This window comes from Haematobia irritans, chromosome 4, assembly GCF_050003625.1.
Source record: "Haematobia irritans isolate KBUSLIRL chromosome 4, ASM5000362v1, whole genome shotgun sequence".
Classification (NCBI taxonomy): domain Eukaryota; kingdom Metazoa; phylum Arthropoda; class Insecta; order Diptera; family Muscidae; genus Haematobia; species Haematobia irritans.
The window spans coordinates 2172818-3326250 of NC_134400.1; the positions used below are offsets into that span (position 1 = coordinate 2172818).

Consider the following 1153433-nt stretch of genomic DNA (forward strand, 5'->3'; position numbering starts at 1 on the left):
GACACCAGAGATCATTTAAAGATTGTTAAAATTAAACAAATGACTTTAACACAAACAAAAAATCAAGAAATAAATTAAAATATTTTCTTTAAAACCAGAGACAAGGATGTCCTGTAACGACAACAATAAAATCCTAACTTTAAAGGAGCTTTTTTGGGAATATAACAAGAAAGTAAAGAGAAGATTTTACATTAAATTCAATATTACTTTTTAAATTTGAAGTAAAGTTTATTTATTGAAAATTTTCGCTTTTTATAAATTCCTCATAATGGATTTCCGAAAATAGCCTATTTTAATCTTATCTGCAGTCCAGAACACGTTTTCAGTTTTTGTCATCACAAATGAAAACTAGGCTATTCGTTTTTTAATAGCATTGTACCTACTCTGAACAAAAATATAGATGTCAACACAAAATTTTCTTGTCCTTAAAATAGGAAAGTGATTTTTGTGTAGCAAAAAAGACGCATTTCTCTGATACAACGATTTTTTAAATCCAATATACGTATGATTGAAGGCGTTTTGCCTTTCTTTAAATTTTCGTCTCGTTTCCGCTAAATAGCTGATCAAAAAACCAGTATAATCGATTGAAAGAAGAAGAAACATGCGATTAGCGTGAAATAAATTTCATTAAAAATACTATTATGTTGTTTTCGGTTAAAATGGACGATGAGAAATTGATTATTATTCGTGAAATTCATTTTAAGTGTACAAAATCAACCGTTTTTCTGCCTGTTCTTGATAGTTTGTTGGTACATTTCTTTTAATTAGGCTAATAGCCAAAAAATCGTACGTTGCCGTTTTGTTACGGCTACGTTACATGTTTAGATGCATAACCAGTCCTTTAGTCTTCAGTAAACACAGAAAGAGAGAACGATAGCGTTTCTGGGGGATATACTAACTAAAGAGAACTTCCCATTGGATTGAACACTCTTTAAACAAAATCCAAGTTCAGTGAAAGAGAGGGAGAGAGTTTCTGAGATGATATATGAACCAAAAGAGCTTCCCGTTAGCCTGATCTCTCTTTAATATTTCGTTTTAGGATTTCCATAATGATTTACTTCGAATTTGAAGATGAACATAAAGAAAGTGAGAACAGAAAAAGAGTAGACAAATATTCTTTAGCTTATCTGCTAAGCATTGCGATAAAGAACCTCCTTTTTATAGAGGTGTGAACCCATTTAGAAAAAGCTTTGAATACAACAACTTAAAATTGAAAATCTCAGAAAATAATGACCAACATCACACTTATTCATAATGAAAGATTTATAATTGAAGTAATTTTCATACGAAAACAAAAATCAACAATATCCATGAAATGTCCTCTTTTGTTTGTTTTTCTATTACTACCTTATCCTTAACAAATTTCCATTGTTTTTCTCCATGATAATAGTGTAGGTATCATTTATCAGCTCATTTTATTTTCAGCGTGACCGGATGACACCGGTCGTGATGACGATGGTGTTGGCGATGGTGATGTTTGGATAAACCTACTCATCTGTATACCGTGACAATTTGCATCCGGCTGGCCCTGATGACACAGCCATTCACATCGGCACAAATAGCACAAATCGAGAATTGTTGCCTCTAGTGTTTGTCTAGGGTCATGAGAGCACAAAATGCCAAAAAGAAAACTACAATGGCAGATTGCACACCTTAGATTACTGTTCATGGCATATTGTTAGGATTGAGGCAAAAGGGATTGTGGGGGAGGGCAATTGTATAAATTAAGGACCTTATGGCATATATAACCAACAACAAATCTAAACAACTTTAAGTAAATAAATTAACTATTACATAGAAATAAAATGTATACAAAATTTTCTATACAAATAAAATGTTGACAAAATTTTCTATAGAAATAGAATTTTCAGAAAATTTTCTATAAAAATAAAAATGTGGCAAAACATTTCTTCCGAGGAAATATTTTTTAAAATAACCACAGCAGATTTATCAACCAGTGCGAAATAAAATTTTTCTATTTGGTACTTTTTTTAGTAAAATTGCCCTAAAATTTTTGTAGATTATTTGTCTATGAATCATTGACGAGGGCATAATTTTTTACACATATTAGTTTTGTCTAATACTTCTAGGAACAAATCATAACTCATAGGGAGTTATTATTTGCCTTAGGGCAAATAAGCTAGAATTTACACCATCAATTTTTTACGAATTTTGGGATAGCCGACATCACTGGCCCTCAGGCAACATATTTTCTTGTGCTATTCAATTGTTTTTAAAGTGTCCTCAATACGGATCATGGTTATAATCAAACGAAGAGTCATCAACAACTCTATCATTTTTCTAAGCATAAGAAACTACATCAACAAACATTTTTAGCACGTACACAAATATCAATAATTATCTTATAAAGGGGGTATAAGAGCGTATATGTGTGTAGCCTTCTCTTAATGCTCACAAAAAGCCTTTTCAATGAAGGAGAGTAGAGAAACGAGGGCATGACCATAATATTGCCAAACATATTGAATTGAAATCCTTGCTATCGTGGTTACATTTTAACAGAATTTTTCACCATTATGGTGGCTTATTTGATGTCACTTCGTCTGCCATCTCTCTCTCATTTTATCTCCTATCACCTTAACTAAATTTAGCAAATTTTGTCTTCCATATTTTCACACAATTTCGCCACATTGCCAATATTTCAGCTCCTTTGCGGATTTGCACATGTAATGAACCTTGGCATGCACAACATCTAGAACTTCTTCGTTCATGCAAACAAGTGACAAGTTGAATATGCATTCAACAGAATGTCACCTAGGCTTGGATGTAAATAAAAGAAAATTTGGCAATGAACTTGATATTTACTACTTCGATAAATGTTTATTGGTCTTCAAAAATTTTTGGTGAATTTTTCTTAAAAATCCTAATGGCTTACGAAACTAAGGGTGAGAAAGGATTTCGTTAAACTTAACTTAAATACAAAAAAAAAAATACTGTTTCAAATAACAATCAACGATTAGTGGGGAGCCCAAAATCAAAGGTTAAGGAAATCAAATTTTCCCTCATTACCAATTATGGACATAGTTCACTAAAAGTGAATCATCAACACTAGTGGGTACGATTTCCACAGACTGAACTATTGGCTGCAAATGCAGATCACTATCGACATCGGCATAGACACCCTCTTCAACGACCTCAGTATCGGAATCGACTAGAACATAATCGGCTTCAGTCTCCGCCAGGACCACTGTTCTCAAATTGGAATTTTTCTCCTCTCTGGGCTCCTCTTCTGCAACAAGCATTACAACCATTTCGGGGGTTTCCACAGGAGTTTCTGGCTGTTTTTCTTTCTTCTCATAGAGTGTGTCGTTTATGGGGAACAGTTTGGTGGTGGGAACAGATTCCATGGACATTGAACTGTCCTTCTCTTCCATGGACATTGAACTGTCCTTCTCTTTTGTATCTGATTCAATTGCAATGGTTGTGGCTTCTTCGGTGTGATCATCTGTTGTCGTGGTGGTGGTTTCCATTACAATATCTGTGGCATTTTCTGACGAGTTCATAACATCATCGGTCTCTTCAAAATTCTCTTCGGGAATTTTAGTCTTATCCTCTAGCTTAGGGGTACTCAATAATAAAAGTTTACCAAATTTTTGTTCCGATACACTTGGAGCCTGGGCTGCCTTAATATCTGTAGGAGTTGGATCCAAAAGGGTTTGATCTATAACCAATATAGAAGCCTCTTCATCTCGGCTTAAGGCTCCCTTGGGTTCTGGATCATCTGTGGTGGGTGTCTCCTCTGTAAGAGCCTCCATGGTTGTTACATCCATTTCTTCTGTGGTCATTTCCAATGTCGACGAGGTCTCCATTGCTTCTTCTGCTTCTGTTGCATTTCGTATGGCTGCAGAGTGGGCAAGGGGAGCCATTAGTAGACCCAGGATTAGAATGACAACATGGTGTCTTCCTAGCATTGTTGATAGTTTTGTTGAGTTGTGGGAAATATAAAGATTCTATTGAAACTGGTCTCCAATTGGCAACTCACTTGTTTTATATACTCAAGCGTTTTACGAAAGTGAGCGTTTAGCTGTGCCGACTTAGAACATTCTATACAGATTGATGGGAATCACCTATTCAATCAATGGCTTCTTGCCAATTGTATGGACGACGACCTTGTCCAGTATCCAAAACTGGCTTTGTTTGATTTTATGCGGAAGCCGGAAATGTAAGTGCGGAGAGCGTACACATGTGAGGGTGGTTGACTCATTTTATGCTTTTATTTATTATTAATTTAATTTAATAAAATATGGTCATCAACCAAGTGGACAACAAAATCCCACCAGAACTCAGAAAAGTTCATTACACGTCTTCAATAAACATGACTCCAAATGGGCACGTTTGTCTTGACAAGTTTGCGAACCATAGATCGAAGACTCTCTACGCGTGTGCCTTTTTCATTTTCTCTCTCCCTCTCTCACACTCACTCTCTCTGCTAGCTCGATATGTTAGCCCACCTATGGTTGTAGCACGTATGCATTGTGTTTCGGTCAGCCATGAATGTAGTGGAAACGACCAACAGTCATTTGGAATGCCAGGCACGTGGACTCATGTTGCCAACTGACAATTTAATATTTTGGAGTATTTAATTTCTGCTGCCATGTCATGAGATTTATTCATCCCTCTGTTTTCACTCTCTAACTGGACAAACCAGGAAACTAGTGTTTGCTATCATAGCCATTGGACCAAAAGGGGATTCCCTTAGATTTTCCTGTTTACTTTGTATCTGGCTAACCCAATGATCTGGAGATGTCGCAGGGCGGAGAAAAAAGTTGCAGGTCTGTTGACGATGCCAAAGTGTTTTAGGGTACACATTTCCATTTAATTTGCGATTTACGTGTAGCAACTTCTTGATGGGCAAACCACAGGTACAAACAGCTCTTCCTGTGGGATATAGAGAAGCGAGCAACTGGAATCCGGTTGGTGTTTAGTTAGCGAAGCAGTTATCTTTGTTGGGTGAATATTTCTATTTAGCAAAAAAACATGAAACCGTAACAGCCCCGACGCTTGATGGCAGAAGGATTGAGATGTTGCCATTACAGTATCACTAGTTCCATGACCGTTACCAATCATAGGGTTCAAGCTATTGGCATTTCTCCATATATAGACAAACACACAGTTCGAGCATAATTCGTGATACACACTTGCAGATTCGCATGCTGCACTTGACTGTGCTGTTGCACTGACACAATCTTCTCATTGAGAATTCACATTAATGCCAGTTCACCAATTTGCTTTTATGCTACATTGGTCTTGTTTGATCTATGATGGAGGTATACACTTCACTTGCATTGTCCCTGTTCTCAGTTCTTCTCTTCACACATACACTGAGAAAACCACAAGATTTCCAATACATTGCTGTTGTTTGATATACGTTACTTAAGGCAATGATAAGATCAGAGAACAAGAGAAACAGAGAGAGAGAGAGAGAGAGTGAGAGATAAAGTTCAAATTGTTTACTTACAACACAAAACAGAAAATTGTGTTTGAAATTTCAAGCCTACAGAAGACTTGCTTTCTTGTTGTATGTTACAGCAGTTTGCCATTCTCTGATCCATTTCATTCTCTGAATGTATGGTTGGTACTTTGTACCTCATCCTCTTACCTTTATAACTACATTGAAGTTTAGAGTTGTCTATGCATTCATGCGTTAAACTTGCACCATGACTTTAATGTGTTTGTTGCTTACGTCCTTATTGAATATTCAAGAGTTGGTCTTTACTCTTTACCACCCTCTCTCTATCACACTGTTGTGGAGGGAAGAGAAGTTCATATGTATGTGCATGGTAGCTGTGGATGCTTGTTAGTTTGTGTGTTTATGTTTACGTATGATTTGCCAAACCATCGTATGTAAGTGAGCTGCAGTAATTCGTTTGGGTAGTCAATCTTCCAGAGGAGCAGGGGACATTAGTTTCGATTTTTCATTTAAATTAGAATACTTTTTGGCATGACTTATTTTGCACAAAAAAAGAAACAAAAACAAAACCACCAGCACACGGCAAATGAGAAAAATACGAAGTTAAACGCCAGCCCCATCTGAGTCCGTTGCCATGCTACACTGTGATGTAATGGAGTGTAACATCGTTGGTCGTCGTCATCCTCATCATTGAGTTTTCAAAAAGATTAATGAAATTTCAGTTGTGGTTGCCGGAGCTCGTGGACTGGATGATGGAAATTGTTTACATGGCACAAACATCTTTATGTTCTATGTGGTTTAGACATCGTTGTTACACATGGGTGATGTGTGTTACTCGATAGAAGTGTATGAAAAACGGATTGTACTCAAATTTAAGACAATCAGTTGGAAAGTAGGATAGTGCATATGATTTTATTTATACAAATGGGGCGATCTATATATAAGGGATATACCCAAATCATCTATGGGATTGATATTTTGCATTTTATGGAATATTAAAAATTCCTATTTTGTAAAGAGAAAACCAATTTGATATTTTTACTGAATATCAAATGTTTAATACCGCACAGAAAATAAAAGTATAACGAACATTTTTCCAATTTTCCAAATTTTAATTGTTTTTTTTTTAAATATTCAATTAAAATTGTAATTGATTCAATAATGTTTTTTAATTGAAACAAAAATCAATCACAAAAATCAATTAATTTTTTAATTGGATCAATTTTGTTTAATTGGATCCATTAATTTTTTAATTGGCTTTGGTGTTTTATACTATCATTTCTGTGATTGAATACATTTCAATTGAAAATTAATTTCAATTAATAAAATTTCGTGATTGAAGACAAAAAATATTTTTTTGTGTGCGCAGTTATAGGCGGATTTATTTACGAAAATGAATATTAATTAAAAATATATACTTTTTTTTATTTCTAAAACCAATCGAATAATTCGCCTTTGCGAATAGCTTTCATTACATCCCTAGTAAACATTGCACACATCCACACACACACATACTTCTATGAGTATTTATTATGTGTATATTAGAAAGTACATATATATTGATAATCCCGCTGATGAGCAAGAGCTATGATAATCTCCATACCACAATTTCTAGTCAAGTGGTTTGCTAAACGTAATTTAGAGAATTTTTGGTGGTAAAGTGAGCAAAATTAACCACATACAAGTGCATGCTGCTTGTGTATGTGTGGGTGTTTGTTAAAGTAAAGTTGGTTAGTCGGACACTTCACACATGCAACCAATTATGTGAGCATTAAACTATGCCACACACATTCAAAGAGACTTGAATTCATGTGAAATGAAAAAGTTCGGAAGTGTTTGTGTATCGAAAAGTTTTTTGCATTTATGGGAATTAACCATGTGTATCAATGAAATAAATCAACTGTACGAAAAAGTATACAAAGAAAGAGAGGTGATTTTTTTTAAGCCATTAGAAGCTAAACGGCATTATCAGAATATAAAGATAATTGAAAATCAATAATAATTCCAATATGACTTACTCTTGCTCAAATTTAATCTACTAATCCATTTGCCATTATATTTACGGATTTTTATATTGAGTAGATATTGACAAAAAATTATTAAAGATGATAAAAAAAATTAATTTAATTACAATATATATGGATTAAACCATATTTAAGTAACATTTTAAGCAAATCCAATTATACACATTAATTAAATCATATAATAATTTTATAATTATAACAATTTGTTTTTAATCATCCTTTTCGCGAATAATTTAATTTCAATTAAATTTGTGTAATTAAAAATATATGTAATAATTTCCTGATTGAAATTAAAAAAAAATCTACATATTATTAAAATTTCTATACGAACTAATTGGATTGAAGAAGACTGAGAAAATGTTATTATTAAATTATTGAAAAGAGAATGTCGGATACCAATTCACACAATGCTTATGTTTCATTGACGGCAAACTCGAATTTTTATAGCCGGGAGGAGATGATTCATTTTAGTTGTTATATGATAACTTCTTATGGAATTTACATACGAGAATTCCTCCCAAAGTGAACTATTTTTCACCACCACTGTGCATCATCTTCTTCTATAACTACAATCCCTTAATCAAAAATTTTTGATTTCGGTTTTTTATTACACTAATGCAACAAAAAATCGAAATCTGTTTTTACAGACATTGCTGAATTCACCTGATTGGTGAACGATTACAAAAAATCATTTTTGTGGGTAATTGTATTGCTTATTAAACGACCAGCATGCCTTTAATGCAAATCGATGACAACTTACTGCTTTGATAACTTCAGTTTAAATAAAATGCATTTAATTTTGATTTTCCATTAAATTGTCTTTTTGTTTTTTTTATTATTCCAGTTTCATTTCTTTTGTTTTCTATTGATTTTGTTGTTGTTTTTTTTTTAAGTTATAGTTATTATTGCACAATATTTCTTTGCAAATGAAAAGAAAAAGAATAATGGATTACTCTTATGTATGATAGCTCGACATTCTCAATATGCAACCAACAACTACAGTAGAGAGCAAATGTGTGACAATTCATAGAAACTTACTTGATCTCCACCCTAGGGATGGTAGTATTTGAAAGGGTCTACTTAAGTCTAAATATATATCGTATATATATTTTAAGAGAAAAATAAATGTTTTTTATTATGTATATACTATATTCGTGTTAAAACTGAAAACTCTATTCGATCCTTATACGACAAAAAAGATAATGTGATCTACAATTATACATATGTGGGTTCAGAATTGTTCATTTCACTTTCATTTAGATGGGGATTTACTTAGTTCATAGTCCATAAAAGTACATAGTGAGTTTGTATAATGTATGATTTCTAAGTAATATATTTATATGTATATATATATGTAATTGTATATAAAATTTTGAAATAGGTTTTTTGCTTTCATTTCGTAGAATAAAAAAGTGTTGGGAGTTTTGGTTTTTTTTTCGATTTAGTTTTATAGAATATGTAAAGTACTTAGAATAATGTCATGAATATGTATATGTTTTTACCATATATTAGATTGGTTGTTTTTCTTTTTTTATTTTATTTATATTTATAAGAATATGTATATATAAAGTTATTGTATTGTATATGTATGGTTTGTAGATATGACAAAATTTTTATAGATAAGGACTAGGAGAAAGGTGAAAAGTAGGGGTTTTCTTTTTGTCTTTTCCAATATTTAAACTTTTGACTTTGGCAAAAGTTGATTTTGATTTTGTTTTTCCAAAATTTTTAAACGTCTTGTGAACTATAGACACAGCCTAAAACCATGCCAACTACTCCTACGATAATGGTCTCAGCAGTAAGATGTTAAAATCAAGTGAACCAACTAAGAAAAAATTTAGGTACTTCTTTTTGAATTTTTTAAATATGAATTCTATCCCTCCCATTTGAAGTCCAATTATTTAGACTTTGATTTATATCCACCACTATGAGATCAGTCTTCACAGTAGATCAACCACAGAGTTTTCAGTATAAATATCAAATCACCCACTGAGATCCTTGTAGGAATAGGATTTCTTTTTTTTCAAATTGTAAACGGTTTTTTTCCGAAAAAAATAAAAAATTCTAAAACTATTTTCAGGTTTTCTAAAAAATTAATTTCTACTTGTATCTTGAGCACAGAAATATGTGAACATACACTGAAAAAAATATTTACGTGATATTAAAGATTCCGCAAACTAAATATAAGGATGCGAAATTTAGAAAATATTAAGGACAAATTTCTTTAAAATAATGAAATTTTAATTAAAATAAAGTTTATAATCTTTGCTTCAAAATTTTTTTAAATTAAATTTAGGACACAAATTTTGCAAATTTTCGTCCCTCCGTTAAAGTCGCATGCCTTTGAACTAAGGCTAATTTTCCTTAAAGTAAAGAAACATATTTTTGATTTAAAGAAATTGGCCTTAAATTAACTGAAATATTGAACCTTTAGATTTAAGAGAAAAACGCTTCAAATATAGGTTAAGACTTATTTTGACGATTTTGCGTCTTTGGTTTAAAGCGTTTGTGGAATTTAGATTTTTTTTTTAATATGAAGTATTCATTATAATTTCGATTTTTAAACTGGAATTTGTTTGTATGTGAGTACCTTTATTAATAAACCTCGAAAATAGAATGAAAATTTGATAAATGAGATCTGTATCCTAATTTTAATTTTATTGGCCCTAAATTTAAAGCCGGATATGTTGCTCCAAATTTCTTTATTTTAAAGAAGCCGCATCTTTGGCTCGGAATCAATATCAAAATCCTTAAGGGAAGGTCGAAATCTTTGGATCCAAGTAAACTCTTTTTTGAGTGTAAAGAAATATGTAGGCTATTAGAATATGAATCGCTTAAACTTAGATACGCGGACTGAGGACGCTCCTTCAAGGGCCTACGTATAGATACACACAGTAGGCTATAATCGGATGTATAAGCCGATTGGTATAAAAAAAATACCGCTACTCATCTTAGGGCATGTGACTGTGATTTCAAGACGACTTTTTAATTGGGAAATAATAAAAAAATATTTACATTTGACTCTATCGACGAATACACGCATAACATATATTTATATACACGCAGAGAAGGAATATGATAACGCCAAACATATTAAAATATGTAACATGCTTGCCGCAAACATATTATTTTCTCGGTAATTATTATCTGATTTCTGATAGAATATTATGTTTGCGGAGAAAATAAAATTTGAGACCAAAATGTTCCATGGTCCCCATCCAAAAGTAATATTACGCTCTAGGAACATATTTGGGGTGATCATATTCCTTCTCTGGGTGTAGTGTAAATTAAAAGTGATTTTTAACTTCCTTATTTCATACCAAATTTCCTAAAAAATATGGGATTCATACTGAGGCTCTATCTTACCAACAACAAATGAGATGAACATTTGGGCGACCAGCCAAAGTTAGATGGTGCTGATGTCGAATAAGGACCACTTGGTTTTGGTAAATTTTGCAAAATATTAAAATAAATTTAGAAATAAAATTTTGACAAAATTTTCTGTAGAAATAAAATTTTGACAAAATTTTCTATAGAAATACAATTTTGACACAGTTTTCTATAGAAATGAAATTTTGACAACATTTTCTATAGAAATAAAATTTTTCAAAAATTTTTTATGGAAATAAAGTTTTGAGAAAATTTTGACAAAATTTTCTATAGAAATAAAAGTTTAACAGAATTTTCTTAAGAAATAAAATTTTGACAAAATTTTCTATAGAAATAAATTTTTGACAAAATTTTCTATAGAAATAAAATTTTGATAAATTTTTTATAGAAATAAAATTTTAACAGAATTTTCTTAAGAAATAAAATTTTGACAAAATTTTCTATAGAAGTAAATTTTTGACAAAATTTTCTATAATAGAAATAGAAATAAAATTTTGATAAATTTTTCTATAGAAATAATATATTGACAAAATTTTCTATAGAAATAAAAATTTTTACAAAATTTTCTATAGAAATAAAATTTGAACAAAATTTTTTTATAGAAATAAATTTTTGACAAATTTTTCTCGTGGCAACAGTGATAAGGACCAACATGCTATCAAAACCAAATTAATTCAATTAAATTTTACTCTAAACATGAAAACGACAAAATCCATCACTGTTAATAATTTAAAGAAAATATTTGATTCAAATATTTGAACCAATAAATTGTTGTTATACCTATACTTGCAATGCCCCTATTATAAACAAAGAAATCCATTTGTTCATCATTAAAAGCATTTGCAGTGATTAGGTGTTCACTTTCATCATATAGTACATGCTAATAGTCCTGTAATGGACAATGGCCAGCTAATGTTACACAAACATCTAACACACTACCGACAATATCACACCACACAAAGGCTTGAAAAAAAAACTGATTGGAAAAAAATTAATTAAATATTATGCAAATATTTTGCATAGATATTAATTAAATTGACTTTGGCAATGTGTGTCTAAATGTATGAAACTGTATTGGTAATATATGTCTCCTCAATATACACACATATTGATAAATATGTGACAAGTATAAAACGAGAGTGGGAGAGATAGAAAGAGAGCGAGAGATAAGGTGTATCAGAAGAGTTTTAGTATTTGAAATTTCAAATTTCATTCTAACGATATGTCCGTAATTTTAATATAAATATTTGTATTTTGATAGAAGTGGGAAGTGTTGTTATTTTTTTTTTTTTTATTAATTTTCACGATTACATATCTTGAATTTTTTTGATATATGTTTAAAGGAAGCTCCATTAATTGTTTTAGTGTATGGTTTCTTTTCTTTTTTTTTGAAAAATATTACATTGAATTTCTACTTAATTAATTTTTGTTGTTTTTGTTTATTAACGATTTTTTTGTTCTTCTTTCAAAATTTCATTATATTTAATTATTATTGTTTAAGTATGAAATTACAAAATTTTTTTTGTTTTCTCATATTTTTCTATCGGAATTTATTATTTATTTTAATATTTTTTGGTTTTATTCAATATTACCTTTAACGAATATTCTGTTTATGTGAATTGTCTTTTTAGGATTATTAAGCAATATTGTGAACCTTGGCTGAGAGGCAATTGTGTAGAACAAATACCACAGGTTTAGGACAGCATTCCATATCCAATTCCTAAAAGAGATCCAAAATATTATGGTATGATAATTATAATTTATTTTTATATAATTGATAGTAATAATAAATTATAGTGATATTATAAAACTATATTTATCTCCCCATAATATATTAAATTAAAAAGCTTATGATTAGAAGCTATATCAAAATATTTACAATATTCCATACGTGTATTACAGAGTCTAAAAATATGCAAATAGAAAATTTCATACATTTCGTACTAGAAATCGTCGTCCTTGAATGACAAGAACTAACACCTGAAAACGGGTCTATATAAAGGCCAACTCAAACTAAGAAACTATATATTAATACCTTTTTCATGCAAAATTATTTGTCACATTTATACTTACAATTTCACCATCTTCACCAAAATCCAAGAATAACATGCGATTGCCATCATCGGCCGAACCACGCAATTTGTCAAAAGGAAATTGCCACAATTGAGTTTTCGTCTGAGCTGGAGCCGCATAGCCACATTCGAAGAGGCAAAATCCACGATTTAAATGCACAACCAATTGACACTGCCTGCCTTGGTACAAGCAACGAAATGAGAATTCACGCTGATAGTTAACCGCATTATGTGAGCCTTGAACTAAGGCTCTGGCCCAGGCGGCCATATCACGATGTGTCTCCGAACGTAACCAATAGACCAGAACGCCACGGGTTGTACCGCATCTAATGCAGAATACCGTTGATTGTTGTCCCTTTAGAATGTAAAGCACAAAAGATTATAAGTTAAAGTATAAATCCCATAAGGGCATCAAGATGCCATAGAGAGTATAAGTCTATAGGCTTTAGATATAGCTCATTATGGCTTACTTACATTCAAGGATGAATTATTGCCAGCTCCTGCTAATCTGGTTGTGGCCAAAGCAAAACTTTCCAAAGGCCTTCCCCACGCCTCCACAGACCATGGTGCACTTTCATATATCCTGCAGAATGGAATAGAAGAATAAAACCCAAGAGGAAATCATTATTATTATATCCTTCTGTTTCGTCAATTTAAGTTTACATATAAATAATTTTAAAAAAATAGAAAAACCTAGAAATGATATCTTTCAATCCCCAGGCTTTTATTTGATTTTTTTCCCATTTGCAGAAAAATGAATTTAGCCAATGTAACACATTTTGTAAAACCCAAATATTTAACACCCTATGGTTATTGTTCTTTCCGCCGACATTCTTGTTTTGCCTTAGCTCTTTCAGTTGCAACGACACGACTCTTGTAATGCTCAAAATGCACAAAAGATGAAATAACCATCCATTGTCTACACAATTTCATTAAAAGTATATCCCTTTTTCATTGCTGACTATGACGACCATAATGATTGTGCTGCTGATAGTGCGATGATGGAAGTACTAAAGTTTATGGTGGTACTGACTACAATAAAATTCGCTGACTATCAAAGCTTTCTAACCTCTTGCTTCTCTTTGTGTTTGATACCATGGTCCTTTGACGCCATGTTATCATTGTCATTCGGGTTGTTATTGTCAACTTGCTAGAGTGTATGTATTTGCGAAGTTTCTTTCTTTCATTCTTTTGTGTTTGCCACACTACCTACTTATTAACAATAAATCTTTGTTTTTGTAGCGGGTGAGTTTGGAGGCTAGTTTTGCAAAGCATGCTTCTCCTCCTTCAGGCGGTTTTATATGTTTGCCTTTATCTCTATTTCTCTTCGCTTTATGCAGACCTCATCAATCAATGACAAATTAGCTCCTTATTTCCCCAAACGGAAAACAAAAGATTTATACGATATGTTTTTCCATGTATGTGTGTGAATATATATCCCATTTCACTACCATTGCCACTATGGCTTAAACATACAGTATTTTTTTGCTGTTTTTTTTTTTGTCAGTAACCTACAAACAAAAAAATGAAATAGCAAATGACGAGGATTATTTGTGTTTCCTGTGTGGTTGATTCACTCATTCATTCATTACTTTTTTTATCTTGTTGTTTTTGTTTGTTCTGTTTTGCATAAAGCATATTTCTTTCATTTGCCGATTGCTTGATAGCGCAATACCAACACACACACGCTCACACAATAACGACAGCGTTGATGATGATTTTACTGTACTCTCTTCGTTTTTCTTTGTTTCTCCGCTCTCACCCAAACTCATCAATTTTTACTCTCATCCCCCTAGGAAAAGGGAGGGGAGATGGGGGAAATATGAAATACAAACGAATTTATTTCTCATATCCCTGTGGCCTGAATTTTTATCCTTGTTGCATTTTCATGGTATTCAGCAAAAATTTCAACGGGAAATGCAGTAGTGATGACATAGGTGAATGAATGGCAATGTGTGAGAGTGTGTGTGAGTAGGAGAATTTCGATGAGATACAATGAGTAAGTGATCTCTTTTATATATTTTGAATATGCTACACTACGTTGTGGTAGAATAAACTTTTGTTTTTGTATTGAATTTAAGAAGGATATTGGACAGTAAAATGCAGTTTGTGGAAGTCCATTTTTAGAGGGGTGTCATGGGGAAAAGCCCCAATCTAATTGAGTAAAATTTTGTTTTAGGTTTATTGTATGGTATTATGTGGTCGCCTTATATGACTTCTGACCTTTGGGCTTATTTCGTTGCTCACTCATAATGAGAATTGAATGAATTGGGCCTTGTAAACCTGTGTGTGCATAAGTCTATTTGCATTGGAGTTTTTGTTTGTTCTACTTGGTGTGGTTTTTAAGTGATTCGCGTTTTTAAGTATGTATGTGTATGGGTGAGGGTAAAGCGACATGAGGTTTTTTGACGATAGCTTAAGGGTGTTCCGTATGTTGGGGTATTTCCATCAACAAGAGGTTTCACAGGCGTGTTTTTTTTATTGAAATGTATACGCAATCAACTTGTCACACTCCCCACACTAAATGCGGCCAGTAAAATATCAACAGCAAGGGCAATTTAAATTGGCAAGTAACAATTTCCTGCAATTTTCCTTTTCAACAAGAATTTTATTTCTGAGAATTCATCTCCAAGTGTTCCAACCCGAGGAAACCATTGTGAAAACATTTGTTTGAGCTTTATGCGAAGGTGCTTTGCAAAAAAAAAAAACAAACAAACAAACAAACCAACCAACTACAAAAAATTGGTTTATATGTAAAAAAGTGCAGTAAAAAAGCAACGAAGTAACGCAAAATATATGAATTCAAATCCTTTTGCACCATGTTGGCGTATTATTGTTCCATAACTCATACGCAAGCATGTTCTACTTCCACTTGCGTATACGAGGAATTATGAGTTGACTTACAAAACAAAAATTCTAGAAAATCTTCCACTGGAATGAAAAAGAACTCATCAAAGCGTAAATATTAATACAGAATTACTTTTAGCTTCTTGATATTTGTTTTTGTATTAATTTTTTGCCCAAGATTTGGGTTTCATATGATGTGAGATGAAAGAAAACCACCATAAATCGTATTATAAAATATCTGTCTTCCCACAAATAATATCGATTGGATTATAAGAAGGAAGATTTATTTGGGATTTACCTTTTTATGCATTACACTCGAAAAAAAAACGACAAAATAAATCACACATAAAATCAAATGTATTATTAATTAAAATAAAAGATTCTCATTAATAAAAAATATATTTAAAAAATTATGCATAAGGACAAATAAATAAAATTAAAAGATAAATTTCAAGAACTAAAATGGGATAACGGCTCCTATTTTATACCTTAAAGTATAAGAGATACAGAATTAAGGCCGAATGGTTAACTCAGGAAATCGGTTTGTACAGCCTCATTTAGGGCTGTATAATTACTACACTCCGGCTTGAAAATCTTTGAGTTAGTGCCCAATTTTCTGTAGTTATTTATATTCATAATTTATTATGGTTATAAATAAATAAATTGCTGCACTCAAAAAAGGGGGAACACTAAAGCCCATATAACTTTATTTCAGTTCATTTATATTATTATGATTTCATTAAATTTCGAAAATATGAGAAAGTTTTCTTCCCTTTAATAATTTTTTGTTTACCTTGGTTTAATATACTAAACAAGAAATGAACTATAAAATATTACTAAATTTGAATTGTCCACAAAATAATGGACAATTTCTTAAAACCTTTAATTTGCTACATCATATTGAAAAGTTTAAAGGTATACCAAATTATCTGGAAATCGATATGTATCACAATTTCCTAAAATATTTAAATTGTACCAAAATGCGTCGATCCTATGCTTAATATGGTGTTAATGATATTTGTGGAATATCTAACTCCAATTTTTGCTTTCATACTATGAAATTTTCTTTAACAAGTGAACAAAAAAATAATTATGTCTAAAAAAATTTTCTTGAATTTGTTGAAATATATTTACTTATTTTGGTAATTTATTTTAGTTAGGAATTTTAGGGTTCATTTTTTAATATCAATGCTGAAATACTCGAGTTATTTAAACGGTTGTCATAATTCTACCAAAAAATGGTAGATTTTTTTACTATTTGGTAGAATGATAGAATTCTTGATGTTTTGGATGATTTTGCAACTAAAAAATTTTGACAATATTTTCTATAGAAATAAAATTTTGACAAAATTTCTAAAGAAATAAAATTTTGACAAAATTTTGTATAGAAATAAAGTTTTTTGTATAGAAATAAAGTTTTTTTTTAAATTGTGGATAACATTTCCTATAGAAATAAAATTTTGAGAAAATTGTATATAGAAATAAGATTTTGAGAAAATTGTCTGAAGAAATAAAATATTTCTATTGTAATTAAATTTTTTATAAAATTTTCTATTATAATTAAATTTTCGATAAACTTTTCTATAGAAATAAAATTATGCAAAATAAGTTATTTTTGTTTGGTAGTACACTGAAAAAAAAGCATACCCGGTTCCAAAGATTTTGACTTTACTTTAAAAAATTTGGTATTGATTCCGAGCCAAAGAAGCGGAGAATACAAGTAAGGATACCTTTAAGACACAATTCTCTTTTAAAATCGGGTTTTGTGTACTTGCTTCCAGGAAGCAAATTTTAATTTTTCACTTTTTCAGCTTTTTTTCTTCATATGCTATCAAAGTCCTTTAAAAACAAGTTAACGACGGCTTTATTTTCCAAATTAAGACTCGACTTCTAGTAGAAATTGTGCTGCGTTTCAAGTAAAAAACGTCTTTAAAATAAAGTGTTGAAAAACATGTCCTATATTTGAACGATTTTTTGCTTTGTAGTCAAGATACAAAAAGATAACAAATTTAAAGACAATTATTAAAGTCAAATTGACCTTAGCCCAAACATTTTTTCTTTCATGTTATGATATCCATTTTTAAATCAAATCACTTAATTATAAGGACAATACGACTTCATTGAAAAGTTTATCGACCATTGGTCAAGGAAAAAAACTTTATACTAGAGAAATGCGTCTTCTATGCTAAGCAAAATTCTTTGACCTCACGACAATATTTTTTTCAGTGTAACCTTGGTTGTTCACCATGTCACGTATAGCAAAGAAGGAACACCCAAATCTGATGTATTTCCCCTATCTCTAAGTTATAAATCGTATGCACTATGTTATAATGTCCTATGTATAACGCAATCTAAGTACATAGTAAATACGCAATAAAACAAAAACTGAATTTCCATGATCATTCTCACAAGGTTTCTTATGTTATGAAAATGTTCCACGGTAATAAAATAAACTCTTCAACCGCTAAAACCACATTTCAATCAAATCGAACGGGCCATAAAAAAAACGGCAAACCAACAACATTGAAATTACGTTCGCCACTTTTTATGTAGCGAAATAAATTGAATTTTTACCCACCAAATGCAGTCCTCCCATTTTGGATCAAACAAAACTTGTTACTTGACAGAGACAGAGAGTGTATTTATTTATTACCTACATGGTCTTGGCAAAAGGATTCTGCCAGTGTTAACGTAGGACATTTGACATATTGTCTGTTACATACTAAAGATTTCTGAATCAAAAAGAAGGAGAAAGAGAGAAAGCAAACACAAAACTGACGAGAAAAGCGCAACAAAATCTCACAACAATCTCTAATAAAATACATATCCATGCCAGCTTACCATGTATACATGGACTATAGCAAAAAAAAAAAAAAAAAAAAAAACATGCCAAAATATAAACCCATACAAATATATGCTGAATGAATCCAACACCTATATACATACATAAGAGTTTACATATATATGTATGTGTATATGTGTTAGTATTTAGATATTATCTTCCGGCTAACTACAAGTAACATACTAAACATTTGTATACTCTCTTCTCTTAGCTAGTATACCACAGGTATGAGTATGCCATCCATATGTAAGTGTGTCTCTCTGTTTGACTCTCTGAAAGAGTAGAAAAAATCCAATAAACAGACCTCTAACCACAATAAAACATAGTTTTCACATGTTATCTGTTATCTGAGATTTGTCAACAACAGGAATTTCATTTGCCAACCTATTGTTGAGGTTAAACAACTTTACCAACAAGTGAAGCTGAAGACACGAAGATTCGTTTGCCACCTGGCGCTTCCATTGGCATGGGGGTGTTAATGTTGGTATACAAATGCCTCCCAAATAGCCCATTGTGCTAGTTGAGTTGTTTTTGTGACATATTTTTTGTTCTGATACCATGACATTTTCCATAGATAATGATTTAGTTGTAGTTTTGTGAAAAAAAAAGTTGGGAAGGCAACAAAAAACATACTAGACTTTCTTAAAGTGCACAATAATGGTATACAAATTCTAATTTCGAAATCACCTGGAGGTATTTTTCCATAGAAATGAACTAACCATGTGAAAGTAGATTCTAATACTATATAAATCCTTTTATTGTTTGCGATAATCTTTTGGAAAATAGCTTTGAGAATCACAGCTGTAGCCATAGTGATGAGCAAAAATATTTCTTTTGATATACTCTTTCTCAAAGAATTTCCAAGGATATTTGCAATAATAGAAATGGAATGATAAGCATATGCTTCTGTGTTTTCGATGGGAAGGAGGTGGTATTATTTTATGCATATATCTAATAAAAGGTGAGCCGTTTATAATAAACGATTCTCGCATATTTAAACAGAAAAGAGTTAACTATTTTATAGCAAGAATGAACTAAGTCGTGCGAAAATTGAACTATATTGTACTGCACATTTTGAGATTTTCACAAAGCGTTATTAATTACAACACACAAAATTACCCCCTCTCAAATAAGAAAAAATGAACTAAAAGTAAAGAAAAAATCATTGGCGCCAAATCATGACCGTTTCAACCATACTGTAGTTCATTCTTACTATTTTTGAGATTCATATGAAAATCTTCATTTGCTTTAGTTCATATTTTACTTACACACAAAAAAAAGTTTACTTTTATCCAAAGATTTTGACCTTTCTTTAAGGTTTTTGGTATTGATTCCGAGCCAAAAATGCGGGTTCTTTAAAATAAGGAAATTTTTTGCGGCCTATCTGGCTTTAAATCTAGGATCTATAAAATTTAAATTAGGATACAGATCTCATTTATCGAATTTTCATTCTATTTTTCCGGTATATTAATAAAGCTATTCACGTACAAACAAATGCCAGTTTAAAAATCCAAATTATGACGGATATTTCGAAGTAAAAAATATTTTGTTAATTCCAAAAAAAAACTTTAAACCAAAGATGCTAAATCCTCATAATAAGACTTAGTCTATATTTGAAGCGTTTTTATCTTAAATCTAAAGATTAAATATTTCAGTTAATTTAAGGACGATTTCTATAAATCAAAACTGTGTTTCTTTACTTTAAGGAAAATTAGCCTTAGTTCAAAGACATGCGACTTTAACGGAGGAACGCAAATTTACAAAATTTGTGTCCTAAATTTTATGGAAAACAATTTTGAAGCAAAGATTATAAACCTTATTTTAATTAAAATTTCATTATTTTAAAGAAATTTGTCCTTAATAGTGTGTAAATTGCGCATCCTAAAATTGAGGTTGCGTAATCTTTAATGTCACGTAAATATTTTTTTCAGTGTATGTATACGATCATTGAACTTTATACATACGTTTAGTTCATAAAATGTTTGAGACATACTTAAAAAAAGGAACATTTCATTGGTCTGGGGAAAATTTCCATAAACAATAAAATTTAACTACAAACAAATAATTATTTTGCATTAAAAATTAGTTAAATTTAGCGTTACTTTAACTATGATTTTTTTTCCGTGTACTACCTAATATAAAGAAATTATAGGGTATATCATGCTTGGATTCCATTACGAATAACTTTTTTTCTGAATGCTATGGAACAAAATGCTTTTGTTAGCTTGTAAACAATAAACAATAAAATGAACTGTCACTGGAATACATTAGTGAACGGTCAGACCAGCGGTTTGGAAATGTTATCATTTCCAAGTTGGATACAGAGAAGGAATATGATAACATCCTAGTGCAAAGAACATTTTTGAGGCAAAAATATTCCATGTTCCCCATCCAAAAATAACATTTTGTTGTAGAAGGTGATCACATTCCCAACTTTATGTGTGGTTCCAATTCATAACAGCCACCCTGCATACTCGTTTTGGATAACCATAATTGCAGCAATATAATTGGGGTTCTTACACGCTCTCTTGTACTTTCGGATTTCCATTCTAGTGAGATTATATCTGTTTCTACATAAAGCGCCATATAAGAAACTATATGGGGACGCTTTTAAATACCCAGAAATTATATGGAAAAATTCCTCCCTGATCACGATTGCCACAGTTGGTAGAATTCTACTAAAATGGTAGATTTTTTACTGTTTGGTAGATTGGTATATTTTGCAAAATATTCCTCTCTCTCTCTTTAATTGTCTATAGAAACAAAATTTTGAAAAAAAATTTATAGAAAAATATTTCGACAAAATTTTGTATAGAAATAAAAATTTTACAAAATATTCTATGTTATAGAAATAAAATTTTGACAATTTTTTTTTATAGAATTAAAAGTTTTACAAAATTTTTTATAGAAAAATTTTTGACAAAATATTCTACAGACATAAAATTTTGACAAAAATTCTATAGAAATAAAATTTTCACAAAATTTTTTATAGAAATAAAATTTTTGGCAAACATTTTCTATAAAAAAAATGTTGAAAATTTTTCTATAGAAATAAAATTTTGCACACATTTTCTATAAATAAGATATAAAATATTTCTTTCAAATAAAAAACATTTTTGTTATACTAACAACAAAAATTTCAACAACTTCAAAATAATATTTTTTAATTTGGTTCATTTTTAATAAACTTTTCTTCAAAATTTTATATATTGTTTTAGGCACGAGTGGCAACCGTGTGCCTGACCCCTTCTTGAAGAAATTGTAATAAGACTCAAATCGGGCTGCCTAACCTAATCTTTCACAATGGACTGAATAGCCTAAGTGAGTCTGAAACAAATCGGCCTGCCACTTTAACCTAAGACTCCAAAAAGTTGACTTCTCAATTTTAATGAAAAAGTGGACATTCGACTTTTTACAAATTTCACAAAGTCCTTTTTTGACTCTTGCGATAGTTGAAAAATCAATTTTTGATGTGTCACAATTTTCGACTTTTTGGTGATTCAATTCAAATTCGACTTTTTTAATTTATAGTTGTTAAATTTCTATTAGTGGATTTAGATTACATTACATTAAATAGGCGATTAATCGACTATCAAAAATCCATTTTTTAATTTGTTTTCATATTCAAAAAGTTCAAAAGTTTGTTAATCGATTTTAAACATTGCAAAAAGTGGACTACGTGGGTGTATTTAGCCAAAATCCATTCCCTAAAATCATCCAGATGACACTCGTCCGAATATTTTAAAATCCAACTTCATTTTCACAAATTATCAATCACAGTGGCCAGATACTTGTCACTTAATGAAACTCTAAACAAGCGATGGCGAATGCATCGAAACAAACAGAAACAGAAAATAATGACATCAAGTATGAGAACTTACCTTAACTCACGTTCCGTAACAGCCACAAATATGGGTTGCCATTTATCATTTTCATCAGAGCTCTCGGAACTAGAACGACCACTTGGCTGCAAAGGAAACATAAAGTGTATATGTACATCAAAGGGAATATCAAGAAACTAGAGAGAAAGCATTAGACAAAAGGCAAGGAGTTAAAGAGCCTCCTCTGGTATGATACAGCTCTATACCAAACGAACTAGAAAACATCGATCAAGTGGGCAAGGCTGAGCATGTACATATATACACACATTTTTTTCATCCGTCCGTCGGTTTATTGGGAATAAACCGGATAAATAGATAGACGGTATATTATAACTCTACATAAGAGTTCGATGCGATTCACTTTGTATTAAAAAATATAAATAACAAAAAGTAATAGCATCGGTACACCCAAAGAAAAAATACTTTCCTCTGGAAAGAAATTACCCTTTTCAAAAGAAAACATTACTTGTCTGAAAATTCGTTCCTCAGAAAAAAACTCTTCTTTCAGTGTATGGCATGTAACCTAAATCATAAATTTCAAATTTCGAAAATCGACTATTTATCTCATGCCAAATCATTGAAATGTTTGAGAACGAATTATAAAATCTTTCATTTACGAGCTATGAATTTAATAACCCACTTTTTTCCAATCCCAAACGTCGATTAGTAAATTTTGTCATAAAACATCAATTTGAACTATGCTTTTTGTTTTCCATGTTATATTATGGAAAGTCTATTTGTGTTTGATAAAATAAAAAAATCGAGTGGGATTTACAAAGGAGGAGTCTATCTTCTGAAAACAAACTTACCACATCGCCACCACTGCCAGCACTTGTAGTGGTACCTGTCATGGCATTGTTACCACCTACTATTCCACCACCACCACTTGTGGCACTGCCCGCTCCACTGCTGCCACTTAAACGTCTACTTAGCCAGCCAATATGTTTCAGTTCACCAATGACATTCATTACTGCTCGATTGGCCTCCACTAAAGCACGTTGGGTTGAGCCACTCATGGCACTGTGCAGGGCATTAAACCATACTAGAGCCTCAGCTGAGTCGATGGCGCGCAATATGCACGAATGTACACCATCCGGTGAGTGTAGTTCCAAGCAGCGATTTTCTGTAAGAAAGGAAAAAAACGAAACCATTACCTCCATCAATGTCAGAACATTTTCAAAGCATCTCAGAGAGTCAAGGAAGCCATCATCCATTTGCAATTTCGAATGAAATTATTTTGGATTAAACATTTCGAATGACACATGCTGGAAACACTCCAACCAACCAAACAAGCCAGTCAGTCAGTCATCCAGCCAGTCATCTTTCCTCGTCCAAAAACACTTTAATTCTCCTTATAGAGCCATTTTAGTCCAAATTATTTTTTAATCATACTCGTCATCGTCGTTGTCATGACCGCCTTTGCTGTCTTGGTGATTTTGCAAACACCATGGCAGCACCATCAAACATCTAAACATGACTTGGAGTAGCAACAACAACATCTCATTAAAATTTTAAGTTGTGATAAAGTAAAGCAGTTCCTCTACCCGACTGGCGATGGTGATGTTGAGCTGTTGCTCTGTTGCTTGGGTACTTTACATAAAATAAGCCCCAGATGTTTTTCCCAAGTGGCGATGTATTTTTCAGCCAAATTACAAGCAATCTTGTACGATTGAATCACAAAAAAAATTAAGAAGGACGAAAAAACTTTCCATCTCTCTTGCCACTTGCCTTTTTTGCGAGAATGTAAGTGTGTGTGTGTGGAGATGGCGACAATGTTGCTGCTCTTGTTGTTGTTGTTTGTCATAGTCGCCCATATCTCAACACACAACATCCACATTTTCAAATTCGTACCATAAAATCTAAGATTAATTTGGCTAACAACTTTCTTTACTCTTGGAAATGGCGAAATACAAGTGTTTTTGATGTTTGTCCCAAACTACAAGAATCTACTATCGGGAAAAAATCTCCCTTGCATATTTGTTTTTCTTTAGGCCAAGTCAAGTTTGGATGTATCGGTTTAAATATAGCCTCAATATAAACCGATCTCATTAAATATTTTTACTACGAAGGACTCTTAATTTGGAGTTTGATGTTTTAAGACCCAAGGAGAGGTTTATCAAATTATTACACAATCAAATATTACAATCGTGTGTGTGTGTGGGATCATAGGATAAAACTTGGTGAACATATCAAATCCCATTCCTGTACTTTGCATCCACTACAGACTAAAAGGGAAAATGTATAGACATTGAGAATTAATTAAGAATTTTTTTGTTATTTCCAAAACACACACTGTCTACCTAATACACTAACGTAGGCAAATACACCTATACAAAAAAAAATAAGTATTAAACGGAGTAAACTTTGTGAAGCTAGAACCATTGCAATTAAGCCATCAACTATGCAAAATATTCTAGTCTGACCTATGTGAGAGTAGAGAATGGAATAAAGAGAGCAACCAGTACAAGAGAGCTACAATGAATCGCATTGTACCATCATCACTGCCCCACATAACATAAATATGCATATATCTTCACACCTGTGCTCACATGGGTGGGTGGTGAGTAAACATATGATGAGTTTGATGTGAGTGTATGTGAGTGTGGTGGGTGTGGGTATATTTATACGGGTATTTGTTTGTTTATGGTATTGAAAGGCGCAATAACGCTAGGATATGAGTAAATGAGATTGTTGTACTCATTATTGTCATTTGACTTTAATCAGACCGAAATTGGTGGAAAATTTTAGTTCAACATCCATATCATTTAATAAAAATACTCGTATTTGTTCAAATTTTATGTTGTTATCTACAAAATTATAGTCTACATTTTATTTAAAAATTTCGTTTTGTCTCTCAAACTTCAATATTCTATGACAAATGCAATTTTTCGAAACCTAAAAAGCTTTGATATATTTATTTTTGTTTTCCTTGGCACTAGAGATGCTCATGGCTGCCTTCATGTGACTTCACCCTCTGCAACTGATAATGACTATTTCAAACTTTCACAACTTAAATTAAGTTATCGTTTCTACTCGTATTTCTCTGTTGTTGCAATATAAAGAGCAACATCGTGTTCAACTTCATTCAAATTTAATATATAAAATTTGCATTGCTTCTCCTTTTTGTATGTGTGTATGTGTGTACACATGTGACAGTGTATTTTAGTTTAGAATTTGAGGCAAAGTTGCTATAGTTTGGGAAATCATATTGAATATCGGTATTAAAACTTAACTGAAATTTACCAATACTAGCAAAACAAAATTTCCATACCATTTAAAAGGCGAATTATGCTTCATACCAAATCAATGACAAGATTATAAAAAGCGATTAAAACTTTTCCATTCTATTCATTCGTTTTATTCTAACAGATTGTTTTTGTAGTTTTTATCTACCATTTGCAAACTTTCCCTTTCCATGTTGAGTTTTCTTTACACACTGGTACACTAAAAAGATAGTTTGGAGATCTTTTCGAAAAAATGTCCCCACTTCACTTTTTCATTGGAGAGAGCAAATTTTTGAAATGTTACCAACATCGGCAAATTTTTTTTTTGTCCTTTTAAGGGGCAGAAAAGAATTTAAAAATGCAAAAGAAAACTGAATTTAATATGAAATCTAAAAGAATATACGATTTTTGTGCTCATTTTGGCAATTCCCAACACTCTTGTTGTTGCTAAAAATACCCTTAAACTGTCTTGTTACAATTTCCACAAAAGAATGTGATGATCCCGCAAATTATAATATTCTTTTTAGAATGGAACTCTATTTTGAAAGGAAAACAAAAAACATTAGTAATTGAACTGTAGGACGAAGATTCAATGTTGGAATAGAAAAACGAAATTTTATTACATACTAACCTGGATCGATGTATTTTAAATTTCTTGCCAAATGCGTTAGCTGCAGTGGTATATAACGAGTATCAGCTCTTGGTGTGGTTTTTGGTGCAGGTGGTGAAGCCGGTACGCCCGGTCCAAGAGGACACAAAAAGGCTCGTTGTAATTCCCAACCAACTTCTGAGATAATGCTGGCCTTTCGAAAGTACGGTGTGACTTCTCTGAGAAATTTAACTAAAAAGAGACAAGAAAAAACAAAGACAAATACATTAATAATAAACAAATCACATAAAATTGTTTACAAGAGGTTGATAACTTTTTTTTGATTACTGCAACAATTGTTTATCGACTATAGAAAATATTCAAATGTTTACCACATAGAAAAAATATTCACCAAATTATTTCCAATTAAAATTTTAATTAAATAATCTAAAATATTCAATTTTATTTTTATTTAAAAAAATTGAATTGATTCAAAAATTTTTTTAATTAAAACAAAAATCAATCACAAAAATGAATAGTATCAATTATTCTTTTAATTAGATCAATTAAATTTTTAATTGACTTCGGTGATTGATACCATCATTTCTATTATTGAAGACATTTAATTGGATCAATTAATTCGGTGATTGAATCCAAAAATTATTTTTTTTTTGTACGTTAAACATTTTAAATATTAAATAATAAATATAAATAAATATTTTTTGTGTCGACAAACAAAAGCAACAACAAAGCAAATTGAAAAAAATTTAACAATTTATAGCGATTAGATTTATACACGCAAACAAATAATTCTTTCCTTCCAAACGAAATTTTAGACAAACAAAGTTCGTTTCTCATTTGCTTTTCGCTGTAAGGAAGTGTATTTGGGAGAAAAGTATATACTTTTTGCGATAAACGTTTATTCTTTTCCAGGATATAAAAACAATTTCATAAGGACAAACTCAAAAAAAATTGTATTTCCCTCTAATTGCATTTTCCCTCACATCTTTCTCACATCCACGATGTTTTTAGTAATTTTCCTGTAATACCAACAATGTAGAAGAAATTATACGATTTTATAAATTTTTAAAATTTTTTTACCTTTCGCCTGGACGGAGAATCGAACCGCGGACCATGCACTTTGTAAGCCAACACACTAACCACTGAGCTATGTACCTGTTATGGTCATCAATAGATAAATATCCATATAAGTTATATTTATATAGCATAACTGCGGCGCCCACGAACCGAATAAACAAAGTTTATTTAACAGAAACAAACATTTAGTTTGGCACCGTGGTGCAGTGGTTGCTACGTCCGACTTGCATGCCAAGGGTCGTGGGTTCGATCCCTGCTTCGACTAAAGTTTTTTTTGTTTTTTTTTTTTTACATATATTCCAGATATGTTCGGAAGATTCCGAAAAAATGTTCAACATTACATTGTAGTATATTAAATTTTGAACTGTAAAATGTGTCTTATTAAAGACCTAAAGTCAGAAAAGAACAGTGTTTGATATAAACGAAATGGACTGTGTTGTTGTTTCAAAAATAACTTTTTTTATTGAAAAAATAAAAATTTTGTAACAAACGATTTTTTTTGGTGATAAAAGTTTAAAATTTTCGAAGCAATTCAAAAAACTCTAACAAAAGAAAAACGTTTTCGGTACACGTTTTCCAAACGTTTTTTTTTTCTTTGCGTGTATTTACATTAATATAGGTTGTCATGCCTTTAGGACTAAAAATTTTTTTCATTTACAAATAATTTCCTTTGTAATTGTTTGATTAGGATTTAAAATGTAATTTGGGATTAAAGAAAAAACAAGTAAGCACACATCAGTTGGATAATCCGGGGAAAATAATTTATTTGTATAATACAAAATTTGTAATATGGTCAATTTAATTTTATTAAATTTAAAAAAAAATAATAATTTACTTATTATCATTACAATTTTAATACGAGCTTCTTGAACATGAAAGATTGAGGAATTGATTGATTATGAAGCTATTGAAAATTTAATTATTTATTTTTTAGGAATTTTTACTATGGCGTTTCTTTTCCCAGTAAAGAAATTATTTTTTGTATGTTAAGACTTGTATCTGGCATTTTATTTCCTCTGACCAAAAAAAATTCTCATCTTCATTGTCCAAAAAAAAAAACAGATAACTAATTGTAATAGTATGGAATAGCATTATTTAATTGCAATAAAACAATTAATTCAATTAATTAATTTTTTAATAAAAAATGTTCAAAGTTTTATATCTATCTTCGCCCAGCAAAAATGCGTCGCCAAAAAATAGTGAAAATTTTCTTTTTGGATCTGGAAGTGGTGCAAAATTGGCGCCGAAGCGATGAATTTAACATGGGCTTGTTACAGGACGGATGCTCACCATTTAACAGCCATTGCACTGAATTCCCATCACTTCTTAAGGTGTGATTCGAATTCAGTGTTTTGGATGTGAATTAAAAAAATATTTTGCCAAATAAATAATTTTTATGAATTATAACGCTTGTGTGAAACGTTTGACCTTAAATACTATTTTCAAAAATTCGCAATTTTTTTAGATTGGATTTTGCATTTTTTCGTTAAAATTTTAATAATTTGAACTTCATATAGCCTTAGGGAAATTTTAAAATATTTTACTCTTATTTTTTTACTCAATTTTTTTTTATTTAAAAATATGAACATTTCTTAAACAACTGAAGGAATTTTTTTTAACAAATTTTCTTCAATTTGACAAAAATTTTTAACTTGTTTGTATCATGTTGCATGTTGCAATAAAACGTTTTTGTTAGAATTCTCTAAAATGGACCTACATTTTCTTTCATGGTGGCTTCACTTTTTTTCTAAATGTAGAGTTTTCAATTAATCGACATTTTCCCTTGTATAAATGTCACATATCCCCAGGACAAGTCACATGCTTATATCAATTTTTTTACTCCCACTCTCTCTCTCTCTCTCTCTGTACGATTTTCTTCGCAATAAAGTCTCAAAAAAAAAGAACTTCCTGTAATAGTTTTATTGACCATATAAGCAAATGTTTATAACAGTTTCCAGTTATGCCCCTATAACAATGCAGTGGACTATCAATAATTCTTGGCCAATTAAGTTTTGAGACATTTTTTCTACTACCCCTTGATATGGTCTTGGCTCAGACCGCATTCATATATTCTGGGAAAAAACTGGATCGTTACAATTTCCTAAAAACGTATGCATTTATGTTCCCCCATATGGGAAGAACAATTTAAAAGAATTCCACCAACACAATGATGGTCAATGAAATGAGCCGGAGGGGGAGAGCGAGAGGCACAGCAGACAATAATAATGCCAAGGGAATAGTGCCCCAGGGGCACATGAAGAGCCTTCGCAAGTGAAATTGAAACTTTAAACCTCAAATGGCAACAAGGATGAGAACCAGAGACGACGAAAACAACACTAAGCTACAACAACAACCACTACAACAAGGACACTGATAATGGTGACAATCAAGACAAGAATGCAGGCAGGAGCACCAATAAAATTCACATACACAGCACCAGAGCACTAGGGCTGCTACACACTGCAAGCAACAACGTTGGCAACAAGGATAGCGACAACGACAATAATGTCAACGACAATGTTAACGTGTAAATTCATTATGTCTTCCGTTTGACTTCCCTTAGCAATATTAGCAACTGAACAATAGACGAAAGGCGGCAGCTGTAACAGAAAGCGCCATGCGTCATGGCGACTTAGTCTCAGTGTTTGTATGCGTGTAGGCGACTTAGTGAGGACGAATCCTAGTAATGGCAGTCAAAGGACATGAAACCTAAGTCGAAGGAAAAATACTAAACAAACATGGATATATTCTAGCAAACCGAAGCCCATATACCCTTTAACGGTATGGAATCATGAGACGGTTCTGTAAGAAAACTTGTGAAATCTCTTAGAAAAGCTTTGAAATCTTAAGAAATATCACCAGCATTACTGAAAGGAAATAAACCACAGCTGAAAAACGTTTTGGGTATTCGTCCGTAACTGGGATTTTTGGCCCTTTAGGATCATTGACTCTTTGTATTCAAAACGGATGTATTGGCCAATGCAACACGGTGAACCTTTATGGGTCTATGCAACAGTTCCAAAACGAAAAAAAAAAAATAAAATTGGGGCATAAGTTCCCCAAGTTGTACTGCAAGAAATAAAATTGTGAAAATTTTCAGTACCTCCACAAACGATCCCAAATAACTTATCATCAATTTTCGAGGTATCTACAGCCAAAAAAATAAATTCGTTAGCTCCTTTGCGCCTTCAAAAACATACACGCTTCACACTTTAACATATATATTTTGGCAAATCAATATTCCGTTTCCTATTTCAAACGATACAACAATTGTATTATACCTTCACCTTCCCTCATTGTATGGTGGTGGTTGTGGTGGTGGTGGTTATAAAAATTGTCAACCTTGCATTGTAGCATAAAATTTAACTTTTCCGTTCTATTTTAGGTTCTTTGAAAAAAACACAACCAACTGCAGCATACTCATACAGACATTAGGCACTTGCTCGCACGTATCTGCCAGAGCGGAAGAAAACTGTTCTGCACGCCCCTTCCCACCCTATACTCTTAAGGATAGATTGCACTGAGGATGACAACGATGAGAAACTTCACACACACACACAGACAACTAAACACTAAAATGAAACACGCGCGTCAAAGCCATGCGAAATGTGTAAATGTGCCCCTATATATATGCTACGATAGCTGTAAGCCCAAAAATATACTATACGGGTATGGGATGCAAGTGATGCAAAGCAAGCACATTCATGAAAACACACAATTACGCTCCATCTCACTATATTATCAATGAATTGCAGTCGTACACCATATATACTCATATTGAGTTGAAAACCAGCAACACTTAGAGTATATACAGTATCGCGTTTGGTCATGAGAATGCTTGATTAAAATTTGGAGAAAATTTTACAAAAAAAAACTACTAAACAAAAAAAAACTTATTTTGTCAGAATTTTATTTCTATACAAAATTTTGTCAGATTTTTATTTCTATAGAATATTTTGTCAAAATTTTATTGCTATAGGAAAATTTGTCAAAGTTTTATTTCTATAGAACATTTTCACAAAATTTTATTTCTATAGAAAATTTTCTCAAAATTTTATTTTTATAGAGAATTTTGTCAACATTTTATTTCTATAAAAATTTTGTCAAGATTTTATTTCTATAGAAAATTTTGTGGAAATTTCATTTCTAAAGAAAATTTTTGTCAACATTTTATTTCTATAGAAAATTTTGTCAAAATTTTATTTCTATGACAATTTTTGTAAAAATTTTATTTCTATAGAAAATTTTTCAAAATTTTATTTCTATAGAAAATTTTGTCAAAATTTTATTTTTATAGAAATTGTTGTCAAAACTTTATTTCTGTAGAAAATTTTTTCAAAATTTTATTTCTATAGACAATATTTTCAAAATTTTTTTGATAAATTTTATTTTCATAGAAAATTTTGTCAAAATTTTATTTCTATAGAAAATTTTGTCAACATTTTATTGCTATAGAAAATTTTGTCCAAATTTTATTTCTATAAAAAATTTTGGGAAATTTTTGTTTTAATAGAAAATTTTGGCAAAATTTTATTTCTAAAGAAAATTTTGTAAAAAAATTTATTTCTATAGAAAATTTTGTCAAAATTTTATTTTTATAGAAAATTTTGGCAAAATTTTATTTCTAAAGAAAATTTTATTTCTATAAAAAATCTGTGAAATACCTCTTATTTTGGTAGAATTCTACCAGCTTTGGCCACCGTGATACCAACTGATTCTAGTTCCTCAGGAATATGTAAGGTAAGGTTCCTAGCCTTGCTAATTCATTCGCTTCGCAATTTCCTGATATGTTCCTGTGGCAAGTCATCCATATTAGGTGAATATTATACTGCTGAACCACCCCGTTGAGACATTTACGACAGTCTATGGTCCAAGTCCAAGAACGGTATTGGTACTTCTATATCCTATTATAAATAGACTTCTTAGATTCTATTTATGTTCCATGAACGTTAACCATGTATTGTGAAAATTTCAAAAAGTTCAGTAAAATTTAGTTTCAATGAAACTAGAGGCAGTTCATTTTTTTACTTTTTTCTGTGTACTGTATTTCAAAGGAAGTTAGTTAGTTAGCAGAATCACTGTTATTGTCATTGGCGGCGAATGGTGTTGTGGTGATGGTATCGCTACTGTTACTGTTGCTTGTATTGCTGCCTTTCTAAACGGAAGTACGAAAGCAAATTAGTTCCGCCAAACTACAGAACACACGATATCATAATCAGGCAACACACACAGAGATACTCTCTGACACTCACACACACAGGCAGAGTGCTAACCTTTGAAAAACTACAATTTGCCAAGTTTAAATAATTGTCATAATAATATGAAAATATGAGCATTTGCCAAAGATTTTCGGATGTCAGCATTCTTGTCGTTTTTCATGGTTGGGTTGGTTCCCAGAAAATTTTGCGTTATTAAAATATCTGAAAAGAAATATCCGTTCAATGGCACTTGTGTACTGTAGCGAAGCAGCAAAACCCAGACCTCCATTAAGGACGGACATCTCTATATTTCATTTTCCATGTTAGAGTTTTTACCTAACAAATATTTCCTATTTTTCCGCTACCAAGTACACGGTACTCTTATGTTTATGACGAAGTCGATTTTTTGTTACCTCAATGTAGAAGGAGGTCCTTTCCTCGGTATCTTGGCAACTGCAATTACGGAGGCATTTGCATTTTCAGCTCCAAAAAAAATGGCATTCGACAATGGAACCACAACCAGTATCGATGTTGAATGGTGGAGAAGAGTGTCGTCACAAAAAACAGCATCTAACGGAATATATAAATTTGGTGGTAAAATACGAGCGAGTAGAATTTTTTGCTTTTGTATCCTCTACTAAACGATGGAGAGGTTATACTACGTTTGGCATTCTATTTGTGGCATACAAAAAGGGACCCGCACTTGATGAACCTACCAATGCCAAAATTTGTCTCGTCTAATTTTTAAAAATAGCATAAAATTTAAAGCAGTTTCCTAAATATTTCGAGGATTCTCTTTAAACAGTATGAGTCAGAACAAAATCTAGAACTCGGGAGGAAATCCTGAAGTTAGTTATTTAGCAGATGAAAGTTCAAAAAAGCTCTGGGATCGGTGCGTTTGCAAGAATTATCTCCGGGAATGTGTATATGAAAAGCCAAATTGGAGCAGTTTTTAAAGATCCCAAGGACTCCCAGTACAAGACCTAACGAGGAAATCTTGAAGGAAGCAAGTTAGCAGAGCAAAGGTCAAAAGAGCTGTGGGATCGCGACGTCTTCAAGAATTATCTGAAAGCCAAATGGTTTTTGAAATATCACATTCTTAAACTTTGGAGCAGTTTCTTAAAGATGCCAAGAACTCATAGTATAAGACCTAGCGAAAAAATCCTGAAGGAAGCTATTTATCAGAGCAAAGTTCAAACGAGCTCCAAGGATGGGAACGACTAAAAAGGGGACAGTGTTATTCCCAAGCTGACATTTAAAACAGAAAACCTTCTACAAGGCTAGTGCCACTTCTCTCATCTTCAAATAATAGATGTAGGGTTTGTGTAGGATATCATTTAGTCTGTTTGGCTATCCATTACTAGGTGGCTGTAAACCCAAAGATATAGCAGTTATCTACTATTACAGATTTAAGAGTTGTAAGGTAAACAGCAACGTAAATAGTTTCCAAAACAAACGCACGCATTTATTGCAAAATATTTGAATCCTTTAGTGGGATACCATAGCCATGTCATAGCCAATACCATCATCCCAGCCTTATCCACCATTATCCCATTTCCATTTTGGAGTTCCGCTGTTTGTTAGTGGCTGGTTTGTTGATGTTTTTCTACTTTGTTTTTGTTTGCTGGTTTTAACGACACACAACCTTTCAGATATTTAGAAGATATGGCAGAAAAAGTTTTTAAATTAAAATACCGCACAATAAAGGCACAGACGAAAAAAGAGAGCAATTATCTGCGGCTTTAAATTTCTAGTGTTGTGGGGAAACGATGTTAATTATCAGCTCAGGCATTCTTTTTTACACTGCGACAAATGGGGTATGGAAAGGAGAAGAGTGTCAAAGGTCCTGCAATTGGATACAATGTTAATAGATTTCCTCACTGTGTGCCATCCTTAACGGTATGGGTTGGATGTAAAGCGAGTAACTCTTGGATTTGTGGTATCCACTTTCCTGCATTTTATTTTTCCTTCGTTCTTTCTTAATTTACTGAATTTGAACTTATTTTTCTGGGGAGATTTTAATCAGTGGTTGATGGTACATTATTAAAATTGAAGATACCCAAGCAAGTAAATAAAATTTTTTAAGGATTTACAAAAAATATCGGATTCGCTGCAAGAGATTTATAGAGATAGATACTTTCCCTTATCCCAGCATGGGTGATCGTATTTAGGATTAAGGAGTATTTGTTTTGATTTTTTGATAACGCAAAACAGCAAATATTGTAATTTAATCTTTAACTTTTTTATAGGACTATGTTTCTTCAGTATTCTTAGTTTTTTTTTTAATACGCACTCTAGTTTTGTTTCCTCTACTCACTAGGCCCTATGAAAGAGATTCTTTTGTCTAAGGTCTCATTTCACTTATTTTAAAATCATTGACATATATCTGAGGCTTCATTTATGAAATTCCCATTTTAAATATGAATATTTCAAAACTCATTTCTAATTAAAGTCTATACCGTTCAGGCCATTCGCACTGCTCATTGTGGTCAATTCAAATGGATTTTAAAACTTCGAACAGTATTTGGCACCTCTTGCCACAAAACCAAACCATTGGTGGTCAATGTATTCAATATGCACACAGCTATGAATCCAATGATTTGCCACATTTCTATGGTTGTTTGTATTTGTTTGCATTGAGATATTTGTACAACTATATATGTAGAGAGTGTGTTTGTGTCTGCATTGGTGCATTATCCACAACCATGGCAATAGAAAAGCAAATTTCCCAAAGAGCATAACCATTAGTTCTTTCAAATCAATTTGTTGTTGTTTTTGTTTTTTGTTACATTTCATTTAAAGCCACAAACCATAAAGAAGATCTGAATATATTAAAGAGCCTTAGTGAGAGGGAGAGAGAGACAGTGATAGAGAGATCAAAAGAGCTAACGAATAAAGTAAAGAGTTTGGCAAATCAATTGTATGGCTGTAATGAGTCAGTGTGCCAGTGTAAACAAGCCATTATCAACGGTACATTGCTAATCAGCATCAATAATAGACTCAGTGTAATAATTGAAGTAGATCTCACTGTCATTGTTGCTGTCATCATTATTTCATAAATATGTCATTCAAACTAACAAATAAAGGGTGATTTGTTAAGAGCTTGATAACTTTTTTTTTTAAAAAAACGCATAAAATTTGCAAAATCTCATCGGTTCTTTATTTGAAACGTTAGATTGGTCCATGACATTTACTTTTTGAAGATAATTTCATTTAAATGTTGACCGCGGCTGCGTCTTAGGTGGTCCATTCGGAAAGTCCAATTTTGGGCAACTTTTTCGAGCATTTCGGCCGGAATAGCCGGAATTTCTTCGGAAATGTCTTCCAAAGCTGGAATAGTTGCTGGCTTATTTCTGTAGACTTTAGACTTGACGTAGCCCCACAAAAAATAGTCTAAAGGCGTCAAATCGCATGATCTTGGTGGCCAACTTACCGGTCCATTTCTTGAGATGAATTGTTCTCCGAAGTTTTCCCTCAAAATGGCCATAGAATCGCGAGCTGTGTGGCATGTAGCGCCATCTTGTTGAAACCACATGTCAACCAAGTTCAGTTCTTCCATTTTTGGCAACAAAAAGTTTGTTAGCATCGAACGATAGCGATCGCCATTCACCGTAACGTTGCGTCCAACAGCATCTTTGAAAAAATACGGTCCAATGATTCCACCAGCGTACAAACCACACCAAACAGTGCATTTTTCGGGATGCATGGGCAGTTCTTGAACGGCTTCTGGTTGCTCTTCACTCCAAATGCGGCAATTTTGCTTATTTACGTAGCCATTCAACCAGAAATGAGCCTCATCGCTGAACAAAATTTGTCGATAAAAAAGCGGATTTTCTGCCAACTTTTCTAGGGCCCATTCACTGAATATTCGACGTTGTGGCTCGTTAGTAAGTCTATTCATGATGAAATGTCAAAGCATACTGAGCATCTTTCTCTTTGACACCATGTCTGAAATCCCACGTGATCTGTCAAATACTAATGCATGCAAATCCTAACCTCAAAAGAATCACCCTTTATTTATGATTATATTATTAATGTACAGTGGAGGACAAAATTATTCACAAAGAGTGGTAAATTTCATGTGAAACAAAAACAAAAATTGATATAAAACTTTTTTCTATTTATTGGTACCAAAATGTGAACAAAAATAAATCATACGCAGCATGTGCGGAATTAGGAGCAGAGTCGATTCACAATATAGAAGCTAACACTTATGTCCCCAGTGGATTCACAATTTGGAGTATTATAAACAGTTTTGAAGGCAAATTTATGATGCTATATTTGAATTTGGTGTGCGTCAGATTAATGGGGTTCGCAATAATAATGGTAGGTTACTTGATTTCGTATTTTGCAACTCTTTTGATGTGAGTGTGTCAAAACAGATTTTACAAATACACTGAAAAAACAGTGAAAGGAAATTTTAGTTAATTTTAGAAAACTTTAACTAAACTGTATTAGAAGTGCAGATGTCGCGCTTGTTCTTGAATCTGCTGAAAAATAAGCGACATACAAATCCTCCCAACCATACAGAACCTCTAGTGGAGAATAGCTGGAAAACCAAATCTGCATTCAATGCAGTAAATGTTAATTTAAAAACTTCGTCTGTTTGAAATTGCATTCCTCAGAAAAATCTTTTTCGACATCAATTTCTCTCTAATACATCGCCCGATTTTCACAAATAGGATATCCAACTTCTTCTCTTCATATACCCAGGAAAAGGTAAACCCACCATGTAGGTTTATAATAGAAAATTTTAACTAAAATATTTTAGAAATTGCAACATGATATAATAATTATTGTAAAATTGTAGAAAATTTATTAAAAATAATATTTTTTCTGTTGTTTAATAAAATTTCATATTTTGGAAGAACCAAAATGGAATACAAATTGTTAAAATGTCTTTAGCGCTATATGAAGTTTTAGACAGGCACAATTTAAGTAAATGTTACTCATTTAATAAACTTATGAATTCAATTTCAGCAATCTTCACCCATTTTTTGGAAAATATGAACTATTTTCAAAAAAAATTGTGTATTTAATTTGTATACAACTTTTTTGCTCATTTTTAGTTCACGTCATTAAAGTAAGTAAAAAGTAATAAAAATAAGAAAAATTTTGCTCACATTTGGCAAATTAAAATAAAATCAAATAACTTTTATGAACTAAAATGAAGTTAAATCAGCTATAAAAAATTGTTGTATTTTCTGGGAGTGTATTTTTTGGAAAATGATCAGATTTCACATTTCCCTTCTATTTTGCTCATGAGAACGATGTGCTCCTATGTTAGAATATCGTAGTCACCCTATTTTGCCTTGTAAAGCAATAATATTTTTGTAACATCTATGATTGAGGATTTAAAAATCCAAAAAACACATATGTATGTTGGTTACAAAAACATTAATCTTTCCCCCACTCCTCTTGAAGTTCCCATCAGTCCAAAATTATTAGAAAACATTGTTTAATAGTCATTATGATAAAACAACATCTCAAATTTGGTGGAAACATTTTTTGAGAAACTTGTTTATGGTGTTCGAGTTCATATTCATTGGGGCTAGCCTTACTTACTGGCAATCGCCTTTGCCAAACAAACTAAGTTTCAATCCTATCGGCCCCCCTCCTCCTTAAAAAAACTGGAAAAAATGATAAATAAACATTTTTGTTTTTACTGAGGCCTTCACTCTAATGCTAAGTCAACAAAAGCCCTTTTTCATAGACATAGTTCCCCACTACACCACATCAGTATCCTGCAACAAATCAAAAAAAGAAAAAAAAACTAAAATGCTTATGGAAGTAGAATTCAACAATGAACGAAAAGCCCACTAAAGAATGTCCAGAACAGAAACATCAACAACACTAGCAATAACAACTACAACAACAACAATAATAAAAATAATAATAACTTGTGTATATTTTGCATTTAACTGCAAATAAACTTGTCGAGAAGTTCGACCATGTTCCATGCAACGCATAAACAACCCTACCCCAAAAAGTCTGAAAGAAGAAAGGCCAAGGCACTGGGGACTTCTAGAGGTCGTTTGGCATAACAACACAAAGCCAAGGGAATGCAAAAGTCTCTAGTCGAGATGTGGTAGATGGCTTATGGAGAATGTGGGACATTTTGTAAGCATCAAATTTAAATAACAACAAACCTAAGAAATCAACAGAAACTTCTCTTGAGAATACATCGAGGTTATATGACAGGTCTGAGAGGTCAAAATGGAAGCTGAATAACGTAGGTAAAATAGATATATATGTGTGTGTGAAATGTGGGTTATATCTCAATTGTTAGCAGCCAGTGTACAAATAAAATTTAAAGCAAGCACAGAATTTAAGTATGCAAAAGCCGAATAAATGGACTCAAATGGGCTGATATATTCTCATCTCATATGGGTGATAACTGAAATAACGATTGTCTCCAATTTGTGTTAATTGCTCTCAAAGAAGATTCTGAAGATTTCGAATAAAATAATCCGTAATTAGTATATTATTCTCGAAAGCAGGAGAGAGATATAGAGAGGCCTATTTCGTAATGGCTACCCCACCAAGGCCTTCTGCTGTTCGGGCATAACCCATTTAATGTATATATGTATGACTGAGAAATCATACACTGACCCATTCCAAGAGAATTTCAACTTGTGTTAATGCAGAATGTTTTTTCCCAAACCAAAATCTTAGCTAAATATTTAAATGAAGTTGAAAACATGAAAACAAAAGGGAAAACAAACAGTCTTCCACCACTTAGCCAGTCAACCACATAGTCCACATGCTGAGTCTGCCAAAAATTTTCCATAAACCAACATGACAAATTCGTCTCCGCCCTTGGACTGCAACATGCATTTCATAACCTGCATTTCAACCTTTCATACACTCTTTTCCTCCAAACAATGTAGGTTTGCAATTGGATACCCTGGAAATAGGTGACTAGACATAGTTGCAGTGTTAACATTCCGTGCAGTTTTAAGTAGTACAGCATCCTCAGGAATCCTATTTAGAACTGTCTGTTATGTTATATGGGGTCTAGAAGGTGAAGATCAACCCTTCCCGTGTAGAGGTTGTCTATCCACAATATGGAAATTTGGATAGTAACTGCGATAACAACATAGGAGATACTGTCTTGACAGCATGTAATTGTGTCTACGCATAGGGATGATCTTGGTCCCCACATAAAGATGATCCAGATGTGTAATGCGGAGACATCCTGTCACATTTCAGTATGTTATTCCACTGCGTATCACTTGTCGGAGGTCTCCATACTGGCGCTGCATAGCTAACCACTGTCCGGCGAATTGCCTTATATGTAGTCAACAAAGTTTCTTTGTGCGGAAAGTTACTTAAGGACCTTGTTTCTACCGCGGAGTTTATCACAAATTGCAGTGACATGGACAAACGACTTGAAAAGGCTATTGAATGAAACCCTGAGTTCATTCTAAGGGCGTTCAGACAGTTCTGTATGTTATTTCACTGCGTGTCACTGGTCGGAGGTGTCCGCACTACCGGCCAATTCAACAAGGATTCTTTCTCCTTGTTTCTACCACGGAGTTTATTACAAATTGCAGTGACTTGGACAGGCGACTTGAAAAGGCTATTGAATGGAACTCCGAGAATTTGGGGGTAGTTTGTAGTCGAAATTATCTCACCGTCGACTCTTATATTCAACATCCTGCGTACTTCTGTTGTCCATGTAGTGAATAGTGTGGCCGAGAATTTGGTGGCGGATATTCTCAAATTTCTAGCAATGGAAGGTCAGTAAGGTGGAAGCATGTGTCAGTAAAAATGGGCTGGATACCACGATTGTATAGTTGTCCGTATATTCAACGTCCGTCAGGAATAGACGATATGTAGAGTTTGAACTATGTCGGAGATATCGCCCCACCTTGGGTAACTCCCTGATTAACTCTACGGGGTCTCGACTTTCTATACCAAAATTCCACATACGATTCGCGCCCGCACAAATAATTAAGTACCCACAGTTTTTGATAAAGTATCATTGCGTTTGTTGAATTGGAAAACTGATTATTGATGAAACATTCATAAATATGACATAGTTTTTTCTTTTAGTGTAGGGAGCAAATGTAAAGCAAAGAGAAAGTTCCGTATTCCAAATTTGTCCGCCATTCATTTGATTAACTTAGCGTTCAATTTTGTCGACTCCAGCCTCATTGTACCTTTCTCTACATTTATTGTTGCTTCTTCAACGACTCTAGGGCCTTTGGTTTGCAATGATGAGGATGTTGGCATCGCTTCTTACACCGTTCTTATGCTGGCGTTTTGGACAAGATGCGTAACAAACACAAAATAGAGTGTCGTTTTCTGTTCATTCACGGCCCTTGTGAATTATACACCCCTCTCGCATACTTTACTATGGCTTTTGGTGTTTGGTTTCGCCTTCCGCAGAGTTGGTTCTGCAGCTTTTTTATTTATTTTTTAAGTCGAAGCTCTAAATGTAAAGATAAACGTTAGCTGGTGGAAAACTTTGGTTTGGCTAATGGACTTTTGAACGTTTTATGGTTTAACTAAAATCTCCTCTAAGTTGGAATTATGTACACACTCGCATACACACACTTACCTACACACTACCAGAGAGAGATGCTGAAATCCCTCTCCACATAACCCCGCAGTTGTAAGAGAGCAAAAAACCAACTCTAGGGGTGGCATACGTTTGTCGTCAGTATAAAGCTGAACCATCCCATCAACACCAACAAAGCTTGCAAATATAAAGAAGATGCAGGAAGCCAACAAGCCATTCTCTGTCATTGTACTCTTCAGTTAAAAATCTCAGTTGGTCTGTGTCTACTATGCGTGGGTGGAGATGAGCCAGTAAAATGTCAAATACTGTGGAAACAAATGTCAACAACATACTTAAAAAGTTTTCATGAATGGCTACATTCATTATACGTACTCACCCGACTCATCTCTGCCACCCATGCTTGTAGTCATTCGCTCTCCCGCTCACCCACATACATTGCTCACAATGTTCCTATGAACACACACACACACAGCTAGCCAAAGATAAATCTATATGTTCGTAATGCATCCATTCTGCTACGCACTTAAAAAAGTTGTTGCAGATATCCAGACAGGATAAAGAAAGTTCAGAGCTACGATGGAGCAACTCCCACAATTTTTACAAAATTTATAGCAATCAAATGGTCAACTGAGGGAGTGGGTTTGGGAATAATACAACAGCAACAACAATAAATGACACACACACACAGAGCCATACCACTCCCCCCAGAGTATCTAGATGGGGAAAACACCGTAAGTAGGAGTACAATAAATTATTGTACATAAAAGAAATTCATTGGAGGAGGTAGAGAAAAGAGAAAAGTTTGCATTTTGAACTTTGGCCATAGATGATGGTTGCCAAAGTGTTGTTGCCACATTCTTTTGATCAGTAATTCATCTTTATTCATCTTTACTTGCAGACGTAGATAATTTTCCCCACTTCCGTTTCCTCTCTATTCACAGCAATTAAGTGTGTCCTGTTTTTATGTTTTTGCAAGGCAAGTAAATTCGATCGACTGCAATGGAAAGTGTGACGTACACTGAGAAAAGTACTGCTTTAGTTGTGAAGATTTTGTAGTCTTAGTATTTTATATTTGGATTTTTTTATACAAATATATTTTATTTAAAAATATTTTTAGAATACATATTTTTTTCTAAATTTACTGAATATATCTTAGAGATTATTGCCTTTCCTTTCGGATGTTTTCAAAGTAAAGCAATTTTTCATGAATAACAATATCGTTAAAAAGATTATGTTTACTCAACTAACTGATGTTATAATTAATTGAATTTAATATAAAAAAAGTCTTTAGAAATGGATAAGTTTGTTCTTGTTTCTATTTATTTATTATTGTTGTTATTTTTATTGCAGGAAATTTAAACTGGCTGGTGTTTGCATAAATTAAAAAGTCTTCAGAAATGGGTGAGTAGTTTTTATTTTATTATATTTTATTTTGTTTTGTTTTACCTTCTTTTGTGAAAAGGCGCGAAATTTTATACCAATGAATATCGTTTGACATTTTTCGTTGAATGTTTTTTAATGAATATAAAAAAAATATTAGTTCAAAATTATATTTTTTTCTAATCGCATATATTATATTTTCACATGATTAAATTACATTATTATATTTTTTTAAATTATTATATTTTTTTTTTAATTTTACCTTTTGCCCGGATGAAGAATCGAACCATGGACTATATGCACTGAAAGAAGAGTTTTCTTTTCAGAGGAACGAAATTTTAGACAAACAAAGTTTTCTTTTGAAGCTAATAAATTTTCTTTAAAAATAAATTTGCTCTTAAAGAAAATAGTTTACATTAAAGGTGAATTTCATTTGTCTATAATTTCGTTCTGGAGGAAAGTATTTTTGCTTTATGTGAATACAGAACATACAGCTCATATACACATCAACCCAATTGTAAACGTCGGATTCTCTCTTTCTTACATAAAATATAAATTTCGGTTAGAACAAAAAAAAATGTTTGATTAGAAAAAAAGAACAAATTTAATTTTTCAATGTATTTCAAAATTTGTTCGTACAATTTCGTGGGGGTTTATGTTTATGTTTCCGATTCCGGAATCCATTTTATGTTTGCCAAGAAAACAATATTTTTTCGGCAAAAATGTTCCATTATTCCTCTTCCACAAATAACCTTTTGCTGTGGGAGGTGATCACATTCCTTCGCTTTGCGGAATGTTTAGTGGGAGCACCTCTAGCTTTGACACCCATCTATTGCTGCTCTTAATCGTATTTTTGACGAGAGACCACCATTCTTTTTGAAACCTTTTCTTGTTTCCGACACCTTATTGCTATTCCATGATGTCTTTTAATTTTAATTACCATTTTTTCATTGTTGATTTAATGTGCAGGTTGGTGGTTGGCTGTAGACAGATAATGACTCTCAGTTCTTTTTTTTTTTTGCACATATCTGTCTTTCACCCAGTGAGCCTAAGCAAAGGAGACTTAGTTGTACTTCAATTGAGTTCCTTTGTGCCTTCTGTTATTTAATTTTAGATTTCTTTGCTTTCGTTTTATTTTGAAATGGTTCGTTTGTTGACTGGTTTTGTTATCGGTAATGCTGTTGTTACTTTTTATATGGTTGTTGCTATTGCTGGTATCTTACTTGCCGACTTTATATCACTCGCTCGCTCCTTGGTTTTGTTCATTTGTTATTGTACCTTTAATTGTATTTTTGCTAAGGGTGTTTAATTTAATTCTACCTTGTATCACAGGGACACAGAAACAAATACACCCTCTCCCCTTCCACATTCACACACATACACACCCACACAAAACCTATACTCCCTCACAAGTTTTGGAACAACAGGCCATACATAATGATAAGAGTAGAAAGCGCCAAACTTGGTGTGACATGTAAACGAGTTTTAAGTACATTAAGGACATTAAACGAATTTATTGCCTACTACGCTTCATGGCCTCCATTTTTCCAGTAGAAGACAAAAAACACCAAACAAACACAAAGGACTTAATGATAAAAACCCCCTCAAAGGAATTCAATAGAATTTATTTCTACCTTAGCATAATAACCCGGTTTTGTTTTCATGTTTTGACTTTTGTTGTTCTTTGCATAAATCCCCAATGTATTCGAATTCCATGCTGGGCTTGCTGTCTTGTGTTCTGGCTTTTGTTGTGTTACCAACTAAAGCGTTCATGGAGTCAGTTTATTTTCATTTCTTTGGAAATCTAATATTCCCAATTAGACCATTTTTTCATATCAATTTTCATGGCCTACACATTTTGAGGGGCTTCTATGTGATAGAGTAATTGATTTGCGAAAATACCATAAATATTACTTCGTTTCTTATATCCTCGTAGAAGCCCTAGGATTTTCACATTAAGCTTTTCATGTTTTTGCATTGGAATTTTTAAATGGCAAAGAAAAAACTCAAAGTTAAGGACTTCAAGGCCAAAGTATTTGAAATGATGGCGACCACAATGAGAAACTAAATAATATCATAAATTTTTGGGTATTATTATACGCTTCACCAGCGTATAGTAAATATGGTCCTCCTCATAGCTGGTCCTCCAGAGTTAGGGTTTAAATCACGTTATCTTTCAAACGAGAGAAAAAGTCCGGACCCTAAATTTTACACCCAGAGAAGAAATATAACCACCTCAACCATGTTTCAAGAGCAAACTGTTTTTTTTTGGACGGGGAACATGTTTGCGACAACTCTGTTATTATTTTTTTTTAATTATATATCTGATTTCGGCAATCATATTTGCCAAGAAAACAATTTTTTTGCGACAAACATGTTCCATGGTCACCGCCCAAAAATAATATTTTGATCTTGAAACATGATTGGGGTGACTACATTCCTTCTCCTCATATATAGAAACCGTTTAGACATTCGATTTGCATTCGATTCGCTATAAAAAAAAAACGTTTGAGCCCTTTACAATGCTCTGAGGTAGTGGTAGAAAATCTTACTCTACAAAAATTCAAATTTTGAAATAATTTCTCTTACATAGTTCAATTTTTATTTCATTAAAAATAACAAACAAATGAATGTCTCATTTATCAAATGAAACACCATAGAAAACAATTCCAACTTGTCTAGTAGTAGGTAATTACAGGGTAATCAGACGTCCATTGACGCGTTGACTTCTTTTCGAGGGCTTAGAAGAGGAGACCAAACGGCCAAAGTAATAATCGTTTTGGCTGGGCAAAAGAACAAGGCGTCCGTTTTTGAGTTTTGTCAAACGGCTAAGAATTTCAATTTGCTGTTCAACCTCAGCTAATTCAGATTGAAGTTCATTATCTGCTTCACTCTCAGGAGCTCCATAAATTTCGGCAGGCTCTTGGATGGTAGTTTCCCCTTCTCCTACCAATTCCAAGGTTGTCTCAGCTGAGCCTTCTTGCGTCTCTTCTACTTGGGAATCGATATCGATGGCTTTCACTACTACTTCCTCTTGCTCAATACTTTCAACATCAGTTTTCGGCTCATTTGCTGGAGCTCCATAGATTGTCTCTGGAATTTCATTGACGGTAGTTTCTAAGACTTCTGCTTCACTTTCTGAGGTTTCTGGGGTTTGTTCAGCGGCAGGAATATCAGCAATAAACTCACTATCAGCATCATCCACAATAACAAAGGGAGCAGAGAAATCTTGGCTTTCTTCTTCGCTGGGAGGTTGAAAGTCTACAGCAGGTGCTGGCACTACTTCCGCTTCGAATTCCTCTTCGCTAAGCTTAGGTGAAAAATCCGGAGCTCCATATGTATCGGCTGGTGTGTAATCTTCTATTTCCGGCTTTTGGGTAGTTGTGGGAACAATTTCATCGAAATCCTCTAAAGTTGAGCTGGTGGTAGTTGACAATGTTTCAAAAGCTTCCGTTGTAGTATCGATTGCAGATTCAGTAACTGCCTTGGGCTTGGGTAAATCGAAGGGGATCCTTGGACGAAAACCAGCTTCAGGATAACCAGTTTTTGTTTCCACCAATGTCGAAGGGGTGGTGAATTCTATTTGGCGTGCTGATTTTCTACCATTTGACCTTTTCAAAGGAGTGGCTGAAGAGCTGCCAATGGCCAATGTCACTATAAGTGCTAGTTTTAATCCTCTTAATGTAATCATTGCAAATAGTGGTGGTTTCTCACAATCTAAAGCAACTATTGCTACTAATGATGATGAACTGGTTAACCTAAGCTTTTATACATAAAACAGAGTTTGGATGCGTATGATACAAGGTACGAGGTCTGAGCTCATAAAATATTTTGCCAAAAATTCGTATTCTCAAGTCCAATCAAATAGCACAGCACCATGGGTTAGCTGTATAAAATTGAATAACCTATAAATGATCAAGAATTCAATTCTTGTTGGAATCAAGGCAATCTCAACAAACAAAAAAACACTGAAATACTCTCCAGTAGAGCCATCAAAATGACATCGAAAAAATTGACAACAGCAACAATGAACAAAAAATCGATAAGGCGTTAAACGCATAATTGCTTTAGTCTCCGCCACAGACTTGGCTCCCTATTTCACTCCTTCTCTTCCACCCATTACTACCCTACCTCACTTGTTTGCTCTACCCATAGAGCATATATTCATTCATATGCTCTGTCAATATGATCTACCAAATGCTACCCCAATCGATGACTAAAGAGGCAGAGAATCGGTAAAAAATTAAAACAATTTAAAATATCACCAACCATCCACCCACCATTGATAAATAAAATAATATATGTATGTACATTAGGTTGGGCCGAATGTTTGTTTGGTTACATCAAAAAGGCGCGACAATATTTATCGAAGATGCCCTACAATGATGAATAGGAGCCCAAATGAAATAGTCTTGGCATATATGTCTATTTCCAAAAGCAAACCGGCCTATCAACAGAGGTCCATTTGCATTGTTATCAATAAGATGTAAACACACACACAAATTATACATTTGACCTTTGTAAGGATCAAATGTATATATCTCTCTCTCCCTTACAATACTTGTCTCCTCTTCGTTCTCAGTCATTACATCTCTCAACACTTACATTGCGAATCAATAGCCATCTTATCACAATTCTATCAATAGCAATATTTCAGTTTAGCCTAATACATGGAGTCCAAGAATGCCCTAGAAATATAAAAACATAGCGACAAACATATTTATGTGTTTCATTGTTGGGGTTCAATGTTAATTTGTAATAAATGATAATCATTCGTATGACCAACAACATCATGATGTCTCATACGATCTCAGCATATATAGCAGGCATTGATTGCAACAATTGAATATCTCAATAAAATAAACAATTCAGAGCAAAAAATCAAAATAAAATTAACTCTTCAACAAAGAGAATACAAATTGAAACCTCAGAGGCTACTAGACATCATTTTTTTGTGTATTCGTGTGAGACACCATTATATGCTGAAAGAGTCACACACAGCAATAGTGAGTGAGGCTGAAAGAGTGACATACAGTAATAATGAGTATCTACTGAACACCAAATATATTGTGATATAAAGATCATAATCTCTTTATATCATATTGAGATTAGTATCACTTAACTAAAAGCATTATTGGGCCACATGTATTTGTAAGAGAGATTTGGTAATCGTGGAGAGTCTGTGAAAAAATGCTATTAATATGAAAGTGAGAAAGAGAAGAAGGAACGTCTTTAAACATGTATGTAATACCCTAACCTATCCTTGCGAGTAAGTGGAGTTTGGCTCACTTAAATCTGATGCTATTAATTAAATATTTTTGGATAAGATATCAGGAAGATAAGACAATCTAGCGATATTCGTGATGTTGTCGTTGTAGTAAGACATTATTATAAATTATTAATTTTTTTTAAGATGGGCATGGTAGAGGTGTGCGCGTGACACGAAATTGTCGTGACACGCGTGATTCTCGCGTGAATCATGTAAGTCGTGAACAAAATTTGAAGGAACTCTCGTGAATTTGCGTGAATGGGACTAAAATGAATATGTCGTGCGTGAGCGTGCGTGAGAAATAAAATCGGTTCGTGAGTGTGCGTGAATAAAATTTCTGCAAAATCACGCTCACGAAAAAAATCAATATTTAATTCATACTCGTATGTAAATTTAAATTAATTTAGCTCTCGAACTATATTCTATCTTTGAATTTTGTTACCTTTGCTGATTTCCGTTTGGAAAATGTCGTGAGTCTCGTGAATTTGTCGTGAATCACGTGAATTGTCGTGAATCGTGCGTGAGTGTGAGTCTTTAAAAGTAGTTCGTGCGTGAGTACTGGTTTTCATTTCGTGATTGTGCGTGAGTGGGATTGGCTACTACACGTATCGTCCGTGAGCGTGCGGGAATAAACATTTTGCTTCGTGAATGTGCGTGAGTGTGAGTGAAATTTCAGTCACGCGCACACCTCTAGGGCATGGGCTTCAAAGAGCAAAATATATGGGCTTCGGTCTTATCCAACGTTAATCTTGAAATGTAATTTAGGTATAAATTAATATATTTAGCCTTAGTTTTGATTATATAATGGCGAAATAATATATGTAAGTATATCATTTTTAAAATCTACGATTTCCCAGCAAAACTGCTTGCCAACAACAGATTTATCATTTCTAGAGATATACCATTTTGGCAGTAATTGAGCTCATACCATACCATACGTGCAAAGGTATGTCATTGTTGTTACTCCATGTGGCTACGTGCATTCATATGTTTGTCATCGCCTTTGATATATATTCACTTGTTTTTCGTATGAATTGATTTCGTTTCGTTTTCGTTTTGCTTGATTTCACAGTTGTAGCTTCAGCTGTTGCAGTATTCTATGCCACTCACGTACTTAAATTTATTGTATCGTTTTATTTTGACTCGTCACCCGACATCGTTCATGTTCAGCACTATATAGCTAAGAGCTTTACTCTGATGAGTTGTGTTGTATGCTATTTGACTGCGCTCCTTCTCTCTCTCTCACACAATAGTTCAGTATGTTTTATTCTGTATTTTTGTATCCTTATAGCGATGTATGCAAGTACAAAAGTGTGTATGATGTCCTTTAACTTGGGGCCCAATACTAGGCCCATTAATTATACACTCAACAAAGGTAAAGGGCCTAATTAGCGGTTTATTGTTTTCTTTACCAAGATTCATACATCCTTCTATTACGACATCACTGTAAGGATTAACAAGTAGTTAAGATTGCATGAAAATGTCAGGCCTTTTTAGCTTCATTTTACCACTGGGAATGCATCCGGAGTTTTCTGCACTTTTTTTGATGCGATTCCGAAGATGACAGTGTCTGTGTGGATATTATTTTCGATGGAATCATATTTTGGTGTTTTTAATGCAATGCACGAACACAAACAAAGGTTAAACTAAGCTATAAACTCTATGCTTATGTCTCATTCACTTACTTACAAGAGAGTAAACACCCTGAACGAAACATAATTCGGAATTTATAATGCATTTTTGACAGCAGTCAATGTCCTTATAGCCACTTAATTCTATTTTCTTCAAATAAACGAATAATTCCCCAAAAAAATGTATATCAGTAGAAAAACATACTAGTACCAAAAATAAATGTAAAAATTTATATAAATAAACTAAATAAAAAATTAGTTTGTTTACATAATAACTCTCGATGAATGAGGCGAACTATTCACACAAAGAAAATTTTGATGAATTTGAGCCAACGACATGTTTTCCTTGATACAACAAAATATTTTCATAAAGACAATGAAAGTATTCGTTAACAATGAGTTTCTTGTTGAAAGAAAATTAATTAAAATAATGAAAAAAATCGTTATATTTACGAATTTGTTTCGTTGCCTCTATTTTATTGACTCATTACGTGAATATAACGACACGTTTTCTACCAGTGTTTATAATTCTGTAGATGAAATTTGTTTAATCATATCGGTCCTGTCCTATCCGTTCTCCCCTTTTTTTTGTTCCCTCCACCATAGGATGGGGTATATTAACTTTGTCATTCCCTTTGTAACACATCGAAATATTGCTCTAAGACACCATAAAGTATATACACAGTCTCACATAAGTTTACATACCCTTGAGGTTTTTACCTTATAACTAAACATGTTTCTTGTTGTTGTTTATAATCCAGACTAAAAACATCTTCTTGAAAATGGACAAATACTTTGTTTTTCAAATTAATTTACAAAATCTAAAGCATATATATGCATATTTTATTATATTTTAATAATTAAAGAAAATACAATTTCTTAAACCGTATGTAAACTTGTGTAAGACTGTGTATATTCTGGGTCGTGGTGCAATTCCGAGTCGATCTAAAGATGTCCGTCAGTCCATCCGTCCGTCCGTCTGTTGAAATCACGCTAACTTCCGAACGAAACATGCTATCGACTTGAAACTTGGCACAAGTAGTTGTTATTGATGTAGGTCGGATGGTATTGCCAATGGGCCATATCGGACCACTTTTACGTATAGCCCCCATATAAACCGACGCTCAGATTTGGCTTGCGGAGCCTCTAAGAGAAGCAAATTTCCTTCGATCCGGCTGAAATTTGGTACATGGTGTTAACAACTACGCAAAAATTGGTCCACATTGGTCCATAATTATTTATAGCCCCCATATAAACCGATCCCCCGATTTGGCCTGCGGAGCCTCTAAGAGAAGCAAATTTCATCCGATCTGGCTGAAATTTGGTACATGGTGTTAGTATATGGTCTCTAACAGCCATGCAAAAATTGGTCCACATCGGTCCATAATTATATATAGCCCCCATATAAACCGATCGCCAGATTTGACCTCCGGAGCCTAATGGATGAGCAAAATAAATCCGATTCGGTTGAAATTTGGTACGTGGTGTAAGTATATGGTCTCTAACAACCGTCAGGAATTGGTCCATAATTAAATGTAGCCCTCATATAAACCGATCCCCAGATTTGACCTCCGGAGCCCCTTGAAAGAGCAAAATTCACCCGATCCGGTTGAAATTTTGTACGTGGTGTTAGTATATGGTATCTAACAACCATGCAAAAATTGGTCCATATCGGTCCACAATTATATGTAGCCCCCATTTAAACCGATCCCCAGATGTGACCTCCGGAGCTCTTGGAGGAGCAAAATTCATCCGATCCGGTTGTAATTTAGTACGTGGTGAAATTTGGTTCATTGCGCTAGTATATGGCCGCGAACAACCATGCCAAAATTGGTCCATATCGGTCTTCAGTTATATATAGCCGATCCCCAAAAATAATCTACCAAAATTTTATTTCTATAGAAAGTTATGTCAAAATTGTATTACTACAGAAAATTTTGTCAAAATTTTATTACTATAGAAAATTTTGTGAAAATGTTATTAATATACAAAATTTTGTCAACATTTTATTTCTATAGAAAATTTTGTGAAAATGTCATTACTATGTTATACAAAATTTTGTCAACATTTTATTTCTATAGAAAATTTTGTCAAAATTTTATTTCTATAGAAAATTTTGTGAAAATGTTATTGCTATAGAAAGTTTTGTCAAAATGTTATTTCTATAGAAAATTTTGTGAAAATGTTATTAATATACAAAATTTTGTCAACATTTTATTTCTATAGAAAATTTTGTGAAAATGTTATTACTTTACAACATTTTGTCAACATTTTATTTCTATAGAAAATTTTGTCAAAATGTTATTTCTATAGAAAATTTTGTCAAACGGAATTATATACGTATTTAATAGGCCTTTTTTATTTTCGTTTAATATATACCCCGTATGGTCTAACATAACTTACAATTGAAAAGATGGTGTTAAGAAGTTTTAAGATACCTTGCCATCGTCAAGTGTTACCGCAATCCATGGTGGAGGGTACATAAGATTCGGCCTGGTCGAACTTACAACCAAACGTATATACTTGTTTGGTTGTAATTAAGTGTACATAAAAATAAATTAAAATAAATTAAGTGTAAACTTTTTTAGTTAAACTGAATTAAATATTTTATATCTGGAACATTTTATCAAATGATTGCAAATGTGATGTACTTAAATACAGGTAATAATTTATTAGTTTTCTCTGAATATTTCGTGGTGCTGTCATCTGGCCCGCAATTGAGACACAATTTTCCTATGAACAATAAATTAAATATAAAAGTAATAATTTTTTTCATTCTCCAATAGGAAAATATTAAAAAAATTTACTAATTTATTTGTGGAAAATATCAGCAAATGGTTGAAAATGTGATGTACAAAAATTCAGCTAATAATTTATTATAAATGGCCATCATAATTTATTTTTCTTTGGATAGTTTCTGGTGTTGCCATCTGGCCGTATTTTATTTTATTCATTTGTATCTTTGAGGCCTGCAATGATGAATTATATCATATTTTTTTTCTTATATGCAATATTCTTTATACAACAAAATGGCAAATAATGTGCCATATGTGACCCTGCCTCCGCACATATATACATGCCCTATACAATGGATGTACGCTTAAACTGCGTACATAAACTACATTAAACCATTCAGCACGCACTCTCCCTCTCTTTCTCTCTCGCACACAATCACATTCACTCTCACCAATTGCTTTGTATCACTTATCTATGATGCACTGGCACTTACTCAAATCTCTCTCACACAATCAGCGCCACAATACAGCATGACATGGAAGAAAGTGATTATGAATAATGTTCCAGGGGAATATGTCAAAAACTTGTTTAAATTAATGGACTTAACAGCAAATGCCAGCAATGATTTTTTATCGCTGCAGCTTTAAGTGCCACAATGTTTGATATTTTCCAGAAGGCATAGATTAATTGTTGCCACAGGACAAAATATGGTATAAACCATATCGATGAGCTATATAATGATGGTCAAACAAATACGTAAACTATACACGCAAAAAAGAGGTTTAACTACTCCAAAAGTGGAATCTGGAGCATTTCCCATTTTATTTCAAACGTTTTCTCTTTAACTGGAATAAAAGCTGAGTTCTTGATAACAGTTGGCTTGTTTGTATTCAACGAGTTTGATTTGAATTTGGAGAAGAAACAAAATCACACTATTTTGGTATAAAATTTAGTTTTGCCCTCAAAATAATCCAATTTCAAAAGACAATTTATATATTTTATAGTCCATGAAAATTATTTGATTGCAATTAAATTTTCCTCAATGTGAGAATTTGTTTTTTAATTTATGGTACAATTGTTTGGCTTAATAGGATTAATTTTCTCTTTAATTTTAATTCTTAAAGTCACCTGAACTATCATTCCCATTATTCTCTCTCACTTACCTTCCAAATCCACAACACGGCCGGCTCGTTTCAAGGCTCTGACAGCTTCATCGTGTGTTGCTTCGCGTAATTCCTCACCATTCACCGAAAGTATTGCATCGCCCACATATAGGCCTTTTGCTTGATCTGCAGCCATGCCGCGAAATATTTTCGATATAAGAATTGGCATACGATTTTCACGGCCACCTTTGATGGATATACCAAGACCATTATTTTCAGACTTTATAATGCGTACCTAAGAGACATTGAGAGACGAGTTCATTAACTAAAGGAAAAAACTATACTCGAAGGAAAAGGCAAACTTAAAAAATCTAAATCGTATTTCTCTATTGATTCAAAATCGACCTTTAGATTTTTTTCAATAAAAATCATTTAACACACTATTTTATTTTAGAAAATTATAAAATCATTGAGTCTAAAAGGCAACTTAAATTGTTTATTTTCTTTTTTTAAAAATAAAATGTACCAAAATTTCAAACTTACATGTCTCTTTTGATTTGCCACATGATCAGGTACATCGCACATATCCATGCCACTGTCCAAAGTATTATTGTTCAGCATGTGATCACCATTGTCTGTTGTATCTAATTCGTTGCTGGGTGCTGTTGTTGTAGATGTAGTTGTGGCACCTCCTCCTCCACTGCCAATACCAACACCACCACCACCCATGCCTTGCATGGAAGCCGATGTGGGTATTGAACCATTGTGGCCACTGTGATTGCTCCTATAAGATAATAAAAAAAATATTTTTATTTAAACGATGTGCTTACAAATTTTTTTCACTTTTTATTCTCCTTACCCCAATGTTCCATTTAGTGTTGTTGATTGATCGCCACCATTGCCGGAATTCTCACAGGTTTCATCCAAACTTATAGCTAAATAGTCGGTTTCCAATGTCACCAGTACCCTATACCAGGCACCACGCACACGTGTCTCCAGTGTGCCACAACGCATTCCCGATGGTGATTGCGTTGGTAGGGGCTGAACCGGCTGATTGTTCAGCGTCCTACCCAAATTCGATGATTCCACCATAGTGATGTCCAGTTTGTCTAGCTTCTATCGTCTACTCAATCAAATGTATTACTCACACAGAAGATGGAATTGGACAAGACATTTTCAATACATGTGTTGATTCCTACTTGGGTTGCCATAAGTATTAGTAATTTTTCTTTTATCACTGTAAAAGGAAGAGAGAGAAAATATTAGTTCATATTGATCCAATAAAAAAGTTTTGTTCAAGTCCAACAAACATTCATTTGACATCATAAATTATATGAAAGGAGACCTTCTTCCAATTCTAAAAGAAAATTCGGCTGGATGTATTGAGACCCTAAATGTTCCTCTCCGCACAGATCATCTATGTAAAATTTAAGGTCTATGGCACTTACTGACATGTGAGAAGCTCTCGTTAGTCACTCATTTAATGTTGAGAATTAAATACTAAATACATTTTCGTTTGCATTTAAATTTACTTAAAGCTTTTTTTTTAATTTACATGAATTTTCTTGCAATTTAATTTCGATTGTGTTGAAGAATTACCTGTCCAAGGGTTTTCTTTTCAGCATTCTGTGATGAAGTATTTTTTGTCTACGGAATTTATTGCTTGATTATTTCCTACTCTCTCAGTTTTTGTTTTAGATTACCTCTTGAATATTCTTTTCTCTCTCTCTCTCCCTCTCTCACACCGGCGTAACGACAGGCCCAGGACAAAAACCTAAGAGACAATAGATTTCATTTTTCTGAAAATGTTTAAGAGTTAGCAATTCTATTTATTGTATTTAAAGTCCCGCAGGGGAGTCTGCATGGAAGTAATGGAACAATAACAATTGCAAGCCCCACTCTCTACATTTTAGACTTTTTGTTTCTAGCTTCACACCTCCCTAATAGGGATGTCTGGTTCGTTCGGTCATCAGTGTTTGTAGTTTTTGGGGAGGATGTTAACTTCTAATAGCTTCTAAGTGTGTGTGTGTGTGTCTGCATTAAACGAAAGCTGAAGGTAAACAATAAATATGCACACATAGTTACACACACACATATCTAACCACCAGTAAATTCACAAGCCCACTCACACTCATATGGCTATACATTCGCTACAAGGAGGATACCTACTCAACTCTAAACGACACAACGGCATTGATGGTTGTGCCAGCATGAATGTGCCTTTTCATCCACATGGCAGACACTTTGCTTTTTGTAAAAAAAAGAGAAAATAATTGTTACCCGCGGTGCTAAATTATGTTTGTATATGGGCATGGATATATGTGAGTTCAACAATATATGCATACAAAACAGGGTTGCCAAATTAAACGTAAAAATCAACCTTCATACATTGTTAAAATGATGCTCGATGGAAAGGTTTATTTTTTTGGATTTACCTTAGCAAACATTCACAACAAAACAATTGCACATATCAACATAATCTGTGCAATGGAGACAATGTGTTCAATTGATTTTTGTAAAATTGGGAACACTACAACCAAAGAAAATTTCTTTACTCCGAAATTTTAGACAAAAGAATTTATCTTTATGAGTAAATAAACCCGAACTTGTGGCCAACGATTCAACAATTGTCTCTATTTTTTTATTTTCCTTTAAAGCATATTTTTTAGAGTCAATAGAAAACTTTATCTAAAATTTCGTTTGTGCAGAAAAGAAAACTCTTCTTACAGCACAGCTGATACCCAATAACTAATGCCAATAATTTTAATATACATAACCACTCAGGTTTTTTTCATAACTTATTCTAAAAAATTGTTAAAACAAAAATCGTTTTGTTTACAAAAAAATATGTTGGGATCTTCTGAACAAAAAAAATATATGGCTAACTGGTGCTCTTTCCAAGCCCTGCACATATTGATTTAATCTAAACAAAAAATTAGAGTCGGATGGTAACCCTTAAGAAGTGTTTCTTCCTGAATGAAAGGATGTACACGTGAGAGTTAGAGTATGTGAACGTACAATCACACTCCATGATTGGGAAAGACTAGATGTGTGATACGCTAACCATTGCATTACTTACGATACACATATATAAATTGCGTCTCCTAAATAATGTCTCTGTTGCAAAAGGGCTCCTTCCACACAATCATTCTTCTGTAACTCTCAAGACAATCCCTAAGAAAAAATACGTTTACCATTGACGATATATTCGTGTTCTGGAGAAACATCTATAGTAAGTAACAACAATTCCGGTATACGAGTGCCACTTGAAAATTATTTACGCCTATATTGTGTAACGAATATGAACGAAAACTATTCTCAAACATTTTTAACTGCCGCTGGTTAACTCTTCCTTCTTAGTTGAATAACAATGTACCTCCATATTGTAGGCAAATCTCGGTCATATATATAGAGGTCCTTGCGAATACGTTTGTCATAACAGACCTGATAAAATTGCCCAGACAATTCATGGCCAACCGGAATGCATCCTCCAATACAGTTGATTATCTTGGAAACGGCCAATAACTCTGACATATAAGGAATACAAATTTTCATTGTCAAAAGAAATAAGCGTTCAATCTTCCATGCCAAAAAGAAGGTTGAGAAAATAGAGAAATCACAAATTAAAAGTTTCACACTGAACTATTGTTTTTGTTAATGAATAGAATGTATTTCCCCGAAACGAAGTTCCTGTGTTGCTTATAAATAATCTTCTTGGAGCCTAGGTCTTTATGTGATTACTTGTTCCTCAAAAATATATTGTAGGTCTATATGTAAATGAATTTTATCGAAAAAAGATATGTTTGTTTAGTTAAAACTTTTGCAATAAACCTCGTTCTAGACTAAGCTGTAGTGCAGTGTCACTTTTTTGTTTATTTTTTTTTTGTGATACCTTCGTTTCTAAACACTCTTTTAATAATGGCTTAGGCTTTTTGTTCAGTTCTCCTTTTTTGAGTGTCACTTGACGTACATCTTAAGGAGAATACCCGGCAAACATTTCTCATGACTACCACTAGATTCACATATAGTGCGGCACATTTAAGTTTTGAATGTTTTGCTTAGTTTTTTTTATTAAAAAACTCGTATATATCAAATTTGGTGAATATCGGAAAAATATTGGTACCTGCAATTTGCGAAGTAGATAATCGGATTAGATCGATGGAAGAAGTAATTCGTTCTACTCGACAGCATAGAAGAGCAGTGTTTAAAAAAGTTCCATGTCCATCCATAATCTGATGATTTACTGAACTGATTTACTTTGCGAAAAAATGCATCACTAAAAGTGATTTCAAATCGTAAAATATCCAAGCTAAAGGCCGATGTTGAATTCTTCAATCGAGAGCATAAATGGAAGCAACGAACTCTGCTAGAACGAACTTTAACATACGTGATATTAAAGACTACACACCCTAAACTTTTGGATGCGCACTTTACAAAATATTAAGTACAAATTTCTTTAAAATAATGAAATTTTAATTGAAATAAAGTTTAAAATCTTTACTTCAATTTTTTTATTAAATTTAGGACGTATGTCTTTGAACTAAGATAAATTTTACTTAAGTTAAACAAACACATTTTAAAGAAATCATCCTTAAATTAACCCTTTCACTACCGATGTTCACTTAGAAGGACATTCGAAAAAGACACCAAATTCTATTTTCCCACTTAGTTTGGATTTATTTCTCGATGTTATTTTAAAGTAGAGGCTTTAGTCTAAATAAGCTATAAATATTTTCCATATTGGTGAGGTCAAACATACATTTTTATAAACTTCTTTAGCAAAAAAACGAAAAATATGAAATTTTGAGAACATTTTTCTACTGTATGTTTCTAGTAAATGGATATTCATACAAAAACTATAGCTGATACTTTTTCGGGTTCTTTTTTGTATTTTTTCTCACATTTTGAAGAATATTATAGGCCAAATAGCGCTTCTTTGGTCACAATTCAAGAATCAAGTTTTCAGAACAAGCTCATATAGCTCTTGAAGTAATTGAGGTAGGTTTTCAAAATGGTAATTTTTGTTCTACATGCTGTTAGTAGAAAAATTAAAATTAGTAACATTAGGTTTATTTCGGCAGTGAGAGGGTTAACTAAAATATTTAATCTTTAGATTTAGAATAAAAATGCTTCAAATATAGGCAAAGACTTATTTTAACGTTTTAGCATCTTTGGTCTAAAGTTATTTTGATATAAGGAAAACATTTTTTACTTTGAACTATCCGTTATAATTTGAATTTTTAAACTGGCATTTGTTTGTTCGTGAATAGCTTTATTGATATACCGTGGATAGAAAATAAATATTCGATAAATGAGATCTTTATCCAAATTCTAATTTTATTGATCCTAGATTTAAAGCCAGATAAGTCACTAAAAAGTGTCTTATTGCTCGAAATCAAAATCCTTAAAAGAAGGACAAAATCCCTCGATCAAGTCAGTGCGAGATTACTACTCTTTATCCAAAGTCATTAACTCAGTAATCCCTGAATAGAGACAGAATCGAAGAATGTATCACTTCCACTCCAGAAAGCAGACACAAGTCGATAAAACATGCTAAAGGTGAAATTACATTCCCGGCATTAATTTTTGTTTTGATGTTACTTTCAAAGAAAAAAAAATCAACACTTCAATCACCGCATGGATTTACGATTTGTATGGAATTCCACCTTAATCCTTATGTATTAACTTGTCACACATCAGTGATAATATATGCTGGGTAGTATAGAAATTCTGTAATTTTATGAATATTAATGTTGGCGCTGTTTTTGTTGTTGTTGTTGTTTTTGTAGTCGTAGTAGTATAGGTATTTTAAAATGAAATGTTCTCTTGATGGTTGATGCTATTAGTGTCGTTGTTTGATATAGAAGTCCATGTACTGTACTTGAGACTGTACTGACATAATTGCAAGAGCGCATACAAAGTCATCTTGGCTTCGAGGTATACCTCATTCGTCAGCATCAATCCACATTCGCATCGTCACCATTATCCTCGCCATTGTCGTTGTTCTCATCACCATCATCTCACTGTTCCTCATTATTATAGGCATTAATGTCAGTACACATTCCCTCTCTTTCTCGATGCCATCTACCATTCATCTATTCATTCACCCAAAAACCACTCATTCACAAGCACACACATACAACACACACACACACACCAGTCATTCAACGCCTCTCTTGAAATATTCGTTTCTGTTTCGTCTGCTATTTGGTCTTTTCCGTCACAACAATCGCGTAAAATATTTATCAAGAAACGGAAGTGAAAGAGAAAAACACCAACAATCAGTCAAACGGACGCTTCAAATGTCCTTTGTTGTGATTTTCTCTTCTTTTTCCATTTCATTTTTGTTGTTGCAGTCCTTTGCTGTTTGAACGATAAAGCACACGATGCATAAACCAACAGCTTACCATTCAAATGACAATCATCCCAGATCAGGCCAAAGTTCGAGCACAATGGGACGTATGAATGATTGCAATGCAATGCAAGGAGCTGATTCATACGCAACCGCGCACATTTTCACGAAATTGCAACCAACGATAAAAGGAGATGAAATGAACTCGAGGCCCATTTTATTGGGCTATTCCATGAGAAAATGAGAGGAATCGGCACAATGTTTGTCATTTGAGCAAATCTTGGAAATACTAAGATAATACCTACTGCCAATATTTTTGGGCTCTACATTCATGTAATATTCTTCAAAGGGTTTAATGAATTGTAAAATAAATTCCCTGCTTCTGTGGAGAAATTAGAAATGTATCCTGCTGATAAAGGGCTAGTGGCTGTTGCATTGATAATGTTTCCCAAGTTCCTTTCAATAACATGGACATAAGTAGAAGAGAGTAAGCTTACTAAAGTGATGATTGGTGCAATTTGTAAAGCCCAGTTGGCTTTCATGAGATAATAATAAATTGGAAGGTTATTCAGTGGCACGAAGTGGTGTCTAGGGTCAGCTTTCAACAGACCATGAAAAGTTACTTGAATATATGATAAACTGTTGTAGGAATCCAAAAAAAGTCATACATCTTGCTAAAGTTATTAGAAAAAAACTGGTTTGCTACTCAACTTACATAAGAATTCACAACAAGGAAAATTAATATTTTAATGAATCATAATGCCAGATTTCCAAAAGAAGAATGCCTTCCCACGACAAGATATTCCATAAATCACACAAAAAGCTTTACCAGCAAAGAAATTTCATGATCCACATACTTTTGTAAAAGTTAATGCTACCATAACCAAATATACAAATAAATCTGTAAACATTCAGATATACTTTTGTATTTAAGTGTGTGTGTGTGTATGTGTCCTGGGATTCGCATATGGGGACCATCAACATCTCTCTCTGCCGGCAAAATATATCATATTCAAGAATACTTTAAGTTACCCTAATCCCAGTAATCCTATAGCCCCCTCACCCACGCCATATGTGCATATGTGAAGCCTAAAGGCCAAAACAAAAACGGCGAACTTAATACTAACCCTCCTCTGCCTTTCCTCAAAGCTCTTATGGTATAGCACCTTCTCTCGACCACCAAATAAAATAACAATAATAATAAGGAAAATACAAACATTTTCACTCAGCAATTTTGGTGGCGGAAAGGGAAATAATCACATACATGCTCACACAAACACACGCTCACACATATCTACTCTCAGAGTATGGGCTAAGTACATAATCATAAAAACAAACGGACAATGGTAACGGCAGCAAACAAAAATAGAAATTAGAAAACTAACCAAACAAAAACAAAAAGAAGAAGAAGAAGCATTTGGGAGAAAAATAACTGCAAATGATGCGGTCGGATGGTCGTTTCCATTCACTGCGAATATTTCCTGAAAGGCATAGCGCTAAGAGACTGAGACTGAGAGAGAGATACAGACGAGTAAGGGAAGAGGCGTTAGCAGAGAAAAGACGTGAGTGTGTAATTTATAACCACGAATATGAATTCTTTCTATTGTTTTTCTCATTGTTTTTGTTGTTACTGCTGCTATCCTTGTTGGTGTTGTTGCAGTTGTTATTGTGGCATAAAAACTTGAAGTGCAATTTATAATACCAGGGATTAGTAGAGGAATTAGTATTTTATGTCAGAATGTTAGTATGAGAGTTTGAAACGATGGTCGTTGTGTGAGTCTATGTTATGCTGGGAAGTGTAGATAGTGCAGATAGAGAGGTCTTGAACCAATATGGTTCACTCATACGACCCATATAGATGTCTGTGTGTGTAGTAGTACTAAACACAATGGGGACTGCAAACGTCAACTGTATGCCGCATATATAGGGTGAGTGCAGCAAATGTGGTATACCTATTTGATTTTCGATAACCAAATTTTTTGTGTTTCTCCGACGAGGCTAAGATTTTATCACATTCATTTTACTAATGTTAGCCATCCACGCAACTATGAGCGAAAAATAAGAAACCCATAATATCGGATATATTTGCGAATTTATTAAAAAACACAGTAAGCACGAATTCATAAAATGTGCAGGTAATGTGGTACACCATAATGTATATTTTTTTGTAAAAATAAAAAATGCAATATGTGTATCGAAATTGCATACATGTCATGCTTATTTAGTACTCGTCAGTTATTTACATTCGAAAATTAATAAACTGAAAATATACTTTCACACAAAACGAAATGATTAAGGACCACAAAAAAAAAAACATTCGAGCACGGGTAAATGTGAATTCTTTTAACTGGCACAAAGAAAGAGTTGCAAAAATCAAACTGATCTTTGATTGATTCATTCTCTGACAGCCACGATCTATTCAGTTTGGTTTAGTTATTCGTATGTTGTTAGATAGAGAAAAAAGCTAATATACCACATTACCAGTCGGTACCACATTTGCAGCACTCACCCTATTTATTTGAATTTTATTGAGCCTATATCAAGGAATGGATCTGTGTACATTTTTTGGTAAAGCTCAATGTATGCCAATTTTCTCTTCAAAAATCGTGTTTAAGGCCACCATTTTCAAGAGGCGACAATCAGAGTCAATTTTTTTGTACTGGAAAAGTCACATTTGAATTGTCAACTAGCGAAATTTTTAGGCATTTCTCTAATTAACCCTTTCACTACCGAAATAAAAACCTTAATCTTACTTTTTTTTGACTTGTACTAACAGCATGTAGAAAAAAATTTTAGAATTTTGAGAATCTATCTCAATTAGTTCAAGAGATATATGAATTTGTTCTGAAAATTTTATTCTTCAATTGTCAGCAAATGACCTTACGAAAATAAGCGATTTTGATATATAATATGCCAAAGTGTGAGAAAGTGAGAAAATACAAAAATGAATCCGAAAAAATATCAATATAGTTTTTGTATGAATTTTAATTTACTAGAGACATACTTGGTGTCAAAATTTCGTATTTTTCGTTTATTGTTAAAGAAGTTTATAAAAATGCATTTGCATGAAATAAATCGAAACTAGTTCGGGAGCTAGAGTTTTCTCATATTACATAATTTGAGCTCGTAACGAAAAATATTCATCTCAACTCCTGGATCTACATTCAAAAAATTTTTTTTCATCTTAAACATACTGCTTTTTATCATTGAATTTCTCGAAATCTATTTATACATCTGTAGATGTCATCATAATTTAAAATCAAAATCTCCCCAATGTGTTCAACGCCTTTTTGCTATTGGAGTTTTTACGAATATACGAGCTGGTCTATAATACCCATAGCATAAGCAGGAATAATGCTGATGCAGCAGCTTAAATATATTACACAAAAGAATATAAAATCCCATTCCTACCCTATATTTTTAACGCCTCTTTACGCATAGATACTCCAGTGTAAAGTATTAATCCCCATCCCCTCTTTGGCCATCCAAAGAAGGGATTATGGTAAGCAACATCTACAGTAACGTCAACAATAATAACAAGAATCTAAATTAATATTAGCACATGGTAAGAGGTTTGAAAAATGTGTCATCATTCCGACTGGCTATTACATCGCATATCCAACGCAAAAAATATCATAATAATCTAAACTATTATTATTATTATTAGTAAGACGTTAAGTTAAATATATTTTTTAATTTATTGTTATGGAAAATTTATATTTATATTTTATTTATATTTTATATTTATTGTGAAAATAACCAAGCCTTTAGGCCAATATAAAATGGTTATAAAAAAGACTACAAAAGTAACTTTAAATATCTAAAAATTTGACCAAAAATAACAAAATAAAAATTGGAATAAAAACTAACAGTAATAAATTATAAAAGATAAGAACAAAGAATAAAAAAATGAAATAAAAAACTATTTTAGTGATTTAGAAAGCAAAGTGAGAAAAACTACTAAACAATGGGTAACAAAGAACTTATTACTACTAAAATATCATTACTACAAAATGTGATTTTTTTTTTGCAATTTACGTATTTATTTTTTATTATAAATATTTAGTTCTAATAATTAAGCTCTAATAATATTTAGCTCTAATAAAACCTTACTTTATTTATTTATTATTATTCTATTTTTTTTATAATATATTTTTATACCCTTCACCACTACTGTGGTACAGGGTATAATAAGTTTGTGCATTTGTATGTAACGCCAAGAAGGAGTAATCATAGACCAACCTTTTAGTATACGGATCGGCTTAGAATTAAATTCTGAGTCGATTTAGCGATGTCCGTCTGTCTGTCTGTCCGTCTGTCTGTCCGTCTGTCTGTCTGTCTGTCTGTCTGTCTGTTGATGTATTTTTGTGTGCAAAGTACAGCTCGCAGTTTTAGTCCGATTGTCCTAAAATTTGGTATAGGGTCCTGTTTCGGCTCAAAGACGATCCCTATTGATTTTGGAAAAAATCGGTTCAGATTTAGATATAGCTGCCATATATATTTTTCGCCGATCTGGTCATAATTGGCGTGTATATCAACCGATCTTCCTCAAATTCCGTACATCCGAATATTTTATGGATCTCGAAAAACTTGCAAAATACCAGCCAAATCGGTTCAGATTTAGATATAGCTCTCATATATAGCTTTCGCCCGATTTACACTCATTTGCCCAAAGAGGCCAATTTTTAACGCCGATTTGGTTGAAATTTTGCACTGGGAGTAGAATTAGCATTGTAACTATGCGTGCCAAATTTGGTTGAAATCGGTTCAGATTTGGATATATCTCCCATATATAGCTTTCGCCCGATTTACACTCATATGACCACAGAGGCCAATTTTTAACTCCGATTTAGTTGAAACTTTGCACAGGGAGTAGAATTAGCATTGTAGCTATGCGTGCCAAATTTGTTTGAAATCGGTTCAGATTTGGATATATCTCCCATATATAGCTTTCGCCCGATTTACACTCATATGACCACAGAGGCCAATTTTTTGCTCCGATTTAGTTGAAATTTTGCACAGGGAGTAGAATTAGCATTGTAGCTATGCGTGCCAAATTTGGTTGAAATCGGTTCAGATTTAGATATATCTCCCATATATAGCTTTCGCCCGATTTACACTCATATGACCACAGAGGCCAATTCTTAACTCCGATTTAGTTGAAATATTGCACAGGGAGTAGGATTAGCATTGTAACTATGCGTGCCAAATTTGGTTGAAATCGGTTCAGATTTAGATATAGCTCCCATATATTTGTTTTTCTGATTTCGACAAAAATGGTCAAAATACCAACAATTTCCTTGTAAAATCGCCACTGCCTAGTCGCAAAGTTGTAAAAATGACTCTAATTTTCCTAAACTTCTAATACATATATATCGAGCGATAAATCATAAATAAACTTTTGCAAAGTTTCCTTAAAATTGCTTCAGATTTAAATGTTTCCCATATTTATACCCTTCACCACTACTGTGGTACAGGGTATAATAAGTTTGTGCATTTGTATGTAACGCCAAGAAGGAGTAATCATAGACCAACCTTTTAGTATACGGATCGGCTTAGAATTAAATTCTGAGTCGATTTAGCGATGTCCGTCTGTCTGTCTGTCCGTCTGTCTGTCCGTCTGTCTGTCTGTCTGTCTGTCTGTCTGTTGATGTATTTTTGTGTGCAAAGTACAGCTCGCAGTTTTAGTCCGATTGTCCTAAAATTTGGTATAGGGTCCTGTTTCGGCTCAAAGACGATCCCTATTGATTTTGGAAAAAATCGGTTCAGATTTAGATATAGCTGCCATATATATTTTTCGCCGATCTGGTCATAATTGGCGTGTATATCAACCGATCTTCCTCAAATTCCGTACATCCGAATATTTTATGGATCTCGAAAAACTTGCAAAATACCAGCCAAATCGGTTCAGATTTAGATATAGCTCTCATATATAGCTTTCGCCCGATTTACACTCATTTGCCCAAAGAGGCCAATTTTTAACGCCGATTTGGTTGAAATTTTGCACTGGGAGTAGAATTAGCATTGTAACTATGCGTGCCAAATTTGGTTGAAATCGGTTCAGATTTGGATATATCTCCCATATATAGCTTTCGCCCGATTTACACTCATATGACCACAGAGGCCAATTTTTAACTCCGATTTAGTTGAAACTTTGCACAGGGAGTAGAATTAGCATTGTAGCTATGCGTGCCAAATTTGTTTGAAATCGGTTCAGATTTGGATATATCTCCCATATATAGCTTTCGCCCGATTTACACTCATATGACCACAGAGGCCAATTTTTTGCTCCGATTTAGTTGAAATTTTGCACAGGGAGTAGAATTAGCATTGTAGCTATGCGTGCCAAATTTGGTTGAAATCGGTTCAGATTTAGATATATCTCCCATATATAGCTTTCGCCCGATTTACACTCATATGACCACAGAGGCCAATTCTTAACTCCGATTTAGTTGAAATATTGCACAGGGAGTAGGATTAGCATTGTAACTATGCGTGCCAAATTTGGTTGAAATCGGTTCAGATTTAGATATAGCTCCCATATATTTGTTTTTCTGATTTCGACAAAAATGGTCAAAATACCAACAATTTCCTTGTAAAATCGCCACTGCCTAGTCGCAAAGTTGTAAAAATGACTCTAATTTTCCTAAACTTCTAATACATATATATCGAGCGATAAATCATAAATAAACTTTTGCAAAGTTTCCTTAAAATTGCTTCAGATTTAAATGTTTCCCATATTTATACCCTTCACCACTACTGTGGTACAGGGTATAATAAGTTTGTGCATTTGTATGTAACGCCAAGAAGGAGTAATCATAGACCAACCTTTTAGTATACGGATCGGCTTAGAATTAAATTCTGAGTCGATTTAGCGATGTCCGTCTGTCTGTCTGTCCGTCTGTCTGTCCGTCTGTCTGTCTGTCTGTCTGTCTGTCTGTTGATGTATTTTTGTGTGCAAAGTACAGCTCGCAGTTTTAGTCCGATTGTCCTAAAATTTGGTATAGGGTCCTGTTTCGGCTCAAAGACGATCCCTATTGATTTTGGAAAAAATCGGTTCAGATTTAGATATAGCTGCCATATATATTTTTCGCCGATCTGGTCATAATTGGCGTGTATATCAACCGATCTTCCTCAAATTCCGTACATCCGAATATTTTATGGATCTCGAAAAACTTGCAAAATACCAGCCAAATCGGTTCAGATTTAGATATAGCTCTCATATATAGCTTTCGCCCGATTTACACTCATTTGCCCAAAGAGGCCAATTTTTAACGCCGATTTGGTTGAAATTTTGCACTGGGAGTAGAATTAGCATTGTAACTATGCGTGCCAAATTTGGTTGAAATCGGTTCAGATTTGGATATATCTCCCATATATAGCTTTCGCCCGATTTACACTCATATGACCACAGAGGCCAATTTTTAACTCCGATTTAGTTGAAACTTTGCACAGGGAGTAGAATTAGCATTGTAGCTATGCGTGCCAAATTTGTTTGAAATCGGTTCAGATTTGGATATATCTCCCATATATAGCTTTCGCCCGATTTACACTCATATGACCACAGAGGCCAATTTTTTGCTCCGATTTAGTTGAAATTTTGCACAGGGAGTAGAATTAGCATTGTAGCTATGCGTGCCAAATTTGGTTGAAATCGGTTCAGATTTAGATATATCTCCCATATATAGCTTTCGCCCGATTTACACTCATATGACCACAGAGGCCAATTCTTAACTCCGATTTAGTTGAAATATTGCACAGGGAGTAGGATTAGCATTGTAACTATGCGTGCCAAATTTGGTTGAAATCGGTTCAGATTTAGATATAGCTCCCATATATTTGTTTTTCTGATTTCGACAAAAATGGTCAAAATACCAACAATTTCCTTGTAAAATCGCCACTGCCTAGTCGCAAAGTTGTAAAAATGACTCTAATTTTCCTAAACTTCTAATACATATATATCGAGCGATAAATCATAAATAAACTTTTGCAAAGTTTCCTTAAAATTGCTTCAGATTTAAATGTTTCCCATATTTATACCCTTCACCACTACTGTGGTACAGGGTATAATAAGTTTGTGCATTTGTATGTAACGCCAAGAAGGAGTAATCATAGACCAACCTTTTAGTATACGGATCGGCTTAGAATTAAATTCTGAGTCGATTTAGCGATGTCCGTCTGTCTGTCTGTCCGTCTGTCTGTCCGTCTGTCTGTCTGTCTGTCTGTCTGTCTGTTGATGTATTTTTGTGTGCAAAGTACAGCTCGCAGTTTTAGTCCGATTGTCCTAAAATTTGGTATAGGGTCCTGTTTCGGCTCAAAGACGATCCCTATTGATTTTGGAAAAAATCGGTTCAGATTTAGATATAGCTGCCATATATATTTTTCGCCGATCTGGTCATAATTGGCGTGTATATCAACCGATCTTCCTCAAATTCCGTACATCCGAATATTTTATGGATCTCGAAAAACTTGCAAAATACCAGCCAAATCGGTTCAGATTTAGATATAGCTCTCATATATAGCTTTCGCCCGATTTACACTCATTTGCCCAAAGAGGCCAATTTTTAACGCCGATTTGGTTGAAATTTTGCACTGGGAGTAGAATTAGCATTGTAACTATGCGTGCCAAATTTGGTTGAAATCGGTTCAGATTTGGATATATCTCCCATATATAGCTTTCGCCCGATTTACACTCATATGACCACAGAGGCCAATTTTTAACTCCGATTTAGTTGAAACTTTGCACAGGGAGTAGAATTAGCATTGTAGCTATGCGTGCCAAATTTGTTTGAAATCGGTTCAGATTTGGATATATCTCCCATATATAGCTTTCGCCCGATTTACACTCATATGACCACAGAGGCCAATTTTTTGCTCCGATTTAGTTGAAATTTTGCACAGGGAGTAGAATTAGCATTGTAGCTATGCGTGCCAAATTTGGTTGAAATCGGTTCAGATTTAGATATATCTCCCATATATAGCTTTCGCCCGATTTACACTCATATGACCACAGAGGCCAATTCTTAACTCCGATTTAGTTGAAATATTGCACAGGGAGTAGGATTAGCATTGTAACTATGCGTGCCAAATTTGGTTGAAATCGGTTCAGATTTAGATATAGCTCCCATATATTTGTTTTTCTGATTTCGACAAAAATGGTCAAAATACCAACAATTTCCTTGTAAAATCGCCACTGCCTAGTCGCAAAGTTGTAAAAATGACTCTAATTTTCCTAAACTTCTAATACATATATATCGAGCGATAAATCATAAATAAACTTTTGCAAAGTTTCCTTAAAATTGCTTCAGATTTAAATGTTTCCCATATTTATACCCTTCACCACTACTGTGGTACAGGGTATAATAAGTTTGTGCATTTGTATGTAACGCCAAGAAGGAGTAATCATAGACCAACCTTTTAGTATACGGATCGGCTTAGAATTAAATTCTGAGTCGATTTAGCGATGTCCGTCTGTCTGTCTGTCCGTCTGTCTGTCCGTCTGTCTGTCTGTCTGTCTGTCTGTCTGTTGATGTATTTTTGTGTGCAAAGTACAGCTCGCAGTTTTAGTCCGATTGTCCTAAAATTTGGTATAGGGTCCTGTTTCGGCTCAAAGACGATCCCTATTGATTTTGGAAAAAATCGGTTCAGATTTAGATATAGCTGCCATATATATTTTTCGCCGATCTGGTCATAATTGGCGTGTATATCAACCGATCTTCCTCAAATTCCGTACATCCGAATATTTTATGGATCTCGAAAAACTTGCAAAATACCAGCCAAATCGGTTCAGATTTAGATATAGCTCTCATATATAGCTTTCGCCCGATTTACACTCATTTGCCCAAAGAGGCCAATTTTTAACGCCGATTTGGTTGAAATTTTGCACTGGGAGTAGAATTAGCATTGTAACTATGCGTGCCAAATTTGGTTGAAATCGGTTCAGATTTGGATATATCTCCCATATATAGCTTTCGCCCGATTTACACTCATATGACCACAGAGGCCAATTTTTAACTCCGATTTAGTTGAAACTTTGCACAGGGAGTAGAATTAGCATTGTAGCTATGCGTGCCAAATTTGTTTGAAATCGGTTCAGATTTGGATATATCTCCCATATATAGCTTTCGCCCGATTTACACTCATATGACCACAGAGGCCAATTTTTTGCTCCGATTTAGTTGAAATTTTGCACAGGGAGTAGAATTAGCATTGTAGCTATGCGTGCCAAATTTGGTTGAAATCGGTTCAGATTTAGATATATCTCCCATATATAGCTTTCGCCCGATTTACACTCATATGACCACAGAGGCCAATTCTTAACTCCGATTTAGTTGAAATATTGCACAGGGAGTAGGATTAGCATTGTAACTATGCGTGCCAAATTTGGTTGAAATCGGTTCAGATTTAGATATAGCTCCCATATATTTGTTTTTCTGATTTCGACAAAAATGGTCAAAATACCAACAATTTCCTTGTAAAATCGCCACTGCCTAGTCGCAAAGTTGTAAAAATGACTCTAATTTTCCTAAACTTCTAATACATATATATCGAGCGATAAATCATAAATAAACTTTTGCAAAGTTTCCTTAAAATTGCTTCAGATTTAAATGTTTCCCATATTTTTTTACTAACATTGTGTTCCACCCTAGTGCATTAGCCGACTTAAATTTTGAGTCTATAGATTTTGTAGAAGTCTATCAAATTCTTCCAGATCGAGTGATATTTAAATGCACGTATTTGGGACAAACCTTTATATATAGCCCCCAACACATTTGACGGATGTGATATGGTATCGAAAATTTAGATCTACAAAGTGGTGCAGGGTATAATATAGTCGGCCCCGCCCGACTTTAGACTTTCCTTACTGGTTTTTTTATAAAATTGGTGTATGCGAATATAGTTAGTGCTTTTTTTCTATTCTTATGCCCTCACTTTTTGTTATTAAACAGCCTTAAGAAATGGATTGGAAAACATTAAAAATTAAAAAATAAATAAATAAATAAATAAAAAAAAATAAAAATAAAAACAAAAACAACAAAAACCAGTAAGGAAAGTCTAAAGTCGGGCGGGGCCGACTATATTATACCCTGCACCACTTTGTAGATCTAAATTTTCGATACCATATCACATCCGTCAAATGTGTTGGGGGCTATATATAAAGGTTTGTCCCAAATACATGCATTTAAATATCACTCGATCTGGAAGAATTTGATAGACTTCTACAAAATCTATAGACTCAAAATTTAAGTCGGCTAATGCACTAGGGTGGAACACAATGTTAGTAAAAAACCAGTAAGGAAAGTCTAAAGTCGGGCGGGGCCGACTATATTATACCCTGCACCACTTTGTAGATCTAAATTTTCGATACCATATCACATCCGTCAAATGTGTTGGGGGCTATATATAAAGGTTTGTCCCAAATACGTGCATTTAAATATCACTCGATCTGGAAGAATTTGATAGACTTCTACAAAATCTATAGACTCAAAATTTAAGTCGGCTAATGCACTAGGGTGGAACACAATGTTAGTAAAAAACCAGTAAGGAAAGTCTAAAGTCGGGCGGGGCCGACTATATTATACCCTGCACCACTTTGTAGATCTAAATTTTCGATACCATATCACATCCGTCAAATGTGTTGGGGGCTATATATAAAGGTTTGTCCCAAATACATGCATTTAAATATCACTCGATCTGGAAGAATTTGATAGACTTCTACAAAATCTATAGACTCAAAATTTAAGTCGGCTAATGCACTAGGGTGGAACACAATGTTAGTAAAAAACCAGTAAGGAAAGTCTAAAGTCGGGCGGGGCCGACTATATTATACCCTGCACCACTTTGTAGATCTAAATTTTCGATACCATATCACATCCGTCAAATGTGTTGGGGGCTATATATAAAGGTTTGTCCCAAATACGTGCATTTAAATATCACTCGATCTGGAAGAATTTGATAGACTTCTACAAAATCTATAGACTCAAAATTTAAGTCGGCTAATGCACTAGGGTGGAACACAATGTTAGTAAAAAACCAGTAAGGAAAGTCTAAAGTCGGGCGGGGCCGACTATATTATACCCTGCACCACTTTGTAGATCTAAATTTTCGATACCATATCACATCCGTCAAATGTGTTGGGGGCTATATATAAAGGTTTGTCCCAAATACGTGCATTTAAATATCACTCGATCTGGAAGAATTTGATAGACTTCTACAAAATCTATAGACTCAAAATTTAAGTCGGCTAATGCACTAGGGTGGAACACAATGTTAGTAAAAAACCAGTAAGGAAAGTCTAAAGTCGGGCGGGGCCGACTATATTATACCCTGCACCACTTTGTAGATCTAAATTTTCGATACCATATCACATCCGTCAAATGTGTTGGGGGCTATATATAAAGGTTTGTCCCAAATACGTGCATTTAAATATCACTCGATCTGGAAGAATTTGATAGACTTCTACAAAATCTATAGACTCAAAATTTAAGTCGGCTAATGCACTAGGGTGGAACACAATGTTAGTAAAAAAATATGGGAAACATTTAAATCTGAAGCAATTTTAAGGAAACTTTGCAAAAGTTTATTTATGATTTATCGCTCGATATATATGTATTAGAAGTTTAGGAAAATTAGAGTCATTTTTACAACTTTGCGACTAGGCAGTGGCGATTTTACAAGGAAATTGTTGGTATTTTGACCATTTTTGTCGAAATCAGAAAAACAAATATATGGGAGCTATATCTAAATCTGAACCGATTTCAACCAAATTTGGCACGCATAGTTACAATGCTAATCCTACTCCCTGTGCAATATTTCAACTAAATCGGAGTTAAGAATTGGCCTCTGTGGTCATATGAGTGTAAATCGGGCGAAAGCTATATATGGGAGATATATCTAAATCTGAACCGATTTCAACCAAATTTGGCACGCATAGCTACAATGCTAATTCTACTCCCTGTGCAAAATTTCAACTAAATCGGAGCAAAAAATTGGCCTCTGTGGTCATATGAGTGTAAATCGGGCGAAAGCTATATATGGGAGATATATCCAAATCTGAACCGATTTCAAACAAATTTGGCACGCATAGCTACAATGCTAATTCTACTCCCTGTGCAAAGTTTCAACTAAATCGGAGTTAAAAATTGGCCTCTGTGGTCATATGAGTGTAAATCGGGCGAAAGCTATATATGGGAGATATATCCAAATCTGAACCGATTTCAACCAAATTTGGCACGCATAGTTACAATGCTAATTCTACTCCCAGTGCAAAATTTCAACCAAATCGGCGTTAAAAATTGGCCTCTTTGGGCAAATGAGTGTAAATCGGGCGAAAGCTATATATGAGAGCTATATCTAAATCTGAACCGATTTGGCTGGTATTTTGCAAGTTTTTCGAGATCCATAAAATATTCGGATGTACGGAATTTGAGGAAGATCGGTTGATATACACGCCAATTATGACCAGATCGGCGAAAAATATATATGGCAGCTATATCTAAATCTGAACCGATTTTTTCCAAAATCAATAGGGATCGTCTTTGAGCCGAAACAGGACCCTATACCAAATTTTAGGACAATCGGACTAAAACTGCGAGCTGTACTTTGCACACAAAAATACATCAACAGACAGACAGACAGACAGACAGACAGACGGACAGACAGACGGACAGACAGACAGACGGACATCGCTAAATCGACTCAGAATTTAATTCTAAGCCGATCCGTATACTAAAAGGTTGGTCTATGATTACTCCTTCTTGGCGTTACATACAAATGCACAAACTTATTATACCCTGTACCACAGTAGTGGTGAAGGGTATAAATATGGGAAACATTTAAATCTGAAGCAATTTTAAGGAAACTTTGCAAAAGTTTATTTATGATTTATCGCTCGATATATATGTATTAGAAGTTTAGGAAAATTAGAGTCATTTTTACAACTTTGCGACTAGGCAGTGGCGATTTTACAAGGAAATTGTTGGTATTTTGACCATTTTTGTCGAAATCAGAAAAACAAATATATGGGAGCTATATCTAAATCTGAACCGATTTCAACCAAATTTGGCACGCATAGTTACAATGCTAATCCTACTCCCTGTGCAATATTTCAACTAAATCGGAGTTAAGAATTGGCCTCTGTGGTCATATGAGTGTAAATCGGGCGAAAGCTATATATGGGAGATATATCTAAATCTGAACCGATTTCAACCAAATTTGGCACGCATAGCTACAATGCTAATTCTACTCCCTGTGCAAAATTTCAACTAAATCGGAGCAAAAAATTGGCCTCTGTGGTCATATGAGTGTAAATCGGGCGAAAGCTATATATGGGAGATATATCCAAATCTGAACCGATTTCAAACAAATTTGGCACGCATAGCTACAATGCTAATTCTACTCCCTGTGCAAAGTTTCAACTAAATCGGAGTTAAAAATTGGCCTCTGTGGTCATATGAGTGTAAATCGGGCGAAAGCTATATATGGGAGATATATCCAAATCTGAACCGATTTCAACCAAATTTGGCACGCATAGTTACAATGCTAATTCTACTCCCAGTGCAAAATTTCAACCAAATCGGCGTTAAAAATTGGCCTCTTTGGGCAAATGAGTGTAAATCGGGCGAAAGCTATATATGAGAGCTATATCTAAATCTGAACCGATTTGGCTGGTATTTTGCAAGTTTTTCGAGATCCATAAAATATTCGGATGTACGGAATTTGAGGAAGATCGGTTGATATACACGCCAATTATGACCAGATCGGCGAAAAATATATATGGCAGCTATATCTAAATCTGAACCGATTTTTTCCAAAATCAATAGGGATCGTCTTTGAGCCGAAACAGGACCCTATACCAAATTTTAGGACAATCGGACTAAAACTGCGAGCTGTACTTTGCACACAAAAATACATCAACAGACAGACAGACAGACAGACAGACAGACGGACAGACAGACGGACAGACAGACAGACGGACATCGCTAAATCGACTCAGAATTTAATTCTAAGCCGATCCGTATACTAAAAGGTTGGTCTATGATTACTCCTTCTTGGCGTTACATACAAATGCACAAACTTATTATACCCTGTACCACAGTAGTGGTGAAGGGTATAAATATGGGAAACATTTAAATCTGAAGCAATTTTAAGGAAACTTTGCAAAAGTTTATTTATGATTTATCGCTCGATATATATGTATTAGAAGTTTAGGAAAATTAGAGTCATTTTTACAACTTTGCGACTAGGCAGTGGCGATTTTACAAGGAAATTGTTGGTATTTTGACCATTTTTGTCGAAATCAGAAAAACAAATATATGGGAGCTATATCTAAATCTGAACCGATTTCAACCAAATTTGGCACGCATAGTTACAATGCTAATCCTACTCCCTGTGCAATATTTCAACTAAATCGGAGTTAAGAATTGGCCTCTGTGGTCATATGAGTGTAAATCGGGCGAAAGCTATATATGGGAGATATATCTAAATCTGAACCGATTTCAACCAAATTTGGCACGCATAGCTACAATGCTAATTCTACTCCCTGTGCAAAATTTCAACTAAATCGGAGCAAAAAATTGGCCTCTGTGGTCATATGAGTGTAAATCGGGCGAAAGCTATATATGGGAGATATATCCAAATCTGAACCGATTTCAAACAAATTTGGCACGCATAGCTACAATGCTAATTCTACTCCCTGTGCAAAGTTTCAACTAAATCGGAGTTAAAAATTGGCCTCTGTGGTCATATGAGTGTAAATCGGGCGAAAGCTATATATGGGAGATATATCCAAATCTGAACCGATTTCAACCAAATTTGGCACGCATAGTTACAATGCTAATTCTACTCCCAGTGCAAAATTTCAACCAAATCGGCGTTAAAAATTGGCCTCTTTGGGCAAATGAGTGTAAATCGGGCGAAAGCTATATATGAGAGCTATATCTAAATCTGAACCGATTTGGCTGGTATTTTGCAAGTTTTTCGAGATCCATAAAATATTCGGATGTACGGAATTTGAGGAAGATCGGTTGATATACACGCCAATTATGACCAGATCGGCGAAAAATATATATGGCAGCTATATCTAAATCTGAACCGATTTTTTCCAAAATCAATAGGGATCGTCTTTGAGCCGAAACAGGACCCTATACCAAATTTTAGGACAATCGGACTAAAACTGCGAGCTGTACTTTGCACACAAAAATACATCAACAGACAGACAGACAGACAGACAGACAGACGGACAGACAGACGGACAGACAGACAGACGGACATCGCTAAATCGACTCAGAATTTAATTCTAAGCCGATCCGTATACTAAAAGGTTGGTCTATGATTACTCCTTCTTGGCGTTACATACAAATGCACAAACTTATTATACCCTGTACCACAGTAGTGGTGAAGGGTATAAATATGGGAAACATTTAAATCTGAAGCAATTTTAAGGAAACTTTGCAAAAGTTTATTTATGATTTATCGCTCGATATATATGTATTAGAAGTTTAGGAAAATTAGAGTCATTTTTACAACTTTGCGACTAGGCAGTGGCGATTTTACAAGGAAATTGTTGGTATTTTGACCATTTTTGTCGAAATCAGAAAAACAAATATATGGGAGCTATATCTAAATCTGAACCGATTTCAACCAAATTTGGCACGCATAGTTACAATGCTAATCCTACTCCCTGTGCAATATTTCAACTAAATCGGAGTTAAGAATTGGCCTCTGTGGTCATATGAGTGTAAATCGGGCGAAAGCTATATATGGGAGATATATCTAAATCTGAACCGATTTCAACCAAATTTGGCACGCATAGCTACAATGCTAATTCTACTCCCTGTGCAAAATTTCAACTAAATCGGAGCAAAAAATTGGCCTCTGTGGTCATATGAGTGTAAATCGGGCGAAAGCTATATATGGGAGATATATCCAAATCTGAACCGATTTCAAACAAATTTGGCACGCATAGCTACAATGCTAATTCTACTCCCTGTGCAAAGTTTCAACTAAATCGGAGTTAAAAATTGGCCTCTGTGGTCATATGAGTGTAAATCGGGCGAAAGCTATATATGGGAGATATATCCAAATCTGAACCGATTTCAACCAAATTTGGCACGCATAGTTACAATGCTAATTCTACTCCCAGTGCAAAATTTCAACCAAATCGGCGTTAAAAATTGGCCTCTTTGGGCAAATGAGTGTAAATCGGGCGAAAGCTATATATGAGAGCTATATCTAAATCTGAACCGATTTGGCTGGTATTTTGCAAGTTTTTCGAGATCCATAAAATATTCGGATGTACGGAATTTGAGGAAGATCGGTTGATATACACGCCAATTATGACCAGATCGGCGAAAAATATATATGGCAGCTATATCTAAATCTGAACCGATTTTTTCCAAAATCAATAGGGATCGTCTTTGAGCCGAAACAGGACCCTATACCAAATTTTAGGACAATCGGACTAAAACTGCGAGCTGTACTTTGCACACAAAAATACATCAACAGACAGACAGACAGACAGACAGACAGACGGACAGACAGACGGACAGACAGACAGACGGACATCGCTAAATCGACTCAGAATTTAATTCTAAGCCGATCCGTATACTAAAAGGTTGGTCTATGATTACTCCTTCTTGGCGTTACATACAAATGCACAAACTTATTATACCCTGTACCACAGTAGTGGTGAAGGGTATAAATATGGGAAACATTTAAATCTGAAGCAATTTTAAGGAAACTTTGCAAAAGTTTATTTATGATTTATCGCTCGATATATATGTATTAGAAGTTTAGGAAAATTAGAGTCATTTTTACAACTTTGCGACTAGGCAGTGGCGATTTTACAAGGAAATTGTTGGTATTTTGACCATTTTTGTCGAAATCAGAAAAACAAATATATGGGAGCTATATCTAAATCTGAACCGATTTCAACCAAATTTGGCACGCATAGTTACAATGCTAATCCTACTCCCTGTGCAATATTTCAACTAAATCGGAGTTAAGAATTGGCCTCTGTGGTCATATGAGTGTAAATCGGGCGAAAGCTATATATGGGAGATATATCTAAATCTGAACCGATTTCAACCAAATTTGGCACGCATAGCTACAATGCTAATTCTACTCCCTGTGCAAAATTTCAACTAAATCGGAGCAAAAAATTGGCCTCTGTGGTCATATGAGTGTAAATCGGGCGAAAGCTATATATGGGAGATATATCCAAATCTGAACCGATTTCAAACAAATTTGGCACGCATAGCTACAATGCTAATTCTACTCCCTGTGCAAAGTTTCAACTAAATCGGAGTTAAAAATTGGCCTCTGTGGTCATATGAGTGTAAATCGGGCGAAAGCTATATATGGGAGATATATCCAAATCTGAACCGATTTCAACCAAATTTGGCACGCATAGTTACAATGCTAATTCTACTCCCAGTGCAAAATTTCAACCAAATCGGCGTTAAAAATTGGCCTCTTTGGGCAAATGAGTGTAAATCGGGCGAAAGCTATATATGAGAGCTATATCTAAATCTGAACCGATTTGGCTGGTATTTTGCAAGTTTTTCGAGATCCATAAAATATTCGGATGTACGGAATTTGAGGAAGATCGGTTGATATACACGCCAATTATGACCAGATCGGCGAAAAATATATATGGCAGCTATATCTAAATCTGAACCGATTTTTTCCAAAATCAATAGGGATCGTCTTTGAGCCGAAACAGGACCCTATACCAAATTTTAGGACAATCGGACTAAAACTGCGAGCTGTACTTTGCACACAAAAATACATCAACAGACAGACAGACAGACAGACAGACAGACAGACGGACAGACAGACGGACAGACAGACAGACGGACATCGCTAAATCGACTCAGAATTTAATTCTAAGCCGATCCGTATACTAAAAGGTTGGTCTATGATTACTCCTTCTTGGCGTTACATACAAATGCACAAACTTATTATACCCTGTACCACAGTAGTGGTGAAGGGTATAAATATGGGAAACATTTAAATCTGAAGCAATTTTAAGGAAACTTTGCAAAAGTTTATTTATGATTTATCGCTCGATATATATGTATTAGAAGTTTAGGAAAATTAGAGTCATTTTTACAACTTTGCGACTAGGCAGTGGCGATTTTACAAGGAAATTGTTGGTATTTTGACCATTTTTGTCGAAATCAGAAAAACAAATATATGGGAGCTATATCTAAATCTGAACCGATTTCAACCAAATTTGGCACGCATAGTTACAATGCTAATCCTACTCCCTGTGCAATATTTCAACTAAATCGGAGTTAAGAATTGGCCTCTGTGGTCATATGAGTGTAAATCGGGCGAAAGCTATATATGGGAGATATATCTAAATCTGAACCGATTTCAACCAAATTTGGCACGCATAGCTACAATGCTAATTCTACTCCCTGTGCAAAATTTCAACTAAATCGGAGCAAAAAATTGGCCTCTGTGGTCATATGAGTGTAAATCGGGCGAAAGCTATATATGGGAGATATATCCAAATCTGAACCGATTTCAAACAAATTTGGCACGCATAGCTACAATGCTAATTCTACTCCCTGTGCAAAGTTTCAACTAAATCGGAGTTAAAAATTGGCCTCTGTGGTCATATGAGTGTAAATCGGGCGAAAGCTATATATGGGAGATATATCCAAATCTGAACCGATTTCAACCAAATTTGGCACGCATAGTTACAATGCTAATTCTACTCCCAGTGCAAAATTTCAACCAAATCGGCGTTAAAAATTGGCCTCTTTGGGCAAATGAGTGTAAATCGGGCGAAAGCTATATATGAGAGCTATATCTAAATCTGAACCGATTTGGCTGGTATTTTGCAAGTTTTTCGAGATCCATAAAATATTCGGATGTACGGAATTTGAGGAAGATCGGTTGATATACACGCCAATTATGACCAGATCGGCGAAAAATATATATGGCAGCTATATCTAAATCTGAACCGATTTTTTCCAAAATCAATAGGGATCGTCTTTGAGCCGAAACAGGACCCTATACCAAATTTTAGGACAATCGGACTAAAACTGCGAGCTGTACTTTGCACACAAAAATACATCAACAGACAGACAGACAGACAGACAGACAGACGGACAGACAGACGGACAGACAGACAGACGGACATCGCTAAATCGACTCAGAATTTAATTCTAAGCCGATCCGTATACTAAAAGGTTGGTCTATGATTACTCCTTCTTGGCGTTACATACAAATGCACAAACTTATTATACCCTGTACCACAGTAGTGGTGAAGGGTATAAATATGGGAAACATTTAAATCTGAAGCAATTTTAAGGAAACTTTGCAAAAGTTTATTTATGATTTATCGCTCGATATATATGTATTAGAAGTTTAGGAAAATTAGAGTCATTTTTACAACTTTGCGACTAGGCAGTGGCGATTTTACAAGGAAATTGTTGGTATTTTGACCATTTTTGTCGAAATCAGAAAAACAAATATATGGGAGCTATATCTAAATCTGAACCGATTTCAACCAAATTTGGCACGCATAGTTACAATGCTAATCCTACTCCCTGTGCAATATTTCAACTAAATCGGAGTTAAGAATTGGCCTCTGTGGTCATATGAGTGTAAATCGGGCGAAAGCTATATATGGGAGATATATCTAAATCTGAACCGATTTCAACCAAATTTGGCACGCATAGCTACAATGCTAATTCTACTCCCTGTGCAAAATTTCAACTAAATCGGAGCAAAAAATTGGCCTCTGTGGTCATATGAGTGTAAATCGGGCGAAAGCTATATATGGGAGATATATCCAAATCTGAACCGATTTCAAACAAATTTGGCACGCATAGCTACAATGCTAATTCTACTCCCTGTGCAAAGTTTCAACTAAATCGGAGTTAAAAATTGGCCTCTGTGGTCATATGAGTGTAAATCGGGCGAAAGCTATATATGGGAGATATATCCAAATCTGAACCGATTTCAACCAAATTTGGCACGCATAGTTACAATGCTAATTCTACTCCCAGTGCAAAATTTCAACCAAATCGGCGTTAAAAATTGGCCTCTTTGGGCAAATGAGTGTAAATCGGGCGAAAGCTATATATGAGAGCTATATCTAAATCTGAACCGATTTGGCTGGTATTTTGCAAGTTTTTCGAGATCCATAAAATATTCGGATGTACGGAATTTGAGGAAGATCGGTTGATATACACGCCAATTATGACCAGATCGGCGAAAAATATATATGGCAGCTATATCTAAATCTGAACCGATTTTTTCCAAAATCAATAGGGATCGTCTTTGAGCCGAAACAGGACCCTATACCAAATTTTAGGACAATCGGACTAAAACTGCGAGCTGTACTTTGCACACAAAAATACATCAACAGACAGACAGACAGACAGACAGACAGACGGACAGACAGACGGACAGACAGACAGACGGACATCGCTAAATCGACTCAGAATTTAATTCTAAGCCGATCCGTATACTAAAAGGTTGGTCTATGATTACTCCTTCTTGGCGTTACATACAAATGCACAAACTTATTATACCCTGTACCACAGTAGTGGTGAAGGGTATAAATATGGGAAACATTTAAATCTGAAGCAATTTTAAGGAAACTTTGCAAAAGTTTATTTATGATTTATCGCTCGATATATATGTATTAGAAGTTTAGGAAAATTAGAGTCATTTTTACAACTTTGCGACTAGGCAGTGGCGATTTTACAAGGAAATTGTTGGTATTTTGACCATTTTTGTCGAAATCAGAAAAACAAATATATGGGAGCTATATCTAAATCTGAACCGATTTCAACCAAATTTGGCACGCATAGTTACAATGCTAATCCTACTCCCTGTGCAATATTTCAACTAAATCGGAGTTAAGAATTGGCCTCTGTGGTCATATGAGTGTAAATCGGGCGAAAGCTATATATGGGAGATATATCTAAATCTGAACCGATTTCAACCAAATTTGGCACGCATAGCTACAATGCTAATTCTACTCCCTGTGCAAAATTTCAACTAAATCGGAGCAAAAAATTGGCCTCTGTGGTCATATGAGTGTAAATCGGGCGAAAGCTATATATGGGAGATATATCCAAATCTGAACCGATTTCAAACAAATTTGGCACGCATAGCTACAATGCTAATTCTACTCCCTGTGCAAAGTTTCAACTAAATCGGAGTTAAAAATTGGCCTCTGTGGTCATATGAGTGTAAATCGGGCGAAAGCTATATATGGGAGATATATCCAAATCTGAACCGATTTCAACCAAATTTGGCACGCATAGTTACAATGCTAATTCTACTCCCAGTGCAAAATTTCAACCAAATCGGCGTTAAAAATTGGCCTCTTTGGGCAAATGAGTGTAAATCGGGCGAAAGCTATATATGAGAGCTATATCTAAATCTGAACCGATTTGGCTGGTATTTTGCAAGTTTTTCGAGATCCATAAAATATTCGGATGTACGGAATTTGAGGAAGATCGGTTGATATACACGCCAATTATGACCAGATCGGCGAAAAATATATATGGCAGCTATATCTAAATCTGAACCGATTTTTTCCAAAATCAATAGGGATCGTCTTTGAGCCGAAACAGGACCCTATACCAAATTTTAGGACAATCGGACTAAAACTGCGAGCTGTACTTTGCACACAAAAATACATCAACAGACAGACAGACAGACAGACAGACGGACAGACAGACGGACAGACAGACAGACGGACATCGCTAAATCGACTCAGAATTTAATTCTAAGCCGATCCGTATACTAAAAGGTTGGTCTATGATTACTCCTTCTTGGCGTTACATACAAATGCACAAACTTATTATACCCTGTACCACAGTAGTGGTGAAGGGTATAAAAATTGTGAGCGAATAGAGAAAAGAAGAGAGAATTTTTTTAAGTAATACTATAAGTTACTCAACTTCTATTGAGTAAAAATAGGCATAAATTAAGGTCATGTCTATGACTGAAAAAAATTCAAAAGTATATGACAATGAGAAATTCCTTAACGAAACAGGCAACCTGTTGTATATATGTTGTATAAATTTTCTATATTTACCCATTCTCACTCAAGTAAATAGGATTAAAAATTTATTTATTTCTATTTATTGATATGGTACTAAAAGTAAACTAAAATATATGTAGAAAATCAATTACACTCTAATGGTGGGTATTAACACTTTGACTACCAATGTCCACTTAGGGGGACATTCGAAAACAACACCTAACTCTAAAACCCTAGTTAGTTCCGATTTATTTCTCGATGCTATTTCAAAGTAGAGGCTTTAATCTAAATATGCTATAAATATTTTTCATATTGGTAAGAATTAAAATGCATTTTATAACCTTCTTTAACAATAAACGAAAAAATTCAAAATTTTGAGGCAATTTTTCCAGTGTATGTCTGTAGTAAGTGGACGTTCAGACAATGATTAAAGCTGATATGTTTTTGGATTCTTTTTTGTTGTTTGTGTTTTTACACATTGATAGATATTATAGCGCTTATTTTCGTAAGGCCATTTGGTCACAATTCAACAATCAAGTTTTCAGAACAAACTCATATAGCTCTAGGTCCTTAAAATTACAATTTTTCCTACATACTTGTACCAATAAGTAAAAGAAGAAGAATAATAAAAGTTTTTAACATTAAGTTTATTTCGGTTGTGAAAGGGTTAAGTTCGTGTTTAACTGCAAAAATCGAAAATAAAACTGTAAACGCGGAATAAAATTATAACTACTCGTAGGCGAAGGTTTTTAACTCTTATACGCATTTACGCACTCCCAAATGTGAACATCAAACGTAACATACGACTCAATGAATAGTCGTCAGGAGATTTTTTTGTGTGTCACGACTCTTTAAATATTTTTCTTTTCTTGAGTGAGCGTGAGTAAACAATTACTCATGTGCACACCTCAAAGTTTACCACCTGTGAGCCAGAAATAACCTAACCTACACACCAAGGTTAAGTTAGGTGGCAGCCCCATGTATCAGGCTCACTTAGACTATACAGTCCATTGTGACATCACAGTGGTGAACTTCTCTCTTTTCACTGGTTGCTGCCCGATTCCATGTTAAGTTCAATGACAAGGGACCTCCTTTTTATAGCCGAGGCCGAACGGCGTTCCACATTGCAGTGAAACCACTTAGAGAAGCACACCAAAAAAAAACTCCGATTAATCACAAAATTAATTGATCTAATTAATGTCTTCAATCACAAAAATGATAGTATTGTAGCTACTTCATATAAAAAATATTTTAAATACTATGTTTGGAAAAACAAGCCAAGAGAATTATTTTGCAATTTATGAATGATTGAGAAAAAATAAAAAAAAACATTTTGTTACAATTAAACGGAAGTTTTGTTAAAGAATCCTAATATTATCAATCATAGTTTTAATTGGGCATAAAAAATATTTGATTAAAATATTAATTGATTTCAATTTCAATTAATTTTTTTTTATTGATTAAATGAAACATTTTATTGATGTTGACTGCAAAACTTAATTATTTTTTTTTTAATAAAAAACGTAATTATTTTCAATTAATTTCTTAACCTACTTTTTATTTTTAGTTTGATTCTTTGAAAAAAACATTTTAACTAAATATCAAAAAAATGCTTCAGTTTTTTTTCAACTTCAATCAAATTTTTAATTGGATATATTTTGGTGACATTTGGGAGCCACCGTGGTGCAATGGTTAGCATGGCCGCCTTGCATACACAAGGTCGTGGGTTCGATTCCTGCTTCGACCGAACACCAAAAAGTTTTTCAGCGGTGGATTATCCCACCTCAGTAATGCTGGTGACATTTCTGAGGGTTTCAAAGCTTCTCTAAGTGGTTTCACTGCAATGTGGAACGCTGTTCGGACTCGGCTATAAAAAGGAGGTCCCTTGTCAGTGATAATAACATCGAATCGGGCAGCACTCAGTGATAAGAGAGAAGTTCACCAATGTCGTATCACAATGGACTGAATAGTCTAAGTGAGCATGATACTTCGGGCTGCCACCTAACCTAACCTTGGTGACATTTTTTCTGTGTAAACTATCATTGAGTTGGTTGATATCGATCAATTTATTTATATAACCTCTATATCCTTAGACATATCTACTATCATTGAGTTGGTTGATATCGATCAATTTATTTATATAACCTCTATATCCTTAGACATATCTTCCGATTTTTCTTCTTGGAGAAATGTACAACCCCTACTTTTATGCGATTTGTTTTGAAATTTGCAGTGTGCTTTTCTGTACTGAAGATTCTTATACAGACCGATCCGATTATAAAAGCCAAAATTTTGGGATGTAGTGAAAGAGGAAGATCAAATAAATTTTTCACCTCTAGCCGAAATTTCCGCTACCCATAAGAAATGCATTGCTATATATTTGCTAACGAAAATTCCATGAAGCGTTATTATCAATTGTTACATTCTGCTCCATAGGAAATACATTGCAAAACTGTGTTATTGGCGAAAGAATCTCCCGTTAGAAGTGCATACCGGCTTAACGCCAAACCGCCAGCGATGCGAGGGGATATCTCTACTACGTGCTACACTGCTCACATCTTACTGACCCTATGACTACTCCGTTTTTACTATATACCCTACGGGAAATGGATTAATCCCAAAACAGGCACAGGACTAAGTCTAGTCCTCATCAAAATTTAAGAAAGTGACCGGTCACTTTAACATGGATGCTTCATTGACGGGGTCATTATACCCTAAACCACATAGTGGTCAGGGTATAATAAGAAATATTGATTTTAGACCCCATAAAATATATACCGATCGACTCAGAATCACCTCCTGAGTCGATCAAGCGCTTGGTGTCCTTCCGTCCGTCCGTCTGTCCATGTATTTGTTGTTCACAGGATTCCGGTCGCAATTATTAACAGATTTTGATGAAATTTTGTACAGGGAGTTTTTTGGGAACAAGGACGAACGCTATTGAATTTGGAAGAAATCGGATCAAATTTAGATATAGCTCCCATATATATGTATCGCCCGATTTCGACAAATGGGGTCACGTTGCGTTTGTTTTAAAGCGGATCGTCACCAAATTTGGCAAAAAGTAATCTTTTTCATCGTTCTTCAAGTCTGCAAAATTTCATCTAAATCGGTTCAGATTTAGATATAGCTCCCATATATATGTATCGCCTGATTTTCCCAAATTTGGCCATAAAAACCTTATTTATTAAGCGATCTTTCTCAAACTTGGCTCACTCTAATCTTTTATGGTACTGACAATATGTGCCAAAAATAATCGAAATCGGTTCAGATTTAGATATAGCTCCCATATATATGTATCGCCCGATTTTGAACATTTTGCCCCTAATAACCTTATTTTTGACCATAGGGGCCTCATTTATTAACTGATCGTACTCAAATTTTACACAAAGTGACCTTCTGTGGTATCAATCATACCTGCAAAATATTATACAAATTGGTTCAGATTTAGATATAGGTCCCATATATATGCATCGCTCGATTTTGTAATATTTGGCCATAATACTCTTATTTATTAAGCTATGTTATTCAAATTTCAAATTTTGATGTACTAGCTGATCGTATTTAGACTTACATGTAGCTCTTACATAAATCTATTGCCCTATTTGCAGAATTTGGATTTATTACCCACAACTAATTGACCGATTTCCTCTTTTTTAATAATGGACTCAGTATTAGTGGCATACTAACTCTTTTGGTGCAAAATAAACTATAGCTCCTAATATTAGACATTTCTGCTCAGATCGTGACAAGACACCCATAAACATGTACCCCCCTTTATGTTCTCAAAAACCTAAATCATTAAAACCGACAAATGCTTATATTTACTAATTCAGTAGGGGTGGTTTAGGGTATGATATAGTCGCCCCCCCCCCCCCGGCTTTCTACTTTACTCACTTGTTTTAAAGTGCAAATGACTGGGACTCATTAAAAAAGTACAAGTCCTGGAATAGTTCAGTAGGACCAGTCCTTAGACATATCCCCATAAACCACTCTTGGACAACCACTTAACAACCTGATTCAGGGTATTTTTGTGTAATTCCAAGAGAGTATATAAAAATTTAATAATTCAGATGAACTGGATCCCCTAGAGTAGTATATGGTTATATCTTAAGCTTTGTAAGCAAGCCGGCCATGTCATAATCAAAATCTATCGATCCTGATGTTCATGCATATGCTGTAAAAATCGCCAAACACAAATTTCCAACTATGCAGACAATGTAGAATATTATGATGATGGCGTGTCTATAATTCGGATAACGGAATGCGAAAATCTCCCAGAACTACGAACAATTTACTTTATCAAAATGAAAAATCCCATACGAGTACTACATACAAAGTCAAGGAGAACACCTCAAATCTCCCTCACTTTTTGAACTACCACCATCACCGGCACCACCATAATAATAACAATAGTAGCAGCAAAAGACTATTCTGGGATGAAAGCCGAAATGAAATGTACCGCCATGAAATTTTGTAGTGTATAATAATGCATACTTTCACGCTAAATTACGCATACCCTAAAGCTTGCGGACACAAACACACGAACACACACACATACGCTCCCACACAAAATATCTTGAATGAAAAGCTCATAAAGAATAATTCTCAACTCTTGCCAGCTCTCGCCCATCACAAAACAAAAAAAAAAAGAGAATGACACCCACTCTTCGAAGAGTCGCAAACAGTAAATGTTTAAAGAGAGCCCGTCCTAGCAGAGGGTGGTTAATGGGATACTACCATTAAGGGTTGCTGATAGAGGTCGGTTTTTAGTGTTCTTATAGAAGAATTTAAAGGAAAATATTAATGCATTTTTTTCCCAAGGATAGATTTACCTTTTTCCACATAGCTATGGAAATAATGTTCACACCAATTCTGGATTTCAGATAAGGTCTCCTTTGCAATTATCCATTGGACAATGGTATTTTTTTTTATGATATCCTTTTCTGCTTGACAAACACACAAATTAAATATCTTCACGGTGAGAGATGTCACAAAATGCCAGACGGCGAAAATGTACCAGGATAGCTATTCTAACAAACTTTTATGGTGATTATTGTGGCAATTTTTTGTTTTTACTTCTATTGGGAATTTGAACAATTTATTTTTACATTTTAAACACTTTCTATACCAACATTTCTAAATACTCATTTACACTTTTTCTTATACACTTTCTTTGCTTTATGATTTATTGAATTTTTTATTATTTACTTAATATTTCCATTCACAATAAATCAAAAATTGCCATTAAATGATATGCGTTCGATGCCACTGTTACTTCAACCGTACCGTTCTAAGCGAAATGAGAATCATAACTGAAGAGTTGTTTGCTTCGACATATCCTTAAAGGTTAACCTCTTATGGGACTACTGGTTATTTGTCTCTCTTTAAGTTATTGTGAATTTAGCTCTTAGTGGTTGTTGTTTACTGCTTAGAAAAGCAACCCTGCAGTTGTTGATAGTACTGTATAGTCGATAAGAGAGTTAGCTGAATGAATTGTAGGGAAGAAGAAGATTAAGTTAACATATACGAATAAAATTAAAATCACTCATTATACAGTGTGACCGACACGAACTTTTACCAATTCAAACGATAACTATTTTTTTATTGAAAATATTTGCTATTGATACATATGACAAAAAATAGAATCCAAATTCTACAATCCATTCACCTTTTGCCTTGACTGTTGATTTAAGTCTGCTGGTATATGGGCGACGGTTGCTACAGTTGGTATAATTCTACCAAAAATTGTAGATTCATAAATTTTCTATAGAAATAAAATTCTGACAAAATTTCCCACAGAAATAAAATTCTGACAAAATTTTCTATAGAAATAAAATTTTGACAAAATTTTCTATAAAAATAAAATTTTGACAAAATTTTCTATAGAAATAAAATTTTGACAAAATTTTCTATAGAAATAAAATTTTGACAAAATTTTCTATAGAAATAAAATTTTGACAAAATTTTCTATAGAAATAAAATGTTGACAAAATTTTCTATAGGAATAAAATTTTGACTAAATTTTTTATAGAAATAAAATTTTAACAAAATTTTCTATAGAAATAAAATTTTTGACAAAATTTTCTATAAAAATAAAATTTTAATAAAACTTTCTATTAAAATAAAATTTTGACAACATTTTCTAGGGAGATAAAATTTTGACAAAAATTTCTAGGAAAATAAAATTTTAACAAAATTTTCTATAGAAATAAAATTTTGAAAAAATATTCTATAGAAATAAAATTTTGACAAAACTTTCTATAGAAATAAAATTATGACAAAATTTTCAAAAAAAATACAATTTTGATAACATTTTTTATGGAAATAAAATTTTGCAAAATAAGATTTGTCTCTCCCAATTATGGTAGATTATTCCTGGCTCGGTCGACATAGTATTCAGATTTAAAAACTCAGAGATCTTTCGGAATAGAGGACTACTTTTCGCACATTCTCATTTACTTTTTTCTGAGGAACGAAATTTTAGACATGTGAAGTTTTCTTTTGGGACTAAATTCAAATAAATAATATTAGACATAATCGTTGGGCAGCTTATCATAAATTCGGGTTTATTGACTCTTCATGAAAATACTTTGTAGGAAAGGGGAGTCTAGTGTGTCTAAATTTTCGTTCCGGAGTAAAGAATGTTTTTTTTTTTCTTTAGAACTCTTCGATTCAAAGAATTTTCGATGCATTTAAATGAATCTGAGTTTGGAATGACATCTAAATAAATTTGTGGTATACGTTGTGATTTGGAAAGTTTGGAGTGAAAGAAATTCGTGTATCACAAAATCTTTGTATATACCGGCTCTCATGTTTTGGAGATAAGCGTGATCTGTGATCAAATATAAAATATCGATTTAATGTTATGGTTTCTTGCCCACAACACTGTGCTTCCTTCGCTTGCACTAGTCGCTTTTCTATTTGAGATCAGTTTCAGTGGCGTTTCTTTTTTATTTAAAAAAAAATTGATAAACACTAAGAACGCTTAGATAGAGGGGTATGGATTGAATAACGGCAAGACTTCCTCTATGACAATTCTTGAACAACACAAGGCGATAACCCCGTAAGGGCTGCAACAGCCATTTCTTGAACGTATGAGATAATCATTTGAGTAGTCGCAGTGGCAGAATGCAGCGCTGAATGGGAAATGATGAAGAATATTGAAGATTAGCTTTGCTAATCGCCGGAACTATGTCAACGAATTCAGTTTAATTTGTTTCACCGAGTGGCAGCAACATGCATCGGAAAAGTGGGAAAACTAGATTATTACTCCAATGTCTAGTGCTTGTTGGCATTTTGCTCCAATTGACTTGGGCTCAACACAATGAAGACTTTGAAGATTATGAGGAAAGTGATCGTTTCGACAACCATCATCCTTTAGACCCGCATGCTTATCGTCCAGCATCGAGTGTCCCAGATCGTTATGGTGACATGAATGGACTGAATACACATCCTTCAGCGGATAGAAGGCCATATGAATATCCAGAACCCCGTATTATTGCTCCACCTATTCCCGAAGCAGAGAAGGAAAATTCCCATTCAAGAGAAGAGAACATGGATGCAACACCTTATGGATCTCACGTTAATATGCCTCATGTTTCTAGAGAAGAATATCCAGATCCTCGATTTATTATCCCCCATTCTTCACATTTGGGAGAAGATACTTCAGTGCCTCAAACTTTTACTCCACATGTTTCGAGGGAATATCCTGAACCAAGAGTCATAACACCAAATATGGTAAATACTCCCGACCATAGAGAAATAGCGCCCCATGACCCAAGGGCAGAGGGTAGAAGTATGTATGGAAGGGAAGAAAATCCTGAACATCGTTCTGAGACACATCATATGCCAACTTATTCAAGAGAAGATTCGAGAACAAATAATAGAGATGGAGATTATCACGATCCACGAACAATGGTAAACCAAGCGCCAACATATACCAGAGGGGAGTCTGCTCCAACCTATACAAGAGAGGAAACAGTCCAGCCTACTTACACAAGAGAGGAATCCGTAGCGCCAATGCCTTATGTTCCTGGCTACACGAGAAGAGATGGAAAACCCGTTGATCCTCGCACCATTACCCCACCGCCACCAAGGAGTTACCCGGAATCACAACAAAGGCCGCCTACCGATGTGCATTCTAATAGCTTATCAAGAGATCGCACTAAAACTGCATTACCCACCGGCAATCGTGAAACACACATGCTAAAAGTTCCAAACTTGGGATCCGTGCGTGGTTATACAGAATTTAAAATAATAAAAAATAGGCCCATCAGTGCTTACCTAGGTCTAAAGTATGGCTCAGTTAAACCTGGTATTGGAAGGTTCCAGGTATGTAAGATCTTGAAAGATAAATAGGCATGTGATTGCAAATATCTTTTCTCTTCCAGTCTGCTTCTCTTGTGGAAAATAATCCCTATGCCAATATTGATGCAACACAAGAACCTTCCAATTGCCCCCAGTTCCCCGATTTAGCTCTTGTTACAGAACGTGAGGCTCGTGGTGAAAATGTAGATGACTGCTTGACCTTGAATATCTATGCACCGGCCGTAAGTTGGAATATGGCTTGTCTTAAACCCAAAGCCCTTTTATATTTTACGAAAACTTTTCAGAAAACTGGATCATATCCGGTTATGGTCTTCATCCATGGTGAAATGCTCTTTGATGGCAGTGCTGAAGAGGGCCAACCCGATTACTTTTTGGAACATGATGTTGTCTTGGTTACCATTAATTACCGCTTGGCTCCATTCGGCTTCTTGTCCACTCAGACCGATGATATGCCCGGCAATGTGGCCCTATCGGACATCCAATTAGCCTTGGAATGGGTGCAGCAATACATACGCTACTTCAATGGTAACTCCGAACAAGTGACCCTTTTCGGCCAGGCGGGTGGAGCCACAATGGTTCACGCTCTAAGCTTAAGCGGGAAAGTAAGAGATGCTGCATTGAACTTATTGAAGAGAAATCATTGTCCCTATTCCCTTTCTAGGCCGAAGGACTTTTCCACAAATTGATATTGCAATCTGGCACTGCCCTAAATCCATATTTCCTGGATGAACAGCCCTTGGGCACTGTACAGAGTTTCTCCCATTTCGCTCGCTGTCCTCCCAGTCGTAACATTGATGGTATCGTTAGCTGTTTCGACAGAATGAAAACCTCAGATCTTTTGAATTATTTCAAGAGATACTTTGTAAGTTTAAATGTTCAATCCAGCAGTAAGCTTAAGTTAAATTTGGACCCATTTTAGGAAAGCAATGAACTCCGGGGTCTAGCATTTATCAGTGGATTCAAATTGATTGTAGGCGATAGGCTGGGCTATTTGCCTCAACACCCTGCTTCTATGATAGCCAATAATACAAAACCAACCGTGGTGGGAGTGGCCAAGGATGCAGGAGCTTTCATAATGACCCGTTTCTATGACCAATTAGTTGAGTTACGAACCCGTAACATCTCCGATTACATTAATGTTGTGTTGAAGCACACCTCCCAGCCACGCCATTATCAATTGTGGAAGAGCTGGGCTTTGACTCACATCTTCACCGCCGAAGATGTACGCAGTCCCACCATTCAAGGTTTGGTGCAGAAACTTTTGGAGGTAAGTTCTTAAGCTAAAGTTGGAAGTTTGGAACTTTCATAGCTATTTCTCACTTGCAGTTGGTCAACTTGATTTTGTATCGGGCTCCAGTTATAGACAGTATACGGTATACTTCGAAGAACACATCCACCTATCTGTACTGTTTCGACTATCGCGGTGAATATCATCGCTTTGGGCATTTGCGCAATCCCTTACCATTCGAAATCGATGCCACTCTGAGTGATGACAATATCTATCTGTTTCCCTATCCTGAGGAGGTTAGCCATCTTAATCCCATGGACAAATCTGTGGCCAACTCCATGGTTCGCATGTGGGTTAGCTTTGCTCAATATGGTATGCCGGTATATAGTCAAACTGTTTGGCCCAATGTTAGTACAGAGTATGGACCCTTCTTGCGTTTCACCAATACCAGAGCTGGTAATTTGGAATTGGATTATCACTTTGGCGATGGTATACCAGTGCCAAATCTTTATCCGGAATATTTCACGACCACCACCACTTCGACAACAACAACTACAACCACCACCACAACAACAACACCCAGTCCTTATCCACCACATCTCCAACCTCAAAATCCATACATACGACCTCAATATGTACTACCCCCACAGTATCCCAACTATCAACAATACCCAAATCGCTATTATCCCAATAGATATCCGAGTGCAAGTGAAACGAATCCTCTACAGCCGGGACAAATGAATAGAGATCCACGCTATTCAAGTTATTCCCAACGCCATCAACGTCAGCCGATGCAGTCATCGGGATTGTAGGTCATAAAACCATTTAATGTCTGATAATCTAGATTTCTATATTACGAAGAAAAGAAAAAAAAATATTTCATCTTCCGAATAAATATTTGTATGTGTGAATATGATCTCTTATCAGTAAATATGTAGTTGTTGGAGTAGTAGTGTACTCACTGATAATGAGAATGAGAGTGAGAGTGTTTTAATTGTTTCCTTATCCCTATAATGCACAACAAAAATGATTTATTTATAAAACAAGAACTAAGTTTAAACTGTAAAGCGAGAATGAACAGCATGAACTGAATTTTCTTGTTTTGTGAACTCCTGTGATAAGCTCAAAATGATTTTATCAGCAGTGCATAAAGGCATTAGAGGGTTAAGTTTGTGTGGTTCTCTGAAGGGTCATGAATCTGAAAACATTAAAAACTGGCTAATGCACATTTGACCTAAAGCAAGCATGAATTTCTATATATCTGTTAAAATATTTTGTCAAAATTTTATTTCTATAGAAAATTTTGTCAATTTTTTTTTTGTCTATAGAAAATTTTGTAACTTTTTTTTTTCTATAGAAAATTTTGTCAAAATTATATTTCTATAGAAAATTTTGTCAAAATTTTATTTCTATAGAAAATTGTGTCAAAATTTAATTTCTATAGAAAATGTTATAAAAATTTTATTTCTATACAAAATATTGTCAAAATTTTATATTTCTATAGAAAAGTGTATATTTCTATAGAAAATTTTGTCAAAATTTTATATTTCTTTAGAAACTTTTGTCAAAAATTTAAATATTTATAGAAAATTTTTGTTAAAATTGTATTTTCACATAAAATTTTGTCAATTTTTTTTTTCTATAGAAAATTTTGTCACAATTGTATTTCTATACAAAATTTTGTCAAAATTTTATTTCTTTAGAAATTTTGGTCACCATTTTATTTCTATAACAAATGTTGTTAAAATTTCATTTCAAAAGAAAATTTTGCCAAAAATGTATTTCTATGGAAAATTTTGTCAAAATTGTATTTCTGTAGAAAATTTTTTTAACGTTTTATATTTCTACAGGAAATTGTGTCAAAATTTTATTTCTATAGAAAATTTTGTCAAAATTTTATTTCTATAGAAAATATTGCCAAAATTTTATATTTCAATAGAAAATTTTGTCAAAATTTTATTTCAATAGAAAATTTTGTCTAAATTTTATTTCTATAGTATGTTTTATTATATTATTTATATTTCAATTTAAATAATTTATTTATATTTCAGTAAATTTAAGTTTTAAATTTTTGGCCCATAACAACTTCGTCCCTTACTCTCTTTCTCTGTCTCCCTCTCTTGAAATGTTATTCCCCGAATAAACAAACATTTTTATTTCCTCTGAGGACTTTCTACAGTCTATATATTATTTTATTTCGATTCGGACGTCTTCTTATCATGCTATTCTTATTTATTGGTTTGCCAAATTGAATGGGTCTTGAATTTTTGGTATTTGTCGATGACAATTTCTGACGATTTATGGTAAATCTTCTTCGAGGATTTAATTTCACTAATTTTCGATTATGTTTCTTTGTATGATTCCTTCGCAAATAGTAGACCTCTCTTATTAGACTGTATCCTTGCTCTTCATCCAAGATGGTAGCCGAAAATTCTTTAAAATAATTTCCAGCTATCGTTAAAGTTTCATCCAGTTTGGCATATGGACCATAGAGTGTTGTCATAGGTGGCCAATAACCACTACGATGACTACCAAAGGGGTGGCCATTAATGACAAATGAAGTCCATAGATCAACCATTCGTTTGGCCATAGCTTCATCAGGGGGACTGAGTTTTTTCACATGGTCGGGATAGGGAAACAAGTACAGAGCTTCATCTGTTAAGGATACTCCAGCCTTGAAAGGACTCTGCATATTATGTTCTTCATCCATATCACGATAGCGATTGAATTCCCCAGCATAATCAAAGGAATAGAGGAAAGTATTTTCCGGAACATGTTTATTATTCATATTCAAAGCCAATAGAACTGGTAACTTATGGATGAGAGTACCAGCAACCTGTGAAGATCGAGAAATTAATGTCGATTGTTTTTCTAAGAATCCCACTATAAATGACGATGATGATGATACTTACATCTATTAGACGCGGGATAAGTGAGGCAAACGTTCCATTTTCCATTAATCTTCTATTGAAGAAATCATGGGTAATAAAACTTGTCAAGAGCATAGTTTTATCTGTACCCACAGCTTGGCGTATCACATGATCTATGTAATCGAAACTATTATAGGTGTCATCCGGTATTTTACCCTCGAAATCATTTTCGACAATTTCTGAAAAATACAAAAAAAAGAAGAAGACTAGAGAAATTGAAAACCCAAATTGCCATAAATTCTAAAATATTCCATATTCCCTTTGAAAAATAACATTATGCTCTAAAAATATGTCTGAAGTGATCATATTTGTTCACTGAGTGTAGTTAGTAAACTTGGAATGCCACAATAACTGATCCGTGGAAATAACCATGGATCCTTAATTAGATCCTTAGGTTGGGTTAGGTTAGGTATAGTGGCCGATATTTCAGGCTTATTTAGACTATTCAGTCCATTGTGATACCACACTGGTGAACTTCACTCTTATAACTGAGTGCTGTCCGATTCTATGTTAAGGGACCTCCTTTTTATAGCCGAGTCTGAACTGCGTTCCACATTCCAGTGAAACTTCATAGAGAAACACTCAGAAATGTCACCAGCATTACTGAGATGGGATAATTCACCGCTGGAAAACTTTTTGGTGTTTGGTCGAAACTGCATCCGACCCCACGATCCTTACCGTTTATAGTTTTAGATCCTGCATTTTTTGGACATCCACCCATAGCCGGATATGAATAATTGGTTTTCAGCATTAAATCATAAGGATGTTCGGGCAACACTCCACTTGGTCCACCTATGGTAAATTGGATGCCTCCGGTATAACCCACCCCCAAATCGGATTTCTCAATCTAATTAAAAATTTACAGAAAATTATTGTTAGAGAAATATTGCAGGAATTCCCTCCAAAATCTTACTCCATGGTCCATAAAAGCGTCCAGCAAGTCCAAAGGTGCCATATCCATGAGACATCTGTTTAAATCTCCCACTGTGGTTAGATTACAATCACCTTTCTCAGCTATTTCCTGGGCAAATCTTCGGGGATTTTCCTCTAGGAATATGGGCATTAAAGCTGATCCCGAATGATAGATGACTTGGTGAAATAGGCCCTTCTCCACCTGAAAGGGAACAAAAACTTGGGTATTATATTTTACTATTGATACTAATAATGGAATATCGTACCTTCGGTGATAGTGTTAGAAGATGGGCTATGGCAGCACCTCCCACCTGACCGGCTACTGTTACTTTATTCGGATCCCCTCCGAAATACTTGATAAAGTATTTGATGTACTGTAAGGCCAAGAAGATATCCAAGACACCAGCATTGCCAGGTATCTCATCTGTCTTTGTTGACAAGAAACCAAAGGGGCCCAAACGATACTGCGGCACTACTAATACAATATCCTTTTCCAAAAGGTAATCGGGTGGAGCTTCCGAATTACTTCCTTCGAAAAAGTATTCTCCATGTATGTAAACCATTACAGGATAACTACCATTTAGGCTTGGTGTGGTTATAGTCATGGTTAGACAATCTTCGATATCCATAAACTCATCCAACTTTTGCAAAGACTCCAAGGCCACAATGGAGGGACAACCTATTTTTGCTGCTGTAGCATCCATGGTATCTTCCCAGGGTTCCACGGGACGAGGGGCCTGAGAAGAGATTCAACACAGAGTTGATCAAAATGCCCATGAAAACAATTGTCCATAAATATTACCTTAAATCTATGTACTCCCGATGGGGATTCTCCATATTTGACATCCACAAACTGTAACACCTCTCTCTGACTCCAAGCGGTTTCCAAAATTTTACCCTGAATTGTACCAAGATTGGGCAACTCAACAATGGTATCTTTTTCCTCATCATAGGCTGTGGTGAGAGAGAGACCCACTGCCAACAGCACAACCACAATGAAAGTGTAGACCATTCTCCTTTCGTTTATCACCTCAAGCTTCTTCTTTTCTTCGGATAATGCATGCAATCACCGCTTCGACCGTTTTAATTCGAATTCTTTCTAAGACTGATTTCACTCACGGCTGGAGAACTCCATTTTACCATATTTGATGATGTTTCATAAAAAAACCAAACCAATGCAAATTTCACCATCGAATCCATAGCACCAGCACCATAGATAGCGTTTCGCAAAATGTGCGAGCGATGGAAATTAAGAAATTTTGGCGAACTGAAAAGTGAAAGAATGCGTTAAGAGCATATAAACCAAAATATTTGTAAATTTGGTAGCTATTAAACAAACGGCCAGCTAGTATGGCCCAAACATAAACACATTTCTTCATAAAAAAAAAACCAAAAATAAAACAGAAACGATGAGACAAACGCTTACAAATTTTCTAGCATCTAGCATCATTAGCATATCGGAGTCGATTGGCGTAGCGCATTCATTAGACGCGCACGGCTAATAGAATCGCTTTGTCTTTTTGAGTTATGAGCACCATCATCACTCTGATTACGATGACGATGAATATAAACCAAGCGAAATGGATCATCAGTTTGAGTGATGATAGAGCGAGTTGGGTTGACGTGTGTCTTTCCCATGTCAATGTGGTCCTCAGCTTAGGAGATTAATTTCAGTTTCATTTCACAAAACCCCCCAGAACGTATTTGGCCTTTTCGCCAAATCTAATTGAGGCTCCATTAAGTGAAAGCTTTAATTATTCCATCTTAGTTTCTTTTGAGTGTTCAAGATTTCGTGAAAGGGTAAATAAAGTCAGTAAAACGTCAGTGTTACTCGGAAATACTATCGCAATATTCCTCCTCGGGCTTTAACTATTAGAGGTTTTTCTTTCTTTGAATGCCGCTAATATTGATGGATTATGCATGTTGATTGACCTATGCCACTTGAATCGAGATACCGATTAAATCATTATTTATATGAAACCCACAAAGTTCATTAAACTTCACACTGGGAATCAAAAACAATTAAGAGTGAAGTTAGGGTCAAGAAGACCAAAGAGCATATGCCCTCTTGACCATGGATGTACAAAGTGGCTAACACATATTGCAGTCAAATTCAAGTTGCTATCATTTCTAAACCGTTTGTCTGACAGCTAACAGATTTGACAGTTCAGTGACAGTTCATCTTATTGTTTACAAACTTACAAAAGCATTTTGATCTATTGCATTCCGAAATAAAGTTATTCGTAATGGAATTGCTTTATTTTTAATTGGAAAACCACAAGTGGTTATCGTTAGAGACCGTAAGCACTTTAGTGTGAAAAAATTTTTGTTACTCGTATCATCGCGTCCAAAAAGTGGGCGGAAAAGGCGTTAAAAGCACCTAGAAATGATTCGGAAGGTGAAGGTCTGTTTTGATTGATATTTACTTGCTCGTGAGCTAAACATATCTCGAGAGCGGATACAACACATATTGAAAAATGAGCTTGGACTAATGCCATTGAAGTTCCAAAAAGTGCAAGAGCTCAACGAAACACAAAAAAAAAACAAGATAGACTGAAAAGAGGAGTTGCTACGCTTGCACGCAAGTGACCAGTTACCGAGTTAGGGTTTCTCCGATGAGAAACCATTCCAATTTGAGCAGTTTATGAACTAACCAAATGATCGGGCTTATTTGCCAAAAAGATCAACTGAAAATTTACACCTTCGATTAAACAGAACTTAAGCGTCGCCGATGGCAATGGTGTGTTCCGCCGTACCAGCGACCGTTGACGAATATTATCGGGCAAATGTCCTAAAGACAGTATTGAAGCTCTGGACAGACAAACATTTCGGAAACAGGACTCAGCACTCGTCAAGCAAGAGGAGGTTCCTGGCATTATTTCTACCCCATAATGGCCACCAAAATTTCTGGATCTCAATCATGGTTGCCACAGTTGGGAGAATTCTACCAAAAATGGTAGATTTTTTACTGTTTGGTAGTTTGGAATCCTTGATGTTTTGGTAGATTTTTTATTCATCGCCAACTAAGAGGTACCTCACACAATTTCTATATAAATAAAATTCTTATAACATTTTTTATATAGAAATAAAATTTTGGCAAAAATTTCTAAATGAATACAATTTTTTGACAAAAGTTTCCATAGAAATCAAAATTTTGACAAAAGTTTCCATAGAAATCAAAATTTGGACAAAATTTTGACAAAATTTTCTATAGAAATTAACATTTTGCCAAAATTGTCCATTCACATAATATTTTGACAAAATTTCTAAATAAATAAAATTTTTACGAAATTTTTATAGAAACAAAATTTTGACAAAGTTTTCTATAGAAATCAAAATTTTGAAAAATTTGCTATAAAAATCGACATTTTTCTGTACAAACAGAATTTTGACAAAATGTCTATAGAAATAAAATGTTAACACCATTTTCTATAGAAAACGAAATTTTTACAAAATTTGCTATAGAAAAAAAAAATTTTGCCAAAAGTTTTTAAAATGACTACACAAATGATTCCAAACTTTAAGAGTAGCTTGTTTTTAGAGTCTGATCAAAAACTAGTTAGTATCACACAGATTACCTGATCACAGGAACATTTTCTGGCTGACATATTGGAAATAAAACAGTTCTTTATAATCACCACAAACATCTTGACGAGATGGCTGAACAGTTCGAAAATTCACCTAATACAGATAATTGGTTGTAAGGACATATCAGGGCTCATAAAAACTTACTCTAGATTTATTAATGTTCTCAAAATGTTAGTAATCACCTCTAATATCTGTAACAATTAGAATAAGGGTATGGTCACACTAGACAAATATTTGACCAAAATGGGACTCAAACTTTTCTACAGGACGAAATATTTGTATATGGTTTTTGGAAAATACTCCTATCATGATGTTTGACTGTGGCGATGAATTCCTTTTCATTTTTGTCAAATATTTGACCAGTGTGACCGTACCGTAAATTAACCTAAGAACGGTAGTTAATGTCCGTTTAGCAGAAGCAAATGAAATTTCTGGGGGCTTGAGAGATTCCCTAACTAGCCTAAGTGTAAATTTTCTTGACATACATAAAAGAAACACATTCATCACTCATCAACGACCATATTTTTTTTCAGTGTGTTCATCTTCTCAAGATGGAAAGAATACATCTAATACATACTCTTCTATACGTGTAGACAAAAAGCCCACAAAAAAAATTTATTTTCATTGGCCCCATAAGAGGTTAACTAGCAAGCCATTTGATATTGATCTACATATGTCCCATATTTATGCTCATAATTGTGTGTGTGTGTGTGTGTGTGCTTTTTTATTAGATGCTACATCAGGTCATTGATACAATTTTTTGAGAACGATTTAATGTCATGGATTAGTCACTTCTAACTTAAATTCGCATTTCTCCGCATATAAATACACTGCTAAAAATGGTAATGAAATCTCAATGCCTTTGATTTATAAAAATGTGTGATGAGTGAGAGCGATTAATTTACGTGGAGAGGATACTTTCTTTAATTATGCACGTTTGTTTTTTGTTTGGTTTTTTATCCTAATCAGAATAGATATTCAAAATAGTCAATTTATGTTGAATGTTTAACCCTCTAAATAACCCAAAGAAATTTATTAGACTGTGTCTACGAAAAAAAGAAAAAGCAGAAAGCCTGATAAAAAAGGAAAACAAAAACGGTGACTTTTTGCTGAAATAGGAAACATTATATGCTATTTTTCAAACTCGATTATTCTTACACAGACACAGCAGTAGGTCTGCTGAAAAGGGGAAGTAGTTACTCTTGCAGTCATTTTTCAAACTCGATTATCCTTAATATAATATTTATCAAATTAAGGCATAAGACATCACACTGAAAAAACAGTGAACCCACCAGGAATAAAAATGTTGGTTAATTTTGAAAAATTTAGCTTCTTTTTATAAATTTTTAACTAAACAGTATTATAAACGCTGACATCACGCTGATATTACAAAAATAAGTAAATATTGTTCGATAAACTCAAGAAAATTAATTAGACATAATTAATGTTTTTCACTTGTTAAGAGAAATTTTGTAGTTTGAAGAAAAAAATTGGAGTTCAAAGTTGCAAGAATGTGCCATATGAAGTTCAAGATGGGCGCATTTACAAATTTAAAGAAATAATGAACTATTTTGTGAGATGTACGAATTTAGTAAAATTTTATGCTTTATGTTTTTTAGTTCATTTAACTAAAGTATGCAATAAATTATTAATAATTCAATGAATGAAATGAAATAAAGTTAAATTGAATTTAGTGAAATAGAAGGTTCGCTTTTTTTGAATGTACACTGAAAAAACAGGAAGAAAAATTTCGGTTAATTTTAGAAAATTTTAACTAAACAGTATAACAAACGCTGACATCACGAAGATGTCATAAAAATAAGTAAATATTTTTCGACAAATTCAAGAATGTTTTTTAGACATAATTAAGTTTTTTCATTTGTTAAAGAAAATTTTGTAGTTTGAAAGAAAAAATTGGAGTTCAAAATTGCAAGAATGTCTTTAGTGACATACGAAATTCATGATGAACGCATTTGTAGTAAAATTTACAAATTTAAAGAAATATTAGGGTTAGGTTAGGTGGCAGCCCGATGTATCAGGCTCACTTAGACTATTCAGTCCATTGTGGTACCACATGGGTGAACTTCTCTCTTATCACTGAGTGCTGCCCGATTCCATATTAAGCTCAATGACAAGGGACCTCCTTTTTATAGCCGAGTCCGAACGGCGTTCCACATTGGTGTTAAACCACTTAGAGAAGCTTTGAAACCCTCAGAAATGTCACCAGCATTACTGAGGTGGGATAATCCACCGCTGAAAAACTTTTTGGTGTTCGGTCGAAGCAGGAATCGAACCCACGACCTAGTGTATGCAAGGCGGACATGCTAACCATTGCACCGCGGTGGCTCCCAGAAATATTGAACTATTTTGTTAATTTAATTTAATTAATTTAGTTAACCTTTATACTTCATTTGTGTATATTTTTCCCTCGGTTTTAGTTAATTTAACTAACATACACAAAAAATTATTAGAGTAGAGGAAACTTTCTCCAAATATAATCACTCCATGAACTAAAATAAAGTTAATTTGACTTTAGTGAAATAGAGAGCTCACTTTTTTTGAATGTAGCTGATCATATTTAGAAGTTTTTAAGGGTACCATTTTAGAACCCAAACATTTTTACATATTGTTGCACTCAAAAAAGGGGGCTCTAATGCCAACTTAACTTTATTTTGGTTCATGAAAATTTGTTGATTTTAGTTAAATTTTGCCCAATGTGAGCAAATGTTTCTTATTTGAATAATTTTTTGCTAACTTTAATGACGTGAACTAAAAATACGAAAAAAAGTTGTATACAAATATAGTATACAATTTTACTAAAAAATAAAATATTTCATATTTTCCCAAAATGGAAGAAATTTGCATAAATTGAAGTCATAAGTCTCTCAAATGAGTACATTTTACTAAATTTGTACCTGTCTTCAACTTCGTATGGCGCTAAAGGTAATTTCGAACAATTTTCAAATCCAATTTTTTCCTCCAGCATATGAAATTTTCTTAAACAACTGAAAAAAAATATTACTTTTAATAAATTTTCACCAATTTGACAAAAAGTATAAACTTATATGTAACATGTTGCAATTAGAAAAATATTTTAATTAAAATTGTCTAAGTTAAATTGTAAATGAAAGCTTTGTTGGCCTGATATTTCAAAGTTTTTTTTGTTTTTTGCTTTGCCTGTATTTAATTTTGTTTAAATTAATTTAATTCAATGTATTCTTATACTTCCGATTAGCATATATGTATATAGAAAATTTTGTTATCCATAAGAAATGCATTGATACTCTTGCTGGTGAGATTTTCGTTACACTGATGCTAAAATTAACATATATTTATTGCAAAAAAAAATATTTCTTTTAGTTTATTTTTAAAATTTTCTAAGAAAATTTCCCCAGCCTAACGATTTTTTTTATTCCAAGTATATATCCAAAATGTTATGAACTAAATGCCATAAAAATTTCAATGACACACACTGAAAGAAGAGTTTTCTTTTCTGAGGAACGAAGTTTTAGCCAAAGGAAAGTTTTCTTTTGGCGCTAAAATTTTCTAAAAAGTTAGAGACAATAATTGACTCGCATTTGGGTTTTGTTTTGTCTAAAGAAAATATTTTATAAGAAAGAGAAATTTCGTTTGTCTAAAATTTCGTTCCTGAGGAAATTATTTTTGGTTTGGTATAAAAAGACCAAAGAATGAACTACAGCATCGTTAAAATGGTAATGACTTGGCTCCTAAAATTTTTTCTTTATTTTTAGTTAATTTTTGCTTTTCGAGAAGGATGCATTTCGTAACTGGTAATTAAAAATCCCAAAATATCAGAAAATTTTCGTTAATTTAATTATTCTCAAAATTTGTAATAGAATTTAGTAACATTTTCGGACGAGATAGTTAATTTTTCCCATAACATAGTTTCTTTTTTTCTGTGTAGGACGATTTGAAAATTTGTATTAAGGAGAGTGGTATTTTGTTTTCGAAAACCTCCAATATTCGAAAAAAAAACATATAATTTTTCAATTTATTTTTATTTTTTTTTTATTTTGTGTTTTATGGAAAGTCATTCTCCTATATTTCTATATCCATGGCTGTTCTACAAGAAAATTATATTTCTTTAAAATTTATTTCTATGGGCGATTAGCACAATATTTCCACCACGGGCTTCTCCCTGTCCATCTTCATCATTCTCATCTTCGTTCTCTTCGTCCATGCCATCATTTTCCTCTGCGTCAAGCTCTTTCATTATTTCAAAGTAATCGTCCATAACCAAATTATAGCCCATCTTGGCTTCCTTAACGGCTGCAGTAAACTCATCTATGTAATTCTCACCTATAGACACAGTCTTTCCGATTTTCAAGTAGGGACCCGAATCACCGGTCATTGCAGGCCATTCAGGTATACCGTGAGCCGAGGGCTTACCAGTGGCCGCAAACGAAGTCCAAAGTTTGACCATGCGCGAGGCAACTCTTAGATCACGATTTGTATTGACCATAGCATCACGGGGCCAGGGGAACAAATAGAGCATTTCATCGGTAAGGGAAACACCCATTTCAAATGGCAAATCGAGTTGATCCTCTAGCGTACCGTAGCGATTAAATTCACCCTCATAGTCAAAGGAATACAAGTAGGTACTATTACGCATTTTGCCAGCATTTCCTTGCATGGCTAAGAGGACAGGATTTTTAAACGCAATGGTGCTGCATAACTGTGAAAGGAAAAGAATATTAGACAACATTGGACAACAAGGACAACTACAAATGCTTACATCAATCAATCCGGGAATTAAACAACGGAAACTACCATTTCTCATTTGTTTGTCAGTGAAAACTTCCTCTTGGGCATATTTCATCCAGGCTCCACTACGATCAGGTCCATTGGTTTCCAGAATAATCTGATTAACATAGTCTGTGGTATTCCAAGTATCATCCAATATGGTTTCGTTGAGGCTATCAATGAAAATGTCTACACACAAGAGATCAGTTATGATGTTCAAAGGGGTGAAAGGGAGAGAGCATTGGCCTACGTACCTTTCAAAATCAAAGTTCCAGCATTTTTGGTAGTTCCACCCATGGTAGGATAGGCTTTGAAGTTACCAGATGTCAAAAGTTTTGCTGGAAACTGAGGTAAAATACCCGAAGGTCCTCCCACAACAAATTGTGCAGCTCCAGTAGATCCTACACCTTGACCAGCTTTCGATGCGCCATGCTTGACGAAAGCCTCCAATAGCTCAGTTGTATTCAATTTACGCAAGCATTTGTTGAGTGATTCAACCTTGTTGACATTTTTACAACCGGCCAATTTACCAATATCCTTGGCGGCTGGTAGAGGATTATCCGTAACGAATGCAGGCGATAGGGCCGAACCAGATTGGTAAATAACACGATGGAATAGACCATCAGGGACCTATTTGTAAGGCGGGTAAATTTATTCGATTACATTTCCATCTCCTTTGATATGTGCACTTACCGCAGGACTCATAGTCAAAACATTGACCAGAGCAGATCCACCCGACTGACCAAACAATGTCACTTTATTGGGATCACCACCAAAGGAGGCAATATTATTTTGAATCCATTTTAGGGCAAGGATGACATCACTGACACCAGCATTACCGGGAATATCTTCGGTCATCGTTGATAGGAAACCAAAAGGACCCAAACGATAACGAACCAAAACCAAAACGATATCCTCTTCCAAAAGATAGCCAGGAGGAGAATCCAAAATATTGCCATCATATAAATTATCACCATGAATGTACACCATAACAGGGGAGCTGGAGGTAAACTGCCAAAGACGGATATAAATTTGATTCTCATGGAACGGATCTTCGTACTTACCGATTTGGTATTGATGGTAACACTTAAACAATCTTCTGGTTCAATATTTCGATTCTTCATGGAATCATAATCCTTATCATCCTGTATGGATGGACAACCTCCAAAGGGCCGTTCCGACTTCATTGTACCAGTCCAAGGAGCAACCGGTGAGGCTGGCTTAAATCTCAACGCTCCACTAGAACCCTGGGCATAGGGTATATCAAAGAATTGTATGATATTTTGGCCAGTCCATTCCGATTTGACCATACGCCCTCTGACAGCTCCCAATCCAGGAATGGTGTGATTCACCAAAGTCTTCTTATTCTGCCGGTTGCCCTGTTGCTGTTTGTTCATTTTATTGTTCATTTTATTTCTGTTTTTATTTGCCATCGGCTTGCCCATAGCGGGTTTCCTTTGCTTCAACTGTTGGCGGTTTCCTCCATTGCCATTTTTTCTTTTATTTGGTTTTTCCTGCTGTTGAGCATCGATCACAACGGCTGCGATCACAAGGATCAATAGAACCAAATAGACTAGACGCATACTTATTACTCCCAGTTTTGTGGGCCACGTCGTTCAAGATGAGTATCAGCAACGACTGCTTAAACATGAGTTTCGAACCCACCATGAAACCTCGGAAAATCACCAAAAAATCCAATGATCCCATCAATATCAATGCTTAACTTATTATCTATGCTTGATTCTTGTCGCCCCTAGGTGGTTGGGCAACTTCTATCGAAATTAGGCCATGCCAGCAAGCCAAGATGATGATTCTTGAAAAAAAATAATTCAAAGAAAGAACTATGAAAGAAGACGATCATACATAATAATAATGCCAAGGGGCATTTCTCCTACCAACAAAAGTTTCCAACAAAAAAACCAGCAAGAAAGCACCACCTCTACTTAATCCAGCCATGGTGAAATGATTGGCAAAATACAAAATCTCTAGGAAATTAGCAATTTTAATTAATAATTTTTGTTTCCAAGACTCCACCGGTGTCGTTGGTGGTCAACAGCGATAGAACTGAATACAAATGCTGGTCTAATTACAAAAGGGGTTAAATGTCATAGACAAAAACCGGTCGGTGAACGGCCACTCACCCCCCATTCTATTTTGTTTTCAATATCAGTCAAGCATCGGTTATGGATTATAGAATAAATTCGATTTCTAAACTGCACACACTGTGAACACAAACATAAATCAAACATTAGCTCACTAAGATATTTTGTGTGTGTCTTTTTTTTTTTAATAGAAATAACTTAAGGGCAAAAAGATTTACACAATATTTTTATAGTCTCTTCAAATTCACAGTCAAATTCCCACAATTCTTTGGTACATAAAATAAAAAATTATGAAAATACAACAAAAAGTAAAAAAATCATTTTGATTGATGCATCAGATGGATTGTTTCAATATGTAAAATTAACAAAATATTGTCAAAATTTTATTTCTATAGAAAATGGTGTAAAAAATGTATTTCGATAGAAAATTTTGTCAAAATGTTATTTTCATAGAAAATTTTGGCAAATTTTTTTTTATAGAAAATTTTGTCAAAATTTTATTTTTATAGAAAATTTTGTCAAAATTTTATTTCTATAGAAAATTTTTTCAAAATTTTATTTCTATAGAAAATTTTGACAAAATTTTATTTCTATGGAAAAATTTTGTCAAAATGTTATTTCCATAGAAAATTTGGCGAAAATTTTATTTCTATAGAAAATGGTGTAAAAAATGTATTTCAATAAAAAATTTTGTCAAAATGTTATTTCCATAGAAAATGTTGGCAAAATTTTATTTCTATAGAAAATTTTGTCAAAATTGTATTTCTATAGAAAATTTTGTCAAAATTTGATTTCTATAGAAAATCTTGTCATTTTTATTCTATAGAAAATGTTGTCAAAATTTTTTCTATAGAAAATTTTGTCAAAATTTTATTTCTATAGAAAATTCTGTCAAAATTTTGTTTCTATAAAAAATCTTGTCAAAATTATATTTCCATAGAACATTTTGTCGCAATTATATTTCTATGGAAAACTTTGTCAAAATTTTGTTTCTATAGAAAATTTTATAACAATTTTATTTCTATACAAAAAATTTTGTAACAATTTTATTTCTATAGAAAATTGTGTCAATTGTGACGGTGGCAAAGGAAAAGAGATATGTTTGTACGAATTTATTTCGGCATAAGCCGACTATAATGTAAAACCTTTTTTCGGAAGGTTCAAGCGTGGTTCATTGTTGGGTTTAATGAACTGCCTGAATTTATTCTGATAATTGGTTGATAGTTTTGCTGCAAGTAGAGGATGCTGATGAGGAATGTGGTAATTCCGAAACGTGCGTCCATCCAACCATCTTGCAGTCTATAGGGCTTTGCCCAAATAAATTTGACAAACATTATTTTCCTCTGTTGGTTAAGCTACACTTGTAGTTTAGTCAATGCATGGTTTTAAGCTGAAATCAAAAAAACAACAACAATGATTAAAATTTTATTTCTATAGAAAATGATGTCAATATTTTATTTAAATAGAAAATTTTATCAAAATTTTATTTCTATAGAAAATTTTTCCAAAATTTTATTTCTATAGAAAATTTTTTCAAAATTGTATTTCTGTAGAAATTTTGCGAAAATTTTATTTCTATAGAAAATTTTCTCAAAATTTTATTTCTACAGAAAATTTTGCAAAAATTTTATTTCTATAGAAACATTTATCAAAACTTTATTTCTATATTTTATTTCTATAAAATTTGTTTTTCTGTAGGAAAGTTTGTCAAAATTTTATTTCTATAGAAAATTTTGTCAAAATTTTATTTCTATCGAAATTTTTTTCAAAATTTAGATTTAGAAAAATAGAAAGTTTTTTCAAAATTTTATTTCTATAGAAAATTTTGTCAAAATCTTATTTCTATACACAGTTTTGTCAAAATGTTATTTCTATAGAAAATTTTGTAAAAATTTTATTTCGAAAGACCATAAATTAGTCCTTCTCTGTTGCTGGATACACCCCTCTGCCTCTAGCCATTTAGAAACTTTTAAGAATATATGACTGTTTTTTATTACTTGAAAATACTTTGGGTAGCATTTCGGTAGATCATGAAGTAGTCCTTTTATGTAGCTAAGAGTCCTTCTCTGTAGCTGGTTACAGCCCTTTGCCCCCACCGGATCATGGAGTGTACGCTCCCCCTACGTTAGGGGGACGAAGCACTCACGACCGGAAGGGGAGGGAAAGTGGGCTTTTGAACCTATTTAGATGCATGTATATTTAATTTTGAATTTCAACTGTGAAAAACCATGTATCATCAAAAAATTTTGGCTTCGTTTTTTTCAAATTCTGAAAGTTATAATCTCCATTTGAAAGTAGTTTGATAATGGAACATCAAACTGAATTGAATCATTCTAAATTACTTGCATATAAATAGGGCCTAACTCATCCTAACGTAAATTTTATCATTATAAAGTATTTGGGTTAGTAGAGGTGTGCGCGTGACTGAAATTTCACTCACGCACATTCACGAAGCAAAATGTTTATTCACGCACGCTCACGCACGAACTACTTTTAAGGACTCACGCACGATTCGCGACAAATTCACGAGCCTCACGTAATTTTCCAAACGGAAATCAAAAATAGAATATAGTTCGAGAGCTAAATTAATTTCATGTTACAAACTTGTTTTTATTGTATTCGACCTTTATTTTATTTGTCCAATTAATGAATTATTAATAAAAACGAGCTCGATGTCTGTGTTTTAAATGTATTTTTATTCAATATTTCGTCTTTTCATTGAAAGACTTCATCGTGAAAATTTTTGAAAACGACAAAAAAAATACAGAACCTAACGACACAGAGTCTGTTGTCATACTCATCTGTTGTCATACAGTTAACATACGAGTATGAATTAAATCTTGATTTTTTCGTGAGTGTGACTTTGCAGAAATTTTATTCACGAACCGATTTTATTTCTCACGCACGATATATTTATTTTAGTCCCATTCACGACATTCACGAGACTTGCTTTGGATTTTGTTCACGACTTACGTGTGAATCACGCGTGTCACGAGAATTTCGTGTCATGCGCACACCTCTAGTAGGTAGGTTAGGTATTTTTATTTGCCCCAAAAAATCATAATTTTATCCAAAAACTAGGAATGTACCCCACTGTGTATTTCTTTACTAAAATAGCAAACTTTTGTATTCGAAATAGCAGTAATAGTTTTCCTGTCTTAGGAAACGAAACAGTTTTTCCGTTTTCAGCAGACAAAAACAATTTTTTTTTGTTGTTCCTATTGACTTTTGTCTTCAGTGTATGATATATAACTTCCGTGCATACAGTAGAATTAACACATTCATTTGGCTCTTGAAGCTCCCATATTAGATGTCGTCAGAAGCGATTTTTTGTTTAGTTCGGTAAAGAAGAAAAATCCACTACAACAGCAGAAAGTCTTCTGCTGTTGTAGTGGAGCAGTCACTGCCTCCTGAGAAAGGGAAAACAGCCTGCTATTTTGAGGCAACCAACAATTTAAACTTGGGACTATCGTAACACCGTGTCGTAATATCTCAAGCCAATAATAAAAAAAAAACTCCTATGGTTTTTCTTTGTTTTAATTGTGTAATAGTCGGATGATTTTATTGGAATTTTAAATGCATCTGTGTACATAGACCAAATGTATATAAAAATTAATCCATTTCAATTTAGTTCCAAACAAGAATTGGAAATAAGAGATTTCTGTGTAATTTTATACTAAATGAAACTCACAGGAAAGAAAAATAAAGTGCAAACAATTTCATAAGTAAATTAATATCCTTCAAAGATACATTTGTTTTTTCTTTTCATATATATATAGTAAAAGTGTTTTAATTTGGGAGAAGTTTATTTGTTGTTGTTCTGTTTATTTCTTGCTTAGTTGAGAAAGTAATTTATTTCCATTGTATTTATTATGTATGACATTTGAAAATGAAAAAGAGACAATTAGATAGTTTGGTTTGGAATAAGATATCTAGGTGATGACCGCATGTATGTAAGAGGGGGGGAAAAAGGGGGCGGGGCGATAATTACTAGAAGGATGGGTAAAGGAGGCAGGGCGATAGTTGGACAATCCACAGTATGGAAAGATAATATGTTATGATCAGCTTTTTATTAAAAAGCCATACGTTTTTTTCTTTTATATATTTTGCTCTAAACAAACTGTCTGTATGTGTGTGCTTGTTGTTGTTGTCTTATAAATTCTATACATCCTATAGTCGACGACATCTGATCACATCCTATTCCACATCCATCGTTGAATCTTCGGGCACACTATTAGTGTGCGCTGTTTTATCACCGTCGGCTTTTTTATCAGCATTTTCCCCATTGTGTTGGTCAGCTCCGGCTGCATTGTCCTTGGGTGGCGCAGGTTTGGTAGCTGGCTTAGGCTTGGGGCGATTGATGACTGAATTTACGCAGGCATTGAGAGTCTGGACTTCGTGACGAATATCCGCCACCTTAACAGGACTGTCCATTGTTCTTGGCGACTCGGCAAATTTGGCCATGTGCTGGTCTAACCACTTCTGAGACTTTTCGGCATGTTCGGCAATGTTAATGAATTCAGTTTCAGTCAAATGATCATATTTGGGAGAACCTTTTTTGAATTCGTTTACAGCCAAATGGGCATTATTGATGGCGTATTTGAGTTCGGAAAATACACCAGGGCAGAGTTCATAGTCATTTGCACGATCCTTAATGGGATTCGTCTGATTGTGTAAGGCCTTTAGTCGGTTTACATAAGTATCACGATCACAATCTTCACCATCTTCGTATAACCAGTTTTCCAATTCATTGAGCTGGGCACAAATGGCATCGCGCTCAGCATCAACAACATAACGTTCCAATGGTCCTCCCTGCAAGAATGAAAAGTAGTTAGACCAAAATGTTGCCAGGGATACAAGGAGACTCTAGCAATTACCTGTAGTTTATTGCGCATGTCATATACAAACTCTTCCAAAGCATTCTTGGCATCAATGCGTTCGGTTTCCTTGGCATCATTGGCCACCATCTTAGCCTCTTGTTGAACTAAATTGTTTAAGTCAATGGACGAATGGCCATGTGTTTCGCAGTCCATTGGCAATTCGATAAGTTTTGAGTTCTTCTTCTTTTTCTCGGCTCCCTGAAAGGAAACAATTACATCAATGAGATCATACAGGCGTCCAGAACAAAAAGTAGAAAGAGGAAATTTGAAAGTAAGGTGGTGTTAGGTATATTATAGCTCTGAACCAACAACAGAAGCCTATAGAAACCCTGAGTATTATTATGGTTGTGGGAAGCAAAATATACGGGCTAGTGGTGACCGACCCATTAAAAGGAACTTAACAAAAAGGTAAGTGCACCATATATCAATCAAATGCAAATGGGAAGTGGGCTCTTGTCCAGTAAAGGAAAGTAAGTAAAATTTATAAAGTGTTCGATAGGCGTTTGTGTGTGTGTACGTGTTCGTGTAGGTGTTACACTAAACCATGACAAGGAGAGAGTACTCAAGGGTAGGCTTGTGAGCTGTTTCCTTCTTTAGTCATCGATAAAGAAGTAGCCATTCATTATTTTGATGGTTTTTGTTTTGTTTAAATATTTACAAGTATGTTACATGAACAAATTTCCAATTTCGTCTTTTTTGTTTGGAGGTAGTTAGGTGTGTGGTGTTTTAAAAGAAAATTATTAATTTATTATAGTATAGTAATGCGTTAACGTATGTCAAAAAAACAACGTACCGGAGTAAACCAGCCCTTGACCCGTTGAGCCCACCCTTGTCCTCCAGGTGATGAGGCAGTATTTGTACTATCATCGTCCTCATTATCATTACAAGCCTACGCGATAGTTTGTGTGGTTATGGACCATTATCATCATCGTCAATCAATGATGACAACATAAGTGGTGGTAAGAACGAAACCAAGAAGACAACAAAAACACAAAATTCAATTTTTCAGAATTTTTCACATCTACTTGTTCTGCTATCATAGACGTTATATATGTAAAGGCAATAAAATTCTATTCAATGCATGAAGGTGCAATTTGTGGAAGAAGGTATAGATGCTCAACTTAATATAAATAAGCAAATGATCGTTGACAAAGGATAATAAAGAACGAAAATTCGCATAAATCCGAGATGATAACTGATTTGTGTTAGTAAAAAAGGAGAAGTAGTAGCAATAAAAAGAATTCCTTAAAGGGACTCACTACAATGGGGTTAGGAGAAATGTGAATTCTATCATCGATGATCAAAACAACATGACTACAACAAAAACAAAAAAACAAGGACTTGTGACGAGACGCAACATACTTCGTAATGACTGTGTCTAGGACAATGGGACAACTCACCTCTTGCTGTACATCCATGGGTTCTCCATTATTTTGCTGCTGTTCTCCACCAGCTGGTTGATCGGCATTAGGCTGTTCTGCTGGTTGGGGAGTTACGGGCTCTTCCACCTCTTTCTTGTCCACCAACGAAGCACTCGAGATCAAAACAATACCATGATGATTAATTCTAACTTTCACCTTAACTTCAGAATAATCCCCCTTTTCATTGGGCTTAACATCCTTGATGGTCCAGCGACCAATTATGGGATCGGGATAGGGAATTGGTTGAGCATACTGAACGGTCATTGTGAATGGTTCTTTGCGGTTCAGTGTCAACAGACGACTAAATGGGGCTGCATGGAAAACGGGGAATACCTCAATACCACCGCCAGCCGCAGAACCTTCTCCTTCCCATGTAACCTTAACAGCATAGTTTTGAATGTCTGTTACGCCAAATTCTCGCACACGTACTGCAGGCGACATAATGGCGCATTGCAATGCTGCTCCTCGAGACACTGCCTCGTCCTGATTCAAGGTGGTACTGGCTGGCTTGCCAAATACGTTTTCAATCAACTGTTTAATAGCTGGAATACGTGTACTACCACCCACAACTTCTACCGAGTGGATATCCTCCATTGTCAACTTTGATTCGGCTAACAATCTTTTGAAAGTCATCTCCACACGCTGGAATAGTGGGGCACATAGTTCTTCCATTTGCGCCCGTTGCATACTGGATGACACATCAATGTCATCCATGAAGCATTCAATTCCCAATGGCAATTTCGTACTGTTTGCCGACATCTGTTTCTTCAATTTCTCAATTTCAGTTACAAGACGCAACCAGGAACGAGCATTAGTCTTGGCATTAATCTTGTAACGATCCATAAACTCTTTTGCAAAGTGTTCAGCCAAGGCGTTGTCAACGTCACGTCCTCCAATTTGATCCCAGGCACTGGCCAACATCTTTAGTTTGCCCTTTGTGAAAGCACACGCACTGACCTGCAGTGATGCATGACCGCAATCGACAAAGATGACATTGCGAGGTTTGTCCTCAGGCAAGTCCTGCTTGTAGAAGCCATACGACAATGCCGTTGCCGTAGTCTCGTTCATCAAACGCAAAACATTTAGGCCAGCGATATGGGCAGCATCGAGTAAAGCCTTACGTTCAGCGTTTGTGAAGTATACAGGGCAAGTGATAACGCAGTCGTTTACCTAAAACCAAATACATAATTACCTATTGCTCACACTGTCGATAAATGTGTATTTCTTTTTGAAAACCTACCTGAGCTCCCAATGCATTTGTGGAAGTTTCCTTCAACTTGGTGAATAACATGGCGGTCAACTGTTCTGGTGTGAAGCTTTGTTCTTGATCCAAATAGTTAACTTGATAGCCGATGCTGCCGTCTGGCAAGCTTTTGACCTTCGTTGGAATGCTGTTAAGTTCACGTTGTACATGTGGGTCGTTATATTTGCGACCCAGTAAATGTTTAAAGCCACTAACTGTGTTTTTCATATTTGTGACCTGTTGGTTTTTGGCGGCAACGCCAATAATACGTTTCTTTCCATCGAAAGCTACACATGATCTGCAATAATAGAAAAATACAAAAATGATAAGATGAAAGAGTGGTCAATGGACAATCCATAAAGACAACAAAATGACGTCATTGCAAATTTAGTAAGTAACTGACTCATTTACCCCAAAATACTAATCGGAAATTCTTTCTCAAACAAACATTCTGATTTGAAGCTTTGCTACGATAAAGAGAAAAATACAACTGGCATATTTTTAAACTTGGCCTTAGCTATATTTTGCTTCTTTACTTCACAATAATTTCCTCACCAAATTACCGGTTGATGATTAGACCTCTTGCACGAAATGTATATGTGGCTAGCTGTACGAATGTGTCTGACTGTTGGGAATACTAACATTGGTTAAATGACGCAGCTTGGCCTTACAAACGAAAACACAAACCACCCACACAATTTGGAAAATGTTCGAAATAAACAATGATTGATATTAATAGATTGGCATAAATATTGAAATGAAACATCTTGAATTGTTTTTTGGAAGTGTTTTGATAGTTTGGTTCGTTTGTATTGTTGACTGCATATGGGGCAGGATAAGTCGGCACATTTTTGGAAAATTGTGAGATTTGATTGTTACGAATTAAGGTGGATGATAAAGACATTTGAAACAATATATAATAAAATAATAGAGAAAAATCCTATGAGAAATAAGAGATTTGAATAATGTCTAATACTCAAATTGAATAGAATGCAACCACAGGTGTAAAAGAAATTAACCAGATTGACCTTACGAAATTCGGATTATTATATTGTATTGGTCACTGAAAAATATCTGCCGATGGTGTTTGTTGTATCAACCATATGAGCCAGTCCACACACATGCAATCACTTGCGTTGAATATTTGCCAATATTCAGATATTTGTCGTATATGCCGATCTACTATTGTTTTTTTACCATTCACCATTTTAGGTTTAGTATAAAATAGAACAGGACGACTTTTAATATTTGCAGTCTGTAATTCTGTCTGCACACTTATACCAAAAATCAAATTATAATTTGCATTAATTGTTCGACCGTAGAAAATTCTCTGCAAATTACTATCTTAGCTACTGTAGATCATAATTCATGCTCACATATTGGTGTAAATATACATAGAATAAAGGATACTGAAGATGGTTCTAATTGGATTATTTTTTGAAATCTTTGGTACAATACTTACGAGTTTAATCCCACTCAAATCTCTTTTAAATCATGTACACCAAACTTAATTGGCATAAAATGATCGGTTTTCGAGTGGAAAAATCATTTTATTTTCCATTTTTTATAACTACAAATATAAATGAAAACGACTATATACTCCTGCCATATCTTGGCAAATATTGGATGAAAAACGACCGCAAGCATCAATGGGAAAAATTATGTGCTTTTTAATTTAGGCCTTATCCTGTACTAGTTGGTCAAAATTGCCCAAACCAATTTTATGAGTATATTTTTCGTATGATCATTATTTCGAATTGAAACTTCTTAACTTTATTTTTTTTTATAAGAATTTTATTCTAAAAAAACTAGTTGAGTTTAAAGCTCTGTTTGGCTGAGCATTCTCTAAGTGCCAAAACAATATTAAAAATACATATATATGAATAAATTTATATTGGGCAAATTTGACCCACTAATACAATATGCGGTATTTTTTTAAGTACATGATAAGGGTTAGATTATATTTGAGGTGAGTACTATGTTCGATTTGCGCGCTAAAAACAAATTAGTTTTCACGTTTACTTTTTCGAATAAATGAATTTAGAAATGCGATATGTTTCCTAATTAATGCTCTGAATAATTAATAAGCATGACTTAACAAGATTTAATATAATCGTCTTCATATTACATATTTATGCACCTCTAATTTAATGTTTTGGTGGAAAATAGAAAATGTTAGGGATATAAGAAATGAAGATCCCTGGGATAAAAAAAAAGGAACCGGCCCGATGTTTGAATGTTGCCTATGACCTGATGTAGATGTGCTTATCTCTTTTTTATATAAATAAAACCCTATGACATCATTATAACCAAAAATGAAAATGCATTCATTTTATAATGCACCTCTGAACGATATATTGCTGCCCATAAATGGGCTTCATTCAAACCAACATACCGACACACTTTTTGCACTTTAGTTGTAATGTGACAAAACCAAATGTTCCTCCTCGTTGTTTCGGTATGTGGCTGCAGCAACAACAAAACATAAATGGATACATACAAGCACACGAACCAATCAAGTCTCACACGATATTGGAAACTCTGAGCCGGCTAATTTGAAGTCAACAATTGCAGCTCGCACACCATTCCGCTCCATGAAGTCTTAGTGAGTGAAAAACATATGATCAAATGTCTACATTTGGGGTGGTGGTGGTGGTGTTATCCCATTTAGAAAACAGCTGAAGGACGGCAAACCGAACAAAAAAATCAATAATTTCCAGAACAATGGGTAACGAGGGTATTTTCTGGAATTTTCCTAACAACAATAAAGCCCATAGAACACAGAAAACGCCCCTCTTTTCTTCTGATAAATGGGTGAATGCAATGTTTACAATTTTGCAAGTGTCCCATAATAACACATTTTCCAAAATTTCATTAAATGTACGTACGAAAACGAATCTAGAGATTTTCACGGACACTCTCCAAACACAATACACAGAGAGAATGCTATTGAAAGAGAGCCAGAGATAGGGAGCAAAAACAACAACAAAAATGTAAAACAAAACTAACCTCACTTTTTTTCAAACTTGTAATGCTTAATCACCTTTTTAGCTTGCAATGGACGTTCGAAATTGTTTTCAGTTCAAGCATGGGAAGGGGGGAAAGAATAGAATATTGCATGGTACTTACGGTGTCGCTCTCAAACTGTAGTCATTGGCCAGAGTCTCAATACCACCAGCCTTGGCGGCGGCAATGTAGCAAGACTCACTTCCAAAATCAATACCAATCACAGACATTTTTCTTCCTTTCTTTTACTGATTCTAGTTTTTTTTTTTTGCAAGAAAAAAACTTTGATTCCTCAATGGAGTTTCGTTTTTCTTCTATTAGCCTCAAAATTCACAACTTCCAGAAATTCTGTAAAGGCAAAGAAATACAGTGATACACACAATGAATAGATCGTTTCACACAAAACACGTCAGTTTAAGCCAAAATTAAATAACAAATCCAGAAGTTTCTTTATTTCATAAAAACGGAAAAAATTAGCACTTATTAAGGCCACATTTTCAATGATATGGCGACACATGCAAGTTTTTATACAAAGTCCAGCCGTCCTTATTTTAATTTCTTTCAATCAAGCACAAATATGCAATTTTTTTTATATGTGTACATACGTTGGGAAAATGCACAAGAATTTTTCTCCTGTTTTCTAAAATATTTCTCCTCTTTGCACGTTTTTCAACAACGATATCTTTACTAGGCTTTTTGGATTCTATTATTTAATTTATATTTTTATTAGTTGACGAAATTTTAATATACGTCAGGTTACCTTTCGGAAATTTCTTTCGAGTGTTTCTCAACGCGTTTCTTTTTCAATTGTGGTACCAAAATTTGATGGATTCGTTATTCTCTCTCTCATGAATCTTCTAGAAATTTTTGACAATAGCATTGTCACAATGACATATGTCATAAGCACTGTGCAATCGACCTAAACAAAATGTGGTTTTCGCCATTCAACCACCACGGATTCTGTAAACACATACATAGCGTCTGGTGAAATTGGAATGAGTATTATGCGCTTAATGCGCTTTACAGATTATCAGTTATTCCGGACGACAGTGCTCGTGTCGAACATATCCCATATATTGTGCACATTATAAGTTAAGTCCGAAGGCATAATCGATACTGATGCATGTTTATGGGATCGATAACACATTTACCGATTATTTAGTCGTCGCCGACAAGTCGTATCGATCCGACACACTGTACGATTCTTAATGCGCTTTACAGGCTATCAGTTATTCCGGACGACAGTGCTCGTGTCGAACATATCCCATATATTGTGCACATTATAAGTTAAGTCCGAAGGCATAATCGATACTGCTGCATGTTTATGGGATCGATAACACATTTACCGATTATTTAGTCATTGCCGACAAGTCGTATCGATCCGACACACTGTAAGATTCTTTACAAACACCGACATTCCGTCCGGAATAACTGATAGTCTGTAAAGCGCATAACAAACACCGACATTCCGTCCGGAATAACCGATATTCTGTAAAGCGCATTACACATTATCAGTTATTCCGGACGGAATGTCGATGTTTGTAAAGAATCTCACAGTGTTGCGGATCTACACGACTTGTCGGCGATGACTAAATAATCGGTAAATGTGTTATCGATCCCATAATGCGCTTTGCAGACTATCAGTTATTCCGGACGATAGTGCTCGTGTCGAACATATCCCATATATTGTGCACATTATACGTTAAGTCCGAAGGCATAATCGATACTGCTGCATGTTTATGGGATCGATAACACGTTTGCCGATTATTTAGTCATCGCCGACAAGTCGTATCAATCCGACAAATTGTAAGATTCTTTACAAACACCGACATTCCGTCCGGAATAACTGATAGTCTGTAAAACGCATAAAAGCGAATTACATATATTCCGCTTACATGGCAACACTGCACGAGGCTTAAATTGTCTTTGGTATTTTCAACCAAATGCTAACATTTCATTGTGAGTGCGAACTCTAAGGAAGAGATTGAAGTGGAAATTGTTAACTGACTGAAGTAAAACACGTAAAGGCCACAATTATGTTCCGAATGCCACCACAAATTGACCCTGCCGAAGAGAAGAGACGTGTCCAGGCTGATGTCCGCAATAATTTTATTATGTTTACAGTGATATGTGCTGCTATTAGATTGGGTAATGTTACTCATGGCGTTGAATTTGACACAACACGAATTTATTATGTATTCATTTTCCACAGCTCCTTATTGTATTGGGAAGGTGTTGGCCAACCAATCCTAGCATTTAGAGAAACTCCCTTTGTCGTTTTTTACAAAAGCGGCATCGCTTTTACATCCTTGAGACAGAAAGAAATTCACTAGTGAAGTTCGAAGATCGTTCCAGTGTAATGAGTTAGAAAATTGAGAATTGTTGCGTAAATCACTTCCTATATCAATAAAGGCCGTTAAGTTTTAATCACATCTAAATTGTATAGTGAGTAATGTTTTAATGTTCCATTCATTTTCAGTGGTAGAGGTTACGAACGTGACCGCTAGTTAAATTTCACTCATGTGTGCAGTCCTTTCACGCACGAGTGTCATTATTGCAAAAAACAATCACCCATGTTCCGATATTCGGAATCGCAAATCGCAAGAATTTATTTTTCTTGTAACGAAAAACGAGATATTCTCGGACTCCAATACAATTTTAGTTAGAACTTCTCATTAAAGATAATTTTGTTACCAAGATTTAAGTTTCTATGTTGCAAGGTTAAGAAATTATGGCCAAACTAAAATTTGCGATGTGCGATTCCGATTTTCGGAACATGGGGGATATATTACTGCTGAATTGAGTTTTAAATGTTTGGCGATCATGTAGCCATAATATCGTAATATATTCTCATCATTATTTTTGTTGATCTGACAGGATTCACAATCCTTCAATCGAATTGCGTAATATAAGCATACGGACGGATTAATCAGCTTGTAATAGAATTGTGCTATTATGAATAGAATTAGACAAATATTTTGTATATTTGTATAAACTTGTGTATGGTCATACGTTCCTCCTAGGAATGAATATATGTTCAGTATATATTATACATACATATTTTAATAAATCTTCCATACCAAGCTATCCCTAGGCTTCATAAAGTTCTGAATGGCGTAATTTCAAACAGATTTCTTTGAAATTAGTCACATATATGGTCGACTTTGGGTTCATAATCTAATATAGCCCAATCTCTTGATTAGTGGTCTTACGTGACTAGATTACAATTTTTATAAGATGTCCTCCAAATTTGGCCTCTCATTCAACTCAAACAACAATGACAGGTGATACTTCCACGATATCAAGAGACCTCCCGATTTGGTTTCATAGCCGTTTAGCGATATTCTCCACCTCAAATAAAAATGTTCTACGTAGAACCGTAATAGCAAAAAATTTATCAATTTTTGGTAGGTGAAAGTGTTTTGGTCCCGCGGGCAAACCAAACAAAATTTACAACCGATTTTACCAAATTTTGTATAATGCATAACAATGTCAAAACTTCACACGAGTGACTAATATTAATTTAGTAGATGGGAAATCCTTCGCATATATTAAGTCAGAAAAGAGTTTCGGGGACCAGATTTAAATTGTTCCTTATTTTAAGGATCCTTGTCTCAAAATACGTCCCATATAAAAGCCCCCCAAAAAAATTGAAAAACAAAAATTTGGTTTGGTTACGTGTATATTTCTTCCATCATCTAAACATTTTGTTATTTTTTTGTTTTTGTTTTCGTTGGTTTACAAAACTTAATGGCTTTCTTAAACTTAACCTGAAATAATATTAAAGGTACATACATTGCAAATAAACTATATCATAAAATTATGTTAGAGGTAAATTGATATACATACATATATAGAGATATAGATATTTAAGACAATAATTGGCAATTGTAAAAATATACAAAATAGGACAATTTCGATAATATCGAAATTATTTTATCGACATGTCTCTATCTTATCTTAAATTATAATAATGGGTTTTTTATAAGGCATCTTGAGCTTAGCTTTATCTACCTTTGGCTTCTGAGCTTTCATCTAGTTCAATTCAATATAAATTCTCCTGGTTTTTCCTGGCTATATACAATGATATAAAAGTACTGAATAAATATAAAGTAAAGATTTGGTAAAACAGGACAAGACTAAATTGAAGACAGGGAGTATAGAACGTGTCCAGATGTTTCGTTATCCTCGCTGTATCCAACTCATTCAATGTCTATGCACATTTCACCAGAGGTCGTCTGGGAAGTTGGCATCACAAGAGATGTCGATGAATTAGTTTGTGCGTGTGTGGGTGAATATAGGCTGGAATTGCGATCAGGCTGATCCACTTCGGGATCGCTTAAAATGCAAGACTCTTCTCCAGATTCAATGGCAAGAGTAGTATTAGTCATCGTACTGGGCAGTATTGTGTTATCCTGTTCAACATTGTAGAAACTGTATGGAGTCGAGGCAGGTAATAAAGCTTTCGTGGTCTCGTTTTCGTTTGAACCTGATTGCTGGTCAATGAAAAAATCTGGAAATTTTTGTAAAGATAAATTTCATTATTAATATGCCATATACATGCGGAAAAAATTTAAGACACGATAATTAGGATTTGGAATGACATATCTTCTACGAAAGGATGATTAGTCTACATTGCTACAGAGATACCATTGTCAAAATATAGAACAAGTTACAAATGAGTTCTTTGTTTACACTATGTCATATTAAATACAATGTTAGAATAGGATAGACAATTGACAAAGAGGGATTTTGGGCGAAGCAACTGTTACAAGCGATTATTTTAAATGTCTTCAGGTCCAGAATCGAACCACAGCCACAAAGGCTAAGTGTTTCGCTTCGCTTCTTATAAAATTCCTCCTGTTTTTTAGAACATGCACAATTTTGTTTTTTAATTTAACCAAAACCAAATTATTATTTTTACCTTTTTCATTTCTAATTAAACCAATTAATGAGAACATTTTCAATCAGCATTCGAATATATACATAAATGTTTTGGTCTAGGTGTCGCGATGTTTTTTTTTTTAATTGTCTAAGGTGTATATGGGGAAAATGTTTAATAATAGTATGTATTTGTATAGAGTAGGTAAGTAAGTGTGCAAGTTTTTTGTCTTAGAAAAGATCTTTGCGATTATCCGGTGCTGTGGGTATTATTTGTACTGTAATTGAAAATAAATGGGGTTTGATTTATTTTTTTTTTTTTTTGGTAAAATCCAAAAGGTTAGACTGTATGTGGTGCTATGATATTTATACGATATAAGATTTGTTAGAACTATATTGTCTTATTGTCTATTGGCCACTGATAGTTACCTGATTCAACACCATTCCATTCGGAAACCACCGTATTGTGATGATGTTGGTGGGGATTTGGATGATCTTCAACAGAGCCTTCATATTGTTTCATATCAGCTAATTCAACATTTTCAGTCATATCAAAAATTTCCGTAACTTTAACTTTATTTGTGTTATCGTCGGTGTAATAATAGGCATATAATGCATCATTGTTGTGGGTAGTAACCTTCAAAACATGCTCATAATGATCAACATCATCTTGCCAAGTTGAGGAACCACTAAAAAAATTTAAACACATTTATGTGAGAGTTTTTTGGAGAAAGAAAAAACGCCTACACTAACTTACCATTCGTCAACAAGAATTGAAACCCGGGGACCATATAATCTCTTTGAGTGTAATAAACCAGTGGCATCGAAATGGGGAGGATCACAGATCTATGAAAGGATAATAAATAAGTGATTATGCGATTTTCACATTTGCAATATATTTTTATAATTTGAAAAATAAATTCCGAATTGGTTTATATGTTTGATTTGTTTCCTGGACTAAAATGTCAAAGAATTTAGATTAAAAAAGTTTTTCTGAAGTCGGTAACGCCGTCTGACCGAATTTTAATATTGTTATTTGCTTTTATATAAAACTTTTATTAGAATTATATTGTGAATTATCTCTAAGAGATTTGCATAGAAGTTTTTGTTAAGAAAAAAATTGTTTTAATGTTTAAATATATGACAAAATTATGAGACATTCCGGTAAATATTAAAATTTTTTATTAAAGATAATTTCTTTATAAACAATTTCTTTATAAAAAAAGTGGCCAAAAAAATCATCATTATTAATAATTTCTTTGGTTTCTTAATCATTACTTACCGTAATTTTACTTAACAAACGCACATGCAAAGCATTATTCAATTGATTTATGAAATCGTCAACAACCAGGCGCATTTGTTTCGTTAGCTTTGGAGTCAGAGAGCTAAGTCTGTAAAAAAAATTTGATCAATATTTAGATGAAGCGGGAATTATTAAGATAAAATAAAAATATCTATTGCTTTCTTGGCTAAACATTTGCAAATGCGAATTTTGTAACCCATAGAAAAAAACAAAAAACAAACAAAACTAACAGTATCTCATTTCATATTTCAATTTCCAATTTATTTGATTTTTATTTGTGTAAATAATATATAATATAATTTTGTTTTAAATAATACTAATTCAGCTTAAATTGATAATCCAGCTTAGTAATGAGATCAAGCTCATTTTCAATATAAATTTATATATTATACATGTGTTTATGAGTTTCTTTACAACTACAGTTCTTACAAATTCCTAAATAAAATCTAACTAAAAATTTAATTCAGTTCTAGTTTTGTGTGAGTGTGAGTTGGGATGTTAAGCTTCGCTTACGTAATTGAAGGCAAGCTTATGCACTTGCAAATGTTTTTCCAAACGGCATTGGGAGAGTTTTATAAGTTCTACAAAAAAGAAGAGATATATATTCGCAATCAGGAACAATAAAACATTAACAGATTAAAAGCCGATATCTATGTATATCATTTTCAAATACAGAAAAACCAGAAACTAGGTACAAGAAATTTGAAAAAAAGGAAAATTTAAATAAATCTTTTAATGCAAACAAATTCAAACTTTATTTTTTTTTGGAAAAAAAGTAAAAATAATGCCTTCAACTGAAACTGAAAAAGGCCTAGTTCTGAGTAAACTACTACCCCTCCTTAAAAATGTTTTTTTAATCAAAAACTTACTTGTTAACAGTTGCAAAGAGAAAATCTATTGGAACAGTGGCAGGTAAGGACAATAATTTAATACCACGATGCTTAAACAGCCAATTTGCCAATCCTTTATTTGCCTGTTCTATATAATCCTGGATGACATCTAAAACCGTTTGGGGCATATTTGAGGACAAAGCATCCTAAAATAGAATTTAGAGAACGACATTAAAAAATATTGCCTTCATTGCATTTAAAAAAATGCATACCTTTCTATGCTTTTTACATTCTCGACACTCGGGATCGAATTCCTGCGGTTGTGTTGCAGCCTCCGATACCACAAACGTTGATTGTACAGCAACACAGCGGCGACAGTTAATCAAATTGTTACGATGCAAAAATTGTAAAGCATCATCGAATCCTTGCTGACAAAATTTCGATAAAAACTCCGGCCTGGGAGGGAATAGAATTCTCACAAATCTATTGATATTTTGTCGTGATATCTCTATGCTAGTGTTGGCCCAATTCAAATGGAATAGTTGTGAACTTTGATCACGTGGGCAAATATCACTTTCCCCACAAAATGGCGAAACGGTTATGGTATTCTCATCCAGTATTGGTAAATTATCCGAAAAAGCACCATCCATATAACGTACACCACGGAAACGAGGTGGTAATATTCCAGAAAATCCTGGTATGAAACAGGCACACAGTAATGCCTGCAAAACTTCATCTCTGGAATCGAATTCTGACACAATCACATTTTTGCCATCGTACACTCTTGTCATGGAAATGTGCAAGCGACCACTGACCCGTTTGTGGGCATCCTCGGGCAAATGCTTTTGAAGGCCCTCGAATAGGCATGTTTGTATATTAAACGATGGACTGAAGGGACCCAGGGAATGGCGGCGAGCTTCATTTACAACACGAAAGAAATCGGAAGTCATGCTACCTGTAAAAGAAAAACAAGAAAGTGGAAGTTATTACTATGTATGTGTGTATATATTGTCGTAAACAATCCGATTATGATGATTTCCTATGAAATCGAAATACAAATTTCTCTACTGTTATCATCATCAACACATTGAAATGACGTCAATTCTTGATCGTCAAACATATTCTCTCGCAACTCTTTGACCTATGAAAATTATTGTATATTTATTAATCTAATCTAAGGGGAAGCATAAGGGGAATATAAATTTGCGTGCAACTTTTGTTTTATATTTTTTACGCATTAAATAAAACGGAATTCCTGGATATAAATTAGAGGTGTGCACGTGAGTAATATTGTATTGACGCACACTCACGCCGCTGAAATCTTATTCACTCACACTCAAGAACGATATTTTTTGGTAGGACTCACGCTCACGAAAAGAAAATTTTTACTCACGCACACTCACGTATGAAAATCTTTTAAATGTCGTGACTCACGAAAAACCTCGTGACTCACGTATAATTTTATGAGTAATTTACCTATAGAACCTGACTGAAAACATAAGCATGATTAAAATCGAGAGCGTTATAAAACTCTTAACACGCTCACGCCGTAGACTCACGCGTGATCCACGAAAATTTTCGTGAGTCACGACAATTTCGTGTCACGTGCACACCTCTAATATAAATACAGCCCAATAACTAAAAACAAAATTTAGAATTGGATACATTCAGAGATATGAAAAATGAAACTATTAAATCAGACGAGGCATGATCAGAGATATCTTCCTATCCGATGAGGATGGTCGATGGGTGTTTGTGGGCTAAGTACTTATCGATACCAAAAGCCCAAATGTAGACGTCAATCTGATGCCATTCCTGGGATGAGATTCATTGAATAGAACACAGTCTGTTTTGTAGGTCTATTTATTTTATTTTAAAGCCTATTAAAAAAACAAGGAAATGAATTTTTAGAGGAAATACTAACTGTTCAAATCGCTGATCTTATCACAACAATTGAGATTTGCTTATCTCTTACTATCTTGGGGGGCTCTCTACATAGAACTTTAGGGCCTTGAGATCTAAATCAGGTCCAAGTAAATAAATGTTTCAAATAAAGAAGGACAGTCAATGGCTGATAAAAGCATAGAAAGGTATTAATTATTCCACCGATTAGAACATTTGATAATAAATGACGATGAATTATAAAATATACAAAAGATAATTGTACTCGTACTATAGTTTCCAGTTATTCGAAGATTAATCTTTTCTACAACCATACTCCCCCCGCTCGAAAAAACAAAGGGGTCCCATCGACCCTATTACGCAGTGTATTTCAGCACTATGGGAACTGTGATTTGTTTACGCTATGGAATTAATGCATTTGTAAATTTGTTCGTAGACCAAACAAATGATATTGTAAACAAAACTGGTGTTGTTGGCAGTGTGACGAGTGAGTCAACAATAATAGAAGCACATTCCAAAGTTTCTAGTTTCCCGTGGACGAGAGGGAAAACAACAACAAAACAAACCACTTGACACTATTTTTATGATTTGCCTCGAAGAAACACACCCATTCCCTTAGGGTTCGGTTTTGTTTTCTTCTAATTTCTGACTAGGAGAGATTTTTAGTTACAGCATACAACCGACCTTCAACTTTATTGCTACCAAAAATAGCCTATACTATTTTTTGTTAAATATTTAAATACATATTTCGTAATATATTTTTTTTTAAACATGAAAAACAAAAACAGATACCAAAGTGGAAACATGTAGGCACATGGAAAACTTATGTTGAGTGGTTACGACATGATCTTTAGTACAAATACATATGGCATACGCCAACGAGTATCATCGACGAGCCTCCATAAAAATAGAGGCCAATACTATTATCACCCCACTTCCTTTTAGCCATATACATTGTAAAATCCACAGCAGTAGTCAGCTTGTGGTTGAGATATCTATACTTACATACACATGTGTGTACATGGAAAAAATGTACATGCTAGATATTGAAGACCGCAAGAAACTACAGATAACATATCGCCATATTGCCAGTGAAGGCCCAATGGCATCAGGTGATCTTGAATTTATGGAAGTATAATTATCATGGATTTCTTTACAAATGAATCAAAAGAATTCAAACAAAAAAAAAATGTCACGTGTTTTGGAAAATCACACGAAACCAAGTTCAAGGAAATTTCACAAAATATTTTCAAACCACATAACCGCAGACGAATGATGTTTTCAGAATGTAAAAGGGTGTAGCATTACAACACAAAACAGTTATGATGTTATAGTCACGAGTATCTACTATATTTCAAGTGAATATATATATACATATATAACGAAATAGTTAAAGCTGTTATATGAAACCTAACAATAAATGGAGCAAAAACTTGCCAACGGAGACCGAAAATGTTTGCATGAAATTTGAAATAAGGGCAGAAGGATTAGAGTACTACTTGTTCAAGTTATCTTATTTCCTAATCATTTTGAGTTGAATATATGACAATCAAGGGGAAATTTTCATTTTTAAATTAATTTTTGAAGGGTATTAAAACAAAACAAAACAGTGATAATAAGGAATGACACAAAAAAGAGCTCTTATTTTCTTTTGTATCTATCAGGGAGCATTCCATTTTGTATTTAATGCCTCATTCACATTACGCTTACAAAATCCACTTTAAATAGAATTCAGCAGTCATTTGCCTTTTAAAAAAGGAATTTCAAATTCACTTTTAGTAGCTTTCGAGCCTAATGTTAATGGGCTATACATTTGACTTTAAAGTGAACTCTATATATTTGGGTTTCTCTCAAATTAAATGAAGAATTATGGGTTAACAACTAATTTGAAGATTGTTGATTTATGACTTTTGACCACACCGTTGTATATGGAACCCAAATTCATTTCTTTGGCATTAAAATATAACAGATAATTGTCTTAGCAGACAGGTTTTCAGAATTTCCTTCTTTCATGCATAGGAAAAAAATATATCGAAGATAGAAACAATACCTACATATAATTCAAGGGCGCACTCATTCATGCAAGGTGTGAAAAACATCCCTAACAAAGGCTATCAATGCCAGGTAAATTTAATGCACAGAAAAAGAAAGAATTATTTTTCCAGGAAAAGGGCTCGCCCAAATGCCAATCTCTTAATTTGACAACAACAACAAAATATCTCACAACTCGAGCGAGAATTATTTGTATAAAACGCTCATACATCCATCCATTGAATAGTTACATAGTTACAACATTCGATCGTATGGATTGTATCATAGACTTTCTGGAATGTTCCGACATTTGTACATAATTGTAAATGTAGGTCGTTACACAGAGGCAACATAAAACAGCTCTCACGCACGGTCAACAACCTTCACCAACAAAACGCCTTTGAGTATCGTTGTTTCTTATTCCGTATGAATGTAAGATTTTATACTAGAGCTATGGATAAAAATCTCTCACTCTCTCTGGGAGAGACACACCCCCTTTATCCATAATAAACAAAATACTGGTTTAATGGTTGGCCATTAAGTTAAAGCAACATTACACGTAGTACCTCATAGCTTTACACGATGTGTTTTCTTTACACACAAAAAAAGGCCTGTGTCACTTTCCACAAAAAAAAACTCTTGTACATAACATTCACCAAGTGTATATGACATCAAGCGGACCGGCCATATTTTTCTTGTTTACCATTTGCCATTGCAACAAACACTCTCACTGTCACCCCAGTGACTGGTGCGGGGCGGAAGACATAAAATCGTATGATTTTGTGTCTCTACTCCCAAAAGAAAGGAGTTTGTATCTCGGTTACAACAAAACCAACCATATTGCAGCATAGCACATGATAACGACAAATGGTCGTCGTTGTTCGCTGACACTGTTTCCACTATTTGTGCGGTTGCAATAGATCCCAAGAATGAGAACTATAGTTTTCATATGTTATCAATTGCTATGAAGCCAAAGAACAGGATTTCTTTCCGGATATTTGGAAGGGTGCACAGTTTACATTATTATAGCCAAATAAAAACAAAAAAACTGCATGAATTTAGGACATGTGTTTGGCTATAACAAAAGAAAAAAAAATAAATTCCAACCCCCTCTCTTCGCTTGTTTTTGTTTATGTTACGATGAAAGGGAAAGAGAAAGTTGAACAGTTTCTAGAGAATTTGTTTGTTTATTGTGGGGTTGCAGACTATGTAAATACCAATGAAAGCCGTTACTTTTACGAATATTTTTGTCTGGATATTATTTCAAATGAAGCAGGTGTTTGACATCATGGATCCCAAAAGATAAGTGAGAATTGGGGTTAGGAAATATGGGCTTCACAAAAACGTAAACCTAGAACTATGCATTTTCGAATATATCGGTGCATTTTTTCCCAATTTAGTTTCCATATGCTCTGGTCAATATGAGTACACGCTACAAAGGCGAAATCCGTCCTTGTATGTTTGATCACAAGAACACAATAATACGAGTTGTTTTATAAAAATTCTACTACTTACAGGATACTAAATGAACTAATAGATAGGCTAGATATAGTGGCAAACCCGCTCTTTTAGGTCCATTTGGACTCTTCACACCATGATTGCTGCCTGATTCTACGTTTAGTTTAGTAACAAGGACTTATTCATCCGAACGACGTATCACATTAAGGTGGAACCACTTAGAGAAGCTTTAAAACCTACATTGCAGTAAAACCATTTAGAGCTTAGAAATACTCAGGAATTTCACAAGCATTACTGGGAGGAGATCGAAAGTGGGATTGAACAGACCAATGACCATTTATTGACACATTTCATTACAAATTTGTTAAGGCCACATTATTATTTTATTTTATCCATTGATAATTACGTTGAAATAACGTTGATGAGAAACTCGATAGTCTATGCAAGTTTCCAGTCCCAACTTTGGTATTATCTCTTCCTCCTAATAAACGGAATGGTTACTGCAGAAAATTGGACTGTCGCAAAGATAATGCATATCTCGCTGTATGATAGGACCTATATAATTGCTAGCCAAATCCTTTTGAAAATAAAAGAATTTTTTCAAAAAAAAAAATTTTATCTAAAATTTTTTAAGAAAGGTAATATTGGAAAGTCAATTCTCAAAGTGTCCAACTATTTGACCCTTGGAGAGAAAATTCCATAAACTATACAAAGATCCCTTGTAAAACTTCTCCATAAATGAGTTGTTCTCGGTTGAGATGAAACTAAAATAGATTTAACATTCACTGATGTAAGATAATCTAAAAACAAATTGCTAATGTAAGGCAAAAAAAAAATGTCAGCTAAAACAATCGCAATACACACATGCACAACGAAAGTAAAATGATAACACGTACCCTAGGGTCTAGACATTCAATAGAAGGTGGCTTTGGCCACAAAAAAACGCAAGTTTGTGTAAATCAAATTGCTATTTTATGAAGACTGCTCTTATCACAACGAGGAAATGTTTAATAAAAGTCAAAATTGACGTCAGTCCCGTCCTGGTTACAGACCATCATCACTATTTTTTTTTTGTAAATATTATTTTATTAAAGATATTTCTTTTAGCATTTTATATTTTATTCGTTTTTATATATTTTTTAAGGTAATTATGACAAGGCTGATGTAACTAATAAAGCATGAGCTTGACACATATGAATTGTTTATGAACCATCTCACCCATACACTTGGGTTCTCAGTTATATCTGTGGTGAAATGGAAAACTATTCGAGGGCTGTGTGAAAATGTTTAATTTTCAATGAATAAAATTATAACAGTATGCAAAGACAGTGATACAAAAAATATTAAATATTAAAATATTAAAAATATAAAATAAAAATATTAAAAAATATTACCCAGGGTGGCTTCCATATAAATATGTATAGGTTTTGTGGTTTCGAATCATTTAATTTAAATGGCATTGCAAAATTGGCTTGTATTGCTCAAATAAATGAAAAATAAAATTTGCATTTTTATTTAGTTTTCAAAATAAAAATATTAACATTTCTTTTGTGATATTTGCGGTCCAAAATATGATTTATTTTTTATATACAACAATTCTAGATTTTTTTGCTTCCATTATATTAGGGAAATTGAAAGTTTTTTCATGGGGTATTTGACATATCAAATTCTATTCGGGTTTCAATTCATATTGAAATCAATCTTTCTAACCATTGCTATGAATTTATATAGCCATTGGATATAGGTAACATAACGAAATTTCCCATTCTAAGAATTATAAAACTTTTCCCCTTTTTTTTAATTCTTACCTCGAATGGCAAATAAGGAATTCATAATTTGCACATTTGCATGTGGTCGTGGTTTACTTTAATTGAAAATGATTAGAAATGAAAAAAATAAATAAATAATATGCGTATGCGTAAAAAGCTGCCGTTTTTTTTTTCTATTGTACAACAGCATGTGTGGCGGTCTTTTGTTATCAACATTAACCTACTAATACCACTAGCAAAGTTAGCAGCTATCAACTTGAACAGCAGATGTTAGAATATGAACTCATTCTTTTAACCATTATAGAAAACAATCAACAATGACTTAATTGTAAGTACTCATCTTGCAATGAAACATGAATAATTCAATCAATTAAGGATTTCAATGATTGGGATCCAGCATACATACACCTCACTCATACTCTTTTGTCGTAATGTATGGGTACGACGTATGCCTTATCATTGCCTACAAACACACATGGATTGATCTGGGCACCAATATGGACTTTAAGACTACACCTGCATAGGGGCAATGGCAAACCCCCCTAACGGGCAAAATATATATAGGCCTCCCTTGTTGATACACGTAACGGAACGGGTACAAAATACTTATTTGTTTTAAACAATATAAAATTATCAGTTGTACAATCGTTAAATGGCCTATGGAGCGAAGGAGAATGCCCTTATCAGAGTTTTTCTTTGTATGAAAAGAAATTTCACAAGGGGTGATCTAGTTTTGGTTTTTTTTTTTTGTATTGTAAAAGTATTGCAAAAATATGGGAAATGTTGGGCTCAGTACTGTGATAATTTCTGTATTAGCTAAATCTATAAATGGGAAACCAAAAAGTTTTTGGTATAAATTTCATTAGGCCTTAAGATAACATTCATTGTTAACAGGTGTCATTATTTCTATGAGTCCAACAAAATGGGATGACTCATTGCACTTTGGACTTCTACTGCAATTATTGCTTTATCAAAACACACCAAATCATGGTATAAATGAATGATATTATCATTTTTTCAAAAGCTCGCCGAGAGGCCAATGTTTACTGCATTGATAAAGAATACACATAGCGGCGCATTGTTGCGATCTGAAACGTGACCATGTTACGTACTAAGGAAGTAAGACATAACTCGCTCTGAATAGAGGCGGCCAGCAAACGTGTGTGAAAAGCATGGACTGGATACAATTGCTGGCATCATACGATATTTGTTTGCAAAGAATTAAAATGCAAAGAAAAAAGAAAAACAAAAATTTTTATATATAACGATTATGACTACGAAGATGAATGTGGGCAAAGTAAGATGCTAGGAAAGCAAGAACAACTAGAGAATTTGAAATTATTGGGACATCTAGAAGGAAAACCTGTAAAACATGATTAAACTGGGGCGAAGAAATTTAAATATATTTTTTGTAACCCTTTTTATGATTATTTGGCATTTGACAAAATAAACAGATGGAAAAATTACACCAAACACTATTTTTCATAGAGATTTCAATGATATTCGAGGGCGCATGTTATTTCTGTAACTTGTCTATAATGATGGACACTGGTGATCACATATCAACACAATACATCACTAGAAAAGTTCAATAAATTGCGTATCGTACGAGAAATCAGAAAATATTAAAGAAGTAACTATTTTTAAAATCAAGCTAGTACATTTACATCAGCCACTTTATCAATGTGTTATAAGGACTTGGACATACAATTTAATTCACATACTACGTTTACTCGTCGAACATTCGAACGGAATGGATGTATTAATCAATCAACAAAGACGTTGGCAAAAAAAAAGAAAAAATAATAAAAATAGTAAAATAAATGCATTTATAAGAATATTTTCTTTGCATGGGGTTAAAGGAGAATACATTTATATTATGTAAAAATAATTTCAAATCGAATGATAGTGTCTCACAATAAATTAAAAAAAAACAAACACTAATAATGGGTATTAAAATAGTCAAGTTACAACAAATCCAGTTTTCCAATAGCCGCAAAGAGAAGCGTTTTAATAAACATGCAGGAAATTGTTTATTTTGTAGTGAAAACAAGCTACGGAAATTCTCAGGGGCCTTCCTAGGAAGTTCAGTGTGTATTAAAGTTGAAAAGTCAAAGTAAATAATACATGATAAATTGTGAAAATCTAAAACATGATTTAAGATTATTTATTTATTTATTTATTTATTTTATTTTCATTATGTAATTTGAAGCCACATAGCGGCCAATTTATTACATTGTCTACATTTAAGGTTTCGATACTTTTAACAAGTAATTGGAAAAAATTGGCAAATGCATATCCTCAGCGATCATTCTATTTTAGTGTTATGGGGCCTTTTTCCAATAGCAAAGTCCAAACAGAAGAAGAGAAGTATGACAATGTCCAATAAACTCTACTGATTTCTTGACGTTTTCGGAGTCAGATAGGGAACCAATTAACTTTTAACATATTTTTTATTGATTGATGTGTAATCAGGCACACTTATAGCAAAACGAATATGTTTTATATATATACAAAAGATGAGGAAAAGTGTAAATGTAAATGACCCATACAATAAATGTAACAAAATATATAATTGTTATTTATATATTTAAATTTTTCTAGTAGTAATGGTATTGTATTGTAATTGTAACTAGTAAGTAATGCGGGATTGCCATCAGAAAGCCTAGATCGGGATATACGCATTAGACAATGTCAACTTTTATGCAAAAAACAAAACAGAGTTTTTGTTTTTATGAGGAAACCAAAACTTGCATTGATTTGCGGATTGAGTCAAAATACGTCCCGGTATCCTTATGTGGCCAGAAAGATGGGAAAAGATAGTGGCAAGCAATGAACAACACTTCGATTGATATGTCTGTAACATTTTTTTTTTTGAAAATAAATTTTCAAACATTTGAAAAAAATACCGGATTTTTAATTTACGCCCTCAATATCATATTTTTAGGTGATTAACATTGCTTTGAAATGTATCAATGAAAATTGAGGTTAAATTCTTACTTACAAAAAATGGTTTTAGCATATACAAAAAAAAAACATTAATAATAATAATAATAAGAAAGCTAAAATTCAATAGAAAATTGTTTCCGCCTCGATTCCGAGCATACTCTTTTTAAAAAGTTCCACTGCTTTATAATAATACTACCCGACAACAAATAACATACTAGTAATTTATTGTATATATGGTTTGTTCTTATGCCGACTATTTAATTATCTAATGTGTAAGTATAAGTAAGAGTCAAAGTCTATAATTTCTAACTAAATGACAACAATGACCAGGTCATTTTGGTCTTTTCGTTTTCTTGTTTTGAAAATATTATTTTCTCTGAGCCCACATTCCACCTTAATTAACTATGGACGAAGTTATGTCGGTTATACATACCGTTGCCGTTTTTTATTCATTAAGACAATAAAACAAGCTAGTAAGGCCAATGGTAGCATATAGCCACTAAATTGTATTTTTTGAAAAATCCAACACAAATCTACAAATCTGGATCATATACTCGTATATCGACACAGCCTATTTTTCTTTTTTTTTTAAAGAAAAAGTGGAACATAGAAATACTTTTTCATTTAAGAAAAATTGACACATATAAAAAATAAGAATTACTTTAAACAAGATTTAGGTCTCGCTTACAACGAAGTCTTCACTTAGAGAGTTAGGTTAGGTTAGGTGGCCGCCCGATGTATCAGGCTCACTTAGACTATTGTGATACCACATTGGTGAACTTCTCTCTTATCACTGAGTGCTGCCCGATTCCATATTAAGCTCAATGACAAGGGACCTCCTTTTATAGCCGAGTCCGAACGGCGTTCCACCTTGCAGTGAAACCACTTAGAGAAGCTTTGAAACCCTCAGAAACGTCACCAGCATTACTGAGGTGGGATAATCCACCGCTGGAAAACTTTTTTGGTGTTCGGTCGAAGCAGGAATCGAACCCACGACCTTGTGTAAGCAAGACGGGCATGCTAACCATTGCACCACGCTGGCTCCCCTTAGAGAGTTCTATAGCGTATTAAAATAATAGAAATTTGTCTGTTAGCACTGTGGCAAAATTACCATCTTCAGAAAATAGTACAAAAGTGTGTTTGTGCCAAATTCAAAAATTTATGTTGTGAGTAAACGTTAAGCTAAATTACATTCCCAGTTACATGTCCATATATTCTTATATTTTACACAATATATACATATTTATATACTATATACAAATGATTTCATAATTTCTATATATAGAATTCTAATGTTTCGCATTTGTTTTTATAACGTTATGTGGTCTACGATAAGCATTTGGCGGATTTCATTTTAATATCTACAGCTCATGACCTACAATCATGCGTTTGTTTTTTAGTTGGGAACTATAGTGAATGTGTACATTGAGAATGTATTGGTTGTGGAGGCATATATTGACTTTGATGATACATTCCGTAAAGCCCTCATAGCAATGCCTAACATTATTTATGACAAAAAGAAAGAAGCCAAGAGGGGCAAAAATGCTTTGGAGAAACTACTGCGTATTAAGATATCTAACACACACACACAGATTGTTGGGCGGTTGATCTTGCTCATTTTATGTGGTTGGGTTGATGTGACGACAAGCCCCCAATATTTTTGAGGCCTATGGACAAATCACTTGATATGTTTTTTTTTTGTCTTGTTTAGCTTTTCGTACTGCGTTGTGAATATTGTTTTAAACATAATGAGTCTATTGCTATTCCAATGGCTACTCAAGTTTCATTTTTTTTTAATTATCAAAATATTTTGAATAACAAAAAATGAAAGTCTTTAGTAGATATTTATATAAAAAGGATAGAGAATATCTAGGAAAAAGAAATATAATAATAATTGTTAGGTCCTCCTTTGTAGCTCCTAGAAATGCCAAACTCTAAACATACAATCTATAGTTATTCTTGAGCAAGGTAAAATTCGGAGAAATTGTTGATTTGAGTTCTTGTCATAATTTTGGTAGGCATTTCAACTTTAAAGATTAGTTATATGCATCCAAGTTTTATTATACAGCCGAAATTCTCTATAATGAATCTTTAAGGCACTAGAAAATTACTTCGTAAAGCTGAGTACTATGTTCAGTTTTCAAGCTGAAAACCAGCTTGTTTTCACGGTTACTTTTTTTAATTAATTAATATAGAAATATAAAATGATTATCAATCAATTCATTGGATCTTTTCCATCCATTATTTGATAAGACTTGATAAAAATATAATAGTCTTCATAAATATTTTTGTACTTTTAATTTAGTGTTTTGGTGAAAAAACCGAACATAGTACTCACCTTTATGCAGAAATTATATCAGTATACAAAAATATAAAAGAGAATAGAAATGTGTTTCTGAAATTTGTTCATTATAGAGACGCTTCATTGTATAGAAGTTCACGGTAGAAGTCTCCATATAAACCAAGATTTTAAATGGAATGTTTCTGGAGACTCTTCGAAAACTCTTTTACCTTAACGTGCCATAATATGAATGTGAGAAGAAAAATGGAGAATAGGCTAGCAAGTGTACGTCCTAGCTAACTGTAGAAAGGATATAAGCTCTTTTCTTTGAAAATAATAGCCATCTGATATTGGTAAAAATATGTGTAAATTGCGATAGCTTCCAATACAAAATTCCACAGTTCTGCTTACTAGATCGGTGAACTAGGCAACGGTAACAAATAAGAAATATACTTTTGTCGAGAGTGGTTATGCTAAACTAGAATTTGCTGGTGTTTTTCTTAGAGTTTCCTGATCTAAATTCAGATTCATTACGAATTTTAATTGCTTGTGGAAATAAGATAAAGCTTTATTTTATTTTTTTTTTCGAAATGCTTCACACTAGGCAAATATCTAGGCAAAAATGAGTATCAAACATTTTTCCAGGAGCGTTATTGAAATATCTGGATATCGTTTTTGGAAACACTCCGATCGTGATGTTATATCTCCGATATGAGCTAAAGATTTTTGACTATGGTGACGAATTAGTTTTTTTTTTATTTCTGTCAAATATTTGCCCAGTGCGACCGACCGTGTCCTTAGATTATGATAAGTTAGTAGGTAGCCTATTCACATATAGACTTGGTGAACTGCAATATGGTAGAATCATGACATCATTGTATCTCTTAGTCTCTTGTATATCGAAACGATTTGTAATGGTTTAATTTATCATTTAATTCGATTCAAAATATGTATGTATCCACCAGAGGGTAGAGGGTCATAAGGGGTATGTGATATTTAAAATGGTCAAAAAACCAAACATTCTAGCATACTTATGGAAAAACTTACCTAAGGGCAAATCGCACAGTAGACAACAGGCCGCCAAAGCTCCAGCAGAGGCACCCCCGATCTTTTCCAAAAGCAAATGAGGAGCATACTTTTTAAAACAAACAGCCACGCCAACATGATAAATGCCCAAGAAACCACAACCGGCAAATGACAGATTCATAATATAGGTCCGAAGACAGTAGGAAATCCCAAATCACAATCAGTAAAACACCCTTTCAAGAGATAATGGCACTGCACACAGATGAACAGACGATGATGATGACGATGAACCAAGCAACAATTCGCAACAAATTAATTAATTATAACGCAATTGTTGTTTATAAATCTGTTTGCTTTTTTTGTTTTATTCGTTATTTTTTTTTATAAAACAAATGAATCAAAACAACAAGCTGAGCCACTCTTCACATGAAAGTCGTCTCGTCTGTTTGCTGACGAAAATTAACTTTGTTGCTAGTGTTGTTTTTGCTCAGTTTGCTTAGTTTGTTTTCGCGGAAAATCGAACAAAATCGAAGAAAGCAATGGATGTTTGCTTTCCTTTTTGTTTTTGTTTTTGTTTTTGTCTTCGTTTCTCAATTGGTCACTTTTATTTCTTTTTGGATTGAAGTAACTTGTTTTCTATATTACTGAACTTTTGCAAAGTTGCGTCAAAAGTATTTACTATTTTTTAGCATTTGTTTCTATACTCTGCATAAAAAAATTTAATTTCAGTTTTTTTTTGTACACTGTTTAACACAACACAATTTACAATTTTATTTTTCCGCTCTGAACATGGAGTGTTCGTCTCGTTCAATTGAATTTAGTTTAATGAATTGTTGCTGCTATCCAGCTGTATTTATAGAGTTGTTTCTCTCAAGATTCCATTGAAATAGCAAACACAATGTCATCGCCAGAGAGTGACTAGCACCCGCCGAATGTTCTCTATCTCTAATAGACTTTTCTGGATATTAAATGCAAACTATTATTTAAATGGGGTTCACAATGCTATATCCAGAGAGTTGTTTTTGTAATATTTATGCACATTACTGTGTAATTCAGTTATAAGAATCAATCATTTAAATAATAACAAATCTATTTTGTATTATTGCATCGCCGCTCATCGCTTTGAGCATTGAATGTGTTTTGCTCCCTAAATTTTTCTCTCATTTCTGCATCATATGTGCGACGCACATCGTAGATAATGCGAATAAGATAGTGATTTATTCTCATTTGTTGATACAGCAAATATCGAGCCAATAGATGGCGCTGAAATAAATCCCATAACAAGGGACTATCTGATAATGATCATTGTAATCTCTATTTTCCCTTTATTTTTGCTATGTTTTTGTCGTTTTGTATGGGTATGCAACCAGAGATAGATATGATCTCATATTCGGGAATATTCTTTCTTTGTGAATTAAAATTATAATACAATTGTCCTGTGATAATATTTGATTTTATTGTTTGTTAAACATTTACAAATTTCAATATCATTTCCATACAATATATTTGGTTTTTGTTTTGTTGTTGTTGGTTTCTTCGTAATAATAACGTTAAATATTTTCTACATTAGTTTTTACGTAAAAATCTATTCAATACTTTGCATGACAAGAAGCCTAAATGCTAAAATGCATTCGCAGTTCTACATTAATGCTGGATTCTTGGAAAAAAATATGCATCCCAATTTAAATTTAAAAAAATGGCGGTCGAGTATTTGACGGCTGGTGGTAATGATATTGAGTTTGCGTCTGACTCATTTGGGCTGGGGGTATATGATGGCTCGGTACTAAATGTCAATTATTGTTTTTACCCCTTTTTTGTGGTGGTATATACCTGTAAATAGTTAAAAAACAATTAAAAATATGCTTTCATAAAAATGCTACTGCAGTGTGATATACATTTTACGTTCGCTTCGATAACGTTGGCTTCCGCCACCACTATTTCCTTGAAATGTATGTGGCATTTGTTGCATTGGGGGATGGGATTGCACAGCCTGATAGGCATTTATGGGATTATGTTGGGCATCCGGAATGGGCAAACAATCGGTCCTAACCACTTCTTCATAGTTCCCATATTCCACAAATAGCACCACACATGTGTTCTCAGACACGGCAGTAATTTTTGCATTGTAGTACTGCAAATTTAAATGAAATGGCAAAATAAAAATTATTTAATAGAAATATAGTGATGAAAAACTTACGTTGCCATCCTCCCAATACTTTGCAATACACATATCCCCTATCTTCCAAGGCCAACTTCCGCCAGTTGGAACCATTCCATATTGTGGTATTTGAGCTTGTTGCGGTGGAGGAGCTACAAACATATTAGGATTCTGGGCCAAATAGGCTACAGCCGGAGGCTGTGTTGGTTGAGGAGAGTTAATCATTTGAGGCTGGTTATGTTGCTGTTGTTGTGGAGGAACAGGTTGTTGTTGCAATTGAGTTGGCTGTTGTAATAAGCCTTGACTTTTCAACAAATTCATTGCATACTCATTAGCTTCTTTCGTTTGGAAACCCATTATCTTACTAGGGTCATAAGAAAATCCATTAGGCAATTGCGCTACATAGGTAGGTCCTTGTTGTTGTTGCTGCTGTGTGGGATTTGTGGTAGTCACTTTGTTGCTTGTAAAGTTTTGAGAACCAATAAATTGACTACGTTGACCTGGATTACTGCTCGAGTTTCCTTGAGATGTACTTGCAGAGTTTGTTTGATGCTTTCCACGGTTGTTCGAGTTGTTGTATGTAGGCTCCTTCTTGTTTTGAATGCTCAGTTTCGAGGTGCTTTCCGCCAATTTATCTATGGCAGAAGCATCCACACTATTAGACGTTGCTGATGATGCTTGATTCGGTTGTTGGTAGCTCTGGCCATTTTTATTTTCATTGGTGGCCCGAACATTGGTGGCTTCGCGTGGTTGTTGAGTTTTGGTCTCATTTGATTTATATTCCTGACTTCGCCTATTACTCTGGAAATTTCCACCAGAGACTCCGACAGATTGTCGTGTTTGTTGTTCTCGTTCTTTACGAGGCGGTCTTTCATTCCTATCATTTCTTCTATTTGTACCATGTGTTGTAGCGTTATTGTTATTATTGCTCGTAGTCGATGGTGGCTCAACTCCATTTTTAGAGGTCTGATTTGGTGGTTTATCATTACTTTGAGTATTTCGAGTACGTTCACCGCCACCTCCTAATCTTTGCCCTTGTTTAGCAACAGGATTTGTTTTACGCTCTTCCTTTTGATTATAGTTTGAACGCGATTGCGATGTGGGCTGTGATGGTTTCTCATCAGGACGGGCCCTGTTAGCCGCAAAACTAGATGACATGTTATTTTCAAACTTATTTGCCGTGTATGAATTTTGTTTGGGATTGACATTGTTGTTAGTAGTGTTGGTATTTCTACTGGTTTCTTTTGTCGCCCTTGTATTTTGTGAATTATTAGTAGCCACTTTAGGCGGAGACTCGGTTGTATTCGACGTGGAAACTGTCTGTGAAAGCAATTAACGGATTAATGAATATTTCTGAGTACTTATAAATTATCCTTACCACTGGCAATTTATCGGTCAAGAAGTCAAATAATGAAACATTCGTTTGTGGTTTTGAGGCTGCAGCTTCTTCCTTTATCGAAGCTCCGCCTCTACCTCGTTGACTGGGTCCAGTTGCCACCGCCGCCTTGGCTGTTGTCTCTGTGGCTCCTTTATTATTTCGCCTCTTGAGGTTGTATAGTGCTCTTTCGAGATTGTTATTAGTAGTTTTCAATGCATATTTCGCTTCGTCTTCGGAATATCCTTTTTCTAGAATTTTTTTAACATTATGGTCCAGTATATTGTGTTGTCCACCACCGAATACTTTCTTTTGCCCAGCTTTAGCTGCCTCCGCAATAGCTTGTGTTCGCGATGCATTGAACTCGTCGTTTTCCTTGCCAGTTTTGTCCTTTTCGGTGGCTGCTTGTAAACTTTTAAAGTTTCGGTCTTGTGGCAAAGCTTCTTTGTGGGCGTCTAAACGTTTTCCAAAAGCTATCCATGGCGGAGGACCACCGGATCCAGACATTCTACGATTACTGTGGGCATACTTTTGCATTTGTCGCGCCAACTCCCATTTCTCTACCATATGTTCCACGTTACCGCCAAGTATTTGCACCTCGGTCTCCTTCAAAATTAATAAGCCTTGCATAATTTGCACCTTATCGGCTTTTAGAAATATTTTTGTTCCTGGTGGTATTTTCAAACTAAGATTTGGAATGCGTTCCATTTCTAGGGCTAAAATAGAATTTACACCGTCCGTCAGCTCCAACTGTAGAAACCTCGGAGCTACAGTAGACTCTTCATTGGCTTTGGGCGCCGATATATTACGTATTTTTTGTATTTGCAATACAATACGCCCATTTATGTGACCATTACTTTCAGGTTTTGCCGGCAAGGCTCCTCCTCCAATTTCCTTCATGTCCCACTACAAAAGATAATAGTTACTGGTATTGATTTTATCACATATGCATAGTGTTTTCGTTCTTACGTCCATGGCAGCCTTAATAATTTTCTGCACATCTTCACTTTGCAGCTCTTCGCATCTCAATAATTTCAGACCTTTCTCTGTCAAGTGCCTATAATGTGTTTATGATTTTATAATGAAATTTGGGTTTTCGAATCTCTATACATACCAGCCTTGATTTTTTAGATTCTGTAAAATTGCCATATTTCAGGTAAATCCTTTTTTCAATTTGGATACCAAGTGGAATTATTTGTTATGTTGTGTGAGTACGAGATGACACCCCCTGCGATTGACTATGTGAACATAACCAATTGGTACGATTAGGGATGACAGTGTTTTATCGTCGATAAATACATTTGCTAGTGAAATAGACTTTAGGTCTGTTCGCGTATATTTTACATCAGCATTCCCAATAAACACAAACGTTTGAAAAATGCTAAATTTGAACAACTTTTCAAACATTTTTCAAAGGATTGGTGTAATATGCAAGTTGAGAAATTGTTGAGAAAATCGCGTTCTCAACAAAACACAGACATTTCCCTCAACAGTAAAATTCAACACCTTAAGGTGGGTACTATGTTCGGGTTTCGAGTTGAAAATCACTTTATTTTCGCGATTACTTTTCCTGAAATAATCAAAATTATAAATTAAAACCAAAACATTCCTGTAAAGTCTTGCCGAAATCTAGGGGAACAAGAAACTGCGCATCAATTGAAGTAATTTATCTGCTTCATATTGAACTGTTTTAATAAAGTAACCGCGAAAATTTCAACTCGAAAAGAGAACATAGTACTTACCTTTAGCAATAATTTCTCAAGTGTTATCCTCAAATTGAAATTCATCGCTACTCAATAATTTCTCAAATTTCGATGCGAGACTAACTAAAAATTAACATCGTTGCAAATAATTTTCAACCAAAATTTGTATGAATGATATCCCCACTTCAAATTGAAAGTCAAAACTCAAAATTCTATGAATTTTGTATAATTTATTAATTTTCGTCAAAAAAATTTATAATAATACACACAACACTGATAGAAAAATAATAATCTTACTAAACATATCAACAAATAAGAACAAAACAACAAAACCCGCCCTCGTTGCAGTCGGATCTACGGCCCGGGCGGACACAGGGGTTTCAACCCTGTCCAAGGACTGCAAACCCCCATTTGGAGTATACTTATTTCCCGAAAAACTCGAAAATACCAACTCAAAAGGGCTACAACAACAACAAAGCAACAAAACTTTAAATATCTTAAACATTATTTGAAACACTTCCTTCCTGTTGGTGTCATTCCTTCCTGTTGGTGTCATAAAACAGCACTACAATTTATTAATATGCGGGCAATTTGAAATTAGAACGTGCTGGACCGCGTGTTAGAATAGATTTCCAGCAGAAGGAATTCACAAAATATCCATTTTAAACTGATAATTGGATGTAAATTAAACTGACGATGTGATGCACATTTTCATCCAGAAGTTGTTGATTTGAACAATTTGTTGTGTTTAACAATTTTAATTGGTTGCACTTTGAAATGTTTCTGGAAACGTTTTCTTGTCGATAAGCCACTCATTTTTCATCTTCAAAGAGATTTAAATTTAGTGACTTCTCTAAAGTGTTGATATAATTTTTCATATAGACTTACCAATTATTATGAACTATTTGAAGCAGTTCCAGTCAATTGTCCAACTTTTTATCGGTCAGCATTTTAATGGTTTCAAGGACGTAGAATACATAATTTTAGTTTTCTGCAAAGACATATACATTTAGTGACTTCCTTAAAGTTTTATTTCATTTTTTTTATTTTCACTTACCTATTATTATAAACTATTTGGAGTAAATTCAGTTATTTGTCTAAAATTTCCAAATTTTTTTATTTCTTCCAATTGACCAGGAACTTCGTTGCACAAATAAGTATTGAAAACCACATGGTTTTTTCGTTTTTTAGGGTAGTGTTTTGTCAAAGTTTTCTCATATTATTTTCAACACTCTTTAAAAGTTTTCATCAACATTTTGGCAAAGTGGAAGTAATTCGCAAAAAAATTGAAGATCAGCTGTTTTAAGTCAAATTGGATTTATATTAAAAATTATATTTACCCTCAAGGCCGGTATGCACCTCTAGCGAAATTTTCGGTAGCAAAAATTTATTTAAGTCTACAACAAAAAAACAGGGCTATGTACACACATTTTAAACCAGCTAATCGCTTTTAAAAATTGTTAATATATGTTCCAAATATTCCTTAAATAAATTGTTTATTATTTACAGACCTTTTAAAACTTTTACGCACACAATGATTGTAATAAATTAAACGTTTACTGCCAAAATATGCTTTTGACAACCCTGTTATTTTCATTAGAGGTGCGTACCAGCTTACGAAATTGAACGCTACCGAAAATTTCGTTAGCATAAATAGCAATGCATTTCTTATGGGAATGCAATTTTTCGCTAGAGGTGCATACCGGCCTTCAAACTGAAAAGTTGTGGCATTTGAAAAACGATTATCCTGTTTTTATTGGGTTGTTAGGAAAACGAAAATAGCTGTATTGGATTTTTTTGGATTGGACTGGATTTGTTTTTTTTTTTTTTTTTAATTTGAGAATTAATAAACCAATACATTGAATATTTTTCATCCATAATTTGACAAGACTTTATAAAATTCATATGTTTTCTTTTTTTCTTTCTTTCTTTGTTGCAATATAAAGCCTTCAAGGCCAACATTATAACAAATAGTATACAAGTAATTTATAATTCAATTATTTTCTTTAGCAATGTACAACTAACACGGCTCCCCAGCAATAAATTTGAAGCACAAAAAAATTAAATGTTTACAAATATTTAAATATTTTTGCACTTTTAATTTAGAGTTTTGGTGAAAAAACTGAACATACTCAACATAATTATAAAAAAGATAAAATTTGTGATTCTAATTGGAGTATCTGTTCTTCCCGTCCCTGCCAGCATTGTTCCATTTCATCCTCATCGCTACCACAGACTCGTAAGTGACACAACAGCAATCGCCAACTGTGATGGGGGAAGCGTATGAAAAGGTATGAAATGTACATGAAAGTATTTTGCCATCACTATTGTTACAAGAGCCATTTTATATTTTGTGAAATACCAAGCGCAACTCGATTCTTATAATTTATTTAAATAAAATTGATAATGAAGTGCTGAAAACATAGTTATTTCGCTTAAAATTGCAAAAGGTATATTGGTAAACAATTTTAGATATTTTTCCAGACACGCTGCCTCCATCGACAATAAACAAACGGCTGATAGACGCTGCAACATGTAACTTGCTACGTGTAAATCAAAATCATTCTTTTATGAATGAAAAAAGTTATGTTAAATGTGCTGAGATAAACGGAAAAATTTTATATTTATAAGAATTTATAAATGTTTAATCAAATTAAAAAACATCTACACAATCGTGTTTTACTTGACCACAATACTTTTTCTGATAGTTTGAAGGGGCTCTTATTGGCTTCGTTCTAAATTGAAGGCACCTAATAATTGCACTGATGAGAAACTTTTTTGTAGTAACTTGGCGTGGTACAACTTCTCAATAGTGATGTCGCTTTTCCGATTAGTTTTTGATGCCGTATGCGATTGTTTTCGACTTGGTGGGGATTCTCAGTAGTGCCGTCAAATTCAAAAAATGTTGGCAGGGGTATGGATAAGTTATTTATATACAAAACTGATATCAAAAAAGCTGAACGTCCTTCATATCATATGTGTTATCCAATTCTATGTTTATGCGCTTTACAGACTATCAGTTATTCCGGACGGAATGTCGGTGTTTGTAAAGAATCTTACAGTGTGTCGGAGCGATACGACTTGTCGGCGATGACTAAATAATCGGTAAATGTGTTATCGATCCCATAAACATGCAGCAGTATCGATTATGCCTTCGGACTTAACTTATAATGTGCACAATATATGGGATATGTTCGACACGAGCACTGTCGTCCGGAATAACTGATAGTCTGTTAAGGTGAGTATTAAGTTCGAGTTTGGCGGCTAAAATCGCCATTTTTTCACGATTACTTTTCATTAATAATACTTTTTAAGGAATATAAACTTTGTGAAAACTTGCTTTAGGCTATTCCCCATCAAGTTATAATAAAATCTGCAACAAATATGTTTAATTTTATGCCTTTTTTTACTGATTTAGTTTTCACTTCAGTGAAAAAACACGAACTTAATACCCACCTGAAAGCGCATTACCTCCAAAAATCGTCCATATCTAAGTCCACCTTTGTTGTATGTGAAACGTTTTAATATTCCCGTTAATCGAAAAAAAGAATCAAAAACAAAAAGGAAACAAGCCTATTGCAGTCATGTAATAATATACTTGTAGTAACAGCACTATGCTATAATGTACCAGTGATGGTAATAAATGACGGCGGTTAATACTATCCTGGTGTAGAAAAAAAGCCGGGTAAAGTGATTGGCAAACAGCAAAATCATAACAATTCAGTTCAATGTAGTCGTTCAAATTGGTCGCTTGTGTTTTTTTTTGCATCCAAGCGGGAAGATCACGGTAATTCTGTCGGAATTAAATAACGGTAAATGTGCATGGCGGGATGGCGGTTGTTTGTTGACAAAAAAGAAAAAGGAAAAACATCACGTAGTTGTATCTGTAATGGAATTTTAATAGAAAAATGTTTCAATGCTGTTTTTCGTTTAAATTTAACGTGAAATAATTCCTGACAAGTGTGTGCAAATGTTAAATATCTAATATCAACGAAAAGAAAGATCCAAGCCAATCATATGTTTGCGTAAGCATACAAGTGTAAATGTGCGCGTAATTTTTTTATGAATTTTATGCATTGTGAGTTTTTGGTGTTTTACTCTGGTGTTATTGTTTATTGTTTGTTTTCACTTGTTGCATTTAACAACATTTACATACGGACACACATGTTGAACATATCCCTGCAAACATTTTCCATGGCAGATGGAAGTATATGAAGTTAACAGGGTGCCTACTTTACTATACAACCCTCGGTGAGTCGAATCAATAGCTAAAAAGATAAAAAGATAATTAAACTCAAATTGGTGGAGCTCAACAAGGACTGAATACGGATGCTCCCAGTATGTTGCATATTATTTGAGTGATAACAAGTAGATTGCTGCTTAATGTATATTTTTGCGATTGTTTTAATTTGTTGCGGTTATACAGCTCGCTAAGGATAGCTAACAGGTGTTTGTTTTGGTGATGATTGCTTATTTTTGTTTAAAACTTTGGCGAAAAACAAAAATCAATATTTTTTGAAAATGTCATAAACACTCACACAGTGACACAGTGACATGAATATCTGTGACGTATAAAAGAATTGTCGTGAGTTACTTCTCCCTCCTTTTTAAAAGCAATTGTGAAAAATGGTTATTTTCAGGAACAAATCTACTTTAGCAAAAGTTATTAAAAATAAACAATATACAGATTTTAAAGAGAAAATAGTAAGTAAAAGTTTTATCGGAAGAGCGCAGTTTTCGAGATATCGATACTTGAAAATTGACGCATAGGTGGCCGGCCTTAGGCCGGGGTTTGAGACCTTCTTCTATGAACAAGTCCAAAGTGGGCTAACGCAAACCCAGGACCACTCCGGGTCCATGTTATTCTAAATATATTACTTTTAGGATGATTGTGTGCGATGGATACTAAATCCAAAAAATTTAGGGGCCCGTAACTCCGAAAATAGCTCTTTCCGACAAAAAGTGATACCACTTTTACATTTTGTGTTTAGAATCGAAAAGTCTACAAAAATTGGACAAATCGGACCACTTGTACTAAAGTAAATTTAAACCCTTCTTAATGATGATAATTACAAAATTGCTTACAGTTGGTGAGATTGTGAGCGGGATATATGGAATACAATTTTGGTATTAAGTTCGCATTATCGCGCTAAAATAGTAATTTTCACTGTTACCTTTCTTCAATTGAAGAAAATAAACGTTTTCAATTGTAGCTTTGGTAGCTTCCATATACACTGTAAAACATATGGTTCATAATTTCTAATAAAGTTTTAACAGCAGTTTAGTTCATCGTAAGATTTGTTTTAAATATAAAAATTTATTAGTAGTTTAGGGCAGATTTCAGATTTTCTTCATATTATACTGGGAGCCATCGTGGTGCAATGGTTAGCATGCCCGCCAAAAAGTTTTTCAGCGGTGGATTATCCCACCTCAGTAATGCTGGTGACATTTCTGAGTGTTTCAAAGTTTCTCTAAGTGGTTTCACTGCAATGTGGAACGACGTTCGGACTCGGTTATAAGAAGGACGTCCTTTGTCATTGAGCTTAATTAACATGGAATCGGGCAGCACTCAGTGATAAGAGAGAAGTTCACCACTGTGGTATCACAATGGATTGAATAGTCTAAGTGAGCCTGATACAACGGGCTGCCACCTAACCTAACCTAACCTAACCTACATTGTACTTGTACAGTGTGTTATATTTTATTTATTTGAAATTAATTTTATTTAATTGCCAATTGTTCGAACTGTGTTGCCGTGTGATTAGCCTGTCTCATGTCGAACTACGCATATGAATAATTCAGCGATATTTCAATTCTATTAACTCCATGATAATTTATTTGTTCAATGGATTTCAATTAAAAAAATAAAGTCTCATACCAAATCAATGTTGAAAATTCCCATAAAAATCACACTCATAATTAAAACATATTCGACAAAACCAAGAGCCAATCGTATAATGTTGCTGGCTGGCGGAGTTGATATCAAAATAGAAAAGAGAAAAATCAAAACTGAGGCAAATAAAAATGGCCTAAATTCATTCAAACATTCGATCGATTTAGAAAAGAAACTAACGCAGAAATTTACATCGACAAACACATAAATATGAATAAACACAGACGCACACACAGTTCTACATACACAAATGGGTGTATGGTGTATTTGGATCAATTCCCGAGCAAGTGCAAAATTTTTAAGTAAACTGACAAAAACGACTCAATGAAATTGATGTCGGAAAATGCGTTACGCATTTTTGAATTTATGTACGAAAACCGACTAAAAAAAGAAAAGAAAATCATTTAGAAGTGGTGTAAAAATAAAATATGTTTTAAATGATGTCTTATTCTGTTGATAATAAAAATATTCTGAGTAATATAATTAAGGGAATATGCGCCACTATATTTGTGTGTGTGTGTTTTTCGTAATTCGTTTTATATTTTTCTCCTTGCTTCAAAGACACACGATATTAATGAAGAGTTGCAAATTTCATAGATAAGTTCCTAAAGTAAAAAAATATTGTTGTCTTTGTTTTAAAGAAAACTGTCCTTTATATAGCGTGGCCAAAAATGTAAATTGTATATTCATTCATTTTAAGTAAATATTTTTGTCAGTGTCTTCGATGTATTTCAAGCCTTTGCTTTAAAGACACTTTTTATTTAAAAAATGGAGTAATTTATACATTAACCCCCATTTTCATGAAGCTCCGTTAGTGCTCCGTTAACTAACGAACTTTTAAACCGTATTATCGACATAGCTGTCATCTTGCCTATGTATTCCATATGCTAGTTAGGAACTTAACTGAAGAAAATTTTTCATTTAACGTTAACCGGAGAGAAGATATTTGCAATTTACTTTCTGTTAAGTGGCAGTCAAAGCCTAACGGAGCTACATGAAAATGGCCGTAAGTCGAATTTGAATTTTAAAGTTGTGGTTAACACGTTTACATACGGATTTGTATCCCAGTATCAAGTACGCAAAATCTAAATCACAATCAATAATTATAATAAGGACACTATCTTTTGGGGTTTTTTTGCAGTGGGTTTTCTGGTTTTTGTTTTTGCAGTGTCAGCTTTGTTCAATTTCAATGAAATTAACTTTTTGTACACTGAAAAAAAAAACTCCTGTTCTTGGCCCACAAAAATTAAAGACAAAAAAATATAGAATATGAAAGTAAAGCCTACCTTGGATTCTTGCCATTTTGAATTGAGTCCCTAAATTTTTTATTCGAATTTGATTTTGTTTGAATAAAACGTGATAATTTTACTAATGTGAATTAGCTTTGTCTGTTTCTTTGGAATGCGCATGGGTACGTGGTCTTTGTTTAACAAAGAACATTAGCAAATAGTGATGGAGTAATGTAAAAAATAAACGAATATAAAAAATTATAGAAAAAACCAAGCACTTTAGTTTCAGACCAAGAATATTAAAATGTTACAAATTGGTTTTAAATTACTCCATACTCAAACTAATCCTATATAGATTGCACTATGGAAAGGAATTTTTGAAGGTAAATTTTATCCTATTGATTTTAGTTTCATTCACTGTAATGGTTCAAATCCAAGATGCAGTGTATATAAGATGTGCCTTATAGAGTAAACCAACTATCCAAACAATTAGCACTAACCTGTAGAGTCAATAGTCCATTTTTTCTCGGTGGGTCATATATATATTGCTAATTTTATTATATACGAAGAAGATTGATATTATATTTGTCACAGACAATAAATTTTGCCCATATTGTTGTTTGCCCATGTAAGCGTGAGGTTCACCTGAATGATTGTATGCATATGGGATTTTAGTTTCATTTCATACAGTTAAGATTGTCTTTTATTATCTTATCAACCTAGTTTTTCGTGACTGTAAGACAACATATTTTTTTCGGTTAATTGTATTTTGTTTTTTTTTTTCGGCTAAAAGAAGTCATTGAATTTGGACTAGAAAAGATAACAGCTGCTTATTATGAACAATAATGAACAAATTTAAATATTCAGACTTTCCCAGCACATTTCGTAGATTGAATATTGCTGGTTTACACACAAAAAAGATTTTGCAAAGATTTTTTGTTTACACACAAAAAAGATTTTCTTCACAAATTTTCTATAGAAATAAACTTTTGACACAATTTTCTATAGAAATAAAATTTCTATAAAAATAAAATTTTGAGAACATTTTCTATAGAAATAAAATTTTGACAAAATAGAAATAAAATTTTGACAAAATTTTCTATAGAAATAAAATTTTGACAAAATTTTCTATAGAAATAAAATTTTGACAAAATTTTCTATAGAAATAAAATTTTGACAAAATTTTCTATAGAAATAAAATTTTGACAAAATTTTCTATTGGAATAAAATTTTGACAAAATATGTCTATAGAAATAACATTTTGGTTTGGTAGTTTTTTGATAAAATTTTCTCCAATTTTGGATGATTTTTCTTGCATCTAGTGGTACCCGTGTAAACCTGTTTATATAAAATTTCTTTTTTTATTACCATCTACATTTTTGTCTTGACAATAGTGTTTTTTTTTTGCGGTGCAAAAGAACTTTTTATCATTTCAATCATCGTTAGTTGCAATCATCGTTACGGCTAGGGTCAAACTATCTTGTCTCTTTGTCCCATATCAAAACTAATGAGAATATGTATGTCAAAATATTTAAATGGTTTTCTTTATGCATATCAAAACGATGGTTATCATTAGTTTCATATGTGAATTTGTGTTGCAAGAAAAACAAAGCCAAAGCGTGCCAAGTCATCGGCCAAAAATGGTGAATGCCAGACAAGTTAACATGACAATCAACCGACTGCAGACCACCGATCCGACACCTGAAAGCTGGTCAATTCACAGTGATATTCGCAAATAATTTCAGGCATTGGGAGGATTTGTGGATAATTTATGTAAATGAAATAAAAGATGAGCAGTTAAGATACCAAAAATGTCAATAATGATCATTAAAATGCAACTCACGCACACACATACATTCTCAAGTACATGGATTCATTAAAGTGATAAAGGGATTACCTCGTCGCGTTTAAAAAACGCTTAAATGCAACACACCCACATACAAAGCTTGTCCCATCATCAAAAACAAACGAAACATTATCAATTTTAAATAATTATAATTTATTTGTTTATTATATACCCTACACCATTGGGTATAGGCTATACTAACTTTGTCTTGCCGTACGTAAAGCACAAAGGAAAAAAATGTTTCGTAATTAATAAGTATCTGTTAACTTTAATTTTATCTTAAATTTTCTTGTAATTAATATTTTTTAATGTATTTTTTACTAAAAATATAACAATACAAAATGGTTAAAATTCCAGAGATTTTATGCAAATTTTCCTTAACTGAAGGCATCTCACAATTGTGTAAATTAAAAAAAAAAAACATTATTGATATTAAGTTTTTTGAACTTGCTAGAAATTACATATTAAGTTCCAATGTAGAAGGTCAGTAAGAACTTAAAGAGGAGGAGGGTATGGATGATTCGGCCTGGATTACAATGCAGTAGTATTTACTTGATTTTATTTTTTTCTCCTCCATATATATTTTTTGAATTTTTGGGGTTATTTATGTTAAACTTTTTCCGTTGTTTTGTTGGTCTTATTTTTTTTTCAACATTTTGACATGCATATGAGTTGAGTATGGGAATGAGAATGCATGAAATGCGGTGCTTGAGACAGACAGACATAAGGGAATTATTAACGTGGCTGCTGTCTTCATTGTGAAAATGGAATTGCGTAAGATTTGCAATTTAGCATTGTTTGTTGTTGTTGTTTTTTTGTTCTGAACTTAATTAATATGCAAAGTATGCACCGTAGTCTATTGGTGTGTGGAGACCGTTTGACCCTACAAACATTTTCCGTTGCAACCGTTGAGAAGATTTAATTAATTTTACGAGAATAATTTAATTAACCTTAGAAGAATATACATTTGAATAAACTTTTTGCTGAAGGGAAATTTATTATTTGTCCCGCCTTTATCTCCATCGAAGATACATCTATTGGCAAAAAATGGAAAGTCGTTTTGAGAGCACATTGAAAACCACCGGAACTCTATTATTTGATATTTCAGGAAGTTCACTTAGAAGAATTTTAAGGAAAATGAATTTTGACATGCAATTTAATGAAAAGAGAATTCATAATCTGTGTTTTAATATTATTTCTTTGTAATTTGCGACTTTCCGTTAAAGTCGCACAATTTAGAATTTAAGCAAAGTTCCCTTAAATTAAAGAAACATATTTTTGATTTAAAGAAATAATCATTAAATTGATTGACATACTCAGTATTTAAATTAAAGATAAAAAAACTTCAAATATAGGTTAAGACTTATTTTTTTTTAACTAAAAATCAGTTTTTATTTTGAAGTATATGTTATAATTTAAACTTGTAGACTGGCATTTTTTATATGTGAGTAGCTTTCCCAGCAAACAAAGTGTGTCCAAAACAGCAATAAAAATTTTCTTTTTGGATCCGGAAGTGGTGCAAAATTGACTCAGAAGCAATGCATTCTATACGAAAAAAAAACATGCCCAGTTCCAAAGATTTTGTCTTTACTTTAAAAATTTTGGTATTGATTCCGAGCCAAAGAAGGTATTGATTCCGTGCCAAAGAAGCTTTTTCAGCTTTTCTTCTTCATATGCTATCAAAGTCGTTTAAAAACGAGTTAGCGACAACTTTATTTTCCAAATTAAGACTCGACTTCTAGTAGAAATTATGCTATGTTTCAAGTAAAAAACGTCTTTAAAATAAAGTGTTGAAAAACATGTCATATATTTGAACGATTTTTTGCTTTGTAGTCAAGATGCAAAAAGACAACAAATGTAAAGACAGTTTCGTTAAATTTAAAGAATTTTTCTGAATTATTAAAGTCAAGTTGACCTTAGCTTAAACATTTTTTCTTTCATGTTATGATACCCATTTTTAAGTGAAATCACTTAATTATAAGGACAATACGACTTCATTGAAAAGTTTATCGAGTTTTGGACAAGGAAAAAGACTTTATATTAGAGAAAGGAGTCTTCTATGCTAAGCAAAATTTGCATTCATATTTTAAAGACATAAAAACTTTGACCTCACGATAATATTTTTTTTCAGTGTACATGGGATTGTAATAGGACGGAAGTAATCTTTTTTAGCATCTACTGTATTAATTTCCCATTAGTCCTTGAGGTGTGATGCTATTTAATTTTAAAAAGAAAAAACTTAAAAAATAAAAATTTTCTTAAGATTTTCGACTTTCATATCTACGTATCTTTTGAACAAAATTTTCTTTCTATAGAAAATTTTGTCAAAATTTTATTTCTATGGAAAATTTTGTCAAAATTTTATTTTTATAGAATATTTTGTCAAAATTTTATTTCTATAGAAAATTTTGTCAAAATTTTATTTCTATACAAAATTTTGTCAAAATTTTATTTCTATAGAAATTTTTGTCAAAATGTTATTTCTATAGAAAATTTTGTCAAAATGTTATTTCTATAGAAAATTTTGTCAAAATGTCATTTCTATAGAAAATTTTTATCAATATTTTATTTCTATAGAAAATTTTATCAATATTTTATTTCTATTGAAAATTTTGTCAAAATTTTATTTCTATAGAAAATTTTGTCAAGATCTTATTTCTATAGAAAATTTTGTCAAAATTTTATTTCTATAGAAAATTTTGTCAAAATCTTATTTCTATAGAAAATTGTGTCAAAATTTTATTTCTGTAGAAAATTTTGTCAAAATTTTATTTCTATAGAAGTTTTTATGAAATTTTACTTTTATAAAAAATTTTGTCAAAATTTTATTTCTATAGCAAATTTTGTGAAAATTTTATTACTCTTTTAGTTACAATTATCTAACACTCAAAAAAGAATTTACTTGGATCCAAAGATTTTGACCTTCCCTTAAGGATTTTGGTATTGATTCCGAGCCAAAGATGCGGCTTCTTTAAAATAAAGAAATTTTGTTGAGGATACAGATCTCATTTATCAAATTTTCATTCTCTTTTCGAGGTTTATTAATAAAGGTACTCACGTACAAACTAATGCCAGTTTAAAAATCCAAATAATAACGGATACTTCAAAGTAAAAAATGTTTTCTTAATTCCAAAAAACTTTAAACCAAAGACACTAAATCTCCCTAAACTAAATCACACAGACACTCAAAATAAGTCTTAGCCTATATTTTAAGTGTTTTTATCTTAAATTTAAAGTTTCAATATTTCAGTTAATTTAAGGACAATTTCTTTAAATCAAAAATGTGTTTCTTTACTTTAAGAAAAATTTGCCTTAGTTCAAATACTTTAACGATGGGATGCAAATTTTCAAAATTTTTGTCCTAAATTTAATAAAAAATTTTTTGAAGCAAATATTATTAACTTTATTTTAATTAAAATTTCATTATTTTAATGAAATTTGTCCTTAATTTTTTGTAAATCCCGCATCCTAAAATTTAGGTTGCTTAATCTTTAATATCACGTATATATTTTTTTCAGTGAATATAAACCTACATTTCTTTCATGGTGGGTTCACTTTTTTCTGGGTGCATTAAAAGAAATGAGTGATTTAAAAGAATGATAATAGAAAATGTTTATTGGGATATACGTATAAGAAACGTCGCACCGTCTTTTGACTTTAGCGACATTGATGACGATGACTAAATTTTCCATAGTATCATAATTCTGGTATACGTATTGCATATTGCCTTTGTTTTGTTGAGTAAGGCAATGGGGCCACGATTGTGTGTCACTTAAAAAGGTAAAGGCTCGCATACATGGCTCAAATATAAGTAAATGCTTTGTAGGTCAGTAGTGAGGTTTGATGTTCGAAAAGTTATTGTCTGTAAAGTGTCGGCCAGAACTTATGAAGGTATCATAACAGAGACCGACAAATAGATAATAGGAAATTTAACAAAATAACTAATTTATGTTCAACACTGGAGGTGTGGTTTTCCATTGTGGCAGTGTGATGACTGGTATCAAAGCTTAATGCGAATTGGTGTTTCATCACAAATTGAGCCAATATATTTTCCCGGAACGAGAGGACCTTTTTCCTGATTTTGTTTTTCATATTAGGCCCAACGAATTGTTCTTTTTTTGTACATTATTTTCATTTCGTATAGTCCCCATATAATTCATACCCTTTTTCATTTGATTTTTTTAACATTTGAACAGTCGGTAATTGCTTATTATTGAAACTCAGCCATTGGCTGATGTGTCACAATGGTAATTCGCAAAGACAGTCTAAAGTTGATGTTGTTATCTTTTCATGGTAATCATTAGCGGCCTTAAATTATGTATATATGTCACTTTCAGGCTCATGTATTAATGAATATGTGACATTAATAGAAATACCTCGCCCATACGCCCCCATTTCATTTTATATTCCTAAAATAAATTCTGCGGGTTAAATACAACGAAAGCAGATGACTATGAATGCCAACACCGCCTCAAGTGTTGACATTTCAGAGAAATTAAAATTAAGCAGAGATATGGCAGTTAGATGGTTCACCTAGCGATTGGGCTTGGTTGGATGGATGGTGAATGTCAGCCAGGAATATCACAACTGATATTGAGATAAACAAACAAAAGTCGTTGAAAGTCATTTATCAGGGCATCAGCTCAACACCCAAGTCGAGATAATTCCCTGAATTCATTGGAGCACTTTGTCTTGCTTACTAGGTAGGTAGGTGACAGGCTGATATTCACTTGGCCCACGGTATGTAAACTTTTACGTTTTTGCATAAAATTAAATAATTTGTGTCACCAACAAATTGCCAGACACCCATAACAAACAACACTCTTTAGACTGAGGGATTCTCAAAACACTAGAACCGCACAATATATCCCAGGTTTCTCATGTTTACGCACTATATTATTTTGAAATTTCAGCTTTATGGACCAATTATTCTTGACTTTTTTAAAATATATTTGGCTTTTTAAGAGTTAATTCCAAGTTAACTCAGTGGGGTAGCAGTGGAGTTTAGCTGAGATTTTTGCCATTTTGGGCTTAATGTAAGTTTGCAACAATTGTTGAGTAAGTTCGAAAATTTTCTCATCCCCTATGCAGGAAACGCACAACAAAAAAAGTTTTGGCCAAACTCATTGCTTCAACAAAGGAAATTGCTTTCTGCCTCTATGAGTGCGTGTTTTCAAGTACTTTTTCTGTGGCAAGCAGACGAGCGAGCAGTTTATTGATATTGGCCCCTAACACTGAAGAAAAACAAACTACTTGTACTAAAATAAAGTTTGCTTGGATTCAAAGATTTTGACCTTCACTTACGGATTTTGGTATTGATTCCTAGCCAAAGATGTGACATTTTTTTTTTTTAATGACATTTTTAGGGACCTATCTGGCTTTAAACCTAGGATCAATAAAATTAAAATTAGGATAGAGATTTTATTTATTGAATTTTCATCCTACTTTCGGGGTATAAAGCTATTCATGTACAAGCAAATGCCAGTTAAAAAAAGGTTTCCATAATTCTAAAAAAAAATTAAACCAAAGATGTTAAATCCTCAAGAAAAGTCTTAGCCTATATTTGAAGCATTATTATCTTAAATCTAAAGATTCAATATTTCAGCGAATTTAAGGACAATTTCTTTAAATAAAAAATGTTTTTCTTTACTTTAAGGAAAATTTGCCTTAGCTCAAAGACATACAATTTTAAAGGAGGGATGCAATTTTCCAAAATTTGTGTCCCAAATTTAATAAGAAAAATTTTTGAAGCAAAAATTATCAACTTTACTTTAATTAAAATTTTATTAGTTTAAAGAAATTTGTCCTCAAGTATTAGTAAAGTGTGCGTCCTAAAATTTATTTATTGAAGGATTGTCATATGTCATTACTTAAAGAAAGGCAAGACTACACTGGAAATATATTGTAGTGAGGCCAAAGATTTCATGTCCTTAAAATACGTATACGAATTTTGCTTAGTATAAAATAATATAGATATGAAGTTTTGCTTCCTTGACCAAAAGTCGATAAACTCTCAATGAAGACATTTTTGTCCTTACGCGCAAACAAAATTGAACTCTATTTCACTAAAGCCAATTTAACTATATTTTAGTTCATGAAATTATTATGTTTGGAGAAAGTTTCCTTTACTCCAATAATTTTTTGCATACGTTAGTTAAATGAACTAAAAACCCGGAAAAAATATACACAAATTAAGCATAAAGATTTACTAAATTCGTATTTCTCACAACATAGTTCATTATTTCTTTAAGTTTGTATAAAAGAGTCCATCATGAACTTCGTATGTCACTAAAGACATTCTTGCAATTTTTAACTACAACTTTTTCCTTCAAACTACAAAATTCTCTTTAACAAGTGAAAAAAATTAATTATGTCTAATAAATTTTATTGAAATTGTAATACTGTTTAGTTAAAATTTTCTAAAAATATTCAAAAATTTCTAAAATTAATCAAAAGTTTTCTTCCTGGTGGGTTTACTGTTTTTTCAGTGTATACTTAAGAGAATCGACTTGGGTATGGTATGGGTATCTTTACATGAAAAAAATTTTGTACGTTTAAATGAGTGAGAAATATCTCCCTCTAAGACGAATGTCCGATATTCAAAGAGAATTTTCTGTAAAACCATTTCTGTAATGTTAGGAAAGATGTCAATATTCCAACAATTAATAGATATCAACAGCAACAACACTTTTGTTCAGTGTATAATTTGAGACCAATAGAGCGGTGATTTATGGTAATGATATCAAAGTGGTTTAAAAGGTTTTGGATACAAAGTTAATACCAAAGAAAGAATAAATTGTTTTTGAAGTATTTAAGTTTGAATATTATTAATATTTTTGGATACCAAAACATCTCGAATTTTTGTCATTACATTAAGGATAAATAAATTGGGCATAATTTTGAAAAAAAAAAACAAAGAAACGAAAGAAATATTTCTTAACTATGTGTCCTGTAGTCTTTATCAGAAATATAGAAGATCTACATTGCATGTAGTTTTGTCCAATGATTTAATTCAGTTGCATTTCCAGTTAAATTTTCATATCTCTTTAAAAATCTTTGTGCATTTACCAACAATCCTTTATGAACTTTAATTGATATAATTTAAAACTCTTCCCATAGCTTTTCTATTCGCTATCTCGGAAAAGTCTTTGGGTAACCTGAAACCTCAAAGCATATTTAGTAGTGCAGTGTTAAAAAGGAAGTGGCAGTGTACTGTCAAATGAACATAGTTCCTGTTTCCTATGCGACAAGGCGAAAAGGTTCTAAGGCGATACCGAAACAGGGTTGCCAATTTGGGGATTTTTTGAGGGGCTCGTTAACAAAAATTCAATAATCAATAACAGTGATAACAATAAGATGGAAAATAAATACAGTATTAACTATCACTGCTATACACTAAAAAAAAAAAAAATTAGTCACACAAAATTCTCATTCAAACTCTCCATTCATTTCAATTCAACTTCATTTCCCCAAAACGTCGTTAATACCAGGAAACTGCATGCCCTGTTGTACTTTTTAACTGCATATTGAACTTATGTGTAAGGTCATTGCATTTTTTACCCACCTTTAGTTCATAAAATATTTGAGACATACTTAAAGAAATTAAGATTTCATTAAGCTGTGGAAAAATTCGTCAAACAATGAAATTTAACTACCAACAGATAATTTTTGCGTTAGTTTAACCACGGATTTTTTTCTGTGTACAAATGAACAAATGTGCACTGGTATAGGACCAAATATTGGCTCTACACCCAAATAAAAAATATTTTCTCCTGGCAGGAATTTTTAGACAATTTTTGTCTTGATAAGCAATACCAATTTTAACTCCTGCTACCTATTTAATTCAAAGTCGAACTTTTTTATTCTGCCGAATTGGAAACCCTGCAACGCATATTTACAAACAAGGAGATTTCACCTCATTCTCCTCATTCATAGTTCTCATTCTCAACCAAGAACATAATTAGATAGCTTGAAAGGCGAGAATGACATTTAAATCAAATTAACAGCTACATTTAAGACAAACGAATTGCTCTGACTTGCCACGACTTTTAAATAAAAAGCCGCAATAAAAACCACTCCAAACTACCAGCCTAATGTGTCATTGGAGCCCAATAACCAATGACAATTGTAGTGGTGATGGCATTTAAATGTGTGTCCTATATAAGGTTAACAAGGATAAAATCACTTCAAACTTAGCAAATGCAAACAATTGCTTGCTATTAAAGAGGAGAAGATGGCTATCACCTACTAAGAGAGAGAGAGAGAGAGAGTAAGGCAAACATAATGGGCCACAAGACGACATAAGGCAAACGTAACAAAGAAGAAAATAGTATCTATTTCAATTGCAACTTGAAACATTGAACTGTAGAAAATGGAATTATTTTCCAATGCACTGGAAAAAAATTAGTAACATTGAATGTTTGTCACTAAATTGACAGTCAGGCACAAAATTAGGAATTCAAAGCCATGACATCGTCATTTGAACTTTGTTTAGCCTAAAAGAAACCACTTTAAGGACAAATGAAAACTTTTTGCGACAAACGCGTGTAGATATTTTGTTGTTTTTTTTTTGCATAAAGTAGTGTTGTTTTTACAGTGTACTCGGTTCGCCTCGACACAATAACTTACGACTCCATGACATTAGCAAGGAGTAGAAATAGTTTTTATCTTTCTCACGATGCCACAACAAAATAATGTGGTTATACAGTGATGGGTGACATTGGAGGATATTATCTTTGAAGACAGTCTTAATGCTCTTAAGCATGGAAAAGAAGGCATTTCACTTCTACGATTGTCTGTGACGGTGCTTCGATTAATCTAAAATTAAATCTATGGATCAATTTTGTAAAACCCTAGAACCAATTTTGTGGGTAGACGTGATGAACAGACACTGAATGATTAGAATAAAATGAAAAGAGGATTGGAGGGATTCACGGCTTCATATCGACAGACAGGCACCATAGCCATTGATATGATTGTTCTCAGATCATGAACAATTGTTCCCATTTTCCCAATAATGGGTGTATTCTAATGCCATTAGATAAACTACTTTAGTTCTTTGTTTAATTTGCTGAAGGAATTTGTTAGTAGATGCATTAGAAACATCTACTAAAACAACAGAAAGCCTACGGGAAACGCAAAAGCTGTTGTTGTTTCGCTAAAATAGCTAAATTCGTCTAGTAATATTTAGGGGCTATTGTAAACAATATAATCCAATTTTCTTAAAAATTTTAATAAAAAAAAATGCTGATATATTAAATTCGATATATGGTGTATGGCTGGAAAAAGTATACAATTAACTCTACCGATCTCTTGAACATTTTTTGGTAACAATTAAACTAAACAATAAATTTTCGATAGAGCATAAGTTACAAAAATGTAACGGAAGTCACTGGCTATTTTTCTGCAGACTTTTTCTTTTGTATGAGTTTAGGTACAAAAGTATTTAAAAAAATATAATGTTTTTTGAAATTTATTTTCTAATAAGACATTGTTTTTTACTCATTAACATTAAGAAGTATTATAAGTTGTAACGAACCAATTGCTCGTACATAATCTTCTTATGTTGAACTTATTTAATTGCCATTTTTTCCCTCCGTACCACTGTACCCACTTGGTTGCTGTGCGCCACAGTACCCATGGTAACTGTGGTCATTTTCTTGCGTGTGGTACAAGTGGTACCAAAGGGAAACCTACTTTCATCACCCAACGTTTTAGAGATTACACGTTGGGTAATTCTCATTGGGTTGGTGTCTCGGCCGACTTAAGAGTGTGGGTTTGTCGGGACAATGACATCCGCTTACGCAATTCGTTCGCATCAATCAGGTTCTAGTATAGCCGAATCCTTTTCCCTGTCCCTCTTTTCGTTACAGAAACTAACACGAGCTCCATCGGCCGTCCCCATCGTCATCCTCATATACGAGCATCATCGGTCCGACTCAATCATCATCTCTGTGCACGAACACGAACACCATCGTCATCATCGGCCCGATACAATCGCCACTTCCACACACGAACACCATCGGCCCGACACCAGCAACATCTACGTTTACGGTCATCATCGGCCCGACTCAATCGTCACCTCCGCACACGAACACCGTCGGCCCGATACCACCGTCATCACTGCATACGAAACCCCGTCATCGTCATCTCCGTGCACGAGCACCATGTCTGTTATCATTTGATATGAAGGGTCCTGTTCATAAAAAATTTAAAGTATTAATAAATTCGTCTATGTTGGGAAGTCATTAAAGTATATTTAATTTTGTTTGTGAAATGACCAAATCTAAGAAAGCCATAAACACGCATATTCTTGTCAATCGACATGATGGGTTTTATCAGCATCTTATTTTCCTCTTAAACATCGACCAATAATGATATCAATAAACGTTTATTTTGTTGTTTTTCTAAAAGAACCAGCCAAAACAAAAAGGAATGTCTTTGGGTTCTATAAAATTTTTACACATTCTGCTGAATACGTGCCTCGCATAGAAACCGAGAAGAAAACATCGCCAAAAAAAAAAAACAGTAAAGAAAATCTCTGCCTTTGGGAAAAAGGGTGATTGCCCTTAAATCGATTACAAATCGTAGCAAAGGAAGCCAATGTATTAATTTTTTAAGCAAAATCCATACATAGAAAAAAATTACTTAATGAAATAAGAGACATTTTTAGTAAATTATGAATATGCAATAATTTCTATAAAATATACACTGAAAATAAAGTTTATTCGAATCCAAATTCAATTAACATTTGAATTCAAAAAAATAATAATGGTGATATTTATTTCTATGTGTGGGATGTATTAATTTCCCTTAAAAATCAAAATAAAATTTACTAACACAACTTTAATCCATCCATATTCGCCCTTAATTCTCTCTATACCTTTTATTCTCTATAATGAAAGGATTTTATCATCACATTAAGGAGAGTACAATAAAATTATAATGGCTCCATAAATTGTTGAAGTTGAGCTATGTTGACCAATCTCTGGACTCCATTTATTACAGAAATTCTCTTTGGCTAATGAAATTAATCCAAAGGGAAAGAATGACGCTCAACTATTTTTCCATTTTCATTTGATCAGTTGTGATTTTTTTTTTTGCTTTTGTTAGGTTATCATCGAGTAATGACTATGATAACCAGAGAAGCACAGTAAAACAATCTCTGCAACATTCTCTGCGGTTGTGGTTTTTTCTATGCGTGTGTATGTATGCCAAATAGTAAATATGTGTTGAAGTGTTATTATTGTTGTTTTTGTTGAAAGTTCGAAGATAGTTTTCATTTGCCTGTTGGTCTGATTGACAGTGGGTTATATACAGTGGGGGGATTTTAGGGCATCAAAGGAGTTTTTGGGTTTTTTAAACACCTTGGCGGGCCTTTTAATATTGAACATTGGTGACTCTTATTTTTTGCGTTTTTGGTGCTTTATATATTTTTTTCATTTTAAACAATTTTGTTGTCCTCAGGCATGATTCACTAAACGTTTCTCGTTTTAATTAACCCCGCCTAAAGGCAATGATTAGCATGCTCTCCATATACATATGTAGCCATGGATCCAATCCCTACACCTGTAAATCATTCATTAAAAATACCGATAGGATTATCTAAGGTCATGTGCAGCCAACACTTGTGGTCTGCAAACCATCAGTACAAGGTGAGAACAAAAATATTTTTCTATCTTCCTCAGGCCCTATTGAGAGAAGGAACGAAGGCATTAAACCAGCCTGGATTCAGTTGGAAAAACTAACTATCCCATGTACCATCGCTGGGTATGTGGGATGGTGGCATGTTGCAAAATAAAGTTTTTCCTCGTTAAACGTTTAAATTGTTTTTAATTAAAGTTTTTTTTCGAAAGCCAATTACAGTCAATTTATTGAATGCCACCGAATGTGTTGGAAAAACCAGTTGAAGTATTTTTGATTCACATTTTTGTGGGTTTTTCTACTGGGAACATTGATTAGCTACATAAAATCGAATTTTTAAGAGTAATTAATTTTCATTATTCTGCGAAATTTGTTCGGATTTCACAATAGAGATACCCATGAGGGAAACTCCATGAACACACCCAGAGAAGAGAATATGATCACCTCAAACATGTTTTAAGAGCAAAATGTTATTTTTGGGTGGTAACCATGTAACATGGTTTTCGCAACCTTGTTATTTTCTCGGAAATCATGTATCTGATTTCGGCAAGTAGGTTATATTTGACGAGAAAATAACATTTTATTTACAAACATGTTACATGGTCACCATACAAAAATAACATTTTGCTCTTGAAACATGTTTGAGGTGATCATATTGCTTCTCTGCGTGCAATTAAGAACATTTTTGAAGAACAATATATTAAGGTAAAAGTCTAATGTATAAACACTTTTACTTGAATATATTGTTCCCCAAAATTTACATGGAATTGTCCTCATTTGTATCCCTATTGAGAAATCCGAAAGAAATTCGCAGAAAAATGAAAAGTAATTACTCTTCAAAATAAATAATAAATTCATAAAATAATAGAAATATGGAACTGATATTTGGCTATAAAACAGTTAAACTTTAAAAATGGACTATATATCAATCCATTCATATACAAGCAGTGAAGGATAATATTCTTTCTCTGAGTAAATTTTTTAAAATTAAATTTAATCACATTATTAAATATTTATCAGTAATCTCCATCATTTCGATTTTTCCGACTGATGCGTGCTTGCTTTATTTACCAATATCCTTAAGTTTTCACAATCGCACGGGCCATTGTAAAAATTGCATACAAAAATAATTAATTTGCATTTTAATTTCTAATGGGAAAACCACTATAAAGGCTACGGGTAAATGATTTATTTTACAAATTTTTTATTGTTATCACCTGATTAGCCTTTGAAATATTGAAATTGAAAAGGTCAAAATAATTATGAAACTTTAGACAATAGACAATTGCATTTTACTTAATTGCCTTAGTAGTTGGCGTTAAACAAAATATTTTATTTTTGTTTCCGAAGATCTTTTATGGCTCTCCATTGATCTAGAATGGAAACCAGTTCTGGATGAAAAAACTAAACAGAAATATGTTCATTCAAATTTCGAAACTACTTCACAATTGTAATTGATCGGCTGCTGGCTTGGATGTCAAATTGTTGCTTTGCTGTATTGTGTTGTAGTTGTTGACTTGGTAATCGTAAATCAATTTTAATTACCTGTAAATTGCATGGTTGGATAATTTGTCAGATTTAATTACTGACCGTTTATATGATAAGCTACAACGAAAAAATTCAAACTTTAACACCAAATTAAAATTTTAATTTAAGGCTTTTCAACTAAGTATAAAATTTATATACCTACACCCAGAGAAGGAATATGATCACGTCCTGGAGTAAAATTTTATTTTTGGCAAAAATATTCTGAATTTGTAACAAGCATAGTATGGAATTCCTTATTTTTTTAATTTTAAATAATTTTTGGTTAAGTTAGTTCATTTCCTCAGAAAAGAAACCTTCTCTTTCGGTGTACTTAATTCAAAATATTTGCAATTGCAGCACATTTTTCTTTGTATGCAGTAATAGCTTTACTGAAAATTTTGGAGTTAGTTTCTATCTTGAAGTATTGAGAGATGTGTGGGCTGATTTGTTGGCATTTTGAAAATATCTCACTTATTTAAACCAATACGAAGTTATTTTGTTATTCTGGTGTTGATGGGCAAGTGCTATGAGCATGGGATATGATTGAGTACCATTTCGTCGTCCATATACCATTGATAGACGATTATGGTCCATGTGCAGGATATTATGGTTTTAATGTTTTCCACCAACTACACTGTTATGAGAGTGTATTTATGTGAGTTTTTTTGTTTCGTTTACTTCATGAAACTGTATTAATTTCCTGTTCGCATTGATTTCCAAAAGCAAAACTAATGGGCTGACTTGCTTTGCAGAATCTCTCACATCCGTTATGAAATATTAACGATGTTTGGGATAAAAGAAGAAAAAAATAAGGATTGAAATTTGATGTGACTTTGTGTGCTTGGCATAAATAATTGATGAACGATATATGAAAAAGAGTGTAGAGAAAAAAGTCTCCAAATCAATCGGCAAATTTATTGGAAAAGTGAATGATGAAAAATCTGGGCAAACTGTTTGAATAACATTTCTCAAAGATATCACCCTCAATTTGGCCTTTTATTGGAAGTATTGGAACGAAATTTTAGACAAATGCATTTCATTTTATGTTAAAAGGCCATTAAAATATTAGAGACAATCAGTGCTATGCTTGTTTTATAAATTCCGGTTTATTTGCCTCAAAAAATGCGCCACACATGTTACATGTTCTCCGCGAAAAAGTAACATTAAGCTCTTGAAACACGATTGAGATGATCATATTCCTTTCCCTGGGCAGTGTTGCCAGTATTAGGGATTTTCCCCAAATTGATGATATTTTTTTTATTTTTTGGACGGGGATGAAATTTTTGAGTTGGGACTTAAGGATTTTGTGGAGAATTTTCCTAAATTTGAATATTTACATTCATAAATATATGGTGCCCGATCCCATTTTCATTTCTCGAGCATTTGAAAGAACGATAACCGCCCGCCTCTTGATCTTATTGCAGCCCGTAAACTGATGTGACAAACATTTTACAAAATGCATGTGGAGTTTGCTGTAAATAAACGTAAAACAATTAACTTTGTAGGGATGAATCTTTTTTATAGTTGTTATAATATTTGGCTTATTACTCCATCCTTTTTATACCCACCACCATAGGATGGGGGGTATATTAACTTTGTCATTCCGTTTGTAACACATCGAAATATTGCTCTAAGACCCCATAAAGTATATATATTCTGGGTCGTGGTGAAATTCTGAGTCGATCTGTCCGTCCGTCCGTCTGTTGAAATCACGCTAACTTCCGAACGAAACGAGCTATCGACTTGAAACTTGGCACAAGTGGTTGTTATTGATGTAGGTCGGATGGTATTGCAAATGGGCCATATCGGTCCACTTTTATGTATAGCCCCCATATAAACGGACCCGAAAATTTGGCTTGCGAGGCCTCTAAGAGAAGCAAATTTCATCCGATCCGGCTGAAATTTGGTACATGGTGTTAGTATATGGTATCTAACAACCATGCAAAAATTGGTCCACATCGGTTCATAATTATATATAGCCCCCATATAAACCGATCCCCCGATTTGGCTTGCGAGGCCTCTAATAGAAGCAAATTTCATCCGATCCGGCTGAAATTTGGTACATGGTGTTAGTATATAGTCTCTAATAACCATGCAAAAATTGGTCGACATCGGTCCATAATTATATATAGCCCCCATATAAACCGATCCCCCGATTTGGCTTGCGAGGCCTCTAAGAGAAGCAAATTTCATCTGATACGGCTGAAATTTGGTACATGGTGTTAGTATATGGTCTCTAACAACCATGCAAAAATTGGTCCACATCGGTCCATAATTATATATAGCCCCCATATAAACCGATCCCCCGATTTGGCTTGCGAGGCCTCTAAGAGAAGCAAATTTCATCCGATCCGGCTGAAATTTGGTACGTGATGTTAGTATATGGTCTCTAACAACCATGCAAAAATTGGTCCACATCGGTTCATAATTATATATAGCCCCCATATAAACCGATCACCAGATTTGACCTTCGGAACCTCTTGGAAGACCAAAATTCATCTGACTCAGTTTAAATTTGGTACGTGGTGTTAATATATGGCCTCAAACTCCCATGCAAAAATTTGTCGATATCGGTCCATAATTATATATAGGCCCCATAAAACCGATCCCCACATTTGACCTCCAGAGCCCCTTGGAAGAGCAAAATTCTTCCCATTCGGTTGGAATTTGGTACGTGATGTTAGTATATGGTATCTAACAACCATGCAGGAATTGGTTCCTATCAGTCCATAATTATATATAGCTTCCATATAAACCGATCCCCAGATTTGACTTCCGGTGCCTTTTGGAGAAGCAAAATTCATCCGATCTGCTTGAAGTTTGGTACGTGGTGGTAGTATATGATATTTAACAACCATGCCAAAAGTGGTCCATATCAGTCCATAATCGTACATAGCCCCATATAAACCGATCCCGAGATTTGGTTTTGGAACCTCTTGGAGGAGCAAATTTCATCCGAGTGAGTTGAAATTTGGTACATTGTGCTAGTATATGGTCGTTAACAACCATGCCTAACTAGGTCCATATCAGTCTATAGTTATATATGGCCCTCAGATAAATCGATCCCCAATCACACAAAAATTGGTCCATATCAAGTTCATAATTGTATATAGCCCCCATATAAACGAACCCCATATTTCAATTCTGGCTCTCTACGTACAAAAAGTCCATATCGATTCGTAATTATTTGTAGACTTAACTATACATAACTTTTTTGTCTAATATATACCATGTATGGACTAAATCACAGTTTAGAAAACGATGTTAAGAAGTTTTAAGATACCACAACCCAAGTAATTCGATTGTGGATGACAGTCTTTCGTAGAAGTTTCTACGCAATCCATGGTGGTGGGTACATAAGATTCGGCCTGGCCGAACTTGCGGCCGTATATACTTGTTAATATTCTAATATTTTCCTTTATTTTAAGAGAAAACGTTATCCTTTAATAAAAACACATGCTTCTGTCTTCTCTGTGTGTGTTATACAGATGAATAAATTGCTATATACATTCAGATTGTTTTCAAACTGCTTTCTATTATTCATTATAAATTTCTAAGAAACGGAAAAATCTCATCCATTTACAAAGGCCATATTGATTTTCTTTACCTATGTTAGAGAAATATTTCAATTTGTAAAATCATCATATGATAGATTGCAGGCTTTACTTATTTTTCCAGGACCCTTTTGTAAGAATATTCAATATTTCAAATATTTCACACATACACGTTGAATACAAATAAGATCCTTCATTAATTTTTTTCCTGAGAAACGCAGAGTTATGCCTTTCTCTCTTGTTGAAATGAAGAATTATTTGTAAATATTAATGCCCATATTCAAACAAAACAGAAAACATAGTTTCTTGTAATTTTTTTCATGACTAATGAGGGTAAATTTTTATGTACGTTCCCAAAGACAAGATATTATTGATTTTTTTCTTCTTAATTTTTTATATCTATTCTAAGTTAGTATTTGCATTGAAATGCTTGCAAATTATTAGCTTCATTGAAAATTTGCATATTTACCACCATCGAGTTGGTATGAAAATAGTTTTTCTTGTTGGTTTTTAGCATTCTTGGTCTCTACCTTAAACTAAATGGCATTATGATGGTATCGAGTAATATGGACATTCGCCTATATTTTTTATGCTGTACACTGAGCTTATTTCAAAATTTCATGTAATAGTTTTGTCAATAAATTCTTACTATTTTGCTATTAAGGATTGTATTGTGAGAATCAAAACGTCATTTTTGCGACTTTTTTTTTCAAAAATTTGGGCAAGTCGATGGACTTTTTAAAAACTTGACAAATTCGAATTTCGACGTTTGTGGTTATTTCACAGTCCAATTTTTAAGGTTGTAACTTTCGACTTCTTGGTAGATTTTCAGTGTGAAAAGAGTTACATCATTTTCGCTTTTCGATTCAAATTCGACTTATGGTCATTATAAAAACTCATTTATCCAATTTCGAGCAACATCAAAATTCGATTTAGCTCCGATTTAAATTTTCAAAAACTTCCAAGGTCGATTACAAAGTTACAAATAGGCGTCTTCGACTTTTTTTGTGACAAAAAGTCAATTAGTCGAAAAATCGATTTTGGGCTTTAGTATCCCTACACTGAAAAAAATATATACGTGATATTAAAGATTAAGAAACCTAAATTTTAGGATGCGCAATTTACAAAATATTAAGGACAAGTTTCTATAAAATAATGAAATTTTAATTTAAAAAAAAAGTTTATAATCATTGCTGCAAAAATTGTTTTAAATAAATTTAGGAAATAAAATTTGAAAATTTTCGTCCCTCCGTTAAAGACGTATGTCTTTAAACTAAGGCAAAATTTCCTTAAAGTAAAGAAACACATTTTTAATTCAAATAAATCGTCCTTAAATTAAGATAAAAACGCTTCAAATATAGGCTAAGACTTATTTTGAGGATTTAGCATATTTGGTTAAGAAAACATTTTTACTCGTTTTGTTTTTTATTGTTGGCTTCTCTTCAGTCGTTATTGTTGTTTTTGATCTCAGCTTAAAGCCATGCATTGACTAAACTACAAGTGTAGCTTAACCAACAGAGGAAAAGTATGCTTGTCAAATTTATTTGGGCAAAGCCCTATTGACTGCAAGATGGTTGGATGTACAGCTGTTTCGGAATTACCACATTCCTCATCAGCATCCTCTACTTGCAGCAAAACTATCAACCAATTATCTTTGAAGTATCCGTTATAATTTGGATTTTTAAAATTACATTTGTTTGTCCATGAATAGCTTTATTAATATACCGCGAAAGGAGAATGGAAAGTCAATAAATTCAATAAAGATCTGCATCCTAATTTAAATTTATTGATACTAGATTTAAAGCCAGATAGGTCCCTAAAAAATGTCTTAATTTGGTTCGGAATCAATATCACAATCCTTAAAGGAAGGTCAATATCTTAGGATCCAAGTAAACTTTCTTTAAACTTTCTTTCGAGATTTCGTTTGATTTGAATAGATTTGCAATGGGGAAATAGATTTTAATGATTTTGTTATAATATAAAATCTAAAATATTGAAAATTTCCATTTTAGATTAGTAATTCACTGTAGGGCATTTATAAACACATTCGCTCGATTATTTCAAGAATGCCACACTTAACGCTATAGGGTGAGTATAAATCCACTGGAAGCTTCTTTATCAGGATATAAGCTATTGGTCTATTTGAAGGATAAAGTTGCAGATACACAGATACAATTACAGAATAGAAACGTAAATAATTCCAACAACACCACCATCTACTAAGTATATGTTTTTTTGTTGTTGTTGTTTTTGCCTACCTCCTTTCAAAACGTTTTACTCTATGTCTTTTCCAAATGGATGTAAATCTGTAGATAATAGTTTTGTGTGAGGGTATCTCATGGTACGTGGTCGTTTTAAACATTTCAGAAATATTTTCTTTGGCATGTTTTCATACCATTTAAATATTGTGGCAAATTGATTCCATTTTCCCCATAGACGAACAGTGCAAAAGTGAAAGAGAAAATATAAAAAGTTTTAAGAAAAATACATACGAACACTCCCCCTTAGTTCTATCAGAAATGTCACAAGTAGCAGAAGTCATAAAATGCAAACATGTCGTAATGGCTTTGGGGTTAAAGTCATAAAAAATCGAGTATTTGTTAAATCGCGTTTTGTATAATGGATTTTTACTGGTGTCTGTCACTCAAATTTGAAGATCATAAAAATATTGGAATATAAAATAAAAACTCATCAAAAATCTTAAATTGAGAATATTCTCTAAAAATCAAATGCAGAGTCCCCTATTAGACGCTACTATATTAGAATACGATCTAAATAAAGGGTAAACAGACAGACATAGCCAGGACAAATTTAATTTTGTCTCTCCTCAAAAACATTGTCATTTTTTGCCTTTGCCTAATGTGGCTTTAATGTTACGATGTGTATAATGATTTTTCTTATTTCTTTGTATGCTTGTCCATCCATTAAATGTCTTGTCTTAAATGCTGCTTTAAAATCTAAGCATTTTTTAAGCGTCCCATGTGACATTAATGTTGTCATAACCACAAAAATTCAAAGACCATAAGCACATAATAAGGAAAAGATTTTCCCAACCACCAACATCTTTTACATATAGCAGATGTCAATGTTTTCTTCTAAACCAGGCCTCTGTTATGTGATAAGAGTTAAATTGTCATTTGCCTACACTGAGGCATGAATTTTACTACTTCATTATAAGGCAACGTAATATTTATTGTAAAGAATAAAACAAAAAAATAAAGAATTTTGAATATATGCATTGGCAAATTTGTTTTTGAAAAATTTAATTAAATAAAAAAAACTCAATCTAAGGTGATAAAATGTTGCTTAAAGTTATGCATATTTTTTTTTGAACGAGTTTTGTCGTAAAAATGCTTGGCGAAATTTATTTTCATATTACATCACTAAATAAATAATATGGTTGCGATAAACATGTTACATGTACCCCATCCAAAAATAACAATTTGCCCTTGAAACATATTTGAGGTGATCATATTCCTTCTCTGAATGTCTGTCAAAAAATTGTTAAATTTAATTTTGTCCAAATAAGAGAACTTTATTCATCAATGTAACTTTTATGGCAAAAAATTCTTGGAGCACTGAAAAAACAGCGAATCCACCAGGAAGAAAACATTTAGTTTTTTTTAGAAATTTTTTTCATTTAGTCACAAAAATAAGTAAGCATTTTTCGACAAATTCAAGAAAATTTATTAGACATAATTAATTTCTTTCACTTGTTAAAGAAAATTTTGTAGTTTGGAAGAAAAAATTGGAGTTAAAAATTGCAAGAATGTTAATTTAACTAACGTTTTTTTGTTAATTTAACTAACGTACGCAAAAAATTATTAGAGTAAAGGAAACTTTCTCCATATATAATAATTCCATGAATTAAAATAAAGTTAAATAGGCTTTAGTGAAATAGAGAGTTCACTTTTTTGAGCGCGTTCTTGGTTTTATGCTCTTTTTATTGTTGAAGTTTAGCTTTTGGTTTATATGGGAATAATTATTACACGTTTAGAGCCAGCAAAAGAGAGAATATATTTGATAGCTCTCAAATAGAGTAATTGCGAGTTTTTGCTAGAGATTTCCATCAAAATTTAGAAATAAAAAATTACCAAAAATCTACCAAATTAAAAAAAATATTTTGAAGTTGTTGATAAAATGTTTGTGGTTAGTATATAAAAAAACGTTTTATTCGAAAGAAATGTTTTATATTGAATTGATAAATTATTTCTACAGAAAAAGTTGTCAACATTTTATTTCCTCAGAAAAAGTTGTCAAAATTTTATTTCTATAGAAAATTTTGTAAAAATTTTAGTTCTATAGAAAATTTTGTCAAAAATATTATTTCTGTAAAAACTTTCTCAATACTTTATATCTGCAGAAAATTTTTGCACACTTTTATTTCTATAGAATTTTTTTTTATTTCTAAGAAAATTTCGTCAAAATTTATTTCTATAGAAAATTTCGTCAATATTTTATTTATATAGAAGATTTTGTTAAAATTTTATTTCTATAGAAAATTGTACCTCTTAATTGGAGAGTCAATCAGTAAGTGTTTTATGGTCAAATTTTGGAAAAACGGGCAACACATTCTTAAATATTAAAATTTTTTATTTTTAAACAAAAATCTTACTGAATTAGTAACTATATATTAAAAAATTAACTTTTAGTTTATTTTGGGAATTGCATGGCATAGCAGTGCTTAACTTTTTATACCCACCACCATAGAATGGTGACCGGGGTATAATAAGTTTGTCATTCCGTTTGTAACACATCGAAATATTGATTTCCGACTATATAAAATATATATATTCTTGATCAGGGAGAAATTCTAAGACGATATAACGATGTCCGTCTGTTGTAATCACGCTACAGTCTTCAATAATGAAGCAATCGTGCTGAAATTTTGCACAAACTCGTCTTTTGACTGCAGGCAGGTCAAGTTCGAAGATGGGCTATATCGGTCCAGGTTTTGATATAGTCCCCGTATAAACCGACCTCCCAATTTGGGGTCTTGGGCTTAAAGAAATCGTAGTTTTTATCCAATTTGCCTGAAATTTGAAATCTAGAGGTATTTTATGACCATAAAGAGGTGTGCCAAAAATGGTGAGTATCGGTCCATGTTTTGGTATAGCCCCCATATAGACCGATCTCCCGATTTTACTTCTTGGGCTTATAGAAACCGCAGTTTTTATTTAATTTACCTGAAATTGGAAATCTAGAGGAATTGTAGGACAACAAATACGTGTGCCAAAAATTGTGAGTATCGGTCCATATTTTGGTATAGCCCCCCCATATAGACCGATCTCCCGATTTTACTTCTTGGGCTTATGGAATCCGCAGTTTTTATCCAATTTACCTGAAATTGGAAATCGAGAGGTACTTTAGAACCGTAAAGAGGTGTGCCAAAAATGGTGAGCATCGGTCCATGTTTTGGTATGGTCCCCATATAAACCGACCTCTCGATTTGGGATCTTGGGCTTATAGAAACCGTAGTTTTTATCCAATTTGTCTGAAATTGGATATCTGGAGGTATTTTCGGACCTTAGAGAGGTGTGCCGAAAATGGTGAATATCGGTCCATATTTAGGTACGGCCCCCATATAGACCGATTTTACTTCTTGGGCTTCTAGAATCCGAAGTTTTTATCCTATTTGCCTGAAATTGGAAATCTAGAGGTATTTTCGGGCCATCAAGTGGTGTGCCGAAAACGGTGAGTATCGGTCCATATTTTAGTATAGCCCCCATAAGAACGATCTCCCGATTTAACTCCTTGGGTTTCTAGAAACCGTAGTTTTTATCTGATTTGCCTGACATTGTAAATATTCTGGTATTTTAGGCTCACAAAAACGTGTATCGGATTAAGTTTTTATCGGTCCGTTTGTTAATGTCTCCATATAGGCCGACTTCACTTCTTGAGGGCGTAGAAGGCGCACTGATCATGAAAATTGCTTAAAACTCAATGTAAAATTTCCAGATTTTACTTCTACAGATTTAAGATTTCAAATCAAGACGTTATTTTATAATTTTCTTGCACACTTACAAGAGATGTTAATGATTCCTCTAAAACTCAAACAAAAATTGTTCTTATAAATCCAGAATCTGATATAGTCCTCATAGGTGAAATCTTTAAATTTATCTTCGGGAAGTGTCCTCAAGTCCTCAAGCCCTCCTGAAATTTCAAAGGAAACCCTAATATTTGGTTCATGGCGGTGGGCATTTAAGATTCGGTCCGGCCGAACTTACTGCTGTATATACTTGTTTATGTTATTTTTATACAAAACTGAATTCATTATGCCTTTGTTGTTGAAATGCATAGTTAATTTTCTGTTCTTTATATGAAATAAATAATTTTGTTTTTAACCAAAAAATTAGTTTGGTTTGAATATTATTTACACTGAAAAAAATATTGACCTAATATGGAAGATTATGCAACTTAAATTTTAGGACTCGAAATTTACGCAATGCTGAGGACAAAATTCTTTAAAATAATGACATTTTAATTAAAAGAAAGTTTATAATCCTTGCTTCGAAAACTTTTTTCATTAAATTTAGGACACAAATTTTGAAATTTTGCGTCCCTCTGTTGAAGTTGAAGATCTTTGAAGTAAGGCAAATGTTCCTTAAAATAAAGAAAAACATTTTTAATTTAAAGAAATCGTCTCTAACTCAACTGACATATTGAATTTTTAAATTTAAGATGAAAATGCTTTAAATATAGGCTAAGCATTATTTTAAGAATTTGCATCTTTTGTTTAAAGTTTTTTTTTTAGCATTAAGAAAACAGTTTTTACTTAAGTACTTGGCATAATTTGGATTTCGAAACTGGAATTTTGTTTGTACATGAATTCCTTTATTACTATATCGCAAGCAGAGAATAAAAATTCGATGAATGAGATCTGTATCCAATTTTAATTTTATCGATCCTAGATATAAAGCCAGGGAGGTCCCTAAAAAATGTCTTTATTTTAAAGAAGCCGCATCTTTGGCTCGGAATCAATACCAAAATCCTTAAAGGAAGGCCAAAATCTTTGGATCCAAGTAAACTTGTTTTGAGTGTATTGCAGATTTTTTAACGATTTTTAAAATGGAATGACGATTTTTTCGGAAAAATCGCAGTATAGACCTATAGTACCAATTTCAAACATAATAACAAAGCATACACACTCAGGAAATTTGGAAATCCCCAATTTTCGCAAGAAGTAGTTCATTTTTCCTATAACAGTTTTTTCTGTGTGTATAATATTATTGTTTATATTCCAATCTGTCAACCAGTTACGCAGTCTTCTCTTGTATTTCTTGAGATTTATTTAAGCAAGCCTATCTGCTTAAGTAAACAGTGAACTTCAGTAGCTTTTTGCTCAAAATTCAAATATACGAAGCAAATAAATGCAAAAACATGTTCAAAGGATTAAGGATATTGTATAGATAAAGTCAACAAAACTTGTTTCACATTGAGGCAGAATTTCATAAAGTTAAAAGACATTGCACCATTTAACCACATATGTTAATAATTTATTGTCAATACCAATTACATTACCAACCCTTATTTGGACCAATAAACTTAAAACATCACCAACAGACATATTACCCACAATTGTCCTACATTGGTGATGTCGTTTTAGTTTCTTTATTTTTAGTTCATTTCATTCTAGTGGATAATGTTTCAATTGATTATTTCAAATAGAAATTTTACTCGCACGTTAAGTGGGGAAGTTGAGGAGGGGATGACTATTTCGTCACTCCCATACATGAATCTATAGAATTTCTTTTAAACAAACATTCGTTCACATATATGTTGTATAAGTATCCTTTAAAAAAGGGGGAAAATAAATGAAATATGTACTGCTGATTGTGAAAATTTAAGGCGAACATCTTTAAGGATGTGAATATCTGCATGTCACTTTTACTTGTTATGCTTAAATAAGAGAATAAAATGAATTACATGAATTTGGGGTCAATGGTAATTTTTTAAAACATGCAATTAAACATTTTAACAGTTTGAAAAAGTGGGAAAGTCAAGTTTTTCAAAAGTTGAAAAGGCGATTGGATTGATTATTTGATTTGATTCCCATTTCCTATTGTTTAAGTCAATGTCCGTTTATGAAAACATAAATGTGAATAATGAAGATGTGTTCACGATTCTATATACGAGTATGTATCAATACAGTTATCTGTTACTACACCGAAAAAAAGTAAACTGTTTTATAGGAAGAATAAACTAACTCGTACGAAAATTGAACTAAATTTTGCTACACATTTTGAGATTTCCCCAGAGCGTTGTTAAAACCAGGAAAATTTAATGCCCTGTTGTACTTTTTAACTACAGTTCACGAAATTACACCCTCTAATAGAAGAAAATATTAACTAAAAGTTAAGAAGAAAATCATTGGCGCCAAATCATGACCATTTTAACCATACAGTAGTTCATTTTTACTATTTTTGGGAATCGTACGAAAATTTTCATTTGCTTTAGTGTTCATATTGAACTTATGTGTACGGCCATCGAACTTTATACTCACGTTTAGTTCATAAAATATTTGAGACATACTTAAAAAACGAAAATTTCATTGGAAATTGGTGGAAATTTTCACAAAAAGTAATAAAATTTAACTACTAACAAATAATTTTTTTACAATAAAAATAAGTTAAATTTAGCGGAAATTCTTTTCTGTGTATAGAAAAATCTCAATGATTTGTATTCAAACGAAACCTTTTAGCTCTAAATAAATTTAACCAAATAACTTTTATTTGTGATTAAAGTATCATATATTTGAACAGAGGACAGAACTCTTTTTCTACTACCAACTCAAGTCAATGTCAACTAATCACTGAATACTTCGACCTCTGTATCTAAGTGAACAATCTACACTGAAAAAAAAGCATACTCGGTTTCAAAGATTTTGTCTTTACTTTAAAAAATTTGGTATTGATTCCGAGCCAAAGAAGCGGAGAATACAAGTAAGGATACTTTTAAGACACAATTCTCTTTTAAAGTTAGGTTTTGTGTACTTGCTTCTAGGAAGCAAATTTTAATTTTTCGCTTTCTCAGCTTTTTTTCTTCATATGCTATCAAAGTCCTTTAAAAAGGAGTTAACGGCAACTTTATTTTCCAAATTAGGACTCGACTTCCATTAGAAATTACGTTATGTTTGAAGTAAAAAACTTCTTTAAAATAAAGTTTTGAAAAACATGTCCTATATTTGAACGATTTTTTGCTTTGTAGTCAAGATGCAAAAAGACAACAAATTTAAAGACAATTTCATTAAATTTAAAGAATTTTTCTGAATTATTAAAGTCAAGTTGACCTTAGCCTATAAATTTTTTCTTTCATGTTAAGATACCCATTTTTAAGTCAAATCACTTAATTATAAGGACAATACGACTTCATTGAAAAGTTTATCGACTTTTGGACAAGGAAAATAACTTTATTTTAGAAAAATGCGTCTTCTATGCCAAGCAAAATTTGTATTCGTATTTTAAAGACATGAAATCTTTGACCTCACGACAATATTTTTTTCAGTGTATAATAATTTACATTTACTCCCATATTGTATACACAATTTATGGAGAGCTTTATGATTGTTGCACAAAAAAAAAACAAAATTCACTATAATACTTTTCTCGTGAATGGCATAAAATAGTTAAGCTTCAACACTTGATTGCTTCCTATTGATCAACAACAGCACTCTCTACGTAAATACGTGAATACGGCAATATGACAACGTCATTCAATGCAGCAAATAAAAAAAACATGGAATGTCATAGCGTCAGGATTATTAATATCAAAAAAAAAAATAAATAAATAAAAACTACAATAAATCTTTTAGTACAACAAATAAAATCCTTAGAAATACAAACATAGCTCTTCACTATTTCCTGCCTCAGCAACACACACACCCATATGCATGTACATTCACTTCGTATTACACTCTTTGTGTGTGAGTAAATAACTCAGAGAACTCATATTGAAGTTATCAGAAAATCTAGGAGAGAAGATGAATGAGTTTCTAAAAAACTTTTACGCCAGAATTGATACTTTTTTTGCTTGTGTACTTTTTGATACAGTTCAGTACATTTTTTTAAATTGAAAATAAATCGAAAGTACTATATAAAGCACTTGCACTTTTTTTTAATGCCAATAAAGTTTTTGCTTAATTTTTAATTTAAAAAATATGTATTGTATAATAAAATTTAAATATATATTAAGTCAGTAATGTATACAAAACTATTTACTGAACAATAACTAATCACTCTGTTCAAATTGATTTGTTAATATTGTATATTCCAAAATGAAGAAGGAAATGACGGTATACTAAGCAAAAAAAAATAAGACAAAGGACAATGCTCTCAAGAACCTACGATAAATAAAATATTTATGTTGTCATGTGGTGCACATTTTCTAATTTAATTTAATTTAATTTTCTGTTTGATTTATTGTTTTTATCTCAGTAATATTATGCTATGATGCAAACTTGTTATACAATTTATGTGCTGTTGATGTGATCCTCTTATAAGGACGTTTTGACTCCAAAAGATTTTAGTTAATTCAAGGTGACATTATCAGTCTTTTATTTAAATTCTCCAAAAAGTCGTCCAAATAAAAGTATAGTATTAGCTGCGCATTAGACTGTGTAGGGTGGCTATCATACTAGAGATACACTAACAGCAACCATTTGAAGCTACCGTTGCTGAACTTCTCTTCTACCAATGATTCTTTGCACACCCTTTGAATTAAGAGCGCCACTGAGCGACAAAATATGAAAATACTCAGATATTTCATTAGCATTCCTGAGAGGAAATAAACTCTCACTGAAAATGGCGGCTATGCTATCCATTACAACATATTGACTCCGATAAATCATCGATAGATTAGATTTTTTCTACTCTCTTTTTAACTTAAATTAATACCAACGTATACCAACGTAGTTCCTTGTACACAAGTTCTTGTTTCTTTTCGAGTTTACACAAAGGGCCAAAGTGGTATCTTTCCATCCCTAATATATAGTCAATATTGACATTTTATGGTTAATAATGCAGTGCTTTTGACACGCAAAAGGAAATGCTGGTATAGTACATCCTTGCATATAAGCTTGTAGAGAGATAGGCACAATTTATGTACTAACAAGTGAGCATCAAAAAAATAGATTTTAAACAAATAAATAGGATATTTTATTATTGAAAGTCACTTAAAAAACGGGCATAAATTTATGGCTCTATTGAAAGTCGCAAAAATGGTCATGGTATCCTGTTTCCTAGTTGTATTCCACATGCCAATGATAAAGTTATCAGTGTCGACAACGACTAAAAACCTAAATGCAATGCAGCATAAAATTTTTAAAATTGTCCTTGCCACACATACATACGCACAAGGACTCTCTTGTGACTTTAGGAAGACCCATTTTTACGAGTTGTTGGCAAAGGCCATCGAAAGGAATTCCCTTAAATAAATTTATGAAAAAATTGTTATGACATATTTTCCGTTCCATGGACAGGGCGTTATGATGCAGTAAATTCCCATGGATGTCAAGCATATAAAGGGTGATTTGTTAAGAGCTTGATAACTTTAAAAAAAAAAAAACGCATAAAATTTGCAAAATCTCATCGGTTCTTTATTTGAAACGTTAGATTGGTCCATGACATTTACTTTTTGAAGATAATTTCATTTAAATGTTGACCGCGGCTGCGTCTTAGGTGGTCCATTCGGAAAGTCCAATTTTGGGCAACTTTTTCGAGCATTTCGGCCGGAATAGCCCGAATTTCTTCGGAAATGTTGTCTTCCAAAGCTGGAATAGTTGCTGGCTTATTTCTGTAGACTTTAGACTTGACGTAGCCCCACAAAAAATAGTCTAAAGGCGTCAAATCGCATGATCTTGGTGGCCAACTTACCGGTCCATTTCTTGAGATGAATTGTTCTCCGAAGTTTTCCCTCAAAATGGCCATAGAATCGCGAGCTGTGTGGCATGTAGCGCCATCTTGTTGAAACCACATGTCAACCAAGTTCAGTTCTTCCATTTTTGGCAACAAAAAGTTTGTTAGCATCGAACGATAGCGATCGCCATTCACCGTAACGTTGCGTCCAACAGCATCTTTGAAAAAATACGGTCCAATGATTCCACCAGCGTACAAACCACACCAAACAGTGCATTTTTCGGGATGCATGGGCAGTTCTTGAACGGCTTCTGGTTGCTCTTCACTCCAAATGCGGCAATTTTGCTTATTTACGTAGCCATTCAACCAGAAATGAGCCTCATCGCTGAACAAAATTTGTCGATAAACACATTTCGAACCGAACACTGATTTTGGTAATAAAATTCAATGATTTGCAAGCGTTGCTCGTTAGTAAGTCTATTCATGATGAAATGTCAAAGTATACTGAGCATCTTTCTCTTTGACACCATGTCTGAAATCCCACGTGATCTGTCAAATACTAATGCATGAAAATCCTAACCTCAAAAGAATCACCCTTTATATTTTATGTTTGCATCGCCCGTGTGCTTGTATCCGTGTCATTGATACATTTTGATGTTATTCCCATGGGAGATATTATGTTGCTGCAAGAATGTTGTCGTTATCAAAAACTAAAAAGTTTTGGTTTGAGCTGAATGAAAAAAAACTACTCCTTTTTGTAATAAACACTTTATTGCTTGTCAGTGATGTATAACGATCACGGTTGCCACTCAACCCAAAAATAATCTACTTTAGAGACAATTTTACCAAAAACTACAAAAAAATTGTATCTATAGAAAATGTTGTCAAAATTTTATTTCTATAGAAAATTTTGTCAAAATTTTATTTCTATGCACAATTTTGTCAAAATTTTATTTCTATAGAAAATTTTATCAAAATTTTGTTTCAATAGAAAATTTTCTCAAAATTTTATTTCTATGGAAAAATTTGTCTAAATTTTGTTTCTATAGAAAATTTTGTTAAAATTCTATTTCTATAGAACATTTGTCAAAATTTTATTTCTATAGAAATTTTTGTTAAAAATTTATTTGTATAGAAAATATTATCAAAATTTTATTTTTATAGAAAATTTGTGAAGTACCTCTTAGTTGGACAGGAATATTTTGCAAAATTCTTCCAAAACATCAGGAATGCTACCAATGTTTTATACAGTAAAATACCTACCATTTTTGGTAGAATTCTACCAACTGTGGCAACCGAGATTATGATTGGAACAAGTGATGTAGAATCTGACATAGCAATGGTGAAGTGATTTTATTTTTGTTCCAACATTTATTCAATTTGAAAATCATATGTAACATTAAGTATGTCTCGGCGTTTTTCAATCAATATTGAGGCTAGATGGAAAGAGTTGTGAAATTGTAACTGTCCACTGTGATACACAAGACGTGAATTTCTCTTATCAATTAATGCTGCCCGATTCTATGTTTAGCTCAATGACAAGAGACCTCCTTTTTATTGTAATATTACTATGACTTTTAAACATTTAAACAAAACTTAAAAAATCTAAAAAATTATAAATTTGAAGTAATGACATAAGAATTATGTTATCGTAACGTTTTGTATGAATTACGAATATTTTCATTATATTTATGAAACTCTGCGAGAAATTTGTTTTTACAGATATTGCGAATATATTATATATTTGTTTAGTACTATTAATAAGCACCATATAGCATATTATATTTAAAATTTTACTCGTGAGAGTTTTTTTTGTGTGCCGCCTTTGCATTATACTCTCGTATCTCTAAACTATTTGCTGCACTATGGCTCTCTGGTCAAATATCTACGATATATTCGTTACGAACATGAAAATATGTTAGTCATATTGAAATTCTTGACGTCTATTGTTTAAATTGACCATAAATCTTTTTTGCTTTCATTACGCTGTTGAAATGTTTAATTTGTCCCTAACAATAACTCCCGTTATAAGCAACCGATAAAAAAAGGCTCGTGCGGTGGCGATAAAACCAACACCTGTCTTTCAGAGTCAGCAGCAGCATGTGTGCGTATAGAGTATATAGATGGTTAACAGAATGAGTAGTAGTTGTTGTTGATATTTAATTTTTTGCTTTAGTTTTTGTTGTTGCTATTCGTGAGTGTCGAATTGTAGCCGAGATTCACTAAAGCTTTGTGTTGTTGAAATGTTGGTGGGGATGGGGGCATGATGTCTTGTGTTTTTCCACGATTCTCTAGTGTGGGGGTGGTTTTGCATTTAAGTTATTTTTCAAGTCGGTATTTATGTTCACTTGAAGAGCATATTATTTGAATGTGTGTGGTATGTAAGGGTTGAGTGTGCTTGAGAGTATGTCCGAAAATGTGATTTAATCTGCACTACATGCTAGTGTTATACTACTCTTTACTGGGCATACTTCAACAATCATGTAGTTTTTGCTTGTTACTGAACCATGTTCGTTTCTTAGTACATACTTGTGTGGGTGGTTTGTTGTTCGTATTGTGCTACCTCAACAGCAGGATGCTAATGTATGTAGCATGTTCTTGACTTTAAGGACATGTGTATACACTGTTCAGGTTCGCACCATAGATTGTAACTGTAATTGCTTGTTTGTGGTTTTATGTGTGTGCGTTTGTAGAGAGCCAAGTTTGTGCTTCTGAATTAAATAAATATGCTTTTGTCAAATGCAGTAGTTGTTAACTCTTTTGCTTGAATAAACTTAAACCGAGGTCTTTGCTAATCTGGGCTGCGAAGAACTTAACCTATAAAACGGTTAATAATTGAAGTGGTCTAAATTTATTTTAATGTGATGACTAACAATGCCAGCAAGTTACTTTAAATAATGAAATTCAGTAGTTCAAAAATCTTCACAAACTCCAAGATAGGAGTGAAAAATTGGGCCCTCAATTTGTCAAATCTGCTTCTAAATTCGAGCCCAAGAAAATATTTTGTAATTACAATGATTTTTTTTTTCATAAATGAAGAAGGTGAGCTCTCTGAAACACCTCGGTCTAGTTGAAATTACAATTTCCCTTCACTCACATCGACAATTTTCATTGTCTTTTTACCTATCCGTTTTTCTTTGCGTATGGATCATAATCTGATGCATAATCTACATGAACAAAATTTTCAATCTTATACGGTCTATACGTATGATTCAGTTTGGTACAACTTTGTTTATTAACATATTCACATGTCATTTAAAGAATACTCGTAATATCAACCTAACTATAGATAAATGTGATTGCATTTGTTTTTCTAATGATGTCTGGCATAGACTGCATATGATTTTCAGATAACTTGCCACAAGCATCCTTAATCCTTATACAAAATGGATTTCTGTGTCGAGTAGATTTAGAAGAGGTTTTGGTATTTAGGATAGCGAAAAAAGAGGAAAGCAAGCAGCAACGTTTAGAAAGACAGAAAATTTATTCAAGTTACTATGTCTTGGGATTTTATATAGAGATTTGAAAATACATTTGGTTGAGTAGTTAGAAAATTTGCAACACTAGCAGCAGTTGTTCAAAAAGTTTACTATTTTTTATGAAAAATGAACTAACCCATAGTAAGAATGACCATGATTTGGCGCCAAAGATTTTTTTCATCTAGATAAGTTCATGATTCTCTTATAAATTAGTTCATGTATTACATCGTATTTTAGTTCATTATTACTATGCTGTGGGAAGAATATAGTTAAACTCATTCAAAATATTCCTGCTATCCGGAAAAATTAACAATTTTTTGGGAAACCTGTATTAAGAAATTGGTTTGAAATAAACTGTTTGTCGGTATAATTTTCAAAAAAGTAGAGAAATTGAGGAATCAAAGGTACAACAAGCCTGTATACAACTAAGAAATTTTTCGTACAAAACAAGTAAATTTTCTATAACCACCAGTATTTTATTTCAAAAAATTATTATTATATTACACAAAACTATGGCTTATGATATACAATAAAGGAAATATTTTTATTCGTACGTTGGATGCAATTACTTGTCGGTAGTTAGTAATTGTTTCTTCAAAAGAGTAATATTCTATGTTATTAGGACTAAATTAATTAATTTAAATGTCCATGTTTTCTATCTATATGAAAGATATATGTGGCATAAGTTGCTATATTCAATTGAATTGTCCAATTTCATCGATTTTGGCTAACTTTTGTTGGGCGGATTTGGCTTAGAGGCATCTGAAGTTATACAAAATATAAGAAAAATATTATTAATTAATTAATTCTATCGTTCATATTGATCTTTAACTTACGGTTTTCAAGAGTATTTCCTAGAGCCAATAAGGATATCAGCTTAATTAGTATTAAACAGTAAGAATATTCAAAAAATTACCATTACGAGACCTGTCTACCTGCAAGTGAAAAAAATAATTTTTAATAAATTGAAATTTTGGTTTTTTGTTAAAAACGGACAAAATACCGTTTACAGAAAAACTTACCACATTGAAAAATCCATCCAGTAGGTACATTATTGGAATCATATCCATGGACAAATGGGACGTTATTGAAATTATTCTCAGAATATAATTGAAATAAAAAATATTATAAAATTAGACATAATTTCCACTTGTCAGTATAGCATTTAGTATTTAAGGTGGATATTAAGTTCGAGTTTAGCGGCTAAAATTGCAATTTTCATGATAAGTTTTCTTTAATAATCCATTATAAAAAATAATCTTTATAAAAAACTTGATTTGGGCTATTCTCCATCAAGTTATATTTAAATTTGTATCGAAGACGTATAATTTTATACTTTGTGTTGAAGCGAGTTCAACAAGCTACTATTGGTGAACTTCCCTAATGACGTTTATGATTGGTGCTCACGAAGAGCAAACACAGATTCGATCCAAATCTCTTAATTTCTTCTCTTAAGTTATGTTATTATTTTGTTTTACACCAATTTCATCTTATTAATTTGTACATTTTACATGAAGTATGATTTTGTAATTATTTATCTTTGCATTCATTTTCATCCTTCCATTATATAGTAACCGTTTCATTTCTAACGGATTTAAATATTGAATTTTGTCAGTGAAATGGTTAGTTAAGTTTGAGCAGTTGAAGTAAACGGGTCAAGTTGACTCTTCAATAAATTTAACTCAACAATAAGGTGGTGTCTTTTTTATTTCGTAAGGCACTAGGCTTCGCGCTCCATTTTGAAAGACACTTGGAGTTCTTAGCCCCACGAGAGCTTCAACCAGAAGCACGAGTCAGCATTGCTGTGTTCGAGGCTCTTCAACCCCCACCAATTGCACTATCGAAACAAACGCTTTAGTGCAATTTAACATGGTCCATTCGAACCTCCTAATTTGGTGTTAGGAGAAGGTAGAAAGAACCAGCGGCAACGGTCGCTCATCATCCGCAACGGCGGTACTGTCTATTTACGACGTAACGACACAAGGTCACATATATCCCAGCGGGTTTTCACAGCTAGAGGAAGCTCGGGTGAAAATTGCGGCAGCCATCAATTTTTGGAGAAGCCATAATTTTGTGGACACGGAAACGATACGTTGAAAATAAGTGAACAACAAGGCTGCCACAAAGGAGGACGGCTCCAACAAATTGGAAAAGCAACTCAGCACATATGTAAGGAATAGATTGGGTATGTACAAGTGTATTATTTGATGTATGTGCGAGTGGTTAGAAATGTTAACAAAAATTAAATGAAAATCAGTGTACATGTAATATCCTCGTGGTAACAAACCAGTTATTTCTTTAAAATTAGAATAAAATTTCTGTTTCCAAAATTTTTTTTAAAACAACAAATCTTATGCTCTTATCAATATTTTTTGCTTAATGGAACTTTGTTGAGGCGGGAGGTAAAATATATAACTATATTAAAAAAAAAAGACATTGAACGACCCCTACGCAAATGTAAGCATAAAGTCATGAAATAAAAGCTACGAAATTTCATGCAGTCATTATTCTTACAATACATATTGTAGAAAATTCTATACTCAAGAATAATATTTCTCTTGAAGAGAATATCAATACTCTTGGACTCCAAAAAAATCCCCATGTAAAACAAAAAAAAAGATCAATGTTGGCAGCATCGATCCTCAATTACAATGCAAATAATAAAACAAAAGCAAAAACAATAATAGCGTAACATAACTTTACCATTGTAAAAGTAAAGACAAGAACTGATATTCATTGGAACTCACCACGATATGATCACTAAAAACTTACAAACACAAAAATTGAGAGAGAAATAACGGTTAAAGTCTCATTGTGAGTATAAGTACACGAATAACAAACATAAGAGAGTAGTAAGAACGTTAATCGAAAAAGAACACTGTAAAGTTGTATGATTGCCATACCGATGGTTTTACAAATAGTTGCATTTAACATAGTAAAACTATTCACTATACCCAATGATTACAAAATCCGTCTCTGACTTTGTGGAAAATGGCAACAGCGCAAATTGTTAGCCACAACAGAATGTAAAAATGTGAGCTGAAGTAAAAATCATAAAATCAAATCATAAAAATATGAAATGAAAATATTTTAATATATTGAAGTATAAAAGCAAAATATTATGTTTGAACGAATAAAGATTTTGCGAAACATAGAATACGTCGGATAATTGAAGAGTGCAAAGAAAAATATGCAGGCAGTACACTTTACATTATCCTCGCGGTAACCAATAAATCGGAACAAACTAAAAATATTGTGTAACTTCACTTTATATAAATATTAAATAAAAGTTATCGAATTTGCAAGAAAATGTCGTCGCCAAAGAGAAAATTTGTATTCGATTATAAACAAATTCTTGCATTTTGCACTCAAATCAATTATCTTCTTGTGGATTGTGTTACTGTGACAAAACTCGTAGCGTGGAATTTGGAGCTTGAGCGATGGTGGAACCAACTACTAAAAAGCTACGAGGATTACATGGTTAATAACGAGTCCGAGATTAACTTTTGCGGACACGATTCTGAAAATTTTGAAAAGGCATGTAACGTTTATCAAATTTGCAAATCTGATTTAATTTCCAAGCTGCGAGCTGTTAACTGCAATTTGGATAAAACAACACTCATTTCGCCTATTTTACAGTATCCATCCTCTACTTTAAATGACAAATATTTCGATCGAAAACTATTTACAATAAAAACGACGACTACTCGCAAAACGTACGAGCATATTGAAATAGCTGAATACAATCTTCGCGGTATGAAGCCTACCCATGTCAGTAACACAATTCTTTGCAGCCCACTTGGTACATCACAGATTTCATCAAAAATAGGAGAAACAGAACACATAGAAATCATTTCGCAAGACTCATTGGCATCCAACGAAGACCGAAATTATTCACAAGGGACCATAAGGTCCATCCAGTATGGGCAAGATTATCCGATATTTCTGCAGAAGTTTGAAAAGGACACAAACAAAATAAATAAACAGAACAAGTCTAAGGTATTTGAGAAACAACATGGCATTTCTATATTTACTACGAAATTTCTCAAAGTAAATCATAACGAAAAAATATAGCATCAAATAAAAATAATTTGCCGAAATAAAATCCAAATGTTCATGATCCAGAACGAATACGCATTACTCCTCGAGGGAGCATTGGCCACAAAGTTTATAGTTGACACTTATGATATACCCAAGCTAAAGTTTATAAAAGACTACAAATTCAAATACAAAGGGCAGACCAACAACAGTTCGCAACTACGGGTAGCAACCAGCGCTTCAATTAAATCATTCGCCATCCATCATTTAATCTCTTGTACTTGCATCTATCTTTTCTTTATTTTCAGTACACGATGACAAGTTCCAGTGAGAGTAACTCAACATCAATCCAGAGAGAGGGTTAAACAATCCAGCAATAACTCAAGAACATTTCAATGAATTTCTACAACAACAATGCAGCGATTCATCATCTAGGCTGAGGCGGGAGTATGTTGAAGCGAGTTCAACAAGCTACTATTGGTGAACTTCCCTAATGACGTTTATGATTGGTGCTCACGAAGAGCAAACACAGATTCGATCCAAATCTCTTAATTTCTTCTCTTAAGTTATGTTATTATTTTGTTTTACACCAATTTCATCTTATTAATTTGTACATTTTACATGAAGTATGATTTTGTAATTATTTATCTTTGCATTCATTTTCATCCTTCCATTATATAGTAACCGTTTCATTTCTAACGGATTTAAATATTGAATTTTGTCAGTGAAATGGTTAGTTAAGTTTGAGCAGTTGAAGTAAACGGGTCAAGTTGACTCTTCAATAAATTTAACTCAACAATAAGGTGGTGTCTTTTTTATTTCGTAAGGCACTAGGCTTCGCGCTCCATTTTGAAAGACACTTGGAGTTCTTAGCCCCACGAGAGCTTCAACCAGAAGCACGAGTCAGCATTGCTGTGTTCGAGGCTCTTCAACCCCCACCAATTGCACTATCGAAACAAACGCTTTAGTGCAATTTAACACTTTGCTTAGTGATTTATTTTTAATTTTAGCGGCTAAACTCGAACTTAGTACTCACCTGTAGGAATTGCTGTAACATAAAAAATATAGATTCAAAAAAATGGTTGCTTCTCAACCTGTGATCCAGATGTAGAATAAATATAAATCATCCTATTACCACTCATGTTGTATATTTTAATGTAAATCAATTTAAAATCAGCACTAATTTTAAACTAACATATTAACAGAAATATACAGAAATATACTTTTATCATTCACTTCTCAGTTTCTAAAATGTTTCGAAATAAATGTATTTTCATTAATAAACACCAATACCGCACGTACAATTTTGCAAAATTAAATCCACGTGTGCTCTTCATAAATGCATCAACATAACTGAATGCAACAATAAAACTGAAAGACACAAATAGTCATAAGGGATACATACCTGCCGTAAAGAAAAACAACTCCTCACACACACGTTCCCTTTCTGATCTTGCTATTGCAAAAAAACAACTCTCACCACAAAAGATACCAACAACACACAAGGAACATTCCATTGTCTCTAGAATCAAAACAACCAACAACAGCATAAATGACGCAATAACAAACACAAACAATCATACGAGATATACACAAAATGTCTCTAAAAACTCCCTCGCATGATGCACTCACATTTTCCAGTAGCACGTTTATTGATTAGTAGGAATTCTATATATAAGTTAAGGTAAAATATATACCAAATCTATGAGGAATCTATAAAAATTATATACACCTGTCAAGGATTATATTAACTAATTTTTATTCTATTTTAACTAAAATTTTCAATGTGAGTAAAAACACTCCAACATATAATAAAAAGGGAAATAATCTGTAGGTAGTCATCGTACGAATCGGTAATGTCGTTAAGTTAATTTTTACTACAAAAATTTTTTTCCATACAAAATTTTGTCTTAGTAAATTGTCCACATTTCGTAGTAAGATTTTTATATTGCCCATGTATTTTTATAATAGAATCAACGATGCATTAACTACTGTGTTGGAAATTTATTTAAGGAAAAATCCTTCCCATTTCGTAGTTAGTGAACTAAAAAACATTTACTGAATTTTTATAAGTTTTGCTTTAGCTAAGTTAATTTTCGTTGTGGTTACGAAAAATGAACTATATTACAGTAAATTTGTTGAACTATGTGGAAGTCAAAATGGTCCTTAAATTTACAAGACACTTTTTTTCTGTGTGAAATTATACATTTTTCCTGGAAAATTGGTTCAAATAGTAACAAGTATTTGCTAGTGTCACCATTTGTGATACTTCATTGCTTTATTGTGATTTCAGTGAACAAATTAATCACAATAAACATCAACCTGGCAACACTGGCAAGATTTTCAGGATATGCCATACAAATGTTGCATTCAGTATTTAATTTAATTCTAGTGTTTCCTAAACACAGGGTGGAGTGCACTTTTGTATATTTGACTTCCGGTTGTATATGGCTGTAATGGAAAAAATATTTAAATATTATTTATAGCTTTAAACCAATGCTTATATTGTTTTTTTTTTAGTGTAAAAGATCTTTGAAAGTGCATATGACATACATATTAATAAGGCTTTTCTCCATTTCTTTTTGACTTTTTGCAGAAGAGGAAATAAATCTGAAGACATTGGATGCAAGTCAAGTCAAGCAAGGAAACAACTGTAACAAGCGAACAACCTTAAGCTAACCATAAATCTTTGGGGACATTTGAAAGTATCCAAGAGCAGACAGAATACAAAACATATAAAATTAAATGCTATTTTAAAACTAATGAACCACAAAAGTATTTTACAAGAAACTAGAGGACACGAGAGCAAACATTAGAAGATTTATAGTAAGAATAAAGGATAAAGTAACTACCAGCCACTCCCTAAGAGGGGGTGGAAAGCACACTCTTTAGAAGCAAAATTGTATGCTCTGAAGAAATTTAACAGTAAGAAAGTATTTTCAAAAATAAATTTCTATACGAACTATGAAGCGCAAAAAAATGCAAGGAAACAAAGACACTGGTGATACAGATTTTATGGAACGCTAGAAGATACAGCTACAATATCTCAAAGATGGATAGATGTCAGTGAGGTTCACCATTACCATCGCCATTGTCTGGTGGATATTTTAAGAGAATCAAAAGGATACTGCAAATCTCCAACACAAACAACACTACATTACTCCTTAATTGGAACTTCCCATTGGGTAGTTCCCTCCGGACGGGAGTTAATTGAAAAACAAAACCTAATTCAAGAAGTACTCATGGTTTGCTAGTGGTCTTATTAGAGGATATTTTATTCTTTGTCCACTGTATTCGCAAATATTTGGACATCCCCAGCCCTCCTCCTCCTGCATATACATCGTTGGAGCAGACATTCTAGTCCAATTTCTGCTACACGTAATGAAGACATTTTTACGCTCTTTAGCGTCATTATATCCGTCGTCCTCCTCGTCGTTGCCATCGTTGTCACTTCCATCTTTGTCATCGACAATACCATATGCTGCTAATAGAATTTTTGCCATTGTTGCAATTTTAATATTCTACTCTGTTGCCTGCCTACATCAATTGGTGGAGGCTGAAACATTTACTTTGGGCTACTTAACGGGTTCTCAGCGAACACCGGGTAATTTGGATTATCAGAGGCCAGGTAAGCATGCCATTTACCTATGTCAACTTATACTAAGAATTTGTAATTTATTCTGCTTGCAGGAATAACCATTTCGGGAGCCATAAGTTTGGCTGTAAAAGAAGTTAATGAGGGAGAACTTAATACCTTAGGTCATTCATTGGATTTTATTGTGGCCGAGACATATGGCGATGAGGTTAATAGTATTCGCCAAACGGCAGCTTTATGGACCAAACATATAGTTGGCTACATTGGACCCCAAGAGACTTGTGTCCATGAGGGTCGTATGGCGGCCGCTTTTAATTTGCCAATGATATCTTATGTAAGTTGACATTTATGATAGTTTGTTGTGGTTTTATTGTTTATTACAGACTATAATGGTAATGATAGATTAGTAATATTATTACTACAATAAAGCCAATTAAACATTTTCGATGTATAATATAATTTTTTACCAATTGTTATGATTGCATTATTGAAATTTTATTCGTAATATTAACGAATTTGAACTTCATTGAAATTGATCCCAATTCCCGTTGAAAGTTAATAATGAAATGTTACAGTGATCAGTGTTGCCAGTAGTTTGCTGGCTCCTGTCCCAAAATTAGGACGATTTCATCTTAAAACAGCCCCAATTTAAATGAATATTCCTCAAAAAAGTTCCCAATACATTGTTGACAAGTTTTTATGACAAAAACAAAGAAGTAGGCTCTGCGGTAACAAATCAGCAAAAATTTAAAATTTATTGTCATAAGATCTAGATTTCGAAAGACAATACCGGTGATAGTCTTCCAGATGTTCGAGAAATGAATATGGGAGCTCGGTAACCATGTATTTATAAATGAAAATTTTCTTCTAAATACTCAATAATAAAATTCACCATCATATTTATCTATCTTTATGAAATCATCATCTGTATTTTTTTTCCAAATCAGTGATGAACACTGATGAGAGGACAAAATGTAGGCCCGAGTGTTCAAGAAATGATTCCAAAATTGTAGAAAAATGTCTCATCCAAGTTGAGTAAAATTATCAATTAGCGCTTGTGCCCCCAAAATAAAATCATGCATCCATTTCTAGTCCAAATGCTTCATATGTAAGCTTATTTATTATATTGAACCGATTTAAAGAAATCCCCAAATTTATGGAGATTCCCCGCCAAATCCTCAAGTCCCCAACTCAAATTTTTATTCCCCATTCACGAAAAAATGTCCCCACTTTGGGGGGATTTTCCCCGAACAGAACCACCTGAGGTTTGACTTCCCTTGTTTAATTTGGACTAAAATAAATTTGATTTAGATCTTATACTTTATATATATGTATAGCGTAACCCGGCCCGCTTCGCTGCTCCTTCCGAATCATATTTGTAGAAACATTTTGCGTTAACTTAGTCAATCATATCCTTCGTGCTGAAAACAAATTCGAAAAGATTTAAATTCTTTCAAACAAATCGGACTACTTGCTTTTTCGTTTATAGGTACAAATACGGCGGATATGAATATGTAAAACGGTTCGTCTTAAAAAATATCGGGGAGAGGGTGTACCCTTTCCTCCAAATTTATGTACCGAGTACCCATTTACGGACAACCCTCTACTTTCAATTTAAGAAAAAAAACGGACAAAAGGGAACCCACCTTCGCTCCACTCCGACCTGATATCGGACTATCACGTACCCTATATTAATTTCACAACTACTCAATGGTCCCTATAAATTCTATCGAAGTAAATCGACAAAGTTTATTTCAATTTTCCCCTTCCCCAACCAGATATCGGAAAATCATATACTAATTTAAAAATCATGTATAAATTTATTCACCTCCTCCCACGTTCCCTGTAAATTTTAAGTAGATCGGAGATGTTTAAATTTTGCTCTATTATTTTAAAGGGACGTCACTTTCCCCGATACAATATCGACAAACACCGTAGTGAATAGCACCCCTAAACTTCCCTGAAAATTCTTGAAACTTTCCTTCAAGTGTGCGGCAAGGAAGTTTGCCTCTTCGTTCATAACCTTCCCCCACTGCCTTTGTAAATTTCAAAATTTTAAGATTTTTAAGATTTTTTAAGATTTTAAAATTTTTTAAAGATTTTTTTTCAGTTTTAGAGGAGGACCTCCTCCCCGACCAAATATCGAAAAGTGATGTAGCGTATCTTTTGTAAACGTCCCAGAAAATGTCAAGCAAATTATAAGTCTAAAGGGGCGGCCTCTCCTCCGTCCAAATATCACAAAATCAGGTATCAACTATTAATATCGTAACCTCTCCCCAGTCCTCTGTAAATTTCAAGTAACTCGGTAAAGTTTAATTGTTTCTCTGTATGTACTTAAGAGAAGCGGATGTCTCCCTATGCCCTTTTATTTTTATTAAAAAATCAGGAACCTGATATAAATGGCGCCCCTCCCCGACCAAATATCGAAAAATAATGTAGCAGATTTTTGTCTAGATGCCAACCCCAACATACTATGAAAATTTCAAGCAAATCGCATAATTTTGTTCCAAGTTTCAAAAAGTAGGGAAAGGGGGGGGGACCTCCCCCGACCACATATGAAATCATCAGGTACCCCATATTAATTCCATAACCTCACCGCATGTTCTCTGTAAATCTCAGATAATTTGGAGAATTTTAGTTTTTTCACTGTACTTTAAAAAAAGTCGAACAAAGGGGTGGTCCCCCTCCGCCACCAAATATCGAAATAAAAATTAGCGGATCTTTGTCTAGATGCCAATCCCAACCTTCAATGAAAATTTCAAGCAAATCGGTCAACTTTGGTCCAATTTTCAAAAAGTCCGCCAAAGGGGAGGTCCCCCTCCGCGACCAGCTGTCAAAAAATGAGGTACCCTATTTTCACCACATGAACGCCCCCTACGATCTCTGAAAGTTTCAAGTAAATCGGATCAGCCGTTTCGGAGCCAACTCGGTACATTCAAACAAACAATCAAACAAACAAACAAACAAATAAACAAACATAGATTGAATTTTATATATATATAGATTTATATTCTTTCAGTGTATACCAAATATTGTTTTGATTCACAATGATATTTTTTCTTTGGTTTCCTTCCAATTAAATATTTTCAGTATTGCACCCATCGTGACACCTCTAACAAACAGGATTTTCCCACATTTGCTCGCACGCGACCACCGGATACACAGATTTCCAAGTCTGTAGTATCTCTGCTGATGGCTTTCAACTGGACACAGGTAAAATGAAAATGAATTAAATGCCATTGCTTATTGCCATTAGCCCTTAATCGTTCCACCAGTCAGCCATAGGGCAATCGAAACAATTCCGGCAAATATAGCCACTACGTGACTTTATTTGTTTTGTTGCCACTGGCACTTAACACTCACCATTTATAGTCGCCAAACGTTACACGATGAAGGAAAAAATCATCCAAGAACATTTACTGTTATTGATGTGCATTTGGAGTAGGGGCAGTAGGATTAATCCTGGTGTGTGTTTGTGTGCTCCTCATGTACTATACAACAAATTTACCACTTTATTCAGTTTAACATTAACTTTAAGCTTTCTGATGCCCCTCTATTTATCTACCTCTATGGCCTTTTGTGATTTGTTGTATCTGTAGGTTACTTTCCTCTATCTTGACCATCCGGATAGTTTATACCAACCTGTGGCGGATACCATATTGAGCATTTTAAAGAGTGCTGCCATTACTGTACGTGACATCAAGACCTGGAATACCATCTATCATCATGGGTTTATGGCAAATCCTTTCGTGGATTTAGTGGAGAGGACCTTTAAAAATACTCGCAGTAAGTATGAACTCAGGTCTCAGGTACTCCTAGTGGAAATTGATTTACAATTAGCCTTTTCCCATTACCAACAGATTTAGCGAGTGAAAAAGTTCATGTTTCCCTTTTGTCTTTAGTTTTTTGAAAAGAGAAGAGCCCTATTTCCTCAGTGGCAAGGATCATATCATTATTAGGCCATCTGCCGTTAAGCCTTCTTAGTGTATTGGGGGGTTGATGTTGGCCTTTAAAGTGGTCCCTTATAAGAAAGTTCAAATGTAAAAAAGGACATTTGGTGATGGTCGATGTCATAAATCTGCAAGGAGATTTTCTTTTGTTGACAATGAAGAAACTACCCTTAAAGTGTATCATTTTTTCGTTGGGGTGAGTTGTACAGACCTCCTCATTTGATTCCTTAGGGGGTATGTTTTCCTCTTCACATTTGAAGTATACACAACAAACACCAATTGAGATGAATGCATCATCAACACATGAAGGAATTTCCTACAATAAGACATGGACTACAACTTTATGTCTTTGTCAGAAATTCACCAAATGTTTCTATTACTATAGGTACTAAGTTGCAAATGTGAATAATTTTGTTGTTATGGACGAGAAGGATGACGAAGTGGTGGGGCTCAAACACAATGGCCCACACACATGCGACGGACGTTGTCGTCCGAAATTTGTTAAGTACACTCAAAAAAAATGTTTACTTGAATTCTATGATTTTGAACTTTTCTTAAAGATTTTGGTATTGATTCCGAGTCAAAGCTGAGGCTTCTTTAAAATAACGACATTATTTAGCGACCTATCTGACTTTAAATCTAGGATAAAATTAGGATACAGATCTCATTTATTGAATTTCCATTATCGTTTTGCGATATATTCATAAAGCTATTCATGTACAAACATATGACAATTTAAAAATCCAAATTATAACGGATACTTTAAGTAAAAAATGTTTTCTTAATTGCAAAACAATTTTAAACCAAAGATGCTAAATCCCTAAAATAAGTCTTAGGCTATATTAAAAGTATTTTTATCTTAAATCTAAAAATTCAGTATTTCAGTTAATTTAAGGACGATTTCTTTAAATCAAAAATAGGTTTCTTTACTGTAAGGAAAACTTTCCTTAGTTCAAAGACATACGACTTTAACGGAGTGACGCAGATTTCCAAAATTAGTATTCTAAATTTAATAAAAAATTGAAGCAATGATTTTAAACTTTATTTTAATTAAAATGTCATTATTATAAAGGAATTTGTCCTTAACATTTTGTAAAATGCGTATCCTAAAATTTAGTTTAGGTAATTAATATCACATAAATACTTTTTTCAGTATGGGTTCAGTTGCTACACAACTGCACATACCTAGCACGTTTCTGGTAAATTTGTTGACTTTTTTGCTTGGCTCGTGACACTGTGCGACAATTTTACCTTGGCCTGGGACTGGGATGATGTTGTTTTAATGAAGTTATTATCAGTCAATGCTTTTCATGTCCATTTTATGATATTTACACTTAATTACTTATTTAAGGATCATTGCCCTTGCCACTGGTCAGATTGCTCCAAGCATTCCTTTGTCCAAAAATAAAATTTTGAATGTATTTCTTGCTGTTTTTTTGTTTGTTCTCTTCCATTTTTATGTCTTTTCTTCTGTGTTTTTCTTTGATTAGTTTATCTGATATTGGGTCATTATTATGAACATGTGGGCCTTATGGTTGCCCTCTATAACAAAGGCCTATTGGATGAGGGTGACTACTTTGTTGTGGGTGTTGATATCGAGCAATATGATCCCTCACAACCGGACAAATATTTACGCGGTTTGCTGTTGGAGAAAAGCGATACACGGGCCCAATTGGCTTTCCAATCATATTTGGGCATATATCCAACGGCATCCATAAAATTTCCCGAGTTTGCAAAGGAGGTAAGTGTGAAAACTGCTTGTCGAAGTAATCAAAGCTAAACAAAACAGATCCGTTACGCTTTAATGGCTTGTTAAACAGAATCCAGAGGCATTGAGATGAAATGGGATGGGATGTTGGTGTTAGTTTTTGCTTTCATTATGGGCAATTTTTCGATTGAAATAATTTCGCATTAATTTTTCATGAAATCTATGAGGGAATAATGGCCTTCATAATGTGTTTGATTTGTTTTTTTTTTGGCTTGTGATGCCTTAAGATTATGGCATCTGACCAAGTTAATGGTCAAAACCTGCATGTGAGTGTATTATTTAAGCCGCGGGAATGGTTGGCAAATATTTGCCATGGTTTGGTTAATTGTGCGTTTGGACCACCAAGAGATTGACAAATGTTCTACAAAATAAATGGACATAACAACTTTTATGATAGCTTCCTATAGGGTGAGTGAAATGGTTTTGTAGCATTCGAAAAAAAAATTCCAGAAAATCTGGAACAACGGACACTCAAAGGAAATTTCATACAAATCTTCCAATTCTCTTGGTACTCAAGCTAAAATAATCTACCAAAATTTTGGGAAAATTTTCCCAAATAAAAATCTTATTTTGTCAAAATTTTATTTCTATAGAAAATTTTGTCAAAATTTTATTTCTATAGAAAATTTTGTCAAAATTTTAATTCTATAGGAAATTTTGTCAACATTTTATTTCTATAGAAAATGTTGTCACAATTTTATTTTGTCAAAATTTTATTTATAGAGAAAATTTTGTTAAACTTTTTATTTATATTTTTTATTTAAAATTTTATTTCTTAAAAATTTTGTCAATCTTTTTATTTGTATAGAAAATTTTTTCAAAATTTTACTTCTATAGAAAATTTTGTCAAAATTTTATTTCTATAGAAATTTTGTAAAAATTTTATTTCTATAGAAAATTTTGTCAACATTTCTTCTCGTTTCATTTGGGTCGAACTTTGTCATGAACAAATTTTAATTTTTGGGGTCACTTATGGTCACTATTCATGTCACTCACATTTCTCGCTTTATGCATCCATGTTTTGAAGCGATTTCATTCGAAATATTTAGGCTAATTAATAATAGATTAACACATTTTTTTTTTGGTTGGAAAAGGGTATATTTTTCTTCTTTTGTGGTAGTTGTTTAATGTAACGCCCTGGTATTCTGTGTTTGTTTTGGGGGCCGATACCAATATAAAAGCCATTAATCATTATTTAAAAGCAATTTCTGATAGCTTCCTTTTTTCTTTCCCTTCAATGTATTAGGTTAATAAATACATGGAACTGCCACCATTCAACTTTCCCAATCCCTTGGGTTTATTTGGAGGCACCAAACAGGTTAGTACCAATGACACCACCACTAACAACAGCATTCAGCAGCTGAAGAAGGATGAAAGAAAACCAACAACAAAAGCCATACTACATCCTTAGTCAGTCATCGTCATCTTTATCATGGGCATCTTTTTTTTTGGCAGAACATAAAAACTGAAACAATACTAACCATGGAAGCATGGTTTGAGAATTGAAGAATGGATGTTTCTAATTTAAATAGAACGCTCCATAAACCTAATTTTAATAGCTTTATAAAGTAATATCATGTAGTCGATATCCTGGCATCCTTATTCGGTCTCTAGCTTATGCTGTAGATATTGATATCGACCTTTAAGAGTATGCGTGTTTGTGTGCATGTGTATTTTAAGGCATTTCATAGATTTACACTTCCCTGTCTATCATGACATTGACATTCCTTTCATTTTGAACGATTTCAGTGTTTTTTATTATTTTGATGTTTTATGCTTGTATCCTTATTTGTCTGCCTATTTTACAGATAAGTGCTGAGGCAGCATATCTCTACGATGCCGTTCACTTGTATGCAAAAGCCCTGATTAAAGTTCTACGCCGCGGTGGTAGGCCACGCAATGGTACAGCCATAATTGAAGCTATTAAAGGATCGAAATATCGCAGTGCTATGGGGTGAGTTAGAGCTGGGAAGGGAAACAGAAATAACAAAAAAAAGGGAACAGCCGAAAGAACAGCTGGCCAAATCTCGACTATGCCTCATCATGGATTGCATAGAAAAAATTCTACCAAAGAAAATAAATAACAATGACATAAAGTTGTGGTTAGGCAAGGGTCATAGATTAATATCATGGGAGCCACCGTGGTGCAATGGTTAGCATGACCGCCTTGCTTACACAAGGTCGTGGGTTCGATTCCTGCTTCTACCGAACACCAAAAAGTTTTTCAGCGGTGGATTATCCCACCTCAGTAATGCTGGTGACATTTCTGAGGGTTTCAAAGCTTCTCTAAGTGGTTCCACTGCAATGTGGAACGCCGTTCGGACTCGGCTATAAAAAGAAGGTCCCTTGTCATTGAGCTTAACATGGAATCGGGCAGCACTCAGTGATAAGAGAGAAGTTCACCAATGTGGTATCACAATGGACTGAATAGTCTAAGTGAGCTAACCTAGTATAAAATTAGGAATATAATTCCATTCAATTTCCTTACACATAACATATATGGCCCCAATAATACGGATAGAAATTAGGTCGGCTGGAGTCTACTATTGACCATAAGGCCAAAGAAAATTCTTTCGGTGAGGGAAGTAGCACATTTCAAAACTATAAACTTGAGCTAAATCGCATCACCGCCACAGTTGCCATTCGAATCCAAAATAATGTAACAAAATTTAAAGAAAAATTTACCAAACAAAAAATCTTATTTTGTCAAAAGTTTATTTCTATGGAAAATAGATATTATTTCTATAGAAAATTTTGTCAACATTTTATTTCTATAGAAAATTTTCTCAAAATTTATTTCTATAGAAAATGTTCTCAAAATTTTATTTCTATAGAAAATTTTCTCAAAATTTATTTCTATAGAAAATTTTGTCAAAATTTTATTTATTTAGAAAATTTTGTCAAAATTTTATTTCTATAGAAAATTTTCTCAAAAGTTTATTTCTATAGAAAATTTTGTCAACATTTTATTTCTATAGAAAATGTTCTCCAAATTTATTTCTATAGAAAAATTTGTCAAAATTTTATTTCTATAGAAAATTTTCTCAAAATTTATTTCTATAGAAAATTTTGTCAAAATTTTATTTATATAGAAAATTTTGTCAAAATTTTATTTCTATAGAAAATTTTCTCAAAAGTTTATTTATATAGAAAATTTTGTCAATAGATATTCGCCCTTATTCCTGAAGTCGCCCTCGCTCTCGCCGTCGCTTTTTGTCGTCTGTCGCTTTTAAGTCGTCTCGTCATTCATTTGGTATTCCTGCGAAGTGGCGACGGCGACGACGACGATTACTTTTTGTACCAATTACAATACTCGGAAATAAAAGGCCGATATCACTAGAAAACAATCAGCTGATGTGCAAAAAAAGAATTTTAATTTTTTCGGTTTAAAATATTTTTATTCTGACGAAATTCTAAGTCGGAAAATCAAGAAAAAATATTTAATTTGACCCGGAAAAATGTGGATATATATTCGAGGACAGTTAAAGCTTCCAAAACTACAAAAATGGCGACGACGCTGAGATCAATGGCACAAGGATCATCGTGAAAGAAAACAATCAGCTGATGTGCAAAACTGAATTTTAATTATTGCGTTTAATGCTGTGTGTAATCCAATGTTGACTTGGAAAATCAAAATAAATGATAAATTTGACTCGGAAAATGATTTAGATATCTACATTAGGACAATAACAACATCCGGCATATACAATTGGAACGACGTTGACATTATGTGTCCAAGGATCATTCAAAGTTCGACACAATTGTTACCTAATTTTGGTGCTAAAATAAATGGAATCGAAAATCAACACGTTTACTTTAATTTTACAGGGTTCTTTTCTATGATTTGAATGTGATGACCATAACTGCTATATGTATTGATTTTTTCGCCATTTTTTTGTAATTGTTGAAGATTAGTCACTTTACCTCTTACCTCTTACCAATTTCCATTTTTACATTTATTTTTCAATTGTTCGATTAATAAAGTCTAAAAAACTTCTTCAAAAATTAAACACTAAACTCGTCGCTGGTAAATTTAAAGGCGACAAAAAGCGACGATGTTGGCGACAAAAAGCGACACCAGGAATACCGATTTTCTTCGATAGCAGAATATATCGACGAACGGAATACCAATTAGTGGCGACTGACGAAAAGCGACGGCGAGGGCGACTTTTGGAATAAGGGTGATTATTTCTATAAAAATTTTGTCAACATTTTATTTATATAGAAAATTTTCTCCAAATTTATTTCTATAGAAAATTTTGTCAAAATTTTATTTCTATAGAAAATTTTCTCAAAATTTATTTCTATAGAAAATGTTGTCATAATTTTATTTCTATAGAAAATTTTGTCAACATTTTATTTCTATAGAAAATTTTCTCAAAATTTATTTCTACAGAAAATGTTGTCAAAATTTTATTTCAATAAAAAATGTCAAAAATTTTTTTTTTTTGTTTTGTTATTGTAGTTTTTTTTTCTTTAATCATTGTTGTTGTTTTTGATTTCAACTTAAAACCATGCAATGACTAAACTACAAGTGTAGCTTAACCAACAGAGGAAAAGTATGCTTGTCAAACATGCATACTTTTCCTCTGTTGATTAAGCTACACTTGTAGTTTAGTCAATGCATGGTTTTAAGCTGAAATCTAAAACAACAACAATGATTAAAGAAGAAAAAACAACAATAACAAAACAAGACAAATGAAGATAGAGGAAGCACGCTCAAAAACAAACCCAGCCAACTACATTCAAATCGATGATTTGAGTTTGGCAAAGGAAAAAAGATATGCTTGCAAATTTGTTTAGGCAGTAGCCGACTATCAAACCTTTTTTCAGAAGGTTCAAGTGTAGTTCACTTTGGGTTGAGTGAATTACCCGAATTTATTCTGATAATTGGTTGATAGTTTTGCTGCAAGTAGAGAATGCTGATGAGGAATGTGGTAATTCCGAAACAGGGGCCAAATCACCGCATTCGTCATCGAGTTCTGTTTCGTATAGAGAAACATTTCGATCGCATTAAATTTTTGGATCACCGCATTCGATCGTAATTTATTTTGTCTACTACTTTTTTTTACATTGCTGTAAACATATGGTAATAAGAAATTGGAAGATAGAAGAATTTCAAAATAATTTTTTGTTATCAAATTATGTTATTTCTGAGATATTTATATTGTTTTTGTGTTTTTTTTTGTCCTCGTCTTCGGATTCAGAGGATGAGTACAAAGTGGCATTAATAAGGAAAAATATTCGTGACAAAAGCAGTCCTTTAGCATTGCCTGAAGTAGAGTAAGTGATTCTATTTTGAAGTGAGTGCTTTTAACCAATTGTGTTTTTAACATCCATAGATTTAAAAGACGTTTTCATCTGTCAAAAGAAACTTTTAAATATGTTCTTGAAAAAATAAGTTTTTTTTTTGAAGCGGCTACTGAGCATTCCTTTCTTTGATCCATTTCCCTAAATGCAAGTAATATTATATTTTCTTAAATGTATTTTGCCAAAATAGAATGATAATTAAATTTCCACCACCTTTTTTCTTTTCGTTTACCATTATTCTGCTCAAAAATCACTACATACTTCGTTTTCGATAGCATGCTACCTATCGTGTTCAACTTCGAGTAGAAACAATTCGATAACGACTGCGGTGATCCGCGTAAACTACACTACGATGACGAATTACTCGATTTCGACTGCGGTGATTTGGCCCCAGCTGTACATCAACCATCTTGCAGTCTATAGGACTTTGCCCAAATAAATTTGACAAACATTCTTTTCCTCTGTTGGTTAAGCTACACTTGTAGTTTAGTCAATGTATGGTTTTAAGTTGAAATAAAAAACAACAACAAAATTTTATTTCTATAGAAAATTTTGTCAAAATTTTATTTCTATACAAAATTTTGTCAAAATTTTATTTCTATAGAAAATTTTGTCAAATATTATTCAATTTTCCTGCAATAAACTAATAATATCTTTCTGATAAAAAAATGCACTAAAATGCATAACTTTATCAAATTTTGAATAATTTTCTTGATATTTTTATCAAAATTTAACAAAATTTTCTGTGTACGTGATGTCTCCGTATGGATCGATCTCCTTATTTTATTCACCCAAAATGTTGGAAATTTGGGGACTCTTCTATGTCATCCATGATCGGGGGTTTTTTTAGGTCTCCTTTTGGCCAACTCTTTGGTATGTACTACGTTGTAATTCAAATGTTTTTCTTAATAATTCTACAGATATCATGTCTACATTGATGAAAATGGAGATGCTGCCGGTAATTATACAGTATTAGCGAGAGGTCTCGCGTGTAATCTAAAAAATAAAACAGTTCCTGGTCTGCTGCCTGTGGGTACTTTCAGTCAGACACAAAGTGATAAATTGCCTGTAAGTAGACATGAAAAATTTAAAAAGAAAATTTTCGTAAAATGTCTATATTTACGTTCATTCTCACAACAAGTGACGCGATGTTAATAATAGGAATAAATCGAAAATGTAAATATTTTCTATCCCATTTGATATAAACAGCAATGCTTATTTTGGTCTCAATTAAAAAAATAATTTAATTGAAACTGTATCAATCATGCAAATGATCATATCAATCATTCACTGTGGTTCAACAAATAATAATACAATTAAATAACTATTTAATTCATTTAATCGGCAATTGAACTTGAAGAGTTGTTTAATTGAATCAATTAAATTAAATAAGTAAATGTATAATAGGTCTTTTTGGCTTCCTTTATAATGATGACTGAATAAAAAAATATATAAAATAATATAAAATAATTTAATTAATTGATAAATTAGCTATTAATTGGAATAATAAATTTTATTGATTATTAAAGATGTTCATAGAAAATATTTCACCACTGTTGTTATATTTTTTTGTAAATAAAAATTGTAAATCATAGGACCTCTTCATATAAACACATTGAAAAATTCTTAATCTCATTTTTGCTGTAAAGAAACTGCTTAATATCCTTCTTTGTATTTTATTTTCTCTTTTTCAATATTTTTTCCAATACGTTTTTGTCTGTTTTTGTTATTTGAATCTGTATTGAAACACCTTTTTATGTCCCCATTTAACACTTGTTGCTATAAAAATAAATAAACACAAAAAAAAATAATACCAAACCAAAACAAAAAAAAGAGCTATAGGCAGGTGAGCTTATCATTCATAAATATTTATTGTCTGTTTAAGTTAAGCAACAACTTTAGTTCACACTTGGTTAAACCTCATAATGATAATCGCTCCTTTGTTGTCTTTTGTGACAGGATCTCAATTTATACGGCAAAATAGAGTGGGTGGGCGCTGGACGTCCTGCTGCTGAACCCAAATGTGGCTTTGCAGATGAAAAATGCATAAGTAAGTAGTGTATCCAAAGGCAGAATTGTATTAATGGGCTTGGTGTCTTGGTTGTCGTCTCACAAATTTCCTCTCCAGGTTACACCGGTGAGATTTCAGCTGGTATTGCTGGTGGTGCTTTACTCTTATTGGGTATAATCTCTTTGGTTCTCTATCGTAATTGGCGCTATGAACAGGAACTGGATAGTCTATTGTGGAAAATTGATTTTCGTGAAGTACAGATGCATGAAAATGAAAAGGAATCTAATGCACAAAAACAGACAAGGGTAAGCCATCAGACTTTTTTCTTTTCAGAAAAACGAAATTTTAGACAAACGTAGTATTATTTTTATAAGAAAAAATATTTTAATAAAAATAAAAAAAAAATTAGAAATAACCGTTTCATTCATTTAAGTTTGTTTGTTCTTAGGGAAAATATTTTTAAACAAAGCGAAATTCGTTTGTCTAAATTTCATTGCGGAGGAAAGTATTTTTTCTTTGGATGTATGAAAATGTTGTCAAAATTTTATTTCTATAGAAAAAATTTGTCAAAATTTTATTTCTATAGAAAATTTTAGCAAAATTTTATTTCTATAGAAAATTTTATCAAAATGTTATTTCTATAAAAAATTTTCTCAAAATTTTATTTCTATAGAAAATTTTGTCAAAATTTTATTTCTATAAAAAATTTTCTCAAAATTTTATTTCTATGGAACATTTTATTTCAATGGAAAATTTTGTCACAATTTTATTTCAATGGAAAATTTTGTCAAAATTTTATTTCAATGGAAAATTTTGCCAAAATTTTATGTTTATAGGAAATTTTCTCAAAATTTTATTCTATGGAACACTTTATTTCAATGGAAAATTTTGTCAAAATTTTATTTCAATGGACAATTTTGTCAAAATTTTATTTCTATAGAAAATTTGTCAAAATTTTATTTCTATAGAAATTTTTCTTAAAATTTTATTTGTATAAAAAATTTTGTCAGAATTTTTCTATAGAAAATTTTGTCAACATTTTATTTCTATAGAAAATTTTGTCAAAATTTTATTTCTATTGAAAATGGTATCAAAATTTTATTTCTATAGAAAATTTTGTCAAAATTTTATTTCTATAGAAAATTTTATCAAAATTTTATTTATAGAAAATTTTATCAAAATTTTATTTCTATAGAAAATTTTATCAAAATTTTATTTATAGAAAATTTTATCAAAATTTTATTTCTATAGAAAATTTTGTCAGAATTTTAGTTCTATAGAAAATTTTATAAAAGTTTTATTTCTATAGAAAATTTTGTCAAAATTTTATTTTTGTAGACAATTTTGTCGAATTTTTATTTTTATAGAATATTTTGTCAAAATTTTATTTCATTTTTTTTCACAATTTAATTGACTCTGAAAATTTTTTCAGAATTATTAAAGCCAAGTTGATCTTAGTCCAACAACATTTTCTTTCTCTAATGGCAAAACGTCTTCAATGAAAAGTTGATCAACTTTTGATCAAGTAAAAAATCTTTGAATCGGAGAAATGTCATTGTTATTTTAAATATATAGAATCGTTGTACTTAAAACAATAGTTTTCCAGTGTATCAAAAAGTAAAAATATATTTTTTTTTCAGTCAACCCATCCTCTGATACGAACTAGCCAAGTTAGCTTGAGTTCAAATCCTGATGCAGATTTCCGCTACACGACTATTTTTACACCCATTGGTTTATATAAAGGTCAATTGTATGCCATTAAAAAGGTACGCAAGAAATGCGTGGACATCTCACGAGAAATGAAAAAGGAATTGAAATTGGTAAAGAGTCACCATTCATGGCCAAAATTCTCATTAAATTTGAATTTGATGATTTTTTTCTTATATAGCTCCGTGATGCTCGTCATGATAATATTTGTGCTTTCATTGGAGCCTGTACCGACCCTCCTAATATTTGTATAATTACGGAATATTGTACGCGAGGAAGTTTAAAGGTATGTATCTATAGGTTTGAATGCTGAAATCCTCTTCAGGCATGCTTTGAATTCTTTATGCTGTTTCTCCCCTAACAAAGGACATTTTGGAAAATGAGGACGTCAAGCTGGACAACATGTTTATCGCCTCAATGGTAGCCGATATTATACGTGTAAGTCATTACAATGCTTTGATGCTTATCTATTCAGAAAACTAGCATTGGCTGATTGGTTCCCATTTTTTCTCTTTGTTTCTTTTCTAATATCCACTCCTCTTTTCATCACATTAGGGTGTCATTTATTTACATGAATCACCCATACGTTTCCATGGGTCTTTGTGCACTTCAAATTTGTTGATTGACTCACGCTGGGTGGTTAAATTGAGTGACTTTGGTTTGTTTGCTTTCAAGCAAGGTATTGAGGATAGCTCCACAGACAATGTGACAATGGCGGCCAAATGTACAAGTAAGTTGTGAAAAAAAAAATTTAAAAAAAATAACTGTTATCGCAGTCGGTAGGATTCGAACCTACGCTCCCAGAGGGAATCTGATTTCTAGTCAGACGCCTTAACCGCTCGGCCACGACTGCTTGTATAATTCTCGGACACAGATAATAACAGAAACCATAAGACTATAAATAAATAAACACTTATATTAAATATTTTCATAAATGTAAAGTTGTTGTAAAATTCTATTTTTAAAAGATAAAAAAATACATTGATACTAATTTTAATAATCTTATCTGTTTGATTGAGTTTATTACCTCAGAGATGATAAACATATTTGCTTGGTACAATACGACTTGAAAAAAGTGCCAAGATGCCTCTCATAGTATGAAAGTGCCAACACTGTTATTCTCTTTTAAAAAAAAATTATTCTTTCTCGGCCGTTTATAGTTTTCTCTCCACATATTCTCTTCATATTAAAGGGATGGTAAATATATAAAGAGTATGGTACGAATATGGTACTATGAAAATATAGCCGGGCTAATAGAAAATATGAAGAATATTTAATCTGGGTGCCATGATAGGTGACAATCATAGCTTCAACAAACATGTTCATGCATTTCCGCTGGGTTTAACTATCAGTTACCATGAAGTATATTGAAGATATATTCGTTGCAGCACTTATGTTCCTGAATAGGTGGGGTGAGTTACTTACAAATATTGTATGTGGTTTAGCTAACCTAAGGCCTAACTGAGCATCATGAAATTAATATATATCGATGTAGAAAATTTTACTTAATTAAGATTGGGATTTTATAATTTTGATATTAATACAAATTTCAAAATTTTAGAATTCCAAACAAGTAAAAATTAAACAAAATCTATTTTCCCTAATGTTCCTATTTATTAGTCGATCTTATTATAAATGTAGGTCAATAAAATAATCTTCTCTTACATTTTTTCGAACCAACTATCAATTTTATACTATTATTGTAGAGCAGTATTTTTGTTGGCTCTTCTCCCCGAATTAGGAAGCTTTCGTACCCAAAACCCCAATTTAAATCAAAATTCCTCACAAAAAATTTCCATTACATTTTTGACAAGTTTTTATGAAAAAAATAAAGAAATGGGCTCTGCGGCAGAAAATCGGTAATAATTTAAAAATTGAAAAAAATATAAAATTTATACTCATATCGGCTTAAGAGCTGCAATAAGATCAAGATTTCGAAACTCAATACCTGGAAACAGGTGATTGTCTTCCGAATATTCGAAAAATGAGACTTCGGTCACCATATATTTATGGACGAAAATTAATTTCTAAATACTCAAGTAATAAAATTGGGTGGTAGATAAATATGATGGCGAACCATCTTCGTCATTTCTATATTTATGGGATATATTGTCCAAATCAAAGATAAACACTGATGGAAGGGCAACATTTAGGCCCGAGTCCTCACGAAATGACTTCCCAATTGCAGAAAATTGTAGCTGAGCAAAATTATAAATTAGTGCTTGGATCCCCAAAATAAAATTCTGTATCCGTTTCTAGTCCAAATGCTTCATTTGCACCCTTTTGCAACACTGGTAGACAATACAATCGCATGAAAGAAATCATTTCGTACACATAAATGTACCCAAAAAGTACTCGCTAATTTTGTCCAACACTGTTTCTCTATTTATATATTTCTCTCTCTCAATAATAGTCGTTTTTCTCTTAAAAATAATAGCTAATGAATCTCTTAAATGTGAAATGAATAATGCGAAAAAATGGCTCTCTTAAATATCAAGTATCCATAACCTCATAGCATAAATATACCCCAATACAAACGCAAGCAGTCGTGGCCGAGCGGTTAAGGCGTCTGACTAGAAATCAGATTCCCTCTGGGAGCGTAGGTTCGAATCCTACCGACTGCGGAGGATTTTTCTTTTTTATTTTTTTTTAATATTCGTTTTTTTACTATTCACAGAACTTTTATATCGTGCACCCGAGCTATTGCGACAAGGCCCAGCCTCCTTGGTGTTGGGTTCACAAAAAGGTGATTCATATTCATTTGGCATTGTCCTATATGAAATTCACACACGCCATGGACCCTTTGGTGAAACCGGATTAACTCCTATGCAGTGTTTACAAAAGGTTTTACAAGTTCAAGATAACTTATATCCCTATAGGCCTTCATTGCAGCCTTTGGAAACATCTTTTGATTGTGTTCGAGAAATTCTCACAGAATGTTGGGCCGAAAGACCCGATGATCGTCCAGACTTCAAGACAATACGAGCCAAATTAAGACCCCTACGTAAGGGTATGAAGCCAAACATATTTGACAACATGATGGCCATGATGGAGAAGTATGCCAACAATTTAGAGGCTTTGGTTGATGAACGTACCGATCAATTGCAAGAGGAAAAAAAGAAGACTGATGCTTTGCTCCTGGAAATGTTGCCACGTCCAGTAGCAGAGCAATTGAAAAAAGGCCACAAGGTAGATCCCGAGAGTTATGAACAAGTTTCCATATATTTTAGTGATATAGTCGGTTTCACCTCCATGTCCGCCGAGAGTACACCGCTACAAGTGGTGGATTTCCTGAATGACCTCTACACATGTTTTGATTCAATCATAGGCCATTATGATGTCTACAAGGTGGAAACAATAGGCGATGCTTATATGGTGGTACGTATTGCTTACTAAAGTCTTTTCGCAAATATTTCAGTTCTCCTTTACTCTTTGTAGGTATCTGGTTTACCCATACGTAATGGTGATTTGCATGCGGCTGAAATTGCGTCCATGTCATTGCATTTGCTTAATGCAGTTTCCGAATTCAAGATTCGTCATCGCCCCTACAATAAGTTACTCTTACGTATAGGTATTCACACGGGCCCCGTATGTGCTGGTGTGGTGGGCCTTAAAATGCCACGTTATTGCCTCTTTGGTGACACGGTGAATACGGCATCACGCATGGAATCCTCTGGCGTACCTTTGAAAATTCATTGCAGTTGGCAGTGTAAAGAGCTGCTCGAAAAACTGGGTGGCTATCACTATCAGGAACGTGGTATGGTCAATATGAAGGGCAAAGGTGAACAACGTACCTATTGGCTGTTGGGTGAGGATGAAGAGGCCAAACAAAGGCGTACCTATGAACGTTCACAAAGACGCGGATCAAGGGCTTTGAACAAATATATACAGGGCACAATAAAACAACAACAGCAGCAGCAAATGAATCACTTGTCGGTGGCCAGTGATTTGGGTATACGTTCATCGTTGAAGAACAAAAATTTACCTCGCAATTCCTTAACACGCTCGTCGAGTTTGGAATCGCCAAAGAAATTGAGATTTGCCACCGGTCCTTTATTGGAACATCATCGTTATCATAGGTGAGTGAGAGAATGGGAGCATAGAAGTGTATCTTAGGTTCCAAACGACCAATTGTTTTCGTTTTGATGCCAATGTGAACTTAGGTCCAGGATAGATTTTTGTACTAGTTATTTTTTCTTTTAGTTCCATTAAGCATATACAGTGAAACTTCTTAAACTTGAATACACTGAAAACCGGACGCCTCTCAAAGGTGGCCAATTGTCGTGAGATGTTTTTGCTATAATAATACATTAGAATTAATCTCTCATAATTGGAACCTCCCAAATATAGAAATAAAATTTTCACAAAATTTTCTATAGATATAAAATTTTGACAAAATTTTCTATAGATATAAAATTTTGACAAAATTTTCTATAGAAATAAAATTTTGCTAAAATCATCTATAGAAATAAAATTTTGACAACATTTCTATAGAAATAAAATTTTGACAAAATTTTCTATAGAAATAAAATTTTGACAAAATCATCTATAGAAATAAAATTTTGACAAAATATTCTTTGGAAATAAAATTTACAGAAAATCTTCTATAGAAATAAAATTTTGCTAAAATCTTCTATAGAAATACAATTTTGACAAACCTTTCTATACAAATAAAATGTTGACAAAACTTTTCTATAGAAATAAAATTTTGACAAAATTTTCTATAGAAATAAAATTTTGACAACATTTTCTAAAGAAATAAAATTTTGACAAAATTTTCTATAGAAATAAAATTTTGACAAAATTTTCTATAGAAATAAAATGTTGACAAAATTTTATATAGAAATAAAATGCTGACAAAATTTTCTATGAAAATAAAATTTACAGAAAATTTTCTATAGAAATAAAATTTTGATAAAATCTTCTATAGAAATAAAATTTTGACAAACTTTTCTATACAAATAAAATTTTGACAAAATTTTCTATATAAATAAAATTTACCGAAAATTTTGTATAGAAATAAAATTTTGATAAAATCTTCTATAGAAATAACATTTTCTATAGAAATAAAGTTTTGACAAAATTTTCTATAGAAATAAAATTTTGACAAAATTTTATATAGAAATAAAATTTTGACAAAATTTTCTATAGAAATAAAATGTTCACAAAATTTTCTATAGAAATAAAATGTTGACAAAATTTTATATAGAAATAAAATGCTGACAAAATTTTCTATGGAAATAAAATTTTGACAAAATTTTATATAGAAATAAAATCTTGGCAAAATTTTCTATGGAAATAAAATTTTGACAAAAAATTATATTAACTCAATATCTTCGAAAATTTTTATGTTCGTGTAAGGTCATGCTATCAAAATCCATTGTGAGTAAGTTCTCCCTTTTGGGAGCAAGCTAAAATCGTTAAAACATTTAAATTTTAAAAATTAAGGAATAATTATACACCCAAAAATAGTCACTAATGGAATGGATCATGATATATAATATAATAATATTCTTTCAAAAAAAGCATACTAATCACAAAACCACATTTGTTCAAAAATTTCAAAATAAGAAATAGTTTTAAATTTGGTAGATTTTTGGTAAAATTATCCTCAAATATTGCTGGCGGCAAGCGTGTCTGAGATCCAACAATTGTTAGTTAATTTATGTGAAATTTGAAATATTTGCATTCTATTGTAGTGTTAAAATGATGGTAGAGATTTTGATATAGTTCCCATATAGACCCTATATTGTGTGTTAATAAAAAATAACACAATAAATTATCATTGCTTATTTTCCATTCTAGCGATGAAGCCCTTTTAGAAGTGATTACCGACTCTTACACTGGCCTACGTCGATCTTCGGGAGCCTCTTGTCATTCACGCTACGAAGAATCTACGTTATCTTGCCAAAGCTGTGATGATTTAACCAATCTCCAACGCCAAAGACGTCCTTCCTCCTATCCCACAGCCAATACGCCGCTCTTGCTGAATCACAAGGAAACTTAAAAAAAAAAAAAAAAAAAACAAAAACGAAATGAAATGAAATGAAATCCAAAATCGAATTCGTAATCATAAATGTCAAATGTTACTAAACGAATACAATAATTTTCTTATATCAGAAATAGTTTTCAACTCCTTTCTTGAGGAGATGCCAAAACCAAATGACAACAGTAGTTTAAGAAAACAGTAACAGAAAAAAACAACGTAACTACATTTTTGCTTAGTGGAAATTCCGAAATTATAAATGTGTTCATATATTAGAAAAATATATTTTTTATGTAGTTAAAAGGATGTGTATGTAAAAGTTTATTCCAAAAAAAGTATACACAAATATTAAATATGTTGGTGTTGATCATAAACAAAGATGATTAGGAATATTTTCGTTAGAATGGCTAATACAAATAGTATTAGGCCCAGTCCCAATATTTTGCCCTACACCACAATTGTGTGTGTAATGCTTGCATATAATCAAAAACAGATTATTTTAAAAGAAATTTTTTATTAATTTTTTTTTGGCAAATGCTGAAAATCTAAGTGTCTCTAGTCTATTTATTTTATTTAATAATCCAATCTAGATGTTTTGTAAATTTTTAAATATTTTTAAGAATTTGAAATTAATATGTACTTAATTTATATGGATGTGTGAGTGTATTATTATATATTTAAAAATTTAAACAAAACAAAACAAAGAAAATGGAAAGCAAATTTTCTTAAAGCTTTCAATGAAATTGTGGTATTTTAAAGGTTCTTATGTTCTTCAAAAGAAAACTATCCATGCTCTAGGAGTAGGAAAGTTCATTAAAATTTATTTAATTGTATTAATGTTGTTAAATAAATATACCGCCCCCAATCCCATAATATGCATTATAATTATATAACCAATTCAATTCGTGATATACTTACTTAATAGGTAGGCCAAAATTTTATGTATATCCTTCTATGAGGAAATTTTAAATGTAAAATCCTTGTATTGTTTTTTATTATTGTTATATATTTGTTTTTATTTAAGCAGTTGTTTTTTGTTTTGTTTTGGTTCTCTTTTTTATCGATGATATACATAAGTATAGTTTCTCTTTCGAATTATTGTTTGTTCAAAACTTCTTTATCAATTGTCCAAGTAAAACTTAACAATTCGTTTAACAAACTTTCATTATATGTATAATAGATATATATAAAAAATCATTAAAATAAATGTTGTTTTAACAATTTGCCTGTTTTCAAATATGCCATTATTCAATTTCAAGAATAGGGTTTATATTTATTTATAAATATATTTTTATTTAACATACCTTCTACGAGAATTTTTTTATTTAGTGAGTGCTTTGATTTGTTTTGCCAGCCTTGTGGTAATTTGAAGGTTCAGGCGTATTTTTGTTTTATGTTTCTCGTTTTTTTTTTTTTTTGAATTTGAATTTGTATGGTGGTGTAGGTTTGGACTTCTTGGATTTTGCCAGGATTTTAGTATAGTATTATGAAGCCGCACTAAAAATCATTAAATTTGGGCAGATATGTAAGAAGACAGCATGCGAGTGATATCTTCCAATAGGAAATAAAGAACTTATATATCGCTCTGACTTAACCTCATTAATAATTTAGAGAGCGGATAAGAAAAGTTTAAAAATTTTCAAAAAAAAAAAATCAAAATAAAATCCAGATATTTAAAATTGGGAGATCTGTATCGATTCAGCCTCCACCTTCAGGTAAATATCGGATAAAAATGTGGGTTTCCAAATGCTCAACAAATAACATAAAAAAATATTGGCGGTGGCTTCCGATTGACGTTTGAGTCTAATCGTCTTAGGCCAATTATCCCTTAAAATATCAAACAAAAGCATACCCTTTACTTTCTTTAAGAATTACGGGCATTTCCTTATGAACCATGCATAACGCCATAAAACTGGGTATTCAGGGGTCCATGTGATATATAAATGTTAGGACAATTGTGTGTGTGTATGTTTTCTTTATAAAAATCGAAATGAAAAAAACAATGCATTTGAACATTATTTTTTTTTTTATTGTAATAATCAATTAATATTTTTTTTAATTCTTTTACAATATTTTCTGTTTTATAAAGCTTTAATGTATGCAGAATTTTAGTTTTTTTTCTCTACTTTTAACAATTTGTAACAACTTGCTGGTATAAAAAATTAATAGTTTTGCATTTTTTCTTCTTATTTTGGTATAAAAAGTCTAAATTTAATTTTAACAAACAATTCAATTTCATTTTTCATTTCTAATTATACAATTATATATATATATAAATATATTATGGTTTGTATATATATAGTATATGTAACGTCACTAATATCAAGCTATATGAATAGAACAAAATGTGTAAATAATTCTAAATATTTTCCAAATGGTGAGACTGTAGTAAACCCACACTCAAAAATTTTTGTTAAGTTTGTATAAATAGAAATTAATTTAGGAAATATACCAAGGACATAAAGATGGGGATAATATTGGGTTTGTTTAATCTGATATTTTAAAATAATATCCCAACAATTTGTAATAATGTAATTCATTTTTCAATCTGAATAATGTAATTCATTTTTCAATCATTAGTTTAAATGATGTATTCTTTGTTCCTATTCCTATTGAATAGTTAGTAAAAAAATAAAATAATAGCCGTTATAGTTTCTCTTAGGAAGTTCAAAGGAAGATGTCAGTAATAATAGAAACACAAATTTTTTATTTCAGATTTTTTGTGTCTGCTGAAAATTTGTCTCGTTTGCAGAAAACAAAGTACTGCTACTTTGACTGCAAAGGTGGGTATTAAGTTCAAGTTTAGCCGCTAAACTCGTCATTTTTTCATGATTACTTTTCTTTAATAATCCATTCTAAGGAATACAAACTTTGCGAAAATTTGCTTTGGGCTTTTCCCCATCAAGTTATAAAAAAATTTGCAACAAATATGTATAATTTTATGCCTTTTTCTTACTGATTTAGTTTTCACTTTAGCGATTTTAGCGGCTAAACTCGAACTTAGTACCCACCTTAATAGGCAAACTATTGATTCAAATGGAAATTCACTCATCAATTCAAATATTAAACAAACAATTTTTTTGATTTTTTTTAACAAACACCATTTCAACTAAATTTTCTTATGGTGCAAAAATTAGGTATTAAATTTTTTACAGAATTTTTTTAATGTCTAGCATTTGTTATCGCTCGCTCTTATTTCAACTTCGCAGAAGCTATAAAAATACACTTGTAAGTAATATAAAAATGCAATTTCGGCTGTCATAGGGTTAATTGAAATAAATAAATAAATAACAGAGTGTTTTTGAATCATCTCTCTGTTTCATTTTCAATGTTCTCCACATTTTACAATTACGGGTTTCTCTCTCATTACAGTTACATATCATGATGCGAGCTTCAGTTATTTGAATATAAGTGGTTATTTATTATAAAGGTTTTGTGCTAGGTATAATGTTGCTATTAAAATATTTCTAAGATTTTATTTTTGGTGAACAGGTAACATGAAGATACGTTCTGTTTCATTCTTTCCATTAAACTGGTTAAAGGTACCAACGGTGAGTTTGCTGTAATTAAAAATTGTCTAGAAATATTCGTACATACATTCTTTCATATGATTTACATGTTCTCTTACACATATAAACATGTGCCGCAATGTTTATCTATACATAAATATCTATTAACAAAATCATATTCTATAGATGGGAGAGATGAGGTCTTTCAAATCACTTTTTTTTATAGTTCTCTTGTCATACAAACACACAGGGAGTAGTTGGGGGGGGAAGCAAATTTCTCTCTCCATTTGTTGTACAACCAATGATGCAAACTCCCGAACGACCGAAAGCACCAAAAATATATTACAATTACTAACACTCAAATGCACTACATACGTTTTTGTCAATCGAAATAATCTCTGCTCAAATTGAAAAAAACAGCAAAAGCACTAAAAGGAAACGAAAAGCACCAAATTGGTACTTTTTTGAAAATACACTAAAGAGGCACCATTGATTACGAGTTTTTACAAATAAATCTCCATATTTTATGCTCTCGTGTTGGAAAAAGAGAGCATCTCAATAATTCAGGAGAGGAAATTCCCGTTTCCATGTTTTTGGAGTAGAGATCTATATCCGCTCAGTCTCCTTACTTACTTAAAAAGTATTTTTGCATGGTATCCACCACCAACATTGCTTAAGCTTGTTAGTTTTGATTTTACTCTGGCCTCGTTCGGTTTATTTTTAATATCGCGCGGAAGTTGAGCCTTGATCATATCATGTGTGTGAATGTGTTTAGTGTTTTATTCAATTTTGTGTTCCGTTTCGCGGTATTTATTAACAAACAAAAGTGAATTCGTTGGAATATACTAAGAAAAACGGCGAGTTTAAGGTAAGTTATAAGCGAATGCATATATGTTATGTTACATTTACATTGATTGATTGCAACGAACATATAGATTTAGTAAATTATAAAACAAAACGTTTTGGAATTATAAAAATGTTATTACATTATACGACAATTTACTATTAATGGTTTTCCTGGCCATAATTTATTTTATTTATTTCCTAAATATTAATAGGACAAATATATCCATTCCAATTCATTGTCTGCTTTAGCTTCGCATAGCTTAAGCTTCAATTTATTTGCACACGTTTGCAACTTTCTGTTTACATTATATACAAAAATGTTTCCGCTCTCTTTTTCCAAGAAAATGGCAGACAAAAATCCCGCCAAAATCATTACTGTTCTGCTAGCAGTTAGCTTTATAAAATTAAATTCTCAATTGTCGCAACATTTCATACTCTTAACCTCGCTCAGCCAACAACCACCCTTTACAAAACGTTGTTGTTGTTGTTTGTAAAATCTGTTTTTGCATGAAATTCTCTTAGAATGTGAGTATAAAGAGAGTTTCTCCAAATTAGGAGTACAAATATCCATTTCTATCAAAATAGAAGAATTTTTTTTGTAGAGTTCATTGTACGGAATGCTCTTGTGTTCTCATTTCTTTACCCAAGAGAATTTCGAGAGTACAAGTTTCCGTTTCCATTTGGTGCTAAAAGCACCAAATTGGCATCACTGGCTACAACTATTAGTTGGCAGTTGTAGTTATTTGTAGTTCAATTGATCTATACTCGAATGATACTGGTTGGAGAAACAAATTTCAAGATTACAACTCCCATTTCCGACCAATCTTTTCTCTGTGTGTGTGTATGTACATATTTCCATTTTGTATATTTGTATAAATAAATTTAGACTATGTTATGTTGTAGGTAAATAATAAATATCTAGGAATTTACAATTTTAGCTTAAAAGTTGAGATTATCCACTCTATGGATCATTTGTTGTTTGTATTATAAACTAAATACAATATGCATGTAGGTATGTATGTACGTATGTATATAGCTTATAGTTAAAATAGGTAGAAAAAGGATTTAATGTTAAAGATTTTGTTTGGTTTGTTGACAATTGTTCCAGATTGTTCTTATTAAATTCATTACAGACGAAGTTTCAATACTACACAGGAAACGATATAGTTTGTAATTTATAGGAAATTTACGACAGCACTTTATTTGGAGTTAGGTAATTTTTGTAAGAAGGTGGATAGTCGCAGTCTTATGGCAGGTGAAGTCGATATCGGCCTAAGCTAACTCACCAAAGTCGACTAATCGATCATTTTAAAGTTAGAAATATCTGTCAAAAACAGTTTATGAATGTTAATAAAATAGGTACAAAAAATTTTCTATAGAAATATAAAATTTATCAAATTTTCTAAAGAAATAAAATTTTGAAAACATTTTCTATAGAAATAAAATGTTAACAAAATTTTCTGTAGAAATAAAATTTAGACAAAATTTTCTATAGAAATAAAATTTTGACAAAATTTTCTATTGAAATAAAATTGACATTTTTTATAAAAAAAATTAACAAAATATTCTATAGAAATAAAATTTTGACAAAATTTTCTGTAAAATAAAATTTTCTTCTCCAATTAGGTTTTTTTTTAATAATTTCACTGCATTTTAAAATTTCCTATAAAATATCAAAATATATAATTTTCTTGTGTGTAATAAAATAAATTTATGTATATGTGGTCTTTTACTATTTTAATTCTTTTTACATAAATGGATCTAGAATATAGTTTTAGTTTGTGTTATAAATTTTACATTAAAGAGTAAATACAAATGGAATTTAATTGTCAGATTTTTGTTTTTTGTTCATTTGGAAAATTGTTGTTGTTTTTTTAAGTTTAGTATAATGAGATTTTAGAAATCTTATATAATTGCTTATCAAATGCCAATGATGCTTGGAAAGATTTATGATTGGTAAGCTAATGAAGAAAAATATCTTCTTAGGATTAGCCTTGCTTAGCTTTTAAGCTTCTAACAAAACTTTGCAGAAAGAGCTTATCCAAATAATGGTGTATATAGGTAGTGTAGTTATTTGATTTTATATTTGTTGTTTTACAAGAAGCCTTCAATCAAAAGACAGTCATTCCTTCTACTCCAGACGTTCACTATTCATAAATTTCGCTGTATGGTGGGTGACAAGCGATTTCATCTTGTTTTCTTCACTAGACTTGCAGATCTGAAAAGAAAATCGAAGTTTTCGTTAAGCCGTTGTAAATGTATGTAATGTACAAAACAATAATAATACAGGAAGTGTTTAATTGGCCAGAAAAAAACCGTCCTTAAGAGACTAAATCTGGTATCTGCATTCAAGGAACAAACTCAGGATAATCAGGTCAAATAAAAATATTTGTATAGATTCATTTTCTCCCCCGCTGGTAGTCATTGATCTAAATTATTTACTTGGGTATCCAGATTTCGGTTATGACCGCCATGACCATCGGTTCCCTTGCACACCTCAAATATCAATACATTTCGAATTTCAAGCAGATCAGAATAAAAAGCATTTTCTAAACCCATAAGAAGTCGATTCAAGCCACCTGAGACCTTCACTTAGGCCTTAGTTAATTCATGCAATCATCGCTCAAAAAACTTACCTTCGTACACCATGTCTGGGACTTACTGGTGGTGTTCTTGCCGGTGAGGGTGGTGCTGAGGAGCCTGACGAGGCCAGTGAGAGGGTAGAATTGCGCGGTGCAGTGCATCCTAAATAAATAGCAGATCCTTTATCAGTGTCGCGCAAATCGACACGTGAGCCATGGACGGACGATGGCACGGAACCTGACGACGACAAAGACTTTTCTATAAGAGAATAGACCCAAACCTTGCAGTGTTAAGTCTCTACGCACCTGTGTACGAATGTAAACCAGCAGGACTACTGCGAGGGCGCACCGCCAAGCCACTCACCGTACTGGCACTGCGTTGTAAATTTGCTGTGCCACCAGCAGAAGCAGCAGTAGCTGCGGTACTACCACTTGCACCCGCATTTAATCTTTGCGTCTTGGGTGAATTTTCGGTTTTTCCATTGCCCGTCAAACGACTACCAGCACTACTGACACGCGGTGACCGTGTCGAGTTTCTCGAGGGTGACCGTTGCAGTTGTCGCTGCTGTTGTTGACGTTCTGCTGCTTCTTTTTTACTGGCCTCTATGGCTGCAGCATATTCAGCAGCCTCCGAGGTGGTAGGACTAAGGTGGGCCTCTTCGTCTTCAGGTATTCGATCGCCGCCCAATGAACGACGCGTAGCACTCATGCCGCCTTGACCTGAGTGCTTAGGAGAATTTGGACACGATTGAGCGGTGGTAACGCCTCCCGTCGATGCTTGTGGCCGTAGGCGTGATCGTGTTGAGGCAGATGAAGGTCGTCGGCGGAAAAGACCTTTGGTGGGGTCCATGTTGCAAACACCTGTTTCAAAAAATACACACAAAGAAAACAGAGAAAATGGAAACACACATGCAAAACTTCATCTTCATCAGGAATTCAAAATCGAGTGCAGAATGAATGATGAACGATCTGGCTCTGTAAATTATTTCAAGTAAACAAAAAGGTTTTTATTAAAGGTTTATAAAGTGTTTATACAATAATGACTGTAAGTGATTCTCAAATATTCTCTAATCAGATTCTGTTCCTGGTGATGATTCCATGGGCTTATAGAGTATAACATTTTCCATTATAACTTCACCATGATCATCTTCCATTTTCAGAGTCGTTGCCTCAAAGCCTATGAATGACAATGATTTCTTGGAATTTCTGGGGGTTTTCCATTGTTCGGTAGCAAAAGATAAAGTGTAACTAACGTTTTTGCCACTTGTGCTGTGGGCGGAGTGCTTAGTGTTATCATGGGATGATTGTGCCCCTTGTTCCTTAACATCTAATACCAACGCACCTGTGGGACATTTTTCACCACGCACACAATTCCCCTCACATATATCACGATTTTGCAAGAGCTCCTCATAGTTGTCCAGGGCAGCCATACATTTCATACGATCCAGTTTCTCCAAAGCCAACGATGGATAACGTTCCCTTAGACGTCGTCTCTCCTCACTCAAGCGGTACATTTCGAACTCTTGCAGCTGCGTTTGAAATCCCACATTGGGATTGGCCACTGCTCGACCAGCACGCACCACCTTCAAAGCATCCTTCCAAGAGAGATTTGTGGCAGTCATTATATAGGCTACGGCAACCGTGACTGAACGTGACATTCCAGCCAAACAATGGATGAGGACATTGCCCTCTCTCAAACGGGCAGCATGAATGAAATCATTGCAGACGGTAAAATATTGTGATAGATTTTGATCTGGTGTATCAGCAGCCATAACGCATAGATAGTGTTTATCCTGGGCAATATATAAAAATAGAGAGATGTTAAACTGATAGACTTTCGGGATCTGTCTGTCTCAACTTACCGGCAGTAATCGACGCGGACTATCATGTATGGCAACTATGTGGGTAATTTTGAATTTGTCCAATTGTTGGGTATCTTTGGAGTCTCGATAATTGCCTACGTAAAGACCAGGCAATACCTACAAAGAGACGTTATATGAAAAATTAAAGGAAAAATTAAATAAAAAAGAAAAATTTCTTTCAAAATCCTGTATGCCGTGTATCGACTAAATTCTTGAGAGTAAAATGAACCCTTAATTAAATTCCCCGTAAAATAAAATCCTGTCTTATACGAGACAATTTGACATTGTGGCTTTTACGATCAATCCTTATTTTCACTCAGACCAGTTATAGGAAGAAATGATGTACATTCGAAGTATGGAAATTTAGATTTTCAAGGGATTGTATTCTTTCTCCGCCTGATTCATACTTAAGACTATGGTAATATCCACTTGCTGGGGTTAAAACATGTATAGCACTCGTCCCAAAAACAATCAACCAAAATTTTAAGAAAAATTTACCAAAACATCTACAAAATTTAAAAAATCTTTTTTGAACGTTTGGTAAAATTTTTGTCAAAATTTTATTTCTACAGAAATTTTTTGAAAAATTTGATTTTTATAGAAAATTTTTGAAAAAAATTTTTATATAGAAAATTTTTGCAATCTTTTATTCCTATAGAAAGTTTTTGTAAGATTTTATTTGTAAGGATTTGTAAAAAAATCTACCATTTTTGTGGCAACCATGATAGCTAGGCGTGTTCAGATTTGATTATGGCATTTTATTTTCAATGACTAAATTTTCCAAAAATCTAATAGTTATTATTTGATTTTTTCTCGACATTTTTAGCTACAATAAAAAAAAATATGTTAGAACAACACCTTTGTTCTACTCGACCCACCCTATTGCCTACATATGTTCTATTTACTTTGGTATTGTGGGGGAAACTTACCTTGTTCATACCATTTCCCATCTTGTTGTATCATTAAAATTTTAACTTGGCAATCTTAGAGCACAATCTGAAAGAGATGAACGAAAATAAAAGTTAGGCATGGAAAATAGTATAAGAGTATTGAAGAAAAAACTAACTCCAAAAAGTAGATAAAGCTTTTGGAATATATTAGAATCCCTAAAGTATGCTTCAGTTTTTTTAATAGGATTTTCGTAGTAAAGTAAGAATATAAGAAAAGATACAAGAATGAAATTGAATTAAAAGTTTTTCCCGCAAGCAACAAAGTTTTATTTAATTTTGTGTTATGTCAAAATGAAGCCTGGATTAGAGGGCTTCCATTTGTTGAGTTAAAATTTTGTGAAGTTACGAGGTAAACCTAAAACCATCCAACATAGAATTTAGATGGTATAATAATTAAAAAAAAAATTTTTAAGCGTTCAAAGCTTTTTAATTTTTTTTTAATGAAATTTTATTTGTCGAAATCTTACATTTTTGGTACTTGGTTATATATCAAATTTACTTGTTCCTGAATTGTTATACATTCATCAAAAAATAATCAGTATCAGAAAACTGTATATCTCTACCGCAAACCATCGATGGCAGTGAAAGTCAAAGGTCATCAAGTTAGCATCTCATTTTGTTGTCGATGTCATCAGTGTCGTCATAATCTTTCGTACAGATTAAAATACGAAGAAAGAATTTTGTTTTGTTGCCCCCAGACAAACTCTGCTCTTCTGAACTCATCACATATAGTAAACGAACAAACGCTCGATATTATATAGAGCTTAGCATATTAGGGATACAAAATTCGAAGATTGAATAATCGAATTTTTGCAAAAAGAGTCGAAAACTCAAATTCGACGTTTTGTAATATTCAAAATCGACCAACTCGATTTTTGGATTTTTTTGAAAATCAGGTAATATTGTCCTTTTTGCCAAAAAAGGAAAACTCAAAGCAGTCATTTTGTAAACTTCATACTAATCGACTTTTGTTTTTTTTTTTAATCGTGTCATATCGACCTATCGAATTTTGTGCTGACCAAAATAGACCATTCGAACTTTAACGAAAAGTTGAATTTGAATTGAATGAGGAATAAGATATAAAACACTTGATGCTGAAAAATGCTCATCCAAAAATCGAAGGTGGTGACGTCAAAAATCTACTTTTCAGTTATCGCAAAAATTATTTTATTTAATTTTTTAAAAAGACTAGAAGTCTACTATTCCAAACGACTTTTTCAAAATTGCTGAAAATACATCCAAAAATTTTAAATTATCACATATCAGTTATTTTTAAAATTTAAGTTATTTTTAAAATTTTAAAGTTATTTTTTATTTTTTAAAAATCTAAAATTTAACCAAAAGACTTTTTCAAAGTAAAAAAATCGAATATTCAACCTTTTAATTTTCATTACAATCTCTATAGATTACTTTTGGGGGTCTTTTGGTGTTATTACTGTGTCATTTGTTGGCTTGAAAATAATTTTTGTTAAGTTTTTAAAAAAGACGAGGCATCGAATAATCGACTGTTCCAAATATCGAATGTCGTCCTTTTTAAATTTTGAAAAATCGAAAACTAAACCTATTGATTCTCATTGCAATCTCTATAGTATACTTTTGGGAGGACATTTGGTCATATTACTATGCCATTTGTTGGCTTGGAAAATGCATATTTGTTGTTGTTATTGTTGATGGTATCTGGTGCATTCACTAAGATGTGTGTTGTTATTATTATACTTTTGCATGCATCAGACCATTGTTATATATAAATGTTGACAGCAACAGTTTGCTGTTGACTCAACTACTCAGGGGCTTGTTAGATTTTTATATTGCCTAGTATTAGGCTTATTTGACATTGAAACCTTTCTCTTTCTCTGCAAAAAAAAACACGAAATGGGAAATATTTCAAGCCAATGTTTGAACAGATGTTTTTTTTTTTGTATGCCTTTTATTTTATATTTTCTGCATTTATTGCATATAAGACAGGGCCGTTTAGGCAGCTACCATGGCCTCAAAAATACATATAACAATTTTTTCTTTCAACAGAAGTTTGGAATATGGGAAAATCTTAAATATTCAAGTAATAAAAGAAAATCTATGAAAATAGGAGCATCATCAATGTGATATGCAGTTATCATATAGATAACAGAAGAATCGAAAATTAGGAAGAAAGTCATGAAATGGGGTTTGTCCAAACACTCCTACCATTTATAAGCCTGGTGTAAATCCCTTTTGAAATCTTTTGAATTTCTGGAGTATATAAAAACCCCCACTCGAATTCAAATCAATCCGAGCTTTTTTAGATTTGAAAGTTCGGTTTCATTGAATTTCAAAAATGAATATTTTTTTTAAATTTATAGCTTGACATTCATTCATTAAAATTTTAAAATGGTTTTATTTTTTTGTCTTCTTTCGACTCTTATTGATCGGCAAAATATGAAATGACTTTCCATTCGATATAGAAGAAATGCATTTTTTCCTTTTTTCCGAACGATGGCTTTCGTATGAGATAGGAAAACATTGGATTAGTTAATTCTGAACTTAGAACCTTTATCTCCTTTGAATTGCATCTTAAGCTGAGAACTATGTTCAGTTTTCAAGCTGAAAACCAGGTTGTTTTCACGGTTACCTTTTTAATTAATTGATTTAGAAATATAAAATTATTTACAATAAATTTCTTGGATCTTTTCCATCCACTATTTGGCAAGACTTGATCAAAATATAATCATCTTCATAAATATATTTGTACTTTTAATTTAGTGTTTTGGTGAAAAACCCGAACATAGTACTCACCCTTAATTGTATTTTTTTAATCGTGTATTCAATAAAATATTACTGTAATCTCAAATTTTGCGCCTGCCTTTAATATTGGGCCTTTGGACGTTATCTTCATTTTCCCGACAACTATTTGCTTTAGTATTTTCATTTTTTGCTTACCAAAAACTCATTTGTTAATGTCTTGACAATTATTTAAGATAATTGTAAATAAAAAAAATATTTCCCCCGAGGTATATCACGATGCCATAACAAAGCTTTGCATTCTGTTCTGAACTCGGAACTTGAATGTTTGGTTGTAGGTAATTGAAAAGGCTACAACAACTTTTGGTTGTTTCTTTTGGCGACACAAGTACCTTGTGAATTTAAAATTTCCATTTTTATGGCTGCATTCTTTTTGGGGGATTGCTGTACTGTTGCTGCAAGCAATGTCAGTTCACAACAAAAATCCACTAAGAAGCCTACCTCAAATCTCTCAAGTTGAACTTGTAGTTGGAATGAATGAGCTCCATGTATCTGCCGGGCAAAAACTAAAACCCTCGAACACACACACTCTGACAAAAATTGTGGTGGCAAAACCCACCTGACCACAACGTTCGTTATCGTATTCGATATAGAAATATTCTCGGTTTTTTTCTCGAAGAAAACTATCGAAAACGATATCGAGAATGCTTCGAAAAAAATTTCGAAAAACGTTCATCTGTCGTGCTGTTACTGCCAGCAAACTCTTCGTTTTCGAAGGCTTGCTAGTGATTCGTTAAAGAAGGTTTCGCGATATCTATAATTGATCGTTAACGAATCTATTTCGAATTCGTTTTCGTATTCGATATCATTCCGCTTTCGAAGGTTTTCTATACTGTTTTATTCCCATTTTGTTCCCATTATAAGTTGTGTAGTAAAAGAAAATTTTCAAGTTTGTTTTTATTTTATTACAACACAATATAGATAACTATAATACAAAATAATATAGATATTAGTGTTGCGAACAAAATATTTATATTTAGGAATATATATTTGAAGTGAATTAAGGCACTGCATTGACTTCTTTGCGCGGAATTTCTTATTAAGCCGGTCGTGGCTATTATTGAAAACGACTATAATGAGTAACATTTTCCTGGATACATCTGCAAATTAAACAAGAAAGAAAATTGGTAATTTTCTAAAAGATATATAAATAAATTACTTACCTTTTTAGATTCGCTAAGACACTTCACCCACACTTAACAATTTCTTAAACTGAAATGACTTTTTAATCTCTGTCTTTCTAAAAACCAAACATGGCGGAACACCAACAAATAAGCCGAAAAATATTCGTTATTACTTCGAAAAAAACAACGTTCGAAATTTGTCTATTATCGAACTTTTCTCGAATAATTCCGCGTTAATTTATTTCGAAAAATGTTCGCTTTAGCGAACCTTCGCCATTTCTCGGCACTTTGGTCGGGTGGGAAGAATCTCTCTATGACCAAGAGTTTATTTAATGATATGTTGTAAAATTTGTTTGCTTTAGCTTCCATGCTATTGAAGTTGTGTTAGTATTACTCGTTGCTGCTTGAAAACCCTTCGAGGGTAGTCTACTCTCTTGCTACATATAGGTGTGAGAGTGTACGAGATAGACTATTATTGAGTATGAGACTGTATCTAAGATGTTTTGGTGTCTTTGTTTTTGCCTTATCCATCAACATGACCGTGATTTTATTTGTTTGTGTACAATGTCAACACAATACCTACTAAAGGAAACTCCATTCAGGGTTGAGCACAAATAATGTGAACCTCCTGAAGGTCATTCTAATCATTTTAGGTGTGCTACGAATTCGAGTTGCATACTTTTAGGCTTGATTAAGAGAAATTGATTTTAACAAAGTATGTGGTGGAGCAAAGAGGTTGTATGTGTGTGAGAAGGAGAGAGAACATTTTGTATTGCTTTGACAATGATGTCTAAACGTTATATTTTAAAATAAATTTTGTTTTAGTGGTCTATGGAAGTAACCAAAAAACTGGTTCCCATATTCAAAATACAGTGAACCCACCAGGAAGGAAAATTTTGGTTAACTTTAGAAATTTTTAACAAAATTGTATTATAAACGCAGATGTCATGCCGATTTCACAAAAAATAGCAAGTATTTGTCGACAAATTCAAGAAAATGTAGAAATGTATAAATAATTATTTTTTTACTTTAAAGGAAATTTCGAAGTTTGAAAGAAAAAATTGGAGTTCAAAATTGCAAAATTGTCTTTAGTACCTTACAAAGTTCATGATGGGCGAATTTTTAGTAAAATTTACAAATTTTAAGAAATTCTGAACTATTTTGTGGGAGGCACGAACTTAGAAAATCTTTATGCTTCATTTGTGTATAGTTTTTCCCCATTTTTTAGTTCATTTAACTAACGTACTAACGTAACGAAAAAATAATAATAATAATGATCGGTTAGGTTAGTTTAGGTGACAGACCGATGTATCAGGCTCACTTAGACTATTCAGTTCATTGTGATACCACATTGGTGAACTTCTCTGATGATAATAATAATAATTTTCTTTATTTATTAAAAAAAATTAAATTGTGATATTGAATGTGGGAGGTACTAAAAGCAAAGGCTTTCTACCTAAATATTAAAAGTAATTAATTAATTCAAGAAAATTTTCTCAAAACATAATAATTCCATGAACTAAAGCCAATTTAGTGCCATATAGTTCTCATGTCTTTTTTTGAGTGCAAATGAAATTTTAGACAATAGAAATTACCTTGTGTTCTTTAAGAGCAAATAATCCATAATTTATTCGCTTATTTTCTCTTAAGATCAAAATTTTGGTAGACAAATTTTATATATCTGTACTTTAAATATTACTTAAGAAAATAAAGTAATTAATTAATTCAAGAAAATTTTCTCAAAACATAATAATTCCATGAACTAAAGCCAATTTAGTGTCATATAGTTCTCATATTTTTTTTTTTTTTTTTTTTTTGGAGTGCAAATGAAATTTTAGACAATAGAAATTACCTTGTGTTCTTTAAGAGCAAATAATCCATAATTTATTCGCTTATATTCTCTTAAGATCAAAATTTTGGTAGACAAATTTTATATATCTGTACTTTAAGTATTACTTAAGAAAATATATATCTATATATATAGTATTTGTATATATCAATTGGCAATCAATGACCTCATTCGTTGCCGGAATATTTCTGATGAAAATGTTTTGAGTTCAGCTTCAAATCCCCCATTGCTAAGAATTTCATGTGTTTAACAAATTCATTGAATCGTGAAGCTAAAAATGTCCTAAATGACGTGAAGCTTTTAGATCTTAATAAATATACATAAATTTGCCTTTCAATAAACGTATTTTTGGATATAGATTCTGGCGTTTCATTCACAAAATACACATAGACTTGCACATGCCCGGAAAAGTAAATAAAACATGACGAAGGCTTATATTGTCTTCTTATCTCACACTTGTCGGAATAGGGTTATACTCGAATCATTTGACAAATTCAAGAAAACAAATAAAGTCCCTTTAGGCACTTGTCAAAAAAAAAAATCCCTAATCATCCATCTAGGGTTTTGAATGTCAGTTTTTTTCACAAATTGTTTCTCTTACTCTTGTGATTTTCTTTTCCCATTTTATTCACATATCATTAAAATGTACTATAATTTTTCACAGTTCAATGGGCAATTGATATTTCCATAAAGAATGCTTAAATTTAAAAATTTAATTATTTATACATATACTAATTATATACTAATTATACTAATCCTTATAATCAAGAATCTTAAATCGAAATCATTCTTTATTGAATTTAAAGTGGATATTTAAGATTAATTGTATTTTAAAACAATTTAGACCAAGGTCAATTTTGGTTTATCATCGTTATTGGATGGGCTTATCTATTTCATCTACATTGTAATGCATTAAACATTTTATTTCCACAACACTGAATTTGTTAAAGGAACTTCTGGTCCATTTTTATAATGATAACTTCATTAGTGTTCATTGTCATTGCGCGTATGAGTGATAGTATATGAATAAACATCAAAACGTATGCGCCTCGACTAACTGAAATCTATGAGACAATTAAATAAAGTATACGCACGTAAGGACAATGATGTTGTTGGCTCCGTTCACATAGCCGCTAATTTTTGATAATAAATGAAGGGAGATCAAATTTGACATTTGAGAAATAGAGAGTTCCAAGTTTTTGCTGGAATTTGTCCCCCTGTAAAAACTTGCAAGAGGTGGCACATAATTATCATAATTATAATTATGACTAATTATCATTTTAGTCATAAAAAAAATCCTGTAATATATTTCACAATGTCAATTAGAAGTGTAGTGAAAAATATGAATGTGTTTATTGTTCTTATGGATTCCAATCGGAGTTTTCAACAGCAAGCATAAGGTTTGGAATTTTTGATGGGGACGACCCTACACCCTGGTATGTGGTATAAAAAGATCATTCGCTTGAAATATTTACAATGTAGTTGTATGCATTGATATCGAAAAAGCTTTTCGTGACATTAGATTCTTAGACCAGCTTCAAGTGATCGCCTCTATAAAGGGATCCAGGGACACGGTGATGACAGAAATATGCTACTTCGTCAGAAAGACAAATATATCACAATGTGTTAAATCAAGTTCTCTGGGCAAGATCAAACCCGGCTTTGAAAGACGGAAATCTAAACATAAAGTTTAAAATCAAAAAGAGTCTGATAGGATTTACAGATGCTGTGTAATAGGGAGAGGAGTGTAAGGTCCGAAATTGAATCAGAATTGCGGTTGTCACAGCTTGAAAAATTCTACGTAAAATGGTATTTTTTACTTTTTGGTAGATTAATGTAAGAGATAAAATTGGAAATAAAAGTTTGGAAACATTTTCTATGGAAATAACATTTTGGAAAAATTTTCTATAGAAATAAAATTTTGGAAAATTTTTCTATAGAAATAAAATTTTGACAAAATATTCTATAGAATTAAATTTTGAAAAAAAATTCTTTAGAAATAAAATTTTGACAAAATTTTCTATAGAAATTAAATTTTGACACAAATTTCTATAAAAATAAAATTTAGACAAATTTTTCTACAGAAATAAAATTTGATAAAAATTTTCTATAGAAATAAAATGTTGGCAAAATTTTCAATAGAAATAAAATGTTGGCAAAAGTTTCTATAGAAATAAAATTTTGACAAAAATTTCTATAAAAATAAAATTTTGACAAAATTTTCTATAGAAATCCAATTTTGGCAAAAATGTTGACAAACTTTTCTATAGAAATAAAAATTTGACAAAATTTTCTATAGAAATAAAATTTTGACAACATTTTCTATAGAAAAAAAATAACAACATTTTCTATAGAAATAAAATTTGTTATTTTTATTTTTGGACAAAATTTTCCATAGAAATAAAATTTTGAAGGAAAAAATTACTTTTACGAATGAATATAGTTATATTTGCTAAACAACAAAATAAATCGTTCTAAAATAGCTCTGAAGCAAAACTCTACGAAATTATGTTACGATTTCTTTAAAACCCTATTTTACTGTTTACATTTTAACGATTCACTTTGTTGTCTATTCATCGTCTATTCATTATTTAATTGTACAACAAAGAAAATGCAACCGCTAAAGAAACGGATCGTGATGGTGGTTATGGTGCGGGTAGGCCACACATAACGACAGTCGCCAATTATCAACAGACTAATGCCTACAACGGATGATAGAACACGTTTCCTGTCGTTTAATGATTATATCCTTGAATGTAGGAACTAATTGTATGAATGTTGTAAATTTGAACACACACACAACACACATACATAAATATGTACAATACACACGCAACACATCACGTTCACAGCATCGCTTATTGAAGACACAATGGACCAGCCTACTTTCTTATGGTTGTAAACCATAAATGTGTTTTACCGGTGAAAACATTCATTTAGCTTCAGTTCGAAGACAACGAAGACATTGATGCTGCCACTACTGATACTAGAGATGTTCAAGTAAACCTCTTTAGCCCACCAAACCCAAATTAACCTCCTAACATTACACTACCCAACTCAAGCAATGTCATACAACAACCCATCCACCCACCCACTTTTTCGAGACAAGTTAAGGTAACTGGGAGAGTGAAAATGTAGGTGCTGGTTGCTGGAAAGTGGTGGAGGTGGATATCATGTTTAAATGTGGTTAGTAATTTATTAATAGCAACCCTAACAAGCATAATGTCAATCACCAGAGAACTTATGACACTTCAATGGTCCTATGATGGCATTGTTTAGTGGCCGCCTGCCTATTCAATTAGAAACCTCACACCCAACAAATAGCAATATTACTACAGTTTAATAGGCACTGTAAGAGGCAGAGAGAGAAAGAGAGAGAGAGGGAGAGAGATAGTAAGAGTAATTGTCTATCTATTGAATGGTACACATCAATTAATGAGGGTGAATTTATATGAAATTATTAAGAATAGAAGTTTGTAGTGTGATAAACGATTGCATATAATTGAACATCTAGCAAACGCAGTGTCATTGGTTAAATCTCTTTGAAAATAACTAGAGAGATTATTTGTTATCCCATCCATTTCTAAGCTAAGTTTCTGCTTACATGTGCTCGTTTTTTTATATAAATTATCGTTTTTATATCGTTTTTTATATAAACTACTGCAATAAAAAGTAAAAAATATATAAAAATAAAGGTCGCATTTTCCACATTTTCCAAATTGGGAAAAGTAGAATTTTAAAGCCTGAATCAAATTTCATGCAGATTGCATAAAAAATTGAGAGATATATCCTAGAAACATAAATATACAGTTGTCTTTGGGTTAATTTTATGTTGTTGTTATTTATTTTATTTTATTATTGGCATATTTTTCTGATTTGAAGACAAGAGCCATAGTACTTATTATACCCTAAACCACATAGTGGTCACTTCTATTATTTCAATTTCTTAGAGAAATCAGAAACTCCTCTATACCATTTAGAGGAGAAACAATTTAAATTTGCTCTTGGTTTTATCCTCACCCTGGAACATTGAAATATAACTCACATTTAACTACGCAAACTGGACCATGAAGAACTAGAATTTTTCCATATGAGATTTGGCAGTAATGAGACAATTCCTCCACTACAATGTGTAGTCTTTAATGGGTAAAACTATTGACACGTATGACATAATCCATAGAAGAAGTATGTAAAATTATGTATTTGAAGCAGTGTGACTAACTCGTATGAATTTATATCAGCGTGATAATATGATAGCTTGATGTTGTTTCAAAGTAGAATATCTAGAAATTTTAAAATTGTTAAAGTTGTAAATTTTACGATAGAGTAAAGGAGCAATATTTACTTTATTAGTTCACTTTTTTGGTAATTGGTACTATATTATTGGGTCGCAACCACGGTTGCCACTCCATTCAAAAATATTCTACCAAAATTTGAAGAAAATTTTACCAAAAAAACTACCAAATCTACCAAATAAGAAATCTTATTTTGTAGTTTTTGATTTCTACAGAAAATTTTGTCAAAATATTATTCCTATAGAAAATTTTACCAACATTTTTTTTCTATAGAAAATTTAGTCAAAATTATATTTCTAAAGAAAATTTTGTCAAAATTGTATTTCTATAGAAAATTTTGCCAAACTCTTATTTCTATAGAAAATTTTGTCAAAATTTTATTTCTATAGAAAAATTTGTCAAAATTTTTTCTTCAGAAAATTTTGTCAAAATGTTATTCCTATAGAATATTTGTGAAGTACCTCTTAGGTGGAGAGGAATATTTTTCAAAATATACGAAAACATCAAGAATTCTACCAAACAGTAAAAAATCTACCATTTTTGGTACATTTCTACCAACGTTGACAGTTGCGAACTAGCCCGTGATTACTCCCCAGTTATATATCAAAAAGCGTGGTCTAAAAGTAAATAAACAACACCAATGAAATCAATCTAAAAATCAATAATCAAATATGAGAAATTTAAAATTTTCTTATGTTTTGTATAATATTTAAGATTATTTCCCAGTATAATAGGGGATAGATAGTGACACTCAAAAACGTTTTAAAACTTCCACATTACTTATCAGGGCTCTTCAACAGAGAAATCTTAAATGTTTTATCGAAAACAAATAAGCACCTTATGTTTCATTTTATATTTTTTTTTTTGTAATTTCACAATATTGCTCTTTTTGGCTATTTCCACTCAAAGAGTTGGCAGCACTGATGCCCCTGCGATTTAATGGTCTCATTGTTTTCCTTGATAACTAAAAATAACATTTTATTCTCTATCAACAAAGCAACATACTTGCCAAGATTGCTATACAGCATTGGATTATTGATGGAAAAAAGGGATGGCTGATGGGTCCTGCCTGTGCGCAAATGGGTGAGTGTGTGTGTGTGTGTCTGTATGTATGCAACTCCTGTGTTACGTTTATCCCATTGTCAATTTAAATTTTTAATGCCAGCAATGTCATTTCACATTATCGACATGTTCTCTCATCTCAAGCCCAATAAGGAGAAATCATCTCTATTCTTTTACTACTGTATCAGCACTTGTCCTTTCTTCGCATACGGATATGCACTAAACAGAACCACAATCTTATCTTTACGGATATTTGTATGGATGTGTGTGTGTATGAGAGCGTAAGTGTTTGTACAAATAGTGAAAGAAGATGTGGATAATAGTGCGGATGGAAAATTGTTGGTGCTGTGTGTACAAATGTATGTACACATATCATAATATATATACATACATATATCGTATGTATATCTATACAATACAATGTTTACTCATATATGGGTGACTACATTAGAAATTTTCGCATCCTATAATTTCAAATTTCAAGGTTATCAAACGATTTCTAAGACTGCAGAAGAGATGAGAATATGACTTTTTTCGTATGAAATAATGTTCAAAATTTTCAATTAACATTTTTAATGCTTTTAGTTTAACCTAAAATTCCCGAGTTTCTCTAAAGAAATGCAACCCCATCAATACCAATAATGAAACTCATGGTTTCGAACTGGTTTTATGGCGGTAACTCTGCTGTACATCTATATTGAGAGTTGTGATTTTGGGTAGGGTGATTTTTGGGTAGCACACATGCATATACAACAAAAGTAATCACTAAATGTTTGCCATGAAGCAGTCGTGGCCGAGCGGTTAAGGCGTCTGACTAGAAATCAGATTCCCTCTGGGAGCGTAGGTTCGAATCCTACCGACTGCGTACACATAATTTTATGTCATTTTGCACATTCATTCTCATAACTATGTATGTAAGCATTACTTATGTATCAAGTAAATATCGACTTTATAAGAATGAACAGGTAGCTCTCAATTTAGGGCACAAAATTAAGAACTGATTTCTTAAAAAAAATTGAGTACAATTTTATACTTTGTTTAAGCGGATCTATTTCTTAAATTTATGGAAAGTATATTTGTCTTATTTTTTAAACTAATTTCTTTCATTTCAAATAAAAGACATTTATAACTTTACAAGGATTTATTTCGAGGGTGTTGCATTTTGATTTAAGTTGTTTTGTTTTGTTTTTTTTTTTATGAAATTTCTGTTAGAATCTAGATTTTAAGCTGAAAAGTATTCGATTGTAATTGGTTCAATTTTTAATCGATTTTAATAAAACCTTGTCTTAAATATGGGTTCCTAACAACCCAGTAAAAAATGTTGTTCTAAAGGCACAACTCTAAAAGCACTTCCAAAAATGTCCTTCCGAAGATGTTCTTTATCCTAACTACACAGGAAGTTCTTTTAATTATTTTTTTTATTACTCGCAGGGGAAAAATGCTAAATCCATACAAGAAACATTGCGAATTTTGGCAAATCTTTGAGGTCAAACGTTTCACACCAACGTTAGAACGTATTAAAAATCATAAAAAATTATAAAAATTCTTTATTTGACAAAATATCACAAGCCCATGTAAAATCAATCGCTTCTGCGCCAATTTTGCACCACTTCCGGATCCAAAAAGAACATTTTCAATACTTTTTTTTTTTACTGGGAAGATCATAAGAAATTGAAGGAGTCGCAGTTTTGGCGAATGATCAATGAAATCCTCAAATCATTGAACCGAGCTCAATATTTTTAGCTTACATTGCTATGCTAAACTCTATTTTAACAAATTTTTACCCAAGGCCATTTGGTCCGTCCATAGTTACTCATTGTGTATATTTGGAAATTGTTTTGAAATAACGAAATATACCAGCATGCTGTTTACAAGCAGTCGTGGCCGAGCGGTTAAGGCGTCTGACTAGAAATCAGATTCCCTCTGGGAGCGTAGGTTCGAATCCTACCGACTGCGAAAAGAACCCTATTTTAAAGATATAATAATGTGACAATACAACAAAAGAAATATTCAATTGTTTAAAACATAAGGCAGGCTAATTAATTATTTGTGTGGGTCAAACTCAAGCAATCCATTATGTCGAAAAGATATTGCCGCCATCATATATGAACTTGTTCACATTATGAAAAAAATACTATATAACATTAAAATTATAAAACTATAAATATAGGCAGATAAGATATTACATAAGATAGTGGTGCGAAAAAATATAGATAAATAAACGAAAAAGACATGACAATGATATGACCTGACCGTATACAAAACTGACCTTATGCAAAATTAGTTTCTTCACTTTTTATGAATATATTATAAATTTTGGTTACTGTCCACATTACTGCAAATGGTATGAACCGCAAGCAGTCGTGGCCGAGCGGTTAAGGCGTCTGACTAGAAATCAGATTCCCTCTGGGAGCGTAGGTTCGAATCCTACCGACTGCGTTTTTTCGTTTATTTAATGGTTACGATTTTTTTTATCGTTTTTTAGCAATTAATTAATAATAAAGATTAGTTTTTTACTATTTTTATTTAGCTTTGAGCCATTGTTCTATAATTTATTTTTAATGTGGCTAGCTGAAATTTTTATATTATTTCCTGTGAAAATAATAAAATTCAAATTAAGAGGATACAATTTTCTATAAGAGAAAAAATTTAAAAATATGCACCGATGACTTGAACGAACGTCCTTATGGCGTTATAAAAATAAAGGACATTCTAGTGTTAGAATGCTATTTATGCCTTGATGGCCAAATTACGTTTGATGCATTCTTGGTTAAAGTTAAGTTAAATTATTTAAATTAATAAACTGAATTGTACTGAAAATTAAATATTTTTTTTAACTTTTCCTTTTTCTGAAGCAATGAAACGCATGATAAAATCAAGTCTACACGCTCTATAAGCAGTCGTGGCCGAGCGGTTAAGGCGTCTGACTAGAAATCAGATTCCCTCTGGGAGCGTAGGTTCGAATCCTACCGACTGCGAGAAAATGCGCTATTTTAAAAAGTGAATAAAAAGTAAAATTTAATGGACAAAATCAATTTGGTTTGGCCTGAAATTATTGAAATTTCGTAAATTGTACAAAAAAACTTAAAAAATACCATTAATCTGCTTACTTATGCCAAATAAGATAATGCATAACTTAATCTCGTAAAAAATGATAGTAAAACTGAAATAATAACAATGATCATCAAATAAATCAGTTCGGACAATGATATTTATATGTATAAATATTTACTTCTTTTGGCAAATATTTAATAAATTATGGATTCAGCTCAGGTTGATGCATATGGTTTGCATAAGAAGCAGTCGTGGCCGAGCGGTTAAGGCGTCTGACTAGAAATCAGATTCCCTCTGGGAGCGTAGGTTCGAATCCTACCGACTGCGAGAAAACTCATTATTTTAAAAAGTGAATAAAAAGTTAAATTTGATTAAAAAAAAAAAACAATTTAGTTGCTTGGTTGGAATTGCGACCTGAAATTATTGGAACTTCGCAAACTCTACAAAAAAAACTTAAAAAATGTCACTAATCAGCTTACTAAGGCCAATCTCGTAATCTCGTAAAAAATGATAGTAAAAATAAAATAATAACAATGATCATCAAATAAATCAGTTCGGACAATGATATTTATATGTATAAATATTTATTTATATTTCCTTATTTTGGTAAATATTTAATCAATTGTGGTTACAGCTCAGGTTGATGCATATGGCTTGCATAAGAAGCAGTCGTGGCCGAGCGGTTAAGGCGTCTGACTAGAAATCAGATTCCCTCTGGGAGCGTAGGTTCGAATCCTACCGACTGCGAAGAGATATATTTTCAATTTCTACTTCAACATTAAGAAAATGGAAAATTATTACTGATGAAAGTATATAGTAAATACCATCAATGAGTTTTATCTTTCAGAGTTGGCATCCACTGAAAGTAAAGGTAATGACCAGAGGCCATCCAATCGTTTGTGTTGTAAAAGCTATCAATGTTAGACATACAAAATGGGCATATAAAATAGAAATTAAAATTGCTTAAGTTTTTTTTTATAAATATAAATTTATTAAGATATTATTTATTATTTATATTATATAAAAAGAGATTTTATTTTCAAACTTTTTAATTTTTTTTTAATATTTCATGAACATCGTATGAAGCAGTCGTGGCCGAGCGGTTAAGGCGTCTGACTAGAAATCAGATTCCCTCTGGGAGCGTAGGTTCGAATCCTACCGACTGCGAAGATATATATTTTTTGATTAAAAATACGGTATCATTTTATTCATTAGAAATCTTTAATGAAAACGAGTTTAACTACATATGGTACACTGACTGAAAAAGTTTCGTTATATGGCAGCAGTAAGTCAACGAAACAAATTCGTTAATACAACGAAATTTTGTCGCAATGGAATTTTTCGTACTATTTTATTTATTTATTTATTTAACTTTATTAACAAATAATATGAAATTATTAGTTAATTAATGTTAGCTATAGCTACATAGGCCTTAAGCTTAGCATATAGTTAGGTACATAGTTGGTAACTTACTAAGTACTAATAACGAAACTTTTCCTTGTATTGTAATGAAAATGTTTCGCTATATCAATGAAAATTTTTCCTTGGCTCAATATTAATGAAATTTTCTTTGTGTTTGGTTTTAGTAGTTCACGTATTTTTTAGATTTTTGATGTTTAAGATTTGTAAATACAGAATATGAAGGTAATGACCGGAGCCCAACTGAGTTGGTTTCATTTTTTTTATTCATAAAGCAGTCGTGGCCGAGCGGTTAAGGCGTCTGACTAGAAATCAGATTCCCTCTGGGAGCGTAGGTTCGAATCCTACCGACTGCGAAAAGATTTTTTTTTATTTATTTTTAATAAATCAATCAAAATCGGATATAACCGACAATACAATGATATAGGTAAGGATGGCCAAAATATTTGGGATCTTTTAATTATGGTAATTTATAAATTCGTCACATGTCAAAGAATAAAGGTGTATTATTCTTCAAACCAATACATTACAAATAATTGGTATCCACTGAATTGAATAAGAGACTAGAGACTTATTTATATGGTATTTAAGAAAAAATAGTCAAGGCAAAATAAAAATTCCAAATATTTTTTTAAACTGTGCACTGGTGTCCACATATCTTTCTTTTTTATTGCTAAAAACAATTTAAGAAGATTTAGTGTTTTCCTGTATTCATGAAAGGAATCCTGGGGCATATTTCTTAGCCTTTGTGTTTAGAACCAAATTCATGGTGAGTGCTTGGCCACATGCGTCCCATGTCACTTTTAAGCCTACGGCCTCCATCTATTGTTATGTTCTCTCAATAGTGCAACTGCTACTTCAAATATAAAAATAAACAAGAAAATCTAAAAAAGAAACATTTTACCACCTAAAGGATTTCATTCCATACATTTAGACATTTTGCAGGACTTTTTGAATGAGAAACAAATAAACAAAAAATCTTAAATGTGCAAAATAGAAAACAATAGAAAGGAAAAATCACTAGACCCCCAATTCAATCTCTAAAGAATCGGCTGTGCTGGATGTGAGACAATCTACTGCTGCCATTCTTCTGGGAGGCCTTTTTGAAGGACAGCTGAAAGAGAACTTCCGAATAGATGCAGAGCAGCAACAAGAACTACAATATCTAGCTTACACATTGTTGCCTATGTTGTTGTAGTTATTATTATCCTCGTTGTCCTTTTTATGTTCTCAGGCAGACATGTTGGCAGACACGGACGTCGTCGACATCTTAAGTGAGCGTATGAATGCCATGCAATGAATATGCGGGCAAGTGGAAGTGCTCGACGCTTGTCTACCCAATCTGACAACTGGATACGTGAAATATTAAAAGCAGTGCCAAAAACAAACCAAAAAAAAAAAAAACGCCACAAACGAAAGCCCACAAAAGACAAAAAATGCCGACCATAAACAAAACGAAAATAATTTTCCGGGTAAGTAAAACAAAGATGAGGAAGGCAGATGCAGCAAGCAGTGCCTATAGCACCACCTAAAGAGTTCCTTTTATTGTTCATTTTTATGGCGGGCATTCCAAAGACTCAAAGGACATTAAATTCAAACAAATGGCTGTTGTCATTCGATGACGTTATTCAAATGGTATGAACAAATGATTGAAGACGATTTCAATCAAAATTCATTGCATGACTAAACAGGATATGGGAAAAATTAAAAATAAACGGGTCGCTTTTTTTTCTTCATACTTTGGGCTGGCTCTTTGTCAAAACATTTCAATTTTCGCGAAATGGAAATTTGGCAAACACCGCAGACAGTTCATTGGCGGTTAAAAATGAAAGGGAAAGCATAGATGAAAATGCGATAACGAGAGCTCTATCGTTTAAACTATTAACTTAGAGGTGGAATAAATTACACGAATTAAAAAAAAAAACAAGTTCATTTGGACATTTTATATTTTGAAACTTTTTATAAATATGTTATTTGGCAATACTATTAGCTCTATTCCAGTAGGTTAAATTATTCTTTATTTTGTATTTTGTATACAGGGAGATCGAAAGAGAATTTATAAGCCAAATATTAGCGAATAAAAGACAGAGAAAGAGAAAAATAAGAGATATTGATCGAATCACACTATTGTTTGGTGAAGATAAGTTGTTTGCTTTATTGCAGTTATTTAATTTTGGATTTTGTTTATTAGCAAGTCCCAAAATAAAATGTATCTGCGTCTTAATAAAATTTTATATAGATATTAATTTCATCTATCAAGAGAGCAGCAAACATCCAATGTCTTTCTTACTTTTATACAAAAAAATAATGGCACTAAGCTCTATCTTTTACAATAGATTTGGGTCCCAAGGAACTGCAGAAGATCCTTAATAATCTAAACAGCAATTTCAAGCCCTATGTTCCTATTCGTTCTGACGGCCATTGGTAGAACCACTCGGAATTTTCAAGAACATTTACATTCTCCATGGAATCTCAGAACCTTATTTATTTGTGTGTTCACACAATGGTGTAGACTATAAAAAAGCGATATGCGACTAGAGTCTCTTTCACGCAGTCGGTAGGATTCGAACCTACGCTCCCAGAGGGAATCTGATTTCTAGTCAGACGCCTTAACCGCTCGGCCACGACTGCTCCAGGTTTTCTACATGGGATAGTAACTGGACAAAAAATCCATTGAGATAAAAATAAAAACAAAAAAATCTATTTTTAAAGAGCGGTATTTCCGTATCCTTTCCAATAACAACAAAAACCTATAGCCACTACAGGGCATGTGTGGAGAATTTTGTGTTTATGGGGGGAGAGAGAGAGAGAGAGAGGAGAGCAACAAAAGATCTATTCATTAAAAATGCCATTAAAATACTTTTGAGAATTTTCTATTCGCGTATGTGTGGGTGTGTTGGGGGTCGTGTAAGTGGACTGACTACAAACGAGACGATAGCTAGTTAGCAGTGTCTATTCGGTTGTATGCTGCTTTGCATTACCAACCCATCGTCCCAGTTACAGCAACCACAAAGGCTAATTGTTGAGAGTTCATTAAAGATTTATTAAAATGTTGCTGTTGTTGCTGTTCATTCTATTGTTATTATTGTTACTTTTCTTGTTCTAGTTGTTGTGAAGTTATTTCCGCTTTAAGACAGATTAACATTAAACTGAATATTAACATCACACAAAAAAGGAAAGCAACAATATACGTTTTAATGGGTAATATTGGATTTACTGGCAATTGTCCTCAACATCCACACATACACACACACAAATACAAGCGTTCTTGTGGCTAATGTGTATGTTTTTTGATTTTCGATTAAAAAAAACAAAGCTTAATATTTTCCATTCCAAGCACGCAAAGTTCTATACGTAGTACTGGGAAATTGAGTACTTTTTTGTACTGAATTCCTATTTGTTCAACTAAACACACATGACAATGTTTTCAATGGACAATGTTCAGTGGATATTTTACAAACCAGAGTGGTCTTACTATGTGTACACAATGACAATGTAGATGGAGAAAATCTAAGCATTTCGATATTACTTTTAATTTAATTTTAATTTACATTATTCGATAGCCATTTTATGTTGTTTGGCCAACATTTTTATAAACTTTATAGTTTAATCGTATAATGTATATAAAGAACAAAATTGTATATATGTATAAAATGGCTCCAAAATAGCTACTATTATACCAGGGTTTACCTCACGGATCCCACCCATTAAAATTAAGTCTGAAAGTTCTTTCTGGACCTACTTTAGGTATGGCCCAAAAACTACCCTATCCATAGATTTGATTTTTGGAGCATCCTGGAAGAGCAAATTTCATAAGATTCGGCCCTAGCGCGTTTTTTCCGCCAAAGCCAAATGTGATGTTCGGCTGGAGTCGAAACCGAATATTTTTCTAAAATTTGTAATTGAAGAAAATTGGATAGTTCTACTTCAATATTATTATCGTTTATTAGAGATACTGGGACAATTCCATATGAAACAAATTATTAAAAAACCTTCGGCTTCGTTTAACCGGTCTCTTAAAACCGAAGGTCGATTCCTGGCCGATTATTGATTTTTGGCCGAAGCCGATTCTTCGATCGAGCTCTATCTTGACACTCATCTTTGAAATTTGCGTTTGTACGTAAATAGCTTCGTTAATAAATGAAATATAATAAAATTGCGATAAATGAGATCTTTGGATTTTTTTATTTTTATTTATTTATATATATTTTTCTGAGTCTAATAGAGGTGTGCACGTGATACGAAATTGTCGTGACTCACGCGCAAGTCGTGAGTCACGCTAATCGTAACGGCGTGAGTGTTCGTGAGCGTGATTAACCAAACAAATGTCGTGCGTGAGCGTGAGTCACGAAAATAATATCTTCGTAAGTGTGCGTGAGTAACGAATTTATGAAAAACACGCTCACAAAAATAATCCCGCTTACGAACATAAAATGCTTACGAGTTCAATTCATATATAATTTTAGTGACATCCTAAGTGTTAAAAGTTTTATAACGCTCTCAATTTTAATCATACTCATATTTTTAGTCAGGTTCTATAGGTAATTTACTCATAAAATTATTCGTGAGTCACGATATTTTTCGTGAGTCACGACATTTAAAAGATTTTCGTGCGTGAGTACAAATTTTCTTTTCGTGAGCGTGAGTCCTACCAAAAAATATCGTGCGTGAATAAGATTTCTCCCTCGTGAGTGTGCGTGAGCGTGAGTAAAATATTACTCAAATCAAAACACCTTGAAAACTAAACAAACCATTCAAATATTTGATCGTCAGTGCCAGATTTTCAAAACTCGGCCCTAATATCAATAAAAATATTGTAGTAAGTATAAAGATTTCTTGTCCTTAAAATACTAATGTGAGTTTTGCTATTTAAACCCGGGTTTTAATTTCGATGATCTTTTAAAGCTTGATTGTACTGCTAACACTTATTCACAAGTAGGAGACCTTATTTTTATTTTAATGATGTTTTTGCCCATAATTTGTACAAAAAGTCGAGTTTACTTTTATTAAGATTTGTATTAAGATTGTCTAGTAAGAAGTACGCTGAACTTAAATTTAAGAGTGAAAGTCTTAAATGTAATCATGGTGTAATTCTCCGCTTCTCTGGCTTGAAATCGACACCAAAATCTTTAGTGTAAAGACCGATCAAATTGTTTTTAGTGTGGCTTTGATAGAATTTACAACAAACTGAATAGAAAAAATTTTTTAAATATATTTTTTATAACTTTTGCATGTAGAGATGACAAACAATAAACGGTATTGTTTTCTTCTCTTTGGGTGAATCGCCCGCATAAACTATCTCTTAATTGCCCTACTTCAAACAACTTTTTTATAACAATAGAAAACTTACTTTGTTGGCAATTTCAGTTTAGATCATTACATTATTCTTATATGTACATATCTCCTTGCTATTGCTGTTAAATCTCTCATTTGTATTTATGAGAAACAACCTCCTTTAATATTCATTGCCATATAACAAATAACAAACGTTCCCCATCCACATTTGAGATAAAATAAAAACCCTTCTTCGGCAAAAATTAACTGTCATTTTAGGTAGATAATTTTGCCTTAAAATATTTAGTTTTAATTATATTTACTAACCCACACAATAATGGCAGGATGATAATCATGTAAATCTCGACACCTTGCAAGGAAATTTACACAACACAAAAATCTCATATATTCTCGTAATAAGGTGCGGCACATACAAGCAAATTAATTATTCAGGGGCTTGGATAGCCAGCCCATCATAAAGATGACAATTGGAAGAAGGAGTACAAGGGAGTCTGTAGTAGAGACCTTTTTTGTTGTACAGTGGAGAAGCCACAAATATTGTGATTTCAAAGTTTGCGTAGTCGTTCTAGAGATGGAAAAGTGAGCGACATTCAATTCACGTCGACATCGATCTGCGGTCTGAAGATAAATTTATCCTATATATCCCTTTTTGGAATCCAAAAGGACCTTCTGCAGTATGAAAATTCAGAATCGACATCTCTATATCAGTGAGATATTGAGTAGCCAGTTTAAGCGAGTGAGATTTTCATCCTAAAAAATTAATTGGATCAGTAAATTTCCTGATTAAATACAAACATATTTTTTTTCTGTGTCCTCTCACACACAATGAATTTTAACCTATTTTTTGAGTCACGAAATTTTCATGTCACAGACAACCTCTCCTAACTCTTTTTGTCACACACTCACGAAAAACTGTCTCATCAGCTAAATATTCGAAGGGTAAAACTTGTCAGCGGATCGGGACGTGTGGTCCTAAAAGGACGAAGGCTGGTAAATAAAATTACCGAAATATTGCCAAATATGAGAGGGTCATCTTGGTGTTATTAAACAAATTTGGGCTAATTAAAATCTGTTTGTTTGAAGTTGGGTTCTGTAAAAAAATATTAGCCTGTAGTTTTAAATTCTGCTAAACAGATATATGTGGACCCACAGAGGGTGGAGTGCAGGAGTTTTTTTGCATTTTGTAGTGTTTGCAAACACATTCAATTATGTGCAAAATCTCTCTACCCCGTCATCTCCTTGCAACTGTAAGTCGTCCATTTATTCTGATATGGACAAAGGTCATGACGATGACGATGGCAGCTGTCAGTTGGTGTAAATTGTCACTTGCGGCAAAAATGAGCCAGCCAAATGGCATTCAGCCCAAAAATGTTCACTGAAACACATGCTCCCTAAGACCATGTCTATGGGACCACCAGACAAACACGTTAAACATGGCCAACTGCATATTAATTTTAAAGGTCTTCCTCTATTGTTATTTTTTTTCCAATAATTTGGTCAGATCCTTTTGAATTTAATGCAATGCAAAGCCATGGTGTTGCAGTGAGCACAGTGGGCTAGAATCGAAATCCATAAGCCAAATATTAATAAGCCCTGTTGGCAAAGATTTTTGAATTGGAATCAAGGTTGCCACTCGAGCCAAAATTAATATACCAAAATTTGAAGAAAATTTTACCACAAAACTACCCTTATACTATTTGTCAAAATTTTATTTCTATAGAATTTTTGTCAAAATTTTAATTTCTATAGAAAAATTAGTCAAAATTTTATTTCTATAGAATTTTTTTTCTATAGAAAATTTTGTCAAAATTTTATTTCCATAGAAAAGTCAAAATTTTATTTCTATATAAAATTCTGCCAAAATTTTATTTTTATAAAAAAATTTTTCAACATTTTATTTCTATAAAAATTTTGTCAAAATTTTCTTTCCATAGAAAATTTTGTCAACATTTTATTTCTACAGAAAAGGTTGTCAAAATTTTATTCCTCTAAAAAATGTTGTCAAAATTTTATTTCTATCGAAAATTTTCTCAAAATTTTCCTTCTATAGAAAATTTTCTCAAAATTTTCTTTCTATAGAAAAATTTGTCGAACTTTTTATTTCTATAGAAAATTTTGCCAAATTTTAATTTCTATATAGAAAATGTTGTCAAAATTTTATTTCTATAGAAAATTTGGTCCAAATTTTATTTCTAACGAAAATTTGGCAAAATTTTATTTCTATGGAACATTTTGTCAAAATTTTATTTTTATGGAAAATTTTGCAAAATTTTAATTCTGTATTTGACAAAACTTTATTTTTGTAGAAAATTTTGTCACAATTTTATTTTTATAGAAAATTTGGGAAAATTTTAATTCTATAGAAAAAAATTTTGTAAAAATTTTATTTCTATAGAAAATTTTGTAAAAATTTTATTTCAATAGACAATTTTGTAAAAATTTTATTTCAATAGAAAATTTTGTCAAAATTTTATTTCTATAGAAAATTTTGTAAATGTTTTTCCTATAGAAAATTTGTGAAATACCTCTTAGTTGGAGAGGAATATTTTGCAAAGTCTACCAAAACATCAAGAATTCTACCAATGTACGAAACAGTAAAAAGTCTACCATTTTGGTAGAATTCTACCAATAGTGGCAACCGTGATTAGAATGCCACTTTGTAAAGGCTAAGCCTGATATGATGATGTGTTACCTACACTCAAAAAAAGTTTACTTGGATCCAAAGATTTTGACCTTTCTTTAAGGATTTTGGTATTGATTCCGAGCCAAAGATGCGGCTTCTTTAAAATACATTTTTTACGGACCTCCCTGGCTTTAAATCTAGGATCGATAAAATTGAAATTGGATACAGATCTCATTCATCGAATTTTTATTCTCTGTTTGCGATATATTAATAAAGGTATTCATGTACAAACAAATTTCAGTTTCAAAATCCAAATTATTCCAAGTACTTCAAAGTACAAACGGTTTTCTTAATGCTAAAAAAAACTTAAAATAAGTCTTAGCCTATATTTGAAGCATTTTTATCTTACATTTAAAAATTCAATATGTCAGATGAGTTAAAGACGATTTCTTTAAATTAAAAATGTTTTTCTTTATTTTAAGGAACATTTGCCTTACTTCAAAGATCTACAACTTCAACATAGGAACGCAAAATTTTTATATTTGTGTCCTAAATTTAATGAAAAAAAAATTGAAGCAAGGATTATAAACTTTATTTTAATTAAAATGTCATTATTTTAAAGAATTTTGTCCTTAGCATTGCGTAAATTTCGAGACCTAAAATTTAAGTTGCATAATATTCCATATTAGGTCAATATTATTTTTAAGTGTATAGATAGGCAAATTTATAATTAATTCCCTTAGACAATTGCTAACTTAAATTCCATTATTTTTTAATTAATCTAAGTAGGGGCAAAATAAGTGTCATATCAATAAATGGTGGCACATTTTTTGTAAAAATAAGAATTAAAGAATTGTGGAATAACTCAACAGTAATTTTATCTCCTTATCATTAGAAATCATTGGTTTATCTACTATAAAAAATAGTTTCTTTGCTTTCTTTCAGGTGATATACGTATTCGCATGAAAATATTATGATATCGCAAGGAAAACATGATCGCAAATATATTGGATTGGATATCTAAAATCGTTTTTATATTTAAAACACCAAAAATATTACAATATAAAATGAATTAATAAAAAAGTGGCACAACGTGACAAAACGGTGGTATAAAAATGTAAAAGTGGAACAAAAATGTAAAAGTAAGTAGCACAACAAAAAACATTGCAAAATGTGAACGCTTCAAGATCGCATAACGATAACTTTGGTGGTATGGATTCACCTATGCAAAATCACTGTGCTCTGGCTGCTGTAGTTATTTTCTTACGACCCTATAGGGAAATTAAAATGGTCGAGGGCAAAGCATCTTTCGGTTGGAGTTGAATTAAAATTTATGAATAACAAAGTGCTACCATCCAACACTTTTGCATTCATTTAAAATTATAATTAAATGAGAGGGAATAACACACAGCGTGGCAGAAAAAATAAATATTTGATTTTATGTTGGGTTGATTGGCTGTCTTACCAACCGCTGCAGTAACTAAAAGTAGACAATTGCAAAAAGTTCCCTTAACTCCTCACTTGCTTATGAGGAAAACTAAAAAACGTATAGAAATTATTTTAATGGAAATTAGTTTTCCTTTCTATTGAAATTCCAATAGCAGAAAAGGACTTGCAAATTAATTACCAATATTTCTATCATTTGTTCAATGGCATTTAAGTTTGTTGACCAGTACTTTGAATGAGCCAAGTTAATTTGTCTAATAAATAGGCTCTCATGAAATGTTTTGTCTTTTTCAAGGACTAAATAGTTAATCAACTATGCATACTCTAATGGATCCCAATCCTTAAGGGATTTGCAAAATTGCTATATTTGCTATTGAAATTCATTCACAATGCCGGATAAAGGTCGCTTCGACTTATGACAAATGATTGATTGAGTAAAACGGAGTACTTCAGTTGCAAAATTGAATAATGCATGAAGAACAAGTAAAAAGGGATATTCTATGGGCTTTTTAAAAATTGTTAGATTGATTGTAAAATTAATCATCAGTGGATAATAGCCTACACAGAATAAAATATCACCAATTTATATTAAAAACTTAATGAAATTTCAAAAAAATCTCAATATTCAATTCCATTTTTTCAAAATTTTGTCAAAATGTTATTTCTATAGAAAAGTTTATCAAAATTTTATTTCTATAGAATATTTTGTCAAGTATTTATTTCTATAGAAAATTTTAAATTAAAAGGAGAGTAGTATTTTGAAAAACTTCAAGAATTCTACCAAACAGTAAAAAATCTACCATTTTTGGTAGAATTTTACCAACTGTGGCAACCTATAGGAAAAAGTAATTGTCATCTGGTGACTTCTTATTAAATGGTTCTGTAATATCCTCGATTTAAGTATAGGATGGTTTGGCCTACTATGGATTATACGTAGTACTTAATTCTTGGAGTTGTAATGGCTTTGATGGATTTGTCATGCACAAATTTCTGTGAATCATTTATTAAGTATAAAAAAACAAATGGAGAATTAGTTATTTCTCAACAAAACTATATATGAAACGATAATGACAAACCCATATTTCTAACCTTATTTCCTAAACGAAATTATGTTGGAGTACGAGGCATTCTGTAAGGTGACATAAAGAGGCAATTATACAAAACTGTTCCATATCGGGGCAGCCTTTCTACTCAAAGAAATTAACATCTAATTTTTTTGAATTAACTCAAATATTTGGTGAATTCCAAGGAAATTACCCTCAATATTTTTCCACGTAAAAAGCCGTGCCATAGAAAATTGCATTTTAATAATCCCCTAAATTAAGCGAAAGTATTTTCTTTATAAAAACACACGTAACTTGTTGTGTATTCTGGTTTCTTTAGTCTTAGCCCGGTGGCTTTTCATGGTTCGTGTGCCCATAATGAAAGACTAAGTAAATAATACATTGAATTGGACGTGAAGAAAAAAAGCACACAAAAAAGAAGCAAAGCAATGGTCCTAGCCGCATTAAAATCATATTAGAAGCTATAATTGCAAACCCAACGAAAATTTGCCAAAAATGGTATACAATTCACGGTATTCGAATATCAATTTGAACTTTCAAAGAGTGTCTACAATTTTTACAAATAATTACCTGTGGGGATCCTTTATCGTAGTGACATATTATTTGTTTTATTAGTTCTGCTAGTAATTCGTTATTTAATAAAAAAATTACATTTATCTATTATCAATGCGATCAAATCTTAATTGATACCAATTCCATATTCAAGAATATTGCATGTCATTATAGCAGGTCACTAAACCAGCGATGGCGGTTTGTCAGGGTCATAAAGTTACAAAAGAAAATCATTTAAAATTTATCGAAAAGGCTGCTTAGTTTTATTTACCTTTGGTTGGGCCACCGTGACGTATGAGTGTTTATGCTCGGGGGCATTTTTTTGCAATAGGGTATTATCATTGCTACCTTTTCATTTTTTACAGATACGTTTTTTAATCTCCACCATTCGATGGGGCTAGAAATAAAATTTTGTAAACATTTTTTAAGAAATAAAACTTTGACAAAATTTTCTCTAGGATAAAATTTTGACAAAATGTTCTATAGAAATAAAATTTTGACAAAATTTACTATAGAAATAAAATTTTGACAAAATTTTCTATAGAAATAAAATTTTGACAAAATTTACTATAGAAATAAAATTTTGACAAAATTTTCTATAGAAATAAAATTTTGACAAATTTTTATATAGAAATAAAATTTTGACAAAATTTACTATGGAAATAATATTTTGACAAAATTCTTTATTGAAATACAATTTTGGCAAAATATTCTATAGAAATAAAATTTGGCAAAATTTCCTCTAGAAATAAAATTTTGACAAAATTTTCTATTGAAATAAAATTTTTATAAAATTTCCTATAGAAATAAAATTTTGATAAAATTTTCTATAGAAATAAAATTTTGATAAAATTTTCTATAGAAATAAAATTTTAAAAAAATGTTCTTTAGAAATAAAATTTTGACAAATTTTTCTATAGAAATAAAATTTTGACAAAACTTACTATAGAAATAAAATTTTGACAAAATTTGATGAATAAAATTTGGCAAAATTTCCTCTAGAAATAAAATTTGGCAAAATTTCCTCTAGAAATAAAATTTTGACAAAATTTTCTATTGAAATAAAATTTTTATAAAATTTCCTATAGAAATAAAATTTTTATAAAATTTTCTATAGAAATAAAATTTTGATAAAATTTTCTATAGAAATAAAATTTTGACAAAATTTTCTATTTTTTGACAATTTTTTTTTTAAATTCAATATTAAATCAACATTTTAAAAATTTTTATTTTTCGTTTTAGGTCATACTATCAAAGACCATTATGGGTAAGTTCTCCTTTTTTGTATAAGTAGCAATTTTCCTTGTTAGTGTAAGCTACAAATATTTTAAACTTCGGCACATTTTTAATTCAAGGAATATTTCTACACCCACACAACAAGTTTTTGCTATTAGTACTGATCATAAAATAATAAATCATTTCTTTCGAAGAAACCATAGTTTTCATAATAACCACAAAACTTTAATCAACAGTTGAAAATATTTTTTTTTATTTTGTAGCTTTTTTTAGTAAAATTTGCTTCAAATTTTGGAAGATCGATTTTTTGGCCACACTGAAAAAAATATTGTCATGAGGTCAATGATTTGATGTCTTTAAAATGCGAATGCAAATTTTGCATAGCATAGAAAACGCATTTCTCGAAAATAAAAGTTTTTTCCTCGTCCAAAAGTCGAAAAACTTTTCAATGAAGTCGTATTGTCCTTATAATTAAGTGAATTGACTTAAGAATGGGTATCATAACATGAAAGAAAAAATGTTTGGGCTAAGGTAAACTTGACTTTAATAATAATAAAATTCTTTAAATTTAACGAAATTGTCTTTAAATTTGTTGTCTTTTTGCATCTTGACTGCAAAGCAAAAAATCGTTCAAATATAGGACATGTTTTTCAACACTTTATTTTAAAGACGTGTTTTACTTGAAGCATAGCATAATTTCTACTAGAAGTCGAGTCTTAATTTGGAAAATAAAATTGTCGTTAACTCGTTTTTAAAGGACTTTGACAGCATATGAAGCAAAAAAGCTGAAAAGCGAAAAATTAAAATTTGTTTCCTAGAAGCAAGTACACAAAACCCAAATTTAAAAAGAATTGTGTCTTTAAAGTATCCTTATTTGTATTCTACGCTTCTTTGGCTCGGAATCAATACCAACATTTTTAACTTAAAGACAAAATCTTTGGAACAGGGCATGCTTTTTTTCAGTGCAGATTGACTCTCGGACAAATTTAATTTCGAAAAGGTTTCACATGGTTTTAAAAAAGGTTTCATTTGAAATGAAAATGTTTTATAAAGGCAAAAAGAGTAGCTCCCTCAAAAATGCAATATATCCAAAAATGATTAATGTAGCTCGTACTATATTACGGATGGTTTATTGCATCACAGGAGCCACCATGATACAAATAATAAGAATTCTCAATTATTTTCCATAAATCGCATTTAATTTGTACCATCAACAAGTACAAAAATCATTGATAAAAGTGAGTGCAATTGCAATTAAAAATTTACTATAAAATACAAATAATATTTTTATCGTTGTATGTTTACCAAGAACACCGGTGGGATAATTTCTCACACTTGATTCATTTGATGGCGTTGATGCTATTCGCTCGTTTCTATTTGATAGGGTACAAAGGCTATGCTTATTGCCCTAGTTTTCCCATTATAATTTTCCATGAATTGAAACCTTTCTTTTTTACTCGGAGCCATGGAAAACTAGCAGGTTCTGGAAAGGTGTTCTCACATTGTGTTTATTCACATGCAAACATCACAATTAATTATTGTGCTTACAATTTTTGTAGAATTTGTCTAATGACAATATTTGAAAAAGGGTGATGTGTAAATATTGATTCAATGAAATTTTAGGCATGTATTCAATATCCTTAAACAATAACGGGAATACAAGATGTCAATCAAATACATGTGTCGATTTGGAAAATTAAATGGACTGTTGTAGATTATATGCGTATATAGAATTTGATTAGAAAATAGAATATTTGATGAGCTGTATTTGCTCGCAAGTATAACTCAGTGTCGATAAGATAATGGAAATTGTTCCACATAATCCACAGTGGTTCAAATCAAAAAAGAATATACCAATTTTGTTCGATGGGAAAATGTATCTGCCAAAAATATTATTCCTAGACGCCAATACTTTTTGGGTATATAAAACTTTAAAATTTAAAATTTTATTTCAAAATTGTATATCTATTAAATATGTTATCAAAATTTTATTTCTATAGAAAATTTTGTCAAATATTATTTCTATAGAATAGAAAATTTTGTCAAAATTGTATTTCTATGGAATATTTTGTCAAATTTTTTTTATAGAACATTTTGTATTTATATGAAAATTTTTGTCAAAATTTTTTTCTATAGAAAATTTGTGAAGAGGAATAGTTTGCAAAATATACCAAAACATCAAGAATTGTACCAACCTACCAAACAGTAAAAAAATTTGCTGTTTTACTGGTAGAATTCTACCAAAAGTGGCAACCGTGGTCTTAACCTGCAATCGCCTACTGTGATAAAGAGCCGATATCTGTATTCCCCTAAAAGTAAACGTAATGGGAAAAATGCACCGACGGAGTGATATGGCTCGATAGATTTCAATATTGCTCACTACCATGAATAGGAATAAATTATGAGGTCTTAGATCCACATACCATTCATCTGAAGGTATGAAAATTCTTATTTGCATCTTAGGTTCCGAAATCTTCGAGTTTTCATTCACAATATCACTGTAATTTAAGTTCACAATCAAATGAATTTAGTTCATTGCATATGTTTATATATTTGCCCTATATACCACTAAAACGTATCCTGTGAAACTTCTATGTCTAGACCCACACCCACACCCACTCTGGAATACAGCGCATAATTAACTGGTCGCATTTTCGTGTGCATGTCAAACGACATAGAATAAAAAACAACAACAAACTAACAAAAACAAAACACATATAAAAAAAAAACATATATTAACTTGGGTTTTTAATCCGGCATATTAAGGTGGGTCATCTTAGGAACACTTGTATCAAAACCAATGATTACTCGAATTGTTCAATGCTCATAAAAGCAAACATTTGTGTTGTAGTGAAAAATAAAAACAATATTCAAAAGTCCAAAAACAACAACAATATTCCCAAAAATAAGAAAAATGTTCTGAGCCATTTACATAAAAAATTTATAATGTTGCACACCAACTTAAGATACGCAATTATTTTTTGTTAAGTTTTTTACTCACAATGTTATACAGTATTATATATGCAATGGAAAATGGATTTTCAAAATCTGTGCTCCCAGAGTAGGAATATAATCACCTCAAACATGTTTCAAGGGCAAAATATTATTTTCGGACGGGGAACATGTTTGTCGCAAAAATATTTGGGGTGATCATATTCATGCTTATCTAGAGTATGTAATTGTCGCGAAAACCATGTATTTTGACTTTGTAAAAATAATTTTCGAGCGGAGAAAAATATATGTTGGCAATAAGCATTTAAATGGTTCGCAGATGCCGTAAACATGTTCTATTATTTAAATGGTAGAATTTGAGACCATTACATGGTTGGGAAAATCATCATGTACCTGACCTTTCAATTTTTTGACTTTTTTGCAGGGAAAAAATTATTTTTATAGGTTACGTATTGACATGTCTAGAACCATTACATGGCCATAAAGACCGTGTACATTTTTTCGTGACCATTTTTTAAACTTTTTTTGCAGCGAAAAGAATTTTATAAAAACATTGAGCAGGCACACACGATTTTCATTTTGCGCGTCAGTCGTGTGTTGATTGTTTCTTGGAATGGACGGAGAATACGGAATTACTGTGTTTTGTGTTAATTTATTTATTCAGAAGTGCCACATGGTTTTATGTACACGCAGAGAAGGAATATGATCATCTCAACCATGTTTCGAGGGCAAAATGTTATTTTTGGATGGTGACCATGGAACATTTTTGTCGCAAAAATGTTGTTCTCTCGGCAAACATATACATGATTGCCGAAGCTAGACATAATAACATGGTTGCCGCAAACATGTTACATGTTCTCCGTCCAAAATTTTTTTGTTCTGCATTTTGTTATATGATATCATTTATTTTTATTTGCAGTTACATGATGTCTGCGTTTGTACATTTGAAGAGCACGAAGTAAATATGGAATGATTACTTATTGTTGAAATTGAACCAAAATAGAATGTGTACAAATATGTGATGTTTTCTAGCACGATATTCTAAATATAAATCAACAATTAATTAGTTTATAAACAAATAAATAAAGTAAATTTTTTGTTTTCTTCTCTCAAGTGGCGTCATTTTTCGAGCACGAAAAAGTTTTTTCATAAAGATTAAAACATTTTAGATTGTGACCATGTCCTTTTAACAGAAAGAAAAACATTTTTGACGAATACCATAACATTTTAGATCGTGACCATTGTCTTTTGATTCAAACAACATTCTTTTTGTCAATATAATAACATTTTAGATGAGGAAAATTTTATTTTTCTTAGAACCATATTCACTGAGCCAACATGGTTGCAGGTGAAAATGTTACACGGCCGCCGCAAAAATAGCTCCTATCATATTATTTTGCTCTTCGAATATGATTGTGGCAATCATGTTTCTTCTCTGCGTGTCCCAATTCATCTGAAAATGCCAAAAGCAGACTAAAACAAGTAAGGAAAGTCTAAAGTCGGGCGGGGCCGACTATATTATACCCTGCACCACTTTGTAGATCTAAATTTTCGATACCATATCACATCCGTCAAAAACATACATTAAAATATCACTCGATCTGGACAGAATTTGATAGACTTCTACAAAATCTATAGAGTCAAAATTTAAGTCGGCTAATGCACTAGGGTGGAACACAATGTTAGTAAAAAAATATGGGAAACATTTAAATCTGAAGCAATTTTAAGGAAACTTCGCAGAAGTTTATTTATGATTTATCGCTCGATATATATGTATTAGAAGTTTAGGAAAATTTGATTCATTTTTACAACTTTTCGACTAAGCAGTGGCGATTTTACAAGGAAAATTACCATTTTTGTCGAAATCGGAAAAACATATATATGGGAGCTATATCTAAATCTGAACCGATTTCAACCAAATTTGGCACGCATAGCTACAATGCTACTACTCCCTGTGCAAAATTTCAACTAAATCGGAGTTAAAAATTGGCCTCTGTGATCATATGAGTGTAAATCGGGCGAAAGCTATATATGGGAGATATATCTAAATCTGAACCGATTTCAACCAAATTTGGCACGCATAGCTACAATGCTAATTCTACTCTCTGTGCAAATATTCAACTAAATCGGAGCAAAAAATTGGCCTCTGTGGTCATATTTGTGTAAATCGGCCTAAAGCTATATATGGGAGCTATATATAAATCTGAAGCGATTTCAACCAAATTTGGCACGCATAGCTACAATGCTAATTCTATCCCTGTGCAAAATTTCAATTAAATCGGAGTAAAAGATTGGCCACTGTGGTCATATGAGTGCAAATCGGGCGAAGGATATATATGGGAGCTATATCTAAATCTGAACCGATTTCAATAAAATTTGGCACACTTCACTACACTACTAATTGTACTCCTAGTGCACGATTTCAACCAAATTTGGGTAAAACTCTGGCTTCTGGGACCGTATTAGTCCATATCGGGCGAAAGATATATGTGGGAGCTATATCTAAATCTGAACCGATTTCAATAAAATTTGGCACACTTGACTATAGTACTAATTGTTCTTCTTGTGCAAAATTTTAAGCAAATTAGAGTAAAACTCTGGCTTCTGGGGCAATATAAGTCCATATCGGGCGAAATATATATATGGGAGCTATATCTAAATCTGAACCGATTTCTTCCAAAATCAAAAGGTATCTATTCTGAGCCAAAACACATACTTGTGCCAAATTTGAAGTCGATTGGACTAAAACTGCGACCTAAACTTTTATTACAAAAATGTGTTCACGGACAGACGGACATTGCTATATCGACTCAGGAGCCCACCCTGAGCATTTTTGCCAAAGACACCATGTGTCTATCTCGTCTCCTTCTGGGTGTTGCAAACATATGCACTAACTTATAATACCCTGTTCCACAGTGTGGCGCAGGGTATAAAAAGCTTTGCAATACCCCCATCTATGAAACATTTTTGTGCCTGCCATACAAAAAAGTATGTAGCATGAGAATTTTACTTTATAACCCAAACAAAAAACCCTAGCTTGAATATATTGGACAAACACTTTTAGAGTGAAAATGGAGCGGAAATTTCTGTAAAGAAAACACGTGAAGTTGACGAGCCCTTTCACTTTTGTTACGGTTTTGTCGTAGCCACAACCTTTGGAATGGTTATATGCTACATGGCTGTGCACTGAAAAAAAAGCATACCCGGTTCCAAAGATTTTGTCTTTACTTTAAAAAATTTGTTATTGATTGCGAGCCAAAGAAGCGGAGAATACAAGTAAGGATACTTTAAGACACAATTCTCTTTTAAAATCGGGTTTTGTGTACTTGCTTCTAGGAAGCAAATTTTAATTTTTCGCTTTTTCAGCTTTTTTTCAAAGTCCTTTAAAAACAAGTTAACGACGACTTTATTTTCCAAATTAAGACTCGGCTTCTAGTAGAAATTATGCTTTGTTTCAAGTAAAAAACGTCTTTAAAATAAAGTGTTGAAAAACATGTCCTATATTTGAACGATTTTTTGCTTTGTAGTCAAGAGGCAAAAAGACAACACATTTAAAGACAATTTCATTAAATTTAAAGATTTTTTCTAAATTATTAAAGTCAAGTTGATCTTAGCCCAAATATTTTTTCTTTCATGTTATGATATCCATTTATAAATCAAATCGCTTAATTATAAGGACAATACGACTTCAGTGAAAAGTTTATCGACCTTTGGTCAAGGAAAAAACTTTATACTAGAGAAATGCGTCTTCTATGCTAAGCAAAATTTGCATTCGTATTTTAAAGACATGAAATCTTTGACCTCACGACAATATTTTTTTCAGTGTGGAGTAGAAAGGGGTATTATAGTATTTTTAACAGCCAGAGTAAAAATTAGGACAATTGAAAAATCATAAAAAAGTGATCAGTTACAATTTTACGGTTTCAAAAAGCGTATATTACATGGGGTTTAAAAGGCATCCCTTGTCCATATATTCAAGAATTTTTATCAGATTTATGCAGAAGTAGTTATGGTTTCAATAATGTATGGGTTCATATCTGATTATGACTCAACATATAGCAAATACATGTAAATAAAATCCATTAAAAAATAACGTCTAGATGCCCTACACTTGATAGCCAATTTCTCTGGACCATTCATATGCACACACGAACGGACAGGCAGACATGGCTACAACGCTTCAATTGCTTCGAGGGATACAATTAACATTTATACAAAATATCATATGACTCCTAAAATGTTATGGATTTGTTTTTCTTTCTCGAGCAATCAAAATAAATATGACAATAAAACAATGTGCTGGCAATAATCATACTACGATTCTCGACATCTTCATCGACAGCAGCAGCAGCGGCAGCATTAAATTTCATTCCCTTTTGATGCGGAATTTCACCTTGAATGGGGTTTACTAACTTTAGAGTATATTTTCCAGGGACAGAAATGTAACGAAGCAAATGCATGCTTTCACTGAATGTATTCTCCATTCCAGCAATTGTCGATGTCGAAGCAAGCGGGGGCGAAGTAAACTTTGCGTGCATCGTTTTACATTTAGGGTGACCAAGGGATGGGTGGGCGTTAAACCACAGGGATATATAATGTGCAACTAGAAAATAATAATAAAAAAAGACAAACTAACTTGATACATACCCAAAAAATGTTTAACCCAATCTAGGAATATGTATGAAACTTCTTGGTAAAGTAAGCTATGACCAGACGTTCGCTCCCTCCCAATTCCTGTAAATTGCAAGGCATCAAGGAGACAGTCCGCCACACAAAACAGCCGTTATCAGCTTCGTTTATTTTTTACGCTTCAAACTCACGCACTTTACATGGGACCAAGCGATTAATACTAGAATTTAAAGCAAAGATACACCGACGCTCACATACACACTCTCGCACTTACACTCTAGCGCTCATGTAGACGAAAATGTTATATCACAGCTTGCTTGCTCGCTCAAACGCTCTATATACACACACAGACAAAACACATGCAATGGTCCTTTTTTGCGGAATTCTTTTCGTCGCTATTTGATTTTTTTTTATTTCATATATTTTTTTTATAGCTCGGTTGATATTTTTGTGGGAGAAGAAAAATGATTGGAGAATCTTGGCTTCAGTTGATTTAGATTTGTTTTCTTGCGCTCGTTTGCTTGTTGTTGTGGTTGTTTTGAAGTTAAAATTAGAAATAAGGAAATTATGAGAAACCGCTACAAATTTAAATACACTAACACTCTGCTTTGTAGACTTGTATCACATTTTTACAGCAAGCCGAGCCATTAAGGACTAAACTTAAGTTGAGAAGAGTCCAGCAAAGAGGCTAGAGTAAGGTTGAAAAACAAATAATGTTTATCTCTTCAGTTGTTTCACTCAGTGTCATGGCAACACTTGAGAACACAAAAATAAAAACTCAAGCACTCTCTCTTTCTCTAAGTCACCCACATGGTTACCAAATGTGGTAATAGAGAGGATAGAGAAAGCATTTGTTTCTTGTTGACTTCTTGCAAAAAAACACTCATTGGCTTGAACCGCTTGTCTCACAATACACAAAAGCTTTTTGCAAATTAAGCTTATCACACAAACCAAATGACAAACGAGGGTAAGCAAAAAGCTGGTGTTTTTCTAAACCATGAATGGATGAATGAATGAATTATCATTATTTTATGGCATGGAATAAACAAAACATTCGTCTTCTATTCGCGTGACTTTAAATCTTGTAGATGAAGGGAATTTACTACGAGAAATTCCCATTCTCTTTAGGGTGAACGAGAGCATCGAGGATTGGTAAATTTTGTGAGTAATACTTAAAGTGCTAGTTCCTTTAGACTTTAAACTTCTCTAGCAAAACAAACAATGTGTAAGTTTCATAGATGTTCAGACTCTAGTTTTTCGTAAATTTTTCATAGTTACTTGCAAACAATAGTAAATTCCCTTAGAATAAAGAATTTTGTATTTTTGTGCTTTTGGACGTACATACATATATTTGTGTGCAATTTATTTATACATCTTCTGATGCACATAATAAATGTTAAAATGTTGATTAATTTGGAAATTATGAAGTCGAAAATGAGAGAGAATGTAAACTTGTTATAATTTTCTTCTTTTATTGCGAATCTAAATAATCGTAGCTTCTATTTTCGTCCGCTCTTTAGAATTTCCAGTGTTAGTTAGTGAATTAGGGGCTTTGATCTCCCTGTTAATAATTCTATCATAGAGTTATGTGAACATTTACTTCACTTATCCTTTATTTTTTAGGACATTTAAAAAGATATTTGGTTCTTTACTGAAAATTCTTTTCTCAATTGTGGCATATTTGAATATCTGGTTGACATGTTTGAAATTTTATGAAATTAAATTTCTATGCGACTGTCGTGATATTGATTATTTTGCAGTAGATTTGTATGCAAATTGTTAAAAACTGTTAGTTTAACCTCGACCCTGGCATTCCTAAGCAGTCATATTCAACTTTGGTATATTTTATAATAAAATACAAACAAAACCTTAAACATTAATAAACTGATTTTTCTCTGGCTTTCAAAGGTCCCACCACGATTTGTCATTTGGCGCAAAAGGAGAACAATGACTTGGCCAAATAGATTCTTTATTACCCAAACGTGAAATTTTGTATTTCATTAGGCCATAAATTGTCATTCAAAAATAAAAGATGACAGGAAACTAAAGACCCTTAATGGGGTGATGTAAAAAACACATACCCCCTTATACAAAAAAGTCAACTTTTACCATAGAAATTCCTTCAATAAACTGACAATAAATTGTTTTGCATATGCCCAATAACGTTTAGGATTAAGACCTCAAAAAAGGTATTTCTTTATTTGAAAATGGGAACCACCTAATAATTTAGATTTATTCCATTGTTAATATAACTCCTTTAAGGGACATATTGAGACTGCATATAAAAATGCCATGCTAATGTTGCAACGACAGGATGATTAATTACCAAAGATAAATAAGTAATGGTTTCAAGCTCAGCGGACAAAAATCGCAACCAAAATAATAAATGTATTAAGAGATTTGGAATGCATTACCAGGATTTGAGTTTCACTCAAAAATTCCTAAACGCTCAAAAACTCAATTAACTCTCTTGTACTCAGCAGATATGGAGAAGAGAACAAATGACACAGAAAGCTTTGTATGAATCAGGGTAGCAAAAATAATTGGACTATTGTTCCAACTAAAGCTCGATACGAAGAAAAGTCAATGAAACGTTATATGGCCGGTACTTTGTTCGATTTTCGAGTTGAAAACCTTTTTTTTACATAATTCAAATTTTTTTTGACAAAATCTAGATGGAGGGAACCGTACCCATATTTATAAATTTTAATATTAATTATTTTAATAAATTTACCGCGAAAATGTCAACCTCCCTAGAGACGTAATCAAGAAAATTTACCACTGTGGTATCATGGACTTAACAGTCTAAGTGAGCCTGAAATATCGGGCTGCCCCTATACCTAACCTAACATAAACTGAATTTCCACATGCGAATCGCAACGAAATCGATTTATTATTGAAATAACTTTATTTTTTATTTTATTTTAATCAAGTTGTTCTTACTGTTTTGTAATAATTTACCATTTATCAAATTCATTTAATTTTGTTACTTAGATCGAAGTTAATTTTTAGTTTTATTAAAAGTGTTTTTAATACTCCAAACCTTGTCACCATCCGGAAAATTGTAGACAAATCCAGAGAAGGAATATGGTCACAGGTTTGATGTGATCATATTCCCTTTTGCTTTTTTGCTGCCGAAATTTTTCCTTTACAAAAATTTTAATTTTCTACATCTCAAACCCTGCCATTGAGCTTTTTCCTCTATGTTCTGTAGCTTTCACTCCAAGTTCCTGATAATAACAAAATTTTCCTCCAGATGATTGAGTATTCACTTATATAACAGCTAACGTCAATGATATTTTGCTGAATCCAAAGCCTATCGAAAAACAAACGTTCCAATAGAACGCTGTTTTGCCACCACTCAGTAAGCCATTCCTTTCCAGAACACATGGAACTTAAAGTTTTGTTTTTAGTTTTCTTCCCTAAACAATTCAAAAAGCTCTCGACCATAATGCACGATGTTAATTGTGAGTCGAATCATAATATACATTTTTGGCGGAGTTTTGATGAATTCAACCGAAGTCGGCATAATCCCACTGGAGTGGGTTCTCTGCTAATCTAAGCAAGAACATGCACTGAAAAAAAAGCATACTCGGTTCCAAAGATTTTGTCTTTATTTTAAAAAATTTGGTATTGATTCCGAGCCAAAGAAGCGGAGAATACAAGTAAGGATACTTTTAAGACACAATTCTCTTTTAAATTTAGGTTTTGTGTACTTGCTTCTAGGAAGCAAATTTTAATTTTTCGTTTTCTCAGCTTTTTTTCTTCATATGCTATCAAAGTCCTTTAAAAACGAGTTAACGGCAACTTTATTTTCCAAATTAGGACTCGACTTCCAGTAGAAATTATACTATGTTTGAAGTAAAAAACTTCTTTAAAATAAAGTTTTGAAAAACATGTCCTATATTTGAACGATTTTTTGCTTTGTAGTCAAGATGCAAAGAGACAACAAATTTAAAGACAATTTCATTAAATTTAAAGAATTTTTCTGAATTATTAAAGTCAAGTTGACCTTAGCCTATAAATTTTTTCTTTCATGTTAAGATACCCATTTTTAAGTCAAATCACTCAATTATAAGGACAATACGACTTCATTGAAAAGTTTATCGACTTTTGGACAAGGAAAATAACTTTAATTTAGAGAAATGCGTCTTCTATGCTAAGCAAAATTTGTATTCGTATTTTAAAGACATGAAATCTTTGACCTCACGACAATATTTCTTCAGTGTGCTTAGTCTGTTTCCCAGTGAAATAAAAGCAGTAGCCAAAGGCCAATGAAGTGTTCGCAAACAGGAAAATACATTCCAGGTTGAACTGAAATGAAACTGGGCAAGTGTTAAATAGATAGATACTTGTTTGATTGATGTCAGTAGACATGGCATTAAATCAAAGCCAACAGCGTCACCGTAATATAGAAAGTGCAAAACAAATCCCAACACCAACTGAATTGCTTACTAGGCAAAGCGTGCTTGTTGAAATTAACATAAGTGCTTCTGGTTTGCAATCACGGTTGTCACAGTTGGTTGAATTCTTCCAAAAAATTGTAGTTTTTTTACTGGTATAGAAATAAAATTTTGACAAAATTTTCTATAGAAATAATATTTTAACAAAATTTTCTATAGAAATAAAATGTTGACGAAATTTTCTATAGAAATAAAATTTTGACAAAATTTTCTATAGAAATAATATTTTGACAAAATTTCCCATAGAAATAAAATGTTGACGAAATTTTCTATAGAAATAAAATTTTGACAAAATTTTTTATAGAAATAAAATTTTAACAAAATTTTCTGTAGAAATACAATTTTGAAAAAAAAAAACTTCTATAAAAAATTTGACAAAATTTTATAAAAAATAAAATTCCAAATTTTGGTATATTTTTTTTTTCGAATGGCAACCGTGTTTTTAATAGAACAAAACAACCAATTTATGCATATCCATATCCTTTGACTCGTTTCATGAGGTGGCTTGAGGAATTTGTGTACAACATAAAAAATATAACTAAAATCACAGATTTTGATATTCGTTGGAAGACTCGTCAACTGCACTCAAAAAAAGTTTACTTGGATCCAAAGATTTTGACCTTCCGTTAAAGATTTTGGTATTGATTCCGAGCCAAAGATGCGGTTTCTTAAAAAAAAGAATTTTTTTGCGATCTATCTGGCTTTAAATCTAGGATCTATAAAATTAAAATTAGGATACCGATCTCAATTATCGAATTTTCATTCTATTTTTCCGATATAATATTAATAATGCTATTCACGTATAAACAAACGCCAGCTTAAACATCCAAATTATGACGGATACTTCGAAGTAAAAAATATTTTCTTAATTCCAAAAAAACTCTAAATCCTCAAAATAATTCTTAGCCTATATTTGAAGCGTTTTTATCTTAATTCTAAAGACTCAATATTTCAGTTAATTTAAGGACGATTTCTTTTAATCAAAAATCTTTACTTTAAGGAAAATTTGCCTTAGTTTAAAGATATGCAACTTTAACGAAGGGACCCAAATTTTCAAAATGTGTGTCCTAAATTTAATGAAAAAAAAATTTTTTTGAAGCAAATATTATAAACTTTCTTTTAATTAAAGTTTCATTATTTTAAAGAAACTTGTCCTTAATAGTGTGTAACTTGCGCATCCTAAAATTGAGGTTGCGTAATCTTCAATATCACGTAAATATTTTTTTCAGTGTGGCATTTTACAGAAACAAAAAACTCTGCAATAGGGCTAACAATATTTATGATGATAAGTGGTGTACAACATTGTTCGGAGGTCCATCATCAATGAGATGAAGATGAAATCAAGCTGAAGCCATTGATATAAGACTAGTTCTTTTGCTATTGATAGCCAACAATAACGGTCACTAAATGGCTATTGAATGTTAAATGAGTGAGTCACCGCAATGTGCTAAAAATTCATGCATGACTGTATTTTCATAATCACAGAGCCGTTGGCGTGCGTTCGCTTAAAAATATATAAAAAAAAATTGACTCTAAAAGATATTGACTAACTTAAACCTGGCCAGATTTTACCATTTAAGGATATAACAACCAGTAAACCAACTGTTGAGTGTGTGAGACTTTATTTCTTTGTGTGACTGTGTCTACCAGCAGCATCAGTCCATTTTGGTCGTAAACACATCTTAAAGCACGTCATTAAGCAGCTGGTATCTATCTACCTACTGTTACCTCTCTGGTTGGAGATGTCATGACTTGGTTGATATTTCTCGATTTATTTATATTTTTCTTGGTATCATTCTACACCCTCCAGCAGAGAAAAAGGGCTATTCAAACTTTGTTATGTCGTTTGCAATTTATTAGAAAAAAAACGAACTTATTTACACGACTTCTTTTTTGAATCAATGAATATAGGGACGTTGAATGATACGTAATAAATTCTCTGGATATTTTCGAACCATGATTTGATAAGAATTTATAAATATATAATTGTCATCATATATATTATTACCCTTTTAATTCAAAGCTTTGATTGAAAACACGAACATAATACGCACCTTAATGTGAAACGTCGTTCAGACTCCATTATGGTGTTCGTTAAATATACTCCACGTAGATAATATGGATCATATTTACTCTTCATATAGAAATTCAGCTCAAATGGGCCAAATACCTATCATTCTCTAGGTTTGTGTAGAGGCTATAATATAGTCGACCCAAACCGATTTTACCATTTTCCCACTTGTTATTGTATTGTGTTTATTTTTTTAATAAGAATCATTTCTATATATTTACCTGTTGATTCTCAAGAATATAAATTTATTTCATGTGTTTAATTTATGGAAAATACTTCATTGTTTTGCATTTGTTGTGCATCACATCAGCTTACCATGTATGTATATATGGTCAAATTGTGGATGACTTTCAAGAAAAAATAATTTAGACCTTGACACGAAAATGTGGGGGCGGTGGGATTCTTGGACAGATAAACATTTTGATAGGCATTTGTGTTAAATGTTGGAATTAACAAAATAATAAAAATTATAATCGTTCAAAAACATAATATATGTACATATATGTAACATTTCAAAAAAATAGAAAACAAATTGAAAACTGTATATAGTGAACAACAAATAGATGAATAGACTAACGGACGGACAGACTAAATAACAGACAGTTTGATTAACAGTTGCAACGAAATACAATCAAAAACTGATTCTGAGCATAGTGCGAGGACAATTCTTCTTGCGGGCACATTTTTAATCATATCAAACCTTTTGTACCCACATAAAGGTTAATCGTACCAGAAGATTTTGGTCTTTTTATGTTCATATTTTATAGCATTCGCTTATAAAATGCCAATAAATCGTTCTGGTTTAACAGCTATTGCAGATTGTGTCAATAAGCATTTAGATTTTGGCTATCATGTAAATGTTTAAGGCGACCATAGGATTTTTCTGTTTGTTCTTAATGAACATTATATGATTACTGCAACTATTTAAACAAATATGTTATGTATTTATTTTTTCCCGTAACACATCTAATTTCCTTCCTATGACTATTTAATAATCAATATTGTTTCCCATGGAATTAGTTTCCACTGATTTTTTTTATGGATTTTCTAAATGACTGAGTCATCGAGTTATATCCATTCATGTTTTAATCGTCCCCTACCTCTGAGTTTCGAAAATGTGTAAGTCCATAACTAAAATTGACACGATACAACAATGTGTTCCCTATATGGTCACTTTGTAATTATTTCAAACATTGCCTTTTTCGTAGGTAAGTGAGTGAGAGTGCTAAGCCAAAGATTATGAGGGAGACACGAGAGCAGTAGTGAGAGAACATTTGCCAAGTGAGTAAAGGCATGGGCATGGGCAAAAACAAAAACTAATAACCGGCTATTTGTTTTATTAAATACATGTCAAGTTAGTGTGGGAGGAGGATTGAATACATCCTAATACAATACGCCGTGATATTCTGTTGCAAAAATAATTAATATCAGTTGGCACACTTACACATACCAACACACATAGATGACTAACTAAAATAGTAGAGTCCCCTGTTGAGCATGGGGAGAGAATGAGAAAGTAGCAGAGTCTCCAAATGGAGTCCCAAACAAACACATAAATAGGTGTGACCTAAGTAAAGGTGAATTAAAGTCATTGCATTTAAATAAGGAAATATCTGTGTGTATACCTAGCTTATAATAAGCAGACAGATATAACTATATGCATGTGTAGAAGAAGATTTGTATGCAAACTCTTAATTAAATGCATACTAAAGTGGGTCGAGAAAAATTATATGAGAAAAAAAATTATAAAATAAAAAAACGCTGCCTTAGCATACTAAACATTGGTTGCTATTTATGAGTTTTGTTAAAATTTTGACTTGTGGAAGATGGCAAAATAAAAATAACACTTCAGCTACCCCCAAAAAAGAAATTTTTTTAGTTCATGGAAATTAATTAATTTTAGTCCAATTTTGCCAAATGTGAGACAATTTTTCTTATTTTAATTATCCTTTGCTTACTTTAATGACGTGAACTAAAGATGTTAAAAACAAGTTTTATACAAATGAAGTACACAATTTTAGTAAATATGAAAATAGTTCATATTTCATGAAATGGGTGAAGTTTGCTGAAACAGAGTTCATAAGTTTCTCAAATGAGTATTTTTTTCTGTCTTGAACTTCATATAGTCCTAAAGACATAATATGTTTTAATTCCAATTTTTTCTTCCAAAATATGAAATTTTTTAAGACCAAAAAAATATATATTATTTTTAATAAATTTTTCTTAAATTTGAAAAAAAAAATCATTAACTTATTTGAAACATATTGCAATTACTAAAATATTTTAGTTAAAATTTTCTAGTATAAACCAACATCTTCTGTTATGGTGGGTTCTCCTTTTTCTGGGTGTATATGTCGCTTCCAAATTAAAGCTTGAGAAATCAAATCTGCCTATCGGCGTATGAGTATCCTATATTTGATTACAAATCTACTTAATTAAGAAATAAAACTTGAAGTTCGTGATGTAGCATCCTATTAATAATTTTTAATGGAACGACTATTCAAGTTTCATTTTTGGTCATACGATTACGGATAAATTAATTCTAAAAAAAATGTATTTTTTTATTTTTAGCTTTCTTTAAAGTAGAATTTCTTTGAAAAGAATTTGACTTTTTTTTAAATAAAATCATTCTTGATTTAAATTACTAAAAAAGTTATTTTATTTCTACACGAGTTCGAGTTTAGAAGATTAGTAACGCGACTAGGCAAATTTGTTTTAGTAAAAAACTTTGTTTCAAAGAAGAAAAATTGCTTTTTTTACGTGTATACATTAAGTAATAATGCCTTGTATCACAATATCAGTACAGATTATAAATATAACAATGTCTAATTAATACCACAGACACGTACTTCTTGAATTTGTTTTGGCATTAGAAAGTGAGTTAAACAAAATCAATACTCATGCCTTCGGTCATTATTGTGTAAATAATCGAATGTTAATTTTATGTAAACTTCCGCATGGTAGGAAAAAAAAAACATTGTACATGTGTAACCATACTTACACTAAAGCATGCTACTAGCTAGGCCCCCAATGCACTCTTGCGGAAGTCTGTGGTCATTGGGGAATCACATATATAGGATCCCATCAGGCAATGAACCCAACCATAATGTTAAATCGTATAGAGATACAGCATAAATATAAAAAACCCTATATGCAGAATTCAAATTATAAATCTACACTTAGAATATATGTCTTTCATACAAATTAAATAGTGTAAAATAATCAATTTATTAGATTGTTCCTTTTTAAAAGATCTTTTATCTTTGACATATATCTATGTACACCGAGATTATCCACATATTTTTGTGTGTTTGCTTTTAGTTTTTTTGTTTCATTTCTTCAAATATGTTCTGGTTTTTAAACGTTAGAAAATACAATAATTTTACGATTTTGATTTTGTTTTATATTTCACATTTGTCGTTTGGCCATCTTTCTTCACTTCACCACAATTCCCACGTTAAGTATCTATTTTTAAACTCTGATGTATATGTTTACAGAGAAACTGAGACAGAGAAAAATCATCAAGTGGCTCTCGTCAGTTAGGGGCCAAGAGCAGACACTTTTGATTTTTATTCTCATATTTTGTTTTACTGTACTCTTACTCTCTGATCAATTAAGAAAGAGCATAAAACCAAACTGTTTGGTAGGGGGTGAGGAAACGGAAAATGTGACACAGTATAATCGTCTTTATATATCAATCGTTCATTTGCTCGCTCAAACGTTGGGAGCAGCTGATGATAGCGATCATTCAATCAAACAAAAAGATTTTAAAAACGGCAAAAACGACGTCTCATAATCAATGAAGCGTCAAATTTAAGGAGGTGAGTGTGCATCTTTTGTGAAGCCATGTTTGAGAACAGTGGGCAATGTTAATAAATGATGACATTGATAAGAACAACTTGCAAACTAAAATCAGTCTGGAAGACCTATTTAATTATAACCTCGTTGGCATTTTCTCGAATTTATATATAATAATTTAAATTATTTTTAATCGAAATTGAATTTAATTTAATTCAAATTTCATACAGTTATATTTAAAACAAAATGGATTTGAAATCCCTTATTTATAAGGCAAATCTAGTTAAAGTGGATTTTGGAAGTGTAATGTGAATAAGGTATAACTTGAAATTAATATTGTATAATATAATTGCCTTTGTTTTAATTTATCTTAATTTTTAGCTTAATTATTTTATTATTTTTTGAAAATAGTAAATTTCGCTTTAGAGAAAATTTTAGTTTGTTGGTACACTCAGTGTAGACTTCACCAATCCAAAATGGCCGAAAAACATCAATCCTGTATGAGCTTTTACAAAATCAGCAAATATATATTTTCAGCAACAACAACTATTAATCCTAAGTATATTTTGTCTATGAAAATACCACATTTCCATTACAGTGATGTCAAAAATTCTTGTTTTCAACCCAATTCATTTGTGATTAATTGGTAAAAAATATTATTATATTATTTTTATATCCCATTTCCCATTTGTCCCCTGCCAGTCCACTGTATAGGTATTTCACAGTAGATAAATACGCGTGCCCTTCTAATACTTTCACAGATGTATGTACATATATATTTTCTTTGGATATTTTGGTGTGGGTGTGCGTGTGTTCTACATATGGTATTGGAGGCGCTTGTAATTCAGAATTTTCTCGTCGACGCTCGATGTTTCATACAAGGAATATACGTCAGAGTATAAAACACACATGAACGCACAGAAGCGCGGGGGTTGATTGCTTGAGATGCTCCAATGAAAATCAATCTCTCTCTTTAACAATCACTCAAGTGCCACCATTTAAGAAAAGGGTCCAACAAAGAGATTGAATGAAACAACTGATGTTAACAGGGTTGCCACTATTTTTAAAATAAATTTATCGTAAAGTTAAAACATCCCGAAATCCACGAAATTTTGCAATTGCAAGAATCGTTGGATTCATATGATCGTAACGATTATTCAATCAAGCAACAACCGTAATGATTGAAGCGTTAAGTTTATACAAGTGAGTATTTATTCATACGAACTCGGCTATAAGAAGTAGATCCCCTTTCACTAACCTAAAAAAGAATTGGGCAGCACTCATTGAAAAGAAAGAAGTTCACCACCTGTGGTTTCACAATGGACTGAAAAAATCTATGTAAATCTTAAAAAATCAGGCTGCCACTATACCTAACATAGGATTTGCAAAACATATATTAAAACATTCCAGAAAATCATATTTTAAAGAATACATATACCCGCTCATTATGACTATTAAATTAGAAAAATCATTTTGCTGGAGTAATTTAAATGGTATAATTTTTTCTAACTAAAAATTAATTCATCCTACAATCGCTAATATAGCTCACCAAAGACGACTGTGTAATTATTGAAATGGCATCACTGGTTGCCATATGTTAGTGACGACCCCCCATTAACAAATGGTGAGAGAGAGCAAGAAGCTAAAAGAGAAAATAGCTCAACACACATATGCTATATATTTTTTGGGGGCTCCTTAGTAAGCAATAGTAGCCATACCATAGAGTTAATCATTCAGTTTTACTAGTAACGTTGTAGCGAGTGGAGGTGATTTTTGAGAAGAGGAAATAAAACCTAATTTTGTTTTGTTATAAACGCGACGTGATACGGAATCCCAGAAGAAATATAGAAACAAGCAAAAACGAATTTTTATAAAAATAACAAATGTTTTGTTTTTTCTTATGGTTAGATGTTGGTATTGAGTATTAACAAAATACAAAAGCAAAAAACACTGGCTATATTTATTAACAATATAGGCCACACAGAATAAAGATAGACGACGGAATATAAGATCAAAACTTGAATTAAAGTGTAAAGTGTGTTAATGAAAGTGCATAAATATCAATAAATCGCTAATAACTTGCAGAGTATCGATTTGATTGAATGTGTATGTGAATAGTGAGTGACGTCATTACAAGCAACAATAAAAGCAAAAGCATATAGGCAGTGGATGTAGAAAAGCAGCATTTAGCACATCCAAAGGCAATAAGAAACAAGTTTGATTTTCAAAACAGCATTAAAATTATAATTTGGCATTTGAGATAAGAGGCCATAACGATAAAGATCTCCAATTTGAACAAACAAATTTAATAATAAAAAAAACGAAAAAGAAAATTAAGATAGTTATAAAAACTGCACAGCAACTGAGTGTTAATGCTTTTTTAAAAGATATTGTGCCACACCACGAATTACGAATTTCTGCAACGTCACACAATTGTCAAGGTGAAATCAATGCAAGCTCATTAACGGCAACACCATTAAAGACATCAACCTTCATCCATCTTCTCTCCTACGCAAAAAACAGTGGACAACGTATAAGTTGTATATCATTTTCGGATTTTTATCTTTCATCGTCCAGTGTACACACGTTCGCTTTAATTTTCGTAAAATAAACCAAAACGAAATTTTGTAGTCTCAAAAGGAAAAAAAACAAATATTTTTTAAGAAAAAATTGTTTTAATTTTAAACGGAGAAAATCGCAAACAAGACGGCTCATACACAAACACACACACACACATATACGTCCATACATAACTCGAAGAATCGTTCGCATTCGGTACTAAACCAATTTACGATTATACAATACTCTCGTATCCATTAAATCTATCATTCTTTCTCCCGCTCTCATTGTTGGCAAAAGAAATTTCTTTAAGAGACTCGGATACACCAGAGAATTTGGTCAAACGGTCAAGCGAATCTTTTTGTTCCTAGAATTTTCCACCGACATTTCAATAAGGCAAACATTAAGAAAGCGGAAGGCAGGCAGTCAGGCGCTAAACAACAATCACACATATTTGCCGAGTAAAACGAGCAAAACAAACGGTCAATAAGACGAATACAAACGGCCAACAGTGTTACCCCTTTGTTGCTGGCAATAAAATACGAAGAGGAAACGACATACATTGAAATAGGGATACAAGAGGCGAAACAATAACCAACACTCTCATAAATTCAAGAAAATTCTAACGGTCAACGGAAGGAATTTTAAATAGAAAAAATACAATAAAAACAATTGAAATAAACGATTTAATTCAAGGATTATACAACCATCTTTATTAGATCCTCTTTAAATAATAGACTGGCTCCGGGACTTAACCTACCCAGAATTACAAAGCAAAACAAAATCATCCATTGCAAATTAAAGTGATTCAGAAGAAAAACAAACATTGGAGACTAATTAACAACAGCCATGAAACCTACTGTGATAGCCAATGCTAATGCATCAGCATCTACCGGTGCGGGACCCAATAATGCCCCCAATGGCGGTATTACCATACCAATTAACCATGATTATCACAACCCCCAGCCAACACAGTCACAACATCCCCAATATCATCAAACACAGGGCCAGCAGCATTATGTAGGTGGAGATCCACACTCCACTGCATATGGGTCACCGGGAAATCAGGCTAGAGTTCAACAACAACAACATTATGCCCAGCCACAGCAGCCACATCCCCAACAACAGCAAATTCCAGCACACTTTCAGGTTAGTAGCTCAACAACAACAGCAAAGTATATTGCTAAGTGAAATGCTAATTATAAATGGCCGGAACGCTTCCCTACCCCCCGCCACCAGAGAGTGTAAATGGCCACCTTGTTCTTCTCGAACCTATGATGCAATAAAACAATGCTTTCTCAAGGTCATTGTTACCATGTAAAGTAACTAAAAACAATTCCAAAATACGTGAGAGAGAAAAAGTTTTCCGAGACTAGTTTTTGTATTTTTTTTTGTATTTCGTTGTTTTTATTTGCTTTTGTTAAATGCTATGATGCGTGAAGGTCGTTCGTTGGACGTTTTACAAAAAATAAACAAACCAATGGGAAGCAACACACATAGCATACAGCAAAAGCAAACACTATGTTAAAAGCATTTGACTCGCGACATCAGTCAGGAGGCATCTATCCAATGGATCCACTCAGCCATATGATCATTACACATGAAGGAAACACATATTTCTCCCCAGTCTTCTGAGAGAGTAACGTAGAGATGAGCACGTGACGAGTGAAATTGTCGTGACCCATAGACGAGTTGTGTAGTTGTCACGAGAGAATAGTATGCAAGAGAGAAAGTTTGATTTCGTATAGGGAGACGATTTGCAAATCCCTTAGAAAAGTTTGATTCAGTAACGACACCATGTCACTCCATCTTGCTGAAGGGTCAGTGCGCAACCTATTTCTTGAGTACTCTGTCTATTATAGGCTATCTGCTTTCACTTCTCATTATTGTGTAATCTCCAATCTCCAAAGATAATATAAACAAACAAAAACGATTTCGCAATGAATGTGTTGTTTGATTTAATCTCCTATCCAAACAATATTTGAAATTGCATTCCAAAGCAAATATAAATATACAAACCTCCTCCGTATTATTAATTTAAATACTTGAAATATACGTGTCCACTGTATCGATAATTTCTTGGAAAAAAACATGAGCAAACAAATAATATTTTTCCGCCCACATTTTTTTAAATATATTTTTTTATTTACTTCAATTTGGCGTAGTAAGCACCTACGAAATTAATATACAAATGAAGAACAAAGCCTATATGAAAATTCTTACGAGGCGTAAAAGTATTTCAAAGCTAACATGGATCAGGGTATGGTCACACTAGACAAATATTTGACCAAAATGAGTGTCAAACTTCTTTCCAGGACCATTTTTGAAATTACTGGATATCGTTTTTGGAAAATACTTCTATCGTTGTGTTATATACCCAATATGTCCTGGAAATGGGGTTTAGTTGGACTGTGAAGGCGAATTCATTTTTGATTACAGTGTGACCATACCGTTAGTCGAATAGACTGGGCGAATAAGTGAATTTAAAGTGAATTGTATCGAATTAAATTTAATGGAAATTAAAATTAATGGCAAATAAAATCATTTTCTTTACCCTAATAATTTTGTGCGTACGTTAGTTAAATGAATTGAAAAAAAAACGGGAAAAATTATACACACATGAAGCATAAAAATGTACTAAATTCGTACTTCTCCCAAAATAGTTCATTATTTATTTAAATTTTGCTACAAATGCGCCCATCTTGAACTTCCTATGGCACTAAAGATATTATTGCAATTTCTTTTTCAATACTTATTTTTGTGAAATTGACGTGATATCAGCGTTTTAGTACTGTTTAGTTAAAATTTTCTTAAAATAATCTAAATTTTTCTAAAATTAACCAAAATTTTTCACTTGGTGGGTTCACTATTTTTCAGTACATTTCTTCACAATTAAAGACAAAATTAATAGAAATTTGTTAATTAAAAATTAAAATCATTAAAAAAATTTCCAATAATTTTTTAAATGACTTTTTCCTCCGAGTTTGATTAAAAAGTTAATTGAATCATTTAAATTTTTTAATTAAAAAAGTTTTCAGCTTCAATCAACTTTTTAACTGGAAATATTTTGGTGATATTTTTCTGTGTAATTTAAAAAAAAATATAACAAATATTTGCTACACACATAAAAATTTCACAAAAATTTTTCCAATTAAAATTTTAATTGAGTTTTAAAAAATATTCAATTAAAAATATAATTGATTCAACAAAAAACCAAAAATCAATCACAAAAATAATAGTATCAATTAATTTTTTAATTGATACTATCATTTCTGTGATTGAAGACATTTCAATTAAAAATTAATTGGATCAATTAATTTCGAGATTGAATCAGAAAAAACATTTTTTTGTGTGTAGTGTTATTATTTATGCCACTATGCTGAAACAACGCTCAAACAATATTATTTACTTCGCATGTTAACTCAAAAAAAAAAAAATATCTTTAACTACTGAATTTTCTCCAACCATTTTTCCCCAACTTCTTCTTGGTGTAAAGTGAATTATGTCACCTCATTCATTTACTTTTGTATTAGATCATTAATTATTTAACGTTCTACAGTATTTGCTTTGTTGAGTTTTCTTTATCGCTGTCTTATAAATCCCTATATATATTTTTCTTTATATCAATAAAATTATCGTTATACCATAGCAATTCTTTTTTGTATGAACGATAAGATTCTAAACAGTATATGATAGAAAAAGTGATAAAGAATCGAGTAGTTTTTTTGTTTTCAAGATTAGATAGACATTATAAAGTTACAGGTATTTTGCTAGAAATTAAAATATGTTATGTATTCATATTTCACAAACATAGCTTAAGAAACAATTGATAATAACCTTATCAAAGAGTGTGGTTAGATTAAACCACTAAAAAACAAGTATTGACTAGAAAAAGAATTTCCAGCATCGATTCGGCATCATTTCTACGGATTTGATGCTGCTTCATTCCCCGAAAAAAAAAGAGTTTTCTTTTCTGAGGAATGAAGTTTCAGACAACGGAGGTTTTATTTTGGAATTAATAAATTTAAACTTTCAAAAAAACTTAAAAGGATGAGAGATTTCAGTCGTTGCCATAAAATCCGATTTATTTGATCTTAAAGAAAATTCATAATAACAAAGGGAAACTATTTGTCTTAAATTTCGTTCCAGAGGAAAGTATTTTTTCGTACCTTTCGAAACCTATTTTTCACGCACAAAGTCTTTGCATTTTTATTTGATTTTTAAATTTATTATGCCATTATCAAAAAAGGTTTTCTATGTGAATTAAAAATTCATGACTTGGAAAGACTTTCCAATGTTGTTTGCTGGGTATTTCTATATCATTTATAATAGAGCTAGTATCTACATTAAACGTTTGGTTCCACATTGTGGGTGTTTGACCGTCCCAAAAAAAAGTTTGTGCCACTATTTTTACTACACTCAAAAAAAAGTGAACTCTCTATTTCACTAAAGGCAATTTAACTTTATTTTAGTTCATAGAAATATTATGTTTGGAGAAAGTTTTCTTTACTCTAATACATTTTTGTGTACGTTAGTTAAATTAACTAAACCCGAGGACAAAAATGTACTCAAATGAAGCATAAAGATTAACTAAATTTGTGTCTTCCACAAAATAGTTCAGAATTTCTTTAAATTTGTACATTTTACCAAAAATGCGTCCATCGTGAACTTCGTATGTCACTAAAGACATTCTTGCAATTTTGAACTCCAAGTTTTTTCTTCAAACTACAAAATTTTCTTTAACAAGTGAAAAAACTTAGTTATGTCTAATAAATTTTCTTGTATTTGTCGAAAAATATTTACTTATTTTTATGACATCGGCGTGATGCCAACGTTTGTAATACTGTTATTTAAAATTTTCTACAAATATTCAAAATTTTCTAAAATTAACCGAAAGTTTTCTTCCTGGTGGGTTCACTGTTTTTTCAGTGTATACACTAAACTACTTAACTAATATAATTTTGGTTCGCGTGCTCTAATTTTTTCTTAATAACGGCATTAGATACGGGGACATTCATTCATTCAAAACTCATTGATTTTTATATCAAATGCTATTCGTATTTTTAGCCCAGGTGCACTGAAAAAAATATTGTCGTGAGACCAAAGAATTCATGTCTTTAAAATACGAATGCAAATTTTTCTTAGAATAGAAGACGCATTTCTCTAATATAAAGCTTTTTTCCTTGTCCAAAAGTCGATAAACTTTTCAATGAAGTCGTATTGTCCTTATAATTAAGTGATTTGACTTAAAAATGGGTATCATAACATGAAAGAAAAAATGTTTGGGCTAAGGTCAATTTGACTTTAATAATTCAGAAAAATTCTTTAAAATTAATGAAATTGTCTTTAAATTTGTTGTCTTTTTGCATCTTGACTACAAAGCAAAAAAATCGTTCAAAAATAGGACATGTTTTCCAACACTTTATTTTAAAGACGTTTTTACTTGAAACATAGCATAACTTCTACTGGAAGTCGAGGCTAAATGTAGAAAATAAAGTTGTCAATAACTCGTTTTTAAAGGACTTTGGTATTATATGAAAAAAAAGCTGAAAGACGAAAAATTAAAATTTGCTTCCTAGAAGTAAGTATACAAAACCCAAATTTAAAAGAGAATTGTGTCTTTATCCTTACTTGAATTCTCCGCTTCTTTGGCTCGGAATCAATACCAAAATTGTTAAAGTAGAGGCAAAATCTTTGGAACCTTTGAAAGCCGAATTTATGGCAAACATTTGTCTCTAAACCTATTTTAATTGTTTTTTTTTTTTTTTTTTGAGTCAAAAGAAATCTTTGATTGTTTCAAAGTTCTTTGCTCGGAAAAAAATCTTTGAATGGAGATTTTGTTAAAAATATATTATTAGCCCGGGTCATATAAGAATTATCTCAAGATGTCAAGATTGTATTTCTAAACTAAATTTTGTCAAAATTGTATTTCTATAGAAAAATTTGTCAAAATGTTATTTCTATAGAAAATTTTTGCAAAATTGTATTTCTATAGAAATTTTTATGCAAAATTTTATTTCTATGGAAATTTTTTGCAAAATTTTATTTCAATAGAAAATTTTATTTCTATATAAATTTTTTTGCAAAATTTTATTTCAATAAAAAATTTTGTCAAAATATTATTTCTATAGAAATTTGTCTTTCTATAGAAAATTTTTGTCAAAATGTTTTTTCTATAGGAAAATAAAAATATAAAAAAAAAATGTAAAAAATTACCTTGCCATAAATATTCAATAAAATATATAAATTTCTCTAGCCTAACAACAATAAAATATGCATGTTTTGTTGAATCTAATTACGCATGCTTCTTATGGACGTTGTAAAAACACAAAGATAGTGATTTCCGAAACCTTTGATACCCGCTCTCTTGCTCTTTTGTCGTGGCCTTCTCTTTTGGTTAATGTAGTATTTAAACGTCACACTATTTAGATGACGAATAATTTTGTTTATGCCTATTATTCATCCATCTAAAGTACACCAGAAAAGCATTCGGAATGGTGGGTTTACTTTGAAACGTTCTTGTCAATTTTTTGTGTTTGGGTAGACGTCGTCATTCTTGCCGATTTTGTGTTAGTACGTGGATGGTAGGATAGCTAAAAATTTTTGTTAATATTCTACGAGCAAAAATGAGAAATAATCAGTAACGAAATTCAAACAGACCTGACGTACATACACTGAGGGTGTAAATAGTGAAAAATAAAAACATATCATGGACACAAAAATTCAAAATTATTTGCTTATGTTATTCAATATAAAATTGAAAGTTGTAGATAGCATCTGGTATGGGAAGTGTTGTCTGCGTTTAGTTTACCATATGTTTTACACTCAAAAAAAAGTGAACTCTCTATTTCACTAAAGCCAATTTAACTTTATTTTAGTTCATAGAAATATTATGTTTGGAGAAAGTTTTCTTTACTCTAATACTTTTTTGTGTACGTTAGTTAAATTAACTAAACCCGAGGAAAAAATATACTCAAATGAAGCATAAAGATTAACTAAATTCGTGTCTTCCACAAAATAGTTCAGAATTTCTTTAAATTTGTACATTTTACCAAAAATGCGTCCATCGTGAACTTCGTATGTCACTAAAGACATTCTTGCAATTTTGAACTCCAAGTTTTTTCTTCAAACTACAAAATTTTCTTTAACAAGTGAAAAAACTTAGTTATGTCTAATAAATTTTCTTGTATTTGTAGAAAAATATTTACTTATTTTTATGACATCGGCGTGATGCCAATGTTTGTAATACTGTTTAGTTAAAATTTTCTACAAATATTCAATATGTTCTAAAATTAACCGAAAGTTTTCTTCCTGGTGGGTTCACTGTTTTTTCAGTATTTTTCGGTTATAGTATTTTCTCACAGCTTAATTATCCAGTTCTGAAACAAACCAATTGTTATAGATTTTGAACATTTTAACAAAATAAAATTTTTGGTTTTTTGGGCAACACTGTTCAAGTGTCACTAATCAACTACTCTCTCGTTTAATGAATTCGGTGATAAAAGCCAAACGTATAAATGGGCGTTCAATTATTAAGTGTAAATAAACAATTAGCATAAAGAATCATGTCATCTCACTATATGACAACGCGTCACAACAATTTAGGCGATATATCTCAATGCGTAACCCATGAATACGTGTGTAGGTACATTTTGTTTACTGCATATCGACGAATTATTTGGTACATTATCATAAACAATTTAATCAGGAAATCTGCCCACATTCCAAACAAACAAAAAAGTAGGTTCATTTGTTTAAACCAAAGTACACTACAGAAAATATAACATAGATCCGAAAATATGATCTTAAGGCCATGACCCGTTATTTTACATAAAGTAGGAACTCATCTTTATTTATATTATTTTTTTTTTACCTATTATGCAGTTGAAGTGACACAGGCCCGCCCGCCAACAGCATTTATTGATGCATACCATTTTGCCAAATTTGTAAATGAATCATTTTTCATTTTCACGTCAAAAAAGTTAATCAGCGAGCGGATAAAGGAATTTTCTTTGTCTGACGCCAGATGAAATATAAAATTAATTTTATAGATACGAATATGGATATAGTATGCATATGAGGATGGTCGACTATATATACAAATATAAATTCGTTCTTGTGAAATAAATTGGTACGATATATGTGGAAATATTAAAGGTGGAAATATACAAATAATATGCCAGAAGTCGTTGTCTGTGATCAATTTGTCGTATAATGTCTCATATGAATACGTGGACTCCATTCATTACATACATAGGTCGGTTTATTTAATTTATATTCCAAAATTTCGATTAATCCGTCCATCATGCCAAAAAAGTGAGAAAGAACCTAATCATCTTCAATCAAATTGTTTTAAATTTAAAGAAAAAACAAAACACATTTTCAAGGTGATTTTCATAAAAGATCTCTGCTTTTACATAGACTTTCTTCCATACAAAGAAAAATAAAAATGTTTCTATTAAAAAAATATATGCAATTAAATAAATCAAAACAAATGTGTTCAATTAAACATAAAATTGAACAGAAACTATGAATACAACAGAAAGGTCAACGAATTATATGTGTCACATATTCAAATAAAAAATTTAATTGTTTCAATTATTTTATTTGTTATCAATTAAGATTTTAAATTAAATCCTCGAGTAAAAATTGATAGATCTAATTTGATACGATTAGATATGAGTAGATCCGAAAATTGTAATATCTAATCATATCTAATTACTATGAAATTAGATCTGACCAGATCTCAATATTGACCTTAATCTTATGTCTTAGATATAACTATATCTATCCCCATATATAATTTGATCTGATGTTGGGCCTCGTCAAATATGGAATTATATGTAATTAAATCTAGTTCTGTCTCATCATATCTAGGTAAATTCGTTTAGATATAAAGGGGCTAATTTTGAGATCTAATCATATCTAATTAGGTCCCCCAATTTTTACACGGGTCAATTATTTTTTTAATTGTCGTTGTTAATTGATACGATCATTTTTCAGAAAGAAGCAGAAGCAGTTTCAATTACAAATCAATTACGCTGGTGATTGAAATAAAAATTTTGTTTTCTTTTTTTGTTAAATATCATATACTACCACAACGTACCAAATATCAACCAGATCGGATGAATTTTGCTTCTCCAAAAGGCACCGGAGGTCAAATCTGGCGATCGGTTTATATGGGAGCTATAGGAACCAATTCCTGCATGGTTGTTGGATACCATATTCTAACATCACGTACCAAATTTCAACCGAATGGGAAGAATTTTGCTCTTCCAAGGTGCTCCGGAGGTCAAATCTGGGGATCGGTTTATATGGGGCCTATATATAATTATGGACCAATATCGACCAATTTTTGCATGGGTGTTTGAGGCCATATATTAACATCACGTACCAAATTTCAACTGAATCAGATGAATTTTGGTCTTCCAAGAGGCTCCGAAGGTCAAATCTGGTGATCGGTTTATATGGGGGCTATATATAATTATGGACCGATATGGACCAATTTTTGCATGGTCATTAGAGACCATATACTAACATCATGCACCAAATTTCAGCCGGATCGGATGAAATTTGTTTCTCTTAGAGGCTCTGCAAGCCAAATCGGGGGATCGGTTTATATGGGGGCTATATATAATTATGGACCGATGTGGACCAATTTTTGCATGGTTGTTAGAGACCATATACTATCACCATGTACCAAATTTCAGCCGGATCGGATGAAATTTTCTTCTCTTAGAGGCTCCGCAAGCCAAATCGGGAGATCGGTTTATATGGGGGCTATATATAATTATGGACCGATGTGAACCAATTTTTGCATGTTTGTTAGAGATCATATACTAACACCATGTACCAAATTTCAGCCGGATCGGATGAAATTTGCTTCTCTTAGAGGCCTCGCAAGCCAAATTTGGGGGTCCGTTTATATGGGGGCTATAAGTTAGCGTGATTTCAACAGACGGACGGACATGCCCAGATCGACTCAGAATTTCACCACGACCCAGAATATATATATACTTTATGGGCTCTTAGTTCAATATTTCGATGTGTTACAAACGGAATGACAAAGTTAATATACCCCCCATCCTATGGTGGAGGGTATAAAAATGCAAGAACATACATACGAGTATGAATGTTACATTTTAATTATTTTGCAAAATACACCCAGAAAAAAGTGAACCCACCATGAAAGAAAATATAGGTTTATATTAGAAAATTTTAACTAAAATATTTTAGTAAATTAAAAACCATACAAATAAGTTAATAGTTTTTCATCAAATTACAGAATATTTATTAAAAATACTAATTTTTTTCTGTTGTTTAATAAATTTCCTTATTTTGAAAGAAAAAATTGAAATTAAATTTTTTTAAAATTTGTTTAGCTCTATATGAAGTTCAGGATAGACACAGTTTAAGAAAAATTTACTCATATGAGAACCTTATGAACTCACTTTAAGCAATTTTTAGGAAAATATTAACTATTTTAATATTTAGTAAAATTGTGTACTTCATTTGTATAAACATTTTTTCTCATTTTTAGTTAACGTCATAAGAAACACATAAGAAAAAATTTCTCACGTATGGCAAAATTGAACGAAAATCAAACAAATTTTCATGAACTAAAATAGAGATAGATATAAAACTCGATATCAAATGTTCTCTCTGTAAGATCCAGGCCGAATAAACTTAGGTTTAATTGCTTTAGATGTACTCTTGGATTCAAAGTAAAATTGTCATTAGGGTTTCGCATTTTCTTTATTTTATTGGCATACAACCAATGTTAGCCATAATTTGGTTTATATTTTATTTGTGTGTTACAATTCCTAGAAGAACTTTTATTACTGTAAATTACGTCCCTATTCAGCTTTATTTGTTTTTGAACAATAGCCGTTTACCACAGCCAGATTGATTGGTTTGTGGCAATTTCATAGTTAAATACGCACGTCTCAACGTTTACAAGATATGATCCCAACATCCGTCACCACAAAAAATCAATAAACAATTTCCTAGAATGTTACACACACAAGAAAGAGGAAAAAATCAGCCAACCCAATATGGATGAACAATAAACCACAGCCTACACTAAAATTAAAAATCATTATAATGTTACACGTAGGTATATAAAATGGTATAAATTATTTAATGAAGTTTTTTACACATTTATATTTTTACGAGGGCTATACTAAAATTTGGTGATTTAGTCAAGAAATAAACAAAATTTTCTTTTTTTCTCGATTTAATCCAAGAAACACCTCGATTTCGTGGGTTTGTAGATAATTAGGGTACACAGAAAAAATTTCACGAAAATTTTTCCAATTAGTCTTAATTGAGTTTTAAAAAATATTTAATTAAATATGTAATTGATTCATCAAATTTTTAATTAAAACAAAAATCAATCACAAAAATTAATAGTATCAAATAATTTTTTAATGGGATCTATAAATTTTTTAATTGACTTTGATGCTATCATTTCTGTGATTGAAGACATTTCAATTAATTGGATCAATTAATTTCGTGATTGAATCAGAAAAAAATGTTTGTGTGTAGGTACTACGTTATTGTTTCGCAGTGTAAATTAGCATGTTCAGAAAAGGTTGTATGCAAAAATTTTTTATTTATATTCGGGAATAATTTCCATGAAGTAAAAAAGTTAAATTGACATTTTTGAAATTTCAACCTGGCAATACTATTGAGATATTCTGGATAGTTTAATTTATACATTTTTAAATTATTTGTTTTTTTAATTCAATTTCATATTGACGTCGTTGATTGGGTGCACTGGTATCGTTTAGTTTTATCACAAAATGCATTTGTAGTGCATTTTATTTTTTCATTTATTTCGTGGCGATCGAACACAGTGATTGTTTTTACTTAACCCGCAACGTATGGGGACGACGACGCAGACGACCTGTATTGTTTGAGTGGCTTTTAAATGGTTGTGTTGTTGCGGCTTTTGTTTTTGCTTTAATTTTTTCACTTTAAAACTTTTTTGTTTTTCGTTTAGTTTTTGTTAGTGGCGATTATGAAGTGAATCATTGCTAAAAATATTTGGATTCGTTGGCTGGCTGAGTGACTGGCTGGCTAGCTGGCTGGCTGGCTGGCTGATTGACTGAGTTTCTGCATGTGGGCCGCAGCACTTGTTTCCCCCCTATTTAGAGATTTTTCAAATGATCAATTCAAAGAGAGTACAAGAGTTGCTCTCTCTCTCCCCATCTCTCTCTCTCTCTATTTCTCTACTACACTTGAATCTCTAAATAAAAGCGTCTAATGTAATTAACTTAGTAGAAACTCTTGTATGAAATAGAACAATGTCATTGTATCCATTTCATGTTTGTATATAAATTTCCGATAATTACACTATTATACAATATTGTTTAAATTAGGAGATGATATAATTTTGCATTCTTTGCTCGCTCATTATTAGAACTGGAAATGCCTAGTGTGTGCATTCGATGTTTTTTTTTTTCTCAAATGAAAAGAATTTAATATCAAAGTAATATGCCGCATTTGCACACCCAAAAAAATTTACACCCAATAAAAACGTGAACCCACCATAAAAGAAAATTTTGGAAAATTTTAAGTGCAAAAGTTTTCATATTGCAAATAAGTTAATACTTTTTGTCAAATTCAAGAACATTTATTAAAAGTAATAAAAAAGTTTCTGTTGTTTAAGAAAATTTCATATATGTTATTGAAAGAAAAAATTGGATTTCAAAATTTTCTTAAATGTCTTTAGCGCTGTACGAAGTTCAAGACATGTACAATTTTAGTAAAATCTAGTAATTTGAGGGACTTATGAATTCAATTTAGGCAAACTACTCCCATTTTAGGAAAATATGAACTATTTTATTTTTTAGTAAAATTCAAATCTTCTTCTTATGTTTAGTTCACATCATTAAAGTTAGCAAAAAAGTATTCAAATAAGGAGCATTTGCTCACATTTAAATAAAATTTACTAATCTTCATGGACTAAAATAAAGTTCAGTTGTCATTAGCGCCCCATGTTTTGAGTGTTCAATTCAGAAATTTTTAACTAAACTATGTTTACATTGTTCTTGCATAGCAAATATATTACCGCAGGATAAAAATAATGCTGCTTCATTTTGTGGAATTTTATTCCACCCCCAATCAATATTCCAGTTCCGCCATTTTAGCATATGCTACCTAGAATTTTTCCTTCATTTTCTAACGATAACCATTTTCAATATTTTTCTCCACAGCAGGACTTTGATTTCGATCCCGATATGGGAATGGACATGTTCCCACGCAGCCGTATAGGACGCATGGCTCATGATCCATTTGCCGACCCGTTTGGCGCCTCACGTAAGCGTAGTAGTTTACATGATCCCCAATTTCATTCTGATGTTTTTTCTCGTTATTTTGATGATGATCCAGACTTTGGCTTTCCCCAATTCAACTCGTTGGGTCGCCGGCGAGTGAATAATCCCCATCAAGACGATGACTTCTTCAATCGTTTGCCCACCGAATTTCGCCAATATATACCAGAGGGCTTTGGTCATCGTCGTGGACCAGCCACTGGCGCTGCAATGCCTGGTACACCGGGCTCACCCAGTATGCATCCGCAGCAACAACAACAACAGCCACCACCACAACAGATGCCAGCTCATTACTATCAGACAATGCCGCCGCAATCGCCTTCGAAAAATGTTTGCGATGCAGCCATACAAACAGAGGATCCAAATTCTGGACGTTCTGAAGTGGATCATGCTGTAAATGTTGACAATCTAAATCAACATGGTTTACGCAATACCATGGATATGGGAGTTAAGTCGGCAACTGAAAATGATTCGGCCGGCATGAGATCACATTCGGCACCACCCAATGAGCCTCTACAACAAAAGCATGTCTATCAACAGCAGCAACAAATTCCCGTTAATGGACAACGTCAGACACCCCCTGTACAGGCTCAGACTCAGCAGAGTGGACGTCCCCAGTTCGGAACACAAACACATCCGCAACAGAAACAACAGACACCACCACCACAGACACCTGGAGGTTCCTACATACGTACCATACCCATATTTGTGGAGGGACGATCAGAGCCCATAATCAACAATAAAGAAATACCCAATCAACATGCAGCTCCATCGGCCACAGCTAGAGCTTATACTCCGCCAAAACAACAGCAATATCCACAGTCACCTTTCCAATTTCCACAACCTCAACAACAGCAGCAGCAACAACACCGTCCAACACCACTGAATACTCAAACCCAACAGCAACCACAGCCACAGCAACAAACACAGGCCAGTGGTTTACCACCTCAAACTCCCCATACAGTGGACTCCATCAATAAAATCCAAGATATTCAACGTGATGTCCTAGAACTTATGTCCTGCGTGGAGAAATTCACTGGCACTCGCTCTGACAAGGAATATGCCTATTTGGACGAGATGCTGACCCGAAATCTTTTGAAGTTGGACAACATTGATACCAATGGCAAGGAGAGTATACGCTTGGCACGCAAAGAAGCCATTAAATGTATACAAGCATCCATAAATGTCTTGGAGGCCAAGGCCGAAGAAAATACCAGGGCAGCTGAAGGTAATGGCGTAACATCAGCTTCCACAGAAAACCCCCAGAAAAGTTCTTCAGGTGCAAAAGTAACCAAAGATTCTTCCCAAACCAAAGTACAAAAATCGGAAGAACCTCTAGATGCCAATAAAGAGAATCCTCAGAAAAGCTCTTCAGATGCAAAAGTAACCAAAGATTCTTCACAAACCAAGATGGAACAGCCTGAAGAACCTGTAGATGCCAATAAAATCCAAGAGCCCATACCACTGCCACCGCCCGAGGGTATGGTTGCGGAAAGTAAAAATGAAACATCAGCAACAAAAGGAGAAACCGCCGAAAACTCTGCTGTTTCCTCAGAGGCAAAGTCTGATGCTGAAAATCCCATCGTTCCCGCTGAAACTAAATGATGACCCGAGAGAAAGTACCAGAAAACCATAACCAGCAGTAGCTCCTATCGGAAAGCAACTTATAAAACTACAATTTCTAAGCAATCTCACAGACACCCTGAAAACCTTAAAGCCTTGAGTGATCCCAAAGCCTTGGACTTTAGGCCAAACGCTTAACGAAACTGTGGCTTCCACCCAGATAAGAAAACATCTACAGTGGATTTTGGTTGATTTCCCCAGTGGAAGCATGTTGGCGCTTTCGGATCTTAAATCTAAATCTATGTTCTTAACCAAAAGAAAAAAACAACCCCACTATTACTTATGTATTTGTAAAGCTATGTATACAAAAAATCTGACTTAAGTGTTTAATAATATGAACTCACCTCACTTAGCTCTCGCTCTAATAAAATCTCCCCTTGCATCTACTTGTATCAGTAATATGTAGTCTTACTCAGAGGATGAAGCCGGCCTCTTAGTTGTGGAGGTGAAATATGGCAATTTTTATCACCACCAATCAAGCGATTAGTCGTTCAAAAAAACTTACAATCTGATTTGCCTATTATTAGGAAAATCTGATTATAATCTGATTTGCCTATTATTAGGTAAAGATTTATCCTAGAGCGGCGAACTAAATTTTCAGTGGCTTGCTCTGACTTGTGCTTGATTAATTCAGAATATAACAAAAATTTCATATATGTACATATAAATTACAACGATTTGTTTGGCGATTTTTATATAATAATATTTTATTAATAATAGCCCATCTATGAAGAATGAAAGAAATTAAAGTGCTTTACTTAAAATAGAAAAAACAAATTAGAACAATACAAGTGCCTCTTAATACTTATGATCTACATCAATATTTCTTGTTTATTTTGTATTTAGACAGATTTGGTAGTTATAAGGCTTTATACGTATGAAAATAATGCAATTGTTGCTTTGTGCCACTTCCCAAGGCTCTGATATTATACATCATCCCTCCAAGTCCATCAAGAAAAATTTTGTTTTTTTTTGTTACGATTTAAATAGATTTACAGAATAAGTTATTTGTAGCTCTGATCTAATCTTAAGGAAATATTGAAGAGTGTATCCATGCAATATTTTTTTCTTTTTGTTCTTTTGACCACTTTAAATTTTATTACTATTTCAATTATATTGTTGATTTTATTATTTAATGCCATTTTTATATTTATTTTATTTGTATATTTAAAACAATTGATACATAGATTCTATCGATTACTCATGGATACACGCAAGTGTGCTTGCAAGTATTTTCTTCTCGTTTTTTTATTTTATTTAAATTTATGTATGGCTTTCTAACTTGATTCGAAGTGATTCGATTGTCACAAGTGTTTTATTGCATCTGATGGCGACTATAAACGATATTATTTATAGAATAAAACAAATAACAAAACACGAGAAAAAATCATTAGATAAACTTATTTATAAACAAATTTAGATTTAAACATAAATTCAAAAAAAGAAACACTAAAAATAATTATTGACGGAAACACTTTGAGGATCATTACTATTTGTTAAATAAATAAAAAAATAAAAAAAAAAACAAATCGTTTTTCTATAGCTTCTGCATACTTGTATGACTTTTCGTTTCAATATGCATCTCTAGCAGAAATTTCAGTGCGTGCCAGGTTTTTCATTTATTTCTTGTGGGTGCAAATTCTAAACAATTGATAATAACGTTGTTGGGCTATATCGGTCCAAATTCTTATTTATATCGGTCCAAATTCTTATTTACCCAGCACAGAAGCCGCAATAAATATCTGATCTGATTGAAATTGGAAGTTTTGAGGAGGTGTGTAAAATTTAGTTCATATCGTTCCATGGTTTGGAACGATATGAACCCGGACGAAAACATCATGTTTTCGTCCGGGTACCACCCTGCTACGGTTAGCATGCACGGTTGCCACTTAACCCAAAAAAAAATCTATCAAAATTTTGAGATAATTTTACCAAAAAACTACCAAACAAAAAATATTATTTTGAAAATTTCTCAAGATTTTATTTCTATAAAAAATTTTTGGCAAAACTTTATTTCTAAATTTTAATTCTATAGAAAATTTTCCTACAAATGTATTTGTTTAGAAAATTTTGTAAAAATTTTATTTCTATAGAAAATTTTCTCAAGATTTTATTTCCATAAAAATTTTTGCCAAAATTTTATCTCTATAGAAAATTTTCCTAAAAATGTATTTCTTTAGAAAATTTTGTCAAAATTTTATTTCTATAGAAAATTTTCTCAAAATTTTTTTCTATAGAAAATTTTATCAAAATTTTATTTCTATAGAAAATTTTGTCAAAATTTTATTTCTATAGAAAATTTTCTCAAAATTTTTTTCTATAGAAAATTTTATCAAAATTTTTTTCTATAGAAAATTTTCTCAAAAAGTTAGGTTAGGTATAAGGCAGCCCGATATTTCAGGCTCACTTAGAATAGCCAGTCCATTGTGATACCACAGTGGTGAACTTCTCTCCTATCACTGAGTGCTGCCCGAGTCAATGTTAAGCTCAATGATAAAGGACCTCCTATTTATAGCCGAGTCCGAACGCGTTCCACATTGCAGTGAAACCACATAGAGAAGCTTTAAAACACTCTGAAATGTCACCATCCTTACTGAAAGGGGATAATCCACCGCTGAAAAAATTGTTTGGTGTTTGGTCTAAACTGGGTTTGAACCCACGACATGTGTATGTAAATTGGGCACTATTGCACCACGGTGACTCCCATAAAATGAACAGAAAATTTTACCAGTTAACTTCGTCAAACAGTTAAAAGATCTCTTCCACTTCTTGTATACATTGAATATCTCCTTTATTGTTTTAAATATTATTATTTTCGCTATCTTCAGCAGGTGTAGCTCCAAAGAATTTCTCATACTCCTCTTGGCGTTTACGGGCTCTAGCCTCTCTTTCGGCTTGACGTTTTTTCGAAAATCTTTCGTGTATACGTTTCATCTCTTGTACCTCCTTCATTTCCTCCTTGTCCTCGTCCTAATGAAAAAACAAAAATACAAAAAAATGTAACAATGGGTGGTTCAATGATATTGTACGATATAATTTTAAATTCGATCAAGGGGTGCTAGCAGGTGAGTACAGACCCTAAGGGTAGCAGAAATTTCATTAAGACTCACTCACATTAAAATCGTGCATTATGCACGCAGGGAAGGAATATGATCAACCCAAACATGTTTCAAGAGCAAAATGTTATTTTGGACGGTGAACATGCAATATGTTTGTCGCAACCATAATACAAAATGTTCCATGTTCACCGTCCAAAAATAATATTTTGCTATTGAAACATGTTTGGGGTGATCAAATTCCTACTCTGCTTATGGTTGGACAACCGTTTGGGAATCCCCTCATACTTACACTCATATTAAGACGCAATACCAAAGCTCTTCGGCCATCCGACATAGGCTGCGAATATTGCATAAAATTTTTCAATCGCTCAGCCGGCGCAACACTACGTTCCACAACCAACACAATGCGGGCCCACTGTCTCTGCCATTCATTACGAATTTCGGCAATTTTCTGATACGTATTACCCATCATGGCAATCAACATGTTAACTAGTAGAACACTTACAATTACCATAAATAGGAAGAAGAGAATTTTCGCCTCATATTCGTGTTGCGTTGAAATCATGGCTCCGTAATAATCACCAAAATTTGTGAGAGACATTAGAAACATAGCGACCACAGATTCCATGGGTGATGGCATTGGATTTGTGCCGATGTCATCGATTTCTTCTGGTGTAGCATCAAATGTCAAGAAGATAATATAATAGGCTTGTGAAAATCCCATTACAAAGACCAAATAAATGGAAACGAATCGTATCAAATCACCCATTACCATACGGTATATCATCACAACGAAGGGTCCAACGGTTTTGAAACCTCTGAAATACACAGGGGACAACGAAAACGAATGAGATACATAATATCCGTGACAATAAATAAAAATTTTACCAAAAACACTACCAAACACAAAATCTTATTTGCTAAAATTTTATTTCTATAGATTTTTTTTCAAAATTTTATTTCAACAGAAAATTTTGTCAAAATTTTATTTCTGTAGAAAATTTTGTCGAAATTTTATTTCTGTAGAAAATTTTGTCGAAATTTTATTTCTTTAGAAAATTTTGTCAAAATTTTATTTCTAAAATTTGGTCAAAATTTCATTTTTATAGAAAATGTTATCAAAATTTTATTTTTATAGAAAATTTTATCAGAACTTTACTTCTATACACCCAAAGAAATTTGTTAGTAGGGACAGCAGAAAAGCCTGCTAAAACAGCAGAAAGTCTGCTGAAAAAGGGACAGCAGTCACTGTTTGCTGAAATAGCAAATATTTCCTGCTATTTTTAAGCTCGATTACACTAAAACATGTTTTATTTTGGCTAAAACAAATAAAAATTTCAACTTAGGAGCTATCCTAACATAATTAAAACAATATTTTATGAATATCTATAGTATTTGACCAAAAATCTGAATATTTATCGAATTGAGGCTAACAGCAAACAAAATGTTTGCTGATCGTATTTAGGAGCTTGTAAGTATATTACTGGGCAAAAATATACCAAAAACTACTTTTGGTTCTTAAATATGCTTTGGGGAAAATTTTATAATATAAACATTTTATAAATTGTTGTTCATTAGGCCCTGAAGTACAAAAATATAACAGCAAACATCGACTGCTGTTTTTAGCAGACTTTTTTCTATGAGTGTAGAATTCTACCAATCTACCAAACAGTAAAAAATCAATATTTGTATACTCACCTACAAAAGAAGAGGAAATACGGAGCAGTGGTCAACATTATCATTACAGCAACATGATCATCCAATTCAGTGAGACAGGATAGTCTAAGCCAAGGTATGGTCATCATAAGGCAACAGGAAAACAAGAACATAACTCTGGAGGGTGCTGTCATCTAAAGAAAAAATAATTTGAGGAATAGGTAAATCACATAAAGTTAAAAGAAACAAATTTAAAGTAGTAAAATATCTAATCACTCGCGCAGAAAATTAAGTAAAGATATTCAAATAGACAAATGAAGCATAAAGATTAGTAGAATTCTTGATGTTTTGGTAGGCTTTACAAAATATTCCTCTCCAACTAAAAGGTACTACACAAATTTTCTATGAAAATAAAATTTTGCCAAAATTTTCTATAGAAATAAAATTTTTTCAAAATTTTCGATATAAATAAAATTTTAACAAAATTTATTATAGAAATTAAATTTCGACAAAATTTATTATAGAAATAAAATTTTGACAAAATTGTCTATAGAAATAAAATAAAGATAATTTTGATCTATAGAAATAAAATTTTGACAAAATTTATTATAGAAATAAAATTTTACCAAAATTTATTATAGAAAAAAAAATTTTGACAATATTTTCTATAGAAATAAAATTTTGACAAAATTTTCTATAGAAATAAAATTTTGACTACATTTTCTATAGACATAAAATTTTGACAAAATTTTCCGTAGAAATAAAATTTTGACAAAATTTTCTGTACAAAATAAAATTTTGACAAATTTTCTACAGAAATAAAATTTGGACAAAATTTGCTATAGAAATAAAATTTTGACAAAATTTATTATAGAAATAAAATTTTGACATTTTCTATATAAAAAAATTTTTGACAAAATTTTCTATAGTAATAACATTTTGACTACAGTTTCTATAGAAATAAAATTTTGACAAAATTTTCTGTAGAAATAAAATTATGACAAAATTTTCTATAGAAATAAAATTTTGAAAAAATTTTTCATAGAAATAAAATTTGACAAAATTTTCTATAGAAACACACTAAAGACACTTTATGAGAATTTGGTTCGACCTCATATTGAATATTTGTGTTATATTTGGGATCCATTTTATAACGAAGGCATAAACAGAATAGAAAAGGTTCAAAAACGTTTTACAAGATTTGCTTTAAGAATGCTTTATACATGGGAATGCTTTATACATGCCATCATATATAGAACGATGTAGAATTCTTGGCATTCAGCAACTTCATTTTTGGAGAAAGCTCCAAGGTATTGTTTTTATAAAAGATCTTATGGATACGAATATAGATTGCCCAGAATTATTGTCTTTCTTCCCATTCAACGTTCCTAATCGATTTTTAAGGGAATATCATTTATTTAATATTCCTTTTCATAGAACAAACTACGGGATAAATGAACCCTTAACACGATGCCTCAATTTATTTAATTCCATTGCAAACCGAATAGAATATCACACAGAACGACACATTTTCAAGAGAATGCTTAGAATTTTGTTTGATAATGATAACGTAAATTTTGTATAATTTGTTTGCAATGTTTAAATCATATTTCAACATTATTATGAAAATTTAATGTAATCTGTAAGAGCATAGCTCGGTAGATGTAAATAAATAAATTGGCACAAAAATAAAATTTTGAGAAAATTTCTATAGAAATATAATGTTGCCAAATTTTTTTTTATAGAAACACAATTTTGACAAAATTTTCTATATAAATAAAATTTGCTCTATACTAGCTCTATTGTCTGCTATAAACGGAGATATCAAAGCATGGACATTTTCGTCATTTTTCGCATAGACTTACTAGATTTTCCACAAACATTTTATAGCCTAAAAACCTAGCTTCTCGCAAAGCTGCCAACAGATACAAAATAGCACCAAAAAATATAACAATCTCAGCAATTATCCGGATCTGAAAAATAAATTAAAATTAACCCCGCTTCTACTACATATCAAAGCTAATACTTTGGCTAAATTCGATTCCATATTCATTAAAGGACATTCTTCATACGTGGACCACCAAGAAGGTATATTTTCTGCATCACTCTCATCATCGATATATTCACTAAAATTTAGCCAAAATGTTTCTGAAAAATAAATGTTAACATTTAACTAAAAACGATTTTGATGTATGTACGTAGTATTCCATACTTACTATATGGCAATGGATGTATATTCGTTAGGCCCTTTGGGATGGTGGCAAATGCACCACGACTATATGACGATATATTTGGTCTGCTTGTAACCTTTTCATCTACATCAGACTCCTCTTCTTCAGTCTCTTTGGGACCTGGTCGCGATATAAAACTTACCAAAGAGAATAGGAAATAGAAGGAAAACATATAGAACTGTTTGTAGAAGCGAGACTTGACAAAGGTGTCCCATTTGGTTTTCAACAGATCTATAACCACACCATCTAACAATTCCAAATGTTCGAGTTTGTCCTAAAAAGAGAAACAGAATATCACAAATCTTTTCTTGGAAAGCATATCTCGGTAAGGACCTCTAAGGAAATTTTCGTTACCTGTAATATGGGGAAATTTCTGCTAGAGCTGTTTACCCCCCCACAATCCAACTTACCCCAAATACCACAAAATTCAAAACTGAATCCTTGTTAATATTTCCGGTTTTCACATCAATCGAATCGATTTTGGATAAAGGATATGCCGCACATGTTATACTGCCCAACTGCCAATAGATTTCCCTTTCTATGCTCAATATATGAAAGAACATTTCCACTCGTGCCAATTTGGCCGCCAATGTTAAGGGTGTTAAATTTTGGACATTTCTCAGATGTATATTGGTGCCCACCTCATAGGCCACATCGAACATATCGATTTTCTCATATATAACCAGCATATGTAGAACTGTATTGCCATTGGTATCCTGAGAATCAGGGTCAGCTCCACGGGCCAAGACCAAACGAAAACATTCCTCTTGAGATAAACAAGCCGCAAACGAAAGCGGATATTCACCCCAATAAACATAGCCATCATAATTGGTCATGGGATGAACACCGACATATTCATGTTCGGGAGAATCATAACGTGAAGGTTTTTGATCTTCGGCAGACATGAAGGCTCCGCAGCATCTAAGAAACGAGAATATTAATGTACACAGAGAAAAAAAAACTATTTGTTTTTTGGTATGGTTAATGCGATTGTTAAATGTTCACCCTAAAATCTGGACTTAATTAGAAAGGTCTTATCATTAATCTCAGCCTTTATGCTATGTTCCCACAGACTCGTTTTCCTCATTCGTTTTTCCAAAACATTTCACCGTTCACACCGAGTTGAGATGTTTTAGTTTGACAGTTACCATGGAAACTAGAAATTCACATTTACTCGAAATTAACATATATGCAACGTATGTTCAAATAATTACCGCGAGCGTAAAGGGAAACATTTTTAAAGTTACTTGCACATGTCCATGTTGAAGAACCTTTGTTTATTCCTTTTTTCTATGAAACTTATTTCAATATTTCGAATAGTCTCAAAATTTTGTATTTGAAGTTTATAAAAATGTATTTTAGTCTTCACCAATATGGGAAATATTTGGAGCTTATTTAGATAAAAGCCTCTACCTTAAAATAGCTTCGCGAAATAAATCGAAATTAACTGGGGAAATAGAGTATGTTGTCATTTTCGAATGTCCTCCAAAGTGGACATCGGCAGTCAAAGGGTTAAGGATATTAGAGCGTCGAAATATACAAAAAATAGTTTTGGTTCTTGAAAATACTTTGAATAACATTTAAAAATACAAATATATAAGGAGAAACCGACTACTGTTTTTAACAGACATTTTTCTGTGAGTGTACATTCTACATTCAAAGAAAATTGTTAGTAATGACAGCAAAAATGTCAAATATATAATAGACCACGACTACTGTTTTAGCAGACATTTTTCCATGAGTGTAACCATAATTTACACTCAAGTAAACTTGTTTGTAATAAAAACAAAAACGTCTGCTGAAGCAGAAATCCTATAAATATATAATAACAGACACTGATTGCTGATTTTATCAGAAATTGCGCACATCCTGCCGAAAAAGATTTTTTATCACATGATAGAAATCAAATTAATTGCTGATTTTTTTATTTCTAAAAGTCTAACATATTGGAAAATCTTTTGTGATTTCAAAATCTGAAATTGTTGCTGTGTTATCACCACGGTTGCCACAGTTGGTAGAATTCTACCAAAAATGGTAAATTTTTTACTGTTTGGTAGATTGGTAGAATTCTCGATGTTTTGGTAGATTTTGCAAAATATTCCTCTCCAACTAAGTGGCATTTCACAAATTTTTAATAGCAACAAAATTTTGACAAAATTTTCTATAGAAATAAAATTTGAACAAAATTTTCTATAGAAATAAAATTTTGACAAAATTTTCTATAGAAATAAAATTTTGACAAAATTTTCTATAAAAATAAAATTTTGACAAAATTTTCTAGAGAAATAAAATTTTGACAAACTTTGCTATAGAAATAAAATTTTGACAAACTTTGCTATAGAAATAAAATGTTGATAAAATTTTCTATAGACATAAAATGTTGACAAACTTTGCTATAGAAATAAAATTTTGATAAAATTTTCTATAGAAATGAAATTTTTGACCACATTTTCTATAGATGATTTTTTTGTTTGGTAGTTTTTGGTAGAATTTTCTCCAAGTTTTGGTAGATTACTTTTAGCTCGAGTGGCAACCGTGGTTAGCACACACTTTAAAAGCTTTTGATTAAAACCCTGCTCCAACGATTAATAAATATTACCTCTCCTGTACATCAGCATTGGCATCCAGGAGATATTTAACCATGGCTGGATCTTCATTCACAATGGCAATGTGAAGAACAGATTCTCCATAATATTCATCGCTCAAATATATATCCATAATGAGTTTGGGATAAAATTTTAAAAGACGCTTAGCCAAATCGGCATGGAGTGATGAAGCGTTGAGTAAACACAAATGCAGAATTGTTTCTCCAACAGCACCTCTTTCCTAGAGATTTTAAAAAATTAAAAAAAAAAAATTAATGCTACTTAAGGGTTGACATTCATGTTCACCAGTACTTACATTTAAATTCCAACAAACGAACCTATAAGCACTTGGATTGGAAATATACTCCGCCTCCGATACCTCAGAACAATAGTCATGTATATTGAATTCCTCATCAGGGTTTTCCAATGCTCGTATCTCTGGCAATTGTTTTGTGCGAGAGCGCTCTTTGTTGCGTAACAGCACCATTTTCGATATAGGAAAATATCGTCCTTCACCTTTATTATAGAGAAATGGTTCCACTTTCGTTTTAATAGCATGGTCGATTTCCGCAAACTGTTTTGTTTGGCAAGCTCTCTTCATCATATCCACCAGAAGGCCACCACCCTTTAGATTAACAAATTTATACAATGCCTGAGTGGAAACTCCAGCCTGTTTCTTAACACCACTGGTTACATTACTTTCCGTATTTCCCATGGCCGATATCTGATTTCGTGTATCCTATATTCTTAACAACCACAATCGGAACGAATTCCAGAATTATCCAATCCACTTCTTGATGCTATAACATTTCCAAAACAAATCACTAATACTTTTTCTTCATCCGCTGTTTCGTTATTTTACTCTTCTAGTAACTCGAATCGATTAAACAGTCCTACTGGCATCCATGGATTTGCTCGATAGCTTTTTGTTATGGCAATGCCATGAATTGAACTTGACCTGCTTGTTTGGCGTTTCTAGGGAAATCCATTTTGGCGGAATTTTTGAATATTCAAAATTAAGCATTTGTTGTTGACCTGGAAACCTGTTGGCAGAAATTTACATAGGAAAATAAACAAAGTGTTATTAGCCCCAAATTGTTTATCAACAATTCCACACATTCATTCAACCCTCAAACCAACTGTTGCTGGCAATAAATAGTTCAAGGAGTTGTTTACTCTGGTTGGTATTTGATTTGGAGAAAGAGAAAGACAATTTCAATTGCTTTTTCATTATTCCTGTATACATTTTTTTCACATTTTTATTCCTATAGATATTTTTTTCAAAATTTTATTTCTGTACAAAATTTCCACAAAATTTTATTTCTATAGAAAATTTTGTCGTAATTTTATTTCTACAGTAAATTTTGCCGAAATTTTATTTCTATAGAAAATTTCGACAAAATTTTATTTCTATAGGCAATTTTGTCAAAAATTTATATTGTAGAAAATTTTTTTTTCAAAACTTTATTTCTATGGAAAATTTCGACAAAATATTATTTCTATGGAAAATTTTATCAAAATTTTATTTCTATAGAAAATTTTGTCCAAATTTTATTTCTACAGAAAATTATGTCAAAATTTTATTTCTATAGAAAATTTTGTCGATATTTTATTTCTATAGAAAATTTTGTCACAATTTTATTTCTATAGAAAATTTCGACAAAATTTTATTTCTATAGAAAATTTTGTCAAAATTTTATTTCTATAGAAAATTTTGTCAAAATTTTATTTCTATAGGAAATTTTGTCAAAATTTTATTTCTATAGGAAATTTTGTCAAAATTTTATTTCTATAGAAAATTTTGTCAAAATTTTATTTCTATAGGAAATTTTGTCAAAATTTTATTTCTATAGGAAATTTTGTCAAAATTTTATTTCTTGTTGTTGTTTTTTGAGTTTGAGTGAGAATGTTTGTCAAATTTATCTCTCTCTTTTCCTATGCCACTGTCAAATCATCGACTTGACTTGCAGTTGGCTGGGTTTATTTTGAGCGTGCTTCCTCTTTTTTTCATTCGTTTTGTTTTGTTATTGTTGGTTTTGTTCTTTAAGCATTGTTGTTGTTTTTTGATTTCAGCTTAAAACCATGCATTGACTAAACTACAAGTTTAGCTTAACCATAAAAAAATTTGTCAAAATTTTATTTCTATAGGAAATTTTGTCAAAATTTTATTTCTATAGAAAATTTTGTCAAAATTTTATTCCTATAGAAAATTTTGTCAAAATTTTATTTCTATAGAAAATTTCGACAAAATTTTGTTCCTATAGAAAATTTCGACAAAATTTTATTTCTATAGAAAATTTCGACAAAATTTCATTTCTATAGAAAATTTTGTCAAAATTTTATTTCTATAGAAAATTTTGTCAAAATTTTATTTCTATAGAAAATTTTGTCAAAATTTTATTTATATAGGAAATTTTGTCAAAATTTTATTTCTATAGAAAATTTTGTCAAAATTTTATTTCTATAGGAAATTTTGCCAAAAATTTATATTGTAAAAATTTTTTTCAAAACTTTATTTCTATGGAAAATTTCGACAAAATATTATTTCTATAGAAAATTTTGATAGAAAATTTGTCAAAATTTTATTTCTATAGAAAATTTTGTCAAAATTTTATTTCTATAGAAAATTTTGTCAAAATTTTATTTCTATAGAAAAGCTTGTCAGAATTTTATTTCTATAGAAAAGCTTGTCAAAATTGTATTTCTATAGAAAATTTTGTCAAAATTTTATTTCTATAGAAAATTTTGCCAACATTTTATTTCTATAGAAAATTTTGCCAACATTTTATTTCTATAGAAAATTTTTGTCAAAATTTTAGCAACTGTTACCACAGACGTGGCTCCGAATATAGAAAGCAAAAGAAATGTTTGCTGATTAATAAACAAACCACCTGTTTTTTCTGTTTATATATAATGCTGTTTTATTGAAGAAAAATTGCACATTAAATGTTTGTGCCATTGTGTACAGTTGTTATCTTGACTGTAATTATGTGAACTTAACATTATTATTATTATTGATTAATTGATGCAAAAACGACATTTTTAATATGTGAGTTTGTAAGTCAGTAATGTAATATAAAAGGGAAATGGAAGGAAGGAGTTTTGTTATATGTATAAATATATAATAAACATTTTTCCCATAATACTTGAATTAATTGAATGTATGCATGTATATATACTATTTCCAAAAGAAAACCATCATAATAATATGTGGAAATTTGTCTGCTTCGCTAAAAAATTATATATCGTATAATGTGATGTGTGTATATATATATTTATATATGGGTGTAATATATTAAAAAAAAGAAAAACAAAAATAAATGCTTATATAAAATAAAGTAACGCTTAGCGTTCTTTTACATAATGCTTTTAATAGAATCAAGTTAACAAACTAAAAGGAAGTCAACAGGACGCAATGATTGGTAATAAGTAAGGACGTCACAAAAATCTTTCAACGAATAAGATAAGAAAACTTTAACAAACTATTTGTGATATGATTTCCATAATAAAAACAACGAATTAATGACGTAAAACGTAAAACAATTACTAGCAAGACTTGATTTGGCACCGAATGATGAAGAATATTGTTGTTTAAGCTGCAAATGGAAATGGGTCCACAAGTCCTCCTCTGATGATAACAATAATTTTTGTTATTTCTGTGCAAATTTAAATGTCCACTGGATTTACTACATTAAGCTTTCGCTTTGAATACTTTTTGAATACTTTCGAGTTATAACCAAGAAAAGGTGATTGCTAGTTATTGCTTGCCTATTAACATGATGAGTGATCTCAATAATTTTGAATTGGAATTATGATTTTTTGTATATATGTATATAAAGTAGTGTATATAAAGATATATATATATATATGTTAATCGTTTCCCGGATTTGTTCATCATATCTTTGTGTTTTTTTTTTCTTCTTCCTCATCTTTGCAATATAAAAATCGAATATATTCCCTTATGCTTAGTCTATAATTTCGACATAGTTTGCCGGAAAAAGTCCATAAGTGCCGTCAGGTCCTAGACCTTGCCACCAACCCTCATCGATTTGATCAATGTGTGTAATGACATCGCCTGGATCAAATGTGATCTCCGTTTCATCAGCTGAAAAGGTCAAAAAGTTAGCAAATCAAAAAAGCTAGTGAAAAAATAAGAACCTTACCAGCTTGATAGTCGTAAAGGGCCCGAGCTCTCAAACCCAAATCGCCCAAAGTATCTTGACAAATAAAATCATCCTCGTTAACCAAATCATTAACTACAAAGAAGAAAAATTAAATATTCATTAAGTACGATAGGTCTAAAATTTAAGGTAATCGTCTATAGTACGAAATATCAAAAAGTTTTTCAGTGATGGATTATCTGCTCTCATGATTTTTCTGAGTGTTCGAAAGTCTCTTCTCTAAGTGATTTTGTCGCAATATGAATCTTCGTTCGGATTCGTCTACAAAAGAGTTCACTGAGCTAAACATAAAACCGGGCAGAACATATTGTGATATCACTGTGGGCTGAATAATCAAAGTGAGCCTAAAATAATCGACTGTCATCTAAAGTAACATTCGTTTCATTACATACCCTGACAATATTTGCATTACATTGAGCTATACTAGGGTCAATATCCATTTCAATGTTTTCAAAAACCTTATAATATTATGGAATAATCTCGTAAAAGTTGAAAATAGAGGTTTTTCCCTTTTTAAAGTCTACTTTCAATTATAGACTAATAAGGGAATTATACCTAAATTTTCTACGAAAGCCTTTTAATATACATATTAGCTAATTGTAGCAAAATTCTATAAGTTCTTCATTCGTCAAATGTATTTTAACTAAATTCCATTGTCCATTTTAAATCAATTTGCCCCAAAATTATTTTACTCACTTTCGTTTCTCTCAATAAAGCCATTTTTATTCGAAACTGGAGCTTGGGACTGTGATTGTTGTGTAGTAACAGAAACTTTAGTGCGTACAACTTCTTCCTCGTCGTCTTGATAGAGGGCTGTGTCCGTATTGTTGGATGAGGATGTGTCATCAGGCGATTGAAGCGAATTGGATTTGCTGTGTGGTGATCTCTTAATTGTGGAATATTGTTCTGTGTCGGGTTCTAGGGGATAATCATCTATATTTAGGTTATCCTCGTCATTGTTGGCTATTGCAGTCATTTCAGGTTTCACTGGTTCCAAAGACACCTTTTCCACTGTTTCGGTTTTAATCACTGGAATCTCAATAACACCTGGAGTTTTCGCCACAGCCGGAGTATCCTTAAATTCTGGCTGTTGCTTAGGTAATGTAATTTTTCCTGGCAATGGTTGTTGGTTGGAAAATGTTTCAGTTTGTGGTTGTGGTTGATTAAAGGCATTAATACGTTGAGCTATTGAATTGCGAGCCGGTTTCGCTGGTGGTGCTGTGCTAAGTCTTGAAAACAAACAAAAAAATAAAAAGATTATTCACTTTGTGCATACGAAACTTGCGATATTTAGGACTTTAATGTCTAAGGGCCGTTATCTTAATATCTGCTTAAGGCTTCTTGAATATGGTATTGTTAGATTAATTTACAAAATTTTCTCAATTGCTATAGTAAAACTACGATAACAAGACTATAACATATAAGTAATGCCATATAAAGAATTTTCAAACGAAGATTCAGGAAACTCCAAATTGTAATACTCACTTGCTTTGTAATTGACCTTCACTTGTGTGTTTAGTAAAAATGGCTTTGGCTGCTCCAACTCTAGAACCGATTAATGCCTTTGCCTCTTGACTACGTTCTTGTCTCATGCGTTCCGCCTCTGTTAATGCTGAACTACTGGGTATTGTTTTTTCAGGACTTAAAGGTTGTGGTGAACTATAATGGAATTGCAGAAAAAATTAATATAAAACCCACTATGAGACTCCTCAAAACATACGTTTTAATGGGTACATGGGCCGGTTGCAATTTATTGTTCATTTGCAGTTTTTTCTCTCTTTCCAAATATTCTTTTTCTTCGCGAGATCTTTGCTCTTTCTCCAATTTGGCCTGTTCCAATTTCCTTTGCTCCTTTTCAGCTAAAAGACGCGTTTTTTCTTCTTCCTCCTCTTTTTTCCAGAAACAACCGATAACCGATGGATTCAATTCTTTCGTGGGAATCACCCTGGTATAGTTGGTACCGATTGGAGTTTTTTGTTCCTCTTGAACAATGCGTGGCTCTTTAAAGCTATAGGCGGAACTAACCGTACTCATTTTCTTTAATAAGCGATCGATATCAATGTCATCTTCATTTCGTGCATTTATTGTTAAATGGGCACCTGAGAGTATCTTCTCGACGTCACGTATATGATTAGCACATGTGCCTTTACGCAATACTGGTGCTCCTTCGCCCTAAAAAACATAAAGAAGGATCGTTAATTCAGGGTTAAAGTAAACATATAAACATAATATGAGCCCCAGCGAAACATAAAGTGTTCACAGCATTTCTTAATGTTTTCAATATATGTTTCACTTTTGTATCGAAACTTATGGGGCATTATTGATTTGCGCAACGTGAAAGTAGGAGAAAAAACAAGCCGTGTAGCTTGGTGTTTGCTTAAGTCGGAAGGAGACTTTGAGGACGTATTACTAGTAAGACTAATGGAAGTATCACTTGATACTTTCTTTTCAAATAAAATAAAGCACGAAACAAAATGTTTGGGCAGTAGAAATGGATCAAAGTGGTACTAATACCAGAATCTCGTTAGAATAATATAAAGTTCCACTTCTATAAACAAATCTCTAAAGCCTTATAAAAAATAAGCAAAAAAATCAAGAGCGACAACACTAATCTTACCATTGTTTCGGTTTTTTTTCGTATCAGTTATATTAAGCCTATTTATCATTACTCACCTGCCAATTTATCAAAAGGAACTTTTTCAATCCCGTTTTTGGATCTTCAATACGGACGAACGCATACATTATCTTTCCACTGTTCAAGTCGTCACTTAGCTCTGCTATTCCTCCATCACCAGTACTTACTACTTTTAAGTCATTACTTTGTCCCTCATAGCCAAATAAGGCCCTGCAATAAAACAACAAGAATCTTTTATCAAAATGCACATAAATTTGAAGTCACCAACCATACCAGTCTGTCGTGCTGTTGTCATCCAGCACATCTTTCCATGCTTTCACTATATGCGGCCTATGTTTATCAAAGTTTATGGCCATAATGTTTTTTTTTTACAAAGTTTCCTTCAGTTATTGTCTTTGTGAATGGGATACACAACCCACTTTCGCAAGTTTTTCGTTTTTTTTCCAAAACTTTTATCTTTTGGTAAATGGTCGTCTAGCTCTAATGTCACCCTCTCTAATTTGAGACCTAAGGCGTCTGTATTTGACAGCGAGCAATCTTAGAGATTCTTCAGCCTGAGCAATACAATACATGATACAAATATGCAATGTGAACAAAGAGAAACTAGTTTTAACGCCGTACAGACTATAATTTTATCCGGACGAAATGTCCGTGTTTGTAATGCGCTTTACAGACTATCAGTTATTCCGGACAACAGTGCTCGTGTCGAACATATCCCATATATTGTGCACATTATAAGTTAAGTCCGAAGGCATAATCGATACTGCTGCATGTTTATGGGATCGATAACACATTTACCGATTATTTAGTCATCGCCGACAATGCGCTTTACAGATTCTGTTATTCCGAACGGAATGTTGGTGTTTGTAAAGAATCTTTCAGTGTGTCGGATCGATACGACTTGTCGGCGATGACTAAATAGTCGGTAAATGTGTTATCGATCCCATGTCGTTTCTCCCATTATTATTGATGTCTTCGAACGTAACTTATGGGATAATATATCGACACCGTGTCGACATATTTGGGTTGGTCCAGCTGTTAATCGCGCTGCCTGTGACATAACATTGAGTATTATCCGCCCTCGAAAAAATGAATAAACTTTTTCGAAGAAGTGAAAATAAAATCACTTGCCAAAATAGGGCTGAGCACCATTCAGATTATAAGTTTATCCGGACGAGAGTGCTGGTGTCGGACATATCCCAGATATTGGCCATAATATAAGTTATGTTCGAAGACATTTTCGATACCGTTGCTTGTTAATGGGATCGATAACACATTTATCGATATTTTACTTATTTCAACACAAAAATTGATGTCATCCTCTACAACCTAACCAAACCTTCGATAATTCTTAGCGTTCGGTCACATTGTAAAATTCTTTATTAACAACTTAAAGCGGCGTTCAAAACAAGCGCTTTTGTGTGTTTAAAAAGTTGTTTCCTTTGAAACAACAAATTAAATGTAAAGAATTGATAACAACATCTTCATAAATGATCGTGAATCAAAAATAGCCATGTATTTCATATATATGACTCAAATTGCCCGAGAGGTGCAATTTCTGCATATTGCAAAATGCCACATCATAAAGTGTGTAGTACCCATGTAGTTTAACGCGTTTCTAATTATCTGATTTGTATGAATTTATCTCCCATTCGTAAGTCAGCTGGTTTTCTTAGCACTGTCTATTTCACATTTGACAATTCAATCCTCTCGCTGTACAACAATAAATCTCAAACGTCATAAAATTCCTCGCATTCCAATCGCGCGATGAAGTTTTTGTGAAAGAATTTGTAGAAATTATTTATTTTATTTAATTTGCTCATGAAATTATTACACCCTGTGAGTGCGTGCGTGTATGTATGGACATCGTTTGGGAAAATGTTTGAATAGCTGGTGCCTCCTAATCGGAAAAAGGTACATATGAATTGATTTCGCAGCCAAAAAAAAGAAAGATTCATACCGTATGTGTGTGAGTGTGACAATTGAACTGGATTGTTTAAATAAAATATATATATATATATATGTATATATGTGGTCATAAAAGTACAATTTTCAATTTTGTTTCCTGTGAAGATTATTCGAGATTTCGTAACATATTCAAGACGACCAACGGCGATTTGTAATAGAAACCATTTAGCAAGAAAGAAAAAAAACAATCAAAATGTTTCTTTAATTGTTGCTACCGGTAGCTCTGTCGTATCTTTTGACTGTGTGCTCTACTATTTTTGTTGTTGATATTGAAAGCAGGCACTACTTTAGTTGTTAAGTACTGGCTTCTATTGCAATTTCTCTTTTATTTTACCAAGCACTCTGTACACTCTTTTTCTTAGTTGTATCGAAACCTGTCCAAGTTTGGTACTTCTCCACTATTAACTTCGTTTTGTATCCATCCATCGATTTGGTCAGCATGGCAGTTTACATACTGCACACCACACCAGCACGCCACCATCACATCATGACATCCCACAGAAATCGCCAAACGTTTTAAACAGCTGCCTGACTTGTTGTTTCGTGAGTCTATTCGTTCCCTTACTCTTTAACAACACACTCCTTTGCCCATAGGAGGGAATGACGATGGCTTCGATCTGAAAATAAAACACCACCATAATCAATGTTCGCCTTTTTAACCACACATAAATCCCACCTTCGTCTCACCATCGTCCATCATCAATGCAACAAACAACAACAAGTTATTTTGCCATATGGGGCTCTATATATAACCGCTGTAGTCTTCAGGGTATATCTGCAGACTCCTTTGGTTCTCTCCTACTGACTTCTAAAAAAGCAAACCCAACTTCATCGGTTTTTGCGCTGGTCTGACATTTCCTTGAGTTTACGTTTGTATACCCTGTACCATAGAAAAGGTGATATGTCGATCATTCGATACGTTTGTAACATATATAAATATTTTTGTGAAACTTTTAAAGTAAAAAAAGGTTTTTTTTTCGATGATAATGGAGGTATTTTGGTTGGACCTAACATTTATTTAATATTTAAATTTAAAGCAAATTTCGAATAGCGAATAGGTCTGTCACTGGTTTCGATTTCTTCACACCTTTTTTGGGCTTATGAGCATAATATATGCCATATATATAGGTCCTCACTTAGGAGGCTCGCTTTCCTTGAAATTTTCTTCATAGATTTTATTTTTCACATACACAAAAAATATGTAATAATTATCTGTTATAGTTTCCGTATGTAATATGATACTGTTACCCAAATCATCTCCAAATTTTACATCGTAACTTCCCTATGGCATGAAATTTTATACAATCCACTTTCCTCGTAATCTGTGGAATCTGTTTATTTGGGTCCTCTAAAGTGGTTCACAACATATGCACGAAATATAATAAACATCGGGGACAAATCGGATAATACACCTTTGTAGATAGCCTATTATAGGCCACCAGATTCTAGACTTCTACCCAGAAAAAAATTCACGAAAAATTTTCCATTTAAAGTTTTAATTGAGTTATAAAAAATATTCAACAATTTTTTTAATAGATCAATTAATTGGATCAATTAATTTCGGTTTTGAATCAGAAAAAAATTTTGTGAGTATAGATCAATTCAATTTACAGTCTGAAACTTTTTAAAAAGAGGTGATGCGAAGTCATAGTTGCATTACAACAGTATTTGGCTCTCATTACTCTATAAATAATTCAGAGGGTACCTATAAATGTCGATCTCGCCGAACTTTTGCACATATTTCCTTGTATTTTGGGTAATGTGTATGTTCTGTTTTTGCTTCCACATCTTTTCGTATGCTGTTGGATTGTTTTACTTTTGGTGCTTTCTTCAAAGAGTGCTGTTGCAAAGTCATCGTTGAGCCGCGTTTCTTGTTCTTGCTGCTGAAATGTTTGCCGGTTTGTGGCATTTTTTTAAGTTTCTCCTTCGTTTATTACGTTCGTCTGTTTTCTTATAGTATTTCGTCGTTTTTTTTGTGCTCTGTTGCATCCCAGCACCATTGAACGACCAAATAACACTACCCATCCAGCATAAGAAGGAACTCTACTCTAACTACCAACAGTGATCGCTAAATTTAATTCGCTTTCATGTAAAACTATTATTAAAGTTTCCTTTAGACAATGCAAAAAATCCTGATGGTAATAGTGGAATTTATTGTATATTTCTTTCATCTCTTGTAGGCCGTTGTCCATTTTAAAATCGTACCGCTGTTCATTTGGATGATTATTTTTATCGCTGCATCTCTGCTGTGGATGAATAATTGTGAAGTAACATCAAATATTCGCTCCTCGGCTGTCTGTTAATGCTTTTGCTGGCCTTTACTGGTGAAATAACAGAGTCACTCATGCAACTCTCAACGACTTCAGTGTTTTATCGTGGTTAGTTTGAAATATATCGTGCGGATTAACATTTTTTTTGTTATTATAACTTTACAAAAAAAAAAATCAACTCTAATCAGAAATCAAAGTTGATTTTTGGTGTAATTCCATTTTTGTGTGTTAATGTGGCTGGTTCATCTCCTCCCACACTATCAGTGTCTCGGTGAAAGCAAAAAATAAAAATAAAAAAAAACACCAAAAGAAATATACACATATATACACAAATACTACTTGGTGAAAAAAAAAGATTTAATAAAACGGGAAAACAACAACTGCTCAGAAATTGGCAGACATTTAGACGACGGTTTAAGGCAACAAAAGTGTATCCAACGATACTCGTTTATCGTTTCATATGAGTGCGCGTTGTTCTTCATCGTCATCACAATCATCTAAATCGCCCTCCATCCCAACAAATGAGGGAAACAAGCAAAAGGAGCCAAAGACTTGTTTATACTAAAAGAAAACAATAAAATTTTATAAAAGAATTAACCAAAAGAAAAATTTCATATTGAATTCAAGCAATTAAGTTTTTATATAAGACAAAGAAATTACAGAGCAAGTAACACAACGAACAAACACTTCTTAATACCTCATCATAGAAATGGAATCTGCTTTGGATGTTTTATCACGTGCTGCTACCATGGTACAACAGGATAATGGTAAATATGATCATACATTTTAAATAATACTTAACGTAGGTATATTGTATTGCATCCTAAAAGTATGCAACATAATTTTATTTTGCAAGTAAACCCTCATTCTTGTAGTTGCAATAACACTAACATTTTGTTACAATGGTCTATATATACAATAAAATTTATATCTAACAATTTTTAGTTATTTATATATTTACAATCATAATGAATTATGAAAATATACAGGAAATATAGGTGCTAACAACATACGTTTTCGAACCGCTAATACATTTTAATCCAAAATTATTTTATTTTTTTATTTATATAATATAAATAAAAATAAACTTTTATTTTATATGTATAGGAAAATTTGTAAGCGTATTACGTAAAAATTAATCCATTTTAATAATTTAAAGAAGGGTATAGTCAAACTAAGCAAATATTTGACCAAAATGAGTGTCAAACATTTTTCCGGGAAATACCTGGATACAGTTTTTGGAACTCGCTCCTACCATGACGATATATATCCAATATGAGCTAAATTTGTTTGCTGGCTTCGATGAGGTGATGATTTTTTTTTTATTTTTGTCAAATATTTGCCTAGTTTGACCGAACCGAAAATAAATAAATTAATCATATGAACGATTAAAAAAAATCGAATTTCCCATCCATACGTTTGAATTTTGAGGGAAACTAATATTTTAATAACATCGCTTTATCGTTCATAAATCCCTGATATTAAAAGCATAGGTTGTAAGTCATAAGTTGGGGGGTTCATTGGGAAGATTGGGAAATTGCCGTCTACATAAAATTCACTCATGTGTGAATCTTCGACTCTTCGGTGTCTGACCCTAAAAGAACTTCAGATTCTGAATCGGATCTAAAATGATCTGTCAAGATCCTAAAGATCAAACATCGAGTGACATTCCATATAAATAAATCTTTTGATATGTCATGTCCCATTTTACTTGGGAATTACAATCTGAAGTTACTTTTAAATCCCAAAAAGAATGAACTGTAGAGGGTCAATAGATATGTAAATTTTAATAGTCCCGTATAACAAACTATTGAAATACATCGGCAACTTCCAGTGCATCTTTCTAGAACATTGGATGCTATTTGGCATTAAGAAATGCCAATGGGATGATCGTTGGCTTAATATAAAAAAGGCTTAATATAAAAAAGGAAAAAAAAATTTGATATTTTTTTCCAGAAGAAACCAAAAAATGGATTTGAAAATTATGCCTTTTTTATATTAAATCATTGAGACATTATTATTCAAATTTGTTGATGAATTTATCGTAGTATCTACAAATTTTTAATATTTTGCTCCAAAGAACTTTTTGAAAAGCATACATTACAAAGAGCAATTTATTTTAAAATTGTTCGCATAATTTGCTTCTGTTGTTATACTCTTATCGGTCCGTTTATAATTCATACTCGTGGTGTCATTTTATTAAAAAAACAGCAACATATCCGAAACATGGACATTAATTATTTAGCATGGAACACATCTCTTAAGTGTTACCTTAATATCTCCCATTCGACCTATAGTTCAAAGAACCCTTTATATCTGTCCATTGTTCTAGACCATGTCAAGCTCATCATGACACAATGTATTTACGGCCATTTCCATTTAATTACCCCAACATTTACAAAACAATGGCTCCAGAAATTGAAATAATAATGTTTTTAACATTAGTCACAGTAGTTGTTGTATATGAATCCATAGTTTCTTGATAACATATGGCCATCATAAACTACATGAGATCTAGAAGAAGAAAAACACTCATCATGTATGCTTTGAAAATTCCAAAGAAAAGACATTTGATACTTTTGATATTTGACTGGTAGCCCCACTATGTTATTATCGTGTGTTTTTTTTTTGCTTTTGGAGAACGCAAGAAGATACTTGTAAAAGATGTCATGCAAAATACTTGACATTCTTTTAACAAGAATTTTGTGCATATTGTCCGTTTTGTTAAATGTCAGAAAAGGTGATTTTTTGTATTTGACACTCACAGCGAATAGGGCAAGGCGAACGGTCACTAGAAGAACTAATGAAAAATCTTTAAAATTTATTTTTCTTTGAAATAATAATCCAAATAAAAACAAACTAAATTCTCAGTATAATCACTCATGGGGTAGTTGAATAATGTGGCTATAAAGAGAAAAACACAACACCCAAAGAAATTTGTAAGTAGACATAGCAGACATATCTACGAAAAAGAAAAAATAAAGATGTCTATATAGAGGCTATCGTAACGCAATAAAAAAATGTCTGAATTCTTCTCCAGATGGTTGTATTTAAAAGCTTTTTTTGAATACTATAGGACCGGATTATACAAAAACTATTTTTGTTTCTTGTCTTTTAATTGTTCGCTAGACCATCAGTTCCTGAAATTTTATTAAAAATTAACTACTATTTTTTGTATTTTGTAGACCTTTTTCTATAAGTGTACAACTTTCATGTAATTTAATCTATTTGTAATTATGACTTAATTGTGCATAGACTTTTGTTTTTCTAATTAAAATTTAAATATAGTTTTAAGGAATATTCCTTTAAAGATGCATTTGAATCAACTAATTTTTAATTGAATTTTTTATTTAAAACAAAAATCAATCACAAAAAATAATTACATGACCTAATTTTTAATAGACGTTGGTATTTTGATACTACCATTTCTGCGATGCAAGAAGTTTACACAAAAACTAATTTCCAGATTAACGAAACAATTTTTTTTTCTGTGTATACGTATCATCGGAAGAGGTGTTTATTTTTTTCAGAAAAACTCATCTATTATTTGAATGTGCAATATATGTTTTTGGGTTAACCACATCTTGTTATGTTATTTGGGGAATTTATTTTTGTTTTGTTTTTATAAAGAATTTTTATTTTATACAACACACATATATCTCGTTAATCGCTAAGTATTTTTGGGATTGAATTTATGGGGCGCATTGTTTGAAATAAAATTAATTTCCTCTCAATAGCCATTCATAATGGTGAAATTGTTTTCAAAAGAATATTTTATACATTAAATGACAGTTGGCTATTAACCCTCTAAGACTTAACTGGACTTCTGGGGAAGGTTGCCACAGTTGGTAGAATTCTACCAAAAATGGTATATTGGTAGAATTCCTGATGTTATGGCAGATTTTGCAGAATATTCCTCTCCAACTAAGAGTTTCTTCACAATTTTTTTATAAAAATAATTTTCAATAGAAATAAAATTTTGACAAAATTTTCTATAGAAACAAAATTTTCTATAGAAATAAAATTTTGAGAAAATTTTCTATATAAATAAAATTTTGACAAAATTTTCTATAGAAATAAAATTTTGAAAAAATTTTCTATAGAAATAAAATTTCCTATAGAAATAAAATATTGACAAAATTTCCTATAGAAATAAAATATTGACAAAATTTCCTTTAGAAATAAAATTTTGACAAAATTTTCTATAGAAATAAAATGTTTGACAAAATTTTCTATAGAAATAAAATGTTTGACAAAATTTTCTATAGAAATCAAATTTTGACAAAATTTTCTATAGAAATAAAATGTAGAGAAAATTTTCTATAGAAATAAAATTTTGCCAAAATTTTCCAAAGAAATAACATTTTGAAAAATTTTTTTATAGAAGTAAAATTTTGAAAACAATTTCTATAGAAATGTTGACAACATTTTGACAAAAATTTCCAAAGAAATAAAATTTTCTATAGAAATAACATTTTGACAAAATTTTCTATAGAAATAAAATTTTGAAAAAATTTTCTATAGAAATAAAAAAAATAAAATAAATAAATAAAATTTTGACAAAAGTTTCTATGGAAATAAAATTGTGACAAAAGTTTCTATGGAAATAAAATTTTGACAAAAGTTTCTATGGAAATAAAATTTTTACAAAATTTTCTATAGAAATAAAATTTAAAGAAAATTTTCTATAGAAATAAAATTTTGACAACATTTTCCAAAGAAATAACATTTTGACAAAATTTTCTATAGAATTAAAATTTTGACAAAATTTTTTATACGAAATAAAGTTTTGAAAAAATTTACTATAGAAATAAAATTAAAAAAAAAAGTTCTAAAGAAATAAAATTTTGACAAAATTTTCTATTGAAATAAAGTGTTGACAAAATTTTTTTAAAAAATTTCGGAATTTTTCATATCCGCCTTAGTTCTCTTTATTGTGCTTCAAAATATTAAAAAAAAAAGAAACCAAATTTTTTTTGGTTTTAGGATAAATGTGTAGTCGCCTCAGACCCACTTTGGACTTTCGTTTATTCCTGAAATTTCATTTCGTTTAATTTCCTCTCTGAATATGTGAATATAAATCGCAAAAATGTCACTGTGGGAAGTTCATAAGTATTTATGAAGGAGTGTTGTGTGTATAGGATTAATGATTCATTTACATTCCAATCGGTTAAATCGCTCCAAGCATTTGTTTTGTTGTCTTATTTTTTTATGAATTTGCACAAGTATATATTTACATCAGTTGTTGACACAACATGACATTCCAAGCTCCTAATGGGAATGTATCTGAATAAAGTGGTATTACATGGTTGCCAACACAGGGTCATAAATATTTTCGATTTTAGTAGGCCCACATTCCTAAATGAAACTTAAGTGGCATCACTCCATTTTACATCACCTCCACAGGGATCGTTATCATTGTCAGTTATGGAATGTGAATAATTTGATTTTATTATTACATGTCTTTCTCGGCAATGGGGACACAGAGCTGTTGTACATTGGAAAGGCCAAAAGAAATGCAGCAAATTTCCGCCAACGCACAACATTCCCCACTAAGTTTTGTATTTTGATGTCCTCCACCGTATGAAGGGGTGGAGCGGGATAATATAACAAAATTTGTCATCATACAACTCTTGGAAGCATTAAGCTGTAATCGTATTAGGCATTTACCTAAACCATAATGAGATTTTAAGAGCTTTTGAAGATTTTTCCTTGTCTTCCATGCTTTAGCTTTAAAAAAGCGAACTTCATTTGTTTCACAAAATATTGCAGAATAATTTCAAAATGATCTATGCCTCCAATTATTTAATGCTCCTGTCTCATTCAGCACTTGTGAAAATACCGTGACAATTACGTGAAGAATATCCATTAATTGTCTGAGGCTAAATATTGAAATTGAAGAAAGGCACATAGAAAAATTATCACACAAAACATGAATATTTTGCCATATGTGTAAAGTCAATTTTGTCTTTTCTTCGAATAAAATTAATTGAAAAGAATACTGCATTGGGTGATATTTGCGTTTTGGTTTTATAAATATTTGCACATATTCCAAAATGTTTGCCCGCCTTTATTTCTTAAGAATGTAATTCAATAATTCCACACGACCTCCGTAATCCATAGCCATACATGCGAAATAGAAGCAATGGTCTAATGCCATATCAATACAATACTAGCCAATTTTTCAATTCAACATTGTACGTGTTCTACCAAATTATCGGGATCAAAGAAAAAATTTCTACCATGTTTGTATGCTGTGTCCCACACTAAAGGTCCCACTCTTGATTGTGGATAAGTCTGACATTGTTGAAAAATTAGGTGCCTTATTGTTTGTGTTTTGGGATTAATCGACTAAATTTTGGAGTTGAAATTGTGACATCTAAGAACTAATTGAATAATAAAGGACTTTGATAGTACATGATAAAAAAAAAAAACAGAAAAAGGAAAAAATTGAAATTTGCTTCCGAGTATAAAGATGCAAAACTGAATTTTAAAAATTAATTCAGTCTTAAATGCATACTTGGTGTATTATCCTTATCGGCAGCTTTGGCAAGGAAACAATACAAATATTATTAGTGTAGAAACAACAACTTTGGAAATGGGCAAGTTCTTTTTTCAGAATAATATCAATTGAATTCCCGATCGAAATTCTCCCGTGGACAGACACTGAATGAAATATTAAAACCCTTTAAATAGAAGCTAACTGGTTCGATTTTTTTTTTCAGTGTCAGAGGGCCAACATCGTATGAGGTAATATTAGATTTCACCCATTTTTCTATTGACTTTGGGATGTGCTTCTAACTGAAATTACAATAGAATTTGCCAAAGTACCCCGCTATATGACCCCATTGTTTGTGTGTGTTTTAGTTTTTTTTCTGGACTCAATGATTTTGCATTGCCATCTACTACTACGTGGATTTATTTCAATTTGCAAAATGAGTATGCATATGATGCTGACATAATTGAATGCCATAAAGCAAAACAAAAAAAAAAATAGAGTAATGAAATCCTATGATTTTTTTATTTTTAATTCCAGTTGCATTTTTTGTTTCATCAGAGAATTGCATCAAAAATAAATAGAAGGGCTTTTAAATGTTATGTAAATTATTTTTTACCCTTCACCAACAGTATACCTCCATTTTCCCATAAAATATATGTATAGTCTTGATCGTTATAAAATTCTGAGTCGATTTGACCTAATTCGACTTCTGCAATACTCCACATATTAGAATAAAAAATGTGTTGATATAAATATATTTTAATTTAAGAATTTTTCATTGAAATTTGTGTCTTTATATTTAAACAAAATGCCTTTGAAATAAGGAACATTTTTTTAATGCAGAGAAAAATATTCTTGATTAAAAAGATATAAAGGCCGAAACACAATGAAAGAAATCAGACACATGCTTTAGCTTTTTGCTTTGCTTTATAGCGGCTTTATTTTTTCCAACACACATAGAAAAGCGCAATGCTCGCTTCATAAATATAAACAAATTTGTATTTTCAATTACAAACCTGGAAGCTACAAATGTTTTTAATGTCAAAAACAAAACAGCCTACCAAAGCCCAAAAAGTTAAAATATTTTAATCTTTTTTTTGAAGCTTCGGCGCCAAGCTTATATTTATTGTGTGCAGGCTCATATAATTACGTGTGCTTCAACTTTTTTCAAAGCAAAGGATATAGCGAAGAACTAAGCGGCGTGTTTATTGTGTGTCGGCCTTAAATTCTTTAATTTAAAGTAATTTCCCAGCAAAAAAATTTGGAAGTTCTTCCAAAGGCACAACTTTAAAAGCAGTTCCAGAAGATGCACTCCCTATGATGTTCTTTATTTAAACTACCCAGGACGTTATTTTAATTAAATTTTTTATAACTTGGTTTTTTCATACTTTTAATGGGTAATTTTAACTTTTTTTGTTTAAAGTATGTTAAAAACAGAGTATGAATTCATAAAATGGTACAAATTACTTAAATTTTGTCGAAAAAAATGCTAAATCCAATCTGAAAAAATTGTGAATTTTTAAAAATATTTGAGGTCAAACGTTTCCGAGAAGCGTTAGAATCCATTAAAAATTAAAATTAAAAATTAATAAAAATATTACAGAATTTTTTTATTTACATCCAAAACATTGAATTCGGAGCACACCTAAGAAGTGATGCAAATTCAGTGCAACGGCTGTTGAAATGGAGGACTTCCGTCCTATGACAAGCCCATGTTAAATTCATCGCTTCTGCGTCAATTTTGCACCACTTCTGGATCCAAAAAGAACATTTTCATTACTTTTTTGGCGAGGTTTTTTTTGCTGGGTTGTCATTAATATTGTGTAAATTGCGTGTCCTAAATTAATTTTTCATATTAGGTCAATATTTTTTTCAATGTAGCTACGGAATTTAATGTAGCCTCAACATATGTCAATTTCTATACTTAATTGGGCCAAAGAAAATCATTGATAAGACCTAAGTTATCACAATGGGCTGTGGATATTCTAGGTGAGTCTGAATTAATAAGTTGCCAATACACCAACATAACACAATTGATTGATCCAATTATTTTTTTAATTGAAATGTCTTCAATCATAGAAATGATAGTATCAGTTAAAAAATTAATTGATCCAATTAAAAAAATAATTGATACTATTAATTTTTGTGATTGATTTCTGTTTCAATTAAAAATTGTTGAATCAATTAAATTTTTAATTGAATATTTTTTAAATCTCAATTAATTGGAAAATTTTTCATGAAATATTTTTCTGTGAATAAAGCTTTGTTTGTCTAATACTCAGGGTTGCCAGTATTTTTCTGGCTCTTTTCCCCAAATCAAAACGTCTTTGTCCCCAAAAATCCCCAATTTAAATTAAAATTCCTCACCAAAATGCCCAATACATTTTTGACAAGTTATTGTGAAAAGTAAAGAATATTAGTAAAAACAAAAAATGTAACATTTTTGTCATACCAGAAGAGCGATGATCGCCTTCCAAATTGAAAATGCGTGTTCGGTCACCGTGTATATATGAACGAAAATGTTCTCCTAAATACTCGAGCAAAAAATTCTTCATTCTGATAAAAATGATGAGGGACCCGAGTCCCTACGAAATGATTTCACAATTTTAGAAAATTGACTTAGTCATGCTGAGCAAAATTATAAATTAGTGTTTGAGCGCCCAAAATAAAACCCTGTGTCAATTTCTAGATCCAGCAAAAAACGCGTCTCCAAAAATGTAATGAGAATGTTTATTTTGGATCAAGTTCAATTAGTATAAAATTCAGGAAAAATATTCAGTTAGGCTTTCGCTTTTCCAAATCCGAATTGCCGGGCCTCACGCTTGACACCTGCCATCAGATTTTGTACAGCCACCTTGTCTACCTTCTTCGCCGCAGAAAGCCAGTTTGCCTTGAACTGCTGCTCGTCCTTAGCAGTTTTTTTGGTCTTTAGGTTCCGCTTTACAATAGCCCAGTATTTCTCAATTGGGCGGAGCTCTGGCGTGTTGGGAGGGTTCTTGTCCTTGGGAACCACCTGCACGTTGTTGGCGGCGTACCACTCCATGGCCTTTTTACCGTAATGGCAAGATGCCAAATCCGGCTAAAACAGTACGGAACAACCGTGTTTCTTCAGAAAAGGCAGCAGACGTTTATTCAAACACTCTTTCACGAACATTTCTTGGTTGACAGTCCCGGAAGCTATGAAAATGCTGCTTTTCAAGCCACAGGTACAGATGGCTTGCCAAACCAGATATTTCTTTGCGAACTTTGACAGTTGTATGTGCTTGAAAATATCTGCTACCTTTCCCCTTGCTTTTGCCGTATAAAACTCCTGTCCCGGAAGCTGCTTGTAGTCGGCGTTGACGTATGTTTCGTCGTCCATTACCACGCAGTCAAACTTCGTCAGCATCGTCGTGTACAGCCTCCGGGATCGCGCTTTGGCCGTCGTATTTTGTTTATCATCGCGATTTGGAGTCACTACCTTCTTGTAAGTCGATAGTCCGGCTCGTTTTTTGGCTCGATGCACGGTTGTAGACGATACACCCAGCTTATTTGCGGCATCTCGGAGAGAGAGGTTAGGGTTTAGCTTGAAACTACCGGCAACTCTCTTTGTCGTCTCAGCGGCTTCCGGTTTTCGATCCAGACTTCCTGGCTGTCGACAAACGTTCCCCGAACACTTTAATTACATTTGTAACGGTTGATTTGGCAACTTTTAGCGATTTTGCCAGCTTTGCGTGCGAGTAGCTCGGATTTTCGCGATGCGCGAGCAAAATTTTGATACGCTGCTCTTCTTGCTTGGACGGCATTTTGACAACTAAAGAGTGAATTCCAAAATCAAAATAGGAGCAACATTCTACACACACACACCTTCAAAATGAGGGGTGTTCAGGTTTTTTAAATGCAAAATTGAAAGAAATACGTCAAGTTTGTATTGACCAAATTTTGACCGTATCACCTTTACTCTATTTTTAACCTATTTGAAACAAAAAAAAGTTAAAATTACATATTAAAAATGTGAAAAAACATGTTATAAAAAAAATGAACGAAAAGAAATTCCTGTGTAGTTAAAATAAGGAACATCATTGGGAGTACATCTTCTGGAAGTGCTTTTAAAGTTGTGCCTTTGGAAGAACTTCCAAATTTTTTTGCTGGGAGACTAAATGTTCCATTTCCACCCTAATATCTACCATGGAATACAGAGAAGTAAAATTTTCTTTTTTTAAATTTTAACGATTCGCTGTGCTTCTTTTTTAATAAAAAGAATTTCAAGAAACCTGATTTATTATACTAAACCGATTTCGAAAAAATCCCCAAATTTATGAATATCCTCCACCAAATCCCCCAGTTCCCAACTCAAAAATTTCGTCCCCATTCACGAAAAAAATATCCCCAATTGGGTGAAAAATCCCCAATTGGGTGAAAAATCCCCAATTGGGTGAAAAATCCCCAATATTGGCAATACTTCTAATACTCACTTTAAAAAATTGCAATTTCTTTGGGTGTAATTTTTTGTTAACCCATCCCCCCCTCCCCCCACCAAAGAATTTCAAATATTTGTTTTTAAGTTTAATTTAAAAATTTCTTCGGAATTTGCTTTTACCCAAAATATTTTTCACGTTATGCCAAGAGAAAAAAATAGTTTACATTTTTCTTAATTTGTGATGTGTTGATGGCAGTGGTATGGATGGCATGGCGGCGCTACTTTATGTTGTTTTGGGCCTCACATACACAAGCAATCGAGCAAAAAAAAGTAGATTGAATTTTTTAAACTAAAAAATACAAAAATGAAATTGGCAATTTGGGTAGAAGGGGGAAAAAAACACAACAACATACCTATCTAATGATTAAAACGTATATCTCATGGGGAATTTTGAAAATATTTTCCATTTTTTTTTTAAATTTTACTTTAATCGCAATATTTCATTTTGACAAATTTAAAAATTCGATTATATACGCTTGTATGCAGGTGATAATTTTTGGTTTTTATACTGGCAGACAGACAAAACACTAATGGGTGAGTTGTTAGTGATTGCTTGGGATTGGCCACGATATGCTATCGTTGTCCATGCTGTTTTGCTTAATACGAAAATTTTCGCATGGCAGTCGTGGCCGAGCGGTTAAGGCGTCTGACTAGAAATCAGATTCCCTCTGGGAGCGTAGGTTCGAATCCTACCGACTGCGAGATATATATATTTTTTTTAATTTTATATGTTCCTCTTGAAAATATATATTTAACAAATATTTCTTGTTAAAGTTTTTTTTATGAAATTAAGAAAGAAGAGTGTGCTATAGTTTTAAACTTGAACTTGAATAGCTTGGTGAATAGATCTCAACACGAATATTGGATAAATGAATGGAAATTTGCAAATTTTGAAACTGTCGAACAGTGGACTCTTCTAAATTATGAAAATTTTACGTAGCCGACAAATCTCCTTTTGAGAAAGTCATTTTTTTCAAATTCGAAAATTTGACCTCTGCAAACATCGAAAAATTTTAGTTTTCTAAATTTTAATTACGATACTTAATCAATGACAGCGAAGTTTTTATCCTATATTTCAGAAAATGAAAACAAGTTTGTTTCGTGATCATAACATTCCCTCTTATTTGTAGTGAGTGTTATGGTCCCAAGCCGAATATGTTACATGCTCATCTCATATTCACAACAAACATGAATTTTCATTACGTGCAACAACAACAACAATACTATCAAGATATACCAAAACCATTGTCCCAAATTAATGACTATTTAATGTCATAACATTTTAACAATTTTTATTTTTATTTTTTTTTTGTTCTTCTTCTTCTGACAATTCAAAAAGTACCTTATCATGATAATTTGGGGGTAAGCAAAAACTCGTTAAAATTTTGTATATCTTATAAGTGAGCGGAAGTGGAACACATTTATAATAGTGCAAAGGGAGATGTAAAACAAAAAAAAAACGAAGTATTTTAGAGTGGTTTTGAATGGACTGGAGTCGAATCGGCGAGGTATTATTGGACTAGCAAACGAGCCACAACTTCTACCTATTCAAAGCAAATGGAAGAAAAAAAAAAAGAACTCCATGCAGACAGGCAACCAGGCCCATTTGGTTATTTATATTGCTGAATCTTATGCTGCGTAACGTTATAAAGTGGTAGCCCGAAACTTTTTTTGTTTGTTTCTGTTGTTTGTTACTCTTATGTCTATCCGTCTGTCTGTCGACTGCCCAACACCCTGGTAGTCACCACTTAAGAGAGTATTCTTCCACCGCATGCATGTGTAACATTTTTTTCTTTTTTTTTTTTTTAAGGTAATTCCATTAACAAATAATGGAGAAACAAGTTTTATGTATAATTTTTCACTGATAATTAAGGCAAAATCCCCAAAAGAAATCGTTCAAGAGTTTTACGTTCCGTCTACAACATTGTCGTCATCTCACCATCTCGCATCGTCATTGCCCTCGTCATCATCATGATTATGGTGTTTTCGTATAAATGTAAGACCAGTAGCCAAATATCAGCTTTAAGAAATCCAAAACAAAGAAAAAAAAATAGGTGCTCCACCACCAACCGAAAAGGGGGGAGAAATGGATGTGTTTTCAAGAAAAAAAGTTTCTGTTTTTTTTCCTTAACTCCATGCTCCACGTATGGAACTCTTGTCTCGCTTCAACTATCTCTCGGATTGTATAGAAGCAATAATTTTAATTGAAAAGGGGGTGTAACTTTTCATTTTGTGGATTTTTAAAAATTTTTAATCCTCTATTATAACATGGAATGTATACCAACTTTGTCATTCAATTTGTAACGTTGGAAAATTGGAGCCAGATACACATTACCCCATTTTTGTCTAAACTTTATTTCTATAGGAAATTTTGTCAAAATTTTATTTCTATAGAAAATTTATTTTATTTCTATTCTATTTTATTTCTATAGAAAATTTTGTCAAAATTTTATTTCTATAGCAAATCTTGTCAAAATTTTATTTCTATAGAAAAAAAAACTCTGCGTATAGAATAATCAACCCATAAACTGTGTAACATTGATCAGTTGTCCTCATGAAACCATAAGTATTAAAGTCTTGAGCTACTGATCCATTTTGCAGGGTACCCAAGATTCTATCCGATCGAACCTCCAGTCTTATTTAGAGAGCAATCCATGCATTACACGCGTGTATTTCGATGTTTTCGTGTATGACTGTTAATATCTAAATTTTTTCTTATCAATGTTATAGTCATAACATATTTTTTGTTGGTATTGTATACCTCAATAAAGCTCTTTTTTAAGGGGATTATATCTTAGATTGAAAAATGTTCGGATTAATCTTTATTTCCAAGGTATTTCCTAATGAATGTACCAGGCACTCAAAAAAAATTTCGGCCCTCCCGAAGCAACGAACATTGTTTGGAGTTATTGATAATTTTTTTTTTGAGATAGAAGTTTTCAAAGAAAAGAAAAAACAAACATCTGTACACACAAAAAAATAAAATATGAATTTGTACATAAATTTGTACATTTTTATAAATTTATGGACTTCTTCATAAAAAATGTGTACACTTACATAATATATTGTTTTCATAAATACTTGTTATGAAATTATGAATCTTTTAATAATATATAGAGACGGTTTCATAAATGAAATGAATTAATGAAATTTTACTTAATATATCAAAAAATACTGGTTTTCTCTTAGCGTGAGAGAGCCACAACTTAAAGTTACTCTCATATGTGTACAACACAAGCATATAATACGAGACAAAAAAAAAACGAAACATAACATTTTGAAGGCAACACGTGAGTTTGATGTGTTTGAGTTTTTCAGTACAGTTAGAGTCGCCGTCGCGATTTGAAGATTTTTTATTGATGTAAAAAAAATTTACGAAACAACAATATTAACTGGAAGCGTTGGTGCTCATGTTTATTAATAATATAAAATATTATAAAATTATGTTCTTTGCTGGCTTGACTTTAATGTGGGTTTTAATAAATGGGTTCATACATTTTGACCAATTATGCAGGCATTAGGAAATGCCTGCAGGGGAAATTTTTAAAACAAAAGTTACATATAATGCATGAACATTGTTTGGAGTTATTGATAATTTTTTTGAGATAGAAGTTTTCAAAGAAAAGAAACAACAAACATTTGTACACACAAAACAATAAAATATGAATTTGTACATTAATTTGTACATTTTTATAAATTTATGGACTTCTTCATAAAAAATGTGTACACTTACATAATATATTGTTTTCATAAATACTTGTTATGAAATTATGAATCTTTTAATAATATATAGAGACGGTTTCATAAATGAAATGAATTAATGAAATTTTACTTAATATATCAAAAAATACTGGTTTTCTCTTAGCGTGAGAGAGCCACAACTTAAAGTTACTCTCATATGTATACAATACAAGCATATAATACGAGACAAAAAAAAAAACGAAACATAACATTTTGAAGGCAACACGTGAGTTTGATGTGTTTGAGTTTTTCAGTACAGTTAGAGTCGCCGTCGCGATTTGAAGATTTTTTATTGCTGTAAAAAAAATTTACGAAACAACAATATTAACTGGAAGCGTTGATGCTCATGTTTATTAATAATATAAAATATTATAAAATTATGTTCTTTGCTGGCTGGACTTTAATGCGGGTTTTAATAAATTGGTTCATACATTTTGACCAATTATGCAGGCATTAGGAATCAGGGGAAATTTTTAAAACAAAAGTTACATATAATGCATGACGTTTTTTGTATATATTATGTAAAGGTACATATTTTTCAATGACAAAAATATGTACACTTCATTTGTAATATTAAAAATTCCATTCATATTATGTACACATTCATAGTCAATGAAAACCTGTTTTTTTTTTATTTTATGAATTGTTTTCATATAATTTATGAATCTCGTGTTTGGAAAATTTTTGTGAAATAAATGTATTATTTTTTTGGTGTATCAAAAGAACAACATTTGCGACACTCGTTTTCCAAAAGTTTTATTATTATTTTTATTGTTATGAAAGATTTAAGTACAAATTCCCATGGAAATATTTTTCTGTTGTATCAAAAAAACAAATCATTTCGTTACTGCGGAACGAAATTTGGACAGACGAAATTTTCCTTTCTTCTATTCTTCTATAGCATTTTCTTTTAGACCAAGTAAACCAGTGTTTATGACAAGCGATTCACATTTTTTTTCCAATCTGTTTTATTATTTACATTTAAAGAAAAATTTTTAGCGTCAATCGAAAACTTTGCTTGTCTAGAATTTCGTTCCTCAGGAAAGAAAACTCTTCTTTCAGTGCTTCTGGTGGTGAGGTTCCAGAAATAAATTGTTTAGTCAATTTTGATCAATTGTGGATAATATCAGAATAGGACTAATTTATTTTGATCTAAGTACGTGTACTTGATTTTCTCCAAGATTATAATAAAATCTATGACAACCACAGAAAAAATACTTTCCTTACGAACGAAATTTCAGACAAACGAAATTCTCCTTTCTTATAAAGTATTTTGTCTTAGACCAAATAAAACCCAAATTTAAGATATGCGATTCAACGATTGTCTCTACTACTTTTTATTTTATTTTTTTTAAGCCAAAAAAACTTTGATTGTCTAAAAATTCGTTCCTCAGAAAAGAAAAGTCATCTTTCAGTGTAGAATTTTAAGTTTTCATAAATTCTACTTTTCAGTTTTTTGTGTTTTTTATAAATGCCCTAATGTATTTATAGGGGAAATAACGAACATCTACTTTTTCTCTAGTCTTAATTTCTAAAGAAATCGTACTCTTTTCACAATACTAAAATACTTGTATAGGCTCCTAATGTAATGAGCACTAAATGATTTTACTGAATATTTTCAATAATGTTTGTACATGACTAAGTGGTCGTCGTTTCAATTGAATTGCTTCAATACTTGGCACTTTGGTCCAAAAATGCTGATTGTTGTTTAAGCTATGTTTTAGGGCAATTCGTTTTAGCACAAATGCTTGGGATTTATTATGTGGAAAAAATGCAACATTTACGTTTAGTTTCTCTCTCTGTTCGTTTATATATACATTTCTTTCGTTTTTTATATAATAATAGAAAAACGTGACATATCTCCGTAATGACAAACAAAACTCAAATTTGTCACTTGGCATACATGCGAGTGATTCCTCGCCGCCCACTGTGTGTGTTTCAATTGAAGGCACAAGCATTTCCCCATAAGCGTAGGAAGGCCTCTGGGGAGGGGGCTTAGACCCCCCCCAGAAAAATTTTAGCCCCCCCCAGAATTTGAAACTCTATTTATGATTTTCCATTTTTCAATAAATGTCAATAGTTTTTTTAATTTTTATAAAAATTAAACAAGTATATACAATCGCAAAAAGTTCCGCTAAAGACTTTCATGAACAATCGAATTACTTGGGTTGTTGTAGCAGTTGCCGATGACAATGTTTGAAGTCAGATATTTATGAAATAAAGCTGTGGTTGAACTTATGATTGATTTAGTTTAGTCAATTTAATTAAAAAAATAGTAATTGATATTAAAACTATTCTTTCATAAATTAATATCTTAATAATGCTGCGAAAAAGCGTTGCCAAAAAGTAGTGAAAATGTTCTTTTTGGGTCTAGAAGTGGTGCAAAATTGGCGGAGAAGCAATGAATGTAATATGAGCTTGTCATAGGACAAATGTCCACCGTTTCAACAGCCGTTGCAATGAATTTGCATCACTTCTTAAGGTGAGATCCGAATTCAGTGTTTTGAATGTGAATTAAAAATTTTTGTGATATTTTCCCAAATAAATAATTTTTATATTGTTTTTATGATTTTTAATGCATTCTGACGCTTGTTTGAAACGTGTTTCCTCGAATAATATCCAAAATTATCGATTTTTCTATAATGGATTTAGCAGTTTTGTGCCAAATTTGAATAATTTGTACCAATTTATTTATTCTTACCCTTTTTTAAACTATTTGGAAAAAAAAAGAAAACAAAAAATTACACATTAAAATATGAAAAAAATGAAGTAAAAAAACTTCCTGTGTAGTTAAAATAATTGAGGACATTTTTGGAAGTACTTTTAAAGTTGTGCCTCTAGAACAACTCACAATTTTTTTGCTGGGAAAAGTGTGGAACTACTTTTAGTTGCTTTATTATAAATTAATTGTCGAGTTATTTTGATGTCTAATTTTTTATTCAATTTTATGAAATAAAACATTAATTGAACCTATAAGTTCAGTCTATAAATTTTTAGCTAGGGGGGGCTATAGCCCCCCCTAGGAAAATTGTCTAGCTACGCTAATGCATTTCCCCCTGCCCACACTTTACACTCTAAGCGGGGATCTCCTGTTGTTCGTTAAATAAATAAATAATTGTTCATATTAAATTGTTATTGAAATCGTGTGTATTGCCTTGGAATTTAAAGTATTTTTTCGCTTGCTTTTATTTTGATTTTTGATTTGTCAACAACGTTTAAAAAAATTGCTGTCAGAGTATTTCTAAGTCCGTCCACTTGTGTATTTGTTTTTTGTTTTTCGACGTTTTTTATGCAATCCATTTCTGGGAATATTAAATTTATTTATATATTTTTTACATTCATTGATTTTCTTTTAATTTAGCAAATTTATTGTCGACAAAACAAAAAACGACAACATGCGACGACGGACGTGCTTGTTTTTATTTAAAAAAGCCAAAAAAGAGAATATCTAAAAAAATTAGTATTTCTGGTCTGTGCTTGGTGACGACCCTGTCATGGTTTTGGTTTCGCCTTAAAAGCGTGGGATAAAAATTTTGGCCAAATGATTTTGAAAATATATTTTCTAAGCTTTATTTGCTAACATTATGCATGAATATGTTTGTGCGTTTTTTTGTGTTTCTAACATTACTCGCATGCCGCATTAGGAGATGAGTGTTTTTTTATTTAAGCCCACAAAACCAAATTTAGTATTTCGTCTGTGGTGTGGGTTTTTGTTTCTTTGGCTGTTAGCATTAGCTAATTATGAATTTAGGAAGTGATGCGTGCCCCGATGAGATATTCTCACGGTTCGACTTGTAAATTAGAGTTATGTAGTACTACCTTATCTTTCCTACACAGATTTTCTCATTTACATATATTCACATTCTTCTTATTGTTGTTCTTGTTATTTTGTTTTCTTTTCAGGTATGTATCTCGAATTAGTGGATTTAAACATTAGTAAATTGTATCTGCATATATGGTAAGTTGTTTATTAATCCCCCTCTTCCTCTAATTTATGGATGGTTAGTGGCGAAAGAAAGGTTAGAGCATAAATTAATCATCACATACGTTGAAGATCTAATCTTAATTATTGATATATCGCTACCTCCGCATCAATTATGTTCCACAAGGGAGGACATGAAATCCATAAATTAAATCTAAGTAAATTGGTAGTATTGAAAATGTCTTTTGTGTCAGGTTACAAAGTAACCGAGTGTTACATTAACCAGAAAGTTGGAATTTATGCATAATTTTGATTAAAAGTGTCAGGAAAGATACTGCTCGGAGCCAAAAGAGCCTTCGTTTCCAAGCAAGGAAAATTGCAACAAAGCACATTTTTGCTTAAATAAAAAAATTGGAATAAAAAAATACTCGGAACAAAAAATTTCGATCAGAGGCTGGAGTCAGATGCAGTGAAGATATGACAAAAATTATACATGTTCTGCTAATATTACCTAAAGGTCTATACAATCACCAATGTAAACTAAAATTAAATAACTTTGCTTTATGATTGCATGACATTTGTTTGTACATAAATACCTTCTTACAATATTTATTAAAATATTTTGAAATTATGCAATTGCTATCTTAGATGGATGAAAAATTCAGTACGTTGGTAACTTTTTCACTACTTTTTAACATGCCAAAGTACCGCAGTACACCCACGAGCTAAATAAAAACTACTTTTTCTAATACTACATTAAAACCGAAAACAATTTTATTTAGATTCTTGTTCAGTCATATTTTTTCTGCGAGCTCTATTCAAAAAAAGGAATGTTTGAAACTTTTTTGAATTAATTTTTCACCTTTTACCGTAGTGGGTCACCTCCGCAGTTTGCTAAAGAGTGGTATTCCGGAGTCTAAAATTGTCAAGGAAGTGATTTTAAGCGGGTCACATACGCGCACGCATAGAAGAAACAAGATTGTCACAATCATATTCGAAGAGCAAAATAATATGATAGGAGCTATTTTTGCGGCGACCATTTAACATGTTCACCTGCAACCATTTTGGTTCAGTGAACATAGTTCTAAGAAATATAAAATTTTCTTCATCTAAAATGTTATTATATCGATAAAGAAATTTTATTTGAATCAAAAGACAATGGTCACGATCTAAACTGTTATGGTATTCGTCAAAAATGGTTTTCTTCCAGTTAAAAGAACATGGTCACCACCTAAAATGTTTTGATCTTTATGAAAAAACTTTTTTCGTCGTCGAAAAAAGGACGCCACTTGAGAAAAGAAAACACAACATTAACTTTCTTTATTGGTTTTTATTTATTTATAAATGAAATCATTCTTTATTTGTATTTATAATGTCGTGCAAGCAAATATCACATATTTTTACACAATCTATTTTGATTCAATTTCAACAATAAGTAATCATTCCATATTTACTTCGTACCCATCAAATGTACCAATGCATACATCATGTAATTGCAAAAAAACATACCGTATATCAGAATGCAGGACAAAAAACAGGTTCATTTTTTCAATTACACTTTCCTTTTTTGTGTTGGCATAAAACCACGTGCCACTTCTGAATAAATAAATTAACACAAAACCAAGTAATTCCGTATTCTCCGTCCATTCCGAGAAACAATCAACACACGACTGACGCGCAAGATGAAAATCGTGTATACCTGCTCAATGTTTTTATAAAATTCTTTTCGCTGCAAAAAAATTAAAAAATTAAATGGCCACGAAAACGATGTACATGGTCTTTATGGCCATGTCTATACGTAAAGTAAAAAAATAAAGTAAAAAAATTGAATGGCCAGGTACATGATTTTCCCGAACATGTAATGGTCTCAGAATCGATCATTTAAATAATAGAACATGTTTGCGGCATTTGAGAACCATTTAAATGCTTATTGCCAAATATATTTTTCTCCGCTCGAAAATTATTTTTACAAAGACAAAATACATGGTTTTCGCTAAATAAAAATAAAAAAACAATTACAGTATTCTCATTAGTTGGTTGAAAATGCCCTCGATTTGCTGCTATGCGTGGCATTATTTTCACAATAATTCTCCAAACCTTTTCAAATTGCTGCCTTTATTACAACAGAGTCTAAAATGACCATCTTCATTCCAATTTATCGTAGCAACTATTCATATAATGAACCAATTGTGCGTGCTTTAAAGGAATTTAATCGGATCTCAAATTTTAGGTTGGATTTGTCTTGTACATTATTTGTTTTTTGTAAATCATTAGATATTATATATTTTTAGTTATAAGCTTAGTCTGTAAGGATTGTAATGCAAATCCAAAGACTGAAATAAATAAATAAATAATATTCCGGACAAAAAAGGTATATTCATACAAATAAAGTACATAATTTTACTAAACTCATAGTTCCTATTTTCTAAACGGAGTAAATTTTAATTAAATTGTGTTCATAATTTTCACAGCTTGTAGTATCACTAAGTAACCTTAAATTAGTGGAGTGCCATTGTACCTAAACCTAAAACATAAATGTCTAAAACGAGTAAATTCTACTTAAAAAATATTTGTCTTGAGCTTCGTATAGCGCTAAAGACATTTTAACAATTTTTAACACCAAATTTTTCCTTCTTAATATGAAAGTTTCTTTAACAACAGAAAAATAAATTATTACTTATATTAATTAATGAATTTTCTTCAATTTCACAAAAAAGCTTATTTCAATATATATTTCTTATATTTTAACTTTTTTTGAAAGTGACATTTCGAAATAAATTCAAAGCCCTTAAAATTAAATTATTTTATATATTCCCCACGGTATTAAAAAAATAACATTTTGTATACAATGTTATGAAATCCGGGGAATTCTCGTACATGATTCCTGGGAAAGCTGGTAAAATCCCGGTAATCGCCCGAAACTCGGAATCCCGAAAAAGCTAGTTTCTACATTCAAGCTATGCATCTTTGTGGTGACCTAAATTTCCAAAAAGCTTTTATATTTTATAAGTTTGTTTTTCATGTTTTTGTATTTCTTTCTTTAAAGAAAAAATATAAAAACTTTCTTCCGATAGGGTAATCAACATCATTTACAACGCGTGTTTTCCATTTAAAAAATATTATTGCCTCAGATATTGGTATACATTAAGATATTATCATTTTTCAAAATGGATTTGGAATAAATCAACGATTATTGTCATAAAACTTTGTTTCAATATAATTTCCTCGCCATACACGTGTATGTGTGTTTGTGTGCGTCACCTATGACTAATGGTTTGACACAATCCGGGAGGGGGAAAAGTCATTAAAAATTTGCTTTTTGATACGCAAAGCATCAAATCGTTTGCATCGCTCTTTAGCGATGGGGGAAAAATAATTAATGATTTATACTCAAAATAAATTTAACAAAATTTTACTACTACCAATCAAAGTTCAAAATATTTAATTTGAAATGTAAATTGGTAAAGTTTATAGATAATCTGACAAAAACGATTTTTTTGTTTTGTATTTGCCAAATTTATGGTATTCAGAGTTACCAAATATTTTATATGTTGATCCAAAAATGGATGTGTGAATATAGTGATAGGCAGGTGAACGTCTAGAATAATGAAAAATTACGTTCTATGCTACAACCTTCACAAAAAAAATGTTATCATACACGCAAAAAAATGTAAACACTCAAGAGCACTACACCCAGAATGGGAATATGATCATGTCATAAAGCAAAATTTTATTATACCCTGCGCCACACTGTGGAACAGGGTATTATAAGTTAGTGCATATGTTTGCAACGCCCAGAAGGAGACGAGATGGACATATGATGTCTTTGGCCATATTGTTCAGGGTCGGCCCCTGAGTCGATCTAACCATGTCCGTCCGTCCGTCTGTCTGTGAACACATTTTTGTTATCAAAGTCTAGGTCGCAATTTAAGTCAAATCGACTTCAAATTTGGCACATGTATGTGTTTTGGGTCAGAATAGAACCCTATTGATTTTGGAAGAAATCGGTTCAGATTTAGATATAGCTCCCATATATATGTTTTCTTCTGATTTCGGCAACATTGGCCAAAATACCCATATTTTCCTTGTAAAAACGTCACTGATAAGTCGAAAACTTGTAAAAATGACTCAAATTTTCCTATACTTCTAATACATATCCATATATTTTAAGTCTACAGAAAGAAGTCTAACAAATTTTGTCCAGATCGAGTCAGATTTAAATATACGTATATGGGAATATAAACTTTATATGTTATATAGCACCCAACACATTTGATGGATTTGTTATGGTATCGAAAATGTGGAATTTTGAATAAAACACAAACTATTTAGGAAATTATTGTAATTTAATTTTATTATGATATATTGGTATTACTCAATTATGTATGGAACAAAATATCGGCCAAATGGGCGCCACGACCTCCGATGGTCCAAATTTTCGATGACGCTGAGGCATAATGGAGGTTCTATGCCGTTAATGTGCCGAATTATCTCATCCTTTAGCTCTTGAATTGTTGCTGGCTTATCGACGTATACCTTTTCTTTCAAATAACCCCAAAGAAAAAAGTCCAACGGTGTCAAATCACATGATCTTGGCGGCCAATTGACATCGCCATTACTTGAGATAACACGGCCATTGAATTTGTTGTGCAAAAGAGCCATTGTTTCGTTAGCTGTGTGGCAAGTGACACCGTCCTGCTGAAACCACATATCGTCCACATCCATATCTTCCAATTCGTGCCATAAAAAGTTCGTTATCATCTCACGATAGCGAACACCATTCACAGTAACTACCTGACCGGCCTCATTTTGGAAAAAAATACGGCCCGATGATGCCGCCAGCCCATAAACCGCACCAAACAGTCACTCTTTGTGGGTGCATTGGTTTTTCGACAATCACTCTTGGATTCTCATTCGCTCAAATGCGGCAATTCTGTTTATTGACGAATCCACTGAGGTGAAAATGTGCCTCATCACTGAAGATGATTTTCTTCGAAAATTGTTCATCCACTGTTGCCATTTCTTAGAACCATTCTGCCCATTCACGACGTTTGGAATGGTCAAGAGGCTTTAGTTCTTGAGCCAATTGCACCTTGTAAGCGTGTAAATGCAAGTCTTTATGCGTAATGTTCATCAACGACGAGCGTGAGAGGTGCAATTGTTGGGCACGACGACGAGTTGAGGTGGACGGCTCTTCAGCCACACTATCGCGAGCAGCAGCAATATTTTCTGCAGTACGCGCTGTACGAGCATGCACTGGTGTTCTCACATCTTCTACAGACCCGATTTGCTCGAATTTTTCCACGATTTTTGCGATTATACGCACATTTGGACGATCAAATTGACCAAAAAAATAACGAAGTGCACGATATGCATTTTGATTTGAACGCCCATTTTCATAATAAGTCTGGATAACTTTAACACGTTGTTGGATTGTGTATCTCTCCATGGTTCAAATTGAGTAAGTCTGAAATAGAGAAATGTCAAATAAAATTCGGAGTGGTGCAGGGTATACTATAGTCGGCAACCATGTTATTTTCTCGAAAATTATGTATCTGATTTCCACAACCATTCTATATTTGGCGAGAAAACAACTTTTTTGCCCCATCCAAAAATAACATTTTGCTTTTGGAGATGATCATATTACTTCTCTGCGTGTATAAGTCAACGAAAATTTACTTGACTTCCATAACTTTTTGTTTCGTTTGTTAAATGAACTACAAGGAGAACAAAATGTGTTCACAAATGAAGCATAAAAGTTTACTAAGTTTGTACTTCCCAAAAAATTAAGATAAAATTTTTCCGAGTGTTGATTATAAAAATATTTTGTAATGATGACCAATCAAGTAACCACATATATTCATGCAAGACAGCGTGAAGGAATAAGTGGAAGTGGTGTAAGCAAATCAAAATGCGTGTACGCTCGTACACAAATACGATCATCAGTCAGAGTCCGTTCATCTATACACAAACGCTTGTACGCCGCTTTACACATTGGGGTCAAACGATTATGAGCTGGCAGCTAATGTCTTTCCTATATGTCGAACTTTATTGAGTCATTTATCATTTTCTCGGCTAAAACTGAAATTTTCCATACGAACTGCTTTAGGCTGGCATCAATCCATCCATCGAGATCACCTTCTAAGCCATTACCATCATCATACCACCAAGTAAATATCAGAAGCTCTGGCAATAATAGCAACAACCCCATCCACCGATTGGGTATCAATCAACATAATTAGTTTTTCTACTGCTCTTTTTTTTCGGAGGGGTTGCAGGGAGGAAGGAGGGGGATTATTTTAGAGGCACCAAACACCAGCAGCAAAATAATACGACCAGGTAAAACATTGCTGTAAGCGCACAGTGGGGGGATTTCTGCAATTTTGACAAGAATATAATAAATATTTAAACTATACACTATTTTAAAAGATGGTTATACTTTGAAAATATATATACTTAATATTGTATTTTAAAAATTATGTGTCTTGAAGTATAGGATCCTTAATCATTATTAATAACATAAATTGTTTACTGCTACTTAGGACGTTTTTTGTTTCAATCATAAACTTATTTAAGCCAATTATTTTTTATTGACATTTCCTCAATCACAGAATTTTAATTTATATCGAACATAATTTGTTCATTAGATATAATTTCTAAAGAAGATAAAATGTCTTTTGTGGAATTATAAAAGTTAGCAAAATGCCATGAAATGTCGAAAATAAGAAGAAATGTTCCATTTCTATTCGAGGTACCTATTTTTTTTAATACAGAGTTCCCTTTCCATTTCACTGGGCATACAACATTTTCAAATTATTTATTTAAAAAATTGTAATCTAATTATTAAATAAAAAAAGAGAAATCCCCACACTGTGCATTGTTTGATATACAAACGAAACTGATGATTTGCAATTATCTTTATAGTCGTAAAGTATTGCTTAATGATTGGGGTTTAATACAACCCCTCTACACTGCTCTCCAACTCGAATCTCATTATATCTAATTTTGATCATTAGCTTACTATTATATTTTGTACATTTATTTATTGATTTGATTTCTAAAAGCGAAATACACATTTAACAAGAATTATGAATAATAGAAATCAATAAATGAACTAAAATTGAGATGAATGTTGAATATATTCGAAAACTCTCCCAAACCTCCAAAGTGTTTTATTTTACATATTTAATACCTTGCTCTAAAAATTTGACAAACGCTTTTTTTGAGCGTATATATTTTTTATTTATATATGTATTCCAAAAAAGGACTTAACCCTTTACCCATTGCTTCCATTTAAATGTAACAAAACCAATGTGTTGCTTTAAAAAAACTTAAGTACCCACATTGAAAGTAAAGGCAGTAAACATAGCAATTGCCATCATTCAAAAGCAACATTTGAACATTCAAACCGTGACATCGACAAGAACCTCTCGTATTTTTGCCATTCACGTTTTCTAGCTTTTTTGATTCCATCCTAAGCCAGGTTTATTGCCTAAGCTCTAGCTTCTCTTTGGAGGCTCATGTTGAAGTGAAGGCCCTCTCTTCATGATGATGTTTGGTTAAAGATGCGTGAGTATGTGGTGAATGTTTGTAAAGACAGAGTAAAAAAACGGTATATCCTCATGTAGGCCTTTAATGAACCGTGAAAAACTCTCTCATCTATGGTAGGAGGAGGTGACAAAATAAAAAAAAAATCATCAGAGAAATGCGTCTCCTTGCATTCATATGTTAAGGAAAAGAAATCTTTGTTATCACAATATTTCATTAACTGTAAATAAATAGTGAAACACTCTTTAGTTTATGGATGTTTATGGCATCCGACTTTCACATATAGTTGCAAATTTATGTATTAAATTAAAAAATACATAGTTATGTTATTTAACCCTTATCCTATACTTAAAAAAATACCGCATATTGTATTAGTGGGTAAAATTTGCCCAATACAAATTTATTCATATAGTATATGTATTTTAAACATTGTTTTGGAACTTTTTTATAGGGCTCAGCCAAACAGAGCTGTAAACTTAACTAGTTCTTTAGAATAAAATTCTTATAAAAAATTGGTTTGGGCAATTTTGACCCACTAGTACAGGATAAGGGTTTAAAAAAAATTTTTAACATTTCTTTAAATTTTAATATTTTTTTTGTTTGAGTTTTTATTGTTACAGTTGTTCTTTTGTTGGTTAAGCTACTCTTATAGCTTCTACGAGTACAAAACTGAATCAAAAGAACATCCTGGGTAGTTAAAATAAAGAACTTCTTTGGGAGGACATTTTTGGAAGTGCTTTTAAAGTTGTGCCTGTTGAACAACTTCAAATTTTTTTTGCTGGGTTATTAATTAATAAAAATACATAGCAGAATAATTTGTGTCCTTTATTTTAGAGTACATATTTGTTTATTTTAATGTAACATAGAACAAGATTGAAGACTTGACTTTTAAACCACTTTTGAAATTAAATTTGTGACAAAGTATAAATTTTATATTTCGAACTATTCTAAATGGAAAAAAGGCCCTCCAATGGGCTCATACATGTTACTCTTTATTTATGTTTTCTTGCATGCATACATACTATGCATGATTGTGATTGTATTTTAAGCTTTCTGTTTTGTTTTCACTGTCCGCAGTCCCTTCATGTCGGATGGGCACATCGGTACCGAATTAGACTCAAAAGTACTATTTGTAGTACGAATGTTACTTGATTAGACAAGCCCTTTTGAAAAAAAAACGGCTATCAAGCTTTTCATTTCTTTATACTCGGTTCAAATTGCGTTAAATTTTGGGCCAAGTTAAAAGGCAATTTATTCCTTCGAAAGTATTATTGTGGGAATTTGCGCTGTTATTTCGTTATAAAAATAAAATCCCAATCATAAATATGAAACAAAGCCCCAAATCATCCAAAATATTTTGTTTTTGCTCTCTATGTAAACATTAGGGACCTTATTTCATATCATATTTGGGGATTTATTTAATTGGGGCGTTATTTCATATAACCAAATCAATTTAAGTAGCACCGTGGTACACGCAAAAAAATAATTCTTTCCTCCCAAACGAAATTTTAGACAATGTTCGTTTCTCATTTGCTTTTCGCTGTAAGGAAGTGTATTTGGAAGAAAAGTATATACTTTTTGTGATAAACGTTTATTCTTTTCCAGGATGTAAAAACAATTTCATAAAGACAAACTCAAAAAAAACATTGTTTTCTTGCTAATTGCATTTTCCCTCACATCTTTCTCACATCCACGAGGTTTTTTAGTTCTTAACACCTTTTCCTGTAATACCAACAATGTAGAAGAAATTATACGATTTTATAAATTTTTAAAATTTTTTTACCTTTCGCCTGGACGGAGAATCGAACCGCGGACCATGCACATTGTAAGCCAACACACTAACCACTGAGCTATGTACCTGTTATGGTCATCAATAAATAAATATCCCTATATGTTATATTTATATAGCATAGCTTGCGGCGCCCACGAACCGAGTAAACAAAGTTTATTTAACAGAAACAAACAGTTAGTTTGGCACCGTGGAGCAGTGGTTGCTACGTCCGACTTGCATGCCGAGGGTCGTGGGTTCGATCCCTGCTTCGACCAAAGTTTTTTGTTGTTTTTTTTTTACATATATTCCAGATATGTTCAGAATGTTCAACATAACATTGTAGTATATTAAATTTTGAACTGTAAAATGTGTCTTATTAAAGACCTAAAGTCAGAAAAGAACGAAATGAAATGGACTGTGTTGTTGCTTCAAAAATAACTTTTTTTATTGAAAAAATAAAAATTTTGTAATAAACGAATTTTTTTGATTATAAAAGTTTAGAATTTTCGAAGCAATTCAAAAAAACTCTAACAAACGAAAAACGTTTTCGGTACACGTTTTCCAAACGTTTTTTTTTTCTTTGCGTGTACTTGCGTGCAAGATGTATCAACTTTATCATCTCTGGTTGTTGTACTCTTAATTTGCTTGTTGTCTTTGTTAGATTTAGAATGTTTTCAATGTGCCGTAGTATTTCAGAGATGCAAAAAGGCCAACTTTATCATCTCTGGTTGGTTGTTATGGTCTAACCTCTTTTGTTGTTGTTACATTTAGAATGGCAATGGTTTTAAGGTTTGATGATGATTTTTTTGTTTGATTTTGCCATTGCTCTTGATGCTGTGTCATGTTGTTATTGTTGGTGTTATTCTTTTCATATTTCAAGCCAGGTTTATTTGTATAGACCAATTTAGACTCTTTCTCAACCAAGTTGTTAGACAACTTTTCTTTTGGAAAATTGTCTTGTTTCGAATCAAAATACCATTAGGTTTCCTTTTGCCACACGATGTATGTTAATTAATGGTGAATTACACAAGTACTAATATTTGTTTTTATTCCTGCCCAGAGATTCAAAAGCGATTTTTTAATAGTAGTAGAAACTGTAATTATGGGAGATATCTTGGATTAGTGGTTAGTGTCATGTAATCAGAATCAGAAAGTCGTTTTAGGCATTTTAGGGGTTTCGACTTTTTGATGAGTTACCTGAACTATAAGGATTATTTGCTAGTCGGAAGCTTTTTCAGGACGAGACAGTTTGTGTAACAGGGCTGTCTATACGCACTGAAGAAATATGACCATCTCCAAAATGTTTCAAGAGCAAAATGTTATTTTTGGCCGGCAAACATGCAACATGTTTGTTTCAAAAAGTTATGCTTGCCGAAATCAGATACATGATTTCCGTGAAAATAACATGGTTGTGACAAACATGTTACATGGTCACGATCCAGAAAACACATTTTGCTCTTGAATCATGTTTAATGTGATCATATTACTTCTCTAGGTGTAAACATACTCTCTATCCCTCTCTCTTCTAGCTACCAGTCAATCATTATTAGTTAACCCTGTTTTTTACGCGAATAATTGTTTCTCCAAATATAATAATATAATGTCAAAGTAAAGAATCTATACACCCAAAGAACAAATATTTTCCTCCTAGACGAAATTTTAGACAATCGAAATTTCCCTTTGTTATAAAGTATTTTCTTTAAGAAGAAATAAACCCCCATTTATGTCAAGCGATGAAACCACTATCATTTTTATTTGGTTTTAAAGAAAACATTTTTGCGTGCAAAGAAAAATTTGCTTGTCTAAAATTTCGTTCCTCGGAAACGAAAACTCTTCTTTCAGTGTATGATCATATAATTCTCTTAAAATTCATTAAATAATTGCTGAGCTTCTTCTATAAGTGCCATATTTCCACAAATTGTAACTACTCTCTGCCAATCCCTCTTGATTTAATAATTATAATAAGTTTTTTTTTCCTTTTGCCAAAAGAAAATTATGGCTGTTGAACTTTTAAAGAAAGCAAACAAAAGTAAAAAGAGGAAAGATAAAAACTCATAAATAGACCGAATTAGCAAAATAATAAAAAAATCAAGCTGTGATTCAAATGCTCGTTAAACGAAAACCAGCATTAGCATTATGTTGATAGTATATATATGTATATATTGTTAAAGTCATGTATGTGTGTGTATATGCGAGTGTAATATATTAAACACACGAAATGGCTGGAAACCGCAGAGAATTGCAAAATAACATTCATTTTAAAAATAGCAAAAGAAAATTATAACAATAAAACGTAACAAACGAGCGAGCGACTAAACATACACTTATTTACCCACATACACACACCAATTCGACACGAATGCATATACATTAACAATAAGAAATATTAATAATAATAATAAATCCAAGCCCAAATCCACTCCCGAAACAACAACAACAAAAAACAAAAATGGAAGATATAAAACGGAAACAGCGTTTAGCACAAACAATGAGAGTCTCAAAGAGTAAACAGAGATTTAATTATTCGTAGAGAATCATAATGAAAGAGAGGGAGAGGCTTAACGATGTTTTTAATTTTATTTGGCGTTTATCAAAAAAAAGTACACAACTATAAATGAAATAGAGTTTGTGTAGAACAAATTCAAAAATGAAATTACAATCATAGTTAATTGCAAATAACTATACTAGTTCTCCCGTTTTCTTTTAATTCAGTTGTCGAATATGTTTTTTTTGTAGACTCTTTTTTGTATTGAACAGTGTTGCCATAACAAATTTTGTTCATTAGTGCAATGTTTTCTTTTCGAGATTTATTGCAATAAAGACAATTAACAAGTAAAAAAGAATCATGCAAATTAAAATTAAGCTATCATATATGGAATTTTTATTATCTTATTGCGATACATTTATAAATTTCTTCATGTACAATCAAATGCCAGTTTAAAAATCCAAATTATAACAGATACTTCAACTTAAACAATGTTTTATTAATTCCAAAAAACTTTAAACCAAAAATACAAAATCCTCTAAATTAGCCTATATTTGAAGTGTTGTTATCTTAAATCTTAAGATTCAATATTTCAGTTAATTTAATGACGATTTTTATAAATCAGAAATGTTTTTCTTTACGTTAAGGAAATTTTGCCTTAGTTCAAAGACATGCCACTTTAATGGAGGGACGCTAATTTCCAAAATTTGTGTCATAAAATTAAAAAAAAAAATTTTTTTGAAGCAAAGATTATAAACTTTCTTTTAATTAAAATTTCATTACTTTAAAGAAATTTGTCCTTAAAATGTGTGTTAGGTTGCGTAGTCTATAACACCACGTAAATATTTTTTCATTGCAGAAGAGAAACATATTTCAAGAGCAAATTTGTATTTTTAGTTGGGGAACATGTAATATTTTTGGTGCAACCATGTTACTTTCTCGGAAATTATATATCTGATATGGGCAAGTATTTTATGTTTGGCTTCAAAATGTGGATGTGCACGCAGAGAAGGAATATGATCACCTCAAACATGTTTCAAGAGCCAAAATGTTATTTTTTTATGGTGACCATGTAACATGTTTGTCAATAAAATGTTATTTTCTCGTCAAATATAACCTGCTTGCCGAAATCATACACGATTTCCGAGAAAATAACATGGTTGCAAAAACCATGTTACATGGTTAACAACCAAAAAATAACATGTTGCTCTTAAAACATGTTTGAGGTGATCATATTCCTTCTCTGGGTGTGGGACATGGAAATTTTTTGAGGCAAAAAGATTACATGTTCCACATCCAAAAATAACATTTTGTTCTTGAAACATTTACGAGGTGATCATATCCCTTCTCTGCTTTAAAAGAAAGCAAATTTTTATGTGAAAGTGATTTCGAGTCATTTGCGTGGTTCTTTCCAATATATTCTAAAAAAGCAATAAAGAAAATTTTAGGCAAACAATAATTGCGAAAAATCAGTTTCTTTTAAATTTTATCCCACAGAGATTTGGCTGGAATAAAAATACACAAACAGAACGACGACCCATTGCTTATTTTTCTATATACGATGAAATCAATATCATCCAAAACTATCAATCTGCCCAACTAAAAATTGTTACAAATTTTTTTCCCCAATTTCGTACTATAAATTTTATAACGGCAACACTAATATTGACCCAGAGAACTAAGAAGTGTATCTTAGGCTTTTACTCTCCCTCTCCCATTTGAAACGATTTCTTAGAAAACTCTTGTTGGGGCCCTCTTTTTACACAATAAAGTAAGCTTCATTCAACAGTTTGTGTTGTTAGCTGTTACCTAAAGCACGACTTAACGGCATTTCAAACCGCATTTAACGTAGAGAACCTGAAGGAAAAAAAGTCATGTTCTCTAGAAGTCTAAAAATACTAGTAAATAAATCCGTATAGAAAAAAGGTTCTGGATTAAAGGAACTTTGGACTTGGGCATTAAGTCTCAATATATTTTTTAGCTTACGTTAACATATTAAAGTGTTTGCGTGTGTGTGCGCTTTTATTTTATATAAAAAAACCTATTTGTTTTTGAGTCCACACCGCCTTGATATGCCTCGTTGGAGAAAGGAAAACAAAGTAAAATCAACAATTGTAATTGAAAACCGTCGCCCAAGTTTATTAAAACTTCAATGAATAACAATTGAATGCAAATTTATACGAATCTAAAATATCAGTATAAACATTATAGTGTATATCAATGGTGGACACACAAAATAGCAAAAGAAAATGCATGAGATAAACCAATGATACAAAATATTGTCGAGTATCTGTGCGCGCGTACATTTGTATCTTATTGTAATCATTCGCGAGAGTGTTTGTTTTTGCATAAAAAAGATACAATAAAAAAATAACATCGGACAATTTAACGAATTTCAAACTAAAAAAATAGAAGAAACAAAACTAATAAATTTTAAATTGCTCTGTTTTTTATTTTTTGTTCGATGGTGGTTTCTTTCGCCAAATTTACCATCTTGGTTTAGGGCGCCTATTGTGTGTCACCGCGTGTGTATGTGTGTGTGTGAATTCGGCTTGCAAAAAAGATCGTTAGAGGAAAGCCCCTCCTCGCTCCCTGCCTAACTCCCACTTAAACATTTGCTAAGTCAGCGACGTCAAACAAAACCGCAACGATCTTTCACTCTTCGTGCAAATAACATAGTCGTCGTCGTCGTCATCATCATAATCGCGCCATCTCACACCATCAACATTGCCAAGCGCAATAACAATAGATCGCAAAGCCGCTTATTGAATGCCACCAACGCCGCCGCAGCTGCCCTATTCCCAGCTCCAAACCTAGCCGCTTTAAAGTTTTTAATGTTTATTTTGTGTATTTGTTTGTGAGTTTGTCTTTATGAAGCAAATTAATATTCAAATCGAGTTCTTGATTATTGCTGGCTGTCTGTTAATATTGTGTTTTTTGCCAAGTTTTCTATAAATGTGAGTGTGAATGTATGGGTAGTCGTCAGTCAGTCAATCTTCAAAGAAAACAAACAAGAATAAAAAACACAATTCAAAGAAAATCTTTGAAAAAAATACAAACTGTTTTGCTTTTGGCATATACATAATTTCAAAGAATCAAAAACAAAAACACTCAAAGAAATGTGGTGTTAAAAAGATTTTAAACTGAAAAATAGAACCACAAAAGCGAAAAGCTGAGAAAAAACTAACAAAATTGGATAAGACAATTTAAACATCAGACCAAACTTCACCCGGTCTTTGTGTAGAATAGAAGTTAACACGACAATAGCTGGCATCATGGATTATCTTTATATTGTGAATGCTTTTAAACAACAGCAACAACAATTTCTGCTGCATCAACATCAATTACAGCAACAATTACAAAATCAAGGCTCAACCTCATCCGGCAATCCTTTGTCATTGCAACAGCAACACGATAATACAAATATGGCCAACAGTTTGATATGGCAACCTTGGCGTGATTTGCAACAGGCAGCAGCTGTACATCATCATTTATACAGGCAACAGCAGCAGCAGCAACAACAACAAAAAGGTAGATAGAATAAATAAAAAAATGTGTATTTCAAAAAAAAATATTATTTTATTAATATATAAATTAGCAAAAAATATTATATTAAAGTGTTTCGTATTTGAATAATTTTGGTATTCGACAATCGTTGAAAAATGTTAATCATTTTATCTGGAAAATAAACTACTTCATTTCCCTATCGAGATTTCCCAAAAAGATAATCTAAAACAAAGAAATATTATCGGGTTTAATCATTTTATTTTCTATGAAATTTCTCTTCTCATAGCAGAATCAATCAACGATGAAACAAAACTTGATCACTATGAACGAGGGAAAATGGGATGATACCATCCATCTGTTTATGCAAGGTACCTTGATTTTTAATAGAGGCCAACACAATTTGAAATTTGGCTGATTGTCGATATTTTGAAATTATTTGAAGAAATTTACGACAAAATTCTTTTATGATTTCATCTTCAAATAAGATCTTGCTTGGTTACAAAAAGAGTCCCTTAAAAATTCTCAAAAAGTAGTCACGGAAAATTCTCCCACTTTGATTGTCTTATTAGTTGCATGTTATCAAAAATGTAAAAGCTAATGTTTTTTTATATAGATATTGTGACGTCAATTCTTTGAAAAAAATACAACTATGTGTTGGACTATGTCACCCCTTGTTTGTCTATTTATTTCTCACATTAAAAATTCTTACATGATTATTTTCAATTCATTCAAAAAATTTGTTTGTTTGGAATTTTTTAATGGAATTTGATGAGGCTATTTATCGTCCACACGTCTTCGACCTCCATACTCTCTTGAATTTCTTTATGGGGCAGTAGATGGACGTTAATGAACGAGTTCAAACTCATATCCAGCCATTAGTAAGCACTTTGAATGGTCACAAATAAAAAATATGAATACATTCGCATTTGATTCTTTTCTCGGGCATTTGGTCGGTGGATTGATCGAGAGGCGTTTTGAGTCACTCAAAAAATATTTAATGTGTAAATATTTTGTTTGTATTATTTGTTTTTTTTTTCCTTGTATAATATTATAAAGTAACGAATAACGATAACATCAAATCCATAGTGAAGGAATGTAAAGAATTTTTTAATTTGCATAACATATCTAAGGGCATAGAGTTTACTTTAGTAGCTCGTTTTCTTGCTTGAAGAATTTATATTCGAATATATGTATATACACTCAAAAAAAATCGCTTCTATAACATATGTCCCAAATATTACTAATCTACGAATTTTATATTTTTCCCTTAAAAATATTGTGTAAACAAATTTTAGCCCGACCACAATTTTTTTACAGCGGAAGATTTTCGTATGTTCTCATTATGCAGTGTTTTTATCAGTGTAGAGAAAGGCACAACAATGTTGTTTCACCGTTGTATAGAATTCCTATTTGATATACAAATGGATTAATGGTTTATGCAAAAAATTGTGTTCTAAAAATCTAAAAATAAAAACAATAGCTTGAATATTCTAAAGATTTAGAGTGAACCTCTGCTGCTTGTATCTTTCAAGAAGCGGAGAAACCAAAAACATATGCATTTAGCGTCAATTGGGATGGATGGTATAAATATTGACTTGAAGTTGGTTGAAGAATTTTGAATAAATTCCTATTATCTAATATATGGTATATTATATAATACTTAAAATTAAAAACATCCATTTTCAATGCAAATTAAACGTTTTTTAAATAAAATAATAATTGTAACTTGCATGAAAATGTCACTATCAAACGTATGTGCAGTACTATTCGAGGCACAATTGTGGAATGAATGTTACATTAAATATTAATTATGCCAATTAGCATTTTTATTAAATAAAAAAATCTAATCAAAAATATAATTGACAATTTTTCATGGAAATAATAATTTATACTCAAACTAAACCAGTTAAAAAATTAATTGAGTTTTGCAAACAAAATCAATTAAATGTTTAACTGAATCAATTCAAAAACAAGTAAGGAAAGTCTAAAATCGGGCGGGGCCGACTATATTATACCCTGCACCACTTTGTGGATCTAAATTTTCGATACCATATCACATCCGTCAAATGTGTTGGGGCTATATATAAAGGTTTGTCCCAAATACATACATTTAAATATCACTCGATCTGGACAGAATTTGATAGACTTCTACAAAATCTATACACTCAAAAAAAAGTGAACTCTCTATTTCACTAAAGCCAATTTAACTTTATATTAGTTCATAGAATCATTATGTTTGGAAAAAGTTTACTTTACTCAAATAATTTTTTGCGTACGTTAGTTAAATGAACTAAAAAACAGGAAAAACTTATACAAAAATAAAGCATAAAGGTTTCCTAATTTCGTATTTCTCACAAAATAGTTCATTATTTCTTTAAATTTGTAAATTTTACCAAAAATGTGTCCATCATGAACTTCGTATGGCACTAAAGACATTTTTGCAATTTTGAACTCCAAGATTTCTCTTAAAACTACAAAATTTTCTTTAACAAGTGCAAAAACTTAGTTATGTCTAATAAATTTTCTTGAATTTGTCGAAAAATATTTACTTATTTTTACCATATCGGAGTGATGCCAGTGCTTGTAATACTGTTTAGTTAAAATTTTCTAAAAAAAATCAAAATTTTCTAAAATTAATCGAAAGTTATCTTTCCTGGTGGGTTCACTGTTTTTTCAGTGTAGACTCAAACCTAGACTTTGATTACAAAAATGTGTTCACGGACATGGCTATATCGACTCAGGAGCCCACCCTGAGCATTTTTGCCATTTACACCGTGTGTCTCCTTCTGCACCCAGAAAAAAGTGACCCCTTCTTTAAGTTAAAATGAACTCATTGTGAAGAAAGTTGAACTTCGTATAGCGCCAAAGACATTTTTATTTGTTTGAACGATGTGATTTTCGTAGAAATTAGGTATAATGCATTCCATATATTAGTTAACATTTTCCTATATTTATGTACCACAATACTACAGAATGAAAAAAATTAACTGATTTGAATTCATATATGGAATGATTTTATTGAAATTTTTTCATTCATTTGGACAAATCTTACATATTTGGGGTAAAACTTTTACTTCATAATTAGAACTGCTTACCTTCGTTTTTAAATACAATTTTATTTATTTCTATAAGCAATTTTATCTTCAATAAAAGACATGTTTTATTAATATATTGAATATATTTATTAAGAATCAACAGCATCGAATCTCTTTGAAATATTAGTTTATTATTCCACTATTTCCAATTTCCGTGTGATATTATCAACTGTAAAACGCACTTTTTCTTCTTCTTGTACTTTTCACTTTTAATAAGTTGCTGCCTAACGATTTTGTCCTCCTTTTACAATTTCAATACCTACAAATATAAAAAATCATAAAACATTTTTGTTGACAAGGTTAGCGTCACTGAATATTACCTGATAATTGAAGATTCCAAAATGAAGACAAATGAAAGGGTTGTTATTCTGCTGGTGTTTTCTTTCTTTATACACTATCACGAACATTGATAGATTTATTTAAAAAAACGAAAATTTTTCTCACTAATTTAAAATAACAAATATTTTATATATTTTATTTGTTATTTATTATATTATTTTACCATATTATTTTTTAACAATCTCTCCGTATACCAAAACAACGCGATTCCAACTAAAAAAACAACCGACGCGCAAATATATCGATTACACCCACGCGCAAACACATCGATTACGTTGACAGGTATCGATTACAGGTAGACAATAGAAATTTAGGAAAATTTCCTATATTCTAACAAGTGTGTTTCCTTAAGTTTTGAAAGGATTGCATACTTCTTAGTACGAATGAACTAAAATATTTTTCTATGCCAAGTGTTGTTTGTATGTATGAAAAACTTTCTATTATAAAGGAAGTCGCAATTATCATTTTATAAGAAATTTTACTAATTTTGAGGAAACTTGGTTTTAGTTCGGTTTTTGTTTATTTTTACGAATGCTTTGTTATCGGTGAATAAAATTTTCTTTTTCAGTAGTAAATTCTTATACCCAGCGAAGAAAATAGTATGAGTAAAATTCCATGCCTTATTCTGGTTAATGAACTATTCCTAACTGCTTACAGTTTAGGATTTTTTTACTGAAACGAGTAAATTTTATTATTTTTCACAAAAATTTACCTTAATGGAAATAAAATGGATAAACTATATTGATGAAAATTTTTTCCTTTAGTTTCGAAGGCACTTTTTTCTGGGTGTGGGTGTTACAAACATATGCACTAACTTATAATACCCTGTTCCACAGTGTGGCGCAGGGTATAATTAAGTAGGAGGCGTCGAAAAAATCGCTTACATTTCTAATCAAGTATAATTTTTATGTTTAATTAATTCTGTAATTGATACTATCATTCAATCACGAAGATTGAATTAATTTCAATTAACAAATGAATTGGATCAATTAATATTGTGATAATAAACAGAAAAAATGATCATCTGTGGATACACAATGCCAAAATACAAATAATATACACCCTATGAATTTATAGTACGTTTGTACGTACGTATTCTACCAAAAATGGATTTTTTGGTAGATTGGTAGAATTCTTGATGTTTTGGTAGTTTTTGCAGAATATTCCTCCTCAACTAAGAGATACATAACAAATTGCCTCTAGAAATAAAATGTTGATAAAATTTTCTATAGAAATAAAATTTTGACAAAATTTTCAATAGAAATAAAATTTTGACAAAATTTTCAATAGAAATAAAATTTTGACAAAATTTTCTATAGAAATAAAATGTTGGCAAAATTTTCTATAAAAATAAAATTTTGACAAAATTTTCCATAGAAATAAAATTGTGACAAAATTTTCTATAGAAATAAAATTTTGACAAAATTTTCTATAGGAATAAAATTTTGACAAAATTTTCTATAGAAATAAAATTTTGAAAAAATTTTCTATAGAAATAAAATTTAAGCAAATTTTTGAATAAAAATAAAATTTTGTATAAAGTTAACATCTTTAAACATTTTTGTTTTAGCCCATATTATCAAAGTTTCCAGTTTTCTACAACAACTTGATCAAACACCGCAAAATAATAATTTTTTATTTGTTAGTTTTTTGGTAAAATTTTCTTAAAATTTTTGTAGATTATTTTTGGCTCGAGTGGCAACCGTGCTTGATTGATAGTCACGAACTCCCCCTCTCCATTCCCTGGTGTTACATTCAATCTTATACAAAATTCCTATATGCTAATTAGATATTTAAAAAAATTAGATATTTGCTACCCACATCCTATTCCATCCATGTCACAATTTTCCTAACGTCAAGGGGAAATTTCACAAAATTGTATGTTTTTATAAAAAAAAAAACAGATTTGTTAATTACAATATTTTTAACTAATTACTAAGAAAACATAATCGCCCACAATAAAACAACGAACTTTAAGCACGAAGCAAGGAAACCAACGCTTTTTTAAAATGGCTTAAATTGGCATTTGGGAAAAGACACGCGCGCACGCGTACAATCTTGTTTCTTGTCTCGCCATCGTAGCCTGTCCAATGATGATACATACATTGGAATTCATTTGAATTGTAGCCTCATCCAATATGAGAAGAAAAAAAACATTTGTGCGTAGGTTTTGTCTTCTTTTATTCATTCATATATTTTGACTTCGCTGTAAAAAGCAAAAAGCCCATTAAAAACGACAAAACAAAAACAAAATTAAACGCGCACGACATTAATACTTGTTGTTTTTTCATGTGGCATTTTTCATATTTTGTAAAAAATTAAAATTGTGTTATTTGTCTGCATATTTTAAGAGATATTAGATCAACATATTAATGACCGTCGAATTTTAAGAATTGTTTTTTTTTTTTTATAACCACAGCAGCATGACATAAAATAATGCGAAGGCGTCATATATTTATGATGGGAAGCGTGACTAAAATTTTTCACTATGTGCCAAACATGGCCATTTGGATTTTCTGAACTTTATATTTTTATAATAAAAAAATAATTTTGTAAGAAATTCATTTACACCAATTAAAAATATTGTGAAATTCTCCCATATTTAATCGAGCCAAGATTGAACAACAAGAAAACCTAACATAGGTGATATTAAAATAATCTTTGATAATTTTGAAACAGTTTTAATTATAATTTTATTATTCAAAACATTTTGTGCGTGTGATTTAGAAACTCAATGTGGCTTCTCTTTCCCACCTAAATTGAACTTTGCTTGACGAAAGTCCTTGTCGTTTTTTAGTTATTTTTTATCGTCTTTTATAATAATGATCTTAATATAATCCAATTACTCCTAACTTACCAAGTCACATGGAAATTTCAATTTTATTAAACTTATAGAAAGAACAAAAACAAAACAAACAAACAGAACACCAAAGCAAAAATATAAATAAGAAACAAAAACAACAAGAACTAAAATTCAGTTTTTCAGTTTTTTGTATGTTCGATTTTACTGATTTTTTTTTATTTTTGGAAAAAAGTCAAACCAAAACTATGACAGGCTGACGGACTGGCAAATTAACGACAGGCAGACATATAATTCGACAACAGACAGACAGATAGTCAGAATTCCATGGTCAATTTGAATGTTGGTTTTTGCTGGTAATGAATCATTAATAATCGATGGATATACAAAACGACAACAGCAACAACAATAATGTTACAAATTATGACAACAACAAAGTTGAGTTCATAAAACACAAAAATAAGGAGATAAACTTATATGAAAAAAATATATATTTGCCTTCTATAATGTTAATAATCAACATAACAGCCATAAAGTTATTCTGCTGTGACTAATGTTCTATGTCCTAGGATAATCTTTTTTCTTTTGACTAAAGTCTGCCAATAGTGGCTATAATCACAATAGACGAAACGTGCTATATGAAAGGGTTCCAATCGCCCAATGAATAAATGGTCAAACGGTAATTGGACAATTGTCACGATCTCAAGTTTTATAAAAAAAAAAACGAAAAATCAACAAAAGTGGATCATATTAATCATAATGGGTGGGGGGAGGAGGCGTCAAGTGTCTATAAAAATAAATCTAATCAACAAAAGTCATATATGGAGAACTAGCTATCTCATTGTGGGAATACACCAGAATAGCCTTCTAAGCGATTAGAATGAAAGTTATACAGCTGCAGGTGGGGTTTTCACTCATTCAGCAAAAATGAGGATCGCCCTGACAACACAAAGTGTTCTTGCTTGTGACCGCTTAAAAAGTCACGTAAATAGCACGCCTTCAAACGATGTTCTATGTGCTGATAATCTTCTCTTGTACGCCTGATTGTCTAGCTAGTTTTTCATATCATTTACAGCTCATTTCACTTGAAATGGACACAAAATCCAAAGTTCAGAAATACGAGAGAGGTAAACAAAGAGATGTTAAGAAGTACATCTCAATGTCAACAAAATAATTGTGATAAAAAAAAACTTAAAAGTGTTTGATATTAACACAAAAAATAAACTGAAGACATAATGGTAATGATAGCAATGATTTAAAAAAATTATATGTATATATATCTAAAGTTAAATTGATATTGTGGATATACTTCGAACAGCTTATAAGGAATTAATGTCTTTTTTTAAAAACTCGTTGAAGAGCAAATGGCAGTGACCTTCAGAATTTTCTCAAGGTTTCTAATTTCATTAGAATAAGAGGATTAAACTTGAATCAAAGACTTGAATATGCATTTTAGATCTATAATTTTTCTTTCATTGGAAACTTAGCACATACCTACATCCACCGAAAGTTATATATGAAATGTAACTCTAAATTTAAACTAATATTGGTATTACATGGAAAATTGGAAGGAATCCACAGAGCATAATTTCTGCCAAATGTGGAGAATATGGGTTGATGAATGAGCACCAAATTTAAAGTAGGATTTAATCTTCAGTTGGCACACAAGCCGAATTTAATTTCATAACTAAAAAATTCCCAAAAAAATGTTAAAACACTATTTGTTGGTATTTTATTAAATAAACTGTGGGCCCAAAATATCCCACCTACAGTATAGGGAACTGATTTCAAAAGGTACTGAGAAAAGAGCCTGTAAAACGCACAGAGTTGGAAACACAATTGTTTCTAAAGATCACAGTGCGTGGAAATTAATCAAGTTTTTTGTTGAGAAGTCTCGAGCCTAAGACTATACGCATCGTAATATTCATCCATAAAATTTTTACCAAAGAACCCACTGTTACTCCCAGAAAAAAGACAACGAAATTTTGTATAATCGATTTAACTATTATTTTATTTTATAAAAATTAGTTTATTTTAGTTCAATTCTGCCAAATGTGAGAAAAGTTTTCTTATTTTAATTATTTTTTACTTACTTTAATGACGTCAACAAAAATGTGTAAATTTTACTTATATTGTGTGTTAACCATTTTTTTCTTCCACAATATAAAATTGTATAAAATAACAGAAAAAAATGTATTTTTAATAAATTTTCCAATTTCAATTTGACAAAAATTATTAACTAAATTGTATCATGTTTCAATTACTAAAATATTTTATTAGCCGATAGCTTCAGTAGGTAGTGCTAAACTCTTTTTTCTTTCATTATTGTAATTTTTAATTATAATAAATATGCAAATAAATAAAATATCTTAGTTAAAATTTTTTAATATAAACCTACATTTTCTTTCATGGAGAGTTCACTTTTTTTTTGGTGTAGAGACTGGATTTTTGCAAAAATATGTGAAGCCAGCTTCTCTAATCATTTTTTTTTGGAAAGATCTCGTAAAATAAGTAGCGTTTTACTAAGAAGCACCAAACTGTAATAAATACCGAGCTCAGTTTTCAAACCATAAAATTTATAATGCAAAAATATCACACAGACTGATTTTTTCTGGATCTCGGCTTCTCTAATCAGAAAATAATTTATTTGGGAAAAATCCTGTGAACCATAAGAGTTTTACTCACTGTACTAACTCACTCACTAACTCACTGTACTAAGAATAATTGAAACAAAACATAGACACAAATAAATTTTAGAAATTTTTAACTATACTACAAATAGGATTTTTTTCCCCGGGAACGGGATCCCGGGAAATTGCTATTTTTTCGCACCCGCTTTCCCAGGAATGAAGTGCGGGAATTCCCGGGAAATTTTCTTTACAATATTTTATGTATAATAGAGGGTTTTATATGCCAAAAGACAGTTGGAATCTAGTTAAAGTGGATTTTTGGAAGTGTAATGTGAATAACTATGGTACCAAGTCGTAGTAGGTGTACATACATAGTCTCCACTAGTCTCCACTTCTAATCCAGATTCCAACGGGCTCCCAATTGTTAAAATGAAGTTTGCACTTCCTAATTTATGATTGTCATATTTCTGTAACCCGACATTCCGATAAACTGGTAGACCGAGTAAACCCACGTTGGTAATTGCAAAATTTCATAATTATTGTAAGGATGTTTTTTTGTGAAATAAGAAAATTCAAACCGTTTTTATGATAGTTACTTTAATTTCAAATTTATACCTTATACACATTAGGCTTGAAATCTATTAAAATTGGGGTTTAAAGCCCTTATTTATAGGGCATACGACAATTGAAATCTAGTTACAGTGGATTTCGGAAGTGTAATGTGAAAGTCATATTACATGGTAGTGTTTCCCTTTTGGGAATATTGACTGAACATGTGCATTTAGTGACGCCGTTTAACGATGTTGAAATCGAAATAGGTTTCTTTCATTTCCAAACAGTTTTTTAGTGTTACAAAAAATCCCACTATATTAATAGTGTTCTTCCGAAAACTATACCGAAAGAGACTGCCTTAACCATTGTCAAAATGTTTTGTATTACAAAATATTTCGTATTTTAGTATGACTTATGGCTGATGTAAGAGAACAACATAATATATATTGTTAGTTGTCCAGAGAGCGCTTCATAACCGTAGCTTTAGGCGATTTCTAATTTATTCAAATGTCCACATCAAAGAAGGTTTCCCTTTGACCGGGATCACGGGAAATCCGAAAAAAATCCCGCTTTCCCGGAAATGCAATAAGTCAGGGAAAAAGAAAACCCAACTACAAACGCCCATATGATAAACGTTTGTAAATTTGATTATTTTTTTTTTCTATAGTATAAGGTAACTTCGTATTAATAGAAAACATTGTTGTGATTATGGAAGCTATACCATACGAGCCTTAGATTTGACACAGTGGGACCCGTTGTAAAAATTTGTTGAAAAATTATTTTCAAATTTGCGCTTTTCAAAAACCCTTTTCTAATGAAGCTGAGATTTTGGATAATAAGCCAATAACTACAAATTCGAAATTAAATTCCTAAATTTTAATTTTTAAAAATTAAATAAGATTCTGGTTTGTGTCTCAGCTTTTTTTTTTCATGTAAATAGAAATTTAAATTTGTCCAATTTTATCTAATTTTTGTTCGTGGACAAAATTATATTCGTAATTTAAAGTAGCATGTCTGGGAGATGATATAATTTCAACTCAGTTTAATCATATTGCAAAGTATCTTATATGCAATAATCTAACCATTCTTAACCATCTAACAATTGTTATTGATAACCAACTTTGTTTTTCATGTAAAGTTTGCCAGAAATTATTCCATGTCAGTTGTTTCGGTAGTTTTATATTTTTTTTGGTTAGTTCATTTCAATTTATAGCTAGAGGTCTGTCTGATATACCAGTTAGCTTCGTCAGCGTTGGCTTAACTCTGGCTAAAAGATGTTTAAGCAGTTAGGTAAGCAAACAGTCAGTCAGTCATTAGCAAATTGCAAAAACAAAAAATCAAGAGTAGCGACGGCAACAGCCCCTCCACCACTCCAAATCACACACGCCGAGACAAGTGCTACTAACTGATGACTCATAAGCTTTAAACGCCTTTTATGGCTGGCGTCTCAATATTGTTTTCCATCACTACACATTTTTTTGTTTGCTATAGCTCTTCGCTTTCAAGATAATACTAATATCAGGTATTCGAGCTCGAGACCAAAAGTAAGCTGTGCCAACATTTTGCACGTTGTTATAATGAGCAATGTTGCCAGAGTCTTTATTGAAAAAAAAACTGTAAAATTAGTAAATCGATATATAACAATTACAGAGTCTACAAAACAATTGAAAAATAGTCAGACACAGAATTAGTTAGACCTAACCTAGGGAATACGTTTTTAATTATGGCAGTATTTTACAGAGTGAAGCAAGGTGCAGTTGGAACAACCACCAACGAGGCAAAATGTACCATAAATAAGGAGACAACTTTAGTAGGAAAAGAAAACTTCATTGACCTGAAATATCGTATTCAAGAAAATAATGGTATTGTATTGTAGGTTAGGTTAGGTTAGGTTAGGTGGCAGCCCGATGTAACATATCAGACTCACTTAGACTATTCAGTCCATTGTGATACCACATTAGTGAACTTCTCTCTTAGCTTAGCTCAATCACAAGGGACCTACATTTAATAGCCGAGTCCGAACGGTGTTCCACATTGCGGCGAAACCACATAGGGGAGCTTTGAAACACTCAGAAATGTCCCTAGCATTACTGAAAGTGGAGAATGCACCGCTGAAACATTGTTTGATGTTCGGTCGAAGCAGGGATTAAACCCATGATTCTTCGTATGCTAGGCGGGCATTCTAACCACGGCATTATATGCCTTAGCTCGGAGACTTCTCAATTCAGCTGTCATGTGCTGTAGTATTCATTGCGATAAAAGTAGAACCGTTGTCCTCTTATCAATGAGATAAATATGTCCTTGGGACTCATGGCTTAGTTTTCTTAAATAAAAAGTACTAAAATTAAAAAAAATAATAAAAATCAATTGTTAAAAATACTCTTTTAAATACACATATGGCAACCCTAGACAGTAGGCGCTAAAGACTCCAATTGTTGTTAGATGATAGCTAGTTGGTTGGCTTTTGGCCATATATCTATCGTGCACGATGGTGCCCGCGCGGGGCTCAATTCAGTATGGAATTGTTGGCAAAACATTGTGACTAATGTTGTCTTGCATGGATTTTAATAGTTTTTCAAACACGATTAAGTTTTTCAAATTTTCATGTTAATCTAAGTTTTCAGACTCGCTTGCTAAAATACATTTGGTGTTTATAGTTGTTGGTGTTTTTTTTATTATGCGCGCTTAAATTATGAACCTTCAGATTTGTAATGAATATTTGTTGTTTTTTCCTTATTTTAATGTTTTTTTTTTATTTATTTACTTGTGCTTATTATGGATTTTCTACGCAATCATGCATGAGTATTAAGTATAAATTCGATGTGAAAAATCTAGAAAAACGTACTATGTAAATGTAAAAAAAAAATATTCATGGAAAATTAAGCTAAAGTAGGGGTAAATTGCAGAAGATACCTTACACTGAAAGAAGAGTTGTTTTCTGAGGAACGAAATTTTAGACAAAGAAAATTCAGTTCATTACACTGAAAAAAAAAATATTGTGATGTCAAAGATTTTATGCCTTTAAAATAAAGTCGATCAACTTTTCAATGAAGCCGTATTGTCCTTATATTAAGTGATTAGACTTAAAAATGTGTATCATAACATGAAAGAACAAATGTTTGGTCTAAGGTCAACTTGACTTTAATAATTCAGAAAAATTCTTTAAATTTAATGAAATTGTCTTTAAATTTGTTGTCTTTTTGCATCTTGACTATAAAGCAAAAAATCTTTCAAATATAGGACATGTTTTTCAACACTTTATTTTAAAGACGTTTTTTACTTGAAACATTGCATAATTTCTACTGGAAGTCGAGTCTTAATTTGGAAAATAAAGTTGTCGTTAACTCGCTTTTAAAGGACTTTGATAACATATGAAGAAAAAAAGCGAAAAATTAAAATTTGCTTCCTAGAAGCAAGTGCACAAAACCCAAACTTAAAAGAGAATTGTGTCTTTAAATTATCCTTATTTGTATTCTCCGCTTCTTTAGCTCGGAATCAATACCAACATTTTTAGAGTAAAGACAAAATCTTTGGAACCGGGCCTGCTTTGTTTTCAGTGTAAAAGCAAATAAAATAGATTAAACACAATCGTTGCATCGCATAAATTCGAATTTATTTCCTCTTAAAGAAAATGTTTTATTACAAAGGAGAATTATGTTTGTCTAAAACTTCGTTCCGGAGGAAAGTATTTTTTCTTTACTATAAAAATAAAAATGAATTATTCCTTGGGACTGTTAGTTTCGACCTAAAACAAAAACACCAAAAAATTTAATTTAAAAAAAATCGCATTGTGAATACAAAAACAAAACCTTATAAAATCTTATAAGACAAACGACCGGAAATGTGTAATAAAACAAAATTTAAACGTTGCTGCAGCATAATTTGATTTTACCCCTGCAAAAAAAACGAAATGCACAACAGTGAAAGACGATGACTTACTTCAATAACAGGATTAACCTTATTTCTTTTTGTACACATACGGTCAACAATCTTAATGAAAGCTTCATGTTTATTAGGGATATCAATGGGAATATAAACCTTGCATTGAAATCCTACAGGCATCCGGGATTTTGGAAAAATGTGGAAAATATGGACAAAGAAGATTAAGGATCATGATCAATTGGGTCTATCCTATTAGAGTGAATATTATGCAAGATTTTATAATAACCCCAACCTGAAGGATAAATTTGCTATTGAAGTTGAAAAATCATAAGTTCGTAGAATAACATTATGGTCCAAAATCAATCAACCCCCAACGACTTCAAAGTCGACATTCGATTTTTACAGAGGAAGTTGATTTGGCACGAACTTCCAAAGTTGATTAGAGGTTATTTGAAAACTTCAAAAGCCAATTAGTCAATTAGTCGAATTTTTAAAGATTTTTTGACAAAGAGTCGATTACACAAAAAGTCGCCTTTTCTCGATTTTTGTATCCCTACTACTACCCACACATATAGATACGCACATAAATACATACATACGATGTTAGCAGATATCTTCTTTATTTTATGAGTGAAACAATCTGCACCAAACACACCCGCTTTTGACAATAAAAAGCCAGTTCCTTTGCCTCATTTTCCCATTCAAGAGGAGGGATGCCGGCCAAAAGTAAAAAAAGGAGCAAATTTGTAGCATGGAGGCTCCTTTAAACGATTTGTACTATAAACCTTAACTGAAGAGTTTTTAACCTTTGTTTATAGATTCTGTCAGTCCCGTGTATATATGTGGGTAAGTCAATGTGACTTCAATTTTTTTCAGCCCCTTATTTGTGTGTGTATGCGACTGACAACCCAGATATACAGCTTTAGCTACTGATTTTTATTTTATGACTCTTTGACTTGAATGTTTAAGATTTTTATGGGTTTCCTTGTCGTGGTTTTTCTGTTTCAAGGAAAGGAGATTTATTTATGACCTAATACATCTGCATGCATCGGATCTTTGTTGTTATTCTGTTTTTTTGTTGTTGTGGCTGCTTGGAGAAACATGTTATTGATGCTGTTCGAAAATTCCAGTAGCAGGGAAACTAAATTGGCAGTCGATGTTTCGACTGGATATTCATCAATGACTGAGAGTCAATGAATGCGTGGCCATCTTCCACAGAATTTTTCCTGAACCAATGTTGAGCATATGTTTACATTTTTTTTTTTGTTTGCCTAAATATGAGAGTGTAGCGTACACGACTCGCACGTAATTTGTGAATCATAATAAAAGTAAGTCGGGCGATTTAAGCAAGAATATTTTTAAAAATTCACACTCAAATAAATCATTTTATTTAAAAAATTTTGTTAAAATTTTATTTGTATAACAAATTTTGTTAAAATTTAATTTATATAACAATTTTGTTTATTTATATAACAAATATTTCTATAGAAAATTTTATCAAAATTGTATTTCTATACAACATTTTATCAAAATAGTATTTCTATGGAAAGTTTTATCAAAATTTTATTTCTGTGGAAAGTTTTATCAAAATTTTATTTCTATAGAAAATTTTATCAAGACTTAATTTCTATAGAAACTTTTATCAAAATTCTATGTCTATATAAAATTTTATCAAAATTCTATTTCTATAGAAAATTTTATCAAAATGGTATTTCTATATAAAATTTTATTTCTTTAGGATATTTTTGTCAAAATTTTATTTTTATAGGAAATTTTTTCAAAATTGTATTTCCATAGAAAATGTTTTCAAAATTTTATTTCTGTAGAAAATGTTGTCAAAATTTGATTTCTATAGAAAATTTTGTCAAAATTTTATTTCTGTAGAAAATTTTATCAAAGTTTTTTTTATAAAAAATTTTGTCAAAATTTTATTTCTATAGAAAATTTTATCAAAATTTTATTTTATAGGAAATTTTGTCAAAATTTTATTTCAATAGGAAATTTTATCAAAATTTTATTTTATAGGAAATTTTATTTTATAGGAAGTTGAAGAAAAATATTTTGCGAAATCTACCAAAACATCAAGAATTCTACCCATCTACCAAACGGTAAAAAAAATCTACCATTTTTGGTAGAATTGTACTAACTGTGGCAACCGCCCAGCAAAAAAATTTGGAAGTTCTTCCAAAGGCACAACTTTAAAATCACTTCCAGAAGATGCACTCCCAACGATGGTATTTATTTTAACTACCCAGGAAGTTCTTTTAATTCAATGTTTTATAACTTGGTTTTTTCATACTTTTAATGGATAATTTTATTTTTTTTGTTTCAAATAGGTTAAAAACAGAGTAAGAATTCATAAAATAGTACAAATCATTTAAATTTTGTTGACAAAAATGCTAAATCCAACTTGAAAAAATTTTGAATTTTTGAAAATATTTGAGGTCGAACTTTTTCGACAAGCGTTAGAATGCATTAAAATTTGTAAAAAATTATAAAAATTATTTATTTGACAAAATATCACAGATTTGTTTAATTTACATCCAAAACATTGAATTCGGATCACACATAAAGAAGTGATGCAAATTCAGTGCAACGGCTGTTGAAATGGAGGACTTCCGTCCGATGACAAGCCCATGTTAAATTCATCGCTTCTGCGTCAATTTTGCACCACTTCCGGATCCAAAAAGAACATTTTCATTACTTTTTTGGCGACGCTTTTTTTTGCTGGGCGTGTATGCAATACTCTGTATTTTGAGAAGTTGTTAAAAAGCGGCATCTTTTAGCATGCAGTTGCATTCAAATATCGTTTTAATAACCACCCGAGTCAATCTAGCCTTGACAGGCTCTCAGTTTCTCCATTGATTTTTTATTGTTTTGAATTGTTTCAAATGCCTTCACTGAGAAATAGATCCCAATATTTATTTATCTTTATTTCAATGATTTTTGTGTACTTGACACAATTTCTAAATCAAATTCAAAACTCTAACTAACAATAACATATACATAACAAATTATCACACATGAATTTATTATTTACCTAAATTTTTCTTTCTGGATTTTTGTACTATTGGAAAATTTAAATTTTCCAGGAATATCCTAAACTTTCAATCTTGAGGATTTAGATGAACCACATCTGTATCTCTTGCTGATCTCGGCGAAACAATTAGTTTGTTTCTTTGTTTTTTAGGTTAATACGTGGAAATATTCAGTTCATGCAATATTTTGATAAAAATTGTCAACTACTACTGAGGTGCTGAGTTAGTGAGTGTATGTCTTCGGTTATTGTTTATAACCATTTTAATTTCAATTCACGTCTTCTTTTCTATAGTTGGTTTTCTCATTAGTTCTGCCAACAGCGGCTCTTCACTTGAGTGTTTTCTTTATTTTTTTCTTGCAGAGCTCTTAAATGGAATCAGTTTTGAATTTTTGTTGGCAGGCAAACATATGAGATCTGCTTTGATAGTGAGTGTAATATAGTCCACTTTATTCGTTTCCAGAATAAGGCCATCCACAAGGCCATTTGTTTGGTTTGGTGGCGTTCAAGCTATTTAGTTATTCTTGAAACATTTTAGCCGCTGTTCAATGTTCATATGAACATTCATTCATTTTTTTCATATACAGAAATATAGCATAGGTTTATTTATATATTGTCGACTTATCATGGTTTTTAAAGTCATAGATTCAAATAGGGACATGGAAATTACTCTCCTTATTAATCCCATTGGAGGTTATATGAGAATAATTGAGCTAAAAATAGATTCAGTAGACTCGGAGAATAATAAAAAATAAAACTTTTATCTAATACACTAATAGAAAAAATTGCGTTCCACAATCGTGAACGGACGGTGACAGAATGAAACGGAAACGTTCACAAACGGGCGTTCACGATTTCATGAATGGCGTTTGGTTTTTTTGGCTATGAAAAGTCGACTTTTTACGACTTTTCATAGCCGTTGCTGCAATGTGATAAGGTGACGCGTATGGTGCAGACAACACACCATATAAATTCGTAGCCATTCCGTTTTCAGATCATGAACGCTGGTTGTTGTTTTGACAACGCATGGTGTCATTTTTAAGTTTTCAGATTGACCCCGTCTGTTCCCAGTTTGATTCAATTTCATGAACGAAACGCTTTGAAATGACCACGCCGTTCATGATTTTTTCTATGGGTGTAATATATAGTGACTATGTATTGATGAGCGGTAACCATATAATGGTCGTAGTCGTAATGGTTTACACACACACGCACAAAGAAAAAATACGTTCCTCCGGAACGAAATTTTAGACAAACTAAATTCACCTTTCTTAGAAAGTATTTTCTCTCAGGACAAATAAGACCGAATTTATGACAAGCAATGTTTTTAATCCTTTTTACTTGCTTTTAAAGAAGATTTTTTAACGTCACAAGAAAACTTCGTTTCTCTAAAATTTGGTTCCTCAGAAAAGAAAACTCTTCTTTCGGTGCAGATGTATCGTAGTTGTCTACATTCTCTATATCGCTATACCCAGAGGTTATTTGATTATCACAGCAACCAAATACATTCTTGATAAATTTTTTTGCCAATCAAATTTTATAAAACTTTGCTTCGTAAACAAACCAAGAAAGTAAATTGTTGCATTGCAAAGGTACACACAGAGAATAGATTGGTTGGAAATTGATCGTTATAATGAAAATTCCACATTTAGAGCTCAATGATAGTTGGGTCAATTTACATTCATTTTTTCCAAACATTTTTTCGTCATTTCTACCACTTGGTGATAATTGGAATGGATTTCCATTTGTGATGCATGATAAATAGTTGTAGTAACCAAGTGTCTCTATTTAAAAAAAAATTTCAGAATATCAGTCAATACGACCTACTTGAAATCAGATTAGTAACTAACAGTTAATAATCACAACTTAGATTCGATATACACAGCCGAATGTAAATTGAATTATTGTTCAAATGTCATTGTTGTCATTACTAATTTATAGCCGAAAAAAATTAATTTTTCAAATTTCAATTCTAAACCACTATAAATATGAAAAGCTCAAGCCCGCTTAATTATATTTGTCTTTACAACTGGACCGCAAAATATACTAATGAAGAACCGACATTTGCTCTGGATGCAGAGTGGTAAACAGGAATATTGGACAACAAATTTCAAAGATTGGTTAAATATATTCCTATACGTTTGAGAATTCATATACAAAGATGGGAATATTATTATGCATTGACCAAATAAATAGAAAATGAGCCTCCACATTGCTTTACATTAAATCTCTTGAAGTTGCTGGAGATTGCGGGTACGTTCTGGTTATTTCATCCAATGAGAGATTTGGATCTACTAATATGTAAATTGAGTTTTTTACGATTAAATGAACGAACTCGCTGAAACGGCCTTTTTGCATGCAGGGAAGAAAAATGACTCTCCTAGAACAAAATTTAATTTTTGAACGAGGAAAATTGAACATTTGCGCCGCAAAAGCGTTGCTTCCTCGCCAGCTGTCGAAATCAGGTACATAATGACCGAGAAAATAACAGGGTTGAGCAACAATGATACATGTTCACCGTAAAAAAAATGTTTGGTCTAAGAAGTGATCATATTTATACTCTGGGTGTGCATACATTTTCATGCAATAAATAGAGATTCTAGAGAAAAAATTGTATCTACTACACTTAGCGTATTAAGATTTATTTGTACCACTATACCTATATGTAAATAAAATAAAATATAATATTTAACTGTTAAGTAATTGATTTTTAAATATATTTTTAATTCGGTCATGAGTATTATTCAGGTTGGGCAACACAACCGAATGATGAAAGTAGTCACAACTAATATCGTCGGCAGACCCAACCAACACCATATGTGGTATTAGTAGTGTCGACCGAATCATTCGGGTGACACAACTGCCAACTGATAGTAGCTGCAACTGCCAAAAGGAGGTTGGCAATAAATTCGGTTATCACAACCAATCTGTATTCTCTGTGTAGGATCCAGGGGGATCCAAGTACACTTCTAGTAGTATTCTTAATGAACATCCATTGATTGTAGTTCCTCACGAATTCCTCATTCCAAACCCATCAAGAATACCACATTTCCATACATTCATAAATACGTGGGCATATTAACCGACCCGATTATATATCATCCATATCTGACATACTTTTTGCTACAACGACATTGATGATTATCGCTTATCCGATTCCGTGGTCTCAAAGTGTACTTCCGCTTTTGGAAATGCCATTGTCATTACATAACAAACATAACAATAATTCCACTTTTATACAAAGAAAACATACATGTCTGTCTGTCACTGTTTCTTTTGTAATTAAATTTATTTATTTGTTTTTGTTTCTTTTTTATAAGAAAATAAATATGTGGGTAATGAATTTAAAATATTTTTTAGCGTTGCCGAGAAAACGTGACAAAATTTTGAAAATGAAATGCTAAACAAAAATGCCGCTGTGCAATATATAATAATAAAAAAAATTAAGAAAAAACAAATGGCAACATAATAGTAGTAATATTGTCAATGACAACAACGGAAGTGATTGTGCGAGTACTGTATGGCCCATACGTTTATACTGGATGGTTTGGCGCGCGGCGGCCGGAAAATAGTAAAGCCAAGCAATCGCGATAACTATTTTTTGTCTTTTGTTATTTGATGAGTTGACACACAAACAATGGATTTTCACTGTTGGTCAAGAAATGGGTTTTCCAAGTCTGCTAACATCAATGCTTTTGGTGGCCTTTGGGGGTGGCCCTATAAGGAAATGGCCATAAAATTGATTGGAATTTTTTGGATAATTTTTTTTTTTTTGTAATTTTAACGGAAAAGTCTATTCAAAGAATTTGAATTATCCAAGAATTGGAAAAAAAACAGTTATGTTGTTAAACAATCTTAAGCTTAAGCTTTTATGATTACATGGCTTTAAGTTGAAAATTTCCTTACACTAAAAACAGCAGCCAATGATTTTTAAATTTACATTTGCCTTGACTCCAATATTAGAAAACCTAGATTTATATTCGTCAATCCTTTTTAAAATCCCATTGGCTCAAAATCATTAAAAAATCTTTAAATATATTAATTTATTTAAAATTTTTGGATTGAAGTCAATTTTTTCTTTGAGTTTGCAGATTAAATATCCCAGCAAAGCCTCAAGTTCATATCAGTCATCTACCAACAGCCCGCATATGCAAAGACCATTAATGATACTACTTCCCTTCAGCCGCATTCATGGACTTGTTTTTATTTTTTTCCTCAAAATTTACTCAAGAATTATGCGTATTTACGCCCTTATTTCGTACGAAACAAATTTTTTCATATGCACACACGCATACGGAATGGATTTCTTTTAAACCGAAGATAAATTTAATAAAATTCCGGATCGATGGCTGCTATGCTTGAAGCCATAAGTTTGTTTTTTTGTTCACTTTGTTTTGAACTCCCCAAGATTTTTGGACCAGGCCATAATACATAACAGATGTTGTACTCTTTAGCAACAGTCACATTCTGTTTATGGACATCATTTTGGTGCAGGGAGTAAAAATTCACACAGTCTTAGCTTAAGCAAAAGAAAAAAGCAAAACAGCAATCAAAGATCGAAGATCGAAGACGGCCGACCATCTGCTTCACATAGCTTTTGCTGGACTGAATGGATGGCTAACTGCTTTGTTGCACACATTCATGAAAATGAGAAGGTGCAGGCAACAAGACTCCAAGTCAGTCCACTCACTATCGCACAGTGGGCTAAATTAATATATTTTCAATGTGTTTCTGTACTCATATATCCTTCGATGTCATTGGTCAGTAGGCGATTTCCGTTGTTTTATATCAAAGCATCTCTTTGCATAATGTTTCTTCCTATACACAAAGGTAAAGCTTAACATTTCATGATGATGATGATGAAGTGTATAAAAAAACATAAAACTTTAACGGCAATATGTAGTGGCCAGAAGTGCAAAACGGTTCTTCTTAAATATCTGTAGGCTGTCTTTGAAATTTTATCAATGAAATTTCTTTCAATAAAACTGGTTAGGAAAATTCAGATTAATAACCATCATAAGGGAAGAGAAAAGAATTCAACTGAGAAAAGATCTACAAATCATGCATTTACACAAACCTCTAAAACACCATTACTAATGATTTAAACTGAACAAAAATCTTAATTTCAAAAATCATAATTTCATAATGTGATCTACATCTAGGGATCAAGATTTTTCCTTAATTAAGAACATTTGTTGGACGTAATAATTTTTTACTGAAAAGAAAATAAATACCGTTTATTTTAAGCATTCCTGTAATTTAATGTTGTTTGAAGTTGTTTGTATTTTCGGGTTTTCCAGGAAATAAACATTCTGCAATAGGAGGTTTGCAGGATTGGTTGGACAGGATTGAAAACCCTGTGACATCCCCGGGCCGTAGATTAGGTTAGGTTAGGGGGCAGCCCGATGTATCAGGCTCACTTAGACTACTCAGTCCATTGTGATACCTCATAAGTGAACTTCTCCGGGCTGTAGACCCGACTTCAGTGCATCTTGTTTCATAAAGATTATAATATATTATGTTCCTTTAATTGAAAAAAAAACAATTTTGTCGTCCACTAAAATATCTTAGATTTGATGATTATCTAATATATTTTAGTGGACAACAAAATTTTTTTAATTAAGAGATTGAATTCTCTTACTTTCCTTACGTTAATATAACTACATTATTGAATTCTCTTACTTCCCTAACTTTAACGAACGGAATCACAAAACAAACCTTACCTCTAATGTCCTCTATTTTGCAATTATCTCTTAAATTTTTTTTAAAAATCGACTATGCCTTCACATTTCACTCAATTTATCGTTAGATCAAATAAATAATAGTCTATGAACTTTATTTAAACTATGTGGGTCTTGAATGTTATGATTCAATTTTCTACCCAAAAAACAATACTCAACTTTTCTATTCATTTGTAATGGTTTTTGTATAAAGCAGCCTATGGGATAAACAAACAAACAACGAAAATTAAAAAGAAATAGCCTTTGAACGCAGCATTGATCATCTCCCAATCATAACAAACCAAACGTAAAGCGTAACACAGTAGCCAAACTAGTTTTTCGCATCTGTATACTTTTTTTGTATACCCGCGCGCCGGATGTATATGCGATGGTTTTTTTAGTATCCATTCTGTTTTTTGTTTTTTTTTCACTCGTCTATAACCACCAAGCTTTTTCCCAGTTTCTTCTCAAAAATAAAGATTTGCCTTTTTATTTTATTTGTGGAGACTTTTTAGTTTTGAATGTATTCCCTTGCACAGTTTCATTTATAGTTTATATGGCCGTAAGTATGTGAGAGTTCAAATCTTTGCTTTTGAAAAAACGAAAAATGCTTAATCAATCCAAGAGAAAAACAAAAGACTTAAGCGACAAACCCGTTTTCCACTATCACGAACATCGTCAACCCACTCGCGAGCATACTTACACTACCTGATGCTCTCAGCCAAATACACACACATACACTCGCATAAAAAGAAGAAAGAGCATAAGAAACAAATGAGATTGCATAGGCCAGATATTTAATGTCACGTCTGTTGTTTGTTGAAGAGTTTTGTTTTTATTTAATTTTACATGTGAAAAAAAACAACAACAACAAAACACTGAATCTATATTTGCAAGTTGATTTTGAGGTTATGATTCATATAAACACCCACATGCAATACGGATTGAATAAGAAGAGGTGTGTTTTATTTTCATTCGCTTGAAATGATCCACAAAAACATACTTAAAAAGAATGGCCAGAACAGAAGCAATATATACAGAGCTATGCATTAGTATTGTCTCATATTTTTCTGACATACTCTTCAATAAAAAATGTTTCTTTAGGATTTATTAAAGGATATATTTGTATACCCATATTCAAAATAATTTATAGAAGACTATTACATTTTAAGAGTAGTAATATTTTAATGCTATTTTCTTCGTACAGTGAAAATTAGAAAAATTAAACCCGGATACTACACAAAAAAGGATATTTTTCTTAAGACTTTTGGCGAACAAGGTGTCCATTTTTAGAAATTTCACTGTATATCTAACAACATAAGATCCATAAAGTCAAATAATATTGAATGAGAATAAATTTAAAGAAATTGGTTATGGAAAAATTGCTCAATATTAGCCCAAAACATATCTTTCCTAGGCTGGAAACCAAAAGCTGATTACAGTAAATGCTTAATAGGTAATAGGAAGAGATAGAGAATATTTTTTTTATTTTTTATTTTTAGAGAAATCATTTGCTACATTGTTTAACTATATTCAAAACAATTATAACCATGTTATTAAAAGAATTTACATGGCAGAAATAGATTTAAAATTTATGTTAAATTGTTGTAAAGAAAATATGGAGCCTGATTCTTTCCAATTTTTAAAACATTCCCATAAATATTGTATCGTATTAAAACTGAATGTGTAGACTAATCTTTCACATATCTTTTTATTTTAGGTTCACCGTCGTGGCATCGAGAGAAACGTTTACGCACAGGCGAGTATCATCACTCAACGGCTCACCATCACCACTCATCACCATCAGCAGGCCCTTCTACAGGTAGCATTAGAACTTCATCTCCCAATGCATCTCCTCCACCAATGGCCCACGGTCAAATAGCCAACAATGCTAGTGCTGCCACCTCTTCACAACTCCATTCGAATGCCCATCAAATTTCCATGATGATGGCAGCCGCTGCAGCAGTTGGAATGCGACCTCTATGCGAATCTACTAATCGCCCTTCGCCACCCCCACCATCTGTTAACACTCCTCATAATGTCTCTGGCATGCATATTTTAGGTGCAAATACCCACTCCGAGGAATTACATCAAATGAGCGGACCCGAAATTGATGAAGCCCCATTGGATATGTCGGTATCCAGCAGTCAGAAACAAAGAAATTCCCCGCCACCACCTTATCGTGAGCCATTACCCGGTTCCCAATTTATTCCATCTTTGCCCCGTCCAAGTGTTATAACTCAAGCTCCACCGAAACGCGATACGCGAGATGGTACTCTGATAGCAAATCGAGAAAATGACAATCGTAGTTCAGGTAAAACTCAGTTATTTTGTTAATTTGTAAGCAATTTACTAAAAAACTTGCATCACTTTCATCCAACAGAATCAATTGATGAACACTTCCGTCGCTCACTGGGCAATGATTATTTTGCTTTGTTTGCTAAAAAATCGCCCACCAACTACTCGACAAAGACACCTTCACCTCAACCTCATGTGCCGCCTGCAGCTCATGTGAGAACTCCTCCACCAGTAACAGTACCACCGCTACAAACACCGCCTTTGGCCCAGGCATCATCATCAGTTCCTCCACCACCTGCATATCCAAGCAGTTTACCTCTAGCTCATCAGCAGCAATCGCAGTCATTAATGGCAGCACGTATAAAAGGCGGCTCTGAAATGATAGGGCATGTGGCCGAGGCCAATTCACCACCATTACCGTTAGTCGTACGCACGCCTCTACAGCAGCAACAGCAACAACCTTTGGCCTTACAAAGAACGACGTCTGTGACGTCACAAACGCCATTACAATCACCACAGTCACCCACCACATTGAAATTAGTTCCAGTACAATCGCCGATCTCGAGCTCGACCGGATCGCGAACAGGTTCACCACTGCCGCCTACTAATTCTCAGCCATCGGTCACAATGTCACTATCGCGTTTTACATCTGTGGAAAATTCGCCATGCTCATCGCCGCGTCACACCCCACCAGTTACCAATGTTGCCTTACCAAATGCTTCACCAACATTGCCGGCCATAATGCGAATAAAAACGGAGCCAGGCTTGCAAAGTATCAAACCCCACAACCCTACACCACCAGCTTCGCCCACCAGCACAACGAATCCCAACGTCATTATTACCAGCAATAGTAATACCGCTCCAACAACTCCTTCGCCGTCTTCCACAACAACAACCTCTACAATAAAAACCAATACGTCCTCTTCCGCAGGGGGAAATAGCAGTGCTGAGGTGCTGGCTTCAGTGGATGACCACTTTGCTAAAGCTTTGGGTGATACATGGAAGAGATTGCAAGAAAGCAAGGAAATGCGAAAATAGCTCCATGAAACCTATTAACCATAAATCTATTTATGGCGATATTTTCTTGGGATATTGAGAGAGATAGAGAGAGAACAAAACTAAATGGCAATGAAAAAGCGAAAACTTTAAGTTTTTTTACTGTACGCTATTAACTATTATTTAAGTATCCTGAAACCTTCTACCTAAAAGTAAAGGACAACTACTATACATACACATATAATATACTACGAGTATACATCGTCTCTGGGCGACAAAAATAAACAAAAATCATTTAAATTTACATAAAAGATCTCAAACATATGATTTGTTTCGATTTGATAGATTTTAGAGCTTATATATTTTTTTGTATTTTCTAATAAAACGTTATTCAATTTTTTATTTATATTAATCTACGTACTCAAGGACGTAGCCAGGATTTTATTTTGAGGGTAAAATTGTTGAGTAAAATTGTCATTGAAAAAATTTCACAAGTATGTTCTCGAAATTGGTTTGGAGGGCTTTACGAAGTCTGGTTTGGGGGAAGCGTAGCTACTACGTCCCTGATACATATATATCGCATTCAATCCAAACGAATGAATTGATATTGTAGAAATATATTGTTTTCAACTCCTGCATCCCAATGCGTTTAACTTTGTATTGCCCTCATTTCTAAAATGTATTTTTCAACTATACATTGTCGTTTTAGTTTTTGTGTTTCATATATCCTGGTATATGACCTGTACTAATTTTATGTTTAGATCGTAAGAAATTAACTCATGATCTTTTATTCACAAGTAATCTATTTCGTTAAGTATTACGTATTTCTGTGTATTTAAGTATACTGAATTCAATTCCTATTCCTATTATTATTTACTTAACAATGAAAATGAAATTTATTTAGTTTAAGAGTTTTTAACGTCTTTGTAATGCAAAAATCAAATACAGACAAAATAAAGTATAAAATAAATTGTTTTGATATTATCCGGCTTAGAACATCTTTGATAAAAAAAAACAAGTAAGGAAAGTCTAAAGTCGGGCGGGACCGACTATATTATACCCTGCACCACTTTGTAGATCTAAATTTTCGATACCATATCACATCCGTCAAATGTGTTGGGTGCTATATATAAAGGTTTGTCCCAAATACAAACATTTAAATATCACTCGATTTGATAGACTTTTACAAAATCTATAGACTCAAAATTTAAGTTGGCTAATGCACTAGGGTGGAACACAATGTTAGTAAAAAAAATATGGGAAACATTTAAATCTGAAGCAATTTTAAGGAAACTTCGCAAAAGTTCATTTATGATTTATCGCTCGATATATATGTATTAGAAGTTTAGGAAAATTAGAGTCATTTTTACAACTTTTCGACTAAGCAGTGGCGATTTAACAAGGAAAATGTTGGTATTTTGACCATTTTTGTCGAAATCAGAAAAACATATATATGGGAGCTATATCTATCTGAACCGATGTCAACAAATTTGGCACGCATAGCTACAATGCTAATTCTACTCCCTGTGCAAAATTTCAACTAAATCGGAGTTAAAAATTGGCCTCTGTGGTCATATGAGTGTAAATCGGGCGAAAGCTATATATGGGAGATATATCCAAATCTGAACCGATTTCAACCAAATTTGACACGCATAGTTACAATGCAATCTACTCCCTATGCAAAATTTCAACTAAATCGGAGCAAAAATTGGCCTATGTGGGCAAATGACAATGTCTTTGAGCCGAAACAGGACCCTATACCAAATTTTAGGACAATCGGACTAAAACTGCGAGCTGTAATTTGCACACAAAAATACACCAACAAACAGACAGACGGACATCGCTAAATCGACTCAGAATTTAATTCTAAGACGATCGGTATACTAAACGATGGGTCTCAGACTTTTCCTTCTTGGCGTTACATACAAATGCACAAACTTATTATACCCTGTACCACAGTAGTGGTGAAGAGTATAACAAACAGTTTTGCCATTGCTGTTTTCCTATTGAGGGAAAATATGAAAATCATCAATGCCATTTTTTAAGCAAAAATTTCGTAAGTTTACCGTACATTGCACAAAAATTGAATTGTAATTCGTTAGACACATTCCTGGAATAAAGAAGGGTATGATGAAAAAAAGAAGTTAGAGTGCACAACAAACCGAACACTGGCTGAGGGTGGATGTCAGCCAACATGACCAAGAGCAACTTGAAATCTCTGTTCAACCTATCCTAAACTAATCTCAATGCTCTTATGGCAGCGGTAGTTTTAAATTTCACTTCATAATTAAATCGTGATGGACCAAAATATATATGGCAGAAAAACGACGTTCATGTGCATTTGAACTATCTTTTCCAAGCAACTCTCTGCATATTACAAGTCACACGATAGCATCGTTTAATACTAACAATGTATTAGGGGTACATTTAATAACCAGAGTCTTTGGTCAATCTTCTTTTTCGTGATAAAAGCATAATTCTGAAGCCCAAGGCGTTTTGAAATACCTTAACAGCCCATTCACATTAGCTCAAAATCTTCTAAAAGTGAATTTAAAATCGGAAGTGTAATATGAATGAGGTGTAATCCACATAGTTTTCCGAAGCGTCGGCTTTTTAAAAGGCAAAAAGTCGGCTTTTGAGCCTGGTGTGAAGCTCTAGGGAAATTTCCACTGGCCATAAATTATTTACATAGCCATAACGAAAATTGCGGGAGGCGTTGTTATCGATCGCTTCCATAAAAAAGACAAAACTGCATTATCCGTAGTAAGTACCCGTCTTTAGCAAATACCATTTTTGGACATTCTTTATAGTCGATGCTTGACCCTGATTCTGATTACAATCTCCATTCTGCTATTTTCAAATTTGTTTCCTACGATATGACCCGCCATTCAAGCACAGCTATAAATAGAAGATCCCCTAACCATGTACAAAATAGCTTTTGTTTTCGGCTTCAATCACGAAATTAATTAATCCCATAAATTTTTAATTTAAGTTTCAACAATCATAGAAATAACGGCATCAATCTCCATTGCCAATTAATAAATTAAATAATCCCATTAAAACAAATATTAATAGATTGATTGATTGATAGATGATTGACATTTGTTTTAATAATTGTATCGTTTAAAGTTATACTTGCATATTTTTAAAATTCAAATAAAATTTTAATTAATATTATTTTATTTTATTGTAAAATGTTTCCTGATATTTTTTCTGTGTAACATTTGTTTTGCAATTTGGAAATCTCATTGTTCCCATTTTCCAGTAAGTAAAAAATAAGTTAGTCGGTGTTATCGATTTTACGCCCACAACAACTTATTTTCGATACAGATAATACCAGACTTAATTAAAGCAATATATATAAACGAAATTTTATGTCGCTCATAGTCATGTGCTGATAAAGTAGTTGCCTCAGATGCGAGGAACGTCTATAACAAATTACCTACGAAACATCCGCTACTAAAAACATGGATTTTTTATTACTAATAATAGACAATGAAATCTATGGAATTTTCGCTAGAAAACTACGGAATTTTTAAGAGTTGGGGAAATGTCGATACATATGTATACCAGGCTATAGCATATGGTACAAATTCCAAGACAAACCGTCGATAATAACGCTTCATGGCAATTGCTTTAGCATTAATAGCAATTGATTTAATACTGCTAACAAGAGTTCGATTGAAAATTATTAGACGAAATAGAACACAATTCGAAGGAGCGATGCCTAAATAGTTATTATCAAGAAATCTCTTGTTCTAATAAATAATCCTATATTTTTGTTTTAGTAAATCAGTGTATATTTGCAATGCAATGAAGAAGTTCAAAAAAAAATAATTTTGTTTGGGTTTCTCAAACAATCGGTTTATTTATTTATTTTGCAATGCCAAGGACATGTCGATGCTATGTTGTCCCAACATATCACATGTATGAGCGGCGACAACATGTATGTGCGACGATGTATGGTGGCCTTAATATTCGCACAAAAATTCTAAACTGGCAACGTCGGTCGCTTGTATATCATCCCGTGTACAATAATTCGCAAGAAAGAAAGCAGCAGAAATACAAATTTCAAAGTAAAATTCCAAGTAAAAATTTTCGCAACATACAAAAGAACTTAAAATCCGTGTTCCGACTATCAAGTGGTTTCAGTGGACCACATATTTTTGATGTATATTGCATTTTTCATCTACTTCATTCTGCTGTCAAAAAATATTTGACAGAAAAAAAATTAACGCAGAAAAAGGAAAAAGGAAGGTAAATAAAACATCAAAGGCAGAGAGAAGGCGACAAGATAAGAAGAAGACAATGAACATCTCATTAGCAAGAGAGAAGTGAAGTAAAAGTTGTGCTAAACGTAAAATAAAAACAAAATATTGTTGTTTAACTAACAATTTAAACAAATGATTGAAAAAGTGTGGAAAAGAGAAACAAAAAAATGAGTGACACAATGTGAAACATGAATGAAATGTCAAACACAAAAGAAAGAAGAAGAACGCGCTTTCAAGTGTTACCAGAGGCAAATAATAAAATATGTGATGCAAAGTGTAGTATGAGTGTGTGCAAAATATGATTGCAATTATTAGGCCATTAATTGTTTATCGATTTTTTATTTCAATTAAGAATTGCATTGTTCAATAACTCATTTTTTTTTGCATAGTTTAATTATGTTATTAGCTCCCAATCAATTCAGTTTCTTGTGCAAATGGCAATACTCTAACAGCTGTAGTATGTCAAATTTTAAGAAGACGTTAGAAAGGGGGAGAGTATAATAGTGAGAGCGTGAGAGTTTAATGTAAGAGCATATTGGACTCGTTTAATAATAAGATGAAAAACGAAAGGTAGAAAACTTTAAGTAGAATTATTAAAAATATATATATAGTTATAAATGAATACAACATTAGCATTATAAACATTGCGACAATAATAAAGAGAACATTTGTATATCCCATATCGAACAAGCAACAAACAAGAAGTGTCCGCGTCCATCGTGTCGTGTCTGTCGTCTTACAAGGTAAACTATTTTTAAGGAAAACCAAACCATTCGAAGACTAGATTTGATTATGTTTGACAATCAGTTATCTGTATGATTCCTGCTGAAGTGCATCCTAGAGTGTTGATGTAACATCCTCGCTGTGTGCATAGAGTGATCTAGTGCTCGGTTCTTTGAATCGAAAAAGTTAATTGTGGTGTCGCATTTTCTTTATAGTTTCGTCGTCGTTGTGCTGTTGTTGTTGTTTGTAGTCCCATACCAGAAGGGGAATAAATGTGTAACAACAGAATCAATCAGTTGATGTTAATGGTATAAACCATGGTCTTAAGGATCAGTCTGTGCATTTTTATCGTAATAATTTTTCCTAACTGAATAAGAGATTAAAGAATTTCAATCAACATCAACAACTATCCCAATGGGTACCAATTAGTTAGGAATATTGCAAAACTTCTTTGTTGTTGTTGTGCTGTGGATTATTAAAGAAAGCCATATCCCTTTTTGTGCTAGTTATGCTTTTGAAACTAATGTTGTTTCTGTTTGTATTGTCAAATGAGGATGGTGTAAATTGAAGAGCAAAAGACTCCATTAATTGCTGTCGCTTGTTGTGGGATGATCTTAAGAGACGATATGTTTTTTTTTTTTGTGAAGTTGGTAAATAAAGCCATTTTTGGGGATTTTAGCAGCAATTCAACATTGGACAGAAAACTTTTTGGATTTTTTTCGATTACTGAATAAAATTAATCAAAAAATTTGCATAATAGAATATGACAATAATTTGCATGAACGTGGAACATACTACGCAATGTTTAACCATTGTTGTGTACTAGAGGTGTCTACTTGGCTGAATATTCACTCGCGCTGATGATCGAAGTACTTTCACGTGAGTTTGTTCGTGGGCATGGAATTGAGTGTTAGAAAACCGTGAGTGTAAGTTAATTCTTAATCTTCGACTTTTAACACATATCCCATCTACTCTGTTCTTTGTCGATGAAATGTGCTTGATTGATGTTTATACGATGATAAACATCCATTTGGAATACTAGTTCCTCATTAGGTCTTTTTGATATCTTCCCACCGACTAATACTTATATCCCGACAATTTTGATAATATACTATAACGGCTTGAAGGGCCGCCTAATATACCATCTTCTGGGGAAGTTAAATTATGAGTGTGTTTATTTCTCAAATATAAAACAGAAATATGTTTTTTTTTAGTTTTTCCAACTTCACCGTTTAGAAGCGCGGATTCTCATTTTCGGCAAATGAGAAAGTATTAACGTGATGGTTATTATATGAATAAATGAACTCTTGTTGCCGTATAAAAAAGCAATATCTTCATTCGTTTATGAGTAATTTTTAGATAGTCAGTTTTAGCAAATTCTAATAATGCATGGTCGCTCCCAACATCGAAAATCAAGTTCAAGTTGATCTTTGAAAGATGCCTTAAACCAAACTATGGATTCGCTGTATCGATCTCCTATACCATTGTATAATTTTGTAATATGAACACAGAAGACCAATAATAATAGAGAACTATCTATAAAATAATTATAGTTAGGATAGATTTAAATAGTGCGTACCTTCCTTACAGTGTATCTCGGCATGGTAGTTCAACTACAGACCATTCAACTAAAAATAGAATAAGTCATTTCTCTTTGATATTAAATAAATTCACCAGATTTGGTATTTGCAAGTCTGAGTTATAGCTCCTATGCCTATTACTCTGTTTTTTTTTTTTTTTTTTTTTTTTTTTTTTTGGCAATACATCTTGAACTATTAATGACTGAAACGTGCGTTCTCCTTTCCAGATTATTACAAATATAATAGAGGAATTCTAGAAAGACTTGTCGCATGCGTTGGAAAGACATATTTTTTTATGAAAACGTCGATGAATGCTGCCCGCCAGACATTTTCCGGACGAGAGTTTAACAAAAGAAAATTGTAATAGGCAGCCAAATTTTATTACCACATTCTTGAAAGCCCATCAACTCCAGCCTCCCGCTCAGTCGGCATTATTTTTAGTTGCTGCTGCTGCTGCAAGTTAATCTTGGTCCCATGTAAAAACAAAATACTTTAAATTTTGCGGCCAGTAAGCATAACAGCAGCAACAACAACAAAAGCAAAATAGAACTCTGGAACAATATCGTACCACACAACCAACAACCAACAAACAAAAACAAAAATATATACTAATATCAATTGTAATTTATATTAAAATTTGTATAAAATAACACTTGAGAATTTCTGGGCTTTTCCACTCTCATCTATGGCCCTTCCTGCTGTTCCTTAAATGTATATTGTGGCAACAATATTGGATCCTACAACGTAACATATATCAGTTAGTCGTTTTTTTTTTGTGTTCCGAGACAACAAATACAAGTTTTTCAATGGCATGCAATAAGAACGACGATTAACTTGAAAACTAAACGACAAAACAGAGGCGAAGATCTACGGAAATTAGCCAAAAACCTAGGTGATCTTATCGCAAAGTCCTTTGGAAGTATAACTAAGAGTTTTCCAAATGAAAGCTACAAGACAACAAGTATAAACAGTTCCTTAATGCCAATAGAGGTAGATGTGAAACGGCAAGTCCATGTCAATGTCTAAATTGATTTCTAACGAAAGTCATCACTGGCACAATGCAAAGTCTGGATTCATCATGTCAAGAAGCTGATGTAAGTAGAATGAGTTGATATACATATCATATTTTGTAATGTTTTATTCATTAAAACTTTGTTTTCCTTCTTTCAGTTCATTATTAATGACACTTTGAAAAAGCTTAAAGGCTCCAGTTCGGCAAATGCGAATTCGGTATCTTTGAGTACGTCAAGTGCAGCAACAACCGCTATACTTAGGCAACATCAACAACAGCAATCACAACAGCAACAACAACAAATAATTTATCACCACATCCCCTCGCCGTCTTCGTCGTCGCAGCAGCAACAATTAAAATATCAACAATACCAGCAATTGCAAAGTGTGTTGCATGGCGCAAATGTTGTTTCATCATCATCGACGACATCAACGGGGGGTGTGCAGCTGCAACATCAACAACTGCAGCATGTTTTGTCTACAACGCAACAAATGTCGCCACCCCAGCCTCCCACACCCCCTTCTATGGTGGCATCATCGGCTACGTTCAACGTTACATTTCCACCAAAATCCTCGCTGATAGACAACAGCCTATTGCATTGTAACATCTCACAAATTCCCAGTCAACCTCCGCTATGCATATTTGATGATGACGACGACGATGAGCCAACACCTTCTGATCAACCTCCCGCCGAATTGTTGGCTCCTTCGGCTACAGCCTCTGCAACAACATCGGTAGCTACGAGTGGCCAAACATTGGGCTCTTCGATGAATTATGATAATTTAGTACTACTGAGTCATGGCGCCCCCATATCCAATACCAACAATAGTCACACTAGTTCCACTATACATCATATACCAATGGCCGCTCCATCACCGTCAATTTCGGCAACAACAGCATTCTCGAATTTCAATTCGATTACCTCACCATCACCCGTAGTTCCAGATTTACTATTGTCTACACCACCGGGTGTAAATTCGTCTACGCAATCCGTCAATAATAACAATAGCAGCAATCATAACAATAACAAAAAGGCTGAAAAACGTCCTTCTTCCTCAAATTCATCGTCCTTGTCATCGAATCATCATCCACCAGCTCACCACCATCATCATTCTCACAATCACCTTACCCACAACTCTCACTTGTTGGGATCATCATCAGCAGCAGCATCCGCGTCTGGGGCAACAGCATCGCCTACCTCATCGCCAAGTAAAAGGCAAAAAATTAAAGACTCTTATACAAAAAGCTCACATTCGCCGTCATTACCACGATCAACATCGACTTCCAATAGCTCAGGTTCTTCACAGACTGGTGTTGGCACCAGTAGCTCCTCGTCCACAAATTCCTCAGCAAGTGGCTCCAAGAGAGAATCTTCGTCACAAAATACAACAACAACAGCGTCTACACATAAATTCTTTAATATTCATGAGCGCATTAAGGATCATTATTTTCAATTGTTAGCCAATGACTTGAGTTTATTTGCCGAAACAGGGGTAAGCGTTATATATTTCTAAAAACCGCCTATTCTCAGTACAGATAGTCTGTAGAAACATGATATCCTATTTTTCATAATAAGGCCAAACAGTGAATCTGCCAACTTTTTACGGAATATAAATTTGAAAAAAATTTATTTGATTTTATTTATTTGTATTTTATTTGTATCGTTTCGAAACGTAGGATATTATGTTTATCCATATTGTGAAAACATTACAGTAGACAGTTGCTCTAATGTTTCCCGTATGTATATGTGCGTGTAATTATTCTATTTTAGCTGAAACAGCGAACGCGATCATTTGTCTTGGAACGAGTCGTCGAATGTGAGAAAATTAATACTATTGTCGTTAATCTATATCCTGGAAATAAGGGATATGCATTGGCTTTGCATTATGATGACCGTCAAGTATTATCGAACGATGGCGAAGGTGGTGTTATTGGTGTATCGAATGAATATTCATCATCTACTTCCTTGAAAAGTGTGTCTAGTCGAAATACGAACGTCATTGTCAATAGCAGTTGTTCGGTTAGTGGTAGCAACAGTTCTCATTTAGGAAGCTCTAAACTCCATCCATCGGCTGTGCCTCCAGATTTAAAACGGCCACATGATCATATGTCGCCATCTGGTGAAGTCCTGGGTGTTGACTCTGCTGCCTCCGGCGCTTCCATTGAATACTCCTTGGTTGAAGTTCTACGTTGGCCCTACGAAAATGACCAATTGCTGCAATGCATCGATCGTGAAATTATTCCCGACTTTTTGATGGATATGTTGGCTGCTAATACAATCACCCTTCAAGCTCCACAGGAAGATAGTACAGGTATACCACGCATCTATGCCAAGCCTAATGTTTTCTATGCCGGTTGTGTGGTGGCACAAATACGAGATTTTCGACAAACCTTCGCCACCTCAACAAATATCTGTGATACGAGGCACGTTCTGTTACGACCCACCAATGCAACATTATTCGCTGATATCCAGCACGTTGCGACAACGCTAAATCAAACCACCTCCGTTTGCGTTCCCGAAGATAAGATAGCCCTTGAGAGTCAGCTGGTACTTGCCACGGCGGAACCCCTCTGCTTGGATCCCGATCCCAATATAGGACGGCTTGCTATAAACTCCCAGCATGAGCGACAAATGTTCAACACTCACGAAATGAGGCGTCAAATGAAAAAGTATACACAAATTTCAATAAACCGCAAGAGAAAATTAGATCAGTTCACTCATCATTACGGCTTGGAGTTATGCGACTATCTCACTAGATTAAGATCACGCCCTAGATCGGGTCTAAGTTCGTCTAACGCAACACCGACTACGGCAAGTGGAAATCCTTTGGTTAGCGCCACCATGTTGACATCGTTTGGTTCGAAGGTTCCGAAAAGGCCAAAGGACGTTTTGCGCACCATACGACCGCCGCGGCTCGACTATCCTCTTAACCTGAAAGTACCCGATCAAATGATGAACATTGATAAGTACGCCAAAACAAATGAGCGGCCGCGAGAGACCACCGACTGTCAGCCACAGCTAATAGAGGAGTATATATTGGAAACCGAACGTGACGATAATGAGGGTCGTCGTGTGGTCTATCACATAAAATTATCAATATTTCAAAGGCCATCTAATTCAGAGTACCTGGGCGAGTTGTATGTGGATCGTGATTATAGAGAGGGCATCAAAAATGGTGAATCATGCCGTTTCCCGTTGGGCACACGAGTACATGCTAATCGTTATATTCAACAATTTACTGAAATATTTACCGAAGAAGGCCGCAAAGCGGTGAAAATAACACATTTGGTTCCGGGTCATGTGCCAAAAGTGACACATACGGGTATAACACCCGAACAGAGGCAGGCATTATTATTACAACAACAACAACAATTACAATTACAGAAAGCATCAGCTCAAATACAACAAGTAAGTGTGATTAGAAAATATTCTATATAATTAAACCTCTACATATTTAATATCCTAAATTTTAATTTTAATTCTTGACACAACGTCGTTCCAGTTAATTTCTATGAGAAAATTAAAAAAAAAATTGAAGAATAATAAAATTGTCGATATCTTCAATACTTATGTATTAAATACATTTTGCCCATTGAGTTCAAAATCGATAGTAATCCCATCGATGGTGAAGATTATTTTAGCATTGAAAAAATACGCATTTTCAATTCGCAAGACCTTCTCCTCCAAATTGAAACCGCAAAGAGCTATAATCAACTCAATAATTTAATATACAATTTTTGTTTTTGCGAATTGGTAAATCAGAACTCCGATGAAAGAGCTATCAAAACTATGCTTTGAATTGTTCAGAAATCTAGCAATTCGAACAATGCTTAAATATCAGATTGTGTATTACTATCACGCTTAAAGAGATGGAACTCAACATAAAAATTTTATTAAACTGAACATTTTGGAAAATATGGACAGAATTTGTATAGTCAGTTTCCAAACCAACCTCGGTTTCAACAGAAGGTGGATATTTCTTTTAATAGCAATAGTATCATATTCCACAATACATATCACTATTTTTGCTACTCAATGGAAGGTCACATATTCAAAAAGTTTCTACACATATATTAGTGCATTGACTCGTCTAACTACCAGTGTCCTCCCAGGAGGTTGGACATAAAAGTAGCCTTTGCAATGGCTACTTTTAATTCGGAAGTTAATGTAAAGCTCACAAAAAAATTCTAGCTGTGGGTTAAGGTAGGATAGTGGAATGGAATATATGATATGTTAGGATAGTCAAATTATAATTGTTTCAATATTCACACAAGAATTTATCTAAAAAAAAGCTTTTAAAAATCTTATTTTAATTCATTATATTGAAGAAATTTTTCTATTTTGCTATTTTCTCTCCTCAGAATACCTTGAATAATGCATTGCCTCAAAGATCAGCAACGTTAATGCCTGCTAATGCTGCTCAAATCCAGCAACAGCTTATATTGCAACAACAATTGTTATTACAGCAAGTAAGTTCAACTATCGTAAAGATCCGATCTTGCATTTTTTTACTGCCATATTTATTATACACAGAAAAAAAACATATTTTTTGTCTTCAATCGCGAAATTAATTAATCCAATTAATTTTTAACTGAAATGTTTTCAATCACAGAAATAACTATCATTTCAATCAATCATCAATATCAATTAAAAAATTAATTGATCCAATTAACCCTCTAATGCCCCAATTTTTTTGCCAGCTGATTAAATATTCAATGTTAACGATACAAAAGCAAGAAAACTAAACAATGGTAAAATTCAGTACATGCTATGGTAAAATTCAGTACATGCTGCAAAGCCAAGTCTCATGAACAGTTTTAACTAAGTTTTCTTTTTATTTTACGCACTTTTGTTGTCTTAAGGTGTGTTTTACTAAAAGCTTCCTGATTTAATGAAGCCCGCCTAAAGGCGGTATTGGACATTAGTGGGTTAAAAATTTAATTGATACTATTGTGTGATTTATTTTTTTTTTCAATCCAATTACATTTTTAAATAAAAAATTGTTAGAATTCAAATAAATTTTTAATTGGGAAAATTTTCGCCCCTCCATGTAATTAAAAGTACAAAGACTTATAGCTTGGAATTTTAAGGCATTGGAAACCATTTAAAACAAAATGTTTAAAGCAAATTATCACATAGTTTATGGGTTTTTGGAGATACAAAATTTAGCATTTTGCGAGTACGTAAACCAGAACAGAAATAGTACACACAAAAAATATTTTTTTTCTTCAATCACGAAATTAATTGATCCAATTAATTTTTAATTGAAATGTCTTAAATCACAGAAATGATTGAGTATTAATTAAAAAATTAATTGATACTATTAATTTTTGTGATTGTTTTTTGTTTCAATTAAACTTTGTTTAACCAATTACATATTTAATTGAAATGATAGTTTCTGTGATTGAAGGTATTTCAATTACAAATTAATTGGATCAATTAATTTCGTAATTGAATTAAAAAAAGTTCGTATGATTACTAGGTTCATGGTACATATTTCAATACCATAAATTTCATTTGATTCTCATCTTCTCTGTCGTAGAATAATTTGCCACAAAGATCACAGTCTTCTTCGTTAATGCCATCCACTAGTCAACAGGCTGCACAACAACACATTATACCAGCCACGGTGCAGCCAGTGCAGCAGCAACAACAACAACACGTTACGAAAAACATTAACATTGTAAATGTGACTGAAAATAATAATGCGGCAGCGGTAACTCACGTCTTAAGACACCAACAAGTTGCTACCACACAATTTATTGATGCCAATGGTGCTACCGTACAATTGCAACATGCCACCCTCACTGCCTCCAGTTCTGGCAATAATGCTGGTACAAACACCATCACCAATGCTGGTGGTGGTGGTCCTCATCATGTGCAATTGCAACAGATCACTTCTGCTGTACCAGCGGGAATATCCGCTCAGGGAAGTGGGTCCACTGGCGGAAATAGTGTACCTGTGACCACCACACATCAGTTGAGCTTAAGTAATGGAGGATCTTTGGTATTGGTGCAACAACATCCGGCATCCAATACGCAGACGGTTCATCACCAAGCTACTGCGCATCAAACGCTTCAACATGCTGGTATAACAATACAACCGGCAAATCCTCCTTCGCACCAGCAACAACAACAGCAGCAGCAACAGCAAACGCAACAAAAGACCCAAGTGATTACAACGACACAACTGAATTCACTGACGTCTGGCGGAAATTCGGCTCTTCGAACTCAACTTAGTTCCAATGTACCAATACTGGTAAGTAGACTTACACTACCAATTGGGTAATGTGATTAGGGGATCAAACAAACTATGGAAGAAACCTACATTTAGATGCTTAAATGAAAATTTGAAGGATGGTGTAGCTACAATTTTGTTGTCCCTTCTATTTGCTGTGAATCATTTAACGTGAAGAACATCCTTCCTCCATAATTAGGTCATATTTTGGATTTACTGCATCAAGTTAGTTAGGTGATCCGATAAAATCAATTCTGAAAGTGCTCATTGGAAAATGTCTGACTCTCCTTTTTTGTCAAATACCATATTGGCGAAATGTGATCAGATACCCTTAATACTTGGATATTTTTGTTTTCATAAAAAGTTGGCTTGTTCTTACATTTGTATCATCCTTTTTCGCCATTATTATTGCAGCAAGCTCAATTGAAAGCGGCTCCCATCGTGACTGCCACCAATCAGCAACAACATCAGCAGATATTACATAAACAACAAAACACTGCCAATAGTTCAACTAATACTCCTAATTCGGGAACTGCAAATACTACCACTACTCTCCATGCTAATCCAGCTATTAATGCAATTGTAACGAGCATTATGAATAGTGCAAACCAATGGCAGCAACAACAACAACAGCAACAACAGCAGCAGCAACATCAAAACAGTAAGTTAAGATCTTATATTCGCTATAGATTTGCCCCAAAATAATCATAAAAAAAGAAAGATGTCTCAGAAGTCAAAGATGGCCAAGATTAACCTGAACATTTTGTCAATCCGTTCCATAAGTCGGATAGCCTATTTGATGTGAAAGAGATTGGAATTTGTCGAAATCGATTGATGTTTCTAATGCAATTGTCGGTCGATTTCTAATGCAATTGTTTTTGTGAACTTAATTTCATATATCCTGTGTCTTTAATTCTATGTTCTTTGACTTTCTTTTTGTAGCATCTAACACAAATACTTCCACCACCACAACCACACTAAAAAGTTCTAGCAATGCTTCCATATTGAGTTTACTAAATAGCGCACCCGCCGCTATGACCAGTACTCCTGTTGCCAGTGGAACATTTACAACAACTAGTGGACAACCTGCACAGCAACAAACACAGCAACAGCAACCTCAGCATCAGCAGACAACGACGGTAGTAACAACGGAAAATTATGTACAAGCAGCAGCTCCTCCACCTCCCCCAACAGTGCCAAATCAAACGCAGCGTAAACAAAATGAAGTTTTGCAGAACCTTTTAAATCCCGGAAGAAAAATTAATATTGTGAGTAGCGGTGGACCAGGAGTTGCTGGTGGCACAGCAACATTTCGTACAAATGCTGCTGGCAATTTGATAGCGGTGAATCTCAATCAGCCCACCAATCAACATCATCACCACCATCAACAGCAACAGCAGAACCAGCAATTACATTCGGATCATGTACAGACTCAGCAACAACAACAACAGCAACAGCAGACCACAGTTAGAGTATCTATGTCGGCGTTAGCCTCCCAACTGGCTTCACCACCAGCCATCATGACCAATAGTACGAATTTTGGAGGATATACTTTAAGTACTGTCAGCGGCAGTGGGTCCAGTGGAAGCGGAGGAAGTATAAAAATACTCAATAGTGGCATACAGCAACAGCGTGTCTTGGCCAATGCATTACGCAGGGATTCGCTGAACAATGTTTCTCAAGGCCCTCCAAATGCTATAGTAGTGGGTATGGCAGCCCCTTCGCCTGGTTCGGATTCGAATGCATCAAATGCAAGCGGTTTCGCTGTACCTCAGGCGACTACTAGTGGTGGTGGTGGCAATTCCAATAGCAATGCCTCCAATTTAAATGCCTTGTTGGCAAATGCCTCGCCATCACCATCAGGTTCTGATCATTCACAATCTTCACAGAACCAAAATCAAAGTCTTCTTGAAAGGCTCAATAGCGGAGGAGTGACGACAGGTGCTGCGTTACCGAATATGTCGCCACAGCAGCAGCAACATGCACCTCCGACGACGCCACAACAACAGTATATAACAAAAACTCTAGTACAATCCCCCGCCAACTCTTCAATACATTCGCCAATGTCTAGTCCACATCCACAGCCTTCGCCATCACCTCATCTTCCGCCACCGACCCCCACACAACAGCCTCCGCCACAGCAGCAAAATCAACAGCAAACCCAAACAACCACTCTCAATTTACAAGGTATAAATTTCTCAACCCTGCAAGGAGCAATGGCAAATTTTGCTGGACTGCAAAATGTACAAGTTCAGATACCGGGCTTCAACCAGCCCATATCTCTACAACTGAGCGGTGGAAGCATTCAAGCCGTACAACAAACCGCTCAATCGAATAATGCCGTATCGGTTGTGGCTACCAGTGTAAATTCTGCTGTCAATCAATCCGGAAGCAACAGCAGTGCTGTTGTAGCATCTCAAAATACCAACACTAGTCAACAACAATCCCACCCTCAACAGAGGAGTCTACTAGTATCCGTACCAGTTAGCTCTTCCGGAAATCAACAGCAACAACAAACGGCATCGCAACATACAATAACATTGCAACCGCAACAAATACACCAGCAACATGGCTCCACAGCACCAGGAACAATTGTTAATTTACAAACTGGCACTGTGGCCACAGCCTCAGGGGGCACACAAACTGTTGTCCTGACAAATAATGCTGGTGGTGCTGGTGGTGTAGTCTGCAATACAACTAACTCTGGAAGTGGCAATAATACAGGCGGTAATTCTGGAAATACAGGCACAACAACAATGTTAACATTGCCCATTGGTAAGTTTGTTAAAAAGATGTGTTGTCCTAAATTATTTATTCTCATAGACGAGCGAATCAGAGGGAATTAGATGAAATACCGAAATGCAAAAAAACAAAAAACTAAATATAAATTAGCATACGTAAAAAAATGAAACTTCAATTACACCCATAAAAAATATACCTCGAAATTTTCTCCAATAATTTTAATATACATTTGTTGACTGGGATAAACCTTTTGATAAGTATCTGCTCCATATATTCACACAAAAAGAAATATTTTTAGAAATGCTCAGAATACAAATCCTTTGGGTTAAATATCGCCCTTCCTTATAAAAATAAGCCCGGAACGAAAATATCTTCTATGTATTGTCTCTTAGCTGACAGTTAAGACCTAACGATACGGGCAAATATTTAACAAAAATCCCGTCGCCACTGTCAATAGAAGCAAAGAATTTTAGCTAATAACTGAAATAATAAAATCATGACAGGAGTATTTTCCAAAAACGATATCCAGATAATATCTTAATACCCTAATTTTTTATATTGTATTCGACCTATATATATCAGGAATTGCTTTGGGCTTTTATAGCCAGGTATAATGCAAATAAAAGATTAATTTATTCATTTTTTTTCGTCCAAAACTTCGAACTAATGATTTCAAATTGTTTAAAGGAGACATTTCAATGGAATTGACAAAATTATTTACACATTTCAATTTACAAACTTCAATGCCGCTCCCTTGTCATTGAGCTAAAAATAGAATGTTACAACACTCAATGATAAGAGAGAAATTCACTTTCTGTGGCATCATAATTGACCACAGTGGTACTGCCACTAGACCTGTATGTTGGATGAAAAATTTTATTGATTTAAAAATTTATTTGCATTATACCCAACCTTAAATTCCTAAAGCAGTTTCTGAAAAAATCTACTAATTTTATATCTCCTTGTTGTAAAGAATGGCTTTGAAAATATTTTGAAATATATTTTGCGTTTCAAAAGTTCAGACCTTTCCCAGAAATATGCTTTGTTTTTTTTCTCTACTTACTTATTTTTATAATAAAAACATAATAAAATTATTATTTATTATTTTTCTATACTTTTTTGTTTCCCCCTCTGCATACATTTTATTTACAATGGAATCACCATCCATTGTGAACTCAATTATTTAATCCAACGCTGTTATTGACACAAAATGCAAAAATAAACGTAACAATTTTTTCTTTTTTTTACATTCTTTGTTCCAACCTATTTTCCTGATCCTCTTCCTTAAAATCCATCCACATATCTGTGCAATGATTTTTATCCTTAACCTTTGTCATTGTATTCGCAATCATCATAAAAACATCTTGCCATTCCCATTAATTAAATCATCATCATTCCTTTACAAAAATTTAATGCATTATTTGTGTTGACCAAACCCTATTTTCAAAATTTAGTTTAGTTTAAAATACCACAAACGAATAAAATCTTGCACGCTTCCCTTTATTTTGGAACTTCTGCTAACAATAAGTATTTCCAACGCCACCAATTTCTTTGTAGTGTGAATAACTTTAGGAACTGGCATTTTTCAACATTAACTAACAAAAGTTTTTACCAATCATGTTACCAAAATCGTTCAATCAAACAAAAACCAAAACCCGCAAAATTCCCCTTTTATTACAGCCCAATTGGTAGGAGCCGGTGTACAGAAATTGAATCCATCTGCGCTACGAACAACTAGTACGGTTTCTGGAGTGACAACATCTAACGCCGGTGGTGGTAGTATTATAGTACAACAACAGCCGCAAACACAACAACAAGGTTCCAGCCATCAACCACAACAGGCTACTATAACGGTTAGTAGTACAGGTGCAGGAAATCAGGGAAACCAAGCTATACAGTTGGTTGGCACAATACAACAGGGCGGACGAAATATTCAAGTTATGGGCACGAAACAGTTAACTGGCAATCGTCAGATAATAACTCAACGGCAAATTGGAGGTTCAACATTAAAAATAGCAGCTGCTAATCCAATCAATGGTAATTATACATTTTTGTTTAGTTTTATTTTTTTATTTTCTCTTAAAAAAACGTTTCTGTTATGGGTGTGATTGATTTGTTGAATTAAAAAAAATGTTTATATCTACACTAAAATCTACACCAATCATGAAATCAAAGTCGAATATCTTGTTTAATAATTGGAAAATAATGAAACGCCGATAAGGGATTCAAAAATGTACTTTTTATCAAATGTAATTTCTATATTTCTTGTCAAAATCGTCTGTTTGTCTCTTTATTTTTGAATTTTTCACGGTTCTGAAAGTCAAGTTTGGACAAGTCGATTAGTTTTGGACAACATATCGTTTAGGAGGCTTTTTTGATGAGTAACTCTGGCTGGATTTGCCATACTAAATAATTACCTTTGAGCTAACCATAGAATCGCTCAGCACTCATTGATAAGAGAGAAGTTCACCACTTGTGGTGTTATCACAATGGAGTGAATAGTCCATGTGAACCTAAACAATAATGGGCTTGCCAGGTAGAATTCTACCAAAAATGGTAGATTTTTTACTGTTTGGTAGATTGGTAGAATTCTTGATGTTTTGGTAGATTTTGCAACATATTCCCCAACTAAGGGGTACTTCACACATTTTCTACAGAAATAAATTTTTGCCAACATTTTCTACAGAAATAAATTTTTGACATTCGTTAGAAATAACATTTTAACACAATTTTCTATAGAATAAAAATTTGAAATAAAATTTTCACAAAATTTTCTATAGAAATAAAATTTTGACAAAATTTTCTATAGAAATAAAATTTTGTCAAAATTTTTTAAAGAAATAAAATTTTGACAAAATTTTTTATAACAATAAAATTTTGACAAAATTTTCTAAAGAATTAAAATTTTGAAAAAATTGTCTATAGAAATAAAATTTTGAGAAAATGTTCTATATAAATAACATTTTAACACATTTTTCTATAGCAACAAAATCCGGACAACATTTTCTATATAAATAAAATTTTGGCACAATATTCTATAGCAATAAAATGTTAAAAAATTTTTTATAGAAATAAAATTTGGCAAAATTTTCTATAGAAATAACATTTCTATAGCATTAAAATTTTGACAAAATTTTCTATAGCATTAAAATGTTGACAAAATTTTCTATAGAAATGTTGACAAATTTTCTATAGAAATAAATTTTTGACAATATTTTCTATAGAAATAAAATTTTGACAACATTTTCTATAGAAATAAAATTTTGATAACATTTTTTATAGAAATAAAATTTTGACAAAATTTTCTATAGAAATAAAATTTTGACAAAATTTTCTATAGAAATAAAATTTTGACAAAATTTTCTATAGAAATAAAATTTTGACAAAATTTTCTATAGAAATAAAATTTTGACAAAATTTTCTTTAGAAATAAAATTTTGAGAAAATTTTCTATAGAAATAAAATTTTAAGAAAATTTTCTATAGAAATAAAATTTTAAGAAAAATGTCAAAGAAAAAAATTTTCTATAGAAATAAAATATAAATATGATTTTGACTAAAGCAGTGATGGGGTGGGGTACAAGTCAATGTATAATATACAACTTTTTATTTGATTTTAATTTGAACTTTTTGTTTTTGTTTTTAATATGAATTTTCGGTTTTATAGCCACTTCTAATACAAATATTACCTCATCAGCTAATTTAACTGCCACGCCCATTGTAATGTCAACACAAAAGTTGCAATTGAAAACCATAAAAACCTCTGCCGCCCAACAACAGCAAAGTCAACAGCAGCAACAACAACAGCAGCAACAACATCAGCAACATCAACGCATTCTGAATCAAATAGCAGCCAGCAATCAGCCAACACAAGTCCAACAGTCCCAACAACAACAACAACACCAGACACAAACCTTAATTATAGGACAAGCAGCTCAACAAGCCTCAATGCAACAGACTACAACACAACAAGGGCAGCAACAACAACAGCAGCATATACAAATATCGGCAAGACCGGGTAGTAATTTAACACAACGTGCCATTACCGCGATTGTAGCTAAACAGCAGCAACAAGCAGCAGCCAATCGAAGACGTTCTGCGACTGATGTAAATAAATAATTATAATTTCACATACTCACAAATCAATCTCATCAAATTGGAATCGCCAAAAATCCCTAAAAAAAAATTTGTTTTTTTGAACTTTGTTTTCTTATGCGTTGAAACAAACCCCCAGCTCCCCTTCAAGGGAATACACCTAAAATAAATTGTTTTTTTTTTTTTTTTTTTTTAATTTGCAATAACACTTGTTAAATTCTATTTTCCCAAGGAAAATATCATATCATATGGGCAAATCGAATGCTTGGCGATTCCAATTCAAATAATATTGTTTAGAGGACTTCGAATGGTGGCTTAAGCTGTTTTCTGATTTGTGAAATCAAATTTCTTGGCTTGGCTCCAATCCAGTACTTGCGTACTTTCCTTATTTGTTTTACTAAAGCCAGATAGTTCACTGTTTATTTTGTAGACATTTATGAATTATGTTTATTTGTTAAATTCATATCGAACATTGCTGATGATATGTCGTATTAATACGTTAAAAAAATTAGTTGTCCCTTCTTCTTCACATTTCGCTAACTGGGTAACTGATTGATGTAATATTGCACTAACAATTATTGTTCAAAACGTGGAGAAGAATGAGTAAAACAAAGAAAACAAACTACATAGGAATAAACAATAAAAGAAAGAAAAAGGATGAAAAATAAGAAAGGAAAACGAAAAAATTAGCAATAGCATGCGCAACTTATTGATATTTGTATAATTGTAAAAAAAAAATAATAAGAGATAAAATACCTAACATAATCTATGATTAATTAAAATACATATTTATAATTAGGACACACACACGCAAACAAACAAACTGAACATAATTAATATTATATATATATGTGTACAATACAAAACTAAAGGGTGCATAAACTAATAATAATGAAATGGACTCATTGGGATTACAAGCGACACGAAACATCCTCTCTAAGCGGTCGTTCTTCTCTTCGAAATCATATTGTATGTTGTGAGTACTTTGTGCATGATTGTGTATTTAAGAATACAATAAAAACAAATAAATTCAATAAATGCTTTAATACAAAAAAAAAAAAATATAATCATCTCATACAAGTGTAATTGGCTCATAAAACATAAATGTTTTGGCTTTTTTAAATAAACGAAACGAAAGAAAAAAGAAATCACACAAAATATTACAAAATATATTAAAAAACGAAAACAAAATAAAATACAAGCAATATTCAGGCATGATTGCATAGAAGAAGAAAAAAAAGAGAAAATTATTAATTTAAAAATTTTGTCACACACACATACACGCATACATATAGCCACAACACATTAAGAAGAAATGATCATGTTTTCATTATTATTAATTTATTTATTAGAAAACACAACAAGAGATATATAACAACAACAACAATACATTTCGATAACAATGTATAATGTTGAATTGAGATAAGAAAATTAAAATAAAAAAAGAAAGAAAATGTATAATGATATTCGTCATTTAAATAGTTTTTATAAATAAAAAAATTCTCTTTTACTTATAATTGTGAGAATGAAGAAAAATAAAGCAAAACAAAACCGAAGAAAAAATAAAGAAAATAAACCCAGCTCCCCCCTCTTCTTCTATTTACTTCTCTTTATGTATTTAAGTATAATTATTATCCATAATTAATATTATAAATTACAAAAGTACATACAAGCAAACAAACACTAATTATTAAAAAAAAAAAACAAAAACAAACAACAAATTCTAATTATTGCAGCATAAGTTATTATTATGGATAGATTTTAAAAGAAACAAAGTTTTTATTAGGCTTTTGTTCTTCATAGTTTAAGTTTAACCAATTATTTAGTTTCCTTTTTCTAAGTAAACAGTAATCCAACAACAACAACAAAATCAAATAAAATAAAAAACGATTAAGAAAAGTTTTATATATGAATTTATTGCCTCATTTGTTTTTCTTTTTTTCCTTTTGTTTTTGTTATTTCAAAAATTCTTGAGAGCAAACACGTTAGCAATTTTAAGTTCACACACACACACCATCATTAGTGATGTCTGATTGATCCGATCAATGATAAACGAATTTTTGATCTACCAAACTTAAGAGAACAAGCGAAAGAAAGAGAACAATTAAAGGAAACAATACAAATTAGCGCAATACTGTACAATTGTAAAAATTATTGATATAATAATATTATGTTCTTGCTTATCTAATTGTTTTTGATTTTTTCTACCAATCGTTATTATTGTAATTTGTATAAGAAAACAAACAAACAAAAAAATAAATTATTTATTTCAGTTTATTTTTTATTCAAAGCTAAATAAAAAGTACATAAAACGATTATTATTATTATTATACATATTTTGTTATATACTATTATAATTTTTTCAATTAAACATCGCTTAGTAAGTAAGTCATTATTAATTATTAGCTTCATACTCATTAAATAATAACAAACAGAAAACAAAAAAAACAAACACACACACAGAAATATAAATATTTATATTTAATAATAATATTACCAATTACATGATAATTCTCGATAATAAAACTATAACAAAGTTTTGAGACAAAATAAAAACATAAATCTGTGGAAGTTTATAATGTGCGACAAGAAAAAAAAACTAAAGATCTATGTACTGAGTCTGGCTACCAATAGCAACGCATTTGAAGAATATATGAAGAAGGACTTGGGATTGCAGGTAGATTATGTTCCAACTATATAATTCTCCATAACCCAAAATATTTAGAATTTTTTAAATATTCCATTGCGATGTGGTTACAGGTTTTAAATATCACAGTGAACATCTATATAAGATTGAAAATGTAATTCAATGTAAAATAACATCGCTTTTATATGGTCAAACCAGGCAAAGCATTTGTCTATTCGTACCGTTAGCTCCACTAACATATTCAGTCTCTATTTTAAGTTTTATTCTTCCGACCCAATCCAAAAAAAAACACTAATTGAGCAAATTTGCAATAAATATCACGCCTTCCATAATGAAAGAAATCGTCATCCCTATATGTCAGACTCACTTAGACTATTCAGTCCATTGTGATGCCACAGTGGTAAACTTCTCTCTTATCACTGAGTGCTGCCCGATTCTATGTTAAGCGCAATGGCAAGGGACCTCCTTTTTATAGCTGAGTGTGAACGGCGTTGCAGTGAAACCACTTAGAGAAGCTTTGAAACACTCAGAAATGTCAACAGCTTTACTGAGAGGGGGTGCTTGGTCGAAATTGGGTTTGAACCTACGACCCTGTGTATGCAAGTTGAACATGCTAACTATTGCACCACAGTGGCTCCCAATCTTAACTCTTAACCCGTATGGATTGTTTGTTACCTTTTTGTTTTTTGCATTATTGTATACTTACAATGCATGTATGTGTATTATTCATTCGGGCGAATATAACGATATAAAAATTAAAATGCAATTATTATTATTCTAAAAAAAAGTTTATTAAGGAAATAGATCGGTGCAACATAATTTATTGATTACAAAGACTTGAAAGACAGATATACATACATAACAGACCAGATAGCCAAGACAATGGACTTTATGAATCATCCATAATGGGAGGAACCAAGATATAGTTTGGATAGAAGCGTAGGCCTTCCAGAGATTCGTCTCGGCATAATTTGCCCAATCTTTCAGCTGCCAGCAAGCGTTCCTTGGCAAGCAACAATGATATATTACGAGCTTTTGCCAAGTCTTCTACAGCTAATGATGTAGACTCACTAACCAATGTTGCTGTATCTTCGGCTGTTAATTCATCGTCTTGTGAGTCCAATTGCAAGACCATAGCTCCACTGGGAAAAGTTCGTAGTTTCATGGGTCCTTGCATACAACGACATGCTTGGAGCAAATCCTCGGGCGATAAAAGCTCTAAACCCCTAGCCCGATTTACCCGACAATAAATATCTGCCAAAGACATCATTCCTCCCGCCTCCTAGAAATTAATAAAGTAAATGTATACACTCACTTGCGAGAGATAAACAATATATCATCCATCTTACTTCTAAGGGGTCTAGCAACATTGCACACAATTGTTCGGCTAAACTCTTGTAATAGGCTGAATCGCTCGAGTATGCTTCCCTCGTAACTGGATCATCGATACCCAAACTCAATAGATACGATTTGAACCTTACAGTTTCATCGTCGGATATGTCACCTTTTTGGGAGCGAATTTTATCACTTATTACCCTTGAGATTGAGACCATATCTTGAGCCATAGCCATTAAAACTCTAAGATCCTGAAAAGCCAAGGCAATATTTTCGTCTGTTTCCTTTGTCTTCTGTTCGATTGCACGCTCAATTCCTCCTATACCAGTTCGCATACGCAATTTTGTCTCCCTTGCTTCCTTTTCTTGGAGATTATCCGTAGGTCTGCCATTATTTAAAGTTGAAGACGGCGAAGATAACTGAACCTCCCATATCTTCGCTTGCAAAGTTTCGCGCAGTGCATTTGCAAACTCGGCCGTTACACCATGTTTGCCAGAAAGTTTTATGAACGAACTTGTGCTATTGTCCAAAGGGCCAGGTTGTTTATCTATTACAGGCGGACGTAAGTGTAGAATCAATCTAGTCTTCCTACCAAAAACAAAATTACTGGCTTGTTCCTCACTTACAGAGACTATGTATTTCAAATTCAAACACAAGCATATAGCAGCTCGAGCAATTTCTCCAGGACGGCCCCAAAACAATCGATGGGTGGTAAGTACCAGTTCTCCCTCCTCGAATTGTGTCTGTTGAATAGATGTGCGCAAATTGAAATGAGTATGATTCATAAAATGTAAGTGAGCAAATTACCTTCTGGTCACCATCATAAAGCTTGATCTGTGTTTCTTTGCTAACAAAGGACTCACTTTCGTGTAGTCTAGCTTCTATATATTCAAACCTATTCATCCTGTATTTTACTACGATATTATATCAATTTATACAAAATTGTATGGGGATGTACTGGGGACTATCTTATCAAGGAATCAGAAAGTAACACTACAGAAAACACCATAGTCAGGAAGTAAGTTGCAAATTCCTACAATCGTCCCGGAGTCCCGATATTCCAAGATCGTAAAGATGCAATGTAAAATTAAGATCTATGAGCAAAAAATAGAATAGGAAACAACGTTAGCGATAGCACAAACGATAACAATAACAATCGCTGACACCAACAAAATCCGTACAAGAACAGCTGTGTTTAGCAATAATTATAATAAACAAAAGCTCCGTTCGCGTACGTGATTTTTGTTGTTTTTTTTTTATATTTATCAAAAATGTTTTGTTTAAGTCGTTCCCATATTTATGTCGCACTAGCTTGGCGCTGCTCAGTTGAAACCGCGGGACTTGCAGACGAATGTTTAGCGCCTTCATTCTAACCCTACGGATACCAGAATTAGGAAAGTGATTTTAGGGATTAATCAGATAGTCTACGAGCACAAACAGAATACTTGGTTAGAGCAAGAGATGCGCGAAGATATTTAAACGACTGTTTGTTGAGCAACCCGATATTGGTAGAGCAATGGCAAAGTAACCAATGGCATCAACAACCCACAGAATGTGAATGCTACTGTTAAAGCTTCTGGGAATACTCAGAGTTGAGTATGTCGATTCCGGCAGGGAGTTCCCGAAGGAGGTGTGATATCCCCTGCACTATTCAACCTCCACAAATCTTCTATTCCAGCCCTTCCTGTAGTTAAGATAGTTCATATGCTTTTCTTGAAGAATACAATTATTTAATAAGAAAATAATAAAAAAACAATATTTTTCGAATATTTCATAAAAAATTACAATAAAAGATAAAAACACGTTTTTTAATGGTTTCATATGAGTCGCCTCATAGGCTGGTTTTAATATTCTAGTGTTAAACATTTTCCTTGCTAATCTTTCCAGATATTCCAGTCAGAATTTTTTAGAATATCCACCAAAACAAATTGTTACAACAACAAAGGACAACCGGGATTATTAAATGTTGGTCTATTGACTCTACCTGTGAATAATGGTATTTTGACAGAATGTATGGGTAACACTGGTCGGGTTCGACTGATGTCATTGATTGCTACTGTTATCGTTTATCTGCTATCGCTAACATTGTTTTTTCGGTGCCTAGTTGCTTTTTCTGTATTATTGATTGTTAAATTAATTTTTAATATCCAATTACTATTTGGGGAGAATTAATTTCAAATCGCATCACTGCCTTCACCATAAGATCACAGAAACAGCTTTCAATTATGCTGTTTTTGGCTTATTTTCTTTTGTGATTTTGTTTTGGGAAGAGGATACTAAAAATATACTTTCCCTGGACGGACATTCAGCTCGATTTTTCGCACATACTATTTCAGTTATTTTCTTTAAATTAACTATGGACTCCGCCTCTGAAGCCAGTAAAATGCTCGAAGAGGCTCTCTTGCAAATGGATGGCATTATTATGAATTCGAGCAACGGAAGTCCCAATATAATGGAGCGAAGCACAATAAGTAATGCTAATGTACTTTCGACAGCAAAAACATTGGCACTGGCTTTGCAACAGGTAAGTGATTGTTGCATTCTTCACACGTATGTAGAGATTTATAGTTGATTTGCGTATTAGGTGGGTCTTGCTGCTCCTACACCAGATACGGTGACGGCCGTGATCATTGCTAATTGGCTGGATCCCCATATACCGCGTCAAGACAATGATGAACGCATTAGACGCCTACAAAGAGATAAAGAGTCCTTGGCTTTGCAATATCAAATGGTGGCAGATAAACTGTGTGAACAAAGTGATCGCATTATTGAATTGGAAGGGCTTTTGGCGGAAAAAACCCAACAACTAAGTGCCAAAGACGAACTACTACAGCGTCAACTATGCACACGCTAAATGTAAAACTTACCGGAGTGTATATGGTACGTATGGATTTCTAGATTTTTCACCCATTTTTTGATGGCTTCTTATAGCATTTCGCCGAATATTCGCCAGTTTTCTTGCCAAAAATTTTTGTCGCGGCAGATTTTCGAATTCTTTTCTTAATTGTACTTCGACATTGTCGTATGATTTGTTTGCTATTCTTCGTACGTTAAAAAATTCGTAGGTGTTGTCCGATAAGGATGGCTCTTGCTCTACGAGCTCAATGGCTCGAAGCCAAAAATTTTTATTGAAGGCACAGATTGAAGCTATAAAATAAAATAAAATTTTATCAAAAATGTTGTCATAATTTTATTACTATAGAAAATTTTTCCAAAATTTTATCTACCGATTTTTACACGGGTATATAAAATATTGTCGTAATTTTATTTCTATAGAACTAAAATATATATATAACTAAATAACTTACTTGGATCGTTGCAGGGGGAGTAACGCACCTCTTTCTCCACTTGTTCTACCAAATTCTGGAATTCCAACTCCTCCAATTGTCCATCCACAATCACTTAAAAATAAAATTTATAGAAAATTTTGTTAAAATTTTACTTCTATAAAAAATTTTGTCAAAATTTATTCCCATAGAAAATTTTGTTAAAATTTTACTTCTATAGAAAATTTTGTCAAAATTTTACTTCTATAGAAAATTTTGTCAAAATTTTACTTCTATAAAAATTTTGTCAAAATTTTACTTCTATAGAAAATTTTGTCAAAATTTTATTTCTATAGAAAATTTTGTCAAAATTTTACTTCTATAGAAAATTTTGTCAAAATTTTACTTCTATAGAAAATTTTGTCAAAATTTTACTTCTATAGAAAATTTTGTCAAAATTTTATTTCTATAGAAAATTTTTCAAAATTTTATTTCTATAGAAAATTTTGTCAAAATTTTATTTCTATAGAAAATTTTGTCAAAATTTTATTTCTATAGAAAATTTTGTCAAAATTTTATTTCTATAGAAAATTTTGTCAAAATTTTATTTCTATAGAAAATTTTGTCAAAATTTTACTTCCATAGAAAATTTTGTCAAAATTTTACTTCTATAGAAAATTTTGTCAAAATTTTATCTCTATAGAAAATTTTGTCTTTTGTATATAACAAAATTACTTACTTGGCTTTGGATTCTCCTCCTCCATGATCTCTACCTCGACCAAATCCTCCTCAGTGAATTCTTCTCCGCCTCCTTCACAATCATCTCCTCCTCCAATTTCTCATCCATATCCTTCACCGTCATCTCCTCCTCGACGACCTTCTTGTCCTTCTTCTTCTTCTTCTTCTTTTCCGCCTGTTTTTCCACATAAACACATCTTATGTCGGTATATTTGGAAGCTTGTAGGTACAAATTGGCTTCCACCAAAATCTCTTGTAATTGCTTCCTATAATCTTCCTGTGTTCGAAAATAAATAAAAATATATAAATTAAAATATGATAATACAAATCAATAATATTTTAAGTTTACTTACCATCACGTCTACATTTTCAACATTTTCGCAATATCTCAGATGAACTTTTTCCAAATATTTTTGGTACAATTTGTGGAGGACATGGCATGTGTCATCCGTTAATTGTTTAAAAGTTGCCTTATAAAGGGTCATTTCTTTATAAAGGGCCATTTCCTTAGCCTGAAAATAAATGTAAATAAATTAATAAAAACAATTAATAAGAAAACATATAAGTAAGAAAAACATATATATATATATATATATATATATATATATATATATATATATATATATATATAGGAGCTATATCTAAATTTGAACCTATTTCAATAAAATTTGGCACACTTGACTAAACTAATAACTGTACTCCTAGTTCAAAATTTCATTTGGTCAATTTTCATAAATTTGGTCAAATTTATAAATTTTCTACTATTTAATTTTTATCACCTACTCAATAGTATCAATACACTGAAAAAAATATTGTCGTGAGGCCGAATATTTAAATCACCCGATTCCGATTTTGGACAAAAACTTGGTCCAAAATAAAATTTCGTTGTGGCAACGCTGGTGAAGATACGACGAAACTTCGTATGAGACACGAAGTAGCTATCAAACAAAATCGCTATAGGCGGGTCTATGCTTTTTGTTGTATGTGCCAACAATAAACAAAATACGAATGGTGTGTATGTGTGTGTAGCATACTCTTGTAGTTGAGAAAACGAAATAACTTCAAATTATAAAACGAATGGAATTGGAATTCCGATTACATATATTTGTTTTGGTTTGAATTCCGAATACATTCGAATACTTCAAAACATTGTGTGGTGCTTGCCTTACTAGTTTCTATTTGTTTTGGTTTACAATGTTTCACTCGTTTGAGAAATGTACAATGAAGTTACTACTCGATTCGATTTCAACCAAATTTGACACGCATAGCTACAATGCTAATTCTACTCCCAGTGCAAAATGTCAACTAAATCGGAGCAAAATATAAGGTTGGTATTATATAAAAACCTTATTTTTGACCATAGGGGTCTCATTTATTAAATGATCGTACTAAAATTTTCCACAACGTGACCTTCTATGGTATCAATCATACCTGCAAAATAATATACAAATTGGTTCAGATTTAGATATAGGTCCCATATATATGCATCGCTCGATTTTCCCAAATTTGACCATAATACTTTTATTTATTAACCAATGTTACTCAAATTTCAAATTTAGATGTACTAGCCGATCCTATTTAGACTTACATGTAACACTTACATAAATCTATTACCCTATTTGCAGAAATTTGGATTTATTACCCCACAACTAATTGACCGATTTCCTCTTTTTTAATAATGGACTCAATATTAATGGCATACTAACTCTTATGTTGCAAAATAAACTTATAGTTCCTAATATTAGATACGTAATGGTACTTCTAATTTCATTATAAATACCTGTCAATGTTTGGGAAATTAATAACTATTGCTATCTAAGATATTATATTTTTTTGTTAATGGCCCGAGATTTACCTTTTGTTGCAAGAACACACTCCCAGATAGCAGCCGCCGCAAAAGATATAATCGTTACACACCATAGAATGGTGACGGGGGTATAATAAGTTTGTCATTCCGTTTGTAACACATCGAAACATCGATTTTCGACTATTAACATACGGGATCAGTTAAACGACATATCCCATTTCTGGAAAAAGAAGAACAAATTTTAAAAGGTTGTTTTCTATATACATGCAGGTTCGTTATCATGGATAAATTATGCATAGTTTGCCGCAATAGAGATATCCAAGGAAACTTATATCTTCTAAGTGCTTTTGAAAATTTCGAGGAAATATGTGCTGTCCTCAATTTAAATCCCGATGCGCTTCCATCCTACTATAGGATATGCGATAAGCACTTCACTGAAACCACACGAATAAACCGGAAAAAAACGAGGCCGTGTGGTATTCCCACAAAGTATATGGAGCTCAAACTGCCCAACTGGAAATGTCATTTCAGGATGAAGATGTACGTCCATGTAAGTCCCCACTTTCTATATCTTATTTTCCACATTATAATTTTTGTTCCAACAGCAACGTCGTTGGCAGCTCAAACTGCCCAACTGGAAATGTCATTTCAGGATGAAGATGTACGTCCATGTAAGTCCCCACTTTCTATATCTTATTTTCCACATTATAATTTTTGTTCCAACAGCAACGTCCCAAACCGCAAATACATGCCATACCATCCAAATAATGGCTCTAGTTCATGTAGGTCGCATTTTTATCTCACATTTAACATCATATTTCATTACAAGTTTTTTTATCACAGCCACCTCCTCATCACCACAATATCAACTTCCATTGGTGCCATCTAGGCCACCACAATATCAAGACGAAATTTATAGGGAGCTCCAGGTGTATTACAGGGTTGGAAATCGTCATTACATTTTCAACAGACTAGGTAGTATGAAAATAAGTATTTCCAATGTTCACATTCATTTTTGAATTTTTTCAGGTCCACCAGTTTCTATCATTTTACCTCATGCGCCTGAGAGGATACCGCAGGAAGGTATATCTCAGCGGATGAAAGATTTCCTAGCATATTTCTGTTCTTCTTTGGAAGAAACAGAAAAGTTGGTCTCCATTACTTCAGACGAATTGTCATGTAATGCCCGAGGAGGCCCACTAAATTATGCTAGAAAATTACAAGTATATGCCATGCACTCCTTGACAAAAGGATGGTATATTGTTCTCGCATATTTTGTAATTGGCACATCTGCCCAAGGTTTGAATGTGTCCAATTTAAAGCAAGTGCTGCAAGCGGTAGACCAAGCTGGTTTCAAACCTTACTGCTATGTAAGTGACACACTACGTCCTATTGTAGCAGCTTGTAACGAGAGCCAAGTTTTTACATTAAAACGAGGTAGTACTTCTATTGATCATTTATATTTTATAAATTTCGTTAATATTGCTACAATCCGCAGAAAACAATCCATTGTGGAATCGTTTACATGTAATTTGCATTTTGGACATAATTCATGCCATAAATACGTCGCGCAAATACATTATTGAGGAGCTGGTTGAAGACGAAAGCTTTTCGGACCAATTTTTAATGACATTGGGGACACACTCGAAAAGAAGAACTCAATTTTACAATAATAACCATTCAAACTATCTATTTAACAAAATGTTCTTCTCAACAGAATTCGTAAACCATGAGAGACATACTGAGGAGACAAGAGAAATTTTAAATAAATTTCATAATCTTCTCAATTCACATTTTGCTAAATATGAATTTGAAATGGTTAATGCTGAGGACATTGGTACGTACAAGACAATTTTTTAATTTTTTAAACAACTTTTTTTTTTTAATTTTAGAATCAATTGAGGAATTTATCCAATTCTTTTTGAGGTATCCTCAATTTTCCCAAATGGTGGTGGCACTTCGTGGCTTTAAAGAAGCGGCGGAAATAATGATGCGTCGTGGTGTCGACGAACTTAACAGCATAGCCCTCACAACAATACAGCTAGAGCAAATATTTAATGTATGGCGCAGAACAATATACTTTGATACAACTTCATTAAATGTTATATTGTATCAAATTGGGAGACTGTTCTCCCAGTATTACTTAAATGGGAATCCATATGGGATAAATTATTCCCAAATTATTAGAGAACTTGCAAAAGAAATGGAAATTTTAAATATTCCATTGCAATAAAGCCGTATATCGATTGTTATGGAAGCTGAGGCTGAGAAGCTTAATCGGTACGTATAATTGGTCTTAATCTTGTGCTAATTCGGACCTAATCTATATATATAAAATTCAAATTATTCAACCGACCTGTCCTGTTGATCGCAATTCTCTTACAACAGCCAATTTAAGAGCAGTTCCCCGGATTTTAAGAAATCTTTTGTCACGGTAAGTTCTTAAAAATTTTTATACCTTTTTATATCAATGTCTAGTAACAAAGTTTCGTAAACAAAAAATATTGCAAAACATGTTGGTCATTTACAATTATTCGGATTTTAGATTTGAAGTTATGGAAACAAATTAAGTTGTTCAGTTGTTCATTAAGTCAGAAAACAATAGTAAAATGTAAATAGATATATTCAATTAAATTTGCAAATCACAAAACTTTCCATATGATTTTGCATTATTATTTTATCATTTTCAGTCTATCCATAAACTGTGATAATGCTGCATATGGTTGTACATTGGTTCTCAAACTTGATGCTCTCAATTCTCATTTGGAAGAGTGAGAACATAACCCAAAAAAACCATTGCCATGCGAAAAAGGATGTGGTTTTGTTATACCAAAAGACGAACTTAAGGATCATGTCATAAGAATCATAATGATATTGACACAACAACAAAAAATGGTCGAATTTAAAACGAAAATCGCTGATCAAAATCTAACAATAAACGAGTTGAAGCGAGAATTACAACTGTTTAAGGACTTTATGCGTGCCATGCGTGTATCTAATCCAGCAATGTTCACAGGTATGATTGTTGCATTCTTCACACGTATGTAGAGATTTATAGTTGATTTGCGTATTAGGTGGGTCTTGCTGCTCCTACACCAGATACGGTGACGGCCGTGATCATTGCTAATTGGCTGGATCCCCATATACCGCGTCAAGACAATGATGAACGCATTAGACGCCTACAAAGAGATAAAGAGTCCTTGGCTTTGCAATATCAAATGGTGGCAGATAAACTGTGTGAACAAAGTGATCGCATTATTGAATTGGAAGGGCTTTTGGCGGAAAAAACCCAACAACTAAGTGCCAAAGACGAACTACTACAGCGTCAACTATGCACACGCTAAATGTAAAACTTACCGGAGTGTATATGGTACGTATGGATTTCTAGATTTTTCACCCATTTTTTGATGGCTTCTTATAGCATTTCGCCGAATATTCGCCAGTTTTCTTGCCAAAAATTTTTGTCGCGGCAGATTTTCGAATTCTTTTCTTAATTGTACTTCGACATTGTCGTATGATTTGTTTGCTATTCTTCGTACGTTAAAAAATTCGTAGGTGTTGTCCGATAAGGATGGCTCTTGCTCTACGAGCTCAATGGCTCGAAGCCAAAAATTTTTATTGAAGGCACAGATTGAAGCTATAAAATAAAATAAAATTTTATCAAAAATTTTGTCATAATTTTATTACTATAGAAAATTTTTCCAAAATTTTATCTACCGATTTTTACACGGGTATATAAAATATTGTCGTAATTTTATTTCTATAGAACTAAAATATATATATAACTAAATAACTTACTTGGATCGTTGCAGGGGGAGTAACGCACCTCTTTCTCCACTTGTTCTACCAAATTCTGGAATTCCAACTCCTCCAATTGTCCATCCACAATCACTTAGAAATAAAATTTATAGAAAATTTTGTTAAAATTTTACTTCTATAAAAAATTTTGTCAAAATTTATTCCCATAGAAAATTTTGTTAAAATTTTACTTCTATAGAAAATTTTGTCAAAATTTTACTTCTATAGAAAATTTTGTCAAAATTTTACTTCTATAGAAAATTTTGTCAAAATTTTACTTCTATAGAAAATTTTGTCAAAATTTTACTTCTATAGAAAATTTTGTCAAAATTTTACTTCTATAGAAAATTTTGTCAAAATTTTATTTCTATAGAAAATTTTGTCAAAATTTTATTTCTATAGAAAATTTTGTCAAAATTTTATTTCTATAGAAAATTTTGTCAAAATTTTATTTCTATAGAAAATTTTGTCAAAATTTTATTTCTATAGAAAATTTTGTCAAAATTTTACTTCTATAGAAAATTTTGTCAAAATTTTACTTCTATAGAAAATTTTGTCAAAATTTTATCTCTATAGAAAATTTTGTCTTTTGTATATAACAAAATTACTTACTTGGCTTTGGATTCTCCTCCTCCATGATCTCTACCTCGACCAAATCCTCCTCCGTGAATTCTTCTCCGCCTCCTTCACAATCATCTCCTCCTCCAATTTCTCATCCATATCCTTCACCGTCATCTCCTCCTCGACGACCTTCTTGTCCTTCTTCTTCTTCTTCTTCTTTTCCGCCTGTTTTTCCACATAAACACATCTTATGTCGGTATATTTGGAAGCTTGTAGGTACAAATTGGCTTCCACCAAAATCTCTTGTAATTGCTTCCTATAATCTTCCTGTGTTCGAAAATAAATAAAAATATATAAATTAAAATATGATAATACAAATCAATAATATTTTAAGTTTACTTACCATCACGTCTACATTTTCAACATTTTCGCAATATCTCAGATGAACTTTTTCCAAATATTTTTGGTACAATTTGTGGAGGACATGGCATGTGTCATCCGTTAATTGTTTAAAAGTTGCCTTATAAAGGGTCATTTCTTTATAAAGGGCCATTTCCTTAGCCTGAAAATAAATGTAAATAAATTAATAAAAACAATTAATAAGAAAACATATAAGTAAGAAAAACATATATATATATATATATATATATATATATATATATATATATATATATATATATATATATATATATATATATATATATATATATATATATATATATATATATAGGAGCTATATCTAAATTTGAACCTATTTCAATAAAATTTGGCACACTTGACTAAACTAATAACTGTACTCCTAGTTCAAAATTTCATTTGGTCAATTTTCATAAATTTGGTCAAATTTATAAATTTTCTACTATTTAATTTTTATCACCTACTCAATAGTATCAATACACTGAAAAAAATATTGTCGTGAGGCCGAATATTTAAATCACCCGATTCCGATTTTGGACAAAAACTTGGTCCAAAATAAAATTTCGTTGTGGCAACGCTGGTGAAGATACGACGAAACTTCGTATGAGACACGAAGTAGCTATCAAACAAAATCGCTATAGGCGGGTCTATGCTTTTTGTTGTATGTGCCAACAATAAACAAAATACGAATGGTGTGTATGTGTGTGTAGCATACTCTTGTAGTTGAGAAAACGAAATAACTTCAAATTATAAAACGAATGGAATTGGAATTCCGATTACATATATTTGTTTTGGTTTGAATTCCGAATACATTCGAATACTTCCAAACATTGTGTGGTGCTTGCCTTACTAGTTTCTATTTGTTTTGGTTTACAATGTTTCACTCGTTTGAGAAATGTACAATGAAGTTACTACTCGATTCGATTTCAACCAAATTTGACACGCATAGCTACAATGCTAATTCTACTCCCAGTGCAAAATGTCAACTAAATCGGAGCAAAATATAAGGTTGGTATTATATAAAAACCTTATTTTTGACCATAGGGGTCTCATTTATTAAATGATCGTACTAAAATTTTCCACAACGTGACCTTCTATGGTATCAATCATACCTGCAAAATAATATACAAATTGGTTCAGATTTAGATATAGGTCCCATATATATGCATCGCTCGATTTTCCCAAATTTGACCATAATACTTTTATTTATTAACCAATGTTACTCAAATTTCAAATTTAGATGTACTAGCCGATCCTATTTAGACTTACATGTAACACTTACATAAATCTATTACCCTATTTGCAGAAATTTGGATTTATTACCCCACAACTAATTGACCGATTTCCTCTTTTTTAATAATGGACTCAATATTAATGGCATACTATCTCTTATGTTGCAAAATAAACTTATAGTTCCTAATATTAGATACGTAATGGTACTTCTAATTTCATTATAAATACCTGTCAATGTTTGGGAAATTAATAACTATTGCTATCTAAGATATTATATTTTTTTGTTAATGGCCCGAGATTTACCTTTTGTTGCAAGAACACACTCCCAGATAGCAGCCGCCGCAAAAGATATAATCGTTACACACCATAGAATGGTGACGGGGGTATAATAAGTTTGTCATTCCGTTTGTAACACATCGAAACATCGATTTTCGACTATTAACATACGGGATCAGTTAAACGACATATCCCATTTCTGGAAAAAGAAGAACAAATTTTAAAAGGTTGTTTTCTATATACATGCAGGTTCGTTATCATGGATAAATTATGCATAGTTTGCCGCAATAGAGATATCCAAGGAAACTTATATCTTCTAAGTGCTTTTGAAAATTTCGAGGAAATATGTGCTGTCCTCAATTTAAATCCCGATGCGCTTCCATCCTACTATAGGATATGCGATAAGCACTTCACTGAAACCACACGAATAAACCGGAAAAAAACGAGGCCGTGTGGTATTCCCACAAAGTATATGGAGCTCAAACTGCCCAACTGGAAATGTCATTTCAGGATGAAGATGTACGTCCATGTAAGTCCCCACTTTCTATATCTTATTTTCCACATTATAATTTTTGTTCCAACAGCAACGTCGTCGGCAGCTCAAACTGCCCAACTGGAAATGTCATTTCAGGATGAAGATGTACGTCCATGTAAGTCCCCACTTTCTATATCTTATTTTCCACATTATAATTTTTGTTCCAACAGCAACGTCCCAAACCGCAAATACATGCCAAATGGTAGTACCATACCATCCAAATAATGGCTCTAGTTCATGTAGGTCGCATTTTTATCTCACATTTAACATCATATTTCATTACAAGTTTTTTTATCACAGCCACCTCCTCATCACCACAATATCAACTTCCATTGGTGCCATCTAGGCCACCACAATATCAAGACGAAATTTATAGGGAGCTCCAGGTGTATTACAGGGTTGGAAATCGTCATTACATTTTCAACAGACTAGGTAGTATGAAAATAAGTAAAGGGTGATTTGTTAAGAGCTTGATAACTTTTTTTTAAAAAAAAACGCATAAAATTTGCAAAATCTCATCGGTTCTTTATTTGAAACGTTACATTGGTCCATGACATTTACTTTTTGAAGATAATTTCATTTAAATGTTGACCGCGGCTGCGTCTTAGGTGGTCCATTCGGAAAGTCCAATTTTGGGCAACTTTTTCGAGCATTTCGGCCGGAATAGCCCGAATTTCTTCGGAAATGTTGTCTTCCAAAGCTGGAATAGTTGCTGGCTTATTTCTGTAGACTTTAGACTTGACGTAGCCCCACAAAAAATAGTCTAAAGGCGTCAAATCGCATGATCTTGGTGGCCAACTTACCGGTCCATTTCTTGAGATGAATTGTTCTCCGAAGTTTTCCCTCAAAATGGCCATAGAATCGCGAGCTGTGTGGCATGTAGCGCCATCTTGTTGAAACCACATGTCAACCAAGTTCAGTTCTTCCATTTTTGGCAACAAAAAGTTTGTTAGCATCGAACGATAGCGATCGCCATTCACCGTAACGTTGCGTCCAACAGCATCATTGAAAAAATACGGTCCAATGATTCCACCAGCGTACAAACCACACCAAACAGTGCATTTTTCGGGATGCATGGGCAGTTCTTGAACGGCTTCTGGTTGCTCTTCACTCCAAATGCGGCAATTTTGCTTATTTACGTAGCCATTCAACCAGAAATGAGCCTCATCGCTGAACAAAATTTGTCGATAAAAAAGCGGATTTTCTGCCAACTTTTCTAGGGCCCATTCACTGAAAATTCGACGTTGTGGCTCGTTAGTAAGTCTATTCATGATGAAATGTCAAAGCATACTGAGCATCTTTCTCTTTGACACCATGTCTGAAATCCCACGTGATCTGTCAAATACTAATGCATGAAAATCCTAACCTCAAAAGAATCACCCTTTATTTCCAATGTTCACATTCATTTTTGAATTTTTTCAGGTCCACCAGTTTCTATCATTTTACCTCATGCGCCTGAGAGGATACCGCAGGAAGGTATATCTCAGCGGATGAAAGATTTCCTAGCATATTTCTGTTCTTCTTTGGAAGAAACAGAAAAGTTGGTCTCCATTACTTCAGACGAATTGTCATGTAATGCCCGAGGAGGCCCACTAAATTATGCTAGAAAATTACAAGTATATGCCATGCACTCCTTGACAAAAGGATGGTATATTGTTCTCGCATATTTTGTAATTGGCACATCTGCCCAAGGTTTGAATGTGTCCAATTTAAAGCAAGTGCTGCAAGCGGTAGACCAAGCTGGTTTCAAACCTTACTGCTATGTAAGTGACACACTACGTCCTATTGTAGCAGCTTGTAACGAGAGCCAAGTTTTTACATTAAAACGAGGTAGTACTTCTATTGATCATTTATATTTTATAAATTTCGTTAATATTGCTACAATCCGCAGAAAACAATCCATTGTGGAATCGTTTACATGTAATTTGCATTTTGGACATAATTCATGCCATAAATACGTCGCGCAAATACATTATTGAGGAGCTGGTTGAAGACGAAAGCTTTTCGGACCAATTTTTAATGAAATTGGGGACACACTCGAAAAGAAGAACTCAATTTTACGATAATAACCATTCAAACTATCTATTTAACAAAATGTTCTTCTCAACAGAATTCGTAAACCATGAGAGACATACTGAGGAGACAAGAGAAATTTTAAATAAATTTCATAATCTTCTCAATTCACATTTTCCTAAATATGAATTTGAAATGGTTAATGCTGAGGACATTGGTACGTACAAGACAATTGTTTAATTTTTTAAACTTTTTTTTTTTTTTTAATTTTAGAATCAATTGAGGAATTTATCCAATTCTTTTTGAGGTATCCTCAATTTTCCCAAATGGTGGTGGCACTTCGTGGCTTTAAAGAAGCGGCGGAAATAATGATGCTTCGTGGTGTCGACGAACTTAACAGCATAGCCCTCACAACAATACAGCTAGAGCAAATATTTAATGTATGGCGCAGAACAATATACTTTGATACAACTTCATTAAATGTTATATTGTATCAAATTGGGAGACTGTTCTCCCAGTATTACTTAAATGGGAATCCATATGGGATAAATTATTCCCAAATTATTAGAGAACTTGCAAAAGAAATGGAAATTTTAAATATTCCATTGCAATAAAGCCGTATATCGATTGTTATGGAAGCTGAGGCTGAGAAGCTTAATCGGTACGTATAATTGGTCTTAATCTTGTGCTAATTCGGACCTAATCTATATATATAAAATTCAAATTATTCAACCGACCTGTCCTGTTGATCGCAATTCTCTTACAACAGCCAATTTAAGAGCAGTTCCCCGGATTTTAAGAAATCTTTTGTCACGGTAAGTTCTTAAAAATTTTTATACCTTTTTATATCAATGTCTAGTAACAAAGTTTCGTAAACAAAAAATATTGCAAAACATGTTGGTCATTTACAATTATTCGGATTTTAGATTTGAAGTTATGGAAACAAATTAAGTTGTTCAGTTGTTCATTAAGTCAGAAAACAATAGTAAAATGTAAATAGATATATTCAATTAAATTTGCAAATCACAAAACTTTCCATATGATTTTGCATTATTATTTTATCATTTTCAGTCTATCCATAAACTGTGATAATGCTGCATATGGTTGTACATTGGTTCTCAAACTTGATGCTCTCAATTCTCATTTGGAAGAGTGAGAACATAACCCAAAAAAACCATTGCCATGCGAAAAAGGATGTGGTTTTGTTATACCAAAAGACGAACTTAAGGATCATGTCATAAGAATCATAATGATATTGACACAACAACAAAAAATGGTCGAATTTAAAACGAAAATCGCTGATCAAAATCTAACAATAAACGAGTTGAAGCGAGAATTACAACTGTTTAAGGACTTTATGCGTGCCATGCGTGTATCTAATCCAGCAATGTTCACAGGTATGATTGTTGCATTCTTCACACGTATGTAGAGATTTATAGTTGATTTGCGTATTAGGTGGGTCTTGCTGCTCCTACACCAGATACGGTGACGGCCGTGATCATTGCTAATTGGCTGGATCCCCATATACCGCGTCAAGACAATGATGAACGCATTAGACGCCTACAAAGAGATAAAGAGTCCTTGGCTTTGCAATATCAAATGGTGGCAGATAAACTGTGTGAACAAAGTGATCGCATTATTGAATTGGAAGGGCTTTTGGCGGAAAAAACCCAACAACTAAGTGCCAAAGACGAACTACTACAGCGTCAACTATGCACACGCTAAATGTAAAACTTACCGGAGTGTATATGGTACGTATGGATTTCTAGATTTTTCACCCATTTTTTGATGGCTTCTTATAGCATTTCGCCGAATATTCGCCAGTTTTCTTGCCAAAAATTTTTGTCGCGGCAGATTTTCGAATTCTTTTCTTAATTGTACTTCGACATTGTCGTATGATTTGTTTGCTATTCTTCGTACGTTAAAAAATTCGTAGGTGTTGTCCGATAAGGATGGCTCTTGCTCTACGAGCTCAATGGCTCGAAGCCAAAAATTTTTATTGAAGGCACAGATTGAAGCTATAAAATAAAATAAAATTTTATCAAAAATTTTGTCATAATTTTATTACTATAGAAAATTTTTCCAAAATTTTATCTACCGATTTTTACACGGGTATATAAAATATTGTCGTAATTTTATTTCTATAGAACTAAAATATATATATAACTAAATAACTTACTTGGATCGTTGCAGGGGGAGTAACGCAACTCTTTCTCCACTTGTTCTACCAAATTCTGGAATTCCAACTCCTCCAATTGTCCATCCACAATCACTTAGAAATAAAATTTATAGAAAATTTTGTTAAAATTTTACTTCTATAAAAAATTTTGTCAAAATTTATTCCCATAGAAAATTTTGTTAAAATTTTACTTCTATAGAAAATTTTGTCAAAATTTTACTTCTATAGAAAATTTTGTCAAAATTTTACTTCTATAGAAAATTTTGTCAAAATTTTACTTCTATAGAAAATTTTGTCAAAATTTTATTTCTATAGAAAATTTTGTCAAAATTTTACTTCTATAGAAAATTTTGTCAAAATTTTACTTCTATAGAAAATTTTGTCAAAATTTTACTTCTATAGAAAATTTTGTCAAAATTTTATTTCTATAGAAAATTTTGTCAAAATTTTATTTCTATAGAAAATTTTGTCAAAATTTTATTTCTATAGAAAATTTTGTCAAAATTTTATTTCTATAGAAAATTTTGTCAAAATTTTACTTCTATAGAAAATTTTGTCAAAATTTTACTTCTATAGAAAATTTTGTCAAAATTTTATCTCTATAGAAAATTTTGTCTTTTGTATATAACAAAATTACTTACTTGGCTTTGGATTCTCCTCCTCCATGATCTCTACCTCGACCAAATCCTCCTCCGTGAATTCTTCTCCGCCTCCTTCACAATCATCTCCTCCTCCAATTTCTCATCCATATCCTTCACCGTCATCTCCTCCTCGACGACCTTCTTGTCCTTCTTCTTCTTCTTCTTCTTTTCCGCCTGTTTTTCCACATAAACACATCTTATGTCGGTATATTTGGAAGCTTGTAGGTACAAATTGGCTTCCACCAAAATCTCTTGTAATTGCTTCCTATAATCTTCCTGTGTTCGAAAATAAATAAAAATATATAAATTAAAATATGATAATACAAATCAATAATATTTTAAGTTTACTTACCATCACGTCTACATTTTCAACATTTTCGCAATATCTCAGATGAACTTTTTCCAAATATTTTTGGTACAATTTGTGGAGGACATGGCATGTGTCATCCGTTAATTGTTTAAAAGTTGCCTTATAAAGGGTCATTTCTTTATAAAGGGCCATTTCCTTAGCCTGAAAATAAATGTAAATAAATTAATAAAAACAATTAATAAGAAAACATATAAGTAAGAAAAACATATATATATATATATATATATATATATATATATATATATATATATATATATATATATATATATATATATATATATATATAGGAGCTATATCTAAATTTGAACCTATTTCAATAAAATTTGGCACACTTGACTAAACTAATAACTGTACTCCTAGTTCAAAATTTCATTTGGTCAATTTTCATAAATTTGGTCAAATTTATAAATTTTCTACTATTTAATTTTTATCACCTACTCAATAGTATCAATACACTGAAAAAAATATTGTCGTGAGGCCGAATATTTAAATCACCCGATTCCGATTTTGGACAAAAACTTGGTCCAAAATAAAATTTCGTTGTGGCAACGCTGGTGAAGATACGACGAAACTTCGTATGAGACACGAAGTAGCTATCAAACAAAATCGCTATAGGCGGGTCTATGCTTTTTGTTGTATGTGCCAACAATAAACAAAATACGAATGGTGTGTATGTGTGTGTAGCATACTCTTGTAGTTGAGAAAACGAAATAACTTCAAATTATAAAACGAATGGAATTGGAATTCCGATTACATATATTTGTTTTGGTTTGAATTCCGAATACATTCGAATACTTCAAAACATTGTGTGGTGCTTGCCTTACTAGTTTCTATTTGTTTTGGTTTACAATGTTTCACTCGTTTGAGAAATGTACAATGAAGTTACTACTCGATTCGATTTCAACCAAATTTGACACGCATAGCTACAATGCTAATTCTACTCCCAGTGCAAAATGTCAACTAAATCGGAGCAAAATATAAGGTTGGTATTATATAAAAACCTTATTTTTGACCATAGGGGTCTCATTTATTAAATGATCGTACTAAAATTTTCCACAACGTGACCTTCTATGGTATCAATCATACCTGCAAAATAATATACAAATTGGTTCAGATTTAGATATAGGTCCCATATATATGCATCGCTCGATTTTCCCAAATTTGACCATAATACTTTTATTTATTAACCAATGTTACTCAAATTTCAAATTTAGATGTACTAGCCGATCCTATTTAGACTTACATGTAACACTTACATAAATCTATTACCCTATTTGCAGAAATTTGGATTTATTACCCCACAACTAATTGACCGATTTCCTCTTTTTTAATAATGGACTCAATATTAATGGCATACTAACTCTTATGTTGCAAAATAAACTTATAGTTCCTAATATTAGATACGTAATGGTACTTCTAATTTCATTATAAATACCTGTCAATGTTTGGGAAATTAATAACTATTGCTATCTAAGATATTATATTTTTTTGTTAATGGCCCGAGATTTACCTTTTGTTGCAAGAACACACTCCCAGATAGCAGCCGCCGCAAAAGATATAATCGTTACACACCATAGAATGGTGACGGGGGTATAATAAGTTTGTCATTCCGTTTGTAACACATCGAAACATCGATTTTCGACTATTAACATACGGGATCAGTTAAACGACATATCCCATTTCTGGAAAAAGAAGAACAAATTTTAAAAGGTTGTTTTCTATATACATGCAGGTTCGTTATCATGGATAAATTATGCATAGTTTGCCGCAATAGAGATATCCAAGGAAACTTATATCTTCTAAGTGCTTTTGAAAATTTCGAGGAAATATGTGCTGTCCTCAATTTAAATCCCGATGCGCTTCCATCCTACTATAGGATATGCGATAAGCACTTCACTGAAACCACACGAAAAAACCGGAAAAAAACGAGGCCGTGTGGTATTCCCACAAAGTATATGGAGCTCAAACTGCCCAACTGGAAATGTCATTTCAGGATGAAGATGTACGTCCATGTAAGTCCCCACTTTCTATATCTTATTTTCCACATTATAATTTTTGTTCCAACAGCAACGTCGTCGGCAGCTCAAACTGCCCAACTGGAAATGTCATTTCAGGATGAAGATGTACGTCCATGTAAGTCCCCACTTTCTATATCTTATTTTCCACATTATAATTTTTGTTCCAACAGCAACGTCCCAAACCGCAAATACATGCCAAATGGTAGTACCATACCATCCAAATAATGGCTCTAGTTCATGTAGGTCGCATTTTTATCTCACATTTAACATCATATTTCATTACTAGTTTTTTTATCACAGCCACCTCCTCATCACCACAATATCAACTTCCATTGGTGCCATCTAGGCCACCACAATATCAAGACGAAATTTATAGGGAGCTCCAGGTGTATTACAGGGTTGGAAATCGTCATTACATTTTCAACAGACTAGGTAGTATGAAAATAAGTATTTCCAATGTTCACATTCATTTTTGAATTTTTTCAGGTCCACCAGTTTCTATCATTTTACCTCATGCGCCTGAGAGGATACCGCAGGAAGGTATATCTCAGCGGATGAAAGATTTCCTAGCATATTTCTGTTCTTCTTTGGAAGAAACAGAAAAGTTGGTCTCCATTACTTCAGACGAATTGTCATGTAATGCCCGAGGAGGCCCACTAAATTATGCTAGAAAATTACAAGTATATGCCATGCACTCCTTGACAAAAGGATGGTATATTGTTCTCGCATATTTTGTAATTGGCACATCTGCCCAAGGTTTGAATGTGTCCAATTTAAAGCAAGTGCTGCAAGCGGTAGACCAAGCTGGTTTCAAACCTTACTGCTATGTAAGTGACACACTACGTCCTATTGTAGCAGCTTGTAACGAGAGCCAAGTTTTTACATTAAAACGAGGTAGTACTTCTATTGATCATTTATATTTTATAAATTTCGTTAATATTGCTACAATCCGCAGAAAACAATCCATTGTGGAATCGTTTACATGTAATTTGCATTTTGGACATAATTCATGCCATAAATACGTCGCGCAAATACATTATTGAGGAGCTGGTTGAAGACGAAAGCTTTTCGGACCAATTTTTAATGACATTGGGGACACACTCGAAAAGAAGAACTCAATTTTACGATAATAACCATTCAAACTATCTATTTAACAAAATGTTCTTCTCAACAGAATTCGTAAACCATGAGAGACATACTGAGGAGACAAGAGAAATTTTAAATAAATTTCATAATCTTCTCAATTCACATTTTCCTAAATATGAATTTGAAATGGTTAATGCTGAGGACATTGGTACGTACAAGACAATTGTTTAATTTTTTAAACTTTTTTTTTTTTTTTAATTTTAGAATCAATTGAGGAATTTATCCAATTCTTTTTGAGGTATCCTCAATTTTCCCAAATGGTGGTGGCACTTCGTGGCTTTAAAGAAGCGGCGGAAATAATGATGCGTCGTGGTGTCGACGAACTTAACAGCATAGCCCTCACAACAATACAGCTAGAGCAAATATTTAATGTATGGCGCAGAACAATATACTTTGATACAACTTCATTAAATGTTATATTGTATCAAATTGGGAGACTGTTCTCCCAGTATTACTTAAATGGGAATCCATATGGGATAAATTATTCCCAAATTATTAGAGAACTTGCAAAAGAAATGGAAATTTTAAATATTCCATTGCAATAAAGCCGTATATCGATTGTTATGGAAGCTGAGGCTGAGAAGCTTAATCGGTACGTATAATTGGTCTTAATCTTGTGCTAATTCGGACCTAATCTATATATATAAAATTCAAATTATTCAACCGACCTGTCCTGTTGATCGCAATTCTCTTACAACAGCCAATTTAAGAGCAGTTCCCCGGATTTTAAGAAATCTTTTGTCACGGTAAGTTCTTAAAAATTTTTATACCTTTTTATATCAATGTCTAGTAACAAAGTTTCGTAAACAAAAAATATTGCAAAACATGTTGGTCATTTACAATTATTCGGATTTTAGATTTGAAGTTATGGAAACAAATTAAGTTGTTCAGTTGTTCATTAAGTCAGAAAACAATAGTAAAATGTAAATAGATATATTCAATTAAATTTGCAAATCACAAAACTTTCCATATGATTTTGCATTATTATTTTATCATTTTCAGTCTATCCATAAACTGTGATAATGCTGCATATGGTTGTACATTGGTTCTCAAACTTGATGCTCTCAATTCTCATTTGGAAGAGTGAGAACATAACCCAAAAAAACCATTGCCATGCGAAAAAGGATGTGGTTTTGTTATACCAAAAGACGAACTTAAGGATCATGTCATAAGAATCATAATGATATTGACACAACAACAAAAAATGGTCGAATTTAAAACGAAAATCGCTGATCAAAATCTAACAATAAACGAGTTGAAGCGAGAATTACAACTGTTTAAGGACTTTATGCGTGCCATGCGTGTATCTAATCCAGCAATGTTCACAGGTATGATTGTTGCATTCTTCACACGTATGTAGAGATTTATAGTTGATTTGCGTATTAGGTGGGTCTTGCTGCTCCTACACCAGATACGGTGACGGCCGTGATCATTGCTAATTGGCTGGATCCCCATATACCGCGTCAAGACAATGATGAACGCATTAGACGCCTACAAAGAGATAAAGAGTCCTTGGCTTTGCAATATCAAATGGTGGCAGATAAACTGTGTGAACAAAGTGATCGCATTATTGAATTGGAAGGGCTTTTGGCGGAAAAAACCCAACAACTAAGTGCCAAAGACGAACTACTACAGCGTCAACTATGCACACGCTCGGAATTGGAAACACAAAAATTGGAACTTATGTCCGCCTTAAGTGAACTAAAACTTCACAGAGCTGCCTTAGAAAGAGAAAATATGGAATTGAAAAATTTGGAAAATTTGACTATAACCCAAGAACCACTGAAACGTCTTGCAGCTCCCTTTGGCAGTTTGGGAAATTTACATCATGTTTCGGGGCAATCGCCAAAAACACCTCCGTCATCATTACGTCATCAAATACATCCGTTATATCATAGCCTACCCAGATCACAGTGTCATAAGAACAACAATAAACCAAAGCTGCCTATAAATCCCCATCACATTAATAATAACAACAACAATAATAATAGCAACGCCACAAACAACAACAGCAATCGTCGGGCAATCCCACGGCGGCGGGTTCTACGCACCGGATTGACCCGATGGATACCAGCCATCGGCCAGCGGCTGCCACCTCAGTGTACGTGTTGTCTCGTCCATTTTTTCGTGTTGGAGAAGGTGCATCCCGGGGAGCCTTCTCCGCCTGCTTTTGGTCCGAGCCGGGATAGAGGAAAACCCCGGACCATGGTACTGTGCCGTCTGCCGAAATCGAATTCACCATCGCTCGGTTTCGGTGAGGTGTAACCGGTGCATGGAATGGGTGCACTTCCGGAATTGCTCCGGCCTAACATCGCTGCGGGAGTATAGTCAAACTGACTTCGTGGCAGGATGCTGTGCCAATGACAGCAGCAGTGGGTCATCTGATTATGTGACCCCACCGACTTCTCCCGCACAACAATATTCTCCGCCGCAGCATCTTACACCGAATATTGTTGTACCAGTTCCGGAGAGTGCATCATTTTTGCAATTTAATTGCAACGGGCTCCGTGGTAAGATTAGTGAAATCGTAGACTTTATGAATCGGAAAAGGATAAGGGTCGCGGCGATCCAGGAAACAAAGCTGAATCCCACCTGCAGCCTACGACATTGTGATGGGTACAATGTCCTACGGAAGGATCGCACAAGAAATGGAGGTGGTGGCCTGGCTTTCATATTACACCGTTCCGTGCAGTATAGACCTATCACGCTTGTGCTAGACACTAATGACCCGTACATGGAATGTATGGGGGTAGCAGTTAAGTGTGGGGCTGCCGAGATAGAGCTATACAATGTGTACATACCGCCGGTTGGTAGCTGTGCTCCTGGTTATAGCCCAAACATTGAGTGGTTGTTGAGCGGGCATAACCGATTGGTTCTAGGAGATTTTAATGCCCACCATGAACTTTGGCATTCTCTCCTGGGTAATGACCAGAGGGGCATAGCTTTGGCAGAGCAGATAGACGACTCCACATTTTGCACGGTGAACGAAGAGGCCCCCACGAGAATTATGGGTGACTGCAGCAGTTCGCCAGATTTATCGTTAGCATCGCCTGGTCTGATAAATGACGTCTCCTGGCAACCCGTCATTTCATTGGGTTCGGACCACCTCCCCATAATTCTCACCATCAACCGACCCTCCGATTTCATAACCTCTGAACGCCGGACGTTTATTAATCAAAAGAAAGCCAACTGGGAAGGCTTCAGAGAATACACCGATCGCCGCTTCAGTGAGCTCCCGTCCCCCTCACATGTTCATGTTGCCCAGAGGGAGTTCCGGGACATCATCAACGCAGCAGCCGCTCGCTTCATACCCGCTGGTCGAATTGCCCAGGTGAGGCCCAACTTCCCAGCCGAAGCGGCGGGACTCGCAGACGAGCGTGATGAACGCCGTCGTGCTAACCCTGCTGATCCTAGAATCAGAGAACTAAATCTAGAGATTAGTAAGATAGTCGACGAGCACAAGCGGAACACTTGGTTAGAGCACCTGAAGCAATGTAACTTAGGAACAGGAACTGGTAAATTGTGGTCAACAGTTAGAGCCCTCTCGAACCCCTCCACAAGGGATGATGGGATTTCAGTCACATTTGGCGACGTAACTGTGACTGATCCGAAGAGGTGCGCCAAATACTTCAACCGACAGTTTGTCGAGCATCCCGAGAGTGATAGAGCGAAAAGGAGAGCCACCCGTCGTGTACGTGGTCTCCGAGCCGATGACACACCACAATTTACTGCAGCCGAAGTTACCAATGTCATCAACAGCGCGAAACCATCTAAGGCGCTGGGCCCTGACGGAATTTCAATGCTAATGCTGAAGCATCTGGGAATACTGGGAGTTGAGTACCTGACCAGACTCCTCAATTTGTCTTTGGAATCACACATTATACCCGATGTCTGGAAAATGGGAAGGGTGATTCCACTACTGAAACCGGGCAAAGATTCGAGCAAAGGTGAATCGTACAGACCGATATCCCTTCTTTCGCCAGTAGCCAAGACACTTGAGGCATTACTCCTCCCCAGCCTTGTGGAGAATTTTCCAGCTGCCCACCATCAACATGGATTCCGTAAGGTACATAGTACGACAACAGCCTTACATGCCATTTCGACACATATTAATAAGGGACTTAACCAGCCCAGGCCGTGTCACAGGACGGTCCTCGTGGCGCTTGACCTATCGAAAGCATTCGATACGGTCAACCATGCCACATTATTTGAGGACATCGAGAATACGTCCCTACCGGCAGGAGCGAAGCGTTGGGTGCTGAATTATATGTGTGGACGCCAGTCGTACGTGGAATTCAGGGACAGAAAGTCAAGACCGCGTAGAGTTAAACAGGGAGTTCCCCAAGGTGGGGTGATATCTCCGGCACTGTTTAACCTCTACATGTCCTCGATTCCACCCCCTCCTGACGGCGTCGAGATTGTATCATATGCGGATGACTGTACAATCTTGGCATCTGGGCCCAATGTTGATGACATTTGCGATCGGTTGAACGTCTACATAGCTAATCTTACCAGTTATTTCACTGCGAGAAACTTGAGGATATCCCCCACCAAATCCTCAGCCACACTATTTACTACATGGACGGCAGAAGTGCGCAGGCAGTTGAATATCAGAGTCGATGGAGTAATAATTCCGACCACAAATTACCCCAAGATTCTTGGGGTCACATTCGACAGCCTTTTTAGGTCATCTGCCCATGCCACTGCAATTTGTAATAAGCTCCGTGGTAGAAACAAGGTCCTCAAGTCACTAGCCGGCAGTACTTGGGGTGCGGACAAAGAAACCTTGCTAACTACTTATAAGGCAATTGGCCGGTCAGTGGTAAACTATGAAGCGCCAGTGTGGACACCGCAGACCAGTGATACGCAGTGGAATAACATACAAACCTGCCAGAACGCTGCTCTTAGAACTGCGACTGGGTGTCTCCGCAGCACACCCCTGGATCACCTTTATGTGGAGACAAAGATCATCCCTGTGCGAAGACACAACTACATGTTGTCAAAGCAGTATCTCCTGGGTTGTTATCGCAGTAATCATCCAAACCACCATCTTATGGATACACAACCACCACCCAGGAACGTAAGGGTAGATATACATAATCTAGAGCGCGAGATCCAGCGCTATAAAAGAGAGCCTCTAGATCAAGCAGCGTACCAGGCAGGTTTGAACAGGATTCATGAGGATACTGTAGCTGAAGCGGTGAGAAGCTACAAGGTTAATCCTGTTCTTGGAGTCCGACCACCGCCCATAGCACCGGAAGAAAGAGACCTCCCACGGCAGACTAGGGTAGTTTTGGCCCAATTAAGATCAGGCAAGTGCAGCCGCCTCAATTCCTACTTATCGGTGATTGATAGCAGCGTAGCTGACGTTTGTCCAATTTGCAACCAAGGGCCACACGACACGCGTCATCTTTTCTCTTGCCCAGCCAAACCAACCCGACTTACCACCAGATCACTCTGGACACACCCCATCTTAGTCGCAGAGTTCCTTGATCTGCCAACAAGCTGATGTACCAAGCGTATAACATGAAATGGATGAGATCACAATAAACTGTTACAACAACAACAACAACAACAACAACAGCGACCCTCACTGCAGTCGGTTCTTCGTACCGGGGTCGACACAAGGACCACGTCCTTGTCCAAGGACTGCAACCTCCCCATGGGAAATCAAGTATGTATAGAAAACCCTTCCACACCCCTTTCCCAAATCCCATCCAACACCCCATCCTATTCCCCATCCCTTTTTCCCTCCTGGGCAGAGTCTGCCAGCCAGTCTGCTCAGAATTCTTCTCCTTCGTGCTGGCGACATTGAGAGCAATCCAGGTCCAGTGAAGTATGTGTGTCCGGTCTGTTCGCGGCAGGTCACGCGCGGAAGTTACTCCGTGATGTGCAGCGAATGTCACAACTGGGTACACTTGCGTTGCTCGGGACTCAGGAATGTAGGAGATTACAATCCTGCATTCAAGTGTCCCACCTGTGTGAGCTTGCCCCCCATGTCGCCCCCCCCTGTAGTCACAACAGTGAGACCTTCTCGTGTCGTGACTGCAGACCCCACATCACCTGTCATGACCCATCCCCCCACATCATCACATAATGCAACCACATTGACACTTTTGCCAAATCCGAGTCCGTCCGTAAATAACAGTATAGCTGGTCCAGAGACATGTCAGGCTTGCAGAAAGAGATACACAAAGGCAGCCAAACCGGTTAGGTGTTCCATCTGCAAGACCTCGACGCACCTGAGATGCTCAGGCCTCAGGAATTCTGACCAATATACCCCTGACTTTGTTGGCACCTGCTGCCGGAGAATCCAACAATTTCAGCAACCCCACCCCATAGTGAACACACGACACCCACAACAGACTGCAATAGACTCTTCCTCGTCAGCCCATTCAATAGTTCGGACTGTCCCGTCCACTGCTGGGAACCAGTTGAGTGGTCTCAAGATCCTACAGTGGAATTGTAATGGACTGACAAGGAAGATTACTGAAATCACGGATTTCATGGACAAGAGGGGTATTCTCATATCCGCGCTCCAGGAGACCAAGCTCTCCAGCAGGAATGGTCTCACGAGATCATCCTGCTACTCTGTGATTAGGCAAGACAGAGAAAGGAATGCCGGAGGGGGAATAGCCTTCATTGTCCATGATTCCGTGAGATACAGACCCATGCCACTGACCACGACCGATCCCCATTTGGAGATACAGGGGATAACTGTCACGGTGGGAGAGGAAGATATATGTATTCTAAACGTATATATACCTCCCGATTCTGTTTGCCAGACAGGATATAAACCAATGTTGAGGCCCCACCTCAACAGTGTGCGGACTATCCTGTTAGGCGACCTGAATGCACATCATGACAGCTGGTATTCAGAGCTTGGATGTGATGCCAGAGGAGAATTGATTGCGGATCAGGTGGATGACACAGATTTCTGTGTGCTGAATGAAAACCACCCGACCCGCATAACGGCCACCTGCCGAAGCTCCCCTGACATCACCATGGTTAGCTCTGACCTCGTGACTCAGACCTCATGGCATGTAGACATAGCCATGAATTCCGACCACCTCCCGATCACAGTGTCTATTGACTTAGGGACAGACACCGTAATTCCAGAGAAGAAGACGTTTATGAACTTTGGTAAAGCTAATTGGGAGCTTTTTACCTCGCTAACCGAGTACGAGTTTGCCACTGCCCCCCTGCCAACGTCAGCGCCGGCTGGAGAGAAATTCTTCAGGGATGTCTTGAATAGAGCGTGTAAAAGGTGCATACCAGCGGGCCGGATCCCCGACATCCGTCCGAATTTCCCAATGGAAGCATCAAGGTTGGCAGATAAGAGGGACGAGATCCGGAAAGTAGACCCAGCTGACCCTAGGATCCCGAGCCTCGCTAAGGAGATCGACCGACTTGTTGCCACCCACAAGCGAGAAAAGTGGCGCAAGCATTTGGAGGAGTCCGATCTCGGATCCAAACGGCTTTGGTCTACGATCAGGAGCCTCTCGAACCCCAAACGTACGGATAACATTTCCATATCGTTTGGGGGGCAAACTCCAAAAGACGACACAGGTGCAGCGAATGCTTTCTGCAGACAATTTGTCGAGCACCCCCAATCAGTCGATCGTGCAAGTAGAAAGCAAAGGCGAGCCTTCCGTGCCCTCAGACAGGACAACCCACCTATGGTCATCAGTCGGGAGAATGTTCTCCAGGCGATAAAGGCCGCCAAGAGCTCCACAGCGATTGGCCCAGATGGTTTGGCTACGAGGATGTTGAAACATATTGGAGAGAATGGTGTTAGATATCTGACCCATATCTTCAATATCTGTCTCAACACCCTTGAAATACCGGACATCTGGAAAATAGGGAAGGTTGTTCCTGTTCTGAAACCAGGGAAACAGGCACACCTAGGAGACTCGTATCGACCAATTACTCTTTTGTCCCCCGTAACGAAGATTCTGGAGGCTATTTTACTGCCCTGCTTTTCAGAACATCTAATGTTGGCAGAACATCAGCATGGTTTCCGCTCGGGCAGGAGTACAACCACTGCTTTGTGCGAATTAACAGCCAACATTGCAGAGGGACTAAACAGTAAGAGGCCGCATAAACGTTCGATCCTCGTAGCACTGGACTTGTCTAAGGCGTTCGATACGGTGAACCACACCACGCTCTTGGGAGACATTATGGGAACCACCCTTCCCAATAATCTCAAGAGATGGTTGGCGAACTACATGGCTGGCAGACAGTCCTATGTGGAATTTAGAGGAAGAAGATCAACGCCCAGGAGGAACAAACAGGGCGTACCTCAAGGCGGTGTATTGTCCCCCCTCCTCTTCAATTTTTACGTGGCTGGAGCTCCCCAACCACCACCAGATGTCCACCTGATAACCTATGCGGACGATTGTTCCATAGTGACCACAGGTAGAGACATAAGGGAGCTTGAGGTGAGGATAAATGACTACTTACCTACACTTAGGGATTTCTTTGTCGACAGGAATCTGAAACTTTCTGCCCCCAAATCTACAGCGACCATCTTCACATCGTGGACTAAAGAGGTGAACATGGAACTCGACATCCACATTCGTGGCCAGAGTATCCCCACTTCCAGGAACCCCAAGGTTCTTGGTGTGACGTTTGATAGCCTGTTCCTCTTTGGTAAACATGCGGAAGTGGTAGCTAAGAAGGTTGGGAGCAGAAACAAGATCCTGAAGGCATTGGCTGGTAGCACCTGGGGGAAAGATAAAGAGACGATACAAAAGACCTACGAGTCTATTGGTCGTCCCCTTATCGATTATGCAGCCCCTGTTTGGACTCCCAGTATTAGCGATACCCAATGGAGAAATCTCCAGACGGTGCAAAATACTGCGCTGCGGATTGCGACCGGGTGTCACTCCAAGACCCCGGAACAGCATCTGCATCATGAGTCCAAAATGCTATCGGTGAGGCGACACTGTACCCTCCTCACCCAACAGCACCTGATAAAGTGTAGAAGTGTAGACCACCCGAACCACGCCACCTCAAGGAGGGCAACGACCGAGAGGGGTAGACCCATTCGGTTTGATTTCAGGAAAGACTTACAGTCAATAGAACATGTGATCGGCGATGACAGTGATGAGGGAATAAGGACGGCATTGAGTGCAGTGCACACGGCAGCGGTTCAAGATGCGATCAACTCCTACCAGTGCAGTGTTGTACTGGGAGGTAGGCCACCACCGATCAACGAAGATGAGAGACGGCTTCCTAGAGAAACCAGGTCGGTGCTGTCCCAGCTAAGATCGGGGATCTCTAGGTATCTAAACAGTTACCTCTCCATATTGAACCCGGCAATTCAGGATGTTTGCCCGAATTGTGGACATTCGCCTCATATCACGAGGCACCTCTTCGAATGTCCTGCCAGACCGACAGATCTGACACCTGCTTCGCTTTGGACACATCCAGTTGAGGCAGCACGCTTCCTTGAACTGGATGTGGATGCTTGAAATGTCTAATCCCTGTATTTGTTTGTAATCGTTTATCCTTTGTTTGTTTTGTCTTTTCTATACTTTTCCCACAGGGGCTACAACAACAACAACAACAGCAATAAATCATTTGACAATAACAGTGTGCTAAGCAGCGTAACGTTGTGTTTGTCTCGAATGAAAAAATTCTTATTGATGATGATTGTGGCCATAGTGGGACGCCAGATGTTATGTACGATAGTTACATATCACAGTCGAACACTAATTCGACGCCTTCTCCAACGCTCAAGGAAAGGTCTGCCAAAGGTCTTCGCAACATATTTTGCAAATTGAGGCGCAGCAATAGCGGTAATTTCGAATTTCCAGCTTTGGAGCAAGCCGAACCAGAATTTCGAAGAGGCGATCGTGTTAGGGCAACAGCTGGAGGCCGCATCGAAGGGTCAGCATCGTTATCTCAGACACCATCAGAAACGAATTCATTTAAAAATTGGTCCGAGTGGTCGGTACAGGATGTTTGTAATTGGCTAAGCGGTGAATTAGGAATGCATGAGTAAAACAAAGAAAACAAACTACATAGGAATAAATAATAAAAGAAAGAAAAGGATGAAAAATAAGAAAGGAAAACGAAAAAATTAGCAATAGCATGCGCAACTTATTGATATTTGTATAATTGTAAAAAAAAAATAATAAGAGATAAAATACCTAACATAATCTATGATTAATTAAAATACATATTTATAATTAGAACACACACACGCAAACAAACAAACTGAACATAATTAATATTATATATATGTGTACAATACAAAACTAAAGGGTGCATAAACTAATAATAATGAAATGGACTCATTGGGATTACAAGCGACACGAAACATCCTCTCTAAGCGGTCGTTCTTCTCTTCGAAATCATATTGTATGTTGTGAGTACTTTGTGCATGATTGTGTATTTAAGAATACAATAAAAACAAATAAATTCAATAAATGCTTTAATACAAAAAAAATATAATCATCTCATACAAGTGTAATTGGCTCATAAAACATAAATGTTTTGGCTTTTTTAAATAAACGAAACGAAAGAAAAAAGAAATCACACAAAATATTACTACGAAATCTATTGTATTCCTTAAACAACAAACAAAAAAAGGAAAACAAAATAAAATACAAGCAATATTCAGGCATGATTGCATAGAAGAAGAAAAAAAGAGAAAATTATTAATTTAAAAATTTTGTCACACACACATACACGCATACATATAGCCACAACACATTAAGAAGAAATGATCATGTTTTCATTATTATTAATTTATTTATTAGAAAACACAACAAGAGATATATAACAACAACAACAATACATTTCGATAACAATGTATAATGTTGAATTGAGATAAGAAAATTAAAATAAAAAAGAAAGAAAATGTATAACGATATTCGTCATTTAAATAGTTTTTATAAATAAAAAAATTCTCTTTTACTTATAATTGTGAGAATGAAGAAAAATAAAGCAAAACAAAACCGAAGAAAAAATAAAGAAAATAAACCCAGCTCCCCCCTCTTCTTCTATTTACTTCTCTTTATGTATTTAAGTATAATTATTATCCATAATTAATATTATAAATTACAAAAGTACATACAAGCAAACAAACACTAATTATTAAAAAAAAAAACAAAAACAAACAACAAATTCTAATTATTGCAGCATAAGTTATTATTATGGATAGATTTTAAAAGAAACAAAGTTTTTATTAGGCTTTTGTTCTTCATAGTTTAAGTTTAACCAATTATTTAGTTTCCTTTTTCTAAGTAAACAGTAATCCAACAACAACAACAAAATCAAATAAAATAAAAAACGATTAAGAAAAGTTTTATATATGAATTTATTGCCTCATTTGTTTTTCTTTTTTTTCCTTTTGTTTTTGTTATTTCAAAAATTCTTGAGAGCAAACACGTTAGCAATTTTAAGTTCACACACACACACCATCATTAGTGATGTCTGATTGATCCGATCAATGATAAACGAATTTTTGATCTACCAAACTTAAGAGAACAAGCGAAAGAAAGAGAACAATTAAAGGAAACAATACAAATTAGCGCAATACTGTACAATTGTAAAAATTATTGATATAATAATATTATGTTCTTGCTTATCTAATTGTTTTTGATTTTTTCTACCAATCGTTATTATTGTAATTTGTATAAGAAAACAAACAAACAAAAAAATAAATTATTTATTTCAGTTTAGTTTTTATTCAAAGCTAAATAAAAAGTACATAAAACGATTATTATTATTATTATACATATTTTGTTATATACTATTATAATTTTTTCAATTAAACATCGCTTAGTAAGTAAGTCATTATTAATTATTAGCTTCATACTCATTAAATAATAACAAACAGAGAACAAAAAAAAACAAACACACACACAGAAATATAAATATTTATATTTAATAATAATATTACCAATTACATGATAATTCTCGATAATAAAACTATAACAAAGTTTTGAGACAAAATAAAAACATAAATCTGTGGAAGTTTATAATGTGCGACAAGAAAAAAAAACTAAAGATCTATGTACTGAGTCTGGCTACCAATAGCAACGCATTTGAAGAATATATGAAGAAGGACTTGGGATTGCAGGTAGATTATGTTCCAACTATATAATTCTCCATAACCCAAAATATTTAGAATTTTTTAAATATTCCATTGCGATGTGGTTACAGGTTTTAAATATCACAGTGAACATCTATATAAGATTGAAAATGTAATTCAATGTAAAATAACATCGCTTTTATATGGTCAAACCAGGCAAAGCATTTGTCTATTCGTACCGTTAGCTCCACTAACATATTCAGTCTCTATTTTAAGTTTTATTCTTCCGACCCAATCCAAAAAAAAACACTAATTGAGCAAATTTGCAATAAATATCACGCCTTCCATAATGAAAGAAATCGTCATCCCTATATGTCAGACTCACTTAGACTATTCAGTCCATTGTGATGCCACAGTGGTAAACTTCTCTCTTATCACTGAGTGCTGCCCGATTCTATGTTAAGCGCAATGGCAAGGGACCTCCTTTTTATAGCTGAGTGTGAACGGCGTTGCAGTGAAACCACTTAGAGAAGCTTTGAAACACTCAGAAATGTCAACAGCTTTACTGAGAGGGGGTGCTTGGTCGAAATTGGGTTTGAACCTACGACCCTGTGTATGCAAGTTGAACATGCTAACTATTGCACCACAGTGGCTCCCAATCTTAACTCTTAACCCGTATGGATTGTTTGTTACCTTTTTGTTTTTTGCATTATTGTATACTTACAATGCATGTATGTGTATTATTCATTCGGGCGAATATAACGATATAAAAATTAAAATGCAATTATTATTATTCTAAAAAAAAGTTTATTAAGGAAATAGATCGGTGCAACATAATTTATTGATTACAAAGACTTGAAAGACAGATATACATACATAACAGACCAGATAGCCAAGACAATGGACTTTATGAATCATACATAATGGGAGGAACCAAGATATAGTTTGGATAGAAGCGTAGGCCTTCCAGAGATTCGTCTCGGCATAATTTGCCCAATCTTTCAGCTGCCAGCAAGCGTTCCTTGGCAAGCAACAATGATATATTACGAGCTTTTGCCAAGTCTTCTACAGCTAATGATGTAGACTCACTAACCAATGTTGCTGTATCTTCGGCTGTTAATTCATCGTCTTGTGAGTCCAATTGCAAGACCATAGCTCCACTGGGAAAAGTTCGTAGTTTCATGGACATGCTTGGAGCAAATCCTCGAGCGATAAAAGCTCTAAACCCCTAGCCCGATTTACCCGACAATAAATATCTGCCAAAGACATCATTCCTCCCGCCTCCTAGAAATTAATAAAGTAAATGTATACACTCACTTGCGAGAGATAAACAATATATCATCCATCTTACTTCTAAGGGGTCTAGCAACATTGCACACAATTGTTCGGCTAAACTCTTGTAATAGGCTGAATCGCTCGAGTATGCTTCCCTCGTAACTGGATCATCGATACCCAAACTCAATAGATACGATTTGAACCTTACAGTTTCATCGTCGGATATGTCACCTTTTTGGGAGCGAATTTTATCACTTATTACCCTTGAGATTGAGACCATATCTTGAGCCATAGCCATTAAAACTCTAAGATCCTGAAAAGCCAAGGCAATATTTTCGTCTGTTTCCTTTGTCTTCTGTTCGATTGCACGCTCAATTCCTCCTATACCAGTTCGCATACGCAATTTTGTCTCCCTTGCTTCCTTTTCTTGGAGATTATCCGTAGGTCTGCCATTATTTAAAGTTGAAGACGGCGAAGATAACTGAACCTCCCATATCTTCGCTTGCAAAGTTTCGCGCAGTGCATTTGCAAACTCGGCCGTTACACCATGTTTGCCAGAAAGTTTTATGAACGAACTTGTGCTATTGTCCAAAGGGCCAGGTTGTTTATCTATTACAGGCGGACGTAAGTGTAGAATCAATCTAGTCTTCCTACCAAAAACAAAATTACTGGCTTGTTCCTCACTTACAGAGACTATGTATTTCAAATTCAAACACAAGCATATAGCAGCTCGAGCAATTTCTCCAGGACGGCCCCAAAACAATCGATGGGTGGTAAGTACCAGTTCTCCCTCCTCGAATTGTGTCTGTTGAATAGATGTGCGCAAATTGAAATGAGTATGATTCATAAAATGTAAGTGAGCAAATTACCTTCTGGTCACTATCATAAAGCTTGATCTGTGTTTCTTTGCTAACAAAGGACTCACTTTCGTGTAGTCTAGCTTCTATATATTCAAACCTATTCATCCTGTATTTTACTACGATATTATATCAATTTATACAAAATTGTATGGGGATGTACTGGGGACTATCTTATCAAGGAATCAGAAAGTAACACTACAGAAAACACCATAGTCAGGAAGTAAGTTGCAAATTCCTACAATCGTCCCGGAGTCCCGATATTCCAAGATCGTAAAGATGCAATGTAAAATTAAGATCTATGAGCAAAAAATAGAATAGGAAACAACGTTAGCGATAGCACAAACGATAACAATAACAATCGCTGACACCAACAAAATCCGGCCATACAAGAACAGCTGTGTTTAGCAATAATTATAATAAACAAAAGCTCCGTTCGCGTACGTGATTTTTGTTGTTTTTTTTTTATATTTATCAAAAATGTTTTGTTTAAGTCGTTCCCATATTTATGTCGCACTAGCTTGGCGCTGCTCAGTTGAAACCGCGGGACTTGCAGACGAATGTTTAGCGCCTTCATTCTAACCCTACGGATACCAGAATTAGGAAAGTGATTTTAGGGATTAATCAGATAGTCTACGAGCACAAACAGAATACTTGGTTAGAGCAAGAGATGCGCGAAGATATTTAAACGACTGTTTGTTGAGCAACCCGATATTGGTAGAGCAATGGCAAAGTAACCAATGGCATCAACAACCCACAGAATGTGAATGCTACTGTTAAAGCTTCTGGGAATACTCAGAGTTGAGTATGTCGATTCCGGCAGGGAGTTCCCGAAGGAGGTGTGATATCCCCTGCACTATTCAACCTCCACAAATCTTCTATTCCAGCCCTTCCTGTAGTTAAGATAGTTCATATGCTTTTCTTGAAGAATACAATTATTTAATAAGAAAATAATAAAAAAACAATATTTTTCGAATATTTCATAAAAAATTACAATAAAAGATAAAAACACGTTTTTTAATGGTTTCATATGAGTCGCCTCATAGGCTGGTTTTAATATTCTAGTGTTAAACATTTTCCTTGCTAATCTTTCCAGATATTCCAGTCAGAATTTTTTAGAATATCCACCAAAACAAATTGTTACAACAACAAAGGACAACCGGGATTATTAAATGTTGGTCTATTGACTCTACCTGTGAATAATGGTATTTTGACAGAATGTATGGGTAACACTGGTCGGGTTCGACTGATGTCATTGATTGCTACTGTTATCGTTTATCTGCTATCGCTAACATTGTTTTTTCGGTGCCTAGTTGCTTTTTCTGTATTATTGATTGTTAAATTAATTTTTAATATCCAATTACTATTTGGGGAGAATTAATTTCAAATCGCATCACTGCCTTCACCATAAGATCACAGAAACAGCTTTCAATTATGCTGTTTTTGGCTTATTTTCTTTTGTGATTTTGTTTTGGGAAGAGGATACTAAAAATATACTTTCCCTGGACGGACATTCAGCTCGATTTTTCGCACATACTATTTCAGTTATTTTCTTTAAATTAACTATGGACTCCGCCTCTGAAGCCAGTAAAATGCTCGAAGAGGCTCTCTTGCAAATGGATGGCATTATTATGAATTCGAGCAACGGAAGTCCCAATATAATGGAGCGAAGCACAATAAGTAATGCTAATGTACTTTCGACAGCAAAAACATTGGCACTGGCTTTGCAACAGGTAAGTGATTGTTGCATTCTTCACACGTATGTAGAGATTTATAGTTGATTTGCGTATTAGGTGGGTCTTGCTGCTCCTACACCAGATACGGTGACGGCCGTGATCATTGCTAATTGGCTGGATCCCCATATACCGCGTCAAGACAATGATGAACGCATTAGACGCCTACAAAGAGATAAAGAGTCCTTGGCTTTGCAATATCAAATGGTGGCAGATAAACTGTGTGAACAAAGTGATCGCATTATTGAATTGGAAGGGCTTTTGGCGGAAAAAACCCAACAACTAAGTGCCAAAGACGAACTACTACAGCGTCAACTATGCACACGCTCGGAATTGGAAACACAAAAATTGGAACTTATGTCCGCCTTAAGTGAACTAAAACTTCACAGAGCTGCCTTAGAAAGAGAAAATATGGAATTGAAAAATTTCGAAAATTTGACTATAACCCAAGAACCACTGAAACGTCTTGCAGCTCCCTTTGGCAGTTTGGGAAATTTACATCATGTTCCGGGGCAATCGCCAAAAACACCTCCATCATCATTACGTCATCAAATACATCCGTTATATCATAGCCTACCCAGATCACAGTGTCATAAGAACAACAATAAACCAAAGCTGCCTATAAATCCCCATCACATTAATAATAACAACAACAATAATAATAGCAACGCCACAAACAACAACAGCAATAAATCATTTGACAATAACAGTGTGCAGAATAAGCAGCGTAACGTTGTGTTTGCCTCGAATGAAAAAATTCTTATTGATGATGATTGTGGCCATAGTGGGACGCCAGATGTTATGTACGGTAGTTACATATCACAGTCGAACACTAATTCGACGCCTTCTCCAACGCTCAAGGAAAGGTCTGCCAAAGGTCTTCGCAACATATTTTGCAAATTGAGGCGCAGCAATAGCGGTAATTTCGAATTTCCAGCTTTGGAGCAAGCCGAACCAGAATTTCGAAGAGGCGATCGTGTTAGGGCAACAGCTGGAGGCCGCATCGAAGGGTCAGCATCGTTATCACAGACACCATCAGAAACGAATTCATTTAAAAATTGGTCCGAGTGGTCGGTACAGGATGTTTGTAATTGGCTAAGCGGTGAATTAGGAATGCATTGCTACGAAGAGGATTGCAGGTGAGTTATAAGTAAAAAATAAAACATAAATTTTGGGCTAACACAAAAGACCATCACCATTGTAATTTTTAGAAAATGGCTAAAAAATTATCCTGCCACTTGTTTTTTTAATGCATCGCCCGTGGATATTGAGAGGGAATTAAATTTGAAATCCCCTTTGCACCGTAAAAAAATTATGTTGGCAATTGATGAACTTTGTGGCAAAGAGGAAGATTCATTAGCCTTGAAGGCAGCACAATTAGACATGGGTTGGGTTGTTCGCTGGTTAGATGACATAGGATTGCCTCAATACAAAGATAATTTTCTACAGGCCAAAATCGATGGCCGTATGCTTCATCGTTTGACTATGGAGGATTTGGCTCATCTTCAGGTGACATCGTGCCTCCACATAGCGTCCTTGAGAAGAGGCATACAATGCATGCGGGAAATGGATTGGAATCCCGAGTGCTTAATTAGGCGCTCCACTAAGCTGCCTAAACGAAACAGTTCGGAAACACCGAACGAAAGTACAGACAAATGCGAAGAGGCTGACACCAGTCTAGACTATATAGCTTTGTGGACCGCACACCGTGTTATGGAATGGCTACGTGTTGCCGATTTATCCGAATACGCTCCAAACTTACGAGGAGCTGGTGTCCACGGGGCTCTGATGCTTTATGAAACACGATTTAATGCAGAGTTACTAGCAGATCTATTGAGCATACCACCAAGTAAAACATTGCTTCGCCGCCATTTGGCAACACATTTCAAAGAACTTTTGGGCCGCGATGTTATTCAAGGCAAACGTGATGCCGAAGCCCAACCCTCTTATCAGCCCCTAACAATAACGGCGAAAATTAAACTACCAAAAAAGTCCCAGTTCACTTTAAAACGAAGAAAATCGACTAAAGGTCTGACTTGTGGTGGTACTGAAATCGAGTGGACCGACTATGTATGCCCAATGACCAGTGCCAATGAACATCATAATAATTCAAACACATCATCATCGACTTCAAATTCGACAAGCAATTGAGGATAATTGCTCTATATCACACACACACTATATTTTATTTTATTAAATGATATACACCCCTAAATGTTTAAGCAAAATCATTTTTTTTTGTTTTGTAACACACATACTAATTTTTTAACCGAACATTGTGTGTAATATTTCTACACAAAAGCTCTTTTTTCCTGTCTTATATACAAGCATACATACATACATGCATATATATGTAATTATATATATATATATAGAACCAATGTGTGTCTTCCAGAAATTGGTTAAACAAAACCAAGTTTTGTCTAACCGTTTTTGCTCAGTGTAAACGAACGAAAACCAAAACCAAAACGAAAGTATTCCCAAGCATTATGAAAATGATCAATTTGTCAATAGTATACATAATTATGTTACACAGACAAAATTACAAACAAAACAAAAGTATAGTTGTAAGACCCCATAGACTAAATCTATATAATACAGAAGCAATAGTTTTTTGATATTTGAAATTTACAAAAAAAAAAAAAGAAAAAAACAACACCTAGAATAAATGCTCATAACATTGTTCAGATCATCCTTAAGCTCACAGTGTATCTCACCTTTTATATGAACATAATGTGGCTATGGAAGTGTTTATCAAAATTTCTTTAAAGACCAAGTAACTTCTAGACGTAATACTTCATCTTCGGTTTATTGACGTAAATCGGCAATAATGAAAAGAAAATAAATTTTTATTTGATTAAATGGCCAGAGTCCAAAAATATGAATGTGAGCTAAGAAATTTCATCTGTAGTACCGGTCATCTGTATTCGGGATCGATTTTTAAAAATCCCGGGAAGCGGGATTTCAAAATATAGAATCCCGCGGTTTTCCGGGATTTTTAGGGATTAGGTTGGATTAGGCGTATTTTTATACACCTATGATAATACTTTTGTATTTCGATTTAAGTAAAATTATCAAATTTTTATCAGATAAACGCGATCTTGTCATATTTTCGACGGACTTTTATCAATGTTTTTTATATTATGTGGCACGAATTCCATTTCACATGAACTCATTATTCAAAGGATCTTATCGTTTACTTCGATTTTTGATGAAATTGTGCTGTTTAGTATACCTCATGTATAATAAATTCTTAATCAAGGTGTACCATAAATGTTTATAAACTCAATTTGTTGGGTATCAAATTTAAGAGCCGTTTACACTAAGTGAAGTCCCCAATTTATTAATAATATATTAATTCGGGACGAGATTTATCCCGAGTGACAGCCCTATTGAGGATACAGTAGCAGAAGCGATGAAGGCCTATTCTGTCTTTGAAGTTTCACCAACCCATCTTATGCCCTTTTCCCCTACCCATTTCCATTCATATGAATTCTCAAGCAAAAATAGAAAATCCAAATTGTTTCGAATTCGCGTGTCTATTTTTCTTTCGATAAGGGGATTCTTCGCATAATTTCTACATTTCGATGGTAACTGGTTATAGACCCTTATACTTACACTTGTGAATCATAAGTCATTTAATTAGTAATCAATTCACTTCATATTGATTAATTTTGAGCCAGCGATACATTTGAAATTTCGTATGTTTGACTATATCCAAGCGCAATGAATTATTATCATACAGTAGTAGCGTGTACGATATATAAATTCTCCATAATCGCTTAATTCGTCTTTGCATTAGTGTTATGCCACGGTTACTGTTCAAGATCCAATAGTCGATTTTGAACAATTGAGTCAAAGTGAAAACAAGGACTTTTTCCGTCAAAGAACTCACAATATTCTCTGGATTGCTCGCGTAATACTAAAGAATGTATATAAACTTCCACATTAACCACATTAAATTTATTTAAAATTTCATTTATAATGACATGGAATATTTGAAATGTCATTACAAAACAGTTTTTAATTAGTTCATTTGAAAAACTTACCTGCTATTAATCAGAATAAGAACATATAGACATAATATAAACATATTTTGTTGTGAATTTATTTAAGAGTTTATTTTCGTTTTGATGAATAATATAACAACATCGTAATTATATATTGTGTAACATACAAAAATTAACAACAATTTTCTTTTAGCATAATTTCTCCAGCATTTAAGTTATAAAAAAAAAACAGTTACGTTACCCATTTAATTTGTTAATATAATAATAAACTAAAAATTAAATAAAACGAACAACTACACAACCTTAACACTTAAGCGACTAGAGTTGTCATATCAATAAATTAAGGACGGATTTGCGTTTTGATTATGTTTGAGAGTCCCCATTTCAGCTTATTTTTATTATGTCTTAAAATTACATCCCTACGGGAAGGACAATATTATAAAAATTATAAAAAGAATCTTATATCGTATCTTTGGCAGTTTGAAAATGATAAATTACACTTAACTGTTATTAACATTTTTATTCTTAGAGAGTATTTAATATTATATATGATGAAAAAAAGCTTGCACTTTGAAAGCCTCTGCTAAGTTAGTGCTCCATTTGAAAAGCAAAAATGCTGCATCCATCTGTGGTTGCAAGAATGGGTATTTTTTTGCAATAATTTTCTGTAGCAAACAAATGGGATGTAGTTATGTGAAAACCGTGAATCCAATAGGATCCATACAGTTACACACAAAAAAGCATTTTTTGTTTTCAATCACGAAATTAATTGAGCCAATTAATTTTTAATTGAAATGTCTTCAATCACAGAAATGATAATATCAATTAAAAAATTAATTGAAGGTCAATTTAAAAATTAATTGATACTATTAATTTTTGTTTCACTTAAAAAATTTGTTGAATCAATTAAATTTTTAATTGAATATTTTTTAAAACATAAGAATTTAATAGAAAAATTTTTCGTGAATTTTTTTTTCTGAGTACTCTTGGGATCATCAACTGAAAATATAATCCCGATAGTTTTATTTTTTTACTAAATACATCCCACCTAACAATTTAAGGATATTGCGAAAGAAGAAAAATAACACACAGACATATTATCAGAAAGTCTTGTGGAAATCCTATATTAATTTTAATGCTCTTATTTGATAGGAATTTTTTAGTGTCAAAGTATAATTTGATAATTAGAGGGTAATAGGGTACCTTCTTTATTTGGGAAATCTTGCATTAATTGCCACTGCAATTAAACAGAAAAAATTTCATAAATTTTTTTCCAATTAAAGTCTTGAGTTTAAAAAATATTCAATTAAAAATTTAATTGATTCAACAAATTTTTTAATTGAAATAAGAATTAATAGTATAAATTAATTTTTTAATATGATCAATTAATTTTTTAATTCACTTTCAATTATTTTTTTAATTGATACTATCAATTCTGTGACTGAAGATAAAAAAATATATTTTTTTGGGTGTATTACTATGGTTATACATATGATATGAATGTCACTTGAGGGCCATATGGTTTTTGAGAATTCGTGAACCAGAACAGGGGACTATTTCAAATCTTATTTAAAACTTCCAATTTCATTTCTTCTCAAAGCACTGTGGCCTACAAATTTCCCAAAATAGAAGAGTTAATTTTAGCTCTTATCACTAGCCTAGTGGTATATTTTTTGATTCGTTAGCCGTAAAATAATGTTAGGTTAGATATCGCGGCAGCCTGTTATTTTAGGCTCACTTAGAGTATGCAGTTCAATTTTGTAACCACAAATGGTGGACATCTTTCTTATCATTGAGTGCTGTCCGATGTTACACTATGTGTGATAGAGACTTTGAAACACTCAGAAATGACTCGAGCATTGCTGAGAGCTGATAAACCACCGGTCTTTAGGACTCGACCGAATCTAAGATTGAACCAACAATCCTTTATATCCAAGGCCACCATTACTAACCATTGTACCACTGTGACCCTTCGCGATATATTGTTAGGAAGGTCTTTTCTATTCTAATACCTGTTTTTCTCTACCATTGTTTAGGGTAATATCTTCCACTATAGGTGATATATTTTGGGAGTTTGTTGTTAAAACATCCTCGGTGTTACGATTGGCATATTCTTCTGCTGCTAAGACCGCATCGTTTCCTCCATGGGCAGCCTGTAACTCATCGGGCAAATAGTCTTTCCAATTCCTAAATAAATATCGTGTGAATTTTTTCAATTGTCTAAATTTACAATAAGTCGCACCTTCTGCAGATTCCAATTGTTGGGTTTGTATCAAGAATCCTTGTTCCTTAAATGTTTTCTCCAACTTTTCCCTTTGCGTTGTTTTTCTTAATTGATGCAATGCTTGTTTCTTCCGTGATATGACAAACCGATTTGTATTCGAGGCAGATTGAAGACATTCTAGATTTTCATCAACGTACTTGGGACCATCACCACCATTTTCATTTCTTCCCACATCTAGAAACGTGGGTGTGGGTGAAGTTGGGGGTGGAGTTTTTGAAGCTGCAGCGTTACAATTTATAGGCTGCGGTATTAGCAAATGGGCATTTGATGTTTCGGGTATTTGTAACAATTCATTGCTTAGACCTGCCGATGGTGGCGGTATGTCTACTAGTAACTTTTGCCCCGAGCAATTTACGCCTGGCACCAAACCTGCAGTGTGAAACATTTCTCGGGGAAAATATTCATAGCCTCTTGTGGTTTTATCTCCGGTCCCACTAAAGTATCTATAATTACCCCCAGCATCCACGGAGAGCATTTTTTTCTCTTCAAGTGTGGGTTTGGATCCTCCAGTAAATTTGAATTTGCATATGCTCACTTCTGTAGCGGGATTAGATGAATTTTCGATATTCATGGGAGGTATGAAAATGGCTGAACGTTTACGTTTTTGTGGGGTTTGTTGTTGGTGTTGCTGAAGGGAACTGCATGAAGAGCCCATAATGGTGGTACTGCTACTTGCATTAGTTACCGACGAATTTTCAGACTTTATTGAGGAAGGAGTGGACATTTGTTCGGGATATTCAGGTAGACCTAAACTATTGGCATTTGATGGCATGGACGTAGCATTTGTCTTTTCTATTTTGGAAGGTAGAAAGAAACCCCTTGGAATTGGTATTTTTAAAGCTAATTTATTGTCTTTTTGTATAGTCTTCGCATTATGTAACAGAACTCCACTTTCCAGCAATTTCTGATAATACATAGTGATGGGATGTAGTACAGAATCGTCGTTTATCTCGCTCTTCGCATGTGACAATGGAACTTCGGGTATGTCTTTTTCCATTTTCGAGGGCAAAGAGACTTCATTATCCAGCTCATTTAGATTTGTTAGAGAATTTTGTAGATTGTTAGCCAACATGGAGTCTCTATCAAAGTCTGAGGGCGTTGTAATTGGCGGGGTTGGACAACTTGAATTCGATTCGGAAGCGTCGTCTGCACTCGAAATTGAGTAGGTATCTGCGGTTTGATCACGAAGGCACAGATTTAAAGGTTGATCCTCTCCATTGGCCGTTCTAGTGTCATTGGTGTCCGGACGATATTTTAGTTCGGCTTTCTCATTATTTGGTGTGTGTTGTGTGTCCGATTTTCTTTTGGGTAGAATGGTTCCATAGTTCTTATAAATTAAATGACATATATCTGCTTTTTTGGGCTTGCGTCCTCTACGTGGCTTGCTATTGTCCAATGTAATTTCTCCCATGTACGGTAGATCAGAATAGTAATGAGACCTTTTATGAACTTGATCCTTTATGATGGTTTTCACGTTACTCATTTCGCCATTAGAACGTATGATAGGCGTGGACGTGGAAGTATGGCTCTGAGGCCTCTGTTGATTATGGGGATTGTTATTGGCATCTAATGGCTGTTGTCGTGGCTTTACTCCGTTCGTGGATATTTGCTCATCCGATTTTGATGCATTTGCTGTCCTTTGAATTTCTGCAATTTTTTGCAACCAACTTCTTACATTTTCATGAGAGTTGCGGGTTTGTCTTTGGGTAGACTTTGATGGCCTTGCAGCAGTCCGTACTTGGCCTTGAGTTGCTTCATAGTGACTTAGATACTCTGGCGGGAGGGCTTGATGGTGGAATCGTAGTTTAACCGAATTGTTTGGTTTTTTCTTTGCCTTTGTCGAAGATGTGCGTTGCCTTGGACCAGTGGCCTGAGTGGCCGCCACAACCACATTATTCTCTCTTTGCTGCTGTTGCTGCTGCTGATTTCTGGCACTCATTAAATTTGCTTTTACTTTTAACTGTTGTTTTGTTAGATTACTGCATCCACTTTTTATTTGCTTCTGTTGTGGCGGTTCCGGTTGTATGGCACCACTTGTGGTACTTGCTGAAAATGTTGCTTGCGCCTGCGTAGTTAATAGACACTTTGCAAAATCAGCTGGATGTTCATCGTCGTGGCTGAGGACACTATTAGCTCCGTGGCTTATTAGTGGATCATCGGAACCTTGTAATAGTAGTTTACTGTTGCTGCTGTGATCATAGCGACGATGATTATGTACGGGTAGACGATGATGAGCCAATTCGTGGCTATTCATGGGATGTTGTTGCCAAGTAGACGGATGTGAGGGAAATAAGTCAACGGTATTTGTATCTTCAAGTTTAACATTGGAATCAAATGCTGCAGATGCTGCATTATCGTCGACTGGATTCAAGTGTTTTGACAATGTGAGAGAATTGGAATTAATGGGCGATGCGTTGGGTATCCTGGATATCAAAGATGGACACATATCCTTGTCGGTGATGGAATTGGTGGCGGTGGTGATTGTGTCTCCTCCATTTAGAATAGAAAAGTCATCCCGTGAAATATCTTGCATACTATGACCGACTGAAAAGAGACAAAGGGATGGCAAAATTATAAATTATTTTTTTGTTTTGTGGATGGCTAGATTAAAAAAAAAATAATAAAACATTTATAATAAAAGCTCGGAGTAAACATGTATAGTTAGACGTGTATAGAATTTTATCCGACATTTTCTTTTCAATGACCCTTGCCTTAAGCTTCTCGAATAATATTTATAAATAAAAGAATATTTTTTAGCAATATTTTTTCAGGCGCTTTGTTTTTATATAAATTTGAATTGGTAATTGCTTTGATCAGGAATTGTAATCAGAATTTCCACAAACTACTCCTCTCAAATACTTTTTCATTTTATTTTGGAAAAACAATGTTCTTATCTCGTTGAAAAATAAAATTATACCATGCTAGGCTATATTGCTAGGGTTTAGAAAAACCTTCCTGCTGGCAGAGAGGAATTTTAGGCCTTAGTTTGAATACACTTTGCTTTTGTATTGCATACCAATGGTAGGCGTTTGTTTATCTTTATTATTTTAATTGTTTTTCTAATAAGACTTTGGCCGAAGTGAGGATTGTGAAGTAGAAGGGATGATAGGATTGTTTATTTTCGGTTTGAATTATAGTACTAGTAATATCTGCAATCAATATTAAATGTAATACTCTTTTACAAGCAATATCATTTATTGGCCAAGAAATCTTAAATAAATTAAATAAAAAATGTATAAATATAAATAAAAAATGTATCAACATTTTCAACCAAAAAATGCTTAAGATTTTTTCAAAGCAAAAAAAATCTTTTTATAGTTTTCAAAAATTTTTATGGAACAGTACGTACAAAAATTCTCTAAGGTAGCCCCCATATGTATTATTTAATGATTTTAATTATCCTTAGTTGATGTGAAAGAGCCCTTCTTAAGCAGCAGAAGCTTAATTATTAATGTTTTATGAATTACGTTAATTACCCGTAAATAAATATTCTGGCAACATCTTCAATTTATCCATCAAATTCATAAATAATGTTTAAGTCAAAATGACACGAGTTTGTCTAAATGGGAATAGGACCACAAAAAACTACGACGACAAACGCACACACAAAGATCCACGAACACACTCACATGCATAACGCACTCACGCAAGCAAAGTCAACATTCATTTACCGGTGCCCACTGACCGTCAAACGACCACCACAGCCAATATACGAGTGCTTGGTAGCGTATACTTTCTATGAAATCCCCGTTAATTATACTCTCGAGAGTAAAAGATTGAGAGAACGCGAGAAAAGCAATGGGAGTTCAGATGATGTATTTTGCAGTGAGGGACTGATTTGTTTTTGCTTTCTTTTAGTGTTATTATGCTCTTGGCTCTGGCTCATGAAATTTGATGCCCTTTGATTGTGAATATGACCAAATACGGTTTAAAAAGAAATACCGACACACAGACACGCGTATTATAGAAACGAACGGTAAGTGTTTGTAGATATTTCTCCGATAATGTATTAAAATGTAATTTTTAATGCATTATATTATTATTATCATATGTGGCAGACACTTGTTAATACCCGATAAACAATTGTTTTTGATTTTTTTTTTAAATCACATCGTTTTTTTATTTTGTGTTGTTGTGTCCTAATTATTGGCATAAACACTTTGCGATTTCTTTCAATGGCATTGGGAGATAATAGGTTTGTGTATTACTTATATGACACGCGGTTCTTTCATTTCACTGTCTGTCCACTCTGCTTTAAAATCTGTCCGTTAACGGTACGCGTTGACACCCAAAACGCAACTAAAAAATCAAGCGCAGAAAAATATCTTTATTGCCAAAGAATCTAAATATCCACCTTAGATGGACGTTGTTGGTCGTTTTTGGTGGGATTCTGTTTGATCGTGGCATGCTCGCAAATGCCTCCGACTCTGTCCCACATTTCACGATCATCGGCAAACAGCCAACCATAAGAAGGCAACCTAACAAATCACGCACACACACACCCTCACATGTATACAAACTTACAGACATATGTACATAGTCTTTCGACACTCTGTGATGATATTTAGATCTCAATGTAAAATGTAGACGGGTTTCCTCCTATCTTACCCACTATTCCCGAAGATGCATACACTAAATTCTTCGTTTAAATTAGATGACGATTTATTCATAATAAAAATTAAAAATAAAGTAATTTTCTTCAACACTGAAATGGGAAAAATGATCTATGGCTTATTATTGTAAAGCTATTTGAAAATGTAAACAAAGTTTATAATCTCTGTTTCTTGTTCGTATTCTCTTTGAACGGGATACTATTTCTCATCGGAAAAATATGTATGACTCTTGTAAACTGGACTATGCAAAGAATAGAATTGAGGTATATTCTTGGAATATTTTGTCCATACCAATTAATAAACCGATAAATGCCTCCTTTTTTGACATACACCCAATGAAAATGGGGAAAGCAGACACCATGTGCTAAAATATCAAAAATTGTCTGCTATTTTTAAAATCGATTCCAATAAAATAAGTTTAAGTTTGGCAAAAGAGTTTAAGTTTAAGTTTGGCACATGAGATAAACTAGATGCTATTATAACACAGGATTTGTTTTCTAAATTTAATGAAACAAATTTTTGAAGCAAATATTAGATCTATACTAAAGGCTGTGGAAAGATTCATTCGCCCGAATCGAAACATGTACAGTCCAGGCGTGTATAGATTTGTATCTGGCGTTTTCTTTTCAATGACTCTATTAATCATGTTCCTTAATCTAAATCTGTCCATAAAGCTCGATTAATAATTGTAAAATTAGATATAATGCATTTGGACGTTAATTGCCTGTTTCGGTATCAGGCAAACATGAAATAAAATTTCATTATTTTAAAGAAATTTGTCCTTAATTTTGTGTTACGTGTCCTAATTTAGTTTACATAATAAGGTGTGCTGAATATGGTGTGTATCGCTCTATGTTTTTTGCATAGCCTCCATATAGACCAATTTCCCGATCTAACTAATTGGGCTTCTAGAAACCGTAGTTTTTATCGGATTTTCCTGAAATTGTATATATACTGGTATTTTAGACCCACAAAAATATGTATCGATTTTAGTTTTTATCGGTCCATTTGGTAAGGCCTCCATATAGACCGATTTCACTTCTTGAGATCATTGAAACTGAAAGTAAAATTTCCAGATTTTACTTCTCGTAATCATTAGAATAAAGGGGGAAAATCTTCAGGTTTTAGAATTCAAATCAAGGCGTTATTTTATCATTTTCTTGCACACTTACAAGAGATTTTTATGATTCCTCTAAAGCTCAAATAAAAATGGTTCTTATAAATCCAGAATCTGATCTAGTCTTCATAGGTGGAATCTTTCGTTTATCTTCTGTAAGCGTACTGGTAGAACTGATCTGCTTGGGAGACTATCTGACGTCGAACCCCCTGAAATTCTATATATTATTAAGTAACCCGTTACGACGAAGAGTTTTCAAAGGAAACTATTATATTTGATTCATGGTGGTGGGTATTTAAGATTCGGCCCAACCGAACTTACTGTTGTATATACTTGTTAATTTGAAAGTCGATTTAAAAACAAAAAATGAAAAATCGACTTTTGTGAAATCCATATCTCAGCTCATTACAATCCTTAGCTCAGTTTATCCGGTAACATTCTACAGCTATTAAAATTTCGTACACATTTTTTCAAAACCAAGAGAAAAACTACAAATTGAATTTTGTTTATTTCATCCACTCTAACGACTAAATTGTATATGTATGTAGGCAAATGTGTGTACAAGGGTGTATGTGTTTCATTGTATGTTTGAATGAGCTGAAAATTCATGCATTTCGAAGTAAAACATATTTGGCATACCAAAATACATTTCGGTTGATATCGGTGGATGTTGTTGTTTTTTATTTTTGTTCAGAATTTCGAAACGTGTGTGGGCGATGAATTTGAGAATTTTCGCTTTCAATTCTCAAAATAGCAAATTAAGACATCTACCACAACAAGACCGAAAACTTGTGAAACACATTAAGTTCCAATAAAAGTCGGCCAACCTAGTGAAGTACAAGTCCGCAACATGCTGTTGGTCATACCCATCGAAATGTTTTTGTTTTTTAGTTTTTCAAGAAATGGATTGAAAGCGAAAAGTTCACGCATCTACGGAAGTAAATAAAATAGCTCTAAATATACATATAAATCTACACAAACACCAAACCATTGAGTATGGACATAAATTGAAGAGGCAACAAAAGAAAAACAATCCATAAACATCGTCCACATATACCAAAATAAAGTCGACCAAAAACTATTTTTGGCAAAATATATGTGAATATCCGTATGAATATCCACCAAGCTATTGCCACTAGCAAAAGAACGAGCAACTACAACAACACATTCTTACTAAAAATAATAGCGACATCAACGGCATCAAGTGAGAATGAGGAACATTTCGGCCACTTGTTTGAATTTTCTCGCCGACAAAAGTGTCAACAACAAGAATAACACCAACCCAGGTTAGCTAAGTGATGGCAATTTGAAATTTTCAGAGCAAAAAATTTCCTTTTTTACTTTTCTTTTCGCTGCGTTTTACTTTCACTCAAACATCTACCATACAACAAGGCTGGGCAATTCGATCGTATTTTACCATATTTGGTTAATGTAAAATTCCCCCCACCAACAAAAAGAGAAAAAACATTTTAATAATAAATAAAAATAATAAAATTATGAAATGTGTCTTGCCTCCCCCGAAACAATGAAGGAGATAATTGTCTACAACAACATCAATGGTAGCCAGCAATTTTGAGATCACTGAGAATGGGTTTTGCGAGACTAGAGTAGCAAAGCAAACAAAAAAAAACACACACATAACAACATTGTAAATGTCGACATTTATTTCTGTATTTTTGGGTATATTTCTGGTGCTATTTTCATACAAAAAAATATAAACAATATTTGTTTGTGCAGCCAGAATAGGGCAGCATTCATGGCGCACACCCAGCAGTGAAAAAAAATTTTTTTTTTGTTGAATAATTTGTTGATGATTTTTTTTCATTTTATAGCTCTGCATATTTGCATAGATACATTTTTTTCTTCGAAAGGAAATTTTTGTCAGCCGTAGTTTTTTTAGGGCAAATTTAACTCATAGAAAATTACTGGAACTATTAATACAGATTTGTTAGTCTCAAAAAATGCTCTTTGATAAAACACAATTTGTAAACAATTTTTCAAGACAGAAGATTAACAAAAAGTTAACATTTTTCAGCACAGTTCAGACGAGAGTGATTGAACATACACCCAGAAAAGGAATATGATCACTCCAAACCTGTGCCGAAATCACATAACTAATTTCCGAGAAAATAAAACGGTTGCGATTAACAAGTTACATGTTCCCCGTGAAAGATTAACATTATGTTTTTGGAACTTGTTTTGGGTGATCATATTTCTTCTCTGCATATAAAAATTTATTACAGCCAATTGCCATCATTTTATTATCATTTTTGGGGCGAAAGTTATGTCTCATGTAATCAGAGGCTTTTGAATTTTTGTTCATCTTGAAGGTCAAGATTCAGAAAATCATCGAGTTAGAGACAAGTTGACTTTATTCAATATAATTTTCTTTTATGTAAATATACCTATATAGAAGTCGTATATCAATGGGCCAATACCTGAATCAATCTATACTAAAAGAAGAGTTTAGAAAACAAGTTTTTTTTTTCTTTTTTTTTTTCTTTAAAAGAAAATAAAAAAAATATTTGGGACAATCGTTGTATCGCTTGTCATCAATTCGAGTTTATTAGCGCCGAATACTTTGTAGCAAAGGAGAATTTATAAAATTTCCTTCTAGAGGACAGAATTTTTTTATTTGAGTGTAGTCCTGGCTGTCCGCATGTTGTTGCCCCCAAGGACTAACTCGCATAACTTACCGATCTTTATGAAATTTGGTTTGGACAATTTTTTATTTTTTGGCATAAAAACAGATAAAATTTAAAAGTGCACACTGAAAGAAGAGTTTTCTTTTCTCAGGAACGAAATTTTAGACAAAGTTTTCTTTTCAAGCTAATAAATTTATTTAAAAATAAATAAAAAAGATTACATAAAATCATTTTATAGTTTGTCATAAGTACGGTTTTATTTGCTCTTAAAGAAAATACACCGAAAAAAGTGAACTGTTTTATAGGAAGAATGAAGTACCTCCCACGAAAATTGAACTAAATTTTACTCCACATTTTGAGATTTCCACAAAGCATTATTAAAACCTAGAAATTTTAATGCCCTGTTGTACTTTTTAAGTGCAGTTCACGAAATTACATCATCTCATAGAAGAAAAAATTAACCAAAAGTAAAGAAGAAAATCATTGGCACCAAATCATGACCATGTTAACAATACTGTAGATCATTCTTACTATTTTTGGGAATCGTACGAAAATCTTCTTTTGCTTTAGTTCATATTGAACTTATGTGTACGGTCATTGAACTTTACATTCACCTTTAGTTCATAAAATTTTTGAGACATTGTTAAAAAAAAGTAAGATTTCATTAAGCTGTGGAAAATTTCGATACAAATAATAAAATTTAACTATAAGCAAATACATTTTTTCCAATAAAAATAAGTTAAATTTAGCGTTAGTTTAACTACGGAAATTTTTTTCTGTGTACTTTATTTTAAAGGGGAATTTCGTTTGTCTAAAATTTCGTTCCGGAGATAAATATTTTTTCTTTGGATGCATTGACGATGAAAACCAGTATTACCATATAGCCCTCATTTATTAATCCAACCTACTGAACTTAGACACAATGTCTTCCTACACCCAGAGAAGGAATATGATCACCTCAAACATGTTTTAAGAGCAAAATGTTATTTTTGGGTGGTGACCATGTAGCATGGTTTTCACAACCATGTTATTATGGGTTGCTTTATACAAAAAAAAAAAAAAAACTACGCTCGGAATCATTTGGTTTTAAAGAAAATACTTTATAGAAAAGGGGAATTTCGCTTTTCTAAAATTTCGTTTCGAACGAATATATTTTTTCTTTGGGTGTATAAACTTGATAAATTTTTTTCAATATAAATTTAACAATTTAATTTCATCATAGCTATGATTTGAGTCTTGAGATTTTTTAAAGGGTGTTTAGTTAATTTGTTCTTTAACGAAAGTGAATATTTCATAAAATGTATGATAAACTACGTTAAAAAGTAAGAAGCCCTGAATATTTATTATTTACGCCGCTGGGCATAAGAAAAATAATACACATGGGGGTATTACCATTGTGAATTCTGTTGGCATCCACTTTATTATATGTACATTGATAGGTATGTATGGCGCTTAAATGTTTATGACTGGGATGAAATACAGCCAATTACTCTCAGTAATAAACTTACAACGATCACAAATCTATGACATATTTGGTGTTATTATTATTATTTTTTTTAATTGGGTTAGTCTTTTGTCCCAAAATTCCCTATATATAAAAAGCTAAGCTTAACCGAAAATCATATGCCGACCTCATCCATAGAATTTATCAGACTGTTCAACCGAAATCTTGGTCTAACGATATTATCTTTAGTTGGCAAAGTTATTGTTTTCCGACCAAATAAAATTTTTATCGGACGAAAATGACAATGATATTTTTTTATAATATTAATATTATTGGGTATAAAATTTAATTTTAAATATTGATAATAATGGAAGTAGAATTACTTCCATGTGACATTGTCGCATTTATTCAATTTTTTTTTTGTTGCATACAGAAAATAAGTCTATCGTTAAACTGATGCCAAATTTAAATTATTTTTGTTGCAAAAAATTTTTTTTCATCGCTCAGTGCAATTTTTCTTATCCCAATCAACTGTGTCCAAAAAATTGACGAACTAAACTTGGGTATAAAATTTGGCACTGATGATATTTTTCCTAGCATTTAGTTAGTTTTTTCTTTTAGGAAAAGGAGTCATTTTCTAAATGGTAGTTAATTAGCATAAAATGTCATTAAATTTTCCTTATGGAAATTTCCAAGCAAAAAATGGAATACAATGTAGTTATTTATTGCAAAATGTTTTTTGTTTGTGGTTAAAGTTTATTTTTTATTGTTTTATGTATGTCTCAAACATTTTATGAACTAAACGTGGGTATAAAGTTTAATGACCGTTCACATAACATATGAACTAAAAACCAAAGAAAATTTTCGTACGATTCCCAGAAATAGTAAGAATAAACTACAGTATGGTTAAAATGGTCATGATTTCGCGCCAATGACTTTTTTCTTTACTTTTAGTTAATTTTTTCTTCTATGAGAGAGTTTAATTTCTTGAGTAGCAGTTGAAAAGTACACCATGGCACTAAAATTTCTTTGTTTTAAAAACGATTTATGAAAATCTCAAAATGTGAAGTACAATTTAGTTCAATTTCCACATGGCGTTGTTTATTCTTGCTATAAAACTGTTTTGTTTTCTGCGTATTTATCTTTCAACAGCGGAAATAAAACCTGCATTTGTATAAAATTTCGTTTCTCTGAAAAGGACAAGTTTTTCCCATAAAGTTTGCCTTTTTTCAATGTATTAACTCCTTCATAGAGTACACAGAAGCAATTGTTTTTGGGTGACCCTATTCTTCCTGCAATTACGAAAAATCCTTATTCTCATTACCTACAATGCAATGAATGGTATCATCAACTCGAAACAAAAACATTAAGGCTTATTTGGTAAAAAATCATACATACGCCTGCACAATAGTCTTTTATTGAATATTACAACTGGAATAATTTATTATGTGATCAAATATAAACAAAAACAAAAAATGTTTATAACCACTGCACCTCTTTCCAACTTGCCAACTTTGTTTCTCTGCTAGGTTACTGGTCTAATACATGATTATGGCAAAGGTTCTTGCCAGCAAAACTGCAGCAGCACCAAAGAACATTTTTAGATATGGAGAAACATTTGTGGCGAGACAGATTTCAATTAAAGAAAAAAAAACTGGAAGCAAATAGCAATATGTAGGTGTTTCTTAATAGATCGACGACATGCCAAAAAAAAAAACACAAATTTCTCATGCACTTCAAATGTGAACAGTGTTGGGGGATTCAAACAAATATTTAACAAATTTTAATTTGTTGCTACCTTCCATATATGGCATTTGGGGGATAATATTGGTTAATAAATCACCTCACATTGCGCATAATGATGTAAGCCACAGTTGTATTTAGTATTTATGTGTTCTCGAATCACACCACCCACCCTCCAACTCATCTGTTCCATCTGGCAAATGCACTTGAAAATGTCATAATTGTTGTAGTCTCATTTATTAGTTATAACCAGTCGTTTAACAGACAGATATTTTAGCATGCATTCAAATCGCAAAACTACAAAATCTAATCAAGCGGAATGCAAAATGAATCGAATATTATTGGAAATATGCAAAAACAAAAAAAAATCAGGTTTTTACCATTTTCGGCCGAAAATAATTACTTTACCAGCAACACCACTAACAGCAATAATAGTTCTCCAAAGCACAGCAAACTCATGTGACTGCATTCTGCATTGAGCTAAGCTGTCCACCCTCTATGAACGACACAAACATTTGCGCAGACGCAGCCTTCTTTTTTTTGGAGAAAATTTTTTTATTTGTTATAATAGAATCCCACAAAAAACAAAAATCCGTCTAATTGGAAACTGCATTACCTAGAAAAAGCAGGGAGATGACGAACGAGAATTGGCCAGAACTGGTATGCAATATGAGTAGAATATAATAAAGAACTTGTTGCTTACACTTACACTAATCGTGGGAGTAAATAATAGAATAAGATTTCTAGTTTCTATTTCGACGTTGACGTTCCAAGTTGGGGATCAATTTGAAAAACCTTGAAAATTGTATAAAACCTCAAAATCTGAATTTATTATAGGTATTATATGAGGACTAATTACACAAATAGAAGGAGGTGTATACAAAACAAAATCTATACGCAATGATAGCATTTTCAATTTGTTTCATTATATATTTGTTACGTAGCAGTTGAGGGAAAATCGCGAAAAGTTGGTTTAACACCTTTCACTACCGATGTTCACCTCAGACGGCATGACTTTGAGAATCAGGTAACATATACATTACTCTTAAAACTTTTTTATATTGTTTTAAAGTTTTAAGGGTATCGCTTTAATGTTAATGTAGCGGTTGCTGAGCTAGCGTTTCATCAATTTGATGTGAGTTTTTTTGCTGTGGAAAAATTGAATTTCCCCTTTTTGTCATTTCAAATATTGCCCTTAAGCAATAATGGTGACCTATTTCTAGTAATCATACATTGATTTTTTGCATGTGAGCAAGCATTATCTAGCTATAGGATATAAGAAAATTGAAAATTGGATCTACGGTATGAACAGTGAATGTCGATATATACATGTCCTTTGTAGTAGTGGTTCTAAATCGCTTTATTGGAAATAATTCTGCAACGGATAAAGATATCATCATAATTATTTCTTTGTGTGAAAGCTGAGGCGTTTGAGGGTCTCTAGTGAGTCCACGGGCTGACCTGTAGCCGTTGAAAGTTGGTTACCTCGGGGGTACGAAATTTTGTATTAGCTGACAACAAGGGCATATCCTTGTTTTATTTTCTTAATTGCATTCGCTACAAAAGAATTGTGTAATCTAAAGCACATTCGATTAAACAAACAATTTGATATTTCAAAAAATACCGAATTTTGACCAATTTTTTCGGAAAACGCGATTGCATTCATTGTGGTGTAACATTTTTTTCTAGATTTTTTGTTTGCTTGTTTCTTATAGCCTTTTTTAAGCTTTCATCGGCCATTTTGGTAAAGTAGTATATGAGTTAGCTCTTCTCATCCCAAAATTGGAAATTAAAAAAAAATCAGTTTTAAAAAATTCTCATTTGGCAAAGCACCGATTGCTAAGATGATTTCTTTTCCAAAAAATCTCATATGTCCACTATTTACAACATCCTAGCGGTAAACAGCAGATAAATATACAAATTACAAAATTTTACTATATCCCTTTCCGACCGTGTACGCACAATTGTGCGGGTAACTTTAAGTCTCTATAATTTCTTTAATATATGACGTACTGCGATAAGAGCGACAAAAAAATAATTGTGTATGCTCTCTCTTTGTCTAAGAATGTGAAGAACCGTTATAAATATTTGCTTTTCATATTAATTTTGTAGTTTCAGCAGTGTACTTTGCGCATTTGTAAAAATGAGTGGAAGATGTAAGTTTGCAAATATATTAAAATTATTTAAATTGTGGAATATTTCATCAAATAAGTGTTTTCAATAAGAAAACATTTTAAATATTGTATGCAAACAATAACTTCGTGATTATTTTGTGTTTTTTGATATTTTTACGTCCGCACTTTTACCGGAATTTACCGGACTGCAACAATTGTACGTATCCTGAAAAAACAGGATACAGGATCAAACTGAACAAACTTAATAATTTAAAATGTTCTATGTACACATAAATAACAGAATTCAAAAATTTAGGAAAATCTATCACGTGGATCGGCTATAGGTCGGAAAGGGATATATGTCCCCACTTTGTGGATTTTTGATACGAATTTTGGAATTCAGAAATATTTCGTAAAACAATTTTCCCTGCAAAACTCAATAAAAATCATGATTAGTTCAATAGCTATAAAGGCTTCAGGTCTCAAATGTTATAAAGCCAGAGTTTGGCTTTGATTCGCTTCAAGTTTTGCACAAAAAGTATAATTAGCGATATAGGAATCTTTTACACGCAAAAAAATAATTCTTTCCTCCCAAACAAAATTTTAGACAAACAAAGTTCGTTTCTCATTTGCTTTTCCTTGAAAGGAAGTGTATTTGGAAGAAAAGTATATACTTTTTTGTGATAAACGTTTATTCTTTTCCAGGATGTAAAAACAATTTCATAAAATATAGCTGATGGCCTTAGCAGCCAATGCTACTTTTCCCTTTTCTTTTTTATCATACATTTACTGTATGATTAAAATAAACAATAAATAAATAAATAAACAATTTCATAAAGACTAACTCAAAAAAATTTTTTTCTGACTAATTGCATTTTCCCTCACATCTTTCTCACTTCCACGAAGTTTTTTAGTTCTTAGCACCTTTTTCTGTAACACAAACAATGTAGAAGAAATTATACGATTTTATACATTTTTAAAATTTTTACCTTTCGCCTGGACGGAGAATCGAACCGCGGACCATGCAATTTGTAAGCCAACACACTATCCACTGAGCCATGTAGCCGTTATTGTCATCAATAGACAATTACCCATATAAGTTATATTTATATAGCATAGCTTGCGGCGCCCACGAGCCGATTAAACAAAGTTTATTTAACAGAAAAATACATTTAGTTGGGCACCGTGGAGCAGTGGCTGCTACGTCCGACTTGCATGCCAAGGGTCGTGGGTTCGATCCCTGCTTCGACCAAAGTTTTTTTTTTTACATATATTCCAGATATGGTCGAAGGATCCCGAAAAAAATGTTCAACATTACATTCTACTATATTAAATTTTTACTACACTCAAAAAAAAGTGAACTCTCTATTTCACTAAAGCCATAATAACTTTATATTAGTTCATAGAATCATTATGTTTGGAAAAAGTTTATTTTAGTCAAATAATTTTTTGCGTATGTTAGTTAAATGAACTAAAAAACGGGATAAAGTTATACACAAATAAAGCATAAAGATTTCCTAATTTCGTATTTCTTACAAAATAGTTCATTATTTCTTTAAATTTGTAAATTTTACCAAAAATGTGTCCATCATGAACTTCTTATGTCACTAAAGACATTCTTGCAATTTTGAACTCCAAGATTTCTCTTAAAACTACAAAATTTTCTTTAACTACTGAAAAAATTTAGTTATGTCTAATAAATTTTCTTGAATTTGTCGAAAAATATTTACTTATTTTTGCCATATCGGAGTGATGCCAGCGCTTGTAATACCGTTTAGTTAAAATTTTCAAAAAAAGTTCCCAATTTTCCAAAATTAATCAAAAGTTATCTTTCCTGGTGGGTTCACTGTTTTTTCAGTGTATGAACTGTAAAATGAGTCTTATTAAAGACCTAAAGTCAGAAAAGAACAGTGTTTGATATAAACGAAATGGACTGTGTTGTTGGTTCAATAATAACTTTTTTTATTGAAAAAATAAAAATTTTGTAACAAACGAATTTTTTTGGTGATAAAAGTGTATACTTTTCGAAGCAATTCAAAAAACTCTAACAAAAGAAAAACGTTTTCGGTACACGTTTTCCAAACGTTTTTTTTCTTTGCGTGTAGGCTCAAAATATTGACCCCAATTTGCAAAAATTTTGTCCATATTTCGCAAACTATAAAATAAATATATTGCAAACTTAGAGGAAAACACCTCAGTTTTCACACAAAATTATGTTGAAATCTTTATCCGTTCAAAAGTTGCAGAATTTAAAAAAGCGATTTGGAACCATTGTGCATTGGTAGCTAAATGTTGCAAAATCTCTACAGCCGTTAAAAAAAATATTAGACAAAAAAATTGTTACATGGTATGCCTAAATACAAAATGTTTGTAAAAAAGTTCCCAATTTTCCAAAATTAATCAAAAGTTATCTTTCCTGGTGGGTTCACTGTTTTTTCAGTGTATGAACTGTAAAATGAGTCTTATTAAAGACCTAAAGTCAGAAAAGAACAGTGTTTGATATAAACGAAATGGACTGTGTTGTTGGTTCAATAATAACTTTTTTTATTGAAAAAATAAAAATTTTGTAACAAACGAATTTATTTGGTGATAAAAGTGTATACTTCTCGAAGCAATTCAAAAAACTCTAACAAAAGAAAAACGTTTTCGGTACACGTTTTCCAAACGTTTTTTTTCTTTGCGTGTAGGCTCAAAATATTGACCCCAGTTTGCAAAAATTTTGTCCATATTTCGCAAACTATAAAATAAATATATTGCAAACTTAGAGGAAAACACCTCAGTTTTCACACAAAATTATGTTGAAATCTTTATCCGTTCAAAAGTTGCAGAATTTAAAAAAGCGATTTGGAACCATTGTGCATTGGTAGCTAAATGTTGCAAAATCTCTACAGCCGTTAAAAAAAATATTAGACAAAAAAATTGTTACATGGTATGCCTAAATACAAAATGTTTGTAAAAAGGGGTAGTATAGGAGTTTGAAAAATATTTTGAAGTCTTTGAGATTTCAAGAAACTCGTCCCTATTTAGATGCATAAAAAAATACCTATTTTTCGGTTTGCGAATTTGCAAAACAAACAGTTTCCATCCCCTCAACAAGCAAGGAATGTTTATTAGTAAATAGGGCACAATTTGAAAGAGTTTTCAGAATTTATCAGACCATTCAGTGAACGTTTACACATTCGATAGATTACAATCACGCTTAAATAGATAGGGCTAAACGTTGGAGAACATAACTCATAACAATTTCTATTAAACGGAAAATATGGGTAGGTTAGGTTAGGTGGCAGCCCGATGTATCAGGCTCACTTAGACTATTCAGTCCATTGTGATACCACATTGGTGAACTTCTCTCTTATCACTGAGTGCCGCCCGATTCCATGTTAAGCTCAATGACAATGGACCTCCTTTTTATAGCCGAGTCCGAACGGCGTTCCACATTAGAGTGAAACCACTTAGAGAAGCTTTGAAACCCTCAGAAATGACACCAGCATTACTGAGGTGGGACAATCCACCGCTGAAAGACTTTTCGGTCGAAGCAGGAATCGAACCCACGACCTTGTGTATGCAAGGCGGGCATGCTAACCATTGCACCACGGTGGCTCCCAAAATATGGGTAGAAAGTCAGTTTCGAACCAGTCGCTGTTTCAACTGAACTTCTCCTTATTAGAATCTTGTAAAATACTTTCCAACTAGAGGTGTGCACGTGACATTGAAATTAGCGTGACTCACGACTCACGCGTGAGTCACGCTCATAGCAATGGCGTGAGTGTGCGTGATTAACAAACTAAAATGTATTGCGTGAGCGTGAATCACGAAAATATTATCTTCGTTTGTGTGCGTGAGTAAAGATTTACGCTCACGAAAATATCCCGCTCACCAACATAAAACGCTTAAGAGTTAAATTCATTTACAATTTTAGTGGCACCTGGCATGTTAAGAGTGTAATAAAGCTCTCGATTTTAATAATGCTCAAGTTTTCAGACACGTCGCTAAGGTAAATTACTGAAAAAATTGTTCGTGAGTCACGTCATTTTTCGTGTGTCACGATATTATTCGTGAGTCACGGTATTTTTCGTGAGTCACGACATTTTCGTGCGTGAGTGTACGTGAGTACAAATTTTCTTTTCATGAGTGTGCGTGAGTCCTACCAAACAATACCGTGCGTGAGTGTGCGTGAGTAAGATTTTTCCGTCGTGAGTGTGCGTGAACATGAGTAAAATATTACTCACGTGCACACCTCTACTTCCAACATATTGTTTTTTCGATAATATGCCATTCTAAAATATACACCAAAATAACAATGTGGTTTAATTGCATGGTGGAAGGTTACGTATTAAGAAACTTCTAAACATATATGAGTGAATTAACTCCTTTGACAAGCAATTTCCACTCTGAAGGACGTCTTGATACATCCACGTTTACATAGTTCTACTTACAAAAATAATTGTAATGTACTTTATACTACTTATGGGGAACAATTATTTTTGTAATGGCCACTTTTGATTCGGGAGTGAAAGGGTTAAAAGACCGGGAGTAAACGTCGACTTTACTGTTTATAGGAGGACCATTAAGTAATGGCTTAGAAATCACGACAAAATTTATTCGACCTTATGATTTTACATTTCGAAAGTCCTGAAGGCTTAGTTATTTATTTATTTAGTTATTATCCGATTCTTTTGAAAATTGCTAGGAAATGGTTTATAATTAAATATAGCCAATACCCTGCCAGCATTTCAAAGTTCCATTTCATCCTCATCGCTACCACAGACTCGTAAATGTCACCACAACCATCGCGAACTGTGATGGGGGAAGCATATCAAAAAGTACAAAATGTACATGAAAGTATTTTGCCATCACTACTGTTAGAAGAGCCATTTTATTTTTTGTGAAACGCCAAGCACAACCAGCTTGTTATATTTTATTTAAATAAAAACGAAAATAAAGTTCTGAAAACATAGATATTACGCTTAAAATTGTGAAAGGTATATGGTGAACAATTTTCGACTTTCCAAATAGAATAAAGTGATCGTTTTTCAAATATTTTTCCAGGCACGCTGTCTCCATCGAAAATAAACAAACTGGCTGATAGACGCTGCAATATGTAACTTGCTACTTAAAACTCAACATCATTCTTTTATTAATGCAAAAAATTATGTTAAATGTGATGAGATAAACCGAAAAATGTTATATTTATAAGAAATTATAAATGTTTAATCAAATCAATAAACATCTACACAATCGTGTTTTACTTGACCACAATGATTCTTCTACAATTACCTTAAAATTCACTTTTTCTGATAGTTTGCAGGGGTTCTTATTGGCGTCCTTCGAAATTGATCTAAATAGGCACCTAATAATTGCACTGATGAGAAACTTTTTCGTAGTAACTTGGCGTGGTACAACTTCTCAATAGTGACGGCGCTTTTCCGACGAGTTTTTGATGTCGTATATGATTGTTTTCGACGTAGTGAGGATTCTCAGAAGCGCCCCCAAATTCAAAAAATGTTGGCAGGGTATATAAGTAATTCACAATAAACTGCTATTGTGATTGTGACATATCAAAATTCAATCTGGAAATAGCGGAGAAAGCAAAACTGGCCTACAGGAATTGACAAAGATAAACTTATATAGAATCATCATCTATGTCCTCTTCATTAAGGTGATCATAAAATTTAAAATTTTCGAAATTCGATTTTCTTCATTGTTGCATATTTCCCATTCTTCATTCATTGATCCATTCCCAATTCATTCATGTCTGCTTGTTTGTTGTAGACAAGTTCGAGTTACTGCCTAGCTATTATGGATGTGCTTCGCTGTTGTTCGATGGCTTATTATTTTGACTAGTAACTCATTTTGCATTTTTTGGTATTGAAATTTATGGTCATATGCTCTTTAAATGGTGAAAATTGGGATCGTAGATCAGTAGTCGGTCGGCTATTTCGCTCATATGATGTGGTATTGTTCGTTGGCAAAGGAGAACGTCCCGGCCGCGGTGGTGGTTATCGTTTTGCCTTTTTTTGAAGCAAACTTTTATAAATACGGACGAGTTTGTACATCCAAAAAACATGGTAAGTTAGCGCATATTATGCATTATGGCTAACAAATACAATGCAATGAAATGACAAAACAAAAAATAATAACAAATGGCAAATTACCAAACAAAAAATATGTGTTGGTGTTAAAATGGGCAAGGAAAAAGTTGACGCACTGCGCAGCAAATGGGAATTCCATCATCGTAATGAGCTATTAATTTGTGATTTTCTCACAAAACTCATCGAGTAGATAAGTACTAGAATGGAATGGAATCAACCAAATATAGGAAGGAAATGATGACTTGCCTGTAAAATGAGGTAAAACATTTTTTGCCTTTCTATTATCACATCTAAAGAGAGAATCTAAGTAAAAACAAAATAAATATGTTAGTCACCGCAATGTACTATGACACGCCCTTTTAACATACACTGAAAGAAATGTTTTAGTATACACCCGAAAAAAGTGAAAGAAAATTTTGGTTACTATAAGTTGATGTAAATAAATAAATAGAAAAAAATTATCAAAATATGAACATTTTTGTGCAAATTTAGAGTTGGCAAAATTTTACTAAAATCGACTAATTTTCTTGAACTAAAATAAAGTTAAATCGCATATTGAAGTATTCGTTAGCTTATCTATAGTAACTTAAGGGTATGTCTTATTCGCTATAGCCAAAAGCTGAGACCAACAGCAATTTCATTCGAATTTCATGTGGTGTACATAAATTACTGTCCAAGCAGTTGCGGATTATAATCAGCCAAATGCATGGTCATTTCTATATATGCCTAAAATCCCTAAAAACTGTTGGGGTCCGAAGACTCCAAGAAGGTGTGAACGAAGTTCGTTACATGTCTTCTGAGTGGGATAGATCATGGTCGATTAATACATCGGCTTAAACTTTGATAACAATAGAACTATTTTAACCTAACATTAACTGATCAGCTCGTGGAACCTTCCGTAAAGTATTGCTAGGGGTATACAACAAATTTTCTTGGTAAGCAATTTCTCTCCTTAACTACTTAACCACACAGCAAAAAATTTGGATGTTCTTCCATAGGTACAACTTTAAAAGCACTTCCAACGGACGTACTCCCAAAGATGTTCTTTATTTTAACTACACGGGAAGTTCTTTTAATTCCATTTTTATAACTGTTGTTTTCATATTTTAAATGGGTAATTTTAACTTTTTTGTTTTAGGTAGGTTAAAAAACAGAGTAAGAATTAATAAAATGGTAAAAACTGTATAAATTTTTTTAGAAAAAAATTCTAAATCCATTCAAGAAATATGGCGAATTTTTGAAAATATTTGAGGTCAACGTTTGAGACAAGCGTTGGAATGCATTAAAAATCATAAAAAATTATAAAAATTATTTATTTGGCAAAATATTACAAAATTTTTTAATTCACATTCAAAACACTGAATTCGGATCACACCTTAAGGAGTGATGTAAATTCAGTGCAATGGCTGTTGAAATGGTGGACATCCGTCCTATGACAAGCCCATGTTAAACTCATCGCTTCTGCGCCAATTTTGCACTACTTCCGGATTCACTACTTTTTTGGCGATGCTTTTTTGATGGGCAGCTGCTTTTCGACACAAGCGATTTACGTCCAAATGCAGGCTTTGATATTATTAATTACACTAGTTTACACTGAACAAATTATATCTCGAGTTTGAAATTTTTGTGTGACCGAGTGGGATTTTTGTGTGGGTGAGTTGTTCATATTTGCATGATTTGACATCGGATTTGTTCACTCAATTGCTTATAACTTTGTCATTTTTCGGTCTTTTTTTGTACTTGGTCTTATTACTTACGTTAGAGTATCATCTATACGACCATGAAGAGAAACATTTTTTTTTTAATGGTTTGTACTTTTCCGGCAGAAAAGGGCCACTGATGTTTTTGAAAATTTTTTACATCAACCACTGCTTAGTGAAAAAAGAGCGAAAAACAAAAAAATAACGGGATATCTCAAAAACTGTTCTATAAAATTTTTTTAAATTGTTTTGAATTCAGCAGATCAAAATTTATAAGCAAAGTCACAACTCATCAAATGTACATGAAAAAATTTTATTTTGTAAACTACACGCAAAAAAATAGTTCTTTCCTCCCAAACGAAATTTTAGACAAACAAAGTTCGTTTCTCATTTACATTTCGCTGTAAGGAAGTGTATTTGGAAGAAAAGTATATACTTTTTGTGATAAAGGTTTATTCTTTTCCAGGATGTAAAAACAATTTCATAAAGACAAACTCAAAAAAAAAAAAACATTGTTTTCTTGCTAATTGCATTTTCCCTCACATCCCCTAGATTTTTTAGTTCTTAACACCTTTTCCTGTAATACCAACAATGTAGAAGAAATTATACGATTTTATAAATTTTTAAAATTTGTTTACCTTTCGCCTGAACGGAGAATCGAACCGCGGACCATGCACTTTGTAAGCCAACACACTAACCACTGAGCTATGTACCTGTTGTGGTCATCAATAGATAAATATCCATATAAGTTATATTTATATAGCATAGCTTGCGGCGCCCACGAACCGAATAAACAAAGTTTATTTAACAGAAATAAACATTTAGTTTGGCACCGTGGAGCAGTGGTTGCTACGTCCGACTTGCATGCCAAGGGTCGTGGGTTCGATCCCTGCTTCGACCAAAGTTTTTTTTTGTTTTTTTTTTGTTTTACATATACACCAGATATGTTCGGAAGATTCCGAAAAAAATGTTCAACATTACACTGTAGTATATTAAATTTTGAACTGTAAAACGTGTCTTATTAAAGACCTAAATTCAGAAAAGAACAGTGTTTGATATAAACGAAATGGTCTGTGTTGTTGTTTCAAAAATAACTTTTTTTATTGAAAAAATAAAAATTTTGTAACAAACGAATTTTTTTGGTGATAAAAGTTTAAAATTTTCGAAGCAATTCAAAAAACTCTAACAAAAGAAAAACGTTTTCGGTACACGTTTTCCAAACGTTTTTTTCTTTGCGTGTAGTGTTATTAGTCGAGCTTTTTTGGAAGAAGAAGATTAAGAAACTTGATTATGTTAATTAAGTAAATGAAAACAAAATGTCAGATACAAATCTACACAAGCGCGATGTTTCAGCCTGTGTTAGCAGGCATGCCCATAGAATTTAGCATAGATCTGGAGGGGGAGTTTACTTATGTGCTAACTTCCAATGGAGAAAGTATACAAGACTTATCCTTTGCAAATCGAAGCATCTCTATAGCCAGAGTGCATAATCTCATGAAGCGACTACAAGCCCCTTCATATTATTTTTGCTGGGATAGGGTATCCAAATGGGTCCCCATTAGTTACGTAGAACAATATAGTTTTTGTCTTTACTCACTTAATTGATAGATGCAATTACTTTTTAATTGGCTTCAATTAGGAGGATGACATTAACCCAGATTTACTTCGAAACTTAATTCATGCATTTAAAGAACTAATTTGTACCATTGATTTTGGGGTTTCCCTTAAAAGATTAATAGAATCAAATTTAACCTTTTTAAAAACAATTCCAAATTTCTGGCAATATAAATTGACGAAAAAACTACAGAGTTCCTCGCAAATACGGAAAGGGGCCGTATTTGAGTGATATGGATTCTGGGACAAGGGTCCCTATTTGAGTGATATGGATTCTCAGTCCTTATCAGATCACACACGTATATCAATGACATTAATTTCGTAGTAGTTTTTTCATCACTGGACCCCATCCAACATTCCCTACAAAATTTCGTTCGTAAAAGTTCTCAAAACAGATCAGATCAAAACAGAATGTAGAATTCCCCCATAATTTTCCAATAAATAGGCCTTAATCTGAAAAACTTGGCCTAAGGGGGAATTTTTTCCCATTTTCTAAAATCTATTATCATTTGTCTATTTGTGTATTCCACACATACAGTACAATCGATACATTGCAATTTTCTCATGGCTCTAATGCATTGTTTGAATTTGAATGTTGCCTTAATGACTACTCGTATTTAGCGTTTTTATATGATTTTAAGTCCATTTATTGTTTATAGTTAAATTTATGTAAATTAACCTTCACATTTTTGTAACTAATTCGCTTGAAGCATTTTTTATTTGCCATTTTTGTTGCCACTATTGCTGGCTAATGTCTACTTCTGCTCACTTACCATTTTTGAATTTTTTCAATAAAACATGAAACACAAATTGAATCGTTTTGGTATGGTTTTGAACAACAATGACAACGGATATATTAGGTACGTTATTTATTTTTATTTATTGTCGACCGAAAGAAATCTTGGCACATTCCATATTAAAATCTAAGATATGGTGGTACGGATGGAAAAGCATATTACACGCAACGAATAATATCCACCTGAGAGTTTTGTTTTTTTTTTTTTTGAAAATAACAGTCGCTGTACCACATTGACAATTATTATAGTTAATTTTGTAAAATGCACACACACTCACGCAGGAATAAAGCACATAGAAAATTTATTTTTCTTTATGTTGTTGTTTATATGCATTGACCGCATCAAAAATTCACAAAAATATGTAGATAATTTTATCTAGCCGATATGCTGGCACCACATCACAATTGTTCCAACTGATCTTTACATTTTAGTAAAATATTCTCTATCATAAATGAACACGTGTTTATTTCAATTTTTGATTTTTTTTTCAATTCCATTGCGTGGCTTTGTAATTATTTAGGAATGTAGAGATATAGTACTATTTTGTGTTTGATGCTGCTTTATTTAATTATTATAATTAAGAGCAGGCAATTACTTGCCCCTAGCTGCCGTACTAAATACAATAACATTTAGTATGTCTCTCTTTTACACCGTTATGCACTTTGAACTTGGCTTCGTTTCAATTTCCATTAATGTTGAAAATTTATCAACTTTTTTCACAAAAACATTTAGAAAACATAATGCCTTAATGTGCTACCAAAACAAATCGTACAGCAAAACAAAAAAGTAAATAAATAAATAAATACGAGTAATACGAAACAACACCCGGTGTGCAAAAACAAAGCGTCTACTTTAACCGCACATCGACAAGTGAAAACAAATCATTTGCGAGAGTTATGGCCATGGCAAGTAAGTTAGTTGAGAGAATTAGAGATAGAGAGCGCGAGAAACAGAATAATTCGCACATATCTTAGCTCTCAATTGACGGATATGACTATTGTAATGTAATTATTTGCTTCCGTTATTGTTCAACTGCAGCATGATCTGCATGGAAGATACAATCAAAATGTGTACATGTGTAACATAGAACGCTCTGATAAAATTCTCTTGGTACACGCAAAAAAAATGGATTTGTAGACAGCTGTAAATATTTGTTATAGAGTTGTTTTTAATACATAAACTCGAATTAATGACAAGTGTAGCAATAACTATCTCTAATTATTTTAATTTGTTCTGAAAGAAATGTTTGTAAAGAGAAATATAAATTTCGTTTGTGTAAAATTTCGTTTCTGGGAAAGTAAAAGTGTTTTTTACAATGCTTTACTAATGAGAAGTAGCATGGCATCACATCATCTACGACTTCATGTAGATGATATGATGCCATGTACAACGACCCTTATTAATTAGAGGCTTGGATATTTAAGAGCTTTTCAACATCCATAAAAGATTACTTAAAACTAGGACTGTCATTCGGGATCGATTTTTATAAATCACGGGATTTCTAAATATAGAATTCCGGGATTTTCCGAGATTTTTTTCGGGATTTCGAAATTTTCGGGATTCTTTAAATGCATCGCCAAAAAATTGTACATACATTAAACCAATTTAATTTAATTCAATTTTTTAACAAAAAAGAATATAAGAGTAAATTAAAAAGCAATATCATATTTAACAAAACAAGTCAAACTAAACAATATGAAAAAAAGAAAAACAAAATTTATGAAAAAAATTAAAAAGCAATTTCATATCGCTATCTTACTCAACAAAACATTTTAAGGATTATGATTATATCAGGTATATTTTCGTATACTTGTGTTAATCATTTTGTACTTCAAATATCCAAATTTTTATCAGATAAACGCGATCTTGGCATATCGTCGTTTTATCATTACTTTTTATTTTATGGTGCACGAATTCCATTTCACATGAACTCATTGTTCTATGAAATCTAAGGGCCATTAGCACTGAATGAAAACTCCAATTTATTAATAAATAATGCTAAAAAGCCACAAATTTAACAAATTGGAATTATTTTTTCGGGATCCCGGAAAATTCCGGGATTCAAAATAAAAAATCCCGGGATGCGAGATTAATCCCGTCCCGAAATTCGCGGGATTTCGGGACTTAAAACAAAACGGATTGATGTTTATTCGCAGTTGAAAAATGAATTTAGTGCTTTAAATTAGTATGTTTTCATGCATTCAAAAAATTTCGTTAAAACCAAAGGAGATATGTCCAGTTTTAATTCCGCTTGATATAGTTATCATGTTCAGTAAACTAAAGAGATTTTACGAGAAAGTGTTATATGACGAAATTGTAATAGCAGACTGAAAAAGGGCATTGAAAAAGTTATGTAAATATCATAAAATCAAACGAACTTTGATTTTTTGTTTGGCGAGAACACAACATTCTTACAAACATGTTCCATGTTCCCCTCCAAAAATTACATTTTGCTTTAGGAGGTGATCATATTCCTTCTCTGCGTATGATTATTTTCGAAAATAAAGCGCAAAAAATATCAATATTTTTACATTGCATTTGAGTATGAAATCAAACTAACACATTTTGCAATTTTTTTCAGTGTTTCTAATCATTAGTTGTTTTCTTCCAAAAAACGTGATCTAATAAATATATTCTGATCTAATATTTTATCTTAATACAATACTTTTCCCGTTTTTATGAGTGTATAAACATTATTTAGTTAGACTTTTGGTATTAACTTGCGTTGGAGTCAAGTCTTTACTTATGCCAAATTTAGTATTTTTCCAAATTGGTATTTTTGTTTATATGTGTAGGCTCAAGTTTGTGTCTTTTTTGGTTAAAAATGCATTATTGGTTGAGTCAAAATATGAGCATATTGTATTTAGTTCATTATTTGAATGAATACTTTCAGTTTAAGGAGGATTTTGTGTGTTGCTAGTTTTTATTTCGTTTGTTCACTCAAAGAAATTTTTAAATTATAAGGTATAGCAGAAAATACTGGATAAATGTAAAGATTATTAAAAAATATAATCGATGATAATTTGTTCTATTATCTCTATAGCATGAACCATAAATATGGGCCAACACTAAAGGTTGAATTACACACCATGCATCAATCCGTGCGTTAATGGAAGGGTTGATTTTTTCTGTTTGCGGCAGACTATTCGAGCTTTTGATTTCAAAGAGAAATTTCAACTCTTCAATCATCGGATGCATTGAACGCATGGTATGTAATTCTACCTTAATTCTACCAACATTTCGAATATTTAAATTCGTCGCCAAAGTTGCTAAAGACGGACCCCATTTATATAAACCCTTACCCAAATTAGACTTCTTGATCCTTCTAAGGTTGGAGTTGACATCGTTGTGGTCAAGTAAAACACGATTGTTTAGATGTTTATTAATTTGATTAAAAAATTATAAATTCTTATAAATATAAAATTTTTCCGTTTATCTCATCACATTTAATGCGCTTTACAGACTATCAGTTATTCCGGACGGAATGTCGGTGTTTGTAAAGAATCTTACAGTGTGTCGGATCGATACGACTTGTCGGCGATGACAAAATAATCGGTAAATGTGTTATCGATCCCATAAACATGCAGCAGTATCGATTATGCCTTCGGACTTAACTTATAATGTGCACAATGTATGAGATATGTTCGACACGAGCACTGTCGTCCGGAATAACTGATAATCTGTAAAGCGCATAACATAACTTTTTTCATTAATAAAATAACGATGTTGATTTACACGTAGCAAGTTACATGTTGCAGCAACTATCACCCGTTTGTTTATTCTCAATGGAGGTAGCGTGCCTGGAAAAATATCTGAAAAAAGAATCACTTTATTCCATTTGGAAAGTTGAAAATTGTTCAATACCTTTCACAATTTTAAGCGTAATAACTATGTTTTCAGCACTTTATTTTCGTTTTTATTTAAATAAATTAAAATAAGCTAGTTGCGCTTGGCGTTTCACAAAATATAAAATGGCTCTTCTGACAATAGTGATGGCAAAATACTTTCATGTACATTTTGTACTTTTTGATATACTTCCCACATCACAGTTGGGGATTGTTGCAGTGACATTTACGAGTCTGTGGTAGCGATGAGGATGAAATGGAACTTTGAAATGCTGGCAGGGTATATAAACTGATCCCTTCGTCAAGATTTTACAGGAATAGGTTTGTTTTCTTTTATAATTTATTTAAGGGAAAGTAAACGCGAAAATAAAGAATGAAGCCGACCGATTGTTGTCGGCGGAGGCTGACACTAAATTTTTGCCTCCGGCGGCTTCGGCTTGACAGCTAAGCCGATATAATAATGTATATTCGGCGGCGCACAATTATCCTCTGTAAATTCAATTTGTCAGATTTGCAATGAGATTAATTGTACAACCAATCTTACAATCAAATTTACATTTCATTCAAAATTTCTGAGCTAATTTTTGTAAAATTCTTATAGCACCCTGAAATTGATTGATTATGGGTGAGAGGTTCACAATTTTTTTTTGGAAAAATACGACAATTATTACGACAATTATACGACAAGTGTCACAAATATTTTTGAAAAGTGGCACATTCTTTTTATTAACTTATACCAAAAAAACTTGAAAAATAAATGCCCCTATGAGGTAAAATTAAAATATATTTGGCGAAATCATACAAATTGGAAAACAAAGGCTCTTTAAAATTGTTTTTAAGCCTTTATAAAATCATCGGGCCTTTTAATTATATCTTCAAATTCATTTACGATATCAAAATAATTTATATGATCACTGGTTTTTAAGTAATGCGGATCTAAGAATTTTGTATTGTTCAATTTCTTGTCATTTATGCCAATTCATGATAACTTTACTCATTTAACTGCAATATTATCAGTATTTGGAATGTTTTGTGAAATAATTTGTGATTTGGCTTCGTGGTCTATGTATATTTTCGTAACTTCTTTAATATACAAATAAATCACTAATTGCAATTTAACTCTTTTTTTTTTAAATTTGTGTAAATTTATAATATAATATTTTTGTTTATTATATCAGAATTTTAGTCTGTCGAACTGGAGCAATCAGTCCCCAAGATCTATCACCAATTATTCTCGTAATCGTACTACAAACCAGGGCTGTGGAGTCGGAGTCTGAAGATTTTGCTGGAGTCGGAGTCGTAAAAATTTTGCTCGAATCCGACTCCGGCTAAATCAAATTTTTTAAAACACTTCACATTTTTTTAACTAAGCAAGTTTTTACGCAAATTAGTTTCCATTGCTTTATTCATTCGATCAATGTACAGCATGATTGTAAATGAAAATCAACTTCCAATTACGGCTATCTTTTTATGTTTCCTAGAATGTTAGACTAGCAGATGGGCTGGATCGATCCATTTTAATGCTCATATCAATTTATTTGAAATATTTCGAACAATCGAAATTATTTTTTTTTTTAATTTTATTTTAAGGCCATATACGTATGTGGAATATTGACAGAAAAATTTTCAAAGTTGTTTTTTATAAAAAATTTTGTCAAAATTTTATTTCTATAGCAAATTTTGTCAAAATTTTATTTCTATAAAAAATTTATTCAAAATTTTATTACTATAGAAATATTTTTTTCTATAGAAAATTTTGTCAAAATTGTATTTCTATAGAAAATTGAGTCAAAATTTTGTTTCTATAGAATATTTTGCAAAATTTTATTTCTATAGAAAATTTTGCCAAAATTTTATAGTAATAGATTTTTTTTATTAGAAAATTTGGTCAAAATTTTATTACTATAGAAAATTTAGTCAAAATTTTGTTTCTGTAGAATATTTTCCAGGATTTTATTTACTACACAAAAATTTTTCTAAAATTGTACTTTTATTGATAATTTTTTCAAAATTTTATTTCTATAAGAAAATTTTTTATTTCTATAGCAAATTTTCTCAATTTTTTTCTTACTGATGCTCACTGATACTCACTGCTATAAAAACTGTATTCAGAATTGTATTACTATAGAAATATTTTTTTCTATATAAAATTTAGTCAAAATTTTATTTCTATAAAAAATTTAGTCAAAATTTTGTTTCTATAGAATATTTTGCAAAATTTTATTTCTATAGAAAATTTTGCAAAATTTTGTTCGCTACACAATTTTTTTTTAAATTGTATTTCTATTGATAATTTTTTCAAACTTTTATTTCTATAAAAAATGTTGCCAAATTTTATTTCTATAAAAATGTTATTCAAAATTTTATTTCTATATATTTGGTCAAAATTTGATTTCTATAGAAAATTTTGCCAAAATTTTATTTCTATAGAAAATTTAGTCAAAATTTTGTATCTGTAGAAAATTTAGTCAAAATTTTATTTACTAGACAAAAATTTTTCCAAAATTGTATGCTCACTGATACTCATTGCTAAGTCGAAAACTTGTAGAAATGATTCAAATTTTAAAATTTTTCAATGAATGAATCATAAATGCATTTTTGCGAAATTGTCTAAACAATTATAAATATTTCCCAAATATTGCCCGAGTTTTGTAGAAGTCTGATTTGAGATTTTATCAAAATGTAGATCTAAATACAAAGTTGTGCAGAGTATATTATAGTCGGCCCGCCCGACTTTAGACTTTCCTTGCATTTTTAGTTTTTGTTAAAATTGTGTTACGTCCCATAACGTTAGATTTAAATTTTAAGTACATAGATTTTGTAGAAGTATATACAATTTTGTCTAAATCGATTCAGATTCAAATTCATGCATATGGGAATATAAAGCTTTATATAGCTCGCAACAAATTTAAAGGATTTGAGATAGTATCAATAATTTTGGTCCACAAATACATATACTGTTGGTATCTTCTCATATTATGATGGGTATTTATATCATTATTTTATTTATTAAACATTGCCCTAAATTTGAAATATAGAGTTCAATTGGCATCTAATGTGAAATTAAGACGATGGCTTTTTATCGTAGGTGCACAATATTCAATTTTTTTAATAACACATCTCTTTATGGTGAAAACTTCCAAAAAAGTTAAATTTTTGAAAGAGTGGCACACATTATTGGAAAAGTGGCACAAAATCGTGAAAAGTATCACATTTTGTGGCACAAAAGTGACACCGGCCAAAAAAGTGGCAAATTTGCCACTAAAGTGGCGCAACAGTAACGCTGGTATGATGAGATCATGCATTTATATATATGGCAACGCTGGCGAAGTATTTTCGGGAGTGCTCTCTTTTATTGAAGGAACAAATGTTTTTAAATGCCAATTCGATCCGCTTGAATTAATAAAGGATCCTACATCATGTACAATTTTATTTTGGGTTTGTGGGTTTACTCGATAAATAATGTATACAGTGCAAAATGAAAACCAGAGTGTTCGCATAAAAAACTTTGAGCAAATAAGGAACACACCTTATAACAGCACATTAGGGGCGACATCTAACATGTCTGTTGTACAATGACATATGTTGCTCTTTTCCAAACTCTCTTTGCGATTACTAACAGCTGCTTCCACTGTATCCAATTATCGAAAAAGTATTTATTGTGTTGTTTTCGGTTAAAATTGACTATGAGAAATTAATATTATTCATGAAATTAATTTTAAGTGTAAAAATTCAACCTTTTTTCTACCTGTTCTTGGTACGTTCTTTCAACGACACGTAAATTTTTGTTTTTTCTGAATCTTACGACACGTTTACGTTGTGCAAACGTTGGGTAATCGTTAGTATGGGCTGTCGTATATCAAGAAAAAACAGCTGACACGCAACGCTACGCTTACGAGCCGTTTTTGGATGCATAACCAGACCTTTAATTTAACGTTGACTTTCGAAGAATGAAGATGTGTAGAGGTTCGCGCAACGCTCGTTAATTAATTAATTAATTTGTTATTCTTGATTGAGTGTGGAAGTTGTGTAGCCTTCGTGGAGTTTTCGGTGAACAATGGATAACACATGGAAATAAACGAATTAAAACACATTTGGTACTAGTGTAAATGCCTGTAACATATTAAAAAATTAAAGAAAAACGCCAATTAGGCTAAGTGTTAGTGAAAATAAGCGTTTTGTATGTAGAAGAAACGAAGCCTTGCTTTTTCGCATTTCAAGCAAACAGGAGTGGCACAGGCAGTGTGACAACAACAACGAGCCAGCAAAGCGAATCAGAAATGAAAAAACGAAAATAATGAAAGAAAACGAAGAACAGAGGCAATAATAAATGCAATAAAAAGAGGAAAATCGAAAAAATATATGTTGTTAAATTGATTTTTTTTTTTGTCTATGAAACATATGAAGAAGCAAAAAAAAAATGATAATAAAATACAAAAAATGTGTATGTGTTAGTTTCGTTTTGTTTATATTCTAAATAACAACGTTGATTCCTTTTAACCGTGAAACAGAGGAAGAAGATACTCATGGCCGACGTACATTTTCGGAATTCAATATATACTTGGCCCAAGAAGTAGACACAATAACAACAACAACATCTGGTGAAAAATGAAAAATGTGTGTGTATTTATATTTTCTATATTGCAACAACAATCACAAGCAACCAACGCTATGTCGAAAATGAAAAACGGAGGAAAATCAACATTCCCAGAAGTTGCTCTTCCCGATAAATGTCACGATGATATTGCTTTGGAGGCATTAAAAAGATATACATATATGTAGTACTAATTGAATGATTGTTTACCCTAATTCTATTCCAGATGAATATGATCAATGTGCCGAAACAAACAGATGAAAGAAACTAATCATAATCACGAAATATAGCCAAAAAACAAAATCATTAGAAATTTTATTCGAATTTATCCAACAACGACGCCGGAAGCACTGTCTCTTCTTTTTTTACTCAATTGGCAAGTACAAATCAAATCGGAGATCTACGACAGTAGCAGCAGCCAGCATCAGCAACAATCATGTCTAGTTGGGCCGAACGTGTTCATCGTCGTGCTGCTGACTTTAGCAGTGTCGTTACCTCATGCGGTCATCCGGGATCCTCAGCTCCGACATATCCATATCGTTTGGAGAAGGTGAAATTTGGTGTGCCCTTAGATGAAGTGTGCAAAAATGATAACATTCCAGGCCCATTGTTGGTCCTAATACTCAAACTCAACAAAGAATCGCCCAATAGGCGTGACGTGTTTCGTGCTCCCGGTCACCAGGGTGCCATGAAGAAGCTGATACATTTTCTGCAAGCTGGTCGTCTGGTCAACGTGGACAACTATTCAGTGTACACCATTGCCAGTGTCTTGAAGAAATTTTTGCGGAAAGTGCCCCATGGCATTTTCGGGCGTTCGGGTGAAAATGAATTATTTGCCATTATAGAGCTGAACAATGAGGCAGAGCAAAATGAGCGTTTACACAAGTAAGTGGTTATTGGCTTCTTAAAAATATTGACCTAGTCCATTTTGGTCGAAAAAGATATAATTTTTATGACAATTCATAAGATTTTCTGCATCGTAGATATCTGCGGTTTTCTAAAGTAATTCCCAAGCCAATAATATCGACAAATTCGGTTAAACGATGTGGGCAGCTATCGATATTTTCTGATGGTACCGATTTGGGATTTTTTCTTTTTGTTGATTTTGTTGCTTTTGAAAATGCGATAAATATTTACTCTGCCCTTCTGGTTTCTTTTTTGTGAAAAAATATTGACCGACCAAATCCAATTACTACCGAATTGAACGTGATCATAGCTGAATATGATGCAGATATAATGAGAAAAGTGGAATCGAATATAACAATAGATTGCACCGATTCTGATATTATCTCTATTTTGTTTTTAGTGAACCACCGTGGTGCAATGGTTAGCATGCCCGCCTTGCATACACAAGGTCGTGGGTTCAATTCCTGCTTCGACCGATCACCACAAAGATTTTTAGCGGTGGATTATCCCCTCTCAGTAATGCTGATGGCATTTCTGATTGTTTCAAAGCTTCTCTAAGTGGTTTCACAGCAATGTGAAATGCTTCGGACTTCGGACTATAAAAAGGAGGTTCCTTGTAATTGAGCTTAACATGGAATCGGGCAGAGAAGTTCACCACTGTGGTATAACGATGGACTGAATAGTCTAAGTGATATATCGGGCTGCCACCTAACCTTATCTCTATTTTGATATCCCCTCATAATTATTCGAATATAATATCCCATTCTTGTAATCTGGCTTTAGTTACACAAAGTCCATAAATTTTTTACCCTTGTATATTTCAGCTACAATATTCAGCTGAATGATTATTTATGTTTTCTATTGCTAATGCTGCCTAAACTTGCAATGATAAAATCACGATGAAGTTGCATTTCAACAATTCTAGCTTTCTCTCGAAATTTGGGGCAAATCTAAATACAATGTTTGATTATAAAGGGTGATTTGTTAAGAGCTTGATAACTTTAAAAAAAAAACGCATAAAATTTGCAAAATCTCATCGGTTCTTTATTTGAAACGTTAGATTGGTCCATGACATTTACTTTTTGAAGATAATTTCATTTAAATGTTGACCGCGGCTGCGTCTTAGGTGGTCCATTCGGAAAGTCCAATTTTGGGCAACTTTTTCGAGCATTTCGGCCGGAATAGCCCGAATTTCTTCGGAAATGTTGTCTTCCAAAGCTGGAATAGTTGCTGGCTTATTTCTGTAGACTTTAGACTTGACGTAACCCCACAAAAAATAGTCTAAAGGCGTCAAATCGCATGATCTTGGTGGCCAACTTACCGGTCCATTTCTTGAGATGAATTGTTCTCCGAAGTTTTCCCTCAAAATGGCCATAGAATCGCGAGCTGTGTGGCATGTAGCGCCATCTTGTTGAAACCACATGTCAACCAAGTTCAGTTCTTCCATTTTTGGCAACAAAAAGTTTGTTAGCATCGAACGATAGCGACGCCATTCACCGTAACGTTGCGTCCAACAGCATCTTTGAAAAAATACGGTCCAATGATTCCACCAGCGTACAAACCACACCAAACAGTGCATTTTTCGGGATGCATGGGCAGTTCTTGAACGGCTTCTGGTTGCTCTTCACTCCAAATGCGGCAATTTTGCTTATTTACGTAGCCATTCAACCAGAAATGAGCCTCATCGCTGAACAAAATTTGTCGATAAAAAAGCGGATTTTCTGCCAACTTTTCTAGGGCCCATTCACTGAAAATTCGACGTTGTGGCTCGTTAGTAAGTCTATTCATGATGAAATGTCAAAGCATACTGAGCATCTTTCTCTTTGACACCATGTCTGAAATCCCACGTGATCTGTCAAATACTAATGCATGAAAATCCTAACCTCAAAAGAATCACCCTTTACATACACTAAGATTTTTTGGAAAATCTATGAAAATCGTTCCTTTCATTACTTTTCAATGTTTTTTTGCTAGGACACTACACAGATACACGTATGCCTGTGTTCAACTATTATAGCAAATGTGAAAGTGGATGATTGACATCTTTTTCGTCATTTTCTGAGGTTTCTACGTATGTATTTACTTTATACACAATATAACAATTCCAATATACCAGCATATGTATGATGACAAAGAAAAGCAAAAAAAAAAAAAAACATGCAGCCAGCCAGCATAAGGCTTAAGCGCCTACATGTCTTCCATCTATTAAACGTTTTCGTATGATTTCAAGCATATGATAGTGTGATTTGCAAGACGAAAAGTGCAGATGTTGTCCTCGAAAACAAAACTGAAAATCGGAAACATAAGGCTAGACGGAGAAAAACTTCAATTTCCAGTTTTTCTAGTTGGTTTTTGCTACTACTGTATAAAAGAGAGGGGTTTTCATCAATATGGTGTTTCTATACCCTACATTAGTATATGGTTGAAGTACAAGAACGTTGAGCGCCTTACAATTTGCCTGTCATAAATATTGGTTCTAAAACTCATACTATATACCGACTAGGAATCCGAGACTGCCTTACAGGTGGCAATTTTTATTCGATCTTCATGAAATCCGGTTTTGGGAACAGATGCTGAGACGCAGACACTCCTCTATCGCTTGGATAAAACGACAAAATTGTAGTTATTTAGTAACCGCGAAAATAAATTTATTTTAGTTGTATATATTTTATAATCAGCTTTAACAAATTTGATAATAGCATAAAATGGATTATACATGGAATGCATAAACTTCTGATGCAGGGGATTATTTAGTCCCTCAGACTTTAATACTTTCTCACTTGTTTTTTTGTTATCTGAAACCATCCTAAGAGATACTCCTTAAAAAGTAAAAACTCAATCAACATTGACTTTGGAGAATCATTTTGTTTGCAATACTTCGAATTAATGGCCGGTAATGATGATTTGGTAGCAATGTTCGTTTTTGGAGAAACAAATATGGTTGTACCTGAGAATGTCTGATAAATTTTTGGTATATATATATAGAATTGGACACTTCAAAAATGAATATTAGGCCTTACCATCTGTTTGCATTTCATGCTACCTCTAGTGATATCTCTACTCGGGGGAATAAAGTCAAGGCGATACAACGCGGTAGGGAATAAACTAATCGCTATAAATGAAATATCTAAGATTGTAAAGCATGTCGTCAACCAAGAACTAAGTTTAAATTGTAATTTCATTGACATCCCTTCACTATTCTCTTCCTTTTTTTCACCATTTACAAATGTGTATAAGTGTATACACGAGTTGTTGCCCCCATCGCTTGATTGCATTACATGATTCTGATATGTAATGCAATGAATATTTCGCAAATAAAATAAAAAAATATAATAATAAAAATACAAGAAAAAACAATAATAATTTGTAATTTGTTTATTCACGCGTATATAAAATTTTCGAATTGCTTTTTGTCTGGCGTTTTTGGTGCATTGGCTACTGTTTTGTGCCTTTCCCTTCTTGCTTATGTTTTGAGATTTTTGTATTGGATATTCTTTACTTAGGAGCAGACGTTCGTTGTGTTTTTCTCAGTTTTACAAAAACAACAATGCTATCAATTGGAGTGGAACCATGCAATTAACAAACATTTTATTACAATCATTTGTAAAAGTAGTTTCCTCGTTTCCTAATTGTCTTAATAGAATATGGTGTCATATGAGATAAGCTTTTCTGCATTTTGATACATAAAATTACATAATTTTAGGATTAATACTAAAAATGGTAGATGTTTAATGTCAAATAAATAGGCATTTTACATGAAAATGTGAATTTACAGGAATTTATTGTCTATTATTAGATATCATTTAATAGGTTGTGTTGCGAATGATGCTCGAAATATAAGATCTATTAAAAGTGCCGATAGATTCGAATAGACAGTAGCACACATAAGTATTGGCACACCAAACAATTTTGATAAAAACCACATGTTAAAAGAGATATGAAGCTATTTTAAATTAAAAATATTTTAATTCGGATTGTAACTGCATTAAGCATCTAGATCATTACTTATTTTAGAAAATGTTTTGTTCTTTAAATATTTAAATTTAAAAAAATAAAAGAGGCACATTTTTTGAACAAAATTATTGGCACAGGTAGTTCTAAATATTTCTGGTATTGAGTCTCCCTAAATGCGATAGTCTGGAAATAATCCGTATGAGGCTTAGGGTATGGCCACACTTGGCAAATATTTTGGTTTGGTTTAGGTTAGGTTAGTGGCAGCCCGATCTTTCAGGCTCCCTTAGACTATTCAGTCCATTGTGATACCTCAGTGGTGAACTTCTCTCTTATGCTCAATGTCAAGGGACCACCTTTTGATAGCCTAGCCCGAACGGCGTTCCACATTGCTGTGAAACCACTTAGAGAAGCTTTGAAATAGAAAATCGATTTTGGATAAAAACATACTTTTGGGTCAGCATGGTTGGTGGTCTGTTTACGAACTCACTCTCAATATGGCTATGAATGAAAATGTTCTTCCCACTCCCATTATTCGAAACTATCTGAAGTAAGCAAATGCACAGGCTGCTGCACGTGTACCCGTATGTAAATACAGACATACATATTTTGCTTAATTTCATAGTACACAAATTAAAGCGTTCCATTCTTTTAGTTATTATAAAAGAAATACAATTTTTATGTGTTCTCCAAATCTATTTTACTTTTTGTTTTAATAGCCCTGAAATTTAGGTCTTCACATTCATAGGAGATTACAAAGCATTTTGTTGTGAGGCAATGCTGCGATGAATGAAAAAGGCCCTAATGCAGTTGTATGAATAACAACACAGAGATATGCATATTTGTGTGTGCGTGTATGTATATATATATATATATATATATATAGATAACATCAATTTACCATCTATTGCCATATATACCCCCTTCTTATTTTAAAAGAAGGGCTGATTGAATGCTCGAGATAATAACGAAACGTAAAACATTCTATTGTAAAGCTTTAGCAAAAGTGCATTCCAAAGAAAATTTACATATTGGGTCAACAGAAAAAATATTATACCCATTGGGAAATATAAATAAAATTCTTGTGTTCGTTCAATTTCGTAGTCCCATATACGAAATTCAAAATCAAATTCAATAACAATTCTTTATATTTTGTTTTTGTAATGGTCAACAGTCACAATGGACTGAATAGTCGAAGTGAGCCTGAAAATTAATCGGGCTGTTACCTTAACCTAATCTAATAGTCAACATTACCTGGTAACTGGTTTAAAACTATCAACAATCTTGGTTTGTTAGTCTGGGCCTGTTCGAAACCGAAACTTTTTACTAGCATTGGTAAAAATTTGACCTTAATCGAGGTGAGTATAATTTCACTAGCCCAGGGGGCTAGTAAGAAATTTGTCATTTGTTGAAAATTCTTCACATGTGCGACATCACTAGGCTTGGCATGTTTTGATTATATCAAAACGAACAAAATGTAGTTTTATTTGTTAAAGAAATGTGTACACAAAATTAGCAAAAAGTTTCGGTTTCGAACAGGCCCTCTGTTGTAAACATAGCATAATTATCCTATTTCCGTTCTTTTTTTAACAATATAGGTTTCCTAAAGAAATATGCTTTATATGTGATACCTTGTCAAGTGAATTTGTGCTTATTTATTATGCTATTTAAGAATATTTCTCTCTCTCAAAGAAATTCCTCTGTTCCGGCTATGTTTTCCCAATTCTTTTAAAGACGAATTCATTTTGACCATCTTGACTTACCTTTTTCTACATCTTTGGTCAAATATAACAACTAATTGTCTAAACGATTGTATTGTGAACAGCTGGCATCACAATCACAATTGCACAAAATGAAGTTTGTTGTTTTTTTGTCTCTTCTGTAGATAAGCGTAGGTGGTGGGTTATACAACGCGGTGACCCCCGCATCATATTCATTTAATACAATTCAGGTAAAACTTAAACAAGAGGCGACAATTTCTTTCATCGACGACGCGTACATATGGATCGTTATGCCCAACGAAGCATTGAAAACATTTAAGAAAACAATCGGAAGACAAAAAAAAAACGAAAATAATGTAACTATGTCACTCAGAAGAAACAAAAGAAAAAATCACAATAATCTTGTGACTAGGTGAAAAGAAAAATGTTTAACATTGCGTATCACTGACAATGTCTTTCTTCCAGCTGCATATGCCTTTTCTCTGGTTAATATTATCTATCGTAATGTTTAAGATTATTTTTTATTTCTCTCAGTGGTTAGCATTATTATCAATACTTAGATTTTGTTGTATGAGTTTTCTTATTTGATAAAAATTACAAATTTGTTATTGAAATATAATTTGTTTTTTCCGTTTTCAATTTAGTTAAATCTCTAAATAATGAGTGTAATTCATAGCTTTTGGATGCATAATCCCTCACAATATTATGTATTAACCATACATTTGGTATGTCATTATCATTTGGAGAAGCTTTCTTCGGCGATTTTTTCCTTCCAATGTTTTAATAGAATAGGTTGTTGTAACAGCTTAGAGAAGTTGATGCGATAATTCTTAAGTTTTAAGGAGCGACGGCTGGGAGCCACCGTGGAACAATTGTTAGCATGCCCGACTTGCATACACACAGTCGTGGGTTCAAAGCTGACTTCGACCAAACAGCTTTCCAGCTGTGGATTATCCCCTCTCAGTAATGCTCGTGATATTTCTGAGTGTTTCAAAGCTTCTATAAGTGGTTTCACTGCAATGTGGAACGTCGTTTGCACTCGGCTAGAAAAAGGAGGTCTCTTGTCATTGAGCTTAACATAGAAGTTGTGGCGTCACAATGGACTGAATAGTTTAAATGAGCCTGAAATATCGAGCTGCCTCTATAGCTGACCTAGCCTAAGGGGAGACGCATGGCCGTCCGGCTTCAACGCATCCGATTGCCGTGAGAGCCTGTGTTTTACATAACTGATAATATTATCAGGATTTAGATTAACAGCTGTATTGTTAAAGGATGAACGGGAATGGGTGATGGTTGAGTTTCGCAACTATTCTCCACTAGAGAATAGTGGTGTCGTATGTTTCCTCTTCTTATTCTTTTTTATTTATATTTATACACTCGGAAAAGTAAACATTTTTAATAAATTACAGTTTAATCTCTCAAACTTGTATACTATGAAAACTGGATATCCACCCATGGACAGTTGTCTGGGGACGTTTGCTATATTAACACATTAAAATTAACCTCTCATACGTGGATACCTCTCAAAGGTGGACAAAATATAGGCCATATTTCAGAGGTTTCACGTACATATGTAAATTATTTTTTCTAGTGTCACCTCGACCAGGAATCGAACCCGGCTCCTTTGTCATGAAAGATTAACGTTTCCTCCTTTTTTCGATGTAGCCTGAGAGTTTTATTCGATTACAAGCGCCATAACCTTGTTCGCCCACTATTGCTTGTTTCTACGCTTTGTACCGGATAGATGGTTGATTTTCCTGGTGTAACATCCGGAAACTCCCCGGAACTTGAATGTCTTATATATATGTGGATTGAAATTTGTCATCAGATAAAACGCCTGGCAGTATTGGATGTGACACATTTTCATGTCATATACATATATAGGGAAAGTATTTCTCATATTGCTGGGTGTTTGTACACTTCTCTCTCTCCCTGTCTCCCTCTCTCTTTGATGATTTCAAGAGGCTAAATAAACTATGTATTTGTATTTGGCATCATGACCTATATATGTAGAGTAACATCATCACAGGAACACACAACAAAAGGCAGCATTCGATAATTTATAAACGTTCAAAGTGATGAGATAAAGTTCCAGATACCAGATAGATGTTAAAGTATAGGTAGGAAAAATAAAAAATACCATCAATCCGATTGTAAAGCTAATGTTTTACATATGGACTTGTTTGTATGTTTTGTATGCCTGCCCTTCAATAAATTATCTCAAAACAGATCAAGACGTAATCCCCCTTGAGCAACAGGCATTTTATAAATGGTGTCTACTGTCCGAAATTTCGATTTCGATCTGTTATAAAATTTTGTGGTACAAGATCTTTGCTATCATTTTGATTTTACCGCAAAAGAAGTATTTTCAAAATTGTATGAGTCATTTACGAAACATCCAACGAAAAGTGGGATGTGAACAAAAATGTTAGGCTAGATCGGTAATATCACCGGAAATGTAGTGAAGCCGTAAGGTGTTATTTATTCATAATTGATATCGTGCACTATGGTTGGATCACCCATTACATTGTGCATGTGTGTCAAGCTTGTGGTGGTTAACTATTCATCATCATTCGCTCTAAAAGCTTGTTTGTCCGTTTATTTGTGATTGTATCCGGCAACGATCGTCATCGTGTTGTGCGGTTTGATGATAAACAATCCGGTGTAAATTTAAAGTTGTTTGATGCACTGACAGCAGTTTGTAATAGTGTGTGTATGTGTGTCCGTCTCCATGTAACTGATTTAGATAATTGATTATATTGTGTATTTGTATGGAAAAGTTAAATGCGTTTCCAAACACAAACACTTACGCACTACTGGTAGATGGTTTCGGTGACGACGTTGGACAACGATTATGATGATGAAATGATTTATTGACATACTTTTTTAATTGTAACAATTGTTTTGAAGATAAGGGAAATTAAAACAAAAAAAAGAGAAACCAATTTTTGTCAGTTAGGGCATAACGAATTACTATACACATGTATAAACGCTAAAGGCCAAGATATCATTTTTCGTCTTTATGTGCTTGACACCTATTAATATGGTTCATAATGAAGTATTACAATAAATGGTAGATACTTTTTGTATTTTTGATTTCTTTTCAACAGTGGGATGTAATTTTAAGAAATTGGTATAAGCTATTAATTAATTTATAACCTTCATATATATCACAATATTTGATCTTGCTTGAGTACTGCTGTGAACTAAAAATTGGGACGAATTTTCAGTTTCACCAACACTTCAACGAAGTAAAAGAATTAGTGATGACGCTTTAAGGATTATTGTTTGACAATTTTGCGTCTTTTTGGTGAAGCCATTCGTCCAAAAAGACCGAAGATATGGGTCAATAATTCTTGATTTTTGTTTCATGCTAAAAATGGCCTCTCACTGAACCGTTTTTCGTGACCATGACATTAAAAACTGGACAAATTCTTCGTGTAACTTCTGGATATTCCCAAAAAAGTTCGAAAATATGGGCCAACAATACTTGGTTTTGGTAGTCTTCCAAATGCTCGAGAAATGAAGTTTTATGAACTTGCGGTCATTTATTTCTAAATGCTCGAGTAATAAAATCATGAAATCAGTGATGAACGCTGTTGTGAGGACAACATTTAGACCAGAGTCCTCACGAAATGATTTCACAATTGCAGAAAAATGTGTGGCTGAAAATTATAAGCGTTTGGGTTAATTTATAATTAGTAATTCTTTTTTTAATTTAGACGATTGCTTCTTCAATAATGTAGAAATAAGAACAATTTCATGTAAACCATTATTGTTAACCTGATTTATTATACAAAAATACCCAAATTTATGGAATTCCCCCATTAATTCCCCAACTCCAAAACTTTGTCCCCATTCACGAGAAAATATTGCCAATTTGAGGAAAAATCCCCAATACTGGCTACACTGAAGAGAAGTGTTTTACAAACAAATTCACCCTACTCTTTGCCACTTACCCTGTACCACTGGTGCACATCTTCTTAGCTAAAATCTGATAAACGGCGGCCGGGCCAGAATTTAAAAAGGACGTATAGGAATGAATACAAATTAAGGACACATTGGAGAAAGCAATTGCATGGATCTAGGAACTGACAACATAGCAATATGGTTATATCAAGCAAAAATGAATTGACTCTGAAACTTTGATTACTTCCCTATTTTTTTTTGCGTCAAACATATGGTCATTTGAAATTGTAATAATTTATATAACTTACACTGTAGTCTAACCATTGTTGGTATTGAACACGCAATTTGACATCATCTATATAGTTAATTTAACTCTTTCAAAAGCTTTTGATTCCCATGTTATAAAGATAGCTATGTGAGCTACCCACCAGTTGAAAGTAGCGGATCTTATTGAAATCAATCCATACAATCTTTATGACATCATTAGTTAGTATCCTTATTACATAATGAACATATGTATTAGCAATATGCATTTTCAATTTTACATATGTTATTCCCGTTCATATTTTAAACATTTCGCCAATCATCAAGGTGTCATCATTTTACAAAATTATATTTTTGAACTTTTGATTTTCTTATGATGTTTAATTTCCAAAGCTTCCGTATGAATTCATTAAATAAAAATTCAATTTTTAAAATATGTATTTTTTTGTGGCGCTGAAATTGTATGACTGTTAAAAAAGACCAAAACAAATGGTGGTGTGTTTACAAACAAGTTTCTGTTTTACTAAAAACAAAACGAAATCAAAAAATTAAATCCCCAATACAGAAGGCAGTAATTGTCAACCTTGCCATTGCAACACTTGGGGATGAAATTTCGTTTTTGGTAGATATACACTAGGCACAACTGTTCTTGAAAGTTGTATAGATCTATATATATGCGAATCGTTTTACCAAATATTTTTCTAAGTGTTTCCACCTCAGTACTTGAGATGTCCGCATGAATAAAATTTTAATCAAGGTCCTAATGACCGAAAATTTCTATCCATTGAGACCCAAAATCCGGATCATTTGTATATGCCTTACACTAATCTTATTACGATCGATGCAAACCTTTTTAACATTTTTTGAATGGTTGTATTTTTTCGTGAGCTTGATTTAAAAAAACTTACACACATGAATTTTAATTCATATTCACGAGATTAAATTCCAGTATAACTCAGGGGTCACGAACATTTCCATGAGTACCACTCTCTCAGAAATCCTTTTGCCGAACTTAGAGTTCACATCTTTGGAAAGTCAACAATCCAAGGTTCCAGCTTTTCCAGGTCTTTATGTTCATTTTTGACTAGTGGTTTCCTTTTCATTTATTTGACGGTGTTTAAATTTAAAATAGCATGATAAACACGAAGAGTTAACCAAGCTACCATTAAAATAACAGAGGCAGAACTTAATGTCAGTCAGCCAGAAAGTTTCCTCAGCACTTGGGTTAAACAAAATATCAAAAATAAAAACAATCATATGAGAAATATGAATAAAAAACGAAAATGTTATAAATAGTGCGACGCACAGATAAATGAATAGATTTATGCACGTGGAGAGCAAAAGCACACGAAAAGGTAATATGCTTGGGCATATTTTCACAACAACACAACAGAAAAATACTCAGGCTAATCATATTTTCACCATAATTATATTTGAATACTCAAACTCACTTGCTGAATCAAAATATTAGGGCCATAAGTGAAAATAAAAAGCGCACATAAGCAAAAAGGCATATTTTGCTTACCGTACTTTATAATAATTATAAGTTTTACATGACCGAAGCCGATGTTCGGCAAAAAAAGCAAAAATCGGGTGAAGCCTATCATTTTCTGAAATTTGTAATTAAAGAAATTTGGAGTGATTTATTTCAATATAAGCATATTTCATTCAACAAAGGCAACAAAAAACAATAAAAGGTAATTCAGTCAATGTCTTATAATATTCTTTTGAACTAACAGGTTTGTTAGTATTCAAAATTCAGTAGTTTGATATTTTAATGACAAACAAGATTTTTTTTTTATAATTTTTTACGTTTTATTGGTATTGGGTGTTTTGACTGAGACAAATTCAATGATATGAAATTCGGCTTCGGTTAATCGGCCTCTTGACGCCAAATGCCGATTATCGATTGTTGGCCGAATGCCGGAACCGATTCTTCGGTCGAGCATACTAGAGTATGCTGTTATATTTTGGTATTTCTTGGTCAACCGAAAAAAAAAACGTAAAATGTTAGAACCCAAGTTTTTTTGTATATTCCCGCCCTCTGAAGTTTTTTTTTTGGGTCAAATATAAGATTTATTCTTAAAATAACTTTTTATTGTGTTACAATAACCCTTAGATTTTGTTTACTTCAGCCAAATTAAAAGATATATTAGGGTAACCGAGTTTAAAAAATTGCAGACAAAATTGCAAAATTCTGCTAAACAGTGAATGCTTTCCATTTTTGTTGTTCTACTACATTTTTCTGCTGTGTCTACTAGCAAATTTCTTTGAGCGTAGCAGTCATCGGCACTAAACAGCACTTGAAAAAGGAAACACTGCTGTTGAAAACTTTATTATTTGGCTTTTCTCCCATCGCAGAGATTGATTTAAGCTTCATTGGATTTTGATACATAGATAATCGGATTGGTAACTAAGATTAAAAGGCTAAATTACGATTAGAATTCCTAATATGGGTTAGGAATTTTAAATGAGAATCAGAAAAGTCATTATTCAAAGCCATTTCGACATTTAGTTATATTGTAATTTTAAAAAGAATCCCCTAAGGGTTTTGCAAAGAGCCGAATTTTAAAAACTTCTCAAACAAAAATCGGTGCAAAACGCTTAACTTATTGCACCTACATTTGTGTGCAAATTTTTGCAAATTTTTTTCGTCAAAACATTGACGACTAAACAAAAATCGATTCAATCACAAAGTTAATTGATCCAATTAATTTTTTTTTTTATTGAAATGTCTTCTATAACAGAATTGATGGTATCAATTAAAAAATTAAGTAATTCAATAAAAAAATTAACTGATAATATTAATTGTTGTGATTGAATTTTGTTTCAATTAAAAAAAATTGTTGAATCAATTAAACTTTTAATTGAATATTTTTTAAAACTCAATTAAGACTTTAATTAGAAAAATTTTCGTAGTAACAATCCCGAGGTTCTTTGAATTAAATCACAATTTGAAATTAGCATTTAGAACAAATCGGTTCTTTGCATTGATTAAACAGTGTCTATATTCCATTTTTACCTCTGGCTCTATGACGATTTTCTGCTTGTTTCTGCTATTATATTGTTACAGTTTCGTTTCTCTTGCTGCAAATACATCGATATAGATTCATGTATGGTTGTATGTGAACAATATACGAAAAACAATTAGAAAAAATAAACAAAATATTTATATTTTAAAATGGGGGAAATGTGAAAACTACGTCACAAATGACCATTGGGTAAACGCTTCGAATACGCACGAATAAGATCTATTTTCCCATTTCATTTCTTTTGCATATCAATTAGATTGGAATTGGAAATGGAATACAACAATTTTTCAAAAATGTACACCACCCTAGTGATAACAGAACTCACGCTTTCTAGAGGTAGATATGTGCTAAGAGTGGATAAAATGGTCCCTCATTGCGCCCACTTCAAATCTCCTGTAATCATTCGTAAATCTGTAGTTTCTATATTTAATTTAGTTTTTTAGATTACATTAGCACAATATACGTCATTGTTTTCCTGTGCGTGTATGGTTTTTGTTTGTTTGTTTTTTTTTTTTTTTTGCTCTACTGGATTTTCTTGGCCATGTACACTTTCTTGTTGAATGAAATGTAGCGGCTGACGCCTTCGTTTGCTTGTAATTTCTATTTTGTTTTTCTTGTTGAAAATAACCTAAAGTAAGCATTCATTCATTATTACATGAGGCTGGTGAGCTCGCCACTCAAAATGAAATGAAAATAGGATATTTTTTTCAAAGTGAAAACCTGTTGATTCTTTTATTTTCGTATGGTGTTCATTTATGAAAAATCCCTAATTTAGTTTTGATTCGTAAATGTTGTGATATCTACGAAGCTACCACTGATACTGAAAATCATTAATTCAATTAACTTTTGTTTCTATGAATTAATTGAATCAATTAAATATCTATACGATTTCATGCCCTGCACGAAATTTTAAATATGAGAAACTTTTCGATGCGATGGGACCTAGTATGCCCATTTCGGACAACAAACGCATTTCCCAACGGTCTTTGACTTTGTTTAAGCGCAATTCGTGAGCATTTCTGTGTCGTTGAATCACACCAGTAACACAAAAAACGTTCGACATGGAGTCACACTTGCCACAGTTGGTACAATTCTACCAAAAATGGTAGATTTTTTACAGTTTGGTAGAATTTTTGATGTTTTAATAGATTTTGCAAAATGTTTTTCTCCAATTAAGGGGTACATTTTTCTACAGAAATTTGATTTAATCAAAATTTTCTATTGAAATAAAATTTTCCATGAAATAAAATTTTGACAAAATTTTCAATAGAACTAAAATTTTGACAAAATTTTCTTTAGAAATAAAAATTTGATAAAATTTTCCTAAACGTAGGCTACAATTTCAACAAAGAATCGACGAAGGCATCTGTGGCATTTCAAAATCTTAGTTTAAAGTATTGTAATTTTGCAAAGCCTCAATATTCTTAAATTTTTCAATGATTCTGTAATGACTGAAAAATAATACACAGATACTTTTCTTTATAGATGCTGCCATTCAACAACTGATACATAAATCGGCCATACGTTTTTGAGATCATATCTTTAAATTATTGCCATGTCTGCCTTTGCAATTTTTTTCTTTAATGCTCGCAGATGGCTTTATAGTTTACTTTTTATTATGATATTCTTTCCACAAACCAACAACGACGACAGTTTATTGAACTTTATGATAGTAAAGCAGACCACAAAATGACAAAACTCTATAATAACGAGAAACTTTTGTATATTTCTGCATATATTTTTTTCTCCACGAATTATATGCTACATGTGTAATTGACGACTACTTATTTACACAGATCTGAGTCATCATGATGAGAAGTTTATAACTAAGACAATATTTATCACATATATGTTTTGTTTATCAGTTGGTCATGAAACGTATATGAAAAGGAATTTTACTCAACTTCCGAAATGAATGTGAATATTTCACATTTTATAGATCAGAGTTTAAATGATGTCTGTAACATTTTTTGAAACTATATGTAATAGAAGTATATTTTGTCCTATACGATGTATCCATAGAATAGAATTTAGAACGAATCGAATGGTTATAGTTGCAGTCTGTTTTATTCCAGACTTACATTTCTGAACACTTATAATGTAGTTTTTCTAAACTAATATACTCAGAAATAAAATTCTGATAAATATTTTTAATATTTTATTGGAAGTCTGGGATTGCACTCCAGACCCTCTGTGCAATTAAATGTTTTTGGTTGTAATTCACATATTCGTGGAATGCCGCACATAGACATCCATGTACAATTGTGCGTATATCATATGTAATAACCTAAAAGTTATGGTCATTTAATCATTCCGCCAGTCTCTCATTCTTGACATAGACGTCTCACTTGGTGACATCATGTTTTTTGTTTCGTTATTCACATTTAAACGATGTTGAATTATTTTTTTATGTTGCATGTTCATTTTATGGCAACACTCTGTAAAAGGGAGGGTTCGAATGACACAATTTTTTATTATACCACCAAGAAGGATGACAGTAGAGGCAGAAGTATTCTAAGAGAAATTAATGAAAACCCCGACAGGAGAATTAGACTGGCTAGTTGTACGAGGTAGACAAATCTTAATATTTTGAATGTAATGAGTTCTGTTTTTTGCATTTGGGTCCAACATTTTTATGAGCTTCCTAGATTTCTTTGCGTTTGTGTCGCCGGTATTGGCTGGCTCCGCTCTCTTTGCGTTTCGAATTACCAAACTGTGGGACTCAGGATATAAAACAATTTTCGAATAGTGTTCGCGTTTTTTTTTAATTTTTTGTGTTAGTACCTTAACAATTTTTGATGTATGTAATATATAATTTATATCATGATATTACCCTATATTATATATCTATCAACATATGGTCCATGGGGGTTCTATTTGATTAAATAATATAAAATAAATAAATAAAATCTCTCTTAGCTTTTAAAGAATAGTAGTTTATTTTATGTTTTTTTGTGGTTTTTCGACCCTTACTTATTGACAAAATTTTTTATAGAAAAAAATTTTTGACAAAATTTTCTATAGAAATAAAATTTTGACAAAATTTTCTATAGAAATAAAACTTTGACAAAATTTTCTAGAGAAATAAAATTTTGACAAAATTTTCTAGAGAAATAAAATTTTGACAAAATTTTCTATAGAAATGAAATTTTGACAAAATTTTCTATAGAAATAAAATTTTGAAAAAAAAATTTATAGAAATAAAATGTTGAGTAAATTTTCTATAGAAATAAAATGTTGACAAAATTTTCTATAGAAATAAAATTTTGACAAAATTTTCTATAGAAATAAAGTTTTGACAAAATTTTCTATAGAAATAAAATTTTGAAAAAGTTTTCTATAGAAATAAAATTTTGACTGAATTTTCAACAGAGAAATACTTTTCTCTGTTGTTAAGCTACTCTTGTAGTTTAGTCAACACATGGCTTCAAACACAAAATTTTCTATAAAAATAAGATTTTTCGGTTGGCAGTTTATTTGGTAAAATTTTCACCAAATGTTGGTAGATTATTTATGGTTCGAGTGGTAACCGTGCTTACAGCCCAATACCAAGAGATTTCTTAACAATAGATAAAGCAGTGATGATTAATCATTTTATAAATTTTTAAAAATATCTGTTATACTCATTTGTCATAATTTCACTCCACATTCTTCTGAAGATATTTATTTTTTTGTTTAGACACAGCTTGCAATTCAATTTTCTTTTCATCAATGTTTAAAGTACCCGATAAACTGTACTGATCCACGACCACCCAAATGCAAATATGAAATTAATCTGCCGAAAGAAAAATATTTTAAGTTAGCATTTTTTTGTTTATATTTATTTGCTTAAATATCCAAACAAATCGTCATATGTGAACAAATGAAGGAACGGTGGAGGCTAAAATAATGGCAACGAATGGAATTTATTTGTGAAAAGTCCTAAGGTTCCGGACATAACTATTGAGACACGATCACGTTCAACCAGTGAACTAACAATAAAATGGTCCACATGTTATAATCTCAAAAAAAAAAAAAAGAAATAAAATAAAATGAAATGAAATGAAAATACTATGCAAAATCGGAGATGAGAGAGCATAGTTGAAATTGTACTGAGTGTGTAAATATAACCATAGCGATAGGCGGTAGGCGAACACTTATTTACGTGTATTTCTTATGGGAAGCCCAAAATCCGCGACAGAATACCGTGACGGCTAGCGGCGTGTCGCTAAATTAAAACTTATTCTAACGCCTTGACGAAAACTGGTATAGTGTTGCCACTCTTATCAATTTTTTAACTCGCCACTAGCAATTGCTGTTGCCTGGACACCTGTAGATTATTTTTTCTTGAAATAACTCAACAAATAACAAGCCATTGTATGTTTTTATTCAACTTCATTGTTTAATATTGTCAAAGCATGCTGTATTGACAACAAAAACGCTAGAAAACGTGAAAAAGGGAATTATTCGCCGTCAAGCTTATTGTATTTGCCGTTGCGGCAAAAATGTTTCGCCTACCGCCTATCGCTATGGTTATATTTACACACTGAATCAGCTTCAGATTGTACTTTTTTAGGCCATAGAATTTTTTCATAATGTGATGACAGGTTTTTCTTGTTTTATGAAAAAAATCACATTCATTTTGTCTATGGATATTTCCTTCATTTATTCGATTTAAGAAGAGAAATGAGATGGGAAAAGTATCGCGTACCAAGATTCTTGTTTCTTTACTAAAACAACTTTCTCCACCTCATTCCAAATTCCATTCCATTCCACATAGATATAAAATTGCGTATAACATAAAATCTATGAATTTAGTAAAATTCCCAACATTCAATTCCATATTCATTGTTTATTCTAAAAATTGAATAACTGTAGACTTCTTTTGTAGGACCACATTTTGCCCCATGTTTGGTCAAATATAATACCAGAATATATATAGATAATTGCAGATGATTCTAACTATAAACATTGAAAATTGTACACTAATCGATTTGATTTTATTATCTATATTTGTATTGATATCCAAGATATTGTTTTTCACTGTCGGTTTGTACGTTTTTCACACATTTTTATTTATCATTAATTTTATGTTTGCATAAAATTAAATAGTTCAACATCGTTTTATTGATTTGGTTTACATTGAACCAATGCCTTGGTATCGATGGCTACAACAACAACATTGATGTTCTCGCATCTGTTGTTGTAGTTTATAGGTTAAAAAAGTGACCAATACTCCCATGCTGCTGTTGATGAACATGATGATGTTGGTTGTGGTATAAAGGACAGAAGATCTATAAAATATCACGATGCTGTAGTGGATCACAGATTTTGGTGAGGAGTGGTTGTTGCTTCAATTGTTTTCTTTTCGAATATTTTATTTTTTTTTCTATTGAAAAAATTTGGCTTAAATAAATAAATAAAACATAAATAAATTAGAATAGAAGGAAGGTTAAAGCAGTTTGAACGCATATTTTTTCCATGAATGCCGTTGAAAGGCAAAAATATAATAAAAATATAATATAAATATTCACACTGAAGGAATTTTTACTCATAAATCCATAATTATTTGCTATCTTTTAGGATGGAATTTTTAAACTAATTGATTTTTAAAAAATATTCAATAAAAATTTTAATTGGTTCAACAAATTTTTCATTGAAACACAAATCAATCACAAAAATTGGTTGTATCAATTAATTTTTTAATTGGATCAATTATTCGTTTCCGTAATTAAATACATTTCAATTAAAAATTAATTGGATCAATTAACTTCGTGTGTACGCTTCACTGAAAAAATATCACCAAAATATATCCAATTAAAAATTAATTGATACTAACTTTTTAATCAAACTAGAAACATTAAGTCAATTAGGTCAATGATTCAAAATTCTTAATTAAAAAATTAATTGATAAAAATTGACACAAATTCGGAAGACTAAATTAGTAAAAATCACGATTGCATTTTTTAATTTTTAATAACAAAAATTAATTGATACAAACAATTTTTTAATCAAAATAAAAGTACAAAGTCAATTAAGAATGTGATTGAAAACAAATTAATTGATACAATATATTTTTTTAACAAACTAAAAAGACAACGTTAAGAAAATGAGTGAAAATTCTCGCGGTTTTTATTAAACAATTGTTCCAATTAACAATTCAATTAAAAAATGTAATTGTTGTCGCTTGCAAAACTCAATTAACTAATTTAATTGAAAATTGGATTTATGTTTAATTAAATAATTAATCGAATCAAATAAAAACTGATTAAGTTTTCCAATCAAAATTAATTTAATTTAATTTAATTTATTTATTTTCATATGTAACTAAGCCTTACAAAGGCCTTATACAGTTACTTAAATCAACATTTTAAATACTACACAAAACAATTCTCTTATTTCTAACATTAATATACTAACAATAATACAACAACAGGATACTACTCTATTATAATGTATAATAAAATTAAAATTATAAATATTTGGACACATATTACAAAATATAACAAAGTATATAAATTATAAATAAACAAATAAAACAAAAAATAACCTATACAACAAAAAAGCATAATTACAAAAAGATATACATTAAAGAAAAAAAATAAATAAATAAAATAAAATAAATAAATAAAACTAAAACTTATTTTAAAAAAATGTATATAAATAACACCACTTTATGATACGTACTTTCTCTCTTTCAAAAACTACTCTAAAACATACCTAAAAAAATAAATATATTAAATATATATATATTATATATATATATATATATTATATATATATATTATATATATATATTATATATATATTATATTATATATATATATATATATTATATTATATATATATATATTAATTAAATTTTTATTTATTTATTTCAACTTTAGTAGTAACATAGCCTCATAGAGGCCCTATTCGTTACAAAATATATTATTGGTTAAACTTCAAATATTTCTTATAAACTAAATAATAATTAAAAATCAAATAAATATGATATCTATAACGTATGTCTATATCCTACTGACAAATCAATTTTACATTAAAAAATATAATGAGCCTTTAATGTAAACTACTAATTGAACCAATTAAACCAATTAATTGTAATTGAACCAATTAAAAAATTGATTCAATTAAAAATCAATTAATTTTCAAATCAAATCTACAAATTTTTTGATCAAATATATATTTTTTATGTCCAATTAATGGATGATGGATATTATAGTTTTCGTGATTGAAGACATTTCAATTAAAAAATTAATTGGATAAATTAATTTCGTGATTGAATCGGAAAAAATGTTTGTGTGTTTATACGATCATATAATGCTCTTAATATTTCTACATTCAATAAATATTTTTCTCTGTGTGCCATAAATAACATAAATCGTCCAAATGTGAAAAATAACACACTATTGTAGGAATCAGTGGTCATTTGCGAAAGCTGTCGACTATAAGGCATCACCTAATTATATTACATGTGTTAATAATAGAAAACCCTTGTCACTGGCAATTTCCTTTAGGATTTATTAGTATTTGTACGTTATGTTTGTGTTAATGTCAGTGTCATTATGTTTGAATTCGTTTTTGTTTGGCTTATTTCATATCGCACTCGAAAATGTTGACTTTCAAAAATACTGATCTTCAATTCAGGTTTTTAACAGAAAAGTATTTATTTTCGAACAAAGGGAGCATCTTGTCTTTAACTGAGGAATTAATATAAGAAAGGCTTGTTTTTATATCCAGCAAAAAAAGCGTAGCCAAAATAGTAGTGAAAAAGTTCTTTTTGGATCCGGAAGTAGTGCAAAGGACGGATGTCCACCATTTCAACAGCCGTTGCACTGAACTTGCATCACTTCTTACTCTGTGATTCGAATTCAGTGTTTTGGATGTGAATTCAAAAATGTCATATTTTGCCAAATGAATCATTTTTATAATTTTTGTGATTTTTAATGCATTCTAACGCTTGTTTGAAACGTTTTAATTAAAATATTTTGAAAAATTCGCAATATTTCATGAATGGATTTAGATTTTTTTCGACAACATTTCAATAATTTGTACCATTTTATTAATGCTTACTCTGTCTTTAACCTTTTTGAAACACAAAAATTAAATTTATCCACTAAAAATATGAAAAAAGCGAGTTATAAATAATTGAATTAAAGGAACTTTCTGTGTAGTTAAAATAAATAACATCTTTGGGAGTACATCTTTTGGAAGTGCTTTTAAAGTTATGCCTTTGGAAGAACTTCCAAAATTTTTGCTGGGTATTAAAACAAAGTCGAATGGTATATTACTCAGAAGAACAATAAATTAAATTAACTAATTTACTTATTTATTTTTGTATATTTATTTATTTAAAATCATAATATTTTACGATATTAAAGGTTTTCGACCTATTAATTAATTTAATTTTCTCCCATCTTTAGAAATTTTCGACAACACAAGAACAATTTCTATACTAAAGTTTTACTCTTTTTCTGTTCCCAGTGGTAATTATTACTTTGACGGATTTTAAACAAGGTTTTATATTATGCGGGCTTTCTGAATAATGTCAAATGATGACAGATTTCTTAGTAAACCAGTTATTTTATGTCATCCAGTTTTCGTACCAAGGGCGTTTCTTCGTTTACAAGTTTTACAAAGTATTTAATATATAAAGTATAACGAGATTGTTATTAATTTGCTGGCTTCTTTTTATGATCGTATACTATATGTACACTTACTGATATTTTATTTATCTTTAACTTTTTGAATTAGTTTTATAATGTTAATCTCTTTTGTGATTTTTTTTTTTAATAAATAAACGGTCAATTTTCACTTTCATTTTCCCCATTCATAACACTTCATTCTTCTTACTATACAAAAAATAACAATCATCCACTAACCAGCATAAGAGCTCAATATTATACAATATAAGGTAGTAGTCAGCACATGTGGTGTTATAGCGACCATGGATCTTCATGTAGAGCACAGTGTGACGAGTGTGGTTGAAAGTGCTTACATAATGTTTCTTATGACAGGTTGGCTGATAAGTCCCCGGTCTGACACATAGATGGCGTCGCTAATATTAAATGCATATTATTTTTATATAGAACCAACCTTCAAATGATTCGTGTCAAAATTTGACGTCTGTAAGTCAATTAGTTTGTGAGATAGAGCGTCTTTTGTGAAGCAACTTTTGTTATTGTGAAAAAATGGAAAAAAGGAATTTCGTGTTTTGATAAAATACTGTTTTCCGAAGGGAAAATACTGTGGAAGCAAAAATTTGGCTTGATAATGAGTTTCTGAACTCTGCCCCAGGGAAATCAACAATAATTGATTGGTATGCAAAATTCAAGCGTGGTGAAATGAGCACGGAGGACGGTGAACGCAGTGGACGCCCGAAAGAGGTGGTTACCGACGAAAACATAAAAAAAAAATCCACAAAATGATTTTGAATGACCGTAAAATGAAGTTGATCGAGATAGCAGAGGCCTTAAAGATATCAAAGGAACGTGCTGGTCATATCATTCATCAATATTTGGATATGCGGAAGATCTGTGCAAAATGGGTGCCGCGCGAGCTCACATTTGACCAAAAACAACAACGTGTTGATGATTCTGAACGGTGTTTGCAGCTGTTAACTCGTAATACACCCGAGTTTTTCCGTCGATATGTGACAATGGATGAAACATGGCTCCATCACTACACTCCTGAGTTTAATCGACAGTCGGCTGAGTGGACAGCGACCGGTGAACCGTCTCCGAAGCGTGGAAAGACTCAAAAGACCGCTGGCAAAGTAATGGCCTCTGTTTTTTGGGATGCGCATGGAATAATTTTTATCGATTATCTTGAGAAGGGAAAAAAACATCAACAGTTACTATTATATGGCGTTATTGGAGCGTTTGAAGGTCGAAATCGCGGCAAAACGGCCCCATATGAAGAAGAAAAAAGTGTTGTTCCACCAAGACAACGCACCGTGCCACAAGTCATTGAGAACGATGGCAAAAATTCATGAATTGGGCTTCGAATTGCTCCACCACCCACCGTATTCTCCAGATCTGGCCCCCAACGACTTTTTCTTGTTCTCAGACCTCAAAAGGATGCTCGCAGGGAAAAGTTTGGTGATCGCCGAAACTGAGGCCTATTTTGAGGCAAAACCGAAGGAGTACTACCAAAATGGTTTCAAAAAATTGGAAGGTCGTTATAATCGTTGTATCGCTCTTGAAGGGAACTATGTTGAATAATAAAAACGAATTTTGCCAAAAAAATGTGTTTTTCTTTGTTAGACCGGGGACTTATCAGCCAACCTGTTAAAATCTATATTTCATGCAGAATCAACTCCACAATATGAATATGGATCCACTTTTCTAATGTCCAAATAAGTTTGATTTTTTTAGAATATCTCAAAATCACAATCTCCTTGTCTTTCAAGATCGTCAGAAGAACGATAAATCGTAGGTTCAGACAATTGAGTATGTAATCGTATCAACGCATTGCATTCAGATATTGAGTATACATAGTTTTTAGACGAGTTAAAAAGATAACAACCAAGCGACTGTGGCCAGCACTTTTCCAAATGTATTTTTTCAAGTGTATTGCCACAACACTTCCATAGTCAAATTCCGTGCTGACTTCGGCTATATCCAAATCTTGGCCGTCTATATTAAATTTACTTTTAGAAATATTTCATTATAATTGTTTCTTTTTTCACTTCATATTTGCCCATTTGAAGTATGACATCGAAGCACTGTGCAGCGTGCAAATGCCTCCGGTGTCTTGTGGCAATTGTGATCTGTATTTCAAGTGATTTGTTACCTTTTTTCATGAGGTGAATTGTCTGACCATAGCTGCTACTGGCTTTATTTCACAGCGTCACATTTAATTAGGCAATGGTTTGATGAAAGCGTTAATTTAAAGATTTGCCAAATAATGCAAACTCCAGGCATAAGTGGTCTATCTATCTGTCTGGGTGTTAAATAATGCAAATTGTTAGACCTACTAGCAACAACAAACACTACTGGTTGTACAGATTATACTAGGAATCATATTACCACACATATGATTCATACCACTATCGTTTTATTTCCTTTGAATCTACTCACAAATGAATCATCATATGAACAGTAAAAAACGGCAGATGGAAGATATTGAAAATCTATTAAAATATATATCCCAAACATTCATCTTGAATTAGATTTAGTCTTATAGTTTTTTTTTTTGTATATTCCCAAACATTGTTGAAACGAATATCTCTTGTGTGATGTACTGATGATTGATCTTTTGCTGTTTTCTTTTACGATTTCTTTGCAGATTATTTACATCACTGCCAAAATATACACAACATTTATTAGTTTTATTATTTGGTACATTCCGTGTGATTGCCAGCAATGCTGATCATGCTGGCACAGGCATGACCAGCGAAGCTTTGGGCGTCTCAGTAGCTCCAAGTTTCTTTCAGTCATGTGTAAGTGATGGTAAGACAGCACGAATGGAAGATGTTTTAAAATTTAAGGTAAGCAAACTGATATGCTCTCTCTATAAACCGATAATTATATTATTGCTCTCTGTTGCCCACATTACAGGTGGCCACAAAAATTATGAAGTATATAATTGATAAGTTTGCTACACATGATTTGTTTGGTCGTGACAACTATGAATACTATGCTCGAGTTACTGGGCGCATATTGAAAGTGCAGGATGAATGGATATGCAGCTTTCAATATCCTCCGCCACCTCGGGGTAAACTTGCCCAACAGAAATATGCTTGTAAGTATCGAATGTTTGTTCTTTATTGTATATTAAAATATATATATAGAATTGACAATAGAACATATAGATAGTGACATCAATCAATTTTAGTTTTCATAATTTGGCTTTTATAATTTGAGCTAAAGGTGAGTATTAACTTAGAGTTTAGCCGCTAAAATCGAAAATAAATCGGTAAAAAAGAATAAAATTATAATTTTTTTGGACAATTTTTTTTATAACTTGGTGGGGAATCATCCAAAGTAACAATTTAAAAAGTTTATTTTCTTTAAAATTAATTATTAAAGAAAAGTAACCGCGAAAAATTGGCAATTTTAGCGGCTAAACTTACACGCCTTGGTGCTCAAATGCATAGATTTTCATTTTTAAATTCACCTGCGCAAAATCTTTCAGAAATAAAAAAAAAAACTTGAAAATAATTATTAAGATTAGCCCCATGCAAAATGTGAAGTGTGAAAATCGACCCCAAAATAAAATCAAGCCTTTTATTTTGAAAGTCTGAGTGAAAATAAACCCAACGGTTGGGGAAAATTAGTTTTAAAATAAAAACAAGTATTCGGCCACTCACATCTCTTTAGAATCGCGTTAGCCAGCCCATTTTGGACTCTTTTCATAGGGTTAAACTTTGTTTGGATTCCGCGCCGAAAACCAGCTAGTTTTCCAATAACTTTTTTCAATCAATCTGGAAAGGCAAAATGTCTCAATCAATAGGTTAGGTTAGGTTATGTGGCAGCCCGATGTATCAGGCTCACTTAGACTATTCAGTCCATTGTGATACCACAGTGGTGAACTTCTCTCTTATCACTGAGTGCTGCCCGATTCCATGTTAAGCTCAATGACAAGGGACCTCCTTTTTATAGCCGAGTCCGAACGGCGTTCCACATTCCAGTGAAACCACTTAGAGAAGCTTTGAAACCCTCAGAAATGTCACCAGCATTACTGAGGTGGGATAATCCACCGCTGAAAAACTTTTTGGTGTTCGGTCGTAGCAGGAATCGAACCCACGACCTTGTGTATGCAAGGCGGGCATGCTAACCATTGCACCACGGTGGCTCCCTATCAATCAATAACTTTTCGATTCAAATATTGAAACAAATTTTATAAAAGTATAGTTTTCTCATTCCTGTTTTTGCAATTCTAGTTTGAAGTTTTGGTGGAAAAACCGAACTCGTGGTACTAGTTCGGGTTTTCACCAATTGCCTCAATTGGTAGAATTCTACAAAAATGATAGATTTTTGGTAGATTGGTAGAAATTTTGATGCTTTGATAGATTTTGCAAAATATTCCTAAAAAGTACTTACAATTTTTTAATAAAAATAACATTTTGAGCACAATTTTTATAGAAATAAAATTTTGTGAAAGTTTTTAATAGAAATAAAAATTAGAGAACATTTTTCTATAGAAATAAAATTTTGAGAAAATTTTCTATAGAATAAAATTTTTAATAGAAAATTTTGGTAGAAATAAAATTTTGAGAAAAATTTTTATAGAAATAAAATTTTTAAAAAATTTACTATAGAAATAAAATTTTGAGAAAATTTTCTATAGAAATAAAATTTTGAGAAAATTTACTATAGAAATAAAATTTTGAGAAAATTTTCTATAGAAATAAAATTTTGAGAAAATTTTCTGTAGAAATAAAATTTTGACAAAATTTACTATAGAAATAAAATTTTGACAAAATTTCCTATAGAAATTTTGCAAAATAATTTTTTTTTCTTTTCTCAAAATTTTTGTAGATTAGTTTTGGTTCGAGTGGCAACCGCGACAAGTACCCACCTTACCCCTTCTCCATAATAGAATGCTATTGGGACCAATCAAAGAGTGTATAGTTGTCACCATTGTGAAATTTCGGAAATCCAAAATTTGGGTTCATTTTCATTTGATATATTGCGGTTTGTTTTCATAATGCAAATGTTTCCAAAAATAAAATGAAGTTACTTCTCAAAAAAGGATTAAGAAAAAATACAATCAGATTGGAAATTTCGTATGTACTTTCTAGCATATGATTTTTATAAGTACTATCTCAAAGTTCGCAAATTTATTTCGATTACCATAAAATTTAGAATTGCTACTCACGCATTATTTTATGCCAAGTACTCAAGCTTATTATTGTTTAGTCTTATCATCGCTTTTGTTGTTTTTTCTATAATTTTAGTGCAACATTCATTGGAAGCGGAAAAAACTTGGTTACAGTGCCAATGCGAACGATGGGGTTTACGTGAGTATTATTATTATTCTTTGTTATTCTTTTTAAATACTATGTACTCGATTAACTTATCTTTAGATAGATAATTTACTTTTCTCATCTGTGATTAATTTAAAATGTAAACATTGAACACCACGTTTAAGAAAAAAACTCGCAGCTATTGTGACTAACACTGTCACTAGCCAGTCGACACAAGCTTAAAATCTTTCTCATGACACTATGCCTAACTACAATTCATAAAACTATATCACTTACTAACAATCACCTATCTTAGTATGCTTGCCACCCACCATACCACATATTTCATCTATAAAATGCCTGTCCTATTGCCATTAGTTAATTATAGTCTAAATTGTGTGATTATTGAAAATTGGGATAAAGTTTTTTCGGCAGTTTCCTAAAAGAAATACTATGTACAAAATTAAAAATATCCGATACGCCCTTCGAGTTCTATGATTTTTTCCCCCCGAATATAGTAGTAATAATTATACGAAGATATTTTATATCTATGTCATATGTCTTTCTTTTCTCTATTTTTTTTTCCAACACCAACAAATATTTGCAATAAAAAAACATGCTGCTCTATTTTATCACTTAAAACTATATCTGTTAATTTTTGTTGATACGTGATCGTTATGTATCCTCAATCACCTTCCAAAACAGTTGCTCAAGAGGAATCACGTTCAACGCCTGCCTTGCTAACCAGCTCTAGCTCTGCTTTGGATAACAGTGTTGTGTCATTGGGTGTTACACCCGAACATTCATTCATGGAATCATGTGCCCGACTCTCTGTATCTTTAGAGGGCCCAGGATTGTTCGCTATGACGTCTTCGCCATTACCAACTCGTAACAAACATGATTTCCAACCGGACGAAGATGAAGATGACGACGTAGATGAAAACGATGACGAAGACGACGACGGAGATAATGATGAAGCTAATGACGAAGATGAGCGTTTAGAAGACTTCCCTAATGATTTGGACATATCGTCGAATCATGATGACGAAAATATAGAGAATCAATCAAAAAATGCCAATTTCCATATGTCATTATCGTCCACCGGTGCTGCTTCTTCGAAGGGAGTTATAAAATCAAGGCGAACAATTAAATCCAGATCCTGTTCGGCCGATCATACACTGTCTGCCTCAGCAGACTGCAACTACACAGATAGTCCAGACGATATAGACGGCGATGAAATGATGCGTTGCGTGGTGAAACGACGTTACAAGCAAAATAAAAAGAAATCGCCCGGTACCTCCAATACAGCTCAAATCCGCGGTATACAACAACAAAGACGCCTAAGAACGAACGCAAACTCAAAAAGCCTAGATCCAACAACAACAACCCAAACGACCATGCCACACCAGGACTTTCTCAATGACTACGAATTTATTGGCAAACCTTCGACATCTTCCTCTACCCTAAAAGCGCTTACAACATCCACGGCAGCACACTCACAACCAACATCGCGCGTATGTTCTCGTTGCAAAAGGGGAATACGCCACTCATCGTCGTGTTCATCGTCAACGACCTCTGGCGGTGCAGCCGGTGCCGCTAAGAATGGCAGTGGCATGACAATGGATGAGTTAAGAGCTGTCAATCGTTATGCTGAAAGTACGAAAAGTTTATCCTACTTGCCACAGGTGAGGGATGAATACTTGCTTGCTTCAAGGATTTCGGTATAAAATTATTTTCTTTTTTTTTTTGTTATTTTTAATCCTTTAATTTATGATTTATTTTGATTATAATTTCCTTAGTTGTTAGTTTAGTTTTCTAGAATCTAATTTGATCGATAACTTACCAACACTAGATAGTGTGAGAGCTTGTCACCTGATATCAAAACCAGGGCAAACTAGAGCTACTTGCGCATGATTGTTTGATTACTATAAAATTTGTGAAGCTAGCAAACAGCATGGTTTAGTACAGTTCTTTTTCTACCACCACTTGCATTTAATAAAGGCTCTCACAATAAACTATAACATATGCGTATGAGAACCACCCCCCTAACCAATCCTCGAAAGGGGCAGCAATGATTTCTTATTATCTCTTGTCGTATTTTTAATTTGAACATAACTCCTTGTATGCAAAACTATTTAGGTACTAATTAACTACTACTACTCGTACTACTTGCTGGAGAAGCAAAGAAATCATTACAGTTTTCAAATTTGTTATTTCAACAGACATTCCATTCCACAACAACCACCATCTATAAAACACACATATTCTATAATACATTCACTAAATCACTTCTTGAACATTGTTATGAGTGTTTCGTATTAAACATAAACACATGTTTTGTTATTTATTTTTTTAGGTATTATTTTTATTTCTCATTATTAATGTTGTACAGCATATTTCTTTTTTAATTGGTTTACTAAAACAAAAAAGTAAAAAATAGATTAGTTTTTTTTTATTTTATTTTTCTGACTGAACAATTGGAAAATCGAATTATTTTGTGTCTTTTGTATTAGCAGCATAATCAAAAGCTAGCCTCTAATATTATTTGCAAAAAATGTAAATAATAATTAGCAACGATATCATACGAGTATGAAAAGAAAATCTCAAACACAAGACCGACAATAGCATCCAGTTTTGTTTTTGCTATTGTGTGTAGCCTTTATTTTATTTCCAATAATATCAGATTTGTGGGAGGTAAAAGGATAGTCAAATTTTATTGACTCTTATGATTAGGCATCAGTTATTTTCTTAAAAATTTTAGGCTATATAAACAACAGCGGATAGCTTTAGAGACAGGGTTTTAAAAAGATCTTCTCCTCCAATCCAATATTTGCTATTTGTCTTTATTTTAGATGTAAAAATAAGAAATGTATATAGATTTTAAATGAAAGTATCAAAGATTTTTTACTACTAATAATATATTTAGAAAAACAAAAACTATTTTAACACACTTAAATGAAAAGAAAACCCATTGTAATTCTTAAGATTGTTTTTTTTTTTAATAAAATTGTCCTTTCTATTTTTGTACCCCAAATCGTATGTTTTTATTGGTTTTTAGTTTTTTTTTTTTTTGCCTTTTTTATTTGTTAATTTTTTTTCTCGTTATTTCAACAATCCTTTTGAAATTTCCTACTTACACATCAATAATGCAAGGCATCCAGCAACTGTTCCAATCATTTTATGACTGTATTTTAAATATTTGTTTGTGGATCATCAATAGAACCCAAAAACTAATTACAAATCAAAATAAGAACCCTTTTCAACAACTACACTAAATTACCATGATGGTTAAGTTGGTATTATACCTAATATTAGATAGGTATGTAGGTACCTGCTTCATTTCTAGAAATTAGTATTTTTTCAAATTGTTGCGTAGGGCATATATTTTGAGAGATTTTACGATAACATCATCATCGTAACGCCAAAAATAAACTGATTTTCGTTGTGAAACCTGAATACAGGGTAGGCTTTATGTTTATCTGCTGACAAGATTCAGCTTTAATTTACGTAAGACGTTTTTATTGCCGATTTCCAGAATTTAATTTTTGAACTTTTGCTATGTCATAGTATTGTTTTATATCCTACAACAGATGTTTTTGTTTTCGGGATGGTACGTGTATACAAATTTGAATCATATCAGCTGAAAATGTTTTCAACATATATTTTTTGACCTTTGAGTCTGACTCACTTTTTTTTAAAGATCTCATAAGATCTCTAAAATTTATTTTTTTGACAAATCATGGATCTTATTTTATAATTAAAACATAAATACTTTATAAATAAGCAATTAAATATTGGTGAAAATATTATTCAAAAACTTGAACGGTTAGGTTATTGAGAATGAAGCCAACCCGTAGAAAAAGGGGGTTGGTTCCCACTTAGAAACCTAGAACATCTCTCGATGCATTACAAATTCATATATACACGATTATTCAAGACACAATTGGGAGCAGTCATGGTGCTAGGTAAACATGTCTGTCTTGCATACCTAGTAGTCATGAGTTCAATCCTAGCTTCGATCAAACAACAAAAATTGTTTCCGCGTTGGATTACTTTCTCTCAGTAATGCTGGTGAAATTTCTGAGTTTTACAAAGTTTCTTTAAATGGTTTCACTGGAATGTGAAAAGCCGTTCGGACTCGGCTTTAACAAGGATATATGAGAATGAGAAATAACTACAACAAACACATATTATTCTCATCCTATATTGTTTGCTATATTGAAATGTATAAATGCGAAATACTGAGAAAATATCAAAGTTTCAAACCTAAAAGAAATTTGGAATTTTTAGTTTTTATAAAAGATTTTTTGTTTTTAAATAAAAATTGCATCCGCTAACACCTTAAACTTACTTATAATATCACACCGAATCCATTTGCTTGCTTTCATTTATTAATTCTCATTTAATTGTTTCTCCAAATGTTGTCTGTTTGGCCTTGTCTATGTATAAAAAAACACAACTCAACTTAGCACGAAGTTTCCTATCTTTCACCCCGTATATTTTCCATTTTGTTTTGTTTTTTTTTTGCTATTCTAAAACATTAATATTTTATATTCATTAAAAAAACTCTACTGTACTATTTTCCCTTAATAATAGAGGCATATACAACTTAGATATACTACTTACAGATTATTCTTTGTTTTTTTTTTCTTTCTTATTTAATTTTTCTCTTTGGTTAAATAAATATCTATGCCCGTGTTTAAATGTTTGTATTCCAAAACTAAACAATAAATACAACAACAAACCAACTATATATGAACTACTCTCTCTATATATATACATATATAATCGTATATGCTATGTAATGGATATTGTTACTCCATTTCTATAAACGTGATTTGCTTGGAATTAAACAAAAAATAAAATACCATAACACCCTCAAATTACGAAAAATCAAAACTCATTTCTTTTTTCTGCATATCTGACATCAACAATATATATAAAAAAACAAACACTTTCCAAATTTGAACTTTTGACCACAATGATTCAAATGTCGATAACAACAGGTCCATGAACGACAAACGGCCCGAATGCGAACACGGTCAGAATGGTTTTTGGGTCCCAAAGATGGTGACATTTTATGTGCGGCACCTAATACCTGCAGCAATTGCTATTTAACTGTACATGGCGGTGGCAATGAAATGACAGCAACAGGAAATTATTTGGGTGGTGGCAGTACGCGTGATATGAGACGTGTCGATATTAATCAGTCGGGTCCATCCAGCAGCAGCATAGCCCAGGCTGAGGCTATCAATTCGTCATTGTATTTGCATTACAAGCATCAATATCAGCAATCACAAAGCGTTCAAAGACAGAGTTTACACTTGGCTCCTGATTTTATGATGGATACCGATGATGGTTTCTGCTATGGCAATGCTACACAAATTCAACCGACCACACATTCCAGCCTACAACAGCAACCACAACAAACAACCACACATCTAATTACACCATCAGTAGCTGCAATGGCACCACCAACTGGTCAGGATCCACATTTGTTGGCAGCAACTGGATTGTATTTGGATGCAAATTATGGTATATATGATTTAATTTCTACCACTACTACTCCTACTACTTCTTGTTCTACTACAACTACCACATTTACTACAGTAAATAATTACTCTCATGACAACAAAAACAACAACAACAGCAACAATAGTAATAACATCTATAAACCAAATCATCACAGACATAACAAAGAAAATAACAATAATAGATACACTCTGAGCAATCGCCAACATTTAATGAAAATTAAACCAAGAACATGCACTACTACTACAGACGACCGGACGAACGTATCATCAAACAAATTACCACTCACCAAAACATCACATAATCATCGCATGCATGAAAATTCATTACCCTATACCTGTTCCTGCTCCAATAATTATCAACGTCACACTGCATCACAATATTATTCAACAGAATCCCTGTTAAGTAATCACAAAATATTCCTAGATGACAATGAAGATCATGAAAATGAAGATTTGCCTTCGTCATCTTCGGCTCTATCCTCATCGAAATTGTCATATCAAAGTATTCGTCAGCAAAAGCTGCTTGATGTAGAACAACATCGTCTACAACAGAATCAATCGCATTCTCACCCAATCTCTCTATGCTATGATGACGATGAGGAAATATCTTTAAGTTCTAACAATGCTAATATCAGACATACAAACACCACCATTACCACCACCAATACCACACCCCAAAACAATAATCATCACCATGATAATGTGGACTACTCTTATTCGCAATATCGCCATTCGACACCTGTAATGCAAAATCGAAGACAGGCATTAGGACGCCAACGCTTGATATCAAGTTCGTCTTCATCATTATATCAATCGTTCAATGCACCTGCTAGTGGCGGTAATCATAATTCTAGACATTCTTTATACGAGACACAAAATGAAATTCGTTCGAGTGGCGACAGTGGAGGTGGTGGTGGTAGATCCAATAGCAACTTTGTTAGTATTGTGTTTAACGTTTTGGATTTTTTATTTTAATTTTTTATTATTTTTTTATTTTTACAAACTAATCAACACTGTTTTAGGTGTGTGTATATATACACTTTTTTTGTTTTAGTATGTTTTTATTTACATATATACAAGTGCGATTTAATTTGTAATTTTCGTTAAGCTTAAGACGCATTGAATTAATTTTTTAATATATATGTAATATTGGTGAATATATAGGAAGAAAAACATTACCATATTTTAAATATCATAAAAATGAGGTTTTTTGCATAAGCTCTTTTATATTATCTAAAACTGCATCTGATTGCATTTTCAATGAAAATGTCTGGAGTCATGGACCCCTACTTAAGGCAGTATTTTAATCGGATTTAATTTCTCTTTTTTTTCAAAACGAAAATAATCGATTCAATTAATTTTTAATTGAAATTTCTTCAATCACGGAGATTTTTGTGCCAATCAACAACGTCAATTAAACTATTAATTTGAGTGACTATTTATCCTCTTCATTAAAAATTTGATTAATATTTTTTTTTTTACACACGCACACACCAAAATTAATACCTTCCTTCGAAAAGTAATTTTAAATCTCGTTAATCTCAAATATTTTAAAACCAACCACTTGACATTTCTGAAAGTTTCACAGATTAAACTATGTGGTTTCATAATACGACACTAACGGCCCTAAAACGAGGCCCCTTATCATAGAATTTGAAATAGAATTGCGTAGCATTCATTGATAAGAGAAAAGTTTGTACAACTCCCGCTCTCTCTCCCATTATTGTAATCTAATCAGATCAGATTCCTATTAAATCGATGTATTGTGACATAAGCATTCTTCGGTTACAGATCCATACATACACAGAAAAAATTTCCAATTAAAGTTTTAATTGACTTTTTTAAAATATTCAATTAAAAATTTAATTGATTTAACAAATTTTTTAATTGAAACAAAAATCAATCACAAAAATTAATAGAATCAATTAATTTATTTATTCGATCAATTAATTTTTTAATTGATATTATCACTTCTGTGATTGAAGACATTTCAATTAAAAAATTAATTGGATCAATTAATTTCGTTATTGAATCAGAAAAATTGTTTTTTGTGTGTATCAAATCAGATACTACAGGTTTTTTAATATTGAAACTTTTATTTTTTACACATGGTCGCATTTATCGCTTGTATGGTAGTTTCGCTTTAAAAACTGAGGATAACATACGAAAACTCTTTTCATATTTTCAAAAGACAACTTCTTGCTTCTGATTAGAGTCCCTGGTATAAACCGAACTTAATAGGGACCTTTGAACAGGCTCCTCTACATTCGCGTTTCGATGAAGAAATTTAAAGAAATCACGATCCAATGTGTCTCATGCTATATTGTTGTTATTTATTTTCTTTTGTTTTTATTTTAATATCATATTGTTTTATGCACTCCACCAAACGTAATGTACCAATACACTAATAACAATTTTGTCTTACATTTCTAGAAATGGTAACTTCATAACAAACAGACTATTCCGATTGTTTAAAGTAAAAACAAAATAAAACTTCCTAACAAATTGTTGGCAAAAAACAAAAATCTGATGTTAATTTTTAACAAATTAAAATATGAATCTTTGATAAATTAGAATTTATAGTTGTGTTCCTTTACTATACTCGTAGTAAAATTGGGTTAATTTTTTTTTTCTTAAATGTGATTTATTCTCAATTGAATAGTTTTTGGCAAACAGAGACATAACTTGAATTATTTTAGTTTTCAATTATTTTGCCGAATATCAAACAAAACATCTAGCACTTATTCTGGGAAAAATTGTGGAGTAAACCCTAGTTAAAAAAGAGAGATCTTTTTTTGCATTGCTCTAGTTTCTACTACTACAAAGGAACACAATTTTAATTCAATTTCCATTTTCAATTACAAACGACCTACAAATATGAAAATTTTCCATATTTGTAGTTTGTTTTTACAGTCTAAATGCATCAATCGAATTGTTTGTTTAAAAGAAATACCCAAATGTTTCATTAATTCATTATTAATTGCTCAGAGATGGTCATTTATGCATTAATCATAAAAAATAAAATAAAAAATTAAAAGAAAATTTCCCTTGCAAAAATCGAACGACATATTTTGATATGTTTGAATTTTAGTATATGCGACAAGTGCTTGTATTTGTAAATAATATGTAATTGGATTTAACCAAATCTCAAAACTAAATAAGAGATATAGAATTATATACACAATGATATATACGCTCACGTCTTAAGTCTATCCATAACGGAAGATAGTTCTCATCATGTATTTCCATATAAACCCATATTTGTTAAGACCTCATGTCCAATTTTAGAGATACATTTAATTCAAATATTTATGAGTACCACTCGGGTACTCATAAAAATATTCGTTGATATCGAACGAACTTAAAAATAGCAATGCCATCATAAGAGCAACATAAAATAAGACTATGCCAATAAAATTAATTTCGCTGTATATAAAAGTATTTATTCCCCTCTAAATACTTATAAGACAAACTTAACATCAGAGTTAGGCTTCAGATGAAGATATGAGTGTATAATCAAATCATACGCAGACCACATATTACAATATCATGTCTTATGTTAACTTAATTTGTAATTACATTTATAATTTTTGTTTTAACTAAAATTATTTATGATTAAAAACAAAAACAATCCTATTTATTTAATTTAATCGTTAAAAATAAACTACGATAAATAAATATATACCACTTAATTTTTTGTGAGTGTTTTTTTATTTTAGTAAATTGATATTTTATGTATGCTTTTGTTGTTAATGTTTTTTCTTTTTCGTTTTTAGTTTTGTGTAAAAAAAATATTGTTTTTCTGTGTATTGACTCCTCTTGTAATAAAACAATGTGAGAATGGTTGTATTAACATCCTTACTTGATAAAGAAAACAAAAATAATCTCCTATTCCAATTGTTCCTCCATCCATAAAGATATGAGTAACACAAGCAATCATCAATTAAATACTAATCGAAACAACTATATTAGAATGAAACCCCTAATTGTTGACTACGAAGTCAGACGTAAAGATCCATATCAAAAGCCCATATGTTCAAGGAAAAACTGCATATATATTTGCCAAACATCTTTGTTTCCATTCTACTTCTTCATTTCATTTTTTTAGTAAAAAAACGATGCCCAATGCTATCCTAAATGTGATTTTCTTTCTTTTCTTCTTGTTTTTCTTTACCCCTTGTAATACGTTGCCACTCAATTTTGATTGATTTGTGTTGTGTACCGAATTCCATACAAATTAAAAACCGAAACCCTTTAAAAAAAATGTAAATAAATATCCTCATCTTCACAACAATGACTTCTATGTAAATCCACCTAAAATGGACGATATACAATAGTTGGCAACATCCGTTTGAGCAATAGTGCGGAATCTGTTCAATATCCTGTACGGAGGCCGTCAACCAGACGCATACTACTGGGTGCCAACATTCCAAGGCAATATCCTCTACGGTCTTCTTTGCGGCGACACAAGGAGAAACAAATTGGAACAACCAATAATTTGGTTAGTTGCTGTGCATCCTCCTCTTCATCATCCAATACCAACTCCATAACCAGACCTGTTTCTACAGCCGGCTGTTTTTTGGGCAAAACAAATTCTGAAGCTCTGGTAGTCGCTAACATGAGTAACGAAAGCTGTGCCATGGACTCTTCAACGACGACGATAAACTTTAAGGGCCCCCGAGTTTAAGTTGACTGGAGATAATCAACAGGAAACACATAAAATAACCCATTACGTTTTATATAAACATTACATACATTAATAAATTAATAAGTACGTACATAAGCATACGGCCCACTTTCATATTGATCAAAATATTTCTATTTCGTTCGTAAAGCGAGCAATTTCTCATATTCCAATATCTATTTTCCATCTGGGGCCCAGAAATATATTGGATATGAGAAAATGCCATTTGAAATCTCTTTTTATGAATGTTATAATACGTTTGCATTGGAAACGAATTTGTGACGTTTGAAATCTACCTTTTGTTTAGAAAATCAGATTTCTCGTAAAAGGCGCATTTCAAACGCGATGTGTCTGTGAACGTAGTATAAATTGTGAAGCTTATATTAAAGGCAAAACAATAGTGCGTTGTATGCGTATTTGTTTCTTATTTCAACAAAAACAAGTCTGATTTTGAGTTATATATTATTGAAATAAAAATTTATTTATACCTACCTATTATGACCTATAATGAATAAGTTAATTAATAATAATAATTACAAAAGAAAAAATATATAGATTCATAAGATTTAATAAGGATAATTGCCAAAAAAAAACATGAGAATCGCTAATCATATTGGATTTTTCATTTGCAGCAATTATATACGTATTTATTTTTTTCATTTTAAATCTTACAAAGAAACACCAAGATTTTAATATCTATAGGACCACTTCTCTCTACGCCATCTTTTCCACCATATTCATCGATTAGAGTTTCCACGAATCGAATATAAAATTGATTGAAGCAAAACTGGGTATTACCCAGCTTCTTGATGTTAATAATTTTCCATTTTAGTTGTAATACTCGACTCCCAAAAATTTCGATAATTTATTCCTTTTTTTTAATAACAAAAATTAGCCCTAGTTGAGAAACTCTTTTTGGAATTGAATGTACACCTCCAAATAAATTGCTACGAGACACAGAAAAAAATCTGTTAAAACAGCAAAAACAAAAAAACTGCTGAAAAAGCGACCACCATTTTGCTGAAATAGCCAACATTGTCTGAAATTTTTTAAGCTTGATTACATTGTCATTTTTATTTTGGCTGAAACAAAGAAACAAGGTAATCTTGAGACTATCGTAAAACAATAAAAACAATATTTTAAGTATGTGCCGAAAATTCTGGATATTTATTAAATATAGGCATTACAACAAACAAAATATTTAGGAGATTTTAAGGATATTACATTGCAGAAATATTATTTTTTCTTAAGTATGCTTTGGGTATTTTTTTGTAATATAAAACATTTACAATTTGATGGTCGCCAGACCCGTAAGTATAAAAAATATAACGCCAATTGCTGTTTTAACAGATTTTTTCTACGTAACTATAATTTCTTCACCATAGAAAATTTCTCATATGGGAGCATAAAATTTATGTCAAGATCCATGCTGTTTTTAAGTATATTTATTCTGTTTTCATAGTAAGCAATTAATGAAAATCAAATTATAATTTTGAACCTGATTTTTCTAATACCAATTTGAGTTGGTTTTCGAGATAAATTTTAAATTGATAAATTTTTGAAATTTTTGTTCCCTTCAATCATTTTTTAAAATAAAAACTGAAATAGAGAGCTATATATGGGCATTTACGTATAATACAATAAATAATATTTTATGGAAATTGTATTGTAAAACAGGCAGTTAAATAATCATCGCCTAATTGGTATTCGAAGCTAAACGTTATAAAGCCCGGTTTGCAGTCCTATTGCATGCCTCCATATGGGAGCAAAATATAAACAGCGTCCTAAGGAAAATTGTGTTAGCATAAGTGCCAATACATTTCCTTTAGAAGTGTATACCGGTCTTTAACTACAAAAACCAGAAACCAACACTGTGAATATTTATTCTTTATATCTACATAAACTCGAATTATTTCCTTCAGAAATTTCTGTTAAAGGTTTTTTTTTTTTAGTTTCTAGCCTATTTTAATTGAGAACCTGTTATAAACTATAAATGTGTAAATAAATATTAAAGCGGAAAACGAATATAATATTCTAAAAAAAAGAAAAATGAAAACCGACAAATAAAAATACGATTCCAAAAAAAGCATTTAATTAATTCTTTAGAAAAAAAAACTATTTCTGCTCCGAAAAGTAGCAATCAATTATACAAAATATAATCGTCAAATAAATTATCTATTTGTGGCTATAATTGTCAAAAAATGTGTTTAAGAAGTAAATCAATGGAATAACCAAAAAGAAAGTGGTAGCCCTGTTTGAAAACGTTTTAGCGTAATAACACAATACAAAATTTGGGGTACAAAATCCAGCAAAGTGCTTGATCCCCCCAGCCCGCCGTCATTGAAGTTGCTGGACATACATAGAAGTAACGAAATCCAATTTACATATAAATATTAAATGCATATACAAGTTGTTAAACTATCTTTTCAACAAAATTCTTAATATTAATGTATGTATATTTATTAAAGGCATCAATTTAACACTTTATTTTGCTATACATAAATTCATTTTATATTTCTAAAAATTTAATATTGCAAGTCAACACCAACAGTGACTCTCACAAACGATTTATAAAATAAGTCCAAATATTTTTGTTTTGCAACGAAGCCAAATATTTAATAAAAACAAAGCTATAGGCCGAATTCACAATCTTCGATTATAATTTATTGTATGAATAAATGTGTCAATTTGTTTTTAAATTTTGTATGGGTCCATTGTAGACTCTACGGTTTTAAACTTAAGACATTCTCCATCCAATTTTCGTAGGTGATCATACAACCAATTTCCTTTCAGATTTGTAAATAGCACTTTTTTAGATTTAAAACAGATTTGTTGCATATTTTTATAGAATTGGTACTATAAATGCCAATCGAAGATTAGGAAAAAAACTAGATTTCTATCATTGTGAAATAACCATCGGTTGTTATAAATTTTGGATTCCTTCTTTGTCCTATAATGTAATAATAAGATTTTTTTTAATTACTCATAATTCATATTTAAATGAAGAAACCTTTTGTCTGTTGTGGATAAGTTTTATATTTGTTATTATAAATAGCTGTAAGAGAAATTATTTAATTTGAATTAACTATATGGTGAATTACTATGTTTAAGAATATACATACATATGGTGTATAAGTAAGAGACCGATAATAAATGTTAGAAGGAAAAAAACAACAACAATGCAAAACTTTATTCCTCCAAAATATTATACAAACCTTTTTTAAGTTCATTTTTTCTGGAATTGGGGATAAGTAATTATTTATTGGCAGGTGCAGTTACAAAAAGTTTTCCCCTCACAGACGGGAAAACCTTTCACGGATTTTTTAGAGGAATCTTTCTTATTTCCAAAACAAGTAAGAAAAGTCTAAAGTCGGGTGGGGCCGACTATATTATACCCTGCACCACTTTGTAGATCTACATTTTCGATAACATATCACATCCGTCAAATGTGTTGGGGGCTATATATAAAGGTTTGTCCCAAATACTTACATTTAAATATCACTCGATCCGGACAGAATTTGATAGACTTCTAAAAAGCTAATGCACTAGGGTGGAACACAATGTTAGTAAAAAAATATGGGAAACATTTAAATCTGAAGCAATTTTAAGGAAACTTCGGAAAAGTTTATTTATGATTTATCGCTCGATATATATGTATTAGATGTTTAGGAAAATTAGAGCCATTTTTACAACTTTTCGACTAAGCAGTGGCGATTTTACAAGGAAAATGTTGGTATTTTGACCATTTTTGTCGAAATCAGAAAAAACATATATATGGGAGCTATATCTAAATCTGAACCAAATTTGACACGCATAGCTACAATGCTAATTCTACTCCCTGTGCAAAATTTCAACTAAATCGGAGTTAAAAATTGGCCTCTGTGGTCATATGAGTGTAAATCGGGCGAAAGCTATATATGGGAGCTATATCTAAATCTGAACCGAATTCAACCAAATTTGGCACGCATAGCTACAATGCTAATTCTACTCCGTGTACAAAATTTCAATTAAATCGGAGTAAAAGATTGGCCAAATTGGTCATACACTACTAATTGTACTCCTAGTGCAAAATTTCAACCAAATTGGGGTAAAACTCTGGCTTCTGGGACCGTATTAGTCCATATCGGGCGAAAGATATATATGGGAGCTTTATCTAAATCTGAACCAATTTCAATAAAATTTGGCACACTTGACTATAGTACTAATTGTTTTTCTTGTGCAAAATTTTAAGCAAATTAGGGTAAAACTCCTGCTTCTGGGGCCATATCTAAATCTGAACCGATTTCTTACAAAATCAATAGGGTTCTATTCTGAGCCAAAACACATACTTTTTTTTGCCAAATTTGAAGTCGATTGGACTAAAATGCGACCTAGAATTTGATTACAAAAATGTGTTCATCGACAGACGGACATGTCTATATCGACTCAGGAGGCCACCCTGAGCATTTTTGCCAAAGACACCATGTGCCTATCTCGTCTCCTTCTGGGGGTTGCAAACATATGCACTAACTTATAATACCCTGTTCCACAGTGTGGAGCAGGGTATAAATAAAGATTGCAGACTGGCAAGCGATTTCGAAAAATCTTGGGGAAACCAAGAACAACCAACAATTTTAGGGGGAAAATCAAAGTGGAAGGTGAAGGGAAACCCAGAACATACTCGTATGATCATAGTAATACCAGCTTATGTTTTAGAATGAAGTAGTCCGAAATCAGCGATATGGTCTATTAAAATGACTACAGTTTTATTATCTGTTCTTTCTAACATCTCATTTTATATCTATATCTAAACGAGACCTCAACTAAAGATCACCCTCTCAGCGTACTATTACACGCACAATCATTGTATTACAAAATGTCAGGCAGCAAATAAATCGCTCTCCACATTAATTTTAGAATCTTCACCAAGAAAGGAGACCACAGAAATAGGAAAACACTTTAACAAACACTTTTAACATCATAAAAAATACGACATTTATTGTATATTTTTGTCATTTAAATAAATATATTTATATCTATCGTACTTATCACTATATATTGAAGTAAACAAAGCAGAAGATTATTCTCGGCAATAGAATTCTAGGGGACAGAGATTATCAACTGATGCAAGCACAAAATAGAAAACAACTGCTATGTGAATAAACAGGTTTTCCTATATAAATGCATTTTCTATATAAATAAGTAAAGTGCCCCAATCTGCTAGCTACTGTTGTAAGTTATACAAATTTTTGTCCACTAAAATACCATTTTCAATCAAGAAACTTTCCACGTCTGAGGCAAAAAAATCGTCTGATAAATCGTCTGTAACACGAACAAAATTTCCAATAACCGCCTGGGCTTTGTACACAAGAAGAGCGGGTAGACCTTTTTTGCGAAAATCCCTACTCATCCCAGCTACCGAACTGCATATTTTTGCAAATTTAACAGTAGGATATTCCATCGCTAAGGTATCCAAGCATTTGTTCAAAGTGCCACAGGCTGAGAGAGATTTGTCAAAGATGTGTATGATTATGGTGGTGTGTTTATTCTCCTTTTCCACACAATTCAAGAATTCTATATGCGAAGTTAAAAGCAAAACTTTTCCAAAATGTTGACTATGACCACATTGGCGCAACATTTCAGTCATTCGTTGCTTTTGGAATTGCTGCAAAAAATCCTCGGACATAAGCTCTGCAAATTCTGCATCCAATTCTTCTTGTTTCTTGCGTTCCTCCTCTTCTTGAGCAGTGGCTGTGGTCATTGTCAGTTTTTTGGCCAATTCAATTCTCTGTCGCTCACTTTCTTCCCGACGTTCAGCTTGCAATTGCTTGAATCTCTGCCAGTCTTCAACAACACCTTTTGGACCAGTGTTTGAGGCTGAACGGTATCCAGCAGCTGATGGAGGAGGTGGACAGACATCCGGATCAATAAAGGCCTATATTCGAACCAAATCGGTTTTTAGTGCATATACTTTAGTATTTTGTTATTATTGCTCGAGAAAATGTGTACACTTACTTGTGGCCCTTGTTTGGATGGTCCTCTATTTCCATCCTCGTCTGGTTCATCTTCACCCTCACTGCTACTACAGTAGTATTCTAATTTTTCACCAAGTAGTTTATCCTCCAATGTAGCCATTTTCAAGAAATTATTCTCACTGAATTTATGCTATCTCTTGCTAATTGAATTTACTCTTAAGAGGGAAGGGGTGTTCTGCACAACATACCAAATTCAAAGGCGTTCAACCGTTCTATAAGTGGGTGCAATTGAAAACAGCTGTTTATAATCGAATGCAGAGTAGAGATTCGCGAAAGGAATAAACATGCGATAAATGCTTAAATTCAACACGATTTCAAAGGTATGCACCACTATCGAAAATGGTGCTACCCATAAAGACTATTTTGGGTGTTATTATAGATTTTTCCATTTTTCTCCTACATGAAAACGACTAAAATGATAGATAGAAATTGAAAAATTGAACCGTTTAAAAAACATACATTTAAAAAAGAAACATGCAACCCCTTTTGCTTTTGGGTTTATATATACGGGTGGATCGAAAAAATTTATATATCTGATTTCAGCAAAAAAAGAAAAAAAGTGAAATAAATTTTGAAATGTATTATACCTTTAAATTTTACGAATTTTTTAAATTTAATTTTAAACTAACGGATGTTTGCTGAAACAACTACATGCTATTGATTTCCCTTTTAAGGTGAGTACTAAGTTCAAGTTTAGCCGCTAAAGGGAAAACTAAATCAGTAAAAAAGGCAAGTTATAATGAAATCTGCAACAAATATGTATAATGTTATGCCTTTTTATACCCTTCACCACTACTGTGGTACAGGGTATAATAAGTTTGTGCATTTGTATGTAACGCCAAGAAGGAGTAATCATAGACCAACCTTTTAGTATACGGATCGGCTTAGAATTAAATTCTGAGTCGATTTAGCGATGTCCGTCTGTCTGTCTGTCCGTCTGTCTGTCCGTCTCCTCAAATTCCGTACATCCGAATATTTTATGAGTCTCGAAAAACTTGCAAAATATCAGCAAAATCGGTTCAGATTTCGATATAGCTCCCATATATAGCTTTCGCCCGATTTACACTCATTTGCCCACAGAGGCCAATTTTTTGCTCCGATTTAGTTGAAATTTTGCATAGAGTGTAGAATTAGCGTTGTAACTATGCGTGCCAAATTTGCTTGAAATCGGTTCAGATTTGGATATATCTCCCACACAACTCTCGGTAGCGGAGATGTTCGTAAGAGCTGCATACCAGGCTTAAAGGCGGAAATTGCGCTACCGAGAGTTGTGTCAGACGTTGTTATCGTTTGTTTACAATTTGCTCAAAAAAGAAATACAGACATGGCAAAACTGTGTCATTTTGGTTTTTAAATACTATCCGAAGAGTTTCCAAAATTGATTTTTGCATAGTCCAGCTGTGTAATACTTGCATATTCCTAAATAACCCATTCTCTACCGATGTCCACCTGAGAGGACATGAGTTTGAGGGTCGATGCTTGTAAGCTTTATTTAATATTTTTTTTGGAGTATATTCTTCTAATATTAATTTACCAGTTGTATATAGTAAAGCATGGGTTTAGTCAATTTTATGCAAGTTTATATCTATGGAAAGGTAAAATTCCCATTTTATATCACTTTTTTAGACCTGGTCACACTGATCCTATCCTCCTTATCATTAACCGGTTCCTAATAGGGCGGTCATTTCATTCTTTGTCCTATAATGTAATAATAAGATTTTTTTTAATTACTCATAATTCATATTTAAATGAAGAAACCTTTTGTCTGTTGTGGATAAGTTTTATATTTGTTATTATAAATAGCTGTAAGAGAAATTATTTAATTTGAATTAACTATATGGTGAATTACTATGTTTAAGAATATACATACATAGGGTGTATAAGTAAGAGACCGATAATAAATGTTAGAAGGAAAAAAACAACAACAATGCAAAACTTTATTCCTCCAAAATATTATACAAACCTTTTTTAAGTTCATTTTTTCTGGAATTGGGGATAAGTAATTATTTATTGGCAGGTGCAGTTACAAAAAGTTTTCCCCTCACAGACGGGAAAACCTTTCACGGATTTTTTAGAGGAATCTTTCTTATTTCCAAAACAAGTAAGAAAAGTCTAAAGTCGGGTGGGGCCGACTATATTATACCCTGCACCACTTTGTAGATCTACATTTTCGATAACATATCACATCCGTCAAATGTGTTGGGGGCTATATATAAAGGTTTGTCCCAAATACTTACATTTAAATATCACTCGATCCGGACAGAATTTGATAGACTTCTAAAAAGCTAATGCACTAGGGTGGAACACAATGTTAGTAAAAAAATATGGGAAACATTTAAATCTGAAGCAATTTTAAGGAAACTTCGGAAAAGTTTATTTATGATTTATCGCTCGATATATATGTATTAGATGTTTAGGAAAATTAGAGCCATTTTTACAACTTTTCGACTAAGCAGTGGCGATTTTACAAGGAAAATGTTGGTATTTTGACCATTTTTGTCGAAATCAGAAAAAACATATATATGGGAGCTATATCTAAATCTGAACCAAATTTGACACGCATAGCTACAATGCTAATTCTACTCCCTGTGCAAAATTTCAACTAAATCGGAGTTAAAAATTGGCCTCTGTGGTCATATGAGTGTAAATCGGGCGAAAGCTATATATGGGAGCTATATCTAAATCTGAACCGAATTCAACCAAATTTGGCACGCATAGCTACAATGCTAATTCTACTCCGTGTACAAAATTTCAATTAAATCGGAGTAAAAGATTGGCCAAATTGGTCATACACTACTAATTGTACTCCTAGTGCAAAATTTCAACCAAATTGGGGTAAAACTCTGGCTTCTGGGACCGTATTAGTCCATATCGGGCGAAAGATATATATGGGAGCTTTATCTAAATCTGAACCAATTTCAATAAAATTTGGCACACTTGACTATAGTACTAATTGTTTTTCTTGTGCAAAATTTTAAGCAAATTAGGGTAAAACTCCTGCTTCTGGGGCCATATCTAAATCTGAACCGATTTCTTACAAAATCAATAGGGTTCTATTCTGAGCCAAAACACATACTTTTTTTTGCCAAATTTGAAGTCGATTGGACTAAAATGCGACCTAGAATTTGATTACAAAAATGTGTTCATCGACAGACGGACATGTCTATATCGACTCAGGAGGCCACCCTGAGCATTTTTGCCAAAGACACCATGTGCCTATCTCGTCTCCTTCTGGGGGTTGCAAACATATGCACTAACTTATAATACCCTGTTCCACAGTGTGGAGCAGGGTATAAATAAAGATTGCAGACTGGCAAGCGATTTCGAAAAATCTTGGGGAAACCAAGAACAACCAACAATTTTAGGGGGAAAATCAAAGTGGAAGGTGAAGGGAAACCCAGAACATACTCGTATGATCATAGTAATACCAGCTTATGTTTTAGAATGAAGTAGTCCGAAATCAGCGATATGGTCTATTAAAATGACTACAGTTTTATTATCTGTTCTTTCTAACATCTCATTTTATATCTATATCTAAACGAGACCTCAACTAAAGATCACCCTCTCAGCGTACTATTACACGCACAATCATTGTATTACAAAATGTCAGGCAGCAAATAAATCGCTCTCCACATTAATTTTAGAATCTTCACCAAGAAAGGAGACCACAGAAATAGGAAAACACTTTAACAAACACTTTTAACATCATAAAAAATACGACATTTATTGTATATTTTTGTCATTTAAATAAATATATTTATATCTATCGTACTTATCACTATATATTGAAGTAAACAAAGCAGAAGATTATTCTCGGCAATAGAATTCTAGGGGACAGAGATTATCAACTGATGCAAGCACAAAATAGAAAACAACTGCTATGTGAATAAACAGGTTTTCCTATATAAATGCATTTTCTATATAAATAAGTAAAGTGCCCCAATCTGCTAGCTACTGTTGTAAGTTATACAAATTTTTGTCCACTAAAATACCATTTTCAATCAAGAAACTTTCCACGTCTGAGGCAAAAAAATCGTCTGATAAATCGTCTGTAACACGAACAAAATTTCCAATAACCGCCTGGGCTTTGTACACAAGAAGAGCGGGTAGACCTTTTTTGCGAAAATCCCTACTCATCCCAGCTACCGAACTGCATATTTTTGCAAATTTAACAGTAGGATATTCCATCGCTAAGGTATCCAAGCATTTGTTCAAAGTGCCACAGGCTGAGAGAGATTTGTCAAAGATGTGTATGATTATGGTGGTGTGTTTATTCTCCTTTTCCACACAATTCAAGAATTCTATATGCGAAGTTAAAAGCAAAACTTTTCCAAAATGTTGACTATGACCACATTGGCGCAACATTTCAGTCATTCGTTGCTTTTGGAATTGCTGCAAAAAATCCTCGGACATAAGCTCTGCAAATTCTGCATCCAATTCTTCTTGTTTCTTACGTTCCTCCTCTTCTTGAGCAGTGGCTGTGGTCATTGTCAGTTTTTTGGCCAATTCAATTCTCTGTCGCTCACTTTCTTCCCGACGTTCAGCTTGCAATTGCTTGAATCTCTGCCAGTCTTCAACAACACCTTTTGGACCAGTGTTTGAGGCTGAACGGTATCCAGCAGCTGATGGAGGAGGTGGACAGACATCCGGATCAATAAAGGCCTATATTCGAACCAAATCGGTTTTTAGTGCATATACTTTAGTATTTTGTTATTATTGCTCGAGAAAATGTGTACACTTACTTGTGGCCCTTGTTTGGATGGTCCTCTATTTCCATCCTCGTCTGGTTCATCTTCACCCTCACTGCTACTACAGTAGTATTCTAATTTTTCACCAAGTAGTTTATCCTCCAATGTAGCCATTTTCAAGAAATTATTCTCACTGAATTTATGCTATCTCTTGCTAATTGAATTTACTCTTAAGAGGGAAGGGGTGTTCTGCACAACATACCAAATTCAAAGGCGTTCAACCGTTCTATAAGTGGGTGCAATTGAAAACAGCTGTTTATAATCGAATGCAGAGTAGAGATTCGCGAAAGGAATAACCATGCGATAAATGCTTAAATTCAACACGATTTCAAAGGTATGCACCACTATCGAAAATGGTGCTACCCATAAAGACTATTTTGGGTGTTATTATAGATTTTTCCATTTTTCTCCTACATGAAAACGACTAAAATGATAGATAGAAATTGAAAAATTGAACCGTTTAAAAAACATACATTTAAAAAAGAAACATGCAACCCCTTTTGCTTTTGGGTTTATATATACGGGTGGATCGAAAAAATTTATATATCTGATTTCAGCAAAAAAAGAAAAAAAGTGAAATAAATTTTGAAATGTATTATACCTTTAAATTTTACGAATTTTTTAAATTTAATTTTAAACTAACGGATGTTTGCTGAAACAACTACATGCTATTGATTTCCCTTTTAAGGTGAGTACTAAGTTCAAGTTTAGCCGCTAAAGGGAAAACTAAATCAGTAAAAAAGGCAAGTTATAATGAAATCTGCAACAAATATGTATAATGTTATGCCTTTTTATACCCTTCACCACTACTGTGGTACAGGGTATAATAAGTTTGTGCATTTGTATGTAACGCCAAGAAGGAGTAATCATAGACCAACCTTTTAGTATACGGATCGGCTTAGAATTAAATTCTGAGTCGATTTAGCGATGTCCGTCTGTCTGTCTGTCCGTCTCCTCAAATTCCGTACATCCGAATATTTTATGAGTCTCGAAAAACTTGCAAAATATCAGCAAAATCGGTTCAGATTTCGATATAGCTCCCATATATAGCTTTCGCCCGATTTACACTCATTTGCCCACAGAGGCCAATTTTTTGCTCCGATTTAGTTGAAATTTTGCATAGAGTGTAGAATTAGCGTTGTAACTATGCGTGCCAAATTTGCTTGAAATCGGTTCAGATTTGGATATATCTCCCACACAACTCTCGGTAGCGGAGATGTTCGTAAGAGCTGCATACCAGGCTTAAAGGCGGAAATTGCGCTACCGAGAGTTGTGTCAGACGTTGTTATCGTTTGTTTACAATTTGCTCAAAAAAGAAATACAGACATGGCAAAACTGTGTCATTTTGGTTTTTAAATACTATCCGAAGAGTTTCCAAAATTGATTTTTGCATAGTCCAGCTGTGTAATACTTGCATATTCCTAAATAACCCATTCTCTACCGATGTCCACCTGAGAGGACATGAGTTTGAGGGTCGATGCTTGTAAGCTTTATTTAATATTTTTTTTGGAGTATATTCTTCTAATATTAATTTACCAGTTGTATATAGTAAAGCATGGGTTTAGTCAATTTTATGCAAGTTTATATCTATGGAAAGGTAAAATTCCCATTTTATATCACTTTTTTAGACCTGGTCACACTGATCCTATCCTCCTTATCATTAACCGGTTCCTAATAGGGCGGTCATTTGGGATCGAATTTTTAAATTAGCCTTTTTTTGGATTTTCGATTTTCAGTTTGATTATTGCTAAAGACCGAAGCTCTCTGAGGAGAACCAGAGACATGAAAAATGTCCGGATAATTGTCTTCCACTAGTAATATTATGTTACTGGTTTTAATACTAGCAAAGTATTCTTGTATATACTTACTATTATAATTATTATAATTTTTTTAGTGTTAACACGAGTAAAACGCTGGAACTCAAAAGCTGACAGAGAAGGGATGGTCGCGATATTTCGCCAATTTTATGAGGAGAAGTATTGCAACTATACAACGGCGAGGGCGAAATACACAAGCCTCCGGTCGGCCATTGCACGCTTTTTAAGAGATGGCCATGAAGATGAGGTGCGTGTCAAATGGTGGCCGGAGGCTGACTTTTTAATAAAATGGTGAAGAAGCGGCGACCAAAATTGGATGGGAAAAAAGAGATAAATTATAAAGAAAAATATTATAGAACCATTTAAAAAATAAGGCCCTAAAGGCCAAATATGGGGAGCCAGATTCCGATGCGAAATGAGTAAGTGTAGTGATTTTTGGAATATATGTAAATATAGAACCCATCCCACATTCCTAACTTTTAATTAGTATGTTAGTTGTAGTTGACGAGCAGACGATGTTATGTTTTTTTATGTTTATTTATATTATTGTATAAAAAAATATGTATTTCAAGATAGTAATTGTACTTTATTCTTGAAGTTGTTGTTCTCTGTAATTTGAGAGAAACGTCTTTTCAAAAGAAAATACTTCGGATGTAGGATTTGGCAGGATCTTACAGCCCATTTTGTTTAAAACAAAAAACGTAATTGTCTTCCACTAGTAACATTATAAATTATTAATAGTGTTACTGGTTTTAATATTAGTAAGGTATTTGGTAGTTACTTATTATTATAATTATTATTAGTGTTAACACGAGATAAAACACTGGAACTCAATCTGGCTTTCATTAGGAAACTAAGGAAATCTCCAGCTTAAGTTAATTTTTTCCAGGTCCACAGTAGTCTAAAGTCATGTCCTCTATAATGGACACTGGTTACTAAAGGTTGCAAAATATATACAACCGTTTGAATAGTACTAGACAAAAAATGTTAAAAAGCTTTAAGTAATCACGTTTGCTAATTCAGCAGTATTTGTTTGCTATTTCAGCAGAGAAAAATGTTTGCTGTTTCAACTAACGGATGTTTGCTGAAACAACTACATGCTATTGATTTCCCTTTTAAGGTGAGTACTAAGTTCAAGTTTAGCCGCTAAAGGGAAAACTAAATCAGTAAAAAAGGCAAGTTATAATGAAATCTGCAACAAATATGTATAATGTTATGCCTTTTTCTTACTGATTTAGTTTTCACTTTAGCGATTTTAGCGGCTAAACTCGAACTTAGTACCCACCTTTAAGGTGGGTATTAAGTTCGAGTTTAGCCGCTAAAATCGCCATTTTTTCACGATTACTTTTCTTTAATAATCTATTTTAAGGAATGTAAACATTGTGAAAATTTGCTGCTATTCCCCATCAAGCTTTAATAAAATCTGCAACAAATATGTATAATTTTATGCCTTTTTTTTTACTGATTTAGTTTTCACTTTAGCGGCTAAACTCGAACTTAATACCCACCTTTACGGAAAACAACCTTTTAGCAAACTTGTGAATAAGAAATTTTTTATTGTACATAAGAATTTTTATTCACAATTTTTCTGCATGTACCCGAACATCTTTTAGATTTCGTTGTAGCGAAGTCCATACATACTATTTATAGAGTATATAGCATATCATTTTGTATACTAGTGTAACAACGTGTGTTGTGTGTCCACCGAACTATAAAAAACATAAATTATGTTACGATCAGAATAAATTCAACACATTATATACTACATGAATATTATGGGAACATTTATCAAAGAATAGACAAGTTATTTGAAAAATATTCAATAACAAATTAAAAATGTTCCAATAAATCTGTCCTATAAAATTGATTAAATATTTGCTATAAATTATAATGATGGCAAAGAGCCATCGATATCAATTTATGTATTGATGAAAGAAAGTAAATTAAAATACTGGAAGTGCACAGGAATGTGACAAACATTATTGGTACATATACATGGGGTCTTCAATCTCAGTTACAGACAAACACCAAAAACATTTTTCAGTCGTGAGCCTAGTAATAAGATCACGTTTTCGCACGAAAAACTATTATACTCCATATAAAAAACGTTAGCGCGGAATAAATGCGAAATCTTTGTTTTGAGCATTTTAAAGCACATATTTATACAACCCTGGATTTTTCGCACGAAAAAATAGGCAGGCATATTATTTCGCATAAATAATGTAATATCCATGGGTTTGGGATCTTATATACGGAGATAGATGAAGATATTCGTTTTTCGCAGAAACGATTTCAGTAGGTTTAGAGGTTTAACACATTAACGCCCAAAATGAAACTGCCGGATAAAACTTGATATTATGGATTTTTATTAACTCAGACATATGAAAAACGATTTATTGAAAATTTATCGAACGAATTTATATGGCAAAGTAGGCTTGAAAGATTTCTTTAACTTTTTGTATATGGGGAATAAAAAACTGACACTTTTTAGAAAAAAGCTTGTGCTCATGTGGGGACATTGGGCAGATTAAGTATGAAAAAATCTCCATTAAGGTGGGTATTAAGTTCGAGTTTAGCCGCTAAAAACGTCATTTTTTCACGATTACTTTTCATTAATAATCCATTTTAAGGAATACAAACTTTGTGAACATTTGCTTTGGGCTTTTCCGCTTTTCCCCATCAAGTTATAATAAAATTTGCAACAAATATGTATAATTTCATGCATTTTTCTTACTGATTTAGTTTTCACTTTAGCTATTTTAGCGGCTAAACTCGAACTTAATACTCACCTTTACCTGGTACCACAATTTTAAAATTTTTATTACAATAAACTTAACAGTTTTATCTACACTCATAGAAAAAAGTCTGCTAAAAACAGCAGTCGACGTCTGCTGTTATATTTTTGTACTTCAGGGCCTAATGAACAGCAATTTATAAAATTTTAGGTTATAAATTTTTCCCCAAAGCATATTTAAGAACCAAAAGTAGTTTTTGGTATATTTTTGCACTGTAATATACTTACAAGCTCCTAAATACGATCAGCAAACATTTTGTTTGCTGTTATGTCTCAATTCTATAAATATTCAGATTTTTGGTCAAATACTATAGATGTTCATAAAATATTGTTTTAATGATATTAGGATAGCTCCTAAGTTGACATTTTTATTTGTTTTAGCCAAAATAAAACATGTTTTAGTGTAATCGAGCTTAAAAAATAGCAGAAAATGTTTGCTATTTCAGCAAACAGTGACTGCTGTCCCTTTTTCAGCAGACTTTCTGACGATTTAGCAGATTTTTCTGCTGTCCCTACTAACAAATTTCTTTGGGTGTACATACAATGGAGATATTATAGATTAGAGAAATCGGTAAATCGTTTGTTTAAAAATTTCTGTTATTTTGCTATTAAAGAAAATATTTTATATGGAATTTCGTATTTTTTCTTTAGGGGAATTTCGTATTTTTTCTTTTTCTGTATAAAAATTAAGATTGCCTCAAAAAATTAAGATGGCTTCAAATGTCCTCGCAATGATCAATTTGAATACGAATCTGCGTGAATTATCCTTCCAAATCCCAACTCATTGAACAATTGAACTGCTTCCAAACACTGCGGTCTGTCGTTCTCTGTCATTAGTAATTGACATTGTATTCCTATTTTGTTTGCCGCCTGTGTCAACTAGTCGTCATTTGCACGACACAACTATGAGCTAATTATTTGTGTATTGCTCGACATATTTTTTCATTCAGCACTGGTATCGTTTCAAGATCAGAGTATATAGGCATTCTCATTCGTAACACAAATAGAAATGTATGGTATAACATGGATGTTGGTTCTCTAGTAGTGGTTGTGCTGGTAACGATGAGGATGATAATGATGATGATGGTGTTTAGAATTGCTCGGCCGGCCGGGAACTTAGTATGATGATGTACAATTAACAAAAACAATTCTTGTCTGGTTTCTTCACATGTTATGGCCCCTAGCCAAATTTCAAATGGTTGGGTTAAACAATTAATAAAATCGGATCTCTTTGCTCTGTGAAGTCGGACGCAGTCGTTGGTGATCTGTCAAGTGTGCTTGTTGTCCCTAAATACAAGAATATTACGTAATTCACTAAGAGAAATCCAAAATGAATCCCAACAAGAAAAAACCTAGAATTCGCAATAGGCCGCGTAATAAAGCAAATCGCCTAAAGGCTCTGGAGAATGGAGAAAATATAAGTGAGGTGCATAAAAATTCAAATGTAACCGATGACGGTAGTGATGATGACGAAATGCCTGGTCTAGAAGAAGATGTTCAAGAGAAAAAAGTTGAAATTGTCCCGCCAGAAGATCCCATATTAGTAATTCAGCGTCTACTAAGAGAGAGAATTTTGAAGAATCAACAAAAAACGGCTGCCTCTAAAAATTCTGCAGAGATATCTAATAAAACTCCAGAAGCATTGAAAGATGTGAAAGCTGTGTCACCAGCTCCATCAAATACAAACAAATCTAAAACGGAAGCTCTAAAGGCCAGTGCTTCTTCAACAAATCAAAAACTGCCTAAAACTGAATCTACAAAAGTCGCAAAAGCCAATTCAGCCTCAGGACTTCAAAAATCTTCAAAACCAAAAGAGAAAAATACTGAAAAGAGTTCATTTGTGGAGAATCTTCAAAAGAAAATGGAGGCCATGTTGGCTAGTGGTAAGTAATCAATATGTGTGTGTGTGAGTATGTAAGAGAGCGTGAAAGAGAAAGTTGTTTGTTTTACATAAACAAAGAGAGAGAGAGAGATAGATGAAATAGTTTTCAAATAAATAAAAGCGACAATTGAAAATCCAATAAAATGTGCAAAAATATTTTTGTTATTTTTTTTAATCTAAACCTCTGGAAGGAAACGGTCCAATGTATGAATTTACAAAGTATTCTTGCCTCAAATGTATTTCTAAAATATTTAAAAAATAACAGAAAAAGTATAAGTACATAAGTACATTAAAGTTGGGTATTAAGTTCAATTTTATCCGCTAAAATCGCCATTTTGTCACGATTACTTTTCTTTAAAAATTCATTTTAAATAATAAAAACTTTATAAAAAGTTGCTTTGGGCTATTCCGCTATTCCCCATCAAGTTATATTAATATTTGAATAAATAGGTGCAGGTTTTTACTTCTTTTAATTTAATTTTTTTTTTCGATTTTAGCGGCTAAACTCGAACTTAGTACTTACCTTAAGAGTGAAAATTTAGATCTAAAATTTAAGGTTTATAAACAGAAACCAATTTAACAGTGATTTATAAAACTTTTACTTTTAGAATCAAAGTTAAAGTAAACTTTAACCCACTTCTGTCGTATAAATTCCACTGATACACTTTCAATAAATTGTTTTGAATTTAGGCTTTTTTAGCAGATGTGCCTGCAAATATTTTTTTTAATCCTACCCTTTAACCGAGACTTCTCAGTTAATACAAGTAAATTAATTTAAATGCACAAGACATTATTTTTATTTTATTATTTTTACAAGACATATTTTATTGTGTTACAATAGCCCCTAGATTGTCTTTTATGTTTATTGCAGCCATGCTTAAACATTTTTAGGGCAATCGAGTTTAACTGACAAAGTTTGCCATATTAAGAAACCCATTAATTCAAACAATTAATGGGTTTGAATGTTTGAAAAACAAAATTACACTCATATTTTTTTTTGAGTGTAATTTTGTTTTTCAAAAATTCAAACCCATTAATTGTCCTTTTTTTAAACTGGTTTTTAAATTCATGCCACAAATATAAAATGCACTCATAGAGAAAAGTTTGCTAAAAACAGCAGTCGATGTCTGCTTTTGGTATATTTTTGCACTGTAATATACTTACAAGCTCCTAAATACGATCAGCAAACATTTTGTTTGCTGTTATGCCTCAATTCGATAAATATTCAGTTTTTTTGTCAAATACTTTAGATATTCATAAAATATTGTTTTAATTATGTTAGGATAGCTCCTAAGTTGACATTTATATTTGTTTTAGCCAAAATAAAACATGTTTTAGTTTAATCGAGCTTCAAAAATAGCAGGTAATGTTTGCTATTTCAGCAAACAGTGACTGCTGTCCTTTTTTCAGCAGACTTTCTGCTGTGTTAACATACTTTTCTGCTGTCCCTACTAACAAATTTCTTTGGGTGTGAGTTTAAAACCTTTACTATAGCTAGCATACACTGAAATTGTTAAATATATAAAGATCACATTAATAATATTTTTCATCAATATTTTTTCCCCACATTTTCCATTTGCATATTATTAAATTGGATCTTCAATTTCTCTAACAATTTTTTGTAACAATTTCATATTACCTTCAGGAGACGCTGATTTAGAGAATAACTTGATGCAGAACCTAAAGAAACTCTTAGATGGTGAAGCACCTACTGATATCGTATCCAGTGATGATGAAGAAGAATATCTCGAATACATTTACAAGCCTCGAAAATATTTTCTTACTGGATTATGTAATGTGAGTTTAATTTTTCCAATAGATATTTTGGTTTACAATTCATTTACTTTTCTTTAAATTATTAATTTCGAAGGTAACGTTTTATTATAGTGTTTGGGATCACTGAGTGTAGTATATATAGAATTTTGACAAAATTTTCTATAGAAATAAAATTTTGACAAAATTTTCTATAGAAATAATATTTTGACAAAATTTTCTATAGAAATAAAATTTTGACAAAATTTTCTACAGAAATAAAATTTTGACAAAATTTTCTATAGAAATAAAATTTTGACAAAATTTTCTATAGAAATAAAATTTTGACAAAATTTTCTATAGAAATAATTTTTTGACAAAATTTTCTATAGAAATAATTTTTTGACAAAATTTTCTATAGAAATCAGTTTTTGACAAAATTTTCTATAGAAATAAAATTTTGACAAAATTTTCTACAGAAATAAAATTTTGATGTAATTTTGTATAGAAATGAAATTTTTACAAAATGTTCTATAGAAATAAAATTTTGACAACGCTTAAAGTTCCCCAATATATTTTGTTACTGATTTCCATAAAGAAGTTTTAAAATAATGATCTACTTATCGAATTAATCAAAGAAACCTCTAAATCTTAATTATTTAATGAAAAGTCGTGAAAATTTGCTTATGTTCGCTTCTTATGTCGTTGTATTTTAATTAAAGGATTCTTGCTTTTTTCCAGCTATGCAAAATTGATTTGTGCAAACGACCATCAATTGAATGTGCAAAATGCCATAATTCATATTACTGCAGTGTTGGACATATGAAAAATGATGTGGAACATCGTCCATTATGCTCTGCCTTGCAACAAGTGGCAGCTAATGGTAAGATATGCAATGAACATCCATCCACCCATCACCAATCCCACTCACTGTATTGAAAATATTCTCATGACCGTGTACATACGCATGTCGTTTTGCGATAAACGGAAACTCATTAACATCTTGATTTTTATGACCAATGACAGATTTTTAAAGAAAACAAAAACTCGTAAAAATATTTCTTTGTTTTTGTTTTCTCACAGAATGTATATTAGGTTATATCGAAGAATGTGATCATAAAAAAGTAAATTTTATCTCACGAATCTAAATTTAAAACATTTACATCTCTCAAGATCAAGATTTTTATAACTACTTCTAAATGTATTTATACTTAATATTTTCAGGTGGTCCCATATTTGATAAATGCTCAGATATGAATCCCGATCAATTTCGTTCCTATCGCATAGTTACAATACGCAATGTAAGCTCCATCCTACAAAGACCCCTAACAGCCACGGAACAAGAAGTGATTCTATTTCCCCGCCTATGTATGAATGCTAAATGCCGCAAATTTGAATTCAAATCATTGCAAGATTGTACTGACTGCGGCATGGTATCATATTGCTCGGATTCTCACCTTTCGGCAGAACACAAGAAATGGTGTGGATTTTATCATCTGTTCAAGGAGTTAATTATATTCCAGGAAAAGTTTGGTCGTTTAGATCCAGGACTTCCAACGAAAATACTTAAAGAAACACCTGAAGCTTGCGCAAATACGAAAGAGGTCTTCAGCAAATTATCAATAGGTAACAGAGAAAATGTACTGCACTACTTTAGAGCTAACTATAGACTGATACTAAATTCTAATACATCAATGAATCTCAATAAAAAAGGACACCCTGATTATCCTTTATCCTTTAATCTGTATATTGTGTTTCTTGTCTATCCCCTTAAACAGAGATACCCGACAATTGTTGCGAATATGCAGCCCTATCACAAATATCTACAGGGCCTTTAACCTCCTGGTATGCCTTGAAATCTTGTCAACAATTGGATAAACATGAGAATCTCACCATACATTTAATTGGTGGGTATGCGATGGCACATAGTTCTTTATTTAAATTTGACATCTAATCCAATTGGGGCGTTTATTTTTAGGTGCTGAAATCGAATTCGAAGTTGATGTCCTCAACAAGTGGGAATTGTTCTTCTTGCACATTACGCCCACAGTGAAAAATCTTAATGTGGTATTTGTAGGGCCAGAACTAAATCCCAATAATATATCATTCGATCAACTGAAGAAAACTAAGTAAGTGTCCATTAATCCATTAGACATTCGATAATTTGTTCTGTGAATTTATTTTTGTTTTCAATTTCAGATGTTGCAAAGTGTGCCGAAAGCATGAACGTACAGTTCAATATTTCTTTGAACCACATATGTATCATGACTATTGTAAACGGAAAAACTTTTTAAAACCGAATCTGAGTGAGTATTTCCTGCATTCATTTGAAGTAACAGCAAGAAGCTTATTTTTGGAACCATTTTGTTAAATTAAAATCCAAACCATCAAATGTCTAAAATCCAGAAAGATTTTTTACAAAATAAACTCCATATTTTGTATCCAGTTTGAAATAGCAGTAATTTTCAGCAGACTACAGACTTTTTAGCAGAAAAACATTAAAAAAGGACTGTTAAAGTAATTCATCTGCCCAAAAAAAAGGGCCATTTGTTTGTTTGTTATTAGCATAGTTTTTCTATAATTCTAATAGATATTGGAGAACACAACAACACCATTGTTTCTTAGTGAATATGAACAAATTATGTATGATAATAATGGACTTCGAGTGACCGTCTGCTATATTTCTGGAGATCATTAGTGCCGATTTCATCCTAAATGCCGATCATTTCTGATAGGAATCACATTTGAATATTACTGACCCAGAACCCTCTGAACTTTGGGCATAAACCCAAAGACACATATAGTGCCTTTTTCTTACATGCCTTTCTTTCATACTGAAATTCATAGTGTTAAAATCTATATATCCATCCATCTAATTTCCTTGCAAAATCGCTTTAACAAAATTGCAAATCTCCTGAGTTCTTCGAGCCCTATTAAATTCATATGTTAACCCATTCTCTTCCTATCAGTTTGTTTCTTCAATGCTGGTCTATACCGTTCTACTGGCTATAAAATGGAAGATTCTTGGCCGGAAACTATTAAAGCTGCTTCAAAGCTACAAGTTCCAGTTGTCGTTACAGCCTATACCGAATACGAAATGCCTTTAGATATGGAACGTTTCGTGGAGGAATGTGGCCGTGAATTGAAAATTGTACAAGCTCCCCAGGAAAATCCCTTTTCCTCGGTTAAGCCCGAGAGAAACTTTATATCGGACGATGAGGCACCATTAATGTTTAAGAATTACTTTTACTTTGTGGTAGAATAATGATACATATTTTTTTTTTTTTAAATTTAATTACGTATTTTTTTTAATGCAAATATCCAATTTTTCATAAAATCATACTCTATTGCCAGATAAAGGTGGGTATCAATTTTGGTAATTTGTTAACTCACTTAATGCTATAAAGAAATACTCTACGAAAAGTGTAATTGCAAAAGTGTAATTGCACTTTAAAATTATTGAAGAGTGTTGGATCAAAATTAGACATGCCAAGTTTTAAGAAAATCCGATTTCTGTCGAGTTTGAAAATGATCGTAAGTAGTCAAAATACATTATAATCTGATATGATAAGAAATGATACATTAGACCACATTAACAGATGATTAAATCGCATTTGAGATTGGGCTATCTTAGCTTATTTTTCTTGCAGGGACACCTGTGCTTCGTAATGCCTCCAATACAGTATGAGTAAGCTTGTTCCTGTTATGCCGAAAAATACTTGTTGCCCCAAAAATTATTAAATAATCTGCTTTCAAGCTTCCTGGCATGTGCTTGGTCAGACATCCAAAGCAGATCTCTTAAACGTGGCCTTTTGAATGTACTTTTATAAATTTTCTTTCAATTCCCCTTTGTTAAAAAACCAGAACGCGATTAAGTGTTTTGTACATACCAATTATTATGCAATTTTATTAAAATATGAAATTTATCTATGTACATAACTCTATTACAAATAATTTCTAATCAAAAGGAAGAAAAATAAAAAACAAACAAACGACTACCACAATTACTTTGCTTTACCCATTTTTGCAATTCGTATATCGACTGGATTTCGTAATTTGCGTGGCTTTTTAACCAATTCGCTTTCATCCATGGGTTCAATGATTTTACCCTTTTGTGCAATAACCGATGGTCGCGTAAGCAGGCGGAAAGCAGTCTCTGTTACAAAGTTGCGTCCAATTGGTGCTCGTATACTAGCTTCGTAATCTTTCAATGAGGTAAATGGGAAGGGTACATCGGACACCAAGTGATTCCTCAATTTTTTGCTAACGTTTTCATTGATATAAACACCATCTTTATTTTCGTCTTTTCTTTTGTCCTCTGGCGCTAATTTGAGTAGAAGACGTTTGTTTCGTTTTTCCATTCTTTCCTTAGAAATGCCAGCTCCTGCCCATGAACCCCAACCTGGCATTGAGAGCTGTATCTCTGCATCTTTAAGTTCAGAGTCTTTCGTTTTATCATGACTAAAATCTGCAACTATATCATCATCCTCAAATGCCTGGGCTATGGTCATTTGTTGATCAATGGCCTCTTCATTTTCATCGTCCATATCAACATCTCCCATGGCGTCGCTTACTGAACTTGAACCAATTGCATGTTTTTTCAGTTTTACTGTTGCTAATTTATTTGGATCTATGATGTCAACCTGTTTGGTGGATTCCGTTGTTGCCATTTTCGGTGTCAATGACTTTTCCAATGTTTCGTTGAGTTCTGATACGGGATTCTTATTTTCATCATCCATTTCATTTTTCAATTCCTCATCTATATCGGGCCGATTAGCTGCACTTTTGAACGACAAATCCTTTAGATTCTTAAGGGGATCCTTTTCCTTAGTAGTGGAAGATTTTTTAGAAGGTTTTTGGGATTTAATTTTCTTAGCTTTTTCCTTGATTATTTCCAATTTCCTATGAAGCTTCTCTTTTATGACATCTTCTTGGTCATCGAATATATCATCAATAGATTTGGCAGGAATCGGATCGATTTCTTCAACTAACCAACCATTTTCTAGTTTTTGCTTTTTATTCGTTTTTTTACATTCGCTTTCTTCAAAATTTTTCCTCTTTTTCTCCGGCCGATTCTTTTTACCGGCCGATTTTCCAATTTTTGTATTTTCGGTATCTTGAGGATTCTCACCAATTTCCGCTTCATCGGCATTTGGCTCATCATTACCTTCCTCATCTTTTAATAAGCGTTTGTATTCTTCTAGCATCTTCTCATTATCGTTGCGCTCTAACCAATATTTGCGCCAGTTTGAATTATCCTCCTGTTCCTTTGTAGCGGCCTTCTCCTTTTTGCCTACTGTGGTCCAGGGATTGAAAGGATCATAGTCTCCATCTTCATCCTGTTCTTCAGCAGGTTTGTTCACTTTTTTGTCCTCCTCGCCCGAGTCATCTTCTTCGATTTTTTGCGTTAATTGTCTGCTCACTTGTAACTGTTCTGCTAGATCCTTTCGCACGTCCTTGTCGTATTTGGCCCTTATTTGTAAATTTTTAGCCCAAGTGCCAGTGTTTTTGTGTCTTAGACTTGCCCTCTCCATTGCCCTAGACTTTTCTAAGGCATTAAGCTTTTCCATCGCCGCTTCCGGGTTAGTTTTCTGCAGTAGCTCAAATTGTTTGATTTGTTCTTGCATCTTTTGCTTTTTCAGAAGTTTATGGTACTTCTTGGACTTGATCTTGCTTTGCAGACGAGCTTTAATGGACTTTTGGGCTTCTCTCATTTTAAGATACGCCAATTCTTTGCGTTTCGCTATCAATTCTTCTTTTGTCATTTTCTTTTGTAGTAGTTCCTGCTCCCTCTTGGCTAAATCAGCGGGATCTTGATCATCACCCATATGCTGCCTTTTTATTTTGGCATATTTATTCTCCAAATCCTCCATTTGCTGCATTAAATCAGTTTTGACACTTTGTTCTAAGGGTTTGCGATACAATGAGGTATTAACGTAGACAGTTTCCGATTTCAGTGGGAAAACCTAAGATGATAAAGGTCTTTATATATCGATATTGAAATTTATTTTCATCTATCTACTCACTTGTGTCTCGGCAGCTCTATTAGATGTCACTACAGCGTCCCATTTGGTGAGTTTGGACTTGACATCTTCGTAGCCAATTGTTCGTTTTATACGTTCCGCTGCAGGCTTTTCCAAAGGTTTGTCAAGCACCTTCTTTGCCGTGGCGGCTTTTTTCAGTTCTTTGCCAATGTCCAAATTCTTTTTGTTGGTGCCTTGTAGCACTTGCACCAAGTCGTTAATAGCAACAGGCTGAGCCTTTGGCTTCGATACCACTGCGGACCCTTTGACCAACTGAAATTCATCTTGCTCCAGTTTTGGTTCATCACGTGTTGACTTTCGTATATGTTGCGTCTTTCCCAAACTGCTGATAGCCTGCATCAGTTTTTTGTGCGATTTGGGATTAATTTGTTCCTCGTCATCACTCATGTTTTTAGTTTTTATTATTTAATTCCTTGTATATGCAATAAATTGATGAAAGAAACACGTTCACACGTTTTATATCTGACAGCTCTGATTGTTTGTTGACTACTTCGACAGATCAATGTTGCCACCCTCTCGGAATTTAATTGTATGCAGATAAAACGGTTTAACACTATGGTAATGCACCGATTATGGCAATCGGTCATATTAATTTTTGCTATCTATTGCTTACATTTTGCTGCCACAGGAAATATATGGCAAAACGGTATTATTGGCATGTAAACAAAATTTTCGATGGAGGCCGAGTTGACGCCAAAAAATTTTTATTATTTTTCAAGCGAAAAATTTACTTGCGTGCCAATAACACAGTTTTCCAATGTATAAGTTAAGGGAGCGATATGTAAACAATCGATAAAATTATCGTTAAGATCGTTGAGAAATGAATAGCGAAATTTTCGTTAGGATAATGTTATCGATTGTTTACATTTTGCTCCTATAAGAAATACTGTATTGGGATGTAACAAGAATTTTCGCAAGGGCTTTAAGTCCGTTAAATTCTTTGTTGTGGCAACAACACAGTTTTGTTATGTATTTCTTATGAGAGCGAAATGTTACAGTCGATAATAGTTCCTCACAAATATGCAGATATTTTGGACGAACAGAATTGTTATCTGAACGACCCCTTAAGTGATTGTCCCAAGAAAGAAGAAGAGTTTTCTTTTCGATGACAAGTCAAGGAACGAAGTGACAAATCTATTTGGACATCCAAGCAAATTTTATTGGAAATCAATCAACTGCTGCAGAAAAAAAATAAAAAGTTATGTACGAACTTAAAACTCTGCTTCCCAAATTTGAAATTGACGTGCCTAAATGCATGTACGAAATGAAAAACTTAAATACAGCCACATTAGCTGATGCTACTTCTAGCTCTCATCTCACCGTCTCCAATGTAAGTAATCGAGCAAAAACAAAAATTGGCAGTATTCTCATTGCTGTTTTACACCACATTTCTGGATCTACTTTTGTAAATTTAACACCTCATACTTGTTCGATTCTTAAAGGGGTTTCTGAAATTCTTTGGTATGCCTGCCACGCCCTCGCCCACTGCCTCTGTTAGCACGTGTTGCCCACTCGATTTGGATATACTTGGTTCACAAATTCAACAAATTCTAAAGGTTATTTTATATTTGTGTTGCTTTTTTCCCATTTGTTCTATTAACAATCCTTTTGCACGCAAAACGTTCACCAGATGTGCTCACAGTGGCTTTGGATAGTTCTAACACTTTATTCCTAACATTCCATGTAACATCTAGAGGAGAGTCTAAGGACTTTACTTACAATTCCATTATTCTTTATCTAAATGGAGAAATGACCTCTGCATTTAGTTATAACAACAAAACTACTAACCTGGTACTCATCCGCCCGCATTATCCATTCTCTTGTCTCTTTTTCGATGCAAACAAATTAACTCTCACATCGGCCATACTCTTGTGTTTAGTTTGTCACTCATTAGTTTTCCTCAGTGTTTGGTAGTTTGTTGAAGACGATTGTGTGTGTGCTGGTTGTTCTCTATAGAATACTAGAATATCTAAATAGAAATGATTTCGGAGGTGGCTGGCATTGCTTTTTCTGCACTATATATAAAAATATGTACAAAACTAACCTATAATATTTGTTTGCTCAATTGATTAATGATCTACACTGGATTGGTACAATTGTTCTTTCAAAGGTTTCTTGTGATGATACCCAGTCTGTCGTTAAACGCCAAGAAAAAGTTTTACAGCAGTTGGACGATTTAAAAAAACAATTGGCTGGTATTCGTTCAACATTGGGCCTCTGTCAGAAAGGCTCACAGCATACTTCATTTGCTTGTTCGAAGAATGGAGGTTTACGAGAGGTAAATAAGTTTTTGAACAAACTATATGCCCTATTATTCTCCATTGTTGTTGTTTTAGGAACCTTTACACGATATTGTCATAAATGGGCATCCTAATTTTATTCCCTATGCTCTATTGGCATTAAAAAATGCTTGGAAAGAATTGTTTACAATTGATGTGAAAACATTCACACATTCTACCATGAATGATATAGGCAAAGATGCCAAAGCCTTTGAGGAAGCCCTTAAATCAGTTCCCGTCAACCCTGCCAAACCAAAGGTTAACATAACATTAATTTGGAAAAACTGTAAGTCTCTCTTCCTGCTAAAGAATCTCAAGTTTTCTTCTTTTAAGTCCCTTCCATTTCATTTTAAGGTGAACATACGGAGATGATTAGTTCCCCCACCATGTATGTCCCCATTTATGGTGAAGTAAATATAATTCGCTATTTGGGTCGCGTGGGCCCTGCAGAATATCGCTATGAAGAATCCCTTCTCTGCAATGAAATCGATGCTGTCCTAGATATCTGCTATCAATTACTGCGTTGCACGACCCCCAAGAGCAAAGCTAACATTGTGCGCACATTAAACAACCGTCTGCAGAAACAGCTCTATTTTGGTGGTGAGAAAATGTCCATTGCTGATATTGGTGTCCATAGTTCCTTACGTCGTATGCCCTCGATAACCGATAAAGACTTAACGCCAGCGTTAATTGAATGGCGTAAACGAGTCGCTAAGTTTACGTTGATCTAAGATAAAACGAAGCTAAATTATTAGAAGAAAAAAACGAAAAAATAATCTTTGTGAAAATGCAAAACAATAAATCGACGCTGCTATTGATACATATATATATATATATATAGAAAAAGTCCCAGGTAATGATATAAAATGTATAGTTTTTATTGAATCCAAAAAATAATGACCAGTTAAAAGGGTCAATCTACAGCTAAAGAAGTGAGTTTCTCACTGTTATTATCATTATTGATTTTATTCATGTTCAGTCTACTAGTAAAAAAATAAGAAAAACAATATAAAAAAGAAATATCGTTCAATTATACGATAAACAATCATTCAACAGTTCAGACTTCCTACACTGGTACTCAGAGCAACAATGTAGGGTATCATATTGTCTATTTGCACTTGACCCACAAGATTTGAGAAGAACAATTCCTCCACACAGTCCGATTCCAAGGCACTTAGAGGCATTAGGTTGAGGATGATACTGTTGAAACGTTCATCGGATTCATATGCAGACAAATCCTGGGACATAATCAATTTCCGTAGACTACTAAGACTATATTGCTGTACTCGTTGCACATATGTGCGAAAACAATTGTCCTTACGCCTATTGAAGCAGTGTGCGTTGAAAAGGCAGACCAGTCGTAAGAAGGCATACTCCATGTCGCTACATTCCAATGATTGTATGTTTTGTATAAACGAATTCAAGCGAGCTATATGTTCACTTAATTTCTTAATTTTTAGCGGATCGATTTTTTCCACATCTGCAAGTTGGCGAACATTATTTATGAATGTGTTTAAAATAGTCCGCTGAGAAAGATTGCGAACTTGGGCCACGCTTATGGCCAGTAGAGAGGGCCATGATGAACGCAGCAAAGCTATTTGAGCTCTTTGGGGTAATTCAGCGAATGCGGGCACTTTTCGCAGCCAAACCACGGTAAGAAAAATAACACGGGATCCAGACTCACAAACATAGTGAACATTGAAATATGACGAAACAAGGGAAGGTGTTTGCAGATTGAAACTTGCATAGTTGGACGAAATCAATTCGTTTTCAAATATCGATTCATTCGGGAGAAATTCCCTAACTGTGCCAGAGTTATCATCAAAATCCATGTAATCGTTAAAGTCATCTTCGTTGCCGCTTTGGTCTCCCATATCTTCATCTTCATTTAATTCATTTTTAATTGAAAGGCCATTGCTTCCCACTGGTATATTATCCAGATGGTTTTTAATAGGTTGTAATAGTTGGAGAGCCTTCCCTATTATCCTTTTGTCTAGTTGCGTTTGCATGAAACTGATAGTTGTGGGTGGGGGATTTGGTGTCAAAGCATCTAAATTGAAATTGACATTCTGATTGTTATTATTCGTTGCTGTGGTGGAAAGATTTTGCAAACATATCGATGTAGCATTGTCAAACGTGTCTTCTTCCTCTTCCTCGTCGTTCTCTTCAATGTGGTGTTTGGGGGGTTCTGGTGAATAGCTAACATGTTTATTTGAGCTAGAAGATGATTGGTTTGATAGGTGGTGCTGTTGTTGTTGCTGTTGATGGGCCTGTTGCTGTTGCGTAGCCAACACTGCAATGAGAGACAAGATACTAGTGATTTGAAATTTTGCATGGACCAACAAACAACATACTTAGAGTTTGTGTGAGTTCGGCAAAACTAAAGCCCATGGGGAATATATTGGCTGCTCCGGTTGTAGAGAAGGCATTTGTAGTAGCAGCGTTTAAATTGTGATTGAAGAGAGGAGAAAGTTTTGATCTTTGCTGAGACTGGGGATTCGAGTTTGGCTTTATCGATGTAGAACCTGCTACATTGGTTCCTCCACCTCCCACCGTTAAAGCTTGAACAGCTTGACCGGTTGACGTTGATGACATGGGATCTTTTTTGTCCAAAATTGGTTTTCTTTCATGTTGAACAGCTAGATTTTGAAAAGAAATTTGAAACGATTAATATTGCTGAGCAAAAAACCTATTTCAAAATGGCATAATGATCATGCACAAACTAGTTCTTTTTCATAAAATTTTTGGCAAAGCAAAGTCGTCTTGGGCCTTGTGTGAAATTGGTGAAATAGATAAAGGCCAAAATGTGTTAGTAAATACCAAAAAGCTTTTAATCAAATCGTGTTAGAATGTTTGTCGACATTATTAAATGAAAATTACAATCACTTCTCATGCCGCTGGCCAAACATTTTTGCAATCTACAGAACTGGCAACGATTGCGGTGGTGCTTATTTATTTCACAATTCATGGCTCCTCGGCACTGGTAGCCCAATTGCTTGCGTATCGACCGCTTGAAGAATCCTTTACATCCTTCACAACTAATGGCTCCATAATGACGGCCGGAAGCTCGATCACCGCACACCAGACATAATTCCACATTCATATTGAGGTTTGTTGCAGTCGATGCAGCACTACTCCCAATAACAGATCCACTGCTACCTGCTCCGTGTGTTTGCTGCGAATGATTCACAAAATATTTATCTGTGCAAAAAGAAGAACAACAGAAAAAAGGGTTTAGTGGTGGTGGTGGTGCATATAGCAGAACGAACTTTTATTTGTTTCTATGTATTAAGAGTGGAATTGAATAGCAATAGCCTTGAGCCTCACCTTCGGCTTGAAAACCACTTGTGCCCATGTCGCCACCCGACGTCTTTCTCTGCTAGCCCCTCACACAAACAGAGTTACTGTTTGCTTTTTACTCTTTCTGCTCACTGATGATGTGTAGATAGTTCTTGTTCTATAAATTCTTGACCTTTTTAGTTTCCCCTCCTCCTGTCACACAATCAAGTTAATTTTTTTCTATGCAGGCCGTCTGGTAAGTAGAAGCAGCACTTGTTTCTTCGTTCTGTACATCCATTCTACTCTACACCAACACTAACAACTACAACTACAAGTTGTTGCTTCGAAATATTTTCCTTTATTATATGTCTCACTCTCGAGGTCAATCACACTTTGATGTTTGAGGTACTGTTTTATTTAATATATTATCATTTTACTTGATTTAATAGCAATTGTAGCGTGTACTTATTGGAAATTCTATTTCCATTTGGAATTTGTTTATTTCGCTTCTAAATTAATACATATGTTCTTATAAGACTTTGTTAAAACCTTTATCTTGTGCCAGTGGTAGTGTTGGGAAAGTAGGGAGTATTTGATTACAAGTACTCGTTACTGACTAATTTTTTGAGTACTCGTTACAATTAAATCAGTACTCAATATCTTCAATAAATATAAACACAACCGCTTGAAAAATGCTAAAATTTAAAATGTTTTTCAAATAATTAATTTCATTTCTAAAAATTAATTTTAGTTAAAGTCCTATCTCGTCTAAATATCCTGTCCCAGTCTCTATCCATCGAACAAAAACATAAAACGATAATACCTCATTCACTTTACTCTTTCGAAATCAACTTCTACTAGATTTCAACTGTCATTTGCCTTATAAAAAGTAGATTTGAAATTTCTAAAATGTAGATTTTGAGTCTTAAGGTGGGTATTAAGTTCGAGTTTAGCCGCATTTTTTCACTAAAGTGAAAACCAAGTACATATTTGTTGTTAATTTTATTAAAACTTGATGGGGAATATCCCAAAGCAACTTTTCATAAAGTTTTTATTCTTATTAATTGATTATTAGAGAAAAGTAATCGTGAATTTTCACCATTCTGTATGCCAAAATTTGGCGTAAAGAATGGTGATTTTGAATTTTGCCAAAGTTATTTCTGGTTGTCTAATTGCAAAATTATTTAAAGACACGAGTTGTACAATCTGTATGTTTTTATTCAAAGTTTGTTCATTTAATTCATTTTTTTCAGTTTGCTTTCTTGCTCTATGTATGTTAAGAGTCACTTATATTCAGATTTGATGATTAATACTTGGATTATACATCTCGATTTGATGTCACTTCACTTTAAATAATAAATAATAAAATGAAACGAAATGAAATGAAATGAAAAGAAATACTACTACATAGAAAATGATACACATACACACTATACATGAAAGTAAACAAACAAATACTATCAAATAAAAATTTTCAATTTAGCAAAAGGCGGTCAAACAAAAATTGGCGCCTTTCAAATCGATATGCGAGACTATCGATAATTTTATTTTTAAGGTATTATCGATATTTATTTCCCGATAGCGAAGAAACTTAAGAGCACCTTACATTGTCGTATAAACACTACGCAATAACACGCTGCGGCCATAAATCTGGTGGTATAATGGCATAAAATCAGAACAACTTTTTGTGTATATGCGTTTATTAGTTTCTTCTAATTGTTTTTATTAAACAAACATTTTCACCAATAACATTTCTCCATATTCACTGTTTATGTTTAATGCTTCTACTTATTTTTTCATGTTGTCAAATTTGTTCGGACCGTGTAAGGTCCACTTTAGATCAAAAGCCGGACTACAAAACTCTTAACGCCTTCACAAAAAAATGCAGTTCATCAAAAGCCGGACTACAAAACTCTTAACGCCTTCACAAAAAAATGCAGTTCATCAAAAGCCGGACTACAAAACTCTTAACGCCTTCACAAAAAAATGCAGTTCATCAAAAGCCGGACTACAAAACTCTTAACGCCTTCACAAAAAAATGTAGTTCATCAAAAGCCTGCCATCTATGTGTCCGATTGAGAACTTTTTAATGTCCTTCGTGTCCTAAGGTTCTTGGAGTATTTTTATTGTCCTGAATGAAACATTGGGTTTTTGGTGTCACACTGCCTAAATAAAATGTTGGGTATTGCAAATGGCTTCCATATATTTCCATTTGTAAAAATGTAAAAATTAAAACAAACTGGAAAAATTCCAATTTGATTAAATGCGGATAAAGGTTTATTTCTTTAAAAATAAATTATTCATGCCTTTTACAAAATGATGAAACTTACAAAACAATTTCTGGACGTAAATATAATTTTGATTGTGATTTCCATTGACATATCGGCGATAGTCTTTATTTTTGAAAGCTGGATCCATTAGTTCGATCAGTGACAAATGAACATTTTTTGAATAGTCGAATCGCGTGTAGGAAGCTTTGCATAATTCGAAGACTAATGAGTAGCACAAGTTTAAAGAAAATCTACTTCATCAGAACTAAAACATTTTATAAAGAACTTTGTTAATGGAATAACCCTTTGGTTTCTAAAAAGGTAAGTAACTTAATCATTGTTATTAAATGAAATTTGAAAATGACAATGGACTGAATAGTCTAAGTGAGCCTGTTACATCGGGATGACATCTAACTTAACCTAATCTAACGTATCTCCATTTTCATGAAACTCCGTTAGTTCAAGGTTAGCTAACCATTATATATGCGTCACAGTGTTGTAAATAACGACAAAATTCTATTCATTCTATTCTATTTTGTTAATATATCAGTTTACTATATATCATTTTTGATTTTTTTTTTTTCAAAAATCGATTTTTATGACATATATGTAAGTCATAAGTATAACAACCTACAACCTGGAAACTTAACTAAAACTACGAATATGTATATGTCCGTTACCCTACTGTAATTAAAACAAGTAAGGAAAGTCTAAAGTCGGGCGGGGCGACTATATTATACCCTGCACCACTTTGTAGATCTAAATGTTCGATACCATATCACATCAGTCAAATGTTTGTCCCAAATACATACATTTAAATATCACTTGATCTGGACAGAATTTCATAGACTTCTACAAAATCTATAGACTTAAGTCGGCGAAACATTTTAAAATGAACCAATTTTAAGGAAACTTCGCAAAAGTTAATTTATGATTTATCGCTCGATATATATGTATTAGAAGTTTAGGAAAATTAGTCATTTTTACAACTTTTTGACTAATCAGTGGCGATTTTACAAGGAAAATTTTGGTATTTTGACCATTTTTGTCAGAAAAACATACATATGGGAGCTATATCTAAATCTGAACCGATTTAAATCAAATTTGGCACACATGACTATATTACTAATTGTACTCCTAGTGCAAAATTTAAACCAAATTGGGCCAAAACTCTGGCTTCTGGGACCATATAAGTCCATATCGGGCGAAAAATATATATGGAAGCTATATCTAAATCTGAACCAATTTCAATCAAATTTGGCACACATGACTATACTACCAATTGTACACCTTGTGCAAAATTTCAAGCTAATCGGGATAAAACTCTGGCTTCTGGGTCCATATAAGTGCATATCGGGCGAAAGATATATATGGGAGCTATATCTAAATCTGAATCGATTTCAACCAAATTTAGCACGCATAGCTACAATGCTAAATCTACTCCCTGGCCAAAATTCTGGCATTTAGGACCATATTAGTCCATATCGGGCGAAAGATATATATGGGAGCTATATCTAAATCTGAACCGATTTCAATAAAATTTTGCACACTTGTCTATACTACTAATTGTACTCCTAGTGCAAAATTTCAACCAAATTCGGCCAAAAATCTTGCTTCTGGGGCCATATAAGTCCATATCGGGCGAAAGATATATATGGGAGCTATGTCTAAATCTCAACCGATTTCAATCAAATTTTGCACACTTGACTATACGACTAAGTGTTATGTTTGTACAGAATTTCAAGCAAATCGGTATAAAACTCTGGCTGCTGGGTCCATATTAGTGCATATCGGGCGAAAGATATATATGGGAGATATATCTAAATCTGAACTGATAAGCCTTTTTTTACCAAAAAACGATCATCGTAAAATTTGGGACAAAGTAAAATTTTTCATTCCCCTTTAAGTCTGCAAATTTAGCCATAGCTCCCATATATATGTATTGCCCGATTTTGTCAAATTTGATCGTAAAATCCTTATTTATCAACCGATCTTACTCAAACTTGGCTTACTCCAATCTTCTATGGTACTAACAATATGTGCAAAACGTCATCGAAATAGGTTCAATTTTTTGCTCTCGCTCCCATATATATGTGTCGCCCAATATTTCCAAATTAGGCCGTAAAACGCTTATTTATCAACCGATCATACTTAAAGTTCGCTTACTCTAATCTTCTACTGTACTAACTATATATGCGAAAAATCATGGAAATCGGTTCAGATTTAGATATAGCTCCCACTAACATGTACCCCTTAATGTTTTGAAACATGGAAAGGATGTGCTCAGTTTTGCACGCTACTGTATATATTATGAGAATATTGATAATGTAATGCTATTGATAAATAGTAGTATGCTTCCTATATGGGAGACTAAATCTGTAAAATTGCAGTACCACATCCCAAAAAAAAAGTGGGCCCACCATAAGGAAAAATTTTTGTTTATTTCAGGAAATGTTACTAACTGCAACATGACAAAAATAAGCTAATAATTTTTGTCAAAAGGATTTTTTTAAGAAAATTTCATATTTTGAACGAAAAAATTGGGGGTAAAATTCATTTCAAATTCATGACAATTTCAATAAATGTTCGTAATAAAGACGGGTTTGAAGATGAGGATACCCACATTATTAACTGTTTTTGTGCCAATTTTGAATTAAGTAAAATTATGCAATTCATTTGTATAAAACATTTTTTTTTTCATTTTTAGTTCACGTCATTGAAATGAGTAAAAACATTTCTTCACATTTGCCAAAATTTACCTAGAAGCAATCAATATAATGGCTAGAGAAAGTTTTGTTGATTTGTTTCTGAGTGATTTTTTATTAATACCGGGATACTCGTTTTTATTACAGAATGCTAGTATGCTGCTTTTATTCCCAATAATTTCCCCCAATATACCTACCTACACAAAGTGTGCACTGTTAATTATGTCAATACAAGTTAATTGGCATATATCCCGCTCTAAGGACAATTAACAATGTATCCACACGCGTAAATGTTGATGTGTGTGTATTTAAGCCAAATCACCTGTTAAATAAAATGCAATTAAATTTTTATGCGTCAATGATTCTCAATAAAATGTGGACAATTCATAAATTGTTTGATAGATATCAAAGGTGGCCAAAAAATGTTTGTTTTTCCCAAGGGATGTGGAACGTGAGGGATATAGACCATCAAGATGATTGACTTGCGTGTTTGTGATAGCTAATAATCAATTTTTTTGGAGCTTTCCTAACAAAGGTCAGCCACAATTGTCATACCTATCTAAGCAGCCGGAAGAATAGGGTCAATAAAATTTCGTTAAAAAAATCTGTTTGTATGAGCGTAGCTTACCTGCAGCATGTGTTGCGGCAATTAATTTAAATTGACTTTAAAAATATATCCATACACTTTAAAATTTAATTCCAATGGTAGCACCAAATCACATTGAATGCAAAATTTGCAATTCTATCCAAATTCTACAAGAACACCGAAATCAATGAAATCATCTTGTGGCGGAAAATATGTGCACGATGCAATAGGAATTTTAAAAAGAGTGTTCACAACTCTAATTGCCCAGCAATAAAGATATGACACAAACATTGAGATGGCATCCGTATGTTGGTAGCTCTGTATGTGGTTAAGGACATTGAAATGAGAGAAAATTTGACTGTCCTTTGGCATTCAGACAAATTGATAAAAAATAAAATGTATAAATGCTGCTTAACCAAGTGACATTGAGGTTATTGAAAGCACGTGTGGCCAGTTGACCGGTTGGCCACCTGATTGTGCTTTCATTGTGAGATTTCTTTTCATCCGGATGCACATACGCATGGTTCCTGGTACACACTCGTAATGTTTGAACAACAACCATCAATGTGTTTTTTCGGAAGCCATACAGGTGTAATGATGATTGTCCTGTGAGTTTTGAGTTTGTTGAGGGAATTCTCTCTTCCCTGTTCAGAGCTTTTTATGGTTAACAGGAAATGCCAGAAAAAAATGTAGTGGAAAGTTGGTTGTAGCCATTCTCATTGTATCGCGTGGGCACGCTCACTTATTGCCATTCCAAAATTGTTGGCTTTTGAAACAGAGGTGTGCAGGTGACACAGAATTGTGGTGCGGTGATATTTAATCGCATGATTAGTTCATTGTTCCTCATGCTGTAGTACCACATCAATCTATATGTCTTTCGAAAGCACAGTGATGAAAGTCCGGGTTCGATTCCCAGCAGGGTCGATACACATAGTTTAAGTTCAGCTCGGACTTCTGTTCTGTATTTAAAGGAAACTGAAATGAGAGAAGAGCAGCAAAGCTTTCTTCACTTCATAAATTTAAATTTGGCCGTGAGTGTGATTTGTTAAATCTTTTTATTTTAAGGTAAATACTATGTTCGCTTTTCGCGTTGAAATTTTCGTGGTTACTTTATTAAAACATTCCAATATAAAGCAGATAAATTAACTCAAATGATGCGATGTTTCTTGTTTTTCTAGATTTCGACAAGACTTTACAGGAATAAGTTTGTTTTCATTTATAATTTCGATTATTTAAGGAAAAGTAATCGCGAATATAAAGTGGGTTTCAACTCGAAAACCGAACATAGTACCCACCTTTAGATAGAAACTAATCTCAATTTCAGTTCTTTTGGTGAGTGCCTAAGTGAAATTTCATCGTGATTAAAAATTGTCCACAATTTGGTAGAATCACCGTGAATGAAATCCCATTCACGCCATCATCTCTACTTTCGATAGCTATTAGCCGCAGCATTATTTGCTATGCAAAACACATCGTTTAACTCAACTTAACTGGGAAAGACTGTCAGTCAGCTTGTTAAATTTGTGTGTGTCCTCCAGTAATGGACATGACTGTCATGTTGTTATGGCGATTTGGTTGTTTTGTATGTCCTTATGTATCCTTACAGCTGTTTAATCATTCTGAATGGTGGTTAGCGTAAAAAATTATTGAAAATAAAAAACCAAATAACAAATTTGAATGTTGTGCACAAACGGCTTAATATTTATTTTTGTGTTAATGCTTTTATTGAAGATGACCACCATATAACATGCACGACATAGCTCACGATATTTAACGTTGCAAATTCACAGAATTGCTTGTTACTCCGAAGAAGATGATTACTGGTTAATCGAACTGGCAATACTGTGCTAAATAATGGGACCTTTTACATGATAAATTGAAGAAAAAAATTTTTGTCAAAATTGACAAAAAAATTTTGTCAAAATTTTATTTTTTTAGAAAATTTTGTCAAAATTTTATTTCTATAGAAAATTTTGTCAAAATTTTATTTCTATAGAAAATTTTGTCAAATATTTATTTCTATAGAAAATTGTGTCAAAATATTTCTATAGAAATTTTGTCAAAATATTATTTGTATAGAAAATTTTGTAAACATTTTATTTCTATAGAAAATTTTGTCGAAATTTTATTTTTATAGAAATTTTTGTCGAAATTTTATTTCTATAGAAAATGTTGGCGAAATTTTATTTCTATAGAAAATTTTGTCAAACTTTCATTTCTATAGAAATTTTTGTTAAAATTTTATTCCTAAAAAAATTTTGTCAAAATTGTAGTCCTATAGAAAATTTTGTCAACATTTTATTCCCAGGAAATTTTTTGCCAAAATTTTGTTCCTAAAGAAATTTTTGTCAAAATTGTATTCTTAGAGAAAATTTTGTCAAGATTTTATCTCCAGAGATTTTATAGCTAGAGAAAATTTTGTCAAAATTTTATTCCTCTAGAAAATTTTGTCAAAATTTTCATAGGAAAATTTCTAGATATAATTTTGTCAAAATTTTATTTCTTAGAAAATCTGTGAAGTACTTCTTAGGTGGAGAAGAATATTTCGCAAAATCTACCAATCTACCAACCAGTAAAGAATCTATGTATCAATTTTGGTAGAATTCTACCAACTGTGGCAACCGTGTATGTGACTTCTTTATGTTTCCAAATTTAAAAGACTCACTCGCTGGGCAGTCAAATGAGGAAGTCATCACCGCCACGGACGTCTATTTTCTTCAAGAAAACCTATTTTTCATACGGTTAGAGTATCGCTGAAATTTGTAGCCTTTTTTACTTTTTTCCAATAAATTTCTTTTTAAGGGAGGATATGAGATAAAAAAACGCCACTCATAAAACAATGAAAATTACCCATTACAGAGAACTTGCCATAATGAGATTATACCACAAAGCAAGAGCCAAGGTACTTGTAATGTGATAAATATACTCATAATTATGGCAGCAAGAGCGAAGGACCAAAACCACCAGCTACTAGAAACCGCAAAAAGAATACAATTATTTGGTGTTTAAGTTGTACGTTTTGTGTATGCACGAAATGGGGAAGAATACAAAAACCATGACAAAATTACCCGAAAAAATAGGAATTTGAAACAAGTGAGGAAAGATAATCGTTTTTTTTTACAACCAACACCCAACAGTAATAAGCCCATACAAGAACGCCCAACTACCCTCCTTTTAATGGTTCTTTGAATCATAATTTTCTTAACGCTTTTCCCTTTACACATTGAAGCATGATGCTGATGCTATTGCAGGTTATTTCTTCGTTATTAGAGTTACTTGTGTGTTTTTGTTTTGCAAATCCTGGTAATAAACAGCTTTAAGGCTTTTTGTATGCTTTCTATTTTTTAAGCAATGTGTTACAACATATGGGACACAATTAGGATATGTTAACATTTACATACCCATATCCTTGGCACAAGGCTGTTGGGGTGTGTGTGTGGTCTTTAGACTCTTATGGAGGTTGGGTGCAGTGTATTTTTTTCGCCAGGATTTGGATTCTTAATATTTGTGTTAAGCCATTGCATAAATTTCCGTGATTTCATTTATTTTTGCCATCGTGTTCGTGGTTTTCTTCTAATGGGAATTTATGGTGATGTGACGAAATCATAGGCCATTAAATATCATTCCTATTTGCCAATGCTTTATGTTGGTGTTTATGCATACTACGTTGCAGTTTGCACAGCCCAAGGGATGAATAATGTCTCCTTGATATGTCTCCTTAACAACAACCTTTTACAGGTTTATCCTATGCAATAAGGAAGTGCCACTGCTCCATAGTAGTTGTCGCAAATTGAATTTAAAAGTGTCTATCACCTTGAGCATTTGGGAAACTGATAGTTGAGATTCTTAGGGTATGGAAATGAAAAAAATAAGTTTTCATGGATAAGTTTTTCTTGTCGGCTGAGATATGCTCAGTAAACTAGGTAATAGTTAATGAGAACTTCGATTTGCCGATGGAGATAAAATAGGTTCGTAGATAACCGGTAGTTGATGAGAACTTCCATACGCTGTTGATCGCTTCAAGATGAAAATGAAATCGGTTCGTAGATGACCGGTAGTTGATGAGAACTTCGGAAGATGACATCGGTTCGTACACTGAAGAAAATATTGTCGTGAGGTCAAAAATTTCATGTCTTTAAAATACGAATGCACCTTTTGCTTAGCATAGAAGACGTATTTCTCTAATATAAAGTTGTTTTCCTTGTCCAAAAGTCGATAAACTTTTCAATGAAGTCATATTGTCCTTATAATTAAGTGATTTCACTTAAAAATGGGTATCATAACATGAAAGAAAACATTTTTGGGCTAAGGTCAACTTGACTTTAGTAATTCAGAAAAATTCTTTAAATTTAATGAAATTGTCTTTAAATTTGTTGTCTTTTTGCATCTTGACTACAAAGCAAAAAACCGTTCAAATATAGGACATGTTTTTCAAAACTTTATTTTAAAGACGGTTTTACTTGAAACATAGCATAATTTCTACTGGAAGTAGAGTCTTAATTTGGAAAATAATGTTATTGTTAACTCGTTGTTAAAGGACTTTGATAGCATATGAAGAAAAAAGGTGAAAAATCGAAAAATTAAAATTTGCAAATTTAAAGAGAATTGTGTCTTAAAAATATCCTTACTTGTATTCTCTGCTTCTTTGGTTCGGAATCAATACCAACATTTTTAAAGTAAAGACAAAATCTTTGGAACCGGACATGCTTTTTTTCAATATAGATAACCGTTAGATTATAAGAACTTCGGTTCGTTGATGATCGGTGGTTGATGAGAACTTCGATTCGTTGATGATCCAAGTCAATGAGGTATTCGGTTCACATATGATCGGTCTGGCTTCAGCTTCGATACCGGCAGTAGTATGGTAGCAGTCTAGAGTTCGGTTGTAGACTACGGTTGGTTCTGATATTGCAGACGACTATTCATGAAAACTACGTTACTCCACGAGGGATTTGTCATAAAAAGATCTTGGCGGTCTCAGTGGTGGAACTGTGATCGAACCGTAGGCCAGAATAGCTCAGTGGTAGAATGGTAGGTCCGGCTACTACTCATGAAAGCTACTTTACTCCACGAGGGATTTGTAGATAAGAAGATCTCGGCGGAACTCAGTGGTGGAACTATAACATAGATCCGAAGATCGCAGTGCAGGAACTGTAGTCCCGAAAGTCTCAGTGGTGGAACTGTAGGTCCGAAAATATCAGTGGTGGAACCGTAGGCCTGAAGATACGAATAGCTCAGTGGTGGAATTTTAGGTCCGAACATCCCAGTGGTGGGGTTGTACCTCTGAAGATTTCAGTGATGGAACTGTAGACCCGAAGGTGTCGGTTCCTTGATGATCGGCGGTTGATGAGAACTTAGAATTCGTTTATGATCAATGTCGATGAGGTATTCAGTTCACATATGATCGGTCAGGCCTCAGCTTCGGTATCGGCAGTAATGTGGTAGCCATCTAGAGTAGTAGATTTCGGTTTCGAGTACTCGTGAAAGTAACGTTACTAGTTACTCCATGATCTGTAGATCAGAAGATCTCGGTAAAGGAAATTGAGGTCTCAGTGGTGGAACTGTAGATACGAAGGTCGCAGTGCCGGAACTGTAGTCCCGAAGATTTTAGTGGTAGAACTGTGGATCCGAAGATCTCAGTGATCGAACCGGAGGGTCAAAGATCCGAATAGTTCGGTGATGGAATTGTATGTCCAAAGATTTCAGTGGTGGGGTTGTATCTCCGAAGATTTCAATGATGGAACTGTAGACTCAAAGGTGTCAGTGTATTGCACGACCATTAACGAACTCCTTAGAACATCATACAACTTAGTACCGAACTACTACACGAGGGATCTGTAGATGAGAAGATCTCTCTGCAGTGGACCTGTAGGTCCGAAGATCTCAGTGGTCGAACCGGTGGCCCGAAGATCGCAATAGCTCAGGGGTAGAATTGTAGGTGCGAACATCTCATTGGTGGGGTTGTACCTCCGAAGATTTTAGTGATGGATCTGTATACTCGAAGGTGTCAGTGTATTGCACGGCCAGGAACATCTTAGAACTGAGAACTACTAGAAACTACAGGCAGAACGATGTGCAATGAAACAGGAATTTAACCGTAAGAAGATAGATTCTACGATGTCCAATCTGTCTCCCCATGTTTCAAGTAAAAAGTTTATTCCATTTTGTGAATATCATAAGAGAGTGCTAAAGATTTTTCAATTACGCACGTGAAAGCTTTATGAAGCTCACACAGTGTAATTCATCTCAAATCAGTTCGAAGAAATCATATGTATTGATAACGAACGAATCATAATATGGCTCCATAGGTTCGTTTCTCCCTCCCTCAATAAATGGTATCAATAACAAGCCTCATTTGTCTTATAAAATAAGCCAAGCGTTAAAGCACCCTCCCGTGTAGTAAACATCTACTGTAGATGTTATCAATTTTCTCGTCTCAACAAATATTGGTTAACATTGGGGGTTTGAATATTTGTCCAATACTTCTTTATGGCATTTGGATATCTCGCCTATTTGGATTTTACCTGTGTAGGAAAAGAAAAACAAACCGGAAAGTGCTTAAAAATTTAGCATGGTTCACTTCAGCCTAAATACTCACACCAAACAAGATGGAAAACCAAATGCAATACAAAATAAATCTCTGTGGATGGTTGTTTGGGTTTGGCAGTAGTTAACACTGTTGTTGTATGGGAAACACCAGCAGACAGTTTCCTTTCCGTGTTATGAATTTGTAACCTATTAACAGATATTGATTGTTATTGCTTTCGGAATCCCTTTCAGATAGGTATCATAATATCTGGATAAGCGAATACGTTGGCGATATTGGCCATTGATGATGATAATGGATATTGGTGGTGAATTTGATTATTTGATTTTTATACCCTACACCACCACAATGGTTCAAGGTATTTGCTACATGTATTTGTACGATTTAGATTAAGTGAAGTTTGTCCAATGATGGAGAGCCAATACGATGCGGTGCTTGGTATACAGATAATCGTGGTCTTAATCTCACTCCACAAATTTTGGAAATTTGCATCCCTCCGTTAAAGTCGTATGTGTTTCAACCAAGGCAAATTTTCCTTAAAGTAATGAAACATACCTTTGATTTGAAGAAATCGTCCTTAAATTAGCTGAAATATTGAATCTTTAGATTGAAGATAAAATCGTTTCAAATATAGGATTTTGCATCTTTGTTTTTTTTTTTTTAATGTATAAAACATTTTTTACTTTGAAATATCCGTTATAATTTGGATTTCTAAACTGTCATTTGTTTGTACGCGAACAGCTTTATTAATATACCGCGAAAAAAAATGAAAATTTGATAAAGGAGATTTGTATCCCAATTTTAATTTTATTGATCCTAGTTTTAAAGCCAGATAGATTGCTAAAAAAGTCTTAATTTTAAAGAAGCCTCATCTTTGGCTCGGAATCAATACCAAAATCCTTAAGGGAAGGTAAAAATCTTTGGATCCAACTAAACTTTTTTTGAGTATATCATCAATCATTTCAATTACATTTTCATTGATCCTGTCCTACTGGCCATAACCTTGAATTAGGTGTCAGTATTGTCTTTGCTAACATAGCCTTGGTAATGGTATAGGTGACAATATTGTCGGCTCTGCATAACTTTCGAGTTTTCCTGATTTGTTTCGCATGCTTTAAAGCAGTTCAAAATGTGCGGCGATTTCACGAGTATGGCACTTGAAGATTTTTTAATTAACTTTTGTCACTTGCCGACTTGGTTTTTTTTCAACACCCTCTTAATTTTGTGTTCCAGACATATTTTCCATAAATTCCGGGTGCTTTCTTCTTTTTTTGTATATTTTTTTTTTCTCAGTTCTTTAGGTTCAAATCTTATCTGTGAACTAATAAAATCCTGAAAAGACTTTAACACTTCAACACTTCTTTAGGTCTTTCCGCCTTCCCCTCCCCCATATCTGATGGTCGTTTGTGATGATGATTTTATAGCAACAGGATGTCTTCAATGGTTTTTTATTAGATTTTTTGCTCGTTTTGGACAATTTTTCCCTTATTGTATTGTTTATCAACACACGCCATCTCTGGAAGCTAAAGAAAAGTAACATCCTTGTTTGGTCAGAAGGATTTGAAAAAGGACAAACAAATTCGTAACAAAAACTACCCAAAAAGGAAGGTATTTTTTTTCAAAGTAAAGTCAAGTCGTGTTAAGATACCTAACCGGCTGTTGACCATCTCAGGGAGGGGGACGAAATATTTGGGCTAAACAAAAGGGCGGCAGGCCACACATAATCTGATGGTTTTATCGCCACTTGCTTGAACTTTGTGTTAAGTTGGTAATAACCTTAAAATGTCTTTATTTGTTCTATGCAGGAGTATGCAAAAAATAATGGTGTCGCTTTTTTTGGCAAACGTTGATAGCCGTTTTTTGTTGGAAGCATATCTGAGAGTTAAAAAATAATTTGAATATATTTTTTTGTTGCGTGAATTTGGATTTAATAAGCTTTGTCTAGCCACTGTAATCGCACTTAAATATGTAAGTGAATTCTAATACAATTTTCGGTCCTGGGGATTTTCAGCAAGCATCATTGTTGTTCATATTTTCTCCTTATACTTGGATATTGGAAGATGGCAAACAAGTGGAAATTGTTGCTTGTGGGCCATCCAAAAAAAATGGAGATGGTTACTGCGCATCATTATATAGATCAAGGATCATATTAGGGTGTCCACGCGTATTTGTGTAGAGCCCTACACTCCAAAAAAAAATTACTTAAAGTTTACTTACTAATTTTTTAGCGACCTATCGGGATTTAAATCTACACACAAAAAATTTTTTTCTGATTCAATCACGAAATTAATTGATCCAATTATTTTTTTAATTCTTCAATCACGAAAATGATAGTATCAATCACAGTTTTAATTGGGCAAAGAAAAAATTCTTGATTAAAAAATTAATTGATTTCATTGCCAAATTTCAATTAATTTTTTAATTGATTCAATTAAAAATTTAATTGATGTTGATAGCAAAACTCAATTAATTTATTAATTAAAAAAGGTAACTATTTTCAATTACATTCTGAATTGGCTTAGAATTTTTATTTGGATTAACAATTGATTGTTTGAAAAAAAAATTTAACTAAAAATTTAAAAAAAAATGTTCATCATCATCATAAACTGACTTAGTCTTCCGAATTTGATTAAAAGTTAATTGTATCAATTAACTTTTTAATTAAAAATTTTAAAATGTTCAATCATTGACTTAATTAACTTAATGTTTCTATCTTGATTAAAAAGTTAATTGTACCAATTAATTTATTAATTGAAAAAAAATTTCAACTTCAATTAACTTTTGAATTGGAAATATTTTGGTGATATTTTTTTCTGTGTAGAATCAAAAAAATTTAAATTAGGATACAGATCTCATTTATCAAGTGCTCATTATATTTTAGTGATATAAAGCTATTCGTGTACAATACAAATGTCAGTTTAAAAATCCAAATTATTCGTGTACAATACAAATGTCAGTTTAAAAATCCAAATTATAACAGACACTTCAAAGTAAAAAATGTTTTCTTAATTTAAAAAAAGTTTTAAACCAAAGATGCGAAATCCTCAAAATAAGTCTTCGCCTATATTTGAAGCGTTTTATCTTAAATCTAAAGATTCAATATTTCAGTTAATCAAAAAAGTGGGTCTTTACTTTAACGAAATTTTGCCTTAGTTTAAAGACATACGACTTTAACGGAAGGACACATTTTTTTTAAAATTTGGGTCCTAAATTTAATAAAAAAAATTGAAGCGAATATTTATAATATTTTTATTTTAATTAAAATTTCATTATTTTAAAGAAATTTTTCCCTTATATTTTGTAATTTGCGCATCCTAAAATTTAAGTTGGGTAATATTTAATATCACGTAAATATTTTTCCAGTGTACTGAAGAAATGAAGCGTCTCTTTATAGACGGGAGCCAACGTGGTGCAATGGTTAGCATGCCCTCTTGCATACACAGGGTCGTGGGTTCAAACCCAGTTTCGACCAAATACCAGAAAGTTTTTCAGCGGTGCATTGTCCCACCTCAGTAATGCTGGTGACATTTTTGTGTGTTTCAAAGTGGCTTCGCTGCAACGTGAAACGCCGTTCGGACTCGGCTATAAAAAGGAGGAGAGAGAAGTTCACTACTGTGGTATCACAACGGACTGAATAGTCTAAGCGTTTGAGCGAGCCTGAAATATCGGGCTCTATCAACTATACTTAACCTAACATATCTCTTTATAGATGGATACTATGTTCAGGTTTCACGATAGAAACAAGCTTGTTTTGGTGGTTACCTTTTTCGAATCAAGACGAAATTTTAGGTAATTAATGCTCTCATTCCTTTCTATCCAATAGTTTTTTTTTCAAATTCAATAAAGATTTTAATTGAAAAGTAATGGTAATATTCATTCCTCATTCACTTAATTTGATAATTCAATGATAGATGCTATAAACAATTAATTAAATTGATTAAAAAACAAAATCAATTAAAACAAAAATCAATCACACACAGAAAACATTTTAAACAAAATATTTCCAATTAAAATTTTAATTGAGTTTTCAAAAATATTCAATTAACTATTTAATTGATTCAACAATTTTCTTAATTAAAACAAAAATCATTCACAAAAATTAATAGCATCAATTAATTTTTTAATTGACTTCGGCGATTGATACTATCATTTCTGTCATCAATTAATTTCGTGATTGAATCTGAAAAAGATTTTTTGTGTGCATGAATTAATAATATCAATGTTACTATCATTTCTGTGTTTGAAGACATTTCAATTAAAAATGAATTGGATCAATTTAATTTAAATCCAATTTTTTTGTGTGAATTGAAATTAAATCAAATGAATTGAATTAATTGAACTAAATAAAATAAATGGTACTACAATCATAATATCCTCTAGGGGTATTGTATCTTATAGACGATTAATGTCATTCGAAAGTGTCCTTTAGAGAAATATCCTTACACCAAAAGAAACAAATAATCCTTTGTGAAATACTAAGTATTGTCGTGCAATATTAGATTCCATTGCTTCAAATGGTTGACTGTTGGTATTCAAATTTCAGAACGAGACCATTTTCCTCGTCCCACTCTGGTAGTTACTATTTCGTCACCCTTCTTCCCCCTATTGTAAGTAAAGTTTGTCCATGTTGTAATTACCTTTTTCAGAGTTCTCTTGTAAACGTTTTTATTGCTGGAAATTCCTTTTCGGTCATAAGGACAGCTCCAAGGTATTTGCTTTCTTAACTACTTAGCAAACAGATAAGAGACAATGGAAGACATCGTTGACATCGTTCTTGTCCTCGCATCGTGTAGCAAAATGTCCTTTTTGTAGCCAATTTATTGCTTAACGACCGCATGTCACTTGATTTGTTTTACTTCAATATCTCCGTATTCTGCTCCAGCCAACCACCAAGCTAGGCCCATCATTTAAATGAAGTGGCTGTGTTTTTTTTTCTTCTACGTCGTTGTCGGTGATTTAATTAAAAAGATTTTTCCCTCAAAAGAATATGGCAATTTTTATTAAAAATCTGAGCTGCGTTTTTTTTGTTGTTGTAGTATTCATAATAATTTCGTCTCGGTATATTTGAGGCGTTTTCGTGGTATTTATCTTAATGTTTGGGCCATGTCCGTCCGTGCATCCGCTGAGGGGGAGGGGAGAGAGAGTGGTAATTTTATGATTCAATTATTTTTTAGCTTTGATGTGGTGCCTGTCGATCTGATGGGTAAACCTCGTTTGACACACTTTTGTCATTGTGACAAAAAAGATGATAATAAGTTTCTGCTTCCCAAATTCAAGGGTATTTCATATTTTTTTTTTGTCCTTTCAGTAGGAAATTACTTTTTATTTTTGTTCAAAATTAAAACATTCACAGTAAGGATGCATTTGAAAATCTACATTTAAATGATATTTGGTTGATATTCAGACTTATCTCTTTCAATAAAGCAGTGTTGGGGTTTTCTGAGGGCTTTCTTTCTCTTATGACTTCTACATGGACAATATTGTCTTCTTGATAATGTCAACACTTTCCAACATTTGGGCTTCATTGATCACCAAGGGTGGAGCAAATCGTATAATATCTCCATGGGTGGGCTTGGCCAATAAACCATTGTCTTTCAATTTCAAACAAACATCCCAGGCATCATGTTCTGCAAAGGGAAAATAGAAGAAAAAAAAAACTTAGCAACACATTGAAAATCGTCTTATTTTCTTTTTTAGCATACTTGAATTGATAACAATGGCATTTAATAGACCCTTTCCTCGAACCACCGATACAACATCTTTGGGCAATTTTGACAATTCACTTCTTAATAGCTGACCCATTTTTTCAGCATTTTCTGATAATTTTTCCTCTTGCAAAACCTCTAAAGCTGCTATGGCCACTTTGCAGCCCAAAGGATTACCACCGTATGTGGAGCCATGCTCTCCAGGCTTAATACACAACATAATATCATCGTTGGCCAAGACTGCAGAGACGGGATACATGCCTCCAGACAATGCCTTACCCAAAATTAAAATATCGGGTTTAACATCTTCATGATCGACGGCCAACATACGTCCAGTACGAGCCAAACCGGTTTGTACTTCATCAGCAATCCAAAGGACATTGTGTTTGGTACAGAGTTCTCGTACTTTCTTCAAATACCCATGATCGGGTACAACAACACCGGCTTCACCTTGAATGGGTTCTACCATGAAGGCACATACATGGGGATCTTGAAGAGCTTTCTATTAAACAATAAAAAAATTGGTACTTTATTATTATTTTTTTTAAATTAATTCTGAACTTACTTCCAAGGCACTGGTGTCATTGTATTTTATAATCTCAAAGCCTGGCATGAATGGACCAAAACCTTCAAAACTGCTGGGATCTGTAGAAGCTGAAACTGCCGACAGTGTGCGGCCCCAGAAGTTATTTTCAGCAAATACTATCTGAAAAATGGGAAGAAATATTTTTAAAATTAACGATATTGTTCTAAATTTTGAGAGAAGTAAAATCTTGTTAAAAAAGTTCATTGTAATAATGCAGTTTTTCTTTATATTTAGGAATTCGTTCCGTTCGTAAAATTTTAATGACACTGCACAGAAAGAAAATTTAATTAAAATTGAGCCAACGAAAATTTTTCATTGATATAACGAAAGATTTTCATTAAGACCATGAAAATAGTACGAAACTTTTCGTTGACTAACAGAATATTCATTATGGTAACGAAAAACTTCATTATATTAACGAATTTGTTTCATTGGCTCAATTTTAATTACACATTTCGTTAATATAACGAAACTTTATCTACCAGTGTGTTAATACGTAGAAGCTCTTTCCGATACACGTTTTAAAGACTATACCAAAAAATTCATAAAAAGTAAACCAACACTATATAACGAAACATTTTCATTAATACAATGAATATTTTCGTTGACACATAATTCCTTGTAATAACGAAAAAATCGCTATTTTTACAAATTTGTTTCGTTGGCTCAATTTTAATGGCATATTTCTATCAGTTACACAACTTGAACAATAGAAGAAAATTTCATTGATAGAAGAAAGAAATCTGCTCATACCTTAGCTTTATTTTTGGGTATATTCTTCTTAGTGTAAGCCCATTTTCTGGCCAATTTGCAAGCGGTCTCACCACCTTCTACGCCAGTATTCATGGGTAGAACTTTGTCATATTTAAATAATTTCGTGATATATTCCTCATATTCTCCCAAAACGTCCGAATAGAAGGCTCTGAAATAAAGAAAACAAAAAATAACTCCATATCAAATGGATCAATAGCAAATTTTTCTAAATCCTATGGAAAATGGGTGCGATGAGATAAGAATTCATGACCTATGGTTGTCATTAGAGATTGTACGACTCAGTGGTGACCAACACAAAGATAATCATTTGGCGGGCCAATGGTTTTTATGATGCACTGATAACATTCATGGCATCGAGAATTTATTTTTAGTTTTCACTGGTGAGAGTGGTGGTGGCGATATCAACATTTAACAAAGATTTGATATGCAAGAATGAGAAAAGCATACCGGGGGGGCGCTATTGATAAAGTTTATCAATAAAATTTAAAGAAAATTTTCCACACTTTCTAAATGATATGAAAAATTCTAAATAATATAAATTCTTTTGTACTTACCTTGAAGTTAGAGCCAATATCGGGGCTTGGTCTTGAAGTGCTTTGACAATTTTTGGATGGGCATGACCTTGATTGACAGCCGAATAAGCACTCAAGTAATCAAAATATCGTTTACCCTCTACGTCCCATACAAAAACACCCTTGGCCTTGGTAAGAGCCACGGGAAGCGGATGGTAATTGTGAGCTCCGTATTTGTCTTCACGTTCGAATACTTGTTGCGAATTCAATTGTCTGACATTGTTTTGAGCTGCAGCAGAAGTGTTCGAGCACAGGCGGGGTGCTAGTCGAGTTGTCAGTTTTGAAAACATATTGTTTGAAATATTCCTGAAATAGAAGTGAAAACAAATGTACGTTCATTAGCATCGTTGTCATTTGAAATGTGAAACACACCACCTATCCACCCACTTAATTGACGTCTACCAAAAATGGTAGAATTGTTTTTTGTTTTTAGTAGTTTTTGCAAAATAGTCCTTTCCAACTAAGAGGACTTGACAACTTGTCTATAACAAAAAAAAAAATCATAGAATTCTGTAGAAGTACAATTTTGACAAAATTTTCAATAGAAATAAAATGTTGATAAAATTTTTGACAAAATTTTCTATAGAAATAAAATTTTTCTAAAGAACAATTTTTTATTGCTTTGTTGACCTTTGTTTATCAATGCCTTTGATTTTAGGCCAACTAGAGGTCGTATATAAAAAATCTCTAGAAGTTCTATTTGAGTTTTAGTTTTAATAAAATATTAATTTCATTATTTAATAAAATAAATTTATTAATAATTTTTAATAAGATAAAACTGAAATAAAACATCTAGAGCTTTTTTTCCTTTATCCTTATGGCCAAAGATATAAATACGATTTTGACAACATTTTCTATATTTAGAAACAAGATTTTGATAAAATTTTCTGTATGATCTTTGCTATCCGGCACCCTATTGATATATTTTTTAAGTTGATTTATAAAATATATGTGAAATAAATAAAAAAATTATACAATTTTGACATAATTTTCTATAGAAATAAAATTTTGTTAAAATTTCTATAGAAATAAAATTTTGCAAAATATTTTTTTTTGTTTGGCAGTTTTTGGTAAAATTTTCTCCAAATTTTGGTAGATTACTTTTCACTCGATTGTCAACTGTGATCTATATGCAACAAAACACATTATTTAAGCAAATGATGTTTTTTATTTCTAATAGAAAAAAGCCATTTAAATGGAAAAATGTTCGGGAATATAATGAAAATTTTCATTATTTTTCATTATTACTTTTAGAAGAAACTTCATATTATTAACGAAATTAGTGATTAAACGAAATCTAATATGCGAATATGCATTGTTTGTTCCACCAGCTTATATACAGAACGACTTTTTTATTTCATTTTCGTTAAAATTAATAAATGTTTATTTTTTTCGTTGATTAATGAAAAGTTTTGATTTCGAAGTTCTTTTGTTTACTAAATTTCATTGAAACTAATTTAATTTAGTTTTTTATTCAATTGAATTCATTCTTTTAAAAAATTAATTCAGTTTCATTTATAGAAATTTATATATCATCCCATCCCAAGGACAAGAGAGGAAAAACTCTATTCATATATACACTTACCCAAATTGTAAAAACAACTTTTTCGAAGAATTTTATTTGCAAATATTCGGAACAATTTATTGTAGTATAATATTTGGCAAAGAGTATAAACTTTGTTAAGTGAAATCAAAATATTAAATAACTTAATTTTTCACAAATGTTCAGACCACTGTGTTGTTACCTCTTATATTACACAAAACAAAAACAAAAACGCAAAAATAAATAAAAGCAACGTAGAAAATATTTACTTACCTTGCAATAAAGTAAGAAAACTACGATGAATGTTTAAAATTCAAAACAAAAAACAAACTTAAAATTAGCTGCTCACTATAAATGCTGATATTAAAATAAATGGAATGAATGAATTGACGTCACAAGTATTAAAAAACTAAATTATTAAAGAAAATTAATCGACACAATTTGTAGTATTCCGAGTGATGGCACGGTCAAGACTAACACAGTCTAAGGAATGACGAGGTGGATAGAAACGCTCTAAATTCCCCTCTGTACTTGGAGTGCCGGCAGCATAATTTCGATCTTTGTTATCAGTTTAAGAATTTCCAAGAGAGAGAGAGAGAGAGAGCTAGAGAAAAGTGGACAAATTGTGAATTAATTTGAAGTCGAGTAATGTTGAGAGCATTGTTTCATTCGTGACTGATAAGCAGATCGCAGGGGTATGAGGGATTAATGTTTAATAAATGAATAAAATATCTAAGAGTAGATAGACAGCAAGCTAAGCAAACAAATTGCAAAACTTCCAAGTGGTTTAGTGGAACGAGTGTGTGCGGGTAATATTTGCATACAATTATTATTAGTAGTGTTTTATTAAAAATCGAAATTAAAAAAATATATTTAGAAAGAGCTAATTCAGCTTAACTTTCACAAAATTGTATTTAAAGATATATTAAAGGGTGATACGGTCAATATAAACTTGACGTATTTCTTTCAATTTTGTATTTAAAATACCTCTCATTTTGAAGGCGTGTGTGTGTGTAGAATGTTGCTACTATTTTGATTTTGGAATTCACTCTTCAGTTGTCAAAATGCCGTCCAAGCAAGAAGAGCAGCGTATCAAAATCTTGCTCGCGCATCGCGAAAATCCGAGCTACTCGCACGCAAAGCTGGCAAAATCGCTAAAAGTTGCCAAATCAACCGTTACAAATGTAATTAAAGTGTTTGAGGAACGTTTGTCGACAGTCAGGAAGTCTGGATTGGGGGGAAATCGAAAACCGGAAGCCGCTGAGACGACAAAGAGAGTTGCCGGTAGTTTCAAGCGAAACCCTAACCTCTCTCTCCGAGATGCCGCAAATAAGCTGGGTGTATCGTCTACAACCGTGCATCGAGTCAAAAAACGAGCCGGACTATCGACTTACAAGAAGGTAGTGACTCCAAATCGCGATAATAAACAAAATACGACGGCCAAAGCGCGATCCCGGAGGCTGTACACGACGATGCTGACGAAGTTTGACTGCGTGGTAATGGACGACGAAACCTGCGTCAAAGCCGACTACAAGCAGCTTCCGGGACAGGAGTTTTATACGGCAAAAGGAAGGGGAAAGGAAACAGATATTTTCAAGCACATAAAACTGTCAAAGTTCACAAAGAAATATCTGGTTTGGCAAGCCATCTGTACCTGCGGCTTGAAAAGCAGCATTTTCATAGCTTCCGGGACTGTCAACCAAGAAATTTACGTGAAAGAGTGTTTGAATAAACGTCTGCTGCCTTTCCTGAAGAAACAGGTTGTTCCGTACTGTTTTGGCCGGATTTGGCATCTTGCCATTACGGTAAAAAGGCCATGGAGTGGTACGCCGCCAACAACGTGCAGGTGGTTCCCAAGGACAAGAACCCTCCCAACACGCCAGAGCTCCGCCTAATTGAGAAATACTGGGCTATTGTCAAGCGGAACCTAAGAAGACCAAAAAAACTGCTAAGGACGAGCAGCAGTTCAAGGCAAACTGGCTTTCTGCGGCGAAGAAGGTGGACAAGGTGACTGTACAAAATCTGATGGCAGGTGTCAAGCGTGAGGCCCGGCAATTCGGATTTGGAAAAGCGAAAGCCTAACAGAATATTTTTCCTGAAATTTATACTAATTGAACTTGAAAAAGAAATTTAATTTGATTTTTTAAATAAACGATTTCACCGATTTACACGCGTTTTCCCTTGACCAAATGTTGACCGTATCACCCTTTAGGGCGATTTAGTTTGGGAAGAATATGATGCCTTGGTGTTACACTGCTTTTTCCAACATTCCTAGGTTAATGTTGATTTACAATAAAATCCGAACCTAATCCGTAATAAGTACAACCTCAAAACAAAACCGTGAACGGGTGGTAACAAAATGAAAAGGAAACGTTCACAAAAAAAAAAATCAAAACGGAATGTTCACGATTTCATCCACGAGCGTTCACATGTATAGTCAGTTGTGTATATATTGGTAGCAGGCGTTTTCTTTTCAATGATTTAATTAATAAAGTATCTAAATCTTCTTTGTCTGTATCGCTCGAATAATAAATTAAATATGAAATAAAATCACGGACATCAAAAGTTATTAAATTAAGCTCAATAAGAATATAGAGTGAAGGCATTTGATGTATTATCACAATAAAATTGACCTCTCCTAAGTAGTCACCTCTTAAATATGGACCAAATTTAGACAACGCTCAGTGTCAATCTGTTTCAATCTGTCTACTAAATTGTATAAAATTAATCGATGAGAATATAATTAAACGGTTGTTGCCCACTATAAATCAATTTTACTATCCAATTAAAATTATATACTTTACCGTGATTACAACCAAGTTGCATGCGCATTGCCAACTTTCATTAGCTCATCCCTATATTAAAAAATCTTCGAGAATCGTAGTGATTTGTTAGTAATTTTGTTTTATTTTTTTAAGATATTTTTCTTTTGTTTTTTTTTTTGTATTGCATAAATTTAAAATGATTTGGAACTATTCTAGATTTAGTTAAAATTATAAATAACAATTACACGTATAGAAATACGCAAATACATCTATGGTAGCATTTGAATTTTTATAAGTTTTTGTTTATTTTTAAATATTTAATTATTACACATTTATAATTTAAGCATTAAATTTAGTATAAACGGAAAATTTGTCTAAAAAGAAAGGGAGTTAGAAATAAAGGGACAATTTAATAGGGTAACATAATAATATTTTGTACAGTAAAAAAGAGAAACAAAACATTTCTTTTGCCTCAAAAGAAACTATGAAATTAAATATACAGGGCTTTTTTTGATGGATTTTTACATACATTTTTCTTGGGCTAACTGGAAGGAGGAGCTTTTACACGATATATCCAGATTTTTAACTACATTTAAATGTGTTGAATTAATTACATTGATAACACTATGCAACAATAATAATAAATAATTTCACATTGGGTGTGCAAATGTTTTTCTCCAACTTAAATCAAGCTCTTGATCACAAAAATGGTAACAAAAAGAATAAATTAAATTAATTAACAAACATAATATAATAATAATTTCATAAAATGCAAATTAGTAATAATTATTTGATAAAATAAATAAAAAGGTTTATATCAATAGATATTTTTAAACATTTAAAAACAAAAAAAATAACTTTATAAAATTTAAATAAAAAATAAAACCATAAATTTGGCCATAAAACATTTTTACAAAAAATGTAAAAAAGCTATATTTGTTGTCTTTAATCAAGAATTAAAGACGGAAAAGTCAATAATTTGTGTAATTGAGGTTTGTTTTGATTTAAAGTTTAATCGAATCAATGAATTACTTTTTACGATTATAATTGAAAATATTTTTTTTGTATATATTTTTAAGAGGGTGTATTTAATTTTTAATTAAGAAAAATAAACCGCAGATGATATTTGAAGCACAGAAAAAATAGCTACAATATTTCTCATTTAAAATTTTAAATGAATTTGAAAAAAAAAAATCAATTAAAAGTTTAATTAATTATTAATCAAAGCAAAATTCGATAAGAAAAATGATTTGAATCTATATCATTTTTAAATGGGATCAATTAATTTCTTAATTGGTGTCCGTGAGTTAGGCCATTTCCATTAGCAATTAAATTATAAATTTATTTCGTGATGGAAATAAAAAAAATATTTTTTATCCGTGTGGGATTTAAATTTTTGGGTGATTTTTTGTGATATATAATTTTAAGGAATTTTAATTTCAACTGCAATTTAATACAAAACCAATGCATACAGTTTTTTTGATAAAGTGAAATAATTATACAAAATTTTTTTCTCAGCATTTTTGTGATCTTTGTGCTCAATTTGGTTGTTTCTCTGGATGATTCATATATATTTTTTTGGATTTGTTGCATAGTGTAATTGGCTATGTTTTTTTAATAGTAATAACTTATAGTCTGTTTGGTAAAGATTTTATTTTCTTCGTGTTTTTGTTTGTCTCGATAATATTATATGGTTTTGTTTTCTTTTTGATTGGCATAATAAATTCCAAATTCCATTTAAATTTAACTGTCATTTTGTGCCGGGGCCATATTACTATTGTCCACATGCTGGTGCTGTGCTGGTTGGTGTTGTGAAGTTTGCGTAGGGATTTTATCGGAGCTTCCCACTTCGGTTTGTTGTTGATGTTGCTGTTGGAGTTCTTTGTTTAGGCGATAGCTACTCATGACATTTGCACAACTTTGATGGAAATAGAAGTTACGTCCCCTTAAAAAGGAGTCGGCTGCAAAATCCTTTATACCTGTCTTAAAGATAAAACGAAAAAACAAAAGGAATAAAATTAAGATTAAAGCATAGGTTAAAGTGATAGAGTTTTCGAGTTTCGTTTTAACAAAAACTAAAAAGAAAAATCTTAAAAAGTTTGTCCCTAACAAAACTGAAAAAAATTACCTTACAAATGAAACATTTGCTATCTTCTTCGTCCGGTTTAATATCCGAACTATTTCCCACCTTTGTGTCCAATTGTGATAGTCCTGGCATTAAGCCGTGTCCTCCATGTCCTGGGTGAACTGCCGTAGGTGAATCTCTCTCAAGAGTTTGATGAGCCATTGAATGTTGATGAGTTGGTGGCGGCTGCTGGGAATGATGCTGATGCTTACTCCTCAAATCCTCAAAGGCTGTGTACTTGGTGTTGTTATTATTGTTGTTGTTATTGTTATTATTCGTATGGGAATGCTCTCCATTGGATTCGGTACTGGTAACTTGGGGTTCTGATCGTGGTCTTTCATCCACTGGCGAGGGATTATCGGAAATTCTGTAAAGAGATGCAAACATAAATCAATCAATTCATTCAATCAAAAGCCATATATTTCAGAAATTAATGAATATTCAATTTTCAAATTTTAAGCCCAAAAATAAGGGGATCAAAAGTTCAACAAATCGAGTTCTTTGTTAAAAATTATTGAAATCTGAAATTTCGACAAATAGAATTATGGTATATTTCAAAATATACTAAACAATATTAGTCAAAACTGTGTTAGCTCAGGAGACATAAATTATATCAAAGCAAAATTTCATAATTAAACCGAAATATTTACATTAAGGCCATAAAACTCATAACTTATGGCGTGTACACTGAAAGAAGATATTTTATTTCTCAGGAACGAAATTTCAGATAAACAAAGTTTTCTTTTGTCCGTAATTTTCATTAAAAGCTACTACAACAGACTAAAGACAATCGTTAAATCGTCTGTTATAAATTCGGTTTATTTTACTCTCAAAGAAATTTTTTTGTGAGAAAGGGATATTTCGTTTTTTTTTTAAATTTTCGTTCCGGAAGAAAGTATTTTTTTGTGTATTTATTTAAAAATTTTATTTGCTCTGGCTTACCTACTACTGCCCACTATGGCTTCTTCATATTTCCTTTTCTTGGAATACTGGGACATTTTCACGGAATCATCATCATCCACTATGACATCTTCATCGCTATCATTGTTACAAGTATCCATGGACATATCCTTGGCGGTGCGTTCCTCATTGCAAGAGTCTGCATTGTAGTAATGATGAGTGGTCGAAGATAATTCACTGACATTCTTTACTAAAAAAATTTTACAACAAAAAGGGAAACCTCAATAAGTCCACTAATACACTTCAGATGATCATTAAAATTGAGCCATACAGAACAATTTCACATATATAATGAATTTTTTCATTACTGCAATGAAATTTTATATTAATAACGAAAAATTTCATACTATTAATGAATATTTTCATTGTCTTATTAACAAAATTTGGTTGGTCCAATTTCAATCGCAATTTCAACGGAACGTAACAGTTTCATAAATACAATGATTTTTTTTCATTATTTTATATTAATAATGAAACATTTCATACTATTAATGAATAGTTTCATTGTCTTAATAAACAAATATCGTTGGTCCAATTTTAATCGCAATTCCTCTGCATGTTCATACCTGAAATATGGCCTTGGGGAGCTCCACTACCACCAATATGATTGTTATTGCTTGAGGGTGTTGTATGGGCCTCTGTCCAATTTGTGGTACTTCCCGCACTGCTACTATTACTACTGGTACTGCTACTTGTGGTGGCCACATTCGTGCTAACATCTTCATCGCCTGCTGTATTGTGGCCACTATTACCGGAATCCTTGTTAATCACACACGCTGTTGTCCTATATAAAATACCATCTAATTTTCCCGGTTGGCTATTACTATTGTGAAGATTTGCAGTTGCTCCATTGCCTGCACCGTTGGCACTATTTGAACTACTATGGCTACTGCTATGGCTGCTGCTCCCACTGAGCGCTGGCATATGGGCATGGTGAACTTGTGGCATTTCTGAATTCGAATCAGGCATATCATCATTACACGATTCCACATCCACTGTTTCGATTTCATCCTGTGGCTTACTCTCATCATCTGGTGGTATTTTCCCTGTCTCCAGAGCATATTTTCTTTTGCAAATGGGACATGAGTTACAGAACATGTTCTCCATGAAATACATGTCGCCATATTTCCGTTTGCGAACCTTAATGCGTAAACGATTTTGCCGATTATTGCGTATTCGCTGAAAAGTCTAAGAGAAAATGGCGTTTTATTTTCGATTGAGAGATATAGAAAATGCAAGACATTGAAATCGGGCCTATACATCGACAAAGCCTAATAAAAATGTATCTCAATCTCTGATATATTTATGTTAGGTTCTCCTTTCTACTTACCTCCCATCGGTTATGGCTGGTCCTAATGGCATTCTCTTGTGAGGGGCAGGGTGGGGCAAACATATAGGTGGCCTGTAAATTCGTACGTTCCATGCCGGAGCTTAATTTATACAAACGATCTAATTCGGTTAAAAAATGAGAATTCCATTCTTCAGGCGTTAATTTGATACCACACACGGGACACATATCTGGAACATGACCCGGTGGAGGCCTCAAACCTGGCGGGCCATTTAAGCCTAAACTATGGCTCATGCTGGCGGCTGCCAGTAAACTGCTATTGGGATGATGATGGTGATGATGAGCACTAAGCGAAGATAAATGATGGGCTGGATGATGGGCATGGGGATGAGGATGATGGGCCAAATGGGACATTACGGTATTAGAAGAGGCCGCCACCTGGGATGAGGCTATAGAGGCCACTGCTGCAGCAGCGGCCGCTGAAACTGCAGCCATAGAGGAGGCACATGATGTTGATGGTTTGTCAGAACGATGATTATCTGTAAACAGAGCAAAGAAAACGATGAGAATGATAGCAAAGTTATGCCACAAATCAATGGAAATCAATTTTACCCATTTAATTTTCCAAATCTTTAAATTTATGTTTACACCAAATTGATATGACCTTATGGATTATCCATTTGCCCCCGTAACTATAAAAATATTTGTACGCTTGTCGTTCGTGGGCCCTGGATATTTATAGCTCCATAGCAAATTTATGTAGGAATTCCAATGGATTTTTATTTCTTTTTCCCGCCAAATGGTTTAACAAGGAAAAATATTACAAATTTAATTGCTTTCTAAATATTTTCAACACGTATTTTACACACGAGTCTATTGGAGAGATACTGAAGCCGTTAGACATTGTGCCTTTCCCCTTCCCCTTCCTCTTCGCCTTCCATCCTCAACCCCTATGAAGTTCGATAATTCATTATGGCTTAAAGAGGATTTTTTTCAAATATCCTTTTTTTGGGAGGCGATTGTTGAAAGTGGGTGATTACAAAATTTATAAATTCTACCAGCGCAACAACGTTTTGTCTGGACTGAACTTTGATTTAATATTGTTTTAAATAAATCACAGTTGGAATTCCAGAAGGTTATGCCATGGCAGCTCTTTCTCTCTTGGTTGCTGCTGCATTTTCATTTCCAAATTATAATTGGCAAATGACAACTGACATTTGCATGGAAAAAACTCCCCGTTTTTTGTGAGGTGGGGGGATATGTATGTGCCAGTGACCACAATATGCCATAACAGACCAGATTTCGGGCGAGAAAAAACGGCAAACATCCTTTAGCAACACTTGTCACAGACGTGATCTCAACACCAGTGGGAAAAAAGACATCAACTCAAATAACAAAAACAGTAACAAACTCCACCACTCCTTTTTAGGTATTCATACTCATGTTATATAGGGTTGGGTTCATCTAAATAATTGATAAAAGATTTTAAAAAGTTTAATTTTGTTTTTACCCTAAACCTCTGTGTGGTTAGCGTATATTGTACTAATCGTTTCAGAATCATCTCTGAGAAATTGCAGTCAAGGTTGCCACTCGAGCCAAAATTAATCTACCAACATTTGGAGAAAATTTTACCAACAAACTACCAAACAAAATGATCTTATTTTGTCAAAATTATAGAACATTTTGTCAAAATTTTATTTCTATAGAAAATTTCATCAAAATTTTATTTCTATAGAAATTTTTGTCAACATTTTATTTCTATAAAAAATTTTGTCAAAATTTTATTTCTATAGAAAATGTTGTCAAAATTTTATTTCTATAGAAAAATTTTTTCTTTCAAAATTTTATTTCTAATACAATTTTGTCAAAATTTTATTTCTATAACAAGTTTTGTCAAAATTTTATTTCTGTAGAAAATTTTGTGAACATTTTATTTCTATAGAAAATTTTGTCAAAATTTTATTTCTACAGAAAATTGTGTCAAAATTTTATTTAAAAAAAAATGATTCTGACTTTAAAGAAAAATTTTTAATGTCAAATAAAAACTTGTTCTGCCATAAAATGCCCAACATTCAGTTTTTACGAACCCACCTAATACTCCTTGCTATTCCATCCAATTCATTTGTCTGCACCATCAGAGCATATTATTTGGTTAACCGTTTAACAAAAACCATTACAACATTTATAATATAAATTTTATTTATATGTATTTATTTAAATATGGTAGTTGTTGTGTCAAACAAAACTACTCCTTCCCCATTCCCAAACCCCTTCCAATGGGGGTTGCTAAATTTTTCTGTTATGGGAAATGAAATGGCAATTTGCTGTTTACACATGAGTGCTAACCGCTATTGGATGGACGTTATGCCCTCCAGGGAGCACAGGCGATAGACTTGCGATACAATTGCCATGGATATGACTGGTAAGTGGTGGCTTACTATCAGGAATGCGATTTTAGATTACATGTTTAGGAATCATAACTTCCTATGGACGATTATTAAAGTCATTTGTTTCTATTTTCTATAGAACTCAACACTAGCAATAAAAATGGGGGGTTTGCGAATATGAATTTTTTAATATAAAAATTCCACAAAACCATCATCCATCATAGTGCACGCGTTCAGATCAACTGATAATCACAAGGAGGAAGAGCTATTCATACAAGTGGTTAAAAATTAACTGTTAACAATAGTAAGAAAAAAATCACAAAAAAATCTTGTTTTGTTTTATGAAATATTCATGTGGAAATTTATAAGTTGTGAAAATCCCAAGATTTTTTTTGAGAATAGATTTTTGAAAATTTTTATGTTAAACAGCTTTCGTACACAGGCTGTCATATCAGCATTTTCAGGCTGTGATGCCAGTATTTTTCAGGTCCAATTTAAATTGAAATTCCTCTCAAAAAACTCCAATACATTTTTATGAAATAAATAAAAAAATGTAAAATTTTTGTCATAGCAGCTGTCGAGCTGCAATAAGATCAAGATTTCTTCCAATTGCTCGGGAAATGAAAATCTCCCATTTTTTCGATCACTGTGTGTTTATGAAGGTCAATTTACTTCTAAGTACTCAAGTTCATAACTGATTCAATAAATAATTTTAACTTTAGAAAAATGTCTTAGAAAAGCTGAGTAAAATTAGGCCTCCACAATAAGGTCTTGGGACCGTTTCTAGTGCAGATGCTCCATTAGCATCGTTTTGTATACCGTGGAATGAAGAGGAGCCAAGTATTATTTTTCCAAGTTTGACGATACGTTCCCCACCAAATCCCCAATTCAAAAATTTCGTCCCCAAATGTTCCCAATTTGGGGGAAAATCCCAAATACAGAAAAAATTCACGAACATTTTTCCAATTAAAGCTGAGTACTATGTTCAGTTTTCAAGCTGAAAACCAGATTTTTTCACGGTTACTTTTCTTAATTAATTTAGAAATATAAAATGATTATCAATCAATTCATTGGATCTTTTCCATCCATTAACATATTTGATAAGACTTGATAAAAATATAATAGTCTTCATAAATATTTTTGTACTTTTAATTTAGTGTTTTGGTGAAAAACCCGAACATAGTACTCACCTTAAAGTCTTAATAGAGTTTTAAAAAATATTCAATTAAAAATTTCATTGATTCAACAAATTTTTTAATTGAAACAGAAATCAATCACAAAAAATTAATAGTATCAGTTAATTTTTTAAGTGGATCAATCAATTTTTTAATTGATACTATCATTTCTGTGATTGAAGACATTTCAATTAAAAAATTAATTGGATCATTTAATTTCTTGATTGAATCAGAAATTTTGTTTGTGCAGGTATCATGCAATCTGAGAGACTTGTTGTTGTAACATTTTACTATCGCTGTGTAGAAAACTCAAAAAAAAATCAGAGCAAGTCTTATTGTAAACATCACCATCCACCTCGTACCTAGAACTTCTCTTTAGGCGCCCACCTTAATTTCCAAACGTTGTGCGTCGATAATCCAGTCCACCTAACATAAAACCAGTAAAACGTAGCTTTTTCAGGGTATATATTTTTTTTAATTCTCAACATCCCATATTATCATAGCTAGCTAATTAACGAGGTATCTACCTCCAACTCTAAGTGGCTTAGACTCCTGGCCTGTTGTCGGTAAAAATCTTTGAAATATTCATCTTAAATTTTCTCAAAAGATCTAAATTGCCTCTTGGCCAAGGTATAAAGAAGCCAAGTGGATGAAATTGCCTTACTTGGAGTGCAACAAAAAAGGCCATCTTTCGCTCTTGGACAAACAATTGCAATTATAACATAATTAAGTACCCATGAATCATGGGAAAGACAAGTGCATATTTGACTCCAATAAGGAAAGTGGATGTAATCATTCTTTAAATTAATACACACAACTGGGTATTGCAGGGCCATAATCTCTTGGTTGATATTTCCCATAGGGCGTCTTTTATCGCAATATCCTTTCGATACTTTCACGTCCTTGCAACATGTTGCATGGTCTTATAGAAATACCCAAGTAGTCATTTGTATTAATATTTGTTACACACTAAACAAAAATCCTTTTGTGAAAAATTCATAAAATCATTAAAACCTAAGCCAGCACGCGACATTTAAAACACTTTACCACCACAACAAGGTTTATGTATAGTCGCTAGCTCAACCCTTTCGAAAGGACTATACCTACCGTACGAATCCACACAAAACTCAAATATTGCTTAAGCCAATTCCTCATCCTTAATATCCATGATGAACCATTTGGAGAGATCTTAGACAAATGTAGCCATACCCCTTTTGTGGATTGCCCGTTTAGTGGCAAACATCCGCTTTTTATATTCACCTCTTCATGTTCACATCCTTGTTATGGTGAAGCAGAGTATCATGTAAAGGGTTGTTAGGGTCGTTGTTGCCCTTGTGAATGCCCCCGTAGAGCGTTGTATTGAAAGAATTTTATTTTGCCGCTGTTTTGTTGGCGTCAAAGACTTTTGACTTTTGGCGCTTTGTGTTCGACATCACTTTGTGGTGCTTGTCATCAGGCTACAACAACATTATAAGCCGCAACACTAGCAAGGGGAAAAAGAGCGGTTAAAGGAGCGTTTTATCGAAGGCCTTTTATGATATGCTAGGCCCATGGATTGAACCCATTACCCTTTGTATGCAAGGCAGGCATACTTGATTTTCATGCCTACCAACATTTGGCATTAATTATTATAGGGCTGTCATTCGGGATCGGTTTTTATAAATCCCGGAATTCGGGATCATAAAATATTGAATCCCGGAATTTTCCGGGATTTTTGCGGGAATGCAAAAATTTAGGAATTCTTTAAATATTTTGAGTAACAACAATCGACAGCATCAAAAAATTGCAGTACAGTAAGCAAATTTAATTTTATTAACATAAGAACAAAGTAACATAAGAATGAATTAAAAAGCAATTCCAAATTGCTACTTAACACAAAAATAAATTAAAAAGCCTCTATTTCATATTGCTTCGTATCAAGGCGTCCAAAGTTTCATCAGATATACGCGATCTTATCTTATTGCAGATGAAAATATTTCTCACAGTTGGCAATGGTCTGATGGCCGTTTACACTGAAAGAAGACACCAAATTTTTAATAAAAAAATCCTAAAAAGTCACAAATATAAAAAAAGTTTGATTATTTTTTCGGAATCCCCAAAAATCCCGGGATTCAAAATAAAAAATCCCGCGATTTGGGGTTACTCCCGTCCTGAAATCCCGGAATTTTCGATGACACCCCTATGCACAACCTACAAAAACATTTCGTACTAACGATGGGCGATAGAATCAAATGAAGAAGGTAGCCACGACCAATTTAATCGGTTAACAAAACCTACTTCGTATATAGCCGAACGAATTAACTGGATGAGACAACTTCCAACAGATAGTTGCGGTTAGCAATTCGGTTGTCACAACCAATCTGTGAATGCTCTAGAAACAAAAATAGGAAATTGATTTATATGACGACGAAATATTAATAAATGCCTAATACATATTCCATCTATTAATGAGCCTAAATAATCGCCAAAGAAAAATATCATGGAATGGGATCACAAATGCCACTCTTGAGGTGTCAATTAGGGGATAAGCCTACATGAGGGATCAACTAGAGAAGGAATATGATCACATCAAACATGTTTCCATAATGTAACCCAATGAAAATATCTTCAATTTTGCTAACATATAGTTATTGGAGCTATATGAAAATAGCCTGTCTGTGCCTTTCTTGAGGCCCCAAAATAAAACACCTTAAAATTCCTCAAATTCATTGAATCCTCCTCCTGTACTCCTCCTGGTGTGCCAAATGCAACCATCCAACAGCAACCACTCTTTGGTGGTTTTGTTTATTTGTGTTGTGCTATTGTTGGAGATATTTGGTATTGGAGCGTTGGCAACATTTTTTGTTTATTGCCTTTGATGTTTATATGTGAACGTCATCCATCTCTTGGCTAAGTATAGGAAACCCCGACCATGTAATCCTATGTTATGCTGCTTCTACATATGTATGTAACAGCATATCTCTTTAGCCCATTCCATATGTTTACACACTTTGTTTTTCCTATGTGTTGAATAAATCTTATGAATTATGATGAGAGTTGGATTGGAGGAATGGGAGGGTGGTACGTGGGTTGAGAATTGGATAATAATCCAAATATCAATCTTACTGCCATATTTAGTAGTACTTTATAGTCCTTGGGGCTGATTTAGTTGTTGTCATTGCTATACACGCAAAAAAATAATTCTTTCCTCCCAAACGAAATTTTAGACAAACAAAGTTCGTTTCTCATTTGCTTTTCGCTGTAAGGAAGTGTATTTGGAAGAAAAGTATATACTTTTTGTGATAAACGTTTATTCTTTTCCAGGATGTAAAAACAATTTCATAAAGACTAACTCAAAAAAAATTTTTTCTGGCTAATTGCATTTTCCCTCACATCTTTCTCACTTCCACGAAGATTTTTAGTTCTTAGCACCTTTTTCTGTAATACAAACAATGTAGAAGGAATTATACGATTTTATAAATTTTTAAAATTTTTTTACCTTTCGCCTGGACGGAGAATCGAACCGCGGACCATGCACTTTGTAAGCCAACACACTAACCACTGAGCTATGTACCTGTTATGGTCATCAATAGATAAATATCCATATAAGTTATATTTATATAGCATAGCTTGCGGCGCCCACGAACCGAATAAACAAAGTTTATTTAACAGAAACAAACATTTAGTTTGGCACCGTGGAGCAGTGGTTGCTACGTCTGACTCTCATGCCAAGGGTCGTGGGTTCGATCCCTGCTTCGACCAAAGTTTTTTTTTTTTTGTTTTTTTTTACATACATTCTACATATGTTCGGAAGATTCCGAAAAAAATGTTCAACATTACATTGTACTATATTAAATTTTGAACAGTAAAATGTGTTTTATTAAAGACCAAAAGTCAGAAAAGAACAGTGTTTGATATAAACGAAATGGACTCTGTTGTTGTTTCAAAAATAACTTTTTTTATTGAAAAAATAAAAAATTTGTAACAAACGAATTTTTTTGTTGATAAAAGTTTAAAATTTTCGAAGCAATTCAAAAAACTCTAACAAAAGAAAAACGTTTTCGGTACACGTTTTCCAAACGTTTTTTTTCTTTGCGTGTATATACTATATAGCAACAACAACGGCAAGTTTTCAATATTAATTGGCGTATAATTCAAACACAAATGTTGCCAATGTGTTTTTCGTTGTTACCGCACTATATTCGTTGTTGTTTTTGTTCTCTTAATGAGAGCTAATTATAAATAAGTTTATCATTGACCTATGGTGGCTGTTTTGTAATTTCAAACTAAAAACTTTTATACACTTTAAATTAAATTTGTTTTAATCGTTGTACAGAGAAAACAATTATGATTTTACATTCATAGAGAAGTTTTGCTAATGTGAAATACTCTAAAAATGTCGTCATCATTATTGGGGGGTTTATTCGTTATTTGTTCCAGTTCCGGGACTGAACCACAATCCCCCCAAATACATAGCAGAGATGAATTAGAGAAAATATTATGTGTTTGCAAAAATGTTTGCATTTTATTTAAGGTTTTTATTTTGACTTTATAAAAGTCCCGGTCTGCCACGTATATATTACCACTAGTATTAATCACGATCCAAAGTAAGTAAGCCTTACTTCAAAAGGTACATTTGCACATTTGAGAGCTACAAAATATTGCTCTATGAAAAGACAATCGAAACAAGAAATTTGATTTATGGCCACTAGAAAAAAGTGGTATCTACGTTACACCTAAAGAATTCTCTTCCCAAAAAATTAAATAGGTTGTTGTTTTACAACTAAAGAAATTTTTCAATACAAGTACGAAAATTACGTTCTTTAATGAAAATTTTCATAGTTATTATGAAAAACTGTTGAAGTTTTAATGAAAATTTTATGAAGAATGTTTCGTTAAATTAACGAAGAGAATACTTTCGGTGTAGACGTGGTGAAATGAAGACGGAAGACGTTTAATGACGCATTGAACGCCAAAATAGGTTATTGCCAAAGAAAGCTTTAAAAGGCTCCACAAAATTACTCAACTGAAAGTGAACAATAGAAAGCTCTGTGGAAAATGGGTCATGTCCGAAATCACGAGATTTTACATCGATTTAGGAAAATGGATGAATCATGACTTCATCATGTCATACTGAAGTCCTATAAACGGCCACCCGAGTGGAATGTAGTACACACAAAAAAATGTCTGATTCAATCACGAAATTAATTGATCCAATTAATTTTTTAATTGAAATGTCTTCAATCACAGAAATGATAGTATCAATTAAAAAATTAATTGATCCAATTAAATATTTAATTGATACTATTAATTTGTGTGATTGATTTTTATTTCAATTAAAAAATTTGTTGAAACAATTAAATTTTTAATTGAATATATTTTAAAACTCAATTAAGATTTTAATTGGAAAAATTTTCGTGAAATTTTTTTCTGTGTACATGATGAACTTCCCCAAATCATGATTATGCCTTGTTAGCCAACGGTTTCAGAATATACACTGAAAGAAGTTTTTTTTTGTTCTGGGGAACGAAAATTTAGACAAACGAAGTTTTCTTTTGACACTACAAAAGTTTCTGTAAAAGCAAATAAAAAAGATTGGATAAAACCGTCGCAATGATTACCATAAATTCGTATTAATTTGCTTTTAAAGAAAATACTAAAGGCGAATTTCTTTATTTTTTTTTTCTTTGTGTCTTGGTACACCGCGATTGCTCATATTTGACGATATCATCCAAGATTTTAAAGCGATCATCTGCCGTTATTCTTTTTGTCTTAATATCATATTAGGGTTTCTTCATGTCTTGATGACAGATAACAAAACCAATTGCTTTTTGTCTCAAATTTAATTCAGATGATGAAAAAAAAATCGCTTGTGTAGTTCAATTAAAAAACAAACAAACGCCTTTAAATTCTTATCTCAAATATGCAAAAAAGGAAATATATTCTTCTATTAAAGTATACCTAAAAAACGTGTCATTTCTTACTGACTATATATGTCAACATGTTTGACTGACATCCTTCTAAGCGAAGCCTTTAAATTGTGTAAAGTAACTCCATATAGAAAATACCCTGGCGTGCAATTAAATGTAGAACAAAAAATAAATAAACGTTTTCAACAAAGATTTCTATCATTGGACCGGACGGTGTGCAAAAAAATTTTGCCACACGTTTTTCTTTCATTTCTTTTTTTTGGCCCCATAGACCTTTTGGCAGGGATTTAAATAATATTTATCAGTAAATATTTGGCAACATGCAAATTTGTTGTGGTCCCTGGCTAGAAACTACCCCCTTGTCAAAGAAGTATCCATACAAGATGGATTACGTTGGTTTCATGTACATTTCACTTACGCCTTAAATCCCTGGGATCGGAGGCATTACTTCGCGGACTTTCACCCTTTTCACCATCATAATCATTTGAACCCTCCATGGACTCGTGGGATGTGCAAGTGGGACTGGCTGAATCGGTGCGAAAAGAATCATTGCCATTAAAGAGATTCTAAAAACGAAATGGATAGGAAAAAGAGTTAAGTTTAATTTAAAAAATAAATTCAATTTAAAAAAATAAATCTGGTAACTCAAGATATTACTTACCTGGTCCAATGAAATTCCTATATACTTGGGTGGTGAGAAGGCCGATGGTAATTGGAAATTTCCCAATACCGACGGCTTTCCTAAGGCTGCCCGTTCACTGGCAAAATAACTGGCAGCAGCTGCTGTACCATTTGCCGCCAGCATACCATGATTAAGGGTTTGCAGGAGATGTGGATGAAAACTGTGGAGCAAATGTGAACCATAACTGCCGACTAGTGACATATTGTGGAGATCTTTGGCGTCAGGTAACTGGAAAAAAGGATACTACGTAAGTATGAGTCGAGTGGCAATCATCTTCATTATGGGGAAAATAAAAAAATAAAGATTGCAAAAAGTGTTACATGAAAGTCCCTTTCAACCCTCAAAATAAAAAAATAAACTATTGATGGCTTCGACACTTTAAGCCAAGGGTCAAAGGCAAATGAATCTATAGATATGTTAAGGTCAGTTTGAGTCCTTCTAATCCTTTAAGTGTATAGTAGTGATAAGGGTAGTCCTCCTTATGACAGCCGATAGTCTAATTATTGAACTACACTTGTCATTTGGCCTTTCTCTTATAGAGATCAGGGTGATGGGTTAATCTGGGGAATCAGCAATCTTTGATAATTTTTTCTTGAATATATAAAAAAAAATAATTTATAACAAATATGAAATGTTCACAGTCAGGTGGAGTAAACCCTAGGTATACACGGATTCCCCAACAAAGAACATTTAGTTTGCAATAGTTTATCTTAACAAATAAGTAAGACCTTAACCCTTATTTTATGTTGGGGTCAGTTGATGACCCATATGGTATTTTTCATCAGCGCATTTCTTAATGTTGGAATATAATTAAAAGTTCTTACCACTCAGCAAGAATTCAGTACATGTCAACAATTTATGCACTGACTAGTAAGAACTTTTATTTATATTCCAACAGTAAGAAATGCGCTGATGAAAAATACGATGTGGGTCATCAAATGACCCCAACATAATATAAGGGTTAAATCATATGAAAAATTTGAAAATTTTTAATTAAAAAATTTATTGATACAATTAATTTTTTAATCAAACTCGGAAGGCTGGATTTTTTTGTAATTTATAATTAAAAATTTCTTTGAAACAATCAATTATTTAATCAAACTAAAAACACTAAGTCAGTTATGAAAGAGATTGAAAATAGTTAAGTTTTAAAGTAGAAGTATTAGTTGAATTGAACATTTTCCGTGCAGTGTCATTACGAAGATTTATACTCCCAAAAAAAATTTCTATAGCCCGTTAAACTTTATTTTAGTTACACACAAAAATTTTTTTCTGATTCAATCACGAAACTAATTGATCCAATTAATTTTTTAATTGAAATGTCTACAATCAGAAAGTATCAATTAAAAAATTTATTGAAGTATTTTGTGATTGATTTTTGTTTCAATTAAAAAATTTGTTGAATCAATGAAATTTTTATTTGAATATTTTTTAAAACTCAATTAAAATTTTAATTGGAACAATTTTCGTGAAATTTTTTCTGTGTGGCTCTTCGTCCAAATTAATTACTTTACATATTATTATTACAATCTTAATACGAGCTTATTGGCCATGAAAGATTGAGAAATTGATTGATTATGATTTTAGTTTTAGATTATTTTGGTTAATTGTTTTTAGTTAAATCTTGCCAAATATGAGAAAAAAATCCTTGTTTTAAATTATTAAAAAAAGTTTTATCAAATCAAACAAAAAAATATTTTATAAAAATGAAGTACATATTTTTATTAAATTCGAAATTCACACAAAATAGTTCATATTTTTCTAAAAAAAAGTGTGAATCTTACTTATATTGTCATTTTAAAAATTTTTAACTACAATGTTTGCATGTAAAATATGAAATAGTCTTAAACAACAATAAAAACTTTATTAGTTTTCTTCTTCTTTCAGGTGGTTGCTTCGAAGATCTTAGGGGATGCCAAAAAAACCAGATCAGGTATGTTGATTAAAAAGAAACGGACAATGGAGAGACTTGCACGAAATATCTGAATCAGGGATAATATATTATAAACCCAGAAATAACATCTGCGTACCACACTCAAAAAAAGTGAATCATATATTTCACTAAAGCCAATTTAAGTCTATTTTAGTTCATGGAATTATTTTGTTTTGAAAAGAACTTTAATAACTATTTGCGTATGCTAGTTAAATTGACTAAAAAAGGAACAAAATTGAATGAAGCATACATATTTACTAAATTCAAGTCTCCCACAAAATAGTTCAGAATTTCTTAAAATTTGTAAATTTTATTAATAATGCACCTATCATGAACTCCGTATAGCACTAAAGTCATTTTTTGCAATTTTGAACCATTTTTCCTTCACACTACAACATTTTCTTTTAAAAGTGAAAATAATTATGTCTAATAAATTGTATTGAATTTGTCGAAAAATATTTAGTTATTTTTGTAAAATCGGTAACTTTTTTTAAATTTTACCGGTTTTACAAAATTTAAAATTTTCTAAAAGTAACCTAATTTTTCTAAAATTAACCAAAATTTTACTTCCTGTTTTTTTGCGTGCAAGAAAATGTTTCTTATATATTCCAAATATTCTAAATAATGATTTTTCAGTGTACAAATAATGGCGTTCTGTTCAATATAACTTCCGCAACATTGCTCATACAACATTGCAAAATTATGCAAAAATTATGGATGTCATATAACAAGCCTACATTAAAAGTTAGAGCTTCTGATATGTGTTTGATGCCATTTCTGAATCGAAAATATGACATTTCCACCAGTCTTTTGGGTTATCCATTTTTTTTTACAAATTAGAAAGTTTACACATTTTTTACATTTGTAAAATTATCCTATATGAAGAAGGATAATCATTTTGATTTTTACATGTCATCTGAAAGTTTTGTCAATGAAATATCACAAAATCTCCGCCACACACACACATAAACTTATGTGCAAACTGTTATTTATGGCAAATGTTTCTATAGGATTTAAAAATCGTTATTACACCAACACATCACAAAACGATTATCATCAGAGGCAGCAACAACAACAACAGTGGTATCATAATATATGTATGTGTAAATCGAACAAAAAAAAAAAACAGAAACATCCCAAGCCAAAATCCAAGTCAGTGCTGTTTTATCTATTCTCAGTGTGGTAATGGGTGAAAGTTTTGTAATCGCTACTCCTTATAAGTAAAGAGAGGGGGAAAATGGCAAAATTTACAATGTTACAGCTAGTATGGTTAGAAGGGTGGCCCTGTCAATGTGGGTGTGGAAAATGACGACATTGGTGATGGTTGAAAAGTAATTTTCTACGGATATGAGGGTATAACAATAACCCACTAAACATATCATTTACACAACGGCCCACACATGATATCCTCTCCATGATGTGGTGGTGTAAGATCATAGATTTCGTCTTTGAGGATTTTTTGTTTGTAATAAAAATTGCTTTTTGTTCATGCATGATTGAGCATTGATGATGGTGATGGGAAAAGTCTGTTATGTGGAAAATTTGCATAAAGAAATACTACTTGTGTTTATGATAGGATTTTGTGTTCATTTCATTTCCAATATAAAAAAGGCCTACGTATAGCTTCAAGAAAGACTTAACGCAAAGATAAAAAAATTTTCAAGACATTGCATCAAAAATTGGTTATCACATACATATCACATGCCACTCGTGCCAAAAATTGTCTACCAAAATTTTACCAAAAATCTACCAATTAAAAAGAACGAATTTTGAAGTTTGTCAAAATTTTATTACTATAGAAAATTTTTTCAAAATGTTATTTCTTTAGGAAATTTTGTCAAAATTTTATTTCTATAGAAACTTTGTCAAAATTTTATTTCTATTGAAAATTTTGTAAAAAATGTATTTCTATAGAAAATTTCGTCAAAATTTTATTTCTATAGAAAATTTTGTCAAATTTCTTTATTATATTTCTTTAAAAAAGTTTTTCAACAGTTTATTTATCTAGAAAAATGTTCTGTATATACATTTTCCTATGAAAATTTTATTCCTATGGAAAATTTTGTCAATATTTTATTCCCAAAGAAAATTTTGTTAAAATTTTATTCTTAAAGAAAATTTTTTCAATATTTTATTCCCAGAGAAAATTTTGTGAAGATTTTATTTCCAGAGAAGATTTTGCCAACATTTTAATTCTAGAGAAAATGTCAAAATTTTATGCCTCTAGAATAAAAATTGTATTCCTCTAGAAAATTTTGTCAAAATTTTCATAGGAAAATTTCTAGAGAAAATTTTGTCAAAATTTTATTTCTATAGAAAATTTGTTAAGTAGCTCTTAGGCGGAGAACAACATTACCACAGTACAAAATCTACCATTTTTGGTAGAATTCTACCAACTGTGGCTATCGTGATGAGAAGGCATTTGATGAGAGGACAACCTTATATAACTTTAAATTGTTGGTTTTTTTATACGACCTTGATTGTTTATTATTTTTTTTTTAGGAAATATAACTTTGTTTTTTTGTTTTATAATCCTTTACAGATATTATAGATAATTTTATGCAAATACACAATTTGGTGAATTTTTTAAGTTATGTCATTCTTGAAGTAAATAAACGTTTTTGTTTTTTTGCAATTTTCTTTCAAGATACTCATAAAAATCGTGACATAATTTACGCTAAATATCTGCCTAAACAAGAAATTTCTTCCTTGTGGGCAAACTAAATTTGTTCCGTTTTTTTTTTCAAAATTCGATCATTTTATTAGACAACCACAATGTCATCGTCACTTAACTTTCAAATGTGTTAGCGAGGTGGGTGTATTGCAAATTTGTTAAATCCATGGTGACAAATTAACACTTATCAAATGTGTAACAACAACCCAGACCATCATCGCTGTATCACTCTTCATGGTGAGAAAGAAGTGAATGTAGACATTGGAATACAATACCCAGGTGGTGGTGAGGTGAGGTTTGTATTTGACAAACATCATGGTCTCGCTACTGTCTGACGAGACAAAAACATCAGATTTGGTCTTTGTGTGAAATGTAGATGATTAGGAGGCTTACAGGGAGCAGTGGCTGCATGTCAGCACCATAAATAACTCCCTTTCCAGAGTCCATGAAACAAACTCACAGTTTGCCATCATCAGGACGGACTTCTGGTTTTGTTTTCGTTTACTAATGAACCCAGGATTTTAGAATATATGAAACCTCAGTCATTGGTTCCTTGTCCATTGGCCACTCTTCCTTGTCCCTTCTTTCATCATCTGAACAGTTAAAACCACAATATAAACGGAGTTTATCTCCAAATGTGTACATGGTACATCTGCGTGCCTATTACAACATATCCCCATGGTGGTTCATGGCGAAGAGTGTGGATCATGTATCGCTTAAACATTTTGCAAATCCTTGTAATTATCAGGTATTTTGGCATTGTTGGTATAGGGGAATGACCAAGTGGTCAACCACTTCTCTGGCTTTGGTAACTGAAGGAGCCCATTCTACAAATAATTTGCATTTTAATAATTCATTAGGTAGAAAATTTGGAAAATGTCTACAAAAGCAAAAGCTTTTTCAAAGAGGTGTAAGTAGACTCAAAAAAAGTGAACCCTCTATTTCACTAAAGCCAATTAAAAGTTAAAAATTATACACAAATGAAGCAAAGAGATTTGCTAAATTCGTACTTCTTACAAAATCGTTTATTTTTTCTTTATATTTGTAAACTTTACTACAAATTCGCCCATCTTGAACTGTGTATGGCACTAAAGACAATCTTGCAATTTTTAATGACAATTTTTTCCTTCAAACTTCGAAATTTTCTTTGACAAGTGAAAAAAATTAATTATGTCTAATACATTTTCTTGAAATTGTCAAAAAATATGTACTTATTTTTGTAATATCGGCGTGATGCCAGCGTTTGTTATACTGTTTAGTTAAAATTTTCTAAAAATAATCTAAATTTTCTAAAATTAACCAAAATTTTTCTTGATGGTGGGTTCACTGTTTTTTTCAGTGAAGAAATATTAAAATGTCCGTCCATATGTCTTGTTTTGAGTTTTCCATATTCCCCGTCTAAAAATTTTGGATTTGAAACTTGTTTGAGTTGATCTTATTCCTTCTCTGCGTGCACATAAAAATATCACGAAAATTTTTACAATTAAAATTTTAATTGAGTTTTAAAAAATATACAATTAAAAATTTAATTGATTCAGCAAATTTTTTTAATTGAAACAAAAATCAATCACAAAAACTAGTTGTGTCAAGTAATTTTTTAATTGGATCAATTAATTTTTTAATTGACTTTTTTTTTTTGTTTTCAATGAGGTACTTTTAGTTTTAAGTCCATTTACACTCCAACTCCAATTTTCTAATTTGCTAAATTTTAATTTATATCAATAATAACTATGGTTTTATGAATTTTTCTTACACAATTTATTGCCACTCATAATTCATTAGACAACAAACCTACAAAGGACGATGATAATAACCGTGAGGATAGCAGGTGTCCTTATAAATTCTCCTTCCACTACCCATTGCCTCGACCCCATGCCATGGCATGACTCTTCCCTATTCCTTTGGACAAACACAATGATGTGATTTAACTTCTTTCGCTGGCATCACCGCCGTCACCACCACCACTCTGTATTTGTCTATCTATTTAGCGTTAAATTGTCAACACTTGTAAGTTGCCGAAGGGAATTTTTGTGATGATACCGTCGCTGCTGGTATGCGAGAGGAAGGGGGACCAACTAAGGGTGATTTCTATCCACCATCCACCGCCCGATACTGACAATTGGCATTAGAATTATTTGCATTATCTGTGTTGGTTATTTTTATGACAAATATTTGACTATTGTTTATTTTTGTTTCATCCATTATTAGTTCTACAAGTTTACAACGAAGTGATTTAAAGACTTGCCGTGGTATCCTTCTTCTACTTGTTAGGGGATGTTTGCTTGTGATGATTTTTTATTGTTGATATGCATCATTTGTAATGAAAACCACTAGAAATTTATTCCGGCATTGAATACTACTAGTGCATCAGATCCGGACGAAAAAAAAAAAATTGAAAGAACCCATAGAGAACATGTTGGAGGTGTTGCCGTCAATTGTTATTTGGTGGTGATGTTGAACAAGTGTGATTTACATATTTCCTTATTTGATAATAATACTTTTGACAAATAATCCTTAAAGTTTTTGTTTTGTTATAGAATCCTAGACCAGCTGTGTTTAGTTGCAATTAACAATGCAAATGTACAATTTTGAAAGAGATTCCCTTTTTTTTGCTACATTCAAAGATATTTTCAGGAAGATTCTTCAAATATTGAAAGTCCACGGGTGATTACAATAGACAGACAGACGGGCATTGATAGATAGTGTAAGATCATGAATGTTCACACATAGTGTAAGATCATGAATGTTCACACAGAAAAAATGACAGCAACGCCAAATCTTGACCTTATTAATCACGTTCCAATGCAGTGTTGCCAGCATTTTTCTGGCCCTTCTCCCCAAATTGGGATGCTTTCCTCCCCAATTTTAATTGAAATTCCTCACAAAAATCAATAAATTTTTGACGGGCATTGCTAGATAGTGTAAGATCACGAATGTTCACGAAACCACACAAAAAAAATGACAGCAACGCCAAATCTTGACTTTATTAATCACGCTCCAATGCAGTGTTGCCAGCATTTTTCTGGCCCTTCTCCCCAAATTGGGATGCTTTCGTCCTTAATTTAAATAAAAATTCCTCACAAAAATCTCCAATAAATTGTTGACCAATTTTTATAAGCAAAAAAAAAAAAAAAAATAAAGAAATAGTTTCAGCTTTAAAAAATATAAATTTTTTGTCATAGCAGCTTGCGGGCTGCAATATTATTTTTCGAAACACAAAACAGGGAGAGCGGTGATCATCTTCCAAATGCTCGTGAAATGAAAATGGAAATTCGATCGCCTTGCATTTCGAAACGAAAATATACTTCTAAATATTCAAATTGGGTGGCTGATCAATACGAAGGTGAACCATCTTCATCAATTTCATATATATGGGATATATAAATTATATCCCTGAGTCCGTTTCTCAATGCTCCATTTGCAAACTATTATATGTCGTAGAATAAGGGAGAGCAAAGTTTGATTCTTTAAATTTTGACGACTCGCTGTGCTTCTTGTTTTATAATGTAAAAAGAATTTGACGTAAACCGATTTCTAAGGGGTGAAATCCCCAATACTGACAAGATTGCTCCAGTGTATTCTTACTACATTCAAAAAAAAAAAAAATAAATAAACATGTAAACCCTATATGACCTTAAACCAATTTAATTCTATTTTAGTTAATGGAGTTATTATGTTTAGAGATCATTTCCTTGAATTTAATAATTTTTTGTGTACGTTTGATAAATGAACTTAAAAAGGGGAAAAACTTATACACAAATGAAGCATAAACATTTACTAAATTCATATCTCCCACAAAATTTCTTGAAATTTGTAAATTTTACCAATAATGCGACCAACATGAACTTCGTTGGTACTAAAGACATTTTTCCAATTTTTAACTCCATTGTTTTCCTATAAATTACGAAATCTCCTTTAACAAGTGAAAAAAATAATTATGTCTAATAAATATTCATGAATTTGTCGAGAAGTATTTACTTAATTTTGTGAAATCGGCATGACTTCTGCGTTTGTAATACAGTTTAGTTAGAATTTTCCAAAATGAACAAAAAACAATTTTCTGATATTTGAGAATTGCGAAAAAAATAGTCTCCTTTACTTAGCATTGAAATTTTTTGTACGGCCATTAAAATTTCATTCATTTGTAATTCTCCAATATAGATCCCATAGTGCACCGTATTTTAAATTTACCATAATCTCCTATTCTTACCCATTGTCTATTTGAAAACAATTGAATGGGAATTTATTTGAGTCGTTGTTGTCAATATAGCGATGCGATTACAAGCGATAAAGCGTAACAAAATTTTTAACAAGATTTATGGCTTTTCAACCATTCGAAAGACATTTGAAATTAAATTAAATTACAAAAAAACAAAAAACGATTTTAATTTATGTTTCAAATTATTCGCATAAGAATGACAACGTAACACAGCTAGTTGTTGGTTTATAATAGTGGCCATTGTCTATAATCAATGAAGCTATGAAGAAAGCTTACACATACCCTCAAGTGTATGAATGAAGAGCCGTCCTATTAAGAGATTGAGCGAAGTTTTATTGTAACTGGTTTCCTTTTTATTAGACTTTTTGTGGGGGGTTATTGTGTACGAAAATAACCCCCCACAAAAGGAGTTTTGCAAAACACACTTTATCGCAGCTATTAATTGAAAGCAATATGTGTCCACATTATTTATACGTAAATTTATCATATTTATGACATAATATTTTCCTAAAGCTTTTCTGCTCCCCTCTAGATTTTCCTCTTTGTTTGTTTGATTTTGTTACAAAGAGCAAGAGATATATGCCTTCATGCTTAATTATGGCCACATTTATTATATGTGACCAGAAACGTATGTACGTACAGTATTTGTGGTTAGACCATTGGACATTGTTGAATGGTCATGGGGATATTAAAATCATAACTTAGATGGTCGTGTTTCCATAATGAAAATATGGTCTACAGTACACTATATAGATTTAGGGTTACCTGAGAAAGTGGATATTGTCCCATTTTCAGAAACTTGGGTGGTTAAGTAGTAGCGATAGAATACAAGTTACACATTTGTGTCATTACTTCCAGCAATATCAAATGCTCAATGACCGTTCCATTAGTATTTCTTTATGGAACATCCACCTAATAATCCATGTTTCAACTCAGGATAGAGAGATTCAGGTTCTGACGTTAGATTAGATTGAAAAAAGTATTAGAATCTCTTCGCGATATCAGAAGTATGACGAGTCACCTTTGAATCCTTACATTCCCAAATAATGTTTGACTTTTACAAGATTATTGATTTCAAAATGTCGTAGCAATAGATTATGAAGTGTTTTTATTTCTTCCTCATTTGCACTATCCACCAAAATGTGTAAATTGTTTAAAAGAAAAAATGTCAGAAATAAAATTTCTGTTTTCAGTTTAAATTTGTTCGAGTGGTGGTATACCCATGGTCTACGGCCGAAATTTTCGTCTACCCAGGGCTTCGACACTGTCTTTAGGATATTTTCCCGATAATATTCGGCATTTATTTTGACCCCACGGTCGATGAATAAAAGCCGACAGCGACCATCGGCCTTTACGGCGGCCTACATCATTACCATCGGCTGCGCTTGAGTCCTGGTGGCTAATCGAAGGTGTAAAATTTCAACTGTCCGCCTTGGCAAGTAAACTCGATCAATTTGTTTGTTCACAAACCGTTCAATGGCTTTTCATCGGAGAAAACCAAAGTGGTAACTTGCTACTTTCGTGTAAGCGAAGAAACCTGCTTGGCTGTTTCCAGTTAACTTTGATATTAGGCTCGAATTCTTCTAAAAGTTAATTTGAAATTCCTTTTTTATGAGGCAAATGACAGTTTAATTCTAGTTAAAGTGGATTTTGGCTTTAGTCCAAGCTCATATGATATCTTAATATGATATCTTAAGTTCACGAGCAAGTTGACTACCACTGTGGTGTGAACTTTGATCAAATCTGGCATTCACTTTTCGGATCATTTCTGTCGTGAGAGAGTCGTTTTTGTGTCTCGCGTCAAGCAGGGCTCTCTAATGGTATAGACTTTTTTGAAAAAATTGAATGAATCATTGTCTTCTTCATTATCTTTATTGCATCAGAATGCCCGTGGTTTGAATGCGAAACTGAGAAAGGTTTTCTTGGGAAGTTTAGATTTTGAATTTGATGTAGTGGTTTTCACGGAGACGCGGCTTAGGTTCGATTTACTGGAAGATGAGGTATTCTGCAGCGATTTTCTTCTCTATAGGCATGGTAGAACATTGCGTAAGGGAGGTTGGGTTTTCATTGCAGTTTGTTGTGTGATTTCGTCGTCTTAATGTGAGGTGGACATTTCAGCGGGAATTAAGTTTCTACACGCAAAGAAAAAAAAAAAAACGTTTGGAAACGTGTACCGAAAACGTTTTTCTTTTGTTAGAGTTTTTTGAATTGCTTCGAAAATTTTAAACTTTTATCACCAAAAAAATTCGTTTGTTACAAAATTTTTATTTTTTCAATAAAAAAAGTTATTTTTGAAATAACAACACAGTCCATTTCGTTTATATCAAACACTGTTCTTTTCTGACTTTAGGTCTTTAATAAGACACATTTTACAGTTCAAAATTTAATATAGTACAATGTAATGTTGAACATTTTTTCGGAATCTTCCGAATATATCTGGAATATATGTAAAAAAACAAAAGCAAAAAAAAAACTTTGGCCGCAGCAGGGATCGAACCCACGACCCTTGGCATGAGAGTCGGACGTAGCTACCACTGCTCCACGGTGCCAAACTAAATGTTTGTTTCTGTTAAATAAACTTTGTTTATTCGGTTCGTGGGCGCCGCAAGCTATGCTATATAAATATAACTTATATGGATATTTATCTATTGATGACCATAACAGGTACATAGCTCAGTGGTTAGTGTGTTGGCTTACAATGTGCATGGTCCGCGGTTCGATTCTCCGTCCAGGCGAAAGGTAAAAAAAATTTTAAAAATTTATAAAATCGTATAATTTCTTCTACATTGTTGGTATTACAGGAAAAGGTGTTAAGAACTAAAAATCCTCGTGGATGTGAGAAAGATGTGAGGGACAATGCAATTAGCAAGAAAATAATGTTTTTTTTTTGAGCTAGTCTTTATAAAATTGTTTTTACATCCTGGAAAAGAATAAACGTTTATCACAAAAAGTATATACTTTTCTTCCAAATACACTTCCTTACAGCGAAAAGCAAATGAGAAACGAACTTTGTTTGTCTAAAATTTCGTTTGGGAGGAAAGAATTATTTTTTTGCGTGTATGTGTTTGCTTGGTGCGTCATGGTAAGACGGTTTTTATTACGGGCTCTTATGTTCCTCCAAATTCAGGTATTGAGATTTATGAGAGTAATCTCCAATTAAACATGTATGTTAGTGGAATAAATCTGTAAGCAGTCAGACGAGCGGTTTAGAAATGATGGCAACATAAAGATGGTTGCAACAAATACCAGCCACACTGTATAGTAGTACTCAGGAATCTTGAATTCCGTATATTGTAGACGTCAGCTTCGTTGTCCCGCTTGTTCTAAGATAATATGACAGCTCACCTTTTGCAATTTTCTTCTCGCTCTAGAACGTATATTTGAGCGATATGGCGAAATAATGTTTTCATATACGTCAGGCCTAATTATGTCTCCTTTTGGATTTTAAGCAGACCAGAAATGCTGCAGATTGAAAGATTGCATGAGGTGGAAACAAGCAGAAGGCTGGTATTTAGTCATGTGCACGGTTGAAAAAGACTGTTTTTCATATGTTTGGCTATAAACATTATATGTTTGGAACACAAATTTTTAAACACAATATTTTTGAGTGCAAGCACATAATGTTCATAAACTAGCATAACATGTTTGGGACATATATGTTAATATGTTAGAACATATTATGTTTGGGACATAAAATGTTTGTAAATATAATCTGCTTGGAAGCAAACATATATTAATTTAGAAATAGCCTATAAACATTTATGTGTTTAGTAGCTTGGAGCGCTATTTAACAGGGAGCGATATTGAATTAAGTTGGTGTTTGTGGCTTGTTATTACAAAATTAACATTTTATTTTTCCTTGGGCAATTGATCAGCTACTTCTTTGATCCTTACAAACTGTGTGGTCCGTTGTTCGAATCCCCGTCCGGCAAAAGGTAAAATTAAAATAAAAAAAATCATACAATTGAATAATTTCTTCTAGAATGTTTGTATTACAGAAAAAGGTGCTAAGAACTAAAAAATCTCGTGGAAGTGAGAAAGATGTGGGGGAATATACAATTGGGCAGAAACAAAATTTTGAGCATTCAGGTCGAAAACCCATGTTACCTATATTACCTGTTTATTTTCATAATTCGTTATGATTGTAAATATATAAATAAATAAATAAAATTTTGAGCACAATATTGTTTGGGAGAATTTTTTTTAAGCATATAATATTTTTGGGTGCAAAATGCTTCCAAACATATTATATGTTCACATAATAACATATTGTTTTTTGGAAGACAACATTATTGAATTTGGATGCAAAAATACAAAATGTTTGAAACTTAGACTACCCAACCATATATTGTTTAGACTAATATGCTTTCAAACATATTATATATTGGAAGAGATCAAACATATAAATATTTGGGCAATACCCAAAAATGTATAAGCTTGAAGCAAAATATGTTTGGGAGTATATGTTACAGAAGCGATTTTTTGTGAGCGTGTGCACAAAAGAGGAGCAATTATTGTTGCCAAGCTCGTCTACTGTCAAGTTTTAGTTGAAATATGCTGTTTTTTATCTATCCAAAAGAAATGTCAGTGAATAAGTTCCAACATCTTACTGTGATACTATGAGGGGAATGACGTAAGAATTTCAAAGTCTGGTTAGTTGGATGTATAAATAATTTAGTGTTTGGTTTATTTACTTCTTTTAATCAAAAGACCGTCCCCATTCCCGCGATATTTACGGTTTTCATTTAAATTTTCCGAGTAAAATATACTTTTGGTCTTACGATTTTTTGAACCGGACTACATAAAATTTCAAACTCAAATCTTAACCTATTATTTTGATAGTTTCGGAAAAATTTTAATTTTGTTATAATTTTTGTATTTGTACATACGATTCCTTATGCTTTTATGATGCTTTCTATTTAAGCCAATATTAAAAGATAGGAAAAGAAATTTAATAGATTTTGAAAATTGTCAAAATACCATTAGTCGATTTTTCATATAATTAAAAACCTTGATTTTGTCTTTTGGTTCATAAAAAGTTAATTTTGTGTCCCTTGGCTTTATAAAGGTATGTTTAATATTGCAAGTCAATTTTAGCCAGCGTCAATTTTGAATGTCATGCAAGGACGAGTTTTCGAATTTTTAAACTATTCCTAAACGATCTTAACGATCGCTATATTGATCCGCACATTCGGAAAAAAATTGTATCCAAAGATTTTGACCTTCCCTTAAAGATTTTGGTATTGATTCCGAGCCAAAGATGCGGATTCTTTAAAATAAAGAAATTTCTTAGCGACCTATCCGGATTTAAATCTAGAACCAATAAAATTAAAACTAGGATACAGATCCCATTTATCAAATTTTCATTCTCTAAGGTACTCACGTACAAACAAATACCAGTTTAAAAATCCAAATTATAACGGATACTTCAAAGTAAAAAATGTTTTCTTAATTCCAAAAAAAAAAAAAACTTTAAACCAAAGGGGCTAAATCCTCAAAATAAGTCTTAGACTATATTCGAAGCTTTTTTATCTTAAATCTAAAGTTTCAAATTTTCAGTTAATTTAATGGCAATTTCATTTAACATTTAAATCAAAAATGTGTTTTTTTACTTTAAGGAAAATTAGCCTTAGTTCAAAGACATGTGACATTAACGGAGGGACGCAAATTTACAAAATTTGTGTCCTAAATTTAATGAAAAAAAATTTTGAAGCAAAGATTATAAACTTAATTTTAATTAAAATTTCACGATTTTAAAGAAATTTGTCCTTAATATTTTGTAAATTTCGCATCCTAAAATTTATGTTGCGTAATCTTTAATATCACGTAAATATTTTTTTCAGTGTACGTCAGGCCTAATTATGTCTCCTTTTGGATTTTTCTAAACTTTTTTATTTCTCGGTTAACCCCAATCATATGCTGCAGATGAGATTTGTTCAGTCCTTCTGCGGAATTTGTTAGAATATGATCCCTGGAACGTCGAGTTCAAATCTATCGTAAGTGGGGATCCTCAGCAGGCCTATTATCTATTCCATAGCATACGGGTTATTTAGTATATTGCTGTCTACAAATATAATACAATATTTGTCTTATTGGATTATAAGTATTTTCCTATTCGGGATGCTTTGGTGTTCATACATACTCTGTATCGAAGGATTTTTCTCTTCCATACACACATTTATGTAGAGACATTCATTGGTTTGTTATTTTGCCGAGTCGCTTATCTCATATCTCCATGTTTTGGTATGAATACCACCATTGCTCCCTGCCGAAAGCATTCCACCAAAATGAGGCGCTAAGCAATCCTCCTAATGTTTAGTAGTGTAGGGAACTCTACAATGTCATTGGGTTCCATTTACTTAAATGCTACGAAGCTTTTTTTATTCATCTCGAATATGTTGTAGGGATAAATAAATATGTATGTATGTATTTAAATAATTTGCGTTTTGGTTGGCAAATGGGAGAAGAAATTGTTTGGATTATGGCATCCGTTGATGCTATAGCATACGTACGGATAGCAGGTTAACAGACCGACGGAAAAACTAAATTATTGCTAGATTTTATATTCACACCACCATTTTTACAACTGCAATAAGCCATGTTGTGCTACCAAAAACATAAAACGCAAAGTACACTTGGTAGACATGCAATGGCAATTGACTCAACAAAAAACACCTCGTCAGGTCATGATTGATAACAACAACTACGGCAACTACAACGTGTATGAGTGGCCAAAGGTAACCGGTTTTCATAAACAACTGTTCCATGGCTTACAAGCGTAGGAACGCACCATAAAACGTTAACAACTCAATAAAGTTTTTAATTGTTGACACTTTTGAAAGTTGAAGTTTTAGGGCCCTCTTCAGACCACCACTAATTGGGGAAGAATATGGCGAAGGCCTTGAAATCACGAATTGCCAATACGATTAGCCACTGATCTGAAGCTACTTACATGTCACAATGCAGGTAGATGATTGTTTACTTATACTTCACCATATCGTCACCTTCATCTACAGTTTCGTGGACATATTGATGCCTTGTTTAACATACTTGTCCGGTATTCGATTTATGGTGAATCTTTGAGAGTGTAATGTATGCTCTGGTAACTTTTGGTGACCAGCATGGATGAAAGTTTAAAATATTTTTCATCATTTGTAGCATCAGCGTCATGATCATTGCTCATGTTTATGATGACAGACCTGGTGGTGGTAGAACGAAATAAACTGCCAGCAAACTTCCCTTTTGCCAACAATATCTCATAAGAGCCGTTTTGGCGTTGGGACAACATTACGAGTTCTCCAGAACAATCACCGTACATTCAAGTGGCCAGAGCCTTAACTTGGCCACAATCATAAATTGTCAGCAAAAATCTACACACAATAGAATACAGTTTTGAATAGGGGGAATGGTGGGGGCAAGTGTAGCTCAACATAGGAGTATAGAAGATCGGAGTTCAGCCACTGTTTAGCAACAGAGATAGTGATGGTGGCGTTGTCTTCACTCCACACAAGAATGTGGGTTATCTGTTGCCTGCCTTTTGTTTGAAGATCTACTTTTGACTGTGTCCGAGAATTGTTCGTTTCACTCACCAGTAGATGCATAAAACGTAGACATCAACGACCGTCAGCAGCAATCTCTTTCTGGGTGTGCTGATTTATTGCGGTCAAATAAACTGCTACCATAAGCGCGAAATTTTAAATTCAAAATCAAATATCCGCATGAGTCCCCTGGACTTGTATTGTATTGATCCTTGCTTCAATATGGTTTGGCTACTTACTATCACTTCCATGGCCAGCTAAAGCAAAAACCACAAAAAAACTACAAAGTTTATGGTCCCATAACGAAAGATTCTTTGCTAGTCTATTGATCGATCGCAAGGTGAAATTTTGTAGAGTCATCATAAATATGTGTGTTTCGTTCATATAGCAGCAAGGGGGTGATTGTGTGTGTCCGATTACTTGGAACTTTGTCAATGTTCTTTTGATATTTGTGGCAGACAAACTGTTTTGATTGTTCCATGTTAACTTGAATTAACTCCGTTTTGGAATTCACTCAAAAATTTCCAAGAGTTGATCTTAAGGTGATTGTGTATCTCTGGATATTATTTGAAAAAATGCCGCTCGGAAACTCTTCCATGGACATATCAATGAAAAATTCTGGAATCTCTCTGATCCTCAGGATAAACGAATAGTTGTTGATATTAGAGTATGGCAAATCTTTTAAGGAGCTTGATTAGTATCTCTTTATAGAGACAATTTAGAGAAAAATTGTCTGTAGACTTTGTTCGATTCTTTGGTGATAGGGATGCAAAAGTCGATTATCGATAAAATTCTCGAAAAGTTCACCTTTTTGAAATCTTTAAATGATATGCATAGGCATCGGATTTCCAAATCGGATGTACACTACATCTAGAAGTTCACTTTGAACAAATTAAGTAAATCTACTCTATACCCTAATAGAAAAAATACGATCCAAAGTCGTGAAAGGACGGTAACAAACTAAAACGTTCACGAAAAATCGAAACAGAATGTTAACACAGAATGTTAACACGGTCCACGGGCATTCACAATTTAATGAGCGGCTTTCGTTTTTCTTTGGTCATGAGAAGTCTTAAAGTATTCGTTAGACGTTCTTATGACAACTCCGTCGGTGGTGCAATGCGCTAAGGCGACTGTTAGGGCGTATGGTGCAGGCAATCCAGGTTCGAGTCATGACAGCCGATTTTATATATTTTTTATAAATTCTTAACTATTACGTTTTCAGTTTATGACTAGTCTGAATTCTCGGGCTGCCGATATTTCAGACTCACTTAGACTATTCCAGGCCATTGTGACACCACAGTGGTGAACTTCTCTCTTATCACTGCCCAATTCTATGTTTAACTCAATGAGAAATGACCTGTTCTCCATCGACGAGTCCCAACGGCGTTTTACATTGCCGTGAAACCACTTAAAGAAGCTTTGAAACACTCGGAAATTTCACCAGTAAAAGGGTATAATGCAGCACTCATAAACGTTTTGGTGTTCAGTCGAAACTGGAATTGAATCCAGCGCTTACCTCTGCGAGGAATTCACTGATGAATTTATAAGGAAATGTCCCACTTAAATGCTCTTCTTTTTGTATGAAATTCAGCGCTTTCAGAAGCAGTACATTTACATGAGGAAATCATTGCGACTTTGGTACGCTTAAGAATGCACATAATAATTTCGAATATTGCAATCATTATAGCACTAAAGTACTTCCAGATAACGGTAATATACTGCCTTTAAAAATTATGAAATTAACACAAATTTGTTTGTACTTCAACTTATTTATTTTTCGTAATATCTCTTCGCACAAAATCGTTCGTTCGTAAGAAGTCGTGATAAAAAAAAAAACAAAAAGCTCTTGCTTACAGAAGTGCATCTTGGTAGGCTAAGGAAGAATCACCCGCTTACTCTAGTGCAACGAAATTGCGTTAATTTCAGCACTTCCATATTTTAACAAATTTTTGTCGGGCGTTCAATAAAAAAAATGATTAAGTGCATCGCCCGCTATAAACGAAGAACTTACTCACACCTTTAGAAGAAGTAGCGCTGAATTCTGCACAACTCAGAATAGTAGTGCATACAGTATGAACACTAATATTTAAGTGCTTCCAATTTTATAATTATTTTTTGCTGGGAATCCTAAAATTTGGCAATATAGTCCTCCTTAAAGAGATGTTCAAATTGAAACTTGTTTAAAGTCCGACAGTATTTCAAGTTCTTCGTTACGTGAAAAACGAATTCTTGCGATGTTCGATTCCGAATATCAGAACTTGGGGGAATATATCACGAAAAGAGATTCCAAATTCGATATACGAGATTTGGATCCTAATTCTAATTTTACATTTAAAACTATATAAGTTAAAAAATCATTTTTTCAAGATGCCTCATCTTTGGCCCGGAATCAATACCATAATGGAGCCTAATTGAAGGTTAAAATCGTTGGATCCAAGTAAAATTTTTTGATGTTAGTTTAGGGTCTACAAGAAAAATCCTTTAACTTATATCCAAAGATTAGATAAAGAAAACAAAATTGCTTTTAAATCATATAAACTTTGTGTCCTAAATGAGCCTTTAATGAGTTTCTGGTACTGGCACAAACATAAAGATCAGAATTAGTTCCTATAAAATCAGAATCTGATATAACCCCCATATATGCTATAAATAAGTTAGAGTTCCTGAAACGGACTATTCAAACTGGCCTTCTCAAAGGGAATATTTGAAAAAAAAAAAAAACAGAAAATTTTCCAAAAAAGACTTTTAAGGGCATCACTCTGTTACTATTCCAATTTATTTTAGTATAAATTCTTTGCTCTAATATTGCTCATAGGCAACTTACCCGTGAGGGGAATGGACGTTGTCCTCTCAATGCCTCATGCAAACCGGAAGCAGCCTCTGATAAAACAACCAATGCTTGTGACGGTATATGACTGCTTCCAAAGGCGTTACTTTCCATAATACACCAACGGAATGTTCCAAAATTGGGAACACTATGTAGCCGGCACTCACTTGAAAACGAGTGAGCGTTTCGAGATTAAATGGCCGATGTTAATTAAATCACTGTGACCTTTCACACATTTGTTTCCAATCTTATATTGTATATGTTGTGTATTTTACAATATTTTATGATTGTTGTTGTTGCTGATATTTTTTAAATTAATTCACCGCTAAACACTTTCACTAAATTTTTTGTCGTTATTGTTGTTTTTTTTTTTGAAAAATTTTCCTCAGAGATAATTATCTCCCTTTGACGTTGACGTTGATGTTGTTTTCCATAGATTCACGTGACCTGTCACAATTATTATAGTCACACTCATTACTTGCGAATGCATAGGTAATTACTTAACTATCATCACACCACTGCCAACAACAACAAAAGCAACATTACTGCAGCACTACATCGATTGGCATGTGTGTTCGACATGCAGCAAATATAACAAAAAATCAACTTCGATTCGAGACAACTGCAGTAAATTTTGAACTAAAGTCCCTGAGTGACTACCACCGATTAATGTTGCTGCAGCTGCCGTTCACTATCAGAACACCAGTAAGCGATGCTAGTACCACTGCTGATGACTAACTGACAGACTGTGTAGTCCGACGTCTACTACTAGTAACTTAATTAAATTTGCAATTACTTTAATCGCTGTTGTGTTTTTTGTTGTTGTTTTTCGTTCTCCTGAGCTATGCTACACTGTTCGTTGTTCAGTTGCAATTATGAATGTGGTGGTTAAAGTTGTTGTTGATTTTTTTGTTTGAATGTGATTAATTTTTCATTGACTCCCGAGCCAAGAGTGATACACCCGCACGTACGTAAAATCTGCTGGAAACTAAAGTGACTTTTGTATTTTGCTGCCCATAGCCATCAGTCAGTCAGTCTGCCTGTGTGCGGCACGAGGACTTGTTATTGAGTCAGTATACAGAGTACATAAAAAAAACCAGTTCCATATTTAGATACTTGCGCACTAACAGGGTCTAACACAATCAGCCTCAATTTCAATAACGGCAACAGGAACTTGGCGAAAACACATACACAATTCTTGGTTGCTGCTACAGCTTTAGTTCCCGCCCCCATTTTGTTGCATTGTGTACGGGAATCTTTGATTGGTGCTTAGTGAACCGGTTTATTCAAAACATATGGTGCGTGCTCTTTTCCCCCAGGCAACCTGTGTATGTGTGTGAGGAGTGAGAGAAAGATACAAACAAAATGAGTTTAGCCATTGCTGTTACAAGAGCGTGTGTGCGTGTGTGTTAAGCACGAGTGAATGAATATGTGAGGTTGTCAAGAGTACATATATAGACTGATGACGACTTACTACATTTCTGCTGCCAACAACTACCAGTAAGTTACTCTCACTCACACCCATTTGTATTATGGACTCTTCTTGGATAGATATTACTATTGTTGGTGTTGTTGTTGTTGCCACAAAGGCCCAAAAGCAGATATTGGCTCTTGATATATGTATAACGAATACGATGTTGTTGTTGTTCTTCTTCTTTTTACAGCAACCAAATAACAACAAAGTCGCTACCAGATGTGTGTGTTCAGTTATTCTTCTTGCAGTAGTTGTTTGTGCTACTCTGGCTGTTTTGTTGTTGCTGGCGAGTGAGTTAAGTACACTTTAGTAATTTACAACATGTTCACAACTAACTCTTTGTGTCCTATTCCAAAATGGTTGCACACCATCTGGATTGTTCTTGTGTAGCCCCTTTGTCTGTAGTGGATGGGAACAATGTTTGGCTGTTCCTTTTTTTGTTTTGCTTTTGAAGACTTTAGTTAGTCGTGTTGTTGCTTCTGTTGCTTTTGGTTACCAGTCCATGTTTTCCTCTCACTCAACGCCATACCTATTTTTTTTTGTTTTTGTTCAAAACTTAGTTATTTTTTCTCTTGGTTGTGTCTTCCGTAACGTTCTGTCAGTTGTTGGAAATGGAATTTTTTTTTGTATCCTTCTTAGGTGTATTCAATTGTGTATACCTAAGGAGCTTTGCTTTGTGACCACCTGGTGTACATTTTGGTATCCAATACAAATTTTCCTCAATACCAGAAGGCTTTAGAGATTACAAGAGTTGATCCTCTTTAATAGTAAATTTTTAGAAAGCGTCCTGGGCCATGAAGGTATAGGAAGAGGGATCAGTGATGATTCTCGTGATCATATTAAAACAGGAAATTAACGTTTTCACAGAGAGCATAATCATTTTTCGACTATAGTATGTACAGAAGACCATAAAAGCAATATGGCCATTATGAATTATAAGAATCGATTTTAGATCCCTTCATAGTCAATTCAACAAAATGTAAAATTCTCATCATGAATATTAGTTGATCCTTTAACCCTGCGTCGTGTCACTTTATCGTTGCCAGATTGGCAACGTCCGTTGGCCAAAAGAATAATAGGATCAATCCTAGTTTCCGTCTAACATCATAAAGTTTTTAGGAGGTGGTTAATGTCTTCTCCTTTTTATAGCCGAGTTCAAACGGCGTTCCACATTGCAGTGAAAACACTTAAAGAAGCGTTGAAACACTCAGAAATGTCACCAGAATTACTGAGGTGGGATAATCCACCGACAACGTCTGTTATCCGTCGGGCAAAAGAATAATGGGTTCAATTCTAGTTTCCGTCTAACATCAAAAAGTTTTTCGGGTGGTTAATGTCCTCTCAGTAGTGCTGGTAACAAAGCTTCTCTAAGTGTCTTCAGATGTAATGTGGCGCGCCGTTTTGAATTTGCTTAAACTTAAATTTTAGGACTCGAAATTTTCGCAATGCTAAGGACAAACTTCTTTAAAATAATGACATTTTAATTAAAAGCAAGTTTATAATCCTTGCTTCAAAATTTTTTTTCATTAAATTTAGGACACAAATCTTGAAATTTTGCGTCCCTCTGTTGAAGTTGTAGATCTTTGAAGTAAGGCAAATGTTCCTTAAAATAAAGAAGAACATTTTTAATTTTAAGAAATCGTCTTTAACTCAACTGACATATAGAATTTTTAAATTAAAGAAAAAAATGCTTCAAATATAGACTAAGACTTATTTTAAGGATTTGCATCTTTGGTTTAAAGTTTTTTTATCATTTAGAAAACAGTTTTTACTTTGAAGTACTCGGCATAATTTGAATTTTGAAACTGGAATTTGTTTGTACATGAATACCTTTATTAATATATCGCAAACAGAGAATAAAAATTCGATGAATGAGATCTGTATCCAATTTTAATTTTATCGATCCTAGATTTAAAGCCAGGGAGGTCCCAAAGAAATGTCTTTATTTTAAAGAAGCCGCATCTTTGGCTCGGAATCAATACCAAAATCCTTAAAGGAAGGTCAAAATCTTTTGGATCCAAGTAAACTTTTTTTGAGTGTATGTGGTAACACAATTAACTGGATAATCTAAGTGGATGTGAAAAACGAGGTGCCACCATACCTAAATTACGTTACTACTCATTTGATCTTACTACACCAAGTGTTAGGTCGACTCCGTTGATCGGGATAAACAATGATACCATAATTTTCTAGGAGAGAAACATATTTCACTTCAACGAAATACACATGAGCTTCCCAGCAAAAAAAAAAAAAAAACATTGGAAATTGTTCTAAAGGCACTCCCAAAAATGTCCTCCCAAAGATGTTCTTTATTTTAACTACACAGGAAGTTCTTTTAATTTAATATTTTATTAATCGTTTTTTTCGGCAATTTTATTTATTTTTTTTGTCGAAAATAATGCTGAATCCATTCTAGAAAATTTTAAAATTTTTGAAATATGAGGTCAAACGTTTCAGACAAGCGTTAGAATGCATTAAAAAACATAAAAAATTCTGTGTTGAAATGGTTCACATTCGTCCTAAGACAAGCCCATGTTAAATTCATCGCTTTTGCGCCTATTTTGCACCACTTCTGCATCCAAAGAGAACATTTTCTCTACTTTCTTGGCTACGATTTTTTTGGCTGGGTTTGTGATCATTAATTTCATTGCCTGATCTGTCACTGGATCATTCGTAATTCACTCAATAAAATGTTCACGTCAAAAATTGTTTTGATTCCAAAATCACTGTGGATTTCGTTTAAGTACTGCCACTTTTTGAAAAATGAGTGGCTTTATGCCGCAAATATGGCACATTTTGGGGTTTCATAAATCCATACATAAATTCAAAAATAAAATATAAATAATAAAAATTATAATTTTTTTGATTAAATTTTTATTCACGTTTATCACAAAAACTTTATTCTTTTATTTCAAAAAAAAAAAAAAAAAACTTTTACAGTGAAAAGCAAATGGCAAACGATGTTTGTTTGTTTAAAATTTCGTTTGAAAGGAAAGAAATATTTTTATGCATGTAGTCAATCATGGAATAATTGTAGTTAAAATGACTTCCTCATGTCCAGGGTCCGTTAATAATATCAGCAGACCATACTCCTTCTTCTATTCAATGGAATGCCTCTAGAGATACAAACTATAGTCCTTTTTAAGATTTGTGTGATTTTACTCAGATGTTTTTTGTTTATTCGCCATAATGGCTCAAACATCCATTATCCATTGTCGCCTTTGCCGTCTTTTGAGAGGTACTTGGTATACTTGTGAGTTTAGTAAAGTTTGTTAACAAGTCTATGGCCAAAAGTAAAGGGTGATTCTTTTGAGGTTAGGATTTTCATGCATTAGTATTTGACAGATCACGTGGGATTTCAGACATGGTGTCAAAGAGAAAGATGCTCAGTATGCTTTGACATTTCATCATGAATAGACTTACGATCTGCCACAACGTCGAATTTTCAGTGAATGGGCCCTAGAAAAGTTGGCAGAAAATCCGCTTTTTTATCGACAAATTTTGTTCAGCGATCAGGCTCATTTCTGGTTGAATGGCTACGTAAATAAGCAAAATTGCCGCATTTGGATTGAAGAGCAACCAGAAGCCGTTCAAGAACTGCCCATGCATCCCGAAAAATGCACTGTTTGGTGTGGTTTGTACGCTGGTGGAATCATTGGACCGTATTTTTTCAAAGATGCTGTTGGACGCAACGTTACGGTGAATGGCGATCGCTATCGTTCGATGCTAACAAACTTTTTGTTGCCAAAAATGGAAGAACTGATCTTGGTTGACATGTGGTTTCAACAAGATGGCGCTACATGCCACACAGCTCGCGATTCTATGGCCATTTTGAGGGAAAACTTCGGAGAACAATTCATCTCAAGAAATGGACCGGTAAGTTGGCCACCAAGATCATGCGATTTGACGCCTTTAGACTATTTTTGTGGGGCTACGTCAAGTCTAAAGTCTACAGAAATAAGCCAGCAACTATTCCAGCTTTGGAAGACAACATTTCCGAAGAAATTCGGGCTATTCCGGCCGAAATGCTCGAAAAAGTTGCCCAAAATTGGACTTTCCGAATGGACCACCTAAGACGCAGCCGCGGTCAACATTTAAATGAAATTATCTTCAAAAAGTAAATGTCATGGACCAATCTAACGTTTCAAATAAAGAACCGATGAGATTTTGCAAATTTTATGCGTTTTTTTTTTTTTTAAAGTTATCAAGCTCTTAACAAATCGCCCTTTAAATAAAGCATTATTCTGCAATAACAAAAACAACAAGAAAAGTTCATAATTTCAACGTATTGTAGGTATTCTCCTACACACACACACTCGAACACATGTGCACTTGTGTAGAATGCCAGCCATATTTCTAAATGAAAGAAATACTTTGGCCCAATGATGAACAGAAAATAACAGAAGAAAAAACCAAAAAAAGAGTTGTAACTTGTCAAGACGCCATAAATGATGGCCATCTTGAAATGTGGAGGCAAGACTTTGAGCAAACGAACAAAAAGAGGGTACATCGCCAACACCAGAAAAACAAAACTAAGCTCACGTAGAGGTTCGAAACTGAGCAGTGTATAAAGTCTCATCATCACCAACACTCTAACTTACAAGCAGTAAAGTTGTCTCAGCCTGTAAATACACTGAGAAGAACAAAAAGTGGGTATGTCATAAACATACTCTTGAGTTTCATTGTGAGGAACTCAAGGGTAGAATAAAGAAAAAAAAAAACATGAACGACAATATCAAGTAGTTTTTTTATTGAATTAATTAATTAAATGATTTCAATGCCTAGAGTTCTGGGGGCCTCTTAATTATTCATTTCCGCATAGAAATATTCCGCATCCGTATAGAAATTTATCTATGTTATCCAGAGGATAATCAATGATTAAGCATTGCAAACAATTAAGTGAAAAGTTGTTTAAAGAGTCGTATATTCTAGTTTATTGATCGTTGTAGCTTAGAGCTAAAAAACTTAGTATCAGTCAGCTCCCACAAAAATGGGCCAGGTTGATTCTCCACTTATACCCATACGACCAATAAGGCATTTCATATAAAATACAACCAAAACAAATCCAAATCTTTTCATTACTAACAACATTCTCTCAGTGTATTCAATAAACCTGAAAGAAGCCTTATATCAACAGCAAAAACTTCTACGGCTATTTAATTGGTTTTGTTAGTAAATTTTACAATAATGTACAACAGCATTTTTCCAAAGTTTTTGCTCATTAGAAGTCGTCATTCTCCGAAAGATTTATAATCTTTGGGATCTGGCTAAATTGAAGACAGATTTTCACTTTGTTGTTATTGCTATCATCACAGCGTTTCCCATCATTGTTGCTAGTGCTGGTACGTCTTGTGTGGATTATTATATACAGTAACTTTTTGTTGGTAGATATTTCATACTCCTTCCCCCAGGACCCAGGGAGACATCCAATGCGCATGTTTTGATTTGGGCCCGAAATCACCTAACAGTAGACTACATAGGAGCACATTTTATACTTCCACACCAACAAACATCGCTTGGTACATAAAACCATCGTCATCATCATTTTCAAGTTACGCCCTATCTAACTTGCTTAGACGATTTGAGGTACCAACTTGGAGATGGAATTCCAGAGTAGAGTGGGAGTTTATTTACTTGTACATAGACATCTAATGTAAATAGGATCTGTGGCCAAAAGAAAGGGGGATGGGGAAACGTTTCTCCCCCTCCCCCATTCAATGATGAGTGAAAAAGTGACTATATATGGAAGTGGACTGTATTTAGCAGAGTCATATGACGACTGACGAACTGACTGACTCCAGGACTAGAGTCTTCTTCTCAACTGAATGAAGCGAACTACCCTGGACTGTAACTGAAGTGAACATGGAAAGCTATGGCCAGTAGATTTGCTTTATTTATAATCTTTGTATTCGTTGTTTTTGTTGAATTTAGTCTCAGCCTAAAGAGGTATCCAACTAAAAGTGTTCGCATAACATCATCCCACTCCCTCACCCCCACCGAAAATATGTAACTGCTGTTGCTCGTCTTTTTTTGTAACGAAATTAAATTCTTGATTCTTTGTATCTACATAATAAGATAGGTTTGATTACACCGAGAGCAGAAATTTTAAATATTAAAAAAAATTAGGACAACAAAAGAATTTCATAAATAAAATTATAATTATTCGTAATATTTTATAATTTCTTTAAATAATGTAGTATTTAGTAATGTTAACGAATATTTTCAACATCCTAATGAAAAACACATTGTCAATCGAACCAAAAAATCTACCAACATTTGGAGAAAAATTTACCAAAGAACTACCAAACAAAAAATTTTATTTCTATAGAAAATTTTGTCAAAATTTTATTTCTATAGAAAATTTTGTCAAAATTTTATTTTTATAGAAAATTTTGTCAACATTTTATTTCTATAGAAAATTTTGTCAATATTTTATTTCTATAGAAAATTTTGTCAATATTTTATTTCTATAGAAAGTTGTATCGAAATTTTATTTTATAGAAAATTGTATCAAAATTTTTTTTAAAAAAAAATTTATTTCTGTAGAAAATTTTATCAAAATTTTATTTCTATAGAAAATTTTATCAAAAGGAAGGAAATTTTATCAAAATGAAGGAAGAAAAATTTCGGTTAATTTTAGAAAATTTTAATATTTTTAGAAAATTTTAACTAAACTGTATTACAAACGCTGGCATCACGCCGGTGTCATTAAAATAAGTAATTATTTTTCGACAAATTCAAGAAAATTTATTAGACATAATTAAGTTTTTTCACTTGTTAAAGAAAAATTTATAGTTTGAAGGAAAAACTTGGAGTTCAAAATTGCAAGAATGTCTTTAGTGACATACAAAGTTCATGATGGACGCATTTGTAGTAAAATTTACAAATTTAAAGAAATACCGAACTATTTTGTGGAAGACTCGAATTTAGTTAATCTTTATGCTTCATTTGTGTATATTTTTTTCCTCGGTTTTAGTTAATTTAATTAACGTACCCAAAAAACTATTAGAGTAAAAGAAACTTTCTCCAAACATAATAATTCCGTGAACTAAAATAAAGTTAAATTGGGTTTAGTGAAATAGAGAGTTCACTTTTTTTGAGTGTAAAGATAATACTTCATAAAAATGGAAATTTCGTTTGTCTAAAATTTCATTCCGGAGGAAAGGATTTTTTTTTGGGTGTGGAGGGTACACATGATTCGGCCTGGTCGAACTTTTGGTTGTATATTCTTGTTTTACTTAGCTGTTCTGAGGTATTGCTGTGGCAAGATATAATAGAGAAATTCCTTTTTTTCTCAGAATTTTTTTTGACACTTGGATATTTATGTATATGTGTTTATATTTAAAACACACACACATGGCAAGATATAATAGAGAAATTCCTTTTTTTCTCAGAATTTTTTTTGACACTTGGATATTTATGTATATGTGTTTATATTTAAAACACACACACATACAAACTTCCAAATATTTTTCTAAATGTTGAGTGGGTGTTGGCCATTCACAAACAACTGAAAATATTTTGCCAAGTATTTTATTTTTCTTTGATGACCACTCAACTAGAAAATACCAACAACATATTTCTATGGCCGAACTTATGGTTTTATAACAAAATAAAGATAATTTATAGAGTGGTTATACTCTTAAGTAGAGTACAGATAAATAATTCTTTTGAGATGTGATGGTTTGCTTCAGTTTAATCTAAAAAAAAAGAAAAAAAAAGCAAAAGGCGATAAATCCACATCGAGACTAATTTAGAAGATTCCTCTTCACTTTTTTTGACATTGCAAAGAAACTGACTGAATTAATGATAAAAGGTCAAGTGATCAAGACATTTGTTTGCAGATATAGTTTGCAGGTGAAAATCGATGAAAATCACGCTAGCATATTACTTATAAACTTGGTATATTGTATTTAGAGAACAAATATAACATATATAAATATTCCCCCATGTTCCGATATTCAGAATCGCAAATCGCAAGAATTTGTTTTTCTTATAGCGAAAAAATCGATATAATCTCCGACTCCAATCGAATTATAATTTGAAATTCTCATTAAAGAGATCTATATTACTAAGATTTAAGTTTATAGGTTTCGGGGTTAAGAAATTATAACCAACCGAAAGGTTTGCGAATTTCAATTCCGAATATCGGAACATGGGGAATTGTTGTTCTACTTGGCCGATTTCTGAGCTGTTAAATTTGGTTAGTCTGCTAGATACTGTTGGTTGAAACCTTACATTTGGTTCGAAATATTTTTTCTCCAAAAATTTTGAAATTTGTGTTTCCCATTTTTCATCACATAAAATTCTATTGCTCCCCAAAATTTAAAGGGAGCAGCAAAACAAAAGCAATCCCTGGAAAAGTACTGTTACATTTAAAAGTGCAACAGACACGGCTAATAGCTTTCGAATGCAATAACAACATTAGCAAAATTATTGCAAGTTGCAAAAGTACTGTTACATTTAAAAGTGCAACAGACACGGCTAATAGCTTTCGAATGCAATAACAACATTAGCAAAATTATTGCAAGTTGCAAACATTGGCAACATATGCCCAATTCGACTGCTTTCTCATGTCTAATTTAAGCAAATTTTGTTGATGACTGGCTGCCAGCCATATGATTCCGATGGCTTTTTGCAGCATTCTGTCCAATTAACTCAATTTGGAAGTCTCGTTTTTTACGGTTTATAAACATTTACATCAGCTGAACCATACATTTGGAGATGTTTTCCAAAAGTCATCATTACAAATTACTTTGAGGCTGACGATGGCAATGCGTCGAGATGTCCAGTGTATGGTATGGTGTTGGATGAGTTTGTGATTGTACTCACATAGCCTAGCCTTCGTATTCGGCTATTATAAACAACTGTAGCAGCAACAGTTCTAGTAGCCCCACTTTAGTTGAGGCAATCATAAAAATATATCACACAGTCATTATAAACATCATTATGGTTTAAATGAAATCGAAACTAAGTGGCTGAGTGGATGGCTGGCAACATATGGTAACACCTTTTGTTCCTGTTTAGTTAGCTCATCCACCACCACACAATCCATTGAAATTAACAACAACAATAAACAAAACGTCAAGAATGACGACCATAATGCTGCTGGGTGGCTATGGTATATTCGCTATAGTTCAGTAACCCCCACCTCCCACGTATATATTCCTCATACACACGGATTTTACTTGGCCCAACTCAACCCCAAATGCTAAATGTTAGAATAATATTTCCCCTTTTCAAAACACATCAACAGCCAGCCAATGTAACAAGTCAAGTCAAACAAAAAAGATTAAGATGCCAACCAAAACTCATCCATACAAAACATCCGGCCATAGAGGCGCATGTATACAAGGCCAAGTCATAGGGCCAAACACTCCAATATCCTCCACCCTTAACCCCTTAATAATCGATTATTATTTTGTTTCTCTTTTTCTTAAAAAAAACTAACGAAGTTGGATTTCTTGGGAACATACGTGCAATACTACGATACGTTTACTTGCACATTGGGTAGGAGGAAGAGCAATTCTCGATAGGGAGAAAAGTCTCTGGACGCGTTCATCAATCGAACTGCTGGTTTTGTAGATAGGTTAGGAGTTATAATAAAAAAAATATATATAACCTCTTTTTGTATTCAATAATGAAATAAATTAATCCAATTAATTTTTAATTGAAATGACTTCAATCATAGAAATGATAGTATCAATCACCCATGTCAATTAAAAAATTATTTGTTCCAATTAAAAAATTAATTTACACAATTAATGTTTGTGATTGATTTTTGTTTAAATTAAACATTTTGTTGGACCAATTAAAATTTTAATTTAATATTCTTTTAAAAAACAATTAATATTTTAATTGGGAGAATTTTTGAGATATTTTTTTCTGTGCAGTAATAATATTACTCAGCAAAAAAGTATGGATCCAAGAGTGATGCAAAATCGGATCAGAAGCAATGAATCTTACATGGGCATGTAATAAGGCGGAAGTTATCTCACAGAAAAAAAATATTTTTTGATGTTTGTGTATTGAACTCACAAACATTTTTTGTCATACCCAAGCCCCTGTGCATTCCAGTGTGCTGCTGTACACCGGCAACCGACAAATTGATTTCGTCTTTCAATCTGCATATCGCGATGAAATTTATAATCATCGACAATGTCGAAGAACTTCTAAATGGTTTTCTTATTGTTGTTCTTATTGTTGCTGATGGGGGTAAAACAGAGCAATAAAACGTTTTAATTTCGACATAAATGTTCAGCCATAAACACGCGTCTCAAAGTGAATTGTTTCGTATGGCGTGTATGTGTGTGGGGGGACCACCACAGACAAGACTCATCGAAAGGGGAATGTCAAACGCGTGGTGATATCCATCCAAACAGTGCTTCTAAACAAGGGTGTTTGTTGTATTTTGGAAAAAATATTTATGTGACATTTACATAGCCCAATGGAAGGATGTGGGGGGGATCTAGAAATTCCTTAAGCCCGGGCATAGTGAAAACATATGGCACGAACCATAATGCCACCAACAAGAAATCCCTTCACATACTTAAAGCAGAATCCTTTGGAGTTGCTTCAGTACTACTACCCAAAAACGCCATAATACCATCAAGTATGTTCCCACATTCACAATTGTTCACGTACTCTGGTGGTTGTTTGCGCTGGCCTTGTTTACGACAGACGTAATGTCATTTAGCCTAATTTCCAATGGTATCACTTAATTACCTCCATTAAAATGTTAGATTTTTAAGTACTATGACGTTTACTCGGTAACTGTGGGTAATTTTGACTCCTGTTGAAGAAGCGTTCTATCCTTAGGCCTTGGGTTTCTCCTCCGAAGTCATAGCCTTGTGTATCGAATTTATTTAAAGGAAATATGATCGTCATCATCACAGTACATTTTACACTTTCAATTTAACCGAGTGTGGTAAATGTTTATTGGCGATTTGTCTCTAGCGACTCTATAGCTGATTTTAACCCTTTAATTAAAAAGTAGCTTTGTCTGGGTGAGGAATAGAAAAATCGTAATTTCCTGTCTTGTGTCTTTCGATTGTAGAAATTAGCCCTTACACATTGGATAGGTGGTGTGAGGTTCAGTTTCATAAAATGTAATTTTTATTTGTTGTTATACAATTATTACAAAATGTTTTTGAGGCCATGATAAGAAAATTATACAAATTGTAAACGTTACGAATTCATGACAATTCGATGGGGTCACTTACCCATTTTTTTGAAAATCGAAATTAAATTTTGATTGGTTTAAAATTGAAGTTAGATACGATTATATCATCACGAAAAGAGAGTTAAATATTCCGAACTGACATAAGTTTGTAGGAAATTTCATTGGTTACTGTAATGAATCGATTGATTCGCTTGAGAATTTACCAGTTATGATTTTGCCAAAGTGAGACAGACTGACAGTCAGGCTTTGAAAAATAAATACTAGTGGTCTCCGGTTTTCTTTACCTTTACTCTTTATCATTTAAATCCCCTTATATCCTCTTCCTGTTTATGTTTTGATACATTTGCTCCACAAACCTTATTATTTAAAATTTTCCTCCCCACACTTCGTGTCTCTCTATTTGAATTATTGGTCCTTTACCACCAATTAATCAGACCACATGCAAGTAACATATTGCTGTAAATCGTTACAATTTGTGTGGTACACAGTTTCCGAATACCACAGAATTACTCTTTGAAATCTGTCTCCTTACCGTGAATAATTGGAAACTAGTTCTTTTGCCATTGTATTTGACTAGGAATTTTGTAACATTTGTTGCCAGATTAATTGCTCATTTCAAATTGTGAATAATCACAATTTAATTAGGTTTTAAATGTACACACGATTGCTTATAAATGCTTGAATTGTTTGTTGGCTTTTGAATAACTTTAACTTCAATAGAATTCAAGATGTAGGCGAAATACAAAAAAAATATTATCAATACTTATTTAATTACGCAGAAACAAAATATATTGTCGAAAATTATTTAAAATTTACATTACATTAATGCCTAAGCAAACAATTTTTAGTTTATCCGAAAATCCAAAATGTTCACTCAAAAAAAAAAAAGTTTACTTGGATCCAAAAGATTTTGACCTTCCCTTAAGGATTTTTAATTCCGAGCCAAAGATGCGGATCCTTTGAAATAAAGACTTTTTAGCGACCTATCTGGCATTAAATCTACACTCAAAAAAAGTGAACCCTATATTATACTAAAGCCAATTAAACTCTATTTTAGTTCATGGATTTATCATGTTTTGAGAATGTTTTCTTGACTTTAATAATTTGTTGCATACCTTAGTTCAATTAACTAAAAAAGTGGAAAAAATTATACCCAAAATGAAGCATAAATATTACCTAAATTCGTGTTTCCCACAAAATAGTTCAGAATTTCTTAAAATTTGTAAATTTTACCAATAATGCACCCATCTTGAACTCCGTATGGCACTAAAGACGTTTTTGCAATTTTTAACTCCAATTTTTTCATTCACACTAAGAAATTTTATTTTCCAAGTAAAAAAAATATTTTTGTCTAATAAGTTTTCTTGAATTAGTCGAAAAGTATTTACTTATTTTTGTGATATCGGCGTGTAATACATTTTAGTTAAAATTTTCTAAAATTAACCAAAAATTTACATCCTGGTGGGGTCACTGTTTTTTTGAGTGTAGGATCAATAAAGAAAAAATTTATTTTCTTAATCCAAAGAAACTTAAACCAAAGAAGCTAAATCCTCAAAATAAGTCTTAGCCTATATTTAAAGCGTTTTTATCTTAAATCTAAAGATTTAATATTTCAGTTAATTTAAGGGTGATTTCTTTAAATCAAAAAGGGATTTTCTTTATATTAAGGAAAATTTGCTTTAGTTCAAAGTCGTATGTCTTTAACAGAGAGAGGCAAATTTCCAAAATGTTGTGCCCTAAACTTAATAAAAAATATATTTGAAACAAAGATTATAAACTTTCTTTTAATTACAATATCATTATTTTATAGAACTTTATAAAATTTAGGTGGCGTATCGTTATACCACGTAAATATTTTTTTCAGTTCACTTAATAAAAATAGATTCCGTATTTTGCATTTTTGGGGCTCAGACTCACGGTTGCCACTCGAGCCCAAATAAATCTACCAAAATTTGGAAAAAATTACCAAAAAATCTACCAAATAAACAAATTTTATTTTGTCGAAATTTTGTTTCTATAGAAAATTTTGTCAAAATTTTATTTCTATAGAAAATTTTGTCAAAATTTTATTTCTAGAGAAAATTTTGTCAAAATATTATTTCTATAGAAAATTTTGTCAAAATTTTATTTCTATAGAAAGTTTTGTCACAATTTTATTTCTATAGAAAATTTTGTCAAAATGTTATTTCTATAGAATTTCTATCAAAAATTTATTTATATAGAATTTCTATCAAAATTTTATTTCTATAGAAAATTTTGTCAAAATGTTATTTTGTATAGCGAATTTTGTGAACATTTTATTCCTATCGGAAATTTTTTCAAAATTTATTTGTATAGAAAAGTTTGTCAAAATTTTGTTTCTATAGAAAATTTTGTCAAAATTATGTTTCGTAGAAAATTTTGTCAAAATTTTATTTCTATAGAAAATTTGGCAAAATTTTATTTCTATACAAAATTTTGTAACAATTTTATTTATATAGAAAATGTTGGCAAAATTTTATTTCTATAGAAATTTTTGTCAAAATTTTGTTTCTATAGAAAATATTGTCAAAATTTTGTTTCTATAGAAAATTTTGTCAAAATATTTTTTCTATAGAAAATTTTGTCAAAATTTATTTCTATAGAAAATTTTTTTTCTATAGAATTTCTATCAAAAATATATTTCTATAGAATTTCTATCAAAATTTTATTTCTATAGAAAATTTTGTCAAAATTTTATTCCTATCGGAAATATCGGAAAATGTAGTCAAAATTTTGTTTCTGTAGAAAATTTTGTCAAAATTTTGTTTCTATAGAAAATTTTTCAAAATTTTGTTTCTATAGAAAATTTTGTCAATATTTTATTTCTATAGAAAATTTTGGCAAAATTTTATTTCTATAGAAAATTTTGTCACAATTTTATTTCTATAGAAAATGTTGGCAAAATTTTATTTCTATAGAAAATTTTGTCAAAATTTTGTTTCTATCAAAAATGTTATCAAAATTTTATTTCTATAGAAAATTTGTGACGAACCTCTTAGTTTAAGAAATTCGCGAAATCTTCCAAAACATCAAGAATTTTACCAATCTACCAAACAGTACAAATTCTAACTGTGGCAACCGACTACGATTTTGTCACTCTACCTTTGATCTCTAGTTAGAATTATTTCGAAGAAAGTTGCCAATTTCTCATCTATCTTTATTTCAAAACTCTTCATTAGCAAGCCCATGTACTACTACTGATTGTTGTCTATAAGACCTGTATTTAGTATCTCAATTTTATGCTTGTTTTGGGGTAGTCATGCGGGCTTTTGTGGTTTAAGGACATCTCATAAGGTGACACTTATATTTTTGCCTTTTCTCGGTTGGCTAATATTCTTCCAATTTAAGATTCATTTCTTGTCCCTTTGACCGCAACCACATTGTTTAATCAGGACATTGTAAACTACTGCAATAACACCAGCATTCAAGGATACTAATGCTGGGAACGATGTCTTAGTGATAGTTTAAACTTCCATTGATAGTGGTATATTCTATAGAACTATCAAGGACATTGTTTGCCATAATCTGGCCCTAGTAAGTTTATTGAGGTCGAACTAATCGAGATGACTTCGATAAATACTTTTGGCCACTTTCACCCACACACGAATGATTGCAAAATTTGCTTAAGGATCAAAGATAATTTGCCGTTAAATTGCCAAAAACAAAGAAATGATAAATTACCCTCCACAAATGCCAATGGCTAAATAAGGCGAGTCGAACAAGGGCACACGAAGGATAATCGAGGATATCATCATGTCAATTAGAGAGTCATTTAGTTAATTTTAAAGGATTTCCAGCAGAGTTGTGTTAATAGGCTAGAGGTGGGAAAAATCCTAGGATTTAGCTGGACATCTAGGAATTATAGCGAAAAGTTGGACTAAAACTTATCAATGGCATGTGTGAGGGTATAGCAAGCAAATATGGGAACTTTTAGTATTCTATGCTGTGACATACAAGAACTCTTTAATATACAGAACATGTGTGCTCCAAGGATGTGCTTGTGATGAGTTTTTTTTTTTTTTTTTGAGAAAATTCCTTTACTAGGCCTTTCAGACTATTCACCCACTTGATTGAGAAAACATGTTGTGCAAATTGTGAAGCAAAACTTTTATAATAAAGTGTAAATGAGTGATATGTAAAACTTGATAAAATCAAAAAATATGATCTGATCTCCCCTATCTGCCTTCTTATCATCCCACTATTCCTCTGTTGTCGCTATGGTGAAGAGTGATATAAAAACTAGGATATGATGATGTATTTTGGCTTCAACTTTGCAAATATGGAAACTTAGTGTCTTTGTGCCAATTCATATTCTTTGCCATTACCATCCTGTGACAAACAAGGATAATGACCTTAATGCTGCACAATGCGTATCATTCGTTTTTGCAAGAGAGAAAGAAAACAAATATGCAATACAATACCCTGCAGGGCACACATGTTGTCAATGTCCAATAGGCGTGATGATGTTGTTTGGCAACTAACTTTATATATTAATATATTTTTAATAGATCTTCCATGGTAGATTACAGTGGGGTATTTCTCTTTTGATTTTGATAGAAATAAAATTTTGACAAAATTTTCTATAGAAATAAAATTTAGACAACATTTTCTATAGAAATAAAATTTAGACAACATTTTCTATAGAAATAAAATTTTGACAACATTTTCTAAGAAATAAAATTTTGACAACATTTTCTATAGAAATAAAATTTTGACAAAATTTTCTATAGAAATAAAAATTTGACAAAATTTTCTATAGAAATAAAATTTTGACAAAATTTTCTATAGAAATAGAATTTTGACAAAATTTTCTATAGAAATAAAATTTTGACAACATTTTCTATAGAAATAAAATTTTGACAAAATTTTCTATAGAAATAAAATTTTGACTAAATTTTCTATATGTTAGAAATAACATTTTGACACAATTTTCTGTAGAAATAAAGTTTTGACAAAATTTCCTACAGAAATAAAATTTTCACAAAATTTTAGTATGGGCAGGACTCCCGCAGGAACGAAAAAGGAGCATGTTATAAAGTTCAAAGCGACTTCTGCCCAGTCCAGGAGCTTCATTATTCCTAGCATATGTATATCTATATATAGATATAGCGATGTGAAATTGGTTGCGCTTTGTTTCAGCTTCTCTGTATATTACAAAAAATCACGTAAATTCTCACATCCTCTTCCCTCAAATTAAATATTTATTTTACTTTCCTCGAAGTTATAGTGTTTTAGTTAAAATGTCCCCAATATCTTGAAGTTTTCTTCTTCTAAGTGTATTTTACGTGAACCAAACAAAGAAAAAAATAAAGCATACAATTTCTAAATTCGAATTTCACAGAAATTGTACCAAATCATGACCATCATGACTTTAACAGGTTGGCTGACACATAGATGGCGTCGCATATTATTTTTATATAGTACCAACCTTCAAATGATTCAAAATTTGTCGTCTGTAAGTCAATTAGTTTGTGAGATAGAGCGTCTTTTGTGAAGCAACTTTTGTTATTGTGAAAAAAAAAATGGAAAAAAGGAATTTCGTGTTTTGATAAAATACTGTTTTCTGAAGGGAAAATATACGGTGGAAGCAAAAACTTGGCTTGATAATGAGTTTCTGGACTCTGCCCCGGGGAAATCAACAATAATTGATTGGTATGCAAAATTCAAGCGTGGTGAAATGAGCACGGAGGACGGTGAACGCAGTGGAAGCCCGAAAGAGGTGGTTACCGACGAAAACATCAAAAAAATCCACAAAATGATTTTGAATGACCGTAAAATGAAGTTGATCGAGATAACAGAGGCCTTAAAGATATCAAAGGAACGTGTTGGTCATATCATTCATCAATATTGGAACAACAACGTGTTGATGATTCTGAGCGGTGTTTGCAGCTGTTGACTCGTTATAATCGTTGTATGTTATCGCTCTTGAAGGGAACTATGTTGAATAATAAAAACGAATTTTGACAAAAAAAATTTGTGTTTTTCTTTGTTAGACCGGAGACTTATCAGCCAACCTGTTAATATGATTCTAATGACATTTTTACATTGGCTCTAATTTCTTCTTCATAATACAAAATATTCTTAATTCTCTTCTCGGTGGATTCACTTATTTTTGGTAATTCTTCGCTATTCTTCCACTGTGTCATTAAAACAAAAAACTCTATACCTACCTATTCTATGGTAAATGTCGCTTGACTGAAGATTCCTGAATACTGGCAAGCATTGAGTTAGTGACCACTAAACTACATCATTCACATATCAGCAAATAGGTGTGACCTTATGTCTTGTTGACAGATTATCATTTTCTTCATTCATCATTAGCTGCCATCAAGATACTATGGTGGCAATTGTTGACCACAGAGTTTTGTATCTCTTGAACATCATCGGGTTGGCTGTATTTTCACGCACATTTTTGCTAATTATTATGCAGGCATGCTAAACAAAATGTGAGGAAGATTCATTATTAAAATTCTACTCCCATTGAGGAGTGATTTGATGCATGGCATGGCATGTCAATTTATAATTTCACGAAAAACTTACTCGCCATACAGTTTTTCGTCACACATCGACCACAAAGTCAAAGCAGCAGTTGGGTTTCCAAGCATCAATTACATTTAGAAATAGCATCATTGCCGAATAGATAAACAATGTTTGGTGCTGAGGGTGACCAAAGGAGAAATCTTAAATATTATGCATGACAATATAAGCCATTTAAGTCCGGCAAAACAGATTTAGTTTGACAAAACTCCTGGCCATTCTTTCCACAGTTAGCCTGTATGTCAGGCTAACTTTGCGTTCTTTTTTTGCAGGGTTTGAGGGTTGCTGGTCGCTTGTGTATTTTGCCGATGGTATAGCCGCATGAAACCATAACCTCATCTCACCTCGTTCTACTAAGGACCATTTTGTCTGTGTGTGTGCCTCTTTATTTGCCCATTTGAAAGTATGACCGACTTGGTTTGTAACTTGGTTCCTTTATGTGACAGAGTAAAAATCGTGTAAATCCTGTTAAAATTGCATTTTGTGTAACTTGTCATACATCCTGTCATATGTTGTAAAAATCTACAAAACTCACACTTCAACATATATTAGGGTGTACAGAAAAATATTGTCTAATTTAAGATTGCTCCTACACAGGAAGAAGAGTATGATTTTCTGAAGAAAAACATATTTTTTACGCAAATAAAAAAGATCCTCTAATTAGTTCCACTGCAATGTGAAACGCCGTTTGGATTCGGCAGTAAAACAAAAATAGTTTTCACAAAAATGTCCAATTTCTGTATTCATAATTTTTATGAAAAAACTTTATAAATAAAAAATCGAATTGTCGATGATTACGAATGTATACAGAATATTTATGAAATGTTTTATATTATCAATATATATTGCTTTCCAAAAATATGCATTTTTACATAATATTTATGAAAAGCATAAAACATTCAATGAAAATTTATTTTTTCATCGAATTCACGCAAAGAGCAATATTTTATTGCGTTTTTTTTGTACTTATAAACACAAAAAACTGAAGCGGTGGGACCACCCCAATACTCACTTCTCGTCATAAACACCAAAAACAAATCAAACCGAAGTAAGCTATACCGCAATACCCATTTCCAATGAAATTGTTTTGCCATCATGATCACCCTATTTTAGTCGAAAAAGAAAAAAAAACTCATCCTCATCACAGTAAAATGAAAAACATATCATTGATAGGTCGTTGTGGTAAGGTTGGGATTTGAAACAAAACAAAGAAAAAAAAAGCAAACCGAAAATCGTTTACCAATTTCCACTTACTCGCTCTTGGTTTTTGTGAGGTGGCGCGTTTGATGGTAATTCATTTTATTTCGGTTTGGTTTATTGTCCTCTATTTTTTTACACACACCCCCCATTCCTTCTGTCCTCCACAGTGCGAATTGTTATCCATTTGTTGTGGATTATGTGGGTATTCTTGTTTTTTAGCAAATTGTAGCCACATTGTTTGGCAATTATTCATATATTGGCATAAAAGCACATAAATACCCCTGGATCAAGGGATGCAGGGCATTACTGGAATGGGCCATTAAGTGGGAGTGGCTGTATTGTTTATTTAACACATGATGCTACACTTGTTTTACAAGTTCCGTTACAAGTGTATTCAACTTCTCGATGTGCTTGTGTTGGTTTTTGTAAATTTTTTCCTTAAATAAATCACAAAGTGGAAAATAAATAAACCCTTGGATATTAATTTCATTAAAAAACGGAAATTCGACTTGCTTATCCCGCATAGATGTAAGGATTATGTTTGAAATTATAAGGGAAACCTCTATCCTAAATGATAGCATAGATAGGTGGCCATTTAATATTGGTTTTTCAACTGTGGAAAACGCTGGAGAACCATGGCTAAAGACCATGCCGGATATAGGATAATATGTTTCAATAGAAACAAGTGGAGTCATTGTGGTGGAGTGGTTGATATGGCCGCATTTTTAATGTTTTATTTTTTTAAACATTCAAATATTGCTTAAATATTATAGTACCTAATACAGAGGCCCTCCAAATGGAAAACGCTGTAAAACATAGATCCTTAGGGCTCATTAGAAGTGATTTTAGTGTTGGGACAAAATATTTTGGAGTGCGAGGAAAATTTTCTATAGAAAATTCTCTATAGAAATTAAATTTTGACAAAATTTTCTACAGAAATAAAATTTTGACAAAATTTTCTAAAGAAATAAAATTTTGACAAAATTTTCTAAAGAAATAAAATTTTGCTAAAATTGTCTATAGAAATAAAATTTTGACAGAATTTTTTGTATAGAATTAAAATTTTGACAAAAATTTCTATAGAAAAAAACTTTTAACAACATTTTCTATAGAAATAAATAATAAATAAAATTTTGACAAAATCTTCTAAAGAAATAAAATTTTCTATAGAAATAAAATTTTGACAAAAATTTCTTAAGAAGTAAAATTTTGACAAAATTTTCTAAAGAAATAAATTTTGACAAAAATTTCTATAGAAATAACATTTTGACAAAATTCTCTACAGAAATAAAATTTTGACAAAAATTTCCAAAGAAAAGAAATTTTGTTAAAATTGTCTATAAAAATAAAATGTCAGAATTTTTTGTATAGAATTAAAATTTTGACAAAAATTTCTATAGAAATAAAATTTTGACAACATTTTCTATAGAAATAAAATTTTCACAAAATTTTCCACAGAAATAAAATGTTGCTAAAATTTTCTATAGTAATAAAATTTTGACAAAAATTTCTGAAGAAATAAAATGTTGCTAAAATTTTCTACAGAAATAAAATTTTGACAGAATTTTTTTGTATAGAATTAAAATTTTGACAAAATTTTCTATAGAAATACAATTTTGACAACGTTTGCTATAGAAATAAAATTTTGACAACATTTTCTATAGAAACAAAATTTTGACATTTTCTATAGAAATAAATAATAAATAAAATTTTGACAACATTTTCTATAGAAATAAAATGTTGACAAAATTTTCTATAGAAATAATTTTTTGCAAAATAAGATTTTTTTGTTTGGTAAAATGTTCTCTAAATTTTGCTAAATTATTTTGGGCTCGAGTGGTAACCGTGGTTACGACCCACGATTTTTATTATATTTCAATCTTTTTATACTTCACCAAAATATGCGATTAAATATTGCAGACGATCACTTTAGAATTTCGTTTTACAATAATTAATTCCCCATGGTCGACACTTTTCCAACTCTTCCCATTTCAATGACAAAAGAAAATTTAACTTCCTTTTGGAAAACAAAATCTAATGGGAATTCTCCACATATGACCGTAAAGAAGTCGAAGCGAAAGATTTTCACATACTCTTGTATGCAAAAAGGACAAATCTTAATAAATTCTTTTCTTGGCTTATGCATTTCACATAGTCCAACAGAAAAGCAGCCCAGATAGTAGGGATACAAATATTGAAAATCAACTTTTCGATTAATCGTATTTCTATCGTAATTCTTAAAAAATCGAATTAAATCGATTTATAATTTAAAAATCGACAAATCGACTTATATATTAACCAAAGTTGACTACTCGACTTTTAATGAAAAAGTCGAATTTGATTTGAAAGATAAATGGGGTTAATTTTTATATACTAAAAGTTTTAGTTTTTATATACTAAAAAGTCGTGACTGCAGTAGTGGACATTCAGTCAACGTTTGCAAATTTTTTTAAAATTTTGAAAAAATCGACATTTCCAAATTTTGAAAAGTCAAAACATTGGCAATAGCAAAAAATCGCTATTTAAAATTGTTGGAAAAGTTAAAAATGTCTAAATTGTGAACATTTCGAAATACCGACCTTTTCAATAGTCAATAATCGAAATTTAAAAGTTTTTGAAAAAAAATTAAAAGTCAAAATTTCCCAAAAAGGGGAAAATTCTAAAAATGAACTTTTTTATATGTATATTACAATCCCTACGCCACAAAAAATTTACAGCCGCTAAAGCCATCGGTGTAGAAAAAGGAATAGTTTTGGTGTGTTTAGACATGTTTCCCCTGTCACTTTGTAGCCCATTGTATGTAAAAATCTTATATGTATTGACTATGGTCAGTTTTTCCTAAAAACAAAATAAAAAGAAAACTAGTACCTCAGTAGTTGACTGGCTGACGGTATGGCTAGTCTTTTATTATTGTTCCGCGAGCTTTTGGCCAAGGCAGGATTCAACAAAGTGACAGCATTCTAAGCCATTTTGCCTTGGCCAAGAAAGAAAGAAAAATTCCTTTAACAGTAAAATATGTGTGTGTGTGGAAGTCCAACGCATGACAGTGCTACTGGCTTGTAAGTCTATCTTGGGGTATTTCAGTGCTGTATGACTATCATATGTCCGAAACATCAAAAGCTATTTATATGCAAATCCATTTGAATTATTCCAGGAAAATTTGGTTCTTGGGCATAAAGATCTTACGACAACTTCTGTCTTCTGTGGTTAGAGTCCCATGAATAGGGCCGGCCACAAGAAGATGGCCTGACCAAAAATTCACTAAGTCGTTACAGAACAATCGATCGATCGATCGATGTATGAATCGTTGGGTATTTGGGCTGGTCATGATCCTATACAGGTGTTCGATAATAATTTTTCAAAACAACAGCCACATATGCAATAACACCAATAACAGCACCAGTAGCAATAACAACAACTGACGTCATGTTGTAGGCACATCTTTAGCAGTGAGTCTGTCGCTTGTAAGTGAGTTCCACTTGGTCACATTAATTCTGCTAACTCGTCCACACACAGTAGCCAATGCCGCCTCAGTAGGAGTCCTTTCCACAGTCATTTGGTTTTTTTGGGAAGAGGGGTTTCCATTTTTATTTCATTGTTGTATTCTAAAAGATAATATTGTAGTATATGTTGTTGTTGTTGTTGTTGGTGTTGGCCTCAGCTATACCGAAAGAGTTTGTGCTCCAGTTTGTCTGGTTTCATGTACTCTGTTATTTATTCAAGCGAACAATTCCCTTTTGTTTCGTTGGGATAGCTACCGGGTCTCCTCTTCTTCCTCTCGAATCAGTACAACTCTTATTTATCGGCCTAGTGGCTATCGATTCTGTAAAAATTCAACTAAAGCTTAAGCTGGTCAAATTCTTGAACAATGACAATAAAAATATTTGCATTTTAACATTTTTTATGCAAATTTCCCCTTCAAGAAAAGAAAAATGTAGTATTGATTCATAAGTTACGACAAGGCTTCACCAGAAGGGGGTGGATGGTGCGAGGAGGCGAAGACGATTCTAGCAAACCTAAAGATTCTAGCAAACCTACCCCACACTCATGTTACAGATTTTTTTCGTTTCCATTCAGATTATTACGAAAGTTTAGAGAGCACCCTTTTTTGTATCCTTAATTCTCCCCTCGGTTTGCATCGCTTCGTTATCGTTTACAAGAGATTTTTTCTCAAAGAATTTTGTAACATTCTTTCAAGCGTAAAATGTTCTAAATTTTTTTCCTTATTTGATTTTTTTTCCATTTTTTTGTGTTTTGCTTCTTTTCAATTACATTTTGGTCTTAATTTTCATCGTTTTTTTTTTCATGGGATGGGGGAGGGGTCCTTTTGACCGTTAAGCTTTAGTAGATTAACAAGATTCGTGTTTATTTCACACTTTGAAGTTTGATCCGTAAAATAATTTCCGTTTCCGATGAGTAAAAAAAATGGTGATGATTCGAATAATGTGTCAAAACCCACAGGTGTTGCCATCTCGAGCGTTAAACATTCCTAATTGCAAATCTACAAAGCGCAGCCAAGATTGGGAGTGTGATAGAAGAATAGTGGTTGTAGGCAAATGTTAACATTTTGGGTCAAATTCTAATGAATTTCATTTTAAGTGCCAATTTATGATGAAATTTAAACCTATGATAAAATGTTGAGAAATAAAGGAATTATAGTCAAAAAAAAAAAATCCGTAGAGAATAGAAAGGAATATCAAAATACGATTCTTCTTAGAGAAAACGCAGAATAAGTTTAAGGATATGGATAAATATAAATAAGGAGTAGGATACGCTTAGGTTAGGTATAGTGACCCGTTTTCTATAGAAATAAAATTTTGCAAAAATTATCTATAGAAATAAAATTTTGCAAAAATTTTCTATAGAAATATAATTTTGCACACATTTTATATAGAAATAAAATTTTACAAAAATTTTCAATAGAAATAATATTTTGCAAAAATTTTCAATAGAAATAATATTTTGCAAAAATGTTCTATAGAAATAAAAATTTCCAAAAATTTTCTATAGATATAAAATTTCCTAAGAAATAAAATTTTGCAAAGTTTTTCTATAAATGTAAAAATTGCAAAAATTTCATATAGAAATAAAATTAAAAAAAAAATCTATCTGATGGCCTCTGTAGCTAATGCTACTTTTCCTTCTAATATTATTCTTATATTATGCTATAAGTCTCATTTTGTAAATACATAAAAAAAATTCTATACAAATAATATTTTTACAAAATGTTCTATAGAATATAAAACTTTGCAAAAATGTTCAATGGAAATAAAATTTTGACAAAATTATCTATAGAAATAAAATTTTGACAAAATTTTCTATAGAAATAAAGTTTTGACAAAATTTTCAATAGAAATAAAATTTTGACAAAATTTTCTATAGAAAAAAAAAATTTGCCAAAAAATTCTATAGAAATAAAATTTTGCAAAAATTTTCTATAGAAATAAAATTTTGACAAAATTTTCTATAGAAATAACATTTTTAACAAAATTTTCTAAAAAAAATAAAAAAATTTAAAAATTTTCTATAGAAATAAAATTTTGCAAAAAAAATTCTATAGAAATACAATTTTGACAAAATTTTGAATAGATATACTTTTTTTCACAAAGTTTAGAGAGCACCCTTTTTTGTATCCCTAATTCTCCCCTCGGTTTGCATCGCTTCGTAATCGTTATATTTTCTAAAAAAAATTAAATTTTGAAAATTTTTCTATAGAAATAAAATTTTGCCAAATTTTCTCTAGAAATAAAATTTTGCCAAATTTTCTATAGAAATAAAATTCTAAAGAAATACAAGTTTGACAACATTTTCTAAAGAAATAAAGTTATGCAAAAATTTTCTGCAAACATAAAATTTTGATAAAATTTTCTAAAAAAAATATAAAATATTGCAAACATTTTCTATAGAAATAAAATTTTGCAAACATTTCCTATAAAAGTAAAAATTTTGACAACATTTTATATAGAAATAAAGTTTTTTACAAAATATTGGTTCCTAATAGTGGCTCCTAAAAGATAACGACAACTGACAGAGATATTGCAAAGGCCTTCTCACGTCTCGGTTTCAATATTTTTTTTTTTATTTTTTCATTACTTTTGGAGTGGTTACTTGAAAGCTTTTTATGTCCAACATTTGAAATAATTTGGATGACCGACATAGATATACTTACGACAACTCACAACACACCTTCACACCAAAATTTATGCGTGTAAGACATTTACCAAGATAATGGTGGTAAGCTGCCGACTTGTCAATTATACTTTCAGCTGGTGGCAATAGCTTTGGGCCCACAAAGATGATACTTCACAATACAATGACTTCCTCCTCTATTAGGTTATGTTGCCACAATCCTCCTTTCACATCAAATTATTCAAGAAAAACTTCAAAAGCATCCATGGTGTCTTTAGTGGCAATTAGAGATATTTTACGCTTACTTAATTAGTAATATTCTCTAATTCTCTTTTGAGATGAAAATGAAGAAAAATGCTTTAGATTTTTTTTTTTATTTTCCCCAAATTTTCTTCTCAATTGTATCTAAGTGAAATTTCGGTATTTAAATTCGAAATTTAATTTAATTAAAACAAAAAATTCTTTGCTAGACATTTTCTCATTCAAATAGGGGGAGAACATGTGAGAGAAAGAAAAAAACCATCATTTAAATTTCTTTGTTGAAATTAGCAAGGCTAACAAGCTTAATTTCAGTGTACACAGGCAGATGGGAATAGAAGGCCCAAAACATATTGGCCAAGGATACATGGTCTTCAAACCAAACAGTTTCAATTGCAATTTACAAATCAGTGAATGGTGGCACCGCGGACAACATGGTTGTGGCTAGAAATTCAAATTTTATCCAACCCCCTGAATAGCATCCCAGCAAACTGAAATATGAAAGTTAAAAGTAGAACATTACTATTTAAGTTCTTCATGAGATTTTCTATTTGAATCTGATCCACTTCCGTTATTATGTATTTTGGTCAAGTTTGTAAAATTGTGTTAAAGGGATAGAGAAGAATAGCTGTAATTGGGTTGTTAGGTTTGATTGGAACGAGTTTTTGGGAGACTGCTGTATCTAAAAATTCTTCGTTCGACTTCATTTTCATAGTGAAATTATTGATGCCATGTAAATGTGATACTGTTAAATCAACCCTGTGATTTATTGTTAGGAATCACTTCTTTTGCTGGGATGTTGTGGTTGCCGAAGCTATTCTATGTATTTCCCCCCTCTGTCGAGTGTCCTACGTTTGGGGCGAGAAGCTGCGTGGTGAAGGTGTATTCCACAGTTAACGAACTAAAAATAATGCGTTTGATATTTTGCATAATCCCTGGGAAAACATACCACCCAACCAACTGTTAAGAGCCAAGTGGAAACCCATGCCCTCCTAGCAAATAGCCATAGCCAATAACCAGCAATGTTCATCATCATTCGTTTATGGATTCATTCATTGTTTGATTCCCCTGGCTGATGAAAAGTCTTTTTACTAGCCATATTGGCTTGGTTATTTGGTTGCATGAGATGTTAATGAAAAATGCATTAAGTTTTTTTTCTGGGGTTTTTAAATAAATCTCAACAAGGGATTTCTTGCAGTTGATAAAACCTCACCAAAGTAGCTCTGACCATTGTACTCGTAGTAGGAAAGAAAAAAACTTTACCAAAAATATCGATTTAATTATTTTTTCCTTTGGTAAATTAATAACCAATAATGTGCATGTTAAGTTGCAGCTGTCCTCTTATGGACTCGTCCAATTTGCTTCTTCACCCGCCTGCCACCTGGTTTCGCATACAAAAACTTGTTTTCAATATTGACCAACTCGAGTCTGAACCAATCTGGGGAAGCCGTCTTAATTGCATGGAACATACATACATGTTTACATATACTCCTCATTCGACTGTCTGGTATGTTTTTTTTCGTTGGTCTATGTTGCTGTCGAATTTACACTAAAAGAAATATTTTATTGGGCAAAGGTGACCTCACGCCGTCTTCTGAAAATCATTGTATGCAGTGTTGCCAGTATTTTTCTGGCTCTTGTCCCCAAATTGTGATGTTTTCGTCTCAAAAATCCTCAATTTAAACTTAATTCCTCACACAATTCCCCAATACATTTTTGACAAGTTAAAAAAAAAACAAATAAAGCAAAAGGCTCCGCTGTAGAAAATCAGTAATACTTTAAAAATTAAAATTTTGTCAAATCCAACAAGCTGCAATAAGATCAAAATTTCGAACCACAACACCAAAAGACTGATATCGTCTTCCAAATGCTGGAGATATGATAATGGGAGTTCGGTCACCTTGTATTTATGAACGAAAATTTACTTCTAAATATTCAATTGGTAAAATTAGGTGGTAACGTTGCCACGTTAACGTTAACACGTTAACACGTTGCCAAAGTTGGTAAAGGGTGATTCTTTTGAGGTTAGGATTTTCATGCATTAGTATTTGACAGATCACGTGGTATTTCAGACATGGTGTCAAAGAGAAAGATGTTCAGTATGCTTTGACATTTCATCATGAATAGACTTACTAACGAGCAACGCTTGCAAATCATTGAATTTTATTACCAAAATCAGTGGCAGAAAATCCGCTTTTTTATCGACAAATTTTGTTCAGCGATGAGGCTCATTTCTGGTTGAATGGCTACGTAAATAAGCAAAATTGCCGCATTTGGAGTGAAGAGCAACCAGAAGCCGTTCAAGAACTGCCCATGCATCCCGAAAAATGCACTGTTTGGTGTGGTTTGTACGCTGGTGGAATCATTGGACCGTATTTTTTCAAAGATGCTGTTGGACGCAACGTTACGGTGAATGGCGATCGCTATCGTTCGATGCTAACAAACTTTTTGTTGCCAAAAATGGAAGAACTGAACTTGGTTGACATGTGGTTTCAACAAGATGGCGCTACATGCCACACAGCTCGCGATTCTATGGCCATTTTGAGGGAAAACTTCGGAGAACAATTCATCTCAAGAAATGGACCGGTAAGTTGGCCACCAAGATCATGCGATTTGACGCCTTTAGACTATTTTTTGTGGGGCTACGTCAAGTCTAAAGTCTACAGAAATAAGCCAGCAACTATTCCAGCTTTGGAAGACAACATTTCCGAAGAAATTCGGGCTATTCCGGCCGAAATGCTCGAAAAAGTTGCCCAAAATTGGACTTTCCGAATGGACCACCTAAGACGCAGCCGCGGTCAACATTTAAATGAAATTATCTTCAAAAAGTAAATGTCATGGACCAATCTAACGTTTCAAATAAAGAACCGATGAGATTTTGCAAATTTTATGAGTTTTTTTTTTAAAAAAAGTTATCAAGCTCTTAACAAATCACCCTTTAGAATTCTACCAGAAATGGTAGATTTTTTATTGTTTGGTAGATTGGTAGAATTTTTTAAATTTTGGTAGATTTTGCAGAGGTATTTCATAAATTTTCTATAGGAATAAACTTCTGACAAAATTTTCTATATAGAAATAAAATTTTGAGAAAATTTCCTGCATAGAAATAAAATTTTGACAAAATTGCCTATATTTTGACAAAGTTTTGATAAAATTTTCTATAGAAATAATATTTTGACAACATTTTCTATAGAAATAATTTTTTGGCAAAATTTTTTATAGAAATAATTTTTTTTAGAAAATTTTCTATAGAAATAACATTTTGAGAAAATGTTCTATAGAAATAAAATTTTGACGAAATTTTCTATAGAAATAAAATTTTAACAAAATTTTCTATAGAAATAAAATTTTAACAAAACTTTCCACATAGGAATAACATTTTGACAAAATTTTCTAGATAGGATAAAATTTTGACAAAATTTTCTATAGAAATAAAATTTCGAAAAAAAAAATTTAACAAAACTTTTCACATAGGAATACAATTTTGACAAAATTTTCTAGATAGGATAAAATGTTGAGAAAATTTTCTATAGAAATAAAATTTTGTTAAAAAAGATTAAATCGATTTCTCGAAAAAATCCCCACAAAAATCACCAAATTTATGGAAATTCCCCAACAAATCCCCAAGTTCCCAACTCAGAAATTTCGTCCCCATTCTCGAAAAAATATCCCCAATTTGGGGGAAATCTTTAAGGATCCTTTCCAGAGCATAATACAAATGTGATGTACCTTATGTTCAATTCAGAAAAAATAAAAATTCTGAAGTTTAGGTTAAAGTGGCATCCCGATTTCATTTAGGCTCACTTAGACTATTCAGTCCATTGTGAAAATTCTGAAGGATGAAGTCGTACCACCTCGTTGAACCCACTTTTGCCTCGTAGTCAATGAATTTACTAATATGTCGAACCCGGGATACAAAAGTCGACAATCGACTTTTAGACTAATAAATTGTTTGTCAAAAATAGTCGAAAGTTCGAATTTTTGTAATTTTCAAAATCGAGTGAGTTGAGTTTTGAGTCAAATCGACTTTTGGTGTTGGTCAAAATCGACTTTTTACAGTGACCAAAATCGATTTATCGAACGAATTTGAATTAAAAGAGAATTGTGATTTAACTAATTTTATGCTGAGAATTAATCAAAAAGTCAAAGTCGACGTTTCAAAAATCGCAAGAGTTGAAAGTCATGTTTTTTAAAAGTCGAATACTCGAAAAATCGGCTTTCAATAATCGCCAAACTCTGAAATCGACTTTCTTCAAATTTGGGAAAAGGCGTAAAATTAAAATTTTGACTTTTTAAAATTTTGAAAAAAAATCGATAGTGGGAATGTCCACTTTTCCAAAATTTTAAAAAGTCGAAATGTCGACTTTTTGGTTCTCATTACAATCCCTAAGTCGAACAACGGATTACCGGTGTTAGAGTAGAGTTTTCACGTCCGAAAAACCTGAAAAAATATTAACGCTTCCGTTTCAAAGTCTTATTTTCTCCATGTATTGGACTAACCACTTTGGCTGCATTTGGTTGGTTGGCTAGCTACTTGCGTATACAGTGTTTGTCCGTGTGGTGTTGCCTTTAAATCATCATTGCTGGCCCAGCGATATATTGACATAAATTAAAAATGGCTTAAAAAACATCAACATGGCTAACCAAATATGGTGTTTATTAAACGTCAACAACGACAACTGTTTGCTGCTGATTTATGATGTTTGCAATTTATTTTGGTAGCCGTTCTTTCATTCCTCCCTTACTCTAGGGCTCACACCTAAGGGATATTCTCCACAAACCGCAAATAATATTCATTACATACAAATACAGATCATAATATTTACGAATACTATGGACGTATCAACATTACGATGGCCTCTATTCCATAGTAAGCTAAGTTCGAAAATGACTAGAGAAAAGTCGAGAAATATAGACTAGATCAGAAATGGGTTTGGATTGCACTTTTTTTAAAGGTAATTCCGCTTGCCGTGATGGATATAGGTTAGGTTAGGTGGCAGCCCGATGTATCAGGCTCAATTAGACTATTCAGTCCATTGTGGTACTACATTGGTGAACTGCTCTCTTATCACTGAGTGCTGCCCGATTCCATGTTAAGCTCAATGACAAGGGACCTCCTTTTTATAGCCGAGTCCGAACGGCGTTCCACATTGTAATCCTCAGAAATGTCACCAGCATTACTGAGGTGGGATAATCCACCGCTGAAAAACTTTTTGGTGTTCGGTCGAAGCAGGAATCGAACCCACGATCTTGTGTATGCAAGGCGGGCATGCTAACCATTGCACCGTGATGGATATAAGAGCATCCCACAATTGTTGATTATTTTTATTTCATGTGTATATGTAAAGGTATATAATTTTCCTTGATTTCTATAAAGTAATGTTTTTAATGTAAAAATTTTTTTTCTTTTCTGTCTAATTGCATCTTCTCTCACATCTTTCTCACTTCCACCAGGTTTTTCAGTTCTTAACACATTTTTCTGTAGTACAAACAATGTAGAAGAAATTATTAAGTTAAATATTTTTTTTTTTAATTTTACCTTTACGCTTGGACGAAGAATCGAACCGCGGATCATAGAGTTTGTAAGCCATCACACTATCTACTGGGCTACGTAGCTGTTATTGTCATCAACAGACAATTCCCGCTGTAGGCATCAACACAAAAGCAACGCAGTCAAGCAGTTATATTTATAAAGAATAGTTTTCGGCGCCCATGAGCCAATGTAAAGAAACTTTATTTGACAGAAACATACCTTTAGTTGGTCACCGTGGAACAATGGTTAGCATGCCGGCGTTGCATATAAAGTGTAGTGGGTTCAATCCCTGCTTCGACCGAACACCATAAAGTGGAAAAGGGTATTATAAGTTAGTGCATATGTTTGTAACACCCAGAAGGAGACGCCCTGGCAATAATGCTCAGGGTGGGTCCCTAAGTCGATATAACCATGTCCGTCTGTCCGTCCGTCCGTCTGTCTGTGAACACATTTTTGTGATCAAAGTCTAGCCTCAGAAGCCAGATTTTTGGCCGAATTTGGTTGAAATTTTGCACTAGGAGTACAATTAGTAGTATAGTCAAATTTGCAAAATTTGATTGAAATCGGTTCAGATTTAGATATAGCTCCCATATATATCTTTCGCCCGATATGCACTAATATGGACCCAGCAGCCAGAGTTTTATACCGATTTGCTTGAAATTTTTTACAAATATAACACTTAGTCGTATAGTTAAGTGTGCAAAATTTGATTGAAATCGATTCAGATTTAGATATAGCTCCCATATATATCTTTCGCCCGATACGCACTTATATGGACCCAGAAGCCAGAGTTTTATCCCGATTAGCTTGAAATTTTACACAAGGTACAATGGGTAGTATAGTCATGTGTGCCAAATTTGATTGAAATCGGGGCAGATTTATATATATATATATATATATATATATATATATATATATATATATATATATATATATATATATATATATATATATATATATATATATATATATATATATATATATATATATATATATATATATATATATATATATATATATATATATATATATATATATATATATATATATATATATATATATATATATATATATATATATATATATATATATATATATATATATATATATATATATATATCGAGCGATAAATCATAAATAAACTTTTGCGAAGTTTCCTTAAAATTGCTTCATATTTAAATGTTTCCCATATTTTTTTTTTTTTTACTAAAATTGTGTTCCACCCTAGTGCATTAGCCAACTTAAATGTGAGTCCATAGATTTTGTAAAAGTCTATCAAATTCTGTCCAAATCGAGTGATATTTAAATGTATGTATTTGGGACAAACCTTTATATATAGCACCCAACACATTTGACGGATGTGATATGGTATCGAAAATTTAGATCTACAAAGTGGTGCAGGGTATAATATAGTCGGCCCGACTTTAGACTTTCCTTACTTGTTTATTGCAAAAGAAAAAATTTGTACCAAAAAATTTTTTTGGTGAAGAAAGTGTGAAATATTTGACAAAATTCAAAAAACTTTAACAAAAGAAAAACTGTTTTTAAATTCATGTTTTTTTTTGCGTGTAGTTATGGAAATTCGCTTTAGCCTGCATCGAAATGTGTAGCTATGCTTATGTAGATTGTTATCTGACATTTTCTTTCCAAGAAATTAATAGTATCTGTTTATTCCAAAATCATAAACAGATCTTCATAATTTTAAATGTATCTGCATTCGAATGCCGCTCTAACCGATTGGCGATATTCCCAAAATGCCATAGAAAATCTCCTACGTTTCCGCAATAACAGTATCAATTCCCTTCATAATGTTAACATAAAAAAGAACCCTGTTTTAATAAACAATAATTGCCTGTTAAATTGACTTAGTACATTATAGAGTTACGGTAAATGGTTGCATGAGTGTACCAATTTGTTAGTCACATATTATACTCCTCTCGAATATGTGCTATGATGTATGCTCATATGAATACTTCGTAAAAGTATTTGTATATTTGTTATTGATGTCAACCCATTTCAAGCAAGATGTGAAATTTAATTAATCTCTTGTCAATTGATAGTGAGGCAATTCAAAACAGTTGCAAGGCTCATATAAATATTTTTATAGAACTGTCATAAATCAGCTAAAGTAGCAAAATGTAGGAAAATTAGTTTGTATTTTATGAAACATTTTAACGGCTGTTTTTTTTTTTTTTTTTGAAATAAAAATAAAAAACATTTTTTTTGTTACTTAGAATTGTTATATGTTAGTCCACAAATGAATTGCGTTCCAAAATAATCTCAGGCCAAAGAATATTTCATGAAATTTTAAGGCAACAATATTTTTTCATTGATATAACGAAACAATTTAATTACGTCAATGATATTATTCCTTAAATTTTCGTTATTTAACAGAAAATGAAATATTTCATTATATTTACGAATTTGTTTCGTTGTTTCTATTTTAGTGAGCCATTTCGTTTCTGCATTTATCTACATACTTTAACATTTTCGATGTAAGCAATGTTTATGTTTAAAAGTTTTGAATTAAATTCCCTTGGATTATTTTTAGTAAGCCAATATAGCCACATCTTTTGTTTTAAAATCTTTTGCTAAAAAAATCATTGAAAAATTATTTTATGTTTATTTAGGATCTGATGATAAATTGGGTTATTGTATATCTCCATCACCTTGTCTGTCATGACATTACTACAAAGATTCTTTCCTGGTTTACATCTTCACATCGGCTACTTTGAATCTTTACTCTCATCGAAAGGTAAAAAAATCGATTTGATTTAGAAATCCTTGTGTTTTTTTTTTGCTTGCAACTCTACAACATAAATTTACATTGTGTGTCCATAGCTGATATGTTTGTTGTTGTTGTTCTTTATGTTTTGTAAAGTCCAAACATGTTGACATCATTCAAAACCATTCAAAAGCCAAAAACAATTACAATATAAACACAAGTAGTCAACAACAATAACCGATACAGTAGTAGCAGCACCAGCAGTAGAGCCATAACATAGCAACTGCGTTCTTACTAATGTCACTGCTATGGACTAAAAGCAATGATGCCATAGATTTCCAATAAAATGGTACACCCTTCATTATTACATGGTGTATATGGAAATATTAAATGTTTTGATTAAAAGTGTCGTCCACTCACAAAGAAAACTACATACCAATAAAGCCAAAGAGCATTGCCAATAACATAGATAACTAGTTTCATTGAAACTATGAATATTTTCATTAATAGTATGAAATGTTGCATTATTACATATAGAGTTTTTTTTTAGAAGAGGGCATAAATTGTAATATGTAATAAATGGATGTCATGTAGCAAATATCAAAGTACATGAAATTGCTAGAATGTGGTCATTAACGTCACGTACCGAATTGCAAGCAATTCGCTTGAAAAAGACGGACGGGTATCGCTAGATTTTCTCAGGATTTCACAACCTAAGGATTCCTAGGCAAATATTTGAAAGCCTTACAAAGTTAGTGATTCCCTTTCTTATGGAGAATGCAAAGAAATAATTTTCATCAAATTATTTCCGATTAAAAAGTTAATTGAAGCTTAAAAATTTTCAATAAAAAAATCAAACTAGAAACATTAAGTCAATTAGGTCCTTAGTTGAAAATTTTAAATTTTTAATTAAAAAATTAATTGGTCAATCAATTTTTTAATCAATCTCGGAAGACAGAGTCAGTTAAAAAATTATTATTTTTTTTGAAATTTTTAATAAAAACATTTTAATAAAAACAATGAATTTTTTAATCATAATAAAAACACAAAAAAAATTAGTTAATCAAACAAAGGACACAAAGTTAGTTAAGAAAATGAGTGAGCATTTTCGCGATTTTTATTAAACAATTAAATGTTCCAATTAAAAAATTTAATCGATTGCGGTCGCAAAACTCAATTTTTAACTAAATAATTGATTTAATCAATTAAAAAACTGAGTTTTTCAATCGATATCAATTAAATTTTTGATTGAATCAAGTACAAAAGTAATTGTTTTTTGCAATCAACATAAAGCTTTTAAATAAATCAATTAACAAATTAATTGTTGTTTTTTGCAAACAAAATCCATAAAATAATCAATCAATTAAATATTTAATTTAATCAATAAAAACAAAAAATTAACTGAAAGTTTTAAATATAATCAATTAATTATTAATCAAATATTTTTTATTTCTAATTAAAACTGTGACTGATACTATAATTTTCGTGATTGAAGACATTAAAAAAAATAATTGGATCATTTAATTTCGCGATTGAATCAGAATTTTTTAAGTGACCCTCTTTTGGTCTGATAACATGACATAACGTGATTGCTCAAAACACTCTTGTCAATATTTCCAGCATATTTAGTAAGGTATCCTTAAATTCGTTTTAGCTTAACTTCCTTCTATTCTTAGTGCATTTTTTTGTCTCTTATGTGGTTCATATTGGAACTCAGTGGGTACAATGACAGACAAACCGACGACAAAATAAAAATCTAAATACAATGAACGCTGTTTTTTAAAGACAAACGGACAGACATATCATTCGAACGAATATTTTCCATACTTTCCACAAGTCACACCAGTGCTAGATGGACAAACAAGACAGAGCCAGGCATATGGATAACCAAAAGGATCGATCGATGGATGGATGGTACAAAGATTCTGCAGGGAGAAGAAGAAGAATCCAAAAAAAGTGAGAAGAATTGCTGTACACTGATACAGCTCTATGGACATGGTTATAAACAAATCCGACAAAGCGACATACAAATGTCCGCTTATAGCGGCTTTCAATGTTTTATTGGAATGTTAAACACTCCTATATAAACAAATAATGATAAATGCTTAAACACTAAAACGTTGCCGTGACTGCTGCCGCTGCTGCTGTTTCAGCAGTTGTTGTTGTTGTTAACTCGCGGCCATCAAGTTAACCAGGCTCCCCGGCAGACATTGAGCAGCCAATATTGCCTTCAACGATTGATCCATGATGGGCATGGATGTTTTTGGTGATATGTCGTCGCCTTTTATTCCGTTGTCTTTGTTGCTGCTGCTACCGTCGCCGCTATTTTGGTCATCCATACATGGCTATCAGACATCCGACCATAAGGCTAAGAGCCCCCAAAAGAAAATATTAGCGATTTCACTGGTTTTGGCTGGTCGTTTTGTTTGTAGCCAAAGCATCCATGGTTTACTTTAACCATTCCATTCAATATATGGGAGACACATGAAACTGTCAAAAATTTTGGGCGATTTATTAGCGCAAATTGAGTTTAAAAAGATGCTATTGCTGTTGCTACTACTATGACTGTCCATGGAATCAAAAATCAAAACTAAACCATTTCCAAATATCCAAGTCGTGGTTCAAAACGAATCGTCTGGGTCGTTTAACAAAACCAACAAAAAAATTATGATTTTTTTCCTAAAGTGAAATGAACACAAAATTTATAACATTCTCATGTTTGGAAAGACATGACGCGTCAAAATCCACAATTCTATGTCCATGGCAATAGCTGGTCATATTTTCGAAGAGTTTGGAGTCATATAACAGAATGATGAATTCCAAAGAAAAATACCATCATCATCATCGTTGTCGTCATACACTAGAAATTTATGTTTGTGGCATGCCATAAACTATCGAGTCTTTGGATTTTTTTTTTGATATCAAATGATAGTTGGGACTGTATCCTGCATTGATTTTTTATCGCTCTAAGTGAGATTGGTTTTTCCATGGGGTATCGTGACAGGGTTTGGGAAGATGTTATTTTTGGAAAATCTTTCCAAAATCAATTGCAAGGGTTTTATTTTGTTGTAAACAATTTTAGATTTCTATTTTTTCTTTCGATAGATGAACTTTTGACAGAATGTATTATTATGTATACATAGTCACCTTAAATCCTGGCATTTCAGTAGTCAAAAAAGAGAGCACTCATATGCTCACACAAAGTAAATATTTCTTCCGAAACGAAATTTGCTTTTATTGGTAAAGTTGTCTCCTTAAAAACAAATAAATCTTTATTTATGGTCCCCGTTGCCCAGCTTGTTCCCAACGAACTTTATTTACCCTCAACGAAAATACTTTATTTACAAAAGAAAATTTCGTTGGTCTAACATTTCGTGTGCCAGAAATGAAGCCAGAAGTACTTATCTATTAATCCAATAATTACTTATTTATTTATTTAAGAAAAAATACTTTCTTGCGGTACAAAATTTTAGACAAACGAAATTTTCTTTGCCGTAAAATGTCTTTATCGCCATTCGAAGTTTACGATGGACTTTGTTTTGGTAAAATTTAAAAATTATTATTTTTTTGTTTTCGCTTCATTTGTGTACACTGAAAAGAGTTTTCTTTTCTGAGGAACGAAATTTTAGATAAGCAAAGTTTTCTTTTGACGCTAAAAAAAATTTTCTTTAAAAGCAAATAAAAAAATTAGAGGCAATCGTTGGCTCGCTTATCGTAAATTCTGATTTATTTCCCCTAAAAATAATTTATAAGAAAGGGGAAATTCGTTTGTCTAAAATTTCGTTCCGGAGCAAAGTCTTTTTTCTTTGGGTGTATAATTTTTTTTTATTTAATTCATGTTATTAAAGTTAGCAGAAAAATCATTAAAGTGAAAAAAAGTTCTTATGTTGGGAAAATTTTATCTAAAACCTAATATCTTCCATGAACTAAAATAAATTAAAAATGGTTCCCATTTTTTAAGTGTCCATGCAAATAAATAATTTGTTTCCTCAAAAACGAAATTCAACGACCTTTTATTTTGTAGTTAAAGTTGTCGCTTTAAGCCCAAACAAATTTCGTTGGAGAAAAACATGGCAACGGATATTATACAAATCTTTGGGTCCTTTGCTTTTAAGAAGACAACTTTAAGAAGAAAAGAAAAATTCACTGGTCTAGATTTTGTTTTCAAAGGAAAGAATTATTTTTTGATGTGTAAAACATAGAATGTGTCTGTATCACGGTTGCCACTCGAGCCAAAAATAATCTACCACCATTTGAAGAAAATTTTATCAAGTAAAAAATATTATTTTGTAGTGTTTGATCAAAATATTTTTAGTTTGCACAAACAAAAGAAAGTTACTACTTCTACAAAAAGCAGATTTTGATGGTATGGCCTAAAACATAAATTAAAAATTTTAAAGATATTGACTTCTACAAAGGACAGAACAAGGGAGGTTTTGATAGTATGGCCTAAAACAAACTAAAATGTTTAAAGATATTGACTTTATAGAAAAATTTGCTAAAATTTTCTTTTTATAGAAAATTTGTTCAAAATTTTACTTCTATAGAAAATTTTGTCAAAATTTTTTTTATCAGAAAATTTTGTCAAAATTATATTACTATAGAAAATTTTGTTAAAATTTTAATATTTAATTTTGTGTTGTTATTGTTGGTTTTGTTCTTTAATCATTTTTGTTGTTTTTTTGATTTCAGCTTAAAACCATGCATTGACTAAACTACAAGTGTAGCTTAACCAACAGAGGAAAATAATGTTTGTCAAAAACAGAACGAATGAAAGAAGAGGAAGCACGCTCAAAATAAACCTAGCCAACTGCACTCAAATCGATGATTAGACGGTGGCAAAAGAAATGATATATGTTTGTACGAATTTATTTCGGCAAAAGCCGGCTATCACCTTTTTTCCAAAGATTCAAGTGTGGTTCATTGTTGGGTTTAATGAACTGCCTGAATTTATTCTTGTAATTGGTTGATAGTTTTGCTGCAAGTAGAGGATGCTGATGAGGAATGTGGTAATTCCGAAACGTGCGTCCATCCAACCATATTGCAGTCTATAGGGCTTTGCCCAAATACATTTGACAAACATTCTTTTCCTCTGTTGGTTAAGCTACTCTTGTAGTTTAGTCAATGCATGGTTTTAAGCTGAAATCAAAAAAGAACAACAACAAAAATTTTATTACTATAGAAAATTTTGTCAACATTTTATTTCTTTAGACAATTTTGTCAATATTTTATTTCTATAGAAAATTATGTCAAAATTTTATTTCTATAGAAAATTTTGTCTAAATTTTATTTCTATAGAAAATTATGACACAATTTATTTTTACATAGAATGCTGGCAAAACTTTATTTCTTTAGAAAATTTTCTCGAAATTTTATTTCTTTAGAAAACTTTGTCAAAATTTTATTTCTATAGAAATGTTTTGCAAAATTTTATTTCTATAGAAAATTTTGTCAAAATTTTATTTCTGGAGGAAATTTGTGAAGTAACTTCTAGTTGGTGAGGAATATTTTGAAAAATCTACCAAAATATCAAGAATTCTTCCAATCAACCAAACAGTAAAAATCTACCATTTTTGGTAGAATTCTACCAACTGTGGCAACCATGGTCTGTGTAGGGTAATTTCTAGTCAGTCATGTACTGCCCCTATTTACATTTGTTTTAATCGGCGAGTTAACGACATCTTGTCAACATAAACATAAATCGTTACGTTACCTTAGCTAGTTGTTAGTCGATTGCCATACCAAAATGATTGCTTTTAAAATTGTTTGTGACATTGAAGTTTCTGCTGCATCATCATCATCATCTTGTCGGTGCCCATAGAGACACCAGCCCCATATTACACATTTATCAAGCTTAAGTAAACTTAAAGTAAATGTTTGTGCCTCTAGAAAGGAGGCTTTTCTACAGTCATTATATGCAAGATTTTCGGCCTCATAAGAAAACCAAATGTGTCAGCCTGTTAAAGACCACAAAGGAAAAATGAGTTTGGCCGACTATTTCATAATGAAATTACCACCCACTAATCAGAATATAAATTTTCCACAAAAATACTTCATCTTCATTTTATTGCAGTTTCTTTGGACAGTATACACATTCTTGTAAAACATTTTTCCTTCTCGAAGAAGGGGGTGCCATTATTAAAAACTTCGCATATACGAGTAGCTAAAATGTGTGATAGTAGGTTGTGCAAATTTTCATGTGGTGGGTGTTGAGGGAGTTTGATGCAAAAAAGCAACAGAAAGTACCTTCACGAATACCAGACGCCAACAAAAGCTTAACGTATGTTGTATTAATAAACGTAAGTTCTTTGGTGCTCATAAACAAACTCGACATTATTCTATGGCTTACCTTATTTTTTGCACAAACAATACCATGGAGATTTCTACCAATGCACAGTGGCGGGATTTTGTTAAGACATAAGAAAAATGCGAACAAAATATTTTTTAATTCAATGAATTTTGTTCTTGCCCTCTAATTAAAAAAAAATAAGGATAGGCTTAATTAATTTAAATTTGCATCTATTTGGTCACCTTTTGGTATATGTCCTTAATATTCCCAATTTTGAACTTAAACCTTCCTCCCACGGTTGCCACAATTGGTAGAATTCTACCAAAAATGTGAGATTGGTAGAATGCTCGATATTTTGGTACATTTTGCTAAATAGCCCCTCCAACTAAGAGGTCCTTCCCAAATTTTCTATAGAAATAAAATGTTGACATAATTTTCTATGAAATAAAAATTTGACAAAAATTTCTATAGAAATAAAATTTTAACAAAATTTCCTATAGAAATAAAATTTTGACAACATTTTTTATAGAAATACAAATTTTGACAAAATTGATTATAGAAATACAATTTGACAAAATTTTCTATAGATATAACATTTTTTCGGTTGGTAGTTTTTAGGTAAACTTTTCTCCTAATTTTGGTAGATTTTTTGTTGGCTCGAGTGGCAACCGTGCTTCCTCCCCCACTGTGCATTGATGGCATTAGGCAAGACTGCAACTTACACATGTAACAATGCTGTAATTTTTGCTTTCATACCTCTCCCTCTCCCATCAATTTATCATCCTTCATGTATGTGTAGAGTATATAGGTGCGTGTGGGGGAGTGATTTTCCTTTTCTTGCCAATTATGAGATCTAAGTATGTGTGTGTGTCTAACATTGACTCCTGTAATATAATACAATAACAGCGTTGCTAAAATGCTAAATTATTACAATGAATTATTATTTTAATTTTAGTATTATAACTTGTACTTGTGGTTATTAATGTGACATTTCACTTTATAAGATTTTTGCCTGCCTAGGCTGCAGGCCTATGGAATGTATGTCTGGAATGTGTGTTTGCTTGTTTTTGTTGTGGCTTCTAGCAAGTTAACAGTGATTTATCTCTGTTATTTTTCGTATTTCTTAGGTTAATGCATATGTCCCAGAGTCCCATGTTTTTTTTTTTGTGACACCGATATGGTGATATTGATTTGAATACACAATGTAATTTGTATGGCATATTAAGTTCTTCAGGGTCTAAAAAGCATAGCTAATATTTGATGGGAAATTGTCTTTCGTCATAGAAATTACGGTGCTAGGTCCATGCATGTTTACTTTATGAGAGTTTATTTCGTTTGCATTTTAAGATTTTATTTCATTTTATACTTGTTGCTAGATTTGATTTGATTTATTTTTATTTTATTTTATTTTATTTTATTTTATTTATTTATTTTTTTGTTTTTGCAGATGAACCAAATTCATCGATTCCACATATATGGATCACATTTATCGGCTTTGAATATGAAATGGAGAACCGAGTTTGTCCCTAGGCTACGCTTTGATTTCAAGGTAAATATTTATTTTTTTTGTACCAGGGGACGTATGATGAATACAAATTAAGAGTTTACATTACTCATACGCTCTTATAAATCTAACTGATCGAATAATCACACATGCTGTATATACGCAGATTAAACACAAAATCTTTCACAATTTCTCTCTTCAATGATCTGTTTCAAAAAACGTACCGACTATTCCCTTTACAAAATTTTTAAAATTTTATAAAAAAAAAATTATTTATGTTGACAATGGATCTACTTAACCCTGGAATCACTTAACCCTCATCAAATGACTTTGGCAGACAGTAATAAGTACACTAAAAAAATAAAAAAAGAACTTTCAGAAACACATCGTTTACTCAACAACTTATGTATTTTTGGGGAAATTGAAAATCTAACTCCATGTTCTTATTCAATTTTTTAATTCCTTGAAAGATCTTAAAAAAGGTAAAGCAAATTGGTACAATTGTCTTGAAATGTAAAAAAAAAAACATAATTTCCTAAGAAAACCACATTAATGTACAATTTGATACACTGAAAACAAGTATGTTGTAAAACTGATGCTAAAATATTGCAAAAATTTTGTTTTGTTTTAGTTTATTTTTAAAATTTTGTAAGAAATTTTCGCCAGCTCAACGATTTTTTCTTTATTCCAAGTATGTCTCAAAAATTGTATGAACTAAATGGCAGTAAAATTTCAATGACACAAATTAGTTCAATTCTAACTAAAACAGAAGAAATTGTTCGTACGCTTTTCAAAAATAGTAAGAATGAACTGCATCTGGCGCCTAAGATTTTTTCTTTATTTTTAGTTCATTTTTTCTTTTTGAGAAAGATGCATTTCGTATATGGTAATTAAAAATCCAATAGTGTTAGAAAGTTTTCGTTATTTTACTTTTTTTCTGTGTATGTAGTCATACGATACCTTGGGTTATATCTTAAATACGATTTCTTCTTTATGTACTTCCCGTTTAAAATATTCCTGACGGAATTGTCGAATTGTCCGTGCCTGGTCGGGTGGGATACGTGCTCCCGCACACCCAGTATCTTCCATAATGGCTCCCACGTCACTATGATACTCTCAGTACATAGTCTACGAAAAAACACATTTAGGTCTTGTTGATTTCCTTCTTTCACTACTACAAACTGATTGTTTATGCATGTTGTGATTGAAATTTTTGGTAAATATATTTTTTCTAAGTGTACAATTTAAAGAACTACTAGCCTGCTGTGCTGGTGTCTGTCAGTCACTTATTGTTGGTATCATTTCTTTGGGGCTTATAGCTGTTGCCTGAGTACAATCTCGCACAAAATGACAACTTTATTAAATTAAATTAAATCATGGAATTTAGAAGCTATCTTCCAAATACACACGCATAAAAAGTGCGTCGAAAATTCCTTGATCACACATCATTAAGTGGACAAAAAATCTTGCACATCAAATCTATCCAAGCTTCCATGTATCTGTATCTGCAGTCACCTTAGGATCATTCGATCGGGGTGAAGAAAAAAACTGTCTGGCCAAAGAGCAATTCTTAGCAGATGACAGTGAGTTGAGTTTACTTCTTGGACTCATTACAATTATCAGTTGGACTAACTTGGCACTTTTCTTTCTTCATTGTTGACATCAGAGCAAGCAATGCTTAAGGATACCATAACAGTGATGCAGGGCTATGTCGACGACATGGACAAAGCAAAAACAGTGAGGCTTGATCAAATCCTTCGTGTTTGGAAACGCGACTGTTGTTGCACCTTCTGGTATGGCATGGCAAACACGACAAACTATATCCACACAAACTCTGTCAGAGATATTGGATGATGATACGATGAAGAACAACAACTGGAGGTAGAAATGTTTGTTAGTTTTTGTGTCTTTTTCTTTTTGAGGAGGTGAAGGGTTTCGACAGACAGCAGAGGATAATTTTGATGACGTTATTTTTATGTTGTCATGAAAATTTAATTGAAATTCCAAAAAAGGATACAGTCAGCTTCCTCCACTTGCGGTGTGTTTGTTTCCAGATTTCTTGTTTTTTTTTTCTTCCATAGGCAAAGCTTATCGGGAAGAAGACGTCAACATGTCTGCTGGTCCAATAGAATAAAACACAGTTTTTTTCTGTTATTCTCCATTTGAGTTTCTTACACTGGAGTTGGTGGAAAGACCGTTGCTGATATTGTTGTTGCAATTGAAGTGCCTTTTTCGGCCATAATTTCAGAAATTGGTTTTTATTGACTTCCCGTCATTTAAGAAACGGTCAATTTTTCTTCCAAAGCTACACAAAAAACACAAACAACAAACAGAAGAGTTTGGTTACTTGACAGTATGTTCTGCTTCTTCTTTTTAAGTGCTGGACAAGACACCAATGTTTTTGAAGGTAGCTAAAGAAGATGTCATGTGTCGCATCGCCAGTTGAGTGTTTTTTTTTTGGGTAATTTAGGGAATCATCATCATCTTGAACTTCAATAAAAAAAATTATGAATTTCTTGACACAAGAAGAAAGGCGGCAGATTCACAGAACTTTTTCTGGAAGGTGCTATCTTTAGATGTTTAATGGTTTTTGTTACGTAGTGTAGTGGACAATTGTACACTGTTAGAAAAATATGTTTTTCATATGTTCCGATATAAACAAAATGTGTTTCGGGCACAATTTTTAAACACAATATATTTAAGTGCAAACATGTAATGTTCCTAAACTAACACAAAATGTTTGGGACACATATGTTAATATGTTAGAATATATTATTTTTGGGGCATGAATGTTCCATAAACATAATATGTGTGAATGTAAACATATATAAATTTACAAATTTCGAGTAAACATATATATGTTGTGATACTTTATTCAGAGAGCGACAGAGAGAGAGAATTAGTATAGAGAAATAAATAGAGATGGAAACCGGGAGGGTTGAATAAAAAGATATCAACATAACACAGCGAGAGAATGAAATGAGAGCAATTTCTGTGAAACCGCTTGTATGTTGTTTCGGAAAACTGTTTCGTGTTAAGGCCAAAAATTTTATATGCTTAAGTCTAAATACTATTTAATTTAATGAGTATTCGGAATAAAGAGAATAGACGTTCGGAACCAAGAGAATAGACATTTGAAAAAAAAAAAACAGAATATTTGTGTTACAGAAAAAGATGCGAAGAACTCAAAAATTTCGTGGAAGTGAAAATTATGTGAGGGAATGAGCACAATATTCTTTGGGAAATTCTTCCAAGCATATACTATTTTTGGATTCAAAATGCTTCCTAACATATAATATGCTCACATAAAACAAACATATTAATGTTTCTGCAGTATCCAACAATATATGTGCTTCCTGCAAAATATGTTTGGAACATATGTTAGAGAAGCGATTTTTTTTGAGGGTGTAGAGGATAATATGGAAGTGAGTGCCCTATATGAGGTATACAAATTTCTCTCAAGTATCCCAGACGAACCAACTCTGATATCAATGAGCGATAGTCGTACATGCATCTCGTTAACATGTCGACATTTAAATGATTTAACTTGAAAACGGGGACTATAACAAATATTGTTTGTATTGTCCAAACATATTATGTTTGCAGCATACTCTTAAGGTTTCTCTTTCTAAACCCATATATGTTTATAGGCTATTTTTAAGTCAATATATGTTTGCATCCAAGCATATTATATTTACAAACATTTTACGTCCCAAACATAATATATCCTAACATATTAACATATATGTCCCAAACATGTTATGCTAGTTTATGAACATTAAATGCTTGCACTTAAAAATATTGTGTAAAAAAATTTGAGTTCCAAACATATCATTTTTACACCCAAACAAATGAAAAACAGTCCTTTTTCGTCCGTGCAGAAATATGAAAATTAATTTTCGTTTTTATGTTAATTCGTCCTGCTTTAACTATTTGAAACCCTCTTTAATGACTACCTTTGTAGTGTTTTTTGTAGACGACCTCTTCCCATGCTCAATTCTACCTTGTTTCATTTTGATCCTTTTTTTCATCATGAAACATCTTTATTAAATTGCTCGCCTCTTGACTCTTGAAGAAGACGATGATGTCTCAGTCACCATCAACATCATGCAGAGATCATATAAATGCTACGTGCATCCATCCAAACACTTTTGAATTGAAACCCCCCCTTTGGATTGCCTCCTTTTCAAGTGCGTCGTGTAACCTAAGCGGCATTTTTCACGCCTTGTTGTTCACAGCAAGTAGTCTCCACAGAGAATGTTGCATTTAACATTCATCAGGACATCATGCAAAGCAAATGTAGAGGGTAGTGCAATTCTATGTGTATTTTCTTAAACTTAAAAGCGGGGTTTTGAAATCGATCAATTGTACACAATAAGGAAGTCTAATATTAAGTTATCTATTCCAGCATAGAAAATAGGCACGAGAAATGTTGTTGCAACGGAAATAAGGCCTAAAGACGCTACAATGACGTTTTTTGATTTTTTCATTGGGAGCCGAATTCAAAAACCAGAACAAAAAATCAAATTTTTTGAGGCGAAAACCTATAAATAAGAAAATCGATGTTCATCTATAATATCTCTACACTCAAAGAATAAACTTATCACAATAAGAAATTAGCACACATCTTAAAAAAGCCATAAATGACATAAAGTGGATTTTATTTGAATGGTTTTAGTATAGGACAGTGGGGTGAAGGTTAGGTTAAAGTGCCTATTACATATAGGCACATCTAGTTTTTACCGTTGAACCCACCCCATTATTTTCTTGTTTTGAACCAACCTGATTGTTCCAAAAACATAAGCAGACTGCTTAAGTTAACGTTCTCCAGGTCCTCCAGTAATCTTAAGCTATATACTCCTAAAATTCGCTTGCGCTGTACACAAGAAGTGTTTAATTGATTTAATTTAAGTTTAAATGGGGCCATATTTGTTTGGTGTCGTTGCAACCCTTGCAATTCTCCCATCGGACATTTGCCATCATAACAGCTTGTAAGGTAGTTCCTAGCCTTGCTAGCTCATCCGCTTCGCTTTTCCCCGGTATGTTCCTGTGATCAGGCACCCATATTAGATGAATATTGTACTACTCAGGCATCTTGTCGAGAGATTTGCAGCAGTCGATGGCCGTTTTCGAGTTAAGGAACACCGAGTCTAAGAATTTTATTGCAGGTTGACTGTCTGAGTATATATGTTGTTAGAACATTACTTCAGAACCAATTTATAATATGTTTCTTCCGATAGTCGGACATTGCGTAGGTATGAACTGAAGAAGTGAATTAACTGTAGTTTATTCGACAAATGTGACCAAATATTGTTGTGAGTTCAAAGATTTTTTGTACTTAAAATTCAAGCGCAAGATTTTCTTAGAAGACGCATTTCTCTGATACTAATTTTTTCTACTTGACCTGAAGTCGATAAACTTTTCAATGCAACCGTTTTGTATAGAGAACAATGAATTGTATTTTTTGTTGTTATAAAATGTTACCCAAAGCCTATTTAAGAACCAAAGAGACACATCCTTCAAATATATTTTCTATTGTATTACGATAGTCCCTAGTTTAACTTTTTGTTTGTTTCAGCCAAACTAAGAACCTGTTTAAGTGTATTCGAGCTTAAAAAATAGCAGACAATGTTTGCTATTTCAATAAACTGTGACTGTTTTCCCTCATTTCTGCATATTTTTTGCTGTTTTAGCCGCCTTTTCTGCTGTGCTTACTAACAAACATGGTTCAATGTATTAGAAACTTTTTGATAATTAAAAATGTTGTACCGCGGACTTATAATTGTTTGTCATATACTATATATTTTTTTTTAATATTTATGTAATATTAAATTTTTTTGGATTTTATGCAATAGTTCTGCATTTATGCTATAATATTTCTGGGAATCCTTTTGTTCTATTCCAATTAACAGTAATCAAATGCTATCTCTCCACTCACTCTCTATCTCTCGGCAAGAGTTGTAGTATTAGGCCATGCATTGATTAAACATAGTTTGAGAAAAGTATTTGGTCACATGTGTTAGCTTACATGGATATTTTTGTCCAGTGTGTGTATGGGTATATTTATCCTTAATGTGATTATAAACATTGAGAAGGGTCATTTGACTTGTATACAACCACTTACAGTACACTTAGACCGGCAAGGAACTTAATTATCAAGAAAATTGTTAATACCTCTCCTTCATGAATGCTCTCACTTAAATAGCCAGTAACGGCAGGCAGCATTACCCCCTCCTCACCCCCAAAACATTGATGCAAATAACCAATGCATTTGGCATACAAGTTGTCACCAGTGGTTAGTGGGCTTTCAGTCACATTTGTGAGCTATTGCGTGATTTGTGGTTGGAGTTGAAATGTCATCGGTCGTCAATGCAGCATGACGAATTGTTTTTGTATGTTGGCCTTTTTCCAAATTAATAGCCATTTAATGATAATTTGTCTGGTAACTCGCAATGATGATTAGCCCTCAGATTGAATGAGAAAATGGTAGAGAGAGTAGACACACATATGATGGCATTGAATGAGTACTGAATAAAGTGTGTGTGTGTATGCCATAACCCAAACGAGAAGAAATTTTAACACAGCGACTACCACCCCTTCGCCCTCCTTTCCTTTTATAGGAAGATGTATGGATATAACTGCAACGCATTTTCCCCACTTTGTTAGAAATCAAAAAGGCGAAATTGTAAAAATTATCAAATCATTATACAGGAATTTTCTACTCATTTTTATCTCCCGTCTCATATGTTAGAGTCACGTGTGTGTATGTGCAAATTCCTAATGTGTGTTTGCAATAAACGTTTCCGACTTACAGGCTTCGCAAATAATGGTGGTGATGATGGCGTTGGTTGTGGATTACAATTCAACAACGTTTAGCAAAAGATTTACGAGCAATCCTTTGTTCTTTTTTTTTGTTTTTGTCTTACCCAGCCTTATCTTATTTTAAAATCTGGCCTTAAAGTTGCACAATCGTTATTTGTTTTACAGTGAAATTTTACATATGGTCTTCCTCGGAGGCCCCCGTGACAGATACCATTTACCGTTTCTATCCTTATTTCACATTCTATGTTTTTATGAAAATTACCTAAAAAATCATTGAAGCATTAGGCAATAAAGATATTTGGTATTTCCCCCCTCACTCTTTGCAAATTCTGGACCACAACATCATTACATGATTTTTCGTTTGGCAGTTAACAAGCGTTACACCACATTTGACCAAATTCCAACTTATTCGACAACCACTCTGTAAATCCTTTACTTTTACACCGTTTTTTGTTGTTATCCAATAGAGGTCTTCTTTATCAGCATGGCCAAAGAAGAGCAAGACCGTGGAAAAATACATATTTTAGATACTAAGCTCTAAAATGTGCCCAGTGGAAAAAAGTACTTAACACATGTGGGTTGTCACACATAAATATCAAAGTACGCCAGGCTCCATAGCCACCATACTATAGTTATTCTACTAGCTCTTCAAGGGCGAAATGTTTTTAAACCCCCTTGGCTGTTGTACACTGACAAAAGAAATGTTTTGTGCAATATGCTGGGTATTGATATAAAAAGCAAAAGATCCTTTGCTCATGCAGATGGGAAAAACTGGAGAACTCACAGAGACATGGATTTGTAGTTCGTTGTCACCGGAATAAGGAGCGCAAAGAAAATTTATGATATATTTAGTAACTTGAAACTAAACTGATTTTGGTATTATTAGAATACATATTCACAAATTTGCTTTTATTTTTGTACTTTAGATAAAATGGAAAAAAACTATTTTATTACATGTATATCCTGCAAGAACAGAATCATCTTTGGTGGTATAGAATTTCCAACAAATGTTGGCATATATATTTACTCAAACAGTCAACCTGTAATCAAATCCTTGGAATCGCTGTTCCCAAACTCGACAACAGGTACAGACTGACTCAAATCTCTAAATGAGATGGCTGAGCAGTTAAAATTTCGCCTAAAATTTGTGTCAGGTCCTAGGAATTTAGCAAAGAACTGCAAAACGGACGAGTTAGTAAGGCCCCTCCAGCTTTGTACTGCTTGAAATCCAAAGACCACCAAGTAAATAAACGTTACCGTTGAAAAATTCTAAAAAAGTGGCACAAAACGTGTCACTCTCAATAAAAGGTGGCGCACTATTTAAAAAGAATGGTACACAAAATGAAAAATATACTTCAGTGCAATTTGCAAAATTACCATTAGTACCATAGGTATCATGCCATTCGCTGCTCACTTTCAGTTTTCAATTTCAATTTCAGTTTCAATATGAAAAAACACATTTTTCTGTTGGTGTAGGATGGACAAAGATGGTGGTTAGAGCATCATACCAATGACTTTGTCATTCACACACGACAAGACTCCCTTAGTCAAGTACATACAACTAACAAAGTGTGAATTTTCACTTTACAACGATGTAAGCAGCAACTATTTTCGTCACACTCTCCCCAACTCTCAAAAGGATACCCTTCTATATTACTTTTCGAGGTCCTGGAAGCCAACCGGAAGGAAAATATAAAATTGTGGCTACATCGTTAGACCAAACGTATCATCATCATCATCAGCTTTGTCGATGTAGTCGTTGTCGTCATCACCACATTCAAAAAGTACATTTTTCAAATACTTTTTCGTTTTTTATTCATAGTAGTTGGTTGTTGAGCACAGTGTGGTCCGCAATATCCTAAGTGTGGGTGATAGAGGACCATCGTATGTATGCTAAGGCTTTTGTATGTGTTAGTTTTACAACTATTAGTAGGTTGATTTTTTTGTTTTGCTGAACGTTGACGGGGAGTACGTTTTGTTTTTCTGCACCATTTGAGATTTTTCTAAAGCGTAACCATATTTGCAAATTGAGCTGTTAACATCCTTTTCCTTCGTTTAGAATTTTATCTGTTTTGTGGTATCTTTGTTTCGAAGTGTCCTTTCGTGAAAATTTAGACAATATATTTTTTAAACTTCGTCTTTAAAACTAATATTTGAATTTTGCGGGGGAATTCATAAACCAATGTCTGCACCATTAGAAAATATTATTTCCCAAAACTGTGAAGGGACAGTCACGAAACGCAGCACATGAGTTCACAAAAAACCAATACGGAATGTACTCGGTTTCTTCCACAGACGGAAATACTTTTAGATGTTCCATAATTTTTTAATCTAAATTATGTGCAAAAAATCAGAAAATGTAAATTATTATTCATTAATTAATTGCAATTAGGTATATAGGCACGATTGCCAATGTTGGTAGAATTCTACAAAAAAATGGTAGATTTTTTACTGTTTTGTAGATTGGTAGAATTCTTGATGTTTTGGTAGAATTTGCGATGTATTCCTCTGCAATTTTCAATTTTCTATACACGCAAAAAAATAATTCTTTCCTCCCAAACGAAATTTTAGACAAACAAAGTTCGTTTCTCATTTGCTTTTCGCTGTAAGGAAGTGTATTTGGAAGAAAAGTATATACTTTTTGTGATAAACGTTTATTCTTTTCCAGGATGTAAAAACAATTTCATAAAGACTAGCTCAAAAAAAAAAAAAAAAAACATTATTTTCTTGCTAATTGCATTGTCCCTCACATCTTTCTCACATCCACGAGGATTTTTAGTTCTTAACACCTTTTCCTGTAATACCAACAATGTAGAAGAAATTATACGATTTTATCAATTTTTAAAATTTTTTTTACCTTTCGCCTGGACGGAGAATCGAACCGCGGACCATGCACATTGTAAGCCAACACACTAACCACTGAGCTATGTACCTGTTATGGTCATCAATAGATAAATATCCATATAAGTTATATTTATATAGCATAGCTTGCTGCGCCCACGAACCGAATAAACAAAGTTTATTTAACAGAAACAAACATTTAGTTTGGCACCGTGGAGCAGTGGTAGCTACGTCCGACTCTCATGCCAAGGGTCGTGGATTCGATCCCTGCTTCGGCCAAAGTTTTTTTTTTTGCTTTTGTTTTTTTACATATATTCCAGATATATTCGGATGATTCCGAAAAAATGTTCAACATTACATTGTAGTATATTAAATTTTGAACTGTAAAATGTGTCTTATTAAAGACCTAAAGTCAGAAAAGAACAGTGTTTGATATAAACGAAATGGACTGTGTTGTTATTTCAAAAATAACTTTTTTTATTGAAAAAATAAAAATTTTGTAACAAACGAATTTTTTTGGTGATAAAAGTTTAAAATTTTCGAAGCAATTCAAAAAACAAAAGAAAAACGTTTTCGGTACACGTTTTCCAAACGTTTTTTTTCTTTGCGTGTAGAAATAAAATTTTTACAAAATTTCCTATAGGCATAAAATTTTGTCCAAATTTTATTTCCATAAAAAATTTTGTCAACATTTTATTTCTACAGAAAATGTCAAAATTTTATTTCTATAGAAAATTTTGTCAAAATTTTATTTCTATAGAAAATTTTGTCAAAATTTTATTTCTATAGAAAATTTTGTCAAATTTTTATTTCTATAGAAAATTTGGTCAAAATTTTATTTCTACAGAAAATGTTGTCAAAATTTTATTTCTATATAAAATGTTGTCAAAATTTTATTTCTATAGAAAATTTTGTCAAAATTTGATTTCTATAGAAATTTTTGTCAACATTTTATTTCTATAGAAAATTTTGTCAAAATTGTATTTCCATAGAAAATTTTGTCAAAATTTTATTTCTATAGAAAATTTTGTCCAGATTTTATTTCCATAGAAAATTTTGTCAAAATTTTATTTCTATAGAAAATTTTGTCAAAATTTTATTTCTATAGAAAATTTTGTCAAAATTTTATTTCTATAGAAAATTTTGTCAAAATTTTATTTCTATAGAAAATTTTGTCAAAATTTTATTTCTAAAGAAATTTTTGTCAACATTTTATTTCTATAGAAATTTTTGTCAACATTTTATTTCTATAGACAATTTTGTCAACATTTTATTTCCATAGAAAATTTTGTCAAAATTTTATTTCTATAGAAAATTTTGTCCAGATTTTATTTCCATAGAAAATTTTGTCAAAATTTTATTTCCATAGAGAATTTTGTCGAAATTTTATTTCTGTTAAAAATTTTGTCAAAATTTTATTTCTGTAGAAAATTTTCTCCAAATATATTTGGATGTAATAATCCAAAGAATTTCTTGTGAACTGATGCATTTTATTTTATACTAAGCCTTTAATAAATATTTTCATATTGTTTATTTTTCTTGTAGACATTTCGAAAATGCTTAGAACAAATTGTATTTCGTTGCGTTTAAATCAATCTCCAGCCTAGTGCAAAACGGAAACTATTTTCTCGCCTGGTTGAACTAATGCAATTTTTAAAAGTGTCACAACATCAAAAAAAGGTACTTTAATCCTATATTCCTTAAAGGAAGACACAGTGAAATTGACAACCACCAAAGTTACTTATCACTTATCTCGCCCACTTAACCATCCCCTTGATGAGTGAGGAAAAAAATGTGTGACACAGATGACAGTGACTGCAATATGCTGTAACATTTTTTGAAGCCAGGAAAATTGGACCCCAAAGCTACGGGTAAATGTGCAATTTTTTCTGTAATTTTATACAATTTTCAATAGCTTAGAGGCGCAACGGAAGTGAAAATAATGAGAAAAATCGTTAAAGGAAAATATGAACAAAATTTTGTGTGTTGTCTATAAAATAAATTAAATTCTTTCGTCATATTCTTAAAAAGTTGGAATAGATGATTTCCTGGTCCTACAGGGTCGGTTGCATTTATCTCTGCAGACAATAACTGAAATGGTAATGGGAGGAATTGTCATCAAGATTACAAGTGTGATGTAGAGTATACCATAATAATCTTACAATAAGAGTAAGTGGCAACATTAACATCACGGAAATCCACACCATCGATACAGCACTAAAATAAGTTGCCACATATGCATGTAGGTGATAGAGAAAAAATTCAGATACGAAATCTGCCACATGGACCATAGCTTACGTTTGGTTTCTCTTCATCTATGCAATGTGTCTTGGACACATCTTCCTTTAGTCCACTATGGCTGTGAGTGGTTGGCTGCCTCTAAATCACCATACCCGTCATATCACCATATCAACCTCCTTCTCCTCGAATACGACAATTTCGCATATCTACCTCTTGGGCTTGTCCCCCCAAATTCAATGTTGCTGCAATAAATGTTTTATTCATGAATCTTGTTTAGCTCTCGCTTGACTTGTTCACTAGTTATGCTAATTTTCCGATGTTGATTCTTCTTTGCTGCTCACTAGCTCCTTCTTCATTTCCATGTTGGCCAGTTCACTTTGAATCTGATGACAGTGTGTACGTATCAGACACGTTTAGATCTCTCCAGCTCTCTCCGGGGCTCTTGAATTCAGCTCTACTATAATGTCGTGCATTGCCGGCATTGCGCCGTTGGTCCCGAGGGCGGCATTACTCTTTTCAAGATTGCAAAACATGTTGCTAAACATATTGTTTTGCCGCCACTGGTGAGCTATAACAAATCGTGAGGATCACAAGCAAAATATCATAGGAGACTCTGATCTAATCTGATTGAGGAAGAAGCATTTTTTACAAAATGTTATGGTTATTATTGATTGTTGTTCAACATTTTATTCTATGTAGGTGGCCAATGTAAGTAATTGTTAATTGGAATACAAGAAATATCAATCTGCAGCTTAAGGAAATTGTTGTCATGGCCATTCGTATATTACATTTGATTCGAGCAGGGATGATATGTTTATATCTAAGATTGAACAAAATCTATCTCAGGATTCAGATATACTGTGTTCGTTGGTTAGGTTAGTGGTAGCCCGTTATTTCAGGCTAACGTAGACTATTCAATCTGAATCAATGATGTAGTATTTTCAAAATAAATTCTAACCTAATTCACGAATTTTTTATCCAAATATTAAAAAAAAACTATATTAAATTTCAAATCTCGTTTTCCAATACCCAGAAAAAAGTGAACTCACGATGAAAGAAAATGTAGGTTTATATTAGAAAATTTTAACTAAAATATTTTAGTAATTACAACATGATACATATAAGTTGATAATTTTTGTCAAATTGAAGAAAATTTTAGTAAAAATATTTTTTTCTGTTGTTTAATATTTTGGAATAAAAAATTGTTAAATGTCTTTAGCGCTATATGAAATTCTAGACAGACACAATTTAAGAAAAATTACTCATTTGAGAAACTTAGTAGCAAACTTCACCCGTTTTAGTAAAATATGAATTAAAGAATGTTTTCTATGAGTTTTTTTAATATGTTGTTGTCTGACAACTGTTTTGACAGTTTAAAGTGACGTCTCCGTTACTCAGTATTCATTTGGCAAATCATTATAAATAACTCCGGAACAACGCTTCCATCGTGGATTTTTTTTTTTTTTAGTCAAAAACAGTTCTCAATTAAAATGTTTATAGAGCATTTCGTGAATTTTATTGTGCATATAATCGTCCGTCTGAGACCACCATAAAGAAAGTAATTACCACATTTCGGTTTACATTCACTCTTTTGGATGCCAGGCCGTTCAAGAATTACCAATGCATCTCTATAAATGTACTGTTTGGGGCGGTACTGCGGGCGAAACAATAGATTTATTGAAAGAACATGTCAACGACAATATTATTTCGAGAAATGGACCGGTGAATTGGCCTCCGCATTCGTGTGATTTGTCGCCACTCTATTATTTTTTGTGAGGATACATGAAGTCATTGACTTACGTGGATAAACCAGCAACGCTTTGGAAACCAAAATTCAACCTGTCATTGATGAAATACGCCCTAAAATGCTTGAAAAGGTGGTCGAAAATTGGACCTCCAGAATTACCTTTGAGCAAAATAGTCGTGGTGGCTATAGGCCCCAAACAGAGTTACCGTTGGGAATTTTAAAAAAGTAGCAACCGTCGAAAATAGTGACACAATTATTTTTGAAAAGTGGCACATTCTTTTTATTAACTTGTACAAAATGAGGTCAAGTTAAAATTTATTTTGCGAATTCATACAAATTGGAGAACAAATCCTATTTAAAATTATTTTTAAAGTGTTTATAAAATAATCAGTTATTAATAAAATAATCAATTATATATTTAAATTTATTTACGATATCAAAATCACCATATTATATCACCATTGGTTTTTAAGTAATGCGGAGTTAAGAATCTCCGTTTCAATATTTTTGTCATTCATTCAATTCATGATAAAATTTGTCCACAATTTTCGGGTAAAATTTTAGAAAATTAGCTTTAACTGTAATAATATCAGTTTCAGGAAAGTTTTCTGAAATAATATGTGATTTGGTTTTTTGGCCCATCTATATTATCGTAATTTCTTTAATATACAAAGAATTTTTATAGTCGATATCTGCTAAATTGCTAATTGCAATACAACACTTTTTTAAAAAATTTATATTTATTTGTAATAGGATATTTTTGTTAAATATATTAAATAAACAATTTCGCTTTGGAATGTTTTGTTAAAAGTGTTCATACTTTTCATAATATAAACTAAAAATTTAATATAAATCTCGTTGGCATTTGAAAGTGCATTTTGGATTCTTCATAAAGGGTGATTCTTTTGAGGTTAGGATTTTCATGCATTAGTATTTGACAGATCACGTGGGATTTCAGACATGGTGTCAAAGAGAAAGATGCTCAGTATGCTTTGACATTTCATCATGAATAGACTTACTAACGAGCCACAACGTCGAATTTTCAGTGAATGGGCCCTAGAAAAGTTGGCAGAAAATCCGCTTTTTTATCGACAAATTTTGTTCAGCGATGAGGCTCATTTCTGGTTGAATGGCTACGTAAATAAGCAAAATTGCCGCATTTGGAGTGAAGAGCAACCAGAAGCCGTTCAAGAACTGCCCATGCATCCCGAAAAATGCACTGTTTGGTGTGGTTTGTACGCTGGTGGAATCATTGGACCGTATTTTTTCAAAGATGCTGTTGGACGCAACGTTACGGTGAATGGCGATCGCTATCGTTCGATGCTAACAAACTTTTTGTTGCCAAAAATGGAAGAACTGAACTTGGTTGACATGTGGTTTCAACAAGATGGCGCTACATGCCACACAGCTCGCGATTCTATGGCCATTTTGAGGGAAAACTTCGGAGAACAATTCATCTCAAGAAATGGACCGGTAAGTTGGCCACCAAGATCATGCGATTTGACGCCTTTAGACTATTTTTTGTGGGGCTACGTCAAGTCTAAAGTCTATAGAAATAAGCCAGCAACTATTCCAGCTTTGGAAGACAACATTTCCGAAGAAATTCGGGCTATTCCGGCCGAAATGCTCGAAAAAGTTGCCCAAAATTGGACTTTCCGAATGGACCACCTAAGACGCAGCCGCGGTCAACATTTAAATGAAATTATCTTCAAAAAGTAAATGTCATGGACCAATCTAACGTTTCAAATAAAGAACCGATGAGATTTTGCAAATTTTATGCGTTAAAGTTATCAAGCTCTTAACAAATCACCCTTTACTATCTCTAATTTCTTGGAACATTTTTCATCCAAATTTTCTCCAATGAAGTAATGCTTCAATACTGTCCACTGTTTCAGGAATATAGTCTGTCGAACTAGAACAATCAGTCTCAAAGAGAGATTGCAAATTTTTGTTTTTAACTGAGGCCTTATGGGATTTATCATCAATTATTCCTTGCGGTGGCAATACAAACCTTAAACATTTTAATATTTATCATAGACCTAATATTTAATGCCACAATAATTTTGGCATATTCAAACTACGCTTTACTAAATAAATTGAATCATAACTGTTACCGTAATAATAAGAATTAATGGACCAAAGCGGTTTATCGTTGGTGCACAATATTCAAGTTTCTCTTTTTCTACCGATAAAATTTAAACTTTTGAAAAAGTGGCACACATTATTGGATAAATGGCACAAAATCGTAAAAAGTAGCACATTTAGTGGCACCGACCGAAAAATGTGGCAAACTTGCCACTAAAGTGGCACAACGGTAACGCTGGCCCGACATTATATTTAAGTGTTAAATGAAAAGAAATTATCTACGAAAACAAATTTGGTCCATTTATTTAAATTTCAAATCAGCAAGCTGTAAGGAAAACACCCTTTATTTTCATATTTAGCAAAATTGTGTACTTCATTTGTGTAAAACTTTTTTTTTCTCATTTTTAGTTCATGTCATTAAAGTAAGCAAAAAATAATTAAAATAAAAAACTTTCTCACTTTTAAAAAAAAGTTAAATCGGCTATAAAAAATTTCGTAGTCGTTTTTCTGGGGAAATGAAAACTCATCTTAAGCGAGATATTATCGAGATAAATTTTATTTGGAGAGATTGATTGGGAATTTGGGAATTTATCATTTATGGGAGCTTCATATAAATCCAACTCGATATGGCTGGTATTTTGCCATATAAGTTTATACGGCGACGCATTTAATATTTTATATATACATATTTATTTAAGTCCAATTAACTTTTTGAAATATTTGATTGATCTGCGGTATGCAGGGGACATAACATAAATCCTCCGTATAATACATCCGCAAATCATTGGTATTGACCATTTGATTTTATTTATAAATACACTATGGTTACGGTCGATTTAAAGTTTAAATTCTATACACAAATACAGCGTATGCTGCATATATAGCTTTATTTATAACACATGCTATACAAAATACCAATGAAGACCACACCTTAAAACCTACACCGAATTCGTCTAACCATCAATTTCGAAATGTATACAAATCTACCTAATAATGCGAAATCAATCAAGCGCTAAATTTATGCATCACTAAACTTGGCAAACAAATTTGCAAAACGTCAAGTAGAGCGTAAGAAGAAATAACTATCCACCGTATATTTGTGAATTAAATTTCAAAAATATTTTTTTTTGCAACTAAAAGTGCGTCAAGGATTTGAATGGGCCATCATAGTATCTGTCTTCAATTCCACTATATTACCTAGGCTCTTGTTGAGTGATATACATGTATATATATAATGTATTACAATACCTTGTTTGATAAAGCCAAATATACTATCCAGTATATTTGTTCCATTCACACTTTATATATTTAGTTGTGGTTGGTTTAAGATTTTGTTAGCCAATCGGAGCTCAGCTACAATGCTCTCTTTCTGTCTAATGTCAAAATTGCAAAATGATGCTGCCATAAAATAACAACTCTGCCGCAGTTAATTTCTGTTTACTGCGACTGCGGCATCTGTCTACTATTGGGGTTGCCACTTCTCTGTATTTCAGGCTCAAATTGACAACAAAAATGTCAAAGTATTTATATGTGGAGATTTGTAAGAGGATATATTTTCATTGAGAAAATTGAACAATTTTAAAGTCCTGTGAGTTAAATATCTATAAACTATAGTCTTAAAGAAAAATAACAATGAGAAAAATTACATGTGGCCCAAGCTCAATCTTAATCTCCCATTACCATGGACAGCCAATCAGACATTTTACTAAAACACCCCCAGCAAAAAATATTTCAGCAGTAAAATTTGGTTGCGCTCTTTGGTATACAATAAAGTAGGCAGTGCATCCATACTACATGTATCGGTGGCAATAACGTAAACGAGTAATCAAATTAGTTTATGATCATTCGTTTACGTTATTGCAGTCAATTCATGCTGTATAGATGCACGAAAAGTAGTGCTGTTTTCCTTCATACCAATAACAATATTGCTCACTTCTGAGCAATATTGTTATTGAAATGAGCAATTATATCAGCGCTATGTAGAAGCTGTTCTAAATCGGGACATCGCTCACAAAAATCAGCGATGATTCGGTTGTTTTGTAAGCAACCGAATCATGCCTCTCTCCCTTACAATCCTGCTGAAATAGTGCTCCATTTTTTGTTGGGCCAGCTGATAAGAGCTTTTTGTTGAGGAATTAATCGGTAGCAATTTACGAATTTTAACAATTTTAGTGATGGGTGGGGCCATAACTAAGAAAAAGGTCATACACTTAAAAAAGGTGTCACTAAAGCCAATGTAACTTTATTTTAGTTAATGAAAATTATTATTATTTATTTATCAAATGGGAAGGTGTCCTTTACTTTAATATTTTTGTTTTGTACGTTAGTTTAATGAACCAAAAAAATCGAACAAATGTATACCCAAATGAAACATAAAAATGTACTACATTCGTATTTCCCACAAAATAGTTCAGAATTTTACGAAAAAAGTGTCTTTCTTGAACATCGTACGACATAACAGAAAATTTTGGAATGGAATTGGAACTACACTTTTCCTTCAAAATGCGAAATTTTCTTAAACAAGGAAAAAAAAATTATGTCTCATAAATTTTCTTGAATTTGTCGAACAATTCTTACAAATGTTTGTCATATCGGCGTTTTTAATATAGTATAGTTCAAAATTTCGGAAATATCTCTGCTGAGGGGTTAGTTTTTCGAGTGTATACCAAAGGCGTTTGGTGGACTATCAAGCCGATTTATGCATTTTAACTGTTTTTGAGAAAATTTTAGAAAAAAATTTCCACTTAATGGCAACCCTGCTTCAAAACAACCCACTCATCATTTGTTGTTTATTTCCTTCGGAAGTGGCGCGCTTCATATACAGTGAAATAAATATTTCTTAAGATAAATTGCTTTCCCATTCGCTTGCCTGTACGTTCATCATATTTGGACAAAGACTGCCGCCATCAAGAGTTTTCTTCAGCTAATGCTTTGTATGTCCACTTATGTTGCTCCTCCTAATTGGATAACTTGACTTCATTTTGCCATAACAAAAATGTCATTGAATCTTTCGCTGGCTATCAGAAAAAGAGACAGTTCTTTGGAAAAATGTCTTTATTTACATAAAAAATATGTAAGTATGTACATACTGGTTATATATGATACATTATGTATATAGATTTTATGTATACATTATTTATATATAAAATATTTTGCAAAAAAAAAAAACAACAGGGATCAAGGAGCTGTTTCTTTCTATTCTTCTGAATATTTTCTCGTTACGTTCTTGTACATAAAAATTGTCCACAATAATTACGGTTCAACCATGAAATACTGTTGAACATATTCGTACGTAGGTTAGGTACGGCTATAAGCAGTTAGGGTATTAGGTTCGAAATTTTACAGAAAAATTCCATTTCCAAATTCGAAATCGTGAGCAAAAAAGTAAATAAATATGAGATAAAGTTCGGCAGTGCAGAATCATATATTCCCTCCACCATGATTCGTATACAAGACAATAGCTCCTAATCGCATAGTGGTTAAGGTCCTCGATGGTCAATGAACATTTCTCCGAAAACAAAGAAATCCAATGTGCCACCGTATAAGTGACAATAGTTGATAGTGGAACTCTGTAGCTTATATTGTTGCGATATAATCAAAGAAAATCTTAAAACGAAAATTAACGTCTAATGTATACTGAGGATGTGTCGTATTTTGATTTATTTTATTGTGGATCTATACGATCACCTTAGTGAAAGCTGTAGTTTATAAAACAACATCAGGTATCAATTTGCAATTGGGTCGGGTAAAACTCCAAGAAGCTTAAAAAATCATATTTGGAGTTCTACGGGTATCTGATTGTATGACCGATATTGTCCATTTCCTACAGGATCGTTAAAAAGCATAAACGAGTTATGACTTTCAAAAAGGTAAAATAATACCTGAGTCTATAAGATGCCCAACTTTGGGATAGGTTCACAAGAAGTCTATATATTTTTGAGATATTTGTAGATGATGGATACAAAAGGCATCGGCGTTACGTTAAGTAACGAATTCTAAATAATTTGAATGAAAAGGGCTCTGCATGTCGCTCAAAAAGTCGACTCTGGGGATCAATTTATATGATCCCATATAACAATACAAAAAATCTACAATGATTCCTTAAGTCGTATAGCTCTAAAAGATAGACAGACCTCGATTGACCCAGATGCTTTTCGCAGATAGAAAAATATAAAATATTTGTAAAAGTACTCAAAAACGAAAGCAATGATGGAATTTGCAAAAATACCAGCAAAACAATTTTTTTAAATGGATTCTTAAAAAAAAAATTGTTTTGCTGGTATTTTTGTGAAAAGGCTATTCAAATTGGTATGTAAAATATAAACCTTGGACCCAACTAACTATACACTCCTTAAAGGTTCGCGTTAAATTATATTTTTCTATGTTACTTAAATATTCGTTCAATATTAATAAATAAAAATAAACAGTTGTATACTTAAAATAAAATAAAAAAAAATAAATCAGGTTAACATTGGACAAAAAAAAAAAAAAAAATTAACAAGTACATCTAAATGTTACGGGACTGGAGATGAACTGGGGTCAGATTTTGTAATTTTTCTTTGTCGTACATAATAAAAAACTATAATAATATACACATATTAACTACATCTACTAATAATTGTTCTTATTAAACTATAATTGATCCCAATTAGATTCGGTTATTCTTTCACGATCAAAATATTGTGTGGCTGGAACACTCATTCGTTTTACTTCTTCCACATTTGCTAATGATTACGAAGGGAACCATTAATGACCTTTAGTATATCAATTTGTAAATCTGTGAAAGCAACGGGTGATAATTTTGCATTGCGAATTTTCATGGCAACAGCCTTAAAGAAAGCTCCCACTTCATCATCTTCACTGAGTACGGAATTATTAGAGGGTTGTAAAATTTGAACAGCTGGTTGGGTATTTGTTGAAGCCTCGCAGGTTGTAGGTACTAGAGATGGAGTATTAGATGGGGCACGTGTCGATGTTGAGGTTGCAGTTAATGTATCCAAAGCTGAAGTTACACTTCCATTAGATCCACTTGGCAATGTTGCATAATCTACTGTCGGTTGTTCTGTAGAAATTTTCAAATTATCTGGCCTTATTAAATTGGGGCTATCATTCAAATCCAATGATGGCATATTGATATGATGTGTATGTTGATTTCGATTTTCACTATCTGCACATGTAGTTGTAGGATGTTGTGGACTACTGGAAGACGTTTTAAATGACTGATTTGTAGAGTCCATAATGGAACGGCGTGCGCCAACATCATCCCTATTAGTTTGATTAGTGTATATTGAAAAATTTTGATGGGATTTATGTTCGTCGTCCATTTCATTATCCTGTTCTCCTGTACTGTTTTGCCTATCTTCCACACTGTCTTCGTCACCTATCATATAATGATCTATGTCCATGTCATCGAATTCACCCACATTACCAGTTGGCACACATAAACTTTGTGAGTGCTGATGCACATTTTGATTATTCTCTGATGTTACCAGGGCAGGTATTTCAAGTTGATTTTGGTTTATTTCCCTTTTAATATTTTCCAGAGATGATCGTAATGCAGAATTACCATTAATATTCATATGATCATCTTCATCATCTATATCGATATCAATTTCGGTTTTGGGGATTTGTTGCGTAAGCGATTTTGCTTCAAATTCACTGTAATACAAACGAGTCAATTTAAAATGAATGTTATAATAAGGAAGATTTAATGGAAACGAGCAAAAGTATAAAGATCTCATTGAATATCCAGCTGATAATATTTTTCCTCGAAAATATTTTTTTATATTAGCAAAGCTTTATCATCTTTTAATGGAATTTTAAACATAAGCCCTCATATACAAAAAAAGTTAAAGAAAATTTCAAACCTACTTCTGCCATATAAATTCATTCGATAAACTGAATATGGACGAAGATGTTTTTTTGAAACATGTTCTGTTGTAAAAATTACTACTATTTAATATTGGCGCCGACCAATATAAATATACTTTCTTTGTTCACACTTAAGCAATATTTCTAATATATTTTGTTAGTGTCTTGATATTGATTTTAAATTTAAAAGAAAAATGGAATTTCTATGTAGAATTTGGACTCGACGTTCAACATTATATTTTCGATTTTGAAAAGTCCAATTTTAAAATCAAAAATATCTATTCAGTCTTTCGTTTTGATCAAGATCAAGTTGAAACATTAATTCCGTTTTCTGTTGTAAAAATTACTACTATTTAATATTGGCACGGACCAATATAAAATATACTTTCTTTGTTCACACTTAAGCAATATTTCTAATATATTTTGTTAGTGTCTTGATATTGATGTTAAATTAAAAAAATGGAATTTCTTTGTAGAATTTGGACTCGACGTTCAACATCATTATATTTTCGATTTTGAAAAGTCGAATTTTAAATATCTATTCATTCTTTCGTTTTGATCAAGATCAAGTTGAAACATTAATTCCGTGTTCTGTTGTAAAAATGACTACTATTTAATATTGGCACGGACCAATATAAATATACTTTCTTTGTTCACACTTAAGCAATATTTCTAATATATTTTGTTAGTGTCTTGATATTGATTTTAAATTTAACAAAATTGGAATTTCTTTGTAGAATTTGGACTCGACGTTCAACATCATTATATTTTCGATTTTGAAAAGTCGAATTTTAAAATCAAAAATATTATCTTTTCATTCTTTCGTTTTGATTAAGATCAAGTTGAAACATTAATTCCGTTTTCTGTTGTAAAAATGACTACAATTTAATATTGGCACGGACCAATATATACTTTCTTTGTTCACACTTAAGCAATATTTCTAATATATTTTGTTAGCGTCTTGATATTGATTTTAAATTAAAAAAAAAATTGGAATTTCTTTGTAGAATTTGGACTCGACGTTCAACATCATTATATTTTCGATTTTGAAAACCTTGAAAAGTCGAATTTTAAAATCAAAAATATCTATTCATTCTTTCGTTTTGATCAAGAGGTAATATTGCCTTTTCGATCTCTACGTTAATTTTGCCTGATTTGATTAGGTACCTTTAAGTCCATAATGACCATAAATTATGAAAAAACTCCAATGAAATGAACTATAATTTTTTTTCTCTACTTACCCAACTTTATGTTTGATGAATTTTTGGAGAAAACTTAAAGCATCATAATGTTTCCATCGTGGCAATGATTCGATATTATCACGATTCTTTAAACGTTTATGCTCTCTGATAAACTGATCCCTAAGAGCCTTCCACTTAAGGCGACATTGTTTCACTGTTTTCTTTAGTTTGCGGGCAATTTCATCCCATACTTCTAGTTTTAGTTTTACGTTACGATAATTGGGATGAAAACTATTATACAGGACATCTTCGTGCTGTATCAAGGCTATTAATTCCTTTTCAAAATAGCTCTCAATATTCAAAAATGTATGAATTGGATCATCATCTTCCTCGTCATTAGTCGAAGAAGTTTGGTGGTGGGATGAATTTGATAATTGTTGGTGGCACAATTGATGTTGTTGTTGCTGTTGTATTTGACCTACACAATCTACTAGAGCATTGTATAAAGCTTCATCAGCATGCTGCTGTTGCTGCTGATGATGATGATGATGTGTAGTGGACAATAAGGGATGTTGTGTGCCTGTATCACCAGCCAATGAATGACTGTCTAAACGGGAATTGTTATGATTAGAAGAAGACGTTGAAGAACCTGTAATATAAGCCCAATTATTATCATGTGTTTGCTGTTGCAGCACCGTATTCAGTTGTTCCTCAGTGAGATTATTTGTTGTACCATCAGAAGTGACAAAGCCTTCATTGACATTACTCTCTATTTTAATGGTAGTAAATGTTGTGTTACTTTTGCTTGTATTATTAATTTCGCTGGCGGAAGGAACCGCAGAACAGTTGAACGTATTCTGGTTGTTACCATTGATGTTGCTATTCGACGGTGTTGGATTGCGTGGTCGATAGCTGTGGAAATAAAAGCATAGATTTGTTTGATTGTAATGTGATGGAACAGGTTCACTCGCTTACTTTCTTGCCAAGGCATAGGGTCTAAGAAATTCCAATTCTTTGAAATATTTCCATTTCACTGTAACCTTTGCATTCAATTTGCTACGCTTTAATTCTCGACAGTACTGGTCCCGCATAGCTTTCCATTTGGCTTTACATTGCATCTCTAACAAAGAACAGAGGACATGTAGGCTTTATACCATATCAGAGTCACATAATTCACTTACCCGTCCAACCAACATTTTTTGCTATATCCATCCACATCATATCTTTGCGATGAGTATTACGATAATTCTCATGTTTTGGATTGTACAAGGATTGTTCTTGTGACACCAATGTAATTAGTATCACCTCTTTTGGAAGGGCCACAATGTCCTCATCTGGCAATTGTGGCGATAATTCAGCCATATCCGAGAGATTCATGATTTGATCGTCCTCCTCCGTAGAGTTCCGATGATGATGGTGGCCGTCCAAACCTTCAATATGGATAACATTAAATGTGCGGGTTTTGCTTGTTTATTTTATTGCTAAAATAAACGTTTCCATTACATGAAATATTGAACCACTTGCAAATGTTTCCACATAAGGAAATATTGAAACACAAGGCAAGTGTCTTCTTCATAATATATACCCATCTATTGTTGCAAGTTTTTGCTCTAAATATAAACTTTACTACCTTGCGTTGTGTTGTTTGCAGCCAATGTTATTGTTTCCATCATGATTTGCCACTTGGACTAATCCTCATATTTATTACGTGAAATAATATGCATACGACACAAAAATGGATTTGTTTTTCAATTTTTACTCTTGCATTCCATTCTTCTATGATTGTTTTTGTGGATTTTCTTCTTTTCGATCAAATGTGGGAAATATGGGAACGTTTTGTGACAACAAACCCAAAGATAATTGACAAAACACAAACGTCAAAAACTAGGGTTGCCAATTCAAATTTCGTACCAGTCCTTTAAACGAAAGTCATTATTACATTTGCTTACGGAGCGTTGCTACCGATTGTTTATATCAGTTCCCATTAGAAATACAGTACAAAGCTGCGTTATTGGCACGTAAACAAAATTCCTGCAAACGAAATTAGTTGTTTTCTTAGAGCCTGGATGAAATTGATATAAGCAAGCTAATAACACAGATTTTTCATTTCTTATGGGAGCAAAATATAAAAATCGATAATAGCGCTTTCCGAAATTTCGTTATCACATATGGCAATGCATTGTGGGAAATTTCCACTAGTGCCGCATACCGATGTTAATTACCGGTATTTAGCCTATACGAAAATTTGTTGTATGTCGATAAGGCAGTCTTATTCTTTAACATTTCACTAGAGATTCGTACTTTAAGGCCTGTATTAATCTCTAACGAAATTTCCGCTACCCATAAGATATATATTGCAATATATGATATGAATAGCGAAAATTTCACTAGAGCTGCATACCGTCCTTTTAATGTATGTGAACCCTCCATCAGAAAATACGCTCCTTGCTGACACACCAAATATGGCAACACTGTCCTGGTTTACTGACAGCTGGTATGACATTCATTCATTAAAATTTACCCCAATATATACGTGTGGTGTTCAATAAAAAAGATTGAAAGAAAAATTTTATAGTCAAGATGACATTGTACAAATTCAGCGAAAGGGCCTACGCCAAAATGATTTTCCATGCTGCCAAATATCCACACTTAGCCGTAAACGGAGTATTGCTGGCCTCCAAAACTGAAGGGGAAATTGTCGATGCGATACCACTTTTTCATCAGTGTTTGTATGTCACTCCATATGTGGAAATTGCCCTTATGCAGGTTAGCCCAATTTTTTGTAATTAATATTTCTGGCTATGTGTGTGTGTGTTAAATGTTTTCCATTATATGCACCGCAGATTGATTCTTATGCCGATCGTGAGAACTTGTTTGTAGCTGGGTACTACTGTGCTGCAGAAAATTTCTATGACAATACTTTGGATAAGGCACCGGCTGCAAAGATAGCTGACAAAATTCAAGAAAATCATAAAAGTGCTTGTTTTGTTATGATCGACAATAAACTAATGACTTTGGGCCAGGAGGTACCACCATTAAAAGTATTCGCATGCAATTCTGAGCCGGGACGTTGGACTAGAGCCGATTTCAAACTTGTGCATTCCGAAGCTACACTGGAAGCTGTGTCGGCCTTATTGAAACGGGGAGCCATGAAGGATGTTGTAGACTTTGACAATCATTTGGACCATCCAGAAAACGATTGGACAAATCAATTTTTGAATCGTGACTTGAAACAGATAATGGCCATGTATTGATAGATTAATATTGAGCGGAATACAACTGAGTAGTTTTATACTCCCCCCATTATTTGGTTTTCTTATACTAGGTTCACACAATGCTCAACCGTAGTGTGAGCATAGCATTACTCTCTAGATGTAAGGGTGCAGATTGAGTAGAATAAAGATTCATGATTATTTGTACACACAAAAAATTTTTTTTCTGATTCAATCACGAAATTAATTGATCCAATTAATTTTTTAATTGAAATGTCTTCAATCACAGAAATGATAGTATCAATTAAAAAATTAATTGGCAGTCAATTAAAAAATTAATTGATCCAATTAAAAAATTAATTGATACTATTAATTTGTGTGATTGATTTTTATTTCAATTAAAAAATTTGTTGATTCAATTAAATTTTTAATTGAATATTTTTTAAAACTCAATTAAGATTTTAATTGGAAAAATTTTCCTGAAATTTTTTTCTGTGTAGACAATAAAAGTTTTTTTGTAAGGACAAGTTTAATTTTATGTGGGTGGTGGTAATAAATCATATTGAGATTAAATCATAGAGCCTTAGTTGTTTCTAAATATAAGTAAATGTACACCATTAAGCCACGATTGCTTCTCTAGCGAAATTTCCTCTACCCATAAGGAATGCATGGATACTTTTGTTTCCCGAAAGATCCACGAGGCGTTGTTATCGACTGTTTACATTTTGGCCCCATAAGAAATTAAATGAAATTTTCGCTACGGTAGTATACTAGGGAATTAAATGGAGATTTCGTTTTCATATCGGTGACATTACTGCAACCAGTGAGAAATACATTGGCAACTGGCTTTAAACCGAGCATACACCTTTCAGGGCGGTATCCAGCTATTGCGAAAATTCATGTTGCCTATGGGTACGGCAAAGTTTTGCCATGTTGTTCTATGTTATGGGAGAAAAATAGAAATAATCGATGTTAGCAAATATAGCAATGCATTTTTTTATGGGTAGCCGAAATTTCCACTAAAGGTGCATACCGGACTTTGAACTAAAGATACGACAGCCGTAAGCTAAATAAAAAATTCGTTGGGATGTATGAGGGATTTAAGGCAATAATGACTATGCTATTGAAAAACTGAACTAGGTGAATACTGGGCTTAAATATTCAGGGACTTTTTGGTAGTAAGGTTTACATTTGTGTCCTACGAGAGTGCGAAAGAGGGAAAGTAAAGTAAAATTTAAGCCAAATTTCGGAGTTTTTAAAGCGATATTTTAACAAATAAAATACAAAATAATTTTGCAATAAAAGTCTATTTTATTGTTGATTTTGTTATAACTAAAACGTTGGACTTTGTTATTGCTTTATTTGTTTTACTTAATAGTTTAATGTTTGCTTTAATAATTTAAATTAATTTCTTATAAAGTATGTAATTAAATGTTCAAAACGAAGAATGTATATGCGATTTATAGCCACAGACGCACTTGCTGATCCCAGCTAGTGGAAGCTAAACACATGCCATTGGGCGACAAGCTAATGCATGTTATACGATTTTCATGGCCAGACATCATACCTATACAGTTGGGGATGAAGAAGTAAATCAATATTTTATAGAAAATTACAAACAATTTTTGTTTGATGTTTTCTTACCATTATGGGCCACCTTCATGGTATCAAATGAATGAATGTTACCTTCAATACCTGAACAGAGAAGATAACGTCCACTTGTCGACAAGGCTGCAAGAAAGAATTATGTACATAATTTTATTTAATCAACAAAAATATAAATTTTAGAAATATATTATCTGCAAAAATATTCAAGACAGTAACAGTGTATGCAGGTAAACATTGTCGGATTCCGTTTTAAGCAACATTTTCTTTGCTGCGACTTTAAAATGTGACCCGAAAATCTTTCTAGAGAACAATAATAGTTTTATTTTGTTATTGCAGTGCTCAAATAGTTTTAAACTCTACCTATTGGGATAAACAGGCATCTTGTTTGCTGTTATATCTTTTATTTTAAGGCAAACTGAAGAAAATATACCATATTGACTTTCTAGAGCATATTTGCTCGAACCGAACTAGATAATTCTTCTAATAAAAACTTACTCTATTCAGCAGACTTTTCTGCTGTAATTCTCCAGTTCACATGGCGATTCCTGGAGATTTATTTGATTGCCTGGACTTTGTAGATTTTTTTGTTCCCTAAAGACCCAAAAGGCAAATTAGGACGATGTTATCGACTGTTTAAATTAACTACCAAGAGAAAAGCTTCGAAATCTTGCTAAATCTGAATCATGTTTAATTCTGTGGGAAACAATGATGGACAGAGGATGATGTGCTCCCAAATCACTATTGGTCCTCGGCGTAACAATATTCATGTTTTATAAGAAACGCCCGAGCCTTCGGTTAGTTAAGAAAACCTTCGAAATCTTGCTAAAATTTCTATTGCATTCTAATAAGACTTATTGGACATGTCTAACATAACATCGTCCTAACGAAATACACAATAATAGCACTTTTCCGAAAAGAAAGATGCATTTTATTACCGGGCTCAAGGAACAGAGTTATTTTTGTTGGCGAAAATATTGTAAACACGATTTTTTCGTTTCGTGAAATTTTCTCCCATAAAACACATGAACAAATTTTTGCATTTCTCATGGGTAGCAGCAATTTCACTAGAGATGTTAGGGCCAGGTACGCAGCTCTTCCTTATCAAGAAGGCAATCCTGCAATGTGTTTCTCATGGGAAAAAGTATAAACAATCGATAACAAACTAACGAGAATTTCGCTATCAAAACTGCATTTTCTTAAGGTTAGCGAAAATTTCGTTGGAGATGTACACTGAACATTATCGTCAAATCAAGGTATGGAACTTTAGCTAAATTTCTGGGAATGTATACGTATTTTTCGCTAATGAAATTTTTTTTTTTAAAACGTTGATTTCGTCCGGCCTTAAAGACGAAGATGCACTAATATCGAAAATTCTATGAGAAGCGTGTTAGAAAAAGATCTTTGCATATTTTAATTGTTTTAGAAGCTGAATTTAATATGTTGGCAAAAGCTCACTGGCTCTAGTTCGTTGTCTGTTTTGATAAAATGAGCAGAGAGAATATGTTTCACTTTTACTCCAATGAAAGTTGTAAGTATAAAATGTGGACTTACCACAAGATGTGAAACCAGTATTCTTCTGGGGCGGTTCGTATAAAGCAATTTGCTGATCGGCTCGTATGTCGTACATCCGGGCTGTTTGATCCTCAGAGGCGGAAGCGAAGCACATGCCATTGGGATGATACTGAAATTAAATAAATTTGTTATTTCAGAAAATCTGTTAACATTAATCTTTTAAAAATATGGATAGCACACAGAATAAAAACAAGTTCCCATTCACACAGAAAGCCGAACTGTATTAAAGTCGTCCTGTTTGATTTCGATATGTACGCGATTTTAATATTTTTCGTTTCAAGTGTGATCACTACAAACATGTATTTCCTTTCCGACTTACACAAACTGAATTCACATCCATTTCGTGGCCAAAAAACATTTGTTTATGTACATCCTCTCGAACATCCCAAAGTTTTGCAGTTTTGTCCACAGAACCAGTAATATATGTTTTCATATCGGGTGATAAGGACAAACCGGCAATATCTCCAGCATGGCCATTGAAATCCATTGTTTTTACACCCTTCTCCAAATCCCAATGACATCTGAAAGGGAGAGTGAGACCAAAAACCAATTTAATTAGTTATTTGGCAAATTTTCAATCTATCATATTCGTGACTACATTTTCATATCACCGGAACCAGTAATCAAATGAGTATCATCCAGAAATCGGCAAGAACTGAGAAAACCCTCATAGCCCAATAACTCTCTGGTCAATTTGGCCACTCCAGAGGCATCACGATTATTAACATCATAGACTGTACATTGATTATCCATACCGCCACATGCCACAAAATTACCGGATGGTGAGAACGCCACAGTCATAACCCAAGCTGATCTCAAGGGAATAATCTGTGAATAACCAGTCACAAGTGGATTACCAAAGTCATGTAAAGGTAAATCTGAGAAATCTTTATCTTTACTTACTTGTACTTTATTTGCGGTCCACGTATCCCATATGATTAATTTACCATCTAGAGATCCTGTCACACAGTGTCGAGAATCTCCAGCAAAATGTACTGAATTGACTTTGTTGATGTGACCCTTTAATATTTTCTTGGGGGCCAAACGAATTTTGGGTATATCCGACATATCTCCGCATTTTTCTTGTAAGGTACAATCGGCTTTTGCTTTTTGATCTTCCTGTAGAAGAAAACAAAAAGAAACAAGTTTGTCGCCATATAGTATTTGTGTGGTAATGAAAAGTAATCCCTATTTGATTACAATGAGAATTATATGTTTATGTCTGGATAATTTATAGTATGTGATTATGGAGCACTTATTCACCTCGGCTACTATCAAAATTTAAATTAGTAGACGTCAATGAACTATTGTTCTTGGAAGAACAATGGATACTCCTAGCGATGGTTACCAAAGAGCCTAGAGTCTTCAGGGAACTATCACTGTTCAGAGAATACCAATATTTTTCAAAATTATGACTCCTCAATCCTCGAAGAACTATGAACCCTGTGAGAATAATGAGCAATCAAAAAGACAGAAGTTCTCAGTGTGCCGTGAGATAACTAAAGAACCATGCGCCTTTAGAAAACAGTGAACCAATGAGAATTATGCATTCTTGAAGCCTCCACAAAACCATAATTTTTTAGACAATAATGGATGCTCTTGGAACCACAGATTCATGACTTCCCATTGAACCCCGAATCATAGATTCTGAGAGAGACATGAGTTCTTAGATAACCTTGGGAGCAAAAGCGTCCGAAAAACCATGATTCCTTAGACAATAATGTAACGGAATCATGTGTCCTCATAGATCCATGACTCCCCAAAGAACCACGAATCGTAGATTCTGGGAGAGCCATGATTTCTTAGATAACCATGGGAACCATAAGCCTCCCAAAACCATGATTCCTTATACAATAATGGAACGAAACCATGTGTCCTCACAAATCCATGACTCCCCATACAGCCTGAGAAGGAACATGAGCACACCAAACTTGTTTCAAGAGCAAAATGTTATTTTTGGACGGTGAACATGGAACATATTTGTCGCAAAAATGTTATTTTCTCGGCAAACATATACATGATCGCCGAAATCAGATATATAATTTTCGAGAAAATAACATAGTTTCGGTAAACATGTTCCTTATTCACCGTCCAAAAATAACATTTTGCTCTTATGAGGGGTGATCATATTCCTTCTCTGGGTGTAGAACCACGAATCATATATTTTGAGAGAGCCATGAGCAGAGATGGTCTGTATCAAACTTTTTTAGGTTTGCGACTGTCGCAAAGTTGTAAACGTCGTAAACGTCACGTACGCGTCGTAAATGTAGAAAAAGTAACAAAAGTCGCAAACTGAAAATACTTTAGTCGCGTCAGCTAGGCAGCGAATTCGATGATATCCAAGACGATGGTATGTGCGAAGAAGTTTCAATTCTTAGGAATGTTCACAATTTTCGGTTTTAGTCCCCACATTTTCCCTATTGCCTTTTGCACGAGTACAGGGTAACCGTGGATTTCTCGTCCTTTCTTAGCTTTAAGTTCAGTCTCCTGTCCAATATAACCCCAAGGTATTTTGCACACTCACCAACGGGAATTTCAATACCACCTAAGAAAATAGGCTTGACCACGGGAGAACTTTCCACAAATTTCTGCAGAAACTCACAGCGAATGCTGTCAAACTAAATTAAAAAATGTTCAGGATTTCTTATATTCAAAATTTGGTTTTCTACAGTAGGTTTACGACTTTTGTGACATACGTATTATACCGTCGCAAATATATGTCGCAAAAGTCACAGTTTGTGACAGGCCAATCCTGGCCATGAGTTCCCAGACAATCGTCGGAACCATAAGTCTCCATAAAACCATAAATCATTTGACAAAAATAGTACGGAACCATGTGTCCTCACAGGTCCATGACTCTCAATAGAACCACGAATCATAGATCCTGAGAGAGCCATGAGTTCTTAGATAACCATCTCCTCTCCAAAATCAAGATTCCTTCGGTAATCATATTAGCTCATGGAATCGTGTCCCCACAGATCCATGACTCCCCATAGAAACACCAGTGATTCGAAAATCTTTCGTTCATAGGAAAACATAAATCATGAGAGGATCAATGATCCTGAAAGGATGATGTGTTCCCAAAGCGCTATTGGTCCTCGGCGTAATATGAGTCATGTATTATAAGAAGCTCCCGAGACATCGGTTAGTTAAGGTGGTCGCAAATTGGAAATAATTTTAAAAAGAAAAACGATGATTTAGTTCATCGATAAGAGGCTTCAGATTTATGGCAGAGTTCGAACGGTTTGTCACTTTGAAGCACTCAGAACTCTCACTTGAGTAGATAATCAGGAAATTGTTTTACGAAATGCGGACCAAACTCGTTCTTGAGGCAAGATGCTAAATCTACCTGTGACGTGTTATGGATATGAGGTATGAATCAATCGGTGATGGTATATATATATGGAATACTGGATAGGAGGATTTGTGGTCAATCTCCGATAAGTTCCTCTTGCTCCTCATTGGATGTGTGTGTGGGTTTATATGTGATCAGCGATCACTGAAAATATAGATCTCCGACTCAAGACCTTTAATAAGCTCCATCAACTTAGATTTCTTTCATTATTGATTTGTTAAATTAAATTTTCATTTTTAATCTGCAAATTTTCAAAAGTAATCACAAATTTATTTGTCACCTTGAATTTATCTATCATTCCATTGATTTCATCGTATAATTTTTGTATTTCTGGATCTACTTTAGGCATTTTGGATCGTGTTCTATATTAAAACTTTTCACAACTAGTAAATAGAATTACTCTCGTTCTTAATATTTTTTTTCGATTTGTTTTTCCCCGTTTCGAAAAGTTACTTGGTGGATGAATAGACCGTCAACAACTAAATGGGCAAAGATAGAAAATTCTGTGACATTGTCATTGTTTCCAGCGATGGTCGAGTGGCCAAACATTAATTGCATTAGTTGTGTTTTAATTGGATTTGTTTGGTAGTTCTCTTATGACAGTGACCATACAGAACTGGAAGGCAACAAAAAATCGAATATAACATTTTTGTCTTCTTTAAGGAAACGAAATATTATTGGGTAAGGAAATTGAAAATCAAAATAGGTCTTCACTAGACTATGTAGTACAAATTGCTCATGGTATGGAATGCGTTATTGTAGTTCTACTTTAATTTATTGTGATGGTCATGCATCAACATTTAGACAGCGTAACATGTATAACAAATTAGTATATTTATGGTGATCATAGTGGGAAATCAGTATAATATGTTTGGGTAAATTTTCAGCATAATCTTAAGACATTTGCGGTACATTAGTTTAAGACCAAGAAATGTATAGACGTCCCAAGTCAATTCCCAATGACTTCGCATGTTTGCAGTGCTCTCAATTTCATACGATTTACTCAATTTCGAAACTTTGGTATTTTTAAGTGCCAACCGTACTCTCCAAAATGCCTCAGTCGAACGGTCTGAGATTCGAAGTTCTTGATAGTCATTGTGCGGTAGAAAGGAAGCGAAAAACCTTCTTCTAAGCCATTCTTGGTTAATGCGTACTGAATTCAATGGTGCTGAGTCCTGTTAGAATGTCTGTGATTTGCGGCCGAAATGTTTGTCAGGGCTTCAATACTGTCTCTAGGAATTTTCCGATAATATCAAACATTCATTTTGATCCCACGTTGGATGAATACGAGAGGGGAGCGATCATCGGCCGTTACGGCGGCTCACACCATTACTATCGGCGGCACTTCAAAGATTAATTTTCTGGCATTTTGTTTAGTTTTTTATAGTGTCAGTTCAAACATTAATTTTCACACATTTCCTTTTGTTTCTAATTTATTTATAAATCATCTTATGTTTCATAAATGTGCAAATTTTGATTAAAATTAGAAAACTCAAAACCAAAGAGAACGGAAACGTGCTCTTAATTTCCTCGCTTACTCTTAATCGTCGGAACTGTCAAAGAGCGTTTGACACCGATGGATAATCTGTATCAGGGTTGCCACAAAGAAACTTTATTTTGGACCTTATTTTTTCCAAAATCGGAGAAAAATTCCTGCCAGCGGACCAAATTTCCAATTTCGAAGAAAAATGTCTTAAAACGTATTTTATTGTTGTACATAGTGCTTTTATTAAAAAAGTAAAGTAAACCAGAAAAGTTTGATATGATTTAGCGGTTGACATAGTAATCAAAACGTCGACTTTTCAACGTTTTTAAAATTTGAGAAAATAGACTTTTTGAAAACGTCGAATTTTAAAGTCAATTTTAGTTGACATCAAAAGTCGAAATTCAATATTATAAAAAGTTGATTTAAACTTCCGACTTAGAGGAAGTTAAAGACCACAACAGTCACGCATTTGGTTTATATTGCCTTTGCCCCATGAAAACCCTACTTGAGAGAATGCAATAGATTTCCGAATTTTCATCAATTTGCTGTAGTGTTGCTTCTCACGCATAATTTTATGCGGAAAATGTGTTCCATATCGGTCCATATCCGTATATAGCTCAATCCTAATATTCCACTTCTTGTGCACATTCGAGTATTGGGATGAAAATTTTCCAAAAAATATAAAACCTGACCCAAGACCTAAAACGCGAAATTTCCTTTCGATTTTCTTTGATTGAAATAGTACCTAATCCCACACTGAAAAAAAAAACATTCACGGTTCTAAAGATTTTGTCTTTGCCCTTGTCGATTACAAGGGGCAATTATTTTATGTTTCAAATAAAAAACGACTTTAAAAGTGTTAAAATATATATTTTTAAACGCTTTTTAGTTTTATACTCAAGATGAAAAAACTCAACATTACTATAGACGATTTCTATAATTTTTAAGATTTTTCAGAAGTATTAAAGCCAGGTTGAATCAAGTAAAACGAAGTTTTCTTTCATGTTAGGATACCCAATTTTAAGCCGAATCGTTTAAATATAAAGACAAAATGACTTCATTGAAAAGTTTATCGACTTTTGGACAAGGAAAAAACTTTATATCAGAGAAATGAGTCTTCTATGCTAAGCAAAATTAGCATTCGTATTTAATAACATGAAATATTCGGTCTCACGACAATATTTTTTCAGTGCATAGATACTATTGAATATGTAATAAAAATTTTAAATACTAGAAAAAAAATATAAATTTGACCAAATTTATGAAAATGGACCAAATTCCGTTTGGTCCGACCATCGGATCAAATTTAAAAATTAGAAATCTTTTGGACCAATTTTGGTCCGATCGGACCAAAATGGCAACGCTGATCTGTATAGGATTTTAGAGAAAAAGAGGGAGAGTGAGAGCATACATGCAATTTTGTGTGATAGTTCCTGCACTTTTTTATCACTACTACTACTACCAGAATTTAGTGGAAATAAAAGAATTTTCTTTAAATTTTGGATTTTTTTTTAATTTTTTATATTTTTTCTTCTATTTTACAAATGTGTACTCTATTGTGTATTTCATCTTAAAAAATACTAAAATAATTTGAAATGGTCTTGCAGCTGCAGTATTGGAAGAAGTTTTTTTTTGGTCTTTAAAATATATATAAATGTATACATATAAAACAAGAGATGGCAGCTATTTTCTTTAAAAGATCAAAGACAAAGTTACTTAATTCAAAAAAGAGATAGCGAAAGAGAGACATAGAGGGAGAGAAAGGGGAAGAGACTTTCTAGAAATATGTGATAAGAAAATATGAAAGGCTCAGGTTGAGTAGATTTAAATTTTTTTATAATAGTTGGGAAAAGTTTAAGAAGTTATGAAAGAAAGAGTTTGAGAGAGAGTGAAGCTAAAAAGTTTTGTTTGAAAATTTAACAACAGATGAGTATTTTTTGTTTTGTAAAAACTCCGAAGATAAAGATGGAGCATAATCTTCTAGTGTAAATTTGAGAATTGGTTTCATTTATGTTTTTTGTTTTTTTTTTAATCAGACTCTAGTTAGAACTACTTCAGTAACGTAATTCTCCGCTTGGTTTTTTTAGAATTTAAAGATTTTTGTAGAAAGACTCTTGTAGAAGCTAAGTCTCCACAAAGAAAACAGAATCCTAACAAAAACTTAAAATTATATAAATTAGCTCCCCTCGGGGTCAGGTGACTTTTTAAACTGAGAAACCATCACCAGTGGGATCCAAGATCCAGGGGTAGTTGTTGGGGCACTCCATGCAAGTAAAGAGACGCAATGTCTCACCAGGCAATTCGCGGGTGGTTAATGGACAGGCATTTGGCAACGAGCAGTAGGGTTGACCCTTGACGTCGCACTTCTCCTTCCATTCTTGGAAGTCACGCAAAGCGTTCAATTCGACGGGATTTTGCATCCATTGGATGACCTGCAAATTGGTGACGAAGAAGACATCATTGCGACCCAACATTTCTTCAATGAATTTGATCAATTCATCCTTGTATTCCTTCTTAGATTTCAACCAGGAGGCGTGGAAGTGGAGACCCAAAGGAGCACGGTTGCTATTGTAGTGACGATTGAAATTGTGTCGCAAAAGTCTACCGAATTGATCACCACCGGCAATGTTGGAGCACGAGTCAACCATATGACAACCGGGCAATGATTCATCGAAGGTGGGGTCATCACGACGATCCAATTCATTCATGACCATTTCCCATACAGGGTGGCTACGGGATGGACAGTTGTGGGCATTGCCATTGCACTTGTGGGGCATGCGGAAGTACAAAGTATAGGGCCAGATGGGTACACGGCCCAAAGAAGCTGTGATGGAAGCATCGTATACAAAGAATTGATCGGACATCATTTCGAATTGTTTGTTGCCACCGACACGCAAGTAAGGAGCACGCATACCAATAATGGAACCATCAGTGATATTGGCAAAACGTTCAATGATCAGACGAGCACCGGCCATTTCAGCCAACCAATCGTCATAGGTACCACTGGTCCAATAGTTGGGATCATCCTTGTGAGTCAAAGAGAAAACTGAGATTTCATGACCTTTACGGTGCAAGTCCTGGACAGCGGAGTAGTTTGTGTATTTGTGGGAAACGAAGAAGGTACCCTTGATGGAGCAGCCATTAGGATTTTGGCGGTTGCCGTTGAAGATCTCCTCGTACAAGTCAATGTTATCAACATTAACGGCACCGTTGAAGGTGATGGTAATCATCTGGGGAACTTGTTGGGGTTCAATGCCACCAGGAATACGGGTACCATCAGCAGAGCAGAAACAATCGGGCAAGGCGCACTGGGTGGGGTCACATTCAGGAGCGCGATTTGGATCGTCATCAACAGCTAAATGGGGAGAGAAGAGAGAATTTAGTTTGCTACACCTCCACAATTTAATGCGTAATCATCAATACTTACAGCAGGCATTTTCATCAGATTCGTCCTTGCAATCAGCTTTGCCGTTACAGAAAAGCTCCTTATCCAAACATTCACCATCACCGCAAGACAATTTGCCTTCGGGACAGATGGGTTCATCGGTCTTGAAGATGGGTTTAGCCTTACGTGGTTCTAAATAAATTCGCAAAGAAAAAGATGTTATTAGCCCATTTCAACTCAAGTAACGACTGCTTTAAAAAGTGTATTGTTTGTCAAAGTAGTGAAGCGTTAGTGACAAAAGTATTACATTTGGAAATTTTTGTTTTGGGGGTGGGGGATATGATTAGTAATAGATGAGCGTATGGAAGAATGAATGCTAATTAGCCAAAACCAAAGTTCATGCATAGATTGGATTAGGGGGCAGGTGGGTGGTGTTTGGTGTTCTTATACTCTTGGTGGCTGTTAACTAATCTTGATGTTTGTCATTATTTCACAATAACCACAAAATTGTTTGCTGCAACCAAGATTCCGTTGCAACAAAATGTTTATAGTTGCTTCAAATGACATTCTATTTTGGTAAATGATTATTTTTTTTTATGAATTAGTTGCCACAACTATAAACATTTTGTTTATTAGGAAAATTTCGTTGCTGCAATCAAAAAATGTATTCGGTGTGAAATTTTTGGAGTTAAGGTCCTGTGTTTCTTGCCGAATTGTGTGTGTGTTTTTTTTAATTTATTTGCATTGTACATTCCCAAAAGCTGGTTTGTCGACTTACTTTCTTTCTCATTGCAGTTAGTCACTTTAGCCTTCCAGTCACAAGTTTGTTTCATTATATCGAAGGCCAGACCGGAGGGACATACGATTTCTTTCAAACCTGATCTTGTACATCTAAAACACACAAAAAATTGGAAATTTTGTGGGTATTCTTTTTTTGTATAGGGGTTTTTGGGGAAGATCATATTTGTTTTTTTTTTTTTTAACCTCATAAGTACAATTCTTTAAAACGCACTCAAACAAATATACGCATACACACAACTTTCATCCATTACCATTCACAATTTTGCAACTACTGCTAAAGGGAACTTCAAAACAAAAAAGAGAACTCCAACATCTGTCCAGAGTTCATGAAAGAAGACTAACCATTTTTGATTTGCAAACACGAGATGCGGTAGGGAGGGCACTGTTGGTTTTCGTTATTGTAATAATGATCGATGATTTGAACACACATTTAGACACAAATGTAACACAATTAAGAGTTAGAAACACATATTTTATATATTGGGCCGTTGAGATGTATTTGATTTGTTTATTCAATTATGCGCGATTTAATATCAAATGATGACATCCCTAACACACATACCATTTTACACATAAGGAGAAAAATTAGGGTTGCCATCATTTGTCTCGCAATCCATTAACATTTTTGTTGGTCGAAAAGACCCAATTCATTTACTGTTTTATGAGTACATAATAGCATATGCTGCGGTTGTTGTTGTTGTTATTGTATAAGTACACACTATAGAGAAATGAATGTGTGAAAGAAGATCATCAGAGATCATCACAAGTATGTAGGAAGGGAGACAACGAGAAAAGGAGAGAGAGAGAGAGTGGTTTACAAAGAGATGATTGATAAAGTGTTATATTTATTTATGAATTATGATAATTTTTTGAGTTCACACAAATCACCAGAACGACACAAGAGGTGATAGGGGAAAGTAGATTTTCCGCAAATGAAAATTTGTTAAATTTCTTTTTATTGGAAAACACGTATACACAAACACAGCAAACCAAGTATAGTTAAGACAAATGATGAGAGAGACATAGATACAGCGAATTAGAGAGAGAGAAAGTAAATTTTAAACCCATTTTTAAACCTTTTGACTATCAGGTTTTAGCCAAAAACAAAATCAGAGTAAAAACCATTGAGGAAACCGGATATGTAATAGTTTCAGACGTTTTTTTTTAGATGTACACGTTTGGTGGGGGATAGATATTTGGGATATATTGTTGTTTTTGTGATGTATAAAATTCATATTTCACTTACTCTCAACTTCATCACAGTTTTTAACATTTGTTTTCCAATCACATGTTTGTTTTGTGATATCAAATGCCAAACCGCCGGCACATTTTATAGAGGCCAAACGGGGAGCTCCATTTTCACCGGCATTATCACATCTTAGAATTTATTGAAAATTAAAATTTGTTAACAATAAAAAATTACATCAAATGGAGGAGGGGGAAGAGGATAGTAGAGGACAATGGCAAACAAAGGAAATTGAAAAAAGTTTTCTGCTTTTTTTCGCAAAAATTAAAAAAAAAATAAAAAAATTTATTCTAAAATCTTGCGAAAATACGAGTTGAAAGTTTGTAGGAAATTTTCAAAATTTGCTTAAAATCAACATAAAGTCATATTTATACAAAAAAGTATTCCATAAGGATGTGTTTGACATCGAAAAATTGTTTATTTTTTTCTTTAATTACTAAAGTTATTGACCATTACATGGTGATTCATGGCGAACGATGGAGACATGTTGTAAACAATAAATAAATGAAATTGAAAAATTTCGTACACTTTGTTTGTTCTTAAGATTTGATTTGTTATTGTAGTTTAGTATAAATTTTTAAGGAACAAAAAATATTATTTTCATTGACTTTTTGGCATACAAATTTGGAGGTTGGAGAATACTTCCTGGAAAAAAATCCAGAATAAACTTAAAACAATAAAAATTATATATTTTGCCACTACGAATGTTAAGATTTGTTCACATAGGCAAAACAATTTATTGACAGTTTATTGAGGTAATTTCTATGGTAAAAGTGGGCTTAAAGTTTTTTTTTGTATATGGGAGTTGGAAGATAATTTGACATGTGCTCACTAAACTTCTATGAATTACCCTGTGATGGTCGAGACTTCGTACTATTTATTGTATTTTTCTATAATTCAGAGGCGACCTTTTTTATTCAATTTCAAACCTAAAATATTCCCTAGGAAAATTTTTAAAAATCCTTGAAAGATCCATGAAAATTCAATCCGATATAGAATCGAATTATTAAAAAAATAAAAAAATTTCCTTTAGAATAATTGATGCCTACCTGTATACTTCGCGGCAATCAGATTCAGTATCTAAACGGAAATATTCATCTCCGGGTCTGTCATTACAAACTTCTTCGACATCAATGCCTTCGAGTTTGTCATTGGTATTTTGACTGGCAGCTGAAAAAAGAAGAAAATTCTTATTAATATTGTGAATATTTTAAAAATAATTAATAAATCGACAATGCCTATTGTAATTATTTACGTTTTGTATACATTATCAGCAGCGTGTTTGCTAGCTTCGTTATCTTAATGAAGTTTTTGAAAAGACTATCACTAAGACTAATGCTTTGGCAACCCTGCTGCTATGGTTATGAACCATTGAAATACCCATGATTTTTTAAAACATTTTACAAAATTTTTTCTCGATGTGTAGGCACCATTGATATGTCTTCACGCAATTTTGAATGGCAGATATTTTGGGTATACCGTCGCCAATTTAAAAAATAAATAAGATAATATTAGAATATCTTAAGAAATTATTATACAAAATTAGTGCATTTCCCTTTTCATCAAACAATTGTTTTTGGGCGTAACTGCTTTTCAAATTAAAATCAAAAAAAAATAATATTATTCTTCTAAACAAAACGTTAGAGAAAATCTCTAAAAAAACAAGCTATGAAAACGCTTGGTCTCATTTTTTACATTCTAGCATTGCATGATCGTTAATATAGCCGGCATATTATGTGGATTTTTTTATTTATATAATTAAAATTGTTTGTGTTTACCAACGAAAACGAAAGGCAAAACCAATCCATGTCTACTACTATTATCTACTGGCGAGATTAATGACTTGCCTTGGTGTCGGATTGCAAGTCAGGCGTTTAACCAGTTTCCGTATACCAACTAAGACAATCTATGATCCGAACCACCTAGACATGAGCCATTCCTCTGCCATAAAGAGTAAAAGTAATGTAGAAAATGTTTCAAGTCTTCACCATTAGCCATCAATAAATGCAGTCAGTCACTCGAACGATCAAGAGGCCTAACCAGTTTTGTGGCTTAAATGAGAAAAAAAAACACGATTGTTTTTTTTACCAATATTTTATGCATTGCATAAACAATCGAGGATATTATGACAGATTTGAGTGGATTTCTGTTGCTGTTGTTATCTTTCTTGTATTAAGACAAAGAAACAACAACAACAACAGTAGAAATATTATGTAAATGTATACAAAAACAACAACATTAGCTCGTGTCCAAATGGGGTCCAAAAAGAAGTCATGCCATTAATTTACAACAAGAATTGTAACTAAAGCCACTGGTCTTGGTTGATTGTTGAGGCTAGTGGTGATGACTGCACCTATTGAAACCCTCATGTTGTTTTTAAGAAAACAAAAAAAATAACAACAACAACTATGTAGAGCTGCTGCTGCTGCTATAAAGTTGCGATGTTGTTGTCGGTATTTCCAACGATCGCTGGTATCGATATTTATTATAGGGAGAGAATGGATTGGTACTTGACTGGTACGAATATACAATTGAGTTGGAGTTTTTTTGTATTTGTTGCTGCTACTGGACTTGAGTGGTTAACCTTGGCTCTCGCTTATGGCTTGATTCATAGTAATCACCATAAATTATTGGCTATTGTAAAATAAAAATTCTGAGAATTTAGCCGGGCCTTATATGTCAGTAGTAGTAGCAGTGAAAGGTCACGTGAATGTTGTTCATGGAATTGAATGGTATTCCTTGGCCAAAGGCCAACAAAGAAATTACACTTCGGGCTACAGCCCTCGGATTTTCTTGGGCAAAATCAGGCCGACGTGGCATCACTGTTTTCTCATTTCCATATTCAAGATGGCGCATTTACACACTTCCTTTGTTTCAAAAATAAAAATGGCCAAATGTAAAATAACTTAATGGGCACTTTTTAAGTTTTTTTTGCAAATTTTTTTTTTAACAATATTATTTTTTTAATTTCAAAAAACTTACCCAAAGCATAGCACAGCACTAATAAGCCTAATACGGGCAACACACGCGCCATCTTGCGTATGTGCTTGTGTTTTTCTCGTTTAGCTTGGGAGACACCTTTAAAGGAAAGAAATTTGAAAGAATTCCAATGTAAGCACTTGTATTTTCACCATTATAAAATTATATATATTTTTTTGGATTTTGTAAAAATCGGATTAAAAAAGAGAAATACTAACTTCTTTTGTTTGTAGTTTATTGTTATAAACTATAAACGTTAGCTGGCGTACTTGCTCAATACACAGCCACGATTACACTAGGTGTAGCCTGACGGCAGCAAGTTCTATTTATTAAGATGCACAAATGTCTTGGAGGTTTTAAAACCGAAATTTGCAGAATGGTGAATAAAATCGTTGGCTTAAATTCCCCCCACAAGCCAAACCTTAATACCATAAGCCAATCGGTACACCACAAAGAAAAATATAGAGAGACTTTGCAAGAAGCTTCAATGATTCTCGTGATTTTCTGTTTCTCTTTGTGTAGGGGTAATCGCTCTCAGTTTAACTTCTTTACAAAATGTGGTGAATTTCTTCGGTAGTTTTATAAAAAGGGGTAAAACTAGTCTACAATGGAAATGGCTCTGTCTCTCGTTGTCTCTTTCAGTTTGTTTTGTCTCATTATTTTGAAAAGCCTTATTATGGTGGGGAGAAGCTTTTGCACCGCATTCGATTAATATGCACTACAAATTGTTGATGCATTTGGAATTTGAATAAAAAGCCAGTTTGTGAAGCATCTCACCTTTTGGATAAATCCAAGAAACTCAGTTTATATAACAGCCTGCATATCGAGGTTGTTGGAACATTCCTAAAAAACACCTATATGGGTCGAAATAATTCAAAGAAAACCCAATAATCAATAATCAACCATCAGCCAAGTTCACCTCCACCATAGATAAACTAACATTAAGTTTGTTGCTTAAGTCTTTTAATTTAATTATTTCTTCTCAGAGTACACCGCCACCACCACCACCACCATAGAGAAGCAATCATGAAGTTTGTTGCTTAAGTCTTTTGTTTAAATTTGAATATTTTGTTATTTTCAAATTGAAATCTTGTTTTGTTTCTTATGTTGCCACTATTTCTTCTTCATCTTTCTCGTTTTCTTAGCTATCGCTGCTAATAATGTCTGTATTAAAATATAATTGCGCAAGTAAGCACAACTGGTGGCGGTAAAGCTGTTTTTGTCATCTTAATGTAATAAATGATGGGTTTCAAGCCAAATTTAGTAATTCTAAAAAAGCAACAGCCATTCAATACAACATTTAGACATTTGTAAAGAAAAAAGTTATTGTACTTATATATTTATTTTAAACATTTGGGATGGTCTCCGCTTGGAAATTAGGGAGTGGAGTAGTAAAGCCTTTTACTAGCACCCCTAGAAAAAAACCCTCCAGAAATTTTGTTTAAACATGGAATGATGAAATTGACATTTAAATTCGTGCAGGCGTTACAAAATTACAAGAAATGTGTGTGTGTGTGTAGATGTGTTTGTATAAGAAAATCTATAGAAAATACTTAAATGTCAAATACTGGTAGTTGGTATATTTACTTAAGATAACTACTTGGTTTGCCGTTATTCACTATTAGCTGCTTGTAGATAGCGTATTTATTTTTTATTTTAGTCATATTTTGAAACTAAAACCGGCGTTTACCTTATTTTTTTTTTGTTTCTTCGTTCAAACAACATTTCTGTTAGTTTTTATTTCTGTTGTTTTCACCACTGCCTGAGGTGAATACTAATTATCATATAACGAAATTTTTATTTCGTGTTGCGGTACCAGAACCTCCTATCACAATCCATCCGTGGATTATTTTCCAGTAAATTTTAGAAAACCACAGAATTACGAGCACTTGACTCGTTGCGGCTTGAATGTAAGAATATTTTGTATTCATTTCACGTCTATAGTTCTCATAACATGGCTGAGTTTTGTATGTGTTTTTTTTTTATTCTTTAACTCATACCATCATTCATCAATGCCTCATGTTTTCTAAACGGCCGATGAATATTCTCTACTAGGTACCAGCTTTACTAGAACCTTACTATGAATCTTTGGCAGCAATCAAAAATCTAACCTATTATTGGGTTACGCGAGCATAAGGCTAAGATATTCTATTATATTGGTATTCCTCATTGTCTTATTGTTCAGAAGCCAGAAAATGGTAGATTTTTTATTTCAATTTTGATTTTAAAGAAATTTTTAGATATTTTTATATGCCTCAATTGAAAGGTTATTCAACCTTTGTATAACATGTAAACAATGAATATAATTGCTAGCGAGTCGAATAACCCAAGGAGTTGTTTCATTTAATTTTATCTAATACATATCTCGTCGGAGCAGTGTATATATAATTAAAGAAATTGTCATACATAAAGATCTGTTTATATACTTGTACACTGACTCGCCGATGTATAAGTGAAGATTCGATTCCGTTGAAAATAGGTTTAGTTCATGGGCCAAATAAATGTCCTGTTCCGAATTCCATGGAATTTGCTTAAAGTCCATAGCTTGGAAATGGATAAGGTGATGGATGAGAGATATGATTATTAATGGCGATTTAGATTGGGAAAAAGGTGCAACATTCTGGAAATTGATTGCAAGATATCAAGGACACTGTCATAGATTTTGGATACTTTATACCTCACAATATTATAAATGAATAATATCTTTAGAATTACACTATCATTTGACCGAAATGTCAATTAGGGAAAAAGTAGTGTAACACCAAGGCAACATATTTTTTGCGAATCGAAAACGCCCTAAGATATCAGAAGAAATGATGTGTTTGCTTAGTGCTTGTTGATTTATTTCAATATAAGAAAATTAAATGATTTTAAATTATAAAAATAGCTCGTACACCTACGCCGAAAAAATTAAACTATTTTATAGTAGGAAGGAACACCTCGCGCGAAAATTGTACTAAATAGTACACCACATCTTGAGATTTCCACGAAGCGTTGTTAAAATCAGGAAAATGTAATGCCCCATTGTACTTTTTAACTAGAGTTCGCGAAATTACATCCTCTAATAGAAGAAAATATTAACTAAAAGTAAAGAAGAAAATCATAGGTGCCAAATCATGACCATTTTAACCATACAGTAGTTCATTCTTATTTTTTTTGGGAATCGTACGAAAACGCTCTTTTACTTATGTGTACGTTCATTGAACTTTATACCTACGTCTAGTTCAAAAAATGATTGAGTCATAATTAAAAAAGGAAAAATTTCATTGTGCGAAAAAATAATAAAATTTATCTATTAGCAACTATTTTTTTTACAATAAAAATAAGATAAATTTAGTGTTAATTCAACCAAAGGAAAGTTTTCTTTTGACGCTAAAAGCCAATAAAACGCATTTAAGACAATCGTTGAATCGTTTGTCATCAATTCGGAAATATTTGCTCTTAAAGAAAATACTTTACATTAAAAGGGAATTTCTTTTGTCTAAAATTTCGTTCAGGAGGAAAGTATTTTTTCTTTGGGCACCTTGGATATAAGGGCAGCTCGCCAATTTGGGCTCACTTAGGGTATGGTCTAATTGTACAATTTTATGAATTCTTACACTGTTTTTAACCTATTTGAAACAAAAAAAGTTAAAGTTATCCATTAAAAGTATGAAAAAACCAAGTTATAAAAAATTGAATTAAAAGAACTTCCTGGGTAGTTAAAATAAAGAACATCATTGGAAGTGCTTCTTCTGGAAGTGCTTTTAAAGTTGTGCCTTTGGAAGAACTTCCAACTTTTTTTGCTGGGCATTTAAATTTTGTGGAAAAAAAATGCTAAATCAAAGCTGAAAAAATTGTGAATTTTTGAAAATATTTGAGGTCAAACGTTTCCGACAAGCGTTAGAATCCATTAAAAATTACAACAATTATTTATTTGACAAAGTATCACAGAATTTTTTAATTTACATCCAAAATATTGAATTCGGATTACACCTAAAGAAGTGATGCAAATTCAGATTTTGAAACGGCTTTTGAAATGGAGGACTTCCGTCCTATGACAAGCCCATGTTAAATTCATCGCTTCTGCGTCAATTTTGCACCACTTCCGGATCCAAAAAGAACATTTTCATTACTTTTTTGCGTTTGTCTAAAATTTCACTGCGGAAGAAAGTATTTTTTCTTTGTGTGTGGCTCATTATAGATAAAATATGGACTGGCTGAATTTTACAAATATTTTATTACAAGCAAAAGATTTTTTTCTTTTTTTTGCAAAAGAAATTTTAACAGGGACCGTAAATAACTGTTATCCAGAAAATTTAAACTCAAAAACTCTTCATGTTAGAGTCAACGGAGACCTATACTGTCATATACCATAAGATTCATCTCGGAAAGCTCTTTCAGAATCTATGGTGATATTAAAAAAACGCTCCCAACTCCAAAGTTAACGGTTATTTTTCGACGTAAAAATAAAAGGTAATAAATAAAACTCTGTTTAGGAGTTTTATTTTTTCCTTCAGAAAATAATACTCTTTTTTGGAGTTTTATTTTTTTTCTTCAGAAAATAATACTCTTTTTGGGAGTTTTATTTTTTTCTTCGGAAAATAAAACTCTTTTCAGGAGTTTTATTTTTTCCGTCTTAAATAAAACTCATATTCATTTATTTTTCTTTTTTTTACAGTTTCTTGTTTTATTGAGTCTATCTCACATAAAGTTTGTATTAATTTATATGTTTAATTTAACGAACATAATTTTTTCCAAATTTTCAACGGAAAGATTTGAACGCAGGTCGCTCAGAACTAATTTAAGAGCAGAGAATGCTCTTTCCACACTTACTTGGATTGCAGGAACACACTGTACAGTTTTTGCCATATTTTAAAGAAATCGCTATAAAATAATTGCTCTTCTTGAAGCATTTGTGTGGCGACGTATACAGGCTCCAAGAGGGCCAATAAGTCTTCCACACTTTCCCATTCTGACTGACTTAGATTAAGCGCGGCATCGACATTTTTCAAGCAGAAGGATTTGTAACGCATTAAGCTTTTTAGCATCAAGTAGGTGGAATTCCATCGTGTCTGGACATCAATGGAAACTTGGGGTAAATTAAGATGACTAGTCATGTTCCTAAAATAATTTTTAACTTATCGTCTAAAAATGGCAATTATATGCATTCTATAGACAACAAACCTGTAAGTAGGAGTCCGTAAGCCTTTCGCTAAGTCTCGAACGCGCTTCAATAAATCTTTATCAATTGTATCAAAGTAATCCTTTACAACCAGTTGCAGTGAATGAGCAGCACACTTCACTGATTGTACTGAGAACACGGAGATTTTTTGAAAAAGGGCCCTTGAGACAGTGTTATCAGACTCGCTTTCATCATCCCCGTCGAATAATTTTACCATTTTAATCAAATTCCGGCCATTATCCTATAAAGAGTTTTATTTTCTGAAGAAAAAAATAAAACTCCAAAAAAGAGTATCATTTTCTGAAGGAAAAAATAAAACTCATAAAAAGAGTTTTATTTATGACGGATAAATAAAACTCTCTTTTTAACAGTTTCATTCGAGTTTTTATTTTTTTAATCACAAAATAACGATTAAAAAATAACTTTTTTGATAGCACTTATAACCGTTACGGTCCCTGAATTTTAATCAAATAATTTTTGTTTGCTATACATTTCCCCTATGTTCCAAAATACGAAATCGAAAATTTTTCGAATGATCATCATTTATTAACCCTGAAACTTATGAAATTAAATCTTGGTAATATAATTCGCTATGCTGATAAATTCAAATTAAAATTATATTGTATTATATTATATACGCAAAAAAATAATTCTTTCTTCCCAAACGAATTTTTAGACAAAGTTCGTTTCTCATTTGCTTTTCGTTGTAAGAAAGTTTATTTGGAAAAAAAGTATATTCTTTTAGTGATAAACGTTTATTCTTTTCCAGGATGTAAAAACAATTTCATAAAGATTAACTAAAAAAAAAAAGAAAAAACAATCTTTTCTGACCAATTGCATTTTCCCTCACATCTTTCTCACTTCCACGAGGTTTTGTAGTTCTTAGCACCCTTTTCTGTAATACAAACAATGTAGAGGAAATTATTCGATATTATAAATTTTTTAAATTTTACCTTTCGCCTGGACGGAGAATCGAACCGCGGACCATGCAATTTGTAAGCCAACACACTATCCACTGAGCTATGTTGCTGTTATTGTCATCAATAGACAATTATCTTTATAAGTTAAATTTATATAGCATAGCTTGCGGCGCCCACGAGCCGATTAAACAAACTACGTCCGCCTTGCATGCCAATGGTCATGGGTTCAATCCCTGATTTGTTTTTTTTTTTTTACATATATTCCAGATATGTTCGGAAGATTCCGAAAAGATGTTCAACATTACATACTACTATATTAAACTTACTATGAACTGTTAAATGTGTCTTATTAAAGACTTAAAGTCAGAAAAGAACAGTGCTTGATATAAACGAAATGGACTGTGTTGTTGGTTCAAAAATAATTTTTTTATTGAAAAAATAAACATTTAGTAACAAATGAATTTGATAAAAGTTTAAAATTTTCGAAGCAATTAAAAAAACTCTAACAAAAGATAAACGTTTTCAGTACACGTTTTCCAAACGTTTTATTTACTTGCGTGTAAATTCTTGCGTTTTGTGATTCCGAATATCGGAACATGGATTATTTTTTTAGACACAAACTATTCTGAATTTATAGCAATCATAAGAACGATTACTAAAAATGTGTTTTTTGTTCCCATAAAAATATTTAGAAAATTGAATCTTTTCCAAAGAAAAACAAAATTGAAAAATTAAGAGTAATACAAATATATTTTAATGTATAAAATGAATAAAAATCAATTAAGTAGGGAAGTTTTTAAGATATGTACAAAAACTTCCCTGAAAACCATTCACTTTATTTGCGGAAATTAATGACATTTATTCTGAAACAAAATCGATATTATTTTACTGGATACTTGTTGACGTTTTTATTTGAGGAATTAAAACTAGATTTTATTATTTATAGAAAGTTAAGAACTTTACTTTCCATTTTATCTACGCCTTAGAAATTCAAACCCAAGAAATTGTAAGACAACACTCAAATAAACATAAGCTGCGCAAGTATAAAAGAACCAAACAAATAATACCCAAAAAGACTTCCTGCTCCATTCAGTTTCCTGTATATAGAATTCATGACAAAACAATTTCTTAATTGATTATAATTGAGTGTCCGTCCTAATAGAACAATGTTTTTATTTTTACTTTTGTATTCGCTAAATATGACTCAGAAATTCTATCTAAGAATGTTAGTAATGGGACAATTCAAATATTAAACTCGGCCAAAATGGGAAGTTTCTACCATAGGAGACTAAATTTTGTGTATGATAAGGAGTTGAACAAATGGATCATCTCAATAAAATAAATTAATCAAAAAACATAAAAGAAGGCAAAAAACATAAATTAATTACGCGTGATGATAACAAATTTGAGGCTGCTGATCTTAGGACTGGTTTCGTTTGATGTGATGTGGTTGTTTGAAGTGGAGTATTGGAATTACCCATCCAAGTGTCCCAAGTCAGTATCGAGGCAATAATAAAATTTATTACAGCATCTTTAAGTGATGGCCTTTTTAATTTTTGCGCTGATGCTATTTCTTTGTCCCCACCACTTAGGGTCTTTAAAGAGCAAATAGGTATTACCAATTTTTATATTTTGATTGTTAATGCTGAGTTTGTATGTGTGTTGTTTTTTTTTTTTGCAAAGCGTATCAAAAATGTCGGTTAGAGCGGTGCGCTAGCGTACACGTATCTGAATGTAGGTGCATGTTTGTATGTTTGTGAGTTGGTAGGTATGTTGTCTTGTTTGACTGAATAACTTTTATCACCGCTCAAGGTGAGCGGCTTGGCAATACAACTCTACGAGAAACAAGTCTGGACTAAACTGCAGAGTGCACGACACGATATGGACGACAGTACAACAGCCCAAGCCCAAACCTCAGCCCCAGCCCATGTCTCCGTCATGCGCCGTTGTTGTACTATGCCAGAGGTGGAAAAGCTCAGCAAATGCTTCAGTAAAAAAAATATACATCAATAGAAACTTGCAAATCGTTTGATATTAGGAATACCATATAACTAGAAAACATAAGTGGGAGCGGCCAAGAGGGGAAATAACCAGGAACATACCCCCTTGTCATCGTCGAACAAAGAGAAGAGAAGACAACGATTGAGGTGGCCTCATTGGCAACAGGTCTTTGTCTTATGTGAAACAATAAATCTTTGGTTGTTTCAAAACATCCATGCCACCCCCTCCTCCTTCCTCCTTAGAAGTAAATCTCGTAACAGAGGAAATATTTCTGCTTATTTCTCCAGGCCATCGCCTAACATTACATTAATGATTTACACACCCCATAAAATAAGTTCAAATAATAAAGGAAATATAACAACAAGGAAATTCTCAAATAGTTCACGATTGCGTTTAGGACTTCAGAATAGATTCTATAGCCATTAGCCGATATAAGAACTGATTTCATTCGTGTATTTCGCATGAAAAGCCTATAGCTCTAGATGTGCCGGCAAGTTGGTACCATAACGTTTGTCGACTTGTTTCTTCGGGAGGATAATTTTCCTATGCCTAAAAAAATACTTTCCTCCGCAATGCAATTTTAGAGAAAATAAATTTCTCATTTCCTTTAAGAACAAATAATCTCAAATTTATGATAAGCAAATTTAACGTTACCACCAATCTTTTTTTATTTCTGCGTTTAAAGACGATTTCTTGGCAGCAACTGTTTGGTAGATGGGTCGAATTATTGATGTTTCGGTAGATTTTTCAAAACATTCCTCCCTAACTAAGAGGTACTATAATTTTCTATAGAATAAAAAATTTGACAAAATTTTCTATTGAAATAATATTTTGACCAAATTTACAAAAAAAAAATTGTTGACCAAATTTTCTATAGAAATAAAATTTTGAAAATGTTTTCTTTAGAAATGAAATTTTTACAAAATTTTCTATAGAACTAAAATTTTGACAAAATTTTCTATAGAAATAAAATTTTGACAAAATTTTCTATAGAAATAAAATTTTGACAAAATTTTCTATAGAAATAAAATTTTGACAAAATTTTCTATAGAAATAAAATTTTGACAAAATTTTCTATAGTAATAAAATGTTGAGAAAATTTTCTATGGAAATAAAATTTTGACAAAATTTTCTATAGAAATAAAATTTTGACAAAATTTTTTATAGAACTAAAATTTTGAGAAAATTTTTTATAGAACTAAAATTTTGACAAAATTTTCTATAGAAATAAAATTTTGACAAAATTTTCTATAGAAATAAAATTTTGACAAAATTTTCTATAGAAATAAAATTTTGACAAAATTTTCTATAGTAATAAAATTTTGACAAAATTTTCTATGGAAATAAAATTTTGACAAAATTTTCTATAGAAATAAAATTTTGACAAAATTTTCTATAGAACTAAAATTTTGACAAAATTTTTTATAGAAGTAAAATTTTGACAAAATTTTCTATAGAAATAAAATTTTGACAAAATTTTTTATAGTAATAAAATTTTGACAAATTTTTTATAGTAATAAAATTTTGACAAATTTTTTATAGTAATAAAATTTTGACAAAATTTTCTATAGTAATAAAATTTTGACAAAATTTTCTATAGAAATAAAATTTTGACAAAATTTTCTATGGAAATAAAATTTTGACAAAATTTTCTATAGAAATGAAATTTTGACAAAATTTTCTATAGTAATAAAATTTTGACAAAATTGTTTATAGTAATAAAATGTTGACAAAATTTTTTATAGTAATTAAATTTTGACAAAATTTTCTATAGTAATAAAATTTTGACAAAATTTTCTATAGAAATAAAATTTTGACAAAATTTTCTAAAGAAATAAAGTTTTGAGGAAATTTTCTATAGTAATACAATATTGACGAAATTTTCTATAGAAAAAAAAATTGGCAACATTTTCTATAGGAATAAAATTTTGACAATATTGTCTATAGAAAAAAGTCTCCGCATCGTAATAGCTAATGTAGCAATCGTTGACAGAATAATCTGTCCTATTGGAATTTTACTATGATTTAAATAAAATTTTAAAATTTGTTCAGTGTATCAGTTGCTTAATTGGGCTTATTAATATTATCACATATTGCTATAAATTTCATAACTTTCTATCTCAAATCTAAATTAGTTTGCACAAAACAATGTATGTATATATTTGCATATCGTATAATCTAGTTATCCCATCCAGACTTTGTGTTTCATAAAACGAAAACGATATTAATTAACGGTATCAAACCCACTTATGAGCATTAATATAATATGTGGACAATTTTATTTGTTTCTAATTTAAAAACAAAAAATTGCCATCGTTATTAACAGTAATTCTTCCTGAACTTGCAATATTCTCAAAGCGAAGCGTGATGTAATTTCACGGATTGACTATAAGAGACAGATAGAATTCCAGTTACTGTCAAGCGTTTTGTGACAATTTGCTCTTAATTAAATTTGCCATAAATTACGCCATATTGTTGTTATTGTCATCTTAGAATTTTATCATGTCAAGTTTCTTCGTAATGACTTTGTAGTTGTTTTGCACTGAATTATATATCGACAGTTGAAAAAATTGTGTTATTTCATTGGCGGTAAAAATTTGGGCCTTTATTTTAAGTCTGATTCTGGGTGTATATTTTTTTAATTTTATTTATAGAAATCATGTTTTCTCTTGGATACAGGTTCTAAATACGCAAAAATAATGGCAACAAATCTGCTAAAAATATAGAAGAAAAAATTGGCCGAAAATCCAATTGTGTGACTATGGGGTGGTGAGTGCTTGTCTTAATGGTAGTATTCCAATGAACGAGGTCAATATTGGGAAGGTTGTAACGGAAACACATACATATGAACACAACACCGGAGAAAGGTGAGTACAGTATTTTCACTTCAGAAATTTGAGGTAAACCAACCTGTTCAGTTATAAAAAAAAAATGAAGGCCCATTTTTCACCCGAGGAAGTTCCTCTAGCTATAAAAAAGCCTCAGATAGCCATTATCTGATGCTTTTTTAGAAATTAGTCGAAATTCAGAATGGATTCTGAAGACATCTAGTTTTCATTAAGTAATTTGGTTTTATTCGGTATTTTTCTATTTGATTTTTAATTTTTGTTAAAAATTCATATTAAAGAAACACACATTTTCGAATTGGTGCACTAGATTTTAAAAGTTGGCGATAAATCATCTCCTTTTTCTATCGTATTACAATCCATAAATTTAAGTATCACTAAGTATATATATTTTTTTAACTTTTGAATTTCGTTTCAAATTAGAGATTTTTGGGGACCAAAACGTTTTGATGTGGGGGGCGGGAGTAGAACTAGAAAAATATATATCTGTGTATTACAAAAAGTTTTGGAGCGATATCAATTTATATAAAGGGTGTACGAGTTTCTGCTCTACCATGTATGGCGCCATCGTATGCTTTTTTGGTGCTTGTTAAGAAAACGAGGTATTTCATGCTTTTGCAATGACTTTTAATATTCAGAATTAACGAAATTCCAAATTTACGTTGTTCTGATTGGATTGTATCTTTGTTTTAAATTTTTTATGAAAAGACGATTTGTTTATTTCATAAACGTCATGTCTAATGATTTTTAATGAATTAACACTATAACTTAAGCAGACAGATACATGATACCAACTATAATTATTTAGCATGCTTTTTCTCCGTTTGATGTAGACATTATAATATTGTGTGTTGTGAATAAAGACCACCTAATTCTGTTCGAAAAATGTTTGAAACACGGAACAAAAATTTATTATTTAGGATTTCAAAGATAGCCAACCATTAGCAGAATTTTCCAACAAGGTGGCCCACAGAAATATTTCCAAATATCTTTGGCTCTTCTGAGCACGGTTGCCATAGTTGCTAGAATTCTACCAAATATGACAGATTATTCACTGTTTAGTAGAATTCTTGATGTTTTGGTAGATTTTGCAAAATATTCTTCTTCGACTAATAGGTACTTCACAAATTTTCTATAGAAATGAAATTTTGACAAAATTTCCAATAGTACAGAAATTTTGACAAAATTTCCTATAGTAAAGAAATTTTTACAAAATTTTCTATAGAAATAAAATTTTGACAAAAGTTTTCTACAGAAATACAATTTTGACTAAATTTTATAAAAATAGAATTTTGACATAATTTTCTATGGAAATACAAATTTGACAACATTTTATATAGTAATAAAATTTGTTTCATGTGGACTGTAACAAAGATCCTGAAGATCCAAAACATTTGTAACATTAAAGTTAGATACAATCTGATCTCTAGAATCAATATTTCTGTTGGGCTTATTTTCCCGTCGATTATTCCAACTTTTCCCTAATCTCATAGTGATTTAGGGCATAACAATTTCCTTTTTTGTCAGTGTAATTTTTTTGAGTAACTTACCGAAATGTCGAACGATGACAATGGCAATTTCATAGTTTAGGTTCATTTTGACGCCTTTGAATCATTGTTCCAAAGACTGATTCATTCTAATGGATTTACATACAGATGTTTGTGTTAATCACGGAAATTGCGTAGGAACATTTCACACATACTCATCTCTACTTTTGAGGGAGTGCATTTCTTTTTTTGTCTTTTAATTAATTTTTGAATACATTACAAATATTAATTATAATCTTGTCATCAATAGGCGTAACTTCAAGTTTATGTAGTCTTCCTACAACCATGGAATGGTGGTAGAATCAATCACTTTAATTTGTAATGACTCAGGTGTTTTCAGTGTATGTATGTGAAATTCATAATTCATAACTTATTCTCTTAATATAGAAACAAACAACTTGGCTAGGTTAGGTTAGGTTAGGTTATGTGGCAGCCCGATGTATCAGGCTCACTTAGACTATTCAGTCCATTGTGATACCACAGTGGTGAACTTCTCTCTTATCACTGAGTGCTGCCCGATTTCATATTAAGCTCAATGACAAGGGACCTCCTTTTTATAGCCGAGTCCGAACGGCGTTCCACATTGCAGTGAAACCACTTAGAGAAGCTTTGAAACCCTCAGAAATGTCACCAGCATTACTGAGGTGGGATAATCCACCGCTGAAATACTTTTTGGTGTTTGGTCGTAGCAGGAATCGAACCCACGACCTTGTGTATGCAAGGCGGGCATGATAACCATTGCACCACGGTGGCAACTTGGCTAAATCTGTCTATGGATACAAAAGTCGGAAATTCATTTTTTTTTGTCAAAAAGTGTTAACAAATCAAAGGCGATCTATTGTAATCTGCAATAAATTAAAAAAAAAATAATTTTTATTTTTATTCCATTGTAATTGTACAATTTAAAATTTTTAAAGAAATTTAATTTTATCAAAATTTTATTTCTATAGAAAATTTTGTCAAAATTTTATTTCTATAGAAAATTGTGTCAAAATTTTATTTCTATAGAATTTGTTGTCAAAATTTTATTTCTTTAGAAAATTTTGTCAAAATTTTATTTTTACAGAAAATTTTGTCAAAATTTCACTTCTATAGAAAATTTTGTCAAAATTTTATTTCTTTAGAGAGTTTTGTCAAAATTTTGTTTCGCTAGAAAATATTTTCAAAATTTCACTTCTGTAGAAAATATAGGTACTATAAAAAATTGAGGTACTTCTTCTTCTTCTCGGAGTGTGAAGAAGGGATGATAAATCAACAATGGAAATCTCTTTGGTTTTACACCAAAACTGGATTAGAACCCATGACCCTCTGTGGACCTTATGGATATTTTTACATGTTACTCATTTATGAGGCCTTGTATATATATTTCTTTGAAATATTTCAATTATCATGAATCCCTTAAATAATCAACAAGCAATGGGTTACGTTACAACCAATGAAGCAAAACAATTTCAACCAGAGGTTATTACGTAATAATTTGGTTTTATCCAGTAGAGAGATGGTAGAAGAGTTCATGCATGCAGTTTGCCATGGACGACAGCATCATGACATACGTACACATTTATGGTCCAGCTTTATTTGTAACCATCCTCCTCATTGCCATTTAAAGGTGCTATCATCTGCAAACCATCATCATCCGCAATTCATTAAAAATCGCTGCTTATTGACCATTGATGATATTTACATGTCTTTTGTTTGGTTGAACTAAAGTTTGAGGTTGCAGTTAATGAAAAATTTTGCATATACTCTCGATTGCTTGTTTTGTTTCCCCCCATTGGTTTTTCTGTGAACTGTATTGATTTGTAATTTTGTTGTTGTGGTTTAATTTTGTAAAATAATAAAATTCAAAGTTGCATAATTAACGATCGAAGGAAACAGAAAAGCCCCATGAGATAAAAGAAAAAACAAAAATATCTCAAGCAACGGCAATAGCGGCAGCAGCCGCTACAAAATTTAAGTCTAAAAAAGTGATATAACATTGTAAACTATAACAGCCTATAGCATCCAGAGCAGAAGATAAAGCAAGCAGTCAGTATACGGAGAAAAAAAGTAGTTCTTGTGTGGAATCTAGCACTAAGTGTTTGTTGAAATGTTGATACGACGAAGGCACATTTATATGTGTGTAGATATAATTTAAAATTTAAGAATTTATTAAATTTTTTCTCGATATTACTCGATAAGAGTAGAAATCTATACGTCTGTAATCTATTGAACATTTTGGCGAGTTTTATTGTACATCCATGGTTTTATACCGAAACATTTGCCTGACATTGATCTAAAGCATCTTCTAAATTATTTTCTTTCTTCGACTTCTCCAAATTCATTGATTTATTTTTCAGTGTAATAATAGCACGCGTCATTACTTCTTGTATCTGCTACAAAACTCTCGATCACATATCACAGGGATGTCGACAGTGGCGGTAGTGGTATTTGCGATGAATGCAGTTGCTATTGGTATTTAGTTCAATATTGGATCCCCAAAACCAAACTGGTTAGCTGACATTTTTTGAAGTGAAAAGATTTTTGGTTTGGAGTTTTTTTTTGTCATGGATTTTCTGTTTTATTCGTGTCATAAACAACAACCTTACAAGAAAAAATTACATATGTAAAGCCATATGAGTAACCTATTCCATCCACCTAAGTTAAAAAAAAACCTGAAAACTATTTTAAGAAATATGTAGATAAATAAAAAAAAAATTATATATAGAAATAGCGATAAGCTTTTTTTGGAATACTGAAACTAAATGACATTGTTACTGAGATTATAGTAGGGTAACACCTACATATGCAAAAGTCATGGTAATTTCTCAAAATACACTTAAGGGTACTTTTAGTAAAACTATCAGTAAAATATATTAAATTAACAATTTCTTCACGTAAGTGTGTAAGAAAAATAAAAATAAGCAGTAAAACTTTGCTTAAGTGGGCTATGAGATATTCCCATTGGTACCATGACTTAAGCTATTCACTGTATATTTATATAAAATTCCCGTATTTAGAGATTTTTCCTATTTATTTCCATAATCATCTAAAAATATATTTTTGATCCAACATCTCTGAAAATGTTTGGTTTGACCCTCGAGAAAAAATTACTGACAGTCAAGTTTATCCATTAGGCAGAATTTCAATGAGTGCTACTTGTGTTGAACATTTACCATCCAAGTAAAAAAAAATACGAGTATGTATCAAGAATTTCTTTTTTGTTTAGAAAAATAACTGACATAATATTAAGCCTCTTAGCATGACCCCTAATTATGTTTATTGGTTTTGTTTTTATTGCTATAAAATTTGAAAACTATAAATTATTAGCTTTAGAGTTATCCAACGTTTATAGCATTCAAGTCGTTACATTGTTGCTTGACGTTAAAATGTGGGTTTTTGGTACGCAGCAATTTTTGGGACGATGAGTCAAACTCATCTGAGCACACGTATGTTGACATTTTATTATGAAAAATTTATTGTGGAAGACTAGCTAGGATTCTCTTACACAACAACAGCGATGTGTAAGGTAAAAAGACCTAGTGCAATAACATTTTAATGTCTTCTCTTATAGTTGTTTGAATAATACAATAAAATAGAAATGAAAACCAATTCCTTTGATATCAAACAAAGCATAAGGAGAATATTCCCGCCTGTTCCGAAATTCGGTATTGCAATATGTTTCTTTGGCAATAATTTCTTAACTTTCAAACTTATAAACTTAAATTTTGGTTATATAGTTCTCTTTAATGAGAAGTTCAAATTAAAATTGTTTTGGAGTCCAAGATTATCCCTATTTTTTTCTTTATAAAAAAAAAACTAAATTCTTGCGATTTGCGATTCCGAATATCGGAACATGGGGAATTATAAAATTTCCCAAGAGGCTTAAGAGCGTATGTTTGAATAGGCCATTTTTTAAATACTATGATGGTCATCTAAAGTAAATTTCGGGATTTTATTATTTTTTCAAATCAATTTCAATCAGTTTTTAACCCTTAAATGCACAAGATCATCGATAATATGCAAAATGGTAAAAAAAGAATATCTGCATACCACATTTAAAAAAAATTATGTGTTGTATTTTTTTTAATAGTAGTTGTATCTTAAAAAATACAGTGCGCATTAAACTAAGTTTTTTATTTACAATAGAGAATAGATATAGAGATATTTTTATACTACACAGTTTTTTTACCAACATTACTTTCAAATCTTGTAAATATTATTTAACTTCAAATTTGTAGTTTTTTGTATTTTTTGTCAAAATTTGATTTTCAATTTTGACTGCAGATTACCCAGAAGTACTAAAAATTTTCCCAAAAAACATATTTTTAAAAATAGCGATATAATGTTTTAAGGGTTAAAATTAATTTATAACTATTTCAAAAATTTTATTTTGTTTTAGCGAATTTTTAAAACTTTTTAATAAATTTCTCGCAGGTCAATTTCCCTATTTCAAGTATGTTGAACTATAAAAATGTAATCCTTATTGTTCTTATATTGTGATTATATAATAAAAATTATACACATTTAATAAACTAATGTTGTGTATACAAATCAATAACCGCACAAATATGTTCGATATAAAATCAAAACAGATCAAATCTTTATACAATTCTAAAACTGATTGGGGGTCATTCCGTTTGTAATACATCGATATATTGGTCTCAGACCCCATAAATAATATACAGTGAGCGTCATAATGTACACTATAAGAATTTGTTTCAAAATAATTTTAATTTAGCCTATATATTTACGATTTCATTAAATTGTGTACACATTCGAAAAAAGTTTACTTCGTTTTGGCATTGATTCCGAGCCAAAGATGCGACTTCATTAAAATTAAGACATGTTTTAGGGACCTATGTGGCCTTAAAACTAGGATCAAAAAAATTAAAATTAGGATACAGATCTCATTTATCGAACTCTCATTGTCTATTAGCGGTATATTAATAAAGCTATTAAACTTTAAACAAATTCCAATTTAAAAATGCAATTTTAACGAATACTTCAAAGTAGAAATGTTTTCTTAATTCCAAAAAAAAAAAAACACTTTAAACCAAAAATGTTAAATACTCAAAATAATTCTTAGCCTATATTTGAAGCGTTTTTATCTTAAATCTAAAGATTCAATATTTCAGTTAATATAAGGACAATTTCTTTAAATTATTTTAAGGAAAATTTGCCTTAGTTCAAAGACATACGACGTTAACGAAGGGACGTAAATTTCGAAAATGTGTGTCCTAATGTTACTAAAAAAATTTAGGCAAAAATTAAAACTTAATTTTAATTAAAAGTTCATTACTTTAGAGAAAATTTTCCTTAATATTTTGTAAATTGCGCATCATAAAATTTAGGTTGCGTAATTTTTAATATAACATAAAATTTTTTTTCAGTGCAGTACTTAAATCTGAATGCAGCAAAAGCTGCAATCACTTTGTACACTTTACTTTGATATTCAGGTTCGTGGAGAAATTCTGAGTCGATCTAGCGATGCCTGTCCGTCCGGTTGTTGAAATCACGCTAACATTCGAACGAATCAAGCTATAGACTTGAAACTTATAGTTGTTTTTGATGTAGGTTAGGTTAGGTTAGGTGGCAGCCCGATGTATCAGGCTCACTTAGACTATTCAGTCCATTGTGATACCACATTGGTGAACTTCTATCTTATCACTGAGTACTGCCCGATTCCATATTAAGCTCAATGACAAGCGACCTTATTTTTATAGCCGAGTCCGAACGGCGTTCCACATTGCAGTGAAACCATTTCGAAAAGCTTTGAAACCCTCAGAAATGTCACCAGCATTACTGAGGTGGGATAATCCACCGCTGAAAAACTTTTTGGTGTTCGGTCGAAGCAGGAATCGAACCCACGACCTTGTGTATGCAAGGCGGGCATGCTAACCATTGCACCAGGTTGATCGTAGGTCGAATGGTATTGAAAATGGCCCATATTATATAGTTTCCATATAAATCGACTCCAAGATTTGATTTTCGGAGCCTCTTGGAAGTGCAAATTTCATCCGATCCGTTTAATATTTTTGATACGCGATATAAATATATGTCCTCTAACAACCATGCAAACATTGGTTCACCGATCCCCAGATTTGACGTACGGAGCCTCTTGGAAGAGCAAATTTTATACGATCCAGTTTAAATTTGGTACGTGAAATTTGACACTCTAAATATCATACGAAAATTGGTTCATAATTATTTATAGATTCATCTATATAAAACGATCTCATTGTGGAAATTAATTCAATTTTAAAATTTATTTAATTCAATTCATGAAATAATGATTGAATTGTATAAATTATATTTAATTAGTTCGGTTTATCAGTCTGCTGCGCTCTTATAACGCCACAGTAATCAGAAGCATCTTGAAGCTAAATTTAGATCTAGCACAAATAAAAAAAAAATAAAATTTTCATAAAATATTTAATTATTGGTGATCTATAACTTCGCAATTGGTGTCCATGCATATCTCGATAAACTTGTAAATAATTTTATGATGGCACTGATTGCTGCTGTTGACAAATTAACTAAATTTTAAATTCAATGACACCTCCAACGTCAGCATCGATCTACCACCATCACCACCACAATCAACGCAACCGATCTAATCAATCTTTTGGGTGTAAACACCACCAATCAAGTCAAGATTAATCTTTCTTCACTTTGTAGCCGAAAAGAAAAACTAAAAACCATCTCATGAAATGGATACAAACACGTGAAAATAGATTTGTTTATGATATTTTAGTGTCAAAATTTACTTCCAACACAGGCAATTAGCATAAAACATTAGAGCATCATTAGCAAACTCGATCAAAATGTCGAAATTTATTGATAACTACACGCTCATTGTTCGCAAACATGCAAATCTAATACCACTTGCATATGTATGCCTGCATGTTATATATGGGAATGCGACTGAAATGCCATCTTCCTCCCCCCACCCCTTGGTTGGTTCGAATACCATGCATATGTCTTTTTTTTTTTGGATTGATAGATCAACGAAAAGCTCAACCAAATCCACACTAATAAAATTTCCAAATAAATTTTTAATAGTAGGCAACCAGTTTGATTTCACACCACATCTTTAGGTACTAAGCGACACAATAATAAAACTTAAATACGCAAATTTTAATTTAATGTAAAAATTATTCAATAAATACGAATAAATGGAAATGAAACGAATAAATAAACAAAACCAAATTAAGCCAAAATTCAGAAGAAAAAAATCGAAACTGGTCTAATCATTTGATTGTCCGCATTTTAGTAGACCTCTTTTTTTCAAGAGGGATATTGAAACTAAAAGTGAAACCCATTAAAACCCCACATATTGCATTTCAATTGGATGAGTCCCGGTATTCTCCATAGCTCCATCCCCCCCCCCCCCCCAAAGATCCCATAAAAAGAAATAAATATTAAAGTTGATGCTATTGTCTGGCGTGATTTATTACACTGAAAGAAGAGTTTTATTTTCTGAGAGATGAAATCTTAGGGTATGGTCACAAATATTTGCCCAAAATGAGTGTCAAACATTTTTCTAGGAGCACTTTGGAAATATGTGGATACCGTTTTCGGAAGATGTTCTTATCCTGATGTAATATATCCAATATAAGCTGAATATATTTGCTGGTTTGACTGTGGCGACGAATTCTTTTTAGATTTCTGTCAAATATTTGCCCAGTGTTACCGTACCGTTAGACAAACGATGAAATCTTGTCGCAAAAAAATACAGTGACGCATATAAATATTGGCACACCAAACAATTTTGATTAAAAAATACATGTTAAAAGTGATATGAACCTTTTTTAAATTAAAAAATATTTTAATTTTGATTATATCTGCATTAAAAATCTAGATTTTTTATTTTAGAAAAATTTTTGTTCTTTCAATATTTAAATTATAAAAAATTAAAAAATGTACTTTCTTGAGGTACAAAAGTATTGGCACAGATAGTTCTAAATTAGTTTTTTGGTCCATTTAGTACCTTTTGGGCATTCCTTTTTGTTTGATAACAGCACCAAGCAGCCTAGACAATGAATGGACTAATTTTTTGTTATATTTGTGCCTATATTCCCCCATTCTTCCACCAACACTGTACCAAATTTCATCAAAATCGGTTAATAATAGTGGCCTGAATATTGCGAACAACAAATACATGGTCAGGCGGACGGACACCAAGGGCTAAACCGGTTCAGGAGGTGGTTCTGAGTCACTCGGTATATATTTTATGCAGCTTAAAATAAATATTTTTGGTAGGCACATTTTTTCGTAAAAACCTTGACCACTACACCCAGAAAAAAGTGACCCCTTCTTTAAGTTAAAATGAACTCATTGCGAAGAAAGTTGAACTTCGTATAGCGCCAAAGACATTTTTATTTGTTTGAACGATGTGATTTTCGTAGAAATTAGGAATAATGCATTCCATATATTAGTTAACATTTTCCTATATTTATATACCACTATACTACAGAATGAAAAAAATTAACTAATTTGAATTCATATATGGAATGATTTTATTGAAATTTTTTCATTCATTTCGACAAATCTTACACATTTGTGGTAAAACTTTTACTTCATAATTAGAACTGCTTACCTTCGTTTTTAAATACAATTTTATTTATTTCTATAAGCAATTTTATCTTCAATAAAAGACATGTTTTATTAATATATTGAATATATTTATTAAGAATCAACAGCATCGAATCTCTTTGAAATATTAGTTTATTATTCCACTATTTCCAATTTCCGTGCGATATTATCAACTGTAAAACGCACTTTTTCTTCTTCTTGTACTTTTCACTTTTAATAAGTTGCTGCCTAACGATTTTGTCCTCCTTTTACAATTTCAATGCCTACAAATATAAAAAATCATAAAACATTTTTGTTGCAAAAGGTTAGCGTCACTGAATATTACCTGATAATTGAAGATTCCAAAATGAAGACAAATGAAAGGGTTGTTATTCTGCTGGTGTTTTCTTTCTTTATACACTATCACGAACATTGATAGATTTATTTAAAAAAAAAACAAAATTTTTCTCACTAATTTAAAATAACAAATATTTTATATATTTTATTTGCTATTTATTATATTATTTTACCATATTATTTTTTAACAATCTCTCCGTATACCAAAACAACGCGATTCCAACTAAAAAAACAACCGACGCGCAAATATATCGATTACACCCACGCGCAAACACATCGATTACGATGACAGGTATCGATTACAGGTAGACAATAGAAATTTAGGAAAATTTCCTATATTCTAACAAGTGTGTTTCCTTAAATTTTGAAAGGATTGCATACTTCTTAGTACGAATGAACTAAAATATTTTTCTATGCCAAGTGTTGTTCGTATGTATGAAAAACTTTCTATTATAAAGGAAGTCGCAATTATCATTTTATAAGAAATTTTACTAATTTTTAAGAAACTTGGTTTTAGTTCGGTTTTTGTTTATTTTTACGAATGCTTTGTTATCGGTGAATAAAATTTTCTTTTTCAGTAGTATATTCTTATACCCAGCGAAGAAAATAGTATGAGTAAAATTCCATGCCTTATTCTAGTTAATGAACTATTCCTAACTGCTTACAGTTTAGGATTTTTTTACTGAAACGAGTAAATTTTATTATTTTTCACAAAAATTTACCTTAATGGAAATAAAATGGATAAACTATATTGATGAAAATTTTTTCCTTTAGTTTCGAAGGCACTTTTTTCTGGGTGTATGTGGTTTAGAGTGCTGTACCAATACTTATGTGAGGCACTGTATATTTTTTAGCGGCAATTTTTGCATCGCTTGCCTTTTTTTTAATTTATTTGCTTTTGAAGAGATTACTTTACAAAAAAAATGGGATTTTCGTTAGTCTACAATTTCGTTCCGGATGAATAGTTTTTCTTTATGTGGAACTGGCTCCATTTAATTATAAAAGAATAAGAATCCTATAATATTCTATTGAATCGGAGCTTACAAACCCTACACTAAAAGATGTTGACAGAATGTGAAGGATTATGCAACCTGAACTCAAAGAACAAATACTTAGTTCTTCAGTGTATTGTCAGTGTGCGATAATGATACATCACTCGAACTTTGACAATGTGAGAGTTTTGGAGAGAGACAGAGAGCAGGAACAGTAAGAGACTAACATTAGAAATGTTGTACATCAACAATGTATCAACATATAACATTGCTCACATATACAGACACTTCATTAATAAGACAAGTCCCTGCAAGCATTTGGGTGCTTGTTTTACCGTCTTTCGCTAAAATGTCACTACTTCGGATCGCCAGGAAGTTTTCTGGTAGTAAAATCTCAAGCACAACAACAATAAAAACAACTATCGCGTGAGGTGTTTCCGTTTCGAAACAAATTCGACTCTAACAGCGATCAAAAATCTAAATATAGAATTTTTCAATAGCACCTCTTTGAGAGTACATGTGTGTAAAAAGGCACTATTAACCAACGAGCGTAGGTAGCACAGAGGAAGAGCCTCTGACTTGAAAACTAAAGGTTCTGAGTTCAACGCTCGGTGCAGCCGATAACTATCGTTTTTTTTGACTTCTTTTAGTCACTGGTTCGATTCCCGAGAACACTATCGCATAGTGGGACATTTGTTCCCGAACGGGGACACTAACTCGATAAGAAAATGATATCGCCTATGAAAGTTTTATCTTCCAGGGCGAAACTACTTCGATACACTTTCGATAGAAAATGTTTTCAGGGGTAGCCAACATCAGAGAAAAAAAGAGGAAAATCAGTGCAATATCAGTAACAGACGAGCTTAGTAATACTATTCTATTTCTTAAGCATTATTTTTTTCTAATTTAATTTTATTTATGCGTAAGTGTACTGTGAAAGTCTTTTTGTATTTCCTGGTCTCCTGATACATGTTGATATACATTTGATAAAAACCTTAATTATAAACTTTTTCATAATAGTAAAAGTTGCCATAATTGTAATTTAGTAGAATGTCTGTGATAAATAATTAATTAAATTTAAAATATCAATAATTCTTAGTGTAGAATACACTGATTAAGCAATTCAAAGCACTTGCGAAATATTGAACAATGAAGAAATCTTATTCATCGTTTGTCTCCTCTTTCAGTGTAAACTTATGTTATTCCCCATTATTGGGTGTTTTAGCCCATTGTTATTATCACAAAACCACATGTCTGAAGTATCATAAATTATATATATATTAATTATCTCTAGTTCTTTAGTTCCTTAGAAAAATTTGCAAACAAATATTAAATGCCTCATCTAGACAAGTTTGTCAACCAACCATGGATTTTTTAAGCATAAAAATGTCCGTCCAACTACCAAGAAGAAATATTGAATGCGAATATAAAACTGGATTTGGCCAGAAACATTTTTGTGTGAAAGAAAAAAAAACAGACAAAATTCCAGCATGTTTTTGATATTTGACATTTTGCGTAAGTAAATGTCAAACCATTTCTCAAAAAATCTTGACTATAAGGAAATATGCAAATGAACAAAAGCCCTCTAGCCATATTCAACAGCAGAATTTACTTGAGTTAAAATTTGTATCAAATGACGTAGTTAGCCAATTTAAACGATTCAAAAAGAACTCTTCTCTTCCGTAAAGGCAATAATGACGTTGTCACTTATTAATACAATGAGAGGCGGGTGTAAATTTAAAGCTCCAATGGACCTCCAGATATCTCCTTTCGCCAGATAACAAAGTCTGCTAAGTGCTAAACAAGGTTATTATTTATGTTCTAACATGTGTTGTCATTAGAGTCAATCATTAGATGTTGTAATAACTGCAGTATTTCCTGATATCTCAGATTAACCCAGCTATACCAATCCCAGCCAGCTTGCCACCCCTACCAAATATGCATTGCATTGTCAGTGTTCGTTCTAAAGAAAGAAACCAGTTTCCATGCAAAATATATGCTTTATTGTTTTTTTTTTTTGCGTTTCTTACAAATATCTTTTAATTTATATTTTACTAGAGTTCTTTGACGTATTCAGTTTTTTTTTTCTTTTCGTCTTCTCTTCTCAATGTTATTAGGAGCAAATAGTTAAGCTTTTTATGTAAGCTTACGATACACGACCACATACCATGATTATAGCTTAAACCTTACTGCAACAGTAACACCCACCTTTGGACGAATGCACGATTGTGGCTAGAGTTTTTTAAGTAACCCAGAGAACAATATGGTCGAGTGTTTAGATATATTGAATGTTCAGCTGCGCAGTTTTTTTCTTCCTTGACCAAAATTTTATTTTGGTTGAATTTTTAATCAAAATTTCTATAACACTAATACCCATTCAAAAATAGGCAACCACACTGAGGAACGAAACTTTTTCTGAGGAACGAAATTTTAGACAAGCAAAGTTTTCTTTTGACGTTAAAAAAATTTCTTTCAAAGTAAATTAAAAATTTTAGAGACAATTGTTGAATTCGGATTAATTTGCTCTGAACAAAAATACTTTGTACGAAAGGGGAATTTCGTTTGCCTAAAATTTCGTTCCGGAGGAAAGTATTTTTTTTCTTGGGTGCATATCCTTTTCATGAAATTTTGCGTAACCAAAACACAACGTGGCTGCCGCTTATTTTCTGTAACCTCACGAGGCCTTTTACATGGCCCATAGTAGGTCCACATGGCCCATAGTAGGTCTAGATTCTAGCTAATTCATTGTGAACGGTCCTCGGGGGTTAATGCAACTCTTTGTTTTTGACTCAAACTAATTTCTTATATATTTGTACATTATTGTTGTGCTCTTCATAAACACTCACTCACTAAGTTTTTTGGGTAATGTGTATGTTTATTGTAATTCCTCTTCAATTCTTTTGGGTGCTGTTCTATGGTAGCGGAGCGAAACAATGCACAAATCTATGCAGCAATTGCGGTCATTATTATCAAACTCCTAATCGACTCTGACAGCAACATCGAAACGCCAACTATTTCAAATGCCAAACTACAACCGTGGCAAAAAAAAATTGCTGCCAAGCAGTTTTACTTTTTTGTTGTTTTACCATCACCTCTTGAACGAACAGCAGCAACAATTATCCAATAACTACCAGAAATAATTTCCAAACACAATCTCATCAAGACCATGAGGTGGTGTTCTCTATTCCCAAATGCATAGAGATTGGAGAGGAAACAAATTGAAAGGGAAAAGTGCTTTTGGATATGAGATTCTTGGAATAATATTGAGCTCATTTTTCTAGAAATCGAATGATTTTGATTCTATGTATAGAGCATGAAGTAATTGTTACGTATTTGAATGACAGTAAAAAGTGTCACTAGAATTTGTCAATATTGTCAAAGATAATATTGCAAACAGAGATACGACTTGCAAACGGAGATTAAAACATTGTTATTTGCTTTTGTACATGGACAAAACAGGTCATTAAAAATTCAATTACAAATTATTTATTTTCTAATCAATGTATGATTGAGGGTTGGTTAATTTAGGTTTTAATGGCAGTCTGGTTCATTTCAGGCTAACTCAGGCAGGTAGTCTGTTTCTGTTCTGATTTGGGTTTTTCGTGGCGGCCTTCGTCCGCGGTTTAAGACTTTCTCCTAAAGACAGAGCTCAGAGTGGGTTAACACGATTTCCAAGAGATTCGTATTGAGTAACACTTATTAAACTTTTCTCTTAAAACTTCATATTTTTCCATAAGTTAGGATACATTTTCACAGGATCTTTTAAATCGAAGGTGAAAATGAATCCTAATTTTATTTAGGGATTGTTTTCATGATTCAGTTACATTTTTTGGGCTCATATTCATTATGAAACGTCGTCTCACATGTGTGGCCCTGTTCTGGGGCTCATTTTCCTGGGGTCCATTGTCATACCGCATTTGTGGAAATCGGGTGATGGTTTTGAACTATTCGTAAATATGATCAGGTACATTGTTGTTGTCCAAGAAGAGTTATAAGGCCTATTTGTGTCTTTCAATTAACGGGTTCAATCCCAGTTTCGGCCGAACACCATAAAGTGGCATTTCTGAGTGTTGCTTTACAGATTGATCTCACACATATTGTGACTCGTGCTACGGACTCGGTTATAATAGAATAATACAACGTGCAGCGTGCAAATTAATAAAAGTCAAATTCATCTGTGGACTTTTCTGCCTCTGGGTGCCTGCAACAATCTATCTGATATTTCGTCATGAAAGCCGGATTAAAAATGCGAATCAAAAAACAGGACATACTAATTTCAGAAGTAGAACCGCTGAGGAAATCAGTACATATTAAGAGTACATATTTGATTTTTTGCATTTTATCATAAAAATCATCGACAAAGCATAAGCTTAACTTTTTGTGTGTGATCCTGGGTAGAGCTTATCCAAAACTCACCCACATGTACAGTGGAACCTCTCAAACGTGGAAACTCTGAAAAGCGGGGAGCTCTGAAAAGGGAACATATTCTAGAAACGTTTACTATATTATTACTTAAAAATTAACCACTCATAAGAGGAAAACTTTTCAAATGTGACTGTGGGTGTTTAAAAGGTTTCACTGTATACTTCTTTATAACGGCAAATAAAACAACATGGTCTACGACCATGTCCCAACACTGTGGTAGATACACCACATGATGATAAAAATGTGATCACCCCAAACATGTTCAAAATGTTATTTTTAGACGGTGAACATGGAACATGTTTGTCGCAACCATGCTATTTCTCGAAAATTTTGTATCTGATTTCCATCGACTTCCAGTTCATCCCCTTCCCCTTTAAATAAAAATTCGTTGGATTTTTTTTTCAATTTTTATTGTTTTTTTTTTATATTTTGTTTTGTTTGTTTTGTATGTTGACAATTTATGTAGTGTCTTTCTTACTATTTTCGTTTGCATTTCGATAGATACACACATAGTATATAGTAAATAAGAAACATTGAATACAATACATTTGTTTTTGTATGCTTGCATGTGCATGTATGTATGTAAAAATATTTTAAATATAGTACGTTACAAATAACAATATTCTACAAGAAAAAATTAAGATACAAAAAAAACATTTAAAACGCTCTCTGGATGGCAACGTCAAGCGTTTTTATGTATTTTTCTTTCTGTTTTTTGTTTTGTTTTTATTTCGAAATTCAAATTCAAAAGGTCTTGTTCTTCTTGTTTTTGTTTTTGTTCTTTTTATTTTTCTTTATAAAATTAACACAGCAATGACCTTTGATCTTCTTCTCTGCTTCGTAGGAGAAGCTCAAAAGCCTAACTAAAAAGTCTTTGCAATTTGAGAAATTAAAAAAAATATATATGCATATATTATTGTTTTGTAATAATAACAAAAAATGAAATAAAAAATTATAATAATATAAACAAACTAAAGAAAAATATTTTTTTGTTTTGTTTTCAAAGATACTTTAAAAGATTTCGATAAAAAAAATTGGAAATTATTTACAAAGTTCAAATGTTGTTGCTTTGAGATGCACTCATCGTTTTATGTTGAGTATTGAGGGCATTTAAGGTTAAGTATGTGTGGATGTATGTAGGGGTGTAAATAGTATAGGAGAGGGAAGATAGGGGTAGGGGGTTTCTTTAGAAAAAAAATTTCCATAAAGATGGCTAATTTGTTTTTGTTATTTTTTGTTTTGTTTTAAGTTAGAGAAATTTCTTTCTTGTGCTTAGTTTAAAGGCTTTTTGTTGGAGTTGTTGTTATTGTTTGCTGACTTAGAAGAAACCATCACCAGTGGGATCATTGACCCATGGGTAATTGTTGGGACATCTTACGCAGGTTTGCAAGTTAACAGTTTCTCCGGGAATTTCCTTGGATGTCAACTTGCAGGCATTGGGCACCCAACAGGCTGGCTTGCCTTCAACGGTACACTTCTCCCTCCAGGGTTCGAAGTTCTTGACCTCACTGATGGTGCGTGGATTTTGCATCCATTGTATGACCTGGGTCATGGTGACAAAGTAAACATCATTATGATTAGCCAAGATTTCATCGATCCAATACAAGAAGGCATCCAAGAATTCAGGATTGTTCTTCAACCAAGCAGCATGGAAGTATAGACCAAGAGGAGCACGATTTTGATCGTAATGCCGATCGAAATTGTGATTCAAGAAATTGTAGAATTGATCACCGGTCAAGATATTCGAGCACGAATCAACCATAGCACAACCTGGCAAGTATTCATCATTGGCTGGGTCCTCACGACGATCCAATTCATTCATAACCATTTCCCAGACGGCATGGGAACGAGTGGGACAACTTTGTAGGTTACCATGGCAACGATGAGGCATACGGAAGTACATGGTATAGGGCCACAATGGAGGGTTAGACAAGGGAGCTGTGATGGTGGAGTCATACAAGAAAGCTTGTTCTTCCATCATGGTGAATTGGTTATTACCGCCAACACGCAAGTAAGGGGCACGAACACCAACAACTGAGTTATCGGTAATGTTGGAGAATTTCTCAATGATGATACGCATACCAGCCATTTCCTTGGCCCAATCATCAACGGTGGCATTAGACCAGAAACGTTCTTCGTCATTATGTCTATATGGGGGAAAAGAATAAAGGAACAAACAAACAAATTGAAATTTATTACAAAAAATTATTAATATGCTAAAATGTCCGGAAAAGGTCTATAGCAAAAATCTGAAAGCCAATGTTTTTTGGGCATGAAATCTTTATAAAACAATCTACTACTTACGTAATTGAATGGACAGCAACTTCATGACCCTTACGATGAGTTTCCTGCACGGCTGAGTAGTTAGTGTACTTGTGAGAAATGAAATATGTAGCCTTGATGTCACAACCATTGGGGTTCTTGCGTCCCTTGAACATTTCCTTGTATAATTCAATGTTGTTATTGTTGATGGCATCATCGAATGTGATGGTGATCATCATGGGGACATCCTTGGCTGGCAAATCACCGGGAATAGCAGTACCATCTTCAGAGCAGAAACAATCGGGCAATACACAAACGGTAGGATCACAGGGAGGAGCGCGATTGGGATCATTGTCAATGTCTGCAAAGGAAAAATGAAAATACCCAAATTATCGAAAAGAAATAAACACAATTTTCATCAAATTCTACCAATTTAAGCACTTAAGCGCTCTAAAAGGACTATTTGAATATCCTGTCGCTGTCGATTACATTGGGGTTTTGAGATACCCACCACAAAGATGAGCATTTTTTTAATTTAAAGAAAGATTGATTAAAATTCCTTGTTGACTTCAAAATACAAAACGAAAACAAGAACGAGTCAATTACATATGTACTCGAAATCCAAATTTAGGAAATTTAGTTTAAATATGGGTTATAGAACCAAAGAAGATAAAAAATAGCATAGATTTTTTAATGGTAAAGTTGAAATAGAAATCTTTAATTCTTATTTCCTATTTCTTTAAACCAAAATATGTCTATAGTATAAGTCTCATGTTTTATCTAATGGCGATTTTGATTCTAATAAAAAGTGCCACATATTCAAAATTGGCTTCAAAATAGAAACAGCTTTTTCAGTCATTTTACATTTCCCTTGCCATATTATGGGTTAGTAGTAGTGTTACTAGGGCAACACTTTTTCATAAAATCGAAATTTTTCTAAGAGACAAAGGGCACTTTCCTTTCGCAAAAAATATGTTGCCTTGGTGTTACACTACTTTTTCCCTCATTGTATTTTTGCCCAAATTATAGTTATTATTAATTCAAAATATTGTGAGGGATACAGGACTCAAAATCCTTCATATTTTGCAATCAATTTCGAGAATGTTGCACATTTTTCCCAATCGAAACCGCAATAAGTGTAATCTACCACATTGTTTCAGGTATGTACAAAAATATACCTCCAAATTGAATGTGTTTATAGAATATTCCCTTATGGGTTAAGAATCTAATCAGTTAGCCAGATAAACACATCAGGATACAAAAATCCATCCAAAAATATCCACTACTGTCACCTAGGTGCACGCAATTTTTTTGTACCACTTATGTATATTCCACCTGGCTTAAGCGAATACAAAAACATACTTAAAGTTGAGTGAACTTTAACATAAAATCATGCGTTTTGTTTCTTTTGTTTGTCTGCATTAAGACTTATACATTGAACAAAAAAACAATCATTGACATTATGGTTATTTATAAAATAAACACTTTAGTGTTTAAACAATCAAGTGGTGAATGTGTAAACTTTTATTGGTTTTCGGAATTTGTACCGCGATATAACCATCATATAACGGCACATTTTCCCAGTGAAAGCCAATGAACTTTATATTTTTCATGCCATCTTCGTGTTTATGAATGTGATTTGAAGTGCATTTGGAACCATCAACAATTATCCAAATGGAAAGAAAGAAAAAAAAAAAACAACAACATTCAAAATTCACACCCATAGTCATGTGTATGGATGTGTATAAAAAAAACTTACATGGCTTGCAGTGAACTACAAATACAACAACAAAATGAAAAACCTATTGACAGCCCCAACAACTAAGCAGACAATCACATTGTAATAATGACATCAAATGTCACAGGAAAATAACTAAATAATTGTTAATTTTATGCACATTACAAGTACGTGGTTAAACATGAGTCACAATATAACTGTTATTGCATATGCAAGCTTTAATATAGCGGGGGCTGAGGTATCGGTATATATCATCCATTAGATTTCCCAAACCAAGAATATTGGTGTCAATGTAAGTCTGGTGATTAGTATCACCCTCTCTTTCTTTCGCTCTCCCATACTAGAAATCTTCTCTTTAAACATTCTCAATTTACACATAACGAAGTAACAGAATACTTTGGAGCGTTTAGATTGCATTGAAATGTCTCAGAGAACGGTTAAATTAAATATTTTAATAAGAGATCACAGGTAAGAAATTTCGTTGGCTTTTTGTCAAGATGTGTCAGCAAATCAACGTCTTTACACTATTTAACGCCTTGATATATTGGGACTTTTACTTCAATATTTGTTTATCAATTGTTTTGTAATTTTATATTTACTCTTTTTCGTCTTGTTTTTTTTTTATTTTTTCATATGAATTTGGCATGTGCACCTCTAATTTGATATGTTCAACAGGTTTTACATTCATTTCGTTTTTCGAATTCCTTATTTTGCGAAAGTTCAAGTTTCTTTTTGTTTTCATCATCAAAAAAAAAAAAAACAATAATAATTAACAATCAATTGCAAATTTCCTTTCTGTACCTCTATGCGCCATGGCATTCAAGTTGGTAGTTCGATGTCTGTATGTATTGAAAATTTCGTGATTTGAAATTTTAATTGTTACGCTTGGCAAAAAATTGGGTGAGAGGAGGAGAAACCTGTTGTGATTGATAAGTTCAAGACAATATTTGAACTTCATTTGAAGTGAATGAATTTACATAAATCTTCAGAAAACATACATATATATTTATTATTATAATAAATAAATATATAATATTTAATAAATTGTTAAATAACCGGGCATTGGAAATCAATAGACGTCTGTCCATTTGTTTATGAAACAATAGTTTTTGGGTAATTTTTTCGTAAATTTGATCGAATTCGAGGTATGCCATAATCTTTCACTAAAAGACTGAGAGGCGACACACACAATTAATTTTTAATTGAAATGTCTACAATCACAGATTGTAGACATTTAATTGAAAATCAATTAAAAAATAATTGATATTATTAATTTTTGTTTCAATTAAAAAATTGGCGGAATCTTTAATTGAATATTTTTAATTGAATATTTTTTTAACTCAATTAAGATTTCAATTGGAAAAATGTTTGTGATTTTTTTCTCTGTGCAGCATAACATAAAATGCGAGATGATTATCAGCTGATAATACTACCGATTAATTAGTAGTTCATACCCGGATGGCTGAGAAAACTAACATAAGATGACGGGCGGGAGCCACCGTTGTGCAATGGTTAGCATGCCCGCCTTGCTTCCAGGGTCAAGGGTTCAGCGGTGGATCATCTCCTCTCAGTAATGCTGATGACATTTCTAAGTGTTTCAAAGCTTCTCTAAGTGGTTTCACCGCAAAGTTATAAGGCTATAAAAATGAGATCGCTTGTCATTGAGCTTAATGTAGAATTGGGCATCACTCATTGATAAGAGGCAAGTGCCTATTGTATCACAATAGACTGAATAGTCTTAAGTGGGTCTAAAAAACGGACTGCCACTATACCTAACGTAACCCACAGCTGACTTAACTCGTTCGTATAAATGCTAATAAAAAAATACAAAATAATGTAAATTTTAAATTAAATCCCAAAATTTATGTGTGGCGTATTATCAATGTATAATTAGATTCTAATTACTTATACGATCCGGTGCACACTTGCAAAATTGTATAACATTTTATTTACTCTCAATATGATTATATACATATGGTTAGCTTTCCTTTACGAAACTAAATTCAAAACATGTGGCTTTTATACGCGTGTAGCATAATAAGGAATTCATTCAAGTTAATTTTTTTATATTATATTTATTGTATTCCGTAGAGGTTTCTACATACACACTCAGCGGCTATCAGTAATCTTTTGGGATACCCAGAGCCAAAAATAAAGAAACGGATCATTACTGTAGACAAGCGCAAACAATAAAATGAAACAAAAAATAAATAAAAATTTACTATAAGATGGATGATTTTACTTTTGTTTTTAAAACTTCAAACATTTTTTTTTTCGAGGTTTATATGAATTTATATTTCATTGCACGCTTGCAAAAACTTAAAAAAAGTTATGTCATACAGTTAAAGCTGGAGTTCTCCACAATTAACAACCAACATAACAACAAATAAAAGTAACCGAAAAATATTCAATGGAAACTCAAAATGTGAACGTTTAAGACACGGTGTAGGCAACAAAGTTTCATTATTGAAGATGACATCATCATCGACATCCTCAATGCAAGAAATAATTTAACTTCATTGCTGCTAACAAGCTATGGCTCCTCCTTAATTTATTATAAATTATTATGCTATTCATGAAATCTTTGAAGCAAATAAAATTGGGAAAATTAATTATCTATGGAGTTGGTTGATGAATGGGACTTACTAAAAATTTCTGTTAAAGTTGAGATATTTGATCAATCAGTCATATGCATGAAATTAATCGACTTAACTCTGACATTTAATCATCCAAATGTCATTCACAACTTCTGCGCTAAAGAGCAGCATATTATTGTAATTTTTTTAAGATGAAAACAAGACAGGCCCAAGGCATCATCAGATTCTAATTAACTCAATAGTTGTGTAACACATAGTTACATAGCTAGACGAATGGACAGCCAGGGTTGGTAATTCTGAGTTGATCTATTTAATGAAGTCTAGGATGGATACTTCAACCCTGTTTTTATTTCATTAATGAAAACTATAGTTGGCACATTGTAAAATAATTTTTGGGATCGTTTTTTTTTCTTCTTATTTGTTTCTATATTTATGACAAACTATAAATCGCTCATCCATTACCATGCTTATTAAAATGTTTTCTAACTTTAAGTATATTACTGATTTATTTAATCGGCATAGTAATTTTAAAGTCCTCTATAAATTTTGAAGATTTATTGTTTTTGTTTCGATTTTATAGCTATTAAATACGGTTGATTTTTGTTTTGTTTTTATTATTCGTTCTCCTTCAATTCACCATCATAAATAAACATTTGTATGGTAGTTAATTGAGCATTTATGTTTAACAATTGTTAATAATTTATGATTTCATGCGATTTGTTTTTAGTTCCTTGTGCTGATATTTACTTATTATTACTTTTTATTATATTTCGTTTTTTCCTCCATTTAATTTTTCGCAATGCCAATTATGGTTGTTTGTATTTTTGTATTGATTAAGCCACCATAACAAAACAAAATATTACTAAAAATATAAACAAAAAATGGAAAAACACAATTTGCTGAAGTTAACCGCAACACCTTGTAATCCGATTAAGTGGACGTGTTAATGTATGCGGCTCCTTCTTTGTTTGCAACACTTTGACTAAGATAATTATCAAAGGTTTAAAATTATTCCAAGCCCACTGACTAATGGATAACTAGTTAAAGATGCAGAGTTGGGCAACTCAGTGTGAAGAATATCTATATGTGCATATTACGAAATATGGTAAATATCGGAATTTTGGAGTTAATTCTTTACTTTGGATTCCATAGAAATTTCAAAATTTTACAGAAAATTTGTCTTTAGAAAAAAATTTCAAAGAAATTTTGTCTATATATTAAATTTAATCAAAATTATATCTTTAGATAAAGTTTTATAGAAATTTTGTCTTTAGAAAAAATTTCATAGAAATTTTGTCTTTAAATAAAATTTCATAGAAATGTTGTCTTTAGATAAAATTTTATAAATAAAAATTCATAAGAATTTTTTATTAAATACAATTTTACAGAATTTTCGTCTTTAGATAAAATTTCATAGAAATTTTGTAAAGATAAAATTAAAAAAAAAATGCTAAAGGTAAAATTTTAAAGAAATTCTGTAAAGATAAAATTTTATATAAATTTTGTCTTTAGAAAATTTTTCATAAAAAATTGTCTTTAGATAAAAATGAATAGATATTTTATCCTTAAATAAAATTTTATAGAAATGTCGTCTTTAGATAATTTTTATGGAAATATCGTCTTCAGATAAAATTTCATAGAAATTTTGTTTTTAGATAAATTTTCATAGAAATTTTGTCTATAGATACAATTTTATAGGAAATTTTGTTCTTAGATAAAACTTCATAGAAATTTTGTTCTTAGATAAAACTTCATAGAAATTTTGTCTTTAGATAAAATTTTATAGAAATTTTGTCTTTAGATAAAATTTTATAGAAATTTTGTCTTTAGATAAAATTTTATAGAAATTTTGTCTTTCGATAAAATTTTATAGAAATTTTGTCTTTCGATAAAATTTTATAGAAATTTTGTCTTTCGATAAAATTTTATAGAAATTTTGTCTTTAGATAAATTTGTATGGAAATTTTGTCTTCAGATAAAATTTCATGGAAATTTCGCCTTCACGTAAAATTTCATAGAAAATTTTGTCTTCCGATAAAGTTTCATTAAAAACAAAATCAAAGTATTATTTTTTCCAATATGCCTCCTTAAACTTCCTTAATTGCAAATTGACTATACGAAAATAAATGCCATACTTCATAGCATTTGCCGACAAAAAAAAGAGGACACCAACTGTTTTTGTCCGTTTCACATTCATACCGTTTTGTCTCTGTTTCGACTAAGAAACGCCTATAATTAACTTAAAATGTATATATTTTGTTTAAAATTAATGTTCGGTTTTTGTAGATGTTTTTGGTATTATATAATTTATGTATGAATGTAGGTTGACTGCTTTGTCAGTGGTCATCTACGTGTGTGCTAATTTGTATTTTAAAGGTTTTGGGAGCAAGGTTAACATGTTTGGGGGCTGGTACCGGCGATGATATCGCAACCGGTCTTGTGAAGACGCTATTCGCTTGCTTGAGGCGCCGTATCATTATTGTGTTTTTTCTGGTATTTTTCTGTGTGAGCTTTTTTGTATTTTTTAAGAGCAAAGGAGATGAAGTTTGAGTTGACCAATTGGTAGGCAAAAAAGGTGACACCTTTTTTTATTATAGTGCTAACGTTATGAATTGAATTTATCCTTATAATTCTTATGACATGTGTTCATAGTCAGGAACGTAACCAAAGAGGAGGAAGCCCCTACTTCAAAGTGATTTCGACAATTTTATTAGTTATATTTAGGGAAATTAGCTAGGAACAACAATATATACGCATATGTTCCGATAATCGTAATGGAAAATTGCAAGATTTTGAATTTCTTATAACTAACGAAATCTTAAATACATTTTGTACTTAAACTCCCCATACTAGAGAAAATTTTGGACTTTTGCGGTTTGGATAAAATAACCAAGTCAAAATCTTACAATTACCGGAACATGGGCGATTTTGTCTCGATTATTTTGACTTATGATTTGATAAATACGTTCATAGGATTTTTCTCTTAAGAACTTACCACAAGAGTTTTCATCGGAACCATCACTACAATCCTTTTCACCGTTACAGAAGAGACCACGTTCAATACAGTTGCCATCACCGCAAGCTAAGAAACCATCTTGACACAAAGGTTCGTCAGTGTGGAGCAAAGGCTTTACACGACGTTCTTTGTTCTTCGATTTACAATTCTTGACAGATTCCTTCCAGTCACAAGTTTGCTTTTCAATATCGAAATACAAACCGGCAGGACAACGAATGGCTTGTAGACCCTATAATTGGAAGATACAAAAAAGTTGAAGTTAGTAAAAAATACCAGTGTTGAGAATTACAATGATGAAAAGTAGAACTAATGTAAAAACCCTAGTAATAAGAGCCAAAGTAAAAACCCTACTAAACTAGTAATCCTTGATGAAACAAACATTCTACAAGCACGCCATATGTGTGTCCGTCCACGGTGACATACTCTTAATAAAACTTCCTCTCTCGGAATTTAACACGATGCTCGTAATTAGCGAACATTTTCACGAGCAAACCATAAGCGAGTAAAAGTAAAGAAAAGGAAGTGACTACAATGGTGGTCGTGGCTACAAACTTAAGAGCGATTAAAATTGTGAGAGTGTTTGAAATCGCGAGCATGGTTCTAATGGTGATCACGACTCGGTTAGAGAGCGTTTTGTCATCAGCTTGGAATTTATATTTTCTTCGTGAGCGTGATTTTGACGAAATTTTATTCGAGCTCATTTATATGGTGCTTTTCACTCATGCTCACACAATACATACTTTCCTTAAAAATCCTATTCCCGTGAGTTACTTTGAATGTTTACGAGTCACCCTTAATTTTGAACCCAAACAAGATTTTTAATCTGAACTTACCGATGAGGTACATTGGATGACATCACGGCAGTTATCACCTTCACCGGCTACCAGACGGAACCATTCACCAGCGTCCTTGTCTTTACACAATTCCTTTTCGAAAGATTCCTCTTTTTTAGGCTCTTCAGTGCTGGCTTGACGTTTGACACGATCATAGGTGGTGGCCGAAGCTGAAAGTGGAAATAAGCAAAAGGAATTATTTAGTATTCATGACAAAACTTGTTGAAAATAGTTTTCTTAACCCAATGACTCAAAGGCACACATTACTGAGAAAGGGAGGCACAACGGAAATTCAGGCAAAGTTATAAATAAGAATGGATTCTTTCATTTTTTTCTTTTGGATTTCTTCTATTTCTTTTTTTCTTTAGATTGTTATGGCATTTTTCACCTCAAACGCCAAACCTCTCTACATTAATTATTGTCTTTAGTGGCTTAAATTATGGGTATTTGAAAAGTAGGTTTTTAGTTACAAACAAAAGCAAGCAAAAGCTTGATGGAATTGTTGTTGACGTCAAACCTAGCCACTTGCCAAAACTCAAATATGTAAGCGTGCCCCCCAAAACGCATACATTCGCAATTTTTCATACAAACACACTTTCGTGGAAAGTCGTAAAGTTACGTTAACTTCCTGTTTAAACGGCATTCATTGCAATTGACCATATTTACCGAAAATGGTAACAAAAATCTACACACAAATGTTGAATATGCTGTATAAATGCCCATAGACGTTTAAGCTAACACCCATGAGTTGGTACAGGGACTTGCTATCCTAAACCACTCAATTAAAATGCCATCTATCAAATTAAGATATAATAACATTGTGTTTGTGTGTGTGGTTATTGGAGTATTATATGACCCCATTCCAAATCAATTCCGCATTATTTTATAGAACTGAATCAAAAGTGGAATTTTTCTGTACCAACCAGAGATGGCCCGAATATAAAACGTAATATACCTCGATGAAATTTATAAAACGTAGAAACGGTACAATCCTTTACAAAAGGATATTATTTGCTTAGATTTGATTTGTTTTTTTTTTTTTTGATACCGTCACATTGGGCAAATATTTGACAAAAAGCAAATCTTTTAATGTGAAATTTAACATAATGCAAGCAGACCCTTTAAACAAGTTTGAATCCAAGTCGTTTTCAAAGAATATTCTCAAAAATACAATTTTCAAAACTGAAACCATCTCTTCATCACCCGATTTAGCCATATGACAAAAATGTTCCATATTATCCTGTTGAAACATGTTTGGGGTGATCATATTCCTTCTCTGGATGCACTAACTCAAATTGACATCAAATAATCGTTATTGTACAATTACTTACAATAATTTCATATTCTCTTAAGAGAGAGAAATTGAGAGAGAAGGAGAGAGACAGAGAGTAAGTCTACAAATTCACATAAAGAATCAAATAGCTCCATAGCTTTAGTTATTGGTTCATTGGCAGCGCTCTCCCAACACGATTTATTAGTGTAACGGCATTAAGACTCCATTTGAGATTGCATCGGCCATGTTCACAATATATTTATGGAATGCTAATATGAAATGTTAACATTTTGAAATATTTATTGGTAAATTTGTCCATGTCCACAATGAAAATCTACCCAAATCATCTTGTATGGAATTCATTATTAAAATTATAAAGAAACGATCTACGGTAAAAAAAATATTGTTCTAATATGAAAGATTATGCAATCGGAATCCATCCATAAAGTAAAGGAAATTGTTTTTGATTTAAAGATATCTTATTGAGTTAACTGAACCTTTGGATTAAAAATAAAAAAACTTGAAATAAAGGCTAAACTTATTTTTAGGATTTTCCATATTCGGTAAGCTTTTTTGAAAATAAGAAAACAATTTATACTTTGAAGTGTCTGATATAATTTAGATTTGTATTCTTAAATTTATTATTACGTAAATCGCAAAAAGAGAATGAATGATATCTGTATTCGAATTTCATTGTTATAGAGTCTACACTGAAAAAAATATATTGACCTAATCTGAAAGATTATGCAACCCAACCCAACTTTGAGGTTACCCAAATTTCTTTAATATAAAAATTTTTAATTAAAAAAATGTATAATCTTCGAATCTGTCAAAGTCGCATGTCTTTGAAGAAAGTCAAATTTTCCTTAAAGTAAAGAAAAACATTTTGATTAAAGAAATACTCTTTTAAATTAACTGAGATATTGAATCTTTGGATTAAAGATAAAAAACACTTCAGAATTTAGCAGTTTTGGCTTAGTTTTTTGTTTTGTTTTTTAATTAAGAAAATGAATGAATGAGATCTGTATTCTAGTTTCAATTTTATAGAGCCTAGATTTAAAGCTAGATAGCTCTCAAAAAAATTTCTTTGTTTTTTAATTTTATGAAAAATCGAATAATGGTATTTTCACAATTTTCAAAATCTATTAAATTTATTTTCCTATCTTTTAATATTGGCTTAAATAGAAAGCATCATAAAAGTATAAGGAATCGTATGTACAAATACAAAAATTATAACAAAATTAAAACTTGTCCAAAACTATCAAAACTCGATAATAGGTTAATATTTGAGTTTGAAATTTTATGTAGTCCGGTTCAAAAAATCGTAAGACCAAGAGTATATTTTACTCGGAAAATTTAAATGAAAACCGTAAATATCGCGGGAATGGGGACGGTCTTTTGATTAAAAGAAGTAAATAAAACAAACACTAAATTATTTATACATCCAACTAACCAGACTTTGAAATTCTTACGTCATTCCCCTCATAGTATCACAGTAAGATGTTGGAACTTATTCACTGACATTTCTTTTGGATAGATAAAAAACAGCATATTTCAACTAAAACTTGACAGTAGACGAGCTTGGCAACAATAATTGCTCCTCTTTTGTGCACATGACTAAATACCAGCCTTCTGCTTGTTTCCACCTCATGCAATCTTTCAATCTGCAGCATTTCTGGTCTGCTTAGTTTTTTTTTTTTTTCAATTTGCATAGATGTTAAATTATTCACATATAAAAGTGCATTGTTTTAAATGCAATATAGTCTATTGGGTAGAGGCGTAGTTGGGGAGAGGATACGGGGAACCCATGAGGTACCCTCTAAAACCGACTTCAAATACTCGAGTAGAATGCTCAACTCTATCTAATATTCCAAGAGGCAGATTTTGTTTTATACAACCCCCCTCAAAACTGTCTCCTTGACCACATGCCTGCTCTTGGCCATACCATGGCTATTACATTTTGTGGTGCAATATAATTTTTTTGCATGTATGCAATACGAGTAAGTGTTAAATGAAACAATTGCTATTGACCGCTCAAATGGCCACTTAACTAACTCCCAATGCAATCTGCAATAATTTCTTCAGAGGGGCTTAGGGGTGGTGGCTGCTCCCTCTAAGCTGTATTTAATTGCCTGAAACTATTTAAGGAATGTGTGTTGTTTTGAATGGCATGAGTTGGCCTTTTTCTATGGATGTTGAATAATTTGATTTGAAAATCACTTTGACATTATTGGTCAGCTAAGTGGCTAAATTGTTAGCTAGCTAGCGACTGGATATCTACAAAAAAACAACAAGGTTTATTTCTATTCAAGAAATCTAACATTTCAATGGTGCATGACTTTGGATCGACTGATGCAGATGGAGATGACTGCTGGTAGTGATGGCGTTTGTTTTTGTTGCTTTTTTGTTTTTTTTTTCATCCGTTTTAATGACTGTCTCAAATGTCAAAGATGTTTTTGTTTCTATATTATTTTTTGTAATTTATTTGAAATTACTTCAAGTTACTTTTATTTCCAAGAGATTATGTAAACAAATCTTTGTATTTTCATACACACAAATGCATTCATATGTATAAATCATATATGTTTGTATGTCTATATGTGTATAAAGACCCATAACACCATTTACTTTTTCAAGCTGAGAGCAATTGTCGTATTTGTGGTATTTTAAAGCCTTTAGGTTTAAAGATATCGTTTTCATTTCAGCTATTCCATTTGTTTTTTGTGTTTGTATTTTATTTATTTTTTTTGTTGGTGATATGAAGCGTTGGCGAAAAAATAAATGAAAGTTGTTTTGGAAACCACATTTTTTGAGGCTACTAAATTCGCTCCAGTTCAAAAAAGTGCGCTCATACACACACACACAAAAGTAGAAGGCTAAAATCTGACTTGTAAGAGTCTTGGAGTTGGTGTCCTTTCTTGGTTTGATATTATCAAGGTTAAACAATTCCATATCAGTTTTGACACTGAATAAGCCATTCTCTCTATAGATAATCCTACGTAAGGATAGGGGTCATTAAGAAGTGATTTGGAATGGTATTTTAAAATTAATAAGATGTTGTAAATGACATTGTTCATCACCAATGTCATTAAACAAAGATCGTTGAAGTCTATTTATTTTATTTTGCGCATACCAGAGAATTTCTAACGATACGAAGTTTTAGATAATGGTCAGTGGATGAGTTCTTTCATTTCCCGTCTAAAACATCGATATATTGATCACAGGCTACAATATTGCGGATTTTGAGATTTTGATGCTTCCGAATAAACCAAATAAAATATTACTATATAAGATGATATACAGCAAATTGACCTCGTTTAAAACCAAATCAGACCCATTGATCGTTTCATAGAAATTTCCTTGTTTCATTCATACGAGGCCTTTTGAGCCGATCTAACGATCGCATTTGTTATCTCATCTATTTGAAATTCTGTATGTGACCTATAAATAGAGATAGCTCCCCCTACACAGAAAAAATATCACCAAAATTTTTCCAATTAAAATTCTAATTGAATTTTAAAAAAATATTCAATTAAAATGTAATTGGTACACCAAACTACTTAATTCAATCACAAAATTGTATCAATTAATTTTTTAATTGGAACCATTATTTTTTTAATTGACTTTTGTGATTGATACTATCATTTCTGTGATTGAAGACATTTCAATTAAAAATTAATTGGGACAATTTTTCGTGATTGAAGACAGAAATATTTTTTCTGTGTATGTATAACGATTTTCAAATTTGATTTCTCGAATATCCTGTTGTCTTGGTTTTCATACTATCTTCTTAAATTTTGGTAATATAGAAAAGTATCCATTGCTTCTTTCCAAGAGTAGCCACATATCAAGTCGTCCTTTAAGATACTGATACGGATATTTGACTTCTTGAACGTTATGCACTTAAAACATGAAATAGATTTATGCACTTGAACAATCGCCCAATTAGTCATATGGACCTACAGATCACACACAGGTCCCGTATACCTGATGGAGATATTTGACTTCTTGAACATTCAAGTGTCCGTCTAGGACGAAATATTCTTAACTTCTGATATACCACACTGAATAATCTACCTGTCTGACCTACTGAGCACATTGATGACACAACAATGTTTCTTCAAGGACGTTAAAAAAGCATCGTTACCCATTATTACCAAAGAATTTTCGTTAGCTTCTTTCAAAAAATCGTTTGGTTTGAAGATTTTACACAATCATATTTATTTACTTGTTACACTCTATTAAGAATAATTATAGTACATTTTCTATAACATAAAGTCAGGAAAAGTGCTAACAGATTCTACACGGAAAAAAAATATTATTATAATAACTTACACTCAAAGAAAAAATACTTTTCTCCGGAATGAAATTTTAGGAAAACAAAATTCCTTGAATGTTCATTAATAATATACCAAAAATTCCCTTTTGTCAGTTTTTAAGAGCAAAAAACCCCGAATTTATGACAAACGATGAAACTATTATCTGTATTCTTTTTTTATTTACTTCAAAATATTTGTTTGCATTAAAATAAAACTTCGTTTATCAAATATTTTAATTTATGGAAAATAAAATCCTTTTTTAATGGCTCAGGAAATGCTTTGAAAAAATTAGGTTTTTTACATCACCTCCATTGTAACTTTCTTGATAAGTCGAAATGTCAACTTTTCACTTCAAAAATTGCTAAATTGAAATTATAAAATATTCGATTCGAATAGCTCTTCCTTGTGGTTGTATATATTTTACAGAATGCTAACTTTTCCTCCAACATTTTTTTCTGTTTATGATTTCTGGGGTTTATCAAAATTTTTAAAGTTTTTCTCATTTCTAGTCATAGGAGGAATGCCAATTTTTCTCACAAAGTTTTTGTTAGCCCAAATTTGCTTTAATAGAATTCAGCCAAAAAATATTTTAATGTGATGTAATGTAAGTTTATATGTCCCGTTTTTAATAACGTATTCAACTTACCTGATGTAACAGCAACAGCTAAAACGGCAAAAACTATAAAAAGTTTTGCCATTTTTCTGTAGTTTAGTTTTATATGTTTGCGTTTTTCGATTTGGATTTAATACACTTGAACTATTTTTTTAATTTAAAATTTCTATAAGAAAATATTTGCACTTTATCTTTAAAACAGACTCTATTTCGTTTTTAAATTTAAGTATTTTTCTTATATTAATTTATTTTTATGTATGAGAAACAATGATCTTCAGCACAAGCGCACCAGCTGCAATTTGTCCTTCCGATCGGTATCAATGTTTCATTTACACTGACACTTTCAAACGCAGCACAGTAAAATTTCTCGAACTTCTTTTAAAAGTTAAAGAGCTAAAACCGATTTTCTTCTTCTTTTATTACAAAAAGTCGTATGCAAAAACACCAATTAAAGCCCACCACACAAAGCAATGGGACGAGGTGAGATTCTCAGCATATAGCATAGACCACCAGCCTACCGGGTGGTGTATTCAGGTTAAAGCTTTCAGGAACTGTGAGAGTGTGTGCGAGAGAGAAGTAGCAAGAACGAGTACTTCTAGTAGTAGTTTGTCTTGGTTTGGGCCTTTTGGGGGGGGATTGCAAGTGGTTTTAGTCACTGTCGTCGACTTATGTTGCGTTAGAAAAATGCAAATTTAACCGAAACACACAACTCGAGTATCTTGTTTTGTATCGCTTCTTGTGTTGTTTTCTTTGTTTTATGGCTTTATTCAAATTTTCTATTCGAAAAGGTTATAAAAATTGTTTTAACGACTTTTTCGTTTTATGAAAGACACACTTGTTTTCTCGGTTTCACAAAAAACTACATAACGCGACGTGCCACAGAACACGAGAGAGCGCCTTGCGCACGTCAGCAGGGTTTTTATAATCAAATGCAAGCCTTGTTGGTGAGGGGTAAAATGTGATTACTACACCAACACACACCTCACACACCAAGTGGTGAATTTTAGCCCCAAACTAAAATAAAGAGGGGTAAGACCCAAATGGCCCCAAAAACTCAACACTCATTGATCATCTCTCTTGTTCACCTAATAAATAGAGCTCAAATAACTGACTCCCTCTCTCGTATGTTGATGTATAGTTAAGGTGTATTTACGGGAGGTGAGTTTGGAGCAATATCTTGTTTTTGGAAAGCTTTACTTGTGGAAGCTTTACTTAAACCATGGTCGCTTGTAATGCCAGGAAAACTCAGCCCAATAAAATGCGATGCCATTATTTATTCTTTTGTTTGGTCTTTGTTGTGTGTGTGTGGGAGGAAGAGAGGGAGTATTCAAGACCCGGGAAAAATTGTAATGTATGCTGGCAGTGGTTTGAAATGCCCCCTCTCACGTAAGATAAACATTTCACTTACGTCTATCATTGTAGGCAAGTTCTAGTTTTTCATAATGGAAAATTGGCAATTTAACCTGCGTTCATAGGAAGCATATATCTTTAGTGGTGACACCACTCGCTATACATGCATACACAATTTTATATATATAAAAAAAAAACAACAAAAGAGTGTTAAGCGAAAACTAATTATTAACTTTGTAGTCTACCACCACCCCATACAATTCAAGCACAAGCCACAGAGACCGCCATCGACAACATGTTTGTCATTAACAAATCAAAGAAGTAAATATGGCTGCATAATAAGGCCAGGGTCGAATTTTAGATACCCTCCCCAATGAATGACATATCAGAAATTCATCTAAAAATACAAGCTGGTAATGACACGGTCTGTGGTGTGAGAGGAGTTTTAAATTAACTCCTAACTCGGTGGGGAAATTTTAACTATGATTAATTCGAAATTTAAGGCCTTTTTCCAATATTGATAATAACAGGAATGGGCGCAAAAAACTTGTTTGCTATATTTAATTTTATACCTACACAGAAAAAAAAAAATCACGTAATTAATTGGTCTAATTAATTTTTAATTGACATTTATTCAATCACAGAACAATCACCAACGTAAATTAAAAAATTAATTGATCCAATTAAAAATTAAGTTGATGTTAATAATTTCTGTGATTGATTTTGGTTTCAATTAAAAAATTTGTTGAACCAATTAAATTAAAATTTTAATTGAAAAATCATTTTAAATATGGAACACTTCACATATGGTCAAAAGGTCAAATCTGGGGATCGGTTTATATGGATCAGTTTTTTCTTCTTACTCTATGAGTACGGATCATTCCAATTTTTATCTCATTGAGGACTAACAAACACAATAACAAATTTAATACACCTCCCATCCTATTGTAGTGATCATAAATAAAACTAGTTGATTTTATAAGACGACCTTGATTTTATATAAATCTTCACCAATTTGTGTGTGCGGTTTGACAGCTTCTGAGCCGCTATTGTTTATTTCGGTTAAAATAATTTGTTGTTTTTTTTCTTTTATTTTAGCCATAAAAGTGTGCCATACTTTTTGACACTTCATCTCAACAGACAACTTAAATAACAGAGTCCATATGGCTCCAAAGATCACTCCTATAAAGCTATCACTTTGTGCTTCCATATCATCATTTATGCTCCTACTATGAATCCGTGGTGATGTCTCATCTCATTATGTGGTTGTGCGTTCATGGTAAGTGTATGTTTTCTGTTTTATGATGCTGTATATTAACATCAATTGTGCATGTTGTGATTTTGTAATCAAACAATTTTGATTACATTTTTTTAATGTCCGTATATGTTTGAAATACACTCTAAGAAATAATACTTTGATTTCATATTAAAGTTTGCACTATGCTACGAGAATGAAAGTTTTATAATTTAGAAAAAATTATACACTTTTCCTGTTTGAGAATATTTCATATTTTAAGGGAACAATTTGAAGTACAAATTTGTTACAATTGTTTGACTTGACCGTAGAAAAGTTGGTAGAAATGTCCTGTATGGTACATTAAAAAAATATTTGGAGGTAAAACTGTCATAAGGGCCAAATCATGGTAATTTTAACTACCATTTAGAAAACATTTTACTATATATGCCCTGTTCCAAAGATTTTGTCGTTACACTGAATGATTTTGGTAAAGTCCAAAGAAATTATGGACCTCAATAAGGGTCCCATGTTTTGCAGTTTTATTATAAAATAAATAGGTAATAATGGGAATTGTAGTTCGTTCAAGACTGACTTTATTTTACAACAAACAGCTGTAGTTGAAGTTTCAGCTATTTCAATTATTGCAGTTTGCCATTTTGGAAAAGAAAAATGTTTGATTTTTCATCTAATGGATGTTTCTTGAAACAACTACACAGATAAAATGTTCACCATAATATTAAAATTTTCAAAAATATTCAATTAAAAATGCTTTAATTAAAAAAAAATGTTTAATTAAAATAAAAATCAATCACAAGAATTAATAATATCAATTAATTTTTTAATTGGACCAATTAATTTTTGAATTGACTTTGGTGATTGATACTATAATTTCTGTGATTAAAAACATTAATTGGATCAATTAATTTCGTGATTGAATCTGAAAATTATTTTTTGTGTGTAGGTTGACTGATTTCCCCTCTTCAGCAGACAAAAACTGAGCTTTTAGCAAACATTTTTACTGTTATGAATAACAAAATTTTTTTAGTGTAAATTTAGCATTAAATTTGCAATTTTACATTTAAAATACCACAACCGAATGCCGGTTTATTTATTTATTTATTCAACAACGTGACATAAAAACCGAATCAGGCCAAATAAAACTATATTACATCTCTTAATACTGAAAAAACTTTTGCATATGGCTAGAGAAAAATATAAAATTATTCACACTACCGGTTATACCGGTCCACTGAAAATGGGTCTAAAAAGATAAACCGATTCACCGGTTTTGATCACTCTAATTAGGTCTAAAAAAGCCTTTTCGAAATGCAGGATTATTTGTTATTGTATTCAATTGTCACTTAACACCAGGTATATATCATCATCTATTATTTATTGTCAATCATTACAGTCACCATAGTTCGTCATCGACTTGTCTTTGGATCACCGACTAGGGTTTATGGTGAACACAGCAAAAACAAAACAAAATCCAATACCAAACCCCAAAATAGAAACATTTTTTCTCTATTCCAGCAAAGGCCTGCTTTATTGTTGATATTTTCAAGCCAATGCTGATGATGCTCCATTGAAGAGATGTAGGTAGTATATGGTGACCTTGAGCAATCAATCGCTTAACATTTTATTCGATATTTGTATTAATTTCTTTGATATCAATTTACACTATAATTTATTTATGGTCCTAATTGATTTTGTTTGTATTTTGCCAAGTCAAAAAGAATCGGCTAATACCAAAACATAGACCACAAAAAAAAAACGATAACGTAAACTCAAGAAGAGAGACAACAATCAAGTCAGCTAAGCGAGCAATTGGTCCCTCCCCTACCGTTAAACATCTTTTCATTGTCTTCTACTACTACGAATGAGTATTAGGGGAAAAATTATAAATTTGATTATCATGATTTGTTAATGAAAATATGCTATATTTAGTCTGTGTATTTACATGTATAATTTTGGGACATTTTGTCAATTTGGGTCTGGCCACCACATTTTAGAGGTACCCAACTACAGGGAGCCACCGTGGTGCAATGGTTAGCATGCCCGCCTTGCATACACAAGGTCGTGGGTTCGATTCCTGCTACGACCGAACACCAAAAAGTTTTTCAGCGGTGGATTATCCCACCTCAGTAATGCTGGTGACATTTCTGAGGGTTACAAAGCCTCTCTAAGTGGTTTCACTGCAATGTGGAACGCCGTTCGGACTCGGCTATAAAAATGAGGTCCCTTGTCATTGAGCTTAACATGGAATCGGGCAGCACTCAGTGATAAGAGAGAAGTTCACCACTGTGGTATCACAATGGACTGAATAGTCTAAGTGAGCCTGATACATCGGGCTGCCACATAACCTAACCTAACCTAACCTACCCAACTACAAGAGATTCCTACACCCAAAGAAATGATATTTTAGACAAACAGAATTCCCCTTTCTTATAAAGTATTTTTTTTAACGAGTAAATAAACCCGAGTTTATAATAAGCAATTTAACGAGTATCTTGAATGCTTTTTTTTACTGCTAATGAAAGTTTTTAGCGTCAAAACAAAACTTTTATTGTCTAAAATTTCGTTCCTCAGAAAAGAAAACTTCTTTTAGTGTACATATAAACAAAGAATTGTACACTCAAAAAAAAGTTTACTTGGATCCAAAGATTTGGACCTTCTCTGAAGAAGTTTGTTATTAATTCCGAGCTAAAGATACGGCTTCTTTAAAATAAAGACATTTTTTTAGCGACCCATCTGACCTTAAATTTAGGATAAATAAAATTAAAATTAGGATTTAGATCTCATTTATCGAATTTTCATTTTCTAAATAAAGACATTTTTTAGCGACCCATCTGACCTTAAATCTAGGATCAATAAAATTAAAATTAGGATTTAGATCTCATTTATCGAATTTTCATTTTCTTTTTGCGGTATATTAATAAAGCTATTCACGTACAAACAAATGCCAGTTTAAAAATCCAAAGTAAAAATGTTTTCTTAATTCAAAAAAAAAACTTTAAACAAAAGATGCTAAATCCTCAAAATAAGTCTTAGCCTATATTTGAAGCTTTTTTATCTTAAATCTAAAGATTCAAGAGTTCATTTAATTTAAGGACGATTTCTATAAATCAAAAATGTGTTTCTTTATTTTAAGGAAAATTTATCTTAGTTCAAAGACTCGCGACTTTAAAGGAGAAAAAACTTTTGAATTAAAGATTAAAAACTTTGTTTTAATTAAAATGTAATTATTTTAAAGAAATTTGTCCTTAATATTTTGTAAATTGCGCATCCTAAAATTTAGGTTGCATAATCTTTAATAGCACGTAAATATTTTGTCAGTGTATGCACTAACAGCCAACCAAAAAATCCTGTATTTTAATATCCTACCATAAAATTAAGGGCAACTGAATTTTGTCATTCTCTTTGTACAAATCTCAAATCTCAAAAAATCTTTAATTGGAATCTGTTGATATTGAGTTTATATATTGATAATTGAGCGATCTGGATAAATTTGTTGATGTTTGATGTTGGTTTACGATTGATTTTAGTAGGTTAGTTTAGGTTATGTGGCAGCCCGATGTATCAGGCTCACTTAGACTACACTGAAAAAAATATTTCATGTCTTTAAAATACGAATTCAAATTTTGCTTAGTATAGAAGACACATTTCTCTAATATAAAGATTTTTTCCTTGTCCAAAAGTCGATAAACTTTTCAATGAAGTCGTATTGTCCTTATAATTAAGTGATTTGACTTGAAAATGGGTATCATAACATGAAAGAAAAAATTTTTGGGATAAGGTCAATAGTCTAAGTGAGCCTGAAATTTAATCGGGCTGCCACTTTAACCTTTAACCTACTTTCATTTCATCTCAACCAATAGAAGCCAATTAGTTAATCTGCCAAAACAAATGTCATCGTAATTATTACCAAATAATCCAAGTTGGAAGATATCTAAAATACGGTCTAATCTATCTTTCAGGGATATTCAGTTGTTTTTTAAGCTTCTTTGTTTTATTTTTCCATATAAAGAAAGCATGGCATATGCAGCGACTGGCTTCATAAACTTTTTAATGATTGATTCTTCAAATATCAATGTTTATAGTTTGCTGTTTTTTTGCTTCTTCATTTTTCATTGCTTGAGTGATAGCTTGTCACTTTTTTTCAATAAAATTTAATGGTATCTGCTAATGAATGTCACCTTAAAGATCAATTAATCTAAACACTAATGATTGTGATTATCCTAATCACGTCACGACTTCAGAATACAAGAAGTTTGACGAAATACAAAGAATACAAATGATGGTGGTTTTACCAAGTAAAAAAATATATTTTCTATACGGTTTCATTATACCCTGCGTCACACTGTGGAACAGGGTATTATAACCCAGCAAAAAAATTTGGAAGTTCTTCCAAAGTCACAACTTTAAAAGCTCTTCCAGAAGATGCACTCCCAATGATGTTCTTTATTTTAACTACCCAGGAAGTTCTTTTAATTCAATTTTTATAACTTGATTTTTTCATATTTTTAATGGGTAATTTTTTTGTTTCAAATAGGTTAAAAACAGAGTAAGAATTCATAAAATGGTACGAATCATTTAAATTTTGTCGATAAAATGCTGAATCCAATCTGAAAAAAATTGTGAATTTTTAAAAATATTTGAGGTCAAACGTAGAATCCATTAAAAATTATAAAAGTTATCTATTTGACAAAATATCACAGAATTTTTTAATTTACATCCAAAACATTGAACTCGGATCTCACCTAAAAAAGTGATGCAAATTCAGTTGGCTGCTGAAATGGAGGACTTCCGTCCTATGACAAGTCCATGTTAAATTCATCGCTTCTGCGTCAATCGACTTCAAATTTGGCACAAGTATGTGTTTTGGCTCAGAATAGAACCCTATTGATTTGGGAAGAAATCGGTTCAGATTTAGATATAGCTCCCATATATATATTTCGCCCGATATGGACTTATATGGTCCCAGAAGCCAGAGTTTTACCCTAATTTGCTCAAGAAGAACAACTAGTACTATAGTCAAGTGTGCCAAATTTTATTGAAATCGGTTCAGATTTAGATATAGCTCCCATATATATCTTTCGCCGGATAGGGACTAATACGGTCCATGAAGCCAGAGTTTTACCCCAATTTGGTTGAAATTTTGCACTAGGAGTACAATTAGTAGTATAGTCAAGTGAGCTAAATTTTATTGAAATCGGTTCAGATTTAGATATAGCTCCCATATATAGCTTTCGCCCGATTTACACTCATATGACCACAGAGGCCAATTTTTAACTCCGATTTAACTTAAAGTCGGGCCCCGCCTGACTTTAGACTTTCCTTACTTGTTTTAATAGAAAAAATGTTTCATTTGATTTGAAAAAAGGCTTGGTTTGATTTGAAAAAAGGTTGCATTTGATTTGAAAATGCTATTGAAATAAAAACGGTTTCAAGTGATTTGAAAAAGATTTCATCTTGCACAAGGCCAAATTTTTATTGTATCACCCTCGTATCCATTCCTTAACGCTTCATTATCTTTTGTGGGCACAGAGTAAGCCACTACTTGTCTTATATTCTTCCTTTAATAAAACTCATTATAACTAGCTGTACATTTCAATCTGCCAAATATGTATTATTCTAATGCAAATGTGATATTTAAAAAAAAAAAAACTAAAGATTTAAGCTCATAAGCAATAGCGTATCCATGAATAGAAATTCTATTGTCTAATAAATAAAATAAATTAGAAAGTCAAGTTGAGATTAATAAAACCTAGATGCTGCGATGAAGCCAATTAAAATATCCTACTTTTGCTGTTAAAATAGCAAAGGAAAACCCGCTTCACAGCATATGCAAATTCAATATTAACATAACTATAGCCCCAATTAGTTTTTAAATATCACATCACACTTTTCACCACTATGTTTGCTGAATACGCAGTGTCGGTGACGTCCTTACACCTATAACAGCCAATAACAAATCTATGGCTACTTCTACAGTCGAAAAATTCATTCATTTAGAACATAAATGTTTTTATGAAAATTGAAAGGAAACATAGAAAAACTTCCCATTTTTACAAAATATTTTCTTAAAGAGCTAATAAACTAGAATGTATAATAAGTGATACAACCAGGGTTGCCACTCGTGCAAAAATAATCTATCAAAATTTGTAGAAAATTGTACCAAACATCTAGCAAATTTAAAAAAATGTTATTTCTTAGCTTTTGTTCAAAATTTTATTTCTATAGAAAATTTTGTCAGAAAAAATTTACTTTCCTTCGGAACGAAATTTTAGACGACAGAAATTCCTCTTTGATGTAAAGTATTTTCTGCAATTATGGCAAACGATTTAATGATTGTCTCTACTATTTTTTTTAGGGTTAAAAGAAAACATTGCCGTGAGTATATTTTTTCTTTCGTGAAACTTAGCCAAATTCTACTCACGTGCACATCTCTTGCTATATATCTACCTCAATACCAATTCCCATTTGCATTGCATGTTTTCCATTATGTTAACATTTCCGAAATACAAAGGTATTATACATGTCTTTTGACCACCATTTCCATTTCGTTCTTTGGCACAATTCGCAAATAAAAAACCACTACTTTGCATGTTACAAATATATAAAATATTTATAGAAAATAATACAAGCACTATAATTTGCTATTACTGACAACATTGGAATTAAAAACAAAATCGAAAATTTCTAAACATTCCCCAAAAAGGTCATATAATGCACGAAGGTGAATTAGGTGTTGGTGAAGAAAATACTTGCATGTTGCAAATAGGTTTTGCATCAAATGATCGAAGGATTCAAGTACTACTTAAGTACTTAAATTGTGGTTATTTTGCGAAAACTGAACTAAAATCGATAGTTAAGTCTTTGAATCCTATGAGATGTGAGCTATTTTGTTTATTCCAAACCCGATATATTCTTATGTATTACATAGAACCCATATCTGATTATGGCTATAATTAATTAACAACATTTAATTCAATAAAAAGGTCAAAAAGTGGCAATAAAATTAAAAATGCAATGCATATATTTGCATATCATTCGCTTGCCTAGCTAGATCATCTAGAGGATGCATTTGCATTTCCAATATGGTCTCATATTCCACTTTATTTCCATGGTGATATTTTGTCAAAGAAGTCTTATGGAGTCAATCGTCTTAGATTTATCAATCACTAATCACTTGAGTATTTGTTGGGCTATCGCTTATTTTTTTTTGTGTTATTTATTTGAGTTAGGTTTTGAATTAATTGCATTTTTTTATTTGAATATTAATATTATGACTTTTGGGCTTATTGTCGTTGTTGCTGTTGTTTTGGACCTGTGCTTGTTGGTGATCACGTTTTAGTTTTTTTTTTTTTGTATTTCAATTCGATTTGGTCTAAGCTTCAAAACATGTTTCTTCCACTTGCGATCGAAATTTTGAAATGTTACCTTAATTTGCACAAAAATAAATCCATATCCAACAAATATGGATTTTCTTCGACTAGTTTAACACTTTAATTCGATATTGTATTTATGCATGAAATGATAGCTGGAATTATAACAGATCGCAATAAAAATTTATTGAATGCTAATAAGCTAGAGATGCAAATGTCACTTGGTGGGCAAGGTTTCCCGCATCCCAAAAAAAAAAATTGATAGTCACTTAGCTACAAAGCATGTTTTGTTTTTTGATAAAACGAAACAGGTTCAAGGCTCAAATGATAAATGGGATGAAAAGACCTGAGATACTTTAGATTTTACAATGGTATCATCAAACAGATTGTAATTTGCATCGATCTTTTGAGCTTTTTTTCCAATTTCAGTTAGTTCTGCCGCAGCATTGAATTTCCCCATTCGTGCAAAAAATTATTTACCAAAAGTTGAAGAAAATTTTGCCAAATATCTACCAAATTTAAACATTTTATTTTGAAATTTATGCTCACAATTTTATTTTCTATAGAAATACAATTTTGTCAAAATTTAATTTCTATACAATATTTCTATTTTATTTGTATAGAAAATTTTGTCAAAATGTTATATCTATAGAAAATTGTGTCAAAATTTTATTTCTATAAACAATTTTGTCAATATTTTATTTCTATAGAAAATTTTGTCAAAATGTTATATCTATAGAAAATTGTGTCAAAATTTTATTTCTATAAACAATTATGTCAATATTTTATTTCTATAGAAAATTTTGTCAACATTTAATTTCTATAGAAAAGTTTGTCAAAATTTTAGTTCTATAGAAAATTTTGTCAAAATTTTATTTCAATATAAATTTTCCTCAAAATTGTATTTCTTTTTAAATTTTCCTCAAAATTTTATTATTTCTATAGAAATTTTTTTCGAATTTTCTATAGGAGATTTCCTCAATATTTTATTCCTACAGAAAATTTCCTCAAAATTGTATTTCTATGGAAAATTTCCTCAAAATTGGATTTCTATAGGAAATTACGTCAAAATTGTATTTCTATGTAAAATTTCCTCAAAATTTTATTTCTAGAAAAAATTTTGTCAAAATTTTATTTCTACATAAAATTTTGTCAAGTGTTTGTTACATTTTTTTTTCAGATTGACCAACATTTATTTCGTTAAAGGTTACTCTCATTTCAAACGAGTAAATTTGTCTACCATAAAAATATTCACTGAAATATTTACATACTTTCAGGGGGTCTCATGCAAAAAAAAATAGTCTTGAAGTCAGGTACAGAATTCTTGTTGTATAGGAGGAAATCATATAATAAGAGTGAATAACCTGTACTTATTTCTTTTTTATTATTATTTTTTTCGTTTAAATTTTTTCCGTGTATGAACAAATAAATTTCAATGCATTTCCATCTTATGTGGAGATTTGTTCCGTCCTAATGTTTACTTGTTGAAGCTCTCAAATGTTTGTCATGGATTTCATAGAGTTTGAAATTCTAGCTATAAAAAGCTCTCACTCTCTCTTTTTCCTTCTCTCTGTGGGTATAAGAGTATATGCTCTCTTGAGGTATAGCAAAACAATTGCGTTATCTAGGATAATACAATTGCATTGAATTCCCTCGTGTCTAGATATACCAGTCTCTCTCTCTGTATTTGCTCTTTTCATTATAATTTTCTCTCTGAGTCAAATGTTAGCAACAAATATCCTGGGTCAAAACAAAACTATAACAAAATGCATAGATATAATTGTTTTTAAATTTTATTAACAAACACATACTGTTTGTTTATTAAAATGCATTCTTCTCAAATGACGCGTTTAATGTCGTATACTCGTAAAAGGTTAAGTACTATAGACATTGCTGTTTTCATTTCTTACCACCTGCCTCCTTATGAAGCTCCCCGTTTCTTTATCCCTGGGCAGATTGTTGGTTGGCATGTTCATATTTATTTGTTAGCCTTGTAACAGGTTGCTGTATGTCCTTCTCCGATGCCACTTTCTTTATTTCTCTTCCAACTGAATCGTCTCCTAGCCCACCGACAACAACGAGATTTTAGTATGTGTTATTGGCAAAGTCACTATCGCTGAATCATGGATGGGTTTGAGGTCTGTGAGCCCTCGTCAATGACTGGATTGTGATATGGTGTACTATAGTATTGATGATGGTGGTGCTATATTCTATTCCTTGTCTTAATATCTGTGTGAATAGGACTTCTTTGCTTATGGATAGTATTTCGTTTGGTTTTTTATATATGAGTGTGTGTGTCTGTTGATTTTTTTTTGTTTCATACACATTTCATATTATTTTGCGCATTGGCCAGGTGCCCAACATTCATACAAACTTCTTATACGTGTGATATATGTTGAACCAATACTGGACAACTGTATTAAGAGTAGTGTTATATGGTTCCACTGACATTTTTAGTTTTTATCCTTGCAAATTTTGAATATAAGCATATATAGGTGTAGGAAGGAAAGAAATATTTTCTTCCATCATCCATGCCTAAAAGTATGTATATGAAAATCACTTTTAATGTAAAAAGCCAAGAAATTAATAAATTTCGAATAAAAATAAATTTATTGGCCAAAAAAGGTACCTAAGAAGCAGCGTTGCCAGAATTGTTTCACCAAAAACCGCTAGATTTGCCCAAAAAAATAGCTAAAAAATGCTAAAAAATAGCTAGAAAAAAAGCTAATTTTTTTGTATAAAAAGTAACATTTTTGATTGAAATTTAACAAACTTAAAGGCTTTATTTCACTTAAAATGCATATTATTTTCATTTTAATTCCATTTCTGTGAGACTGTAACAATATCTAAGGCATATTTGCTCTGTTTGCGTTTCGATACATTTTGATTACTATCACAATTTTTTTATTGGAAGTCCTTCGTTTTGTGGGAGCTACCTTCCCAACACCTTTATTTTATTTACTTGTTATTTTAATAACATAAATAATTTTTGGATTATTTAATATTGGTAAAAAATGATTTGTCATATTTATTTAAATAAAATTTTAGTTTGGTTTTGAAATTGTGAGAAATTCGAAATACATTAATTTTATTTAAATTGTAGAAAATACCTACAGTTTACATTTCCCAGTAAAAACATTTTCCTTTTCTTCATGTCCTATCAAAGTGCTTTAAAAACGTGCTAACGCCAACTTAAATTTCCAAATTAAGACTCGACTTCAAGTAGAAATTATTGTATGTATACGTTTTTAAAATAAAGTGTTGAAAAACATCTTCTATTTTTGAACGCTATTTTGGTTTGTGGTCAAGAAGTAAAAACTCCTCACATTTAAAGACTATTTCATTAATTCTTCCTTCTTTCATGAAAAGAAGAAGGACAAAACGACTTTATCGTCTTTTGGACAAGGAAAACAGTTTTTATATGAGAAATTCACAAATGCTATTATAACCAAAATTCGCGTTCGTATTTTAAGGAGATGAAATCTTTGGCCTCACGACAATATTTTTTCAGTGCACAAAGCAATTCACATCTACTATTTTAATTCAGTAATATCGTAATAACTTTAGAATATTATAATAACATAAAAAAGATAAACGAGTCAAATGATAACTTTTATGAATATGATGAAAAAACTTTATAACAAGGTGTATTTGCTACAAAAATTCCCGCATAGTGGCTGGAATCATTATTAATGTTTTAGCTGATGGCCTCAGTTGTATTTACTATAAATTTAGTATCAACTATAAATAAATAAATAAATTATTAATGTTTCAACTGAGCTTTGAAATATGTGGAAATCCTTATTCTTGCAGCAAGGCTTAGATAAAAACGCCGTTTTATCAATATTTCAATAGAAACGAAAATAAAAAAAGCCAAAAATAGCTAAAAGGGTCATGAAAAAAAGCCAGAAAAAAAGCTAAAAGCTAAATGCATTTTTTTCCCACTAAACGTCTTCAAAAAAAGCCAAATCTAGCGGGAAAAAAGCTAAATTGGCAACGCTGCTAAGAAGGGTCAATTTTCATCATATAATCGACTTTTTATTTGTTTTTTGGCTTAAGAGGAGCTTGTAGGAATCCACCCCCCTAAAAATCTTTCACGCAAAGTACAAAGGTCGATTATCTTCTCAATTCAAATTTAACTACTCACATGATGATGAAACTAATAAACGGACCAAAATAATAATCAAAACTTAATTCAAAACAGTTTTACTTAAAACAGAGGATTCATTAAAACTACATCAAAACAAGGATACAGGAATCAATTGAATTCAGCAATGTTTGTAAAAATAGATTACGATTTTTTGTAGTAACAAACCGAAATCAAAAAATAAGATTAAGGGATTGGAATTATATGAAACAATGGTTCAATTTGGAAAGAATAATTCTCGTATGTAATTTCAATAAGAAATTAGGATATAAGTCCTAAATGAATCATATCCCACCGCTAGATCTACACTAAAGGTTTTAGAAATTCGAATTAGCCAGCGATGAAACATGTGTATAGTCAGGCTTGTGTAGATTGGTATCTGGCATTTTCTTTTCAATTACTTAAGAGTATCAATTCCCTTAATGTTCTTGTCCAATAAGCTCGAATAAATATTTTAATAATTTGTAGTAAAAAATGTTTTTTGTGATTTTTCGATCTTTATTTTCTAAATGAAAGTTGTTAATTTTAATTTCAAAAAAATTAAAATTAACAACATTCTCAAATTCTCAAAACAAATATGTTTGAAGATTTTTATCTTTAATCCAAAGATCCAACATCACAGCTAATTTAAACATTATTTAATTAAAAATGTTTTTCTCTACTATTTAAGGCATTCTAATTTAAACATTATTTAATTAAAAATGTTTTTCTCTACTATTTAAGGCATTCTTAAAGCAAAAAAAAAATTCTTTATTTTGAAGAAATTTTTTTCTCAATATTGTGTTACTTACGTGTCATAAAATTTAGGTTGTATAATCTTTCATATTAAGTCAACATTTTTTCAGTGAATATACACCTAGTTTAAATACTATGTTTAATATGCGAATCATTAATTAGAACTGGAACATACAGGCATGTACACTGTATGACCTATAACAGGTTCATACACACCAGTCTTGTACCGGTCTTGGAATGCATCCATTTCCCATTGGGTACATACTTGAAACTTAATGGGTATTTTCCCTTATCTAATTTTTCTCAAACATTGCATCGTTTAATATTGGCTTATTCAAACCATTTACATTTCTCGCTCCTTTTATCATTACCATTTTATTGCGATGCATTGCAAATGTTATTTGTTAGTTTCTAGTGTATTACTTATGTCTAAAACAATGTAAAAAAAACTAAGTCATTTTGTAGTTTTTGCTGTTTTTTTTGTGACATGTTGATTGTCACTTTTTCTAGCAAGCGCCGTAATGTATGCTGTGAATTTTATTTCTTTTTCTGTTGTGTAAAACAACTGGGAAATTTAAGTCGTACACATTTGTGGTTATTATAAATGGTTATTAGGGTGTTCCGATAGCTAAATTATAAAATGTCTTCAATAATCTGCTGCTGTGCAAAGCTACATAAAACACGAAAATATTCGCTTTCGTCTTCGTATTTGTTTCCGGTTAAATAAACCGGAGTTAATGGTGAGCATAGCAAATAATTTCTCCAAGTAACATTTTTAAGATGAAAGGCATTTTCGTCTGTTCGTTAAAGCAAAAGTTTTTTGCGACTACATTCTACCACGGCATACGCGTGATGTTAGAATGATCAAATTTATTGGACTGAATTATACTGAATACCGAATTTCAACGCATCGTGTTCAAAAAAATAATCCAGAAAATCGGTGAATCTTAGATTTAGTATTTGTCTGCGTATCACTCAAGAAGACACATCTGAAGATAGTGTTATAAGAGAATTGTTTCGTGTCGATAACTTTACAAACGGATAGTTGAAATTTGCCCCTATAAAAAGCTCCAGAAGCTAAATCTATAGTTCCACATATATGGGGATTATAACCAAACATTCGTCTAAAAATTATCCTATATTGTAAACATATGGTAATAAGAAATTGGAAGCAAAACATGATTTCAAAAGAACTTTTTATGATCAAAATATGTATATGTGTCTTTCCAGAATATCTATAGGTTATTACATGGTGCTATACTATCTGAGTACCTATGTATATCCTAATGTATGTTATAACAGTGCATATACGCTGTATGACCTATAACCACATAACGCTTTTTCTCTATTCTCACATAGTCACTCTCAATTGCCGTTAATAATTCCAATTTATATCACGGATGAGAAATTCAGTACAGTGCAAATTGTACATTTTTCGCAATTCTTGCGCAAATAGGGAACTCTTTAGTTAAATCTCTCAAAAAATAATTGATAAAAAAGTATTTTGAACTGATTTTAAGTTCATATCACTACTTAAATGTGTTTAAAGTTTAACTAACAATAGCGAATTAGTTAACAATTTGTGATCTACTTTCGGTAAAGCAGTTTTTCTTTGTAGAATGAATTGATTTTAAAAGATAGAATTGTAGATAGAATTGAATGCTTTAATATTTTCCATAAAAGTTTTGACAAAATTTGATATAAATGTACTCGTCGTCATATACATTTTTGCACTTTTAACCTTGAGTTTTGATGCACTAAAAATAAAAACATGTCCACTTCCAAAGATTTTGTTTCAAACAAAATTTTCTTTCATGTTAGGATACCCAATTTTAAGTAGGGACAAACCGACTTCAATGAAGATTTATCGACTTTTGATAAGGATAAAAAATGTATATCAGAAAAATGCGTCTTCAACTCTCAAAAAAAGTTAACCCTCTATTTCACTAAAGCCAATTTAACTTTATTTTAGTTCATGGAATTATTATGTTTGGAACTCCAATTTTTTTTCCTTCAAACTACAGGTGAAAAAAATTAATTATGTCTATTAAATTTTCTTGAATTTGTCGAAGAATATTTACTAATTTTTGTGATATTGGCTGATGTCAGCGTTTCACGTGGGTTCACTTTTTTCAGTGTATGCTAAGCAAAATTCGTATTCGTATTTTAAGGACGAGAAATTGTTGGTCTCACGACAATATTTTTTTCAGCATGGAAAAGCCGGACATAGTCCCCCCTTTATATAAAAAAAATTAATCCATCCGTGGCTACATTTTTGTTCGATAGAGCCAATATAACCTCTATGGGTGCCGGGTAGTGAAAATTATTCGGTGGCGATTAATTTCGACACCTCGTTCTCTGATGCTAATCTCCCCATCTTGCATCATTTTAGCTCTTATGGTAAAAAAAAAATTATCACAATGGATTGAATAGTCTAAGTGAGCCTGAAACTAAAATGCCACTTTAACCTATGGTTAAATTTAGTACGATTTTATGCTAAAAGTCCGATATACATTACTAGAAAATTTTTCGCTACATTTAACAAACGCGTGGCTACTTTTACTATCGAACATTTCGGGAAAAATGTAGTCCAATAAAAAATACCAGGCAAGTATAATCATGAATTACGTGCACATTGGTACCAAATGTTATGTGCTAGTACTATTTTAGTCCCTATCTAAATTCCATTTTTCATCTCTGATGTCTAAATGCTCGTTTTCATCGCTCTTCGTTTGTTTCCCCAAGGAAATTGTCAACGAGCAGTTAGGTAGAAGGCAAAGTACATAATATTCTATGGCTAAGTTGTATAATTTACGTTAGATATTCCAGTGGCGTAACTTGTCATTGTTCAGGTCGAGTGAAGTGAATTCGATGATTAAAATTTCATGGTTTTTATAATAATGATTACATTATGTCATAATTCTTTCAAATGTAGACGAAAATATATTTGCGCATAGTCAAGCTCTAAACAAGTTTTTGAAGTCACTTAAGAATATTGGTCATTGACAATCGGAAATCTCTCCACGAGGTGGCTTATTTTAACATTCTTTCTCTCTCTCTCTCGCTGTTGTACATATGTTCAGTGATGCCAATTTGGTGCTTTTAGCACCAAATTTAGTGCTTTTTGATGTCTAAAAAGCACCAAATTGCACTTTTGGTGCCTTTTCAAAAAAAGCACCAACTTGGTGCTTTCTGGCATTTTCATTTAGTGCTTTTGGTGCTTTTTTCATTTTGAACAGTATTAAGTTTAATTGATACAAAAATTAGGATTAGACCTTCAAGAGCCGAAGAAACTCAAATTTATTGCCAAATATAGAATTTGATTGTTATGAAGTTGGTATTGATTATTTTTTAATTAATATTGTTATTTAGCGTATTCTGTAGGAAAGTCGAGCGATGAGTGTCGAATTTTTGAATTTGGTAAAGATGTCATTAAAAACGTTTGTATTAAATTCACAAAAGCACGCACAACTGAAATAAGCAATAGACTCCTTCCATATATTAATATTTTGAAAGTTGAAATACATCACTGATCAAAATGAATTGGACGAAAGCATTAAAACTGATCAAAGTGTATACTTGAATAGCGATTCATAATGGTGAGTACTAAGTTCGAGTTTTGCCGCTAAAGTGAAAACTATATCAGTAAAAAAGGCATAAAATTATGGATATTTGCTGCAAATTTTATTATAATGGCCAAAAGCAAATTTTCACAAAGTTTGTATTCCTTAAAATGAATTATTAAAGAAAAGTAATTGTGAAAAAATGACTATTTTAGCAGCTAAACTCGACCTTAATGCCCAGTTCTTAAAATTCAATTCACAAAAGTTCTATAATACATCTTTGGAAGTTTTTTTTTTTTTTTTTTTTTTTTAGTAGCATTTAATTTTCGATTTTGTGGTGGAAGGTTAGAATGTTAGAATTTATAATATATTTTTGGTGCTTTTTGGCGTTGGGGAGTTGGCAACACTGCATATGTTATGCTTATATTCTCAGATAAATAATCCAATGGCCCTCTCATTGTACACCACTGGTTTGATCCTACACAAGTATGTGAGTGTGTGTTTGAAGCCATAGCCAATGGATAGAAATTCCATTCCATTTAGCCTAAGAGTATGAATTGAAATTGGTAATCAATAGCGACGTTCCAGTTCAAGGCAAGTGGCTACAAGTCAAGTTCTTTCTACCTTCAAAAGAAAATAAAATTGAATAGAGAAAACTTCAATGGGGATATACCTACACGAGTACGGAATACTCCTATGTGTGCTTGGATATGTATTTGCAAGGATTTGCAATTTCACGTGGACGAAATTATTATATGTTTGTGTGAAAGAATGTAAATGCGACTGATTCTGAAGTCTGTAGCAAATGTAGCATTTTCTTCGGCCGAAGGCTATACGGATACAACAAGTGACCATATCTCAATCTATCAATTCAAGCAATATGTCCTCAACAAAAGGTAATAAATCCTAGAGAACTAACAACAACATGGTACCATGAACCACTGATGTGATCATTGTCATTTTGTTGATTTGCTTTGGGCCACTCACAAGGTAATGGCCAATCATCAAAAGACTATGGAGATTACAATAAAATTACCTTTACCAATAGATGACTATGGAATAGTCATTTATCTCATTAAATATTTAAATAAATGAAAATTAACATTGAACTTGAACATGTGGTAATTGCCATGAAATTATGGATGAATATATTCTATGTCAAGACCATCTAATGCATTTCCATATGGATTTTAGTTCTTCTGCAATGGGAGTTTTTTTAAAGAGCTGATCATTTTGCGATAATAAAAATGGTGCAAGTCTTAGAAATTCAAGGAAAAAATTGTTTTAGACTAACGAACATCGTTTGTCATTTGCTTTTTGTTTCTGTAAAATGTTTGTTTTGAAGGAAATGTAGAATTCTGGTGATAAACGTTGGCGTAAAACATTCAAATAAAAACGAACTCTGAAACAAAATATTATTTTTCTTATGTTCTAAATACTCACTCCCACATGATTTATTCATTCGCTCTTTTTGTCATCAACACACACACACAAATATCATTGTAGCTATTAACGCACAAGTAAACCATACACCCAAGCGATTCTTTTTATAGATCAGATTGTAGTGTATACACGAGCAGGTTTAAAGAAACTTCATTTATAGAAAACAACGAAACTTTAGTTGCTCCCTTTCTTAGCAAAAATGCACCAAATACAACTTTTGGAAACGAATATTCCAAAAACTTCGCAAAGATTTCGTAAGGTTACATACAAAATCAATCTAGATTTAGATTGATAGCTTCCATCTAAATGTATCGCCCCATTTTCCAAAATTCTGTCATAATAGTCTTATTTATTAACCTATCATACTTAAATTTAGCACAAGGTAATCTTCAGCAATGGCAACCAAATCTGCAAAATACCATCCACATCGTTCAGATTTAGATAGAGCTCCCATATGTAGGTAGTGCCCGATTTTGAAAAATTTCCCCGAATAATTTATTTTACCATAATGGCCTCATTTATTAACCGATCTTACTCAACTTTAGCACAAAGTAATCTCCAATAATATCAAAAAACCTGCAAAATACCATTCAAATCGGTTTAGATTTATCTTGCATATATATGTATCGCCCAATGTTTACTAATTCAGTAGGGGTGGTTGAGGGTATGGTACAGTCGGCCCCGCCCACTTTCTACTTTACCTAGTTGTTGCAGATTTATTTTTGATTTCAGCGGCTAAACTCGAACTTAGTACCCACCATAAAACCTAAAAGTTTTCGAAGAAATCCAAAGAACTATAACAAAAGAACAATATTTGTATCTATGGATTTGTGCTAATTTTAGGAAGAAATAAAAAAGATGTGGGGAAAGAAAGAAATTTTACACATACGAGATTTCCTTTTGTAATTGATTGCATTCTTTAACAGCAAATAAATCCGAATTTATAGCAAGCTGTGCAACTCTTACCAAAGGAAGCCCAATGGCTTCCTAATATGTTATAAATGCTTCTAAAGAAATTTTTTTGCGTTAAAGAAAAACTTTATTTTCCTAAAAATTCGTATCTCAAAAAAGAAAACTCTTCTTTCAGTGTAGATATAGCACAAGAACGGCATTGAAAGTGACAAAAATAAAGCACCTTAATGTAAAATAAGTTTGGAAGTATAGTTGAAGGTGCATCCTATGTTGGAGTGTTCCAGGAACCAAAATTTATTTGTATCTTAATCTTACTTCTCCTTTAACTATTATTACGGAATACTCCATTTACTGCACTTGTTGGTTGGCACAAAAATTGCAATCCATATGTGGAAGTTGTAAAAAAAAAACATTATGAGTTTCGTGTCGCCTTCAATCACCCACCAGAGGAAACTTAAATGTCCCACAAGCCATGTGGTTGAATGGATAGAGATCTTCATAGTAATTTTGAAGGATGAATGAGGAGAAACTACCACATTAGGGCAAGTAATGTAGTTGGTTAGTTTGTAATAACCTTTAACATTTAATTTCCTTGACCATATTTGGAGGTAATTTGTTGGCTATGGCTACAATGATTAACTTAAGTATGGCTCTGAGAAAACGTGCTGTTTTAAATGTCTTGGCAATTGCTTTATTTTTTGTGTTCCAGTTCTAATTACACCTAAAACAATTTCCTTACGGCAATTTATAGCTTCTTTTGCCCCCCTCCCCTGCATCCCTTGTGAAAAATTTCGTTTTTATTTCAATAATGTAGTTTCGCCACGTGTTTCTGTCTTTGCTAGCAAAATTTGCTTCAGGATAATGTTATCGATTATTTATATTTTTCTCTGTGGCCGAAACTTACCCTATTATTTCGCTAAATATACATTGCAGGCTTTGTGTTTAAAAAATAGCAGATAAGGTAAAATATTTGGCAACAAAGGTTTATCAAGAACACAAAAGCAGGCATTGTTACAACAAATGTCAACAATTTCTGTTTCATTTTTTAAACATTAATCGCGGTATGCACCTCTACTTCGAATATTTCCTGCCAGAAATTTCCTGAGGTCTCATTATAGGATGTTTCCATACGGATTCGAGCTTAAATTCCGGTATACACCTCTATCGAAGGTACATAGCTATTTTTGCACCTCGTTAGAGGTGTATACCCGCCTTAAAGCTCAATATGATCATGCCGATAATGCAGTTACGACTTATAACATATTTCTTATTGGAGAAAAATGTAAACAATCGAAAACAATTCGTTATAGATTTTTGCTATCAGAATTTCCAATAAAATCCTCGTTACAGGTGCATACCGGTCTTAAAGCTCAATATGAACATGACGATAATACAGTTATGACATATATTTCTTATCGGAGAAAAATCGAAAACAAATCATTGTAGATATTCGCTATCAGAATTTCCAATAAAATCATCGTCAGAGGTACATACCGGTCTTATGCGCCTTGCAGACTATAAGTTTATCCGGACGACAGTGGTCGTGTCGAACATATCCCATATATTGGCCACAATATAAGTTAAGTCCGAAGTCCCATAAACATGATACTGCTGCATGTTTATGGGATCGATAACACATCAACGAATTGTCGTATCGATTGGACACACTGTAAAATTCTTTACAAACACAGACATTCCGTCCGGAAAAATTTATAGTCTGTAATACGCATTAAAGCTTAATATGACAATGCAGTTACGATATATACCATATTTCTAATCGGAGAAAAATGTAAACAATTGAAAACAATTCCTTATCGATTTTCGCTATCAGAATTTCCAATACAATCCTTATGTAAGGTCGGTGTGTAACTCTATCGATTATATCCACTATGCTTTCATAAGAAATATATAAGGATTTTATTGGAAATCAACAAGGAATCGTTTTCGATTGTATAAATTTTTCTCCTATAAGAATTATATACAATAACTGCGTTATCTGTACACGGATGAAAAAGACTGTTTTTCATATGTTTGGCTATAAACATTATATGTTTGGAAAACAAATTTTTAAACACAATATTTTTGAGTGCAAGCATATAATGTTCATAAACTAGCATAACATGTTTGGGACATATATGTTAATATGTTAGAACATATTATGTTTGGGACATAAAATGTTTGTAAATATAATATGCTTGGATGCAAACATATATTAATTTAGAAATAGCCTATAAACATATATGTGTTTAGTAGCTTGGAGCGCTATTTAACAGGGAGCGATATTGAATTAAGTTGGTGGTTGTTGCTTGTTATTACAAAATTAACATTTTATTTTTCCTTGGGCAATTGATCAGCTACTTCTTTGATCCTTACAAACTGTGTGGTCCGCTGTTCGAATCCCCGTCCGGCAAAAGGTAAAATTAAAATAAAAAAATCATAAAATTGAATAATTTCTTCTAAAATGTTTGTATTACAGAAAAAGGTGCTAATAACTAAAAAATCTCGTGGAAGTGAGAAAGATGTGGGGGAATATACAATTAGGCAGAAACAAAATTTTGAGCATTCAGTTCGAAAACCTATGTTGTTAGCACCTATATTACCTGTTTATTTTCATAATTCATTATGATTGTAAATATATAAATAAATAAATAAAATGTTGAGCACAATATTGTTTGGGAGAATTTTTTTTAAGCATATAATATTTTTGGGTGCAAAATGCTTCCAAACATATTATATGTTCACATAATAACATATTGTTTTTTGGAAGACAACATTATTGAATTTGGATGCAAAAATACAAAATGTTTGGAAATTGACTACACAAACATATATTGTTTAGACCAATATGCTTTCAAACATATTATATATTGGAAGAGATCAAACATATAAATGTTTGGGCAATAGCCAAAAATGTATATGCTTGAAGCAAAATATGTTTGGGAGTATATGTTACAGAAGCGATTTTTTGTGAGCGTGTATAATCTCTCAATTTCTATACCGATGAAAAATGTATGGGAATTAAAAAAAAAACGAAACTCAGGATGCAATACGCCATCCTAACTTTTATTTTTTTTTTTCATAAGCGCGGTAATCAATTTAACCCTTAAAGTACGGCTACCCATCAGAAATGCCTTAGCATTTTTGCCACCGAAAATAAACTGTATTTTTGACATGTAAAAGAAATTTTCGCAAGATCGCACTTTATCAGAAGCACATGCAAAATTTTCTTAAGTTCGGTGTGTATCCCTAGAGGAAACAACTAAAACATATGGGCACAACACCACTGCAACAATGCTGCGTATAAGCCATGCAAACGCTGTTTTCAGAGAGCAGCGAGTGGTGAAAAGCTACACAATGATTAGAGTAGGATAAAGCACACACATTTATCTTACGTCCCATGTCAACAAAGATATCCGTCTTTTTTATTTATTTAGTATAAATCTTGATTAGATGGCTGACCTTCGAGTTTGATATTAAAAATATATGGGGTGTCATACACATAAATAAACTCTTGGCGAAAGACGGAAGATAACGGCAGGACATTTGGGAACACAGGAATTCAAGCGGATAACCAAATTGCCAGAGGAAATTTCTCCGGCTAATTGCTTGCATTACACTGTTGTGTTTTTTTTTTAGCCCAGAAAATGTGTAATTTCTTGACTAAAATTATTAACGCCATTATAACCTAAACTATATAAAAAAGGACATGAGAGGATATCACCGCAAATACACACACACACTTTTACACTCCGAAGAACACAATTGCAAAATCAACAAGAATGGAAACGACAACAAAGCCTGAAAATATGCCTCATTTCCTTTACAAGCACTGCAAACATACACCCAGGCACACACACACGCTCGTAGGTAAACAATAACTTGGAAATAAATAAATCGGTCGCAAAGAATATACCGGCCGCTGATGTTGTTGTCGACTGCATGTTCATTATTTTTAGTGACCTTCTCCTTCAGCGTGATTTACGTGGATTGTTCAATAAGTTCTTGGGATAAGGAAAAAACCCTCCGTCTCCTCATGCAGTATAAACAAAAATAAGAGTCCATCTCAGTGGTATTTCGATCTGGAGAATTTTCTACTCGATACCAAATTGAGGCAAAGTATTTATCGAACCACCCACGTGTAATAAAGGAGATGTTTATGTAAATATGCTTAACCGTCATTGTTCTGCTGTTGCTGCTTGTCGCTACCGTTATTATTATTTTGGCGTGTTATAACAATATCAGATACCATGAGAGGGCATTTCTCTTATCAAATTGTGGCAATTTGTTTACCGTCTCTTTTTATGACATACATTTGTGTAGTATTGTAGAAGGTGGATTTTAGGAGATAGAGGTGGAGATGGTTTGCGAGGCCACATGTGAGGTCTGGCAAAGGTGCTTTTTTGCGATAGTAAGCCTTTTTCAAAAACAAAAAACACCGCAATTTTAAAGACTTTATTATAACTTTAAATAACAAATTCCTTCAAGTGTATATATCAAAACTGTAAAATTTTTAGAAAATTAATTTTTGGAAATAAAAAATTAAAAGATGATCTTACAATTAAATAGTAGCAATTTTTTTCCTGAAAAATGTCACTGTATACCTCCGGGGCTCATAATCTACTTGATTCAGTAAATTGTTGTATATCTAACATAATTCTTTATAACATAACATAGCTTTGGTTACTTATCCGAAAGAGGGTTGTGTTGATAACCTTTGCAATGAAATTATTTTGAAATAACAATGAATTTTTGTTTTGCTTTTGTTTGTCGGGTAAAAGTCTGTAGTAAAATTAATGAGATTCATGAGTCGGCCCTTGTTTGTTAGGCCAGCCAACATGAAATTATGGGGGAAATGGTGGCAAAGATGCTCTTTGTGGTTGTAAGAAGTAATGATGTTTGCACATCCCAAAATATATAAATCTAAAAAGGTCATTGACTTCTTTTGATATTTTCGATGGTATTATATTGCTGTCCTTTCAATAAGTAATTTAAAAAAAAAATGTGAATAATTCGTTTCAAAAATACAAGGTTACGCAAATAATAAATTTTCACAAACTATCGATTAAAATGATACAGCCAGAACGAAAATATCTTAAATAACGCCTATAACACAGTTTCCCATGCATTTCTTATTGCAGCAAAATATAAACAATCGATAAAAACGCGTTTCGAACTTTTCGTTATGCGCTTTACAGACTATCAGTTATTCCGGACGGTATGTCGGTGTTCGTAACTAATCTTACAGTGTGTCGGATCCATACGACGTGTCGGCAATGACTAAATAATCGGCAAATGTGTTATCGATCCCATAAACATGCAGCAGAATCGATTATGCCTTCGGACTTAACTTATAATGTGCACAATATATGAGATATATTCGACACGAGCACTGTCGTCCGGAATAACTGATAGTCTGTAAAGCGCATTAGCAAATATTGCAGTGCATTTCTTAGGAGAATCGGCAATTTCCTCTAGAGTAGCATTTTTGTATTATTTTCACAATTAGGTGCAGTATTTAGCACCGATTATTATTTCAGAATGCAGGTGCATACCGCCCTTAATCAATCAATAATAATTTCCCGCGTGCATTTCTTACTGATAGGAGAAATTTTCGCTAGAGATGCATATTGGGTTTAACAAATAAATAAAAGAACCTTTCACAACGAAGAAAAAGCATGGCAAGGCATACTGTGTCGATAACATTGTGTAGTGTGTGTTATTTATTGTCGACGAAAATTATCCAATTGGATGGCTTTGTGAATATAGAAATCACCGGCGTTAAACCTCTGTCCGTCATAATAAACAGAGACACGGCTTTGCTATTGGCGCCAATTATAACGCAGGTAACGACGCCGTTACCGAATGTCGTATTCCCCGCGAGGGGGACAATTGAGCGCTTTTGATTTTGGGGGTTAAGACGCGTATAAATTCTTGTTGAGGAATATTGAAGAAAGATTTTGTTCGTTAAAAAGTAAAATAAATATAAACAAAACAAATATTTACAAAATATATAAACAAAATAACAAATATTAAAATATCGTTTAAAATATTTTAAAGTAAAGAGAATTTGTGCTTTCTATGTGGATATGTTGTGCAAGAAAAAGAAAATCCACGAAAATTTATGATTTTGTATAATTTTAATTTAGGTAAATTTCAAACGAATTTAGTTGCCCTCTATACATTTGTGTTACCCGTATAAGACAACAATTACTCTGCGTTTTTTTATTGCTTACAAAGCCTGGGATTCATATTTCAAAATTCGTATCGAGACATTTGATCCTCTTTGTCATTTTGTTGTCTGACGACATAAATAACAAGAATTTTTGCAATTATTTTCTAAAACAAATTTGCTTCCATATTAAAGGGCGGTGGTCACAATGCAAAAGTATAGTAAATGCTTTATATTCGTATTTTGCAACTATTCGCGGTTTTTGTTTATATCCACATCTTTATCATAATTATTTATTCAGATGTAAACAAAGCATTCACAATCTCCAAGTCTGTAAAGCACAAGTGATAGTGGCCAGTAAAATTATATTAACGGCGTTAGGTTTTCTCTATCGGACTCCTCTTTCTGACAGATGTGATGTACACACACAGTGAAGAAAAAGTACAAAGTGATGCAAAGAAAAAGATATTAAGAAATTATTTTTTACGTTTTTAAATTAATATTCTAATAAAGTTATACATTTTAAACGGCTGCCAATTAACCTCTACAAAAATGCAATGGAAATTGTTGAATTGTGTAATTCTAAAGGTAATACAAGTGTTTCTTGTTTTTTGTGATGGTACAAGAAGTTAATGTTCTCAGTAGTGGTTCTCGTTCAATTAATGTGTACATGTATGTGTGCTGCTTCTTGTATTTTTAGAAGATGTGACTTCAGAAAAGAAGTTTGTCTGCATCGGGGGCATCCAACCACCAGCAACCAACGTAAGCTTACCACATACAACATCTACAACAACAATACATACAAATACTTTTTCATCGCCCAGTAAGATTATATGTATATAACAACATTTGGAATTATACAAAAATATGATGGTGGCCGTCCATCAAAGTGTCGTCTCATTTTTTAGCCACAAATATTCATCGTTGTTAACATCATCATTTGTAAAAAACGAGTATACTGCCATTAAAAGACATCATCGCAAGCGAAAACGAAAATCCCTACAGTGGCCGATACGTCTATTGCTCTATGCATTTTGCCTGCTGTGCCTGAGGCCATACCAAAATGCATTTGGATTTGTGGGGGTGGAGGCCGCAAATCCCTCTTCGTCATCGTCGGCGAGGAGCCCCATCTCGAATACAACAAATACTCAACAAAGTCAACAGTATTCTCATGCGGACATTGTCGCTCAGTTCACATTGCCGCAAGCCACAACAACGAATAATTTTCATTCTCTCTCACAGTCCCCGACTGCTGCTACCAATTTTAAGAATGCCACACTAGCGTCGACTCCAGCCACTAAGAGTATCTTCAAGAATTACTTCACCCATCTGGCCTACGATTATAAGCACAATGTTTTCTATGCTGGAGCCACGAATAAAATTTTGCAATTAAATGAGAATCTGAGAGTGCTGAAGCAGGCCGTCACTGGTCCTCAACGCGACTCACCCCAGTGCCACGCTAGTGGTTGTTCAGAGGACGTTGAAACGTCCATGGTGAATAATCATAACAAAATACTTATTGTCAGTTACGCCCAAGGCGGTATTTTAATTGCCTGCGGGAGTGTAAGACAAGGAGCCTGTGATATTTACAGTTTAACCCATTTCCCTACAAATCCCCGATTCATCGATATTCCATTGGCAGCAAACGACGAATTTGCTTCGACCTATGCTTTTGTGGGACCGGCCGAGTACTCTTGGAAGAAAGAGGATATTTTATATGTGGGCACCACCTTCACTAATGTCGGTGATTACCGTCATGATGTGCCGGCCATATCGTCCCGTCGCTTGGCTGACCTAAACTATGCTGAATTTGAGATTAAACAATCCATAATAAACATTGATGTCAAGTACAGGGATCATTTTTTGGTCAATTATATTTACGGTTTTAATTCATCGGAATTTGCCTATTTTGCCATAGTGCAGAAACGCTCACATCTGGCTGAAGAAGCCGGCTATGTAACCCGTCTGGCCCGCATTTGTATTACAGATTCGAATTACGACAGCTATACCGAAATTACCATACAATGCTTGGCCACTCAAGACAATGAGGACTACAATATTCTAAGGGATGCAAAAATTACTGTGGCTGGACAAAAGTTGGCCCAACAAATGGGTATTAAGCGAGGCGATCATGTCCTCGTTGCGGTGTTCTCGCCCTCCAAGGACATAACAAGTCAACCCGAAGACAAATCGGCAATGTGCATTTATAGTCTTAAGGAAATCGAAGATGCATTTAATGAAAACATCCATCTATGCTTCAATGGTACTATAAAAGACCGCAATCTCGGCTATATATCAGGCACAATAGATGATGGACGTTGTCCTGGAACCACGGGTAACGTTTATAGTTTTTGTAACGTGGGTTTGAAAATTAGTGGTGTAGCACCCATAGCTGCCCATGCATTATTCCATTTTGACAATGTTTCGGTAACTTCTGTAACAACTACCACCACAGGACCGCATTCTTTGGCTTTTCTAGGAACCGAAGGGGGTTCCATAAAAAAAGTATTGTTGTCGGGACAACAACCCGGAGAATATGATGAAATTATGGTTGATCCTGGTAATCGTATTTTGCAAGACACTGTGATGTCTCCGAAGAAAGATTTTCTATACGTTCTGTCCAAGAATAAGGTGACGAAAATGCGTATGGAACACTGCTCGCAATACACAAATTGCACATCTTGTTTGGAATCCCGCGATCCCTTCTGTGGCTGGTGTTCACTAGAGAAACATTGTACGGTTCGCTCCACCTGCCAAAAAGACACATCGGCTGAACGTTGGCTTTCCTTGGGTAGTGGGCAACAATGTATCGATTTTGAGTCGATATTGCCAGACAAAATTCCCATCACCGAAGTTATACAAGTCCAACTAATGATCCGCACTTTACCCGAGCACTACAGTGGCAAATATCGATGTGTCTTTGGCAATTCAACACCAATCGACGCAGAGGTTTTGGAAAATGGTCTAGCTTGTATGACTCCGCCGCCAGAAGAGAGGCCACTCATACCACCAAACATGGACCATGTCTCGGTTCCACTTTCTGTGCGGAGTTCGGAAACCAATAAAGATTTTGTTACTCGTTCATTCACATTCTTCGACTGCACTCGACACAATACATGTCAAACATGCGTCCATAGCCCCTGGAACTGCAACTGGTGTATTTATGACAACAAATGCATGCACAAAATGCAAAAATGTCGCAATTTGGAAAAAGTGATAGTCCGAGAGACTGAGTGCCCCCATATGCGTCGCTCAAGAGAACCCATTTTACTGCCTGTGAAGGTGCCCAAAGAAATCCGTTTCGAGATTGAGAATCTACCCAAGCCGAAGAACGCTCCATACGGTTTCATGTGCACAGTACAAATTGAGGCTGCTCAAATGATGCTTCCGGCCCGCATTGAATCGAATCGCATTATTGTATGTGAAAAGACGCCGTATTTCTACGAGGCAAACACTATTGAATATCAAGCGAGAGTTGATATTACCTGGAATCGACAAAATTATATAGATACGGCTTATGTAACTCTGTATAAATGTGATGTTTTAGGTTCCCATAGAGAGCATGCAGATTGCAGTTTGTGTGTGACCAGAGAGCCAAAGTACCAGTGTACTTGGTGCGGTAACACTTGTGCTTACAATGAAACTTGTCCCATGGGGTCTTCCTCAAATGGGGGAGATCACGACATAACATCAGCTACCTCAACGTCGTCGTCGCTTGTGACATCACCTTCGCATAAATTCAACGAGTGTCCCAAGCCTAGAATTGACATGATTAAACCCCTATTTGGGCCTATTGAAGGTGGCACTCTAATAACTATAGAAGGCAGTAACTTGGGTATAAGAGAGGAAGATGTCAGGGGCAAAATTTCCATAGGCTCTGTGCCATGTGAATTGGTCAATTATGAAATTTCGGTTAAAATTGAGTGCCGGACAGGGGCTGTCAATCATGAGCTTACTGCTCCCGTTAAGGTCTTCAATGATGCTGGTTTCACAGAATCTAGTGTTCAATTCCAATTTAAGGATATACAACTTAATGGCTTAACACCTACGAGAGGTCCTAAGTCGGGAGGCACCCAAATATCTCTAATAGGCAAATATCTCAATATTGGATCAAATATCAAGGCCTTTTTGGATGAATATGAATGTCACATAAACATCACTCAGGTATCGTCTTCACGACTCACTTGTATAACATCAGAGGCCACCCAACCCGAACCCATTCGTATGCTACGCCTCATTGTAGATGGTGCCAATCGCACCTACACCTGTCAAACACCTCACCATCAACAACAACAGCAGCAGCAAAGACAACCATTTAGCTCCATCTACGATCAGCAAATATCATTCCACAACAATTACAATTATTTGTTGCCTTCACTAACACGCCCTTGTTCCATTTTTAATTATACACAAGACCCCACCATCATGGAAATAAAGCCGTTGGTCAGTTTTGCAAGCGGAGGCCGCTTGTTAACGGTGCATGGTATGAATTTGGACTCCATACAGAAACCCGAGTTGGAAGTTTACTATGAGAACGAGCGATTGAATAAGACATCGTGTGTGGTTATAAACTCCAGCCAAATGGAATGCCCTTCTCCCACGGTATCGAGACAATTTCTTGAATATAAGGTTTTGGTAGATCAGCAACGGGATCAGGACTACAATCAAGCGCCAGCCATAGCCCAATCGACATCAGCTGGCTATCATACGATACACAAGCGCAGTAACCACCCGTATGGAGGAGAAACTTCTGACCTATATAGCACCATAGGCACTAATAGTCGTTATCACGAAAGCAATTTGTATCAGGCTCAAGATGTGGCTGCCTTTGTGAAGATACGTGAGACGCAATTAAATCTTCAACTTGGTTTCGTAATGGACAATGTCCAGTGTGTCAAAGACTTGGCAAAGTTCTTTCCCAGTTTGCGCAGCACTATAGTGTATTTCCAAGATCCCAAATACCACGCATTCCCCGACAACTTGAAACTGTACAAGGGTGACGCATTGGTCATAGAGGGAGAACTATTGAATATAGCCGCCGACGAGTCCGATGTCAATGTGACCATAGGAACAGCCCAGTGCAATATCACCAGCCTTACCATGACGCAATTACTGTGTACGCCACCTGAGAAGCAACCTGCCGGCACTGATGAAAACAACATTGCCCAATCCAATGATCTACCACTGGTTGTGGTAACCGTAGGACGCAACTTACGTTTCGTCATTGGCCATATTAAATACGATATACTTAAGCCCTTCACGTTTTCCCATGCCATGTGGGTGATTATTTTCACCATTCTAATTGTACTTATGTTATTGATAGCAGCATTCTTTATATATCGTCGCAAGTCGACACAAGCCGAGCGCGAATACAAGCGCATACAAATCCAAATGATAACACTGGAGAGCAATGTGAGGTCGGAGTGTAAACAAGCATTTGCCGAATTGCAAACCGATATGAGCGATTTGACAGCTGACCTGGAGACTACCGGTATACCCACGCTAGATCATGTCAACTATATCATGAAGGTATTCTTCCCCGGAGTAACCGATCATCCCATACTCAATTCACCAAAAATGCGTATGAACAATTTCCACACAAACTACGACACTGCCATGTTGCAATTCGAGCAATTAATTAGTAATAAGTATTTCGTCCTCACCTTCATCGAAACTCTGGAAGCCCAGAAATCATTCAACATACGTGATAAGGTAAATGTGGCCTCTTTGCTCATGATAGTTCTGATGACCAAAATGGAATATGCCACCGAGATATTGAAGTGTCTGCTGTTGCGTTTGGTAGACAAATCCGTGTGCAACAAATATCCCCAGTTGATGTTAAGGCGTACAGAGAGTGTGGTGGAAAAGATGCTAACTAATTTTATGGCCATATGCATGTACGACTATCTGAAAGAGTATGCTGGTTCCAGCCTATTCCTACTCTTCAAAGCCATCAAGCATCAAATTGAAAAGGGTTTGGTCGATGCCATAACACACGATGCCCGTTACTCATTGTCCAAGGAGCGTTTGCTGCACGAACAAATACCACATTCCATAGTGGTTCTGAATATCATCCAAGATGATCTGGATGAAAAGGTCCAGTGCAAGGTATTGGATTGGGATTCGATATCTCAGGTAAAATCAAAAATACTGGACGCCCTATTCAAAAATACACCATTTTCGATGAGACCATCAGTGCATGAGGTCGACTTGGAATGGCGTCATGGCCGTGATGGTCACTTGATATTGCAGGACGAAGATTTAACAACGAAAACAATAAATGGCTGGAAACGTTTGAACACTCTCGCCCATTATGGAGTGAAAGAGTCGGCCGTGATGAGCTTGGTGGCGCGACAAAATGATTGCAACAACATGCCATATGGCAAGCAGTACCAACCACCCTACAATAATTTCTACTTCATAAACAATTCACAATCACACATTATCATGAACAATGATATAGAGTCGGGATTGCAGCAACCACGCGTCTATCATTTGGTCAAACCCATGCTGCCCGACCATTATATGAACATAAAGAATTCAGCCATGTCCGGAGGCAACAATGGTTCGGCCAATGGTGAGCCCATCCATAAGACCATTCCTGAAGTCTATTTGACTCGTTTGCTGGCAGCTAAAGGTACAGTCCAGAAATTCGTCGATGATTTCTTTGCCACGATACTCACTGTCAATGAAGAACTACCGCCAGCGGTAAAATGGCTATTCGATTTGCTAGATGAGGCTGCTCGCCGACATGACATATACGATCCAGATATAGTGCATGCCTGGAAATCGAATAGTTTACCCCTACGATTCTGGGTAAATTTCATCAAAAATCCAGACTTTATATTCGATGTAAATAAAACAGTGACGGTAGATGCAAGTTTGAGTGGCATAGCACAGGCCTTTATGGATGCCTGTTCGACTACAGAGCATCGTTTGGGCAAGGATTCACCCTCGAACAAATTATTATTTGCTAAGGATATACCACAATATCGAAAAATGGTTAAACAGTTTTACAGTGATGTGGCGAGATTGCCACAAATTAGCGACATGGAAATGAGCACTGCCATGCATCATCTGTCCATACAACAGAACGATGAATTCGACACCATAGCCGCTCTTAAGGAACTGTATATATACGTTACCAAATACAATGAACAGATAACGGATGCCTTAGAAAATGATATTAATTGTAAGAAAATGTATCTGGCCCACAAACTGAAGAATGTTGCACTTACCCTGGACGGTGACGAGACATCAGCTTGCTGACACTCATTGGATACAGATTTAATCATAAATAAATTATGGAATGTAAAGTATATGTAACCAATAATGATCTTACATCTCCAACGGAATGGGTATATTAATTTTAAAAAAATCGTGTATTCGGTTGACTTTGTTTTTCAGGTGATGTGATTTTCCCACTCTACAGCGTTCGTAGATAGCATTGATCTATGCTTATTGGGAAAATATGGAGGAGAGAGAGTGCGAGTCAGAAGGAAGTTGACAAAGGAAAAAATCTTCTACCCGCAAAGGATCAAGAGGAATGCGTATAGTATTAAGAATATACAGAAGATGATTATAAGGAAATAAAGCCATTATGTATTTATAGTAGTCGACTTCCTATAAAAATTTAGGAAACACAAAACAAAACAACAACAAAAAAATTACATTTATTTTTTCAGTTCGCCAAACTTATAGACTGCATAAAATGACTTTTCAAATAAAAATTTATTTGTGCAATTGAAGTGGATATGGATTTTTTCTAATTTCATAAATAATAGTAATACCAACAATCATGGTCCATACCATCATGTACGTGGTATTAGATTAAAAGATGGAAAAATCTACTTTTTCAAATTTTGAAATTACAGTATCTACCCTATTGTTGAACTGCTGGTGGTGAACTTCTTTTATCATAATCTAGAAACGCTCACAAATGTCACCAGAATTAGTGAGAGTAATTAAACAACGTAGGACTGAAATCGGAATTTAATTAATAAGGAGCCTATCGTCGTGACTCACGAAAATTTTCCTGACTCACGCTGATGGAAACGGCGTAAGTGTGCGTGAGCGTGATTAACAAAACAAAGGTCGTGCGTGAGCGTGAGTCACGAAAATAATTTCTTCGTGAGTGTGCGTGAGTAACGAATATCGGAAAAATACGCTCACGAAAATAATCCCGTCCAGGGACATAAAACGCTTACGAATTGAATTTATTTACAATTTTAGTGACACCTGAGATGGTAAAAGTTAAATGACGCTCTCGATTTTAATCATGATCATGCTTTCAAACATGTCCCTAAGGTAAACTACTCATAAAATTTTTCGTGATTCACGGTACTTTTCGTGAGTCATGACATTTTCGTGCATGAGTACAAATTTTCTTTTTGTGAGTTTGCGTGAGTCCTACTAAGCAATATCGTGCGTCAGTAAGATTTTTCTGTCGTGAGTGTGCGTGAGCGTGAATAAAATATTACTCACGTGCACATCTCTACTCCACATAGCACTTCTGGAACGCATCAGACAAAAATGTTGCAAGACTCTCAAGAAGTCATAACTGGAAATTGGTTTATATTGGGGTGACATCTAATTATGGATAGATTTATTATTATGGATAGATTTTATAGATGTACCGTAATATCAGGTTAGTATAACAAAAAATTTTTTTTATTCGAAAGAAATGTTTTATGTTGTATTTATAGAAAAATTTATTTCTATAGAAAATTTTGAAAAATTTTATTTCTATAGAAAATTTGTAAAAATTTTATTTCTATAGAAAATGTTGTTAAAATTTTATTTCTATAGAAAATTTTGTAAAAATTTTATTTCTATAGAAAATGTCAAAAATTTTATTTTAATAGAAAATTTTTGCAAAATTTTATTTCTATAGAACATTTTGTTAAAATTTTATTTCTATAGAAAATTTTGTAAAAATTTTATTTCGATAGAAAGTTTTGTCAAAATTTTATTTCGATAGAAAATTTTGTCAAAATTTTATTTCTGTAGAAAATTTTGTCAAAATTTTATTTCTATAGAAAAATTTGTCAAAATTTTATTTCTATAGAAAATGTTGTCAAAATTTTATTTCTATAGAAAATGTTGTCAAAATTTTATTTCTATAGAAAATGTCAAAAATTGTATTTTTATAGAAAATTTTGTCAAAATTTTATTTCCATAGAAAATTTTGTTAAAATTTTATTTCTATAGAAAATTTTGTAAAAATTTTATTTCGATAGAAAATTTTGTCAAAATTTTATTTCGATAGAAAATTTTGTCAAAATGTTATTTCTGTAGAAAATTTTGTCAAAATTTTATTTCTATAGAAAATGTTGTCAAAATTTTATTTCTATAGAAAATGTCAAAAATTGTATTTTTATAGAAAATTTTGTCAAAATTTTATTTCCATAGAAAATTTTGTAAAAATTTTATTTCGATAGAAAATTTTGTCAAAATTTTATTTCGATAGAAAATTTTGTCAAAATGTTATTTCTGTAGAAAATTTTGTCAAAATTTTATTTCTATAGAAAATTTTGTCAAAATTTTATTTCTATAGAAAATTTTTGCAAAATTTTATTTCTATAGAAAATTAAAGTACCTCTTAATTGGGGAGGAATGTTTTGCAAAATCTACCAAAACATCTATCAAACAGTAAACCATCTACCATTTTTGATAGAATTCTATTAATTGTGGCAACCGTGGATCGGACTAAATCTCATAATGGATCATGTTCAGTGTTTAAAAAATCTGTTAATCTGCCCTTATGGGACTTCATTTTGTGTATTTATTTATTCGTCATGCTCCGAATTTTATATGGATCGGGTGAAAAGAAAGCCTTTGGGAGGCTATAAGTACTTGTGGACCAATAAGCTCCCATGCCGACCATTTATTGCCTTAAGAAGTTCTTTTGCCAAGCCAAGTGGATCTCTATTCGTTCGACAGTTGGTGACCGATGAATTATCGTTAGTATACCGCCAACGTCTTCCATTGCTGACACATCAAATATTTGTAGTCCAAACAACAGTAAATAGCAAATTTGCTGTTTTATCAATCGAGACTGGTTTCATTCAAATACGGGTAAAACAACAACTTTTTTATGATTTTTTTTTTATAAATTTTTTCGGGAGGTTCGATTGTAATTTAATTTAGTGAATTATCCGAATTTATTCTGATAATTGGTTGATAGTTTTGCTGCAAATAAAGGATGCTTATGAGGAATGTAATTCCGAAACGGCCGTCCATCCAAACATCTTGCAGTCTAAAGGGTTTTGCCCCAATAAATTTGACAAATATACTTTTCCTCTTGGTTAAGCTACTCTTGTAGTTTAGTCTACACATAGTTTTAAGCTGAAATCAAAACAACAAATATTTTTATAACTAATTTTAATAAATTATAAAATGACTCTTAAGTTAAAAATTCCTTAATAAGAAAAATACCTACATTTTATATATGGTAGGTTAGTTTCATTTCAAGTACGGATATGTTGTCTACTTTAACGACTCAGATTCATTGTATGTCGGTTGCCTGTCAAAAATTTATATCTGGGTGTGTGTTTATGTGGTATTGTGGTATCATTTATATAGACAGTATTGCAAAATATCCTTGATCGTGACGATTTCTGGAAGCCATGAAATATGGCATTGTATTTTTGGAAAATTTCTATCTTCGTCCTTCTAGAGTAAAACGGCAATTTTGTTTGCTGCAGTAATACAATGTCTTTTGTTCACTTGCTCACAAACTCATCCAACCATCCGCATATACTTCATAAACTTAAACAATATTTTGCCATGACTATATTTTATGCTGAGTTTTACTTTCTCTTGTGCACACACACTCACATACACATACAAATTTACTCTTGGTCTTCTTGTAAGCAAACATTTTGAATTCCTTTCTTCCTTGTAGCAAGGACAATGTTCTTTTTATAACCGACCGTTACCTTGCACTTGATAATTGAAAAGTGTTCTACATACATTATTGCAAAAACGACAGCGGAGGCAAACAAAGTTGGTAGGGGAGGGTAGGTGGAGAAAAGAACACCAATGAAGGTAAGAGAAAGGGTCTACAACGATGTAGGAATAGCAACAATGCCAACACAAATAATAATAAAATTTTCCAATATACTATTGTGGTGTATGTTTGTTGATTTGTTTCTTTGTGTGTGAGTGTATGTGCGAGAGAGTATTTCCCCATTTAAGGTCAGAAGAGTTTTTCCATTTTCATTATTTTTGATATGGATTTAAAGTCTTCGGTCTTTGCATTTTATTGGCCCTTTTGGTATGCAAAAGTAATGAGGAGTATTTCACTCGTTCCCCAAAACAGGCCCCAGATTGTCGTGTTTGAGCCAATGTATTTGAGAAATTGTGTTGAATTGGTAAGGTAGGGCAGGATATGATGGAATGGTTTTACATTTCACAGATAAGACGGCAGATACTGTTTTATGTTTTTTTTTGTTGGTTTCAAAACTAAAAAGCACAAAGAACTGGAAAAACAAATCAATATTAAATTACTTAGTATGCTAGGATCAGATTTTTTTGAACAAGAATTATTTGAATTGAGATAATTACTCTGAAAGTATTTTTTAAGAACACAAATTAATACAGGTCATTGAAATGCCCGGGTAGACAAGCTGCTATGTATATTCCAGGAATCGAGAAAAGGTTTAATCACAATAACAAAATATAGTTGCCTTGGATCCAAAATTTTTTATTTTCATATACTTCATTTGTGTTCCATTTTCTCTGTTATTTAGTTGATTTACCTGAAAATTATTAAAGTTAAGGAAACTTTCTCAAATCGGGGAAATTTTAACTAAAGGTCGTTATAAAGTTGGCACCATCGCGCTGAAATATCATTTTTTTCACGGTTACTTTTCTTTATTAATTAATTTAAAAGAAAATCAATCAATTTCCATTGTTGCTTGGGATCATTCCCCGCCAAGTTATAATAAAATTTGCCAAAAAGGTTATTATGTTATTCTGCTTTTACAGATTTATTTTCAATTTTAGCGGTTAAACTCGAACTTAGTACCTACCTTAAAGCATTACAATTTCCATGAACTAAAATAAAGTTAAATTGGCTTTAGTGCATCAATATTAAGACAAATTTCTTTAAAATAAAGAAATTTAATTAAATGAAAGTAAACAATCTTAGGCTTAACATTATTTTCAATAAATGTTTTGTAAAATTAAAAATGTATGTATGTAGCCTAACCCTAAGTAGTAAATATCTTCAATATTCAAAGTTCATAAAATTTTTGGATAGAAAAAAAATTGATACCATACTGTTGATTCCAAAAAAGGGAGAATTTATGTAAGGACACATTTAAGACACAATTCTCTTTTAAATTTGAGTTTTGAGTACTTGATTCTAGAGAACAAATTTGAATTTATTCATTTGTTCAGCTTTGTGCATGTGCTATCAAAGTCCATTAACGTGTGTTAACGACAACTTAAATCTCTGAATTTAGACTCCATTACAAGTGTTTCAAATAAGAAATGATTTAAATTAAAGTGTTTAAAAAATCTCAAATTTTTAAACGATTTTTAATATGCAAAACGTCAACAAATTTAAAGATTTCATTAATTGTGAAAAATTTTTTCAAAAGTAATAAAGCCAAGTTGACCTTAATAAAACGAAATTTTCTTTCATGTTAGCATAGCAAATTTTAAGTTGAATCTCTTAACTATAAGGACAAAACGAGTTCATTGAAAAGAAATGCGTCTTCTTCTTTTGCCTCACCACAATATTTTTTCAGTGCAGGTAAATGTGTCTGTTTTACTACAAAACACATCGATTATTAAAAAATCTTTATTATTCCAATGTCCCAATGATTCGATTACGCCTTAATTCGACTAAATGTTAAGTATGTATGTCCCGGAAAATACAACACTTTAGGGCTTGCTTTCTTGCAGTGAGACTGGTGATAAATTTAATGAGTTTTCTACAGCAAAGTCTTAAATGTTTTCCGTATTTCCATTATCCATGTCAGACACGTAGCAACGCTAAAGTCACCACCACATGTTGTTGATGCCATTTGGCATTAACAACAAAAAGAGAAACAAAATATTTCCTTATAAGAAATAGTAAAATGTTTGTGTATTGTAAGAACAAATCCTTGTGTACTAACAACAGGCAAGCCCAAAACACAAGTGTAGCCATGGGAAGCAGCCATATAAATGGAGAATGAATGCTGCAAGGCCATGGATTTGGGAATTTAATGGGGAAAGCGATTACCCAACTTTATATACACAGAAAAAAATATATGATTTTATAGGTGTATGTGTCACGTCATCATCATGATGGATATATTCGTAGGGACATCAAAATGTGATCTAAATATTACCACAAATAGTGAAATCTTGTAAGAATTGAACAGCCACAGAGCCAAAATACTCAATAGGCTTGTTTTCTTTTAGCACTGGATACTCAAGCCGTGACGGACTAAACAAAAACAAAGTACCCGTTTATTCAGGACATGTCCAAAAATGTGGAGCACATCTTACATTTTGTATGAATGAAGTGCTCACTTTTAATTTCATGTTTCATTCAAATTAATCTTTATTAATTAATAAATTTTATTTAATTTTAATTAATAAATTTTATTTAATTTTAATTAATAAATTTTATTTAATTTTATTAAATTTAAATTTCACTTTATCAAAATGCAATATGGCAACACCGACGCCGTCTGCACTGATGAGGAGTTCTGGTTAGAACATCAGTGCAAAATTGTCTTGGATAGCCCATACAAATATTGCATTGAGTACTTAAAGAAAACAGACCTAATATAATGTCATATTTGTCGTACTCTGGCGACTTTCAAAAGCCAAGTTATCACGATTGCCTCTCATGCAAAAAATATTCTACCAAAATTTGAAGAAAATTTTACCAAATTAAAAAAAAGTTACTTCGATTTTTTTGGTTAGTATAAAAAAATGTTTTTTTTTTTATTCGAAAGAAATGTTTTATATTGAATTTATAGAAAATTTTGTCAAAATTTTATTTCTATAGAAAAATTTTGTCCAAATTTTATTTCTATACAAAATTTTGTCAAAAATTTTATTTCTGTTGAAAAATTTGTCAAAATTGTATTTCTATAGAAAATTTTTGCAAAATTTTATTTCTATAGAAACTTTTTAAAAAATGTTACTTAAAAAAAAAAAATTTCCAAAATTTTATTTCTTCTTCTTGAAGTACCTCTTAAATGGAGAGGAATATTGTGCAAAATCTACCAAAAAATCAAGAATTCTACTAATCTACCAAACAGTAAAAAATCACAATTTTTGTTAGAATTCTACCAACTGTGGCAATCGTGAGAGCTATACGTAGAATTAATTTTTTTTTTAAGTCGAAGTGTGAATTTTAAAAATTTTCCAAACGTTTTATTATTTGTGATTTTTATTGAAAGACACGAACTCAGAACCCACCTCTTTTTGAAGACATTTTGCATTTAGAATTGAACACAAATCGAATCTAAAATGGGCACCTTAAAGTTGGTTTCAAGTGCATTTGTCTTTAACAAATTCTAAATAATTATGGATCTATCTATCTTTAAAGTGGATTTAGGAAAGTCAGCAATTTTTCTCAGTGCCAAATGAAAATCTTTTCTTTCCAAGGAAGATAAACTGGATACAATACCAAAGCTAATTAATTTTAATTTTATTTAATTTACTCCCCAAAAAAGCCTATCATAACTCTCCTTTTGTTCCACATATTCACTAAAATTGTATAATGGGATTTTTGGATGATTGTGATAGTGGAAAGCAACAATAGCAGGCATTTGCCTTGATGGTTGTTATAAATCCATGAATCTCATCACGTTGCAGAAAAATAACGTGCCAATCACATACTGTGGCCAGATGGGATTGAGAAGCAAGGGAATTATTTTTTGCGGATATAATCGAGGGACATGCTTGTCTATATTTCCTGTAAACATCTAAAGCAATCACAATTTTAACTGTTGAATTTATAATGGGAGAGAAATTTAATTTTTTTATAGCAAAGTAAGAATCTCTTATACGCTTACATTTTTTCTCATATATTTTCTTGGAGTGTTCTCTCACTTGTATCACTAACCTTCCTTAATCAAACGTAATCCTGCACATACGCCGAATGAAAGCTTTCGTCTTCAAGAGCTTCGAGTTTTTTTTCGGGGGGTTTTCATTGCTTTTTCCAATGTTGTTGTGCTTTTGCCGAAGAGTCCATTTGGGAACTCTTGATAGGGAAGAATTCTGTCAGCGACAACAGTTTGTTGCTTATGTTCCTGTATTATAGACGTGCTGTTCGCCCATATCTTCAGACGCCAATCGAACCAATCTCAGACAAATCTATGAGACACAAGGCATAGGGCCACCACAAGAGTAACCAGTCAATAAGAAATAGAAGAACTATGGTCAATAAAAATAAAGAAATTGAAAGCCATTCGAATTCACTTTCAACGGAAATTTAAAAAAGAAACTCCTCAAATACTAAAACGAAAAACAAAATTTAATTGGCAAAAAGAAAAAAAAGCATGCCGCGTCCAATGTGCTGAAAACTAATGTAACCAAATAAAGAAAAGAAGTTTTTTTAATGGTGCGTGTGCCCGGCAGCAACAGTGGCAGTGAAACGCAACGGCAACACACACAAAGTCATCACTTTGTGTTTGGTGTTGGGTGGCAACATACCCCAGCTAACAGTCATGATTGACCCTACCTATTATACATGAGTTGTTATGTGTGAGTGTTTGTCTGTATGTCATAATCATTTGGATGCATAAATGATTAACGGGCCCATAGTCCTAGTATACACATGCCCAAGTGTTCGTGTGTGTGTGTGCGTGAGTTTGTTTGCGACCGTTAATCCAATAAATGAAATGTTGTTGAAAGGGGCTGTGCTCTACAAATGAAGTTGTTACCACAATACAACGTCACCTAAAATTACCACTAATCATCCATCGAAATAGTGAAACACGACAACTAAACAAATAAAACGACAAACATCTCAAAAAAAAGAAACAAAAACGAAGAATGAAAGGAAACTTCAAGTATGAATCGATAAATTCGACAAGACCTCCTTCCTTAGGAATAAGAAATGATACAAAAAAATAAAAGTTATAAATCAAATTATACTAATTAATTGAATGCCTGAATTGAGTGTGAAAGGCAACGGAAAAAGGTGTGTGTGTATATTAAAAAAAAAACTCCAGGTAAAACTAGACTATGCTCAATAAAATGTGAAAAAAATTAACAAGAAATAGAAAAAATTCATAATAATATAAAATATATTTTGAATTTGAAAATTAAGTTAAAAACACACTCAAATTAAAAATCTTAACCTTAAATAAAGAACTATCACAGTTTCTTGAAAACCTGTGGGATAACATTCTAAATATCAAAAAATTTACGTACCTCACGTTAGGCCAAGAGCCACCGTGGTGCAATGGTTAGCATGCCCGCCTTGCATACACAAGGTCGTGGATTCGATTTCTGCTTCGACCGAACACCAAATGTTTTTCAGCGGTGTATTATCCTACCTCAGGTGAGATTTCTGAGGGTTACAAAGCTCGACTCGGCTCGGCTATAAAAAGGAGGTCCCTTGTCATTGAGCTTAACATAGAATCGGGCAGCACTCAGTGATAAGAGAGAAGTTCACCAATGTGGTATCACAATGGACTGAATAGTCTAATGCGCTTTACAGACTATCAGTTATTCCGGACGACAGTGCTCGTGTCGAACATATCCCATATATTGTGCACATTATAAGTTAAGTCCGAAGGCGTAATCTATACTGCTGCATGTTTATGGGATCGATAACACATTTACCGATTATTTAGTCATCGCCGACAAGTCGTATCGATCCGACACACTGTAAGATTCTTTACAATCACCGACATTCCGTCCGGAATAACTGATAGTCTGTAAAGCGCATAAGTGAGCCTGATACATCGGGCTGCCACCTAACCTAACCTAGGCCAAGAATTGTAAGAGATTAATAGCCGCCAGATTTTTTTTTTTTTGATGAGTGTAGTCGGAAAAGTCTTTTCGTATCTCAATAGATGTCTTTGAAGTCATCCATGTCCAGTGCTACCAATCATAAAGACGAAATTTTTAGCTACAAATAAAAAATAAATTCGATAATGTTAGCAATGCAATTCAAAAATGAGTGAAAATAATAAAGAAGTTCTCTATATTTAGAACATATTTTTTTATAAACAAGTGAGTAAAGTATAAAATCGGGCGGGCTGACTATATCATACCCTAAACCACCCCTACTGAATTAGTAAACATAAACATTTGTGGGGTATCATTAAAACAGGTTTGGAAGATAAAACGTATTTCCATATTTAAGAAACATTCCATATTTAGGAAATGTTTAAGAGCGTATTCCTAACCTGAGCAAAAATGCTTGATATTAGGAGCTATACTATACACCTTTAAAAAAAAATCGCTTCTGTAACATATACCCCAAATGAAATTGGGGTATATGTATATGTTTTCTTTGTGTATACATTTTTTAAGGCACCAATTGGTTACCTCCATTCTTTTACTTGCAGCATACTCTCTAGGTCTCTCTTTCTAAACACATATATGTTTATGGGGTATTTCTAAATTAATATATGTTTGCATCCAAACATATTACATTTACAAAAATTGTATGTCTCAAACATAATATGTTCTAACATATTAACATATATGTCCCAAACATGTTATGCTAGTTTATGAACACTGTATGCTTGCACTTAAAAATATTGTGTTAACAAATTTGAGTTCCAAACATATAATTTTTACACCCAAGCATATGAAAAACAGTCTTTTTCGTCCATGTACTTGATTTTACACATACAGAGTTAATATCCCACTAATATTGAGTCCATTATTAAAAAAAACTAATTCGCTCAGTTACTGTGGGTAATGTAGCAAAAATTGTGAAAATCGGGCAATATAATTATGTAAGAGTACATATAGCTCTTCTGAATAGAATTGCTAATACATCTAAATTTTAAAGTTGAACTACATTGGTTGACACCTAAGGCTAAATAGACTCAGTAAGCGATTCTGAGTCGATCGTTATATATTTTATAGGGTCTAAAGGGTCTAAATAATTGAAACAAACAGTCGAAAAAAAGCGGCCAGAACTGATTACCAGAAAGGGCTTCGTCGTCCGTCAGGACAACGCTTAAAACGCACATTGTACATGACTCGATGCATCATCGGAATACCATTTTTTTCGGTCAATGCCAAACTCCCTTAGGGCAGTAAAGTTTGTTTCAGGAGATACTCGTAGTTTTTCGCCGAGATTGTACATCGGTGGCTTTTTAAACTAACCATATTTTGATAAGCATACCAATTCTGTAATGGGAATAGTGATGGAATAATGCTCCTAACGGAAAAATGGTAAAAGTTAGTCGACAAAAATGGTATATATATTCATATACATATGTTAAATAATAATAACTATTTTTAAATTTCTTTAACATAGAAAAAGATTTTCAAAGCAATATTAGAACATTTCCAACAAAAGATGAACTTTATTTTCGAGAAAATGAAATTAATTTATTTTTCGTCAATATAATTAGTTTACTCCAAATTCACGCCAAATATTTCTATGGAGATTTGTGGACAAACAGTGGCCCAAAAAGCAACATCCCAGGAATCTGGCAAAAAAATTTCGTTCGCATTCAGCGAAACTTCATTTTCCCTAAAAGGCATGGACATGAAAGGTTTGTCGTCATTGCTTTTAGCTATTTTCGTTCGCGTTCAGCTTAAATTCCTTATTCCCTTAAAAGCATTTTAATAAAAGCATAATTATGTACAGCAAATACTGACCAATCAAAATGGAACTTCTCTTCGTGTTTTCCCAATGAATTTAAAATGCAAGAATAAAGCCTCACGGGATTCTTTAGAGTTACGAGACCATTCTCTTACCGCTGGGGCTCATTTTGGGTATGCTCCTTTTTGCTGTTTTGTTTTTCTCAATACTTTTGCCTCAACCTATGATATATGCCATTGTCTGCAAGGAATGCAAAAAATCCAACAATATTTCCATAATGATTTCAACAAATAGGAGTATGAAACCTCATAGACAAATGGTTATTATGCTAATATTATTCATATATATGGAATCCATCATCACTCTATCAACTTTTCTAACGACTATACGCCATGGATAACATGGAATGGTATCCATGTAAATTTTGATAGATTATTAATTTCGAGAAAAGGCTCTGAACGATAAGCACCAACTACTAAGCAAATCGTGTTCATGCTTTTCAGTTGCCATACCACAATTTGCTTACTTCTCAGAAATTTGGCAATGGGGCTGATAAACTTATAAAAACTCTATGTAAATTCTGCCTAAATATTTGTTTAGAAATGTTTTTCAGTAAAGATAAAACACATTTGAATATTCCATAACGTTGGCATTGAAACCAGGTAATGGCTACCAAAAAATATTTTTCAGCGGCTTATCTCCTTACAGTATATTCGACAAATGAAATTCCCCTTTGTTATAAAATATTTTCTTTTATAGCAAATGACAAGCGTTTTAAGGACTGTTCCTAATCTGTTTCATTTGCTTTCACAGAAATTCTTTTAGTGTCAAAAGAAAAGTTTGTTTGTATGAAATGTCATTTCTCTGAAAAGAAAACTATTCTTTCAGTGTGGTCATGATGACATTTCTGAGTTTTTGAGAGTTGGTTATAAGAATGATGTTCCTTCGCATAAGAGATAAGATTGCAAACTATAGTCTCAGCAGAGTAGGATTTATAATCGACTTTTTCTGCAAAAGATGTCGGAAAGTAGAATATACGTTTTCTAGATTTTCAATCGACTCTATCGTTCACGTTTTCTAAATTCGATCCCTGCAAAATCGTCTAAATTGACAAATCAATGGTCGACTTGATTTGTTTTAAGAAAAATAATAAAGTTCTAAAAACCATTAAATACTGGTAGGAAGGATGACAGAAAATCACACAACTTCGGTGACTGGTTCGAAGACCGATAACTTATCACCCTGGAATTTATCATCAGAGAGAAAAGGATATTTTTTTATTAAATGATGGACAACAGTAACTTTCTTTCCGCCCCACTTTATTGAATAGTGTATTGAATTTCCTTCATTTATTTCCAAACATAAAACTAACTTTATTAATTACTTCTATTTTTGGTTTGTGGATTAATGTCTTGCCTTTTCATTTTCGTTCAGAGTGCAAATGCTAGCATTCAATATGCCTTTCATTTTTCAGCTAATACTACTACTATATAAACGTATCATATACCTGTCCATGAGGAATATCCACGTAACTACAATCCACCTCTTTTGTATTTTTAGAATTCAGCATATTTCTTTAATGAGAAAGAAAGAAATTCAAGAATAGCATTGGATAAAACCATTTAGTACAAAAGACCGCACTGCAGCAAATACTTAAAATGGTGTTCCCTTCATTGTCATTATTAGTATTTATGTTATTGTTGGTGGAATTTCACAAGATATCCAAAAGATTCCCCATGGCCTAAGCAGCAAAGTCCCTGGGTGCTATTAAGAATGGTTAAGGATGTATTCATTCGGATTGGTTTGATGTCAACATTGACAAAACTGCCATGCACTGGATAAAACAAAGGAAATAGGCGACTGAGAACAGATCCATGGATATATAAAATATTAATATAGCACACATTTGGATGGAAATATATTTTTTTTGATCGATAAAGGCTTCTTCATGAACATTGGAATGACCAGACTTGCGATTCTTATCACCTTCATTTTAGTAATATGTATTACTAGTAGTTAATTTTTAACAACTGTTAGTAGTAAATTTCAGTCATAGATTTCCTTTATAAACGCCGGTGTAAGATAGCGCTACGGTTAAAAGCTTCCAAAAAGTGGTACATAATGTGTCACTCGTAATAAAAGATGACACACAAATTAAGAAATTTGGCAAGCTTGTTTATAAAAATTGTGAATTAAATAGATTTTTATTCGTTTGATGTCGCTTTTTTCAAATTGGTTCAAATTTAACTTAACAATCTTTTATCTACATTCATCATAAAATAATCCTTGAAAATGACAGATCTGTCAACTCAAAAATATAATAGTGGATGCATAAGTTCTATGACACCGCTAAATTCCATAATTTTAACGGGTTTCGAGATAAATATGTGCAAAACAAAGTGGCAAAAAGGTGTCACAAAATTTTGGAAAAAATAACATCCAGAGGCATAACAAAAAAACCGTCACAAAAGTCTCATGGATTGAAAAAGCGGCAAAAAGGTGTCGCAAAATTTTGAAAAAAAATAACATTCAGAGGCATAACAAAAAAACCGTCACAAAAGTCTCATGGATTGAAAAAGTGGCAAATTTGTCACTAAAGCTGAGTACTACTAAAATTTTTTTTAATTAATCCATTTAGAAATATAAATTTTTTGCAATCAATTCCTTGGATCTTTTACATCCATTATTTGGCAAGGCTCGATCAAAATATAATCGTCTTCATAAATATATTTGTACTTTTAATTTAGTGTTTTGGTGAAAAAACCGAACATAGTACTCGTCTGGTGGCACTCATTTCTGATGTAAAAATCATCAAATCGGTGATAGAAAATTAAAATAGAAAGTGTGTGTATGTTACAGCGAAAATTTACAGTAAAAGGAAATTCTTCTCATATTCCTCTACACTTTGACATTTGTTCTCTTATTTCCAGAGCTCAAAGCTGTGTCTTATTCACTAGAATGTAGTTGCTATCAATAATTCAAACCCATCTGAATTTAGCTCTTTTTCACTTTTTTAAAAAAACGAAATCGAAAATAATATTGTAGCAAATTAAATTCCATAACTTTTAGATAAAATTGCTACAAGCTCAATCATCATTAGCAACAGAAACGAAAGCTGACACTTATCTTGATGCTAGTTCTCATGGTTTGGATCCTTGATCCTTTTGCTGATACTAAACTCTGCGTGGTATGGTGGGAACATGAAAAATGCATTAGCGACCATAGAAAGGAATATTCAATTTGAAAAGTTGTGTACAAGTGCTAACGAATATAGAACTATGTTAACCATACCATATAGAAACAAGACACAATTGGCCAGGAGACTAATACACACACGCCCACATATAGCAACTTACACATTCACACAATCTAGCTATGCAAACGGATTTATTTAAAATGCTCAGGGTCATAGGTATGATAGATGTGCTAAAAATAATAACAGAACAACAACATAGTAAATATTTATATATTTTTGCTGCAGTATTTGAATAACTCACTCTCAATACACGTCATTAATATAAAAAGGATTCTGCTTAGAATGAATAAGAATATATTTTTTTTATCAAAATATCATGATTCGTTACATTCACATAATGAAAAAATAACATGTTTATTCCAGAAATAGAATAAAATTAAATTAAATTAAATTAAATTGAATTAAATTAAATTAAGTTAAATTAAATTAAATTAAATAAAATGCAATTCAATTTCGTTAGATTTATTTAAATTTACTTGGTAGTTTAATTTACTTAAGGTCAATTTAGATTAAATTCTATCTAATTTACATTTACACTAAAAAGAATAAATTAAATATACCTACATTAAGTTAATTTAAATAAATTTTTATTATCTACCACTTAGAGAACACCTTGATCTACCCAACTGATGTGTTCTTTTTGTTAGTATTTTATCATTTTATTGTATATTGTATGTCTTCTTCTCCACAAGCGAATTTGTTTTAAATGAAATAGGTAGCCAATGATATTAATATTTTTATTCTTCAGTAGAACAATAACCCACCAATATTCAGGTTAATGTTCTTTCTTTCAATTTAAATAGATATAATCTGCTTAACAAATAATGAGAGCTTCTCACAAAAATAAGTGATACCATTAAAATAAACAATGTAAATGATATTATAAGACCTTGAGCGAAAGTGTGTGCGAACATCATGAAATGAAAATGTAAGCGCTGGCGAATGTATTTTTGGTTTTATTGGGGCAACAATTCCCTCCGAATATGATAATAATATTCCATCCTGTTGATTGCTTGTTTCCAAAATATAAAAATAATTCACTTATCATTGTGGTTATAAAAAAAAAAAAACAAAAACGAAAATCTACTCATACTCTTCCAATCAATTCCAATTGCCTGTAGCATCATGTAAGCATCCATTTTACTCTCCATCATCGTTGCCTGGATTATTTGATAAATTTTTATGCCTGCCTGGCATGAAGCACTACCACTACCAGTGGATGTGAAAACAATCCTGAAATGAAATCATTATGATTTAAATCGTATTATTTACACCATTGTATCAACAGGACACGCAGTAAACTGACAGACTACTTTCTTTCAGAGCACGTGTAATTTGTCATGTGGAAAAAGGACTTGTAAATGACAATATTGTTAAACACGACCAGATATAGAAATACATATCAACCGCATAAAAAGATACGACAAAGGCAGTCTATGAGACATTCCACTTCGAAAAACGTATGAAACAACATTGTCGAACTACGATTTGTTTAATGAATTTTTTGAAAATTACACTTTTGGCCTTCTTATAGCAGTATGAGATGGCGCTATTGAGAATGTAATTCAATCAATCAATACCACTTTCGACCGACAGCCAAAAAGTTTTTCGGCGGTGGCTTATGCCCCCTTACTAATGCTGATGACGTTTCTAATTGTGCCAAAGCTTCTCTATGTGGTTTCACTATAATGTGAATTGGCGTTCGGAATCGGCTATATAAAAAAGAAGGTCTCTTGTCATTGAGCTAAACATGGAATCGGCCAGCACACTGTGATAAGAAAAGATGTTAATTGGACGCAATAGTCTCAATAATTATATAGGCAATATTTTTCTGTTGAATAAAAAAATCTGTTCTATTCCAATATGGAATGTTACCTAAAAGGGAGAATACCACCCAAGGAGAGAGAAAAAATGATGCATGGTGATATAACCAGACATTCTAACGCCATCCACAACCACCCAACAAACATCAAAAAATATGGTACAAGATATCAAATAGTATAAGAGTATCTTTCAAATATGAAAAAATCAAATGTTGAACGTGAGAAGGGGAGAAAGATAAAATTAACACCACGACGCAAGAATTCAACAAGGGAAACATATTGAAAAACTAATGTAATCCGGATTTATACATCAATTCGGTACAAACTACATTTCTAAGTAACTTGAAATTCCTCTATTGTTTTTTCATGCAAGATGTAAGTTTGGGTTCAGCTTATCAAACCTAAAGGAAATGATAAATTTATCCTGAAAGTATAAAAATTAATTTATTTCATTAAAATTTTCGTTAGAATCAACAATACGTTCTACAACGGCGATCAAATTAGACCAATATCAAAATTTGAGTAATTGCTTTAAAAGATCATAGAGAATCCATTGATGGTAAAAATTACGAAAAGTTAATTTTCAAAATAGCAAAAATGCCATTTTGGGTGAAAATTAAAAAAAAAAAATCCGGCAACGCTTACCCTCCACTCGATCAAAGATAATTGAGAAGAAGATGCAGTCTTGTCATAGCAAAACTGAAGCAAAAGAGGACTCTGCCAACAAAATATCATAAAGTTTGCGTCGACGTGTCTCTCATATGTACTGCCGTTTGCGTCGGAAAATATCATAACATTTGTGTTTTTCATAAATTTCTGAATAAAAACCCACAAAAGCTATACCAAAACGATTGTAGAAAATTAAAATAAAACGTATGTGTATTTCAAAGCGAATATTCATTATGACTTTATGCGAATATTGTCGTTTTGAATTTATTCCTGGGCAGAGCTGCTTTTGAAAAAATTGACAAATAAAACAATTTTTTTTCTCATAGCCCTCTACACCTTGACATTTGTTTTCTCTTTATAAGAGCACAATGCTGAATCTTGTTATACTCAATTATCTTTGACTCGATTTTATACCAATGCCAATAGAAAATGTTTGCAGGGTATGTGGGCATCCCTACTACACTGTTGATATATTATACAGCAATGCAAAATCCGGAAAGATATGGTTGTATACATGTGGTGTGTGGCTGTTGCTTTGTGGATAACGAATAAATTAAGGCTATACCGCAACGAACATACACGCACACATATTTATATGGCTAAAACAAACAAAATAACCAAAAAACTCATTCCCATCTCCCACACCAGTCGTTGGCCCCAAGACTTTTGTTTTTCTGCACAAACGGATATCAACAACAGAAACGAGTAGCATGGATGGAGCTTTAGCACACCAGCAACAATTTGATATGCATACCATGATACATACAACACATTCGGCACACGAGAGTAAATTAATGTAGTGTAGTCGTGTCTCTCATCAAATGTCATTTTATTTAATATATATGTATGTGTATATCAGAGAGAGATAGAGAGTATACTTGTGTTTTGCTTTTCATGCAGGAGATTTGATGTTTCATCTCATTAGAGAATAATAAAATATAACTATAATGGTTAGTTTTATGCTAAACAAAATGTTTTTGTGTTTGTTGGTAGAATATCTGAACTGGAATTTATTTATTATTATTGCCAAAATGCCAATGCATTCAGTTCCTGAGAGATATGTATGTATATACACACACACATATGGCTAAGAAGACTAGGCTTTTAGTCATGTCCAGAGAATGAAGCCGCCGAGTCGCGCCGCCAATTTTAGCCGCCGCCGACCAGTTTTTTCCAGTCGAAGCCGCCGCCGAATATGTCGACTCATCTCGACTCAAAATTAGGCGCCAATTAATCATAAATATTGATTTAAATCAGAAAAATTTATTAAAAATTTTTGCATTTTTTGTCAAAATGTTTAACTTTCCACCCAAAATAAGTCAGTATCAAGTTGTTATAATAATTTTGCAAAAAATTAGCTCAGAAAATTTAAATGAAATGTAAATGCGATTGTAAGATTGGTTGTACAACTAATCTCATTACCATTCGGATAACTTCAAATTGATGTTATAATGGATAATTGTCCGCCGCCGAATAGACAAATTTATATTGGCTTAGCCGTCAAGCCGCCGCCGCCGGAGGCAAAAAATTAGTGTCAGCCGCCGCCGACAAAAATGGGTCGGCTTCATACTCTGGTCATGTCTATTCACTCCTGAATTTTGAAAGGCTTTACCAATTACTGGAGCTGTTGGATTTTAATCCTTTGTGGCTTAGAACGTGGATCCTGTACCAAGCTGTGCTTACAATTTTGGGAAATTCAACAACATACATACATTGAATGTATCTAATTAGAGAATCAGTACTTGCATTGGAGTCAATATGTCACACAGAAAAAAATTTTACCAATTTTTTTCTATTAAAATTTTAATTCAATGCAAAAAAATATTGACTTAAAAAAGTAAAGTATTCCATTTATTTTTTAATCAAAATAAAAATTAATGATGGAAATTAGTTGAATCAATTAAGTTTTTAATTGAATCAATTAATATTTTAATTGGTGTTGGAGATTCATGCTGTCATTTCCTAGATTTAAGAAGTTTCAATTAAAAATTAATTGGATCAATTAATTTCGTTATTGAATCCAAAAATATTTTTATTATATTTATTAGTCGACTTTTCCAAAATTTGACAAAAGTATATGCGTAATAATAGTCAGTTCAGCTTGTAACCCTAATGATAAGAATTTTATGGAGGGAAAAGAGGTTTTCATTACATTAAGGAAACTTTTCGTTACTTCAAAGGCTTTAATGGAGAAACGCATTTTTCAAACATTTAAATCCTATAATTAATGAAATAAATTTATAAATGTAGTGTCCTAAAATTTTAGGTTGCATCATTTCCATTAGGTCAGTATTTATTTTAATTTTTTTCTTTCTGATTTTTAGTTTAGTTAAAATCTCCTCTTTTCAAATAAATAATTGCTAACAAAATTTCTATTGTTTTTCAGGATCTGTGAAGGACATTATCAAACCAGTGTCTCCTTACAATGGTGAATAGCAAAGACAATCTAACTTATAGTTCAAAAGGAATATGTGTGACAGAGCCATTGTGTAATATCCCATATGCGATAATCTCCAAAAAAGAAACAAGAAAAGAATTTGCCTCAATAGCACTCTAGTGTGAATGTGTAAATATTTCTAACCTGATTAACACAAAGTCAACGGTTAAGATTTTGATGGCTCAAACAATTGTATAATATTAAATGTAACAACTATCACCGAAACTCAAAAAGCAGGCAAACTACAACAACGACTACAAGTTGGGCAATAACAGCAAGTTGGCCTTATCCACAAAACGAAAGATTTGGATTATTCAACAGAAAAAAATCCCCTTCGTTCCTCACCAATACAAATAGAGACCAACTGACGGATTTAGCAATAACTTGGTTACCCAAAAGGATTATCATGTTGAACGCTGGTGGTAAGTATGCTAGAATATTTTAACTTGTAGAAACTTGGAAATAGTTTAGCCGTAACATCCGTATGCACATTATCTGTCGATTTTGGTTGGTGACTTTTAATTAACACTATGATTGGCCAATAAAATCAGATTGTGTCATCTCTATGTTGAATTTTGCCATTTCGTTCAATGTTGACCTTTTTAATTGAATTACATTCGTTTTTTTTCTTTGTTTTAAAATGTTCGCAGATATGATGGGGCCGGTGTGTCAAAATTCTTTGTTCCGTTCGTAATACGAGTTTATAGTGTAGTTGGAAAATAAACCAAAAATATGTTCCTTCGAACTTTTAGAAAAACGAAATTCTTTAATAGCATAGAAACTCGAATTTATTATAAGGTTGCAACGATTTCTAATCTTTTTACTCATTTTTGAAAAACGATTGTCTTAATGCAGCATTTTGAGGTTACGTAGCAAACATGAACTATAGCCCAAATCTTGCGAAAATTTTTGTAATATGTTTAAAATTATATTTCAGTTCAGTAAATCCAATTAATTTTTAATTGAAATTTCTTCAATCACCAACGTAAAATCAATTGATCCAATTAAAAATGTAATTGATACTACTAATTTCTGTGATTGATATTTATTTCAAATAAAAAAATTGTTGAACCAATTAAAAATTCAATTGGCAAAATTTTGGTGATATTTTTTGTATGAACCAGAGCCAAAATGTTCAAAAAACGCAGCGTAAATTTATAATTTTGAAAAACTTGACATTTCTGTAGGGTACGATATAATTTTCTTCGCCTTGCTTTATTTAATTCTTTTTTGTTGTACTCGTTTTATCGTCCAGCCATGTTTGCCAAAATCTATTGTTCGTTTAGTTTTCTATTTGCTCACTAGGATTGTTTTGAAATTTCTAGCACATTGCTTTGGTTTGTTTGGAACGAGATTCGATTTTCCATTTATATTTTCCAAACAATTCCTCTATTGTGTTTATCTTCTAGTCGGTCAAAAGACCAAAGGTCACGCAATATAGTTTTAGTGTATTTTATTGATGTTAATGTTGTTATTGTTTTTGACAGTGTTTATGAAGTCCTGTAAGACATGCTCACCACTAATCCATTGGCACTCCCTCGGCTAACGATTGCGCCCGTTAAAATGCTTTATTCCACCTTTGTACATTAATAAGTAAATATCAGGCTATACCAAACCGGCCAAAAGGAACATTGTTAACAAAAGGCATTGTTCGCATGCTTGACACCACGCATGTATGGCCAAAAGTCAACCACCCACCCAAAGACGATGATCAACTTTGAATGTCCTTCTTGTGGCCCATGCCCAAGCATTTAGAACGAAACAAGCGTTAAAACCAAATTGCAAATAACCTTTAAAACTGCTGAGTATGGCCATAAGACAATGAATGCCTGGCGTAGGCAAAACAACAAAGAGGCCAGGTAAAGTGTATTAACCTGTCATAAATTTCCAAGTATTCCATATATACTTGCACTTATTCCGGCCAACGCTAAGTGCCACTGCTCCAGTCCCAGGTGAAAAACCTGGAAATATAGCGAAGTTTATACCAGAGCAGTCGGCTCACTAACAAACTTGGACGTAAAGTTTGTTTGAATTTCAAAAATGGCAAATGTGTAAAAATGTATGTGGGACTATGTAGATGCATTCGCGTACGTGTGTGTGTAGGAGAGTTGGTCCTTATCAAGGTAAAAAAAGAAAAACAAATCCATAAAACTGCTTCTTCTTATTATATACTTTTGGGATGAAGTAGAAATTTCATAAATATAGAATACATTAAAGCTTTATATTAATTTTCAGTAGAGTTTACCTTCAGGTTGATGCTTTATTCATGGAGTTTGTAGTGTTGTGTATGCTCTCCCCCATATAATCTCTTTTAATTATGATGCTCATACTGGAGAAGTTATATTTGCACACTGATATACACGTAACACACACACACACACGTATTACAAATGGAAAACAAAAGGCAACCCATCGTATAAGCCCAAAAGTATACTGTAATTTCTGTTATTAATTATAATGAGATATGAAGAAGTAGAAATTTTCAGTAACAGGTAGGCATATACCATATTTTATAATAAAGCTACTTGTTCAAAAGAGAATGAGTAAGCAATTCACACAATTGAAATAATAAATGAATGTTTTATTAATAAATTGAACTTAAGAAATTGAAAGTATTCTTAAGATAAAGATTCTTAAGACAAGATAAGATTAAATCTTAACAGTACAGATTAAAAATCTTAAAAATGCAGCATAATTATTGTATAGTTCTTGTGAGCGGATTGATTATAGCATATAATGAGCATAGTATCATCATCAAGTATTCGCTATATTGGTAGCTTGCTAACATTTACATACTGTGTAACATTATGACACCAACGGTGGCAGATGCAATATGGCATTAAGAATGCATGTACTTAACAAGCATCTCTTGGCATCATTACTTGGAATGTATTCCCAACTAATTCCCAACTTTATGTAATTCTAGAGTTTTCTATAGAATTATACTCTAATCTCAATTGTATACAGATTGACCATACACAGGAAAAAATTCTGATTCAGTCACGAAAATAATTGTTTCGATTAATTCTATTTATTGAAATTGCTTATACGAAAATGATAGTATCAATCATAGAATTAGACGTAAGAAAATATACTAGATAAAAAAAAATAATAGATTCTGCGACAAGTTAAATTAGTTTTAGAATTTAATTGTTTTTTATCGGAAAAACTAAATAATTTTTTAATTGAAGCAATCAAATATTTAGTAAAACTTGTGGGTTTAAATTAATTTTTTAATTTAATAATTATTTATTTGACCTTTAGAAGAAGCATGCTTTAGCACAGGTTTCCTTCGATTTGAATTAAAACCAATGAAAAACCGATGATTATAAAATTAAGTATATAGAAACTACGTGACGAACACTTTATTATAAAATATTATATTTAAGAGTAAACAAACCAAATTTTATGACAAGCGATTCAACAATTGTCTCTAATATTTTGTTTTGCTTCCAAAAATTTTTTTTAGAGTCAAAATAAAAAATAGTTTGGTTCAAATTTCGTTCCTAAGAAAAGACAACTCTTCTTTCAGTGCAACAACATTTTGTAATTGAAAATATTTATTTTAATTTCATTAAAATATCAATTGGAATAATTAATATTGTAATTAAAAAATTTAACATTTTTAATCATTTTCTTAACTGACATGTGAGTAAAAAGTTAATTTTGTTAGTAATTGATTATTTCTTCAGCGTCAATCAACTATTTAGTTGGAAATATCTCATTGATATTTTTTTCTGTATTTATATAGGCTCTAAGAATTTATTAAAATTTCAATTGCCGCCTTTACTCACATATATTAATACATTCTTTCAGTGCAACAACATTTTGTAATTGAAAATATTTATTTTAATTTCATTAAAATATCAATTGGAATAATTAATATTGTAATTAAAAAATTTAACATTTTTAATCATTTTCTTAACTGACATGTGAGTAAAGAGTTAATTTTGTTAGTAATTGATTATTTCTTCAGCGTCAATCAACTATTTAGTTGGAAATATCTGATTGATATTTTTTCTGTGTTTATATAGGCTCTAAGAATTTATTAAAATTTCAATTGCCGCCTTTACTCACATATATTAAGACATTCATAGACTATGCAGAATTTATTTACCTGTACAGGATTTTACAGAAATATTTTAATATACTGGATGCAGATGTTTTCTCAAGACACCCGGGAGCACGTAAACTAGATTATGTAATCATAGCCCTTGTTATTGTGATTACAAATAACAAACAAAAGAAGGGAAGAAACAACATAACATCTTTTGTGATAGAATTGTTATATATCGTATATATGTATGTATATAAATTTTTGTTGTTGTTAATGCTCATCCGAAATGCTCAGCATTTTAAATGAATGCATATGAAAAGCAACGACAACACAAGCCCCCTTAATAGAAGAAACGAAGACTGATGTGGTGAGGGGAATTGTAAGGAGAATCGTAAAAGCAGAAAAGGAATGTGAGCAATGGAACCCATCATAATTTTCTGGGGAGTCATTCTCACGCACAATTTGGATATGAAAGAAAGTCTTGCATAAATCTTTAATAAATAAAAAAAAGAAGAATAATATAACAACGAAACAAAACAAAACATTTACCAAAAAATATAATGGCTCTGGTGAAGTAGCAGGTTTAGGCTTGGTATAAAACAAAATTATGAAGCATATCTTAGGGCAGTGATGATGAAGCTATTGCCTTGGGTATATGAGATGTCTTAACATTTATTCTATTGTGCAATCTCTAATCCATACACCACAGCCTTCTGCTTTAAAATATCCAAGGTAAATATTTGTTGAACAATTTAAAAATACATGCAGCAATCAAGCGTTAAATCTTTAATTTGATTGATTTATAACATTGTCCCATCATTTCTGAGTTTTGTATAAAATTCTTTACAATTCACAACATTCGTTTTCCACCAAAGCCATAGCCATTGTTGCCAGCCCATGTTTTGTGATTTATTGACCATTGATTGTTTGCCTGGCCTTTGCTGTAAAGAAAATAAAAAAAAAAATGATTCCTCTTCATCTGAAGCCTTACGATTACGGGAAAATTACGAGAAAAAAGTAATTCATTAAACAAAATGTATACTTAAGCATCATTAAGTTGACAATGACCGTAATGGTCTGTGAGATATTTAAAAAAATTATTAATTACATCAGGCATTTCATATTCGACGAACTGTGTCCACAGTAAAACCCATAACGAAGGATGCTGGCTAAAGAAGCCACTTGAAAATGCAGAGTATATAGGAGAAGAGGTGAAGCTGAAAGTAGAAGCCCCATATTAATTTGCATTTAACAACAAATGACGGAAAAAGCAATGATAGTTACTTTTACATAGACACTTTTCAACTTGTCGCGCTAACGAATCACTACAACAAGATGAAAATCAATTAAATTCAAAGGCGTTCCGGAGCAACAGCATCGTAGAGTGGAGGTGGTGCAACTATAGTCTCAGTCAGGTATCATGGCATAAAATGTAAACTAGCCTAAGGATAATTTCCATGGACTAAACTAAAAATACCAGGTTCCATCATGGGAAAAATGAACTATCTCGTGCGAAAATTGAACTAAATTGTACTCCAAATATTGAAATTCATTAAAGTAACGAAAATTTTCCGACATTTTTGGATTTTTAATTACTATTTACGAAATGTGTCTTTCTTGAAAAGAAAAAATGAACTACAAATAAAGAAAAAATCTTAGGCGCCAGATCATTCCCTTTTGAACCACGCTGTAGTTCATTCTTACTATTTTTGAGAAGTGTACGAAAAACTTCTTCTGTTGTAGTTAGAATTGGACTAATTTGTATGTCATTGAAATTTTACTGCCATTTCATAAAATTTTTGAGACATACTTGGAATAAAGAAAAATTCGTTGGGCTGGGGAAAATTTCTTACAAAATTTTACAAATAAACTTAAACAAAATAAAATTTTTGCAATAAATATTAGTTCATTTTTGCGTCAATTTTACAACATATTTTTTTCTGTTTAGAAAAGGTAGTCATTTTAGGTCCTTTGGCTTTTGAAAATCCGATGACAATGTGTATTGCTGCATAGATCTTTCAAACATGATAATGTTGAACAAGTTCTTGTTAAAGTACTTGGTGTGCACCTTCCAAAAGGATAAAATACTTCAAGTCGTCTTAACGACTATGAACTCAAATGCCCAAGAACACTTGTAGCTGTAATTGTCGTTGTTGAAGCCATATCTAGACTTTGTGAAAGCTTCTATCGTGCATATATATTTTAGTGTTGCCAAGTGTATTAAAATTAGTTTAAAAAATAATATATTTAGGGTTAATTTGCTGGGTAAACTAATTCAGGTAATTATTTGCAGTCAGATGGCTGAAGTCGACCATTACATTGGCAATTCCAATGTTTACATTTTGTAGCCAAATCTTTAAGCCAACAAGTTGAAATCGTTTATTGTTCTATATTACAATACCTCGAAAAAAATTTCCCCAAAAAAAATTATTTCTTTATACCATAAATGTATAAATTTGGCAATACTACCATATATGCTTGTACCATTGTGGGTTGTGCGAATTTTCCTTATTCTGTGTATGCATGTCCTATAAAAAAAACATATGGACAGACAAAAGAATGGACGGACATAGTTTTGGCAATATTTAGACACTTAAACCCTTAGCGGCAACTAATGCAAAAGCAACAACAACTATAATAGAAAAAACTATTGCAACACTTCATTGCTCTCATACACATCTTCTCTATGAACCTGCATTGCTCAGGGATGAAAAATCTGTTTTTCTCAATTATACGAAAAATAGAACAATAAATGTACTTTTTAAGATCAAATTGTATCAGCATAGAGAAAAAACTAAATCAAAATATATTTTTTTGCAATAAAATAAAAGAATTTTATCATCTACAAGAAAATACTTTACAAGAAAGGGGAATTTCGTTTGTCTAAAATTTCGTTCATGTGTTTTTTTTGTGTGTAACTTCTTGAAAACGTACAGACTAGGGCTGTCACTCGGGATAAATCCCATCCCGGGATTTTCGGGACGGGATTAATCCCGAATCCCGGGAGTTTTCGGGATCCCGAAAAACTAATTCCAATTTGTTAAATTTGTAACTTTTTAGCATCCTTTATTAAATTGGGGGTTTCATTCAATGCAAACGGCTCTTAGATTTCATACCCGACAAATGGAATTAAACATTTATGGTACACCTTGGGTAAGAATTTATTATACATGAGATATACTATAATAAGCACAATTTCATCAAAAATCGAAGTAAAAGATAATGTCCTCCTTTGAACAATGAGTTCATGTGAAATGTAATTCGTGACACATAAAATAAAAAGCAATGATAAAGGGTCTGTGGACAAAATGACAAAATCAAGTTTATCTGACAAAAAATTTGGGATGTCTTGATATTTTTAAGAATTTACTAAAACGATGAAGTACAAAAGGATTAACACAAATGTACGAAATATACCTAATCTAACTAAAATCCTTAAAATGCTTTGCTGAGTAATATAGCGATAAAAATTACTTTTTATTTTTTTGTTTTTCTTTTCTTGACATTGTTGAGTTGGACTAAGTGTTCGTTAAGTATGATAGCAATGAGCAATTTGATTTTTAATTTACTCTTGTTAATAAAATTGAATTAACCTAATTTGATTTCAGGTACAATAATTTTTTGCCACTGTAGATTGTTATAACTTAAAATATTTCAAGAATCCCGGAAAATCCCGAGATCCCGGAATTCTAAATTTTTAAATCCCGAATACCGGGATTTTCAAATATCGATCCCTAATGACAGCCCTAGTACTGATTAATTCAAATTGTACCAAATAGATCATTGCAACACCATTGTAGATTTGTCTGTGGAATGCTCCAAAATTAGTACATTTGTACCAACATTTACATCCCTGACATAACTACCGCATCATAGAGATCAGTGCTGCCGCTACTACTTCAATCGAAGTATTTTGCTTCATTTTCACAAAATGTACTTCGTCACTCCTTCTTCCAAAAATCTGCTTCACTTTTTGTACTGCTTCAAATTTTAAAATTTTTCCCCATATTATCTAATTGTTTTTCCTATTCCTTTAATTACAATGAACATAGCGGTTTTATTCATTGAATTATTAACCGATGTGGACCAATTTTTGCATGGTTGTTAGAGACCATTTACTTACACCATGTACCAAATTTCAGCCGGATCGGATGAAATTTGCTTCTCTTAGAGCAATCGCAAACCAAATTTGGGGGTCCGTTTATATGGGGGCTATACGTAAAAGTGGACCGATATGGCCCATTTGCAATACCATCCGACCTACATCAATAACAACTACTTGTGCCAAGTTTCAAGTCGATAGCTTGTTTCGTTAGGAAGACGGACGGACATGCTCAGATCGACTCAGAATTTCACCACGACCCAGAATATATGTTATATACTTTATGGGGTCTTAGAGCAATATTTCGATGTGTTACAAACGGAATGACAAAGTTAATATACCCCCATCCTATGGTTGAGGGTATAATAAAATGAATTCTATTGTTTTGTTTTCAAAAATGTATGCTACTTCAATTTTATTCAATCTACTCCAGTTCTTTCCAAAATCTACTTCACTCAATTTTTCACTAGCGGCAGCACTGATAGAGATAGTGAGATTCGCTCGCACCTACTGCATGTACGTCTGTGTGTGCATTGGTATATCTGCATGGATGTTTTTACACACTTAACTATGTTTATATAGAAAACTAACGAGCTGTTGCTCTTTGACAAAATGCATTTGTAACATTCCGTTAGATCTCACTCACACAATCCACTGCTATAGCATTATACAGCCCAATGACAAAAGCGACTGCATAAAGAAACTGCAATGAATAAATCTGTCTCAAAAGTCAGTTATGATTGTGAAAGATGATACAATCAACACTAAGCCATTGACAGCAATTCATAGCTATGTATCCACCATTTGTATACCAGAGGTTATACCTATAAGGGGATATACAGTATCCAACTAAAATATGAGGAACACCAAAGAAGTCGTAAGCAGATACCTTATCATGAAATCGAATATATGTTGATTCTTGGATACAAAGAATTAGATCTCAACTAATTTGAATAAAGTACATCCAAAAAATAGCTTAAACAAGTCAAAAGATTTATGTATGAATAAACGTCCAAAAAGTCCACACACGCAGAGAAGAAACATGATTTTTGCGGCGACCATGTAGCATTTTCACCTGCAACCATGTTGGCTCAGTGAATATAGTTTTAAGAAAAATAAAATTTTCCTCATCTAAAATGTTATTATATTGATAAAAAGAATTTTGTTTGAATCAAAAGACAATGGTCACGGTCTAAAATGTTATGGTATTCGTCAAAAATGGTTTTCTTTCAGTTAAAAGAACATGGTCACAACTTAAAAAACTTTTTTCGTCGTCGAAAAAAAGACACCACTTGAGAAGAGAAAAAGCAAAATTAACTTTATTTATTGGTTTTTATTTATTTATACATTAAATCATTCTTTATTTGTATTTACATATAATGTCGTGCAATTTGTCGTTTAATTTCAACAATAAGTAATCATTTCATATATACTTCGTGCTCATCAAACGTACAAACGCAGACATCATGTAACTGCAAATAAAAATAAATTATACCATATAACAAAACGCAGAACAAAACAAGTAAGGAAAGTCTAAAGTTGGGCGGGGCAGACTATATTATACCCTGCACCACTTAGTAGATCTAAATTTTCGATACCATATCACATTCGTCAAACGTGTTGGGGGCTATATATAAAGGTTTGTCCCAAATACATACATTTAAATATCACTCGATCTGGACAGAATTTGATAGACTTCTACAAAATCTATTGACTCAATATTTATGTCGGAATATGTTGGTATTTTGACTATTTTTGTCGAAATCAGAAAAACATATATATGGGAGCTATATCTAAATCTGAACCGATGTCAACCAAATTTGGCACGCATAGCTACAATGCTAATTCTACTCCCTGTGCAAATTTTCAACTAAATCGGAGTTAAAAATTGGCCTCTGTGGTCATATGAGTGTAAATCGGGCGAAAGCTATATATGGGAGATATATCCAAATCTGAACCGATTTCAACCAAATTTGGCACGCATAGTTACAATGCTAATTCTACTCCCTATGCAAAATTTCAATTAAATCGGAGCAAAAAATTGGCCTCTGTGGGCATTTGAGTGCAAATCGGGCGAAAGCTATATATGGGAGCTATTTCTAAATCTGAACCGATTTGGCTGATATTTTGCAAGTTTTTCGAGACTCATAAAATATTCGGATGAACGGAATTTGAGGAAGATCGGTTGATATACACGCCAATTATGACCAGATCGGTGAAAAATATATATGGCAGCTATATCTAAATCTGAACCGATTTTTTCCAAAATCAATAGGGATCGTCTTTGAGCCGAAACAGGACCCTATACCAAATTTTAAGACAATCGGACTAAAACTGCGAGCTGTACTTTGCACACAAAAATACATCAACAGACAGACAGACGGACAGACAGACAGACATCGCTAAATCGACTCAGAATTTAATTCTAAGCCGATCCGTATACTAAAAGGTTGGTCTATGATTACTCCTTCTTGGCGTTACATACAAATGCACAAACTTATTATACCCTGTACCACAGTAGTGGTTAAGGGTATAAAAACAGGTACATTTAAATATGTCTCGATCTGGACAGAATTTGATAGACTTCTTCAAAATCTATAGACTCAAAATTTAAGTCGGCTAATGCACTAGGGTGGAACACAATGTTAATAAAAAACAAGTAAGGAAAGTCTAAAGTCGGGCGGGGCCGACTATATTATACCCTGCACCACTTTGTAGATCTAAATTTTCGATATCATATCACATCCGTCAAACGTGTTGGATGCTGTATATAAAGGTTCGTCCCAAATACATACATTTAAATATCACTCCATTGGACTGAATTTGACAGGATTTTACAAAATCTATAGACTCAAAATTTAAGTTGGCTAATGCACTAGGGTGGAACACAATTTTAGTAAAAAAAAAAAATGGGAAACATTTAAATCTGAAGCAATTTTAATGAAACTTCGCAAAAGTTTATTTATGATTTATCGCTCGATATATATGTATTAGAAGTTTAGGAAAATTAGAGTCATTTTTACAACTTTTCGACTAAGCAGTGACGATTTTACAAGGAAAATGTTGGTATTTTGACCATTTTTGTCGAAATCAGAAAAACATATATATGGGAGTTATATCTAAATCTGAACCGATTTCAACCAAATTTGGCACGCATAGCAACAATGCTAATTCTACTCCCTGTGTAAAATTTCAACTAAATCGGAGTTAAAAATTGGCCTCTGTGGTCACATGAGTGTAAATCGGGTGAAAGCTATATATGGGAGATATATCTAAATCTGAACCGATTTCAACCAAATTTGGCACGCATAGCTACAATGCTAATTCTACTATCTGTGCAAAATTTCAACTAAATCGGAGCTAAAAATTGGCCTCTGTGGTCATATGAGTGTAAATCGGGCGAAAGATATATATGGGAGCTATATCTAAATCTTAACTGATTTCAATAAAATTTGGCACACTTGACTATAGTACTAATTGTTCTTCTTGTGCAAAATTTTAAGCAAATTATGGTAAAACTCTGGCTTCTGTGGTCATATAAGTCCATATATATATCTAAATCAGAACCGATTTCTTCAAAAATGGATAGGGGTCTATTGTGAGCCAAAACACATACTTGTGCCAAATTTGAACTCGATTGGACTAAAACTGCGACCTAGACTTTGATTACAAAAATGTGTTCACGGACAGGCGGACATGGCTATATCGACTCGGGAGCCTACCCTGAGCATTTTTGCCAAAGACACCATGTGTCTATCTCGTCTCCTTCTGGGTGTTGCAAACATATGCACTAACTTATAATAAATACCCTGTTCCACAGTGTGGCGCAGGGTATAAAAATTGAATGGTCAGGTACATGATTTTCGCGACCATGTAATGGTCTCAAATTCTATCATTTAAATAATAGAACAGGTTTGCGGCATTTGAGAACCATTTAAATATATATTTTTCTCCGCTCGAAAATTATTTTTACAAAGACAAAATACATGGTTTTCGCGACAATTACATACTCTAGATAAGCATTAAATGGATGCGGCAACCATGTCCAAACATGTTTTTTGTGTGCGTGCAGGGACCTTACCACCCATCGAAGTGTTAAGTCGTAAAAGCAAACAAAATGTTTGATTATCGTATTTTGTAACTTTTAAGGATATTAGAGTACAGGAATATACAAAAAACTAATTTTGGTTCTTAAATATGCCTCGGGTAACTTTTAAAACCTGAAAGTTTTACAATTTGTTTTTCTCTAGACCTTGAAGTAAAAAATATAACCGACTGCTGTTTTTAGCAGATTTTTATACCCACCACCATAGAATGGTGACGGGATATACGTTTGTCATTTTGTTTGTAACACATCATAATATCGATTTCCGACTATATGAAGTATATATATTCTTGGTCAGGGAAAAATTCTATGTCCGTCTGTCCGTCCGTCTGTCTTGTTATCACGCTACAGCCTTCAATAATGGTCGGTCCAGGTTTTGATATAGTCCCCATATAAATCGTCCTGCCGATTTGGGGTCTTGGGCTTATAGAAACCGTAGTTTTTGTTTTGGTATAGACCATATATAGACCGTTTTACTTCTTGGGCTTCTGAAATCCATAGATTTTATCCAATTTACCTGAAATCGGAAATCTAAAGGTATTTTACAACCACAAAGGTGTGCCGAAAATGCTGTATATTAGCACATGTTTTGTGTATAGCCCCCATATAGACTTATCTCCCGAATTTACTTTTTGGGCTTCTAAATCCATAGATTTTATCCAATTTGCCTGAAAATATAAATCGAGAGATATTTTAGAACTACAAATAACATAGTAGTTATAACAGGTGGACTGACCATGAAAATAGCTTGAAACTGAGAGTGGGATTTCCAGATTTTACTTCATAATCATTTAAATAATGGCAGTAAATATCTGCAGATTTTAGAAGAAAGGCGTTATTTCATCATTTTCTTGCACACTCAAACAAAATTGGTTCATATAAATCCAGAATCTGATCTAGTCTTCATAGATAGAATCATTGGATTTGTTTTCGGGAAGCGTACTGATTGTACTGATCTGCTTGCAGAATAGCCCCCTTGAAATTCTATATTATCAAGTAACCCGCTACGACGAAGAGTTTCCAAAGGAAACTATAATATTTGATTCATGGTGGTGGGTATTTAAGATTCGGCCCGGCCGAACTTACTGCTGTAAATATATACTTGTTTTCTATTAATCGGGCAGAGTATTTGGATTGGTTTGTTGCTTCATAATGGAATAAAATCGATTTGGATTCTTTGGTTCTATTGGACGCTTCTTCCAAATATCACCACATTTTTTCCTTATGCCCCTATTCGTTGACATCGTATTTTTTCTGGATACTGTGGTAGTATACAATAAAGTATTTTACTAACCACCTACCATGGGTCACAATAAGTCAAAGATCTCAGCTGTATTATTTTGCGGTTCATGAGAGTCTGAGGCCATGCGTCTGAGGGTGCAAGAAAAGAATTCATTATGTTTGTAATTGTATCCGATTCTTGTGAATCTAAATATGAATTTGTGTGTGTATGTGATAGTTGGAATTTTTTCTGTTTTTAATCCTGTCATAAATAAACTATTAAATAATAGAAAAACACAGCTAAGAAGCACACTGCGTCTCATGGGCAACAGAGGTCCAAATGTTCGCAGACAAAACCCAAATGCATGATTAATTAAAATTTTAAATGTCAACGATGTCAAAAGAGCTTTGGACAAGTGAGAAGCTTTATGCGAAATTGTCCGCATTCATATCAAATAAAGTTTATTTTATTCCAAGTGCTTTCTTTTGTTTTGCAAGAACTTAAGTACCTGGTTTTTGTTTGTACAAATTTAAACACCTGGGCCCAATCTAATAAAGGTTAAACGGAACGAGAAAAAGATATCCAAAGTTCCGATTAAGACTATGGTCAGGACACCCATACGAAAGAAGGGTAATTGCATAGCCTCAATGAAAATGTCAAAAGCCGATTTAATTCTATTTTAGTTCATGTCAATTAGTTGATTGTAATTAAATTTGCCACAATGTGAGAAAATGCTCTTGATATGATTTTGTTTTTAAAAACTTTAAATCAAAATAAGAAAAACGTTTTACACAAAAACTACATAATTTTACTAAATTTGAATTTTTCACAAATAAGAAAATTGTACCTAAATTCCATCCATATTCTTGTTTTAGAGTATGTGGAAAAATTTGGCAATGCAAAGAAAATGTTATATCATCAAAAATCATCGGGTCGCCTGGTTGATTGAACAATACTACCTGTAATCCTGATTTGGGTCATCTTTCCATAATTCTTAGCATTAATGATGTTCATATTGCTGAGAGGCCCTTTCGAGACAAACTCCTTGCTTCCCAATTGTTCAGAGGAGGTCTAACTTCCCAATGGAAGTTGTTTCATTCTCTCACCATTAGACCGACTACACTGAAAAAACAGTGAACCCACCAGAAAGAAAACTTTTGGTTAAGTTTAGAAAATTTTGAATGGTTTTAGAAAATTTTAACTATATAGTATTACAAACGCTGTCATCACGCCGATATCACAAAAATAAGTAAATATTTTTCGATAAATTCAAAAAAATTTTTTTCACTTGTTAAAGAAAATTTTGTAGTTTGAAGGAAAAAATTGGAGTTCAAAATTGCAAGAATGTCTTTATTGACATACCAAGTTCATGATGAACACATTTTTAGTAAAATTTACAAATGTAAAGAAGTAATGAACTATTTTGTGAGAAATACGAATTTAGTAAATCTTTATGCTTAATTTGTATTATAATTTTTTTAGTTCATTTAACTAACGTACGCAAAAAATTATTGAAGTAAAGGATACTTTCTCCAAACATAATAATTCCATGAACTAAAAAAAGTTAAATTGGCTTTAGTGAAATAGAGAGTTCACTTTTTTGAGTGTAGAACAGTCGCATATTGAACTCGGAGATATCTTGCTGATATTTCCAGTTTATTCGTCGCATGCAGTGGATTGTTGGCCAAAAATTTATAATCGGTCTTCGGCACCAAGAGGCCGATTAACCGAAGCTTTTTGATTAATTTATTTGATATTGATTTGTCCAAGTGTTGAATTTGTCTCAGTCAAAACACCCAGTACAAATAAAACGTAAAAAAATTATAAAAAATCATTTTTGTCAGTGAATTACCTTTTATTGTTGTATTTATGCATTTGATAAAAAAATATTCTAATATTGAACTAAAACACACCAAATTTCTGGAAGTACAAATTTGAGGAAAATAATCGGCTACGGCCAAAAAAAACCGCTTCGGTCGAAATCTAATACCTATTGCCATAAGGTCAAACTAAAAAAATAATTCAAAATGTTTTCCACAAAAAAGATTTATTCTTCAATAGTGGTATAGGTAGTAGGTCGAAACATAAACGTAACTGCATATATAACAGCAACAGTTTTTGCTTACTTTCATAGATGCCCTCCATTTTTTCCAACTAATGTCATCCTATAAGTATGCTATAGCATCCAAAGTATGCTTCAACTTTTCATATGCATTTTTCTGTGCTAAATTGAAATATGTGAAATGTTTTACTGGCATATTGTTTATGCACAAATATGTTCTTCTTTTTTTGATTAAATTAAATCAGCTTTTCTTTTTTTTTTGTTTTTTTGCTTCATGACTTCACATATGTATATTCCTTTTGCCAAATGAAACGCTCAGCTCTAGCAAGTGGTAGATTCATACAAACTAAATAAACGTTATGTAAATGTTCCCGCTCGATCTTGTATGGATGAAGGGAACACAGTAAAAGGAATTTTTAGTTAAAACAAAAAAGTGAACATCGATATGTGCATGGAAGCTCATTCATTCGTTACGTACACATTCATATGCAAATTTCATATATACACTAGATTTGTATGTGTGCATGTTTAAAATTTTAAAGGAATTTGTGTCAGCAACGTGTGCCATTGCAGATGAAATTGTTTTGACCATTAAACAAAATTGTTGATCATCGTTGCTACAGAAACTGCAATAAAAAGTGAAATAAAATCGAAGAATAAATGTTTGCATACTTTAAGGCATCTACATAAATATCAATAGCATTGCATAACTCACAGGTCATCATATGCTTTTTAATCATCATAATGCAAACATGTTCCAATTTCATGAAAACTCGAATGTGAAAAACAGGTTGTCCAAGGTTTCATTCGCTTGGATAGGTGGGTATTGGTGATGGTTCCTGAGATAGTTATGTGGCTGATCTAAGGGAATTTATGGGTCAAGCGAGATGAAACATGCTGTATGAGAGGGCTTAGACTGGTTGTGGCCTCATTTAATACATTATACCTCGTTTAATATATTAATACATTTTTCGACAGGCTTGGGAGGAGTAGAGTAGGAAGATCCCGCAACACCATTATTTCCCTATGTATACAATAGTTTTGTGATCCAGTATCATGCTAATGTAATATTGATAATTTTGTCCGGGTGTACATGTTATGCTCTGCTAAAATTTATATTTACGTCATCACTTTTTTTTTTTGCAATCTTTAAAAATACAATTATATTTTTTCCTATTGCATATAAAAATAAAATTCAAGACCATTTTAGGTCTTATCACATGCATCCATCTAGTCTAATATATCGTAGTTCTATTTAATATACGTCCTTCTGGTAACTAAATATTGCCATTGATAACGACGCTATTTGAGATTATGAAAAAAGCTAATTTTATTTTTATTATTAATTTTATCCTTGCCTACCATTAGGCGATCTAATAATAATATTATCAATAATAGATTTGCTTCATATTTTACGTGTTGGCTTAAACGCTCAATATTTTATAATTAGATTGGCGTTTGTACTATCAGATGAAGTACATCCCATTCGTTTATTAGTTTATTAAAACATATTCTCATGGAGCAACATGTATATTTCAAATTCATTTAAGTTCATTATAATAGTGCAGATAATTTAAGTAACATTTCACAATAACCTTCATACCGTCAAAAAAGTTTACTTATTTTTAATATATATATTTTAAATATTTTTATTGATAGCTATAAAGTCCAGTGCGTTTTTTGGGGCTTTATATGGTAGTGTGTGGTAACCGTGGTTATAAGAGAGGGTTTGTCATGATTGATACGAAAATAGAATCTGCAGAGTTTTCCAAACTGCTTTTTTGGCCAAAAAAGAAAAAAGACATGTAGTCAAACCCACCTCGCTTTACGTGGTTTTCGAATTCCATTTATCATGGGTTTTCAGTCTGATACAGTTCTAGGTAGGTCGTTTATTTCGGGAGCTAAAGTTTATTTGTAAACATTATCAAATATCAAAAACCCCTTGCAAACCTATCTTTCATTATTACATATGCTCAATCATTTAAAAAATGGCACAATTTTTCATAAAGAAAAATACAACTTCAATTCTTAATAGAATTTTGAAATCACTTCTTTCAAATTAAATTTAAATTAACCTAATAATCACCTTATTTTGGATTTCGCCGAAAATCAACGCTTAAACTTGACAGTTCTGGGGAGAAACAAGATTTGCCTACTAATATATAACTTTTATTGCATATGTTAGGGGGTACATATGTTCTGAGAAAAGTGATCACAAAATTAGTATAATAGTTCTGGGGAAAAACACGATTTACCTACTGTATACAATATTCGTTGCATATTTTTAGGGGGTACATGTGTTCTGAGAAAAGTAATCACAAAATTAGTGTAACAAGCGTAAACTTTGGGATTATTAAATTTACAAAATATGTTGCAGTATTAAATGAATTGTGACACAACGCTACAAAAAATGGCACAAAAATGTAAAAAGTATGGCACAAAAGTTTCAATGGTTGAACAAAGTGGCAAATTTGCCACTAAAGAGTGCCGCAACGTTAACACTGATCACAATGTTGATCATCAAGACGTTTATCAAAGTCATATTACTCGTAGGCCTCTTATATTTTCCTCTATGCGAGAGTCATTGGCAGTTATATAACGTTGTGGTGAACATATTGGAATACTTTCGCTTTCACTGAAATTTTAATTCTATTCGTTTGTAGTCCTATTGCTTTCTCTGGGGAAAATTCTAATATACAGGCATGAAGTCCACCCGCCTTGACAGAATATATTTCACTTCATGACTACACACATATATATACTATAGAGATCTTAAGGGTGGTTCAAACACAATGTTACAATAATCATAGTTTTAAAAAAGACACAGTCCTTCACAATCCTCTAGCATTTCAGAGCAATTCGTTACCAAGCGGGATTGTATACTATTCCTCGCACCATCATCTAGCTTATATTGAATTAAATTGCAACTCATGTCACACATTCTGGTATCTCAGTGACTTCCAGTTGCGGATCTTTAGTCCAATAGTCGGGATAGGAGATATACTCCTTACGGATAAAATGTTTTAGATGCAATAGCTCATTACTGTATTTTTGTCCAACTAGCTATATGTGTCAAATGTGTTTTTTAGACAAAGGGTTTATTATTGCACATTATGGTAGGTTCACCATGTATATTTAAACAAGGAGAAATTAATGTTCGTCTTTTGGCTTAATAGTCGAGTCTTGTGGTATGCTTGAGGTGAGTTTGCTGCTTTTGCTTTTCGGGCGAATGACATGCAAAATGGGGCCGGTATTAAGAAAAAAAAACGCTATTACCTTCATTTGGCTTGGAAAATATTTCAACAAAACCACTGCAGCTTTTCCTAGTTTTACCTTCTCATCTGGAACTCTTTTTTTTGTATTACAGTATGGTCAGGAACCATTCGTATTCATTTTCCTGACGTTGATATAATTTATGCAAACTTTTTTGTTTTTGTTTTACTACTGCAATCTCCTTGGCAAACATGTGAGTTGTTATTGCCAAAGCCGTGGCCCATAGGTCTTAAGCAATTCTAAGGACTTATAATACTTAGCAAGTAATCTCGGGTAGATTTTCCAGTAAAAAAGTTTTCATACTTCTTATCATATAAGGAACGAACACTAACATTTTCATAGAAGTTTCACCTAAATTTTTGCACTTAGTTTCTATTGCTATACTCTCCGTGCTGTTACCGGCTCCTGTATAAGCGAACAAATTGCTTGTAAATACCTTTACGTGTTTAAAGTTTTATATTTGGAAATGGTTGCAAGAGTTTTTGTTACAGAGGAGGACAATGACATAAATACATCCATTTAACACCCGAATCCAATTTCAGCCGCTGAATATTAGCATTCGAGTAATTTATGCAATTAATATTTTTTGCTACAGCGAAAAAAATTAATTGGTTTGTAGGAAGACTCAGCTAAATTGGTTTTGTGAAGCAAGTAATCTGACTAGTTTAATTATACTAAAGAAATATTGACCTAATATGGAAGATTATTCAACCTAAATTTTAGGATAAATAATTTATACAATATTAAGGACAATTTTGTCATTGACAAAAACATAGAATCGCACAGAAAAAAATCCCTAGTTAAACTAACGCTAAATTTAACTTATTTTTATTGCAAAAAAATTATTTGTTAGTAGTTAAATTTTATTATTTTTTGCGAAATTTTCCACAGCCCAATGAAAATTTCGTTTTTTTAAGTATGTCTCAAATATTTTAAGAACTAAACGTGAGTATAAAGTTCAATGACCATACACATCAGACAATATGAACAAATGAAAATTTTCGTACAATTCCCAAAAATAGTAAGAATGAACTACTGTATAGTTAAAATGGTCATGATTTGGCGCCAATGATTTTCTTCTTTAATTTTAGTTAATTTCTTCTTCTATGAGAGGGTATAATTTCGAGAACTGCAGTTAAAAAGTACAACGGGGCATTCAATTTTCCTGGTTTTAACAACGCTTTGTGGAAATCTCAAAATGTGGAGTAAAATTTAGTTCAATTTTCGTACGAGTTAGTTTATTCTTCCTATAAAACAGTTTACTTTTTTCGGTGTGTACAGCACTCATTGATAAGGGCACTCTTTGGAGTCGAGGAGCACTCAGTGATAAGAGAGAAGTTCAACACTTGTAGTATGGCAATAAACTGAATAGTCTAAGTAAGCCTACACAAACGGGCAACCACTATACCCAACCTAAACTAAGGACAATTTTCTTTAAAACAAAGAAATATTAAATAGAAGAATGTTCGTTACTTTTAATATTTTTTTATAAAAAAAATATTCCCCGCCTTGACAGTGAACCCATAAGGAAGGAAAATGTTAGGTTAGGTGGCAGCCCGATGTATAAGGCTCACATAGACTTTTCAGTCCATTGTGATACCACATTGGTGAACTTCTCTCTTATCACTGAGTGCTGCCCGATTCCATGTTAAGCTCAATGACAAGGGACCTCCTTTTTATAGCCGAGTCTGAACGGCGTTCCACATTGCAGTGAAACCAATTAGGGAAGCTTTGAAACCCTCAGAAATGTCACCAGCATTACTGAGGTGGGATAATCCACCGCCGAAAAACTTTTTTGTGTTCGGTCGAAGCAGGAATCGAACCCACGACCTTGTGTATGCAAGGCGGGCATGCTAACCATTGCACCACGGTTGGTTAAGTTTAAAAATGTTTAACTAAACTATATTCCAAACGCAGATGTCACGACGATTTCACCAAAAAGTGGAAGTAAATATTTTTCAACAAATTCAAGAATTTTTTTAACCTGTTAAAGAAAATTTCGTAGCTGGAAAGAAAAAAATTGGAGTCCAAAATTGCAAAAATATCTTTGGTACTATACGAAGTTCAATATGGGCGCATTATAGATAAAATTTACAATTTTTAAGAAATTCGGAACTATTTTTTGGAAGACATGAATTTAGTAAATCTTTCAAAAAATAAATAAATTTAACAGTGCTGGTGGGTTCACTGAATCTTGGTTAATTTTAGAAAACTGAGATTATCACGCCGATTTCACATAAATAATGTTCCCACTGACTCGATTTTCTCATTCGTTTTTCCAAAGCATTAAAAAAATAATAAAATTGAACTATATAAAATAATATAATAAATATTTTTTTGCAATAAAACACAAATAAAACTTAAATTTAATTTAACTAAGGACTTTTTTGTGTAGACACACATTTCCTCCTGTTTTCTAATGCTTAAGAAATATGTCAACATTAATTAAAATTAGTGAGCACAAACAGTCTTTTAAGGTTAATTAAAATTTCTTAAAAAAATCATGTTTCATGACTTAAGCATAAATTTTGTGCAAACCAGCGTTGCCAATTTAGCTTTTTTCCCGCTAGATTTGGCTTTTTTTGAAGACGTTTAGCGGGAAAAAAATGCATTTAGCTTTTAGCTTTTTTTCTGGCTTTTTTTTCATGACCCTTTTAGCTATTTTTGGCTTTTTTTATTTTCCACATGTTTCTATTGAAATATGGATAAATCGGCGTTTTTATCTAAGCCTTGCTGCAAGTATAAGGGTTTCCACATATTTCAAAGCTCAGTTGAAACATTAATAATGAGTCCAGCCATTATGCGGGCATTTTTGTAGCAAACACACCTTGTTGTAAAGTTTTACAAGTTATCGTAAACTTTAAATCTACTATTACCATACAAATTTGTTAGATAAACTGTCAGTAAATTATTGGGAATATTATCATTTGACTCGTTTATACGAACGCGAATTTTTGTTATAATAGCATTTGTGAATTTCTTTTATATAAACTGTTTTCCTTGTCCAAAAGACGATAAAGTCGTTTTGTCCTTATAATTAAGTGATTCAACTTAAAAATGGGTATGTTTTCATGAAAGAAGGAAGAATTAATGAAATAGTCTTTAAATGTGAGGAGTTTTTGCATCTTAACCACAAACCACAATAGCGTTCAAAAACAGAAGATGTTTTTCAACACTTTATTTTAAAAACGTATATATACAATCATTTCTACTTGAAGTCGAGCCTGAATTTGGAAATTTAAGTTGGCGTTAGCACGTTTTTAAAGCACTTTCATAGCTCATGAAGAAAAGGAAAATGTTTTTACTGGGAAATTTAAACTATAGGTATTTTCTACAATTTAAATAAAAGTAATGTATTTCGAATTTTTCACAATTTCAAATCCAAACTAAAATTTTATTTAAAAAAAAAATGACAAATAATTTTTTTACCAAATCCAAAGCATGCTTAGATCATTTAATATTTTAAAATAACAAGTAAATAAAAAAGAGGTGTTGGGAAGGTAGCTCCCACAAAACGAAGGACTTCCAGTAAAAAATTTGTGATAGTAATCAAAATGTATCGAATACGCAAACAGAGCTAATATGCCTTAGATATTGTTACAGTCTCACAGAGGTGGAATTAAAATGAAAATAATATGCATTGTAAGTGAAATAAAGCCTTTAAGTTTGTTAAATTTCAATAAAAAATGTGACTTTTGATACAAAAAAAATTTAGCTTTTTTTCTAGCTATTTTTTAGCATTTTTTAGCTTTTTTTAGCTATTTTTTTGGGCAAATCTAGCGGTTTTTGGTGAAACAATTCTGGCAACGCTGGTGCAAACAATTATTTTAATAGTAGAACTGTAGGGTTCTCAAGCAGCATGAAATCTTTTTATTACGCTTAAGTAACCTTAAGTACATGAACTGTTTTTCTAGACAGATCTCTTACCTTAAAAATGATATATGGCGTAGATTTAACAGACAATGTCAGTTCGTGATCTGAATAACCACAAGTAAAGTGGTCTTGGGTCTTCTGCAAATACACCTTAACACTCTATACGTATGTGCGTGTGTGTGAGTATCCTTTGACAAAATTGTCCTAACCAGGGAGTCACTTAAAGATAAGTACGTTGGTAACACAACAAACAAGTAAATGCGTGACCACTTGCTATCGGTAGTAATTCATACATACCTATTTACACAAAGCATGAAAAACTTCAGGAAGAGCAACGATACAAACTTTTGGTCTTCCAGCTATTGGCAGCAAATGTCCCTTTTAGTTTCTAAGGCAAACCATAAAAGTACTTAAGAAAGCAAATGACTAAGACACTTGAAGACAATGAAAAGGAAATATGTCCGTTTTTGTCCCTTTTCGGGTTGTAAACTGTAAAGGATTTCTATGGCACACAAATCAAAGATACACTGAAAAGTTATTTCCTATAAGGTTGTCTGGTTTGTAAACTTTTTCAAACATAAAATTTTTCTAAGGGAGACAAATGGTATCAAAGACTGTGACGTATGTCAAACATTTTTCGAAAAATGTGTGTGAAACTCCTTAAATTAGAGTAAATTTTTTTAAACTTGGGGCCTTAAACCCGGACAATTTTCGTGAGGCGTTTTCTATATTAACACAATAAAATTAACCTTTCATAACTGGACCCCACCCAAATGTGAACAAAATTTAGGCGACCGCGGGAGTCCACTACTGAGAGGTTTCACCAAAATCACCAAACCTCAATCCATGAGGCCTTTTCTATATTAACACAATAAAATTAACCTCTCATAATTAGACTCATCCCAAATGTGGATAAAATGTAGGCGACCGAGGGAGTACATGTCTGAGAGGTTTCACCGGCTTTACCAAAATTATCGGTTCTCAATCGGTTGGACTTTTGCACCTGGGGCATTTTAAAACGTTTTCACTATTGCCGGGAATGGGCCAAACCGCAGAACTACTTTCGCGCAGCTTGTGATAGCTTTGTCGACCGTTTGAAGGACATAATTCGTGCCGAAGGTAGCCAATTCGAACAAATCAAAACTGTTTCTAATATTTTATTTTGAACATTTTTGCTTTTGAACAATAAAATTGAAAAAAGTACGATCTGAGAAAAGAAGAGAAGAGTACTTCATCAGTAAATATAAAAAACTCTTCCTGCAGTGTATCTAGGCTTTCACAAAAAATTAATATGTGGTTTCTCTCACTTTAAACTTTTCACATTCTCACTTGGGAAAACAATTTTACCGTTCCCATTTTTCTCCTTTCACTCACACCTTTTTATTTGCGACTCTCTAACACACGCACACGTGCACACTCAATCTCTCACACCCACACATATATTCTTGCCTTTTCTTGGTTCATAACCATAGAGAAGTTTTTTTTTGCTGATTTCCGTTTCCTCCCTATATTATATCTACTGCTTCTCCCATTCCAAATGACTCATGTCACGTTTATGCCATTAAATACTACACATGAAAAAGGCAAAAGAAAAAAATTTGTCCCACTACCAATTTATGGACTATGGTGTTGCTGCACTTGGAGAACTTTACTTCGGTTTTTATGCTCTTCCACATTTGTTTGGGCTCTAGAAACAAATTGGGTTTCTATGTCACATGACGTCGCCCACCTCAACGTTATAGTAAATTGAAAATTCTCATATTTTAGGATTAAAATAACATTTCGACAGTATGTTCGGGCTCATGGGTGAAAGGACCTATAAGCCAAGTGTATAGAGATAGATAGTCATTGTTTTTCCAGTCCAAAGAGCCGTTTTATCATTTTCATAACGATGTTTGTTGAGAAAATGTGACAATTCTTTCCAATGCAAACTTGAAATTAATTATTAAGACCTAGAGTTTAATGAACTTTTAATAACGACACATGTACACAAAAACCAAATGTTCTCGCCTACTTCAAGGCAAAACTACTTTGATGGTAGGATACTTGGTGGTAAGCCCATTGATTTATTATGAGTTCCAATTAACTAAAGTAACATAAAAAAACTTGTGATCCCCAACCCAATCAACTATAAAACAAAAGTTCTCCTCCTAAGTACATAAATGAATACAAAATGGATATGGGCTATTCCAGGAGAAAATTGTTTGGCTTATTGTTACAATACCTTCGAAGTTCGATCAAAATGGAAATAGTTTCATTGAATTTTCTGTATTTATTATTAATAATGAAATTTTGATAAATGATGTCATCGTAGCTTTATGTATTTTCCTATTAAACTCTCTTGATTTATAAGAAGACCACGATGGTGTCATTGTTGTCGTGAGTACAAAGATTTCTATTCCTTCCTGCTTAGCATAGAAGACGCATTTCTATGATGGTTAGGTTAGGTGGCAGCCCGATATTTCAGGCTCACTTAGACTATTCAGTCCATTGTGATACACAGTGGTGAACTTCTCTCTTATCACTGAGTGCTGCCCAATTCCATGTTAAACTCAATGACAAGGACCTCTTTTTTATAGCCGAGTCCGAACGGCGTTCCACATTGCACTGAAACCACTTAGAGAAGCTTTGAAACCCTCAGAAATGTCACCAGCATTACTGAGGTGGGATAATCGTTTTGGTGATCGATGGAACCAGGAATTGAACCCATGGCCTTCTTTATGCAAGGCGGGCATTCTAACCATTGTACCACGTTTGCTCCCTTCTATGATACAAAGGATTTTTTTATTTGATCAAAAGGTGATAAGCCATTCATTGAAAGCGTTTTGTCATTAGTCTTAGATTGTGCCCTAACTGTTACATCAACTCTTCGCTTCGCTTGGCTCGGAATCAATACCAAAATCATTAGTATAGAAATAAAATCTTTGGAACCGAGCAAGTTTTTTGCGAGAAGCACAAGCACAAGGTATGACAGAAATCCATCTCGTTGTTTAAACCTCTCCAATGTTGGTGCATATTTAGATCTGTTATCCGTTGACAGAACACCATCGATTGTAAAATGTTCCCTCGATACTATCGTGTTTATGGTACTCATTTTTGTCCTTCACTTTTGTCATAAACACCTATACGTACACTTATACCCAGCGGCACAAATAGGGAGGAAATATAGTCTATTTGAAGCTTGGAAACTCCACATAATTGATTTGCTACTACATACTCCTATTTTTCTAAAGCATTATAATTTGTAATTATTTTTCTTAAAAAAAGACACTTATTACTATCATCATCATCATACACAGAAAATTGAACTAAATTGTATTCCATTTTTTTGTCATAAAAGCTAAAATGAACTAAAAGTAAATAAAAACCATCATTGGTGCCAAATAATTACTATACTAACCACGGCGTTGTTCATTTTTTACTAAAAAAAGTGTTCGAAAATTTTCGTCTGCTTAAGTTAGCATTGAATTTACTTGTACGGTTGATGAATTTTATATCCATGTTTAGTTCATAATTTTTTTTCTTATTTTAATTATTTTTTGCATACTTTAGAGAAGTGAACTAAAAATGAGAAAAGGTTTTGTACAAATGAAGTACACGATTTTACTAAATTTGAAAATAGTCCATATTTTCCTAAAATGGGTGAAGTTTACTTAAATTGAGTTCATAAGTTTCTCAAATGAGTATTTTTTTTTTAATTGTGCCAAAGACTTTTTAACAATTAGCGCCAAAGACTTTTTAACAATTTCAAACTCAAATGTTTTCCTTCAAAATATGAAATTTTCTTAAACAACAGAAAAAAACTATAGTATCTTTAATTAATTTTCTTAAATTTGACAAAAATCGTTAACTTATTTGTATCCTTTTGAAATTACAAAAATATTTTAGTTACATTTTTTTTTTAATATTTTAGGTTAAAATCAAAATTTCTAAATTTTCTAAAATAAACCTACGTGGGTTTAGTTTTTTCTGGGTGAACGATTAAATTTTTGCATAAATTAATTTTAGCACCAGTTCAACAAACTTGTTTTATAGAATTTTACTTTTTTTCATTAAAAAGTATTAAATCTTAAATATTAGCAAACTCTTAATAATAAAAAATATATTTTTTTACTTTAAAGAAAATTTGCCTAAATGCAAAGGCTTTCTACTCCGACGGAAGTATGTAAAATTAAGAGACAGATTTTAGGAAGCATCTCGAATGTAAGTCATACATATTTCTCGAATGTTCCTATCCACATATTAAATATATGACCAGACTCTAAATAAAAATGTTTTTACTTTTAAATAAAATTGCCCTTACATCAAAGACTTTCTTGTTCAACGAAAGGATCTAGAATTCAAAGATAGATTTCTTAAATACAATAAAAAAATCTTTAATATAAAATATATACAAATATTGTTTAAAAATATATTGTTTAGCAAAATATATACTTAATTTAAATGTCTTTATATGAAATGAAATTCATCGTTAGGTTAGGTTAGGTTAGGTGGCAGCCCGATGTATCAGGCTCACTTAGACTATTCAGTCCATTGTGATACCACATTGGTGAACTTCTCTCTTATCACTGAGTACTGCCCGATTCCATGTTAAGCTCAATGACAAGGGACCTCCTTTTTATAGCCGAGTCCGAACGGCGTTCCACATTGCAGTGAAACCACTTAGAGAAGCTTTGAAAACCCTCAGAAATGTCACCAGCATTACTGAGGTGGAATAATCCACCGCTGAAAAACTTTTTGGTGTTCGGTCGAAGCAGGAATCGAACCCACGACCTTGTGTATGCAAGGCGGGCATGCTAACCATTGCACCACGGTGGCTCCCAAAAAAAATTCATCGTTGAGATAGTATTAATTTTGTATTCTAAAATATAGGTTAAATAATCTTTCTTGTTAAGTAAAAAAAAATTAGGAAAGTATATTTTCCTGCTGGGTGTTTTAAAACACACGCACACATACGAGTAGTTATAGTTAAAGTGTAATCACATTAAATAGCTGCCGTAAATGACACGCCTTGACAATGAATGTCAACAGCAATAATCAAAGAATAACCACAATCGAGCTAAGCAACAGCGCACCACACAGCTATTATTTTTTAATGACACTTTTTGTTGTTGTTGCTGTTGTTATTTTGCTTCTACAAAGCAAGGCAAATAGAACAACAACAAATGAGCAAAGCTTTAAAATTCATTGGCATACAATTCAAGGATTCAACAAAATGTTCCAAAGTCAAGGAAACCATTTAAAAATCAATTTCCTTTCACAATGACACCCGAAAAATAATGGAGAAGGATTTTTTACAAAGCAACAAAAAATAATAGCTATCGAGTAATTAACAGTGATTTTGTTTCTGGAATCCATGAATGGCTATAAATCTCAGTTGAGTTACACGGGTGGGATAGGGATTAAAAAATGTGCTGAAAAAAAGACATTGTACGGAAATTGGAACAAAATACCAGAAGATTACCGATCGAAGTCATATCAAGCAAAAGTGAGAAGAATCTAGATTACTTCATTCATCTGTGTGAAAGTTTCACACAAGAAAATTTTACTTTCAATGAAATTTTAGACAATCAAAATATTCTTTTAAATTTGTTGAAATTTTCTTTTATAAACACAAAAAAACATTTTTTGATTCAATCACGAAATTAATTGATGCAATTATTTATTTAATTTAAATGTCTTCAATCACAGAAATGATAAAATCAATTGATCCAATTAAAAAATTAATTGATACTATTAATTTTTGTAATTGATTTTTGTTTCAATGAACAAAATTGTTGAATCAATTAAATTTTTAATTGAATGTTTTTTAAAACTCAATTAAGACTTTAATTGGAAAAAATTTCGTGAATTTTTTTCTGTGCAGCAAAAAAAAAAAGAAATTTCTTTACATTGAAGCGAAATTTCGTTCCGGAGGAAAGTATTTTTTTTTGGGCGCAGTAGGTATACAAAAGTCGAAAATCGACTACTCGACTTTTAGCAAAAAGGTCGAAGTCGACTTTTTGCCACCGTGGTGCAATAGTTAGCATGCCCGCCTTGAATACACAGGGTCGTGCGTTCAAACCCAGTTTCGACAAAAGTTTTTCAGCGGTGGATTATCCCACCTGAGTAAGGCTGGTGACATTTCTGAGGGTTTCAAAGCTTCTCGAAGTGGTCTCACTGCAATGTGGAACGCCTTTCAAACTCGGCTATAAAAAGGAGGTCCCTTGTCATTGACCTTAGCATACAATCGGGCAGCACTCAGTGATAAGAGAGAAGTTCGCCACTGTGGTATCACAATGGGCTGAATAGTCTAAGTGAGCCTGAAATATCAGGCTGCCATCATACCGAACCTAACCTTTTATAATCTTGGAATTTGACTAATCGACTTTGATATTTTAAAATGACTAACTAAAAGTCGACATTCTTTCAAAATGGGAATGTGAGTAGAAGATACACTGAAAGAAGAGTTTTCTTTTCTGAGGAACGAAGTTTAAGACAAGCTAAATTTTCTTTTGATGCTAAAGAATTTTCTTTAAATGGAAATAAAAAGAATTAGAGACAATCGTTGAATCGCATATCATAAATTTGGATTTGTTTGGTATAAAAAAACTACTTTATAAGAAAGGGGAATTTCGTTCCTGAGGAAAGTATATTTTCTTTGAGTGTATCATTTATTTGAAAAAATTTTGTTAAAAAGTTTACATAACGAATGTAAACTTTGTCATATTCGAAAACTCGAAAAGTCCAGCATATTTTCGTGAGCGTGATTTTTCAACAAAAGGATATTAAATTAAATTACGATTTGTCTCACAACTTATGCACTCATATGTAGCACAGACCACCACACACAAATGAATCCTTCATAAGCAAATCATGTACACAAGGTGTAATTATTTTTAATTGTCAAAAGGAATTTTGGTTGCATTATTAAATTACCTATGAGCAATAGTATCATCAGCCATTCTACTTAATTTCTTCTGTGGTAATTAATCTCGTGATAAGCCATAGTATTTGCCTGACACAACTATAATTTACTGCCATCAGGGCTGTGGAGTCGAGCCAATTTTGCTCGACTCCGACTCCGACTCCGACTCCAGCATTTTTCATCAGCTCGACTCCGACTCCGACTCCGGAGTCGACTCCGGGTAATATAACTAAATCTCATTTTAATACCACTAATTTGTAGTTCTATTGTGGGGGTACCGTAAGTGGACGATATAAAGTATCGTGTTTATTTATGTGTGCCAAAAAATATCTTAATTTCACATTAGATGCCAATTGAATTCTATATTTCAAATTTATGGCAATGTTTAAAAAATAAAATAGTGATATAAATACCCATCATAATATGAGAATATACAAACAGTATATGTATTTGTGGACCAAAATTATTGATACTATTTCAAATCCTTTAAATTTGTTGCGAGCTATATAAAGGTTTATATTTCCATATGCATGAATTTGAATCTGAAGACAAAATTGTATATACTTCTACAAAATCTATGTACTTTAAATTTAAATCTAACGTTATGGGACGTAACACAATTTTAACGAAAAATAAAAATGCAAGGAAAGTCTAAAGTCGGGCGGGCCGATTATAATATACTCTACACAACTTTGTATTTAGATCTACATTTTGATAAAATCTCAAATCAGACTTCTTCAAAACTCGGGCAATATTTGGGAAATATTTATAATTGTTTAGACAATTTCGCAAAAATGCATTTATGATTCATTCATTGAAAAATTGGAAAATTTGAATCATTTCTACAAGCTTTCGACTTAGCAGCAATTTTTCCAAAATTGTATGCTCACTGAATACAATTTTGGAAAAATTTTTGTCTAGTAAATAAAATTTTGCAAAATTTTATATAGAAATAAAATTTTGGAAAATTTTCTACAGTAACAAAATTTTGACTAAATTTTCTATAGAAATAAAATTTTGGCAACATTTTCTATAGAAATCAAATTTTGACCAAATATATAGAAATACAATTTTGAATAAAATTTTTGTAGAAATAGAATTTGGCAAAATTTTTTATAAAAAAAAAGTTTGAAAAAATTATCAATAGAAATACAATTTAAAAAAAATTGTGTAGCAAACAAAATTTTGCAAAATTTTCTATAGAAATAAAATTTTGCAAAATATTCTATATAAACAACATTTTGACTAAATTTTCTGTAGAAGTAAAATTTTGACTAAATTTTATATAGAAAAAAATATTTCTATATTAATAAAATTTTGAATACATTTTTATAGCAGTGAGTATCAGTGAGCATCAGTAAGAAAAAAAATTGAGAAAATTTGCTATAGAAATAAAATTTGACAATTTTTTCTTATAGAAATAAAATTTTGAAAAAATTATCAATAAAAATACAATTTTAGAAACAATTTGTTTGGTAAATAAAATTCTGCAAAATATTCTACAGAAACAAAATTTTGACTAAATTTTCTATAGAAATAAATTTTTGACAAAATTTCCCATAGAAATAAAAAGTTGACCAAATTTTCTGTAGAAATAAAATTTTGACCAAATTTTCTAATAAAAAAATTTATTACTATAAAATTTTGGCAAAATTTTCTATAGAAATACAATTTTGACTTAAATTTTTATAGAAATAAAATTATCAATAGAAATAAAATTTAAAAAAAAAAAATTTTGTGTAACAAACAAAATTTTGCAAAAATTTCTATAGAAATAAAATTTTGCAAAATATTCTATAGAAACTAAATTTTGACTCAATTTTCTATAGAAATAAAATTTTGACTAAATTTTCTATAGAAATAAAATTTTGACTAAATTTTCTATAGAAAACAAGTAAGGAAAGTCTAAAGTCGGGCGAGGCCGACTATATTATACCCTGCACCACTTTGTAGATCTAAATTTTCGATACCATATCACATCCGTCAAATGTGTTGGGGGCTATATATAAAGGATTGTCCCAAATACATACATTTAACAAGTAAGGAAAGTCTAAAATTTTAAGGAAACTTCGCAATAGTTTATTTATGATTTATCGCTCGATATATATGTATTAGAAGTTTAGGAAAATTAGAGTCATTTTTACAACTTTTCGACTAAGCAGTGGCGATTTAACAAGGAAAATGTTGGTATTTTGACCATTTTTGTCGAAATCAGAAAAACATATATATGAAAGCTATATCTAAATCTGAACCGATGTCAACCAATTTTGGCACGCATAGCTACAATGCTAATTCTACTCTCTGTGCAAAATTTCAACTAAATCGGAGTTAAAAATTGGCCTCTGTGGTCATATGAGTGTAAATCGGGCGAAAGCTATATATGGGAGCTATATCTAAATCTGAACCGATTTCAACCAAATTTGGCATGCATAGCTATAATGCTAATTCTACTCCCTGTGCAAAATTTCAACCAAAGTGGGGTAAAACTCTGGCTTCTGGGACCGTATTAGTCCATATCGGGCGAAAGATATATATGGGAGCTATATCTAAATCTGAACCGTGCAAAATTTTAAGCAAATAAGGGTAAAACTCTGGCTTCTGGGGCCATATAAGTCCATATCGGTCGAAATATATATGGGAGCTATATCTAAATCTGAACCGATTTCTTCCAAAATCAATAGGGATCTATTCTGAGCTGAAACACATACTTGTACCAAATTTGAAGTCGATTGGACTAAAACTGCGACCTAGACTTTGATTACAAAAATGTGTTCACGGACAGACGGACATCGCTATATCGACTCAAGAGCCCACCCTGAGCATTTTTGCCAAAGACACCATGTATCTATCTCGTCTCCTTCTGGGTGTTGCAAACATATGCACTAACTTATAATACCCTGTTCCACAGTGTGGAGCAGGGTAAAAAATATTTCTATAGTAATAAAATTTTGAATAAAATTTTTATAGAATTAAAATTTTGACAAAATTTGCTATAGAAATAAAATTTTGACAATACTTTTTATAGAAATAACATTTTGACAAAATTTTCTATAAAAACAACTTTGAAAAAATTTTCTGCCAATATTCCACATATGTATATTGCCTTAAAATAAAATAAAAATAATATCGATTGTTCGAAACATTTCAAATAAATTGATATTTCAAATAAATTGATATTAAAATGGATCGATCCAGCCCATCTGCTAGTCAAACATTCTAGGAAACATAAAAAGATAGCCGTAATTGGAAGTTGATTTTCATTTACAATCATGCTGTACATTGATCGAATGAATAACGCAATGGAAACTAATTTGCGTAAAAACTTGCTTAGTTACAAATATGTGAAGTGTTTTAAAAAATTTGGTTTAGCCGGAGTCGGAGTCGAGCAAAATTTTTACGACTCCGACTCCGACTCCGACTCCAGCAAAATCTTCAGACTCCGACTCCAAGACTCCGACTCCGACTCCGACTCCACAGCCCTGACTGCCATACTATATAATTGCCTTGTAGACATAACTTTAAAATTAACAATTGAATGATATCAAGGCCACATTCTTCTGTTTGACAAATTTTCAGTTTTGCGTGCTTTAATTTAATAAAAATCCTCCCAGATCACAATAACAATGAACACACACACGTACACATATATCGGCACATTCAAGTAATAGAAAACCAAGTAAAAAACAAAAACTTCAGGTGAGACGAATTGAGTTGACTACACTCAAAAAAAAAGTTTAATTAAATCCAAAGTTTTTTACTTTCACTTAAGGATTTTTGGTATTGATTCCAAAGAGGCTAAATCTTTAAAAAAAAAAAGCATTTTTACCTCCTCCACCATAGGATGAGGGGTATATTAACTATGTCATTCCGTTTGTAACACGTCGAAGTATACACGCAAAGAAAAAAAACGTTTGGAAAACGTGTACCGAAAATGTTTTTCTTTTGTTAGAGTTTTTTGAATTGCTTCGAAAATTTTAAACTTTTATCACCAAAAAAATTCGTTTGTTACAAAATTTTTATTTTTTCAATAAAAAAAGTTATTTTTGAAACAACAACACAGTCCATTTCGTTTATATCAAACACTGTTCTTTTCTGACTTTAGGTATTTAATAAGACACGTTTTATAGCTCAAATTTTAATATACTACAATATAATCTTGAACATTTTTTCGGAATCTTCCGAACACATCTGGAATATATGTAAAAAAAAAACAACAACAAAAAAAACTTTGGTCGAAGCAGGGATCGAACCCACGACCCTTGGCATGCAAGTCGGACGTAGCAACCACTGCTCCACGGTGCCAAACTAAATGTTTGTTTCTGTTAAATAAACTTTGTTCATTCGGTTCGTGGGCGCCGCAAGCTATGCTATATAAATTTAACTTATATGGATATTTATCTATTGATGACCATAACAGGTACATAGCTCAGTGGTTAGTGTGCTGGCTTACAAAGTGCGTGGTCCGCGGTTCGATTCTCCGCCCAGGCGAAAGCTAAAAAAATTTATAAAATCGTATAATTTCTTCTACATTGTTGGTATTACAGGAAAAGGTGTTGAGATCTAAAAAAATTCGTGGATGTTAGAAAGATGTGAGGGAAAATGCAATTAGCAAGAAAACAATGTTTTTTTTTTTTTTGAGTTTGTCTTTATGAAATTGTTTTTACATCCTGGAAAAGAATAAACGTTTATCACAAAAAGTACATACTTTTCTTCCAAATACACTTCCTTACAGCGAAAAGCAAATGAGAAACGAACTTTGTTTGTCTAAAATTTCGTTTGGGAGGAAAAAATTATTTTTTTGCGTGTAGGTCTAAGAACCCATAAAGTGTATATATTCTGGATCGTGGTGAAATTCTGAGTCGATCTAGCGATATCCGTCCGTCCGTCTGTTGAAATCACGCTAACTTCCGAACGAAACAATGGGCCATATCGGACCACTTTTACGTATAGCCCCCATATAAATCCTGGGGGTCGATTTGGCTCGCGAATCCTCTTAGAGAAGCAAATTTCATCCGATCCGGTTGAAATTTGCTACGTGGTGTTTATATATGGCCTCTGACACCCATGCAAAAATGGGTCCATATCGGTCCATAATTATATATAGACCCCATATAAACAGATCCCCAAATTTGACCTCCGGAGCCTCTTGGAGGAACAAATTTCATCCGATTAGGTTGAAATTTTGTACGTGGTTTTGATATATGGCATCAACACCTATGCAAACATTGGTCCAAATCGGTCCATAATTATATAACATATAGCCCCCATATAAACGGATCCCCAAATTTGACCTCCAGAGCCTTTGGGAGGAAGAAAATTTTCCGATTTGTTTCAAAATTTGGTATTCTGATTGTTAGTCATATATGGCCGCCAGATAAACAGATCCCCAAACACACAAAAATTGGTCCATATCAGTTCATAATTGTATATAGCCCCCATATAAATCGACCCCCATATTTCATTTATGGCTCTCTAATTACCGTGCAAAAGTTCATATCGGTTCGTAATTATTTATTTATGCCGATCAAGAACTAATTTATATACGTATTTAATCTGCCTTTTTTGTCTAATATGTGTCCCGTATGGACTAGAATAGGATGTCGAGAAGTTTTAAGATACCTTGCCATCGGCAAGTATTGCCACAATCCAAGTAATTCGATTGTGGATGACAGTCTTCAGTAGAAGTTTCTACGCAATCCATGGTGGAGGGTACATAAGATTCGGCCTGGACGATATAACGGCCGTATATACTTGTTTATATACGATAAACATGCCCAAACATATTATATAATTACCCAAGTTTACACATTTGAGCATTTCTTGTGTTATTGATTTATTTTATCGTCCGACTTTTCTATACTCTCAATCAATATAAAAAAGATTAATTTATTATTTTTGTTTTTCTTTTTCCAGTCCAATACTTGTTTGCGGCCATTTCCAGTTAATAACTACAAGGAAATAAGAGACTGGGGATGAAAAACCACAATAAAAAGGATTTAATTTTTAAATATGCAGGTAAGTCAAAAAAAAAATCCTTGATCCAAGATTTCTATAAACGAATTAAAATATTAATTGAGTTTTAAAAATATTCAATTAAAAATTTAATTGATTCAACAAATTTTTTAATGGAAACGAAAATCAATCACACAAATTAATATGTATTGCAATAAATTTCAGAGTTCTAAACCACAGCTGAAAAATTTCTTCCTATTGCACTCAGATTTTAATTGTACCAATTAATTTTTTTAATTGGCTGTCAATTCATTTTTAATTGACACTATCATTTCTGTGATTGAAGACATTTCAATTATAAAATAAATTGGATCAATTAATTTCGTGATTGAATCAGAAAAAAAAATTTGTGTGTGGAACCGATGCTGTGTTTTCTATAGAAAATTTGTCCGATGTTATTTCTTAATCGGTTAACCAATGTTGACGCCATTAAATACCGATTTAAGAAACTATTGTTTGTTGATTTGCAACAATTTTAAAAATCATTAAACGATTAGTAAATTTCCAAACCCACATTTAACAAAATCTCGTTTAGTCGCTGGCTTCTACGTCCCTAATTCCTTTTTAAGCGGTCTATACAAAATAAAAGCTCTTTTTTTTTGTTTCCTTCCATGAAAATCCCACAAACTTCTCTATGGCCAACACAACAGTTCTTTTGCAAAAACATGGAGTGTTTTTTTTTAGCTATTGATTGTATTGTTTTTAACATTCCAACTTGTAATCTATTATTGATGGCTCCAAACGAAATGGAATAGCTTGCTCTATTGCAGACCTATGGCTAACCCAATATTGCCAGCTGTTGCATTTGAACCAACCTCATGGTTTTTTTATTTTAATTTTGGTTTAAAGTTTGCTCCAAGCAATTGGCATGGATGCCAAAATCCCTTGTGTGGCTAAATGGTACATGGTGTTTTTGGGTCCACCACCACTGTAAGAGTGACAGGAGTTGGCGTTCAATTAGTGTCACACTAGGACAATAGTTGTTCAATTGAGAAGATAAATGGACATAGAATGGTAGATAAAGGGTCGCAGATATGTATTGCAACAAATTTCAGGATATTGCAACAAATTTCAGGATTCTAAACCACAGCTGAAAAATGTCTTCCGTTGACAGTTAATTTTATTGTTTGCAAGCTTATAAAAGCATATTGCACTCAGATATAGAGCTATTCGTAATGGAATTAAAGCGTTATAGTGTGTAGAGCTCGACCGAAGCGTTTTTTTTTTGGCCGAAGCCGATGTTCATAAAAAAGTAACAATGGGCCGAAGTCGATATGAATATATGTTATTCAAAAAAGATTTTTGGGCGAATGCCGAAGCCGATACTTCGGTCGAGCTCTAATAGTGTGATGGCTTTATATTTGGCTCGAAAACCAAATATTTTTAAATGTGAATAAATCTTTTGTTTCTCATTACCGCATTGTTGCATCGCGTTCAAGAAGAAAATAATCGAGTGGGTTATAACTAGAAGTGCCCATAACAGGTTGGCTGATAAGTCCCCGGTCTAACAAAGAAAAACACATTTTTTGTCAAAATTCGTTTTTATTATTCAACATAGTTCCCTTCAAGAGCGATACAACGATTATAACAACCTTCCAAGTTTTTGATGCCAGTTTGGTAGTACTTCTTCGGTTTTGCCTCAAAATAGGCCTCAGTTTCGGCGATCACCTCTTCATTGCAGCCAAATTTTTTCCCTGCGAGCATCCTTTTGAGGTCTGAGAACAAGAAAAAGTCGCTGGGGCCAGATCTGGAGAATACGGTGGGTGGGGAAGCAATTCGAAGCCCAATTCATGAATTTTTGCCATCGTTCCGAATGACTTGTGGCACGGTGCGTTGTCTTGGTGGAACAACACTTTTTTCTTCTTCATATGGGGCCGTTTTGCCGCGATTTCGACCTTCAAACGCGCCAATAACGACATATAATAGTCACTGTTGATGGTTTTTCCCTTCTCAAGATAATCGATAAAAATTATTCCATGCGCATCCCAAAAAACAGAGGCTATTACTTTGCCAGCGGACTTTTGAGTCTTTCCACGCTTCGGAGACGGTTCACCGGTCGCTGTCCACCCAGCCGACTGTCGATTGGACTCAGGAGTGTAGTGATGGAGCCATGTTTCATCCATTGTCACATATCGACGGAAAAACTCGGGTGTATTACGAAATAACAGCTGCAAACACCTCTCAGAATCATCAACACTATGTTGTTTTTGGTCAAATGTGAGCTCGCGCGGCACCCATTTTGCACAGAGCTTCCGCATATCCAAATATTGATGAATGATATGACCAACACGTTCCTTTGATATCTTTAAGGCCTCTTCTATCTCGATCAACTTCATCTTACGGTCATTCAAAATCATTTTGGATTGGATTTTTTTGATTGTTTCGTCGGTAACCACCTCTTTCGGGCGTCCACTGCGTTCACCGTCCTCCGTGCTCATTTCACCACGCTTGAATTTTGCATACCAATCAATTATTGTTGATTTCAAAAAGTTGCTTCACAAAAGACACTCTATCTCAAAAACTAATTGACTTACAGACGTCAAATTTTGACACGAATCATTTGAAGGTTGGTACTATATAAAAATAATATGCATTTAATACTAGCGACCCCATCTATGTGTCAGACCGGGGACTTATCAGCCAACCTGTTATGTAATAGGTACTTTTAGTTAATTTGGTATCGGACAATATCGCCTAAGTGAGCCCGTCCAAAAAGTGGACGAATAAAAGGTAACAATACCAGAAATGATCCGAGAAGTAAATGCCAGATTTGATCGAAATCCTCACTGCAGTGGTGGAATACTTGCTCATGAGGTGAGAAATTAGATTGAACCCATTGAAGTTTCAAAGAGTGCAAAAGCTCCCCGATGCACAAAATAAAGTTAGACTGGGAAGAGCCAAGTAGTAGCTTCTCTTTCACAAAAGTGACCAATTACCAAATATGGTTTTCTCCGATGAGATTCCTTTCCAAATTGAACAGTTTCTGAACATGACCGGATTTACTTACCAGATGAAAATGTACGCCTTCGGTTAGCCACCAGCACTCAAGTGGCACAGATGGTAATGCGCACCGCCGTAACGGCCGGTGGTTGCTCTCTGCTCGTATTCATGGGGTCAAAATAAATGTCGATTATTATCGGGAAAATGTCTTAAAGACATTATTGAAGGCCTGGACAAACAAAATATTTCGCCCACAAAACATGAATAATCCAACAGAACTCAGCACGCTTCAACCAAGAATATCTTAAAAAGGAGGTTCCTACCAAAGTGTCGAGCATCTCAAGGCCCCGCTTCGCCGTGAGTGGGCTACAATACCGCAGAGCCACTTTCGTGATGGTTTTGTCGGCCATTTGAAGGTCATAATTCGTGCCAAAGTTAGCCAAAACAAATTCTAAAATTTATAAAATTATATATAAAAATTATATGCTACAATATTTAAAAAAATTGGATATTATTTCAAAAAATTGTTTACTTTAAAAATTGAAAAATTATAGCGTCTTATGTTGTTGCATTGCATATCAAACACCCTGTAGAGTAGCAGTAAGCGGCATTACAGAGAAATTAAATTGATTTAAGTGGTTTTGAGGGAAGGGCTTAAAAATCGAAAAAAGTTGATTATAAATGATAGAGTGGTCGAAAGGTTGAAGTTTAATGAGAATGCCGTAAGGAATTTAATTTAATTTTATACAAATTTGAGTTAGTGTATGGGGTCACATTAGCTAAATATTTGACCAAAATGATGTCGAAACTTATAGAAGTATTTTAGTCTTTCTTGAAAACCAAACATATTTGAAGTCGTTTTTGAGATATTGCATTTTAAGTAATTCAGAAAAATTTTAAATTTCTACGATTTTCAATATATAAAATTGCAGCAGCAGTAACAATCGTTTTAATTTTACTTTCATTTCTAACACAATTTTATATATAGGCATAACATTTGGATTTGTCGACGAAAATTTAAAATCTCTAACCTACTATGTCACACTTTTCTCCTGGCCTGATATAGTTTCGAAATAATGATGTATTTTCTGGTCTCGTGACGACTCATTAGAAAGTTCAACTGTATTACGAATCCTTATCCACGAGTGTAGAAAAAATATTTTCTTTAACCAGATATAACAAATTCAAACTAACAATTCATATTATGCCAACATACTGATTATAATCTTCAAAATCTAACTTAATTTCCACCGTTTAAAAAGTACAAAAGACCTTAATTTCATAAAAGAATTCGATTGATTGCAATAATTTTCCTAGAAATATTTATTATAATTTATCCTTCTATCAAAATTCATTAACAACTTTTATTGATGTTCCTTTCTACATCAATAAAAATCGGTGAGATTTGAATTTCTTACCATTGTCTCAATTAACAAAGAAGAAAAGTTATAAATGCGAACACACAACTCTTGATTTAAGTTATAAGTGTAAATGACAAACCACTTCAAGCTAAATTCTTTATACGGAATCTTTGGACAATAAAACCACTTGGACTAAGAAAAATGCTCTTGTCATATCCCAGGAAAAATTCGAAACTCAAAAATTCTTCGCCCTTAAAGATTCCATATTGAAATAATTCTTCAACAATTAGTCAAAAAACTTTTGTAAGCCGAAAAGGCATCCAGTTAGCAAGGGAAGCAAGGCATGTAAAAGGAAAAAGTTTGTTACTGCTGGAAGCGAAAGTCTTGACAGGGAAAAAGGATAGGGTGGGAGATTATGTTGGTTAAGGAATTATGAATTCCAAAGGCATTACAGATTTACAAAATGAACAAGACTGATGAAGACTATGAGCAAGGATAAAACCTCCTCCCACCACAAGTTTATGCCGACAAAAGAGACGAAGGTCTACCATTAACTACAACACAGTAAAGGATGATAAAAGAAATATCCAATACCCTCTAACCAAGAAACTGGAAACAAACGAGAGAAAATCTACAAATAGACAACATTTTTGCGGTGGTTCTTCATTTATTCTCTTCCAGTTGTTGCTCTTAACAATTTATGAAGCTTCCAAAGGAAAAGATTTGAGGAAAACTGCTAATTCAAGCATTAGCCTTGCTGTATGTTATCGTATTTTTCAGATTAAACGTTAAGGAAGGTTTTAGTGGCAACACATTGTGAAATAAAACTCTAATGACGATGCTAGGATAATTGGTTAAATTAATTTATAGGTTAGGTAATTCTAGTTGCCTGTTGTTACAAACACGCTTATCTTCAATTTATATTTAACGGGGGCTAAACCTGTTGTTAGTAATAATTTTGTATGAAATTAGTAGGGATTGTAATCTGAATCTAAAATTTTTTTTTGGTGTTTTTCAAAATTTGCAAAAGTCAAATTTTCGATTTGTAGACATTTGGAAATTTTGGTCGACTTTTTGATCTTTCTTTTTATACCCTAAACCACATAGTGGTCAGGGTATAATAAGTTTGATCGGCCAAAAAATGTGCCTACCAGAAATATTGATTTTAGACCCCATAAAATATATACCGATCGACTCAGAATCACCTCCTGAGTCGATCTAGCGCTTGGTGTCCGTCCGTCCGTCTGTCCATGTAAAGGGTGATTTGTTAAGAGCTTGATAACTTTTTTTTTAAAAAAAACGCATAAAATTTGCAAAATCTCATCGTTTCTTTATTTGAAACGTTAGATTGGTCCATGACATTTACTTTTTGAAGATAATTTCATTTAAATGTTGACCGCGGCTGCGTCTTAGGTGGTCCATTCGGAAAGTCCAATTTTGGGCAACTTTTTCGAGCATTTCGGCCGGAATAGCCCGAATTTCTTCGGAAATGTTGTCTTCCAAAGCTGGAATAGTTGCTGGCTTATTTCTGTAGACTTTAGACTTGGCGTAGCCCCACAAAAAATAGTCTAAAGGCGTCAAATCGCATGATCTTGGTGGCCAACTTACCGGTCCATTTCTTGAGATGAATTGTTCTCCGAAGTTTTCCCTCAAAATGGCCATAGAATCGTGAGCTGTGTGGCATGTAGCGCCATCTTGTTGAAACCACATGTCAACCAAGTTCAGTTCTTCCATTTTTGGCAACAAAAAGTTTGTTAGCATCGAACGATAGCGATCGCCATTCACCGTAACGTTGCGTCCAACAGCATCTTTGAAAAAATACGGTCCAATGATTCCACCAGCGTACAAACCACACCAAACAGTGCATTTTTCGGGATGCATGGGCAGTTCTTGAACGGCTTCTGGTTGCTCTTCACTCCAAATGCGGCAATTTTGCTTATTTACGTAGCCATTCAACCAGAAATGAGCCTCATCGCTGAACAAAATTTGTCGATAAAAAAGCGGATTTTCTGCCACTGATTTTGGTAATAAAATTCAATGATTTGCAAGCGTTGCTCGTTAGTAAGTCTATTCATGATGAAATGTCAAAGCATACTGAGCATCTTTCTCTTTGACACCATGTCTGAAATCCCACGTGATCTGTCAAATACTAATGCATGAAAATCCTAACCTCAAAAGAATCACCCTTTATTTGTTGTTCACAGGATTCCGGTCGCAATTATTAACCGATTTTGATGAAATTTGGACACAAGGATTTGGCAAAAGGTCACCAAATTTTTTTTTCCATCGCCCTTCAAGTCTGCAAAATTTCATCCAAATCGGTTCAGATTTAGATATAGCTCTCATATATATGCATCGCCCGATTTTCCCAAATTTGGCCACAAAACCTTTATTTATCAACCGATCTTACTCAAAGTTGGCAAAATATAATCTTCTATAGCACTAACTATATGTGCAAAAAATCATCGAAATCGGTTCAGATTTAGCTATAGCTCCCATATATATGTACCGCCCGATTTTTCTAAATGTGGCCATAAAACCCTTATTTATCAACCGATCTTACCCAAATTTGGCTAATTGTAGTCTTCTATAGCACTAACTATATGTGCAAAAAATCATCGAAATCGGTTCAGATTTAGAGATAGCTCCCATATATATGTATAACCCGATTATCCCAAATTTGGCCATAGAACCCTTATTTATTAACCGATCTTACTAAAAATTGGCTAGATCCAGTCCTCTATAGTACTAACTATATGTGCAAAATTTCATCGAAATCGGTTCAGATGTAGATATAGCTCCCATATATGTATCACCCGATTTTGAAAAATTCGCCCCTAATAACCTTATGTTTGACCATACAGGCCTCATTTCTTAACTGATCTTACTCAAATCTTGCACAAGGTAACCTTTTGTGGTATTAATCAAACCCACAAAATATTATGCAAATTGGTTCAGATTTAGATATAGCTTCCATATATATGCATCGCTCGATTTTCCCAAATTTGGCCATAGTACTCTTATTTATTAACCAATGTTACTCAAATTTCAAATTTTGATGTACTAGCCGATCGTACTTATACGTACTTGTAGCTCTTACATAAGAATATTGCTCGATTTTTACAAATTTGTATTTATTACCCACACTAATTTAACAATTTTCGCTTTTTTAATAATGGGCTCAATATTAGTGGCATACACGCAGAGAAGGAATATGATCACCTCAACCATGTTTCGAGAGCAAAATGTTATTTTTGGATGGTGACCACGTAACATGTTTATCGCAAAAATGTTGTGTTCTCGCCAAACATAAAATGGTTTCCGAAAACAGATACATAATTTTCGAGAAAATAGCTTGGTTGCGACAAAAATGTTACATGGTCACCATCCAAAAATAACATTGTGCTCTTGGAATATGTTTGAGGTGATCATATTCCTTTTCTGGGTGTACTAACTCCATAGGCGCAATATCAACACAGCCAGTGTTGCTAGAAGTAGGGGAAATTCCCTATATGAAGGGTTTTTCTAATATTTAGCGTCTTGTAGGGACGTAGGGCCACAATGTAGGACATTTTCACTCAACACAATTTGTAATATTTTTACATTTTGGTGGCTCTAGAGGAGGAAACTAGAAGCCGGCAAGGCTTGATCTTTAACAATGTGTGGTAAACTTTATTCCTGTAGAGAATTTTGTCAACATTTTATTTCTATAGAACATTTTGTCAAAATTGTATTTCTATAGAAATTTTTTTCAAAATATTATTTCTATAAAAATTTTTCTCAAAATTTTATTTCTTTAGAATTTATTGTCAAAATTTTATTTCTATAGAAAAATTTCTCACAAAAATTTGTTTATAGAAACTTTTTCCAAAATTTTATTTTTATAGAGATTTAACAAAAGATTACTAATTTGGGTAGAATTCTACCAACTGTGGCAACCGTGGCGGTAATACAAATTTATATTCTAAGTTATATACGTTGCATATTCATGTTTTAAGATAATAAAGTACTTAGAACCATTTTTGTTTTGTAAAATTTTTTAAATTTAACGAAAAATATAGTAGGGAAAATTGTTTGGGAATGTATGGGAAAGTAGGGAATTTTTTTCCTTGTAGGGTAAACCGAACATTTTCCGTGGCAACATTGACATTGAGCTATAGTCAGATTGACACAAAGCACCCATAGACATGTACCCCTTAATTTTCTTAAATATGCAACTGCGGTTTATCTCCCAGACCTATATGTTACCCCACAAATGCTTATGATTACTAATTCTGTAATGGTGGTTTAGGGTATGATATAGTCGGCCCCGCCCGACTTTCTACTTTACTTACTTGTTTATTTATTATTATTATTATTATTTTTTTTTTTTTTGAGAAATAATATATGATTAGTAATACTTTTTTATGAGATTAGTAGGGATTGTAATCAGAATCTAAAAATCAACTTTTGTGGTATTTTTTTTAACCCTTATCCTGTACTTAAAAAAAAAACCGCATATTGTATTAGTGGGTAAAATTTGCCCAATATAAATTTATTCATATATATGTATTTTAAACATTGTTTTGAAATTTTTTTATAGGGCTCAGCCAAACAGAGGTTTAAACTCACCTAGTTCTTTAGAATAAAATTCTTATAAATAATTGGTTTGGGCAATTTTGACCCACTAGTACATGATAAGGGTTAAATTTGGAAAATTCTAATTGTCGATTTCTAGACATTTGGAATTTTTGGTTGACTTTTTGATCTTTCTTTTTTTTTAATTTTTTTGAGAAAAAAATTAGGTTCTATATGATGTGAGGACTATGATTAATATTTTTGACCACATTAACGTTTATTATAAAATATATATATATTTTTTTAAGTGTGATTATATCTGCATTTTTAAATAATTTGTCTCAATATTTATCTTAATTTTCCGGTTCTTATTCCGTTATGTTTTAATAATTTCTTCATTCCATCTCTTTCTCTGTGTTTTTTGTGAATTTCCAACAGAAACAAGAAAAAAGACGCGAATTGCGCCTAAAACGTTTTTGGCGCTCGCCAAAAACCACTTCATCAGAAGAATCAACCGGATACGAGAGTCCTACGCGTGCCAAGAACTCAAATGATGTCCAGCGTTTTAATCATCTGCACTACACAAGTTTGGCCCAGAGTGCACCCTCTCATGATGGTGGGGCCGATAGCGAAGGTGGAGGTCGTGCAAATACGGCTAACAAAAACAAGTCATGCTTATCTGGTGGTGGATCCTCATTCAACAACAAGCCAACATGTTCATTACCATTACTGCAAGTGTGGCCAAGTCAGGTATGTATTTTATCCATACAGGCATACTACCAACTATACAGACAAATGATACTCAAGTGTTGCAGTGTTGCCAGCTTTGGGGATTTTTCATGGATGGGAATGAAATTTGTGAGTTAGGGATTTCAGAATATAATGGGGAATTTCCAGAAATTTTGGGGATTTTTCGAAATAGGTTCAGGATAAATTAGGGCTGACCCGAAATCCCTGGAGCTTCGGGACGGAATTAATCCGGATACTGATCTAAATATGTCTCCCTCCCCAGTGTACATTACTGATTTGTACAATATACCCGATATAAATATAGATAGATGAAGATTTTTCATATCCATCCATTAATACTCATCCAATTTTATTTCTCCAGCATCTACAAGGCAATTTGTCCTTAAATTAATATTCTGATGACGGTTTGTATCTAATTTTTTTTTTCATCAGCAGTCCCCTGGTTTTCTATTTTGAAATGTTTATATTATTGAAATTTACAAACTGGCACGAAAAAACCCTATACTCTTTTTTCTATTTTTTACATTTTTAACGATTTTCTGCACTTACTCATTCATGTCCAAAGTGGAGCATATATGAGTTTTGGTTTGGGAATGTCTCATTAGAGTACACTAGGTAAACGCTGAGTAGAATACAATCACCTGAAAAATGTTTTTAGGGCATAATATTCCCCGCGAAAAACTAAAATTTTTCTTTTGAAATATTTTTGAGGTGATCCTATTCCAAGTCGAAACCGTGTACAATTTTTTGTAAGGAATTTTAATTTTAATTGGGAATTTTTGGGGACGAAAGCCACCATTGAAAATTGTTGGCAACACTGATCACATGAGTACTAATTAACGTGTAGCATATATATAAAACAATGGTCCCCCAGAGCCATTCTTATATGTTGCCAGGAAACACATAAATACATACCACTATACATACATTCCTCCTTAGAGGCATTGGAAATTCCAACAACAACAGTAGTTCCCCAAAAAAGGAAACATAAACACGGGACGCCTTCGGGCATTTAATGTCTTGGCGTTCTTTTCTCACTGTCAAAAAAACTGGAATAGCAAATCTGCGATTTTCCCATTACCCTTTGTGTTTTTGTTGTTGGTGATTTTTGTCTTTCGTTTCTTAAAAATTTAATTAAATTTCATTCCACATTCATCCATCCCATTCATATTCGTGCATACACAACCTGAAAATATAATTTGCCTACCTCTATACTACTCTACTGGAACATATCGTAAATGTGTTTGTTGCCTCTATCTTCCGTTGTATTGTCGTCTCCCGTCTTGTCCTGCAAATCTCCTATCCCGTCGACTGGCTCGTCACACTTATGGCGATGCTTTAACTGGATTCCTTGTTCAAAAACCAAAACTAATCTGTCTCTCTTGTCAACACAACGGTTGTGTGTGTGTGGATGCATATATGTTTGTGTATTTGGTTTTTAAAGCCGCTGCTAAGACAGGAAGGCTTTTTGCAGTTGCGTCGCAACAGCGGTCCCGAAGGTCAAAGGGTATGCGTTTATATCAACTCAAAACAAAAACATCATTATATAGTATATACTTTTTTCCTATATTTTCCAATTTTCTTCAAGAAATTTGTTTTTTTTTTAAACTCTTATGCATGTATCTTCGACTTTTATTCGTACCTTTTCGCTCTTTATCTCTAATTTCAATTTGTTGCTAACATCTTTAAATAAACGGGAATGCTATAATATTCCCAATGTTCAAATTGTGCATATGCTACCTCAGCCAATACCTTTCGTCTTTAACTGCAATGAGTAAAAAATATTCAAAAACATTTTTACATAACGCAGATCTGACAGTAGGAAATACAAGAGGATAAAAAGGACATTTCAATATTTCAATATTTGAATGTATCAATGTGTCAATATTTCAATATATCATTACATCAATATTTCATTATATCAATAATCAATATCAATATTTCAAATATCAATATATAAATATACCAATACTTCAAAAATACTTCAAAATATCAATATTTCAATATTTCAGTATATCAATATATCAGTATATCCATATTTCAGTATATCAATCTTTCACTATATCAATCTTTCAATATATCAATCTTTCAATATATCAATCTTTCAATATTGCAGTATATATATATATATATATATATATATATATATATATATATATATATATATATATATATATATATATATATATATATATATATATATATATATATATTTCAGTAGACCAATATTTCAATATATCAAATTATCAATATACCAATATTTCAGTATATCAATATTTCAATATAGCAACATTTCCATATATCAATTTATCAATATTTCAATATATCAATATTTCAATATTTCAATATATCAATATTTCAGTATATCAATATTTCAATATATGAATATATCAGTATATCAATATTTCAATATATGAATATATCAGTATATCAATATTTCAGTATATCAATATTTCAATATATCAATATATCAGTATATCAATATTTCAGTATATCAATATTTCAATATACCAACAATTTAATATATAAATCTTTCACTATATCAATATTTCAATATATCAATATGTCAGTATATAAATTTTTCAATATGTCAATATATCAATGTTTAAATATACCAATGTTTAAATATACCAATGTTTAAATATACCAATATTTCAATATATCAATATTTCAATGTATCAAAATATCAATATTTCAATGTATCAATATTGAAATATTTCAATATTGAAATATTTCAATATATCAATATTTCAATATATCAATATTTCAATATATCAATATTTCAATATATCAATATTTCAATATATCAATATTTCAATATACCAATATTTCAATACATCAATATTTCAGTATATCAATATTTCAATATATCAATGTTTCAATATATCAATATTTCTATATATCAATATTTCAATATATAAATATTTCAGTATATACAATATTTCAGTATATCAATATTTCAGTATATCTATATTTCAGTATATCAATATTTCAGTATATCAATATTTCAGTATATCAATATTTCAATACATCCATCTTCCAATATATCAATATTTCAGTATATCAATATTTCAATATATTAATATTTAAATATTTCAGTATATCAATATATAAATATTTCAATGTATCAATATTTCAATATATCAATATTTTAATATATCAATATTTCAATATATTAATATTTCAGTATATCATATTTCAATTTATCAATATTTCAATATACCAACAATTTAATATATAAATCTTTCAATATATCAATATGTCAGTATATACATTTTTCAATATGTCAATATATCAATGTTTAAATATACCAATGTTTAAATATACCAATATTTCAATATATCAATATTTCAATATTTCAATGTATCAAAATATCAATATTTCAATGTATCAATATTGAAATATTTCAATATATCAATATTTCAATATATCAATATTTCAATATACCAATATTTCAATATACCAATATTTCAATACATCAATATTTCAGTATATCAATATTTCAATATATCAATATTTCTATATATCAATATTTCAATATATAAATATTTCAATATATCAATATTTCAGTATATCAATATATCAATATTTCAATATATAAATATTTTAATTTATCACTATTTCAATATATCAATATTTCAGTATATCAATATTTCAATGTATCAATATTTCAATATATAAATATATCAATATTTCATTATATCAATATATAAATATATCAATCTTTCAATATATCAATATTTCAGTATATTAATATTTCAATATTTCAGTATATCAATATTTCAGTATATCAATATTTCAATACATCCATCTTCCAATATATCACTATTTCAGTATATCAATATTTCAATATTTCAGTATATCATATTTCAATTTATCAATATTTCAATATACCAACAATTTAATATATAAATCTTTAACTATATCAATCTTTCAATATATCAATATGTCAGTATATAAATTTTTCAATATGTCAATATATCAATGTTTAAATATACCAATGTTTAAATATACCAATATTTCAATATATCAATATTTCAATGTATCAAAATATCAATATTTCAATGTATCAATATTGAAATATTTCAATATTTCAATATACCAATATTTCAATACATCAATATTTCAGTATATCAATATTTCAATATATCAATGTTTCAATATATCAATATTTCTATATATCAATATTTCAATATATAAATATTTCAGTATATACAATATTTCAGTATATCAATATTTCAGTATATCTATATTTCAGTATATCAATATTTCAGTATATCAATATTTCAGTATATCAATATTTCAATACATCCATCTTCCAATATATCAATATTTCAGTATATCAATATTTCAATATATTAATATTTAAATATTTCAGTATATCAATATATAAATATTTCAATATATCAATATTTCAATATATCAATATTTTAATATATCAATATTTCAATATATTAATATTTCAGTATATCATATTTCAATTTATCAATATTTCAATATACCAACAATTTAATATATAAATCTTTCAATATATCAATATGTCAGTATATACATTTTTCAATATGTCAATATATCAATGTTTAAATATACCAATGTTTAAATATACCAATATTTCAATATATCAATATTTCAATATTTCAATGTATCAAAATATCAATATTTCAATGTATCAATATTGAAATATTTCAATATATCAATATTTCAATATATCAATATTTCAATATACCAATATTTCAATATACCAATATTTCAATACATCAATATTTCAGTATATCAATATTTCAATATATCAATATTTCTATATATCAATATTTCAATATATAAATATTTCAATATATCAATATTTCAGTATATCAATATATCAATATTTCAATATATAAATATTTTAATTTATCACTATTTCAATATATCAATATTTCAGTATATCAATATTTCAATGTATCAATATTTCAATATATAAATATATCAATATTTCATTATATCAATATATAAATATATCAATCTTTCAATATATCAATATTTCAGTATATTAATATTTCAATATTTCAGTATATCAATATTTCAGTATATCAATATTTCAATACATCCATCTTCCAATATATCACTATTTCAGTATATCAATATTTCAATATTTCAGTATATCATATTTCAATTTATCAATATTTCAATATACCAACAATTTAATATATAAATCTTTAACTATATCAATCTTTCAATATATCAATATGTCAGTATATAAATTTTTCAATATGTCAATATATCAATGTTTAAATATACCAATGTTTAAATATACCAATATTTCAATATATCAATATTTCAATGTATCAAAATATCAATATTTCAATGTATCAATATTGAAATATTTCAATATATCAATATTTCAAAATTTCAATATACCAATATTTCAATACATCAATATTTCAGTATATCAATATTTCAATATATCAATGTTTCAATATATCAATCTTTCTATATATCAATATTTCAATATATAAATATTTCAATATATCAATATTTCAGTATATACAATATTTCAGTATATCAATATTTCAGTATATCAATATTTCAGTATATCTATATTTCAGTATATCAATATTCCAGTATATCAATATTTCAGTATATCAATATTTCAATATATTAATATTTAAATATTTCAGTATATCAATATATAAATATTTCAATATATCAATATTTCAATATATCAATATTTTAATATATCAATATTTCAATATATTAATATTTCAGTATATCATATTTCAATTTATCAATATTTCAATATACCAACAATTTAATATATAAATCTTTCAATATATCAATATGTCAGTATATACATTTTTCAATATGTCAATATATCAATGTTTAAATATACCAATGTTTAAATATACCAATATTTCAATATATCAATATTTCAATGTATCAAAATATCAATATTTCAATGTATCAATATTGAAATATTTCAATATATCAATATTTCAATATATCAATATTTCAATATACCAATATTTCAATACATCAATATTTCAGTATATCAATATTTCAATATATCAATATTTCTATATATCAATATTTCAATATATAAATATTTCAATATATCAATATTTCAGTATATCAATATATCAATATTTCAATATATAAATATTTTAATTTATCAATATTTCAATATATCAATATTTCAGTATATCAACATTTCAATGTATCAATGTTTGAATATATAAATAGTTCAATATTTCAATACATCAATATTTCAATATATAAATATATCAATATTTCATTATATCAATATATAAATATATCAATCTTTCAATATATCAATATTTCAGTATATTAATATTTCAATATTTCAGTATATCAATATTTCAATATGTCAGTATATAAATATTTCAATATGTCAATATATCAATGTTTTAATATACCAATATTTCAATATATCAATATTTCAGTGTATCAAAATATCAATATTTCAGTATATCAATATTTCAATATATCAATATTTCAATATTTCAATATTTCAATTTATCAATATTTCAATTTATCAATATTTCAATATACCAATATTTTAATATATAAATCTTTCAATATATCAATCTTTCAATATATCAATATTTCAATATTTCAGTATATGAATATTTCAATATGTCAATATATCAATGTTTAAATATACCAATATTTCAATATATCAATATTTCAATGTATAAATATTGAAATATTTCAATATATTATTATTTTAATATATCAATATTTAAATATACCAATATTTCAAAATACCAATATTTCAATATATCAATATTTCAGTATATCAATATTTAAAGATATCAATATTTCAATATACAATATTTCTATATATCAATATTTAGATATACAAATATTTCAATATATCGATATATAGATACTTCAATATGTCATTATTTCAATATTTTAATATTTCAGTATATCAATATTTCAATACATAAATATATCAATATTTCAATATATAAATATATCAATATTTCAATATACATATAACTATTTTAATATATCAATATTTTAATATGTCAATATATCAATATTTCAATATATCAATCTTTCAATATATCAATCTATAAATATTTCAATGTTTCAATATATCAAAATTGCAATCTTTCAATATTTCAATACATCAATATTTCAATATATCAGTATATCAATAAATCAACATTTCAATATATAAATATATCAAAATTTCAATATATAAATATATCAATATTTCAATATATCAATATTTCAGTAGACCAATACTTCAATATATCAAATTATCAATATATCAGTATACCAATATTTCAGTATATCAATATTTCAATATTTTAGTATATCAATATTTCAATATATTAATCTTCCAATATATCAATTTATCAATATATCAGTATATCAATATTTCAATATAGCATCATTTCAATATATCAATTTATCAATACATCAGTATATCACTATTTCAATATATCAATATTTCAATATATCAATATTTCAATATATGAATATTTCAGTATATCAATATTTCAATATATGAATATTTCAATATATCAATGTTTCAATATATCAATATTTCAGTATATCAATATATAAATATTTTAATATATCAATATTTCAATATACCAATATTTCAATATACCAATATTTCAAATCAATCTTTCAATTTATCAATATATCAATCTCTCAATATATCAACATTTCAATATTGCAGTATATCAATATTTCTATATATAAATATTTCAATATATCAATATTTCAATATATCAATATTTTAATATATCAATATTTCAATATATCAATATTTCAGTATATCATATTTCAATTTATCAATATTTCAATATACCAACAATTTAATATATAAATCTTTCACTATATCAATCTTTCAATATATCAATATGTCAGTATATACATTTTTCAATATGTCAATATATCAATGTTTAAATATACCAATGTTTAAATATACCAATATTTCAATATATCAATATTTCAATGTATCAAAATATCCATATTTCAATGTATCAAAATATCAACATTTCAATGTATCAATATTGAAATATTTCAATATATCAATATACCAATATTTCAATATACCAATATTTCAATACATCAATATTTCAGTATATCAATATTTCAAGATATCAATATTTCTATATATAAATATTTCAATATATCAATATTTCAGTATATCAATATATAAATATTTTAATATATCAATATTTCAATATATCAATATTTCAGTATATTAATATTTCAATGTATCAATGTTTGAATATATAAATATTTCAATACATCAATATTTCAATATATAAATATATCAATATTTCAATATTTCATTATATCAATATATAAATATATCAATATATCAATATTCCAATATATCAATATTTCAGTATATTGATATTTCAATATTTCAGTATATCAATATTTCAGTATGTCAGTATATGAATATTTCAATATGTCAATATATCAATGTTTAAATATACCAATATTTCAATATATCAATATTTCAGTGTATCAAAATATCAATATTTCAGTGTATCAATATTTCAATATATCAATATTTCAATTTATCAATATTTCAATATACCAATATTTTAATATATAAATCTTTCAATATATCAATCTTTCAAGATATCAATATTTCAATATATCAATATTTCAGTATATGAATATTTCAATATGTCAATATATCAATGTTTAAATATACCAATATTTCAATATATCAATATTTCAATGTATAAATATTGAAATATTTCAATATATCAATATTTAAAGATATCAATATTTCAATATACAATATTTCTATATATCAATGTTTAGATATACAAATATTTCAATATATCAATATATAGATATTTCAATATGTCAATATTTCAATATTTTAATTTTTCAGTATATCAATATTTCAATACATAAATATATCAATATTTCAATATTTCAATATTTCAATATACATATAACTATTTTAATATATCAATATTTTAATATGTCAATATATCAATATTTCAATATATTAATATTTCAATATATCAATATATAAATATTTCAATGTTTCAATATATCAATATTTCAATCTTTCAATATTTCAATACATCAATATTTCAATATATCAGTCAGTATATCAATATCTCTATTTATATATTGAAATTCTATATATCAATATTTCAATATATAAATATTTCAATATATCAATATTTCAGTATATACAATATTTCAGTATATCAATATTTCAGTATATCAATATTTCAGTATATCTATATTTCAGTATATCAATATTCCAGTATATCAATATTTCAGTATATCAATATTTCAATATATTAATATTTAAATATTTCAGTATATCAATATATAAATATTTCAATATATCAATATTTCAATATATCAATATTTTAATATATCAATATTTCAATATATTAATATTTCAGTATATCATATTTCAATTTATCAATATTTCAATATACCAACAATTTAATATATAAATCTTTCAATATATCAATATGTCAGTATATACATTTTTCAATATGTCAATATATCAATGTTTAAATATACCAATGTTTAAATATACCAATATTTCAATATTTCAATGTATCAAAATATCAATATTTCAATGTATCAATATTGAAATATTTCAATATATCAATATTTCAATATACCAATATTTCAATACATCAATATTTCAGTATATCAATATTTCAATATATCAATATTTCTATATATCAATATTTCAATATATAAATATTTCAATATATCAATATTTCAGTATATCAATATATCAATATTTCAATATATAAATATTTTAATTTATCAATATTTCAATATATCAATATTTCAGTATATCAACATTTCAATGTATCAATGTTTGAATATATAAATAGTTCAATATTTCAATACATCAATATTTCAATATATAAATATATCAATATTTCATTATATCAATATATAAATATATCAATCTTTCAATATATCAATATTTCAGTATATTAATATTTCAATATTTCAGTATATCAATATTTCAATATGTCAGTATATAAATATTTCAATATGTCAATATATCAATGTTTTAATATACCAATATTTCAATATATCAATATTTCAGTGTATCAAAATATCAATATTTCAGTATATCAATATTTCAATATATCAATATTTCAATATTTCAATTTATCAATATTTCAATTTATCAATATTTCAATATACCAATATTTTAATATATAAATCTTTCAATATATCAATCTTTCAATATATCAATATTTCAATATTTCAGTATATGAATATTTCAATATGTCAATATATCAATGTTTAAATATACCAATATTTCAATATATCAATATTTCAATGTATAAATATTGAAATATTTCAATATATTATTATTTTAATATATCAATATTTAAATATACCAATATTTCAAAATACCAATATTTCAATATATCAATATTTCAGTATATCAATATTTAAAGATATCAATATTTCAATATACAATATTTCTATATATCAATATTTAGATATACAAATATTTCAATATATCGATATATAGATACTTCAATATGTCATTATTTCAATATTTTAATATTTCAGTATATCAATATTTCAATACATAAATATATCAATATATCAATATTTCAATATATAAATATATCAATATTTCAATATACATATAACTATTTTAATATATCAATATTTTAATATGTCAATATATCAATATTTCAATATATCAATCTTTCAATATATCAATCTATAAATATTTCAATGTTTCAATATATCAAAATTGCAATCTTTCAATATTTCAATACATCAATATTTCAATATATCAGTATATCAATAAATCAACATTTCAATATATAAATATATCAAAATTTCAATATATAAATATATCAATATTTCAGTAGACCAATATTTCAATATATCAAATTATCAATATATCAGTATACCAATATTTCAGTATATCAATATTTCAATATTTTAGTATATCAATATTTCAATATATTAATCTTCCAATATATCAATTTATCAATATATCAGTATATCAATATTTCAATATAGCATCATTTCAATATATCAATTTATCAATACATCAGTATATCACTATTTCAATATATCAATATTTCAGTATATCAATATTTCAATATATGAATATTTCAGTATATCAATATTTCAATATATGAATATTTCAATATATCAATGTTTCAATATATCAATATTTCAGTATATCAATATATAAATATTTTAATATATCAATATTTCAATATACCAATATTTCAATATACCAATATTTCAAATCAATCTTTCAATTTATCAATATATCAATCTCTCAATATATCAACATTTCAATATTGCACTATATCAATATTTCTATATATAAATATTTCAATATATCAATATTTCAATATATCAATATTTTAATATATCAATATTTCAATATATCAATATTTCAGTATATCATATTTCAATTTATCAATATTTCAATATACCAACAATTTAATATATAAATCTTTCACTATATCAATCTTTCAATATATCAATATGTCAGTATATACATTTTTCAATATGTCAATATATCAATGTTTAAATATACCAATGTTTAAATATACCAATATTTCAATATATCAATATTTCAATGTATCAAAATATCCATATTTCAATGTATCAAAATATCAACATTTCAATGTATCAATATTGAAATATTTCAATATATCAATATTTCAATATACCAATATTTCAATATACCAATATTTCAATACATCAATATTTCAGTATATCAATATTTCAAGATATCAATATTTCTATATATAAATATTTCAATATATCAATATTTCAGTATATCAATATATAAATATTTTAATATATCAATATTTCAATATATCAATATTTCAGTATATTAATATTTCAATGTATCAATGTTTGAATATATAAATATTTCAATACATCAATATTTCAATATATAAATATATCAATATTTCAATATTTCATTATATCAATATATAAATATATCAATATATAAATATATCAATATTCCAATATATCAATATTTCAGTATGTCAGTATATGAATATTTCAATATGTCAATATATCAATGTTTAAATATACCAATATTTCAATATATCAATATTTCAGTGTATCAAAATATCAATATTTCAGTGTATCAATATTTCAATATATCAATATTTCAATTTATCAATATTTCAATATACCAATATTTTAATATATAAATCTTTCAATATATCAATCTTTCAAGATATCAATATTTCAATATATCAATATTTCAGTATATGAATATTTCAATATGTCAATATATCAATGTTTAAATATACCAATATTTCAATATATCAATATTTCAATGTATAAATATTGAAATATTTCAATATATCAATATTTAAAGATATCAATATTTCAATATACAATATTTCTATATATCAATGTTTAGATATACAAATATTTCAATATATCAATATATAGATATTTCAATATGTCAATATTTCAATATTTTAATTTTTCAGTATATCAATATTTCAATACATAAATATATCAATATTTCAATATTTCAATATACATATAACTATTTTAATATATCAATATTTTAATATGTCAATATATCAATATTTCAATATATTAATATTTCAATATATCAATATATAAATATTTCAATGTTTCAATATATCAATATTTCAATCTTTCAATATTTCAATACATCAATATTTCAATATATCAGTCAGTATATCAATATATCAACATTTCAATATATAAATATATAAATATATCAAAATTTCAATATATAAATATATCAATATTTTAATATATCAATATTTCAGTAGACCAATATTTCAATATATCAAATTATCAATATATCAGTATACCAATATTTCAGTATATCAATATTTCAATATTTTAGTATGTCAATATTTCAATATTTCAATATATTAATCTTCCAATATATCAATATATCAGTATATCAATATTTCAATATAGCAACATTTCAATATATCAATTTATCAATACATCAGTATATCAATATTTCAATATATCAATATTTCAGTATATCAATATATGAATATTTCAGTATATCAATATTTCAATATATGAATATTTCAATAAATCAATGTTTCAATATATCAATATTTTAGTATATCAATATTTCAGTATATCATTATATAAATATTTTAATATATCAATATTTCAATATACCAATATTTCAATTCAATCTTTCAATTTATCAATATATCAATCTTTCAATATATCAACATTTCAATATTGCAGTATATCAATATTTCTATATATAAATATTTCAATATATCAATATTTCAATATATCAATATTTTAATATATCAATATTTCAATATATCAATATTTCAGTATATCATAGTTCAATTTATCAATATTTCAGTATACCAACAATTTAATATATAAATATTTCACTATATCAATCTTTCAATATATCAATATGTCAGTATATAAATTTTTCAATATGTCAATATATCAATGTTTAAATATACCAATGTTTAAATATACCAATATTTCAATGTATCAATATTGAAATAGTTCAATATATCAATATTTCAATATACCAATATTTCAATATATCAATATTTCAATACATCAATATTTCAATATATCAATATTTCAATATATCAATATTTCTATATATAAATATTTCAATATATCAATATTTCAGTATATCAATATATCAATATTTCAATATATAAATATTTTAATATATCAATATTTCAATATATCAATATTTCAGTATATCAATATTTCAATGTATCAATGTTTGAATATATAAATATTTCAATATTTCAATACATCAATATTTCAATACATAAATATTTCAATATATCAATATTTCAGTATATTAATATTTCAATATGTCAATATATCAATGTTTAAATATACCAATATTTCAAAATATAAATATTTCAGTGTATCAAAATATCAATATTTCAGTATATCAATATTTCAATATATCAATATTTCAATATTTCAATTTGTCAATATTTCAATATACCAATATTTTAATATATAAATCTTTCAATATATCAATACATCAATATTTCAATATATCAATATTTCAGTATATGAATATTTCAATATGTCAATATATCAATGTTTAAATATACCAATATTTCAATATATCAATATTTCAATGTATAAATATTGAAATATTTCAATATATCAATATTTTAATATATCAATATTTCAATATATCAATATTTCAATATACCAATATTTCAAAATACCAATATTTCAATATATCAATATTTCAGTATATCAATATTTAAAGATATCAATATTTCAATATACAATATTTCTATATATCAATATTTAGATATACAAATATTTCAATATATCAATACATAAATATATCAATATTTCAATATATAAATATATCAATATTTCAGTATATCAGTATTTCAATATACATATAACTATTTTAATATATCAATATTTTAATACGTCAATATATAAATATTTCAATGTTTCAATATATCAATATTTCAATCTTTCAATACATCAATATTTCAATATATCAGTATATCAATATATCAACACTTCAATATATAAATATATCAAAATTTTAATATATAAATATATCAATATTTCAATATATCAATATTTCAGTAGACCAATATTTCAATATATCAAATTATCAATATATCAGTATACCAATATTTCAGTATATCAATATTTCAATATTTTAGTATATCAATATTTCAATATATTAATCTTCCAATATATCAATTTATCAATATATCAGTATATCAATATTTCAATATAGCAACATTTCAATATACAATATTTCAATATACCAATATTTCAATATATCAATATTTCAGTATATCAATATATAAATATTTCAAAATATCAATATTTCAATATATCAATATTTCTATATATCAATATTTCAATATATAAATATTTCAATATATCAATATTTCTGTATATCAATATTTCAATATATAAATATTTTAATATATCAATATTTCAATATATCAATATTTCAGTATATCAATATATCAATATGTCAGTATATAAATTTTTCAATATGTCAATATATCAATATTTAAATATACCGATATTTCAATGTATCAATATTGAAATATTTCAATATTTCAATATATCAATATTTCAATATACCAATATTTCAATATTTCAATATACCAATATTTCAATACATCAATATTTCAATATATCAATATTTCAATATATCAATTTTTCTATATATAAATATTTCAATATATCAATATTTCAGTATATCAATATATCAATATTTCAATATATAAATATTTTAATATATCAATATTTCAATATATCAATATTTCAGTATATCAATATTTCAATGTATCAATGTTTGAATATATAAATATTTCAATATTTCAATACATCAATATTTCAATACATAAATATATCAATATTTCAATATTTCATTATATCAATATATAAATATATCAATATTTCAGTATATCAATATTTAAAGATATCAATATTTCAATATACAATATTTCTATATATCAATATTTAGATATACAACTATTTCAATATATCAATATATAGATATTTCAATATGTCAATCTTTCAATATTTTAATATTTCAGTATATCAGTATATCAATATTTCAATACATAAATATATCAATATTTCAATATATAAATATATCAATATTTCAGTATATCAGTATTTCAATATTTCAATATACATATAACTATTTTAATATATCAATATTTTAATATGTCAATATATCAATATATTAATATTTCAATATATCAATATATAAATATTTCAATGTTTCAATATATCAATATTTCAATCTTTCAATATTTCAATACATCAATATTTCAATATATCAGTATATCAATATATCAACATTTCAATATATAAATATATCAAAATTTCAATATATAAATATATCAATATTTCAATATATCAATATTTCAGTAGACCAATATTTCAATATATCAAATTATCAATATACCAGTATACCAATATTTCAGTATATCAATATTTCAATATTTTAGTATATCAATATTTCAATATATTAATCTTCCAATATATCAATTTATCAATATATCAGTATATCAATATTTCAATATAGCAACATTTCAATATATCAATTTATCAATACATCAGTATATCAATATTTCAATATATCAATATTTCAGTATATCAATATTTCAATATATGAATATTTCAGTATATCAATATTTCAATATATGAATATTTCAATATATCAATATATCAATGTCTCAATATATCAATGTTTCAGTATTTCAATATTTCAGTATATCAATATTTCAATATATCAATATTTCAATATATCAATATTTCAGTATATCAATATTTCAATATACCAATATTTCAATTCAATGTTTCAATTTATCAATATTTCAATATATTAATATATCAATATTTCAATGTATCAATATTTCAATATATCAATATTTCAATATATCAATATACAATATTTCAATATACCAATATTTCAATATATCAATATTTCAGTATATCAATATATCAATATATCAATATTTCAATATATCAATATTTCAATATATAAATATGTCAATATGTCAATATATAAATATATCAATACTTCAATATATCAATATTTCAATATATAAATATTTCAATATATCAAAATATCAGTATTTCTATATATCAATATTTCAGTATATCAATATATCAATACTTCAATATATCAATATTTCAATTATAAATATATAATATCAATATATATATAACCTATTATTATATTTGTTCGTGTCGTGTAAGGTCAAAACGTGAGCCAATGATCAAGAAATACGTGTTTATCGAATGGTGTAGGTGTTCCTTCGATATGCAGTCATTGTGATACAATGCATAATTAACACCTTTCATATCAATGAGTGCATCCAAATCATCCATTTGTAATAAAAACACATAACATCAAAAAACAATCTTAAAAAATAATAGAATTCGGGAATTCTTTAATATTTATATCTAAGGAAAAATTTTTTCGGGTGAGTATGTGCACCAAACACCAGAGATTCAAATAAAAATCCTATATTTCATCGAATATTGAAATATTATGTATTGTAGTAAAATTGAAAGGTATTGGTTACAACATAATATTAGGGCAATTTCGATTCCTCAAAAAATTGTCAATAATATGTAGTTTATCTCAAAGGAACTCTTTGTTGATTTGAAGGGGGTGTACTACTTAGAGAAAGGTTCCGGTAGTATCTTTTTTTGCAGAATCGAAATCACCCCAAAAATTAAATATAACAACTGTAAAATATTACTTTGTTTTTATTCAAAAATATTTTGTATATTATATTTTAAATAGAGTTACTCTTTAGATGGAAAGCAAATTATCGAAAAACAATTTCTAGAATAAATTGTTACTGCTAATGTTCATACTTTGTCATCCTTTTTGTATATAAGAACATTATGGATCCCTTCTATGAAGACACATACTTTTTTAAACACAATTTAATCACCAACTCCCTTGTTAACACATTCCCCTTTATTTACTACTTTTGTTAGGCACACTAAACTAACACTTCGCCTACTTTTTTTATGTAGAGAATTAAAAACAAAAATAATAAATATTTTTATAATAAATTATAACAACATTCAGCACTCTTTTTTCCCCAATAATTTTTTTCTACAAATCACCGGTCTCAAATAATTAGACCTTATTTTTAATACATTTATTATGGTGTTCTCTTTGTAGGATTCACCCAGGGGAGAAGCTGATGGTCAGTCATTTATATTTCCCGTCATTGCAGAAACAAGCACCAGCAGTAGCAGCGGTGGAGGCAATAGTACCAGCACCAGTGGTGGGGGTAACACATTACTTACGAACACTTCGGGTAATAGTAGCAACAGTGCAAGCAATCGCTTGACTCTCAATACTGAGGATAGAAGAAATTCTCTGTACTGTGACACTCTACACGCTGGCGATTCAGGTATCGATTCGGTTCAAGCCTCACCGTCTCCCAATGCCTTACCTGCTTCGCCTGGATCAACATTGATTGGCCTGGCCAATGTATCGGCTGAGGTTGGTTCCTGCAATGCTTCACCTGCCACAACACCAACCCAGGGCTCCCCTAATCCCTCTTTGCGGGGCGGCAATAGAATGGGAGCAAGGGCTAGCATTAGCGTGGGCGCTCCAAATTATCGTCGCAAATCCAGTGCCCTTCTACACCCCGACCATGCCCGGTTGTTTGCTTTGCGTATGAAACATGCCGCAGCCTTGGAAAGAGCTCAAACATCCCCCGATCAGACGTCTATTGAGGATGCGACCGAGTTCCATGACAATGGTCTGGCTACAAATTTGCGTCTCTGTTCTGCCTCATCATCGACGACGTCGTCGCTAACCTCCGTGGCCGCGGTAAGCTTGGGCGGGGGAGTTTCATCCTCTGCCACTGCAGCAGCTGCATTAGCAGCTGCCGCTGGTGCGGGGGCCCAGCAACGAGTCTCCGATCCTTGGCTACAGCCGCAATCTGATCGAGAGAGGGATTCTCGTCACGACCGCCGTCGTTCCTCAACTGTTACGCGTTATTCCCTCTTCGACGCTTTGGATCTCGAATATGCATTGCTTCGGGCCGCCGCCCGGGGCTCGGTCGGTCCGTACTCGTTAAGTGAGTCAATACACAAACTAACGTTTACACAATCTTTGGCATTTCCAGCGCTTGCGCGCGGTTTAGCTTCCAAAAGACGACGTTCGGCCACCAGAATGAGTTCGCGTCCCCTCAATCCAAATGAATCCGGTCTGAATACCTGCGCCAAAGTGGTAACCGCGATAATACTAGTGGCAATCTCTTTTATGGTCTTTCTCATAGTGTATAAATTTGTACGGACGTGAGGTTTACTCCTGGCCCCGACAGATTATCCCGTCACATATCAAAATGCCTATTCGCTGACGTCGTCGACGACAGTGCTGGCGGGAAATAATAGCAGTGCATTCAAACCGCTGTCGGGGTTCAGGAGAGTATTGGGTATCAAAGAGAGAGATTGAAATAAAAAAATGCCCCAAACATATAAATGATCGCAAAAATCTATGCTATAAACAAGTGTATTATTGTGATACTGACAACCCAAAATCCTAAATAATTTGAAAAATTCAATGCTAAACAAAAATAAAATGAAATTTGTTAACATTATATAAAGTTCATTTTGTAAAACAAAGTAGCAAACGAAATACAGAAGAGTATTGGGTATCAAAGAAAGAGAGATTGAAATGAAGAACAGAAGCATCAAACATATAAATGTTTGCAAACATCCATGCTATGAACAAGTGTATTATTGTGATACTGACAACCCAAAATCCTAAATAATTTGAAAAAATTTAAAACAAACAAACATAAAACGACAATTCTAAAAATAAAACAAGAACAATAAAATGAAATGAAATGAAATATGTTAACATTATATAAATTTTATCTATAAAACCAACAACAAACATATAATAAACAACTGACAAATTAAACATATCTTTTCCAAGGATAACAATAACTATATCAACTACTTCTTATGCCACAGAGAGAGCATCAGCGCCTGCAATAGCCAACTCTAATCACAAATATGAATGTGAGATCAACATTAACTCTAAGATGCCTAAACAATTCAAAATTCTTCGGCCAACCAAAAACTTTCCTTAGAAACAAGCCAGCTATATACTATATATTTTTATACTTTCAAGATTAATAATAATTGGATGAGGTAATTGCCTTACTACTAACTCTCAGCCTTCTAACCTCTTTTAGCTTCTAATCCTCTTAGAAATAGTTTAAATTTTAAGCCTAGTTAGTAAACTAATGCTTAATATAAGAAAGAAAAAAATGGTTTCAGTTCTAAGAAAAAAAATAGGAAAAAATTATAACAAAAAATAGAATATATTTTATATGAAAATGCTCAAATTTTTCTAAGTGTCATTTTTTATTTCCTATTTCCAAATGTTATTGCTAAACGATATATTTCAAATTATACTGAATACTTGAAATATTTAAATAAAATGTGGTGAGATTTGAAAGCAAGCTTATCAACGCCAAAACATTCCATAGCTTCGGATTTTGACAACATTTTCTATAGAAATAAAATTTTGATAAAAATTTCTGTAGAAATAACATTTTGACAAAATTTTCTTAAGAAATAAAATTTTATTTCTATAGAAATTTTCGTCAAAATTTTATTTCTATAGAAAACGTTCAAAATGTTATATTTTGAATTTTCTATAGAAATAAAGTTTTGAAAAAAAATTCTATAGAAATAAAATTTTGAAAAAAATTTCTATAGAAATAAAATTTTGAAAAAATTTTCCATAGAAATAAAATTTTGCAAAAATTTTCTACAGAAATAAAATTTTGCAAAAATTTTCTATAGAAATAAAATTTTGCAAAATTTTTCTATAGAAATAAAATTTTGCAAAATTTTTCTATAGAAATAAAATTTTGACAAAATTTTCTATAGAAATAAAATTTTGACAAAATTTCTATAGAAATAAAATTTTGAAAAAAATTTTCTATAGAAATAAAATTTTGGAAAATTTTTCCATAGAAATAAAATTTTGACAAAATTTTATATAGAAATAAAATTTTGCAAAATTTTTCTATAGAAATAAAATTTTGCAAAATTTTTCTATAGAAATAAAATTTTGCAAAAATTTTCTATAGAAATAAAATTTTGACAAAATTTTCTATGGAAATAAATAAGTTTTTTTTTGTTTGGTAGTTTTTTTGGGCAATATTTTCTTGGTTTTGATAGGTTATTTTTGGTTCGAATGGCAACCGTGGTAGAAATTGGTTCGTCTATGTTGGATACACACACACACACAATAAATTCTCAACATTTTTTCTTCAAAATTAAGGCGATGATTATATGAACAATGACTTAAGTTACTCTTACCTCCAAAATTATTTGGCAATGAGAGGTTTTGCTGGGAAATCCTTTAAAAACTTTTACTGCAAACATTGTCAACAACAAGAAAAATGTTTTTTCTGTTTGAGTCTAAATGTAAACGAGGGCAAGAAATGGGACAAACTCAAAGCCTATTATTAGCTTAAGGCATTGTTGACATTAATTGAAAGTATGATAGCTTAATTAATTTATATTCACAATGTCACTGATGTTGCACATAAAGAATAGAAACAACCGACAAGCCCATCCGTCTAGATGACACTTCTATAATTGAATTAGACTTTAATGTGTTACAAAGCGTCAGTAACATAAAATGACTACGAATAAAGAAAAATTTTAGAAAATCAATTTTTTTGAAGAATCAAAACATATTGGATTGCAAGGAAATGCAAAACAAGCATTTCTGTTCGAATTCCAAAATTTCGATATGTTTCAAATATACAGGATTGATATGTTTTATTTGGATTATAAGCACAATCTCATACATTTCGGTCTTTAGGTGATTATTAGGTTCGAGTTTAGCAACTAATTTTCACTAAAATGAAAACTAAATCAGTAAAAAGTGTCATAAAATTATACATATTTGTTGCAGATTTTATTATAACTCGATGGGGAATATCCCAAAGCAGTTTTTCACAAAGTTTGTACTCCTTAAAATGGATTATTAAAGAAAAGTAATCGTGAAAAAATAGATTTGTACACCCCCAAAAACTTCGCCTCTCATCTTATTTATTTGCTTTTAACGAAAGATTTTTAACTGCTGAAAAAAAAATTTATTCCTCATACAAGAAAGTTCTTCTTTCAGTGTATTTCACTTCACGCCTAATCAATTAGCAATAACATTTGAAAATTTATCGCAAATCAACATATCCTAAGACCTGAAATGCTTCTCTTATGCTTTATACAATTCCCGTCAAATACTACGTGAAGTGATGGCTTCCTTGTATTTATTTTGAGTCACCCTTCCATTTTTTCGAAACATTTTTCTCTCTCTCCTCTCTTCATAAGCTTATTTATCAACAAAGAATTTTTTCTTTTCTCCCAAATGAAATTTTATGACGATTTCATTTCTAACAGAAAGTGTAATATATTTAAAACTGATGTGCAATATAGGCAGAGAAGGAATATGATCACCTCAAATATGTTTCAAGAGCATGTAACACGGGGGACATGTAACATACATAACATACAAGCATGTTATGTTTCGCGAGAAAATAATATTTTTGCAATAAAAATGTTACATATTTTCCTTGAAAAATGATATTGAAACATTTTTGGGGGATATTCCTTCTCTGGGTGTGTATAACATAATAAATAATTTTGTGCAAAAGTGGTAGAATTATTGAAGTAAAACTTTTTCGTAGAATCGAAATCACGGAATTTGACTCCAAAAAGAATGCTTCCAACCTATAAGGGACCTTTGTTTCTCTAAAACTTCGTTTGGGAGAAAATTCTTTGTGTGTACTTAACATTTTTTACCTACTAAAGTGCCTGTATTTATTACTAACATACATATATGTGTAGATTACAATCTCAACATTTTTTATATTTACTCTACGCTTCGAATTTACAATATGTATAACTTATTATTTTCTCAAAAAACAAAATACATATATTTTTAATGACTCAAATATTATTAAATTATCAATAAGAGTAGATAAAACAATTTCAATTGCATATATTCTAAATGAAGTAAAAAACCATTAAGTATTGCTGATATTTTACTATATAAATGATACATTTTAATCGAAAGAATAAAACAATATCCAAATTTAGATAAGAAAAATATATAATGATAAATAATGGTTAAAACAAATATACAATAGCTATAAAGAAATCTACTTGCATATAGAAAACAGTAACGTATGTATACAAACTCCATTATCCAAACGTACATATCCCTGGTAGAGAGCATTTGGCCCAATTACATATTCAAATTTTAATGAAATTAATTTTAGGAAAATTTAGGAAATCTGTGGCAAAACTATGTCTATGTGCAAACTGAGATTTGATTACAAACTCAGCTGTTTGTTGTAATGTTTCTATAGAGCGAAAGAATTCGTTAGACATACAGTAAAAATTTTCACGAAAATTTTTCCACTTCTTATTGAGTTTTAAAAAATATTCAATAGTATCAATTAATTTTTTTAATTGATACTATCATTTCTGTGATTGAAGACATTTTAATTAAAACATTATTGGGATCAATTAGTTTCGTGATTGAATCAGAAAAAAACATATTTTTGTGTACATAGACATATTGTGCGTTGGAAATAATTTTAATTTGAATATAATGACCCGCAGCTAGCTGCCGTACATTTAGAGCTTGTCAGAAGTTACAGAGCTACATGCGAAACAAAAAATATGTAAAACAAAGACCAACACTAATAAAAATCAAATCAAATCCTGTAATATTATTACGGCTATGTACTTCTTGGTGTTACCAAACAATGAAAAAAAAATAATAATAATTTTGACCGGCCTTAAGTCAACCCAATACCGAGCTATTTAGTTTTTAAGAAGGAAAGGCAAGGCAGGGGGAAAAGTCATCCACCCTTGCAAAATTTTGAATCATATCAAATTAGGATAAGGCCCAAGTGGATATTATTTGTATGACCATGGTAACCACATAAAGATGACTCAAGTATTTCCCTTGCCTGTTAAGTGAATTTCCTTGTGGATTTTAAACAATGTCGTACATATTACAGACACACACGACTTCTGAAAGGTGGACACCCATGGTCGCCTAAATCTTGTTCACTGTCCACGTTTAGAAGGTGTCCGGTTTTCACACTGAAAAAAAAAACATGCCCGGTTCCAAAGATTTTGTCTCTACTTTAACAATATTGGTATTGATACCGAGCCAAAGAAGCGCAGAATTCAAGTAAGAATACTTTTAAGACACAATTCTCTTTTAAATTTGGGTTTTGTGTACTTGGCTCTAGGAAGCAAATTTTAATTTTTCGCTTTTTAAGCTTTTCTTCTTCATATGCTATCAAAGTCCTTTAAAAACAAATTAACGACAATTTTATTTTTCAAATTCAGACACGACTTCCAGTAGAAATTATGCTGTGTTTCAAGTAAAAAACGTCTTTAAAATAATGTGTTGAAAAACATGTCCTATTTTTGAACGATTTTTTGCTTTGTAGTCAAGATACAAAAAGACAACAAATTTAAAGATAATTTCATTCATTTTAAAGAATTTTTCTGAATTTTTAAGTTAAGTTGACCTTAGCCCAAAAAATTGTTCTTTCATGTTATGATACCCATTTTTAAGTCAAATCACTTAATTATAAGGACAACAAGACTTCATTGAAAAGATTATCGACTTTTGGGCAAGGAAAAAAACTTTATATTAGAGAAATGCGTCTTCTATGCTAAATATGCAAAATTAGCATTCGTATTTTAATGACATGAAATCTTTGACCTCACGACAATATTTTTTTCAGTGCAGACTGCCCAAGTTTGAATACTTTATGGGGTATGAGACGAAGATAGTATGCCCCCATCCTATGAGGCAGGGTATCACAATCTTTATTCCGCAATCAATTATTTTTAACAAAATTTAACAATAATTATTTCGTATTTTGTTTTAGTCCATGCCGGTTAGGTTATCCAGTACTAAACCAAAGGCAATGACCCAATTATAAAGCTTCAATTTTTGAAGGAAGGAAAAATTAGCTTAATTTTTCTACCAAAAATATACAATTTAACAGTTTTTGCCAATTGCCTCAATAAATTCTTCTAATCAATCCATAACATCCAAAACAAACAAAAAGTGCTTAATTAAAAACAAAAACTCCCTATGCTAAAATATTTCAAAATGTAAACCCACTTTTTGTAATATTTTTAAGGAAAAATAATTGCAATAATAAATTAATTAAACTTCATTGTTTTTTTTTTACATTTCCCATTTTAGTCCAAATCAATTTGTAAGTTTAAATAATTTCTTAATATAATGTAAATCAATACAAAAAAAATTAATTAAATTTTAAGTTTAAGAGTTAATATTTGTAGAAGAACAATCAAACCAATGGAAATCCCTTTTCAACTTTGCATACAAAACAGAATAGATATATAAAATATTGTGGATTTAGTTTTTTTATATATATATTAATGATTATAGTTATGTACAATTAACAACTATATTTAAATGCTAAACGATAGTTGTACCATTTTTTATTAGATCATATAAACTTAGTTACTTTATATACATATATAAATTAATTTATTAAATTGCTAATGAACATATTTATAACAATCAGGTGTGTGTATGTGTATACTTATGTATATATTTGTAATTGTAAAAAAATGTATTGTTTAAAACAAATTTTAAGTAAAGAAGAGAAATATTTGCATAAAACAAACACACTGATTCTATAATAAAAATATATTGGATTATTGGAATGGGAAATATAAAGGTGTTTTTTTATTAATTCGATAAGGTAAGAAAGCGATAATATTGAACGACTAACAATATTTTTTATGGGATTGAAAATATGCGCTTTATAACACACTCAAAAAAATAGTGAACCCACCAGGAAGGAAAATTTTGGTTAATTTAAGAAAATTTAGTTTATTGTTAGAAAATTTCATCTAACGCAAATGTCACGCCGACTTCACAAAAATGCACCCAAATAAATTTGTCAGTAGAAACAGCAGAAAAGTCTGCTAAAACAGCAAAAAGTCTGCTGAAAAAGGGAAAACAGTGAGTGTTTGCTGAAATAGCAAACATTGTCTGCTATTGTTTAAGCTCGATTACACCAAAACATGTTTTAGTTTGGCTGAAACAAATAAAAATGTCAACTTAGAGGCTATCGTAACGCTATTAAAACATTATATATATTATATCTATATATTAAAATATTATACATTAACCTAAACATTTTATAATTTGTGGGTATTAAGTTCGAATTTAGCCGCTAAAATCGTCATTTTTCACGATTACTTTTCCTTAATAATCCATTTTAAGGAATACAAACTTTGTGAAAATTTGTTTTAGGCTATTCCCCATCATGTTATAATAGAATTTGCAACAAATATGTATAATTTTATGCCTTTTTTACTGATTTAGTTTTCACTTTAGCGGCTAAACTCGAACTTAGTACTCACCTTAAAATACAAAAATAACAGCAGGCATCGACTGCTGTTTTTAGCAGACTTTTTCTATGAGTGCGATAACATATTTTTCGACGAATTCAAGAAAATTTATTACACATTATTATTTTTGTTCACTTGTTAAAGAAAATTGCGTAGATTGAATGAAAAAACTGGAGTTAAAAATTGCAAAAATGACTAGTGCCATACGAAGTTCAACATTAGCGCAGTATTGGTAAAATATATAAATTTTAAGAAATACTGGACTATTTTATGTGAGACAGGAATTTAGTAAATATATATGATTAATTAATTTTTTCGATTTATCATGTTTTCATCCTAATTATATACAACACTACAGTTTATGTTTAGTAGCTAAACCACATAAATAAAAATTGACCAAAATTGCGGCATTTTAGATTAAATAAAAACATTTCGTTTCTTATTGACAATGTTTTTAAGCTAAAATAATTGCACAGCCCAACAGTAGCGTTTCTCATTTTTCCAATTTTTAGACTTCCCGTAACGCGCCGTCCAGACTATAAGTTATTCCGGACGGAATGTCTGTGTTTGTAAAGAATCTTATAGTGTGGCCAATCGATACGAATTGTCGGCGATGACTAAATAATCGAAAAATATGTTGTCGATGCCATTAACAAGCTGCGGTATCGATTTGTCCTCCGACATAAATTCTAGTGTGGCCAATATCTGGGACATGTACACGAGCACTGTCGTCCGAATAAACTTATAGTCTGGACAACGCATAAGATGCACACAACACCCAACGACAGTCGCCATGATTATGTGCAAACCCAGTCGTACATGCAGTTAACTTCAAACTAAATGAAAGCTAGCTATTTCTCAAGTAGTAGTGGTTGACATTTGGATTGAATTTATATGGATTCAACTAACTATTTTAACATGGCGATGTCATAGGAAGTAGTCAATTGTCCAACTCTGCACTACTTTCAATTAGCTTTAACAGCCTATTTCTGATATACGAACGAAATCAATTGCGAACGAACGGTAGTCACTCACTTTCGTTTAGATTTGGGTTTCTTTAACTTCCTTTCGTTCGTTCGCATGGCTTATTATTTTCCATAAAATTCAATCTGGCATCGCCGTTCTTTTGGCAAACTTTTCCTGCTTCTGATATTTGGTTTAGCTCAATAATTTTTTTAACAAATTAGACCGCGTAGAGAGATAAGGATTTGTATTTCTAAAATAATTACAGTTCAGTTCTCCTTTTAATGAGTGCTTCATTCGAAATGTATATGTTTGTTCGTGTTAGACTTTCCCTTAAACGGTCTCTATTGCGGTTATAAAGAAAAAATAGATCGATATAAATAATTTTTATCACATATTTACAATAAAAGCTTTAATCAATTTATCAATTAAGTTTTTCCTATTTATAGATGCCTTTTTCCACAAAACGAAAGGTCTTTACCAAGTAAGTGGTTTTGACATTTCAGTTCGACAAAATGCGAACGAATCGAGTTAGAGAAACACAATTTTAGAGATTACGTTACGTCTTCGTTTGCATTGACTTTCGTTTCGATTTTCGTTTAGATACCCCTTAGAGAAACCAAAATCAGCTGTTTGTTTGTATGCGAACGAAGACTAGAATTCGGAGAGCAGAAATAGGTTGTAAGTTAGTTACCAATACGTTAATTTAAAGTTAGTTTTCAGTCAAAGAAAAGTTAGTTAATTAAAAGTTGTTCCTAAAATCAATATTTTTTTCTTACAACAATAAAAGGTGGTTCAAAATTTTATATTTTCATAAAACAAAAAATTATTCATATAACAATTTAATAAGAAACTTCAAAATATAACAATACAGTTTTCTGGAATACAGGACCCTTTCTTTTTTAAAAGGCCTTCTCAAATGTCGTTTGCTAACACCCTTCGTGTTCTTTTGGAAGAAATATTCAAACAGTCAAACATAATAATAATTTTGTTATTAAAACACTTTATACTTTTTTAAGAAACAAATTTTCAACGAAGCGATAGTACGTGGTATTGTTTACTAATGAAATGCCCAATGAGTTTACAAAAAACGACGCAGTCTGCAATCGGAAGGAAGGTTGCCGGTAGCGAAGTATTGTATACACTTTTGTTAATGTAATTCTTGCATTGCATAGTAGTTAGCTTAAACTTGGTCTATACAAGCGAACTTAAAGTTAGTGTTTTTGGTACACAGCTACTCATTTGACGGTAGGTAAGCTATTTGAATGTGGACTTTCCACACACAGTGTACTCGTCACTGGTGAACGTTTAAAATAAAAATACAACTTTGGACGTCGCATTTTCCAACACTTTGATTATTAGCCGCCACACAGTGTTGTAAAGTGCAAATCAATAACCAATTGTTTTTGTTGAATTCCTAATTGTTGTTTACGTTAATATTAGGATCCGTAGTGGATGAAATGGAAGTAGATGAACAGGAAACATTTCAGCAACAAGCACTTGAAATACGGGAGCCTGGAGAGAATTTTGATCCCTCTGTAGCACCACAAACCGGCGAGGAGTTTCTAATGCATATGCTGTACGAACGGAAACGTTGTCCTGCTGTTGTAAAAAAATTACCTAAAAAATTGATAGAGCCTACAAAAAACCAAGTTGAAGATTCCCTCGTAAGTGAGATATAAATGCACCTTACACATTTACTCTTTTTTTCTATATCTTTAGTCTTCTTTTGCAGTTAAGCAATGATGCAGTTGTGGACCGTGAGCTGTTGCCCACAAAGGAATGGAAAGATGCACAATCTCAATCTTTTCTTTGCACTCGATCAAAAATTATAATGTTACGTCAACATTTGGCAAGCCAAAACTACGATAATGATTTAGAGCCGCCTCTAATAAGTGATGAAGGGGCTTGGCTCAAGTTTTGCAAAGAGAACTTTCCAAAATTAAGCATAATTCTACGTTTAAATCAACGCACATTAGAGCAACTGCTAACAATGCTTTCTGAATGGCTAAATGAAGAAAACATGGACACTATTGCTTGTTCATCGAGTTCAACGGCAACAAATCATACAGTTTTAGATCTAGCAAACAGCGATCAGTGGTTAGGCTCATGGATTTATGCTGTTTTAAGTTGTTTACATTTACCACTTGAGCCCAATGTACATAGCACACTCAGGGACATAGCTCGCTCCTCAATGCGCCTAAGAAGTCGCCTTAGACCCTGTGAATTCCAAAAGGCTATACCTTATAATCTGTTTATCTATCTCATCGCATTTGTATTCGATCAATTAGATTTAATGGAATATGTGTAACTGAAGAGAATTTAATTCAATGTTACCGACTCATAATCATGTCAGTAATTTAAATTTTTGCGTTAGAAACAAACAAATTTGTGTAATTTTAAAGAAACTACATATATTGGAAAATAAATATTTTCCAGAGAGATAAAATGCAACTTATCTCTTGCCAACAACTCAGTATTTTTCCATAAATTATAAAAATCGCAAAGTTGGTGGATTTTATGGTTTCTTTAAAAAAAAAAATACACAAAAATTTAGCACTTAAAAACATATACCAGTTTCAATAAAAATAAAAAATTACATATTAAATCGTTATTTTATTTTTGAAATTAAAACGCATGCTCTTTGTTGGTCATGCAATGTGAGGACATGGGACCAACTTGTGTAATCATAGTAACGTTATTTTGTCATTAATGCAAACATATGGATATACACCTAAATTCCTTTAAAGAACTGAATTATAAAAAGAAGTAGTATCTGGATTGAAACAATACAAAAAACCATGAACTGTCAAAGATTCCATGTAAAAATCGATTTAAAATTACACGCAGTGAGTTAATCAAAAACAAATGTGATTCTATTGTAAAGGATTGAATAAATTTACAGGTTACATGCCCGGGAGTGTGGTTATGCAGTCATGGCTATTTGGAAGTCACATTAAAAACATTGGGCTATTTCTTCCGCACTGGAGCTATAGAACCTTATTTTCCTATACTTTGTCATGACCACTACAAAATGGAGGGATATTTCAAAAACACACCTTCTATAGCATCTCTCATAAGTCAATTACAAGCAGAGTCTATGGAAATCACACTATGGCAAAGTGGTCGCCGTTTGGCTTATTATCAGGGAGTGCTTATGGATCTTTTACAAATATCAGAACCCAAAATGCATTGTCCCCATGTAAATACAAAGCAGTTATTAATGAAAACTACTCCAGCATTTCCAGTACGTAATTGACTCTATGAGAAAAATCAATAAATGCTATAATTTTATATACTTCCAATTTCTCCCCAGGGAATAATTGCACCTAAAGTGGAATTATGTGCCGACTTTTTTATAAAAGATAAAATCTACAATATGAACAATGTCAACGAAGAACTAAAATCGTTCACAAATGTCCCACGAAAGCCTTCAAGCACTGTAAAACACATCTGTGATAGTAGACCTCACTTCTACAAGAGACCTTGCATTATTAATACAGAAACTTGTGAAAGCCTAAATTCCAATGGACCACGCAAACAGAGAACGGTGTGTCACTCCAGAGATATTCCCGGAAAAAGGTATCCAGTTTTCTTAGTTGTTTGAAATAAGAAAATCATTTCCAATAACTTTTCCCCATACTTTCAGTGCGAAGCCTTTTGTGCCTGTAGTAAAATCAAATTCAAGACGCGTCTCCATAGTTTCTACGTAAGTCATACATCATTATTAGAATAAGAGCTGATTCAACAATTAGGAATAACGTGCCTTTGGAACATTATGAAAAGTTAATTTAGTCGGAAATGCAAGATTAGAAACAATGGGAATTGGGAATTTTTTGTTAAAAAAAATCCTACAATTATAGAAATCTATAGAGGGTTTTATATTTTTTGGGTCCAAAGATGAATAATTGGTAATTTTTATAAGAAAATATATTTTTTTTTGTTTGTTTAAGTCCATCTACTTGTATTGGTCTGGAGTTTCAAGACTTAAGCAGAAATTGAGTACAAAATCTGAAAAGTATTGAAATTATACAGTTATACTGTACTAAAGAACAATTTAGGAATCTAATCCTTGTTTTATAACATTTTTCGGCGTAAATAATTCACTAAACCCCATTTTCATGAAGCTCCGTTAGTGTCCCGTTAACTAACGAAATTTAAACCGTGCTATGGACATATCAGTCATCTTGCCTATATATTCCATACTGTGGATAGGAGCTTAACTGCTGAAACATTTTCAGTTATAATTAACCGGAGAGAAAATATTTGCATTTTTTTCTGTTCACTGTCAGTTAAACGCTAACGGAGCTACATGAAAATAGGCGTAAGTATTTTTGGTGATATGCTAGATTTTTAACTACTTGCTTCTTTATTTTCCCTAGGTGTTCTTCAAATAATACGCAAACTTCTGCTGGAATTTACGATTTGGATCAGGACCCGTGCATAGATCCAACGCAGTTTCATCACGCTAAACATTCCGAATGTTGTGAACTATGTACTCTCTACAAATCGATATTTATGGAATGAAAACTACCTAGCGTAGAAAACACAATCCTTGTTAATTTTTTTCCTATTTATTTTTAGTAATTTCTAATTAATATAAATCTGTAAATATTATAAAATAACTGGGTTACCATTAGTTTCTACTGACAATGATTAAAATACCAGCCTTGCATATAAAGGATAATGGGTTCAATCCCAATTTGCACCAAGCATCAACAATTTTTACAGCGATTGTTTAGTCACTTTCAGTATTACTAAGCGTTTCAAAGCTTCTCAAAACATAAAATCGGGCATTATTCATTGGTGGGAGAGAATTTCACCTCTATCGACTGAATAATCTATATATACCTAACGTGTACCTTCCTTGTAGGAATATATAAACAACTTTGGTTGTGTGTCTCAAATTTCACATTTTGAAGCATGTAGTGGCAAACATAGAATGTAAGCAATTCTATGAAGATTAAAAAATTGTCCATGTTCATATATATATTAACATTAAGTGCATTCAACTCTAATGAAGAAAAAACAATCTTTATATTGAAACATCTACTATTCACCTCATTGGTATTGAATTCATTTCTACCAATGAACAATGTACTAAAGTTCTATAACCTCTCACACAAAATAAATTGCTAACAAACAATAGCTATTGGATACTAATACAGCCAACGAAATGTATCCCATATATTTTCATATATATGACTAATAATTTGCATTTGTTTTGTTTGTTTAAATATCCGATTTTTATTAAATGAATGTCAATTTTATATGCATGTATGCTCGTGTATTTGTCAGTAATTCTAAATGTGTCTCGTCATCATTGTCTTTCGTTATCCTGCATCAACGAATCAAATTTCATTTGATTGGTATATAATAAAATTTTATAAATTTTATAACTAATGCTACAACTTAAAAACTAATAAATTATGAAAAATAAAAAAGACAATACTCCAATGTGGTTCTATTCTCATTAAAAGGACTGAAACTAGATTTAGATGAGTTTCGTCGCTTTAGAGGAGACCATTGAGACTTCTTTACAACTTCATAACATCCCATTCGTCGTCCATGTAATGTAAAATGGGTTTATCATTGAGTTTGTCTCCAAATACTTCTGTAAGTATCTTTACGACTTTTTCCTGTATGCACGTTACTTGGTTGCGTGGACAGTAGTCATCTTCGGCGGAACATGCCATGGTTATAAGAACAGGAGGGTGGGGCAATTGGGAAAGGAACTTTTTGAATTGAGCGTAATAAGTCTCTAACTCAGCTTCTGTACTAATATGATGAGGTAGCCCCTTGGTGTCAGTGGTGCTACCTGAATCAAAGATCAGTAGCCAATCGATTTCATCGTCTGCATAGCATTTTTGGAGTGAGTCGGCAAGGGATACGATTTTATCAAACACCTCTTTGCTAATAACATCTGGATCCGGCTTTTCTATGCCCTCAAAGGATCGTTTCTCTTCTAAATATTCAAAGATTCCTTTAAGGGCTTCCAACTGCAGTTTTCTCTTCTCTGTAGTACCTACCGCTGTTGATTCGGTAGCACTTTCAAAGTGGAATATATCGCTCAATTGCTCATAGCAATTAGCATCCTTATAGATTTCCAAAAATGGATTAGATGTACTAAAGAAATCCAAATCAATGTCCAAAATATAATTTAAGGCATCCTCTGGGGCCAGCAATTGCTTGGGATCTGGAACGGTGTCTACATCATTATTGATTACATGTAATTCCATGTCCCGAGGTTGTTCCAATTCCGAAGTCTGGCAATAATTCCCCTCCGATATGAAATAATCCAAGCAACAGTCCACACTTATTCTGTCTTCTTTGTGACCCACTTTGAAGTTGTATTTACCCTCGGGCATTTGATGGCACCATGAGTTTTTGACCCAAATAACGCGATTAAAATGTCCGGCAAAACAAGCAGGCATGATCCAGTTCTCAATGGAGAGTTCCGCCAGCATTGTCTCCTTGTCATATGCCGAGCTGGCAGGAATCTCTCGTGATATAACCATGTCAGGATGAGAATCGAAGTGCAACAAGGTGTTGTTTTCCAGAGGCAAGTGTCTGGTGGCCAGACAACGATAGATAAATTCCAGCACATCGTTGTGGTAGTCGACAATGAAAATCGGTATACGTTTGAACCGTCTCAGACCAACAGATGAAGTGGTTACTAAGGCATCCTGTTGTGATTCGTCTGCGGCTGTCGACACAATCTTCTCCGACTCCTTGCCATCACTGGATTTTTTTCGCTTTTTTAAAGGTTCCTCCGAACTTTCTGGCTCCTCATCAAAACTTTCACTTTTTTTCGCATCATTCGTCGACGGCTCCCCGGCTTTTTCCAAGTGCTTCAACTGTTCCATATTACTTTGACCCACCTCTTTTTGATGTTTTAAACAATTTTAACAATTCTAATATTTAAATCTATGGATATTTACAAATGCTTCCAATTACCACTGCGCGCAATTTTATTTCTAAACGCGGCCAGACAATGAACAAATTTGCCAAAATTGAAAAAAACACCACAAACATGAGAGAGGAGAAAAACAGGTAAACGAACTCATTACTGTGAATGAGAGATGGCAAGAGCTGTACAATCGGTACATTTGAAGACTACTAAAGGTACTATTGGGTGAAAGCAACGTTCTTTGAGCACTAAAATTAAGATTTCATACGACAAATGTCAAACATGTTAACAGTCGCATATTTTGCATAAAATAAAACGGGACCATAATATGGTTCTTCACAACCTGTTCATCTGTTAAGGTGGGTATTAAGTTCGAGTTTAGCCGCTAAAATCGTCATTTTTCACGATTACTTTTCTTTAATAATCTATTTTAAGGAATACAAACTTTGTGAAAATTTGCTTTGGGCTTTTCCCCATCAAGTTATAAAAAAATTTGCAACAAATATGTATAATCTTATGCCTTTTTCTTACTGGTTTAGTTTTCACTTTAGCGATTTTAGCGGCTAAACTCGAACTTAATACTCACCTTAAGATAGAATTAAACTGTCGAATGTTCCGTGTAAATACTACAATATTTATGGTGGTTTCTCTCGTATATTACCTTTGTTCGGGGTTTGCTCGGTTTGACAGAGACCGAGACCTGTTGTGATTCGTCTGCGGCTGTCGACACAATCTTCTCCGACTCCTTGCCATCACTGGATTTTTTTCGCTTTTTTAAGGTTCCTCCGAACTTTCTGGCTCCTCATCAAAACTTTCACTTTTTTTCGCATCATTCGTCGACGGCTCCCCGGCTTTTTCCAAGTGCTTCAACTGTTCCATATTACTTTGACCCACCTCTTTTTGATGTTTTAAACAATTTTAACAATTCTAATATTTAAATCTATGGATATTTACAAATGCTTCCAATTACCACTGCGCGCAATTTTATTTCTAAACGCGGCCAGACAATGAACAAATTTGCCAAAATTGAAAAAAAAACACCACAAACATGATAGAGGAGAAAAACAGGTAAACTAACTCATTACTGTGAATGAGAGATGGCAAGAGCTGTACAATCGGTACATTTGAAGACTACTAAAGGTACTATTGGGTGAAAGCAACGTTCTTTGAGCACTAAAATTAAGATTTCATACGACAAATGTCAAACATGTTAACAGTCGCATATTTTGCATAAAATAAAACGGGACCATAATATGGTTCTTCACAACCTGTTCATCTGTTAAGGTGGGTATTAAGTTCGAGTTTAGCCGCTAAAATCGTCATTTTTTCACGATTACTTTTCTTTAATAATCTATTTTAAGGAATACAAACTTTGTGAAAATTTGCTTTGGGCTTTTCCCCATCAAGTTATAAAAAATTTGCAACAAATATGTATAATCTTATGCCTTTTTCTTACTGATTTAGTTTTCGCTTTAGCGATTTTAGCGGCTAAACTCGAACTTAATACTCACCTTAAGATAGAATTAAACTGTCGAATGTTCCGTGTAAATACTACAATATTTATGGTGGTTTCTCTCGTATATTACCTTTGTTCGAGGTTTGCTCGGTTTGACAGAGACCGAGCTGCAATTAAAAAAAATATTATTTCTATATTGAAGGGAAGAAAGATCTTGTTTCTCAACAGTCACAAAGTTTGTATTCCTTAAAATGGATTATTAAAGAAAATTAATCGTGAAAAAATGAAGATTTTAGCGGCTAAAGGTGGGTATTAAGTTCGAGTTAAGCAGCTAATATCGTCATTTTCTACGATTACTTTTCATTAATAATCCATTTTAAGGAATACAAACTTTGTGAACATTTTCTTGATTGCAAAGTATTTTATATTTCTAAATTAATTGATAAAAAAGTAACCGTGAAAACATGCTGGTTTTCAGTTTGAAAACTGAACATAGTACTCAGCTTTACTAAATTTGATTTTTTTGATCATTATTATGCTTATAGTGACATCTGCTGTCTTAGTCATATAATAACAAGGCATTGACTTCAATGGCTTTGTCTTATTTCCAATTCTACTAACAAAATTATCAACTCCGCACATGGTGCTGACAGAGAGTAGGAAAACAAGAGGACGAAAATTTCTCTTTTGCAAAGAAAACAATCGTGTAGATGTCGCACAATGCCTGCAGCTTTGGTATTACCAACGTTGCGGACGAAGCGCTGTTTTGATAAATTGGTTATAAAGGCATCGGCAGTTATAATTTCAAATTATCTTCCCAATAGAAATTAATAGAATGAAAAAATTTATAAAAAAGAATATTTGTTACTACAAAGTAGGTTCTAAATCTTATATCCCTTAAGTTTCGTAATGCTGGGCATTATCGTAGCTAGACAATTTTCCTAGGGTGTGCTATAGCCCCCCTAGCTAAAAATTAATGGACTGAAGTTATTAATGTTTCAATTAATGTTTTATTTTATAAAACTTAATAAAAATCAGAATTCATCATAACTAGACAACTAATTTATAATAAAGGAAATAAAAGTAGTTCCACACTTTTTCCCTGCAAAAAATTGGGAGTTGTTATAAAGGCATAACTTCAAAAGCACTTCCAAAAATGTCCTCTCAAAGAAGTTCATTATTTTAACTACACATGAAGTGTTGTAATTCAATTTTTATAACTCGTTTTTTTATATGTTTAATGGGTATTTTTTGTTTCAAATAGGATATAAAAGTAAGAATTAATAAAATGATATAAATTATTTAAATGATGTCGAAAAAATCTAATTCCATTCTAGAAAAATTGCGAAGTTTTGAAAATATTTTAGATCAAACTTTCCCATTTCCCATTATTTATTTGGAAATTTATCAATTTGAATTGTTTAATTCACTTTCAAAACACTGAATTCGGATCACACATTAAGAAGTGATGCAAATTCAGTGTAACGGTTGTTGAAATGGTGGACATCCGTCCTATGACATGCCCATCTTAAATTCATCGCTTCTGCGCCAATTTTGCATCACTTCCGGACACAAAAAGAACAGTTTCACAACTTTTTTGGCGATTTTTTTTGCAGCGTTATTAAGATATTCATTTATGAAAGAATAGTTTTAATATCAATTACTATTTTTTTTAATTAAATCGACTAAAACTCTGACTAAACAAATTAATAAAGGTGCTTTAGTTATTAAACTAAACATAAATTTAGGAACTTAAATCATAAGTTCAACCAATGTTTTATTTCATAAATATCAGACTTCAAACATTCACTTATAATAAATAATTCCCTTATACAAAAATAAAGCTATACATTGCCATCGGCTATTGAAATGAAAATTCTCTGGCGAAACTTTGTGCTAAAGATATGAAATTCTTTATCAGAACTTTGTGCGATTTTATTTACTTGTTTTATATTATATAAAAGCAATAACAAATCGTAAATAGGTTTTCAAATTCTGGGGGAGGGGCTAAAACTTTTCTGGGGGGTCTAAGCCCCCTCCCCAGAGGCCTTCCTACGCTTATGATGCCGGTAGAGAACAGAACTGGGTAACGCCAACGCAAACTGAGAGCAACGCCACAAAAACTATATCACATTAGAGAATCTTTGCTCATGACTGCCACCTACTGACGCAGTTTCACTTCACAGTTTCATTCACTTGTATTTCCTACTCTCTGGTGCTGAGAATATATTTTCACTGTTCGAGTTAGTCGCTAGGTGTCAGCAGTAGCAGAATGCTATGCAAAAAGAATTAGCTTATTTGTAATTATGAACTTGGTAAAATATTTTAGTTTAAATATTCTAATATTACAACCTACATTTTCTTCCATGGTTCTTTTATTTGGGTACAAATTAAAAATTATTTTCCACACATACATGATTAAATAAGCAGGTCATATTAGTTTCTATGAAAACGAAAGGGCTCTTTTGTTTAATTCGGTACTATTCTCGGTTTGAGTCATTGAAAAATCAGTTTACTTTGTAGTTTTCGTCTATGCTATTCTTATTTAATTTAAAATATAAGTGAAAACAAATGTATTGCTATTAAATTTTGTCAACATCCTTATCTGCTTTAAGATTGATTAGTTCGAAGCATGGCTGAACAAGAAGGTTAAATCATGGGCCCATATGATTAAAATTTTTTTATTTCGACAAAATTTTAAGATGTCAGAATCATATTTTTATGGTGATTGCAGCTCTCCAAATAACACTGCATAGCAAATGCATCTCAAACAAACTCGCGCATTCATAGCTGGAGAATTGTTCAAAGATGACTTGAGTATCTTGATAACATATTCCAGACCCAAAATACCACGCACATCAGTTTTTAAACTGCATCATTTCCATTCTTAACTTTGGTGGGTACTATAGTCTTATTTGTCTCATATCGGCGTTCCTCGGATGAATTATCCACTTCACAATCACTCATAGGTGACGCAATTAAATTTGAACCTTTATTTTTCTCTGGATTTGAATTATTTTTTCAGGACAATTGAAAGAATAATTAATTGCCACTTTTACCAATGCCATACGATTCTTTTATCAGCTGATTTTGACTTCTTAAAATTGTAAACAAAATATTGAAATTTGTTGTTTTTGTTATCGTGATTCAACCTCCTTATTCAGCCATGGTTCGAAGAAGTAAGCCTGAATTAGGGATGCCAGACGTGCTCTTTTAAAGAACACATGTGCTCTTTTTTTACAAAATGTGCTCTTAAAAAGCAAGATAGGCCAAAAGAGCCATAGACCCTATAGACAAAAAGTTGTGACCAAAACCGCGAAAATACGAAATTTAATTTTGAGCAGCATTGCTCTTCACGAACAACGCAAAAGCAAATGCACGAAAATTAATGTTTGTGACTGACTCTTTACGAAAAAATCAAAGCGAAATGTCAGAAAATTAATTTTTGGAACTGACACATTTTTTAAAGAGAATAGTGGATGTCACACTACGAGATTTTCCTACGCCGTTATTTTCTAATTAAATAGTGTTTTACGTTATATATCAGAGTCGAAGAAGAGCACGTCGATGTTGCTTCTTCACTTTGTACTCTGTTCTAAATGTAAACAAACTTCTTTCAATTAAATTTTTTAACAAACACAACAACAAAAATGACTTACAAAGTATAAAATTAGCTTGAGTTGAAAGTGGTTTATTTTATGTATTTGTTATTAACCTTTTTTTTGTTTAAATGAATTATTATGGCATTAAATGTTTTTATTGCATTTTAAAAAGTGCTCTATTATAAACTGAATGTGCTCTTTTTGCCTCTTCAAAATCTGGCATCCCTAGCCCGAATATAGAGTGATTTTGCCTTTTCATTCCAATAGAATGATCTCAAATGTCTATAATAACGATTTCGTTATTGATTTTCTATTCAAATGATCTTGTCAATTTATATATTTGTTTATATTGAGCGATAGCCTAACTTTGGCTTATTTTGGGGAAGGAGAATTTTTCATTTAGCCTTCTGTAGCTGACGTCGTAGTCTGATATACAACGCAAATTAAATTTTCATGTATATCTTCCTAAAGTACGAAGCTTCGATCTCTCCGCTCCCAGTACCTTTTCTCTTTATGCTCTTTATTTTATGGAAAATATGACAAAAAATCAGTTAAAAAATGAGGTCTGATGGACCCCACGTCAGTTATGTTGTTAAAATTAGACCACCTCAGCTACAGAGGATTAAGACTTTTAAAGTTCAACACACTATAAGGTGTAAAATTACACCCGGTTTCCAACCAGGACTGTAACATCTGTATGATAAGCTGACATGTAGTGGTTCCAAAATCATTGCTGGTATCTTAAGTTTGTCCAGCTTCCTTTATCCATTAAAATATTTTAAACTTGATTTTTCGGCCAATTAGAATAAATTGAATTCTTTAAATACATTGTGTCTACTTCTCATTTTGCCCATTCATTCATGGGACGAAGAAGGAATACAGTTTCAGTGACTGTACAGGTATGCGTGAGTAATAAACACACACTCTGCAAAATCAATAACACCCACACAAATGTCCAAAAATGTACCAAATATCGCAATCGAGTGTATGTGTGGAGAAAAACCATGGAGACTGTAACTAAAATTCACAGTAATACAAAAGCTGCCGCCCACATAACCTATCAACAAAGAAAGCCTCTTTCGCCCAGACCTTACCCACTGAATTTACGCTGGAGGGCAAAAGAAAAACAAAACCAAAGCTACACCGCGTGGGTGGCTGTCATGTGTGCGTAAAGTAGCACAAAAAAGGAAATTTTCTGCTATGCCCCTTCTGATGACAAAACTTTTCTGATGGGATGATAAACTCCGTTTTTAAACATCAATAAATTCAAAAAATACAAAAATAAAATGAATCAAAGAAGACGAGTACAGAAATAGATTCACCAAGGTTTTCGTTGTGCCATTCATAATTCAGGGGTGGTTTGGGGTGTTATAGCTCATCATACATCTCCTCCTCCACACTATTTTACAATGCTTTTCTACCATACTTCGGTATCACAGACAGACGCGTTATGTACGAATTCTGCTTTACTCACGAGGCGTAAAACTGCACAAGTTTTCATTCATAATTCAGTAACGGCAACAATACGGTACGACTACCAAGCTGCGTTAACTACAACGCCGACGTAGGCAGCAGTATGTAAAAAAACAAACGCCCACAAGTTCGTTCGCATGCATTTGTTGTTGTTTTGTAGTATTTTTCAACGCAAATATGCCGACCCCTCCCAACATAAAGGCCCATTCATACTCTTTGGTCACCATGACATTTTTGGGTAGTTACCTACATTTTTGTTGTATTACGAGTATCTATTAAAGGTTTTTCTGTATATTCAGTTAACAGAACGCACTACACACACGAAGTGGGACGACAAAAAAGCTCTGTATATAAAAATTCACCCACCCAAGAACAAAGAGGAAGTACGGGTACGACGCATGATAGCAGAAAAGTACAAACAAATAACAACTTTACACTTCGAATTCGTACGAGAACAGCAGTGACTCGCAACGGATTTGGACAGCAAACGCGTAGGAGGATTGCGTTAGTGAGCTGTAGTTGGGTTTGGGTTATCCACAGCCATGACGGGGTCTATATTAAGCATTAGGTTAGATTTGGCAATGTCATGAAATGTTTGCTGAATAAAAACCAGACAGACCGTCTAACCATTTTTGATTAAGACCAGTATACACCGAAAAGGCCTGCTACGTGGGAGTGTTTTCTTCGTAGTACATATACAGAAATATTATTCCAGCGGTAGAAATACGGAAAGGAGGATTTCAATCCTAAATGCAAACATAAAATGAAACAACGAAAAATGTGTGATCACCCCCACTCTGTGTAATATTCTTAACCAAGCATACAGGACAAATGCGCTTCCATCACAGAAAAAAAATTCACGAAAATTTTTCGAATTAAAATTTTAATTGAAAATATTCAATTAAAAATTTAAATGATTCAACAAATTTTTTGATTGAAACAAAAAATAATCACAAAAATTAATAGTATCAATCAAATTTTTAATTGGATCAATTAATTTTTTACTTGGTACTATCATTTCTTTGATTGAAGACATTTCAATTAAAAACTTAATTGGATCAATTAATTTCGTGATTGAATCAGAACTCTGGAATGATTGAAATACACGTACGGTTACCACTCGTGCCAAAATTAACCTAACAAAATTAAAAAAAATACTAAAAACTACCAAATAAAAAACCTTTTTTTGAAGTTTCTGAATCGTTAGTAAATGAAAATGTTTTTCCTTCGAAAGAAATGTTTTATTATTTTATCTTATTTATTTCACAAAAAGTGAAAACTCACTCACAATAGACTTTGAAAATTTTTAAAAAAATTAAAACTTTTAAAAACGTTTAATTTATAGAAAAATTGTCAAAATTTCATTTCTTTAGAAAATTTGGTTAAAATTGTATTTGTTTAGAAAAATTTGTTAAAATTTAATTTCTTTAGAAAAATTTATTTCTAAAGAAAATTTTGTCAAATTATTATTTCTATAGAACATTTTGTCAGAATTTTATTTCTACAGAAAATCTTGTCTAAATTTTTATTCCTAAAGATAAAATGGAATATTTTGCAAAATACCAAGAATTCTAGCAATCTACCAAACAGTAGAATATCTACCATTTTCGGTAGAATTCAACCAACTGAATACACGCCACTGTAGTAGAAAACTTGTTCGTGAGCGAAATATGTCGCAGGAACGGATTAAAAAAAAAAATGAAGCTTGGACATAAAGCCAAAAGGTTGGCACTAAAAATGCCAAAGTCTCAAGAAGGCGCCGAGGAAATACCGCAAAGCCACCTTCGTGTACGTATGATGGGTTTATCAACAATAACTCGCGCCAGTTCGAACAAATCTAAACAGACCCTAAGGGTTTGATGTTAAAAAATATTTAAAAAAATAAAGAAATATGGCATTTTCCTTTATTGCGTTACATATCAACCACCCTGTATATAGATACTTAAATACGAAAAGTAAGTTGTTAACTCTGTATGCAAGTATGTGACTAAATGCCACGAACTTATGTACATTTTATGTCCACCAGCCATATACGATACATACACTTATCCAAATGTGGTTCCAAATTGTTCCGCATTTAACCTTTGTTGGCCTGGGACAATTAGTTTCATTCAAGTAAATTGACCGAACGACAATTCATTCAGAAATACGACAAAACACACCCAGTAACAGAGTAGTGGCAGCAATATTTGACTAGCTCCACTCATCCATGCATCTACCCTTATTCTGGCAGTCACTCTCCAAATTAAAAAAAAAAAGAAATACATATCTAGGAACAAAAATGCTCAATGAGGTTGAATGTTTAATAAAACTTCTGGAGCCAAAGTAGTTACAGAGCGCTATTGTTACTACAGTTCCATACATACATACCGACATACATAAGATTATCACTCCTTGTTTCTCTTGCCGTAGGTTTGTTCTCATTTCAAACAAGGTTCATAGAAATGAAATGTTGACAAAATTGTAGAACACTTGTTAGTATTTGGTGAAAATATTTGTTTGATAGAGAGGAACGTAGAATGGCAAAGAGTATCATAGACTCGCAAAATCAAAAAAAAAATTTAAAACCTAAAGACAGTGGAGTGATATTTTATGGTATCTAAGGTCAAGGGTTATAGTTCAGAGAGAATGGACAATTTTTTTTTAAATATCAGAATTGTTTTAATTATGATGCTTCTAATGAATTGGTTTCTCCCAAGACAGATAACATTTTAATTGTAAAAGTAGGTGAGCTGACACCAATACCATATACCGGTACTATTGATCAGACAACGAAGTCACGAATCACGTCACCGATTACTTTTCGCAAACAACATTTGAAATATACCCCCCGAGATATTTACATAAATGTATAAATTAGAACTTCTCTTATTCTATTACCCTTGGTCCAGATTATACCTTTGTTTTGTTGCAAATGTTTTTATCCTCATTTAGGGGCTTATATCTTCAGGAATATTAATTGTACACAATTTCTGATGGAGGATACTTATGAATGCACTGAATGAAGTGTTTAATATTCTGAGGAAAGAAATGTTAGACGAGCAAAGTTTTCTTTTGATGCTACAAAAGTCTCTGTAAAAGCAAATACAAAATATTGGAGATAACAATTGCAAAGCTTATCACAAATTTGTTTGTCTTAAATTTCGTTCCGAAGAAACGTATTTTTTCTTTGGGTATATGCCAGACAGAATTTGGGCGTTACTAGTTATTGTTGTTTTAGGGAATTACATGTTAATGATAATAGGTTAACATATTTTCCTTACCAAAAAGTCAATTACAACACTACATTGAAAGAAAAGATTTCCTTTTCAGAAATTTCATTTCTCTAAAAGTTCATACCGCAGGAATGTAGTTTTCCTTTGTATTTATATTCTTCGGAAAATAGTTGATCATACACTAACGATGACAGTAACAGAGAATTTGTTCACCAGCAATCTCATGCTTATTATGATTCATACGAAAATTTGCCGATAAAAGATCATATACAATTGTTTAACCTTCTCTAGAAACTATACGTACTATGTCTTTCTACGAATGATATGTAACATAAACATTCAAATCGTATGGCACAAAGTGCTACGAGAATTTGTTTATATCATTTGTCTTCTGTTCATTGTGTTTGATTTGAAATTATTGGGAAAACTCATCGTTTGATGAATAATCTAAAAATATACATAATGAAATTTCGCGTAGATATGGAATGGTCTCGGCGATAGAGAATTTTGTGGGTGGAATGCACATGGAGAAGGGTCTCATTTAGATTTGAACATCACCTGTTCGATTAGAACCATGAGAAAATACTTTGATTTTTTTTTCAATAATTTAGACGTTTTCAGCAAAAAATAAACATCCATATATAAACCAAAAGATGAAATAACAAAACAAAAGAAAAAAAACATCGTAGGAGTGATTCATAAATCAGTGTGTGTGGGCGGAAATGGAAGGGAGAACAAACTATGAATACAATTCTGATTTGTAAATTTCTGGCCATATAAACTATGCTTCAGCGTTTATTATGACTAAACCCGTTTGTCCTATATCTACTTATTGTTTGCAAAATACAGGCCTTAACCCATCGGAATACAACTTGGTCTAGAGAATGGTCATTGAATAAACTCAGTAACCATCACATAGGTTTAGATTCCCTCAGGAACGTACCCAGTGGGTTTTGCCAACCCAAAATTAAGAGATAAATTTAAATTTCATTCGCTCACTATGTTGGAATTGCTGGCAGGTTGATCGATATAAAAATCAATCAATTAAATTGTAATTAGCCCACTTAAGTGTTTAATTAACATCAGTGATTGAAAGTTAATTTAATAAATTTCTTGTGAAAATCCCAACCAGAAACTACTCATTTTCAAAGAAATACGTTCTGTTCTAAGGTCATAAACAACGGTGATTATATGCGGGTTCACTATCGAGAAGGCATGTACTTGAATCACGAATGTGAACGAAAAAAATTTCAATCCACAATTACGTTGCAATAGTGGAAACATTAATTCCATTGAACCCATGTTTGTAGCCCATTGCGCTAAATATTTTGCAATACATAACCATTTCAAGTAATTTCGAACGTGCCTGCTATTTTGCCCCACATCAATGCTTTTTATTGGTATTTAGCATAGAAAAATTCTCGACCGGAAGGTAACATAATTTTACATACAACAAACACACGCCCTCATATACATCCGTTTACTCATAGCCCCCATGTATTTCCGTTTGTAGCCTTTCAGGAATTCTTAAGAAATGATATATGCATGCTTCCATAATAGTCATGGTAAATTCAGTCAGGCATTGTATTCAATGAACTCATGTATGTGCGATATTCAATTCACTGCAGTCTCTTCTGTTATTAAAAAGTTCATTCACAAGCGAATTGAAAAGTAGGCAATCATGGGAAGTGTGAATAGCTGGTTAGTCATAGTTTAAGCCATGTACAAGTGCAGAGTAAAACAACTTAGACTTCGGTATCAGGAAGTCCATAGAGTTTTGTCCATAATGCTCGAATAATAATTAGAAATAAATCATGCATTTGGGCTTGCGCGAAAAATTGAACTAAGTTATTCTCCACATTTTGGGACTTCCACAAAGCGTTGTTAAAACCAGAAAATTTAATGCCCTGGTGTTTTTTATATACAACTCACGAAATTACACCCTCTGATAGATGATAAAAATGAACTAAAAGTAAAGAAAAAAATCATTGGCACCAAATCATAACCATTTTAACCATGGTTAGGTTAGGATAGGTATAGTGACAGCCCGATATTTCAGGCTCACACTGAAAAAAATATTTACGTGATATTAAAGTTTACGCAACCTCAATTTTAGGATGCGCAATTTACACACTATTAAGGACAAATTTCTTTAAAATAATGAAATTTTAATTAAAAGAAAGTTAATAATCTTTGCTTCAAGAATTTTTTTCATTAAATTTAGGACACACCTTTTGAAAATTTGCGTCCCTTCGTTAAAGTTGCATGTCTTTAAACTAAGGCAAATTTTCCTTAAAGTAATGAAACAAATTTTGTTTAAAAAAATCGTCCTTAAATTAACTGAAATATTGAATCTTTAGATTTAAGATAAAAACGCTTCAAATATAGGCTAAGACTTATTTTGAGGATTTGGTTTAAAGTTTTTTTGGAATTAAGAAAATATTTGTTAATTCGAAGTATCCGTCATAAAAATTTCCTTATTTTAAAGAATCCGCATCTTTGGCTCGGAATTAATACCAAAATCTTTAAAGAAAGGTCAAAATCTTTGGATTTAAGTAAACTTTTTTTTTTTGAGTGCACAAGGACTATCCAGTCCATTGTAATACTATAATGGTGAACTTCTATCTTACACATAAAAATAGTCTGTTGTAAAAATAAACTAGTATTTATTGCAAAAATTCTATTTTGTTTTAATTTATTTCTAAACTTCTGTAAGAAATTTTCCCCAGCCCAACGATTTTTTCTTTATTCCAAGTATGTCTCAAACATTTTTGGAATTAAATGACAGTACAATTTCAATGATATATAAATTAGTTCAATTCTAACTAAAACAGAAGAAGTTTTTCGTATACTTCTCAAAAATAGTAAGAATGAACTAAGGCGTGGTTAAAATGGGAATGATCTGGCGCCTAAGATTTTTTCTTTATTTTTAGTTCATTTTTGCTTTTCGAGAAAGATGCATTTCGTAAATGGTAGTCAATAATCCCAAAAATGTCGGAAATTTTTCGCACTAGATAGTTCATTTTTCCCATAATGTAGTTGAAACACTCAGAAATTTCACCAGCATTACTGAGAGGGGATAATCCACCGCTGAAATTTTTTTTTGGCGTTTGGTCGAAACTGAGTTTGAACCTACGACCCTGTGTATTCAAGGCGGGCATGCTAACCATTGCACCACGGTGCCTCCCATACTGTAGTTCGTTCTATTTTTTGGAATTGTACGAAATTTTTCTTTTACTTTTGTTCATATTGAACTTATGTGTACGGTCATTGAACTTTATACCCACGTTTAGTTCAAAAAGAGTTTGAAACATACTTAAAGAAAGTAAAATTGCATTGGGCTGTGGAAAATTTCGAAAAACGCAATAAAATCTAATTGCAATCAAATATTTTTTTGCATTAAAAATAAGCTAAATTTAGTGTTATTTTAACTACGGATTTTTTCAGTGTAGCTACGGTTAAGTTTTAGATAGTTTCTATTAAATATATAGTTCCTCACAGTGTATAATAATAGTTTGTCATAAATTTTAGTTTATTTGTTCCAAATAAAAGTGAATTTCATTGTTTAAAGTTTCGGTGAAAAAAATAGCTATACTATTGTGTGTATGAAGAGATATATCTCTTCATATATTTGTTTATTGACAAAATCTACTCAGAGTTTCACCACGATCGAGAGAGCGTATACAGCAATACTGGGTTAAATATTTCGCTTCAACTGTTGTTGCTTTTGTGTTCACTATGTGATCAACTGTGGGGTTTTGTCATTTCACTTCTTTATGACATTAAATTACATTGTTTTGGAATTCTACCGGAAGTTGTAGGCGAGTCATTTGCCGGCTTATTGTTATTGTTGTTGTTTATTGTAGCATGTATTAATGACACTCTCTGGGATTTTTGTTGTTTCTACTGTCGCTCTTAAATTATTCGTATTTAGTTGATTGCTGTCATCATTGTGTGTACAAGATAGGGAGAATGAGTATAAATGTCAAAAACTTCCGTTAATGAAATTAATTTGCATATCAATACAAGAAATACCGCCAATGTATGAAAAAAAATACCCCATTCACAAAAAGATGACATAAAAGAGAATACACGTACGTACTCACATTCAATGCCCACAAATATTGTGAAATGGAAAAAAAAGCAGGAGCGTTTTTGCAATACAAACCGAGTTTCGGATTAGTTTAATGCAGGTAGTGTGGGCGACAAAACGACAAACAGTGGAATGACTAAGATTTTGGTGTTGTGCAGACACGCACTTCGTCATCGTTTTGTCGTTGAAATGTATGGATGGCGGTCAGTCGTTAATGCAGCGAAACAATTGCAAATGAATGGACATCCAGTCACTTAGAACAACAAAATATGCCAACATCTATGTCCGTCCAACTCCTACTTATAGACCTACTTAATGTGGACACAATCATTTGTAGTAAGCCCGATCAGTTGTCCGACAAAATTCGCCGCATGGCTCGATTACTTGCTTTTCTTTTCCGTTTTAAGATGCCTGGGCGTACATGTAAATACGTTTGTGTGTCGGTTTGACCCACACTGAAACGTGAATATGCAAAAATTTACGCTAAATTTTAGTTCATTCAGTCAGTTAAACAAACGAGCAACAAAGCTTGCTCACTTACACTCAAAAACGAACACATGTATAAACAAAGCTGACGCACGTGGATTGGCGGCACTCAGGTGACGATGGAATGAATGAATGAGTGAGTTAGCGAACAGATGAGTGTTTGATGGAATGAATGAAGTCTTGTCGCAAGTGCTAAACCCACGTCTCTATCGATTTGTTCAAATGTCATCGTCGTCAACACTATTGACGATTGTTTTTGACAATGTTCATATTTACTATTGGTTTTGTTGGTGGTTAGCATGTTGGCTTTTTATACTTGATTTCATGTGGGTTTTGAGAACCGATTAAAAATATGACATAGTACCAATAAGAGTTTTAAATCTCCCCATATTTGACACACATAAATTATAATTAAAAAACTTACCTTAAATCACTAAAAGCAATCTTCCCAACATTCGAATAGCATGATATGCCTCTGCGGTGACTTATCCCCTCTCTGTGATATTTCTGAGTTCGAATACGAATACGAGATCTCTTATCATTCACCTAAAAAATAGAAAAGGGCAGCACTCATTAACACACAGAAAAAAGTAATCTACATTATGGGAAAAATGAACTATCTTGTGCTAAAATTGTATTCCAAATTTTGAGATTCATTAAATTAACGAAAATTTTTCGATATTTTTGGATTTTTAATTACCATTCACGAAATACATCTTTCTCGAAAAGAAAAAAATAAAGAACAAATCTTAGGCGCCAGATCATTTCCATTTTAACCACGCTGCACTTCATTCTTACTATTTTTGAGAAGTGTACGAAAAACTTCTTCTGTTTCAGAATTGAACTAATTTGCATGTCACTTAATTCATAATATTTTTGAGACATACTTGGAATAAAGGAAAAAATCGTTGGGCTGGGGAATATTTCTTACAAAATTTGAAAAATAAAATATAACAAAATAAATTTTTTCCAATATATATTAGTTCATTTTAGCATGAGTTTTACAACAGACTTTTTCTATGTATGACCTCCAGAAAAAAGACAACGATTCTTTTTATAGCCGATTTAACTTTATTTTAGTGCATGAAAATTAGATTATTTTAGTTAAATCTTGCCACATATGAGAACATTTTTCTTATTTTTTTGCTTACTTTAATGACGCGAACTGCAAATGAGAAAAAAGTTTTATATAAATGAAGTACACAATTTTACTATATATGAAAATAGTTCATACTTTCCTACAAATGGGTGAAGTTTTTGAAACTATGTACTTTAATTGTGTCTGTCTAGAACTTCATATAGCGCTTTTTTCTTCCAGAATATGAAATTTTTTTTAAACAACAGAAAAAATGTATTATTTTTAATAACTTTTATTCAATGTGACAAAAGTTATTAACTTATTTGTATCATATTACTAAATTAGTTAGTTAACATTTTCTAATATAAACCATGTAGAGGTTTTGATGCGGTATAATTCCAATTTCCCCAGAAATAATAACGCGCAAGATTTCTAAATAAAACGTTATAAACTTTATTTAGCAAATTTAAGTTTACACAATATATTTATAGATTAACAATCGTTAATGCCTCAGGCATAAACACAAGTGACTGCTTTCGCCAAGTGTTGTTTTCGTCGTCAAAGCAAGATTAAAGACAACCGGCCACGCTAATGCGTTCCCCAAGTAGTCTTAGCTCTTACCTCAACGACTAGTAAGCCAGTAACAAAGCTTTATGCTTCTACACGCAAAGAAAAAAAAAACGTTGGGAAAACGTGTACCGAAAACGTTTTTCTTTTGTTGCTTCGAAAATTTTAAACTATTATCACCAAAAAAATTCGTTTGTTACAAAATTTTTATTTTTTCAATACAAAAAGTTATTTTTGAAACAACAACACAGTCCATTTCGTTTATATCAAACACTGTTCTTTTCTGACTTTAGGTCTTTAATAAGACACATTTTACAGTTCAAAATTTAATATAGTACAATGTAATGTTGAACATTTGTTCGGAATCTTCCGAACATATCTGGAATACATATATAAAAAAAAAAAAACAAAAAAAAAAACTTGGTCGAAGCAGGGATCGAACCCACGACCCTTGGCATGTCGGACGTAGCAACCACTGCTCCACGGTGCCAAACTAAATGTTTGTTTCTGTCAAATAAACTTTGTTTATTCGGTTCGTGGGCGCCGCAAGCTATGCTATATAAATATAACTTATATGGATAATTATCTATTGCTGACCATAATAGGTACATATCTCAGTGGTTAGTGTGTTGGCTTACAAAGTGCATGGTCCGCGGTTCGATTCTCCGTCCAGGCGAAAGGTAAAAAAAAAATTAAAAATTTATAAAATCGTATAATTTCTTCTACATTGTTTGTATTACAGAAAAAGGTGCTAAGAACTAAATAACTTCGTGGAAGTGAGAAAGATGTGAGTGAAAATGAGTTAGTATTTTTTTGAGTTAGTCTTTATGAAATTGTTTTTACATCCTGGACAAGAATAAACGTTTATCACAAAAAGTATATACTTTTCTTCCAAATACACTTCCTTTCAGCGAAAAGCAAATGAGAAAGGAACTTTGTTTGTCTAAAATTTCGTTTGGGAGGAAAGAATTATTTTTTTGCGTGTATGCATCTCCTTTTATAATAACACAAAACGATTTACAATAATTTCTCAATAAACATATGAGCATAAGCGTAGGAAGGCCTCTGGGGAGGGGGCTTAGACCCCCCCAGAAAAATTTTAGCCCCCCCAGAATTTGAAACTCTATTTATGATTTTCCATTTTTCAATAAATGTCAATAGTTTTTTTTTTAATTTTTAGAAAAATAAAACAAGTATATACAATTGCACAAAGTTCCGCTAATGACTTTCATGAACAATCGAATTACTTGGGTTGTGGTAGCAGTTACCGATGGCAATGTTTGAAGTCAGATATTTATGAAATAAGGCTGTGGTTGAACTTATGATTGATTTAGTTTATTCAATCTAATTAAAAAAATAGTAATTGATATTAAAACATTCTTTCATAAATTAATATCTTAATAATGGTGCGAAAAAGCGTTGCCTAAAAAGTAGTGAAAATGTTCTTTTTGGGTCTAGAAGTGGTGCAAAATTGGCATAAAAGCAATGAATGTAACATGAGCTTGTCATAGGACAAATGTTCACCGTTTCAACAGCCGTTGCAATGAATTTGCATCACTTCTTAAGGTGAGATCCAAATTCAGTGTTTTGAATGTGAATTAAAAAATTTTGTGATATTTTCCCAAATAAATAATTTTTATATTGTTTTTATGATTTTTAATGCATTCTGACGCTTGTTTGAAACGTTTTTCCTCGAATAATTTCGAAACATCGATTTTTCTATAATGGATTTAGCAGTTTTGTGGCAAAATTTGAATAATATGTATCAATTTATTTATTCTTACTCTTTTTTTAAACTATTTGAAAAAAAGAAAACAAAAAATTACACATTAAAATATGACAAAAAAAAAGTACAAAATGAAGTAGTTAAAATAATTGAGGACATTTTTGGAAGTACTTTTAAAGTTGTGCCTTTAGAACAACTCACAATTTTCTTGCTGGGAAAAGTGTGGAACTACTTTTAGTTGCTTTATTATAAATTAATTGTCGAGTTATTTTGATGCCCAATTTTTTATTCAATTTTATGAAATAAAACATTAATTGAACCTATAAGTTCAGTCTATAAATTTTTAGCTGGGGGGGCTATAGCCCCCCCTAGGAAAATTGTCTAGCTACGCTAATGCATATGAGAGTAATGATAGATCATAAACATATGCACACAAGTGAGAATCAAACAATTAGTTACTCAAGTATTCAATTTAACACTCAAAATAACTCTCTTTCTCTTTTGTTTGTTAAATATTACTAGCTTCATACACTCAATTACAATGCGACATAAAAGTATGCATCATAGAAACAAAATAGAAACGATAGAAATATTTATCTTTTCAATGTATGTAAATTTTAGTGATGAAGTATATAAATATAAGAAAAATATAATAAATGCATGTATAATGATTTAAATATAAAAATTAAATATTTCGTATAATAATAACATGCGCTACAACCTACATATTCTTTCATGGTGGGTTCACGAGTATGTATTATTTTCCTTGAGTTTTACTGAACTTGAACTGATAGCGAATATACTATAGGGTCGATTAAATGATTTCAATGCATGTTTGGGCATGTCAAGGTCAAATTCACCCAACACTTTACCCAACACCATCTACAATCTTAGTATATTCACTACAAATACTACGCCAAAATAGTGGCGGCCAACACAAATACACCACAAATGTCCATGTACAAGGACATTCAAAGAACGACACTAGCATTTCATTCAGTTTTTCTAGTTTATCTCTTACGTTATATTTCGCACACAATGAACCTATTTTGAAGGTTTTAGATTGTCAGTTGTATACGTGTGCCAGAGTAACACCAGAAAAATGTGTCTTTTAGATCTTTAAAGTATTATCGCCCATTTTTGTTTTAATTTTGGTCAACATTTTTTCAATTTTATTGAATTTAGGTCATTTTGATTTTTAACTATCGGTTAACAAAAGGTAAATATAAATTCACATACAGTGGCGTGCAGAAATGTGTACATAATTATTTTTTTTTTTTCAATTCTAAACGAATAAAAAAGCAGCAATAAAGAAACTCAAAATAATTTATATTTTTCTTTATTCCTTCTTCAATTCTAAATAAAACAACAAAAAACTCAAAACAAAAAGTAAAGAATTCAGAGATATAAATAAACATAAAAAAACTCGCATGTACTCAATTTTGCAGTTTTCTATACCGGTGTCAGTTGGAACATTTTCTAGTACTTGGTCCATATCCCGTTATTTTTTAATATCATATTTATACGTTTTGGCATACTTTCAACCAATTTCCGTATAATTTCATCTGGTATATTCTGCCATTCAAGCTGTACTCGTTTCCACAGGTCTTCTAATTTTGATGGAGCTGATTTGTACAATCCCAGCCATCTTCCCACGATTGACCATAAATTCTCAATCGGGTTGAGGTCGGGGCTTTGCGCTATTTACAAGATACAGATCGCAACATCTGGGAGTCGAATATTTACCGAATTTAAACCGATTGAACGCAGTAAAATGGAAACAAATTATGAAATTCGTCGAGAGCACAGTATCCATAAAACAGTCATAGGGTTATAATCAGAAAAACTAAAACTGAAAATAAAGCGGCTTAGAAATCGGTTAATTTGTCTCCTCCTCTCAACTTAACCAAACCCAGGAATTGTTGAAGGTTTCAAATGTATAAGGTGCCTATCATCAAAGGATTTTATACCCTTAATGGTAAAAATGATGTTAATTGGAGTTTCATTTGATTGTACCCCCGAACAAAAAGCCCGAAGTTACGTATCAGTGATCTCGAAATGGAAACAGAGAGCAAATATGGTCACCTCAAAAATGTATGTTTCAAGAGCATAATGTTATTTTTGGATGGGGAAAATTATTAACAAATTTAAGAGATTGTTTCGATTACAAATCAATTAAATTGATGATTAAATTATTAAATGCAATTCACATTGTATAAAATGAAATAAAGAAAAAAACTGAAATAAATCCAAGTTATCCTTATTATATTTACTACTTAATTTTATAATATATCAAATTAAATTAAAGTAAATGAATTTATTATTTTTTTTAATAGCATCTTCATTTAATTCAAAACAAATAAATTGAAGAAAAATCAATCAATTGCCCTCTTAACATAGTGATTCATTTTAACGGCATATATTTATCTTTTGCTTCGTCGATGCCAGGCATTTCATTCTCCTTTTTGACGTCACACATACTGGTCATGTCACAAAACGTTATTCACTCATAAACTAAACTTTGTGAGTGGGGCGATTAAGATACTAAGTATACAAAAAAATATTTCATGCAAGCTTTACAAGAGGAGGTCGGCCATACTCACCGTTCATACTACTCGTCCTCCTACTTCTCCCTGACCAGAATCCATGCCAAAATGTGTTCCAATTATTTTATCCAATTAAATGGATAAAATAATCTGTTTTCAATAAAAAGGTTAACAGCCTATTTCTGATATCCGAACGAAAACAATTGTGAACGAACGGCAGTCACTCACTTTCGTCTAGATTTGGGTTTCTCTAACTTCCTTTCGTTCGTTCTCATGGCTAACGTTACTGTCAAATGCTAGCATTACGAGATCTCCATTATTTCAATTTCCTGAAAAAGGCCCATAGATTTTAAAAATGATTTTCCATAAAATTCAATATGGCATCGCCGTTCATTTGGCAAACATTTCCCGCTTTTGATATTTGGTTTAGCTCAATAATTTTTTTTTAACAAATTAGCCCGCGTAGAGAGATAAGAATTTGTATTTCCATATTTCTACAATAATTACAGTTCAGTTGTCCGATATAATTAACTTTTATCACATATTTATAATAAAAGCTTTAATCAATTTATCAATTATTAAGTTTTTCCTATTTATAAATGCTTTTTTCCATAAAACGAAAGGTCTTTACCAAGTGAGTGGTTTTGACATTTCAGTTCGTCAAAATGCGAACGAATCGAGTTAGAGAAACCCAATTTTAGAGCTTACGTTACGTCTTCGTTCGCATTGACTTTCGTTTCGATACCCCTCGGAGAAACCAAAATCAGCTGTTATTCGTTTTGTATGCGAACGAAGACTAGAATTCGGATAGCAGAAATAGGCTGTAAGTTTATTGAGTTAAGTTGTTTATTTCTATGAAGAATTCAAACTGTTATCACAAAAAAAAATTATAAAAAAATATTTCAAAATCTCTTTCGATTTCGTTTATATTAATTACGGTCCTTTTCTAATAAACGAGTTTCTTCTGTTTTGTAGAACCCAAGAATTGTATTAAATAAATCGTGTGTAAGATATGGCGTTTGCAACTAAAGAAGCTTGTTTTCTTTAAATAAAGTTTTTTGAATCTTGTGTTACAATGCTACAGTCTATAAATAGAATTGCTGTATGCGTAAAATGATGTACGTTGGTTTAAAATTTCCTTTGGGAGGGAAGAACTTTTTTCCATGTAAGTGGTGTCATACACAGTGTGAAACTTGCTTCTGGCTGGTGTATAAAGCCAGAAGCATTCATAGACTAAGGAAAAACACCGTAAAGATATTTGAACCAATGAGAGGCTATACTGCTGGAGGTTGGAAAATTCAGGATACTGAAATAAACCTGCATTGTAGCGAAACGGTAACATTCCATATGTGAGACTGATGAAGCTTCATTTTCAAGACTTAAGAGAAAGGAATTGAAGCAATTTGGTTCAGACTTTCCCAATATGTCTAGTTAGATTCTGTCACTATAAAGGAGTTTCGAGGCCCACGATTTTAGAGGAAGGAATTTTGTTGGTACATACATCACGATTGTCACAAGGAATATAATGGCCGCGAAACGTGTGTCACGGTGAAGCTTGTCCTGCGGACATTCGGGAAGTCTAAACGAGATATCTGAAATGAAGAAATTTCTCTCTAAACCTATACTCAAGTTCAGATAAATTTTGGCGGTATGGGAAACATAGAGTATAAGATTTTTATCGCAGCCGGACATGCGGCATGAGATAACAAATATCATGTTGAGTATGTCATCGTCATGTGAAGTTTTGTATATGACTGGGCTAAACTGGCGAGATGTTGGCCGCTATGGTCTGGCTTATTTTAGTCAAAGGTAGCCAAGACCAATGAGATAAATTCAAAAAATAAAAATATACGCTTACAATTTTCTGAAGAAAATACTTTTTTTTTGTTTTTCAAATACTTTTAATACTTAGGTAAATCATATATGGAATTCATTTCCGTTTTAAAAGTCGACATATGTGAATAAGAAACACACATATTGAGGTTTGGGTGAGTTGTTCAATTTATCACTAATGCAGAGGTGGATGGATGGATTTGTTTTTTTTTGTCGATTTGTTTTGTAACGCAAAAAGGCATGAAACTACACTAATTTACAAGAATTTTTGTAAAAATGGCTGCGCTTGATGTTATGTAGGAAAATATAAGACTGTTTACTGATTTCCAAATTTACACTAAAAGCTATCAAAAGTCCGTCTCCTGAAATCTTAAGATATATAAGCGAGAGATCCTCCAGAGAAGTCAACCGAGAGAAAGAGAAAAAGAGATTGACCAAGTCAATCATGGATGCTTTATAGCCGTGGACACGCAAAAAATTCGGTCGTAAACCGTGTTTTTTTCGCCAAACTTAAAATGCTAGCCGAAATCAGATACATAATTTCCGAGAAAATAACATTCTTGCGACACACATGTGATACGGTCCTCATCCAAAAATAACATCTGGGTACAGTCGCTGTCAAATAATTCGCCCGATGCCAATCCTATGAGGTTTTTATTTGGGTAGTTTTAGAGAGCACTGTCAGGATTCAAGAAGATTCCTGTATGTATGCAAATCGATCGCTAAGAAATAGGATCAATGTTATGATAGCCTGACCCCATAGTGGTTTAGGCCATGAAAATGAACCGTTATATATCATCGTCTTCATATTTATTTAAGGGCAAAACATCACATGAAATTTAAGACATATTTTCAACATTTAGATGTGAACTACAAAATTCAACAATCCAAGACCGAATGGCGAAAAGAAAGGAATCTTGTGTACTATTGGAACAATCGTATTCCCAACAAATCTAAGTCCAACTACAATCTCTACTATTACGTGATCTTATCTCCCGGGGCTTAAGTTTTTAGCATTTGTTGAGATCATTTTCCCTAAATATGCAATGAGGTCAATATTTATGTGCTTATTCTCCATTTAGTTAAACAATTCCAAGCCTTTAAAAGGCCGATTTAGCAAATTACAATGGACTACAATGCAGACCATAGGGACCCACCCAATTTAGCACCTCTTTATTATTTTTTTTCGAAATTGTTACACATATCAATAAATACTAATAAGGTCTTGTAAACTAGTGCTGTTTTAAGAGAAACTCAAATGCAAAAAAAAGCTTCGGCCAGTCATTCTCATTCGATTGATTTAATTCTGAAAATAAAAAGAACAACAAATACACAAAGCCTTTGAAATTCATCATCTCATGCCAAAAAGTGTGTAACGTGTGGCCGGGTGACTTGTATCTGTGAAAGAAAGTCCGTCCGCTTGGACGTCCGTCTGTCTGGCTGAAAACGTAGTTATTTGGCTTGTTCGCCTTGGCATGTACACAAAATATTTCGTATTTTGTGTTATTTTTAAGTCCTGCGTGGGTTTTCATTCATGAATTCGTGTTTACGTGCTCTTGGCCAATACTCAGGCGTTATCATGAACAAATACATACACGTGAAGCTCCACTTATATGTATGTATATGGCACACATCGACAACTCAGTTTATATCCATCTACTTGTGGAGTCCATGCCCCGCCGATACGTATTGCTCTAGGGGATGTCATATATATATGATGGGCTATCTCATCCCTGTTGAGAACGAAAAGAACAAAATCCAACAACCCCATGAGATGGCCGCAATCTGTGGAGAGAATTTTTTTGCCAATAAGGATAATAGCAGAGCGCATGTGTTGATTTTTGCTTTTTATTAAGTTACTGATGATAAATCGTTGACATGCCGTTACAGAACTCCAAATGTAAAATGTTCCAAAACGTTTGGTTGTGCAGGATTTCTGTATTGGGAATCCAAACAAACCAGTAGTAACAACAACTACTCAACAGGCACCGAGGCGGGAGGGATTGCTTATTTTGTAGAGTCATACACGCGCGTGTATTTGCTTTTGATATCCTTGAAATAAGTTCACCCTCTTCTGTGGCTTGTTGTTTTTGTACCGTGCCCTCGCATCGGAGGTCGCATGAGAATCTCTGCTCTCTCCCTCTGTGTTTGAAGTATCAGGGTCATGGATATGAATTTAACTTTGTATTTGGGTCTCCAAAATAGAGAAAACGTAAAGATTCACAACAAAAAAGAAGAGTTTTTGGATTTAAGCAAGGAGAATCGAGAGAAAAATCCTATGAAAAAATTCGGTCTGTGAAGGTGATTTGCTGGGCGGAAGCAATTTGCCCCCCTATGACACCACTACCTTAGTTGTCCGTGTTAAGTTGAAGGATACATTTTTTCGCTATGAAGCAAATCGTGACGGAACGAAAGTTTTCAACGACACCACTAAGAAGGGTCAATCTATAATGCTTTTCTCCATAAGGAAGTGACAAAAAACTTAACAAGCAGGAGTAGGATGATCCACATGGCAATGTGAAGTTTTTGTGGAAGGATTGTCAAAGGGGTGGTTAGAGTAGGTTCATCCTTGATAATAGTGCAATGAAGTTGTCAAGATTGCGGTAGGGTTGAAAGGAGTGAACATTACTTGAAAAGCCTCTTCAACTTCATGGATTTGAAGTGAATGTATTGCCAACGGTATATTAACCCTAACGTTGTACATAGCTCAGCAAAACGTGGCATAAGAAGGGACTGGTTTGAGCATGTAAAAACACAGAAGAGGTTTCAAACAACCAAAATTTGCCCTTCCTGTATAGTCAATAATTCGACCGTTACGAAACCTGGACTCTATGAAATTGTACCACATATGGAAATTTTGGCATTACTAAAGGCATAACTTGTTTTCTATGCAGGTGAGGATAAATTTAGCTTAGTTTAACACACTTCAAAGTTCTTGCTTGCTTAACCTATCGGAAGTAAGACACTAAACAGCCCACACGCAGAGAAGGAATAGGATCACCTAAAAAAAGTTCAAAATATATTTTTCTCGCCAAACATAACATGATTACCGAAATCAGATACATTATTTCCGGGAAAATAACATGGTTGCGACAAACATCTTACACGTTACTCGTTTTGAAACATGTTTGAGTGGACCATATTTCTTCTCTGGTCGCACCAGCATTAGCTGGTGCGCTTGTATGAATGTGGGGAATTTCTGAATCTTAAATGCCACCATCATTGATTACATTTAATAATTTCGTTTGATAAAATCTCGTCGTCATTATGATATATACAGTTTATGATTAAACATACTCCCTCTAGAAGATCGGTTCAAATGGTGAAGTTAACAAAGTTCAACTTCAAATTTCTACATAGGAGGCTACATCAGATTCCGGATCTTATAGATCCAGATCCTATAGAACCCTTTATGCTTAAGTTCGGAGAATCGTTTAATATGAGGGACGATAAAGGCAAATAAAGAAAAAAAATACGATAGCTTCATTATTGTAGTGTGATTACAATGAAAAGACGGACACAGACGATAGCTTCATTATTGTAGTGTGATTACAATAAAAAGACGGACATCGTTAGATCGTCTTGGGAGCCACCGTGGTGCAATGGTTAGCATGCCCGCCTTGCACACACAAGGCCGTGGGTTCGATTCCTGCTTCGACCGAACACCAAAAAGTTTTTCAGCGGTAGATTATCCCACCTCAGTAATGTTGGTGACATTTCTGAGGGTTTCAAAGCTTCTCTAAGTGGTTTCACTGCAATGTGGAACGCCGGCAGCACTCAGTGATAAGAGAGAAGTTCACCAATGTGGTATCACAATGGACTGAATAGTCTAAGTGAGCCTGATACATCGGGCTGCCACCTAACCTAACCTTAGATCGTCTTACACTTTCACCAAGAGTAGGAATGTATAAACTCGGCGTAAATAGATATTTCGATGTGCTACAAAAGGAATGGCAAACTTATTATACCCCCATCCTATAGTTGAAGGTATAAAAATATAACATATTCATACACAAAAAAATAATATCGTTGTTTGAACTTTGTTTTAGATACCGTGTAATGTACAAGGTACATTTGGAACTGTTTTTTTTTTTAGAGTTATGCTTTCGATAATCACCTTCCACATGAAACACCGAAATTCCCCAACTTACTAATTCCTTCATTTTTCGGAGTTAATTTTAAGATATTTTTTATTCTGTATTTACTCTTCTACCCACTGTAAACACTGGCATTTTTATGATGCGGCCACTGTGGCTATATGTACAACAAATCTGTTAAGCATAAACAGTTTGGTTTATTTTGCTGTCGGTGAGAATGTATTTGTTTGTAGAAATTGAAAAATTCAATGAATCGGCACACATACACATTTCCGTAACAATAGGAATATATCAATGAACTCATGCAAAAAGAGAAGTATTTACAAAAAGTAGAATAAAATCGAGAGCGAGAGATAAGTATGGAGAATGCATTAAAAACTCACAGAAATGTTGTTAATGATAACATTTTAAACCGATGGTACATTTTGAGCTGATTAGTACTTTTATTTTTTTCTTCTCACAATGAAAAAGTTGTCTTTCTTCTTGAGCACAAGTTACAATACTCAGTTGAAAACACGAAATACTAAATTTAATTTTTAAGATGGGAACTAAGTACGAGTTGAAACATTAAAATACAATTTAAAATAAAAATGAAAAGTAGAATAAAATTAATTGCTTTGGTTATTTTTATCACATTTCGTTTTGTGTTTTTCGCAAAGAGAACATTTGCTCAAAATTAAAATTTGTATTTCTGCGGTTTTAGTCGCAAAATTATTGTTCAAATATAAACTTTTTAATATTTAATTTGATTATAAATCATCTGGTGTATCAAAAATGTTAAAATTGTGGATAAAACAGGAAAATTGTAAAAACGAAACTCAGAGAGAATTTGGAATTCCCCCTATTTTCTTCGTTTATTCCTCATATTGGGAACTGTCAGACTGCGTTTGACACGGATGGGTCATCTATTAGTTAGTTAACATATCTATAGTTTACACACACACGAACACTTTGATTTGAAAAAGAAGAAGCATGACCACTAATTTTGCAAATAGCTTAGGATTAAAAAAAAAACTATTTTACAATGCTGTATTTTATTTTTTGGAACACAGCAATTAATTCTGGTGATTCCATTCGTTGCTACCACGTACTATACATGTTGGTTGAAGTGCTAATGCTTGTTTTGCAACATCAATTGCAGTGCCTCCTTTTGTTTACATTTTTTGTTGTCTTTACTCTCCCGATGCCCAGTACAAAAGAAACGATTGTAAAATGTAATTCTCCAAATAAAGCTTTTATTTTATTAACATTTGAGTTTAAATTCCATGTTATATATATTATTTATATTTCACCATATAGTATGGAGTTGCTAGATGGTGGTTGCTAGTTTATTACGGAAATACCACTCCATGTTATATTTTGTTTTGTCAACCGATCTGATAACATTTCTAAATAATAATGCGATCCACGTTTGTATTATAAATTCACAAAAATCAGTTTAATAAATTATTTCTTAATTCACATTGCAAATGGCGCCATGTTCTGAAATACTGACTACGCGATTTGCGACAGTTTTTCAACTCGAAAAAAAAAACAAAGTACCACAAATGGAAATTTCGCTAGTTTTTCTAATTTTTTGGTTTTGTATGGAGTTTCAACGCGAAAACCGAACAGAGCACCGGCCTTTATTTGTTAAAGAAAGATATATGGATGACGTTGACGTCAATCTCTGAATTCATTTTTTGTTGGCAATGCGCCACCATTTTTCGATTTTGATTTTGCTGGTTATCATGACGCTTTTGACTCTTTTTCTTTTAGATGTGTGGATGAATGGGAAGTTTTTGTGGCTTTACAGAAAATTAATTCAAAGTCAGTTGGCGTTGACAATATTCCGATTCACTTCATAAAGATGGTTTACCCGTTTGTGTCTGATGTTATTGTACATATTATAAATTCAATTTTTATGACTTCTGTCTTTCCGTCTGCATTGAAGTCTGCGCGTGTGGTTGCTCTGCCTAAATCACGGAAGGTGGAAAGTCTGAACGATTACAGACCTATTTCTATTCTACCTGCCTTGTCCAAAGTTGTGGAACATTTGATAAAAGATCAGATACTTGAGGGTGGAACTTGAGTTTTTGTGACAACCAGTATGCGTTTCGTAAGGGGTACAATACGACAACTTTGCTTCTTCGGATGACTGATGCTATTCGTGAGAAACTCAATGTGAATAAGTTGTGTACTCTAATTTCGCTTGATTTATCTAAGGCGTTCAATTCGGTAAATTATGGGCGAATGATCACCACACTTATTAACCATTTTAAATTTTCCATATCTGCATGTATGCTTATTTTTTCATATTTAAAGGGTAGGACACAATTTGTTACTTCCAATGGACTATCGTCGTCCATGCTTGAACTTCACTCTGGGGTTCCTCAAGGTTCGGTTTTGGGGCCTCTGTTGTTTTTTTTTTTGTATGTCGATGGGCTTCAGAGACTGTTAAGTTCTTGTGATTGTGAGTCCTTCATTTATGCGAATGATGTTTTTCTTGTTCTTAGTGGTGATCGTTCTGCCCCTGATTTATTGGAGGAGACTATGAATAGAACCTTACGGTTTGCATTGTCATGGACTAATGATCATTTTCTATCCATAAACTCATCGAAATCTAAGGCGATTATGTTTGGCATTTTAGACTATTGTTTTCCCGATTTAAATATTTCCCTAGGAGGTGAGAATATTCAGTTTGTGGGCATACATAAGTGTCTTGGGGTGGTGCTTGATTCTTCTCTTAATTTTAAACAGCACATTGATGCTGTCTGCTGTCGTGTTTGGAGTGGCTTGAGAATATTGTACTCCACTAATATTTACTTACCCAAATCAGTGAGGCGTAGGGTGGCCTACAGTATGCTGATGTCTCAAGTGATGTATGGTCTCGAAGTGGTACGATTGATAGTTATATGCTCTCCATGAAGAGGCTTGTGAATTCAAATGTGTATAGGGTTCGAGGGCGTGATCACATCCCGGGTTATGTGAAGGACTTCTTGGGATGTATTTTTGAGGACTTTGTAAGATATCGTATGCTATACACTTTTATAAAGTAGTCAGGGATGGTAGACCTTTGTGTTTAGTAGGTCGGCACGTAATCCGCAGATTTGTGTGCCACTCATTCGAAATTCGATGTTTATGAGATATTTTGTTGTTCGGATTGCCAGGTGTTGGAATTTTCTGCCGTTTGACCTACGTATTTTATCCCATAGTAATAATGTGTTTCGTCGTAAAATCTTGCATCATTTCTGTAATTATTCACATCTTTAGGTTTGCTATATAGTCATTCGCGATTTTTCGATGGTTACATCTTATTATAATCATTTTATAGGATTATGATTATACGGAATTATTACTAATGGTCTTATTGATGTATGACTGCCACTACCTGAACTGGACTTCATTATTATCAGTTTTATTATTAACGGTTGTTATCATATTTTATTTTATTTTGTTTTTTTTTTATTGTTTTTATAAGTTTTTATTATTAATTAGGATAGATATTATTATCATTGATTGTTACATATTGATACTCAGGATTTATATGCTACGTAATACAGATTTTTAGCCATAAGGCTTTTTGTATTATATATGATGGATAAAAAAAAATAAAATAAAATGTATGTTTTTTGGCCCGATAATGCGAACTTAATACCGGCCTCTTCGAACAATGTTTGAAATTGACACTTTACGAAAAAACTCCAAAGTAAATGTCAAAAAATGTTTTGAACTAATAAAGATAATTTTATTGTCTTTGAACGCATCGAATCCAAAGCATTATTCGTTTCCTGGCCTAAAGTACTAACGTGATTTTCTAAAAGCCCCAACGTACTAATTTTATCATCACTGTTACTGCGAGTATTAGCAAGCGCACAGGCATATATACTCCTCATTGTTTGTGTACGCATAGTTCCCCAAAAGCGAAGAGCATAGGAAATTTGAGTGTATCTCACGGAATGACAGCAGCTATCCAATACACAACGTAAAACAAAAGCAAACACATGCCATAAATAAAAAAATACAAAAATCTCAAAGGCTCTCGAATGAATGAAATGGTGTGTTGTTGTATCTGAGAAGAAGAATGAACACAATGTTTGTTGTTGCCGCCACCACAAACTGACGAGTGGAGAGATTTATTTGCGGCGGCAATCATCGTTCGGTTTCTAGTTAAGGTGATTGTGAAGGAATTACAAACGCGTAATAGAGGAAGAGAGTAACAAGTTGTGGACCAGGGCAATAAGAAGTAAGGGGGATACTCTGTGTAGTAAGTCTTCTTATATCTGCACTCTTACAAGAAATATGTATTCGAATGTTTTCCGAACTTAGTTTATGGAAAGCGAACATCTACATCTATCTATCTATCTACCTGTCCGTCATGCTCATCGCTTGCAAAGTAATATTTAGTTTGTGTGTTTACTTCTCTGTTGTTTGAGTGTGTGCATATGATAGAGCTATGGGTGCACAATTGAGCTCTGTTTTGTTTTTCATAATACTCTGTATTCAACATTAAACTCGCTTGCTCACTACTCTCTATGCAGAGTCAACCAATACAGTACTAGCTGGTGCTTGTTGGGTTTTTTGTGATGGATAAAAACACTTTACTCGTGGCTGTAGTCGTTGATGGTTTGTTTCTGCGGTACGTTGACGCTCGCTCTTTGGTGTGGAGTGCCTTTCAAAGCAATTCGGTGTGTGAGTGTGTGTGATTTTTTTTAAATTCAATAGCAAAATACAAGAAATCATAATAATTTGCATAAATTAAAAAATAAAACAAAACGTTACCAATCAACAAATGGCCAAATAAGAGAAACAAATGTACACAGGAATATTCTGGTGTTTCAGACAAAATAAAAAAGGAAAATCAACAACAAATATTCTATTGTGCAAGGAAAAACAAAAGCAAGTCAAAAAAAAGTCAGCTAACTATGGAAAGTTTCTTAATTCTATAAATAATTGAAATTTTATATAAAAAGTGAAAAATCTTAAAAAAAAACAGTTGAAAAAAATAAAATGTTTGTGGTTTTATTGTAGATGTTTTAATTACAACAACCAAAAAGGTACACTATCAATCAAAAACAATTGAAGAAGAAGATGTGAAAATGGCAGCAGAGGGTATCAAACCATTGACGGCGTTCGATGCAAACGTGTCGTTTATGATTTTTTGTTCCACAAATTAAACTAAGAATAAAAAGAAATTTATATCAGGGAATGACGTAGAACCATCGGTCAAAAGTTTCTTATTATTATTTACACAAAATTTAACATCATTTGTGAGTTTTTAACAAAAAATATTGCAAATTAAAAATGAACGAACGTGTATGTATCGAACACCGTAAATGCAACTTTTGGCATGACGTTGCCCATTCTCCCGTCTTCATCATCTATTGTTTTTGCTATCAATAGGTCTGTTCGCGTACTTTTCCAGTAAAAAATATCCAGTAAAAACTAGCAAGAGAGTAAGAGTGTATTTTACACTCTTTGCTTAAAATTGCTGAAAAGTACACGAACGGTATCCAGTAACTATTTGCACATTGAAAATTTCAGCTGCTAAAACATTGAAAACAAAAAATAAATCCTGTATATTTAACTTCCAATCGTAGTTGCCGAACATGTACATTGTATTGGTACTTTGTTTGTTATCATAAACCAGCTGACAAACTATGCTATGGTTTGCAAGATTTTACTGGGGAAAAAATCTCTAGCAAAAACTTGCAATTTCTCTATCTCATAACTGTCAAATGTTGTCTCTCTCCGGCTCTCTTTTGTTGGCGTTTTGGTGTAAACGAACGACTTCCAGTAAAAATTTGTAATAATTATCAAAAATTATCGGGTTCTCGAACGGAGCTAATATAACAACAAAATAAAACAGAAAATAAAGCCATGAGTAATGTCAAGTTGACACAAACAAACAAAACAGCAAAAAATATAATAAGAAAAAAATATTGGAACTAAAGCAGCAACGAAAATAAGAAGAAGAAAATAACAGCAAAACAACACAACAGAAATAATACTACAGGGAAAGACACAGCCAACAAAAACTACAACAACAATAAATGCATCAATGTGTAGATGAAGAAAATTGGTAGTAGGTAGGGTCGGTAGTCGTCGATGTTCTTTTATGAAAAAAAAACATGAAAAACAAAAAACTCGGAAGAAACAGATGAAAAACGGGAGACAACTACAACAAGAAAACGATAACAAATAGAGATTCTTGTTTTTGTCAGTTTTGCGTCTTCGCCATTATTCGTTGTCGCTGTGAGAGGAGTGTGTTTAGAAATTAGAAAAATTACAAATTGTTGATGAATTTCGTAAGATAACAATAATGTGCTAAAATAAACTCAAACAAAACATCATAAGGTCGGTCGGTCAGTCCACCTTCTAGCCAAATACCAATAGCCAACATCATAAACAAAAAGATTTGGGCCATCAAATCCAAAACAGAAAAAAACAAGCATCTCTTATCTCTCACGCAGAAAAGGAAGGTCTAAAACCACACACACTTGTTTAAACACAAAATAAGAGGGTGATCTGTGATCTAAAGGCCTATATCTTGTACACCTACTGCAGCAATATGCCTGAAACAGAATATGAATTAATTAGCAAGGAGTGGCTGCAAGCAGAGCTGCGCTCTATATCCGCCTCTTCCTCACTACGTGATGCCAAAGATTTAATCATATTGGACTGTCGCAGTTCAAATGAGTTCAGTGAGTGCCATATACGTTCAGCCGTCAATTTCTCAATACCCAGCATTATGTTGAGACGTTTGGCGGCTGGAAAAATAGATCTTTTGTCTACCATCAAATCACCCGAATTGAAAGAGCGCATCCATAATGGCTATAAGGTTAGTCTTTTTGTGCTCTACAACGACGTTGGTGCCACAGGGCATCAGCCACATGATTCCTCTTCCACCTCAACGTCGGGTTCCGAGGGTCATTATCAAACAAATACCATGGACCTGAATTCAACCAATGTAGGTGGTGGCAATGGTACCGGACCTGTATTGGGAGTAACACCTGATACTACCATTAACATTCTACACAAACGTCTTAAACAGGATGGTTGTCGTGTGGTGTCTTTGCGAGGTAAGTTTGATATTTATCTAAACAGATTTCATCTGGATTATAATAGCGAATAATCGGTATGTTTCAAGGGACTTCAATGACACAATTAAAGCATTCGGTTTTTATGCCGAGATTTTATATGCTCTTTAAGAGATTGTCTGCTTAGTTGCTTTACTAAAAAGGCGATTATTTTCACCTCAAATTCACAGTATTACATAATTTTTAATGATGTCGTTTATTGTTTATTTGTTTTAAGCACAATTATTAAAGATTAAACTTAAAGAAAAATTCAAGTCGACTTTTACCATAGATAAACTGGTAATGAATTGTTTTGCTTATGAGCTTATTATAATTAATTTTTGTAACTATTATTATTCAATTTAAATAATAATTTAACTACAAATATTTAAATATTTATTTAATTAAAATTAAATAAATATTTATAAATTTTTGATTCTATATTATATAATTTATTATACATTAATTTATCTTTAACGCAGTATTATGTATGAAATTTAATGTAATTTAGTAGCAGTGAAATTAGTTAAATTGATACTTTTTATTAAGTGTGACACAAATTAACCCTTTCACTACCGATGTCCACCTAGGAGGACATTCGAAAACGACACCAAACTCTATTTCCCCGTTCAGTTTCGACTTTTTTCTCGATGTTAGTTTAAAGTAGAGGCTTTAATCTAAATAAACTATAAATATTTTACATATTGGTTAGCACTAAAATGCATTTTTATAAACTTCTTTAGCAATAAACGAAAAATACGAAAATTTGAGTCCATTTTTCTACTGTATGTCTCTAGTAAATGAACATTCGTACAAAAACTATAGCTGATATTGTTTCAGATTTTTTTTTTGTATTTTTTTCTCACACTTCGATAGGTATAATAGGTCAAATAGCACTTATTTTCATAGAGCTATTTGGTCACAATTCAAGAATCAAGTTTTCAGAACAAACTCATATAGCTCTTGAAGTAATTGAGGTAGGTCCTCAGAATTAGAATTTTTATTCTACATGCTGTTAATACAAGTAAAAACAGAAGAAAAATTTAAGTTTGTAACATTAGGTTTATTTCGGTAGTTAAAGGGTTAAAATACACACTGTTTATTTTCGTTGAAAAGCGACCTTTTTCAAATAATTTTAATTTCGTAAAAGAAACGAACAGGTTTCGAGCTTTTTGACAAATTTAAAGGAATTATAAAATAAATTACTGTGACAAATTAGATGGATTGAATTACATTAATTTAAATGAATTTAAATTAATTCTATCTCAAAATTGTATGTGACTTCATAAAATAAACTGTTAATAGAATGAAAAATTATACAGATTGAATTACATTAAATTTAATATATTTAAATTAATTCTAACATACAATTTTATGTTACACCAAAATAACTTAAATTTTCATTGAAGTTTTGTTTTTCAAAGTATGTACGTGAAATGTGAAGGCTAATAAAATCTAATCCTTGTTGCCTCAAAAACCATAAATGGAATAACTACAAATGTATTGATCTACAATTTTGTTTTTAAAAGCAAATAAAGTGAATAAACATTCACTCACATTCGTATATTAATTCATTCCAATTATGGTTTATATGACATCACAAAGATTAACTAGTATTCCAATATGTCATTCAATATGAATGAATTCAGTTCGAAAGTGTTAGAATTCTATATACAGAGGACACAAAAATTATATTCGACGAACAAATTTGGATATTCCAGATCAAAATTAATTGAAAACGACCTTAGTTCCGATTGACGCAGAATGATATGAGCCGCGAATATTAATTCAGATATTGTAAAGCCTTTATGCCATGTTTTCAATTTTAGCAATCCGGAAATCCTAGACTAGTCAATGAATTACCAAAATAGAATGTTGGGACTCATTCCCAAACACGAAAGGTTGTGGTTACTATAAAATTCTATAAATTATATTTTGTTTCTGCAGCAGAATTAACAGAATGATATTCTTAGTGTCATTATTTTGTTGCTATTGCTGTGGCCAAATTTTCCACGCAAGCATCGCTGATATTTCAAAGCTTGGCGCCCGAAACTTGAACTAGGCCCATGTTACATTAACATAGATAATGGATAACCACCGAGTTATTAACATTCACTGGTTTAGTGATTATATGTTGGATATTGCTCCACGTTTAAAATATTTTTGTTTCTATTATAATTTTAATAGAAAATACTCTATGTAGGGTATTGTCTTTAATGCAAAATAAATAATACGTGTTTTTTAAAGAAAGTATACTCTCAAAATCTTCTGAAAACGTTTTCAACTGCTTTTCAAAAACTGGGTCAAGAGTTCAGTCAATCAAACAAATTTGAAACATATCCGAAGATGTACTAAATATGAGAAATGTGTAAGTCCAGTTGAATTTATGTTGAGAATGGGGTTTCATTAAAAATTTTTAAGTTATTACATTTTTATTGTGTCATAGGAAAGAAAAATAATTAGAGAAATCTCAATGAATCACAAAACAGTTTATTGAAAGTATATCGAATGAATTTATATGGCAAAAGTAGACTTGAAGTTTTCTTTATCCTTTTTGTATATGGGGGATAATATTCGAGAAATGTCGCAAACCGAGAAATACGAATTGTATAAGTCGAATATTATTGATATATATTACTTCGATATATCAAATAAAATTTCATGCAACTATGATTGTGGCAAATTTCCTCCGGGATGTATCCATGTAAGATTAATACCAAAAATACGTAATTTTTAGGACTTTATCTAAGCAGTTTGCTAGCCTCAGTTATAACCTTTTAAGAGAGCATGGATCGTTAGGGATGGTAATCAGCTGTCATTGTCGATAATTGCCGTATACATATGTCTTTATTTAATCATTCATTGCCATTGTTTTTTATTTTTTCGCTTTCATTTATATCTCTCTCTCTCTCACACACACACTCATCCAATAGAACTTACTCCCCATTCCTTTGCTGGTATGAATGAATTGTGATTGACATACAACGACGTTATCTATGGATAGAAAAAATAGAAAAAAAAATCGTAGAAATATGAAAATGGCATTATGAATGGCAGTGGTAAAGTGTGAATGCATGGTAGTGCACCCAAATGGGTTATCTGAAATATTCTCAACCCCTTAGTATGTGATATAGACAAACCCCTACCAACACCTCTACCCCGTTAGTTTGCTATACTACTGACAAGAATGTTTCTACTTTTCATACACCTTTCCCCAAAGCCATCACTATCTCTCCGGGTCCACATTCACATCGACGGGGGAAAACACCGTTGTTATTATTGTTATTTTTATCCCGAATAAATAGAATTATTAATTTGTTTTTATGGACTCATTCCATCGTTTATGAATGTGCTCGATGATAGGGTGCAGAGTTGGGCTGGAGGTGGACGATCATACTATAATACTTTGTTCCATTGATAAGATAGATTTTTTTGTTGTGCTTTTGATGTGCAAATTAAATATATAAAAAAACAAATTGAGTTTTTGGTTAAACAATTGCATAAGATAAGATATTAAGATTCTGGCGTGTTTCTGTCTGTGAGAAATTTGGGTGAATTGGATGAAAGTGGGGATTCATTTTTGTGGTCTTCTCCTGCTTTTATCATAAATTAATTGATATCTTAAGCCTATTCGCTTGCCCTCTCTCATCAGCAGTAGGCTTTATTTCAGTCAGTAAATGTAGTAGTTACGGTAACTGGTTTTTATTTCTATGCAAACCTAATTAGAATATGAAGCCTTAAATCTTTTATGATCTTCTATTTTTTCAATTCATTCTGTTTTTCTTTGTTGAAACCTTTTTTCATTTGCATTGTTTTCATATGCGTACTACACTGAAAAAAGCTAAATTCCGATCCAAAAAAGGTTGTCCTTCTAGGTTGTCATCATTAAATTATAAACGATTATATGAAATAAGGATAATGTAAATAAGCAAAGGATTTTGTATAGCTAGTGGGAGCTAATGTTGCTTGTACACAGAAAGAAGAGTTTTCTTTTTTCAGACATGCCAAGTTTTCTCTTGATGCAAAAAATTTTTATTTCAAAGCAAATAAAAAATATGAGACAATCGTTGAATATCTTATCACGAATTCGGGGATTGTTGCTCTAAACGAAAATACTTTATAAAAAAGGGGAATTTCATTTGTCCAAAATTTAGTTCCAGAGGAAAGTATTATTTCTTTGGGTGTAAGAACAAATAGACAGACAGTGGACAGTCATAGAATTATGTACGGATTTAATTTGAGAAATCATACAAGAGACCCACAGCTGTACTGAACTGTACGTTTCATAAGACCCTAAAAAAACAGAAAATACCTTCCAATTGCAGGAGGACCCCTTTCTCTAGCAATCAGGAATTTTGGTGCTTTCGTTGCGGGCGGAAAACGAAACGATTTACTAATTTCAGAAAAAAACTATACATACTCAATATAAATCTAGATTTTAGTCTTTATACCCTAAACCACATAGTGGTCAGGTTATAATAATTTTGATCTGCCAAAAAAAGTGCCCACCAGAAATATTGATTTTAGACCCCATAAAATATACTTTTCTTCTAAATGTTACGACTCAAAATTTAAGGTTTCATAATAATTCACATTAAGTCCCTATTTTTTCAGGGTACGATAAATATTGATATTTGAAGAATAACGATAAATATTGATAGTTGAAGAATATTTTTTCTATTCTCTGTATGTTATACATATATACTTCTAATCAATTTCATACTTAATATATTTTCATAGTTACGTGCTTCCCATTCCCCTTTGCGATTTGCATATCGAGAAAATGTATTTAAATTAAAATCAGCCAGATGCTATTAATTTAGATGTCATTTTATGCGCTTTTTTCATTTAATTGCACATTTATTATAGCGACATACATATAGAAAAGTGAAAAAATCCCCAAGTTCAAGTGTAACGTCTTTCGTATAAAGATCACGTAAATTTATAATTTGCTCTATTACTGTATATTTGCAATGTGGCAACTTATTTTCGAAAATATCACTAATTCGATTTACCAGGTAATTTCCTTTGTATTTAAACTAACATCTCAAGCAAAAATAACATGATCGCTTTTGACAAACAATATCAAATAATTTTTATAAAAAAGTTTTCATAATTTCTATTTTTCTAATCAACTTAAAGTTTAAACTTAACTCAAAATTTTAACTTAGATTTTCGTTATCTATCCTGACAGTGAAAATTCGAAGTCGATCTCATGCTTGTCATACTTAAAGCTTTCGAATTTTCCAATTTTTGTACTATGCCTCTTGGTACAATTGTTATGGTGTACATAGTCCCTGTTTAGATTACACCTACTGTATATATGGGCATAAGAATGCATGCCTTTTGTTTTCCTTGCCTTCTATGACTTTAATTAATAAAATGCAACCACAATTTAAATAAAGATGATATTATTACTCATTCACATCTTGCAGTCAACAAGCAATTCAGCCAAGCGCAGCAATCTAGTTTGGCGGTTTGTATACGACCATAAAGGAATGAAATGTGGTTTGTCGTCGTCGTTGGCTGGATGGTCTAGGAATGTGTGTGCGTGTGTATGTGCTGCTGGCATAGTCCGGCTATATGAACTCAACAACAGAAAAGCTGTGGCGGGATTGTAAATAGAATTTTATTACAATTATACGACTAACTTCCGTTTATAAACAATAAAAAAATGAGCACTCATTCATTCACACTCAATGCAATACAAACATTCAATATTAAATGGCCGTTTGTTCATTCAGACACAAAGAACTGTTATAATTTAAAATTTGCCTAACAGTGAGAATTGCACTCATGCACACGTACACATACACGCACGCACATTTATTGCATTTTCAATGAACTTCAATATGCAACACTGGGTTATTGACGTTTGACACAATGTAGGTGATGCCACTCGTTTGAAAATAACAAGTTACACTCATAGAAAAATCTTTGAAAGTTAATTTCGGCTTTAGATTACTTTTTTAATACATAGACTGTTTATGGTGAAACAATAACAAACAGCCAATATTTATTATAATGACCATAAACAAAAATTGTTGGAAATATTAATAAACTCTGGCAAGTTCTCTATTTGTCAATTGCCCTCTCTAGGTCACTTTTGTAAAAATTAATTCCAAAATAAGTCTGAAGTTTGAACGTTAGTGTGATTAATTTTAGTAAAGTGTTTCATGTTGGTTTTTATTTATGATCTGACAGCCCTATCTGCTCCCTGTAAAATTACTTTATTAAACATTATGCTGCAAAAACTATAATAGAAATAAAAATTCCTAAGAATCATTCTCCATCTCTGAGGGTTTCTTTGATCAGACCATTGGTGTTCAAGTGTTTGGTTTTCATATGTGCGAAAGAGACGCAGCATCATCAGCCTTGTGGCCAAGGAAAATATAACTAAAACTACATTAGGTTACATCTTTCCTTAAAAAGTCATTAACCGAGCTTGGCTTTCAGCATGTATTTTCATTGACAGTGGCTAGAAGACCAGTAACCTTGCTTTAGACAAAGCAATTTTTAACTGGCATTTCCTAGATGATTGGCTTGGCTTACATAAAACCCGTCATCACCATCCTCGTTATAGCCAATGTGATGTAAAAGTTTCAACTCGGAATGAAAAAAATAATGGCTCTTTAAAGCGCATGCGGATGTTATTTTATGCAGCATTTGGAAATGTCCTTGTGTTTTTTGTTCTGTCTGATATTTGCCCATATACAGGTCATTTCTCGTTATCGTAGAACTATTTTCTGATTCTTTGCCTTGGCTTGGTCAAATATATTTATATATGTTTTGTTTTTCTTTTTTGGAATGAGGGGGTTTTCTCGCATTCTTTACTATGCACAGTGAGGAAAAATATTACAAATAGACAAAAAAATCTAAAGCATGTAGAAACAGCCAAGCAGCAGCACATGTCCTCCAGCAGGGTCTTGAATATATGGATTACGAGAAATTTTTAGAAAAAAATATTTAAATATTAAATTTCGAAATCCTAATCAATCTAATGAGCATCAATGTATCTCGTATTGGGAAACAAAAATCTTGCATTCACCACTGCATCAAATAAAAGCAAAACCAAAGTTTAACTCTAAAGAAATGTTATAATGATTGGAGGAGACGGTGATGTTGTTGGTGGTATGCGTGTGTTTTGTACGATTCTTTAAAGAATGGGTTTCTTTTTCATCCATTATTACTCGTTTCCGTAAGCACATATTTTAAGTGTGATTGTTCGTATGATGGGTATGTTTGTCGATCGATATAGTGCCTTTTATAAGGCCTTAAAAAGGAATAAACACAGAAGCTCTTTTACATTCAAGTGGCTGCCATAATTTGAAATTTGTAAACCAAAGTTGAAGTTATTTTGCTTCATCAAGCAGCATCTTTGATTCGGATTCATAATTCTTCAATGATGGTAAAATTAAATTTGAGTTTTTTTTAGCATAGGATTAATATTTCTGGCTTAAAAAGTATTTTGCAATATCTTTAAAACAAAATCTAAGCTTTCTTTGAAGATTTTTAATTTTTAAACCAAGATTTACAATCATGAATATTTATCTTTGCCAAAACGAAGATAATACACACAAAAACATTTTTTTCTGACGAAATTAATTGATCCAATTAATTTTTTAATTGAAATGTCTTCAATCACAGAAATGATAGTATCAATTAAAAAAATTAATTGAAGCCAATTAAAAAATTAATTGATACTAATAATTTGTGTGATTGATTTTTGTTTCAATTAAAAAATTTTTTGAATCAATTAAATTTTTAATTGAATATTTTTTAAAACTCAATTAAGATTTTAATTGGAAAAATTTGCTTGAAATTTTTTTCTGTGTATTGTATACTCAGTTTAACATTTTTGTTAGGTTGTATACACTTTAAGTCAATACTTGTTTTCAGTTCACCCAATTTCTATAAAGGCCTACAAATGGCAAATCCTCTCCATAGACCCTACTGGATCTCTGCGTCTGACCAGCTTTTGGTGCATGTTGATCGTTAGTCCCTTTTATAGATATAATAGCGTAGTATGCGTATGAAAGGAGAATCAGCCAACAACAACTGCAACAAAACAATGGCGTTGCTTTGGAATTTTCAGTTCATATCTTTTCATTAGCTTTTTTCTGTAAGAATTTAACTGATTTTTCTTCACTGTCCCCCCTACCCTATCCCCCATATTTGTTTTCATTATTATAAGCGAGATCTGGTAGTTTGCTGTTGTTGTTTGTTTGTTATCTTCTTATGGACACAAGAAGTACGATCGATTGGTCCGTCGAATGGTCTACAAAGCAACAGTTTAGTTTGAAGTAGCATGTGAGGGTAGCTGACTGACTGGCTGGCCTCTTTCTCAATGCCTTTTTTGTTCATTGTTTGTTATCTATTGGATTTAGTTCATGTCATCTTGTTTTGGTTAAAGCAACCGTATGTTGTTGCCTTTTCTCTCCAAGTCCATGTGATACTGCATTAGTGCTTTATTTGAAACAACAACATTTAGCTTTTTCTTTCATTCGAGGAGAGTGAGAGAAAGCCTATGGTGGACGAAAATATAGCTTGGAAAATTTCACCATTTTCCATTGGCTAAATTTGTTTCTTTAATACCCTACTGTCGGTATGAATGATTTCGCGCATAGATATGCCTATGCGCGAAGAATGGCTCTCTATTGAACTATTGAAAAAGCTAATGAGGGCATTGATTTGAAACCAAGAACACATTTAAATCGACCGTAGAAAAAGATTCATGCTACATAATTTAGGTTTAAAACATTAATTCGTTTTTGGAAATATATTTTAACTAAATTAAGTTTTATAAGTCCTGTTTAAGATATTTATTTGATTAAACTGAAAATAGATATCTGTGAGATATGCTTCCTCCATTTAAGCGAAAATTTCCTAAATCTGAAGAAAATGTTTGCTCCATTAGGCTTTAACAGCCAGTTAGCAGAAAGTGAATTGCAGAAATCTTCTCTTCGTTTAACTGAAACATTTTTAGGAATTAAGTTCCTAACTGGCATATGAAAATTTAGGCAGAATGACAGACATGCCATAGCACGATATAAAAGTTCGTTAGCTAAGGTAGCACTATCGGAACTCCCTGAAAATAGTGTTAGGTTAAAGTAATAAATTTTGATTAAAATAATTTGAATTCATTTGGAGCCTATACATAATCTGATATCAGCCTTATACTATGAACCGTATCCAAACTTACCTACCTATCCAAACTTTTGGCTATATTTATTTGTTTTCACTTGAATTTCAAACTTTTCAATATTAAAGTGGAATTTGTCGAAAATTCAAGCGAATTCAAGCTGCCCACACATTGTCATCCAATCATCCAAAACAAATAACAAAAAAATCTATCAACATAACGCCTAAATAACCATAAACACCAACCTCCATGAAATAATAGTGGTAACAATAATGACAACAAGCTTATAGCAAAGAGCAGTTGTAGCAGCTCTGCAACAACAAAAACACATTCATTCATTTAATTTTAATAACAAGTCAATTGACATAAACCAAAAAATTATTGTTGTTTTTTTGTTTTTTTGATCTCAGCTTAAAGCCATGCATTGACTAAACTACAATTGTAGCTTAACCAACAGAGGAAAAGTATGCTTGTCAAATTTATTTGGGCAAAGCCCTATAGACTGCAAGATGGTTGGATGTACAGCTGTTTCGGAATTACCACATTCCTCATCAGCATCCTCTACTTGCAGCAAAACTATCAACCAATTATCAGAATAAATTCGGGTAATTCACTCAACCCAACGTGAACTACACTTGAACCTCCCGAAAAAGGGTTTGATAGTCGACTACTGCCTAAACAAATTTGCCAGCATATCTCTTTTCCTTTGCCAAACTCAAATCATCGATTTGTATGTATTTGGCTGGGTTTGTTTTTGAGCGTGCTTCCTCTATCTTCATTCGTTTTGTTTGTTATTGTTGGCTTCTCTTCAATCGTTATTGTTGTTTTTTTGTTTTTTTGATCTCAGCTTAAAGCCATGCATTGACTAAACTACAATTGTAGCTTAACCAACAGAGGAAAAGTATGCTTGTCAAATTTATTTGGGCAAAGCCCTATAGACTGCAAGATGGTTGGATGTACAGCTGTTTCGGAATTACCACATTCCTCATCAGCATCCTCTACTTGCAGCAAAACTATCAACCAATTATCAGAATAAATTCGGGTAATTCACTCAACCCAACGTGAACTACACTTGAACCTCCCGAAAAAGGGTTTGATAGTCGACTACTGCCTAAACAAATTTGCCAGCATATCTCTTTTCCTTTGCCAAACTCAAATCATCGATTTGTATGTATTTGGCTGGGTTTGTTTTTGAGCGTGCTTCCTCTATCTTCATTCGTTTTGTTTGTTATTGTTGGCTTCTCTTCAATCGTTATTGTTGTTTTTTTGTTTTTTTGATCTCAGCTTAAAGCCATGCATTGACTAAACTACAATTGTAGCTTAACCAACAGAGGAAAAGTATGCTTGTCAAATTTATTTGGGCAAAGCCCTATAGACTGCAAGATGGTTGGATGTACAGCTGTTTCGGAATTACCACATTCCTCATCAGCATCCTCTACTTGCAGCAAAACTATCAACCAATTATCAGAATAAATTCGGGTAATTCACTCAACCCAACGTGAACTACACTTGAACCTCCCGAAAAAGGGTTTGATAGTCGACTACTGCCTAAACAAATTTGCCAGCATATCTCTTTTCCTTTGCCAAACTCAAATCATCGATTTGTATGTATTTGGCTGGGTTTGTTTTTGAGCGTGCTTCCTCTATCTTCATTCGTTTTGTTTGTTATTGTTGGCTTCTCTTCAATCGTTATTGTTGTTTTTTTGTTTTTTTGATCTCAGCTTAAAGCCATGCATTGACTAAACTACAATTGTAGCTTAACCAACAGAGGAAAAGTATGCTTGTCAAATTTATTTGGGCAAAGCCCTATAGACTGCAAGATGGTTGGATGTACAGCTGTTTCGGAATTACCACATTCCTCATCAGCATCCTCTACTTGCAGCAAAACTATCAACCAATTATCAGAATAAATTCGGGTAATTCACTCAACCCAACGTGAACTACACTTGAACCTCCCGAAAAAGGGTTTGATAGTCGACTACTGCCTAAACAAATTTGCCAGCATATCTCTTTTCCTTTGCCAAACTCAAATCATCGATTTGTATGTATTTGGCTGGGTTTGTTTTTGAGCGTGCTTCCTCTATCTTCATTCGTTTTGTTTGTTATTGTTGGCTTCTCTTCAATCGTTATTGTTGTTTTTTTGTTTTTTTGATCTCAGCTTAAAGCCATGCATTGACTAAACTACAATTGTAGCTTAACCAACAGAGGAAAAGTATGCTTGTCAAATTTATTTGGGCAAAGCCCTATAGACTGCAAGATGGTTGGATGTACAGCTGTTTCGGAATTACCACATTCCTCATCAGCATCCTCTACTTGCAGCAAAACTATCAACCAATTATCAGAATAAATTCGGGTAATTCACTCAACCCAACGTGAACTACACTTGAACCTCCCGAAAAAGGGTTTGATAGTCGACTACTGCCTAAACAAATTTGCCAGCATATCTCTTTTCCTTTGCCAAACTCAAATCATCGATTTGTATGTATTTGGCTGGGTTTGTTTTTGAGCGTGCTTCCTCTATCTTCATTCGTTTTGTTTGTTATTGTTGGCTTCTCTTCAATCGTTATTGTTGTTTTTTTGTTTTTTTGATCTCAGCTTAAAGCCATGCATTGACTAAACTACAATTGTAGCTTAACCAACAGAGGAAAAGTATGCTTGTCAAATTTATTTGGGCAAAGCCCTATAGACTGCAAGATGGTTGGATGTACAGCTGTTTCGGAATTACCACATTCCTCATCAGCATCCTCTACTTGCAGCAAAACTATCAACCAATTATCAGAATAAATTCGGGTAATTCACTCAACCCAACGTGAACTACACTTGAACCTCCCGAAAAAGGGTTTGATAGTCGACTACTGCCTAAACAAATTTGCCAGCATATCTCTTTTCCTTTGCCAAACTCAAATCATCGATTTGTATGTATTTGGCTGGGTTTGTTTTTGAGCGTGCTTCCTCTATCTTCATTCGTTTTGTTTGTTATTGTTGGCTTCTCTTCAATCGTTATTGTTGTTTTTTTGTTTTTTTGATCTCAGCTTAAAGCCATGCATTGACTAAACTACAATTGTAGCTTAACCAACAGAGGAAAAGTATGCTTGTCAAATTTATTTGGGCAAAGCCCTATAGACTGCAAGATGGTTGGATGTACAGCTGTTTCGGAATTACCACATTCCTCATCAGCATCCTCTACTTGCAGCAAAACCCTTTTTCGGGAGGTTCAAGTGTAGTTCACGTTGGGTTGAGTGAATTACCCGAATTTATTCTGATAATTGGTTGATAGTTTTGCTGCAAGTAGAGGATGCTGATGAGGAATGTGGTAATTCCGAAACAGCTGTACATCCAACCATCTTGCAGTCTATAGGGCTTTGCCCAAATAAATTTGACAAGCATACTTTTCCTCTGTTGGTTAAGCTACAATTGTAGTTTAGTCAATGCATGGCTTTAAGCTGAGATCAAAAAAACAAAAAAACAACAATAACGATTGAAGAGAAGCCAACAATAACAAACAAAACGAATGAAGATAGAGGAAGCACGCTCAAAAACAAACCCAGCCAAATACATACAAATCGATGATTTGAGTTTGGCAAAGGAAAAGAGATATGCTGGCAAATTTGTTTAGGCAGTAGTCGACTATCAAACCCTTTTTCGGGAGGTTCAAGTGTAGTTCACGTTGGGTTGAGTGAATTACCCGAATTTATTCTGATAATTGGTTGATAGTTTTGCTGCAAGTAGAGGATGCTGATGAGGAATGTGGTAATTCCGAAACAGCTGTACATCCAACCATCTTGCAGTCTATAGGGCTTTGCCCAAATAAATTTGACAAGCATACTTTTCCTCTGTTGGTTAAGCTACAATTGTAGTTTAGTCAATGCATGGCTTTAAGCTGAGATCAAAAAAACAAAAAAACAACAATAACGATTGAAGAGAAGCCAACAATAACAAACAAAACGAATGAAGATAGAGGAAGCACGCTCAAAAACAAACCCAGCCAAATACATACAAATCGATGATTTGAGTTTGGCAAAGGAAAAGAGATATGCTGGCAAATTTGTTTAGGCAGTAGTCGACTATCAAACCCTTTTTCGGGAGGTTCAAGTGTAGTTCACGTTGGGTTGAGTGAATTACCCGAATTTATTCTGATAATTGGTTGATAGTTTTGCTGCAAGTAGAGGATGCTGATGAGGAATGTGGTAATTCCGAAACAGCTGTACATCCAACCATCTTGCAGTCTATAGGGCTTTGCCCAAATAAATTTGACAAGCATACTTTTCCTCTGTTGGTTAAGCTACAATTGTAGTTTAGTCAATGCATGGCTTTAAGCTGAGATCAAAAAAACAAAAAAACAACAATAACGATTGAAGAGAAGCCAACAATAACAAACAAAACGAATGAAGATAGAGGAAGCACGCTCAAAAACAAACCCAGCCAAATACATACAAATCGATGATTTGAGTTTGGCAAAGGAAAAGAGATATGCTGGCAAATTTGTTTAGGCAGTAGTCGACTATCAAACCCTTTTTCGGGAGGTTCAAGTGTAGTTCACGTTGGGTTGAGTGAATTACCCGAATTTATTCTGATAATTGGTTGATAGTTTTGCTGCAAGTAGAGGATGCTGATGAGGAATGTGGTAATTCCGAAACAGCTGTACATCCAACCATCTTGCAGTCTATAGGGCTTTGCCCAAATAAATTTGACAAGCATACTTTTCCTCTGTTGGTTAAGCTACAATTGTAGTTTAGTCAATGCATGGCTTTAAGCTGAGATCAAAAAAACAAAAAAACAACAATAACGATTGAAGAGAAGCCAACAATAACAAACAAAACGAATGAAGATAGAGGAAGCACGCTCAAAAACAAACCCAGCCAAATACATACAAATCGATGATTTGAGTTTGGCAAAGGAAAAGAGATATGCTGGCAAATTTGTTTAGGCAGTAGTCGACTATCAAACCCTTTTTCGGGAGGTTCAAGTGTAGTTCACGTTGGGTTGAGTGAATTACCCGAATTTATTCTGATAATTGGTTGATAGTTTTGCTGCAAGTAGAGGATGCTGATGAGGAATGTGGTAATTCCGAAACAGCTGTACATCCAACCATCTTGCAGTCTATAGGGCTTTGCCCAAATAAATTTGACAAGCATACTTTTCCTCTGTTGGTTAAGCTACAATTGTAGTTTAGTCAATGCATGGCTTTAAGCTGAGATCAAAAAAACAAAAAAACAACAATAACGATTGAAGAGAAGCCAACAATAACAAACAAAACGAATGAAGATAGAGGAAGCACGCTCAAAAACAAACCCAGCCAAATACATACAAATCGATGATTTGAGTTTGGCAAAGGAAAAGAGATATGCTGGCAAATTTGTTTAGGCAGTAGTCGACTATCAAACCCTTTTTCGGGAGGTTCAAGTGTAGTTCACGTTGGGTTGAGTGAATTACCCGAATTTATTCTGATAATTGGTTGATAGTTTTGCTGCAAGTAGAGGATGCTGATGAGGAATGTGGTAATTCCGAAACAGCTGTACATCCAACCATCTTGCAGTCTATAGGGCTTTGCCCAAATAAATTTGACAAGCATACTTTTCCTCTGTTGGTTAAGCTACAATTGTAGTTTAGTCAATGCATGGCTTTAAGCTGAGATCAAAAAAACAAAAAAACAACAATAACGATTGAAGAGAAGCCAACAATAACAAACCAAAAAAACTAAAATTTTTCTATAAAATTTACCACACATAACCGGTGTTGTGCGAGTGTTGGCTGTTGTGCCAAATATGGCAACGCCAACACTCCTCGAATCTGGGTAACTGAAGCAAATAAGATTCAATGGCAAGCCAGCCGATTTGCCGACGCATATTGATAAGTTTCAATATAAAATCTCAAACAATTTATCTTAGAAAAAGGTAGTTAGTTTTCAATTTCATAAAAATAAAGGAGGGGGGGGGGGGGGGTTAACTGGCAGCAACAACAATGACCTGATTCCTAAAATCCCACAATGTTTCGTTATTTTTGTTTAGAACTAACCATTCGTTAGGTAGAAAGACTTAATATACTTCACCGTAGAATGCTCTGACGAAAAATATTTTCGGAGTATAATGGGCAGGATGCAATGATCAATTTAGACTTTAACAAGCCTTCAGACATGTGTATGTGTTTTTTGTGGGGTAAACGAATCACACAGTGGCAAAGTTTATTATGTTATTTAGTTATGTATATGGAATACCCTAAAAATGAATGGATTTTCGTTGCCTACTTGCAATTTTCATTACTTCAAAAAAAATTCACACAAATTCTTAGCCTAATTAATTTGTCATTAACACCAATATCGGAGAGAGGTTTTGATCATATACCAAAATTTGGAGAATTTTTACCAAAAAACTACCAAACAAAAAAATTATGTTGCAAAATTTTATTTCTATAGAAAAGTTTGTCAAAATTTTATTTCTATAGAAAATTTTGTCAACATTTTATTCCTACAGAAAATTTTGTCAAAATTTTATTGCTATAGAAAATTTTGTCAATATTTTATTTTTTAGAAATTTTTAGAATTTTATAATTAGAATTTTATTTCTATAGAAAATTTTGGTAAAATTTTTGAACCATAGAAAATGTTTGCAAAATTTTATTTCTATAGAAAATTTTATTTTTAAAGAAAATTTTGTGAAAATGTTATATCCGAAGAAAATGGTGTCAAAATTTTATTTCTATAGTAAATTTTGTCAAAATTTTATTTATATAGAAAATTTTGTCAACATTTTATTTCTATAGAAAATTTTTTGAAAATTTTATTTCTATAGAAAATTTTGTTAAAATTTTATTTTATTTTATTTTATTTTATAGAAAATTTTGTCAACATTTTATTTCTATAGAAAATTTTGTCAAAATTTTATGTCGATAGAAAATTTTGTCAAAATTTTATGTCGATAGAAAATTTTGTCAAAATTTTATTTCTGTAGAAAATTTTACAAAAATTTTATTTCTATAGAAAAATTTTGTCAAAATTTTATTTCTATAGAAAATTTTATCAAAATTTTATTTCTATAGAAAAATTTTGTCAAAATTTTATTTCTATAGAAAATTTTATCAAAATTTTATTTCTATAGAAAAATTTTGTCAAAATTTTATTTCTATAGAAACTTTTGTCAAAATTTTATTTCTATAGAAAAATGGTCAAAATTGTATTTCTATTTAGTTGGAGAGAAATATTTTGGAAAATCTACCAAAACATTCTACCAGTTACAAGCTGTCAACTATAATGGAACGACCCATTATATATAAATGATTTGTGTTTTAATGATTTCAATAAAGGGTGTCTTTGTTAAAAAATATATAAAAAAAAAACATAATAAAAAAGCATGTCCTTCTGAAGAGTCCTTATGTTTAAACGTCAAATATGACTTTTATTAACCTAATCTATATATATAAAATTCAATTTATGTTTGTTTGTATGTTCCGAGTTGGCTCCGAAACGGCTGAACCGATTTACTTGAAACTTTCAGAGATCGTAGGGGGCGTTCATGTGGTGAAAATAGGGTACCTCATTTTTTGACACCTGGTCGCGGAGGGGGACCTCCCCTCGTCTGACTTTTTCAAAATTGGACCAAAGTTGACCGATTTGCTTGAAATTTTCATTGAAGATTGGGGTTGGCATCTAGACATAGATCCGCTACTTTTTATTTCGATATTTGGTGGCGGAGGGGGGCCTCCCCTTTGTTCGACTTTATAGTGTACAGTGAAAAAACTAAAATTCTTTAAATTATCTGAGATTTACAGAGAACATGTGGTGAGGTTATGGAATTAATACGGGGTACCCGATGATTTCATATGTGGATGGGGAGGGGGACCTCCCCCTTGCCCTACTTTTTGAAACTTGGAACAAAATTATGCGATTTGCTTGAAATTTCCATTGAATGTTGGGGTTGGCATCTAGACAAAAATCCGCTACATTATTTAACGATATTTAGTCGGGGAGGGGGACAACCCCTTTGCCCGATTTTTTTTTAAAGTACAAACAAACTAAACTCCCCCGACTGAAATTTTACGGAAAAAATGGGTGAGGTTATGAAATTTAGAACAGGTTCTTAATTTTTTAATAAAAATAAAAGGGCATAGCGAGACATCCGCTTCTCTTAAGTACATACAGAGAAACAATTAAACTTTTACCGAGTTACTTGAAATTTACAGAGGACTGGGGAAAGGTTACGATATTAATAGTTGATACCTGATTTTGTGATATTTGGACGGAGGAGAGGCCGCCCTTTAAGGCTTATAATTTGCTTGACATTTTCTGGGACGTTTACAAAAGATACGCTACATCACTTTTCGATATTTAGTCGGGGAGGAGGTCCTCCTCTAAAACTGCAAAAAAACAACAATTCTTAAGTTTTCTTGAAATTTACATAGGCAGTGGGAGAAGTTTATGAACGAAGAGGCAACCTTCCTTGCCCCACATTTGAAGGAAAGTTTCAAGAATTTTCAGGGAAGGATGGGGGTCTTATTCACTACGGTGTTTGTCGATATTGTATCGGGGAAAGTGACGTCCCTTTAAAACAATAGAGTAAAATTTAAACATCGCCGATCTACTTGAAATTTACAGGGAACGTGGGAGGAGGTGATTAAATTTATACATGATTTTTAAATTAGTATATGATTTTTCGATATCTGGTTAGGGATTGAAATAAACTTTGTCGATTTACTTCGATAGAATTTATAGGGACCATTGAGTCGTTGCGAAATTAATATAGGGTACGTGATAGTCCGATATCAGGTCGGAGTGGAGCGAAGGTGGGGAGGGTTCCCTTTTGTCCGTTTTTTTTTTTCTTAAATTGAAAGTAAAGGGTTGTCCGCAAATGGGAACTCGGTACATAATTTTATAATTTTTGCACAGGCTTCTGCCAGACTTCTTTTGGATGGGAAACAGTAATTCTTTGTATGTTATTATAATATAGTGCTTAATTTTCAGATATGTTGAGGAGAAGGATACCTTTCCTTGACAAACCACACTTAAAATTCACAAGAAATATAGAAGATTGGACAACTACTTGAATACAGAACATTATTTAAAAATTTTGGAGGAAAGGGTACACCCTCTCCCCGACATTTTTTAAGACGAACCGTTTTACATATGCATATCCGTCGTATTTGTACCTAAAGGGTGATTTGTTAAGAGCTTGATAACTTTTTTTTAAAAAAAACGCATAAAATTTGCAAAATCTCATCGGTTCTTTATTTGAAACGTTAGATTGGTCCATGACATTTACTTTTTGAAGATAATTTCATTTAAATGTTGACCGCGGCTGCGTCTTAGGTGGTCCATTCGGAAAGTCCAATTTTGGGCAACTTTTTCGAGCATTTCGGCCGGAATAGCCCGAATTTCTTCGGAAATGTTGTCTTCCAAAGCTGGAATAGTTGCTGGCTTATTTCTGTAGACTTTAGACTTGACGTAGCCCCACAAAAAATAGTCTAAAGGCGTCAAATCGCATGATCTTGGTGGCCAACTTACCGGTCCATTTCTTGAGATGAATTGTTCTCCGAAGTTTTCCCTCAAAATGGCCATAGAATCGCGAGCTGTGTGGCATGTAGCGCCATCTTGTTGAAACCACATGTCAACCAAGTTCAGTTCTTCCATTTTTGGCAACAAAAAGTTTGTTAGCATCGAACGATAGCGATCGCCATTCACCGTAACGTTGCGTCCAACAGCATCTTTCAAAAAATACGGTCCAATGATTCCACCAGCGTACAAACCACACCAAACAGTGCATTTTTCGGGATGCATGGGCAGTTCTTGAACGGCTTCTGGTTGCTCTTCACTCCAAATGCGGCAATTTTGCTTATTTACGTAGCCATTCAACCAGAAATGAGCCTCATCGCTGAACAAAATTTGTCGATAAAAAAGCGGATTTTCTGCCAACTTTTCTAGGGCCCATTCACTGAAAATTCGACGTTGTGGCTCGTTAGTAAGTCTATTCATGATGAAATGTCAAAGCATACTGAGCATCTTTCTCTTTGACACCATGTCTGAAATCCCACGTGATCTGTCAAATACTAATGCATGAAAATCCTAACCTAAAAAGAATCACCCTTTATAAACGAAAAAGCACGTAGTCGGATTTGTTTGAAAGAATTCGAATCTTTTCGAATTTGTTTTTAGCACGAAGGATATGGTTGACTAAGTTAACGCAAAATATTCCTAAAAATACGCTTTGGAAGGCGCTGCGAAGCGGGCCGGGTTACGCTAGTAAATAATAAATTTCAACTGAACTATACAAAACTATAATAACTTCCGGCCCAACCGGATGTTAAAAATATTCTTAGAAAAGAAAGACGTTATGTTTATGGAATTGGCAAATACCCGTATTAGTTTTATCAAGTGTACTTAGTACGGTAAGGGTATGTTTTTCTATTGGTGTAATTGAACAAGCAAAAAATACTTAGAAACTTTCGTGGAAGAAAATCCCCCCAAAAAAACAAACATATTCACGATGAAAATCCCAAAATGAATTTCAACACCTCAGAACTCAATAAAAATAGCCGTAAAAATCGAGTTCATATGTATACAAATGCCAATGCAATCGTAAATATTCACGCACTTTAGACAAAAAATGATATGGCCCACAAAAAAACAAAACGAATCCAGAATGAGGTAAAAAACGACTCTTAAAATTTTCAAAATTGCAACAATAAACTGTGTGCTGTTGGCGATTTCCGGTCGGTTGTATGAGAGAATGTACGTCCGTCCGTCTGTTTCGTGCGATCGGTCAAATGCTGGGGAATATGAATACAATCGACAATGCAATGTAGACAGGCAACGACCAATAGCAACACCAACAAAAGACAGACAACAACACCGGCGATGGTCACAAATTCACTTCAAAACATTCATATTATCCCCACAATTCATTCAGAGTTAGCCCGTCAAACTTTTGAGAATTCCAATTGCTGTTGTTTTGCAGCATTTCAGACCCATAGGAGATACAACGAAAAAAAAAACAAACAAACGGCATGGAATACTTAAAGCTTAGTTAAGAGCGGACGTATAGAATAAATTAAGTGTCTGTAAAGAATTATTATGATATATACACATGCTCATATGTATATATGAAGTGTGTGTCTCTTTCCTTTTTTGTAGCTGTTTTGTTACATTTCATTTTTTTTTTGTAAAATTACATTTGTGAGGGTGTTTGTGAATGAAGTATTGGAAGGAATTGAATCGACGAAGGTCGCATACTAAGCACGGTTACTACTCGTGCCAAAAATAATCTACAAAAATTTGAAGAAGTTTTTACCAAAAAACTACCAAATTAAAAAAATCTTATTTTGAAGTTGTTGATCAAATTTTTGTGGTTAGTATAAAAACTGTTGTTTTTTTTTTTCGAAAAAAATGTTTTATGTTGAATTTATAGAAAATTTTGTCATAATTTTATTTTTATAGAAAATTTTGTCAAAATTTTATTTCTATAAAAAAATTGTGTCAAAATTTTATTTCTATAGAAAATTTTGTCAAAATTTTATTTCTATAGAAAATTTTGTCAAAATTTTATTTCTATAGAAAATTTTGTCAAAATTTTATTTCTATAGAAAATTTTGTCAAAATTTTATTTCTATAGAAAATTTTATTCCTATAGAAAATTTTGTCAAATTTTTATTCCTATAGAAAATTTTGTCAAAATTTTATTTCTATAGAAAATTTTGTTAAAATTTTATTTCTATAGAAAATTTTGTCAAAATTTTATTTCTATAGAAAATTTTGTCAAAATTTTATTTCTATAGAAAATTTTGTCAAAAATTTATTTCAACATTTTATATCTATAAAACATTTTTGCAAAATTCTATTTCTATAGAAAATTGTACCTCTTAATTGGAGAGGGATATTTTAAAAATCTACCAAAACAGCAAGAAATCTACCTAAAGGTGGGTATTAAGTTCGAGTTTAGCCGCTAAAATCGCTAAAGTGAAAACTAAATCAGTAAAAATAAGGCATATAATTATACATATTTGTTGCAAATTTTATTATAACTTGATGGGGAATAGCCCAAAGCAAATTTTCACAAAGTTTGCAGTCCTTAAAGGGGATTAATTAAGAAAAGTAATCATGAAAAAATGACGATTTTAGCGCCTAAACTCGAACTTAATACTCACCCTAACAATAAAAAAATTTACAATTATTTGTAGAAGTCTACCAACTGTGGCAATCGTGATATTAAGGCCTACAATACAATACAATAACACGTTAAAACGAATCATTTATTGGAAGAATGAAGAAGAAACTACACAACCAGAGATGGTCCGTGGGACATTTTTTGGGTTTGTGACATGTCGTAAATGTATATAAATTCTCGTCACTATCCTCTCAACTGTATGTCAACAGGTAGCATAGGTTAGGTTAGGTCATAGGTTCAATGCCATACTCCAAAATATTTTTCAGTGATGCTTTGAACGCTCTCAGTAATGTGAGTGAGATTTTTGAGTATTTCAAAGTGGTTTCGCACACAATGTGGTACATTGTACTTCATTAAAAACAAAATCCGACATACCCTTCACGTCTAGAATGTCTTCCTATTAAATGAAAATAGAAGTGGACAGCTTTCATTCATCCCTTCCTCAAAATAGAGAATTTCAACCACATTTTACGATTCTTCCCCTACAGTCGCCTTCGTTACCGGCAAATGAGTGAGTGAGTGTAGGCTTTAGTTTTAGTTGATCTTTCCCTCTGTGGACACAATATGATTCTATTGTTTACTCTTTATTTTGTGTCTCAATGTCTATTTCATTATTGTTTATTATAAGTAATTCTGTCATTTTTTGTTTTTCCTACAAAGCTTCCTGTTTCAAAAGAATTCTTCTGTGAAATCTTACAATAGAAGAAGACATAGAGCTCCCTTCAAGGCAAAAAGACAGACACTGACCCAACGCGCAAAGTGCACATCATTTGACGAAGGCGGCGGATATATTGTTGTGGCTTTATGAAAGACTATAACCCACATTGTATTCTATGCATGCATTGGCTCGTATTGAGAAAAGTTCCTAATAGTATTGGCTTTAATACACTCATTGGAATTTTTCTATATTCTCAGCACGAGCTATTATTCTATATGCTGTTGTCGGTTGTGGCTGAAAGTAGAAAAGAGAAAACGCCCAGCAGCAACAACATTCAAAAATATTTATTTATTTATTTTTTAAATTATTTTCTTACGTCTTATGTTATGCAAATAAGCTTGCATTCACATTGAGGTTATTTTGTTTACACTTAGTTTTTTTAATAATTATTTTGTTATTATTCTTCAATGAAATACAATGAAATGAATGGTGCCAAAAATGTTTGAGAATATCTGTGTACATGGTGTTTATAAACGAAAACTTTAATCAATCTATTTTTAAACTAAAAAAATGTCTTGGAACTTAAATAATAATAATAGAAATTATGTTTACTTGCTATTTTGTTTGTAAAACCTTTCACAATAATATAGTCTACAATAAACTCATGGATCGTTATTGTTGTGCCACTTCAATGGCATATTTGCCACGTTTTAGTTGCAGTGACACTTGTGCTACTCGTTGTGGTGGCGATATGGTTTTTTTTCATTTTTGTGCTACCTTTTTGTCGTGTTTATGGCACTTTTTTGTTCTGCAAATATTTTTTTCATTTTTGTGCCATCTTTATTATCGCATTGCGCCACTTTTTCATTAATTCATTAATAAAGTTCTGTAATATTTAGTTTTTAATCTGGTTATTTTCTGCAATTATTTAAAAGTTTTGTGTGTTGTCTCATGTTATGTATAGCGAATAAGAAAACTTTACCATTTAGAATATCCTGACGAGCGATTGAATATTCAATAAAAATTGAAAATTACTTTTGAATAAAAATGTAAAAAAAATCTTCGATATGGCGTTTTCATGCTACATTTTACGTTTTCGAAGTTTTTGACAGTAGAACACAAAAAAAAATTGCCACTCGGACGATTTCTGATATGACCGAAGCTTTAAAAATGTCGAATTTATGCGCAAATATTATATTTGTAAGCAGTTTTCCGTTTTCAAGCGAACAAGTGTACCGCCTGAAAATATGCAACGATAATGATTGAGAGTAGTTACACCAGGTTGCTTTCTTAGAAAAAAAAACGTGTGCAATTATTTTAACTAGTTACCACATTTGATAGCGAATGACATTTTTTATTTAACTTTTAAGAAAATCTCAACGGTAACGTTGTTCTCAGGAAAAGTTTTCACAATTTGGTGAATTGAAATAATAATAAGAGCTAAAAAATATTACTTTGACGATGGATAAACACTATTTTGAAGCAGGCGAAGGCTAAGGGTTGTTACCCCATAGGCCCCCTCTATCAAAAAATATGGCTAAATAGAATTTTTTAATGGCTCGAATAATTCTACACATTTCATTTTATCAAAAGGATGAACAATAACTTTTTTTCAAGGAAAATTGAATTTTTTTAGTGTAAAACTATTTCCAGATATTCTGATTTACCTGTCGGTTGGCTTGGCCTTTTTGTACACACATTCTTCCGATTCATAAATTTGGAAAAAAATAAGAGAAAAAAAACAAATAAAATCATGTCATATCTTGTGCCTGGTGTGGTGATAATGACGATGACTTTTTTTCTGGATGTGGCTGTCGTTGCTTTAGCTGGTCTGCTGCCAAAAGATCAATACAGGTTATGTAAACACCACAAAATGGAATGGAAATGACGAGGAAGAGTGCCCTAGAAGCGAACCACAACAACAAATTTATAAAACATTCCAAAAGTAAACGACGCGTGTGTGGGTCTGCATGCCTGACTGACAACAGAGACTGGCCGAGCAAGCCATTTACACACAGGAAATGCTCATACATTAATATTTGTTGATGCATTTCATTCTTTGGCTTTTCTGGGACGAAAATAAAAAAATATCGCATTGCATTCAATATTGCACGGCGTATTCATTGTTGTTTTCAATACTCTGTGTGGATCGCACTCTGAATTGTACAGCAGCCCAAAAGTTTTTGATTCTAGTTTGTGAGGCACATAAGGAGTTTATTTTTATCTTCTCCATGGGGATTTATGTTTGGCTGTAGCTTGTCGAATATCTTCACCATAGATGTTATGGCGATGGACCTGATTCAGACCATACCATATTTGTCTACCACAGAAGAGTCACTGGTCCCCTTTGCCTCTTAGCCCGCTTCTTCAAAATCTTAGGTACTACTTGCTTTTCGGTTGAAGCAAGTGCCGTCTTGTTTTAGCTTCCATCAACCAGACATTAAAAATATCCGATTTTCAGAAGACTTTTTTTCATATTTGTTTCTTTTGGACTTAAACATTGTTTGTTTAAATTATGAAACATAAACAGAAGTGGGGGTTATAGACATTTCGCATTTGTTTAAAGATGATTTGGTGCTTCTGTAGCAGTTGGTGTTCCCCTCACCGAAATAGAGACGTCAATGGGGATACGAAATTGTGAACGAAATTTTATAACAAAAGCAACAATAACAACTAATCTTGTATTGTTAAAAATGTAACAAAAAATGTCATTTGTCTGGCCCGGAAATGATTGACAAAATTCCCTTGTTCTTTAGTATCTTTACGAAATGTAGTTGTTGATCTATTATCAAAGGGTACATTGGAGACCTTGAACATCGTACACACAAAGAAATTTTCATTGTCAATCGTCTATATTACGAAATGTTCACAGAAAATAATATTATAATTTTAGAGCTAACAATAAATTGTTGTTACAGAAAATTTTTAAGTTCAACAAAATTTTTGTTGATATAACAAACTGTTTGTTGATATAACAAAATGTTTGTTGATATAACAAAATTGGTTGCTAAAGTGACTAAAATCATAATTGTATTTACAAATTACGTTGTTAGCTTAAAATTAAACATAATTTTAATTGTATTGACAATCAAATTAATTGATATTTTTTGTGTGTTTCACGTTCCCCATCCAAAAATAGCATTATACTCTCCATTACAGCCAATTTTTTATGTTCACTTAGACAATTCAGTCCATTGCGGTACAAAAGGGGTGAACTTCACTTTTATGACTAAGTGCTGCCTGATTCAAAGTTTAGCTCAATGACAAGGGACCTCCTTTTTATTGCCGGGTTCGAACGGCGTTTCACAATACATTGACACCTCTTAGAGAGGCCTTGAAACACTCAGAAATGTCACCAGCATTACTAAGAGGGGATAATCCCATGGGATTGAACCCATGGACCTTTGTATGGAAGGCGAGCATGCCACGTTGTACTAAACTAGATTTGTCTATTTGTAAGCTACTAAAAAAATTATAAAAAGCTTCGTCTTTGGGTCCTCATCATGCCGTATGTCGATTAGCAATAATCGACCGAAGCCAATTATTCGGTCGAGCTCTAATTTATTCGTTCCTCAGTAGATGTTCAAACATGGCACACATATGTGCCCGGTAGCTTTGTTTACTTTATTATTTCGTACGAAATTTTACTAAATTCATTGAAGATTCCATTTCAGACATTCAAAACAAAAAATATATACAATTCTACACAGTTATGGCTCATATATACATACACACATCGCCATGGAATAAAAACAAACGAAATTCTTTCATACCGTACGCTAAAAATGTTAACGCAACTAGAAAGAAAATGTAAACTAATTTTGGAATTTTTTATAAATATTTTTCATAAAAAATTCAAGAAATTGAAAACGAAAAATGAACAATAATTTTATTTTGATCATATCTTGTCAAAACTTGTTTAGTCACACGGTAGACAAAGGACCAAGTTTATGCAAGTCAGTGTTACGAATTTTTTGTATTTAATTAACACCATTTGGTTACTAGAATAATATGGCAACCAATTCTCGGTTATATTCAATGAATGGATCAATTACTCATCTAGAGATACTACACTCGAATCTGTTCACTGAACTCTCTAATCGAGTTCTCATTTCTCACAGATTTCTCTGTGTGGCAGTCTGTGTGTGTGAGAAAGAGAGGGAGATGCACGGTAGTGTTGTTGACACAAGTGTTGAAAATCACATAAAACTAATTATGAAGAGCCCCCAATATATTGTTGGATAATTACACATAAAATACCATTAACTTTGTGTCGGTGTTTTCATAATCGTTATTGCATTCGAATGTGGTGAATGGATTCATCCTTATATGAAAGCACCTCCAAATAATTAATTCTGAGTCATCTAAAACCATAAATCATTGTTTGTTACGTTTTCCGGCAACCAAAATGGTATGAGGCCTTTGTTTAGTATACGAATTAGCTTCTATGCACCTGAATGGACAATTAGCAATGTCCATTCAGGTGCATATTTCAAATTAATGGTAATTCGGTATAGCTTTTAGAAAATGTTAAGCATAAATAATCGATTTAAAAGCATTAAAAATATAGGTGCTGCACTTCATTTGAAAATTTCTATGTTAATGAGAGGCTCATATAGAGGAAAAATTAGTCATTCATTTCCGTTATGTGTGACGAGTGAGTTTCTAATTGGCCGAGGCACTGACCCACATGACCTAATACATCCCAAAGCAAAGTGAACCCACTATGGAAGAAAATGAAGGTTTATTTCGGAAAATTGTAACATATTACAAGTCTTCAAGTTGAAGACTAAATGTAATTACTTAAGTATTTTTTATGGAGTTTAGGACAGAATTTCGTATTTCGAAGAAAACAATTGAAGTTAAACTTTATTAAAATGTCGTCCTTAGCGCTATACAAATGTCAAGACCAAATCCATTATAATGTAGCTTTAATAGTAGTTTCAAATTTGCCATACACTAGATCCATTATAAGTTATTTTTACACACAAATACAATTGAGTTAAAATTATAAATTAATTTACAAATTTTATATTGTTAATATAATTTGTAAATTTTAAGAAAATCTGAACTATTTTTGGGAAATACGAATTTAGTAATTTATAAGTTATTTTTACACACAAATACAATTGAGATAAAATTATAAATTAATTTACAAATTTTATATTTTTAATATAATTTGCTAATTTTAAGAAAATCTGAACTATTTTTGGGAAATACGAATTTAGTAAATCTTCATACTTCATTTGTGTACAATTTAAATTGCATATATGAACATATATACATTTTTTAAACGATCGTTCAAATACATTGCACTCAAAAAAAAGTGAACTCTCTATTTCACTAAAGCCAATTTAACTTTATCTTAGTTCATGGAATTATTATGTTTGGAGAAAGTTGCCTTTACTTTAATAATTTTTTGTTTACGTTAGTTAAATTAACTAAAACCGAGGAAAAAAATATACTCAAATGAAGCATAAAGATTAACTAAATTCGTGTATTCCACAAAATAGTTCAGAATTTCTTTAAATTTGTAAATTTTACCAAAAAAGCGTCCATCATGAACTTCGTATGTCACTAAAGACATTCTTGCGATTTTGAACTCCAAGTTTTTCCTTCAAACTACAAAATTTTCTTTAACAAATGAAAAAACTTAGTTATGTCTAATAAATTTTCTTGAATTTGTCGAAAAATATTTACTTATTTTTATGACATCGGCGTGATGCCAACGTTTGTAATACTGTTTAGTTAAAATTTTCTACAAATATTAAAAATTTTCTAAAATTAACCGAAAGTTATCTTCCTGGTGGGTTCACTGTTTTTTCAGTGTGGCTTTTCACAGGTTCATAATATGATATACAAATTCTGTAGGTATGGTTTAGGACTTCATAAAGCATGTCCTGACTTTAGCCCTAGCTCTGAATTTTGTTGATATTCCTCCAATATTCAGAGTAAAAACAAATATTTTCTAACGTTTCAAACATTGTCTATAAACATTGCAAATTTATTCATTTAATTGTGTTTCAAAATTATGCAAAGACTGTGGTATTTGGTATGCTATTTGCGATGGCGGAACAAGTTCAACATTCATTCACAAAGTGTGAACGTAATCTTAGATAACCGGATGGACGGACTGAAAATAGGCATCATTAATATACAAACAGCGATGACGAATATGACTTGAAATTACTAAACACAACAGTATTGTGAGGTGGAAAAAAATACTAAGTAATTAATTATTAACCCGCATTAAAATGTCCATTCATTTGCCAATGCGATTCATTGTTTATGATGGTTGCGATGGTTCACAGAGTGTTTTGAGTGAATGCCATAGATAATTTATTGATGACGTTATTTTAAAGATATATTCAAATCAATTTTTGTTTTTATCTTAAACTCAAACCTAGGGGGGGTGTAGTGGCATTTTGTTTTTTGAGAGAGTTTGTATGTAAACTAATTTGAAAAATTTATGTCGTTGTCCAAACGAGATTATATTTATTATTTTATTGTTTCGTCTAAAGGTGAGTACTATGTTCGGGTTTTTCACCAAAACACTAAATTAAAAGTACAAATATATTTATGAAGATGATTACATTTTGATCAAGTCTTGCCAAATAATGGATGGAAAAAATCCAAAGAATTGATTGCAACTAATTTTATATTTCTAAATTAATTAATTAAAAAAGTAACGGTGAAAACAAGCTGGGTTTCAGTTTGAAAACTGAGCATAGCTTAAATGCATTTAATTTTCATTTAATTTTTTTTAAACTTATTTTGTCATCATGGTTGGTAGAATTCTACCAACTATTTTGATAAAAATTTCTAAAGTGATAAAATTTTGATAAATAAAGTACAATTTTGACAAAGTTTTCTAAAAAAATAAAATTTTGAAAAAATTTTCTATAGAAATAAAATTTTGAAAAAATTGTCTATAGAAATAAAATGTTGACAAAATTGTCTATAGAAATAAAATTTTGACAAAATTTTCTATAGAAATAAAATTTTCTATAGAAATAAAATTTTGATAAAATTTTCTACAGAAATAATTTTTTTTTTATAGAATTGACTAATTCTCAACTTCTCGTGTCATATTTAAAGCCAATTTTGGCCAGTTACTTTGCTATGAGTTCATATCTCATTACTAAGTATTATTCATTATAATTTAATAGATTTCCCTGACAGTTGAGATGTAGCCGCTTGAGATGTGGCGGAAAACAAAAAAACTGTAACTTTGTAAAATACATTATTACATTTACATTTTGTTATATCGTAATAACAATATATGTGAATATATCCACAAAATGGTGTGATGTAGGTCCGTGTGTGTGAGATAGATAACTTGGTGAGGTTGTCGGTTAGTAAATAACAGTGGCAACACCTACATCAACTTTTATGAATGAATTTTTTTTACAAAAGGCAGTTAAGGCAACTGCTCATGCAATTCCTTCATTTTGTATGTCTTCTTTTGGCTCACGTTATGGTATGCCGGCTCCCATGTTTTCCGCTTCATGAATTGTGGGCCAATGTGACTATGGTGCGATGATGGTTATACATAGACAGTTTGGCTCAATGGTGACTTGTACTATTTACATTATTTCCGCTTGTATGCCCGATATTACAGTGTATTCATCCCTTAATCACAGAAACCCATAGCAAACATATAGTCGTGGTAAACAAAAACTAGCGTAATATTCAATTATTTTTTATTTATTTTGCATGTACACTGAAAAAAAAGCATACTCGGTTCCAAAGATTTTGTCTTTACTTTAAAAAATTTGGTATTGATTCCGAGCCAAAGAAGCGGAGAATACAAGTAAGGATACTTTTAAGACACAATTCTCTTTCAAATTTAGGTTTTGTGTACTTGCTTCTAGGAAGCAAATTTTAATTTTTCGCTTTCTCAGCTTTTTTCTTCATATGCTATCAAAGTCCTTTAAAAACGAGTTAACGGCAACATTATTTTCCAAATTAGGACTCGACTTCCAGTAGAAATTATGCTATGTTTGAAGTAAAAAACTTCTTTAAAATAAAGTTTTGAAAAACATGTCCTATATTTGAACGATTTTTTGCTTTGTAGTCAAGATGCAAAAAGACAACAAATTTAAAGACAATTTCATTAAATTTAAAGAATTTTTCTGAATTAATAAAGTCAAGTTGACCTTAGCCTATAAATATTTTCTTTCATGTTAAGATACCAATTTTTAAGTCAAATCACTTTATTATAAGGACAATACGACTTCATTGAAAAGTTTATCGACTTTTGGACGAGGAAAATAACTTTATTTTAGAGAAATGCGTCTTCTATGCTAAGCAAAATTTGTATTCGTATTTTAAAGACATGAAATCTTTGACCTCACGACAATATTTTTTTCAGTGTACAGTGTTCATATGATACAATTGCATTATCAGATATTTACTAAAGACTATGGAAATGGAACGTCTATAGCTAGGAATGTGTAAATTTATATCTCGCATTTTCTCTTCAATAAATCTATCAAATTCCTAAATCGCTTGTTTCTAATTTTAATAATATATGGAAAAGTTACATATTACTACGACTGACTTTGCTCTTCAGATGAATTTGGATATAAACCTGAGAGATTTTAGAAAATTTTCTATTCTCTCTAAATTATACTAATGCTATATTTCCAACAACTTGATTAGATAGAATTATGAAGTGAAAATTCCCTGCGTGCTACTCAATACCAGTGCTCTGTGATGTGAATTTTTAGTGTTTTTAATTAATAGGATTTTTTGTTTTTAGCTAATTCATTCAACAAAAAATTTTATGTAAATTTAAAAATGTATCTCATTTATTCAAATGTGTGATTTTTAACTGGTTTTGTTTTCTAAGCTTAGCCAATCATTTGAGGAAAATATGTGATAACGTAGTATTTCTTTAAATTCAAATTTGAAAATAAAAATATCATAAATTATTTTTAATACTATTAAGACCTTCCAATTAAAACTCATTCATGTAAATCCAATGAATGAATGAAATCGATTGATATTCGTATTAGAGACGATACATATAACCTTAAGAATACTGAAAGATTTTCATGCAAGACTTCCATGCTAACCATGCGCCCATATATGTAAAAAATATTTTAATTTGAATGCAATCATTTTTTATTGTCTTCTAGAACAATTTTTTCTGTTCTTCATTTACAACTCCTTATTTTGTGAGTTTACAACCGTCAAATCGCCGAAAATTTCTATATTTGGTGGCATGGAATAGTATGAATGAATATATTGTTGTGATGCCAGCAACAAGCACCAAAGCCATGCTTTCAAATCCAATAGAGAAGCAACGAAGAAATTTAGAAAATTTGAATGAATGAAATGTATAGAAAACCACCGTAATCGATTCGCCAAAGACACTATTCTCAAAAACTTTTGTCTTTTTAGCTATATTAATTTTAGATTTTTTGTTAATTATTTATTTTTATATATAGTGTCTCATATTTAGTGGATTTACTATTACTTCCTAACATGGCTGCATATCTAAATTCCCTTTTGCTTCTTCTCTCTCTCTCTTCAATTTCAGATGGTTTTTGTAGTTTTCGCCAAACATTTCCGGAATGGTGTGAAGACGACAGTCTACAGAATAAAGAAATGGAATCTAGTCGTAGTACCCAGGCAGATCAATTGATGGGTTTAAGGTGAGACCAATCAAATAAAATACTAAAGTTTTAATATACTAATACTAATATACACCGTTTGTATTTAGGTCGCTGCGTATATCCACCCCACATTCCGATTCTGCATGTAGCAGCTCAGCGGAATCTAGCGATTGTGAAGGTACTTCACATCATAATTTCAATAATGAAGCGCCGGTGGAGATTATACCGGGCCTATTTCTAGGCAATGCTATGCATAGTTGTGATGCCAGAGCCCTACAAAAATATAATATAAAGGTACTTCAGTGACATGATTTTTTTAAACCGACAATTGAGAGCAAGATTTTTTTTACAGTATGTTCTAAATGTAACTAAAGATCTTCCAAATGTCTTCGAAGCGTCTGGCGGCATTCAATATCTACAGATTCCCATAACCGATCATTATTCGCAAGATTTGGCCATGCATTTTCCCTCTGCTATACAATTCATAGGTTTGTGTTAAGACTGACATTTAATTTTTCATATAGTATGAATTAAAATAAATTAATTATTACAGAGGAAGCTCGTTCCAAAAATTCGGCCGTGCTGGTTCACTGCCTGGCTGGTGTCTCACGATCCGTCACTGTGACACTAGCCTACCTGATGCATACGAGAGCATTAAACCTCAATGATGCTTTTACTTTGGTAAGAGGCCGGAAACCGGATGTATCGCCCAACTTCCATTTTATGCAACAATTGCATTCGTTTGAACGCCAACTACGTTTGAATACCAATGAAGCCATGGATCAAAGTTGCAGTGGTAGTGGTGGTAGTAGTAGCAGTGGTGTAGGTGTAAGTGTGACAACAGCAGACATTTCCATGGGCCCCTGTAGTACATCGAAATTCTCGTGCAATTGTATATCGACAGATTGTAAGTGTATACAATCTGGCGGATATATTGCCCAACTGGCGAAAGCCGCCACGGGAATTTCCCCCGATTCCGGTATTGAATTTGATCGATGGACACCATCATCAGATACTGGACTTAAATGAGATCAACTTGTAGGAAAAAGTTTTGTACTGCCGCCTACGATAAATGAGCCCCTGCAAGCCATAAATGCCGACAATATGTCGCCAGCCTCCACTAACTCTTCCTCAACTTCAACCAATACCACAATTGAAGCGGTATCTCTGGTTGAAGTTACCAAAAAGCCAACGACCACAACGGAAGATTAGAGAGTACCAGAAGTTACTCAGAATACCTATCCTTCTAGATATACAACATATACATATACAATGAACTGGGCGTACAAAACCTTTTCCTACTTGTTTTAATCTGCATTAATATAAATGTGTAGTGTTCCTCTTCTCCGCCTTTTCCTTTGTCAAATTCGAAAACTCCTAATGAATTTTTTTTTTGCAATAATAACTGTATATTGTGAATTACATCCCTGGTGTTAAGGGTATTTATTATTAATAATGTATTTTAGGCTATTAAGTTTTCCATTGAACGGGGAACGTTTTAAAAATCCCTATTTTTTGTGTCTGTCACCACTAGCACACAGTATTGACGTTGACATAAAAAATCTATTTTGACAAAAAATGTGTGTTAAATTGTTATAGAAAAAAATGTAGTTTTAAGACAAGAAACCACCACCCCTCCCTAACCTTTCTCCCCCCTTTATCGTGTAAACATTTTGCAATGTTGTACACACAGAAAACAAGAAGAAGAAAAGAATTTGAGAATAAAATTATTAACTTTTGTATGTACAACGTACATACATTACTATTTAAGTCATTTTATTAAAAAAAAAAAAAAAACAAACAAAAATAAATACTAACTGCAGTAATGAAAAATAAGTTATGGAATTATATATACTATAATTTATTATAAATACAAAATAAGTATTGTATTCAAATACTACAATGTAATAGTCCATATATTTATAACGAAACCAACAACAAAGAAACCTACTGAATATGAAGAAAAAGAATAATTTTTTTATGAAATAAATCCTTTAAAATGAAATTAAACAAAAATGAAAAATAAAAACAAAATCTATTTTGAAAACAAAAAATTAAACGTGAAATCCACCATGATGTTTTAAAACAAAAATTGGAAATATAACAAGCGGTTGAGAGTATTGTGTACTTACTAAGCGGAACAATACAGCAAACCAAACCAACAATCGAAAAATTAGATTTTTATTTGACATTTCAATATGAAATTAAAAAAAGAGTTTTAAGATTTTATTTTTGTAAAAACGATGCTCATATTTTTTTCGAACTTGATTGAAAGACAAAAGTGTGCAGTATTAGTAGAAGTATTTACTGTTGGTTCTAAAACGGCTCGAAACATGGGATCATTTTACCATATTTTCTCTTTTTTTTTGTAATTAATTTTGAAATACGAAATATTACTCTAATAATGAGCTGGACACTTTCCATCCAATTTCTTATGAGATTTGATAAAAAATTAGAAGTGGAGCAACGCTGCAAAAACCCGTAGACAGTGCCAACCATAACGGACAATATTTTTATTTATTCCTTCAGAGCATGTCATTCCAAGGCTTTTTGCCAAAATAGAGTTTTTCAATTTTATACAGTAATATACATGCGGGACCGGGGAGGATTTTTCTTGCATCAATAAGTGCAGAGCAATTCCATTGTCATCGCGAGGAATAGAATATTTTCATCTGGATAATCAATTAAATAATTAATTGGTTAAATTATTTAACATTTTCCACTAGCGATTAAGGATTTCATTTGAAAAAATCTTGGGGATATTTGTTCTATGAATCGAAAAGCCGTTAAAGGAAGAAATCAAATTTTAAATTATTTTCTTAAGAAAATAAATAGCTATTTACTTCGGAATTATCTGGAATAACGTTTTTTACATAAGGTGTATTATAGAGCATTTGAGATTAAATCAAGATTTCTATTTTGAAGTTCATTTTTCATCAAACTTTTTGCCACAGAAATTTCTGCTTTGTCTACATTTTATTTGGAGTAGTTTGGCATTTTGCAGCACAATTGTTAGGTTTCCCATTTTTTGTATACGGTCATTTAAAAACGTCTAAATTGTTTCCTACTATATAGTTAGACGGAGCCACACGTACTGAAAAACTAACAAAGTCTCCAGCAAAAATCACAATCTGATCAAATGGAGAAATATAAATCTAGTATTTTTTTCACTTATTACAAAAAAATCTAAACAAAACCTAAATAAAATTAAATAAATATCAAACCGAAGATGGAAAAAACTACCTTTTAAGATAATCAGCCATGAATTTTGATAGATTAAAAAATACTTGATTGAAGCAATTATTATTTTATTTTCTTAATGAGAGCAAAGAAAACTAAGGCGTTATTCCACTTGAGTGATGTAAAGGAAAAAAGTAATAAGAACAATACTCTTCACACGCTTATTACCGAAGGTATTGGTATTTGGTTTATTAAAATTACAAAAAACAAAACATCGATTTAACCGTTTAAATTTTCAGGTATGAGACTATACATATTGGAGATAATATATTTGGAATTTGTACAAAGAACCATCAGGGCGTTTGAAAACAAATATATATATGTAAAAATATATATACGAAAGGCTGTGTAACATATTAGAAACAAACAAAAACCCAAAACATACAACAAATGGAAAACAATGCCACATTTCCGAAATATTTGTATGGAAATTGAATTCCAACAAGGAAAACACAAAACAAGAGACAACTAAACCATAAAGTCTCACATATATGTCGTAAACCACCTCTTAAGTATATTTAAAATAAACCCCAAACGAAATCATAAAGGATTGATTTCATTTTCTTGATAGTGCATTGTTTAAGGAAAAATTTTCCAAACACCATCTGCATGGATAATGGGTTTATTTCATTAATATGTAGATTGGAGACTACAATTAATGGAAATCCGCAAAAAATGTATTTAAATACTATTTACCAATATTTTGGATTTTAGAATTAAGCAAAGAATTTGGAATGTTAAAAAAATACATATACATATATATTCGAAAGAAAATATTTTAGGCAAAATTTGATGTTGAGAATAAATAAAACATAAAAAAGAAACAAAAAAGAATTCGAAAATACATTTCGAATAACCCCCGTTTTAAAAGAAATTGACATATGCCAAATTCGAAAACAGATATAAATTAAAAAAAAAAAAAAATGCAAATATATACGATACCATTTTGCACATTTGTAAAACATGTAAAAGGTACAAATATATATTTAAAATAAAAACAAAAGAGACATTTTTGAAAGACAAACAACTTGAGCATTTTAAATTCATTCACTTAGAATGTGTCAAACAATGGACAGCTTTATTCGATATTGCTTTTTTGTAACTCACGCTAATTGTACTTGGAATCGAAAACAAGCCAATACAACAAGTGTTCATTTTCGAGAATTTCGATTTACAGTGAATTGGGAACAAAAACCGTTACATCTAGATAAATAAAATCTAAGATAAATTAATACAACGTAAATTAATAGGAGGACGAGTGAACGTGTTAAAGCCTAATACATATATTATTGAGTCATTGGAACACAAATACATTAACGTTTAAATGCTTGCTCTAAGGTGATCTCCGCCACCATCGCATCAAATAATGGCAGAGCTTGCTATCATTTAAAATATTGTCATTTTTTTCGAAGCCTGAGTCGATGATACGAATCATCTTCGTCGCTTAGAGACCTTTGTTGAAGTATACTTTGGCAGGTACATTACCATTGGTATTTTTTACCATTTCCTCATAAAATTCTGGCTCGAGGCGTTTTATAGTCGATGTATTCAAGGAACTGGAAAATATATATAAGCAATTTAATTTTACATCAAAAAAATTAACCTATTACGTACCAAATTTGGGGGAATAGTGAGCATGCCGTTGGCACCATGAAGAGCAAGCTAAAAGTGTGATTATTTTTTTTTTAATAATTTAAAATTTTATAGATTACACTTAAAAAAGGCATGCAATTAGAAATGAGATGGATGAAAGAAAAACAAAAAAAGAAGAATAGCTATGAATTTTTCCACCATGGATTCGAATTTAGTCACACTTAACCCATTACCGGCCTCTGTGCTCATATGAGGACACCTGTTTATAGTCGAACAACTTTGAGCTACCCGTTATTATTGTAATTTTAAATACACGTATGACAGCATTATACAGCATCTGATCTATAAACAAAAACACTTGGTCGCAGTGTCATATTCAGTGCGTTATATTTTTGTTATTATTCGGATAACTTTCGCAAAATACTTTCATTACTTTTATATGTACCAAGCTATCTAAAATTTATAATTCTTCGCAGTTTTTAAAATTAAAATTGTATCACCCGGTAATGACGAATTTTAAAGACTTTCATATTTAATCTTCCCAATGTGCCCACATGGGGACACCCTTTTTTCTAAAAAGTGCCAGTTCTTTTATTTAAATCTTTTTAGTTTGTCGTTAGTGAGTTAATAAAAACCCATAAAATCATGTTTTGTCCGGCAGTTTCATTTGGGCGTTAATGGGTTAATAAAGGTATGAAATTGCAAGTGAGATGGGTAAAAACTGATAACGCTGACTTTCTCCAACATATATTCGAATCATTACATTGAGCAATTAATAAATGTGACAAGATGGTTGCCTTTGGTTTGAGAGCCCAATAAGTACTGTCCCATTCTACATTTATGTTAAGATAAGGGCCCGAGATCCTGACTGCAGTCAGTTCTATCTGTAGACTTCCACAGGACAACACTAATTAGGACGAATATTAAAACTAAATTTTATTTCCACTGCCGATTAGATCATTTGTATGTAATACAATAGCCATGATAATAATATCGATATAAACTAAAATCTCAATGTATCTGTATATTATGGTAATTTTGAAAGCATATACACCGCGAAAGAGCGCCAAATCTATGATCATTATTTTCACATGTATCAATGATAAATTCTATGAGAATATAATATCATCACTTTGCAAATGTTTCCTTGTGTAAACTAATAGCACATACTCCCTTTGAATGGATATTGTTTTAGTTTTACCTCTATTCCCTTACAGAGGCGCTATCTTATATTTTAAAGCGTTTGATTTGATTTGTACACACGCTATCTCTATAATTCAAACTTTAAATAATGAAAGCAAAGAATGTAATAATTTACATATGTAAATTCTTTTTTACCGTGTCACTCCGACCGCAAACGGAATCGATATCTTTGTGTAAGACAAAGAAAATTCCATTATCGGAAGCCACCTTTAGTTTTTATAATAAATAAATATGTTAATGAATTATTCCATGGTGACTTTTATATATTGATGGCGTGAATAAATGATTTTAATAAAATAATAAAAAAAAATAATGGTCTACTTACAAGCATCCAACCAGTGCAGTTTGAAGTGGAGCATTAATCCACTTGATGCGTTTGTATAAATCAAATTTCTCTATGCGTTCCATGACAAATGGTAAGATTAACATTCCTGGAGCGGCCATGGAAATACGAGATATTACCACTTGGCTAATGCCTTTGACGGCGGCTGTACGACTTTTTCCAACAATATTCCCATTTTCATCTTTCACATCTATGCCATTGATTATTTCGTTTTGACGCATCAAGGGAATATTTACACAGTTTGCAGCAGCCACTGCAGCAAAAGGAACAAAACGCTGTAAAACAAAAAACAAACACACACACATAACATTTGGGTCATCTAATACCTTCCAATTGCATATTTAGATATATCACCTGGAAAATTGGTGGTGCAGTCTTTGTCCAATAGCCTTTAAGGCCTATGGCAGCAACTAGAGCCGAGCTAGTAGCTGTCACATAGGAAACGCCTAGCTGCGTGACCGTTGTAGGGGAATTTGCATTTCTGTTTGTATAATTGACGACAGCATTAAAAGATTGATTTACAAACTGCCATCCCACAACGGCTGGGACCGTTCGATAGAACGCCAACATCGCCCCCGTAAGCAGCATACCACCGGGCAACTAGAAGGGAACTTGACATTAATCTTTAACATATCGGAAGCTGTATATAATTATGTGTATACGTGATTGTTGATGAATTATTGGCAATAGTCCAAAATTCCAATTCTCGAAATCATTTGTCTTTATTCAAATCAAATCGACTAGATTGAGAATTATTTGACAAGACTCACGAGACTTCTAAACGTGTCTCCACCTCCATTGCAAATACAATTTGTATATACTATACACAAAATTTAGCAAATGTGTTTATTGTTAAATCCTAACGATTCAACAATGCTAATATTTATTGGTACACAATGAAATCTAGAGGGACTTACTTGGAAACTCATGCGTCCAGCAAAATTTTGCAATTCCCCTGTATCTGGATGAAAAGAAGATTGATACAATTTCATGGCGTACTTTAGTTTTTCCGGAGGGGTGTCTAGTGTTTCACCCCTCTTATATGACTCCACCAATCGCTTAGCCTCTAAAAGACGTTCATTGGATAGAATACAGGTGCGGGGATCAGTCATCCAAGCAAAATGCTTGAAACGGCCCACAAATGTAGACATATCGTATAGGGGCTTATCAACATCAATGCGATCTGAGGCTGAAAGTTTTTTAAACGCTTATGCATTCATAATTAGATAATAATCTAGAGCGGTATACTCACCATGCATTTTTGCGGTATTTTTGTTGTTGTCCTTGCTTATGGCAAATCAAAACAAAACGGCAAATTCAAATGTGTAGATTTCACTTATGCCTTCAATCCCCTGGATGTGGAGGATTACGTAAGTTTCGATTTTTTTCAGATTCTTTACGAGGCAAGCGGATTTTACTTCTGTGTGCACTGACTGTGTGTGAGTACTTCTGAATAGAAAGATAAAAAACAGGCCACCGTTAAAATAAAACTAAAACTTGTCTGTCTAGTTCAATATCTTAATAGAAACAAATAGACAAAATTCAAGTTGAGTCTTTCCCACCAGCGAGCAGCAAATCGTCCTCTGGTACAAATATAATTAACACCTGATTGCTTTTAGTTGCGAAGAGAAACCAAAAAACCGAGAAAACATGTTATTTTTTCGGGTGTTTCACTATTGCAAACTATCTGAGGGGATGTGTGTTGAAAATGCTAAAAAAATATTTAAAACTTTGTGACATTCTTTGGATACAGTCCAAATCAAAATAACCAAAACCCACCACCAACGTACGTTTGACGTTCTTGCTTTTTTATTTCGTGTTACACTTTCAATGGATCATCCGCAAATAATTCAAAGCATTGTGTTTTTATATAAGTTATACATTGTAAATATATTTTGTTTGATATTAGTGAAAATAACGAAAAAAATTTGTGAAGAATTATGTTAAAACTTACCGCCGATTGTAAATCGTTGATATGCCCCTCTCTCTTTCTTCCGGTGAAAAATTGCAACTAATTTGTTTTTGCGCGCGCAGTCTCCTAAAACAGCTGCTGTCCCAAAGTGAGAGTGATGCCAGATTAGTAGAAATAAAAATGTAAAAATATCAGGTTTGTTCTGTTAACCCATTCGCAAAAATGTGAACTCGAATTTCGTGTTGTGGTCAACCGAATTCTCAAAATGTAGCCGAATTTTATTCGCTTGTATTGGAGGGCGTATTCAATATTATATGGCTTATATTTTATGTCACTACTATAAAATAAGTCCATAAGATAAAATGGTATAAAAAATTACATTTTTTAACTGGAATATTTAACATCTGTTTTTGGTTTACAAATAGCGTACTTTGTTTTTTTGAGATTCATTTCTTCTTTTTATTTCGTTGATTTAAAGATCTAACAGTTAAAAACAAGTAAGTAAGGTCTGAAGTCGGCCGAGGCCAACTTTATTATACCTTTCACCACTAAGTAGAACATAGTTTATGTTACCATCTCAACTCCTTCAAATATATTGGGAGTTAGTATGAAGGTATATATTCCCATATACAAATATTTATATCTTAACCGAATTGGAGATAGTTTTTTATACTTCTACAAAATCTCTAGATTTAAAATTTTAATCTAACGCCCTGGGATGAAACATAATGTTAGTAAATAAAATATGGAAAATATAAATCTAGAGCAATTTTAATGCAGTTGTACAAAAGAACATTTATGATTTATAAAAAATTTCACGTTTATCGGAGTATAACTTTGGCCTCCGTGGTCATAGAAGTCCAAATCGGACGAAAGATATATATGGGAGCTATATCTAAATCTGAACGGATTTCGACCAAATTTGGCACACTTAACAATACTATCAAACGTACTCCTTGGGCAAATTTTGAAGCAAATCAGGGCAAAAAATCAGAATTGAATTCTAAGACGTTCGGTATTCTAAACGATGGGTCTCAGAATTTTCCTTCTTGGTGTTACATACAAATGCACATACTTATTATACCCTGTACCACAGTAGTGGTCAAGGGTATAAAAATTGGTTTCGTTTTTTGTTTTTAATGTTTTAGAAGCTCAAATTTAAAATGCGCAAATAGTTACTAGAACTGTTCAGCAATTTTATCCAAAGTGAGTAAAGTACACTCTTACTCTCTTGCTAGTTTTTACTGGATTTCTTAAACTGGCCAAGTACGCGAACAGACCTATAGTGGTATAAAACTCTTGTCACTACACCTCGTACGAAAACAGCTGATGTGTTTATGAACAAGAAAAGGATGGCACCATCGAATGGATGGCGTATCAACTCGAACGTCAGATAACAAGAAGAAGAGAAGAAGCAAAAATATATAAATTAAAATTTTAAAACTAGTTATCATTATGTAAACTACCGGCTTGTACAATACAAATTATAAACCTATTGGCATTTTGGGTTATTACCCAATAAACATTTCATAGAGGGATTAAGCATTAATTGTGCAGGATTAAAACCACAAACTTTATTGGTCGTCAAGAGGATTTGTGCTACTTGCTGCGCCTACATACACATCACAGTTTGTTCAAAATTCGTACAATCAACTTCTATAAATATCAAAATATATTAAATGAATAACTGAAAAAGAAGACTGACCAGCTGTAGAATGGCAAATCTCAGAGATTTGTTGAGAGGAGTTCTCACGATATTAAGCATCACAACTATCGCCTGTCATGGGACACATATATTGGCTGTGTTACCCAGTGTCTGGAAATCACATTACTTATTTGGATATCAAATAATGCAACGACTGGTGGAGCAAAGGAATTTTTCTGTCACTTTAATAAGTCCATATGAGGGTGGCGCACAAACAGAAATAAATGTTCAGGTGCCAGACCCTAGATTTAGGGAAATCAAAGTTGATGGATTACTTGAGAATTGGTCAGAAATGGGTTTGACCTTCGACATTGAGGAAATGCATGGAAAATCTGTCATGGAACATTTCACACGTCTTATGTATGCCAAGACCAGCAATATAGATACATTATTGCAAAGTTCTAAAGTTCGAGAGTTATTGCATTCGCAGCAACATTTCGATTTGCTGGTAGTGGATCTTTTTTTGAGCGATGCTCTATTGGGGTAAGATAGCGTGGAATTTTATTAAATAATTTTTGCAACTAATCATTATACCCTTTTATAGTTTATCATTTTTCTATCAAATACCCACAATAGTTTTAAGTCCAAGCGGTTCGAATACTTGGCTAAACCAGCGTTTTGGCAATCCCCAAAATGCTGCACTAGATCCCAGTAATTTTCTACCATATTCGAAGGATATGACTTTATTGCAGCGTAGTGTTAATACGCTCATGGTTATGTTTGAAAAACTCACCTATTCCTTTTTCCATATGATCTCACAACAAGCTGTGTACACTAAACATTTTGAACCACTTTGCCAAGTAGCATCATGGTGCGAAGATTTGCCAGACCATAGGGACCTCACCGAAAATCTTTCGTTGGCCCTTATCAATAGTCATCCTGTACTCCAATATCCTAGATCATTTTTACCTAATATGTTGACAATAGCCGGAGTACATTTATTAACAGGTCTTGAAGAGCTTCTATTACCCCTGGTAAGAACAAAAAGCGAATCTTCTATGCCATTTGATTTACGTCTCATTCTTGTTTTCAGCATTTGAAAGAATTTATAGAAGGAGCTCAACAAGGGGTGGTTTATATTAGCTTTGGGGCCAATGTCTATGATTTTCCTCACGATAAAATTGAACTATTTTTAGATATAATTGAAACACTGCCCGACATGCGTTTTATAATAAAGTATGACGATGAAGATGAGCAGCAACTTGAAATAACCATGCAAGTAAAAAGTAAAGTTATGATACAAAACTGGTGGCCCCAACAGGCTATATTGGGTAAGTAATTAGAGCAAACAATATAATAGAAAAAATAATGTTGATCCTTTTCATTTCCTTTTCGCACAGCCCATGACAATGTAAAGCTGTTTATAACATCTTGTGGTTTTATGAGCGTCATTGAATCAATAAATTTCCTAAAACCAGTTCTGGCCATACCAATCACCCCGGAACAATATGTTTTGGCAGAAAATTTGAAAACTCAAGGAGCGGCTAATGTCTTGAACTTTAACGATTTGACTTTTGACAATCTATTGTATTCCATCCACGATTCACTAAACAACTCCAAATACAGGGATTCTTTGATGGATTTGAAAACAAAGTTGATAGATAACGATTTATTGGGTTTGCGTCCCATTGATAAAGTTCTCAACTCCATAGATATCACGTTGGCAACAAAAGGTCTACCTTATCTAAGAACACATTCTCATCACTTGAATTTTTGGAGCTCAATACTGATGGATGTAATGCTTATATTGATTCTTGGCCTATTAACTATTATTGCCATACCTTTTGTTTTGACAAGCTGTATCTTACGCAAATCCTATCAAAATCAAGCTAACGCAACAATGTTAAAAAATCAAGTTCGTACACGGAGAGATATTGACGATTTCCTAGCAAACAGCTTTAGTGATGAAAACGCAACTTTAAGAACCATACGACGTTCATCTTCGAATTCAGATTTTCATCAGAAACGCAAGCGTCTATCTTCAGGTTGTTCGCATAGCAATTCGTGTTGCTATTGTTCATCAGTATCATCCTCAGCACCAGGAACGCCATTAACAAGAGAATCGCCTGTGTTCATCAAACCGCTTGATTTGAAAGACATTAAATAAGACAAAAACTATTTGTATACCTAAGGAGTTTCGTATATGTGTCAATGTAGTAGGACCCTAAACGTGTTTATTTATAATCGTTTATTTTTATATAAAATATCTTTCCGTTTTATGCAATAATTGTTGTTTTTTATGAATATATGTGTTTAGATTAAGACAAAAAAAAAAAAAATAATAATAATAATCAAGTTTTAAACGAATTTATGAACTATTCATAAACATTGTATATAGAAGATATGTAAATGTATAAATGCCTGTAGTTTTCGTAAGATGAAAATCATTTATTTTATCTCACAATCTAAATTTGTGTAACCAAGTTCTTAAATATATATATATACATACACTGTTGTGGTCACGTAAATTGTTTCTGACTTTTTTTGTTATTGGTTTAGTATTATTCTTTATTGATTTTATGGAATAAAACCATCAATGTAATAAAATCTATATATTTTGGTAGTGACAACAGAGGCCATTGGGAAATGCTGGATACATTTATGAGAGTTTCAACGAGTGTAAAGCGACGTCCACAATGTGTTATTTTTATATATGGATTTATATTTACAATATAGGCAGTACAGATTAACAGGAATTAAGTTCATCAAGGGGTACCACAATTGATTTTGGAATTTGAAGGGTCGAATTATATACCTTGCGTTAATTTCAATAATCGAAAAAGGTGAGTTTGATTATATGTAGTGTACATTCCGTTTTATATCATTGAACTCCGAATGGTATATGCAAGCAAATATTTTCTTTTATATTGTGTCACCATCACGATTCTTTTTTAGCACTAATCCCTATTTTTTATGTTTTTCACTATCATGTTTTTTGTTAACTGACAGACAAGAAGAATATTTATTTTTGTGGAAACTATTAATTCATTTGGTTCCTGTACAGTTTTCGTTCTGTAAAATGTTTGTCACATATTTTGTAATAGTGTGGAACCAAAGCTGAATTTAAGCCTACACGGATGAAAAAGGCTGTGTTTTATATGTTTGGCTAAAAACATTATGTTTGGAACACAAATTTTTAAACACAATATTTTTGAGTGCAAGCATATAATGTTCATAAACTAGCATAACATGTTTGGGACATATATGTTAATATGTTAGAACATATTATGTTTGGGACATAAAATGTTTGTAAATATAATATGCTTGGATGCAAACATATAATAATTTAGAAATAGCCTATAAAAATATATGTGTTTAGTAGCTTGGAGCGCTATTTAACAGGCAGCGATATTAAATTAAGTTGGTGGTTGTTGCTTGTTATTACAAAATTAACATTTTATTTTTCCTTGGGCAATTGATCAGCTACTTCTTTGATCCTTACAAACTGTGTGGTCCGCTGTTCGAATCCCCGTCCGGCAAAAGGTAAAATTAAAATAAAAAAATCATACAATTGAATAATTTCTTCTACAATGTTTGTATTACAGAAAAAGGTGCTAAGAACTAAAAAATCTCGTGGAAGTGAGAAAGATGTGGGGGAATATACAATTGGGCAGAAACAAAATTTTGAACATTCAGGTCGAAAACCTATGTTGTTAGCACCTATATTACCTGTTTATTTTCATAATTCGTTATGATTGTAAATATATAAATAAATAAATAAAATTTTGAGCACAATATTGTTTGGGAGAATTTTTTTTAAGCATATAATATTTTTGTGTGCAAAATGCTTCCAAACATATTATATGTTCACATAATAACATATTGTTTTTTGGAAGACAACATTATTGAATTTGGATGCAAAAATACAAAATGTTTGGAACTTAGACTACCCAAACATATATTGTTTAGACTAATATGCTTTCAAACATATTATATATTGGAAGATATCAAACATATAAATGTTTGGGCAATACCCAAAAATGTATATGCTTGAAGCAAAATATGTTTGGGAGTATATGTTACAGAAGCGATTTTTTGTGAGCGTGTACATTGGAGTAAGGATAATAAATAAGGCTATTATGGCCAAATTTGGGAAAATCGGGAGCTATATCTAAATCAGAATCAAGTTGATGATATATATAAATATATTGATGATATATATAAATATCCCAAATTTGCCCATCAAAGTGAATTTAAATTAAAGATGATAGGTAAGTAAAAGTGTCATTCGCTATCCAGCTGCTGGTGAAGACACTTCACATTTTTCAATTAACATTATTTTGGTATTACACGTTTCAAGTGAATTATGATGGTAAGTATTATCAATTATTATTATTACGTATATTTAAGTATATTAATATATTTTTACATATCTTTTTTTCAGTCGCAAAAACTTTTAAAAAAAATTTTAAAAATACACCAGCGCCAAGTAGACGCATTCAATTTATTGAAGGATGAAACGGCCAAGTTCCTCTAGCAACAAGCTTATTAATTGAATAAAATTCAGTCAGACAATTTAGCTGAGTTGCTGGAGGAGCTAGGAAGAGGAGATGGTGGTGTTGTTGGCGGCGGAGACTACAACGCTGCGTCTCCTATAGATGTAGATGTTGAGGATCTTGGAGATTCTCAGGTTCCTGAGAGTCCTCAGGAAAATGGAAACTCTCAGGAACCTGAGGACTCTCAGGATCCTCAATATGCCATTCTTAGTGCCAAGTCATGTAAGTTTTTTAACTTTATATTTATTGTATATTTAATTATTTATTAATTAATTAATTTATTATTATTTTATTATATTTATCATTTTATATATGTATTAACATTTTATTTTTATATTTATTTATTTATTTTATTTATTAGTTTTATTTATTTTTAATTTTTTTATTTATTTTTATTTGCAGTGTCTCTCCGGAATTGCCCTTTTTGGCTCCGAGTGATCAATCTTCTTGATATGGAGCCCGCCATCTCGGACAAGACCTCAATTAAATATGGTCTAAAGTCCGAGATGGCTAAGGCGTACTGGAGAGTGGAGAGTAAGATTGAAGAAGACTTCACCTTGCCTTCAGGGACGGTGCGTATACCGGAGAAGATGTATAAAATGAGACAAAGTGCCCAATGGGCATATAAAAAGGATGGGAAAGACTCAAAAAATCCGTATGTCCGGGCATTCAAATTGGTAAGTATATTAGATTATTTTATTTTAATACATATTATTTTAATTTTAAAATTTTTAATTCATTATTTTTAATTTTCTTTTTTAGCACTTAACTGACGGCGGAGGTGAGCTTTCTTAATCTGAAGCTGCTTGTAGTCTCGGTCGCCACAGCACCATCATCCCTCCATCGTAATGAAATGCAGTGACTTTTTATTTAATTGTTTTGTTATAATTTAATTTTGTTTTGCTATAATTTATTTTTTTATTTAATTTTGTTTTAATTTAATTTATTATTTTGTTTCATTTAATTGTTTTTTTTTTTTAACTGACAGACATGAAGAATATTTATTTTTGTGGAAACTACTAATCAAGGGAGCAATGGTTACCATGCCTGCCTTGCACAATGTCGTGGGTTCGATTCCTGCTTCGACCAAACACCAAAAAGTTTTTCAGCGGTGGATTATCCCAATTCAGTAATGCTGATGACATTTCCGAGTGTTTCAAAACTTCTCTAAGAGGTTTCACTACAATGGGTAACGCCGTTCGGACTCTACTATAAAAATAAGGTCCCTTGTCATTGAGCTTAACATGGAATCGGGCAGAACTCAGAGATAAGAGAGAAGTTCACCACTATAGTATTACAATGGATTAAATAGTCTAAGTGAACCACCTAACCTAACCTCAATCAAGTCACGTCGACTTTATAAAATTTGAATAATTTGATCAGTGAAATAGCGAATTTTCACATACACTCTAATCTAATATAATCCATTTTTTTACTTCTGTGAACCATGTAATCTTTGGCTCTGGGATGAGCATATGAATACTCTTGTAAAAAGTAGTTCTATTCAATCTAGTAAGGGTGAAATTACGTACCATAGATTGATCCTTATGTTGATGTTCCCGATCAGATAATGTGCTACTCATAGTGGTCTCTCCATAAAAAAGAACTGGACAATATTTTTAATATTATTTTTTTTTAATGTTTAAGTTGCCACCTATTCAGGAAGTTTTTTAATATTAAATATTCAGATAAATAAATTTTCAAAATCATATTTCAAATTATTATTTTGCCGTTTCTGTATTCACTGGCTACCTCTTAAAAAGTCGTATTTCAGAGTTGCATCCGCGTTTGCTGCCATATGACGTTTGAGTGCAAAAGTAAAACAGCTGTTACGTGTTTCGGCTGTCACATCGCGTAACACCATACAGCTCCTTTTTTCCCCAATGTAAACGTGAGAACAAACTCTCGAATTATTAATAAAAGTTATAACTTAAGAGATAGAAATATTTTGAAAATGTTGAGAGCCTCATCCGGGTTGTTGAACCGTACTTTGGGTTCAGAAGTAAAAACTGGAAATTCCGGGTTTGCTTTGGAATTTGTGCGATGGAGACGTAAGCCCCGTTGGTTGCCTGTGGCAAAGAGCAAAATGTTTCGAGTTCCTGAGCGCAAAGAACAGTCACCAGAGGAGAAAGCCGAATTATTGCGTCTTCACAACATTTACAAGTACGTTATTATGTCCCATTTCTATAATATCCATATTCTAATAGGTTTCCGATTTTAGAACACAATTACGGTCTGTGCGCCAGTATTTAAGAGAAGAAAACCAGCGAATTGCTGAAACCTCGACAGCTGATCATTTCGTTCTAACACCTGAGCAAGAGGAAGCCGATTTCCAGCGTTGTTTACAAGAAAATGAGAAATGGAACCGTGAGGTGGCCCTGATTCGCGAAGCACGTCTAGCCAAGGAACGCCAGGCTAAAGCTGAATATGTCCAAGAAAGACTTAGCTTGGCTGAAGAAAGAGAAGAGGAAAGAATGCAAAAGATTGAAGCCCTAGTGAGAAAACAAAAGGTACAATCGAAACTATTACAAAAACATGACACCAGAAAAATCATATTTTATTGTAATTTATTCCAGGAACTTTCGAAAACATTCATTACTCGTGAAAATCTGGATGCTGCCATTGAACATGCCTTAGCCAATCCCATCGATTATAACTTCTCAATAGACTTGCAAGGAAATATGTATCGGGGACGCTCCAATACTCCGGGCAATGCTCCTGGAGGAAATCAAACTCTATTGGAATCTGAAGAAAGAGTGGAAGCCCAGAATTAAGTAGTAGTTAAGCCTCAACTGTATATTGTTTATTGTTGCATTGCAGTTTCGCTTTTGCTTCTTTTCTATCCAAAATATTTGAAGTGAAAATCAGAGCATAATTTCAGTTGTATAATACAATAAAAAAAAAACTAACAAAAAATCAAACCTATTTGATTTATATACAACTTGATAACCAGAACGGAAAGTGTCAACAAAAGGTCTATGCTAAAGTTTTCCATCATCCGATAAAGGTTGTTTTAGTAAATGTTCCCAATCAGGGGTGGCGGTGATTTTGGCTTGTATAGGTCCCAAGTTGATCATGTTTCCACTGCGCTCTTCACGATTGCAACTTATTGACATGAGATCCTTAAATCAAAGAAAAAGAAACCTAATTAGTTATGGGAATTGCCGCATCATATCACCATAGGCACCTGTAAAAATCCAGTCTCCATACCCACATCCAGATCAAATTGTGTCTCGCCTAATATTAATTTTATTTTACCAGACCTATAACGTATCAAACGTCCAACTTGACCTTCTTCCATTTTCTTCAAAATATGCTCCTTAATGGGCTTTTTCTGGATTTCGGCAGGAGTTTGAGATTTTATATCATCCGAAGGTTTAGATGTCTCCGGAGAATCTGTATCTTCGTCCACACAAGGTAATGTATCGGGTAACTAGAAGAAATCAGGCATAAGAAACTTTAAATATGACATTGGGACTCTGTACTTACTTGCATTAAAAATATTTGTGACTGTGCCGGGTTGGTTAAAAAAAGTTCCTGCAATGATTGGGGATAACGAGGCAACTGTCGATTTTGCTGTTCGGCCACATGCATGGCTTGGATCTGTGATGCTATGGCTACAGATTCTTTTAATGGAGAAAAACAAAGTGGTAAGAATAGTTGATATTTTGCAATACAAGAAGACACAAGATCAAAAATTGGAGAATCTGATTTGATACAAATATGAGACAAGAAAAAGTATAACGACAAATATCTTCAGATATGTATACATATAAAATCTGAAGTGTGATATTACGGCGAGGGAAATATGTCATCCATATCTGATTATATATGTGTTACATGTCGCATTAAATCCTTTCCCATAAAAATTAGAATAAACCAGCGGCAATTATTTTTTAGTCTGCTCGTATCAAATTACATACTCCAATTTTAAAAGCTCTTCTTGATAACTCTTTTTGTACCTTCTTCGCACGGTAAATTTAATGATATTTGGGAGTCGTTGTTTTCCGTTTTTATTTCAGTTTTTAGATATTTCCATTTGCCTATCGTTTTAGTTGGGACCACAATATATCATCGTAAATGGATTAGGGGCATAGAGTGAAAAATGGTTAAGGGATTGTTTAGGAATTTTTAACTTGTTCGAATAAACATGGGTGTCTTTTGTGGATTTTCAAAAAGACCTCTTCACTATTCTTCGTACATTTACTTTAGTAGGAGTATTTGGAAACAACATTTGGTCTAGGTATCAAAACCTAGCTTCTCTAAAAACTCCATCTTTAAAAATACAATTTCACCCATCTCACCTTCTTGTAGTTGCACAGGAATTCTGTCGAAATCAGTCTTTTGTTCATCTTCCTCCTCTATATCGTCGTCGAGCACTTTAAGAATGTCTTTGTCTCTGGCCAGTTCTGCTTTTAAATCTAGCTTTTTTTCCATCTTCAAAATGGTAGGTTTTCTCATCGCCGAAGGTGAGTCATCCACATCTCTGGAATAGCCCGAAGAACTTAATGTCTTTCGAATATTTACAGCACCGGCACCTTCGGAAAACACACCAGCTGTTTGTATTAAAGTTGATGCGCCTCCACCTCTACTTCCACGACTTGATCCTCTACCACCTCTATCAGCACCTCGTCCCCTACCTCGACCCCGCATTTGTGTAGTGTCCTTTGAGGTTTTAACATTCCTTCAATGCAAAAAGCAGTAGGTTAGCAAAATTTATAAAAAAAAGAAACGAATAATTGAAACTTACGCATTTTTATTTCTCACCGCATTGAGATTGGGAACAAAAACTTTTTTTGCTCCCGTTAATCCTCCTCTTCCACCCAGTGTTAGATCTCTGGCTGGTGTCAGTGAGGATAATTTAGTTGTTCCATTTGTCATGGACATTGGCGAGGAAGTTTCACGTTTGGCACTTGTGTCGACGACGGCATTGACTGGCATTTTAGAGATAATCTTTTTTGCATCACTTGTGGACATATGTCAAGAAGATTGTTGTTTATAACTATTCCAAACGTTGTGCGTACTATTTTCTTATTGTTATTAAGATTATTTTCTACACTAATTGTATCGAACTAGTACAATTTACATCTAAATCTGATCTCTTCATGAGACATAAGAACTTAAAACAACGTTTTCGAAATAAATGTCAAAGTTACAAATGACAAATCAGACCTACAGGGTTGCCAATTGTCGGCAATATTAATGGGTCGTGCAGACACATGTGATGAAATAACAAGGTGACGTATAAATTTTGAAATAATTTTAAGAGTTTTCTCCGAACAGTTCCATGTTCGAATATTCGAAATTGCAAATCGCAAGAATTTATTAACGAAAAATTCGAAACTATCCAACTTCGAATTCCCAAACTTAAGTTAAACCAAAAGTCCATGGTAAAATTATAATATTCTGTGCTAACTAAGAAATGTTCTAATTTTTACTTTTGCAGCCTTTAAACAAAAGCAGATTTATATCTGCAAAACACCAAATCTCAAATTATTTGGGTACTTTAAATCGATTTTTTTTTCAATTAATAGATCAGGGTTTAGGGTTTGCAAAAATATGCTAATTTTTATTTTTAGTTTGCACTTTTAATTCTGGTTTTCACTTGTGATACACCAATACCTATATTTTTAGTGATTTTAAACCCTAAAGGTGGGTATTAAGTTCGAGTTAACCCGCTAAAAACGTAATTTTTTCATGATTACTTTTCTTTAATAATCTAAACCCTAAAGGTGGGTATTAAGTTCGAGTTTACCCGCTAAAAACGTCATTTTTTCATGATTACTTTTCTTTAATAATCCGGCTAAACTCGAACTTAATACTATCCTTAAAGGTGGGTATTAAGTTCGAGTTTAGCCGCTAAAATTGCCATTTTTTCACTAAAGTGAAAACTAAGTCAGCAAAAAAAGCCATAAAATTATACATATATGTTGCAGATTTCATTATAACTTGATGAGGAATATCCCAAAGCAAATTTTCACAAAGTTTGTATTCCTTAAAATGGATTATAAAAGAGTAATTGTGAAAAAATTATGATTTTAGCGGCTAAACTCGAACTTAATACCCACCTTATGCGCTTTACAGACTATCAGTTATTCCGGACGGAATGTCTGTCTTTGTAAAGAATCTTATGCGCTTTACAGACTATCAGTTATTCCGGACGGAATGTCGGTGTTTGTAAGGAATCTTGCAGTGTGTTGGATCGATACGTCTTGTCGGCGATGACTAAATAATCGGTAAATGTGTTATCAATCCCATAAACATGCAGGAGTATCGATTATGCCTTCGGACTTAACTTATACTGTGCACAATATATGGATTATGTTCGATACGAGCATTGTCGTCCGGAATAACTGATAGTCTGCAAAGTTCATGAAGCGCATTATCCGCGAAAATCGCATTCATAAAACCAGGCATCAAAAAAAGTATTGGCAACACTGCAATATTATTGTACCTTGTCATTCTAGCTTCTCATTTCTAAAATTTAAGTTATAAAATAACGGCTGCCAAAATTTCTCAAGTGCTATCTGTCCACAGGAACAGTGTCTCAGGTTTCTGATTTGGATCCTGATTTTCTGCCTAATTTCCTAGAAATTGTCCCAAGAGACTATAATGGAAGACAAAGAAACAACTGAATTGGATTGGTACCAAATTGCCTATGCCTTGCAACCAAAACGATTACTTGGCATTGATCAACCATTGGTTTGGAAGGATTTTCATTGTGCTAGCAAAGATAATAACGAAAACTACTATGAGTATACACCAGATCAATTATGTAAACGATTCCTGGATCAAGTTCTGGTACGAATATATGATTATGAATTAAATGAAGAGGAATTACATTTAATGAAACTAATGGAACTGCATCCAAATTTTCGTCGAACTGAAAATGGATTTTCCATTGTGGACACTGATGAAAGGATAGATTTGCGCCGAGATTCTCTTCATATCATGGAAAGCCCCATGATCGAAAATACTGTCGAAGACCTGAATTGCCAAATAGTTTTAGGACCATCATCAAATGTAGGACCACCTGGCAAGCCATTATCAATGGAAATTTCTGCCATATTTTCAATTTTATTGAGTATCGATAGCGACCTGACCAGATGTGAAAGGTTAACGAATTTAGAAATACGAAAACGTATGCGCGAAGCCAAACGTTTGTACTCGGACAAGGGCGAACTTCTTCCGAATCTTAGTATAACTGTGGAAGATCTCATTGAAAAGTTAAAAAGTTTATGCGATATTAAGAGGGCTACAGCAGATATTGTAGAAAAAGTCGTATATCAATAGAGAAATGTAGATTTGGAAAATAAAATGTATTTTGCTTGCTGTGGACAAAACATTCCAAAGTTAATTCCAAATAAACATATTAAAAAATACATTATTGGAAAACTCAAGCATTATCTGAATAATTTCATTCGTTTTGTTTGTGCAGTGATGTTGTAAAGTATATCTCATCTATTTGTTTTGGGTTTTTAGCAATTTGGGAATACTTCCTTCAGGTTCACATTCCATCCTCACATTTTATTTTGACAAAATCGAAAAAGTCTATACATCGAACGTGCCCTTTATAGCTGTCCATAAATTGGAAATAATTCGGATATTTGCGGTGTTTGAGCATTGCATGGTAGAGACCCATTCTTTGAATTTCCTGAAATTTTCGGATCTCATGCTCCTTGTGGCGTTTATGCCACAAGTTGGCACTGTAACATCGTTTCTCTTCTTTTTGCACCTGATGTTGCAGATGGTCTTTTGAAAAATTTTTCAGTTTGTGTCTTAATTTTTTGAAATTCACATTATCAAAAGGTTCCAAAAGATGATCAATACTTTTAATATTTTGCAATAATGATGGAACCTCGCAATATATGCTAAATACGAAGAGAAAAGAATAAAATGGTAGAATACAATATAGTCGGAAATCGATTTTAAAGAAATCTACTAGTTTTCCAATTGATGGCGTTATTTATCCGTATCCTGTGGTGTTTAAGTCCGAACAGGTTCCGATAAAAGACGCGAGCTATATGTTTTTTCGTAATAAAATAGTTTTCTTGTCCGTTTTGCGATTGATTCAGTTTTATTTGAATGTGCCTCAAAGATGGACATTAGCAAAGAGAATACGCCAATCACTTCATCAACCACATCAGAATTGAACCGATTTGTGGATGGAAATTTGTTGCATGAGTTTTTTTGTGCTTTTGGGAAATCGAAATATGACCGTCGGACTCAACAATGTCCATGATATTATCGACATTTTCGAAATCGTCAAAATTGAGCGTGGTTCTACAGAAATAAAATTTTGACAAAAATTTCTATAGAATTAAAATTTTGACAAAAGTTTCTACAGAAATATAATTTTGTCAACATTTTCTACAGAAATACAATTTTGTAAAAGTGTTGTACCGAGATAACATTTCGATTAAAATTAAATAAAATGTTGTCAAAATTTTCTATAGAATTAAAATGTCAAAATATTCTATAGAAATAAAATTTTAACATAATTTTCTTTGGATATAAAAATTTTACAACATTTTCTATAAAAATATAATTTTGTTAAAATTTTCTGTAGAATTAAAATTTTGTCAATATTTTCTATAGAATTAAAATTTTGACAAAATTTTCTATGGAAATAAAATGTTGAAAAAAAAATTTATAAAAATAAAATTATGACAAAATTTTCTATAGAAATAAAATGTTGTCAAAATTTTCTATAGAAATAAAATTTTGACAAAATTTTCTATAGAATTAAAATGTCAAAATATTCTATAGAAATAAAATTTTAACATAATTTTCTTTGGATATAAAAATTTTACAACATTTTCTATAAAAATATAATTTTGTTAAAATTTTCTGTAGAATTAAAATTTTGTCAATATTTTCTATAGAATTAAAATTTTGACAAAATTTTCTATGGAAATAAAATGTTGAAAAAAATCTATAAAAATAAAATTATGACAAAATATTCTATAGAAATAAAATTTTGACAAAATTTGCTACAGAAATAACATTTTGACAAAATTTTCTATAGAAATAAAATTTTGACAAAATTTTCTATAGGAATAAAATTTTGACAAAATATTCTATAGAAATACAATTTTGACAAAATTTTCTATGGAAATACATTTTCTACAAAAAATTAATGCAAAACTTCAACATTTTCGATAGAATTAAAATTTTGACAAAATTTTCTAAAGTAATAAAACTGTGACAAAGTTTTCTATAGAATTAAAATGTCAAAATATTCTATAGAAATAACATTTTACCACAATTTTCCATAGAAATAAAAATTTGACAAAATTTTCTATAGAATTAAAGTTTTGTAAAAATTTTCTATAGAATTAAAATTTTTTCAATATTTTCTACCGAAATAAAATTTTGTCAAAATTTACTATAGAATTAAAATATTGTCAAAATTTTCTATAAAATTAAAATTTTGTCAACATTTTCTATAGAATTAAAATTTTGACAAAATTTTCTATGGAAATAAAATTTTGAAAAAAAATTCTATAGAAATAAAATTTTTTTTTGTTGGTTAAGCTACACTTGTAGTTTAGTCAATGCATGGCTTTAAGCTGAGATAAAAAAAAAACAACAATAACGATTGAAGAGAAGCCAACAATAACAAACAAAACGAAATAAAATTTTGACAAAATTTTCTATAGGAATAGAATTGTGACAAAATATTCTATAGAAATAAAAATTTCATACAATTTTCTATTGAAATACATTTTCTACAAAAAAAAAAAAAAAAAAAATAATGCTTGAAGTTTTGCACTAAGATTTTTTTTAAATTTGGTAGATTTTTGGTAATACTTTCTTCAAATTTTGATAGTTTATTTTTAGCCCGAGTGGCAACCGTGGTCTGGACCCGGAGACTAATAATTGTTGGTCAAGATATTGTTCTTTGATTGCGAAATCATTCAACATTGCAAAAAATTAATGCTTACCTAGTAAGAAATATGAATGGGAATTGGTTAGTTCCGCAATTTGATTCGATTTTTTCATTTCGTGCCCGAAAGCGGGGAAATTTTTTCATGTCAACTTCGAAATATTTATGTAAGTTTTTCATTAACTCATTGATAGTTTTGAAGGGTTTCATCTCTAAACTATAATTGCCTGCAGTAAGAGAATAACCTATTGCCGTATCAGGTATTTGATCAAGGAACTCGAAACCTGTAAAAAGAAGCTCTGCGTCACAAAAGTATGCATGATGTTTATTATTTTGAATGCAAGTGTTACCTTTCGCTTTATTATCTAGTGGACTTATCCTTTCCACATAAAATAATTCCATAACCTTCGGTCTATTATATGAAAGGATTGTGGTTACATCGTTTGTCCAATGTTTGAAAACATCCTTAAGACAATCCATGTATGATAATTTCAATGTCAGGGAATCAGTGCTGTATATGAGAGATAACGAAAGTCAAAAAACGTGAAACATAGCTTTCGGTCCCATTTATTTTTATGTTAATTTAAAGACATTGTGTGAGTGGTCTATTTTTTTTACTCTGTTTTTTTTTTTTTTGCGGTTTGGTATATGGTCGTCTTAACTGACTGTCAATTTTTCACTTGATAAAACAATCTAATTTACATATCACCATTTCATAGTATGCAATATTAAAGATAATTCTAGCAGATTTTCTTCTCTCTGATTATGGAAGGAACTATTATCATGCTCACCGTATAGCCATGTAATGCTTACGTTATGTGAACGTCTAGCTGTATATGCAAAGTATCATTAGAGTTATGAATGTGAGTGACATTGACTTGAGAACAGATGTGAGGAGTTCACATTGGCATTATTAACACCAATAGGGTGTTACTGGACACCTTATGCATAGTAGAAAGAAATTCTTTGCAGGCTTGACAAAAAGCGTATCCGTTGTTGTTATAATTTTGGGCTGTCTTCGCTTCTGCAAACCTGTGTTCATATCGTGCAACTCGGCTATTTGGATGGGATACGTTCCGGTTATGTATTATGTCATATGTCTACGACTTTGCAGTCATTTCCTGTTTATTACGAATTGAGGTCTATAAATTTATCCCAATTGAGACAAATTCACTCTGGCATGATGGCTTAGAGTTGTCGTTGATATAACTGACGAAACTCTGTGATTAGGATTATGCGATTATATGCAAGATATCTGTGCAGAATTCAAGTATTAATCGGTTTGGTACAACTTTATTTCGCCTCTGGACAATAACTTAGGGGGTTGTTGTCGTACTTGGACTACCCCGGCCATTGTGATATCTATTTTTTCAATCAGTACTGCCTGATTCCATATTTTTATTGGTTTAGCTCAATGACAAGGTTTTATTGGTGGAGGTCCTTTTAGAAGCCCTAGGATTTATCATATTAAACTTATATGACCAATGGAGGGTTTGGAGTTTTTGAACAATGAGGAGTATCACACAGTATATAGAACATACTGCTACAATTTATCAGTAGCATTTTGGACTCATGATGTTTATGCTCATATAGTGCCTTTGTATGTCCCCAGTGGCTAATAGTGGAAGCCCATATGGATATCGACTACCGCTCTACGGGAAATGGATCAACCACAAAACGGATACAGACTAGTCCCTGGTGTGTATTAGAGCTCGACCGAAGCGGGTTTCGGCAAAAAAAGACAGTAATCGGCCGAAGCCGAATATTTTCCTTAAATTCGTAATTAAAGAAATTTGATGTGTTTTAGTTCAATATTAGAATATTTTTTTCAACAAAAGCATAAAAAATAAATAAAAGGTAATTCTGTCCAGTAGCTTGATATTATAACGACAAAAAAGGGTTTTTTATACATTTTTGTACGTTTTATTTGTACTGGACGTTTCGACTGGGACAAATTCAATGTGAAATAAATTATGCAAAAAGCTTCGGTTTTGGTTAATCGTCCTCTTTACGCCGAAGGTCGATTTTTGGACGAATACCGATGCTTAGTTCGAGCTCTAGTGTGTAAGCACCAGTCCCAGTTCTGGTCAAAACATATGCAAGGGACCGGTCACTTTAACCTGGGTTTGTCATTGACGGGGTTAATTTACACTTCAGGGAACATCTTGAACTCATTTCAAAGTATATGCCAGTACGGAAATCAATAAATAATGGCTATTTAAAAATTGCGATAAACTGGAGCACCGGTATCAGTGCTGTGATATGTCCGTCATTGGCAATTTGCACCAAATTCCTGTAGAACAATTTCACCTCTGTCGTCTAAGAAAGAACTTAGTTAATGGCAACTTTGACAAAGTACGCCAGTACGGAAATCAATAAATTATGGCTATTTAAAAATTGCGATAAACTGGAGCACCGGTATCAGTGCTGTGATATGTTCGTCATTGGCAATTTGCACCAAATTCCTGTAGAACGGTTTCACCTCTGTCGTCTAAGAAAGAACTTAGTTAATGTCGACTTTGAAAAGTTTGCAAAGAATTTTCTTAAATTGATATTAGTCTCTACCTAAGACCCTTTAACATAGTGTTCTTATGCGACTATAATTGCCTGCCTATGTTATTAGGTGAACATTTGCTAGTGGAAAAGAAGACTTTGCTACCGTAAAGGTAGCACGTCTTGTTTATTTTTCTTTTGTGGCCAACTTTTTTTGGTTTTCCATATTGATTGCCTTAAAAATTTATGCCGAAATAGACCATGTATTATATGCTTCGATATGAATAATTTGTTGTAAACAGTTTAGTCTCAAATATATATTTGTTGTACTCGAAAATATGTGAAAATTATTTGTGTATACTATTGTATATATTGTATATATTGTATATATTGTATATACTCACCAGATATCCGAATCCTGCTTACTTATATATAAAATTTCACAATGTTTCTCGTAAAAGCTCATCTTTAATTGTTCCCCAATACATACATTTGACGATAACGTTTTAACAAGATTTGGCGCAGTTAGCTTACCTTCATCATCGATTGTAGAAGAGCAATTATAAATGTTAATATCATCTATTCCCATAATGTCTATGTGACATGACGAATAAATTGAAGAACCCGAGTTGGGGAAGCGAATTAAAACTCCAGCATAGTGATGATGGTGCATAAGGAAACTGGAACAAGCGTAAGAGATATACGATTCGTCTTTATCACATTCCTCAGGACTTTCGCAGTCTGAATGCGGTTTTAAAGATTGATTTGTTAGGCTATGATCCGGTGATATTTGATTCACATAGATTGATTCCTCTTCCATATAGTTATGGGAAGAACTTGGAGTAATGTGCATATTTGAATCTGCAAATAAACCAATGAGGAAAAGCGAGAAAGGGATAGAAAATGTTACGATTTTTAATCATAGTAAAAAAAAAATGAACAAAAAAATTAAATCTTGAAAAGTCGGTTGTTTTTTATTGTCCTTTTTGCCTAAACCGTTTTTTTTTGTTTTGATAAAAAGTATATTTTCTACCTTTAGGACTGAGGCGTTTGGAAATTTATGTTTTGTTTATCTAGTTTACGGAGCAGTATATAAAAATCATAAGTGAAGGGGTTTTTTGATGCTCACACAGTGTAATGGAAATATTTTATATTTTATTATATATATTTTTTTCTTACCCAATTCATTGAAATCCATTTCTTCAACTCTGTCGTGAATTTCGGTAGTTAATACAGTACCATCTTTGTGATAACATTTCAAAGAATCCTTAGTCCAAATCATTTTGACACCATCACTGCGTTGACAATAGCTTTCGTTGGCATAATAATCATGCCATTCATCCAGTGTAAAGGATGATCCTTCATATATCTAACAAAAAATACAACTTATTGGATGGATCTACTTAGTTACATTCTCACCGAAGGCTTTTCTAGTTATTAATTAGTTAATTTACTTTCTGTTAGCAGACCCATTAGAAGAACCTGCGAAAACAGCAAAAAGTCTGTTGAAAAAGCAGCCACTGTTTGCTACAATTGTTTGCTATTTTTATACCCACCACCATAGAATAGTGATGGGGATATAATAAGTTTGTCATTCCGTTTGTAACACATCAAAATATCGATTTCCGACTATAACAGGTTGGCTGATAAGTCCCCGGTCTAACAATGAAAAACACATTTTTTTGTCAAAATTCGTTTTTATTATTCAACATAGTTCCGTTCAAGAGCGATACAACGATTATAACGACCTTCCAATTTTTTGATACCATTTTAGTAGTACTCCTTCGGTTTTTCCTCAAAATAGGCCTCAGTTTCGGCGATCACCTCTCCATTGCAGCCAAATTTTTTTCCCTGCGAGCATCCTTTTGAGGTCTGCCAACAAGAAAAAGTCGCTGGGGGCCAGATCTGGAGAATACGCTGGGCTGGGAAGCAATTCGAAGCCCAATTCATGAATTTTTGTCATCGTTCTCAATGATTTGTGGCACGATGCGTTGTCTTGGTGGAACAACATTTTTTTCTTCTTCATATGGGGTCGTTTTGCCGCGATTTCGAACTTCAAAAGGTCCAATAACGCCATGTAATAGTCACTGTTGATGGTTTTTCCCTTCTCAAGATAATCGATAAAAATTATTCCATGCGCATCCCAAAAAACAGAGGCCATTACTTTGCCAGCGGACTTTTGAGTCTTTCCACGCTGTCCCCTCTGCCGACTGTCGATTGGACTCAGTAGTGTAGTGATGGAGCCATGTTTCTTCCATTGTCACATATCGACGGGAAAACTCCCTGGGGCAGAGTCCGGAAACTCATTATCAAGCTAAGTTTTTGCTTCCATCGTACTTTTCCCCTTCAGAAAACAGTATTTTATCAAAACACGAAATTCCTTTTTTCTCTATCTCACAAACTAATTGACTTACAGACGTCAAATTTTGACACGAATCATTTGAAAGTTGGTACTATATAAAAATTATATGCATTTAATACTAGCGACGTCATCTATGTGTCAGACCGGGGACTTATCAGCCAACCTGTTATAATGTATATATATTCTTGATCAGGGAGAAATTCTAAGACGATATAAACATGTCCGTCTGGCTGTCTGTCTGTTGTAATCACGCTACAGTCTTCAATAATGGCGCTATCCCCCGATTTTGGGTCTTGGGCTTCTGGAAATCGTAGTTTTTATGCGATTTGCCTGAAATTGGAAATCTAGAGGTATTTGAGGACCACAAAGAGGAGTATCGAAAATGGTGTATATCGGTCCATGTTTTGGTATAGACCCCATATAGACCGATCTCCCATTAATACTTCTTGGGCTTCTAGTAGTTTTTATCCGAATTTAGTGGTATTTGAGGACCACAAAGTGGAGTTTCGAAAATGGTGTATATCGGTCCATGTTTTGGCATAGCCCTCATATAGACCGATCTCACGATTTTACTTCTAGGGCTTCTAGAAACCGTAGTTTTTATCCGATGTGTCTGAAATTGGAAATCTAGAGGTATTTTAGCCCCCCAATATAGACCGATCTCCGGATTTTACTTCTTGGGCTTCTAGACACCGCAATTTTTATCCGATTTACCTGAAATTCAAAATCGAGATAATTTGAGTCTAAGCATAAGTACGCCGAATATGGTGTATATCGGTTTATGTTTTGGTATTTACATCATATACCATATGGTAGACCGATCTCCAGATTAAGGGTGTAGACATCCCAATTTGTATGCGATTTTCAAATTTTATGCGATATGAAATTCAAAAACAAGAGGTATTTTTGGTTCACACATAAGTAAGCCGAATATGGGGCGTATCTATCGATTTTTAATATACCCCCATATAGACTGATCTACCGATTTGACTTCGCGGCACCGCAATTTTTATCCGATTTGCTGGAAAATTTATAGGTATTTTCGGCCCGTAAATACACGCTCACAAAAAATCGCTTCTGTAACATATACTCCCAAACATATTTTGCTTCAAGCATATATATTTTTGGGTATTGCCGAAACATTTATATGTTTGATCTCTACCAATATATAATATGTTTGAAAGCATATTGGTCTAAACAATATATGTTTGGGTAGTCTAAGTTCCAAACATTTTGTATTTTTGCATCCAAATTCAATAATGTTGTCTTCCAAAAAAACAATATGTTATTATGTGAACATATAATATGTTTGGAAGCATTTTGCACCCAAAAATATTATATGCTTAAAAAAAATTCTCCCAAACAATATTGTGCTCAAAATTTTATTTATTTATTTATATATTTACAATCATAATGAATTATGAAAATAAACAGGTAATATAGGTGCTAACAACATAGGTTTTCGACCTGAATGCTCAAAATTTTGTTTCTGCCCAATTGTATATTCCCCGACATCTTTCTCACTTCCACGAGATTTTTTAGTTCTTAGCACCTTTTTCTGTAATACAAACATTGTAGAATAAATTATTCAATTTTATGATTTTTTATTTTAATTTTACCTTTTGCAAGACGGGGATTCGAACAGCGGACCACACAGTTTGTAAGGATCAAAGAAGTAGCTGATCAATTGCTCAAGGAAAAATAAAATGTTAATTTTGTAATAACAAGCAACAACCACCAACTTAATTCAATATCGCTCCCTGTTAAATAGCGCTCCAAGCTACTAAACACATATATGTTTATAGGCTATTTCTAAATTAATATATGTTTGCATCCAAGCATATTATATTTACAAACATTTTATGTCCCAAACATAATATGTTCTAACATATTAACATATATGTCCCAAACATGTTATGCTAGTTTATGAACATTATATGCTTGCACTCAAAAATATTGTGTTTAAAAATTTGTGTTCCAAACATATAATGTTTATAGCCAAACATATGAAAAACAGTCTTTTTCATCCGTGTAGGTGTAGCGAATATGGTGTGGATCGGTCCATGTTTTGGTATAGCTTCCATCTGTTTAGTTTCCCGATTTCCATGTTGGTATATATGTTTGCTTGGCAGAGTATCTACCAACTGAAATTCTATATATGTATTTTCTAGTAAGCTGACGAAGAGGTTTCTAGGGAAACAATTATAGTTTTTGATTCATGGTGGTGGGTATTTAAGATTCGGCCCATTCGAACTTAAGTCCCTATATACTTGTTTAAATTTAACTGATCCAAATTTATTTCAATATAAGGCAGTTGGCAATTTTCGTCAGCTGAGAAATCGAAAGCTTTCTTGGCAGCTTGGCCAATATTACTCTCAATGAAAATTGTTACTTGAAACTAAAGTTTGCTATAAAAGGATAAACAGTTAATATTTGCTAAAACAGAAAATTTAAAATTTTTTAAAGCTTCTTCTTCTTCAACTGCCTTTGGTGAGGATACTAATGCGTAAAGTTAGAATGGAAGATTTCATGATTGCATTTACCTGACCATCCTGCTTAATATGCACCTGTCTACCTTGGGTAGTGGTTATTATTAGATGTTTATAATGGAGATTGTATTCGGCTGATATTATTTGGAGAAACTTTAACTCATTATCGAGAGAGTCCATTATCGCATTGTCTGTTAAAGAAACAAAGAAAGGTAAATGAAATTTCGTATTGAAAGAAAACTTAGGATTTTCGCTATCATAAAACCTCAAAAACCTAAGATAGAGCAGCAGACATCGACTGCTATTTTTTGTAGATTGTAGATTCTGTGAGCGGAGGCGATTTAACAAACAAGTTTTTCATCATACATAAGTTAGGCTTTTGGATCAGTATATTACCATTGGATTTTGGGTGCTTGAACTGAGAGCTTTCACTATAAGTGACTTCAGTTAAGACTTCCTCCTCGTCGTCTTCCTCTTCTTCTTCTTCTTTCTCAGCGGCCATGTTCTCATTTTGATATAGTTTATAAACTTCACCATTATAACGCATTATCAATATTAAGTCGGGGATTTTAAAGAAAACTATCACAGCTCCATAGGCTGTATAGATTCTACGTTTTTCCCCATCCGATGATTGCTCTTCTTGCCAAACTTGTTCACAATCAATGTCATGAAGATAAATAGTCAAACCATTGGGATAATTCATAATTATCTTGGCATATTCCTGAGGCTCATTTAGAACTCGGATGTGAATGTTGTTTTTAGTTTGTAGATGTATATCGTTTCTAATTCCCCCGAATTGGAGACATTCACTGAAGAATATAGAAGAATCAGCGATGGTCATAGTTAATTGTTTATTCATGTCCTGGAAACACCATTTTTCCTCATAGAGATGTATGGATCCATATTCGAAATCAAATTTATATGTTTTTACTTTTATTTCTTGCTTTGTATCACTTAGATTGTAGCCTTGAAGTAAATGATGATTTTCGGGTAAACCATGCCTTTCTGGTGAGGACTTGGAGTTTCCATAGACCTGTAGTTGTTCACCCGATTGTCTACTATGTTTTCGACTGCTTCGCTTTGAACGATCTTGCTGATGGTCTGATTGTTGTTCGTTTGATATATTGAAGTTTTTAAGTGAATTTGGTCTTTGGAAAACGCTCTCGGGGAATGCTGTTGTCTTTCCCTTGTCATCTTTTGACAAAGAGATTTCCTCAGTTTCCTCTAATGGGTCTTTATGTCTCACTAGATTTTCAAGAAATTCATTTCTTTGGAACAACGTAAAATCTCGATAACATAATCGTGTGGGTATGACAATTGTACGTTCGCTTTCATGGACTGTGTTATAGGTCGTGCGGAAGGTATAGATCTTATTACCATTCTCTGAGTACTGAATTTTATAATCATCATATGTTGAAAGTAGATTATTGATTCTTTGTCTGCAACTATCCTCAGTGAGATATAGTTTAATATATTTGGGTAAATGGACTTCCTTAGAAGATAAAGAAATTGGAGGATTGTTCGCTGAAATTTCTTTAGGAATTTTTAAGTATTGCTTCCAAAGATCGTATTCCAAGTATGATGATATGTGGCACAAATTGGTAATAATATCATCTGGATCTGTATAGATTAACAAATTCTTTAATAGATCATTGGATTCATCAATAAATAAACGATTAAATTTTCGTATCGTATTTATACTAGCAAATCTAGAATAATAGGATAATTTACTGATTCTTTTGGTATAGGAAAGTCTTAGACGGGATTGTAATGGCAAAGATGCCAATTCGTCTGCCTTTAGATCATTAAGTTGACAACAAACACTTAATAAACTATCCACGTAGACTACAATAGACCGCATATCGCATCCACTTATAGGAAAATTATTTTTAGAAAAATTTCCCTGCATCATAAACGATTTTGCCATTTGATAATATTCTTGGGGATTCGCCACTTCTGGTATACTGACATCGATCACTTTAAAAGGTCTGTAGTAATAGTCATGATATTGTTGGCTTAATACTTCATTGTCATAAATACTCCATGATAATTGGTCAAAAATTTCTCGTTGATTTTTATGGGCTGAACATTTGGATATTGCAGGCAAGTTATAAGTGACTATGCCAATAGGCTTCATTTCATCCATTTGTCTTAGTTTGTAAATAGCAGCATTTATTGATGTATTTGTCTCCTCAATAAAGGTCTTGAGATTCCTATTATTCAGCATAATATCATAGTGGCTTTCGGTGGGTACAAAATGTATAACTTCTTGAACTGGTTGACCATGCCTTAGAAATAGGAAGAAAAAGTAGCATATTCATTCATAAAAATAGTAAAGTTTGCTGAAAACTCTTTAAAAAAATCTTCAACACAAGGTGGAGAGTATTTAAATTTTTTATAGAAATAAAATTTTGCAAAATTTTTCTATGGAAATAAATTTTTTACAAAATTTTTTATAGAAATAAAATTCTTACAAAATTTTCTAAAGAAATAAAATTTTGCAAAAAATTTCTATAAAAAAACTTTCTATGGAAATAAAATTTTGCAAAATTTTTCTATAAAAATAAAATTTTGCAAAAATTTTCTATAGAAATAACATTTTGCAAAACCTTTCTTAAGAAATAAAATTTTGCAAAAATTTTCTATAGAAATAAAATTTTGGAAAAATATTCTATAAAAATAAAATTTTGCAAAAACTTTCAATAGAAATAAAATTTTGCAAAAAATTTCTATAGAAATAAAATTTTGATAAAAATTTCTATAGAAATAAAATTTTGACAAAATTTTCTATAGAAATAAAATTTTGCAAACATTTTCTATATAAATAAAATTTTGATAAAAATTTTCTATAGAAATAAAATTTTCTACAGATTTTTTTTAATTTTCTCCAAATATTGGTACATTATTTTTGGCTCGAGTTGCAACCGTGATGTATATTAAAACAATTTAGGACATATTCATCGTAATTATGAACTTTTGGTATCCTTTCTACTTTTCTATAAATAAATATCCACCCATGCATGCTTATGGCTTAATTTTGTTATTTTTGCATTGCATAGAAATTACGCATAAGTAATGCCTTTTTCTTATGTGATACATGATACATGTCTGCAAATCTTAAGATAAAGTTTCCATATACCCTACATAAAATTATTTAGGTAATGGTATTTGAACCTGTATGGTAGGAGACTCAAGAGATGGGTGTGAAGTATCCAGATTCAGTACTTTGAGGATTACACTGTAGCCTTGCAGAGATTCAAAAAAGTAGTCTGAATCTTGCTATCTGGAAGTAGTTCAAATGTGGATCATCCCCAAGGAATTTTACATGGGCTTCTCATAGGTTTGAAGTATTCCGTCTTCGGATCCCTTGCATTGCTTTAGAAGTTATGACGTGGAAGTTCGTTTAAATGTTTGCTTTTTTATTTTTTTATACCCTCCACTATAGGATGGGGGGTATATTAATTTTGTCATTCCGTTTGTAACACATCGAAATATTGCTCTAAGACCTCATAAAGTATATATATTCTGGGTCGTGGTGAAATTCTGAGTCGATCTGAGCATGTCCGTCCGTCCGTCCGTCCGTTCGTCTGTTGAAATCACGATAACTTCCGAACGAAACAAGCTATCGACTTGAAACTCGGCACAAGTAGTTGTTATTGATGTAGGTCGGATGGTATTGCAAATGGGCCATATTGGTCCACTTTTACGTATAGCCCCCATATAAACGGACCCCAAAATTTGTTTGTGAGGCCTCTAAGAGAAGTAAATTTCATTCGATCTGGCTGAAATTTGGTACATGGTGTTAGTATATGGTCTCTAACAACTATGCAAAAATTGGTCCACATCGGTCCATAATTATATATAGCCCCCATATAAACCGATCCCCCGATTTGGCTTGCAGAGCCTCTAAGAGAAACAATTTACATCCGATCGGGCTAAAATTTGGTACATGGTGTTAGTATATCGTCTCTAACAACCATACAAAAATTGGTCCATATCGGTACATAATTATATATAGCCCCCATATAAACCGATCCCCCGATTTGGCTTGCGGAGCCTCTAAGAGAAGCAAATTTCATCCGATCCGGCTGAAATTTGGTACATGGTGTTAGTATATGGTCTCTAACAACCATGCAAAAATTGGTCCACATCGGTCCATAATTATATATAGCCCCCATATAAACCGATCCTCCGATTTGGCTTGCAGAGCATCTAAGAGAAACAATTTTCATCCGATCGGGCTGAAATTTGGTACATGGTGTTAGTATATCGTCTCTAACAACCATGCAAAAATTGGTCCATATCGGTCCATAATTATATATAGCCCCCATATAAACCTATCACCAGATTTGACCTCCAGATTTGAAAATTCTTCCCATTCGGTTGAAATTTGGTACGTGATGTTAGTATAGGGTATCCAACAACCATGCAGGAATTGGTTCCTATCAGTCCATAATAATATATAGCTCCCATAAAAACCGATCCCCAGATTTGACCTCCGGTGCCTTTTGGAGGAGCAAAATTCATCCGATCTGGTTGAAATTTGGTACGTGGTGGTAGTATATGATATTTAAGTCTTTAGTCTTTCGTAGAAGTTTCTACGCAATCCATGGTGGAGGGTACATAAGATTCGGCCTGGCCGAACTTACGGCCGTATATACTTGTTTTTGTTTCACTTTTATTTTATAACTTGAAAAACTTTATTGCTCTGACCGTCAGTTGAACCTGGGAAATGTTAATTCAAATGTTTGTGATATGAACGTAATATGACACCGAAATGTTCTTTATTATTATGACTAAGAATCAAGAAAGCACACACAAAAAACTATTTTTGTCTTCAATCACGAAATTAATTGATCCCAGTAATTTTTTAATTGAAATGTCTTCAATCACCGAAACAATAGTATCAATTAAAAAAAAAATAATTGGAGGTCAATTAAAAAATTAATTGATACTATGACTTTTTGTGATTGATTTTTGTTTCAATTAAAAAATTTTCTGAATCAATAAAATGTTTAATTGAATATTTTTTAAAACTCAATTAAAATTTTAATTGGAAAATTTTTCGTGATATTTTTTCTGTGCAGGTTCAAATCTTACCAACGCCAGATTTTTTTATTAAATAGTTTTTTTTTTTAAATAGTTTTTTGTTTATTTTATAAAAAAGGTCTATGAACAGGACAGTGTTTATCATTAGTCGTTATCTACTACCCTCTTGGTCAATGTGTGTAGTAGCATTTTTGGAAGTTAAGTAAAGTGTGCTTAGTTAAGAATTTTTGTATCCGGTTTCCTACATGGATAACGTATTTCCATTTGAAATGGTTCAAGTAGTTGATGCTTTTGTTCCCTTGAATAAACTTTCTCACTTTCCGAAAACAAAGACTTGTTAAGTTCCCTCCAAGTTGAATTTCTTTAGTCTGCAGCATCAACTCCCACACCTAACCTAATGCAAGCATATAGGGATATAGGAATCTATATAGTCAACTTTGGCAAAGTGTCTTGTCAACTTAAGACTTTGGCATTTAAATAACAATTTATTGTCTTGTAGTTGATATACGATGGGAAAGAATGAAGGCGTTTTCCACACACAACGAAAAACTTCAAACAGAAAACATGGATGTTTTTTGAAGCAGAGAAAAGTTTTATGTCGTTACCTCAATAAATCCAAATAGAATTCTTCAGTAAGGTTAGAGCCAACAATTACAATGAGTAATTTTCCCTCAAAGGGATTGTCTTCAATATACTGGAATAATACGATATTAGAGAAAAGTAGATCTGTAGATGTGAAAATTCTTACTTTACGTTTCGATAGCACTTCTTTTTGACCCATTCGATTATGTTCTTTCGCTACAGATGAAACACAGCTAATTTCTTCAGATTCATCTTCGGATTTTCTGATCTGCGTCTTAGATATTTTGGAAGCTCTTTTAGATTTGGTTATTATACTCTTTCTAGTTTTAGCTGTATTAGGTATTCTCAATGAATTTCCATCCCTGAGACTTTCATAATCTAATAGTGAAGAGTTTTTTAGTTTTTCATCGCAATTGATCCAATATTGATAAAGATCAAATTTTAATTCGGCATCGATTTTCTTTGTTATAGAATCATATTCTTGGCGCAGGTCTTGAATTGCCTGGATAACATTCAATATAAAAAGATTATCCTTAGAGTTGCGTTTTGTCAATGGATTTGACGAGCCTATCATATCCTGTTGGACATCATCCAAATCAAGTATACAAATGGATCGTCTAAGTCCAGTTTGCACTTGACGCTTGAATTCATCTTTAATTGATTTTAGGGAATTTCCATGAAAATGCAGGCAATATAGGTTATAATTGTTGGATTCCTGGTTAGGACGCTAGATATTGTGATCACTACTATCATAGGAAATAATTATTTACGATTTATTCATCTACATACCTTCATGGTGGATTGTTTTATGTTAATTTTTTGATTGATCTATGTGTCTAAAAATATACATATGTATTTTGAAAAATGTGTAATTAAATTTTAGACGTGACATGCCTTGATAGAAAATAAAATATCATAATACACAGAAAAAAAATGTCACGAAAAATTTTCCAATTAAAGTCTTAATTGAGTTTTAAAAATATTCAATTAAAAAATTAATTGATTCAACAAATTTTTTAATTGAAACAAAAATCAATCACAAAAATAAATACATAGTATCAATTAATTTTTTAATTCGATCAGTTAATTTTTTAATTGATACTATTATTTCTGTGATTGAAGACATTATAATTAAAAAAATAATTGGATCAATATTTTTTTTGATTTAGAATTTTTTTGTGTACCTTTAAAACTCAAGTGTAACAACTCCTTGGGTTTCCAAGGAGTTTTTACTCCCCACCATAGGAAAATAGTACTTCATCATTGTCATTCCGTTTGTAGTGCTTCGAAATATTGGTGTCAGTCCCCATAAAGTGTATTATTGATCGTCATGAAATTCTGAGTCAAGTGTAATGTCCTCGTTGAGGCCTTTTAAAGTCATGCTAGCTTTCAGGTCTCTTATTAAGCTTTTATTTTTTGCCATTTGACATTTTCGGAATGCAGTACAAAACTTTGGGGGAAAAATTCGATCTGTTGCGACAATCCAAGAGTTATTGCTGAGAAGTCTCTCCATACTCGTATCACAGTTCGACGGATAACATAATTTATTTCGAAACTTATGATGGCTCAAATGTGTTGGTGAATGAATTGAACTACCCAGAGTTAATTAATATTTTTTAATGGTTGGAGTTGGATGGTATTAAACTGGAAAAATGTTTACTTTCACAAGACAGGCTGAAATATTAGCAAGAAGAGAGGTGGCGAATTGGCTGAGAAGTAATGTTCCAACAAATGTTGGCATTGATATATACTCAGACAGTCAACTTGCAATAAAATCCTTGTACTCGAGTGCCGCAAATCTCTCAAGGAGATTGCTGAGCAGCACAATATTCACCTAATATGGCTGCCTGGCCAAAGGAACATACCGGGGAACTGCGAACTGCGATGAGTTAGCAAGACTAGGAGCTACCTTACTTATTCCAAGGGGAACTAGAATCTATTGGTGCAAGCTCTTACTGCGTGAGAAAGCTTTTATGATGACAAATGTTCGATGGGAGAATTGCAATGGTTGTAACCACACCAAGCAAATATGGCCTCATTTAAACTTAACTCGCACTCTAGATATGCTAGTGTTCTCAAGACGTCAGATATCACTCTTGATATCTGCTATAGTGGGTCGCTGCCTGATAGGAAAAGGAATCAATTAAACACCTTTTGTGTGAGTGTCCTGCATTTTGTTTAAGGCATAAATGAATTTTAGGGTCATATAGCTTTAGATTACTGGCGGACCTGAAAAACGTTAACTTAAGCAGTCTGCTAATCATTTTGGAACAATCTGGTTGGCGCTACAGAAGAAAATAATCGAGAAAGTTCAGCGGTTAAAACTAGAAGTGTTCATATGAAATAGGTACTTTTAGTTAATGTCCCAGCAAAAAAAGCGTAGCCAAAAAAGTAATGAAAATGTTCTTTTTGGATCCGGAAGTGGTGCAAAATTGACGCAGAAGCGATGAATTTAACATGGGCTTGTCATAGGAAGGAAGTCCTCCATTTCAAAAGCCGGTGCACTGAATGTGCATCACTTCTTTAGGTGTGATCCGAATTCAATGTTTTGGATGTAAATTAAAAAATTCTGTGATATTTTGTCAAATAAATCATTTTTATAATTTTTTATAATTTTTAACGGATCCTAATGCTTGTCTGAAACGTTTGGTCTCAAATATTTTCACAAATTCACAATTTTTTCAAATTGGATTTAACATTTTTTCGACAAAATTTAGATAATTTGTACCATTTTATGAATTTTTAAGCTGTTTTTAACCAATTTGAAATAAAAAAATTTGAAATTACCCATTAAAAATATGAAAAAAGCATGTTATAAAAAATTGAATGAAAAGAACTTCCTGTGTAGTTAAAATAAATAACATCATTGGGAGTACATCTTCTGGAAGTGCTTTTAAAGTTGTGCCTTTGGAGGAACTTCCAAATTTTTTTTGCTGGGGTGATACCACAATGGATTGAATAGTCTAATTGAGCCTGAAATTTAATCGGGCTGCCACTTTAACCTAACCTACCTTTACAAAGCGACATTACGTGCCACACAAGTAGCAAAGCATTGGCCCTTTATGGGAAAAGTTTCGGGATAGTGCTATCTCTTTAAGAGGTCATTATTATTATTGGGCCACGAGAAAAATAACACTTACATAATCGACCCAGCGTTGTTTTAAGACCTCAAAGATACAATTCGTAATGCACCGTCCAGACTATAAGTTTGTCTGGACGGAATAACTGTGTTAGTAAAGAATCTTACAGCGTGGCCGAACGCTAAGAATTGTGGGTGGTAAGTAATAAAAATGTTTGGTAATAATCTTTCAACAGCCCAGCAAAAAAAGCGTCGCCAAAAAAGTAATGAAAATGTTCTTTTTGGATACGGAAGTGGTGCAAAATTGACGCAGAAGGGATGAATTTACCATGGGCTTGTCATAGGACGGAAGTCCTCCATTTCAACAACCTTCTTTAGGTGTGATCCGAATTCAATGTTTTCGATGTACATTAAAAAATTCTGTGATATTTTGTCAAATAAATAATTTTTATAATTTTTTATAATTTTTAATGGATTCTAACGCTTGTCGGAAACGTTTGGTCTCAAATATTTTCAAAAATTCACAATTTTTCCAGACTGGATTTAGCATTTTTGTGGACAAAATTTAAATGATTTGTGCCATTTTATGAATTCTTACTATATTTCTAATCTATTTGAAACAAAAAAGTTAAAATTATCCATTAAAAGTATGAAAAAACCAAGTAATAAAATATTGAATTAAAAGAACTTCCTGGGTAGTAAAAATAAAGAACACCATTGGGAGTGCATCTTCTGGAAGTGATTTTAAAGTTGTGCCTTTGGAAGAACTTCCAAATTTTTTTGCTGGGAAGTATTGAGGTTAAGTACCTATCGGATCACGCTCGCATAAAATGACTTTCCTAAAACTTTATCTTTTGTTGGACATCTTGTTTCTTTAAGGCAAAAACAGCTCGTTGATGGCAAACGTGGGGGAAATAAAAAAAGAATTGTTTGCCTTCATAGAAACGATTCTAACGACTAACGTAAACTCCAAAAATTAGTTTCGTAGTAAAAATATTTTTTTACGTATAGTGTACCTCTTCAGTAGCATAATAGCATAAGGCCTATATTTTATTAATATTTTTATAAAGGTACCAAACTTTTGAATCTTTTTCGCCAAAGGTATAGCATCCATTATCATGATCACAATCACACTCGAAACTTCGCATCCCAAAGAGACACACACATCAATTGTAATATAGCCCAAAAGATTTATTTGGGAAATTCATTATATTTTCATTGTTCTGTGATAGTTTTGATGGCCTCTACAAATAACATTCTGCCTTAATTTTTTGCTTAAGGGCTGAAAAGGATTCATTGGATTTGTAGGAATGTGGAAGTCACTCAAATGTCACCGCTTGAAGGTGTATGATGAAGTACCACCGCCCCATATCGAGAACATCATCACAGAACCATACATATGATTAAGGGATGCTTAGGACACTAAGATTAATGATTGTCGTCTTTGCTGTAGGGATTTTTACAAAAGATTGCTAAAAAGAGCGTATAATTAGTATTTAACACTTTTGTCGTTGCTGTACTAAATATTGTCTGGTCTGGTGGTTATCCTTTTTTCATCCTCCCCCCTCACATTTTTCAAATGGCTTTTGTCTTGATGTGTTACAAAGTTAAGTCAATAAAATGTCCTTCGTCACACTCGCACTCGCACACACACATATATGCTCATTTACATACTTTAAACGGAAGTATAAAACAAGGCACACATGTGATGACACTTATCAAAATTAAACATAATTTTTCATCTTCTTTAGCTTCAAGACTTAAATGCTCGCACACACATATATATACACTCGAGCTATGATGGAGTTAACCTCAATCATTATGGGAGTGTATCCTTTTTCGAATATCCAAAGAAGAGCCACAACAATTTATCACTTGTCATTTAAAGCATACAAAAACTCTATACACATATACATCAGCACATCAACACTTGGATGTTTCATTATCCTTTCGTTTACATTGGGAGGAAAATTATCATTGAACCAAGGAAAATTCAAAAAAAAAATTTTAATTGCGTCTCTGGAAAATTAATGTACGATTCCTTTTTTTGGTCGGTAGAAAATTTGATGATTATGCAAAAAATCTTAGCCCCGTCTTAGTGCACATTTTCTGTGATTAACCTGAAAAATGATTTTGCATAAAATGAAAGTTGTCCCACATCAGATTCCAGGGGGCCAATTCAAATGACAAAGTAGAGATGTGCACGTGAGGAAAATTTGATTTGCCAGCACTCACATTTGTTTATTCACTTGTGAGTGGTAGTAAATTTCCCAGTATAATAAGACATTTGGACTCCGCTATAAGAAATGAAAATTGCGCTATAGTCATAAAAACAGAATGACAAAAATAGTATAAGCCCCAATTCTATGGTGGTGATCAAAATTGTATTTCCATAGACAATTTTGTCAAAATTTTATTTCTACAGATAATTTTGTCAAAATTTTATTTCTACAGAAAATTTTGTCAAAATTTTATTTCTATAGAACATTTTGTCAAAATTTTATTTCTATTGAAAATATTGTCAAAATTTTATTTCTATAGAAAATTTTGTCAAAATTTTGCAATAATTCGCAAAATCTACCAAAACATCGCGAATTCTACCAATCTACCAAACAGTAAAAAATCTACCATTTTTGGTAGACCAACCGTGGAAGGGAGCCACACAGTTTCAACCAAAACACCAAAAAGCTTTTCAAATGTGGATTACTCCTTTCTCAGTAATGTTGGTGACATTTCCGAGTGTTTTAAAGCTTCACTACTCTTCTCTTTTAAGACTCGGCTATAAAAAAGAGAGCCCTTGTCATTGAGCTAACCATAAAATCGGGCAGTACTCATTGACAAAAGAGAAGCTCACTACTTGAACTTCTCTGAAATAACTGTCTGCCATTATATCAAACCTATGATGGAGAGTATAAAAACTATTCGTACACTATCATATAAAAGAGTATCTTCTAATCTCTCACACACACAAGCCATTAACATTCATTTACTATATTTGTGCATTGCGAAAATAAGTCTCGGCGCCCCCGAATGAGATCACAAAATTATTTTCACTCGTGATTGACTTGAGTTCCCTTGAGTCATGCCAATTTCATGAAACCATCCCAATTGTTTTATATCTAGCGAAATGATCCACTCACACCAATCTTAATGACTACACCCCAGACCCTTCACACTGGACTCGTTTGACGCTTACGAAGAAATTCTCTTTTCATATGAATGCAAGTCTTTGAAAAGGTTTGCGGGCATTTAATTGCATTTCGTAAAAACTTCTCGTATAGCACTTTCAATTAAATTGAATGAGACTTCTGCACCATGTCTCCATCTCTCATTTTGTTTTTGGAAGCCTTAGCCGTAGTAATATGACCAACACTAAGGGCGACAAGGCCATATCTTCCCTTCGCAAAAGGCCGGAAGTTAAGTGCATTTCTCAATATGGCAGCCGCCACTATGTTTTCTTTGCCCCATTGTCCGTCATTGTCCATGGGGTGGTAGGGGTGTTAGGCAGGGGTTAACAGGAAATGCATACAGCCTCTTTACTTCAATTGTAGTGCATCCATATCCATGTTTGTAGACATATCAGTTTACCAGCTCAATATGCAAATATCTTCAAGCAAAAGACGAAAAACACGAGACCACAACTTTGGATTCATTTGCATCGCCATTGTCACTACCACTGCTACATAATGATGACTGTTTTCCTATGATGTGTGGGTACTCTTTTAATTGAAAGGTGAGATGCATTTGCAAATTTCATAAAATCATAGACTGAATTTGGCTTTCACATTCCATCCCATTGGCTTTTGTAAGCTGGAGAAATATTTACAATTAGACAAACTCTGCATCAATGGCAGAAATGTTATGACTTGAAGTATAGCAATTGTGAAGGATTTCTTATGGATTCACTTTGAAAATTGACTATGGTTATTAAGAAATACAGGAAACGGAAAGCTTTGGGCAATAGTCAGAGAAGTCAAATAGGAAATAGGGATGCCAGCTTAGCAAAACGATAAAATTGCGGTTTAATCTTTATCATCCTTATCAGTCATGATATTATTATTATTTTCTTCGAAAAGAAATGATTGATCAAAAATTTTTTTATTGCTAAAGTCTCTGTATGCCCCCATCGATCTTTGTTTAACCTCAAAGAAGCAACTTAACCACAAATGAAAACTTCGTTGTTCTGAAATTTTGTTTCCGAGAAAAGAAATTAATTGTTTGCGTGTATACAATTTCATTGGGACCAAAAATCTCTGTAGCAAAAAGTCTTCTCACAATAGTAATATACTTGTTCCAAATAACAGTTGATACCATGTTGGTGACCATCTACATGTTCATTGGGACCATAATATTTATATGGTAAAAAAAAACTTCACAATAGTAAAATACGTGTTCTAGGTGATAATAATAATTCTTCGAAAGTATTCAATGATCCATGGTTCACCATCGCTTAAATGTTAGCGTCCATGGTATTTTCCTAGGAACCATAATGTTTTTACTAAAAATCTAATAGGATAATGTAATGTTCTCGAAAAGTCTTTAAAGCTCGATGTAACCATGGCTAAAATGTTGGTGAACATGTACATGTTCATTGGAACACTGATATTTCTGTAAAAAAAATCCTTTCAAATAGTAAAATATTTGTTTTTAAGGATTGTTATATGGCAGTGTTGCAGGGAAATTTTTCGGCTTACGCTACAAGGACAAAAAAAGTCCCTTCCTTTTCCCTACATTCCCAAAAAATCCCATACAATTTATCCTACAATATTTTTCGTTTTATCGAATTAAATTTTTAAAAAATTTTCTATAGAAATAAAATTTTGACAAAATTTTCTATAGAAATAAAATTTTGACAAAAATTTCTATAGAAATAAATTTTCTGGAAACTTGCTATAGAAATAAAAATTTGACGAAGTTTTCTATAGAAATAAAATTTTGACAAAGTCTTCTAACGAAATAAAATTTTGACAAAGTTTTCTATAGAAATAAAATTTTTACAAAACTTTCTATAGAAATAAAATTTTTATTGTTGTTTTTGATTTCAGCTTAAAACCATGTATTGACTAAACTACAAGTGTAGCTTAACCAAGAGAGGAAAAGAATGTTTGTCAAATTTATTTGGGCAAAGCCCTATAGACTGCAAGATGGTTGGATAGATGCACGTTTCGGAATTACCACATTCCTCATCAGCAATCTCTACTATTTTTCGGCATAAGCCGGCTATCGTAAAACTTTTTCGGAAGGTTCATGTGTGGTTCACTTTGGGTTTAGTGAACTGCCTGAATTTATTCTGATAATTGGTTGATAGTTGTGCTGCAAGTTGAGGATACTGATGAGGAATGTGGTAATTCCGAAACGTGCGTCCATCCAACCATCTTGTAGTGTATGGGGCTTTGCCCAAATTTATTTGATAAACATTCTTTTCCTATGGTGGTTAAGCTACACTTGTAGTTTAGTTAATGCATAGTTTTAAGCTGAAATCAAAAACAACAATAATGAAATAATATTTTGTTAACATTTTCTATAGAATTAAAACTTTGACAAAATATTCTATAGAAATAAAATTTTGACAAAATCTTCTATAGAAATAAAATGTTGACAAAATTTTGGCAAAATTTTCTATAGAAATACAATATTGACAAAATTTTCTATAGACAGAAAATTCTGACAAAAATTTCTATAGAAATAAAAGTTTGAAAAAATTTGTATAGAAATAAAATTTTGACAACATTTTCTATAGAAATAAAATTTTGACAAAATGTTCTATAGAAATTATTAAAAATTGTGTTGAGTAAAAAAAGTCCCTTTATTTAGCAAGATTAGAAAAATCTACATTAAGGGAATTTCCCCTACTTCTGGCCACGTCTTGTAATATTAATGTCATCAAGTTTCTCTTATGTCATGACATCTCTGTGTCTTGGATATTATCCATTATCATTGCCACCATCAATGATGACCGAGTAATTGTTATGTGGATTTGTCTGATGAGCATTGGATCCTTTGGGTGGTTCATACAGAATCAGATATTCTCATAATTTGTTGTGGGTGATTTCCTTTAGACTTCATCATCATCGTCATCTATCCCGACATAGTATTATTTTTATTTTGTGTTTTTGTTTTGCTATTATAAGTAAACATTTTAATGCATTTGCTACGGAAATTGATTTATGAGTTTTCTTTACTTCCAACTTCACAAAGATCTCCTCCTAGTACCTCAAATAAGGGAACCACTTGAGTAGCATAAGCACAAATATGTCTCGAGAATCTCGAGATTGAACAAATGAATAAAAAGGGATCTCTGTGAATATAGTTAAAGGGATGGCATTGCATGGTTGACTGGATAAACGTAGTCCTAGTATTCCTAGACAGGATTTGCAATCATGTAATACAGTCTATGGATGGTATGAAATGGTATTGTGTTTGATATAAATTAAGGGTAACATTTGTTTGATTGCCATGTTAATTATGGGTTTGCATCATAAGTGAAATCACTTTAAATATTGAAAGGAATAGGCTTGAAGTATATGAGGTAAATGAGTGGATAAGAAGAGAAGGGAAGGTTATGGTTCACAGCAAAGATAAATAAGAAGATAGATTTAAATTAAAAATATATTCTTTCGTAGCCTATCTTAACCAGACTAAGTTTAGTTACCTAAGCTCACCTATTCTCCTGTTACGTGACACCATTTACTGTAGGATCAAGATTTATTTTTTATTTTCCTAATATCTCATGCCATTGTTTTTATTCATTCTAAAGGAAATGAAAAATTCCTATACTCCCATCATCATCAAAAATTCCAAAGAAATTTAACAAAGAATTGTAACTGATTACCCAATAATTTTTCTTAATACATCCGTGACAATAGACAAATGTTACTGCAATTTGTTCTATCCTTCCAAGTCATTCATATGCAAATTTCAAAAGGAAATGGATATGAGGATAAGCACTCCATATAATATTTGCCATAGATTTTTTTTGTTCGAAAAAGAAAGCCAACAAACAATATTGTCACACATATCCTTTTAATGTTGGCAACAAAACCAAATCCCCATAAGTAATATCAAACACCAAGGCAGTACACAGTAGTCCTTGTGGGAGGCTTCATCGTTGAAGTGGTTAGTAAACATGCAACTAATGTGGTTCAATTTAGCTAAAAAAAACGAAATGATAACAAAGGACAATAGCGAAAAAGAGCCGTAAGAAGGCTCTAAGTCATCATATGCACCCAATGTCATTGTTTAGTTAATGTTTGAGTAATTTTTTATAGATGTCTGTTTAGACACTGAAAGAAAAGGCTGTTTCAATTCCAATATTGGTAGAATACGGATAAAAGATAAAAATATGAATAAAGTCTTAAATTAAATAAACTGGTCCATATCGGTCCATATATATCCCCCATATAAACCGATCCCCAGATTTGATTTCGGGAGCCTTTAGGAGCGTCAAATTTCATCCGTTCCGGTTGAAATTTGCTGTCTGGTGTTAGTCTATGGCCTCTAATAATCGTGTAAAAATTAGACCAAATCGGTCCATACTTATATATATATACTTATATATATATATATATATATATATATATATATATATATATATATATATATATATATATATATATATATATATATATATATATATATATATATATATATATATATATATATATATATATATATATATATATATATATATATATATATATATATATATATATATATATATATATATATATATATATATATATATATATATATATATATATATATATATATATATAGCCCCCATATAAACCGATCACAAGGTTTGACTTCCGGAGCCTTTTAGAGGTGTAAATTTCATCCGATCCGGTTGAAATTTGGTGCGCGGTGTTAACCTATGACCTCCAACAACCGTGCAAAAACTGGTCCATATCAGTCCATAATTATATATAGCCCCCATATAAACCGATCCCAAGATTTGACTTGCGGTGTCTCTAGGAGGAACAAATTTCATCCGATCCGGTTGAAATTTGGTACGTAGTGTTAGTCTATGGCCTCGAAAAATGGTGCAAAAACTGGTCCATATCGGTCCATAATTATATATAGCCCCCATATAAACCAATTTCCAGATTTGACCTACGGAGCCTTTTAGAGGTGTAAATTTCATCCGATGTCGTTGAAGTATATGTACTAAAACTTTTCAAATGGCAAATTTTACCACAACCCAAGAAATTCGATTTTGGTGGCTGTCTTAGTGGGTACATAAGATTCGGCCTGGCCGAACTTAAGGCCGTATATACTTGTTTTTTTTTTTCTAAATTCTCATGCATATTAGACTACTAGACTTCAACTGTCATTTGCCTTATAAAAAGGGATTTCAAATTTTCTGTTAGTAGATGTGAATGAGCTATAATGTTTAAATTTTTTCCGGAATTTTTTATCCCGACATAATATTTTTTTTTTACTGTGTATATGAGTGTATTGTGCATGTAAAATTTTCAATGTATCTAATGTCGTTATGATTCCATATATATCCTGCCTGAAGCATAGCAAATTGTTTTTAAAGAAATATTATTAATGTTAAACTATTAAAATGATAAATTGTTGATAATGTCCACATGTAAAATAGCTTATATGTAAAAGTATTTTCTATGCATATGTAGATATGTGGAAGGTGGTGGTGGTTATTTTCAATTTTCTAAAATTTCATTAAAAAAACTGTATTTGCCAAGATAACGAGCGGTCATTATTTCTCCAATACAATAGAGGGTAGTTTTGTCACAATTTATAAAAGAGCCAAGGATTCACATACATAGTATGTGTGGTATGAGTGGAGTTCGGGGAATGCAAAATTCTCGGTATGTCTAATTCAATTTAATCAATAAATCTTTTGGTGTTAGGCTTTAAGTTTTTCTTTTCTTTCGAACTTTGGCTCATCATCATTAAAAGTTTTCTCTTTGTTGGCTTAGAAAAGATTTATGGAGTGCAAATTATTGGTCAAGCCACACAAAACAAATTGCCATAATTTGCTTTTTTCTTTTCAATTTACGCACAAATACAATGTTTAGTAATTAATTTTATTCCATATGATAAGTGGCAGTAGGGAGGCCACACCGATTAATATAGCAATGGACTCTCTTAGAAGCCAACCAACATCAATAAACATTGGCTAGTGTGTGTGTGTGTGTGAGTCCATTTCCTGTTTAGCTAAACTTCCGCCTTGGGAATTTCAGAATTGTGATTGTAATCTGTTCGATAAATATCGAGGCAAGTTGCCTTTATTACACATGATTAATTGCCTAAAAGCTAAAGCAAAACAAAAAAAGGAAATCAAATATAACCATGTAGGGAGTGAAGGAATAAAAGGAATTTATGAAATGGATTGGTGTGGTATGGTTATTATACAGAATAAAAAATTGGATTTCTGATGTTTGGCCAGATTATAGTAGCAGTCTGTTAAACCAGACAAATTGAGTAAAGGAATATAAATCCTAATTTTAGGTACATGTTTACTCGAATAGAAGAAAACTGTTTCCTCAAATTTTATTTTTTATTTTTTTATTTTAGTGAATCGTTGCCTTTACCTCGAAATCAATACCAAAATCCATAAATAATGGTAGGCTAAAACCAAAGACACTCAGTCTTTTAAGTACCTCAGTAGTATGGTGGACTAAAAAAATTGCCATTCATTCTCAGGGTTGAAAATTTAATGCAGCTCACTGGATTTTAAGGTGATAATTGAATGACGTTTCAATTTAACAAAAGAACATTTACGGTACCAGTTTTGCATTTTGCAATCGCATGAATTTCACACATTCTAAAATTAAATTGTTCCACTTAAAAACACGTTCTTATTAAAGCTTAAACATTTCAAAGTATGAATAACACAATTGAGGATAGCTCTTCAAAAATACCTCTTTAGCGTGTAAACAAAAAATTCACCTCATTTCAAAGATTATTTTTAGGCTTAATTTTTTTAAGACAGCAATAAAAAAAAAGAATTAAAAGAATTCAATGAAACTAAATCGTTATGGCAAACACTTGAAAGGACAAATGCTCAAATTTTTATCGAGTACAAGGCTTACGACACTTGCTTTATAGATTAAAACCCGCATTTAAATACCACTCTAATGTTCTATACACCATGAAACTCATATACACGTAAGAAATTCTATTAAATTAAGATTGAAGATTGACTGTGGGTCTCAGTAGACTATTTTTGCTATGGTTGTTAAATACATAAAAAAAAACTTTACAAGCTCCATGTCAAATGAAATGGACCAGATGCTATTTTCTTAAATTTTTGGAAACTTAAAGTAGACTGATAGTACAATCATCTCTGCAAAATCTTTGCAGACGGATGAATATAATTTTTTGAAGTTTTCTTGTAGAGAGATTTATTTCCATAGAAAATTTTGCCAACATTTTATTTCTATAGAAATTTTTGTTAAAATTTTATTTCTATAGAAAATTTTCTCAAAATTTTATTTCCATAGAAAATATTGTCAAAATTTTATTTCTATAAAAAAATTCTCAAAATTTTATTTCTATAGAAATTTTTGTCAAAATTTTATTTCTATAGAAATATTTTTATTTCCATAGAAATATTGTCAAAATTTTATTTCTATAGAAATTTTTTTCAAAATTTTATTTCTATAGAAAATATTGTCAACATTTTATTTCTATAGAAAATTTTCTCAGAATTTTATTTCTCTAGAAAATTTTCTCAAAATTTTATTTCTATAGACATTTTTCTCAGAATTTTATTTCTCTAGAAAATTTTGTCAAAATTATATTTCTATAGAAATTTTTCTCAAAATTGTATTTCCGTAGAACAGCGTTGCCAATTTAGCTTTTTTCCCGCTAGATTTGGCTTTTTTTGAAGACGTTTAGCGGGGAAAAAATGCATTTAGCTTTTAGCCTTTTTTCTGGCTTTTTTTCATGACCCTTTTAGCTAATTTTGGCTTTTTTTATTTTCGACATGTTCCTATTGAAATATGGATAAAACTTCGTTTTTATCTAAGCCTTGCTGCCAGAATAAGGTTTTCCACATATTTCAATTCCTTATATAAACTGTCAGTAAATTATTATTCTCTTCTTCAATAGATAAATTCTTTTTGTCCTTATAGTTAAGTGATTCAACTTAAAAATGGGTATTTTTTCATGAAAGAAGGCTAGGGTCAATTCTAAAAAATTCTTAAAATTAATGAAATAGTCTTTAAATTTGCGGAGTTTTTGTATCTTGACCACAAACCAAAATAGCGTTCAAAAATAGAAGAGGTTTTTCAACATTTTATTTTAAAAACGTATACATAGAATAATTTCTACTTAAAGTCGAGTCCGAATTTGGAAATTTAAGTTGTCGTTAGCACGTTTTTAAAGCACTGTGACAGCTCATGAAGAAAAAGCTGAAAAAACGAATAAATTCAAATTTGACTCGGAATCAATACCAAAATCATTAGTGTACAAAATCTTTGGAACCGAACATAGAGATAATTAAGGAAATAAAGTTTTGAATGTGGTATTATTTTTTTAACATAAAAAAAATGCAATGAAAAAATTCGTAGTGATAGGATCAAAACAAATCTGATATATAGTAATGGAATGAATTTACATTTACGAAAATTAGACAACAATAGGTTTGTATGGGAAATTTTCGAATAAAAGTTATTCAATATAAACTTGCAAGACAGTTAGAATGGGTTTTATTCTCTTGGGTAAAATTAGGAGAAGTGTACACGTTCACGAATTTATCATTAATTCAGTTAAAACGAAATATATTGATATTTTCTTATGCAGTTCTATGTGACATTGTGCAATATATCGCACATTGGACTTGTTGATGATTAACCAGCTGACAATTGCAAGTTTACTGGGAAAAATGTTTTTACTAGGAAATATAAACGAAGGACTTCCAGTAAAAATTTGTGATAGTAATCAAAATGTATCGAGTATGCAAACAGAGCTAATATGACTTAAATTTTCTTACAGTCTCACTGAAATTGAATTAAAATGAATACAATTAAAATAATATGCATTTTAAGTGAAATAAAGCCTTTAAGTTTGTTAAATTTCAATCAAAAATGTGACTTTTGATACAATACATTTTAGCTTTTTTTCTAGCTATTTTTTTAAATTTTTTAGCTTTTTTTGGCTAGTTTTTTGGACAAATCTAGCGGTTTTTTGTGAAACAATTCTGGCAACGCTGCCGTAGAAAATATTGTCAAAATTTTATTTCTATAGAAATTTTTGTCAAAATTTTATTTCTATAGATAATTTTCTCAAAATTTTATTTCTATAGAAAATATTGTCAACATTTTATTTCTATAGAAAATTTTGTCACAATTTTATTTCTATGGAAAATTTTGTCAAAATTTTATTTCTATAGAAAATTTTGCCACAATTTTAGTTCTATAGAAAATGTTGTCAAAATTTTATTTCTATAGGAAATTTTGTAAAAATTTTATTTTTATAGAAAATTTTGTCAAAATTTTATTTCTATGGAAAATTTTGTCAAAATTTTATTTCTATAGAAAATGTTGTCAAAATTTTATTTCTATAGAATATGTTGTCAATATTTTATTTCTATAGAAAATTTTGTTAAAATTTTATTTCTATAGAAAAATTGTAATGTACCTTTTAATTGAAGAGGAATATTTTGCAAAATCTACCAAACAGTAAAAAAATCTATCATTCTTGGTAGTATTCTACCAACTGTGGCAACCGTGAGAACAATCCCAAAAAGGAATTTGGGGTTAGTTTTCATTTGGAATGTTGGGGTTTATTTTCATAATGCACTTATAGGACTTTGCAAACGTTAACCCGCGTAGAACCCTGACCTGACGTTCAAATCGCAGAAACGAAATTAGGCCTCACTTAAGCACAATCACGGTTGCCACTCGAGCCAAAAATAATCTACAAAAATTTTTCAAAAAAAATTTTTTTTGTAAAAATGTTATTTTTATAGAAAATTTTGTAAAAATTTTATTTCTATAGAAAACTTTGTCAAAATTTTATTTCTATAGAAAATTTTGTCAAAATTTTATTTCTATAGGAAATTTTGTAATAATGTTATTTTTATAAAAAACTAGCGTAACCCGGCCCCCTTCGCTGCGCCTTCCGAAGCATATTTGGAGGAATATTTTGCGTTAACTTAGTCAACTATATTCCTCGTGCTGAAAACAAATTCCAAAAGATTTGAATTCTTTTAAACAAATCGGACTACTTGATTTTTCGTTTATATGTACAAATACGGCGGGAGAGGGTGTACCTTCTTCTATATTTCTTGTGAATTTTAAGTGTGGTTTGTCAAGGAAAGGTATCCTTCTCCTCAACATATCTGAAAATTAAGCACTATATTATAATAACATACAAAGAATTACTGTTTCCCATCCAATAAATCGGGAAAAGCAAAAGTAGTAAAAAATTTTACCACATTAACATTTGCTAAAATGTTGGAAAATGATGCACCCTCTACGTTGGCTGCCAATTTCATGTAAATTTAAGTTCTTTACTAAAAAGAAGTCTGGCAGAAGCCTGTGCAAAAATCATAAAATTATGTACCGAGTTCCCATTTACGGACAACCCTCTACTTTCAATTTAAAAAAAACACGGACAAAAGGGAACCCTCCCCCCACCTTCGCTCCACTCCGACCTGATATCGGACTATCACGTACCCTATATTAATTTCGCAACTACTCAATGGTCCCTATAAATTCTATCGAAGTAAATCGACAAAGTTTATTTCAATTTTCCCCTTCCCCAACCAGATATTAATCACCTCCTCCCACGTTCCCTGTAAATTTCAAGTAGATCGGCGATGTTTAAATTTTGCTCTATTGTTTTAAAGGGACGTCACTTTCCCCGATACAATATCGACAAACACCGTAGTGAATAGCATCCCTAACCTTCCCTGAGAATTCATGAAACTTTCCTTCAAGTGTGGGGCAAGGAAGGTTGCCTCTTCGTTCATAACCTTCCCACACTGCCTATGTAAATTTCAAGAAAACTTAAGAATTGTTGTTTTTTTGCAGTTTTAGAGGAGGACCTCCTCCCCGACTAAATATCGAAAAGTGATGTAGCGTATCTTTTGTAAACGTCCCAGAAAATGTCAAGCAAATTATAAGCCTAAAGGGGCGGCCTCTCTTCCGTCCAAATATCACAAAATCAGGTATCAACTATTAACATCGTAGCCTCTCCCCAGTCCTCTGTAAATTTCAAGTAACTCGGTAAAGTTTAATTGTTTCTCTGTATGTACTTAAGAGAAGCGGATGTCTCCCTATGCCCTTTTATTTTTATTAAAAAATCGAGAACCTGATATAAATTTCATAACCCATTTTTTCGTAAAATTTCAGTCGGGGGAGTTTAGTTTTGTTTGTACTTTCAAACAAAAAAATTCGGGCAAAGGGGTGGTCCCCCTCCCCGACCAAATATCGAAAAATAATGTAGCGGATTTTTGTCTAGATGCCAACCCTAACATTCAATGAAAATTTCAAGCAAATCGCATAATTTTGTTCCAAGTTTCAAAAAGTAGGGCAAGGGGGAGGTCCTCCTCCCCATCCACATATGAAATCATCGGGTACCCCATATTAATTCCATAACCTCGCCACATGTTCTCTGTAAATCTCAGATAATTTAGAGAATTTTAGTTTTTTCACTGTACTTAAAAAAAAGTCGAACCAAGGGGAGGCCCCCTCCGCCACCAAATATCGAAATAAAAATAGCGGATCTTTGTCTAGATGCTAAACCCAATCTTCAATGAAAATTTCAAGCAAATCGGTCAACTTTGGTCCTATTTTCAAAAAGTCCGACGAAGGGGAGGTCCCCCTCCGCGACCAGGTGTCAAAAAATGAGGTACCCTATTTTCACCACATGAACGCCCCCTACGACCTCTGAAAGTTTCAAGTAAATCGGTTCAGCCGTTTCGGAGCCAACTCGGTACATACAAACAAACAAACAAACAAACAAATAAACAAACATAGATTGAATTTTATATATATAGATTTTGTCAAAATTTTATTTCTATAGAAAATTTTGTCAACATTTTATTTCTATAGAAAATTTTGTCAACATTTTATTTCTATAGAAAATTTTGGCCAAATTTTATTTCTATAGAAAATTTTCTCAAAATTTTATTTCTATAGAAAATTTTCTCAAAATTTTATTTCCATAGAAAATATTGTCAAAATTTTATTTCTATAAAAAAATTCTCAAAATTTTATTTCTATAGAAAATTTTGTCAAAATTTTATTTCTATAGGAAATTTTGTAATAATGTTATTTTTATAAAAAACTAGCGTAACCCGGCCCCCTTCGCTGCGCCTTCCGAAGCATATTTGGAGGAATATTTTGCGTTAACTTAGTCAACTATATCCCTCGTGCTGAAAACAAATTCCAAAAGATTTGAATTCTTTTAAACAAATCGGACTACTTGATTTTTCGTTTATATGTACAAATACGGCGGGAGAGGGTGTACCTTCTTCTATATTTCTTGTGAATTTTAAGTGTGGTTTGTCAAGGAAAGGTATCCTTCTCCTCAACATATCTGAAAATTAAGCACTATATTATAATAACATACAAAGAATTACTGTTTCCCATCCAATAAATCGGGAAAAGCAAAAGTAGTAAAAAATTTTACCACATTAACATTTGCTAAAATGTTGGAAAATGATGCACCCTCTACGTTGGCTGCCAATTTCATGTAAATTTAAGTTCTTTACTAAAAAGAAGTCTGGCAGAAGCCTGTACAAAAATCATAAAATTATGTACCGAGTTCCCATTTACGGACAACCCTCTACTTTCAATTTAAGAAAACAAAAAAAAAACGGACAAAAGGGAACCCTCTCCCCACCTTCGCTCCACTCCGACCTGATATCGGACTATCACGTACCCTATATTAATTTCGCATCTACTCAATGGTCCCTATAAATTCTATCGAAGTAAATCGATAAAGTTTATTTCAATTTTCCCCTTCCCTAACCAGATATCGAAAAATCATATAGTAATTTAAAAATTATGTATAAATTTAATCACCTCCTGCCACGTTCCCTGTAAATTTCAAGTAGATCGGAGATGTTTAAATTTTGCTCTATTGTTTTAAAGGGACGTCACTTTCCCCGATACAATATCGACACTCCTAACCTTCCCTGAAAATTCTTGAAACTTTCCTTCAAGTGTGGGGCAAGGAAGGTTGCCTCTTCGTTCATAACCTTCCCCCACTGCCTTTGTAAATTTCAAGAAAACTTAAATTTTTTTTGTAGTTTTAGAGGAGGACCTCCTCCCCGACCAAATATCGAAAAGTGCTTTGCGTATCTTTTGTAAACGTCCCAGAAAATGTCAAGCAAATTATAAGCCTAAAGGGGCGGCCTCTCTTCCGTCCAAATATCACAAAATCAGGTATCAACTATTGCGGTTGACGGAGGTTACGATCTCTCCCCAGTCCTCTGTAAATTTCAACTAACTCGGTAAAGTTTAATTGTTTCTCTGTATGTACTTAAGAGAAGCGGATGTCTCCCTATGTCCTTTTATTTTTATTAAAAAATCAGGAACCTGATATAAATTTCGTAACCCATTTTTTCTGTAAAATTTCAGTAGGCGGAGTTTAGTTTTGTTTGAACTTTCAAAAAAAAAATTTGGGCAAAGGGGTGGTCCTCCTCCCCGACCAAATATCGAAAAATAATGTAGCGGATTTTTGTCTACATGCCAACCCCAACATTCAATGAAAATTTCAAGCAAATCGCATAATTTTGTTCCAAGTTTCAAAAAGTAGGGCAAGGGGGAGGTCCCCCTCGCCATCCACATATGAAATCATCGGGTACCCCATATTAATTCCATAACCTCACCACATGTTCTCTGTAAATCTCAGATAATTTAGAGAATTTTAGTTTTTTCACTGTACTTTAAAAAAAGTCGAACAAAGGAGAGGCCCCCCTCCGCCACCAAATATCGAAATAAAAAGTAGCGGATCTTTGTCTAGATGCCAACCCCAATCTTCAACGAAAATTTCAACCAAATCGGTCAACTTTGGTCCAATTTTCAAAAAGTCCGACAAAGGGGAGGTCCCCCTCCGCGACCAGGTGTCAAAAAATGAGGTACCCAATTTTCACCACATGAACGCCCTCTACGATCTCTGAAAGTTTCAAGTAAATCGGTTCAGCCGTTTCGGAGCCAACTCGGTACATACAAACAAACAAATAAACAAACATAGATTGAATTTTATATATATAGATTTTGTCAAAATTTTATTTCTATAGAAAATTTTGTCAAAATTTTATTTGTATAGAAAATTTTGTCAAAATTTTATTTCCATAGAAAATTTTGTCAAAATTGTATTTCTATAGAAAATTTTCTCAACATTTTATTTCTATAGAAAATATTGTCAAAATTTTATTTCTATAGAAAATTTTGTCAAAATTTTATTTCTATAGAATATTTTTTCAAAATTTTATTTCTATAGAATGTTGTCAAAATTTTATTTCCATAGAAAATTTTGTCAAAATTGTATTTCTATAGAAAATTTTGTCAACATTTTATTTCTATAGAATATTTTTTCAAAATTTTATTTCTATAAAAAAACAACACATCACCAAATTTGTAATACCAGAAAATATAACTCGTTGTTTTTGGAAACCACTCAAATCTGTACCAATTTCACATCCTTGTTATCTTCTTGTATGCTTCGTCCTCATTTCTATGTGACAAAAAAAAGACATGTCAAACATTTCCGCGGCATGTGTTACCATTTGATGTATACAGTAAATATTGGAATATATATCCATATGTGGATTCACCCAAACCCTCTGTGAGCTCCCCTCTCCACCATTGCAAAAAAAATTCGATTAAATTTATGAATTGGCAATTTTTGCATGTGAATTGTGTTTCACTTTCGTTTTTCTATTTGCATTTATTCCACTCGGTTGGGCAAAAACATTTTCATCACTGTCTCATATTTAAATTTGTGTATTTTGGATTGTTTTTTTGTCGAATTATAACTGACACATTGGCTGTGTGGTTGAATGAAACAACATCCAACATGACCGACAGGGACCTGCATGATTGTGGGTGGGGGGTTTATGATATATTGTTTTTCTATTGTGACAGCCCTAAATGAATACAAGGATGTTAGTCTCATCCTACTGATATACATCCGTGGTTAACCACATATGTATACAGATGTGTCATTGCTCTACTACACCTACATAGTATGTACGCCAAAACGGAAACGAAAGTGAACAATTTGGGCCTTAATTTTAGACTTAACTAGATCTCTATAAACTACGAAATGTAGAGCTAAAACTCATACACCCAAAAAGGCTCCAAGACATTAGCTTTTGGAGTAATAAATACAGTAGAATTCATTTATAGCGACCTCGGTTATAACGACCATCCGTTTATAACGACGGATTTTCAAAGCAAGTTTGGTTCTGAATAGTTTGTACATGCGCAAGCATTCGCTTAGAACGACTCCGGTTTTAGCGACCATCTGCTTTTAACGACCAATTTGCACGTCTGCTTTGGAATGGACATTCGGTTATAACGACGATGTAAGTTCTGTGTACTAATTTTTATTTTATTCATTCCATTTTTTGTCGTCAGCCAACACTAAATAAAGAAGCGTATACTGCGTGGAATCACAGAATTTGTTTTCGACTATCCCAAACAGAGGTGCAAATGACAAAGAAGAAATATTCAAAGCAGTTTGGGATGAGTTCGAGTTCAAACCAGGACTGGGATGAGTTCATAAATGTCGATGACAACGTCGTGACATCAGAAGAGCCTTCATTGAGAGAAATAGTGGAGAACACAAAAGAAAATGATGAAACTCACAGCGATAATGAACCAGATGACGAAGATGAGCCAAAATTCCAACTAGGACAGAAACCTTGAGTGCGGTGCACACATTAAAACAGTATTTACGATTTGGGGGTTCTGATATATCAGAGAGTTTATATAGTTCCGTTGAAATTATTGAAAGTAAATTATTAAAAGAAATTCTTGTAAATAGAAAACAAACCACAATTCTAAACCATTTCCAATCTCAATAAATATGAATATACATGATAAAAAAAAAAACTTAAAAATATTGTGTACACTTATTTGGATACAACGACGTTCGGTTATAACGACGTATAATTTCGGTCCCTTGGCGTTTTATCGTCAAACATAAACATTCTTGTCGAAATCATATACCTAACTTACGGGAAAATAACATGGTTACCACAAACATGTTACATGTTTCCAAAAACTAACATTTTGCTCTTGAAACAGGTTTGAAGTTATCATATTACTTCTCTGGGTGTACAATCCATAAATTATTGCCTACACCAACGTTTTTTTGTTCCCAGCCTTAAAAAAAGGCCCTCTTCGTCCATTCCATTATCCTAGATACCCCCTTAAAACTATAACAGTCTACATTGTATGCGATGAATTATTGCTTTCACAATCATTCACAAATGTGAATACAATCCATGATTAAACAAACTCTGAAAAAGAGCACAAAATACGAAGTAAACTCATATAATTTAATTACACTGTTATATTTCCCCAAATGGAAGCCAGGAAGTCATAGTAAAGCAATTTCACAAAATAAAAAAAAGATGTAAAAAACATAGAATTTTTAGAAAATTCAAATGAATGAAAAACAAAGTAAAACGTTTTCCAATCATCTATCTAAAAATATTCATATGATTGTCTCTAGAAATGTAGACAATTTTTTTCCACAGAGATTTTCATGGTTTGATGGAGATGACTTCTGTATTTCATCGAGAATCTGTACAAAGCTTTAAGGTATAAAAAATATTGCCCCCTTTTTTCGCCCCATCACAAATATAAATTCCTTTGGGTATTACACGTCATCCTGCCAGCCTTTAGATTTTATTTCCCGGTACTTTGTAAGGATCGCTGATTTACCCCTTGTCAGAATGGGACCTGCATTACTTTTTGCGTTAACTTTGTGGGGACGATATTGAGGGAAACCAACTTTTTCGGGGAAGCCCTTTGAAAGTTGATTTAATTTCTTTTCAATTTTTAATTTGCCATGAATTGTCTAACATGCATGCACCCCCATATGTAATATTCATTTTATGAAGAATCGATTGTATTTTCTAAAACAAAACAAAAATGTGGCCATGGATTTAAATGGGGAATGAGGATTTACTTCGCAATGGAACATGTATAAAGGATTGAAACACTATAATATTTATGCCTCATTTTTTTTTATTATTGACAAGTCATTATTTCCTAACATACCCAAATGTTGCAAGTAATTGGCAAATTATTATAAATAGGCAATAGTTTAGTAATGCAACTAAACTGGAAGCGTCATGGAAATTTCATCAATGCTGGTGATATTTATGACTTTCGTAAAGCTAATCCAAGAAGTTTCACACACAGTTTGATACCCTATTTGGAAAGTTCTTCATCGCTCAGGTAAACATAAAGCTAAAGAGAGAAATTATCCATTGGCAAATTTGTCAGCATGACATTATTTTCCGCTAACACTGAACCGGTGCTCATTTTCCAACCATGGTTAGGTTAGGTAAAGTGTCAGCCCGATATTTAACTCTCACTTAGAAAGCACAGATTTTGAAAAATATTTGACAATATTTTCTATAGAAATAAAACTTTACCAAAATTTTCTATAGAAATAAAATTTTAACAAAATTTTCTATAGAAAAAAAATTTACAAAATTTTCTATAGAAATAAAATTTTGACAAAATTTTCTATACATATAAAATGTAGAAATCAAATTTTGAGAAATTTTCTATAGATATAAATTCCTATAGAAATAAAATTCTATAGAAATAAAATTTACCAATATTTTCTATAGAAATAAAATTTTACCAAATAAATAAATAATACAATTTTGAGAATATTTTCTATAGAAATAAAATTTTGACAAAATGTTCTATAGAAATAAAATTTTGACAAAATTTTCTATAGAAAAAATTTTACAAAATTGTCTATGGAAATAAAATTTTGACAAAATTTTCTATAGAAATAAAATTTTGACAAAAGTTTTCTATAGAAATAAAATTTTGACAAAATTTTCTATACATATAAAATGTAGAAATAAAATTTTGAGAAATTTTCTATAGATATAAATTTTTGAAAAAAATTTTCTACAGAAATAAAATTTTGACAATATTTTCTATAAAAATAAATTTTTGACAATATATTCTATAGACATAAAATTTTACCAAAATTTTCTATAGCAATAAAATTTTGAGAATATTTTCAATAGAAATAAAATTTTGACAAAATTTTCTATAGAAATAAAATTTTGAAAAAGTTTTCTATAGAAATAAAATTTTGACAAAATGTTCTATACAATTTTGAGAAATTTTCGTTAGATATAAATTTTTAACAAAAATTTCCCAAATAAATAAAAATTTGACAATATTTTCTATAGAAATAAAAATTTGACAATATTTTCTATAGAAATAAAATTGTGACAATATTTTCTATAGAAATAAAATTTTACCAAAATTTTCTATAGAAATAAAATTTTGAGAATATTTTCTTTGACAACGTTTTCTATAGAAAAAAAAATTTACAAAATTGTCTATGGAAATAAAATTTTGACAAAATTTTTTTTACATATAAAATGTAGAAATAAAATTTTGAGCAATTTTCTATAGATATAAATTTTTTACAAAATTGTCTATAGAAATAAAATTTTGACAATATTTTCTATGGAAATAAAATTTTGACAATATTTTCTATAGAAATAAAATTTTGACAAAATTTTCTATAGAAATAAAATTTTGAGAATATTTTCTATAGAAATAAAATTTTGACAAAATTTTCTATAGAAATAAAATTTTGACAAAATTTTCTATAGAAATAAAATTTTGACAAAATTTTCTATGGAAATAAAATTTTGACAAAATTTTCTATAAAAATAAAATTTTGAAAAAATTTTCTATAGAAATAAAATTTTGACAAAATTTTCTATATAAATAAAATTTTGAAAAAGTTTTCTACAGAAATACAATTTTGACAAAATTTTCTATATATTCTCGTCGAACGTGGCATGTCGTTTTGGGTATAAGATGGACAAGTTGGCACTGTGGCAACTGGCAATAAGGATCCTGGAATATTCTGTCATGTAATTTCTTAATATACCGTGGATGAATTTGACGAAGATTGTAGATTTTTTTAAATCACCCTAAAACAGATTTGTCTATTTAACCATTCACACTTAAGAAATTCTTTCTTTTAACAGAAGATACAAAAAAAAACGTTCTTTCAGGAATCGTAGTTAGAACAATGGTCATGTTAAAAAACTGACATTTAAATTCGAAGACACCATTTTTTTTCTTACAACCAAAAGGGACATTTTAAGAACCCAAATAATCATAGTAATGATGATGAAGATGATGTCTAGAACTGGGAACATTGATATGATATGTCAACAATAGAAAAGAAAACAAACGGCCAAACGTCATATTAAAATAAAATGCCATCTAAAGACGATGAAATATTTTAATTATTGTAAAACAAGAATTTACTTCAATGTAGAGTGGATATTGTAAATCACAGCAATAGGGGGGAAAATCTTCTTAAAATTATTCAACATTCATAATTGTTATGTCTGTCATTTTGTATCGTCTTATGAATGTTTGCTATCTATTCCTGCCATTTATTCTGTATTTCTCCCCAAAAAAATAGGGAAATATTTCACTTCATAGTATTTCCATTAGAATAATTATCTACACCGGACTCAAGTCCTCGTTCTTTCATATTTCGGATGTTTTAGAACAATGACAACAACTTTTTGCCAAAGGTACTCAGGCATATTGACATTTTTAACGCTTCGAAATTTCTTAGAGATGGCACAGAGCAAAAGGCCAAGAATTTTTGTAATGTTAATTTAAAATACTCACCCATGTCGTAATAATCACGCCATTGGAGAATTTAAAGCCTTGGTATTTTAGATAAAACAGTAAATATTGGAGAGATTGTTATCAGTAGGTTGTTTTAATTCCATTGCGGTTTTCAAATCTTCAATCTAGAATTCTTTTTTGAAATTTCAATAAACCAATTAACCCATTTCGTAATAGCAACCATTTGCCCTCCTCTCCATAGGCTTTTAATTGTCATTAAAATAATATTCTGTTAATATTTTGTTTTTTTATCTTCTTTGGTTTTAAAAGTACTTTGTTACTTACAAACCCTTAATGTATTCCCTTAAACAAATGTTTCTTTAAGCGCATCTAAATGAGATCCATTTGTTTTCACAATGAATATAAAAGGAGTAGGTCTAAATGCGAAAGCCAATTAAGGGTTAATTATGGCGAGAGTGTTACTTTGCGTTCTTTTTTTTCAAATGTTTAATGCTTTATCCAGGATATGGAAATGATGGCAACTAAGAGGTACTTCAATATATAGACATACAATTTTGACAAAAATTGTCTATAGGAATAAAATTTTGACAAAATTTCTATAGAAATAAAATTTTGACAAAATTTCTATAGAAATAAAATTTTGACAAAATTTTCTATAGAAATAAAATTTTGACACAATGTTCTATAGAAATAAATGTTTGACAAAATTTTGTATAGAAATAACATTTAGACAATATTTTCTATAGAAATAAAATTTGGACAAAATGTTCTATAGAAATAAATGTTTGAAAAAATTTTGTATAGAAATAAAATTCTGCAAAAAATTGTATAAAAATAACATTTTGACAAAATTTTGTATAGAAATAAAATGTTGACAAAATTTTCTATAGAAATAAAATTTTGACAAAATTTCTATAGAAATAAAATTTTGACAAAATTTCTATAGAAATAAAATTTTGACAAAATTTCTAAGAAATAAAATTGTGACAAAATTTCTATTGAAATAAAATTTTGACAAAATTTTCTATAGAAATAAAATTTTGAAAAAATTTTGTATAGAAATAACATTTAAACAAAATTTTCTATAGAAATAAAATTTTGACAAAATTTCTATAGAAATAACATTTTGACAAAATTTCTATAGAAATAAAATTTTGATTAACCTTTTCGCTACCGATGCCCACTTAGAAGGACATTCGAAAAAGACACCAAATTCTATTTTCCCACTTAGTTTCGATTTGTTTCTCGATGTTATTTTAAAGTAGAGGCTTTAATCTAAATAATCTATAATTATTTTTCATATTGGTGAGGTCTAAAATGCATTTTTATAAACTTCTTTAGCAATAAACGAAAAATACGAAAATTTGAGAAAATTTTTCTACTGTATGTTTCTAGTAAATTGGCATTCATACAAAAACTATAGCTGATACTTTTTCGTTTTTTTTTTTTTGTATTTTTTCTCACACTTTGAAGGATATTGTAGTATAGCGCTTATTTTCGTAAGTCCATTTGGTCATAATTCAAGAATCAAGTTTTCAGAACAAGCTCATATAGCTCTAGAAGTAATTGAGGTAGGTTTTCAAAATGGCAATTTTTGTTCTACATGCTGTTAATACAAGTAAAAATAAAAGAAAAATTAAAGTTTTAACATTGTTTATTTCGGTAGTGAAAGGGTTAAATTTGCTATAGAAATAAAATTTTGACAAAAAATTCTATAGAAATAAAATTTTGACAAAAATTTCTATAAAAATAAAATTTTGACTAAACCTTGCACAGAAATCAAATTTTAACAAAATGTTCTATAGAAATAAAATTTTGATTAAATTTTCTATAGAAATAAAATTTTGACAAAATTTTCTATAGAAATAAAAATTTGACAAAAATGTCTATAGAAATTCAATTTTTACAAAATTTTCTATAGAAATAAAATGTTGACCAAATTTTCTATAGAAATAAAATGTGGACAAAATTTTCTATAGAAATAAAATTTTGACAAACATTTCTATAGAAATAAAATTTTGAAAATAAGAATTTATTGTTTGATAGGTTTTTTTGGGTGTCCACCTATAAGTCGTGGATTTTATCCTCCGTATATTTTTTCCAGGACGCATAAGGTCAAGGGTTATCAAAATTTGCCAAACAGAGACTTTTTAACTGTCCAGTCATGTTTTTTTCTCTCTATTGTCTTTGAACATTAACAATTTGTACGAGTATTTTAATTAATTTTTTTTGTTATATCTTTTAATTTTTTTTCCACAATGATAAATGTGAAATAACTTTTAGGAGAAAATTTCAACCTCTGGTTTAAGGCATCTCATTTCAAAACAGACCTCTGCCAAGTAAGGGATTTTTATTGCCTTTTAATGTTGACAAACATTAATGCCAAGCTACAGTCACCGTGGCCAATGTTGCTTTAGCTTCTATAAAAAATAAACTAAATTATCATATTTTTTGTTGTTCTTGAAGTTTTATAACAAAATAAACAATCATCAAAATGACACTCTGGGTCACCTTAGAAACTGTTGGAGGTGGGTGGGGCGCCCTTGATGATGTCAATAACAAACATGAGCACTCTTTTAATTTCCTTTCCTTTGGCAAGAAACCCTACACCCTTAAAAGATACACAGATAGATAGACAGATGGACATTCATCCATTACTGCTATAGTTCTTTTATTACTCTAATGTCTGCCTGCTTGGTTACTGGATAAATAAATCCATCCATAACTCTTTTTTCTTCTCCTTTGACTATCTTGGTTTCAGCAAGAGCAAATCTCCTGAACCCTGTGGTGAGAAAAAGGGCTCGTTGGTCTTGTATTGGGTTCTGGCTGCTTTGACGAATGTTTCTGAGTAATTAAAACATTTGCCTTGGGGGCTTAAATAGATTTTAATTCTTAATTCCTGGCAAAAAAGGGGTTAATCATAAAATCTTGTACTTGTGTAATGGTAATAAAAAATATGACAGTGTTGCACATTTAATAGAGCGAATGCAAGAGGATACCGGAAATAAAACATAAATTCTATAATATCCTTTTGAGAATACACTGTAAAAAGTGTTGGTAAAGTTGAGAAACCAATGGACAACGAATCAATTCGATGTTATGACAAAGCTAAGATATAAATCTTAGAATTTGTGAGTGTTTTCAAAAGCTGATATTATGAAGCTGACTTAAACACTTTTTGTTGAATATGTTCGGGGGCATCAACTATTAATTTGCAACATGTACATTAATATGTGATGTCCCCTAACATATGAAACAAAAAAAAAGTTTTTAAGTCTCACATATGCTGCCAGTTGGAAGAATATCATGGAAACTGGATTAAAACTCATTCGTTTCTTCATTTTCGATTCCAAGTGGTACTAGCTGCGAATGGCGCAATCTCTATGAATTTACGACAAATTATTTTTTATCTGTGTAATACTAAAACCGGATTCCTTTCTCAATTCATATTTCACAATAAAATCGTAAAAAAATCTACGCGGTAAATAAATAAAATTATGAAATTATCAAAACAACTCTAGCCAAAGTAAATGAAATGTCCTGTTATGGTCTGCTTTGCCTCACATATTTATTACCAGTCGAGAAACATTAATTGAAGGGGTTGTGAGCGAAGAACCATTAAAATGGCATTCTTTTAATGCTATAGCAACTGAGTCCCAGTTTTGGAGGAGTACTCCCAACCTATAAATTTGAATCGTAAAAAAGGCCTGTTTTTCATTTTCATTAATTTCATATTTTTATGATCCACTGTCTTATGACTTTAGTTTTAATTGTTCCCCAAGAACAATAATACAAACTCTATGGGGATAATGCATATAAACAATATCGTCTGTTTTCTTTATAAAATTTAAGCGTTTTTATAGAATTTCCTCTGTTTATATTCGTTTTTTTTTCTTATTTGAGTTGTGTTCTTATGCAAATCTCACCGGAAAGCAATTAGAAATGCACTAATTTTCTTTTATTGTCATAACCATAGCACACCTCTTGGGTTGAAGTCAAAATTATGGAAATCATAAAAATTATTGAAGAAGATGTCATAAAAATTATCGTTAACATTTTTCTTTTTTTATTAGTTTGTTAATAAGGGTTGCGTAATGTTTTCCATAGTCATATTATATACCATTGGTAGTAGCAAGCTTTATACCAGCTGGTCGAATTTTTCAAATAATCTAACTTCTCACCAGAGAAATAGAGACTCGCAGATGTACGTGATGGAATTTACTGTGCTAACTATGCCAACGAACATACGTCGCATATGTGGCTGGAACCCAAGCAATGTGTCTCGAACTTCGGTGTCATTAGTTTTGGGTCAATTGTTAGGTATCGATTGATTAACCCCAACAAAATGGTTAATGGAAAATCCGACGTGACAAAGTCAAAATTTAGCTACCGTTTATGAAATTTTTTGTTGCGTTTCTAGACTTCACAGACCATAGACTTTTAGGGTGCTTCGCCCGGACGGTTATAATTTAGCATGTTACTTAAACTTACATGTTACCAAAACCTGATGGGCAAGCAGTATCCTGAGATGGAATATAAGATTCTGTTAATTGTAGAAATATCTAATTGCAAATGTTCTTCCACTGCTGCCAATCTCTCAACTAGATCAGTAGACAGTTCACTATACACCTATTAAAGGGGGTCCTAATCTCAAGTTTATATCAGTAAAGTGGAATTAGTAGATTTTAATTTATCTCTACTTTCAAAGATTTTCCAAATTATCAGGTAAGTTCATTATAAGCTCAAAAAAATATCACAAACATTTTTTTGCAAACAAATTTTTCGTTTTAATCAAATCAAAAATCAAATAAATTTCTTTAATTTCAATTCTTTAATTTAAAAAAAAAAATTGATTGGCTTTAATCACAAAATAAAAGCTTCAACATTGAAACTAAAAATAAAATTTTACCTGTAATGGTATAATAGGTCGGAAAGGGATATTATTTTTGTTGTAGGTATTTCCAGTTGACATGGTCTCTCAATGACCTTCATAAGCTCAGATGCCATTAGAAACACTGAAATTCTAACACAATCTCACTATTTCGAATTTTAAAGGAATTTCGAAAAAAAAACTGAGAACTAATTGTCTCTTGCCCAAACCTGTGATTTGTACGACTAGAGGCTTTAAGTTGGCTATATTTATTTTACCACCACTCCCTACTTTTATGTATGAATTTCAGTTAACACAAAGTTTAGTACATTTCACACACACACATACATGGTTTATCCCCACATAATATACCATCGCTTTTATTTTTGTTTTGGGAGAGTGGTTGTGTGCTATTAAACTACAAAAATCGTTAAATTATTTAAATATTTCCAACAAGTGTTGCCACATACGAAATACTTTTATTGATAGTGCAGTTGTCACTCATAAAGACAAAGTGATTGAGAGCTAAATACATGGTGAGAGAGGGGTGTATATAACAAAGCATTACTCATCCTCTGTATTGGTTTTTGGTGAGAGCGATAAATGAGAGCTACACAAATGGATTTTTTGCGGAAAAACAAAAATGGAAAATATTTTATGGCTTCACTCGCACTACGCCAACAACATACGTATGAGTGATATATGTTAGTAAAGAAATACCAGGAGAGAGAAATTGGTTATGTGTGTCATAAAAACACGTATAGAGAGCCATAAAATATGTACGATATGGTGAAATGCATGAATGACGGAAAGACTACCAGAGTTTTGTTGCCAAAAACAAACAAACGAACCGAATGAAAATTGCATCCAATTGAAATTATTCATCGAAAATTCACATAGAGCGCAATGCACTTCAGAGTGTTAATACACTGAGAGAAAAACCTAACATAGAAGCAATTAAATTAATTAAATCAATGGTAAAATTAGTATATGCGGTCGAATCCTAAGGAAAGACATCATCCTAAGGAATCATCGTATTTGATTTTTTATTTGTGATTAGGTAAACGGATAAATCGCATCCTTAATTTTTTCTAGGTGTAAATATATTACGGGAGATTTATTTTGTTTTTCACCTCAGCCTTCCTCTTAGCCTCGGTTGTGGCCCATGTATGTATATCTTGCATCAACGCTAGTGCATTCGATTCAATATTCACAGATGTGTTATGACAATTTTACGACTTCACACACTCTTCCATATGTGAAGTATGGTCCACAGGGAGGAAGTTTTTGCAATTTGACAATCTGTATACAACGCACGAGTTTGTTTTCACTCTAATCCACTGTGAGTATGGGTGCCCTTCTTTGGTTCTATGGCTAAACTATTGCGATGTGGTAGCCATTCATTTTAATTTTACTTAATTCTTTATGTATTTTTTAATGCAGTTTCTAAAAAATAGGATTTAGAAGTGCCAAAAATAGCTATGTGAAAAAAGGGAGCCATAACATTTTTTAAAGCCATGAGAAATTTTTATGGAAATGGCAAATAAATGGAATATTGTGATAAATTCTTATTAAGACTAAAATACTTTAATACCTTAGCTACGTCATAGCTGCTAGTTAGACAACTGCAAATTCAAGATAGCTGTCGAATACCTTTTAAATGGGATGGGTACTATGTTCGCTTGTTTGAATCAATCAATTTAGAAATATAAATGGCCAAGATACATTCATGATTTGCGAAAAAATAAAAAAATAGTACCTTAAAGTGTTACAATTAAATATAAAAAATGGAAGAATACCGTAAGAGTAATTTATTCCGGTATAACCAAACATTACTGTCCTAAATTGATACTTCAGTGGAGTAACTCTGTTTACCTACTGCAGAAAAATTCCATTGCATACTTTCAGGTGCCACAGGCGTACTGCTTATATTTACGTAAAAAAAGACTCAATAAATAAATAAATTGGACTTTTTGATACCTAATCATAATTATAATTTAAGAGACACTAGCTGAAAAAACAGTAACACGAATAAAAAACTGACATAAGAGTAGCTATCATTACATCAAGAAGTGGCAAAATGGCCACTGAAATGTCGCAACGTAAACACTGGAGTCACCATGGTGGGAATATATTAACTTCTTCAAAATGCCTTATGAATATTAGTAGTTGTAGTCCTTGTAGTTTTGGCAGTCAATGTGCTCGGATTTAATCCAGCAATGGCCATCTGTCCCTCTGTTACAAACACACGAACGAATGGATATAGGCTCAATATCTTGGCATTTTTTTTTCATTTACATTGGCTGGTAGTAGTACACCCAACTATACAATAACCCATTCCTGTCAAAAACATACATTGTCCTCTAAAGTCCCTTGTACATGTAGTCATGTGTAAAATAATGCACTTTTATGATTTTTCTTTATGTTACACTTGAGTTCATACAAACAAGACTATGGCATCAAATCACGTAGCTATTGTTCGGTTTTATTGTTTTTCTCGATTTCTAATATTTACTTAAGATTTTTCATTAAGATTTGTTACCATCATAACTTCATAGGAGTACCGTACATCCTGGCAAAAGGCCACAACCACAATTCTGATATGTTGCAAAAACCAGATAAGAGGTTTACAACACAATACTCCTCCTCTTCCTGGGGAAACTGACAGAGAACAAAAGTTGTGTCAAATTTATGAGTGAAAAATATAACAAAAATGTATTAAAATTTATATCTTTATTATAGTTATCGAAATAGATGTAGAATATGAAGAATATGATGACGATGCTGGGTTGATAGAGTGTGAGAAAGTGCGAAATCTGTAAATACAAAGGAAAGGTATATGTATTGGAATTAATTTCCATGACAGTGATAATATTTGTGATTTATAATGCCTTTTTTCAGGCCTTTTGTGCAAAGCACGACGCATTCTTAATACTATTAATTATACTCTCAGCGATGATAGAAGGCATACTTTATTTGATAAGAAAGTGTATCATTTTTTCAAAATTTTATTCCTATCGAAAATTTTGTCAAAAAAAAAATTTATTTGTATAGAAAATTTTGTAAAAAAAAAATTTATTTCTATAGATAATTTTTCCAAAACTTTATTTCTATAGAAAATGTTCTCAAAATTTTATTTCTATAGAAAATTTTCTCAAAATTTTATTTCTATATATTTTTTTTTTAAAATTTTATTTCTATTGAAAATTTGGTCAACATTTTGTTTTTATAGAAAATTTTATCGACATTTTATTTCTATAGAAAATTTGGTCAAAATTTTATTTCTACAGAAAATTTATTAGAAAATTTTGTCAAAATTTTATTTTTATAGAAAATTTTATTTCTATAGAAAATTTTGTTAAATTTTTTTTTCTATAGTAAATTTGAAATTTTATTTCTATAGAAAATTTTTAAAGTGGAATAAACTTGCAAAATCTACAAATCTAAAACACCAAGAATTCTAGCAATCTACAGTGGCCCTGAGACATTTTGCAATTCACAAAAGTTCTAGAAAAAATGAACTTCTGTAAAAGAGTACCAAAGAGACGAATCGTAGAAATAATAGAAAGGCCTTCCGTAACTCCTATCATGTTTGATATCATTCCTTCTTCCTTATTTCACCCACTGGGTAATTTGTGTGCTTTTCTTTGAATAAACGTTAGTATTTGTGCATGATTTTTCGATTTTAGTGTGGCATATCCGTTTCCTGTTTTCAACCATTTCTCCCTCAATATCCCTCTCCTTTTGTCTTATCTTTAAGATACATTTACATGTCAGCAACTTTGTATGCATCTCCTTCTTTTTTGATGCTATAAGGATTTTAGTTTGTAGGGGAGAAAGGAAATCTAATCTTAGGCACTACATGACTGACTGTGTTGCATGTTTGGTTTTTGTGGCCTTTAGTGTTGGATACTGGAAGTGGCTTTGGTGTCTGCATTACAATTTTTATCTCAATGTATTTTAACTTTTCGCATTTTGTTCTTGTTTTGTGCTTGCATTAGTTTACAATACTCCATGAAACGACCTTACATGTTCTTTGGTTTAAATATCGGTTACAAGTTTTTATCAAACAAAATTCATTTGGTTTACTTGTATGCAGTAAAATAATGTTCTAATGTTGTTCAAGGAACATGTATGGTGGGGTTATTGTGGATTTGGCATTTAGCAAAAATCAAACTTTTATTTTGAGTAAAATAAACTTTTGTTAAACCACTAAATAAACTAAGGAAAACTTGAATTCAATTCAAATGCAGACAATGATATCCCCTTCTCGCTCATATTTGCACAACAATGTCTCAGAAATGACTGAATTATTTATTTATTGGATTATTTGACAACATATCATTAATAATTCTTACTTCAAGGATATTATCGAATGTCCTCTTATTAGCAAATATTTCATTTCATATGAAACCACAAAATAATGTGACTTTTGGTTAACTAAGAGGCTTAGTTAGAGAAAATGGTCTTAAATCACATTCGACCATAATACTTCAAACAATTGGGAGGGTGGAGTTAACTACTCCAGATTGGTGTGAGAAAGAAATATGGAAATGCCTTTTCAATTATGGTCTTGGAGGTGGGTTTGCATGAAGTATTTATTTTGATGTCTAATGGTCTTAGCCAACACTCATACCTCTAAATATATGGAGAATATGTGAGTTGCTGTGTTTTTGAAGAACGCACATAAGCCCCTTGCATGTATATTCACAAAGTTTTCTATAGAAATAAAAATATGAAAAAGTTTTCTGTAGAAGTAAAATTTTGAAAAAATTTTCTATGGAAATAAATTTTTGACAAAATTTTCTATAGAAATAAAATTTTGACGACATTTTCAACGGAAATAAAATTTTGACGACTTTTCAACGGAAATAAAATTTTGACAAACTTTTCTATAGAAATAAAATTTTGACAATATTTTCTATAGAAATAAAATTTTTGTTGTTGTTTTTGATTTCAGCTTAAAACCATGCATTGACTAAACTACAAGTGTTCTACAGAAATAAGGTTTTGACAAAATTTTCTATAGAAATGAAATTTTGACAAAATTTTCTATATGAATTAAATTTTGACAAAATTTTCTATAGAAATACAATTTTGACAAAATTTTGTAGGGAAATAAAATTATGACAACATTTTCTATAGAAATAAAATCTTGACAAAATTTTCTGTAGATATAAAATTTTGACAAAATTTTCTATAGAAATAAAATGTTGACAAAATTTTCTATAGAAATACAATTTTGACAAAATTTTCTGTAGAAATAAAATTTTGACAAAATTTTCTATAGAAATCCAATTTTGACAAAATTTTCTATAGAAATAAAATTTTGAAAAAATGTTTGTAGAGAAATAAAATTTTGACAAAATTTTCTATAGATATAAGATTTTGAGAAAATTTTCTATAGAAATAAAATTCTGAGAAAATTTTCTATAGAAATAAAATTTTGACAAAATTTTCTATAGAAATACAATTTTGACAAAATTTTCTATAGAAATAAAATTTTGACAAAATTTTCTATAGAAATCCAATTTTGACAACATTTTCTATAGAAATAAAATTTTGAAAAAATGTTTGTAGAGAAATAAAATTTTGACAAAATTTTCTATAGATATAAGATTTTGAGAAAATTTTCTATGGAAATAAAATTCTGAGAAAATTTTCTATAGAAATAAAATTTTGCAAAAATTTTCTATAGGAATAAAATTTTAAGAAAATTTGTTATAGAAATAAAATTTTGACAAATTTTATATAAATGTTATTTTTAGCTAACATGTAAGGGACCTCTTTATTGTAAGCGAGTCCGAGGGCGTTTAACATTGCTGTGCAGCCACTTAGAGAAGCTTTGAAATTCACAAAAATGTCACCTGCTTTTATGAGAGGGGATAAAGGGTGATACGGTCAAAATGTGGTCAAGGGAAAACGTGTGTAAATCGGTGAAATCGTTTATTTAAAAAATCAAATTAAATTTCTTTTTCAAGTTCAATTAGTATAAAATTCAGGAAAAATATTCAGTTAGGCTTTCGCTTTTCCAAATCCGAATTGCCGGGCCTCACGCTTGACACCTGCCATCAGATTTTGTACAGCCACCTTGTCCACCTTCTTCGCCGCAGAAAGCCAGTTTGCCTTGAACTGCTACTAGTCCATAGCAGTTTTTTTGGTCTTCTTTAGGTACCGCTTGACAATAGCCCAGTATTTCTCAATTGGGCGGAGCTCTGGCGTGTTGGGAGGGTTCTTGTCCTTGGGAACCACCTACACGTTTCTTGGTTGACAGTCCCGGAAGCTATGAAAATGCTGCTTTTCAAGCCATAGGTACAGATGGCTTGCCAAACCAGATATTTCTTTGCTAACTTTGACAGTTTTATGTGTTTGAAAATATCTGCTACCTTTCCCCTTCCTTTTGCCGTATAAAACTCCTGTCCCGGAAGCTGCTTGTAGTCGGCTTTGACGTAGGTTTCGTCGTCCATTACCACGCAGTCAAACTTCGTGTACAGCCTCCGGGATCGCGCTTTGGCCGTCGTATTTTCGCGATGCGCGAGCAAAAATTTGATACGCTGCTCTCCTTGCTTGGACGGCATTTTGACAACTGAAGAGTGAATTCTAAAATCAAAATAGGAGCAACATTCTACACATACACACCTTCAAAATTAGTGGTGTTCAGGTTTTTTAAATGCAAAATTGAAAGAAATACGTCAAGTTTATATTGACCAAATTTTGACCGTATCACCCTTTAATCCACGCCCCCATGACTCTTTGTATGCATGTCTTCTTACTTGAGAACCGTTTTGTAATTTCTATGCATCACCTTTAAATTTCAAATTATATGGCACTTCTTATCTTAAAGGATTGCTGAACTCATCCTATTTAAATGTTTTGGTATTCACTGCATGGCATATCCTGCGGATATCATCACATATGTTTTTATTGTCTTGACGTATTTGGTGTTATCCTCTGGAGTTCTATCATTCTCATGTTTTCCCATTTCTCTACGTGCAAAAGAGAGAGAGAGAGTTGCACTCGTATATCTTTTATGGGATTTTTATTGGGCATTTCCAATTTTCTGTATTGTTGAAGATTATATTTCTTCGTTTCCTTATGCATTTCTATTGTGTGGGTTATTTTTCTTAACAGCTTTGCCATTAAAATTGCATAAAGAGATGATGGATGAAAGCAGGAAAACCGGAAATAAAAACAATCACAATTCATTGGCTCTGTCACTGAGAAGGATGTGGATATTCTTACAATTGAGAACATTAATTTTTATCGAACCAATAGCTTATAGAATCGGATACCCAAATCTTATTTGGTTTAGGGATCTATATTTTTATTCTAATTTCAATCGAGGTCCTAGTCAATAGGGACCACGGAGTAAGATAAGTGAATGAGCCGCAAATGCGGGTATAAAAGTTACGCGCAGAAGCGGTCATACGTAGAAAAATTTTATTGACGAAATCAGAATCTTTCATAGGGTAATGAAAATGTTCATTAATAATAAGAAATTTTATTGAAATCATTGTTTAATAGAACAATTGTTACAATAGCGAAAAAATTAATTGGATTCTTGAAATTGATTCGTTGGACCAAACTAAGCCAAGGTAGATGCTAGTATTAAAGGTACACACACATACAAAATTATTGACGAATCTTTCATTAGGATAATGAAAATGTTCATTAATAGTATGAAATTTTTCATTATTTAATCGAACAATTATTACAATAGCGAAAAAATTAATTTTTGAAATTGATTCGTTGGACCCATTTAAATGACAAATTTCGTTAATATTTTTGCAAATATCATTCGCAGAAATTAATTTATAATTCGATCCATTCCTTTAATAATATATTGAAATTTAAACCCCTATTCTGGCCACGTTTCTATTCAATATCCATATAAGGCAATGCAAAACTCTTACATACTAGAGCTGTGCACGTGAGTAATAGTTTACTCACGCTCACGCACACTCACGACTGAAAAATCATACTCACGCTCACTCACGCACGATATTTTTTGGTAGGACTCACGCTCACGCACACTCACGAAAAGAAAATTTGTACTCATGCACACTCACGCACGAAAAGTCGTGACTCACGAAAAATACCGTGACTCACGAAAAATATCGTGACTCACGAATAATTTTATGATTAATTTACCTTACCGAAGTGTCTGAAAACATGATCATTATTAAAATCGAGAGTGTTATTAAACTCTTAACATCCCAGGTGTCACTAAAATTGTAATTGAATTTAACTCTTAAGCGTTTTATGTTGGCAGGAGTATTTTCGTGAGTGTAATTCGTTACTCACGCACACTCACGAATATATTATTTTCGTGACTCACGAATATATTATTTTCGTGAATCACGCACACTCACGCTGTTGTCATGAGCGTGACTCACGACTCACGCACGAATCACGAAAATTTTCGTGAGTCACGACAATTTCGTGTCACGTGCACACCTCTATTACATACTCCCCTTATTATGTGTATGTATTAATGGCTCCAAAATTTTATTGCACTTTCTAATTGATTGATTTTCATTGCTTAAATTTCAGGATTTCCTATTGATAAAATTTATAGCTTTTCTATATGGTTTTTGCCACTTGTTCAGCTGTCATCAGATTGCTCATCTCGATTGCATAACTTTACAAGCAATTGTTGAACAATTTTATGGTGTTTTAAACATAAAAATTGGAGTTAGCCGATTAAAGTAAAGACAAATATATAATTTAAAACTGTAAAAACTTTATATATGTGAAGAGTTACCTAAAAGAATGCTTTAAATTTGGTTTGGAACTCTTCAATGCCTGCTATATATGCAATTACTTTAAAAGCTTTTTTTACCCTTCTCACTTAGATGTGTGTATGTTTTTTGTTGTTATACAAATTTTCCAATCACAATTTCTCAAAAAAGAAAAATTTTTATGGCATTTTGTGGCTATACACATGCGTGTGTGTGTGTGTGTGTGGGTATATGTGAATGTGCATTATGGCCATAAACCATCATTAAAACATGTTTTTATAGCCTTTTCACGCTTTTCCATACGATTGTTAGCTCAAACGGATAAACAAATCTCAACAATACGGATGTAAATAAATGATTGCACATGACTGATTTCCAAATGGTAGCTTTAGATGATGATGAGGATGATGGCATTTACAGTCCTTCATATCTTGGCCACTAAATAGTCTAGGGATTTTGTTGGTGCGACTGTGTTAGTTTATGTGTGTGTATACATACACATTTATGTAATGAAATTAATGGTTTACAATGTCTCCATAAAAATCTTCGGTAGTTTCTAGTCATAAAAATCAAATATTTTATGACTTCAATTTTTATGCCTTACTGGTTCCAACAGATTTCCTATTGGCACAAAAAAAATAATCTTAATTACCCTAGAAAGCTCCGACATCCATAAAATTTGCATATGTGGCTACATGTCTATAGAAGTTCTTAAGCTATTAGCTACGAATTTTTAAAAATATTTAGGCTACTACCATTAAAATCGAAAGAAAGTTTAGTACGGAAGGATGTTGTTTTGAATATTTCAAAAATTTAATTTGTAGCTAGGATTTCAAGATCATATTTATCGTGTCTAATATTCTCGTAAATGGATATTTAAAACATTTTGGGAATCACAACCAAAAGACCATTTTAGAGCAGTATTTGACGCTGCTTAAGATTCAGAAAGATTTGTAGACGAAATATGGATCTTCTGGCACCGGAGCTCAAGGAACAGTTGAAACACTGGAAACGAACGACAAAGACTGTCCAATCGGCCTGAAAGGTTATACTTTTATAGCATTTAATATCCGTGATTAAAGCTATTCTATTTAAAAATTAATTGGATCAGTTAGTGCTCTGCTTGAATTATAGAGCCTAGAATTTAAGCTAGATAGCTTCCCAAAAGAGGTCTTAGTTTTAAAAAACCTTGCAAAAAAAATGGAAGTTCCAACAAAATAAAGCGTATCGCGGGATCCCCCATCGATTTTTCCCGTGCGGTCCTTCTGGACAAGTATTAGAAAGTACGCAATTAGACTATTTTAAGTTAAAATTTAAGTTTTGGACAATTAAATTTCACAAAAAATATAGAAAATCCATAAAAAAAAAAAAACAAAAAATAATAAAAAAATATCATCCCCGCTGGGATTTGAACCTCTGTAATTTGACTATTTCACTTCCATGAAAGTTCTTTTGAGAAGGTTTTGCAAATTACGAGAATTTTTTATTTTGTCTTAACTTCTAATGGAAAAAATTATTTATACAAAAATAAGTGCCGAAAATAATAAAATACAAACAAAAAATATGACATAAAAGAATATTTTTTTTAGAAAAATATTTGATAAAAAATTGCCGCTGGTGAGATTTGAACCAGCGTTCTTTAGTTTTTTATTCATAATAATAAAGAACATCTCAGGAAGTAGTTAGAATGTCATGCCGTGGTGTGATATTAGCTTCATATCACAAACATTTGAATAGACGTTATGATGCCTCGTGTTCAATGGCGTTTGTGGCTGAGTGTGCTAAAGCATTCTGTTATGGTGCCAACAGACGCAGGTTCAATCCCCGGTGGAAGCGAAGAAGTTTTTCAATTTGTAAAAATTAGATAAGAAGAAAATAAAAGAGTAACAAAAAATACTGACAAAAAAATTTATTTCTTCAACCAAATGAATTTCCAACTCCATCAAAAAAAAATCGCTTCTGTAACATATACCCCAAACACATTTTGATTCAAGCATCTATATTTTCAGGATTGGTCCAAACAAAATATTGTTTGTATTGTTCAAACATATTATGTTTCACCTTAGGGCATACACTGGTAGAAAAAAAATGTTAATGAAATTTTCTTTGTGTGGATATATTTTTAAGAAGCCAATTGGTTACTTCCATTATTTTACTTGCAGCATACTCTCTATGTCTCTCTTTCTAAACACATATATGTTTATAGGCTATTTCTAAATTAATATATGTTTGCATCTAAGCATATAATATTTACAAACATTTTATGTTCTAACATATTAACATATATGTCCCAAAAATGATATGCTAGTTTATGAACATTATATGCTTGCACTTAAAAATATTGTGTTAAAAAATTTGAGTTCGAAACATATAATTTTTACATCCAAACATATGAAAATCACTCATTTTCGTCCTTGAAGGCACAACTTCTAAAGCAATGAATAGGACCAAAAAATTGGAGTACTTCCGTCCTATGACAAGCCCATTTAAAATTTATTGGAGATGATCCAAGTTTGCACTACTTCTGGATCACAAATGGGGGATCCAAACTACTTTTTTGGAAGCTCTTTTTTGCTGGGAAGCTGCATATCTGGCTGGGAATCAATACTAAATTCCTTAAGGGAAGATAAACATTTTTTGAGGAAAGTACATTTTTTGTTGAGTGTAATTACCCCCACGCAAAAAAATAATTCTTTCATCCCAAACGAAATTTTAGACAAACAAAGTTCGTTTCTCATTGGCTTTTTGCTTTAAGGAAGTTTATTTGGAAGAAAAGTATATACTTTTTGTGATAAACGTTTATTCTTTTCCTGGATGTAAAAACAATTTCATAAAGACGAACACAAAAAACAAAACAATCTTTTCTGGCTAATTGCATTTTCCCTCACATCTTTCTCACTTCCACGAGTTATTTTTAGTTCTTAGCACCTTTTTCTGTAATACAAACAATGTAGAAGAAATTATTCGATTTTATATATTTTTTTATTTTTACCTTTCGCCTGGAAGGAGAATCGAACCACGGACCATGCAATTTGTAAACCAGCCCACTATCCACTGAGCTATGTAGCTGTTATTGTCATCAATAGACAATTATCCATATAAGTTATATTTATATAGCATAGCTTGCGGCGCCCACGAGCCGATTAAACAAACTTTATTTAACAGAAACAAACATTTTGTTGGGCACCGTGGAGCAGTGGTTTCTACGTCCGCCTTGCATACCCAGGGTCGTGGGAGTTTTTTTTCATATATTCCAGACATGTTCGAAAGATTCCGAAAAGGTGTTCAATATTACATACTACTATATACATTTTTACTACGAAACTGTAAAATGTGTCTTATTAAAGATTTAAAGTCAGAAAAGAACAATGCTTGATATAAACAAAATGGACTGTGTTGTTGGTTCAAAAATATTTTTTTTATTGAAAAACTAAAAATTTTGTAACAAACGATTTTTTTGGCGATAAAAGTGTAAAATTTTCGAAGAAATTCAAAAAAAGTTTTCGTTACACGTTTTTTTTTTTCTTTGCGTGCATACCAAGTGAAATACACCAGTTGCAAAAAAAGTATATTCGTATATCTGAAATATATATTGTACGTATTACAAATATACATTAAAAGAAGGCCGACTACATTGTGTGGCACAATGTGGTCGGACTTCTTTATTCGGTTTTCTTAAACCATGAGGTGAATGCTTTTTATTGGAAAATGGCCTAGAGGCTATGACTTCACAACACTTCTTTGGCTTTGAGTTTTGCAAGATGAAAATGATATCTGTAACAGCATATTCATATCATATTATTCAGGTCCAGCCCTCCCACCCATAGTTTAATGGATGCTATTTTTCAAGCACTTATTACTTTGCTGTTTACCAACATTTTTCGTTGTGCAATCTACGTTGCACAAGAAAAGCATTAATCTTATCAAAAATTCACAATGACGACATATTACACTCAACCCATTCCTGGAGTCACTTTTTGAAAGTTTTGTATTTCCATAAAGTTCAATTAAAAATCCATTTTTAATTTTACATACCAAAAAAGAGATATAAGGAAAGAACTTAACCAAAGGGAATAGCAGGAAAAAAATAAATCCATAATGAAACTTTCAAGACATAATGGAAGAAAAAACGTTGTAAAAAATAACGAAAACTCCATAATATGCCAATGTAAATAATTGTTAACAAGTTCTTAACACACGAAAATCTCCTTGGCTTTTTGGCTTTTTCTTATGCGGTACTGTTGTAATGTAAGATTAATGCACGTAATGAACTTCCGTTTCCTGTTGCATGACAAGAATGTGTGTGTGTGAGTAAAAACAGCTATTTGGCTTAAAGCATTATAAGGGTTCTTGGGGGAAAAACGTAGTATCAGAAATACGAAAACCACTTGGTGTATAGCAAAACGATATAAGAAACAAATGCAGAGAATATTGCACGCACGCAGCTTTTTAATGCTTATTTAGATCATTTTTTATTTCTAATTAAATCTGTAATTGATACTTTTATTTTCGTGATTGAAGAAATTTAAACTCTGAAAATAATTAAATCAATAAATTGTAATTGAATCACAAATTTGTTTTCTGTGTATGAACACTCAAAAAATGCGAATCCTCTATTTTACAAAGGCCACTAAAGGAATTATTAAGGAGAAATTTTCCTTTACTCTAATAATTTTTTGCGTATGTTAGTTAATTCCTTAAAATTTTTACATTTTATTAAAAATGCGCCCATCTGAATTTCGTATTGCACTAAAGACATTCTTGCAATTTTGAACTACAATTTTTTCCTTAAAAGTACAAAATTGAAAAAAAAAATAATAAATGTCTAATTAATTTTCTTGAATTTTTTGAAAAATTTAGTTATTTTTGTGTTATCGGCATGATGTACAAGTTTGTAATACTGTTTAGTTCAAATTTTCTAAAAATAAGCACCTCACCTCACCTCACCTCAAACATGTTTTAAGAGCAAAATGTTATTTTTGGGTTGTGACCATGTAAGATGGTTGTCGCAACAATGTTATTTTATCGGAAATCATGTATCTGATTTCGGCAAGCAGGTTATATTTGACGAGAAAAAAAAACATTGTAGTGACAAACATGTTACATGGTCACCATAAAAATAACATTTTGCTTTTGAAACATGTTTGATTCCTTCTCTGCGTGTACATCACATTTGCCCTGGCTGACCTCAACCCCAGTTTCTCTACTTCGTTTTGCCCTTTTCATTTCATTTGGAATAATAAACAAATAATTTATTATAATTTAGTGTTATACCATTTGGGATCATTAAAAACCATATGTAATTGATAAGTTTCAATTAAGCCAATGTGCAATATAAACAAAAACACACACAATGCAAAACATTATTAAATTCTAAAATATATTTTGTTATTGTAAATTATTTTTAATATTCAAACAATAGCATAAACATAAAAAGAGCAAAAAAATACCTACAATTATAATTCGGTATGAGTTTATCAACTGATATTATTAAAAACCACGCATTATTAACATAAAAGCAAATAAATAATAATATTTAATTAGTTACAATTATTACATGGTAATGCTACTCCAATATATTTGAGTGTCATTCAAAATGAAATTAAAATGTGATGTGTGTGTGTGAGTATTACAAGGATATGGTGATTTCCAATATCAACAATATATAGATAATCAGAATTTTGAGGAAAAACTACTATGTAAACATATGATGTATTGACACATATCCACACATACATACATACAAACATATGAGTTACAAAACTATTTTTACTCTGTTTTTTTTTTTTACTCCCCAATGTAATTAAGTGTGAGAGAGCGATGAGGTTACAATGAAAACATGTTGTCACTTTATTAAATAAATAAAATTTGCATACTTTTGTAATTTACATAAATTTAAATTAAGCTTGCAAAATAATTACTTTAATAACATGCACAAACATAATTATTTACAAAATGCACCAAATGCATTTCATACATATGTACATATTCCAGCAATTCCAGCTTTCAAAATATTGAAAAAGTGCAGCATAAAATTCCACAACTGAGAGATGATAAGGGCAACTATGATTACTGGCGCAAACACACACGCCCATACACATTCTCTCATATACTCAATTTCCACCTACGTATTTGCATGCAATTGCATGGCATAGCATTGAGTGTAAATACACACATTTACATTAATAGATAACCCAGTGGTGAAATAACGTATGTCCAATAAGCACAGCAACTGTATTAGAAAAATGTTCAAATTCAAGCCATTTTCTTATTATTTTCAAAGATTAATAAATAATGTGGAGTATTAAGAAATTCTCGAGAGAAAAACAAAAATATCATTTATAATAGAATTTATAATCAAATTTATCAAAAAATTCTATTTATTTTCCATCCAAAAAGTACGAGCCTGTAAAAATTAGGGCTGCCATTCGGGGTTAATCCCGTCCCGAAAATCATCAGATTCATTTTTTATTTTGAATGCCGGGATTTTTCGGCATCCCGACAAATAAGGATGGAAATCTTGGCCCCCTAATCGCCTTATGTATTTTTCCCTGCTGGTATGCCTTTGACTACCGAAGCGAGCATGACAAAAGTATTCTGCCCTTATAAAAATGAATGCAACATTTGCATTTAATGCACTCGTCCTCGATATCTACAATAACTGCAGTAGAGAATTGCAAAGCATAAAAACTATTATGATTTTTTCACTACACACAAAAAAATAATTCATTTATTTTATGAATAGTGTTCATAAAAAGTTCCAAAGATGGAATTCCGAAACTGTATGAACAAATTGCATAAGAATTCTGATTTTGAGCGGATACACTCAACAAAAAGTGAAGCCACCAGGAAATTTTAATTTTAGGAAATTTTAGCTAAATGCCGATATCACAAAAATAAGTAAATAATTTTCGGCAAATTCAAGAAAATTTATTAGACGTAATTAATTTAATAATGAGGAATTCTAAACTATATTGTGGAAAATACGAAAGAGTGTGTATAATTTTTCCCTGATTTAATCAACATATATTAAAAATTATTAAAGTCAAGGAAACTTTTTCATATTGTCACTTGTAGCAACAATATGTGGTACCACACTCACGATAAGAGAGAAAGCTAGTAATTTTGGATATATTACGTAAAATTTCATGTATTTTATGCAGTTTATTATTAAAAGTTCATAATTTAAGAACAAACTTTTATGTTGTATAAAAGTTCATATATTTTATGAAAAAGTCCATGAATTTGTAAAAATGTACAAATTCATATTTTTATACCCTCCATCATAGGATGGGGGTATATTAACTTTGTCATTCCGTTTGTAACACATCGAAATATTGCTCTAAGACCCCATAAAGTATATATATATTCTGGGTCGTGGTGAAATTCTGAGTCGATCTAAGCATGTCCGTCCGTCCGTCCGTCCGTCTGTTGAAATCACGCTAACTTCCGAACGAAACAAGCTATCGACTTGAAACTTGGCACAAGTAGTTGTTATCGATGTAGGTCGGATGGTATTGAAAATGGGCCATATCGGTCCACTTTTACGTATAGCCCCCATATAAAGGGACCCTCAGCTTGGCTTGTGGAGTCTCTAACAGAAGCATATTTCATCCGATCCGGCTGAAATTTGGTATATGGTGTTGGTATATGGTCTCTAACAACCATGCAAAAAATGGTCCATATCGGTCCATAATTATATATAGCCCCCATATAAACCGATCCCCAGATTTGGCTTGCGGAGCCTAAAAGAGAAGCAAATTTCATCCGATCCGGCTGAAATTTGGTACATGGTGTTGGTATATGGTCTCTAACAACCGTGCAAAAATTGGTTCACATCGGTCCATAATTATATATAAACCCCATATAAACCGATCCCCAGATTTGGCTTGCCAAGCCTCAAAGAGAAGAAAATTTCATCCGATCCGGCTGAAATTTGGTACATGATGTTGGTATATGGTCTCTAACAACCATGCAAAAATTGGTCGATATCGGTCCCTAATTATATATAGCCCCCATATAAACCGATCCCCAGATTTGGCTTGTGGAGCCTCTAAGAGAAGCATATTTCATCCGATCCGGCTGAAATTTGGTACATGGTGTTGGTATATAGTCTCTAACAATCATGCAAAAATTGGTCCACATCGGTCCATAATTATATATAGCCCCCATATAAACCGATCCCCAGATTTGGCTTGCGGAGCCTCAAAGAGAAGCAAATTTCATCGGATCTGGCTGAAATTTGGTACATGATGTTGGTATATGGTCTCTAACAACCATGCAAAAATTGGTCCACATCGGTCCATAATTATATATAGACCCCATATAAACGAACCTCCAGATTTGGCTTGCGAAGCCACAAAGAGAAGCAAATTGCATCCGATCCGGCTGAAATTTGGTACATGGTATTGGTATACGGTCTCTAACAACCATGCAAAAATTGGTCCACGTCGGTCCATAATTATATATAGCCCCCATATAAAACGTTCTCCAGATTTGACCTCCGGAGCCTCTTGGAAGAGCAAAATTCATCCGATCCGGTTCAAATTAGGAACGTGGTGTTAGTATATGGTCGCTAACAACCATACCAAAATTGGTCCAATCACACAAAAATTGGTCCATATCGGTTCATAATCATGTTTGCCACTAGAGCCAAAACTAATCTACCAAAATTTTATTTCTATAGAAAATTTTGTCAAAATTTTATTTCTATAGAAAATTTTGTCAAAATTTTATTTCTAGAGAAAATTTTGTTAAAATTTTATTCGGTTCATAATAAAATTTTCACCATTGTCAAAATTTTATTTCTATTGAAAATTTTGTTCAAATTTTATTCGGTTCATAATCATGGTTGCCACTCGAGCCAAAAATAATCTACCAAGATTTTATTTCTATAGAAAATTTTGTCAAAAGTTTATTTCTATAGAAAATTTTGTTAAAATTTTATTTCTGTAGACATTTTTGTCAAAATTTTCTTTCTATAGAAAATTTTGTGAAAATTTTTATTTCTATAAAAAGTTTTGTGAAAATTTTATTTCTATAGAAAATTTTGTTAAAATTTTATTTCTGTAGAAAATTTTGTAAAAATTTTATGTCTACTTTGTCAAACTGAATTATATACGTATTGGATCGATCTTTTTTGATTTAATATATACCACGTATGGACTTACATACAATTTGGAAGATGGTGTTAGGAGATTTTAAGATACCTTGCCATCGGCAAGCGTTACCGCAACTTAAGTAATTCGATTCTGGATGGCAGTGTTTAGAAGAAGTTTCTACGCAATCCATGATGGAGGGTACATAAGCTTCGGCCTGGCCGAACTTACGGCCGTATATACTTGTTTTGTTATATACTTGCAAAATACACAGAGGTAAAAAAAATTTTATCGACAGCGAAAAGGTATTGAGAATTTTTTCTAATACAAAAAATATAATACTGATGTATTTTTTTTTTTTGAAGGAACTAATTTTGTTTTTTTTTTTCACGAATGATATCTAATGGTAATGGTAGTAGTAACCCTAAGGGAAATGGATCAAACCAACGACCGATACAGAACTAGTCCCTTGTGTGTATGGACCAGTCCAAGTTCTGGTCAAAACGTACGGAAGGGACCGATAAGTTTAACAAAGGTTTGTCATTGACGGGGTAAATTTACACTTTAGGACACGTCTTTGGACTTATTCCTAAGGACATGTCCTGGAACAACTTAGTAGGATTACCCTATAGACATGTCGTCATGGACTAGTCTGGGACAAACTCTGCATCTGAAAGGAAAAACTTTTGGAATATATCGAAAAATGATTATATTATTCTGATAATTGTATGTCTGAAAATGTATAGATCCAATAGATTTTAATGTAAAGAGAGTATAGAAAGCAAAAAGTTATATAAAAATTTAAAAATTGCGAACAACTGAAGCACTTGTACCAGTCCTGTGGTAGGTCCGTTAGTGAAAATTTGTACCAATTTCCCGTAGGGAATATATTAAGATTTATTTACAGCAAAGGAAAAAGCCTTAATAATAAAATCGAATCTTGTTGATCTTAAAATGTCGTATCTTCAATTTTCGTTTGTGTATTGTCCTTGTAAAACTTCTCCAAGGATTTTATTGTGAGTGTATGATATTCCTGTGCCATACACCGAGTCGCCTTGTTTTATATAAATATTTTGTTGTTTTTGTGGATTCAAAAGTTTGTCAGCAATGGCAATCCACAAAACACATACAAATACAGAATGCACGGATATGACGGCAGTATTGTGATGGTATTTATAACAGGAAAACCTCAAGTTTTAACCACAAACATAAATACTCAGCGTCCAATGAGGGACATTTACACACACACACTGATGCACTGATACAGCTCAATTTCACCGTCGACATGGGGGAGAAGCTTGAAATATTCCACAGAGTGTTTTTAATGTCAAAAGATTTTTGTAAACACACACACACACCCACGCATACACAATCACTAAACAAATACACCAGCATCAAACAAGTCAATATCCTCTCACACATACACCAAACAATATAAAATGTGTGCCTGTGTATGGGATAATTTAATGTATATTCGTGTTTGTATGTGCATTACTATGAAAATTGTTGCATATCCCATAGGGGCATAGTCAAGTAATATTTAAATTTTTGAATTTTTCCGTTATGGAATTTCACAGGAGACAACAGCATTGCTCTTCCTCATAATTTGCCATGCCATACCGGGCGACATACTGTTGAGAGAGAAGAGAATTGTGTGTTTGTGGATCGGCTACATTTATGCAAACATAACTTTAAATTAAAATTTTAATGCAAAAGTATTAAAATGTATCCGTGTTGGGACCCCAACCCTTCACACTCACTGGTAGGATTACTGGTTTTACAGAAACCAAGGATATCAGTGTAAAGTAAAGTTCCCATGCGTTGACAAGGATTGTGATGGCAAGACCTGATGATTGCTGGGTTTCATGGTTCCCTGCAGCTTGTTATTGTTTGCTTATGGAAAAATTCTGCACAACGTTCTCGGGAAAAGTGCTCATTGAAAAAGGTTTACTATTTTTCCCCAATCTCGCGCACACACACACGCCCATACTCCCTATGATTCTTTTAATTTTATTTCATTTCATATTCAGGAACGATGAACGAAAGAAATCAGCAACGAAATGTTGGGTAAAATTATAAAAATTATTAACATAATGTACACAAGGTTTCCATTCTGTTGATGTCATCGTGGCGGGGGAGGGGGTAGTAGGAAACGTCATGAACAATGTGACAATTCAGAGACTTTTGGTGTTCTTTTTATGTCATAAGAAAGAAACGTTGCAATTATATCCACTTATGTTGCAAGTGAATTAATTGCATTGAGGAAAAATTTTATTGCCACACTTGCTGTGATACAAAAAAACCGAGTGAGCTTCAAAATCGAAGGTCTGTGAAAATGTTGATTATCATCATGATTTTTTGTGTGTGCCTTTAAATGAATTAACAGCTTAAAGAAATAATGAGGGGATAAAATATTCACTTAAATAATTGTGTTTGTTTTTCAGAGCTTCAGGGAAATCCCAAAAAATATATGTACACGCAGAAAAATATGAATGAAAGGATTCCATTAAAAATTGGTTTAAAAATCGGTTGGTTTTGAAGATAGCACTCGGTTTGTAAGTTAATTCCATGCAGTGAAATCAATCTTCGTCTTCAATGGATACCATTACAATTTGGTTTAACAAATTTCAATGTGATCCAGCGTTGGTTTTTCCTCCTGGTATTGAAAAGTCTAGAATTAATTTTTGCATGTTTAGTCTTTTTCCAACTAGGGACTTTTAGATTTTTAAAATTTAAAATTGAAAAAACGGGTATTTGAAGGATACAGAAGGTAATTTACTACAATCATGACGGGCTAAGGAATTATGCATGTAATACTGAATGAAAATCTTCATACATGGATACACAAAAAAATATCAGCAATAGGTCAGCCACATTCTTCCAATTAAAGTTTAAATTGAATTTTTAAAAATATTCCATTAAAAAATTGAATTGGTTCAACAAATTTTTTTATTGATACAAAAATCAATCACAAAAATTAATTACTTGGATCCAAAGATTTTGACCTTCCTTTAAGGATTTTGCTATTGATTCCGAACCAAAGATGCGGCTTCTTTAAAATAAAGACATTTTTTAGCGACCTATCTGGCTTTAAATTAGGACCACTAAAATTAAAATTAGGATACAGATCTCATTTATCAAATTTTCATTCTCTTTTCGCAGGTTATTAATAGAGCTATTCACGTACAAACAAATGCCATTGTAAAAATCTAATTATAGCGGATAGCTCAATGTTTTCTTAATTCCACAAAAACTTTAAACCAAAGATGCTAAATCCTCAAAATAAGCCTTCTATTTGAAGCTTAAAAAAAAAATTATTTCTATAGAAAATTTCTCAAAATTTTATTTCTATAGAAAATTTTCTCAAAATTTTATTTCTCTAGAAAATTTTCTCAAAATTTTATTTCTATATAAATTTTTTAAAATAATATTCTGCTATAGAACATTTTTGAATTTTTTTTTTGCTATAGAAAATTTTGTCAACATTTTATTTCTATAGAAAATGTTGTCAAAATTTTATTTCTATAGAAAATTTTCTCAAAATTTTATTTCTATATAATATTTTGTCAAAATCTTATTTCTATAGAAAATTTTCTCAAAATTTTATTTCTATAGAAAATTTTGTCAAAATTTTATTTCTATAGAAAATTTTCTCAAAATTTTATTTCTATATAATATTTTGTCAAAATTTTATTTATATAGAAAATTTTGTCAAAATTTTATTTCTATAGAAAATTTTGTCAAAATTTTATTTCTATAGAAAATTTTGTCAAAATTTTATTTCTATAGAAAATTTTGTCAAAATTTTATTTCTATAGAAAATTTTCTAAAAATTTTATTTCTATAGAAACTTGTGTAAACATTTTATTTCTATAGAAAATTTTGTCAAAAATTTATTTCTAAAAAAATTTTCTCAAAATTTTATTTCTATAGAAAATTTTCTCAAAATTTTATTTCTATAGAAAATTTTGTCAAAATTTTATTTCTATATAAAATTTTTCAAATATTATTCTGCTATAGAACATTTGTGAATTTTTTTTTTCCTATAGAAAATTTTGTCAACATTTTATTTCCATAGAAAATTTTGTTAAAATTTTATTTCTAAAAAAATTTTTCAAAATTTTATTTCTAAAAAAATTTTTCAAAATTTTATTTCTATAGAAAAATTTTTCAAAATTTTATTTCTATAGAAATTTTTTTTAAAATTTTATTTCTACAGAAAATTTTTTTAAAATTTTATTTCTATAGAAAATTTTGTCAAAATTTTATTTCTTTAGAAAATTTTGTCAAAACTTTATTTCTATAGAAAATTTTGGCAAAACTTTATTTCTATAGAAAATTTTGTCAAAATTTTATTTCTATAGAAAATTTTGTTAAAATTTTATTTCTATAGAAAAATTTCTCAAAATTTTATTTCTATAGAAATTTTTTTAAAATTTTATTTCTACAGAAAATTTTGTCAAAATTTAATTCTATAGATTTTTTTTTAATTTTATTTCTACAAAAAATTTTGTCAAAATTTTATTTCTATAGAAAATTTTTTCAACGTTTGATTTCTATAGAAAATGTTGTCAAAATTGTATTTCTATAAAAAAATGTGTCAACATTTTATTTCTATATATATAATTTTTCAAAATTTTATTTGATGACCCGTAAGGGAGGTCATATACCCCGAGTTTAGTATTCATTCCATTAGTTTTCTTTATCAGCTATAGACATTGAATTTGCTTGCTTTTTGTTTTATTTTATTTTTCCTACGATATGTAAATACAAAAAAAAAACTGTCTCACGTTTTAGCCATAAAAATTTGTTGTTATCACAAAATGTATCCATAAAAACCCTTTTACAAATGCAGTCTGACACATTACATTGAAAGAGTAAACAGGACTATTTGGTTGTTAATAGAAATAAGTATGGGGAATTGGAAATATTCGAGAATAAGTTTTACTATCTACTAGGATTTTATATAATACACTTAGCAATAAAAATTGCACATTTTTATTGTTTTAAGACATTTACCGGAGTAGAGGGAGAACCTCCGAAAATATCATAAGGCCAAGTAAATGACATTAGAATAGATTTCGTAAGCGGCACTTCAATCCTATACATGCGGGAATCTATGGCTTTGATGTGACTACAGAGTCATAAAAATTGGTTACAATCGTTGTAAATGGCTAATGATATTGTTACCGATATCCTGGCGGTTGTTTCATTGGGTAGGCACATATATTATGGTTTTGTTAATGGTAAATTATGGCTGTTAAAGTTTTGTTGTCAACTCAAGCTCATTCTTGACAAAGGTAAATTGTTCACTTTGTTGTTTGATTATGGCAAACCCTTTAAATCTCGGATAAATTAAAATGTTTGCAAAACAACAATGAAAATGTGTTTTGGATCCGGAATAGGTGCAATATCAGATCAGATGTAATGAACTTTAGATGGGTTTGTCAAAGGGTAGAAATCATATTTTGAAGCAAGATTTCCCATTAATTCATCAGATTTGATGTTATTGCAGGATTTTTATACATGACCTCAAAAGAACTTCTTTTGAAGTGAAATTTAAATACATTTCGAGAAGAGCATTATTGTATGTACATTAGAAGTAATAACTTGGGGTGAACATCCAAATTAGAATGGACACATGCCAAAAATATTTCAATCGATTCCATTTTCGAAAGCCATTAACATAATTACCTAGCAAAAAAATTTGGAAGTTCTTCCAAAGGCACAACTTTAAAAGCACTTCCAGAAGATGCACTCCAAATGATGTTCTTTATTTAAACTACCCAAGAAGTTCTTTTAATTCAATTTTTTATAACTTCATACTTTTAATGGGTAATTTTAAATTTTTTTGTTTCAAATAGGTTAAAAACAGAGTAAGAAATCATAAAATGGTACAAGTCATTTAAGTTTTGTCGAACAAAATGCTAAATCCAATCTGAAAAAATTTTGATTTTTGAAAATATTTGAGGTCTGACAAGCGTTATAAAAATTATTTATTTGACAAAATATCACAGAATTTTTTAATTTACATCCAAAACATTGAATTCGGATCACACCTAAAGAAGTGATGCAAATTCAGTGCAACGGCTGTTGAAATGGAGGACTTCTGTCCTATGACAAGCCCATGTCAAATTCATAGCTTCTGCGTCAATTTTGCACCACTTCCGAATCCAAAAAGGAAATTTTGATTACTATTTTGGCGACGCTTTTTTGCTGGATATTAATACACGCAAACGAAATATATTGTTTCCCATTTGCTTTTTGCTATAAGGAAGTTTGTTTGGAAGAAACCATATATTTTTTGTGATAAACGTTTATTCTTTCAGTGGATGTAAAAAAAATCATAAAAACTAACTCAAAAAAATCTTTTCTGGCTGTCCAAAAATGAAATTTTGGACATTATCTTTAAACATTTACTTGAGATTTAAATTTAAATTAAACACTAGTTCTGTAACGACTTATTGAATTGTGAATATTATATCTGAATTCGTTGAAAAGAAAAATGAAACTTGGTAGTTAGAATTATTGTGAATTATCTACCAAAAATCGAAATGTCAAAAATAAGAAATATTTATAAAATTGAAAATGAAACATAAGTTACCAAATACTAAAATGTCGAGTAGAACTGACACTTACATTTTGGATCGCTACTGGTGAGGATCTTTCAATAATAAAAATATACAATTTGAGCTCCATTAACAATTGGGTTGTTTTTATTTCCCTTTGAATAACTCTGCACATTATTGGGATTGGGATTTTCGAGCCCTTATTGGTATTGGTTCGCAAAATAGATTTGCTCTCTTCCCCTTTTGGCGATCTTAAACCCTCAACCATTTTCGCTACTACAAACCTACCACGGTGCAATTGTTAACATCAGCCGCCAGCTATTTATTCACTGGCTATTTGCATCTTCCCACGAGTTTTTTTAATTCTTAGCACCATTTTCTGTAATGCAAACAATGTAGAAGAAATTTATCGATTTTATAAATTTTTGAAATTTTACCTTTACGGAGAATCGAATCGTGAACCCTGTAGTTTGTACGCCAACACACTATCCACTGGGATATGTAGCTGTTATTGTCATCAACAACAGAAAACTATCGCTATAGCCATAAATGCACAAGCAACGCAAACAGTCAAACAGTTATATTTATAAAGCATAGATTTCGGCGCCCACAAGCCTATGTAAAGAAAATTTATTTGACAGAAAAATACATTTAGTTGGCCTCCATGGAGCGATGGCGAGAATGCTTGACATACATAGAGTCGTGGGTTCAATCCCTGCTTCGACTGAATACCAAAAAAAATTGTTTACATGTATTCCAAAAATGTTCGGAAGATTTCGAAAAGATGTTTACAATGGAAAATGTGTTTTATTAAAGCCTTAAAGTCAGAAAAGAACAGTGCTTGATATAAACAAAATGCAAAAGTAAACATTTTGTAACAAAATATTTTTTGGTGATAAAAATTTTTCGAAGAAATTCAAAAAAACTCTAACAAAAGAAAGACGTTTTCGGTAAATTAATTGAATTATCCATAACAATTTAATTATCATAAAAAATATCAATCGGCTGTGGAACAGAGAATGAAGCCGCCGAGTCGCGCCGCCGACCAAAGAAAATACATTATAAGAAAGAGGAATTTCGTTTTCCTAAAATATCATTTGGGAGGAAAGTAGTATAATTATCTCGTTCAATTGATGGTAATAGAATACAGGATATAGGACTTAGATTTTTAATGTAAATTGAAAAATTAAATATTTAGAGAAATTGCATCTCCCTATGGGGTGTCTTTTTTAAACTTTATTCAATTTTCCATAAATCCTCTTCAGTGACACAATGTGTGTATTTTTGTTTAGTGAGTAAAACCCCCAAAAAAGTGAAATAACTACGAGACGATGCATCTAACAAATTATCTTTACAAATCCCAGGGAATATAAAAAACTAACATAAATCGTTTGCCACTTACATATGATAACATCAGAGAAACATTCGTAAAACATACAACACATTGCATTAGAAAATAAGCTTACCAAAATGATATATAGTTAAAGTCTATACCCTACAGCAAACTAATAAAGTTTCTCAACAAAAAATCATCTGCGAGAAATTTGACAAATTCTCGCAGAAATAAAAAAATAAATAAAATTCGACTTTCGCAATATAAATTGGTCCACATGGAACTCTTTTCTGATCGACCCTTCTATTTGAGCTATTTTTGACTGCACGTTAAGGACTAAAAAATATGCCAATATGGATGTACTAAAGGGAGCTACAGCAAATCCATACTGGGTCAAAATTCCCATGTTTTAACCTGCAATATGGTTGTTGACCGAATCACAGCTTTCGTTTTTTCTTTTATTTATTTTTCTAAAATATTTGAAAATAACGAATCTTTAAGTCATCCTTGCCTATTCATATTAGGTAACCCATAACACACTGATTTGAAACAGCACAAACGACTGAAGGCAAAAAAAAAAAGAAAAAAAAAAAAAACAAATCCACCAAAAAGAATGTTTCCATGTCGAGAGAATTCTGTGTGTAATGTTTATTGTAACGACAAAGTCCTTGACATTATGAAACATGTGTTCTTCCCACCAAAACATATTCCACGTCCCGTCAATGTAGCTGGGTTAAAGTAGCCATGTGTGTGTGTAAAATGAATGAGAGGAAAAGCTCAAAGGATGAACGCTTGCAATTTTTAACAAAATTTATTGGTGGTTATGTTAAACCAAGTGAGAGAGCGAAGTCAACATCCAGAATAACTAAGAAAATGCTAGAGATAGATATGTAGATACAGAGAGAGAGAGAGAGGGAGAGATGAGTAAGAAAAATCCCTATAAATCACATTGTGATTTACAGAAGAAATCCGTAAAGTTGTAAACCATATTAAATGTTGACTATTTGCCAATCGTGGAATTAAATCCATTGTTATTGTTGTCATTGTAATGGCATTATTTCTGCTGAATCTCTCTGTAGGCAGTCACTGTTATAGCTCCTGTTAGTGGCGCTCTCTTTTTTCGTTGTTGTTGTCATAGATAATGAAAGGCATACAAATTAATAACAATACCATTGTAATTGTAGAAGTAATTATTTTAATTAATAATTGTTTTAACAATTTTTATATACATATTTATACAATATGTTTGAAGAGAGTGTAACATATAGCATTGAACAATTCAATTAGCACGTCCAGCAATATTCAATATACTATTTTTCGATGTTTTCAAATATCACCATAACCTAAGGCAAACCAGAAAAAATCAATGATAATTAATGACTGTATAGAACAATTGGACAAGCAAATGCCTTAGTACTACAGATTTGATTTAATGGAAATCGGATCATTTTTCAATGAAAAACATAATTAACTTTTTAGTGGAAATATTTGTACACGGAAAAAATACAAATGCAAATAAATATTTTATATGGAGCTGAACTAAAACATATTGATTCTGTATTAAATATACACGCAAAGAAAAAAAAACGTTTTAAAAACGTTTTTCTTTTGTTTGAGTTTTTTGAATTTCTTCGAAAATTTTTAACTTATCACCACAAAAATCGTTTGTGACAAAATTTTTATTTTTTTAATAAAAAATTATTTTAAAAAACTTAAAGTCAGAACTATTCTTTTCTGACTTTATGCCTTTAATAAGACACATTTTACAGTTTCATAGTAAAAATTTAATATAGTAGTATGTTGAACATATAGTAGTATGTTGAACATATTTTCCGATTCTTCCATCGAACATATCTGGAATATTTGTAGAAAAAAACTTTTTGGTGTTCAGTCGAAGCAGGGATCGAACCTACGACCCTTGTTAAATAAAGTTTGTTTTATCGGCTCGTGGGCGCCGAAAACTATGCTATATAAATATAACTGTTTGACTGTTGATGACAGTAACATCTACGTAGCCCATTGGATAGTGTGTTGGCTTACAAATTGTATGGTCCGCGGTTCGATTCTCCGTCCAGGCGAAAGGTAAAACTTAAAAAAAAAATTAAAATTAAATAATTTTTTCTACATTGTTTGTATTGCAGAACAAGGTGCTAAGAACAAAAAATAACTCGTGGAAGTGAGAAAAGATTGTTTTTTTTTTTTTTTTTTTTGAGTTAGTCTTTATGAAATTATTTTTACATCCTGGAAAAGAATAAACGTCATTTTATGGTAAAATTTACAAATTTTAAGAAATTCTAAACTATTCTGCGGAAAATACGAATTTAACAAAATCTTTATTCTTAATTTGTGTATAATTTATTCCCCCTTGTTAAGGAAACTTTTTCATAATGGAAAAATTTTTACTAAAATAGAATAAGAAATAGAATTAATGAAAGGGTTCACAGTTACACATCTTGCAATTATTAGAGCTGCCTTGATATTAGAAAACTTTTTCTTTCTATTATTCTCGTAGAGTATACCTGTGTGTCTATCCATAACTGATTATATACTATAGCACACCGTTGTATTTATTTATTTTAGTGTATTAATTTTCCACAAACATTCATTATTTAATTATGTTATAATTTGTAATTGCAGTAAAACATTTAATAAATACTATCAGAAATTCATGCTTTTCGGCCTAACTTAATTATGAAGAATATTTCTTCATTTCCGGTTTCCGCTTATGTAACATCGTGTGTTTTGACATTATGTGTTATCCTTACTAACCAGGATATTTGATATGTTATCTGTTGCTTCTTGTCTTATGTCAAAGAAGGTGTCAAATGGAATCAAAGACAATTGGCAAGCAATTTAGTTGAGAAAGTCTAGAACTCTTTCTCGCAAACACACACACACAGATGAAATGAAAATCTGGGATGGGCGACCTTTTCATTATTGAACATACATACATATGGCACCTAAGAATTTCTAATGGCAATAAAATATTTCTAAAAATTGACGAAATGAGCAAGTATGATTATATTTACCGAAAACACTATATAAACTTATTTTTGAGGAGAGATTTTCCTAAAATTTCAAAAATAAATTTAATATGAAATTTCGTTTAAATCTGATTTGGTATTGACATTTTTATCTACCAAAAAAAAAATCCTTATAGTTAAGCCAATTACCACATTTGTACGAAATACTTATAGATATAAGTCTTTTGGGTGCATTACCGTGCCATAGATAACCCATTTGGGTCTTACACCCATTCCAGAATCTTTACATCATCTTTTGTGGAATAGGCAAAAGTAATTTTCTAAGAAATGCAGCTGTTATTCGCAATGACACTTTTGTTAAATGTCTTGCAAAAAGCCTTAAGGATATTTTATATTACTTTCTTAGGCACACACACACACAAGCTCACACATACACCTGGCAACATACGTATACATGGTGTGTTGGTTACACATCTGTGTATTTATTTGCATAGGTCATTCTATAAAGGTAATTGTAAATTGTGTATTATTAAAATACACAAAATATAATTACATCTCAACGAACGAGACATAAGTTTGCATGTGGTGTTTAATAGAGTAATGATGATAAAGAGAGAGAGGGGAGAGTGAGTGTGTGAGGGATACAAATGCATGTCATCTAATGCAAACACATAGGCTGTAAATATAACTTCTCCCCCTCTCGCATTTTGGCTCCAGAGACATGTTAAAAGTGTAATACTTTACATTAACATCTTGGGAGAAAGTTTGCATGGATATGAATTTAATGTTATAGGTATGAGGACATTTGCTATGTATACATGTGTGTGTGATAGCTATATTCGTTTTACCCAAAGTATGGTGCAAATTTTGTAATTATCCATGTTGTCAATTAAAACCTATTTACATAATATCAACATTCTCCTGCTCATCATTTGCATCATCGTCATCATTATTATTTGGGGTATCATTGAAATGGCTGACCACATCATACCTAAACAAATTAAACCATGTATTCCTGTGAGGGTATAACATTTTGGGCATAGAATTTCTTATTGGCCCTTGTAATAGAAATGTATGCACGAAAGGTTTCTTAATAATCTCCATAATAATGAGTACACTCTCATACGATCTCAGTATATAGATTGTCATTATGTCATAGCTTTTGGGTAATTATGAAAACTAAAATGAAGAAAATTATTTTGTAAGCAAATTATCATTTAATTTTAAGAAAATGTGGTTATAGACTCATTTCGCCATGAGTTTAAGATTGCTGGTACTTTCTCATCCGCACCCATTTGGCGAAATATTTGCTAATTATTTGCATTTCATGTAGGAGTGAGGTGGTTATCAAGGAGAATGAGACTCAAAATTTCATAAGGCCATATGACACTTTGCATTAAATTAAAGGTGTAAATATATGCAAATGAGAAAGGAATGAAAAATTATTTGTGATTCGCTCGAGGGAGCTCTCAAACCCATGACTATATTTCTAAAGTGCAAAACGAAAGACTTTTAACAAATATCATGGCCGTTGTGATCAAAGAAAATGATTGGTAAGCTTTGAAAACCAAATTTACTAAGATGAGATGAACCACCAAATAGGACACAGTTCTACCAAAAAAGTAATTTTGATTATCGTCTTTTGTTCCCGAAGTAGTGCCCATTTGGATCATAGACTTGTCCTAGGATGGAAGTGCTCCGGTTTCAGATATTTGAAATTGCTTTAAAAGTAATGCGTTGAAAGGTCATTAAATAAGGAAATAAAAACTAAAAAAAAAAAAAACATTTTTTCCCAATTTTAATACACAATTTGCAAAATTATTTTCGCATCAATGTTGAGTTGCCAAAAACAGGGGAACTCAATACATGTAGGTTGTTTTTGTAATATTTAGCGTCTTGTAGGGACACAATGCAGGGACTTTTTTACTCAACACATATTTTAATATTTTTTACATTTTGGTGGCTCTTTACCAGAAAACTAGAAGCTGGCAAAGCTTGATCTTTTAACCATGTGTTGTAACTACGGGTACCACTCGTGCCAAAAATATTCAACATAAATTTGAAGAAAATGTTACCACAAATCTAACAAACAAATATCTCTATAGAAAATTTTGTCAAAATTTTATTTCTATAGAAAATATTCTCTAAATTTTATTTCTATAGAATGTTTTGTCAACATTTTATTTCTATAGAAAACTTTGTCAAATTTTGTTTCTGTAAACAATATTGTCAAAATTTTATATATATATAGAAAATTTTCTCAACATTTTATTTCTGTAGAAAATTTTTTCAAAATTCTATTTCTATAGAAAATTTTGTCAAAACTTTATTTTTATAGAAAATTTTGTCAAAATTGTATATCTATAGAAAAATTTCTAAAAATTGTATATCTATAGAAAATTTTCTAAAAATTTTATTTCTATAGAAACATTTGTCAAAATTTTATTTCTATAGAAAAATTTGTCAAAATTTTATTTCTATAGAAAATTTTGTCAAAATTTTATTTCTATAGAAAATTTTGACAAAATTTTATTTCTATAGAAAATGTTGACAAAATTTTAATTCTATAGAAAATTTTGTTAAAATTTTATTTCTATAGAAAATTTGGTAAAAATTTTATTTCTGTAGAAAAATTTGTCAAAATTTTACTTCTATTTTATTTCTATAGAAAATTTTGTAAAAATTTTATTTCTATAGAAAAATTTGTCAAAATTTTACTTTTATAGAAAATTTTGACAAAATGTTATTTCTATAGAAAATTTTGACAAAATTTTACTTCTATAGAAAATTTTGTTAAAATTTTATTTCTATAGAAAATTTGGTAAAAATTTTATTTCTATAGAAAATTTTTTTAAATTTTTAATTCTATAGAAAATTTTGTTAAAATTTTATTTCTATAGAAAATTTTGTCAAAATTTTATTTCTATAGAAAATTTTGTCAAAATTTTATTTCTATAGAAAATTTTGTGAAAATTTTATTTCTATAGAAAATTTTGTCAAAATTTTATTCGTTTTGTTTGTTATTGTTGGTTTATTCTTCAATCATTATTGTTGTTTTTGATTTCAGCTTAAAACCATGCATTGACTAAACTAAAAGTGTAGACTATTCATTGGTGAACTTCTCTCTTATCACTGAGTGCTGCCCGATTCCATATTAAGCTCAATGACAAGGGACCTTCTTTTTATAGCCGAGTCCGAACGGCATTCCACATTGCAGTGAAACCACTTAGAGAAGCTTTGAAACCCTCAGCTTTACTGAGGTGGGATAATCCACCGCTGAAAAACTTTTTGGTGTTCGGTCGAAAAATATTGTAGGGGAATATTTTAGGGAATGTAGGGGAAAGTAGGGATCTGAGTTTATCCTTGTAGGGTAAACTGAAAAATGTCCCTGGCAACATTGAGTTGAACTTGGTAGGTTGGCAGTGAAACAGACCGCCTTAGCACAATCAGTCATACAAACTCCATTGAACACGTCAATACAACTGTTTGTGATATGGACGTAATGTGACACCAACATTCTAATATTCTAACTACACAGAAAAATGTATGTATGTATGTAACTGATACTCATATGATAATGAAAAAATATATACAAAATTTATATAAAAAATGATTAGATTCAAATCCCCGATGGGGTAAAATTTTTAATTGTCTGTTGATTTCTTTTCTTTTTAGTGTTGTTTGTTTGTTTTTTTGCGATATTAATAATCCAAAATTTATTTTTTTTTTGTTGGGATACTCATCTTTTGACCTATAGTACATGTTACCATAGCTATCTACTATGTTTATGAAAAAAATTCCAGTGCGCCCCCACTCGTAAAAAACGATCTCGCATTAAAGCACACTTATTAAATTAAAAATTTTTGTATTATCAAAATCCATTGAATTGCCTCCAAACAATGAATACTAGTGGCAATTATTAAGTACCAACACCACAATTGCCACACAGCAACAATTTGAATTTTTCAATTCACTTACAGTCAAGAGTCTATGTTAAGTGGCCGGTCAGTAATTAAACACCGATTGCATGCCTTGCGTTTTCTCTCGAATTTCCTCAACAAGTTTCATTTTGGTACGAACTCTTAAAGTAATTTAATCGCAGTCAGTGTTTCGGCTGGTGGACATTAAATTAACTTAATACCCATGCCGTACATAAGAGTAGGGTCCACGCGTCACAGACAAACGGTCGGACGGACAGACTATCAGTTATTGTCCAATTCAGACGACTACAATCGCAAATATTATTCGTATTGTAGCAATGGTTGCACTCAAGTTGGTATGGTTGACTTGATACTTGGTAAATCGTGATTGCATTTGGCTGTGTGTCGGGGGGATTTTGCGTACCTATATCTATACCTACTGTATTACTGGTCGACCTTCACTTTGAAAAGTTGATTTGTTTTGGAGTACTTTTGATTTTTTTTACCAACAATTTTGTTTGGGCAATGAAGAGGCTCTTTTGACTGATGAGCAATTACTTATGAACCTCATACATTTTTTAGAAATATTTAATAAGTTTCTGCTCTGGTCATTATGTTTGCATTGTATTGTTGTATTATTCCTCTCTGATAGATGGAGTTACGTTTCGCATTAACTTAACTTAACTCTTGCATGTCATGTTCTCCGTTTGCTTGAAGATTGTGGTTTTCGGAAAGAAAATCCTTTCTTGGGATTTTCGGTCATATTTTATTTTAATTTGCGTAAATGTTTTTGTGTAAATAATTCTTTTACGATGTTGAATCATGATACAGGTGAAAATCTTATATGACACCTTGAACTTTGAATATGATCACGACAAGTCTGTTTCCCTTCTGTGTGTGTGTACAGTGAAAACATGTTCCAAATAATAGCTAAGTATGCTAGAATTTATTAAATTCATTTCCTCTAATGCTATTTGTTCTACTATAGTAGTGAATAGAACATTTGAATAAATATCAAGTGATTTGAGGTTTTTCATATTTGTCTTAACTTTTTAAGCCCACCTTTGTATTTCTTCAAATATAATTAAAATTTAATCTGGTATTCTTGGGTATATAGTTTCTTGTTTAGTTTCTTTTTCATTTCTGCCTGACATAGCATACAATCACCTGTAAATACATGCCACATATTTTTTACATTGACTAATATTGACAGCTTTAATAATATGCACTGTTCTTGATTGATTCCGGTTTGTTTAAAACATTTACCCAACCCCCTAATAAATCCCGTACTATGGCTTTGAACAAGTTCACTGTATGCATGCATATATGAAAGTCCATGCAATTGTTAACAGTAAATGTTAACAGAGATCTCTGTGGCTTAGATTCTCTCTCTCCCTACTACTCTCGCATTTAAGATTCTATATACAAGAGCATGTAACATACAATTATGAATTCAACTCTCTGTTTACCTGTTGCTGTTTACTGAAAACATCGAGTAAGCCCAGCTTATCGAGTGGGGTTAACACTCAATTTATTCTTTGTTTAGCAAAAGCAAGTTTTGAGCGTTTATAAAGCAAAATTTGATCAGGGATGAGAGGTAGGAATTTTAAGAAGTATTAAAACGGTACTGAAAATTCAAAATTTAGTTAATCTTAATTTAACTCCATTTCTTTAAATTTAATATGACTATTTGTATTATATTTAACTTAATGAATTTTTAATTTTTATCACTTTTAAGTGAGTGTCCTTTTATTTGTTTGCATTTAATTTATGAGAAATTTATGATAAAAATGTATGATAAAAAAAAAAGAAAGAAGCATTGGCTGCTAAGGCCACCAGCTATGTATTGTTATTTAGTTAGAAGAGGTTTTATTTATTGAGATCATTGTAGTGTAATTGAATTGTACTGAAAGTAGCATTAATAGTAAATAAACATCAATGATTCTCCATAAAACGCATACTCCTATCATAGCCATAGTCAGCTTTTTCTAGATTTGCTAATCGTGAGATCTCAAATGCCAAGGAGAGATTATTTCGATCATACTGTTAACGTAGTATTAAGGACATTACAATTTGTGGGGCAAATAATGTCAGTAAATAATGTGTACTTTATACTGGTATATAAAATGTACGAAATTACTGTTGTTTTCATCACTGCTACAAGGTAGCTGATTTGTGTTTACTTAGTGAGTGTTTGATGTGCCAGTCGCGCGAGTGTGCGATCGTTTGTGTCTGTGAGTATATGTAGCTGACAATTTCTCGTATCTGTTAGCTGGTTTTGGCTACTAAAAAGGGGGGTTTTGCTTCAATTCGACTTAACAGATGTTAAGCTTAGTTGCAGAACAAACGAGCCATAGAGTGGACGAGCTGACGGCAAGACTTGAATTTACAATATACATCGCGTGAAACCGTTAATAACAAATAAAGAAATAAATAAATACCAGACAATATAGGAATAAATATATATTTTTGTAAAAGAAAACGGCGAATTCGATTTAATTATAACGTCAACCTCGTGTTTAATTTGTCGACGGTCTGGTTTTAGCCCAACCAATAACCCGCAACGATTACATTGTATAAATTTGCAATTATTCGTGAGACAAAATAATAACAAAGCGCCAACTTCAATATTGGCAAGCGAACGGAAAACGATCGTGTGCACTTAACCAAAAAAAAAAAAAACAAAAAACCAACGAAATATTTCGTAAATATACATTGTATTGAGAAAGTCTTCAAATTAAAAAAATTCCACCAAATTGTGCGAAAGTGTAATTAGTCAATTATATAGAAATCGTAATACGCAATAATTTGTGAATTTTTTTTTTTTTGTACTATCAAAAGAAAATTCCAAATATTTTGACCATGGATATGGCTTGGCGTTTTCGCATTATGATATTTGCCGTTGTGGCCTTGATGGTGTTTGGTGACTTTTTTGGCTATGGTGGAATGATGAGAGTCGTTAAATCCGATCCAAATCAACAGACGGCAGCGGGGGCGGGTAAATTCCAACAGAAAAATGCCGAAATTGAAATAAGTGAAGGTGAGTTGAGAATAAATCTAATGACATTTATGGCTAGCAAGGCAAATCTGCTTCCCTAAGTCTAATAAAGGTAAAACCAGTTGGAGTTTTAAAAAAAGTCTTCCTCTATCACCCACATAAACATTTTCAGAGACATTGCCAAAAACCCCATGATTACCATATTAGGGATATTCATTTATTTATTTTTGGCTTGTGGTATTTATTTTTTTCTTTAAAATATAATTTTTTTTTTGGCGATCAATTGATTGCTTGGCTAAAGTATAAATTTCCATAAAATATGCATTACAAATATCGTTATTAGTATTCACCACAATCCCTAAATGTAAACGAATCTATATATGCGTGTGTGTAAAATTCTGTGCTTGTATGCAATGTTGTTGTATTGCCAGATAACCTCATTTGACTTTTCATAAATGAGGTCAATTTGACCAGTGATGGCTAGGGTGACTGTAAATTGTGTGAATTTAATTTGCATTCATTCGAATTTCCCAACTAAAAAAAAATTAAGCAAACTACCATCAATCAAATCAATTAAAAATATTGGTTAAACTATCGGCACTCTTATATAATATGAGTTTACATTTGTCTTGCATATGTGTCTGTGTTGATCTATTGTGTGTTTGATGGTTTAAAGCAATATTTTTTAAACAAAAGCCATAACCAATAAATGTCAGTTTGATGCAATAGAATGAGTTGAATATTAGGGCTGTGCACAATGGGTAGTTTTCTAAGCAAATCAAATTATAACAGAGGGAGAGAAAGAGAGCCAAAAGGGAGAGTATAATAACATTCGATATTTGTTTTGGCTTGGATAACATTTTATAAGTCAAGGTCATTTATTGAAGGTTATATTCAAAATATCAACTCATATAGGATAGATGAAATTTGGTGTATTTATATGATGGGTAGGATTTTATTGATACAAAAAACGTGTACCCAATTAATAAAAAAAAATGTTTAATCAAATCCGCCATTTAACCTTTTCTAAGATATATACCGCAGGGTTGATAAAGTTGACACTTTTGTGCTTTTTTTGATACATTTCGACTGCCAAAAGCACCGTGACACTACCGCGAGCTATTTGATACTTTTTCATCACAATTAATCTATATAGAGTTATTCTGCCCTAAATGTGAACGTTTCTCAGATATCAACTTTACTCTAGAAATTATAAATAGCGGACATTGAAGAAGTAAACATATTCCAAAATGAGGATAATAATCGCAACATGTTTGAGAGGACTATTGTATATACCATATTGGTCCGCAAATGTGAAACGTGATATGTGGTTTTTCCCGCCAGAGTATTATAAGATAGTGTGTATATATTTCAAATGCCCAGAAGGAGACGAAATACACACATGGTGTCTTTAGCAATAATGCTTAGAGCTGGCCCCTGATACGGTTGCCACAGTTGGTAGAATTCTACAAGCGCCCAGCAAAAAAATTTGGAAATTATTCCAAAGGCACAACTTTAAAAGCACTTCCCAAAGATGCACTCCCAATGATGTTCTTTATTTTAACTACCCGGGAAGTTCTTTTAATTAAATTTTTTTCATACTTTTAATGGGTAATTTTAACTTTTTTTGTTTCAAGTAAGGTAAAAACAGAGTAAGAATTCATAAAATGGTAGAAATCATTTAAATTTTGTCGAAAAAAATGCTAAATCCAATCTGAAAAAATTGTGAATTTTTGAAAATATTTGAGGTCAAAAGTTTCCGACAAGCATTAAAATCTATTAAAAATTATAAAAAAATACTAAAATTTATTTATTTGATAAAATATCACAGAATTTTTTAATTTACATCCAAAACATTGAATTTGGAGTACACCTAAAGAAGTGATGCAAATTCAGTGCAACGGCTGTAGAAATGGAGGACTTCCGTCCTATGACAAGCCCATGTTAAATTCATCGCTTCTGCGTCAATTTTGCACTACTTCCAGATCCAAAAAGAACTACTTCCAGATCCAATATATAATATGTTTGAAAGCATATTGGTCTAAACAATATATGTTTGGATAGTCTAAGTTCCAAACATTTTGTATTTTTGCATCCAAATTCAATAATGTTGTCTTCCAAAAAACAATATGTTATTATGTGAACATATAATATGTTTGGAAGCATTTTGCACCCAAAAATATTATATGCTTAAAAATTCTCCCAAACAATATTGTGCTCAAAATTTTATTTATTTATTTATATATTTACAATCATAATGAATTATGAAAATAAACAGGTAATATAGGTGCTAACAACATAGGTTTTCGACCTGAATGCTCAAAATTTTGTTTCTGCCTAATTGTATATTCCCCCACATCTTTCTCACTTCCACGAGATTTTTTAGTTCTTAGCACTTTTTTCTGTGATACAAACATTGTAGAAGAAATTATTCAATTTTATGATTTTTTTATTTTAATTTTACCTTTTGCCGGACGGGGATTTGAACAGCGGACCACACAGTTTGTAAGGATCAAAGAAGTAGTAGATCAATTGCCCAAGGAAAAATAAAATGTTAATTTTGTAATAACAAGCAACAACCACCAACTTAATTCAATATCGCTCCCTGTTAAATAGCGCTCCAAGCTACTAAACACATATATGTTTATAGGCTATTTCTAAATTAATATATGTTTGCATCCAAGCATATTATATTTACAAACATTTTGTGTCCCAAACATAATATGTTCTAACATATTAACATATATGTCCCAAACATGTTATGCTAGTTTATGAACATTATATGCTTGCACTCAAAAATATTGTGTTTAAAAGTTTGTGTTCCAAACATATAATGTTTATAGCCAAACATATGAAAAACAGTCTTTTTCATCCGTGTAGAATTCTTGATTTTGGTCGATTTTGCAAATAGGTACTTCTTCATAAATTATCTACTGAAATAAAATTTTGACAAAATTTTCTATAGAAATAAAATTTTTACAACATTTTCTATAGAAATAAATTGTTGACAAATATATCTATAGAAATAAAATTTCCTATATAAATAAATAGTTGACAAAATTTTCTATAAGAATAAAATTTTTCCTATAGAAATAAAATTTTGACAGAATTTCCTATAGAATCCAAGTGGACAACATTTTCTATGGAAATAAAATTTTGACAAAATTTTCCCAATAGACATAATATTTTGGCAAAATTTTCTCTAGAATACAAATAGACAAACTTTTCTATGGAAATAAAATTTTGATAAAATTTTTCCAATAGAAATAAATTATTGACAAAATTTTCTATAGAAGTAAAATTTTCAAAAAATTTTCCATGGAGATAAATTGTTGACAAAATTTTCTATAAAAATGAATTTTTGACAAAATTTCCTAGAGAAATAAATTAGTAACAAAATTTTCTATAGAAATGAAATATTGACATAATTTTGTATAGAAATAAATTGTTGACAAAATTTTTTATAGACTTAAAATTTCCAAAAAAAAAACTATAGAAAAAAAATTTCAAAAAATGTTCTATACAAATAAAATGTTGACAAAATTTTTTATAGAAATAAATTGGTGTCAAAATTTTTCCTATAGCATTAATATTTTGACAAAATTTCCTATAGAATACAAAATTTTCTATGAAAATAAAATTTTGACAAATTTTTCTATAGAAATGAATTTTTGACAAAATTACCTAGAGAAATAAATTATTGACAAAATTTTCTATACAAAATAAAAATTTCAAAAAAGTTTCTATAGAAATAAATTGTTGACAACATTTTCTATAGAATTAAAATTAAAACAAACAAATTAAATTTTCAAAAAATTTTCTGTAGAAATAAATTTTTGAGAAAATTTTCTATAGAAATAAAATTTTGACAAAATTTTCTATGGAAATAAAATTTTGAAAACAATTTTCTATTAATTATCTCCTCTTATTCGGCCTATTACAATTGAGTTACCCCGGGGAGAGCCCCGCTAGCATTGCCAGTAGATGGTTCGGTTGTCTGATCACTCAATCTTCCACCATTATTATTGTAAATATTTCAGCCTGTAAAGTGATATAGTTATTTGGTAGTTTTTGCGTTATTCAATATTTTCAGGTGTTTGGAGGAAGACAAAAATCTTACTAGATTATGTAGAGACGCAAGAGTAATTTTTACTAAGTGTCTGGAAACTAATATATTGATTTTTTTGCACTTCTGTGTACTTAATATAGTTATCTGAGGGCAATGAGTGCACTATGACATTAAGAGCACCTTTGATAGCTCCTTCATAGAAAAGAAAAATCATAACTACCCTCAAAAAAAGTGAACTCTCTATTTCACTAAAGCCAATGTCACTAAAGCCGATTTCACTAAAGCCAATTTAACTTTATTTTAGTTCATGGAATTATTATGTTTGGAGAAAGTTTCCTTTACTCTAATAATTTTTTGTGCACGTTAGTTAAATTAACTAAAACCTAGGAAAAAATATACTCAAATGAAGCATAAAGATTAACTAAATTCGTGTCTTCCACAAAATAGTTCAGAATTTCTTTAAATTTGTAAATTTGACCAAAAATGCGGCCATCATGAACTTCGTATGTCACTAAAGACATTCTTGTAATTTTGAACTCCAAGTTTTTCCTTCAAACTACAAAACTTAATTAAAAAACTTAATTATGTCTAATAAATTTTCTTGAATATGTCGAAAAATGTCCATAAAGCTCGAAAAATAATTGTATAATTAGATATGTTTACTTATTTTTATGACATCGGCGTGATGCCATCGTTTGTAATACTGTTTAGTTAAAATTTTCTACAAATATTCAAAATTTTCTAAAATTAACCGAAAGTTTTCTTCCTGGTGGGTTCACTGTTTTTTCAGTCTACGTATGGAGAACAACAATAGAGATGTATTGGCTACAAAAACATATTAATAATTTATTTAAACATTTATTACATCATTTGTAATTTTTTGTTGTTTCAACCCATTGTGCCTAACCTTTCATTACCTAAATATATGCATGTAATAATAAAAATAACAACAATCCGGGTGTTATGTTGTAATCGGTTCGGCTAACTTGTTTTGTTTCCTATGCTATGTTATCCAACATTCGTCCAGCATCCATCATAATATCCACCATTTATTTCCCACCATAAAAGCATACTCAGTTGGTTACTTCAACCCGATTTCTTGTTAGAAATCAAATACAACAGCATAATGCCAACAGCATCAAAGGTAATTTTCAAACTGGCTAAGATTTTTTTTATTACCAGCTCAAAGAAAAAAGAAAGAAAGACCAACATAAGAAAAAAGTAGCCAAACAAGTGTTATTAAAATTGAAGAAAAAATATCAACGTACACTGAAAGAAGAGTTTTCTTTTCAAGCGAATTTGAAAATTATATGTTTGGAACTAATTTTTTTTTAACACAATTTTTTTAAGTGCAAGCATATAATGGTCATAAACTAGCATAACATGTTTGGGACATATATGTTAATATGTTAGAACATATTATGTTTGGAACATAAAATGTTTGTAAATATAATATGCTTAGATGCAAATATATATTAATTTATATATGTGTTTAGAAAGAGAGACCTAGAGAGTATGCTGCAAGTAAAATAATCGAAGTAACCAATTGACGCCTTAAAAATATATCCACACAAAGAAAATGCCACTAAAATTTTTTTCTACCAGTGTATGCCCTAAGGTGAAATATAATATGTTTGAACAATACAAACAATATTTTGTTTGGACTAATCCTGAAAATATATATGCTTGAAGCAAAATGTGTTTGGGGTATATATGTTACAGAAGCGATGTTTTTTGAGGGTGTATGTGCTCTGAAGGAAAATACTTTATGAGAAAGGGAATTTTTGATTTGTCTGAAATTTCGTTGCGGAGAAAAATATTTTTTCTGTGGGTGTAGGATAAATGGTTGAATGAAGCTTAAGGGAGAAAAACTGGCCACTATTCGTTTACACACATGACAATTTTAAGGTTCATAGAAGGTGAAAGTGAAAATATTGGGGAGGAGGTGGTGCGGGGACCATTTCCCATTGTAGTTAAAAGCTCATAACCATATATGTGAAGGAAAAACATTTGCTACAAATTTCGCCCAGAAACTTGGCGGTTGAATGGATCCAGTTAATATTTATGTGTACTAACAAATAATAATGGCCCCATACACTATCACCGTCACCATCACTTGATTGTTGTTTCACGTTCCAGTGTGAAATGGGAAAAACGTGATGTCAATTCAAAGACGACAACAACTACATAAGTGAATGAATATTCATGATCAACCACTTTTTCAAAGTTACAGATACAAAGCGTTCGACATCCGTATAAATCGACCGTATCCATATGGCTCTCTCATTCTGTTTACCTGAGTAATTGTAGCATTTATTGCTAGATATTTATTTTTGCTATAAATACACTGGAACTTTTAAGTTGTTAAAAAATGCTATTACACTCAGATAATAATTAAACACGAAACTTAGTTAATATAAGTTCATTTGCTCTATATTATAATTTCGAATTTTTGGAGAACATCATCTATGAGCACTTCAAGGCTAAATTACTCAAGTAGTAATACATTTTTTTCTGTTGCATTTATTTATGAAAATTTATCAAAATTTACAGGGCAAATATAACTCATCATGCGCAATTTCTTAGAATTTTTGCACATATTTCAAATATTTTATTTTAATTGTTTTGTTTGTCTATAAATTGATTCGAAATTAAAAATCGAAAATATTTATGAAGTGATTGGAATTTATTATATTATTAAATTTATTGCCAAAGTTAAAAACATCTGTTTGTATAGTGATTCGTTTTTGGAAACGAAGGTAATTCATAATTCATATTGTCACCATGTACAGCTAAATAAGTAAATAAAAGTCAAGTGCAAATATTTCTCCTAAAGAAAAAAATTATCCTGTCTTTCGAATTATTTAAAATGATTTCAGAATCCGATGCAATTAACATTCAACGTCAACAATACGACAAAAAGTATCGTCTTTTATTTTAAACATGTTTTGCGAATATTCGAATTGCATTATTGGTATTGGAATATTGGAATGTTTGTTAATTGCAAAAATGAAAAACAAAAATATCCAGTAAAACTTGTTTCAATATATTATTTATCTGAAAATAAATATTTTCATTTAAAATCCCCAAAAAATACTAAAAACAAAACATTTGGAACTTTAGTATCACTTGCCAAAAATTCATTAAACACCACTACAAAATGAAAAGAAATAAATAACAAAGAAACTATCATACAAATTTAAAAGACATTAACAAATTGTATGGATAACATCAGCATCCAATTTACATGTTCCATAAAAATTCAAATTCAAAAGAAAAAGTAGACAATAGAAATAAAAATAAAGCGTATATTTTAACTAGTTTAGTGCTTTGGCAATTAATGATGAAATACCACAGAAATTCTGGGTAAATTCAGGAAGCCTTTTTATTCTCATATTATGGTAATTTGTGATTTTTTTTATTATCCAAAGAAAGAGTAAACCTGAAAAAATATGTTTTTTTTTTGATTTGTAAATCTGAAAAGAAATATTCTTTGTTGTTCACCTTAACCCGTTTTGGAATTTTTAATTGTCCGTGTGATGTCATTAATGATGCTGTATTGCCAAAATATCCTAACATCACTATATATAGATATTAGCATTGGATTTTAATTGCTAGTGAAAGGTAGATGAATAGATCCAAAACTTTATTATATAAATTATAAGAATAAACACTGAAAAAACAGTGAACCCACCAGGGAGAAAATTTTCGGTTAACTTTAGAAAATTTTAAATATTTGTAGAAAATTTTAACTAAACAGTATTACAAACGTTGGCATCACGCCGATGTCATAAAAATAAGTAAATATTTTTAGACAAATTCAAGAAAATTTATTAGACATAACTAAGTTTTTTCACTTGTTAAAGAAAATTTTGTAGTTTGAAGGAAAAACTTGGAGTTCAAAATTGCAAGAATGTCTTTAGTGACATACGAAGTTCATGATGGACGCATTTTTGATAAAATTTACAAATTTAAAGAAATTCTGAACTATTTTGTGGAATACACAAATTTAGTTAATCTTTATGCTTCATTTGAGTATATTTTTTCCTCGGTTTTAGTTAATTTAACTAACGTACACAAAAAATTATTAGAGTAAAGGAAACTTTCTCCAAACATAATAATTCCATGAACTAAAATAAAGTTAAATTAGCTTTAGTGAAATAGAGAGTTCACTTTTTTTTGAGTGAAGAAACGAATAAGATGGAAAGCTGGTTGGAACTCAATTTTATGTAGACAAAAATGTCAACTCTTGAGTTTATTGACTTTTGATTTTTTTTTTTCAAAATTTGTTGACACTTCGATTTTTCACAATTTCGGGAAAGTTGTCTTTCGACTTTTGCGATTACTGAAAATGTTGCTTTTGTACGTCACAAGCCTCGTACGAGAGAAATGTAATATAAGAATAAAATAAGTGAATATGGCCGAAAGTCCGTCCGGGCCTATACAAGTACTGGAGGATGCATGCCGAATTTCAATCGGATCGAATGGAAATATAATAATGGACCGACATGAAAATATTTTTGTATGTTAGTCATAAGACGTATGTTAGCATCACATGACATTTTTGAACCAGTTTAGATAAAATTTTTCATGCGGAGTAAGCGTGATTTCAACAGACAGACGGACATATCCAAAGAAATACAGAATTTCATCACGACCAAAAATATATATGTACATATTTTTATGTGCGCCTTATACCAATATCTTGATGTCAAACATAGGAATTGGTAAAGTTTGTATATCACAGTCCAATGGTGGAGGGCAGTAATGCCAGTATTTTCTAGCTTTTTCCTCAAATTGTCACGCTTTGGTTCAAAAAAAAATCATACGGAAGTTCCCCAATAAAACTTCCCAATAACATTTTATAATGGAAATGAATTCTTAAATAATGATTGGAAGATTGTTGGTATAGAGCCCTTGTCAGATTTTGGATCGAGGTATAATATTAATAAAATGTTCTCAATTTTCCAAACACCAAACTGAACAACTCCCCGATACTAACAGCACTGGTGTAGGTTTTTGATGAGTCACGCCCAAGTGCACCGAAAACGTCCACCGGACAGGTCAAAATGACAGATATCAAAGTCATCCTGTAGAAAAATTGGCTCAATCTGACCAACAAGCCTAACGATTTTAAAACAGCTGTTTATGTGCAATCAGAGAAAGTTTCTGTTTCTGTGTCCTATCCACGGTTGCAACTCGTGCCAAAAAAGAATCTACCAAAATTTGAAGAAAATTTAACTAAAACTCTGTCCTATTTTAAAGTTTTTTGTCAAAATTTTAAGGTTAGTATGAAAAAAATATTTTTTTTTTCATTTTTTCATTTCATTTCATTTTATTGAGTACCTACACAACAAGATTAAAATCTTATAGTTACAGTGCAGGATTATAAATGTTAAAACATCTCCGATTAATAATAAGTACAATAATTAAATTTAAAAATAAAAAGAAAATAAATTAAAATTAGAATAAATAAAAATTGTATTAATAATAATAGAAAAATATATATATATATAGAAATTACTTTTAATATTCAATTTCATTGTATTATTGATGATTGAAATTGAAATTGTGATACTATATTATATATAAGCAAATTTTTAATGATAAATATTCTAATTTTGAAATAAATTTTGAATACTCTTCTTAAAAGATGATGCGTTGCTGATGCATTGTATATCGGGTGGTAGAGTGTTCCAGAGACGTATTGTGCCAATAAAGAACTGCCATTCGGATACAAGACTTGTCCTTATTTTTCTTTTATATGTTTTATTACATTATTTATTATATATTTTCATCTTTCCTACTAAACGTCAATTTTTTGGGTGTATTAAAATATCCTTTGAATTGTAAATGTGTCGAAATTTAAATGTTATAAGGATTTTAGTTTGCACCATCAAAGGAGAACTTACTTGCAATGGAATTTGATAGTATGTAATTAAAATTTTTAATCATATTGAATTTATAGAAAATTTTGCCATAATGTTTACTTATATAGAAATTTTTCCCAAAACTGTATCTTCTATATACAATATACAGAAATATACAGAAAAATTTGTCAACATTTTATTGCTATAGAAAATTTTGTTTCTATAGAAAAATTTTCTCAAAATTTTATTTCTATAGAAAATTTTCTTAAAATTTTATTTCTATAGAAAATTTTGTCAAAATTTTATTTCTATAGAAAATTTTGTCAAAATTGTATATCTATAGAAAATTTTCTTAAAATTTTATTTCTATAGAAAATTTTGTCAACATTTTATTTCTATAGAAAATTTTGTCAAAATTTTATTTCTATAGAAAATTTTGTCAAAATTATTTTCATAGAAAATTTCTCAAAATTTTATTTCTATAGAAACATTTCTCAAAATTTTATTTCTATAGAAACATTTCTCAAAATTTTATTTCTATAGAAAATTTTCTTAATATTTTATTTCTATAGAAAATTTTGTCAAAATTTTATTTCTATAGAAAATTTTGTCAAAATTTTATTTCCATAGAAATTTTTGGCATCATTTTATTTCCATAGAAAATTTTGTTAACATTTTATTTCTATAGAAAATTTTCTTAAAATTTTATTTCCATAGAAATTTTTGTCATAATTTTATTTCCATAGAAAATTTTGTTAAAATTATATTTCCATAGAAAATTTTGTCAAAATTTTATTTTCATAGAAAATTTTGTCAACATTTTATTTCCTTAGAAATTTTTGTAAAAATTTTATTTCCATAGAAAATTTTGTCAAAAATTCAACTTCTAGGGAAAAATTTGTGAAAATTTTAACTTCTACATAAAATTTTCTCAAAATTTTATTTCCATAGAAAAATTAGTAAAAATTTTATTTCCATAGAAAAATTTGTAAAAATTTTATTTCCATAGAAAAATTTCTCAAAATTTTATTTTTATAGAAAATTTCGTCAAAATTGTATTTCTATAGAAAATTGAAGTACGTTTTAGTTGGAGAGTAATATTATGCAAAAATCTAGCAAAACTTCAAGAATTCTATTCCTCTACCAAAGAGTACAAAATCTACCATTTGTTTGTAGAATTCTACCAACTGTGGCAACCGTGGTCGTATCTACAACTTATTGGTACACATCGGAGACAAAAGAGACAGTAGACTGCACGGGTGAAAGTGCTTCGAAAAAGGGGAAAATTGTGCGAATGTTTTAAAATCAAATGAATCTTTTTACAATACAAATGAAAATGTATAGGATATATTCATCTTTGACTCCGAAACATTTTTTCTACCACTGCGGCGTGGATCAAATCTGGGCTTCATTATTTGGATTTTTTCTAATGTGGTTTACGTTTTTTCGTCCAATTTTTTGAACATGATACAATACGTACGAGAACAAACGATTTATTCACATTTAAATATTGAAGATGTCTAACGATAGCCACTTTTGGTTTTTCAGAAAAATATAAAGCTTGAATTCCATCGCGAATAACTTTTTTCCGAATGCAATACATCAAAATGCTTTTATAAACTTGTAAACAATAAAATGATCTGTCACTGCAATAAATCTGTCAGCTGACAGGCGAGTGGTTTAGAAATGATAGCATCCTGAAGTTGGTTGCAATACATATCAGTCATCCGTACATCTATTTTCATTTCATTTCATTTCATTTTATTGATTACCCACACAACAGTGCAGGATTGTGAATGTTGATCGAGTTTCTGTTAATTATTGATCGATTTTCTCCTAAGCGTAATGCTGTGCAAATGACTAATACTTGGCTTCTAAATTAAGCTTCACCATTCTGATTAGTATCTCAATCTCGATAACAATCATGAGTTCGATTTTTATTGACTGGCATTATCAATTTTTGACTTTTACTTTTCAATTTGATGACTTTTACTTTTCATATGCAAATCAATGAGATAGAGGCGCCTCGCTATGCATCATACTCGTACAGATAGATTAAGCGAGTCGTAAACATCGTACACAGAATACCGCTGTGTATGATGAATTCATTAAATTCCCCTCATACGTAGGTATTCCATTATGGATATTCGTTGGTTGGCCGGCGGTTGTTGCCTCTAAATGAATTATTGATCGCATTTCGTCAGCGATTTATTCAGATTTTAAATAGCAAATGTTTGAATAATTTGTGAGATTTTCTTAATCTCATCAAGGTTAAGCGTTCGTTGAACTCCCCGCTATCGACTTCTCAGCGATAGACGAACGCATAAAATAGCAACAATTCGAGTTCAGGCTTTATTTGGTGAAAAAAGTCGTGTTTCGGGTAAACGAGAGTTCTGTTAGTCTTTCTATTGTTAAGCAGCTGTCCAAAGAAGAAGAAGAAGAACATTTCAAGTCGATTCGAAAGAACTTAATGAGAATCGAAAGAGAGAAAAGCTGTTTTTTTGAATAAATAATTACACTTTAAACAAGATCTCCAAAACAGACATCATTTGTTTATATATAAAGAAATAATATTTTTTTTGCTTTGCTTGGCGAAATGTAGCAGATCAAAATGTACGGTTATAAACATTAATACATATGAATGAATAAATTAAATATTAAAAGTGAATGTTAGTTTCAACAAAACAAGTTAATATTAAATATTCTAAATTTTAAGACAATTGTTAGTAAAAAGCCGAAAGAAATTTATTGCTGCTAATGATATATTTTAAATTTGAACATTTCCGCAATAAAATTCGGTATTAAATTAAATAAAAAGTGAAAATAAAAATTGCTAAAACAAAAACAATTAAAACAAGTATATACGGCCGCAAGTTCGGCCAGGCCGAATCTTATGTACCCACCACCATGGATTGCGTAGAAACTTCTACGAAAGACTGTCATCCACAATCGAATTACTTGGGTTGTGGTATCTTAAAACTTCTTATTCCTGCATGGTTGTTGGATACCATATACTAACATCACGTACCAAATTTCAACCGAATGGGAAGAATTTTGCTCTTCCAAGGGGCTCTGGAGGTCAAATCTGGGGATCGGTTTATATGGGGCCTATATATAATTATGGACCGATATCGACCAATTTTTGCATGGGAGTTTGAGGCCATAAATTAACACCACGTACCAAATTTCAACTGAATCAGATGAATTTTGGTCTTCCAAGAGGTTCCGGAGGTCAAATCTGGTGATCGGTTTATATGGGGGCTATATATAATTATGAGCCGATGTGGACCAATTTTTGCATGGTTGTTAGAGACCATATACTAACATCACGTACCAAATTTCAGCCGGATCGGATGAAATTTTCTTCTCTTAGAGGCCTCGCAAGCCAAGTCGGGGGATCGGTTTATATGGGGGCTATATATAATTATGGACCGATGTGGACCAATTTTTGCATGGTTGTTCGAGACCATATACTAACACCATGTACCAAATTTCAGCCGGATCGGATGAAATTTGCTTCTATTAGGGGCCTCGCAAGCCAAATCGAGGGATCGGTTTATATGGGGGCTATATATAATTATGGACCGATGTGGACCAATTTTTGCATGGTTGTTAGAGACCATATATTAACACCATGTACCAAATTTCAGCCGGATCGGATGAAATTTGCTTCTCTTAGGGGCCTCGCAAGCCAAGTCGGGGGATCGGTTTATATGGGGGCTATATATAATTATGGACCGATGTGGACCAATTTTTGCATGGTTGTTAGAGACCATATACTAACACCATATACCAAATTTCAGCCGGATCGGATGAAATTTGCTTCTCTTAGAGGCCTCGCAAGCCAAATTTTGGGGTCCGTTTATATGGGGGCTATACGTAAAAGTGGACCGATATGGCCCATTTGCAATACCATCCGACCTACATCAATAACAACTACTTGTGCCAAGTTTCAAGTCGATAGCTTGTTTCGTTCGGAAGTTAGCGTGATTCAACAGACGGACGGACGGACGGACGGACGGACGGACGGACGGACATGCTCAGATCGACTCAGAATTTCACCACGACCCAGAATATATATACTTTATGGGGTCTTAGAGCAATATTTCGATGTGTTACAAACGGAATGACAAAGTTAATATACCCCCCATCCTATGGTGGTGGGTATAAAAATATTGTTATTCAGTGATATAGTATGATATGATATCCTAGTGATATAGTATGATATGATATCCCAGCCCAGGAAGTACTTTTAATTAGTTTAACTACACGGGTAATTATTTTAATTAAGTTTTTTAAAACTCGCTTTTTTCATATGTTTAATGGGTAATTTTAACTGTTTAATCAAATAGATTAAAAACAGAGTAAGAATTAATAAAATGGAACGAATTTTTGAAAATATTTGAAACGCTTACGACTAACGCCTGTCGCTATAAATCATAAAAAATTATAAAAAATATTTATTTGACAAAATATCACAACATTTGTTTAATTCACATCCAAAACACTGAATCACACCTTATGAAGTGATCCAAATTCAGTGCAAAGGCTGTTGAAACGGTGGACATCCGCAAAAGGTTCAAGTGTGGTTCACCTTGGGTTTAGTGAACTGCCTGAATTTATTCTGACAATTGGTTGATAGTTTTACTGCAAGTAGAGGATGCTGATGAGGAATGTAGTAATTCCGAAACGTGCGTCCATCCAAACATCTTGCAGTCTATAGGGCTTTGTCCAAATAAATTTGACAAACATTCTTTTCCTCTGTTGGTTAAGCTACTCTTGTAGATTAGTCAACACAATGGTTTTAAAGCTGAGATCAAAACAACAAATATGATTGAAGCACAAACCCACAATAAAAAACAAAACACGACTGAAATAAAATTTTGACAAAATTTTCTGTAGAAATAATATTTTGACAAAATATTCTATAGAAATAACATTTTAACAAAATTTTCTATAGAAATAAAATTTTGACAAAATTTTCTATAGAAATGAAAGTTTGACTAAAATTTTCTGTAGAAATAAAATTTTGACAAAATTTTCTATAGAAGTAAACTTTTATACAATTTTCTAGAGAATTAAAATTTTTACAAAATTTTCTATAGGAAAAAAGTTATGACAAAACTTTCTGTAGTAATAAAATTTTGACAAAATTTTCTATAAAAATAAAATTTTGGCAAAACTTTCTATAGAAATAAAATTTTGACAAAATTTTCTATAGAAATAACATTTTGACAAAATTTGCTAAAGAAATAAAATTTTGACAAAATTTTCTCTAGAAATAAAATTTTCTATAGAAGTAAAATTTTCTATAGAAATAAAATTTTGACAACATTTTCTATAGAAATAAAATTTTGACAAAATTTTTTATATAAATAAAATTTTGATAAAATTTTCTATAGAAATAAAATGTTGACAAAATTTTCTAGAGAATTAAAATTTTTACAAAATTTTCTATAGGAAAAAAGTTATGACAAAACTTTCTGTAGTAATAAAATTTTGACAAAATTTTCTAAAGAAATAAAATTTTGACAAAATTTTCTATAGAAATAACATTTTGATAAAATTTGCTATAGAAATAAAATTTTGACAAAATTTTCTCTAGAAATAAAATTTTCTATAGAAGTAAAATTTTGATAAAATTTTGACAAACTTTCCCGTAGAATTAATATTTTGATAAAATTTTCTATAGAAATAAAATTTTGATAAAATTTTCTATAGAAATAAAATGTTGACAAAATTTTCTATAGAAATAAAATTTTGACATTTTCTATAGAAATAAAATTTTGACATTTTCTATAGAAATAAAATTTTGACAAAATTTTCTGTAGAAATAAAATTTTGGCAAAACTTTCTACAGAAATAAAATTTTGACAAAATTTTCTATAGAAATAACATTTTGACAAAATTTGCTATGGAAATAAAATTTTGACAAAATTTTCTTTAAAAATAAAATTTTCTATAGAAGTAAAATTTTGATAAAATTTTGACAAACTTTCCCGTAGAATTAATATTTTGATAAAATTTTCTATAGAAATAAAATTGTGACAAAATTTTTTATATAAATAAAATTTTGATAAAATTTTCTATAGAAATAAAATTTTGACAAAATTTTCTATAGAAATAAAATTTTGACCACATTTTCTATAGAAATAAAATTTTGATAACATTTTCTATAGAAACAAAATTTTGACAAAATTTTCTATAGAAATAACATTTTAATATTTATAAAATTCTGAAATAAAATTTTGACAAAATTTTCTATAGAAATAAAATTTTATATTTTATAAAATTCTGAAATAAAATTTGGACCAAATTTTCTATAGATATAAAATTTTGACAAAATTTTCTATAGGATTAAAATTATGACAAATATAAAATTTTCTATAGAAATAAAATTTTGAGAAAATTTTCTCTAGAAATATAATTTTGACAAAATTTTCTATAGAAGTAAAATTTTGATAAAATTTTAACAAAATTTTCTATAGGAAAAAAATTATGACATAATTTTCTATAGAAATAAAATTTTGAAAAAATTTTCTATAGAAATAAAATTTTGACAAAATTTTCTACAGAAATGAAATTTTGACAAAACTTTCAATAGAGATAAAATTTTGATAACATTTTCTATAAGAAAAAAATTATGACAAAATTTTCTATGGAAATAAAATTTTGACAAAATTTTCTATAAAAATCCCTCGCTCGCTCTCTCTCTCTCTCTCTAAATTCTCACTCTTATTACTAAATAATCTTGAAGGTAAATTAGTTTAAATTGGTAGGCCAATACATTTATATGGAAAACTCTTTTTCTAGGCAATGTATGAGGATAGTACTTAGTCGCAGCATCACCATCATTTTATGCATGGTAATGACCTATCATCACCGAAATCTTCTGGTGGTGGTAAGTCAGTATTTCTAAGCATACGGTATTGCTGCGGTATGACACAATGTTCTTGGTAATCACTTTTTCACCTCAACTACATACCCAACTTTTGCTGGGCTAATAAATAAAATAATTTCTTTTTTTTGTGCGTATTTAAATTTCATACAAAATATATCCATCCAAAGTTTTATTTAAATCACAATTTTCTTGAGTGTATAAAAGAGTATAATTATTTTATGAAATAACCTGCTAAGCATTTATTTATTCTAAGTATTTTTGCTTAATTGTATATTTTAACAAAACAAAAAAACATTTCCTTCTTGATTTCATTGACAAATTTATATGTTAACTTAGCATTTTTAGTAAAAGCAGTGAATATAATAAACTTCATTGTGGAATAGAATCAACAAAACCATGAAGGTTAAGAATTTTCCAAACACGTTACATTTTTAATATAAGCTTTTGTAATGAAATTCATCTGTTTCAACATTGTACGCAAAATATCATTCAGCAATGGATTTTGTTAATTAACTTAATCACACTTAATAATTTGAGGTGAGTTTTAAGAACATTTGTTTGCAAATATTTTAGAATAATTTTCATTACGCTAGACTGAAATCGTGAATAGTAATGATTAACCTTAAAATTAAAAACCAGAAAATTATATAAAATTGTTTGCAGCGAATGCCATAAATTGTAGCACATGACAAATTTTCCGAGTTATGATTTTCAGAATTTTGTTATTTTGTTGTAGCCTCAAGGTATACACACACTTGCCACCTAAGTCTAAGAGGTTAATAACTTTCTTGACTGAGGAAAATGCTTAAGTCGATAAAGTGATATGTGAACAGGTTTTGGAGAACGAAACTCATAGTCATGCGAGTTTTGGGTTTTGTTTCCTCTTTTGATTTTATTCATGATTTTTATGATAGCAAATTTAAGCAAAATAAAATTTCACCCAATCTTCAATGTAGTTGGTCATACTCTGAGGGTTTCAAAGCTTCTCTAAGTGGTTTCACTGCAATGTGGAACGCCGATCGGACTCGGCTATAAAATGGAGGTCCCTTGTTATTGAGCTTAACATAGAATCGGGCAGCACTCAGTGATAAGAGAGAAGTTCACCAATGTGGTATCACAATAGACTGAATAGTCTAGGTGAGCCTGATACATCGGACTGCCACCTAACCTAACCTAACCTACTCTAAACCACTAAGGCAGGGATACAAAAGCACAGTTGCCAGTCTTGCAAAAATTAACTACTAAATTTTCAATAAAATTCTACCAAAAATCACCAAATTAATAAAATCTTGTTTCGAATTTTTTGAAATTCAATTCGAAAAATTTTATTTCTATAGAAAATGTTAACAAAATTTTATTTCTATAGCAAATATTGTCAAATTTATTTCTATAGAAAATTTTGTCAAAAATTTATTTCTATAGAAAATTTTCTCAAAATGTTATATCTAAAGAAAATGTTGTTTAAAGTTTTATTTCTATAGAAAATTTTGTTAAAATTTTATTTTTATAGAAAAATTTGTGGAAATTTTATTTCTATAGAAAATTTTGTCAAAATTTTATTTCTATAGAAAATATTGTCAAAAATTTATTTCTATAGAAAATTTTGACAAAAATTTATTTCTATAGACAATTTTGACAAAATTTAATTTTTATAGTGATAAGAGAGAAGTTCACCAATGTGGTATCACAATGGACTGAATAGTCTAAGTGAGCCTGATACATCGGGCTGCCACCTAACCTAACCTAACCTATTCTAAACCACTAAGGTAGGGATACAAAAGCACAGTTGCCAGTCTTGAAAAAATTAACTAATAAATTTTCAATAAAATTCTACCAAAAATTACCAAATTTATAAAATCTTGTATCGAATTTTTTGAAATTCAATCCAAAAAATTTTATTTCTATAGATAATGTTTGCAAAATTTTATTTCTATAGAAAATATTGTCAAATTTATTTCTATAAAAATTTTTTTCAAAATGTTATTTCTAAAGAAAATTTTGTCAAAATTTTATTTGTATAGAAAATTTTACCATATAGAAAATTTTGTCAAAATTTTATTTCTATAGAAAATATTGTCAACATTTTATTTCTATAGAAAATATTGTCAAAAATTTATTTCAATAGAAAATTTTGTTAAGAATTTATTTCTATAGAAAATTTTGTCAAAATTGTATTTCTATAGAAAATTTTGTCAAAATTTTATTTCTATAAAAAATTTTACAAAAATTTTGTTTCTATAGAAAATAATGTCAAAATTTTATTTCTATAGAAAAATTTGTGGATATTTTATTTCAATAGAACATTTTGTCAAAATTTTATTTCAATAGAAAATTTTTTCAAAATTTTATTCCAATAGAAAATTTTGTCAAAATTTTATTTCTATAGAAAATTTTTTTCAAAATTTTATTTCTATAGAAAATATTGTCAAAAATTTATTTCTATAGAAAATTTTACCAAAATTTTATTTTTATAGCAGATTTTATCAAAATTTTATTTCTTTAGAAAATTTTATCAAAATTTTATTTCATTAGAAAATTTTGTAAAAATTTTATTTCAATAGAAAATTTTAGTAAAATTGTATTTCTATAGAAAATTTTGTCAAAAATTTGTTTCAATAGAGAATTTTCTCAAAATTTTATTTCTATAGAAAATTTTCTCAAAGTTTTACTTCTGTAAACAATTTCTTCAAAATTTTATTTCTATAGAAAATCTTGTCAAAATTGTATTAAATTTTATCAAAATTTTATTTTTATTGAAAATTTTGTCAAACATTTTATTTCTAATTTTTAATTTTTGATTACAATCCCTTAACCTCCTTTATGGCATTTTAATTTATATTTTATATTATATCCCAAAAACATTATTTATTAATTTAAATCTTTTTCGCCTTTCCAGTTCCTGATTTAACTGAATTGTCAGCAGATGCCTTACAGCATAGACGCAATGCTATGAAAACTCAGCTATCAGATTCCATCAAAGATTCATGTCTGCCCAAAATGTTATGCGAGATGGCTGCTAAGCCCGAATATACTTTGTCGGAGAAGGAAAAGGATCTCATGAATTTAATAAGGTAATTTTTGTTATAATTGGTAGCCATTGTGGCGCAGGAATCGGATTCTGAATATAGAAGATTCTAATCTCTGGAAACATCTCTGTAAGTGGTGCTTAACATATTTGGGTATACTATTTGGACTCATCTATAAAAGGGGAGGTACCATGTTATGGAGATGAAAATATGATCGGGCAGTATTTATTGATAAGAAAGAATTTTCCCCATTAATCACAAAGAGAAATATGTAAGTACTTTGAAAACAAAACATATTGACCTAAAATGAACGATTATGCAACCCAAATTTTAGGACACGCAATTCATACAATATTAAGGGCAATTTTCTTTTATATAAATAAATTTTAATTAAAAGAAAAAAATTGTTTTCAATAGATTTAGAAAGTAAATATTTTAAATGGGCGTCCTTTCTTTGGAGTTGTATGTCTTTGAAAGAAATAATCTTTGCTTTTTATTTGAAATGAAGAAACATTGTTTACTTTGAATTTGGATTTTTTTAAATTGCTTTTATTTCTATGTGAATAACTTTGTTAATCTATCACAAAAAGAAAACGAAAATTCGATGATTGATTGGTATCCTAATTTTATTTGCCAGAATCCTAATTTTGTAGCTCAGAATCAATACTAAAATCCTTGAGAGAAAGTCGAAATCGTGGCATCCAAGTAAATTTGTTCTTGAAATCATAAACCGATAAAAAGTACATAGGGGGTGGGGGGTTGATTTAAAAAAATAAGATTTATGTCCGTTCGTCCGTTTTAGACACTGAAATTAGTATCCAACACTTGACGCATTATGCGTATGAGCGTCACCAATTTTAATTTCATACCAACGCAATGGACTAAAGTTCATTTAATTAGAATAGCAAATGTACATACGGCTTGGTCTCAATACAATATTCATTAATGTCTGAAATAAAATCGATTTCAAGAAGTATGCAGGCAGATATGAATGAATTACCCTACTAGGAAGGCAGTGTACTAAATCGATTTGCAACATACAACAGATATGCAAATTTCTGCACAGGTTTTGCGCTTCATTTGATACGAGGCTCGTTCGTTCGCTCGTTTGACTGGCTGGGTGTTTTTCATTAGGAAGGAAGGAAGTGATAAATGGACATATTTGGACAAAATTTAGGCGACCGTGGGTGTCCAGGTATGAGAGGTTCATTTTAATATGTTAAGATAGCAAACGTCCCCAGAAGACTGTCAATGTTTGGAAGGAGTCCGGTTTTCAGAGTGTACAAGTATGAGAGGTTTCACTATATTAATATTCTCCCTCTCTATCTCTCTCTTGTACCTATTCAACTATCGGCTATAAGGACAAAGTCCTTTGTCATGGAACTTATCTTGTGCAGCAATGATTTTTAAGAGAGAAATGGTGGGGGATACTGAAACATTGGTTTCGGCCTGAACTTAGCACCATATGTTTTCTCTTCCCGGATGATTTTAGTCCTTTCTAACTTAATTATTTTTTTTTTTCGTCTTTCATTACAGATCATCATCCATGTCTTTGGCTATGAATGGAGCTCCCAGTAAATGGCATTTTGCCGCTCATATGGGAGAATTATTGCGGTATACTGGAGATAATTTGAGCGGGCCCATGGGTTGTGCCAATCTATGGCCAAATTGTCCTATTAGTTCAAAAAAATTAATGAAATTATCCTATAAAGTTAAGCTATAAATAGAAGAAGAAAAATGTTAAAGGGCAAAGACGAGAAAAAAGATAGAATGTGATTTGAAATGGCATAAATCATAGAAAGCCCCCCCCCCCCCCCCTCTCTCTAAACTAAGAATCGTATTTATTAACTTTTTTAACTGAGTTTTGATTTCTAAAAATGAGAATTTTTCTTATTCTATACACATACATCGAAAACTTTTTAGGCTTCAATCAGGGAGTTAATTGATCCAATTATTTTTTTTTAATGAATCATCTACAGTATGACAATTCACTTCCAAAAATTTCTTATTAGAAACAAAATTTTCTTTTAGTTGTCTTATACCTCATACACATTACACTTCCAAAATCCACTTTAATTAGATTTCAACTGTCATTTGCTTTATAAAAAAGGGATTTCAAATCCACGTTTAGTAGATTTCGAGTCTAATGAAAATGAACTATTAGTTGTCTTAGAGATCGTCTTGTCTTGATCGAAAAAAATGGAATTCCGTTTGGCAACAATGTCGTTCCGAAAAAAAATATTTTTTTCGGTTTGTATTAATACCAAATAGAACGATTTATTTTAACTATATAATTTCATATTACTTAAACATTTTCAATGTTAATTGTCAATTTTGTTCAATTTTCTTTTTGAGCGACCAGAAAAAGTTTTTTTTTTTGACAAACACCGTTTGATAAATTCATATCCCTTTTGTCCTTAAAGTAGAACCAGTTGCCATAAATTCTAACGTATATGACCAACTGGATGCAATTTAGCATCCAGAGGGATCATAGCATAATATTTTTTTCTTTTTTTGAGTGTACTCATTTCCTTAACTCATGTGAAGCCAAATTGATTTTTTTTCCATTCCATTAAATGACATTTCCACATCATTTCCGCTCATATGTTCTGCACATATTCTTCGGGTTTTCATTAATTTATGCTTTTGTCTATTGTAAATATTTTTTAAGTATTAGCTTAATTTGTTCAAGTGTTTAGTGTAAGAATTTTAAGATGTTTTTGTTTGACACCAGAAATTGAAAATTTGTGAAATTTTGCACACTAGTCGAAAGAGAAACAATTTTTATCTACTGACTTAGTTACTTACGATCGAATTAAGATTACTTATAGCGATTATGGATATTGTTAAGTTTTTTTTTATGTAGAATAATATATTTTTGTATGTATGTATATACAAAATATTTTAGAGACTTTTATTTAAATCGAATAAAGAGAAAACTATTGTTTGTAAATAAAAAGAAAATATTTATTTTTAATTTATTTTTAATTAAAAATCTTATATTTAAGTCTGTCACAATGAACTAAACAGTCGAACAGTGCCGAGTATATGATACACTAAATCAATCCTATTGAATCGGTATACCACCAAATTGTAGGTGGACTATGCCCGATTTGAAGAAGGTTTGTTATATAATCGATATATGGATACTTATCTAAATCTGAATCGATACGTTTTATATTTTGCCTAACTAAGGAAAATCTCTTCCGAAATTTGAATAATTGGCATGAAATTTGAAATATGAGCATATATGTATTTGTCCGTCAAAATAATATGTACAAAGGGGTAGCTTTAATTAAGAGTTTTGCGGTGTTATGTTTTTCATTTTAAGTAGTGACTTAAATACTCTAAAGCTAAACCAAATAATATTTAATAAAATCGTAGATATAAAGGCAGTTTACCAGGTATACCGGTATGAAGTGAGCGTCAATGAAAAATATTTAGTATATATCAAGTCAATGCACAACATCATATTTTTTCCATCGTGTTAAAAAATGTCGAGAAAGTGATGATGTGCGGAAAGCATTATTTTTATACCCTCCACCATAGGATGGGGGGTATATTAACTTTGTCATTCCGTTTGTAACACATCGAAATATTGCTCTAAGACCCCATAAAGTATATATATTCTGGGTCGTGGTGAAATTCTGAGTCGATCTAAGCATGTCCGTCCGTCTGTTGAAATCACGCTAACTTCCGAACGAAACAAGCTATCGACTTCAAACTTGGCACAAGTAGTTGTTATGGATGTAGGTCGGATGGTATTGCAAATGGGCCATATCGGTCCACTTTTACGTATAGCCCCCATATAAACGGACACTCAGATTTGGATTGCGGAGCCTATAAGAGTAGCATATTTCACCCGATCTGGCTGAAATTTGGTACATGGTGTAAGTATATGGTCTCTAACAACCATGCAAAAATTGGTCCATATCGGTCCATAATTATATATAGCCCCTATATAAACCGATCCCCAGATTTGGTTTGCGGACCTTCCAAGAGAAGCAAATTTCATCCGATCCGGTTGGAATTTGGTACGTGGTGTTAGTATATGGTCTCTAACACCCACGCCAAAATTGGTCCATATCGGTCCATAATTATATATAGCCCCCATATAAACCGATCCCCAGATTTGGTTTGCGGACCCTCCAAGAGAAGCAAATTTCATCCGATCCGGTTGGAATTTGGTACATGGTATTAGTATATGGTCTCTAACAACCATGCAAAAATTGGTCTATATCGGTCCATAATTATATATATAGCCCCCATATAAACCGTTCTCCAGGTTTGATCTCCGGAGTCTCTTGGGGAAGCAAAATTCATCCGATCCGGTTGAAATTTGCAACGTGGTGTTAATATGTGCCCGCTAATAACCATGCCAAATTTGGTCCATATCGGTCTATAGTTATATATAGCCGATCCCCAATTACACAAAAATTGGTCCATATGGGTTCATAATCATGGTTGCCACTCTAGCCAAAAATAATCTACCAAAATTCTATTTCTATAGAAAATTTTGTCAAAATTTTATTTCTATAGAAACTTTTATCAAAATTTTATTTCTATAGAAAATTTTGTTAAACTTTATTTCTACAGAAAATTTTGTCAAAATATAGAAAATGTTGTCAAAATTTTAATTCTATAGAAAATGTCAAAATTTTATTTCTATAGAAAATTTTGTCAAAATGTTATTTCTATAGAAAATTTTGTCAAAATTTTATTTCTGTAGAAAATTTTGTCAAAATTTTATTTCTATAGAAAATTTTGTCAAAATTTTATTTCTATAGAAAATTTTGTCAAAATTTTATTTCTATAGAAAATTTTGTCAAAATTTTATTTCTATAGAAAATTTTGTCAAAATTTTATTTCTATAGAAAATTTTGACAAAAATGTTATTACTATAGAAAATTTTGACAAAAATTTTATTTCTATAGAAAATTTTGTTAAAATTTTATTTCAGTAGAAAATTTTGTCCAAATTTTACTTCTATAGAAAATGTTGTCAAAATTTTAATTCTATAGAAAATGTTGTCAAAATTTTATTTCTATAGAAAATTTTGTCAAAATGTTATTTCTATAGAAAATTTTGTCAAATTTTATTTCTATAGAAAATTTTGTCAAAATGTTATTTCTATAGAAAATTTTGACAAAATTTTATTTCTATAGAAAATTTTGTTAAAATATTATTACTGTAGAAAATTTTGTTCAAATTTTACTTCTATAGAAAATGTTGTCATAATTGTAATTCTATAGAAAATTTCAAAATTTTAATTCTATAGAAAATTTTGTCAACATTTTAATTCTATAGAAAATTTTGTCAACATTTTATTTCTATAGAAAATTTTGTCAAAATTTTATTTCTATAGAAAATTTTGACAAAATTTTATTTCTATAGAAAATTTTGCTAAAATTTTATTTCTGTAGACAATTTTGTTCAAATTTTACTTCAATAGAAATTGTTGTCGAATTTTTATTTTGTCATATTTTTATTTTTATAGAAACTTTTATCAAAATTTTATTTCTATACAAAATTTTGTCAAACTTAATTATATACGTATTTAATAGGCCTTTTTTAAAGGGTGGTTAAATTGTAAAGGCCGATGTTGAATGTGAACCACACCTAAACGCCAAGTTTTTTCCGAATTTTATTTGACATTTCTCTATTTCAGACTTACTCAATTTGAACCATGGACGTCGTGAATTGGCAGAATGGTTCCAAGAAATGGCAACAGTGGATGATCAAGTTTCGAAGAAAATCATCTTCAGTGATTAGGCACATTTTCACCTCAGTGGATTCGTCAATAAATAGAATTGCCGCATTTGGGCGAATGAGAATCTAAGAGTGATTGTCGAAAAACCAATGCACCCACAAAGAGTGACTGTTTGGTGCGGTTTATGGGCTGGCGGCATCATCGGGCCGTATTTTTTCCAAAACGAGGCCGGTCAGGCAGTTACTGTGAGATGATAACGAACTTTTTATGGCCCGAATTGGAAGATATGGATGTGGAAGATATGTGGTTTCAGCAGGACGGTGCCACTTGCCACACAGCTAACGAAACAATGGCTCTTTTGCTCAACAAATTCAATGGCCGTGTTATCTCACGTAATGGCGATGTCAATTGGCCGCCAAGATCATGTGATTTGACACCGTTGGACTTTTTTCTTTGGGGTTATTTGAAAGAAATAAATCAACATCGGCCCTTGAAATTTTAACCACCCTTTAGATTAATATATACTACGTATGGACTACCTTGCAATTTAGAAGACGGTGTTAGGAAGTTTGAAGATACCTTGCCATCGGCAAGTTTTACCGCAACCCAAGTAATTCGATTATGGATGACAGTCTTCAATAGAAGTTTCTACGCAATCCAATGTGGGGGTACATAAGCTTCGGCCTGGCCGAACTTACGGCCGTATATACTTGTTTTGTTTCCATTTGAAGAAAAGTGCTGCATGGTTGCATCAAATGCTTGTCGAGGCGTAACATATCGTGATCGTACTCGATCAGAAACATACAAGATGGTTTCAACGGTTCAGAAATAATGAGTTTGATGTGAGAAATGAAGAACGTGGAAGACCATGATTTGCAAACGATATTGGATGGAGATGACACTTTGAGTTAAAAGCAAATGGCAGCAATGTTAAATGTTGCACAACAAATAATTTCTGACCGTTTAAAAGCTATTTTATTTAATACCGGTATACCTGGTATTCTGAAACGCACTGCCCAGCAAAAAATACTTCAGCAGTAAGAGTTTACTTGCGTTTTTTGGTATACAATAAAGTAGGCAATGCATCCATGAGTCGGTGGCAATAACGTAAACGAGTAATCAAACTAGTATATGATCATTCGTTTACGTTATTGCAACCAATTCATGAAGTATAGATGCATGAAAGGTAGTGCTGTTTTCCTTCACGCCAACAATGCTATACTCAAGATAAATATCACTTCTGAGCAATATTTCTATTAAAATGAGCAATTATATCAGCGCTATGTAGGTTAGGTTAAAGTGGCAGCCCGATTAGGTTCCAGGCTCACTTAGACTATCTATCCATTGTGATACCACATTAATTAAAAGTACCTATTACATATGGACACTTCTAGTTTAGAAGCTGCTCTAAATCGGGACATCGCCCACAAAAATTAGCGCTGATTCGGTTGTTTCGTAAGCAGTTGGTACGGCCTCTCTCCCTTACAATCCTGCTGAAATAGTGCTTCATTCTTTGCTTGGTGTATAAGGGGGCTTTACCTAAATCTAATCCGATATGGCTGATATTTTTATGAATGATGAAGTATCAAATGGCATAACTTTATGTTAATCTGAATTTTTTTCTAAATTCAATTCAGCTAGGAAAATCCTCTGAGCCAGTTTATGTGTAGGTTGTCTAAGAATTCGGACCTCTCTTTTGAGAACAACAAACAGATGGACAGGACGGACAATGAGAGCCAGGTTGACTATGAATTTTATTCTGAGTTGATCAGTATTAGCTCAATGACAAGGGATCTCCGTTTGATAGCCGAGTCCGAACTGTTTTTCACATTACTAAGAGGCTAACATCCCAGCAAAAAATGGAGCACTCTTTCAGCAGGATTTTAAGGGAGAGAGGCAGTACCAACTGCTTACAAAACAACCGAATCAGCGCTGATTTGGTTGTTTGCGATGTCCCGATTTATAACAGCTTCAACATAGCGCTGATATTATTGCTCATTTCAATAACAATTTTGCTCAGAAGTGAGCAATATTGTTATTGGTACGAAGGAAAACAGCACTACCTTTCGCGCATCTATACTGCATGAATTGGTTGCAATAACGTAAACGAATGATCATAAACTAGTTTAATTACTCGTTTACGTTATTGCCCCCGATACATGCAGTGTGGATGCACTGCCTACTTTATTGTATAAGAAAAAGCGCAACTAAATTTTACTGCTGAAATATTTTTTGCTGGGATATAACCCACCGCTGAAAAAATTTTTTGGTGTTCGGTCGATCCTTTGTATGCAAGGCGGACATGCTAAACATTGCACCATGGTGGCTCCCTGGAATGAATCGATGTAAACGTACGATCGAGGTATGCTATCTAACAAAGGTTGCAAGTGGTAACTCGAATATTCTTTGAGTGCTCTCCGAGACAAAATAAGGAGAATTATAAATTAGACTGCCAAAAGCTATCTGATAGTGGCAACCCGATATTTCAGACTCAAACTATTCAGTCCATTGTGATACCACAGTGGTGAACTTCACTCTTATCACTGAGTGCTGCCCGATTCTATGTTAAGCTCAATGACAGGGGACCTCCTTTTTATAGCTCAAAAAAAAATCTCTTCTGTAACATATACCCCAAACACATTTTGCTTCAAACATATATATATTATCAGGATTGGTCCAAACAAAATATTGTTTGTATTGTTCAAAAATATTATGTTTCACCTTAGGTCATACACTGATAGAAAAAAAATTTAATGACATTTTCTTAGTGTGAGTATATTTTTACGGCGCCAATACTTCGATTATTTTACTTCAGTATACTCTCTAGGTCTCTCTTTCTAAACACATATATGTTTATAGGCTATTTCTAAATTAATTTATATTTGCATCTAAGCATATTATATTTACAATCAGTTTATGTCCCAAACATAATATGTTCTAACATATTAACATATATGTCCCAAACATGTTATGCTAGTTTATGAACATTATATTCTTGCACTTAAAAATATTGTGTTAAAAAATTTGAGTTCCAAACATATAATTTTTACACCCAAACATATGAAAACAGTCTTTTTCGTCCGTGCGAGTCCGAACGACATTCCGCAATTCAGTGAAACTACTTAGAAAAGATTTGAAACTCTCAGAAATGTCACCAGCATTACTGAGGTGGGATAATCCACCGCTGAAAAACTTTTTGATCGAAACTGGTTTTGAGCCCACGACCCTGTGTATGCAAGGCGGGCATGCTAACCGTAAATCGTAAACTTTTTGATTTTTTTCTCAATATTCTAACATATCACAATAGAAATAAATTCAAATGTTGTGTGACACTTCTTTCCTGCACTGTAGAATGATGTATTCCATTGGCATAACATCCATTAACAATGCTATTCCCGGGTTGTTCTATAAGGTTGGTTGATTTTTCGAACATTGTGCCAACAAAATTATATCCATTAGCATGTCATTTTACAACAATTACTGTATTTTATTAACAATTAACAATTATTGTTAAGAGCGAGATAAACAGCAGATGGGAAAACTGTGCGAGTGTAAACACAATAAAATCGGTTAACGATAAACGACGGTGATTGCAAAAAAAATCTCTTTGTTCCACTCGTATTTATTTATAACTCGGTCGGAAGTAGTTTTTGGTTACAAAAATAGAAAAGTTTTCATACATTAAAAGGTTTCCGACAGGGTTGATAAACTTGACACTTATATATTTTTTGAGTAAGCAAAGAAATGTGGTACTCCCGCGACGTATTGATACTCTTTCCAACTTTTTTTCGTAAATTAAATTATGAATGGCTATCGTGTCAAGCTAAACAAAAAAAAAAAAAATCGACAGACTAAATTTTCTTTTGTCCATATAAAATATTCTTTACAAGGAAATAAAAAAGATTGAAGACAATCACTTGGTATAAATTTTGCTACATTTGATCGAAATAAAAATATTTGGTAAAAAAGGGTAATTTCGTATTCATTCTCTATGAAATCATTTTATCTTTGCTTGTAGGAAAATCTCCAAAATATCAGCTTACGAGGGCAGTTCGGAAACTTCTTAGCCAAGCACAAAAAGTGCGGTATAAACAGAAAAAAGTTAAGTGTTTTGGAAACTTCCATCCCAGTTATGAACACCTGTTAAATTTTATTTCGATCTGTCAAATCCTTCATATAGAAACAGGTGTTCAAAATAGACGCATCCGCAATTTTTTTACAATGGCAAAATTAGAAATGCTTGCTGTCATTAAATATTTACATAAAAAAGGTTTATCGGGACAAGAAATTCATAATGATATGGTGAATGTGTTAGGTGCAAGTGCTCCTTCATATGCAACAGTAAACAATTGGGTTGCTGAATTTAAACGTGGTCTCGTACAAGCATTGAAGATGAACCACGTAGTGGACGTCTAAAAACAGCAACAACAACAGAAATTGTAGCCAAAGTGCATGATATGGTATTAAATGATCGACGAATAAAAGTGCGTGAAATTGCTAATATCATGGGCATCTCAAATGATCGAGTCCATTTAATTTTGCATGAAGAACTACAGATGCAAAAGCTTTCTGCAAGATGGGTACCGCATTTTTTAACAGTCGATCAAAAACGCATAAGAATGAACATTTCTCAAGCTTGTTTGGATCGTTTTAAGCGAAATAAAATGGATTTTAAGCGTCGTTTCATAACTGTTGATGAGACATGGATCCACCACTATACTCCAGAGACAAAAGAACAATCCAAACAATGGACTTAAGCTGGAGGAAGTGCCCCAAAGGAGGAAAAAACAATTCAATCGGCTGGTAAGGTTATGACAACGGTTTTTTGGGACTTCAAAGGTATTTTATTGATTGACTATCTGCAAAATGGTAAAACAATAAATTCAGAGTACTATTGCAGCCTTTAGGATCAATTAAATGTACAAATTCGAGTAAAACGTCCTGACTTACAACACAAAAAAATAATTTTTCATCTAGACAACGCACCAGCGCACAAGAGTGTTTTAACAATGGATAAAATCAACGAATTAAAGTACGAGTTGCTTGACCACCCACCTTATTCTCCTCATTTAGCTCCCAGTGACTTTTACTTGTTCCCAAATCTAAAAAAATCCATGCTGGCAAGCGTTTTACCTCAAATGAAGATGCAATTACAGTTGTAAACCACTATTTTGAAGACCTTGAGGAAAACTATTTTAATAGAATTGCTAGAAAAGCGTTGAAAAACTAACTATTTATTATCTTTCATTTATAGGCTAAGAAGTTTCCGAACCGGCCTCGTACATCTCGAAAAAATCAAATTCGACACAAATTGGGAAATTTTTAAATTCTACGAAATTCATGATAAAATTTAATAATTATCTCATTTTCAAATTGCGTCGCTTTATAGGAGTCGAAATTATTGTAAAATAATATATTTAAAATTTGACATGGATACACACAAAAAAATTTCACGAAAATTTTTCCAATTAAAATTTTAATAGAGTTTTAAAAAATATTCAATTAAAAATTTAATTGATTCAACAAAATTTTTAATTGAAACAAAAATCAATCATAAAAATAATAGTATCAATTAATTTTTTAATTGGATCAATTAACTTTTTAATTGACCTTCAATTAATTTTTTAATTGATACTATCATTTCTGTGATTGAAGACATTTCAATTAAAAATTAATTGGATCAATTAATTTCGTGATTGAATCAGAAATTTTTTTTGTGTGTATAAAGAAAGAAAATTTCGTTACAATTGATTTAATCGTTTTTCATTCACATAACGGGAACTTTTCATTGAAATAATGAAAATGTTCATTCATAGTGTGAATTTTTTCGTTATTTAATAGATAAATCATAACATTATTGAAAAGTTTCATTGTATTTATGAAACAGTTTTATTGGCTCAATTTAAATGATAAATTTGGTTAATATTACGAAGCTTTTACCAACAACTCTATTATCAAAGGATTTAAAAACTAAATAAATATTAATAATTTTCGAAATAAATGGAAAGTTTAATTAATCGATAGTTTAGGTTGGATTATACAATTTGAGTTAATGTTAAAAAAAAAACAAAAAATATTGTTTAAGGCCGGTATGCACCTCTAGCGAAAATTTTCATTCCCATAAGAAATGCATTGCTATTTATGCTAACGAAATTTTCGGTAGCGTTCAATTTCGTAAGCTGGTACGCACCTCTAATGAAACTAACAGGGTTGTCAAAAGCATATTTTGGCAGCAAACATTTAATTTATTACAATCATTGTGTGCGTAAAAGTTTTAAAAGGTCTGTAAATAATAAACAATTTATTTGAGGAATATTTGGAACATATATTAACAATTTTTAAAGCGATTAGCTGGTTTAAAATTTGTGTACACAGCCCTGTTTTTTTGTTGTAGACTTAAATAAATTTTTGCTACCGAAAATTTCGCTAGAGGTGCATACCGGCCTTTAACAAAAAGTCGACTTCGATTTTTCATATAAACTAAATAAATATTTACCATGAATAATAAATTCATTAATTCATGGTTTTCAAGCCATACACAGAAAAAAATATCACCAAAATATTTCCAATTAAAAATTAATAAATTAATTGATACAATTAACTTTTTAATCATGATAGAAACATTAAGTTAATTAAGTCAATGATTGAAAATTTTAAAATTTTTAATTAAAAAATTAATTGATACAATTAACCTTTTAATCAAATTCGGAAGACTAAGTCAGTTAAAAAAGTGATGAACATTTTTTTAATTAAATTTTTTTTTTCAAACAATCAATTGTTAATCCATATAAAAATTCTAAGCCAATTCAAAATGTAATTGAAAGTAGTTACCTTTTTTAATTAATAAATTAATAGAGTTTTGCAATCAACAACAATTAAATTTTTAATTGAATCAATTAAAAAATTAATTGAAATTTGGTAATGAAATCAATTAATTTTTTAATCAAGAATTTTTTCTATGCCCAATTAAAAATCTGATTGATACTATAATTTTCGTGATTGAAGACATTTCAATTAAAAAATTAATTGGATCAATTAATTTCGTGATTGAATCACAAAAAAATTTTTTTGTGTGTAATTTTAGCCTCACCATAAGAAATTCAAATAAACTTGAATTCGATGGTCGACCGCCGCCATAGTTGTGTTTATGCAATTAGCAAATGGTAACTCCAGCTTATAGTCAAATCACTTAAGTAGATGCAGTCAGTCAGTAACGAAGCATACCAAACACAAGGTTGCTGTATGCTATTGTGATTTCCCTTTGAATAATGATATTATAATATTTTTTTTAATAGGAAAGGAGAGAGAAAGAGGGATGTACAATGAAAAGCTCGACATGTACAAGTGTTTAGAATTTTAAAATATTTTCTTTTTGTAAAAATATACAAGTCAGCATAGCATAAAGTACAACCACTTATTGTTTAGGAAAGTGGGTTAATGGAATTGAAAAAAAAAACACTCTAGTAGGTACTCATGGCAGCGATATAGAATTTGATCTGGCGATTTGTTCGTTTACATATGTGAAATTAACTAAAATTTACTTTTGGGTGTACTCTTGTCAGAGTCGTTATACCTATGACAAATGAACTAACATCTGCTTTTGGCTGTACTCTTGGCGGAGTCGGCATTTGTTATCATTGTAATTACTGCTGAACATTATAAACTAAATAATTTCCTTTGTTTGCTGAATAAAAAAAAAAAACAAATCGTTAAAAAGATTTTACCAGGGTTGACTGGGGGTTATTGAAGGTCAACATTAATGTTTGTTTGGGGATTTTTTTTGTGGAGAGTCTATGTTAGCTTGGCTATCTATCCATGCGTATAAACAAGGGCAATATACTCCTATTAAAGTGTAAACTAAGCTGTCATTATAATTAAAGTACAAAATATATGAATGACTTATTATTTTATGACAAATTGTTTGAAATTTTCTGATGTCACTATGCAGTGATAAAATGGAGTTGTAGGCACGGTTGCCAATCAAGCCAAAAATATTTAACCAAAATTTGAAAATAAATTTACCAAAAAACTAATAAAACCAAAAACCTATTATTATGCAGTTGTGGTTGTTATGAAAAAAAAAATGTTTCTTCAAAAGAAATTTGTCATAATTTTATTTGTATAGAAAATTTAGTCAAAATTTAATTTCTTTAGAAAATTTTCTCAAAATTTTATTTCTACAGAAAATTTTGTCAAAATTTTATTTCTACAGAAAATTTTGTCAAAATTTTATTTCTATAGAAAATTTTGTCTAAATTTTATTTCTATAGAAATTTTGTAAAAACTTTATTTCTATAGAAAATTTTGTTAAAATTTTATTTCTAAAGAAAAATTTTTCAAAATTTTATTTCTATAGAAAATTTTTGTCAATATTTTATTTCTATAGAAAATTTTGTCATTATTTTTTTGCTATAAATAATTTTGTCAAAATTTAATTCTATAGAAAATTTTGTCAAAATTTTATTTCTATAGAAAACTTTGTCAATATTTTATTTCTATTCGTTTTGTTTTGTTGTTTTTTTTTTATTTAATCATTGTTGTTGTTTTTGATTTATTTCTATAGTAAATTTTGTCAACATTTTATTTCTACAGGAAATTTGTCATTTCTATAGAAAATTTTCTCCAAATTTTATTTCTATAGAAAATTTTGTCAAAATTTTATTTCTATACAAAAATTTGCTAAAATTTTGTTTCTATAGAAAATATTGTCAAAATTTTATTTCGATAGAAGATGTTGTCAAAATTTTATTTCTATAGAAAATTTTATCAAAACTTTGTTTCTATAGAAAATTTTGTATACATTTTATTTCTATAGAAATTTTTTCAAAATTTTATTTCTATAGAAAATTTTGTTACAATTTTATATCTGTAGAAAATTTAGTTAAAATTTTATTTCTAAAAAAAAAATTTGTCAAAATTTTATTTCTATAGAAAAATTTTGTCAACATTTTATTTCTATAGAAAATTTGGTCATTATTTTATTGCTATCAATAATTTTGTCAACATTTTATTTCTATAGAAAATTTTGTCATTATTTTATTGCTATCAATAATTTTGTCAAAATTTTATTTCTATAGAAAATTTTGTCAAAATTTTATTTCTATAGAAAACTTTGTCAAAATTTTATTTCTATAGTAAATTTTGTCAAAATTTTATTTCTACAGGAAATTGTTTATTTCTATAGAAAATGTTCTCCAAATTTTATTTCTATAAGAAATTTTTCATTTATATAGAAAATTTTGTCAAACTTTTATTTCTATAGAAAATTTTTGTCAACATTTTATTTCTATACAAATATTTGCTAAAATTTTGTTTCTATAGAAAATATTGTCAAAATTTTATTTCGATAGAAGATTTTGTCAAAATTTTATTTCTATAGAAAATTTTGTCAAAACTTTATTTATATAGAAAATTTTGTCAAAACTTTATTTCTATAGAAAATTTTGTAAAAATTTTATTTCTATAGAAAATTTTGTAAAAATTTTATTTCTGTAGAAAATTTTGTCAACATTTTATTTCTATAGAACATTTTGTCGAAATTTTATTTCTATAGAGATATATGGCAAAATTTTATTGCTATAGAAAATTTTTTCAACATTTTATTTCTATAGAAAATTTTGTCAAAACTTTATTTTTATAATTTATGAAGTTCCTCTCAGATGGATAGGAATGTTCTGCAAAATCTACCAAACCATCAAGAATTGTACTAACATTACAAAATCTAAGGCAATGGCGAACTTTGTTATTCGATGCTGCCGCTGATTATGTTGACTAATCTCGACTCATATTTAAATAAGAAAAATTAATTTCTACTGTTGTATTTTCTGTAAAATTTGGAATTGCCATTTAAGATGCCTTTCCTTGACACTATTATGAAATAAAACCCAATAACACAATAACTGTCATAGGATATCTCCTCAATTGTTTTAGATTTAATTTCCAACTAATTAGTAAAAAGTAAGTCATTGCTTAGTTGCCTTCCTTAATCATCAAAGTGTGAAGTGTAAAGCTAATTTTATAAGGAAGTTTTCTATGTTTGTCATTTTTTTATATTAGAGTTGATGGGATGAAAAAAAAAATGATAATAAAACAAAATCGCATTGCAATAATCACGTACACACTAAGCTGAGATATAGTCCTCAAGTATGACGAACCACAAAAACAGGCCCATACATAGAGACTGCATAACCATAACCCCTCCATATTTGTAGTAGGTTTGGAATACGCCTATTATGTAACCATAAAACAGTCCAACAATAAGTCTATTTGCAATACTCTTGCATTAGCTCCAGTAGCCACAGTAGTGATGGTGGTTTGCGGTAATTTTACCACTTGTAAACATATGGGATATTCCACAACAAGTGAGAAACACCATGGTTTACAAAAATATTTTGGTTATTCATTCAAGCATTCAAATAGCCTGGATGGATACTGGGGCTAAGTCATACTAAGCATACTTTAAGGATTTTCAGACAGCCTTTCAAAATATTGACTTGCGTCAATGAATTTGAATTTTATGTTTCTTATAATTTTGGCCAATATTAAAACTAGATTACAGACAGGGAATTAACCTCAAAATTTTCTATAGAAATAAAATTTTGACAAAACTTTCTATAGAATTAAAATTTTAACAAAATGTGTTTTGTTGTTTTTTTTATTTTTTTTTTATTTATCTGTATTTTCAAATAAAAGTTTTTCTGTTTTTCCGAGCTTGAGATCTATATGTATTTTTATTTTCCTTCAATATTTCGCAATTTCCTTGATTGTTATTATATAGTTTATGGTATTAATTTAATTTAGTATAATATACTTATTATAGATCATTACTTCCTGAAGAAGCAATTCAAGGAAATTTCGAAATATTGAACGAAAATAAAAATACATAAATAGATCTCAAGCTCGAAAAAAGAGAAAAACTTTTATTTTAACAAAATTATCTATAGAATTGAAATTTTGACAATATTTTCTATTTTTTTTATGGAATTAAAATTTTGACAAAATTTTCTATAGATATAAAATTTTAACAAAATTTTCTAGAGAAATAAGATTTTGACAAAATTTTTTATAGAAATAAAATTTTGACAAAATTTTCTATAGAATTAAAATTTTAACAAAATTTTTTATAGAAATAAAATTTTGACAAAATTTTCTGTAGAATTAAAATTCTAACAAAATTTTTATAGAAATAAAATTTTCTATAGATATAAAATTTTGACAAAATTTTCTATAGAATTAAAATTTTAACAAAATTTTTTATAGAAATAAAATTTTGACAAAATATTCTATAGAATTAAAATTTTAACAAAATTTTCTATAGAATTAAAATTTTAACAAAATTTTCTATAGAAATAAAATGTTGACAAAATTTTCTATAGAAATAAAATGTTGACAAAATTTTCTATAGAAATCAAATGTTGACAAAATTTTCTGTAGAAATAAAATTCTGACAAAATATTCTATAGAATTAAAATTTTGAAAAAATTTTCTATACAAACAACATTGTCATTGACAACATTGTCTATAAAAGTAAAATGTTATTTTTGGGTGGCAAAAACATAAAATGCTTGTCGACATTATTTGCGGCAATCTTCCCAAAAATGACATTTTGCTCTTAAACATGTTTGAGTTGATCATATTCCTACTATGGGTTTACTAATTGAAACTTGTACCCATAAGGCCTACATTTGTATTGTAGTCTTTAATTTAACACTCTAATGTCCAAGCCCGCCTTTAGATGGTCTTCTGTTAAATGGGAAGATCTGCTTTAAGCCAACAATGTCCAACAATGAATGTAACAAAAATTTGTTATGGAATGACCCATATATAAAATATCGAAAGTGAATTTCATTTTTTGTATCTATTGAAATGTCCATGAGTTCATTTGTCATGGAATGATTCATATATAAAATATCTCGAAAATTCGTTGTCCAACATGTTTGAGTGTCTATCCAACTCTTGACAGAGATGGTTACAGTGGCTTAGACAAACTTGTTTTCTGGTGTTGCATGTTGATCCATTAGCGGTCTCTCAATGATGGGTCTGCGTTTATATCAAGAAATTAGAGTGTGGTATGAGACGGCCGTGACTACTCACGAAGAACATTCATGGAACTCATGTGTATCGATTTTGTACAGATTGTTATGGGAGGAAGCAATACATGGAAGGAAGGAAACATGTTTCAAGAGCATAATGATACTTTTTCCCGAGGAAAATAGACAATTGTTGTCACAAAAATATTGTTTTCGCGCTAAATATATGCATGCTTGTCATACACGTAGAATACATAATTTCCGAAAAATATGGTAGTAACAAATATGTTACATGCTCCCCATGAAAAACTTACATTATGCTCTTGAAACCTGTTACTTTTTAGGTGTAGAGTACCTCTGTAAAATAACATGGTGGCAACAAACATATTATATGTTTCCCGTGAAAAAGTCACATTATGCTGTTGAAACCCATTTAAGGTGATCCCCGAGGAAAAGTCAACTTACGGTCTTGAAACCTATTTCAGGTGGTCATGGTTCACTCACCCATCTCTAATTCGTTAGTGATTGTCGCTGCTTACCGGTGTTCATTGTTTACTTGTTGTTGCATGCAATTGCACCATTGCCTTAGTTTTTGAATTTTATTTGTGGAATTTATTACAGTTTGCAACTTGTCTTCTATTGCTTGATTTTGTTATGTAGTTTGCCTAATTTTCGTCTGGTTGTGGTTGTATCCATCAACTGGAATTCCTTTTTGGAATATGGTGTGACTTTGATGTGGCAGCCAATTCACGTAATATTTCTATTTTTTGTAGTTGACTGTGACAGTAGTACCAACACTCGTATCGTATACCTAATCCCCATCACATTTGGAAGATAATAAAATTTTTAGTAGTTTTTTGGCGGCAGATTGATTAACAAATATGCGGAACTTTAGGTGAATGTTGGCCCATGCTATTGGAAATGAAAACAGATTTGAGATTCCAATGAATCAATCAAAATAATTAAAAATAAAAGAGAAATCTCGTAAGGGGGTGGTGAGTAAATCTCACACCCAGGGAAGCAATATGATCACCTCAAACATGTTTCAAGAACAAAATGTTATTTTAGGATGTTTGTCGCAACCATGTTATTTTCTCCGAAATTATGTGTCTGATTTTGAAAACCATGTATATGTTTGGTGAGAAAAATAGATTTTTGCTGTAACAATGTTCTCCATGTTCCCCGGCCAATAACAACTTTTTGCTCTTGAAACATGTATGAGGTTATCGTTTTCCATCTCTGAATGCAGTCTCAAAACCTAAAAGCCAGAGAAGGAATATGATCAGGTGAATAAGTAACATGTTTGTCGCAACCATATTATTTTCTCGGACATTATGTGTTTGATTTGGTTTTAGGGATTAAATGATACCCTCGTCGACTTTAAGTTCTAGCACATTTATTAAGGAAATTGATCGGAAAAGGAACAAATTAAGATTTGAGTCCTAGTATAAAGTACAAAAAACCTCCCGCAAATAAAAATTGCATCTTAAATGTAACCTTATTGTAATTTCTATATTTTTGTCTTGGAAATAATACCAAAATAATGCAAGCAAAGAAAATTTATGGATTTCTGTAAGCATTTTTTTGTTCAGTGTTGTCAACTTATCTGTAATCAATGAATGCTGGCCGACCCTATGTTAAACTCAATGGGAAATGAACCTCAATTTCATTCCAATGAATTGATTTGGAATTTCGATTCCATGTGTGGCGCAATGTTTGAACCCACTTACAAACTTTACTTGTTTGTAGGTAAATTAAAAATTCCTAATGAAAAAGGACAAAACTCAATTATCCCTATTTATTATGAAATATTACTTCATCTAACCATATTTGGCTTCCGGCCCATCGCTACTTTTTTTAATAGTATATCGAAATTTCTATGCCAACCTTATAATGTTTACTATAAAATTGATGGAATGCAAAAAATCCAATGAATTTCATAATAATTCAGTCAAACACACAAAAATCACACAAACCACATTGTCATAGGAATTTTATGGCCAAACAATGCTCTGAATGAATATCAATGTGGTCGCTGCTTAACGTTTTGTTAACTTGGCTTGAACAAAATGCTCATAATGATGATTGTAGTTGTGTTGTTTTGGGGTAGGTCCAGTTCGAAATCACAGGGCGAATTGAAGCCAAGAAATACTTTCACCCAATTCGAGGTAAAGCAAAACCCAAGCAAAATCATCCAATAAGAGTGCACTGAAGAAAAAATTTGCTTTAAAATTTGTATCAAAGTCATTTCAGATAGTTTCAGAGTAAAAGAGCACGCAGAGAAGAAATGTGATAACCTCATATATGATTTAAAAGCATCCCAGCAAAAAAAAAAACCGTCGCTCAAAAAAGAAGTGAAAATGTTCTTTTTGGATTTTCTATAGAAATAAAATTTTGAAAAATGTTCTATACAAATACAATTTTGAGAAAATTTTCTACAGAAATAAAATTTTCAGAAAAAGTTTCTACACAAAAAAAAAAAAAATCTGATTTAATCACGAAATTAATTGATCCAATTAATTTTTAATTGAAATGTATTCAATCACAGAAAGGATAGTATCAATTAAAAAATTAATTGAAGGTCAATTAAAAAGTGAATTGATTCAATTAATTGATTAATTGATACTATTATTTTTGTGATTGATTTTTGTTTTAATTAAAAAAATTTGTTGAATCAATTAAATTTTTAATTGAATATTTTTTAAAACTCAATTAAAATTTTAATTGGAAAAATTTTCGTGAATTTTTTTTGTGTGTATAGAAATAAAATTTTTAGAAAATTTTCTATAGAAATAAAACTTTTACAAAATTTTCTATTGAAATAAAATTTTGAGAAAATTTTCTGTAGAAATAAAATTTTGAGAAAATTTTTTTTGTAGTTTCTTGTTAAGATTTTCTCCAAATTTTGGTAGAGTATTAGTGGCTCGAGGTGCAACCGTGATTCTAATGCTTTCCTGAAACGTTTGACCTCAAATATTTTCAAAAATTCGCAAATTTTTGCGTCACTGCTGAAGGTGTGATCTGAATTCAGTCCCAGCAAAAACAGAGCTTCCAAAAAAGTAGTTTGGATCCCCAATCTGTGATCCGGAAGTAGTGCAAACTTAGATCATCTCCAATGAATTTTACATGGGCTTGTCATAGGACGGAAGTACTCCCTTTTTGGATCCTTTGCATTGCTTTAGAAGTTGTGCCCTGACAGTTAATTTGAATGAAGAAATTTAAAAAGCAAAAAAAAAAAATTTCAATCAATTTCACTTTTTTTTTCAATCATATGTTTTATTAGACAATTATTTTCCTATTATCTAATTTTTACAATTTAAAAAACTTTTTCGCTCCGAGCAGGGGTTGAACCTGGGTTTGCAGGCACCATAACAGAACGCCTTAGCACACTCAGCCACAAACGCCATTGAACATAAAGCGTCGATAGGTCAATTCAAATGTTTGTGATATGAACGTAAAACGACACCATGGAATAACATTATAATTGCTTCTCGAGATGTTCTTTATTAGTATGAACGAAAAAATAAGAAACGCAGGTTCAAATCTCACCAGCGGCAATGTTTTATCAAATATTTTTCTAAAAAATTATTTTTCTATGTTATGCATCCTTTTTATTTTTTATTTTCGGCATATATTTTCGTATAAATATATTTTTTTCATTACAAATCACCAAAAAAAATAAAAATTCTCGTAATTTGCAAAATCTTCTCAAAAGAACTTCCATGGAAGCGAAAAAGTCAAACGGCACAGGTTCAAATCCCAGCGGGGATGAAATTTATTTTTTTTATTATTATTTTTTTACTTTTTTATTAATTTTCTATTCTTTTTTTATTTCTTTATTAGTTTTGTTTTCTATTTTTTGTAAACTTTAATTTTCCAACATTTGCACTAAAAATAGTCTGATTGCGTTTTTTCTAATACTTGTCCACAAGGACTGCATAGGAAGTAGAAAACAATCATTGGGGGATCCCAAGATGCGCTTTAGAAGAAATGTTTGTGCACTTGTCCAAAAGGACTGCATCAGAAGTGGAAAAAAATTATTGGGGGATCCCACGATGCGCTTTAGAAGAAATGTTTGTGGACTTGGAGTGCAAAAGGACTGCATTGGAAGTTGAAAAAACTCGATGGGGGATTCCGGGATGGGCTTTAAAAGAAATGTTTGTGGAACAACTTCCAATTTTTTTTCCTGGGGTGTTTTGGATGTGCATTTAAAAATTTTGTGATATTTTGCCAAATAAACATTTATATATTTTTTATGATTTTTAATGCATTCTAGTGTTTACTGAAACGCTTGACCTTAAATATTTTCAATATTCCTTCTGGTTTTTTTAATTAATTTTTTTTCAGTGTAAAAATGAATCACGGGTTTATTTCGATTTTTCTTTCTCACTTCTTTAAAAGTTGATGTAGGGTATCAATGCCATCGAAACTCTCGATGTCTTCGCTCTATCTTCCTCGCTTTGAGATCAAATTCGCTCTGGCTTTGTCATGTTTTCCTGTATTTGCGATATCTGCTTGCATGGACGTTCCATTAGCAGAGACAAAAAGTGGGAAACCAACGACGTGATTGCAAACACAAACTTGGTCAACCCAAGAAATGTAAATAATATTGGCCAACATTATTTTGGTAGATTTAGTGGGGGTTTTTGAATTGATTTTTGTTTTGGCGATTATTAGCTGTGATGATCATTACGATCATGAGCTTAGCCACAAAGGTGAGCTCCATAATATTTGCCTATGATTTTGGGCTTGAAAAGTTGTCGTCTTAGGCAATCGTAAGCTGGTGATTTTGGCCAACAAAACTCATACATGCACTAGCAGTGCTTCTGCAGCTGTTGCTTTTGTCATCCTCTCATGTTCACTTCATTGGATGACTGACGGACGGACGGGCTAACTGGCTTGAAGTTACTTTGCTGGTTCACATTTTTGGCTCACATGGTCTTGTGTATGGCTGTGTATGTGTTTTTCTTTTTCGCCCAATCTTGGATGCAAAACTAATAGGCCAAGTTTGTTGGTATTTTTAAGCGAATCTTGTAATCAGTTGCTTGTATACCGAGCTCTAAAACGGTGGTCCCTTGAGCGAAAGAAACAAGATCTGCATTATCGTTTGTCGCGAACGCGAACGGGATTATTTTTCGACAAATCAAAGCAAAAACAAAATATCGCAAATATGAAATTGAAATTTGTTTTAAATCTCACCCTTATACCCACACTCTATGTTTTATTTGTTTTATTGGTGGAGTTTGTAGAGAATGGAGTGGCTCAAAACTCTGAGCCTTTATTTGAAATTCCAGTGCAGTTAATCGGATTTCCGGTGATTGTTATGTCAGTGCGTCTATCGCAATTTGCCAAAAAGTTGGCCTATTCATTAAATCCAAGTAAGTGTGAATGAATGAAATCTAGCCATTGAAGGAAAAATTGAAATCGAGAAAAACAAGATTTATGCAAAAAAAAATATGCAAATATTAGTTTTCGATTATTGAACATATCAATTATTGATGCTAGGTGACAACACACTTATGTCAAACAAGTTGAGAAAAATTTCAAAACAGCAATATTGAAGTGATTTACAGATTTAATTATAGATAATGAGTGGCTATAAACCAGATGGGGAAAATTGATTGTATATTTCCTTTTGATACAAGTTATGCTGTACAGTAATCCCTCGATTTACGTCGTGATTGGTTCCCGAATTTGACGACGTTAGTCGAAACGACGTAAACCGAATTAACAATAACTCATACTTACTCCTAAGTCCATTTATGTATGTATGTGCGTGTACATAATAAAAAACTTCAAAAATAAAGGTAATTCAGTAATTTCGGTAAGAATTTCAGAAAAAAAATGTTTCGATGTCATCATCGTTGATACTTATTTTAGGCGTTTCAGATAAAGTGGGCAAAAAAATCGACGACGTAAATCGAATTGCTACGTAAACCGAAGTTTGATGGAACAAAAAATTCGACGACGTAAATCGAAACAACGTAAACCGAGACGACGTAAATCGAGGGATTACTGTAATTAAAAAAAAAATCAAAAATTAAAAAAAAAAGAATTCCTCCCTCGTTTTTGTTATGGGAAGGAAATACTGGTAAATCGATTGATATGGTGATAATAGAACAATTTAAACAACAACAAAATGTGAAATGTGTAATATAAGTTTCAACCCAAACAATTTAGCTCGTAAAAAGTTTTAAATTCTTTTGCAGTTCATGCGACTATCATATTTTTTGCCTTGAATACTGATTTATGTCGGCCGATATTGTCGGTCCAAAACTAACGTCATGCTTTTGAGGTGATCATATTCCTTCACGTTTTTTCTTAAATTTTTGTTTCGGTACAAAGTATTTTTTTGTCCCCACCAATGTTGCCTGTATTTTCGGGTTTCTTGTCCCCAAAATATGACGCTTTCATACCCAAAAATCCTCTATTTATTTTAAAATTCCCCACAAAAACCCCCCAATAAAGTTTTGGCAAGTTTTTTGAAAAAATGTAATGGTAGGCTCTGCTGTAGAAATATAATAATTTTAAATTTGGAAAAATAGGCAATATCTGTTAAACTTGTTTGCGAGTTACAATGACATGAAGATCTCAAAACACAAAACCAGGTGACGGATTCTCAAAATATCATCCGATACAAGCTCTCATCAGAATTAACCCATAACTTTCACAGGACATTTTCATATACAGTGAAACCTCTCAAACTCGGACACTCTGAAAACCGAACACCTCCCAAACATGGACAGTTGTCTGGGAATGTTTGTTATGTGTTAATTAAAATTAACCTCTCATACCTGGACACCTCTCAAATGTGGACAAACTAGAGACGACTGTGAGTGTCCACCTTGGTTTCACTGCATTTGGACATGTGAGATCGAGCCTTCACTCGTCGAATAATTTCAGGCGCATACAAATTTTTTTTCTGATTCAAACATTTTTTTTTTGATTCAATTACGAAATTAATTGATCCAATTAATTTTTTAATTGAAATGTCTCCAATGACAAATATGACAGTATCAATCACAGTTTTAATTGGGCATAAAAATACTTATTTTTAAAAATTAATTGATTTCATTAGCAAATTTCAATTATTTTTATACCCTCCACGTATAGCCCCCATATAAACCGTATAGCCCCCATATAAACCGGCGATCAGATTTGGTTTGCGTAGCCTCTTGGAGGAGCAAAATTCATCCGATCGGGTTGAAATTTGGTACCTGGTGTTAGTATATGGTCTTTCACAACCACGCAAAAATTGGTCCAAATCGGTCCATTAATATATAGCCCCCATATAAACCGACGCTCAGATTTGGCTTGCGTAGCCTCTAAGAGAAGCAAATTTTATCCGATCCAGCTGAAATTTGGTACATAGTGCTAGTATATGGTCTCTAACAACTGTGCAAAAATTGTTCCACATCGGTCCATAATTATATATAGCCCCCATATAAACCGATCCCCAGATTTGGCTTGCGGAGTCTCTAAGAGAAGCAAATTTCATCCGATCCGGCTTAAATTTGGTACATGGTGTAAGTATATGTCCTCTAAACTCTGTGCAAAAATTGGTCCACATCGGTCCATAATTATATATAGCCCCCATTATAGCCCATTGACTTAATTAACTTAATGTCTCTATCCTGATTAAAAAGTAAATTATTATACCCTGCGCCACACTGTGGAACAGGGTATTATAAGTTAGTGCATATGTTTGCAACACCCAGAAGGAAACGAGATAGACACATGGTGTCTTTGGCAAAAATGCTCAGGGTAGGCTCCTGAGTCGATATAGCAATGTCCGTCTGTCCGTGAACACATTTTTGTAATCAAAGTCTAGGTCGCAGATTTAGTCCAATCGACTTCAAATTTAGCACAAAAATGTGTTTTGGCTCAGAATAGATCCCTATTGATTTTGGAAGAAATCGGTTCAGATTTAGATATAGCTCCCATATATATATATTTCGCCCGATATGGACTTATATGGCCCCAGAAGCCAGAGTTTTACCCTAATTTGCCTAAAATTTTGCACAAGAACAATTAGTACTATAGTCATGTGTGCCAAATTTTATTGAAATCGGTTCAGATTTAGATATAGCTCCCATATAAAGGGTGATTTGTTAAGAGCTTGATAACTTTTTTTTTAAAAAAAACGCATAAAATTTGCAAAATCTCATCGGTTCTTTATTTGAAACGTTAGATTGGTCCATGACATTTACTTTTTGAAGATAATTTCATTTAAATGTTGACCGCGGCTGCGTCTTAGGTGGTCCATTCGGAAAGTCCAATTTTGGGCAACTTTTTCGAGCATTTCGGCCGGAATAGCCCGAATTTCTTCGGAAATGTTGTCTTCCAAAGCTGGAATAGTTGCTGGCTTATTTCTGTAGACTTTAGACTTGACGTAGCCCCACAAAAAATAGTCTAAAGGCGTCAAATCGCATGATCTTGGTGGCCAACTTACCGGTCCATTTCTTGAGATGAATTGTTCTCCGAAGTTTTCCCTCAAAATGGCCATAGAATCGCGAGCTGTGTGGCATGTAGCGCCATCTTGTTGAAACCACATGTCAACCAAGTTCAGTTCTTCCATTTTTGGCAACAAAAAGTTTGTTAGCATCGAACGATAGCGATCGCCATTCACCGTAACGTTGCGTCCAACAGCATCTTTGAAAAAATACGGTCCAATGATTCCACCAGCGTACAAACCACACCAAACAGTGCATTTTTCGGGATGCATGGGCAGTTCTTGAACGGCTTCTGGTTGCTCTTCACTCCAAATGCGGCAATTTTGCTTATTTACGTAGCCATTCAACCAGAAATGAGCCTCATCGCTGAACAAAATTTGTCGATAAAAAAGCGGATTTTCTGCGACTGATTTTGGTAATAAAATTCAATGATTTGCAAGCGTTGCTCGTTAGTAAGTCTATTCATGATGAAATGTCAAAGCATACTGAGCATCTTTCTCTTTGACACCATGTCTGAAATCCCACGTGATCTGTCAAATACTAATGCATGAAAATCCTAACCTCAAAAGAATCACCCTTTATATCTATCGCCCGATATGGACTAATACGGTTCCAGAAGCCAGAGTTTTACCCCAATTTGGTTGAAATTTTGCACAGGGAGTAGAATTAGCATTGTAGCTATGCGTGCCAAATTTGGTTGAAATCGGTTCAGATTTAGATATAGTTCCAATATATAGCTTTCGGCCGATTTACACTCATATGACCACAGAGGCCAATTTTTTGCTCCGATTTAGTTGAAATTTTGCAGGGGAGTAGAATTAGCATTGTAGCTATGCGTGCCAAATTTGGTTGAAATCGGTTCAGATTTAGATATATCTCCCATATATAGCTTTCGCCCGATTTACACTCATATGACCACAGAGGCCTATTTTTAACTCCGATTTAGTTGAAATTTTGCACAGGGAGTAGAATTAGCATTATTGCTATGCGTGTCAAATTTGGTTGAAATCGGTTCAGATTTAGATATAGCTCCCATATATATCTTTCGCCCGATTTACACTCATATGACCAAAGAGGCCAATTTTTAACTCCGATTTAGTTGAAATTTTGTACAGGGTGTAGAATAAGCATTGTTGCAATGCGTGCCAAATTTGGTTGAAATCGGTTCAGATTTAGATATAGCTCCCATATATATGTTTTTCTGATTTTGACAAAAATGTTCAAAATACCAACACTTTCCTTGTAAAATCGCCACTGCTTAGTCGAAAAGTTGTAAAAATGACTCTAATTTTCCTAAACTTCTAATACATATATATCGAGCGATAAATCATAAATAAACTTTTTCGAAGTTTCCTTAAAATTGCTTCAGATTTAAACGTTTCCCTTATTTTTTTACTAAAATTGTGTTCCACCCTAGTGCATTAGCCTACTTAAATTTTGAGTCTATAGATTTTGTAGAAGTCTATCAAATTCTGTCCAGATCGAGTGATATTTAAATGTATGTATTTGGAACAAACCTTTATATATAGCCCCCAACATATTTGACGGATGTGATATGGTATCGAAAATTTTGATCTACAAAGTGGTGCAGGGTATAATATAGTCGGCCCCGGCCGACTTTAGACTTTCCTTACTTGTTTTTTACTACCATTGTGCTTCGCTCTAGAAGGAACAAAACTTTAATATTTTGATAAATCGAAAAAATCCCCTCAATATGAATATTGTTTTCTTGCTCTTGTTAACCCTTGACATTCGACTTGTTAACCCATATACACCAAGTTGACATTTCCTTTGCAATTTCATCCACAAATTTAATTAACCCTCTTTGCACGCTTACCACAAGATATTAACTGGGTTAACTCAAGGAGATCTGTAAAGCTCTTATACACATGTCACCAAAAAGTCTCTAAACTGGGCTGGAAGCACGTTCGCAGTACTCCAGACATGACTAAAAACCCATATGCATAGAGGTACTGATATTTAGTATGCCTATTACTGTCATTGCATGAGTGAAATATTTCGATTGAAGAAGCTAGCACAAAAAAACAAAAACGCTCTTCCCCATTGTGACTTACAGTCTTGCCTTAGAGAAAAAGTCAGACAATAAACCTGTCGGGGTAGAAAATTGGGTCAAGGCTAAATGACAAGAAAAAAAAACAACCGTAAACGTTATTGGGGAAATACCATTGTATAAAATGGTAACATGGGAGTTTAATGGCCTGCAGTGGTGACAAGAGAAGGGGGAGCAGGAATGTTTGTCATATGGATGTTTTCGCAGAGACTGTAAAACATTTGCAGCATTTAGTTCAGTGATTCCCTAAAGGCGAGGTTAGATCTTCATAAGAAAGTTTTGTGTTCTACTAGCAAATGTTACTTGAGAGTATCGTCTACATTTCAGTTCATGTTTTAAAGTAAAGAGATTTTTCTTAGATGAGGCAAAAATCCTTGAAAAGAATATTTCCGTTGGTCCATTTAATTTTATTACCCATTGCTTAAATATTATGAAATGTTTCTTTAATGTAATAAATTTTCATATATTTTCAATCAGTAAAGATAATTTTCAATGCTTTAATGAACTTTTGAACAAATTCCATTAATAATGAAATCATTCACTACTATAAATTTTACTATCGTAGATGTGAAAACTTCAAGTCAAACCAAAATTGCGTAGCAATATATACGATAAACAAAGTGTCACTGTCTGCTATCGACTGTCACCGTCATTACAGAATATTTCATTCTTTCTCCATAGTAGTCGTTCTGACTGGGCTATAAAACTGAAGTCCCCGATCTTCTGGGATTAATAAGGTTCCCAGCAAAAAAAAAGCGTCGCCTAAACAGTAGAGAAAATGTTCTTTTTGGATCCGGAAGTGGTGCCAAATTGACACAGAAGCGATGAATTTAACATGGGCTTGTCATACGACGGAGGTCCACCACCTCAACAGCCGCTGCACTGAAAAAAATATTGTCCTGAGGTCAAAGATTTCATGTCTTTAAAATACGAATGCAATTTTTGCTTAGCATAGAAGACGCATTTCTGTAATATAAAGTTTTTTTCCTTGCCCAAAAGTCGATAAACTTTTCAATGAAGTCGTATTATCCTTATATTTAAGTGATTTGACTTAAAAATGCGTATCATAACATGAAAGAAAAAATATTTGGACTAAGGCCAATTTGCCTTTAATAATTCAGAAAAATTCTTTAAATTTAATAAAATTGTCTTTAAATTTATTGTCTTTTGCATCTTGATTACAAAGCAAAATATCGTTCAAATATAGGACATGTTTTTCAACACTTTATTTTAAAGACGTTTTTACTTGCATCATAGCATAATTTCTACTGGAAGTCGAATCTGAATTTGGAAAATAAAATTGTCGTTAACCCGTTTTTAAAGGACTTTGAAAGCATATGAAGAAAAAAAGCTGAAAAAAAAGAAAAATTAAAATTTGCTTCCTAGAAGCAAGTACAGAAAACCCAAATTTAAATTGTGTCTTGTATTCTCCGCTTCTTTGGCTCGGAATCAATACCAAAATTTTTAAAGTAAAGAAAAATCTTTGGAACCGGGCATGCTTTTTTTCAGCGTGCACTGAATTTGCATCACTTCTTAAGGTGCACACAAAAAATTTTTTTTCTGATTCAATCACGAAATTAATTGCTCCAATTAATTTTTTAATTGAAATGTCTTCAATCACGAAAATGATAGTATCAATCACAGTTTTAATTGGTCATAGAAAAAATTCTTGATTAAAATATTAATTGATTTCATTAGCAAATTTCAATTAATTTTTTAATTGATTCAATTAAAAATTTAATTGATGTTGATAGCCAAACTCAATTAATTTTTTAATTAAGAAATGTAACTATTTTCAATTATTTTCTGAATTGGTTTTTATTTGGATTAACAATTGATTGTTTGAAATACATTTTTAATTAAAAATTAAAAAATATTCATCACTTTCTTTAACTGACTTAGTCTTCCGAATTTGATTAAAAAGTTAATTGTATCAATTAATGTTTTAATTAAAAATTTTTAAATTTTCAATCATCGACTTAATTGACTTAATATTTCTATCTTGATTAAAAAGTTCATTGTATCAATTAATTTATTAATTGAAATTTTTTTCAACTTCAATTAACTTTTTAATTGGAAATATTTTGGTGATATTTTTTTCTGTGTGTGCAGCGAATTCAGTGTTTTGGATGTGAATTAAGAAATTTTGTGATATCTTGACAAATAAATAATTTTTAAATTGTTGTTATGATTTTTAATGTATTATAACGCTTGTCTGGAGCGTTTGTCATCAAATATTTTAAAAAATTTGCAATTTTTCTAGAAAGGATTTAACATTTTTTTTCGGCTAAATTTAAATTTTGTACCATTTTATTAATTCTCAATCTATTTTTAACCTAACATATTTGAAACAAAAAATTTTAAATTTGTCATTAAAAATATGAAAAAAGCCAGTTATAAACAAGTATATACGGCCGTAAGTTCGGCCAGGCCGAAGCTTATGTACCCTCCATCATGGATTGCGTAGAAACTTCATCTAAACACTGCCATCCACAATCGAATCACTTAAGTTGCGGTAACGCTTGCCGATGGCAAGGTATCTTAAAACCTCCTAACACCATCTTCTAAATTGTATGTAAGTCCATACGTGGTATATATTAAATCAAAAAAGATCGATCCAATACGTATATAATTCATTTTGACAAAGTAGACATAACATTTTGACAAAATTTTCTACAGAAATAAAATTTTAACAAAATTTTCTATAGAAATAAAATTTTCACAAAATTTTCTACAGAAATAAAAATTTTGACAAAATTTTCTATAGAAAGAAAATTTTGATAAAAATTTCTACAGAAATAAAATCTTCGTAGATTATTTTTGGCTCGAGTGGCAACCATGATTATGAACCGAATAAAATTTGAACAATATTTTCTATAGAAATAAAATTTTGACAAAATTTTCTATAGAAATAAAATTTTGACAATGATGAAAATTTTATTATGAACCGAATAAAATTTTAACAAAATTTTCTCTAGAAATAAAATTTTGACAAAATTTTCTATAGAAATAAAATTTTGACAACATTTTCTATATAACTAAAATTTCGGTAGATTATTTTTGGCTCTAGTGGCAACCATGATTATGAACCGATATGGACCAATTTTTGTGTGATTGGACCAATTTTTGTATGGTTGTTAGCGACCATATACTAACACCACGTTCCTAATTTGAACCGGATCGGATGAATTTTGCTCCTCCAAGAGGCTCCGGAATCAAAACTGGAGAATGTTTTATATGGGGCCTATATATAATTATGGACCGATATGGACCAATTCTGGCATGGTTGTTAAAGATCACATACTAACACCATGTTCCAAATTACAACCGGATTGGATGAAATTTGCTTCTCTTGGAGACTTCCCAAGCCAAATCTGGGGATCGGTTTATATGGGCGCCATATATAATTTGGACCGATGTGGACCAATTTTTGCACGGTTGTTAGAGACCATATACCAATACCATGTACCAAATTTCAGCCGGATCGGATGAAATATGCTTCTCTTAGAGGCTCCACAAGACAAATCTGGGGATCGGTTTATATGGGGGCTATATATAATTAAGGACCGATATGGACCAATTTTTTCATGGTTGTTAGAGACCATATACCAACACCATGTACCAAATTTCAGCCCGATCGGATGAAATTTTCTTCTCTTTGAGGCTCCGCAAGCCAAATCTGGGGATCGGTTTATATGGGGGCTATATATAATTATGGACCGATGTGAACCAATTTTTGCATGGTTGTTAGAGACCATATACCAACACCATGTACCAAATTTCAGCCGGATCGGATGAAATGTGCTTCTCTTTTAGGGTCCGCAAGCCAAATCTGGAGATCGGTTTATATGGGGGCTATATATAATTATGGACCGATGTGAACCAATTTTTGCATGGTTGTTAGAGACCATATACCAACACCATATACCAAATTTCAGCCGGATCAGATGAAATATGCTTCTGTTAGAGGCTCCACAAGCCAAATCTGAGGGTCCCTTTATATGGGGGCTATACGTAAAAGTGGACCGATATGGCCCATTTTCAATACCATCCGACCTACATCGATAACAACTACTTGTGCCAAGTTTCAAGTCGATAGCTTGTTTCGTTCGGAAGTTAGCGTGATTTCAACAGACGGACGGACGGACGGACGGACGGACGCACGGACGGACGGACGGACGGACGGACATGCTTAGATCGACTCAGAATTTCACCACGACCCAGAATATATATACTTTATGGGGTCTTAGAGCAATATTTCGATGTGTTACAAACGGAATGACAAAGTTAATATACCCCCATCCTATGATGGAGGGTATAAAAATTGACTCAAATAAACATGCTGTGCAGTTAAAATAAAGAACATCTTTTGGAAGTTCTTTTAAAGATGTGCCTTGAGAAGAACTTCCAGATAGGATATAAGATAAGATAGGATAGGATAAGATGTAAGATAGGATATAATAGTAGGTTCTGTTTGTATGAGATATCCAGAACATCATTGCACTGGTGTGCAGATATCACCTGTGTTGCCAGATTGAATTTTCTTAAAGTGTCATTTCTTTCATTCACAATAGCTATTTATTGTTATTGATTTGTCCAAATAAGATGAAATCAAAAGCAATAAAGTGTCATAAATAATCGCACTAGAATGTGTGTGTGTTATTTGAACAATGTATGTATTAAAAATTTAGAATTTCGCTTATTTTCCATCCTCGTCATAGACCAAGGAAGGTATAGACAACGAAAGTGAATTCACAGCAGAGAATGAAGCCGACCCATTTTTGTTGGCGGCGGCTAACACTAAATTTTTGCCTCCGGCGGCGGCGGCTTGACGGCTAAGCCGATAAAAAATTGTCTGTTCGACGGCGCAAAATTATCTATTATAAAATCAATTTGAAGTTTTCCGAATTGTAATGAGATTAGTTGTACAACCAATCTTACAATCAAATTTACATTTCATTCAAATTTTTTGAGCAAAATTTTTGTAAAACTATTATAGCAACTTGATACTAATTGACTGAAAGTGGAAAGTTAAAAATTTTGGCAAAAACTATAACAAATATTATTAAATTTTTCTGATATAAATCAATATTTTAGATTAATTGGCGGCCAAATTTGAGTCGAGATGAGTCGACATATTCGGCGGCGGCGTCGACTGCTAAAAACGGGTCGGCGACGGCTAAAATCGGCGGCGCGACTCGGCGGCTTCATTCTCTGATTCACAGTGCTGTAGTTTGTCTGTACACCGTAGAAGGCTCTTTTTCGTCTGCAAATGAGTGACTTTTTAATTTGATTTGATTTTTGTTTTCTTTCCTTTGTTCTCTTGATGAAATACCAAATATTGGAAAAAAACATGTAAAATTCCAAACATCCACAACTTTTTTGTAATGCAAATTGACTGATTTGTACGGTAATTCTCGTTTTCCAAAAAGAAATTGAGTCACTTGACTGCGCAATGGAGTGGAATGACTGCGCACTGCAACTAAACAAAACCATGGTGAATTATCAAACTATGTCTTCATATTTTCTTGGTCTATGATCCTCGTATTTAAACAGCTGATGCCAATGATGCGTCATTTTGAAACAGCTGATGACAGGGTTGTACAGTTTTGCGATTTTTCTGGATAAATCGTATCTGCGTTATCTTTTAGTTCGTTAAAGTTTGGAGAGCTGCATCGAATACTGAATGAAAACTTCCCTTCTTTTTCTAGAAATTTTTAATGCGGGACAGCCATATGTTTATGGTATGTGTCTGAGATTTGACTGAAATATTTGGCAATCAGGTGTGATCAGCTGATTTTAATGCAACACCGTTTCACTATGATAGCAACACTGTCCTCAATCTGTATCCACAAAGTCCCAGCAAAAACAAAATTGGAAGTTGTTCTAAAGGCACAACTTTAAAAGCACTTCCAAAAATGTCCTCCCAAAGATGTTCTTTATTTTAACTAATAGGAAATCTATAGAGATTAGCATCTTCTTCAAACGATTTTTTTTTTATAAGGAGAAGGTTATTTGGTTTGCGAAAATTTTTTTTAAATATATTACCTTGTAAATTTCAAAAGCTTTATGGGATTTACCTGAAAAATGGGAAAGAAAAAATTGTTAATTAATTTTAATGTATAATTAATTTAATTCAATTTGTCAAGATTTTATTTCTATGGAAAATTTTGTCAAAACTTTATTTCTATAGAAAACAGGAAGTCCTTTTAATTCAATATTTTATAACTTACTTTTTTAATTTTTTTAAAGGGTAATATTGACTTTTGTCGTTTCAAATAATTTAAGAACAGAGTAGGAATTTATAAAATGGTATAAACTATTTAAATTTTGTCGAAAATAAATGCTAGAATACTTTAAAATCATAAGAAATTATAAAAAAAAATATTTGGCAAATTTTGAAAAAAGTTTTTTAATTCACATCCAAAACACTGATTTCGGATCACTCCTTAAGAAGATATGCAAATTCAATGCAACGGATGCTGAAATGTTGGACATCCCTATGACAAGCCCATGTTATGTTCCAAGCGTCTGCTCCAATTTTGCACCACTTGTGGATCAAAAAAACATTTTCACCGCTGTTTTGGCGACGCTTTTTGTTTGTTGGCGTGCTACCAAAACTTCCATAAAAAAATTGAGTATGCTTGCCTACAATTTGGGAACCTCTGATTTAAATTAAGGTCCCCTAAATTGTGATGTATTATTTTAAAAAATAGTTTAACATTACAACAAAATTGCGTTAATTAAACTAATCAAAGATTTTTATTATATTTGTTTCATTTTATGTTTTTATTGTTTTTGCAGATACCTATCGCTCGAGGAGTAAACGTGAAACTGCTCATTTGGCTTATGATGCTGATTATGCTCAAAAGGAAATTTTAAGAGAATTTGGTCAACGGGCCTGCATTTTGGAGGAACCATGTCGCCTGCATGCCTCACGTCCTGGCCGTGTCAGTCAAACTCATCCAAATTGGACAGAAGTATTCAGGTAGGTCATTAAACCCTTTTGTTTAGGTAAACAGAAAAAACACAAACACACTCCAACTATCTCTATTGCTGGCTCCAAAACATCAATGGCTTCAAAGGTTTATGGATCATTGAATTTGAAGCATCGAAAGTGGCATTGTGCACGAATGCTTCTCCTTGTCCCTTGATGGTTGGTTATATTGCTGCTGATAGCTATTGCCATTCCTCATGATGGTGATGATGCAGCGTTTACATGGGTAATGAGCTTGTATATCGTTGGCTTTGGCTCTATCCAAATGGCTTTGGCTGTTGCTATATTGATGTCATTGTCATCCTAGCCATCGCCATCACCATCTCAGCATTGATTACTTTTAGTTTTGTACTTTTGTTAAGATGTCATTGTCAAATGCATGCATTTGTTACTTGGCTGGTTGAGTGGATTCGTTTGGTGGTTCCATCGCTGCACAATTACTTCTACGTTACCAGGAGATCCAAATGTTTTCCAATCAATTTTTATTTGAAAAATGCCAACTCATTTGTGCATAATTTAATGTCTCTTTTTTTCTTCCCACTTGCACGAAGTAAAACTAAATTCACCCAAGATAAACATGAAGCAAAACTTTATCCTGGCATTTCTTGGAAATCCTTGAAGATGAGTTGTCGGTTTTGCAATTTGCAAAAGGAGAAATGAGTAGGAGGGCAAAATATGCTATACTATGTGCAAGTTGTTTTCCTTCACTCCCTTTCTGCTGAATTCCTATAAATTTCCTTAATGAGTAGCATTCGAAATAACTTGCTAAAAATTCCAGTGTTGTCAAATGTACTTGAAGATTTTTCACTGTTGACAATTTTACTCCAGACCGTGACTCTGTTATTGTATAAGTGGATACTGACGTGGGCCCTCACTTAATAGAAGCAAGAAGATTCAGATAGAGTTGCCATACAATTTTTCTTTAAATAATCACTTCGAATTGCATAAAATAAATCCTCAAGAAGACAATGGTTAGGTTAGGTGGCAGCCCACATTGGTGAACTACTCTCTTATCACTGAGTGCTGCCCGATTCCATGTTAAGCTCAATGACAAGGGACCTCCTTTTTATAGCCGAGTCCGAACGGTGTTCCACATTGTAGTGGAACTACTTAGAGAAGCTTTGAAACCCTCAGAAATGTCACCAGCATTACTGAGGTGGGATAATCCACCGCTGAAAAACTTTTTGGTGGTGTTTGGGCATGCTAACCATTGCACCACGGTGGCTCCCGAGAAGACAATGGATCATGCAGTTTAGGTTAGGTTTAGTTAAAAAATGATTCAAATTCCCTGTCTCGTGTCGGATGGCATATACTTAAGACATTCGAACTCTTTAATGAAATCCCTGATTTCTTGGAACTCTTTAATGAAATCTCTAATTTTGACAAAATTTTCTATAAAAATAAAATTTTGACAAAATTTTCTATAGAAATAAAGTTTTGACAAAATTTTCTATAGAAATAAAATTTTGACAAAATTTTCTATAGAAATAAAATTTTGACAAAATTTTCTATAGAAATAAAATTTTTACAAAATTTTCTATAGAAATAAAATTTTTACAAAATTTTCTATAGAAATAAACTTTTGACAAAATTTCTATAGAAATAAAATTTTGACAAAATTTTCTATAGAAATAAAATTTTGACAAAATTTTCTATAGAAATAAAATTTTGGCAAAATTTTCTATAGAAATAAAATTTTGGCAAAATTTTCTATAGAAATAAAATTTTGATAAAATTTTCTATAGAAATAAATTTTGATAAAATTTTCTATAGAAATAGAATTTTTACAAAATTTTCTATAGAAATAAAATTTTGACAAAATTTTGTATAAAAATAAAATGTTGATAAAATTTTCTACAGAAATAAAATTTTGACAGAATTTTGTATAAAAATACATTTCTGGCAAAAGTTTCTATAGAAATATGCTTTTGTGAGCTTTTTGAGGTCTTTGTACATATATTTGAGAACTTTGTACTTATGTCAGTTTTTTTTTTTTTTTTTTTTTTTTTTCAATATATATGGCAACCTTTGTTATTGCCTTCACTCGTGTCTGACTGTTATCGCCCCCTATATCTGATTAACGTTTATTGTTAATATACGCAACAAATCGAAACTAAAACTTTATCCATTTGTCCAACTTCGTAGTGAAAAACGCTTCGTAGTATTTAATTCCAACAAAGAAATTCGAAATAAAATTTTACTTTATTTTTATGTATTTCATAATTTTATATTTCCAAACGACAATATACATAAATTAAAGCAAAATAACAAAAAAATCAATAAAAAAAGTTATTGTTGCAAACTTTTTGTTGGAGATTTTTTTATGATTTTTTTTTGCGATGTGGTGATGTGCGAACTATAAGACACTGACCTTACCCAAGGCTTGGTGAGTTGAGATGTTCTATAGGAAATTGACGAGGGCAAATATGAAAAAACAAAATAAAGACATTTTGTATATAACATATCGTGTGATATTTTCTTAGAAATCAGTAAACATGCATTAGTTGGGTATAGCAATTTAATTAAACCCTCAATGAAAAAAATTGTTGATATTTACACATTTATTAGAATCTTATTCCCTAGATCTAAAATAAGGCTGATTGCAAGTCATTCGACATATTTTATGCCGACAATATATAAGGCTTGTTTTGAGTCACATAAATATTTTTTATTAATATTTCTTGGGGTTATAAAATTTCCTCTATCAAGGGAATAGCAATTTAATTGTTAATTTATTTTAACAAAAAAATAATTAAAAACTTTGATTACAAAATTTGTTCATATATATATATTTGGGTATGATTTAATTTGACCATTGTTTCCTTATGAATGGACATGTCCTAAAACAGATTTTCAACTTCGACTGACCTGGGTCATTTCATTTTCACACTTTTGTGATTATTTGTCATATGCAAACACACAATAAGGAATGGAAACTTTAGCAAATGTTATTTTAATTTTTTTCACAATTCATATTTTTCATTTATGAACTTACACAACAAACTTGATAAGTAAATTTAATATCATACCCCTTGCGAAATTCAAATCTCTTCTATGGAAAATATTTTGACAAGTCGTAGGTGTGCACTTGACATATGTAAACTTTTTCAACTCTATTGTGCCATAATGAATGCAGAACTTTTTGAAAAATGGAAAGATTCGTAAAGGTGGGTGTATGGACAATAATTGGACGAGAATGAAGCAAATTTTTCAACTAAGGCAATATTTTTATGTAGATATTGTAACCAGCTTCACCATCAACATTATTGTTCTAGTGCACTTAGAGAAATGGTATCATATAAGAATGTGTTTTAAATCTTTTTATCCATTATCCTAACCACGGTTACCACTCGAGCAGAAAATAATATACCCCATAATTTTAAGAAAATTTTACCAAAAAAACTACTAAACAAAAATTCTTATTTTGCAAAATTTTATTTATATAGAGATAAAATTTTGTCAAAAAATTTTCCCCATATCTCTATAGAAAATTTTGTAAAAATTTTATTTCTGTAGATATAAAATTATCAAAATATCATTTCTATAGAAAATTTTGTCAAAATTTGATTTCTATTGAAAATTTTATTAACATTTTATTTCTATAGAAAATTTTTGTCAAAATTTTATCTCTATAGAAAATTTTTGTCAAAATTTTATGTCCATAGAAAATTTTGTCAAAATTGTATCTCTATAGAAAATTTTGTCAAAATTGTATCTCTATAGAAAATTTTGTCAAAATTTTATCTCTATAGAAAATTTGGTCAAAATTTTATCCCTATAGAAAATTTTGTCAAAATTTTATTTCTATATCTATTTTTTAGTATAACATTTTTATCAGTATAACATTTGTTCTCTATTCTTGACGAAAATTACTATATGGCTATTATACAAAACTTTTGTTCAAGTGTTCTTTGGATTGTGTGAGTGTTTGTTTGCTTTTTGGTTTGGGTTTATAACTCATTTTAACAATGTGTTGATAATGTAATTTTTGAAACTTCAACCAATGTCGGAGGGGTATTTACCTCGTCCCACTCATGCATATTTTTACTGAACTTTAAATTAAATTTACTATTGTTTTTCGTCAGGATATTGTGACAAGTGTCAGAAAGTATTAAATGTATAACATAATTATTTGAGGTTGTGAAGGGTTAATTTACATGGGTAACGTTATAATGATACTAAACAAAAAATCAAAGCATACCTTTAGGCTCTTCGGTATTGGCATAAGGTGAGGTGAATTTCTGTATTTTTCACATCACGTGTGGAATAGGATTGCAATAGAACAAACTCCACTTTTTATCAAAACAAAAGTCGAAGTAGAGGTTTCGGAAACTTAAAAATCGTGTCAAAACAAAATCAGGACCAGAAGTAACCATAGAACATTGACGAAATGTCGAGCTGGATCGTTTGAAAGTCGCGACTTCAAAAGGCCACATTTCGGTAATCTCAAAAGCCGAAAGTAAACTTTATCAATTTTTTTTTCCAAAAATTGACTTTTCTAAATAAGTCGGGGTTTTCTAATATTGAGTAAACTGAAAAGCCGACATTTCCAAATTTAATTGATTCTCATTGCAATCTTTTGTGTAAAATGGTCATAAGGGTTTTACCTCAATACGAGTATATTGTCTATGAATATATTTTCCACTAAGAAAAAAGGCGGACCATTGCTCAATGAAGGCTTCCGGTCACGATTACCACTCGTGCCAAAAATATTTTACGAGCATTTGAAAAAAAAATGTACCAAAAATCTATCAAATTAAAAGAAATGTTTTATATTGAATTTATATAAAATTTTTTTAAAATGTTATTTATATAGATGATGTTGTCAAAATTGTATTTCTATAGAATATTTTATCAAAATGTTATTTCTATACAATATTTTATCAAAATGTTATTTCTACAGAAAATTTTGTAATTTTTTTTTCTGTAGAAATTAAGTGAACATTTTATTTATTTAGAAAATTTTGACAAAACTTTATTTCTATAGAACATTTTGTAAAAATTTTATTTCTATAGAAAATTTTATCAAAATTTTATTTCTATAGAAATTTTGTCAAAATTGTATTTCTATAGAAAATTTTGTCAAAATTTCATTTCTATAGAAAATTTTGTCAAAAGTTTATTTCTAAAGAAATTAAGTGAAAATTTTATCTATTTAGAAAATTTTGACAAACTTTATTTCTATAGAAACTTTTGTCAACATTTTATTTTTTAGATAATTCTGTAAAATTTTTATTTCTACAGAAAATTTTGTCAAAATTTAATTTCTATAGAAAATGTTGTCAAAAACTTTATATCTATAGAAAAATATTATTTATATCGAAAATGTTTGCAAAGTTTTATTTGTATAGAACATTTTTGGTAAATTTTATTTCAATAGAAAATTTTTTCAAAATTTTATTTTATAGAAGAATTTTTCAAAATTTTAATTGTATAGAAAATTTTGTAAAAATTTTATTTCTATAGAAAATTTTGTCAAAATTTTATTTCTATAGAAATTTTTGTCAAAATTATAAAATTTGTGTCAAAATTATATAGAAAATTTTGTCAAAATTTTATGGCAATAGAAAATTTTGTCAAAATTTTATTTCTATAGAATAATTTGTCAATATTTTATTTCTATAGAAAACTTTGTCAAAATTTTATTTTTATAGAAAATTGTACCTCTTAATTGGAGAGGTACACCAATCTACCTACCTGTAAAAAATCTACCATTTTTGGTAGAATTCTATCAACTGTGGCAACCGTGCTCCCGGTTCGGTGCACGGAGAAAATGATATTAAGGCGGGGTAAATTTCTTAACATTATGTAAAAGGTTGCCACATTCATTTATCTCAACAGAAGAATTATAAAATGAGAAGTAGGAGGATTAAGGACAATGTTTGGGAATGTCGCAAAAATAAAAAGATATGCAAAACAATAAATGTTATAACTTCCCAAAAGGCTTTAATCGATAATAAGTCTCTAATATATTCCCCTGAATCTTGTTGCTGGTATCCTTTGCACCTTGATTGCTACCACTTGGCCAAATAAACCGATTATTTTATTGCACCTCTAGGTCCCTATACGTTAAGAAATCTTGGACTAGTGATACCATTCTATAATTCCTTATATGACCAAACCATAAATATCTTTTAGTTATTCTTTTTAGTGAAATTCCTACTCAATGGTATTTAACATTTTCTCCATTTTCAACCTCCATAATTTATACAATCACCTTGGACCCCATGCAAATGTCAATGCAAAATGACGTAGTTTCAGACATTTGTTCAGTATCCTTTCATTTCCTTTGTCATACACATAAGAAGATCAAAGTACACTCCAATGATGATTACTTAGTAGAAATTATGCCTACATTAGCGGGTAATAACCTATTAAAGGCCCACTCTTGGGGTATTTAAGGGTGCAGCCTATTGTCTTTGGATGAATAACAAAAGAACTAAAGATCTTAGTGTAAACTTTACATGGGTTTGGATGGGTTTAATATGTAAAACTCAAACTTCCTGCAGGGGGGAAAATACCCCTCTTTCATTCTTTTACTTATGTAACTTTTCTTTCCCCCTTAGGTTGGGATGTCCCATCATTTCTATAATCTTTTATGAAAATTTCTCAACTTTCATTTGCACTTGATTTATTAAAAACAATATCACGATTGCAGTTTTAATTTTTTTTTCGCATTTCTTACTTGAGATGGGGTCCTTAGTGCGTGTATGTGTGTTTGAGGAAGGATGTAAATACATTCTAAAAAAAAAAATAAATAAATAAATAAAAAAAATATATTTATATTTCTCCCAGAGTACAAATTTTAAAAGGCCTCAAATATTAACTTTCTCTTTCTAATTATAAGGTTAGTGACATCAATATATCATAAATATATAATATGTTTCAATAATTATATATGTATTAGTTTAAAAATATAAAGTGTTAAAATACAGTGTCCCAAACACATATTTGTTTACACCAAAATAAATGAAAATCTCTCTTTTCTGTCTGTGTATAAGTGCCACTATGTTAGTATCCTTCTCCACCTAGCTCATTGGCATTACATCTACGAGAAGAAGGATTTCAACAAGTCTTTGTTTTAAGGACTCAACATTTATTTTATTGTTTCCATGCAAAAGTATTTCACTCTACTTTTACTACTTATGAGATATTATTGTTTTTAATCCGCTTTTATATTTGCTTTACGCTTTTTCCATCCTCCCATTTTCCTTCCTGCGTTTCTGTGATTATTTTCTTTACTATCACCTACTGTTACTGTTTGCTTGTTTGTTGTTTTTTTTCAAAGAATGCACCATTTTGTTACAATACGACAATGAACAGTGGAACATTGGAAAATAATTAAAAATAAAAAAAAACATAAAATAAATAAAACATTGGAACATTTGGAAAATAAATTTCAGAAACTGTGAATGACATACATAATGTAAAGTACAAGTTCATTTGTGACGAAGACCATACAGACAAAAAAATCTCATTAAAATTCAGCGACGACATGTTTTCATTGATATAACGAAAACTTTTCATTGATACAATAAACAGTTGCATTAATAGTATGAAATATTTCATTATTTATAAAATCTGTACGGACATGTCTAGTATTTTTGGACGAAATGTGTTTTATTGTATTAACGAAATTTTTCTTTAATATTGAGCCAATAAAACATTCACATAACATACAATGAAAATTTAGTTATTGTAATGATTTTTTGATTTGATATTGATTTCATAATATTATTGAAAATGTTCATGGCTTTCATAAAATACATAATAATATTTTTAAATTAAATTAATGAAGTTTTTTCTTTGTATAGATAACTGAAAATTAAACACACTATATTCAAATAAAGATTGTTATCAAAACGATTTAGTTTTATTGTTCGCATTTATTTATTTTTAATTTAATTGGATTTAAATTAATTTAATATAATTTAGTTTAATGCAAATATGTAGTCGTCCAAGTTTTAGCTGTGTGTTAGGCTACACCAAACAAATCGTTTAAACTGCAGACTAAAATTTTTCGATAAGACTTCTTCAACGCGTGTTTTTATTTATTTTATTAAATTTTAAAATTAATTTTTGATATTACAAGTGCGGTTGTCACTCGAGCCAAAAATAATCTATCAAAATTACAAAAAAAAAACTACCAAACAAAAATATTTTATTTTGTAAAATTTTATTTCTATAAAAAATTGTGTCCAAATTTTATTTCTATAGAAAATTTTTTTAAAATTTTATTTCTATAGAAAATTTTGTCAAAATTTTATTTCTATAGAAAATTTTGTCAAAATTTTATTTCTTTAAAAAATTTTATTTCTATAGAAAATTTTGTCAAAATTTTATTTCTATAGAAAATTTTGTCGAAATTTTATTTCTATAGAAAATTTTGTCAAAATTTTATTTCTATAGAAAATTTTGTCGAAATTTTATTTCTATAGAAAATTTTGTCAACATTTTATTTCTATAGAAATTTTTATTAAAATTTTATTTCTATAGAAAATTTTGTCAAAATTTTATTTTTATAGAAAATTTTGTCAAAATTTTATTTCTATAGAAAATTTTGTCAAAATTTTATTTTTATAGAAAATTTTGTCAAAATTTTATTTCTATAGAAAATTTTGTCGAAATTTTATTTCTACAGAAAATGTTAACATTTTTTTTCTATAGAAAATTTTGTCAAAATTTTATTTTTATAGAAAATTTTGTAAAAATTTAAAAATGTAAAAAATTTTAAATTTAAAATGTTTAAAGTTTTGTGTTTGTCTCATGTTATATGTTAGCGAATAAGAAAACTTTAAAAGTGCAATAGCAAATAACCTGACTAAAGATTAAATGTAAGTGTATTTCCTTTTACTAACCAGTTGATATAATGATTTAAAATTAAAATTAATAATTGTTATATTATAACAAGTATATACAGCAGTAAGTTCGGCCGGGCCGAATCTTAAATACCCACCACCATGAACCAATTATTAGGGTTTCCTTTGAAATTTCAGGAGGGCTTGAGGACTTGAGGACACTTCCCGATGATAAATTTAAAGATTTCACCTATGAGGACTATATCAGATTTTGGATTTAGTTCTAAATTTCAGGCAAATTGGATAAAAACTACGAATTCTATAAGCCCAAAAAGAAAAATCGGGAGATCGGTTTATATGGGGACTATACCAAAACATGGACCGCTACTCACCATTTTTGGCACACCTCTTTATGGTTCTAAAATACCTCTAGAATTTGAAATTGAGGCAAATTGGATAAAAACTACGGATTCTATAAGCCCAAGAAGTAAAGTCGGGAGATCGGTCTATATGGGGGCTATACCAAAACATGCACTGACACTCACCATTTTTGGCACACCTCTTCAAGGTTCCAAAATACCTCTAGATTTTCAATTTCGCGCAAATTGGATGAAAACTACGGTTTCTATAAGCGAAAGACCCCAAATCGGGAGGTCGGTTTATATGGGGGCTATACCAAAACATGGACCGACACTCACCATTTTTGGCACACCTCTTCAAGGTCCCAAAATATCTCTAGATTTTCAATTTCGCGCAAATTGGATGAAAACTACGGTTTCTATAAGCGAAAGACCCCAAATCGGGAGGTCGGTTTATATGGGGGCTATACCAAAATATGGCCCGATATAGCCCATCTTCGAACTTGCCCTGCGCGCAGACAAAAGACGATTCTGTGCCAAATTTCAGGACGATAGCTCCATTATTGAATGCTGTAGCGTGATTACAACAGACAGCCAGACAGACAGACAGACAGACGGACGGACAGACGGACATGCTTATATCGTCTTAGAATTTCTCCCTGATCAAGAATATATATACTTTATATAGTCGGAAATCGATATTTCGATGCGTTACAAACGGAATGACAAACTTATTATACCCCGTCACCATTCTATGGTGGTGGGTATAAAAATTGCTAGATTCAATAAAGATGCCATCCCTGAAGAAGCTGGAATCACCCAGCGAAACGTTGGATGAAAAAATGTAATAAACTAATCTATTCGCATAAAAATACCTGACCTTAAAAGCCCAAAAGCAACAACAGATGTCTAAAAAAAAAATTATTTCTAAAGAAAATTTTGTCCAAATTTTATTTCTATAGAAAATTTTGTCAAAATTTTATTTCTATAGAAAATTTTGTCCAAATTTTATTTCTATAGAAAAATTTGTCAAAATTTTATTTCTATAGAAAAATTTGTTAAAATTTTATTTCTATAGAAAATTTTGTCCCAATTTTATTTCTATAGAAAAATTTGTCAAAATTTTATTTCTATAGAAAATTTTGTCCAAATTTTATTTCTATAGAAAATTTTGTCTTTTGATTCATTCATTTTCAAATTCTTCTTTATTAGTTTAATTTATAAATACAATTCATTTAATGAGATTTTATCACAGTACATATTACAACATATAAGACTCTGACTGACAATATAAACTAAGCCATTTAAGATACAATTTTTGTCTATAGATTTTTTTTTCCAAATTTTCATTTTTCTTGAATTTTTTTAAAATTTCATTTCTATAGAATTATTTTTCAAAATACTTACACTCAAAGAAAATTTCATTACAATTGGTCTAACGATATTTGTTCATTGATATAATGAAATGGTTTTATTACGGTAATGAAAAGTTTCGTTAATAGTACGAAAAATTTCATAGCGCAACAAAAAAATTCGCTATTATAATGAAAAATTCCGTTGTACGAGTATATACGATTTTGTTTCCTTCTTTATATATATATATATATATATATATATATATATATATATATATATATATATATATATATATATATATATATATATATATATATATATATATATATATATATATATATATATATATATATATATATATATATATATATATATATATATATATATATATATATATATATATATATATATATATATATATATATATATATATATATATATATATATATATATATATATATATATATATATATATATATATATATATATATATATATATATATATATATATATCAATCTTTCCTTATATTTATATCAAGGCTCCACTGTTTATTTCCCTTAAGTCAGTAGTGGTTGTATGCTGAATGTTTGCCTTTTAGTGGGTGCATTAAAACATTGGCTTTATATCAATGTGGTGGCAATAGCAACAGATTCACATGCAGATAATGTTGCTTCTCAAAAACAAAAGCTCTGTCATAACATGAACATTTATGCGATTTCGTTCTACGTCTTTCTTTCTGTCTTTGCAGTAACTACAAAGTGCAATCAACCGGTATGAAACAATGGTATTTGTTGTCTTTATTCATTGGCGATGCTGTGCGTGATGTACCCCTGTGTCGTTTGTTGGCAAAGAGGATGCCATGTCCAGGCGCTGGTCCCCTGCCGCCGCCACAACCACGATAAGGACTATAGCCAATGCTATGGCAAATGCATCATCAACATGCTACTATTACGGAAAGGTGGACTACCCCAAAGGACTACCTCTTAGTAAAGTAATTTCGATATACTACTCCATATACGTCTGCCCAGCTTACTTGCTCTATAAACAAAAAGGAAAAAAAGAATTACTCTGTTTTTTTATATTTACATTTAATGGCTGTTCGTCCCCCTATTTTTATTTGTTTTTACCATTTAAATTTTTATCCTTTCTCTAGGATTCCGCGTTTTTTTCTTCCCATTTATTTTTTTTGCAAAGGGACACGGGCTATATGGGTGGGTAACAAAAGGAGTAATTGTAAAAAAAAGTATCCCTGTATCTATTACGATTGGTGTGGGAAAAGAAGCTGCCACTCTATAAAGGAATCTTACAAGAATGACATGTAACTCTTGCCGTTTATCCTTCAAACAAGTGACAGACATTAAATTTAAATTTTTTTCTAGCTGTTTTGTAACGGCAGCTGCTTTTACAGGACAGAACATTGGTCATGCGTGGGGTTTAGGGCATGGAATATGGGAGATCATCATCAGTAGTTTGAGGTCAACCACAAGTGTTGTAACGTGTTTTCTTTGGCCTCCAACCCCTACCCCTCCCTCCATTAGCCCTCAGAGGAAAATTTCATTTCGCCTTGTTATTGCGGTTGTTGAGAACCATCATCATTGGAGTATGTTGTGTGGACAGTAATTTAAAGTGGAATGTAAATAATTATGCTGCATAAATTAAACAAATGCTTTTGACATGTGGCCAAGGGAAAGCGACTTCGTATTAAATTTTGCGGGAAATAATCATACCAGTAATGGTTTGGAGAGGGAATCACAGAGGCTCTAAGAATAATTAGGGGGTTTGTAGCTTAAGACCGATACTAGGTGCGGTTTTAGAGATGAAATTATGTTTTCTAAAACAATCAAAATTATAAACTAGAGCAGACATGTTCCTATTAAATTTTGACGAAATCTAGATGAAAAAGAAAGTACATATCAATCGAATTAAATTGTCTGCATTATAGCATAGCCCATTCACAAAAGACTCGAAATCTAATGAAAATGTATTGGAAATCTCTTTTTTTAAAAGGCAAATTGAAATCTAGTCAAAGCGAATTTTGGAATTATTTTAATAAAGTAACCGCAAAAACCGAATATAGCACCATCGTTTAAACGTGGAAAGTTTTAATTTTTCTTTTAGGTTATTTTTTTCTGCTGTATCAATTTAAAATTTGTTAACTACATTTCACCAGTGAGACATCATTAAATGTCCTTTTTCATCCTTTGGTTCTCCCAATCATCGTTTTTGTGTTCCATAGCAAAAACAATGTATGACCAACCATTTTTTTTTTTATTGTTCCCCAGCATGGACAGTTTTTTTCTGTGTGTTAGTGTTTGTGTGATGCTATTGCAGTTTCCTTGCTTCCTTTTGACTACCATAGTAATACAGTTACAAACGATTTCATTTTGTCAGCAATCATCGTTGAACAAAGGACCAGGACAGGAAAAAGATATACTGTGTCGGAATTATTGGACGCAATGGTTGGTTTCACTAAATTGAAAAAGTCAGGATTTAAAATGACATGTGGGTGAAGGTTTCATATCAAATCACACCATGTGGGTGAACGGTCATAAAAATCTAAAAAAAAAAATCTTGGAAATTGTATGAAATATTTGGCAAAATTTCGGCTTTAGTACGTTTTGTCTCATTTTAGTACGAATTTTGGAATTTGATATCATTCCTTACTTTAGCTGGTGACCTCATTCAAATATACTGAGTAGTACAGAATTTTTAAAAGAATAGTGATGATCTCTTTGGTATCAAAAATTTTACAATTTTTTTTTTCAACATTTGATTTACCTTTTTTGCCGGAGAAACACTAACCCATTCCATTACACTAATATCACCAAACATGTTTTCCGCATAGATAAATTGAAAATACTCCTAACACTGAATTTTTTGTGAAAGTAACATCCACCGAATTTTACCTTCATAGCTCCCAATGGGTTAATTACCTCAAACCTGCTAACTGATTTTTTTTTTGTGAAAGTAACAGCCACCGAATTTTACCTTCATAGCTCCCAATTGGTCAAACCATTTTTATTCCCATATTAAACCGTGACACTGTTCTTGCAGCATGAAATGCAATTTAATTTGGTTCTCTTATCAAGGGATTTAGTTGTTCGTGTTTAAAAAAGTTTTTGTCTGTTGCAATTTATAATGGCTACAATTTGTGGAGCTCTGAACTTCAGGACTCAAGTATACAGCTTAAACTGTTGATTTTTGGTTTAAATGGTTTTTATCCATTCATTACAGAGGGATATCCTTCTTTTTTTGTGTGTAAACACACACACCCACAAAAACAGGTAGATATACACGTATGACTGATATATGTTCACATTACCCTGGTTACCCATACTGGTCGTCAGTGTTTCCTTTTGGTTTTTCCGCAGCTATAACATTAATTTTTGTGTGAAATTTGTTTAAATTCCAGTAAAATATGCAGACCAAATATTATTTTTCTATTTTTAGCCATTGTTATTATTTTATCTGTTATTATTTATTTGTTATACTCTTTTTTATAGTTTGTAAGTGTTGTTATCACAGGAAAAAAAAATAAATAAATAAAATTTTTATATTTAAGGCGATTATAGTTGTTATTTTCAAACTAAATATATCCCCAATGAGTACTAAACATAATATCTGAGAATGGTAAGTAAAAAAAATTGCAAAATCCGCACTATTATTGTTATAGATTTAAATTGGAAATGGTGCATTTCAATAGATTTTTGCATGCCAATTTGGCTAATGGCAAGTGAACTATATTATCTGGAAATGAGACACAGCAACCCATATAGAATTGGTATAACTCCCATTTAAATTATTATTCGATCTAGCAATGGACATTGAATTTTTGAAAAATAGCTTCCATTGCAGTCGTATGACATTACAAATGGGGTGGTTCGTGCTATATTTTGATACCATTGTAATACCACAGTGGTGAACTTCTCTCTTATTACTGAGTGCTGCCCGATTCCATGTTAAGTTCAATGATAAGCGACCTCCTTTTTGTAGCCGAGTCCGAACGGCGTTCCACTTTTCAGTGAAACCAAATATCACCAGCATTACTGAGGTGTGATAATCCACCGCTGAAAAACTTTTTGGTGTTCGGTAGAAGCAGGAATCGAAATCACGACTTTGTGCAGGCAAGGCGGGCGTGCCAACCCTTGCACCACGGTGGCTCTCTAGATTGGGTACAAGCAGTGGTGCCTACTCCCGAAGGTCAAAAAGAACTAAAAAGATTTTATAAATTCTAACATAGCAGTTCCCACCACAAAAACTACTTCAGCCTGCAGAAATTTAAAGTTCAAACTTTCAAAGATGTATTTTATAGCATTTGGGTATTGATTTAATTTGAAGCATGTTTAATTTTATGAAATAATAAACCTCTATCCAAGTTTACAGCTTATAAATTTTAACGCTTATTTTACTTTGATTCAATACATTTTGATCAGTAATGGATTCCAAATTTCAAAATATGTATTTCAAAGGAGAAAATACATTTTTCGACATTAAATTTGGAAATATTATCTAGTATATTAATATATTAAGGGAGTCGATTTCTTACTTCAATTATGAGTACTTATGTCAATTTAATACAAACGTTTTTAATGACATCTTTATCAAGTTCAGAAATTCTGCACTCGTCCCATGACTCAAAAAGAATACCCTAAATAACAATATTGATTAAAAACAGGATCAATACCACCTTCATAATAACATCAAATTCTATATTTGGCAATTTAGTTGAGTTTCTCAAGCTTTTGCCAATCTAATCAAAACTTTTGTATGTAAAGCGCTATATATGCTCATAATTAATGTGAAGAAATACAAATATTATTTTTTTCCTACCGAAATAACAGCTTACAGTTGCTGTTGTATTTCTAGTAAATAACAAAAAATTACGTACTCACCAAAGCTACTTCCACAGCAGTACAGTACGTAAATGATCTAACAACCATGTATTGGTAAAAACTTAATTTCTCATATAACAACAAATTTATGTTGGTATTTTAAAAGTTATGAACTGAAAAAAAAACTTACATGTAAGTAAGAACCAATTCGATTTAATCAAAGAATTACAAAGAAAACACTAATTATTTGGCGAGTATGTTTGTCATGGGTATAAATAATTTTCTAACACTGTTATATAGACCATAGAAGAAATAAAAAGAATTCACATAACATTACAAAAATATTGTCCGTGGAAAGTTATCGTAACACACAAAACCATCTAAATGATACAAGAATAAAAAACTAACTGATGGTTTCAATTTTGGATCTTAATAAAATAACCTGTTGTGTAAGGAGAGGAAGCGGATATTAAACGCTTGTAACTCATGTTGAGCGCAAAGGAAACTCTCAGTGGTTGTGTGTGTTTTTTTCGGCAGAGAATATCAAATTAAACTCTTCTTTTCTCACTCGCAGTTTTGGGTTTTTTGTTCCTCTTTATAATCTCCACACCATTGTAGATTTAATTGGCCGCTCTTCTCTTGTCAACGATGTTGATGCTACGTGAATTGCTTTATTCACCACTATGTTGTCTCACATTTTCTTTGTGAGAGAGCGATGTTAAGCGATGGTGAATTGAGTTAAACTGTAGACCACAGGCAATGTATGCTCACATTTAATGTAAACTTGTGTGTGTGAATAAATACATTTTTGTTATTTTCCTACCACAAGAACGCAAAATTTCATACTCACAAAAAAAAGTACAGCACGTAAGTGATCTAATGGCAATGCATTGGACAACAAATTTATGTAATAATTTTAAAATTTTGAACAGTTGACAAACACATGTAAAACACCAATTGGATTTATTCACATTATTTGGCGAGTATGTTTCTCATGGGTATAGTTTTGTAACACTGTTATATAGTTCACAGAAGAAATAAAAAAACACACACACAACACTACAGAAATAGCAAATTTTCATAACACGCAACACGATCTATACGGTACGAGAATAAAAACCGAACTGTTAGTTTAGTTTTTGGATGATAATAAAATAACCTGTTGAGTAAGGGGTGGAGGCGTGCTACTCATATTGACGCCAACGGAAGCTCTCTCAATGTTTGTTGCTTTTTTTTATCGAAAGAGAACATACAATTAAGCTCCACTCAGTGCTGCCGCTAGTGAAAAATTGAGTGAAGTAGATTTTGGAAAAAAGTGGAGTAGATTGAATAAAATTGAAGTAGCATACATTTTTGAAAACAAAACAATAGAATTCATTTTATTATACCCTCCACCATAGGATGGGGGTATATTAACTTTGTCATTCCGTTTATAACACATCGAAATATTGCTCTAAGACCCCATAAAGTATATATATTCTGGGTCGTGGTGAAATTCTGAGTCGATCTGAGCATGTCCGTGCGTCTGTTGAAATCACGCTAACTTTCGAACGAAAGAAGCTATCGACTTGAAACTTTGCACAAGTAGTTGTTATTGATGTACACACAGAGAAAATTTCATTAAAATTGAGCCAACGAAAATTTTTCATTGATACAACGAAACATTTTCATTAAGATAATGAAAATGTTCGTTAATACTACGAAACGTTTCGTTGACTAACAGAAAATTCGTTATAATAACGAAAAATTTCGTTATATTAATGAATTTGTTTCATTGGCTCAATTTTAATGACACATTTCATTAATATAACGAAACTTTTTCTACCAGTCTAGGTCGGATGATATTCCAAATGGGCCATATTGGTCCACTTTTACGTATAGCCCCCATATAAAGGGACCCCCAAATTTGGCTTGGCGGAGACTATAAGAGAAACAAATTTCATCCGATCCAGCCGAAATTTGGTACATGGTTTCAGCATATGATCTCTAACAACCATGCAAAAATTGGTCCACATCGGTCCATAATTATATATAGCCCCCATATAAACTGATCCCCCGATTTGGCTTGCGGAGCCTCTAAGAGAACCAAATTTCATCCGATCCGACTGAAATTTGGTACATGGTCTAAGTATATGATCTCTAACACCTATGCAAAAATTGGTCCACATCGGTTAATAATTCAATGATTAAAAACGCTATGTGCATCGTAATTAAAGGAATAGGAAAAACAATTAGGTAATATGGGGAAAAATTTAAAAATTTGAAGCAGAACAAAAAGTGAAGCAGATGTTTGGAAGAAGAAGTGACGAAGTAAATTTTGTGAAAATGAAGCAAAATACTTCGATTGAAGTAGTAGCGGCAGCACTGGCTCCACTTTTCTCATCGGCAATTATTCTTGTTTTGTATCCCTTTAGGACAGTCTTGCCAGGTTGGGGATTTTTAGGGGTAACATTTATTTGGGGGGATTTTTGGGGGTAAAAAAAATATCTTAGATCTTATAAAGTGGAGCAATTCTCAACAAAATTTGGAACAATTCTGGCATGAATTTAGAGAATAAAATAAGGGAAGTCAACCCATGTTCCTAAATACAAGCAAGTATGCAATGACATTATTTTTTAAACGTATCTGTTGAAGGGGCATTTTTATACCCTGCGCCACACTGTGGAACAGGGTATTATAAGTTAGTGCATATGTTTGTAACACCCAGAAGGAGACGAGATAAACACATGGTGTCTTTGGCAATAATGCTCAGGGTGGGTCCCTGAGTCGATATAACCATGTCCGTCTGTCCGTCCGTCCGTCCGTCTGTCTGTGAACACATTTTTGTGATTAAAGTCTAGGTCGCAAATTAAGTCCAATCGCCTTCAAATTTAGCACATGTTCCTAATTTGGGTCAGAATAGAACCCTATTGATTTTGGAAGAAATCGGTTCAGATTTAGATATAGCTCCCATATATATCTTTCGCCCGATATGGACTAATATGGTTCTAATAGCCAGAGTTTTGGCCCAATTTGGTTGGAATTTTGCACAGGGAGTAGATTTAGCATTGTAGCTATGCGTGCCAAATTTGATTGAAATCGGTTCAGATTTATATATAGCTCCCATATATAGCTTTCGCCCGATTTACACTCATATGACCACAGAGGCCAATTTTTACTCCGATTTAGTTGAAATTTTGCACAGGGAGTATAATTAGCATTGTAGCTATGCGTGCCCAATTTAGTTCAGATTTACATATACACGGATGAAAAAGACTGTTTTTCATATGTTTGGCTATAAACGTTATATGTTTGGAACACAAATTTTTAAACACAATATTTTTGAGTGCAAGCATATAATGTCCATAAGCTAGCATAACATGTTTGGGACATATATGTTAATATGTTAGAACATATTATGTTTGGGACATAAAATGTTTGTAAATATAATATGCTTGGATGCAAACATATATTAATTTAGAAATAGCCTATAAACATATATGTGTTTAGTAGCTTGGAGCGCTATTTAACAGGGAGCGATATTGAATTAAGTTGGTAGTTGTTGCTTGTTATTACAAAATTAACATTTTATTTTTCCTTGGGCAATTGATCAGCTACTTCTTTGATCCTTACAAACTGTGTGGTCCGCTGTTCGAATCCCCGTCCGGCAAAAGGTAAAATTAAAATAAAAAAAAATTATAGAATTGAATAATTTCTTCTACAATGTTTGTATTACAGAAAAAGGTGCTAAGAACTAAAAAATCTCGTGGAAGTGAGAAAGATGTGGAGGAATATACAATTAGGCAGAAACAAAATTTTGAGCATTCAGGTCGAAAACCTATGTTGTTAGCACCTATATTACCTGTTTATTTTCATAATTCATTATGATTGTAAATATATAAATAAATAAATAAAATTTTGAGCACAATATTGTTTGGGAGAATTTTTTTTAAGCATATAATACTTTTGGGTGCAAAATGCTTCCAAACATATTATATGGTCACATAATAACATATTGTTTTTTGGAAGACAACATTATTGAATTTGGATGCAAAAATACAAAATGTTTGGAGCTTAGAATACCCAAACATATATTTTTTAGACCAATATGCTTTCAAACATATTATATATTGGAAGAGATCAAACATATAAATGTTTGGGCAATACCCAAAAATATATATGCTTGAAGCAAAATATGTTTGGGAGTATATGTTACAGAAGCGATTTTTTGTGAGCGTGTAGCTGCCATATATATGTTTTTCTGATTTCGACAAAAATGGTCAAAATACCAACATTTTCCTTGTAAAATCGCCACTACTTAGTCGAAAAGTTGTAAAAATGGCTCTAATTTTCCTAAACTTCTAGAACATATATATCGAGCGATAAATCATAAATAAACTTTTGCGAAGTTTCCTTAAAATTGCTTCAGATTTAAATGTTTCCCATATTTTTTTACTAACATTGTGCTCCACCCTAGTTCATTAGCCGACTTAAATTTTGAGTCTATAGATTTTGTAGAAGTCTATCAAATTCTGTCCATATCGAGTGATATTTAACTTAAATGTATGTATTTTGGATAAACCTTTATATATAGCCCCCTACACATTTGACGGATGTGATATGGTATCGGAAATTTAGATCTACAAAGTGGTGCAGGGTATAATATAGTCGGCCCCGCCCGACTTTAGACTTTCCTTACTTGTTAATATTTGATACAATTAAAAATAAGGAAGCTGGAATCGAACCCGAATTTGTGACAAGTGGTGTAATGATTTTTATTTACTTCAAAAAAAAAATTTAGCATAAATAAAAATTATTTTGTCTAAAATTTTATTCCTCAGAAAAAAATCTTCTTTCAGTTTATATATTTGTGTTAAATTTAACTTTTAATAAGTGTATCACTACAGGATTTTTAACGAAATTTTGGGCGTCTTTTTGTACTATTTACATACTTAAAATTTTTGGGGGTTTTTGAAAAAAGTCTAGACCAATTTAGGGGTTTTTTTCTTAAGTATTGGGGGGAAGAATCAAAAATTACCTGGCAACACTGCTTTAGGATTGTAATATAAAATGTTTGTCATTCTGCTTGTAGCACATCGAAATATCGATGAAGGGAAAAAGACCACAAAAATAACACAAAATTAATGTTGGTTGAGGTATAAGGTGTATACGAAAACGACTGCTGACAGTAGTGAGTTTTAAGGAGAAAAGGGAAGAACTTCTTCTTCCTTCATAGAGCACACAGTGTCTAATATCCCAGCAAAATAATTTGGATGTTCTTTTAAAGGCACAACTTTAAAAGCACTTCTAAAAATGTCCTCTCAAAGATGTTCTTTATTTTAACTACACAGGACCTTCTTTTAATTCAGCTTTTTTTTAAACTCGCTTTTTTCATATTTTTAATGGATAGTTTTAGCTTTTTTGTTTCAAATAGGTTTAAAACAGAGTAAGAATTAATACAGTGGTACAAATTATTTAAATTTTGTCGGAAAATCTTAAAAATACATTCTAGAACAATTACGAGTTTGCACATCCAAAACACTGATTTCGGATCACACCATAAGAAGTGATGGAAATTCAGTGAAACCGCTGTTGAAATAGTGGACATCCGTCCTATGACAAGCCCATGTTAAATTCATCGCTTCTGCACCACTTCCGGAACCAAAAATAACATTTTCACTTCTGTTTTGGCGACACGTTTTTGGTGGAATGTAGCTCAATTATTTTTTATTTTCTCAAAATAAATCTGAAATCTTAAACAAAATATGCCATTGAATTGGTTAAAGCAGTTTTTGAAAGGAAAGTCGGAGAAAATCACAACTTTATTTCTTATATGCGTTTTGTCTTGTAAAAAATTATTGTTTATAAGAAAAAGTTTTTTTTTTAAGCATACATACACGCAAAAAAATAATTCTTTCCTCCCAAACGAAATTTTAGACAAACAAAGTTCGTTTCTCATTTGCTTTTCGTTGAAAGGAAGTGTATTTGGAAGAAAAGTATATACCTTTTGTGATAAACGTTTATTCTTTTACAGGATGTAAAAACAATTTCATAAAGACTAACTCAAAAAAATTTTTTTTCTGGCTAATTGCATTTTCCCTCACATCTTTCTCACTTCCACAAAGTTTTTTAGTTCTTAGCACCTTTTTCTGTAATACAAACAATGTAGAAGAAATTATACGATTTTATAAATTTTTAAAATTTTTTTTACCTTTCGCCTGGACGGAGAATCGAACCGCGGACCATGCAATTTGTAAGCCAACACACTATCCACCGAGCTATGTAGCCGTTATTGTCATCAATAGACAATTGCCCATATAAGTTATATTCATATATAGCATAGCTTGCGGCGCCCACGAGCCGATTAAACAAAGTTTATTTCACAGAAAAATACATTTAGTTGGGCACCATGGAGCAGTGGTTGCTACGTCTGACTTGCATGCCAAGGGTCGTGGGTTCGATCCCTGCTTCGGCCAAAGTTTTTTTTTTTTTTTGCATATATTCCAGATATGTTAGGAAGATTCCGAAAAAATGTTCAACATTACATTGTAGTATATTAAATTTTGAACTGTAAAATGTGTCTTATTAAAGACCTAAAGTCAGAAAAGAACAGTGTTTGATATAAACGAAATGGACTGTGTTGTTGGTTCAAAAATAACTTTTTTTATTAAAAAAATTAACATTTTGTAACAAACGAATTTTTTTGGTGATAAAAGTGTATACTTTTCGAAGCAACTCAAAAAACTCTAACAAAATAAAAACGTTTTCGGTACACGTTTTCCAAACGTTTTTTTTCTTTGCGTGTATGTATATTAGAAGATCCTTATAAGTAATGAAAAAATCGATTTAGTTTTTTGTTTAATAGACAGGATTGAGTTTAATTGATGAAATATTTTCAAACAAAATTTTTGATTGGACTGTCAAAAGCTTAAAAAACTCAAATATTGTCTAATATAAACTTTAATTGTTATAAAGGTGGCATTGATCCTTTTTTTAATCGATTTTGTTATTTAGGGTATTCCTTTGAAAATTCAAAAAAGCACTCATAATTGAAATAGGAAGTAGACTCCCTCCAAATATTAATATTTACAAATTTATTTTCTCCTCTTAGAAATTTGAAAATCATTACTGAACAGAATGAAGAAGTAAAATAAGCATTAAACATTATAAAGCTCATAAAATCAAATCAATACCCAAAAGTTATAATACATCCTTGAAAGTTTTGTTTTTTTTTTAGTAGTACATTGAAGTTTTGGTGACTGGAGTAGCTTTTGTTTTGGGAACTGGTATGTTTGAATTTATAATATACTTTTGGTGCTTTTTGATCTTCGGGAGTTGGCATCACGGAATAAACACGGAAACTCTCTCTCTCTCAAGCTCGTCAAGTACGTTTGGGAGAGTTTGTAAATTCTATTTGCAGAAACATTCCAATTCAATAAACTGTTGTAACTTTTTATATATGTCTCATAAAAATATAAATTTTTAGATATTTTTAATAGAAATATAATTTGCAACAGAGCTCGAGGAAGTGTATACAATCTTAAATGAAAGAAATGTTATTCTTCTCTAATATTCCTTCCCCAATTGTGATTGTACCCACTTCCACTCTCCCCACAACTCACAGCATCAACTTAATTGTTGGTGTATATAACAACACCAGGTAAACGGGAAAGGGGTTCGGTTCAAGCAAGCAATAAACATGGAAAATCCCTCTTTCTATCTCTCCTTCACTTGACAATATGTGTTGATAAATTATATATGCAAAATTATTATAAATTAAATGTCCTCTTTTAACGATGTACATATATCGTAGAATACAAATTGGAATAGAAGAAACAGGAAAAAAGTGGTACTCAGAGTATTAAATGTAAATTAATTCAAATAAAACAAATTAAAATACTTACCGAAAAGTCTGATCAATGCAATGACTATATCCGTCCACCATGTATAAAACCTACTTGAGCAATTTCTAATAGTAAATATGTGTACCAACGAATACCATACGTCGCAAATATACTTGGAAGAACACATTCGCACATTTAAAAGTCACTGCCTTTCATGGAGTAAAATTCGATAAAAATAAAAAAAAAAACACTTTTCCACCTTAGCGAGTACATTTTGTTAAATTGCCCACAATATTAGACTTGTTTTAAGCGAAAATTATATTTGTGTAGGTATGTATGTAATTACACATTTATAGCATAAACATACAATATAAAGCTAACAGTGTATGTGTGCCAAAACGTTGTGAAAGGCGATCACAATCTTATTCAATTGAAATAATAAACACGGAAACTCTCTCTCCCTCTCTCGACAAAAAACATTACGAGAGATTGTAAATTGCATTTGATAACGAATTTTTCTTCAATAACAATATTTCTTTTGACACTTAAACTCAAATATAAAAACCTTTCTAGAATCACCACGGCACGAGTAAACCGAACTTCGTAATGTAAAAAACGCAACTGACAATGCAAAGAATTTTTCGCTATTGGATACCATGAAATAGCAAATCTGCAAAGTAAAGAGAACAAGTGGTCCCAATCGCCATTTGGGGAATGGATGTTTGGAGAAAAGGCATATTTACACAGTAATGCCAATTTAGTGCTTTTTGATTTCCAAACAAAGCACCAAAGTGCCTTTTCAAAAGAACACCACTGGTGCTTTTTTTTCATTTTGAACATTATTGAGTTCCAAATTTAGCAATTTTTTCAATTAATTAATTAAAAACAAAACATATTTTGAAATTCATTACTGATCAAAGTGAATTGAAATGAAATGATCAAAATGAAAGTAAAATAGGCATTAAAATTATAAAGCTGTAAACGTGGATAGAGGTTCGTAATTTCATAAAATTAAAAAAGCTTTAAATCAAATCAATACCCAAAACTTCTATAATACATCTTTGGAAGTTTTTTTTAGTAATACATTGAATTTTAGCTGGCAGGAGTAGTTTTTGTGGTTGGAACTAGTATGTTAGAATTTATAATATATTTTTGGTGCTTTTTGCCCTTTGGGAGTTGGCATCACTGGTAATAGCTAATGTGCCCCATTTCTCTCTCTCTCTCTCTGTTTTTACTATGTAGGGTGGGTTTTTCGTGGTATCCACCAACGAAAAATGTAAGTGCATTGTCAGTACGGGTTTTTCAATTGCATCGTTCGGTTTACTTGTGCGTTAGTGATCGGTGAAAAGTTTTATAGTTTTTGCCAAAAGTGATATTGTTATTGAGGAAAAATTAATAGTTAATGTATTTTAATATTTTAAGTGAAAAAAAAATGATGTGGTTTTTTTGTTGTTGAGTATATATACCATATTTATAAATAAGAAAATATAAATAACAAGAATGGGAAATTAAATAGCCATGGTATTTTTTACAAAGAAGAAATGAAATAACATAATGAGAAATAACATAATAATAAATATTGCACGTGATAGCTAAATCCTTGAGCAAACATTTGGGTAAGTCTTTTATTTATTTTAATTTATTTTAATTTATTTGAATTTATTTGACAAATACAATCCTGTTCTCATTACAAAGTTGTTCCAATCTATATTTTTATGAGACATAAATATATAAGTTAGGTTATTTGATTGGTAATACATTTACATATATGTATATAATTTAGAAACTCTCCCATACTTTCTTATCGAAATACAGAGAGAGAGAGAGGCTCTATGTTTATTGGTTCTACTATGATTTGGATCCCCTTTCCCTCACAAACAAGGTGAACCGTGTCCTTCTAAGGTCGCGAGATGTTGTTGTATGTTAAGTATTGTTATGTCTAACAACGATATTGGCACACATTAACGGTTTGGGGTGGAGGGGGAAGAAGTTGGTACAATAGCTTTCTTTGAAGGGATATTTGTGGAAATGAATATTTATCTCAACTAAGCTCATAACCACCTCCTCTAACTCTCTTTCAGTTTAAATTTTTATGTATTATGTATAAAGAATCGCTTATTTAATTGATATTGCTTCTGCAGAGAATTTAAGAATTCTCCCATATTTTTTTTGTTGAGAGACGGAGAGAGAATTTCCGTGTTTATTATTTCAACTAATGGTGATTTGGACCCCTGCTTTCCCCTCTTACCGTTGTTTTTAGAAATGCTGTTATACCAAACATTGATGTGGACACACATGAGTTGTTTGTGTAAAAGAGAAAGTTGTTACAATTCTATTTGGTGAAGGGATATTTGGGGAAATTAATATTTACATGAATTAAGATTGTATCCAATTCCTCTAGCTCTCTTTCAATTTATATTTTTATGAAGTGTATCTTAAAAGAAGTGGTTATATAATTGATATTGTTTTTGCAAAAAAACATATGCAACTTCTCTAATTTCTTTGTCGAAAGAGAGGGAGAGTTTCGCGTGGAGATTTGGACCCCTCTCCCTCTTCAGCAAAGTAATTGTATACAGCAACGATGTTGGTACACATACACTCTTAGTTTTATATTGGGGCTGTTTTCTTTTTGCACTGGATACCCTAAGCAGTCACGGACTAAAAGAAAACAGAGTACTCGTTTAACCAGGACATCTCAAAAAAATATGCAACACTGTCATCAGCTGTTTAAAAACAATCACAGAAAACAAGTGAAATCTTACCTTTTTAATATATGAAATGCTCAAATAGTTATAAATATTATTTACTGCTGTGATTATTTATGACACTGTTCTGTTCTGGATATCCCATACAAATGCTGCATCCAGTGCTAAAAGAAAACAGCCCTACACGCATAGAAAAAATCATGAACGACGTGGTCATTTCGAAACGATCCGTTCATGAAAGTGAATCAACACACATGTGTTGTCAAACTGAGAACAGATGGGGTCAATCTGACAACGTAAAAATGACAACATACGTTGTCAAAACAACAACCAGCGTTCATGATCTGAAAACGTAATGGTTACGAATTTATAAGCAAAATTAAAAAAAGATTTCCTCTACCGTGACTCGAACCTGTGTTGCCTGCACGATACGCGTTAACAGTCGCCTTAGCACATTGCACCAACGGCGGAGTGGCCATAACAACGTCTAACGATTATTTTAAGACTTTTCATGGCCAAAGAAAAACGAATGCCGTTCATGAAATCGTGAACGCCCGTGGACGAAATCGTGAACATTCCGTTTTGATTTTTTGTGAACGTTTCTGTTTTATTTTCACAACGTCCGTTCACGATTGTGAAACGCAATTTTTTCTGTTAGTGTATTGTCGGGGTTGTGTTTTTCGGCTTGTAAATTTATATTTTCAAGTGAGAACGATTTCTTAGCCTTTTGTTTGTGATTTTGTTTTTGCTGTGATTACCGAAAACGCATGCATGAATACATATCAATAAAACAAGTCTAGTACATTAAGACAATATACTTATTAAGGTGGAGAGGTTTGTATCGGATTTTACTTAACATGTTGTGGCATGTGGTACGAACGGCTATGAAAAGTGTTGGCAAAGTTTTGTCAAAATTTTATTTCTACAGAAAATTTATTATATTTCTATAGAAAATGTTGCCAAAATTTTCTTTCTATACAAAAATTTACCAAAATTTTATTTCTATAGAAAATTTTCCCAAAATTTTAATTCTATAGAAAATTTTGTCAAAATTTTAATTCTATGAAAAAAATCTACTATTTTTGGTAGAATTCTACCAACTATGGCAACCGTAGTGATAAAACAAATTTATTTTTACGTAATATACGTTGCATTTTTATATGTTTTAAGATAATAAAACATTTTTGATTTGTAAATTTTGTTTAAATTTAATGCAAAATATTGTAGGGAAAATTTTTTGGGAATGTGGGGAAGTTTTTTTGCCCTTGTAGGGTGTACCGAAAGTTTTCCCCGGCAACACTGATCTGTGGTTTTTTCACTGCAGTTACTAAGGGATCGTATTTCAATTAGAGGTGTGCACGTGAGCAAGATTTTACTCTCACACACTCACGACAGAAAAATCTTATTCACGCACGATATTGTTTGGTAGGACTGACGCACACTCGAGAACGAGGGCGTTATTAAACTCTTAACATCCCAAGTGTCACTAAAATTGTACATGAATTCATCTCGTATATATACTTGGAAGAACACATTCGCACATTTAAAAGTCACTGCCTTTCATGGAGTAAAATTCGATAAAAATAAAAAAAAAAACACTTTTCCACCTTAGCGAGTACATTTTGTTAAATTGCCCACAATGCACTAGACTTGTTTTAAGCGAAAATTATATTTGTGTAGGTATGTATGTAATTACACATTTATAGCATAAACATACAAAACGTTGTGAAAGGCGATCACAATCTTATTCAATTGAAATAATAAACACGGAAACTCTCTCTCCCTCTCTCGACAAAAAACATTACGAGAGTTTGTAAATTGCATTTGATAACGAATTTTTCTTCAATAACAATATTTCTTTTGACACTTAAACTCAAATATAAAAACCTTTCTCGAATCACCACGGCACGAGTAAACCGAACTTCGTAATGTAAAAAACGCAACTGACAATGCAAAGAATTTTTCGCTATTGAATACAATGAAATAGCAAATCTGCAAAGTAAAGAGAGCAAGTGGTCCCAATCGCCATTTGGGGAATGGATGTTTGGAGAAAAGGCATATTTACACAGTGATGCCAATTTAGTGCTTTTTGATTTCCAAACAAAGCACCAAATTGCCTTTTCAAAAAAGCACCACTGGTGTTTTTTTTTATTTTGAACATTATTGAGTTCCAAATTTAGCAATTTTTTCAATTAATTAATTAAAAACAAAACATATTTTGAAATTCATTACTGATCAAAGTGAATTGAAATGAAATGATCAAAATGAAAGTAAAATAGGCATTAAAATTATAAAGCTGTAAACGTGGATAGAGGTTCGTAATTTCATAAAATTAAAAAAGCTTTAAATCAAATCAATACCCAAAATTTCTATAATACATCTTTGGAAGTTTTTTTTAGTAATACATTGAATTTTAGCTGGCAGGAGTAGTTTTTGTGGTTGGAACTAGTATGTAAGAATTTATAATATATTTTTGGTGCTTTTTGCCCTTTAGGAGTTGGCATCATTGGTAATAGCTAATGTGCCCCATTTCTCTCTCTCACTCTCTTTGTTTTTGCTATGTAGGGTGGGTTTTTCGTGGTATCCAACAACGAAAAATGTAAGTGCATTGTCAGTACGGGTTTTTCAATTGCATCGTTCGGTTTACTTGTGCGTTAGTGATCGGTGAAAAGTTTTATAGTTGTTGAGTTTGAGTGCCAAAAGTGATATTGTTATTGAGGAAAAATTAATAGTTAATGTATTTTAATATATTAAGTGAAAAAAATGATGTGGTTGTTTTGTTGTTGAGTATATATACCATATTTATAAATAAGAAAATATAAATAACAAGAATGGGATATTAAATAGCCATGGTATATTTTACAAAGAAGAAATGAAATAACATAATGAGAAATAACATAATAATAAATATTGCACGTGATAGATAAATCCTTGAGCAAACATTTGGGTAAGTCTTTTATTTATTTGAATTTATTTGACAAATACAATCCTGTTCTCATTACAAACTTGTTCCAATCTATATTTTTATGAGACATAAATATATAAGATACGTTATTTGATTGGTAATACATTTACAAATATGTATATAATTTAGAAACTCTCCCATACTTTCTTATCGAAATACAGAGAGAGAGAGGCACTATGTTTATTGGTTCTACTATGATTTGGATCCCCTTTCCCTCACAGACAAGGTGAACCATGTCATTCTAAGGTCGCGAGATGTTGTTGTATGTTAAGTATTGTTATGTCTAACAACGATATTGGCACACATTAACGGTTTGGGGTGGAGTGGGAAGAAGTTGGTACAATAGCTTTCTTTGAAGGGATATTTGTGGAAATGAATATTTATCTCAACTAAGCTCATAACCACTTCCTCTAACTCTCTTTCAGTTTAAATTTTTATGTATTTTGTATAAATAATCGCTTATTTAATTGATATTGCTTCTGCAGAGAATTTAAGAATTCTCCCATATTTTTTTTGTTGAGATCGGAGAGAGAATTTCCGTGTTTATTATTTCAACTAATGGTGATTTGGACGCCTGCTTTCCCCTCTCATCCGTTGTTTTTAGAAATGCTGTTATACCAAACATTGATGTGGACCAGGGATGGAAAATGCAGTACTATAGTACTTTTTTCAATACTTTTTCATCCTGATCAGTACCGTAGTACCCCCGCGAACAATTTAGTACCTTTTGTGTAGAAATTTTTTAGCCGATATTCGATTTATGGTACAATAGTTTTGACGAAATATTTTATTATTTTGAGAAAGTCTAACAAATTTGCTTATTAGCCATAGTCAAACACACGATTTTATTGAATTTCAAGAATGTTTTAGTTGAAAAAGCATGTGATTCTATATTACGCTTCCACACGAACACTTTCTAGATAAGAAATTATCGATCGCGTACTAAAATAATGCGAACCATTACAGTCACGTTTGAAACTTGAGACAAAAAAAAATCTACCAACATTTGGAGAAAATCTTACCAAAAACTACCAAAAACTATTATTTTGCAAAAATTTATTTCTTCAGAAAAATTTTATTTGTATAGAAATTTTTATCAAAAGTTTATTTCTACAGAAAATTTTGTCAAATTTTATTTTTGTAAACAATTTTTTTCAAAATTTTATTTCTGATGAAAATTTTATTTCTATAGAATATTTTGTCAACATTTTATTTCCATAGAAAATTTTGTCAACATTTTACTTTTATAGATAATTTGATCAAAATTTTATTTTTATGGGAAATTTGGTCAAAATTTTATTTTTATAGGAAATTTGGTCAAAATTTGATTTGTATGGGAAATTTGTTGAAATTTTTATTTTAATGGGAAATTTGGTCAAAATTTTATTTTATGTGAAATTTGGTGAAATTTTTTTTTTTTGGAAAATTTGGTCAAAATTTGATTTTTATGGGATATTTGGTCAAAATTTTATTTTTATGGAAAATTTGGTAAAAATTTTATATCTATAGAAAATTTAGTCAAAATTTTATTTCTGATGAAAATTTTATTTCTATAGAAAAATTTGTCAAAATTTTATTTCTATGGAAAATTTTGTCAAAATTTTATTTCTATAGAAAGAAAAATTTGTCAAAATTTTATTTCCATAGAATATTTTGTCAAAATTTTATTTCAATAGAAATTTTTTTTTATTTCTTAATTTACAGAAAATTTATGAAGTACCAAGATTTCTATTAATCTACCAAACAGTAGAATTCCATTAACTGTGGTAACTGTGATTACAATACTACAGTAGTCTTTGTAAGCGGATATAAAACTAAAAAAATATTTAAAATTGAGGAGTTGGGAAACAAAGTTTTATTTTCTTTAAAATTCAGTCCAAAGAGCTCTTGACAATAATCTACCAATGGAATTTTTGTTGAAATTTAGTGAAAAGTACTTTTTCGCTCAAAAAAATACTTTTTTAGTACTTTCTTAAAAATTGATTTTTCCATCCCTGATGTGGACACACATGAGTTATTTGTGTAAGGGAAAAAGTTGGTATTTGGTGAAGGGATATTTGGGGAAATTAATATTTACAGAAATTAAGATTGTATCCAATTCCTCTAGCTCTCTTTCAATTTATATTTTTATGAAGTGTATCTTAAAAGAAGTGGTTATATAATTGATATTGTTTTTGCAAAAAAAACATATGCAAATTCTCTAATTTTTTTTGTCGAAAGAGAGGGAGAGTTTCGCGTGGAGATTTGGATCCCTCTCCCTCTTCAGCAAAGTAGTTGTATACAGCAACGATGTTGGTACACATACACTCTTAGGGCGTTTTCGTTTCGCAAAAAATATGTTGCATTGGTGTTACACTACTTTTTTCTCCATTATATTTTCGCCCAAATGATGGTGCCATTTCAAAGTTATTGCTAATTCATAATATTGTGAGAAATACAGGACACAAAAGCTATGACAGTGTCTTTCATATTTTGCAATTAATCTCGAGAATGTTGCACTTTTTTCCCAATCGAAATCGCCATTAGTTTTATATTGGGCTGTTTTCTTTTTGCACTGGATACCCTAAGCAGTCATGCATTGCCGTATCTAGACATTTTTAACCAGGGGGGCTATAGCCCCCCTATCTATACTACAGTAACAATATATAATGGAAAATCATATATAGGTTTTCACATTCTAGGGGGGGCTAATTTTTTTCTGGAGGGGGCTAAGCCCTCCCGCCAGAGGCCTTACTACGCTTATGCAGTCACGGACTAAAAGAAAACAGAGTACTCGATTATCCAGGACATCTCCAAAAAATATGCAACACTGTCATCAGCTGTTTAAAAACAATCACAGAAAACAAGTGAAATCTTACATTTTTAATGTATGAAATGCTCAAATAGTTATAAATATTTATTGCTGTGATTATTTATGACACTGTTCTGTTCTGGATAGCTCATACAAATGCTGCATCCAGTGCTAAAACAAAACAGCCCTACACCCATAGAAAAAATCATGAACGACGTGGTCATTTCGAAACGATCCGTTCATGAAAGTGAATCAACACACATGTGTTGGCAATGTAAAAATGACAACATACGTTGTCAAAACAACAACCAGCGTTCATGATCTGAAAACGTAATGGTTACGAATTTATAAGCAAAATTAAAAAAAGATTTCCTCTATCGTGACTCGAACCTGTGTTGCCTGCACGATACACGTTAACAGTCGCCTTAGCACATTGCACCAACAGCGGAGTTGCCATAACAACGTCTAACGATTAGTTTAAGACTTTTCATGGCCAAAGAAAAACGAATGCCGTTTATGAAATCGTGAACGCCCTTGGACGAAATCGTGAACATTCCGCTTTGATTTTTTGTGAAAGTTTCTGTTTTATTTTCACAACGTCCGTTCACGATTGTGAAACGCAATTTTTTCTATTAGTGTATTGTTGGGTTTGTGTTTTTCGGCTTGTAAATTTATATTTTCAAGTGAGAACGATTTCTTAGACTTTTGTTTGTGATTTTGTTTTTGCTGTGATTACCGAAAACGCATGCATGAATACATATCTAGTACATTAACCCTCTAATGCCCAAATTTTTTGCCAGCTGATTAAATTTTCAATGTTAACGACACAAAAGCAAGAGAACTAAGCAAGAAAAATTTATACAGTAAAATTCAACATATGCTGCAAAGCCTCTTGAATAATTTCAAATAAGTTTTCTTTTTATTCTTCCCATTTTTGTAGTCTTAAGGTGTGTTTTACTAAAAGCTTTCTTACTAAATGAAGCCCGCCTAAAGGCGGGCTTGGGCATTAGAGGGTTAATACAATATACCTTTTAAGGTGGAGAGGTTTTATTTGCGTTTTGTATCGGATTTTACTTAAAAGTGTTGGCAAAGTTTTGTCAAAATTTTATTTCTATAGAAAATTTTGCCAAAATTTTCTTTCTATAGAAAAATTTACCAAAATTTTATTTCTATAGAAAATTTTGTCAAAATTTTAATTCTATGAAAAAAATCTACTATTTTTGGTAGAATTCGACCAACTATGGCAACCGTAGTGGTAAAACAAATTTATTTTTACGTAATATACGTTGCATTTTTATATGTTTTAAGATAATAAAACATTTTTGATTTGTAAATTTTGTTTAAATTTAATGCAAAATATTGTAGGGAAAATTTCTTGGGAATGTGGGGAAGTTTTTTTGTCCTGATCTGTGGTTTTTTCACTGCAGTTACTAAGGGATCGTATTTCAATTAGAGGTGTGCACGTGAGCAAGATTTTACTCTCACACACTCACGACAGAAAAATCTTATTCACGCACGATATTATTTGGTAGGACTGACGCACACTCGAGAACGAGGGCGTTATTAAACTCTTAACATCCCAAGTGTCACTAAAATTGTACATGAATTCATCTCGTAAGCGTTTTATGTCCGTGGGCGGGATTTTTTTCGTGAGCGTATTTTTCCGAAATTCGTTACTCACGCACACTCACGAAGAAATTATTTTCGTGAATCACGCTCATGCACGACTTTTGGTTTGTTAATCACGCTCACGCATACTGACGCCGTTGCCATCAGCGTGACTTATAACTCACGCGTGAGTTACGAAATTTTTCGTGATACAGGACAATTTGGTGTCACGTGCACACCTCTAATTTCAAATTGAATCATGTGTTGAAGGTTTTTCACAAGTTTGATCATGTTATCCTCATGTCTCAATCTATCGGGTTTCCAATTTGTACAAATTGACATCCCTAAGGAATCCCACAAAACCTATATAAGAAATTCTGTAGGATTTCATGTAAACCCTGCAGCGTTGCCAACGTTTCCCACATCACACAATACCTATGCATTAAACCAAGTGTGTAATCTTAGCATACTTTTAGGCTTTCTATAGAAATCAATTGGTACAATAAGTAGCAAATTAAAAGAAAAAATAAATAATTTATTACAACTAATATTTCGTTAGACCTGTACACATTTGATTAACTAAAAAATTTACAAAAATTCTTTTAAATAAATGCTCTCCAAATCACCAAAAATTCGAAATAAAATTATATATATATATATATATATATATATACAATAAATTACAAATAGACTTTTCTACCATCCGGTCGTATATAATATTCAGTTTCCCCTCGGGAATTCGTAACATAGATATTATCATTTCTTGGTCGTGGAGTAGTGGTGGTTGTTGTCGTTGTTGTACTTCGTCTATTTATATAATGGGAAGAGTGGTAACGATCATTACCCAATGATGACCCACTATAGGAGTTTGAAGGATATTTTGATGATATATAGTTGGAATTACTCGATTGATTGCTGTTGTAGATGGGTCTCCTATTGGGCCTGTGGATTTGCCTATTAAAACCACTGCTACTGGATGCCGAAGTATAACGTTGGGATTTATTAGATTCATAGATGGTATAAGGTCTATAGTTTCCATTGACAGAATGCTGATTATTATCCGCCTTGTATACTGGCCTATTGTAGTCCTTATCAATATCATCTGTATCTGGGGCTGGAGTGGGTAAAAAGTAATTTGCCGTTCCTTTATTCGAATTACCTGCAGCTGAATGATCTTGTGGCCAAGGTGATGTGTAATAATTGTGATTGGTATTCGAATTTGATAAATAATTGGAACTCAAAGAAGTAATGTGTGTATTATATACATTAGAAGTGGGTCCTTGTGATTGATTGTAATCATAATAGTTTTCAGGTCTCTCTGGTGGATGATAGCTATTGTAATCATTGGGACCTAATTCATTGGTATTATATTGTTCTGCTGCTTCATCGTTCTCTTCTTTGGTGTAAGGCCTTTGATGATTTGATACCACAAATTTATCTTCACTCTCGCCATAGTTTCCTGAAGGTGTTTCACGATTGTATGAATAAGAAGCTGCATAGTAGGGTCTATTTAGAATTTTTCCTTCCCTCTCGGGAAATTTAATTTTCTTTGCGACATGATTTGAGGCGGCTGTGTGAAGATCATGTATTTCCTTTCCCTGTCCAGAGCGAAACGGAAGTTTTCCATCCTCTTCGGGATCATTATAGAATTTTATCGATTTGTTGGAATCATTACTTTGGTCAAATGTTTCCTCTTGATAATTTGTATACTTGTGGCCATAGTTGAATTTATGTTGGTGGTCATGGTCATTCAATTGTTTGCCATCTCTTAGATATTCCTTAGCCACATCCACATATTGCCTTTCTGCTGTCGTAGAGGGGAATTTTAATTTTCTTCCTTTATTTAGTTCATTGAATTTATTCACCAAAGCCAAGATATCATCCTTGGTATCCTCATTACCGTCATCTTTGTTAGCAGATTCGGGAAAGAATTTTAAGCGATTGCCTTTGTGTGAGTCACGATGGACGACTCTAGCTTCGGTGTTAATAATACCTATGGCATCATCATCTTCGTTGTGTTTATCTTCAGGCTCATAGACAAATTCTACAGTTTTCTCTGTATCTTCAGTGTCTTCCTCGTCGTTGTAATCCTGGGATTCTTGACTAAAACTGAAATTTTCATCATCTTTATCCTCGAAACGTACTCTCTTCTCGGCCACACTTCGTTTGCGTCTCCTTTGGTATACCACACTGGCTCCCTCACCCATATAATCAGACAATAGATTGGTAAAGAAGTTGCCTATTGTTTCGGTTATATCTGTTGCAGCTGGCTGTGCTGCGGGTTGTGGCTTCGGTCTGGGGCGTGGTGTTGTAACAGTTTCCTGGGGGGTACCTGTCAATGCTGATAAAATATTAAGTAAGGATGTTGCTCCCGACTGGAATGAATCGAGATTTCCGTTTTGTTGGTTTACCGATTGGTCTTCTGGTTCACTAAAGAATTTGAAGAAACCACCACGGTGATTATTGAGATAGTTGATGATTTCAATCTGTAAATTGCCAAATAAAATTGGAATTTAATAGAGATTTCATAAAACGTAAAAACGAAAATACGGCTTACCTCATTTTTTGGACACTTTACATAAGTATTGTGACATACACGTTCTCCTCCACTAATACCCAATAAGGCGGCCCGGCCATATATCAAAGCTGGTGATGAGGTAGGGAAAGCGGCCAAGAAACTAGAGAGAGCGAGAGAGATATGAGCTATTAGAATTTGAATGGTGTTTAAGTACAGGTTATTCTAGACTGAAACAAAAGTCTTCTTTTCTCGGAAATTTAATTTTAGACAAATCAAGTCTAATGTTATAATTTTTAGCAATTTTTCCTTCTAAAACAATAGTGTTATAAAGCGGACAATTTTGACCCCTGAATTTATGCAATGAACATTTTCTGTACTAGGTAGAAAAAAGGGTTCTCCCATGGCCTGTTAATTCCAAGGATAGATTTTCGATAAAATGGAGATATAATGATTTTTAAGATTTATTTAGATCCAATTTAAAAAAGCGTGACTTATAATTTCATAGGAAAAACTTTATTTAAGTCGTATTTTCCATGCCATGCTTTTAGATTAACATATGTCCGCCTGAATGTATGCAAACGTTTCAAAAGTATTTACAATTATACAGATGACCCTTTGTGAATTGAAGGCGCAATGGTTATTAGGTCAGCCCAGGCTACATTTGGAGCTGGATAGTGGCTCATGTGTATGACCGAGAAACTTGGTGTAGAACCAATATTTTTGGCATTACATGTTAGGAATGCTAAGTTCATCTCTGTAAAAATATTTCAAAAACACGGATTCCCCCTTCCAATTCAGATATTCCTCGGCCTCTACTTACTTGGTTATAGTTGGCGATGTTATAAAGCTGGGAAGCTGACCACGTTGTGTTTGACCAGCAATCATCTGACATACAACTTTTGGCACACATTGCAAATCGTCATTGCGTGCGATATTCTCCAATGCCTTAATGAGCTGTGAGTTGATGGGTCTTCGATTATACGTTGACGACGATGATGAGGGGGAGGATGATTGTGGCGAGTTGGCACCAGCCAGTGCCCCTAACAAGCTTCCTAATGGACTATTAGTGTTCGCCGATGAACCCCCTCCTCCTCCCAAAAGCAATGAAGTGAATTGTGGGGCGTATTGTACTAAAGTAGCCAGACCACTGGGTTGTGGCGTTGTCGGGGGTGGTACATATGGTGGTCTATAGGGTCCATTGGTGTATTGTGGCGGAGGACGAGGATAAGGATAATTGTTACCTCCCTGGCTTTGGGGTGGTATCTCGCCAATTTGATAGTCATAATAGTTATTGTACGATGGTCTTGAAGGTGATGCCGTTTGATATTGCGGAGGCTGAGATGGCTGTTGGCCAAATGGCGGGTAAGATGTTTGTTGCTGATACTGCTGCCTATGTGGAGGTGGTATCGTCTCATATTGTTGCGTTGGATATTCCGATGGCCGGTAATATTCTGTTTGCTGTTTATTCGCCAAATAATTATCCACATTGTTTGCATAATTAGGCAAGACATTTTGCGAAGATTGCAAATATGGCTGTTGTTGGCCATATAGTGGGGGTTGTGGTGGTGGTCGGGGTTTATAATCTTGGCTGTGTGTTGGTGGTCGGGGTGTTGCATAAGACGGAGGTGGTCTAACTGGTGGCGAACTTGGTGTATCCTCATAAAATACGGATAGAACTGGAGGTCTTGGTGTCGAATAGTAAACTCTTGGAGGTGGTGTAGCTCTTATTGGTGGAGCAGTAGGTCCCGGGGTAGGTGGTATTTCCGGTGTAGGTGTGGGAAGAAAATTCGAAGTATGCTGCTGATGATAACTTGGCGGTGGGTAATCATGTGAATCGTAGGATATTTTATTGGGTTTCTTTGCAGCTCCGTTATCGTCCTTCTTATCAACGACCGCATTGGGGTGAGAAATATAGGACTCATCGTAGACCAGACCAGGATGTTTCTGGTAGATATCCTTACGCGAGGGCTCATAAGCTTGTTGGCCCACCAACATGCTTGAATGTACCAAATATTCTTGATTATCCTGGAGTGTGGATGAGGTAGTTGGTTGGTAATGTGGCGGCTGATGCTGGTAAACACCACTACCCCCACCACCACCATAGCCATGGTACTGATTGTAGGTTGGCGATGGCTCCTTTGGTGTATAATGATAGTTTTCATTTGTGGATGGATCCTTGTAGATATAGATTGGCATTTCCGTTAGTTGTTGGGTAAATTGTTGGTCTTCTTGATATTGCTGCAGCTGTTGCTGCTGCTGTGGCAGAAATCCTTGTTGTCCATTAGAAAATGGATATTGCTGTTCGCCATTTGTAAATGATGTGGAATAGCGACGATTATTGCTTGGTTGAGCAGAATTTAGAGGCAAGTTTTCACTGTTTGTACTAGAAGTGGAGCCAGCATCAAATGAGTTGGAAGAAATGTCGACCGAAGGCTTGGGCCCATTGGATATGGTAGCATCGGCCAAAGTGAATTCTAGTAAAGGTGATGGGCGAAATATGGAATTTGTTGATGCAGAGGAACTGAAATGACAATAAAATTTAAAATAAGAATTTAACAGCAGTTTTTTTTAGAATTTTTTCATAACACAAAATTCTATTAAATTGTTGAGAAATTAAAAAAAATTGAAAAAAAATTAAAAAAATTTTAAAGTTGAACTAATTTTCATTTATATAGGGGCTACGTAAAAAATGAACATGTTTGTCATACAGTTATAGGTCCAAAATAATACTAGATTCCATTCGGATGAATATTCATATTTCTAGACGCTAAGGAATTAAATTTATTTTATTTCAGGCTCACTTAGACTATTCAGTGCCTTGTGATATCACAAGGGCATATCTTGGAATAGGGCGCTATGAAAATTAGCCCGCCAAAATCTAAATGAAATAAACTATATAGAAAATGGGGTTGCCATTTTTTAAATTTTTGAGGCCCGTTTGCATTATGAAAATAGACCCCATATTTCAATCGAAAATTGACCCTCGCAGTTTACGAATGCTAAGCATTTTGATGTGTCCCGGGTGTTGAGACGTGCGTTAGCGATTTTCATCTATAGACAGAGTCCAAAATGAGCCAACGTGAGTGGCTGGGCATGGAGGCTATTTCCTCTGGACAGAATATAAAGTGGACTATCTCAAATGTAAAATGATAAATGTGGCCTTTGGTCGTGATTTAAGGTATCCTAAAGTGAGCTATCACGAGTGCAAAACGAACATGGTGGTCGTCCTTTGTCGGTGGTTCAAGAGAGCTAGTCCCACTTAATTTAGGTTTTTGGGGCTAATTTTCATGGGTCCCATATTCACGGAGCCATTAAATCATGGTATATAATACATTGCCAATATAGCCTCCCGTCGAACCTGACTTGCCAAATTATAGCCATGTCCGTCTGTTTGTGAACACATTTTGGTAATCAAAATGGAGGTCGCACTTTAAGTTCAATTGACTTCAAATTTGGCACAAGTTTCTGCTTTGGGTCCGAACAGAACCCTATTGGTAGTTCCCATATATAACTTTGCCCCGATATGCACTTATGTGGGCCCAGAAGCCAGAGTTTTACCCAGATTTACTTGAAATATAGTACAATGAGTACAACTAGTAGTATAGTAAAGTGTGCTAAATTTGATTGCAATCGGTTCAGATTTAGATATAGTTCCCATATTTATATTTTTCCGAATTGGGATAATATAGTTAAAATACCGCCCCCATTGTAAAAACGCCCCTGCTAATGTAAAAAGGAAATAAAATCAAATGTTCCTATACCTCTAATTCATATCTATCGACCGATGAATCATAAATGCACTTTTGCGAAATTGCATAAAAATGGCTGTAGATTTAAAATTTTCCATATTTTCTTTTTACTAACATTGTTTTTATTTATTAAAATTTTTGATAAGTAAAGCCTCTCTAAACAATAGAACTATCAAGAATTTCTTGTTATTTAAATAATTACTCAACTCATTTTTATTTTTGTCTTAACAATTTGGCTTCTTTAATTTCCTTGTATTTTGTTGCGTTAGTTTTTATGACTGACGTTGTTTTGTTTTCCATACATTTTTGTTGTTATTATTGTCTCCATGCCGTGTTGAATATGTGCACTTACCTTTGATAATTGGAATTTTCAATTGGCTGCTGTTGTTGGTGCTGCTGTTGCTGCTGCAACATATTGTTACCCTCATTACGTATGCCATCCACGTAAAGAAAAAATGATATAATTAGTATAGCAATTTGTTGTTGCTTGCATTTTGTTGCTGACAGCAACAAACAAAACATTTTGACATTTGTCGTCTGATGACAACGATGACGATGGCAATGATGACTCTAGCTCCGTTGAAGGTAAGGAAGATACCGGTGAAAGATATTTGCTTTTTTTATGGTCCCCCTGGAAAAAACGATAATAGAGCAGAGAAAAAGGCAAATCACAAACAATAGAAGAAAATTATATTAAAAAAATAAGCAAACTCAGTGGATAGGAAATATCACAGACAATCAAATAATGTCACACCAGGCATAAAGGTTAGCATGACGAGCATTAATGAACATTCGAATAATGGTCCTGGGAGAGATAGAGAGCGGGGTGGGGCGGGATAAAAAGATTTTCCTACTACCATAAGATCAGCTGGCACACACTTCCCTTCCCTTTAATTGACTTCTCCCGTCTCTCTCACCGGATTCAGATCCACTTTTCATTGGTGTGTTTGTTTCCCACAATAATAATGTCCTTTTCAAGGATTTCAAACACACACTCTCCAAGTGTCTTTTTTTTCTAGTCTACCCAGGCGACTATGATCTGACAAAAGTGTCACCGCTTTAATAGACAACCAGTTGACTTTTGATTTTTCTGTGATATTTTATTTTCTAAAGCTCAATGAGTTTCCTTTTTGGTCTGCCTTCTACGGTCGTTGCATTTTGAGACGTCAGCATAACAATTCATAAATGTAAGCTACTGCAGCACATAATTTGGTTATTATCCTTAAGTAGTGGCAATAGTCACAGTCATGCTATTGTAGCTTTATTGCTACAGTATGGCGTTGTTGCAGTTGCTACAATTTTCAGGCATCACGTTAAACATTTCCATTGAGGAAACTGTTTTAGCATATAAAATAAGATCATAAACAATTCAATACAATGATGGGCAAGGATGAATAAGACAAGGACACTCTACATTAGCTAGGATGAATAGGATAAGAAGTCTACTATTAATCGATATGTCAGGGCTTCTTTCTGATCACGGTTGCCACTCGAGCTATAAATAATCTACCAAAACTTGGAGAAAATTTTACCAAAAAACTTCCAAACAAAAAATGTATTTTTCAAAATTTTATTTCTTATAAATTTTCTTCAAAATGTTTTTCTATAGAAAATTTTGTTAACAATTTATTTCTACAGAAAATTTTGTTAAAATTTTATTTCTACAGAAAATTTTGTCAACATTTTATTTCTATTGCAAATTTTGTCATTTCTTTTTCTACAGAAAACCTTCATTCTATTTTGTCAAAATTTTATTTTTACAGAAAATTCTTTTTAAAAATTTTATAGAACATTTTGTCAAAATTTTATTTCTATAGAAAATCTTAGGTTAGGTTAGGCGGCAGCCCGATGTCTCAGGCTCACTTAGACTATTCAGTCCATTGCACCCTCAAAAAAATCACTTCTCTAACATATGTTCCAAACATATTTTGCAGGAAGCTTATATATTATTGGATACTGCCGAAACATTAATATGTTTGTTTTATGTGAACATATTATATGTTCGGAAGCATTTTGAGCCCAAAAATATTATATGCTTGGTAGAATTTTCCCCAAAGAAGATTGTGCTCATTCCCTCACACAATTTTCACTTCTACGAAATTGTTGAGTTCTTGGCACCTTTTTCTGTAATACAAATAATGTTGAAGAAATTATTCAATTTTATAAATTTTTTTAAATTTTACCTTTCGCCTGGACGGAGAATCGAACCGAGGACCATACAGTTTGTAAGCCACCACACTATCCACTGGGCTACGTAACATAGCTGTTATAGTCATCAGTAAACAATTATCGTTATAAGTTACATTTATATAGCATAGTTTGCAGCGGCCACGAGCCCATGCAAATTTAACAGAAACATACATTTGTTGGCCACGTGGAGCAGTGGTTAACATGTCTGCCTTGCATGCAAAGGGTCGTGGGTTCAATCCCAGAATAAGTAGTCCAATCCCTGAATAAATAGTCCAACCGTCGAACTGAACGGACGTGTTTTCTAATAGCGGAGTATTTCATCGTAATAAGTACTTATTACGAATTTCACGTGTGGTGGAAATAATAAACCACCATGCAGCGAAATTCAAAGGGTTGCTAACTTCAGGGCCCAGTAGACGGGTAACGACTGAATTTATAAATTTGGGCAGCGACCAAGAGTCAGGCCCAATTAGTCGACCTGTAGACGGGTCGACTGGCGGTGACACTTTGGCAAGTCGAACCTTTTCTAAGGTGACGACATCAAAAGGAGGCAATCCGTCTCGAAAGATATTCAAGGAACGAAGAAATGCTTTGTTTATCCTAAAGAAATTAGGATCAGTCGACCCAAGCACGTTGTCGGAAAAAGGGAACGATCACGGGATGAGCTGCCATCTTCTAAACGGGATCAAAGATCGTTTGCCTCAGTTGCAAAAGACAGCCTTGTGATGGCTATTATTAATAAAGGAGCATTGGACGGTATGATTCCAAGGCAAAAATGGGGGAAAATTGAGAACGCGATGTCTGGTGTCTACTCAGAGGTGCGAAAAAAGTTTCCCGGACCAAGTCCTCGACAACAAGATGCTGGATGGTATCAAGTACGATATAAGTTAATAGCTTTTGCGGACCAGAGGTCTATGGATTGCTTTAAAGCTGCATTGATGCTAATTGGTGAAGTTTGGGAAGGAGCCGCTTTGGAGTTAGTCGATAAAAAAGACATACCGGCTAAACCTAGAGCGCATGCTTGGATACCGGCAAACCCTCCTGATCCTGAGTCAATACTAGAGAGACTAAAAGAATGTAACCCAGATCTTCCAACAGCCGATTGGAAGGTTGGTCGTTTGGATGAGGTGGATGTACCAAGACGACATGCGGTGTTTATATTAAACATAGAGTCACTGCCACATCTAGCCCAGACCCAAGGACCTGTAAGTTATGGCTTTCATGATATCCATATGAAGGTATACAAAAGCGATCAGCCAAAGGATTCCGAAACGGACAAGCCTCCGGTGGAGTCAGCAGCGAAGCCGAAGGAGAAATAAAACCTGCAGACTATGACGAAAATCATATGCGGGAAGTTTCTACAGGCTCAAACCTCACCAAAGCTGAACCGCGGATTGTTGCGAGAGTCACCGAGATCTGTGAAGAGGAAGCCCTTGATGACTCAATTGAAGCGGCTGATGTGACGGTGGTTGAAAATTTGGATGGTTCTACGGTTCCTCCAGATAAATCTTCACCATTGTAAGGCCGCTTGTGCTGCCTTAAAAGTTCTCCTGATGAAAGGAGACATAGATATAGTTCTTATTCAAGAACCATACATATATAAGAACAAGATCTGTGAATTAAGCACTCCGGGTTTCAAACTTTTGCATAATACCGGTAACGATATAAATCGAGCATGTATAATTGCCAAAAACAAACTAAACTTGTTTCTGCTTCCTTCATTGAGCAATGCAGACACTGTCGTAGCCAGTCTAGAGATATCCAACTGCAAATATTGGGTATCTTCGGTCTACATGGGACATGATAGGGAGATGCCACCCTGTGCCGTTAAGAACTTAGTTGAGGAGTCACTAAAAACAAAGACAAAACTCATTATGGGATGCGATGCAAATGTACATCATAGTATTTGGGGAAGTAGTGATACTAATGCAAGGGGAGAGTCGCTAATAGAGTTTATTTTGCGTACTGCAATAAGGGAGATGCACCAACCTTCGTCACCAGAAACAGGCAACAGGTTTTGAACGTCACGTTGACCTCTCCGGAACTGAATGATAAGATATCTGAGTGGCAAGTTTTGAGGGATCATCGCTACATCAGTTTCAGATTGGCTGTTCGTACTTCAAAGACCATATTTCCGCCAAATGTTAGGAAAACTGATTGGAATAGGTATAGGGAATCGTTCAATGTGATGATACCGGAAATGCCAGAGACAAATATGAGCACTGTGCAAGATATCGAACACGCTGTGGAGCGGATTACTAAGGAAAAAATCGACCGCCATGGTGGACTACGGAGTTAAGTAATATGAGGAAATCCTGCAGGAAGCTCTTTAACAAAGCAAAGTCCACAAGAGCTCCGGAGGATTGGGACACTTACAAGATGAATCTGAGAGCATATAAACGAGAACTGAGAAGGTCTCAACAAAACTCTTGGGATGATTACTGTAGCAGTATTGAGAATACGTCAGAGGCTTCCACACTACGGAAGGTACTAGCATCCACTAACACCGCTCCAGGTTTCATTAAAACATCGGAGGGAAATTGGACAACGTCCAGTGAGGAGACATTGGAGGTACTTTTGGACACACACTTCCCTGGAAATCAAACCTTTATATTAACAATTCAAGGGAGAAGCCTATTTACCCATTAGAGATAGTTTTCTTTGCATCAAACTCATAGTATTGGACGCATAGGTTTAGTTTTTATGTTAAAGCACCGATCATATTAGGAGTTTTATGGGGATCAAGGATTAATACTTACGAAAACCTATTGCACTAAAAGAGAAATTAATTCAAAAATGGCAAAACATTATAAAAAAGTGGCACAAAAATATGAAAAGTATGACATTTAGTGGTACAAATGGACTAGGATTCTCAAAACGCCTAATTTTCTTTGTAGAGCTCCACAAATAAATTGCAAGATTTTCACAATTGCTTAGCATTTCAAACAATCCGGGGGGAATTTGGATTTTTTCAACTTCCTCACATTTACACATTTCATAAAAATATGAATATATTCACAGTTTTCTCCCCTCTATCTCCTACTTCTCCACTCGAATGCAGTTTGCTACGACGTATTAAGGAAAATTTATAATAACAAATGATTATGCAAAGTCACATTCGGAAAATTCATATAAATTACCGTCTGAAAAGGAAAATACGAAACAAAGAACATAACAGGGAATTATCGTAACACCAGGAGAATAAACCCATCAAGCATTGGGCTACAGGAATTCCTAGATCCTTTGCCATGGTTGAACACAATGTCATGGCAGAGAATGATGGCTTGATGGGTTTTAATAAGCTTCCTAATAATCCTCCCCTATGAAGGTGTGTATTTTCTGGTAAAAACTATGACATTAGGTTTGTGTGGTTATATCCAATTATTGGGGAAAATTTCCTTTTGGTGAATTTAAAGTTTCACAGCAATTGGAATAACGATGGTAATTTTATGAAAATTTACTTTAATCCTTTTTCTTTGGACAAAAAACAAAAAGCAGAACAACACCTCCTTGTTTTATTCCTTTAATTAAAACTCACACGTTTTGCTGCAGAAATTACCAAATTAGAGGACTTTTTCTTTTTAGTTTCTCCCCTTTTTATGTCATTTGTAAATATTCGTTTTTGTTTAGGGAAGATCGTTTCCACTCCACCAACATTTACGAAGCATTGCAGCAGCAACAGCTAATATTGTTGCAGCATCAGAATATTCCAAGCATAAAATTCAAATGCATTTCCTACAATTGCTTAACTCTTTGCATTTTGGGTTAACAGAAAACTTCTTTGGCACGGGGAAAGAGTCAAAAGAGTCATAGTTGGAAGCCACCAACACCAGGTGTTGGAGTCACAAAATTTCTGTAATGTCCTTACGTGTTGCCTTATGTCTGGTCCTCTCACAACGTTTCAACCTTTTGCCAACACTTGTAGCACATCCTGCTTGCTAAGGATGAGTTTATATTCCGTCTGTCGTTAGTTTTTCATGGTATCTAGAACTTCTGTGCACTTTCACAGCTTTAAATGGAGGATTTGTGTTAATGTTTATATTTTTGCCCTGTATTTGAGTTTATTTGGAAATTTACTGGAATACCATATTAGGGACATAGAAATCTAAAAACAAAATAAGAGGGGAAGGAATAAAATTTTGGATGGTGGATCTACACTTCATGAATTTTTTTTTAGAAACAAAGTTTTGACTTTTAACAAAATTTTCCATAGAAATAAAATTTTGCCAAAAATTTTTTATAAAATGTTCTATTGAAATAAAATGTTGACAAAATTTTCTATTGGAATAAAATTTAGACAAAATATTGTATTGAAATAAAATTTTGACAACATTTTTATAGAAATAAAATTTTGACTAAATTTTCTATAGAAATAAAATTTTGCCAAAATTTTCTATTGAAACAAAATTTTTTATAAAATGTTCTATTGAAATAAAATGTTGACAAAATTTTCTATTGGAATAAAATTTAGACAAAATATTCTATTGAAATAAAATTTTGACAAAATTTTTATAGAAATACAATTTTGACGAAATTTTCTATAAAACTAAATTTTTCACAAAATTTCTTTAGAAATAAAATTTTGACTAAATTTTCTATATAAATAAAATTGTAACAAAATTTTCTATAGAAATAAAATTTTGACAAAATCTTATTTTTAATTTGGTTTCGTACAATTAAATAAAACAAAAATATATCGCTTTACTCTGTTGCATTACATATCAATCACCCTGTATACATTCGCAATATGAAGCACAAAAAATTATAAAATTTTTATCCCATGATTCTGTTTGATACCCACAGTTGAGGGGATGCTGATTAAAACCCACAATCATCACAGGGTATACGAATATAGAGTTGGAGAGGATACGGAAATGTCATTTGGGCATGTCATAACATGCTTACTGGAAAATGTCAACATAATATAAATGTACGTGTTTTGAATTTTTAGAAACATTTTCCTTGTAAGTGTTTTTTTTTTGTTTGTTTTTTTTTTTTTTTTTTTTTTTGAGGAGTGCAAAATTCGAGACAATTTAATGCAATGAATACTCCTTTGCCTTTGCTTCGATGAGAATTCTTATTTGGGTTGGGTCAATGTCTCTCTCTGAATGACATGGACTTTGATAATATCAACACTTTTAAATTTCGCACAAAAAAAACCCAAAAAGGAGTCCAAATGAAAGGAGTTCTAACAATACTGCAGAGTAGATATAACTGCCATGGAGGAATGACGAAGAAGACATAATGGAAACGTGACCATTAGCAGAATAAGCAGACCATAGCATTTAGCCACAATGTTTTGATTAAAAAAAAAACTGTCATGACCAACTGCATCAAATTTTCTACTTGTTGTTGTTATAAAAACTTTTTTTTTGGCTTATCATCTATTTTTTTAGTTTATTAATTAATTTATACACACTCTTGTTGAAATTGAACACAAATTTATATAGAAATTACTCCAGATATTTGATGGTACTAATGGATATAATTGGTCTTCTATTTCATGTATGGACCACTTTCTTTTATTATTTTTTTTTCTTCTTTGTGGGTTTATTTTTTTTAACTTGCTACAATTTCTGTTTTTTATCGTTTACTGGTATTTGATGTCGTCCACAATTTTTTTTAATTGTTTAATAACAATACGATCATGCTTTTTTTGTAATTTGTTATGCTTTTCTTTTGATTAAGCTTTTGTAAATACTTTTTTTCTTGTGGAAGAGAAGGAAAATAATTCATTTGCTTCGTTGGTTTTTTCCCCAACTCCTTATTTTTCTCGTTATTTTTATTTCCCAAAACAAATCAACACTTACACTTTTTTAAATTCACTTTTCTTTTTGTTGAACTCAAATGAAAAACAAAAATTAAATAGTCACAGACCGTTTCGGAAAAAAATGTGGGTTTACCCGCTGTAACGTTAAGTAATAAGCTGGTGCGCTTGCGCGTATTCGTGGCCGTTTAGCTTCGAGTTTATCGTACGTTTGCTGGTGGCCTAGACGTTTGTTGGTTATTCAAGTTCCGGTCGTTGTGCTTCGATGGCAATAAAACTGATGGCTATGAGTGAAATGGAAATTTCGTTAAAAGTTTAGTCTATTTTTGGTTTTTTTGTGAGAAAAAGAGATGTATTTACAAAAATTTTAACTCAAAATTATTTTGAGCTGTTTCAACGGCCTTGTTGAGGGTATTGGGGAATTTAAATGAAAGACAGTCATTTTAATTTGGTGACAAATTGTTTGATTTTGTTTTGATTTTATATTTTTAATTGCATACACACAGAGAAAATGTCATTGAAATTAAAACAAATAACTTTATTTCCAGTTTAAAAACGTGCGTCAGTCTTCACTATTGGGATTTGTGTCTCGAATATCTTATCTGGCATTATTTTGCGATTCGCACGGTGTCAGTACCACATTTGTAGTTGCAAATTAATCTTCGACCTATAGCTCCATAGGCAATAGATGCAATATGGCATGAGAGATTTTCTTTACCTATGGTATATGAAATGGTAGATTTTATACTGTTTGGTAGATTGGTAAAATTCTTGATGTTTTGGTAGATTTTGCAAAATATTCCTCTCCAACTAGGAGAAACAAAATTTTGACAAAATTCTCTATAGAAATGAAATTTTGAACAAAATTTTCGATAGAAATGAAATTTTGGCAAAATTTTCTATAGAAATAAAATTTTGATAAAATTTTCTATAAAAATAAAATTTTGAAAAAATTTTCTATAGAAATAAAATTTTGCCAAATTTTCTATAGAAATAAAATTTGTGATAAAAATTTCTATAGAAATACAATTTTCACAAAATTTTCTATATAAATAAAAGTTTGACAAAATGTGCTATAAAAAAAAGTTTGACAAAATGTGCTATAGAAACAAAATTTTGGCAAAATTTTCTATAAAAATAAAATCTTGACAAAATCTTCTATAGAAAAGAAATGTTGACCAAATTTTTTATAGAAATGAAGTTTTGACAAAACTTTCTATAGAAATAAAATTTTGACAAAATTTTTTATAGAAATTAAATTTTGTCAAAATTTTCTATAGAGATGAAATTTTTACAAAATTTTTTATAGAAATTAAATTTTGACAAAATTTGCTATAAAAATGAAATTTTGGCAAAATTTTCCATAGAGATAAAATTTTTACAAAAAGTTCTATAGAAATTACATTTTCACAAAATTTGCTATAGAAATGATATTTTACAAAATCTTCTTTAGAAATGAAATTTTGAAAATTTTTTCTATAAAAATAAATTTTCTACAAAATTTTTTATAGATATGAAATTTTAGCAAAATTTTTTATAGATATGAAATTTTAGCAAAATTTTTTAAAGAAATTAAAGTTTGACAAAATTTCTTATAGAAATTACATTTTGACAAAATTTTCTATAGAAAAAATTTATACAAAATTTTCTATAGGAATGAAGTTTTAAAAAATTTTAAAAAATAAGAAATGAAATTTTGACAAAATGTTCTTTAGAAAACAAATTTTTACAAATTTTTCTATACATATGAAATTTTGACAAAATTTTCGATAGAAATGAAATTTTGAAAAAATTTTCTATAGAAATTAAATATGGACAAAATTTCTATAGAAATAAAAGTTTGACAAAACGTGCTATAAAACTAAAAGTTTGAAAAAATGTTCTATAGAAACAAAAATTTTACAAAATTTTCTATAAAAAGAAAATTTTGACAAAATCTTCAATAGAAAAGAAATGTTGACAATTTTTTTTATAGAAATGAAGTTTTGACAAAAATTTCTATAGAAATAAAATTTTGACAAAATGTTTTATAGAAATTAAATTTTGTCAAAATTTTCTATAGAGATGAAATTTTTACAAAATTTTTTAGAGAAATTAAATTTTGACAAAATTTTCTATAGAGATGAAATTTTTACAAAATTTTCTATAGAAATTAATTTTTGACAAAAGTTGCTATAAAAATGAAATTTTGGCAAAATTTGCCATAGAGATAAAATTTTTACAAAATTTTCTATAGAAATTACATTTTGACAAAATTTCCTATAGAAATGATTTTTTACAAAGTCTTCTGTAGAAATGAAATTTTGAAAAATTTTTCTATAAAAATAAATTTTTTACAAAATTTTTTATAGATATGAAATTTCAGCAAAATTTTTTAAAGAAATTAAGTTTTGACAAAATTTCTTATAGAAATTAAATTTTGACAAATTTTTTATAGGGATGAAATTTTGACAAACTTTTCGATAGAAATTAAATTTATACAAAATTTTCTTAAGGAATGAAGTTTTAAAAATTTTTTGTATAGAAATGAAATTTTGACAAAATGTTCTTTAGAAAACAAATTTGTACAAAATTTTCTATAAAGATGAAATTTTGACAATTTTCTATAGAGATAAAATTTTGCAAAATAAGTTTCTTTTCTACAAAGATGAAATTTTGACAATTTTCTATAGTAATAACATTTTGCAAAATAAGTTTCTTTTCTACAGAAATGAAATTTTTACAAAATTTTCTAATAAAATGAAATTTTGACAACATTTTGTATAGAAATGGAATTTATACAAAATTTTCTATAGCAATGAAGTTTTAATAAAATTTTGTATAGAAATGAAATTTTGACAAACTTTTCTTTAGAAATGAAATTTTGACAAACTTTTCTTTAGAAATGACATTTTCACAAAATTCTCTATAGAGATGAAATTTTGACAAAATTTTCTATAGAAATGAAATTTGGAAAAATTTTCTATAAAAATAAAATTATGCAAAATATGTTTTTTTGTTTAGTAGTTTATTTTTAGTAAAATTTACTACATTTTTTGGTAGATTATTTTTCGAAAAGGGGTCTCGCTTCTACCGCACAATGGCTACCAAAATCTCTGGTTTTCAATCTGTTGAACCTTTGCGTCTAAGGCATTTGAAAAATGTGCTTTCGAACAATAAAATTAAAAATTGAGGGCTTTATGTTGTTGCATTACATATCAGCCACCCTGTACGTATTTCTAACTTTGGAGAATTTACACTTTGACCATTCTTTCATCCGGGGGCACAATATTGGCCGTTATGGGTACATCATCAGCTAGATTAAATTAACGCCAGATTTATAAATTCAAACAAAATTGAGCTTGAGTTCTGTTGGAGAATTTACTATCGCTTTTATCTATCATAATCTCTTTACTATCTCTTTACTATTGAGTTGTTTTTTCATTAGCCCATCTTTAAATATTGAGTAGATTTTTGTCACTCTTTCACCGTTGGTTTGGAGAAAAAAAAACATCAAACCCACTCATTTCATTCATGCCTCCAATATGGTTGTCAATAAATCATCTCCGCTTTGGTTTTAGGTGTTTTTAGTGTTTAGTCAATTCCAAGCCAAGTATTACAACATCTAAACACAATTGGCTCGCATTATTTTTTTTGCTCTTTTCGCATTTGTTTGGCCTGTTTTGGTCCGATGTTCCATTTAAGTTTATTAACATAATTCGTTAACAACTCTTCAGTGCTGTGTGAAGAGAGAGAACACACACACACACACATACGCATTACTGAACCTTCATAGGCGATGATGATGATGACTAAAATGCGCTAAAAGAGGAGTAATAAGACCACTGGTCTAGCATAATATGACTCTGGGTAGGAGCAAGGCCCCGATGACTCAAAGAAAACCACGAACTGCAAAATGGTCCCAACTTACTATGGTTCAGAGAAAGTTGCAACACGACTCTGCTTAACTCTCACACTCTCTCTCTATCTTTCTGCTTCAGAGCTCAGGTTTATTTGTGGTTTGAGCAAAGCAACAACAAAATGATAATTGCAAAAAAATTACGTTTACAGCTGTGACGTAGTCGACAACAATTGCTGACTGGTTTGAGGTAATAAAAGTTGGCGCAAAATGTTTAAATAACTCCGATAACATTGACTTACTACTCGTGGGCTAGGTAAGTGCACAATTCCATTTGTTTTTTTGTTGTTATTTCAGCTGACTGGTTTGTCTTTCTTTTGCTGTTTGTTTTGGATGACTATGATAAATATTAAGTAATACCTCTTTCTTGTTGTTCCCCGTTTATGGAGAGGAAGTGGGATTTTCTGTAAACTGGATTTGCTTAAAGAAGATGTAGTCCAATGTTTACAAAGCGATAAGTTAATAGCTTAGGTTTGTTTACAACGTTTTTTTTTTGTTTCATTACCAAAGGTGCTTCTTGTGTACCATGAACGATGTGCTCCATTTGATGAGAAACCGTTTGAGAAATCTCTCACTCTCAAACTATATTTTAAATATGATTTTTCCATGAAAAATGGAATAAATTATACTTGATGGAAAAATGAAAAAATCCATAGATTAAAATTTCTTTCCCAATATCAAATAAGCAAAACCTAAATTTAAAAGAGAATTGCACCTTAAATGGATCTTTAGTGTTAATCATCGCTTCTTTAGCTGGAAATCCAATACAAAAATAATTATAGTAAAGCCAAAATTTTTTTGGTAGCTGGGTGAGCTTTTTGCTCTTGTGTGATACCTAAACATTATCACAGAGATCAATGGTCAAGAAACCCTCATTTGACTAATAACAAAAGTAAAAGTGTTTAGATTTTTAGTGACTTTACTTTTGAATTTGATGTGTTTTTATCCAGTATGCAAATTCAAAAATAATAAAAAAAAAATAATATCCCATATATATCACGAATCTTGTTTGGATAAGTTTCGATTTATGAAGCTGCTGCTGTTGCTGCAAAAAAAGTGGGTCATTGACTGTTTGGAAACATCTTCGGTTTTTCTATTTTGGTATAAGACACAGTGGGCGTTTGTTTGAATTTTTAAATTTCTGTTGTTGGTTTACCATATGATATGTGAAGTGTCTTCAATTGATTGTCTGTTTTGTGGACGTATGGAATATTTGTGACGCTTACATTAACCTTGAATTGTTGTTGTTATGCGAGAAATGTTGGAATTGTGTATGCTAATTAATGCAAATATGGCAATTTTTTTTATATGAATCATTAACAGATGTGTGATGAAATGAATTATGAACATTTAGTATGTGTGTGTTTTTTTTTATTTACATTTCTTGTCAGTTTTATACCAATTGACCAAAAGCGTTAATCACCAACTATTTTCTTAGTTTATCAATAAAACATGTCATTCCCATAGATTTTTTGAATGAATGAATTTGTGAATGAAACTTTAGTTAAAAAATCTAAATTAAGGATTATTTTGTGAAGGTTGTAAAATTATAATTAAGAATTAATTAAATTTGATATCGTCTTGGGGAAAAAGAATCTTTGAAGAAAAAACAAAAAATCGTTTTTTTTTTCTTTTTCAAATTAGACTTCTAGATATGGGTGATTTTCAAAATAGTCTCAAATCGTTAGAAGGGATTTTGGAACTTGCCAAACAAAGGCCCACCTTAGGTCTTTCTACTTTGTCCACCGATTCGACTACCTAACGACGCCTAGTGTTTTTCAAATTGGCTTTTTTGAAATAGGCTCAAATTTCTCCTTTAAAGGTGGGTATAGGGTATTATTTGGTCTAATGCACACAAAGAAAATATCAATTAATTTGATTGTCAATACAATTAAAATTATGTTTAAATTTGAGCTAACAACGTAATATGTAAATACAATTACGATTTTAGTCACTTTAGCAACCAATTTTGTTATATCAACAAAAATTTTGTTATATCAACAAAAATTTTGTTGAACTTAAAAATTTTCTGTAACAATAATTTATTGTTAGCTCAAAAATTATAATATTATTTTCTGTGTGCGTCTGATTTTGGGGCTTTTCATAAGATTCGTATTTTCCAAAGTCGGCATAAATATGTCGACTTTTTTGTAGCCAAAAAATGTATATTTGTATTTTAAGTATGGTGTATTGGTCTGCTCAACCTGACTTCAGACCTCCTTTACCTGTCCCCGAACCGACTTTTGATGTTTTTTTTTTCAAAATCGAATTGTTAACATTTCATGCGTCCCAGAAAAATGACAACTTGCCTTCAAAGGTATGATACCATATACTGGGAAAAAGCCCCACACTGAAAAAATGCCCGGTTCCAAAGATTTTATATTTCCACTAATGATTTTGCTATTGATTCCGAGCCAAAGAAGCGAAGAATTGAAGTGAGGACAAATTTAAGACCCAATTCTCATTAAAATTTAAACTTTGCGTACTTGATTATAGGAAACAAAGTTCAATTTATACATTTTTCAGCTTTCTTCCCCATGATATATCAGAGTCCTGTAAAATCATGTTAACGACAACTTGAAATTCCAAATTCGAGCCCGATTACAAGTAGAAATTCGTATTTGTATCAAGTTAAAAAGTCTTTAAAATAAAGTGTTGAAAAAATCTCTTATTTATAAACGCTGTTTTGCTTTACAGTCAAGATGCAAAAAGTCAACAATATTAAAGATGATTGAATTAATTTTGAAGAATGTTTTAGAATTATTAAAGCCAAGTTGACATTAGTCAAACAAAATGTTCTTTCATTAATATTAAGGATAAAAGGACTTCCTTCATTGAAAAGTTGATCGACTTTTGTACAAGGAAAAAAACTTTATACCAGAGAAATGTTGTTTTTTTTTGCAAAACAAAAGTCTGATTCGTATTTTAAGGACATTCAGCTTTGGCTGAATTTAGTGCTTCCTCACCGGCTTTTAGTGCTTTCCACAATCGTCGTAAATCGACTTGTTGATTTTGTGGCATTTTTTAAAATCGATTGGTCCTCTTTTTTCGTCAAAAACGATCACTCGTTAAATTTTAAAATCTATATATATAAAATTCAATCTATGTTTGTTTATTTGTTTGTTTGTTTGTATGAACCGAGTTGGCTCCGAAACGGCTGAACCGATTTACTTGAAACTTTCAGAGATCATAGGGGACGTTCATGTGGTGAAAATAGGGTACCTCATTTTTTGACACCTAGTCGCGGAGGGGGACCTCCCCTTTGTCGAACTTTTTGAAAATTGGACCAAAGTTGACCGATTTGCTTGAAATTTTCATTGAAGGTTGGGGTTGGCAACTAGACAAAGATCCGCTACTTTATATTTCGATACTTGGTGGCGGAGGGGGACCTCCCCTTTGTTCGACTTTTTTTAAAGTTTAAAGTAAACTAAAATTCTCTAAATTATCTGAGATTTAAAGAGAACATGCGGTGAGGTTATGGAATTATTACGGGGTACCTGATGATTTCATATGCGGACGGGGAGGGGCCCCCCCCCATTGCCTTACTTTATGAAACTTGGAACAAAATTATGCGATTTGCATGAAATTTTCATTGAATGTTGGGGTTGGCATCTAGACAAAAATCCGCTACATTATTTTTCGATATTTGGTCGGGGAGGGGGCCACCCCTTTGCCCGACTTTTTTTAAAGTACAGTGAAAACAAAACTAAACTCCCCCGACTGAAATTTTACGGAAAAATGGGTGAGGTTATGAAATTTATATCAGGTTCCTGATTTTTTAATAAAAATAAAAGGGCATAGGGAGACATCCGCTTCTCTTAAGTACATACAGAGAAACAATTAAACTTTACCGAGTTACTTGAAATTTACAGAGGACTGGGGAGAGATCGTAACCTCTGTCAACCGTAATAGTTGATACCTGATTTAGTGATTTTTCGACGGAAGAGAGGCCGCCCCTTTAGGCTTATAATTTGCTTGACATTTTCTGGGACGTTTACAAAAGATACGCTTTTCGACATTTGGTCGGGGAGTAGGTCCTCCTCTAAAACTGCAAAAAAATGGGTCTATTAACCATGTTCCTTAATCTATATCTGTCCATAAAGCTCGAAAAATAATTGTATAATTAGATATAATGCATTTGGACGTCAATTGCCTGTTTCGGTATCAGGCTAACATGAAATATAAAAAAAATTAAATTTTCTTGAAATTTACAAAGGAAGCGGGGGAAAAGGTTATAAATGAAGAGGCAACCTTCATTGCCCCACACTTGAAGGAAAGTTTCAAGAATTTTCAGGGAAGGTTAGGGTGCTATTCACTACGGTGTTTGTCGATATTGTATCGGGGAAAGTGACGTCCCTTTAAAACAATAGAGCAAAAATTAAACATCTCCGATCTACTTGAAATTTACAGGGAACGTGGGAGGAGGTGATGAAATTTATACATGATTTTTAAATTAATATATGATTTTTCGATATCTGGTTGGGGAAGGGGAAAATTGAAATAAACTTTGTCGATTTACTTCGATAGAATTTATAGGGAGTAGTTGCGAAATTAATATAGGGTACGTGATAGTCCGATATCAGGTCAGAGTGGAGCGAAGATAGGGAGAGAGTTCCCTTTTGTCAGTTTTTTCTATTAAATTAAAAGTGGAGGGTTGTCCGTAAATGGGAACTCGATATATAATTTTATGATTTTTGCACAGGCTTCTTTCTTCCAGACTTCTTATTAGTACAGAGAGGGTTCCCTTTTGTCCGTTTTTTTTCCTTAAGTTGAAAGTAGAGGGTTGTCCGTAAATGGGAACTCGGTACATAATTTTATGATTTTTGCACAGGCTTCTGCCAGACTTCTTTTTAGTAAAGAACTTAAATTTACATGAAATTGGCAGCCAACGTAGAGGGTGCATTATTTTCCAACATTTTAGCAAATGTTAATGTGGTAAAATTTTTTACTACTTTTGCCTTTTCCGATTTATTGGATGGGAAACAGTAATTCTTTGTATGTTATTATAATATAATGCTTAATTTTCAGATATGATGAGGAGAAGGATACCTTTCCTTGACAAACCACACTTAAAATTCACAAGAAATATAGAAGAAGGTACACCCTCTCCCGCCGTATTTGTACCTATAAACGAAAAATCAAGTAGTCCGATTTGTTTAAAAGAATTCAAATCTTTTCGAATTTGTTTTCAGCACGAAGGATATAGTTGACTAAATTAACGCAAAATGTTCCTCCAAATACGCTTCGGAAGGCGTAGCGAAGCGGGCCGGGTTACGCTAATATTGTATATATTGTTCTTAGTACGGCTCAATGTGATTTAATAATTTTGTCATTTGTCTGTCAACTAATCCTTTTTTTATGTTTTCCAATAAAATTATACCTCTTTTTTTAATCGACTAAAAGCAAATATTCCAAGCAAAAAAGCGTCGCCAAAAAGTAGTGAAATGTTCTTTTTGGATCCAGCAAAAAAATTTGGAAGTTCGTCCAAAGGCACAACTTTAAAAGCACTTCCAGAAGATGTTTTGTTTAAAATAGGTTAAAAACAGAGTAGGAATTCATAAAGTGGTACAAAGTACAAAATTGGCGCAGAAGCGATGACTTTAACACGGGCTTGTCATAGGACGGATGTCCAACATTTCAAATGCCGTTGCACTGAATTTACAGCACTTCTTAAAGTGTGATCCGAATTCAGTGTTTTGGATGTAAATTAAAAATCTTTGCAATAATTTGCCAAATAACTTGTACCATTTTATAAATCTTTATTCTGTTTTTAACCTATTTGAAACAAAAAAGTTAAAATTTCCCTTCAACAATATGAAAAAAGCGAATTACAAAAAATTCAATTAAAAGAACTTCCTGAGTAGTTAAAATAAAGAACATCTTTTGGAAAGCTTTTAAAGTTGTGCCTTTAGAAGCACTTCCATTTTTTTTTTGCTGGGTTGTTATAAAATAGTTCTAAATAAGGTCTTCAAACGTATGGTGTTGGATATGGAAAATCGTAGAAGACTGTGAAAACAAAATAATAAAATTAAATATTTTTTGCAATAAAAATAAGTCAAATTCAACATCAGGTAAACACGGTGTTTTTTCTCTTTGTATGGAATATTAGGAAAATTGCATAAGACTGTGAAAAAATAATAAAATTAAATTAAAATCAAACAACTTATTTGCAATAAAATTAATTAAAATTCAGTATCAGTTAAACCATGGACTTTTCTCCCTGTGTATGGTGTAGAGTATGATAGACTTTAGGCTTGACTACTTGTCCTTCGTTTGATTTCAAAATTAAAAAAAAGTAATTTACATTGAAAATGTTCATAGGTTTATTTGTTTTTTTTTTCAAACTAAAATGAATAAAATTCAAAATTGCATTTCATATTCTTCTTCTCCTTTTTTTTGGTAGTATACAACATATCATTTATTCATAAAAAACATTGTGCACGTACATAAACATTTAATATTTTTAATATTTGCACAAGAAAGCATAAAATTATTATTAAAAGCCTGTTGGCATGTAATGGAATATTTCACCTTACATCCTCCTCCTCTTAAGCCACAACCTAATCAAGAATAGCTTTGAAACTATTCATGGACTATGCAGTACATACTTATGACCAACCCAATATAATTTCGGTGCACTTCAATATATTCTTTATGTCGTAACTTGTACGCATTTAATATCCTTTGGCAGGACATCATCTGTGCAGGACATAAAAATTGTAATATCTCATGCACAGATATGTTTGTTCCTCCTCGCTCCTCTCCCCAACACATTAAGAGGACTACGTGTAGCTTCACATTCATAGGATTTGTGTATCTCCAATGTAATGAATTATGATGATATCCTTGTTGGTTAGCCAACCTACAAAGTTATCCTTATGGGCCAGGTCATGTAAGGCATCGAGTGATATGTAGTCATAGTAGTTTTCTAATATAAATTATATTTGTCAGCTTTTGCCACTATAGAATGTGAATTAACAAAGCACTTATGAAGATAACATATGAGGTCCTTTCCATTCATATTCGTTGCTGGGTGATGCATTTGTCTATGGTCCCTCCGCCCCCATCCATATTTGAATGATTTTGGCTCACAGTTATTTTTATGGTTGTTCTCATGGCGACTTTTTCTCGCAAAAGCTTTTTGACTTCCGGTTTCCGTTTGTTAAGGACAAAGCCATGACCATCATAATGTTAAACATCGAATAAAGTAATAAGACTTCCATGACAAAATTTCCAACACTGAGAAAAATGTAATGTGAGGAAATGAGGAGGGAATGGTGTGTTGTTCGAGTTCATTCTTTAGGACAAGATTATAGAGAATTTATGCTAGTCTTAAAGGTGCTACCATTAAAGGAATCCAGCGTTACTGTTGTTGGCATAAAAACTGTCAAGAAAGAAAGTGGCACAATCAATGTAAAAGAGTAGCACACCTTTCCAAAAATCAAAATAACTATAATTTTTTCTAAATGGAATTGCGATATCACTTATTTCAATATACATTTAAATAATCCCTGCTATTATTTTATGCCAATTTAATTGAAAACAATTTTCATTGCATAGTTTTGGACCGTACATGTGTAGTTCATGATTGCCACAGTTGGTAGAATTCTACCAATAATGATAGATATTTTACTGTTTGGTAGATTTTGCAAACTATTCCTCTATACCTAAGAGGTAACAAAATAAAAATTTTGACGTAATTTTCTATCGGAATAAAATTTGACAAAATTTTCTCTAGGAATAAAATATTGACAAAATTTTCAATAGGAATAAAATTTTGACAACATTTTCTATAGAAATCAAATTTTGATAAAATTTTCTATTGAAATAAAATTTTGAAAAAATTGTCTCTACACGCAAAAAAATAATTCTTTCCTCCCAAACGAAATTTGAAAGGAAGTGTATTTGGAAGAAAAGTATATACTTTTTGTGACAAACGTTTATTCTTTTCCAGGAAGTAAAAACAATTTCATAAAGACTAACTCAAAAAAATTTTTTTCTGGCTAATTGCGTTTTCCCTCACATCTTTCACACTTCCACGAAGTTTTTTAGTTTTTACCACCTTTTTCTGTAACACAAACAATGTAGAAGAAATTATACGATTTTATAAATTTTTAAAATTTTTTTTTACCTTTCGCCTGGACGGAGAATCGAACGCGGACCATGCAATTTGTAAGCCAACACACTATCCACTGAGCCATGTAGCCGTTATTGTCATCAATAGACAATTACCCATATAAGTTATATTTATATAGCATAGCTTGCGGCGCCCACGAGCCGATTAAACAAAGTTTATTTAACAGAAAAATACATTTAGTTGGGCACCGTGGAGCAGTGGTTTCTACGTCCGACTTGCATGTCAGGGGTCGTGGGTTCGATCCCTGCTTCGACCAAAGTTTTTTTTTTTAATATATTCCAGATGTGGTCGGAAGATTCCGAAAAATGTTCAACATTACATTCTACACCGAAAGAATTTTCTTCGTTAATTTTACGAAGAATTCTTCATTAACTATTCTTCCTGAATTCTTCATTAAAATAATGAAATTTTCATTCATTTTCGTAAATTTTACGAAGAAAATTTTACGAATATACGAAACTTCTACGAAACATTCTACATTAACTTTTCTTCGTAAAAAGTTCGTACTTTTAACGAAACTTTCTTCATATTTCATGAATTTTGTGAAGAAGTTTTTACGAATATTTTACGAAACATTCTGCGTTAAAATTTCTTCATAAAAAGTACGAAACATTTTCTTTGAAATAACGAAGAAGTTTCATTGAAGTTGTAAAATTTCCGTTCGCGGCATTAAATTGTCTTTTATAATGTGCTTGAGTGTATTCCTTTATTCTATTTTTTATGCAAGTCTATGCTACTTCTCATTTGGGTGATAGCGCGCTATGAGTAAAAGTGAAGCAATAAAACTAAAAATTATTCAAAAACTTAAGATGTAAAGTAGTGATGTCATTTTTCACACTTGCAACTACAACCAAATGCACTTTCGACTATAAATTTTTTTTCTAAAAGTTCGAACATTTTTCAGAAAAAAGTACGAAAGTTTTTCATAAAAAGTACGAACATTTTTCATAAAAACTACGAAAATTTTTCATAAAAAGTACGAACATTTTCATAAAAAGAACGAAATTGTTTCATAAAAAGTACGAAGATTTTTCATAAAAAGTACGAATTTTTTTCTTACAAACTACGAAAATTTTGGAAGAACTTTTCTTCGTAAAAAGTACGAAATATTTCGTACTTTTAATGAAAAGTTTCTTTGGTTGTAAAACAATGACAAATTTCGTACTTTTAACGAAATTTTTCGTTCTTTTTACGAAGAAAATTCTTTCGGTGTACTATATTAAATTTTTACTATGAACTGTAAAATGTATCTTATTAAAGACCTAAAGTCAGAAAAGAACAGTGTTTGCTATAAACGAAATGGACTGTGTTGTTGGTTCAAAAATAACTTTTTTTATGGAAAAAATAAAAATTTTGTAACAAACGAATTTTTTTGGTGATAAAAGTGTATACTTTTCGAAGCAATTCAAAAAACTCTAACAAAAGAAAAATGTTTTCGGTACACGTTTTCCAAACGTTTTTTTTTTCTTTGCGTGTAGGAACAAAATTTGGACTAAATTTTCTATAGAAATAAAATGTTGACAAAATTTTCTCTAGGACTAAAATTTTGACAAAATTTTCTCTAGGAATAAAATTTTGAAAAAATTTCTATAGAAATAAAATTTTAAAATAATTTTCTATTGAAATAAAATTTTGATAAAATTTTGTATAGAAATAAAATTTTAAAATAATTTTCTATTGAAATAAAATTTTAAAATAATTTTCTATTGAAATAAAATTTTAAAATAATTTTCTATTGAAATAAAATTTTGACAACATTTTCTACAGAAGTAAAATTTTGACAAAATTTTCTATAAAAATAAAATTTTGAAATAATTTTCTATAGAAATAAAATTTTTGATAAAAGTTTCTATAGAAATAAAATTTTGACAAAATTTTCTATTGAAGTAAAATTTTTGCAAAATTTTCTATAGATATAAAATTTTTGCAAAATTTTCTATAAAAATAAAATTTTGAACAAATTTTCTATAGAAATAAAATTTTGGTAAAATTTTCTATTGAAATAAAATTTTGACAAAATTGTCTATAGATATAAAATTTTGACAAAATTTTCTATAGAAATAAAATTTTCACGAAATTTCCAAAAAAAAAAAAATAAAATTTTTACCAAATTTTCTATAGAAATAAAATTTTTACCAAATTTTCTATAGAAATAAAATTTTAACAAAATGTTCTAAGAAACCAAAAACTACAATATAAAATTTTCCTCAAATTTTGGTAAATTATTCTTGAATCGAATGACAACCGTGGTTGGAATGCGAAGGGAAAAGTTAATTCAAATATAGCAGTGGTAGAGTAAACTTAATTAATTTTTAAGCCATTCGTTATCAAATTTTCGGAAGATTCCGAAAAATGTTCAACATTACATTCTACTATATTAAATTTTTACTATGAACTGTAAAATGTATCTTATTAAAGACCTAAAGTCAGAAAAGAACAGTGTTTGCTATAAACGAAATGGACTGTGTTGTTGGTTCAAAAATAACTTTTTTTATGGAAAAAATAAAAATTTTGTAACAAACGAATTTTTTTGGTGATAAAAGTGTATACTTTTCGAAGCAATTCAAAAAACTCTAACAAAAGAAAAATGTTTTCGGTACACGTTTTCCAAACGTTTTTTTTTTTCTTTGCGTGTAGGAACAAAATTTGGACTAAATTTTCTATAGAAATAAAATGTTGACAAAATTTTCTCTAGGACTAAAATTTTGACAAAATTTTCTCTAGGAATAAAATTTTGAAAAAATTTCTATAGAAATAAAATTTTAAAATAATTTTCTATTGAAATAAAATTTTGATAAAATTTTGTATAGAAATAAAATTTTAAAATAATTTTCTATTGAAATAAAATTTTAAAATAATTTTCTATTGAAATAAAATTTTAAAATAATTTTCTATTGAAATAAAATTTTGACAACATTTTCTACAGAAGTAAAATTTTGACAAAATTTTCTATAAAAATAAAATTTTGAAATAATTTTCTATAGAAATAAAATTTTTGATAAAAGTTTCTATAGAAATAAAATTTTGACAAAATTTTCTATTGAAGTAAAATTTTTGCAAAATTTTCTATAGAAATAAAATTTTTGCAAAATTTTCTATAAAAATAAAATTTTGAACAAATTTTCTATAGAAATAAAATTTTGGTAAAATTTTCTATTGAAATAAAATTTTGACAAAATTGTCTATAGATATAAAATTTTGACAAAATTTTCTATAGAAATAAAATTTTCACGAAATTTCCAAAAAAAAAAAAAATAAAATTTTTACCAAATTTTCTATAGAAATAAAATTTTTACCAAATTTTCTATAGAAATAAAATTTTAACAAAATGTTCTAAGAAACCAAAAACTACAATATAAAATTTTCCTCAAATTTTGGTAAATTATTCTTGAATCGAATGACAACCGTGGTTGGTATGCGAAGGGAAAAGTTAATTCAAATATAGCAGTGGTAGAGTAAACTTAATTAATTTTTAAGCCATTCGTTATCAAATTTTCGGAAGATTCCGAAAAATGTTCAACATTACATTCTACTATATTAAATTTTTACTATGAACTGTAAAATGTATCTTATTAAAGACCTAAAGTCAGAAAAGAACAGTGTTTGCTATAAACGAAATGGACTGTGTTGTTGGTTCAAAAATAACTTTTTTTATGGAAAAAATAAAAATTTTGTAACAAACGAATTTTTTTGGTGATAAAAGTGTATACTTTTCGAAGCAATTCAAAAAACTCTAACAAAAGAAAAATGTTTTCGGTACACGTTTTCCAAACGTTTTTTTTTTCTTTGCGTGTAGGAACAAAATTTGGACTAAATTTTCTATAGAAATAAAATGTTGACAAAATTTTCTCTAGGACTAAAATTTTGACAAAATTTTCTCTAGGAATAAAATTTTGAAAAAATTTCTATAGAAATAAAATTTTAAAATAATTTTCTATTGAAATAAAATTTTGATAAAATTTTGTATAGAAATAAAATTTTAAAATAATTTTCTATTGAAATAAAATTTTAAAATAATTTTCTATTGAAATAAAATTTTGACAACATTTTCTACAGAAGTAAAATTTTGACAAAATTTTCTATAAAAATAAAATTTTGAAATAATTTTCTATAGAAATAAAATTTTTGATAAAAGTTTCTATAGAAATAAAATTTTGACAAAATTTTCTATTGAAGTAGAATTTTTGCAAAATTTTCTATAGAAATAAAATTTTGAACAAATTTTCTATAAAAATAAAATTTTGAACAAATTTTCTATAGAAATAAAATTTTGGTAAAATTTTCTATTGAAATAAAATTTTGACAAAATTGTCTATAGATATAAAATTTTGACAAAATTTTCTATAGAAATAAAATTTTCACGAAATTTCCAAAAAAAAAAAATAAAATTTTTACCAAATTTTCTATAGAAATAAAATTTTTACCAAATTTTCTATAGAAATAAAATTTTAACAAAATGTTCTAAGAAACCAAAAACTACAATATAAAATTTTCCTCAAATTTTGGTAAATTATTCTTGAATCGAATGACAACCGTGGTTGGTATGCGAAGGGAAAAGTGAATTCAAATATAGCAGTGGTAGAGTAAACTTAATTAATTTTTAAGCCATTCGTTATCAAATTTTACCAAATATATTATATTTTAAAAGAAATTAATTAAATAGTGACCGAAAAGTGTAAAAAGTATTGTATGTAATAGAAAATTAGTATCAACTTTGAAGTTCTTCTTTTCGGAGCTGATTGTATTTTTCTATGTGTACTTATGCTTGGAATGAATCCTAAACATAAACTATTCTTGACATTATCATACCCATCATCAGCATCGGCATTGTTGGATATTATCCTTTTTCTATACGCTTGGTCGGAAACTAAAGGAAGGACAGTATATAGCTGGAAAAAAACGAGTGACCATTAAAAGCCAGAAAACAAATTACTCATATCGTCATCAAAATGTCTTTCCCAAACTAAGCGTGGTCAAAAATACTCCGAACAGTGAAATTAGAGAACAATGAGTTATTTTTTGTTAAAAATCACAAATTTTCTTGGATTATAGGATATAAATTTTTTCTTTGATTTTATGATATAATGTAGTATCTCAGATCTTGAAAACGTGCTTAGCATAAAAATTAGACCTAAACGGTCTAATTACTGTTGATGGTTCATAACCATCTCTTGGATCGATCTAGTCCTGAATACCCGTCCTTTTATTCTTCTGTTTGTTTTTCACAAGGTAGAAGCCGAAATTCCCCTCTAATATGAACTTAATTTGCTACAGAGGAGTTTTTGGAATAAGACGGACGGTTTTGTATTTCGGGAAAAAATTAATCTTCTGATAAAGCTCCCATATTTATGCCTCAAACGATTGGTATTAATATGGCTATAATATTCTCACTTGAAAATTGATAAGATCGAAACTGGGATTTTGTCTATGAGTCAATAAAGATTCAATTTCCCCATTTTTGTGTTCCTAATACACCACTGTTGATTTGGCAAAAGGACACGGATATTGCAAACACACACACACACACATACTCACCCATATATATATGGTTATAATGTGAACAAGATTATGGTCCACAACAGTATGCCTGTGTGTGTGTGCTCATCTCTTTATCATTATTTTAATAAATCGTTTTGTTGTCTCCAGTCTTATGCATACATTAGACTTTGACAGGACATATTCATTTATTCATTCATTTGTCCTTTCACAAAATGTGAAGCAATCTTCCATTGAAAGGAATGGCTCAACATATTTTTTATTAGATTGTCAATAAAAAAAAAGCGGAGCATTGAAGCATAGAAGAAGGATGCAATAGCCGTAGTGTCATCACTCAATCACTTGGGTTTTTTGGGATATGCCAAAAACGTGATATGTTTTCCTTACTTTTACTGAAAGCGAAGCAGTTGAAATGTTATTGAGACCAGATGAAATTCTAGCAATATAGGTTATAAAGAATTTACTCGGAAGAAGATTTGTAATCAATTACATTCTATCTTCTCTAGTCTCGGAGTTCCAATAAGACCTTGGCATGTAAGCAAGAACAAAATTAAATTTTAAAAGAGGAAATTTATTATTCTATAGGGAAATTTTGTCAAAAATTTATTTCTATAGAAAATTTTATCAACATTTTATTTCTGTAGAAAATTTTGTCAAACTTTTATTTCTATAGAAAATTTTGTCAACATTTTATTTCTATAGGAAATTTTGCCAAAATTTTGTTTCTATAGAAAATTTTGCCAAAATTTTATTTCTATAGAAATTTTAAAATGATTCTGGTACCCACTTAATAAATGCTGATTGACTCACAGTTATCTTCTCAGTTGATCTTGTCCTAGATCAGACCAGAAATTAAAAAAATTATATTGCAGTTTTTGATTTCTTAGAAATTTTTGATAAAATTTTATTTCTACAGCAAATTAGTCAAAATTTTATTTCTATAGAAATTTTTCTCACCATTTTATTTCTATTTAAAATATTTCAAAATTTTATTCCTAGATAAAATTTTTTCAACATTTTATTCGTAGAGAAAATTTTGCCAACATTTTATTCCTAGAAAAAATTTTGTCAAAATTTTATTTCTATCTAAAATTTTGTCTAAATTCTATTCCTAAAGAATATGTTGTCAAAATTTTATTTCTATAGAAAATTTTGTCAAAATTTTTATTTCCATAAAAAATTTTGTCCAAATTTTAATTCTATAGAAAATTTTGTCAAAATTTTATTTCTATTGAAAATTTTGAATTTGCTATGGAAAATTTTGGCAAAATTTAATTTCTATGGAAAATTTTTTCAAAATTTTATTTCTATAGAAATTTTTGTCCAATTTTTATTTCCATAAAAAATTTCGTCCAAATTTTAATTCTATAGAAAATTTTGTCAAAATTTTATTTCTATTGAAAATTTTGTCAAAATGCTATTTATACCCTTCACCACTACTGTGGTACAGGGTATAATAAGTTTGTGCATTTGTATGTAACGCCAAGAAGGAAAAGTCTGAGACCCATCGTTTAGTATACCGATTGTCTTAGAATTAAATTCTGAGTCGATTTAGCGATGTCCGTCTGTCTGTCTGTCTGTCCGTCCGTCTGTCTGTCTGTTCATGTATTTTTGTGCGCAAAGTGCAGGTCGCAGTTTAAGTCCGATTGTCCTCAAATTTGGCATAAGGTCGTTTTTTGGAACAAAGACAATCGCTATTGATTTTGGAAAAAAATCAGTTCAGATTTAGATATAGCTGCTATATATATTTATCCCCGATCTGGTCATAATTGGCGTGTTTATCAAACCGATGTTCTTCAAAATCAGTACATCCGAATATTTTATGAGTCTCGAAAAACTTGCAAAATATCAGCTAAATCGGTTCAGATTTAGATATAGCTCCCATATATATCTTTCGTCCGATTTATACTCATATGACCACAGAGGCCAATTATTAACTCCGATTTAGTTGAAATTTTGCACAGGGAGTAGAATTAGCATTTTAGCTATGCGTGCCAAATTTTGTTGAAATCGGTTCAGATTTAGAATAGCTCCCATATATAGCTTTCGCCCGATTTACACTCATATGACCACAGAGGCCAATTTTTTGCTCCGATTTAGTTGAAATTGTGCTCAGGGAGTAGAATTAGCATTGTAGCTATGCGTGCCAAATTTGGTTGAAATCGGTTCAGATTTTGATATATCTCCCATATATAGCTTTCGCCTGATTTACACTCATATGACCACAGATGCCAATTTTTAACTTCGATTTAGTTGAAATTTTGCACAGAGAGTAGAATTAGCATTGTAGCTATGCGTGCCAAATTTGGTTGAAATCGGTTCAGATTTAGATATAGCTCTCATATATATGTTTTTCTGATTTCGACAAAAATGGTCAAAATACCAACATTTTCCTTGTTAAATCGCCACTGCTTAGTCGAAAAGTTGTAAAAATGACTCTAATTTTCCTAAACTTCTAATACATATATATCGAGCGATAAATCATAAATTAACTTTTGCGAAGTTTCCTTAAAATTGCTTCAGATTTAAATATTTCCCATATTTTTTACTAACATTGTGTTCCACCCTAGTGCATTAGCCAACTTGAAAATTTTGTCAAAATTTTTTTCTATAGCAATTTTTGTCAAATATTTATTTCTTCCGAAAATGTTTCCAAAATTTTATTTCTATAGAAAATGTTGTCAAAGTTTTATTTCTATTGAACATTTTATCAAAATTTTATTTCTACAGAAAATTTTGTCAAAATTTCATTTTCATAGAAAATTTTTCTCAAAATTGTATTTCTATTTTTTATAGTCAAAATTTTATTTCTTCCGAAAATTTTGTCCAAATTTTATTTCAATAAAAAATTTTTGTCAAAATTTTATTTCTATAGAAAATTTTGTCAAAATTTTATTTCTATAGAAAATTTTGCATCAGTTGATCTTGTCCTATTAGATCAGACCAGAAATCCTTAGAAAATTTTCTTATGATTATTGGCCCTATGTATATCTTATGATACACTGATCCATTATTAACCGATTTGCAATATTGAAACCGATGAAATTAAATACCATCTTCATTATTATTTTTCACTTGGGAATTTATGGAACAATATTATCCAAATTATGATATTATACTCCAGCGCTTTCAACAATGAAAGCAACATTACTCAGCAAATCTTTCATGTCTGGCCATAAACTTTTGACCGATTTTTGTGATCCTTTGAGAGCAATGCTCGTGTCAATAAATATTGTTAACAACATCCTTCAATTTAACCTGTGTGGTAATAACAACAATTATGTCATTTTCAACATGCCACATATTTACAGGAAGTTCCATTGTACGCACACACACACACACAATCCCCCCATTTCTGAGAGCTATAAAACAATCTCTGATAGGCCTTTGGGAATCCTTTGGACATAAGTGAGCATTTAAACGTACACGCAAAAGTAATTTTGCACACGTCAAGAAAACTATCGCATTGTTGCAACCTCGTGGCAACCTTATTGGCCTCACCCCTAAAAGTATGCAATCGGATATTTAACTCATGCCCTGGCAGAGGAACGACCTGTCAAGGGATGATAATAAACGCAGGCTGGCTGGCTGGCTATTAGGGATCATTATGACCTCTATAGTTCGAAAGAAATTGTTAACAAATTATATTTCTATAGATAGGTGGGTGATTCGTGAAAGTTTTCTGATTAATTTGTTCAGCATTTTCATTCGTGAGACCTGAGATCTGGGAGTGTTGAAACTGTAGTCTTAACACGCGTCTCATTAAAGCAAACCACAATTGTTGGTGTCATTGTTGCCAAGGCGAACTAAGAGTACCACGACACTGTCGTGTTTAACATTCGTATCATATCAAAAACCATAATGGATTTCATATTTAATAACTATAATTACTATAAATACAACAATAGAAAATCTCTGCGGTTGAATGAAATGAAATAGTAAAGTCCTTTTGATAATTTGATCATTGGGTATGTGTACTATGTATACCAACAAGGAGCTGGCCTTTTTTTCTATATCCTTAGCGTTTGAAAAACATAAAAGCCACAAGCTTAACTAATCTGCAGTATTATACCACCATGACATGGCCCGGGGTGGCATTTAAAGTGTCAATCATTCCATTCATATCGACGGGATTTAGTTTTTCGACGAGGACAAGCGAAAAAAATGAAGAGCATTTTGATATTGTTTCTGCATCATCGCCAAAGTATGCAGATTTTCAAGGAGTGTCCTTTCTCTGATTGGTTTGTGTTTTGTTCAATGCTTATAATTGTAGGATAAGCGTTTAATATCAGACTCTGGGGGTTTCTAATTTGATGCGATTGCTGTTATGTGGGAAAATACTCAAAGTAGCGAAGTTGGATATTGAATCCTGTCAGAATATCATATCAAAGCTGTCAGCTTGTGCTAATGATATGGTATTTAGTTGACATGAAAAGGATTATTTAACAAGCAGTAAACTGAAATACGTAATAAAAGAACTGATGACAATTTGGGGAAAAAATGAAATGTGTGGGAACTTGTTTTGGGAAACTACGAAACGATTTGTTCTATTTTTGAATGAGAATAAAATTTTCATAATCAAGTAAAAACAAGTATATACGGCCGCAAGTTCGGCCAGGCCGAATCTTATGTACCCACCACCATGGATTGCGTAGAAACTTCTACGAAAGACTGGCATCCACAATCGAATTACTTGGGTTGTGGTATCTTAAAACTTCTTATTCCTGCATGGTTGTTGGATACCATATACTAACATCACGTACCAAATTTCAACCGAATGGGAAGTATTTTGCTCTTCCAAGGGGCTCTGGAGGTCAAATCTGGGGATCGGTTTATATGGGGCCTATATATAATTATGGACCGATATCGACCAATTTTTGCATGGGAGTTTGAGGCCATATATTAACACCACGTACCAAATTTCAACTGAATCAGATGAATTTTGGTCTTCCAAGAGGTTCCGGAGGTCAAATCTGGTGAACGGTTTATATGGGGGCTATATATAATTATGAGCCGATGTGGACCAATTTTTGCATGGTTGTTAGATACCATATACTAACATCACGTACCAAATTTCAGCCATATCGGATGAAATTTGCTTCTCTTAGAGGCCTTGCAAGCCAAATCGGGGGATCGGTTTATATGGGGGCTATATATAATTATGGACCGATGTGGACCAATTTTTGCATGGTTGTTCGAGACTATATACTAACACCATGTACCAAATTTCAGCCGGATCGGATGAAATTTGCTTCTCTTAGAGGCCTCGCAAGCCAAATCGGGGGATCGGTTTATATGAGGGCTATATATAATTATGGACCGATGTGGACCAATTTTTGCATGGTTGTTAGAGACCATATACTAACACCATGTACCAAATTTCAGCCGGATCGGATGAAATTTGCTTCTCTTAGGGGCCTCGCAAGCCAGATCGGGGGATCGGTTTATATGGGGGCTATATATAATTATGGACCGATGTGGACCAATTTTTGCATGGTTGTTAGAGACCATATACTAACACCATGTACCAAATTTCAGCCAGATCGGATGAAATTTGCTTCTCTTAGGGGCCTCGCAAGCCAAATCGGGGATCGGTTTATATGGGGGCTATATATAATTATGGACCGATGTGGACCAATTTTTGCATGGTTGTTAGAGACCATATACTAACACCATGTACCAAATTTCAGCCGGATCGGATGAAATTTGCTTCTCTTAGAGGCCTCGCAAGCCAAATTTTGGGGTCCGTTTATATGGGGGCTATACGTAAAAGTGGACCGATATGGCCCATTTGCAATACCATCCGACCTACATCAATAGCAACTACTTGTGCGAAGTTTCAAGTCGATAGCTTGTTTCGTTCGGAAGTTAGCGTGATTTCAACAGACGGACGGACGGACGGACATGCTCAGATCGACTCAGAATTTCACCACGACCCAGAATATATATACTTTATGGGGTCTTAGAGCAATATTTCGATGTGTTACAAACGGAATGACAAAGTTAATATACCCCCCATCCTATGGTGGTGGGTATAAAAATGTGATTTAGAAAGAAAAATGGTTCAATTTGGGAGGAATATGTTAATTACTCGAGGTAATTTCCTTAAATTAACATATAAAACCCAAATTGAACCGTCTCACCCCGTGAGATCTACACTAAAGGCTATGGAAACTTACATTAGCCAGCAAAGAAACATATGTCTAGTTAGGCTTGTGAGATTGGTATCTGGCGTTTGCTTTTCAATAACTTAACTTTTGCTGTTGTGTTCTAGCCAAACATAAAATGGTTGTCGAAATCTGATTCATAATGTCCGAGAAATTACCATGGAGGAATTCTTCTGAAGATAATAACACAAAATTACATTACCGGTATCGTAGATATGGTCATAGCGATACTTTAGACTTCTTACCATTTATGTCAAATAAAATGCCATAATTACACGGATGAAAAAGACTGTTTTTCATATGTTTGGCTATAAACATTATATGTTTGGAACACAAATTTTTAAACACAATATTTTTGAGTGCAAGCATATAATGTTCATAAACTAGCATAACATGTTTGGGACATATATGTTAATATGTTAGAACATATTATGTTTGGGAAATAAAATGTTTGTAAATATAATATGCTTGGATGCAAACATATATTAATTTAGAAATAGCCTATAAACATATATGTGTTTAGTAGCTTGGAGCGCTATTTAACAGGGAGCGATATTGAATTAAGTTGGTGGTTGTTGCTTGTTATTACAAAATTAACATTTTATTTTTCCTTGGGCAATTGATCAGCTACTTCTTTGATCCTTACAAACTGTGTGGTCCGCTGTTCGAATCCCCGTCCGGCAAAAGGTAAAATTAAAATAAAAAAAATCATACAATTGAATAATTTATTCTACAATGTTTGAATTACAGAAAAAGGTGCTAAGAACTAAAAAATCTCGTGGAAGTGAGAAAGATGTCGTGGAATATACAATTGGGCAGAAACAAAATTTTGAGCATTCAGGTCGAAAACCTATGTTGTTAGCACCTATATTACCTGTTTATTTTCATAATTCATTATGATTGTAAATATATAAATAAATAAATAAAATTTTGAGAATTTTTTTTAAGCATATAATAATTTTGGGTGCAAAATGCTTCCAAACATATTATATGTTCATATAATAACATATTGTTTTTTGGAAGACAACATTATTGAATTTGGATGCAAAAATACAAAATGTTTGGAACTTAGACTACCCAAACATATATTGTTTAGACCAATATGCTTTCAAACATATTATATATTGGAAGAGATCAAACATATAAATGTTTGGGCAATACCCAAAAATGTATATGCTTGAAGCAAAATATGTTTGGGAGTATATGTTACAGAAGCGATTTTTTGTGAGCGTGTATATAAGAAGTAGCACAAAATGTGGGCCACTTCTGGATAAAGAAAATCCAAAACTAAAATCATTTATATAAAATTTTATTTTCTATAGAATATATAGATATATGTTTTCATTTCGTCAAAATCACTATTGAAAATTAAAATGGTAAACAAAACTGCAGAAAATTTTGATTGAGCTATTTGCATACTTTCAGGCGGCAAACGGCCGCCTGAAAGAGAAGTAATAGAGCTCACTAAGGACCGGTACTAAGTTTGTGTTTCACCAATGGATGTTTGCATTATCGATTTATTTATTTTCGATTTTAGCAGCTAAACTCGAACTTAATACCTACATACAGGCCTTGTTAAAGATATTATGGATGAACCTCACTTCTATCCGAGTATTGGTAAAATACACTCTAAGTTATAGGAAAACATGTATATACAGCCGTAAGTTCGGCCAGGCTGAATCTTATGTACCCTCCACCATGGGGTTTCTACGCACTTTTACTAAAGACGGTCATCCACAATTGAATTACTTGGGTTGCGGCCGATGGCAAGGCATCTTAAAACTTCTAAATTGTAAGTTAGTCCATGCGGGATATATATTAGACAAAAGAAAGGTCAATTAAATACATATATATTCAGTTCTTGACCGGTGTATATAGGTGTATAAAGGAAATTTTTGGAAGTGCTTTTAAAGTTGTGCCTTCTAATTTTGTTTGCTGGGATCAGTGTTGCCAGTATTGGGGATTTTTCCCCAAAGAAGTTTAGAGAATGTCCCAAATATTAAAAAAAAACTTTCCTCCCCTAATTCCACGGCATTTATTTGAGGTTCCAAGAGCTACTTTACTATTGTGAAATTATTTCGTAAGGACTCATCTGCGTACATCACTGATTTGGAAAATATATCCCATACATACAGAATTGAGTTCAAATCGGGACAACAACTCCTTTTGATCGACAACCCAATTATATTTTGTAACTATTTAGAACTATGTTTTGATTCATAAATACACATATTGACCGAATTCCCATTTGAATATCTCGAGTATTTAGAAGATGATTTGCAATAGAAAAAAAATCGATGACTCTTTACCAATAATTAACTCTGATGAGGGCTTGCTTCGGATGATACTTTAAGCATCCGCCTGCTGGTTTTGTGTTTTAAAATCTTCGACTTATTGTAATTCGAAAACTGATATAACAAAAATTGCATATTTTTCCAATTTTTTTTTGAAGGATTTTCTACAGCGGAGTCCATTCCTTTACTTTTTTTTTGTCAAAAAACTTGCTAAAAAATTACTGGGGATTTTTAAATTAAATTGGGGGTTTTGGGGATGAAAGCGTTTCATTTTGGGGACAGGAACCCGAAAAATACTGGCAACACTGGCTGGGATGATAAAATGACATCATATCTTGTAATATGCATAATGTATCTTTCCCTCTTTAAAACATTCCTATGAATTATATTTTCCTCAATTGTAATGCAATGAAATGTCCCCTATTTCTTAGAACTGAATATAATCTCATCCCTTTTGGTACATTGACAGAGATATTAGATGAAGATTTCTTGTGAAGAGCAGCACATTCTTTCTTTCTTTCTTCCTTCCGTACATCATTGACTCATCGCCTAATGAATTTTTAATGCACTTTTATGCTTTAAGCATTCTCTAACATAGAACATTACTTTACTCTACTTCATGTAACTATTGCAGAATTTTGTAAAAGATTTTCGCACAGACATATTCGAATATCCTACAATGCCAGTGCAACATTCGTACACTTACATGGGGACATGGAATTTACTTGTTTTTACATCAACCTACAATGACACAGAAATACTACAACAGCATTATTTGCCACATGTACGGGTGTATGTAAATTAAATATTTATGTTTCAAGATGTATTCCTTCTATGATGGTGCTTTTTGCAAATGTCTAGATACCCAATTGGAAATGTTTGTGATTTTAGTTTAGATATTTCATATGGTAGCAAAGATAATATGATGGGTAAAGATTGGATACTTGCTTGTTTCGTCCAGATCTCACAAGAACGGCCGAACATGCCAGGATCGACGCATGATATAAAAATAGATGATTCAAAAGAATGGTTACATGACAAACCATATAGTGCTTAATACCTGATAGAAATTGATCCTCTAGGTTTCCTCCCAACATGAATAAAGAGAATATTCCTTAGAAAATATGTTCATTCATCATTCATCTAAAATTTGTCAAGCTAATCGATTAAATTTAATTTTAATTATATTCTTTCCATCATTTTATATATTTTTCCTTTCCAATGACCAATTTTTCCTACTGGGTAGTGCAACCATTAACGCTTGTGATTTACTCTCTAAAACCGAAAACCTGTAGGAGTTTTGTTTTGACTCTATCATCCGTATCGTTGCAAGCTAGGTAGGTGTATGACAGCAACTGAGTCCTGACTTTGAGTGAGGGTGTACATGTGTATGTGTATCTATAACATTTAATTAAATCTATCTTTTTTTGCATGAGCATCTCTGAACATCTGCATATATTTAAATGAATTTATTCGTTACATAGTGTGAGAGGTACACGTACACACATTGTTTTCTTGGAGTGAGGTCATGTGGTTTAAAGTTAAAAGCTATCATAAAGTAGTTTGTTCTTGTTTTTTTGTTTTCCTTCTTGTGTTTTGTTTATTAAAAGAGCTTTTAATTAATTTGTATACAAAAATGTTCCTTTTACTGTTGCTGTTGTCTGGTATCTTATTCTTGCCTTAGGGTTAAACTATAACGAGGTAAAATTTGAAAATATAGTAATAAGGCAATGTAGTGATATTCTATATATGTGGTAAGCGTTTAAAAGTTTATAGTGTTTTAAACTATATTACGTTTGTGCCATTTTTTTTCGTGCGATGATACTTTTGTGCCTACATTTGTTTCCTCTTACACTGCAATATTTTTGTTTAAATGAAAGTATGCAAGGAAAATTTTAACTTTCTTTTACTGTTGTTTACAAAGAGTGGTTTTCGTCGGAATAAAGATAAGAATATTGTTATATCAAGGTAAAACTATAATGAGGTAAGATTTGAAAATCTATTAAATATAGTTAGGGAGCCACTGTGGTGCAATGCTTAGAATGCCCGCCTTGCATACACAGCTTCATGGGTTCAAACCCAGTTTCGACCAAACACCAAAAAGTTTTTCAGCGGTGGTTTATCCCACCTCAGCAATGCTGGTGAAATTTCCGAGTGTTTCAAAGCTTTTCTAAGTGGTTTCACTGCAATGTGGAACGCCGTTCAAACTCGGCTATAAAGAGGAGGTCCCTTGTCATTGAGCTTAACATAGAATCGGGCAGCACCCTGTGAAAAGAGAGAAGTTCACTACTGTGCTATCACAATGCATTGAATAGTCTAAGTGAGCCTGAAATATCGGGCATTATACCTAACCTAATCTAAGGGAGTAAAAAATCATATTAGAATAGTCAATATTATCTTCGTGCCACTAAAGTGGCAATTTTGTCAATTTTGTCATGCCGGTAAACTGATGTGCCTAAATTTCATTCGTATGTGCCTAAATTTGATGGATTTTGATTTTTGTTAAAATATACCGCCTGAAAGTATGTAAAGAAAATTTTCTATAGTATATAACCGATTTACTTTCCTATACTGTCATTTGCAAGAAATGGTTTCTTCAACATAAAGATAATTTAGATCCAATTTGAAACGATTTCATAAATTTTATAAAAAAACGTAATAATTTAAATGCAGCCTTTTATTGCGAGTGATACTTTTTTGTCAATTTTTAGAAATTACCAACGGTAACTTTGGTATAACTTAGTTTAGGTTTAGTATAGTGGCTTCACGTTATTTCAGGCTCACTTTGACTATTTGGTTCATAATTCTACTACACAGTATTACCGTTGTGCCACTTTAGTGGCAAATTTGCCACTTTTTTCAAGCGGTGATACTATTGTGCCACTGAATGTGATATTTTTTACCATTTTGCGCCATTTTTTGTCATTCTGAGCCGCTCTTTAAATACATTCATTTCCCAGTAAAAAAAGCGTCGCCAAAAAAGTTGTGAAAATGTTCTTTTTGGATCCGGAAGTGGCGCCGCCGTTGAATTCAGTGTTTTGGATGGGAATTAAGCAATTTTTTTTTACAAATAAATAATTTTAACAATTTTTTTTTAATGATTTTTAATGCATACTAACACTTGTCTGGATCATTTGACATCAAATATTTTCAAAAATTCGTAATTTTTCTAGAATGGATTTAAAATTTTTATCGGCATAATTTAAATATTTTGTACCATTTTAAAAATTCTTA

At 32.1% G+C, this 1153433-nt stretch overlaps 58 protein-coding genes, 2 long non-coding RNA genes, 12 other non-coding genes and 1 pseudogene across 120 annotated transcripts; 37 read left to right on the plus strand and 36 right to left on the minus strand.

The window, feature by feature from the left end:
• Positions 1 to 2812: 2812 nt before the first annotated feature.
• Positions 2813 to 3959, minus strand: LOC142233852 (uncharacterized). Its single transcript, XM_075304918.1, has one exon. The coding sequence runs from the start codon at positions 3927 to 3929 to the stop codon at positions 3024 to 3026; it is 906 nt and encodes a 301-aa protein (XP_075161033.1). The 5' UTR covers positions 3930 to 3959; the 3' UTR covers positions 2813 to 3023.
• A 7514-nt stretch (positions 3960 to 11473) lies between these two features.
• On the minus strand, positions 11474 to 87894 carry Syn1 (Syntrophin-like 1). The gene is made up of 10 exons (XM_075307321.1): positions 87447 to 87894; positions 54099 to 54476; positions 53783 to 54023; positions 53300 to 53534; positions 26340 to 26549; positions 23294 to 23607; positions 22485 to 22570; positions 13389 to 13497; positions 12916 to 13269; positions 11474 to 12562 (listed from the first exon to the last, which is right to left on the minus strand). Exons 2-10 carry the CDS (start codon positions 54329 to 54331, stop codon positions 12479 to 12481), a joined length of 1866 nt encoding a protein of 621 aa, XP_075163436.1. The 5' UTR covers positions 54332 to 54476; positions 87447 to 87894; the 3' UTR covers positions 11474 to 12478.
• Positions 45080 to 46362, minus strand: LOC142234755 (uncharacterized). The gene has a single exon (XM_075305928.1). It carries the CDS (start codon positions 46189 to 46191, stop codon positions 45193 to 45195), a length of 999 nt encoding a protein of 332 aa, XP_075162043.1. The 5' UTR covers positions 46192 to 46362; the 3' UTR covers positions 45080 to 45192.
• Positions 87895 to 89810: 1916 nt separating the features above from the next.
• On the plus strand, positions 89811 to 93081 carry Glt (Glutactin). Of its 2 annotated transcripts, XM_075305055.1 has the most exons (6): positions 89811 to 90945; positions 91005 to 91163; positions 91227 to 91544; positions 91604 to 91804; positions 91862 to 92209; positions 92269 to 93081. In XM_075305055.1, exons 1-6 carry the CDS (start codon positions 89851 to 89853, stop codon positions 92980 to 92982), a joined length of 2835 nt encoding a protein of 944 aa, XP_075161170.1. In that variant the 5' UTR covers positions 89811 to 89850; the 3' UTR covers positions 92983 to 93081. The 2 variants fall into 2 exon arrangements, with proteins under 2 accessions (XP_075161170.1, XP_075161168.1); XM_075305053.1 differs by having other exon boundaries at positions 91005 to 91544.
• A 1262-nt stretch (positions 93082 to 94343) lies between these two features.
• Positions 94344 to 97024, minus strand: LOC142233505 (glutactin). The gene is made up of 6 exons (XM_075304466.1): positions 96815 to 97024; positions 96279 to 96749; positions 96014 to 96214; positions 95779 to 95947; positions 95083 to 95279; positions 94344 to 95006 (listed from the first exon to the last, which is right to left on the minus strand). Exons 1-6 carry the CDS (start codon positions 97022 to 97024, stop codon positions 94344 to 94346), a joined length of 1911 nt encoding a protein of 636 aa, XP_075160581.1.
• Positions 97025 to 103647: 6623 nt separating this feature from the next.
• On the minus strand, positions 103648 to 106400 carry LOC142233868 (glutactin). Its single transcript, XM_075304936.1, has 5 exons — positions 105429 to 106400; positions 105058 to 105375; positions 104619 to 104994; positions 104357 to 104553; positions 103648 to 104296 (listed from the first exon to the last, which is right to left on the minus strand). The coding sequence occupies exons 1-5, from the start codon at positions 105945 to 105947 to the stop codon at positions 103706 to 103708; spliced, it is 2001 nt and encodes a 666-aa protein (XP_075161051.1). The 5' UTR covers positions 105948 to 106400; the 3' UTR covers positions 103648 to 103705.
• Positions 106401 to 110253: 3853 nt separating this feature from the next.
• Hsp110 (heat shock protein 70Cb) lies at positions 110254 to 117902 on the minus strand. 4 transcript variants are annotated; one of them, XM_075308192.1, is made up of 8 exons: positions 117777 to 117792; positions 117622 to 117719; positions 117140 to 117364; positions 114008 to 114308; positions 112747 to 113937; positions 112140 to 112235; positions 111344 to 111544; positions 110254 to 111278 (listed from the first exon to the last, which is right to left on the minus strand). In XM_075308192.1, exons 3-8 carry the CDS (start codon positions 117244 to 117246, stop codon positions 110664 to 110666), a joined length of 2511 nt encoding a protein of 836 aa, XP_075164307.1. In that variant the 5' UTR covers positions 117247 to 117364; positions 117622 to 117719; positions 117777 to 117792; the 3' UTR covers positions 110254 to 110663. The 4 variants fall into 4 exon arrangements, with proteins under 4 accessions (XP_075164307.1, XP_075164305.1, XP_075164306.1 ...); XM_075308190.1 differs by lacking the exon at positions 117622 to 117719 and having other exon boundaries at positions 117777 to 117902; XM_075308191.1 differs by lacking the exon at positions 117777 to 117792 and having other exon boundaries at positions 117622 to 117764.
• Positions 117903 to 120680: 2778 nt separating this feature from the next.
• bmm (brummer) lies at positions 120681 to 138277 on the minus strand. 2 transcript variants are annotated; one of them, XM_075308376.1, is made up of 7 exons: positions 137468 to 138276; positions 124303 to 124985; positions 124070 to 124236; positions 123180 to 123288; positions 122655 to 122743; positions 122327 to 122586; positions 120681 to 121529 (listed from the first exon to the last, which is right to left on the minus strand). In XM_075308376.1, exons 1-7 carry the CDS (start codon positions 137625 to 137627, stop codon positions 121219 to 121221), a joined length of 1779 nt encoding a protein of 592 aa, XP_075164491.1. In that variant the 5' UTR covers positions 137628 to 138276; the 3' UTR covers positions 120681 to 121218. The 2 variants fall into 2 exon arrangements, with proteins under 2 accessions (XP_075164491.1, XP_075164492.1); XM_075308377.1 differs by lacking the exon at positions 120681 to 121529 and adding an exon at positions 122057 to 122175 and having other exon boundaries at positions 137468 to 138277.
• Positions 138278 to 138877: 600 nt separating this feature from the next.
• On the minus strand, positions 138878 to 142236 carry Tdrd3 (Tudor domain containing 3). The gene is made up of 6 exons (XM_075303645.1): positions 142094 to 142236; positions 141949 to 142036; positions 140983 to 141885; positions 139644 to 140924; positions 139342 to 139577; positions 138878 to 139276 (listed from the first exon to the last, which is right to left on the minus strand). The coding sequence occupies exons 1-6, from the start codon at positions 142126 to 142128 to the stop codon at positions 139237 to 139239; spliced, it is 2583 nt and encodes an 860-aa protein (XP_075159760.1). The 5' UTR covers positions 142129 to 142236; the 3' UTR covers positions 138878 to 139236.
• Positions 142237 to 146414: 4178 nt separating this feature from the next.
• LOC142232927 (guanylate cyclase 32E) lies at positions 146415 to 213307 on the plus strand. The gene is made up of 18 exons (XM_075303646.1): positions 146415 to 146933; positions 190340 to 191371; positions 191434 to 191672; positions 194429 to 194551; positions 194938 to 195124; positions 196779 to 197029; positions 198303 to 198374; positions 198865 to 199010; positions 203287 to 203434; positions 204326 to 204416; positions 204495 to 204682; positions 206018 to 206197; positions 206266 to 206370; positions 206451 to 206522; positions 206640 to 206814; positions 208762 to 209462; positions 209523 to 210163; positions 211890 to 213307. Exons 2-18 carry the CDS (start codon positions 191125 to 191127, stop codon positions 212089 to 212091), a joined length of 3768 nt encoding a protein of 1255 aa, XP_075159761.1. The 5' UTR covers positions 146415 to 146933; positions 190340 to 191124; the 3' UTR covers positions 212092 to 213307.
• LOC142232930 (uncharacterized) lies at positions 184360 to 184894 on the minus strand. Its single transcript, XR_012721254.1, has 3 exons — positions 184728 to 184894; positions 184542 to 184640; positions 184360 to 184467 (listed from the first exon to the last, which is right to left on the minus strand). It is a non-coding gene; the product is annotated as an uncharacterized LOC142232930 (long non-coding RNA).
• Positions 206856 to 206937, minus strand: TRNAS-AGA (transfer RNA serine (anticodon AGA)). Its single transcript has one exon. It is a non-coding gene; the product is annotated as a tRNA-Ser (tRNA).
• TRNAS-AGA (transfer RNA serine (anticodon AGA)) lies at positions 208627 to 208708 on the plus strand. The gene has a single exon. It is a non-coding gene; the product is annotated as a tRNA-Ser (tRNA).
• Positions 213308 to 218140: 4833 nt separating the features above from the next.
• LOC142232929 (uncharacterized) lies at positions 218141 to 266802 on the minus strand. 2 transcript variants are annotated; one of them, XM_075303656.1, is made up of 8 exons: positions 257472 to 257890; positions 257216 to 257417; positions 221799 to 221865; positions 220870 to 220986; positions 220350 to 220800; positions 219314 to 219868; positions 219062 to 219245; positions 218141 to 218643 (listed from the first exon to the last, which is right to left on the minus strand). In XM_075303656.1, exons 3-8 carry the CDS (start codon positions 221817 to 221819, stop codon positions 218613 to 218615), a joined length of 1359 nt encoding a protein of 452 aa, XP_075159771.1. In that variant the 5' UTR covers positions 221820 to 221865; positions 257216 to 257417; positions 257472 to 257890; the 3' UTR covers positions 218141 to 218612. The 2 variants fall into 2 exon arrangements, with proteins under 2 accessions (XP_075159771.1, XP_075159772.1); XM_075303657.1 differs by lacking the exons at positions 257216 to 257417; positions 257472 to 257890 and adding an exon at positions 266733 to 266802.
• On the plus strand, positions 233711 to 233792 carry TRNAS-AGA (transfer RNA serine (anticodon AGA)). Its single transcript has one exon. It is a non-coding gene; the product is annotated as a tRNA-Ser (tRNA).
• Positions 234802 to 234883, plus strand: TRNAS-AGA (transfer RNA serine (anticodon AGA)). Its single transcript has one exon. It is a non-coding gene; the product is annotated as a tRNA-Ser (tRNA).
• TRNAS-AGA (transfer RNA serine (anticodon AGA)) lies at positions 235285 to 235366 on the plus strand. Its single transcript has one exon. It is a non-coding gene; the product is annotated as a tRNA-Ser (tRNA).
• On the plus strand, positions 235824 to 235905 carry TRNAS-AGA (transfer RNA serine (anticodon AGA)). The gene has a single exon. It is a non-coding gene; the product is annotated as a tRNA-Ser (tRNA).
• Positions 236227 to 236308, plus strand: TRNAS-AGA (transfer RNA serine (anticodon AGA)). Its single transcript has one exon. It is a non-coding gene; the product is annotated as a tRNA-Ser (tRNA).
• TRNAS-AGA (transfer RNA serine (anticodon AGA)) lies at positions 236647 to 236728 on the plus strand. The gene has a single exon. It is a non-coding gene; the product is annotated as a tRNA-Ser (tRNA).
• Positions 237067 to 237148, plus strand: TRNAS-AGA (transfer RNA serine (anticodon AGA)). The gene has a single exon. It is a non-coding gene; the product is annotated as a tRNA-Ser (tRNA).
• TRNAS-AGA (transfer RNA serine (anticodon AGA)) lies at positions 237675 to 237756 on the plus strand. Its single transcript has one exon. It is a non-coding gene; the product is annotated as a tRNA-Ser (tRNA).
• TRNAS-AGA (transfer RNA serine (anticodon AGA)) lies at positions 239950 to 240031 on the minus strand. Its single transcript has one exon. It is a non-coding gene; the product is annotated as a tRNA-Ser (tRNA).
• A 734-nt stretch (positions 266803 to 267536) lies between the features above and the next one.
• Positions 267537 to 285447, plus strand: stv (BAG domain-containing protein starvin). 9 transcript variants are annotated; one of them, XM_075303655.1, is made up of 3 exons: positions 267537 to 267552; positions 283309 to 283411; positions 283484 to 285447. In XM_075303655.1, exons 2-3 carry the CDS (start codon positions 283333 to 283335, stop codon positions 285028 to 285030), a joined length of 1626 nt encoding a protein of 541 aa, XP_075159770.1. In that variant the 5' UTR covers positions 267537 to 267552; positions 283309 to 283332; the 3' UTR covers positions 285031 to 285447. The 9 variants fall into 9 exon arrangements, with proteins under 9 accessions (XP_075159770.1, XP_075159763.1, XP_075159765.1 ...); XM_075303648.1 differs by lacking the exon at positions 267537 to 267552 and adding exons at positions 269270 to 269970; positions 270389 to 271237 and having other exon boundaries at positions 283309 to 285447; XM_075303650.1 differs by lacking the exon at positions 267537 to 267552 and adding exons at positions 269270 to 269970; positions 270460 to 271237 and having other exon boundaries at positions 283309 to 285447.
• A 2367-nt stretch (positions 285448 to 287814) lies between these two features.
• On the minus strand, positions 287815 to 295454 carry nan (transient receptor potential cation channel subfamily V member nanchung). The gene is made up of 9 exons (XM_075307380.1): positions 294896 to 295454; positions 294594 to 294820; positions 292405 to 292915; positions 291980 to 292268; positions 291790 to 291911; positions 291629 to 291736; positions 289806 to 289957; positions 288397 to 288925; positions 287815 to 288018 (listed from the first exon to the last, which is right to left on the minus strand). The coding sequence occupies exons 1-9, from the start codon at positions 295292 to 295294 to the stop codon at positions 287848 to 287850; spliced, it is 2508 nt and encodes an 835-aa protein (XP_075163495.1). The 5' UTR covers positions 295295 to 295454; the 3' UTR covers positions 287815 to 287847.
• A 2380-nt stretch (positions 295455 to 297834) lies between these two features.
• Abp1 (Actin binding protein 1) lies at positions 297835 to 301895 on the minus strand. The gene is made up of 7 exons (XM_075304829.1): positions 301669 to 301895; positions 301434 to 301605; positions 300481 to 300932; positions 300246 to 300419; positions 299457 to 299989; positions 298743 to 298835; positions 297835 to 298684 (listed from the first exon to the last, which is right to left on the minus strand). The coding sequence occupies exons 1-7, from the start codon at positions 301749 to 301751 to the stop codon at positions 298545 to 298547; spliced, it is 1647 nt and encodes a 548-aa protein (XP_075160944.1). The 5' UTR covers positions 301752 to 301895; the 3' UTR covers positions 297835 to 298544.
• A 1208-nt stretch (positions 301896 to 303103) lies between these two features.
• Positions 303104 to 365884, plus strand: Tgi (Tondu-domain-containing Growth Inhibitor). 2 transcript variants are annotated; one of them, XM_075303840.1, is made up of 4 exons: positions 303104 to 303309; positions 305544 to 306400; positions 363341 to 363934; positions 364004 to 365884. In XM_075303840.1, exons 2-4 carry the CDS (start codon positions 306343 to 306345, stop codon positions 364954 to 364956), a joined length of 1605 nt encoding a protein of 534 aa, XP_075159955.1. In that variant the 5' UTR covers positions 303104 to 303309; positions 305544 to 306342; the 3' UTR covers positions 364957 to 365884. The 2 variants fall into 2 exon arrangements, with proteins under 2 accessions (XP_075159955.1, XP_075159954.1); XM_075303839.1 differs by lacking the exons at positions 303104 to 303309; positions 305544 to 306400 and adding an exon at positions 337858 to 339589.
• Positions 317211 to 317292, plus strand: TRNAS-AGA (transfer RNA serine (anticodon AGA)). The gene has a single exon. It is a non-coding gene; the product is annotated as a tRNA-Ser (tRNA).
• A 3016-nt stretch (positions 365885 to 368900) lies between the features above and the next one.
• On the plus strand, positions 368901 to 387907 carry Spt20 (transcription factor Spt20 homolog). 5 transcript variants are annotated; one of them, XM_075308604.1, is made up of 10 exons: positions 368907 to 369171; positions 371716 to 372582; positions 372659 to 373993; positions 374272 to 375909; positions 376863 to 376970; positions 378044 to 378760; positions 379154 to 379400; positions 379682 to 381514; positions 383162 to 383518; positions 385178 to 387907. In XM_075308604.1, exons 2-10 carry the CDS (start codon positions 372547 to 372549, stop codon positions 385597 to 385599), a joined length of 6693 nt encoding a protein of 2230 aa, XP_075164719.1. In that variant the 5' UTR covers positions 368907 to 369171; positions 371716 to 372546; the 3' UTR covers positions 385600 to 387907. The 5 variants fall into 5 exon arrangements, with proteins under 5 accessions (XP_075164720.1, XP_075164719.1, XP_075164716.1 ...); XM_075308601.1 differs by having other exon boundaries at positions 368909 to 369171; positions 385148 to 387907; XM_075308603.1 differs by lacking the exon at positions 368907 to 369171 and adding an exon at positions 369676 to 369755 and having other exon boundaries at positions 385148 to 387907.
• Positions 387908 to 388988: 1081 nt separating this feature from the next.
• LOC142234144 (vacuolar protein-sorting-associated protein 36-like) lies at positions 388989 to 390706 on the minus strand. Its single transcript, XM_075305226.1, has 3 exons — positions 390365 to 390706; positions 389572 to 390300; positions 388989 to 389504 (listed from the first exon to the last, which is right to left on the minus strand). Exons 1-3 carry the CDS (start codon positions 390458 to 390460, stop codon positions 389112 to 389114), a joined length of 1218 nt encoding a protein of 405 aa, XP_075161341.1. The 5' UTR covers positions 390461 to 390706; the 3' UTR covers positions 388989 to 389111.
• A 903-nt stretch (positions 390707 to 391609) lies between these two features.
• Positions 391610 to 395768, plus strand: LOC142233588 (liprin-beta-1-like). 2 transcript variants are annotated; one of them, XM_075304547.1, is made up of 3 exons: positions 391610 to 392081; positions 392142 to 392437; positions 395639 to 395768. In XM_075304547.1, the coding sequence occupies exons 1-2, from the start codon at positions 391914 to 391916 to the stop codon at positions 392409 to 392411; spliced, it is 438 nt and encodes a 145-aa protein (XP_075160662.1). In that variant the 5' UTR covers positions 391610 to 391913; the 3' UTR covers positions 392412 to 392437; positions 395639 to 395768. The 2 variants fall into 2 exon arrangements, with proteins under 2 accessions (XP_075160662.1, XP_075160663.1); XM_075304548.1 differs by having other exon boundaries at positions 395187 to 395736.
• Positions 392421 to 393587, minus strand: LOC142233536 (uncharacterized). The gene is made up of 3 exons (XM_075304496.1): positions 393563 to 393587; positions 392866 to 392958; positions 392421 to 392704 (listed from the first exon to the last, which is right to left on the minus strand). Exons 1-3 carry the CDS (start codon positions 393585 to 393587, stop codon positions 392421 to 392423), a joined length of 402 nt encoding a protein of 133 aa, XP_075160611.1.
• On the minus strand, positions 393593 to 394693 carry LOC142233538 (uncharacterized). The gene is made up of 3 exons (XM_075304500.1): positions 394661 to 394693; positions 393915 to 394073; positions 393593 to 393838 (listed from the first exon to the last, which is right to left on the minus strand). The coding sequence occupies exons 1-3, from the start codon at positions 394691 to 394693 to the stop codon at positions 393593 to 393595; spliced, it is 438 nt and encodes a 145-aa protein (XP_075160615.1).
• A 97-nt stretch (positions 395769 to 395865) lies between the features above and the next one.
• Positions 395866 to 402032, plus strand: LOC142233586 (uncharacterized). Its single transcript, XM_075304546.1, has 11 exons — positions 395866 to 395918; positions 395974 to 396039; positions 396095 to 396150; positions 396212 to 396343; positions 396398 to 396805; positions 396867 to 397205; positions 397261 to 397648; positions 397757 to 397802; positions 398059 to 398384; positions 398443 to 398738; positions 401903 to 402032. Exons 3-7 carry the CDS (start codon positions 396117 to 396119, stop codon positions 397599 to 397601), a joined length of 1254 nt encoding a protein of 417 aa, XP_075160661.1. The 5' UTR covers positions 395866 to 395918; positions 395974 to 396039; positions 396095 to 396116; the 3' UTR covers positions 397602 to 397648; positions 397757 to 397802; positions 398059 to 398384; positions 398443 to 398738; positions 401903 to 402032.
• LOC142233540 (liprin-beta-1-like) lies at positions 398237 to 398712 on the plus strand. Its single transcript, XM_075304501.1, has 2 exons — positions 398237 to 398392; positions 398443 to 398712. The coding sequence occupies exons 1-2, from the start codon at positions 398237 to 398239 to the stop codon at positions 398710 to 398712; spliced, it is 426 nt and encodes a 141-aa protein (XP_075160616.1).
• On the minus strand, positions 398738 to 400269 carry LOC142233589 (uncharacterized). Its single transcript, XM_075304549.1, has 4 exons — positions 400131 to 400269; positions 399779 to 400054; positions 399167 to 399259; positions 398738 to 399005 (listed from the first exon to the last, which is right to left on the minus strand). Exons 1-2 carry the CDS (start codon positions 400260 to 400262, stop codon positions 399809 to 399811), a joined length of 378 nt encoding a protein of 125 aa, XP_075160664.1. The 5' UTR covers positions 400263 to 400269; the 3' UTR covers positions 398738 to 399005; positions 399167 to 399259; positions 399779 to 399808.
• Positions 402033 to 404969: 2937 nt separating the features above from the next.
• Positions 404970 to 411781, plus strand: LOC142233585 (uncharacterized). Its single transcript, XM_075304545.1, has 12 exons — positions 404970 to 405016; positions 405273 to 405598; positions 405657 to 405952; positions 409124 to 409403; positions 409459 to 409524; positions 409580 to 409648; positions 409710 to 409841; positions 409896 to 410303; positions 410365 to 410703; positions 410760 to 411147; positions 411256 to 411301; positions 411558 to 411781. The coding sequence occupies exons 4-10, from the start codon at positions 409373 to 409375 to the stop codon at positions 411098 to 411100; spliced, it is 1386 nt and encodes a 461-aa protein (XP_075160660.1). The 5' UTR covers positions 404970 to 405016; positions 405273 to 405598; positions 405657 to 405952; positions 409124 to 409372; the 3' UTR covers positions 411101 to 411147; positions 411256 to 411301; positions 411558 to 411781.
• On the plus strand, positions 405451 to 405926 carry LOC142233544 (liprin-beta-1-like). Its single transcript, XM_075304503.1, has 2 exons — positions 405451 to 405606; positions 405657 to 405926. The coding sequence occupies exons 1-2, from the start codon at positions 405451 to 405453 to the stop codon at positions 405924 to 405926; spliced, it is 426 nt and encodes a 141-aa protein (XP_075160618.1).
• On the minus strand, positions 407052 to 408178 carry LOC142233546 (uncharacterized). The gene is made up of 3 exons (XM_075304506.1): positions 408146 to 408178; positions 407374 to 407532; positions 407052 to 407297 (listed from the first exon to the last, which is right to left on the minus strand). The coding sequence occupies exons 1-3, from the start codon at positions 408176 to 408178 to the stop codon at positions 407052 to 407054; spliced, it is 438 nt and encodes a 145-aa protein (XP_075160621.1).
• Positions 411782 to 420040: 8259 nt separating the features above from the next.
• Positions 420041 to 422426, plus strand: LOC142233550 (liprin-beta-2-like; annotated as a pseudogene).
• A 959-nt stretch (positions 422427 to 423385) lies between these two features.
• Positions 423386 to 425092, minus strand: LOC142234440 (vacuolar protein-sorting-associated protein 36-like). Its single transcript, XM_075305571.1, is given in 4 exon segments — positions 423386 to 423786; positions 423789 to 423885; positions 423953 to 424681; positions 424746 to 425092. Coding segments are annotated over 4 exon segments (1200 nt in total). The 5' UTR covers positions 424842 to 425092; the 3' UTR covers positions 423386 to 423508.
• Positions 425093 to 425999: 907 nt separating this feature from the next.
• Positions 426000 to 430790, plus strand: LOC142233591 (liprin-beta-2-like). The gene is made up of 3 exons (XM_075304558.1): positions 426000 to 426466; positions 426527 to 427605; positions 427678 to 430790. Exons 1-3 carry the CDS (start codon positions 426299 to 426301, stop codon positions 428615 to 428617), a joined length of 2187 nt encoding a protein of 728 aa, XP_075160673.1. The 5' UTR covers positions 426000 to 426298; the 3' UTR covers positions 428618 to 430790.
• LOC142233590 (uncharacterized) lies at positions 430548 to 457489 on the minus strand. Of its 7 annotated transcripts, XM_075304557.1 has the most exons (3): positions 436237 to 436383; positions 432719 to 435304; positions 430548 to 432663 (listed from the first exon to the last, which is right to left on the minus strand). In XM_075304557.1, the coding sequence occupies exons 1-3, from the start codon at positions 436283 to 436285 to the stop codon at positions 432599 to 432601; spliced, it is 2700 nt and encodes an 899-aa protein (XP_075160672.1). In that variant the 5' UTR covers positions 436286 to 436383; the 3' UTR covers positions 430548 to 432598. The 7 variants fall into 7 exon arrangements, with proteins under 7 accessions (XP_075160672.1, XP_075160667.1, XP_075160669.1 ...); XM_075304552.1 differs by lacking the exon at positions 436237 to 436383 and adding an exon at positions 456616 to 457489 and having other exon boundaries at positions 430548 to 435304; XM_075304554.1 differs by lacking the exon at positions 436237 to 436383 and adding an exon at positions 436446 to 437040 and having other exon boundaries at positions 430548 to 435304.
• Positions 451168 to 451663, plus strand: LOC142236281 (uncharacterized). The gene is made up of 2 exons (XR_012721973.1): positions 451168 to 451418; positions 451486 to 451663. It is a non-coding gene; the product is annotated as an uncharacterized LOC142236281 (long non-coding RNA).
• A 6923-nt stretch (positions 457490 to 464412) lies between the features above and the next one.
• RhoGAP71E (Rho GTPase activating protein at 71E) lies at positions 464413 to 525295 on the plus strand. Of its 9 annotated transcripts, XM_075303430.1 has the most exons (12): positions 464422 to 465101; positions 465305 to 465963; positions 490130 to 490331; positions 490402 to 490585; positions 492744 to 492806; positions 521871 to 522022; positions 522719 to 522860; positions 523202 to 523603; positions 523756 to 523884; positions 523956 to 524106; positions 524177 to 524283; positions 524947 to 525295. In XM_075303430.1, the coding sequence occupies exons 2-12, from the start codon at positions 465515 to 465517 to the stop codon at positions 525240 to 525242; spliced, it is 2277 nt and encodes a 758-aa protein (XP_075159545.1). In that variant the 5' UTR covers positions 464422 to 465101; positions 465305 to 465514; the 3' UTR covers positions 525243 to 525295. The 9 variants fall into 9 exon arrangements, with proteins under 9 accessions (XP_075159543.1, XP_075159540.1, XP_075159542.1 ...); XM_075303428.1 differs by lacking the exons at positions 521871 to 522022; positions 522719 to 522860; positions 523202 to 523603; ... (2 more) ...; positions 524177 to 524283; positions 524947 to 525295 and adding exons at positions 493458 to 494437; positions 497759 to 498287; positions 498363 to 501978 and having other exon boundaries at positions 464413 to 465101; XM_075303429.1 differs by lacking the exons at positions 521871 to 522022; positions 522719 to 522860; positions 523202 to 523603; ... (2 more) ...; positions 524177 to 524283; positions 524947 to 525295 and adding exons at positions 493458 to 494437; positions 497759 to 498287; positions 502624 to 506184 and having other exon boundaries at positions 464414 to 465101.
• Positions 507920 to 509175, minus strand: LOC142234954 (phosducin-like protein 1). Its single transcript, XM_075306160.1, has 2 exons — positions 508965 to 509175; positions 507920 to 508884 (listed from the first exon to the last, which is right to left on the minus strand). Exons 1-2 carry the CDS (start codon positions 509082 to 509084, stop codon positions 508174 to 508176), a joined length of 831 nt encoding a protein of 276 aa, XP_075162275.1. The 5' UTR covers positions 509085 to 509175; the 3' UTR covers positions 507920 to 508173.
• On the minus strand, positions 512682 to 513932 carry LOC142234803 (phosducin-like protein 1). Its single transcript, XM_075305992.1, has 2 exons — positions 513727 to 513932; positions 512682 to 513646 (listed from the first exon to the last, which is right to left on the minus strand). The coding sequence occupies exons 1-2, from the start codon at positions 513844 to 513846 to the stop codon at positions 512936 to 512938; spliced, it is 831 nt and encodes a 276-aa protein (XP_075162107.1). The 5' UTR covers positions 513847 to 513932; the 3' UTR covers positions 512682 to 512935.
• A 558-nt stretch (positions 525296 to 525853) lies between the features above and the next one.
• On the minus strand, positions 525854 to 528511 carry LOC142232764 (U3 small nucleolar RNA-associated protein 14 homolog A). Its single transcript, XM_075303434.1, has 2 exons — positions 528004 to 528511; positions 525854 to 527943 (listed from the first exon to the last, which is right to left on the minus strand). The coding sequence occupies exons 1-2, from the start codon at positions 528406 to 528408 to the stop codon at positions 525982 to 525984; spliced, it is 2367 nt and encodes a 788-aa protein (XP_075159549.1). The 5' UTR covers positions 528409 to 528511; the 3' UTR covers positions 525854 to 525981.
• A 604-nt stretch (positions 528512 to 529115) lies between these two features.
• AIMP2 (aaRS-interacting multifunctional protein 2) lies at positions 529116 to 531130 on the plus strand. Of its 2 annotated transcripts, XM_075303437.1 has the most exons (5): positions 529116 to 529351; positions 529464 to 529577; positions 530132 to 530299; positions 530358 to 530586; positions 530655 to 531130. In XM_075303437.1, the coding sequence occupies exons 1-5, from the start codon at positions 529223 to 529225 to the stop codon at positions 531029 to 531031; spliced, it is 1017 nt and encodes a 338-aa protein (XP_075159552.1). In that variant the 5' UTR covers positions 529116 to 529222; the 3' UTR covers positions 531032 to 531130. The 2 variants fall into 2 exon arrangements, with proteins under 2 accessions (XP_075159552.1, XP_075159553.1); XM_075303438.1 differs by lacking the exon at positions 529464 to 529577 and having other exon boundaries at positions 529117 to 529351.
• Positions 531131 to 531154: 24 nt separating this feature from the next.
• Hr78 (Hormone-receptor-like in 78) lies at positions 531155 to 534160 on the minus strand. 2 transcript variants are annotated; one of them, XM_075303436.1, is made up of 4 exons: positions 533628 to 534160; positions 533187 to 533501; positions 532655 to 532939; positions 531155 to 532593 (listed from the first exon to the last, which is right to left on the minus strand). In XM_075303436.1, exons 1-4 carry the CDS (start codon positions 533653 to 533655, stop codon positions 531350 to 531352), a joined length of 1872 nt encoding a protein of 623 aa, XP_075159551.1. In that variant the 5' UTR covers positions 533656 to 534160; the 3' UTR covers positions 531155 to 531349. The 2 variants fall into 2 exon arrangements, with proteins under 2 accessions (XP_075159551.1, XP_075159550.1); XM_075303435.1 differs by having other exon boundaries at positions 533181 to 533501.
• A 1246-nt stretch (positions 534161 to 535406) lies between these two features.
• On the plus strand, positions 535407 to 839076 carry LOC142234740 (uncharacterized). The gene is made up of 9 exons (XM_075305910.1): positions 535407 to 536170; positions 574046 to 574091; positions 634148 to 634249; positions 687376 to 687588; positions 722544 to 722724; positions 773928 to 774400; positions 809493 to 809594; positions 818888 to 819199; positions 836889 to 839076. Exons 7-9 carry the CDS (start codon positions 809589 to 809591, stop codon positions 838020 to 838022), a joined length of 1452 nt encoding a protein of 483 aa, XP_075162025.1. The 5' UTR covers positions 535407 to 536170; positions 574046 to 574091; positions 634148 to 634249; positions 687376 to 687588; positions 722544 to 722724; positions 773928 to 774400; positions 809493 to 809588; the 3' UTR covers positions 838023 to 839076.
• Positions 548921 to 555362, minus strand: Oat (Ornithine aminotransferase precursor). Of its 2 annotated transcripts, none has more exons than XM_075305912.1 (7): positions 555141 to 555362; positions 553307 to 553630; positions 552732 to 552900; positions 551958 to 552098; positions 551390 to 551894; positions 550325 to 551314; positions 548921 to 549269 (listed from the first exon to the last, which is right to left on the minus strand). In XM_075305912.1, the coding sequence occupies exons 2-6, from the start codon at positions 553612 to 553614 to the stop codon at positions 551154 to 551156; spliced, it is 1284 nt and encodes a 427-aa protein (XP_075162027.1). In that variant the 5' UTR covers positions 553615 to 553630; positions 555141 to 555362; the 3' UTR covers positions 548921 to 549269; positions 550325 to 551153. The 2 variants fall into 2 exon arrangements, with proteins under 2 accessions (XP_075162027.1, XP_075162028.1); XM_075305913.1 differs by lacking the exon at positions 555141 to 555362 and adding an exon at positions 554910 to 555049.
• Positions 558732 to 592324, minus strand: tey (teyrha-meyrha). 5 transcript variants are annotated; one of them, XM_075305908.1, is made up of 8 exons: positions 591350 to 592324; positions 572138 to 572386; positions 571895 to 572042; positions 562048 to 562544; positions 561284 to 561905; positions 560700 to 560907; positions 559821 to 560124; positions 558732 to 559615 (listed from the first exon to the last, which is right to left on the minus strand). In XM_075305908.1, exons 1-8 carry the CDS (start codon positions 591464 to 591466, stop codon positions 559376 to 559378), a joined length of 2385 nt encoding a protein of 794 aa, XP_075162023.1. In that variant the 5' UTR covers positions 591467 to 592324; the 3' UTR covers positions 558732 to 559375. The 5 variants fall into 5 exon arrangements, with proteins under 5 accessions (XP_075162023.1, XP_075162020.1, XP_075162021.1 ...); XM_075305905.1 differs by having other exon boundaries at positions 559761 to 560124; XM_075305906.1 differs by having other exon boundaries at positions 572138 to 572401.
• On the minus strand, positions 652977 to 658836 carry LOC142233907 (uncharacterized). Its single transcript, XM_075304971.1, has 5 exons — positions 658623 to 658836; positions 658174 to 658422; positions 657968 to 658112; positions 657053 to 657904; positions 652977 to 655598 (listed from the first exon to the last, which is right to left on the minus strand). Exons 1-5 carry the CDS (start codon positions 658663 to 658665, stop codon positions 654665 to 654667), a joined length of 2223 nt encoding a protein of 740 aa, XP_075161086.1. The 5' UTR covers positions 658666 to 658836; the 3' UTR covers positions 652977 to 654664.
• On the plus strand, positions 659487 to 660422 carry EMC8-9 (ER membrane protein complex subunit 8/9). The gene is made up of 2 exons (XM_075304653.1): positions 659487 to 659758; positions 659836 to 660422. The coding sequence occupies exons 1-2, from the start codon at positions 659573 to 659575 to the stop codon at positions 660244 to 660246; spliced, it is 597 nt and encodes a 198-aa protein (XP_075160768.1). The 5' UTR covers positions 659487 to 659572; the 3' UTR covers positions 660247 to 660422.
• On the minus strand, positions 661496 to 667227 carry Gbeta76C (guanine nucleotide-binding protein subunit beta-2). Its single transcript, XM_075304652.1, has 7 exons — positions 667020 to 667227; positions 664288 to 664503; positions 663983 to 664212; positions 663704 to 663905; positions 663364 to 663493; positions 661849 to 661935; positions 661496 to 661771 (listed from the first exon to the last, which is right to left on the minus strand). Exons 1-7 carry the CDS (start codon positions 667086 to 667088, stop codon positions 661665 to 661667), a joined length of 1041 nt encoding a protein of 346 aa, XP_075160767.1. The 5' UTR covers positions 667089 to 667227; the 3' UTR covers positions 661496 to 661664.
• Positions 669712 to 677007, minus strand: verm (LDLa and CE4_CDA_like_1 domain-containing protein vermiform). 2 transcript variants are annotated; one of them, XM_075308509.1, is made up of 6 exons: positions 676855 to 677007; positions 676640 to 676735; positions 674707 to 674827; positions 672389 to 672501; positions 671653 to 671802; positions 669712 to 671580 (listed from the first exon to the last, which is right to left on the minus strand). In XM_075308509.1, the coding sequence occupies exons 2-6, from the start codon at positions 676689 to 676691 to the stop codon at positions 670430 to 670432; spliced, it is 1587 nt and encodes a 528-aa protein (XP_075164624.1). In that variant the 5' UTR covers positions 676692 to 676735; positions 676855 to 677007; the 3' UTR covers positions 669712 to 670429. The 2 variants fall into 2 exon arrangements, with proteins under 2 accessions (XP_075164624.1, XP_075164623.1); XM_075308508.1 differs by lacking the exon at positions 672389 to 672501 and adding an exon at positions 673658 to 673788.
• On the minus strand, positions 704199 to 720971 carry serp (chitin deacetylase-like protein serp). The gene is made up of 5 exons (XM_075305909.1): positions 720129 to 720971; positions 713891 to 714060; positions 713037 to 713286; positions 705749 to 706067; positions 704199 to 705591 (listed from the first exon to the last, which is right to left on the minus strand). The coding sequence occupies exons 1-5, from the start codon at positions 720178 to 720180 to the stop codon at positions 704763 to 704765; spliced, it is 1620 nt and encodes a 539-aa protein (XP_075162024.1). The 5' UTR covers positions 720181 to 720971; the 3' UTR covers positions 704199 to 704762.
• On the plus strand, positions 747379 to 754787 carry PlexB (plexin B). Of its 2 annotated transcripts, none has more exons than XM_075308164.1 (3): positions 747379 to 747627; positions 747740 to 754350; positions 754447 to 754787. In XM_075308164.1, exon 2 carries the CDS (start codon positions 747907 to 747909, stop codon positions 754306 to 754308), a length of 6402 nt encoding a protein of 2133 aa, XP_075164279.1. In that variant the 5' UTR covers positions 747379 to 747627; positions 747740 to 747906; the 3' UTR covers positions 754309 to 754350; positions 754447 to 754787. The 2 variants fall into 2 exon arrangements, with proteins under 2 accessions (XP_075164279.1, XP_075164280.1); XM_075308165.1 differs by having other exon boundaries at positions 747743 to 754350.
• Positions 839077 to 847503: 8427 nt separating the features above from the next.
• On the plus strand, positions 847504 to 848744 carry Gem2 (Gemin 2). Its single transcript, XM_075305916.1, has 2 exons — positions 847504 to 847803; positions 847872 to 848744. Exons 1-2 carry the CDS (start codon positions 847597 to 847599, stop codon positions 848445 to 848447), a joined length of 783 nt encoding a protein of 260 aa, XP_075162031.1. The 5' UTR covers positions 847504 to 847596; the 3' UTR covers positions 848448 to 848744.
• Positions 848745 to 848869: 125 nt separating this feature from the next.
• LOC142234744 (spermatogenesis associated 6-like protein) lies at positions 848870 to 851265 on the plus strand. The gene is made up of 5 exons (XM_075305914.1): positions 848870 to 848985; positions 849042 to 849383; positions 849453 to 849718; positions 849786 to 849845; positions 850519 to 851265. The coding sequence occupies exons 1-5, from the start codon at positions 848938 to 848940 to the stop codon at positions 850661 to 850663; spliced, it is 861 nt and encodes a 286-aa protein (XP_075162029.1). The 5' UTR covers positions 848870 to 848937; the 3' UTR covers positions 850664 to 851265.
• An 89-nt stretch (positions 851266 to 851354) lies between these two features.
• Positions 851355 to 853193, minus strand: MESR6 (misexpression suppressor of ras 6). The gene has a single exon (XM_075305911.1). It carries the CDS (start codon positions 853000 to 853002, stop codon positions 851674 to 851676), a length of 1329 nt encoding a protein of 442 aa, XP_075162026.1. The 5' UTR covers positions 853003 to 853193; the 3' UTR covers positions 851355 to 851673.
• Positions 853194 to 859667: 6474 nt separating this feature from the next.
• On the plus strand, positions 859668 to 860414 carry LOC142234746 (uncharacterized). The gene is made up of 2 exons (XM_075305917.1): positions 859668 to 859815; positions 859877 to 860414. Exons 1-2 carry the CDS (start codon positions 859755 to 859757, stop codon positions 860143 to 860145), a joined length of 330 nt encoding a protein of 109 aa, XP_075162032.1. The 5' UTR covers positions 859668 to 859754; the 3' UTR covers positions 860146 to 860414.
• A 25354-nt stretch (positions 860415 to 885768) lies between these two features.
• Mkp3 (Mitogen-activated protein kinase phosphatase 3) lies at positions 885769 to 921354 on the plus strand. The gene is made up of 5 exons (XM_075305918.1): positions 885769 to 886279; positions 917773 to 917887; positions 917956 to 918142; positions 918201 to 918336; positions 918402 to 921354. The coding sequence occupies exons 1-5, from the start codon at positions 885769 to 885771 to the stop codon at positions 918875 to 918877; spliced, it is 1425 nt and encodes a 474-aa protein (XP_075162033.1). The 3' UTR covers positions 918878 to 921354.
• A 769-nt stretch (positions 921355 to 922123) lies between these two features.
• On the minus strand, positions 922124 to 926315 carry Sfxn2 (sideroflexin 2). 4 transcript variants are annotated; one of them, XM_075305921.1, is made up of 7 exons: positions 926182 to 926315; positions 925480 to 925676; positions 925145 to 925416; positions 924582 to 924827; positions 924210 to 924502; positions 922703 to 922750; positions 922124 to 922644 (listed from the first exon to the last, which is right to left on the minus strand). In XM_075305921.1, exons 2-7 carry the CDS (start codon positions 925484 to 925486, stop codon positions 922533 to 922535), a joined length of 978 nt encoding a protein of 325 aa, XP_075162036.1. In that variant the 5' UTR covers positions 925487 to 925676; positions 926182 to 926315; the 3' UTR covers positions 922124 to 922532. The 4 variants fall into 4 exon arrangements, with proteins under 4 accessions (XP_075162036.1, XP_075162034.1, XP_075162037.1 ...); XM_075305919.1 differs by lacking the exon at positions 926182 to 926315 and adding an exon at positions 925790 to 925946; XM_075305922.1 differs by lacking the exon at positions 926182 to 926315 and adding an exon at positions 925790 to 925938 and having other exon boundaries at positions 925480 to 925673.
• Positions 926316 to 927494: 1179 nt separating this feature from the next.
• On the plus strand, positions 927495 to 930312 carry Ugt316A1 (UDP-glycosyltransferase family 316 member A1). The gene is made up of 4 exons (XM_075305923.1): positions 927495 to 928327; positions 928389 to 928818; positions 928878 to 929115; positions 929185 to 930312. Exons 1-4 carry the CDS (start codon positions 927855 to 927857, stop codon positions 929949 to 929951), a joined length of 1908 nt encoding a protein of 635 aa, XP_075162038.1. The 5' UTR covers positions 927495 to 927854; the 3' UTR covers positions 929952 to 930312.
• A 3862-nt stretch (positions 930313 to 934174) lies between these two features.
• Positions 934175 to 935260, plus strand: mRpS26 (mitochondrial ribosomal protein S26). The gene is made up of 3 exons (XM_075303471.1): positions 934175 to 934503; positions 934562 to 934850; positions 934917 to 935260. The coding sequence occupies exons 1-3, from the start codon at positions 934295 to 934297 to the stop codon at positions 935112 to 935114; spliced, it is 696 nt and encodes a 231-aa protein (XP_075159586.1). The 5' UTR covers positions 934175 to 934294; the 3' UTR covers positions 935115 to 935260.
• Polr3D (RNA polymerase III subunit C53) lies at positions 935111 to 937498 on the minus strand. Of its 2 annotated transcripts, XM_075303469.1 has the most exons (6): positions 937091 to 937497; positions 936645 to 937024; positions 936303 to 936383; positions 935830 to 935966; positions 935528 to 935773; positions 935111 to 935462 (listed from the first exon to the last, which is right to left on the minus strand). In XM_075303469.1, the coding sequence occupies exons 1-6, from the start codon at positions 937315 to 937317 to the stop codon at positions 935322 to 935324; spliced, it is 1212 nt and encodes a 403-aa protein (XP_075159584.1). In that variant the 5' UTR covers positions 937318 to 937497; the 3' UTR covers positions 935111 to 935321. The 2 variants fall into 2 exon arrangements, with proteins under 2 accessions (XP_075159584.1, XP_075159585.1); XM_075303470.1 differs by lacking the exon at positions 936303 to 936383 and having other exon boundaries at positions 937091 to 937498.
• Positions 937499 to 938794: 1296 nt separating this feature from the next.
• LOC142232797 (uncharacterized) lies at positions 938795 to 939740 on the plus strand. Its single transcript, XM_075303473.1, has one exon. The coding sequence runs from the start codon at positions 938953 to 938955 to the stop codon at positions 939631 to 939633; it is 681 nt and encodes a 226-aa protein (XP_075159588.1). The 5' UTR covers positions 938795 to 938952; the 3' UTR covers positions 939634 to 939740.
• Positions 939629 to 956106, minus strand: ms(2)34Fe (male sterile (2) 34Fe). The gene is made up of 10 exons (XM_075303472.1): positions 955994 to 956106; positions 955371 to 955919; positions 955228 to 955316; positions 949970 to 951861; positions 949628 to 949764; positions 945902 to 946091; positions 945127 to 945583; positions 942580 to 942740; positions 942288 to 942513; positions 939629 to 940211 (listed from the first exon to the last, which is right to left on the minus strand). Exons 1-10 carry the CDS (start codon positions 955997 to 955999, stop codon positions 939848 to 939850), a joined length of 4071 nt encoding a protein of 1356 aa, XP_075159587.1. The 5' UTR covers positions 956000 to 956106; the 3' UTR covers positions 939629 to 939847.
• A 64820-nt stretch (positions 956107 to 1020926) lies between these two features.
• On the plus strand, positions 1020927 to 1044449 carry geko. Of its 2 annotated transcripts, XM_075305641.1 has the most exons (4): positions 1020927 to 1021389; positions 1021463 to 1021661; positions 1041356 to 1041530; positions 1043022 to 1044449. In XM_075305641.1, exons 2-4 carry the CDS (start codon positions 1021484 to 1021486, stop codon positions 1043206 to 1043208), a joined length of 540 nt encoding a protein of 179 aa, XP_075161756.1. In that variant the 5' UTR covers positions 1020927 to 1021389; positions 1021463 to 1021483; the 3' UTR covers positions 1043209 to 1044449. The 2 variants fall into 2 exon arrangements, with proteins under 2 accessions (XP_075161756.1, XP_075161755.1); XM_075305640.1 differs by having other exon boundaries at positions 1020929 to 1021661.
• A 19833-nt stretch (positions 1044450 to 1064282) lies between these two features.
• Positions 1064283 to 1090779, plus strand: LOC142232798 (uncharacterized). The gene is made up of 3 exons (XM_075303474.1): positions 1064283 to 1064602; positions 1076553 to 1076736; positions 1088008 to 1090779. Exons 1-3 carry the CDS (start codon positions 1064395 to 1064397, stop codon positions 1088159 to 1088161), a joined length of 546 nt encoding a protein of 181 aa, XP_075159589.1. The 5' UTR covers positions 1064283 to 1064394; the 3' UTR covers positions 1088162 to 1090779.
• A 19711-nt stretch (positions 1090780 to 1110490) lies between these two features.
• Positions 1110491 to 1124604, minus strand: LOC142236242 (uncharacterized). Its single transcript, XM_075307514.1, has 5 exons — positions 1124251 to 1124604; positions 1116603 to 1116881; positions 1113322 to 1115022; positions 1112541 to 1112661; positions 1110491 to 1112469 (listed from the first exon to the last, which is right to left on the minus strand). The coding sequence occupies exons 2-5, from the start codon at positions 1116770 to 1116772 to the stop codon at positions 1110664 to 1110666; spliced, it is 3798 nt and encodes a 1265-aa protein (XP_075163629.1). The 5' UTR covers positions 1116773 to 1116881; positions 1124251 to 1124604; the 3' UTR covers positions 1110491 to 1110663.
• Positions 1124605 to 1153433: the final 28829 nt, after the last annotated feature.

Bases quoted from the DNA above. Each gene is read 5' to 3' on its own strand.
- LOC142236242 (XM_075307514.1), bottom strand. From the start codon at position 1,116,772: ATGTTTTGTTTGTTGCTGTCAGCAACAAAATGCAAGCAACAACAAATT. The intron at 1,115,023-1,116,602 runs GTAAGTGCACAT...TTGTCATTTCAG, and splicing joins GAAAATTCCAATTATCAAAG to TTCCTCTGCATCAACAAATT. The intron at 1,112,662-1,113,321 runs GTAAGTAGAGGC...CGCTCTCTCTAG, and splicing joins ACATCGCCAACTATAACCAA to TTTCTTGGCCGCTTTCCCTA.
- LOC142232797 (XM_075303473.1), top strand. From the start codon at position 938,953: ATGGAAGACAAAGAAACAACTGAATTGGATTGGTACCAAATTGCCTAT.
- MESR6 (XM_075305911.1), bottom strand. From the start codon at position 853,002: ATGGAACAGTTGAAGCACTTGGAAAAAGCCGGGGAGCCGTCGACGAAT.
- LOC142233586 (XM_075304546.1), top strand. From the start codon at position 396,117: ATGCCATACCATCCAAATAATGGCTCTAGTTCAT. The intron at 396,151-396,211 runs GTAGGTCGCATT...TTTTTATCACAG, and splicing joins AAATAATGGCTCTAGTTCAT to CCACCTCCTCATCACCACAA. The intron at 397,206-397,260 runs GTACGTACAAGA...TTTTAATTTTAG, and splicing joins GGTTAATGCTGAGGACATTG to AATCAATTGAGGAATTTATC.
- LOC142233536 (XM_075304496.1), bottom strand. From the start codon at position 393,587: ATGGAGGAGGAGAATCCAAAGCCAA. The intron at 392,959-393,562 runs GTAAGTAATTTT...TTTATTTTTAAG, and splicing joins GGAGGAGAATCCAAAGCCAA to TGATTGTGGATGGACAATTG. The intron at 392,705-392,865 runs GTAAGTTATTTA...TTTATTTTATAG, and splicing joins CTCCCCCTGCAACGATCCAA to CTTCAATCTGTGCCTTCAAT.
- LOC142233907 (XM_075304971.1), bottom strand. From the start codon at position 658,665: ATGATGGAAACAATAACATTGGCTGCAAACAACACAACGCAAG. The intron at 658,423-658,622 runs GTAGTAAAGTTT...TCCATATTGAAG, and splicing joins TGCAAACAACACAACGCAAG to GTTTGGACGGCCACCATCAT. The intron at 657,905-657,967 runs GTAAGCGAGTGA...TTATTTCCACAG, and splicing joins CCCTATGCCTTGGCAAGAAA to CTATCGACCACGCAATCCAA.
- Hsp110 (XM_075308190.1), bottom strand. From the start codon at position 117,246: ATGTCTGTGATTGGTATTGATTTTGGAAGTGAGTCTTGCTACATTGCC. The intron at 114,309-117,139 runs GTAAGTACCATG...CTATTATTGCAG, and splicing joins TACAGTTTGAGAGCGACACC to ATCATGTGTAGCTTTCGATG. The intron at 111,545-112,139 runs GTACGTTGTTTT...GTTTCCTTTCAG, and splicing joins TCAAGGGCTGGTTTACTCCG to GGAGCCGAGAAAAAGAAGAA.
- LOC142233588 (XM_075304547.1), top strand. From the start codon at position 391,914: ATGGACTCCGCCTCTGAAGCCAGTAAAATGCTCGAAGAGGCTCTCTTG. The intron at 392,082-392,141 runs GTAAGTGATTGT...TTTGCGTATTAG, and splicing joins TGGCACTGGCTTTGCAACAG to GTGGGTCTTGCTGCTCCTAC.
- LOC142234144 (XM_075305226.1), bottom strand. From the start codon at position 390,460: ATGAATAGGTTTGAATATATAGAAGCTAGACTACACGAAAGTGAGTCC. The intron at 390,301-390,364 runs GTAATTTGCTCA...TCTATTCAACAG, and splicing joins TTTATGATGGTGACCAGAAG to ACACAATTCGAGGAGGGAGA. The intron at 389,505-389,571 runs GTAAGATGGATG...ATTAATTTCTAG, and splicing joins TGTTGCTAGACCCCTTAGAA to GAGGCGGGAGGAATGATGTC.
- Sfxn2 (XM_075305921.1), bottom strand. The intron at 922,751-924,209 runs GTAAGTAGACCA...TCACACTTTTAG, and splicing joins ACTGCACTGGTTGGATGCTT to CTTGCTCTTCATGGTGCCAA. The intron at 922,645-922,702 runs GTACGTAATAGG...TATATTTTCCAG, and splicing joins TCACTATTCCCCCAAATTTG to TTCCTTGAATACATCGACTA.
- LOC142233546 (XM_075304506.1), bottom strand. From the start codon at position 408,178: ATGTATTCGGAATTCAAACCAAAACAAATATAT. The intron at 407,533-408,145 runs GTAATCGGAATT...ATTTATTTTCAG, and splicing joins TCAAACCAAAACAAATATAT to GCTAAGGAAATGGCCCTTTA. The intron at 407,298-407,373 runs GTAAGTAAACTT...TTTCGAACACAG, and splicing joins TTGAAAATGTAGACGTGATG to GAAGATTATAGGAAGCAATT.
- LOC142232764 (XM_075303434.1), bottom strand. From the start codon at position 528,408: ATGAGTGATGACGAGGAACAAATTAATCCCAAATCGCACAAAAAACTG. The intron at 527,944-528,003 runs GTGAGTAGATAG...TTATCATCTTAG, and splicing joins ATAGAGCTGCCGAGACACAA to GTTTTCCCACTGAAATCGGA.
- serp (XM_075305909.1), bottom strand. From the start codon at position 720,180: ATGGCAAAACTTTTTATAGTTTTTGCCGTTTTAGCTGTTGCTGTTACA. The intron at 714,061-720,128 runs GTAAGTTGAATA...TTCCACTTTCAG, and splicing joins AGCTGTTGCTGTTACATCAG to CTTCGGCCACCACCTATGAT. The intron at 713,287-713,890 runs GTAAGTTCAGAT...TTCCAATTATAG, and splicing joins TCATCCAATGTACCTCATCG to GGTCTACAAGCCATTCGTTG.
- mRpS26 (XM_075303471.1), top strand. From the start codon at position 934,295: ATGTTGAGAGCCTCATCCGGGTTGTTGAACCGTACTTTGGGTTCAGAA. The intron at 934,504-934,561 runs GTACGTTATTAT...TTCCGATTTTAG, and splicing joins CGTCTTCACAACATTTACAA to AACACAATTACGGTCTGTGC. The intron at 934,851-934,916 runs GTACAATCGAAA...AATTTATTCCAG, and splicing joins CCCTAGTGAGAAAACAAAAG to GAACTTTCGAAAACATTCAT.
- EMC8-9 (XM_075304653.1), top strand. From the start codon at position 659,573: ATGACATTGTACAAATTCAGCGAAAGGGCCTACGCCAAAATGATTTTC. The intron at 659,759-659,835 runs GTTAGCCCAATT...TATGCACCGCAG, and splicing joins TGGAAATTGCCCTTATGCAG to ATTGATTCTTATGCCGATCG.
- Oat (XM_075305912.1), bottom strand. From the start codon at position 553,614: ATGTTTTCAAAACTGACAACTCGACTAGCACCCCGCCTGTGCTCGAAC. The intron at 552,901-553,306 runs GTAAGTACAAAA...TCTTTATTTCAG, and splicing joins ATATTGGCTCTAACTTCAAG to AGCCTTCTATTCGGACGTTT. The intron at 551,315-551,389 runs GTATGCTAAAAA...TTCCCTTTGCAG, and splicing joins TGCCATTGTTATCAATTCAA to AACATGATGCCTGGGATGTT.
- LOC142232929 (XM_075303657.1), bottom strand. From the start codon at position 221,819: ATGGGAAATGGTATGAACAAG. The intron at 219,246-219,313 runs GTGCGTAGAGAC...TGTCGTCGTCAG, and splicing joins TGGTTTACATTCGTACACAG to GTTCCGTGCCATCGTCCGTC. The intron at 218,644-219,061 runs GTAAGTTTTTTG...TTTTCTTTTCAG, and splicing joins CCCAGACATGGTGTACGAAG to ATCTGCAAGTCTAGTGAAGA.
- Hr78 (XM_075303435.1), bottom strand. From the start codon at position 533,655: ATGGGCACAAGTGGTTTTCAAGCCGAAG. The intron at 532,940-533,180 runs GTAATTTTCATT...TTCAAAATCTAG, and splicing joins CAGCGGCATGAGAAGTGATT to CTGTTCAACATGAAAGAAAA. The intron at 532,594-532,654 runs GTATGTTGTTTG...CTCTCATTGCAG, and splicing joins CGAACTCACACAAACTCTAA to TGTTGGCTACGCAACAGCAA.
- LOC142233538 (XM_075304500.1), bottom strand. From the start codon at position 394,693: ATGTATTCGGAATTCAAACCAAAACAAATATAT. The intron at 394,074-394,660 runs GTAATCGGAATT...ATTTATTTTCAG, and splicing joins TCAAACCAAAACAAATATAT to GCTAAGGAAATGGCCCTTTA. The intron at 393,839-393,914 runs GTAAGTAAACTT...TTTCGAACACAG, and splicing joins TTGAAAATGTAGACGTGATG to GAAGATTATAGGAAGCAATT.
- verm (XM_075308508.1), bottom strand. From the start codon at position 676,691: ATGGCGCGTGTGTTGCCCGTATTAGGCTTATTAGTGCTGTGCTATGCT. The intron at 674,828-676,639 runs GTAAGTTTTTTG...TTCTTTTTTCAG, and splicing joins AGTGCTGTGCTATGCTTTGG to CTGCCAGTCAAAATACCAAT. The intron at 673,789-674,706 runs GTAGGCATCAAT...ATAAATTCTAAG, and splicing joins GATTGCCGCGAAGTATACAG to ATGTGATAATGCCGGTGAAA.
- Tgi (XM_075303839.1), top strand. From the start codon at position 339,334: ATGGATTATCTTTATATTGTGAATGCTTTTAAACAACAGCAACAACAA. The intron at 339,590-363,340 runs GTAGATAGAATA...TTTTTATTTTAG, and splicing joins GCAGCAACAACAACAAAAAG to GTTCACCGTCGTGGCATCGA. The intron at 363,935-364,003 runs GTAAAACTCAGT...TTCATCCAACAG, and splicing joins AAATGACAATCGTAGTTCAG to AATCAATTGATGAACACTTC.
- stv (XM_075303647.1), top strand. From the start codon at position 270,938: ATGAAACCTACTGTGATAGCCAATGCTAATGCATCAGCATCTACCGGT. The intron at 271,238-283,308 runs GTTAGTAGCTCA...TTTTCTCCACAG, and splicing joins AAATTCCAGCACACTTTCAG to CAGGACTTTGATTTCGATCC.
- AIMP2 (XM_075303437.1), top strand. From the start codon at position 529,223: ATGTACGAACTTAAAACTCTGCTTCCCAAATTTGAAATTGACGTGCCT. The intron at 529,352-529,463 runs GTAAGTAATCGA...CGATTCTTAAAG, and splicing joins CTCATCTCACCGTCTCCAAT to GGGTTTCTGAAATTCTTTGG. The intron at 529,578-530,131 runs GTTATTTTATAT...GTTCTTTCAAAG, and splicing joins AAATTCAACAAATTCTAAAG to GTTTCTTGTGATGATACCCA.
- tey (XM_075305904.1), bottom strand. From the start codon at position 591,466: ATGGAAAGTAACGCCTTTGGAAGCAGTCATATACCGTCACAAGCATTG. The intron at 572,402-591,349 runs GTAAGTTGCCTA...ATACTTACGTAG, and splicing joins AACGTCCATTCCCCTCACGG to TATCCTTTTTTCCAGTTACC. The intron at 560,908-561,283 runs GTATGAACATGC...AAATTTTTTTAG, and splicing joins TCCCCAAGGCCATATTTCAG to TAAAGAATGTCAGTGAATTA.
- LOC142233544 (XM_075304503.1), top strand. From the start codon at position 405,451: ATGATATTGACACAACAACAAAAAATGGTCGAATTTAAAACGAAAATC. The intron at 405,607-405,656 runs GTTGCATTCTTC...TTTGCGTATTAG, and splicing joins CAATGTTCACAGGTATGATT to GTGGGTCTTGCTGCTCCTAC.
- Spt20 (XM_075308601.1), top strand. From the start codon at position 372,547: ATGCAAAGTCTGGATTCATCATGTCAAGAAGCTGAT. The intron at 375,910-376,862 runs GTAAGTGTGATT...TTCTCTCCTCAG, and splicing joins CATCAGCTCAAATACAACAA to AATACCTTGAATAATGCATT. The intron at 381,515-383,161 runs GTAAGTTTGTTA...CTTTTATTACAG, and splicing joins AATGTTAACATTGCCCATTG to CCCAATTGGTAGGAGCCGGT.
- LOC142232798 (XM_075303474.1), top strand. From the start codon at position 1,064,395: ATGAAATTGAAATTTGTTTTAAATCTCACCCTTATACCCACACTCTAT. The intron at 1,064,603-1,076,552 runs GTAAGTGTGAAT...TTGTTTTTGCAG, and splicing joins GGCCTATTCATTAAATCCAA to ATACCTATCGCTCGAGGAGT. The intron at 1,076,737-1,088,007 runs GTAGGTCATTAA...CTGTCTTTGCAG, and splicing joins AATTGGACAGAAGTATTCAG to TAACTACAAAGTGCAATCAA.
- LOC142234755 (XM_075305928.1), bottom strand. From the start codon at position 46,191: ATGATTACATTAAGAGGATTAAAACTAGCACTTATAGTGACATTGGCC.
- LOC142234954 (XM_075306160.1), bottom strand. From the start codon at position 509,084: ATGGCTACATTGGAGGATAAACTACTTGGTGAAAAATTAGAATACTAC. The intron at 508,885-508,964 runs GTAAGTGTACAC...GTTCGAATATAG, and splicing joins CATCCAAACAAGGGCCACAA to GCCTTTATTGATCCGGATGT.
- Syn1 (XM_075307321.1), bottom strand. From the start codon at position 54,331: ATGGTGGAATCATCGAATTTGGGTAGGACGCTGAACAATCAGCCGGTT. The intron at 13,498-22,484 runs GTAAGTTCTCAT...TCCATTCTGCAG, and splicing joins GTTACGGAACGTGAGTTAAG to GATATATGAAAGTGCACCAT. The intron at 12,563-12,915 runs GTAAGTATAAAT...GATCTCTTTTAG, and splicing joins TTGGTGAAGATGGTGAAATT to GAATTGGATATGGAATGCTG.
- LOC142234803 (XM_075305992.1), bottom strand. From the start codon at position 513,846: ATGGCTACATTGGAGGATAAACTACTTGGTGAAAAATTAGAATACTAC. The intron at 513,647-513,726 runs GTAAGTGTACAC...GTTCGAATATAG, and splicing joins CATCCAAACAAGGGCCACAA to GCCTTTATTGATCCGGATGT.
- Abp1 (XM_075304829.1), bottom strand. From the start codon at position 301,751: ATGGCCATAAACTTTGATAAACATAGGCCGCATATAGTGAAAGCATGG. The intron at 299,990-300,245 runs GTGAGTATTACA...TTTGTTTTCAAG, and splicing joins GAAGGTCAATTACAAAGCAA to ACTTAGCACAGCACCACCAG. The intron at 298,836-299,456 runs GTGAGTAAAATA...TCTTCTTTGTAG, and splicing joins CTTTATTGAGAGAAACGAAA to TTAATGATTTGGTTAACGAG.
- Gem2 (XM_075305916.1), top strand. From the start codon at position 847,597: ATGGAAGTAGATGAACAGGAAACATTTCAGCAACAAGCACTTGAAATA. The intron at 847,804-847,871 runs GTAAGTGAGATA...CTTCTTTTGCAG, and splicing joins ACCAAGTTGAAGATTCCCTC to TTAAGCAATGATGCAGTTGT.
- Glt (XM_075305053.1), top strand. From the start codon at position 89,851: ATGCATCGGAAAAGTGGGAAAACTAGATTATTACTCCAATGTCTAGTG. The intron at 91,805-91,861 runs GTAAGTTTAAAT...GACCCATTTTAG, and splicing joins ATTATTTCAAGAGATACTTT to GAAAGCAATGAACTCCGGGG. The intron at 92,210-92,268 runs GTAAGTTCTTAA...TCTCACTTGCAG, and splicing joins TGGTGCAGAAACTTTTGGAG to TTGGTCAACTTGATTTTGTA.
- LOC142233585 (XM_075304545.1), top strand. From the start codon at position 409,373: ATGTCATTTCAGGATGAAGATGTACGTCCAT. The intron at 409,404-409,458 runs GTAAGTCCCCAC...TTGTTCCAACAG, and splicing joins GGATGAAGATGTACGTCCAT to CAACGTCGTCGGCAGCTCAA. The intron at 409,649-409,709 runs GTAGGTCGCATT...TTTTTATCACAG, and splicing joins AAATAATGGCTCTAGTTCAT to CCACCTCCTCATCACCACAA.
- LOC142233852 (XM_075304918.1), bottom strand. From the start codon at position 3,929: ATGCTAGGAAGACACCATGTTGTCATTCTAATCCTGGGTCTACTAATG.
- RhoGAP71E (XM_075303425.1), top strand. From the start codon at position 465,515: ATGTCTAGTTGGGCCGAACGTGTTCATCGTCGTGCTGCTGACTTTAGC. The intron at 465,964-490,129 runs GTAAGTGGTTAT...ATTTCTTTGCAG, and splicing joins CAAAATGAGCGTTTACACAA to ATTATTTACATCACTGCCAA. The intron at 490,332-490,401 runs GTAAGCAAACTG...CCCACATTACAG, and splicing joins AAGATGTTTTAAAATTTAAG to GTGGCCACAAAAATTATGAA.
- LOC142233505 (XM_075304466.1), bottom strand. From the start codon at position 97,024: ATGGTCTACACTTTCATTGTGGTTGTGCTGTTGGCAGTGGGTCTCTCT. The intron at 95,948-96,013 runs GTAAGATTTTGG...ATTTTTAATTAG, and splicing joins ACGCTTTTATGGACCATGGA to ATTGAGAAATCCGATTTGGG. The intron at 95,280-95,778 runs GTAAGGATCGTG...TGTATTTTTCAG, and splicing joins AGGATCTAAAACTATAAACG to AAATTGTCGAAAATGATTTC.
- nan (XM_075307380.1), bottom strand. From the start codon at position 295,294: ATGGGAAATACGGAAAGTAATGTAACCAGTGGTGTTAAGAAACAGGCT. The intron at 292,916-294,593 runs GTAATATTTATT...CTCGTTTCTTAG, and splicing joins AATGCTGATGTACAGGAGAG to ATGCTGCGGAGCCTTCATGT. The intron at 291,912-291,979 runs GTAAGTATGGAA...TTTATTTTTCAG, and splicing joins TATACATCCATTGCCATATA to AAACATTTTGGCTAAATTTT.
- Polr3D (XM_075303469.1), bottom strand. From the start codon at position 937,317: ATGTCCACAAGTGATGCAAAAAAGATTATCTCTAAAATGCCAGTCAAT. The intron at 937,025-937,090 runs GTAAGTTTCAAT...TTTGCATTGAAG, and splicing joins GCGGTGAGAAATAAAAATGC to GAATGTTAAAACCTCAAAGG. The intron at 935,774-935,829 runs GTAAGTACAGAG...GATTTCTTCTAG, and splicing joins CACAAATATTTTTAATGCAA to TTACCCGATACATTACCTTG.
- PlexB (XM_075308164.1), top strand. From the start codon at position 747,907: ATGATGGTGGCCGTCCATCAAAGTGTCGTCTCATTTTTTAGCCACAAA.
- LOC142234740 (XM_075305910.1), top strand. The intron at 819,200-836,888 runs GTATGTATTTTA...TTCTCTTTGTAG, and splicing joins TGCAAGTGTGGCCAAGTCAG to GATTCACCCAGGGGAGAAGC.
- Tdrd3 (XM_075303645.1), bottom strand. From the start codon at position 142,128: ATGGCAATTTTACAGAATCTAAAAAATCAAGGCTG. The intron at 142,037-142,093 runs GTATGTATAGAG...AACACATTATAG, and splicing joins AATCTAAAAAATCAAGGCTG to GCACTTGACAGAGAAAGGTC. The intron at 141,886-141,948 runs GTAAGAACGAAA...TATCTTTTGTAG, and splicing joins TTATTAAGGCTGCCATGGAC to TGGGACATGAAGGAAATTGG.
- LOC142232927 (XM_075303646.1), top strand. From the start codon at position 191,125: ATGAAGACATTTTTACGCTCTTTAGCGTCATTATATCCGTCGTCCTCC. The intron at 191,673-194,428 runs GTAAGTTGACAT...AAATATTTTCAG, and splicing joins ATTTGCCAATGATATCTTAT to TATTGCACCCATCGTGACAC. The intron at 204,683-206,017 runs GTAAGCCATCAG...TTTTTTTTTCAG, and splicing joins ATGCACAAAAACAGACAAGG to TCAACCCATCCTCTGATACG.
- LOC142233868 (XM_075304936.1), bottom strand. From the start codon at position 105,947: ATGCGTCTAGTCTATTTGGTTCTATTGATCCTTGTGATCGCAGCCGTT. The intron at 104,995-105,057 runs GTAAGTGCACAT...CCTTACAAATAG, and splicing joins TTTTGACTATGAGTCCTGCG to GTCCCTGATGGTCTATTCCA. The intron at 104,297-104,356 runs GTAAGCATTTGT...TTCCTTTCACAG, and splicing joins TAATTCCCGGATTGATTGAT to TTATGCAGCACCATTGCGTT.
- LOC142234744 (XM_075305914.1), top strand. From the start codon at position 848,938: ATGAACTGTCAAAGATTCCATGTAAAAATCGATTTAAAATTACACGCA. The intron at 848,986-849,041 runs GTGAGTTAATCA...ATAAATTTACAG, and splicing joins TCGATTTAAAATTACACGCA to GTTACATGCCCGGGAGTGTG. The intron at 849,719-849,785 runs GTATCCAGTTTT...CCATACTTTCAG, and splicing joins AGAGATATTCCCGGAAAAAG to TGCGAAGCCTTTTGTGCCTG.
- LOC142233591 (XM_075304558.1), top strand. From the start codon at position 426,299: ATGGACTCCGCCTCTGAAGCCAGTAAAATGCTCGAAGAGGCTCTCTTG. The intron at 426,467-426,526 runs GTAAGTGATTGT...TTTGCGTATTAG, and splicing joins TGGCACTGGCTTTGCAACAG to GTGGGTCTTGCTGCTCCTAC. The intron at 427,606-427,677 runs GTGAGTTATAAG...TGTAATTTTTAG, and splicing joins TGCTACGAAGAGGATTGCAG to AAAATGGCTAAAAAATTATC.
- LOC142233589 (XM_075304549.1), bottom strand. From the start codon at position 400,262: ATGACCCTTTATAAGGCAACTTTTAAACAATTAACGGATGACACATGC. The intron at 400,055-400,130 runs GTAAGTAAACTT...TTTCGAACACAG, and splicing joins TTGAAAATGTAGACGTGATG to GAAGATTATAGGAAGCAATT.
- Gbeta76C (XM_075304652.1), bottom strand. From the start codon at position 667,088: ATGCCTAAAGTAGATCCAGAAATACAAAAATTATACGATGAAATCAAT. The intron at 663,494-663,703 runs GTAAGTCGGAAA...ATTTAATTTCAG, and splicing joins TGGATGTGAATTCAGTTTGT to TATCATCCCAATGGCATGTG. The intron at 661,772-661,848 runs GTAAGAAAACAT...CCAACTGTATAG, and splicing joins CATGAAGGTGGCCCATAATG to GTATGATGTCTGGCCATGAA.
- LOC142233590 (XM_075304551.1), bottom strand. From the start codon at position 436,285: ATGAATTTGATGGATAAATTGAAGATGTTGCCAGAATATTTATTTACG. The intron at 435,305-436,236 runs GTAATTAACGTA...GTCTCTTTTCAG, and splicing joins GCCAGAATATTTATTTACGG to TCGGTCATAGTATGCAAGAT.
- Mkp3 (XM_075305918.1), top strand. From the start codon at position 885,769: ATGCCTGAAACAGAATATGAATTAATTAGCAAGGAGTGGCTGCAAGCA. The intron at 918,143-918,200 runs GTACTTCAGTGA...TTTTTTTTACAG, and splicing joins TACAAAAATATAATATAAAG to TATGTTCTAAATGTAACTAA. The intron at 918,337-918,401 runs GTTTGTGTTAAG...TAATTATTACAG, and splicing joins CTCTGCTATACAATTCATAG to AGGAAGCTCGTTCCAAAAAT.
- Ugt316A1 (XM_075305923.1), top strand. From the start codon at position 927,855: ATGGCAAATCTCAGAGATTTGTTGAGAGGAGTTCTCACGATATTAAGC. The intron at 928,819-928,877 runs GTAAGAACAAAA...TCTTGTTTTCAG, and splicing joins AAGAGCTTCTATTACCCCTG to CATTTGAAAGAATTTATAGA. The intron at 929,116-929,184 runs GTAAGTAATTAG...CTTTTCGCACAG, and splicing joins GCCCCAACAGGCTATATTGG to CCCATGACAATGTAAAGCTG.
- LOC142234746 (XM_075305917.1), top strand. From the start codon at position 859,755: ATGCCGACCCCTCCCAACATAAAGGCCCATTCATACTCTTTGGTCACC. The intron at 859,816-859,876 runs GTAGTTACCTAC...CTGTATATTCAG, and splicing joins GGTCACCATGACATTTTTGG to TTAACAGAACGCACTACACA.
- geko (XM_075305641.1), top strand. From the start codon at position 1,021,484: ATGGATATGGCTTGGCGTTTTCGCATTATGATATTTGCCGTTGTGGCC. The intron at 1,021,662-1,041,355 runs GTGAGTTGAGAA...TCGCCTTTCCAG, and splicing joins CGAAATTGAAATAAGTGAAG to TTCCTGATTTAACTGAATTG. The intron at 1,041,531-1,043,021 runs GTAATTTTTGTT...CTTTCATTACAG, and splicing joins GATCTCATGAATTTAATAAG to ATCATCATCCATGTCTTTGG.
- LOC142233540 (XM_075304501.1), top strand. From the start codon at position 398,237: ATGATATTGACACAACAACAAAAAATGGTCGAATTTAAAACGAAAATC. The intron at 398,393-398,442 runs GTTGCATTCTTC...TTTGCGTATTAG, and splicing joins CAATGTTCACAGGTATGATT to GTGGGTCTTGCTGCTCCTAC.
- bmm (XM_075308376.1), bottom strand. From the start codon at position 137,627: ATGAATCTGTCATTTGCCGGTTGTGGTTTCTTGGGCATTTATCATGTT. The intron at 124,237-124,302 runs GTATGCATTTTT...ATTCTATTTTAG, and splicing joins AATGTAAAAAGCATAGAAAG to GATGCTTTGTCCTCAAATAT. The intron at 122,744-123,179 runs GTAAGTAATGAT...ATCCTTTCATAG, and splicing joins GTTTGTTAAGTAAAATTACG to ATCTGTGATCCTCCCCATTT.